Below are 1,086,833 nucleotides of genomic sequence, written 5' to 3'. Positions count from 1 at the left end.
TTCATTCCTGTCTTAACTGTTCCTGTATTGTTTAACGGGAGAAGTCGCAGAATATCGACCCAGTTGAATAGGGCCATGTCACACAACTTCATCTAATATGCTCAAGTCTCAGTACGAACCGCTGTCAAATGCTGACGTGAACACCTTGCTTTCACCGGATGTCAGCGGCCCGCTGTGCTGACTTGATCCGTCAAGACAGGGGATGCCGGTTGAGGCGATGTAGTGCATAAAGTCGCAGGGAATAGGCGGTATGATGTTTTGTCTTCTGGCGGTTGCCAAAGGCCTTCCGCCCATGCGGTCTAGCCGGCGGGATGAAGTCGACGCTGCCCCGGTCTCCTGTCCCGCAGCTGCCGGGGCTGCTGCCGTGTGGTTGGGCCAGAAGCCTGGGCCCCACTTGGCCACAAGACCCCACTGCCGTGATTTGAAAACGTGCCTGTACAGTATCCCAAGAGCCCTACGGTGGCCTTTGCGGAGAGTGAGCCAGCCTGAGTAGGGAGAGGAGGGACTTGGCTCTGACGATCAAGTGGAGAAGGGGGTTGATGCCGTGGTGGTCGGTGCTGGCGATTGCTGGTTGCGTGGTTCTGGGTGCCGTCGCATTCCAAACCGTTGGCGTTTTGGGTCCGTTGAAAGGGTCCCGTGGCATGGCTTGTGCTGGCTGGGGGCGGCTACACGATCTGCCGGTCGGAGTGGTTCGGTCAGTGCTGGCAAGCCATTCGGGGGGGGGGAGCCTCTCTGCTTGCTGGATGGCAACCGATGGATAAGAGGATTGAGGGATCAGCACATAGTTGAACGGTCACGGTTGGTTGATGGTATGATTGCGCCATGATGGGAGCCGACACGGAACGGCGGGGGGCGTTAGGGAAGACATCCCGGTGGGGGGCTACGAGCAAGCGCAGTACACGAAGTAAACAGGTGGAGAGGGTCTGGTTTGACGTGCCCAAGGCAGGCAAAAGAGCGGCGGTCCAGTGACGAATGAGGCGGTCTCGGGTCGGCTGCGCGGTGGAGGGCGACGAACATGACGTCTCTGTTTGCGGTTTCGCGTCCAAGTCGGCGCTTCGGATATCTCCCGAGGTTTGTTTATACTGGGTGAGTGCCTGGTGCCCTTGCGGACACGGACAATGCGTTGCTGAAGAACAAAACTCCCCGATTATCTTGCGTTCCCTCCCCGTTTCTGAGCAGAATTATTTTTTATTTTTCGAGGGGTGAGCAGATTGTTGGAAACTCGACGGGTTCGGGCCCATCGTCTGACGCGTCGCCTTGGGGGTGTCACTTTTTTTTCTTTCTTCGCCTTCCTGTCGTTCGTCTTCACCTTGGGACGGTCGAAAATAGGTGCATAGCTGCCCTGTGCGACGCTGAGCTATTTCTGTTGGCTGGAGAAAGTTTTAGAAAAAGTTCGTCCCAAAGCCCCAAAACGCTTTTAATCTTGTGTTGTATATTGGGTTTGAGGGTTGAGATGAGTTTCATCGCGGATTTTGAGATGGAGTATCTGATGCTAATTTGAAGTCGCACTTGGAAAAGGCGAGATGGCATTCTGATATGAACGTTTATCGATTGATCTTTCCAGAGATGAAGGCAGATGAAGTTGGAAAGTGTTCGGAAAGCGTTGATGATGGCAACTTCGCTAATACGACATATGGTGACCATCTTCATCAAGTACTCAGGCTCAACTTAGAGCTGCTGTGACACAGCCAACTTTACACGTCAGGTGTCATCCATTGAGAGAAGCCATGAGCTGCATGCACAAACGAGTCTTACTATTGTTGTATTAGCAACATGCGCTGAAGTGATGGCGGTCGGGGAAGCTGGCGCGGTTTGCAATGTAGTCTTTGGAGTTACCGACAAATATCTCTTTTCTCCAGATTAGGCGTCCTTTGAGTAATGGCGGGGTTGAAGACACTCAGTAAGGGAAGTAGTGGCTGCCTTTGTCAACCACATTTCACCGTTGTATTCTCGCAAATATTCTTGATACGAACAGGCGACAGGGAAAACAGAGAGGAGATATGGAGGCCATCGGGATGAATGTTTCTTCGATGTGTCTCTTCCAAATACCCCAGTCGCCCTGCTTTGAGGATTCAAGCTACAGTCCCGGCGATTAAGATGAGACATGAACGATGGTTTTAGTCAAAGTTTTGCATAGAGCCCAGATTGCTTGTGTTGCATATGCTACACCTAGAGATCTCGTTAAGACAGAGTACGTGTGCATCTTAACCTAATATGATAGACTCCCTGCTCAAACCTAATCCTTCTACTATCTCTACCCATTCAGTATCCTCAACTAAATTGATTATTCCGCTTCCTACCCTTTCAAATACGCTGAGGCCCTCTTCTGTTACATCCGTTTCTGTCTGTACAACTCCCATAATATGATCACACGTATTGGACACCCACGAGTCAGCTCCATTGATCCATAATAAAGGACAGAATACAGCCTTTACTTTCTCTTCCGACCTTAACATATCGTACATGGCATTAGCATCATCCACAACTATGATGATATCTTCAATCCAATCCAATATACTATTGGGCTTCGTAATATGGAAGGAAAATCGACAGTATGAGTCTTGTTCGTGATAAAAGTCTAGCTCTCCCTCAACGAGAAAGACACTGAGTTGGAGATAGACTGAGGGAATTTGCGTTGCTTCAGAAACGTAACTAATAGAGTTGTTGATGACTTTCTCAACAACTGCTAGAGACGCGTCACTGTTCTCTATATTAATACCCGGAAACGTTTCGTTGAAATGCACCGTCGCATCAACCGACGCCCAACTCCAGGTTGGGGTTCTGAGGGAGGTTTGGGTGCCTCCCTCGTTTCTCTCGAATGAAATTCTTGAGGTCGGGTTTGCAGAACTGACTCCATGCGAGCTGAAGCAGCTTGTGCTCCAAAACAGACTTCTTGTGAGTGTTTTCCGAAAGTGGCCCTTGACATATTCGTCCCCCATAAGGTCTGCCATGTGGTCAGCTATCGCTGAGACTGCAACCAGTTTGTCCCTTTCCGGAAATGATAGAATGCGGCCTGAGTATCTTTGAATCAGGCTATACCATGCAACCAAGAGTAGGTGGGGATCAAAGGTGGATGGCAGTGATTGTCCTCCCACGGAAAATATGGTGTCCTCGGGAAGGTGCGAGGTTCCATGTGGAAGTGACTCGGATGCGTCCGGTAATTGCTTGCACTTCCAAAAAACTTCCCCAATACCAAATCCAACGAAGCGCGAGGGAAGTAGCCTTTCCTGCAAGGCCCATGCACGCGATCCAAGAGGTAGATCGAAGAGTGCGTCTCCATAGTACGTTCTGGATACAACAAAGCCAGTGTGGTAGGGGAATAGATCCTTATCGAAGAAACCTTCTGTGTTGACCTCAAACGGGGCTGCAAACTTCGGACTCGGGCCACAGAAAACGCTCTCATTTGGATTTGTAGGTCGATAGAGAGCGAGGCAAATTGTGCAGTTGGAGTACACATCCTTCATCTTTTTGGACTCGCGTGACCAGTCTTCTAGCTTGTTTTTGCCTTCTTGGATAATGCAAAGGCAATCAATCCAAATATATCGAACTCCCAGGCCTTTTGTGAAATCAATAGCTTCACGAAAGGCAATGGGCAAATCGCTACCATGGATTCCCAATTGCAGACGCTCCATATTTGAATCTGAGAGACGCAGAAATTCATGAGGCTCCGGCCCCCAACAATAGCTTAACGCAGCGTACGAGCCTGTGATAGGTTCTTGATCTGTGATGACGAGTCGAATCTTTGATCCGTACAGGTCAAGGAGTCGCGTAGGATATGAGGTTGGTTCGTCGTGGGTTACGCATTCGTCATGTTCGTGTGAGCAAGTATCCATCCACTTCAGAACAGCTTGAGTACAGTCCAGTAGTGGGAGCTGCCCATTCCTGGCCCCGACATTGGGAAACGAATCGAGATTACGAACAGGATTCGGAATGATGTGATAATCTACTGTAGTCCATGCTTCAGGGTGCTGGACGCGGAATTCAAGATGAATATAGGGCTCTAGTCCCTCCTCTGAATAAACGCAGGTTGCATATGTCAAGTCTGTCGGCGCTCTATTTTCCCGAGTAAACGATAATAAATCATTACAAAAAGTACAGCCATCTGACGCAGACCTGGCGAGAGACGCTATATCGGGTTGATGACTTTGGTAGGTATTCCTCCCTGTCGGTCGTTGAAAAATAGGGATACATGCGTCGCAGAGCATCCTTGCTAACAGTGTGTTCACTTTTTGAGGAAGAGTCGTATTACGTAGATGGAGCCCGTAGCACAGAATTGAATAGGTTGAGGCAAATTAAGAGAGAAGAAGGTGATATGATGCAAAATGGCTAGTCTGAGGGGTAATGTCAGCTTAACAAAAGGCGCGGGGTGATATTGCCAAGGCTTCATCGCTGAAGCCGCTCATTTGTGGAAACTACCTCACCCTGGCTCTCGGTTAACCTCGGAGCTGGGCGGCTCTGTCGTCCGCCCTAGGCCTGCCGATTTACGAGAGGTTCTTCTCCCGAGTTGTGTGCTTCAGCCATACCTAAACGATGTAGTGGCACCAACGACTGTGCGAAAGCTCCTAATTTCCTCTCCCGATAATAAGCAGTGGCAAACAGAATAACTGTTCATAATGTGTGACTCCCATGGGCATAGCCCAATTAAGACCGTGAATAACAACAAACGGGTGCTACTCATTTAGCACCGATTGTACTGATGTGTTTGAGTGATATAATTATTCTTATCAGAGAAGCTGATAGGATTTGCAGTGACAGTCTCTAAAGTTACTGCCAAGTGTCTCTATCTCTTAGTTGGGCGTCCTTTGAAAGTGATAATAGGTTCATCGGTATTAGCGAGGTGAGCAGCGACAAATTCTATCAATATTAATCTCCCATTTATTTCTCGCAAGTGTTCTTGATAAATGTTGGAGATGACAAGACAAACAGAAGCGGAGATGAGGCTCTCGGGATGGGATTTTTTTCAATGTCTTTGTGAGTACGTCAGTCGCTATGCCTTAAGGGCCAAATGCTAATATTCCGGCAATTTCGGCCCTCAGGCATGTGTGAAGTTTCTAGCCAAGATTCTACATAGAGTCGCAGTTGCTCATGTTGCATTCGCCGCACCGATACCGTCTCCAATGGGCGTGAAGTACACTTGGACGAAAACATTACAGGGAGCAACTATGCCGTCAACCATTCAAGTGCCGGACTGTATCGATGATGATTCTGCCAATCAGTCTACCCACCCGTTCAATTTCAGGCATAAGTCAATGATGTCGTACTGCAATATGGGGACCGACCATCTTGTCATCCTGTACAATATAGCAATGTGAGAGTTCATGCGAATTCCTGCCGTTCTTCTCCGGCTTCGCTCATCCCGGATTTGTTGGTTCCAGCGGGTAGAAGCTAGTTCTTCCAAATCAAGACTAAATTTCGACAGTACGGAAGAGAAAGTGTGGAATGGATTCTCTCTTCCTGAGAGAACCCGTGTATACGATCGTATCCGGGTTAAAATTTAGGGTGAACCAAAGATTTATTTTCCGTAATTATCTTCCTAACTACAAGACTTGGCTTTCGTACGCGAGATATATGATCTCGTACGTCCCTGAGTCAGTTCGGCATGAATATACTTTGATCCCCTTAATGGATAACCGAGGGCCGAATATCCAGTTTGTGCCCTTTGCCATGATGTGTGTCCTTGAGTCGTGCATGTCGTACAACCAGCTGGTGCTGTTATTCCAACAGAAAGACTATATGGCAACTTCACACCTCTCTTCCGCGCACAGCTCCCGCAACTGTCCCTCGTGTTCTACCTGCAGTAATCACTCTTTCCACTACCGCCATCTTCACAGTTGCCGCAGTATACATTCCAGCGGATCCATCCGTCACTACCGCAATGGAAGAGAGAATGCCTCTCATACGGGTCTCGGGTAGGAAGCCCGACTCTCTTGAGCTCATTGTCTATCTCGCGCATGTAATTTCCTTTGTTCTGATAGTCAGCATAGCACACAAAGAGTGAGAGGAGAGGAACTTGCCTTTTTTCAGCAAGTTGTAGCCGCAGTACTCAAGACCCTCAGTACAAGCCTTGGCCTCGGCAATGGGTAACAGGACACCTGTCAATGCGAGAAGGATCGTGATGGGCTTCGTCATGATGGTTGTGCTGGCAGGAAGGCTATTGAGAACCGGAAAGTATGGTGGAAATGTTCAAGGGAAGGAGTGTGTTCTAATGAAGCTGCTCTGATGGTTCTGTCTTGCTTCCAACGACTTCTCAAACTTGGGAAGATGCTAAACTTATAGTTCTATGCTCCTTGAAATCGATTGTCTGATTATCTCCAAGTTCCCATGTCAGCGCTCCAAAGATGACAGCCATCAAATGTTGTCTACCCCGATGGCCCTAACTGAGTACCCAACAGAGTTGCCTCTTAGCATGCAGCTTGTGGACCTGTGCTTACTTACTGCGGAGTTCGAGGTCAATCCTGCGACTAATGGTGAGGAACGAAGACGTATGCATCGCCGACTATTGATAGTAGTTATCATCTGCATCCGCCACTTACTGCGGTGCGTTGTTGAGTGCTGATGCGATGTTATCCGCCTAAGTCACTGGTCTTACAGGACTAGGTAGCAACTTGTCGCACAGAGCTATTGAGCCTATACTCTTCCTTTATCTACTCGCAAAATAGATGTACAGAGACGCCTGATCTACATACGATACCTTGAAATGCGCTTCATCAACACTACCGAAAAGAGATCCAAGAGTCTCCATGTCCAATCAACCCTTTTCGGCAAGTGGATGCGGAGCTTGGCTTTGAAGGCTTTTGCAGCCCATTTCCCCCTCCTCGTAGGCGAAGGATACCATGGAACAATGTTTCACTAATCGTAAGAACATGAGCATTTTGTAATAAGCTGCATTCAGCTGGGAAAAAGCGGTCATGTTTACCTGCAGTAAGATGACAACTGGCTAGCATACTTTCGTTGCTAGTTGAACTACATGTCTTGGCATGTCTTGGCATACATATAGGGGAGCGGAGAAAATGTTGTAAACAAACTTAAGAACTGACTTGTGTATGAAGAGACAGAAAAGGTTCGGCAACAGGCGATTAGTCATGGGGATGGGCGCGGCTTGCTTCTTCTTGGACTTCACGATGAGAGCTCGTTGAGCTCATAGCATCGTAAAATGAGCAGACCGGAGCTGGGTTCTGGAACACTAACTTGTAGAGACGCTGTAAGCATAGCTATATCTTATTGGGGGGAAACGCCACGCATATTGCGTGGGGAAGTAAATGATATTTAGTCGTATCCGTTGCAAAAGGCAGCATCGCGGACAAATGCCTCGCATCGGGGAGTCCGGATTGACAGTTGATTGTAAATGTCTCGTTGGCTCCTCACTTATCCACTTAATGCACGGGGCTCACCAAGCACTTGCTGAGCTGGTTGTCTGCATGAGACCTTATTCAAGCCAGCTTTCAAGGCACTTTTTGCCATTAGTTCTATGCAAACCATTTCTTTCGGCTGGGGTGGGCAACGCTAACTTGCGATGGCTATATTGAGGCTCAGCGTTATCCTTCGCACCTATCCCTTGACCCCTCTGTAACAATTTACACACCCGAGCGCTATATGATAGTACGATGGGCCAAAAAAAGAATCAATGAGAATGTGAAAAGGCCTTCCAGCTTCAAAATTTATGTTTTGTAGATTTTGGTAAACGAACGTAATGTTTGAACGCTGCATGTGCAGAATGCAGATAGTAAGCTTATTGCACCTCAAACAGCCCACATTTGCAAATGAGCTGGCCTGGGCTTTTCTTTTGCATAAACTTGCCAAAATGACAGAATGTTGGCACACGTATCCACTTCAGCTGCGGCCACTAACCATGCAGTATAAGCCGGAGAACCCCGTCTGTGTCTTGCATCTCCGCTGGGCTGGCATCAAGCGGTACAGTCGCCAAGATAATTGGTACACGTAAAGAAAAGATGCTGGTAGCCCGTACGAGGGGTTGTTCCTTCACGCCACTAGATTTCAAGTCGCTCCAGCTTCATACTTTATGATGAACCTCTCCTAAAGCAATAGAATTACTAGCGACTATAAGTATATCGCCTTCGCAACCAAAGTTCTGTCACCACCAGGGCCAGTGTCTTAACATTTTCTCAAGTACAAACATCTCATCTACATTTTTCACAACTGTTTCTACACTACCCGCGAATCATATAATAAGATGCCTCCAACTCTAGCCCGGTTTTGCTCACTGCTAGCAACGCTGTTCATGGCGACTGCTGTTCTTGCTGAGACCGGTGTCACCACCCGATACTGGGACTGTTGCAAGCCGTCGTGTGCTTGGCCTGGCAAGGCACAGGTATCGGAAACCGTGCGAACTTGTAACAAGAATGACAACTGGCCAAACCCGCTCAACTCCAACGCGCAGTCGGCCTGCAATGGTGGTGACGCGTATACATGCAGCAACAATGGCCCATGGGCTGTCAACAGTAACCTGGCGTATGGCTTTGCAGCAGCCAAACTTGCTGGGAAATCCGAGCAGAATTGGTGCTGCGCCTGCTACAAGTAAGTTTAAATTGCTCCCAGCGAGCTCAAGCAGTGAAACATGAAAACCTGGAGGGTCGATGGCGATGACATTATCACTTTTTTCCAACTCAGCTAACAGTTTTACTTCCACTAGACTTACCTTCACGTCAACCTCCATTGCCGGGAAGCAGATGATTGTCCAGGTGACCAACACCGGCGGTGAATTGGGAAACAACCACTTCGATCTCGCTATCCCTGGAGGCGGTGTGGGTATGTTCCCACAGGGATGTCAATCGCAGTTCAATGGCGCCTGGATGGGTGACACATATGGCGGCTACCGGAGCAGGAACGATTGTTACAATCTTCCCGCGGGCCAATTCCGCGACGGCTGCTTCTTCCGCTTTGACTGGTTCCAGAACGCTCAGAACCCAACCATCGAGTTCCAAGAGGTGTCTTGCCCGCAAGCTATGATTGACAGGACACACTGCGGCCGCTGGAGTGCTAGGGGCTTAGTCGACCAGAGCCAAGACAGGCTCTCCGAACAGGTAGGAGAAGAGTTGTAGATTGGCCGAAGAACCATTCAGGTCATAGCACTCGGCTCAGTAAGGGACTGGAAACTCCGCCATTGCATTAGGAAAGAGAGTAACAAGAATGAAAAAAGCCATACTTGACAGTATTTGGGAGTTGCATCAGGATCACGGGAAGAAAAAAACCTACGGTAACCATGGCCATCAGGATGAAGCCAGAAGTTCACGACGATGAGCAAAATCTCATTAAGGGCAAGAAAAAGAGTGTGAAGCTGCTGCAAAGTTTGGGGGGATGAGATAAAGGGCGTTGGTTGCTGTCTGCAATTAACAACCTTGAGTTTGCAAAGGATTCCTCTAGTCATTATTGAGGACACTGGAGAGGAAGATACGGACTGATCGGAGAAATCGAAAATTAGTTCATTAGATTACACGCCCGCTGGTTTATGACGTTAGTTACTGCTAGTCGCTGGAAACTTAGAGCAAGACCACTGCCACATAGTTAGTTTTTAATAATATCTCCAAGATAGGCTTGGATGTTTGCTTCCATGCGGTGCCGGAGAGTTTAGAGACACAATGAGCATTGGCGAATGAAAAGCACGAGCTTCATTGTATGTTAACCTCTAAAGGTCTAGCCCACCAGCAGTTTCCGCAACCCCGTTCGGAGTCTCCGCCCCCACCTCGTCCGCCGATTATCAAAGGACAGAAAAATCAAATGACGACAACGACAGAGAGTCAGGCATGTTTAGCCGAGTTGTGCCGCGTTGATATACAGCTAGAGAAATTAGCAAAAGCAGGACCAATAATACGACAGAGACTTTGGGTCGGGTCGATTTGTTTGCCTCGCAAAAGCTCGACTTCTGAGACATGGCCCCCTTGGCTGGGGATACATCACTTCCAAAGGTTAGACTAGAAATTTAGAATGAATTTCTTGTTACGTTAAAACAACCCTGGATATTGCCTGCCTATCGGTCGCAGCAAATTCTGCATGTGTTCATGACAGACCGTTGAAACCCGCCAGAAACTCGCTGGGCAATGAATGGTCGATGCCAGGGAGCAGGGACTCACTCTACAGCCTGTAACTTCTCAACGAGCAGGTCACCGTATGAATATTGCTACTTTTGGCAAACGTCGAGTGGCGGTTTCAGATGGATTGACAGCCATGGAAGGCATGAGAAGTTGAGCTACCAGTGACTCTGAACAGCTTTGATTTGGTTCCAATGGCAGGAATGAATTATGTCCAGGTGCTCCCGAATCATACTGGCATATGGATCACAACACCTCTATGAGCCTCCGATACTCGTATAACACGACACCAAATCATTACGGATGTCACCAGAGTACTAAACATGTGAAGACAAGACCATGATTGCAGGAAGCCTGATTTCGGGCGTCACCCGTTGATCTTGAAGAACATCGGTTCGCTCAATCAACGACTGGATGTGCTACTGGTCTTGTTACTACCGCTACCCGGCAAAGATCACAATCTCGCTAGTGCTACCATCACTCCATTTGATGTAACTCTTGGCGGTCAGAAGTCTTTTACAGATCGCGACTCGAAATATCCCTCTGTTCTGTGCATTGCAGACTAAAAGCGGTTGATGCCCGTTAGAACAACATCTTCCGCCGAAGATATAAACTGCTGGCAATCCTCCTTCAGAATCTTTTCTCCGCTTCTATAATTGCTTCAGTTCGATCCGTCATCACCGTCATTAGTTAACGTTTCCTGGCTTTCCTGGTGTGCATCTCCCTCACAACTCGCCTCCCGCACGCCTACACCTACCTACACAGCTGAGGCCTGTGGTTAGTGACAGCCATGTCAGAAGTCCAGAACCCGCCGCTATGGTTCTACACTGACGAACCCTTGAGCTTCGACTCGGAGAAGCTCGGCCGGGTCAAGCCAACCCTAGCCCCCGCTGACGACACGGGCTACGGCCTGAGTGTAGCTGAGCTAAAGAAGTACTTTGGCATCGACGCCGTACGATTCGGCAAACTCCCCAAGCGCATGATCATACCCGTCCTTCATAGCTGGAACATTGAATACCAGTGGTACCGGACCGAGGGCTACCTCTACCTGGTCGAACCTGTGGAATGAGTGCCGACCGTGTCCCGCGAGAGATCGCACCCTCTTTCGTGGGTCAAGACAACCATCAAAGAGGAGACGGAGACCATAAGCGAGACAAAATTAATGGCCAACGCGTCGGCATCGCTGTTCATCTCGGCAGACGGCTCGTACGCGGGCATCACGGCCTCGGCCAAGGTGTCGAGCGACATCAGTTTCGGCTACAGCGTCGAGTCCTCGCACAGGGAGACGTCCGAGTCCAAGGTGGACGTGGGGAGCACGTTCGTGGCGCAGCTCTTCGTCTTCCCGAACCTCAAGTGCAAGGTCATCAAGCAGCAGCGGATCGTATACACCATTGACGAGCCGATCTGGAAGATGAAGATCCCCGGCGGGGATATGAACTGGGGGCCGCGGCAGATCGCTGTGGGCCGCCTCGACGGCAACTATCCCAGGATCAGTCCCGTCCCGACGAAGGGCAAGGGCCTGGGGGAGATCGCCCAGCTGTGTCCCATCTTCACCTTTGTCGACGGGAGTGAGGACGAGATGAACACACTCATCAGCCGCACGGACTGGGAAAAATGGAGTCTCTACGACTCGTACCCGTGGACGGAGCCAACGAACCAGGCCATCACGGTTGCCGTCCCGGACAATAAATGCACCTTCAGGCCAATGGTGAGGTGGGCCGCCCTGTTGAGACTCTTCCACAGCCCCGGGCATCTGCAACACTGGTTGATTGGCCACAAAGCTGACCAATATCACATTGACAGAACGACGGCTGATGCGAATCTGGGCCAGATTCGTACGCTCCTGAGACATGGCATTATTCTGGAGAGTTCATGCCATCTTACCCTCTTTACTATGAGTCTCTTCACGATGAGTCTCATTGTGTCGGGAAGAACCTCACAGGGCCAAAGACAGTTGTCAGCCAAGACAGTAGCAATTTGTTTCAACTGGAGTGCTGGGAGAGAGAGTCGACAGCTGCCTGACCAATCAGGTCCAATTTCGAGATCAGCTATTCATTCGTTTGCGCACATCTTTGTTACAAATAGAGGCCACTCGCTGCCTTGGCCAGTTAGTCCAATATATTTAGTTGATCCACAAACCCACACGATTGTGGCTGGAGCCGATCTTGAGACCCATACCTTGTGTAGGGACTTGTCAGAATAGACATCTGGGTTGGAAGGATCACTGGATTCTTAAGCCCGCATGTATGCCTTGTACGGACTTTCTCGGCTGACTGAACTCGGCCTCAAAACCAATACAAAACAAACTTTTACTGTTCAGGATCAACCATCATATAGTTCCGATCTGCTTCATGATATCACACGAATTGCTCCAAAGACTCGAACAGTATGCAACGGCCGCAGAAGATTGGCAAAGCCATTCACCGAGATACCACTGGTAGATAACCAACAACAGTCCTCATCATCGCAGTAAAGTCAACACTGCTCCATCTTATGCATCTCAGATCAAGTGGCAGAGATGTTGAGTTGCACTAGTGTGGGTTTGTCCGTGGAGTTTCGTAAGAGCAGGGGGTGTAAGCATTGCAAAGGACGAGGACAACAGCAATCCCCATTGCGCAGAAACGAAGGAGTAAATACTCTCTTTTTTCAAGCAAGCTGAGGACATTGTTCTCAGACACGCATGTGTGCGATAGTAACCGGCACGCACGATTCCGGTCCTCGATGCACTCGCCAAGCCGCCCCAGCCCCAGCCTTGATCAAGTTGGGTACTGGGTGGCTACATCGCCGCAACTTGGGCCTCGGACAAGGGAAGACCCATCGCTTCAAAACTCGAGGATGATTTGCAACGACGTGACGAGAGCAGCAAATGTCAGAATCCCTCAGAATGTGGTGTTGATGGCCTTCACCCTCAACCCGAAGGGCGCGTCAAAGCAAAGTGCCAACCAAGCTCATCTCAACAGGACGCTTACCAAGCGCAGATAATACTCTGCGCTTAACGTGCGATTTACGAAAAAAAAGACAACCAGAAAATGCAGCCAAACTTCAAGGCAATTCACTCGACGTTGCGGAGATGGGACACTCAAGCTGTCGGGTATCACAAGCAACCGAAAGCCTCACCCTTGTGATTGAATGTTGAGAGGGTGGCGTTTGCTCCATGGCAAGCCCAACACAGGTGAAGGAGGCACTACGCGTTGGGCTTGTGGGTAGCTCGGTCATGTGAGTTTGAGCCGCAGACCAACCTAGCAATAGAGTGATTGGCCTTCACCGACCCCGTCGGTACACAAACCCTGTGTGACACTACCACCTCCACATGTACCAAAGAAACGGCGAGCAGCTGTCGAAGAACCCTTCCATTTTACAGCGACTGCCGAGGCTTTGTCTCACGACTTTGAAGTAATGCCTCCGTGGGAAGTGTGTCGGGTGACTGAGGCTGAAAGTCTGGTCCATCGCGTCGTCTAGACGCCGGGCGCCGACCGACCCAGAGGCCGTTCGCGCCCGCGTTGCCGCCCATCGTCACACCTCGCTGAAGCGGCTTCGGTCGGCGGGAGGTTCGCGAACCAGTCCGAAAGCGGCAAAGTGCGATGTCGGAGCTGGCCAATCCAGTTGAACCTACTGCCGGTGGAACCATTGTCTTTCATCCCGCCGTTCCTCCACCGCGCGGGATTTGAGACCTTCCATCCTCTTTCAGGAACCCAAACCTTTAGAAATGGGCAGATGGATGAAGACCTAGCCAGTGAGGGTCTTCGCCCCGTCACCGGCCGCCTCGTCAGTGGCCGGAGGATGCAGACCGAGACGAGCGATGAGCCCGGAAGGGTGGGGTCACTTGGGCTCACCGGGTCCCGACAAGGAGAGATGTGGCATCTGCTGCCTGTACCCGCCACCCTCTTTTTTCTTCCTTCTGTCCCTTCCCGTGTTGTGCAAGGACGGCAGGCGCCACCGATAGACCTGGTTCGGCCAGATGTGAGTGGCATATGCCGCGTTTGTTGTGGTTGGTCGCTCGCCATTTGACGGGTTGGGATGGTGAAATCGAAAGCCTGGAGAGCAGAAGATGCGTATCAAGAGACGTTCAGTAGTCGACTATAATGTTGTTTTCCTGCACACGGCATGCAAGCCGATGGAAGCAGACGGCGCGACGGCTATCTGAAGCGCGAATCCCACCAGTGTGTGCGTGACGTGCATATGCCGCTAATCATAGACACACATTGATGGTGCCAGGTCGCCGACGCGGCAGGAGAGTGTGGAAGGATGAACACAGACGTTCCTTAGAAGTGGAGACGTGCATACTGAACGGTCTCGATGTCGGCCCTTTGTCGAGCGAGGAGTCGACTGGAGTTGCAACGTTGATGCACCCAATCAAGGAGGCATAGCCACGGTGTAACTTGAGAGGGTGGCTGGTCAGTCGGCACAAGATGGCGATACCGCTCGCCCTCGACAGCTAAGCGATGTCAAGAAGCAAGACAAGATGAGCAGGCCGTCTTCATCCGTGATCCTTGTCACGGGCAAGCCAGACATGGGGGCAGCATATTGGGTCTTGGGCAGTTGCATCGCGTATCCGTAAAAGGCGAAATCCATAGCGAGAATGCAGCGAAACGTTGCGAGCTTCATTTTGTTCGAGGGGAAGTGCAGATGCAGCGGGATTGGGAGGCGGATGATGATTCGTGAACCAGGCCAGAAGAAAGAAAGATTCAGTTGCTAGTGTGGGGGGATGAGCGGAGACCTATCGGAAGGAGAGTTGCGGTGAGGCTGGCGGTATATCCCGGTGAGGGCACGGCGCCATTGGCTGAAGGGTGGCCGAGAGGAGAGAGAGAATGAAAGGTTGCAGCACTCTGGTGATTGTATCGTGGGGCGGCAGGGGGACGGTGGTTGTGGCCGGTTCAAAGGCAGCCAGCCTACCACGGAAGCGGATACTGAAGGTGAACAGGTGAGGATTGTGACCGGAGATGGGGAAAGATGTGGGTGCTCCGTTCCAGGTAGAGGGTGACTTGAGGCGTGACTATGAAGAGACTCGGCCCAGGGAGTTGTTGCGCCATGAGGTTAAAAACTGAGCTGGTCCTTGGGTCTCATAGGTAGTCTTGGAGCGTGGAATCGGTCATGTTTGTCTTAGAGCGTTGGGCCGCTGATGTCTGACTTGAAGTGTGGTTGACTACAAGATGAATCACACGATTGGCTACGGCTTATGGGAGGATTGAGTGGTTCCAAACGTTTCCATTGGAAATCGAGAGTTGGCGGGTAGTTGTTGGAGTTGCAGCCCAAAGGTGACAGAGCGACGACTCAACTACCCGATCTCGTTACTCGGTGGGCGGAAGAGCAGGGAGCGGGCGGGCGGGACGAGACTACGAGATGAGGAGGTGCGGCGCAGTGCAGCGCAAAGCGAAGGGGACGGTGGCAGGGACCGGACAGGGTCCACGTGGTGCGCATGACATGTCTTTCTTTGCCAGAGCCATTGGCATTGCATCCGTCGCCGCAGGCGCTCCCATCATCTGTCTCGTCGCGACTTGCCCTGCGAGGACGGGCATGGTGAAGTCGCCCTTGGCTCCGGTCGGGTAGGCAAGAGGCAGATTGTGACGAGGTGCACTGGTTGACTGACTGTGACTGACTAACTGTCTCGGAAAAAGGCACGAACTGAGGTAATGCGGCGTGACGAGGTGAGGTGGTAGACGTGCCGGGCTCAAGAGGTTGAGTTCCCAGTTCACGTCAGTCGCCATCTGGTTCCCGCGCTTCCCCATGGTCAAGCCGCACACATGCCAAGCGTACGGGACATGGCTGAAGTGCCCCTCAGCCGAGACATCGAGATCAAACGTACACACCATCTCTGGTCGGTGAGCGTTGTGGGTTGTTAAAGATCATCGGCCGGGCCGTAGACTTCATCTGACGGGCTGGGCTTTACTGACCATGCCTTGGTGGTTGCTCAGGGAGAGGGAGAGAGGCTAGCGCACCCTGCGAGACTGCCTGCCGGTCCGTCGACATGACGCATTTCCTTTTCCTTTGGACGAAGCGGGCTTCATCGTCTGTCGCCGTGCTCTGCCCCTCTGGCGAAGATACCCGTGTGTGCGCGGGTGTCAGTGTGTGTCCCAGACGGGGACGACGTCGGGTACCCATTCATCCTGCTGGACGCTGTTCACTAGGGTTTGGGAGACGGCTTGTTTGGTTTTGGTTTTGTCGACGGCCGTTGCAGTGTTGGCCCGAACGAGGAGCACGCCCCCATAATTCGCCCTTATTCAAGCATCTCGTCTAGATCTTAAAGTGGATCGTGGGGGGGAAAACGCGCGCTTTGAGGCATAGGAACACACCAATGACAGTGAGGAGATGATGCGGGAGGAAACGAGGCTTCGAACAGAAGGCTCGGAGCAAGGAGCAGCAGCGGTTTGGCGGCAGCAAGAACCGTCGCATTTTCTCTCCTGCTGGTCTTGTCCCTTCTTCTTTTTATCTTTGGTACTTTTCCGCACCTGCCAACCTGAGAATGGAGGAAGTTGCATTGCTCACCGTCGCAGCAAGTCACTCCCCTGCCAAAAGACATGACGATGTACCTTGGATGTGGGCTTGTCATGGGAGAAAAGAGGTGCTCTTTGTCCCCGCCTGGTGCAGCAAACTGTCTATCCGTCTATGGTCATCCCGCACTCACTACCTACCCTCTATCTCTCTCTCACTCTCTCACTCACTCACTCGCCATGTCATGCACTCGCATTTCTACTTTGCTGTGTCCCACATCCCTTCCCCTTCCTTTCACACCTTTTGCAGAATCTGGCGCGTGCGTGCGTGCGCGTGTGGAGGAGAGGAAAGGTCAATCACCCCCTGGACCCCTTCCTAGGGAGCCTTGACATGACATGCCAATGGTGCCCCACGCCTATGCCCTCCCAGGCCAAGGAGCTCTTTTCCCCTCCTTCCCCTCCAAGGATTGGGAAAACTAGAATAAAACGGTGCCGGGCCAAGCGCTCCGCAACGCCTGAGAAGTGAGGTGTCCCATGTATACCTGCCCAGATGCATCGCATGTCATGGCCTGGGGGTATGAGAGCAGGAAGAAGAAAAAGCCGCGGTGCAATGGCAGATGCAGCAAGTGCAGAACAAGTGCAGAGCAGGTGTGGGTGCGGCTTCCTTTCCGAGATGCGGTGCAGCTACCTAGATAGAGTCTCAAGGCCGAGTCCGTGTTTTGGGCATGCGCACGTAACGTGTTCTATTGGCAGTTGACATGCTATTGAGACGAGGTCTCTCGTGGGTGTAAAACACACACACACACACACACACGAGTAGAGAGAACAGGTGAAGTCGGCTGGCCCGTGTCGCGCGACCTTCAACCTCTCACTGATTCGCTCACTCACTTCCTCCGCCCGACCGACTTCTCTCCTCGTCGTTCTGTCGTGTCCTGCCAGGCTTTGGTTTTTTTCTTTTTTTTCTTCCTCTCCAAGCATCATTCCACCTGCTTGCCTTCGAAAAAAAGGCTAGTTGAGATCCGCTCTCATCTTGCATTGAGTTTTTGCAGGGAAGTAAACGATCGCCATGTGTGGGAAAGAAACTCAAGGTGAGGAAAACCTTGTGTCAAGAAGAAAAGACGATTTCGTAAACTGACATGAAGTCATGGGAGGGAAGTGAACAACCACTTCGAAAACCCACGACGCCAAGTCCACTGCCGGCAAAACCGTCTAGAAATCCGGGAGGCCGTCCCGGGTACTGTACTTTGCGGTGGTTCAACTTAGCAGCACCTGGCCAGCATTGACAAGAAGCAACGAGCAGCTAGCTAGCTGCACCTTGGCCTAGATCGGACATCGGGATATCGAAAGAAACAAACGTCCCAACAGCGCCGAAAACATCGGACCAAAATCCCAGACCCAGATCCAGACCCAGACCCGCTCGACAAAAGTCACAACCCTCACTCAGATCCCTTACGTACCGTACTCATTACTCACTCACTCAGCAGCAAAAAGCCCAAGCACCCAACTCTCCAAACCCCAAAATCCACAACACCCACGATCCCTGCCACCGGGTCCTCACCTCTCTTTCACCACACAGAAGCGTCCTTTGACAAGTCGCTTGTACGAGGCCATTTTCGCCCGTTGCTCCAAGCCTCGTTCTATGACATGGGCGGAGATCTGAGAGTGAGAAACGGTAACTCGATCGTCTCGAACTAGCAGACACCATCAACCCAGCTTGGCACGATCTTCCCGTCTTGACTGTCTCGCTTTCCTCGGCCGAGACCACCACGCACACACACGCACACCCCAACCCTCGTCTTCCTCTCCGTCTTTTCCCCCCGTCCATCTCAGTGTGACATCCCGGGCCGGCCTGGACTGATCGGTACCTTGCCCAAAGGTACCCCCCTTCCTCACCTTTCAAGTCTCCTCTCTTTCACACGCACACGGGCACACACCCACCGACACCACACACGGCTTTGAGAGGTACCCGTCCCGCCAGAGTAAGCGACCACCACCACACCACCGCCCACCCGACCTTATTCACCACCACCACCACCACCGCTACCCATTTACCGTCCACGACAACCCAGTAAGGTACCTACAGTACTCAAGCAACCATACCGGGGGGCCTGGTCTGTGCTTTTTCTTCCCTCTTTCCCTCTCCGGTGCTCGGTGCACGTACCCTTAAATCTTGACCGACCTACCTTATTTTTTATTCGTGCACCTTCGGCCTCGGCCCTCATCCTCCCACCTTCACACACCTCGAATTGGGACGGTCCTCCACCGAAAACCAAATACCTCGTCACTTGTCCTTCTTTTTTATTCATCCTCGACCGTCTCTGCGGTGTTTCTACCCGGCCTCCGGGTCTCAATTGCTCTCCCTCGAACTCGGCGCATTCTGTGTTTGGCTGCTCCCCGCCGGAAGGGACCCGTTTCTTTTACCCCTCACTTTTCTCTGCTCGCACGCTCGCGTCGGTGAATCTCGGTGGGGCTCTTCTCACACAATCTGCTCCGACGTCAAAGAAAACGCGCGCAACAGCCACTCGGCGCAAAAGTGTCAAGACAGAGAGAGTTGGAGAGAAAGAGAGGGAGAAAGTCACAGGGTTCTTCCCTCGCCACACCTCCTCTTCTCGCCATCTTTTCTTTTTGCCACACACACACACACACACACACACACACACCGCTTTCACACCGAGGATGGGTCGAGGGTAGTTGCTGCTGTGACAAAGGGATTCAGACAACGCACTTGCAAGCATGCATCCGGCTCCGAGTCTGTTAGAGGCACCTCCGAAGAACGGCAGCGAGGAGTCTGGCAACAGACCCCAAACTGGCTCGCCTTCAATGTCGCAACATGAGCTGCCTCAGTCTCAGCACTCTCCAGTCCAGCAGCACGTGCAGCCACCATTGCAACAGCAGCAACAAGAGCAGCAGCAACAACAACAGCAGCAGCAGCAGCAGCAGCAGCAGATCACACCTCAGCAGCGCCAGTCCTCGCAGCAACCTCCTCCCACCCCCGGCCAGTCGGCTTCTCCTCCCCTGAGAAAGGACACCAATTCGTCCATCTCAACTCAGGCAACTGCGGCCTCCGCAGCCACCAATATGTCTGCGGACACAAGCAACACATCGTACAGTGCCGACACCTCTCCTAACTTAACATCCATATTCCATGTCAAGGATGGCTCCGACGTCTCTAACCGGGTCCGCGCGAGCAGGAGGCGAACCGGTCCTTTGTCCCAGCAACAGAGAGAGAAAGCCGCGCTCATCAGGAAGCTCGGCGCCTGCAACGACTGTCGTCGTAGGAGAGTTGCAGTATGTTTCCTCGAACCCCAGCTCAACCGTGTCTCCCAAAGTGCTCACCCCTGCTGACTGTTTTGCCTCCGTCAAGTGCCATCCCAGCCATCACAACATGACCTGGGAGGATGCCGTTAGGAAATATCATAGGTCTCATAGTCCAACGATCCAGGACATCGCCCCGTCCATGTCGGCGCAGCGCCCGCTCAGCCCTGCCCCTGTCATGAACAATGTGAAGCAAATGTACTCGCAGGACCCCCAGGAGATGGACATAGACTCTCCAACACCTCCGGGACAGCATCGACTGAGCGAATCCCGCATTCGCACGCCACTCCCGACCGGCCCCAGGCTCGACAAGCCGCCAATGTTGCCGGGCATCGAGAGCCTCAAGTCGGACCTGCAGACCAACGTCTCGAGGATCCTGTCCACGCCCAGCCGCAGCCGCTACTCCAGCGCACAGGTCCTGCTGTTGTACTGGCAAGATGACCCTGACTTTAGCGTCGGAAGTTCTGTCAAGGAGCTGGGAGAGGTCTTTGACCAGTATTACCGGTATACGTTTTCCATCACCACGATCCCGTCTGCCTCGGAGGCCTGCAAGAGCCCGTGGAGGTGGCTTTCGCGGAAAATCACCGACTTTGTGGAGGACCGCGACCAGCGGGACGTCTTGAAGATTGTCTACTACAATGGCCACTCGTATCTAGACGGCAACCGGGAAATGGTGCTTGCTAGGTGAGTTTTTTTGCTGCCGGGGTGGTTCGCGCCTGGACACTGACTGATCTTCCCCTAGCTCCAAGGACAAGGACAGGGCCGAGACGATCAGGTGGAGCGGTATCCAGCAGGTATTGGAGGAGGCGTGCTCGGATACGCTTATCATCATGGACGCCGCCTTCTTCCCGTCTTCGAAGATGCACCGCCAGCAGGGCGTCTTGGAACTGGTTGCCGCTGCCGTATCCGAGGAACACTTCGACGCCCTGGACCGCTGCACCTTTACAAAAGTGCTCACCGAACACCTCAAAACGCGCGCCTCACAACGCTTCACGAGCCCCTTCTCCGCTGCAGAGCTTCACTCGAAGCTGCTTTCCAACTACCCGTCCCTCGTACAGGACAGAAATCCTGAAAAGGAAACGATCACGAGCTTCCCCTCGCCGTTGCACATGCAAATGTCTGGAAACGCTCGACTGCCCTCGATCCTCCTCGCCCCGCTCAACATCGGCCCCTTGAGGACAAGCTTGCCATTCAGCACCGAGGGCCAGCAGCTCGTCCTGTCCTTCCGGATAGGCGATGAGCCCATCGATATCGACAACTGGACCGAGTGGCTGAGAATGATGCCTGAGGGGGTCAAGGATGTGAGGGTCGACGGGCCTTTCCGGCCGTCGAGATAGCCTGTGGCCGGCTTCGAACAGCCGCCATCTTATACGTTTTATCAGTTTTCGTGGGCTCTTTGGATATGGCAACATTCTCCGACAATGGGCACACCATCAGAGACAACGAGGCAACAGAACATGACGGGGCCATGAGTATCCCGCCATCGAGGTTGCAGTTGCTACACCCGCTCTCTCCTCTGATACTCTTGTCTTTCTCCCCTCAATCTCCTCGCTTCCTTACACAAATCACCCCTATTCTCTCGCCAGCCTTTGTCGGGCTGGCCTTATTCATGCGTTAATGACTTATTTTCACGACACAATTGCATCATTCATCCCTCTCGTCAGGCTTGGGGGAGGGCGAAAGGTCGGAGTTGGAGAGTCAAGCCACAAATCCATATACAGTCTACACTCAACAGACACAACCGGCATTCTTCCCCGTCTTTTGGTTGGCTTTGGGATGTTGACATACGTCTCGGCACTACTAGCGAGGGTGTGTTTTCAGCGCGGAAATCATGGAAAGGGAGGCAGGCAAATGGCCAATGGGACCTTTCCCCCATGGGGCAATGCATGCACCGCGGGCAGCAAAGCCAGTGCGGATGCCTTTTTTTGTCAATTTTTGAAAGAGTTCTTTGCATTAGTGGATATCCCAAACTCGCTTTTTTGCAAGACTACTCCCCGAGGAAGCTCTCTTCCTCTCTCTCTCTCTCTCTCTCCGTCATGAAATAATTCGTCATCCAAATGCTGACGACCCCTTTGCCATCCCAGTGTCCTGTTTTCCTACTCTTAAGGAGTGAAAGTGCAAGAAAAAAAAAGTCCCCTGGACCACATGTCCGTGATATGTACAAAAGGCCGTTACGAGTACGCACTTCATTCAAGGCTGCTGCTCACTGGGTTCAGAGGGCAAGTGCCATGGCCACAACCGCACTCGTGACACTTGCCACCACACTTACGGCCATCCTCGCCGCGGGGCTGTTGGTCTCGATGTTGCCAATGGCGAACGGGGGATTGTACTCGACGTCGCGCGTGTCGAGCGTACCGTTCCAGCAGTACCGCTGGAAGCAGCTGGTGCACGCCTCGGGCACGGTCTCGCGCGTGCGGTCCATGCTGCGCGAGAGGACGGCGCAGGCGACGCAGATGGGCCACTGCGCGTCGAGGGTGGCGTTGCCCTGGGTGGCCGAGTCGTAGCCGTTCTGGATGATTGCGTCGCGCTGGCTGAGCTCGTAGCTGGGCACAAAGGTGGACACGTTGGAGTGGGTGACGTAGGGCGCGTTGGGGAGGTAGACGACGAGGGGCGGCACGCGCTGGTTGCCCGAGAGGGTGAAGTTGGAGGCGTTGCAGCCGAAGAAGGCCGGGCGGCGGTTGAGGCCGAGGTTAATGAAGGTGTTGGCGTCGGGGACGGGCGGGAAGAGGGTGCCGTTGGCGATGGGCTCGGCGACGCGGTCGTAGGTGGCGCGGAGGGCGGTGCCGTTGGGCCAGTTGTAGTTGGTGTCGGCGGAGGAGTCGACGGCGAAGATGACGTCGACGGCGCGGCGCGGCTGGATCAGGGGGTGGAGGGGGATGTTCTGGAGGTCCTCGCCGCCGTCGACGAGGGAGAGCTCGGTCTGGTTGGCGTTGACGTTGGTGCTCGGGTTCCAGCCGAAGAAGGGGTTCGGCACGTACTGCGCGATGTCGTTGTTGTCCTGGTCGATGGCGTTGAGGATGCTCGTCAGGGCGCTCTGGATGAAGTCGGGGAGGCCGGCCGAGGAGATGTTTTGGAGCATGAACTGGTTGAAGAGGGAGGATGAGGTGCCCATGACGAAGCCGGCTTGGTCGAAGCCGCGGACGCAGGAGCCATTGTCGGGGACGCGGCCGGCGGTGAAGTTGGAGGCGAGATAGCGAAGGGGTGCGAAGCCAAAGGCCGTGTTGTCCCAGGTGCCGAGCTCGAAGGGGTTGAACTCGTAGACGGTGGCGTTGAGCGAGATGATGCGTTCGCCGGGGGCGCGGCCGTCGGCGACCAGAATGGGGAACGGCTGCGCGCCGGACTGGAAGTCGGACGACTCGGCGATGGAAGAGAAGGTGTAGGCCGGGCCGCCGTCGGTGGCGTTGACGAGCTGGTACGAGAGTGCGCGGCCCCAGTAGTCCGTGATGGACACCTCGAAGCCCTTGTCCTTGGCGTCCACCTGGTGGGCGACGTCCGTCCAGTACTCGGCCGTGTTGAGGATGGAGATGCCAGACTCCCGGGGGCCGGAGAAGATGGAGCGGTCAAACTTCCAGACGGCGGAGCCCTCGGAGCCGCGCTGCAGGTCGACCACGGAGGAGAAGTTGTTGGTGTAGATGGAGCCGACGAGCCAGCCGCCGCCGGAGAGGCCAGCGAGGTAGGTGGCTGACTGGAGTAGGCCGCCGATGCCGCCGGCGGACGTCGAGTTGGGCGTGCGGCTATCGGCGGCCGCCAGGAAGCCGGCGCCATTCATGAGGGCACGATAACCGCCTCCCGATACGGCGAGGGCGATATTGGGCAGCTGAGACGACGAGGCGCTGACGCGGTCAATGTAGGCGCCGGCGTCGAAGTTGGGGATGTTGACGCGGGTGAGGAACTCGCGCATAGGTTCGACCGTGGCGTTGCGCCGGCGGGGGAGCCATGCCGTCTCGTTTGGCGACAAGGCCGATGCGGAGCGGATTGTGGGACGGGCCGCCGGGCAGTCGACGATCGCCGGAGCGTAGCCTCCCGAGGGGAGTCGGGGAGGGCGCGGGGGTCCAGGGCCTCCATTACGAGACCAGCCGCCATTGGCTTCACGGGATCGACCGCCCACACCGGGGCGATCGCGGCAGCCACTGCCAGCAGGGATGGGGGTAACATTGTGCGTCAGGCTGCCTTTGTGGGCTTTGATCCGGGACGGTAAGAAAAGTCGTAGGGGTATCTTATGAGAATTGAGAGGCAGAAACAAAATTGGGGAGATATCAACAGGTGGGATTGGGTACGAAAGATATAAGGACAACCAAGGGCCCTCGACAGGATGAGAGGTTCGGAAAAGACGGCAGAGAGACAGCGACGGAGGATGTCACTAGTAATAATAGAATCGCGCGATTGTCGACCCTGTGGGCATTGTGCAGCGGCTGTGCGGCGACTCGACGGGGATTGAGAGGCTTCGGCTTTCTTACGGGCCCGTCGCGCTAAAGAAGGTTTACACACTGGCGTCGGCAGGGTATGACGTCGAATTGGGGGTTTGAAGTGCGTGTGCGAGCGCGGTCCCCTTCCTGTCAAGGACGTCGTTGTCTTTGCTTTTCCCGAGAGTCCCTTGCTGGCCGATGCTTGTCGGGTGCTGACTGGGGAACGATGCGATTCGATGGACGGGGCTCCTGTGCTGTGCTGTCGGGTGGGTGTGTGGTGTGCGGTGTGAGTTGTCAAATGAGCAGAAGCTGGGATGAGATGAGTTTGGGCTTAAGTGAGAGACGCCTCCCGCGTGGCGTGCTGTGCGAGGGAGGCAAGTTATAAAAGGCTTGGGAGGTTAGTAGATGCTTGAATTGACGAGAGGGCAGAGTGTAAGAATAGAAAGCCTTCTCGACGGCAGGGAATCAGCGAACAATTGAATGCGAACAATTGTATGTCGGTGTAGCCCGTCCAAAATCTCATGCAGAGGTGATCTCTGACCTCACCCTGTGGACGGTGAAGTTTCAAATGCGGGCTGGCGACTGAGAGGGAGATGAAAGGCTCGTATGACCTAAGCTCGGCGTTTCTGCGGTTCTGGGCAGCTGAACGCGGGACGAATGGGTACGCGGAAATTGTGGCTTTGGAACGAATAGGAGCGTCTGGATCGCCCGGCTTGGCTAGTGATGGTGGGAGGTTGGGATCCAAAGGGTCTTGGTAACACTCTTGTGCCCAAACGGGGAATACTGGAGGAACGGCGGCCTCTTTCTTCGGGGGGTGAGGGGTGGCTACGTGGAGTCCGTAAGGAGTACGCGGGTTCCGAAGACGAAAGAGGGCCGACGGGATGATTGTAAACCGATGCGCGGGTGATGATGCAAGGAGACAACAACAACACCAATGACAAGCCTGTAAGAAACCAGAACCAGAGGGGAAAGGGACGACCGCGGGGGGCTCGAGGGTGCGATGAGGCCAAGCGCCGCACTGCTGAGGCGACGGGTTGGGTTCTACTCCTTGCAGTCTCGGGTGCGGCGTTTTATGAGACGGGAACTCGATGTGGCCCTCTTCTGCGCCGCCTGTCGTGTGCCTGTGTCTGTGCATGTGCATGTGCCCGAGTCGTCACTCTCATCTTCGCAACGAAAGGGCTTTCAATGGTTTCCCCTGCCATTGCATGTCTCGCTGGAACCGGGGACAAGGTACGACACGTCGTCCACCGTGCTGAATGCGGTTCATGGCCTGCGACCGTATGCGATACGGCGTTTCCTGCCTTCTGGAGTCCTGATTCCACCCGTAGGTATCATTGTCGCTGAGCGAATGGTTTGCTCAACTCGACGTGACACGTCGAAAAGTGGCAGGCTACCCAGAGAATGGTGCCTGGGATCGATCGGCAGCAACGGAACTGGCGGAGGCTAGTGGCTGGTGCTGGTGTGGTGGGGGTGTTTTGGTGTGGCCTGCGCCATGCTTACACGCTCATTCGATTGCTGACTGCGCTGCTGCGGCGATTCCTGCTGCTCCTAGGACGTGGTTCACATTGGGCTGCTGACCCGCCACCAGCATACACGCCGCGTGCTCACGGGGAAAACGCTTCGGAAAGAATGGAACAGCATACGCGTGTCAGCTTTCTCCTCTAGGTAGCCTCTTCCAACTCGGGCGACTACCCACCATCCAGATGTGAATGGATGCATCTGTACTGGAGTGCTTATGCACTGGTGCTGGTTGAGCCCTCGACTTGCCCTACGGCCTGCATGAGCTTCCCGAGGATCCAATGGCGGGTCGATCCCGCGCGCCAGCCCTCATCGGAGCTTTACAGATTTAGAGCCCATGCCGTCAGACTGCCCGCAGCACAGCGACTGGCAAGTCAAGTGGTGGTGGCGGTGGTAGTGGTGTGTGGGAGAGCGTGCTTGTCTAGGGTATGCCTTGTCGGTAGGGACGTGCAGTCCTCAGCACAAAGTAGGTTACAGATTGAGTGCGGGGAGATGCCCTGTGTTGGTTGAGAGCTTTTGGAGGGCCGACGCAGCAGAAATGGCGGACATGTCAATGTCGATGACATATCGTCGGTCGGAGGTGCTGTTATAAAAGTTCAGTCGTTTCAGCTAGATCCAGAAGAGTCCAGAGGACTTCGCCGCACATTCTCCGCGACCTTCCTGTTGCTGCAGAACCGCAATGACGATGGCATTGTCGTCATGATGAACTGCAGTCCAGTCTTGAGCAATCTATAGCTTGTCTCGTCATGCGATTTCAGGGTTATGTCCTTCTCGTCTTCGGTCGTCAACATCCGTTGCTCATATCCATATTTGGCACAAGATCGAGGTTTACTGCCGCTAGGGACAAGAACAAACAATCGGGAGGCTAGGTTTCAGTGCGTGCTGCGTGTCTCAAAGTCTTGACTAGTCTGGTGCCTTTTGTCAAAGCCTACGAAGGGAGCGACGAGGGCGAACACGGAAGCCGTCCACGAACGGCTTTGATGATGTCGTGTCTGTGTGTTGTGAGACGACCACATTCGCTATCGTCGTGTGGCAGAGAACACTAGATCATAGATTGGGTTACTCGGGGACAATTCAGGGTCGGACAAATGCATCAATCGCAAACGATTCCGTTGTTTATCAACAAGGCTGGTGCTGGCGATCTGTTGTTGGCTAGAAGCAACACCGGCGTGGTGGCTGACCTATTGGACTAGGTACTGCGATGACGTGGTGTTTTGACTGCTTTACCCGAGTGGCTGCAACCTTCGAGAAGGGTTGACTGGCTTGAACTTGTTGTTGAGCGCTGTGAGCAGGGAGCACCCAACGGCTGGCAGATACACCACGCCAGGTGTCAAGGGCGCACCTAACACCACGACGCGGGCAAGGGTTGCAGCGTTCCGAGAGTGGGCCCGTCATGATGTTGACCTGGCAACGGTATTTACGCGAAGCTCCATATCAACAAAACCCTCTGCTCGCTCTTCCCTGGCTTTCGAGCTTCCAGTCCATCACACAGCATCATGTAAATAACCCACAACATACAATCGACAACCTCATTGTACTAACCACTAGCGAAAAAAATCACCACTTCTTCTGCACCATCTTTGTTTCCAACCCCCATTATCACACACAAGATGGAGCCCCAATCGCCCCCTAAGCGCATCACGCGCTCCAGAGCTGCAAAAACCGGCGACACCACGACAAGCACGAGAACAACAAAGATCGTGACTGCTGCTGCCAAGGCCAAGGCTAACCCCACTGCTCCGACGCGATCCACCTCAGCCAAAAGGAAGACCCGAGCCGACGACGTCGAAGATGAAGAACACGACGAACAATCACAACAGCCCGAGACAGCGGCTCGTACCACAAGAGCTACAAGGGGACGTCCGAGGAAGACAACAGAGGACACCGCAGAGCCAGTAGCCTCATCATCAAGCGGTGTGCCCGGCAGGGCCACGCGTGCACGAGCTGCTGCGCGCAAGGTTTCCACCACGGAGCCCGCCGCCCCCAAAGAAGAGCCTGTGAAGCCCACCCGCGGCCGACCCAGAAAGACGGCAACTGAGGACGTTCCCGCCAAGGAAGCGGAACCGGTGAAGAAGACGACGACGACGACGCGCACTCGCGCAGCAGCAGTCACAACAGCAAAGCCCGCCGTCAAGAAGACGGTAACATTCCAAGAACCCGAAAAGGAAAACATCGCTCCTGACGCAAGCAAGAAGACGACCGACAACTCCACAACTGCCACTGGTCTCCGAGCCAGACCGGTGCGAAAGCCCCCCGTTCCCAAGGCTCCTCGATCTACAAAGGCTGCCGCCACTACCACCTCCACTTCGAAGCCTGAGAAGACTCCTCTGAGCCCTAAGAAGGTCACACAGGTGCCCTTGCCTCGCGACTGTTCCGAGGACGAGTTGGCTGGCCCAGACACGCCTCCGAGACCCATGATGAAGAGTCCCACGAAGCCCCCCGCCAGTGCCCTCGGGTCCTCCAAGAAGCTTAACCTGTTGCCCTTCGACAAGGCGGCTGAGACTGAGCATGCCGAAGACGACGAAAACAGCGCCAAGTCGGAGGCACAAGAAGACGAGGTCACGAATTCTCTGGCCTCGCCTGCCAAGAGACTGCCTGCTTCGCCCCACAGAGATACGATGAAGTCTCCAGCTAAGCGCGCCGAGGGTGTCTCACTGTTGAAACCTACTTCTTCCATGAATCCTAGTGCTGAAGGTGGTTCCAACTCGCCCTCGAAGGCCTCTCTGCTTCAGTCTCCCGCCAAGCGCCCGCAGTCTCTCATGAAGCCCTTCACTTTGCCCTCGGCCCACGAGGGAGAGAAGATCTCCAACTTCAAGGCGTCTCTGCTTCAATCACCCGCCAAGCGGCCGCTATCTCCCATCAAGGGTATGAAGCCCTTGGAGGCATCGGGGCAATTGCAATCCCCCGCCACGAAGCCTCTGCTTCTGTCTACACCGACAGCTCTGCGTCCAGTGAAGCGATCGTCTGAGAAGCTCATGGCCGAGGAATTGAACGGCCATGACGAAGAGGGAGACGACGAGCTGGACGAGGTCGCAGAAGCCATGCTCAATGAGTCCATCCACCTAGAAGAGCCCATGCAATTCCCTGGCCGTCTTTCAGCCGTTCTTCCTAGACACGCGGACCCTGTTCTAAAGAAGGATATGCCGGTTTTTGAGGCTGCCAAGGAGCAGGCGAAGCAAGTCGAACAGGCCAACTACTCCCAGCAAACCGAGGCAACTTCAGAGTCTGATGTCTTTACGGACGCCGCCATTGTGGATGCTCCCGATTTCAACGGAGAGCCTATGATGGTTGACGAGGAGTCGTACTTCCAGTCTCAGCCCCAAGACACTACCCAGGCTGCCCCTCAGCTTACCCTCAATGCGCCCAGCGGGCTCTTTGGTCTACGCCAAAAGGATATGGACCCATTCAACAACGTGGACTCTGATTCGGATGACGAGCTTGCCAACAGTCCTCGCGTCTCTGCAGCTCACACCCTGGTTCCCGCGACGCCTACTCCCGCAAACTCCCGCCAAAGCCCTGCCAAGTCGAGAGTCTCCAGCATTGGCTTCACCCCTCTAGCACAGCAGCTCAACGCTTGGTCTGCTGCCAGCCCCGCCAAGACGCCCAGACGGCCTGTCACCCCGGGGCGTCCTGCCGCGACTCCTCGTGCCGAGGACTCTCCCCTTCGAAGCACTTACTTCGAGGATGAGATGACTGTCCGAGCGGACATGGATGCGCAGAATGAAATCGAGGATGCCATTGATGCCGAGATCTCTGCCGCCGCTGACGCAGAGGATCCCGAGTTCGACGACCTCATGGTCACCGACGAAGACATGGCTCTCGCCGCCGAGGCAAATGAGATGTCTCTGATGGAGCCTGGGCAGCTGGACGAGATCGTCAACACTTCCAACAGCTTTGACGACACTCTCTCGGAGGCCAGCCAGGAGTATGGTGATGAGAACGAGATGCCTGTTGATCCTGCCATGTTCAATGGTGATGTTTTTGTGCCGCCAACCACTCCTAACCGAGTTGTTGCGCGCGAGTTCCATACCGTATCCAAGGTCCCCCTCAAGCCCGCAGACGAGTCGACTCCGCGCCCCAAGAAGAAGCGTGCCGCCAGCATATCTCGACTCCCGGTCAGCCGCCCGAGTCTCAACAGAAGCGCGACTGTCATCTCCTACTCGCCTAGCAGGAAGCACAAGGCCGAGGCGGAGCAGGAGCAGGAGAATGAAGAGGAGAACGACGAGAACGAGTCTGAGTTTGCACCCGTCACACCGGCCAAGTCCGATGTCTGGTCGAGTCTCGGAACGCCAGCTCGCACTCCTCGCAGAGACCTCAACCCGGGTCTCCTCCGCGGTGCCGTCGTCTTTGTTGATGTGCACACCACCGAGGGCGCAGACGCCAGTGCATCTTTGTCGAACTCCTCACTCAGATGGGGGCACGATGCGTCAAGACCTGGGCGTGGAATCCCAGCGCTGCAGGTAACTCAGATGCCGCCAAGATCGGCATTACCCATGTTGTATACAAGGATGGCGGCAAGCGTACAATGGAGAAGGTCAGAGAGTCCAACGGTGTGGTGCAGTGCGTTGGTGTCAGCTGGGTCCTTGAGTAAGTGTTCCTCTGCCTCATAAAATGTCATACTAATCAGGCCAACAGCTGCGAACGCGAGAATGAGTGGCTTGACGAGGCACCATACTACATTGACACCTCATTGGTTCCCCGAGGAGGCGCCCGCCGTCGCAAGAGCATGGAGCCCAAGTCTCTGGCCAACCAGAACGGCATGCTCGTTCCGACGCCCGTCAAGGCTGGTCGTGATGCCAAAACGGCGCCGAACACGCCCATGAACCGACGTGACAGCACCGTCTGGATGCACACCCCTTCGGATGAGGCCGAGGATGACGACGATGACTGGCAGGGCCTGATCTCCCCCGTCCCCGCCACGCCCGCACCGGAGGCACTTGCCCGCTATGCTGCCGAGACGCCTTCCGCGTCGACCGAGTACGACTCGTCTCCGACTAAGGCACTGTTGATGCAGACTTGCCCGCCTAAGCCAAACAACTACGCCCAGATGGGCGACGGCATCCTCAACAGGGACAAGGACGAGAGCGTCATGCAGCGCTTGATGGCAGCTCGCAGAAAGAGCTTGCAGTTCGCTCCCAAGATTGGAAGCCCGTTGGCCAAGGCCTGGAAATAGAAACCTGCTTTTATCGTTATTGTACCCGACTGTTAGTTGAGCAGCGTGGACATTTGATTTTGACGGCGTTCACACGGATATGGATACGGATTCGGAAGCTGGATACGGCGTTTAGGTTATTAGATTGGTTGTACATTACACAGAATGCGATCGCAACGTCGCTTGTTGTGAGAAACTTGCATAGAATGGTCACTTGCAGAGCCGTTTTCAAGAGAAATCATGTCCGTTTCTACTGTTGAAGCCCTTCGGACCCTTGTCCATTTCTGGAAAAGGTGACGCATGTTGCCGCGCGTTCTTTTGATTGGACCAACCAACACCCGGGGCAGACTTGACTCAGGTCATTGATTGATAAGGGACTCTGTCGACGCACATGAGACCCAAGCTTTGATACCTCAAACGGCGTGGCGAATATGACTTTTCAGACTTGCCTTTCTTCAACTTTTTTCATGAATTTGCCGTCGCGATGCGTCCAAGCAGGCTGTTGCGGTCGTTGACGAGCTATGTGCTCGCGGCGCAAAGCGTCCTCGCCGATGCCGGTTCGCAGAAGCCCCTCGGGACTTTGCCGGATTCCGAAACGCTGCGATCGGCTAAGGCGGCGCCCGTGTTGAATGGCCTGGCGACTTCGTCGTGGCACGCAGCGAGGCTGAACTACTCGTCGCCGGCGCCGCACCTGTTCGCTTCGACGTACGGGCTACTGCAGCAGTGGAGCAACACTGTGTTCCCGAACGGGCATACGATGGCAGCGGTGGAAATTCCGGCATTCACGTTGCTATATCACGGGAGGATGGATGAGGAGGGGGCGCCGAGCCCCGAGTGGCTTGCTTTTGATATGTGAGTCCTTTGCCGCCTCGCAGTGTTGCAGTCGGGTTGTTTGCGTAGGAGACTATGGTCGTGCTACGCTGTGGACGATAAGAAAGAAGGGGCTATATTCATGCGAGTTGTGGACCGTTTGACGCCTGAGATGGACCCTGGAGTGAGAAAATCGAGCTGACGCGACGGACCAACACAGCGAGATGGCCTACGGCATCATGGGCAGCACGCGCCAGAGCTTCATGCTCACGTACCAGAGTACGCGGCCCGTCAAGGCGCTCTACTTCGACGGCGAGTCCGCCGCGCTCATGGGGCTGGGCCAGCTGGACACGCAGATGCTGCACCTCTACGGCAACGTCTCCGGGCCGAGCAGCAAAGACGGACGCTGGCGCGGCCTGGAGCCCGAGTATGACCGGGCTACGGGGCTCTGCGACTGGTTGCTGGAGAAGAGGTTGAGGGGCGAAGGGTGGGGGATCGAGGGGTAGTGAGGATGAACGCGGGGTTCGAAATGATCTGGTGCGACTTTGGAAGCGGGAGTCTGAGGCTTGTTTCCAGGGGGAACGTTACGGCGCCGCAGACGAGGGAGAAGAAGGAGAGGAGCGGAGGGCAGAGTGACGGCGTCAGGGAGGTTCAGCAAAGGGGTGTGCACGATGGAGAGGTCCCGACGTCGGTATATCCTCTCCCGCCGCAACCGACCCTAACGGACCGCCCTGTGAGCCCGTCCCGCCCGCCGGTGCCGCCCAACTGGCGCGGGATCATGGGTCCCGTTGATCGGGAGCCGTTCCTACAGAGCCAGGGGTGGGGATGGTTCTCGTCCGCGACGTGGCATTACGGATCGAACGGCGCCGGATTGGGGAGGGGGGAGACGAGGGCCCGGGTGCTGGGGTGCGGGGTCACGAGCTGGTACTCGAAGGGCGTCTGGGGTTCCCTCGTCGACGAAGAGAGGAAGAGGTTGAACCTCACCGCGGAAGGGTACTGGGCTGACGCTAAGGATATCGGCAACCGGAGCGTGGCGTTGAGCGAGCTGGGGAGGAGGAGGCGGCTGCATCATCTGGAGGGCGCGACGGCGTCGCAGGCGACCGACATGAGATGGGAGACGGAGCTGATGCTGAGGGATGCCGTTGTTGGCAGCGGCGGGTGTAGCGGGATGGAGTGGGTCGGGACGATGGGCGAGATCGTGCAGCGGACTGCGGGTCACCTGATGGCGCTGGAGCAGGGCGCGAGGTTCGGCGGTGATTGGGGCAACGAGACGGAAGTGAGGGAGTGGTTGTACAGGCTGCGCGGGCAGAGCCACATGTTCCTGGTCTCGTTCCTTGAGTATCCGGACGAAATCGACGCGGGGACGTGGGATTCGACGGGCGAGCTTTTCGGCGAGACGTACTCGCGGTGTCGGTACCGGTACACGAGGCTCCTGGTCGACATGCCGCTGAGTGCGAGAGAGCGGGGTCTGAAGGACGCGGTGGAGGAGGTCATGGGTGGCATCTGCGGGGTGTTGTTGGAGGTCGGTTTTGGCATCGAGGGGGCGTGGTATGATCTCGAGGAAGGGGAGAAGTCTCGACTGGAGGTCAATTGGAAGAGCTGGGCGGACGCGGTGAGGCGGCTGAGGGCCTGGGTGGGATGGGAGGGGGAGTTTATCCGATGTGACAAGGTTTGCGGATGGGATGAGCGATGCTACATTCCCATGTGGCCGATGTTGAGGTCCACGTGGGGCGGCAGAAGGCCGAGACCACCGCCGGAGGACGGTCCGGGGAACGGGACGGAACCCGGGGATGGACGACCGCCGCCGCCACCACCACCGTATAGGGGTCGGGGACCTGGTTATGGAGGAGGAAACCGCACGCGACCCGGACATGGCATGCCGGAGCGGGGCCCGGGTTGGATGGGGAATGAGGACGACCTGTGGGAGCCAAAGTGTGTTAAGTTAGAGGACATTATGCCGAAGCCCGATGGAGACTAACCGTGCGTGTCCGCGGTCACTGCGAAGAATGGAACAAAGTATTCAATTCCCACTTGGCGGGTGTCTAATCGGGAATAGGACCAATATGGACGGCTTGTTTGCAATCGGTTCACAAACGAGAATCCAGACACTATGATTATTATTCTCTAGAGCACCATACACCCAGCCTATGAAACAACAGGAGTTTAGACTCGCCAAATAGGAGAAATTGCGGTTCATGACCATCGAATTGGGTGGGCGAAATTAAGTCTCAATGTTCTGGCTGGCAGTTCCTGCCTTACTTGTCAGTCTTAGCTGGCGATGGGGATTTATAACGTCACACCGCTGGACAGAGAAGGAGCAACTGTGCAGCCATCTGGACACCGCTCTACGGGTTTAACTATGTCATCTAATCTGTGAATTCTTTTCTTAGACTCTCTTGGAGCTAAACTTTGGGGGCCACTTGCAACGTGACGATTATCATCTACACCATTCGGAAGAGTGATAATGGCATCATACTTTGGAAGGTCATGTAAGATTGTTGCATTGAGTTTAGCATTCGGTGCAGCTCAAGGGGGCGCTGGGCTCGGAAACAACTCCCAATCCATACGGTCCTTCAATCCGGTTTTACACCTGAAACTGACCGCAAAGGCAGTTCCGTCTCTGGGTCGACTAACACGCGCATCCATCCACTCGAGCCGCCACATTGTTACCGCAGACCCCAGATGTAGAGGCCATCATGCCCACGGGCGGCGTCCTACTTACAAGCAAAGGATGCAATTCCCCTATTGTCTCCTCATCACCCCTATGTTGCTACAGCCCAGAGCAATCTCCGTCTAGGTCCAGCCGCTTGTTTTGTGCTCGAAGTTTATTATCTCTGCTGAAATCGTCCTTCACGACCTCCATTACGCTTAACAGAACACGTAGACTCTTAGTGCCAACGTCTCATAAGCCTCAACTCGTCTGCCTCCCGAGGTTAAGCTATAAAGTTCGAGGTGTATTATGTCTCTTGATCGACGTTGGCCATTGTTGAGTTGTATGGATTTCTTACTATACTATACCTTACATGGCTTGTTGGATTCGCGAACAGCGTAGGTAGTGTAGCGGTCGTTGATCCTGTGGTCTTGTTTGTAGGTCGGGAATGCGAGTGAAAATGTTCAAACTATGCCACACCCTCTGTTCCTCCTGACACCACGCACCATGAGAAGGTCTGCTACAGCATCCTACTGCTCTTTCAGGCAGTATCGAGTGTGCTCGTCAAAAAGTGAAGAACACGCTTAGTGACATATTACATGCTTCTCTGGCGGTGTCACACGCCACGTCCTTCTGGATATGTCTGAATCGGGATGAAATGACCCACTTTTATCGCAGGCCAACTTGCTGCGCGTATGAGAACGGTCCCGTCATTTGTAGTTCCACAAACATGCCTGTTCACGCAGTCACATCGATTATTCCCGACAGGCTCGGAAGGGCCCGAGTCGGGTGTATTTAAAGTCGCAAAAAGAGGATCATGCAACAATAAGCAAGGTACACTGCAAAATCCAAAAGATATGGAATAAACGAGTCGAGCTCGTAAATTGCATATGTAATAACTCGTAGATAACAAAACAAGGATAGCAGAACACACATGGACTGATAGCAACTGTTGACTGTGTTCCGCTGATATACATTTGAACCTTCAAATTAAATAGTGGGAACTCAAACAGACATATTCGGCCATTTCGACAAATTGGAAACCATGTAGGCCCGAAGCTCCTCAGCCGGCTTGAACATCGTGACTGCACCCATCTATGTAAACGGAAATAGTCTACACGCGAAGGTTTTCAGATTGGCGCCTTTACCTATGTCTTTGTTCATCAATATACCTGAATCACACATACAAACCCAAAGCTCCCATTAGCGGCAGTTTCTGACTAGCCACAATGTTCTTTTTTTGAGCAAATTAATATCGCCCTGGTGGCTGCATCGACCGGCGTTCAGGCTGTTTGTATTACTAGACAACACACTTGTGATTCTAACTCGGCATTCCCTCTTAATTGCGGAGCCGATGAAGAAGTCGGTGGTCATTCCATCCTTTGCTGCGATAGTCCTTGCCTTCCCCGTTGTATACGACGCTACTAATCGCATTTTGAATCCGTATGTTACCGAGTTTCATTCTCGATACTGATAACATATATACTGATTTGTTTCAATTCCATACAGGCTATGTATTATAAATACAGAAGCACGCGGTAGGAACACGGAGGTTGAATTCGGTGGAATGTTGAGAATAATAACGGTAGGGGTACTCCTCTTATCATCACACGCAGTTAGCATACGAGCTATACCTGAAATTCTAGCTCTACGGGATGGAGGTGACACCCATGCGTAATGAACTAGAGAAGCTTCTCGATATTCTCCAATCCGATTGCCACGGGTGTGGGAGACAGTCTGCTTAATATACATACATCAAGGATCTGTATGCCTCAATAGAGCGCAACTAGTCCTCGACACAATCATAGAAACGGTCAATCTATGCAAATTCCCTCTTTAACACCCCTATCCTGCATCTAAGACACAATATTCACGATCAACCGCCCACCAGGAAAAGAGCACAGTATTTATCAATATATTGATTGTATCAATCAATGAAGGGTGGTTGCAGGGCGTGATCTTCCCTATCAACTACTTAGAAAGCTACAATATCAATGGGAATAAGTAAAGAGTATTATCCACGTACTGAGGTTGCTGGTGCTACAACAGTTTGAGCCATCCCAGTACCTAACCGAACAAAGTAAAGCGGTCTGCCGAATGGCCCACCGCCGACTCAAACGCCAAAGCGCTGTTTCCACTTTGAAGCAAATGAAGCCCCCCTGACGATCCTCCATCTCTGTTGCTCACTGTTCCACTGCTCTGGCCCCTAGCCCACCGTTTGCGCAGAACTCGAGTAGCGTGATGGAAATCTTTGCCAACTGATACATCACTCATTTATGTCTTTTGTAATCACAGACGTCATTCTAGCCATGTCTGCATGTGTTGAGATTGACGGAATGGGATGCTCTCGGTATCCCATCGCGTGCCAACTAAGGCCATTTTTGCCGAGACCTGTATTGTCCACTTTAATACCCGGTTCTACTCCGAAACCGTTATTTGGGAGCTATTGATTGGTTTGGGAATTGGGTCAATGAATCCAATTGGCCTATTGCGCCCTTGACAAATTGCATTAGCGAGCATCTAGTTTCGCAGTTTACCTTGGGGAAACAAGTGGATTGTTCCCTGGCATACCGAATCCAAGCCAATCATTCGGTGCAAATTTTTCCGAGCAGCTTTGTCGGCCAGAGCTGAAAGTGGAGACGTTAGAATTGTACAGCGATTAGTGGATGCAAACAGAAGAACTGAGAGAGGTGCCAGAAGACTCTCAACGGTGCCAGACACCGCTCATAGACGCAGCTTGAGATGCATTCGAAAACATAGCCCGGCCTGCTTCTGCACATGGACGGATGTAACGGACAGATCAGTATGACGGCAACAAACGAGACAAGGATGCAACGGATGCCGCCGAAGCCCATGGCTATGCTTAAAGGAACGGGCGGCATGCCCACATCATTTCGCTTCGCCGCCATCGACTGATGTCTATGGCTTTCGAGTTGTAATCAGAAATTTCACAAGTGTTCAGAGTTTTTCGGGTAATAGATGATCCTTGTCGATCGATTCATGGCGATGCACAGGTCGCACTTGTGTGTTTGTTGTCTTTCCGATCGGGCCCCGCGCACCGCAACTTCGTAAATGCGGCATAACACAAACCGCGTGACCGAGGGGTGTTGCCGGATCCCGCGCAACACGGGTATTTAAACGACCAGCAGCTCATCATAGGTGGGGTAATGCGTTCGTTCCCCGCAACTGATGGGTTGTCAATGGCCATCAATAGGAGAACCCCATGCCATGTCTTCGAAAACCTGACCAGCTGGTGGGACGAGATGGACCCCAGGGCAGAGAAGCTTGTTTCGGGTGGCTTCCCTAACAGGGAATGGGCTCATTGTAAATTGACTCACCCCAGGAACATTTCGCCAAAAAAAACCCATTCTCTGCGCTATTTAGTAAACCAGGAAGGTGATTGGCTTCCATCGCTCGGGGCTAGAGTTACGCTCGCTTCCTCGGATCGAGCTGCCCCTGAATTACATGGTGGAAGGAAGTCAGACGCCGAGGGCCCCGCTGTTAATGTAGGACGTTCGAATAAGGATGATCCTTGAGGCCTGGCAGCTTGGTCGTCTGCTCGTATTCCTAACCCGGGCATTCGAAAACGTTCTTGCTAAAGGACACCAAGCTGAGGCTAATTAATGCGGCAGGGGTCCCGACCAGGGTCATGACTGCAGCCTAGTAACAGCTGTATGGGGAACTTCTGACCTTTCATTGCCCACCTGCTACATAGAGTGAGGCAACTTTCCAGCTGTTATTAGTACACTTGCCGCAAAACCGGGCGATATTCAGCCGCTCGTGGCTCCGTCAGCAACACACCAAAACGTTGAAGCAGGCATGCGCCTAGGCGAGAGTGCGGCCTGGCACAGAAGGATGTCGCGACTGGGACCCTACACCTCCCTTTTTAGGTTTTGCAAATTTCCTGATTCCCTCTGCTGTTCTTGTTTTTTTTCTTGTCTTGTTTACCAGCTGGATTCGTCGTAAGAGTAGGCCATGCGAACCGTTCTTACGTCCACTATTTGACTCTTCGTTCTGTCACACCCGACACGCCTCTGCCAACCCCTTTCAGCATGCTCCTTGACTCTCGACGTAGCCACTCATCGCTAGGCCCCGAGAACGGCAATGTGGTTCAAACTACAGCTCCACCGCTACTGTGGACTCGACTGTTGGTGTTTGGCGTGGGCTCACGCTTTACCAACCCTCGATTTATCTTCAGCTTAGCTGCGCTCGCTGTCCTTGGTGCCAAAATTATCCATATCGGCACCCATCTCTCTGCTCTACCAACGGTCCATCTGGTACGATGGGGCTATTCCTTCTTCGCCCAAGACATAATCTTGCTGATTATTCTACGGCTACTTCTTGGAGGATGGCTCTCTTCTGCCCGTGGTGAAGGGTTGCTGCGGCGCATGACACTCTTTACGGGTTGGTCCTTTGTCATCTTCATCATTGGTTTGAACGTTATCAACATTTGCTTTTTTGCGGTGGCCGGCTCGGAGATTCATTGGCAAAACATAGGAGTTGCAGGTGATGCTGCAGGACGCGCTCTTTTGCTGTCGGGCTTGGTCTCCTCTGTACTGGTCACCAGCGCCCTGGTCCTCCTGGCCTGGCCCATGAAGGACATATGGTTCGTCTCCGTGGGTCTGCTAGCAGATATCGTATGCTGGCCTCTCGTGTTTGCAGCGCGTGGTCGCCTCGGCCAGTCCCAAGCTCAGTGGTCCTATACCACAACATACCTCAAGGTCCCGCAGGAAGATGTTGAACATGGCACCAAGGAAGAAGACGATCGAGAACAGCCAAGCTTCAATTTTACTGGAGGCTGGGTGGGTGTCAAGAATTGGCCGTGGATAAGGATGTTTTGGCTCGCAGCGTACGTCTTGGCTGGTGTTGCGCTGCTTGCCCAGATTACCCTATGCATCCTCCGCCCTCACGAGAGCTCTATAACCTACATGTCTTGGACCGCGGCGCTTCTTCCCTTTATTGACTTCAAAAACTCGTCTCCAAGTCTTGAGAAACTCCTCCCCCATTACAACTCTGGAATTAACCGCAATTGGGATAACCGGACTGCACTCAGCGAGCCGATCGCCCTCCCTTGGCTACCAAAGGATTATATTCCCCAAGGCTTCGAAGATTGGTACAACAATAGGACACACTACAATGCGGCGGCTGATCCGCTCAGAATTCCGAACCTGGGCGACGAATTGCTTCCCCAACTAAGGAAGCTCGAGGGGGTACCGATTCGGCATATCGTGACTATCGCGCTTGAAAGCACGAGGAAAGACGTCTTTCCCATCAAAGACGGTGGAATCAACGCAGCACGTCTCAAAGAATCGTGGGATGACGGCAAAATGCCTCAAGATGCACTTGAGCGCCTTAGAACCTTAACACCAGTTGCCAGTTTCTTGACTGGTGATCACGACGACGGATTCGACCACCCAGGCGAGGAAAAGAAGAGCAGAGGCGGCCTGAATTTTAACGATGCATACACCACTGCGACATATACGCTCAAAAGCCTTGTGGGATCCCTCTGTGGCATCACACCTCTAGTTGCCGACTTCAACCTCGAATATCAACACCATATCTACCAACCCTGTTTACCACAAATCTTCGAAGCTCTCAACACTCTCGACAAAAGCAATGCGCCTGGCTTTACCTCATACAAGTGGAAATCGTCATTTATGCAGTCCGTGACGGCAAACTTTGACAACACCGGTCCACTGATGGAGAAAATCGGATTTCCTGCGGACAGTATTATAGACAGCGAATACTTGAGAAGCAAGTCGGCCAAATTTGGCCCGGTTGACCTGAAAAATGTCAACTATTTTGGCATGGAAGAGACGCCTCTCGAAGACTACATCCGGGATCAGTTTAAATCGGCCCAGCAGTCAAACGAGCGAGTGTTTCTCACTCACATCACGAGTACGAGCCACCACCCATATGGACTGCCTGAAGGCGAGAAATACGTGCCCCTAGGGAGGGGTCTGGATGACCTCTCACATTACATCAATGCCATTGGGTATGACGATCGTTGGCTCGGCAAGATACTCAACATGCTAGACGACCTCGACGTGGCGAATGAGACGCTCGTGGTTTTGGTGGGAGACCACGGCCTGTCAATCCCAGAGAATGACATTCTCGCTTCGTATTACAACCCCAACGTAGGGAGTAACCACGTTCCATTGGTCTTCTCTCATCCCAAGCTTCCACCTATCACTATCGACGGTGCCGTCTCATCTCAGCAAATCTTACCCACGGTGCTGGATCTCCTCATCGAGACGGGATCGTTATCAAAGCCTGCTAAACGCGCTGCAAGCGATCTCCTTCACAACTACGAGGGGCAGTCGCTAATTCGGCCTGTGCACAAGGCGCGGCCAGCAACAGCCAACCGAGACACCGAACAGCCATCTTCATCCGCAGACTCGACACCTCTCGAAGTAGCAAATTGGCAATTCACAGTCATCAACCCCGGCCGCGCCATGCTTGGTGTTCGTGACGCGCGCCACAAGTCTTGGAGAATAGTTGTTCCTGTGCTGGACAACGTCGAGTGGCACTTTACAGATATCGCCATGGACCCGCGCGAGGCGGAACCTGTGCTCGGGTTCGAATTTGCCGAGTTCCTCGTGAAGATCGAACAGACCCATGGCAAAGACGCAGCAAGCTGGGCTGAGGAAGCGGCATTTATAGCAAGGTGGTGGGTAGAAGAAAACAACAAGCGATGGCGTTACGGGCCGTATGCATCTTATTAGAAACAAATTTTAAAGTTGATAGATTCAGACATTTCTAGCCACAGTGTTTTGTGTAACCGCCGCCTTCTCCGTTGACATGCGCTAAAAGGAACCTTTACAATATTTACAAATCACAGCCAATCCCGACTTGAAGTAAAATGCTCAGATTAATGGGGAAATAGCGGCTTCTGCATCTGCCTGCCTCAACTAGGGTTCCTGGGCGCGATGGCATTTTAAAAAAAGCTCCTGGATCGGACGCAACTCCAATAGCGACCCGTACCCTTTCATCTCCTGATGAATACTACGGACTTGTAGCTAAGTCGAGGATGACCAGCAATTTACCACCGAGTTTATCTCTCCATTGTCCTTCTCTGCTACAGATTCGGCAGTCGGAAACAGTTGGTAGCGAATGTACTACGCCTAAACATGGGACTCAGCTTGTTTCCGACACTACAATACCATGTTGCAATCAGATGCGTTTTCACAACATTATTTACGACTTTGCTCATCATTTCCGAGTAAGTTGTCTGCCTATGGTAGTGGCTTTCTCATCTTCCTATTATTTTTTTCGTGGAAACGTTGAAATTTTCCTTTGTTTCTGGGTTATTCGTCCTGATTGTAGTACTGGGAATGTAAACCATTAGGTCTTGGACTAGTCCATTTGCTTCGGGTTTCTCGTGACTAGATATTATGAGGTTAGGCTCGTCCTATCTTTGCCTAACCATCCTCCATCAACTCGAACAAAATTCTTAGACACAGAGCGAATTCCTTTGTTGGCCTAATTGTACTCTATTGAAGATTGCCTGTTTTGTTAAATGGGCAACCGAGGGTTAGGGGTGGTCGCTATACCCTTTCCGGTGTGTTTATTTGCACGAGAGCGGAATACGTTCGAGGGCGTGTGACTTACGGAACTCTTCCGGGATTCTTATGGGAGTTTTATCCTACAACCGGAACCCAATCGCCCATTTACACAATTTCGAAAGGCCGCATGTCCTTTCCTACAAAAGAGTCCAGTTCGTACCGGACAAATCCTTCGCCAGCCCATTTCATCACCGTACTCAAAAATAGAAACTCATCTCTGGACACGGGGCGGAGAAGGACAGGCGCACTGGCACCCTGTAGGGAACATACAACATCCCCAACGCGTGGGCCCACGCCTCGTCGCATCACCTTGTCCACTGCCCCTTTATCTGTTGCCAGCACACAACCCCCACGAGCCAGCACATCCCCCCCGATCGATAAGACCATTTGTCCGCTTGGACATACTCGCCAGTCAGCACCGAGAGCAACAAGGCATCTCTTAACGTGTTGTACCCTTCATCCATTCCCTGTATTTTGAAGCCCATGATTATCCACGAGCGGACAACTTCCTCGAGCTGCTGGTCATTGGTTGCAGAGACAGTTTTGAAGAAAGAGTGCAGAGATTTGAGCTGGGCTGTCAGCCATGCTTCGCTACCAGTCTTCTCAGCACACTCCAAAGGGCTCCAGACGTGGGTGCAGCTCTTCAATACTGTCCCATGTACCAGCAACTTGTCGCCGGGTAGGAAGGTAATCCCGGGCCATTGTTCGTGCGATAAGCCCCAAGGATGGTAACGGTAGTCTGGGACCCAAGATGGCACGCCCGTGACGGAGCCATCCAGCCGATCCCACAAGGACAGATCTCCCCACACTTCGAGACAGCACCTCGTGTAGTCCCTGTAAACCTCTTCATAAGGCCGTCCGTAGTCGGGTACAAGATAGTTCGGAAGGTCGTTGACGCCCGCGATTCCAAGTAGCCCGTAGAGCTGGTCGTGTCGCCTGCTGGACTGGAAAGCCCCTTGCGTAGCTCTGAGATACCGGTTCAGGCACCAGCCCACGGTTGCCCGTTCGTTAGAATCACCCAGGCCTTCAGGGGCGTTCTTATACACCTTTCTGAGTCTGAGAAACACATCAACATGATAATGATGCGAGGTGTAGTCGAAGTTGAAGTGAGCGGCCTGTCTCGATCGCTGAGCAAGCTGCCACACTCGGCTCAGAGCCGATAGCTCGAACCAATACGGACCAGCCAGTAATACTGGCTCGTTTTCCCCCAATGCCCTGGTTCATCAGCGTAGTACCGGGTAGGTTAGGCACAATAGCTTGACTTACATTTCCTGAATGATCCAGACGCGGCAGAAGAACGGCCGCACCAGCAGTGTGTACAATATGCCCAGAAAGTCCTTTATCCTTGTTGCGATGATGCCGTAGAGTTTGTTTTTGTACGTTCGATTTCTCTACGGTTCCTCCATAACCGGAGCCTCGATGCTGCAGAGCTTCATCAGGAGTTTTACACTCTCATCCTCGGTCTTCTCGTTTTCTCCGAGCCAGCCGAGGACGCGTTCTGCCCGCCCGTAAATTTCCCCCATTCTTGGGATCTCCCTCTCCTTCTTTTTTTCATTGAGTTGATCGAGACACAAATAGTCGGCCCAGATCCAGAAGCTCTCAAACGTCTTGTCTGCAAAGGATGGAGCCGAGATCGAGTCGGCATTGCTCAACATCTGCCGGAACTGTCGAAGAGCTTCGTAGAGGCCTTCACCCACACAGCTGTCTTGCCCATTGACCACAATCTTGGTATCCTCATACAGGTTGTCCCTGGCGTATGATAGCGCATAATATCGGGGTGATTCTCGCAACGGCCAATGTTGGATATCGCAAGTGATAACGTCATCCCACTGGCCAGAGAAAAGCCTCACCAAACGAATCTCACCCGCTTCCAATGGTTTATAGAAGTCAGTGGGTTTCATACTAGGCTCTGCCGCTGATATTCTCGTGTCGTCTGAAGAGGAAGACATGAAGGGTCTCAGAAGGTCGGCACTCCGAAAGAAACAATACCACTTGACAGTTATGGAGCACTCGGTGCAGCCTGAAAATAGACGAAAAGGTAAGATCAACTCACCTTCGCTAACCTCAAGCAGGCTCCCACGCAGGCCACAATCGCATGTTACAATTGGTTTAGGTACCGCGTGGGTTTATTCAATCATCACATAGGCATCCACGTGGCGAATAGAGAAGCATAGAATCACCCAGTAAGATCATGCAGGTAACCAAAAGAGAATAGAATTATGGAGATAACTATCTGAAATAAAGATGCAAAAATATAACAACACCAGGTATTCGCTGAGTGTCACCAACCCCACTGATGGGGCTGCCTGTGATTTTTGCAACACAGCGTCATCAGGATTATGGGTTACAAAAATGGTAATTGCGGATTACCAATCTCTCGCAGAGGTTTGAGCTGGTAAGATTAAACAAACACATGGGATTGTAACGTCAGTACGAGTACTACCCCTAGTTTATGCCATCTCTGCTTCTTAATCATTTTGGATATAAGCTGAAAGCAATGCAGTTTAAGAGGCAACTAGCCTTATATTTGCGACTTGAAGTACTATGGGATTGTAAAGCGGACAATGCGATACTTTCGCTGGTTCTGTCTCGTCTCAATGAAATTTGTCAGGCCTGACTCTGAATGCTATGTACCCTATCCTTAGCCGTAGAAAGTTCCCATCATGGAGAGAACCTTGACACCCAGTCTCAAGCTCTGAAGAATCGGTTGCGGTTGCGGCAGACCAGGTCATGCTGACCAGTGCAAATGCAGTACTGGTTTTCATTACAGACATTGCGGATTACCCATTTCCCGCCGTCGCATTGGAGCTGTTGCAAATTTCAAACATGGTTAGAGGGAAATCCCATGTGTTTAGATGACAGGACCAAGGTAGATCACTCACGACATCACGAACGCTGCCAGCGCTACAGCAATGCGGTCCGTTCGGACTGTATTCACAGCGGGCCCCGATTGTGCAGTAGGTGCCGGGGCAAACATCAGCGGCAGACACAAGGCTCAACGAAGCCGCGGCGAGGAGTAGGACATTGTTGAAGAAACGCATGGTAGCGCTACGATTTGGTTGTTGTTGAAGTGATACTTGACAAAGAGCTAGAGGAGGATGGTAAGGAGCAGAAAATTCACCACCAGCTGCAGCGATATTGAGCGAGTTTATATATTCAGACATTGAAAACCTCCCTTCTTTTTCTCTTTGCTCGTCTTACCACATACGCATATCGGCCGTATAGTATTGTTCTAGATGGAGGGTTGCACATTGCTTGGTCTCAACATACAATGGCATTTTGATTGGTAGATGTCAAACACATACACAGTCAGACGGTACTGTAAAGAGTGAATGACTTGGTGATCAATACGTACATCTAAGGGTGCAGTGGTGATCAGCATTCGAATCCATCACCACTGGATGCGGCTCCGCGCGCAAGGCTCTACCGCTTATGTGCGCGCCGTCTGACGATGATCCGTGCGATCACCAACACTTTCCCATTGTAGCCATGCAGCCCTTTGACGTTTAGGCCGAGGCAATGCACACCATCTTGAGTTCTTGTCTTAAATTCGCTGACGTGATAGTCAGTGTCCGTCTAGTCCGAGGGGGTTGCATGTGTAGATGTGGAGGCTAATATAGAAGAATCTTACACACTGACAGGGCTATGCTAATGAACATCCGGACATCAACTTTAGTTTTCCCCACTACGTCTACATTTGCATGCGAAGTCCTTTTGTTCTAAGCCAGTAAAATAACCATTCTAGTGGTAAGGATGGGATCCGGAACCCTCTCCGACGCCTCAGCCTGATGGGTATGCTGCGCTGAGGTGGAGACAGGCGAGCTCTGCCTGCCTATTTCCGCCTAACATTACATTGACATAAACACAGCCAACAGTCGCCATCTACTGGATTCATCGTTTGCAATATAGTGGAAGACATTTAGATACCGAAAATTGTAGGTCACTCTTTAGCAAGAGGCTCTTTTAATTGTTAGAAGCCTTTCGGATAGAGCTCTTACATTCACAGAGCTCCTCAAGACGATCATGGGTTAGTGGGGCTACTGGTGCTTTGCTTGAGCTAGTCTTTGTAGCGCTTTCCTAACACAACCTTCAAGGCTTAGTGATTTTGCAAGATATGCTCGGACGGTTATTCCACATCTTGAGTCTACATCAGACGCGCCTATTCAGACCTACAGGGCTCTACATTTATTAATCCGAGTGTCTAACGGTCCAAGGCAAGTGTGTTTGCAACAAGCTATGGCCACTACTGTCAAAGTACGTCAATTGATAGGATAGCCTTGGTGTGGCTATTGGTTCTGTGTGTCTCTCATATAGGAAAATCACCCCATCTGTCGCTCAAACTGCCCCACTTTCGTCTAGGTTAGGCTGCCGCATTGTCCACTTCGAATACAACTAGTATCCTCAGATGAGGATTAGAAGGGAAAGTTATGGATCTCCACCTTGCTGCTGGCCTGATCATGGCCATGCCGTACTGGCCATCGGATTGTCAACATCTTAAGTTCCGCGGTAGGCCTGACCAGGCTTCACCTGTAGGTAACGCGTCGTGTGACCCTGGCCGCGAAGTCCAGCAAGGCTTCATGATAAGTTACATTGCATCTATTAGATATGTGATACTTGGCTTTTTGGCAACTAAATACCTATCGACAGATGGGAAAGGATCAACGCATTCTCACCAGCACTGCGGGGAAGAAGGACTTTTTGAGACCGTAGAGCATGATGGGGACAAGGCTAGCGATGCGGTTGCAATCGTTTGGGTCATGAGAGTGGCCATCGGCAGTTCGGCGAGATGCGGGATAGCGAGCGGCAAACGGCTCCCCTTGATTTCCAGAGAGGGCGCCTCACGATGATGGTATCCACCACAATCAGCCCCAAAGAAGAGCAAAGCCCCTGTAACCACAAGACGAATGGGGTTGAACTAAGTGACCAGATGAAATAATGTTATGAACACGGCCGCCCAATTCGTCGAGGAGGCTTCCCCGCGAGAAAAACGCAAGGATGCCTGCAGTAGTGATGCTGCAGTAATGCTCGGGGTTTTTGTAGTGTGAGCGCGTGATGGTGGGCGTTAGTTGAGTTGGATCGGAGCTGGGGTGAGATTGCCAAGTAGGGGATGCTCGCTAGCAAGTGACACCTTCCGTTTAGGCAGATGACCTGCGAGCGCAAGGCTCATTGATAGCATCAGCGGTCTTGCTGGAGCATGCCATGCATGGTGTCTTGGGCAGTTGCTTACAAGTCGGTCTAGTGGAGTCGGTGCCTGCATGCGAGTCCATCCTCGCACGTCCTCGGGTTTCGGGCACAGCGGCTTTGTCTGTATGACTAGACTGAACTGAATGATCCAACTTGTATGTGATCTACGCTGATATTACTTGCCCAAGCTGGGTGGAGTCATATATACGAAGGCAGCACCAGATGTGAACCCCTCTATACAGCTCAGAGCGAAGAAAAGGAAGGCTTCGGTTGTATTCAGAGAGGGGAAAGGAGGAGATTTTTTCCTGCTGTGCCCTGTTTGTTCTGCTGCTCACTAATGAGTTACGGTAAACACAACCTAGATAGGCCGACACGGGAAGACTGTACGACGGCTTTTTTGCAAGACCTCCACAGTGTAAGAAAAAAAGGACCGTTTGATTCGTTTTGAAACTCGGCCAACTGATAAAACGTCACAATTAGTCTTACGGCATGAGACATGTGAACCATGGAGACCCGACACACTATTGAATACCATATAGAATCCTTGGGAATCTTTGACAAACACCATCTAAGCTTTTTTGTTCCGATGTCTATAAACCCCGCCAACCACCAAATGCCTAGCCTGTTCATGAGCGCAGGTACGCCTTCATCGCCTTGACCGCATCTCCGTCGTTGGCCTTGAGAAGTTCCGTGGCCTTGGGCTTGGTGAGCTCGAGCTCGTCGACCTGGCCGTCTGTCAGCATCACGTGCTCGCATTGATTCCCGTTTCCCTTGCGCGTCGACCGTGTTGTCGTGTATCATTCGGAACGGGCTGTCACTGACCAGCAGCGCAACGTCGGCAGCGTCGACCTTGACGTTCTTGACCTCCTTCTTTGCTGCGGTGGCGCCGCCCAGGCCCTGGATGGCCTTCTGCGCGGCCTCGGCGTCGACCTGTGTGTTGCCAGAGTCGTCACCGCCAGCGTCGAGGCTGGCGAGAGCGGACGCGGCCTTGCGGTCCTCGGCGGACTTGGCGGGCTGGACCTCCTCCTCGACGTCACCGGCAGTGGCGCCCTCGACGACGGCGGGGGGCTGCTTCTCGGACATGGTGTTATGTGTGTGTGTGTGTGTGTGTGATGATGATGATCGTGCTCGGCGGATCGGGTCGGTCGGGGAGTGCAGGGCGTTGCGGGTTTGGGGAGGTCGATCGGTGGTGTAGAGGGGAGCTGTGTTGGAGATGGTTGAGCTCGATGTCGCGCGGTCACAGCTGTGAGGAACAGTGATGGGAATTTGTGGTGGGGCAGGTTAAGGTGGGGGCGGGGAGGGGAGGGGAGGGGAGAGCTGCTCTCCCACCTTGGGAACACCGACACTGACCTGGGTGCATAGCTCTCTACACCGATGGTGAGCGTTCGAGGTAGGTCGGTACGCCTCGGCATAGCGTTGCCCTGGAGGATGACGGGGGTACAACTTTAATTGCCAAGTGCCCTGCTTCTACGGTAGGCAAAATGGCTCCAAGCGACCGACGGATGGTCTGGTTCCTGAATGCTTTTCATAGCGCCATTTCTTCAGTTGTCATTGGTCAATGTCAAGTGCGCGCCGTTGAACCCAGAGGCCCTACTTTTTTTCCCTTCGTCTTCCTCGCATCCGTCTCGTCCCATTCTTCGCATCGGAGTATCCCAATTCGACCACATTGTTTGTCCCTGCACAGACAATTGGATAACTTTGAAGTTGACTCACTGTTGTAGCTCCCACCTTCGCTCTGGTCTACAACTCAATTCAAAAAACTACTTTGACTTTGCTTCGGTTTGTCTCATTTTTAAGTCTTGACGAAGAAGGTCCACACCATCTTCTCATCACCTCTGTCTCCATTGACTCATCCTAGTGACGGTGAGCTAGCACACAACACCACATCATGTCTTCTCCCGCCTGGTCACCCGACTCCTGGCGATCAAAACCCATCAAGCAAGCGCCGGGCTACCCGGATGAAGCCGCGCTCAACAAGTCAGTCAAGGAACTTTCACGCCTTCCGCCCATTGTTCACCCCAAGGAGATTGTTGCATTGAAACAGCATCTCCGCGATGTGGCCCTCGGTGAGGCCTTCCTGCTGCAGGGCGGCGACTGCGCCGAGCTTTTTGACTACTGCGAGCCCAACGCCATCGAGTCGAAAATTAAGTTACTCCTACAGATGAGTCTGGTTCTTGTCTGGGGCGCCGACAAACGCGTTGTGCGCATTGGACGCATGGCCGGTCAGTATGCGAAGCCAAGGTCAAGCCCGACGGAGATTGTCGACGGAGTGGAGCTTCCGTCGTTCCGGGGAGACATCCTCAACGGCTTCCACGTCGACGAGCGCGACATTGACCCCCAGAGACTCGTCAAGTGAGTCGTCACGTCTGAAATGTGCAAAGGTCCGTGGGCTGACCGCTACAGGGCCTACCAATACTCGTCAGCAACTCTCAACTACGTCAGAGCATGCCTCTCGTCAGGCATCGCAGATCTCCACAGGCCGCTTGACTGGGGCCTGGGCCACGTTCGGGACCCCGAGCTGAAGAGAAAGTACTCCGAGGCCGTCCTCTCTCTCACTGACATGCTCCGCTTCCTCCACACGATTGGCGCCGACAGGAGCGACAAGATGGACACGGTCGACCTCTTCACGAGCCACGAGGGTCTGCTCCTCGAGTACGAGCAGCCGCTGACCCGCCTGCTGGAGACGCCGGCGCCGCGCCCCACAACCAATGGCGCCCGAGACGGCAACGGTAGCACCAAGGCCGCCGAGACGAAGAAGGAGTACTACGACACGTCGGCCCATTTCCTGTGGATTGGCGACCGTACGCGACAGATCGACGGCGCCCACGTCGAGTTCTTCCGCGGCATCGCCAACCCCATCGGCATCAAGGTCGGCCCCACCACGCCGACCGACGACCTGCTCGCCCTGCTGCGCACGCTCAACCCGGACTGCGAGCCCGGCAAGATCACGCTCATCACGCGCTACGGCGCCGCCAAGGTGCGCTCGCTGCTGCCGGCGCACATCCGCGCCGTCGAGGACAGCGAGTACAACCGCTGCGTCGTCTGGCAGTGCGACCCCATGCACGGCAACACGCTGTCGACGGGCAGCGGCATCAAGACGCGCCGGTTCCGCGACATCTTTGAGGAGCTGCAGGAGACGCTGCACATCCACAAGGAGCAGGGCAGCTACCTCGGCGGTGTGCACCTGGAGCTCACTGGCGATGCCGTCACGGAGTGTCTGGGCGGCAGCGAGGGTTTGGATGAGGACGACTTGTCGACGAACTACACGAGTTTCTGTGACCCGAGGCTGAACGAGAAGCAGGCGCTCGAATTGGCTTTCCTCATTGCGGACCACTACAGAAACGAGAGACGACCGGTTTTGTGAATAACGGGTTTTGGTAAGGGCATACACGAACGCATACGGGAACATTGGGCAATGATTTGGTTACTAAAAGTAGTCATTGGTAGATGAATTCATCTGACATATCACGTAAAACTCGTCGCTCACTAATGCCAGGCACGCGAGAGCTTCCATGACATAGTCATAGCGTGACCTAGAAGCCAGCCACAGACACCGAGCCTCTTGCATATTCTCATGGGGCACATATAGCAGTTCGGGTTGTCAGAGCAGACTAGGAGATCGTATTTGCTGATGAAACATGCAACCGAACCTGGCAGCCGCTCGATTGCATCTCGGCTCACTCCAATTCACACTGACCGTGGGAGAACGGGTGGGGCGCCTGGCGTGCGTCAACGGCACACCGACGCTCTTACAAGCCCAGCAGGGAAGTTTCAGGCGGATATCAGCGGGCCAGAGATAAGGTGCCAACGCGCCCTTACGCCCTTTGCCCCAGCGGCCGATAAGGTGAGAGCGGGGCTTCCCCGCGACTCCGGCAGCGTCCCCCGTGACCGTGTAAGTACCTACCTCCCTCTCTCCCTCTCATGATAAGTCCCAAGCTCTTGTCTTGCATCTTGCATCTTTCACACCTTCACACTTACAACTCATCTCAATTGACGCTTGTCCTGATGAGTTCGGAATAGCTTCAAGTCCAACATACCCCAACCCCTGTCACTTACACACTGCATGCCAAGATGGTCTACCCATTCGACTATCTCCAACACCGTCGTGACTGGTCTGATGTCCCATGCCCCTCTACCATTGCCCGGATGCATCAAAGTTCACTAACATGAGAACTCAGCCAATTCAAGCAGTCTGAACGTGCGGAGAGGATCCGTCGGCTCACAGCATACCATGGCCCCTTCTCGGCCCAGGATCGTCAGATCCTAGACCGGCCCATCGAGGAGCTCGTGCAGGATGTCCACAAGACGGTGCTGAAGCCAATTGACATTCTCAAGACGTACGGCAAGGTCGCCCTCAAGGCTCACGAGCGCACAAACTGCCTGACTGAGGTCATGATTGCCGACGCCGAGAAGTGGGTCGACGACGGCTCCATCGACATGAAGGGTCCACTGGCCGGTATCCCCGTGAGTCTCAAGGACACCATCGTCGTCGGCGGCTACGACACCACCGTCGGCTTCAGCAGCTTCGTGGGGAACAAGACGCCCGTCGATGGCCCCGTCGTGCGCCTCCTCAAGGACGCCGGCGCCGTGCCGTATGTCAAGACGAACCTGCCCATCACCCTCCTCAGCTTCGAGTCCACCAACGACGTCTGGGGCCGCTGCAAGAACCCGCACAACACGCGGTACTCCCCCGGTGGCTCCACGGGCGGCGAGAGCGCCCTGCTCGCCATGGGCGGCCGCATCGGCATCGGCAGCGACGTCGCCGGCAGCGTGAGGGCGCCGGCACACTTCTCCGGGTGCTACAGCCTGCGGTGCTCGACGGGGCGGTGGCCGAAGCTGGGCTTCTGCACGAGCATGCCGGGGCAGGAGGGCGTGCCGTCCGTCTACAGCCCCATGACGCGGACGCTCGACGACCTGCGGTACTTTACGCGCGCCGTCATTGGCATGCAGCCGTGGAAGTACGACTACAGCGTCCACCCGATGCCGTGGCAGGCCGACACGGAGAAGAGCTGGCTCGAGAAGCCGCGGTTCCGCGTGGGCGTGATGCGCACCGACGGCGTCGTCGACCCGAGCCCGGCGTGCCGGCGCGCGCTGGAGATGGTGGAGAACGCGCTCCGCAAGGAGGGCCACGAGATCGTCGAGGTCAGCCCGCCGTCGCCGTACGAGGGCTTGCAGATCGCGTCGTTGGCGCTCAACGCCGACGGGTGCCAGATGTTTAGCACCTTCTTCCGCACGGGCGAGCGCAACGACCCCGGCGCCGCGCAGATGAAGTTCCTCATGAACCTGGCGAGCCCGCTGCGGTACCTGTACTACCTGTGGGTCAAGTACGTGCGCGGCGACGAGATCTGGGCGGGGCTCGTGAAGGACTGGCGCCCGCAGAGCGCGTTTGAGAACTGGAAGCTGGTGGCGCGCAGGGAGGCCTACCGAGCGAGGTGGTTTAACTGGTGGGACTCGGCGGATGTGGACTTCCTCATCACGCCGCCGAATGCGACGCCTGCCGTGCCGCATGACGGCATGAAGGACGCCGTGAGCAGCTGCGGCTACACGTTCCTCTTCAACCTGGTAAGTTGGTACGTCTTGTTCTTGGAGGTCTTGGGCTAATTGTGTTGCCAGCTTGACTACACTGCTGGTGTCCTTCCGGTGACACACGTGGACAAGGATCTGGACCAGCTGCCCGGCAACTTCAACATCAACAAGCTCAACGGTGTCGCCCGGGGCGCGTATAAGCTGTACGACCCGGAGGACATGCACGGGCTGCCTGTCGGCGTCCAGGTCGTTGGCAGGAGGTTGGAGGAGGAGAAGGTGTTGTCTGTCATGAAGAGGGTCGAGGATGCTCTCGGCGATGACAAGTACAAGCTGTTGGAGATTGACTGAGGTTCGACCCTTGGGATATGAAAGCTGTGTATGGTTTGGGCGGTGTAGCAGCTTTGATAGGCTTGATCCAGACCTTTTGAATGGCAAAAGATTTCACGCCGATTTCTATCACTAATCCACAGCACCAAACGCGCCCTGGAAATGAAACTACCTAGTCTATGTCTTGTTTGCCGGATACAAATGCAATCAGGCCCATTGTAGGTTGGGTCCTCGGTGCCGTGGACCGGTTGGTCGGCAACAATGCGGGGACGACGGTGCGGCCGTTCGAGCAGGTCCGAGATCGGACAGCCGCTGCATCCTTCAACTGCACATCCCACTTAACCTTCAGGACTGCGTGTAAGTCGTTGGGGAATACTCGACAAGTACAAAAGAAGCGGATTTCCCTTTCGATTTGAACCAAATTCATCAAATCATCCTCACAAATATTACACTTGGCAATCTTGTAGCTCAAACAATGGCGGAACAGAAGCAGGATAAGTGGTCATCCGAGGTGCGTTTCCTTATCTGATTTGCCCGGCAGGCGTGTCTTCATCGAGACCAACACAACCCAGGCCTATCAGCACTCCGCCTCATTCGTGCCCAAACTGGCCACGAAGGTAGTGCAATGGCTCGACGTCCAAAAGGACGATGTCATCCTCGACGTTGGCTGCGGTGGTAAGTCGCAACCCGGATCCGCTTATCCGACTTCATCCTTGAGAGACCAGGTTCTTCAATATAGCGGGACGAATATTGACGTATGAGCAGATGGTGTCCTCGACGTTGAATTCGGCAAGGTCCTTGCCCAGGGCAAAGGCTCTCTTCACGGCATCGACGCCTCGCCCGCCATGATCTCTGCCGCAAAGAAGGCTGTCGAGGGCGCGGGACTATCAAACTGCGAGTTCGAGGGTAAGCCAACATCTGTTCGTTCATCTACCGTCACACCTGTTTCGGCTGACACATCCACACCCAGTCCTCGACGCAACCAAAATCAAAACGTCCCAGACCCACGCCCTCCAAACCCCAACCTTTACGAAAGCCTTCTCCAACGCAGCCCTGCACTGGATCCTCCGCCCGCCCGGCTCACACGTCCCCGTCTTCACGTCCATCCGCGACGCCCTCCTCCCGGGTGGCACTCTCGCCCTCGAAATGGGCGGCCTCGGGAACGTCGCCGAGATGCGGACGGCCATCATCATGGCCGTCGCCAGACGCGTGGGCATCCAGAAGGCCGTCGAGGTTGACCCCTGGTTTTTCCCGGACGAGGAGTGGTTGACCAGGGTCCTGGAGGAGGAGGTCGGCGGGTGGAAGGTCGAGAAGGTCGAGCGGGAGTGGAGGCCGACGACGGCGGACAAGGGCGGGGTCGAGGGGTGGGTGAGGTTGATGGGAAAGGAGCTGCTGGACGCGGTGCCGGAGGAAGACGGGCAGAGGGAGGAGACTGTCAGGGAGATTGTGGACGTTCTGAGGCATGTCTGTAAGATTCCCGGGGACGGGGAGATGATTAGCTATGTCAGGCTGAGGTGTTTGGCGAGGAAGCTCTGAAGGGTTTCACTGCGAGGAATGCAGGATGAAGGAGCAATGATTTCTCAATTGTCCTTCTTTGGTCTTGACTTGGGTTTTGTTGCCCCATTGCAGTGTTTTCGGCAAGTATGAGCGCCTTGACATCTTTCTGGTCAGCCGATCGAAGGCCAAGTCATTCAGGGAAGATGAATAGAGGCCGATGATACGCTGGGATACTGGTGCAAACTAGGGTCACCCTTCATGTAAATGTAGGCCAACCCGACTTCGCAGCTAAAACTTTTAAGCTACTTTACGGACGCGATTCTCCGCCTCAGTCACTTCTTGAGGTGCCTGGGTTGTCAAAATTCGGATGTACATGCTGGCCCTTGGTTATACATACGGCCGGACAGACAACCGGGATAGGGGCAGGGGCGGTCAAGTCCGCAAGCTACGTTGTCGACTGAAGTGGACTAATGTGACTGGCTATTCCTCGACCTTCGTCAAACTTGAGAAACTGGCTGCCATGCATAGCGAGATGCCGGGTAACGATACTTGTAGTTAAGTTGCAATGATTCTATTCAAGTTGAAAAGCAGAACCGGAAAGACATTACGGGCTATCTAGTTTGAGAATGAGGGCCTCAGGAACGTACGTTCCTGCGCTATCTACCATCAGGATTGACGACCGGCGTGTATTACAAAGGCTTCGTCGCGAAGCCCAACTGGTTGTTGCCGCCGTGGAAGACGACATACTGCGACTTGAGAAATACGTCGCCGTAAATCGCAAAAGGCAGCGCCGCGGAGCTCTGCAGCCCGCCAAAGCACGTCGTCGACGTCTCGACCGTATCCCCGTCCACGGGCGCAAATATCATAAAGTCGGGGGGGACGACGGCCTGGTATGTGCCGAGGTCGACCGTGAACGAGGGGATCTGGTCCTTGCAGTTGAACACGAAGCCGCCGTTGGTCGAGTCGAACTTGGCGCTGGCGATGCGCTGGTAGTACGCCGAGACGATGGCGTCGGGCAGGAGCATCAGCGTCGTGCCAGTGTCGGCAATAGCCTCGTGCGGCGCCGAGGTCGGCGCGCTGCCGTTGGAACCGATGGCGAAGCCCTGCGCGGTGAACTGCCAGAAGCCGTTGGTCGTGTTGGCGGGGACGAAGTGTATATCCCCGGTGAACTCCGTGGGGTCCAGGAAGCCGAAGTTGTAGTTGCCGGCTACAAGGAGTGTTAGATGAGTTGTTCTGAACGGCATGATACTGGGGTGATGGCTTACCTGCTCCCTTTTTGAGATTCGCCGTGAAAAGCGGCGTCGCGAGGTTGTTCATGGCGTTCTCGAAAAACGTCTTTTGCTTGGCCGGTTTCACGGTGTTGATGGTCCCAAAGGCGAGACCAACCAGTCCGGACTGGTTGGCGTTTCTGGAAAAGGATGCCGAGACCTGGGTTGCTGCTTCGACGGCCTGGTTCTCAACCGTCACGCCGCCAATGGTGACGGTGTCCATGTAGACGTTGCCTTGCGACGAGCTGCCGTCCCCGTAGGAAATGGACCACGAGGCACCCTGCAAGGCCTTGGCGCTGGAGCTGGCGTTGATGTTGTATATGGTCTGTCCTACCACCTCAGTTACTGGTGTCTCGCTGCTGAAAACCCAGAGATCCGACGATCCGGTGTCGAAGTTCAGGTTCAGCGTTTGAGGCGGCGTGCCAATCTGTACGGGACAGAGATACTGGCTGTCGAACTCGGCAGGGATCGCCGCGACCTCTCCTTGATGATTGTGAGCTTGACTGAGACGCAAGCGTATATGAACCCATGAACTACTTACCTTTGGGAGGGGTGTTCGTGCCGTTGCCCTTATTGCCTCCGCCCCCCCTGGCGTCATTGTGCTGTTTCCTTTGCCCTTGCCTCCATGCATCTTCCCCTTACCTCCATTGTGCTTACCACTACCCCTATCCAACAACCCAAGTTCCTCGAGAATCTGGTCGATAAGCGAGAGGAGATTATCTGGGATCTGTTGTCCGAACTTGGAATAGGCTCTGGCCAAAGCGATGGGCCCTCGTCGAGATCCGTAGTAGAAGTCCGGGTTGGGCATCTGTTCGATCCGAAAGGCCGCGCCGCCTAAGGTAGCAATCTCGACTTTCGAAGGCGCCGCATTCACTAGATGGGCCACGAAAGGAGGGAATGCTGCCACTGCAGCCGAGTTGGTGAACCGCATGATCCGTGAGAGAAGGCAATGAATGGCCTGGCGAAGGAATGAAGCCAGGAAGAAAGCTCACGGAGCTCTACGATAACAAGACTGAAGGAAATGTCAAACTTCCGACAGCAAACGGAGGAAACAGGAGGCTTGGAAAAGCGGATGGTCCTGGGGAAATAAGCACACCAAGCTTTCGCCAAGTTGGGTTTCCATTGTGGCTACGCATAGATCGACCCCGAGTGAACCGTTTCGAAATACTTGATTGCTCCGTCGCAAGTCGGATCACCAACCAGACAGCGACGAATCGCAGGAGGGAAAAGGAGATACCGCTTCCTGCAACACGGCAACAAGAACTTCAAATAAGCGCAAGGGGTAGCATCGTTTGACTTTTTTCAGTGGGCATTGGGCGAACCGCTTTCAAGAGAGCCACATCAACAGACGACCTGCGACAGTCGATCATTCATATCCACCTCAAAGGAGACATAACTCTGGACACTGTCCTGTACAGAGAGGCGACCAGCTGGGTTGGCCGTACGCCTGGCTTCCGAAACACTGTAAGTCAGGCATGCGACCCCTGTCCACTAAGGCAGCCACCTCGCGATGCCGAGGTTCCGGAGTCAGTTACGGCGTGTCGGTCCCCGTCCTGTTAGCGGCAGTCGGCAGTATTATAGAGTCAAATCGTAGGCATCGGTTGATGCCGAAGCAGAAATAGAGATTCCCATCATCTGAAGTCTAAGGAAGAGTTGCGATGAAATCGGTCGGGTCGAAGATTGCCCTGCTCTGCCATAAGATAGCGTGAAGTCTAACGGGAAACCCGATTGTGATTGTTCGATAAGGGAAGCTGGTCAGGGGTCGACGGTGTTTATGCGGAGGTGAAACCACCACCGATATTCGATGGTTCATGTGAATGAGCACACCTCTTGTCCCCCAGCCGACTTCCCAGAATAGCACGTGGGCTGTCCATGAATTTGTCACCAGAAAACCCGGCGACTTTGTGCATCCACGGGAAGCGATGGGCGAGCCACAGGACCACTCTCACTCAGCCTCAGGCCCAGAGCTCGCATTTGACGTTGCAACGTTAGTCAGTCTGCACCAGTCAATTTCGTAAACTTGAAATCAACTTTGCCTGATCGGCTCAATAGCCGGATATGTTGAAGAGACGTCGTCGGATTTGAGATCAGGAACAAGCGAGGGATAGTGCCGTCGCTTGGCGAAGTCGATCGCTGCAGGTTAATCTTTCCAACATGCCGCTGCCTTGATTTTTGGACCGAATCCTACTGCTAGGCCTGGCCCGTCTTGCCATGTATTGGCCTTTCCTCGTCAAGTTCTTGGTAGAACAACCAATACCGTGCCGTCGGAATTTTATTGATTCAGGGTTCGAAGAATGAAGGGTTGGTGTTCGTGGGTAAGGTGAGCTGGAATTGTCAGCGCAATGAATCAATTCCCGACAGTGCACTGAAGATGGAAAGTCAGAGACTAAGATGGGCTTCTGCTTCTAGAATGCCGTGAATTAGTCATCGCCTGCCCCGCCACCCCGCCAGCAACCGACACTGCCAGGTTTGCCAAGACCCTCCAGGTCAGTGACATTCCAAGCCTCACCGCCCGATTAAACGTCCTATTCCCGAAAGGCATCAGGCCCTCTTACGCGTCTTCGTGCGTGTCGTTCACTGCTTGCTTACGATGTGACTGTCTTTCTGTTCCTTTTTTTCTTTCGTTCATCTATTCTCTTGAACCTTACGTTTTCTCTTCGATACCCCGTCATTCGTAACTAAGTTCTGCATTCCCTTCTGCTCCTTTTTCCGGCGATATCGGGCCTTGCCCATCACATCTTTCGCTGACGACGACCTATCACGACGCCAAGATGCCGGAGCAAGACGCCCTCATTCTGACGTTCTCCCATTTGGCGGACTTTCCGCGCGCAAGCGATGCGCTTCATATGCTGAAGAAGGTGGCTTCTCTGGTCAAGCCCATCATGCGAGTGCGAGGCTGGAAGGTGCGAGAGCTTGCCGAGTTCTACCCGGATCAAGCAAATCTCCTTGGTTAGTTTAGCATTGTCGACTCTCGTGACTGAGCGCTAACCACCGTTCAGGTCTTAACATCAACAGGGGCCAAAGGATTCTGGTCCGGCTACGGTACCCCGGGGACCGATCGCTCTTCCTGCCTATAGAACAGGTAGTCGACACGATGCTTCACGAGCTTTCCCATATCGTTTTCGGACCGCATGATGGCAACTTCCATGCACTCTGGAACCAACTACGAGACGAACACGAGTCACTCATACGCAAGGGATACACAGGCGAAGGCTTCTTGTCAGAAGGTCACCGGCTGGGAGGTGGCCGGATACCCATGCACGAGGCTCGCCGCCTTGCTCGGACAGCCGCTGAAAAGCGCAAGTCGTTGACAGCTGGTTCAGGACAGAGGCTCGGCGGTTCTGGTCCCAGTATCGGCTCAGACATCCGGCGGACGATTGTTGGTGCCATCGAACGCAGGAACAACACACTGCAGGGATGCGGCAACACCAACCACAACGATCGGGAAATCCAGCAGATTTCCGAGACGGCCACTAGAAACGGCTTCCGCACCCAAGCTGAAGAAGATGCCGCCAACGAAGCTGCCATCGCGCAGGCGCTCTGGGAGCTCGTCCAAGAGGAGGAACGTCAGCGCTACGGTGGCTACTACATCCCGCCAAGCGCACAGAACCCTACCGGCAATGGTGGCGGTTCAGTCGTAGGAGATTTCGGATCCAGAAGTAGCAGTGTTCCTCCTCCGATCCCGGGACCGGCAACAAGGCCCCCACCGGTGCCCAGTCCCCGGACTCGACCGCCGGCTGTTTCTGCGCCGGCGTCCCAGTCGGCTCCGCAACGGGGTTGGACATGTAGGGTCTGCACTCTTCACAATCCCGCAACGTTCCTCTGCTGTGACGCGTGCGGCACAGAACGCGGCCAAGATCCTCAGCGTCAGGTGTGGACACCAAATGCAGAGAAGCGCGAACGTCAGCGGGCATCAGTAGCCCCAATGGCGAGAAGCTCAACGAGCCCAGAGACAATCGACCTGACGAGCAGTCCGCCAAGGTCGAACAGCACTGGCAGGGTAAATGGCAGTGTCCGTCATCTCCCAGCTCCAGGTGTACAAAAACCGGCAACTTGGCAATGCTCATATTGCGGAACGGTCATGGAACGACAATGGTGGACATGTTCGACATGTGGGGTGATGAAGGACAATTCACGCTGAAAGAGCGGGGATGCCGGAAGAAGCAAATGCTGGACGAACCCGGGAGAAAGGGGTCCCTTCTCTGGATCCTTCAGGGTCCAAATGACGACATGACCGACGATACCCTTGCAAATTCGAGGGGATACAGTCCACGCTGCATCACGTCGTCTGTTGGTACGTAGGGGCAAGAAACGTAGGGCTGTGCCGCGACTTCGAGACGAAAATGACATAAGGATCGGGCGGCTCGAGAGGAGACGCAGCTCGTTGTGACCTAGTGCAATGCTGACAAGACCAAACCATTGAAATAATACGAGTCATTGTGTGGATGACATGAGTGGCATGCACCAAGCACATGCATGTCAAACAAAGCGGCGCGCCATCGCACGGAAGTTTCGAGTGGTACAGGTTCTCTCCCTTAAGCCACTGTGCGTGTCCGAGAGGTTGGCGCCTGGCGGATTTTAGACGCTGTTCTGACAGATGGACGGCACACCGACACGCATCGGACCTTGCTTATGGCATCATGACGTAGCCGCTTGCCTGGCCGACACGCTTGGGCGGGCAGAGCCCGTACTGGACGGAGTGTTGGCCCAACCAAGGTGATTGGTCTCCAGTCAGTAGCCCAGGGTCAGATGATCTGCGTTACGCTATGGAGCTCTGGTGGCACTGAAGGCGCGCCGATATGGAGAGAACCACCAGGGCCCTGGTCAGGTCTGTGGCCATCCCGGTCTAGGCGTCTTGGAGTGCCTGCAGGCTAGACCGGTTGAGGTGGCAGATCTACGATCAATGGAGTGGCCGTGAGGTCTAGACGCAGGGTAAGTTTGTCACCAAACCACGCCAGTCGCGAAAGGTCAGAGCCATTCCTTGCGTTTATCTGAATCCAGCGTAGTAGCAAGACTTTCCAGGTGTTGAGAGCTTGTGAGTGGATAAGAAACGCTGCAAAAACTCACCGAAGGAAGATCTGTGTCGCAGTCATGCGCCCCGGAGGGGCCAAGCGAAGCGGTCACGGCCTCGGGTATGCAATTAAGCGAAAACCAGTGCGTCCAGGATGCCCGGCGTGTCCATACTACGTTGGGGAATCGACGAGGACAAGTAGAGGCAACACACGCCAAACTGACGGGATCACCCAGACACGCGACGTTTGTGAGGGGCGATTGAGGTTGCGTGTGACGGACACTGGTTCATCATTGTGTTCTCATGGACTCAAACTGTTGCGGCAGATACCTACGTAGAATGATGGGATCCCGCGGTGTAGGGCGGCTGAGGCCCGGTAATCGCCCGTCTCTGAATGGAGAGAGCAACTCGCGACAAGGGTGGCACGGCCAAGACAAAGCCTACATAGCACAGGCTCGCTACCAAGTTCTGCTGCCTCCCCCGGAGTTCGAGACACGGACGTCGTGGCCCCCAGGTCAGAGACGGTTTCCATCAGTGATCGACGCCTGTCAGTGTCGGGATCCGGTGAGAGATACCCACGGAGGGAGATTGCTCAAGCTTTATCAATTTTATTTCGTCGTTATCTCTCGCTGGGTTAGCGTCCGCTCAGAGGGGCCTCTCTCTCCAACCGCGCACTGCAGAGGCCAGAGCTCTTTGGCGCGGTTCTGTCACTTTCTCAGCCCCCGACAAAGAAAGGTACAGAATCATACTGGACAATGATAAGAGGCTGAGACCCCCCTCGAAGAACACAAACCAAACAACTGGCAGCCAAGGTTGAAATTTTTTTTTTGACGGTTGGGGATGCCGATTAGACAAAGCTGACGGTCCCAGCCAGGGCACGAGGATCTTAGCAGGACAAAGAAATGATCAGCAAGGTGTCGCTTAGGGAAAGGAAAATGTCCCGGGTGTTGACCGGGATGCAGGTAGCCGCCTGTTGGTGTACTTTATACGCTGTCAGGGTCGTCGGCCTGCAACTCTACAGCAGTTTGAGCGGTATGGCGCGCTCATCTTTGCTCGAGTTGGACAGGACGCCCGCTTTCTTCCCAACTGGTCCGAGTGGTTTCCCATCCGGAGAATCCCATTGCCCATTTCCTGAGGTTCGCCTCGCCGACTAGGATCCTCTTCTGCCGTCATCACCGTCGTCACGCAGCAGCAAGGCAAAGAGTTAGCCGACCCACAGAGGAGCCTGGTCGCATGGCCGAGTTTGGGCAGCACGGCAGCACAAAAAAAAACCAAAAAACCACGAGGGAGTCCAACGTCCATGGCCGTATACGTCGAGGCGAGGCCGGTAACGGAGCGCTGTAAACGAGGCGATGCTGAACATACGAGGAGGTACACGAGCCCCGCCGGATCTCCCATTCCAACTCCTGGGTTCGTTCGGGCTCGGGAACTGGCGGATTTCACTTGATTCTGCTCATTTTGCAGGTGTCTTGTGGGATGTTTTACGGGTGGGCCAACACCATGGGAGCGGCTTCTATGCACCCAGAAGGGATACGCCGTCGAGATTTACCATTGAGTTGCAGGGGAGGCGAGGCGGCTTAGTGCATGAGGTGAGTTGTACGTCCGTCACACAACAAGGGGCTGCGCTCAGGAGAGGGGCAGACTCCACTGCAGCAAACTGCAGCATCTCGGACACTTTGCAGGCGGAACGGCCGGCAGGAGGGGTCGTTCGCTGGCAGGATAGTGGTACAGCAGCACGACCAGGCACTCCCAAACGACCTAAGCCTCGATGGGGAAAAAACGAGAGAGAGAGAGGGAGGGAGAAGGTTGGGGACATGGGACCCGAGGAGCTTTGGGCTGTTTGCTTGCAAGGCGAAAAGGAGGGACCCCGATTTGGAGAGGGAGAAGTTGAAACCGGGAAGCAAGCCGGCGCGGGCGGCGTCTGGTGTCCTGAGCTCGCGTCGAGACCATGGAAGCCCCTCGCCGAGGAGGCGCTGAAAGTTGGCATGTCGGGGCAGTCGATGGAGGAGAGCGGGCACGGCATGACGAAGGCTGTGGGCAGAAAAACCACCAGTGTGCGTCGAGGAGCTTTTTGCGACGGGGACACTCCTTGACCGGACGTGATCCGGGCACTCGGCCGCCACGGCGTGCTGGGGCGCGGGCGCAGGCGCGGACACGAATTTCCAGCGGTCAGGGTCAGCTACGGCCCACCGAAGCACAGGTGGGTAGGGCGTCATGGGGTGGGCTACACAGGGCGCGACACTCCACTGGCAGACCGCTCAAGGCGGTCCACGGGAAGGGGGCAGAGGGGAGCGCATGGCAAGCATTCATTGCTGCGGTGTGCCAGGTGAGGGGAAGAGACCCTCGGTGACGAACGGGAGGGCACTGCACTGCAGAGGACAGTCCGTAGAGGCGAGGAGAGGAGAGGAGAGGGAAAAAGGAAGGCCTCAGAGGAGGAGAAGAGTGTGACTGACAGGACAGGACAGGGATGGCTGGGTAGGTATCCAGGTACGTACCTAATATAGGTAGGTAGGTACTGTGTAGGTTAGATAGCTAGAGTGGTGGGGTGGGGCACGGGGCGTGGGTACGTACCGTTTCGATCTGATCGACGTCTTTCACCAATTCGATGGTCTTCTGCACTCGACTTGTGCATCCCGTCACCCACTTTCCCATGGCGACAGCCCGGGAATGCGTCCTGGAGCCAATGCGGCCCTGCGCCCTCGGATACAAGGATACCCTACGACAGAAAGGTAGGTGTACTCCCGTACCTGACATGATATGCAGGAAAAGAAGACACACCACACACTATGGTGGGTGTACACTGTACAGCACTACCGTACATAGGTACGATGGGGAGGAGGGGGGCGTACGTTTCCCGCGACCGCATTGTTTGGCCACTGAAGATCCCCTCTGGAATGCCTGGAGTGGCATCGACGGAAGAGCTCTGAACGCCGCTCGTTGTCGCCTCGTTGTCGCCTCCCCCGCCCGTCGGTACCGTACTCTTTCGTCCACCGACAGCGAGGGAGGCGAGGGCCAAACGGCCACCAAGCAGCGAGCATTGTTTGGTTGATGCGCGGAAGTTGCAGAGGCGGGAGATGAAGAGCAGAAGAACAGTAGAACACAGATCGTGCCTACGTAGAGAGTACCTACGTAGAGGGCTCGACAGGGCCCGGCGTGTTTGCCTCCAGGTTCGGCCCTCCTTTCTCCTCTCTTCCCTTGTTCCTTGTCCTGCCATGAACCAGAGCCACGAGTCCAGTCCGGTTCTGGCCCATTGTTCCACCCTCTTCCACCGCCGCCAAATCCCACAGAAGTACACTACCTTGCTCACTCGTTCCCAGCTCCCCAAGCCGTGCGTGTCGTGCCGCCGTCCATCCTTCCATCCACCAGGGCAACCCCCCCCCCCCCCCCCCCCCCCCCCCCCCCCCCAGACTTTGCATGGGTTCGACCACTCTCTCCTGCATCCTGATGCTTGATCACCGTCGACAGGGGTGGCGGAGGGAAGGACCTTTACTTGAACAAAGTTTGGACTATGACGGACCCATCCCTCGCCTTGGAGAATCTGTCTCTCTGTCTGCCAGTGCTATCCCATAGGTAGTACCGGTAGGCAATTAACGGATACCGCTTTCTCTGTGCTTCGAATCCCGTTTTTCCCCATCTTCCCTCAACCTCGTCCCCACGGTCCGATCTCGAATCGCACAGCCTATCTTGGTCTTGAGTTTTTTCTTCTTTTTTCTGTCTTTCTTTCGCCCTTCTTCCTTTTGTCAATCGTGAGAGCCTGGTCCCCTCTTCTGTTTCTCCCCATCTCAAACCCGTCCTACCATCTAGCTAGCTTTGTTTCATTCACCACTGTGCTGCTCCCCCCTCCCCCCCCGAGAGAGAGAGAGAGAGAGAGAGCCAAGACCAAGGGTGCATACGACTGCTGCAGACTACTGCACACTGGCGTCTGAAGCTTGACGAGCGGCAGTCGTCTTTGTCGACCTCCTCCCGCTGCGCCATCGCATCTCACCTGCTTTTCTGCAGCTGCATCCCCTTCTGCTTCTGCCGCTTCCGCTTTTCATCGTTTCCTCCCCGTCTCCACCAGCGTTCTAGCCCCCCCTCCTCCTCTTCCTCCTCATCACCTTCTTCCCTGGTTGTCGCGCTATCATCTTAGACCTCCCACCACACCACTTCCGGACACCAACCCGCCATCCGACCACTTCAGTTTCTCAGTCTAGATACTCGCCCACCTGGACGAGACGACGAGACACCGACACGGACACGGACGCACACATCTCCTTAGTAAGCCGCTACTACCACTACTGACTCTTGTACCTTTACCTCCTCCTCCCTCGTCCCGTCGGCCGCCTTTTTCCCTCGACGCCGCCGTTTGCAGTTGCACCCAAAACTTGTTCGAGAACCCCCCCCCCCCTCCGCAGCGCCTCAGTCTCATCCTCCTTCGCCTTGTCCGCTGCTGGATGGGTTTCTTGCGGCTGCTTGCGCCTCCCCTTGCCAACCCTCGCCAGTTCCAGCCGCCGTTATCACTTCCGCCATTGCTAATTCCTTTATCCAAACCAAGTCGGGAGGCTTGTCAAGTAGCTGATCGGAAGAGGGCGCCTACGCAAACCTCGATCCCCAGTGCCAACCTGCGCCTAGGCCGCACACAATTAGAGCACATTCCCAGCGAGCATCCATCCGGAGACCGGCCTAGAATCCGGCAGTCCAGACCGCACCCCCAAGCCCACCCACACAAACACACGTACAGACACAAACAAGGCGCCGCGCCATGCTCTGTTCTGCCTTCTGCTCCCCCACGATCCTCTAGCAACCCGCTGTTGCCACCGCCGCCGCTGCTTCCTCCGCCTTCCAACCTTGCTCGCCTCGCCCACCCGCTCTGTCCAACTCGTCCGGCTCCTGGGGATCTGACCTGGTTGCAATACTCGCCTGCCGCGTCGAAACCTCCCCTACTCACATCTTTGACCAGCTCGCTTGTACACTGACGAGGTTCACTTGCGAGCCGCAGCTTCCCATGCGCGAGCGAATGCCGACATGCCACCCCCCGAACCTCTCATTACCAGCAGCCATGCCCACGGCAACAGTCCCCTAGCCGCCCCTCTCAAAACCGCCATTCTGGTAGAGGAACCTACCAAGCCGGCTTCGCGCCCTTCTACTGGAGACAGCGGTTTCAACTTCGACACAATATCGCAACCCGATGCCGGTTCGCTGCGCAGCGATGGCGCCCCGAGCACGACCAGCAGCGGTCGCTTCTTCCGCGACAACTTCAACCTGGCAGCCGGCGACGGCAAGCGCTCACAATCGGCAAGCCCGTTCCGTATATCGATGCCTTACATCACCCCGGGTCAGCTCGCATTCTCCGCCATGCAATATCTGCCCGTCCCGTTGTTGGTCCTGAACAACCTCAAAACCGTAGTGCTTGCGAACGAAGCGATGGGCAGGATGCTTGGCATGACCAACGACGCACTCGAAGACAACTCCTACGTGGCCGAGAGGTTGAGAGGGCAATCACTGTCCCAAGTGGGCATTGACATGATCCAGGAAGGACGCCCGGTATGGGTCGGATGGGAAGCGTTCTTGGACTCCCTCGTACTGGAAATGGGTGCGAGACAGGCATCGAAAGACGCCGGCGACATGTTCGCTCAAGGCCAAGGCGGAGAAGCGACACCAACACCCAATTCTCTGGCCCCACCGTTGCCGGACGCGCAGTCGAGCCCGTCGATGGTCAAGGACGCCGTGGTCGACGTGATTATTTCCCGGAAAGAGCTTGGCAAGCCCGGATACGATCCTCGGAGAAAGACTGGTGCATCGGAACACCAGGTTTACGCCAAGATGATTGTGACGATCTGGGAGATTGAGGATCACCAGGTCTACTTCACGTTGACATTCACGAGCTCCCAATCGCCGACGTCATCGCTCGTGTCAAACCGCAAGGCTGTGGCGAAATCCAACATTCTGGAGCAAGCGGACCGCAAAACGATTTCGAATTCGAACCCGCCCTCCGTCAGCTCCAGCCACGACTCGAGTTCGCCGTCTTTCCGTGTAAGCCCTAGTGCGGTTTCGCTGTCGTCGAGCCCATTCCCTCCCATGGGGCCGCCTTCAACGGCAGCACACGCGAGCACGCCTTCGATTTTGCAAAAAATGATTCTCATGAAGGACGCCTTACTCGACAACACGACAATGCCGATTCTTGCCATGTGGAAGGACGGCAGCGTGACGTTTCCCAACCGGGCCGCCCGCATCCTCCTGCGCCAAGAAAGCGACTTGGAAAAGTCTTCGGACGGCTTCGACTTACTGCCCGGCTGGACTATCTACGACGGGGACTTCACAAGGGAGCTGGACGTTGGCGAGTATCCCATTTCCATCCTGCTGCGAACGGAGACGCCCTTCAGCAACATGCGCGTGGGCATGATCGATCACAACGGCAAGAGGAGAGTTTACGATGCCCTAGGAGAAGCGATTCGTGATGATAGCACAGGCGAATTCCTGGCCGGAGTTGTCACCTTCCGAGATGTCACCAAGATGACGGAAGAGATCACCGAGATAAAGGAGCGCGACGAGGAGCGTTTCAAGCTGATTTGCGACACCATGCCGCAATTAGTATGGACCACGAGACCAGACGGCTACCACGACTTTTTCAATACCCGTTGGTACACGTATACGGGCCTAACGCCCGAAGAATCATTAGGCCTCGGATGGAAGCATCCATTTCACCCGGACGATATGCCCGAAACCACCAAGAGATGGTTCCATTCGCTGGCAACCGGCGACCCCTACGTGACCGAGTATCGGTGCCGCAGCAAGACTGGCGAATGGCGGTGGATGTTAGGAAGAGCTCTACCGCTAAGGAACAAGGAGACTGGCGAAATCGAGAAGTGGTTTGGAACCTGCACGGATGTAAACGAAGGCATTGAGGCCAAGCTCGCGGCCCGAAGCACCAGGCAACAGCTCCTGAGCGTTCTTGCGCACTCGCAAGTCACGATATTCACTGTCGACACCAAGCTCAAGCTCACAATGTTGGAGGGTGCTCTTATCTGGGACAGCAACGGAGAAGACAGTACGTCTTATCATTCGAGCTGGTTCATTGGGCAGGACATGTATGAAGTCTTCAACCGCCTCAATCCTCAGCTCAAGTCCGGAGAGCGGCCCAAGTTTCTGCGACCCGTCGAAGACATCTTGGCGGGTGGAAAGACGGAAGAAGTGGCAGAACACGGCATGGATGGCCGATGGTACCGCACGAGGTTTTTGCCGATCCTCGGCAAGAAGGCCAAAGAAGGCATCGTGACGAACGAGACTTGCATCGAAGGCGTAATCGGTGTCATTATGGACGTCAGTGAGCTCAAGGAGAAGGCTGAGGATCTTGAGGAAGAGTCCCGCGAGAAGAAGCAAGCAATGGCCAATGAGGCGGCTGCCAAGGAGGCCAACAGACTGAAGAGTCAATTCCTTGCCAACGTGAGTGATGGTCTTCAAGGTTCAAAGAAGGGTATACGCTGACAGTCCCATAGATGTCTCACGAGATTCGGACGCCCATTACTGGTGTGATCGGCATGGCCGAGTTGCTGCGGGACATGGAGCTTGACGACGAGCAAACCGAGTATGTGGAGAACATTCAGCGGTCGGCCAACGCCCTCTTAACCGTCATCAACGACATTCTCGACTTCTCAAAGGTTGAGTCGGGACGCCTTGACATCGAGGAAGTTCAATTTTCACTATCCGTCATCGTGACAGACGTGAAGAAGATGCTGAGTTTTGCTGCCGAGCGGAAGAATCTCGACTTCCGTTCCGATATATCTGGGGAGGTCGAGAACGATTTGGTCGTTATTGGAGACCCCGGTCGCGTACGCCAGATCATCACAAACCTCCTGACTAACAGCATCAAGTTCACAAACCAGGGCTATGTCAAATTCTCAGTCCAGAAGGAAAAGGAAACGTCAGACAGCATAGTGGTCAAGTTCATCGTTGAGGATAGCGGCATTGGCATTGAGGAAGAGGTCCGCAAGAAGCTTTTCCAGCCGTTCAGTCAAGGAGACGCATCCACAGCGAGAAAGTTTGGCGGCACTGGCTTGGGCTTGACGATATGCAAGAACCTTTTGGAGCTCATGCACGGTGACATGACGTTGGAATCGACACTGGGCAATGGAACCGTCGCAACGTTCTGGGTCCCGTTCAGCAAGCCTCAACAACAACGCGGCGGCCCCCTGGTGGAGATTGATTCCATCCCTGACAGGCTCCAGTCCGAAATGAGTGTGTCCTGCAACAGCTCAGAATTTGAGCAACTGCTAAGTACACCCCCAGCCTCCGGCGACTCGTCGCAATTCCTTTCGGACAAAAACAAATCGCCTGTTCGACGACTATCCGTACGAACCCCACCAGCTTCGGAAGAAGAGATGTTGCCACGTTCTGAACGCGCCAAGATCCGTGTCCTGGTTGTCGAGGATAAGTGAGTTCCTCTCAGTACGGCATTCGTGTCTCTTGTTGCTGACCCCCCTCCCAGTGCCATTAACCAGCAGATTGCCACCAAGACAATCATGAAACTGGGCTTTACTGTAACAGCAGCTTGGAACGGGAAAGATGCTCTCGAGTATATGGCGGCAGCCCAGCAAGGCAGGCACCCCAAGCCGGACATCATCCTCATGGATGTTCAGATGCCCGTTATCGATGGCTACAAGTGTACGCATCTACTGCGCCACCATGTGCCGTACAAGGCCTACGTACAAGACGTACCCATTGTGGCGATGACAGCCTCGGCGATCCAGGGCGACAAAGAGAAGTGCACCAGGGCGGGCATGGATGACTACCTTGCCAAGCCGGTCAAGAGCAAGACGTTGGAAAGGATGTTGGTTCGATGGAGCTTGGTCAAGAGGCCACAAACACCAGCACTGAAGGTCTCGGACGGCTCCATATCGGATTGCTCAGACACATCCGAGCATTGCAGCAACGCGGACATTCCTGGCATCGCGCACGACCAGCCGGATTCGCCATCGCCCCCAGATTCGACGCAAGCTGCCGCAGCTTCAAGCCGGCAACGAGGCGAGAGCCGGGAGCCAGACAGGGAGAGCCGGGGTGATCCGGTGACGCCTCGGCCTCTTACCAGGAACAACTCTTACGAGCCGTCACCATATGATCCTCCGACCGCAGGAGACCCCATCAAGCCGATTCGACGCTCCGAGACGGATGAGCTCGCTTTGCAGGTACAGCAAGGGAAGCTCATGGACGCGGCTGGGGACAAGAAGCTCCCGCGGCGAGGAGAGTCGTTCCAGACAGTAGTCGCGGGCGATTCCTTGACGGAAGAAAACGTTGAGAAACTGGAAAAGGAGGAACATAATCGAAGGTCATAGACGCGAGGAGATCGAACAGCATCCTACCTTTTGATGTCTATCAAGGACAGTCAGTATTACAGCGAGGCGCAAAGGTGAAGGGTCTCTTTTAATGTCTTTTATCAAAGCAACAAGACTGTACATACGCCCGGAGGAAATAAGGGAACTGGGACTGGAGCGCGGCAGGTCATGTTGCATTCTGGCACTTCGATCGGCGTTTCATCAGGCGGCGGGCTTGAAATTCCCGAAAAAAAAAACGGATCGAATCTGGAAGCAAAACGGAACGGCCCCATCACTTTCCATGGATTCGGGTTGCTTTTTTAAATTTTCCTTTCCTTTTTACCTTCGCAAAGGGGGAGATGATAACGATTTGGGGTTATACACATTTGGAACCGGCATAGAAAGGAAGGGTGGGGGTGGGTCTCATGGCACTGGGCGTTTTCAAACATACATCTTGGTAGTGCGTGCCAGGACAGGCTTGCTTTGCAGCGACGAGGTTCTGCTTCCTGTTGCTCACGAGCTCAGGCGTACTCAATTGATGATGGTAATTTTTTACACTCGCGCTTGTGTCATGGATGTGTTTGCAAGGTATTCCATAAAGTGCTGGATGACTCCGTTTTCGCCAAGGGTGGGGGTGAAGCCAGATAGATTCAATGCCTGAAAAAGCCTATGAATATTTGTCTAATACATGTCTACATATCGGCGTTTTGGAGTACAAACTGGTAATTCAGGTTGGCAAAAACATGGGCAACCGGTTTGCACAGGTAGCCCGCACAACTTATAAGGCTTTCACTTGCAGCGCAGCCACGTTACTACATGAGACTTGTGAAATTCAAGAAAAATAACATTAAAACAAATTGAGCTCTACACGGTACATTGTGTCATTTTTCAGAGTTTATGGTATTCATATGCTGTCCTGTTCCTGAACAGAGGTCTTCCCGATATTAGGATTTTCTTAGTGCCCAGTGCTAAAGTGTCCGGGGGGAGGGGGGGTTGCAAACCGGGTGATGGGATTTGAGAAGGCCAAACAGCTACGACATGAATTTGAGGGGTTAAATGCGGCTGAAAGATGCTGTCAAGGCGCCGATGTGTTGTGGTTAAATGACTGGATTACCCTTGTTGCATACTTGCTGGTGTCTTCTTGACTTGTGCTGTTATCCTGCCATGAAGAGCCATTTAAGTTGTCAGATCCGTCCCAACTATGCGTCCGGCATCCTAGGCGGCTGTACCCACTTTGGCTAGCAAACGGATGCACGTACGTACCCTTCGCCTAGATAAAACTTTCCCACCATACCATAAAGAGGAGAAATCAAGTATGGCGACTTTACGAGACTAGACTAACCTCATAGCCCACGGCGGTGTATCACCACTGAGTTCAGTATGCGACGCGGTATAACATCACACTCAACATGAACAGGGTTTCTGTAACCATAACCACCCTAGGCGTAAGCAGCCTCTAGTGCGAAAAAGCACGTGGTGTAAGCAATGGATTAGATCCGGGAATATGATTGGTTCCTTCACCAAGCTGACGGCGTTCATCCAAATCGCACTTTCGTGACTCGCTGGCCAAGAAAGAACGTCAACATTAGACTCGCAAGCAATATTCCAGTTCAAGATATACGCTAGCCAGGTTTGTCAATACAGCATGTTGTCAGCCTCGGCGGATAACGCCACTGCCAGCCGCTTGGCTCTGTATGCCGTTGGAGCGGCGGTCCTGGCTGCTCCGCTGGCATACCACGCGTTCCATTGCGACATTGATGGCTTATCGTCGCGTGTTCGGCGCCTCGTCCGACCTCCACCGCGTTATATCCATGAGCCGCTCGCCAAGGGGCAGTTCAGGCTACTTCATCTCCTTGCTGGGAAGGAGGAGGACGACGAGGTCCATGTAAGGCTTACTGCCGAGTCCATCGACACAGCCGTCCAGTACCACGCCATCTCTTACACCTGGGGCGTTGATGGGGAGACGGCGTCCATTTTCTGCGAGGGAAAGCACATACGGATCACCAAGAGCTTGTTCGATGCTCTCAAACGATGGCGCCGAGCCGACGAGGAAATTGTCCTGTGGGCAGACTCGATATGTATCGACCAGCAAAACACGTTGGAGAAGACGAACCAGATCATGCTCATGGCGGAAATCTACTCGAGGGCGGAATCCGTCTTTATCTGGCTCGGTAACGACGATGCGCACCTCGAGGGGATCGAGGATCTGATCAAGGCTGCGTTAGAGATCATCCCCGAGGTCGTGGACGACCCCAGGAAGAACAGGGAAAACGCAGCGTTGGCCGACATACGCATGGAAACAGACGAAGTACAGGATCTGAACTGGGGCGCGCTGAGGTCACTGCTGAGCCACACGTGGTTCGAGCGCAAGTGGGTATACCAAGAAGCGGTCCTCAACGACAAGACCTGGTTCTATTGCGGAAAGTTCGAGCTGCCCTTTGAACCCGTGGCGGAGCTCGCCTTACGAATGACAACGTATGGTGTCCAGCCTGTACCCCAGGATGGGTCGGTCAATGACACCCACTTGTCCTACTTGCTCGTACGCATATATAACCTCTCCATGATGCGCGCGAGCCAGTTTTTCCGCGGCAAGCGACCGTTCACGCTGCTAGATACCGTCAAGGGTTCGAGAGGGTTCCGGTGCACCGATCCGCGAGATCACATCATGGGGATCCTGGGGCACGCGACGGACGTCGAAAAAGACAGCATCATTTCCCAGGAGAACATGTACTCGCTGTCGGTCCAGGAGTGTTACCTGCGCTTCGCCAAAGCACAGCTTCTGGAAAAGCGTGATTTCGGCGTTTTGTCGCTGGCACCGCAAAAGTTCGTCAGCGACTCTGCGTATCCATGGTACTACCGCCCGTACGTCCAATGGCAGAACAGACGGCTGCCGAACCTCCCGTCCTGGGTGCCCGACCTACGGCACCAGGAGATTGACACTCTGCCAACCTACTCCGTCCGGTATGGGAACTTCTCGGCCGGCGGGACGCAAGCGGGGGAGGTGGAAATCATCGACGACAAGATCTTCAAGTGCAGAGGGTTGGTTGTCGACGCGGTCGAAGAAGAGGGCGTCTTCTGGTTCGACCTGCCGCTTCTGCGGGCGCCCAAACGCGTCCCGCCGCCGATGGACAAGAAGGGCCCCTCCTTCATCAGGCACAAACTGAGGCACCTCAGCTTCTACAGGGCGTGCGTGCGGTTGGCGTCCGGCTCGGAAAACGTCAAAGACATGTCCCCGGAGCGGCTCGTGGCGCTCTGGAAAACGCTGACGTGCGAGAGGGGCCAGCTGAGCGACCGGATCGAAATTGACCTCTCAGAAAGCTTCAAAGACTTGGTCTCTGGGCTGGAAACGTGGCTCCACTCGAAGGACCCCGAGGAGGCAAAGAGGGCGTGGGCGTCGTTTGTGGCTTCGGGACAGGTCCATATGAGCGTCATCGGTCACGCGATGCCACGAAGGATTTCCCGCACGAGGGGGGACAGGCTCTGCGCGATACCGAGGGATGCGAGGGTAGGCGATGTGGTCTGCGTTCTGCTCGGGTCCGAGGTGCCCTTTGTCATCCGGCCCACGAGGCAGGGCATGTACGAGCTGATAGGAGAGGCGTATGTCAGTGGCATAATGGATGGCGAGGCTCTCTCCGCTGGCATGTATGACGAAGTGTATGTACTTTTGGAATGATAGTGCTTCCGATCGAGGGACTCCTTCAGTTATAAACTATGCCACATTTTTGTAAAAGAATCAATGAATCTGGGGTTTGAGTTCAGCGCGCAGTTGCACCAGCGACAGCATTTTTGAAGAGATGCCATGTATAATGAGCTGCGGGTGACTTTTATAGATGAAGATTTGGAAAATTCAAAGATACAGCATAATACCATGAAGATGGTTGCCTTCAAGATAATTAAGCAACCCTCAAACCCCCTCTCGTGAGCAACCGCCGTTGACCATGTCTCTCATTTGGTAATTTATAGAAATGAAAGACTGAAAACGAGCCCACAAGACTTAACATCGACAGGAGAAACGCCAGCTCGTCGTGTCGTGGAGTTGACTCCGTGTGTGCTCAGCGTACCCCGATCGTTCTCTCAGTACTCGCCAGTCTTGTTCGCGTAGTCAACCTCAGCCGGACCCCACATAACTATCACACTCCGGGAACATCGACTCCAACCCGCGCGTGGGAACATTTGCGCGGATCGATCCAGATCATCACCTAAGGTTTAAAGGACCGGATGGGATGAGATTAGGCAATGCCGGAGTCGATCTCCTCCTCCGGAGTGTGGGGGTTCCCTGTCGACAACGGGGGGCGTCTAAGTGAGTTCGGCAGTGTGGGATTGATGGACCTGGGCTGGGGTATTTTGGGAGGGTCGCCCGGGCTGAGGTTGTCGGAAAGTTTGAGTTTCAGGGGACATGGGAGTCGCTGGTTAGTGGATGGGCCGCGTCAGATGGGACGGGCCGACATGGGGCTTGATACTTTCCGACATGTCCCAGAACGCAGATCGCATTGTGTAGTTAGGATTCCGTCTTCAGGGAGTTGAAGCGATGGAGTGAAAACTAAAGCAGAGGATTTGTGCGTTACCTAAAGAAGCATGGAAATTGTTGGACGAGAGGATTATTGAGTTTATCCACTGTCGCGGCTAGTAGACTTTGTTCCTTTGGTTGAACATTGAAGCTTGAAAGACCAGAAACCTGCAAGGGCAAGAAGATAAACAACACATGGTTTCACAAGTTAATGTATCCTAGATGTAATATCGACATTATGTGGACCCTCTTGCTTATGTAGTACGTTGCCGCTTTTGCTCAGGCCAGATCCAGGACTGTTCAGGCTCGGAGGAGGTTCAATTCACTTTGACTTGCCCTGCTTAGCCCAAGTTCGCCATGTGCTCACCGTTGCTCAAACCCGTTCTGGCTCAGTCACAAAATATTCAACCAAGCATCGAGAGGGCATCAGAGAGCCAAAGTCTCGGGAGATTCATAAATTTCTCATCTTTCAACTTCCTACCTCTTCCTAACCATCCACTCGAGCCCTCTACACCATGAACTACTAACACAAGAAAGGCGATTCCGAGAGTACTAATCCTATGGACCCGATTAAGGCGACGGTCCTTTACGGTCCTTACAGTCTATCCGAAGTCAATTTGCGACTGGTAACACTCCAGTATTCAGCAGTCTTTATACCAACTCCGAACTAAAGTATGAGATATTGATGGAGTATTTGGTGAGTAATTGTAATGACCGAAAGCTAAGTATGGATTTGCAGACCTAAACTACCTTGTGAATACGGAGGTTGGGTCCGTCGAAGATAAAGGCCGATGAATTGTTGTACAAGATCCGACAGACGCTTAACTGAGGCAACATTAGATAAAAATCTCAACAGGCTAGCTTTTAGGTCTGTGCAAGTGACGTGTTACAGAACAGGCGCGCCCAGCCCGTACATAAAATCTCAGCGTTCGGTGTCGGTCGATAAGAGACTAATCTCTGAACCAGCAATGAACCGAGAGACTGAAAAACAAAGAGACTTCATGGTGTAAGAGTGAACTGGTTTACGTACTGATCAGTGATCAAGTTCACTAGGCTGTCTCAGTTTCCCGGGTCTGACTTTTGGAGACCTCCGCTATACACTAAGACGTACTGAGAGCTCTTCGCTCTTGATTCTCGCACAAGGATCCGAATTCAGCATCTCCACCAACAATCGATTGCCCTTATCGCCAACAGTGCTTCTCAACTCCTCGATCTCGTTCAACCAAGCCACCATCTCCGACTTCACATCCTCATCTTCAAAAACGTGCGGTAGAATCCAATCTCCGGCAGGCAGTGGAACATGTCCGAAGCAAAACAACATCGTCACACCAAGACTCCAGATATCGCCTGCAAAGTCTTTGCACTTCTGGAAGAACTCTGGAGGTGCATATGGCGGTGTTCCAGAGGGCGTCCATCCATTCAGAGGTAATGTTGAGGGGTTGATGAGAGCGGCTCCAAAGTCGATGAGCACCGCTCGTGGTTGCGGAACAGGGGCAAAGATAATGTTATCAGGTTTAACGTCATCGTGGACAATGTACTTGGAGTGGATGAATGCTAGGGCTTCGGCCGTTTGCTTCCAGATGACATTGCTTTCTGACGAGGACAGGGTGGAGTTGTTGGCAGAGTTGATGTACATGTTTAGACTGCGACCGGGTTCATAGCGGAGAGTAATTGTGAGATTTTCGGGGTCTGATGTGAGGATGTGGGTGATATTTTCCTGAATATGTGTTGGATAAGCCTCGTATTTAGTACATGTAGCGTGGGAACTTTTTTACTGAGACTTACATGAGAGCCAGTCAAGTTCAGGGCATCGGTTTCATTGCGCCAACGTTGAAGGGTTCGGGGATTGTCGCGATGATTGAACCTCTTGATAACAGCGATCGAATTGTTCCAAATGCAAGTTACTACCACTGAGTGATATGTCTCTGCGATGAGCTCGGAGAAAGCTGACGTCGTTTCACTCGATTCAGAAACAATGGGACCTCTGTGTTGGTTCTCCATGGCTGGTTTGACGGCAGGTTCAAATGACCCCAGTGACTATTGGCTTTGTTCAGGTGAGGGGGGATGTCACGAAGCCACTCGGCTAAACAGAGCTGATTCTTCCAGGTCTCTGAACAACTTCCGAGAAGACGAGCTGTGGCAGATGAACAGGATTGTGCATTTGTATTTGATAAGAAGCGAACCCGGCTCCTTGTTTAAGCTGGCGTTCCAGCTTCGGTACCTAAGCGGCTCCAACGCGCCGGAAGGATCCAATTACTTTTGGGTGAGTCATGCCGGTAGGTAAGATCCTATCCTGCATAGTGTCCATAGGTACCCGGGCCGATGTGGGGCGTTAGCGTTCCAGGGAGACCAGTGCCTCTAGTTATCAAAGCCCACAACTTAGGTTCGCGATGATGCATCGAGTATAGACGACCCAGCGGACTTGTATATTGATCATGGAAATCATGGCGAGGTGTCTGGCCTCCCATGAATCTACCCCAGAATCATATGGATATCGTGACGATGTCTCATCAAGTTGTAAGCCTGGAACTAGGCGGTCTCAGAGCAAGCTGGCAAAGTAATATGGTGTGCTCCCTAACTATTTTGTTCCAGTATCCAATGGATCACAACTACTGTAGTCTTTTTCGATAGACTATTGGGCCCGCCCACCAGATTTATGAGAAGACTGACTTGAGTGGGATTGTTCACGAATTAATATCGAGGTAGAACTGCAGTATCAGCGAAATGTTGACGTGCGTGTGTGGACTACCATCCGTAGCTCTGAGAGCCATGAGGCGGATAGAGAGAACCTAAATAACAATCAAGCATGAGCCAAAGACCGAGCTGCTGTGATGGCACTTTCTTGTGGGTTTTTTTTTTTAAAGGTATGGATCGCCAATCTTTCTCAAGTTATCCGCTTAGCTGGCGCAGCAATAGGAAGGAGGTACAGTAAGCTGGAGGGAATGGAGGTTCTGGCAGGAGGCACACTGGCATGGGCAGAATCTCTGTATGTTTGCGCCCGAATGCGACGAAGAAATCGTTTCCTACAGCTCCTTACGGCTTAAACACCTGCGGAACACATCTTAATGGCGCTGCACGTCCAGCGACGGTCACAGAATAGCATGCGTATCTAGGTCGTCCAACTTGGCGGGCATGAGCTAAGCCGTGATGACTTCGTCGGTGCCTCCTCGACGCGAAATGAACAAAAGTCTGAGGGCCATCACGAGATCAGGTTTAGATTCCTCTACCCCAGACTGCGGACTTCGCGGGGATCTCGGGTAACAGCCGCCGAGTGGAACGCTGGAACATTGCCCCGAAAATTGCATTAGGCGCTGGCACGGAGTGCTATCTTTGGAAATACCGAACAGAGACAGGTCTTTGACGGTGTGTAACAAGACGAGATTCTCTTACCGAGAGCCCCTGATCCCCAGACCGATTGATGACACTGTTTCTCGTCCGTTAACCAAGACCATCCTGGACTTCTTGTCTTGACGTCGTTTGCATTGTTGTTTCTTTTTGCACAGCGGTCTGGGTTCCCATTTTTACTTGTGCCGCACCATCTCACCAGACCAGGTTGGGACTGTTTCGTCACGTGCAGCTTGCAGGCCTGACGATCGCCATCCACCTTCCTTGCTAGGGTACCTTACTCAGCTTCGAATCCGAGTCGCCTTCCGCCTCTCACATCTCCTCGCTCAACCAATTCACGTCGTCAATTCACTCGCTCGCGCTCCTTTTCTTGCTTCCTGATACCGGTTGACCTGTGCTGGATAATTGTCGTCGAATTCCTCTCATTTTCCTGCACACGGATTGAGATCTAAACCACCTCAGCTTCCCCCCTCTGACGACATACACAATGCTCGGCTGGTGAGCTTCATCTCGGCCCTAATGTCACCAAGGGTGCGTCCGCTAAAACATCAATTCCAGGTATCAGGCAAGACTCGCGGCTCGTCCGCTGCTCACTCAGAGCATCACCACCGCTGTCCTTTTCGCGACTGGCGACATCACCGCCCAGCAGCTCGTCGACAAGCGAGGCCTTGAGAAGCATGACCTTGGCCGCACCGCCCGCATGTTCCTCTACGGTGGCGGTATGTGCCACGAACCTCATTGCTGTCAATTACGACTCCCAATCGCCCTAGGTACTGACTTTCTATAGCCATTTTCGGCCCCATTGCCACCAATTGGTTCAAGTTCCTTCAGCACAATATCGTTCTCAAGAACAAGAACGCTGAGATCCTTGCTCGTGTTGCTGTCGACCAGGGCGTCTTCGCCCCCGTCATGATCGGCGTCTTTCTGTCCTCCATGGCCACACTTGAGGGCGGCTCGGTCCAGGAGAAGCTTGACAAGAACTACAAGACGGCACTCACCTCCAACTACATGCTTTGGCCCTTCGTGCAGATGGTCAACTTTAAGCTCATTCCTCTTCACCATCGTCTCCTCTTCGTCAACGTAATCAGCATCGGCTGGAACTCTTATCTTAGCTTCTTAAACAGTCAGTAACACCTTTGATTGGGCGTTCGCTTAGCTGCAGACGGGCAGACAAGGGGTGGGAATACCCATCTGAAGAGCAGGAAGAGAGATAGCGAGTTTATGTTTCGTTCAATATGGATCTTGTATTTTGAGGCTTCGGATTTGGGGGCATTAGAACCGGGATAGACTGGGTTTAGTGGACACAGATGGCTAGGGGCAGAGCCAGCGGGAATATACCGCACCTTTCTTTTCTGCATAAGCTGAACTGGCTGCGTCCTCGATATACATTTTGAGCAAATGCTTTCCGATGTCTTTTCATCGTCATTGACCGTTGGTGACAACGTTGCAATGGTCCAGACTGCCAGAAGAGTTTGGAATCCCCAATAGCAGCCAAACTCAACCTCGAACCGACGATATCCGTTGTTAATTTCGAGTATGCCCTAGCAATTACGACTTGAAGCGACGGCATCGAACAAGATGGTGCTGATAACACTGATCGTCCGGACCACGAGAGAAGACACGCAGCTGGGCCATGTTTGATCTTTTATAGGCATTATGCCATCTTTTAAGCGATGCTGTTGATTGATGGCCTTGGCGAGGGAATGCAGCGGTCCAGCGCCGGCCCAGCTCCATAAGGCCAATGTGCTCGGAGGCGGGGGAAGGTGAGGAGAAGCCCCGAGCAACCGGCGATGACAGCCCGCAACTTTCCTTCATCATCACCTAGGAACATCTCACAGCACAACAAGTCTGCCGAGGCACTGAAGCGAGACTCGATCTAGCTCTCCATCAAGACAATCAAGTGGGCACATCCGTTGTAGTGCCCCGCGTTCCTTATCTCAAGTCGGACTACTTACTTCAGCAGCACCGTTCGCACCCAACTATCCCCTCACAGACCCCACCTCAGGCCGGGATCCTTCCGTGACGGAGTCGGCCGCTGCAACGTTGCAAGCCAACTTGACGCGGACCTGAGAACTGGAGGATTCCTGCCACGAGAGCAGAGCGAGGAGCAACCTCTTGCAACACGCAAGTCTCAATTTCATCTCAACACAAGTCATCACAACGACTATATAATATGACGGCTTCCGATCTTCTCGACCGTCTCAACAGAGATGGCTTCGTGGTCATTCCTTCGATTCTCACGGAGGAACAACTCACGAAGCTCCGGGACGCCACTCAACAAGCCACAGCGCTGGCCCGAGCCGGCAAATGGCCAAATGTCCGGACCCTTCCGAAACAGTTTCCTCCGTGGCCGGTTGCCACTCCCGAAGCACCCCCTGAAGGTATCTGGGGAGTGCAGAGCATGATGCACCCAGATATGCCCAATAGCAACGTCTTCATCCAGACTTACTTCTCGGATGCCGTTATCGAGCCTACAAAGCAGCTGCTGCAATGCACCGACAATGATCTTGTTATGGAACTGTTCAACCTGCTTGTCCGGCCGGACCACGACTTCGAGCTCCGATGGCACAGAGACGACATTGCGGCGACAGCTGCTGCAGACGAGGAGCTGGATCGCCTGAACAAGCCGGCATACTCGGCGCAATGGAACTTGGCTCTTTACGATGACAATAGTCTCATTGTCGTTCCGGGTTCGCACACCAGAGCCAGAACAGACATCGAGCGCAACGCGGATCCATACGAGAAGGAGATCCCGAACCAACTATTCGTCGAGTTGAAGGCGGGCGACATAGTCTTCTATAACAACAATATCCTCCACCGTGGCGCCTACATAGCCAGCAAGGAGCGCATGACATTGCATGGAAGCGCCGGTCATGTCAAGGGCAGCACCCTCCGGGCACGCAACGTCCTTCAACACGGGCTCAAGGGCTGGGTGGACAAGGTCGATTTGAGTACACTAGGTGAGAAGGAGAGGGCGAGGGCAGAGAACATGCGGAGAATGCTTGTTAAGATGGGACAGGAAGCGGGGGAGGTGGGATACTCTCTGGAGGGGTAGATAAGATATGGATATTTTTACGAAGCCAACCTGGTCGTGCTGGCCAGGCTAATATGAGAAATGCGGGAGTTTCCAAGGACAAGAGGCTGGGAGTTGTTACCGATCGGCGGTGTGTCACAACCGAGCGGTGAATTGCGCGAGTCTTGGTCATGTGCTGCCGGCGCTTAGCTGGGTGCCCCGTGACAAAGCGACTTAAGACACTTTCGATTCCACGATGATAAAGAAGCGTTTTCGGCCTCCAGGGTTTCTGGAACGCCAAACAACGTCATTCTTCTGGAATTAATAGTTCGACTGACACTTCTGGACGTGAACGTTGTTTCATCTCAAGTCCCTCATCCATCTCAAAGCCTGGGGAAAGCGTGGAAGTGGCCTGTGCGCAGCGGATGCCTAAGTAACGAGGTGTCAGTTGACCCGTGAGCTTTTCCCGTTCGCGCGGCCAAATCCGGGTTTGCCAACCATCAACCGACTCTGTCGGCAACACCAGCGTCAACCTCAACCACCTCCAAACCCCTTCGAAACCGCCCCGACTCCTCGAACTCTGCACCTGGCGACAATGTTGCCCTCATCGGTGCGGCGCGTGGTCGCCTCGGCGCCACAGTCTCCTCTCGTCGCCTCCCTCAGCACCTCCGCTCCGAGAGCGGCTACGGCGACCATCACCCTTCAGCAGAGACCTGGCGGCCACCAGCGACGATGGTCCTCTTCAAGCCCGTCCAGTCCGAACAACAACGGCTCCAAGGACATGCCCGGTCAGGGCCAGTCCGTCCACGCCTCGACATCGTCCAACTCGAGCAACAGCAAGTCGAACGGCGAGAAGCGGAAACGGAAGAGCAAGGATAGCGCCGAGAGGGAGGCTGCGCAGAAGCTGCCCAGCGTGCCCAGCACACAACACCTGTCTCAAGAGGGTATGGTATCACCAAGGAGCTACTGCGCGAGGGAAACGCTAACAAGAGACGTGCAGCCCTGGGGTTGTCGACCTTTTTCTCGCTCCATCGACCGATATCCGTGACCCACAGCATGCCCAAGTCCGTGACCGAAGAAGCCTTTGCCGCAATCTTCAAGCCCCGAAACAAGGCGAACAAGGTCACCGACGTCATCTCAACACTATCGAGGACGACCGACGATCTCGAGGGCGCCATGGCCAAGATGACCATTGCCAGCCAGGAGGCGGATGCATCAGGCGAGCCGGTTCAGAAGATCGACCTCAAGCACCCCGACGGCAGCGAGTCGAGCGTCTACGTTCAGCTCAACGCCATGGCCGGGCAGTTCATCCCCTTCCGCCCCCCTCCCGCGCCGGAAGCCATGGGCGCCGCCGATGCCCATGCCGAGTCCGCCATCGAGGATGTCCTTGACGAGGCCCCCCAACACCGCGTCTACAAGGCCATGTTCACGATCGAGGAGACGACCGACGCCGACGGCCAGGTTCAGGTCCTCGCCCACAGCCCCAAGATTATGCAGGACGAGGTCCCCCGATCGTTCCTCGAGCGCATGGCCCTGCGCCAGATGAGGTTCGACGAGGCGCAAGGCCACGACACCATGCAGGCGATCAGCGTCAAGCGCCAACGCAAGCTGAAGATGAAGAAGAAGAAGTACAAGAAGCTGATGAAGCGCACGCGCAACCTGCGCCGCAAGCTGGATAGAATATAAGTTGGGTGTGGCTGTATATACAAGCCCGCGGTTTTTCTCACTTTCTTCTCGAGCATATTTGGGCAGTCGGGTTCTCTCATGATTGGTGTTGGGCCAGGCATTACTGATGGTTTCATATCTTTTTCTTTGGCCAGTTCTTGGGCTTCATAGAGAGAAGAGAGAGACAGCTTTGCATCAGATAGCAATCATCCAACTGTTTGCATCCGGAGCCATCACTCATGACTGTGCCGCAAACCCCAGAGAGAGACTTGAAACCCGGGCGGTGCGAAAGAGAAAGAGAGATCCTGTACAACACTAGAGTGTATTACTAGTTCCATGAGGAAGGACGGAAGGAATTATTCTAAGTCTTTTGAGATTGTCCTTGGAAGCCGCTTTTGTCTTGAGCGAATAGTCCCTGTGATTTTTTTGGTGATCGCCCAAGGGCGTGGCGACAAGTGAGCCGTGGGGTGGCCATAGCTGAAAAGTTCCTGCACCCCACCAAGGTTCAGCGGCCTTTGGGCTCACCGCTCGGCAGAAAATGTTCTCTCCGCCAAATTTTTGGATTTCCTCGAGTCTGCCTCGATTGTAAGTTTGCGCCGACCTCAGCAAGCCCGTACCCGCCAACTTCTGCTACCCCCCGCCACCTGCGAGCTCTTTCCAAGATGTCGCGCAAGGCAGTGTATGTCACATTTCCAAATATCACATGCGATTGAATTCAAAACCTGACATTCCGGTACAGAGACCAGCGGATCCCGAACCTCATTTACAACGGCTTGCAGGAGAAGAAGCGAAGCTTCTTCGTAGTCGTTGGAGACCATGCCAAGGATGTTATCGTCAACCTCCACTACTTGATGTCACAGCGAGACATCAAGCAGAACAAGTCTGTCTTGTGGGCATACAAGAACAAGCTCCTTGGCTTCACCAGGTACGAAACGCTCTCCAGATGCACTTACACAGGACCTCGAGCTGACAGCTATGCCCCGCCAGTCACCGCAAGAAGCGCGAGAACAAGATCAAGAAAGAGATCAAGCGCGGCACCCGCGAAGCCAACGAGTCCGACCCCTTCGAGCTCTTCGTGTCCCTCCACAACATCCGATATGTCTACTACAAGGAGACCGAGAAGGTGCTCGGAAACACCTTTGGCATGTGCATCCTGCAAGACTTCGAGGCCATGACGCCGAACATCCTCGCCAGAACGATCGAGACGGTCGAGGGTGGCGGTTTGGTTGTCCTTCTTCTCAAGGGTATGACCAGCTTGAAGCAGCTGTACACCATGTCCATGGACATCCACTCGAGATACCGGACGGAGGCGCACGACGATGTTGTCGCCCGTTTCAACGAGCGCTTCATTCTCTCCCTTGGAAGCTGCGAATCTTGTCTCGTCATTGACGATGAGATGAACGTCCTGCCCATTTCGGGTGGCAAGAACGTCAAGGGACTGCCGCCGGCCGACAAGGACATCGCCAAGACCGAGACCCAGCAGGAATTGGAGGACATGAAGGAGGCCCTACAAGATACCCAACCAGTCGGCTCCCTGGTTACCCTTGCGAAGACGGTCGACCAGGCCAAGGCGCTGCTGACCTTTGTGGACGCCATCGCCGAGAAGACTTTGAGGAGCACGGTGACCTTGACGGCCGCCAGAGGACGCGGAAAGTCCGCGGCCATGGGTGTGGCTGTTGCGGCTGCCGTGGCGCACGGTTACAGCAACATCTTCATCACCTCTCCCTCGCCCGAGAACTTGAAGACCCTCTTCGAGTTTGTCTTCAAGGGTTTCGATGCGCTCGGCTACGCGGATCACGCCGACTACTCGATCATCCAGTCCACGAACCCCGACTTCAACAAGGCTATCGTCAGAGTCAACATCCACCGGGCGCATCGCCAGACGATCCAGTACATTAGGCCTCAGGATGCCCACGTTCTCGGTCAGGCAGAGCTGGTCGTCATCGATGAGGCCGCTGCTATCCCCTTGCCCCTGGTTCGCAAGCTGATGGGCCCTTACCTGGTCTTCATGGCTTCCACGATCAACGGTTACGAGGGTACTGGACGTTCGCTGTCATTGAAGCTGATTAAGCAGCTGAGAGAGCAGTCAAGACCCGGAGCGAAGACGAACACCGACACAGAGGTTGCTGATCGCACCACGGGCAAGACTGCCAAGGACCAGGGCTCAAGCCACCAAGCCAGCCGCTCTCTTCGCGAGATCACTCTGTCCGAGCCCATCAGATACGCCCAGGGCGACGCCGTTGAAAAGTGGTTGAACAAGCTCTTGTGCCTGGATGCCACTCTCCCCAAGGCCAAGGCTAGCAGCCAGGGCTGCCCCGACCCATCCCAGTGTGAGTTGCTCAAGGTCAACCGCGATACTCTCTTCTCGTTCCACCCTATCCCCGAGAAGTTCCTGCAGCAGATGGTGGCCCTTTACGTCGCCAGTCACTACAAGAACTCTCCCGACGACCTCCAACTGATGAGTGACGCGCCCGCGCACGAGCTCTACGTGCTTATTGCGCCGACATCAGACGGAAAGCTTCCCGAGCCTCTATGTGTTATCCAGGTCGCCTTGGAAGGTAAGATCAGTAGACAGAGCGTCATCAACAGCTTGAGCAGAGGACAACGGCCCTCTGGTGACTTGATCCCGTGGCTCGTGAGCCAGCAGTACCAGGATGACGAGTTTGCCTCCCTGTCTGGTGCTCGCGTTGTGAGGATAGCCACGAACCCGGAGTACGTGTCCATGGGATACGGTACCAAGGCTCTGCAGCTGCTCACCGACTTCTACGAGCAAAAGTTCACCAACCTGTCCGAGGATGCCGACCTCACTATGGAGGAGACGCTACCGAGGGTGACGGATGCGGAGCTGGCCAACACTTCTCTGCTCGCAGACGACGTCCACATTAGAGATATCAAGAAGCTGCCGCCGCTGTTTGCCAGGTTCTCCGAGATCAGACCCGCTGCATTGGACTACGTCGGTGTCAGCTACGGTTTGACGCAGCAGCTCCACAAATTCTGGAAGCGGGCCTCGTTCGCTCCAGTCTACCTTAGGCAAACCGCCAACGACTTGACGGGCGAGCACACATGCGTTATGCTCCGGCCTCTGGAGAACACCGCAGACCAGTCGTGGCTCGGTGCGTTTTCCAGAGATTTCCAGCGTCGCTTCCAGTCGCTACTGTCCTACCAGTTTAGAGAGTTCCAGTCGGTTGTGGCGCTCAGCATCGACGAGTCCGCCAACGCGGGCGCTAAGCTCGATGGCACTGAGCCTACGGCTCTGACGAAGGCCGAGCTCGACAGACTCCTTACGCCTTTCGATCTGAAGCGTCTTGAGTCTTACGCCAACAACATGCTGGACTACCACGTCATCCTTGATCTCGTTCCCACCCTTGCTAGCCTGTACTTCACTGGCAAGCTCAAGTCCGACATCAAGTTGACGGGTGTGCAGCAGGCTATCCTGTTGGCCATTGGTCTGCAAAGAAAGGATATGGACGTCATCTCCCAAGAGCTGTCTCTCCCATCGTCGCAACTCTTGGCCATGTTCATCAAGATTCTGCGCAAGATCACTGCTCACTTCGGCAGCTTGGTCAACGCTGCCGTCGAAGCCGAGATGCCCAAGGCCGATGCCATTGGTGTTAGCCGGGAGAACGCGTCGGGTGCCCACGATGACGAGGTTGTGGACAAGAGGTTCGCTCCCCTTGAGACCTCTCTCGAGGACGAGCTTGAAGAGGGAGGTGATGAGGCTCTGGCCAAGCTGCGTAAGAAGCAGCGTGAGCTCATCGACTCCCTTCCTCTCGACCAGTAAGTTATTAAATCCCACAGCTTTTAGACGGTTCCAAGCTAACAGTTGCCAGATACGAGGTTGATGGTGATGCCCCGCGTGGGCAGAGGCTGAGCAGGCCGTCAAGGAGGGCAAGTCCGGCGTCGTTAGCATCAAGACAAGCAAGTCGAAGCGCAAGGCCGGACCGACGGCAGCGGAGATCTACGACGAGGCCCTTGGGGAGAAGAAGTCTCACAAGAAGGCCAAGAAGTCCAAGAAGGACAGGGACTGAAGAGTTACATGAGGCGGCGGTGTGGTATAAACAAAAGTGTAAAAGCGTTCCTACTGAGAGAAGGGTAAAACGGGTATTTCTCCCAACATTATTGGGGCGCCTCTGTACGGAGTTGGCTCGGCATTTTTTTATCAAATTCAAGAGGGTTATTGTTTCCAGTTGGCAGGAATGAATGCCGTTGCCGTCTGAAGAAGCGTCAGGATTCTCATGGATCTAGTGAATATGATGACTGGTGACTAGGCTGGGGAAGTAGTTTCCCAACGGGGGAGGGACGAAGGTGAGTTGGCAGACGCGTGCCTTCCCTTGCACCTTCCTTTCCAATTTCAACATGGCAACGATCTCTCTTTCCTTCGTCCGTCGAAACACTACGCCACTCGAGTTTCGTTGAAACGTACGTGATCGCCTCGGAGGTTTCTATCAAACATACCAGTGGAAAGCCTCCTTTATCTTGAATCCGACACCAAGCTCATGATTGTGTTCCTCTTCCCGCCACAACGAGGACGTTAAGATATTAACATTACAGCGTCCCTCGCGATTCGATACAACTGCCAAAATCTCGAGTTACCCACGAACTCTTGGTGCCGCTCGCGACACCACGAATGTGTACCGAAACCATCGCCCTCTGCGAAAGCTGCGGCTTCCACAGGCACATGCACTACCACCGCTGTATGGCCTGGCTATGGACCTACCGCCAGATCAAATGGGGATTCACCACCCCGCTCGACTCAATCCCAAAAGCCAAGAACTGCCCATTTCTTGACGGCGAGGTCAAACTAGAGATAGAGCCCGGCCGATGTCCCGATGCACTGTGCCCCGGCCACAAGCTCAAGGCAGAGATGGACGAGGTGTCGACTGACATAAGAACGGACGCCGATAAGATTGAGGAGCAGCGAATCAAGCTAGGCTTAAAGAAGAGGACGAGACCACAGGGGTTCCAGGATCCTTTGGAGGTCGGTCGGCCGCATCAGCGGAAGATTCCAGTTGTTATTTTGGATGGGCATCCCAACGATGTCTCTGGAAGGAGTCAAGGGAAGCAGAGAGTTTGGGAGGATCAGGCACAGTACGAAATGCTCACTCCGGAACAGGAACATGCTGGGGGAATTGCGATTCCATTACACTCACCCGCCGCTGAGGCACCAGTTTTCAGACAAAGGAAATTCAATGGGCCGATGATGCTGCCGCACTGAGACGAAGACTGCAAACCTACGAAAAGAATGCGCCGACTTCCGGGGCATGAGATTATGAATAAACGAGAGACGGCTCCAGGCATACCAGGAGTCCTACTATCGACGCCAAACAAATTGAGGGCGTTGATATCAAGCGCCAATCAAGTGTTCTACTGCTTAGTACAATGCTTACTGATTTACTGCATTGTGCTTCGGAGAGAGTGAGGCTCAGCTGGAGTTGTGAAGTTGCTTCTGATTGTTGTTCCTGTAAGACAGGTCCATCCTCCACCTTCCGTGCGATTGACCAATCAAAGCCGGTCCGTCGGAACCGTTCGATCGCCTTCATCGAAAATGTTTCTCCCTATAGCGCAGCCAACCGGCAGGGTCTAGTCAGCCAGCCCATGCTCCAGCGCCATTTAAGCCTGTTTTCGACGCCCGTCCCCATGAAGAGCCAATCTCGGCAGTGGGGAACATCCCCTGTAGACAGCCAATACCATATTCCCCACAGCGCTCAGGTCCTCCACTGAGAGCTGGAGGGATCATGCACGTCGCCTCCGCGACCTGGGGTGACATTTCTTAACTTTCCCCTTCGACCCGTTCGTCCCTTGTAAACATCGTCCCATCTCCTCTCCTCTCCTTACCCTCAATCGCGATACATTCATTTACTGCGGACGAAAGCCCGAGTCGTCAATCGACCTCTCCACGACGAGAGACGCTTCTGGTTCGAGAATCACCATACGCTAGTTTACTCTAGGCTATTTAACCTTAATCCCTTCGTTGCCAAGCCCCAACGCATCGCGAATTCGATTTCTCTCCGTCGTCACGATGCACACGCTCAACTTCGCCGCTTCGGCCGTCCTCCTCTTTCGGGGCGTCGCTGCCGTCCCCGCGCCGACGCTCGTTGCTCGTGCTGATGTCCTCGCTCCCACGGCGGCCTGGGTCAGCGTCAACGACAAGGGTGTCCCGACAACCATCACCCCCGTGCCGACCACCATCTCCGGCACCCCGACCTTCGCGTCGGCGGCGCCCAACGCATTGACGGGAAGCGTCTTCACCATGACCGATTTCCGCCTTGTTCAGGTCACCACGAGCACCGGCAGCCCGCCGTTGGCTACCGCCGACAACAAGAACGGTGCTGGAGCTTTCGCCCCCTGCAGAAACACAAAAGGAGACTTTTCACCCTTTTGTGACCCTGTCAAGGACAGTCAGCTCTACGTCGATGGGACCTACTACGGTATGCGACTCTCTTGGCCTTGTACATGAGGAAACGCAAATACTGACCTTCTCTAGTGACCTGGGACCCCACCGTGCTCATCCAGGGCAACAAGACCAACGTCCACGTCAAGATCCAGGGCAAGGATGTCAACGGCACCACGGTCGGCGACATTGTCCTCAACGCAGATACGGACAAGACCAACCCGGCCGCGTACGGCTACTACGCCTGGAATGTCAACGGCAACCTCATTCCCTCTGGTCAGGACAACGCCACTATTGAGCTTCTCATGTCGTACACCATCGACAACGTCGCGCAGAAGGATATCACCGGCCCCCGCGTCCTCGTTCTCAAGCGCCCGCAGTACCATCCCCAGCCCGCTAGGCTGCCCAAGGGCGCCGAGCTGTATATCGCCCTACCCACCGTCTTCGGCTTCATCATCATCGCCGTCATCGGCGGCTGTCTCTGGAACCGCCGCACTCGCCAGATTGGCATCGGAAACATAATGAGCCGCTCACGCCACGGGTACGGCGTCGGCAAGTCGCGCGCGCAGCGCCTGGGCGCCCGCGTGCGCCAGAGCGTTTTCCACGGTCGCAAGGACCGCGGCATCCAGCTCAAGGAGCACGAGTTGGGCCCCGGCGGCGGGTACGTGTACCGCGACGAGCCTCTCCCTAGCCAGCAGCCTGCTGGTCGTCCCAGGAGAGACAGCGATTCGCTTGGCAGCTTGGCAGGCAGCCCGACGTCCACTCACTTTCAGGACCACGATGTTCAGGGTGGTAACGCCTTCCGGGAGGAGCTGAGGAGACAGGAGAGGGAGAGGTATTAGACGGAGAGGCGTCGCGGCCCAACGCGCGATTGCAAGAAAGGAATCCATGATATTGCTCAGAAGAACACTATGGAGCATAAGGAGAAGGTGTGTCACGATATTCTGGACGACGCCAGCTCCAGAGACGACAATTGGAGCTCGTCTATACGTAATATGTAACAATAATGAACTCATGAAGAAGCCAGTTGCTAGCGCTGATGATGACTGACGATCTGGGCCAATCATCAAGGGCAGATTATCATGTGGAAACAAAGCTGCAACCCAGTGTCGGTAGCACAGATCAGCTTGCCTGTCGAGTACGTCTGTCACTTCTCGTCCGTGGCATGCGGATGTGTATTTGATGCTGAGCACTCAGGATCCGCTAAACAGCTCCAAGCACGATCACAGCAGAGCTATATGCATCTTGCCCATGGGGTAGATTAACCCTGCGGACTGCTTTGTTTCCATAGAGATTCCGCTGCCTTGGCGGTCTTTATACTGTTTCGAAAAGACTGGCGAGGGATGAGTCCTGTCGGGTATAGAAGTGTGTGTTCTATCGTGTCTAAGAGAAGATGGAAAAGGGCAGGACAGTATCAGACCTGGTGACATCACATTTTATATACAGCGATTGCTTAGTAACTGATCCACAGACGAAAATGACTTTCTGGGTCGTTTGACCGTCTTGTTGGACTCTTCTTGATGAAACTGATATATGCCACTGATAACATGCACCAGCCCCCACTTCCCGTCCTCAGTATTCTGCTACAATTACTCGTCTAGAGATCAGTTCAATTGCAACTGGGGATTCTTGTTTCAACTGTGTAAGTAAAGTGTTCCTCACCGTCCTGAAACAGGTGAAAGGGGGCTTTCCTGTGGCGCACCGTATCTTTTGTAGTATCATTGTTGGTGTATTGCTTGAGGATCTTCAGCTGAGGATTGCGTAACGCTGCGTTATCAGAAGACAGGGCATCTGCTCTTGTGATTGTCTCACATTCGTGTCCTTACAGAATATGTCTCATTCGGGGTCAGCCTGAAAGTTAAAAGTTGGACCGTCCTTAGTCTCAGGCAAACCGGTGAGCGGGTAATCTCTCTTTGATATATCACTTTGCCTTCATCAATGTCCAATACGCCTGGATGCAGCGACGAGGTCTTCACCAGCCTAAGCCTACCCTAGCAAAACTTCATTGACGTCAGTCCTGCGGTATTCCAAATACTGCGGACCCTTATGCGATTGATAAGATCCAGCGGCATGAGAACCCTTGTAGACTCGTGGCCGGTTCCCGACACCGGACTGTGTAGATGGGCTGTCGTTGCTCGGAGCACCGAGTTGCGTCACTCGGGCGAGCCTCGGCAAGTGGAGACCCATTCTTGGCCACCAACGGACCGGGACTCGGTGCTTAGATAAGCCAGCCAGTACGGCCAAACGGCTGTCCGATCACGCATGGGTAGGCGGGCTGCAAGCGTGGGCACCCTGAATCGCGCGGCTGCCCGAAAAATTTCAGGAATTCTGGAATCCACCACGGAAGCCCAGCAACAGCGTGTTAGCATCAGCAGATCCCGGCACCATTAGAAATCCAATCGCAGAGGCGTTGCTTGCCCACTTTCGAGTCAACCGCCGTCCACTGAGAAGCCGTCCCTGGCACGCCTGGCCCTTTGTAGCACATCATCCATCCCGTTCACGGTCCCCGGGTCTACCGTTGACGACAGCAGCTCCGCGAGCTCCTAGGCCTTGATTGGAAGCAGAACCCGCAAGCCCATCACCGTCGCCGCCCTCCTCCTGCGTTTCGCACTGCGTTGCCCCTCCACCCCTCACACGCCCCCCTAGGTGGCCGACCCCCCCTTCCGATACATATAATCTCTCTTTTTCTGATACCCCGCCATCATAGAGGATAGTGCGTGTTCCAAACGCGCATATCACCGCCAAACTGTTCTCCTCAACCTTTAGACGAACATTTCTTCGCTCCAGTGCGACAGGACTTTCTTTTGCCGCAGCCACCACCTCCCTCAAGAAGAACACCGCAAATCCTGCCGAATTAAAGACTAGTGCCCGCAACATGCATAGCAAGGTTGTCAGTATGTTATGCCACTTCCATGCCGTCTCCTGCTGCCGATCTCCGCTGCGGTCGAGCTATGATGGCCTCACCTTGCAATGCGCCCTTACTGACATGGTCACGCAGTCATTGGCTCTGGGCCTGCTGCCCACACCGCCGCCGTCTACCTGGCGCGTGCTGAGCTGAAGCGTAAGCCTCCCCTTATCCTTCGACCATCCTGATTCGAGATAGCCAACTGACCATCTCGGTTCCAGCCGTCCTCTACGAGGGTTTCATGGCCAACGGCATCGCCGCCGGCGGCCAGCTCACCACCACGACCGATGTCGAGAACTTCCCCGGTTTCCCCAAGGGTATCATGGGAGGCGAGCTCATGGAGAACATGAAGGCTCAGTCCGCTCGCTTCGGCACCGAGATCATCACCGACACCGTCTCCAAGCTCGACCTCTCCTCCCGCCCCTTCAAGTACTCGACCGAGTTCTCCCCCGACGAAACCCACACCGCCGATGCCATCATCCTGGCCACCGGTGCCTCTGCCAAGCGTCTCAACCTGCCTGGCGAAGAGAAGTACTGGCAGAACGGTGTCTCTGCCTGCGCCGTGTGCGATGGTGCCGTCCCTATCTTCCGCAACAAGCACCTCGTCGTCATTGGCGGTGGTGACTCCGCTGCCGAGGAGGCCTTGTACCTTACCAAGTATGGTAGCCACGTCACCGTCCTCGTCCGTCGCGATGTCCTTCGTGCGTCCCAGATCATGGCCAAGCGCCTGCTCGGCAACGAGAAGGTTACCGTGCGGTGGAACTCCGTTGGTAAGGAGATCAAGGGCGGTGACGATGGCCTCATGAGCCACCTCGTCGTCCAGGACACCGTCACCGGCAAGGAGGAGACGCTCGAGGCCAACGGTCTCTTCTACGCCATCGGCCACGAGCCCGCGACATCTCTTGTCAAGGGTCAGCTCGAGACCGACTCTGAGGGCTACGTCGTCACCCAGCCCGGTACCCCCCTGACCAACATTGAGGGTGTCTTCGCTGCCGGTGACGTCCAGGACAAGAGGTACAGACAGGCCATCACCAGCGCCGGCACCGGTTGCATGGCCGCCATGGACGCGGAGAAGTACATTGCCGAGCTCGAGGACGGCGACCCCAAGGACCCCAACAACAACCCCCAGTGACTAGATCATCACCTTTAAGCTGCGATGGATTTGGAGCTGCTTAATGATATAGAAGGCCCTCTAGACTAGACGTGTGGGAAGAAAAATAGACTTTTGAATTCAAGCGTAAAGACGGGGTATTTTCCCAATGCTCGGAATCAGGTCCGAGCTACACCGAGGCAGATCTCGGAGATATATCGTGATGGCCGCCCATACTACTTATGCCCGGGCTTTCCCGGATCTAGGGTTGCTTTCCCTTGGTTGATTGCTGTAAGCAAACCGTCAGTGTTGGGGGCGCAATTTATTATTTGAAGAGCCGCTGTTCCCTGGGCTTAAATCCCAATGCCATGCTGTCCCAACTTTTCCAGAAATGAGAGCTCTGATTTCCCAGGCTCCCCTTTGACATTGCAGCATCGCATTCCCCCCTCCCTCCACCTCTCAGGATCCTTCTAGTCCAAAACATCTGGTGTACTTCCAATCTTGACCCCCACATGAAGCTTGAAGCATCATACCGAATGGGTAAAAGCCAGGCACGCCAGGCCCGAAATGCATAGCCAGCTGCCAGCGCATGCTTTTTTTGCCTCGCTCGGCCCACGAGACGCTTTCCGTGGTCGTACCGTTGCGCTGCCCCGTCGTCTCCGTCCGATCTTTGAGTTCAATCAAGACTCTTCAACCGCCCAATGGCGGGGTAACGACGCGTTTCAAAAACAGACACATCGCAGTGATCAGCCCATGTGCGCTTGAAGGTTTCCCTTGTACTTAAGCTCCCCGTTTCCATCTCCACTTTGAGTCAAATGTGAAGCTCTCGTGCTCTCTCTCTCTCTCCTCATCCTTCAATGACTTGATCCAATCCGCGCTATTCCAAAAACCGGACAGTAGGGAATATCCACCCCAGACCGACGATATGCCAAGCACCAACACCTACACGTACAAGAGCTCTGGAACCAACAACCAGGTATGTAAACCCCCCCCCGACCTCCGCTAAAGCAAGCTTCGTCCCCTCGGAGAACTATCGTGGGACCGTAGAAACTTACTTACTGTGGGAAAAGGGTAACCACTACTGCGCCCGCGACTACGGCAGCAGCTCATCGAATTCCAACTCGTACCACTACTCCAATAGGTGAGTCTCATCCTCAACTCCCCTTGTTCATTGTCATCATTGAGCGAAATGAGGCTGATGGGCTTCACGGGCAGGAACGGGTCGTTTTATTACTCCAATCCGAACGGCAGCACGTACTCCAACAACGGCAACGGCGGATCGACCTATACCTCGGCCAGTGGGTACCGGACGTGCTCCGGGTACGGCAAAAAGTAAGTTGCCTGAAAGCTTCGCCGGCCGGATAGACCATCATGGAGGGCAACGCATATGATAGGCTTCGCAGTCGATTGATCGGGCTAACGTTGCATATCAAGTGTTGGCATGAAATAAACGCCCAAACCATGCGACGACGGCCGATCAGGCGAATGCGATTATGTGGGCGACATCGAGCGATGGCTTCAACTCGGCTGGCACCTTGTGATGCATTGAATGCAACTGGGATACGTGTAGCAAGTCGCAATCATGATACTTGATTTCTGTTCATGCTGTGTGCTGGAGATGAGGGCCAAGTGAGACAGATGCAGTCGGTATTTCCTGAAGTCCAACTGACTCGGTCCCTGATGCGTGGGACCCTGAGAATGAGGGGTCTCGGCAACTCTAGCACTTGCATGCACTGTTGCTCAACACTCAACCTTGCTATTGATTTTGGGTAAAAAGCCAAGAAACACACTCTGAGACTGAACGATACTGGTGGTCAGAGGATGTTATGGTTTACGTGTGCTTCTCCTCGAGCAATGAGTACATCTCAGCCAAAGCCAACACTGCGATCTTCCTCAGACCTACGAGGGTACCCCTTGTCCCGTTCACGAGAGTGTCGGTTTGCCGGACATGGGTGCATGCCAACGCTTTTAGCTTATCTCTCAAGACTACATGTCAAAGAAGCAACTTGCCTACATGCTTGCTTTCTCGCCTGCTTCTTCCCGCAGCAAACTTGCTTGTGATTGTCCACACTGACCAACAAGCTGCTTTTATTCTCACAACGCGCAGCTAGATATGCCTTGAGTTCAAACCTCGGCTGGCGCGGATGACGCGTAGCTTCCCGTCTGTCTCATGAGCCCCGCATGGGCAATCAATTGGTGATGCGGGGAATGGAAGGACGAGATACCTGGCGAGTGTTTCTATAATACCTATATAAGCTCTCACTTATCCTCCAAATACCTTCATCTTACTCCCGTCCTGTTTCCCTTATTGCCTCATCACCAAGACTCTTTTCCAGACAAAAAACCACCTCAAACCCCAAGACAGTCAGCAAACACTCACGATGCCCAGCGGTCAGGGATACGAGTACAAGAGCTCTGGCACCAACAGCCAGGTATGATCGCCTTGAGTCTTCAGAATCCTGCGCACGCGACGGAATGACTGACGGGACACAGGGCAACCACTACTGCGCCCGTGACTACGGCAGCAGCGCTTCCAACTCCAACTCGTACCACTATTCTAACACGTAAGTCTTTCTTGGCAAAAGAAAACCTCGCCATCTGACGTCTCCGCCTTACCTGCTGGTTGCTTCGGTTCATGCGCAAGTAACTGATACTTGGTATCGCAGCGATGGGTCCTACTACTACTCCAACCCCAACGGCAGTACCTACTACAACAATGGCTCCGGCAGCTCGACTTACACTTCCTCCGGCGGCGACAAGTCTTCTTCGGGCTACGGCTCCGGCAGCTCCGGCAAGAAGTGAGCCTTCCGCGTGGTGGTCATCCTGGTAACACACAGGACGGGTTCGGAGTTTGGGATGGGATTTTCGATGACATGGGATCGGGATGACTTTGAGTGAAAGACTGAGAAACAGTCGGGTCATAGAGAAACGACGATGACATGAACTGATTTGTCCTTGCTAAGCATACAATTTTGTGATGGGACTCGGACGCATCCATTTGATCTGTTGGCTATTCGCCCTGATCCCAATGCAGATCTCAACCTCGCTTCTTGTTCACCACGAAAAACGGGCAATGCTGGCCTCAAACCAAAGTTTGCAAGATGTGGCAAGCCTCGTGGGTATACAAAGGGCCAAATAAGGAGCTAGCTTCCATATTTTGTTTCCGACCTTGGTAAGGTGAATACAGGGAATTATCGAAGTGTAGTGAGACTTGACGGGGAGATGGCAACATTGTCTGATCACCGAAGGACAGCGTCAACTTGAAAAGCGACAATATCAACATAGCGGTCCTATCTCAGTACTAAAACGCCAAACCCGGCTACAACCAGTCTCAATTCCACTCAACAGCTATTCAAACAGAGCTTCGTCAGCTAGCGACCTAGCTTCGTCATAGGAGGGCCTTTCCTATAGCGCTTTGATTGTACTCGGAATCAACATACTAGTCACCTCGACAATAGCAACGCCCGTGGCCCCTTTGACACTTCCTTCGACATACAGTCTCTGCTCGCCATTGTGTTGACAGGCCTCCGCCAGACAGTACCAGTCTAATCATGGTCATGCAAGGCTCCCGGCACAGTTTTTGAACACTGACGAGAGGATAGGAGGGTGTTGACTATAGATCTAATGTCCATGTGGACAATTGAAATCTTTTGAAACAAGGGCCATTCTCTGACCGGTTTTTCGCTATCTACCCGCAACCCATTGGTATGCCGACGCTACAAATCAGGCAACCCAGAGATAACAACGGCGCTGATGAAATCCTTGGGATGCCCCTGCGTGTCCATCTTGCCGGTCCCGTTCTTCAGATAACAGTACTCCCCAGGGAGCTTGATCATGGCGACAGATCGGCAATACCCTCCACTTGCAACATTGCCTTGGGCAAGATTGTTGTTGTACTCTTGGTTATACGCCGCACACAAATCCATGCACTCTCTGAAAGTTGGGACGTATACCTTGAAGATGTCGTAGAGCTCTGGGTTTCCGTACGCGGCGCCTGAGGGGTAATTGACTTCGCAGAGTTGCTGGAAGGACTGGGCTGAGCCAGAGCCAACCTTCATTGAGTTTCCGTTGCCGTTAGTGGGCGTGTATGTGGTCTGGTTGATGTTGGGACAGCCGTCGTCGGTTGGGGCGGAGCGGACGCCGGTGGGTACCGAACGGGATGTGGATGATGTTGCGGTTGATTGGGAGGAACTGGAGCCGGAGCTTACCCCAGACGCTGTGGGTACTGGCTGGGATTCAGCTGTGACCGTGATTACCGATGGCGAAGCGCTGCAAATCCAAGTTAGTGAACACATTGGGATTTTCAATCATGAGACTTGGAAGGCTTGTTGCTTACGTCGATGAACTGTTGGCTTTCTGTGCTGCCAAACCCCCTGCAACACCTCCGGCGATTCCTCCAACTAGAATCACGACGAGTGCGATAACGAGGCACCAGAAAAAGGGTACGGTAAGGCCAAGAATTCGTCGTCTTTCCAATGGAGTAGAGGGGGAAACGGGGTATGCGTGGCTTGAGGTCCACACTGACTTCTCCCTGGGACTTTGCATCTCGCTGGGATCGTACGGGATCGGCGCGGTTGAGAATCGATCTGGAGCTGCCTCAAGGCCTGACTGGCCTGACTGTTCCCACTGACCCTCGCTCTGGGTATGTATGTGGTCGGCCATCCTGCTGTCTCGTGTAACTATAGGTGAGGAAATGGGTGCCGGTATGAATAGGGACCAACACTTAACCTAAGATGAAACAATGCGCTGGTGGTGATCATTTACAAACTTGCAGTGCGCCGAAATTACTTGATTGGAAAGAGGAAATGGAGGTTAAAAAAAGAAAAATAAAGCAGGATGCTATGAATATGCTCGAGAACGGTTGCCACACGCGTGTAATCAGTATCTTTCGCATGCGGAAGTATTAGGTCGGTGAAAAACAATTTGGGTAGGATATGCTATAAAACTTGTTTCGACCTTGATCCAACGGGTCAGATCGGGCAGGTTTTGTGACTTTTGCCTGATAAGGAACCGGGCGCGTAGTGGAAAGCAACGCTGGTTGCGATTTCAAGACACACCATCGAGCGACACATATTATTCAGGGGCCAAGGTTCAGCCAAAAAACCCGTGCTTAGGGTATTAGGGGTGCTCCTTCATTCCTCCCATACGTTGTTTCTTAGCACCAAGGCAAAGGCAAGGCTGGAAGGGGCTTTATGGAACAATGTCGAACACTCAAATCTAACCTGAGATGGCAAATATGCGCTAAGACTGCCCTCTTTGACATGATGATACACTTGGCTGACTAAAGTATAGTTGTGCAAGCTGGTTTCCTTAGTATAGTAAAAAAATCAACTTTTTAGGCTAGAGGACTTTTTGTTAGCTTTGCTAGCTTCTTCCTTCGGGCCACTGGCACAATTTCCTCATATTTGCAAGTTTAATCATATGTATAACAAACGAGTTTTGACCCATACTGAGGACGTTTACCAGAACGTGTCTTACTAACACAGTTTTCCCAACCCGGTATCAAAACCAGGTCTTCCTACTTGAAAAGCAATTTCATTCTTTAGGTCCTAGATGCTGTTTTCGAATTTCCAGTCATGGCTGAGTAGTCCAAATAAGTGATAGCGCCGAATCTGTCTTGTATTTGCCGTCCCTGTATTCACACAGGATATGGTAAGCCGTATGATCAATGACTTGTCAAGTAAGTATATGTGCTGCTGATCTGGCCTTGCGCGGCTTCGACATTTTATCTTTACTGACGTTCGAGAGACTATTAACAGGGTTTAAACCCCAGTGTGGCAAGTTGGGATGCTGTGTTGTTCACTTCGGTGAACCAAGAGTCAGTCCACTGCGGTCAGCGACGAGGAAGGGGACATGAACAACGGCGTCCGTTCAAGGACGTCGTTCGAGAGCTTTACCCAAAAAAGTCCATCTCCACTCTGTACACGGCCTTCTTCCTGTCAACCCCCTCCAACGGTACATCAATAGTCTTAGATCTACTATTCTTCTTCTCCTAGGTACCGCCGTTGTATGTTACCCTGATGATAGATTGCCCTCTTTATATCATGATAACACCCAAGTGATAGGTTCAAAAAACTGATGCAGTTTATCGACATCGGCGACGGTTAGACCATTGATTCTCCCATTCACAGTGTTTTCGCAGCCAGGGATGGTCTTGGCCGCTGCACTGAATACCCAAAACGAAGGCATGGGTTCGGTACTTACTGTATCTACTCTGTTTCAGCAGGCCAGCACTTGGCTTGTTGGACAAGGGGTGTGTAGCGGTATTGTAGCCGCGCTTACTCACAAGAAAAAAGTCTGGACGCGCATGTACTTTCGCTCACTAGTTTTGCGCCAGCCTGTTCCGTTTTGCATATACTACTCTTAGGCTTCAGGTACTTAACATAGCTGAAGGGAGCAACTTTACCTTGTCACATCTCGACTGACGGAAGCAAACTTCTGTCTCATACTTCCTTCTTCGTAAGCTGTTTCTGCACGTCGACTGTTTTGCGCAATCTGTGATTTGAAGAACAAACTCCAATCAAGAATTTGGACAAAGGTGAATAACATGTAAGTCGGCCCAAGCTGCTGGCGCTGTAAATGATCAAGTATACACAGTATATGTATTCTACTGTCGGTTTCCAGGCTTCTGAGCGGCGGACCTTCAACGTTGTCGGGTTCGATGCTGTTCTCGACATTTCGACGCCCTCTCGGAGATAGTCTCAGCCCTTTGCACGGTTATCTCCAAAGGGGAAGCAAGGATATTGGCATACTCGCATAGTTCGACATTCATGTGCTCCTTGATCAGCCACTCTTGGGGAATTCACAGACATCTCGTTGATTCCTATACGGGATTATATCTATATATATGCTTCCGCCTTTCCCGCCTACTTCATCCCTTCGTTGTTCGTTTTGCGCATTAGTGCGTCGCAGCGCTCTTCCCCAATCAAAACCAACATCTGGACTGCGTGCTGCAGCGTAGGGCGCCTTCAAGAAAGTTCGTGTCTGCCGTTGTGATTTTCGGGCAGCTCGGGCGGCACTGTGTGGCTTTGAATCTCAACGGGCGCGTATGCCGTTCGTTCGGACTTCGCCCACGGCGCTGCCGGGCTATTGCCATCATATACTTGCGCCGATAACGTCGCTCTTGTCTTCTTCTTCTCGCGCAGGAGCAAGACCGTGAGCAGCCCGACTGCAAGAGCCAGCGGAGCACCGACGCCCACGCCGATGCCAGCTGCCGCGCCCGTTGAGATACCGCTGCTGGCCGCCGCCGTTGATGAACATGTCGCAACGCTGCCTCCGCTGGTGATTCCTACAGTACTACCGCTCGTGGTCGCTGTTGTTGTTGCGGTTGCAGTCGCAACGTCACCGAGGTCCGATTGCAAGTACTTGTTTAGCAACATCACTCCTGCGGGCACTCCGAAGGTGTAGTTTGCGCAATTGCTCGAAGTTTGGCACGCATACTTGCTGTCACCACATAAAGCAATGCCGGCGTGGGCGCCGTAAACTGCGAAGCAAAATGTCAGCCATCATGCTCACCAGCCGCCAAGATCAAGACGCAAATTGATCGAAGGGAGGTTCCGTTACCTCCGCCCACAATATCATCTTTGTCACAATACTTTGGGCAACCACTTGTTGTCCAATTCTCATCTGTACAGGCGCCACGGTAGAAACTCAACTCGGTCTTCGAGAAGCAGAGACCGTTGCTCATGCAATAGTGGTTCGCAAAACAGCACGACGCGGCTGTAGTGCCGCCGGCGACAGGGCATGCCACTGTTGAAGTCGCTTTTACGCCGTTGGGCCAGTAGCATGTCTGGCCGGACGCTAACGCGGCCAGCGGGACGGTTGCGAGAAGCCAGCGCGGCGGGTGCATTATTGGTGTTGCGTCTTGTTGACGATGGTTCGGACGGCGAAGAATGGACGAGATTGCGCCGAGCCACACAAAAGAGGCGGTGATTATTAAATGCAGAGGAGCCGGTTCGCTTGCTAATAAGCCTGTTGCACTCATCTTGCTTACCCTGGCGGCCCCCAAGCTTCCAAGACCTCATTCTCACATTGCACCAAGCGATTTGCGGGGATATTGCATGTGAGGGATTCTCATCCCTGACCATTTGCTTAGCCCTTGGCGAATCATACCGCAAGACATTTGACTGGACAAGTTTCGAGCATTAGCTGCGCCTCCTGAAATAACCTTACAAGGCAAATCGAGGTCCAGCTGTTCTGCATGCTGTTCCTGCAAGTCTCCATTTTCAATAAGCACTGGGGCGCTAATTGAGTGGCCTGCTGGAAACGCCGGCTTGCTTCCTCCACCGCCCCAAACATACAATCGAAACAGGGGTGGTGGCTTCGCTGCCTTACCTGGAGTTGCGATCGTTATCGGATCTTTAATTTCGCCTTGGTTAAGCGAATCAGCCTGCATGTATGTTCAGGCTAGCGAATATGGCAAGCGGATGGGGAATGGCTCAGAAGCCTAACGGATAAGCCTCAAATCATGAATGGTCTTCTCCATCAACCGAAAAGGTCCGTCGGTCTTTGTTCAATTCATTGCTTTACTATTTACACAGCTTTCTTTCCCTTAACTGACTTCCATTCCATGAAGCAAGCCGCAATAGCCGATATGCCAGCCAGGGGAACCGCTGCCGTGAACGCTACCCGGAGAGCCTCGTCATACACGGTAAGCAGCGTTGGAAGCGCGCTGGCTGGGACCGTAGTACGGAAAGTTGTCGCTCCAACCTCGAGAACCGCACGAATGTCGACGCCCGGAACCATGTTTTGCGCCGAAGCCTGCAAGAGATGATTCTGGAACAGAGTGTTTCCGACGGAGATGAAGATGGCACCTCCCAAAGACTGCGATGCCACAACGGCCGCGGTTCCGATGGAGATCTCGTCAGGGGGGAGGATGGCTTGGACGGCAGTGAAGCCTTGCTGAATCGACATGCCAAAACCCGCCGATACGAGAATCTCGAATCCAATCCACTGCGCCGTCGAGGTATCCTGTGACAGTAGCCGGAAGACACCACACCCAGCTGTTGCAATCATGCCTCCAACCACAGCCGGCGGCACAAAGTAGCCGACAACGGAGACGAAGATGCCCGAGAGAAGGGAGAAGAACGCGTTCGTGGCAACGTACGGGATCATGTCTATACCCGACGAGATGGCGGTCTCACCTTTGATGGCCTGAAACCAAATTGGCAGGAAGTAGGAGTGTATCAGCAACGCCCCGTACGTGGTGAACGCGGCGACGCATGATGCGGCTACTGTTCTCTGCTTTATGATGGCCGGCGGTATCAAGGCACCATCCTGCTTCCACCACTGCCACGCTGCGAAAACCGCTGCCGTCGCGCCGGCACCGGAAAGGAGCCCGATGACCCTGGCGCTCGACCAAGCCTCGCCCTGCGTGGTGAACTCGAGCGCCAGGAATAGCATGACGCAGGCGCCTAGCAGAAATATATTGCCAACAAGGTCGAGATCTAGGAACCTGTCGAAGAAGCTCTGCTCGTGGCGCGATTGCCGCTTAGGGTGGAAGAACAACAGAAAAACTGCGATGGTGACAGCTCCAATTGGAAGATTCATGTAAAAACACCATCGCCATGTCTGATGAAGAGTCAGACCAGGAACCCATGACGATATTTTGGTTACTACTCACGACTAAATCTGTAAAGACACCTCCAAGTAGAGGACCGACCGTGGCTCCGAAGCCAAACCTGAAGAACATGTGTGTCAACAAGTGCTAAAATGACCTTTTTTTTTGTTTTTGTTTTGTTTTGCAAAACACTTACATTAGACCGACGATAGCGGTATAGATTGGACGCAGCCGCAAGGGTACCGCTGTCGCCACAACGACGAAGCTGCCAGTCAGAATGCCAGCGCTTCCAAATCCAGCTACGGCGCGGCCTACAATGAGTGTGACTGAATTTGGGGCAATGCCGCAGATGAGCGATCCAACGAGGAACATGAACATGGCCAACATGTACGACCACTTGACAGAGAAGAGCATAAAGACTCTGCCAAAGACGGGTTGGAAAGCGCAGGCTGTGAGCAGATAAGCTGAGCCATACCAGCCAATATCCGCCGTTGACTGGAATTCGGATGTGATATAGGGAATGGCCTGTACTCGTTAGTTTCCCGTCCTCTGCTTATATCAGAATTTGTGGACGCGCTTACAGTCGTAAGAATAGTCCGGTCAACTGATATCAAGAAGACCACAAGACAGATGCCTAGCAGGAGGAACGCGAGCGGCCAACCCTCTATCCATTCTACTTTCTCATCTGCCGTTTGAGCCAACTCGGAATCTCGTTTCTCTGTCCTTTGCTTCTCTAGGTGCAGTACCTGCCGCCGGTAATCCGAGCCGTCATCCTCCTCATCAATGTCTGGTTCAAACGGCCTCGTAAAGCGGCTGATTCGCACGCCGGCCTTCCCCGGGTGTCTCTGCTCCGTGACAGGAGTGATACGCTGTTCTGTGTTTGGCGGTGCTCCTGTGGACAAAGAGCCTTTGAGCGACGGGTTGCTCGCGAGATGCCGCAATGGCGTGGCGAAAATGGATGATATGATGGACGCGGTCTCGGAATGTGGCTCCGAGAATGCGCCTTTTTCCACTGCGCTGTGGAACGTTTGCACATCTGACACGGTTCGAGAGGGAACTTTTTTAACAGATAGGGGGAAGGCGCGCTGGGTGCCCGAAGGCGAGACTGGACTCGTGCGCGGGAACAGGGACAGAGAGGCTGGGCGTTGTTGATAGAAGTTGCGCTGAGATTCTGTAGGCGATTGTGGACCGTGGCCTGGTGTGACTGAGGACCTGATGGATCCGCGGCGGTGGTGGCCGCAGTGAGAGCAGCGGGAGGTTGCAGAAGAGGCCCTGCTCCTCTGCTGGGGGGTTCCATCTGTCACTAGCTCCTTACACTGTAATTCTTTGCACTCGGCAGCTGCATCTTCCGCGGCATACTGTCTTGAGAGTTGGGCCTTTTCTTCCCAGGCTTCGGTCAGCGATGCCGGGAGAATGCCGTCCCCATCATCGTCGTCTTCCTCAGAATAGGACGAGGAGTGGTTTTTGTCGTCAGGATCTGGCGAAGCGGCCGTCCTCTCGTCCGAGTCGGAGTTGAAAATTGAGATCCGAGATCTTTCTTCGCCGAGAAAGTCGGATGATGCCCTGTCTTCGAGGGACGGTCGTTGCGGAGTCTCTCCGATCCTGTGTGTGGTGGTCTCGCTGCCGCTTTCTGGCTTCTCGGACTTCTTATTGTCTGCCATGCCAGGCCAGAAGTCAAAGCATTTGACTTCTGTGGGTATATTTGGATCTCAAGAGGCTGAAAATGTCTGTGTGTCAATGGGGAAATGACAGGCCGGGCTAAAGGTGCGGTTCAACCTGGTAAATAAGTTCGGGATGCCTGGTGGCTTTCCCCTCTAGATTCAAGGAAACAATCCGAAACACCCAGATCACCTTTCACCCATTGCTATATCTAATGGTTTCAAGCAATTCACCGGCGTTAAGTCAACGTGGCGTCCGAAGTCGACTCCAGCCTAAAAAACGGTGTCATCATTCAAGCAGCGAAGCAGTCTTACTCCGTCCCACGCGATCGTCGTCCAAGGACTTCTTACGTCTTACAAGACTGAATGCCAGATCTAAAACCACCGGGGCCGACTAGGTGGAAGACGGCGTTGGTCTCTATCGCAAGGACTAAAAAGAGTAAGGGTCTGTTGATTGGCTGTAAATGAGAGACAGAGGGCGACATGGCCAGCCGGGCGTCATTGCGCCGACTAGAAGCATGCTTGCTAGTCCTAACAAGGAGTAAAGCCGCCGGTTCGGGCTTGGCCGAGCAGCTGTCAGCTGCGGGGATGTGGAGTTGATGTCATTGAGCTGAACCTGGTATCTGAGAACGGGACAAAGAGACAAAGGACGATAAAGGCATGCGCTAGGGAATGGTGAGGGGAGGTATGGCGGGAACGAGTGTCGCCCAGGACCGGCGCCAGGTCCGCGGAACGGGGGTTCGGTCTGTGGGAGAGTTGGGGTGAGACTCCAAGACCGATTGCTCGGTATCTTAGGTGGGGGGTTTAGAGACATTGCACCACGAAGGATATGAGACATGTATTGTTCACATTGGGGGTAACTGTCACTGGGGACATTAGGGATGTGAGACAAGTGAAAATTTACTAACTGCTTGGGTGTTCTTAATTAATCGATTTAGACTTGACCAAACTCTCGGCTAAAGATGTCCCGACCAGAACATTGCTGAGGACAAAATCTACTCTACAAATACCATTTCCTCTTTAGGCCAACCAGTTGTAGTAGTGTGAGAACCACGCCGGCGACTCCTGTCCCATCCGTGTGTCTGCCGAGCACCTCGCCCTCACCACCGTGGAACTCGGCTTCAAGCGCAAGCTGGTTCTCTTTGGTCAGCATCGACGCAAGCTTCATACCGCACTGGCGATGCTCCTCGAAGTCCCGTATCTCATTGTCGGTCTCTTCGTCCGATTCAACAGACGGAGCGTCGTCATTGGGCACAAGACAGGCCATGCGGAGCATGTCCGCCGGAGATGCGGTCTTGCGGCCCGACTTAAACACGCAACGGCTCAGGGCCGTCGCGTATAAATCTCTTTCCGCGTTGAACGACTTGGAGCCTCCTCGCAGCCCCTGGTCAGGATACAGGCTGCTCGTGCCCGGGTTGCCGGCGCCCTTGCGAACGAAGTGCGTGGCGATGTAAAACCACTTGTCGTCCCAGGACAGAATGCGGGTCCACATGTCGAAGGAGCTTCCTGGGTGGATCTCGCGACGGAAAGAACACGAAACCGCACCCAGTGCAAGGCCGAAGAGGGGAGCGCCGGCTCCGGTGTAGGCTCCTGAACCACCGCGCATGTGCTCTATGGCTGGGGCGAAGAGGGTTGACATGAGGTGGGCGCGGGCGATGTCTGCATCAGCGAAGTAGGATGAGTTTGTCTTGTGGAGGTTAAAATCCATTTCTGCAAGGTCGGCTGAGGAGGAAGTGATCATAGGTTGGAAAACCATTGAGGGACGAGGCCGTACTTGTGGCCGGAGGGTCCTGATTGTGAAGCGGAAGGCATTGAGGACGCGGAGGTGCCAGATGAAGGGGAAGGACTTGCGGTTGAGAGCGCTGAAGAAAATGAGAATAAGAATGAAGATTGGGTATGGCCTGAGCAGAGTAGCGAAGTTTGCAGGATCTAGATATGATGTGTGGGAGGCGAACGAGAGGCCATGGGTTGTTTCGTGGTTTGTCCCAAATTTGGGGGATCCAGTTGGGGTGACGGTCCCGTTCAAGCTGCTAAACCAGAGTACATCCGACATGGTCTTGGGAGGAGCTGAATAAGATAGGAGATTGCAGAGTGAGTGCTCAACGTGAGTTGCTCGCCTCGTTTGCCTCAAACCGTGAAGATATACGTCTGGGCACCGCGTCAACAGTGATGTCCTCTCGAAAAACACCAACCCCTGAGCTGCATAAAACCACTCACCATCGGCAACTACTGGGCGATCCTGTCTTAATTCAGGTAGTATCACGATGAAGATGAAGCATTTGTGACGACATTGACTATACGAAAAGGCCTTTGGCGTTCTTACCTGATGATATACTGCGAACGTAGATACCGGCTCGTTGACCTCCGTGCAGTAGCCCAACACCACAGACTCCAGAGGATGGGTGATCGACGCTGTGGTAATTTCGGATTATTGATTATTCTCCATCCACGATCCGATTCGAACCCCTTCAGCCTGAGGGCGTCTGAGCCTAAGCGTCGGTCAACTTGGCGTACGACATGGCTTATCTCTCACGCTACGTCATAAGCTTCAGTCTTGTATTCCAGCTGCAAACTAGAGCGTCTACTTCATGCCGTTCTTCTGGGAGTGTTCAGGAGCCAGCATCAGCTGGGACATATCCATTGGGGCTTCTAGAGCTATGTCTGGTCTCCGTTTGAAGGACTTGTTGCGTCGAAGAGTAATGACCTGTTCGGCTATTTTGGAGCCGATGAGGAACATGTCTCATGCCAAAGAGGCCCTAAAGAATCTCGCCTGCAAACTGCTGATGCCGCTAAACGGTGAATGTTAAAGTACCAGTCTAGAGGCGCAGATCTATTCGACAAAGCAGGATCGTGGTGATCTCGCAGGTCCATCCGGGCACTTGCAGTCAGGTCTCCGGAAGGAGGCAGCAGTTTACAGGGTATCTTATTGACTGCATCGGATGTACGTCTCCCAAGAAAGATAAGTGGTCTAGCTCCGCGGCGGAAAACGCACTTTCCGCCGATAAGAACAGGGCGGAGAGGGCTGATCCGAATGCCACTGGTGTCACGAAAACGTCGCCGTCGCCAACGTCTCGGAACTCGCGTCGCGCATTTGCAATAGAGTCTCGATCGACTCCTTTTAGTTTATGAAGTTCAAGGAATTTAGCTAGCGAATAAAGGAACAGGCTTGTCCTCGATCCGTTTCCTTAGGTGCTGTTGATCCTCGCGCGAACCACCCGTTGCCGGAGCATAGTCCGGCGCCTTATCGAGAAAAACTAGTTCCAGCGTGCCAAGTGTGGGCTTGTGTACACCGTCGAGGGGAAACATCGCCCATTTTGGCATGTGATCGCTTATGCTGTCTCGGATAATGCCCAGCAACAAGTGCTTGTAGACGATGGAGATTGGCAGCTGTTCTCGGTTCCAGGACCATGGATTTATTGCAAAGACATTTTGCAGCGCCAAAATAGAACGGTAACCCGATCGGCAACGTCTTTGGTTACCCGAGATAGAACCATTCACGCCATAGAAACTTGATGGAGCTTCGCAAGACATGAACATGGAGAAGCTGGGAAAGGCGCTGAGCGAGAAAAGGGAGGAAAGAGAAAATCCCCCAAAATACCCCAGTTAGCAAGGTCCGTCAACTATAGCACTAGTACCATCTGGGCTAGCGCGATCTTACTGCGATATCCCGTGCGTTTCCCGTCCCTCCTCCAATCGGGAATGCGGTGCTAGGATGCGGCTCCACTGAGACCCGTAACGCTAATTCTGTCGACCAGCCTCACTCTCTGTAAGACTTCGGATGACTTCCCCCTCACTTCCAGGCATGGCATTTCATTTTAGCATCAATATCTGAGTTTAACTTAATTGATTAGATGTCTCTTCTTCTACGCGTGTACTTGCTTTCTAATCTGAAAGTAACTGTGCCTCAGTTTCGGCCCAAAGTCGTCCGCATTAAACCCCATTGCTCCTTTGGCTCAATGCCGCTCGCCGAATGCCACCAACGTCACCAACCGCCTGTAAAGATCTCCAAAGCTAGGTTCACTAGACCATGATGGCCTGCATCGCTTTAATGGCTGGTTTGTGATTTCGTCCCTTCACAGAGTGTCCCTTCACGTCTCAAGCTCAGCCGTGACGCCATTAGCTGCCGCTGCCGCAAGAGAGCTCTTCTCGCTGGAGACAGCTAGCTTGGACTTCTGCGCAGCCCTACGGCCCGCCTTCTTGTAAGTGGAGATGTAGAACATGATGAAGAGGACCAGGTACGACGTCAGGATGGCGCCGCCAGTCACTGCGGCAAAAAACTCGCCGCCACATCGGCCAACGTGGGGTAGGATCTCCTTGAAGTAGGTGTCCGCGAAGACATCGTAAAAGCCAAAGTAGACGAAGCCTGGGCGCGAATGAAAGTTAGTCCCGGTATCCATTCCATACTTTGAAAGAAGTCCAACGTACCAAGATCAAGCACAAACTGAGCGATCTGCAAACGGGTAATCCACTGCTTCCACCACACCTTGATACCCCGCGCGGTCTGGAAGTAGTACCAGTACATCACAACATGGACGGTCAAGTTGAGCGTGATGGGTACCCAGGAGAGAGGAGTGCCTCCAATCAGCTGAGAGAAGCAGAGAAGCGCCGTCGCGGGATGGTGGTAGCAGTGCAAAAAGGTGAGAGGCTTCTTCTTGACCATCAGGAAGACGGTATCGATGAGCTCGTAATATTTGGTAAGATAGTTGATCTATTCATCGTTGTAAGCTCTTGTTTTCTTAAACCTCAACTTGTTTACTCACGTAGTACAGAAGAACGAGCGGCTGCGTCCAGCCGGAGGCCCCGCAGATGTTCTCGTAAAGGCCGCCGCGCCACAGGCTCGGGACAAGCTGCTCGATAAACAGCACCAGCAAGGCACCACTCAGCAAAGAAAGGAAGAGGTTGTGTATCTTGAAAAGCGTGTTCAGCTCCATTGGCTTCCGGTTGCGCATCACCTCACGGCCACCAAAGATGACCACCAGGTACAACACCACCATGGCCATGGCTCCGCTGAAAGTTGAGAACGGTGTGCGGCCTTGAACGAACTCGAAGTCCTTGGCTGGGTATCCCATGACTGAGGTGAATATTTTGTCGAAGGTCTTCCATGGTGACAACGCCGATGCGGGGGTTTCTCTCCCCACAGTCAAGGGGGAGTTGGTGTTGTTGGAAGTGAAGTTGTCGTAGAACATCTCTGAGGTGCGAAGTGTGTGCGGAGGAAAGACTTTGTCAGAAAGGGCAGATGATTGATGCAGATGCTGATGTGGATTGATGCAGATTAAAGGTACCAGGATTTTACGAAGGGTCAGGCTCATTATATGCTCCAAGCTGAAGCATCTCGATGCCTGTTTCAGAGCGCAACTCAATTGCTTACAGTATCGCCCGATGACGGCATCCTTTGCTGCCCAGCAGTTCCTTAGGGCGAACAAGTGAGAGCCGCAACTCTAGTTCAGGATCGTCGCAACAATCAGTCAGTTCTTGCGGCTTTCGAACGACTGTCGTTTCCATCGCTTCTTTTGGAAATTCCATATTCACGAACGTTACCGGTAAGGAGATGTGGGTCGAGCCGGACATCTCATACGATCATGCCTTAGCATACAGAGTACGTAGGTGGACCTCCAACGGCCCCCTCGGGGTTTTACTTACAGACTAACGTCCCACGGACATCTCTTTAAGCGAGCGACAATCCTTTCTCTTCCTTCCCGCAACGTTTGTTGTACGGCCCTCAGGGCTCAACAGCTGTCGATGGATCGGCGGCGCCGGTTCTTCCGATATCTGTGCGCCGGGAAAATAACGCCGTTTGCCAGGCGAGGCTGCGCTAGCAACAATCGGTACCGACAGCCGAATGCCATGCCTCATTGTGCAATCATCTATCTTATCCCTATCAGCTATACCAAAAAGTATCTTCGTTGAAAGCGAAAGCCGTTTCACCCACTAACCACCAAGTCAATCGTGATGTAAGTCATCAAAGCCGAGTCAAGACGTCACTCCAGAGCAAAGGCTGAGCATGGAGGTTTCCAGTGTCCGTATGTCTCCTTACGGAAGTGTTGTTTCCGAAATCGACCTCCGGACAGCACGCCCAGAGACGGTGTGCGACCTAGTATCTAGCTTACCGTTTTTGTGAGATTGGCTGCTTTCATTCCGAGTGGATCTCGATTATATTCATCTCGTCTCCTAAGACGTACCCTTGGAAACGCTTCCAGCGAAGACATGGCATCAACATTCCCGAGCGGGATATGTCACTTCCTGCTTGGCAGTCAGATCTAACGTAGAGATCTACACCACGGACTCATCTTCGTCGATCTCCTGAATCAGGCCGCCGAAATGGTTTTTGTCATCGAGTCTCGAGGGGCTCTTTAGGGTCATTGACTGACATCATCGTGTATGCTCCTTTCTCAAGCAGGGAGCTGCCAGTAATCAGCCGAATCTGAGGATTACGGAAATCTACACTCTTGGATGTATAAAGCTCAAGTCTATTACACCGTCGATCTGAGCCACTCCGAACACCATCGCTGAGCACTCTTCAGAAAGTAACGGCGATCTCCCAGCTTCCTTACAATCACAAGTCTCCTTTCCATATCACAATCTACACACTCTTCCGTCTCATATTCGCTTCTATTTCACGTCTTTTCCCTCATCTCGCTTCTCTCTCAACACCATTACACTTCAAACCTCGATTCGCTTTCACAATGCATAAAATCTCTTTCGGGCCAGTGATGGCTGTAACGACAATGGCATCTTTTTTAACTGCTCGTTTTCTGGACCGCAGCTTACTCCAAACAGTCGGCATCGCCTGGGCAATTGTCGTCCCCCTTTATGTTGTCGTCTGGCAATGCTACATTTTCCCCTTCTATGTCTCTGAGATGCGACATGTCCCTACAGTTGCGGGCTTCCCACTATGGGGCCAATTCTTCGACATTATTTCACACGAGGTCGGCGAACCTCAGCGCAAGTGGCACGAACAGTACGGTCCCATCATCCGCTACTTCTTTCCCTTTGGTGCTGAGCGCTTGTCCATCGCCGAAGACGAGGCCCTCAAGCAGATGACGGTCAAGAATCCGTACAACTACCCCAAGCCTGTTCGCGCAAAGCTTTGGATGGTCCGAATTCTTGGTGAAGGCGTCCTCCTTGCCGAGGGACACGAACATGTCCACCAACGCAAAGCCCTCGCCCCTGGCTTCTCTATTCAGTCCATCCGTGCGCTGACGCCCATCTTTTGGGAGAAGTCACTCCTCCTAGCGAACTGCTGGCGGAAAGAGATGCATGCTGATGGTGTGTCGACGAAATCTTTCGAGGCTCTTGACTGGCTCAATCGTACCACGCTTGACATTATCGGCAAGGCCGGCTTTGGCTACGACGTCAACTCCCTTGAGAATCCCGATGCACCCTTGCGCGAGGCTTACCGTCTCTGCTTCTCCTTCGACATCGTCTCCCGCATACTCATCGGGCTTCAAGCTTTCAGCCCCATCTTCAATCACCTGCCCTCCAAGGTCAACCGCGATCTCATGCAGTCACGCTCTATCATACTTAGTAAGGCGACCGAGATTATCAAAGAGAAGCAAGAAGAGGCGGCCAACAACACCGGCGGCAAAGACATCCTTGCCCTCATCGCACGTGACAACAAGAAACTTAAGGAGGCTGGCGAGGCGGGGCTGTCTTTCGAGACAATGCGCGACCAGGTCATGACTTTCCTCGGCGCGGGACACGATACCACCGCTACGGGGGTCGCCTGGACTCTGCATTTGCTCTCCAAGAATCCTGTCGTCCAGTCGCGCCTGCGCGAGGAGATCAAAGACCACATGCCCTTCCTCCTGGACAAGAACACGCGCTTCGACGCGAACCTCATCGCAGCCGCTGACGCTGACAAGCTCCCTTATCTTGACAATGTCTGCCGTGAGGCCCTGCGCTTCATCCCACCCATCCCCATGACGGTGCGGCAATCCGTCAACGATGACATCCTGGGGGGTACAAGGTCCCTGCAGGAACCGTGGTCTACGTCCTTGCCAACGCCATCAACCGACTGCCCATGTACTGGGGCGACAGTGCCGATGAGTTTGACCCGGACCGCTGGGATGATCTGCCGGCGACGGCAACGCCTAATGCGTTCATGACTTTCTTGCAGGGCCCGCGTGGGTGTATCGGACGCAAGTTTGCAGAGACGGAGATGAAGATTTTGTTGTGCTGTTTGTTGAGTATGTATGAGTTCCAGCGAGACTTTGAGACGCTTGATCCCGAAGATTGGAAGATGTGGAGGCTTGTGCTGAGACCTAGGGATGGCGTTACTTTGAGGGTGACCGCCATCTGATAGTCATCGAGAGTGAAAATTGGTTTTCTATCTTGATTTAGACAGAATTGCTACAAAATTAATTCTTACCCTCGAACTATCCCCAGCCAGCAATATTTTTTTGACTACTTTCTTAGCTGGCTATACTCTATGTATTGTAACGTTTTGTAATATGTTTTCTACATCCTTAAGTTCATGCATACAGGACTTTGAGTCTTGGTCGCCGCCGTGAAACCGGAGCAAGCTGGCGTGAACAAGCAGATGTTTCATGTTGAACTGGGTGTTCTCAGAGTGTATTAAGTCAGTTTGCGGACTATAAGTGTTCCTATGTATCTTCCGCTCTTATTCTTCTGTCCAGTGGCTTTTTGTCGGATTAGTAGCCAAAGCTAATACGATGAATGGCCCAAAGACGAGGATCAGGGACAGTAAGAACACGTCGGTGGGTTTCGACTATGAATGGTCCTCAATATGGCTTTCTGATCCTTAAGATTGAACCTTCAATTGTTACCCTATTGATAAACGGTTAGTGAGATCATCATTATTATAGAATGATGACATCTCTATTTTGAAGACTCTTTAAGAGCAACACCTTAGTTGTCAACGGTGTATGTTTTCATTGAGTGTTGTCTAATTACCTTCCGTGAACATTCTGTTTTGCTGTGAAATACGATGACTTGCGACGTAATGTTGACCCCAGATTCCTTTGGAGTATTGCTCTTGATTCCAAATATCCATCTGTCGACAGACGTGAGACATATCGGAGCCTGTGAGATAAGAACAACCACAATTTTAGTCTGTCGTTAAAGTCTCCGGCTACCCGTTTATCAGTCTTGGCTCTTGCTCTGACCAAAACTTAGACATGAAGATCTTAGACGGTTTGGATAAGACCAGCGACAGCACGGGATGCAAAGCAGAGTATTCATGCTTCTGATCTACGAAGGAAACTGCTACGATACGTCCCTGGTTGTCTCGGTGCTTCGGAAACATGATTACACGTGTCAGACTAAAAGTAAGTCAGTGCTGTTTTCGAAATGCATACGTACAGCAAATGCCGTTTTGGGGTGTTCACAAAGCAGACCTCATTGTTGACAAATACCTTACTCATACTAAAGTAATTTCAATGTTTACACCAACAATAAGTGCCTTACGAAAACGTCTAACTACTCTTGATAAGTGGTTGACAACAAGTCCCAAATGGCTCTCTTGGTTCTCAGTGTTACTATCGCTGCTGTTAAACATCGGCATCCGAAGCCCGCCAACTGGCAAACAGAACACCAGTGCCGCGAGCCTGGCCTTCTCTGGAAGCAGAACATCTCATTTTCTTGGTTGACTTGAATGAACAGGGCACTAACAGGATAGGAAGTCTCAGCTGCAGTTGGCCTGAGTCCAGTGTCTTGCCGTTTGCAGCTTGCGGCTCTTTTGACTTACTTCTATCGACACAATATGAGCGTACTCTAGCGATCGATGAGAAGATGTTTACTGATCGTTTCAGTCCTAGAAATCAGAACATTGAGAGTACCAGTAGATTGATTGTGGAAGGCTACTTTGGGTCTCTTGGCAACTCTCAACCGAATCATCAAAACACGACTAACGTCATGCGATTGTGTGATAATAGCAACAGAGTCCTGCTTCCACGCTCTGCATGTTCCATTATTCCAATTGAGGCAACTGCCGGCTCGTTGTTAATTACCGGGTCTGGCAGGCTCCCAACGACCCACTCAACGCCGGGATCCGCACCCAGGCGGAGATATGGTAAACATCCAGACCAGGGCACAACTGAGACTCCGCAGCTCACCCACAACTTTAGAAAATCAACAAAAAAGCTCCGAGCCATTGAATGGCTACTGTTAACTCCTCGACGGGGAATTGAACCCCGGTCCCCTGCGAATCGTGTTTAATGACAAGCAGATATCCTCACCACTAGACTATCGGGGAATTGGTGGATGTGTGCATCCAGTGATAGTTGGTTGTGAGACGTGACCGCAAATGCTACCATATACTAAACGTGCCTCTTTTCTTACCACCAATAGCTTGCCTATGAATTCGAAAATCTCAAGACGTGGTTCAAGAAACTTTCGATCTTCATTTATCAGAGTGAGTGCCTTGGGGGAAAGACATCAATACACAAGCGGCGATGTTAGAATCTGTCGATTAGCAACAACACAACAACTTTTGACACACAATAACATAATTCCGCTTCTTTATCTTTTTAGAAGTTGAAGTTTCCGCTTTTTAGCAAGAGTTTTGACTTTGAATTTCGTTTCCATCAACTGTTTTGGGATAAGCTTGCTCTGGAGCCAGACAAGTTGTGACTTTTGTGTTAAACACGGTGTGGTATTGCAGACTAGCAGAGAAATACCAACGCCCCGAAGCTCAGTCTCTCCTACACTGTACCAGCTCATGAGCTCCCCTCCCTCTTATTCACAGTAACCGGGTTACAATTCGCTATCCCAACACATTTCAACAATCCATCAAGGCTAACATCAGGGCTGACAATCGGCGCGACATTGATCAGTGAGCCGTCTCCGCTAGATCCCGTCTGCTGCGGCGGTGCCTGTTGTTGCTGGCCCGATGGGGTCGGGCTTTGATTACCATTGTTCACCGTGACTGGGTTGCAGGCGGCAACACCCACGCATTCAGCCAAAGGACTGAGCACGTCGATCTTGGGATTGACTTCAGGTAAAATATTGATGAGGCGTGGAGAGATTGGTAGGGCGGACGCCGGTGCCAAGAAGAGTGTTATGAATTCAAGACGCATCTTAAGATTGTATAAAAAACAAGACTTTGATGGGACAAAATACGAGACACCGGAAGACAGGAGAGACAGATGATGAGATTGAAAGGAAGCCTGCATGCGTGATTTACAATGCGCCTCGTAGGGATCATTTTTAGAATTGAGTATCCGACTTATAAGTGTCAACCCTAGCTTGTCGGCCTCCTATACCATAGTAGTCCCAGAATGGAGCGACATGACGCAACACGGTAAGAAGCGCCGTCTTGGAGCACAACAACAAAGCAGCCACATCTTTCGGATCTTCGTCATGTGTAATAACGGCCGTTCCAAGTAAATCCTTTGGCCCCCCGACTTGCTCCGAGACCCAGCTGCACATGAAAGCCGATGAAGCGGCTTTACGCCTCGCTGTCATCACGCCAAGCAACGAAGTAGCCGCAGAGCTAGCGGCTCTTGGAATCTAAGACAGACACCAATCCCAGGAAACCTTTGGCCGCCGAGGTAATGCGGCACCTAGCGTATCCGAGGTCCCAATAGTTGTTGGACGGCGTCGCGTTGTGGCAGATCGTGGCGCCGGTAATTATGCACTAGACTCCCTTCGCTAAAACAGCTCGATTGACCCCCAAACCTCTCGTGAGGAACTTAGCTTTGGAAAGACTTTCAGGTCGTTTTCTGACCCTTTTTGTTTTTCTCGGAGTCAACTCCGTCCCCTTAATAGTGTTGCCATAGTTGTGCGGAAAGGGAAGTCTTGCAAGGAACTTGGGAGAGATTAACTCTCCACCAAGTCCAACTGACTTAAATTGTTATGACCTGATGGCGACCTTGCAGTGGCTGCAGGTGATCATTCTTTCTGTAACTTGGTCCCCGGAGTGTTTTTGAGGCAAACCACGAATATAAGTGAGCTCCAGAAAGCCTAAACTCCACATACTTCGGAAGAGAAAACAAAGAAGTCGGACACACCGACGCACATTAGCGGGCATACAAGAACTTCGACTAAGTCGGGTACTTGGGTTATTCTGATATGAGGATGAGACAGCGAAAAGGAATGAATCTGTCGATATAGGAAAGAAATTAGATAAAGGTTCGCATAACTAAAAACAGAGGTTAAATCCTTAGACTATTGCGCGCGATGCCTCACTTCAACTTGAAGACATTGATAATGCCGTCTATGACGCATCAGACAAAGCATATGATCAATACCGCAACAATGCTATTCGTGCTAGAGATTTCACCATCTACAGACACAAGAAACGCCTCGGTAACCAGCGAGCTCTAGCCTACGTGTGTCTGCCTCCAAATGTTAGGAGCACATCTTAACCGCAGTTCTACATCGTCCACAATGCCCGGGCGCGAGCAAAGATACAAGAGATTCGCAGCCGGCGTCATGGAAAGTTTCTTACTCAACTGCGGCACTGTCTACCTGCCTGTTCTACCCTTGCTCGTCTACAACCATTCGTCATGTGCGGCCCAGAGAACACCATGGCGACCTATCGGAGCACCGAGTGTGACAAGCGTATTCATGCGTTAGTGCTCCTCCACTTGGCAAAAAATCTTGAAAATGACCTCACTTCTAGAGGAGATATGGTAGTAACATTGCGACAACATCTGGTTAGTGACCCCACAAATTGAACGAGCAAGGTGGACGTCTGGCTGGTATTGTTCAAAGTCACTCTCGACGACTCACGCAGTTTTCGTGCGCGCAGTCAATCAGCATTTCATCTGCGCCGGAGGTCGATGAAGCTGATGCATGTAGGTACCTCGAAGCGCGTACTCCAAAGCCGTCAAAGGCTTCACTGATGAGCGGGGCTCTATCGCCAGGTTCTGTTGGCTCCTCGGTCTACACTTCGAAGAGCAATGCAAGGCAGTTTTGTGCTTCGACAACGCGTTTGTGGACGTGAGTAGCTACTAAATCGAGAAGATGGAGCCTTGGGAGCCCGAAATTCCTGGCCGAAAGACACTGTGGCTTGCCCGATTGGCTGCTACCCATCTCGCAACCCAGTTCACGTGGTCTCAAAAGCTCATCGACAAGGCCAACCGTGATACCAATGAGCGAGCTCGTTACCTTGCACGATAGCAATCTGCAGCAGGGCGTAGGCATCAAAAAGCCAGCGGTAACGGTGCCTATGAGCAAGCAGGTGCCAATTTCCGTCCACGCCGTTCTGCAGCGCGAGGATCTTTGAGATACCGACGCCGACATATGGCGGTCTGCGAGGTAACAGTCGCCGAAGCCGGGGTCAGGGTTCAAACTCTTCAGTGCTAGTTGAAGGAGGTGTCCTGGGTGTGAGTATTTCCCTTCCCGAACATATTGAGTATCTCGAGGACTGTATGTAGAACCATAACGAGTGTCGAGGTGGCGTATGTGTTGTTTCGGTTCTACTACCAGTATGATGCCATCAAGAACGCCAAACAGGGGCAAAACAGGCTGAAGCTGCATACTGTCTTTGACGACCGGAACTGCAGCGACGTGTATTGGACGGACGGGAGGGGAGATCGCGAAGAGGGTGCCAGGAAGCAAGCCTTAGAAGACTAGAGACAGGCCGCGTGAAGTGTATTAGATGACAAGGCCAATGACCAAGCAACACGCGATGCATCAGACGCCTTGATTCCCTTGCACTGCCACAAGATTCCGTCCGTTATGCAGCAAGATCTCGGCTGGGAGCGAGCTTCTACCCAAACCCATGCCCCTGGAGTATCAAAAGCCAGCTCGCAGGTGACCTGTGGGCGATCTAGAAAGGTCTCGGCCAAACTCTCTCGCTCGGGCTAGAACATGTCGTCAGCACCGGAAGAACCCCCATTCTGAGACAGTACTCTGATGTCAAACCTGCCGAGGGAGAAGTGTAAGGTTGAGGCATTGATAGGTGCGATCAGCCACAGATGCGCTCCACCGACAGGGGTCCCCGAGCACCCTGCCCGCCCGCATAATCCAACTCTGACGTCACCCGCCGCGAGCTCACCTTTGAGTGTGCTCCCTCATCGTCCATAAGAAGGCACTAGCCACCATCGACTTACACGTCTCATCCACACATCGCATCCTCAAGATACCTCAGAAACCCAAAAGTTTTCTGAAAAAACAAATACTAAACAGTTGAAAAAACTTCTCTACCCAAGAACCAAACAACCTTCTACAAAGACCACCATCATGCCTATCGGAAACAACGACCAGAACAGCGGCGTCACTGGCGGAGCCAAGTTCGTCACCTCTGCCCTCGGAAACACCGTTGGAGGAATCACCAAGACCGTCGGTAACGTCACCAACGCCGCGACCACGGGTCTCGGCGACACCATCACGAGCGCCACCGGCTCGGCCGGTCGCCCCGTCGGCGACGGCATCACCAACCTGGGCCAGGGCCTCGGAGGCGCCCTTAACCAGGTCGGCAAGGGCGTCGAGGACGCTGGACAGTGGAAGCGATCCTAAATATGCGTTGGGGATAATGTACAATGAACAACCACGGGAAAGGGACGTGGTAACGAGGCACGACTGGGAATGCCGAGTTCGGAGGTTCTCTATTTGTGTTATTAGCAGCGTTATTGCCAACGGCTCAGAATGAAATGACAACTACAATGATTTGCTCTCATACTAGTTGCTTTAGTTGTGAAATCTGGATTTCCCTACAATGTTGTTGATCAACAGATTAGATTTGCACAGACACGAATTACACTGGTAAAGTTGCAGTTTCCTTGAGGGATGGTATAGGTATAACAAGTGTTTCCTTTTATGTATCATCTACTTTTCTATCCTTGTGCGCCGCCATGATGATGCATGTGTGTAGTGTACGTAAGATTACAGGTATGTGACAGTGTTGGTACATTTGATAATGGAGATGAGATGGACGTCTCGTTACATCAATCCTTCTTGCGGAACTGCAAGTTATACGTCTCGAGTTGTTCCTTCGTCATCTTCCCAGGGCCTCCGGCGAACTCATCCACGCCGTTGTTGTTCTTCGGGAATGCAATGACGTCCCGGACGGACGACGAGCCGCTCAAGACAGCAACGAAGCGGTCGAAACCGATGGCAAAGCCCGCGTGTGGCGGGCACCCGGCACGCAGCGCCTTGAGCAGGTGCGAAAACTCCTTGATCTTGTCCTGGCTCATCTTCAAGATGTCGCGGAAGATGAACTCCTGTATCTCGGCAATATGAATACGTCGGCTGCCGCCGCCGAGCTCGACGCCGTTGAGGACGAGGTCGTAGTGGTCGGCCTTCGCCCTCAGCGGGTCCTTGAAGAGGAGCTCAAAGTCCTCTTCGGAGTGCGGGGCCGTGAAGGGGTGGTGGGTGGCCGAGAAGCCTGATGCCCCGCCTTGCCCGACGTCGCCCTCCTCTTCCGGAGTGAACATGGGGAAGTCGGTGACCCAGAGGAACTTGAAGCTGTCGTCCCTGTCCAGTAGGCCGGCTTCCACAGCAGCGTGATACAGCGCAATTCTCGTGTCGCCGAGCTTGGTCGAGCCACCTTGCTGAGGCTGGTTCTTACGAGCCTGGAATAAGACGATGTCGCCGTTGTTCAGCGACGAGAAGCCAGAGTCCTCAGGGAGAGAACCGAGGATGCTGTCCAACCCCTCCGGTCCCAGAGCTGAGAAGCCGTTGAGCGGTTTGCTGCTGTCAAACACCAAAGCTGTGGGTGCGCCGTCAGGGTTCTGGGACAGCACCTTCGGGAGTTTTTCCATGAAGTCGATCACAAACTTCCACACGTCTCGTCTGTCAACGTCTTCATGTGGGCTGATCTTCCAGACCTCAACGATCGGTGCCTCAAGGTCAGTAATCATGCTGATAAAGTCCTTGTTAAGGTGCTCGTCAACCCGGCATATCTGGGTACTGTTAGCGGAGGATGGTACATTTGCGGGTGGATGGGACTGACTCTGTTGGGAATGCGCAGGTCCGGCTTGTCCGATCCGTAGAGGTCCATGCAGTCAGTATACTTCATCCTCAGGAAGGGCGTCGAGATCGTGGGGTATTCTTGGTAGATGGGTGCTTTGGCGTTGTCCTCGGCGCTTTCTTGGACGCTTTGCTTCCAGTCCTATCTGAATCAGACCCGGCATCACAAGCCCTATAAGTGTGGAAACCATACCTGCAATGATGCTTTCCTGACAGGCGCGAACGACTCTTCGCCGACCTCCATGACGTATTGTTCTCTCAAAGCATCCCATGCACGGCCAACGACGTACTCGACGTCCTCCATGATGGTTTTGCCCGTCGCAAAGGACTTTTCCATATCCAGCTGAACGATCGACGGTTAGCAATGAGACTTGAAAGGGAGTCCGAAGTGAATACCTGAGTGAACTCGGGCTGGCGGTCCGCGCGGTGGTCCTCATCGCGGAAGCATCGCGCAAACTGGTAGTAACCTCCCATGCCAGATGCCATCAGAACCTGCTTGTACTGCTGGGGACTCTGTGGCAGAGCATAGGCGTATCTTGGTCGTCTCGTGGGAACAATAAACTCTCTGGCGCCCTCCGAGGTGGACTTGAACAGGATCGGCGTCTCAACATCCATGAACTCTCGGTCCACCATCGCCTGTCCCATAGTGGACTTGAGCTGGGCGCGGAAGCGGAGTCTTTCTCTCAGTTTCTCGTGGAACCGCAGCTGCAAGTGGCGTTGTTCGGGAGGGAAGACCGTATCGGGACCAATAATGATGTCCTTGGGAAAAGGATTCAGATATTGTATCGACTCCATGTCCATCTCGAATCGTGTGGCACCCGATGCCTCCGTCACAACACCCTTGGCCAGAACCGCGCTGAAGGGGCGAATCTTGCCCAGAAGAGCCGCGTTCTCGCCTTTTGCGCAGACCTGTCCGATTCGTTCTCCGTTGCGCTCCAAATGGGCAAAGGCTAGGTTCTTGCCGACCTTTCTCGTTCGACCGATGTGTCCGCTGACAACAATTTGGCTACCGGGTTTGCTCCATGTTTCGGGAGAGGACATTTGAGGGAAGGCGACTGTTTGGAAATCGTCAGCAGGATGCTTCCAAGTCAACTTGCCATCCTTGAACTTGCTCACAGCACTCCTTGAATTCTCCCGACAGTTGTGTATGCCTTGTATCATCTTGGGCGTTCTTCGATTGTGTTGTTGACAAGCAACGAGCTTGGAAGCTCGACGACAGTGATTCGCTGCATTTTTGCTGTGGTAGTAGAACGCCGCCTCGACTGAGAGACTGCGACTGCAGCATCCGGGGGTGCAGGGCAGCCAAAGCTCTACTGCGACAACATTGGCGAAGCATTTGGAGCGTCAGACAGAGTCGAGTTTGGATCAGTTCGGTGCGCGGGAGCTCTGTTTCGAATATGTTGTATATAGCGCCGGGATGCGCAACTTCAAAGGGATCAATGGCGCGGATTGCAGTCGTTGTGGTCGACCTGGGATCGCGTGTGAATTTGTGACATTTGAAGCTATCGCAGCTCAGCCCACTGCAACGAAACCCTGCAATGATTTCGGAGTCAATGCGATAGAGGTGGATTGCTGCAGTGCGCCGCAGCTGGGCTGGCACCGCTGGTTGGCGCTTGCACCTGAGGCAGCAGGTAGGCCCCAGTCCCCACCAAAAAAAGTGATTAGCGCGGGGCAGATCTCCCGTATAAAAGTCTTGCAGCGAGCTACTAAAAATTTCTTTCTTTTCCTCTTTATGATTCTTCCATTTCAAAAAAGTGTATGTTTGGTCTCCCCCACGCCCCCGTGGCAATCTGCGCGAAAGCGAGAAGCTAACAAAACGATTTTCTAGGTGATGATAGCCACGTGGATAATATGATGCAGCCGCCTCCGTCTGAGGCATCCAAGCTCTCCCCTTCGGGCGGCTTCAGGGCGAAGGTGCCAAGGGCGGAGGAGGCCATGAAATAGGCGTTCGACACGACCTTGTTACAGCATCGGACGCGATGAAAGGCAACTCTGATTTTTCACGAAATGGAAGATTTCTGGGGTTCTGGGGGGCAGTCTGCAACACACAAACACTCGTCATCAAGTGAGTCGAGGGGTTCGTGTTCATAATACTATTACACAATGGTGCAGCTGTGGTCGGATACGTTGATACGTTTTTCCTGACACAGCACCGACCAGAGAGCGCGAAGGGCTGCAGTCAAATACTTCTGACGTTTGTCCGACGCGTCGACAGCCCAATTGCAACTATTGGAGGTGCGTGGTGGAATACGCAGGGTCTATTTAAGACCGAGGCCGTCCGTAACATGGATGGCACCGGTCTGGAATACATGTACAGTAAATTGTTTGATCATGTCGATGTATGCATATCGACGGGGATGGCGCCCTGAGCGGGCAGCTTGCCTATTTCTAGACTTCAAATAAGAATCAATCAGACACGATGATGGGATCAAACGCAGGGTCCGAGAACCGAAGGCAGTGCAGCTGCTACGCGCGACATGTGAATGGGGATGATTCAGCAAACCTCATGTTCCCCAAGTGTTTCAATCATCTTGGTGCTGTTTGGTGGGCTAAGTGTCTGTCATGTTGCTGAGCACAAGACAGACAAGGAACCAACAGCGTGCAACATGAGTCTCAATGTCGTCTGTTTGGCCAACGAATGCTGATTAGTGTGTGGCTCTCATCTTTTTCGGATGAGCGGCCGTGATGAATGGTCACCCATGAGGCAGCGACAGCAATGACAGCAGGGACAGGATAGGAAACTATGCATCTCCCGGCTCACCACCTGCTCCCCACACACACCTAGCGAGATCGTTGGAGGACCCTGGCTCGTTGGAGCTGCCAATGTTTGTCCGTGTCATGGAGTGTAGGATGGGCCATTGCAATGGAACATTCGTTGGAGACATGCACCTCGCGGCTGCACCTGTGCCAGTGCCTGTGCCCACCGCGCCAGCCCTGAGCCTCAAGCGTTCGGGGTCGCGTCCTGCGGCCCACCTCGTACACGGAAACAGGCGCTAGATTCGAATGAGCATCGCCTTCAGTGTGTGTTGGAGAATCTCTTCAGCGGCGGGCGGTTTGTTGTCGCAGACTCGCTGTCGCAATCGCATAACGCCGGGGCCACTTTTTGGTGGGAGGTGCTGCTGCTACCTTATAGTGATGGCGTGCCGGATTTCCAGCCCGCCGGCACCTTGAACCCGCAACGCAAGGTCCCCAATTGCTGTGGCCGGCCGGCCAAACCGTGAGCACGTACCGTTCACCTGCGCTTGGCACCTGCTGGACCAGGAACTGCGACGTGTGGATTGCGCGTTTGTGATTGCATAGCGCCTTGGGCTTGTCAACGATGCCTGCTGGAGCCAGGAAGGGGAGGAAGACAGAGACTGAGCGAGGAAGAGGTGGGACTGCGCGCGGGAAAGAAACACCTGGGCCACCCACACACCCACACCCACACCAGTAGCACCCTCGGTCGGCACCCATTACCACCACCACCAAGCCCACCACTCCCTCCCGCAGACAGCATAGCAACGGGGTCGCCTCACCTTACGTAGGCTCAGCCCAGCCCAAGCCCGACCAGCCGACCTCTCCAAATCAAGCCCGTGGCCCGTCCTCCTCCTCCACTCAATCCCACCACTCCCCAACCAGCGTGGCCAACGTCAACGCTGACGCCAGTCCGTCCTTCATTTCCCGCCTACCCAACGAAGCAAGTCAGGCCTACATCGCGATAACGATATCCCAATCCGTATCCTTAATCGAAATCAACATTGCATTGCGACCGATTCGACGCCCTGTCATGGCCCTAGCCCCCAACTCCGGATCCGAATCATCTCTCCTGCATTGAAGCTTGTCGGGGCCCAATTTCGCCGAGTTGAGGGTTTCCCTGGCCTGCAACCTGCCGTCGCACCCCGTCACCGATACATCTCCACCTCGCTGTCGCCCACGACCCGAATCGCGCACCTCGCGTAGGCTGTGACCTCGTTTTGCGTCAACTCTGTCGACGGAACCAGCTCGATCGCGATACTCCATCGAGGCCCGTGACGGCCAGTCTCTTCGACCGCTTTTGTGAGACTTTCGTCCGAACCGCCGACGCCAACTGGCTTTCCCTCTGTCGCCAGGCTCACCGACTGCCACGAGATCCTCACCTCCACAGACTGCTTCGTCGAACACCTGGCAACATGTCGAGCTCCTTTGAGAAATCGGTTAAGGGGGCCACCAAGATTAAGGTCTGTTGCAGGATGGCGCTGGTTTAGCCAGCGTATCGGTGTGTCTCTCCCGGCCGTGTTGCTGACTTGCATCTCCAAGGCCGCGCCGCCCAAGACGAAGTACATCGAACACATTCTCGTCGCGACACACGCCGGCGAAGCTGGCGTGGCCGAGGTCTTTCGCGCCCTGCAGTTCCGCCTCCGAGACTCGACATGGACCGTCGTCTTCAAGAGCTTGATTACCGTCCACCTTATGATCCGTGAAGGCTCCCCCGACGTCACACTCTCCTTTCTGTCGAGGCACCCAAACACGATTGCCATCAGCAGCTTCACGGATGGTTCGTTCTAGTTCCCCGCCCAAAGGCCAGTCTTCCCGCGCATACGCTGCGATGCTGACGCCGTGTTATAGCCCAGACCCAAGGTCGGAACATCCGGCATTACGCCAACTACCTCAGCTCAAGATCTAAGGCCTACCGCGAAACAAAGTGCGACTGGGTCCGAACCAAGGAATCGAGGTTGGAGAAGCTCTCAGTGGACAAGGGCCTCCTCAGAGAGACGGAAATCCTCCAGTCTCAGATTTCGGCTCTGTTGAAGTGCGATGTAAGTTTGGGTCTTTTGCAGCTGAGCGCGACTGCTGCTAACCCTAGCCAGGTGCTTGAAGGCGAAGTCGAGAACGAGATCACGGTTACTGTTTTCAGGCTGCTTGTGCTGGACCTCCTGGCTCTCTTCCAGGCTCTGAACCAGGGGATGATTAACATTCTTGGTAGGTCGACGACGCGGCTTTTCTCGCGACGATGGCTAACATCTACAGGCACCTTTTTCGAAATGTCCAAGGTCGACGCCGAGAGGGCCATGGCAATCTACCGCACCTTCACAAAGCAGACGGATTTCGTTGTACAGTACCTCAGCGTTGCGCGACAGTACGAGCACCAAACGAGGGTCGAGGTCCCCAAGCTGAAGCACGCACCGGTGAACTTGGGTCGACAGCTGGAGGAGTACTTACAGGACCCGGACTTCGAAGTCAACCGGAGACAGTATATCGCTGAACAACAAGCTAAGAAGAGTGGGAAAGGGGGTGTCTCTAAACCGTCCAGCAGCGCGTTCGACTCGAAGCCGGCGCCCGCAGCCAACAACCCTTTCCCGAGCACCAACGGCTTGTCGCAACCGAAAACCGAAACCGCCAAGGGTCCTGCGCCGGACTTGATTGACTTCTTCGAGTCCATTGAACAGAACCAGACGACGATGGCTCCAAACGCTCAGCAACATCAGGAGCAGCAGCAAATGCCAATGCAGACTGGGTTCGCGTCCAATAGTCCGTTCCAGCCGCAACCTACCGGTTTTCAGCAGAATGGCTTTGCACCACAGCAAACCGGCTTTGTGCCTCAACAGACCGGCTTTGGGACCAACCCATACCAGCCGCAGAGCACAAATCCATTCGGCCAGCCGCAACAGCAGCAGCCGCAGCAACAACAAGCGCCACAGCCGCTACAGCCCAGCTTTACCGGAGCTGGATTCGGCGGCTTTACGCCTCAGCCCAGCTTTCAGCCAGGCACGCTCGGCTCAATACCTCAAGACTCGGTGGCAAGCTTCCCAACGGGTAACACGGGCATGCTGAGCCCCCAGGCCGGACAACAAACCACCAATCCTTTCCGGGCATCCATGTTGATGGCCCAGCAGACTGGCATGTCTACTAATACCGCCTTTTCCAACCCGACCAGTCCCAACCTGCAGAGGCAGTCGACGAACCCCTTCGCCAGATCATCACCACAGGCGCAGCAGCCTTTCTCTCCCGCTTCTAGTAACTCGCCCTTCCAGTCACAGCCGCAGCAGCTTCCGACGATCGCTCCATTGCAACCCATGATGACGGGTACTAATCCCTTTGCGAAAAACTTCACCGGCATTCAGTCACAACAGCAACGGCCCGCTACTAGTTCTGGGGCTCTTGCCCCGCAGCCGACAGGGACCACAAACCCCTTTCGTCAGGGTGCATTTGTTAACCACCAAACCGGTATGGGTTGGCAACATAATCAGCAGCCCATTGGCGGCGGTCTGGACAATGTCGAAACGGTACCCGTCTTCCCACGGCCCATCCAGCAGAGTCCGTGGCAGACGTAATAGTATAGGCCCCCAACCACACGGGCTAACTGTTCCGAATACACCACACCTATCCATCAAGGCAACTTATCTCAATATTTTGAATCAAAGCGTGGCGTTCACCAGGGTTTTGCTTGTAAACTTGAACTATGCGGAGACGGCGAGGGGTTGTCACGAACACAAGAAAAAGGCTCCACGACTCGATGGTGGGACTGGTTTAGGCCGGCGATCGTCAAAGCAAGAGTTTTAAAAATGTATTATCTAGTGAGCATACTTAAAGATGTAATTCTTGCATGGTGGGATTCGGTTCCCGCACAACCATTCCTGGTGACTAGCTGAAGGGCGAAGGGCGATTTCGCCTTTCCTGTTGTCGTCTAGATGTTGATTTCCCATCGCAATCCCATTGCCCAAAGTAACTCCAAACGCCTTCGCTATGCAACCCGTTTTACTCAAAGTCAAAACAGTACGACGGCAGTCGGACACCTAGAAGACGTCGTCCACGTCCATCCTCTGCGTGGTTTGGCCCGTACTTGCCACCTGCGCGGCCTCGGTAGTGGCCACCCTCTCGGGGCCCTTCTCGTCCTCGATAAACACAGCCAATCCGGAAAAGGCCTCGAACATGGCCCGGTTGAGATACTCGTCGGCACTGTAGCCACCCACGACGATGTCGTCCTTCTTCCTCGCCTCGTCGACCCAGTGGTTGCGGTACTCCTCCGGCGGCCCCATCTTGTACCTCTCCATGTCGAGCTTGAGCCCGCCAAAGGGGTCGTACGGCTTGTTCTCCTCCACCACGCGCTTCTTCTGCTGCTTGAGGCCGCGGATAGACAGCCCTGGCGCCGTGGTGGCCTCTGACAGGGACCCGACGGCGGAGTTGAGGCGGTTCTGCCCGCGCTTCTTGAGCAGCACGCGGTTCAGCGTCTGCTTCGCCTCGCCGGCGTCGCTGCTCGCCAGGCCGTTGAGCATCTCCTCCCGCATCCGCTGTTCCTTTTGCTTCTCCGCCGCATCCTCCTGCATCGCTTCCATGCGCCGCAGCCTGGCCTCCTCCTTCTCCGCCTCGAAGCGCGCCACGCGCTCGGCCTCGGACTCCTTCGCCAGCCGCCGGTTGCGCTCGATCTCGGCCTTGTGCGCCTGCTCCCACTCGATGAGCTTCGCCTCGGCCGCCTTCTTCTCCGCGTCGGTGCCGGAGATGAGGTCAAAGGTGAGCGTCTCGACCCATTCGAGGTACTCGTTGTAGTCGTCCAGGGTCTCGAAGTCGTCCTCGACCTTGTTGAGCACGGCGGCGACGCGCCGGCGGATGTCGACCTCGCGCTCGACGGTGAGGTCGCCAAAGTAGGCCGACTTGAAGCCCTTTTTGCGCAGCGTCTTGTGGCATCCGGCGTAGGGGCACTGGTTGGGCCCGTCGGAGAAGATGCGGGCGACGCAGTTTGCGCACATGGGGTGGTAGCACTCTGGGTTGATGAGGAACTCGAGGTCCTTGTTAAGGTAGCGCATGGTCTTGCAGACGGGGCAGATGTCGTTTGTCGACGTGGGCGCCGCGGTGGCGGTGTTGGAGGCGCGGCGGGTTGCCATGGCGTGCGGTGGTTCGTGTTGTCGCGGTGGAAAGGCGGACGGGTTTCGGGGATGATTGGGGGCGATGTTGATCAGGGCGGCATTGGAGGAGGGGATAGTTTGGTGTAAGAGGCGTTTCTGCTTTCGACGGGGTCGAGAGACAGAGCTCTTGCTTCCTTGTATGAAGAGGGTTGATGATTCTGAGAATACTGCGTGAAGCTAAGGTTCTGGAGGTAGACGTGCAAGGCTGATGGGAGGTTTATTAAGCGAAGCTGATTGGCTGGAGCTCTCGAATCAAATGCAGGGGAGGGGCAGGGGTCTTTGCAGCTACCCCTCCAAGAATTCCGTCAGCCTTCTGTGCTTGCTGCTTCTGCTGCTTTCGACCACACCCAACGTCTTAGCAATCCAGAATCATGGCCGACAACGACAAGCCTGGTGCGTGTACTCCTGAAGTCTCCTGGAGACAGAGAGCGCGATCAGATGTGCTTCTGGATAAGCGCTAACCTTATGCTCATATAGAACTCACCCCCGCCGAGGAGGCCGCCGCCCGCGCCAAGGAGGCGGAGGAGCAGAATGCGCTCCCGTACAAGTGGCAGCAGACCATTTCCGACGTCGACATCACCTTTAGCGTCCCCGGAAACTATAAGAGCAGAGACCTTGTCATCGATCTGAAGAAGACCAAGATCTCGGCCGGCGTCAAGGGACAGGAGCCCATCATCACCGTCAGTTGCCCCCTTCCACTTCCAGCCCGACCGTCACTTGACGGGCAACGGTGCTCCTCATTTTCGCAGAGCAATCAGTATATAGGCACGCAAGGCTGACGCAAGACACAGGGCGACCTCTCCCACCCCATCATCGTCGACGACTCGACCTGGACCCTGACCTCGGCCTCGGACGGCACCAAGACGGTTGAGATCCACCTCGACAAGGTCAACAAGATGGAATGGTGGGCGCACGTCGTGACCACGGCGCCCAAGATCGACGTCTCCAAAATCACCCCGGACACGAGCAAGCTGTCGGACCTCGACGGAGAGACCCGCGGCATGGTTGAGAAGATGATGTGGGACCAGCGCCAGAAGGAGCAGGGGCTGCCCACCTCGGACGAGCAGAAGAAGTTTGACATCCTCAAGAAGTTCCAGGCCGAGCACCCCGAGATGGACTTTAGCAACGCCAAGATCAGCTAGATGGCTCGCCGTGCATGAAAATTGAAAGAGATACCAAGCGGAATCCGTTTTCCCCACTGATACGCATGCAAGATTCACAAAAAGGCGGGTATCCATTTTAACTTTGACGGTCATCTTGTATTGTGTTATATCATCTAATTACTCTGTAATGAGTGGAAATGTCAGGGGTGAAACGAATCGCCGAAACCACGGGACGAGCATAAGCTGAGGGTTATGGCGTCAGAGAGCCCATGTGAGAACCATTGCTCTTGGATCCGCTAGTAATGGTGAAGCAGATTGAAAGCTGCAGCCCATCAATTGTCAGATTAAGAAGCGGTCCGTATTGCCAACACGACCAGAGCCGAGCCTAGAGCCAAGCCGAGAGCACAGCGACAGCCCAAAGCCGTCTTCACCAGAGGAACGCTGTGTGATTAGCAAACAATAGCAAAGTTTGAGAAGCAAGGCACGCCAGGATCCATGGACTACAGAATCGCTGACCAAAAGACCCAACATGAGGTCTATCAATCCATTTTCTATCCGCTCTATCCACCCTTTCACGTCCAGATGGATGGCGTTGCAGGAACAGATCAGGACGGGCAGTAGGTTGCCACTCGGACTCAACTGATGCGAATCACTTCGCCAGAGAACTATGATGTTTTATTAGCCACAAAATCTCCTCGATAGATTGGAAACAAGAGAGTACAATGGGCAACGAGATCAGAAATTAGAACCATATCCACACAGAATGATTGAGATAGGGATAACTGTATAATAAAATTGTCTTGGTCATCACTTCGAAGGGGAGGGCATAGGAAAAAGAGCATCGTCTTACCTAGCATAGTACGTCAAGAGGGTTGCGGTTCAAAGAAGGCGCATTGTGTTTTTGATGCTAACGTATTTTATGAAAACTGAAACAGGAATTAGCCGGGCTTCTTGACACAAATGTCAAAAAAATTGAGCAGTGAGTCCAAAATCAGAAATTAGAACCATATCCACATAGTAGGATTGAGATAGGGATAACTGTATAATAAATTGTCTTGGTCATCAGGTTGGAAGGGGAGGGCGAAAGTGAAAGAATTAGGTCACATACCTGATGCTTTCGAGGTCCGGCCAGTTACTGCTTGGAAAGTCGAGCAGCCTTGAACTTGCTGATTCGCTGACCGCCATCAGCTTCGTCCAAGGGCCGGACCACCGACGTGTCTTCTTGCAGAAAGCCGCCTTGCTTCTGAATGAAGTTCCGTCGTTGACGGTGGTATTCGTCAGCAAGATCTTGGTCGATGAACTCGTCATCGTAGGCATCTTCGTCATGAGGCTTGGTCGCCTTCTCAACGACCGCATCCGCCAGCGTCTTTCCCTCAGGACCAGTCGGGGCTGTCGGCCTGTCCTGGTCAAGGAATCGCGAGGGGACGTCGCGCGGACCCATCGGGACGAACTCGTCATCGACGACAGTTGGTGCGGCCTTCTGCTTCTTGAAACGAGACGCCTTCCGGCTGGAATTGACTCCTGTCTGCTTCGCGGGACCAGTTCGCTCGACAATGTCGCTCAGAGGTTCCACGAAGGGCTCAGGTGCAGGCTGCGGCGCAACCGGTGCTGGAATCGTTGCTGGAACCTCTGTATCGGGGGCAATGTCCAGGCTCTGAGAAAAGCGAACGCTCTTCTTGCTGTCATCCGCCTCGGTTGGCGAAGATGTGCGTAGAATCGATGAAGTGGGAGCAGGCGATGGCTTGGCAGACTCCACCGCCTTGCCCTTGTCGCCGTGGCTCACAACAATGCGACCGATGCCTTGCTGGTCGTCGTCTGACTCATCCGCCTCTGCTTCGACCTTTTCAGTGAAGCGAGACTTGACTCCCAGCCGCTTCTCGAGCTCCAACATCCGCTGATGGTATCCCTCGTCGAGTACGCTGGTCTTGGACCGTCCATATTTGTCCTCTTCGTCGTCCTCGTCCAGGTCAGAGTACTCATACTCCCAGTCGTCATCATCATCGCCGGAACCTTCTTCAAGGTTGAGCTCAGCCACCACTGCTCCGACTTCTTCCATGCCGTACTTGAGCATCTCCCGACGGAGAAAAGCGTCTTCCTCGGACTCGCCCTCGGGTATGACAGGCGGTTGGCGGCTGAGCTCTTCCTGGCTCTTGGCGGTTTGCATGATCTCTTCGACGCGCTGGGCAGTCCTTGACACCTGCGGCTCCGTCGGTGGTTTGGTGTCCTCGGCGAAAGACACAGACTTCTTGACAGCAACGGTATTGTCCGCCTTGGCCTCGACCTCTGCCTCTTTTGTAGCCGTAGCCTGCTCGGCAGGCGCCACAGGCGCCTCAGCGGTGGGCGCATCTGTAACATCCTCGACAATAGCGTCGGTCTTTTCGGTTTCCCGAGACTTCCCGGCGGGGATGTCCTTGACGCCTGCTTTTTCCAAGATCTCTTTGAGCTGGGCGCTCGAGTCGCCAGGTCGCTGCAAACGACTGGAGACGACGTTGCCCTCCTCGTCAAGCTCCTCGATAATCTCCGTTATAGGCAGGCCATCCTCATCCCGGACGTCTGGGTTGCTGACAACGCTGGCAGCCGCGTGTTTCTGTTCGGCGGACTCAAGCTGCTTTTCTAGTGTCTCAATGTTCTTGGACACATAGTCGATACGACGCGACAGCAGGTTGACAATCTGCTCGGCTGGCTTGAGGTCGATGCGGCCGAATAGGTCGTTGATCTCCTTCTTGTCGACGACCTCGCCCTCAAAGTCTCTGCGAATGCGCGCAAGGTCCTCTCGACTGGCAGGCTGAGGGACAGACTCAATCTCCTCTTTCAAGGATTCATACTCTGCATCCCATTTTTGCCAGTGCTGCAAAGCCTTTTGCAGCTTGGCAATGCTGTCCTCTAATTGCAAACGATGCCTTTCGAGGTCAAGAAAGCTGTCTCTGACTGCTGCCATGGTGAAGAAAGGGAATGAAGTTGGGAAAAGGGGACGGGGGAGCAGAGAGGTAGTGAAGGAAAAAAATTCCTTGGGTGGAAGGTAGGGATTCGAAGCTCCAAGAAAAATTAGGTAATCTTTTTTCACGGCGGATCGACCGGTATTACGTAAGTGACGTCAAGCAGTCAACTCGGTTCACCGTTCTCACCGAGACACTTGCAACGACCTCTTCGTCTTTCGACACATTTCAAAGGGCAGACCTTGCTCAAAAGCCCTAACACAATACTAAATCGGACTTGATATAATGTAGAACACACTATCAGGGACTTCATTTCCATCCTTGTTCTAAGTCGTTGTAGCTTTGCAGAGAGGTGCGGCAGCTTACCTGCTAAAATGCAAATTTGTACCTCAATTAGAAGATGCCTCTTCTAAACCATTAGAAGAGCTCTTTGTATGCCTGGATTCTAGCGGTGAAAACTTTTTCGTTCTGTTCCATATCTGAGGTGTGTTTTGATTGCAAGAATTCGTGCCACCTTGAATAGAAATAATGCAACGCAAAGATTAAAGAGCAAGAAAAGTTGCTGTAAGAGATAAACGGAGTTTGACGGGCTCAGCTAGGTGTGGGATGAGCGGTGTTCGATCATCAGTGCCCACTCTCAGTGGCTGAATGGCGCCAGACGGTTGTCCTGGAAATTCAACCCCATTCTTCTGTCTGCATTACCTCGCCTGAACACTGCCAGTGAACTCTAAGGCTACTGCCTCCAATCATGAATCAAAATCCGAACATATACACTTCACTCATTTGTACAATCATTGAGCAGGCGGCGACAGTATGTTGACTTTGCTGAATTGGCACTGTTCGTTAATTGAGTGTCTATTGTTGGTCTATTCGTCTTGTAGAATTTATGCCCATCTGATTGGACTGATAACATGACGCATGACATGAGAAGCGATGCAGACTGGCAATCAAAGCCCAAAACTTTACCCCCGACCTTCGTTCTCTTTCATATCCACATTCTCTCCGAGGTTTTCTGCCGTAGGCATGCCTGTTTGTGGATTTATCATTCTGCTCGACTGGTTGGCTAGAAATCGGCTGTTAAGGAAGCTTGCGTTGCCTGTCTGTTAGAGAACCGGGGCCACATCTGGGGCCATAGATCCGAGGGTCGATAACAGGGCTGTACCTGATTCCAAGCCAGGAATGGAAAGACTCGTCAAAGGCATGCCTGGTTCCCACAACGCCTTCAATGGCCTTTGGAAGAATAGGCAAGTCGATCCGGTCCAGTGTACTCCAGCAACGAAAGGGAGCCCTAGAGCTGGCGGTGTCCACCAGTATAGCCCCAGCTGTGGATTGTGATTGATCTGACATATGCCGATATACATCGATTCCACGTCCCTAATAAGCCCATAGAACTCGGTGATGATCTTCGGTAGGTACAACGACAATTGTTCTGTTTGTGGGAAGGACCGCCGGCACCATTGATTGAGACGTGCGATCTCGCCATGGGTAAGAAGCATCACTACCTTCGGACAGTTTTGAAACAATGTTGTGAATGAGAATTTACTGGTCCCTTCGAGGGCTGATTGATTGATCCAGTGGCAGAGGAATGTCTCAGGGTTGTGTGGCTGTGTGATTGTTGCAAAGAGGGTTGCCGCAGAATTTCCACTCAGTGTTATACCCGGCGGGCAGGCCAGGAAGACGAAATGCTTTGGTACTTCGCTCATTGTGAATGGTTCTGGAGCTTTTCGTGACTGTCCGATATCTCTAGACGGTAGAATAGCTGTATTATTTGGGGCAATTATAATGCGGATGAGATTTTCAGCACCAAGGGCTTTATTTCTATGTGGTCATGGAGACTTCAACTCAGATCTGGTCCTTGATTTTTGCTCTACCTTTGCTGTCTTCGCAGCGTTACTTCTAGAGCGTACCTTGGGGTGCGAAAACCCAATCCAATCCAATCTTCGACGTATGATATCTCAAGGAGACGTTTATTTCAAAAGTTAATTATTTTGGAGTCCCAGCGCCTTGGGTTTGGCCTCCATGGTAGCGTCTGTGGTTCTGTTGAAGAAGCTACCAAGGAAACGAAGAACCATCATGAGTGTTTATAGCACCAGTTTTGTCTGGCTGCGTAGTGATCTTTGACAACGACCACAACACCATTAATCCAAAATGTAATACAAATACCATAAAACGGTCCTTTGAACTGCGATGGTAAGAAGGTTGTTGCGATGCACCGTTTATAACTAAGCTTGTAAGCAGGACTGAAGTTGCAAACCAATAATGTAGTGTAGGAATAATCCTCCCTGTGAACCCATGCAATCGGGATTTGTAGAAACACGGGTAATCAGCTCTTTCGGGAAGAAAGAAGCAAGCCGAGTTCACCAGCAGCTCTCACTTCACCTCCAGACTGTGCGTTAGTTAGTGTATCATGCTGCAAGTATATGGAGCTCCACGAGGGCAGTTCTAGCGACTATTTCCTGGAAAATAACCAACTACACATCCCCAATCCAAGTATGAGGTCTTGACAAACAATTGACTTACACGCGCTCGGGCCTTTCTTCGGGGGATCGACGACCCCATGGGACGACGTAGAGCCGCGCCGGCTGCGAAACTCCGCAAGACTCCGCATCGATTCCCCCAAACCTCTGTGCCATTTCGTCACCACCCTCCCTTGCGTTAGCACCTTGCTCTCATAGCTTGCATCAGTCACATTCGCCGTAAAGTTCGCAGAAATTCTTAGCCTTACCGCCTACAGTAATTTACCCCAGAGGAGAGGACGAATTCATCCCCAGAGGAGAGTTTAGCCATTCTCCGTCTTTGCCCTCAGGACTACTCTCCCTGTCTGCATTAGCCTGTGCGGGGAAGCGTAGCTACACCGCAGTCCGGCCGCCCGTCCTCACAATGATGATGAGCTTTTTCTTCCAGTAAGAGAAACGAAGCAGGTATTCGTTGGTAATTCGATTATTACAATCATACTACCTTACTCCGACGAAGATGACGCCAAACGATTGGGTCAATTGGGGAGGATGGAAGGGTATAAGAGGGGATGATGCGACGGCGTTCTGGACGACCTCGATCTGGTGGATTGCCGCACTCATCGCCCTCTCGCAGTGTATCTGGATGCTGTATTCTCGCCGAACGGCAAAGCAACCATTCGAGAAAGGACAGAAGCAGCAAAGCATGGTCACACGCGGACCCCTTCTCCTGTCGGCAGTCGCCATCATGGCGCTCTGCACGATGGCGAGAGTCGCGGATCTGGGACAACCGCTTGTACGCCAGTACCTGGCCTCAACCACAATCGACAGCAGCATCTCTCAGTTCACAGTTCCCGCATCGGCAGATGAGGGAGCTCCTCTCATCCCTAACGTCAAGGACCCCGAGGCAATTGACCCCCAAAGTGTCTGTCCGGGATACACTGCTTCAAACGTGCAGACGACTTCACATGGATTCACTGCCGAACTTGACCTTGCCGGTTCAGCTTGCAATCTGTATGGAAACGATGTCGAGGCTTTGTCACTCATTGTCGAGTACCTGGCAACGGACCGCCTCCATGTCCAGGTTCTGCCGCGATACATCGGCACCGATAATTCCACCTGGTTCATCCTCCCTGAAGAGCTCGTCCCGAAGCCCGCTGCAGACGGTGAGGGGTCAGATGGTGACTTGGAGTTCAAGTGGGCGAACGAGCCGACATTTGGATTCAATGTCTCGAGGAAGAGCACAGGTGACGTCTTGTTCACAACTGCTGGGACAAAGCTGGTGTTTGAAGATCAGTTTTTCGAGATTGCTTCTCCGCTTCCCGAGAACTACAACCTATACGGACTTGGCGAGGTTATCCATGGCTTTAAGCTCAACAACAACCTTACCCGTAAGTGCAAATATCTAGCTGATGGATTTCGTCTCGTCTCACTCTGCTAGGAACCATTTATGCCGCTGATGTAGGAGATCCGATTGATGGAAACATCTACGGTTCCCATCCTGTCTATCTCGACACGCGCTATTACCAAGTGGATGCCGATTCCAAGGAGACCGTCTACGTTGCAAATGCTACCGACAAGAACGCAGAGTACACATCGTACACCCATGGCGTCTTCATGCGCAACGCTCACGCACAGGAGATCTTGCTGCGGGAATCCAATATCACCTGGAGAGGCCTCGGCGGCACCATTGACTTGTACTTCTATGCCGGTCCGACCGCGGATGCCGTGATGAAGTCTTATCAGAAGACCACTGTTGGGCTGCCCGTGATGCAGCAGTATTGGACGTTCGGTTTCCATCAGTGCAGATGGGGCTACACGAGCTGGGACAACCTGCAAGAGATTGCGGACGAGTTTGCCAAGTTTAAGATTCCTCTAGAGACGCTTTGGGGTGAGTTGGGATTTTTCCAATCTGGAAGGACGAATGCTGAACCATGACTAGCGGACATCGACTACATGAACCAATATCGGGACTTCGAGGATGACCAAAACTCATGGGGTTACGAGGATGCCGCTCGCGTTCTTAGCAACCTACACAAGAACGGGCAGCATTTCGTACCCATCGTCGACTCCGCCATCTACGCCCCTAACCCAGAGAACGCCAGTGACGCCTACGCGACATATGACCGCGGAGTCGATGCGGACGCCTTTGTGCTAAATCCTGACGGATCCCTCTACATTGGCGCGGTCTGGCCCGGCTACACCGTGTTCCCTGACTGGGTTGGTGCTGTTTTCAACGGAAGCAAAACCTTTGAGTGGTGGACGACGGAACTAGTGACTTGGTTCCAAAAGGTTGCGTTCGACGGCATCTGGATCGACATGTCCGAGGTATCGTCCTTTTGCGTCGGCAGCTGTGGCAGCGGCAACCTCACTCTCAACCCCGCCCACCCCCCTTTCTCGCTGCCCGGCGAGCCCGGTAACGAAGTTCTCCAGTACCCGGAAGGCTTCAACAGGACGAACGGCACCGAAGCCGCCGCGGTATCATCTCTCTCCTCGTCCCTCGCTGCCGCGCAGTCCACCACCGCCGCGACCCCGTCATCCTCCACAACAACGTCATACCTGCGCACCACGCCAACCCCAGGCGTTCGCAACGTTAATCACCCACCCTACGTAATCGACCACATCCAAGGCGACCTCGCCGTGCACGCCGTGTCACCTAACGCAACCCACCACGGCGGCTCCCAGGAATACGACTTCCACAACCTATTTGGCCACCAGATCCTCAACGCAACCTACCAAGCCCTCCTTTTCGTCTTCCCTGGGAAGCGCCCCTTCATCATCGGCCGCTCGACCTTTGCCGGGTCCGGGAAATGGGCCGGCCACTGGGGCGGCGACAACGCCTCGCTCTGGGCGTACATGTTCTTCTCGATCCCGCAGGCGCTCAGCTTCAGCATCTTTGGCATCCCAATGTTCGGCGTCGACACGTGCGGGTTCAACGGCAACACCGACATGGAGCTCTGCTCCCGGTGGATGCAGCTCAGCGCCTTCTTCCCGTTCTACAGGAACCACAACGTGCTGGGGGCCATCCCGCAAGAGCCGTACCGGTGGAGCGCCGTGGCGGACGCGTCGCGGACGGCGATGGCGATCCGGTACGCGCTGCTGCCGTACATGTACACTGCGTTTTACAAGGCGCATACGCTGGGTGACACGGTCATGAAGGCGCTGGCGTGGGAGTTTGCGGACGAGCCGTGGCTTGCTGCCGCAGATAGGCAGTTTCTGCTCGGGCCGGCGGTCCTGGTTACGCCTTGCCTTGAGCAAGGGGCTAGCACCGTCGATGGCGTCTTCCCTGGTGTTGGCAAGGGCACGGTGTGGTATGACTGGTACAACCAGTCTGCGATCACGGGTGTATCATCAGGGCAGAACGTCACCATCAACGCTCCGCTCGGGCATATCCCGGTTTATATCCGTGGCGGTTACGTTATTCCAACGCAGGAGCCAGGTTCGACGACGTCGGAAAGCAGATCTAACCCCTGGGGCCTATTGGTCGCACTCGATGGTAAGGGCGCTGCCACGGGCAGTCTTTACGTGGACGATGGCGAGAGCTTGGAGCAGGAAGCGACGCTTACTGTAGAGGTACGTTGACATCGACTCTGACCATGGAACCTTGATTTTGACATCGTGATAGTTCTCCGCTTCTGCAAACGCGTTGAAGGCCACTCCGTCTGGCGATTTCAAAGACTCGAACCCTCTTGATACCCTTACGGTTATGGGAATCCAGAGTGGTGTCTCGGCGGTAGCTCTCAACGGACAGGATCTCGATGGCACAGACTGGTCCTTTGACTCGGCTACTCACGCCCTTCAAGTGACTGATCTGAAGTCTCTCACTTCCGAAGGCGCGTGGTCAAAGTCATGGGAACTCACCTGGTCTTGAGAGTAATATTTGAGCGTCGAAAGGTGTTACAGTCTCCTTTCTGTTGGGCGCCATGGGGGCATACGACTGTAGGGCGATGCGCAGACATAGATTGCCGGGTCACCTTGGCACGGCATGCTTTCGACATCGAGGGGAAGCTGGAACGCCGCCAGCTTCCTTCTCCACTTGGAAGTCACTTACAGCTCCTCATGATGGCATGCTGTCTTTGCGAATGGAAACGACTTCAGACATAATGCGAGCATTGCTCTCCAGCAATGTAGACTTTTGGTAATCTAAATTAAGAGAATATCACTTCTAGGCCTTTGAAATTACCTGGATGCTAGATGTAACACATTTTCTTTGCCAAAGACCTGATACCTTTGCCTTGAAAAGGTTCTGAGGCAACCCCAAGTAAGTTGTATAGCCCCCTTACGGAATGAACCTAGCCCTTCTCCAAGCTTTCCAAGCGTGCTGCTGCATAGTAAATCAAGCCATGAATTCTACGTCGCATAACACGGGACTGTGGATCCTAATGACTTTTATCTTTACGGAAACAAACTCCGTTTAAGTGCCCCTAGCCTAAATAGTCGGTTGGGATGCATTGATGTTTGGGGTTCTTGGCACACCATCTCTGCTCATGACAGACCGGCGTGACAACAGATTTGAGATGCAGATGAGCGAGGATGAGACGTTTCGAGACTGCTTTCGGCCCAGAAACCGGGTGAGTTGAAGTGGCCCTCGAGGGGACAAAGTATTTCTATCGTCACACGGCATCAATCCGTTTAGGGGTTGTGGTGATCATGAGATTCGTATCATTCAGCATGCAACGGCCCTGAGTCCGCCCATACGGCTGTACTTCACCAGCTCTTTTCCGGCCATCCTTGGCGCCGGGCGCGCTTCTCCCGGTCCAAGTGCCCAGCTGAACAGACATCTTTATAAAACCAAAGATGCTCCCATCGCCGCTTTCCAAACGCCCGCCTCAGTGACCGCGCCCGCGGAACCTTCTGTTACCCCGATCGCGCCACTTGCCTCCACGACCGCCGTGTCTCCGATCCCCGTGCCCGCGGTCATCATGCATATCCCCCCGCCGCTCGCGCTGCTGCTGGAACATCTCTCCCTCCTCCTTCTCGGCGTCCCTCTTGGCCTCGTCCTCGCCCTCGACCTTGGCGCTCGGCTTCTCCAGGTCCGTCCTCCACCGCGGGTGCGCGCCGTACTTGCAGCCCGGCCCCTCGGGGCAGAAACCGACCAGGTAGTACGGGCACAGCTTCCTCCTGACGTGCTTCTTGCTGCAGCGCGGGCCCAGCGGGCAGAAGCCCTTGTCGTAGTGCGGGCAGGGCGGCAGCTTGGACTGCGGGTCGATGTGCAGGTACAGGCACTCCTCGCCATTGGAGCAGTAGCCGTTGCGCATGAAGAAGTTGCACTCGGGCATCTTGCGCAGATTGTACTCGTGCAGGAACTCGCACGACTCGCCCTTTTTGCAGAGACCGCGGAGCCAGTGCTTACAGACGAGCGAGGGCCCGCCCGACGGGTTCGACGAGGTCGAGGAGGCGTGGCGATCCGGGCAGGAGGCGCCCAGGGGGCAGTGCCCTGCGAGGAAGGACTTGCATTGCGGGCGATCGGAGGAGAGCTCGTGGCGGTAGGTTTGGCGGAGGAATGGGGTGAAGGAGAAGGAGGTCGCCGTCGGGGCGTGATTGAGGATCTGGGCTGTTTCTGGCCGGGAAGCGACGGCTGTCATATTTTCGTTCGGTGCCCCCGGAGGAGCTTGCGGGTGAAGACGATCTTTCTGGCCTGGTGTTGTCGTCGCGACCAGTCGTGCTGGGGATTTGGTATCTCGGAGTCGCGTGGTCGTTGCGCTTGTTCGGTGGTCTGCGAGAAGTGTTGCGAATACAAAGTGAATTATCGGTTTTCGGTTTGGGTTTTCTTCTGTTATGTTTGTTTGATCATCAAAATGCTGCAAAGGTTCACGTGCAGATTGGAATTCTTTCCAAAAATGATTTGCGAGACTCAAGCTGAAGCATTGCAGCTTGGATCGGCTCGAAGCTTCAGCATTCGCCCCATAATAATTAGTCAGCACGTTAACTCAGGCAATCGGAGCTGTAGTGGTGTCCAGCTTGTTTACTATGTACCTAAGGTAAGGTACGTTCAGCTGTGAGGTCCAGGCCCGTCCACAGATGCAGGTCAGCGTTTTCCCCCTTCACTCAACCAGCATCCCTAGGGGGCATGTGAGCGTTGGCAAGGCTGACAATACTCGTCCTGCAGATTCAGGACCACGGATTTGGATTTTGCTATGCAGGCGATGGAAGATATCTGACGACCGAGAGCTGACTCCCAATTCGGTTATCTGGGTTGACAAACGATCCGCCGCGTTAGGTCAAACAGTCCTCTTGTCCAGCTTATTTACGCTATTACACCTCGCCAAATGAACGGGTCGACATGCTTCAAGCAGCGTGCACTTCTGCTTGCAGGAACTTCCCCAATACTATCGGTCCGAGTAACTCGCAGTGATTTATTCTACCAGTAATTCTCTACTCCACGATGTAGGTAATCAGCTGGTGTCCCCAGCAATCTCTTACTGCCAATTTCGGGCGAAAGCCTCAGGCTGCCTCCTCATCAGAAGAGCCTGCATCGGGACCGTCATTCTCGAGCGCGTCTTCCGGCTTCTGGGCGTACCAGAAGTACTGGTTGAAGTAGCGATGCTTGCTTCTGTCTTCTAGGGCTTTCTTGACAGTTGCCAGCCACACCTGCCTCTCCACCTCCAAAAGACCCAGTGCCTCAAACGGCTTACCAACGAACGCCGTAGCGATACCGGCAGCGGTCTCTTTCATGTAATTGCCAACGAGGCGCAAGGTGTTGTCCTTGGGCCAGGTTCCAATGGGAACCTTCTTAACCTCACACTGGATGTTCTTGAAGCCGGCCGCCTCAAGACGAGGCCCCAGATCCCGGGCGTTATGGAAATGCAGGCCGAAGCGACCAAAGGCCTCGTTGCCCAGCTCCCAGAAGCGTTTGACTGGGTCGTCTTCTGCTACAGTACCGTCGTCGCAGTTGACCTGGCCGTGGATTTCCTGGAACTCGATCCATCCGCCAGCCTTCAAGTGTCTGTCAAAGTCGCAAGATGTGAGATGGAGCAAAGTAGGGCGATTCCCGTTTTCTGCACGCACTTGTACGAGTTACCAATCACTTTGTCGAGCCTCTTGAGGGCCATGCCCATCATGCGGAAGTGGACAAAATCAAAGTTGTCTCCGTTCAGCCAGTCGTCTTCGGCATCGTCCACAAGGAACTTGACATTCGGCGGAACCCACCCCGGCTGAATTGGCGATAGGTCAATGCCTAGCACTGATGCGGCGGGGAGGAGGTCGGCGACTCCATTAAAAGTTAGCGCCCATCCTTCAGTGCATGTCGGTTAAGGAGGAGGAGAAGTGCAGCTCACCCACCTTCGATTGCCCATATGCCTAGTAAGTCCAGTCAGCTCCTGTGTTATAACCCGCATTCACATGTTGCTCACCAGTGCCAGTCCCAATATCGATGATTTTCTGGGGGTTATCCCCGATTGGCGCGTAGAACAGCTTTCCATCCTACATCATCGCAACGTTAATCCAGATCGTGTGGGTACGGCCACGCACGTAGCGCATTGAGGGACTGACGGTTAATTCGAGGTTCATGACGTGCTTCATGTTCTCTCTACCCTGCTCTTGGTCATCGTTTGGCAGAGGGTATCGGCCATGGCGGTAGCTGTGATAGCGACGTCCATTCTCGTACTCGTGAGAGTAAACGCTAGAGGACAGCGACGCCGAATCGACAGATGACACGTCCCAGTCTGCAGGGTCGAATTCGCCGTCGTCGATGGGCCCTGCGGCCGCCTCAATGGCTCCGGTAGGGTGTTGAGCAGCTAGAGTGCCGTTGCTAGACATAGCTCCAGATTACCGTCAAAGGTCCTAGGTCTTTTGTCGAATGCTGGTCAGCGAGGACGAGCCGGGGGAATCCCAGTCCCGAGTCAGACACCATGAAGGCTATTCTCACCACTAATGCACGCCGTGGAGCAGCTAGCGCTTGGCAAGCCCAATGCACCGATCAAAGGATAGTCTCTTGGGGGGGTGTTGCTGTCGTAAATTCACAGTGGCTGGAAAACAGCAGCTGATGATGGCATCAAAATTCACAACCACTGCAGAAAAGCAAACCCTCGGGGAGAATGGGAGAATGGGAGAGTTGGAGATGGCCTGAGGAACGATGTCCCTTCTGTCAGTTCTGTATCCCTCAGACGAACTCCATTTTCCTGCATTGAGGGGCCGCGATGCAGCAACGTCAGGCAATGCTCCAACGGGCACAAGCACTCGATTGGTAGCTGTCCGAAGCGAGCGCAGGAATTGGCAGGAGAGTGAATGAAAGCAGGGGGCAGGCTCCGCTTTTCGACGACCAACCTGCACCGGACGGGTGTCTGTCACAACGAGAAAGGCGGGTTGGTTGGGCTTGTTGGCTCAAATCTGTGATGCGACTGAGAGATGGGAGATCCAGACCTCCTTTGTTACGAAACAGAACATGGGGCGGATTGAGGAGGGGGTAGACTTGGCTACCATAGGTCCCTCTGGAAACCATTGGCCAGATTATATGTTTGGTTCCGGTTCAAAACACATGCGTTCTGGAGCGTTTAACCCAGAATGCTCTAATGATCGGTCTACCTATCTTGGTGAAATTCAAGTTGATGCCTGGAAGGCTTAGTGGTTCCGGAATGCCCAGGGAATGGAGTGAAGGGAATTTGGACGCAACGAGGCCTTGATGGCTATGGCTTTATGGAATGGTAGAGATGAGCATCGTCAGCTGTCTGGTTGCTGTAAAAACAAAGTCAGGATTTGAAGTAAATTAGACGGAAACAAGATGTCAGACCAACCGCGTCTTTCGGTTTAAGCCACTTGCCCATTGACTACGTTGATCAACAACTCCAGCACACCCGGCTTGCGCTCGGCTTGAACCTGTTGTGGAGCCAGGCCTGCCATGCGTGATCCATACCCCTTGACGCCTGCAGTCTCTCAACTTTCCACTTCTTTAACGACTCGTGGGTATGTGCGTTGGTAAATCAGTAACTCATGCTCTGCAGACTCGGCACCGCGGTCATGGATTTCTTTCCGCAAGGTGCAATAACTCATACATCATACGCAGGGTTAGCTCCCAACGCAAGCAGTGATGTGGATCTGTTATCAACCCCTCCACAATGCTCTGAAGACCTCGCCTTCAGACATCCGCATTCCTCGCCATGGTGATAAGATCGCACGTAACTGCTTCAATCTGCGAAGTGGCCGAGCGATACAGCCCTCATAGAAGATCTTTTGATAACAGATCTAGGGTAACTGTCATGGTATTGCGCGGATGGTGATGATGACGCACATTGTTGATTTCTGCCAGACCCCTTACGATTGTTGATCAACAGACGAGGCCAATCCCTGGGTTGCCTGGTCCTGTCCTCTCTTCCCGTTTCATTGCAATCGCCTGGCTCCAGCGGGTTCATGGTTTCTGTGCGTACCAAAAATAGAAATTGAAGTAGCGGTGCTTGCTGTTATCCGCAAGAGCCTGCATTGCCAATGTCTGCCAGGCCTTGCCGTCCTGTGCTGAGATGCCGTGTGCCTCGAATGGCTTTCCAACAAACGCAGGAATGGCGTCTGCGACAGCTGATGCCATGAACATGCCTACTGAGCGCATCTTGTCGTCATTGGGCCAATGGCCAATCGGGATTTTGAAGATTCTGCAGCGTACGTTTTTGAAACCGGCCACTCCAAGGTAATGGCCCAGGTCTCGTGCGTGATGGAAGTGCATACCGAGGCCCCCGAAAGCATCCACGGTGAGCTTGTAGAACTTCTCTAATCCTTCTTTCTCGGGCATTGTGCCATCGTCGCAGTGGACCTGACCGTGAAGCTCCTGAAACTCGATCCACACATCTGACTTCATGTGCCCGAAACCGCTGATAAGCCCGAGAATAGTGGGAGATCGAGGATGGAGCAGACCTACTCGTATGTCCTGTCGAGAACACGATCTAGCCTCCTAAGAACAGGAGCAACGGAGCGTAAATAAACAAAACCATAGCCGTCCCCAAGCAGCCAGTCGTCATCTTCAGCGTCATCAATATAGAACCTGAGGTTTGGAGGCACCGCGTTTGGTTGCATGGGAGAGAGGTCGGTGCCGACGACGGAGGCGCCGGGAAAAGGATCGGCCACTTCGTTGCTGAGTTAGCATGATTTCCTGGCAGTAACGGGCTGCTTGAGCTGAGCTGACCTCCGTATGCCCAAATCCCTAACCTCTGGTGTCAGCACGAGTAATAGAAACCTTGACTCCAAGGCTGCTCACCAGTCCCTGTTCCTATATCTAGTATCCTCTGGGGATTGTCACCAATGGGCGAATAGAAAAGTTCTCCATCCTGAAGTATTATCAGTATCGGTTACGTAGGCACGGCAGAAGCTGCACGATAGGGATAGACTGACCGTCAGGTCGACAAGCATGGCGTGCTTCATATCCTCTCGGTTTTGCTCCGTCTGGTCATTCGGCATCGGATACCGGCCATGGCGATATCGGTGGAAGCTGCAGCCATTACTGTTCTCGTGAGCGTAGAGGCTGGAGTTCAGTGAATATGACGAGATGGAGTTCGCATCCAATTCTTCGGGGTCGAACTCGCTGTCATCACTAGGATCATCGACGGCCTCAATGGCGGCAGCGGGTTGCTGGACGATTGGAGTGTTGATGTGGGATCCAGACATGGTTCGGGGTATCTCCGAGACCCACGTCCTTCTTCTCAGAGCTGGCCAGCGGGGAATGAGCATGGATATCCCAGTTTGGACCAAATATCGTTAGAGTGCTCACCAGCAATCAGTTGGTAAGCGCCAAGTATACTGAATCATTAACCTGCTTTGGTGGCTGTCTATGTTGTCGAGATGCATTCGGCATTGGGATCCGATTGATGGCCAAGAATGAGTCCAGAGTCGTCAAATTAGTAGGAAGCTGAGAGAGCAGAGTTGGCAGACTGGCCACAGTATCATGAGCGGGCTCACTTGAATCCTTCATGCTGCAGCGGCTATCTACAGGCAACTGGTGCTCCCACTTGACTGGCTGCTGGTCGGCGGTTGCAACGAGCGTGTGAAGGCTGGGGATGAGCCCCACAACATGCGGCCCAGCCGAGCAAAATGTAGTTCGGCCACAGTTGTAGCTCGGTCAAGTCTCTGTTGGTTCGCAAAGGTAGTCGGCTGTAAGGAAGTCAGCCGTGGACTCTGGAGGACTGTAATCTGCCATGGCCGTCTGACATGTGCGACTTTGAGGCATGGGCATGCCGTGTCCCTCCTCACTCGATCTGGAGAGAGCTCTTTGATGGGTGCCCCCCTGCTAGGTGTGTGAGGGAGACGGCGGAAGGTAACGCATATGGGTTGGTCGAGTAAGGAGCATTCTTGGGAACCGAGAAACACTCGTATGGTGGTATCTACCTGAGTAGGTTTCATTCAAGGTGCTGAGATTCCATTCTGGCGGACGTTGTGAACCATTGATGCAAGTAGTTGTGTTAAGGCAAGAGAGCACGGCAAGGGCACATCCGATCGATAATGGCTGGATCCAGATGCTCGTCAAGGGCAAAGCATTCGCCCGCATACCGGAGGCCAGAGGGGCTTGTTTGTGTCCCTGGAAAAAGACCCTTCCCGTACTCTAGGCTGGTCCATTGCCAGTGGGATGAATGCAGCCTAGAACATCTGGTCCTTTCCCAGGTTGGCTGGTCTCTGGCTTGCGGCTCTTCTGACAATCAACAGGTAAGGTGATTCGGCGTAAAAGAAGGAGAGGTCATCTGTGAGCTCTCTCGAGCATGGCAGAATCAGAGGTGAAGAATGTGGGGGTCGGGTCGACGTGGAGGGAGGGCGTGTCCGGAAAGAGGACGAGGAGGAGGAGAAGAAGAAGGAGGAGGAGCATTCGAGCGTGGCCAGGAAAGACCCACGTTCTTTTGCAGGTTCCTTCCCAGGGTTCAATGGACCCATCCTCACTTAGCTCGCCCGGACTGCAGAATGACTTGCGCTTTCCTGCTCAGTTTTCATTCCTTCCATTTTTTCTTCTCTTGCATTGGCATTGGCGTTAGGCGTGGACCCCGTCGTCGGCTTCTTCAACCCCTCCTTCGGTGGGGGGAACCAAAGCCAAGGAGGGGTCTTTTCTCCGTCCGTTTGCTCCTCTGTTCCACTCTCTAACTCTCTACACTCTACACAGTGTGTCTCTCTCTCTCTCTCTCTCTCTCTCTCTCTCTCTCTCTTTCTTTCTCGCGACGCACTGCCGTTCTCTCTTCGTCGCTTTCTTTTCCTCCGGGCAAAATCAATCATTGGCCGACGCAGCCATCACTGATCAACCAATTTCCTTCCCTCTCCCCCTTTGGAAAGATCGAGGTACACGACATGATGACAAGACATTCCGTAACACCTCTCCCGAATTACCTTCCCTCCAGAGCGAACGTCCAACCCGGCGCCCCTGCATCTGTCTGAGTCACGCCTCGTAAAGCTCCTGCCGCTGGAACGGGAGGAAATGACCCCGTACTTCTCGGCCGTCGACAACGCCGGTTGACGCTGGATTCTGTTGTTTACACCAGCGAGTCCCAAACTCAACGACAACCTTTCTTTTTGCCCGTCTCGGGCCTCTCATTAAACATGAATCACAACGGCTTTCCTGTCTATCACCAATTTCTCCGCAAATTTCTCCCCTCATCTCCCCCTCCAACGTTATGGCTGTTCTAGCGTGTTTCTCCCAAGCCCCTGCCTCCTCCTACTGCCTGAACGAGCAACGTAGGCCGCGGTCGGCGCAAGCCACGCCCGAACTCATGCCGTTGGATCCCTTGCGTTGACCTCATGGCATGCACCACTCAAACACGGACGAGCGAAGAGTCACCACGATGCATGGCGATGCTTGTTGACATTGACTGAAAGTGAGCTTGCCGGGGTGCCTACCGCTGGCCTAGCAGCCTTTCGCACCCAATGGATGGAACTCGACTACTGCGACTGACTTACATACGGAGCCTGCCCGCATGCCTTCGTATGCGTAGACCACAGGGAACGCCAGGGTGCCGCACGCGCATGCGGGATGCACACGGATGCATCACGGAGCCACATCACGGATTAACGATGCCTCAACATTCGACAAAGTTGATTGACCTCCCTTAGTGAGTGCGGCAATCCATGGATATATATCATGTATGTCTCGTCGACCGATGCGACCGAACCGGCCTCGGCGAGACCGGAGGCACAGCCAGTCTCCAAGGACATGCGCTCCTCGACGAGTCACGCTGCGCCGGTGATTGGCTTGCATCTGTGCCGTCAATGAGCAAACAAGACAACAATGTGCCCTCCAGAAGAGGCATCAAGTCCATCACACCATGCGGTTGCCTCCTCCCTGTCGATACCCAACTCGACCCCTCCTTGCTTAATGACCTCATGCTTCCAAATCGTCGGATTTCTCCCAGAACTAAGGGCCGCTTTCAATGTACGGTCATGTGCTGCCAGCGTGGCATGCAGTCGTCTGCACCTGTCCTCCACCTCAACCCATCGACTCTCTCGGCTGTTTCCATCGTTTGGCGGGGCCACTCACGCAGCCAAGCAGCTGCTTCGTGCCCCCCTCGACTCGCGCTCCCCTGTCATTGGGTCTCAAGCACACGGCACTGTCCAGATGGCCGACCAAGACGGCCCTCTCTCGTGGCCCTGTCGCTGGTGTATCGATTTTGCTCTAAAAGCGATGCTCTCTGCCCAGGCCGGCTTGCTTCGCGCTGAACTTCACCGCCTGGAGTCGATTCTCCATGCGTGTCCGTGTGTGATTCACTGGCTCACCCCGGTTTCCCGGCGCATGAGCTGGGATCTCCCCACCCCAGAGCACCAGACACCGCCGTACCGCCCAAGGGTTTCAGTGCATATCAATTCGCCAGTTGGTCCACTCTTTGCACGTCAGTGTGATGAACACTGTCCGTAACTGCGCAACTCAAAATTCCGGCCAACTCGGCGTCCAGTCCAGTTTGAACCGGCAAGTGACAGTGCAGCAGCTGAGACCAATCCCACGAGGTTAGGAATGGATGGGAGACACCAGCCAAGGCAAGGCGGGACAGCACACAGCTTCGCGCAGGGAGACGACATGTTGCTTTAAAGTTGGTGCACCAGGCCGGGTTCACCGTCTCGCAGCGCGTCGTCTCGTTTAACCTGGGAACGCCTCGTGGATTCTTCATACATGCTTGCTTTTCCCACGCCGGGTTGGTGCTAACCTGGGACGACCGGACCCGGAATGGCGACTTCTCCGCTGGTCTTGAAATTCTCCATGCACTTTAGCTCCCTGGTCCCGGCATGGACCCAGTTCGACCGGTCCCGAAGACCGCTTGTAGTATCCTGCTTGTCAACGGTTCTCAGGTTCGCCTTGTGGCTGAGACCAGCACGTGTCGAGGTAAAAACCGGATCTGCGAGGAAACATGTCTCGAGCCCGGCAAATTTCGTCTAGGAATTGGCCGTGAGTGCCTCGTGTCAACTTTTGAGACTTTGGTACTTACGGCAGACCGCCCCGACGTCAAGGATGAAATATCTCCAGCGCTGCCGTGTCCAAAATGGAAGAACCGCCTAGATGAAGGGTCGTCTGTCTGTCTAGATGGTCGCCGAGCAAACACGTCTATCTTGCGCTGGACAGTTTTGACCGGCAAATGATCGCTAGAAAACCGAGCACTGTATGTGCTGGACCTGCCTCTGCAAAACACCGTAGGGCCATGATAGCCGTCTCCGCTGCCGCGGGTCCAAAAGCCATGTTTGCATTGGCCGGACAAGAGCAGGCACGGAAGGAATGCGGCTATTTACCACCATGTCTAAGAACAGCAGCACAGGAGGTACAGAAACGGGCGGCGGCAGCCAGTACTTTTGGAGCGCCGCACAACTCCCTAGATGCCTCGTAGTTGAGACCTGCATGCACGGCCGGGCGAGCGTGGAGAAGGCAGCTGGGAGATGCAGAAGAAGTGGACAAACAAAAGAGGAGGGGGGGTGGAGGAGAGGAAGTAGCGGTGCGGTGCGCAGGGATGACTCCTGTTCCCTGCAACCCTGATCGTCGACTGCCGCCAAGCGGAGGTTCTTGTGGCCGTGGCCGACGGCCGGGTTCAAAGTGCGAGAACAGACTCGCGCCGGGCTAATAACTCACGGACAAGAGAGTCAAGACGAGCAGACTAGTCAAAGCAGCGGCGCCATAGTAACGCAGTAAGGTGACCGCGCCCAACCACGATACCTTGCAATTTTGCTCTGCAACCCTCATCGCCTCTCTTCCGGCATCCTTACCTCAGTCCCTCTCCTTGCCGGTACCTTGGGACTTGTCGCGCGTTCGGATCACTGATATACGATTTGACAAAAGTCTCACCACCATCCGTCACCCCCTGCAAGCGCAGACTGCATCAAAGTACCGTCCTCGCACCCCCATGATCCATCTTCCACCCCCAACCCAATTATGTCATGCATCATGGCTTCAGAGCATCCTGGGTCCTGTTGTAATTTTGATACCCGTTGTCCCCACCGCCTCGGACAAGGCCTTATACTACTTTACCCTCCCGCGTTCGCTCACCGTAGCATCTCCTTGTCAGTCCCGCGCTGCCGTGTCTAGCTAATTATATAGACCATCCTCCACGCTGCTGGAGCCACAGAGGTTCGCGCTTGCTGCCTGACCGAACGGCTCATTGCTCAAACATGCAGCCTTGGGTCCAAGTCCTTCCCTTCATATACTGACTGTCCTTACCACCTTTCCCTTCTCCACGCTGACGTTCCGGGTTGCTCCTCTTTTCTGCCGTTTTGCTTTGATATCTCTTCTCACGTCTACCCCATGGCAACCAGAGTCAGGATGAGCTCCTCGTCATCGTCGTCGTCGCGCAAGTCGCGCAGAACAACTAGCATCTCCAACGTCATGTACACCAACGCCGTCTACTTCCCCAACGAACGGATATACCAGGGCGACACGCCCGCCGCCATGAACTATGGGTGCATCAACCATGTATACTACGCCTTTGCAAACATTTCGCCCGACGGTGGTGTTTTTGTGAGTCTTTGAAACCGAAATATCAAGTTCCTTGGCTGATCCCGTGTTGGTTTAGCTGAGCGACGAGTGGGCCGATGCCCGCGCGCCAGTTGATGGTGTTCAAGGCGGCCTGGGATCCCTCATGCATTTGAAGCAGAAACACCCGCACTTGCAGGTCATCTTATCCATCGGCGGCGGCAATTCGAGCGCCGTCTTTCCCTCAGTGGCCGCGAACACGCTGTACAGAGACAACTTTGCCAGGTCCGCGAGGGGTCTCGTGGATGCGTCGGGCCTTGACGGCATCGACAGTAAGTTTGCCAGCTTGCAGTAGCGGACGAGTAGCTGACGTCTCCGAACCAGTCATGTGGGAGTATCCTTGCGACCCCGAACAGGGTCACCATTTCCTTGCCCTTCTTGCTGCGATTCGCCTCCATATGCCGGACAGCCACTACCTCCTCACCGCTGCGCTTCCCGCCGTGAGAGCAGTCTTGCAGTACATTGACCTTCGACGGACAGCCGACTATCTAGACTATCTTAACCTAATGGCCTACGATTTTGCCGGCACATGGACGCACAGGAGCGGCCACCACGCGCAACTGTACGCGATGAGCAAGGACGAGACTTCGGGTGCATCAGGGGTACAATATCTGGTTTCGCAAGGCTTTCCTTCGCAAAAGATCCTTCTCGGCATCCCCCTATACGGCCGCAGCTTCCTGCACGCCACTGGACCAGGTCAGAAGTTCAAGGGAGCGGGCGGGAGCAACGGCACTTTTGAGTACAACCAGCTCCCCCGTCGCGGGACGAAGGAAGCGGTGGACAAGAAATCCATCGCGGCTCAGTGCGTCGGGGCGGACGGCGGCTTCATCACCTACGACAACCCCGACACCGTGAAGATGAAGGCGGCATTCTGCAAACAAAAGAGCTTGGGGGTACGTGCTCGGTGATGTACATGGAGTGGTACCATTGCTGACATCTTCACCAGGGTTTGTTCTACTGGAGCGGGCCGGCGGACGCGAAGGACAGCTCTCGGAGTTTGATAGCAACCGGGTTCAGGGCACTGCATAGCTCCTGATCGGTATCTTATCGGGGCGATGCACCTTGGATGCGCCCAAGACATTCAGCACCAGCCCGCCGACCTTTGTCGGCAAACGTCGGCCTGCCGGGCCGACGCTCAGCTACAGAACGATAAGTGCATCTGCAAGGCGCAAGGAAGGATCGACAGCATCTGACGGGGTCACGACTCGGCGTTTGAATTCGGCGACTCGCATCACGGGCATTGGGCGTTTTTGCACGGCATTGTTTTTTCGGTTTTTATTTTTTTTTGAATTCTGCGGCTGGTTTACATTGATTTTGCATGGAAGTATCTCGCTCGGGTGGCATGTCTTTGGGTTTGTTGTTGTTGTTGTTGTTTTTACCCCCTTCCATGAGGGGCAAGGGACCGCTTACCATATTTTGGGGCAGCTGATGAGATATCCCGCATGGACACGAGGTAAACTAGGAGCGGTGTGGCTTGCCTTTCTGCATGGCATCATATGGCTTTGGTTGGTTTCTTTTGATGGTTCGCATCATGACTCACATTGTAGATGGAGGAAAGGCTCCAGGGAGTGAGAGAGTAGGATCGGGAAGGAGGAAAGACGGGAGGGAATGGGACGGAATTTCTGTGTAACTCTGTGAGAGCGTCTAGACGCCGGCAAACGTCGTCTGAATGAGAAGCCGCACGAGTCGCGCGGCTCTTTTTTTGAGGCCTGAGCAACCGTCTCCCCTGGTTCGGAATTTCTGCCCATCGACCCATCGTGAGATTTTGTGTGCGTGTGGTGGTGGAGGTGGGTGGTGGGCGGCGGGCGGGCTGGGCAGGCATTCTGGTGGGTGTGGATTATGGAATCCGCGCAGGTGCGTTTGAGAGAGTGCGAGTGCAGTGCAGCGCCAGGCGCAGAGACGAAAACCCACGCAGATCGTTGCGTGCGCGCGCGGGGCGAGTGAGTGCGCGCGTGTGTGGTTTTGCTCGAAGGGTGGAAAAGACCCGGGGTGGGGATCGGAGCCCACTCCGAGATACGGGATGCGGTACGGCGGTGGTGGGTGGGGGGGAGGGGAAGGAGAGAGAGAGAGAGAGAGCAAGGGGACGGGGACCAGGCCCAATCAAGAAGTCGGAGGTTCGGTCGATCGATTCGCAGGGGAGAGGAGGAGGGGGAGCTTTTGCAGCGTGTTGCTCGATTGTGTGGTTCCGTGTCTTATCCTCGCCTGGGGGGGAAGGATGGTGCTGTCTGGACAAGTAGCTGTCCAATGGGGTGCTGGGAAGAACCATGTAACGCGACCGATTTGGCATGCGATCCCATCATCGTTACCATTCCATTCCTTTTTCTGCCGTCTTCCCAATGCAGAAGAGGTGTGGTGTGTGTGTCGTCTGAAAGCGTGCTGGGCCGCGGGGGGGGGGGGGGGGGGGGGGGGGGCCAGACATGTGGTGCCCTCCGTATTCCCATCATTTGCCGTTCTTGCACCTCTTTCGCGCATCTCCCTCGGTAAGCGAGGGTGTCGGGATGGTGCGCCGGGTTTCCTTGATTTGACGACGTGTCGCTCTTTTTTTTTTCTTCTTCTTCTTGTCCTTTGGCGAATGCGGGATCTGGTTAGGCATGGGGGATTTCTAAGTGATTGATAAAAAGCCATGTCCCGATTTTGTTTACTCTTGTTGGTTGCTGGGCCGCGTTTTGGGCACGGAGAGAGTCATGACCCTGCATGCGAGGCGTGTGTTTCGATCCATCACGTCGTCGGGAGGGGAGTGGGCTGTGGGATTGGCACGTATGCGTACGTGATTTTGTCGACCTTTTTTTTGATCGGTGATGTTTCCTCGGATCAGTGGAATAGGTCGGGAAGGGGGGGCTGGAAAACGCCTCGAGTTGCTGGGTTGGGCTGGATCGCCCCAATGAAGACGGGCAGTGGATCTGTCGATCGGTACGGGTACAGGAGAGATTGATTAGATTGGTCGCATCGACGGTGCGTCGTTGGCGCTTTTTTCGGTTCCGGACTCTGTGGTTCCCTGGGTGAGGGTCCTGGACGGGCGGCGGCGAATGTACATCAGTAAGCCCGGGAGGATTTGGCTCGCTCGTAAGATTTCCCATTGTACAAAGCCCGGTACATGCGCATTCTCGGGCTTCCAAGTTTTGCTTCCAAGACGGACGAAGGATGGAGGGATGTGCTCTGCAGAAAACAGCTGCGGGAGGCTGGATTGGGGTGGTGGGTGGTAGCGAGACAGGGGTGCTCGTTCTGGAGGGCGGTGATTGATGACGGCAAGAGTGGGTGTGCTGCACACGTGGGTTGGTATCACGGGAACAGGTACGGCAGGATGGGATGCAACACATTGGTCGATGATGTTGGTGACGGAGCGGTGAGGTGTCGGTGAAGGGGGGAGAGATTAGGTGAGATGAGGTAAGATTCTACCGTGAGCGTTGCGGTGAGGTTTGTCTTGAGATGTGAGAACTGTCGGTCTGCTCCATTGTGTTCGTCCGCCCGGGCTCATAGAGGATCGAGGTGTGTGTACCGGTAGTATGTGTCGGGACGCTGGGACTTTGGGGTCGGTGTGCCTAGCGTCCCGTGGAAACTTGTTGGTGCTATTGTTAGTCGCTTGCCAGGCCTTGTCCAAACGTAATCTTGGTGATCCAAGGCGAACCATCTTAGGTACTGCGGCAATGGGCTAGAGGATCTTAGTCCCAGGAGATTCGGAAATAGTGACACGGACGGTGTGTTTGAAGCCCGATATAGAACGTCGGGCGTCGACGCCCCTACTCCCTACATCATAAAACGCCTCATTTTCCTTCTGCCTGGTCTTCGACATGTGTTCGAGGCTGCTTTAGCCTGCCGCTTGGGAGACTCAAGACGCGCCCTCTACTCATGGTAGCCTGATTACCACGAGAGCAGCAAGCCGGGGCGGGTGCACTGACTCGGTGAACGTGTTGAACGGCCTCGAATCTTCTCTCTCCACGTGGAGAAACGGGCCGTTTGGTTTGGCATCAATGCATATCTCCGTTGGCTCTATTTCCAACGCGACGTCGCCTTGGAGAATGGACGAGGCGCTCTGCCCGGGCGTGGCACGTAATCTACAGCGTAGGTACGGTGGGGTGGGCATACTTGGGAACATGACTATCCTGGCAGCTAAGCAAGGTGCGGTGTGTGAAGGGTAGGGCGAGAGCAAAACCAGGCGCGGCTGCCGGGGGGGGGGGGGGGGGGGGGGGGGGGGGGGGGGGGGGGGGGGGTGGAAAGCGGGATCTACGCTACTTCTCGGGCGAGAGGGGCGAAGAGGACCCAGATTGGGGAGGAGTTCCTAGATTCATGACTCGGTTATCGGGGAATGATGTACTTTGCTGAAGAATTTCTCGGGAACGGTTAATGCTTAAACCGACGTTTGTGCGACGAGGCCTTGGCGGGTGATATCATTGGAACAGTATAGAACATGGGCGAGAGGGTTGTCAGCTTTTGAGACGGCAAGGTTGGTCAGCACCAATTCGCTGTCAGAAATTGGATGGTCCAGTCTGTAGTTGGTCTGTAATGTGCTTACATGTTCGAGGAGAGATGCGGGCGAGGGCGGGAGAATGAGGAAGAGTGTGAGATCGAGAGCCGCGGTGCTTACTGCATTTGATTGCTGACCGTCCGCCTGGCCTCGAGCTGACGGCAGGGGCCTGGAATCCGGAAGATCGGACGTCACGCGTGGGACGGGGGTCGTGTTATTGCCGAAGCGAGCCGTGCAGGAAGGGCTTCTTTGAATACGAATTCGGGAGGCCGGGGTCTAAATTTGGGAGAGATATCTGTTGGTCGACCCAAAGTTGTGTCGGGATTGGATGGGAAACGACCCCGACAGAGTTCTGACAACTCAGTAAAGTCGTCACATATCGTTCTGGACTGGAGCCAATGGATCTCCAGACCCTACGGGCTGACGATTTGTGGAAGGCATCCTGGCCACAGCAATAACTTGGATTGTATGAGATAACGAGATCGGGTAAGGCTGGTGGTGTCTGGCCGTCGTCTGTTGTTTGTCGCCTGTCGCCTGTCGTCTGATGCCAACCATCATTGTTGGTCAATTGCCAGGTCACATCACCCTGGGCAGGTGGCCAGAAAAGGTTCAGCGATCAGAACATGAGTTGGTCTGGTGTCTTGAAGGTCTTTGGCTCAAGTCGGGATACCCAGGCGAGAGGGCAGGTGATGAGTCTGGTTATCTGACGAATATGACTCCTGACGTGGTCCTTTGGTGGCGAAAATGGTCTGCGATTCGTGTTCTCCTGCAAAATAACACATCTGATTCGTGCTTAAACCCAATTGCGTGCGTAAGCTAGGACGAAGGTTCAATGCATTGATGGTTGAGTGTCGATCTCACTGTTGGTTGTTGTCGGACGGGCTCCCAGAATGGTTGTGAGATCTGGGGCATGGCTGATCCACGCAGATGCCACGATATACACAGCAGTGCTTGACGAAGATAGGAATGGACCAGTAGGACAACCTGGCACCATCTTTAGCGTAGGCTCGTTCATTGGCCGACGGGGCCAGCCCCGACAGTGAGTTCATTGGTATGTGTTTCGAATAGAGTGGAAGAACATCGATTTCCACTCTGTGGTCACCAAGCTATTTCGCACCATGTACCGCATGATGTTTTCCCTCAGCGACCCGTTCATTTCCATTCGAATCGGCGCTTGGCTGTTCAAAGCCCATGTTGGTGAATCGATTTCTATCACGCTACTGAGCCAGAGACGCCTTACTAAGAGAATGTGTACCTCCAGTATTGCCAAAGAATGGGTAATTATGGTCTACAAAAATAGATTTAGATGAGAAATGCAACGCATTTGCTGTGAAAAGGCTCGTCTCCGTGAGTGATAAGGCGGATGAAATGCCAGTCAGTAATATAGTTGCCGGACTCTGGCATCGCGATGATACGATGGGGCGCACTCATATCTGTCAGCCGTTCCACAAAAGCGTGACCATGGCAAGTCCAGGATGGATGGGACATGTTACTCATCCGAAATCGCTTGCGTCGTTGGAAGAGTGACAGCTGCAAGCAGGGCCAATAGTTATTCCCTGGTGCGCTCAAAACCTGTTGTTGGCACTCGGCCGAAAGGCAGTGGAAGCCCGGCCGAGGCAGCAATCCTTGCCAAGTCTTGCCGCTGTGATGGATGGAGCTGGCAAAACATGTGGCGATAGCTTATCATTATATCATAAGACACGAGTTGCGCTTTTGGTCTATTAGAAATCAGTGCTGCCGGGGTTACATAGACAAGCAGGGGGCCAGGTTCAAGGGTTTCGAGGATCTTGACGATCTGCAAATCGTGCTTTCAAGACAAGACGGGCGATGCTGCTAGAGTGATCCGGTTTCCGGCCTCAAGTTACGCTTGGCTGTTTTCTGCCCTGCTGCACTTCAACGATGATGAATACTGGAACAACGGAGAGAGAGCGCCCATGCTCATCGGAACGTCGTCTTAAGGTTTAGTTGAAGCAGAGAAGAATACAAAATCCGACCTTCCCCAGACTATTCGAGGTGGGACGACCCAGTAAAAGATTGAATAGCGCCTACTTCCAGAAGCTGATAAGATGCGTCGGAGCGCAACCCGACTGGCCCGGTAGATCCCGTTGCAGCACCCCTGCATCCCGACCTGACACGTGACGACATCTCGACTCGGAGCTCTCAGACACGCAACCCAGTTCCGGGCATCTGACACATGCAGCAAACCGTCCGATCGACACCTGCCAGAACGCTGCAACACCTTACCGTCCCGGTTCGACACGATCGCCCGACATGAATGGGACTTCAATTGGCGGGAAAGCATCCCTCGATGCCGGTACTATTCCCTGTTCCGCCAGACACAGTTCGTATCTGACTTGAGGCAGCCAACTACGACCCCATCGACCACCTCAACCAACTCTTCCCGCACCCGTCGACCGTCACCTCGGTCAGCCGCGTTTCCGACACTCTGCAAACACACAAGAATGATCTCGCCGTCGAGATATCCGATCTCGAGGTCGCCCAGGCCTACGGGCCCGACTCGAGCCTCGAGCGCATGCAGTCCGCCCAGGCTGAATTAGCCCAGCTCTTCCGCAAGATCGAGACGGTACGATCTCGAGCAATTCAGACTGAGCAGAACATTACCTCGATGACGGCCGACATCAAGCGACTCGATGGCACGAAGCGGAATCTGACGCTGAGCATGACGGCGCTTAAACGACTGCAAATGTTGACGACGGCATACGAGCAGCTGAGAGGCCTGGCCAGGACGAGACAATACAGGGACTGTGCAAGTTTACTTCAAGCTGTGTTGCAGCTCATGAAGCACTTCAACAGCTACAGGAGCATCGAGCAGATCGCCACTTTGAGCAGAGGGGTTTCGGAACTGCAGCGCGAATTGTTGGAGCAGGTCTGCGAAGACTTTGAGATCGCTTTTGCCAAGGGAGAGGTGGCCCAGCGCAGAGGCACCCTGATCGAGGCATGTTTGGTCATGGATGCCCTCGGTGACATGGCGCGGACACGGTTGATGAACTGGTACGTGAATACGGAGCTCCGCGAGTACCGTTCGGTATTTAGAGGCAACGACGAGGCCGGGAACCTGGACAATATCGGTCGCAGATATGCGTGGTTCAAGCGCATGCTCAAAACCCATGAGGATGAACACGCCGCGATTTTCCCGCCCCACTGGCGCGCGAACGAGCTACTGGCGATGGCCTTCTGCGACGGCACAAGGGACGACTTCAAAGGCATCCTCGAGAGGAGCATGCGAAGGACAGATGGGCAGAAGATTGACGTCAACCTCTTGCTGAGCTGTCTGCAAGAAACCTTGGACTTTGAGCACGGCCTCGAGAAACGTTTCGCCAACGAGCCTCGAGCTAGTATCGACACTCTGAGCTCATCAGACGACAGAGCATCAAACTTCCACGGCTCCATATCCGCCGCCTTCGAGCCATATTTGAGCTTGTGGGTGGAGTCACAAGACAAGCAGCTCGCCTCCATGATACCAAAGTACCGCAACCAGCCCTTGCTTCCGGAAGACGAAGAGTTCTCGTCGCAGGCCGTCATTTCATCTGCCATTGAGCTTTTCCACTTTTACAAACTCACTCTATCACAATGCGCCAAGCTGTCCACCAGTGACCGATTACTGGATCTTTCCAGGACCTTGGCGAAGTACCTGGACGAATACGCACAGCAAGTTCTCTTGCACATTCTACAAAGAGCAGGACCTCAGGGACCACCGATTCAGGATGTCATTTTGGTTTTGAACACGGCCGACTTCTGGTCGACCAACACCACCCAACTGGAGGAAAACATCAAGAAGCGTATCGACAGCGAGTTAGTCGGCAAGGTCGACCTGTCATCACAAGCCGATGCGTTCCTTGGTGTGGCTAGCGCCGCTGTCCTGACGTTGGTGCGCAATGTCGAGATCGCATGCGAAGGTTCGTGGCGCGAGATGCGGAACACGGGCTGGAGCACAATGGAGAGTGTAGGTGACCAGAGTTCTTACGTCGGCGAGCTGCTGTCCTCTGTGAATAGCAAGGCCGAGGAAATCTTGGGGCTTGTGGTCAAGCAACAATATGCCAGGGCATTCTGCGACAACCTCGTGGACCATCTTGTCAACGCTTATATCAGCAACATCGTCCAGTGCCGTCCCGTGTCCGAGGTTGGCGCTGAACAGGTAGGCCTCCATTCCTCGAGTCGTCTTAGCAACCGCTGACCATTTCCAGATGCTTCTCGATAAGTATGTCTTGACAAAAGCGTTCGAGAACCTACTCTCGTACCACAACAAATCCTCCACAACAACACACACAGCACCGGCAGGGTACGTAAGGAGAGTAAATCAGACGATGAACCGCATAGATCCTCTCCTCAAGACGCTACAAGTCCGTCCGTCGCCACCAGAGGGTCTCGTGCAAGCCTACCTCATCCATATCGGCGACCGCTCCGACACCAACTTCAGAAAGATCCTCGACCTCAAGGGTGTCCGCAAGGGTGACCAAGGGCACTTGGTTGAGCTTTTTGGTATCCACCGCGAGGGTAACATGAGCGACAAACTCGTGCAGCAGTCCCCGCTGCTCACTCCGCTCATGGCAACGACGGGACTCGGCAGCTCTAGTCTGGGAGCCATCAACGCGAGCACCGCCCTCACGTCCGCCAGCAGTGCGATGCCTGGATTGCCGAGCAAGTTCGACGCGACGTCGCTGGGTGAGAAACTGCTCAGTGCGGCTAGGGACCTGGGACAAGGAACGGGCCCCGGTGGTATTGCGGGTACGGAGAAGGCGACCATGAACGAGAACCTCAAGAACTTTGGCAAGTTTTTTAGGAGAGACCTGGGAGGATTTGGCGCGAGGTTCGGGAAGAGGGATGAGAGTGCTGATGGGCACCGGTGATCTTGAAAAGTTTAGCGAGAACTCGCATCGAGTTGCTGAGAGGAATAGAAAGAATGGCTTGTTCCGCCTGCATCTGTCCTGAATGTCTTCACCGCATTCGTATAAAACTGTAGCAGTAAAGATGTCAGACCTAAACTGAGTCCGGTTCCAGGCCATGTTTGCTCAGGCTTGACTTGAAGGATCTCGTCGTCGATCCGGCATGGTGGCTTTGGGTCTATTGAAAGTTGGAAGCTTCTCACCCCTAGCTTCACATGGGTTCCATAGAGCTGGGCAGTTACCATGTATTGGCCTTTCGACTTGGTTCTCGCCGCCCCCGAGGGTCGGTTGTTGTCGTTTGGCAAGTATTCAAAGTAACTGTTCTACATGACGTGACATACGACAGACCTATGCTACACCCCGACTCAACACTCTGGTATCTTGCCTAGGCAACAAGAACGATGAACTCAACGGGCACGGCTCCAGTTACATAGATCAGATCAAGGTGCATCCCGAACTCATGGGTGAATGTGGCAAGTGATGCAAACATATTGACCCTACCTCTCTTTATATCTGTCTGCCCTCGAGTAGTACACAGGACCATGAACATTCCCTCCAAGTACTTGAGCTGCCAATCTCGAGACGTGTTGACGATTGTCTACCTGCCAAGTTGCAAAAGGTAGATGAAACACATGCACATAGCACACGTGCAAAAACTATTCAGTCGTCTTTGACATCCTTGACAAGTCGGACGAGACAGGACTCGAACCCGCAACCCTATCTATCGGGGACCCGCTCGGGCTTGGAGAAGTTCAAGGGCTTGACCGGAAAGATAAGCGCTGCCATTGCGCCACCCGTCCTTGTTGCATTGTTGCATGAAATTGTTAAAGGGAGAACGTTACCTATGTTGGTCGATTTCAAATGAGTGGGTTTGAGCGGGTATCGTGATGGTTTTTCGCTACGTGGGTTATGGTTTGGTGGGGTGTTTGGTTCAAAGGCCGAGGTGTCTCCGTTTTCTCGCTCGAGACTCCAGTCCTCTTGCGTATTGAAATTGGGTAGTTTCTCACGGTATCATGGAAAGCTTGAGCAGATACGCCTGTCACCTAATTCCCTGCGTGTGCCGTCTTCAGAAGAGGTTGAACGGGAATTGGAAATTTCATCCAGGTGATATAAGTGAGAGCCTTTTCGTGAAGAGAGATGGAGCTACAAGCTTGGGGCAAAGGATCGCGAGTACAGGCAGAAACTCCACGCTACGCAAGGTGTCAGTGCTGCCATTGTACTGCATCTCAAATTACTCCTGAGCGCGCCGTCATCACCATCACTGGGCTCCAAGGAATCCGGGCGGCATGTTCCAAGATGCGGTGCAATCTGCTTGACTCAACCACGACATGGCATTGCGTTATTATCATAACTATGCTATCTCAACGAGCCGTGGTCCACTTTCCTTCGAGCGGAGTCGTCAATCATGTGCTTATTTCTGGCAATACTCATGCAATGTTCAAAGGTGATTAGAGTGGCGTCTTCCCCTCCGAGGTACATCGTGCCTTCAGTGTCGTCGGTACGACTAGATGGCTCATCATCCTACATTTTGTTCGGAACCCGACTGCCTGCACTCCTACGGCCTATGGCAACCTGTTGCAGACATTCCCGCGTCGTAGTGTACGAGTCTTGCTGGCTTTTCGGTTGGATCATGCCGTTGTTGTCATCAGATGGCAAGGAAGATTGTCTCTGGATCTTCAACTCAGGGCGTCGTCCTCTAGGACGACTTCCAAACGTTGCTGTCCAACTTCTCGTCCGGAACCGCAACAAAGTCCTGACCTTCCTCGTTCTCACTTCCATCGAGCGAGCCGTCGTAGGAGCTAGTCTGCCACGCAGACAGCTCGTCAACGCGGCGGATGCCCATCATCCACGAGACCAGACCACGTGGTACCCATCGGCCGACAAAGCCGTAGACGCTGGCGCCAAGACCGACACGGACAGTGCCGCTGGTAATAGAGCCATCGATGACGTCAAAGACGGCGTTGTGCAGCTGACGGAGAGAGCTTCCCTTCAGACCACGGATGCGGCCGGCGGAGATGGCGGAGGTGCTCTGCATGACGAAGTTGCGTCCGTATGCGTGACGGGCGTTCTCGGGCCACATGAGAGTCTCGGTAGCATCGGCGTCGATGCCGGGTGCGCCCTCGAGGAGGCCTCTTTGGGAAGGGTGGGTGTGCTTCGCGGGCTGGAAGCCTGTGAAGTCGAAAGTACCCAGCTGCATGTGAGTTACTGGGATACCCAAGGGCCGCAGCTCCGCCGTCAAAACTTCGGTGAAGGCTGACAGGGCGGATGAGACGGTAGCCTCGGGGGCGTGGAAGGGGGGGTTGATGGAGGAGATGATGGACGGCGTGAAGACGAGCACCTTCGGCGGTGTCCACTTCTCTCCGGGCGGGCTCAGACGTGTCGTCAGGAGCGGCAGGAAGGCCTGAATAGTAAGGATGGGGTGGAGAAGGTGGGTGTTGAAGAGGTCTGCAAAGCTGGAAGCGGGATGGTGGCGATGGGTGACGTCTGATAGTTGAGCGAAGGGATGAGGATGACGGATTTCAGCTGCAGGTGGTTGGGTCTTGTCCGAGGTGCCGGGGCGTGGGGTGACTGGAGGTACTGCGCAAAGCTATCGATGGCTGCGCCGGCTCTGGGAGGCTGTGATGATACGTCAGTAACAAGTGATGCACCCGGTATCTCGAGTACTCACATCCGTAGTGTCGATGGTCAGAGGCAAGATATCCGGCCTCGCCAAGCTGTGCACCATGCTCTCGTCTTCCTCAGCGTTGCATACGACGTAGACGATGAACCCTCTTCTCTCAAAGTCCAGAGATAGCGACCTCGTCAAGGGCAGAGCTGGCGATCCAGCGATGACGACAACCTCAAGGCGTCCACCATTCCTAGCTCGTCTCGCCCGGCGCGTCTTCTTGCAGAACCTGCTACTCCTGTATGACCGGTAGGCGACGACTCCTACTACAGCGACGATGACGCCGGTCAGGAGCTTGTGCTCTTTCACCCAGCCGTGGATCCTCTCGTAGCGGCCCATGGCTATCACCTCGATGGGAACATGGCGGACGGGGGGCTTCGGCCGCACCGAGTCGGGCAGCCATTCTGTGGACGCAAGGGTCTCTCTAACGGCCTGCGCAGCCTTGTCTACATGCGGGTTGATGAGGTTCGCGAGGTCGTCGGAGTATCGGCGGATCTGGTTGGGCAGCGAGGACAGCTGTGGAAGATGGTAGCGTCAGTAGAGCTCTCGTGATCACAAGCTTGAAATGGATGGGAGGTGGTGACGCTTACGACGTCCAGGAACTGCTGGTCATCCGCTGACATGGTTGCGGTATTGACCAGGTATTATACAGATAGATGCTTGAATGAGGAGATGTTGAAGCTCCCGAATATGACGTTGGAACACCGAATCGACCTTGCAGAGGTAGCTCGAGGCGAGGTAGAGATAGCTGGGCAAGTGGACTCGCGTGTCGGCAGGAAAAAAAGGTCAGCGACAGACCGACCAGGTTCAGCGGCCAGTGCACCTTGTGCTCTCGCCCTTTTCCCGAGAGAGATGTGGGGAAATCCTCCGCCGTGCGGGTCGAGTTTCACTGGCTGCCGCTGCACCGAAGGGGCCGGCTCCCATCCGGCACTAAGCGGTGATTGGTCGACGTCATCGCCCCGCGCCCACCTGTTATCTCAACTTTGTTTTGTTTCTGCCGGCCTCAACGTCACTGCCGCTGCTCGGTGCATGAATCTCCATTTCAGTTGCTATGCTCGTTCACAAACGGCCCCTTTTGGGACCCCTTTTGGGACCCCTTTTATTCTCTCCTACACCTGAGATGTCAATGATTTTTTACTAGCATTTATCAGAACTATTGGTTGTGACGCTACAGCCCTGTCAGTTTTAGTCAAAAAGAAAGACAGCGAATAGAAATCGTTACATATGGCTTTGCTCCGTTTACGAGATGCCAGATTGTTTAAACACCCTCTTTTTTTTACTGCACAACATTCTTCGTTTTTATCGTCCTCATTCATTTGTTACCATACCACCAACGTCCCTAATCTGACCAAGTGTTCTGCATGTTACCGACAACCTTTTCTACGATGATAACAGTCATGACGGTTGGAACACGAGACCCTTAGTCCGATCCACATTCTTCAAGTTGAAGTTTTTATACCATAAACACAGCAGCAAAACCAACGACCATGTGTTCCTGCAGCAAGCATCCTTGTCTGCGCGTAACCGTATGCTTCCTGGATTGCAAATTACTCCTCACTGCCGACGGGGTAGCTCAACTGTATACTGAGGTCCGAGTATAGGTCCTCCAGACTCTCCGGTGCGGATTCTGGTAGGCTCCTCTCAAGAGCTTTGTCGAAGGTATTGGTTCGAATCGTCGCAGAGATGGTGTAATCCAGAGCATCGCCAATGTTGGCGCAGACGCTCAGAGGCGCAAGGGCCGCGGCGACGTGATGGTGGTCGACGGCCGTGAGGATGACGACCTCTATGCAGAGGATAAAGACGTTTCCGCCGATAAACATGAATATCTGGCACATGATGAGATAGCCAATATTTTCTGACCGAGTTGGCGGACGTAGAATATCAGGGCCTGGCCGAAGGTGTATAGCAGTACGTCGAGAACCGGCCCGTCTTGGAGATGATGAGAACCCCATATTTTCACATTTTCTCCAAATTCCCACCATTCCGAAATTCTTATTGGGTATGAGTCCGAGCTATAACTTGATCGGAAGCCTACCCCGAAGGGCATCTCGTGGCATCAACTTACCAGGTCACTCTTCATTGCACAATTTTAAGGTGGTAGATGATCTGGCCGCATCCATAATTTTATATTTGGAGATCTGGGTATCTGTTCCTTCAAGGTATTCAGCAACTTGGAATACTTAAGCCATGTGATTTCACTTACCTCACTCATCATGAATCATGTTCTTTGAAAGTGTACAAAGTACAACAAGTTCACTGATAAACATTGGGAAGTCTTGGTATTCTGCATGTGATAGGCTTCTTGATAGTTTGCAAGTCTGGGGCATCCTATTCAATCTTCAGACCAAGCGTCTGCCGCGGTGGCTAGATGGACTTTGTGTGCACGCGTTGCAAGAAGCGACAAACAGCTTGCCACCATCAAAACCCAGGCGTCATCATAAGTAAAATGTTTGCAGCAACCACCAGGTGGAGCATACGGGTATAGCAGTGGTCCGCAAAAGATCCTTTCAACCTGGGTAAGTTGAACTACGGCCGAGTGCTGGTTTATGGACTTCTTGACTCTAGTACACAAGTACGTGAGTAATCACAATAAAAGGGAGAGACATCTCATAGGCCTATTTCTGACCCGTCTAACTTACGCAAAAACACTTTACATAGGCGAACTGTGATCGATAAAGTGGAGAGCCGTCTTGATTATTCCAAGTAGCTCTGCATGCCCAATATGTCAACTAGACAGTCGAAGTGAAGCGAAAAGCCCTTCAGTAGCTTTGGGATTGAAATCATGACAGTTAAGTTTGGAAAAATGTGTCGCCCTAGCGCGAGCTACTTTGAAGAGGTGGGGTTGCAGGTCCCTCCTGTCTGAACGTATGATTCGCTGTGATGTTCCCGCCCTCCTGTTCGTCAATTACCAGAACAACGTTCTTTTCTAAATTCAAGTGAATGAAATCAATTTACCGCTCACTACTGATTTTCGGTACGCCAACAGATAATCGGTTGTGGATGAGGGAATGGCGTAGGCTACGCAACCATCGATAATGCCAGGCAGTGCTTTACAGAGGAAGAGGAGCAAGGGTGTTCTGAAGACAGGCGAGTTGCTTGTCTCCAATAACAGGGAACCTGCAGTGCTGCCAGCAAGTAAATGCCTCTACCAAGACGTTAGTCATTGTCGAATCATGCATCACGGCTAAGCTATTTGCAACCAGTGATGGACAAAGAACAGCGAGATGCTGCATGTACAGGCAATAGTGCATAATATGCCGGTGAGATTCCCAAACAGGATATGCCCCACACCCTGTCTCTTGAGTTGATAAGCAGACTCGCTCTTACCCATCCCACTCGACAAGGGTTTCTACGATGCGCCTCTAAAGAAAATCTGCCTGGTTGCCTGGTTGCCTCGGCGCCTCTGCGACCTGCAGATGTTAGAACGCGGCACCCTTTTCAGTCAATACCGTCGAGCGGCGTATATATGTTGGACGGGTTACCCGATCCGCGCAATTCTCATTATCTACAACACAGACCCTACGTAGTACGCTTTCCAAGCAACAAAGGCTACTACCACGAGCCCTCATTCGCTTCGCAAACATGTCCGATCCTCAGAACTACACCGTTGGCTGGATTTGTGCCATCCCTACCGAATTTGCTGCTGCCCGTGCTTTTTTAGATGAACAACATCCCGGCCCCGATGCAATCGCGCAACATGACAATAACACTTATGCTCTCGGTTCAATGGGAAAGCATAACGTTGTAATCGCTGTCATGCCCAAGAAGGAATATGGGATAGCAGCGGCCGCTACAGTGGCGAGAGATATGGTCCACAGCTTCCCAAACGTACGCATCGGATTGATGGTTGGTGTCGGCGGTGGCGCTCCCAGCCCACAATATGACTTCCGCCTAGGCGACGTTGTTGTCGGCAGTCGCGGAGCTGGAAACGGCGGTGTCATACAATATGACTACGGAAAGTCAATACAGAACCAATTATTCGTAGAAACCGGGAGCTTGAATCAGCCGCCACCAGCGTTGTTAAATGCAGTAGCCGGACTCGAAACCGATTACATGATGGAGGGCTCTGAACTCAATGTCAAGGTAGACAGTGCGCTGGGTCAATGGACGCGACTCCGAAGGACACACTCTCGCCCATCTGCAAGCACAGATCACCTATACAGATCAAACTTCATACATCCCATGGATTCATCTGCAGCTTGCTCCCAAGCGTGTGACGTCAATACCCTAACCAGGTGATGAAAGATGCCGAGATGCGGGACAAGCTTTCGAGAGAAAGAGGCGTCTTGTGTTTTGAGATGGAAGCCGCCGGCTTGATGAACCACTTTCCTTGCCTCGTCGTGCGAGGTATATGCGACTACTCCGACTCCCACAAGAACAAGCAGTGGCAGGGTTTTGCAGCCATGACGGCTGCAGCGTATGCGAAGGACCTGCTTCGCCAAATCCTGCCTGACCGGATCAATGCCGAAAAGAAGATCAAAGATGTCTTAGGGTCTAGTTAGTATTTTGCACCTTATTTCACATCTGTTTCTGCAGTTAAAACGTCTCTGACTGTAACAAGTGGAAAGATCGATTGCTCGCATTGGATCTGTGACAGACGAGGTTAAGACCAAAGTCGATACGATAAGTTCTGACAGCCACGTTCAGAAAATCAAAAACTGGCTTTCACCCCCTGATACGTCTACAAATTCCAACCATGCAAGAGAAAGCAGACACGAAGGGACCGGCGCATGGTTCCTCGAGAGTGCTGCCTTCCGAGAGTGGGAGAGTGGATCTCGCCAGCATTTGTGGCTCCATGGGACGCCTGGCAGTGGCAAAACCGTCCTCAGCACTACTGTCCTCGACCATTTAGCGAAAATGGATGACCGCCTTACGCTTGATTTCTTTTTCGACTTCAGCGACACAAATAAACAGAAGCCAGATGACATGTGCCGGTCACTCGCATTTCAGCTCTACACCAAGCGAATTAAATCAAGAAAGGAGCTTGACGGTCTCCTAGCGTCTCATGACGATGGACAGAAACAGCCGACGACACAGACACTTTCTCGGACCCTCTATACGATGATGCAAGTACAAGAGAGACTGTGTATTGTGCTTGATGCTCTGGACGAGTGTGTTAACAGAGCTGAATTACTGAAGTGGGTACAGAGCTTTGTTCCCAGCTCTAGCCTTCACCATGTTCAGCTTTTTGCTACTGGTCGGCCAGAGGAAGAACTCACACGCGACCTTCGCAACTGGATCGGCGAGAACAACTGCGTTCCGATTGAATTAAAATCCGTTAACGCAGATATTCAGTCCTACATCAGCAGTAGACTTACAACAAGCAAAGAGTTTAGCAAGTGGGCATCAACGCCGTCCATACTACAACAAATCCAAGAGGAAGTAGGAGGTAAAGCGGACGGAATGTAAGTTTGAGCCACACCTTTCCTAGGCATAAACCTTCTACAATAATAACATCCAGGTTAGGTTCAGATGGGCAGCATGCCAACTAGACAGTCTAGAAATATGTCTCGACCGCGAAGAACTCGAAGCTGCTCTAAAGACTTTACCGCAAGACCTAAATGCAACATACACTCGCATCCTTCAGAACATACCACAGAACCGCCAGAAGAAGGCAATCCGGTTGCTCCAGTTTCTTGTCTACTCAGAGCGACCTTTAACTCTAAAAGAGGCCGTAGATGCGATAGCTGTTCGCCTCGAAGAGGGCCGGTCCTTTGATCCAGGAGACAGACTGCCTGATTTAACAGATATTACAAGGTTTTGTCCAAGCTTGGCTATTCTTGTAGAAGCCCCGGGCTCTGCTAGGGCAAATGGCGTATTGCAATTAGCTCATTTCACAGTCAAAGAGTACCTGTTGCATCATAATGCTATAGGGTTTTGCGGAATTGAACCGAGAATCAGTATCACACGGACGTGTCTATTTTATCTGATGAGCATCGAGGAGGACGAAGTAGCCGAAATGAGAAATCGGTTTCCACTAGCAAGATATGCGGCAGAGATATGGATGGACCATGCAAAAGCGGCTGAAAGTTCAGTTGACATTGCAGCAGCGATTGTGGACTTCCTGCAAAACAAAAAAGTATTTCGGGTGTGGGCTAGGCTATTCAATCCTGAGAGGATATGGGACAATGATCCGGGATTACCTAAGGCCACGGGTTTCTACTACGCGTGCTTGAAGGGGCTCACAGCAACAGCAAAAAGGCTGTTATCGGGTCAGCCAGACGTCAATGCCCAGGGCGGCTTTTGCGGCAACGCTCTTCAGGCCGCTTCATTACAAGGCAACCAAGAGGTTATCCAGATACTTCTCAATGAGGGAGCAGACGTTAACGCCCAGGGCGGCCACTACGGCAATGCCCTCCAGGCCGCTTCATTACAAGGCAACCAAAAGGTTATCCAGATACTTCTCAATAAGGGAGCAGACGTTAACGCCCAGGGCGGCTTTTACGGCAACGCTCTCCAGGCCGCTTCATTACAAGGCAACCAAGAGGTTATCCAGATACTTCTCAATGAGGGAGCAGACGTTAACGCCCAGGGCGGCCACTACGGCAATGCCCTCCAGGCCGCTTCATTACAAGGCAACCAAGAGGTTATCCAGATACTTCTCAATGAGGGAGCAGACGTTAACGCCCAGGGCGGCTACTACGGCAACGCTCTCCAGGCCGCTTCATCACAAGGCAACCAAGAGGTTATCCAGATACTTCTCAATGAGGGAGCAGACGTTAACGCCCAGGGCGGCTACTACGGCAACGCTCTCCAGGCCGCTATATCACGAGGCCGCCAAGAAACTGTCCAGTTGCTTCTTAGCAAGCGAAGTCTTCATTTAGAATACAGAAACCCTCGGTCCGGCCAAACTGCCCTTTCGTGTGCAGCAGTCGGTGGCCATACATCTATTTTGAAGCTTCTGCTAGAAAATCACGTCGACCCTAATTCGAGAGACAACATAAACCGAACGCCACTGTTCCTTGCGTCAAACCAGGGGCATAGCGCAATAGTTACTACTCTTTTGGAATGGGACTCGGCAGCTGCTGACTGGGCAGACCACTACGAATCAACCCCTCTTTCTGTAGCGGCTAGAAAAGGCCATGACAAGGTTGTTAAGTCCCTACTAGCAACTGAAATTGTGGACATCAATTCCCAGGATTGGTTTGGCCGGACACCTATCTGGTGGGCCAAAAGTTGTGGACATCCTGAAACTTTACAGCTACTGCTTGGATCTGTAAAGCAGAGAGGGGTTTCACTAGATGATTTGCAAACTGGTTTAGAGGTGGAAACAAGACCTCATAATGCGATGGCCCGATTTTGCGACATCTGTACGCTCAGCATTGCAGATAATATAAACTATTATCACTGTTCAATCTGCAACTGTGGGGACTTTGATATTTGCCTGGATTGCTTCAACTGTGGCGGCCGTTGTTTAGATGGATCTCATAAAATAGTGACAAATAACGTGTAAGAGAGTAATTTCAAGTACTTAGTATGTATTCATTTATGTTATAAACATAAAAACGCAAAACTGTAGGAACCCTACATAGTAAAGCGATATTAGGTTAGTTTGACTATACGTCAACAAAGCTGTTTATATCTACTCACTCAATTGGATCCGGTCATGAGACACCCCAAAATAACGGTTTTCGAATAGTTCTCAGAAGGAGTCTTTTTACGTATCTATCCCGTAATAATAAAGATTTCACTTGGAGGGAGATGTGTAAACATTTACACAGATATGTATCCAATAACACCTAACTCTTGGATCAGCTTTGATGAAGTGGATCGATGACACGTCGATAAATCCATGAGCATCATATCCTCGGATCGTCAGGGGGACACCATTGAGAGATATTTTGGTAAAGTTCTCGACGTTTGGAAAGAAATCGGGACTCAAGCTAGCTCGTTACAGAGAGAAAAGAACAAGATTAAAAGTATCTAGGAGAAGAGTAGAGCCTCTAATGTAACCAAGTTAGAAAAGTACATTCAAATATACACTCATAAGACTGAGGACTTTTGATCGCCGACCTCTGCCTGTGGCGGCGAAGGGGGCCGTGTTTACTGATGCTGTTAAGACTTTTTTAGCGACTGACCTGTCGGCATTAACTCCTGGGATGGGTTTTCCCGGACATGTAAGTCAAAGCACCCACTTTTCGGCCACCCCTGCATTTCGGCCACCAGAAATCGAAGCTATTGCAACAACACCACCCTTTTCAATTAACTATCGCCGAGGCCCAGATGCAACTATGATACAGCTTTCTGCTTCACTAGGGCAATCAGATGCGCTGTATTCATCTGTGTCAATCTCAACTTCGCCAGCCTCGATCTGGGCTTGCCGTATATCGCTGATGTTGGCGAACTTAGTATTAGGGTTGATTTTGACAGTCTTCCTCTTCCTTGCTGTAGTGTTGCTGACTTGGGCCTGGAGAAGCTGTATCTGATGCTGGGCAGTAGCCAGCTGGAAGGACTGCTCTTGGAAGCCTTTTTTGACCTTTCTGAAGAGCTGGCGTTGTGTGGTGATGCTTTGATTTAGCTTGCTGAATAAGTCTAGTTGACTATTAAGGTCCCTTATTTTCCTAGGCGTAGACCATACAACAGCAGATAAAGCAGATACCTATCCCTCTATATCCTGAGTATCTTGGATACCTTGGATACCCTGGGCAGCCTTGTTAAGTGGCGTTAATGGTGTTGTTGCTGGTGTTATTGCCTTGGGCAGCAGTAAGGAGCTTATAAGAGGTTTATCCATAGTAACAGGCCATAGTCCAGTGTATTTCTAGCCACTTAGAATGTTCTTTTTTGTCAGCTTAGCTAGGCATGCCAGCTAGTAATAAGATAAGAAGTGTCTTTTGTTTACTATAGTTGAATCGTTCTATTGGCTGAGGTTAGGCTGGAGCCTTTTGCGATAGGCTGCCTTGACTAGGCTGAAGACTGACTGATCTAGTAGCTGAAGGACATGGGAGGTATGTGGCGGCAAGAATAACAGATAGACGTTATTAATATAGCATTGCCACATAAATTCTGTCGTTATATGGCTCCTATGCCCATCCAGGACCAGCAGTCTGGCCTGATTAGGCTAGGAGGGGGTAGTCTGCAGCAAGAAGACCTTTAGCAGCCACTTAACAGTAGTCTTATTAGTTATCTATCTATTCTCTGTTGCTATAAACTCCTATTTATCATAAGGGCTAAGATCTAGAGGAAACTACTGCTGCTAGATTATCTTACCCTTATATATCATAAGCAGATGTAGTGCCAGGCCATTAGCTGAGATACACTCGATAATAGATACCCAGGCTCGCAATCCAGGCTATTTTTTACGTATAGACTTCATCTCTGCCCTGCTTAGTACTAGCCTGTTTACTCCTTGACCCTCAAGGATACCAGTCTCATCCATGTTGTATCTATTGGCTGGCTAAATGGCTGATATTGCTGGGATTGTAAGATACCTAAACCAGTCCCTGATAATCTTAGTAGATGCCCTATTAACACGTCTAGAATTGATGGATTGACTTCTCTGGACCTTGATAGATGGGTTTCTTTGTATAAAGGCATCTAACTATCTCTTTCCTAGAGGCCGGGTATCTCCTATAGCATTTAGGATACGCTAGGCAAATTCCTTGACTTGTTGGTGCATTGGCGCAAGCCCAAGGTCAGCCTGGATTTGCACCTAGCTAGCTAGCTTAGCCTCTTGACTAATAGAGAGCCTCTGGAGGTCTTTAAATGCTGCTGCTCTAGGTTGGGTACCCTTTAATCGGCTCTGGAGTGTTGATTGTGGTACTCCCTATCGCTTAGAGGCATCGCGAGCAGATACCCTATCCGAGATGTCAGCAAGCGCTCGATGGACTTTAAATTCTGTGTACTGGGGCATTAGGCTATAAAGAATAGATGCTGAAGAAATGAGATTGTTTGGTGAAGAATGGAAAATGTTGTGATGGTTGGAAGTTAGAGGGCATCTAGAAAATGGGTGGCTGGGCGGCATTTTCTGGTGGCCGAAATGCAGGGGTGGCCGAAAAGTGGGTGCTTTGACTTATGTAGTGGGCCAAGAGTGGTGAACACCCTAAAATCATGCGGTTGTTGCCCGAAACCAGAAATAGATAAAAGATTACCAAATGATAGTTAGATGGGTCGAGAGCTAGATAACATACTTCAACCCCGATCTTGCGATATTCGTATTTAACGTACAGCTTGCTGCCCTCCATGCTAATCCGCCATCATCACAGGAATATGTGCAGCAATCACTAGGTGTGATTCACGGGGATGGCAGTAGTGCGTAAAAGAACCTCGTTGACCAAGGTAGATTAGAGTCGGTTGAGCACTAGTACCCAAGTGCTTCAGTAATATAATTAAGGCAAGTAGCGTCTCTAAGTTCTAACTCTTTAGTATTTTTCACCTATTGGTCGCTTAAATTGGCGAGCTATGCATGATGGAGTGCGAAGATGTCTTAGTTTTGTTTATTTGGGGAGGGTGAGTTCTCAACTAGCTTTATACAGTCACAACTCTCAGTCAGATAGTCAGAACAAAACAGACTGCCTACGTAGCACTAGTAAGTTATAACAGATGGAATAAAGCAATCTTTATGAGAGACGTTTGCGCTGTGAAAGTGAGGGACTGTATGTACTTGGAAAGAAGTGCATATTAATGGTACGATGAATCCATGTCAGAGGCTGGAGTCGTACAGAGTAACGAGGTCGACGATGGGCACAGGTAGGGAGGGGTGGGTGTTGACTGTTATTCCAACCTGCCTTTCTCCTAGGTCCGCCGCAGCTGCTCCTTATATGCCCCCCAGGTTCCTCTCCCTTGACCGAGCCCAGTTCCCCTGGCTATAGGCACTAATTCAGCGGCGTTGTGCCATCGCCTTTCTCTAACGTTGGTCTCAATGACTAGCCTTTGTCGTCGAAGTCTATCTCATTCTGTCCAACAGTGATAATTGCGACGCAGGTTTACGCCAAAGCTAAAATGAATGGTTGACTAAAAGAGGGCTTATCAAGTAAGTCTTGTACAGAAGATATATGAAATGGTGGTGGTTGTCTAGTGGATACTTGTTTGACCAGCTAGTAAGCCCTTTTAGGGGCTCTTTGCCTCTCCACTACTTCGAGTCCTCTCTGGTCTCTCTCGAGTAACCCGGCATGTAATGGCTTATGAGCTAGATGCATCCCTCTGGCTCTGAGAGCTAGCGCTCATGGCCGTCCGGGAAGTGGGGAGGACCTGCTTGGACTGCTCCCTCTGCTTCATCTTGCCATAACCGTAGACAAGCCCGCTAAAGAATCCCAAGAGGATAGCCGAGACACTACCAAACGTGACGGGAGCATCGAAAAAGACGATGCCGCTGATGGCGAGCGGGAGCTTGTTCAGATAACCGACGAAAGAATACGTAGTCGACGAAGTCTTGCGAATGCACCAGGCAGACGAGTACGAGATGAAGATGGCACCCAGGCCAGAATAGAGCATGCCAATGATGAGGCCGTTGCGTGACTCGGCAGGGAAGTTCTTAGCCAGATTGGCCGAAGACCAGTCCTCGGTCACTAGGGAACAAACACTGATGATGGGGAGCGAGAGAACGTTGTTATAGAACATAGCTGTTCGATTCCTGTCAGTTTGAGTTGCAATGCTTGATGGGTAATTTAAACTCACTGTCCCAGTCCTTGAAGTTCAGCGAGGTGATGAACCTGCGCGTGCCCAGGACGTACGAGGCAGTGCACAAGACGTTAAGCCCCATCCACGCGTACCCAGCGTTCAGGGTCGAGATAGCGGCGGCAGTCTCCGTCGAATGCCCAACGCCATTGAGGGCCGCCTGTATATCAGCCCACGCAGCAACGACGGAGCTGAGCACCATGAAGCCGAACGACAGCAGAAGCAGCGGGGTGACTTTACCGCCGAACCATAGGACCTCACCATAGGCGATGACAACGATGGTCAAGTTCTTGAAGATAGTGTATACCGGAACAGATAGAAACTTAAGAGACTTTATGCCGGTGTAGATCATGCCGACGAAGAATACAGACACGGGGAGGCCTGGTTCGGTGTTAGCATGGCCAGGAATTGCACGAGCGTCGGTTGGCTGTCACAGGCATACATTTCTTGGCCTTTCCGCTTTCCAAGGCGGCTATGTTAGGGATTAAACGCGTTTGCTTCAAGACCAAGATTGCAGCCGTGCAAATAGCAGACTATCGGACAGGTGTTAGCTGCAGTGTCTTGATGTGATGCCAGACTGTCGCGGCGCATACCTGGATGGCCAGATAAAGGAAGTTCAAGTTCCAAGATGAACCCGAAACGACAAACTTGTTCACAATCGTCATACTGATCGAGGAGAAGCAGTAGGCCAGAACAGCGGCACCAGGGCTGTTCTCGAGTTGACGGGGGATGCTACCCAGGCCTCTATCGACGCGAGCCCGGTAATGGGGCGCAGGCTTCGGCAGGAAGCTTACCCGCTCATCAAACTCCCTCTCGCCCATCTCTGTCATCTCGATATCCTCGTTCTTCTTGTTTGACATTGTGATTTTGTCGTGGGACCCAGAGGTCCGAAACAAAAAGGCTCGAGGTTAAGTACCCCTCAGCAAGACAGGGATAAGAGAAGCTCGTTCGCTTAGGGAGGCGACATTTGAGACGCCAGGTCTGTGACTTTGAGTGAAGGAAGACAGGAAGCGAGGCGTAAATGATAGACGATGGGACCTCGTCAGCAAACTTGATGTTTTATTCACTCGCTCTGATGCTGGGGATGGGCTGAGCGACGAGCGCGACGCGTTCAAATTCAGGAGTTGAATTGCAATTGGCACCAATCCTAGCGGCACGGGCTGTGCCAGGAGAGGCTTGGCGGATAGTGGCTTGGAGGGGGGAGTGGGGCTTGAGTATGGGCGTCCCGTCGAAACACGAATACTGGAGCACACAATCAAAGAATGCGGAAACACGGCCGTCTCAGCAGGTACAAACAATCGCGGAACTTGCAGCTCTCTCACATACCTTGCCATCCTTCGGCTTGACTAAGCGTGGCACACCCCCGAAAAGCCGAGAGCCAAAGGCTCCAGGTCCTGTGCCTCGCAAGCGATTGCGTAGCTTTGGCACACGGCCTAGTGTTGGTGGACAGGAACGGCCCCGCTCCGGCCCCCGCCCCCGCAAAGGGCAGGCCTCCGAGTCCGAGAACTACCGAAAACGTGTCTTCACAGCCACCCGAGTCGCCAGAGAACACCGGGCAAAAAGTCGAAAACGAAGACGACGACAGCAAAGACGATGACGCTCTCTTCCTGTCGATTGGGTAGGTTTTATTTGCCAATCCACAGCACGCTCAAGACGTCATCACCGCCATCCGTGAACTACCGGTCGGAACGCAACAGCTCTTAAGGCAAAGTTGCCATTGTGTGCGAAGCCGTTGCTTGTCAAATGATAGAATTCCCGTCGATGATACTGGCTATAGTGACGATGAGGATTCTGATAGCAATGAGCCCGGTGATGAAGGGGGCTCCTCATCGAAAGAAGCCGCCGAATCCAAGAAGGCGGAGGTCGCGGACTCCTCGACAACCCCTGCACAACCGTCCTCATCCAAGCCGGGCCGAAAACGCGTCAAGTCAGAGAATGAGGGAGATGGCGACGAAGGCCAAGGACGTCACCCAAGCAAGAGAGCCAGTAGTGAGGGGAAATGTACCGACAAAACTTGGCTGTGTGCATATTCAGTCATGTACCCGCACCTGTATCAGGCACTTGTCGTCCCCGAACCAGTTTCAGATCGCTTAGTGACCTAAGGTAAGCCGGCTTACAGCCCTCGAATTCTGTGGTACGAGGGTGTGGTCTAAGCCCCCTCTGATTAGACGTCATTTGGATGACAGACACCGCTTGCAGGGTCAGCCATTTTCACTGGAGCACCCCGAACTATTCATGTCCGAGGAACAGCGTTCAGCGGTTGCAAGAGTAGCCGAGCAGGCCAGAAAAAAGAGGCCGAACCAAAACCCCGAGGCTACCTTTAATGTCTTTCGAAAGATCTGGTGGATACTGTTCCCGGAAGCACGTTTTGAGCCTACGTGTCCCTGTGAGTCTCAAGGCCCCTTGACGTGTCGACATTAGAAACGAGTTGATGGTTGGTCCCGCAGGTCATTGGCTGACATGTTCGTAGTTTGCGAAGATATCTACTGCGCACACATCAGTGTTCTCTCGGATATCCTCTTCAATGTGAGAGCCAACAGTGCTCTTGGACGCGACCGCCCAACTGAGTTGGAATACCGAGCGACCGGCGCAGAGGTCCGTGAAATGATGCTTGAAGTCTTCGCAATAGTAGCCGGAGCCTCACCAAACTTTTCGGAAAGGATTGTGATGGCTGCTTTATCGGCGAGAACAGCTACGATTATGGTACAACTAAATCTACAACCTGAAGGTCTAACGATTAAGGGGCTAGTGTTACCTGCCGAGGGAGAACTGCAGAGGCGCCAACCGACACAGTTGTCCGAATCCGACGCCCGGCAAAAGACCACCTACAGAGCGGTACCACAAGGGCAAATTCCGCTGTCTTCAAGAACGAGTGAGACTTTGCTCAGAGGAGACCAGGCTGCAGTCAATGTCCCCGTTCCCGAAGTCACGGGGGTTTCTGTTCACAGGGCTTTTGAGTTCCCAACCGCGCAAGCTGGTGCGACCTATCCGTCAGCACCAGCACTGCCAGACACAGTCAACCTTCGGGAAGTTGAGGGAATACCAAGAGGGACACAGTACGTTGGCATCCGCGTCCCGTTCTTTGGCACTTCGCTGGAATTTACGCCGTCGATGCCCGCATGGGGACAACTGATAGGCAGTCCACCACGGCTTACCCCTGAGATGCATCCGGATGATGACACAACGCCAGATGCCGTGGGTATAGTTTGAGTGTTCCACTGGGATCTGGGCTTGATCCGTATATGGGAATGATGCCGGGCTGGAACGAAAATGAAGCTTTAGCACCGCCGTCCGTGTATGACAACCAGGGCTCTGTGCCGGGTGAAAAGGCTGAAGACGATGATCTATGGGAGGAGTGGATCAATCATCTTGATACCGAGGCGTAGGACACGCAGTAAAGAGACAGATGTATAGTGCCAGAGGTTTTGAGCCGACGACTCAGAATCGTTATGTCGAGAAGGAAACTTATCTCGAGGGCTGATGGGTTGGTGTTGGAAACATGGTCGTCAAATCCATATCAATAGAGTTAGAGTTAGCTTTGTCTGATACCGAGTAGATAGATCAATTAGGAATAACGGGAGTTGTCTGGAGATGGGAATTGAACAAACAGGTCACGTCGAAAACTGACTGTAGCGGTCGTCACTAAACTGTCACCGCATGGTCTGCGCTAGGATATGTGGTAGATGTTATTAGGAACGCTACCATGCTCGAGAAGCACGACGTTGAGCCTCACCGACCAGCTTTCATCAATTCGTGCAAGAACCTCCACTCGAGAGAATCCTGAGGCGCAAACCCTTTTATTTACAACACGTTTTGGGAATTCCATGTCGGAGAAGCATTAGACTTACTGACGTGGGATTTATCAGAACAACTTCTGCGCTGTCCATCGTGGACAACCACAACCCCCAAAGCCTGATAAGACACACAAAGCCTTGTTCCGTCCTGTCTATATCAGTCGTTCTTCGCTTCTTACCAGCATATGCACGGAAGACGGCGTAGTTAGAAGGGGATTAGATAGCCGGTATCAACTCCCAGTGGCTTCATGTAGACATCCCGTATAACCTTAAGCAAATAGGAAACCTAAAGCTAATATCTACCGTATGCAGGTGGTCTACAACCGGCGGCTCCGTTCTCTGCGGCGAGATCTGCCAAAATCCCCGCCCCAGCTCTATCATATGGTATGACCTTCACCGCCATCTCGAATCTCCATCCTCAAAACATGCTCTTCTTATCAGCAGCGGTACCGACCCGTATCCCGGACATCTCGACGCGTCAACCCACAACTCTTCACCTACCCAGCCATCCAACAACAACCATCAAGCAATTCCCCATCGCAAGACTCATCAATGCGCTCCCTAGTGCAAAGCCACAGACGGCCGAACCCGGGATGGCCCCCGTCGACACACAGCGCACACGGCTATAGCATGACTCCGGACCCTATAAGATCAGACGAACGATCAACCAAACCGCCCAACCACACATCCCCGTACGCGTCCATCATCCCATCCCATCCCCGTGCGTCCTGTCAACTACAACCGCAGCGTCCACCCCCGCACGTGGGAGCCAGGACACAGTCTGTCGTCCAAGGCTCGTCCTACCCACCCCAGCCTCCGAGCAAGGTGGTCCCCAGATCGCACATCTATGTGGTCCGCATTCTGGGAAATCTCAATCTGTGAGTCATCTCTTCATAAACAACCATCTACAACCACTAGGCCTTCACTTCTCAAAAATGACGAACATTTCCCGCAAGCACCGAGCGCTCCACGGCGCCACACGGCCAGCTCATCCAACGGGGCCCGTCCAGCCCGTCCATCCGCATAACGACCGTCAATGCACGACCCCTCCGCTTCCGCTCCGCGAGCAGAAAGGGTTCCCCTGAGACAGCGGCCTGAACCTCCCCCCCTCCCATGCCCGTCGTTATCAAGGGGCCACTAAACCGCAAGACCTCATCAAGCATAACTCGATATCGAACCACTCATCTTAAACCCTGCGTACGCACATGCTACGGTTCGCGATACCCTGCAACCGCTCCCGCCCTCCCCCAGCCAGCCATTTGCAGCCCCCTTTCATGCTTTCCTACGCCCCCTTTCAACCTCCAAGCCGCAGCACCACCTCCCGTTATCCTTCTTTCACTTGATCAAAGAACCCCTTGCTCACAAGCCCGCATTCCCATTCTCATCCACTCCAACGCCGTTACACACAAAGGCCGTTGCAGAAAGGGGGGGCGCTCCAACCTCCAACCTCCCTCCGACCCAAAAATAAAGCAAGCCCCCCGTCATCCCACCCCGGTCGTCCCAAAGTCTGCAAATCTCAACGTACCCCCGTACCTTACCCCACCCTCGTCCGAAAACAGCCTAGCCCCATCCCACCACGACATCATTCCCACCCCAACATCGTCCTGTCACTCCCAAAATCGTCCCCGCCGCTCAGCTCAGCTCAAGCGTCAAATGTACTCGCTCTCAGCTCGACGCAGTAATCCTCGCTGCCGAAATTCCCAAACTTCCCAAACCCTCACAATGAACGCTCCAGAACTTCACTTCTGAACGCTGTATCACAACCCGACCTTCCCGCACCGACGTGCCCCGAATCCATCACAGGATGCCATGCCCGACACATCACTCGCATCGCGGCCTTTGCCCCAGCCAGTCGTCGTGCCTTTCCCACAAGAACAATCTCGCAGTGACATGCAGAAGCAGAAGCAGTACCTGGCTCGTTGCGGGCTCCCAAAGTCAATGCATAATCGATGGAAATACCCAGCACCAGACAAGGCCCTTTCCACCCTTCCCTCCAATGGGTGTCCTCCCGCCCGCCGCCGCCGCTCCATCCCGCACGTGTACGTCGCTAATGCATCAGCTATGATTAGCAGCCACCTTCCCAGGGGCGCAAGGGGAAGGGGGGGAACGGCTCCCGTGTCCAGCCTTGTCATTTCCCATGTGGGTTTTCGCCCTGGGTGCGACCATTGCCAGGCCACAAAGGCTGTTCACAGTTTAGACATCACTATCACACAAGCACACGGGAACTTCACATGGAACAATGAATGGATGCAGACGGTTGTCTCGGAATTAAAGCAAAAAAAGTGCAAAGAATTTTTACTCTTTTTTTGTGCCTTTGTACAACTACCTTACACAGGGGGGAGTGCAAATGCGGGTATACGAAAAGTCTCGAGGGCTCTCTCACCCCGGCTGGGGGGTATCAGACGACCTGAACGGGTCGTCCCCTTTTACGCCTCTCCGTGCCCGTCCCAGGAGTTTCCTTCTGGCCAGTGGGCAGCAGAGAGCAAAAAAGGAAAATCCAGCCTTCTCTCCAAAAATAACGTTGTGAGCCAAACCGATTCCGTCCCATCAAATCTTCCCACTGTATCCATTGTTGGGCCCATTAGGGGATATCCGGCCTTCCAATGACAATACGAGGAAGAAGAGGGAAGAAACTGATCCGTCCACCGAATCCCGGAATGGGGTAAAATCTCAAGGTGCGAAAAAATAGGCAAAACCGGCCCGGGAAGTCTTCGTGTGCTCGGTGGCCGCAAGTATCCCTTCCTCGAACCGAGCAAGGACTCTTTCCATGTGGTCGGAAACCGTCCAAGCCTGATCCATTCCGTCGAAAAAATAAACCAATTCCACTTTTTTTTGGCTCCTCAAGATTTCCCATCCGGTTGGATCTCTTCTTGAGACCCTGCAATCTGACCTTCGCTGGTTGTCGAGCCCAGTGGCAATCGTACAGTCGGGGTCGAGGTGTCGATATCTCGTCTCCTGGATCCATCGTCCGATTCCGAAAAGGGTCGACCGCGATGCTTCCAATTCTCCACCCTTCCTGGGGCGACATCTCGCGAACGTAAAACTCTTTCGTTTGGGGGGTTGTTGTGTAATAAAAGCCGCTGAATGCTGTCGGGGGGAAATATAAATGACTTTGAGGGGTTTTGGGGGGTATGATCCGTATTCCTTTTTTTGGGACACTTCTGCTGAGTGAAAAATGGACTTTGTTGCATTAAAATTCAAATCGCTCGATGCCATGACGTGCTGATGAAAAAAACCATTCTGTATGCATGCGGCAAACAATCTTTTTTCCTCTTTTCTTCCGCTTCCTGGGAGGTCGCTCAATTGCCCTGCCACGGGTGTAATGAGTGGAAGGCTTCGATTGCCCGTATCGTAGCGTTGGTTCGCTGGTGGGACTCCGCGGGCGGGCCGACAGTCAAGTCAGCCCTGGTCTCGACTCGGGTGGTCGACATTAGGCCAGGTTGTGACCCGTCGCGTGTTGGTGTACAAACGGGGCGTATTGTTGCTGCACTTGTTGCTGCACGTACGCCGCCGCGGTGTTGGGTTGAGGTGTGGGGGTGACCGGACATCTTGGGGGCAGCGGGTAAGCGTCCTTGGAGACGGTGCCGTATGCCGCGCCGTCGGGGGTGATGGGAGGGGTCATGTAGCCTTCCACTATTCCTTGGACGGCGTGGCCTTTGTGGGGGTGCTGTAGATGTTGGCATGTTTTGAGGCGGACTCAGAAGGCGGACTCGGAGGCCCCCCCGACTGGGCGCGGGCGATGCTGGCCTGGTGGGCCATGAAGGACGCGAGCTTCTTGGCGACGCCCGAGAGGTGCTGCGAAGCGTACTTCCTTGCGAGCGCGACGGAAGGGCTGTGCAGGTGCTGGGACAGAGTCAGGAGGGTAACGTTCTCGACGTGGTCCCACTCTCCGTCGTTGATCTCGGGCTCGCCAAGAATGGCTCTCGCCAGAGCCAGCGAGGAACGGGCCATGATGGACGGCTTGGTGGAGACGAAGTCGCGGTGGTACAGGGCGATCTCGCAGATGTAGGCAGCCATGTGCTCGACCTCGACCTTGTCGTGCTCCTCGGCGACGATGAGCTGGGTGAAGAAGTCGACGGTGGGGTGGCCAATGGTCCACTCGAGGGTGTTGAGGACGTGCATCTCCATCTGGGTGAACATGCCGGCGTCGTACAGGCCGCAGCACATGTTGTTGAGCTCGTGGATCTGGGGCACGCGGTCCTTCTTGTCACCATACTTTGCAGCGATCAGCAGGGCAGCGCAACCGACGAGCTGGTAGTGTTGCTTGTAGACGACGCGCTTTGAGCAGTACCGGTCGAGGAGGTTGACGGTGAGGAAGAGAGTCTCGGGGAGGAGGGCGAAGGCGGCATGGGCTTCGATGAGAAAGTCGATGAGGTAGGGTCTCATGTACCATTGGATCTCTCGTTGCATGTCAATGAGATTGGCATCAGGCATCGTCTCATCCTGGTTTACGCAGTCAGTATCCGACCATTGAGACGGAGGCTCCTTCCGTCCTTGCTCACCTCCATGTGCCTCATGTGCTTCATGATGTCCTCCAAGTACTCATCGCCGGCTATCCGGGAAAGCTCGCTGGCGATAATCTCCTGCCGTTGCCTCGCAATCATCTTGGCGGCGTCCCGAGAGCCCATCCGTGGCCGTTGGGGTTCGTCGTGGCCCTCTGTGAAGTAGGCGGGATCGGAGTGCGACTGCTGTTGTTGGTAGTACGCCATTTTTGATGTGGTGAGTGAGTCGAGGGCGGGTGTTAAGGGGTGGTTGGATGACGGGTCGAAGTTCCGTAATGGGAAAGAGTGACGATTAAGTTCTCCAGGAAGCTTTTTTTGGTGGTCGGAGACGGAAAGACGGGTGGGAAAAAAAAGAAAAATTCAGGAATCGGCTACGCAGGGAAAGAGCGGAATTGGGCGCGACCGAAAGTGATTAGAATATTAGTATTAGAAAGAGCGTGATGTTGAGAAAAAGGCGAACAGGGTCCGGCAAAAGAGTGACTGTGGCTGGATGTGAAGCCGAAATGGTGCGAGACCGAGTTCCTCGTACAAGATGACGGGCGGAAAAGGGTGGCCGGGAAACTGGCCGTTTAACAGGTCGACTGGAGGGCTCTGTGCGACGAGAGATTCTTAGTTAGCCTCGAGGTTTCTCTCAGACGATTGCAGGCACTCGAAGGGGCCTAGAGCCGTGGACGGTGTGAGACACGCAGCTATTCGAGGCCGGCGACGGGGCTTGGGCCAGGAGCAACCGGCACTGTGAAATACCGCCGGTGCCGATCCAAAGGGGGCAGATCGTTAACTCAGATAGCGTCGCCCTGGTTTGGCCGCTGGGCGGTGGAGACGGGTTGGCACGGGGGGAGATGGAGGAATCAACCAGATTGGCGTGTGCTGGACGGGAGGGCTAGGCGGGAGGATCGTAGGGGAGAAAGGGGGCGAGGAGAGGGCAGAGCTTGAGGGGGACGGGGGGGGCCAAGCTGGACGGTGTGAAGTGAGTGATGGTGAGGCTTACCGCCACGGAGTGTGGGAGAGTCCCGCTGTCAAGACAGACGAAATTGAGACAATTCCTGAGGGTTGGACGGGGGAAGCAACGAATGAACGTGTCCCGCGAGCGATCCTCACCTCGAATGGGGTTTGGTGGTTGAGGGCGTGGTGAATGTGGGGGAGACTTGTGGTCGTGGATCGAAAAGAGATACCAACGGCACGCAAACCTGTGAGGGAGAGAACGGGGTAGAGTTTAGAAACCGATCATGGCCCAGACACGAACGGGGTGGGGGATGTATGCTCAAAAAGGAGAGTGATGGTGGTGGTGAACGGGAAAGGAGCTTGGGCAGGGTTTGGAAGATGGAGACGAAGGTTCATCCCGTCATTGAGGCCCGACGCCGGAGCTGCCGTGATCCCTCCAACCTCATACACACGGGCTCATGTCTTCATCCGAATCGCACTTCGCAGTCATCAAACGTACCTTCACAGACGATGCCCTACAGGGACAGGGTGATGAGCTATAATCCTGACGGGATCATGTATGGAGTCTTCTCAATGGCTGACAAGGCTCGAAACGGGCGATGAAGCCGGGCAGGTCTTTGCTCTTTTTCTTCTTGGTCTCTTTCCTCGTCGTGGGGGGACGAAATCCAAGATGGCCACAGGGGACTCTCGGATTGGAATGAGGGCGGGGCGAATGGCCGTCGGAACGAAAGGGAGCAGGGTCGTCGGAGGGCGGACGGGGTCGTGGGAGTTGCACGTCTGAGTCGACTTCCTCGTCGTCGAAGCGAGGAATTCTTCAGGGGGTTGATTGGGTGGGATTGGTCGTCGTCGCGGGGAAGGCGGACGGTCGCGAGGGAGATGCAAGGAACGGGAGGGACGTGGACTTGTTCTTGACGTTGGATAAAGAGTGAGGAAAATACCAATCAAGGTCTTCTTCAATGCGCTTTATCTTTTTTTGTTCAAATCCAGTCTCTTTCTCTTGTTTCCTCTTGTTGCTTCAATGCAAGCTCGGGGACTCGAGGATTGTTGGTGAACCTTTTTTTTTTTACCGATGGCGGGAGGTCGGAGCAGGAGGGGTGTGGGTGCAAAGGTCGAAGCTGATCGTCCTTTGGCTTGGGAGGTGATGGATGTGGTGGTGGGAGCTGGAGTCGAGGGAGAGCTTTGGAGGTTTAAGTCGTCTCGGTTGAGGGGGGACTGTCGCCAGATTAAGTCTCTCGTTCCTTCCTCTTTTTTCCTGGTTCTCCGGGGGGTTAGAGAATGGAAAGACCCTTTATTCGGTTTCGACGAGCAAAGGAGTCAGGAAGGACTGGCTTCGAGGGGGAGAGAGAGGAAGAGAGGGAATGAATGGATGGGGAGGGACGAGGAGGAGGAGAGGAAGGGAAGGGCTGAAGGGGGGAGGAGAGGGTAGGTAAAGGGTTGGAGGAGAGCGGAGGAGATGAAAAAGGATTGGAAGAGAGCAAAGGTGTTTTAACCAGGCCGACCGAGTAAGTCAAGGTTCCCCGTCAGGCCAGCCAAGGTCACTTTTGCAGTTGGCACACTGTCGGGTGGGTGGGAAGGGGGGGGAAAGGTACATGCGAGGGGGGGAGCAGAGAGAGTACCTTGGAGCGAGAGACAGCGTGGGGAGTGGGAGTGGGAGTGAGAGTGAGAGAGAGAGAGAGTGAGGGAGTGAGAGAGTGTGTCGGCGTGTGGGTGTGAGTGGTCCCAGTATGGGAGACCCAGCCGTACTCCTGCAGCGAAGAGGTACCTCTGGCAAGTACCCAAGGGAGGTACCCGCGGGAGGTACCTACGTAAAAGGTGCAGCTTTGGCCCTTTTTTTTTTTGGTGCTTCCTGGGTTGTAGCAGAGGAGCAGGCGGACAGGCAGGAGGACTGGCGGAGCAGCCAGGACCAGCAGCGAATGCGTGTGAGAGAGAGTGGGAATGCGTGTGTGAGAGGGGGGTGTGTGGATGCGGATGGGATGAGATGGGACGAGCAGGGGGGAGGGGGGGAGGGGGGGAGGGGGGGAGAGTGAGAGCGCGCGAGAGGGAGAGTGAGAGTGAGAGTGAGAGAGCTGGGAGATGGGCGACGGGGAGGGGTGCAGGTGCCAAATGCAAGCCCGCCCAGGGCAAGTGCAAAAGTAGTGCTGTGCTGGTGCTGGGCTGGTGCAAATGCTTTGGTGCTGGTGCCTGTGCAAGTGCTGGTGCAGGTGGATGGAGACGTGTGTAATGTGTAATTCCCGTGCTAAGGCAATGATAAGGACAAGGAACAAGCTCGAACCCGGTCAGGAGGGAAAGGGGATGTATCTGAGCCGCCGCCGTTGCGGGCGGGGATACATGGCATAAAACGGTACGTACCCCCTGGGCTGCCTGTCCTGGCAGCGTGGCCGGTGCTCTGGCGCGCTGAGGACGCGCTGGTGATGCGCTGATGCTGGCTGGCTGGCTGGCTGGCTGGCTGGCTGACGGGCACCCCCCGGGAACAGAGGGATAGGGAGGCTTTTCTTCCCCAGCTGTGGTCTATAGCGCGCCGCAGCGGGTGGTGCGTCGTCGCCCAGCATTGGTCGAATTGCACCCGGAGACGAGAGCGAGGTGGATGGGGCCAAGGCACACTTTTACTTTACTTGCCGACCTGCCCTGCAAGTGCAGCGCTCCGAAGCAGGCTGCGATACATACAGATGGCGATGCTTGGACTTGGACTGGGACTGGGACAGCTCTGGCTTGCCATGACTGATACTGCGGATAAACGATGAATGGATGGATGGATGCCCGCGTACACTACACGACAATCGATTGTCACCGAGACGGCCCACCGCTTGCCCGCTTCTCAGCACCCTCTTGGCTGGTCTGATTGTCTGATTGCCGGCCTCGATGTGATGTACGGCCTCGCCCTGCCGCAGCTCTGCGTCTGCGGCGTCGACCTGTCTCGTCTGGTCTTCCTGTCTTTGTGAAAAAGGAAGCTACTGTTTGTCGCTGATGCGCTCGGCAACCCGGATGCCTGTCGACGAGACGCGCCCCCGAATCGTATACTGCTGTAGTACATACACGACTATGTGCATGGTATTAGGTAGCTGGCAGCGGAAAGAAAAAGAGTGGACCGCCCGACGTGAGTCGACACGCGCGACCTGGCCGTCGATTGGATTCGTTCGAGAGCTACAGCAGGTAGCACACCGGGCAGTCAGACAGGCGCGGGTGCGGATTACGTCTGGCAGCCTGTGGGCTCTGACGAGGGGCCGGGGGACCGCACGGCGGTAGGCTGCTTGCTGCTGCTTGCTTGCTTGCTTGCTGCTGCTGCTGCTGCTGCTGCTGCCACTACTACTGCTGACTACGACACGATGTCCGGTTTTGTGCAGCTAGGTATGCCCGCGTTTTCCTTGTTCTGCAATGTGCTAGCTCCCCTCCCCCGACGCTGCTTCGCGATGCCGAGTCGTGTCGCCATCTCACGTCTTTCTCTCCCTTTGTGCGCCCAGAGGAGATGGCGCGTTTCCACGGCAGACCGTCATCAGCTACGGCCCGGGACAGTCCGGGGTTAGGCTCGGGACCAAAGGAGGCGTGCGAGACTCGACCCTAGCCCAACGTTCCGGTCTGCCCTTGGCAAAGAAAGAAACGAGCGAGCGAGCGACGAGAGACAAGGACGCGGATCTCCCAGACAAGACGGCGAGACCGGGTCCCCGTTCTCCCCCACGAAACCCAATCAAAAAGGTTTCACTTTCTTTGCGTAGGGGCGACGCCGTCGTGGCGGCGGGCGGGGGGGGGGGAGAACTGTCAGCCAGGAAAGCCCTGAAGCGTCGCTCAGGAGGTCGATCGAACGGTTTTTCTTCCCCTTTCCATCTTATGGCTGCTCGCTTTGTCGTCAGCCCGCAACCGTAGCCTAGGCGGGTTTGGGGCCGTTGCGTCCAAGGCGTCGTCTTCTCCAGGGCCCCCTTCGCCGTCTGGTTGGCTGGCTGTCAAACCACCCGGCCAAGGCGAGAGTAGTCGCGCCGGCGGGTCGTGATTGGTGCGTGACGACGTGTTGGGGGATGACCCGAGCATGCTGAACAAAGCCTCAGCCAGGTCGATGCAGTGCGTAGAGAGGGCGATTTGAGTTATGTCGTGCTACCTATGCTATGCTGAGCAACCGTGCCGATATGCGTCGAGTTGATTGTTCAACTGAGTGTGGAATCAAGGTGCGGTATGCGTGTGGGTATATGAGTGTGTGTGGACTTGGGGGGGGGGGGGGGGGGGGGGTATCCGCCCCTCCTAGTCTCGTTTCTGCGTCTCTGTCTCTCAGATTCTCGGGACCAAACCAATTCGGACGTCTTGGCCTGGTTGATGAGGTAAAGCAGAGCGTACGAGAGACACGCCAGGAGCACGAAAAAACCGGGGCCCATGTGGCTTCTCTCCTCAGGCCCTGCGTGGGATAGGCGTGTCGTGCAAGGTTCCTAGAAACCGGCAATAAGAAGCGTGCGCGCGCGTGGTGGTGGCCGTGGCCCGCGGTGTCGTGTGTGTGTGGTGTTTTTGGGCGGTGGTGGTGTTGGGAGCAGGGATTGACGGGAGGCACGACGGCGCCAGCTGCGATTGGCTCACGACGCGGTACGGCCTCGCAGGGGTGCGTGTGTGTGTGTATGTACATAGTATGTGTGTGTGTGTACAGAGGTACGTTATGTAGATGGTCCATGTACGTATGAATGGGTGCGTCCAGCTCAATCCAGGCATGTCCCATGAAAGGCATGAACAGGTGCAGATTATTCTCACGGCGTATCCCGTGGCTTGGGTAATGCCCCTTGGGCGGTGGATACGGCAGTAGCGCCTGTGTCGATGAATAACGGGTGCTCGTGGAGCAGCCGCCCTTTGGCGACATTAGCCGTTGGGGATGACGATGATGCCGTGCCTTGGCCCGGGAATTGGGATAGGCGTGGGTTTATTCGTGGAGCCCATGGGCAAGTCATGGGACTGCGCACGAGAAGCCTCCTGGGTAATGACATTGACATTGACATGGAAAGTGAAATGGAAATGGAAATGGAACTGGAACTGGAACTGGAACTGAACATGCAACCGACTGTGTGGCGTTTTCCGTACAGATACCGTGTCCATGTCCACGTCTGTGTATTCTATCTATGTACAGCACCCGCCCCGCCGCTCGTGCGCCCGGGTCGCAGGCGTGTCAGGCGTGTCGTGCGGGTTGCGAAGAATGACCTCTTGACTCCTGACATAAGCAGATCATGGGCGATCCTTAATGTCCGTTTTATCCATTTTCGACGCATGTCAAAACGTATACGATATCCCAGTTTACATAGCATGTCCTGGCAGCGCCGGCCGATATAGGCCCCCGTCATTCCACATGGCCGCCGCCGCCGCCGCCGCCCCTAAAGCGTGGCCTCGATTCTAACAAACCAGTTTGGGCCGTAGTCAAACCGGCCAAAATAGCACTGCGCGTTTGTTGTGTTGTGCTGTGCTGTGCTGTGTTGTTTGTTATCGTGAACCTCCTCCCACACAGCCCGCCCTCGGACCGGGGGGGGGGTAGGGGGACAAGGAGATTGGCGATGGCGCCTAGCGGGTGTTTGTTTGTTGACGATATTCCAGCGATCCGATCCAGTGCGTCTGCGCATAAGTCTCGCTCTCTCTTACTCTCTCTCACTTTCTGTGCCACTCTCTCTCTCTCTCTCTCTCTCGCTCAGCTGCCACTGCGCGCACACACAACGCAGACAAGTCCGGGCCTCGCCGGGACGGGCCTCCACCACAAACCCGGAACGCGCTGCCAAACGTAGCAAATCATCGCACACGCACACGGCCCCTGCATGCAAAAAAGCGCATGTCGTCAAGTGTCAACAGGGACCGCACCGGCCGGCCGCCAGCGCCCATCCATCCACTCAGAGGCCGAGCTTCTAGAAGGAAATGGGCCCTGCCACCCACTCATTCACACTCTTTTTTTTTCTTTCTTTCGAGCCTCTCCCCGGCCGTGACCCTGTCCTGGTTGGACAAAACGGCCGCGGGCGGGGACGGGGGGCCTCGACCAATGGCAATGGGCATCCGTCCCTCGAATCTTGGATAACTCGAACGGGTCGACACATCGTCGCCAACCAAACAAGCAATTGTGCACCTGGTTGATACTTGCGTACATACCAAGTAAGGCATAGTGGTGTGTACATGACGGGTTTCCACTGCAACATGCAAGCAAGCAAGATGCAGGTCTCCATCCAGGCCGCCCTGCCCACCAGGCAGAGTACGCCGTCAGAGTCTCGACTACGGCCGGCTGGCGTGTATCCCCCTTGCGGCTTCCGATCACTTGCCAGAAACGCAAAATGAAAGAGACGATCAATGGCACGCGGCCTGGCCTGCTTGGTATAGGGACCCCAAGCCTCGAGCTTTACTTTCATGGTTTCCCATCACGGTTCCTGGCCTGGCTTGGCCTGGCCCTTTGATGCCTGGAAAGGGGGGGCGGGCGGGCGGCGTGCATGTGCGTTTCTGCTGCCCCCGTCGAACCCACGGCTGCTGCTACCGGTACGGCTACTGGTACTGCTACGCCGCAAGTCATGACATGAGAGTGAGCGGTGACGGCACCGATCTGCCAGCAGCAGCGGGAAAAGGGACGGATCGAGAGACGCGAAAACCACACGTCCACGGCCCATCACGAACCCTCGGACGGTCCAACTCGATATCGGCGGCCATTGGAAATGGGGTAGGGGTTCGACATGCACGGGTTCTTGTCAGGTGTGTGTGGTCTCTGATGGTGCCTGATGTCTGATGTATGGTGTATGGTGTCTGGTGTCTGGTTTGGCCCCAACTGCGCCGTGGCGTTTTCTTAATTTTTCTTGCTTTCGACCGTACACTACACTACGTACGTGCACGCAAAACCCACTGCACGCGCGCGTTCAATACCACTCGCGGCGAAACTCGATACTCCTGGCTCGGCCTCGGATTCTATCAGGGACAGGCACCATAGAGACTACCCAGGCCAGAAGCCCGGGTCAGTTTGGCATCTCATCTGCAGACCGCCCTAGGACACACTCATCCGGGATCATCTAGATGGATCTACCTCATCATCTGTCTTGAATTCCCGTCCCCCAGCGAAACGCGTCCTTCTCCTCCAAGACCGTCCCGTCAACCGCGTCGAAACCAAGATCCGATCCAAAACCGAGACCGCGCCGCCCGTGGCAGCCGTGCCGTGTTCCCTTCTGATCCAACACCCAACCCCGCCAAGACGGAGTTGAACTGCGCGCGCAGCGTGTGTGGACCTTTTGGTTGCGAGAGCTCAGCCAGCCGGAGCACACGAGGCGCAACCACTTACGAGTTGCCATGCACAATGACGGGACTCTATCGAAACCATTATCCTCGTGGCGCAATACCTAGGCCACACCCGCTTTCTCTCTCTGCCACGCCCAGGGGGAGCTCTTCGATTGGCCCAGAGTTGTCAATGGGTTTTACCAATTGGTAGCCGACTGATGTCTCTGGCCCCCCCCGTCGACGACTCCATCTGGCTGAGATTTGCACTGCAGGGCCCCCGGATTTGATTCGCAGAGAGGGAAAAAAAATTCAAGAAAGCAGAGCTGGCCAAAGCAAGGCTTTGTTGGAAACTACCAGCTCGGAACCTGTCTGCCAATGCATAGAATATGCACGCCACAGCAAGGCATACGCAGATGCATCTTGCATACCGATCCATATTCATCTCCATCTCCATCTCCAGTCTTCTCCCTCTCTCTCTCTCTTTCTCTCGCGCCATCGTGTCCCTTTCTCAGTCTGTCCCAACGACATGGAGCTCCCAGCATCTGTCCGAATCCGTCAAAACCAGGAATCCCATCCATCCACCCATCCTCCCCCACCCCTGTCCATACATGATCCCAGGGCTGCCGGGGCCTGCTTACGTCGGAGTGGGTTGCAATTGGGGGAAGCTCGGCAAATGTACACAAAGTACCTCGCCGCGCTCGCATTGCCCAAGCACGGCGCAGCGGTGCCGCGTTCCACCGGCGCTAGGTACTTTCTGGTACCTTCTCCATTTGGATCCCATCTCGCCCTGTGCCACACGGGTCGACGCTTGAACGAAGTTGGGGGGGGGGGGGGGCACTGAATCTTTAAGCTGACTATTGACGAGTTGTCAACGCCGGTTTGTCAAAATGGCTATGCACCCAGAGGCTAGCGAGATGTGGCATATATCAAAATAGCATCGTCGCCAAATGGCCGGCTTTCAGAGCAGCTGCGTAGGGAGAGACAGAGACAAGTGGTCGAGGACGAGCGGACGAGAAACGCTTTTTTTGCCTTGCCTTGCATTGCTTTTTTCTTCTTCCCTGTCGTCCCCTTGGATTCCTCGGGCTCCTCTTGGTTCAGAGAGTCTCCACGACGAGGACCCCCAGCTAGCACTTTCACTTCGCCAGTGCGTCCACTCAGCATCAGGTCCGCAGGTTCCAGTCCCATTTCTCCGTATTCGAATATCCATACGCAAGGTCCTTTTTCTCTCTCTCGAAAACTCTCGTTGCTCACCTAATCACAAAAAGGGCCCTCCAGGACCCAGCAACTGACTACGATCACGGCCTCGACGCAACCAGGGGCCCGGACAAGAAGACGCTTCCTCTATACAAATTACAGACTACGTATACTATGTGCGTATAGTAGCACTCCCCTCTGTTCGGAACCTTACTGGGGAGCGAAATACCACGCCAAGCCGGCCAATCACGACCGCTCCGAGTCCCGTCACGGACCTGGGCCACCCCCCCCCCCCCCCCCTCCCCGGCTTCCCGAGCCCTCGGTGGCTGCGAGCGACCCAACCACGCCAAACCGTCCCAACCCCAATCTCCAAAAAAGCCCTCCCCACACCGCGACGGCCCAATCACGGCGTCTGAAAACGCGGGAGCACGCGAACGTCAGAGAGAATTCAAAAAAGAGACGATATCCCGGGTTCAATTTAAATTTCAGATGCGTGTCTCTTTCGTGTTTCCCTCCCCGTGCGTCCCTCCCTCCCTCACTCCGCCTGCGTGCTTGCTTTGGGCATTTCCACAGCATTGACGTTTTCGGATGATGCAAATCTCGCCTCAGAGGGGCGGGAGGAGGACGAGGAAGGCGGTTGGGGATTGGGAATAGGAGAGGCACAATCCTCATCGTTGACCTGTATCTGTACGGCGGTCAGACTCTCACTCAAACGACTCTGCAACCGAGATGGGCGGTCCAGCGGACAGCCATACACGGCAAGTGAAATAAAATAAAAACCAAATAGTGAAAAAAGGACGATACGGAAACGGTATCGCCCGTTGCAGCGGTGCCATCGGGGGGTGACCCCATTCGCCATGGTTGATTGCCCGCCGATGCTCTCTGGCCCGACAACAGCAGGGCATTTCCTTCATTCTGTGCCTTTCCATGACGAATGGGTTTCGACGCCAAGCGACCACCGCGGATGCCGAAGCAACGGGGCCAGAGAGGGTAACGCCAGACATGACTAGAAGGAAAAAGCATCGTGGCTCCTCCACCCCGCGAAAGGGCAAAAGCCCACCGCGCTGCGTCGTGTTCGTCTCCAAGTCTCCGCGTCGAGATCGTGTCTGTCTGTCTCTCTGCGGCGCCTGATGCCGTCGCCCTGTGTGATTCTGAGGCTCCATATGCCTGGCACCACGCCCCATCACGTCCCAACGTCACGTCGTCGAAGAGACATACGGAGTAGCTCGGTAGTATCAGCGAGGATCCTACTCAGTCGCCCGCATACGCACATACGCACGCACGCCCATACTATGGGACAACTCCAACGTCACCATCGTGTCTCGCTGACATTTCATTGCCCTTTCCCCTCTCCTGACGAGCTGCCCGTCCTTGCTTCATCTTCATAGCCGCATGGCTTGGCTTTCTCCCACCCCTTTGGGCCCCGCCCGGCCCAGCCGACAGGAAACGCCTGGCTTTTTGCTGCCACCCCGTTTGGGCGTTGGCAGATCATACTCTGACAGCCAAAGGGAGGAACAAGTCCTCTAGGCGAAAAAGAAGGGTTCCTGGTCAGCCCACTCACACTCACACACTCACGATGGAGAGTCGTCGCAAACCGGTGGCAGCCAAGCGGCGTCCAAGGCCCCCAGGGACGCAACCTCGCAGGACCAGGAACAGGCCGGACGGTGTGAGTTTGCGAAGCGCAGGCCGTTGACCAAAGTGTCGTCCCAGAGGAGCCAAAACGTCGATCCGTCCTCCGCCGCCGTCGCCGCACAAGCGCCAACTTGCCCGACGCCCAGAAAAACCACCACCAATACCTCCCCCAATCACGCCGTTCCTGCGCCATGAGCCAACGAAAGGGGGGAAGCCCCATAAGATCGCCATCGTTTGGGCGCGCCATCGTCCCCCTTTCACGCGTGCCATCGTGCATCTCTCTGTTTCGAACGCAATACCACGCAACGACGCCACGATCTCATTGTCCCTTTGCTAGTTTCTTTCCATCCCCTCCCCCCTCCCCTTGATGCCGGCGTCCACCCATGGAGATGGATAGCAAGCCGCGAGATCGTCATTCGAGGTGCATGTTCCACATCTCATCTAAACCGGGGGGAGAACGGGCCTTGAGTCGGCTTGAATCAATAATCACATCTGTCCTCCATATTGCACCCCGGGCACGAAGGAGGAAAAGCGTGGGATGCCACGCTACGTGTGCCGCTTAGGACGGAAACCCGAGATGAGATAGTACGCTGCAAGAACCACAGACTTGTCATCATCGAAGAACTAGGCCATAGCTTCCGGCCCCGTTTCCCGTCTCCTTCGTAAGAAAATTGGCCAGCCCGGTTTTAGCTGCGTTCCCCTTGCGTGGGGGAGGCCTGGCTGCGGTCTGGTTTTGTATCTCGTCGTCGCGAAATCACCACCACTTCCCGCCGCGGCCGGTAGACTTTTTATTTTTATTTTTCCAGCTTCCCAGGTTTGTCGCTGCAAGCAAATACCCATTGTATGCCGTCGCTTAGGCTACGATGCCACCCCGCGCGAGACATCCACGGCTCGATTGGTCTCAGTCATCCGTCTCACATGCCCAGCCCGCAGCAGAACAAACGATAGGCCCTTGAAGAAGAAAGTATATGGCAGACCAGCACGCACCGGGCAGGCCCTTCCGCCGGACCCCTAATGCCGGGCGCGCGGCGGTCTCATTGGACGTCGTAGATGGATGGATAGGCAACGCGGCAGCCCAGACTTTGCTTTTCCCGATACCGCTTTTCCCTGCTCTGCGATGCTACCGCACTCGCGGGATGGGGGGGCGCGCTCGTCACCGCTTCACGTCTCACGAAACTCTTGCGTCCGCACCGCGTTCCTTGGCGCCGCGGCCTAAAGTAGGGAGAGAAAAAGAAGAAAGAAGAAAACGGCACGCGAGGGAAACGAACCCTCAAAGTTTCCTCGAGTTCCTGCCGCCCACTGTCTCGTCCAGGCGGAATCCCACTCCAGAGACCCGCGGCCGGAGAGAATAGTCCTTTGGAGTGGGGTCTCCTACCGCAGATGGTCGATAGCGACAAAACATATCGACGCACGGAAAAGCCTTCAACCGCAAAACGATTACCTCCGTCGTCCATGATCTCACGTTCCCTCTGCCCGTTTCTTTTAGCCATCCCCGTACTGCACGCCTTACCCACTCAGCGAGACCTCGACGCCCAATCCGCACGCATGCACGCCGCATCTCATCATCTCATTTCGCTCGATCCCCCCCCTGGAGAGACCAGCCACAGACGCAACCTTCGTCTCATCCAGCGTCTGGCGTCTAATTAACCCGCGCGCTTTGCCGCCCCGGCGTCTCTGCACATCCCAATATGCCTCCTGATGACCTGCCATTCCAGCTGTGCGACGCCCCCTTGAAGCATTCCACGCATCTTCTTCTTCTTCCCCCCCCCCCCCCCCCCCCCCCCCCCCCCCCCCCCCCCCCCCCCCCCCCTTGCCCCTGCCCAGCAACCGCGCTTATCAAACTTCTGCGTCCCTCGACATCGTCAGGGAATCGAGCAGCCGGCTGGTGATCGAACTGTCCCGCGGGCCGGGCTATACTCCGCGCCTGTTAAAAGGGGGGCCGGGAGAGAGAGAGAGAGAGGAGCCCCCGTTTGCCAATATTGACGCACGTAGACGTGCCCCGTTGACGAACGTGCCCCCAATTTTCGATATCGAAACCCGCTTTTCCTCGCACCCGCCGATATCACTAATGTCCAAATGCTTAATCCGTATCTGTAGTGTAATGGAGCGTTCGAGTCCGAGACCCAGTCCATCTAATTTTCAATCTCCTCCGCAGCTTCTCGAAGCGTAGGAGTCGAAATGACGCCCCTCGCGTCCCCTGCGGTATCAATCTCTCTCCCCCCGTGACCTGCGCTCCAGCCTCGAATCTCTAATTTCATATTCCCGTCCAACGCCTGTAACGCCCCTGATCGAACCCCCCTTGGTCGCGGCTCCGTGCCACCGGCGCCGTCAGGAGTACCAAGAAGGGCCGCCAAGGACCTCCTCGCGACTCAGGAGCACGCTCCTTTGTCCGGTCATCCGTGTCACGTTATCTCTTGCTCCAGCGAACGACAACCTGCGATCCGGCGTCCTCCCACCGCCCACCTTCGTCATCTGACAGGACAAAAGAAGAACAAAATCTCCAAGCGCTGGCTTCAAACGTGCTTCTAGAGTAGTTCCCTCGCGCTCTTCCTCCCCCGCTTTGTCCCTCCCCCATCCTCTAAGAAGAATCCTCTAGGGAATATCCCTCCCATTGTCAGATAGAGCCCATTGCCCACCTGTAACATCAGACGGACAAAGGTCAGTGCAGGGCCATTGCTTTTTCCTCCGTGCCCCCTAAACCCCCCTCCCCCCTCCCCCCCTTCCGCCGGGCTAAACCTGAAGCACCTAAAACTAGCCTTTGAAGAAGAGTCTATGATGATTCTTATTCCTTCCCCCTAGGCCGGCCTAGTGAGACAGACGTATGACCACTTTACGCGGTCGTGGATGCCCCTCAACGCGACGCTTCCGGCTCGCGCTCGCGCTCCCGCCACCTCTGTAATTGTCACCGAATTCGAACAGTGCTATCCCATCCTCTCCCCCAGATTGCACTAAGGCTCCTTGGCCGTGCCGCGTGCAGTGGCCCGCCCCTTGGTCCGCCCTGGCCATCCAAGGCCTCGATGCTCCCAAAGCCTCCAATCTTTCTGGCAGCCTATTTCGGGGGCCTGCGAGAGTCATGTGTCCAATCCGTGCCCCTGAGCCTGAGCCTGCCAGTCGTTGCCCGTCCCCGCGCGACCGTATTCGAGGCCCCTTCCCCAGACCTGCTGTCTCCGTCCCCGTCCCGGTGTAGGTGCTGCAGTTTGACCGTTCCATGGCCGCCAACAACGGTGTGCGTCGCCTCCGGCTTCGTGCCTCAGCCGCCAATTGAGCAGCCACACACACCGCGCCATTGAAACCTGGGCGTCCCGTCGTCTCGGCCGCCCTGCCCTCTCTGCCAACTCTGCCAACGCAGCAGGCTGCTGCATCGGTAGCGAACTGCTCGGTTGCAGCATGTGTGTATGCTGTGGCGAGCATCAGCAGCAGCAGCTCGATTCGGCCGGCTCCCAGGCCCTGGCCCTGTCAGTTCGTGCAGGGAGGCTGGACGAGTAGAAGCACGCAGACGCCAAATCCCCAGAGGCGATGGGTGACAGGGACCCTTGTCCAGGGCAAGGAACATGTCCCCTCGCCATCCTCGTCTACCCCTCACCCGCCCAGCCAGCAGCCTTTCCCCCTTCTCCGAACCCCAGGAGAGGGAGGACTTCTTTTTCAGCTCAGGAACGTCGCGAACCAGCGTCAGCCTCCGTACACCATCTCCCAGGGAGACCGAGCCCGGCCGAACCCAAAAACTCGCACGCAAAAAAGAGATGGCAAAGGCAGAAACATGCACGCATTTCCCCGAACCAGCTTTTTCTCACGCACACCACCTTCTTTGGCGCGCCAGGGCATTGCTTCTGGTGCCACGCACGCACGCACGCACGCACGCACACCGAGGGGCCGCGCGACTGATAGCCGGATGCGACTCGATTGGCCCGAAGCTCTGATGAACCGGATTCTGCAAGAATCCCACCCGCTCGTCAATCGCGAACTCTGGCAAGTTGGGTGTCGTGTTGGCTTGACGAGTATGACACGCTTGCGCTCTGCCGTTCCCACTCCACCAACTTCAACCCCCCCCCCCCCAAACTCTCACGCCATCCGGCCCGCCTGGGGGAGGGTTAGGTGCCTTGCCCTGGGGCCGTCGATGATTCAAGTCGACTGGCCATGATGAGCATATTGGCTCACCACACGCGGCTAAAACCAAGGCAAGGAGGTGGTGGGTTGCGTGATGTCTGCTCCATTGGTGCATGGCAGCCTACCAAAGTACTCCTGATAAAACGCCTCCCCCTCCAGGCCCCCGGGGGTCGGCCGGCCCAGTCGAACGCGGAATGGAAAGTTTATCATGAGATGGGATCCTCCCCCGGACGCAGACGCGCCAGATACGCGACCCTCAAACCACCCCTACGCGACGGGCGACGGCGATCCTGGGAAGGCAGATGGCATCAGACTTTGCCGGAGTGCCGGGTCCGTGGAACCCCCCCGACCCCTCAAACCCAACGTGGTGACGCTGTCGTGCTGCTGCCGCTGCCGCTGCCGCTGTTAATTACAACCAAACCCTAGGAGGACCAGGAAGTCCAGCATATGTCTCCTGCACGTCTTCAGCCCGGTGGCTTCGGCCAGCTGGCAAGTCGGCCGTCAAGGCACGCCATCGCCCAGCGTATCATTGAATGATCAACGGCGACCATCCATGGATGCCGGGCGCGGTTGGTGGAATGGGCTCGTAAGCCTGATTTGCGGTTTTGGGCAAATACGTGTCCGCGTCCGTGTATGCGTCGCCGTGATTCCGCACCGACAAGCGTTTCGAACCGCCGGCATTGCTACTGCAGCAGTTGGACCGCGTTTCCAGCCTCCAGTTGGCTGGCGAGGGAGATTTCCATCGGGCCTTGCATAAACCTCGCAACTTGTGACTATTTCCCCTCATGCTTACATTTTTTTATTTTATTTTTCTTCACGTCACTGGGGCTGCTCCGTCCTGCATGCAAGCTGTGGATGCATGTGCGAGCCAAAGTGGTTGCATGCATTGTGCTCTTTGTCATCGTGTCCGTCCCTCAAGCTTCCGAGCTCCACGCCCACGGCCGTTCGTCTCGTGCCACTGTGGATCGCGTTCGAGATCTCGACGCGTCTGCTGGCGCCGCTTGTCCGGGAGCGAGGGTTTCTTGTACATAGTTTAGTAACGCCCCCCGCAGTGGATCACCGCCTGCCGGTACCCATCGCGAACTGCAAGTTTTTGAAGCCTCAAACCGGGGCCATGGACCCGTTGGAAAAGGCCTGGACCCTGGATTCCCTCTCTGTCTCCCTTCTCAGAAACTCAGAGTCTGTTCCAGTGTGTATCGTTGGTTTGGAGGCTCGGGCGACGGCCCCGTCTATGTGAAGCGTGTCTTGTCTTACCACGTCGCCGGCAGTCTGAGCAGAGGATGCCCAGCCAAAGTATCGCGAGTCGGGAGCGACGCGAAGGGCTATTGCTACTACGCCGCATATCACTCCGCCGGTACCACTCTCCGATCTGCAGGAATGTGATTGTTACGACATCGTTCGAACCTCGGGCAACAATGCATTCAGAACTTTGGCCGTGCGGATCGCCCCCAAGGCAGGCCACTTTGACATCGAAAATCCATCACCGCCGGTTGCTCTCGGCTGCACCTCGTCGGCGACCATGGAAAGAATCTGAACGAGACTCCGTTTTTTTCAGCCACCCCTCCAGCCCCTCATTGGGGACTGTTCGTGGTGCGTCGTGCTTCCGCAAGCTTCGGCGATGATCTAGACGCCAGCAGGCAGTCCCCGGCCTGTGCCTAGCAAAAGGTCGGCCGTTGCCCAGAGCCACCTGCGCCGAACGACGGCAAGATGACTCGTGGAATGACCTCACGCGAGCGGGCATCCGCATCGCGCGACCCGGAGGCTCGGAGGTGCCAGAAAGGAAACGAAGCCGCGCTGCTGCATCCCGCCTGGCGCTGCTGCACGACGCCAGAAATGAATGGAGACCCCAGCCCGCACCGCCGTCGCGACCCTTGTCCGCCCCGCGATCTTTGTACCGAGTCCCGCCATCGTGATGCTTTTTAGCTTCTCTGCTCGCCATCTGCTTCACTGTGATTTGCCAATGGGGCTGACGGCCCGCGGCAGCTGCGGCTCAAGTGCACCGCGATGCTCCGATATCACAAAAATTTTCTTCAGTCTCCTCTCCTCCTCATGGTCAAAACTCCATCAAACTTTACCGTCTCGACGGGCAACGACATGCGCACTCCCCCGCAGCGGTGTTTTTCTGAATGCCGAGATTTGAAAGGAAGAAAAATTTTGCCTCTTGCATGTGCGGCGTTTTGACCGCCGTTGTGACTCTTGAACTGTTTGGGAGGCCCGAGTCTCCTCAGCGATCCTCCCCCAACCTCCTGGACCCTGGTTTCGCCCAACAGCTGTCCACTTTTGGCGGTGGAAAAGTGCAGAGGCCTTTGCGGGCTGGCACGTAGCGGTCAGTCCGCGGGACCTGTCGAGGCCAATATTTGCTGCAGCGGTATGTGTTAAGGTTGCCTCGAACACTACTGGGTCTGGCGGACGAAAAGGCGGCGAGAATGATGGAGACGTCACTTTTTTTTTTTTTTTGGGGGGGGGGGGGGGGGGGGGGGGGGTGTCTGACTAAGATACTTTGAGGTCGCGCATATCAATGTACTCTGTACGTTAATGTGCAATGCCGACTGTTGGTTGGGTCACATTGCAACACTGTGACGTTTCGAGATATACATCGGGTCCTTGGTGGTTTGGAGGCTTGGCCAACCACCTCGGATGCATCGACGCACCAAAGTGTCGGCCTCGAATTCGTACGTGGCAGGCTTCATGGCGATAGGCTGCAATTGTCGTAGAGGAATTCACGCATAGATGATCAGAGACACGACAGGTCGGGTGCCTGGTCGATGATTGGGTGGCGTTCAGCTTCCATTGCCAGGAATTGCAGTTTTTCCCTTTTGGTTCAATGCTAACAGGGCGGCGTCGGGCGGTCAACCGTCAAGTCTCAGTCGGGCATGCAATGTCTGGCCCGGGGGAGCACGAGTGAACACCCGGCCGCCGTGCCTAAATGCTCATCCTCTCCAAGACCCTCAGTGACATTTCCACCCGAGAGGCAAGGGATCGTGAATGTCGACGCTTTTTCTCTCGGCGTCGGTGGAAGGTACATCAAAGTGATGCTGACACAACAGTTTACTCAGTCTGGATTCAGCCGTTGACTTGACAGGGTTGCTGCAGTCAATAGTGTCTTTTGTCGGTTGTCATCTTGCCCACAAACGAGGGCGGTGACGACGGGTCCTGGGGGTATGGTGAGGCGAGCGAGAAGCGAAGTCGACAGGTTTCGATGCAGGGGGGTTGCGATTGTCGTGGAGTCCGTCTAGTTCAGAAGGTCTCTTTTGGGAGGGGATAAAGATATGAAGGCATATGAGTGCCACATTGCTACATAGTACATACATACGAGAAACTGCTCCATGAGGCTGACAAGTGATCGCAGCTGCCAAACGGGACGGGCCCACTCATCGTTTCCCCGTCTTCCGGTTCCACCTCCATCAGCCACAGTTGCCCGGTGCAGATCCACCGCTGCACAAAAGACACGAGGCTTGGGGGCGCTAAGGAACGTCGAAAATTCCGATTCCCGTCCCCGGTTCCGCCCAATCGGCCGAGCCCCTTGTCCGTTCCGGGACTAGCGCCAGATCTTGTGCACGTTGTGTTCCTCGCCATGCTCGATCCCTGGATGCCGTGTCTTAGTAATGCAAACCTTATCCTTTGCATTGGGAACAGTGTCTTGTGTGAATAAGACAGCTCCGGCACGCAGTACGAGGTGCCAGTGTCTTTCTCTCTCTCTTTACTGGTTGGCCGTCCGTCGTCATCAGATCCAAGGCTTTTCAACTGCCTGGGAAACCATCGCGGACACAAGCAACTTCCTTGCACCCGATTGTCCCAAACCGGCTCTCTCTTCCGCTCAGACAATGTATCTCACGCAGACAAGTGGCTTCTTCGGCCTTCTGCTGCAGCTGCCATCGCAACTTATGGTTCGTCCCACGACATCCGACACGCCGACACCAAACGCCCGGCGTCTCCTTTGCCCCCTTTGGTCTGCTGCAGACCCTGTCCCGGTAGCGCCTCCTCCCGCTGGAGCTCTGACAATGATATTTGCGTCGTCGCCCGAAAAAAACAGTTTCCAATGTGTCAACCCTCGACCCTTTACGACTCCATTGGCATGTCAGAACAAATCGGGTTGCTCCGTTATGAAGAGATTTTCACGCCTCGAATGTTCCCCTTGCTGCTGCACTGTCTTTCACAATATCCCGCCCATTTCGTCTCTGCCGGGGTCTCGTTATCCGGCCAATGCCAGGCCCTGCAAAAAGCAAAGAGTACCAGCAAACGATACTTACAGAGATTCAGCTTGGGTCTCGAACCCTTAAGATGGACGTTATTGCTACCATTAATGCTCTCCTGACCTGGCCGCCTACATGAACACCACTCATTGACTGAGTCTGCCAGTATCCGCATTAGGGGTCGAAATCTCGTTTCCACAGATGGACGGGCAAACGACGCCAGACAGACATCACAGTTGCGTCTGGACCCCCCATCGCACTGGATGCCTCGCCCGCGTTCAGGCAATCAATAGATTATGTCACGGCCGCCGGACGGGGAAGGTCGTGTTCATCGCTCATTTCGTCGCCAGCATCTACCATGCCGCCGCCTGCAAGGCCCAAAGGTTCATCGTCTTGGAGCCCTGGCCCGACACCAAGAGACACTGAATCAGAGCTATTCCACCCCATCCATCGTTTCTGGGTCCTTGGGAATAGCTACACACTGATCGCCTGCCGTCCCATCCCTCTGCAACCATTGCTAACCAAAAACTTGAGTAGCGCCGGCTAGTGCGCCCTGCCAATACGGAGCACACAGTATGTGTGTGTGAATGTATTTCACCGCCGCCAGCAACAGAAATAGAAGCAGAAACTGGCCCAAACCGTTCCCCCGCGAGGCCGTTCAACACCGCCGCCATCGCCCACGCCTGCCCGTGCTATGAGCTGAGGCCGTGCAAACTCAATGTATATCAATGTATATGCCAAATTGCTCCAAATGCAACAGTCGCCCTGGCCGCTGCGACTCCTGTCAACCATGTCGACTCTGCCGATGTTTCAGGCCTGCTGCGCATTTCCAAGAAACATCGCCGCAAACTACACGAAGTTGCATCGCCTCTTTTGTCTTTTTTAGTGCCGCAACCTGCCCATCCACCAACCTGTTGAGTCGCCAACTGCACACGTGCTTGCTGCTGCAGCAATGGAGGATGAACAATTCGCTGCCCTTCGTCGATTCAATGCTACAATGAAAACTCCCCAACGTCGACCCGAACCACAAGACACTGATAGGCGTCAGTTTTTGCAAGCACGGCTCTAAAAAGCTGGGCCAAGCCGACCACAGTGCAATGTCTTCTTGCTACTCACAAGATGACCTACCGGCTCTGTGTCAACTACCGCTGGCTTCCGTCATCTCCTCGGTAACATGACAGATCCAGCAGCTGAGTCGCATGGCAGCGGCAATGATCGTCGTTTTGATTCAGGCACAAACTCGCCGGGCAATAACGCCAGAGGCCTAGATCGCAACCTAGATCGCAACCTAGGTACCGCCAACCCCCTGTTGGGGTTGTACAGAAAGTCCCGAATTCAGAGACATCGGAGCACGCTTAGACTTCCGCCTACAACCTTTTTGGTGGGTGGCTACGGCTAATCTTAACCTGTCACCGGGACATTCCACAAAGTGACATTCATCGCAACATCCCATCGGCATTGATTCAACGGTCGCTCCAGCACGTTACAATTCGTGATCGCTTACAAAGTAGACGGTGCTTTCTTGCCCATTTCCGAAACACTCAAACTGCGAATTTCTCCGGGTTCTGATATCCGAACAACACTGCATGTCGGGTGTCGAAGTCGGACTGGCCCGGTAGCCATTGCCTTTGGCGAGCTGCATCTGTTGGGGCTGGGAGTTCATATCATGACGCAGGACTGCATAGAAGTCTCCAGCCCGTTGCCTAGCTGCCGCAGCTCTGGAAAAGCTGCGCCAGGATATCAGGGCCGTCCACACGGCTCACTGCCGCATTATTGAAATCTGTTTCAAACATTTGATTTGCAGTGGAGGGCCAACCATCCGGGCTTAGGGAGAGACAGAGACACTTTGAGCCTGGGAGCGCCATGCAATTCGCACGCGTGGGATGGACGGTCAACCATGGGTTTTACTGGAGACAATGGCGAGGCTGCCTATAGCTAAGCTAAGCTGTTCTCCGGGACTAGGGTGTGTTGGAGAGTTTCCTCGGGGACGCCTGCACGCACGCAAAGTATCCGACTCTGGACCAAACGAACAATGTTTTCAACCTGTGTCGTCGCCTGTGCTAGCCAAGGCATCGATGGCTTGACGCTCCATGCAGCAAGCGCACAGGGTAACATTTGGAGGAGACGGCCCATAATCGTTCGCTTCTCACCACGGAAACGGTAGATGAGTCTTGCTCCGTGCTTCCACGTTGCTCCATGTAATTACGGGATACCCGGCGAACAAGCGGTCGGCGCCTGGTTTCAATTCCAACTTTGAGCGAGTCCCCAACCACCTCCCTTCTCGACGGACGGACATCCGCCTCTGAAGATGACTGCTGTCATCGACTTGTGACGCCTGGTCGGTTGCATTTGCTAGTGTTCCAGCTGCAGACACGCATGCGCCCATCGAAGAATCCCGAGGACACGTCCCCCATTACAGCCCGCGTAACAAACGAGCACGTATTGCCGTCTCGAAGAAGGCTAGTAGTGGGCTCTTGTGGAACAGTCCTGAGTCCTGAGCACACCCAATATGGCAGAAACACTCCGGCATGCCTTGATCTTGGGTGCATACAGATACAACGTCTCGGATTTCAAGGCAAGCTGTTGGTCGGCATCATACCATTCGCTACGGGCCCCGATATGCTTTCAAAAATTGTTCGCGAATCCCCGTCCCCCCGGTCCCTACGCTCCCCACAGAAGCCATCACGAACCGGTCTGAGCACTCAATCACTGCCCTCAGCAACAACCGGCTTTCCGGCTTTGCTCGGCGTGCAGAACATGAACCTTCGTCTGAGCTGCTAACCGTCCGTCCGGCAACGCACATCCCCGTCTCTCCCGCTCGTTTTTGGAGATATCTTACTCAACGGCGTCTTGCTCTTGCCCCCCCCCCCCCCCCCCCCCCCCCCCCCCCCCCCCCCCCCCCCCCGTCGCTTGCTGATGGTTTTCTTCAGGGCTCGAATCCTGCAAGCACAAGCTGCATCCCCGGCGCGTCCCCACAGATGGGACGCCGAATGCGCCGACCGGCCTGCCTATTTCGGGCCCATAAGGAGGGCGCCATCTAGGCCGGCTACACCATTGTGCAGCTTTGTGCCAGGGCCATTTGCCTCGGCGGCTGCAACGAAGCAATCAGCAGGGCCAGCATGCGTCTCTCGAAGCACACCGAGGATCGAGGGTGCTGGGGCAGCTGAATGTCTCGAAAGGGTACAAGATTCGCCCTCACGGCCTCACTCCGGCATCAGCCCCCAGGGGGCGAGCTACAATGCTAGCCAACGAACCACGTCCTCATCGCGTTATTACCGCCTGTTGTTGGGAAGCTGGGTGTTTCGAAACACAAACACGGCCTGGTCGTCCTCGGTCCGTGGTAGATCATTCATCGCTCGTAGATCGAACAAACGATGTTCCAGCAACCGAATCCAAGACATTGTACTGCCCCTCCCGCACAGACAGAGGTGATGGAACATGGCTCAGGTTTGGCTACTAAAGCAGGCTATTCAAAGGCTTCGCTTGAGGTTCCATGCAATAGGCTCATATCAGCGCTCGCCCTCGACCGAGAGGCACCGACATCAACATCAGTTGAGTTGGCAATGTTGCCGGGCATCTCTTTCATCGCGTTGCGGACGCGTGTCCTGGTTGAAGTCTACTGTAAACCTCGCAGCATCGCTATCAATAGCCGAGAGACATGCACACAAGCACATGCTTCTATTGCTGCAAAGCCGTCGGTTTGATTGCCATGTCTGCCAGTTGTACAAAATTCCCAGGGGTCTACCCTCGACATCTCGGATGGAAATTGGAACTAGCTCGAAAAGCCCATTCCCATTCCTCGACAGAGCTGCGCACCAACTGAACGCTAGGCTTGGCGACGAACACACCTCGCATCCCATAGGAAGAAAAGCACTGACAATAACAAAAACCACTTTACGCGTTTCTCCCTCTTCAATCCGCGTGACACGGCTCTCGCAAGCCGACTGGGCGGGCCAGGGCCGTACTGGCAGATTTGCACATCTCGCATCTGCAAGCCACACGCACGCCCGGCTTCCCCCACTGTAAGCCTGCAAGCAAAACAAGATTTCGCGCGAGCAGCATGCCTGTTGTTCAAAATAATGGCCAAATGGACGAGATGCGAGAGGTGTGTTTTCAAACCTGGCCCATTGGCTGGCGGAACCTCCCCCTCCCCCGGTCCGGCGCAATCGCGTCAACTCTCACGAATAACAAATCTCCTGCACCCTGGGGGAATACTCCGCCCTAATTCTCCGATTGCGCGATGTTTTTGATTGTCCGGGGGCGAGTGAGGTTCGAGGCCCTATCGTGCTCGGCGTTTGGTGTCTGAACCCCAGAACACACTTTGCTGGCCAGCGTTGGGGAGATTGAAGTGGATTGCGCGTTTAGGCTTATTAAGTCATTGATCGGCTGCCTTTGGAAGGTCAGACTGGGGAGCGACTCAGGAGCGCAACGAGCGATTCGTATTCCAAACAACAATATCCGGCGAATTTCTTGGTCGAGGCCGCTCTTTTCGACTCGGCCGTTGCTGGTCCCGGCAGATCATGATGGGCAGAGAGGGCATCGAAAACGCCCATGTCGCGAGGCCAGCTCTCGCCGGCGACCAACGGCGTCAAATCGGGTTCTCATCTCCGTTCCCCCTTCAGCGTCCGCCGCCTGAATCCAGGAAATGTCCCGAGGGAACCACTGCATGCGCGGGGATTGAGGCCTAAGGCAGATGGAATAAGCAAGCGCTTTATCTTTTGTACGATGAACCAACCAGGGTTGCTGCTTTCATTAATTTTTCTCGCCGTTTTTTAATCGTTGGATGATGATCGTATCCTGTATGCAGGTGCTCCTGCAGAGAGGTGCCGTGAGCAAATTCCCTTGCTGACAGGGCCTGGACATGGCCGTCGCACGACTTTGTCTTGGCTGGCAATTGGCTGCGTTTCCACCAACGTGAGACTCAAATTTCCAATCAAACCATGTCGCTGACTAGTAGGCGAGATGACGGAATGCCTATTCGGGGACCCTGGAGGCGGATGCTGCCGCGATTTAAACGTGTGATATCAGGGGTTGGCGATGGTTTGGGGCATGCTGTGCGGTCCCGTTCACCGCTGGTTGGGTCGGCCATGTGGATTGAGCGATATGTGATGTTGAAACATGAAACTGACAGCTTCACTCAATGTCAAGGCTAGTCAGTTGCGTGCGTCTTGTTAAGTTGCGTGGAAGACTAGGTTCATTGCATCCTGATGACCGGCTTACCATCAACCTATGGTAATCGACGAACCTGATGGACAAGAACAATCACATATTGCCGCTTGTGTATATGCGGAGGTTGTACGCTGTAAGCTGGTTGTATCTATCTGTATTCAGGACGGACCAGACTCAAGCTTTATCATCAACAGCTTCCAGAACTAAAAACACCAAGGTCGTAATGCAATAAGACTTCATGTAAGCCATCAGCAACAGTTGGGGGAATTATATATATATACATAAATGAGTTTGTGAAGCAGTGAACATACTGACTAGGTCTGGTGATACTAAAGATATATATAAACCATTTCACACATCCGTCTTCCGCTTCTTCACCTGCTGCATATTCCGTTGCTGTTGAGTCAACAACCTAGGCTCAATGACGTGCTTCTTCCTTATGCCGTTCTTGTCCACAACCAAGACTTCACTCCGCCCCTTCCAGTCCTTCTCTTCGACGTCCACCATGCGTGCCCCTTCCTCGCCGTCCATGAGCGCTGCCTTTTCGTGTGCCATCCGTAGCAGTGCAGGTTTGCCGTCATCATCACTGCAAAGAGTCTTCCATAAACCTCTGGGATGACCTGGATCGCAAATCCTCCCAGTTCCAGGCGCCCAGCGCATCTGCCCGGGCATCCGCTGCGCACCGAGGACATCGCGACGGTCCTCGCCCATCCACATGGTGCGCAGCCCAGGGGTTGCTTGCACGTAGCACACCTTGAACGGTAAAAGCCCAGACAGACGCCCGTAGTCGCGCCCCTCGGCCAGATCAACCAGACCCTTTGCCTTCTCGAGCATCATCGTCTTCCCCTCGACCGTCTTGGCAACGGCATCCATGCCCCCGCAAGGCGACGAGAAGCTGGCAATCCCGTTGAGCCTCGGCGACGGGCGGGTCATGACAAGCGTCACGCCGCCGAGGGCGTGCTCCTCGGCGGGCCAGACGGGCGACGTCGACGAGACGAGCGGCTCGCACGTCTGCGTGTCCACGACGGAGACCTGCATCTCGTACAGCCACGTCGCCATCCCGTCCGAGGCCGTCTCCACGTTGATGCGGGAGACGGCGGCGTAGGTCTTGCGGCAGATGCCGAGGGCGCGGGCGTCCCGGTCGTAAATCATCGGCAGGGTCGCGCCGCTGTCGAGGAGCAGGCGGTAGTGCAGCGTCGGCGCGGCGTGGTCGCGGGCCATGTGTGGGTGCCTCGAAGGGCGGTTGCTGCGAAGGCGGGTTGTTGATAGCATACCTGGGTCATGGTCGGAGGAAGAGGGGATCTTTGGCGACTTGAAGCAGAGTGCGCTATCTAATGCGTGCGAGTCTACATCGAGAAATTGAGCCGGCCATTGTTCTTCATCTCCTAGTATCCCTTCGTCGTCGTCGCTGCTATGAGCTAGATGGTCGTGCTTCCTCTTCCGTGATATGTCTGTCACGGCAGCGCCACGGTAGACTAGGCTCTTCATCCGCCGGAAGGACATGGTGACGCTGTAGTGGCCCATGTCATATGAGGTGTCGGTCTCCGGGACAAAGGTTCCCCTGCGTGCGGAGAAGAAGTTCGGCCCACCGGCTTCGCGGGCCAGGGGCGGCTCGATCCAGAGCCATCCTTCGCCGTAGAGGCGGGCGTAGCGGTCAAGGCGGGCCGGGCGATCGGCGGTGAAGGAGGCGTAGTTTGGGGCAAAGTCGACGAGGTGGCCGGCATAGAGAAGGGCCCAGTTGGCGGAGTAGGGGATGCGGCCGGTGTGGTAGAGAGATATGGCGGCGGTGATGTTTGCACGCTCGGGCGGGAAGTGGGAGTCCACGAGGGAGTCGGTAAGGAATTGGATCCGGGAGGCTACGGCGGCGGATTTGTAGGCGTTGAGGGAGTTTAGAGGCGTTGTGATGGGGTCCTGGGTCTCTTCTTTGAAAGACGAGAGAGAGGGTGGGTAGGCTTGTTGTTGCTCGGCTGTGAGGGCAGCAAGTACGTCGCGGGCTTCTGTTAGTTCTTCGAGGATGGGAGAGGCGGCCTCAGGAGATGATTGGAGGGTGGACTGGTAGATTGCCTCCCACTGAGAAACAAGACGACTTGTTGCTTCAAGTACTGTCAGGTTTCTCCCCAGCGGTGCACCGATGATCATAGGTGGTGTCTGCTGTTGTTGTGGGTTGGGAGATATGGGTTGAGGATGATGGCGCCAGGCAGCTTCACGTCCCTGGGCCTCCAGTTCTATGTGTGCTTGCTCTTCGAGATCTTCCTCTTGTCCCTCGATTGAGAGCTGACGAGCTATCAAACTGGAGCTGGTGTCACTTGTTGAGCCATCTTCTTCGGCTTGGGCCGGGGAGTCGAGTTGCGGTTGTAGAAGTCGTGGCGATGGTGATCTCTCTGACACAGGAGTCGGCACAGGCTCAACGGATGAGCTGTGTGCCTGCTCATAACCTGCAACGCTGGGATCAATTTCTTCGGGGTTCTGGTGATAAGACATTGCGACTATGGTTGGGAAGTTGTCTGACAAACACAAAAGCTTAGAGCGAGCTCTTCCTCGGATGGCTCTACCCACATGTCTTTGGAAGAAGTTCTCGCCTTTTGAGACCGACTCAGTTACCTGCTCATACCCTCAAGAGTCTCAGTGTACCCGATCTCTTAAGTCACTCTTCCAAAGGACATGTCATCATTCATCATTTGTGAATCGTCAGTTGGATCGTGGCTTCGTGACAGAATGCGACATAATAACCGCCATTGCAATGGATGATGAATGTAGATGGCTGACAACAAAGACGACCAACAGCATCTTGCCGAAAATAGGAGCATATTAGCGAAAGCACGACCGAAACTGTCAGTGCAGCTTGCTTTCCCAATTGCATTGTTCTTGTTGTCGGACAAGGATCGTTTAATCGATTTCCTCCCATTGTACCGTGCCATTCTTGCTGTCACCGTTGGCGGCCTTTGTGGTGGTCCCTGTCGCAATGCCCCTTCTGATGCTTCTTTTGGATCGAGGTAACGAGCTGCTTTGAATATTTGAGAATGGCGGAAGCGAGAGAAATGGTCTTTGAAAATCGTAAAATGGACGTGTTTCGCAGGTCGGAGTGGCAGATGCCTTTCCTTCAACTCTTGCTTGACTGACATACCATGTACACCCTGTTATTTTCGTCAAGCTTCAATGTCTCTTGCGGGAGATGAGCTTTTTATTCTATTGCTTGTTTCTCATTGCGCTAGAGCTTGGTCTTTCACCGTTTTGTGCTGGTTTCCTGTCGGTTGAAGTTCCTGTCCACCATCATCAGAATCGCAAACTGCTGCGAGAGTGCACTCAGCACAAGCACCAACAGCCGCCATGGCCCAAGCAAGGATACGTAAGCAACTTCGACATCCATGTCTCCTTGAGCCAGTCTGACAGCTTTTCCAGCCGAGCTGGCCAACATGGTCAGCAGGCAATACCACAGGTTCCCTTCCGAAACATGGGAACTCACACGGAAAGCCCTCGAGAACCCCGAGCCCTATCGCCTCTTTCAACACATAGAGACCCTTATATCCACGCGTAGAATTGATGCCATACTCAGTAAAAATGCAGAGTTCCGAGGCCTGCTGGCTGACATTTACGGTAACCGGCACGAATGGCTGCGAGACGCGGACCTTGGAAGGAGTCGTTGGGATGATTCCCGCGAGAATGCAACCGAGACTCTGGCTATGCGAGCCAAAGATTCCGAGAAAAACCATGAAGACGTGGAAAAAACCAAGAGAGACCTGATGATTGAAAAGATTGTCGAGGGAGGTGACGATGTTGGCAGGTGGGCCAAGGTTTTGGGCTTCGAAGGCGTTACATTCTCGCTAGCTGAGATCCAAGCGGCTGCGAAGAGAATGAAGGCCGAAAACGCCAACATGGGTGCCGAAGTTCGTGCTGGATATGGAGTTGGTGAGGCTAGAGAGGATATTGGCGGAGTAGATGCTACCGCCTGCCCCGACGGACCCGAAGGCACATACGGTCCGTCATCACACATGAGCAGGGCAAAACAGCTCGCGGCGATGTCAAGAGAACACAAACAGCCACCTGCTGTATCAAAAGCCCCTGCAGAGGGCGGAGAGGCACCACGAAACCCCTATACGACGGAGTGGCGGCCTCGTGATGCTCCCGACGGCTGGAAGTACCCAGCGACGTTCGACCCATATTACAGCAGCAATCAGTACATCCGTCGGTCTACGAGGTACAAGCTCCCAAGAATCGACCGAACCAATGATGAAGATCAGGATGGAGATCCAGGTGACAAACCTCCTGAGTCAGGGGACGATGAAGACGAGCATGTAGGCCCGTTGACGGCTCCCACTGCATTGGCAGGGATGGCCACTACGACTCAACTCAAGCCTGTTAGGTCAAAAACACGTCCCGGTGGAGTTTCTAGAATCCCAATTCCTAGAATTTCCAGAATACCAGTGAGTTGATCTCCTGTATGAACACAGATGAAGGCGTGTTAACACTGTGGCTTAGGTTCGAGTAGGAATAACTCCAATGCTTTCTGCCGGGACACTTGGGAACATTGAAGACACAGGGACTCCTGGTCAGGTTATAGATCTCAACGAGCCTTTGCGTACACAAACTCGACCTCGCCTGATCCCATCATTCAACATCAGCACTCGGACAGGACCTTTGCATGAGGGAACGACAGCTGTGTCAACTGGTCCTTCCATCACCATCACCTCACCCGCGGAGCACACAAAACCCGTCAGTCAATCCGCGCCAGAGATCGACACGCCTACGTCGGCCCTCAATCTTCCGCTTGAAGGCAGCCGAATCTACACGCCCCCTCGAGAAGAGATACCGCTCTCTCCACTGACCCTCGGTTCCCCTCGCGAAGCATCTGATGAGGAAGACGTTGATATGGTCGACATTGACTCCAAGGATGCGGAGGCTACAGTGGAAGACGAAGACAATATCATTGAGGAAACCTACGGCGATGACTGGCTCATGAACTGGCTGAAGCGCGACCGCTCCACCACCGAAGAGGACCTGCGCATGATGGACTACCAGGGCTGGCGCATCCACTCACCCAAGGTCCAGCTCATCCGCATCAAGAATTTCCTCGCGGACGAGGACATCGATCGCACCATCGACTGGGAGCGCAAGTTCGCCGAGATTGGCGAATTCCTCCTGCACTGCCTCCGCATGGAGGACGCCACCAATAAGGACTGGTACGTCGACCTGCGCGAGTGCATGAACATGCTGCATGCGCACTGGATCTTTGAGCAGCATCACTACGGTGAGAAGAAACTCGTCGTCGACTTCCCCATGTACTCGAGCGTCAGCACGCGTTTGCCGCCCCTTCTGGACGGGCGCGACCTCATTGTGGAAAAGAGGCCCAAGGACCCGGTGCGCCCTCGGTATCTTTTCCACAGGGTGCCCGAGTCCATCCAGGACATGGACTACCAGATCCCTGGGCCGCTGCTGCGGACAATGTTCATGACGTGGTTCCGTCAGGACGGCAACCTTGTCTGGGCCGCCAATCCGAGTGGCCCAATGCCGGGATCGGGCCAGCGTGGGAAGGTGTTCAAGTACCAGCCGGACTTCAACATGGCGCTCACGGAAGACAAGTGGTTCGCCAAGTGCATGAATGGCGGGCCGGAGACCACATCAAACGAGCTGCGAGGTGAGGCTAACTTTTACATATTGAGCAACGAGTATGTTGCTGGCGAGGTCAACGAGGTCGAGGTCCGCGGCAAGAAACACAAGACGCAAACCTATTACCCCGAGGGCGAGGCCCAGCAGCGCTTTGCCCGGTATCGGGGCGCGAAGCGCGCGGCGCTGCAGCAGTGCCTCTCGCACTTCAACAGCGTTGAGAACGTGGCCATCCAGAGCCCCTTTCGGAAACTCGTGCTGCCCCTGACGAGACGACAAAAGCAGCGCGCAAAGGTGGAAGCCGGCGTGAACATCGTCTACAAGCCGCACGCCATCAAGGCACCTCTCAAGAATGCCAAGCTCGACCCGTTGGGCTTGGTGTACTGGCACACGAAGATGCGCGAGAATCACCTGGAGCGTGCGAACGAAATGAGGGAAAAGACAGAGGAGTCGCACCGGAAGCTTCTAGAGATCCAGGACACGGTGCTCCTACCGCACAACTTCCTCGGCCCCGTCACGCCCTTCAACTTCCTCAAGGAGAGCGAAAGGAAGCTGGTGGCGCGGCACACGCTGCTGGTCAACCTTCGCGACAAGGTGAGGAGGGCGTGGAGTCGGAACCCGCGGCAGATGCTCGAAGGCGTCGTCAAGAACATCGACCTCGGGCTCCAGGGGCAGTCATCTTGGAATATGAAGGACGACTTGGTGGCGCACAGGGAAAAGCACGGGAGGTATCTCGAGATGAACGATATGGAGCTGTACTGGGTCCATTTTGTATGCGGGCCGTCGACGAACGTCAAGATGCAGCGCGAGACGCTCCCGAAGCTCGGGCAGGCTTTTGAGGTGTTCACGGCACGTATGCAGACTTTGTTGGACGAGCCGAGCCAGGAGTGTCTTTTCGCAGTCCAAAAGCGCAATGTTAGCCTGCAACAGGTCACCCTGGCTATCAACGCTAGTTTTCGACATGGCGACTATGTCTTCACCGAGGATATGGTAAATAAATATGCCCGGGTTCTCGCTGACTACGGAAGACTTGGGTAGGCTAGACCATGGTGACGATGTTCAAAGCAGCGCACTGACCCGTGACATTTTAGATATGAGCGTGCCGAGACCGGCGAAGTACATATCAGCCGCCCAGAATGCACATGGCACCCCGAAAACCGCATGAACTGGCCCCGAGACGACGACCATTGGGACCCGACGACCAATCCTTGGACTGAGGCTAATATGCCGTCCCCCGACCACACGTGGGACTGGGAGACGGCCTTTGCCAACGTCGACAAGGTCAACGCAACCCGCCGCGCGACGAAGCGTATGCTCTGGTCCGCCGCCTATCGCGTCGGCGTCGAGCTCAGCGTGCTAGTGCAGAAACTCGCCGACGTGGACCATACGCTGAGCAAACCGGCCGAGTGGGACTATCGCGCCGTGCAGCTGCAAGACCTCGCGGGAACCTGGCGGGACCGGTTCGAGCGTCCGGACGAGAAGGGCGTGCGACCCGTGTCGTATGTCAGCGTGGTCAAGGAAGGATACCCGGGGCGATGGAAGCAGGGGATGACGGAGGAGCAGGCGGTCGAGATCGTCAGAAGGGGCATGATTGACGAGCTCTCGGCGGGGGATAGTACGCTCTGGCCCAGTCGGCCGCGGTTCAGCCGGGTCGACGGGAAGGACGTCATGACGCTTCACAGGGAGCGCATCTGGGAGTGGGCGCGGCCCGAGGTCGTGGGCAAGAGGAAGCAGTTCTTCTCGATGAACCGGTGGCCGGTACATCTGCAGAGCGAGAAGACGCAGACGGAGATCCGTATGAGTATAATCAATGAGAAAGCAAAGAAGGACATGGAAAAAGAGAAGATCGCGGCCGAGATGGCGAAGGTCGAGGCGAGAGCCCGGCCTACGAAAGAGGAGATCCAGAAGGCGGAGCTGGCGAGAAGCCTCTCGGTGCCGTATCACGAGGTGAACGACCCGCAGACGCAGTTCTTCCCTGGGCATACGGAGTATTGGGAGGGCGATACACCGTTGCAGAAGAGGGTTATCGAGGCGCATGTACAGCGGGTTATCCAGGGTAAGTTGTGCAGCATTCCTCGACAAGATCAACATGATACTGACGTCTCATACAGAAGAACTGGGTCCCAACGATGGCAAAGCCCGGCGCGGGACTAGCTGGCGCGCCGAGGCTTCTAGTAGCAGCAAAGGCGGAGGCGACACCTTCACGTTTGCAGATATCGAGCCGGAGGTTGTGCCAAGGAGCGTGCCGGCACAGGTTACCCCATCCGCGACAGGGCAGATGGTGGCTGACGGGGCAGTGTTGGACAGGCTGCCCCAACGGATGCCGCCGCCAACAGTCATTGAGAGACGGCAGCCCTTGCTGTCGCCACGATATCCGCAGAGCCAGGAGCCTCGGAGAAGGGTACGGTTCAAGGAATGAGGAACAGGGGCAGAGCGATGATTCTGAGGAGTAGGCGGTTGGGGGTGTCTGGTGTACTTATTGCTACGTCCTGTTAGTCTTTTGAGGTGTTTGGATTCGAGAATTGCATTTTGAGGTACTGTTAGATTTGGATTCGGTCCTCTCAAGATGTGCGGTTCAACGACGTGCTGACTTCACACTGAGCTGTAAGAATGGCTCGAGGTCAATGACGCTCAACGTACACCTTGGACGCTTGTGTGTGTAGTCACCAAGCCATTGCATGGGACCAGCCTCCGGCCTACACATGAACATAATGAAGTATCCTGTGCCACTCTAGTCCGAGACAAGAATTGCTCTGAACCAAAGATATCCCTAGGTGAGAAGTTACGACGGGGGTCAATAAGGGACTGTTGATTTTTGCAGTTTCGACTCTAAGCATGGCAATGAGAGGGCGCTCAGCAACACAGCAAAGGGGTAGCCGATACTGGATTAGCACATTCGCGTAGAAACTGCTGGACCATCTGGAACATCCATATCTTTGCTTCGGCTGGGGGACGATTAGATTAGGTTAGAGGCATAGGCTCTGCTCGTCTTTGTACTGGCACTGCCCCTAGTCATCGTTGCCTCGTTTGGCGCTGAAAGGCTTGGGGACAAGTCAGTCCAAACATCAAGTGATGGGCCAAGTCTTTCAGCCAATGATCCAAGCCAGAACATGACCAGCAACCTTGCCTCTCCATGGGACTTCCATTCGATACACAAATCCCACTGATGGATCGAGGTCGGGCGTAACATTCGTATGGCATAGTGGTCGATGCGGTGATAAACGGTCGATGGGTTCGCTCTGAAGAATCAGTCAATCATCCAGCAGTCACCATGCCCATGCAAAAGTCCCTCGAGTATCGTAAAATTCATGCCCGTAATATTTTGAAAACCCGTCGGCTGCATTCAATGTTTGATCTTTATTTTCAGATCCGGAGCTAGTTTGCCCTTAGCCTTAATGTCATGCCCTGGCCAACCAACGATGCAGTGTAACACACGCAACTCCATGAAGAAATCCCGAAGCCGACACAAGTTCTTGTCATCTCCTCACAAACCCCATCATTCCTCGCTGCTCTAGTACTTCTTGCCCTCACGCAGGGTGTCCGCGTACTCCTCGAGCGGGGATCTAATGAGCTTGGTCTCCTTCCACAGGTTGGGGGTAAGGAAGCCGTAGGTGTTGGAGACGGCGACGAAGGTGGCCTTGAGGGTGTTCTCGAGGGTCTTGGTGGAGCCGGCGGAGGAGGTGTAGGCATCCTCGACACCAGCAAGCTGGAGGAGACGCTTGACGGCGGGGGAGGCGACAAGGCCGGTACCGCGGGGGGCGGGAATGAGCTGCAGAGCGACACGTCAGACAACCAATTCCAAACATGAACCAGACCACGGAGTATACGTACACGAACGGTGACGGAACCGCACTTGCCAGACTCCTTGGTGGGCAGGGAGTGGGGGAGACCGAGGTTGGTACCCCAGTATCCGCGACGGACGGGGATGACGCTGAGCTTGGCGATGATGATGGCAGCGCGGATGGCGGTAGCGACTTCCTTGGAGGTCTTGATACCGAGACCGACGTGGCCCTCGGAGTCACCGATGAGGACGATGGCCTTGAAGCGCGTGCGCTGACCGGCACGGGTCTGCTTCTGGACGGGCTTGATCTGCAATGGGGGGAAAACGACGAATTAGCATTCCCCTCTTCTCGAAACCAGCCGCGAAAGAAAATTCCCAAAAACCAAAGACCGAGAATCTCATCTGCATTGGCGATTGACTCTTCGTCGTCGTCGTCTGCGAAACTCGATCTCGGCCCCGGCGGTCGGGGGAAAATTGTGTGCGCGCACCTTCATGACCTCATCCTTGAGCTTGGGCAGGAAGAAGTCGACGATCTGGTACTCCTTGATGGGCAGGGAGTGCAGGTAGATCTCCTCCATGGACTGGATCTTGCCGGCCTTCACGAGACGGCCAAGCTTGGTGACGGGCTGCCACTCCTTCTCCTCGCTCTTGCCGCCGCGACGTCCGCGACCACGGCCGCGTCCACGACCACGGTCACCGCCACGGGATCCGAAACCACCGCCGCCACGGGGGGCGCTTGCACCACGGTCAGCCATATTGTGTCGTCGGGGGAGGTGGGTGTTGGAGGTTGGTGTTGCGCGCGAGTGAAAGACTGCTGCTCCGGTTAGTCGGGTGGTGGTGTTTCGAGGGGAGGAAGTTATTTCGAGATGCACTCACAACTTTTTTTGCGGGGGTCTGGTTGGTGGCCGGTCAGGGCCGGGCAATTTTGCGCTCTTGCCCAGTTGTGCCTTCCCGCGCCTGCCCAAACGGGTTTGGCGAGCCCTACTGGCCTGAGCTTCGAGGCAGAAACTGAAGGTGAAGGGTGGGGGATCCACCTTTGGGGGTGGGCTGCTTCACCGAGCCACACCGAGGGGCGGAGGGAGCACAGTGTGCCGTGCGACGCAGGATCACCGCGGCTGGGCGCTGATCCCATAATCCCAAACTGCGCGTGGTCTCCCGCCAGTTTAAGGTCTAACTTGGACCTACTCAATTCACTTCACGTACATATAAACAAAATGCATCAACTTTTGTTGCTGCGGTTTCATCTTGTACTCATTGTCCAGTGTCCATTATCGTGATTCCATTACCGTGGCCTATGTACACCAGCCACCTCCTTGCCCCCCTCCCCCAAACGACGAAACAGGCTGACGGACCTCCCCCGATGCGCAATGCAAACTCCAAAGCTGTAATGTGCCGGATATCGTACAATGAAAACCAGAGAAAACCAGAAGTGGGGTGGTGAGGGTATCGCAACTAGAAGCAACTCGACGCTGCGCTCTCTCGCTCAATCTCTTACTCGTCCTTTCTGATGAGCGAGTCGGAGGGCTTGACCCGCTGCGCCCATTCGCTGTGAAGAGAGTTAGCCCGTGAAACATTACGAATTTCGAAGACCGGGTTGCACTTACGTCCAGCTTCCATCGTAGACTCTGCGCTTCTCAGGAGAGCCCCATCCAGCCTCCTCGAGAGCGGTCTCGATGACACAGGCAGTCACGCCGGTTCCGCAGCTCGAGATGATGGGTTTCTCAGGGTCGACGCCCTTCTCCTGGAAGATCTGCCTCAGCTTCTCGGCGGGGTAGAAGGCCTTGGTCTCGGGGTCCAAGACGGCGTTGAAGGGGATGTTGATGGAGCCCGGCATGTGGCCCGAGGACAGACCGGGTCTGGGCTCCGGGTCCTTGCCGGTGAAGCGGCCGGGCGACCGCGCATCGATGATCTGCACGCCCTCGGCGCCCTCCTTGTTGTGGTCCAGCGCAATCTCGCGCACCTCCTCAAAGTCGACAACCTTGCTCTCGTCCATCTTGGGGATCGGGTAGGTATAGCACTCGACGTTGTAGAGCTCGCCAGACTCGGTGGGCAGGCCCTCCTCGACCCAGAGCTTGAAGTTGTTGAGGACGTGAACCTTGGGGTGACCAAAAATCTTGAGGGTCCAGCCGACGCGCGGTGCGCTGAAGATGCCCAGCTCCTTGGTGTCGTAGACGACGACAGTGTCCTCCTTGCGGATGCCCAGCTCGCTCATAGCCGCGGCGAAGTCCTTGGGCGAGGGCAGCATATGCGGGTACTCGCTGTGACGGTCGATGACCTTGTCAAGGTCGAAGAAACGGGCCTTGGGGATCCGCTGTTGGCGGAACACCTCGATGCCGGTGCGACCATCATTGGGGAGGAACCAGGAGGCGCACACGGGGACGGTGCGCGGCTCGGGGCTAATCTTGGAGGGAGGGTTCTTCTTGAGGGCCTCGTTGAGCTCCTTGGGGGTGACGAGGTAGGAGGAGAAGGAGCGGCGCGAAGCAAAGGCGGCGGCGGCCTTGAAGGAGGAGCGCGCATTCCACTGCGACGCAGTCGCAGCGCGTGCCGGTCGGAGAATGGCAATAGTAACCATGATGGCCGTCTGGATGTTGTCCTGTTTCTATTGCTGCACCGATAATGTCAGATCAATGAAGAGGAGCTCGCCGAGTCAGGAAGCGGTATTCGGTCGATATCGGTCGGTGATGTCAACGGCAGAGGGCGGAAGCCCGGAACGTTGGGGGGAGGAAGGCCCTCGAAAAGGGTAGAGGGAAAAGGAAAAATCACGACTAGAGCCAAGGCCGCAGAGGCATTGCATGTGGTGGTTTGTGTGCGGGGTTGGGAAGTGGAAAGAGGGGAAGCTCTTGAATGAGGCTTACCGTCACAACCGTTTTTTTCTTTCTTTGGCTCGTGGTTGTTGTTTGTCTCCGACACTCTTTCTCTTTCTTTGGCCGTGACCGCTGGTGGTGGCCAGGTTTTTGGAGAAGCGGCAGTATTATGACTATCAGGCCGGGCCAGAAAATGGGGGGCGCTCACTGGTTCCCAGTCAGTGATAAGCGGGAGGAGGTCGGGGTCCGGCCGGTCACTGTGACTCCGTTTACAGTGGAGCGGTATGCAGTGGGAACGGTTGGTTGGCGCAAATGCGGGGAGCTTGGGCCATTTCGCCATCTTTTTTCGACCTGATTGACTGGTTCGGGGGCCTTCTGTTGCCCCGCAGTTTTGCAGGTCCCGCGCTTCCCAACTTCAACAAACAAAAGCTCAAAGCACAACACCGAGATTACTTTCATGCAAAACGCCAGAGGGCATGATTCAGGCCGCCAGAAGGTGACTCCTCAACACCAGACCGCTTTGAGAACGCAAAACATACACGACGATAACAATAACAACGCGACAGAACCTCTCATAATGAAGGTCAAGATTACCCGGTGGAATACCGTTGCGACGTGGCGGTGGGATATCCCCGAGGACGACGTCTGTGGTATCTGCCAAGTCCACTTCGATGGAACATGTCCGACCTGCAAATACCCCGGCGATGACTGCAGTCTCTGTACGTTTCGTCGTTTCTTATCATGCCATTTATGCAACTGACCACAGCCAGTGTCTGGCAAGTGTGGACACAACTTCCATATGGTAAGCAGCCTCGTCCTTCGGTTGATCACAATGACTCTTCTGACTGAACTCAAAGCACTGCATCCTAGAGTGGATTAAGCAGGATTCAGCAAAGGGCCAGTGCCCCATGTGCCGTCAAAGTAAGTTTCGTCCCATGTCGTTGAAAAAGCCTCTTGTTGACAGGCTTCAGAATTCGAGTGGACGGACCAGGCGAATGAGACAGCCGAGACCTAGGGGCTGCCGCTATCTCCGTTCTGATATGTTGGCTTGAGTGGCGTTTGGCGCATTGTTTTACAAGATACCCAGGATTCATGGGCAATAGGGGTCTAGCACTGACACTGCGAGGCATTGGAATCAAGGGATGAGTCACCCCTGGTTGTCGGGGGTGGAGCACACTGAAGGAAAGGGTTAAAAAACCAATCAAGATAGTCAGGTCTTCTTGAAGAACAATCTTTGACTTTGGCAGGGTTCTAACAATGAAGTATCATGGTGAGAAGCGCAGCATTTAATAGGAGTCGGTTGATTTTTGGATCTTGGGCCCTAAACGGTGGGGGAAAAAAGCTGCGTTACTAACGTGTTTACAACCGAAATGAAACTATAGCTTCCTCAAGATATGCATCTTGCTTCTACCTATTTCCAAGCTTGAGGCTAGAAAGTCCCAACTAGGTATTCGGGGTCTCTTTCAATGTTACCCGAGATCCTCAAAATTGGAGGTTGGTCCAGACCACCAGAATCACATGCCAGGTCAGGCTTCTCCACAATCACGTGGCGATAACGATAAGCATATCCCCAGCGGCATGGAACCGGCGCCTCCACGATGACACCCAACAGCTTTAGCTTCCGTCCTTCCCTGCACCTCATCACCGAGTCCCCCAACTGCAGCTGCTGTCTTACTCCGGGAAAAGATGCCACTGAGCGCGACGCGAGGGATCCCGTCAACACCAACACCCCGTCTCGCTGCCCTCGCCCCAACCCTCCTCCCTCTCCGCCTTGGAGATATTACCCCCTCAAGAAGCACGCGACCTCTGCGGAACTCTACCGCCTGATGATGGCCGACGTCCCGACGTCCCCGCGCCCGGAGGCCGAGCAGCCCGCCCCGGCGGCTTTATCGTCGTCCTCGCAGAACCAGAAAGCTGCTCTCGGCGGCGGCTCTTCGGACACCAAGCTTAGTGCCGATGTTCCAGCAGCGACTTCGCCTGTCCCAGACACGGATGCCGCACCCGAAAACGAGCCTGACGTCGAACCCGTCGCGCCGAAGCTCGACCCCGCCGGCTTCTTCACCCTTGTCTCCAACTCGACGACCAACACCACGCACCATCCGACTGTGAAGTACATCTTCCTCGACGACGACCCGGATACCCTCACAACCGCCCTCGCCGCCCACCACTCCGCGAACCAGGCCTCGACCCCCTCCGCCTCGACATCCAAATCGGGCTCCGGCAAGAACCCGACGCCGAACCCCGCCAACCGAGCCGTCCTTCTCGACGTCGTCCCCGACGCGGACGGACAGTGGAAAGTGTCCTCCGCCGCGAGTCTGAGTGCCGACTTCGCAGTGACAGATGCCAGCATCGCCCGGCAGGAGGGCGAGAAAGAGGGCGGGCTGGTCCTCAAGATCGAGGGCGTCGAGAACGAGAGCGGCGCAAGTGCGGTCGGTGACAAGGACAAGGACCGCGCCGAGAGCCTGCCCAGCTCCAACAGCGCCGTCGCACGGTCTGGCGGCGAGGAATACGGACCTCTCCTTGAGGATTTCGAGCGGAAGATGAGTGTGCTTCGGCGGGTCGTCAAGGCTGGCGAGGGCCGGGCTGAGAAGGCTCGCGAAACGAAGCCTTCTTCTGATGAGGTTGAGCCCAAGAAGGAAAGCGAAGAATGAGACGACTCTGACCCACAACGCTTATTGGCACTCCGATGTGCTTATAGATATCGATTTGGATGGCTCCTTGTTTCACTACATGATGGAGATTCTAAAGCTCGCAACATTAAGGGAAGGGTAAGAGCCCTCATCGTTTGTGTCCCGAAGAGAGTTGCTGACGCCTGTGTAGCAAAGGGGAAAGAGTCGGCGTTCTCTGTCTCAGACTGCAAGAGTACTGCTGAGCATGTACGATTAACGATTAACGAATTTGGAATGGGACCTAGTACATAGAATATCCCTTTCTCTCAGTCGGGAAAACAGAACGACTTATTTCTATACGTAGAAGTACCTCACGGTTTGTTTTATATACAAGACTATCTGAATATAACATTGTCTCCCCGTGGCGTTACACGACAAGACCTGGGGTTGCAACTGATTAGCTGATGTGCCTCATCTCCCCTCCAACAGGCTTGCTTGAACATCCCAAGGCCCAAGGACCTCTTTCTCCTCGTCTCAACCACCACCCAGCAGATGGTGCACCCCCTGGGTGAGGGTATATGTTGTCGTGGCAGATCAGGAGTCTTCGTGAAAAGTCCCATCAACCTAACGTAAGAAATCTTACCAAGCGGGCCGGGAAGTAGGTGACAAACCTTACAAGTTGAGGCCGCAGCTGCTAAGAGCAATGTATTCTGTGCTAGATCACTAAGGGGGATATCAGCTACAGCGATTGCACTTGTATTAGAACCTATTTGTCGATCGTATGAATTTCTTTCTGCGCTGACACCTAGAAGTGGCTGGTGGTCTATTCGTTGCTAGGAAAACCGGAGGCCGCAGGTGACAGTTTACTTCTTCCTCTTTCTACCTTAATATTAATCCGAGCCCACTACAGATCGTCCAAGTCTATGTAGCATAACTTATTCCAAATGCACCATCGATATCCTGTCCGGATGGCTCTCCAAGCCCGGTAGGATCAAACCGCACCTCAGTCTACAAGTTGACAGGCTGACTATTAAGAGCCCGTCTGGAGTAGAGAATGAAGCCCCATCCCCAAACTCTTTACAGCTGCCAGCCGTCTAATGTCTCGGGATCGTTGAAGGCCAACAAATCCAAGTAGTGAATCTGTCTCTGGCCTCCTCTGCCGAAATTCTCGGCCGTGATGTTGAGGAGCTGGCTTGATGTGGTCGAAGAAGATAGGTTCAGGAGACCGGGAAACTGATTGTCAATCAGAGTCGAAATCTCGACGGGGCTGTAGAATTCAGCACCCTTAGCTTCAATGTTCTTCTGGAAGAAGGAAACGTAGTCTCTGGTGTGGATAACGTCCTTGGCCGCGTCGAAGGTGTCCGCAGACAATGCGTGGCCAGGAATGACTCGGCTAGGCTTGAGCTTGGTGATAAAGTCGAGGGACGTGAGCCAGGATTTTGTAAGAGCAGGGGTTAAGAGGTCGGCGAGCCACAAATGCATCTGGTGGCCGTAAACAACATCCCCTGCAATCAGGGTCTTGCTGCTTGGAATCCAGAACATAGCTTCGTCAATTGTGTCGCCGCCTATTGATTCGATAATCTCCACGGGACAGGCTTCGTCACCAGGAAGAACGAAGAAAGAGTAGTTGTAAGGGGTGGGAATGGCCGGAGTGGTTGCGATGACGCCCTCTCCAAAGACGGATGACCAGTATTCGGTCTACAGTACGCATATGTGAGCATCAAAGAAAACAAAAGAATGTGGAGGGGCATCAGAACCGACTTTGTTAACGGCCTCGTTCTTTATCCAAGCCGCAGCTTCCGCCGTTGCGTAGTGTTTGGCTCCAGGGAAGTGGTCCAGGAAGGCTTGACCACTAAGATAATGGTCCGGGTGATTATGCGTGGTAAAAGCTGCAACAAGTGGCTTGTCTGTCGTGTTCTTAACCCACGCTGCCAGCAGATTGGCCTGCGTCACTGCCAGCGGAAGGTCGACAACGACCGCAGCCTGAGATCCGATGATAAGTGACGACACCATGTCCAACGACAGACCTTGGTTGACAAAGTTGTCAACCTTCAGGCTACAGTTGTACGATACAACAGCCTGACACTGTGCCGAAAGAGCAGCTATTAGGGCGATGTTCCGCATTTTGGAGTTGATCGTTGTAATGTCCCGAGAAACAAGTAGACGAGATTACCGAGCTGGTTGCGCGTCTTGCCGAATCTCAAATAATTCAAGTCACTCATGATTGAGGATTTTTATATACATTCTTGAGCGGGAACGACTAATCATGCTTCTTCCTAGATTTATTGCTGACTGTCACGACAGGCTTTCCCACATTTTTCATCAGGTGTACGGGGCCATATTGAGGTATGGAACCACATTGAGACGGATGCAAAATGTGCCCAACGTCAGCCATTAATTGCGGCAAGAAAGGACGAATTCCACTTGTCCCCAGTCTTACTTACATGTATTTATAAAACTGTCAACAATCTATAACAATCCATGTTAGTATTTTTTTATTTGAGTTTACTTGACGCAAAAAGCAGATTTGCGATTCGGCTTAGCGTCGAGTTTGGGTGGGTCGTCTATCAGTCATCGGGGCATCTACACGTCCAGCTCACCACTAGGACTCGGAAGCATATTGACCCCGCCAACCTGTTTGGTTCCGAGATGATGCGAGCTGTGAGCAGATATAGGAGGAGTTGGGATCAGCTCCCTAAGAAATTCCGCAACAAGAAGCTGACTGATGGTAGGCAGTTGAGCAAACCGAAAGCGGGTGCTTCAGTGGGTATTGTGTGCTGCACACTAATCAAGTTAGATGTCTTGGAATTGCGCAACAGTGGCTGATAGGTGTGCATCAGAGGCAGGAAAAAGTTCAATGGTTGTACGCCTTCAGTGCGTAGTTATAAGCTGCCCGCCCCTCCTAGACGAAGTTAACATCGAAACTTTCAGCCTCAAACTTTCATTCAGTCGAGAATTGAAGTTTTCATCCTCTATAAATTCTCTCATCCAAGCTTACGTCCATCATGTCTCCCATTAAGAAGATCGCTGTTGTCGGTGTAAGCATAGTCATTGTTCGTGCACCTGTATTTTTACTGATTTATTAAGGGGTCTGGAAACCTTGGACCGAATATCCTCTCTGGTCTGTTGTTGAGCGGCTTTGAGGTCACCGTTATTTCGAGAAAAGAATCAAAGTCCACTTTCCCTCCCGAAATCACCGTCAAAAAGGTCGATCTCACTTCCGAGGAGTCCATTGCGGAGGCATTGAAGGGTCAAGAGGCTGTTGTCTCCGTTGTGGGAACAGATGGCTTTACTAGCCAGAAAATTCTCATCGACGCCGCTGTCGCCGCCCAAGTCAAGAGATTTATCCCCTCAGAGTTTGGCATCAATACCCGCAAGGCCCGCGGCTCAAAGATAGGCGGCGTTTTAGCAGCCAAGATCCAAACTGTCGACTACTTGATTGAAATCTCCGAAAAGAACAGGTCGTTCACCTGGACTGGGATTGCTGCCGGACCTTTCTTTGACTGGGTGAATTGAATACCTCACCCCTTAACCATTTTTGATAAGAATATTATTAACATTAAACAGAATTTCAGTGGCCACGTGCTGGGCTTCGACAAACACAGTAAGACTGCCGACATTTTTGACTCAGGCAATGAGCCCTTCTCTTTGTCCACCTTTGGCTTCATCGGCAATTCAGTCGCTGGAGTACTGAAGAACCTCGAGGCCACTGCCAACAAGTACATTGAGATTGCCTCCTTCACGACCACCCAGCGAGACCTACTCAAGATTATTGAAGAGGAGACTGGCTCCACATTCACGGTCAGGAACGTCAAGACCTCGGACCTGGAGAAGACAGCCGACGAAAAGCTAGCAAAGCACGACTATAGTGCTTTCATCGAGCTTCTCCAGCAGCACGTTTTTGGCGACGGAAATGACAACGCCGTAAAGGATAATGCTGCTATATCGCTTCTGGGCCTACAGAAGGAGGACCTGAGGTTAGAGACGAAGAAGGCCATCGCCGCATGGACCTAGTAGGGCGAGGACAAATGAGGGTAATAAAAGCAACAAACCCCTAAATTGATAGACCAAGGATCTGTTATTCTGTAATTGGTGTGATTACAATCCATACAGGGTCTGCAAGGTGGATAGGATCGCTTGCTGGGATGCTTGTCAAACGTTCAAAACGACCCTTAACACCGGCTACTATTCCTTAGGCATCGTCTGGAAAGACCGTGATATGGCCCCTTTTGTGTTTTCGACAACGACCACTTGTGTGGACTTCTCAACGTCAATACTAACATCTCCTTTCCTCTTATCTCCTCTCCTCCCCTCCCTAATCTATCGCCCTAAGCCAACTGCACCAGGGCGTGGGTAGGGAAGCCTACCCTCCTCATTTACTCACTCATGCAATGTCTGTGCTGCGGTAAGGGCCCGTTTCAATAATCCCAAAGACATTCGCTACTATCTCCGCCTCGAGCTCAGATGTAGGAGCATTCTATCGTCCTTCAAACCGACTTCACCAGTGACTTTACCAGTGTCCCTGGCATCTCGCCTCTGTGGTGCTTACCTCATTCCCCATTCCTCCATCTTCGTCCATGTTCGTCGTTCTCCTCCTCCATCCCCCGTTTCTATTCCTCTTCTTTAACCTCTTTCTTCGAACTCGATCTTCAACCTACTTCTTGAACCATGTCTGCTCCCTCTTGAATTACGCGCCCATGCAAGGCAATGTTCATCTATCATTTAATTCGTTGAGCGGACGGCTAACACGTAGATGAGAGTTTGGCAGCTTATTAACGAGCCCAAAAAGCCCGAGTTACTCCGTTGAAGCGCTCAAGACCACTCTTCTTACGACTCGGCTTACCAATGTTCCGCCAACCTCTTTACCCTACCAGGTTAACTCACATCGATCCGACCTTTTGCTCACTTAGAGCCGCCAAGACTTCCCACGGCTCTAAAATTCTATTCCATTCCGAAAAGTGTCCAGCCCTTCCCATTGCGTAATGTTGTCGGGTGTTCCTATTCAAAAACAGGTGAAGCTTCTTGCTTTGGTCACATTCAGAGGAAGTACTAACATTAGTAGTACTTCTATTTTCTTTCTCTCTCAGCCACTCAACCCTAGCTTCCACGAGCAAGTCCGTTTCGCTGTTTCGCCGCTTCGCCGTACCCTTTACGGACAGCCTACGTGGTGCCGTACCATTTCGACCATCTCCTCTAGTGCCCAATTCTTGGCAACTTCGACCTGGCATCCTTGGGACCCTCTCGTTTCGCTGTTGCGCCCTGGGTGCGGGCCAACCAGCGAAAAAGTGGCTGAGTACGAAAGGTTCGTCGGTAGCATTACTTGAAAGCTTAGGCCACTCGATAGGATGAAAATAAGAAGATTCAAAAATATTAATCAATACGTATTTGCAGAATTTTAGACCCAATTAAAGCTCTCATGATATGGAAGTTCCCATGGGAACTATCTAGTCTTCATACAGTCTTAGACCGTTCTCTTCCCGCGCCCGCCGCCTCATTTCCTCGCTCGAGCATATCAGTAACTCCCACTTAGCAGCATTAGCCTGACCTACCACGGAGTAGACGGAGCCATCGGGATAAGAGTTCAACAACGAGAACTCATGCGCAAAGATCCCCGTGGCGAGCCACGTTGTCGTGGGCTCCTTATCGCGGACCGCCGCATCCTCACGCGCGGAACTCGTTCGCACATCGGCAACGTCTCTCCCCAGCTCCTTGGCTCGTTGATCCAGATAGTCGACATAGTAATTTCTGTTCGGACTGTTCGGCCAGCGGTCAGTCTGTTTCTGCCGTGCCTGGTCCCAGAGCTCCGAGCACGGCTGTGGCTTGAGCTCGTCCCAGAGGTTTATATAGTCGGCCGCGATGCATGTCATGGTCACCTGTAAATGCATATCCGGGCAGCGGCGAACGAGCTCCCTCAACGTCTCTTCCGCTGGGAGCAAGGGCCACCAGATCATTGCAGGCATCTCCAATTTGCCAGGGTAGAGGGTGTGATATGCGACGGGTCGTTGACCATGATGAAACGCGCCAGGATAGTGGATTTGATGTCGTCGTTTCCTGAATCAGTATCCTGAAGCGACCACCACCTGGCAAAGGTGGTGTTGTGGTAGATACCGCGGATAACAGCCGCGTATTCATCGTGGAGCATCTTCGGCCGGCGGAGGCGTACAAAGCGTTCAACATTCCCCTCGTAAGCCGCCATCAGGATCAACGGGTCCTTGTTGGTGGTCGATAGATGCGAGAGAATGGGGGTATAGAAGAGCGCAATGTGCTCAGGGGCAAGCTCCTCAAAATTCTCCTTCTCTGATGAGGTTTCGTCGATGTTGAATCTTCTGCAATGTTAAAGTAGTGCTTGCCCCATTGTTGGTACTTGTCTAGCCCTAGAAGCACGTCCAGTGAGGACCGCACAGCCGTGTCGCCGTTTATGAATGCAGGCGACGTTGGACTATCGGGATGGGAAGATCGTGTGTAATCGTTGAGGATAGCGTAACACATAGGCTGGCGCATTATGGTGTCAAATATGGCTTTAGATCCTTCTGTTGAAGAATTATCCCTGGCCTCTTCTGCGATTGAGATTTCGGGTAGGAGACCAAGTTCGTTGTAGAGGGCAAAATAACCAGCGACGCCACAGGCTCTAACAACCAGATACCGCATGTCGGGGTAGCGCTTCGCCAGTTCACGGTAGGTTTCCTCACTAGCTACATCCGGATACCATATACAATACGGCTTTTCGTCGTCAGTTGTCATCTCCGGAATGGTGTTGCTTATAATAAGCCGGGCGTTGCGGGCGCGGGCAAAGGCTCTGTTGTTGGGTTCCAAGCAGAGCCTGCGAACGGGTTCCGACATTGCAAAAGCTTCATTATGTCGAATACCGTGTATCACGCACTCCCAGACCCGATAGCCAAGGTCGTTCGGCAGGCGGTGGCCACGAAGTTCGTCCCGGTGGTCGTCGCCCGGCGGCGGGCAAGTCATCCACATGGTTTTCGTCCTGTTTGAGGCCTTCATCTTGCCTTGAATGGAATTAACGTCTCTCAGTCGAAGGGACTCGTAGGATGAAGAGAAGCAAAACTAGGCCCCAGAACACAGCGCGGACGATCAAGTTCCTTTGAGTGGGTTTACTCTGCTCGCGGCGGCCTCACTTGGGGACCCCCTAGGCAATTCAAGATTGGAGCGGGTATCCTGTCGTTTCTAATAAACCCCTGCACAATTCCAATGGCCGTTTGGCTGTTTATCAAAATTGACTTGTCAAGTTCTCTATGACTCCAAGCTTCCACACCATTTCACCATGAGAACGTCCAACAGTGTTCAATTTCTTAACTTCTCGATTTCCACATTGTGGTCAACAGTCATGCTCACTTGGATTCTGCCTGGCTCAGATCGGTATAGTCTAGATCGGACTCGGAGCCTAAAAATGAATTGTTACTGGAGAATATTTGATGCCAACGTCTAATAACCACCACAATTAGTGTTCTTAGAAATAAAAATAGAAAAGTTGGCAATACTAACCCGCTCCAATCAAAGATGAGTGATACGTGGCCGTCTCAAGCTGGGTCGGGTAGGTGAGTATGTTAAGTACACGTGACAATGTGGGACGATGTAGACTATTGGTATGTCGCTGATGTAAGACTTAAGGCAGGCTGCTATCCATAACAGAAAGACACAGCCCAACGCATCATGTCTACCCCGCTTGCCCTTGACTGCCTAAAGATAATCATCCAAACCTCAATCAACAAAACTCCTCGTCAACGAGTATAAGACCGGGCCGAACCGAGCTGCACCGTGATGGAGCCCTCGTCTCAAGTCCCGTTTCCGCCACTAAGGATCTTATCATTGGGTTAGAGCCCCATCCCTCGTGACATTCTAGAACTAACGAATCCATCCAGATGGCGGCGGCATCCGAGGCATTTCCAGCCTCCTAATCCTCGAGCACCTAATGGAAGAGATTCGCAAGGCAAAGGGCCTCGCGCATGTCCCACTACCATGCGAATATTTCGACTTTATTGGTGGAACAAGCACCGGAGGGTATTGCGATTCACATTCAATTAGTCTGAGGAAGCCTACTTACGTGCTGTCTAGGATTATTGCCATTATGCTGGGAAGGCTACGAATGAGTGTCGACGACTGTATTAAGGAATACCGAGAAGTTGCGCAGAGGGCTTTTACTCCGAAACGTACAACATTCTTTCCCGCATCGCCAAAGGGTGCATTCTCCGCTACAGCTCTCGAAAATGCGGTGAAAAACACAAGCAGGAAGTTTTGTACAGCAGCAGAGTGCGCTGGCCGGCGGCAACGGGGGGGCAGTTCGATAGCCGGAACCTGCCCCCATAGCGATATGGAGTTCCGAGATGAGACATGCACCAAGACGTATGTACTTCCTATGCAAACGTCCGAACATGCGTCAAGGATAAGAGTTGACTGACGTGCGGTAGCGCTGTTCTCGCTATTACCAAAGACAATGTAGACGCTCCGCCGACGCTCTTCACCACATACGATACGTCGGCCGGTTTTCGCGGTTGCCCTATCTGGCAAGTGGCCCGTGCAACATCCGCCGCTACAACATTCTTTAAGCCCATCCGAGTCGGTCGAGATGAAGTGGAGTTCGTGGACGCCGGATTTGGGTACAACAACCCAAGCGAAGTTCTCGTTGACGAGGCTCGACGGCAGTTCCCGGCGCGGCCTCGCCTGCAGGTCCTCAGCATTGGTACTGGGCTCGGGGACGTTGTAGACATCGGTAACTCGCGAATGGACATCATTCGGGCGCTGAAAAAGATGGCCACCAGTTCGAAGAATGTGGCGGCAAGGATGGAAGACCAATACGGAGACAGTGACCAATACTTCAGGTTCAACGTTGATCGGGGGCTTGAGGATGTGACCTTGTCCGACTGGGAGAAAGCGAGCAAAATTTCTGCACATACAAAGAACTACATCCGAGAAAGCCGGAGAGGGATTGAGAGATTCGTTCGCCACTATACTGGTTCTGTAGAGGTGCACGACGCGCCAACAGTAGCCGAACTTATAGGAGAGAATAATAATGAGTCGAGAAGTTAGTTCTGCTACCCTCTCTCCAATGCTACATTATCTAACACCATCACAGATAGACAGTTTCACTTCATACCACTTCCGAAAAACCAGCGCTTTGTCGAGCGTCCAGAAGCAACCCATCTCAAACAAATGCTATTTACAGAAAAGCGCCAGCCAGCTGCTTTAGTGGGGCTGGGCGGAGTAGGGAAGACTCAGATATCTCTTCACATCGCCTATTGGGCTAAAGAGAATCTATCAGAATACTCGGTCTTTTGGGTACCCGCCTACAGCCATGCAAGCTTTGAGCAAGCGTACACGGACATCGCTAAGGAACTGGGTATCGGTCCGACAGCGGAAGATGAAGACATCAAGTCGTATGTCAAACAGCACCTGAGTTCCGGAAAGATAGGGCCTTGGCTCCTGATCGTGGACAACGCGGACGATATGGATGTTCTGTACGGCACTGCAGACGATGAAAAAAGTCTGATGAAGCATCTTCCACAGAACAGTCATGGCATAACGTTGTTTACGACGCGTTTCAGGGACGTGGCACTGTCAGTTGCGGACGATGCTTTGGTAGAAGTTAACGAGATGAACGAAAAAGAAGCTACAAGCCTTCTTGAAAAGTCGCTTCTACGGAAGGAACTTTTGCATAACCACGATCTATCGATAAAGCTACTAGGGATACTAACCTACCTTCCCTTAGCAATTACACAAGCCGCCGCATACCTCAATAGAAACAAGCATATATCTATTGAGAAGTACCTCCAACTACTTCAGGGCACTGAACAGACTCTGATCAATATGATGAGTCGAGAATTCCGCGACAGCACCCGCTACGTCGACTCGCAAAATGCTGTTGCAACCACGTGGCTAGTATCTTTTGACCAGATTCGACGAAACGACAGTTATGCCACCGACTTGCTGTGTTTCATATCCCGCATTGAGCCAAAGTTCATCCCACAATCAATCCTACCTATGCCAGGACCCGAAGTAGACATCGAAAATGCGCTCGGTACGCTGTGTTCCTACGCATTTCTGTCTCCCCGAGACGAGGCTGAGACATTCGACATGCATAGACTGGTACACTTGGCAACCAGAGTCTGGGTTAGACGGCAATCACTGGAGGATCAGACCATGAGGGATGCGATTCATCATTTAGACGAAGTGTTTCCAACTGACGACTATCATAATCGCGCCATTTGGAGGCAGTACATACCACATGCGCTCAAGACTCTGCGAGAAGCCATAGATGTCGAGAATTATGCAAGATCTAATTTGTATCTTCAAGTTGGGAGATGCTTGAAAATAGACGGACGATTAAAGGAAGCCGTTATTACTTTAGAACAATGCTTTAAGCTGAGGGAAACATGTCTGGTAGAGGATGAACGAAGGCTTAGCTCTCAATACGAACTTGCAGTGGCATATCAAGCAGGAGGACGGGTCAAAAAGGCGGTCAAGCTGCTTGAGCATGTAGTCGATATGCGGAAAACGACGCTTGACGAAGGGCATCCAGACAGACTTGCCTCACAACACGAACTTGCAGGGGCATATCAAGCAGACGGAAAGGTCAAAGAGGCAGTTAAGCTACTTGAGCATGTGGTTAATGTGCAGGAGACGACGCTTGACAAAGGGCATCCAGACAGACTTGCCTCACAACATGAACTTGCAAGGGCATATCAAGCAGATGGACAGGTGGAAGAGGCAATTAAGCTGCTTGAACATGTGGTTAATGTGGAGGCGACAACGCTTGACGAAGGGCATCCAGACAGACTTGCCTCACAACATGCACTTGCAAAGGCATATGAAGCAGACGGAAAGGTCAAAGAGGCAGTCAAGCTGCTTGAGCATGTGGTTAATGTGTGGAAGACGACGCTTGACGAAGGGCATCCAGACAGACTTGCCTCACAACATGAACTTGCAAGGGCATATCAAGCAGATGGACAGGTGGAAGAGGCAATTAAGCTGCTTGAACATGTGGTTAATGTACGGAAGACGACGCTTGACGAAGGGCATCCAGACAGACTTGCCTCACAACATGAACTTGCAAGGGCATATCAAGCAGATGGACAGGTGGAAGAGGCAATTGAGCTGCTTGAACATGTGGTTAATGTGGAGGCGACAACGCTTGACGAAGGGCATCCAGACAGACTTGCCTCACAACATGAACTTGCAAGGGCATATCAAGCAGATGGACAGGTGGAAGAGGCAATTAAGCTGCTTGAACATGTGGTTAATGTACGGAAGACGACGCTTGACGAAGGGCATCCAGACAGACTTGCCTCACAACATACACTTGCAATTGCGTACGAAGCAGATGGGCAGGTGAAAGAGGCGATTGAGCTGCTTGAACATGTGGTTAAGGTGGAGGCGACAACGCTAGACGAAGGGCATCCTTCCCGACTTGCTTCAGAACGCGCACTCGCACGGGCATACGAAGCAGACGGACAGGACAGCAATAATGTATAACTAGGTCGCTAATTGCACTGAAAACGGCGCAAGTACAATACTAGCAACCAAGTCAGGCAATATGTTTGTGTTTTGATTGATGCATCAATAAGAATGCCGATTCAAAATCAGGCAAATTTGTCGCGTTTCCTCTTGTATACCCTTTGACTTTAGACTCAGCTACCGAAAAAGAATCAGAGAAGAACACTACAAGGCCAATTGCCTGATAAAGATCCTTCGATTAGCGCAAGTCCAAATTTTGGATTGAAATAACCATAGCAACTTGATTCCAGAAGGCTAAAAGTAGGAAGAAAACCAGTCCCGAAAGCAGGGACCATAATTGATGATTTGGTAACAGCCGTTAGTGATTAAGAAGTCCGGAGCTACGTATGCCTGCGTTGATACCGTGATACCGTTATAGAGCAATACTTACAAATGAGGGAATGTGCTTGAATCCACAAATCTGTTTTGACGGATGACCTATCATACGCGGATGTGAAAGTTTGCCTGATTATTTCTGACTATAAGGATATTCAAGAAGGAAAGAAGCAAGTTACACTCTAATCAGGTATCCCTTGCTCACAACCAGCCCACTCCAAGGGCTGCACCAGAAATCTCAATCGCATATACTTACCATGCCCTTTCCGCTCAGACACGACAGGCACCACTCAGGAGTGTGTCATGACACCGCTCCTCTAAGGATTATATCGTGTGGAAGTGCTGTGCCAGACATGAAGAGGCCCGACGTCAATGAGTGCCAAGCGGCGCCAGATCCACTCCAAAACGCAGGACAACTCGAAGCCCCTTCTAGCAGACAGCAACGAACGAACGTCCCTCTACTTGCGGCCATCGACCACGACCGCGAGAGAGGCCGACGACGCTGAGCATCATCGATGGAACATTGAAGTTGTGTGGAGAGTCGAGATAATCACCCCCTCCGCAAACATCAGCGCTTACAGGCCATAGGTGCTCCGGTGGCGAGGGCCAGCTAGACCAAGTACCGTGGCGTACTGACACGGCTTGTCGCCCAAAGTCGTCAATGACTCTGGGCATGGTGGTCGCCTAGGCCAAGGCGCAACGTTGACGAGGTGCGGAACTCGCGGGTCTACTCAGAGTCCTTGGTTTTGCGACGAGCACACATAAAAATCGACAGCCGCAAAACATCATTCCAACGAGATTCATTACACTGCTGAGCTCATCGCAGTATAGTGCCGTACCTACCCTCTGGGTGTCGTCCGCCTCGTTGCGGTATTGAGGTGATTCACGCACTCAGACAATCATCACCGAGAGGGACCGGGACCGCCGTCAGGTATTAAAAAGCGTCGAGTTTAAAAAAGCTGACTATATTTACGAGCATTCATGCCAACGCCCCTGATGCAACAAAATAAAGAAAAGGAACAACAGACAGAGTCGCGCAACGCCCACCACAGCGGTGTTCAATAGTAATCCTCCTCGGAAGGTCTGAATCTCCAAGACACACGGAAAGGGAACACGGATCGGGGGGTGGTGTGTAACAGTAAAGAAAGTTTCTGGTTCCGGGTATGCAAAAAACAACACAAAACACCCTACAAAAGGAGTTTTTTGTTTTCTTCCTTTCCCCTGGGGCCTGGGTTCCCAGGAATTCGCCTCTTTTGCATTTTTTCGGTTTTTTCCATCCCTCTCCCCCATCCAGCAAAAGAGACGACGTGAAACCTTCCGTGATCCGTCCGTCTATAAAAAAGGGAGGGCGGGTAAGCTCTTAAGTGGTAACGGTAATGAGAAATCGATCCAGACGTCAAGTCGGAGGGACGGTGTTTTGGTGGTTACAGATACGCCCCCGGATGGGTTGAGGCGGATGCGGTTAAAGGTATGGTGGGTATTTTGTACAGAGTCAAACAAACAGCAAGCGAGGCCATTTTAGTTTCGAACGGCGGGCATATCGACCTTGCGGCCGAAGCGGGCGGCGACGGTGGCTTCTTGTGCGTTGGCGTTGGGCTCCCAGCCCACTCCCGGCTGGACGATGCGGCGCGCGATTCGGCTCGACGTCTTGAGGATCTGCGGGGATGCGGCGCCGGTGTCGATGGGCACGGTAAGGGAGATGTCGGGGAGCTCGAGGTTGCGCGCGGCGACGGCGCGCTTGGTGGCAGCAGGCGCGGCGGCCTGGCCGCCTGGCTTGATGACGGTGAAGTAAATGGCAACGACAGCGACGATGATGACGACGATGAGGACTGCGCAGCGTTAGCGGTTGAATGGCAAACTCCGCCTGACCGTGGACTTACCGCAGATTCCCAGGCACCACCACTTCTTCTTGCGGGTCTTGCGCGCCGTGTTGACGGCGACGCCAATCTCCTGGTTGCCCTTGTCGAGGTTCTCGACGACCTCCTCGCCCTTTTGCTCGATCTGGGTGACGGCGGCCTCCTGCTGGACGACGAGCACGTCCATGTCCTGGAACAGCTGGGCGAGCTCGACCATCTGCTGCTCAATCTTCTGCAGGGCGGCCTGGCGGTCCTGGACGGCGTTGAGGACGGCGTTGGCCTGGGCCTGGCGGCCGCTCTGCATGACGGCCTGCTGGAAGATCTGGGCGCCGGCGCCGGCGTCCTCGACGGCCTCGCGGACCTCGCGCTCGTCGGCGTCGGGGCGGACGATCCTGTACTGGCGGGCCATCTGGTCCTGGGTGCGCTTGCGGAAGGCGGACTCGACCTGCTGGTACTGCTGGATGGCGCCCTTGAGACGGCGATCGACGCGGCCGACCTGCGGCGAGTTCCTGGGCGATTGGCCGTCGGGGCTGGACTTGACTGTGCGGACGCGATCGGTGAGCGAGCGGTACATGGTCATGGTCTCGGAGGAGAGGGCGTCGAGCTGGCGGGCGGTCGACGAGCTCGCCGACGTGTCGGCGTCGGTGAGGGTGCGCTCCTGCAGCATGCGCAGCTGGTTCAGGTTGGCCTCGATCTGGTCGATGCCCTGGTCGATGGAGCGGCACTCGTTGAGGATGGCGTTGGGGTCCGACTGGCCGAAGCCGCTCGCGTTCTGGGCGAGGGATTCCATCTCGACGTTGGCTCCTGGAACGTGGGGGGCACGCACTGTCAGCACTCGAGCACATACGACCGTCGCGGCCAGGCCGTACCGTATTGGTCCCTACCCATAGTTGGTCCCTGATTGTTGTATCTGTTGCCGCCGTAGGGAGAAGGACCGGAGCCGAAGCTCTGCTGGGGAGGGCCTCCATAGCCTCCTCCTCCCGGGCCATCATCCCGCTGGTCAAAGGGGTTCTGGCGACCACCGTATCTACCCGGGTTTGTCAGTAATCCGCGTTCGGAGAGGTCGTACTCGTCGTCGTGTGTCCCGTCGGCTCCATGGGAGAGAGAAACATACCCGTACTGCGCCATGGTGTTAGTTTCAGCGGACAATGGTGGTTCGGTCGGTGTTCAATCAGGTAGGTAAGGGGAAGGATGTCGAGGGAAAAGGTGTAGAAAATGGCGAGGAAAGGGGGAATGAGGAAAAAAAAAAAGCACAATGTGAGATGCAACGCAACCAGGCTGAAGCAAATAGGGCGATGTGCAAAAAAAAAAAGGTTGGTGATCGCGGCAAGTCGACAAAGTTTGCGGCTTGATGACGGCGACGGGAAGGGGGTGGACTTTCTCTCGCTCGGCTTCGAGGCTTCGAGAAGGGGGGGAACAACAGCGGCAACGTGCGATTGACATGAAGACGGCAGGACGTAATGCAACAACGGTAGGGCAGGGCAGAGCGCGCAGCAGCAGCAGCGGCAGGGCGAGGGCGTGCGGGCGAAACACCGGAAGTGCGAGGGTTGGGGTGAAACACTGACACTCATGTTGCTTCTGCGAAGCGCGTAGGCTTCTTCCTTGCGCGAGGATGATGCGGGCTCGTTAGGCGCTCAAGGGCGAGATGGCTTTTGTAGCGGATTGAGTCGCCGGAGGGAGAGAGAGAGATAGAGAGCGTCGCGCAGTCGGTAGGAAGGGAAGGAAAATGAAGCCTTTGATGCCCAAGTTTTGTTTGGTTGTTTCGGCAGAAAAGAAGCAAGTTGAGTACGGGTAGGAGAAGAAAAAGGGCGAAGATGGGGAAGGGGGTTGTCGGATGAGACGAATCGGTGGTGTTGTAATGGCGAAAGTGACGGGTGGGCGATACGACCAAAAAAGGACGACGGTCGACCACACAAACGCACACGGCAGAGCTCTGCAGGCCAGGCCAGGCCAGGCTAGGACGACAAGAAGTCTCGGGCTCGTCTTTGGGTCGATGAGCAGGGGGGAAACAGTGGTCCTGCGAGGGATTGGGGGGAGGAGGAGGACCTGGACTGGGGGAACAGGAGAAGCGAGACGAAGGCGAATGGGCCACAGAAATCCACACGACGCAGGGTGTGTGTGGTGGATGTGGATGTGGGCTTGGGGCGTGTGTGGCTTGAAGCGCTTCTTTGTAGCAGAAGTTCGAAATGTCTGTCCGGGACGGGGGCGCGGTGCTCGGGGTGCCCCTGGCTCCGGAACGATCGCCGTTTAGGTAGCTTCCAAGGACCCAGTACGAGAGATGATTGGAGGGGGCCCTGGCTGATTGGGGATGGGGGGATGTAGCCAGCGCTGCACTGATGTTTTTTTCCCTCGCGCGTCCTTCTTATTTCTTTTTATTTAGAGTTGGCGCGTCTGTGAGCTCAATGGAAGAGAATAATGGTGTCGTAAGTGGTTGCGAGTGAGGTGGTAGGCGGATGAGTAAGACGATTGGGGGATGAGTGCGAAAGTGAAGGTGAGATTGAGATTGAGTGTGAGTGTAATTCAAGGTGGAGGCAGGCTTGCTTGGCGAGGTGAGGTACGGTACCTGCAGGCAGGCAAAGGAGACAAGCGACAGCAGTCGTCCTAGCGAGAGGCAGGCAGGGGCCGACGATGCAACGTACGGCAGTAGTCGAGGGAAAGGGGGGGCGCTCTGTCACTGTCTCACGCTCACTCTCACTGCTTTGGGGGGGGGGGTGCTTGGCTGTGCCTCTGGTGAGGATTCTCGACTCAGACGGGCGCGGTCTGCGGCAGCTGATTGGGCGAGGAGCGTCGAGGATTGGGACCCTGAAGCCTGGACGTGCCTGTTTGTTCTATGTAACAGGCGGTGGGCGACGGGGGTGCGGTGCGAATAAAGGTGAGGCGCTGGCGGGAGATGGCCCAATGCTGTGTCACTGAGATTAATGCGCCTGGATTGCTCCTTGGACGGCGGTGTGATGTCGACGTCGACGCTTTCTCTTCCTCGTGCCAGAGTGCGATCCAGTGATGTAATGTGGATGGATAGCCGTGGGATGCGGTGACGGTGATCGCGTGCCGGTCGGTGCTGTGACTGGACGATTCCTCCTTTTTTTTTTGGTTCGAGTCCTTTTTCTTCCCTTTTCGTCTCTTACTGTGATTTGTGTATAGCTCGATCTATTTTTGCCTTTGCACATGCGACTTGCACTCTTATGCGCGCTGTCGCTGACCGATGGAGCGTACGTGCCGATGCAATGCAAAGAAAAAGCTAAACCGTGGAATGCTGATTGATACACATGCAGCAGCAAAGCAGCACTCCGGGAAAAGACTAGGTAGAGCTGGTGTAGGCCTCTCGTTCGTCTAGGACTCTGGGTGGCTTGTGACGCCCAAGGACGACGATGGCGAACGGATGGGCGACGGTCGACAGGGATGTTGAAGGCGTGAGCCGTGGGCCAATCGAAGTCGGTCACCGTCCTGGATTCCGCACTCTGAGTTCTGGACTGTGGGTTCTGAACTCTAGATTCCTTGGGTGGCAGTTGTCTGCACCGAAAGCAGCACCGGAAGGGCTCTTCGTTGGCCGCTAAAAAAAGACGGGCAAAAGCTGCTGCTGCTGCTCCTTCGTAGCGTGTGAGTTGTGTGCCGTAAGGTTGCAAAGCAACTAGGTATGCTGCGAAAGAAAACCTCCAACAACGGCCAATCACACGTTGGGCGATCCAGATTCTCTACACCCTTTCGTTTGGGGACCGGGGGCGGCTTCGTGTTTCTCTGCTTGCTTTTGTACACTATGTATCGAAGGGCAGCTCGTCTTCGGTTGCCCACCTTGTTCGACACGAGCGTCTCCAATGTGTTTTTGTGGGTTGCACTCGACCACTCTGCTGGAGAAACGACGTCGATCAAATTCCACAGCGGCCGTCGTGAGCCTGTCGGATGGGTCGTCGTGTCACACAGCCCGGGCGGGAGGTGGGTGAATGCCTAATGCGTCTGAACTGATGACAAGTCGAGTCGAGCCGATTCGGTTCGAGCGAGCGGCTCCTCGAGGGAACGACGCTTGCGCTGATGGTTCGAGAGTCTGAGCGGTGGTGGGTTGGATTGGAGCAATGCCTACTCCGTGAATATCGAGGACCCCAAAAAACAAGCGACACCAAGCGACGACTTGAAGATTGCAGCGGAGGGGAGAAGATGCAGGTTCACGACGGCGGCCGGGAAACGGGAATCCAGCCTCTTAAACCTATCCCCTCCCTCCCCCAATCTCATCATCCCATGCTCATCACAATGAATTGGGAACCCTCAGTCAATCCCAATCCTTCCGGGCCACCTCACCCCGCTTCCTCGCTCTTCAGCTTACGGTCTCGGAAGCGCGAAAGCTAGCATGGCACATGCGACTGCTGCAAGCCTCCATCCTCCGTCTCCGTATCCGCTGCGCTGCTCCACGCCCTGAGCTTCTTAGCCTCCCACCTCGCAGCTCCCGCCCAGCTCTCCCTCCAAGCCCCCCATCCCCAGAATAAGGCCGGCGGGAACTCCAGCGCATCGGACCACCTCGGACTGCCTGCTTGGTTGCTTGCGGATGTGCCGTCTCAGGAACACACACTCTCTTGCTGTCTCTCACACCACCACCCCCCGGCGAACCTCATCTTCCTTCGCCCCAACTAGACTCGGTTCCATGCAGCCCGTAAGCCAGCATCAGCAGGCTGGCATTCCGTTTGCTTTCTCATAGGCAAGGGACCGCCAAGAACTCGTCCCAACTTCACCCCCACCAGTCCCGAAGATATTCTGGGCTTTCGGATTCCAAGGCAGCTGACTAGATATGGGAGAGTCAACCCAGAACTACTCCGTAGATGCTTAGCTGCCGCCTGCGAAAGAGGAGGGGTCAAACACCAAGCTCAGCTTGCCAAGGAACTCAGCTCCAAAGTCTTTCCTCACTCGGCCACCTCGCCCAGACACAGCCTTCGACCATCCATTGCCATCCGCCGCCATCCACCGCCCAGTTCCGTCCCTGAGCCAATCCCGCGCCTCACGAGCCCTCTGCTCCAGGATGGACGTCCTCCGCCCTCCCTTGGGGCCACCATTCTGCAGTTAAAAATGCCCAGCCGAGATCTGGTCCGCAAACTCTTTTGCCATCCTCGACGGGGGATATCCCTTCACTCCTTCGCAACACCACAAAAAAAAGTCCATGCTCTCTCTGCATTCCTCACTCACATGCTACCTATGCCGCCACGCTGCGGGTGCGCGGGGTACGACATCTGAAGAAGCCCCTCGCTCATGGCGGCGGCATGTCACCGCAACAAGAAGCTTTTCCCCCCCTTTACATTCCTGGCCTTCCGGCGGTGGAGAGATAGCTAAGCTGCGCTGGCGGGCCTGCTGCCCATTTAGCCCGCCCTCGCGCGCCGCTTTGGGCGAAGCTGACACGCACCGCCCACACCACCACCGCCGCCATCGCATCCTCCCTTGGCGCCCACGGCGCCGCACCGCCAGCCGGGCCAGGGAGACGGTTAGGGCTGTGCTGCCGAGCGCCAGGATCCTCCTTCTCTGGCATCCTAGCCCGCTTCTACACCCGTCCCCGAACGGCGACAGGCGACGGGCCCTCCCCTTCCGCCCTTTCTCGGTCCGTCCAGCGTCACCGTGTCATGCTCTCCCTCCCCTCCCCTCGAGACCAGCCTGTTGCCGAGCGGCCGGCAAGACGACGACGCCAGACCACAAGATTTATGCATGCCGCTGGGCGTTACTCATCCTGCCCTTTGCCCAAGGGTGCGCGGTGTCTTTGACCACCAGCACTTCAGACGGATGTCGTCAACAATTCTCAAATTTTCTAAAAAAGCGCCAGAAAGCCGGGGAAGCTTTTCTACACGCACCCATGCCTCCTCTATCCGTTGCGGGAGGCGGGTGAAACTTGCGGTCTAAGCCCTTCAAAAAAAACTCCTCCCCCTCGTCACGCCCAGAGCCCCTCCTCCTCCCCCGCCGCGCGGACGGGTCGCCGGCGTCCCATGCTATTTGATACAGAAACCGAACTCCCACCACCGCTCCCTCTTGTTACTAACGCCCACGCGAAAAACCCAAAAATGATTTCTCATACCACGGCGTACGCCGACACGTAGCTCACGCTCGAATCGCCCGGGCCCGTCACCAGGCTGCTGCGCTGGTACTGGATGAACTTGAAGCGGTGCTGGTCGCCCAGCTCCTCGAGCGCCGCCATCGTCACCCCGATCGGGTGCCGCCCGCACACCGTGTTCTTGGTCTGCTTGAGGTTGTCGTAGAAGTTGCTGTGCTTGCCCGTCTTGATGGCCTCGATCGCCAGGTCGTCCACCAGCTTGACCGTCTCGTGGATCGGCGGCCCTTGAGGCGCAGACCCGTACGGACGGAGCTTTTGCAAGCTGTTGAGCGTACCGTCTGGGCAATATACCATGTAATCAAAGTGACTGCCCCAGTGGCAGAAGTCGGAGCTCACGATGAAGGCGTTCTCCGGGTCTTTGAGGTACTCGGCCAACCATTTGCCTACCTCCTTCTCCTCTGCCTTGTTGTTATCGCCAATCAGGATGGGTATGACTGGCGGGAAGTTGTCGGGCGAGCCGAACGTCTGCTCGAGCCGGAGCCAGAGGTAGGGCAGGTGCATCTCCAGCGAGTGCTCCTTGTCGTCATTAATTACCGGGATCTCGGGGATGTCGAGCTCGTCGCGGAGGTGGGCCACGATCTGCTGGTCCACCTTGAGGCTCCCCCACGGCGTGCCGTAGTTCGGGTACCCGGTGACGGCGCAGCCGGCGAGGTAGAACGTGTGCGAGGGCCCGAGGAGGAAGACACGCTTCGCCTTGCTCAGGTCGAAGGCCTTGTATGCCCATGCCGCCGTGGCACCGGAGTATGTGTAGCCGGCGTGTCTGTTTGCGTCACTGCAGTCAGCATTGAGTTCTCGGAATGTCTCGGTTACACTATAGGGTAAGCTGTAGAGAGCAGATGGCAGACTGACGGGGCGATGATGACGCGAGCGCCGGGGATGGGGAGCCCGTCGCCGTCGACCTGGTCCGGGACGTCGGAGAGGAAGCTCTCGAGTTGGGAGCGAAGGAGCTTGGGGTCTCCTTCGTACCACGAGCCCGCCTTACCGGGGCGGCGTGTGTCTCTTGGCGGCATGGTATGGATGCTCTACTGGAACTCGTTTGCGGACGTATTGAAAAAGAGGTAAGTGCAGCGACAAGAGGTTGCGAAATGTCTACGGATTACAAGCGGTCCTTAAGAGGGAACAGGAAGAGAGGCTAGTTTGGAGTCTGCGCGATGGGGGCAGGGAGGTCAGGTAAGGCAAGGTGACGCTCTCCTGCCCCGCACCAAGGTGGTCAGGAAGCTTCGCGGGACCAGCTCCTGAGGGGCCGGAGGGGTAGGACTTCCCCACACTGACTGGCACATTATTTCGAGCTGAGGTCGTTAGCGCCCGTGGGCCGGGGCCGGACCAACTGGAAACTTCATCGGCATACAGATGCGAGTTGCGAGCAAGTTACAGTGCAAAGTCGCCGTGAAACCCATGAAAGGAACCAGTGCAATGCAACTTTGCATGTCGTGCAGAAGAGGGAGGAGTACCGGGTAGCTTCATGCTCCAGCAAGACGAGTTCGTTCTACCACTCGCCTTCGGGCGGCAAAGACGCGATGACAGCGCTTCGTTCATGTCCTTACTCGTCTGCCAAAAAAATCTTATCTTCCGTTGAGACTATGTACAGTCTGTTGTATTCGAGCCAAACACTGCATGATGAGACTAGATTCTAAGCCTGCTTCTTCAAGCTGTTGTCTCTCCTCCAAAAAATGAAGCGCTAACGTAAGCCGGAAAATAGCACTACCGTGGTTTAGTTGAACAAGCGCCCTCACGGGTCTATCCAAGACCCCGGCATGACCGGCCTCCGCTGATCAATACCCGCCCAGAACTCGGCGGCAAAGACCTCAAACTCAGGCGCCCACCATAGCCGCCAGTCCCTCAGCTGCGGCCCGTAATCCAGACCGATGATGCGGATGGACAGCCAGTAAAGATCGCTCCTTGGGTGCTCGTCGTCCACCATCTGCATCCACGACTCTCTCATCCGCAGTGAGGTGCGGACGTGTCTGCGCGAGGCGGCTACGGCATCAGCGTCGAACGCGCCCTTGACCTCCGGCGCCGTGGACTTGACCTTGAGCGCTTCGCCTCTGCCGTACTGTAGGAGGTCCACATCAGCATCTCTAAGGTCTCGTAGCCATTGTCTTAGCACGCCTCGGAAGATGGCGTCCCATTTCTGCCACGGGAGATCGGGCGAGATTCGGCAGAGGGCGCCGCCGAGCACCGAGATAAGCGGCGTGCCCGTCCACACCGGCACGCGATACCAGTCCCATGGGACGACGGTTTCCACTCCGTGCAGCTGGTTCCGCCCGGCAGCTCTGAGGGTCTCGGCAAAGGTGTAGCTCCAGCCCCCAGTCCATGCCTGAAGCCGCACCATCGACGTCCTCCATCCCTCTGACTCCTCGTCTTCTTGCACTGGCACGTCTTCATCGCGGCCAAGGCGCGGGTTGAACTGCATCTCATGCGCGAACCGCTTTCCCAGCGCGGCTGCGGCAGAGTGCACGAGCGAGAACCCGACCTCAGCGGACGCGCGCACGTCATCTGCCGTGATCACACCGTCTTCGTTAAGCAACCTCCGGTACACGTGGACGTCTTGTGTTGTGAACGCGCCGAGACGGACGGCTTCTGCTCTGTCTCGTAGCGGAAGGTCGTGGTACCCTGGGAGAAAGTTGCGCTGGAAGACCCGCAGCCAGTCGTCTGCGTAGGAGCACTCCGTCTCGAACTCAAACATGCGCTCGATGGTGAGGGTTGGGATGTTGGCGCTGCGGGACTGAAAGAGGGAAACAAGGGCGTAGTGGGTTGAGTCGGGTTTGGGTGCGAGGCTTTTTCTAGATTTTACCAGCTCGCCGAGCGGACTCCTTTTTGTGCCGTATGGTTAGCGATGGGATACGTGAGTAGAGGTGAAGGAGGGGGGGGGGGCGTACTCGGCTGATCCGCCATTGTCGTCAATGAGATCTTCTAGGCCGAGGTCAAGTAGCGTTCGGCATACTTCGACTTGCTCATAGTCTGTGGCATACTGAACTACTCTTAGCCTGGTAAGATTACTTGCCCAGCAAGTTTCGTGACTTACATATAACAGGGTAGAACCGTTCTCGTCCCTATCAAGTGGCGATGCCTCCCCTTTACTAAACATAGCCATCATTCCTTTCACATCGCCCTCCTTCACAACTGCAAAGATGGCGCTGTGTTTCGACCTGACACTAAAAGACCGCAGACTCTGCTGCCAGCCTCCCGTCATGCTCCAACAGACTTGTATCTCCCACACGGCCCCTGACATCCACGCCGGAAGCTGAAGGGACAGACCCCACTCGCTTCGGTCTTTGTAGGAGGCGGTTGCAAGCTGCCCCGTTGGGGTCGGTTTATACGAAGACAGTCTTGAGCCTCTCCATGTCCTTTTTGATCGGACGACGATATACTCCGTCTCCCTTTCATTATGTGTTTCATGGTGCTTCAAAGTCTGAAGCTGTCTCGTTATGTTTTCCAGCTTGCTCGATACGTCTTGTGAGACTTTTTCTGCTATTCTGTCTCCGTAGACTTGATGCAGTAGTTTCTGCTCGTTGACGACTTTTTCGGCCGTCTTATCGGCGATCCGATCATGAGAAGCCCGCATAATCGCCCTATCGTGTGTAAATAGAAGCAAAACCCCTTAGAACATGGAAGAAGAATTTGGTATCATCCATACGAACCTGTCATAAGCTCCAACACACATCAGCACCATCCCCACCGCCGTATCCAACCTCCTCTCCAACTTTTCCAGGTCATCCCTCCGCAACGCCGCCCACGCAAGCCTCATCTTCCGCCTCGTACGACTCTGTAAGCTCTGCTTCGGTGTCTTCTGTAAGCTGGATTGAAGCCTCGTAACCATCTCGTCCACAGCTTTGTATGCTTTGGTGGCGTAAGTCGCGCACGCCTTGGCATGCTGAGTCGGCAGTTGCAGATCCAACTCTCCATATTCTTCTTCGCAGCTTGAAAGTTTATCAATAATCCCTTGCAGAACCGGGCCAAGGGCTTCGAGTCGGTCGACGGCGTCTTGCAGATCTAATGGGAGGTCTTCGATCGAGTGCCATAAGCGGACGGCCTTGGCGATGCCGATGCAGAGTTGGCCGAGGGCTATGCCACTCGCGGCGGCACCAACGGCTTCCATGAGGGAAAGTGCCGAGATCTTAGAAAGCCTAGTGAATCGAAAAACGCGCAGAGAGTCATGAATTTAGTCTTATGACTTGTTTGCCGTTTTGCAGTGGCGTTTCAAGGTAGTTTTAGTAGCCAGCCAACGAAGGTGGAAGAAGCAAGTAAGAGAAAATTCGCATCTTCACAAAGTTTAGTAGGCAACCAGCGATCTCCAGCTGTTTAAGAGTAACTGAGAGTGCGTCAAGAAACGCTCCATCGGCCCCTACCACAGCCCCGTAGCACAGCGCTGCCGACAGAACGGGCCTGGTGCCTCGGCGGCAAACTGCATGTTTTTACATGGGTTGTGTGGCCTCTCGAGGCGGGGGTATGCGAGCCAACCAGACTTTTGACCCAACAAGCAGGCCTTCGGAACCAACGCTCTACTACTTCTGATACTCAGTTGGATGCCCATAGCATCAATCCCTGCATTCGGGCGTGCCAAGGACGGAGTCGTACAAGCGGCGATGTGCTGGCTTCCTCTGTGTCACTTACACCACTGCTGGCAACTGATAGGATAAGGCGGAAATTTCGAGACGGCTAAGAAGGTGTGAATACTTTCTGGTATCTTGGGCTTGCTGTGGCAAATCTGAGAGCTCGAGCTAGACGGGCGGCCGTATCTTTCGATACTCGGACCAAACCAACGGCGCGGTTTCTCCCTTCTCCCACTTCTCGAGCCTGTCCCATACTTCTGAGCCAAACTCGTGATAGTCCCAAGGCTCATCAACCCAGCTCCCCGGCATTTTGAAAGCCTGACTTTCCACCAGATTCCAAAAATCACCTGCATAATCCTCATACTCGAAAGTCCACCAGAGTTTCCACTGCTCCGGCCGAGAGCCATAGGTAAAGCCAATTAGAGAGAACCGAGCGGTCCCTTTAGTAGCAAACATCCACGGGGCCCATCGCCGCCCAAAGCACGTGGAGTCTTTTTCGTATAGTCGCCTCTCCTGTCGCCCGTAACTCAGAAGATCAACATCGCAAGAACACAGTATCGCGATCCATGCGGTAAACACAGATTCCAACGCAATCGTAAGCCGCGCCGCACTGCGTATGACGTCGTCCTCCCCGCCGATCAAAGACCACGTTATAGCAGAGAATGGTGTGACTTCGCCATATTTTTCTTTCCAGGACCAGACAGACTCGAGATGATGCAAGTCTGATCTGTTCTGGCGGATACAGACCTGAAGCAAGCTGCTCCAATGCTTCTGCTCCTCAACCTCTTGCTCAACACCATGGCAAGTCACCTTCGCTGTTAGTCTCCAAGCAAACAATAACACGAATGAATGAAGTATGGCGCAGTCTTCCTCCATAGAAAGCTCGACAATCTCCGTATCAAGATGATCAGCTTCTGGAAGGATTAGTAAGACTTCATCTAGACGCCAGCAACCACAACTCTCCGCCAACTGCCTCAGGTGCTGAAGTCTTGTCTCAATAGGCATTGACTCGTACTGAAATTTATAACGCTTAAGAAGAGCCTGAAAAGCACGGCAGCTAATGCCGTATGCGAGAAGATCCCCAATTGTTTCCGCACTGCTGAGAACGTCGTCTAGGCCGTGATCTGCGAAGAGCTCAAGAAACTGTAGATCTTGGGGTTTGGAGCCACGGTGATTCAGCGCACTGATCATACCGAAAATAAAAAATGTACTAATTGAAGTGTCGGTCAGATCAAACCCCATCTTTTCACTGATGGTGACTAACCTATTGCCGGTGCTCACTGGGTCGTATATGTAACTTCCAAGGCCACGTTCTAGAAGCGAGTTCGTTATCTTGTAGGCGCCAACGTACACAGCGAACTTGATGATTTGTAATAATTAGCCACTGTGATCAAGGACATACTCCCTTGGTTTGGCCTATTTACCCAAAGCAAACTTCTGTCATGCTGATCGCGCACAAAAGAAGTCATCTTATGCTTATCCAGGTAGTGAAAAAGGGCGGGAGCATTGTCCTTTTTGAGAAACCGATCCAGACCTAAGTCCAAATACCGAACCACTTCATACGCTCTCAAATTCAGTTGCCATCCTTGAAAGCTCCTCTGTGCCAGTACTGAATACACCGATCCGGTGAGCCAAGTCGGCGTGCGAATGGAAAATTGAAAACTGCCGTCAACACCAAAGCCGAAGCGGAAGGTGGGTAGAACGGAGTTTGAGTAGGGCACGTGGAAGACGTTTGATACCGTAGACGGAACTAGTTTGGGGGTTCTTCTTTTAATGCTGTTCTTTTCATCGGTCTCAAACGAATATTCGTTCCCAACCAATGTATTGTTTGTGATCTTGTTCGACACTGTCAGCCCTTCAAGCATGAAAGCAGTGCAAAAGGTTGAGGTTGCCCTAGGACTGAATGTTAAAAGTTGCATGCGTTGGACACCCTGATGTCAGCGATAAGGGTACTAACATCAGATACTGCGTTTGTGCTATCGAGAAAAGATACAGTGCCGAATCTAGCTTTGTGTCTAGATCCTTCCATTCGTCTTTCTTTAGTAATACTTTAGTCGATGCAAATCTCCGTTTAAGGCCTCGTTGGTCAGCATTGACCTTGGCTCGCAAGTGGTCGACCATCTCTTGGAGGTTAGTCAGCGCACCGCGGGCTTTGGCGATGTGCTTCTGCAAGCGAGCCATATTGCAAACTGCTTCAGGCAGCATGTTTTTGGCCATCTGATTTTCGATATCGTCGAGAAACTCTTCAAGGTCTCTAATGCGTTCGGCTTTTTCATAAAGCATGACTGGAACCTCTTTGACTTCATTCCAAAGCCTCATGAGTTTGAAAGAGGCGCTGCCGACCTTGCCGGCCATATCGACGACGGCGATAACGCTCGACACCAAGCCTAGTACTTCTGCCATTTCGGTGAGATACCCTGCGCTTCGGTAGCTGATTCTGTTTAAGGCCGGTAGCGTACGACAACGGTAAAGCTGAATGATGTAGGCTATAAAGAGGCTAGCGAAAGTGAGTATAAAGATATTTACCAGAGTTCCAAAATTTTCGGAGGAAGAGGCTAAGAAAGAGGGGATTGAAGGAGATTCTAGGGCGACGCATGGCGTTCCTGAGGCTGTGTCGAAATCATTGGCTAGCGTAACGCGCCATGCAAACACTTGCATTTGGAAGCCCAATTGCTGATTCGACTATTAGTCTGCATCGCCCCCATGTGATTGTGGCTGGAGCTGACTGGCGTCTGATCTTAGGTCAATACGAAAGCTGATGAGTTGGCAGTGAGCCTTATCAGGGTTGCGACCCGGATAGCGCACGCTGGGCGGACTGGTTCACTAGAGCAGCCTGGAATCAGCCATATGATGCGTGTGATCAGCTCAACCTAAAGTTCATGTTCTAGTGTGCAAAACTAGATACCACATTCTTTCCCCTTTTGCATTTTTGGAATTTAGGAAGAGGTGTTGAATAAACCACACTGATGAGATAAGACCAAGCCAAAATTGTGGCTTAGATGGTAAGGCGAGGCGCGCACTTGCTACAAAAATCAAAGAAGGGCACATTCACGATCTGCCAGGTATCTCAACATCTTCACTTTCTAATCCTGGTTACATGTTTCGTGTCGTACAGCTGTACGCAGGTAGAAAAACGAAGGGTGTTTCAAACTCAACATGGGAACAAGAGTCCGACTACGGAGACCATCGCGGCATCAGGACTCATTATTGGTGGCTGTTGTAACCTTATCGGACCAAAAATAAAACAAAAGAGACATGGAACCGGAATCAAATTGCATTTGCTTGTGCTTGAATAGCGATTGCTAAATTATACGAGATAGAGGGAAACAACTAGCATTGATAATTTAAAACCGCAGCTATCGGTTTATGTAAAGGCAGTGACGCAATGGGGTAATACAACCCTCACATTGAATAATAAACCAAGACTTTTATGTCACAAGTGACAAATCTATTGATTCAACTCTTTACTCTCCTCCTTTTCCATAAGAGGAATGATAAAATCCTTCGCGCTTGAATGCCGAACTAGATGGCGTGATATGTAATCGGTCTTCTTGATCATGTATTCCGGAATAACAACTGTTCCCTTCGTCCACTCATACATGGACGAGAGCTTACCGTCTTTTTGCTCCATCCTTTTTGATCTTGAAAAGCCTTCAAGAGACTTCGGACCGTATCCATAAATCTTGGTCTTGCGATAATGAACAGAAGGGTGTATTTGTTCGTTTGTCTTGCCGGTTCCTCCTTGGGCGGTGTCCTTGTTGTATTCGCCCGGCGTCCTGTAACTAGACATGAAGGGTATAACTTTCAAGAAGAACACAAAGAGGCGAGAAATGAGAAACATGTTGAGGATGTCGAAGATGTCGATTGTCAGTCCTGTAGCCCAGGAATCGTCTGCCTCGTCAAAGTCTACCGTGGCTGAAGCGATATAAATCTTCATGTAGTCTAATCCCCGCCAAAATAGCTGCAGGGGCCAGAACGAGCCGAAGTTTTTGTGCTTGGCGCTGTGAATCAGTCTCTTCCGTGATATAATCTCGCGATGGGCAAGACTTGAGGAAACAGTTGAAGGGTTTCCTTCGTCTGCCTCCTCTATATTGTCGAGTTGGACGTATGGCTTGATTTGGTCACACATCCATGTGAATGAGATAAGTGCAATTTCTGTCGCGATCAGCGGTCTCCTTATGGCTCATGCAGGGGCCAAGCTACTTACGTTCAAAATCAAATGGGAACCCCATAAGGATGGCCGGATTGCCACCTCCGACGTTAACGTGGCCGCCAGGAAACCAGACCTGTCGCAGGTCTGGTTCAGCGTCTTTCAGCTGGACAGCCATTTCGGCCTCGATCAAGTCGCTCCACGCCTCTGAAAGTTGCTCTTCTGTGGCTGAGCTTCCCTTTTTAATGAGTTTTATGAAATCTTCATGGATCTGCTTAATCGATCTTCGGTGACTTTTGGGGCATTGTTCGTCTCTTTGTGGCAGGTGCCAGAGTGTCGGGGTGAAAGGCTTTATATGCTCATCAAGGGCCAACGCATGAAAGGCATGCTTGATGTCTATATTTACAACATAAAACTCGATTAGAAGAGCCGAAAACAAAGCTGCAATGTAATTCGAATGTTGTAGACTTACATTTACTCATGGAAGTGTTGTGAAATCCTTGGTAATCAATGCCGGAAAATGGCAGGTACTGAGCGATGTAGTTGAGAATCATTTGAAATTGATAACGGCCTGGGATTCCCAGGGCGCCAACAGTGTCGAAGACACCGACAACTTCAACAACTCTGGATGATTCCGGGGGAAGCTTATGAGGCATCCGAAGCCATGGATCTTCCTCTTTGTCACAATGTGGCATGCTATCATTACGGATACCTGTGATCCATTGTCTGTACTCCTTGGACCGACGGAAGTTAAAGCTGTCGTCGTGGCGAAACTTTCGGTAGAGTTCGTAAAGATCCGGAAAATCGTTCATCTCTTGAGGCGTGATGATGCCGATATCCGTGATAAGACCTGCCACTGAACGTGCTGTGTATGCTCCTCGAGAAAAGCCAAAGCAAAAGATTTCGTCGCCCTCGGCATAGTTCATGACGACGAAGTTGTATGCTTTGATAACTTCGGCATTGAGACCGTCGCCGAAGATAGCTTGTCGTATATTCTCCACGATGTTTACACCACCGCCTGTGCCAATGCCTGAGCTGTAATACACTACTTGTCGACAAGTGGTGTCATTCCCGTCCTTTTCAATGGTTCCAGTGCGAGCAATGCAACGCGCGAGTCGTGTGACATTGGACGGGATGTTCTTCTGGCCAGTCACGGACGATTGCCAGGTGCCGTCACAACATATTATGATCCGTTTACGAGTGGCTTGAGGGACCTTTTCATCTTGGAAAGTCCGACTTTCGGACCGAGATACGTTTGTTGCTTGATAGTAATCCAAACTAGGGGAATTTTCGGAAGGAACGGAAAACTGGGCGTCGGCGGCTGGGGAGCTGAAGTCGAGGGCATCAGATTCTGGAGACCCTAGAACATAAGATCTCCAGAGGTTTGAGGAGTTGGGGCTTAGAGATTCCATCTTCCCAGAATAGCAAGTTCATCAATAGTAGTACGTGAGAATAAAAACTTTGACGAGGACTCGTCGAGACCGGCACATTGGCTGAGGTTTTATAGCCGACGAGGGTACATTCTAGCGCATCTGTTCAGAAAAGAGTTATTGACTTGTGCTGTCTTGGAAACTAAATTATTGTCTCATTACTTCCTTTTGGGCTGTTATTGATTCACTGACATTCAGCTGAGGCTGAGACTTTAGCGGAGTAGCGGAGATGTTTTCGGCCACCAAGACCGCATGCAATATGATGCCTGGAATGCAGTCATCGGACCAGATCCTGCTACTGGAGAAGAATACCATGCTGGAACTTCACAGTCACAGGTCAACTTATCGGCGTGCGGGTCGAGACAACTGACAGAAAATGGCACTCAGTCACCCTAATAAAACACTATGGACTATGTCAAGACTGGACTACGTCAAGACCAGAAAGACTTAGCGATCGTTTTATGAGACCAGAAACGAGGTTGACACGAGTATAGGTCACCCACTCACGCTAAAGAAACCATCGTGTGGGTTTCTGCCTTATCCGCCCAGGCATGTGATCACCCAGTGTTGATTTTTCTGGTTTCTGGTCAAGAGTTAGCAGCCCAAATAGTAAACAGGGCGTGCAGAAGTCATTCTTTGGGCTGATAGAAAAGGTTGTACAGATTCAACGGCTTCATTTCATGAAAAGTGTTTCTCATTGGTGGAGAAGTTCATCACGAGGCGCTTAATCTTAAAGCTTTGTCTGTTGGAAATGAATATAGCGCGCTCTAAAGACGTATGGTACACTCTATTCGACTATGCCTGAAGGAAGCTGTGTGTACCACTCATTGCCACATGGCCACACGATCGTGTTGAAATCTTGTAGGAGCTTGATAGAACGGCCGCGCTATATGAACGTGTCATTACTATGTACACGCAGTCTTATGAGAATGCTTCACGATGGCAGTCTTTGAGGATGATCCGGACGACACTGTCAGGGGGGTTGTCGAGCCCAACGTAATGGTGAACATAGAGTTGAATCTGATAGAGAAGATGCCTAATTTATGCTGTTTGCCAAGACTGGTTAACTTCGTGCTACTGATTTCGGACTCGAACCACGACGATACGTTCTGCAGGCGGGAATTGAGCTTGATGTGTGTCGCCTATACCGGTTTTTCTCATTCTCACTGGTATGAAAACGGCAAGGGTAACTATAAACCGGTAAGCTGATTCGGGCAACCTCCTGTTCATGATAGGCCGGTGCGTGACCGTCAAAAATGACAGTCTCGTCTCATTGGCCCAAACTAAGGTTAGATGGTAGATAGCTGCAGCTACCCCCTCCCCTCCCCCACCGAAAGTAGTTAAACTAAACTTTAAAGTCAACAACCTTGGATGATTTCACTGCACGGAAAAAACAAAGCCATGTGGATTATGGAGATTTTATAAGCATATCGTTCGTGTCTTGTTCCCAGCGGAATTCGCTATCAGATATTCCAGAGGGGTAATGGATCCATGGTTGTAAGCAGACATTGATCTGATCAGTCATATGGCACTGACTACAGCTCCTTCTTCACACCTCTTGCACGCACACTCGAAGCCCCAATTCCTTCTCAATGTCAGCATCCTCTCGTCTCTTGACATTTTCTTCTCCTCCCCGCCGAGGTAAGTGATGCACAGTTGCTCTCCCTTCCTGACATCCCTTGCTGCCCTAAATTCCCACGCCCTGCCCTCCCTCCTTTTCTCAACGTTCGGGCCACATGAATGGTTGAAGTAGCTCGCTGCGGGCCAGCAACCGTAACCAAAGAGCTCAGATCCCTCATCTTCCAAGGAGCGTATGCCGAACGCGTTGTGGCTATCACGCGAGGAGAGAAGTAAGAGCAACTCTGGCGTGGTGAAGGGAAGCAGAGGTAGGGGAAGGATTGCAAGGAGATGCAGATAGGTGCGAGTGAAGGCGTGTAAGTCGTCAGCGCTGGAGTATGGCGTTGAGTCCACTGCTAGCGAGAGCAGGTGCTTCCACTTCTGGGGATTCTCGTACTGGGCAATGATGCCACTGACGCAGAAGCCCATGACGTCTGCACGAACAGGCTGTTGAAGTGCTTTCTGGACGGCTTTCCGATGTCGTTTTGTGATCGACTCGCCGCCGTTGCCGTTCAGTGCTGAGGTCTGCAGCCCGCCTGTGTCCCTGGCATCGCCGACCACTTCCGCCATTCTGAACGTTAGTATCAGATCCGCCTGCGCCTTGGTATTCTCCCATGCTTGCGTAATCTCCTCTGGCGTCGGTCGTGGCAAATCAATGTCCACCATTTCGTTGTCTTCTCTATTCTTCTTCTTGACCAACTTCTTCACCTCGGCCCAGGCCTGGACACCTACCTCACCATTCTCTTTCTGCCAAGCTTTTTGACATTCACTTGAGCAAAATGCAAAACCAACGGTGTGGTCTTGTATACCCAAGTCTCTACCGTAGTTGTACCCAAAGCACTGTCCGCAGACTTCACGCCTGTACTCTTGTAGAAGAGACGAAACTGTGAGGTCGTCTGAGCGCCATAGCAGAGTATTTGCGACGATATCTTTGGTGGCGAAGACGGCACGTCCAGCGGTAGGAGTATCACAGATCTCAAAGTGCACAGAGGTAGCAGCGCCTGGAAGCAACGGCTTTGGTCGGCCGTCAAACGACAATGCCAAGGACGGAACGGACGAGGCTGATGATGGTCTGGAAGCACTCGATGCTGGGTAGTCCGTTAGTATCGTTGAAGCGTCGCTGTCGGTGGGATCCATTGTGAGTGATTTCAAGTTAGTCGTGGATTAAATTGTTTGTGTTGATGTTTAGTTTATGCTCTGCACCGAGACCAGCGATCGACTGTGGCTTCGAGTTAGAACATGGACTAACTATGGTCAATCTAAGCTTTCCTTGGAGCACTTACTGAGGATGCAAGTGTCAGAATGCAAAGTAGATGTCTGCGGTCAGCTTCGTATGTCACGAATAAGATTATTAGAAATCGAAATTCGAGTGAATGCCATGCTGTGGTTTTGGTCCCCTGAAGTATGGTGTGTAGTCAAATGGGTGAATAAAGGGAGCAAAGTGATGAGGTAGCGGGTAGAATGCCTTTAAATATTGTGTGTGGGTCGGACCCTGAAGTTGACGACTCCGGACTAGTGCGAGGCGACAATTTTACGATAAGAAAGCGGTAACAACATGAGCTAGCCAGAAAATTTTCTTTTGCATTGACATTGGTTATTTCAGTCCTCAAACTCCGAAATTTGCTTTCGCAACTAATATATGTCCAGGGTTATTTGTTGATTCATCAGACCCTTGAGTACCCGAGCGTTTCGGTGTTTAATTATGAGCAGATGAATTCTCAATCGGTAGTATACTTCCATGTAGTTGATCTACCGAACGCCCGGTCTGTGTGTCCGGTATTTCCTCATTCGGTATCTCTTGTCTTCCCCTTCCTTATCCTTGTGATGCAGCATAGCCGAGAGGCATCTAGTCGCCGAGTCCGCCTCGCATAGCTGTGGAGAAATGGGTTGATATGTTTCCAGCAACTAGCTGCTCACCGCCCTTCGCGTTGAGGGTACCTGGATAAGAGAATTGCATTCCGAGTGTTGAAACGTTGCGAAGAATTTTGACTGCGGTATTTGGCAACCCCTGAAGTGGACAGGGAACAGCGCATTCCTGGTTGAAACAGCTGCGATGGGATTTACGAGTCACGCGTTTACACAAAAGGGGCACAATATCAGCAGCATCCAGAACCATGCAACTCAGTGAGGCTTAGTATGAGACGGCCATTCTGATATGCCCTACTGCATATTCTAGCGTCACTCCTCCTCATGTCTAAAAAAAATTTGGTCAGCCTCTAATTGCCTTTCTTTATACTGTTCCACATTTGACGTCTCCAGAATCTCCAGAAAGTCTTTAGCTTTGCGGTATATAACAACAGACGAGAGCTCCCACCAATCGGAAGCTATACCCGCCAACGTGCTGTCAACTTGGCTTGTGCACCGTCAACCTGGCTGGCGTCAAATCGACTGTTATTTCCCAGCTCAACAACCTTGTCCTTTCGCTGTCTCCACTTGCTCAGCTTGGTCACGAAAGGTCGCCTCTGTCTGAAATAGTCGCTCCAGATGAGATGACTTTCCTGATCTTCTTCCACCCGGGCCCCAAAGTACAACACAGGGCTCTCATCTTTATCGACTGACTGATCCAACTCTTTTTTCCATTCTTCTAGCAATGTGTTCAGTATGTTCGCTGCTGAGAAGGCCGCTGGTTCCTTGAGCTTAACCAAGTGTCAAAAGTCGTCCATGTATCAATCGTCCTCTTCGACTCAGTTTTATAGCCAGTGCCTTTGAAGATGACTATACTAATGCCATAGAATCGGACAATGTACCACTGCTAACCGCGCCGTCGAATAAGCCTTCAACGAAGGAAGCCTTCCTTCTTCGCAGCCGTTCAAGCCTTTGGGCGAAAAAAGCCAACGTCGCTAGCGGCCAGTTTCTCTAGCCATATCTGCAATGAATTCGCTTAAAGCTTTTCCATATAACTCCCCAAGCATGCGTCGAAAGTTCTTTACAAGAACCTGATAGAGGAAAGGAAGTATGAAATATTTGCAGAAATCTAAAACACGCCATATATTCCGCATGGTGAAGGTTTGCTCTGTCCATAGTAATACAGTCCTGGAGCATATGGTACCAGATTTACTCAGATCGAGGTTTCTACTCACTCGAGGTTCAATATTCTGAGACTTTCCCAAGCCGAAGAGCAATACACAATACAGTGAGCCAATGAGATGCCCGACATCTCGGGACTCTTCCAGTATTTCAGGGCTATGGGCCTCAGCCGAAAGTTCGAGGATGAGAATTATCAAAAAAGGGTGTAAAAGTTGGAACTCGCAACCAAACGAGTGCACATGAGACCCACTGGCAGTGCAATATTCCAATATTCGGTAACGGACGCGTCGGAAGGGTTGAAACCGGTGGAGGCGGGTCGCATTGAACAGACGCCGCGGCTAGTACGAAATAAATTTTAATTGGTATTCTCGATATCCTATGGTATCCCGTGATATATATATTTCAACGCCCATGCAAAGAGTTATCGCCACCCAGAAACGCCCCCCCCTCATAAACCAAGCAAAGCTCAAAACCCAGACGCAATGCATCTAGAGATCCAAAAAGCTCTGCGATGACCAAAGCCGCTCCGGAAACAGACCTCCAATCATGATGCCTAGCAAATACGCATGGACGAGGTCGTCAAGCTGGAGCTGTTCCTCCCTCCCCAAGCCGTCCGTCCAGCACACCGCAAACACCTCCGCTGCTCGCCGAGGTTTGTGACAGAGCAGTGCGAGCAAACGTGCTTGCCGCACGCACCGCAGGAGTGATCCGCCTCAAAGCCGGCGCCGTAGTTGTAAGCATCGTCGACATCCATGCCATCCATCCCGCCGTCAGAGGATCCCAGCCCCGTACCGCAATCTTCGCAGCTTATCGGCGAGAGCACCGCCTGGGCCACAGACGGAGCCGAGGACGGGGAGAGGCTGGGCGCCGCGGACTTGATGTTCCAGAAGCTGTGGAGGGACTTTTGCGTGCTGCGTGAGGTGGGGGCGGGGGAGGGTTCGAGGTTCGCGTCGTGGGTTTGGTTGATGATGTACTGGCCCTGCTGCTGGGCGGAGTACAGCATGTTTAGAGTACGCTCTGTCACCAATGTAGTTCGTAAGCATTCAGTCTCGTGGAGGGGGTACAGAAGCAGTAGGCAGGACTCACGATGGATCTGGTTTTCGGATGGTCTATTGTCGCGGAAGCGCTTCATCGTCCGGCTGGGAAGATGCGAGGGCGTCACGTAGGCACGAGGATAAACGGGACTAGGGGAAATGGGGGATTCGAAGGACTCGATGCTCGACTCGGAGCGGGCGGGCGAGTTGAAAGAGGTGAAGAGCTCCGATTCAGAGCGCTTGCGCTTGAAGGCCATTTTGGTTTTGCGGACTCGGTGGCGTGAAATGCTGCGGAAGGATGTGGAAGGCTGAATGGACGCGGCGCAATGAGTCCCTGAAGATCAATTGACGATGTTGTGCTGGTGGATTATGTGCATGCTTTGGGTGAGAGGATGGTTGACGCTAGAATTTGTCAAGTGCTGGGGGGAGAGCTGGAATGCGTGTCACAGCTCCAAAGCACTTTAGCCTGGCGCGTCGCGTCTGTACCTATTTACGTAGAAGCGCGCTGTGTTCGCGACAGTGCCCGCGGGGTCTTAATGGGACCCACCAAATCTCGCCTGAGCGCACGACAACTCGGGTGACACAGATTCCACAAACCCACGTCTTAGGCCGGTCCTCCTTTCATACTAAATCGTGGGCCGCATGCGCAGAAGGTTGCATTGGTTAAACTGAAAGTTTCGGCCTCTTTGTCTAGTAAACGCGCACGGGCTATGGTCGGAGAGAAATACAGGCATACGGCCCCCGTCCCCCGCGCCCAGGCAAGCCGGGTGTCTCTCCACATCGCCGTTCGAAGTCTCCACCCATCGGGTCTCGCATCCGGCCTGTCTCGGTCACCTGCTGTGAGACTTTCTCTAGAAAAAAAAGGCTGACCCATGATCGAATGGCAGTGGCTAGACAGAAAATGACCCGGAGCATCAGTTCAACGCCTTCGGGCATATATTCGGGATTGACCCCCAACAGGTCCACCGGCCGTGATGCGCCTCTTCGTTGTGCTGAAATCTCGCTTTGTGTATTTTCTTGCAGAACCAACTGTCGAAATAGTTCTGCTGCCACTGCAGTCTGGGGAACGAAAACAATGTGGCCACCCGTGAAGTAGGGATACGTTGCAGTAGCTCAACAAGTATCTTGAAGGCATTGCCATTTGGACGAAAAACAGCTGTAACGATCGTAACTGCGGTATCAGTTCGACGGTTGTACGCCGTTGGCTGGTGAACGCAATCCGAGATATACAACACATGCCCTTGTATCAATAATATCGCGATATTGATCTAGCATAAACCTGAAGGAACGAAGCGATGGTAATGCCACATCCACCTCGCAAAGAAACATGATGGGTCGCAACGTCCTTTTGATCACCAAACGATGAATCAGCGATACTGCAGGTGCCAACGCGGTAAAAGCCAGTCATGCGGTTGGAACTTCGCTTCGTGTAACTATGTGTGCGGTGCTCTCAAACTTACACTATACATCTCTTGAACCCTTTAGAACCGCCCAGCGTAAGGCACAGGTGCCTCCTCTCCGCCTGTGGATTCACACCCTCCGAGAACTCCATATTACTTGACATAACTGCCTCCGCATAGCTTGATCGTGGCTGTTGCTGCTCCAATGTCCTCTGAACTGTACCGAGGCATCTGTATTCTCTATGCTGCTCTCCACGTATGAGCTCCTGTTCTTGCGTCAAGAACTTTCGCCCTTCACATGCACGTCGTTCTAGGCTCTGCAAGTACGCCCACTCATTGCCACTCCTCTGCACCCTCGACACCAGGAACCGGCGCCCGCCATGCTCGAACTCGTCCGCAAAGTTCGGGGAGCTACGTATGCGTCGCATGCGCCGCCGCCGCGCCTGGCGGAGGCCTTCCCGTTCTTGTGGCATCTCCGCAATGGGCGTGAAGGCCTGTGCCTCATAGTAGGTACCATGGACGTCGGCGACTATAAAGACGTCGAGAAAATCATCACTGACTTTGTGACTTTGTATTCGGTACTTTTCGCCAACAAGAATTATTTCAGCCTGGGACATGGCGGCGTGATGCTGTCGTGAGCACACGTTTCTATAAAAAATTGCCTGTAAACTGACGCACTAGACGCGAAATGCGTTGTGGGAAAGCAGCTCTCTCTTTCTGCAATTCGAATCGTTGGTTTTCGTGGGACTTCAATTATCTCGGTCTGGAGGAGACGAACCCGTAAATGGCATAGGATGCGGTCTATCATGAAGTTGTTTAATGTCAACATGAGCCAACTAAGCAGAATAATTGTGTTGAGCAATAATTCAAAAGTAGAAAGTTGCAACACGTTGAAAAAATATGGTAACAAGTGAAGAAGCGCCTGTTGAGTCAATGAAGTACAGCATTTTGTGAAGGGGCACATGAGTTGGGCTCTGTGATGAGAACAAGGCAATGGGGATTCGTCGTGAAAGTATACGAGTGAACCAACAGTGCTACCAGTGAGGTAAAGCGTCTCTAAACATCAGATTGCATGTTCGCGATTTTCACACTCGGAACCTATTTCGGTATCGGGTTTAGGCAGCAATCTCTCTTCAAAGTAATCTCCGAGTAAATTCTCTGGCAAGGCGGCCAGGCGTCCGGGCCTATGATGTTACAGGACCTCCGAATTGGGCGTCGACCGCTGGGCGGACCACAGGTACCTCTCGGACTGTTCCAAGTTGGAAATGCAGTATGAATAGAAGAAGCGAAGGCCGTCCTATCTCAGCTCAGGAAATGAACCTCAAACTGGGGGTGAGGGCCAATGGCTGGACCCTGTCTCACCGAGTTTAGGCTGAAATGTACCTCACACTTCTCGGGCTACTGCTTTTGAAGGGCAAAGGGAAGAAAATGTTGTCATGTCTGTGTTCGGTGACCATAATGCCTTTCCCAGCCTCCCTGGATCATTTTCGACAATCCTTCGTTAAACTGGGCAGATGAGAGAGGAATTGGAGAATCCTGATTGTAGCGCACCAACGATTACGATTGCTATCAAAGTCACGAGGCCATCCTCTTTTATCTAGGCAACAAAATAATGAAGTATAAGTATCATTTGCGAAGACCGCATTTTCCGCCGTCATCTTTCCTTCTTCTTCCTCACACTATCAAGCCATGAGGGTCGCTTCGTCTTATGGCTCGTTGTGTTATTGATACCACACCTCGACAGAATATGGCAGCAAAAGATCTCCACTACTTTTGCATGGCCCAAAAAACAGTAATCGTATGCACTGATTATACAGTATTAACTTCAGCATCACCCAGCCATAACATCGCAGACTTCATAACAAGAATATGAATAAGTGGATTGTTGAAAGCTAGCTACACCCTGCCCCGCTCGTAAAGTCCAACGAGACGTAAGTTTCGAGGACTATCTGCTATCAAGTCTTTACGCAGAACCTACTCAGGTGAGTGCACCGAGATGAAGTCGAAGCGCAAATGATCGTTATCGAGCATTGAGGACGCAGGAGAGAATGCATCCAACCCTGAAAACCGTGAGTGGTGCAGGCTGTGGGATGGCCCCCAAGGGGCGGAGTCGCCAATGCCTGGCTTAGCTGATAGTTCGAGCGCTGTTTGGGGGCCGTCCGACTCGCTTCTTCCCGCAGTCCTTAATGTGATCGAGATGAGGCTGCAAGTCGTTCGACGTCTTCTGGCAGATGCACGTGAAAGCCCGTTGGGAGTCATCCTTCACTTTGCACTTGTCGATGTGCCGGAGGTAGTTCCATTTGCGTGCAGGCGGGGCCTTGTACGTGCATTTGCATGTGTATTGCAGGTCGTCATCCTGCCGGTGACGGTCTTGACGGTGTCGCTGCATCAGCCTCGAGTTCACGAGCGCTCCACAGTCGCTGCATTTGGTGGAGCGGTTGGAGTTGTTCGTGTACTCGCTGATAATGCTCCTTTCATCCCCGGTGGATGGCGCGATACGGCGATGGCCTAGGTAGGACGTATCGGTTTGGCTGTATGTGGGATGACTGAGCGTGGCAGTGCTGCCATAGTTATCATGCTCGGGCTTGGGCGCGAGAAAATCTGCGTTGGGGGCAACGGGATCCCATGGGCTGCTGATTCGAACCGGCAAATTGGTGGATACCTGCTTCCACGCCTGCTCAGGATCCTGCTCTTGGATATTCGGGACCGGCTGTTGGTATTGGGGCGGCGAGTATGGTAGCAGATTGCCCCAGGGGCAGCATCAGCGTCAGAAATATCGAGCACCAGGTCATAGGCGTAAGGTCCCATAATGAAGTGCAGCTGGTCGCTGTACATGTCAAGCGGCGCATGGTAACTGTCGAACGCCGTTGAAGAATGGCGTGTGAAGCCGTTATCGACATGGACACAGCCAGCCGTCTCGCTAGAGAGCGAGCGCAACTGGTCGTGGTCCATGTCTAAGGTTGGCTCCCCAGACGAGGGAGGATCGGTTGGTGTTCCGTTCGGGGCGGAGCAGCTAAACGACTGTGGCGCGGGTCAGCAACTGGATTCCCGGGCATCAAGGGATAAGAGACTTACCAATACGACTGAAATCCGGGCCGGAAATAAGGCTTGCCGTAGGTCAAGAGTTTGCAGGTGAAGTCGTATCTGGGATGATAAGAAAAAGCCAGTGGCATGGTACTAACCCCCGACAGAATAGAATTAGAAAGAGAAAGTCGGAATGGCGAAGGAGCGGAGGAGGCTGTGGGATTATGTAGGGAGAACTGAATACCTGTGTTTTTGGCTAGTCTGGGGGGGAGACGTGTGAGGTGAAATTGAGGTTCATTATCTTCATCATAACGGGCGGACAGCCAAACCACCCTCGTCACAATCTGTCACGGATAGTTAAAGAATCAGCCCAGCCGACTGCCTGTCTCTGAGTTACCCATTGGTGTCATGGGGGATGCGAGACGAGCACCGTGTATGCGTGCATGTGTCGTTTGTGGCAGAGGCTCATCTTTAGATGAACCTCAATAACCCTCGAACCTCGTGGCCGCAGTAGAGGAGGCTGAACCAGGGCGATAACCTCGAATTCAGAACACGCTCGGTGCGCAAACGTCTTGTACCATCAATTCAGGAACACTGTGGCGTCTCAGAGGGGGGGCAGCATTCCCTGGTTACGTTACCGCTCGTACGCGGCACAGCGGTGGTGTTGCGCGTCATTGGGTATAGGTGGAGTGAGATGCTGGTAGGCCCTGAGCCCGCCGTCCTTTAGTGATGGGTCTGTGCGTGCGGTCCTCAGCAAGCCCCGGCCACCGCCGAGCCGGAAGCCTACAGTGACGGAACGGACCCGATACCGAGATTGACCTCCACCGCTCGAGCAAGATGGATATGCCATGGCCTGTGCTCACGCGGGAGGCTCGTCAACTAACTCCATGCACTGACCTGCCCTTGAAGGTTCGGCTTAGACGAAGAAGTTAGCATAATTCGACGGCGACGGCACGATTGCCGTATGGCTGACGCAAGACGCTCTCAAAATGATGGTGCGTTCTGAGCTAGGAGGTTCTTGAACTAACCATGGCTTTACTGATACACCCTATGGTCGAGTTGGTGTCCTTTCACTATCTACACTAGAATATTCTAGCCCGTTAAAGCCCGCCTCGCTAGGCGACTTCGCTCCCACACCATTAAAAACTAATAATGGCGCCTCCGACAAGGACAAGTTGAAAGATTTATAATTGGTTCGGTTCTTGTTGTTTTGATCGAGTTAAAACCAAGAGCTACGTCCTTTGAGAGCACATCTGGAACCAGAAACGCAGGTGTAGCCGCTGCGCTAGACTCTGACGTGAAATTAAACATAGATTGGTCACAACTATGACTGGACAAGAACTGGGATCCTGTAGATTAAGTGTCGTGTGGCTCCCCAGTGTCCCTGCGCCCATTTGGAGAGTGCACTGAAGAGAGTATGTCTCGAAGAGGTTCACCAGAGAACTACGGCTCCTCCTGAGCTTCGTGTTCTTGCGAAGCACGTAAATGCGCTGACTGGCCCCGGGGTGGGATATGGCAAATCGAGATATCAGGCCACGTTCTGGACCAGTGCGGAACCTCAGGCAGATCATACGATCGACGCTATAGTCAAGACACCTGAGGAGCTGCTAGTCAATACTCCGTGGAAATGTGCTGCTGGATGGGAGTCGGGTGATGGCGTTAACAGTGACTTTACATAGTCTTTTGCCAAAGAAACCGGCCCGATCAGGAAACTGAGCCGTATGCCTGGCGGTATACGGCTATGGGTCCGGACAATGCGATGTCTTTGACACAATCTCGGCGCTGCTCAAGTGGCATAGTCAATTTCTGGGGAGAAGTATACCTGACATTGAGGACTTGGACGAGCAAGAGGTGCTAGAAGGGCAGACGCACTAGCTGAAATACATACTCCATCATGTACACAGCAAGACACCTCGAATTGGACACGGCAGAGGACTGGTTTTTCATCCTAATAAACTGGCCATTTTTATTGAGAATTTGCCATTATCAACATCGATCGCTACACCTTCATGTATATTCCCCAGTCAGCTAAACGCTGCTGATATAGTGGTGTTCCAATTACGTTTACCACAGTGTCGTTCTACAATGACTATAAAGTAGTCAAGGCTGATGGACAGGCCGATGTAGCTTTTAGGTGACCTTTAGATAGAATACTGCAAGAATCGCGCCAGTTCAGGTGTCCAGCTGCGCTTAGGATCGTTGAGAGCCAAGCCCAGTCCATGGGATCCATCAGGAAGGATCAGCACCTGTGTCGGCCGCTTGTAGGCCGCCATCGCCTCAACGAAGAGGAGCGTGTTCTGCACAGGGACAGTGCCATCGTTGAACGTGTGAAACAAAAAGGTGGGCGGTGTTGTCGCGGAAACGAGGTTCTGTGCCGACAGCTTGTGCTGCATCTCGGCGGTTGCATTGGGACCAATAAGGTTGTTGCGCGAACCTATATGGGTGTAGTTCCCTTCAAGAGTGATGACAGGGTAGGCAAGGATGCCAAAGTCGAGGCGGGCCGCCGGGTTAGTGAGCGTCACTGCCGATAGGTGGCCGCCTGCCGAGAAGCCCCAGATGCCGAGCTTGGTGGTGCGGTTTTGTTTGCGAATATAATCCAGAGCGTTAAGCGCTTCGATCTGGGGTGCCGGGTAGATGGGCGCAGTTGCGTTTGAGACTGTGGTGTAGTCGAGAACCCATGCATCGATACCTAGGTTGTTTAGGAACGCCGCTGGGGTATACCCCTCCTTTACGAGAGCCACATTGGCGTAGCCGCCACCAGGACACACAAGAACTCCAGTGCCCGTTGGTTTCGCCGCTGGAAAATATGTGATTTGCGCCGTGTTGAGTCTATAGAAGGAGTCAGGTTTCAATAGCTGGATTATACGAAATCCCGCCTTCTAGACAGCACTAGAGCGCTTGAACAATCTCACCTCTTCACGATTCTGCGGGGAATATCAAGAGATCCTCTACTGTTGGCTTCAGATGAAACAGCAGTTACGCTGTAAAGGAAGAAGCCCACGGCCAGTGCTAAGAAGGACTTCATTGTTTCTCTGAATATGCAAATGCAGTCGTACTTGAGATAAGAAGTATTGTTGGTCTTTGCAAATTAATATTTCTGCATACAGATTTGTTGGTTGTGCTATTTGTCACGAACCAGAAACGGCAGAATCCGTTGCGATATACGTGCAGCCCGCTTAACGTTTTCCTCACACTGCGGTATAGATAGTAATGTATACCCGGTAATCCGTTACTACTCCATTGGTCCGGTATCCAATTAGCTTGGCTTATATCTCGCCATATGAAAAGACCGAGATGCCGTTACATCGACTCAGCTTCTAAAATCCACCAATAAGAGCTTAGTACCACCCATGTAGGGCACTTCGCCATCCACCGTATCTTTTACAGTGATGTCCAATTTTTGATCGAGTACCTGGACACTGCGACCTCGACACACATATTACAGAAAGCTCGTCTTCTCACTAGTTAAACTTCCTTTACTTACCCTTAACTTAGGCGGAGTCCCAAACTCTAGTTCTTTTCTTCCCCAAATGTCGACATTCATTCTTGAGAATAATAGTACTCAAATACGCCTACCCTTTAACTCCCTCCCTGGACCACAAAGTTTAGATGACAGTGGGTATTGGTTTTGACCTCTGTTAAACGTCCTTTTTCTCAATACTCCGCCGGTATAATCCTCTTGATTGATCATCGTCGGTTGTACATACACGTAAAGCGATGGTTGAGAAGTCACATAAGGCACAGCAGGCAGAAGGATAAGGAAGCATGAGGCTGACCCTTAGAGTTGACGGCGTGTGCGGCGATTTTGCCCTTGTCAGACTTTGAAATCTTAAATATCACGCGGTCTGATGGTTCTCCCCTACTTACCATTAACATTTCCCTGTGATCACAAGCTGATCATATGCGGTTGCGATCGATTAGCTGGCGTTTGGCAAGATGAGGACGCCATTAATGAGACAAGGTGAGAGCGATACAACATAAATTCCGAAGGGCCTTCATAATTTTGCTTCTGCTCTCTTACAAATCAAAGTTTACTTCAAAATAGAACCTTGGACGGGTCAGGCAATGGATTCAACGAATTTCAACTATTGTAGATGAGGTCATGGCCTACAAGCTGTGCTGATTGGGGATCATTTAAAGCCAGCAGAAATTGTTCGCGGCAGCATCATCTTTACTGTGTATCCGGCTTCAACAACTGCCTGTCGCTCGTGAATTCGCGTCCCTTAGTGCGCTCTTTGGCTCGTAGTACGGCTCGCACCACCGGAAAATATTAGGCAGTGAGTCTGACTTAAAGCTTGTACATAGATATGATAGATCAACCAAGTATGTAAGTTGCACCCAGTTCAAATTTACGGATCATCAGGTGACAAACACGTCAACAAGCTGTCTCTCAAGCATTGTCTTCTTTCTCTGATAGGGAATACAACGGAAGTGATATAGGCATTGACGGGCGATAGAGAAAGAAGGAGGGCTTTAAATGAAGAACATGTGACGAAAGACTTGGCTGATCAATCTCAGCAATAACGTCATTTCTGTAGCAAATGATATGATCAGAGACCTCATAAGTTCTGTCACTATGAGGTCTTTGGGGGCCCTTGGGGATTTCAGAGAACTAGTTTACTGGCGTCCCTCGTCCGACATTTGGGCCCGTGTTGACTGCCGAGGCTGCGAAAAAGTGCAGTGCAAGGTATGCCTTGAACAATCTATTGGTGGCAGATTGGTTTGTCTGGACATATCATCGTTACACGTTTCCGTTACTCAACACTGTTTGGGTGGAACTTTGCTAATCTTTGAGCGAGTCCCGAATTCTGCATCCAGCCTGATTTGACCACTCCCGTCATTGAGTATCATCGAAGCAGTTCTTATCGGCGGTACTTTGCAGCTTTTTGCATTGGTTCAGGATACGCAGCTGCACATCAATCAGCTATCTAATCACACGGAACAAAGTACCCACCAAATAGTGATTAGCAGTCTGACCGGCCTTAGCTTGCTGCGTTGCATGGCAGTGACGATAGCAGCCTGATCTGACAGCCGAGATATCATACATGCCTGGGGTAGGGGTGTGCGGCAAATATGTATGCAATGGACGTAGCACATTAAATTGTTTTGGAAACCACTGTAGTAATCTCTCAACCGATAATGTAAATACATACCTCTTTCATCATTTCTATTCTGAGTCTTTTATACTTAGGCACGTCTTCTTCAACTTGTCATCGAACAAGGAGTTCTTAGCTGGTTGGATGGGTAGGTGCATCCTAGGGGGAGTAAGCTTTTGATAACGACGTATACTGGGGTTCCATACAAAGTGGAGTTGTGCTATCCAAAAGACGGGTCAAATGCCGAAATCGTCAAGAACCAAGACTGGAAAAACATGGCTACTACAGCCTTGTCACTTACTGCTGACCCTCTTCTCGGGGAGTGTTTTCTCTCCGTCGTTGAAATAGCCGAGTGGAAACCCGAAAATGTCGAAGACGAGGATATTGGCGCATGTTCGACATCTCACCTTGTAGCATGACCATGGCCTCACGGGTCTCTGCGGAAGACTAGTACGTTGGTAATCTCCATGCAGGTGAAGTTGAACAAGACCGGCTAACAAGTAGTAGTAGCGGGTCCGCGGTTGAAATGCTGACAATCGAACCAAGCCAAACAAGAACAACACCACCCTCCCCCGCTGCCTCGGTCGAAGACAACACCCCTTTAGTAAACGACACATGTAACACAGAAAGTCGCTCGGACTTTAGAGCTGACCGGTTCGCCGACAGAACCCTTCTTTCAGGATGGTTCCCCCAGATCGAACGCGATGAGAACAGCAGTTGGAGCATTTGGTTGTCGAAGAGAAGCCGTGCGCTCATGATCCATATTGGCATCATCAGCAGCGTTTTGATCGCGAACCTTAGTGTGACTATTTTCGCCTACTCGAGGTACGGCAGCAAGAACGGGGTAGGCCTCATCTACCAGGGTGACTGCTCGACGGTACAGCAGCTGGACCGGTGGTTGCATCTACTCATCAACCTATTGGGCACGGGGATGCTTTCTGCTTCCAACTTCTGTATGCAGTTGCAAGCCGCCCCTACTCGCGAAAACATTGATGCCGCGCACGAAAAGGGCAAGTGGTTGGACATCGGTATACCCAGCCTCCGCAATCTGAAATATATCAGTGACTGGCAGCGAGTTTCTTGGGCATTACTAGCGCTCACTTCCATTCCGATACATCTAATGTAAGAGTTTGGTCGTCGTCTTCTGGCGAGAAAAGCTGTCCGGCTGACGAATCGTTGCTAGTTACAACTCTGCAGTGTTCCAGTCGCTATCATCTCACAACTACACAGTGGCAGTCGTCAAAAACTCTTTTTTGAACGGTAGCTCGTGGAGCCTCGAAACGGCTGAATTCAATCGTGCTGGAAACTGGGGGTGGAACGAATCTCGTGTCAACCCACCAAACTTGGACTACGCAAAGATCATCCACGGGATGCAGGAAGCTGCCTCGACATACGAAACAAAAGACGTCTCCTCTTGCTTTGACTTATATGATGATTATTGGAAACCTCAAGGAGATGTGATAATTCTGGTCAGGAACGAGTCAGTGCAGAGCACACCAGATGACAGCCTGTTGATGTACGTCTCCATTGTGCCCCGTCTGGACGACTGGGCAAAGAACATGTGGGCTCTGGGAAACGGCACCGACGGATTCTATGCTATGTCGCCGCCGAAGCCTGTAACAAAATGGTTACTTGGGCGCAAGCGATACGATGTTGCTGAATGCCGCGTCCAACCACCAGCAAGTCTCAGCGCAAAGTGCCGATTCGAGTATTCGCCACCAATCATGTTCACGATTATCCTTATGAATCTGATCAAGGTCCTTATCATGATATCAATCTGGATTATGAGAAAAAGGCAGAAACACGGGCAAGATAAGGCAAAGGAAGTGATATCCACCCTGGGTGATGCAATTTCTTCCTTCATGAGAGAACCCTGCAAGCAGACCGTCGGCATGGGCCTGATGACGAAGTACGACTTCTTGACTACAAGAAAGTTCAAGGACTGGTTCGTGAGGCGCCCACCTTCGACATTGAAGAAGGTTGCAGATGGTTCACACACTGTACTGCCCTCTCGTATCTTTCAGACTGAAGCTAAGCAATGGAGATCGGCTGCGAGTCTTCGTCGATGGGTAACACTCCTCTTGATGTAAGCCAACCGCGCCAGAAATCCAACCAGGCGTCCAGCTGACTCCGCCACAGGTGTCTTCTCCTGATCGGCGTTGCAGCCATCCTACTTATCCTGTCTTTCACCAGTCTACGGCACCGAAAGATCAAAGTCAGCATCCCAGAGCTCTGGAAGCTTGGCTTCGGAGCGTTGACGCCGTTCACCTATTTGTACATTAATATGCCGCGTACAGATCCTGCAGGTCTAATCGCCAACGTTATTCTAGCTAATATGCCTCAGCTGATTCTCTCAGTCCTATATGTTCTCTACAACACCATGCTCAGTACGTTCCTGGTGCAAAGAGAATTTAGCCGACTGTACAAAACCGAATACCGGAAGACTTTGAGGGTTTCTGAGCCCTTTGGTATTCAGCGATCGAGCTATTCCATCTCGCTTCCCCTGCGATACGGGATACCCTTGTCTGCAAGCTCAACCTTAATGCACTGGTTGGTCTCGCAAAGCCTCTTCTTGGCACGGATACGAGCGGTCTTCCCGGACGGGACTGATGATGAGACCCACTCGTTCTCAACTTGTGGCTATAGCCCAATCGCGGTATTCGTCAGTGAGTTTACGACTTGCCATCCTCGTAGCCGCTTGTACTTTCTGACTCTGGCGTAAAGCGTTGCTTTCCGGAATTGTCCTTGTGCTCGTCATAATAGGTATTGGATTCCGCCGTTACGATGGCACGATGAGAATGGTGTCGACGAACAGCTTGGCGATCAGCGCAGCTTGCCATGTGTTGGAAGAAGACCGAGAAAACGGATACTTGCTTCCTGTTCAGTGGGGGGTTGTAGAGATGAAAGGCGGGGAAGGGAAATGTACCATCACGACCGCTGCAGTAGATAATGTGAAGCTGCCCAAGGTCGGGGTGAAGTACAAGTAAATGAATTGGGAGAAATGAGCCAATTTGGCAGTATGACTGATGTTTGAAGAAGTAAGACACAGGAATCTGGTGGCAATGGCTTGCAAGAAGAACCCCCAATTCCTGTTTCCTTTTATGTCAAATCGGAATAACAGCCACTGAGGTAATCACACCGATGACATAAGTGTCATGTCTTTTACCATGTATGTTCAAAACCTGGGATTCAGGCAGCACGTGTACAGTTTACCAGAATGATTACTCCCAGTGAGTTGTTCAGAAGTTACTCAAGTGAAAAGTCAACGTATTAGGAGATTCCAGCGACCTCTCTGACTATTCAACATTTGTTGTTTGTACTAATTCAAATGTTCTTCTTGAGTGCCTCAAAATGCTTCGTACATCCATCAAGGTGTAAAATAACTAAAACATGATGATCTCAAAAAGTCTGTATCCTGGAATTCTCTACTATGTCATCGGATAAACCAGGAACACATTCATAGCAAATCATGATACAAGATGCAAAGCACGAACATAAGATTATCAGCTATATCTTTTTTATTCCATCTTTGGAAATGGGCCGATGCTGCTTCAGCCTGGACCAACTTGAACCACCCTGAGCTACAGTGCCTACATTCTGCGTCTCACATGCCCTGCACAACCCCATTATTTCTTCTTGGCTATTGCAAAAGTTGCCTGGAAAAAGGCATCAAATTATAATTTTGTAGTTCTCTAATATCAGGAAATTAAAACAGTGGCCTCAAATACGATCTTGTCAGTCAGTATTATTGCAAAATTTCTTGCTGTAGACTGAAGCTGTCAAGGTGAACGCAGTACACACCAGCCTGTTAGATTAAGCGGGCCTACTCGCCTACACTTATGTTGGAATTACCGGCACTGTAACAGATCGAAAAAAAAGTTACTAGCAGGGCATAAATTTCATGGCAAACTATGTTTCTCATAAGGGATCTCAAATCTGCACATGCAATGTACTGGTACTTCTTTAGCATAGTATACTGTATCCCAGCCTTGTTGAGAAGATAGTACATAGTGTGTCATTTTTTCACTCTGCCCGCACGTGATACGATGTCCCAGAGCGTACCAGTATCTGCTGTATTGTCCCAGATAATATAGTCATTTGGAGGGATTCTTAGCGCCAGGAAAGATTTTAAATATTAGACATTAATCAAGCTAGAACATCTAGGCCCTATTTCAGTGGCGGGTTATGAGCGAGGTCGCAGGTAGGTTTCAGGTCGAAAGCTCAGTGAATTAAAGCTCCCCTCTGATCTAAGGACCCGCAGAACCGCTATATACTGCCCCGGCCATCGAGCCTTTATGAATGTTTAAATGTCTGGCCACTGCTCCGGCCCGCTTGGATGGTAACCTCCATAGAACCCTGACACACTACTACCTAAGCCGCTTGCTCCACGGCAGAGTAGTAATGTAAAAGAATAAAGATGTTCCAGGGACCCATGAAGCAATTATCAATGGTGTAGCGATATAATCAACGCTACCTCGGAAGAACAAGTACATAAGGGCGAGGCCTAAGCATATCAATAGGGAGAGCCACGCTTCAAGAAGGAGGGCCTTGAAAGCCCGAGATTGATAAAGGTAATGGATCATCGGATCCGGGCGCGTCCCATCGGCCTTTTCGGTTACAGAAAGCAATGGTGCGCTAGGATTCTGTAATACCTCTGCTAGCCTGCGTGGTGCATCAACGGGCGGCTGTAAAGGACCTCTTGTCTGCACTGTCGTGTAAGAAGCCGTCGAGGTCTTGCTTTTGTCTATGGAATTGTTAGCAATTTTTGCACTCTATTCAATATGTCACAGTTGGTAAAGAAGTCATACTAAGCAGAATTTCTAATTTAGCTAGTGCAGGCTGAGTCAGTAATAGCAAAGGGAGTATCTGGCCGAATCCCATCTCTTGTTCTGCCTCTATAACTGACTGTTCCTGACTCTTAAGCAGAGATTTTTGACTGACTGTAAGCTGTATAGTACCCCACACTAAGGTATAGGTAAGCAATATTATGCTAGCCATGAACGATTCAAAAAGTTCCATAAATGGAACGTAGACCACGTAGATAATAACTATCATCTTGTAATGAGCAATTGACAGTAGGCTGCGTGGTTGTTTCTGGAGAATTCGCTTTGCTAATCTCTCGAAGTAGCACTCAAGCTGTAATCTTCCCCAGAGATAGATGCGTTTCCGAGTTGCATCAAAAAGCTGAGCCAATTTCCAGATGAAGGTGCTGATGAGAGTCAAGTACGCAACGATGGAGTTATAATCGCGTCCAAGGACTATGTCAGGAAGGTTTTGATTAGCATTCCAAAAACATCGAATCGGCATGGCCTCTGTCGTCCTGTAGTCTATCGTAGTTGTAGTTGTCGGTACTAACGCTGCAACGAGAAGCGCAAAGACGAGAGTGATAGCACTGACTCGGATACACCGTGACACCATATTTCGCTTAAGCCGACTTCGAAGTACAGAGAGAGACATCAGATGTACTGTAAAACTGACCCATGCCAGATAAATAACGCTGTTCCATGCCTTCGATTGACCACTTCCAGCAGTTACTATGCAAGTCAAGGTAATGCAAAGGTCAATCTATAACTTACTTGGCTTCCTCGAGCGGCGGCACCTCGGCAAGAGATATAACGTTATAATGTCTTGCGACTTCCTGTTTTAATTACCTTGCTAACTGCTCGAACTTGAGCCAATGACCTTGGCAGCAGCGTTGGTAACAGGTTTATGTAGAGAATAGTCCTCAATACAGAAGGCACAAAGTCCCACGATAGAATGAAGTAATATAACCTTCATTAAGTTGTCATTACTATAGGAGTTTAAGTAGGAGGAATAGCTGTACATACACGCTATCTTCTCAACATTCCCTTCAATACGGAGATTATTTCGTCTGTTTTGTTAGCCAACAGACTGATATGTGCCTCATTCTCATCAACCCTCAACTCTGCCCCTGGAATCAACTCCGCAGCATCTCTAGCCATCCTTAGGGGAACATTAACATCCTTGCCTCCATGCCACATCACCAACCCTCCCTTATCTACAAACAAGTTTCCCAACTCAAAACCCCACGAGCTCCCGAACAGTCCAGCCTCCCACACGAAGCCTCGAGAGCTCTCGCGCAGCGCTTCGCAGGTGCTTTGTACCAAGATGCTCAGGATCTTACCATCATTAGCAAAAATAGCTTGTTGATCCTCGATCGGTCGGCTTCTAAAGCTATCAACCACAGACTTCTCAAACCGTTCGGGATGGTTTGTGTCTCTGACGAGGCTTCCCACCTCCCAGTCAGTCACAATCTCAACAAGACGCGGCACCCAAGGAGCCAAGGTGAAGAGGATGCGGTTGATGAGCATCATGCCGCCGAGTCCGAGGTCTGATGGGTACATCCCAGAGACAACAGCGACACCAGCCAAGCGCGTCGGCGGAATCGAGTGAAGGCAGGCAAGAGCATATGGACAACCGCCTGAGATACCAAGCACTGCAAAACGGTCGATCTTCAGGTGGTCTGCGAGGTGGATGACATCCTGAGGAAATGAGAGGATGGTACGATTCGGCTGGAAGGTCGAGCCGCCATAGCCTGGGCGTGTTATGGCGATGACACAGACGTTCTGTTTGACGGCTGCTTCGTGGATGGATTGGCCTTCGCAATGAGAGCCGGGAAGGCCATGGAAGTGGAAGATAGCCGGCTGATCCGGTTGTGGCGTGATGCCAAATGCGCTGTAGCTGAGTGTGCGTCCGTCTGGGAGGACCAAAAAGTGGTCTAGCGACATTGATGCGATTGTCTTGGTCGTTGAGAAGTGCAACCAAGGTCCAGTATACAAGAGAGGTTGGTCATGCATAGTTTTAAGCAGCGATATGTGGCCGCCTAAAAGCCAGAGTTCGGTGGGTCTTACAGTAGACATAAGTCCTGACTTTGGAGCCAGTCACAATTTGGTTGCTCCCTAGGGATGCGCTGCGCCACAAGTGAGGCGCAATGGGACATTCAAGCCGTTGGCAACTGTAGACCAATCAACTTCTTCCTAGGGTTGTGTCTACACAATGAGGTTTCTCGGATATAATAGGAAATGCTCTACTATATCGAAGGGGAAACGGCTGATAGATTGCATCAATTGAAAGTGCAAAGAGACTGTACCATCAACAAGATGAAGAGTTTTGGTGAGAGATACGAAGCTCATGCCTTGATCCGCACAATGTATCTTCCGATTCCTCCTTTGCCAGTGGACACCTTTTGGCACTCTTGTCTCACCTTCTCGATGTCTGAAAGATCTGAAACTCTGAACACTCCCTTGACTTTTCCTGTCGCAATGAACTCTCCAATACTTTCCAAATCCTCTCGCTATTCTGGGTTTCCCGACACGAACTCGTGTTTGATATTTGTTCCGCGCAACTTCCATTTATACCATAGCTGAGCTAGTTCAAGCAACCAGCAGAGCCATGTCGGGGCTGCATCAGGTCATACGATACCCTTGAATACTGATGATGGAGGTGTGGATGCAATGGACTTAAGTATACCTGTCTCTGGGTTTAGCAGCGGGATGCCGGAACTCATGGCAGTCCATTGTGTGTTCACTATGAAGTCTACGAGACCAGGCAGGTACTGCTCTACAAGACTCATTTTCGGTGTTGAAACGGTTGAGATGATCTTTCCAGCCCCAAAGACAATTTTAGCACCCTGAATGGCAGTGAAACCACCTCCGCTCAAGGCTCCTGGGATAAAAATGGTCTTCCCCTCAAGGCTCTCATCACCAGCCAGTGCTAGACCGCACTTGATGGTCTGGTATGCAGTGACAGTGTATCCCGCAAGGGATGCGGCTTCTTCGAAACTCATGTGCGTTGGCTTAGGAAGCATCATCTTCTCCTGAGTGAGGACATATTCGGAGCAAAACCCCGGACCAGGTTCTCTGAAGACTGGGCGGGTGACAGCAGTCCCGTATACGGCGTCGCCAACTTTGAGATTCTTAACCTCGGAACCTATGGCCGTGACGACTCCGGCGTCCTCACAGCCAATCGTGGCCGGAAAACTACGTAGGAAGCGAGCATTGGTATCAGCCTTGGCCAGGCGCAAGAGTTCAGTGGGTACGTTTCATCACGCTTTGCAATGAGAGTGGAACCTCTGGCCTTCTGGCAGTCGCCTTTCATGATCGCTACGGCATGAACCTCTATAATGATATCCGTCGGTTTCGTGATTACTGGAAGTGGTAATTCGGCCACTTCCCACTCAGCCGGTGCGCAGTACCTCGGCGCTACGAGGCAGCTCATTGTCTCGGGAAGGACAGTCATGATGTTTGAATGGTTGAAAGAATGCTGTGAAAGTGCGAGGTGCTGAAACAAAGTTGGGTGGAGAGTAAGTGAGCTTTATAAACTTTCCAGCCTAAACAGGAGCGAGTGAACGCGCGGCCGGGCGGGCTAAAACATCGGTTGGCGTTTTGGCGGGGCTTTCGGCGGTTTCGGTGACCGGGACCCACCGAAACCGCCGAACGACACGGCCGTCCACTACGGCTCCTTCACCGTCTTGAAGCAGATGATGTAAGTCACGCCTTGTAAGTCTTTGTGATCGATTTCAATCCTGTATTAATCTTCATCGATGCATTCCCGACGCGTCGCGATGAAGAAACCCCAGCCTCTTTACGCGCTTTGCCCTTTATCGACTTCGGTGGCAGGCTGAGTCAAGGGGTATCGGCCGCCCTGCAGAAGTCGGGGAACGTAATTGAGATATTTGCATCGGCGGCGCCATTGGTATCGAGTACGGATTCTTCAACGGCAATAATGTTGATTCAAAAACCGACAACTATCTCTCCAGCATTTCTTTTCTTACACTTGCGCCGGTGGCAGGATCGTAAGAAGCGGGGCAGTCGCGATGGAGGGGTTGCGCCTGCTGTTAAGGGAGACGCGAGGGGACGGCATTTGAAGTAACTATTTAGAGAAGCAACGATCCAGAGGGTTTTGACGTCGATGAGAAGGAACCGCAGAATTGTTTCCTCTTCAATCGCCTCTGCTCCTTTTGCCTACGTCATTCTCACTGGACTGCTCGCACACAACTCCTCGAGGCTTTCACGGATCTGACGGTCCTCTGGACATCGCCACAATCGTTTTTGGTCCCTAACGATTGGTCTGTTTTAGCACGTATCGTTGTTGCAAGACCTCATTGTTGTTCAGTGTACCACAACCGTGCCAGAATCACCCTAAGGGTTCCTCATACCCCGATACCTAACGCCGCAATGAGACTTTTCCTCCCACTCGCCTTCCTAGGCGTAGCGGTCCCGGTTTGGGGAGCCTTCAACATGACGTCGAAAAATAACGTGGTCGTCTACTACGTATAGCCCCCTCTTCGACTCGGTGGCCTGAGCTCATGGTTGACTGTAACATAGGGACAAGGTCCGAATCAGGGCGACCTGATTCGCCAATGCCAGCAGCCTGAGATTGATGTAATTGTCCTCTCGTTTGTGCATCTGTTCCCAGCCCAAGCAAACGGCTACCCCGGAACGAACTTTGGAAACCGATGCGGGGGTCAGGTTTATCCGGGTCCTGGATTCAACGGTGTCAACGACCCATCGAGAAACCAGCTGCAATCGAATTGCCCAAGCCTGAATGCACAAATTCCTGTGTGTCAGCAGCAGTACGGCAAGAAGATATTGTTGTCTCTCGGAGGAGGTGTCACGGCCTACCAACTCACAGGAAAAAATGAAGGCGAACTGCTGGCGACATACCTGTGGAAGATGTTCGGCCCCAAAGACCTCAGCTGGACCGGCCCTCGCCCTTTCGACAACAACGGACAGGCTGTTGAGGTTGACGGATTTGATATGGACATTGAGCATCCATCGACAGGTATGTTGCGATGTTTCATTGCTTTTCCCCCTTTGACGAGCTCAAGCTGATGCCTGAGCCACCAGATAACTCCGTTGGTTACATTGCTCTCGTCACCCTTTTGCGAACCTTTTATGCTTCGGCCTCGAAGCAGTACTATCTGACCGGTGCTCCCCAATGCATTGTCCCTGACGCTAGCATGGCCGCCATGATCTCTGCCGCCAAGTTTGATATGCTATTTGTTCAGTTTTACAACACCCCAAGCTGTTCAGCCGCCACTTGGACTTCGAGCAACCCGTCCTACGTTCCTGGTCAGTCATTTCAAGGGGCTGGATTTACCTTTGATGCCTGGGTTCAGTGGCTATCCAATACGCCGAGCCGAGATGCGAAGGTGTTCATTGCCTTGCCTGGTTCCCCAGACGCCGCCAACCCAGGGAACTACATAACCCATGACCAGGCCAAAAACCTCATCAGCGCATACTATTGCCGGCCGTCATTTGGAGGTGTGGCCGTTTGGGAAGCGACCCGCGGAGATAGTAACCCATATAATGGCAAATCATTCCAAGCCACGATGAAGTTGTGGCTGCAAGGAGCTGCAGCAGATGTGCGGCTATCGAGCTGCCAAGTAAGTTCATGGAAGAAACTCAATAGTCGCGCAGCTAACGTTCAAGCAGGCCCCAACAACGCCAGTGCCATCATCCGTGCCGCCAACCCGGTCCACGAGTCCGCCACAGTCCACAACTTCGACCCAACCCAATCCTAATCCCAATCCCGGCCAGCCTGGCGCTTGCGGGGCCGGCGTGGGGTCTTGCGGCAGTGGGTTTTGCTGCAGCGCATACGGGTATTGCGGGACGACAAGTGCGTACTGCGGGACCGGGTGCCAACCAGGCTTCGGCACATGCGGCCTGGCGTTACCGGTCTCAACTGATGGATCGTGTGGCGCTGGAAAGGCAACTTGTCGGGGTAATGGCAGCTATCAATGTTGTAGCCAGTACGGGTTCTGTGGAAACTCCCCCCTGTACTGCGGTGCCGGTTGTCAGCCTGGATTTGGTATTTGTAACTAAGCAACAGGAAAGGAGGTCGATGCGGCAGAGTACATACGTTATGTCGGTGTTTTTGTACATGAATTCATAGGGAAGATCATAGTAGGTAATACGAGAAGGTAACAACTGTTAATGACGAGGAAAGAAACATGCCCTGCAAAGATGAAGTGCAAAAGTGGCTAGCAGGAGGCGCGACTAGGCTTGTTGTGGGTTTCTTGTAAGCGCCAGCGTCGTCACTCCTCCCTTCACGCGGTTTCGCCCCTCATTATCCCAATTTGTTACCAGTTGGTTTTATTTCAACATCATCAATCCATGTCCTCATAATTCCACACGCCTTCTTTCAAGAACCTATATCAACTTCCATGTAGAATACTACACTTTTCAATGGATACTAAATTAGTCTTTAATTTTCATGCTGTTGTTTATATTGATTACTTATTGTAACGGGTTAATGTATCCGGCTAACCCTTTTCGTTCAGACCGCTCTGAGCCTTGGCCTTTGAAACTGTCCGTAGGGCGCGCGGCTCATCAAGCTCGCCGTCATACATTTCCCAAACGGTGATGACTGAGCGTATTTCTCTGGGAAGCATACCAGTACCGAAGCCGGAGTCGATACCGGCACCTACGCAGCATTTGATTTGCTATTCGTAAAAGACCCGGGAGCGCCCAGTGACGGGAGTGCGGAGTCGCCTGAAACCTTCTTATACAATGTAAATTCGTCCATCTGATCTGAGCGCGCCGGCCAGGGGTTATTTAGGCGAGTCTGATCTAATGACTCGCCCAATGCCTCCTCTACATAACCTTCGATGAAGGTTATGCCACTAGCATGCCAAATAAAACTTTCTTTCCTTTCTGTAATTAATTTAATAATTCAATACCACCCGGTTTGCACAAAAACCCGCACACCTAAAAAGGCATGCACTTGATGTGCAGCTATGTTACTATGAGACTCTTAAAATTCAAATAACTATCAGTAAAGTACATTTAGTTCTAATCGTACATTATGTCTTTTTTTTAAAGAGCTCATGGCCTTCATATGCTGTTCTGTTCTTCAACAGAGGTCGCCCTAATATTGAGAGTGGTTAGTACGCAGTGTTAAAGTGTACGGGTTTCTTTTTGCAAACCGGGTGAATGCCTTGTAATCAGTCAGTGCTTCGGCTCCATCTATACTTTGAGAGGCAGCCGGTATTCGCGCCCGTCACCTTGGTACGAAAGTCCGATATCCGCCATCCCCACATCGAGCTGTGATCGAGCGAAACTTTGATGACCTTGTGACAGGCATTCAAGTAGTGGTTGTCTTCCAATCAAGTCCATAGTCTCTCAAAATCTTAGTCGCGGATTCCGTTAGTTAGGCGTAGTGACCGGAGGCTGTCACCTTCAGACGGTTGAGCCCTGAGCTAAGCGAACTGTGTACTATGTAGAGCCGAGATGGAAAAAACTTGCTGCGTCATGAAACCCAGACTTTGAAAGGAATCAATACCAGCTCGTGCCCTAAGGTTTTCTTACGGTCTGCTTTCCGTTAGTCTGCAGGGGATTTCGTATAGGATTTCACTCACAGGCTCGGTTCGGAGAGAAATCCCGGGGCCTGCCCCCTGAAAGCTTTGAGGCTGGATCAGGGCTCTGTGAGCAACCACTTCGAGTGTTCGGGCTTTGAAGACATTCGTCAGCTTGAAAGGATGACTCAGGATGCCGATGCCAGGAAAATTGGTACTTTATGCAAACATACAGTTTCAAAAGACACGGTCAATATTAAGGACGCGTTTCGTCAAGCGATATAATGCTGCACTGCATCCCTGCAGCATGCCAAACTCGACCGACGTCCTCTGGGTGGATATTGATTACAGGGGCGTTTCTATAGCTGCTGCATCGACGGATCGTGTAGTGAATAAGCCTTCAATTTATCATCCGACATAGTCTAGTCTGGTATCCAGTGAACCTTCGCGGCTTTTCAGGGTCCAAGATGTTGTGATAGGACGTTTTGGTGGCCGACGGGCAGGGCGAAGAACGGCTGAAATGCAGCCACTAGCTGGCCTCCACACAACTTCAATATACGGAAGAGAGGTTCCTCGCATGTTCAAGTTCAATGTGGACGGGTTGTTCCACAGGTTTCGACCCAGACCAGAGTCGAAACAAGCACGACATATCCCCACACGCACCTACCTACGCATGTCATTGCAACGGAACATACGACAAAATAACAACCTGTTAGCGTCGGATTAAGGAAACAAAGTGCCACATTTATATCTCTTGGGATTTCTAGTCTAACAGCATCTCGATGCCGTATATCAGCAATGTCCAATATGCTTTTTAAGTCCGAGGTAATAGTCCCGCTCAACAAGGGCTCAAGGTTTCAAGCGAAGCTTCAGGAAACTCAGCATTGTTTTCGAGATAAAAGTGGTTATCGGGTGGTTCTACTGGCCAGGAATGTCCAAAAGGTCTCGTCACCCTGGATGCACGTGCCACATGCTTACAGAACTCTGTTGGCTACAGACTGGAGTCCCAAGAGGAACCGGCATGGGCCATCCTGCGAGAGATAGTAACCTCTTGTTTTTCTATTCGACGACGTACGTTTCCGACTGGGCCAGAAAAAGTCCCCGAGCGCAAGATTTGCGTCGGGAATGGGATGCCAAGCCATGGACTTCTGCCCGCAAGCTTCACCTCGTATCTCTCTGTTCACGCCACGAAGTCTCTTAGGGGAAACTTGGTCAAACTAGTGCCGCCAGCCAAGTCATGGCTAATGGTACCTTGCTGGGATGGACGCCTTAGGCCCGATAGCTCATCTTCTCACCGCTCCCAGCCGACGATCCTCCCTCCTCCCCCTTCGCCATGTTGTTCAATGCTTTGTTCAATGGTAGGCTTTCGCAATTCATTAAAAGTATCAGCAGAAGTTCTCAAGTACTCGCGAGGAGTTCCGGTGCAACAGACCTTTACTGTTCATCAGTGTTACCCATTAGAAAATGGCGTATGGAAATGGCGTAGGGCTATGGCGTAAGGATAGGGCTTAAGGATATGGCGTGTCACTCACATGCTTCGCGTCCTAAAAGGGGCCGACAAGCCGCTAGCAGCCAATGTTTCTGAGCTTCATCTCCCACCGGAAGAGCCGGCGCTACTGGGTTTCCTTCTAACGTGTAACGCCTTACCCGACTGGGCAATTCTGCAGAACGGTAAAAGCGCCGTTTGGCTGCACAGTGGGTTTCCTGGGATAGAAGGCTGGGTTCTTCTTCCCAAATGTTCTAGATCGGTGTCCGATGAACTTGGGTGGGAGGCGAACGCCATTCGCGCCGTTCGACCTACATGCACCGTTCCATGACTCGCTCGTGAAACGCGACGTTTTGGGTCCAAACGCAGAGCTAATCTGTGTTGACTGCTAGCCCCCAAGCCTGCCTCAAAAGTCCCAGCGTTGCGCTTCGGAAAACTCCCAGCCCCTTCCGTGCTCGTCCGCTCTCAACCCTTTTCTGGATGCGAACACGACAGAGCCTATTATCTCCGAACGGCAGATCGAGACCTTAAACATCTCGACGATTTTCTCTCTCTCGAATGTGCATGACGTCGGGGGTTTACTCTCCGTCAACCATGCTTTTCGTAAGTGTTGCTTTTCGTTCCATTTTCTCCTCCCAACTCTGGTCCCCGAGATCATCTAAACATTGGCTAATTTCACAATCCTTTTTTTGGGCAATGAAGCATCAAGAGGAGTAAACTGTGGATGTTTCAGCCTTGCTGCTATCATGTCCTACCTGGTTCATCATGGTCAACCTCCTCTCCCCGCACTACAAGCTCGAAGAGGTCACCGAGGATGACATGATTATTGCATCGCTGGCCTGGGGCTTCACACTCGGGTTCAGCTGGCTTACAGTATGGACGGCGATCAAGCAGACGACTTCCATGTACAGGCGCCAGGGCGGTCGTATCTATCGAAATGCCTATATATGGATGATCTGGCTAGAGATTATCGTGTGTTCCATCTTTAGTGTCATATGTTGGTTGCATCTCAAAGGCATTATACCACCGAGGTAAGATGCACTGCGGCGCAGTCTAGACTAAAGATCACGAAGACACTTGATACTAATCAGTTACACCACAGCTTTGCGTTTTATTTTAGTATATGTATGTTCACCGTCAGGTCCCCATTCTCACTCTCACTGTTTGCTAACCTGAAAAGTGACGACATGGGCTCTCCAGGTTCGCAGTCTCAGCATCTTTTCACTAATGCCCGATTTCCTAACTAAAGCAGGTCCAATTCTTGCTTCAAATTATTATAAATCGTTGCGCCATTTTACTCACCAACCACAAACGCTCTTGGTGGCTCAAGGTTGGCGTGGCCGTGCTCATCACCGCCGTCAACATCTCTGTCTACACCATCTGGATCCCCGCTCGACTGCAAATATCAGAACGCTATATTGAGATCAACGAATGGTGGGACCGCTGCGAAAAGGTCATCTATCTCATTGTCGATGGGGCGCTCAACATCTACTTCGTCCGCATTGTCCAGAAGAATCTGGTTACTCATGGCCTCACCAAGTACAAACGGCTGACGCAGTTCAACATGTTCATCATTGGGTTCTCGTTAAGTATGGACGTACTTATCATTGCCATGATGAGCCTCAACAACACATTTGTGTAAGCAATATCCTATGGAAACGTCTTGGTTCTGCGACGTCTTTGCAGTGGAGTCAAGGCCCCTTCATCGGACTAGCTAATCCATCGAATGCAGATACATGCAGTTTCACCCTCTAGCTTACATGGTCAAACTGAAGATTGAGATGTCGATGGCCGAGCTCATCGGAAAAGTTGCACGGAAACGCGACCTTGGCATTTTATCCGTGCCAGACTTCAACAGCAACCGAGATTCTTACCAGCCTTCGGAATATAGCTTGCAATTACCTAGCTACGCGAGGGGGCGGCCAGTCGGAGGCATCGATATCACCCTCAACGGTACAAACACAAACTCGATCCAACACAACGTGACGAATACAAGAATCCCAGCCCTGAGAGGTGTCAACGTGGCGGCCGTCAGCTCGGGCCCCAGCAGTCGAAGGCCTTCGGTCACTGCGGCTACAACCACCGAGGACGGACAGCCCAAGATGGCGATATACAGGACAAGAGAAGTAGTCGTCGAAATAGAGACGGTCAACAATAAGGGTCACCAAGCGACGACGAGCCAGGTCAACCAGCCCGGCCAGATCAGCCAGATCACGTTGGACGACGTAGATGAGGGAAGGAACTACGACGACGAATCTTCCACAAAGGGCTTCAACAACGTCCAAAAGTCGTTGGCGCTACCAGAATATCAAGCTCCGTGGGCCGACCAGCAATTCAGCACAAAGATCTGGGACGGCACGAACTGCGACGAGGATCCCAAATTGCCGGCATCGGTAGCGAAGATCGGCGTGGACCGGCAAGGAGACACGTGAAAGTGCGCCTGCTCTGCTTGAAGAATTGGGCGACATCCGATGATATCCCGTCTCAGCATGGGTGCTCGAGCCGGGACCCTCGACATGGTTAGACTGGGACGAGCGGCGGATGCGGCTGGCGAAGTTCAGATGGGCGACTAACGCCAACGCCACACGTCAGCTCATCGCAGATTTTGTCGCTGAAAAAGAGCGGGTTAGGCTGCCCCATTGCGCTACGACATTTATCGGTGCCTCGGTTTGGTCTCAGCCCCCTTTGCTTATGGGCCCAATCCGTGTACATCAGCATCTAGGGGCTGATGGCTGGGCTGATATCGTGCTGTCCAGCACCACCATCGAGTCACCGACCTCTTTGTATTGTGGGGGCGCTTGAGAGACCTCTCTCCTGATTCTCTAAAACGATCAGACATTTGGTCTTCTCCGAGGAGCTCCACTGCATGGGCACAACTCATCACCAACATGGCGCTGTACCGACTTCCCATACCTTGATTCCGATCTAGCGACCGAACGGCCCGAATCGGGCTTGCATCGAGATAAAATTTTCTTTTTCGTTCCATTTCTAGATCGGGAGTTGTCATCTCTCATCCCTCAATAACGACACGGGTTACGGAGTTTTGGATACCCTATGACAGCAGGACGTTCATGGTCGGAGACACCCTCCCTAGGATTTCCACAAACCAGTTTGCTTCGTGTTTTGTAATAGTTAGTTGAGACGCACGAGCGGGCTGTCTTTGATCGTTTATGAATACCCCTGAGCTAGAAATTACGATTGTTATCGATGACAATAACCATGAAGCATACGGACATCCGTTGCTGCTGCTTATGTTCCCTGACATTGACTACCACCGATGATACCTTGCACCCAAACTGACACGGGAAGCCTAGGTTTGGGTGTTCAGGCAAGTTATACGCATTAAAATTTCGAGATTGAAGGCATAGGTTCGGGTTTTATCTGTAAGGTTCAACAAGCCTCCTTTTGACAACCAGATGTCCTGTACAATACCTCAACTCGGTTCAAGCATGCCGAACCTGTGAGTAAGCTTGATGCCCTACTATAAAGTCAATAGAGGACGAATTCTTGATGGCTAAAGCTGCACAAAATAATTTTGTACTTATAGTTACTAAACTTCCTGGCGTGTAATATATACAACAGGGCTATCGTGCTTTGTGTAGTTGCGGTGAGTCCTGAAGTCACTAGAAAGGCAGTATACTCCTCTCGGGAAGATTCAATGAACAAAATCTCACTCCTGCTGCTATTTTTTGCGCATTACGATGCAGCATGAACCCAGTTGAGGAAAACCACACTCCCACAAATCATGGAAAAGCTTGACCAAATGCTACCAAGCGCTTAATGCCAGTTGATCTTCACATCGAATTACCAGTTAAATCGTAAACTACCGCAACTTCTGAAAGATAACATGGTACTTAACCGTGAATGCATAAAGCAGTGAGTCAAAAAGGGCCGCTGGTTGCCGTTGAACCGTTTGCCTTTTCGATCAGCTTGCATATGGTGTTACATGTACTTACCTAATGAAGCCTAGGAGTCTTAATCTAGACCCAATATGCCGAGCTGCATGAACAGGTACCTCGGGTCCTGTCAACATGGCGGGATATCTTAACATTCAGAGGGCATTATAACCTGTCAAAAGCTAAGAGCCTGGGATATATTATCCACATGGCTTGTGGTACAAACGCCCAGCTACATAGCATGCTCGGCTTCATCTGGATCCTACGTCAGCAGCCAAGCCAGCCACAATATGTTTCCAAAAGCGAGGTTTTCATGACATTGTCCGGAAGGAGGTATACGCTCCGGACTATTAGCTATACGGCCATCACTGCCCCGACGCATGATCAATATTGTAAGCTGCATGGTGTTCAACGTATGCGCTGTTCAACAAGCCATCTTCACCTTTGATCATTCTACGGAGCTCACGTGGTCGGATGCGAGTGAACCATCAAGCTTAAAATTCCCATCAGTATTGACATATAAGAGTCATCTATGTGACACGGTCCTCGAAGATAGATGCACACAATCAATAAGCGCTGTAACTCATACTCGAAGCCACATACTGAATATCAAAGAAAATGCGCTGTCTACTCGTTCCAGGCTTACTTGCGCTTCTTGTCGAAGCGCAAAAGGCAGGCAACACAATACGACAAGTCCATCCAAACCTGTCCTGGAAGAAATGCAGCAATGGTACCACCGCAGCCGCCACCTGCGAGACAGTTAACAGCAAGGTTGTCATTGATGCCGATTGGCGTTGGACTCATCGTGCTGGCAGTTTCCTCAACTGCTATACCGGAAATAACTGGGATCATGACTACTGTAGCTCGAACGATGTTTGTACCGCAGGCTGCGAGATTGAGGGCACGGATCCCGGGAGCCTGAAAGAGACCTTTGGCATCACCATTGACGGGAGTAGGCTGTCTCAGCAGATGAATACACCCGGACCCTTCGGTACCGCCCGTAATTCACGTGTGTTTCTGCTGGAAGAGGGGTCGGAGAGGTACCAGACCTTTATACTTATGGGAAACGAATTCGCATTCGATGTCGAGCTCTCTTCGGTCGAGTGCTCGATCAACAGTGCGCTATACTTCGTTGCCATGGACCCTGATGGTGGGAAGGCGAAGTATCCTACAAATGAGGCTGGGGCAAAGTACGGGACTGGTTATTGCGACGCGAGCTGCCCTCAAAGCAACCACTTCGTGGGAGGCAAGGTGAGTAACCGGTGTACCCAGCCACAATGCGGCATTCTTCAGCTGACCCAGCTGTCTATCTGCAGGCCAACGCCGAGGGTTGGATACCTAGAGATGGAACACGCGGTGAGGGCAACTTTGGCGCGTGCTGCTCAGAGTTCGACGTCTGGTAAGAGGCCCGACTTTCATGTTACAGACGAATTGTACAAACGTGCTAGGCCCAGTCCAGGACTGCTAGGCTAACATCATGCAATTAAGGAATTCCAACGCTCATTCTTTCTCCATGATCTCGAAGCCCTGCATGAAGATCGACTACCACGTGTGTCGCGGCTCAGACTGCAACAACGTCAACGACGCGGGACCCATGCTGTGCGATAGAACTGGCTGCGACTACAACCCGTACAGACTCGGGAACAAATTCTTTTACGGCAAGGGGAAGACGGTGGATACGAACAAGAAGATTACGTTGGACAGACCCTACCCTCCTCTATTCTCTTACCATGATTTTGCATGACTTGTACTGACGGTTGAGGTCTGTAGCGTCGTCACGCGATTCGAAGAGGACCAAGTTACCCAGTTCTTCATCCAGGACGGGAAGAGGATCGATGCACCCAACCCGACTTATCCGAACTTTCCCAACAAGAGCGGAATAAACTCCGAGCACTGCGATATTCTGGCGTACACCTTTGGGGAACCGAACAACTTCTCACGGATGGGCGGCTACGGTCACCACAACGACGCGCTCCGGCGTCCAATGGTCCTCGCCATGTCCATCTCCGACGATGTAAGTGACGTCCCATTTATGGCTCCTGGGGGCCTATAACTGCAAGTGCAGACAAGCTGACGCACTCTGACATAGTATTGGGCCAAAAACCTTTGGCTCGATTCCGTATTTCCTGTGGATTCTTCGTTTCCAGGGGCGGAGCGAGGAGACTGTCCACGATATACCGGTGGTCCTACCTTGCCCATCGAACCGAATAACAACTCGTAAGTAGAACAACGCCAGTTCAGTGGGATATTCGGATGGCACACTGATGATGCTATAGTAAGGTCGCATGGTCCAACATTCGTTTCGGACCTATTGGGACCACAGTCTAGGCCGCGGAGAGTCTCGATGCACAAGGACGGATAAAAAGGTGAGAGAGACTGTTCGTCGTTTGGGAGTGCTGTTATGAGTCTTTCTCTCGCTGTATTCTCGCGAGCTCTTGGATGCCGGTATGAAAGAGGTCTGTGATACAGCCCCTCGCGTCTTGCCGGCTCCGCATAGCATAGCGATGTGACTTTAAATGCATATGAACTTATCCCTGTCGAACAATATGGACATCATGATCGAAGTTCCTTCCCGTCAACCCAGTTCCCATGCAGCCCAGCCCTCAACCTCACGGGGACCTTGATCACAGCCACCGCCTCCGTAAAATTCTTCGTGTCGATGACATGCAGCTCGCTAGACATGGTTGCATAGTTATTCGCCAGCACGACCAAATACCCATCACCCTCTTCGGCCTCCTCAGACCGCGGTACAAAGACTGGCTCCTGGACAAAGAACCTCGGGCCGGGGTAATACACCTCCAACTTGCCCTCCACATGGTCCAGGTGCCCCAGCGAATTATACAACGGATATCCGCCGCCGGCCACTGGCATGATGGCCGCGAAGTCGGTACCCAGTGACGGGTCCATCATGTCGAAGAAGCTGTGCCGGTGAGCCTTGGAGAGGATGCGCTCGTCGATGCGGGGAACTCCATATCGTGGTGGAGGATCGTCGTTGGCGTTGGAAGATCGAGCGAGTCGGTGGCGCGGGGGTCGAACTCGTAACGCACGTATTGCGCGTGGATATCTTGCGGGGCTGGTGCGTTGCCCTCAGCGTCGGGCCACCAGAAGAAGACGTTCTTGTCGGCCAGGGACAGGTCGTAGACAATGTTGCCCGAGGGGGTCTCATAGGCATTTGCGGTGTGACCAGGGAAGGCGTTTGGTGCGCGGAGCCACTAGGAAACGGGGTGTCAGTTGGTTTTTTGATGCGATCAGGAGAGGTTATAGACGTACTTTCACATCGCTACCTTTGGCTCCGTGTCTGGGCAAAACACCAAGATAAAAGGGCACATTTGAATCCCATTGCCAGTGTTCGCCGCCGGCTTTCATCCTTTCAAGGTCGCAAACCAGAGGGATCATTGGGAACAAGATCTGAGAGAGCGGTTAGCAAAGGCCAAGCGAGGTATCTCTAATACGATACACACCCAATTCTCGGTTATAGCAAAATCATGAATCATCCCAAGTACCGGCGCCACGAGCCACACCGTCTGAAGGAACTTGCCGTCGGGGGCAATGCTAAAGTAGCAGACATCTGGCGTCCCGTCACCTTTGGCCTCGTACCCGAAAGACACGAGCTCGCCCGTGAAGGGGTCCATTTTGGGGTGCGCGGTGAAGGTGCAGCTTGGCAGCTGGCCGTCAAAGTCGCAGAGGCCAATGGTCTCTAGGGTGTTGGGGTCCATGAGGTACGGCGGGGCGTCTTCCTTCATGGCGAGGAGGGACTTGTTGAAGTAGGTGATGTTCGTGTTGGCCGTGGTGCGGACCTTCAACTCAACCAAGTCGGTGTACTTGTTGCGGTACGCGCCTGGGTCACGTCAGAAGATGTCATGGTCGAAGGGGATGCGCGAGTGATTCGATGGGCACTGACCTCCGAGGGCGCGGTTTGCCTCTCTTTCTCTGACAAACTTTTCCGTGCGCACGAACTTCTGCTGGAAATCGACGTTCCCGTCGTGGAAGCGAAATGCCGACACATTTCCATCGCCGTTGAACCACTACGCGCCAGCGTCGGGTCAGCTACGTCGTCAAACAGCGCTTCAATCGATGGGGATTAGATGGGCTCGACGCGATCAAAGAATGCAAACGTACGGGGTCGTCTTTGATGAATGGCGGAAATTGGGGGTCCGGCATCACCCGGTAAAAAGTGCCGTCCAGCTCGGCGGGGACGGAGCCGACGATCTCCAGGTTCCGAACCTCACCTTCGAAGCGGCATGGCTTCATGAAGCCCGAGAACTGGGGCCGGTCCGGAAACGATTTCGCGGGCGGGTCTGCGAGCGAGCCGCGGAAATGGCCGGCCATTGTGCGATCTGAGATAGTGCGGCGGTGCGCGGACTTGGTATGCGGGCGCGGCGTGTCACGCTGGTTCCTGCAGGAAACAGCCTGCGCGACAAGTGATAAAGCGAGGAGGGGGAGTTAAGTTGACGGCGGCGCGCTTGGGCAGCTTTTGGCATCTGAGATAGGACAGGACAAACCCTTTTTTTTTTTTTTGCGATGATGTGGAGAGAAGGATATTTAAACTTGGCTCTCTTCCATTGTACCACGATGAGACGATGCAACGGAATGCCGTATACAACAAAGCAGACGCGGCTGACCCGCGCGGAGAGAGAGTTCTCCCCACCGGGTGTGCCGGAGCCCCACTACCCCATGCTTTACCCCGACTTCACGCACTTTCGTATCCGCCGCGACGAAGAAATTAGACTGGTTGACGATCATGCGAAGCGCGAAAACGGGTTTGGAGTGTGGACCAGAACCGCATTTTGGACTTGATCTCTGACAATTTTGGCATGTCTTTGGGATTGGGATAGCTCCAATTGGCTGTGCCTGCTTATCTACCCGAACCACAACCGTTAAGTCCCCGGGTTCGACATATTTGTCAGCGGACTCGGCGTTTTCGGAAGTGTTGAAGCCCGTAAGTGAAGAAATGTATATATATGTCTTTGATTGTACTTTCACAATCACCACGTCTTTGAATCATTGTGGTGTGTAGAAGGTTGTCAGCTGTCTGTGTAACATGAGCAGACCTGGACGTCTTGCTACCCTGTTTTTCGTCCGGTCACCTTCGGCGAAAAATAAATGTTGAGACCGATTGGTCCGGGCTCTTATAGGTTTACGGTTCTCAACGGGAGAGTCCCTTGTACTAGGCGGGTTTGACCATCTGTTCTGTCTTGAGGTAACATTCTGCCTTGTTGGATCATGTCAATCCAAAGATGGCTTTGCAAGGTCTATCGAACGTTAGCTGAAAAACCAACGAATCAAATTTGATGCAGCATAATTAGGTATCACCAACATGATTTGAACACGAAGCTACCTTTACAGAAAGTATGTCGTGATTCTTGGATACGTTTGATCACCTACATGCTACTTTGCCATCTGCTAGCAGCATGTTACCGGTCATATGTACAAGACATCCAACTATCTGTGACATGTCAAACTTGCTAGTTTTGCTGACTTTTATTCTGTTTTTTTTTGTTTTTTTCTGTAAAGATAGACAAGTAGTATTTTTGGTTAATGTCAACAAGGTGTGCTACGATTCTGAAAAATCTAAATCCAACATACTTTCCTTAGCATTTATCCTTTTATGTCCCCCGAGGTTAGAAATGGCCTGGAATATGTTGGTTATTGTAGCAGGCGGGCTTACAGTGACGGCGCCTGACAATATCCCGTTGAGCCACCAGCCCAAAGGGTCTGCCAGTGCTTGCACACTTGTAAGCGCTGCTGTTAATATTGCTTATCTAGGCAGGAGTTCTGAACTTGCCTAGGCGTATCTGGCCCAGTGGAATTATCCTGTGACTGTTATAATGATATCTTGAATATTTCTAACAAGATAACAATCACCGCGCTAGTTCTTCTCTTATATCTTTTATTTCTGTTTTAATTTGTTTTATACAAACAATGGCAACTGTTTTGGAAGCATGGAAACTCACGCATTGCAGAATCTTTGCCACTGGCAGTCTACACCTACCTTGATCTTCAAGCTAGAAGAAGAATAAAAATTCAAGAAAGAAGGCAAAGGGGGTTCACATATCGACTGTCCATTGTGTCTTCAACCAAGCGCTGTTAACTTATTGAAAACTACGAGGCAACTCCCAGGACGTTCTCCCTACGATCAGAGTAGTCCCAACCCTAACAACCACGTCGTCGTTTTCAGATCGAACTCTCCCCCGTCAACTTCATCAGCCCTGGATCTACAGGCATCATCTGAACAAGACTCAGAGAGCAGAGCGTAAACAGCGTCGTCGTCGACAATCCCTAACCCTGAGCCAACTCCGCCGGAAAAGCTTGTCCAGGCTCGCCTATCGACAAGAGCCTCAATATAATCCAATATACCTCAGAAGCGGCCACTCCGGCCTTGTCCACCCCGTAATCTGACTCCAGTCTCAGGACCAGCCGCGCAGCTTCACCCAACTGCACGATGCCGAATCCGCAGCCCTCGCACCGCGCCCTTCGCACTTCGTATTCACACACTACCAATCACCATCCACCCAACCAGCCCCCATCGATCCATCAGCTCCTATACGTCTGTGCTGTCGCAGCATCGCTCGTCTATACCACACAACGCCTGCCTGCGCTACCCTTACTGCATCTTTGCAAAGCCTTGCAAGGCCCGCGGCGCCCAACGCGCAACGGATCCACAACCCATTGGTGCGAGCCCCCCCTACCCTTCATCTTATTTTCGACGACTGGTCGGCCCGGTACTCCTCTACCGATCGAGAAAGAGGCATGGGCACTAGCATCGAGACGAGAACCGGCCGAACACACACGCAAGCCTTATTTCCAGCTTACCTAGCCGCCGCCCAGGATGGGAAGCTCCACTACCAAACCTGACGTATTCCCTCTCTCTTTCAACCCCCCACATCCCGATCCAGATCCTCGTCACCACCAAACACCGCCAGCATCAGCAATAAAGAGCTCGCTCGCTTTTCCTCTCTCACTATTCCGCGGAAGCAAATTGCATTCCCTCCCGTAGCGGGCATCTTGTCGTCTTCTTCCCCAGTGAGGACCATCCCATCGGCAATCGGCCAACCAAAACTCCTTGAACCTGACCCTTGGCGGCACATATTCCTCCCAGGATCACCACCTCGGTATAGTATGTAGTAGGCCCAGCCCACACACGGCCCACGCAGCGGTCCATGTTCACCCGGCCAATTGCTCTTTTTGCGTCCCTTGGTTTTCCCGTGACCGGACTGTCCAAAACTGCGCCGAACAACGCCGTGGAACAATTTCAACATCAAGCAAGGGCGTTTCTTTCTCGGCCCCCTTTCATCCTACACGTGCTACACGCGGTGAATGCCATCGCCTGCTGTAACGGTCCCCAATTTCAACATCAAACCTTCCCTCCAGCCCTTCGTGCATGTAACCTCGGGCGCCCACCCCCCACCCCATCGTCCCCTCCTTGAGGAAATCTGGCACGCCCAAAGGGCCAGCTTACGTACGTCCGGGGCCTGCAGGACATGGAAAAACCGCACCCAGAGTAATGTCAATCGACCGTCGCCTCACCACTCACGTCCCGGCCTCGTCCAAAGTCCCCACCTCCGTGCAGTTGCACTGCCGGAACGCCAAGGCGCCAACCCGGCGCCGAACATCCATCAGTCTTTGTCGACTTCACCTCTCTCTCTCACTCTTGCTTGCACTCCCACTTGCGCACCCGCCCACACGCAACAGTCCACCGCTGCCCGCGGCATCAGCCCCGAAGAGATGTCACAGCTCTCTCGTCCGATCGAACCCCCCCCCCTATTGAAATCCAATGGTGATCCACGTCCCGTTCTGTTCTCAGCCTTGCCAGCCCAGCCCGTAACGAACCCTTGGCCCTAATGTCAAGCAAAACCTTGGAAAACTTCCAAAATGTCGTTTTGGGCTGGAGACATTCCCAAATCCTTGGCGCCCCCAGTGTGTCGCTCCCCCCACCTCCTACGACATGTCCCGCCCGCCTGCCTGCGTACCTATCTACTTCACCTGTCCGCCCGCTCGCGCCGCACCCGTCGTCGTCGCCCTGCCAAGGCCCAATCCCTTGTTCTTCAGGCCTTGTCGTCAACGCAGCCAGGCCCCATTCACTCACATCAGCCAAGCCTCTGAAACAGGATGGTCAATGAGTACACCGATAGGACAAAGTGGCAAGGCATCTTGTTTTGGCACCACATGAATAGGTGAGGATCAAGAATAGAAAGCCATGAAAAAGCATGAAATCCCAGTTCAACCAGCAGCCAGCCATGCGGATCAACGACAGGCCACCTTCACGGAACAGGACACTAGGCGTAAAACCGGGGAGGGGGGAGGGGGCCGCGTTGAACCAAAAAGATGAGACGAAAAATGGAGAAACAAACCACCGTTTCGGTTCGTCTTGCCTGGCCAAGTCAACCCGGCGTCTCTGCCCGCGGGACCGCCGCTGACTACGCCGGGTTACCCACTTTGATGTGCCTTCATCGTCATCGTCGCTCACCGACATTGAGGCAAGTGCATACGTCCACAGTAAGTCATATCATCACGGTGCATGCGTAGAGTCAAGTGTAACAGTTCAAACGTGGGGATGGAATTGCTTCTAATCCGGCGCGGACGTGGCTTCTCAAGCTCGCAGTCCGAAGTACTCCTTCTCTGTCCTCCCCTCGGAGGCACACGAGGAATGAATTTTGTTCAAAATAAACACCTCTTAATCGTCAACTCCATTCAGCCAGATACAAAGCCCATCTGGTGCCTTTCGTCGCTCATGCAGAAATAAAAGTAAAAAAGACGAAGATGCAACACAATCCAGCATACATGTAAAGCTCCTGGAACGCCTCCCCTCCAAGAGGAGCTCGGCGCGTGGATGAGCCATGTCTGTCCTCGGCTTCAAACCCGATCGCCAGCTGCCCTCATCCTGTCCGCCCTCGTGTGATACACGGGGCGAGTTGTGTATAAAAGTGACCAGGCAAGCCCTGCCTTCCCCATGGTTGCGCCTTGTACCGCCGGCATTCAGCGAATATCCAACGCGAAATTTTGGAACAAAAGAAATGGAAGAGAAAAAAATGGAGGTGGTGGTAGATACAGTCCGTACATCGAACCTGAGTGACCCAAGGGGTATCAAGAGTGAAAGTAGCAGTGTGGGTTCGGCAGAAGGGTGGTTGGGTGGATATGTAGGGACGCAGCGCCGGTCTATGATGCCGATTTTGTTTTTTTTTCGATGTATCGAATTTAGGTAGATTAGACATAGAAAATATTATCATTGCCTTGGTTGGTACTGCACCAGTGTGCAAAAAAAAAAGCCGTTGCACCGTGGCAAGTGAACGGAGACGACCTCGAGGCCGGAGAGGTGAGGGTCCTGGCATCCACTGGGTATCTTGAAAAACGTAGCAGATATTGCCAAGCCGCGGAAGAAATGGCCTCAGGTCGGCGGGAGGATGGGGCGTATCGGCCGCCCGACTAGTTCAGAAAGTGATCGCGAGCACACCGCTCTCACTTCAAGGCAGGTCGCGGCGACGGCTCGGGTCGTGAGGGGGGAACTGATGATGCCTCGCGTTGGCTTGCGCGGCAAGGTACTCGGCAGAGCCCGTCTGGCGACCAGGTTGCTCAGCAGGCAACTTGGTATCATCACGTCTCCTGGGCGGAGCCTGAGCGATAGGCGCGCTGCTAGACGGGCTAGGCATGCCAGGGACGAGATCGGTGACGGCCTGGGCAATCGAGTTGATGACGTATCCACGGAGCTCGCGGTCCTCGCGGCTGTCCTCCTTCTCGAGCCTGAACTTTTCGTCCTTGTTCATGTTGCTGCGTCGGATACCCCTGATCTCGTTTAGGATATATAGCAGGACTTCCTCGGGACACCGATTGCGCTCCGCAGTGAACTCGCTCTTGCGTACGTAGCGTCGGGTAACATCGGTGGCGCCATCGATGGAGAAGGCGATGCAGTACGACATCTTCTTGCCCCAACCCTCAGTGTAGAGGCGAGGGTTGTCCCATGCCTCCTCGCAAGCGTCGACGTGAACCCAGCGCTTTTGATGTTCTGAGTAGACTTCGGTCCAGACGTGATCCTCGGCATTCCACACCCAGCGAACTCTGCCCCCGACAGCACGGCAAAGCATGCTGAAGCAATTCGCCCATTCGCCAACACGTCCTCGACGGGTGTGAAGGAGTCGCCACACGTCGCCGTATCGCGGAAATCGTTCGTAAGCGCCGCAGTCGCCGGCTGAGCAGCGGTAGAGCTCGACTCGAAGTGCGCCGCAAGCACTCTCGTCGGGTGTTGGAGGCGTCATGCCTTGAGCGATGGTGGGTGAAAGGCAGACGGGGCATGGAGGGTTGTTGACCCAGGTGAAGAAGGATCGCTTGAACCATCTGGGCATCGTCGTTAGGACTCGTTCCATCAAAGGCAAGGAACTCTAAACGGAAAAGCGAACTCACCTCAATAGTGCGCGGATAACACAGTCTTGGTAACCCCAAGTGGTCTTGCGTCCGTCTCCCATGCTCTCGGCCTCAGCCTGCATCACTTGACACTCCTCCTCGGCCTCGCCGTATATCCGGTCGAGCGGTATGCACTGCAGGGCCTCGTCCAGCAAACCGGGGTTCTCGTACTTGGTCGGGGTGAGAGAAAGGCTGATCATGAGGTTGCGAAACTTTTGTGAGTCGCGGTCGTTGGGCGCGGGAGGGGTGGGGATCTTGGGAAGGTGACGGGAGTAGGCGGGCGGTGTTGGCGGCATGGGTGTTGAGCTGTGTGACGTTGAAGGGCGACCGGGGCCGGGTGATGCGAGGCCACGGAGGTTGGTGCTGCTTGCACTTTCTCTGGGCTGGGGGCTGTTTTGGCGCGAGGATGCCCGCAGGTCGGTCATCCTCTTGTCACGGAGGAGAGACTCGAACTTTACCCTCAAGTCGCGAGCCCACTCTTCGCCGTACTCTCCGTCGCCGCTAGGCGGGCCTTGGCCCGGCGGGTAGCCGTGACCATCCATTTCGTCGTCGTTGTCGTCGGTGGTGAGGTGAATGCGGATGTCGAGGATGTCGAAGTGAGGGACAGGTGGAGAGTCTTCGACGGAACTCTCCCAGTGTTCGTCAAGTAGTTGAATCGTAGTGTGATCAGATCAAGGCGGCGAGGTCGGTCGGTTTTGTGGGTGAACGTGAGTAGTCGTCGTAACCGACGGTATTCGTCTTCGTCGTCGTCAGCGCGGTGGTCGTCAGAGAAGATTCGTAACGTCGTCGGGCAATGTCGATTGCCACTCAAGACGCAATCAATGCTGCTCTGGATTTTCTGTGTTTTCTTGTTGTTTCGTCCACCGAGTCCGGGTGCTGCTACACCTCCTCTTGCCAGATCGTGTGTTGATGGTGGTGGTGGTAGTGGCTCGGCGTTGCTGCTGTCGAGGTCCTAGCCCAGAGTTTCTTGACTTCCGATCGGCCGAGTCTTTCAGGCGTCGATCATGGGAGAGTCGTGTTCCTCAACGTGACTACGATCGAAACCGCTCACGGATAGTGATTCTTCGCGATATTCCGGTGGCTTGTCGGTCGGTAGAAATCAAGAGTCGAAATCGCAGGCAGGCGAACGAAGTGCGTTGTCAAGAAGGAAGGGATGGGATGGGGGGGATGGGGGTGTTGAAAGGGTTGGTAGCGGGCGGAGAGGAGGGTGCGATTTGGATTTGGGGAGTGGGCCGCCAGGGGGAATTGAATAAAGAGGAAAGGGAAGGCGGACGCAACGCAACGCAGCGTACGCCAGCAGTATCCGTCAGGTAGCGTAAGTGCGTGTACCTCTCTCGTGGGCGGAGGCGTAGGTAGAGGAGAGAGTGCGTAAGGGCAGCAGCAGCAATAAGGTGTAAGGTGGGAAAACCGTGACTGACTGGAACTGGAGACAAGGGAAGTGGAAGGGGTCAAGGTCGATGGCAAGGGGGGAGGGAGGGAAGGGGGGGCGTGGGTGTGGACGAGGAACGGCGGGAGGAGTGAGAGTGGAAGCGCAAGGTCGCATACGCACGCTGCTTCCTCTGGCTGGTCTCCTCATGGTCGGTTTACGCGTAAGCTGCGCAACTCGGGCCAATGGCAGGGGCCAGATCGCTCCAGGGTGGGTCCCGCTCAATCCGCCCCGGCACGTACCACCGCACCACGACTCCGACGCTCTTTCTCTGTTCTGCTTCTGCTGCTGCTGCTGCTGCTGCTCTTCCCCCCTCTCCTTCCAGCGGGCAAGAGTACGGGACAGGACAGGGAAGGGCAGGAAGGAAGGGCCCGGCCAATGTACAGTACCTCCGTCCTTGTACCCAAGTACCCTTACGACGTCTACTGGTACGTACCGCCCTTCAACCTCTTCTCGCCCAATTACTCATTCGCTCGCCCACTCCTCGTCGACTCGCTCGTTCAATCCTTCAGAGCAGTAGGTACGAATCCCCAGCAGAGGACGCACACAAGGTAGGCATAGCTCTAGTGACGACCGCCTCTCTCTGCTGCAGTGCATCGTACTCTGCGTGTGTGGCAGTTGAGCAGGTAGTAAGCCGGGCCTACGTACCCGTGATTACAGTACTGCTTGGGCTCCTCCCGGTCCCAGAGCTGGACAAGCTTATCGATAGCGCTCCCGTCCGTCTCCCACATACCAGACCGGCGCCTAGCCTTTCTTGGGCTGCTCCAGAGGGTCAGATCGTGAGCTTACGGTCCATCTCGATTTGCTCTGCCCACAGAGCAACGCAAGCCTTGGCAGAGACCGACCGGAGAATGCCAGGCAGCGGCGACGCAATCCTGCCGGTGACGACGGCCGACGGGCAATGAGGGCGGAGACTGTGTAGGCCAGCACGCATCATCCCCGACGGCACTCTGGAGACAAGGAAATTGCGTTGCTGTTTAGTGTTGGTCGTGATAGTTTGGGCTCGTAACTCAGTTGCGAATCCAGACGAGGCTGGCAGGCTGCGACGACGATGGCAATGTTTCCCTTTTCTTGGCACTGACGACACGTTCTGTCGGGTTGTGGGCGATTCCCACAGCAAACATTGCGAGAAGACCCATCCATCGAACAATGGACGTTTGGGTATGGGTAGTGGTATGGCCATTTGCGAATGCCATCACCTACATACAAACACAGCAACAGATGCACACGACAACGGACGACAATCGAGACAGGCAAGACGAGCCAACTACACGGCGCTGGTGGGAAGATCCAGTCAGGAGGACTACATAGGGTAGGTTGCGGTCTGGGAAGAAGGCAGGTACCGGTACTTTCCCCACGTACCTAATTAAAGCCGCTGTCACTGGCCAGAGCCAGATCCCCACCCCCCTTCCTCTAACCTTAGTCAAGTCACACTCCTTCCTTCCTCACACACACACACACACTTTTACACACTTTTGCGCAGTGTGACAGGCGTCCGAGTCTGGCAGCCCCGAAGCGTGATGACGAGGCGTGGCTGAGGTCTATTTGCAGCGCCTGCCCCAGGCCTATCTGGGCTGCGAGCCAAGACTTTTGCGCCTCCGTCGGCGGCTGCGCGCCCGCGGATTGGCTGTCCCCATCCCGCACCTGTGGCTCAGCTGCCTCACAAAGCCTCACCCTCAGCACCACACCGCAGCACGCACGGCGCCGCTCTGTTCCCCTTCGAGGCATCTTTCCCAGGCACTCTGAGACAAGACAGACTCGACCCTCTCCGCCGTCTGTAACTGGAGCCAGAACCTTGGGGAGGGAAGTGGCCCACGGAAGAGCGCTGCTCCGGCACCAGGCGGCTGCCGGCCGTGGACGCTTACGACGAGCGTCTCCAACGAGCCTCCCCCCAAACGCTGTGCACTGGGCAGTTGTCGGTTGTTTGCTCCGTCCGCTTCATCTCACCCTCCCAGTGTCCGAGGCATGGCGTCGTAAGGCTCCCGTCAGAAGCTGCATTCCCCAGCGACGAAGCAGAGGAAGCTCGCGGCCGAGCACCGAAGCTCCGGGAACAGGTGACAGTCAAACGGCACCGTCGCCGAGTGCCGAAAGTCGAGACGACCAACTTTTTGCGAAGGCGACACTGGACAGGCGACGTGCGATTTGCGATGCGATGCGCACCGCTAATGGGCCGCTGCCATTTTCCACTTTGCGCTGGCGGCCCCTCGGTCCTGCGTCCCAATCCAGCATCCTGCGTCTCCAATCTCTCCCATCCTTCAGCCCGTCGTCTTCGCCGCTGCACATCATTGCCCCTTCGTTGCCCGCTGCTCAAGTCTCCCACATGCATCTGCAAAGCCGAAAGGTTGAACGACTCGCGTCGGCTTTGGCCACAGCAAACGTACGTTGCGGACATTGCTTTGTCAATGGTTTGCCAAAGGGGCGCTGGCTAACAGCACCGCATCTCGTCCACCCCACGAGGCACTCGCCATGTGAGACCACTGCGAACATAAAACCAACGCGCCCCTTCAGATTCGCTGCATCAACGGTAACGGTTCCCATTACCCGTAGTAAGAGGAGTTTGCTCCAGTATCGCTCCGCGACGGTTGTCTTTTACTGGCTCATCGCTGGAGGCCAGCACACCACTTCGCCTCGCCTCGACTCGCCTCTTTCGCGTCTCTGTCGGCCTTCTGGACCCCTAAAACTTTGTCTCCAGTTCCTGGCGACCCGGGTTGTTCCTGCTGGGCCTTACCTGCCTGGTCCCGGCCTCCTGTCCTGGAGCGTGAATCTCGTGGGTGGCTAGTGTGCCGCTCGGGAAACAGCTGGCCCCTCCCAGACGACGACGACGACGACGAGGTGGACGACGACGAGGTGGACGACGACTCAATTCCAGTAAAACCAGGGGGGAAAAGGTTCGGCGTAGTGCGACAACCTCTATTTCACACTCTGTTTTCTCATGCCGTCTCTTATTGGCCTCCGCTCCCATCGGCGAAAGCGTCGCAGGGGCTTGAAGCCCATTCGCAATCTACTTCAGTCAGGCACACGCTCATCGTATTCAGGTACTCCTGGCCATCGAGGAAAACACCCCGGACTCAAGGTTCTGCCTCATTCGCCTTTCCACTCAGCCTCGTTTTCCCCTCCCGGCCCTGGTCCCCTAGCTATGAATATCCAATTTAGCTGGCCACGTTTCTCTTGATCCCCGCATCCTGCTGCTGTTCTCACAGACCCGACTCGTGCGACCGTTCCTCACCCAGCAGGACGATGCTCAATAGAAACCACTGAACGGCAATAGCCTCATTCGCGGGCCCCCGATGCTGCATAGCTGATGCCCATCTTCGGGACAACCCTCATTTAAACGCTCTCTTACCTGGAGCTTCCACGGCGGCCCAGGTCTTCCCGAAATCTTCTGGGGGCCGCCCTGAACTATCAATGATAAGTTCTCCCTTCCCAAGTGATGCTCGCCCGATCCAAGTCTGATCCCACGTCAATTCCTCGCCCTCTGTTACATGAGCTTGCGTCAACGAGTGGGCTCGTCAATCGTTCTCGCAAAGCCAATTTGCCCACTGACCTCGCCGAGTGCCAACGTCCTCGTTTTCTCGACTCGTACACGCTAGATGGCTTGAATGACTTTGATGAGACGAACCAAGTAGGCTCGTCTTTCCCAGACAACACTTTCGTGAGGAAAGTGATCCTCAGGCAGCTTGATGACGAGTCAGCGGGCGGTATGCGGGAGCTGAAGCCCAAAGGTCGTCCCTACGCTGTATCCGCTCTGCGTCGTCGTCGTTGTCGTCGTGGTCAATCGGCTCAACCAAACGCCAGCTCTTGGCGTTCAAGAGGGTACATGTTTAATACCATCACGAACGACAGCAAGGATATCTGTTGCGAACAGCGTGACGACGATTCCAAATCGCACATCGTCTTTTAGGGGACCCGTCGCCCAGATACGACTCCCCAGAGTCTGGAACAGGAGATTTGATCGACGACTACGATGGCTTTTGGCGGATAGCTCAGGGTGCGCGGTCGATGCGCCGACGCCCCGGGCGTGCGCCTTAGCGGCTCAGTGACGCGTCATCCACCATGTCTCACGTCGGCTCTCCAATGGTGGCTTGCGTGTTGTTTCCAAACCGGTCGCCACCCCACATCAGACTGGACTCCTTCTCGTCTCGAACTGCCACGGAATTGCAGACGACCGACTCTTCTATTTCCCCATTTTGCACTGTTCACAAATGAGAGAGCAGAAAGATACCATTGTACAGACCCTCGAGCAAGGGGCTCGCCGTACGGGTGCCCAAGCTTCCTGCGGCCCAGAAACCTCGCATTCCTCAATCCACGTCGGATTTCGGCATGGCTGCCAAGGGGGCCTGCATTGTCGCTGGCCAATTGCACGCATCCTACCCCCCGACTTCATAGTTTGGACATTGTTCACATTCTCCGTTGATTCGAATTGTGGTTTGCTCGAGGCACAAGTGCGTATGGAATGCCTCGGCTCAGAGGTGCATGGCTGGCATCATGGAAACAAAACGGCGAAGTGGTTCGGTTCGCCGGCCGGAAGGCTCTTGGTGTTGCTGGCCTGCTTGACCAAGACACCCCGTCGATGGGACGAACGGCATCCAGCGATGTCGACATCCTATTGTGGCCCCCCAAGGCCCGGAGGGCGTGCAAGCTTTGCAGTGTACCTGGCCCAAAGGCGGCATAGCCCGATTCATCCCGGAGCTGGTCGCATCTTAGCAGTTCGACTCAGCCGGATTCCGAACTACGCGAGTTGCTAGATCAGAGGGCGAGTCCCTCCCTGCTCACCCATCATGTCTCGTCGCAAGTGCCAAGACATCGACTCGTGTCCTAGAGAGATGTCTCGCCTATCCGGGACCTCAGAACGTCAATCATATCGGACTTCGCCCCGGGCTGCGTATTCCAACGTCCTCTTGGCCCCCATTTCGCCCCTTCCTTCATCTGTGAAACCGGGTGATCACGATTCCAATGTCAACTGACAAACACCTCGCGGCTTTTTCTTAATTTTAATGACTTTCTACTTTACTCCATTACTTGTTCAATATCCCTCTCACCGCCGCCCCGAATTTGCCCCGCCCCCAAGTTCCCGGCGGACCTATCCTCTTCGTCATTACACGGCTGCCGCGCTTCGTTGGTCCAACGCTGCCAACATCCCCAGCCAAGGCCAGTCATCCCAAGGCATCTTACCGATGTCTTCCCACGTACCTGGGAGGGACGGCAGAATTTTCCACCGTCGTCGATCTACTGCTCTGTTTCTCTCCCCCTCTAGTGTAGCTAGTGCTACACCGGTCGCCAGGGCTGCTTGCGTGGTCTGACCCGGTCCTTCGTCGTTTGTGTGGAGGGAGAGGGGCCCAGAGAAGCGTCGACCGGGACGCGCGTACCATGGACCCTTCCGGTCTCTCATCCTTGCAGATCACCGCTAGAGAGAAGAGAAACTGCCAAAGCAAGACAGCTTTGGGGTTAGCGGTGTTCAATTAACCTGCCCTTAAACTGCTCTCAGCCTTTTTTTTCTTTCTTTTCCTTCTCCCCTGGCTCGCTTACGCCTGTGGGCAAGATATTAAGGTAGGTACTGGTCACCTCTGGACAAAGGGACCCGCCTGGGTTGTGAACGACAACTAGCATATCTAGACCCTTCCATCCCGGCTACATTCTTCTTTCGTCTGGTCTTTCCCATCCTGCTCCTTGGCCAATATTGACTAAGCTTGTGGTTCTTTGGCTGCCTATCCCGGCTGTGGGCGTGTGGCGGTGCCGGTGGCTCGGACTGGCAGAAGCCCACCCTGGCCACGACGCCAAGCGGATATTGAACCTCGTGTCAGTCAGGAGCTAAGGGTCCTTGAGCTGCCTGCGGCTCTCACGCCCTGGCTCTCACACCTGGCTCGGCCCTCTGGGTGATCGCCGCTGCGTGATCGTCGTTGGACGGCTTTCGCGTGTAAGTCGTCTAGGCAGCGCGGCAAGGTTTGGCGTTGTGATGACGATGACGCACGCGGGACAACGGGTCGTGGGGGACAAGCTTCTTGGACAATGCCCGTCCGGTAGGTTTGATAGCGGCTCTTGACGGCAAACCTAGACGAGGACGAGAGAGCGAGGTGTCAGCATCGAGATCATGGGGATGTGGCCCAGCTGGACGGACATTGACAAGGTGACAAGGTACTTTCCACGGCGTGAGGTTGAAGCTTAAACTCGTAAGCTCGTCCGGTGTCGGTTGTACGCGTTATGTGGGCGGTGTATATAGACATACCTACATGTATGGTTGTCTACGTACTATAGTAGCCCGTACTCTGGCCTGGTCTCAAAGGGGCATGTTGCTATGGGATCCCAGCCTCATGGGCTCCGGATTGGGTTTATGGACGTGGACTGATAGAGGGAAGCGGGCGTTGGTGCCGGCTGTCTATTTCACGCGCTATACTCTACCGGAGACCATCCAGCTACATGCCTCGCCGGCCTAAACCTCCTCAAAAGGTCCCATACTCGATGCTGTAAGCTCGCCAATGACGCGCGGTGGGGGCGGGGGTGTCTACAAGTGTGTGCGTGCAACTCACCGAGAACAAGACGAACAATGTCGGGGTCCCATCTCTGTCGACGCGTTGCTACCCTCGATGTCATGGGACGGGGGGGGGGGGGGGCTCGTCCTTTGACGAGGCGGACGAATCTCTGCCGTCGCGTTCCGTGTACAGAGTAACGTTGGACAAGCTTTTCTCGCACTTGGGTCCCCCTATCGATGGACAGGAGGACCTGATTGGAGAGGTGCTACGCCAGCTGCTAGGCCTGGCCAGATTTTCGTCCTCACCCTGACAGGTCAAGGCGGCCCGGAGGCGGGCCTCGTCGTCTCTCAATGGTGTGCGCGATGTCTCACTGGCGGTGTCGTTGCCGATACAATCACTTCCTTTGTGCCCGTCCACTGCCTGCTACTCGGAACCGAGATGCCATTTTACTTGAATACCAAAACCAACTTTTTCTATTCCGGCCCTTTTTGTTCTAACAATGAGAGAAAATACCCGGCCGCAGGGTTCTAGACCTACATGCGAGCACGTCTGCTGACACGAGCTCGCAACAAAATTGATGGAGAAAAAGAAAAAGAGCTCATGCCACGTCCTCCACTGGGCCGCCAAAACGTGCGCGTGCGCGGCCTGCGGCGTCCTCTCTACCTAGAAGCCCTCTGGCCCTCTGCTCGCTCCCCCTCTCGCTTCCTCTCTCTCCATGGCGGCGTCTCCTACCCCAGCGGGACGACCAACAAGTGTTTGACGACGTGATATTTGTGCTGGCCCGTTCAGCTCTGTATTGCCCCCGCCGTGTAAGACGGGGCACGAGGCCGAGACCGTAGATGGTGTATGCAAAAGATGAAAATGTACATTTGATAATCCCCTCCTGTCGTATCCCACGTCCCACAACCTCCTCCTCCCTTGGTCGACCGCGAGTAAGACGGGACAATGAGAAGGAGCAGTAGCACCGAGAAGAGCCGAGATAGTTGGGTGGGCTAGCCGGGATCCCCGATGAGATTGGGGAGATGAGAGAAGGACTCGACCTGCCTGGGTCATATGACGATGAGCGGCTTTGGTTCCTCGCTCGCTGCGGTCCATCTTCGTCGCCTGACTCTCTCGCTCCTCCTCTTCGCCGTCTTCCGGTGGGGTGGGCACAAGGACCCCTCTCTACCTCTCCCATTCATTGGCGCCAAAGTACCGTTCGGGAAGGTCCACCTCCCAGATCGGTCGCTCGACGAGAACAGCCTCGAGCGAGGGGGTCTTGCTGCTGCTGCTGGTGTCGGCTTCCGCGCCGTCGGCGGCGGCGGCAGGGCCGGAGGAAAGGGGCGCTATGCCCAGGATGGGGCGGTACTTGTAGGTGTACCACCACCGCGTCTTGCCCTCGGCGCCCTCCTCAGTCTGGGTCTCCTGGTTCCGGTTGCGGAGCGCCGCGAGCTCGCCGCCCTCGCTCTCGCTGCCGTCGTCGTCGCCGTCCGAGTCGTCGCCGCCGCCGTCGACGTCCATGGCGTCCTCGTCCTGGGCGAGCTTCTTTTCAATGTCGTCCTGCCACTCCTTGGAGGCCTTGGAGCCGACGAAGCGGTCGACCTGGTGCGGAACGATGGCGCCGATGCCCATGCGGGCGCCGGCGCCGCTCTCGGGGCCCCTGCGCTTGCGCTTCGTGCCGGCCTGGTGCTGGACGAGGGCGGTTTCTGGGTCCGTCGCGCCCGTGGGGACGGCGAGGTCCTGGGAGAGGTCGAGCATGAAGAGGAACGAGACGCCGTAGATCCACACGCGCGGGCCCTGCCAGAGCAGGCCCTTGGCCAGGTCGCGGGTGTCGCGGATGGTCGCGGGCAGCCTCGAGACTGGGTTGCGGCGGGACCAGGAGGTGAGAGAGCCGGCGACGGGGTGGAAGGCGAGTATGTGCCATGACGTCGTGACGGCCACGAGGGTGTACTCTGTCGTCGCGGCGCCGTCGGTGGTAGTCGTCTCGTCCGAGAAGGAAAGCACGACGGGTGGCGCCGGGAGTTTGGGCAGGAGGGACGCGCGGGGGTTGCGAACCCAGCGCTCGTCTGCAGAGGCGGCGGCGTTGTCCTCCTCGCTTGACTCGTCGCTGTCAGAGTCTGACGCGGCGTCGGCGTTGTCCTCTGCGGCGCCGTCCTGCGCGGTTTGCAGGACCCACGTATCGATGTAGCCAGCCAGGTCCGTAGCCGCGAGCATGCGGCCATCGGGAGAGAAGGCCAGCTGGGTGATGCTCCTCTCGTAGTTGCCGAGGCCGCCCAGGGCCTGGTGCTTGGGGATGTTGCGGCGGAGGCGGTTGACGACGCGGGGCTTCTGGATGGTGACGGTGTTGTCGTCGTCGCGGGTGATCTTGGCGACGAGGACCTTGGAACCTTCCTGCACGGCGGCCATCCAGCTGCCGTCGGGGGACAGGATGATCTTGCTGGCGCCGTTGGAGGCGAGGGGCTTGGGGACGGAGACGGAGGCGAGCTTCACGTCCGAGGGCTTGGTGGGGTTCTGGTGCTGGAGGTGGAAGGCCTTGACGTCGGTGCCGGTGGCGGCGACGAGGAACGAGCCGTCCTGGGTGATGGCGGCCGACGTGATGTTGGACTCACCCTTGACGAGGATGGTCTTGAGCAGCTTGCGGTTCTTCTCGAGGTTGGCGTCCACGTCGACGCCGTTGCCGTTGTAGAGCCCGTCAAACGAGCTCTGCAGCTTCCAGATGTGGATCTCTCTGTCCCACCATCCTACGACCATTCTCGCTGACGGGGCGCTGGCCAGAGGCGGCGACTGGGGAAGGCTGGAGAGGGTTCTGTGGTTCTCGCGGCCAAGCTCCTTCAGGGGCAGGACGACGGGGGAGGCGTCGGGGCCTGGATGCTTGGTTAGCTGGTGAATCGCTTGCGTAAATAAACAGAATGCTTACCTCCTGAAACGACAACGCTCATCTTGCTGCTCTCGAAAGAGGCCATGGCCTTGACGTCGTGGTCGTGGTATTTCCTGCTCCAGACCTTGCCCCATCTGGCGCCGGAGCCAGAGGTCTTCTTGTAGAGAACCGTGCGACGGTCCATGCCGCCGCTTAGGATGGCCGATCCGTCAGCGCTCGTCGCGAGACTGAGAACGTCCTGCCTGTGGCTCTGGATGCGCTGCATCTGCGTGTACGTCTTGCCGTCCCAAATGCAGACCTGGCCGGTCGAGTCGGCCGAGACGATGTCGCCGGAAGGCAGGACCTTGACGCTCCACACAATGATATCCTTGGCGCCTCCGGCCAGGTCGGCACCGAGAGCCATCTTCCGCAGCATGGAGCCGTTGCGCATGTCGTAGGCGCGGAGGGTCGAGTCGGAGCAGCCCACAACGACGACGTGGCGGGACTGGAAGGCGATGCTGACCATCTGGGCCTTCTTGGTCGGGGACTTGACGAGCAGGCGCTGGAAGCGGAGGTCGTTGTCCTCGACGGAGTAGAGGGCGAGCATGCCGTCGATGGTGCCGGCGACGAGACGCGTGACGGGGTCGTTGGGCGAGGCGGGCGGCTGGGCGGCCAGGCACCAGATGTCGCCGTGCTGGCCGCTGGCGTGGCGCAGGGGGCGGCCGGTCGAGAGGTCCCATTCGGTGACGGCGGAGGTGTAGCCGATGCTGAAGAGGCGCGAGCGGCCGGGAATGGCGTCCTCGTCGGGCTCGTTCACCCAGACGAGTCCGTCGACGGAGCGGTCTGCGCCGGAGCGCAGGACGGTCTCCTGGTGCCAGGCGCCGGCGAGCGGGTTCCAGATCTCAATGTCGCCATTGGCGCGGCCGACGGCGAGGCGCGAGAGGGCGGCCTGGTTCTTGGAGCGGGCGGACGGGTGGGAGAAGGCGAGGGCGTTGATGGCGGAGGGCGGGTAGGGGACGAAGCGGCAGCGATGGAGATCCATGGCGAAGGGGGTTGTGTGTGGTGGCCTCGAGGCCGAACGGTCGCTACTTTGTGTGGTCAATTGGGTGCGGTGAGGGAATCGCTTCCAAGTCAATGCAAGCAGAGGCGCGGCGAGGACGAGGTCGTCGGCGTGGGAGGGTGGTGAGGCTGGCGAGGTTTGGCGGTTGCAGCTTGTTTCTCTTCTCTCGTCTCTCTCGCGCTCTGCCAAAAAATTCGCGGCTGCCAAAAAGTTTTGTCGGCGGTCGGGGGATGAAAAAAATTAAGGTGTGGTCTGTGCGCACAGATGCCCCTCCACCCCGCCAGCGGGAGGCATCTGAGAGGACGAGAGGACGAGAGAGAGAGAGTGCCAAGAGGATAATTCCTTAGTGACGATGAAGGAGTTTGCTGCTCTCTACCTTGGTTGGCCTCAGAGAGTTATGCTCTTTGTCTTTGTCTTGAGAGTTAGTTTCCATTTTTCAGAGATTTTCTTTTTTCTTGCTCTAACTACATAAAGTCGCCGTCAACTTGAGCTCGCTTTCCTCCCTGTCCTGCTTCACGCGTTTGCCTGTGTCATGTCTGCTTACATAAGTCCAACAAGATCATCAGCCACTGCGGTTCCGCAACGCCAGAGAGCTCCAAAAGTGTTACTAGAGCGTCATTGGCTGCCACAACGGATGGACCCCTTCTTGCCCTTCTGCAGCGGCTAACGTGCTGGTTGCAAGCCGCTGGAATGCTTGCTGACTTGGTGTTGTGGAAAGCGCCGAACCCGTCATCCTGATGCGGCCATCTCCGTGGATCGCCTTTTGGATCCAAAGAGTCGTCTCTTCTGCTTGGAAATTTTCCGGGCCAATTCTGGAGAACGGTTGCGAACCCTTTTGGCCTCTGCCAACTTTTTTAAGTTGACGATACACTCGCTCTGATGGTGTTCATGGGATCCATGGCCCACTCCGGCCCGCCCGATCCCACTTACTGTCGTGTTTGAATCTCAACTGCGACAACTAAAACAAAACCCATGGCGTTGAAACTCCCGCAACTGATCCCTGCCAACTATCTGCCAGTGTCTTATCAATCAGTTGTAACGTACGACAAAGGCAACCTACCTAGCAACCCGAGCTTGCAGGTTTTAAGAGTGTCGTAACGCTGCTGCAGAGTCCCGCCGATTCGTCATCCTCCCTCCTTCAACCCCTCCACTTCCCTTCGCTCCCGTCCCCCCTCCCCCGAGCTTTGTCACGATCGTGCCGCCGTGACACGCGCATTCCGACCTCGCCTGCAGAGTCTTTTCGCCGATCACTCTGCACCATACATATAATTCGCACCCGCGTCACATTGCACCGGCGACCGACATCGACTTTGTTGCGCAGCCAAGCCACTAAAAGAAAGGCAAAGAAAAAAAGGACAAACCAGCGACCATGGATTTCAACAGCTCGTCGCCGTTCCCCGAGGGCGTCATATCCTTCCTGGATACCGACCTCTACAAGCTGACGATGCAATGCGCCGTCCTCAAATATTTCAAGGACGTCCCCGTCACCTATGCCTTCACGAACCGTACGCCCGAGAAGAAGCTGTCGAGGGCCGGCTTCAACTGGCTGCAGGACCAGATCCAAAGTGAGAAAAAAACACTACCCCTCCAACCCCTCCAACCCCGCCATGGCAGGCCTCGCGAGAATCACCCTCACGACTGACTCACGCCGTGCAAAACAGAGCTCGGCAACATCTCCCTCTCGGACGAAGAGTACCGCTTCCTCAAGACGCACTGCGACTACCTGACCGACGAGTATGTCCGCTTCCTCAAGGACTTCCGCCTGCGCCCGCGCGAGCAGGCCGTCGCGACCTTCCACCCCGTCGGCGACGACACGGGCGCCGACTCGGACATTGGCGAGCTGCACGTCGAGATCAAGGGCGCCTGGCTCGACACCATCCTCTACGAGATCCCGCTGCTCGCCCTGACCTCCGAGGCCTACTTCCGCTTCATGGACACGGACTGGAGCTACGAGGGCCAGGAGGAGCAGGCCTTCGGCAAGGGCATGCGCCTCCTTGAGGCCGGCTGCACCTTTTCCGAGTTCGGCACCCGCCGCCGGCGCGACTACCACACACAAGCTCTCGTCTTCCGCGGGCTGGTCCAGGCCAGCAAGGAGGCGGAGAAGAAGGGCTTCAAGGGCAAGCTCACGGGGACGAGCAACGTGCACCTGGCCATGCGCTTCGGCATCCCGCCCGTGGGTACCGTCGCACACGAGTGGTTCATGGGCATCGCGGCGATCCACAACGACTACAAGGCCGCGACGGAGCTGGCGCTGCGCTACTGGGTCGGCTGCTTCGGCGGCAAGCTCGGCATCGCGCTGACGGACACGTTTGGCACGCAGGAGTTCCTCAGGGCGTTCAGCCAGCCGGTGCACCCCATCGACGGCGACGAGAGCAAGTTCAAGACGGCGGACGGCAGCAGGATGCTGACGTACGCCGAGCTCTTCCAGGGCGTGCGCCAGGACTCGGGCGACCCGGCCGACTACGTCAAGATGCTGCGCCAGTACTACGACAGCCAGGGGATCAAGGACAAGAAGACGCTGGTGTTTTCCGACTCGCTGAACATCGAAAAGTGTTTGGAGTACAAGGCCCTCTCGGAGGCGGCGGGCTTCACGCCGACGTTTGGCGTGGGCACGTTTTTGACAAACGACTTTGTGCATCTCAAGACGGGCACCAAGTCGGTACCGTTGAACATTGTCATCAAGCTGAGCTCCGCCGACGGCCGACCGGCGATCAAGATCAGGTGAGTTGCGATCCCCCCCACGGTGGTTGGAGGCCACGCTAATCAGACTTCAGCGACAACATTGGCAAGAACACGGGCGACAAGGAGACGGTGAACAAGGTCAAGAGCCAGCTCGGCTACGTCGAGAAGGAGTGGAAGGGCGGCGACGAGACGCAGCGCTGGGGCAAAGAGGAGGACAAGGCATAGACGCGCGATGCCATTTAGAGCTTGTCTGACGACAGACCGGGGATGCAAGGAGTTTACCATGATAGTTTAGCCCGGCATTACGACACGGCCAGCAGGAGGTAGGGCCTCGATTTTGACGACCCTCAGGTATAGACTTTTTCGAGATACCTATTGATATATGACTTAATTGGGCGAAGTGCCAACAAAGGACCCAGGACGATAGCTCTTGAGTATGTTTGCAGTACTCTTCGTCATCCGCCTGCTCGCACGGACGAGGAAGGACAGCTCGATGCCTCGCCCTAGCGATCCCTGGCTTTTCTGAGGAGGAATGAGTTGCTATTGTCGATAGAAAAGCGAGGAACGAATAGGCGGATTGGTGCAGCTGAACTGAATCTATTGGGGGCGTAATTGAGCTGCTCATTATGCCTCTGGCCACCAAGCACCCAAGATAAATGATGCCTGCATGCCTCCCTTCCTCATTAGTAGTCAGAAAGAGCCCTTGAGGCAATATTTCTCGTTTGACTCGAACAGGCGGGCAATGGTCACAAATGAAGTAAGGCCGAGAAGCAACACGCAGGGAAGCTCAAGGGACAATGGCTGGACCCCGGAAGATGGCAAGAGGACATCTGCTCCTGCGTCAAAAGGTGACGTCCTTTCCTGCCATGAATGACTTGGAAGGAGAACAACTTCATCCTGCCCTCCCAATCAACATTCGCGGAAACCTCAGTACAGCTGTATGCATCGCCTCCTTCCTTCTTATCGTGCCCCCTTCATGGAAGCAGCGTAACATGGCCATCATGTCGAGCCATATTTACCTCCGTCTCTCCCCTCCCAATCTCGACCTCGTCTTCTTTTCTACACGCATCTCAACCTCCTCACCAACATCCCACTTTCACTTCAGTTTTGGCTCGTTTTCTTGGACCTCAAGTTTTGGAACCTTCATTCCCTCTCTGGCAGTGCTCGACGAAACGCATCAAGTCATTCCACTCATTCTATTTTCGTGCTGTTGAAGCAGCAGTTCTCCATCATGCGGCTCGCCGGTCTTTCGAGACTCTCGCAATGGCAGAACCAGATGGTCTTCGGCAAAGGCCTCATCGTTCTGATCTTCTTCACGGCATTCGCTGTTTCCCAAGAGCCGCCCCAGATCCGCAGAAGTAACGGCGCGGACAACCTGGCCACGAGGGACGCCATCGTCGAAGTCAGACAGCTTCAAGGCGCCCCATGGGGTCTTCCTTGGGGTATCTTCGGTGGCGGTCAATCCGCCTCACCTACCAACCTTGCCCAACCCGCCATCACCACTCCTTTACCTGCAGCTGCTCCAGCTGCTCTCAATAATCGACCACAAGGTCCTCTCGGCGGTATTGTTCAGATCAGTCCCGGAGTCATCGCCCCTTTGACGGCAGCCGTTGGAGGCGTCGCTTCTTCAGTTGCATCTGCTGTCAACGCCGGTCAAGTATCAAGCACTCTCCTCAATGCTGTGCCCTCGCTGTTCGAGCCTAACGGTCCTCTTATCCTTCCGACTGCTCTCCCTAATGGTCAAGCGGGGCAGTCTACAGCCAACGGTGGACTGATGGTTCCGGTTCAAAGTCTCGCCAACACCATTGTTGGCGTTGGAGGCAACGTTGGTTCCCTTATTCCTCTCTCTGGCGTAACTGGCGTTCTCAATCCTCTCACACAAGCAGTTGGCGGAGGTGTTCCCGTCTCGCACGTTACTGCAGCTGTCGGCAACGGACTTCCTGCCATCAACAGTCTTCCTACAGCCAATGGTCTGTCAGCGGCCGCCGGCATCATCACCGCTGCTCCCGGGATTCCACCTTCTGTCTTGTCCGTCTCCAACGGCCTCCTCAGCTCGTTACTTCTGTCAAACTTGAACGGCGTCTTGGGTTCAGTCTCAGCTATCTTGCTCTCATCAACGCCTTCGGTCAACGTCGGTGGGCTCAATGCACCTCAACTACCTGCCGACTCAAGTGGCGCTGTGCCCAGCCTTATCAACTCGCTTTCCAATGCAGTCAGTGAAAATGCTGCTCCAACTTCTACCGGCGGAGACGCTCTTAGTCAGGCTTCGATGTCTTCGGCCTCGGCTATGAAATTTCCATGCACAATGGTTGAATTCGCCAACGGAACCCCTACATTCATTTATACAACTTGTTCAAACGCTGGTCCCGCTGGATCCTTCCAGACACTGGCATTGCCAGCCTCAAGCCCGGCAGCCGCTCCAGTTCAGTCCGCAACAGTCGGTTCAATCAGCTCCCGTGTGCTCCCCAGTGCAACCACATCTTCTCTCCCCTCCGCAGTTGGCGCCACAGCCAACGTTCTTGTGTCTTCTCAAGCTACCACATTCGTCGCCTCTGGAGATCCACTGGGAAATAATCCGAAGTCCTCATCGGCTGCTGCACCTCACACCAGTGGCATGAGCACCAGTCCTCCTGGCAACACACCTCCAACCCAACCCGGGTCTGGAAACCAGGGCAATAGTGTACAGTCCCAAACCCCCAACTCGGCAGGCCAGCCGCAACCACCTACCCAGGATTCGAACGCTGTATCGCGCTCGTCCACAGGTACGTCGGAGTCATCTGCCGGGTCTTCTCTTAACTAATGTTTCTTTCTAGTTGTTCGTCCGCCTGCCAGTGCTACTCAGCCAGCCAGCCAGCCAAACGGCGGACCACCAGCCTCGCAGCCTAACCCTGCGCCCTCGAACATTATAAGCAGCCCGAGCCCTTCTCTGACTCCGTCCGGTGGTTCAATCTCCGGCATCGATGACGGACAAGACTCTTCTCCTGGCGACAGTGTCCAACCAGGCACGCCGGTCATCCCCATCTCTGATTGTCCTCCTGTCGTTCAATGCCCAGCATGTCCGGGACCTCCTGCGAAACCTCCCTTAGGCTCTTGCCCGTGCCCAGGTCGAGGTTACTCATGCTCGGAGTGTCTGAATGGTTGGTTTTGCCCCCTCAGGAAACACCAATGCAACCGGCTCCTTGCGGCATGGGTTGGCCTTGCTACCACTGCAAAGGTGGATGGTACTGTGCTCCTGATGGCAATGCCATGGCACCTGCAGCCGCCAACAACCTGCCAGTCGTCATTATCACAACTGTCACAGCTTTTGTCGTCCCCCAACCTAGTGTGGCTAGTAATGGTGGTCTTGGTGGTAATGGCAGCGGAAATGATAACGGAGAACCCAGCAATAGCCCTTCTGGAAACGGTTCCAGCAGTGTTGTTGGCAACAACGGAGGCTCTAGCAATACCGCATCAACCCCTTGTACGACAGTAGGTGGTGGCCAGCCTACGGACAATGCTGGCTCTGGCTCCGGGAATGGTTTGGGCAACGGCTCGCCTACTGACTCCAACAATGGCGCAGGAGCAGGAAACGGTCCAGGTAACGGGCAGGGGAGCCCCGGTTCTGGCAAACCTTTATCTGGCTACGGAAACTCTCCAGCAGGCCCTGTTACCGGAAATCCCAGTAACGGCTCAGGTACAAGCCCCGGCACGGCCCCAGGAGCAACAAACGGCAATGGAGCACCCGGTAGCGCTAGCCCTAACCCCTCAACTCCCGCACCTGGAGACAACGGAGGCTCAGGCTCGGGAGACCCGAACGCCGGGTCCGGCAGCGGAGCACCCGGTAACGCCGGCCCCAAAGCTGCTCCCGAAGTATCTGGCTGGACGCATCTTGGTTGTTTCAAAGACTCTCCCATTCGGACCCTAGACTGCGACCCATCCAATTACTTCGCTGGAAGCATGTCCAATGAAAAGTGCATCACACATTGTGCTTCGAGAGGATTCAGACTTGCCGGCACGGAATACGGCAAAGAGTGCTGGTGTGGCAATGCATTCCAGCTTGCCGAACGAATCCCCGAGGAGCAGTGTAATGAGGTTTGCGATGGACGTTCCACCGATATTTGTGGAGGTGACTGGGCTGTCACCGTCTACAGTGCTAGTGGTCAAGCTCTAAACGTGCCGTCCGATGATGATTCTGGCAACGGCGCCGACAATAGTGCTGGCAATGGCTCTGGCGGCTCAGGTGGCTCTGGAAGCACAGCTGGCTCAGATTCACCACCACACCCTTCCCCAGCTGGGCCGCCTGCTCCCTCGGGGACGCCTCTTCAAACACCCCCCCAAAGTCAGCCATCCGCGCCCCCCGCGGGAAACCCACACACTACCCTTACGCCTCCACCATCGCCCAACCCACCGCCGCAGCAGCAAATCGACTTGGCATCCTTGATTGAGAGCATCATCAACGCTCTTCCCAAGGGAAGCCCTGATGGTGGATATGGCAGCAGTGTAGGAGTAAGGAACTCCGGGGCGTCTGGCAGCAATGGATCTGCTGCTCCAGGTGATTCCGGCGTTCCCGACGCCGGTAAGGAAGGTGCGCCGGTGATGGGACCAGGCCCTGTCATCCCGACAGATGGACTCAGCGGTTATGGTTCCCAGAAGCGGGATATGGCGGGTCGGAGCTTGAAGCGGAGTAGCATCATAGGTCGACGTGCGGTCGTAAAGTTCGATGGTGCCAAATGTGGCGACGAAGCAGGTTTGCATGATGACTATGTGGTCGGAAAGGCGTGATGATTAGAGGAGGGTGCTCATGTTATCACGACCTTTGCCATGATGTATGAGTTATGATGATTGATGCTGGGTGTTGTCAACACTGGCGTTGAAGGTTTTAAGGAGATAGGCCCACGCATGAATATCGCCCGAGTTTAGATAGTGTAATCAAACATGGCTTTGGCCGTTCATCTTTGTTGGTTTCTTCTCAATGAAACTCCGGTGCACTTGGCAGCAAACGTGGTTGGCCCCACTGCCAGTGACACCCGACTGGCAAGGCCCATGTTGCCTGATCTTCCGAGTAGGCCGCATTGTCGGCGTTGAACACAGTGATTAGCCATGGTGTCTAGATCAAGGGAAGTGATGGGTCAATTTGGTAGAAACAACCCATTCTCTTGCGCGCAAGCTGGAAGTTATACTGAGACTTGGACTGCTGTATCAGGTGCGTCAATCAGCTTATACACTCACGAGGGTTGGCTGTGTGGAACGTAGTAAGAGTTGCAGTACTGCCGATTGAGTCGACGTGATAATTAATATGTAGCTATCTCACTATGCCTTCATTGCCATATGCTTAAATACAGTTTCCGCTTTCAATACAGAATGGATATCTCTTGCTCCTTTTCTCGTCCTGCTACTGCTCCGCTTCACAAGCTACCTTTAGACCGTGTCATGAATACCGAGTGTTGTGTTGTTTTGGCGATTGATGTGGGTGGGAGGGGCGTTGCGAATTGAATTCGTTATGTCTATCGGCCGTTGCATCGTGTTTGGGCGCTGGTAGCCTGGACATGTCTGTTCCTTGCTTCCGTGCCTCGGAACCGCAGCGCATTAAATCTGGAGAGCACCAAATGTGGCGGCGGACAGGAGGAGCGCGCCGATGGTCAGGCCCAGGGTGCTCACGCCGGCGGGGGGGTGCAGACCGCCCGCGGCAGCATTGGGCGACGAGGTCGAGCTGGCGCTGCTCCCGCTGCCGCTGGCCGTGTTGCCGTTGTCGTCGTCACCGCTGCCGGCACCGCCGGAGGCGACGACACTCGCTTGCGCGGACGCGGGGGGCTGGGAGTTACCGGTGGCGGTGGCGCTGGCGTTGACGTTGCCGTTGTCGCGGCAGAAGACGTCGGTGTAGCCGGCGCCCTGCTCGAAGAGGCAGTCCTGGAGGTCCTTGATGGACTGGTCGAGGGCGAGGCAGTAGAGGCCGCAGTTGTCGTAGTAGGCGACGACGTCGGCGTCCTTGCAGCAGTTGGACATGATGTCGGTGTGGTTGCCGCCGTAGGGCATCGCGCACACGCGGTCCTGGTTGGGGGTGTCGTAGAGGCTGGAGGTGCAGACCGAGGTCGACGAGGGGATCGCCGAGGCGGCGGTGCCGGTCGTTGCTGAGAGGGCGGTGGAGGACATTGTTACGGGTCAGAGGGGGGTTTGGATTAGGATGTTAGGATTGGTATCGTGATTGTGTTGGCTAGGATATCTTGGTGTTGAGAACGGCAGTCACAGATGAGGCAGGAGACCAATCGTGGAGAGCAGACGGGGGGAACAGTGGGAATGGAAGCAGAGGGATCGATGGGGTTTTTGTTTACAATCCCAAGAGCTTCTTTTCTTTTCCTTGCTTCCCAGTTTCCACCGGGGGTGCCAGTCCCTTGGTTTTCGTTACTCCATTGTTTCCGTGTTCAACACGAGCGACGCCGTCTCTCTTTCTCTCTCTCCAAGGAACTCCTCCCAGATCCTGATGGCTCCAGTCTGACGTGTGACAACAAACGAAAATGCAAAAGGCTAAGCAAGCCACCCCCGGCAGTGCCCCAGCGGGAGCCCAGCACCCTAGCGAGCTGCAAGCCCAGCAATGCCTGAAAAAACCTGCAGCGACTCGCTCCCTCCCTCCCTCTCCCCCGCGGGCGGCGATCCTATTAATATCGGCGCCGTTGATTGGGAGACTGCCGGGGTCTAGCGTCGTACCCGATCCCCCGTAATGGCGTGGTCCAAGGCCGGAGGAGGATTTTGTGTGGAGACGGCGTGCCTTTCTCGTGGTTTCAGTGGAGAAGAGGAGAAAAAAAAGGAAGGGGGAAAGAAAGTCGCGTTTGGAGGCTCTGGCGGGCCAAGCCGACCGCGTCCAACGTAAGGGGGTCAGCTACGCTACCGGTACTAGGTAACTGAACTTAGCACAGCCACGGCTGCCCGGCAACCAGGTTTTGTTGGTTGGGTGGGAGGCGGGGGGGAGCTGGATGCTGTGCCACCACCGGATTCTCTTGGTGCGAACAGCCAGGCAGTCGGGTTTCCATCCCACCGGTCGAGTTCTATCGATGTGAGGGAGCCGGTTCCCTTGTGCACCGGGGACTGCGACAGAGTGTGTCGAGTTGAGGAGCTGTGATGGCTGTGGCCAATTGGAGAGTGGCTAAGCTGAGAGGGTGAGCGTCATCTGAGACTTTTGTCGAGCCTGCATGTCAGCTGCGTGGTTGGCCAGAGTGGCATCGCGATCTGCCGATGCGCCGAGGACTTTCGATACAAGGTTCTCGAAACCATGATGGCCGTGGTAACGGCGTTGGTAGAGCAACACACCGCTCTCCCGGTGTTGCGCGTGCATCCGGGCTACCCAACTCGACCTGTCGGAGCTGTGGCCGATATGAAAGAGCGGAACAGAGTCCAATCGGGCGGCCTTTGTGCTCTTCTAGACATTTGCCTCCGGGCGGTGATCATGTGCTGTTGAGCCCCGCAGGATGACCACCCGGTACCGGAATCGGGCCCAAGTGGGGCGATTTGACTCTCCGGTCCGGCCGTGGACTTCTGGCTCGGGAACGATTTTGCAACCTTACGTGGATATCCTCAAAACGGTACTTATGGGTATATAAGGGACGAACTGGCAACCAATCGGGCTCCACGACTTTGACAACCTTTCTCACCATCCGCGCGACCTTGGCATGAGTGCAGAAACTTTTACAAAATGTTTCGAGGCACACCCGCCTGATGGCTTATTCTAGAACAAAGTTCCGGGTTATCCTTTGACTAATCGGCATCTGTTATACCCAGCGCTTGGTACCCCTTTCTGACGGGCCAAGCATGATGGTTCTTCCAGTCTCCCAGAATTCCCATCAAGGCCGCAGCCTCCCAAGGATCGTTAAAGTAATCACCATACAACATGATCCCCATACCTGCAGTTGTTAGGTTTGGCGCAGCCCTTGGGTGATGCAGAGCTAGGCCACAGAGCTCCAATATCATGGCCCGGACTTGATGTTCGGCATCTCTTTGTGCTCGCCTGTTAGATCCCTGACGACTGCGCAAACGTGAGCACACTTTAGCTATACTAGTAACTCGTAGAGCTGAGGATGGGTTGTTGTGCAGGAAGAAACATCAGGAAAGGGAACGCTTACCACAAACTGGGATCTTCGGCGACGAGAATCATCTTGGCCAAGATGAAATGTTGCAGAGCAGTAACCTCGACGTCGGACGCGTACCAGATCAGAGGAAAGATCTCACCCTGCGACCGGTTCGCTGGTCGCTGCATTATGGGTATGAATTGGCGTGCGCACTCCAACGCCAGCCCTTCTTTTTGGCTTCTTAACCTCTCTATGCCCACGTTAGCTGGAAGCCTATCCAGTGCGTTGCCGGCCAGGGAAAGCTTACCCCACTCCGATTCCAGCCTTTCTCCCATCTTCCACTTGGCGACCTCCGACATGAACCAGATGAGCTGATTCGCAAAAGAAGCCTCGCGCCCCTGATCCGGCTGGGCGGTGATTTGCGGTGATCGTCCCAGCGTCAACGCGAAGTATATTTCCTGCCTCACGGCGACCCAGTACACGGCGCTCAGCAACCCGGACCATCGCGACGGCGCCGCCCGTAGTATTGCCTTTGTGATGTCGAGAAAGTTGACATTGTTATTGCCGTTCCCGTTTCCCGAGTCCGAACTGCCCGCGCTCTGGGCGTCTTCCGGGTCCATCTCCTCGAACTGGCGAAGGATGAGGGCCGCCGCCGCCAGGTTCTCGCGATATTCCTCGTCTTGGGTGCGAGAGACTTCATGCAAGGCGGGTATGCAGCGGAGCATATACTCAAATGCACTCTGCGGTGTCAAGTCGGGCAAAACCTGGTTCAGGTACACAACGACGCCTCCTGGTTCCGGCCGGAATTTTGGATGCCGGCAGAGATGCCGCGCCGCTACTGCGAAGACGGCGTGACGAAGGGGCTGGCATTGGCGGGCGCGCCTGGCTACAACCAGCTGGAAGTGTCTCTCATCATCGCAGAGATCGAACTACACATACGGTTAGCAATGTACTCCTTGTACCCATCTGTGGGGCACGTAACCCATGGAGAGAGTTCTTCTACGAAGTATCGCAGGAGACAGGCTTCTTGGATGCCATCGGTTGGCTGAGTGGTCTGGATACTTCCGAGAGGCTCGTGGTCTCGGGTTGTGGTGTGGTAACTATCCGCCGATGGAGAGAACTGTTCCCCTCCTTGGCGTATTGCTTGTGGACTGCGTATTGGGATCTCGTCGTCTCTTGACCGGACTCTACCAGTCGTTAATGTTGCGTTGGACCAAGGAGAGACACCAGATGCGCCCGAGCCTGCTGGTGAGACTGGGAAAAAATAGTCCCCGTCTTGAGGAGACGATATAGTTCTTCGTCGTTTAGACGGCGTTGGTAACGGACGAGCCTCATCAAGCCTCTTTTCGTGGTTTGTGACATGTGGGGCCTCGGGTATGTTACGTACCGTCTCGTGCAAGACACTGCTTGCAGAGATTTGGGTGTCGGGTAGTGATGAAGCGTTGCTAATAGGCGAGTCGTTGCTGACGTCTTTTCCTAGAGTTGCTGTCGCTGTGTCGTTGGACCCTCGATTATCAAAGCGGACTTTGGAAATGTGCATCAGCCCCAAGCAAGGTTGAAAGTTTATACAGAGAAGTGGACTTCTTGATAGAGAATACTCACAAGCACGTGGCCTGCTGTTCACCCAATGTTGCTCCCTAGAGAAAGCACCGTCGTAGTTTGCGGTTGAGCCCTGACGAAAAGATGACCTTCTCTCAGGACGATGGCATTCAACACCACGCTTCTCACATCGTCCACAACGCGGTTGCTGGTCGTCGCCTGCGGGTTTGAATGCTGATTAGAACACAACAGAACTCGGACGACTTGCCAAGGTCAAGGGCTGAAGGCATCCCAGACGACTCCAAAGCCGGGAATAGCCTCAACCCCAAAAGACAAACGCGAATATAGCAACTCAACTCACACTTCTCATGCCTCTCTGTTTGTCCCAGGATTAGTTGACGTCAGAGCAGTGGGCCTGTCAAAGGTCACGCGACCGAACAGAGGCGCGCTTGGGCACATACCTTTGCATCTTGCGCATGGCTTCGTAGCGCTTGGCATCTCCTGTGGGTTACGCGACGCTGCTGACGCAGAATGACCACGGGGTGCTTCTTGGTAGTCAAGGTTGAGCCTGACGCTCGTGCTGCCGTCGCCGGGGGTTGGGGTGTCGGCTTCTGCTTCGAACTCAGATGGGAAAGTCTCGCCTATGATGTGCTTCTCGCGCTGATGGTCCGTGGTTCGTGACTGTGATGGTGGATGCTGGTGGCGGGGGCTAGGATAGGCGGACGAAAGAAGAATAAGGAAAAAAGGAAGCGGAGCAGCCGCATCGGCGGCGCTTCCTCAAAGAAGTAATTTCGAGGCGACGAGGGGCTCTTGGCTGGTTGTGGGGAAGAGCTCTCTGTCTTCGCCGATGCATCCGTCCGGTTCAGTGAAACGTGACCGACGCGAGCAACACAATGTCCACAATGACGAACGTGCTTGAACCACTCCGGAGACAAAGTCAGAAGATTGCGGTGTAGTTCTTCATAACAACTAGGACCAACCGGCCTTATGTGTGCAGTTTACCCCGCACCCCAAGCCATCCTCCCCCGCAAAACGCCGCCGGCTCTGATGCTGATCTAAACCTGGGGATAAGAGTCACGGCTTACTCGTTATGGTAAGAAGCGCCGAAGGAGATCTCGAGTTTTGCATCGGGTAGGAGAATTTGCGAGACTCCAGACCGCCGAGAAGAAGATGGCGTTCGGAGTGATGGGTCGAGCAGTTCAGACCGTGTCTTTTTGCTACTGAGAGTTGCATCCGATAGCCAAGAATGGTAAGCACCGCCGATATTAAAAGGGACTGGATATCACCTTGTGCTCCTCAAAGCTGGCGCTCTGGCATTACTCTTGTCTCTATCCCTACCTTGACAGATTATTGAGACTCTGGAACTCAATCGATTCTCCCGTATACCGAATCTTTCTCCCACATCGTTTAAACCACCCCCAAAACAGATAATCTCACAAAATGTCCGGAGAAAAGCTCAACGTTGCTGTCGCTGGTCTCGGCCGCATGGGTATGTCTCGCCCTTCATTCTCCCAAGGGGTAGCTCCCGGGAGAGCTTCCCTAGATTCGAGCTCAAATCCGAGATCGAACTTTGTGAAAAGCGTTCTCTTTACTGACCTGATGGGTCCCAACAGGTCTCCGTCATGCCAGACACTTTGCGACCTTGACACCAAAGGCCAACCTCATCGCCGTTAGCTCGCCGGTCCAGGCCGAGCTTGATGCTGCGGTTGCCGAGTTCGGCCCATTGAGGACATACCTAGACTACGATGAGTTGCTGCGCAAGGAGTCGACGTTACAGGCAGTCATCGTCGCAAGCGCTACCACGGTACATGCGGAACAGGCCATCAAGGCCATCGAGAAGGGTCTCCATGTTCTCTGCGAGAAGCCCCTCAGCACAAACGTCGATATTGTATGTTTGGACCCTGTCATAGCCCGTTTGAGGTCCACTCGCGACATTAACTGACCCCAATGCACATAGTCGCAATCTGTCGTCACAGCATATGAGAAGTCTCTGATCAAGAACCCCAGCCAGAAGGTCATCTGCGGTTTCTCCCGCCGGTTCGATGCATCTTACCGAGATGCTTACCAAAGAGTCGCGCGCGGTGACATTGGGGCGCCATCCGTCTTCCGCTCTCAGACGTGCGATAAGCTTGACCCCTCAGGGTTCTTCGTTGACTACGCTGAGTTCAGCGGTGGCATCTTTGTTGACTGCTCCATTCACGACATTGACCTTGCGCTGTGGTTTTTCGGCGAGGACAGTGTTGTTAAGAGTGTCGCAGCGATTGGCATCACGGCCGTCCAGGAGGGGTTAAGAAAGCACAACGACAGAGACAACGCCGTTGCAGTCGTCGAGTTCTATGTAGGCGGATTCCCCGAGACCCGAGGCGAAACTCGAGCTAACCACCCGCAACCACAGGGCGGCAAGATCGCACAGCTCTTCTGCTCCCGGATGATGGCTGCCGGCCAGGAAGACACCACCGAGATCTTTGGCACCCAGGGCAAGGTCGCTGTCAACACGCAGCCGCAGCTGAACCTCGTCAACCTCTACGAGCCGACGGGTATCCGCCGTGAGATCCCGCCCGACTACTATGGCCGATTCCGCGAGGCTTTTATCACCGAGGCTAATGAGTTTACGGCATGCTGTCTGAACAACACGGAGCCGCCGATGAAGCTCGTCGGCGCCGTCAACGCTGTCAAGATCGGCTGCGCGCTTCAGGAGAGCTTGATCACGGGAAAGAAGATTGAATTTGACGAGACGGGCAAGCGTATTGAGAGCGCCCGGTTGTAAAGGGGGGGGGGGGTGGGTTATATATGGGTTCTTGGACCAGAGTAGATGCAGACGCGCGCATGTTTGTGACGTCACTGAGAAAGACTCACCTTGATGAATTGATGATGTTCTAGATCATTACATTTGAGCCGCATGGAGGTCATTTGAGCGGTGCAAATTGTTTGCTATAGAACACGACGTGTTTCTTTCGTTATTATGTTTTTTCTTGTCCTTTTTTCTATTTTTTGGGTCATATTGGATAGGTTTTGTCACAATACCCTCCGCGTATCGCGCAGCCTCGTGGGATTTGCGCTGGGGCTGGAATAGCCATTAGTCTAGCCCCTCCAAGCCAGTTCACTACGCAGAATACGCATTTACATGCTCTAGGCAGCGCAGTCCTACACATAGATATTTAAGCTGTTTTCTTCTGTTTTTTTTTTTTAAATCTCGTAGTAACTTCACAACAGTCATAAGACTAGCTTATACTATACCAGCCTTCATAATATATGATGCTTTTGTTTAGACTCTGTAGCCGCTGAATTGCAATTTAAGATAGGGGCCGCCTAGCTGTCTTACACTCCTTTAAGTATAGTATTTCGAATGTGCTATATTTACCTTGCCGCCCTGCTAAATACTTTACTGCGAATTGGAAGATGTAGACATGACCCTTACGTAAGTACCGCTTTTTCCTGTTACAATATCTGTAGCCAAGCCTATAACAGAGTACCGCTTGTATCTTTATCCTTTTAACGATTGCAGTAGCAGTCACATCCGCCAGTAGCACTGCTGTATTGCTCTTCAGATTAGCTTAAATCTTTATAGAAAACTTGGTTAAACTTGCTTATAATACGCTTGAGTGTGTGATGCTACGAATGGTGTGTTACTGCGACCAGTACCAGCGCCGCACTACAAGCAAATAGTTAGCCTAAGACGAGCGATAAGTATGTTATTACATGCTAGCATACCGGTTGTTGACCACATCTATTCTGGCATTCAGTAATGTCTTGAGACGCGCAGTTGTTTGGCTGCATGCAGTTAGCATCTGTGCGCAAGTATTTGAGTTTGTCGGTATACCTACTCCTTTATAGTCATCGTTTGGGTAGCAATATAGTACGACTGCAGTAGCCTGAGAAGCTATAGCTGCACTGATAAGAAGCTTAGTTAGCTGCATCTCTTAACAAACAACTCGTGCCCTAGAGATAACTTGAGGAATAATCTGATAAGTAACAGTTTAGAACATGTTGCAGTAAGGTGAGATGTCAATGGTACTTATACATTACGGCCCAACCAGTTGTGGTGCTGGCCGGCATAACTATATAGTGCAGAACAGGGGGTCATGATTCAGGTGCATCATTACCGAAGCCTTTGCTTTGTGATGCAGTTAGTTGTCCTGACTAGCTTGTAACGTTATGTTAGTTTAGTTGATCTTTATCCCGTGGGTTGATAGAAAAACTTTAAAAACTATATATCCACACTCATGCTCTGTTTTGCTACAAGAACACCGCTCACCGAATTATTCTGTCAGAGGACAATTCGGCTGGGCCAGACATGCCCAGGCAAGGTGGACCTCCTGCCTAGATAAGCAATGTTGGCAGCTGTCACCGATCATTGTGACCTCCATAGTCCGCAACTGCTGGCACGTGTAATTCCACATGTCCACAGAGTATTTAGTCAGTCTTCAGCTTGACCGTTAACTAGAGAAAGGCCAACCATGAGTACCTACTAGTAGCTTGACCTATCATTGCCTGTGTTACTTCGTGTTACTTGTCTTGTCTGCTTGCTTGCTTGCTCTTTTATTGCTTATTTCATTGTTACTCTGCGTCACTTTGCAATGCCGCCGTGCTATCCGCTCGGCACTCCAACGCAGCTTATCCTACCTGTCCGATCTAGAACGGCTGCCAGGAGGACTGTGTCAACAGCAGCCAAGCATGCAGCACTGGCAGACCTTTTGGGTTCGTGACTTAATTTGTTATTGTGTGGCGCGGTCACTGTCGGCCCGTCTGTTACATATTAATTAGTCCCTAAGGTCTAAATATACTAGCCTGCCTGTTGGAACAACACCATTGCATGACCGTACGACACGCATGATTGAAGGACACAAAAGGGAAGAGAGCACAGACTGGATACTCGGCCCTCGGTTAATTATCTCAATGGGGGAATCAAAGTAAGTTTGGACCGAACTGACTCGTGAAGGTACGAGATCATATATCTGCTCATACAAAAGCCAAGTCTTGTAGTTAGAAGAAAAAAATCACGGACAATACATCTCTGGCTCACACTACTATTTACCCCGCGTTCGATCATATATGCGCGTTCTCTTAAAAAGAGAATCTATTCAACACTACACCGTAATAAGAGTTTCTAAGTTTTCTAGTACCTTATAAGATATTTTAAATCATATCTTTGGCAGCTTCGGCATCTTATCGTGTGGTTTTAAGTTTTACTAATTATTTAAAGTTATCCCACCTAGAAGCCCACACCTGTATGATCAGGGTCAATACGAAACCCACTAGCCTGCTGGCTAAATTAGGTGGGTTTAGTCATTTACAAGCCCACGGGCTGGTGCAGTTGAACTCAGTCGTTTCTGGTCTGGTTGCTTCAGCAGGGTTTAGTGGTCTCGTTGCGTCTCTTCCATCGCCTTCAGCTGCTAGTAGTCCAGACTATCAAGCCAGCTAACCGATAGATTATGGACTAGACCGGTACCCTTGAGGGCAGAGGACGCAATGGGCTAGTACTCCGCTCCTCTAAGACCAAGCATATCCAGAAAAAACAGCCTGGATCGCAGGCATGGATATCTCAGATCAAGTATGTCTCTACTGATTGACGCGCACTTCCGTTTCTTGTAGTTGTATCTAGAATATCAGCCAGCCAGACAGTGAGGAAGCCAGCAGTGGAATGCGGCCGTATCTGAGGTCTCATGGTTAACCCCGCGTAAGTCTGCTGGCCTACAACGCCAGCTACACTAAACTATACAACCAGCTTACGCGGAAAACCCGAGAAATCTACACCCAACGCTACCTATCTAGAAAGGTCCAAAAGGACCAGGATCAACATCCGTAGCACAGCTGTCTCATACCGGATGATCTGCTAGGACATAGCAACTTTTGCCACAGCTAGCTCCCGGCCTCCAAAATGTGTGGCTGGAAGCACGCCTTGTAGACTTGAGAGTGGGACAATAATTACTGTATTAGAATGGTTGGCTCATTCTCTCACAACTACTCTTGACCGGAAATGCTTTCGCATTACTCACGCCTTCCCCGAACGATAAAAGGGTAGAGGATGTTTCTAGCACCTTCTTTTCTGTTCAAGTTATGAAGTTTAGGGGTGTATATTACGACCCAAATCCGGTTGGTGACTAGTGTAGCCTGAAGTGAACCCCGGAAGCGACCAACAGGGCAGTCAGACATTCAAGTACACAGGCTAGCGGCACAAGCCAGGTTCAGAACAGAGGAACTACGGATGGTTACGTGATGGATTAGTTAGATTATAAGTGATCTAATATAATCCCTTAGCTAAGATTACTAACTAGTAACATTAATTTAATACTAAGTAATAAAAATAATTTAAAGGAATAATCTAAGATATAAGAATATTTATTTAAAGTAAATGAAAACCTTTTATAGCTTTTTAGTAATTGACTTTATGATTTATTCTCTTATAAGTAGCTCTTAGATTATCTTCTTGTTATAGAGCCATAAGCTATTTACGCCTTAAAGTACCCAATTAATTACTAGACACTCACAAACTAGCAAGATTACCAACAAGACTTACTTTACTTTTATTAAGTATTGACCTCGGCTACCTGTTAGCAGAAAACACCACTGTCGGATATCTGACCGTAACAGTGTATAGGTGTCGACGTAGCTATAACATGTAAGCGATGCGCTCGGTAATGGCTGTTTCATCGAAATGCTTTTCGAGGTGCATGGTGATTACTGAACCCATCGATGCAGGGTGGTCAAGTTTGTTAATGACTAGACTCATTGTTTGCTGCTTAGACCCATGATTAGATACGTAGCTGGAAGCCTGCTGCTCTAGCCATCTTTTTGTTTTACCTTTGACCTTTGGCAATGAGGTGGTGACCATGTCTTTGTAACGGCTATTAGGCTGCGGTTTGATTACCTTTTCTGTCCCTAGTTATTGGATGGTCACAGTTTTAGTGCAGTTTATGCGGTTACATATAGGGCATGCACCATTTTCAGACCAGTGCTACTTGAGGCTTGGAGGATGGGATTGTCAGCAGTAGGGGTTACATTAGTCCTGGATGGTGCACCTGTCTAATTACAACGGTACTTGCACCTACTAAGACAGGGTTAAGCCGACGCGGCTGCAACGTATATGTTATCTGCGCTAACCATTTTACTGATGCGGTAGTCTTTGCTGACTTGGAGTACTGATTTTCTCCTGTAAGTCGCTAGGGAGCCTCAGATGTAGCTCTTAAACCGAAGAGCAGAGAAGAACCTTGTTCTTTTAGACCTAACCTCCCGTTGAATTGCTGGCCTTAGTACTGTGCGGCTTCTCTCTTCTCTGAGTTCAAAGTTTAGGTAATCAGTACCATTTTGGAGTGCGGCATACTTAGCTTACGTCGAGTGTCGACTCCATGCAACAGGATTGTAAAATAAGCAGGTGAGGCCTTTAAGGTTCTTCGGCTCCAATTACTGTAAGCTTGAAGAAGCGCATGCGTCAGGTGACTACATTAGCCAACAGAACTGAACTTTTCCCCCAGTTTTCGATTCTACCTGAACTGCTTGTAACGGAGCTGTACTTGCGAGCCAAGCATCATTACCAGCTCCTCCACGGTAAGAGATCCGGCCACTAATTACAGCACCATAGGGGTGCTCACCTACTTCTCTCTTATTGATTGTGTATGTTCCATATTGTACGTGTCGCAATACCCTTACGCGCATCGCACAGCCTTGCGAGATTTGCGCCGGGCCGGAAAAACCTTTAGTCTGGCCCCTCCAGGCCAATTCACTACGGAGGATATTATTAAAATGCTCTAGGCAAAGCAGACCTGCACGTAGAAATCTGAGCCGTTTCCCTATGTCTTTTCCTACCCCAGTGTTGACTCTGCAACAGGCTCTATGATCGTGGGACCGACCTCCGCGATTTGGATGCTGTTGGGTGCATTGGAGTTTGGGGGTGTTGTGTCTGCCTTGATACAGATTACAACCAGATGCGCAGTGGTCTAATGACGTAGTCAAGCAAATACCCTGTCAGTGAACAAACAATTGATGAGGTTTAGCAGATCGGTTCGTTAATACATTGCGGCCGTCCTTGTCGACATTACGGTCTCCACTGGAGCTGTAACTAATCAAGCAATCGTGGGCGTCTTGGTCAACAATCATGATGTCTTACAATTGTATTACCTAAGAATCAGAGGCTGAATCGGGTAATTACCTATTTGGGAGGGAGTGGGATCGGAGGAGGGATTGTCCTTGGCAATCCGCGTGCCTGAATTACCTTGTTTGGATGTGCATTCATTATTGGCTGCATAACAATAATGCAACCCGCGGGCTCTGAAAGGGCAACCTGTTCCTAGCAAAACTTGGGTTTGGCTGATCTCGTCAGAGGTTGACCAGATGACTGGTTGAGCTCTTTCCTCTCCGATGTTGGGGTGTTCCCCATTCTTTTCAATCCAGAGAATATGCTTGCTGCCTGTGTTTAAGCCCGCGGATTATGAGTTTGGTGATGGCTATTTGTTCTCTCGTACACTAAAAGAGGTGAGGAACGAATACCGGTGTTCGCAATGAGCCTCCACACCCATTAAGCCAGTGCGGGACTTCATCCCGAAACACTGGCAAACGCTCAGTAGTTGCAGACAATCGTCTCTACGGGTCATGGCGTCATAGGGTTGATGAAGAGCCAACTAACAATCATCCTGAATTGTTGCCAAGTTGACCGCGATACCCGTAGCCCAGAAAATCGCCAAACCTGGTTGGGCAGGGCGGGCTGTCATCCATCTCTCGTTGATCGTTCGTCAACGCAATGCGTGACTCCTGTGTCTGGCCAATCGGCTGCCCTTGTACAGAATTCCCTGGCGTCTCAGAAAGTGTGAAAGGCGCTATCCTAAAATGGCCGCTAGTGTCAGAAGGCGACTAGGGCCAAAGCCTCATCGCCGACGAGTTCCTTAAGAGGAAACCTCGGTCAAAGGACCACTGATGACGCCCAGCTGCAGGCCACCCAGGGGCCCAGTTGACCTGCCCCCCTGTCTTTTTCTCAGCTCTCCGTCCACTCTTTGTCCACTTTCCTCACCATGACCAGACCGAACTTGACTGCTACACAATGCGAGTTGTCCCCTCTTCCTGCTCTTCGCCGAAAGGCTCGAAGGTTTACTTGGGGCTCCACCGCAATGCTTCCCCGTGGGGGAGATGCAACTTGAAGTCCGTGTGTCCACTATTACTGAGGAGGTTAATGCTGCTATCGAATCGCCTGGAAATGACACCAGCCCTGCAATGAACCTCGACACCCTCTCGCGCTCACTCACTCATACGCCCCCCTAGTCTGAGAAAGGATGGGTCCCGACAGAAACCCGGTTCTTGTACTGTCCTGATCTTTACGACTCAAGCTGTTGTATACCTCACCCTCAACAGCAACCCCAGATTCGTATTAGTATATAAAGTCTCTTCACCTGGCTTGACAACCCCATCTTCGTCTGATTTCAAAACATCAGCTCCCCAGATACTACGCTCTGTAGTAGCGATCGCGGACCCGAATTGCTTCCTTACCTCTCAAGACGTGCCACGACGTCCAAACATGGCGCCCAGCCCGGACTCTCTGAAAAAAGTCTCGAGCACCGACAATGCTCATGGCGAGCACGTCGAGGACTCCATCGACAACGTCGAGATCAGCCTCAACCCCGCCGAAGATGTATCATACGGCCGGACCGGCTTCCGTGGTCTCGCCGACTCACCTTACGTCGGCGGCGCCGCCCTGTTGGCTTCCCTCGGCGGCTTCTCTTTCGGATACGACCAAGGAGTCATTTCCATCATCAACGTCATGGACCAGTTCCATACTGTCTTCCCTCAGGCTGCCACACCCTTTGGTAAAGGTTTCATGACGGGCATGCTCGAGTTCGGCGCCTTCCTCGGATGCTTGTTTATGCCCACGCTTGCGGACAAAATCTCCCGCAAGAGGGCGCTCGCGGTTGTCGTGGTTATCTTCAACGTCGGTGCCATTATGCAGACTGCGTCCCGCTCATATGGCGTCTTGGTCGCCGGCCGAACCATTGGAGGCATTGGAGTTGGAACCCTGGCTATGGTGAGTGAAAGTTTGCTTCTCAAATACCAACCAGACCACCGTGAGAATATGCGCGCTGACACTTGTGACTGTAGGGCTCACCAATTTACATCTCTGAAATTGCTCCGCCAAATCTGCGAGGCACTCTGCTCGTCCTCGAATCCATCTCTATCGTTCTTGGCGTGGTCATTTCATTCTTCATCACCTATGGAACCCGCCACATGGCCGGCGAGGCCTCTTTCCGTCTCCCATTGGGATTGCAGATGGTTTGCTCAACTCTACTCGGCATTGGCATCTTCTTCTATCCATACTCCCCGCGTTGGCTCGCACTCGTCAACAGGCCTCAGGATGCCCTACAGTCCCTCGTGCGCCTCCGCCGACTGCCTGCCGACGACCCTCGCGTTCAGGCTGAACACAGGGGCATCATCACCGAGGTCGAAGTGCAGAAGATCATGCAGGAGAAGCACCACCCTGGTAAGAAGGGCCTGATGCTCGAAGTTGCAGGCTGGTTGGACCTCTTTTCCCCAAAGCTTTGGCGCCGCACTGCTGTCGCCGTTGGCATTGCATTCTTCCAACAGGTAAATACAATCCTAACCACGCCATGAGTCCATAACGTTTACTGACAAAGAAATAGTTCAGCGGTATCAACGCCTTCATCTACTACGCCCCTACGCTGTTCCAGTCTCTTGGCCAAACTGCGGAGATGGCCCTTGTCATGTCGGGTATATTCAACGTTCTTCAGCTCGTTGCAGTATGCGCTTGCTTCCTCATTATCGACAAGGTCGGACGTCGCCCGCTCGCCATCCTTGGTGGCATTGGCGGCGGCACCGCCTGGGGCATCATGGCGATTCTTACTGGCATCTACTCCAAGGACTGGGCCGCTAACCCGTCTGCGGGCTGGGGTGCGGTGGCCATGGCCTTCATCTTTGTGATACTCTACGGAATTTCCTACTCACCTCTTGGCTGGGCTCTTCCTGCGGAAGTCTACCCCAACTCCCACCGATCCAAGGGTGTAGCTGCCGGTACGGCGACTGTATGGCTCTGCAATTTCATTGTCGGCGTCGCTACCCCGCCTATGCTTGACAAGCTCGGCTTTGGCACTTACATCTTCTTCGGCGCCTGGTGCTTCGTCGCTTCCGTATGGGCTTTCTTCTTAGTCCCAGAGACGAAGGGCAAGACCCTGGAACAGATGGACGAAGTCTTCAAAGATACCACTGCGCAAGAGGAGAAGGAGATCATCAAGCAGCAGATCCTTGCCCAGCGTGGGCAACAACCGCAGGGCGGTGCTGCTATGGAGAGCACCAAGTTCTCCGTCTGATAAAGGGGCGATATCGATTTTTGGTGGGCGTTTTCGAGTCATAGGAGGCATTTGTTCTGACGCTTTGTATTGGTAGAGGTATCATTGCTGGTTACCAGGCATCGGCATGAAGATACCACTTTGAAATCAACTGCTTCTCATCTTTAGATTAACATTCATGGCTCCTCCTCCTTCACTCTTGACTTCCCCACAACGACTCTAGATGTTGAAGACCAAATGCTTTAGTTTTGGCAGCGTTTTGACCCACACACCTACCGTATACACGTCTTACTCATACTGTAGGCAGCCTGTTGTACGACTAGCCAACAAAGGACTTGACAGAAGCTGGGTGCCAAGAACTAACCCCCCCCCTCCATGGTCTTCTCCGGAGCAAAAAGTCTGGAAGCGCCGCTTACATCGCGGCAACCGTCATTGGTGCCCCATGAAACGCTACAGCGTCCGGCACCCGATATCTTTGACAAATTACTTCTTTCGGTAGGCGTCGGCGATAGGGCACACGGATCGACGCTAGCCCTGTTCTCCAAGGCAAATAGCCCCCTCATCCCTTCATCGCTCCAATCTCCCCCACAGTCATCATGCAGCCCCAAACGCGGGGGAGCGGGTGCACTGAGAAATGACCGAACAACGACTTACACGCGGGGATAGAGATCCGCGGCGTTTAGAGATGTTTGTGTTCCCCGGTTTCCCCAGTTAACCCACACGTCCGTCACGTTTGTCTCTCTTTGGATGGCCTTGGGAAGTCTGATTTCATATCCTGGTGTTGGGCCCACATGGAATTCCCTCCCTCTTGTTTAAGATGGGAGATGGCCTTCCGCCGTACTCTGCGTCGTCAGGGGTCTTACACTATGAAGTTAAGCCCTACACATCTCTAGACAGATAGCTTGCGTGCAGACGGAATACATGTTCTCACGATGGCACTCAGATATTTGGCTAGTGACAGAGGATAAATATAATGACAGTGATCTGTGATCGAGGTGTTCGTATGGCTTGACTTACCACCAAGATATGAATTCACGAAATCATCAGCAAAGTGGCGTCAAAACGAACACATTGACCTTTCAGCCTTCCGACATCAGACATGGAACCTCTTAAAATTCGAACTAGCCGGTCTTGGATGACTAGCCAGAGTCCAAAAACAAGGAAATGGGACATTTAAGCAGCCATTGGCAATTTGCAAGAGGGCCGTCATGCTCATAACCTCATCTACTACGTCCCGTGAGCTTCTGTAGTAGCAATATAAAGCAGCGAACCACATGAGCTAAAATGGGCCGAGCCTTCGAAGAGTATAAGGAGTTCAAAGTCATGGCTCACAGCTCAAATGAGTTGATGGTTTCCCACCCAGGACTTCAGGCTGTATGGATCTCCAGATGTCCACCAGAACCGATGTACATGCGAGCCAGACTTTGGGTGCCATCGAGAAGTGTATCCACATGTTGTGCGAGAAGTCTTTAAGCACGAAGATGGATGAAGTAGTATGGCATGAGTTGTTTCTTCCAAAAATAAGTCCATGCATAGCCATTAAATTTGAGGTCAATCCAAATACTGATTATCAATTTTCAGATCGCACAAGTTGTCGAAGCTGCCAGAGCCCGTCCAGATCTCAAAGTGATAGCAGGCTTCTCTCGCGCTTCGATGCTTCTTGCCGCGATGCTGCCATCAAAAACCTTCGAAGGCAGCGCCATTAGGAACACGTTCATCGTCCGTGGCAACACGTGCGATATCATCGATCACACCAACGCTTTCGTACGTTATGCCTCGCGCAACGGTCGCATTGTCGTCGATCGCGCAATTACGACATTGACCTCTCTGTATGAAGCCTCTCCGACCCGATCCCCAAGGCCTGCTGGGCCACGGGGACGCTGCGGCACCAACCCGACCTAAAGGTGATGAACGACGGCGATAACGATGTGGGTGTAGTTGGGTTCTGGAGAGGCGAGGTTGCGTTTTTTTACTGCTCCCGCATGCAGGCTCATGGGCACGATGTCTGTACTGGAATCATGTGAATGGACGGAAAAGCCTTTGTCAATGTTGTACCCTATGCCAACAACCTTGTTCTGGTAGATAAGCTTGACATCAGAAACGAGGCGCAGCCCGAGTACTAGCAACGGTTCGAGGATGTGTTTGCGTTGGAGTTTAATAAGTTCACCGAGTCAGTCGCCAAGAACTGTTCTTCTGCCATTTAAAGAAGGGTCAAGGTCATGGAAATTGGCCGGGCTCTGCAGGATGCCCTTGTAACGGGAGAAGCTTAGAGGTTCAGTGAGAGAGGAGAGCCTGTCTAAATTGTTTAGGTCAGGAGCTTCAAAGACTCCAATATTATCGAATATCCTGCTTTGTAACTATCTGGTGTCAAAACAGGTGAATGAACAGCATTAAGGATCCCAAGCAACTTGCGAACTTGGCCGAATGAGCTTCTGTTTGCTCGACCCACACTAGGTTGTGTCCGGCGCTGGATCACAAGTGGACATGGATGTATCAAGATGTGATCCACTTAGTCCAACAGAAGGCATCCACGTAAGATGGTCACTAACTTGGCAGCAGCCCGGATAATTAAGATTTGAGCTGAGAATAAGACCTCGTCACTCATGGTGTCTGTGAGAGCGGCAAATACTCGATACATACATCGGTGCTGTTAGGCAAGCTGTGAGACGTTTACTATCGATTATTTCTTATCCGCGCCAAACATGTGGCTGACGTCAGTGCCCGCTGACTACGATCATCCAATCACTTGTCCTATCGAGAAAGCCGTGCCATGCCGTCCACAAGGGATGGACATGTCTTAAGGTTATTTGGATGATCATTCAGTCTAGCTCGTGTACCTGCAGATCAGCCTTGGGGATGAACCGAGTTAGACAGGGCTGGTTTGCCAGATAAATTTGACTGGGTATCGACACCTAAGAGCCGCCTTGAAGCGACGAAACTCGTCTGTTGTTGGAGGATAGACGTGCGCTCTAAGCGGTTGTGATTACTCTGATGGGGCTTGGCGACACAGATCAGCAGATACGATGCTACCAAAACGGTCTGAAGCATGTGTTATCGATTTTTGTCGTCGAGATCTGGTCATGTTCGGGCCGCAGTGGGTTTGTGAAGTTGGTCACGCAGGAAAATGAAAGCCTCGGCTTCCGAATGCAATGCCCCTGGCTCGAACCTACCCGTGCTGTCCTTGCATGTTTCCAAGTTGTTATTGAGCAAGACGCAGCACGATTACGCCATCGGCGGGTCCAAAGGGACATTTCCCCTATACTTTAGCCGAATCTTGCTCACCCTCCGGAGCTGTGAATACGAGAATGTTTACAGCACCTGCCACCTCGAGCTGTCACTAGCACGTGAATTCCAGACTTTGCTGATCCCCTGTCGCCATCCAAGCTCTGGGCTCAATGTCATTGGCGCGCGTCCTTAAGCTTTGGCAATCATCGACAAACTTGACTGGGATATCCCCACACAAACCCCAGATCTCAACGGGACTGAGCCAAACGCGGGGAATGTAACATTATCCTCGGCGGCCTTTCAACCGACATGACCAACCTTCTATGAGGTCACATCGCACGTTGCGCCGCCATGTCGTGAGGACAAAGTAGGTATTCGCGCCAATTGTCACAGCGTCGGACCTGCATACGCTGTCGGCTAACCCCAACACGGCCAATTCATCGTCTTGGGGGTGGGTTCCTATCGTCCGTTTACGAGTCACGAAGCCAAGCAAAGTTTGGTTCCGAACACGTCGAGCTTCAACGACGTCTTGACTGACGTTGCCATGGCGCGAACACCATAAACTACCACCTTCTCAAAGCTCAATAGCAACCTAGTTATATAACCTACCCTGCCGTCCGAACATTGCCAACTCTACTTTCCTCCCAAGGCACTAGACTTCTTTCACGTCGGTTCCCTCCTCTCTCAAGCTTCGCTCGGCCAAACGGTTCCGGCAAGGCCACAATGAAGTTCCTTGGCGCTGCTGTCGCTGGCTTTGCCAGCCTCCTGTCTCTCCAGGCCACCGCAAGCCCCGTGCCCACCCCGGTCGAGGCCCGCCAGGCCACCGGCACTATTTCGAACAACGTCATCTTCTCGCCGCCTTCCAACGCCGGCTGGGTTGACCCTCGTGTTCTGTACGCCCGCACAATCCAGCTGGAGTCTGGCGACCTGATCGCGACCTGGGAGAACTACTCCCCTGAGCCTCCCATCGTCTACTTCCCCATCTGGCGCTCTCAGGATGGCGGGGCCACCTGGTCTGAGATTGGCCGCGTCCAGGATACCGTCAATGGCTGGGGCCTCCGCTACCAGCCCATTCTCTACGAACTTCCCGAGGCTTTTGCCGGATACCCTGCCGGCACCATCCTGCTTGCTGGCAACAGCATTCCGACCGACTTGAGCTTGACCAAGATTGATGTTTACGCCAGCACCGATGGTGGCGTCAATTGGAACTTCCTTAGCAGCGTCGCCAGTGGAGGCGAGGCCCGTCCGAACAACGGCTTGACCCCCGTTTGGGAACCTCATTTCTTGTAGGTTCAAAAATGACACGTCCTGCTCGTCTCTCAAGCCTCAACTGACCAATGACCTCCCAGGCTCCACAACGAGAAGCTCATCATTTACTACGCCGACCAGCGCGATCCCAAGTACGGCCAGAAGCTCTCCCACGAGACCACCACCGACCTCAAGACCTGGAGCGGCGTCGTCAACGACGTCGCTGACGACAGCAGCTACGAGGCCCGCCCCGGCATGCCCGGCATCACCAAGCTTCCCAACAACGATTTTCTTTACGCCTACGAGGTCTGCGGCACTGATGGCTGCCGCGTGCACTACCGCCTCTCGGCTGACCCTGAGAACCTCATTGCCGCTACCGGCATCAGCCTGATCTCCGATAGGGGTACTCGCCCCGTCAGCTCTCCCTTTGTCGTCTGGTCCCCCATTGGCGGTGTCAACGGCACCATCGTCCTTAGTGGCGGCAGCCAGTCCAACATCTTCGTCAACAGGGCCCTTGGCGCCTCCAGTGCGTGGGTTGAGTACGCTGTTCCGCAGCCCAACGCCTACTCTCGCTCCCTTGCGGTGCTTGGTGATGGCAGCAAGTTGGCCATCATTGGCGGTGGCAGACTGCCGCCTAGCAGCACCAACCAAGTCAGCATTAGTGTTGTTGACCTGAATGCTCTGCTTGGGTTGTAAATAGTCGAACGAATGTCTGCCAATGATGTATTTAGAGTTCACGGCATATAATTAAACAGGTTCATGACTAATTCTTTCAACAGAAGTCGTAAACGACGTTACGCGGCTGTCAATATTGCTGGTCATGCATGTTAGCTAAACCCATTGTATGCTGGCGCAACCTGGTTCAACCAACACTTTAACACAAAATGGAGGCTCTCGAAGTGATACTACAACTAAGTCCCGAATTCAAAGGTCTCGCTTCTCTTAACCTTCTCGAGCACTCTGTTCAAAGTCAAGCGACGCTCGTCAAAAAGGGTGCCACTTACCTGAACATAATTACAAACGTTGTTTATGTATACAATTTTAACATTTCATGAACAGTGAAGACAAATCAGAGACACTAGCAGACGGTTTCTTACGGTAACAGTAGCAAGAAATAGCAGCAACTTAAAGAGAAGGACTTGATATATTACCAAGTATGACATAGCCAAGATTGGTAATGATATTCCACTCTCAGGACCGATTGCCGATATTTGAGAGAAAGCTTCATTGGAGCCGTAGAATCAATTGTCGAAGATGCGTCATAAGTGTCAGTTTACCTAGATGCTCACTACTCATTCGATGTTCTCATATCCATATCATATTGCTCTATGCTAATGCCGAAATATCAAGAACTCAGATAGTATCTAGAATATGCCCAACCATGGATATCACCTTCTCTTCTTCTAACCGGCGTGCAACAAGTTGAAGGCTGATAGGCATCCCGTGTACAGCAGATGGATCGTCTTCGCCGATTGTCAGTCAAATCCGTGTCATTAGAGGCGAAAAGGCTCTTACATTCAGATTGGATCGCCTCACAGTCTGGTCCTAGAGGCTTTGCAGTAGAGTCGAGAATGTCCAAGTTTTCGTCTGCTGATAATCCCGTGGGGAAGGACACGCAAGAGTAGTCTAGAACGTTGTAGACACCGGTGTATCCAACTATAAGACAACGGTTAGAACAGACATCCACAAGGCACATTCACAAGGACAATGAGACTTACCGTGCTTATAATCCCCATTCTTAACGCTGGTGAACGGCGTTGTGGGGCAGAGAATCGCGTCAATACCAGCAGCGTTCCAGCGGTCCAGGTACCGCTTCTGAAACGCCGTGCGCTCCATGTGCAACTGCCACATGTCGTAAGTTCCGAGTTCCGTAGCAATCTCGTACGCCTTCATTTCTGGCCTGAAAGGCTCTCCAGTCTTCTCCAACTCCTTCTTGATGGATATACCACCATCCGCAACAAACATGCGGGCCAACAGGCTCAGCCCTTGCGCCTGGTCCTTGGGGTCCCATTCGATAATTTCATGGCCAGCCGCTTTCAGCTTTTCGACGGTTTGCTTGAGTGCGCGGGCGACGGGCGGAGTCGGTCGGACCATGCCATCATGCCACATGACAGCAATCTTCAGCTTCTCGGGCAGCTGGACGTCCCGCCAGGGGATCGGTACGCAACGAGGGTCGTGAAGCCAAGTTTTGCGGTTGACAACGGTTTTACTGTACAGCTCCAAATCCGTAATCGCGCGCGTCATGGGACCGTTGACAGACTGTACTGCCTCCTGACCGGACATGCCAGAACGGCAGCCCAGAGTTGGGAAGCGACCAAAAGAGGGGCGAAGAGTAAAGATACCAGTGCAAGCAGCGGGAATGCGAAGAGAGCCACCTGCAAGTTGCTAGATGAGCCATACGTGCCACATAACAGGGGAATCAGAAGAAACTTACCGATATCAGTTCCAATGCCAAGAGGGCTTCCCTTCATTACAATAAGTGCCGACTCTCCCCCAGAGCTTCCACCACTGGTAAGGTTTCTGTTCCTCGGGTTCACCGTGCGACCGAAGACGTTGTTGACCGATTCTGCAATCATCATCGCTGTGGGCACGTTGGTCTTGACATAGAAGACGGCACCGGCGTCTTCCAGCAGACTGGCGAGCGCGGCGTCATATTCGGCAGGGTCGCCAATGTGCGATACGAAGCCTACTGTGGCATCGAGGCCCTTGAGGTTGAAGTTGTCCTTGAGAGAGATTGGCAATCCGTGGAAAGGTCCGATAGGCTTTCCAGTGCGTTCGAAATGCTCATCCCTGGCCTGGGCCGTTGCGAGCGCGCGATCGAAACATGTTTCAGACAGACAGTTTGTCTGGGACGTTGGTCAGAGAGTAAGCTCCGTGGCATGCGTGGGTTGAAGTTCTCAACTCACCAATTGATGAGCGGCAACCGCCCGTTTGCAGAAGGCTCTCGTCACTTCCAAAGACTTGAGTTCCCCCAAAGCGAGCTTCTGAATCAGGTCGGCGGCGGTGCTATCGGTGATGGCAAGTTCTTTCTCGGTGAACCAGCCAGATGTCTTTGGCCAAGTTGTGACATCTGCCTGAGACGCTGGGGGCAGCAAATACTTGGGAACACGCCATTCGGAGGGGATCGACGCATCGAGAGATTCGCGCTTCTTGGCAGCCGCCAGCTCCCAAGTCTCAGTCTTCAAACTTCCCATGATGAACGAATGTTGTCTGTGTATCTAGCAAGTTGGAGATAAGATAGGACAGGGGGAAGATAGACTCGAAGCGACTGAACCGGTTCCGGACCTGTTAAATACACGCTGCGACTAACGATAGTTGGGAATCATGGCGCAAACGTGCCGGACCGCGCCGGTCGTCGGTGGTATGGGTTTGGGCCATGCATGCATGGCACGTTGTTCGAGGTCTAGATGGTCAAGGCGTGACAGTGCTAACTGGCCCCGCGGGAACTGTAGACGGTGGGGTCGATGGCAGATGGTTCAGGAGATAAGATTGTCGGGAAATACCAAGCCTGTGCGACACTTGTGCGGAGAACCGCACCTATCCCTTTCGATAAGGGGTTCGTCTCCGAGTTGCACGAAGCTGGGCACCCTGATGGAAGCGGAGTCACGTCTGACTCTCTGGATAATGACATCCTTCAGCATACTAAATGCAGCTGCTAAGTCGAGGACGGGTCGGAAGCCCCCCCGTCTGGATCCCTCCGAAGGCGCTAATCCCGCCGCGCGAGCCAACAGACTCGAACCCGTTGAAGATACCGTTTGTAGGCTATCCTACCTAGGCGCGCCATAGGTGCAATCGCGCAATAGCAGTAGTACCGCGTGCTGTGAATCATGGCGGCAAGGAAGACAAGCCAACAAGGGTTAAGCTTCGCTGTTGCGCTGGAACCTAAAACAACACGTACCGCAACGTCAGGATCGTCGGGTCTCTTTTCCCGGCGCCAGGAGGCGATCAATGGTGGCATGGTTTTCAATGCTGCTCAACATAACGACGGGAATCCCCCCTTCTCTCATGCTCACAGCAAGCGCGCTTGCAAAGTGGGACGCGTCTAGCGACTTTCTTCCAGCTCGGCGCAAAATTTGTCATTCCATATCGCCGAGCTTCTGCCGCTTCCAAGCCACGAAAACGCATTGAAAGGCACTGTAATCCTTGCCACGTGTCTGCGCCAGTAAAGCGCGCTTGAACAACCAGCAAGATTCGTCCAGCATACCCACCTTCAAGGCGTATCCGGCGTGTTTGGAGGCTGAAGAGTGCGAGTTGCAGGTTGCGGTCTCCGAGAGAATCGGACGACGCCCCCGGAGAAGCTGTGAGCTTATCATCCCAGCCCAGTCCGTTGCGGGGACTGCGATCTTCGCCGGCAAAGACCAGATACGATAACGATCTTGGGAGCTCACAGTGCAACAGGGTCATCCAATCACGACGCATCGCGACGGAGCCGACGACGGTCGATATCAACCCTCAACAATCCGTGCACGAGATAAGCTACTCTGAATGCCGACGGGCCAAGAAGACTGACGGTTTGCTGTCTGCCTGGTACTCCTTTGGTCCCCAGGAACGACACACAAAACCAGACCGGTCTTATCGCAGGACCCCTGCTATTTATTCCTGTGACCATATTCCTTATCTCCTGCAGGATACTATCTACATTAAGTCGCGCGCCAGCGCTGGGAAGCCAGCTTGGAACTAAGGGGTGTGCTTGGGTGCTCTGCCCATAAGAAGTCGGTCAAGCTTCAGTATAACCTCCGAGGTGAACGGTGTGAACGAGCTTAGCAGTTACACTGCCAATTGGTTGGAGCAATAGTGCAATTTGGCTTTGTAAGAGTGTCTGCACCAACGAATCTTTCAATATGGCCCTCGACAAGATCCGCCAATATCTGAATGTCGAGTATGCGCCAGGAGAACGCAAGCTCCTTCAGAAGTGTGACTTCTTCATCCTGACTTTTTGCTGTGTTGGTACGTGTACCTTGATGTTGTGTCTTAAATAGAAAGCTAATCAGCTCTGAAGGCTACCTGGTGAACTATGTGAGTATTGGACACCGACCCAATTTTCATACCCGTTGTTGGGCCATGAGCGCGTTCTGACCTAACTGCAGCTTGACCGTACCAACCTGAACAATGCATACGTCTCCGGCATGAAGGAAGAGCTGGGCTTCGTAGGAAACCAGCTCAACCAGATCAACACGTGCTTCACTGTTGGGTAAGAAAAGCACACTTCCTTGTGTCTGGTCTCCATTCTTTTTTTGGGAACTGACCGTCTTTCCAGCTATGTTATCGGACAGATCCCGTCCAACTTGTCCCTTCACTATGTGAAGCCAAGAATCTGGTTCCCCCTCATGATGGTCATCTGGGGCGCCTTGACGATGTGCACCGCCAGCGTCCACAGCCCGCAATCGATCATGGCCATCAGGTTCTTCCAAGGTATTGCAGAGGCTTCGAGTTTCGTCGGCACGCACTACATCCTAGGCGCATGGTACACGGAGCGCGAACTCGGCAAGCGCAGCGGCCTTTTCACGGCATCAGGTCTCGCTGGCACCTTTTTCGGCGGTTTCATCCAGACGGGCATCCACAGCAGCATGGATGGTTTGCATGGTCTCAGCGGGTGGCGCTGGCTGTTCATCATCGACGGCCTGATGACCCTCCCCGTGGCTATCTACGGCTTCTTATGCTTTCCTGACACCCCACACACGACCACCGCCTTCTACTTCACCGAGGAAGAGAAAGCCCTAGCTCGATCCAGAGTTCCGGCGATCCAGGAGAAGTCACCCCTCACATTCAGATTCATGAAGAAGGTCCTTACCTCATGGTATTGGTGGGGTTTCGTCGTGCTCTGGATCATCGCCGGCGAGACCGAGTCCTTCAGCACCAATTCACTCCTGGGTCTTTACATGAAGAGTCACCCGGTCAACAAGTACACCGTTGCTCAGCTCAACAATTACCCCACGGGCGTTCCGGCGGTTGGCATCGTTTCCACCCTCTTCTGGGCAACGCTTACCGACTTCCTCGGCGGAAAGCGCTACCTCGTCGCTTACTTCATCGGCATCACGGGCGTAGTGACTTCCGCCATGATTCTTGTAGCATCCAAGGACCCGACGAGCGCGGCGTCTACCTCTGTCGTGTTTGGCGCCTACTATTGGGCTGGAGCCGTATATGCTTGCCAGGCAACCTTTTTTGCGTGGTGCAACGACGCGATGAGGTTTGAGGAGAGCGTCTTCCGTGGCGTCGTGCTGGCGGGCATGAATTTGGGCAGCAACGCCGTCAACGCTTGGTGGAGCATCATCTTCTATGGTGCATCTATGGCTCCATGGTTTACTGTAAGTCATACCCAATGGGTCGCTTGGCCGAACCGAACTAACCTTGGAGTACAGAGGGGTATGTGGGCCATGATCGCCTGCTCCATTGTCTTGATCATCTGGACCAGCGGTCTCACCTACCTTGCGAACCGAGAGGAACAGCGGAGAGTTCTGAACGCGGAGGCGGAGGAAACGGGGTCAATTACCAAGAAGCCCGATGCGAAGGACGACAAAGACGCCGTCTGAAGACTGTGCAGCTAGGATTCATCGAAGCCTACTTGGGTCAGTTGAGTTACTCAAGATTCATTGCATCCATAGAGCCAAGAATGAATAAACCGAATTCCAAAGAAACTGCACTGGTGTACTCTGGAGATCTGACCGAAAGATGGACGTAGAAAACGGTGTCCAATCAAACCTAATCGATGAAGCACGCCGAGAAGAGCGCATGAAATGACCGTCCGTAAGCTCAGTGCGTCTGCTTCGCTAAGTATTTGCCCTAATTGGAAGTCTAATTAATGTTGAGGAAGGGTACAGTGGGACCATCCCCAGCCGCGTATAAATGAGTAGTTCATGAGGTTGCGTACTTGTCCTGGAGTTTGATCGCGGGAGAGGAGGGTATTTCGAACCAAGATGGAGTTGCCAGCACGGAATGAGGTCCGCCATCAATCGGGGAGTTTTCATATCACCTTTCCGCATCCAACGGGCATTAAATTAGGGGCTCTCCATGTTTGGGCGAGACCGACACGGACCCTCATAGAAAAGCTCCAAGTGCCGAGGCCGGGGAGTTGTCGCCCCACTGTACAGCCTTGCGGATGCCGAGGCCGACACCAAAAGAACGGACCCGCCCCACCAAATGCCGAGGTGACGGATTTGGCTTGCATACGCCAGCCAAACCTTGCGAAAGGCCAAGCTGCGTTTTGCCAATTTGTTCGGGTTTCCATGATTGGGTCAAGAAATTGAGCGCTAAAACATCTATCTGTTCGGACGGTCGTCCACCTAGTCTCCAAGGGCGGTCTGCATACTACATAGCAGCTTTCTTCCAAGCTTGTGCGACTCAAGTTTGCAAATCCCAAGTGGGTCACTCACCGGTGACACCGACCGCCGTGATCGGCACCGAAACCCGATTCTTGGTCTAAGACGCATCGACCAAACTTGCGTCATACCCACCTCCGTCAATGCGTTTTTCTCCTTGTGTAATCTTGTGTAATTCTTCACGCCACCCAAACTTGAGCGGCCCTTACGCGTTGTCGGACCCACGGTAACAACCTGATGGAGTGCCGAGTGGCCCGGCAAGTTCGGAGGGCAATTAGGGGATGACGATGTGCTCCGCCGAAAAGTTCCAACTGAGGCTTCTAGCTCGTCTTGCATTGTATATTTAAATACTTCTCGTCTTGGCTTCCTATGAGCTTGTACTGCGCCGAAGATCTTATATCATTAGACAATATACCCGAACTGTTGCATCAATTCTAATACACAACGCGCACCGATGCCCTCACTACCATCAGACTACAATGACCGACCGGTCGCAATACTCGGAGGCGGCGTCCTAGGTCGCCGTATTGGTAAGAAAACCTCTCTTGAACTTTTAATGAATGCGACAGCAATTGACACACAACAGCCTGCACATGGGCTTCCGGCGGCTACAATGTCCAAGTCCGCGAACCCGACACCAAGCAGCATCAACCCTGCCTGGATTATGTCAAGGAGAACGTTGACAGCTACCCAGCATCCGGCAGAAAACGCCCCGGTACTGTTCAAGTTTTCGAAGACCTTGAGACAACCGTCAAGAATGCCTGGCTCGTGATCGAGGCCGTTCCCGAGAGGATCCAGATCAAAATCGACACGTTTGCCGAGCTGGAAGCCAAGGCACCGGCAGATGCCATTTTGGCTAGCAATTCTTCTTCTTATCGATCGTCGGAGATGCTCGGCAAGGTGAAGGATGAGACCAAGACCAGAATCATGAACACGCATTATTACATGCCGCCCAGCAACATGGTCGTCGAGCTCATGACCGATGGACACACGAACCCGGATTACTTCCCCTTTATGACGGAGAGACAGAATGAGGTTGGGACAAAGCCATTCACTGCGCGGAAAGAGTCGACTGGTTTTGTGTTCAACCGTCTCTGGGCTGCGATTAAGAGAGAGACGTTGTCGATCTTGGCCGAGGGTGTATCGAGTCCCGAGGAGATTGACAGCCTGTTCTACGAGCTGACCAAGCATGGCAAGGGACCTTGCAAGATGATGGATGGTAAGTTGTTCCACATTCAATTTTCCCGACGCCATGTGCTAATAACGCAAACAGAGGTTGGTCTTGACACGGTGGCTTTCATCGAAGATCATTACGTTAAGGAGCGAGGTCTGTCTCCAGAGAACACCGTCGACTTCTTGCAACGGGAGTATCTCTCCAAGGGCAAGCTCGGCCACAAGTCAGCCAAGGGCGGTCTGTACCCCCACCTTCCGAAGATCATCGCCCTTGACCTCGGACTCACGAACCCCAACGACTACTCTACTTCAGGACAGATCCTCCAGCTCTCGTCAGAGGGTAAGTTGGAGCGCGTTCTTGTCGAAAGGCAGCACGTTCCCGATGGTATCGACATCGACATGGAAACCCAGCGTATGTTCTGGACTTGTATGGGAACGCCTGGCGAGCAGGACGGCACGGTTCTCTCCGCGAACCTGGACGGCAGCGACGTGAAGTCCCTTTTTGCGACTACAGCCATTAACACCCCGAAGCAACTCGTCATCGAACCTACATCAAGAAAGATCTACTTCAGCGACCGCGAAGGCATGAGGGTCTACCGCTCCAACATCGACGGCAGTGATCTGGAGACTCTGGTCGTCGGTGGGAATGACGCCTCAGATCTTAAGTCGTGGTGTGTTGGTATCTCTGTGGCGCCGAAGCTGGGCAAGTTCTACTGGACACAAAAGGGGGCGCCCAAGTCCGGCCAAGGACGCATCTTCTGCGCCAACATTGATATGCCTGAGGGCAAGACCGCCGAGACGAGAGACGATATCACCTGCTTCCTGGGTAATCTTCCCGAGCCAATCGACCTAGAGGTCGACGAGGAGACCCACACTATCTTCTGGACGGATCGCGGCGAGATTCCCAAGGGCAATACCCTTAATAAAGCCAGCATCGACCCGAACACGGGACTACTGAGGACCGACGGATCAAAGAAGTATGAAATCTTGGTGAGACATCTCAACGAGGCAATCGGTGTCAAGCTGGACCAAGAAAATGGGCATGTTTACTTCAGCGATCTTGGAGGTAGCATCTATCGCTGCAATCTGGATGGATCGGAAAAGAAGAAGATTTTCTCTGACGACGACCGTACCATTTCTGGCATTTCTGTTCTGCGCATTTAGATATGGTCATGGAAGTAGGAAAACTAGGCCGGCGTTTGGGTTGAGTGAGGCGGCTTGACGTAGCATAGAAGTGGTTGGAGATATCCCTTATATATTAGATTCAATGATCCAAAATTTCGCGCAGATTCACGTTTAAGAATTAGTGTATGTCTTGTCTAATGTGTCTCTATGCCTTTTGTTATGGAAAGTCTTCCCACTTAATCCACTTCTCATCACCCCCCTCTTCCAAGCCCCTGCTTGACCCCTGCTCTAGACCCCTCCCCCTTCTGCTGACTTACTACAGTTTCCTTTACCCGCCATTCTGTCAGCCTGTTTGTCTGTTTGCCCCTCACCATCTACCTCTTGCGCCACAGTAAGCATAAGGACTACATTCTAGATAGAAACACACTGCTTAGTAGTTTTACGCCACGCAGTCTGCACCCAATCCTTGATCCCCCAACCAAGGCTGTGTGAAAACAACGCGCTAAATTCGGTTACATAAAGAAGAACGGTGGCCTAATTTCGTTACTTTTCACACCACTGACTTTTCCCACCTTCGGAAAGGAACATGGAGTACACCGCTCAAAATGACCTTCATTACCAGACTGCGCTTTCATCCGCAGGGTGGTTTCGATTGATTATCTTGGAACCGTCGATTGAACGTCAGGATCCTCTAGTCTGCCGCCTCGTAACCCACAAAATGGACCAATCTGTCGCATATGAAGCATTGTCGTACGTTTGGGGCGATACGAAGACCTACAACTCCATCATGATCAACGAAAAGCCGTTCCTGATTCGAGAAAGTCTGTATTATGCGCTTGTGGCACTGAGGAGCGTGTCCGAGCGTAAGGTCCTTTGGGTGGATGCGATTTGTATCAATCAGGGCAGCGTCGCCGAACGGAACCTTCAGGTCCGGCAAATGAACCGCATCTACGCCGATGCCAAAGTCGTGGCAGCTTGGCTTGGGGAGCCGACACTAGCTTCCGACCGCGGGATCAACTTTCTACGAGGATTCAAAAATATTTCCCCAGACGGGTGGGGACTCCGAGACACGGAACGCAAATCGATCGAAGGATACAGGCGCTTGTATAGCCCTATCATAGCTAGTCTTGGAGACGGTATATCGGAATCAGGTCTGCACGAGGCCCTGCAGCTCCTGCAAAGGCCGTGGTGGACCCGAATGTGGACTTTGCAGGAAAGCGTCCTGTGTCGCAACGTACTGTGCTGGTGTGGTCAAGATTCGTTGCCCGTCTCCTGTTTTTGGGAGTTTACATGGTTCATTTTTCTCTCAACCAACTACGGCGCCTGGACCGGACCGACCATCGATGCTTCTCTCCCCTTCCGAACGACAATGTGGATCGGGAGGCTCGGATGGATGATTGCCAGGGAAGGCAAAATAAGCTTACTCGTAGCAGTGAATGTCTCATGGAATAGGGCGGCGACGGACCCAAAAGACAAGATCATCGGACTTCTTGGTCTGATTGATCAGTCTTCGGGCCTGGTCGCAGAGTATGGTTGGCCGGTGGACAAGGTCTATCGAAAGGCCTTCGCCGCTGTTCTAAGGGAAGCGAAAGACATAAACCCCTTGGGCCTCATCAAAGAGCTGCCGGAAAATAGAAATCCCAGACTCCCGTCGTGGGTTCCTGATTTCGAGATACACTCCGGACATGGGGGCGATGACTTTGATTCGTTGTCGAAACCAATCTGGGCCAGAACAAGAAGGTGTTACAGCGCGTCTTTGGCGGCAGTGAAGAATCACCTGCAGTTCGAAACCAAGGCCGACGACTCAATTCTCGTTGTGGAAGGAATGGAGTTCGACAGAGTCAAAATCATTGGCGGCAAAGCTCCAGGATGGGATTTGGGTAACCCCACTCAAGCAGTAAATGGGCCATGGAGAGAGGCGATGCGGAAATGCCTGAGTCAGTGGCGCACAATGATCGCGTCAGAGGAAGGAGACTATCTAACCGGCGAGTCTCCAGTGAACGCGTTCTGGAGAACTGTCTTGGTTGACCTCAAGCAAGGAAGTGCTGTTGGATATGATCGCCTCGAACCTCACGATTTGAAGTCGTTGCTGGGACTAGAAACCGACCAAGGAATAGACGACTTGTTGTTAACCTGGGACGACCCGAGTAAGCCCGGTTTCCGACACTTGCGACTTATCGAACAGTTAAATCGAAGGTTTTTCATCACTAATAAGGGATACTTCGGACTGGGACACGCTTCTTTGAAGCCAGGTGACGCAGTATGCATCATCTATGGAGGAGATGTGGTTTATGGCCTTCGTTACATGTCCAATGGACGCTGGAGTTATGTGGGAGAATGGTGAGTCGAGAGAGGTTGGGATATCTCGGGAGTGAACAACATGGCACATGTGGCTCAATCATTTTCACTCCATTACCACGGCGATGCTAATAAGTTTTACAGTTATGTACATGGCGCGATGGACGGCGAGATCGCTAGAGCCGCTGCATTCGAGAACCTTCCTTGCCAGAAGTTCGAAATCGAGTAATGGAGAGTATTACATCATGTACTTAAAACTCAGCCGAATGATATGGATAGCATATCCGATGTTACAGAGTAGAAGCAAAGATTGTTCAGCGACTTTACCTAGGGATCAATCAACCGAGGAATTACTACGAGGCTTTACCCTCTCTTCGTTTGTAGGTACTGGTTTATATGTTTTGTGCCTGCTCCTTCATTACCTTGGGTTCGTGGCTTGCTTCTCGATTTATACGTCTCGGGATCCTGTCATCCCATTGTGCGCGAGCTTCGTTGTCCGTACATGAAAACAAATATCACAAATTAATATGTCCGAATGATTCCATCCGAGCCATCAACATCAACACTGTATTTTGTAGCTACTTAAAACCTGTCACTAGTTGGCACGCCTAAGTGCAGGAGCGAATCAAGTATTCTGTCGTCGTCCAGCAAGCCCGAAGGTCATGCGATTTTCACTGGCTTCCACATCCACCAATTGTAGTTCATCGGAAGCTCGAGGTATGGTGACCACGAATGTACGCTTTAGGCTGAATTATTCAAGTCCCGGATATAGTTGCCAAGATTTTTGATATTCCAAGATGACGTGAAGTCCAATGGATAAACCGATTACGAGCCTATCGCAAAAGGCCCGGAAACCCGACTACTGCACAGCGCAGTCTATATTCGATAGACTAGTACGCAGAAAACGGGAGAGAAGGAATTAAAAAAAGAAAAGAAAAGGGGCGGAAAGCATCGTCCGAGCAGGATGTTGACCTTTTGGGGTAGAATGCTGTATTCCGTTCACCAATGGTACCCATTGTAGTAAGATAAGCTGGCTACAAGTGGTAGTTCTCGTTCCGGTATATAATTTGGCAGTGCTCGTCTTTCTTGGTGTCCATGATGCGTTCTGCACTCTGACGGTACTCCTCGAGACAAACGATTCTTGAGATGTTTCACAATGTTTCCGCCTACTCTCTTGATTATTTTGAATCTGATTTTAATTGCACTTGCGTCCGGACTGAGCAAGAAAGCTGTTATAGATGACTGTCTTGCCGTGGCAAAGGTTCCATACAACACGCAGAATTCATCTCAGTGGATGGCCGATGCCACTCCATTCAACGTTCGAATACCCTACGTACCCGCTTCGATTGCCGTTCCTCTTACAACCAAACATATTCAAGCCGCGGTAAAATGTGGGAGGGACAACGGAGTGAAGGTCACTCCGAAATGTGGTGGCCATAGCTATGCCAACTTTGGCTTTGGTGGCGAAGACGGACATTTGATGCTTGAGCTTGATCACATGTACAATGTTACCGTAGATAACGCTACTGGTATCGCCACTGTACAAGCAGGCAGTCGGCTGGGACACATTGCAACTGAGTTGCAGAAGCAGGGTAATAAGGCCTTCAGTCATGGTACATGTCCTGGGTAAGCCAAACCATCCACCGTTCTTTTTCTATTGTTGACAATGTGGCAGTGTAGGGATAGCTGGCCATATTCTCCACGGAGGATACGGTATGAGCTCTTTCACCAAAGGACTTGCCCTGGACTGGCTTGTCGGAGCAAAGGTTGTCCTTGCCAATAGTACCGTTGTCACGGTTTCTGATAAGGAGAACTCGGATCTGTTTTGGGCGCTCAAAGGTGCCGGCAGTTCTCTGGGCGTCGTTTCAGAATTCTATATTCAGACCTACAATGCGCCCGAGCAGGTCACGAGCCTCACCGTATCCCTTCCATGGGATATTACACAGGCGATCGACGGCTTTAAAAAGCTACAGACTTGGGCAGATACCTCAATGCCTAGGGAACTCAACCTGCGGCTCTCCATCTCTTCGTTCGGCGCCAGCCTGGAAGGGAACTTCTATGGCGACAAAGAAAGCCTGAAGACAGTTATTGAGCCGCTGGTCCATTTGTTGGGAGGGCGGTACACATCGGAAACCACAGATTGGCTAGGAATTGGCTAGGAAATGTGATGCACTTCGCCAACAACATGGCTCTCGATCAGACCAATAACTACAAATATGTCAGTTGTGCCCCCCGTAAGCCTTTCCATTTTGATACTGATAAAATGATGCAGCAAGAGAACTTCTACTCAAATAGCTTATACTCCGACAAGCTATCGGACTCTCAGATTGACAGCTTTGTTCGCTACTGGTTTGGCATCGGCAGGTCTTTAGGGCGATATTGGTGGATTCAAGTCGACTTTCATGGTGCCAAAACCTCGGCAATCGTCGAGCGCAGCGCCAATTCATCATCATATGCCTACCGCCAAAAGTTCTTCCTCTATCAGTTCTACGACTTGGTGGGCTTGTCTGCGACATACCCCAAGAACGGCTTCTCCTTCCTTCAAGGATTCATCGCAACCATAACCAATGGAACCCAGCAGCCGAAGTACTTCAACTACCCGGATACGACTGTAGGGCAGAAAGAGGCGCAGGAGATGTATTGGGGGCAAAGTCTCGCGAGGCTACAGCAGATCAAGGCTGCCGTGGACGAGGACGAAGTCTTCTATTTCCCCCAAAGTGTTAGGCCGGTAGGTCTTGCTGGTGCTTGATACGGGAAAGTTGGGTAATTTTCGTTACGAGTCGAGTAAGGTTTCCTTGTATATAGTCTTCTATAGAGAGATGCCGTAGTAACATATCTATTGTACTTCTACAGGGGTCTAGGATTCACCAATACTCGTCCTGAAAATACCGCAAACGTAGTGGATCACAGATTTTTGAAATCCAAGACACACCGCTGATACTTACAGTCCAGTGTGGTTTTGTCGTGAACCTAGGTTCAGGACGAGATAGTGGCGCAGATGGTTAAGCCACTCACTTCTCACACGATCCGTTTCGCTCAGTAACCATATAAGGGACGGCTTCTCGACTTACAGATAGTTTCTAAGGTGTGCGTCTTGTCACAGCTGTCCGTGGTGCGCCGGCCTCTTGACACCCTGACAAATGGAAGCGCGATATTAATCATGGACAACGTCTCTGGGTTGCCGGACTTTTGGTCTATTGGGTTTATATCTATTGGTACGATTATGATTGTTTTACAGGAAGTTAACATGGCTGACTTGGACCGTCTCAGCTACGAACTGGATTCAGTTTGTCACTAATACCCATCAGCCGGTTCATTTCACGGCATAGCTGACCTTTGACTTTCCTTTACTCCTGGAAATCTTCTTAACAATAGTCTCCCCACATAAGTCTGTGGTATCAACGTGCGTCCCACCACAAGGATACACCTCGGCGCCCACAATCTCCACGACGCGGAACTTCTCCCCCGGCGGCGCCAAGCTGCGGTCAGGAATCAGCCTCTCGAGCCCACGCTTGCGAAAGTCTTCCTCGTCCCAGAAGTCGACCTTAACCGGCATCTTGGCGGCGAGATACTCGTTCACCCGGCCTTGGATTGGCTCTTTCCACTTTCCGTCAATCGACCCTTGGAATTCGCACGACGCGGAGTCGGGGAAATGCGACGCCTTGAGCTCGTCGAACCCCTCGACCTCCTTCTCCAGTAAATGCCTCACCGCGGCACCGAGGACGTGGCCAGCCGTGTGCAGGCGCGAGTACAGCAGCCGCTTCTCGACGTCGATGGCCTGCTCGACCTCGTCGCCCTCATTGAAATGCGCATCGGGTGCGTTAAACTGTCCAAAGTGCAGCACTTGCCCGTCGCGGACAGCATCCATGCGCACTGAGTTGACGGCGAAGGACGCGCCGGAGGGTGTTGTCATGGCGCCGACATCGGAAGGCTGGCCGCCGCCCTGGGGGTGGAAGATTGTCTGTTCCGTGACGACGACGTGGTCTTGTTCGTTGCCATCTTTGTAGAGTTGGCGGTTGGATTCCTCGAGATCGGCGAAGGGGCGGATCGCGGTGACGATAGTCTTGAGGGTGTGAAGCTTGGCATTGTGCTGAAAGGCCAGGTATGTCCGGGCTGCTGTGGACGCCATCTTTTCTGAGCACTATGCTACTCGGCTTTCTGGAACTCAAGTTTGGTTCTTTGCCTTCAATAAAGCCCCAGGACACGCAAGAGTCTATAAATGCCACGGGTTGATGCTTATGTTGCTATTCTTGCGAGTTCCAAGGGCTTCCGTTGAATAAATTGACATGAAGGGCGCGCGATAACTAGTGTAAACTAGTCATTATGAGATGTGGTCTGAAGCAGCTTTTGGCAGGGCCCTGAGTGGGTCTTCTCTTGGCTCGTGCACCCTTTCGTCAACACGCTCGTCATGGTATCCTAAAAATATGTTGAAGCACCGATTTTTAGATATGGTCAATTAATGGAGTTACTCTTGTTCTCGACTACTTCCTTGCATCTTACCTCTGGAATTACCCTGTTGTGAGGATTTGGAAGCATGTAGTAGTGAATATGGCCTATTTGGTCGCCCGATCCGTCCAAGCTGTACCGAGTTCGCCCAGCTTGCCAATGCACGCTGTAATTACCCATCGCCTCATCAGGCTTTGCTAATTCTTTCCTTACCGGATGTATGAACTCGATCACCGCCTTCGTGACCACAAATACCACCATCTGAAAGCCGCCGGCAGAAAGTTTACAAGACTCTTTAGGGATTCAGCTTACTCGGTAATCAGAGGATATATTAGGTGGTCGCAAACGGTTCTCGAAAGAAGTACGAGGTGATCCCGTTTCATCGTCCAGTTTTGACAAAAGGAGGTAAAACATCGAATCCTATCAGACGAGAAGCTGATTCTTGTCGATCTCTCATTCTAAGGATCTAGCTATCCGAACCTTCTATCCACCATACTGGGTCTTAATCTGAGCGTTTTTGTAGACGGCTTCTTGCTCAAGCAGAGCCTTCTTAAACGTTTCGGTGTTTTGTGCTACCCTGACCAAATGGGGTCTCTGAAGCTTCTTTCCTTCGGCATGAGCCATAGACATCGCTGTAGAGACTATGTTCCGGATTTGACGCCCGTTGAATGGTTTGTTGCGGCCTTCTTCATTCACCCACTCCATACACTTGCTGTAATCTTCTACAAGGGATGGCTTCTCATTGTTCAGCTGGCCAAGAAACTCCTCGAAAATCTTGCATCGTTGATCATTACTAAGATCAGTGTACTCGATGGCGATGTCTGCTCAAACTTGTTAGTCGGGACAACAACACGAGAACACTAGATACACATACGAATGCGGCTCTGAACCGCAATGTCAAATGTCTTTAGCCGATTAGTGGTCAGGATCAGTATACCCTCGTAATACTCCAAGACACGGAGTAGAACTAAAATGATGCAGATGGTCAGCCAAGCACAGCCATAGTCACGATACTGCAGTGATGTGAAAGGGATAACAACTTACCAGACACCATTGTGTTACGTTGCATGTCTGAGCCGCGTGCATCTCTGGCCTCCAAGAAGACATCCGCCTCGTCGCTAGTTTGAGGATGAGCAGTTGCCTCTTAGCTGTTATCTAGACAGGTCACTCACAATAACAGCACTGCTTCCCACAATCCTGCAAGATTGAATATCTTCTGCAAATTCGTTTCGACTTTTTTGCTGTCAATGCCGATGTCTGAGACACCTATGCTGAAGAGGGGCTTCCCAGCCAGAGAGGCAACGCTCTCTGCGGTGAGTGTCTTTCCCACGCCAGGTACACCTACCAAATCATGTTAGTTATTAAACGAATGGCACCAACCGGTTTTCTGCTTAGCTCACCCCAAAGGAGAATAACCAGGCCCTTTCCTTTGCCATGGATAAAGTCCTTTATGTTCTTCTTTCCGTGTGATTTCACTGCATTCTTGATGAGGAACTTGTTGTCGTCGCTCAGTATAAGCTTGTCATCGAAGTTGCGAGCGTTTGCGTCTCCGTGCGTCATCACTTGTTCCACCCGGAGCTGCACCCACCGCTTTTGAGTTAGCGCGTAACCAAGAACTCTTGGAGGAAGCAACAAGAGCTGCTCATCTGACAGCTTCGCATCCTTAGGCTTCTTGTCCCATGAGTATCTGTATAGTTCCTCGAATTTCTGACGGCAGTCGTTGCAAGTACACTCTCTCATGCCAGAAAAGCGCTGCATATCGCCCAAAAGCGGAGTACCTGCTGTTTGATACTGGAGGTAGGACTTGAAATCAATAACTACAACACTGTCTATCTGTGCATGTGTTAGCCTAAGAATACGGCAAGTCTCATACATATAGCTAAACCTTACATCAGACGCCGTATCTTTCCCAGCTCCGGAGTCATCCCCTCTGCGGTAGCTGCGCGAATAAAGAGATTCAGTGTCGTCATCATACAAACCAGTGCGGAATATACCACTGCCTTGCTGAGAGAATGCCATTCCTTTGTAGCGGAAAGTTTGCTTGCCTTTCTCAGCGATGCAGTATTCAAAGAACGCCCGGCCTCGCTTGATCAGGTCGGCTTTGAGCGTCTCAACATCTGTGGAGTTCGAGGCATCCACATTCGCAGTCTTGCTACGGTGCTCGCTGAGGGGATAGCATAGCAGCTGCAATATGCTTTTTTTGTCGGGGAAAGGAGGAATGACAAATAAGTAAGGAACCCTGTTGAATGTTGAACCGTTCCAGTCATAGCTGTACGCAATGAGCTCGAACTTGGTATCTGGGTCATCGTTTTCCGGGGGGTTGCATTCCTGAACAAGAAAGACTTGGGGCTCGTCGAGAAAGGGCCTTGCCAACATGAGACATCCCTTGGGGAAAAGGGTCCACAAAGACTCAAAAGTGATGTTTCGATTCTCTCGCATCGAATCCTTGGTCTTGAGGTACCGGTCGAGTGCTTCGTTGCCGGAAGATTTGGAGATTAGGTTCAGCAATGCTTTCAAATCCTTGCGCGCTTGCTTAGTCTCTTCGGTGTCATCTCCTTGATTCTCAGATATGTCGCTCTTGGCTTGGGCATCGTCCCAGGACCATATAAGTTCTGGAAAAGGAGACTCCAAAAGGGTAATCTTGGCCGTTTTATTGTACTTGTAGGTAACTTTGGCCAAGAGCTTTTGGAGTGGCTCAGATTCAATGTCTACCTCGGAGCCTTCGGACTTGAAGACTTCTTCCCCTCGATTGGTTGCCGTCCTCATAATTTTCCGAAAGGTAAATGCTCGATTAGACTTTCGAGTATCCATTGTTGACTTTGCCGTGGCTGGGGGTTTGTCGACATATTCACCCGTTTCGGGGTCGAGCGAGTTCAGCACAATCCTGTAACGCTCGTTGTCCGATGGTGCCTTGTCATCAGTATCATCTCCGTCCGATACTATCTTGGTGGAGTCCTCCTTTTTGGAGGGTTTTCCATTGGCCTCGTAGGAGTGTGAGTTTACTAGTTCGTGATATAGGGCCTTGCACTACGCCCAATACTTACGAGCACTGGTCCTACCGTCACCTCTACGGTAGGCGTCCCAAAGTTCATCACCTGCGATTGAAGAAGTTAGTAAATACATGGTATTCGAGAATCATCTCAACAAAGCGCTATTAGTGTGACACTGTTCTGTGGATTGAGTACTTTGGCGGTAAGACGTGGTTACTGACTTTATCATCCGTTACTCCTAACGTCAATTGTGCTTCTAGATCCGCCACCCTCCGCTCCAACAGCTGGATGTATTTCTGCTCAAGCATGGCCACAGATCTCTGGCCTTCAGTCAGCAGGTCTACAAAAGACAAAAAAACAATAGATCCCCTTACAGTTGTTGCCATAATGAGGTCCTCGAGTTTGCGCGAATAAGTTCTTCTGCTGACAATGTTCTCAATTCTGCGTTCAGGGAGCTCCGGCTGATGGGGTTAAGCCCATAAATGGATTCCACACAGAGTATGCAAGCATAGGCCAACTAACACCGATTTAGCAGGAAAGAAAGAGAACTAAGTGATGACATGGGGATTGACAACGCAGTCACATCCTTGCCGGAACCTCCGAGCATATGACCTTAGTGCACCAACTGGCAGTGTGGTTTGTAATCTTTTTTGAAAAGGTGAGCCAACAATCTTGGAGGCATTCGGGCCGATGCGGTATATCGGACAGGAGCCAGCAATAAAACTTATGAGGAACACAAGTTGAATCAATATTATGCGGCCAAGACCAGGCTGCGTCTGTTCCAAATATCATGGTCAGATTGGTGTGGCAATAGCAAGATCAAATGACGCCAAAAGCCTGCAGCCTTCATTGAATACGGAAAAAGGTCGGCCTGGCCAGGAAACTGGGAGAGGGTGGTGTGGACCAACAGAAGGGGTATTAGGTCCATATCCTACAGCCTGATATGCACTCGATGCTCTGGATACTCAATGAAAACATTGATAGATATATCACAAATTTTGCGACTGAGTACGAGAGCAAAGGGTCAAGATCATAATAGCAATATCTCGGTCGAGCCGTCATTGCTGTAAGATAATCTTTCGAAGTAAAATTCAAACCTTCTTTATTATGGAACTTGACAAAAGAGGAAGCGATTCTTGGGAAAAGTCATGGAAGGAATGGTTCACTAGTTCGGATAGCCACGGCGCTCGAAGTATTCTGGAGGATGGAAACCGGCTGAGCACTCCGAGCGTCCCAAGTTCCGTAAAGCCGGAATTGCTCCGCATTACAAAGTCCAGCTCCAGCATTCCTGAGGCTCAACTACGAAAGCAGCTGGAATTGGTGACCATTTCCCAACTGCGAGAATACATCCAAAGCCAGCGTTCCGAGCTACGCAGAGAGGCCGATTCCTGGGAGGAAAAAAGAAAGACGGGATGGAGAAAAGCAAGATCCGGGTTCCAGGAGTTTGTCGTAGCCTCAGACAACTTTTTGGCAGGATTTTCTGGCGTGGTGGAAGTTGTTAAAATGGCAGACAATCAATTCGGCGGCGCAGCCAGCGCCGTGCTAGCTGTCTTTTTTGCGGTAAGCAGCAAAACTAATCTTATTCTTTTATCGAGCAAAAACGTTCTAAATATTGGATTTTTTCAGACGATCAAATTGAAGGCTCTGAATGACAGCTCTATTCATTCTTCAATGGAAGTTATTGCAGACCGGCTTCCAAACCTGGACATTTACTACCAAATCTACGCAGACGACAAGTTAGCGACCTTAATTTGCAAAGCATACGTTGACATTATTGTATTTGCACAAAAAGCAACGGAATACTTTCAAGCACGCGGAAGTTGTGAGTTACTGATAGAGTCGCCTCGCCTTGTGGTGCATGGATCGTTTTTTTGACTTGAGCCCGTAATTGCCTAGCCAGACTCAAGAAAGTGTTTTCCCAGCCCTCCAAGTTCCAAGGTCTGGAGGAAAACATGAGACGAAATTTCCAGGAGATTCGTATACGGTGCGATGCTCTGATGGCCGAAAAGATATCCCATCTTTCAAAACAGAACATCGGTCAGTATGCGCACGGTTTGCCGGCTGTACAGCACGCTGAGACTCATACAGAACTCAAAAGCAAAGTGGACGAGCTCCAGAGCAAGATCGAAGGTGAGAAATATCATTACTCGCAGCTGGAGTCTCTTCTGATGCCCGAGAACTTTGACAGAGTTGCACAATCGGCATGACTCAGACGCAGCAAAAGCCGTTGGGGTACTGCTTGGTCCCGAAAACACGACTCCGAGGCACGCGCGAATGCAGGAACTGTTCAAATTTCGCAGCCTATTAGACGCCATCTTTCGAAAAAACTATTCAGATCTCGAGATGATGCAATTGGAGGATCTGAAGCAATTTCCCCTGTTCGAAGCCTGGCAGAAGGCTCCCTCGTCGATGCTTGTTCTTCATGGTAACAACCACTCGACCTGCGGTGTATCACAGTCGTGGTTATCATTAGCGGCCCTGCAGTTCGAGATAGCCACGCGTAACTCTAACTCTAATTCACTTGTTGCACTCTGCAATTGCGAGCCGGACTTGCCGCCAGAAACTGTTCTGAAAAGAATCATCCATCAACTTCTGGAAGAACAGCCTAGAGTGCTCAGAACGCCGAGCGTCAACGACGATATCATACACAAACTGAGAGAAGCGAACCGTAAACAGGGATCAGCCGGAACCAGCATCGATGAGCCTCACAAAAGGCCTTTCCACTACTACTGTGACGTTGTATCTCAAATCCTTAAGAGATGCTGCGAGATTTCCGGAAAGCAAGGCCCGGTACACATTGTTCTCAACCGCCCAGATTACTTGAGAAAAGAGCACACTTGGGACTTGGTGAAGGGATTTCTTAGTGTTATGCAAGAGACATCGTGCAGATTAAAGGTACTCATGGTTTTGAAAACAAGCCATTGGAACATTGAAGAGAGGCTCGACTCAATTGATAAAGATATCCGGTCGTCCAAGAAATTGCTAATCCTCCGAAAACACCAAGGGGAGAAAAACTAGATAAGTAGAACTCCTGACGCCTAGTGAGTATTTGGAGTTGGATAAATAGATTTAGTTTAGTTTTTCTAGTGGTGGGATTGTTTCCTGGCGGAGTTTAAGGTGAATTGAGAAGACTTCGTTATTGAGCTCCATATGTCGGCCGCTCTCAAGGGAGTTTGATAAGCGATAGCTAATGTCAGCGAGCGTCACGCAGCTCACCCCATTGGATACAATGATGAGTCGAGAAAGTTTCGAACGCAGATTTCATGGAATAGCGGGACCACCGTTTTGGCTAAATGATTGATTTGGTTACTTCTTCATCCTTTTCACACGAGCCAAACTCTTTGTCCATCCTCAATAGCAAGCTCGCCCTCCATCGTTTCTTCATCTTGATCACAAGCTCGTCGCAAATGTCCCCAGCTATCACCGGCTAGCTGACGAAACACCATAACGCCAATCCTTGTAAAGTGGTCATCTGCAACTCTCTCAACGAGGACCGCACTCCCCGAGTAGTGCGTCCCAACTATCTCGTCTTCTTCAAGGTATCCATCATCGGGGCCCCACTCGCCGAAATAGTCACATACCTCCTTCGAAACCGCCAGTAAGAGGAACTCGCATTGAGTTGTGCTCTCATGAGGTCGAGCGTCAGGAAAGGCTTCGATAAAGGCGTCGCTCTGGTTTAGGCCGTCAATTGCAACCGTCCATTCCTCTCCCGGGGAGGCCTGCTGAAGAGTGCCTTTGCCAATGTGTGTTTGGATGGCAATCTTGTTGGTTAGAAGCTCCGAGGGCATATCTGCAGCGTGTGCCTTGCTAGCGGCATCACCGTTGTCGGACACTGTTTTAGCAGACTCGGTCTTCCCAGGTTCATTCTTAGGCCCCGTGTCATACTCTGCAGGGCCTTCGACAGAGTCTTTCATACCAGGCCCTCTACTTGTAAGATCTCTCTTTCCGTCCAGAGCAAGCGGATTCTCGGTGTCCTTGCGGTCCTTGGTCTCCAAGGATTCCGATTTCTCCGGAATCGACGCAAATATGTTGACAACCTTCGCCGCGACCTTCCTAGACATTTTGGCTGACGTCTCTTCCAACTTCTTCGTCATATTAACAAGCTCCTCCCCCCATGAGGCATAATGTTCTCCTTCAAACCTTCCGAAGAGAGACTTCTTCAATAGGAATTTGAGGGGCTTCCCATCGTGGCCCAGCGCGGTATAGAACCGCGGCAAATCCGGAATCGGCGGCGCAACCTCAATGGCACCCTTCACCGACGCCCACGACCAGGACGGAAAACCACCTTCCTTTTCGGCATCCCTCTTTCCCGTCCTCCAATCCAGCACCCTCCACGCAAGCTGCTCGTGCAGACCATTTGTCCACAGCCCGGCACCATACTCTTCCCCCAACGCATCTCGGACGAGCTTCGCGATGCCCCACATGGCGGCCAGCTTGTCGTTGTGGAAAGTAAGGTTGCAGCTGGTGTACGCATGCACAGAGTCTTTCCAGAACCCCTGGAGCGAGTCTGCCGTCGAGCTGACCAGTGACCGCACAGAGAGGGCGGAGCCTTGGAGCTGGCGCCGCCAGCTGCGGTGAATGCTGGCGACATTGTCGAGGGCCGGCGGGAGGCCGTCAGGAAGGGCTTCGGACGCGCTTAGTGTCGCGCAGTCCCAAAACACTTGGCCTGCGCCGAAGTGTAGGAGACGGGGAGACAGGAGTCTCTCTGTTAGTTGTGAGTAATTTCCACAGCTGGCATTGGTTAGGGATGCCGAGTGACGCACCTTGAAAGACCCAGCCGCGAGTGTAGAGGTGTCGTTTCAACAAGTCTTTGTCCCAATGATCATGGTCCAACACTCTCCATTCCGTGTCTCCAAAGATCTTCGATGGCTTCCAACTAGTATAGTGGACCGGCAAGAAGTTCGGTTTCCTTGAACGGAACAAGCCCTCCGTATGATTCTTCGAATCCGCAGCGGTGATGTTGCAGAACGAGTTTCGGTAAACCTTGTGCATCAACGGCGCTTCCGCCTTCCAATCCTCAACGTGGAGCCCCTTGTCCCCCTTCCCTTGGATGATGCATAGAGAGTCTATCCAGACGTATCTCATACCCAACTGCCGGACGACCTGCAGGGCCTGCGCGAAGGTGGTATTGCTACATATCCCGTCCTTGCCTTCCCACGGGACGCCGTGGGTCGTAAAGTTGGCAATATTGTCCTTAGTGAGCTGCGCGAATGCTCCATCGCCCCAGCAGTGGCTTAGGGTAAGGTAAGGTGCGTGAATAGGGTTTTTGTCGGTGTTTATAACGCGGACGTATGCTGGTGGCCAGATGGTGTCCTCGGGGGGGCCCACGTCCAGAACGCGCGTGGGTACGAAGTCGCGGCTACTGTGGTGTCTGACGCAGTTGGGATGGCTGTCGACGCATTCATCCATCCACGTCCTCATTCGTACCTGCGACTGCCTAGAGTCTGTTCCGGGACCTAGGTTCTCTTGACCAGCGTTTAAACTAAAATCTGGATTGGTTTGTGATCAGCACTCTCGACGGCTCGAAGACAATTACTTGTGAATTAAGCCGCTACTCACCATCTTTCGGATACAGGTGGAATTGGGCATCTGGGAGATCCTCGCTTCTCTTGTCGCCGCCACACCTCCCGGGGATCGGCCTGAACCTGATTGAGATGTAACTCTGGGTCTCTCGGGTCTTGTACGCCTGGCGAATGTTCCAGCGGTACACCGACTTGATCTTGTGCTCGTTGTCAAACCAGGGGCTCAGGCTTCCGATGTTTTCGGCGAGCCGCATGCAGAAGACGCATCCCGACTGTACTGAGGCCTCGAAGGAGGCTGCGTGCCGGTGGTGATAGTCCCACTTCCGTTCGGACTCCAGGATAGTGGAGCGGCAGAATTCGCAAATCATCTTTGGCGGTTTAACGCGGCGGTGGCTCACAAGAAATGATGCTAACCGGATTGCGTCCAAGGTTGTGAACTGAGTGACGGCGACACTTGCGTAAGATTTCGAGCTGAGCTGATGAGTAGGCAGACACGATATTCGGGCAAGTAAGCAGCGCAGGGGTAGGGTTACATGGAAGACCTTCAACAGGGGTTTCAATTGGATCGAAGTGTCGGCTTGGGGCGGATACCAACTTCATTCTGGCGATGCGGCTTCTCAAAAGAACCGTTATCTGTACTGCGTGCTTTTACTAAGGCGAATGAAATGATTGCCGCTGTGAGACTGCTGTGATCTCAAGACCAGGCGAAAATGGATCTTGGAATTCTAACAACAAACTCCGGACATCAAGATTCATTTGCTATGTAGTAATTAAAGGTGGCAGGTGATAACATGCTGGCGTCTAAACTTAGATCCTTATCGTCCCACTGAATCTGTCGCCTTAGCCGAAGTCCACCTCTGAGTAAGGGTCGATCTAAATAGCCCAGCTGTTCAATGACCTTGGCGACAAACAAGAGAACTCTGAGGAGCGCCCGAATCGGTTCGGTGAAATGCCAGGCGTGCAATACAAGGGTCAGTACAGGTGGCTGTTTTCTTCCATCCTTCCGCATTCGTGTTTCCTGAATGGTGCTGCCCAATCGACATCAGCGGGGGGGGGTTGCTGTTGCTTATATCCACCGTCATCTCTTGGTTGGGGACCGTTCGTGAGGCTCGGTCCAAACACCGGCGGTAGATGGGCCGGTCCCAGCGACGTCCCGGCCAACATGTGCCATTTCTTTCTCTCAGCAACTGTTTGCAAGAATTTCACCATGCAGTGAGCGTCAGCAGAGACAGGATGCACACAGCAGCACCCAGCGATCCCGAGCCTACAAGAGTCGCCGCAGCCGAGGTGCCATTGGACCCCGATGACTTGGTCTGGTTGCAGGAGACGAAGCCGTTGCGTCCAGAGGCGCCGGTGTGTGTCATGGTGCCGACGTAAACACAGCTACCCCGGTAGTTCGGGTCCAGGACAACGCGGTCGGGCCCGGGAGACCCTGCGCATGCATGTCAGCAACCGTGCGACTGCATCGTGATGACCTGCCTAATTGTATGCAGATCTGGCATGGCAGAAGCCTGAAAAGGGTTAATGAGGATAGGGACTTACGACCGGTGTAGTTTCCAGAGGGGATGATGGGGAACTCCTGGAAGGGACCAGAGGTAGCGAAGCTGAGGTTCTCGCGGTTGTTGAAGCGGTGGGGGTACTCGCTGGCACCGACTTGCTGGTTGGCAGCATGGAGCCGGCAGCCCTCTGCAGCAGCCTCCTCGAGCTGTTGTCTGGAGTAACTGTTGTCGCCGCAGGTGACGCTGCCGACGTTGGCGGTGCCCTGTCGCTTCTCGAGGGCCTGATCGCGAGCGACGATGGGGCCCGCGGCGGTGAGACCGGCGCAGAGGGCCAGGACGACGGTGGACTTAAGGCAAACCATGGCGGTCGTCGGCGTTGCGTGCGATGAGTGAATTGATGAAGTGAGAGAGACTCGGATGGATGAGATTTGGGCGATGAAGGTGAGCCTCGGCGGGGCGTTGAAACGGGTCCGAGAGCCGCTGGGCGATGGGATGTTTCCGTAACGCCGTTTGAGCCGCGGTGAAAGGAGGCCGTAGAGGAACAAAGGGAGGGCCGGCCCGCGACTACAAGTGGTGATCAGGTCTGCTCTGGTTGATTACTGGAAGGGGCCGGATGCGAAGAGGTCGATCATTAAATGAAACAATAAAATAATGCCGAGTTTCTTGGCCCGGCGCGAGGATTCCGTCTGCCAAGTTCGGAGAGGCTCCGTCCAGCGTTCATCAGACGCTCAACGGCGCCAGGTGGTTCCCAAGACACCCCAAACACACGTCTGCCTCAGCTCTCAAATTCACTTTTCCAGGTGGCCCAGGTCTGCGAGCAAACCAATCTGAGCTGGGCAAGCCACGCAAGTGCCTGCCCGAGGCCAACAAATAGGACCGAGGACGACCAAGGGCGGCGGCGCGAACACCGCAGAGTCACGTGCATCAAAGTTTACGCCAATCAAAGCTTGACTAAGAACATAAGCTTAATATTCGCACTTGTGTTCCAGAGGCCGCCGTCCCCATTTTAGTTAGTTGTATCTGGCGCTCATTGGCCTTTGTCCACCATTTGCAGTATTGTAACATAGTACTCCTCCCCCTCGGACGCTCTGGGCCGGGAGTCGGCAAGAGCTGACCGACCGAAGACAAGCAAAGACGATGTCTAATGGGGCGAAGTGGAAGAAGTTTTACAACTCAGCTGCCAAGCTCCGTTAAGAGTCACGAACTTGGCCAAAAACAAAACAATCAAAAGACCCAGCCCCCAACCGGAGCCTGAGCCTGAGCATCAGCCACAACCGGTGATCTGTGACTGCAGGGGGCGTGCGTGCGTGCCTGCTCTTGCGATCTCGAGTCGCTCTTCCTTCCCCTCGATCGTCCCTGCCTTTGCTGCCCTGCCCTGCCCTGCACCTTCCCGCCGTTTCCTTGCGCGGTGCGACGTGGTCGCCGAATGTGGGGCCGACGCACACAGTGCACGCCTTCCCAACACCGTCTCCGCACGCTGACGACGTCAGTGAAGCAACGACGCCTCCACGTGGGTCGAGTTTGGCCTCTTCCAAGGTTCCCACCTTCCCTTTGTGACATCGCCATAAAACCGCTATTGACACTAGCACACCGGCCGACAAACTGCCATATCTGTCACCATCGCAGCAGCCCCTCCCCCGCATTCATCCGTGCATCCTCACAACTACACCAACTGGCCAAGATAGCCAGAATGAGTGTCAACAGCGCCATCGCGGGTTTGCCCGCCTACAAGACCCTCGACGCCTTCGTCAAGTCCGGCAGCACCGATGCAAAGGCTCTGGACGACACGGTCCAGGAGTTCAAGAAGCTCGCAAAGAAATCCGAGTCCGAAATCGAGGACTTTCTTTGGGACACGTACAACGCCATCTTCGCCGTTGCCAAGCAGACTTCGCCCGAAAGGCAAGGTCCCCTTGTCGAGTTTCTGCAGCGCCTGCGCGAGACCACCGTCACGGCCTCTGATGGTCAGCCTCTCAAGCTGAGCAACCAGGTTGTTTGGAAGGAGCTTCCTACCTTTGGATGGGTTGCCCGTGATCTATGGAACTTTGGTAAGTCATTCAACGCATCTCCCAAGTTAATCCAAACCACATAACAAAATTGCTTGGCACTCGTTTGGAACAAGTTTCGACACTAACTACCGCCAGATGCTCTAGACACATCCGCATCCAAGGAAGAAAAGGCCAGCTGGGACAACCTTTCCGCCTTCGTCGCCCAGTTGATCGCCCGAGCCGACCTCAACGACCCCCAGGACCCCTTTGACTTCTCCCTCTACGGTCTCTGGGCCCTGCGCACCGCCTTTGAAGAAGAGCACCCCGCCGACGCGGACGTCGCCGCCGCCGTGAAGCAGGCCTTCCTGTGGATCAACTACTCCGGCGACGCCCTGCAGAAGCTGAGCGCCGAAAACCGCACCTTCCAAGGCAATTCTGGCAATGCCGGTGGCAAGTTTGGCGATCGCGAGTGGAAAGGCTTGAACGAGGAGAGGTGGGGTGCCTGGAGGGAGGCGTTTGCGTCGGCGCAGGCTTCGCTGGGGGACGAGGAGGTGAAGGGTCTTGCCGCGAAGGCTGCGGAGAGCATGAAGGGCAAATGAGCGGGTGAGGTGGCTGAGACCGAAAAAAGTATATGATTGTAAGTACGATGAAAATGAAAAGAAAACAATGAGATTGATACCCCCGAAACAAGTCTTTTCTACTGTGCCCGTGCATGTCTGTGACATGGTTAGAACAAAAGACAAGGATCGCGTAAAGGCCCCTGCCGTCTGTCAGATGATGGGTATCAAATGAGCCTTGCTCATCCTTCTTGAAGTTTCCACATTGAGGCAAAAACACCACCCTTCTCTAACAGCGTCTTTGGGTGGTCAAACTCAGCAACCTGTCCGTCCTGAAGTGTGACAATTTTGTTAAAGTCAGCAACTGCCTTGAGGCGATGGGCGATGACCACGACGGTCCACTCTTGGAACTCGCTCCGGATAAGCTCTTGAACTATTTGCTCCGTCGCTTGGTCAAGACTGTTGACATGTTAACTAGGGCTCACAGGCCAGCCAAACTATATCACAGCAAACTTACCTGCTGGTCACTTCATCGAGCAAAAGGACGCGGCTATTCCTCAGAATGGCCCTCGCCATGCAAAACAGCTGCTTCTGTCCTGCGCTCAGCCAGTCCGTGTTCAGGTCCGGTTCCAAACCACCCTTGTCCTCAAACAGGGTCTTGAGGCCGGTCTTCTGCAAGGCGCCCCAGATGCCGGCATCGTCGCGGGCGCCGAACGGATCGAGGTTTCGGCGGACGGTTCCAGGCAAGAAGAGCGGGTCCTGAGGAAGCGCCACAAGGGACTTGCGGAGCTGGTTGATGGGCACGGTTGAGATGTCCACGCCGTCGATCTCAATTGCTCCGGAAGACGGGTCGTGGAGTCGGACGAGGAGCGCTAGTAGCGTGGACTTGCCGCTCCCCGTGCGCCCGCAGATGGCCACCTTCTCGCCAGGTTTGATTGAGAGATTGATGCCGCTGAGGACCTGGTGGTCGTCGTAGGCCGCCGAGACGTTGGTGATGTCAATCTGCCCCTTCGCAGGCCATTCTTCGACAGTGACCGGGGTGTCCCCGCCCTCCTCCGAGGGCGTCTCCGTCTCGAACTCCCTGATCCTCGCCACAGCCCCCAGGCTTGTCTCCAGCATCGCCCAGTTATTCAACAGTCCCGTCAGCAACTGCCCAAAGCCCATGACGCTGACGAGCGCCACGCCGAGCAACCCGGGGTCGATGGTGTCCTGCAACGCCACGGACAGACTGACGAGCAAGACAGCGAGCGCGGCGACGGTGAGGTTGAGCACGAGAAGCAGCCATCTCTGCAGACTGCCCATCATGTAAAACGCGCGCTGGGAGAGGTCGAGTTTCTCCAGGTTTTCGGCCTGAACTTTGTCGGTCCAGTTCAGCGCGCGGATTGTGACGAGTCCGGAAAAGGACGCGATGAAGTGCGAGAAGATGGGCGACTTGGTTTCGAGATCGAGCAGGCGCACCTGGCGGGAGGTCTGGAGGTAGACGTGCTGTATCATGAAGAGAACCGCGGCGAGGACAGGGATGGCGAAGGCGAGGTAGCCTGTTGCGGTGCAGGTAAGGATGATGTCTGCGATGGTTAGGGTGAAGCCTAGCGGGATTAGTATTTGCAGTCAGACGTCTTCATGGGCAAAGATGGTGGTAAGAGGATTCCTTACTGTCGCATGTTAGGAGGAAGGCAATTGGGAGTGGCAAGTCGACGAGGTTCATGTCCTGGCTAAATCTAGAGTGGAGGGTATCAGACGGGGGCTTAAGCGATGACTGGAGGTGAGGGTGGGATTACCGGTTGATGATTACGCCAGTATCTGTCTTTACAAAGAAGGACAACGGCGCGCTGAAAGCAAGTCAGCTGTCATGCGCACACAAGAGGCATCTGGCACACCGTTGTCAGGGGAGACTCACGCAAATGCCGCCTTGAGAACACTAAAGTGAAGCCCCTTGGCCGAGTGAGGAACGACGATGACGAGGAACCAACTAAATCACATTCATAAGCACATGTTCCTTGCAACGGGAAGAACGACTCACAAAGTTTCCATTGCGAGTGCAATTTCTGTCAAGACACCCCAGAGGATGTACAGTCCTGCCCACATTCCCAAGTTCTCCTGGCCGCCGCTCTCGTTGGCTGCGACCCAGAACTTGACCCAGAGACCTGTTACACAGTTAGTCTATCCTCTGCGGCAACCTGGGGGCTCCTGAGAGGGGGTCTCGTACGCTGCATGGTTCTACAAGATGTTTGGAAAAGAACCATTGCAAAGAACAAGGCGAATGACGAAGTTCCCATGGACCTGATGTAGTACCATAGGGAGCTTGTGTTGGCGGCGCCGCGAGTGTTGGGGGTCTTGGAGGCGTCTGGCGCGGCAGGGGAGGCGTGTTTATCTTTCTGCTTGCCGTTTTTTTTAAGAGGCTCCTTTGCGGGCTCTTCTTCCTCACGATTGCTCTGCTGCGAGACCCGGAGCGTGCTGACGTACCCCCCGCTCTTGCTTAGCTCTTCGTAAGACCCCATCTCGGAGATCCTGCCGTCGCTCCCAAGAGCGATGATGTTGTCGGCGAAGCGGAGCCATTGTGCTACGACGGATTGTCAGGGGCTGAAGCTTTGGGCCTGGGAAAGGCGATGTACGTACCATTGTGCGTCGCGAGCAAGACCGCTCGGTTGTGCCCGCGCAAGAGACCATCGGTGCCGAACAACGCTTCGAAGCACTTCGAAGCGGTATCCGAGTCGAGACCCTTCAGATTATCGTCCATGATGACGACCTGTTTTCCGCTGTAGACTGCTCTGGCAAGCGCCTCCACGTTCATGTCAGTGCGGCACCCGTTGTCAACAGGGGAGACTTCTTACAATGCGATGCTTCTGTCCACCACTGAGGGCGGCACCAGAGCTTCCGACCACAGTCTCATCGCGCTGAGGCAGGAGAATGAGATCCTGATCTAGCTGACAGGCCTGGATGACCTTGCTGTAAAGAACGGGGTCATAGCCGGCGCCGCCAAAGATGTTGTCTTTGATGCTCTGGTTGAGAATCCAGGGGTCTTGGTCGCAGTATGCCACGTCTGTGCTGGTAGTGTACTCTACAGTTCCGGATATGCGATAGGTCTCGCCTACAAGGGACTTGAGCAGGGTAGATTTGCCGGACCCGACGGGACCGACTAGCATCGTGAGAGTCCCACAAGGGACCCCGATGTCCAAGTCATGCAGGATTGGCTGAGTGCTATGCCAACCGAAAGATCCTTCCGATACCTTGATCAAAGGCCGCGACTCTGCTAGGGGCTCCGATATCCCGTTTTCATGCACGGGGTTTTGAGAAGTCACGAATTTGATCTGGCGGTAATCGTTCCGCTTCTCCTTCACCATAAACTCCTGGATTCTATCCAGACACCCAATTACAGATCCTAAGTTGTGCGGGATCATGACGAGCTCGGAGACGGGGTTGATCAAGATGCCGAGGAGGCTAAGGGAGGTAAAGGCCTGGACCACGTTCAGAGGCTCCCCATTAGACAGCTTCTGGACGATCGCGAAGGCTGTAAAGGTGATGGACGGCGTTATGATGGAAGGGAGTTGCCCTAAACAACGTCAACTAGGACCAAAAAGTGGTCGATGTTGAGGATCAGACGGAGGGAGAACATCGACTAGTGTGACTTACCAACGAGAACATTGATAATCTGCATCCTCCTAAACTTCTTGGACTCGTCGAGCTCAAAGTCCCGCAGGCCTTGAATCTGATCCTGGACCGCGGCAGACAGGCCGCTCATCTTGACGCCCTTCACCGAGCCGATGATTTCGGTGGTGATGCCGACTCGTTTCTGGATCGCCTCCATCCATCTGCGTTGGCGTGGAGGAACCAATTGGCCGACCCTCACCCCGACAGACACACAGACTGACATGTATTCATTAGCTTGTTGGTCCCAGCGAAGAAGGCTATGTTTCATTCCGGGCGGTGGCTTACGGATTGCGATAACTACAGGAGCGACGCTGACGCCGCCGAGCTGGCTGCTCAGAATCCACAGCGCGAAACCCAACTGGATCAGATTTGGGACGATGGAAAACGACCATTGAGCGGCTACGGTGATGCGCTCCACCTCCGTGCTCATCAACGAGACGGCAGCCTGGGAGTTGTCTGTCTCTGCTCGAAGAGATAGCATGTTCTGGTAGATGATTGCGATGAGAGCACCTCTGATGCGGGTGATGAGCCGGTTGTTGAGCTGGCCATACCATTGAGTAGATATCTGATCCATCGTAAGCGCTTTGAAACCGATTTCGATTTGTCGCACATACAGAGACTCCGAGATAGGTCATAGCAAAGGCGGCAATGAGCCATTGGCCACAGCTGACAGGTTTGTCTCCATGGTTCTGAATATACTTGATGGTGGTCTGCACAAGTAGTGGCTGCACGAGACCAAACCCGACCATGGCAAGGCGCGGAATGTGGATGACGAAGATGTCGGCCCAGAAAGCTCGCAGGACTGCTACCGCAAGAGCATGGCTTCGATTCTGATTTACTACTCATTTGCACTGGTCAGCGTTTCGCACACAAGATCGGGGTTAATGAGCCAACGAACCTTTTTGCCAGGCTGAGGATAGCCTACCAAGCACCTTCTCACCAGACAGAGGTTCGTCGACTGGCTCAAGATCATCGACCGTGAGGTCTTTCCTCCACCCCAGCGACAACAGTGGGTTTACCCACAACGCGAGACCCTTGCCGAAGATGCCCGCAATCTCCTCCCGAGAGACCTGCCGCGCTGGGATGGAGATGACTGCAGCCTTTGACCTTGACTCTGTGAACAACAGAAAGATCTTGATAAACAGCTGGATGAACACCAGCTGTGACTCGTGATAAAGACCTCCAGCAAACCAGACGCTTCTGATGCGAGTCGCGTCCAGCACGACTGTAAGAAGGAGGAATGTCTGCAGCAGGGCGGATGGGGCCAACGACCTGCTGTGCTCCAGCTTTGAAACCAAGAGGAGTAGAAGGCTGGAAATGACCGACACGGCCCATGATGCGATGCTGATACCCAAATCATGGTGTGGGACGCCGGCGACAGCAGTCCAGATCAAGGATTCCAAGCCGGCAACCTGGAACGCGGGGAGGGCATGCCAGAGAACCTGCAGACGCGAGTAAGCCAGCCGACCACAACTGTCAGACCGATGCAGCCTACTAATTTTCGGGTCAAAAGATGTGATCCTTGAGGTGATGCTGATTGTCTCCTGGGCTGGCAGCACCCGAAGAACCCGGAAATAAGGATGGCGGAAATCGGTGCGATGGCGAGTGAGGATGGCAGGGTGAGCAACAGAATGGCGCACAGAACGATACAGCCGACCAAGTAGCGAGTGAAGAGAATCGATCCCTGGGCCACCACTGGTCGTTTCCACAACTGTCTGCACCGGTGAAGGCCCCAGAGGATGGCTATCGAGCAGGGTATGATGGAGTAGACAATTTCTTCGAGGCCGAGATCGAAGTCGGCGTTCCGGACGCACGTCGTTGACTTGGAAGACGCGCCGCCCGAGCACCCTTGAACCCCAAGGACTGCCTGCCTGTCGGCCCAGCGACTCATTGTTCCGATGCGAAAAAACGAATTGTGGGACGTCTGCGGGCTCTGCATTCCCAGCGGAGGTCCAATTGCAGGCGTGAAGAATATCTGAGGCTCTGGGCTCACTGGATGTAGTCAATGAGTCTTCATATGACGGTGGATGCAATCCCAAAATACGGGAAGACAAACGTGACGACACCGGGCTGTTCCGGGAGGGATTGCTGACAGGGTTTCCGAAACCCAACGCCCCTGACAACTCGGAGATAAGCGACAATGCTTTTGCTGCTGTGCCACTCCATCTCTTGTGTTGCGACGGCAGGGTATGTACACCTGCCTGAAATAGGCTGGTTGCGGCTCAGATCAGATGCTCACCAAAGATTGCACTGGTCAGTTCGTATGAGCGATTCGGGACGAAGCGACCGTGAGAGTATTATGTAGATGGTTTAAATAGTGTCGCGCCTTGCAGCGGTCTATTCGGCCGAAATGCGAGACTGGAAAATAGTCAATCCGAGATGAGCAATCAAGGCGGCTACATTTCCAGTTGTACTGAGATAGTCAAAGGCTCTCATGACAAGAAGAATCCAAGAAACATGAGGCACTATATGTTTTATTTGTCGTGGCTGAATCAACAATCCACTTCAAGACGACTGTCTATGCTTCTGCGAGTCAATGACACATTTGCCTATGAACCATAAACGGGGCCTCTATCAATGAATACCGGAGATGTGGGGTGTGAGATAGTAACGGACGAAGTTCAAGGTGACGGCTGTGAGCATGGATAAGAGGGAGAGCACCGATCAGGAACTCCAAACGCATCTCCACACAGACTAGGTTCACAGAGCCACAGGCCGCTGGTAGACACAACCAGACTTGTGCCGTCAACTTACAAAACTTTAATCACGCTCCACGGACCTGGTCGTAACGGAGGGCAGAAGCCTTCTTTCGGTCAGTCCGACAAATGTCATGCCCTTGTGCCCCTGGACCGCAGCTGCGCGGACACTAGCTTGCTACAGCAGCAGTGAAAGCTGATTATACGACCCGGGGCGGAGACACGCGTACCAGTCCCAGTCTATTAATCATGTCTTTGAGAGCAACTAGCAGCAAACTCTGGTGTTTGTAGTTTAGAGTCTACGGTCCTGTTGGTTCTGCGGTGGAATGTCGGAGATTACGTAGAGAGTGGCCAACTGTGCTTTACATACAGGTCGATTGTCTATGCTCCACTGGTAGATCAGGTTTCAGGATAAGTCACAAAGCCTGCGAGCATAAGCGTGCAGATGTTCTAGAAGCTGGTTCTGTCATCAAGGTACTCAGCCTACAAGGATACATAGTTTGCTCAATCGAAGACCCCCTAAGTGGGCGGCCGTATCTCCTAATTGTTTGGCTGAGAATGATGTTTTTATGGAAGTTGTGTTTAAGTTTGTTGATCTTGAGCACTTAGACGACTGAAACACCCCTAGTTACGTACTAGAAGATTATTCTTCTGACAGTGCGATCGCAAGAACGAAGAGGATCTTGAAGTCAAATTAGGCAATATAGTAACGTGAGATCTAATAATAGTACGAACACGAACAGTAGTCTGATTCAAAACTGTGCTAACAGTCCAACAGAGCATTCAGGAGACGTTTACAGGATTAGTGTCTTTCTTAAGCAAAGATTTAATACAGTTTCAAGGAACCCGCATTGTAATCTTACTAATTCAATCAGTTCTGTAGGCAATTCATGACAGGAGTAAGTTAATGCACAATCATACGTAGTATTGTCTGTCTACCTTGTTTCAATAAGCAAGAACCAGATGATGTTGACCTCGTCCACTTAGTCGGGGTCAAATCGCCCTTCAAGAAGCAAGACTGCCGGCTGAATAGCTAAACCTTGAGACTGTAGTGGGAATGTGGCTGCAGAGGTCATATCAAATGAAGTAACAGGTTGCCCTCCTTGGCGCAATACACTGCATACTGTCTGGCTTTTGTTGTTGATCATATATGGTTAGATTTCTCATTACTCTAACCTAGGCTAAAGGACTGTTTCCTCATGTCAGCCATTATCATAGACATCCTACTATGATTTTACATTATTAAATTTATATCCCCAGTTCCAGCTACAAAGTGCCTGACTTTAATGGCATTTAGAACCTATGTCTCCACTGACATCCGCGCAAACACCAGAACTCTGAGCTTGTGAGCAAGCATCTTTGAATTCATTACCACCAAATCCAGAGACGTATTGCATCCGTCCGACATCGTCCGGGGCAATGCTTGCGCAAACCTAGATCTTGGGATGAGTATGGAATCCAAGTAAGGCAGTCGGGACGCTTTGGAGCTAAGAGCTACTCACATGCCATAACATTGTGGTGTTGACCTTCGACGGATCGTCCTCGAATATTTTCATCGACGACCGGTAAATTTCACAAGCCTTTTCCGTGAGGCACTTGTTTGATCCATCGGTGAAAGCACTAGTAGACAAAGTGCAGAAACACTTGGAGTGCTGATTTGCAAAAGCCCTATTTCTGTTAGACGCACCATCAACCTAATGGGTTGATGTTGAACTTACCCTGGAAGGACCAAAAATGACAAAGAAAAGCAGAGATGAAGAAATCTGAAATACATTTGATCGATATCAGGACTGGCCTGGTGTTGAAAGGAAAGAAGTGCAGACGAGGAGAAACCAGAATGTAGACGATAAGTGCTAGATTCCTGGGATCGCATATGCGTTTCAACTGCCCTCATGCTGGTTAGGATGGGCCATCGGCCATACTTATCTGTCTATTTTGGGTTCCTATTGTGCGCGTTCGGGCCAGGCACAGGCCGTGGCTGAGTTTAATTGCAATCTGATTAGCTCGAAGCGGACTCTTAAAATAGGATGCTCCCTGCTGTCCCACGGTTATCAAGATAATAAACCGAGGAAATGACGAGATACCGATTGCGCCTTAATTTCTCCCCCGGAAGTATCCCCGCTAGATAATAGATAGATTATGTTCCCGTGTGACCCGACGCGCCCAAGCAACTCCACTGTCCACTTTTGCCTTATGATACTACCTAGCTTGACAGACGCGGGGTAGAGCGGATCCCACCGGCCAACCTCGCCAGTTTGCCTACAAAACCAACTGATAAGAGAGCCAGGCGCGGCCGCCGACCGAGTTTTTGCACGAGTCAACGCGAGCGGCTGGACACATTCATTAGACCAAAACTGCCGATCATATACCGTATTATTGTATGACATAGAAGGAAGGATGAACATGCCTTCCAAATCCATACTTGCTGGAGCCAACCATGATCCACAGGTCACACGACCCAATATGGATATATTAAGTCTGATAGCCGGTCCGCAGATTGTATGTATGACAACATTTTGATCCATAGCAACTGCTTACGACGACGCCTGACGCACCGAGGAAGCAGCAATCTTGCCTATGGCAGTTGTAGCAATATCACGCTAAGATATGCTAATCGTACTGAGCTATGTCTCGATTTAAATAAAATTGACCAGAAAAATAGTACGTGGAATATGATGATATCGTAGCGTACCATTGCTTATGTTAGAATGCAAACGAGTCAAAGCCAGAGTTTCAGTTCTAAGAGCAACATGGAAATAGGTGCAGTGAGGCGACTTGGATTCGACCAAGCCGCTATGGTTATTCGTAAGCGTTTCCTCATCCTTCTTGCTTTTCTTCCTTCTTTACGTTTTTCTTGGCCACTTTGGAGAGAAAGGAAAGGTCAGGTGTCTGGTGAACGCCATGTGTTAGTTCAAATAAAGGCTTGGTTTCATTGCCGACTGGCGGCGAACACTGAGCATAACTCCGAAGACTTGGTAGCGATGAAATCACCTGCAATGAACCAACAACCACACTGATGACGGTCCCTCGGTCTGCTCCATTGCGCCTTAGATCTCAATTTTCTGACCTTTGCTGCTACCTTGATAGTACATACATCTTGATCAATACGCACTGTTTACTGTTAAAACTCCATCCTCAGTTATCGAAGAAACAACAAAAAGGAAAACACTCACTTTGGTACTATGCGGAATAAGCCTGAGTGCACACATCCAATCTCTGGGACGTGAGCTCGTGCCCGGTGAACATGAAGGCTCCCCAATCCTCCCACCCCGTGACCACTTTGTCGTTCGGCAATGGGTCGCAACTGTTGGGGTCGATGCCAATGCGGAATTTGAACGGTTGAGGACTACTACCGAACGTGACGTTCGTGAGGGCCTGGATGTTGCCATTCGAATCTTTCGAATTTGCGACGGTGCATTTTGTTCCAGCTGGAAGCGTGCCACCAAGACCGCACCTCACAACTTGTGCGGGCTCATCCCATTTGAGGAACAGCCAGTTTGTGTCTCCCCACTGATCGCCCCAACAACAGCTGTCTGCTGCAGCATATGCGATAAATGCTGAAGGTGCAAGAGCACGAATGAGAGAAGTGGATTTCATGGTGACAAGTCTGAATATGGCGACAAAAAGTGGTGGGCGGCCTGGTGGTGATGAGTGATATTTTGTATATGCTAGATCCTGTGACACACCAACTGGCTGGGTGTCGCCTGTTCATGAACACAAAGAACATCGGACGAACTACTCCGGATGAGAAGAAAGTTCGAAGAGAATTGATAGAGTGAGTTTTAGTACAAAGTGCCGCAGCCATTACTGAGCCTCAGGATAAAGGTGATGTGACAAGGGATTGGCCCTTTGCACCCCTTTCAAAGACTCACAAGGCCATGACCAAATAGACGTATATGCCATCCTATTATAGAACACTAAGTCGTATGCAATTTAGTTCAGATACACTGCCTTTTCCTAAATCTGAAAGTTGTTCGCCGATCTTATTGGGCAATGATTCATGCTTTTTGTCGAATTGATCGCCGAGTAAGGATTATACTTGGAGAACGGTCCTTGATCAAACCTTGTTCCTGAGTGGACCCACCCGAGGTCATGCGAGTACGCTCCAAAATAGGAATGCAGTGGGAGTCGTCAGCGATGGAACTGGATTTATGTCTGTTCCAACAACTATATCCTGAATTCTTGCTGTTCCCACAGCCACTACTTTCCAAGTCCGTCAACTGAATACCCTTTCGCTCATTCGTGTCGCAGCTCTCGTTGTGACAGTCCTCATTGTGTACCCATAATGATTCTCTTGAATCTCGTCTTTCTTTTCTTTCTGCCAATCAATGCATCACCGGTGGCCTCGCCTATCCGCCCTGAGATCCAGAAATTGAAAGCGCGGAACGTCACCGCCAGTCAATGCTCTCCTTCTTCTCAAGATGGGTACGACATCACCTTGGCTCTGTTTCTTTTAGATGAAGAGCTTGCTAACACAATGAATGATTGGGACAGCATCCAGCCACAATGCTGGGAAGCCTTAGACATGAACAACCATCTCAAGGTATGATCGAAAATTTATGGAAACTTTCCTCTCTAACAAGACTTACAGAACTGGTGGTCCAATAACTCCGCGAGGTGCAACTCGACAAACAGAGGCTTTTCTCAGTGCTACTTGGATACGGCGGTATGAAGGCATTTGTAAAACCACAGGCGTTTCCATCTAATCTGGTCATAGGGGATGATCACATGGAGTTGCGACTTTATCGCCCTCAACGGGTGTACTCCGCCACCTAGCGGGCGTGACAGTGATTACGGTTCATCTCAAGAATTTTACGTAAGCAGGACAACCCGACTGAAATCAAGTCAACAGTTACTGACAGCTTGTGAAGGTCATCTGGAACATTTACGGTTGGTTGATCCGGATGTTTCCCGAGTTTCGAGGACTGTATTAACTTTCAAGGCTTCGCAGCTATCAACCTCTTTTGGACCAACTATCACCAGGCTCTCTTGAATGGCCAAGCAACTGCCATGCAAGTGTCTCCTCACCAACACTCCGCATTGTCTAATGTTTCGAACAGTGGAGCGGTTGCCGAGATTGTCAAAGTTGTTGCACCACCCACAACAAAAAACCCGAATACCCCAAACTTTTCTCCGATCTGGGGTGCCTCGCTTGGCTTGTTCTCTGTGAGTACAATTCAGGACATTTCCAACACCAAGTGAGAGATTCTAACGTTTCTGGTCACGAAAGTCATTGTCTTCCCTCATTCCGGGTGGCAATGTCGGAGCAAGCCTGCTCTTCGGTTCAATTACAGGCGTTCTTGGTGGTGGAGCTGGTCTTTTTAGTAAGCTCTTTCCGACCACACAACAGTATCAGGTTTCCTGGGAGGAACTTTCAGCTTCCCTATCCGATAACGTTAATGAGTACCAAAAAAACGTTGGGGAAGCATTGACACAGATACAAACCGATTTTGACACTTTCTATGCTATTACTTCAAACGGCGGGTTCAGTCAGGTGAGTTGTTGATACTTCAAGGCCTGTGATGCAATGCAATCAGCCTGACGCCTTGTTGTCAGAAACTCAATACCAACCTTCCTGACAACACCGACTTCATGTACCACAATCTTCTCAAGTGGACCTTAAACCAGGCACTCCAATTGGACGATTATTTCGCAGTAAAGAAGTTTGTTTGAAGCACCTGCTAAGCCATTAACACCAGCTAATGAGACTGCAGCCCTGGCGTTGATCCGACAAAAATCCCAATCGACCCTTATGACTGTACCAAACTCGATAACTACAGTACTTGTGGCCCAATTTGGTATGATGGAAAGGACTCTTATGGACTCACTAGAGCTCATGGTATGTTCTGGAACTATACAGTCTGGGGGGTTTGATAGTTAGACTGACCCGATCATGAAGATATTGGTATGGACCGTATGAAAGAAATCCTGGACTCAGCCTTCTCGAAAAACTGGACCACACCACATGAACTCTACATCGACGCACAGTCATGTCAGGGAGTGAATGGTTCCGAGGCATTTAACGTCAAAGATCTGACTTTGAGCTGCGTGGTAAATGTTTTTCTACTCTATGCCCCTTTCTTAGCTTCGTTAGGACTGAGCGGCTGATCTTATTCTCGACTAGTCTAACTTGCCAGTTTGCGAATTCAATTTCGACTATAACCCATATCAGTCCATTGAGCTCCGAAACAGTGTATCAGAGTTCATCAATTGTCCCAGCCAATACGGATGGGGTACTCCCCCATTCTGGAGTGACGATGCGGGAGTCCCTCTCACGTATTTAGGCCCGTTTCTGGTATGTCCGATAGTCATATGTTTGCTGCTTCGCGAAGTTGCGGACTCATCGTGGAAAATACTGTACTAACATGGAAACAACTAGATGTCCGGCGTTATTTACAACGAGAAGCATGGTTAAGATAGATTGTCTCTGCGCACCAGGCAGGCTCTGGCCCAAGAAATCTGCACAATTTTCTAAGTGTTTCTAATGACTGATCCTCGCCAATGATATCGACACATTCGATGTAGATCAGAACTTCAGATACCAAGAAGCCTACTTCTTGTGAAAGGTGAAAAATATGCTAGAAAAATATGCTACGTAATGGGAGTTTGTTTGACCAACAGATTACATCGATAATAATAATTACCAGAAATGGTCTAGGGGGAAATAGCAAAATCAAAACAAAGCCCCTCCATCAGTTTTTGGTAGGTGGACTGTTCAGTATGTTTCCAAAAATGTCTGTCGGCAGCGCATTGCCATTCATCGGCCCGGCATTTATGATGCCGTTAGTCGTGCAACCAGGAAATTAAAGCGCAAACAGTTGCGCCCAAAACAAGACGGATGACGTCACCACCAACGAGCTCGAGGCCAGCTTCTCTGGAATAATCTTGCCGAACGACTGAGGCCCTCACCACAACCTCAAATAAGTTAAAGGCCAGAGGAATGTAGTCAGATGGCTGACGAATAGGGAAGCGACACATAACGGTATGGCCTAACAGAGAGTGGAGTCAGAGGCATAGAACGCACTTGTGTCTTTGGCGTCTGTGCCGCGATACAAGCTAGGTGCAGGTCATACACAACGTGATGTAGCAACTGTCGGAGAAGGGGTAATTCGGGATCTAGTGCTTCATGTTCAAGTTGAGTGTATGTATACTTTGTGTTCACCGGATGATGGCCTTGCTCGTAGTCGAAAGAAAAGACAGGGTCCCCAAGGTTTGTAGATCCGTAATTTAGCTAAGCCTTGGTTTAAGTGATTACCTATTATGAAATGTTGACTAATGAATACCAGAGAGCTCTCTATCCCGAGCAATAAGAAGCGGAATTTCAGACACCTACTAACAGACCAAAGACTAGGATAAGAAAGTTCGGGAGATTTGCGGTGACAGATCTTGATGACTGCTACCAACGTTTCCACTATGTCAGGCAAATGAAGAAAAATAAACGGTAAGCTCATCGGTCGTTCATCGGTCAGTAACAATAACTGGAGGAAAATTAGAACAAAGTTAAATCTAGTTCACCGTACTCACAGCCTATATGGCCACCTGATTAAGGCTAGTGGCTTGTTCTTGTGAACAACAAGTCCTGCCCAGCTGGAATGAAAACAGCAAGAATGGACCGGTAATTTGCCCAAATCTATTTTTTGGGAACAAATAGTTTCCTGTCTACACAGATGATAACACGATACTCGCACTCCAAAAGCGGGCCTCTACTCATTGGTGGGCAGCTTGCTGACTTGGAGAAAAAGGACATAGAACAGACAACAAGATTGTTTTTTTCGTTTTCCAGTATCCTCATCATATTTGGTGGTTATTTTTCTGAACCTGGTCGTGCGATGCTGAAGCTTGGAGGCAAGATCTGAAGCTTGCTGACTGGAAGGGACCCTGTCCTTTGTCACCCCTGTGCTAGTCTAGAGGTTGGAGAAGTTTGAGTCCTTCAGCATCACAATAAGCTTACTGCCAAGTGTTCTATCTCTGTAGTGGGTTTGAGTAGTTGTTTCTATATTCGGAGATACAACTCGGCCTTGGGGTTGACTATGAATCATTATCCCTCGGCCGGTTATTGACAGACTGGTTGATGCTGTTTGAGTTGGGTCTGCTCCGTATCCCGACTGGAGTTCGGCATCTTTTTTATTGGCAAAAGACGGCTGCTACAGAAACTGGCAGCTATGTCCCTGACCATGCCCAAGATCCGAGGTCAAACCAAGCCACTTACACACCATCTCAGGCATACTGGGCAATCTAATCGTCCCCCCGAAATCTTTAGCCGGTAAGTAAGGTTATTGTCAATCGACATCTCCAATATTCGGTAACTATGGACAAATCGGGTATTCTACCAACCCAACAGGCTGGGATTGTGCGGATAGTTACGAAGTCCAGTAACTGCCAAGTGGTGGAATTAGTTCTTCAACTGTCGCCATTGATTCGATTAACAAACGAAGGTTTTCAGCCACCGATCTAGCTTCAGGGAAATATCACTTTGTCTTCGCTCGGTAAAAGATGTTTACCGGCCCCCCCGATTAGCTTGTTGGCTGAAATTGCCGGGTTATCCTGTGGTGTGACTTGTTCTGTCGCCCTGAAAGCAACGTCCGAACTGTCAAATGGTACCCCTGAATCCGATTTGTTGGTACTGTCTGAGACGAGAAACGTGACAGGGGACTTCCGTGCACAGGGGTCACGGTTCTGAGCTAGGAGAGTTCGGCAAGGATCGTTATCGCGTTTTCGTATTTGGGCCAATTGTTTGATGCTGTAAGCGATTGTGACCTTACAAGCAGAATGAGTGGATCTTCGAGACCATCATAGCCTCCAGTTAATCTAGATCGCATGCATTGTGTTCGTCATCCATAAAATCTTTGGTGTAGACCGACGTGCATGCATTGAGAAATTAAGTATTGATGGTAGGTTTGAATAAATTAAAAATGGCGCTTGCTCTTTTCTGGCCATGGGCATATCGTCTGATCCTCTCCAACATTTCACAGTAGCGTCATCGGTTGGCAGGCGAGGTTACCGGCTGCTTTTGATGGCACTTAGAATGGAGCAAGTGCGATCAGAGACGTACGACCTATCAAAGGACATGCTTGGTCAAGCTCAAGTTGTTTTATATTAGAATTGAGGGGTGCATACTCTGTGTTGTGAAAATTTGGGTTTCGCGAAGCACTTACTATCCGGCAGGATCGTGCTTTCTTCTTCCTCTACGCGGAACAATATCTTCCTCGCGTTTTGCCTGGCGATAAGAAGGTCTACACGATGTTCACACCGAAATCCACGTTAAGAGAAATACGGAGACGGCTGCATGGAACGGGTAAGAATGGGAATAAAATATGATGGCTGAAAGCCACTATTAGTCTATGCTTGTAACACCAAAACGCCCTGTCTTGGGATATCTTCCAAATCTTCTACATGACGCCTGCCCACATACAACTGTACTACAGCTCTAAACCACTTCCACTTATTTGTTGACTTGGATCAAGCCAGGCCCTGCTAACGTCGCTTTCGCGATGTCATCAGGGTTGGTGAATTGGCTCTCATAAGTGAGAGCTGCAATCGACAGACCGTACATGCTATTCTTCTCAAAGGGAAACTCGGCATCGAATGTAATTTGAGCGCCCTCCCACTTTGGATTTGCGACAGGAACGCTGAGTGGTACATTTTGCCCGCTCAGGTATGTGACATAAAGCGGTGCTTTATCCTTCCCGAGAAACCTGCCGGCGGTGACAAGCTCTCTCAAATTGACTTCGAATGAAAGCATTTGATTCTTTGCCTCAACCTCTCCGGCCTGCATCTGCGCGACCCTTAAAGGGGCGAAGGTGGGGATGTCAATCTGAGACATCTTAAAGGAGCATGAGCCTGGGACAATGAAGGCTTGCAGCGCGGAGAAAGCGAATGGAGCTATCGAAGTTGTAAGGAACGGTTGCGATGATGGCGGGCGTGACAAGATGCTACGGTAATAACCGTTTTGCTCTCCTTCCTGGCCGATGACTGCGCTGACGGCACGGACTGGGCCAACATCACCATTTTTCGCCAATAGCTGATTCGCATCTTGGAGCGTGCCGAGGACGATAGAGGTGAAAGTCTCGGCAAGCGAAACGGCCTCCTTCAAGCTGTTTGTTGGAAATTGATATTTGCATGGCGGCGGTGAAAAAGCTTTGAAGTGATCAAGAACTCCCTTGGCGTCAAGCGCATGAAGTTTTTCTTGCTAGCGCAGTTGTTAACATTGATGTGGACATCGTAAAAAGTAAGGACCACCTACAGCAACCACAATCTTGAGAGTTTCCACCAGCTTATCCTTCTCTGTGACGTCCCAACCATCTCCTCCATTCGTGACGTTTTCAAGCATGGAAGAGAAGAAGGCAACCTCAAACTGCTCGTTAAATTGAATGAGTTGAAAAGTTGTCAGACTGCTTGGTTCCAACTTTGGTGGTGGTGCCGAGTTAGGGAGCGAGCCACGAGCGTCCTCCTCAACTATCTTGATCTCCTCCAGGGTGTGTGGGAGATCGGCGCTAAAGCTTCGGCGCTCGAGCGGGGCCGCTGCCGACAAGCTTGCAAATGTCGCCACGGCGGCCGCGAGAGTAGTCGTTAGCTGCATGTTTTCTCCTCACAGGTCTGGCGTCTTGGTAGGGAATGTGTTATCAAGTGATTTACACAGAAAGAAGAATACGAGATACAAAATTACCAAAAGTAGGGAGAAATGAAGCGGCTCAACCTGGCATATTATCCAGAGGGAAATGGACATAGCTGGGTGACCGAGACGAACTATTATACTCTTGAAGAGTCTGTTTCGATACATGATCTTGAAACCTGTTTCTCCCTTGGCGCACGTGGACCTGCGACTCTCTGGGGAGAGTACATGCGCTTAAACACACACACACACACACGATACACAAAGACATTACACTACCAGCACACAGGCACATCGGATTTTGTGCACCCAAGCGTTCCACGGAACGTTCTTGGGCCGACAGAACCGCCCACAGGTAGGGCTGGTTTCGGAAGGAAAAGGCACCGCTTGCTCAACCTGGAACGTTACAGGGGTTGAGCTAGATAACGTCTCTTGGGACGGGTAGATTGCCGCTTCGATTTCCATGGATCATCTACGCAGACGAGCAATGGCGGGGAGCTGGCAAGGCCAACACAAGCGCCGAACGCCTTGTCAGGTCAAATCCAAACAACACTTGTCTCCGTCTCCATCCAATTCGGACATTCAACCAATCTTGTTGACTCATTTGAATGAACCTGACACGTGCCTAACCTCACTTTCTGGCGCTGTCTTGAGGGCTGTGCCGAAGGCTACTCCATGCATCAAACGTCTTCCATTAGAGAATGTTTCTCTTTTCGGTCCCTAATTAGGAAACATTACAACATCGCGGCTACCGCTGCCGAACCCCGTACGAAGTCGCTCATTACTCGGAAGGGGTCTGCGCCAGACTCTAGGCCCAGCTTGTGCCTCTCCTTGCCAACCTGAAGCTTTGTTCACGTTCAAAGTCGGTGGCCTTGACAACTTCCCGCCTACCAGCAGCCATTGCCGCTGTAGGCGGCGTCGGAGTCCCCCCACGCGATGCCGGACCATCATTCATCAGAAGAGCAGAGCCAGAGCCACCAATAACCGAATCGGGAACGGCACCGCCTCTCGCGCCCGAATCAGTACCCTCCTCTCCAACTTTTCCATCAAAACGATTACTACTGCGCCCACCATCTTGCCGTTCCTGCAGTGAAGGCCTTTGCGCCGTCGCTTGGTCCCTCTTCTCCACAAAATGCGCGACGCCCGTTCGCGAGCGCCTCATCACTTTGTTGCCGAACTCCGCCAAGTCTTCTTCCCCTCCAAAGTCGAGCTGCGCGTGCGCCCACATGAGAGACTCGTTGTAATGTTCCCGCGCGTATGTGTGGAACGACAGGCAAAAAGCCTTGAGCGGCCGGTGACCCATTTTGTCAAAAACCAAGAACCCGCGCGCTGCATGCAGCATCTCTTCGAGACTACGATGAGGCACGTGTTGCATTTCTGGTGTCGGCATCGTCGACCTCCTCAATCTTGTTGATACCGTCGGAGTCGAGTTTGTTCTTTTGGTGTGAGCTCGAGCGGATGTCTTGGCAGACCGACGTATAAGCCTTTGAAGACTCTCGTACTCTATGCCTAAAGCGAAGTCATAATGCGCAACAGCAGCGATTACCTTTAAGCCGAGGTCTCGTCGGGATGGCGACTGTTCCTCGATGCGTCTAATCCCGACGTCGAACAAGCCCACAATATTGGCCGGCAACACATCAGACATGGCGGAAATGGCATCTACGGATTGAGTTTGGTGCGCGTTGTCCAGTCGGAGACGAGCTAGACTAACGTTGCCCCCCGCCCGCGCCTTAATTTGAGCCCGCAACTTGTTGAGAGCTTCATGGTTTCGGAGGTCGACAAGCCGTCTACCGAAAGCGGATTTTGGGGGTTTATCGGGGTTTTTGCTGCCCAATCCCAAGTCTCCGTGCTCAGTTTCCAAGTCCCAGTCAATGAATCGCGCAACCGGCTGCGTGGCTGAATCGATTTCGAGCTCGACATGGTCGAAAGGTTGGACGAAGTCTGCTTCAGTTTCGCTTCGCACTCGCCTCAGACATTAGTCTCATTCGACCCGAGTGTCCCAACTAACACTGGACAACAGGCGCACGATATTCCGTAAATTTTCATCCTATAAGCAAAAACAAAAAGAAAGGAGAGGAAAAGAAGGGAGAAAAAAAGGGGGGAGAAAAGAACAATCCAATGTCGAAGTATGCAGAGGATGTGCTTTGGCGCAGCCATTGTACTTACCAGTTGACGCAGGTTTTGCCTTTGTCTCTGCAGCCTTGGCAGAGGATATGAGCTGGTTTCCATTTCTTCCTCCTGCAACTATCACATCGCCAGTAGACGAAAAGAAACTTTGCCGCATCCTCCTCATCGTCACAAGAATCGCAGTACTGCGCAGTGGGCACATCCTTCAAGCACGATACGCGTGAGGTTATGAGCACCTTGAGTCGCGACTGGTTCGCTAAGATGGCCAACTCGTTCTCAAGAAACAGGTCAACGGCCGGACTGCATCTGTCAAAATCGTCTATGACAAGGAATGCGTGATCGAGCATGCCGAGACGCGATTCCAGCGCGTCTCGTATAAGCTTAATCCGGAATATGTCGCGATGGCCGTGCTTCCTAGCGTCGAGGTAAAGTCGATATTTTGCGACGTACGCTTCGTCCTCGTGCGCCTCGACGTGGCCGACGCACAGTTGGTGGAATATGCTCGTCAGAACGTCTTCCACGAAGGCGGTACCGGCCGTGACCGCATCCTCACGCACAAAAACTGAGGCTACAGCATCCTTCTTCCCAGTGTAGTGGTCTCTGAGCCATTGTGTCACAACTGCGGACAAGGTCGTCTGAATTAAGTAAATCAGTGCATGAATCCCACCAGCATGATGCATCGCCAACCAACGTCTTGGCATCCGAACACCCATGAGATGATCTGGAGGTCCATGACCATTATGCAAACTGCTGCAATAGAGTGAAATCTGGCACAGTTGCCTTAAGAAAAAATGGTGCATACCTTGCCTGATCCTGGTCCCCCGACACAGCGCAACGACCACGTATAGTCATCCCGCTGCCAGCTTCGAAAAATGTCGTTCGCGAACACCCAGTCCCACAATGGGTCCCAAACATCCGCGCCTGTTTCGTACCGTTCGCTCAATGCGGGGTGCATTTCAAACCGCTTCTCGAACAACTCTTTCAACGGCATGCGCTCTTTTTCTTTCTCGGATTCACTCATATTTGGGGTCCTGCAATAAAGGCCTGCTGAAATGGCGCAGTGTCTGTATCTTGGCCCCAAAGAGATGCAGAGTTTAAATCCTCACCTAGACGGCGCACTTCTGACCTTGGCAACGTTGGATAAGTTTGGTCACCGTGCGACCGGAATGTGCGGGTAGTTCTCTTAAGATCGGATTATCGAATTGGCATGAGCTGGAACTATACCATCCACCCTGAAGTCAATGAATGATAAGTGTCCTAAAAAAGCTGCGCTCGTCATCTTTCGCCGATACTACCTTGGCCCCACAAGCGCCAGAAGCACGAAAGAATGTGGCTAACAATGTATGGCTGCCTAGCCAGGCTACTGTGCAAAACCAAAGTGCCTCACCCTCTTTAGGAGAGTCGTAAAATTGGTAGCTGGTAATCTGCTCAATCTGCTGCGGTGAAATGGAGCTAAACATGCAGTGGCAGGGGCAATCAATATAATCGCTGACATGCAGTTCAGCCGCAAATTCTTCCTGCACTAGGCTCTCAATAGAATTGACATGCCTTAACCGCCCAACAAGCCACCCAGCCCTAGAAGCAGGTCCAAGGCGGCCCGAAGTCAGGGAATATGCTGTGTCGCGCAGAAACTCAAGAAGCATAATGATGTAAACAAGGACAAGTAAGGCGAACCTGTAGATGGGATTTGGAAATGCCAGTATCTGCAAGTAATGTGAAAGTTTAAAGGTGACAAATGGAGGAAATGATCCCGAAGAAACATGAATGAAGGATCTGCAGATTAGGTTACATTAGCAGCTATCATGTAGTCTGGAGATGGCCCGAAAGCCTGGTCATCAGGCTCGGTGAATGTACAGTTGCCTGGCGAGAAAACGGGGGCTGAATATCCAATTTTACAATGGAAGCAGTACCCGTCCCTGCAGGCCTTTGCTTACTTTCAGAGGGTTCAGGATATGTGATATTATGTATAAGTCTGGCCTTGCCACAACAGGGAGAGTTTAAACGGTCTCCTAGGTCCTTGTGCATTACTTCATTACTTGAATTATTTGAAATCTCCACGATGTTACCTGGGTTTTACGCCTTGTTGCTGTGCATGTGGCTCGGAGGGGCTGTTGCCAGACCGTCACAGGCGCCGAAGCCCATTTCACGCCGGCAGGACGGATCAGAAGAGTCTGTTCGTTCAGAGAACATATGCGGGGAGATCATCGAGGCTGTGAACGAAGGTGAGGAGAACAGTTCAAAGTCATTGTGGTTTTGATATTGATTGCAACGTGGTTAACAGGATTTCGAATTTTCTATGCATTGGACGCGTATGTTTGTTTAACCAGCGTGCCATTCAACGATGCCGTTGCCCTCCGATTCATTGAATACTACAATACCACAATGCAATTCCAAAGCACCTTAGCATACCTTAAGAACCCTCCCGAGGGATATCAGCAGCCGGCATTTGACCTTATGAAGGGGTTGGACGATCTCAAACTAAATGTCACTTCTAGGGTCTACAAAAATCAATACGATTTCGAGGCTGACCTTCAACACCTTGTCTATTCGATGCACGATGCCCATGTCGACCTATCTTCTGGTATCCTCTCAGCATTCTCCTTCTCGAGTCCCCTTTCTCTTGTCACAGCATCAATAGATGGCAAGGAAGTTCCCAAGGTTTACTTCGAGGGTAATAGATTCCATCGCTAGGGCGGACAGAACGAGACATTAACACAATCATAATAGCCGATGTCCTCGAATATCGAGGTAATGGTACCCAGATCTCGGCAATTTCTCATATCAACGGCGAGCCATCAGTCGAGTTCTTGATCCGTTTCGCAGCTCTTAACTCGGTCGGTATGCTAGAGCCCCATGCAGACTGGAATCAAATCATGGGTGGTCCTGTGCAAGATGTTCAGGGGGCATTCAACATCTTCGCCGGAAGTGCGACGTTTTACCCGGGAGACTCTCTGAATTTCACCTATGAAGACCCAAGCCTCGGTGCTGTGGAAACTTTTTGGCTCGCCATCTATAACAACCCCGAGTTCACTGGGCCCTTGGCGACGGGTGGCGACTTTTATAACTATTTTGTACTTGGCAACCTGCCTGCGTCTTATTATGAAGTGCCAGTGCCGCCGGCGTTTGCGGGTCATGCGATTGCAGACGATGAAGTCATCAACGGCACCACAGATGATGATGGAGAAAATCGCAGCTTTTACGAAGCAAGTCTGCATGCCTTCCCGAGTAATCCCGATGTAGCGCAAGCGGATTTGGACGCTGCCAGCGGGGGCGGCGTCGTGACGGGCTACTTTTACGACGACATCTCAACCGGCGTGCTTAGCATCCCACACTTCGACCAGTACGGATGGGACATTGGTTACTTCAGCGACGCCGTAAGCCAGTTCATCTCCGGTGCACAGAATAAAAGCCTCTCCCACATCGTTATCGACCTATCGCAGAACTATGGTGGCTCTAGCGGCATTGCATTTCTCCTTCTGCGGCAATTGTTCCCGGGTATCGAACCTTTCGCCGGAAGTCGACGGCGCAGCCATGAGCTGGGGAACGTTCTAGGCTCGGCGTCGACGAGAGCATGGCAGGATTTGCCGACAGATACCGATGAGGAGTACGCCGAGAAGTTGAGCCATGTGGCGGACGAATGGGTTATCACCACACGACTGAACGCCGAGACGGGTAGGAACTATAGTTCGTGGGAGGAGTACCAGGGGCCATTGACGTACAACAACGACAATTTCACTCGAGTGGTTCGCAAACCCTTTACCTGAGTTTGTATGGAGGACTATTGGGCTGACTTGATGTTGTAGGAACGCTACGACCTTGCGAACCCATCATTCCATGCGGCAGCTTTCGATGGTTGGCAGTTGAATCGGTATGTTGACAATACTGATGCGGGTAAAATTGCACCTTGGAGCCCCGAGAATGTGGTTATTGTGAGTTGACCTAAGTGCTCATAGTCGGATATTATTGAAGACTGATAAGTCTTTAGCTCACAGATGGTGCTTGTTCTTCGGCCTGCGCCCTCTTTGTCGAGCTGGCCACAACCGAAGCCAAAGCCCGCACCGTAGTTATGGGCGGTGAACCAAAGCCTGGCCCCATGCAAGCGGCAGGCGGAACCCGTGGTGCACTACTTTATTCAAGCGACCTGTTGGACGCGGACTTTGATGGAGCTCGTGAGAAAAACGAGACCGCTGCGACTCGTCTGCCCCTCTTCCACGATAGTGGCATCTTTGTCAACTATGCAGGGTTCAACCTGCGGGATCAAGTTCGCAAAGACGATGTCACAACACCACTACAGTTTCGCTACGCAGCTGCAGACTGCCGGCTCTACTACACCCTCGATAATGTCTACAATATGACGACTCTCTGGAGGGACGTTGCCCGTGCTGCCTTCGAAGACGAGAGTCTCTGCGTTGAGGGGTCGACAGGATACACGTCTCGCAACGGCACGACACCAAAACCACCACCCAAGCCTACTGCCATCCCAGCCCCAGCCCCAGAGCTAGCGACGACATATACTGTCGACACCGATCCGAACACTCAAAACGGACTGTCCGCGGCACAGACCCCGCTCGGCAGACAGTTTGTGCAGGCTCTGTGCAATCCCAAGGTTGAGAACCCTTGTCCAGGCGGTGGTGTGTGTCAGGAATTTCGACTCAGGTGCTCCAACGGCGAGCTTGGGAGCGCGGTGCATGCTTGCATGCCGCAGTGCCAGGTCGGAGAACTAAAATGTGTTAGCTCCAGCCAAGTGTGCAAGAAGAACAGAAATGCAGCAGAGACGAAAGCCAGCACGTTCGGTATCACGCAGAATGTTGCCGCTAATAATGCATTTAAAGGTGGGCAGGTGACTTCTGGGGTCTGCTTGCCAAAGGTCGGGACACCGCAACTGGGATGTGCATTGCCTGGCCAATCATAGTCCTGAAGACCTCAGAAGCCATGAGGAAGATGGGGGGTGCTTTAATCCAATGATCTAATGCTATCATGTTAATATTATCGCGATGTAACTTGGCACCGGCGTTTCTTGAATCTGCAGTCGCTATACTTTCGTCTTGTTACGGTTAACCTCCGGGATGCGATATTCACTCGCCCTCTCCCTCCTCACATTCTGCCAGAAGTCATATCCGCGATCCCTTCGCCTTGTCCTTCTCTCTTCCCTCTCCAACTTGTTGACGCGCCTTTTTTCCCGCTTCTTTCTTGGCACAACCTTCTTGACTCCGGACCCCAAGGCCTCTAAGACTTTTCTTCCACCCTTGTACCCGATCCTGACGAAGCCCTGCACGCGACTACTGAAAGCTGCAACAAGTGCTGTGGCGATGATGAACACGGACAAGGGCAGCGAGACCGCGCCGATGAAGCTGATGGTCGGGAGTTGGTGTTCCCACTCAACCGTGTTCATGCCGAAGAGGCTCGTAAAGAAGGACAGTGGGAGAAAGATGACAGTAAAAGTGGTGAAGATCATAACGGATAGATTTTGAGATGATGCTAGCTCGGTCTGGAGACGGGACCAGCGAACTTCGTCGACTTGAGCTTTGCGTTGAACCATCTCAAGGAGTTTTTCGTACTACCCAAGCGACTTTAGTTAGCATTTCCGGACACAAAATCGACTGGTGAGTTTGCAAGTTAGAAAGATGGCTCACATCAGCCCTAGTTGTATCAACCCGTTTCAGCATCTCCATCGTCTGGCTCTTGTACTCGTCCACCTTGCTTAGCGACTCTTCAAGATACATCTGGCCGTTTCGTGTCAAATGTTTCAGGTCCTCCCCTTCGAAAATGCTCTTCATGTTCCGGACGACAACCTCTTGCGCTTCGAAGAGTCTCTCCAAAGATTTGAGCTCATCCTCCAGATCGCGAAGCTCCATGAGAGCCGAGGTGTTTTCACGGTTCTCGCGTTCAGCTTCCTCTAGCTCTCGCTTGTGGCGCTTCTTGATGGATTCTGGCCGGTTACTGTCCGAGTCCGAATCGGAGCCACCCACGTCCTTGAATGTTTGCATGCGGAAATGCTTTAGCGAGGAAGTCATTCGTTCAGTCTGGTCAATGTCAGTCCGAGAGTATGCAAGAAATGGGACTTGAGAGTACCCACCAGCATGCTGATAGCCTCTTCGAAGATTCTGAAGACCTCCAAGTCTGGATGCGACGCCCGATCGAGTAGAACGGTTATTGCATGCAGTACAATGAACGCTGCAAGGTCTAACGAATTCTCACAGCGCCCTGTCAGGTCTCCGTTGAGCTCGTTGTATACACTGTTTCTGAGGTCCGCTTGCTGAAACAGAGGCCCTTCTTTTGGCTTGGACTCTCTGCGGTTGAAGAATGTTGATAGTGTCGCTGACAACATTAGCACGATCAATTTTGCTGTAATCACATCATACAGCATGGTATAAATGACTGACTCGTATCAATGGCCCATAACCATAGCTGGTCGACCATGAGAACTTTTCCATCCTTTATGACCTCTTCCAAGTCCTCGTCGTCGTCATCTGTATCCGGGGTATCCTCTTCCAGCAAACCCGTACTTGAAGGTGTCAGTTTCTCCGCAGGACTCCATGTCGATCCAACCGTCTGTCTCCTCTGGAGACTCATTTGTTCTCGATCCATCCCGTTTGAAGTGCGGTCCTTCGTCAGCTTGTACAGCATCTGATCATCGTCTCGGGCCCAGGTGTCTCTCAACGAAGGGTAGGCAAACTGGTCCAGAGTACGACGATAGTTGAGGGGCGGGTCGTATCCGATGTACTCCCAGATCATTCGGAGTTCCGCGGAGTCTAGCTCTGCGATTTCACGAGGGACGGGACGAGCGCGCCCATGCTGCATGCGATGCTTGATAAAATTGCGACGGCGAAGAATATCGATGTATGTATCGAAGTGGAGGAAAGGGAGGTACATGTACAGATAGGCCGATGAAGGGCCATTGCCAGGGCTAGTACGACCAGACAGGTTCGGAGATGGATGAGGTGAAGGAGCTGGCTGCGAAGTTAGTCTCTGATAGTCCTCCAGAGTATCTGTCCGAGTCTCACCTGATCCAGGGGGGATAAAATTGCAGGCTGGCTTCACGAAAGACGCTTGGGATTGAGAATGTCTTCCTATGACATGCTTTGAGGTCCAGTTGTCGTTGTTGGAAAGCTTCACGAAGCTTGGGTCATTAGGGTTCGCAAGTACTCCGAGAACATCCTAGACCCTGTTAGCATAGCTATATACAACGGAGCCATTCGAGGACATAACAAATCTGACCTTCACCCACGATGGATTTGTGAATGGCGTATGAATCCACATAAATTTTCTGCCGGTTGGATCAGGCCTCGAGAATCCAGCTGTCAAATCCTCAAGCGCCGATCCTCTTGACAGCCGGTCTTGGCGTCTGGAAAGAGGCTCCGAATGGCTTTTCTCCACACCCATTTTTTCTAACGGTTCCAGACTGACGGCTTTTGGTGATAGCTCCAAGTCGGTGGGGTCTGATCTTGTGCTTTCGGCATTGCTGCTACGACTCGATGGGCGGTTGAATCCAGGCGGAGAGAGGGCTGGCACCTTTAGACTTTGCATCCTTCGGATGGTATTAACGGGCATGGAGTTGGACCCATCGACCATGGAAGGACGGGTGACGAAAATTCCCGGTGAACCCTGACTTTCTGAATCCGAGGTCTTAGGGCGGCTTCCGGAGTCAGATCGACCCCTCCGTATCTTCTGTCCCAGCTCTTGGAAACCAGAGAGAATCCCAAGCCCGTTGCTGCTCTTCTGCGAATCTTCTTTACTTGGATGTGCTGGATCCGGCTCAGAGCGCGGCCGAAGTGCTGTCCTCCTAAGGCGTTCTTCGAGACATCGCTCAGGACCTTTCTCTAAAAACTCTTGGAGATGGAGTTTGGTGAAATAAAGCCGAATCGCAGACTCCATCTCAGCATCCGGGTCTTCGTAAAATCCGATAATTTCAACTTTCACATGCCTCTTCAGATTCAACGGAGTGTGGATGTACTCGGAACTCAGCTCTATCGCCTTCTGCACGGCCGCTGCAAGCTCTTGCAGATAAGTGTTCATAGTCTCCGTGTTTCCCATGCCAAACGAAGCGCAGTTGGCATGCTCGCTGTCCAAAGAGAAGACGCGTTCCTGTCTTACGCCAACCATTGACGACTTTATGGAGGCGATAGGGGCACCAAAGCGGACCTCCTTAGCGAGCCCACGACTGGTAGAACCGGAGCCTGACAGCTGGGAGTCGATGGTCTCGTAGAAGGTCCAAATTCTAAGCTCACTGGCGATAGTGGAGAATTCTTCGTGCATCTTTAGAAGAGGCTTATGGCCCAGTCTGAGATAGTTTGAGATGGAGCGTGGTAGTGGGCGTTGTAGTCTAAGCAGGCGACGGATGCTATCCTCCAAGTTCTTCATTGACAGGTAACTTGAACCCCGATGCGGAGTTGCTGTTTAAAGTTAAGACGACGTGCAAGTCAGGTTGCGCATCGCTCAGGAAGTTGAACTCACCAAAAAATGAAACGCCATGGCAATTGTACATAAAAGGCTTGTATCGCTCATTCCTAGAAGCATTCAAGAGCGCCATCTTGACGACGAGACCACCAACGCTATGAGCGATAAAAAACAAAGGCCGCGAACGTTGCTATAGTTTGGTCAGTATGGGTTTTCGATACGTTAGTTAGATGAGCGGCACTCACGTTGCCATATCGCATGTTCCAGACCTGCTCAATAAGGTCCTCCGCGAGGTCGTCCAAGGTGACTCCTTCAACCAACTCTCGGTGGCGATACAGCAGCACGCGAGCCTCACTGACTTCCTTTCGAATCCCTTGCCTTACCCAAAGATGAGTTGCCATCGGGAGGTGCCGGTTTATCGTTGGCGACAAGATGCTCGCGCCAGCAAGCTCCTTGACCGTAGATGTCGACACATCTCCGAGCCGTCCGAAGTAACCCTCCGGTAGCGGATCGCGGGCCCAAGTCTCGACGGGATCGGCGCCCGGACACGACACGCAAACAATGTCAACCAAGGTCTCGTTGTACCCGCGTCCGTTAACATCGCCGTCAATATGTGCAAAACCGGGAAGGGAATCCGGTTGCGATGAGGAGCTTGGTCGGGGAGGAGACTCAGGACTGTCCACCTGCGTCTCTTCTGAGGGCTGGCCAGGCAGTGACTGGTGCGGATCAACGCGTTCAGGGCTGTCGTTTTGAGCAGCGGCTACTTCATCGAGTACCGCGATCTGAGTCTCGCGCGTCCAGTCTTTGTATGCCGACATTATTCTTCACCATTCCCAAACTTCATATGCGACTGCGATTCCGCGACTGATAGTCACGAAGAGGACGTCCGTTTAAAAAGGCTAGGTTACTGAGAATCGCGCATCGTCTTGTGGTGTTGCCAACGCAGTCATCAATCGGCAGCCTATTTGCCTACGCAGCCACCACTTAGGCGAACCCATGTACGTTTACGTGACCTGCAGCCTGGCTGCAGGTTTATTGCTGACGGTGTGGCCTGTTCATCCCCAGCCCCAATCCTCCCTAGCTTCTGCAGAAAAGCTGCGGACCGAGCCTCCAGAGCCCTCAGCTTAGACTGGGCAGCCTGCAGGAGGATCAGCAACGCTACTTCCTGTTGGTCAGATTCAGCATCACCTGGACTTGCAAGGCCACGAGCACCCGCAGCTGTGAAGAGATGGGTGTGCGTGATTTCCATCCACCTGGGTCGCACTGGCTGGCGATTGCATGGCTTTCTACACGATCCACAAGAGGAAGTAGATGTTCATCAGAGTTGAGCCCATCCCACTTGAGCTTCATCAAAGTGATGTGGTGGTGACGAGTTATCGGGATTCTCTCTAGGAAATTGTTGTGAGGGCCGATGAATAGAACGCAACGACCAGGCATGTTGTCCGCTAAAATCGCGCTGAAGTCAGCTGTGCCGTTTTGCCGAGCTTCTGCAACCCCTGCCGGCTTATGTCAGTCGGGTCTTGCAATCGCTCCCTGGACTGGTGTTCCCTCAAACGAATGATGCAGTATGCTAAAGTTTACTTATTCGCTTGCTTGTGCTGCTGTGAATTTGCTGTTGCTGTATGAGTGTGCTTTCGGTTGTCGCGCGTCGGTGGTTTTGCGCTGGCACTGATCTTCCCAACGTCCAGGCTGTGGACAATTGCAGCCCAGGTCGAGTTGCCACTCTTGGTCACTCTCGGGACATCGCAGATCCGAAAAGCGAAGAACTGTAAGTAGTAGCCATGAGAGTAGAGGCAGAGTGGTTTTACCAGTGAACAACTGGGTAGGTGGAGGTCGTTGATGAAGGGAAGCAAACCGCAGCTGATGACTTCGTCTCGAGGGAGGAAACATGAACCTCGTCTCGAGGTATGTACGTACTCCCCATCTCCCCCACTCAGGTGGCACTGTCTTCGGACGCGGGGTTCTTAGCGATGAGTCGCGGGGCAGGTGGTGCAGCGACAGCTTCACGATGACAAAAGGCTACTGATAAAACGCCCTTGCCCATGCGCTTCGGGGCCCGACTCCTCGTAGTCCTCCTCTCTGTTATATAGTTAATTACTCGGTTCTTCCGTTAAGCTTCTGTGATGGCAACCTGGTCCGAGAAGAAGTTACAGAACCGCAGCTTGCAAATTCTCCAAGCTGCAACTGAGGGTAAATATGGAGTTCTTGCGGCTGTGGCGTAAGTGGTGAAAGAACTGGACGCTGCACACGGCTAACATTATGCCAGATATAACATTGAGCATCTCACCGCTCTCGTGAGAGCAGCAGAAGCAAAAAAGTCACCAATGCTCATTCTCTTGTTTCCCTCGACCGTCAAGCAGCTCCCAACTTTGCCATGGGCTGTCGCTGCAGCCATCAAGTCAGCCAAGGTGCCCCTTGCGCTGCATCTTGACCATGCTCAAGATGAGGAGCAAATTCGGGAAATTGCAGCGACTCTGCCTTTTGACTCCATCATGGTAGACATGAGCCACTATGACCACGAAGACAACCTTGCCAAGACCAAGGTGCTCACCAGGGTCTGCCACGATCATGGTATTGCCGTTGAGGCCGAGAGCGGTCGTATCAATGGTGGCGAGGACGGTATCGCAGATACTGGAGATTTGGAAGGTGAGACATGTGAACCTCGATAAAATGTTTCATGACCTAACACAACTCAGCCCTTTTCACAAGCCCGGAGGAGGTTGAGGACTTCATTGACGCTGAGATCGATCTCTTGGCACCTAGCATCGGCAACATCCATGGTGACTACGGTCCCAAGGGTCCTGAGCTCGACTTCGATCGGCTGGCAAACATCAATAAACAAATCAACAAACGCGTCCTGATGGCGCTGCACGGTACCAACGACTTCAGCGCTGACATTCTGAAACAATGCATCAACAATGGTGCAATCAAACTGAATGTGAACAAGCTCCTGCTCGAGGTCTGGAACATCCACCTAAAAGAGAATGCCAGCAAGCCGTTGTCACAGTTGATGGAGGACGGCATGAACATTCTTCAGCAGGAGGTTGAGCGATGGATCGACATCTGCGGTAGTGCTGGAAGAGCGTGAGGGCCGCTGGAAGAGCCTGCCGTCAGACAACCCAACGGAAAAGAAAAGAAATAGGACACTGAGGTGCATTATGTGTATGTATTGAAGTCGTTTAAGGAGGGAATTATATCAACTCCTGTAATGCTCACGAAAGTCGGCACCCGTTGCGACGTGGATGTAGCAATTTCTAGTGGGTGCATGCACGCCCAGCAAGTTCCATAGCGCGCCAAAGCCACTCTAAACTTGAATAACCCAAAAAGAAAATTCGCACAAAGATCAAAAGATATACCTTGCGGCCAGTGTGGATTGAACACACGACCTTCAGATTAAGTGGATGAAGTTAACTTCAGTCTGACGCTCTCCCAACTGAGCTATGTCCGCCGCTGGCAATGGAAATAAGATTCTCATTTCCAGTCTATGTTGCTATGGATAGGGCTACAAACCCTCTGGGCCGGAACGGGCCTCCGAGGCCCGCCTCCCCATGAATGATCCACCACTTCCTGGCATCGCAGCGAGAGCAGAGTGGACTGGACAAAATGATGATGAAACATATATTGACAAACCCAAATTGAACAGTCGCTGGCTTCGAGGGCCCCCGGTATCAGTCTGTCACCTACGTAGACCGAAAGCGGAACATATGAGAAATTTGGGAAATAGGACTTTCCAGGTTGATCATCCCACTTCTTTTGTCATAACAAAAGCCTGCAACTCAGATGTCTTTTGGCATATGCAACTCTCCTAATCTTTACGCGACAGGAATGGCTTTTTCGCGCTGCGCCAAAACGTAGCTAAAGGCTTCATCCAGTATTCTCAGTCCCACCTCGATCTCATCTGCGGTCACCGTAACCGGAGGCGCCAGCCGGAACACGCCACCCATGCCCGGCAAGTTGACCACGTTGCAGGACAGTCCCAAAGTCATCGCTCGGTCAGAAACAGCCTGACCAAGGTCTGGCCCAGGCGCCTTTGTCATGGCGTCAGAGATTATCTCGATGCCTTGCAAAAGACCACGTCCACGGACGTCACCAATGCACCAGTACTTCTCCTGGAGCTTTAGCAGACCAGCACGAAGCTGCTCGCCACGCTCAGTAGCCTTTCGACAGACATTGTCGCGCACGACGATTTCAAGCACTTTGTTGCCGACGGCTGCAGTGAGCGGGTCGTTGAGATGCGTCGTGAGCCAAAGGAATCCGGCATCTTTACATCCCTGTGCGACTTCGGCAGTGGTGCTAACAGAAGCCAGGGGCAAGCCGCAACCAAGAGTCTTTGACAAGGCGAGAATATCGGGGACGATGTCATCGTGCTCGAAGGCAAACATGTGACCAGTGCGTCCAACCCCCGTTTGCGCCTCATCGAGAATGAGAAGCATACCACGCTTCTTGCACTCCTCGCTGAGACGCTTGAGATAACCTTTGGGGAGATCGAGAATTCCGCCGGTAGAGAGAATAGGCTCCATAATGAAGGCGGCTAGAGATCCGACGCTCTGTCTGTCAATCATGGCCCAGCCGAAATCCATCTCTGTCTCCCAATCGTAGGAGCCATCAGGCTTCCGGAAGACTGAGCGATAGGCGTACGGCGCGGGGAAGGCAAGTTGGCCGGGCATTGCGGGGCCGCCATTCTTTCGGCCGGCGGAGTAGGTTGCGGACCCGGAACCCTGGGTGAGACCGTGGTAGCTTGCTGACATAGCCACGATTTCGAACTTGCCAGTATGGAGCTTGGCCATCTTTATTGCCGCTTCAGTTGTCTCAGAGCCAGTGTTCAAGAAGAATGACTACACGGACCAGGTTAGTGGCTATCCTATTCGACAGGGCGTGAGGTGATGACCTGCCTTTTCAAGAGGAGCAGGAAGAAGCTTGCCTAATCTCTCTGCGAGATCTGCAACTGGCTGGGTGATCATGTTGCTCAGCAGATGATCCAGCTCAGCAACATATTTCTGAACGACCTCAACGATTTCTGGATGCGAGTGGCCCAGAAGAGAGCTCATCTGTCCGGACGTAAAGTCCAAGATCTGGCGACCCTCTGCATCGTAGAGTTTCGTGCCTTTTGCCCTCGTGATAATGATCGGGGAGTAGGGGACACCCGTAGACATCAGGTACTTGTCGGTCTTCGCCCAGAATGCGACGTTGTTGTCAGAGGCCATGCTTATCAACAGTCAACACAAAGCTTGACAGTCTATATGTCGGATTTAGAACTCAAATGTGATTAGGTAAATATCTAGAAAGCTAGCTTTCCCAAAGAACTATTTATGTAGATGCGATAATGACCTCGATGCCTTTTCCGCGGATAGCGGGCCTGGGTGGGCTTTGTTCCCCGAGGCCAAGACGTTTCCCGCGGGCCAACACCAACCAAGTGGATACACGCTCCGCGGGGAGGAACATGGTTATTCATTGCTTAAAAAGGAATTTAATGCATAATCTTCGGTCTTTAATACGGCGCAATCTGTTCTAACCACTTGCGGTGAAATCACTACACCTTAGCTGGCTGCGGTCAATCGTAGCAGCTTCGATTTTCAATTTACAGAGTTCATCAACATTAGAAATGCTAAGCTGTTACTTTCAAAGAACCCAATAGAGACCAGACTTAATCGTACATGTATTTCCTAATATTTGATTTCGTTCATCTTCAGCCCAGTGTCCCCTAGAGATGGCATGGGCCCGAGAAGGGGCCCGAATTCTTGAAAGCGATCCTTATTCTTCACGGCGTTTTGAGCGTCAACGGCTTCTTAGTTGCCTTTGTAATACCGTGGTTAATCCTGACTCGTCAAATAATATCCATAGATAGTCCTTCTGGGTAGGGTTGCAGATAATTATCCCGACGATAGCTAATTAGTGACTAAGTGTAACCACTATTCCTGCAGGAAGCGGACGGCGAGTTTCCGTGTCGAGACAACAGAGCCACAATCATGTGACATATTCTGTCTGCGCCATCCCCTTCTGAAAGTTCAACCATTTTTGGTCCACTTGAACAACATACGAATCGAATACCAAGTTTAGCAATCGCTAAGTAAATAGAAAAATATGTCGAATCCAATGCCGGGTTACTAGTAATCTGTATTTCCTTTTTGGACCTCTTTTAACTACAAATTCCAAATCTTTTTGCCACTCCTCGCTTCAAGCACTAGGAACAACGAGCTGGTCAACATCTGGACCCCAGCCTTTCGATCTCGAGAAGGTAACGTTGTTCTCGCCCTGTTTCAGATCGACATGAACAGCACTGCTACCAGTGGTAGAGAGATGAGAGGTGGATAGAAAAGCCACAGACTGCTCCGCACCGTTGACTGAGACCGCAGCATGACGGGAGGCGGTGTCACCATTCTTATGGTTGACAATCAGCGTGAAACGATCAGCCTGAGCAACGCTAAAGATGAACGTGGCGCGACCATCAATATCACCGCCCAGATATCCTGCGGCGGAGGATCCGCTGCACTGAGAGCAGTCGACAATGCGAGCACCGTTGGATAGGTCAGCTGTTTCGCCTTCAATTTCGGTCGTGACCGTTGATTCAGACCAGCTACCAGCCTTGACATCCACGTTCCAGGAGTCATGCCAGTCAAGCGTCACGATGGTGCCCTCAATCTGTAGAGGAAGCCAGATGTAAGTACTTGCGGCAAGATTCGTCGAATGCCATCTGTCGCCCATGTAGACAGCCTTGTCGGTGCCCAATGGAAGAACGAAGCTGACTTGACTGCTGTAGGTCTTGGAACCGACGGGTGCAAATTCAGTCCAATTAGACCAGGGGCCCGAAAGAGATGTGGCGTAGCTGTAAACCTATAGATCAGTTGATTAATTGGGATTCTCGCGAACACAGACGCTGAGTCCTTACGTTATCATTAGGGTTCCAGCCTGTGAGGTGCGAGCCAAAGATGAAATATGTGCCATCGCGCTTGATAAGGGCGGGCGACTCGGCAAAGTACTCCCAGCCGAAAGTTACCACATCAACATCGAGATAATCATCCGTAAGTTTGATGATACGGGTTCCGTACTCGCGCTGGCGTGCTGTTAGTACCCAAAAACCACCGCCAGAATAGACCACTGCTTACATCCTCACTCAGTAGATAACCAGCACCATCATCGTCCTTGAAGATACCAATGTCCCGGCTTTGAAAATCAAAGGGGCGGAAGCTTCGGATGTACTCGTACTCTCCGCAGACAGTGTCGCCTGTTGCTACGCCGACACGTGCATCCTTATAGTCTTGAGAGTCGACGTGGAGATGGAGGACATATTTGCCGGTGGCATCATTCTTGGTGACCTTGGGCCGTTCGATGATACGATTGGGGCCAAGATCACCGGCTTCCTCGGTGCGGGTAAGAAGGCGTCCTTCAAAGCTCCATTCGACTAAGTTGGTCGACGAGTAGCAGTTGACTGCTTGGAACAATGCGCCGTCGGTTTTTTCCTCCCCGATCATGTAGTAGACACCATTCTCCTCACTGGTTGAAGTCAGTAGGTGTTCAAGTCTAAAGAACGCTTGCACTCCTGCGCTTTCTTCACCAATGCAATGAAGACGTTGAGATTGTTAGCTTACATGATGCCGGCTCCGTGCGCCTGGACATGTTCTCCAGTGTTTGTCTACAGATTATTTTGTCAGGGCAAAACTGTCTAGGCATCTGACGATCCATCACTAACAGCTGTCCAAGTTGCTCCAGGAACAACGCTCAGAGCAGCGTTGACGCTACCCAAGGAGAGAGAAGTGGCCAAAGCAAGAGATGAGGCACGCATGGCGACTGTGGATCTTGGCAAGTTGATCAAACCAGTGTTGTTGAGAGACTCGTCGATTGAGTCCCTAGGCTAAGTGTTGCTTTTAAGTCAGACGACTTGTAAAGCTCGTACATGTTCCCATTACTCAATAGCACCGTCTTGGCAACATGCTCCTCAGCACACATTACGTAGATGACCAGCATCTTCAAGTCCTCTGGTTGCTGCGCGTATAAGACTGTTGCCTCGGGTCAGTATCTAGCGAAACACATAGGGGTATTAAGTCAGGTAGCGTAGTATCCGCGTTGTGAGATTCGGCTACGTTTCCGGCCAAAAAAGATGAATGGGGATCTCGGAGCCGAGGATAGCGTTGTTCCCGAGGGTGCTGATGCCACCTTGGCGGTGACAACTTCCCCAAGAACCCCACCTTGAATGCAAGAAAACCTGCTGATCCTAGAGTTGAAGCGATCTTACAGGACAGTGATCGGCAGGCACATACCTACGCCCCGATTGAGGGGAAGAGCGACTGCCAGTCACGCGTAAATCTGCATCAGGCTTCAGAGGAAGTGGACAGATGGCTCTCAAAGTCACATGTTTGGGGCATGAAAAAGAGAGGGTCGGGTTGCAATTAGACCAGAGGCCCGCATTGGCCCAGAAGACATACTAGTCGTTTTTGTTGCTGTTCAAATCGGAGTTGTTGATGAAGTGAATGACTGTCGACTATACTGACATCGACAGATTGTATGTTCACTTCCAACAAAGTCAGTTCTTCTGACCTTTGGAGTGCTAGAACATCTCATTGATAATCACTATGTAAGGCGGAGCGCCAGTGCTGGTGGCTCAATGTAGTAGAAGTGTATTAGCTGCAAGGAGAGCACTTTGACATTTTAAGCTTACAATGGCTGACGATCAACTGGCGCATTAGTGCATAGACTTTAGCTAGATCATGTATTACGCTGATCCACCTCAATGTTTTAACCACATTTACTAGTCTATGCTTCAATGATCCGACCTGTAAGCCACGCAAAGTTTCCAGCGAGCCTACTTATCAATAGACATTGCTCTATCACAAATGTCCAAAAACTCCCCACTTTGCCGTGTTCAACAGCGCCCAGGTAGTTGGTTGATTAATAGGTTGATGGAATGTCAGTGTGCGAAATACACTGAGTGATGTTAATTATTCATCCTTCTTAGCCAATTTTGGTCGTCACCGGCGAGAGGCTTGCTGCAATGGTTAGCAAATCCTACATTATCAAGAGAGCTTTAGGATCAGAGAGAAAACCAATGACGACTTATTTTCTTAATAAGCAGATTTCCAAAACGTCTTGTGTCCTATACTGTAAGAGTCCTTCGTCACTTCTACGGGGCATGTCACCGATTTATGCATGTGATGTCATGTGACACTCCTTCGGGCGCAATGATAGAATATCTGTGACATTGGTTGGAACAATAACACATATTGTTGGAATAACAGCACCAGCTGGTTGTACGACACGCACGACTCAGGGACACACATCATGGCAGAGGGCACAGACTGGATATTCGGCCCTCGGTTATCCATTGAGGGGATCAAAAGTATATTCATGCCGAACTGACTCAGGGACGTACGAGATCATATATCTCGTGTACGAAAGCCAAGTCTTGTAGTTAGGAAGATAATCACGGAAAATATATCTTTGGTTCACCCTAACTTTAACCCGAGTACGATCGTACAAACGGGTTCTCTCAGGAAGAGAGAATCCATTCAACACTGATCAGTGGTTGCTTGGCAATCCGTGCGATTGCTTTGTGCAATCACAGATTAGCAAGAGTGAAGAGACAAGACTTAGGCTTTACGGCCGGGCTACCGGGTAGTCTTGCACTTCGTGCGAGGCGAGAAATCCTCAGGGATACCTAAGGGGTCACACTAGAAAGTCTCTTGTGCTAAGAAGCCTTAATCCTACCTATTGTCGCCTGCTAAGCTGAACCGGGTAGATAGGATAAAGACGACTTTTGCTTTACTATCGTACAAGACAGATTCCCGTTGTCGCCTGCTAAGCTAAACCAGACAAGAATCTTTATTATACCGTACATAGAGTACAAAGTGTGCGCCACGGCACCAAACAAACCAATTTTGACGTCGTACGATACGAAACGACTACCGAACACAACATGGCTTCCCAAGAGGATCCAGAAGACAATCGTCAAAGCCAATATGACAATATTGATGGATACCTGCCAACGTACAAAGAAATAAGTGCAAGGAGCGAAGTCCCACTGCACACGTAGAAGAAGACTGTGAATCCTAGACGCTGGGGAAATCCAGTCGATATTACACAGGCACCGTCCGAAGAAGAGATGACTACGTACATTGCGTACATCAACATGGAAATGCTTCATCTTAGGCAATCAAAGGAAAACCTGACAATATCACTGTACGAAGATTTTAACGAATAGTCTACCTTCCAATAGGAAAAGGTCTATCGTGCGTTCAGGGCAGAGTTCATACGACTTATTGAGCTAAAGGGATTCCGATTACCGCCAATAAGAAATGTGAATCAACAGCTAGTTGAATTCATCAAGGAGATTGGGAGGAAGTTTGATGAGCAAGAAGAACAGCTTTCTACTCGTACAGCACTTACACCAAGTCATACGATTACAACAACTCAAACACCTGTTCGAAACCCTGAATCAACTTTACCCCAAAACACAGCTGAACCGACAACAGAGCCAATCGAGCCCCCGTACGATACACAGACAACCCAAACATCAATTGTACGAGAGCAGTCACAATCAGCTTCAGGAAACATGCCTCCTGGAACAAGATTCACACAGGAGGTTGAGAGTTTTCCACAAATCCAGGGTCGTACAACACCTTTACATCAAGGAGACAGCATCTATGACCTACCACCAAGACGAATAATCCAGAATGGATTGTGCGAGCCAACTACAATTTCAATCTTCCAAAAGGGATGGAGAAAGGACAGGAATTATACGGGCAAGCCGTACGATATCCTGTACGACAAGGCAAAGGTCTTTATCAGTTTTTGTCAACGCCTCAGGATCACTGAAGACCAATACTATGCAGTGTTTCCTGATATCTTGGCTGATCGTGCGGAAGAGTTTTATCTCCATCACATTGGACCAACAAGGAGATGGGACGAGATGTACAACATGTTAGAAATGCACTTTAACACTAACATCAACCACACTCTCTATTGGACAGATTGGACAAGTCTATCCTTCGCACGAGTCAGACAAGACAATCCAGACAAGAATCTGATGGACGTATTAGAGATACTCTTAGACAAGATACCCCTCGTACAACGGGCACTTGGCCCAGGTTTTCAGGGGGAGATTATGCTTCGTACGCAAGTCACCCAAGCGTGCAGAGGTGTACCAGAGCTAGAAACTGCTCTAAGCAATCTTAAAGCACATCACACGTGCGAGCAATTCTTTTCTAGCCTAAGAGCATCACTACAAGTCGCTTTAGACAGGAAGTCTATGTCGCACGACATCAACTTTGTGGATAGAAGATACTCTAACAACAAGAGTTACCCACGACCATCGTACAATAGACCGTCAGACAACAGAGGATCTTCTCGACAACCTTGGAAAGGTCAACCTTCATCACGACCTAGGTTTAATCGTGCAATATCTAAGAAAAGATGTTTTGTGTGCAAAAAGGAGGGTTGTTGGTCTACGAATCATTCGGACGAAGAACGTAATCGTGCGAAAGACCAATACCTTCAGGCATGCGGTATACTTGAACAAGAACCACAGAGAGATTTTGCCTCGTACCTTCTTGACTTTGAAGGAGAAAACCCAGTGGACGAATCGTGCGATGAGGAGGGAGAATTTACAGGAGATGAAGAGACATCAGCTTTCCTAATGTCTTCTTCATTCTTCCATCGCACGACAGGGGAGGATATCTTTTCATTACCAAAGACGTCAGAGGCCTGTCAATTCTTGTTGCACGATCCTTATATCTCATCGTACCAAGGGGAACTATGGGATACAGGAGCAGCGAAGTTCTCTACTGTAGGGAAACCTCAAGTCCTTGCATACCTACGGGAGAACCCTCGTACGGCAATATCCTGGGGACCAGGATCAGCAAACGTACGATTCGGGGCAAGTGACTCAATCACATCGGTTGGCACTATGGAAATGGAGAATCAGCTTGGAAAGGTTACGTATCACATCCTTGATGCTCCTACTCCGTTCCTGTTTTCATTGTACGATGCAGACAGGTTAGGTGCATATTTCAACAACGTCGATAACGTGATTGTACGGCAGGATGGAAAACCTATCCCAGTCGTACGGAAATGGGGTCACCCATTCTTCAACCTTAGTCGCACAGAGGCCAGCATGTTCTTCACAGAAGGACAACTCCGAAGGCTTCACAGACGATTTGGACATCCTCGTACGGACCGTCTTTACCACCTCCTGAAGAAGGCTGGGCATCACAACATTGACATCAACATTCTAGAAAAGGTCCAGAAGTTTTGTCATCATTGTCAATCGCACGACTCAGCACCGAAGAGGTTTAAGTTCACACTTAAAGACGAAAGCTACTTCAACTATGAGATAGTTGTGGATGTCGTACGACTAAGAGACAAGAACGCCTTACACGTTATCGACACAGAGACAAGCTTCCAAGGAGCCACCTTCCTGAAGTCCTTATCTGCACGAGATACGTGGAATGCACTTTGCAAGTGCTGGATCAGCACGTACGTTGGTCCACCAGACCATATCGTACATGACCCAGGTACAAACTTCGCATCAGCAGAATTCAGGAACTATGCCGACATCATGGGCATATCGTGCGAAGAAATGCCAGTAGAAGCCCACTGGGCAGTAGGCAAGATAGAAAGAGCTCACGCTCCTCTGAGGCGTGCGTACGATATCTTGTATGCTGAGCTTGGGCACAACACGGACGAGGAAACCATCCTCCAGATGGCTGTGAAGGCATTGAACGACACAGCTGGTCCGCACGGCATCGTACCTACACTACTTGTCTTTGGTACATATCCAAGGATTAACAAGGACTCACCTCCATCGCCCGAAATCACCCAAAGGGCAGAAGCAATCCAGAAGGCAATGAAAATGCTTCAGAGCATTCGTGCAGAAGTAGAGATCAATCGTGCGATCAACACCAGAAATGGCCCTAACCTCCAGAGCATACTATCACTACCGATCCAGAGTGAGGTTCTAGTATGGAGAGAAAACAAGGGATGGACTGGACCGTACGAAGTCCAGGCTATAGAAGGCCATACGGTGACAGTCAAGATGGTCAATGGTCCTACACAGTTTCGTGCGACACATGTCAAACCATACCATCAAGACACAGCACAGTCAGATTCAGATATCGCACGACCTATTCCTCAGAAACAGCCAAACAAGAGAGGAAGACCAAAGAAAGGCCAGAGAAGGGCTGTACGACAATCACCACGTACCAATCAAGCATTTCTATCTCAGAAAGAAAAAGACCACAAGGAGTTAGCAGAAAAGTTACGGCTTGATAATGTGATTACAACACCAGGTGCTCCGTACAAAGAATCAGACCAAACAGAGATAAACAACCTTATTAACCAGGGAGTCTTCACCTTTGTACCGTACAATCCAAAAGAGCATGACCACCTCCGTATCTACAAGACACGGATGGTACGAGAGATCAAGAACTTGTCATCTAAGCCGTACGAGAAGTCAAGACTCGTCGTACAAGGGTATGGGGACTGGGAAAAAGAAGAACTCTTAACCCAGGCACCTACTATCCAACGGATGAGCCAAAGGCTCATACTTGCGATTGGACCTACCCTTGTGCGAGACTACAAATGCAAAGGGGAACTCAGAGACATAACTCAGGCATATACACAGTCGGACGATCGTCTAACCAGGACAATTATCGCACGACTACCCAAGGAGTTAGAAGACAAATACCCTAAGAACACACTTCTCCATATCTTGAAACCACTATACGGCCTAGCAGAGTCAGGCCTATACTGGTACAAAACCTATTCTGAGCATCACAAGAAAGATCTGAAGATGACAGAGTCAACGTACGATCCATGCTTGCTGTATACAACAGAAGGACCGGATACCTTCGGGATTACAGCTATGCAGACAGACGATACACTTAGCTTTGCTACACCTGCCTTCTCCCAGAGAGAAGAAGAAGAGCTGAGAAGGAAAGGACTTCGTGCGAAACCAAAGACCACCTTATCGCCCAACAGTGAAATTGACTTTAATGGGGGAAGGATTCAATCGCACGATGACCACATTACCTTTACTCAAAAAGGCCAGGCAAAGCACCTGAAACTCGTTGATCCTGATGCGCACGATGCACATCAGCAGTATGTTTCCCAAAGGGCAAGAGGAGCATACCTCGCATCTATCTGTCAACCAGAGGCATCGTACGACCTGTCAACTGCAGCCCAAACTAAGGAGCCTGATAAGAAGGATATTGAAACTTTGAATGTACGACTTCAGTGGCAAATCGATAACCCTACACGAGGTCTTACATATATCCCTCTTGATCTCCATCGTGCGAAGATGTACATCTTTACGGATGGATCATTTGCAAACAACTCAGATCTATCGTCACAACTTGGATTTGTTATCGTACTAGCTGAGGAAACAGCTCGCACGACAACAGACTTCCAGATCAAAGGAAACATTATACACTGGAGTTCAACAAAGTGCAAGAGAGTCACACGAAGCGTACTTGCAAGCGAGTTGTACGGGATGACCACAGGATTTGATAGTGGGATATCCCTTAGTACGACACTTACCAAGATCCTTCGTATATTACAACTCCCAAGGATTCCAGTTATCATCTGTTCAGACTCACGATCTCTATATGAGTGCCTCGTACGACTAGGCACAACAGATGAAAAGAGGCTTATAATTGATATTATGAGTCTACGTGAGTCGTACGAAAAGAAAAAGATCTCAGAAGTGAGATGGATTGATGGGAAAGATAACCCTGCCAACGCCTTCACCAAGAAATCACCAAACTCAGCACTTGGACAATTGATTACAACAAACACATTAAGGATTCGAATCGAGGCGTACATTGAAAGATTAGGAGAAAACACTTGACAATTAATTCGTACAACCTCACCGCCATACGTTACCAACTATCTGAAAACGAAGTGTAACCTCAAGAAGGTATCTGATATACCTGACCACTACCAATGCCGATCTCAATGTCGGATCGTACCTCCACCATATCCACAACCTTCCCAAATTACCATATCGTGCAATCCATCTGATTGTCGTACGAGATTTCAGGGAAGAGAAGTTGTGCGATTACTCCTTGTCGATAACCATGGGGCTAGCAGAAGTGCCAAGGAAGCGACCGCCCTTGCCGACGTTCTTGCCAAGCTTGCTGCCAGGCGTACGAGGCTCACGAGCATTAGTGACGTTGGGAGCCTTGTAGTTGCTGGGGCCGCCGTTATCATCATCATCATCATCGCCCGGGTTGTCGGACGAATCAACATCTCGACCGCGGTGGGTGCAGCGAGCGCCGTGCGACTGCTAGACGCACTCGGCGCAGGCGCCACCCTGAAAGGTGGGAATGCGGGTGCACTGGCGGAAGCGCGGGGAGTCAGTAGTCGCGCATTTATTGCCACAGGCAATGGCCGCACGACCACGAGACTGAACCAAGACCGCAAGGAAGTAGCCCTGGCGGCGGATGATGCTGGCAACAAACTGCTGGACAGAAGTGTTGCTAGTGACGCGGATCTCGATATCGCGCGACGGCATGTTGATGATGAGACGCTCCTCATCCTGCAGTCAAGGTTAACGTACGAAGACAAGGTAAGGACAAAAGTAACGTACATTGATGGCCAGAGCCAACAGAAGAGCGCGATTGTTGGCGTTGCCAGTCGGAAGACGAAGCCAACGACCACCGGACGCATCGGTATGCATACCGATGTTGCCGAAGATCGAACCACCGGGGGCAGCGAGAGACATGATGGATTGATCGTGCGAGGTGCTATTGATGAATCAGTAAGAGGAAACGTACGAGAGGAAATCCTACGTACAAGTAGTTGTTGTTGGAGTTGATTGAGGAAGAAGGGGAAGATCGTCGTTGATCGATTGTATGGGAAAGCGACGCGTGCGAAGGGTGAAGAAGAAAAGAAAAAGAGAAAAAGAAAAACAAGTGAGAAGGGTTTTAAATAGCTAAGGTTGCCGTACGAAGGAAGGAAGGTACGTCAACAGCAGGAGCAGAAGTGAAGTCAACGAGGAAGGAAGGAACTTCACCAACACGTGACTTGCCTGCTCAACCAGGCAAGAAGGGAATGGACAGTTGCCTGGAGTTTTGATATTGGTGATTTATCGTACAACGCAAGTGGCCTAACCCACAGGATTGTACGATGAGGTTATTGATGTCACAATCAGCGCAACCTGATTGGACACCGCAGGGAGTCGTGCAGTCACAAAAGAAAAAGTTGTGAGTGTTGGAATAACAGCACCAGCTGGTTGTACGACACGCACGACTCAGGGACACACATCATGGCAGAGGGCACAGACTGGATATTCGGCCCTCGGTTATCCATTGAGGGGATCAAAAGTATATTCATGCCGAACTGACTCAGGGACGTACGAGATCATATATCTCGTGTACGAAAGCCAAGTCTTGTAGTTAGGAAGATAATCACGGAAAATATATCTTTGGTTCACCCTAACTTTAACCCGAGTACGATCGTACAAACGGGTTCTCTCAGGAAGAGAGAATCCATTCAACACATATCAATTTCATAGAAAGACTTCAAGTCACCAAACAAAGTGTTATAACTCTTTCGCGATGATGTAGGAGTAGATCGCGGTGGTAGAGGCTAGTTCGTTTGTAGAAGCTTATAACGAAGGTTCGACGCGGCGATGAGATAGGAATGATCAAAATAAGCCCAAAGAAATTGCTAGTCTATTCTGTGGCATTGGTTGCAAGTCGAAGATATACTTTGTCAGTAACATCACGGAGCACATTATGCTACGTGCCTGATTCCGAAACGTTGACTAGAGCTAGGGTGCCGAAGACACGGTGTCTGGTGGGCCTCGTTGAGGACCGTCTCAATTTGAAAAGCCGAATACGGCTTCTACCCAGACTGCAAGGTGATGAGATCGGCCACTTTTGGTTGTTGGGCCCGATTGAGTATCGCCCGCGCACCGCCTCCTTCACGGTGCATGGCTGGGATCCCTAGTAGCTGAATCGCCGAGGTTGTAGGTCGTAATACTTTACAGCACGTCATAAATCCACCGACCTATCCGATTATCATCGACCACCCGCAGCTATGCAAACCTGTCTTTTTGTCATGACTTCTTGGCAGAATGTTATTTGAACCAACGTCAAGTTATCGGGGTGCCGGATGGACGGCGTGGGGCCTTTCCGCGGGGCCGGGAGAGCTTAGATTGATCCGAGTCAAAACCAAGAAGTGACGCAAGAAAGAGGGCCCCGGGATTCCGCCAGATAGACCCTATTCTTCCCTTGTGTTCCGTAGGAAGGCATATAATAGGCTGGTGATGTTGCTACTCGATTCGGCCATGCCTCGGCATGCCTCATCGTCCGAACCACTTATAACCGCATTGACTGGTTGGAAAGGTTTTCCCAACCGCTTGGGTTGTCCAGTGTGTCCATGGAGAGGGTAGCTTTGGAGCCTCATGAGTCTAGAAGAGACACTTATGATGTGTCTCAACGTAAGTTGCAAGGTGTATTGGGGCAAGCTGTCGTCCATGTGCCCAATCGTATCCCTCGAAGTGATCAAGGCTCTAATCTTCTACAAGGGTAAAGATCAAATGGCAGCCCGAATGATGCAGCCCATACTTCACGTCGCTTAACTTCACGTGTTGCACCCGAGGCTACCGCGGCCCTCCGAGGCTTCCAGTGGTGTGGCCCTCCTGACGTAAAAGCCATGATTATGGGGGAGGCATCCCGGGTTTCTATCAGTCATTTGACGTCTCGTCTGAAGTATGGCCAATGGACACGTCATTGGCCCTCAATAGATTGAGGCAACTACTAAGCAGTATTAACCTTTTCTGCCATTCACTCGCGCATTCGGTCAAGCATGTCGTCTCATCTTGTCAAGCTTGAAGGCCAGCAAGCGGCATCCATGCTCTACACATCAATATGCAACCGACAGCGGATATGAAGAGGGTTATCACCACATTCTCCACAACCTAAAACGGAAGCATATTGCGAGCGTTGACGGACGTCATCCACTGACTTTCCGGAAATTCACAAAATAGGGTTCCCCGTGGATCATTCAGACTCCATCGGGCGGCGAGATTATCTAGCCGGCAGTAGGCCAAGATCGTGTTCGTAGAACGAAATGGAAGCAGTTGGGGGGTTTTGGTGGAGACACAAAACATATATATACACCCGGCAAGAATCTCCCCTGTGGGATAGGAAGAAATCTATCATCACCATCATAAGCATTGAAGATAAAAAACCACGAGCTTCTACCATCACAAATCACTGCAAGACACACAGCTTGCGCGAATAAACTGGAAGACATTGAATAGCCGCGACATTCCACAAAAGCAATCAGAGTCCGCGCCAATTTACGTTACCATTATCAACTACTTTTCCATATCTTACCTGCGTACTCTCAACTCGTGTCCAGAATGCGCTTCTACACCGCACTCACCATCTTCGCCGCCACTCTTGTCGTCGCTGCTCCTACGCCAGTTGAACAAAACAATGAAAATCTCTGGGCTTGCGGAAAGGAGAAAGATGGAAAGAAGGAGGGCGGCTCTATCGCTGCTTGCGAGACAGCCACTGCTGCTGATCATGTCGCATGTATCAAGAGTTGTGCAAAAGATGCCGCGTGTATCACTGACTGGTACGCCACTTTCTTTGAACTCCCGTGTGTTGTTTATACTGACTTAATTGCAGTTCTGCGAAGGCTGTTGCCGGTTATACAGCCTGCGCTGGTGTCTAAAGACATAACATAGTTAACGACTAGACGATTTAACGCGACATGATTTTGCAATTCAAAACAATGGGTTAGCGACGATTAAAGCAAGGAGAATATAGATTCATGATAGGGGTTGTCTAGTTGATGGCCATCACTAGAAATCAGTGTATAAGCAACACAGGGTTTTTATTATCTTTTTATTTTTCCTTCTCGAAGCTTCAATGGCGAATTCCAAATATTGATTGGGTTTCTTACACCGGCATGCACTGTGACAAACCGTCAAATTTACGTACGTGAGATAAAGTAGTTCAACATGTCTGGCATATGCTAACCGACAGGGATGCACTCATAAGAGATAAATATCACTCGGTGTATCGCGTGCCTATCACTGGAGATCAGCCGCTCTTGATAATAAACCAGACAACTCAATGAAAGCGACCATATTCTTTGAATAAAGAGCCTCCTTTCCTCGCCAATCAGCCTGATTGAAAGTGCCAATATACTTTGAAGACTGCTGAGAATTGGCGCCGAAACGGCCATTCACACCGGAAATTGCTCCATGCTGGCAAAATACGCTGAAAATTTTCGTCAAAGTATCAATCAGATAACCGTGTCTAGACTTAAGCGCGGCTGATACCCATTTTGATATGTATGTTTCGTATGGATAACAGAACTCACAAATGGACGATCAGCTTTTAGCCTGGATTACAATCCTATTCTTTTTCTACTCGTTGTTCCAGAAGCCGTCCAAGTCTTGCAACTTCCAGGGCACCTGTATTCAAATTTGCTCAGCTCGTGGTCCGGATCAGGCCAAGTAGGCATGCAATCTTGAAAGTCAAAAGCTGTCGCATAAGAGCAAAGCGACTTTCTCGAGTTCTGGAACCCAGCATAATATCGTCGGGGAATAATTGTCTTTTTGAAACAAAGAAAAAGGCTTTTAAACTATCGTACAGGCATTACTCCACCCTCTGAGAGCCTGTGTGGGGGTATTAGATGCATATTGCTTGCGTAGAGGTGGCACTCTATTTGGCCTCCTTCTTGGCCTTGTCGGCAATCTCCTCAGCCTTCTTAGCCTTGTTCTCAAGGACCTTCTTGACCTCCTCAATCGTCTCCTTGAAAAGCTTCTCTCCCTCTTCCTTGTGCTTGTCGGCAACCTCGCGCAACTGCTTCAGCTTGGGGATGATCTGGTCTCCATCGGGAATCATCTTGAAGTACTGGTCCAGGCCGAAGCTCTGGCCGATCTGGGAGCCCTTGGACTTGGCCTTGTCGACGGCGTTGCCGACGTAACTTTCTAGGCCTCCGAGGTCGCCAGACTCGACGGCCGTCTTGGCCTTCTCAAACAGCTCCTTGGCGTTGCCCTGCTTGAGAGCGTCGGCGTTCTTCTCGACCAGCTCCTTGACCTTGGGGTTCTTGTCAAGGTAGGGCTTAGCCTCCTCTAGGGCCTTCTTCCAGGCCTCGTCGCCTAGCTTGCGGACCTGCTCAACCTTCTCCTCGACAAGCTTGCGAGCCTTCTCAAAGTTACTAGCGGTGAAGCCTCCGGCCAGGACATCCTTGACCTGCTTCCACGTCTCATCGACCTGCTTCTTGGCCTCAGGGCCGTACTTGTCGCCCATGTCCTTGAGCTGGTCAATGTTGCCTCCCAGCTTCTCCTTGAGCTGGGGGTGGTTGTCGATAACGTCGGAGATGGCGTCGCCGCCGAGGCTGGCGATCTTCTTTGAGATGTCGGTCAAAACATCGTAGGCCTTGTGGACGGCGTCGAGGCTCAGACCCGCCTTAGCGACCTCCTGGAACTGCTTGTAGGCATCGTTGACAATCTGATCAGCCTCCTCCTTGTGGTTCTTGCGGACCGTCTCAAAGTCGTTGAAGGCAGAGTCCACGTAGGCGCGGCCACCGGGGATCCAACCGACGTAGGAGTAGGCGAACTGCTTGATATAGTCGATGGCCTGATCAGCGGAGGGCGTGTTTTCTTGCAGCTTCTGGGCAGCGGCCGAGTATTTCTTCTCGGCCTCCTTCGCGGCCTTGTTGACCTTGGAGGCGGTGCGGCCCGCGGGGGTGAAGGAGTAGATGGCAAAGAACAGACCGGCACCGGCGAGACCACCAGCGACACCAGCTCCGAAGTGGGAGCTACCTGAGCCTGCGCTTCCTGTTGTTGAGGAGGCTGTCGTGGACTGGAAGCGGAGGGACTGCTGGCGGGGGACGCGAACGGCGCGTGACGCTCTAGGAAGCGTCGAGCGAACGAGGGGTCGTGCGGACATCATCTTGACGGATTGTGTGTAGGTATTCAGTGAACTGGATAAGGCGTGGAAGAGTTGAACAATGGGAAAGCGCTAGTCAAAACTGTTTTTGAGGTGTAGAAATGGGTGAAATGGGTATCAAAAGGTGTGGTAAGTCGATGGAAAAGATTGAGAAGAGAGACACGTGGGCAGCTGGTTATGAAGACGATTAGCAACGAGGCGCGAAGGGACCAGATTCCCTTCTCGGCTTTGGGAATTCCAGGCTAGCGTCGGGAACCATGGTGGCGGCATGAGCAAACAAGGAAAACATTCGTCACACATGCATTTTGACCGAACGCCAATTGAAGTCAAAATGACGAGCTGTTGGAGCTGAGCGCCAAGGCTCAATTGACTCCATCAAGGGGGAAAGGCTCAAAGCGCCCTCTTTCACCTACGCCTCAGCTTGTCTGATTCGATTGACCATTGCCACTACCAAAGCCCGGCCCCGTTGCTCTGCAGGCATTGGAAAACTGGGACTTGAACCTCAGAATACAGAAGGTGACGACAAGCTTGGGCCGGGACTGGAATGAAACCTCCGGTTGCAATGACCGGCTGATGACGTCGATAGCGCTCATCGGCAAGGGGTAGCTTATTTCCCCATCTGGATATCTGCCCCGCTTTATGTCTGAGTGACCAATGAGACTAAGGATGGGAGGAAAGGATGAACTGCCCCTGGGACATCCGTCCAGCCCCAAGAGCCCCAAAACTGTCAGCGGGAGATCGCCGATCATTTGGCTGTGGGGAAGCCTTTTCTCAACCAGGGACGCTCTCGTCATCGTGATGAACAGTGGCTCCATTGGCCCATTGGGGCTCTGCTGCTTGATGGGAGTTGAGCACAGTTGACGACAGCTGCATCTTGCAAAGGATGGCACACCAATTGACACATTTCATGTCCATATGCCAGAAGGCCATCAAGGGCAGAAAGCAGCGACACGACAAGGTCGAACCTCCAGTGACGAACATGATGCGGTGGCAGAATACTCCGTAGTTCAGGCGCAACCGCCTCACCCAGCAGCCATTATTCAAACCAGGATCAGTGAGCTAGCCCCTGTTAGCCCCTAATCCTAGGAATAGCGAACTACGCCTCCCTTAAGCCCTCGGATTGGTAACCAGTCCCCTGTAAACATCTCCCAATCCTGGGAACTGTGAGCCACCTCTACCCCCAATCCTTGGAACAGCGAACTGCTTCCTGCCCTCAATCCTGGGATCGGTCACTACTGATACCCCCAAAGAAACAGCGGCCTGCGTTCCGCACCGAGCACCCTTAACCCCTTTTTCGAATTTGCAAATAGATCCACAAACAAATCACTGGCTTCTGAATATGGATCAATTCCAGGCACGCATATCGAGTTTCTCGTATCCTGAATGACTGCGTGCGACGCAGTTGATCGTAATTGATTGACAATTGATTGACCTTGGGGAGGAAGAGAAATTACGTCTCCGGGACTCTTAAAAATGAGTGCATGGGGTCACACGAAATCTCCAAGTGGGCATTGGAACTTACCCAGATATTTGCAAGCCAGGGTTGGCATTCAAAGACTGAATAGAGGGAGCATTTTGTGACATTGTGACCATAGTGACTTCTCCTGATTTCTCTGGAGGCTTTTACTGGGCTCGTTCGATCTTGATTCGATGCAAATCTCAGGGGTAAGATGTGGCATAAAAAAGTCCTTTACTTTAGGCAATATAATTCCCAAGTTCTTATTAGCTAGTCTTACTTAGATTATTGTAGGTCTAAAGTACTTATCTTAATCTAAGCTTTTATAGTTAATTCCACTTCTGCACTTCTATCGTTGTCATAGCGGGAAGTAGTCTCCTGCAAAGAAGCCTGGCTCACCGCGCTCACCCCTGCTTAATTGGTCGCGCGATCTTAGGGCGGCGGGTGATCCGGCTGCACTTGAACGACAGAGTGGCATGAACAATGAGAAAGCCAGCAGAAGACTTCTGGGGTAGACTTATTAAGAGATCATTGGACAACAAAATGCCTAGACAACGTTTAGATCCGCATGTTTCGACCAGTAAACATCAGCACCCCTCCGCCATCGTCATCTTTATCCTGAGCAACCACACTCCAAGCGTCATCCCCGATGCCCATGTCGGGTCTGCCTTCAACATTCTGAACCCGTGCCGGACTGGCTATAGAAAGGCCTTCAACACGGGAAAGCAGGTCGTCAAAGCTGACTGAAACGTCCGTAAGGGACTGATCCGTCGGTTGCGAAGAGTACGTATTGGAGTCGAACCTTTTGCGCTCAGAAACTTTCTCTCTTAGCGCCACAAAAACATCATCACGGATCTTTGTCAAGACAGCATCGATCATTTTGACTTTGTACTGCGAAGTCTCGCCTTCCACCAGGACATCGGGAATTATCCAGTTGGCGTAAATGTTGCGGTGAGGAGGCCGAACCCTGACACCGCTGCTATGAGCTGCGAAATAATATTCGCAGAGACGGCACGTTGGTTTGCTGCAGCCGATGTATTTAACACTGTTATAGAAAGGGATCGAACATGTCTCCTCTGCAAACTCTTTCCGGAGCCATTCCAGGAGGTGAACTTCGCTGTGTACGATCGGTCGAAATGTGTTTTTACGACATTGATTAGCGATCAACTCGTCTAGGCCGCAACGCTGAAGTTCTGCTGCATACTGTTGATACGTCTTCTGCTTCTCCTTGTCGCTCGTCATTCGGGAAATTATGGCTTGTGCGGAACGCACGGTTTGCCGCTGGCTCGATGGTAGACCAGCCTGAAACGCATTCATGGGATTCGGAATTGGCTTCTTGGACGCAATAAATTGGATTTCTGTATCTTCCATGGAAAAGAGCTCCGGATGACGTTTCCGTGCTCCGAGGATGGCCTGGGTAGCTCTGAAATAAGACACAAGGCGGCCGATGAAGTGCTGGAGCTCACACCAATGCCATGACTCATCGATTTTGCCTGCTTTGCCCTTGTCGATTATGTCGTTGTACTTTTGCGACTGACGCAAGGCTGTGGCTGCTCGCACTAAGTTTTCATTGTTTGAAGATGTCCCTGGTACCGGGTGACTAGTCAGTAAAGCCCTACCTTAAAAAGTGTTGTATCAATTCTCTTACATGAAGCATCGTCAGCCCCATTAAGCTCCCTTTTCGAGACAAGAGCCGTTTCTCGTAGAGACACAAGAACTGCCTTGAGTAATACATCTGAAGGCATTAACACGACTGTATTTTAGGCCAAACGCCTAATAGAAGAATGAACTTACTTTGTTCCGATATACATCTTTCGCAGTCACCCAAACATTGTGCAAGACGCTCTAATAAGCCTTCTTTGTACCATTGAATACGTTCCTGGTTGAATTTGAGGATATCCTGAAGAACATTCCGAAAGACTGGCGAATTTTCGTCGTCTTTGCAACCAATTTCTGTACAGAACTGGTTCACATAACGTAGGAGGCTGAGGATAAACTCCCTAGGCTCTTTGATATCGTCGTCATACCTCTGGTTAGATGTGAACACATACAGAAGCTTGTCAGGTGTCTGTAATATGGCCAGAGACGTGACAGTAGAACCACCACGCTGGTTGTCACAGATCTGTGCTAGCTTATTGATGAAACATTCGAGTATCTTGCTGTGACCCTCTGCCAGCGTCGATGTGTCGCTTGGAGCTTTGATTTGACTATACCGTCCGCAGGCCTTGTTAAGACCAGATAGAAAGGACAAGGCCTCAAAGAACCGGTTAAGCCTCTTGCACAGAGTCATGCTGATGGGATGATCAAGACCATCAGCAATGACCGTTTCTTTGTTACAGCACCATCGTTAGCAATACGGTCAAAAGTCCATTTAAAACAACTCACCTTTCATTGACGCTTTGCCCGCATTGCCTCCTTTTGTTTTACTCCTTGCCATTGTGGCAGCTAGTGAGCAAGTTCTACACTAAGAGAGTATAGGATAAGTTAGAGATCCGAAACTTGGTGTCTTATGGAATGAAGTTTGGTTAAAACAATCCACAGCATTGAGTAAGATGATACGAGTATTTATGTGGAAAGAAGATCGGCTGATGCCACCTAGCTAGAAAGACTTGTGTAAAACTCAGACCAATGGTGTTGTCTTGGGAGTTCTCTCACTTCACCTTGATGGGTTTAAACGAGGAGCCCAAGGAACAAATATTGCCAATGTCGCGCATCTGCGCAAAACACATAATGGCGAGTGGAAGACTTGGCTTTGCAGACGTGGTCATGTTCGCCAACCAATCATCTCAAGTCCCGGTCACACTTTGCGCCGGTAGGTGTGGCTCCAGGATATGCAATGCTGGAGGCCGTTGGAGGGACATAACGACCCTTATTGGATATGATTCACACCCACTAAATGCCGGAGGCCGTGATATGTCTTTGAGGCGAAATCGATTAATTTCACCGCCAGTGTTGATACAAGGCTGTGAGGCGTATTCCAAGGCTTCCGTAAGTCATAGTAGTGATATCAAGGCTGTTGGTCACCTTTCGTAAGGCCTCAATGCTTTATTTGAAGCCCAGCATTATGTTTTTGGGTCAGGCAACGAGAGGAGTACCCCGCATATCCTTAATTGTGTGGACGTGGACGTCATCGGCCTCCAATGCCCTGGCCGAATGCAAAGGCAGTCATCCCCAACTTGGCACTTCAATTAGCCCCTTCATGTTCACCGAACATGATTTGAAGATTTACACGGTGGGCTGACTCGATGAACCGGCCTTCTGTTCGTACTGATAATCGCCTGCTCTGCAGGAAATGTGACATTGGCCATGGACTCTAACCAACAGATCCACAGCCAGTGTGTTGGGCCATAAACTTCTGCAAGGAATCCAAAAGAAACCCGAAGAAACAAGAGATTCTGGTCAAATTGGATGCTGGAATATATTAAAGCATATAAGAACACAATCATGTCCATGCCTTCCGCTTTCTTGTCGTTTGCCCCTCTTTCTCCAGTACTGGATGTCCCTTTTCTAATTACGCATGTACTCAACCGCGCCGTCATTCTGGAATTAGCTTTGAATTGTCTCTGCCCATAAAGTCTCATTTCATTTCTACTTATTTCTCCATCCGGAAAGGGAAGATCGATTGACCCAAGAGCGTGTTGAACCGACTTCAGTCAACCTAAGTGTGAATGGTGAGAATATGGATCCGTATGATCATTGCCGAAGGCCAGTACTAAGGAATACCATCACAGGATCTTCTTAGGTGAATGTGCGTGGAATTACACCCGATCCAGAACACTGCTCATCCTTTTTCATAAGGATTTAGGCAAGTAATATGTACTCAATCATCATGACATTGGCTTGTCGAGTACCTAACAACGGGGACAGAAAGCGATATCTGTTCGGTTTCCCTGGTGTAGCTAACGTCCAGGTAACACAAGCATTCCAATTCAATCTACACGATGAACCATGGGTTGAGACCTTACATGGCTACCCAAGTGAGCTGCGACCTCTCCGATCCAGATGGCAGCTCCAACAATCAGATTGGGTATATCATCGATAGCAACACCTATTCCAACGAAGTGATCGACCCGGATCTGCTAGATTCTTTCGAGCTATGCTATAGCTCATCATCCTACCAGTCGTATGGGACATCTTCGGGACTATAGGCTCCTGAGGGTGAACCGTCGCACTGGGGTAATCCCCATCTTGCCCAGCCACACTTATTCGGTTCGGCAACGTGGGACGACGATAACGCCATGATGTTTGCAGAAGAGGTCCTAGGCTGTTCTGACATTAACACAAATTCATCCGCCAATCACGCATTTGAGGTTGACTCTTCTATCGATCTCCAAGATGGCACGGGATTTTCTCAGTGCCCTGCGCAAGGTTTTTATGCCTGTGAGACATGCAAAAAAGTTTTCAACAAACAACACAAGCTCAAGTAAGCCGAAGTTCTCAAAAAGCCCTGTTTGAACTTGTGATCTGACTGTGTTGTGCAGCAGGCACCTGAAAAAGCATAACAAACCTTTTGAGTGCGCTGGTTGCACAAAACGATGCGCTGAAAAGCCGGACTTGGACCGACACAAGCGGGTTTGGCACTCGACCCGAAAAGTTAGCTTCGAGTGCGATGAGTGTGAGAAAGGCTTCACAAGAAAGGACAACCTAACGCGTCATAGGAGGGATCGTTGTAAAGCTGGATAAAAGTTTCGAATTTGGGTTTGGCATGGCAACGAAATCTCTTTGTTTTCGGCAAGTCGCTAGTGGGCTGCTCAATGCGTTTGGATACTTTGTTTTTCGAATTTCTTTATGTTTCCTGACGATGTTGGAGTTGCCTGCAATCAAACGTATGTTGTGCAACTGCTCGAATGATAAAGTGTCCGGCTTCCAATGCCTTTAACAATCATCTTACTGTACCAGCCCTCACAAGCCCCCCATCAATCAGCCATTCAGCCGTTCGCCGTTCTGATCCAGGGTTGGCTCAAAATCCACCCATTTCCCCCGGCTTTGTTACCAATAAATCTGAACCCTTTTCTAGCTCTACTATTGTTGTGTTTATGCCAAGACACAGTCAAAGATTCCTACTGCCGATCCAGAAGCTCGGAAGTCCTAGCAACGACGTCAACAAGAGCGCGATATGAGACGCGAGCAGACGAACATTTGGTATGATCTCGAAATTTCCCACTGGTGGGCCGGCGACGTCCTTAATGGTCATTGGACGCAGCCGTAGTCAGAAACGTGTTGTCTCAATGATTGGGGGTCCGATTGGCCATTGTGGAATGTGAAGTCGCATCGCCAGATAACTCCTAAGATTAGAGGTATGAGAAACAGGAAAGTTGGTAAACACGGACAACTCAAGAACACTGATATGCGGCAAAATTAAAAGTCCCCAACAAACTCGCCGATGTGAACTATTCCGGGGTTGCGGATCTTAAAAGGGGCAAATGGTCCTGGAGACATTTGGACCAACCACTTCTGCCCTGCTAGTTCCCTCCACCACATGCAACACCACGTGTAGACTATTCAAGATGAAGTGGGCCGCATCTCTTGCATTCACACTAGCCGCCCTGCGGCAGGCATCGGCTACGAACTCGACATCATGCACGACACGGCTCATGAGCTATTGGATCACCGCCAACGCCTCCATCTCGATTGTGGAGCCGGTCGATGCGGCTGGCAGCTTTGGAGAGGTGGGCAATATCGCCTTCCCGAATAACGTCACCAACCTCCCCAGTCTCTGCGCCGTGAGCTTTATCGCGAAGACTTCGGGAGGAACGCAATACAAGTTTGGCCTCTTCCTGCCAGATGAATGGAACAACAAGATGCTCACTGTGGGTAACGACGGCTTCTCAGGTGACCTCAACTGGCCGGCTATGGCCGCTGGAGTGAAGTACGGCTTCGCTACTGTGGCAACGGACGGAGGACACAACTCCACAGCGAACAACCTCACCTGGGCCCTTGGTAACGACGAGGCGAAGTTGCTCTTTGGACACAAGGCCCTGCACGGCACAGTCCAGCTGGCGCAGAAGGTTATTGAGAAGTACTACGGACTGCCTCCTGAGGCGTCGTACTTCTCAGGTACATCCGATGGTGGACGACAGGGCTTGAAGGCCGCTGAGCTCTACCCCAGGGACTTCTCAGCCTTGCTGATTGGTGCACCGGCTTGGTGGCAGAGCCATCTGCAGAGTTGGAGAATCGCCCGCGGAGTCTCTAACCTGCCAACAGATGATGCCAAGCACATCTCTGCAGGGAACTTCACCATCATTGGCGACAACATTAGGAAGCAGTGCGATGCCGCCGACGGAGTCGAAGACAGCATCGTCAGCGATCCGGCCAACTGCACCGTTAACTTTGCCCTTTTCACCTGCGGGCAAGACGGCGTCGATGCACAGGCATGCTTGACCGCTGAGCAGGTCACTGTTGCCCAGGGAATGTATGCCGATTACAACGTGAGCGACCAGATCGTTTTCCCAGGCGTCAGCCCTGGGTCCGAGTATGAGTGGGGCGCGCTTTTGGGCAACGAGCCTAATGAGGTGGCCGTCGGATACATGAAGAACTTCGTCTTCAATGACACAGAGTGGGCGTGGTCCAGCTACAACGAAACCGTTCCCGCGTATGCCAACGACACCAACCCTGGAGAGCTCGATGTCAACAGCTTCAACCTAACCCGGTTCTCAAGCTTGGGCGGCAAGATCATAATGTACCACGGCCTGACCGATGCCCACGTCCCTCCCACTGCCTCCCGGCACTACTATGATAAAGTCGTCGCGCAGTCTGGCGGTGACATTGAGGCTGTTCGTGGATGGTTCCGTCTCTTCTTTCTCCCTGGTGTCGGACACAAGAACACAACGGTCGATGCGCCATGGTACATTGGTGGTCCGGGCCAGGCGGAGCAGCTCGTGGGCGGTGGCAATTCCACAGTGCCGTCCAATGCGACAAACGATGCTTTGTATGCCCTCCAGCTGTGGGTCGAATCGGGGACCGCGCCGGAGTCAATTCTTGCTTCAACATGGACCAACTCGACTGACCCCTCTACTCCGTTGTTGAGGCAGCGTCCAATTTGCCCTTACCCGGCGACGCAAAAGTACATTGGCGAAGGCGAGCAATCGAAGCCTGAGAGTTTTGTTTGCTAAAGTTTGGGCCACAGACATGGATGATGAGTAGGCGAAAACGCTTAGATGATGAATTGATGAAAATGTCAGCAGAGGTTAAAGGACGGTAGCGGCGACGGGTCCGGAGTGGATATCACTGCTTTGTAGCAGTAATGTTTAATGCGACAATACTTTATGTACATTTTGGACGTATCTTGCCTTGCTTACTGAGGCAAAAGGTGAACAGTCACGTGCCTGGTCATGTGACTACGTGTGCCTTTGCTGTCTGACCGAGTGCGCGAACAACGCGTTGTCGCTTGAAAATGGGGGCAATCGTTTCCATCATCCGTGTTCCATCCGCACTACACTGACCTTGACACACCTGCACCCACGCACGCTTGACGTACTACAGCCATCGACGAAGAAGATATGCACCTCATCACTCGGCTTCTGGCCTTGGAACTTGCCCCTTGGACAAAACCTTTCCGTCTCCAACAGTCATGACGACACCACCGCCAGCGCCTCTCGACGACTTGTCGGAAGATGCCAAAGCCATGTCAGCGGACCGGACACTGAAATATTCTCTGCTGGGCCCTTCTTTGACGAAAGCCGGACAAGACTCGGTTGACCAGTCTAAGGTCGGCCACCCCTTGAGAGCCTCAATGGGCTACGGGCTCTGTAGCAACTTGCTGACGTATGGCCTCTCAGGTATCGGATATTATATACAATGCATCCAAAGGATCCAAGTTTTTCAACCGCGAAGAAGAGCGAGACAAGATATTGACGAAGAAAATCGAACAAATCCTTGATAAGAAACGACAACTCGAGAATCAAGACCTCAGCCGCGAGCTTCGCCTTGCCGACCAGCTCATTACCCAACTCGAACTTTCTCGAGATCTGACGCAATATATCGTCCACGTCGATTGCGATGCCTTTTACGCTGCAGTCGAGCTGCTTGATCGACCCGAGCTCAAGGACGTTCCCTTCGCTGTCGGAGGTGGCGTCCTCACAACGTGCAACTACGTCGCTCGGAAATATGGTTGTCGGAGCGGCATGGCTGGATTTGTAGCCAAAAAGCTGTGCCCCGAGTTGGTGATGCTTAAACTCAACTTTGAGAAATATACGGCCAAGGCCCACGAGGTACGGGAGGTGTTGGTGGAATACGACCCTCGGTTCGAAAGCGCAAGCATAGACGAGGCCTACCTCAACATCACGGAGTATTGCACAGATAAGGGTATCAGCCCGGCCGAAGCTGTCGAGCAGATGCGCCGGGAAATACACGAGAAAACCAACATCACTGTTTCAGCCGGGATCGCGGCCAATGCGAAACTCGCGAAGATTTGCTCGAACATGAACAAACCGAACGGCCAATTTGTCTTACCCAACGACAGGTCTGAGATATTGCGATTCATGGCTAGACTACCGCCTCGAAAGGTCAATGGTGTGGGCCGCGTGCTCGAACGGCAACTGGCAGAGATCGGGATCAAGACATGTGCGGATCTTTATCCTCAGCGGCAACTCCTCCGACCACTGTTCGGCGAAAAAGCGTACGAGTTTCTGATCAATGTTTACCTTGGCCTGGGACGTACCCGAATTCAGCCTGCAGATGAATACGAGAGAAAGAGTGTGGGCACCGAAAGCACGTTCCGAGATATGTCAGAGCCACAACAGTTCAGAGAAAAGCTTAGATGGACGGCAGAAGAACTGGAAAAGGACATGAGGAGGGCAGAGGTCAAAGGTCGGACGCTGGTACTCAAGGTGAAACTGCACACATATGAAGTTTTTACTCGCCAAGCCGTGCTGCCTCGGGCAATAGCTTTAGCCGACGACCTATACCAGTTTTCGCTTCCGATTCTGGCCAAGCTGGAAGAAGAGATGCCGGGCATGACACTGCGATTGATGGGACTCCGTTGTACCCATCTTGTCAGCACGAAGAAGCCAGATACAATGTCATTCTTTGGTTTTCGGTCTCGTAGGTCCGAGTCAGCTGCATCGGTTGACAGGCCTCACAAGACCATTATTCGCCCCAAGGCTGGCGATGGGCTGGATGAAGATGGGTGGGAACAGTGGCCCGAAAAGGAACTATTAGACCTGGACGATGATCAGCATTTACTGGTCGACGTCCACGAAGGATCTGCCAGCCCTGGCGACAACGAGCCGAGTCCCGTGAGGAGACATGGGAAAGAGATTCAACCGAACCCTGTGCGAGAGTATGCACCGATAAACGATGAAATGTGGGATTGCCCCATCTGCAACCGTCCGCAGATTCCAGACGAGAGACAGTTCAACGAACATATCGACCTGTGTTTATCGCGACAGACGATTCGCGAAGCTGTGTATGGGGACGCTCTTCCTGCCCCAGCTTCAAGATCGACAACGCCGGACATGAAGAAAGCCAAGGCTGGGGGAGAAAAGAAACGCGGTAGACCACCGGCACGACTGCCAAGTGACGACCCTCGGCAGAAGAAGCTTTGCTTTGGACCTTGAGCCTCAATGACCAACCAGAATTAATGATACCCGTAATGTTACATGATTCAATCGCTCGCTCAAGTGTGGAGAACGCCGCATCGTCATCATGCCAACATATCTAAGATTGATGCCGACTCGCTTTTCCCCTCAACGGCTCTCTCCAACTTCTGATCCCACGCGATGGACCGGCACTTGGATGATGGCCAGGGGACCTGCAGGCCTTTGCTCTGGTAAGCTAGCGCACCATGATAGCGCTGTGGCTTTTTCTTAGCTCACGGCGCTTAATCAGTCGACGGCTCAATGAGATGAGGAGCAATGAGACAAGCTCAAAGAAGTACTCAAGCCAGCGGAGTTGATCTGCTGCCGATCGACAAGGCTTTCACGGTTACCCCACCCTCGTTGCTGTAGTCCGGTAACTTCTGGAGAAAACAACCCAAGATCTCGGACATTAGTTTCTGTGCGTCACCAATGACTTCTGATTTTCTTGTCTTATGAGACCTACATTCATCCGAAGGCGCTCCGGTGCAATCTTCTCAAGTGAACCATAACTCACTCGAATCGAGTCGAAACGTTTGGGGAAAATTGTGACTATTTATTGCTCAACTAGGAGTTGTCTACCATTACGAGGGATCAATATGATAACCCAATGTTGCCAATTTTGAGGTAGACAACAGAAGGAAAGGAACAAAAAGCAATGTTTTTGTGAGACTCACGCTACCCCAACACAAAGGGAATTTTCCCTGCTGCCACGTGTAGAAGCGGTTCTCTGATCACGAACAGTGGGCAATATGGACAGCAGCCGACTGGTTAGATGAGATGCAGCGTCGACTGCTCGGTTGCATCTCGTTAGAACAAGAAAGAGAAAAAAAAACACCCCGTAAGTTTCTACGATTTCCTTAGTTTCATCCTCCTCCCTGTGGTCATTCCTTATGTATAGTAGGATAGGAATCATGATGCAGACCCATTGGACCCTGACAAGGCCGGAAAAACTGGCGTCCATTACCCTTCTTGCGAATTGAGCAGTCTTGCGAAAGAGTACACTCATGTCCTCCTAACCGTCCACGGAAGAATCAAATTTTGGTTATAGGTCATATCGCCCACCATCTACTGCGACCTATCAAATTAGCTTGGGATTTGCAATGATGGTTCAAGCTGCGGATCTTGCGTTGGTCAACCGTTTGGCTGAATCGCCAAGACCGAAGAGCTCATACCATTAGGGTCAGCTAACGCCCTTCAGCTGGGCAAGCGCCCAATTTCTGGTTAGCGTCTGAAGCACTGATGAACCTTCAATCTAGCGCCAGAGGCCTTCTTATGCAACAAAAGCTTACGAACCGACGATCCAGCAGGGGTACCGCCGTCTTGGTGTACATACCATCACCGTTTGCACCCTTTTCCAGAGGGCAACGTCCTTAATGTGATGGAGCCGTACTCTCTGCGCTCAAGTCCACTAGTGCAACTTCAACTTTGGGCGAGGAGGTCTACATTCTTCTTTTTGAACTAACAACTGCAGTCTCAATCTGTCACCAGTCTGTGTTCCTGCATCAACTTAGGCTTTCGAGATGTGATCGACGTGCTAGGAACAGCGCCATTGTGGATGTAAACAGTGATCTGCACGACGCCTCCACCTTTGATCTTACCACGCAAAAGCATGGTGAGATGGGCCGCCGACAGCTCCCAGTGCGATGCCGGCCCGTGAATCATTGTTGACTGGGGAGATTTCGCATTCTCCGGAATCCTGTCTTCCAGCCCCATTAACATTCCAGTATATAACCCACTACGCATTCCTCAAACGTTGCCTCGTTGACAGTCTGGCATTCATTCACGTTCCTTATTTATTGCCCGCCAGCAGCTTTGCAGCAGATTGTCCAAGGGCATCGATTGACGATCAACAATCAACAACCAACAACCAATAACCATGGATTCAGGAATTGAGCCCGCGCAGACTGCCACCCTTGCACCGGCGCCCGCCTTCAACACGGAGCCAGTTGCAATATTCTGGCTTGTGTGGGCGGGGGTTTGGACTGTCACAGTGCTCTGTGGTATGGCATTTCTCTTTTCCAACCGCAAAATGCCTTTTCTGAGAATCCGTGGGTTGGCTTTGTCGTTTGGCGCCGTCACCATGCTCCATCTGTACTGGGTATCGGTCCAGATCGGTCTGTCAATTGGTCAATTTGTTCCCGACGGCGCAGAGTTTTGGGTGATGGGACTTTACCTGCCCTTCGGCATTGCTCTCTTCCACGCCTCCAACAGCCGCTTCCTGCATGTCGCCAAGGCGCAGCGCAAATATGCGGAGAAGCCACTTTGCCCACGGTCCAAGTCACAGTCGCCTGCCTGCAACTGCAGAGATAAGACCCTGGCGGGAAGGCTCCGCAAGTTAGACTACACCACCAAAATGCTGGCTGTGGTTAGCACGGGCATGGTCGTACAGGTATGTGACGTTGACCAAAGCCATGGGCCGTGCTTGACAGCTTGACACATCGCTGACATGTACGACGATCAGCTTCTCCTAATGGTTGTCATGTATCTCGTCTCACGCAAGTATCACCCATGGTTTGGCGTCCCCGGCACGGAAGTCAGAGGCACTCCGATGCAACGGAAGGTCGAGATGGGTCGAGGTTGGGAATGGTGGCCTTCGGTCTTTTGGCAGTTTGTCTGGGCCTGGATGGTCGCGCCTGTCATTCTCTGGAAATCACGGGGGATCAGAGACACCCAAGGGTGGCGTCTTCAGACCATTGCATGCTGCACCGCAAGGTGAGTGGAATCAAGTCTAGCGTTCCGGCGCCGGCAACAAGCGAATTCCTGCAACCAGCACTAATGAACTCAGCCTGCACGCTACACCAATGTGGCTTGTTGCCTTATATGTACCAAACATGGCGCCCGTCAACAAATACTTTATCCCCCCTCAGTGGTCAGTTATATGAAGCATGCATCGGCACCCCGCTTGGTCATACTTACACCACCCAGGATTTGCCTCTCCATCACCTTTATCGAAGTCTTCGCCATCTTCGTTCCATGTTGGCAAGTGTTGAAACACAAGTCGCTCCAACAAGAGACACTTGAGTCTATCGCCCTTTGGGAAGCCAAGAACAAGTCCCGCAACGGCAGCGATTCTATCATCACCGACTCAACTAAAGTTGGGTCTGACGCCTCCATCACTTGGAAGTCACTGGTACAGCTCGAAAAAGACACCAGTCAGGCCGACAGTGTGTATACCATGGGCGCTCTAGAGTATGTTTTGGAAAAGAACCCCGAGCCCCTGCGCAAGTTCTCGGCTCTCAGAGACTTTTCTGGAGAAAACATTGCGTTCCTGTCAGCTGTTGGAGAGTGGAAAGCATCGATTCCGCGAGGTCCTGACGCGCAACAACGGTCATCAGAGCTCACCCGTGAGCGTTTCAACCGCGCCCTTCGAATCTACACCGAGTTCATCAGCCCCCACCACGCCGAGTTCCAGATCAACATCGCATCACAAGACCTCAAGCGGTTGGAGACAGTCTTCGAGAACGCTGCTAGGATTTTATATGGCTACAAGACTGAGCGGTTCTTCGATCCTGTGGTTCCATTTGAGGATGTAACTTGGGGCCCAGAATCTTCTTCCGGTAATTCAGACAAAGGGACCTGGTCGCGAGATGGCAGAGGAGACTGCATCACGGATCGTGTGCAATACTGGGGGGAGATCCCAGAGGCCTTCAACGCGGATGTGTTTGATAATGCGGAGACCAGTATTAAGTATCTTGTTCTGACAAACACTTGGCCGAAATTTGTCAAGGAGAGGAGGTACTCGCTAGGCTCCGAGGATTCTGGAGAAACCACAGACACGTACCACTCGAATTCCACTTTGTCGAGGGTTGCGAAGTATTTTAGGGCTATGAAAACTGTAGTGTAGGCTTCGGCGCTTTGGGCAAGGTTTTCCTTTTCTTTCTGCGATGATATCCCTAGTCTTCAATGACTCTATACCAATTTGTAATTTCTTTCCATAAGTTAGCAATTAAAACTCAGCAGCAGATGTGCTAAACTCTCACTGCTCTCAGATCCAGTTGGGTGACCACACGAGAGGCCAGTATCCCACGTTTAGTCGAGCTTCCAGGTTGCTGCAGTACCGACGTGTGGCGGCTATTTAGATCTTGATCGCAACGCCCAGCTGACGGGCCATCAAAGGAGCAGAAGGCCAGAGAAATACTTTAAATCAACGGAAACGGCTGTAAATGGCTTTCCCTATTTGAGAGCGGCTTGCGACATCCGAGTGTGGACCTGCAACAATGGCTTCCTGAAGGAACAGGTGCCATCTTTGGAGACATCGCAGTAAGTTTTGCACCTTACAGTTTTCATAATCAATGATTACGTGAGGCTTCGTTGGTTGGCTAGATGTCTAACCTGTTGCGAGACTCGGAAGAATCTTGGCTTCTGCCACCACAAAGGGGGCGTAACGCGATACCACCGGTATCGGCCAAATGTCACGATGAAAAACCTTTGTATCCCTGTTTTGAGTCGCAAAAGAAATTGTGATTTACGGGTTAGGAACACTGATAATGAGTTAAAAATGATACCTGCGAGTATCGTACTTTTGTGGCAGGCGAATATATGGCAAGTATACATTAGAGGAAGGAAGAGGGGAAGTCTACAGAGTCATTAGTGATCCACTCCCAGTTGGTACTTCATCACTGCATAGATCTCAAGCTGAGCGATGCTGTTGTGACTATCCCTCTGCCAGGAAAACCATATGTGCTTCGCCGAATTATGTCAGGGTATGGGCGAATCTGGTACGGCCATACCTTGGAACCAAAAAGCTTGAGTCTTGTTTTGATGTAGATCATACTTCTCAGACCAATCTTGTCTGATCATGTTGTCTTATTTTGAAGCGATAGACACTGGGGTTTCTCACTACCGAGCTCAACAACACTCGTTTCTCTACCTACGCACTTTTACTCTATTTCTCTGTCACTGAGGTGCAGCCATTCTATAATCTCTCTGCGACTAGTTACTTAAGTTAAATCCTTCTCAAAACGAAGCACATCATCACTCTTCCCATCGTCATGTGCATCATTGTGGCCTCTACCTATGTTGACATAGTCTCCTGAGAGGGACAACTCCCCTCCTATAGGGATTTGAGTATGACGTCAATCGTGGAATATCCACATAACGCAACCATCGACAGCGAAAAAAGCTAAGTTACATTACTACGAAACTGTGGCTAGGCTCAGTACCACAGGTTCTGCTCCTATTGTGAGACCAAGGTTTCTCGAACGTGCTTGGAAGCTCCAAGTATAGGTAACATAAGAGTAGGGCGCCTGCTGACAGATTCCTAAAGCGCGCCTTTGAATGATGGTTCATTTCAGCAATCATTGAAACTGCTGTCGATAAGCCCCATCCTTTATTGTCAGCCTGAAAACTCATTATAACTTGGTGGTTTTGCATTCGTCTGTGGGGTAGACCCAAGCCTTTCAATCGGAATCCGCGGCTACCGCTGTACCCCTTCCGTCCACGACAAATGCCCAACTTTCTCCGCACCCTGGCCACTTCGTCATAATCCTTCGTCCGAAGCTGCTCTGCTCAATTCCCGCGGAGCCGGCCATGCATTCTTCATATAAATACTTCAGGCTGACAGTACGACACTAAATCAAAGTCAGGCTATTTGAAAATTGGATCACACTTGTTCCGTTTCTAAATGTGAGTACCAAAGCCAACAGCAGCTTATTTTCCACCAAACTTGAAAATCATGACCTGGCTCAACTTGATTACTGCCATTTTTGTTGCGGTGGCTGTGGCCATGCGCCTTGTTTATCCTCGCCTTCTGCCCAAGCCCATTCCTGGCATCCCGTGCAACAAAGAGTCAACCACGCGGTTACTGGGAGATGCGCAGTATTTTATTGATCTTGACAGAAACGGGAAATTCTGGGCCAGCTTCTTCACCGATCTCCTCGCAAAGTACAAGACACCAATAGCCCAATACTTTCCAGGGCCGTTCGAAGGCACCCATGTCGTCATTGGAGATTATCGTGAGGCTCGTGACCTCATGACAAAGCGCGGCAAGGATCTTGGTAGGGGTTACAAGAACAACGTGACGTGGCAGGGGGTCCTCCCCGAGCATTTTATTGCCATGGATGATTTCCACCCGTCTTTTAAAGAGGCGAAGTTTCTAACTAAAGACTTGATGACACCAAGTTTTCTTCATGGAGTAAGCAGTTAGCTTCAATTTGCCTTTGCCGTTAGCCGAGTGCACCGCTCTAACGATACCCAGGTATCTGCACCTGCTTCGTACAAAATGGTGATGAACTTTATCAACCTGTGGAAGGTCAAGGCTGTCATGGCTAAAGGGTTACCTTTTGACGCAGCCGAGGACTTAGAGGGTTTCACCTACGATATTATGATGACTGCTGCTTTCGGAATCGCGGAGCAAAAAAGTCACACCCTGGACCGACTACGCACTATTCAGAAAGCCGAGACAGTAGAGGTTCAAGGCAATGCCTCTGTTCAAATTGCCAAATTCCCACATACAGACAAACCAGAGCTGCTCGCTGCCCTTAATACGTTAAATGCTAAAGTCAACGGTTCTCTTCGGTCAACAATACCAAGGACCTTTCACGCAGTAAACAACTTCCGACCCTCCGTTCGCCGTGCCTTCAAATCAAAGAGAACAATCATTCAATCTCATATTGACCGGTCGGTCAAGAAGTTATCTCGAAGTGGCTTGAAGGAAGAGTTCGCGTCGGCAGTGGATTACGTGGTATCACGTGAAAGGTTCGCCGCTGAGAGTGCTGGTAGGCCTCCTGCCTTTAACTCTCTGCGTATGAATGATATGCTGTGGGGCTATCTGGTCGGTGGGCAAGAATCCACGCACAGCACGCTATGCTTCACAGTGAAATATCTCGGGGCAAATCATGACGCCCAATCGAAGTTGCGCAGGGCCCTACATCTCGCTTATCCTAAGGCAAATGACCACAACTGTCAGCCGACCATCGAAGAGATTATCAAGACGCAAGTCCCCTTCTTAGATGCATTTATTGAAGAGACTCTGCGTATGTGCAGCCCTGCAGCGGCAGTGACAAAGGAGGCGCTCTGTGATATGATGGTCTTAGGATACGTCATCCCAAAGGGCACTCCGATTATGTTCTTGTTAGGCGGCCCTACAATCAAAGAACCAGGGGCAGAAGTCAAGGAGTCAAAGCGCAGTGAAACATCGCAGAAGCTCTGCGGTGAGGGTGTGGACGATTGGTCCCAGAGTCCATTCCCGCCTGGTGAGTTCCACGTCGAGCGTTGGTTACAGCCTGACGAGAATGGAGACATTACGTTCAACAATAAGGCTGGGCCGTTTATGAGTTTTAGTAGTGGACTAAGGGGATGCTGGGGTAAAAGATTGGCGTACCTAGAGCTCAAGTTGATCGTTACCTTACTGGTATGGAATTTGGAGTTCAACAGACTGCCTACTGAGATGGAAAACAATGGACTTGTTGAGGGGATATTTACGAAGCCTAAGTCATGCTTGGTCAAACTAGAGAGTAGTGACTGTAGAGCGTGAAGTGATGGGTCTTTGGAAGGAAATGCAGGTATCGTAAAATAGTTGCGCGACAGTAAAAACAGGCCGTTGTGATGAGTTATAGGACCCCATTTTATAACGTCTGAAAATTTGGAGAGATTATTTCATGTATGATCTTTTCAATCCATCTGAGCTTTTTATCATAACCCATGGCATCGGCTAACAACAGCCTTTGAATCAGAATTTATGATTTGCTACAAGAGAGCTAAGCACAAACTTGCAATAACATCTTGAAAACCTCGTGTTGCCACTGTCTGAACTCTCAGTTATTGAATCTCCCAATTCCAGAGCCTGAGCTTGATGTATCTAAGTGAAACTTGTTGAGTCCATGATGACCGATTTGCGCATCCTCTCGAATTCAGGTGGCGTGGTTGTAACCAGAGCGTCCATATTCGACCCTGTTGTATCCGGAACGTCCATCCTCTTCCTCACGACGATTGTATCCAGATCGACCGTCAGTTATGCTGTTGTATCCAGAGCGCCCGTCTTCTTCTTCACGGCGGTTATATCCAGAACGCCCATCCTCGACACTATTGTATCCAGAGCGCCCGTCCTCTTCCTCCCGACGGTTATTTCCTGAACGTCCATCGGTAGAGACATCTGTGTCTGCTTGAGCAGAGCCACCATTCCGGCGTCGAAGAAAAATAGAGTTCTGATTGTCAAGGCTTGCAGACACCTCAGGCTCAAAGGAAATATCTTCTATGAGCTCACTGGTTTCTTGAAGAATGGTTTCCGTCGATTTTGAAATCATCTGATTCTGAAGTTGGTTGCTGCAGACCCCCATACTCTTATTGATCTAGGTTATCGTTGATTAGAAAAGACATGCTCAACATCGAATGACCAACGTCTTCAGAACGTTTGGTGGACAACTGTACCGTTGAAAAGACGCTTTCATAGTTGAAGAGCGACAAAATCAAGACAAAACTGATTAGAGATATCAGGATGGTGCGTCCGGTCGAGCCACGAGGAGTAGGACCCCTAGGCACTGACCCATAGGTCGGCAAAGAAGCTTCTTTCGTCATGATGGGGGGAGAATACAAAAAACCGATAACACAAGTACTAAGAATGGGAACTGTGTGGCAGAACAGGGATCGCTTCAGTGTAATATGTGGTAACTCATACACGAGGAGCAAAGATTTCGACGAAGTGGTGTTTTCTCGGAGGTTGAAGATATATCGACTCACACAAGACTCGGATGATCAAGACACAAAAAAGAGAAAGACCTAGGGGAAGGGATGGCTATACAAATAGAAAACCATGACGCAACAACACGAGCTTCGAGGACCAAGAGGCGAGGGGCATGGGATTGGGCATAGCGGGGATGGCATCGGCGAATATGCCCGAATAGCCAATGACGCATCCTCATCGCCAGTACTCATGCTTTTCAGGTATTGGGGGAAACGACGACTTCGGTCTCGCCGCAAGAAAAAGCTATTTTTCTGGAAATAGTTGCAGATGTACACCCTCCACGAAGAGCTAGTTAGAAGCTGAAGAAATGGTGTTCGTCATTCGTCACATCTCTAGCTTCATTCACACGCCACGACCCACTCTCATAGGATACTTGCTCCAACGTGTTACCAACAGAGATTGGCCTTGATTTGATAGGCTGAACAGCCCTTTCTTGAAGATAGCGGACGTGTTTCCGGTTCCTGATTAGCGGAGTCCCTGGGCCAGGGCCTGGCCCAACCGTAAGGCATACCAACCGTTGCAAAGGTTCCAACAGTTCCAACGGCCCCCAACTCCGGATTTGTGGCAATGCTGCAGGGGAGCGATCGTGAGCATGGTAAAATTTGGCGTCATTTCGACCAATGCGAGGCCACGCACCTAGCTTCTGTGCCGCAGCGTAGCCTGCCCGCTTACACATGATGAAGAATACCTGTTGCAGGCATTCAACCAACGCACCTATCACGGCTCGGCGCCTAGCAGAAGTCTGGCTCGCCAGACGCAGCCCACTTACTCTGCCTCGGGCGACGGCAACTCGGTGGGTACGGCTGCCTATGCGAGACTGCCTTAAACCAGTGTTATGGTTCGGTCAGAACTGCATTACCCGAGAGTGCGCGAATGAAGTCAAGGAACTCAAATTCATTGGTTTAGTCTTGGAAAACTGACATGCATATGCTTAGCCTCGCAAAATCTCAGAAAAAGGATGGTATGAGCGATAAGATGAGATGTGGTTCGCCTCGGTGTGATGGCTCCCTCAAAATAACGGGCTACGCCCGAGCCTACCCACTACAAATTTCCGGACACTCACTCTGTCCGGATTCGGAGGCAAAGGGCAAGAGATAATTAAACCTGCATAAATTGAGCACCGGCATCCTCTCCCGCATGGAGAAACGAACCCCAAAGGAGCAAGGATCACTCATACCTCTTGTCAGCATGTGAGGACCGGTAAATACCGGCTGAGTAACCTGGCGGCGGCACAGTTCATTGTATTTACGGCAACTATCTATTACACGGTGAGTCCATTACGGTTCAATCGGCCGTACTGTAGGAGTTTAGGGCGTCGCCGATGGCTCCCACTGCAGCATGGAGCGCGTGTCGATATTTAGACCACGCCCTTCTTCCATCCTCAGCCCTATAGAAGTGGAATAGTGCCGCATTCCAGAGTCCTCTAACGCAATGATAATGTTATTTCGCGGGAGCGGGAGAGATCCTCTGTTTAGAGTGCAATGTGGCCATATGTAAAGGATGAAAGGCGGATAAAAGATTGGTTTAATGAATCTGACACATCTAGCACGGTACACATAAGGCTGGAAAGTTCCCGGTAAGGAGTGCAAGACAGCGTGAGCGTAGTTCAATGTCCGTGGGAGTAAGAAATTGGGAACTGCCTGGGACACAATTTTTGCGTATTGTGCGATCGCCTGGATACTTTGAACCCTTACCACTAGACAACGCTATGATGGCCCCTTTCGTGAGCAGGCAAACACCTTTTCTACACATTCATAAGGTGTTGGAAAGAACGGATAAATTTGGGTGAATATCTGGCTGTTTTTCCCAGAGATGCTCAATTCTCCATACAGTATCTAGCCTTCCCATACAAAGTCTTGGTCGATGCCAGGAATTAGTGGTCTGAGGGCCATTCCGTAGTCCCCAGCATTTGGTATTCGGAGAAGAGTGTGGATGTGGAACTTGGCCGGCTCACTGTTGGTTAAGAAGACGCCAGAGTGATGGTCAAACTCAATCAGGACCACCGGGCTTTGAATACGATAGTAGAAAGGGTCCTGATTGCTGAATCCTCCTATCCAGCTGAAATACGTCTCATGGAACCATGATTTGATGTGGTTCATTCTTATTTCCCTGGCCCTTTGAGGGAGATAGATAAGGTACTGGTTCAGGATACCGATTACGAGCTGTTGTTGCTCAGAATTCATATCCTTCACAAGAATTCCCTCGTACGGCACAGTGCGGTTGTCTCGATATGCGCCGCAGAGGTGTCTTTGATCATCGTGATTCCACCTTCCCTTCGGCATCGCAGGATCCTTAAGCAACTTATAAGTTTGTGCCTTATGCTGGAGGCTTGCAGGGAGTGATTGCATCAGCTGCAGACCAAGTCGTTCCTCTGTCTCCAAGATACGGGTTCCCTTATACGGACCTTCATCAATCAGGTTGGGCTCCGCCCCAGTGAACCATGGTGACGCCACGATCTGGCCCTTGCACAAAAAGATGTTTAGACATAGATGATGGCCATAGAATGAGAAGCCCCATGGCTGACTTATTGAGGGCTCTCCAAACAACACAAAATTGTAAGAGTACTCGTTACAAATGGTAGGCGCCTTAACGAGCTCGCCCAAGAACCCGTTGATCCGCATGGCGCCAAGCGCCTTGGCGTAACCCTCTGGCGAGAGTGTTGTCTCGAGAACTTTCAGAATACTTTCTCGTAGGTTTGAGTCAAGCTCGTCGAGGCGTATGCCCTTGTCGCTCAGAAGAAACTCCGGGTTCGACCACGAGCGCCACTCAGGCGAGTCGACGTGATATGAGAGTATTGACTTTCGATTGTCATCGAGCTGTGACAGGACGGTGTTGGTGGCGTTGACGATCTCCTGGATCGGCACGCCCTCATCTTCCAACTGGAACAAGTCACGCTTTACTGTACCTAAGTCCGTTAGTCGTCTTTCTCCTTAACGTTCAATGCCCGCGACCTACCATCCGTTGTGATGCCGGTGAATGGTTCTTTGAACATCTCCCGCCAGTGGAGATACAGGGCATGTAGCCACGGCGGGTTCCCACTGTCTTTAAAGGCTTTCACATACTCGTGTGCATCTTGGCTTCTCATCGTCGTGAAGCGCGGTGTGCTGATGTCCGGCAAATGTTGGCGGTATTCGCCGCCATGGGGTGGTTGCTCTTGCGCTCCGGACATCGTAATTACTGCGCTTGAGATCTGGAGAAGGAGATTTCTTGGAGTTTTCCTCTTCTGATTGTAAACTGGTGCGGTACTTGTGACGATGACTGGGAATCTTTTCGCAGTTGTGTTTTTTACCTGATAGCTGTCCTACTTGCAATGCCTCGGGCCAGGATATTAACTACGTTGCAAAAGGGAGCCTTTGAGGCGAGGTTTGGTTGAATTGAAGGAAACCAAAAACAATTTACACAATAGACAACTGCGTGAGTGATTACACCTCAATCAGACCATATCTAACGAAACCGTGATCAAGTACCGCAGTCACCAAGACAGAATCCTCGGCAGCAATCGGTCCATGCGTTGGCCGGCAGCAACCCCTCACTTTCCGGCCCCTCAATGTTTCGCCACCCCTCATCCTCGCATCTCCCCCATAATTCTCCAACGTGCGCCCTCAAGCGGACCGGCTTTTCCGCCGTCATTGATATGTTAGCCCCAGTTGACCAATGGCATAGCCCAGGCATACGATTAGCACGACGCGATGCAAGTCTGGGTGCGAACTCTCGATTTGCCGGACCTCCGAAGCGTCGGCACTTGCGCCGGGTGCCCCCAGCGTTGCCCCAGTCGGATTCCACGATGCGGGAACTTTTCCTCTCTCCAGTTTGTGGATGTCATCCGAATTTCTACTTCAAGGTTGATTTGAGTTAGAATCTTACGACCTCTGCACATTAGACCTTCGGCCCCAGTTTCGACAAGATGGCTTCGGAATCGCAATCACCCTTTGCCCGTAAGTCATCCCCTTCGTAATCTCTGGTTATCGTGACACTCGCCGCTGACCTGATAAAGGCCTCGTGCGATTCGTCCCACGATCTGACCCCACCAAGATCCTCATTGGAGAACCTGAATCAGACTCTGTCGACGTTGGTATCGCGGTGCGCAACGGTGAGGATGTCAAGGTTGTGGTGTGGTCGGGATCTAGCGTCCTCAAGCCGGGCTCGAAGACCGATCACCGGGCCATCATTGACCGCATCCTCTCACCCGTTTCTGCCGACGAGGTCGGTACTATCCGATGCATCGGTCTGAACGTAAGTAGCCAATGGTCAAGGAAGCCCGATATGCACGCAAAATCAAGCTAATGAAATGTAGTACATTCAGCACGCAAAGGAGGTTGGCGTCGCTTTGCCTGACGTACCCACTGTGTTCCTGTGAGTAGGCCTGCTCTTTTATGACTTAAACCACAAGATGTTAATTGCCAACTCACAGGAAGCCGAATACAGCGCTGGGAGACCCTTGGCCTGCACCAACTGTTCTTCCCCTACTTACTCAAGCAGATGACTGCGGCGATTACGAGTCTGAGCTTGCTGTCGTTCTGGGAAAGACCGCCAAGAATGTATCCGAGGCAAATGCTATGGATTACGTTTTGGGTTACACTGCCTGCAACGACGTGTCCAGCCGGACATACCAGCTGAACCAGTCTCAGTGGTGCTTTGCCAAGGGTTTCGACGGCTCATGTCCCTTAGGTGAGTCTCCCATAAAACGGTCTGGTAAAGACATTGGATATAAACCATCCACAATCTAACTGGCAACATACAGGCCCGACCCTGGTTTCTAAAGACCTCATCCCGGACCCAGCTAAACTGCAAATGCGGGGGCTCAAAAACGACGAAGTTCTCCAGCAAAGTGGCATCGAGTAGGTGTTTCCCACACATCAAGTTATCGACAAACACTGACGTTGTGGAACCAGTGATCTCATTTTCAGCGTCCCAAAGATCATTAGCTTCCTGTCCCAAAGCACAACTCTGCCAGCCGGTACCGTCATCATCACCGGCACCCCTGCTGGCGTAGGCTTAGGCCGCAAGCCCAAGGTAACATTGAAGGATGGAGACGAGTTCAAGGTTGAGATCTTGCCTCACATTGGAACACTTGTCAACGTTTTCCAGAACGAGGGTGTCACTGCTGTTGGGCAGTAGAAAGATATTAGGGTTATTTACTATTTAGTCGGAAAACATTATGTCTCACTAAGCATCCTAATAAAACATACAAATGCGGTAGTGTCCTGATGCTCCCATTCATGGTATAAACCCTGGCGTCCAGGTTACTAGTAATGCGTTCCTGAATGTGTGTGAGATAGTCCGGCTTAGAAATTCTAATGAACCGATATAGACATTACCATAGTCTTTGAGAGTGTAGAACTAACCATTACAGCAGCAACTGTTTGGCGGATTGGAATCCGGATCTCTCGATAATCTGATCAGCATATTGCCTTTGAGCCCATTGAGCATCGCTTAATTAAGAACTCAGGTCTCCTGTTGGTTAACGACTTCTCCAGGATCGGTTGTGTTTGTCATTGAATCCGAATATGGTATCCGTTGTCAAAGATTTTAATCACCTATCTGTTGTACCCCGAGTGTTTCTGATTTTGATGGGGTCTTGTGAAACCCCCTTATGGACACCTGTCTAGCTCTCAAGCAGTTGCGGGACCTTTTCAAGAAGATGCTCAACAACCGCGTCCGGTCCCCTCTCAACCTGCAGGCCATGGGGAATTGCATATGTTTTGATACCTGGCCTAAGTGATCTCGCCGTGGAAAGAATCTGGTCAGCCTCCTCGGCTGTCCACATTGATGCACAGAACTAAAAGAGTTTTATCAGCAAGATCTTTCATAACTAACAGTTTTGATCACATAGCTTACAAGAACGTCAGGCTGATGTTGTTTCACCTTGCCCTCCACTTCATCTATCTCTCGGGGGGTGTCAGTATCCTGGGTCACCTTTCCAAGCAAAGGAGGCTGTGGAGCTCACTCTCGCAGTTGGCAACATGCTCAATCGTGTAGCGATCTTTGAGCTCCTCAACAACACGCCCAACAAGACGCTTCGCCCGCTCCGGTGCAGTGTTGACCGTGACCAACTTGTACGGACCCTTGGGCGCCATGGTGCGGGGTTGGGTTTTGGGTGAGAGGGAATAATGCAACGGATATGAGAAAGGGTTTGTAGAAGGGTGTTCGAATGTTTAGATCTGCGTTGTGTGATAGCTTGCAGGATGAGAAATTGGTCAGCAAAGTTTGGATGATGAATTTTGTATCTACAAAGCTACAGTGATGTGCCGGTCATTGCTCCCGACCCCCGCTGACTATTGTCCACACTCGGCAGATCGTCCCACGCATCGCGCCGAGATCGCACCCGAAAGCATACCCACCGAAAGCTGACTAACTTGTTCCTACCCTCAGGGACTGGTCGAAACCCGATTCCATGCCGGCTTTGCCGGTTTCACCTTCAACTTCCACTAAATCACTTACAGCATCGATAATTCTTCCATAATTATTCTATCAATTACTGTTGTATTGCCGCTATCACGTGTCTAGACCCGCCTCGGAAAATCCGGGCGCTTTCGGATATTCCGATCCGTCCGTCCGCCAAGCTTGGCCAGTGGCGTCCGCCCAATTCGCAGTACCCCGTGGGATGCTCTCTCGCTTCTTCCGGCTTGATCTGGGGGATGTCCGGGGGTCACACCAGGGAGTTGCCGGCGTTTGTACGCATGTAACATCGGTCGAACTGCTGAACCCAGCTGCAGCCACCTCCAAAGATTCCATGGTAAAGGATTCTTGCCATCGCTATTTCCATCCGCTCCCAGTCCCTGATTCTGTCATCGCTTGTGTCGCATGCCCTCAACATACCCGTTCCGTAGACTGATATGCTTCGGTGGCTTAACTCTTGGTTTTCACCCGGGGCATCTTCGTCTTCGTTGAGTGAAAATATGGCATGTTCATTCAAAAAACCTCTCCTCTTTCAGAAAGTGCTGATGACATGAAACAGGCCACCGCGCACACCAAATCTACCGTTCAGCTGGATATCATTGTTGTAGGCGCTGGCTTGAGCGGCCTGGCGACTGCAGTGGCAGCTGCACTGTCAGGACATCGAGTAACGGTATTTGAATCGGCAAAGGAACTTCTTGAGGTAAGCCCCATCAAAGTCTGTAGTGGCAGAGAGGTATTGAGATCGTGTCACAGGTTGGAGCGGGACTACAAGTGACGCCGAACTCCACTCGTATTCTTCAGAAATGGGGTCTGTCCGACAGACTTTGGAATTCTGCATCTAGGCCAACAGACTTAATTGTTCATCGGTATTCGGGAGAAATCCTTGCCAAAGAAGAAAACTTCAATAGAAACATCCGCGCCAAGTACCAAGCGCCCTTCCTCGGCTTGCACCGTGTCGACCTTCAGCTTTCACTTTACGAACGCGCCAAGGAGCTCGGTATTAATTTTAAGCTCGGCGAAAAGGTCGATAGCATCGACTTCGACATCCCGGAGCTCACAACACAATCTGGAGTCAAGGCTAGAGCAGACCTCATCGTCGCCGCAGACGGGCTGTGGTCACGTTCTCGCGCATGCTTTCTGAAGAAGGACGATCCGCCACTGGCGACAGGCGACCTGGCGTACCGCGTAGTTCTCCATATTGATAAGATTACAGACCCCGAGTTGAGAGAATGGATCTTGAATCCACAAGTACATTTCTGGATTGGACCCGGCGCGCATTGTGTTGGGTATTCGATGAGAGCCGAGAAGATGTATAACCTCGTACTGTTAGCGCCTGACGATCTACCCAATGGCGTAAGCCGACAAGCAGGAACCGTCGAGGACTTGAAGGCCCGGTTCAAAGAATGGGACCCAATCTTGAGGAAACTCATCGACGCAGTCGACACTGTTGAAAAGTGGAAACTGATGCACAGTACTATTGTTGCCCTCGAGCCGTGGTCGACAAGCTAACATCCTATAGGAGAGGAGATGAGTTCTTGGGTGAACGAGAAGTCCAACTTCGTGTTTGTGTGAGTGTCCAGCAAAGACCCAGGATTTCAACAATTTACTTACAGAAACATAGTGGGGACGCATGCCACCCAATGCTACCATACCTCGCTCAAGGTGCCAACTCAGCCGTAGAAGATGGTGCTGTGCTGGGCTTACTTCTTGGCCACCTCACATCCAAGACACAGCTACCAGCAGCTTTAAGACTGTACGAGAGATTACGTAAAGCGAGAGGAGAATCCATTGTCAGAGAAACGTTCAAACAGGTATTTCTTCCCATTATAATCGAAGTTATTGGTTTCCCCTACGGCAAGTCACTGACCCAACTCCCTCGTCTCAGCGCCACGATTTCCATTTGGACGATGGCCCCGAACAGGAAGCCCGAGACCAGGTCTTTATATCTCAACTAGGAAAAAAGCTGAAGGGACCGTTTCCCAGTAGATGGACTTGCCCCGAGGTTCAGCCTTGGCTGTATGGCTATGACGTATACAAGGAGGTCGAAGAAGCCATGAAGAATGATCCGTTCAGCAGGCCAAACTTGTAGGGTAGCAGTGGTGGCAGCTTGGTGTATTGTTAGCATGGTCATTTTGGGAGAATGCTTTGATAAGCGACACGTTGTGCTATATCTTCCGTTCTCTTTGTAACTGGACTCGTTAAGTAAACAGATTCCCTAGTAATCAACAATAAAGTCGTGTCGACTTCGAGCGTATCATAGAGAGGTCACCAGTCGATTCTCTTGTCGTAAACCCTCACCTCTTAGTTCCATAGCTCATGTCGCAGATTACCTTCCTACTATACCATATTATGCTCATGGTCTAGTTTTGTTAGTAAGTGCTGCAAGCCGCTAAAGGACCAATACTATAAGCGAACGAAGCTATCTTTGTATTTCTTCTTCTTTTCTATTTCTTTTTCTTTATTTCTCTTAGAAATCCTTTTGGGGCTGATGAAGGGGCGGTTCTGAGATTACGCAATTTGTCTGGGGTGTGTTAGCGTAGTAGTCTCACAAATGTTTGTGTTTCCAAGTCACCAGCATGTTCGATATACTTCAACTTGAACTGGAATCCCTGGACTTGTTACTTTAGCGCAGCCCTCTCAAACGCCGGTTAAACTGCTGATTCCAGCATCAAAAAGCATCTTTACCGGAATCCACACATTACTTCCATTGGCACAGTTCAGGCATTCTGCGTATGTGGCTTTGCGAACACGCCAAGAGACTGGGCGGCAGTGTCAGCCGAATCAAGTGGAACATAAACAGCCACATGTTACGCCCGTCTATGCTATGTCAGCGCTAACCCAGAAAAAGGCCATGCATCATCGGCATTATTGGATGGCTCGGCTACATTGTGCTCCGAAACTAGACCGCTTTGGGCAATTACAAGTCAACATGAACTCGGCCTCGTACAGCAATGCTATCGCTCAAATCCGTTATAAGAGGACAAGTGCATCTATGAACCATCGTCGGTGGCCCCGAAACACACCCAATGGTAGAAAGTGGTGCTGAGTTGAATTGGTTCTGCCTTGTTGTGTCCCGGTTAGGTCTCGTCAGGCCCCCTGTCCATCACCATACCTCTGGGATTTCCTCTTCTGCCCACAGCATTGGGGAAACCGCACATCATTCGCTGTCAGCGCAGCATGTCCCAAAAGAGATAATGGCATACAGGCGGTGCAACTGAGGTCTGCAGCCGTTGGGAAGCCGCCATTATGTATCTCGCTTAGCCCCATATCTTCGCTGACATGTAGGCCGGTGCTCTTGGCGTCGATTTGCTCGACGCATTTGCTCCTGCCGTTCTCTCTTATATTATATCTGGCCTGGACAGCTGTAACGGCTTAATCTTCAGGAAAAAAACACCGGCATTCATCAGGGTCTTGGCCTATTTTTTGCTGCGATATCTAGCTCCATTCCTCCACTTTCTACCACTGATAACTCTCCTCGCACATTAAGTTGGTCGAAGCTTCCCGATATCGTTATTGACCGCTAATATCACATTCTTCGACGATCATCCATTGAAGAACCTGTGCAAGGTTGTCAACTTTGCCTGGGAAGCAAAGCCCTTCTCAATAACGCCATGGTGGCACCGAAGTCTGCAGTGTTGCGCCAGGTCGGCACGCTCACAACAAAGAACTTTATCATCCTGATTGCCCGCCATCCTGTCTCGACCATCTACACTGCTCTCCTCCTTCCGATCATCCTTACTGTCTATATTGGCATTGGGAAGAACCTCAACAGCCCTCAGAACGATTATGGCATTGCAGAGCCTCGACCGATTCGGTCGCTTCAAGATGGCCTTGGCGCCGCCAGTGGATTGCGCAACGAAGTTGTGTTCGTCAACAACGGACTCTCAGGGGGTGAAATCGATCGGGTCATAGATTTTCTCTCGGAAGAGGTAACTAGAGCGGGGAAGAATGTAAGGACGGTTGAGAGACCATCCGAGATAGGCCGTATCTGCCGCTCTTCCTTTCGGGCAACCACATCCTGCTATGGCGCCGTCATCTTCAACTCTTCTCCCAATGAGGGCGATGGCAGCATCTGGAACTACACTCTGCGTGGGGATGGCGCTTTCGGATCAACGTTCAAGGTGGACAACGACAACAATGATGTTCAGATTTACATGCTTCCCCTTCAACGAGCTGTTGACTCTGCCATAGCCAACGCAAATTCCACCATAGCCAACTTGGCAACTCTCAGTAACGTCCAAGAATGGGGGTTCACAGATGAGACAGAGGAGGAACGGCAAGCTAGCGCGAGGAGAAGATACCAACAGACCCTTATCGATTACCTTGGAGTCTCGTTTGTTCTCGCGCTCATCGGCGTCAGTTATCATTTACCCGGGCACGTTGCAACTGAGCGTGAGAAAGGCTTGTCCCAACTCATCGACGCCATGATGTTAACTCGTTACGAGTGGGAAGCGCAGGTTGTCCGTATGCTATCGACTTTCTACTCGTTCGCATCCATTTATCTCCCAGGCTGGATTGTTGCTTCCATTATTGCGAGGAGCATGATATGGAAGGAGTCAAACATTGGCATCGTGCTGGTGTTCTTCATCTTGGGCGGTCTGGCACTCACTTCTCAAGCTCTACTTGGGGCTTCTTTCTTTAAGAAGGCTCAGCTTTCCGGAGTTATCAACTCCTTGGTTTACGTCCTCCTAGGCGTCCTTGCACAAGCTCTTCCCAATGCCAGTACCGGTGTCGTTGCAGTTTCGAGCCTACTTTTCACACCTTGTGCTTTTGTCTTTTTCATCAAGTCTATTGCACGGTTTGAAGCCGAGGGTCAAGCAATGAATATGCTCAAGGTTCCGCCAAACAGCGCTTCTACTCTGCCCGGTATTGTCATCTGGATCTTTTTGATCGCCCAGCTCTTGGTATATCCGCTTCTTGCAGCCTTTTTTGAGCGCCAAATACACGGCGTCGGTTCTGAGAGTCGCAGAATTTACAAAGGCGAGGGCGTTCAACCACAAAATGCTGTTACCATTAGCGGGTTGTCCAAAATTTACTCGCCCAGTATATTCCGCCGGAGTTTCTCATTCATCTTTCGATCTCGACCTCCAACCGTTGCTGTCAACAACCTCGACCTGACAGCAAAACGGGGTGAGATTTTAGCCCTTCTTGGGGCAAATGGGAGCGGCAAGAGCACAACGCTTGATGCCATTGCTGGAATGAACCGTTTTAACCATGGTAGCGTTTCCATTGATGCATCTGGAGGCATTGGTATTGCACCTCAGAAGAATGTCCTCTGGGATGAGCTGACCGTGGCTGAACATATCACCATTTTCAACCAGCTCAAGTCTCCAGGGGGCACTGTTAATGAGGAAGACCCAACCCTTTTGATTACTTCCATTGGGCTTGCTGCAAAACGAAAAGCTCAATCCAAAACGCTTTCTGGAGGACAGAAGCGCAAATTGCAGCTCGGTATGATGTTGACTGGTGGTAGCGCCGTCTGCTGCGTTGATGAGGTGTCTTCTGGAATCGACGCCCTATCTAGGAGAAAGATCTGGGACATCCTTCTCTCCGAGAGGGGCAAAAGGACAATCATCATGACAACGCACTTTCTTGATGAGGCGGATTTTCTGGCCGATAACATTGCGATTCTATCCAGGGGCAGTTTAAGAGCCGAAGGATCTTCGGTGGCTCTCAAAAATGCTCTTGGTGCTGGCTACCGGATCCATGTTCTCAACGCGAAGGATGTCAGAGCGCCCCCAGAAGTGAGCGGCGTAACCATGGTGGTTTCCTCGAATACCACCGTTTACACTGCGCCTTCGTCCAGGTTAGCGGCTAATGTTATACGCACACTCGAAGCCCGTCAAATTCCCTACAGGATCTCAAGTCCCAACATAGAGGACGTTTTTCTAAACGTGGCTGAAGAGGTCAAAGGGGAGCAACTCCAGTCACTTCAACATGGAGAAGCTTGTGGATCAACCGAAACAGGGCAAGAGCTCGCAGAGAAGGTCACATCTGCCCATGGCGAAAGAGACTTAATGGGACTGCAGTCCGGCCGCCAGACAAGCTTCTTCGAACAGACTCCCGTCTTGGTACACAAGCGCTTCACATTGTTCAAGACGAACTGGATCCCACACGTCGTCGTATTTATCGCTCCGATCATCGCAGCTGCAATCATGCAGTTATTGATCGCCGACGAAGGTCCTACAAGCTGCGATCCTGCAGACTTCGCCGGATCAGGAGATTTGGCTCGCTACAGAGCAGCTTTCAAAGAAGCCTCGATAGCCGCTGGGCCGTCGTCAGCGTTATCGACTTCCGTCATTGGCAACTTCTTTGACTTTCTTACCCCTGTGTCGAACGGTTCCATTGGAACCAGCAACATCTCATTGACCAACAGCTACCAAGACATGGTACGGTTCATCGAGGAAAACAGAAGAAACGTCACTCCTGGGGGTATCTGGGCAGGCGACCAAGGAACTCCACCGACAGTTATCTACAGAGCGGATAACAACGCAATCTACACTGCCGTCATCGTTCAGAACTTTCTCAGTGTGATGACAAGCAACATCACCATCGCCACCGTCTATACACCATTCGACAGTGTCATTCCAAGTTCAACACTTACCACGGCTCAGCTGGCAATATACTTCAGCATCATCCTGTCTATTATCCCTGCCTTTTTCGGACTGTACCCGAACGTGGAGAGGCGAAATCATGTCCGCGGTTTGCAGTATTCCAGCGGTGTTCAGTCAATGCCTTTATGGGCATCTCATCTGATTTTCGATTTTGGAATCTTCTTCATTCCACTCCTAGCAGCAGCGATTATCTTCACTCTGTCTTCTGACATTTGGTACGCCCCGGGCTATCTCTTCCCAGTCTTCCTTCTATACGGCATTACCTCCATCCTTCTGTCCTACGTCTTTTCGCTGTTCACCAACAGCCAGGTTGCAACCTTCGCTGCAATCATGGCTTACAATAGTGTCGGTTTCGCCATTTATCTAATTGCCTTTCTCTATATTATTACTTTCTCACCTGCCATTGTGGCGGATCGCAACATACTCATCGGTCATTACACCATCTCTGCTTTCTTTCCTGTGGCCTCTGTTTGCAGAGCCATTCTTGTTGGTTTGAACACCTTCTCTCTAGCGTGCTCTGGAACAGGGTTTGGTTATTCTGGGGCTTTGAATGCCTATGGTGGCCCTATTCTCTATCTCGTCATACAGGCCATCATACTCTTCAGTATCCTGCTATATAATGACAGCGGGAACAAGATACCGGTTTTCCTCAGACGGAAAAGAAGCTCTATCGCTGGGTTAGTTCAAACGCAAGAGAACCCAGAGATTGCCAATGAGCTCTTGCGGGTCCAATCGACCGGAAACGATGACGGGCTTCAAGTCAAGCATCTAACGAAGAGTTTTGGCGACTTCACGGCCGTCGAAAATGTCTCATTCGGCGTCCGTCACGGAGAAGTGTTTGCTCTACTCGGCCCTAATGGTGCAGGCAAATCCACAACGATGTCGCTTATCCGTGGTGACATCCAACCTAGCAACAATGGAGGCGATGTTTTCGTCGAGAAAATCTCTGTTGCCGACCAACGAGCCCTCGTCCGGTCGAATCTTGGAGTCTGTCCCCAGTTCGATGCCGTCGATTCCATGACAGTCATTGAACATCTTCGTCACTATGCCAAACTGCGTGGTGTATCCAATGTCGAGCAGCAAGTTCGAGCAGTTATCCGTGCAGTTGGCCTCGACGCACATGTCAATATTATGGCTCATCATTTGTCAGGTGGTAACAAGCGTAAGCTGTCCCTCGGTATCGCACTCACGGGTAACCCGTCCGTTATCCTCCTCGACGAGCCATCATCCGGTCTTGATGCAGCAGCGAAGCGGATCATGTGGCGAACTCTCAGTACAATTGTCCCTGGCCGCTCGATTCTCCTCACCACTCATAGCATGGAAGAAGCTGACGCTCTAGCGAACCGGGCCGGGATCGTTGCCCAGCGCATGTTGGCTATCGGCGAGGTTGAACAGTTGCAAAGTCGGTTTGGTGATTCACTGTACGTGCATCTGGTCAGTCGCTCCGCTCCACACTCGACAACTGAAGAAATGGAGCATATACGTCAATGGGTCGTCAATGTGTTCCCATCCGCCAGCGTTGAGTCTGCAACATACCATGGTCAGATGCGTTTTTCGGTATCTGCGTCGGACGTCTTGCAAAAAGCCCAACCGAACTGTCATAACAAGAATATCTCTGATGATGAGAGGAGTCGCGAGCTCAGCGCTATTGGCCATCTGATAACAATGTTGGAAGACAACAAGAATGCCCTCGGCATCGAGCATCATAGTGTCAGTCCGACAACACTAAACGACGTCTTCCTCGCTATTGTTGGACAACACGATGTTCAGGAAGAGGGCTACGGAACTCAAACAGCTAGAAAGAAGACAATTTGGCGAAAGATTCTTCTCGGGTTCTGAGATGTTGCTATTTTCCTTCCTGGCTGTTATGGGTTTTCTATTATTGTATTAGGCAGCGTGTCTTAAGTGTTTAGCGAGCGACTGAAGAATTTCGAGGTAGAATTGTATCTAATGTTTAAATGGCACCCATTTCTCTTTGGACAATAGATAATGGAGCATTGGATAAACGATTAACTACGTGAGTGGACCTTACCAAACCAGATGTAACGTATGCCGGCAGTCGTAGACCTTTAATATCTCGATTGCTGCTCCCGCGATGCAAACAATGTCACAGCACGGGAGTGTGACGGGGTAGGTTTGTTTTCAGCACCCTTGCAAGCAAATTTGTCTACAAGGCGATGCTATTTCTGCTTGCCACGACACGATGGGGAGTTAAAGCTCCGAAAACTACCGTTCAAAGAGGGGCCGCATGTCTTCGCGTCTCATCGAGATCTTGATGCTGTGGAGGATTCAGCCCGGAGGAACAATAGCCTGTGATGACAACTCGTTCATTTTACTAATGACCTGGTTAACCAAAGATGCTTGCTAGTTTCTGGTCATGCATAAAGTTCATCCTGGCTGGTTTTGGAATATGACTGTTGATCCGTTGCCAAAACTGAATGCCAAGAAAAGGGTTCTCTGGGCTACGGAATGACTTCAACTACAGCCAGGCAGTACTCAATAGTAGACAGCTGAGCTAGAGAGCCACATCTCTTTCCCGGCTGATTGCCACAGTTGAGAACTGGAGCGAGTTCTGGGGGTTCTTGACCAATGCTGAGGAAACTTCAAGCTCCACCTTTCAAGTTGACATCGCCCTGACGTCAAATTCCCGCCAAAAAGATGCGTGTTGCTGATAACCAAGAAAAAGTCTTTCACACCGGTATGGAAAGAGGATAGAGAGCTCCACAAAATTTGTGAGGGCTTTGACTCTTGGGTAATCAACTCCATCTTTTCAGAAACACTGTCGCCAGCTCAAGGTGGCAGGCAAAATTGATGCCTAAGTTGACGAAGTCGGCCAACCTTGGCAGATTCAGCTGAAAAGTCGATCCGTCAATCGACCCGCCGTATAACCTCGCAACATACCGAGCGGAAACCCACCGCCAGCACACCGAACGGACGTTTGAGAGGGCCAGAATGACGGCCAGTTCTCCACCCGGAAGAAAACGTCCGTTGCGCGTCTCCACAGATCGCGGCTCTGAGGTCACAGTGTCGTGGATCTTTGTGTGGTCTTTATGTCAGTCGGTGTTTCCACATCATGGGCGGCATCCGGAGGTTTTGGAGCGAACAGTGACATAGATTTTGTAGCACTTGAGTACAAAACACCACTCCCCGCAACCAAGATGAGGGAGAAATGCATCAACTCCGAGCCAAATCAGCCAAGTGAGTTGTTTGCGTCCTACAGTTGCGACAATGCATACCACCTACGCCGAGAGCAATATCCCTGGCGACAAACTTATGGAGCGAGGGGCTGAGCGACGAACTTCCCAAGAACAACGAGAGAATCCACAAAATGAACGCCATGACAGTCGACGAATCAATGAGCGAGATGGACGTGAAGACAAGCAAGGGGTCAATGAGCCGAGAAGCGTGCTTGATAGCTTGGATACACAACGAGCAGATCTGGTTGGTGAATGGATGAAGTCCCGCGTGCCAGAGCACGAAAACCTCCCTTCTCAATCAGTCAGCTGGTGGGATCCGACTTTGGCAACGGTATGTTGATAAACAGCCACAGGCCTTACTCCTACAAAAACAAATTGACTGACGAGTGTACTCAATAGGTGCGAAAGCATATTTCCATGATGTGGTGCAGAAACAGTGAGTCAAATCCGAATCTCGGACGTCGATGAGCGTACAAGAGCTGACGGGCTGCCAGCCTTCATCATTTGCTTCTCGATGTTTCTCATCCTTTGTCTTTACTGGGGCATAGTTTTTCGCATCGAAGAGAACTTGCCATCGCTTGTATGCTTTGTCGTCGACTTTGATGGCCAGGTCGCGCCCTACGATACAGTTGCGCCGCTCGTCGGCCCTACGGTCACCAACTTGGCCAACGAGACGCTATGGAGTCCGATTCCATCCATTGGATATCAAATACGAACAGCGAGCGAGTTCAGATTCGATCCCCTTAAAGTCCGTGAAGCTGTGTATCACTTCAAGGCTTGGTCGGCAATCATCATCAACCCCAATGCGACCGCCCTCCTCCAAGAAGCAGTCGCAATTGGAAACTCCTCGTATGATCCAACCGGCGCTGTCCAAGTCATCACAATGTCTGGAAGAGACTCGTTCATGACATACAGCTACATTCTTCCCAGTCTCACCACTTTCACATCGGAACTGATGAACCAATTCGGAAAGACTTGGGGAGAGATGATCATGGCGAACGATACCATCACAAAGGAGACTCTGCGCCAGGCCGCGAGTGCTGTCAACCCCGGGGTGTCACCTCTCATGTTGGACCTTCGGCCGTTCGGACCTCCGGCGGCGATTCCGGCAGTAACCTTTGGACTAAGCTTTCTTATTGCACACCTTGGGTTCACTTACTACCTTGCGGATGACATGGTTAGTCCAAGCTTAACCCTCTTCGCGTCGTCTCAGATTCATGCTTACAACCCACTTCTCAGAAATGTATAGTGCCTGAGGGTCATCCACCCGTGCACTACTGGCACTACGTCATACGCCGTTGGCTGTCATTGATGGCGGCGTACTTCCTCCTATCATTGACTTATTGTCTGATATCACTGGTATTCCAAGTGCCCTTCTCTAATCCGCCAGCATCAGCTGTAGAAGTCGCCAAAAATCCCAATGCATACGGAAAGGCTTCATTCTTTGTCTTCTGGTTACTGAATTTCTTCGGTATGGCGGCCTTGGGAATGGCTTGCGAAAACATGGCCATGGTCATTGGCCCTCGCTGGGTCGGTCTATGGTTGACATTCTGGACTCTGACGAACACCTTGACTGGGTTTTGGCCTCCTGATATCGCCCCAGGCTTCTACAGGTGGGCGTACGCTTGGCCGTATCACCATGTGATCGAAGGTAGTCGTCAGATTTTATTTGATCTTCACTCACGCATCGGCTTGAACTTCGGGGTTCTCATCGCCTGGGTATGCGTCAACACTATCTTGTTTGTACCGGCATGTTACGTCTTGCGATGGAAGGACGAGAAAGAAATCCGCAAGAAGGAGACGAAGTTGCCACACTTCCACCTGCACAGATATGACGTTGAGAAACAAATACCCAAGCAGCCTGGTGTCGAGCCTCCCAGGAGAAAAAGAGGTTTCTTGCGGGCGTTGTAATCTCTCGACGCTTTCAGGCGTTCACTGGCGTTAGATGTGGCTGGGCAATTAGCAAATGATTTATCTGGCATGTCTCAACAGACTTTTATACCTTAATCATTTGGCATCGATGGAATGGATTGCAATTAGGGCAGTACTTGACGATTATAGCATGGGAAAAACATTGGACCCATAATTGCATGAACTCATTCGCCTACCCATGACTACATTCACTGCGTTCAAGTCAGCATCTTAAATGGAGGTTGAGATAAATGAATGCATACGACCTAGCTACGTCGACGAACAGTCTCATCCGACTGGAGTAAAAAAACGAAACAATGGACACTTTAGCACCTGTTTCAGTTCGAATGTCTTGGTGGGCAAGCGTTTGCCGTGCGCAAGACCGGACGACCACGTACCACCACACATAGGCGCTTTCGTTCTTGACATTCCCGAGCCCAAGAGATATCCCAGAAGCTGACCACACCGCTCTGAGATTCTTCCGCTTGGCTCGCTACGTAACTCCTTGGGAGCCAAGCCTTAAGGCAGACCATTTGAGCTACAAGAGTTGACTGTTAATATGCAGCTGGCACACAGCGACCGCGGTTTGTTTCGCAAACACCCGTGCTGGCCAACTAGCTTGAATATTGGGGATTTATTTTTGAGTGAATCATTCAGGGTATTGAGTTGCTCGCCCTACCAGCCATAAGGAAGAATCACTCATCCTCTCGAGCAGTTGACGTCAAATTAACCAACTGCCGTGTCGACCAGTGCTTCCAAGGTACCCGAACGAAAGGTCGCTGGACTGGGCAAACGTGCTAGCTAAGAGGGTGACAAGAGTTCACACAAAACGGCTGATTGTTCTCAGCCTGCGATATGAGGAAACTATGGCTTTGAAGATCAGATGCTTCGGCAATATTCAGGGTTGCGCAAGGACTGGCACGACTGGGTAGCAAGATACCGGTATGCCCCCCTAAATCATGTTTGACCCACCAACCCCTACCATTGTTACCCATGTCCCCTTGGCTGGACGGCCCCTCACACTCATCAATTATGAGTGCCTTGTAGGTGTAGGTAAGTCAAAAATCTTCTTCCTATACCCCGCATTCTCTCCCGAACGCGACATCCTGGCAAGCCGTTGATGGATTATTGGACGATGGACAGCATGAACTGGGTCTGGGGCTGGGCACAATGCTACAGACATTTGCCGAAGAAACTCTGATGGATTTCAGCGCTCGTGCCGACTTTTCAGACATACCTGGATACTAGTAAAGCCCAGCCACTAAACCCCTCACGTAGACAGGTTCCACCGCGCAGCATCGCATTGTCGCACCAAGTCGGCTTGGTCTATTATGATTGTTTGCTGCCCATTCATGATTCCATCATTCTCCCCACTCGATAACTCACCATTCAAGAGAGGTCCCAGGCATCGCCTCGACAGACTGTCAAGATGGTGCTCTCCACCATCGATGAGATTGCAATAGAAGTGGACGTGAAACGTGAGCAATCCCCTCAAACCGCTGTGGTTTTTCCTGCCATCGAAGACTAATTTGAGGGTTTGCAGCGCCTTATATGGAGTCTACCAGCGTTGACGTGAAATCCGAGTCTCTTGTCTGCCAACATACGCCAGCGCCGCTGGAATGGACAGAGGACGAGGAAAGGGCCATTAGGCACAAGCTTGACTGGCACACCGTTCCATTAGTAACACTTTTGTATCTTCTATGCGTACATTGGGCCCCAACTTCCCGTGTTCTGCGGCTTCCTGACTGCCTGTACAGTTTCTCGATCGAGCCAATATTGGAAATGCGAGAATTCAAGGCATGGCAAACGATATCAACATTCAAGGATATCGATTCAACTGGGCTCTATCAGTATTCTATATTGTCTACCTCTTGGTCGAGGTACCGAGTAATATAGTACTCAAACGGGTCGGGCCCCGGTTCTACCTACCATTCCTTGTTGTCGGCTTCGGTCTTGTTTCTCTTTGCACGGCTTTCGTCACTTCGTTCGAAGGTCTTGTCGTAGCGCGCGCCATCCTCGGTCTCTTTGAGGGCGGAGCAATGCCGGGATTTTCCTTTTTCTTGAGTAGTTTCTACAAGAGAGAAGAGCTGTTGTTTCGGCTGGGCATCTTTATATCAGCTGCTTCCATTGCTGGCGCCTTTGGCGGACTCCTCGCAGCTGGTCTCTCTCGGATTCCGCCTTGGGGTTTCGATAGCACGCCCATCCATACTTGGCGCAACATCTTCTTTTTCGAAGGATTCGTCACCGTCCTCGTTGGAGGTTTCGCCCCCCTTTGGATGCCTACGAACCCAGCCACTGCCTACTTTCTCGATGACCGGGAACGAAAGATTGCTGTGGAACGCCTACAGTGCCAACAAAAGGCCAGTGCCGAGGAAAAGGTGAAGTTGGGGGACGTCAAGAGGGCTGTCATGTGCATCCACAACTACACGTGTGCCTTTGGCTTCTTCTTGATCAATATCACCGTACAAGGGCTTTCCGTCTTCATGCCAACAATCCTTGCTGACTTGGGCTGGACGGCCACCCAAGCACAACTATATTCTGTGCCACCTTATGTCGTGGCTGCTCTTACCGCCATCACGATTGCGTGGTTCAGCGATAAGACACGTCAGCGCGGTATCTACCTGGCGGCGTTTTCCTTTATTGCTGTGATTGGATTCGCTATTCTGAGATTCGAAACACGAGCAAATATCAGATATATGGCGGTGTATTTTGTAACAGCAGGCGCTTTCCCTGGTGGTCCCGGATTTTTGAGTTGGGCAATCAATAGTAGGTTCAATCATTCATCTTCGCCTAGCGAAGATTTGATCGTTAACAGAATAACAGACTCGGCGGGGCCTTCTGTTCAGGCAGTTACGAGCGGGTACGTTGTATCGATCGGCACCATCGGCGGTATTGTCGCAACGTACGTTCAGCTCCAGTAGTCAAGTTTTCTCCCGCTCTAGTACCCCATTCTTACAATGGTAACAGATGGACATACACGTTCAAAGATGCTCCAAAGTATTTTGCCGGGCACACCATCAACCTTGTCGGGCAAAGCTTAACCGTTTTGCTAGCATTGATTGGAGTATTATATTGCCTGTTCGAAAACAGGGCTAGAGCGACTGGAAAGAGGGGCCACAGACTGGAAGGCCTGACGGAAGTGGAGCATGGTCAGCTGGGTTACAGACATCCTTCGTTCCGCTACATGCCGTGAGACCACTTTCAGTTTCAATCCAAGCAATACAACTTTGTCGATTTTGCCAGACGAGCTTGGGGCTCAGTTGTGTTGAGCGATCAGACAGCGTCAGACATTGCATCCTCTCCTAGGAACAATAGCAAATCACCAATTGTTGCCAATTGCTGCTGAAAAGCTGCACTCAATGCTTAATGGTGGATTCAGGTGACATCATCGCCAACCCATTTGGATGAGTGCTTTCGGTGCTAATTTTAGCCCCATATTCACCGTTCCTTACCCGACCAGTCGAGGGTGAGGTTCTGACGCCTTTTTTCGTATATGTCGTTTATGAGATTAAATAGGCAACACTGACACATTTGACATATTGCAACTGAGCGATATATGCAACATTAACCCACAATCATACAGCTCTCAAGGCAGCTTCAAGTCTTCATACACAATAGCTTCCATATGCCATGTTTTTCTGATGATAGAGTTCAGAAGTACCCATCTAGGATCTCGTCATCAAAAATGCCTCGTCTTTGAGGAGATCACACGCTTGAACGAGCCTAAGCCCAGGGTTTTATCAACTGTTTCGACTACACTGTAGCTAGAGCTGTTGAATTCGCAATACATTACTAATCCGGCCGCATACCTGTATTGACCTTCACCATGAATGATTTGATCTTGTTTGATTCAACTGAAACTATTGACCAAATAGTAGTAGGAGTCTCGTGCTCACTGCGCATATTTTAATTAGGAATCATAGCAATCTTTTCGCTAAAATGTCACCGGACACTCCGAAATATTGTTGTGATTTTCGGCCTCGAGTGCACATTCACTGATGTCGTGCTCAGAGCTTCACAGGTATACATCCGCTATCCAAGAGCCTTGTGAGCAGTTAGCTGTTTAGAATATATGCAAAATTCGAAAAGCATACTATGAGAATGGACTGCAAGATCATCGGCCGTGCTGTTCTCGGTCATTACAGCATCACAGAAAGAGTACCATGGGCCGCAAACAGAAAGGCGACAGACGTAGAATACCAGCAGACTTAATGTTTTCACGGGGGTTTTGGCGTAAACATGTTTCTCTTGTAAAGCGAGGAGAAACAGTTTACATTTGGTTTCATGACGAGATTATGTAAAGGACCATTCAATTGCTGATTCTCACTTGGATACGGATTAGACCGACCCCCAGCACCAGTTTCTTCATTTAGTCGCCATCGATTTCGACCACATGCAGTTTTAGTGGCAGCTTCAGTTTTGAAACCAATGGATGGGCAGCGCAACGATGACCTGCAAACCAAGACATCCGCGACCAGAGCCGAAGGTTACAGGGCTCAGCATTCCCCTGACTCAAATGATGGACTTTAATTCGCTTGGAGGGAGCCCATAGCCATACATTATATTGCTTTGACTTGCCATCACAGACGTATGATCTCGGAAGCGGCTGATATGCTTCCGCCCAAGGACAGATGAGCCCATAGTGGAGCTCGAAGTTGCTCCATTGTTTCCTCGTCCGACGCGGAAAATCATTTCCAGAACTGTGCACAATCATATATCCATGATGTAATCAAGCAATGTTGAGTATTCTTTACAATGGCTCATTGTGGTACACTTCAGACCAATTTTTAGAACAATTTCTGCCGAGGCTATAAGCCCAACTCGTGCAGCTGTCTCTTGTTCGATTACGGACAGACCGCAGTCAACAAAGACAAATTGGCTGTGACGTGGGTAGTCAAAAGGTAATTGTTCTGATGGTTTGTGTGAACTAACCATGAACTAAGAACCGTAGCTTAAGAAGCAACGTATCAAATTGAGATGGAACAGGGGCTAAAAGATCCGTGGTGACAAGTTCCGGTAGTTTTGTCCTTGACGAACAGGGGGTGGTCTGCCCTCAAGGGAATTCCATGGACCGTGATGTCATCTTCATGACGAGGCAGGCTACCCGTCGTACTCAGCCAAGCAAATGATGCTACGAGCCAATGAAATTTGATGATCGAGCGTCTTATCCATCGATATTGTTAGTGGCTACTTATGCACATCAATTAATTGGTCCACCACGCATCATTGATTTCGACATTGGCGCATTTGATGTCAAATAAGCACTTTTCATTGAATGTACATAAAGCCAAGCCGCTGGAAACGACAAAGACGTGCTCCAACAGCCCAAGGATTGCTGCTTCGGGTATGTATCTTGAGCTTGTTTCAAGCCACCGCAGCCACCCGAAAGTCAATCAGGGGATATTCTTTTCCACACAAAGTCAATACAAGTTTCTCAGCATGGCTATGTCTCAACAAGAAGAGTCCTCATTTTCGCAGGGTCAAACAGAAGGCGATCGCTCGAAAGCAAACGAACATTGCAATGAGGGAAACGGATTCAGTCGCCAATACCAACAACCCCATCATGCCGTAGGCTTTTGGCATCCTTCGATGAGAAAAGTCCGCGCTCATGTTATTCGATTATGGCTGCGCACGATCACCATTCTGTTCTTCTTCATCCTGGCCATCTTGTCACTATACTGGGCGGTCCTGTTCCGGACCGAGGCTAATATCAGTTCTCTTATTGTTCATGTTGTCGACTTTGATGGCCAAGTTGCTCCGTATGAATCGGTTCAACCAATCGTCGGTCCTACAGTGGTGCAAACCGTCCAGCAATCATTGGCTAAGCCGGGCCCATCGTTAGGATGGACAATTCTACCGCCTTCAGATTTCGACAACGACCCCACGGCCGTTAGAATGGCGGTATACAATTGGAAGAGCTGGGCAGCTGTGATCATTCATGCGAATGCGACCGCAGCCCTTCAAGAAGCTGTCGCAACTGGCAACGCCAACTACGACCCAGCAGGCTCGGTACAAATCATCTTGCAAACAGCGCGAGACCAGACAACCTACCAAAGTGATATCCAGCAGTATATCACACAGTTCACAGAACAATTCACTCAGCAATTTGGAAAGCAGTGGGGGCAGGCGGTGATGTCTAACTCGTCATTGAGTCGAGGAAACCTCGCTAGAGCTTCATCTGCCGTGAACCCTGGAATCGCGCCGTTGGTGATTGACTTGCGGCCCTTTCGTCCTGCCACTGCCACGCCCGCGGTCAGCATTGGACTCATCTATCTCATCATCATGGCTTTCTTTTCATTTTCGTTCTTTTTGCCTATCCATTCGGCAAGTGCTACTTTCAAAAGCATCTCAAAGTAAGACCTTTGCTAATCAATGTACAGAAATATATTCAACCCCAAGGACATCCACCTCTGCGCTTCTGGCAGCTTGTATTATGGCGATGGTTGGCAACTATGGTTGCCTACTTTCTCATTTCCCTCAGCTACAGCTTAATATCACTCGCCTTCCAAATTCCCTTCACCGCTCCGCCCGCCTCGCCAACCGAGCCGGCACCGCCTACAGGCGCTACAGCCTATGGCAGGGGCACTTTCCCGGTTTACTGGATGGTCAATTTTGTCGGCATGTCAGCGCTAGGTCTTGCTTGCGAGAACGTCGCCATGGTCGTCGGACAACCGTGGACTGCCCTCTGGCTGATCTTTTGGGTGATCACAAATGTTTCGACGGCATTCTATGCCATTGATCTGGCTCCAGGGTTTTACCACTGGGGATATGCTTGGCCGCTTCACCATGTGGTCGAGGCAAGTCGACAGTTATTGTTTGACTTGCGATCGAAGATTGGGCTCAACTTTGGCGTTCTGTTTGCGTGGGCAGCTGTTAACACTCTATTGTTTCCATTATGCTGTTACTTTATGCGATGGAAGATGGAACACGAGAAGAGGATGGCGGAAATGCAGAAGGATCGGTATGTGGTTGAAACAGAGGATGGCGAGAAAGAGTTGAAGAAACCGGAGGGCATAAAACCTCCTCTCAGAAGGCGTGGATTCATGCGAGGTCTTTGAGCTCGATGTGAGCGGGTTATTGCAAGCTAATCAGTAATGGTGTCCAAGCTAGTTATACGCTAAAGGCTGACCCAACTATCGTCCAGCTTTTAGGAGACGCAATGACTAGTACATCAGGTTAATGGCCTGTGTGTTTTCCGATCGACGGAGTGGGGCGCATCGAGACACCATCATTATGTTCAGCTCAGGCACATACTCAGCTTCAGGCACATACTTCAACTTTAGGCGCATTTCTCAAGTTCCCCAACCAAAAACGGGTATTTGGGGTCGGTTACTCCAACTGGAACTGCTCAAATCATGGAATGAATAATTGCAATGCGCGATTTTAAAACAGGCTTAACCCATGCTGGGTCATTACTGTAGTGGGCGAGTGAATCAAATCGGGACTCCAAAGATTGAAGGTTACTTGGTGTCTTTGGCGACTTGCCAGTGAACCAAGCACTTGCTGTGCGTCACGAGTACCCTTTCCCTCTTCTTAAGTTTATACCTGCGTCTTTATCAGTTTGCAGATGCAAATGCTATTCCAACACATACCCGTAGTGAGGGGAGGCTGATTACTTGAGGAAGTCTCCAAGTGTCTCATTGTAAACAAGAGTGAGTTGCTGTGGGTGGGGGGCACAGAGACTTATTAGTGCTGTGGCCCGAATTCCAATGTGACACGTCGCTAAGAAGCAGCATAGCTTCGCTAACCCGAACCCATGCGAAAGCACATGGTCAACCCGAGATAGTCTCGACAATGGTCCAAGTCTAATATCATTGAGAATATTTGATGCGTCTACAATGCATCGAAAACGGTGGGCACCAATGCAGTAAATTAGGGGTTTACTCTGTATGAAGTTGTACCAAGTCCGTAAAGGTATTTCACCACCTAGCAATTTACAAAATCTGCAATGCTTCACAAAATAAGAGCACTTGATCTTGCGAAGAAACAGCACCGTATTTGCAGTTTTCATGGCTCCTCACGTCATGATAACCTCTCAAAATCAAGGTCAAGCCAAGGTGCCGTTTAGCCATATGGCAGTTAGTCAAGAACATGGCTTTGCCGGACGCCGCGTTCTCAAAAGTCTTGACGTCATCACCCAGCTCTGGTCACAAAGCACATAGATACACCCTTCTGTCTCTTTTCCCCCAAAGAAGATCATCGTAATTACACAGCATGCATCTTGGCATCTCGGCCAAGACTTAATGGATTTTTTTAAACCGCCCATCGTGCTCATCCACGGTTTGTGGATGACCCCTCTGTCTTGGGAGTACTGGATCCTATTTCTCCAAAAAAGAGGATTCGAAGTGCACGCCCCCGGTTGGCCAGGGGTCGATGGCCGAACGCATGAAGAGATCCGTGCAGATCCGAAGCCTATCGCCCTCCATCGCATCGAAGACATTGTGGATCACTACGAGGCATACATCAAGAAACTGCCGGAGCCTCCCATCATTATAGGGCACTCTTTCGGCGGTCTTTTCGCTCAGATCCTTCTATCGCGCGGGATAGGAGCCCTGGGCATAGCCGTCTGTCCTGCGCAGCCGGCGGGCATTATTTACATCCCACCAACCACTATCAGAACCGCATTTCCCATCTTCACCCGCCCCCTACATTCAGATGCCACCATCCCGATTTCCGAAAGCCATTTTCACTACTGCTTCGGCAACCTACTGTCGGCCGAAGAGAGCAAGAAGCAATGGGATCGATACTGCATACCGGCGGACTCTCGAGTACTCTGGCAATTAGCGACCAACGTTACGGCCGGACAGGCGGCGCCGAACTATGTCCAATTCGACAAGCCTGACCGGGCTCCCCTGCTGCTCATCAGTGCCTCGAAAGACCATATTGTCACCGCGAGGACCGTCAGAAAGGAGTATAAAGCCTACAAGGGCCCTGCAATTGTGAAGTACAATGAATTCGAGGGTCGCAGCCACGGACTGCTTTTTCAAGATGGCTGGGAAGATGTCGCAAGCTATGTTCTCGAATTCATCGAAAGGCATATCTAATGGACATCTGAAGTTACGGTACGAGCATAAAAATGATGCAGCTCAGCGTGTGCGTAGGTTGTTTAGAGATGGCTTATCAAGGATCTTTCTGCACTTCTCTCATTCTCTCCATTGGCATTATCATTCCCTACTTAATATGTATAATCATCACTAGGCGACGGGCGGAATGTACGGAACATCGAACATTGGATATGTAGGCTCTTCCAGGGTAAATAAATAATAGATCATCTTCCCAGTTTGACTTAGCACACTCGGGGCCGCATATACTAAATTCAGTGGCTTAATGCTCTGACATTGAGATATCGAGCAACTTCAATATCGTCAAATTATCAACTTGGCATCACCAGACTAGTTATTTCGTCTCTATGGATGAGCCAGCAGATAACACAGCTCGGGTCACGAACAACTACTGAAGTCACTCTGAAGAGTCCAAATAATGACGACTGCCCCACTCAAATCTGTGAGATTTCGATGCTTAGCAATTGTATGTAGCATTTCTAAGCAATTCCTCGCACATAGTTTTTTCTTCACCTTTTCTCTTGGTCTCCATCTTTGACCCCAACGAGCCGTTGGAGTATTTTGGCCCGAAGAAGAGGTGTCATTGGCTGTGAGCCGTTTCACGACTCCAACGGCGTTAACGCAATTCGTCGAAGTGGCGGCAGATTCGTTCCCGACACCCTGGCCCCCAGCGCCCGACCGCACTCCGCCAAGGGTCTTGAGTATTGCGACCTTCCAAACACCTTCCGGTCTCCATACTGAAGAATCCACAATGGCAGGGTGGACAGAATCTCGGGGCTTATTTATCAGGGCCAGATCGCCCCAGCCAGTTCGGCTTGACGTTGCGATAAGACCGACCCGAGGACTAAGTACATCTCACGCATCTAATTCATCTCATCTTTCCCGTCTCAGAGCAAATAAATGACCTAGGTTACTTTCCAACAATGTCCTCCAAGCTTTTCCAGCCGCTGAAGGTCGGCCAGGCGCAGCTATCTCACCGCGTGGTGATGGCGCCCCTTACCCGCTTCCGCTTCGACGCCGATCACACCCCGCTTGATATTGCCCTCGAGTACTACACCCAGCGCGCTGCCGTTCCCGGAACCCTCATTATTGCTGAGGCCGTCCTCATCTCCCCTGCCCATGGCGGTTTCCCCAATGCGCCGGGAATCTGGAGTGAGAGTCAGATCGCCGGATGGAAGAAGATCACGGACGCCGTTCACGCTAAGGGCAGCAGCATGTACTGCCAGCTTATCGCGCCCGGTCGCGCGGCCGTTTTCCCTGTATTAGAGAAGGAGGGTGGCTACCCCCTGCTGAGCTCCAGCGCCGTACCCATTAGTTCCGAGTCGCCCGTTCCCCGGGAGATGACGGCCGAGGAGATCGCCGCGGCTGTCCAAGACTTTGCGCAGGCAGGCAAGAACGCGATTGCGGCTGGCTTTGACGGCATTGAGGTTCACGGTGCCAACGGATACTTGGTCGACCAGTTCCTTCAGGACACTTGCAACAAGCGCACGGATCAGTGGGGCGGAAGCGTCGAAAACCGAGCCAGATTTCCTGTCGACGTTGCCGCCGCGCTTGTTGATGCTATCGGCTCCGACAAGGTCGGCTTCCGCATCAGCCCCTACAGCAACTTCCAAGGCATGAGAATGCAGGACCCTGTGCCCCAGTTCTCGTTCCTGGCTCAGAAGTTGAAGGAGCTGAAGCTCGCTTACCTGCATGTTATTGAATCCCGCGTCAACAACTGGGAAGACATCGAGAAGGTAGAGGGAATCGAATTCATCCTGGAGATTTGGGATAACATCTCGCCCATCCTTGTTGCGGGTGGATTTACCCCCGAGTTAGCACAGCGAGCCGTGGATGAGGAGTACGCAAAGTGGGATGTCGCCGTTGTTTTTGGCCGCCACTTCTTGGCGAATCCGGACTTGCCGTTCCGTATCAAGCATGGCTTGCCATTGAACAAGTACGACAGGCAGACCTTCTACACTCCATCCATCCCTCAGGGATACATCGACTATCCTTTCCATCCCGATTTCAAGCCCGGCCAGTCCTTGGTCTAAACAAGACGAAGACACGAAGTTTTATGACATATATAAACTTGACTATAAACAAATAACTAGATAGATCATAAGATCACCGTTAAAGATTATCGTCGCCTATCAAACATGCATTTCTTGGTTAGATTGTCAGGCAAGCTCGTTGATGACGGCTCGAAATCAACTATGCCAGGGTATCGAAGGAGGTCAAACGAGCACTCATCCCCCCAAGTGTCATGCAGTATCCTGAAAATGCGCCCTATTGCCATAATTTCGGCCTCAGAAGGTAGCACCAATGGTAAACATCCGGGTCATTGGGCTTCAGCTTCGGCGTGGGGATCTTCTCGATAATTTCAACATCGAGCGGCAGGTTATCGACGTCGAAGCGGCAAAACGAATAACTCAGCGAAATCCAATAGCCGTCGTCGGTCAAGTGCCGCCTTACTCCTTCCGCCATCCTTAAAAACGCCTCCAAGCCACCGCAAGATACCGCATCGACTGTACTCTTGTCGATAATCAGATCAAACCTGTCAGGCAAGTGGAGCTGGGTCACGTCCGCCACGAGGTAGCGCATCTTCACATCACCGAATACTTGCTTTTCCAGTACCCGGCCGCGGTCGATCGCCAACGGCTCGAAGTCGACGTTGGTAATGTTCGTGAAGCCCCGTTGCCGAATATGGTTCTGCAGGTCGCTCGTTCCAAACCCTAGTTGCAGGATGCGAGCCGAATCGTTCAGATTGGCGAGATAAGGATCCACGACCGACATAAGGGTTGTAGAGGGTGTCAACCACTCGAAACTGGTCTCGGAGGCGAAACGCTCGCCCCAGTAGCTTTGTTTATCAAAATCGGCGGGCATTGTTCTTTGGTGCTGGTGGCGGCTTTCCCTCCCGGTGAGGTTTTGGGGTTTGTGGTATTGTCAGTGAGTATGAGGGTATTCTGGGGTTAAAGCTATGGGTTTGTCGTCTTATCAGACGATCCGCTCAAGAGTTTTCAAGAGCCCACATTTACGTAAACTTTAAAAATCCATATTACATCATAATTCTGAAAACAGAACGCAAAGTGGTTCTCAGGCTTGATCAATGCGTTCAGCGTCATGGAAACGAGTTTTGATGAGATTCGTTTCACGAGTCTACACTCAACGCAAATAAGATGCTTGTGAAGACAATTGCCAAACGAGCAAATGGATCGACAGCATTTCACGTAACTATTTATCGACCAGCCTGAGATCTTCCTTTTCTCACATTCCGTTATAAACCAGTTTCCGGAGACGAACCGGACTTCAGTCGCAAAAGCTGTTGCGAGGTCTTCGAAACCCCAGCTATAACTTGAAAAAGGCACAATGCCACAATTTAACCCCACAGCATCGACTAATATTTGAGACTAGCTTACTGTCGATTATAGTAGTTTTGGTAAATCTCTTTGTTTTATTGATAACGAACTTGAAAGGAGAACAATTGAAGCATCGTTTGCTGCTTCACAAAATTATGTAACAAAAGGTAAACAACCGCAAATCTTTCAACTTTCCCCTGAACAGTCTGGTGTCAGCCAACCCACCAAGCTGCAATGTGTATTTGTTTATGCAGTAAGTCGTTTGTTTAAATCCCTTACTGCTTTCTGAATATTCAACTCGATATCAAAATTCCACATCTTCTTAGAAGTCACCTGGATTTCTGCTTCTAACTTTTGAAAGTCTTTTCCGTGCTCAGATTGAAGCTGATACAGCTCGCCAGCTCGCCTGCTGCTCTTGATAAGCCACTCACCCCGTTCCCGACGATGTTCGTCGAATGTAGCAAACGCAGCTTCAAGATCAGCGCTGCATCGCACTCCATCTTCTGCCAGAAGCGATGCCATAACTGCGGCGTCTTCTATACAGATGCCTCCCCCAGCGCCTTGATGTGGTGTAGTGGCATGAGCTGCATCACCAAGGAGGCAGATGCGGCCTTTGGCATATGTTGGAGGAGGGTGGTCGCCAAGATCGAATTGTCCCCACTGCAAATGTTAGATAGGTATTCACGCTGGTTGATGTGTGGATACTCCTCTCGACTTACTCGGTCGAGGCCCTTGAGTGCCTGAATAACCTGCTGAAGACGAGGGCTAAGCCTTTTTACATCTTCAAGGCAGCTTTGCATATCTGCAGGAAGCGTCAGTTGTGTCTCGCTGGGCCAGTCCTCACTGTCGGTGCAATGTGCAACAACGTTCAACATGGTTCCGCGAGCGACTGGGTAGCTGACGAGATGCACATCGTGAGAAATCTGATTGGAAAGTCAGCTTTTCCCACATTTGTACTCTCGAACTTCAACGACGCTTCTGTTTGCGGATGATTTTCACTAGGTGCTCTGACTTACCCACTGGCCGGACGCCTTCGCTCTCTCCGGGCCTAGAATCTCTATAGCTTGTGACATAGGGATAAGTCCCCGATAGGCGTATTTTTGAGAGTAAGTACACTTCACAGACGGGTGGTCGTGTCCGACAACGATGCCACGGGTATGGGACTTGATCCCATCACAACCGATGACCGCATCCGTTTCGGCTGTGGTACCATCGCTAAAGACCAAAGTTAACTTTCCGGAGGCTCCCTGATGTTCTTCAACCCGTTCTAGCTGTTTCTTGAACCGTATCATGCTCTCAGGGACCAGCTCAACCAATCCCCTAAGAAACTGCCCGCGGTGACAGCCCCTCAGTCCTATGGTTGTATTACCGAGAGAAAATCGGGTGATACTGTCGTTCGTCTCATTTGTGCCGTCGAGAAAATCCCATTGAAATGGAGGCTCAGTCACCTTCTCGAAGGCTTCTCTAACCGCAGGATCGCAAAACTGCATGGCGCGCACTGCATTTGGAGTCATGCCCAAACCGACGCCTTGCTCAGTGAACGCATGTGCCTTCTCGTAGATGATACATGGCACATTTCGTTTGATAAGGGAGATCGCGAGAATCATTCCGGCTATGCCGCCGCCCACGATGGCAACTTCGAAGCTTTTTTTTGTGGACGACATGGTGATATGGTGCAACTAAAGGTGCTGGTGGACGAGACTCCAAGAAGAGACAGGTGTCCACCTAAAAGGAGAATGCTGATTGATGATTGAATACCTGTGCAGTATTAAGGTTCCACCGGCCCTCGGGCTTGGCTAGTAAATAAACCTTCCGCGCATCCTTAGTACATACACGGACCCAACCTCGTTGCCCAAATGGGCCTTCTAACCATTTGGGCTACTTTACTTTGTATGGTAGTCTTACTATGGTAGGAATCTCACATAGGATTTGACGAATCCGTTTCAATGGGGTTCGCGACTGCCTTGTACCACGTGAGCAAATATTACTAGGTGTGATGAGCGAGTGACACAACGACATATCCACAGCTCACATCAAAGGCATTTGATAAGGAACCATGATTCGTCCGAAATGCGAGGTAATTACGCAGAGAATTTGTTCCCAACATAGTAAGCTGACAGAAGACTAGTCATTTTCATCAACACCACCAGTCGCAATGGACTGTGTCAGAGACCAAGGTCACGAAGGTCCTAACTTTTCATCTCTCGTAGACTTTAGCCCCTGATCAATATTTATCTCTCGAGGTTGGAGAAGACCATCTGGTACGGCGTGTCTATCATGAATGATAGGACTGAATGTTAAAACTCCTGGTGGGTGTAATCCGCTTCTTAGAATCAGTCGATTATGTAAAAACAGTCTATGGTTAAGAGTGTAACCTGAAGGGCCTCAGTCACTTACATCGTCTGACGAAACGTCTATTAGCCAAACATGAAATCATTCTTTTTTGGCAGAGCATCTTCCATTTTGAAGGCGGGCCAATCGTCAAATTCAGACATTTGAAGATCAGCGAACGTCTTTAGTCATTTAGAATTTACAGAGTAAACAACGTGCCACTCATCCTACTAGTCTTCAACTTTTAGGTAGCTCCTGTGTGTATGGTCTTCTGGTCACACAAGTAGCAACATTTATTAAGTCAGAGAAAGCCATCATCGATAGATTCGCCATTACGTATCTTCGTCCAGCTTTCGGTTAGAGACGGTAAGGACTCCGAGCTTTTCTCAATTAATTGAGAAGATTGATGATGTACACCGCGTTGGCTCTCGTCTCTATCATATGGTCCAAGGTTGGGCTGGCCAAACTGAAAATATGGATATATGTGTCAGTTTTCTTCTCGCCGTTCTTGACTTTCGCGAAGATCGTTCACCATACCTTTTGAGCTAGCAATAACTATGGATGTACGAGATTGCTGCAGCACAACGTTCATCACTTCTGACTGAAGAAACAGATGAGGACGCCAACGCACGCCACAGCCTGCCACACTGAGATGTAAAAGCCACGATCGTTGCGTCGGTTCGAGAATCATGCAGTTAGAACGGTAATGTAGGTGGCAAGTAAGGCGGTGCGGTCAGAACAACACTCAGGTTGTTATTGCCAAGCTAGAAGCCTTTGACAACGGTAAGGAAGGAGTTGTTGAAACTGTAGGCGCTATACTTTCCGTGAGCAATGATTTGGTGATGTCTTACTTACGTGCAGGGAAGTCAGAAAGTAGTACGGAGCCCAAAGATTCTACAGCAAAGTTGCCAACTCCTTCGATGACGGATAGTTATTGCCAGCATGCATGTCCCTAGCACCCCCAAGACCCAAAAGAACACCAGCTTCAATAAGTCCAGAAAATGCTGTGGCGAGAAGAACAAGATGGAAGCAAGGTCCGAATGGAATTAAGGGCATTATAATTTAGCGATCCAACCGTTTACCGCTCGCCTCTAGTCTTCTCAGTTAGTCCACTGGATTTCCACTGGGTGCTCGTTCAATCGTTAGAAACCCTGAGGATTGGTCAGAAGAACATCGTGTCACTTTAGCTTTCGCAAAGAGCTGGTGCAAGTGTATAAATATCCGTTCTTCATACCAAAAATCACTTGTTATGCCATCTTGGAACTTTGAACGGAAATATTTTGGTTTCTGAATGAATAGTGATGGTATCACCGTGATATCCTTTATTACCGCAGGCGGTATTTCAATGAATTATGCTTTCTGACCAAGAACAACATGTTTGATGTAATTAAGCGCACTTCCGGCTCTAGGCCAGCTGACCTGGTTGAGTTCATAAGAGTGGTTCAACTTTGCCTTCCACCTGGAGCCCTCATGCGTTACAATCTCCATCGTAACTTGGTTCCCAGGCTGCAATTCTCCTTCCTCAACATCCAACAGGCTCAAGTGGTCGCCATCCTTGATCTTCGCATAGTCACCAGTGTTACTAAATGTAAGCGGCAGCATGCCCTGCTTTTTCAAAATCGTCTCGTGAATCCTCGCAAAGCTTTTGGCGATAATAGCAACACCTCCTAAGTACCGCGGCTCTAGAGCGACATGCTCTCGCGAGCTACCCTCTCCGTAGTTGTCGTTTGCGACGATGCACCATCTGATGCCAGCCTTCTTCACACTTCGCGTTACCTGCGGAACAGGCTTGATTAACTGATCGACAGGATCCGTAGCTTTACCGATATTTTCCCACGAGCTGTAGCCCGGAAGAAACGCGTTGGTGGCGCCGAGCAGCATGTTGTTGCTGATATTTTCCAGATGGCCACGATACTTGTACCATGGACCGGCAGGGGATATATGGTCTGTGGTGCATTTTCCGCGGACCTTGGTCAAGATATTCATGTCGCTTGCTTGTCCGCTCTGCCAGGGGCTAAAAGGTGTCAACAGTTGAAGGCTATCACTGCTTGGGTCGATGTTGACTATTAGATCCGAGGTATCGGACATGACAGGCGGTTGGAAGCGGTAAGTATTGGGTGAAAAGACGGATCGTAGTTCGTCGGCTTTTGGTGGGGAGAATCTGAAAACCTCAGATTTGCCAGACGTACGTGGTACAGATGCTATCGGTGATCGGGTTGAAGGTGAGGTCGCCAACGAACGCGAACGCTGTTGCTAGCTTGGACGATATCACGAAGGAGTGAGTTGCAGGATTGCCATCCTGGCGATCAGTAAAGTTTCTGTTGAAACTAGACACAAACAGAGTTCTCTTCGGCGCCCTTAATATCAACGTCTTTGCGGTCCCATTGACCAACACATGAACCACAGGAATTGCTCGACACCGTGGCGCCAGCTTGCCTCAAGGTCGTAAGAATCCCTTCTGCTTCAGCCGTTGCGCGAATCTGTTCACTGCCAGGGCTGACCAAGGAGGGTGTCTTGGTTCTCTCCAAGCCGGCCTCTCGCGCTTGGACGACAAGATCTCGGACCTTCTCGAGGTCCTCATGTGAGCTGTTGGTGCAGCTTCCCACCAAGCTACAGCTTAGCTCCGAGGGCCAAGAGTTCTCGCTAATGTGCTGCTTAAATCTCGAGAGCGGATGGGCCAGATCAGAGGTGAAGGGGCCATTGATGTGAGGCTCAAGGGTTGACAGGTCATCTTGATGACGTTGTCGTAATATCTGTCGCTGCCCGCATCTGCCACAAGCAGTTCCTTCTTGAAAGTGTAGGCGTATTTTGCTATTTCTTCCCGATTCGTCGCTAACAGATAACGCGACGTAGCTCCTGAATAGGGGAAAATACACGACGTAGATCCAACCTCAGCAGACATGTTGCATACCGTTGCCATTGCAGTCGCTCCTAATGTGTTGGTACCAGGGCCGAAAAATTCGATAATCTTGCCCTTGCCTCAAGATACTGTCAGTATACCAGCAACTTTGCAGATAATGTCCTTGGGTGAGCTCCATCCTTGGAACTTGCCAGTCAGGCGAACGCCAATGACCTTTGGGGATGCGAGCTCCCAAGGCATACCAGACATTGCGTCGACGGCGTCAACATCGCCAACGCCAATGCCTAGCCTACTCATTCCTCCAGCGTTGGGTGTGTGCGAGTAGGTACCGATCATGAGCCCGCCAGGAAATGCGTAGTTCTCGAAGATAGTCGTGTGAATAATTCCCGCTCCAGGCTTCCAGTAGCCAATCCCATATTTTCTCGACGCACTGCCAAGGAAGGCATATACCTCTTTGTGGTTGCTTGCGCCTCGCGCGAGATCCTGCTTGTCTCCCTTTTCGGCTACTATCAAGCGGTCACTGTGTACTGAAGTCGGTACTCTGACCCACGGGAGGCCGGCGCTAATGAATTACAAAAGCGCCATTGTCGCCGTGGCGTCATGGCAAGCAACTTGATCTGGCCGCAGGACCCGTATCGTCTTTCCACGCCATATGTTATCGAGTGACCAGTCATTCTCGCCTGTAATCAGTTGACTGTACAGCACTTTCTCGGAGAGAGTCAGGGGCGTTTCGTAGATCGTTGAACAGTGCGAAGAGCTTCCAGTCGCAGCCTGTAATCTAGTGTATTGCACTACATGGTCAGAACGACATCGAGATACCATCTGGACAACGGCTGAGACTCACAGACTCCAATGGACTCAGAGCGACATGTCCAGCTGGCGTTGCAGGATCTCGTGTCAACACTGCCCAGGAAATTTGCCTCGAAGAAGAGTAAGCGTTTGGCTGCACTCGTCTCAACAGAGACAACATGTTGATGACTTTTGCAATGACGCGCCAGCCCGAACGCCAAGCAGTAGTTCTTCCATTCTTTATCAGCTGGCCAGTCCGCCTTGTAAACGTTGGCATCAAATCGGTCGCGACTTGTCATCAGTGTCTTCGAGGTCAAGAATGACTGGACAGTACCCTGCCAAACTGCCGGGCTGTGTCAGCGACGGAGTAGTCCATATGACGTCCAGGTGAGATGGAGACGGAATGCTCCGTCCACCACCAAAATTGGGGCAAATGTGGGGAGCCATCCGCACAACCCCTTTTCAGTGCCGCTCCAATCGCGCGTGACAGTCAATACCCTGGATTTGTAAAGTTTCCTATCTCGTACGGGTCGCCAATGCCGGCCAAAGGAAAGCTCCAGCTGAACTCGGACTTGTCAAAGTCAGCTAGAAAACTCTCTATCTCCGGAACGTAGTCGTCGGCTCCTGGATGAAACGAGCCGCTAGGGTAAACTCCCTGCCAGTGTACGGAATCCTGAGGGTGTGCCATGTCCACAGAAGGCCCCGGTATATGTTGCCAAGATGTGTCAGTTCCATTGAGCGGGAGAGGCGGGATATTTTCTTGTTGGCTGGTTGTGTCATAGATTGCCGCCTCCTCTGGCTCCCCCATAGCATGTTGTCCGTCATCTGAAGAAAGAGGAGTAAAGAGTCGGGGGTTCTTGGACGGCATATTGCCAGTATACAGCTTGCGAATTGTCAAATCGACGATGGCGCCGAAGCTTTTCTGTCCTTTCTTGACAGAAGGCCACCACTCACCGCCGACAGTCAAAAGACCCGAGCAAGCACGCAGGCTTCTTGAGAGGTCTGCCGTCGACGCGCTTTGTCGAACGGCTGAGCATGTCCAAAATGAGTAGATCAACGTCGCCCCAGCGGCAAAGATGTTCTGAACTGTTCGCCATCCGTGGTGCAGACCTTGCATATCGTGCAACGCCTGATAGTCCTGGAGTATAGAGGCAGCGTTGTTGAAGCAAACTTGAAGCGATTCCGAAGGCGGGGTTCGTATCGCTTGTGACGGTTGGAAGAGCATAACCATTGTTGTATGGTATTTGATCTTTAGTTTCAGCTTCCACATGCGTCTTTGACGGTTATCAAGACCCGAAAAGTTGAATGGTTCTTTAGAAACTCTTTGCCACCAACTATTAAGCTCATCCTTGATTCTGGTCTGCTGGATTGTCGGGTTTGGTGGCAGCGCAAACCAGGTAGAGTCGCACGGAAGATGATACAGTTGTAATTTGACATCAGAAATAACGCGATCCAGTTCGAATTGAAGTCTCGCGAATGTCAGAACCGCTGCTGAAAAAGAAGACAACATTGGGCTGCTCGTTGCGTTTATATGTCGTGATGATTGTGGTTTGGGCATCTGGACATCGAATGTTTCGTCTCGGAAGCCGAGCGGTCGTCCCTGAATAGAGGATACAGACCTGTTTCTATTAACATTGAACGGAAACGAAAAAAACCAGTAATCTACCCCTACCTGTCTAAGGAATAAACAGTAAAGAATGCCAGACGTCTGATCTGCTGATTATTCATATCGTCTGGATCGGCAGCTGGTGGCGGCTCCCGGTGAATACCCAACTCAACGCAATGCGCGAGCCCAATGTGAACTAAAGTGAATAGATTGACTTCGGCGGGTGTCAGCATACTGTGAACTATCAGGGTGACCAAGGCTTGGATTGAAGACAGCGATATCTGCGAGAAGCAATCTTTGGAGAAGTGTAGCGCAGCTCGGTAGAACCTCTCTGGCGGGAATTCGTATACCCGTGACCTGACTTTGACGATAGCTGCGATGTTGAATACCATGAACAGAACAAACGCCACAACCGGCATGGATATCGAGTGGAATCCTGGGCTGCCGGGTATCCTTTGTCGTCCGTTCCAACGAAAAGCTTGGACTGAGCTGGGCCATCCATGAGGAAAAGGATCTTCGTCTATCGAGCATGGGTAGGTTGCGTAAAGGGCGTCCACAGCGCTGAGTAGAGAGCTTGGTTCGAGAACTGGGTAGTCGGGGTGTATCCATCGGATGTAGGTGTGTATCAAATTCACGGCGTCTTCCTTCTTGGGAAGCTCCTAAGGGAAAAGGTATGTCAGCGTCGTCCTTTCAAAGGGACACAGATAACAGAATAGAACGAACCTGTTGTAGGATGATATGTAGAGAACGGTTGTACTGTTGCGAGACGTTACCATGAACAGAAGACGACGTTTCATGCCATTCAGAAGAAGGGCCCTGGGCTTGGACATCGTCTAGCAGAGCCGCAGGTGTAGAACCAGCGCTCGAAGGGGATACCCCGATGAGATTCGTAAATAGAACACCGGAGCTTGACCCTAAATAGTGCTTTTGATTAGAGTCTGAGTTCAGGGACATCATCCCCAGATTCATCGCGACCGAGTGTGCACGGTCGGGGAACTGCTCGTCGTGGTCGTACGAACCCGCGGCCTCCGCGGGCCGCTTTAGTCCCATCCTCTGGGACCCAAGACTTAACGTCCGTCCTGCAGGTTGACTACTTCCGCGACCGGACCGGAACGAAGACGTTGAGACGGTGTCATCATCATGGTCCACACCTCCGGCGATGGCCGAGCCTTTTGGGTCTGGAAAGGCGTCGATCTGCGGACCTTGAGATATGTCGACATCAGGAAGTCGTTGTTTGATGATGTCTTCGAGCCATTGGATCCTAGCACGGGCGGCACTTGCGAAGCTGTACCCAGGGGCAATGCATCAGCGAGGGACTTTTGCATCAGTCCAACCATGCAGTGAGGATCACTCCGGTCGCTTGGGGAAGGCCCGCTTCGTGAACAGGACAGATGAGGAAATTATGTTATACTTACTTGCGAGGAACCAGTAAGCCTGAATTCTGACTGTCGACATCAAGGCAAGTCTCGCCAGCTTTTGCGCAATTCGTACAAGCAGGGACTTCTCCGTCACACTGAGAAGGATGAGCAACGTTAATAATTGGGCCGGAGTAACGCGGTGAGTTGGTCCCAGTCAACCTAGGCTAACAGCCAGCGCCAGGGGAAAAGGGAGCTCAGCGGATCCGTAGGGCAGGAAATGGAAGAAAGTCTTACCTTGATGCGTCTTGTGCGACAACGCCGACAGGCTAGTCGGACCTTCTTGGGCGGGTTCACCCGTGTGGCCATGACTGGCAAAAGAAAGGTGTGATGCAGACTACTTTTTTTTGATTATGCCTGGTGTGTCGAGGTTTGAGCTGCTGGAATGAACTCGATTGATGAGAGAATAAGTTGAGGACGCACGCCGCGCAGACCTATCGCATTTAGGTGAGCTACTCAAGGTACATGGTACATCTATTGGATCTTGGATGATGGGACTCTGGTAGGGGCTTGTTACACTAACAGTCCTCTCGCCATATCGATCAACGAGGGGGATGTGGCCTGAGTGGCTCTTTTGGGGTAAAGGCATATTTAATGACGCCGGGTGATACCCACCCGTAAGCTCACGAAAGAAAGGCCGGGATCATAGGGTTTCGGTAGAACTGTAGCGAAAGCCAGACTACAGTCTCTAGCGGTCAAGGCAGCTCACAACAGGACCTGGGACGAAAGGATTGGCCGGTACGCACAACTACAGTGGTGGCTTAGCACTGGGTTTGAGTGAACTGCCTAATCGCACGCTAGATTCGCGGTGTAGTCAACATCTAGTCCCCCTACCATCTCACAAAGACCTCGGTTCTGAGTTTGTTGATGGACGTCTAGTGTCCAACAACTATGTTTGTGTCAGTACCTTGCTGTGACTGTTGACTGTGCGTCGGATATTATGCTGGGTTTTTGATGTTGGGCGGTACGTTCCTGACTGTAGGTCTGCTACCGAAGGCATACGTTCACCAGTGATAAGCCTGCTTTGCTCGGAGTTGCGTTCTTGTTTTGTCGAACAGGGCATACAACCCCGCTGCCCACACCATCTATCCATCGTTATGCGGAGATTATTTCGCTGCCAAGACTTGCAGGATGATCATCCTTACTGTTGTTTTTGACTTGAGGGCTGTTTTGTGTCTATCTACAACTTAGCCTTCTGGCTACTCCCTTGCCCCTTTTTGCGGTCTGTTGCAAAACACTTAACGCATTATCGTAAATGGGGAAGCTTGAGGCGCCAGGATTCTAGGGTATGCGAACACGAACCTGATCACTTATTTGTCTTCCAAGTGGCATGTGCCAATGGAACTGACAATTTCGGGACTAGTGCTTCCTGTCTCAACTCACACTCAATCTGGCCAAGAGAGGGGTCGTGCCCTTTCTTAGACCAGCGACTCCCGAATCGCGTACATTGACCGTGGTACAATGCCACATTGCGCAGTTGATCATTTGATCGTAACCCCGTCTAAGGCTTTCCACCTTTGTATTAACGACATCGAATAGTATTGCGGCACAAACACACCCCCAGCAGCAGCTTTAACCAAGACAGTAGGATGGCACCCTCTGCCAAACGGCTTCATTGGCGGCTCAATAGCATCCACAGAGCACTGTAGGTGGTGAAACGCGCAAGCGCGCTGGAGCTCTGCTTGAGTGCCACTGGGAGTAACCCACGAAATAGACCAGCCACACCGTCCGTGCTGACGATGCTAATTACTGATCCCACAGCTTGTGGACTTGAGTCGCCGCGCCCCAGCTTTGTCTTCGACAATTATGGTTTTGGGTTTTCCGCCAGGGGTCACGATAATCACGTTCTCCGTGGCACCTGCTAGCATGTCGGCAGCCTTGGTTAAATTTCCCTGTTTGGTGACCTTTCGGCAGCTTCCTTCTGATGCCGTCAAAAGGTAAAGAATCGTCTGCCCAACTTTGACGCATTTGAGACACAGAACGCACTGGCCTCCGTGTAGAGCACTGTAGAACCAGACGTACGTATTCCTGAGACGAAGAATCTCAACGGCGATTTGGACGAACTCAAAATCTGTTTCCGCGATTTAATGTTTACCGCTAGATATTTGGCTTGTTTAGCCTCGCGCTTAGATACATAGGCAAAGGCTCAACAAGGGATCCCGCTCGAGTTCCGTTCTCGCATTCAGGTGGAGGAGCTCCACTGGTGCGAGTGAACGTGGACATACCGCACAAAAGTCTCGACGCCCACCGACGGCTGCGTCAGCCATCACACTTAAAAGTGGTGGGCAAAGTAGACAGTCTTCGGCTCCTCTTGAATCGAGGTTAGATGATCCTCATCAGAGTTGTATTCACTGCGTTTTGTAACTCTTGAAGCTGCGCTTTGTAGAGACTTGTTTTAAATAGTCCCCGGGGTGCCTTTTTGCAAGCTACAAAGAGTGGTTTTCTAGCGGCGTCTGGTTTAGAGCCATCCGATTGGCACGCCTTGGAAGCTGAGGATATCCGTTAGCGGAGCTCCGCAGCATCTTTTTCTGACGACAAAGAGTGGCTCTCCCTAACTTACTAGCAACATGTACGCTAGAGTGGCTAAATGACACGTGCATTGTTAAACAAAAGTTACCAATTCTCCATCAGGCGTGCTACGGCGGAAGACTCGGGGTGGAAAAATCCGTGTGAGGAGTGGATCCCACGCATTCCGTGGGCGTGGCTGGGTGCTCGTGGCGCAGCTGGAACTGTCCCGCAAAGGAGTCCTTCTCGCCGCGGAGCTGTCCGCTTCTTGGACGGTCCAGACACGGGTAGCTCCAGATTAGTCAACCCCATGGTCAACTGCCGAGCAAGCTGATGACAGGGTTGGATTTCGTGACTTGCCTTCATGCTGGCAACTTGCAAACGACCGGCATTACTATGTCCCCCTAGAAGTCCGCCTGACGCCTGAAACAGAACCGGGAGATAATGGGTATAGCAATCACATCAGCTTTTCCCTGGCAATTAGGGATGATGTCTGGAAACTAGCAGCCGAGAGAGCGCCGACAACTACGAACGACATTAACTATGGACCCCTCGGGGGGCCCGGCCAAAAGAAGGCATTTTTCCACTGCTTCCTTGGTTGTGTAAAAAACAAAACATAATGACGGTCAGCTCTTCAAAACGGAGTCGTACGCTTACAGTCCAGACATACACCTTACCCCGCCGCCGACGCCACGTTTGAAAAGTTAAAAAAAAACTATGGCATCACTAGGTCCGTCCTTACCCACGAAATGTCTTGTAGAGATGACTTTACCTTGTTGAAAACCTTTTTGTCTCAGCTTGACAATCAAAAGAATCGGGCTGTTGGCGCCATCAACCCTGCCAAGACAAGTGACGGAGAAATACTCTCTATGCACAAGGCTGGCGTTTGAGGCGTCCGGGTGAATTAGTATCAGTACAACGCCTTGGAAGATGTCGAACTGTAGAAGATTGCCTTGCTAGCTAGCTCATCTAAGGAGAGTCTCAAATTTGTCATTGCCTTGAAGTTTGACGATTACAACGATCCGAACCGATTTCTGGGGTGCGCTGGAGCAGTTTGTCCACGACGTCATCGTCAAGCAAAGCGTCGACCTGGTGACAGACCACTTTGCATTATTAAAGATACAAGCCTTCTCCCGGCGAAATACCACCATGATGTTAATTACACAACAGCCCGGCTTCGACGGGTTAACGAGATTGGCCAGGGATGGCAATTTATGGGTCAAGCTAAGCGCGCCGTACCGCAACAGTGAGGACAAACCAGGCTACTATGATGCCAAAAGTCTGGTCCGCGCATTCATGGATGCGAACAAGCATCAAGTAATATGGGACAGTGACTGGCCGCACATATCACGGATGAAGATGCGCTTTCAAGAGGAGGCAATGAAAGAGCCGTCATATCTCGAGGTGGATGATGCGGCCTGGCTTAAGAGCCTGAAGTCATGGCTCTCAGCCGAGGAATGGGGTCTCATGATGATTCGTAACTCGACCCGTCTGTTTAGACGATAAAAGACTGCAATATGGGTCGAACATAAAGCAGTACTATCACGGAATAGATTAACACTGCGACATACCATCGAGTCCTCATGAGGTCCTCCTGCCTTCCGATATGGAGCGATGGCGTGGTTCGGTGACCGTCCACAGATTAAGCACATAGATGAAACAAAGGGACTTGTGAGAACGATGCTAAACGTGCTGCGTAGAGGGTACTTCTATATCCCATTGATATCTACTTGTCTTTCCTGACATTCCTAATAAGATCGCCCATCGAGGCTCCCTTCCTCAGCTCAGCAAACATTCTCTCATCAACCTCTGCCCGCTCTTGACACAAAGCAACCACTTTCTCTACCAGTGATACGGGCGTGACCACAACACCGTCAGAGTCACCAATCAGAATATCACCGGGGTTGATCCAGAGATCGCTATTGAATTGGAGTGGCACGTTCACTCGGGATGCGCGAGTGAAGGTATTGGACCCGAGAATTGAGGTACCTTGTGCGAAGACCTATCGTAACGTTTAGGTACGCTAGTATCAATTTTGTCATGATGAGACATATGAGCTTACCGGGAAACCCATCTCGTTGTGCTCGCTAATTTCTCTTATCCGACCATCGATCACGACACCTTGAGCACCCAGGTACTTGGCTCTTGTAGACATCAGACCGCCCCAGCAAGCCGACGACAATCGCTTGGGCTGTTGAACGTACATAATGCCGCCTTCTTGGTTGTAGTCGACGAAGTTCTTGTCCAACTTCGGCGCTGAGATAGCACTCACTTCAACCATTTGCACCGTTATAGCAGGGCCAGAAACGCGTATCGATGCACCCGGTGAGAACATGCGAACGCCATCAAGAAAGCCGCCCTGTGGATACTTTAGCTTTACCAGAGCGTCTCCAATCCGATCGACCGTCAGCATTTGCAACAAGACTGGCGGTCTCCGCCGTGACATGGCGTGGCAATGGCTGGCTCTTACATCACAGGAGGTGAACTTTCGCAGAATCTCTAGGGCGCGAGAGAACATTGCGGTACCAGGCTTGAATCTCACTTTTCCTAAAGTTACACAAAAGTATCTTGGAAATCAAAACCGGCGTATTACTAAAAATTGACATTCGACTGATAACTTCAGAATTGTGAAGTCCGGTAACGATGCGACGTCGGAACCATTCACTGTAGCTCCGACCCCCGAGGCGTGGTGCATCGGGTCATTGCCGAAAGCTTGGACCAAGTGGATCAAGTCCCTTCGGGAACACTCCGCCTTGATCCCCTTCCTCTTTGTCGATGATGGAACACTCCGGTCACGACACCGGAATCAGTATGACGCAGATAGGTGAGCTGATACTACATTGCGAAACGTCCATCCGTATAAAGACTAAGTTCAGGCCGGAGCCCATGGACAGGGCCGGTGTCGGCTTTGGGTCGATTCGATACATGTTGATGAATATCTCTAAGCCCTGTATGATGGCTTTATCTAACACACAACACCGGACCGAGACGAGACTGTTTACGCATGACTTCGAACCAATGTTGGATACATACACGGCAGTCTCTGTTTACTTGCATATCTTATGCACTTGTATTTCCGCCCGGAGTCACATTTTCGCCACGGGTTGGCCGTGAGTAACAGCGTCACAGATAGCGCCAAAAGATAGGAAGGAACCAAAAGGAAGACGTTCACAACGTTTGAATAATGAACCCAACCTGATTCGAACAGATAACCTTTCGATAACAATCCAGAGCTGGAGTCGAACGCGCTACCGTTGCGCCATGGGTCCGAAGCGATGCCATCGTGGATCGCTGTGGATACTATAGTTGCGGCGCATGTAAGAAACGCTCGATGTGAGTAGACCTAGATCTATGCACAGAAAGCCATAACATAGATTCTGTATACAGTTCACATGCTTAAAATACTTGAGGTCTTTATACTTGGGTTGAGGTGGTTCTAGTCAATGTATCCACATCCCAAATACTCGCAACAACTCCTATAGACGAGAAAAGGCGTACTAATAACAGCCAGTACGCCGGGTGTATCTATCTGCTGACTTGTGCATCAAGGTTATGACCCTCCTCGAAGCTTATCTAGTCTTTGATATGCGGTTAACCTGTCGACAGATTTAGATATCTTGATATGGCTACTTGAGTTCTTCTTGAGCACTCCATCCAGCAGCAAAGTGACTGACTCCTGTCTATCTCTTGTCAAAGTTTCCGTGGTTCTTTAGTATGTTTGATCGTTGTCTTGACCTCGGAATCGTTGCTGTTTGATAGAAGTCGTCGTCCAAGTGCCCAGACAGTGACCCTGGTTGTACCACGATTACAGATATACCGATCATTTCCCAGGGGCCAAGCGGATGCATTGGGCCAAGAATCATGAATCATAAATCCCAGCGCCAAAAGCTTTACGTTATTCATCAAACAGATTCCAATAGTCCTGACATTGTAAACGTGATTACATCTATAATTGCCATTCAAAGCCAGGTTGATAATATATCATATTGTCACAGGTGCCCTTTCGCGTATGACTATGACCTTAGCATCTCTCTACCTCAAGTGAAGCCAAAATAAATGCGGACTCTCCTAGAAGACTATTCGGTAAAAGTGGCTGGTTGGTGTAATATTCGTATGACGCAGTAGAGTTGAGACTACAAACCGCTACCGTCTTGTTGTAGCCAATGGTCCCGTTACCAGTGTCAACAACGAAGTTGCGAACGGTGTAGTCGTATGCTTTCAGAGCCGCTTGTCTAAAATCTACTTTGGAGTCAGAGAGCATGCCAATTCTCTTGCCCTTCAACATGGAGAACATGAAGAGGGCCGTGCTAGAGCTTTCGAGGTAGTTGCCGCTGCGGCCTGGGAAAGTCGTGATTTGCCACCAGGCTCCGGTCTCCGGATCGGCGTATCTGACGAGTGACGTAGCAAGCTGAGTCGTCATCTGTCGGAGTTGCTTACAGACTGGTTCCGCCTCACGCTTGCCCGCGAGACAGTCCAGAGACTCCCATGTTTGCACCAGACCAGCGACAAACCAGCCCACAGAGCGACCCCAAACATACGGGCTCGCACCCGTCTTCGAGTCCGCCCAAACAGCCCTCTTCGAGTAGTCGTAACCATGAGCAACCAACGAAGTATTCTTCTGAAAGCAGTGTTCGTAAAGTAGCGTCATCTGCAGGCTAATGTCCGTGTAATTAGGCTGCGGCTGGGATGCCATGAAGGGCAGCACAGAGAACATGCCATCAAGGTAGCTCCATTGCGGGTAAACGTAATACCACAGTCCGCCTTCGGGGTTCCTGATCTGAAGCGACAAAGACTCATTGATGGTGTTCAATGCTGCTGAAACTGTAGGCGAGATTGAAACGACATCCGCTTGCAAAGCTTCTTGAACGGCATTGGCGACCGAAAAACGATCCAGAGGCCGTGTCGCCACATAGGTTGCGTTGGTCAGGCTTGGTATGCCGGCCTCAAGGACATCTCCCAGGTAGGGAGCGTACTGATCTTTCAGCTCTGGGTACTGCTTGATGACAGCCTCGAGGGCGATTGAAAGAATGCCTGTTTCCAAATAGCTGCTTGATGCGCCTGACGAAATAACGCCTTGCTTTCGTTCCTTGATGCTATCGAGCATCCATGTCGAGTATCGGCGGCTTTCGCAAGTCACGGGGGCACTGAAACCGACAACGGCCAAGAGCCAAGCCGTGAGGTGCGGCATGGCGACCACCGAAAAGTTAATAAAACGTTGGAGTTGTTGGAACCTGGTGTGGCTAGGCTGGAATTAGCGAGCCAACTGCGCTGGCTTTATACTTCTGCTGCATGACTCAGGCTGATCGCCCGTTGTTATGTAGCTAATTACCGAGGCCTCAAACCTACTGTGGGTGAGAGATTACTTGTTTTCTTCGAAGAAACCTAATACAAATTGTCCCCTTTTGCAAAATCATTTAGCGTGCCGATACTTCCGCATTTTTCATTTTTCACCACCCACCGGCCTAGAGCGTCGATGCATTTGGTAAGGATGATGTGTGCAGCAGCTCCTCAACCGTCAGCAGATCCCCATAAAGGCATATAGGTAGTTGCTTTGGTAACTGAGAACGGCGGGGTATCGACGAATTGGCGATGTAACAAAAGAAGGAAGAAGAAAAAAAGAGAGAAAAAAAACCCCAATGTTATCGGCCGTGCCAGGTTCAAATTTTTTTATGTGATAACCTGAGAGCGGATACAAATACCATGAGCGGAAGCGCGTGAACACTCAGTCAGACAGGCAAGAAAATTAGTGGCACACGCTAGAGGGGCTAAGATGTCTCTGAAGAGTTATTCAACGTGTAAGCATGAGCTACTGAAAGCACGGAACGACTTCAATGTCTTTCTACCAACTTCTCTAAGCAAGATACTTCAAGTTGAACTCGACAGTCTCGACGACGTCCCAGTCCTCCTCCTTCATTGCATCCCCGAAGATTCTGAGAGCACTCGCAATGAACTTGTAAGTACCCTCCGGCACAACAGTGCTGCCAGCCAAGTAGCCGCCAAAGTTCCACGTGTAGCCGAAGCGGTGGGCATACGGAACAGGCGACTGTGGCACAGGGCCAAGGGTCGGATAACCCAGGTGATCGGTTACCTTCAGTGTCGAGTTACCAACGCCGCCGACAGCCACAAGCTCGACATGCAGCTCAGTAGTACCGACGGTGGGAGTAACGACCATTTTGGGGTAGATTGCGCTACCAGTTGACCCAGGGCGAGGGACGGTGAAGGTACGGTTGGCGGCAACGGGAATCAGGAAGTGGTTGTCAGTAGAGGAAAGGTAGACGCCGGTGAGACCATTGCCGGGGGCCAGGACGGGGGTATCATGCATGCTGCCGGCGACGCCAAGGTAAGGGACCGAAAGTGTCTCGCCGTTGCTGCCGTCGAGCGTGATGTAGCCACTGTAAACGGGCAAGAGGGTGCTATTCAGGCCGCTGGGGGGCATGGCAGTGAACTTGACCTCGGCACTACCGCCGGCGGGAACGGTGAGAGTGTCGGCATCGAAGATGATCTCAGCCCAGGCCTCAGCAGTAGGCGGAGGGGAACGGGCAACAGTAAGTGGAGCCGTGTCCGGGATGAAGGTGTAGACAGTCACAGCCTTGGCGTGGCCGAGCTGGTAGGTGACTTCCTCTGAGGCCATGTTCTTGACGCTGAAGGTGTGCTCGGCGACGAAGTGATCGGTGTCGTTCAGGGAGATGCCAGAAGAGCCAAGAATAGTCGTGCCGTATGCTGCGTCCCAAGCCTGCACCAAGCCCGCACCCTGCTGAGGCACAGGAGCCAGGATGTCCTCATGAGCAGTAGTACCATCGTTCCAGGCCTTGGGCTGGGCGGTCGCAGCGATTACGGAACGAAGGATCTCTTGGTCAAGAGTACCACGAACCTGGCCGACAAGGGCGTAGACAGCGGCCACGAAGGGGGTGGCCATGGAGGTTCCTCCGTTGACCATGTACTGACCAGAGTCCCAGGTTCAGGTCGAGAGGATTGCACCACCGGGCGCAGTGATCTGAGGCTTGACTTCAAGCTCCCAAGTCGGGCCGTAGCTGCTAAAGGAGCTAGTGTAGCCGGCGGTTGGGCCGTTGCTGGTGGATTCGGCAAAGAGGCCAGAATTTTCGGGGGGTCCCAAAGTAATGGTAACGTTCTCAGCGTAGGCGATCCAGTCCTGTGCCTGACGGGGCATGACCATGCCAATACCCTCAATACCAGCGGTATAGACATACGGGAGGTATAACCTGCTGACCTCTTGTTAGAAATACAAGATCATTTTCAGGGTGGGGAGTGAACTGCACTCACGACTCGCTCGAGGGGTAGAAGAGAATGTACTTGGCACCTCGCGCAAGCAGGTTCTCGGCTTGGGTATCGGACGCGCATGCATCTATGGGAACAAGGGGAATGGCGTTGCTCAAGTCCACATCCTCGGCAATCGTCTCACAACCAGTGTTGTTTACCCCTCCAACCCACAATTGCAGAGTCACGTTTGCCTCCGGAATGGGACGGCTGTCTTGCCATCCGAAAGCAAACTTACCCGTCTCGTTGACAAAGGTGCCGCGGTTCATCACATTCGGCATAATAGTGTTGTCAACGGATCCGATGCCGGCAACGGCCTTTCCAGACGCTGGCGACGCAACAGCCCAGACGCCCAGGTTACCTGAGTTGCCGGCTGCAACGATGACGGGCACACCGGCCTCGGCAATGCGGGAGACGGCAACACCGGCGGCGTCGCTCGCCCAACCGGAGTCGTCACCGGCAGAGCACGAGATGACATCGCTACCATCCTCATAGGCACGGTAAAACGCCGACACCAAGATCTCACTCGTCGTGTAGCCCGCGCAGCCGCTGACCTTGTATACGCCGAGAGTAGCATCCGGCGCCACGCCAGTAAAGCCAAGCTCGTTCTTCTGCGCCATGATGATGCCCGCAACATGCGTGCCCTGACCCTGGCAGGTATCAAGCGGGTCGGCGTCGGGAATGGGCGCGGAAGAGCTCGAATAGTAGTCATCGCCGGTAAAGTCCCAGCCGTAAGCAACAATGCATCCCTCGCCGAAACAGCCGCCGAGGGCCGGGTGTCTATAATCAATGCCAGTGTCGACAATGGCGACTTTGACGCCCTTGCCCGTGAGTCCAGCCTCACGAAGCTTGTCCACCTGCGTCATGACGTGGGTGCTGTAGGTGTCCTTCTCGGCGACGTCGCGACGGTCCTTGATGGACCTCAAGAGCGTGTCGCTGTAAGTCGTCCCGTTGCGACCGATAGAGATAGCCTCGGGCTGGGGCATCTTGATCTTGCGGACGGGCCAGACGCCCTTGACGCTAAGCTTGCCAGCAATCTTGCTGGTAGTGACATCAGGCTCCCCGTCGTCGTCGTCAACGCTGAAGGAAGCGCCATTAAAAAGGCGGTACTTGAGGTCTAGGCGGGGCTTGACGGCGAGACCGTCGGAGCGGAGCTCGTCGTAAAGAGCGGTAGCATCCTGCTCGCCGTTGAGCTCGACGATGTATGCGCCGCGGACGAAGGAGTCTTCGTTCACTGCGGGCGCGGCATCGATGTCGGCAGCATCAGCGGCGGCAGACACGCCCGCCGTTGAGGCCAGAAGCCCCAGTATGAGGGAGGCGGCGTTGGAAGAGAACCTCATGATGGCGGTGATCGCAGGGTAGGAAACGAGTGGCCGGCGATAGCGAGCAAAAGCCCCCGAGAGAGACCGAGAGAATTCATCGCGCGGGGATATATACTTTCGGCGTTGCGGATGAAGATTCACGAACCTGCAAGTGACGAGTGATGCATCGTGAGTGAACACGAGAAATTGGGACCTTCCCAAATGGGCATCGAATTACCGGGCTGTTGGGGTTCGATGGGGATCTTCGTCTTGGCTCGCCGTCACGATGGATTTACTGTACACTCCCCAAGTCGGCTAACGCGCGCTACAGTATTGCACTGTCTGCTTCCACAACTGTCATTTTGACCGAAAGTGCCGCGCTTAGGATTTTTTCTGCTTCATGGGAACGATTTGGAAGCAAGAGCCAGTGGCTGAAGGGTTTTGAGGGCGGTTACGCGGTTGATAACGATATCACCCGACCGCTGAACTTAAGCTCGTGGGGCTATGGTCGTATTCGAAGATCATGGGGGGAGCCGAGAGCAGGCCGGTACGAGTTTTGGGCACTTCATATGTAAGATAAAAGACGGTTGTTAATCTAAATCTCGAAAGTGACGATGCCCTCGGGCCAGAAATAGCAATCGTTTCCGCGAAAGTCGATAAGCCAAAGATGCTGTTGTCGGGTTTTGTGAGCGACGATGTCAACTTGGCTTTAAGCATCAACATGCTTAATCTGGCCTGCTACTATGACCCATGTCGAGTATGATACAAGAGTCAGTCACCTGCAGCGCCAGGTCGCTTAAATCCGGCAAACGAGATGTCGAGGCAACAGCCATGCTTGGGAGGTTGATTCCAGAGAAGGTTAAGAAGACTGCCTTCCAAGTTTCTTCAACACATGAACACCAATGTATGTACTTTCCGCACCCACCTTGCTAGGGATTGTGCCGAATTCCTTTTTGAGCAGCGATGCGCTGTTCCCTGTATGCACTGGCTTCCTCGTTTCACCGCATGTTGGGTTTTATTGACATCCATGTTCGGCCATGACAAGTCTGTCCAGAACACAGCAAGATGATGAACTGGCAGAAATCAGCAAAAATATCCATTTCACTTTTGTGGAAATACGATCTTACAAAATAAATGTGATAGCACAACCTGGTTTCGATCCAGGGACCTCTGGGTTATGAGCCCAGCGCTCTACCCCTGAGCTATTGTGCTGATGCCGAATGTGGAGATAAATTGAATCCACATCAACCCCGGACGATTTGATGGTCAAGACTCTCTAACGACCAAGATTGAGCATCTTGATTTATCGTGTTGATTCCTGATCGTGCCGCCCACAAGACAGATCTGTCACTGGATACACAAAAGCTTGTCAGGAAGCTCTCATCCGGCACTCAATGAATTGGCAGTAACTTCTAGTGGGATAATGCCGGTCACTTTCTTACCATTGCGAAGAACATCTTGATACAGGCATGAAGCGTGGAAGTTTTGAGACAGTCGAACGACTCCGCGAGGGCTTTCGAAGTGTTGAAAGACTCTGGAGGTCTATATGGAAGGTCCAACTTGCTAAGGAAACCGACATGAAGTCAAGAATGACAAACTGTGCCCAGCAGCCAACGTGCAGCACTTATCTCGACTCTTTTCCCAACAACTCACATTTTGCCACTGCAACACATTCACCGCCCTCTTCCCATCCTTACTGCCTTCTTTCAGGTTGCGAAACGGCGCATGAATATAGCCACTGATAATATTCTCCTGCTCTCTCATCGTTCTCTCGGAAATTCCGTACGCAAACAAACTGCGAATGTATCCGTGATACTCCCGATCTGCGTTCATAATAGCCGGCCCACTGTTGAGTACGGCAAGTTACTTCTTGCCCTTGGAGGACTCGGGTTGACTAAGCGGCTTGTGGCCGTAGAACACCTGTCGTTGCGGCGCCACATGTACGACAACGCGCCAGGAGACGTCCGCACGACTGGCCGTAGCGGTTATGTAGCTGTAGGAGGTCATACAGAGTGCCGCCAAGGAAAGAGGAGAGCCTCCACCACGGCGAGCTGGCAGCGAGATGGGGACCGGGATAGTGGGAGAGCGGGTGAAGTAGATATTGTAGATAGCGAGGGAGACGTAGTATCCCAAGGTCTTTGCAAGAGGCCAGGAGTAGTATTTGAAGAGTATGCGTTAAGAACAACTTATAAACACAAGGGTCAAGGAGGCCAGTAACAAACTATTGTTGGGCGTCATGTGCAATAGACTAGAAGGGATGCTTCGGTCGAGCGCCATTACGCCGGCTTCAGTAGAAGAAGAAACAATATTGAAGAGGTGAACAACACCTTGTATCATGATAACAGTGCATACCACGATATATATGGCCATGGACCGACCTCATTTCAGAAGCATAATTGGTACAGTCATCGGCGACGATGAAGAAGCCGTCAACTGTTGCACGGTAGACGCAATATCTTAGTAAGGCGTCACTTATGCCCAGTTATGCAATTTTATGTTCTGCAGTGCATCTTCACAAAAGCTGATTGTCCAATCAAGGCGCCGGGCGGTGTCATTTCCGGAGCACGAGTTGCACAAGCTTCGTTTGCACTAACGAAACGTGGCATTATTTGACCCAAGTTAGTGGAGACAACTGCTGGGTAGACTCCAGAATGAGGCGGTCTGCCAGTCCAAGAGAAACTGATCCTTAGTATTATTGGGTGATGAAGCTTGTTGGTAACGTAGGCTTGAAGACATGAGCTCTTGTCAACTTCTATTGACGTTTTCTACTCGAACAAGGTGCGTGCTGAGACTGATTCTAGAGCTGATTGAGAGAGAAAAAAACCACCATGATTTTAGCTCGGCGTACAAAATACACGAAGCTCCAATGCCCGCGGCCTGCCACAGATGTGACCCGGCGTAGTGTTGATTGTCCGAACGGAACTTGCAAAGCAGGCAATGTTACTCTTTGAAGCATCATAAATGAGCTACCAAGCACCATAGCATTGTAATGCATCGGTGCATCGGGACGAGGGGGGTCATCCAACTCGCCTTGGGTGCTCACGAGCATGGCCAACGGCAATTATCTCTTCTTTCAACTCGCTGCGATACCAACACATCATTATATCCGTCTCGCAGCCACGATGTCGTCAACAAGAGGCAAACACCGACACCAAAGCTGCGCACCTCCGTAGTAATGTCATCAGCCCAGCCGCGGCGCCAACGCTTCAACCCTCTGATCTTCACCACACCACTTGTTCACTCTCCTCACTCTTTTCCACTTCTGGGCGACTCCAAAAGATTGGGGGGAAATGAGGTATGCCAAGCCCTCAAGCGCCGCCCCCAAATTTTCAATGCCCGCTTCCGCTTCCTACAGAGAGGCAGCACATCTCCCGTAATTGCGCGAGACCAACCATGCGACAACTGAGCCGCCCTACCAGGCAGAAAAAAGATTGAAATCAGAGTTCATTGCCAAGACGTCTTCTCCAAATCGCCGCATCAACCAGGGTTTTCGACGTCACTTCATCGGTCGCGCAAACTGGCACCTAGATGGACAACGTTTCGTAGTGATTGGCAAGTCTAGTCTCAACGCAATGCGAAACGATTGAATAAGATGGGGAAATTCGAACTGGGAAAATCATTCATTATGTTAAAAGCCCTTTGGGGAAAAGGGCATTGTCAAGTCCATATCTGTTCCGAAGCCACGTTTCCCCCCATTTTCGCAGATCCTCTGGAAGTATTAACAAGATAAACGAAGCCGTTGGGATTCTCATCCACATTTCGCTTCTTAGTAACGGGTCGTCGCTAGCATGACACCCTCGCAATTGGGTATCCTCTCAATGCATCGCGGTCGCACAAACCGCGTGCTCCATCGCGCTTTGGGCGCATCATCATAAGAAAAAACTCTTCCAAAAATCGCTTAAGCGACGGAGCGGTTGCTCTTGGCCTTGCGAAGCTCCTTGCCCTGGTCGGACCACGGAAGGTGGAAAACGGGGACCTGGAAGAAGGAATTGCTGCAAACACTCAACATTAGCAAACGGAATCCACATCGCGCGCGACGCATCGTCGGTAGCGCGTCGAGGAGGGGCGGTCATGATGAACTAGCCTGAGCATAGAACAACCGCCCCGTCCGGGAAGAAAAACCACTCACCTGTCATCTTGGAGACCCGCCAAAGCGCAGTACCATGCTAGGAATGCGGCGAGCATGCCAAACGTTCCGCCGCAGATCTGGAGGTTGCGCGAGGCCGTCAAGGCGCCGTTGTTGGCGGCATAGTTCTCGCAGGCGAGGAAGAGGAAGGCGAGGTCGAGGGTGAAGAAGAGGGAGAAGAAAACAACCGTCGAGCGGAGGGTGCAGAGGAGCAACAGCGACGTGAAGATGAACCAGCCAGTGAGGAAGAAGCCGACAGCCGAGTAGTGGTCCGAGTAGTTGGCCGCGTACGGGCCGTCCGTAGCGATGATGCCCCAGGCGGGAGTCAAGAGGATGCCGTAGGCGATCCAGAAACCGCCGTAGGACGACAGAGCAGTGGCACCAAAGGTGTTGCCAACAGCCATCTCCCTGTAATGGACATTGTCAGCATTGGCGCGTTTGAGAGTCTAAGTGACGGCTAAATGATGCTCGTATTGCCAGAGCTTCTCCACAGGAGTTCCCTGACGCAGGACGAGGAACCGCTCGCGTCTGACCAACCCCTCCCATCCATGCTTTTGTTTAGCTCAAGGTCCACTCCGGCGCAAAAGGAGCACGTCCATGCTCCACATAAGCAAACCGGAGCTTCCACTTGCGGGGGTATCGTGGAGACAGTCGAGATGAGATGTTGGGGAACTTCGGGGACCCTGGCACCAGGTAAAGAAGAAAGAGGAAAATTCAAATGTGGCAAAAACGTGGGACCTACCACATGCCCGCGAGGAGCTGAACGAGACCGCCGTAGCCAAAGGCGAGGGGAACGGCGATGTTGGGGGCCTTGACGCCGCGGGCCTGCAGGTTAACGCAGGAAAGGACGAAAGTCGTGAGGGCGAAGGCCGAGAGGCCGAGCGGCGCCGGGTTGGCGAACTTCCTGTGCTCGTATGGCTTCCACAGACCGGGCTGGAGGGAACCACCGAATGCCTGCGCTTGCCCTTCAGTCATGTTCCGGTAGTCGGCAACGCGGGTGAAAGGCCCGTTGTGTCGTGCGTGTGCGTCTTGGGGTACTTGAGCACCATTGGCGCCATTGTAGTGGTCGGCACCAGACGTGTGCACATCCTTCTCCAAGTCCGTTGGAGGGACGACGGCGTGGTTGTGAGTCCCGTGCGTGGCCATCGTGTGTGATCTTGTGGGTGTAAGAGACGAGGTGAGAATGGACAGAACCAAGTAATGGGCAAGCGAGGATGGGGTATCTTTGCGGGAAGAGTAGTCAGGCTTCACGGAAGAAAACACATAGGTTGGCGGAGGAAGGTTTTCTTAAGCTTTGGGGAAGAGGGTGGGGAGGAGTCTTTAAGTAATGGGGAGAGAGGAAAAGGTTGAGAGGACACTCGAAACAGGACAAATGGATGTCGGGGTCGAGGGTCAGCGCAAACCGGGGATGGTTGACGGGTAGTAGCTTCGCCAACGTGTGCGAGCGTCTGGGGTATGTACAGATACGTGGGCCGCCCGGCGCGGAGAACTGGAGATGGTGGAGGACGAGCAAGACCGAGAGGAGGAGAGAGCAAGGAGGAGGCGTCATCTGCAGGACGAAGAGGGAGTGAGTCAAGTAAGATCGCGTAGTCTAGGGGCTAAGGGTGTAAGGAAGGACTGGACGAGTCTGGTCCCAAGGGCCGATCCCCAAAGGCCCAGAGAAGACTGAGCCGGGGGTTCCAAAGGGGGGGATGGCTTGGACGGAAGCTCCATAATGGATTCATTATCTCGAATGCAATGTCGGATGGTGTTGGTGGAATGGATGGGTGGTGCATGGTGGAGTGACAGTGACCACCAACACTGCGTCTGAGCCCACTTTCGAGAGGGAGACCTGTTGGAAACAGTATGGTAAAATGCCTGTATTGGTGCGAACTTTTAATGCAGCAGCGGTTCCCCATCTGCCTTTTGGCCAGAAATGACGAGAAAATAGGACGAACATAGCTCAATAGGTTTGCTGGTCGAGTCACTTCTGTGATTTCGAGGTGACAGCACCAATAACCCAGAGATCCAGTCCCCCCTTCTTTTTCCAGACGAAACGGAGACCAAAACCCCTAGCAGGAAGTGATGTGCAGCCCATGTGAGGAGAAAAGAGGTGTCATCCCAATGAGCAATTCGGCAAGTGGTTGCTGGCAGGCATCCCGGCCATCCGGCCTCTGATGCATATCGCGAGGTTGTGAGGACATTACGATGCATTACACTAAAACTGTGCACCTTGAGTGTAGTCGACGGGGGGTCCGTCGAGCGCTATTGTCAACCCCCGAGACATCCAGCAACTCAATTGGGATCTGTCATCGTGGCCCGACATCGCCGTCGAATGCTAGCCGCCAGGGACGAAAGGCTGCCCCAGATCTGGAGCAGTGGAAGCAGGCAAAGCGAAAAAGGAATTGGGGCCAAGAAGAACACCGCCTCGGGCCACCGGGGATCAGTCCATGAGCTGATGTCATTCCCACCTTTTCCGTCACCGGCAGAGCTTCTCCAATTTTTTTTTAGGTGGCCGCGTTCTCTCGCCGTCCTTGACTAGGCAGATAACGGGGGGCTCTGGCCGCAAATTGTTATTGCATAAACGGCCTGGGCATGCGGCGGTTGGTCGACTGCGAAGGTTTGGCTCGTCAAATAGCCCCAATGCTTTTTATCAAGGCACCGCGGAATTGGGTTTTCATGGACAGTCAGCAGCTAGTCTGCTTGCAGCTCGTCGCTTTTTGGTTCCAAAACCAAACTTCCTCCTCTCCATGGGACCAGGATCCCTCAAAGCATGGGTAGGTAATGTGATGCGTGGGACTGTTGCACGGGTTGAAGGAACAGCTGCATGGAGGGGAGGGCGTGGTGATAGAAAGCGTCCCGATGCGACAGCACTTAGTACACTGTTGCCGCAGCGGAATTGGAATGCGTCTGCCGTCCGAACGTTTTCAGTTTGGCGGCGTCTTGTTCAGATTCGTCTGCCCTGGCGCCCGGCCTTCCATCCATTCCGCTCATATTTGTTCCCTGCGGGGTGTCAAGCTCTCATTGGGTGGCTCTTGATCACCAAAGTCGCGGTCGATGCTAGCTAGGGTCAAAATTGCCGTGTGTCATTGAAACGAGATTAGAGGAAAACCAAAAGGTCCCGCGGAGCGAGGGGGTGCTTTAGCGGCGTAGAGCAAAAAGGGCGGCCAGTGTCGAATATCGTAGGGTCACAGGGGACAGCCAAGACGCGGTGACGGGCTTTTCCCCGTCTTGGCTGCGGATCGTGGCCGGGCCTGCTGCTGCCGGCACTCGGCGTCATGGCATCTGGTTAGTATTTGGAGATGCGGCTGCTTTTTGGTCTTTCGAGGTCATCCAAGGGATGGATGTTGGCTATCAACTGCGAGTGTCCTCGGAAGGGACCGTGACGAACTGGTCGACAGCATGAGCCATCGGGTGGGATTGTAAATTTCCACTCCTCCAGTTCATAGTTTATACGGTGGGAACGCAGCACCACTGTTTCGGTCCTGCATTGTATCGCGTGTTCCGACGCACCCGGCTCCTCGGGCGAGATCTCGTCTGGCCTATTGCTGGCCTTTGTCATGATACATCTGTTGTCCTACCTAGGTATCCTGCCGGTGCCTGTCCCTTTCATCCGTGTGTCCGAACTGGGGTTGCGGGGAAGACGGGGTTCACAAGCAATATCCCAGGGTGTTCTAGACAAAGTGAATCCTGTCGTATCCGCTGGTCGACGATGGTTACTAAGGGGCCGCCCGTTCTCCTTCGCGCGCCCAAACTCCTCATCTACAAGCAGGCGCTTTGAAGGCTAGGTATTCGAGCTCTCGTTGGCGTCGCGTCGTCTACATTCCCTTTGCGAAAGCCTCCATCATGTGAGCCAAGTGCACACCAGGCGTCATGATGACCACGCCAATGAGGCTTAGTCGTGTTGATCAACCCCAATGTCGACTTCCGTCGAGACGTGCGAGGAAACGGCCACATGGCACTGGCTTGCGGGGAAAGCTTAGGGCGATTCCCGCACACCCTCCTCAGCCTCCGTCGCCCACTCAAGATGGAGAGATCCGATTTCATTGCTTCGACGTATGCATATACCGAGGTCCAATGCCCACCTTCAGGGCACAATGGTCCGATGATGGCACAAGGCCGGATGAACCTCGAGATGATGGGTTCGAAATTCGCTCCAGACCTAGGGGCATTTCATGCCACAGCTTCAGTTCGTTGTGGGCTGGCAATTGCCCTTTCCCCAGATCTCGTGGATACCGAGGCTATTTCCCCGGACCACCCTAGTGTGATGGTTCGTCCTGCGCTTGTCTCGGTCGGGTTTGGAAGCAGGCCACGATTTCTATAACTTCTTGTCTCCACGCACTCGGCGGCACTCCTTTGGTCCGGAGTGATATCCCTGCTGCTTTGGCCAGGACTGCTTTACAGCAATTCGAAAGCGATCCCTATCCTGCTGATGTGATGAAACGAAGCAGGGCGGCAGGCCACTACAAGGCGCTGTCCGCGGATATGTCTATGCCATTGCTTCGAATCCGCGCTGACCTTACAGTTGTCGAGAAACCTCCTGTTCTGACGAATGCCGCGCCCAGAGAAGCCTTGTCACGCAACCCCTGAGGGGGATGCTCCTCCACTTTGGGCGGCGTTGACATCACGCCAGTGCGCCCATCACTGCCCCTCTTTGTCGCCTTCGTGTATTGTCAGGCCACTAGCGAACAGTCACCTGGACAGAGGTCCATTGGCTCGCAGGTCCCGGCTACTGCCCGTACAGTCCCCAGTTGGCAAAGGCGAACCGATGGCCGGTTTAGCCTTTAGCGTCGCGATTCCGTTTGTCATGGAGCTTCAACGCAGGTGTCGCGGAAGCTATGCTAGCGAACGACGGACTAAGCAGTCGAGGAGATCCGAAGCCGTCGGCGGGAAGGAAGCTGACAGGGCAACCGGAGACGGGCGCCACAGTAATGACGGTCGAAAGCGCGAAATCGCGGGTGGCGCTCCGTGTATTCCAAATGACGAGTTGCGATGAACACGACAGCGCGGAATGGACGTAAATTAGCTTAGCAAGAAATGGCCACTGTAACATGCCCTTCTTTCATCTCTCACCATGTGTATGGCGAACCCGCAACTAGAGATGCTCAGACGACGCAGTCGCTCTAGGTGCAGTCCTATGCCTTTCACCCGTTAGGTCTCCCAGGCTGGACGGACGGCTCTTGGGATGCGCGACTGAGGGATACACCAAAGAGGCGATCGAAGTGCGGAATCCCACGCCTTCGTCCGGCCCTCACTCTCTGGCTACCTTAGCCACGGATGCCAAAGGGTTTCGCGTCATAGAACGGTCGCCGCGGATCGATCTGCGATGCCTAGCCCGTCGACCCGGAATGCCAATGATTGAGGCTCGAACAAAAGCCGAAGTCGTCAGAAGCAGCACGACAGACGCATCCAGCTCTCCGAGCCGCCAAGAAGCCAGCAATGGCCGTTAGGTCCGCGTTTCGCAACACCCTCTCCGTTTCGCATGGCCAAGGCCGCGCTCGCAGCGGAGCCGCCCATGTTTTGGCGCTCGAAATACCGCAAACCCCCCCCTCTCTCCCCCTCTCTCCCCCTCCCCCTGAGTAAGTGGGAGAAACATGCGTTGGGGATGCAATGCCAAGCACCACAGGGCTCTCTGGCAGCACGTTGCGTTGTGCAGCCAGCCTGCGGCGTGGCGTTTTAGGGCCGCACCCGTCGCGCTATAGGACCCTGCACCACGACGACCAACCACCACCACCAGAGGAGAGCTAAGCAACTTCCATTTCTCCGGACAGCCTCCTCCTCGGGGGTTAGAGTCGTCCCACTTCCAGGTTGGCCATGTTAGCTCGTTGAGGGGTGAATTCTCAACCTTTCGTTGCTGTTGAGGGCCGTGGCCGGCTCGTTTCTCTTGGGTGCGGTTCGCTTTGCTGACGCGACCTGCGGCAGCCTTGGACGAAGAGAGCCAAGCAAGACGGGATGACAGGTTAGTGTTCTGTCATCTACTATGTCGATTGCTGACTGACTAGGCGCTGCACGGATGAGCATGCTTCACTAACCGCCGTCTGCAAAGAGACTCATGGATGCATGTCCAGATGAGATGGCTATCTGTACACAGATTGTGGCACAGGCTCAGGGCCTCAAGCTGTTGTCGATGCCACCGTTTGTTACCGTGGGAGCGCCGTTTGGCAGAGCGCGACCTTCCAGCGCTCTGCTGCCTAGCCGCCTTCCAAAGACAGACAAGCTTTGGGGATCCTGGGATCTTCGAACAGTTGTATTTACCCGTTATTGCCTGCAGAACTAGGCGCAGATACCGATGCCAAGAAGGGAGGCGCAAACGATGCACTACCGGATAACTCGGCAGCATCCAGAGTTTGAGCTGCCCATGCAGAGATAAACACGGCATATCGACGGCCAGTGGTGGTTGTCTGGCAACTCGAATGAAGGGAATACCGCCTGGGGGGTGTCAGGACGATTGGTTCCGGATGAGACAGCACTCTCTCCCCCGGACATCCCTGGGTGAATCGTCTCTCACAGGAGCCATTCAAATGAGCTCTGGTCGATTAATCCTGGTTGGGTCCGGGTCACATTTGTGCGTGGGGAGTAATTACTCGATGGAAATGATGGTGACTCCCGCTGGCCCTGCATCGTTGGACGCTGGCGGATCATCGTCCCCCGTGGGTGCATGGCATGGTTCAGCTTCCTGTTTTCTTCTTCAGCCTACACACAACATATGCCTACTCCGCCGAACCGCTCCCCAGGCACAACCTGGCATAACAATTGATGTCTGTTGATGCGGAGCAGGCGGATGGGATCCGTTCGCGTTAAATTCGCCCGAGCTTGGCCCACCCGCGAGCACCCTTTCAACCAAGCATCCCTTGTTCCGACTGCGACGGGTTGAGTGAGGTCGCCCATTTCTCGTAAATGGGCTCGAGTTGGAACATCCGCATGCCGAAGAAAAACAAAAAAATCCAACAATCTCACGATAAATCATGCAAGGGTACGATGGCTCAAAGCAGCAAAACGAACGTCAAGGACAGGATTCGAACCTGCGCGACCGAAGCCACTGCCTAAACTGGTATCAGAAGATCCGATAGCAGGGCAGCCCATTAACCACTCTGGCACCTTGACTGGTTCTGCGATGATTAGCACAGCAAACTAACAGCTCTTGAATCTAGCCGCAAGGCCTGCAGCATATGGCACTGCACCTCCACTTGCTTCCTCTGGAACAGTCCTCAAAATCAAGTTGCTAATTATCACATCGTTTCTCACGACTGCGAGTTGAATTGCAGTATTCCTTGCTGCCAACGTCTAGTCGCACGCGATGAAGAACACGCAGCTTGCATCCCCTGGCCATCTACGGAAGAACGTTGAGGTGTACGTTGCTTGCCGTTAGAATTGCTCTATCGGACCTGTAGCCCATGGAATCCATCATCTTTTAAATCAAGATGATGTTGTGTTGCGTTGCCCGTTTCGCAGAGGGGAGGCTCTAGGGTGCCACGGAGGGTTCACACGGTATAAGTTCATGGCCGACTTGGGTGGTTGATAACGTACCGGCCTCAAACAATGAGTGAACGATTAGGTCCTATCCATGGTTACGGGAATGAAATGTGAAGGTATAGACGCTTGGTGGCGCACCGAGATAAAAGGCCTTGACGCAGGATGGCATGAGAAAGCTGAGGGTTGTACAGCTTGGCTGCTAGAAAGATGGCTAACTACTAGGGTGCCTTGGAGATTAGAGACGACAAACGCTGTGCATCAACCTTTGAGGATCATTGATCTCTTGGAAAATGATGATGGAAAGCATATTCAGTTGTGCTCCGGGTAGCATTTGTGTTGATGTCTGGCTGAAGGTCTGAAGCAAGTGGTGATAGGAAGTCGAAGGGGTAATGTTGAACAAGGTTATACATCACCTGGAGTTCGCTCTGTTGGGAGACGTTGGCCCAGTGGCTTAATGTCAGCTCAAAACGATACCACTCACATTATGGCTATGACCAAGTCTGTCCAGAAAGCCATCAACTAGGAAGCAGTATTGTGCATTCACGCTTCGCTTGTAGCTAAACTACTCTGTGCGGTCTGCCTCAAAAGCGGCACACGCGCTAACCCAATCCCACCCACAGAGTTATATGCTGATGGGACCACAGCCACTTCTATCTTCCGATTACATCGTACGACTCAGAATCGCCTGACGCGCCAACTACCCACAATCCCCGAGCATTGTGGCCGACTTACACAACTATATAGGCCTCACGCCACTTAGGAGGCGGCTTCAACCCGTCCTCCACTCGAAGCTGCAATGTTCATCCGCCCAATCCGCCGGTTCATCGTCACCCTCGTCTTCGGTATCATCGCGGCCATCTTGGGTATGCTCTACCGTCGTTCCATCGTCAACAAATTTGGTATCATTTCCCAAGCTGCTCGATCTTCCTCTGCATCCATGGCGCAGGCACCGCCCAGACCCGTCATTGTTGTCGGCTCCGGCCTGGCCGGCTTGTCTGCAGCACAAGAGGCCCTCAACGCAGGCGCTTCGGTCCACATGCTCGATCGTGCGCCGAAGCCCGGCGGAAACAGTATCAAGGCTTCATCCGGCATCAACGGTGCGGGTACACGATTTCAAAGGGCCGCCGGTGTGGATAGAGACGACTTGTTCTACAACGACACAGTACGCTCCGGCGGCAAGCGTTTCACTGATGTCCAGGCCGTGGTGAATCGCCCCAAGCTTGTCAAACTCCTAACACAAGGCTCTGCAGATGCTGTTACCTGGCTTGTGGATGAAATTGGCGTCGATTTGAGCGTCGTCGCCCCCTTGGGCGGGCACTCAATTGCTCGAACCCATCGAGGGGCTGGGAACACCCCGCCAGGGGCAGCGATCGTCACCGCCTTACTGAAGAAGCTTGGAGAGAACCCCGACTTCCGACTCAGTAATTCTGCCGAGGTGACCTCCCTAAATGTTGCTGACGGGGTTATTAAGGGTGTGCTCTACAACCAAGAGGGCCAACAGCACGAACTTGAGGGCGCTGTTGTCTTCGCTGTGGGTGGATTCGCTGGTGACGCGAATGGTCTTTTAGCCAAGTATCGCCCCGACCTAGCGGGTTTGCCTTCAACGAACGAGGCTCGACCTGCTTCTCATGGCATTCTAGAGGCCGTCGGAGCCGAGTTTGTCGACATGGACAGCGTACAGGTGCACCCCACCGGCTTCGTCGACCCCAAAGACCCTGAGGCGCGGTACAAGTTCCTTGCGGCAGAGGTCTTACGCGGAGAGGGTGGCATCCTGCTCTCAGATAACGGAGAGAGATTTGTTAATGAGATGGAAACAAGGGAGCATGTCAGCAGGGCCATCATGCAGTTGCCACCGAAGGAAGTCGGCGATGTTAGGCAGTGGGACGTCATCATGCTCCTGGATCCCGGTGCATGTGATGCCGCTGCAGGTCATCTAGGTTTCTACCTGTGGAAAGGGTTGATGGAGAAGAAGAAGGTGAAGGAACTGAACCCAGCCACCATCAAAATAGTGGATGAGTATGCTGCGGCAGTTGCCTCGGGTGCTGACCCGGAATTCGGAAGACGGACGTTTGGGCGCTGGAGACTGCCGCCCGGAGATGCAAACCGCGAGGAGGAAGTTTGCATCGGCCGCGTCACCCCCATTACTCACTTTACGATGGGCGGCGCAGCGTTCAATGAGAAGACACAGGTTCTCAGGAAAGACAAAACCGCCATCGATGGTCTGTGGGCAGCGGGGGAAATTACTGGCGGCATCCACGGAGACAACCGATTAGGAGGCTCATCGCTGTTGGAGTGCGTGGTCTATGGAAGGATAGCCGGGCAGCAAGCGGCAAAAGCGGTGGCAGCACCATGATTTATACCGCCATGTATTGTATACTCGCATGTTAGATAATACTTCTCTTGCAAAGGTAAAATTTCACAATCAAAAGATGGCCGACAGCACTAGATACCACCTAAGGGACTGAGATCGCCGAAAGAATCATCTGTACATATCCAAAATGAAGTCTAATATCTACACGATAGAAATTCATAGACTGGCCTCTTCCCGAGAAACCCAGTCGTGTCATCATTCCCGTCCAATTGTATTATTCAGTCTACCCAAGATCTGAAATGGGACCTTTTACGTCCTAACGCTGACCACCATTGTCGATTCAGGTACGAATGGAGAACTCCTTGTTCAGCTGCCTGCCGACAACAGAACCATCCGCGGCCTTGGCGGTGCCATTCCCAGCGAAGCCGTTGTTGGCGAGCTTGTTGACGGTGCTGCGGGGGACCTGGCCGACAACGCCATCAAGGGCCGTCTCAGCGATGTAGCTGCACAGCTCAACGGGGTCCGAGGGTGCGGAGCCAAGACCGAGAAGGTAGGCGGCAAGGCCGGCGATGTGGGGGCTGGCCATGGAAGTGCCAGAGATGGTGTTCTGAATTGCCTTCATGTCAGCGTTCTCCTTCATCACGATAGACAACCGCATCAGAGAGCCTTACAGTGCTGCCACCAGGCCAGGTGCTCTTGATCTGAGAACCCGGGGCAAGGATATCAACGGCGGCCCCAAAGTTGGAGTATTCCGCCAACGAGTCATCGCTCTCTGTCGCACCAACGGTACACACGCTCTTCTCGCTCGCGGGCGACGACGTCGATGCGTCGGCAGCCTCATTGCCCGCCGCGACGGCCAAGAAGTGACCTGCCTTGACAATGGCCGCGGCCGCCTGGTTCACAGCCGTCGAGGTCTGCCCGCCGAGTGACATGTTGACGACGACGCCCTTGGCGCACCCCTCCTGGCCCGCGGCGTCGGACGTAACAAAGTCCATGCCGGCGATGACAGCCGAGTTGGTGCCCTCGCCGTTGGAGTCGAGGACCTTGACGGCGAAGAGCTTGGTCTTCTTGGCTACGCCATAGGTCGCGGAGCCGATAGTGCCGGCGACGTGGGTGCCGTGGCCCTGACCGTCTGTGTCGGAGTTGTCGGCGTAGTTGGCGAGGAAGGTGGCACGGCCTTCAAAGTCCTGTTGGAGTCAGAGAAATGTTTATTGAACAGGGGGGCGCAGACTTACAGGGTGCTCGACATCGATGCCGGTGTCGATGATGTACGCACAAGTGCCCTCTCCCGCGCTCTCATCATAGCTGTACGTGGTAGACCCAGGCTTCGGGCTCGACAACCTTGCAAGGCCCCAAGGAGCATTTCTCTGCGTAGCCTTGATTGTGACGATGGCATCCTGCTCAATGAAGTCGACATCAGGATCATTCTGCAGCTTCTCGATCTCAGTGGCGTTGAGGGTCGATGAGAACCCGCGGAGGGCATTGCCAAAGTTGTAGACGTGGTCAGCATCGGCCGAGAAGGCGCTCATGACGCTCTGCAGAGCACCCGTCTTGGCCTCGTTCTTAAGCCGAACGATGTACTTGTCCGCGACGAGGGTCGCGCCGCGCGGCTTGATGAGGGGGGCGGGCTGGGCGCGTCTGGAGGGGGCGGCGACGGCCGCGAGGGGGAGGAGGGCGAGCAGTGTTGCGGCGTGCATTGTGCTTTCGGTTTCGATTAGGATCGTGTGTCTTGAACGAGTGAATGGGCTTTGTCAATAGCGAGCGGCTTGGTGTCTAAAAGAATGACTGAGGTTATTGCTGTTGAAAGACTGGTTGCGTGTCGACGGTTCTATGATGAACACGGCATCCAAGGTGCAGCAAGCCGGCTGGTCTTATACTCATAACCTCAAATCGCATGATCGAGCTGCAAGCGAAGTATGCCTATGAGTTTTGGAACCATTCTTTTTTCCCCTTTGATCGTATCGGTCACCACCATGGTTGCCGATTTCGGCAGGTGGGCAGATGGGTACGTTGACAGCACATCAACAAGAATCGCGTCTGACGCTCTCGTTGGAGCAACACATCGTGGGTCCCCTGGAGCGGTTTGAATTAAAGGGACCCAAGGCGAGAAGTGCCGGAGGCCAACCAGGAGTCCGGAGTGAGCCTCAAATCGAGACGCATCAGCCCCACCGCTAAGCCAGGGGACGGCAAGGGAAGCATCTCCAAGCCGAATTAAGGCCAATAAAGCAGCCTCGGGTGACGCACTGGTGCGTTGGTCCAGGCTGTGATGTGTTGGGGGGGAAATATTGCATGGGGTGAGCGCCGATCCCGTCCGGGAATATTATCTGCACCTCCCTCACACGGCAGTGGCTTCGCGGATCGGACTAGGAGCTAGGAACCTGGAAGCATCATGGAGAGCGAACCGAACGCAAAAACACCACTTTCGAGGGGCAGCAGACGAAAGGAGGTAATGCTGGCGAATGCGGTCTGCCCCTTGATCTCGCAGCTCAGGACCAATGACAACATCGTCTACGACTGGTGACTGGCATTGATTGGGTCAAGGTATATCTACTCAGAATTAAGCATGAGCTTGCGGGTCTGGGGCGTGGGCGACGAACCAATCCCTTATCAGGGATGGCTTCAAGAGGAGCGGCCATTTCAGGGGTCCTGGGCGAGCTGATTCGCCCCGCGCCAGGCGCCGCCAAGAAATGGCCCGATATGCGATCTTCGCGTCTCACTTCTTTGTGTAGCCAACCAACGTTGCTTTGTCGGCAAGTTGGTACAAGCTCAAACGGTCTGCGTTGGGAGAAAGAAGCATGAGGCTATCGGCCGGTGGGGTAACAACCCAGTTTAAGGACATATGCTTGACCGAGAGCTGGGGTTTGTTGAGACGTGATTGCACAGGTGTCCTCGACATGTTTATTGCGATTAACCATAGTTTAGGTGGAGATTAGGCCGCGTCCCGTATGGAGACTCAAGGAAATCTCCGTGAACCATGGTATTGATAACACGTGCGTTTTAGGTGTGGCCAATTGAGTTGCGATGCTTCCATTTGATTCTCGAAGGCATACTTGGAAGTGAACGGCCAAGAGCACCGATGTTGCAGTTCTCGACTACGTGATCCCAGTACGCGGTGCTTTTGTTAAGACGGGAGCCAAAAGACCAAGGCAGTGGCTGAGCTCGATAAGCGCTGAAAGGAATCATTGGACGTCAAGCAGATGCACACAAGACTATATTGCATCGGGCCTAGGTTTGCGGATCGCGACAATACGGAAAGGTGCTGAGTCGTACGCAAGATGCACTCACCCGCGAAGACTAGGATTGGAAATGCAAAGCATGTAACGTATATGCATAGCGAGTCGCCCATCATAGCGAGCCGCCCACTTTTCCTTAATTCTACACTCTTCACCTTCACAACAACCTTCCTCTACGTACGACCATGAGTTCCTCTTCAAATGAAAGTCGCATTATCCTTGCAATTGAAGCTATTAAAAAGGACCCAAAACTATCCGTTCGAAAAGCAGCTTCTATCTATAAGGTCCCGAGAACTACACTTCGCGACCGACGCGCTGGACTTCTACCACGACGCGAAACTCGTACGAATTCAATGAAGATGACTCAGGTGGAAGAAACTGTGATTCTTGAACGAGTTATTGACCTGATCGATCGAGGATTTCCACCGCGACTTGACGACGTACGAGATATGGCCGATTGTCTCCTTGACGAACGTGACGCGACGCGTGTCGGACCGCGATGGGCAGAGAACTTCGTACGACGCCAACCACAACTAAAGACGCGTTTTCGACGTAGAATCGACTATCAGAGGGCATTGGCTGAAGATCCTGCAATTGTGCAGGCCTGGTTTGCCCTCGTACGAAACACAATCGCGAAGTACGGAATACACGATGACGATGTCTACAATTTTGATGAGACGGGCTTCTTGATGGGAATGCTGTCGCACGCAAAGGTTATTACAACCTCTGACCGCCGTGGAAGGCCTCGTACGAAGCAGCCTGGCAATCGCGAATGGGTTTCTGTCATTCAGGGCGTATGTGCAGATGGCTGGGCGCTGCCTCCATACGTCATTGTTAAGGGCAAATATCACCTACTCTCATGGTATACCAATGGCCAATTCCCACCCGAATGGCGCGTCCACCCTAGCGAAAATGGATGGACTACAAATGAGATTGGCCTAGATTGGCTAAAACATTTTGAAAAGTGCACAAAGTCTCGCACGAAGGGTGTTAAACGGCTCCTAATCCTTGATGGCCACAACAGCCACAAATCCACCAAGTTTGACGATTACTGCAAGGAACACGGCATTATTGCTCTTTGCATGCCTCCGCATTCATCGCACGAGCTTCAGCCTCTTGATGTTGGCTGTTTTAGTCCGCTGAAGGCTTCATATGGCAAGGAAATCGAGAAGATGATGCGGATGCAGATTACGCACATTACTAAGGATGATTTCTTTCCTGCCTTCAAGGCAGCCTTTTTTACTTCAATAAGCAAAGAAAACGTACAAGCTGGTTTTAGACAGGCTGGCCTTGTACCATTCGACCCAGAAGCAGTTCTTTCCCGCCTGGATTTCAAGCCAAAGACGCCAACACCATCCAACTCATGCCCAAGCAGCCAGGGCTCCTGGGACCCAAAGACACCAACCACAGCACATGACGCCGTACGAAGCTCTGCTTCACTTAAGAAAAGAATCACTAGTCATCAAGATAGCTCACCAACTCATTTGTACGAGGTTGTTGATTTGCAAGCTAAAGGTATTAGCAAGTTAGCACACAAACTAGCTCTTGTTGAAGCCGAGTGCCGCGGGCTTCGTACGGCAAATGAGATACTAAGTAAGCGCCGGAGAGCTAAGAAAACCCAACTACGTCTTGGAGGGTCACTTAATACAGCTGAAGCTGAGGCAATACGGGTAGAAAAGGGGGTTGTTGATGCTGGAGGCGAAAACATGCGTCAAGAGGGTGCTCGTACGGAGGGGGGTGAATCGCGCGGGCGGCGATGTGGTAACTGCGGAAAGACTGGACATAATGTACGAACATGTCAGGTAGTTTGGGAGACCTCTGAAGAAGAGGCTGATGAGTAGTTTCAATTGATTTCGTACGATGTGGCTTAATTGACTTACACAAATGGCTGGAGGGTAGTGAAAGGTGGGCGGCTCGCTATGATGGGCGACTCGCTATGCATATACGTTATTAATAACTAAATATAATATTATATAATTATTTTTTTTATATTTATTACTTTAAGAGCAAGTATTTATATCTTTATTTATTTTTTTAAAGTAATTTTTTTATATATAGCTATTATTAAACGTATAATAGTTAAAATCTATTAATTTACTTAGGGAAGTATATTATAATGCCTTTACGCGTATTATATAGCCTTGTGAGATTTGTGCTAGGCTTGGATTAACTATTAGTCTGGTCCCTTTGTGCAGATCCACCACGCAGGATATATATTTATTTGTTTTAGACAAGGTAATCCTGCACATAGAAATCTAAGCCATTTTCCTTATGTCTTTTCCACCCTAAGTGGTGACTCTACGACACAAGGTGAATGCCAAAGCCTTTGCACCTGATTAAGACCCCCACGTATGCACACGGCAAATTCAATCTGCTCCCGCAATCTACCTCATAAGATTTAGGGTCGAGGTCAGAGGATCTGCTGTGGACGTTCAGGCGCAAGTTAAATCTAGTTTTATCACTATAAATATATTATGTCAGGGGTGAGTGTTATGGTCCCATTGTGAATTGTTCCAGTGCGAGAAGTGTATTTCATAACTGAATATTAGAGGTTTGTCTTTCAATTACTCACGGGTCGAGCTTTCGGCGGTGATACAAGTTCAAAAATTTGACTCAGGGTCTCTTTCTCCGGTTTGGGGTGCAACGAAGTACTTGTTTATCTTTCAACTTCCAATGTAGTCTAGTCTAGTCTAATTGAACACCAAAATGGTGGCTGTTGCAGAAGATGCGCTAGTCTAACCCACCTGTGTCGGTCGCGGTTGCGAGCATTGTGAACCCCCACGGCCGAACAGCGGCCAACGTCGGCCCAAGGCGGCTATGTTCGGGGAGGAACCGGAGGATTGTGACTACCTACTGCATTGGATTCCGATCCCGGAGTCCCCGGTCTGCACGGCACGGAGCAGGTCATACGGACTGGTCCAGAATATGAGATATTTTCACATCGCATTACGTCTACGAACTATATTCTGTGGATGCAAATCCTCGGTACGAGGTCTGCTACTCGACACGTCGACGAATGAAGACTCTAAATTGGACCAGTCACATCTTATCAGTTACGGCAGAAAATGGAACAGAGCCGACGTGCTCGATCTTTTTCTCGTCCGAAACAGGGGTCGTTGGGCATGTTTTCTGATCAGGCCACAACGTTTAACTCATGGTGCTTGCAAAGCGCCCGATTGTGTGGGATTTGCTCGATAGTTACTCATCGTGAATGAAAAATGACGAAGTTTGTCGGGTCGGGATACCGGAAGCCAGGCCGGATTGCATGATTAGCTTTGGCCAAGTGAGGGGATTATGCAAAGCTTTAAGCGATCAAGAAGTTACCCCTCACGACGAGGGATATTTGAACCATGTATCTCCCTATGAGTTAAAACAACCGTATGATGCCTGCTCCCCATCGTACTCTTGCAACATCGCTTTTGAGACTCAACAAACACCTACCATTCACAATTTAGACCTGGTACGACGCTCGCGTCAAAGAGCCATGGCATCTATCGCAATGGAAACATCTACAGATCGAGGTAAAGTAGTAGAAGAACGCATCCGGGTGTTTGACTCCTCTGCTGTGCCTGACATCCAATCAAGCCCTCTCGATATCTTGATCGATCGAGAGGGAGCACTGGTTCGGAGGGGTACAGCAGGGAGTCGATCTGAGATATACCGGCGAACTTGATCTGGATAATACCAGCGAAAGGACATGCTTCTTTGGCCCCCATCCCCGCTGTATGAGTGATATCAGGTCGGAGTGTACTAACCCGTGCAGCATCACGCTCGATCTGTCAACATGTCAACGGATAAGATCACCTTCCTCACCAACTGGTAGGATTGCTCGCTTGAATGCTGTTGCGAACGGAAGTTGATGACAAGTCAGGCACGCTACGCCGTACCACGCTCCGCTCTACCTGGCTCAGGCCAAGGGATACTTCAAGGAACAGGGCATCAAGGTCGCTCTGCTTGAGCCAAACGACCCTAGTGTACGGTTACTCCGACCGAGAGTCCTGGTCTTAGTCGTTAACTTTACAGTAGGATGTCACCGAGATTATTGGCACCGGCAAGGTCGATCTAGGCTTCAAAGCCATGATTCACACCCTCGCTGTGAGTATTCCGGTTTGTCCTCTTTTCTGACTCGGTACTGACACCTTCCAGGCCAAGGCTCGCAACTTCCCTGTACTCTCTATTGGCAGTCTTCTAGACGAGCCTTTCACTGGGGTTGTTTATCTCAAGGACTCGGGCATCACCACCGACTTTCGCTCTCTCAAGGGCAAGCGGATCGGATATGTTGGCGAGTTCGGCAAGATCCAAATCGATGAACTGACGTCGCACTACGGTATGACGCCTGATGAGTACACGGCCGTACGCTGCGGTATGAACGTCTCCAAGGCTATCATCGAGGGCACCATTGACGCCGGTATCGGTCTGGAGAACGTTCAGATGGTCGAGCTTGAGGAGTGGCTAGCCTCCCAGGGTCGTCCCAAGACCGACGTGCAGATGCTCCGCATCGATGAGCTCGCAGAGCTCGGGTGTTGCTGCTTTTGCACTATCCTGTACATTGGCAACGAGTCCTTCATCACCGAGAACCCGGACAAGGTCCGTAAGTTCATGAAGGCTGTTAAGAAGGCCACTGACTACGTCCTTGAGAAGCCCGAGGAAGCTTGGAAGGAGTATGTTGACTTCAAGCCTGTTATGGGTTCGGACCTCAACCGCAAGATCTTTGAGCGCAGCTTTGCGTACTTTTCGCACGACCTGAAGAACGTGCAGCGAGACTGGACCAAGGTCACCAAGTACGGCAAGAGGCTTGGGGTTTTGGACGAGAGCTTCCAGCCGAACTACACCAATGAGTTCCTTGAATGGACTCTAGACGAGGACTCTCGGGACCCTACTGGTGATCAGAAGAGGATGGTCGAGTTGCAGAACGAGGTTTCTTGCAAGGGTGGCTTCCGCCGCTTAAAGCTGCAGTCTGCTGTCAAGGCCTGATTTATCAAAGAGTGCCTACACAGAACCACGGATGAAATCGATGCAATAGGCCTCACTCATTTTGCCTCACATGATCTCTCTGTCCTAGGAATTGTCTGTCGTTTCTGGTGGAATTGGATCAATCTACCTCTTTGGGATAAATACAAACATTTCCTGTGCACTTCCAGCATCTCAAGTCGCGTTGAATTTGCAGTGAAATTGTTTGCGGATTTGTACGTTGGTCCGCAAGGCTCAGAGACCTGGGCTTATCGTGAGGGTAGAGAGAATTTGGAATTGGTGTATTCTTCAAAGTTCTAATAAGAAAGGATGACTGCAGCCAATGAAGTTGACTTCAAATAGGAAGCTCGGGCTTTCAGATTTGTCTCATACGAATTTATCTGAAGTGTGATAAGTCATCATAGTCGAAATAACGTATATGCATAGCGAGTCGCCCATCATAGCGAGCCGCCCACCTTTCACTACCCTCCAGCCATTTGTGTAAGTCAATTAAGCCACATCGTACGAAATCAATTGAAACTACTCATCAGCCTCTTCTTCAGAGGTCTCCCAAACTACCTGACATGTTCGTACATTATGTCCAGTCTTTCCGCAGTTACCACATCGCCGCCCGCGCGATTCACCCCCCTCCGTACGAGCACCCTCTTGACGCATGTTTTCGCCTCCAGCATCAACAACCCCCTTTTCTACCCGTATTGCCTCAGCTTCAGCTGTATTAAGTGACCCTCCAAGACGTAGTTGGGTTTTCTTAGCTCTCCGGCGCTTACTTAGTATCTCATTTGCCGTACGAAGCCCGCGGCACTCGGCTTCAACAAGAGCTAGTTTGTGTGCTAACTTGCTAATACCTTTAGCTTGCAAATCAACAACCTCGTACAAATGAGTTGGTGAGCTATCTTGATGACTAGTGATTCTTTTCTTAAGTGAAGCAGAGCTTCGTACGGCGTCATGTGCTGTGGTTGGTGTCTTTGGGTCCCAGGAGCCCTGGCTGCTTGGGCATGAGTTGGATGGTGTTGGCGTCTTTGGCTTGAAATCCAGGCGGGAAAGAACTGCTTCTGGGTCGAATGGTACAAGGCCAGCCTGTCTAAAACCAGCTTGTACGTTTTCTTTGCTTATTGAAGTAAAAAAGGCTGCCTTGAAGGCAGGAAAGAAATCATCCTTAGTAATGTGCGTAATCTGCATCCGCATCATCTTCTCGATTTCCTTGCCATATGAAGCCTTCAGCGGACTAAAACAGCCAACATCAAGAGGCTGAAGCTCGTGCGATGAATGCGGAGGCATGCAAAGAGCAATAATGCCGTGTTCCTTGCAGTAATCGTCAAACTTGGTGGATTTGTGGCTGTTGTGGCCATCAAGGATTAGGAGCCGTTTAACACCCTTCGTGCGAGACTTTGTGCACTTTTCAAAATGTTTTAGCCAATCTAGGCCAATCTCATTTGTAGTCCATCCATTTTCGCTAGGGTGGACGCGCCATTCGGGTGGGAATTGGCCATTGGTATACCATGAGAGTAGGTGATATTTGCCCTTAACAATGACGTATGGAGGCAGCGCCCAGCCATCTGCACATACGCCCTGAATGACAGAAACCCATTCGCGATTGCCAGGCTGCTTCGTACGAGGCCTTCCACGGCGGTCAGAGGTTGTAATAACCTTTGCGTGCGACAGCATTCCCATCAAGAAGCCCGTCTCATCAAAATTGTAGACATCGTCATCGTGTATTCCGTACTTCGCGATTGTGTTTCGTACGAGGGCAAACCAGGCCTGCACAATTGCAGGATCTTCAGCCAATGCCCTCTGATAGTCGATTCTACGTCGAAAACGCGTCTTTAGTTGTGGTTGGCGTCGTACGAAGTTCTCTGCCCATCGCGGTCCGACACGCGTCGCGTCACGTTCGTCAAGGAGACAATCGGCCATATCTCGTACGTCGTCAAGTCGCGGTGGAAATCCTCGATCGATCAGGTCAATAACTCGTTCAAGAATCACAGTTTCTTCCACCTGAGTCATCTTCATTGAATTCGTACGAGTTTCGCGTCGTGGTAGAAGTCCAGCGCGTCGGTCGCGAAGTGTAGTTCTCGGGACCTTATAGATAGAAGCTGCTTTTCGAACGGATAGTTTTGGGTCCTTTTTAATAGCTTCAATTGCAAGGATAATGCGACTTTCATTTGAAGAGGAACTCATGGTCGTACGTAGAGGAAGGTTGTTGTGAAGGTGAAGAGTGTAGAATTAAGGAAAAGTGGGCGGCTCGCTATGATGGGCGACTCGCTATGCATATACGTTAACTATAAATTATTTAGTATCTAGTAACCTTCTTATTTAGTACTTTTTATCTATTTAGTATAAAGGTATTAAAGAATATATCCTAGCTTTATCTTAAATATAGAAATATAAAAAGGTAGCTAGTGTTCTTTGTCTTATTAGATAAGCCTATTAGTACCAGTTCTAGCAGTAAGCCCTATTAGTATTAGCTTTACTAGGTTAAGGCATTATAGTTTAGGCTGTCCTAATTACTATTACCTAATCCTTACTCTTAGTTAATATAGCTCATAGATACTAATCTTAAACGTATTATTAGTTCTTTTTTTACTTTACTTTCCTCGTTTAAAAGCAAATTAGTACAAATAATAATCTTATCTTCAATCACCTTAGTTAAGTAATTAACTTCCTTGGATTCTAATATGTCTTTATTTACTATAGCTTAGTCCTTAATAATTATTATTGTTCTAATTTCTTAATCTAGGACATCTTTTAGTTTAAGTAAAAGATTAAAAGTTAATAGCTATTCTCTCTACTAAATATAGTTTATTTTATAGTTACTTTATTTCCTTTTATTTAGAAATACTATTCTTAATATAAAAGTAGGTAATAAAAGCTATTATAAAGGGTATTCTTCTTATAGAATTAAAGTAATATTAGCTTTTTTTGTAATACCTAGAACATAAAATTTAAGGTTATAAGTTATACTTAGGTATTATATATTATTTATAATTATTTATGTTTCTTTAGTTAAAATTATTACCTTTATATTATCTTTTTTATAGAATTAGCTTTTATTAAATATTATATTTTATATAATTATAATCTACTAAAATAAAAAGATCTATATTTAGTATAAGTTATAAGTATTCTAAATATAGCCTACTAAATATTTAATATAGCCTCTTAGTTTTACCTTAAAGCGTTATCTTTCTATGTTTCTCTCTTAGTTCTTTTAAACAAAGTACACTTAATAGCTATATATATAAAGTTATCTTTATTATAAACATAAGTCTTAGCTAAGGGTTACTTAATATTAAAGTTATTATTAATAAAAATATTATTTAAATTATCTCTCTTCTTTTTTAATTAAGTAAAGCTAAACGTTATACTAAAAAGAGCTAATATTATAAAAGTATATGTTAGCTATTACTGCTTTAACCTATAGTTTATATAAAAAGCTTACTCTAGAAAGCAGTTTAATACCTCTAGTTATTACTTCCTAGCTAGCCCTTTTAGCTTTACTATTTAGCTCCTTTATATATAAAGAAATAGTCTTAACCTTAATCTCCTTTTCTTCTACTTATTATTAGAACTCTATATTACTATTAATTACTATAACAAAGTAGTTTATATTTTATCTTATTTTATATAAAGTAAGGCTATATTATTTTATTACTTATTACTTAAAAATATATAGAACTCTAAATATACTCTTATAGGTTTTTAATACCTTTAGAAATCTAAAAAAATAACTAATATATTTATCTTTAATTACTATAAGCTATAAGTTCTTATTATACCCTTTAAGGTAATTAAAGAGATTCTAAGTAATTTTATAGTATAAGTAAAGTAACCTTTATTCTGATCTTTATTTTAAGACTATTTTCTTTATATAAGTTATTTAGTAGTAAAAGTATTCTAATCTCTTGTAGGCCTTGATCTTTACCCCTTAAGCATTTAAGACTAATTACTTAAACGCTTAGGGTTTTAAATAGCTGCTTTATAAATACTAGAGCTAAGTAAGGTCTAAGTAAGTATTTTTCTTATGGTATAAAGGTTATATAAGAGTATTATAGTAAGGTAATATTATTATATTAATATTAACTATAGCTGTATTACTTATAGGGATTTATATATAAATAAAATAATTAATAAGAGGCTTATATTTAAAGAAAGTAATATTTACTTTTTATATAAGTTACTTAACTATAAAGCTATTTAAATATTTTTTATATTAAAGGGTATAATTAAGTTCTAAGTACTAGATACCTGTTATACAAAGTAAAGCTTTTAATATAATATTTATATAAAAATTCTCTACATATACTATATTCTTAAGCATAAAGTCCTAGTTTACTTTATTTTAGCTTCTAAGAATCCCTTTAATTACATATCTACCTTTTACATAAATAAAGTATAAAGTAGTACTTAAATTAACTTATTAATCGCTTTTTTTAACTACTTAGACTATACTTAGCTTTAAGAAAAATACATTATTTACTAGGTAAGTAGCTCTATAGTTATCTAATATAATGCTATATAAAAGGATATATAGGTTAAAATATAGAGTAATAAAGATACTATAAACTTCCTTTTTCTAAGTAGCTTTATCTAAGTTTAGTTAAAGTAGGATAAAGTTAATAATATATATAATAACCTTTAATAGTAAGTTATTACTAAGTCTATTATTATTATCTTTATTATTATTAGCCTTATTATTATATCTTTTAAGATCTCTTCTTTAAGACAAAAAGATTACCTAAAGCTACCCTTTCTAAGTAAGTTTAACTTAGAGGTCTATATTCTAAGGGTTATTAATTTAATTACAGATTTATTATATATTATTATTAGTAATTAAAGCTAGTCTAAGTAAGTAGCTAGTAAAGGCTTTCTTTATATAAGTATATTTAAGTAAAAGCTAATAATATAAATAGCTATAAATATATACTTTATTTAAGTTTTTTAGTAAGAAATAGTATATATTATTCTTAGTTAATATAATAGGATAATTTATTAAAGTTATATAAATACTAAGCTTTCTCTTATAATATTTTATTACTAATAAGTCTTTCTATAAGATACTAGTTAAGATTATTATATAATTATCCAGGTTTTTAACTAAAAAACCTATTATCTTATTTTAAATAATTTTTATAAGTTTATAAGTTACTTAAGATAAAGTAATTCTATATAATACTACTTTTAAAAAGGTTCTTAAAGTAAAAGTACTTTAGACTTTTAGTAAATCTAGGATTTTTATATAAAAGTAAGAATTTTGTTATTTTATTAACTAGATAAATAGGTTAATACTTAAGGCTACTTAATCTAATAAAACTAGATATTCTTCTTAAATAATAGTTTAACTAAATAAGTTATTTAGTATATATTATTACTTAAAAATCTTAAGTATTAAGTAAAATATTATTTAGTTTTATACTAAAGCTTTTATTTAAGTTAACTTAAAAAGTGATTTAGTAATTAATATTTTTACTTATATATTAATTATATTAAATACCTTTTTTTATTATTTCTAAATAGCTTCTTTTATATTAATATTTAAGATATATATTTAATATATAACCTTAACGTTTAAATTAGTTATTATTAAAAGAGGTTTATTATTAGTTTATTTAAGATTTATATTAGTAATAAATTTATTAAAAGTAAAAATCCTTAAAGTATTTAGGATCTTATTAAAATATTTAGGTTTACTTTTATTTATTTATTTAGGTTTATTTAAGTTAATAAATTCCTAGATATACTTTAACTTTACTTTAAGCTAAAAAGTTATATACTATAAAAGCCAATTATTTTATGTTTTAAGCTTCTTTATAACTCTAATAAAAATAAATATATTAAAGATATTAGTTTAAAAAAATAAAAATAGTTTATTTAAAAAAGATTTTTTAGCCTATAATATGCTCTAAATATAATAGTTTAAAAGTATAATATAAGCTAAGCTTATAACTATTATAGAGTTACTACTTAAAGTAAAAAAGATATAAGGAAAACGGCTTAGATTTCTATATATAAAATTACTTTGTCTAAAATAAATAAATATATATCCTGCGTGGTGGATCTGCATAAAGGGACCGGACTAATAGTTAATCTGGGCCCGGCGCAAATCTCACAAGGCTGCGCGATGCGCGTGAGGGCATTGCGACACCTTGTGTATTACACCAAGTCCAATGCCTCTTTCCCGAGCTATTATCGATATAACATTCCGATTACCTTCAACGCTGTCCCCTTCACCGAGCTCTCCCTGCTGCAGAAGGTTATCATAGTCTTCCATTTCAGTCAGTGATGGCCCCTTTGACTGAACATCATGCCAGATAGAGCTTAATAACTCCAAAGTGTAACAGCTGCTGAAGGAAGATTTACCTGGCGTTAACATGCATATTGGAAATTTCTCACGTACGGGCTATATCACTGTTTGCATTACGCTGGCATCTATGCTTTTGTCGGTGTTGACGCACGACTGGTATGACTCGTGTTCGGCCGTTGATGGTTCATCTCGATCATCCCGTCCTCGTTCCTAGCGTGAAACCGTTGCTCCTCCATATGCAGATCGTACAGTCCGTCTTTCGAGACCAAGTGGTCCCTATATATCCATAACGAAGTGACTTTGGGTCCTCGAGTCGAACCTTTTTCGCCAGGGTCACTGTTCGCCGTCTGGCCTCGAATCGCCATTGTCCTCATCACCCGAGCCATCTCAACAGCGCCGCCATCAGGCACCACAACCCGGTTAGCAACCAGCGCAGCCGCAATACCGAGTGCCAGCTGAAGCGTTGCTGTGAGTACCAAAATCATATGTATGAAGTTCCAGTGCGAGACGTTGAGCTTGGTGCCTTTCAAGGGCATGGTTCCTTCCACAACGTAATGCGTATTACTCTCTGCTGCGACAGCTATAACTCCAATCGCAAATCTTGACAACATTGCTTCCAGCATATCTGTTGTGCCATTCATTGGCGTTCCGAAAACCGATTCGGCAGGATAGATCTGATACTGGAAACTGGTGCTGTTGGTCAAGGACGAGGCGGCGTATCCTTGAAGAGCAATGGCGGCAGCAGCCATAGCCGTCAGGTTCGAACCGACTTGGTGTTCCGGAATCGTGGCGTTCGCGACTTGCCCAACCGTTATGTTGCAAGCATAGTACCACGATGAGGTATCTGAGGCCTCGAAGGCAGCAACCGTGGCGCATCCTTCACCACACTCGTACTCGCTGTTGGTCATGAAAGTCGTCTGGTCGGTGCCACCTTGTACCGGGATATTGATGTTATACCGACCGTTGTTCTCGAGAGCGACAGTAATATTCGGACTCGTCCCGTTTCCACCACTCGTTACAGGCCACGCTGTGCATTTGGAGGTAGAGTTGATGCTGCGGTCTGTGGCGATGGTTACGGGGTTGCTATTTTCATTTGTAATGGACGCCTGCGATGTCTCGTAAAATACATATTTGCAAAGACTTTCCGAGCAAAACATCAAAGGATCACTCGGCACAATGATGGCTCGAGCCAACGGAGCCTCTTCCACTGTGGCTGTGTCATAAGCCAAGGAGATTGTGCCGTAACTGTGTCATTAGATCAATAGTCTGAGATTATTAAGGTGTCTTTTTCAACGGTACCGACCTATTTGCGGCATACTGCTGGGCGCCGAGGGCCTTGGAATTCGACTTCACAATTTTGGACGTTTCGATTGTGTCCATATTTGCGATTGACACATTTCCGTGGACCAGCAAAGCCCTTTTGTCGGCAGTATCGGTGGCGTAGCACAGACCAATAGCAGCGAGACCAACTTGGGAGCCCTGGATGGCTCAGTCAGTTGCTGTCTTCAAGAGTTGTGGAATATCTCACGATCGTCAATATGAGCCAACCCAACGCTGCGAGATGAATTGACCAACGCTTCGACCTGGCTGCCAGCATGATGGTATGCTTCAAGTTATCAGCCTGCAGAATCAGCTCGACTTTGCGCTTTGACCTGTATCGGCGACTCAAGATCCACCACCGTAGTTCAGCCACCATGTGGTTGAGACTGCTAGCCACTGCCAAACCCAGTGCGATGGAGAGACCAGTGATGAGGGCGTTGTATTGTCGTTTCGTAGTCTGGTTCATGACCATTTTGCTTGAGTAGACCCAGATGACGATGTAAACCGAGACAATTATGAACATCGTGATCGCCCATCTCGAAAATACCCTCATCAACACTTTTAAACGCGACTTTCGCTTGGCGGGCAGGCCTTGGAAGTGGCCGTTGTCGGCATCGTTGCGGAGAATCGAAGCGTTTTCTAGTTCGTCTTGAGGCGTCAACGTTGGCACTGCTGTGACACAAGTCAGTACATCGTGTCCGAAAAACGAGTTTACAGATGGAAGACTTGCTCTGTGCCCTCATGAACGGGTAGGGCATTGTACTGTGTGGGACGTTTGCCGAACGAGCCCTGTGTGTTAACGAGGCTCGCGTTGTGGTGTCGCCGCGTTGTATGGCGACCAGTTGGCAAGGCACTTAGGCCGAGAAAGCAGCGCTGCGAAAGACCTTCAAGGAACCAAGATCCCAATGTTGTTACTTTAAAGAACGGCGCAGGGAGGGTGATCATCTTTAATGCCCACGGCAGAAGGTGGATACAACCCCAAGATGGAGCCTATGTCTGGGCAACCGCAGTCCGAGTTATGAATTCCTGAAGGTAAAACAACAAGGCCTCCCGCTCACACCGACAGGACGACCCCAAGGAGCCGAGCCCCACTGCGCACGCCGAGATCCTCTCAAGAAGCTGAGGCATTCAAGGGCAAAGTTGGCCGCGCAAGCTGAGACACGTTCAACCTACCTGTGGCGGTACAAAACCTCTGGACTGGCCACTCTCTGCGTCCATTTCCACATCAAAACTGCGTAACACAAATTGAACTCCTTGAGTGGGCTGTATAATGACAGTGCTGTCAGCGGCCGCTGTGCTGTCCGTTTAAAACACCAAGCAATCGGGACGCTCCGTAATAATGCAGCAAGCCCCGGCATACGACTCATGCGCGTCAGGAGGGTTCCGGGCTGTATTTGAGGGTGACAAACTTGTAGCTCCAAAAGCGGCCATCCCGAAATTACACCTGGGCCCTTCTGGAGAGCAGACGATGGGTTTTCGTCTCAAACGAACTGCCACATCTACCACAAGTTCACTTTCATCGTGGTAAACTTAGGAATGAGTCCCAGCTATCCCAGGAAGTGGCCCACCCTCTTCGGCACCCAAACGACTTCTCTAGCACACTACAAATGTGTTGCTGGCCGCTGGAACCTGCGGAGTGGCGGGTCAATCTTAAATCTATTCTATGCATTCCTCTGCATGTCGGAAAGGGCTGGCCATTTGCGTTCCAGACACGAGGTGCTTGTTCCTGAATCCTTATCAATTGGTATCGACTGTAAGAAACACCTACTTCAGCCCCGAATCTGTCTTCAAAAATTACAAATAATGCTGGAAACCACCAAGGAACCATAAACAAGCTGGTTGAGGCCGCCAATTGCACCAGCGCCTAAAGTGCTGACTACATTGCCGCGATCCGTAGCTAAGACCTTGTCACGGCACATGTTGCCGTAACGCTAACGCCCAGTTCGGACGACAAAGCCAAGTGGGACTGTATTGCGCCAGGTGTCTCGCAGCCCGCGCGCCCCGCCAGCAGGGTTGGCCTGAGCGTTTTGAAGAGTAACATAAGTACTCGTAGTTAGCTCTATGGGGCTAACGTGCATCATGCCATGCAGGGAGCTAGTATCGCTGCATTTAATAGCATTTCGCAGCTATTGGAGGCGGCAAGAAGAATATTACTTGCCTCGGACCGGGCGTTGCTCGCTGCATTTAGCCCTTAGTCTGTTAAGAGGAGAAAAGAGGAAGTTGAGATAGGATTATGTCATGATAAGGATTTGATGGCTGCAGGTGCAATTAAGCACTTGGCTCATAAGGCTCCTTTAATTTTAGTAAAAAAATTCGAAATCAGTGGTGGACATTGGCCGAATTTCAGAACAACAGGTATCATAGTTGTGATCTCCAAGTCCGTGCCTTAAACCCCCTAACAAACAGTCGATGGGACAACATTTTTCATAGCAAATAGTGCGTACAACAAGGCTCGATCAGCGTGCTTCATGGTAAAGCTAATATTTTTGTTGAAAATGGGCATAGTTAGTTGAGCTTGTTCGGGCATTTTGAGCTTGCTCTACGTGTTCTCTGTATTGTCCCTTGGCTTCCAGCACGTCCTGGTACCGGTGATTACATGAGTCACGACTATCGGCATGGCTGTCACAGGACCATTAGCTATCTTTCCAACAGAGACTATGAGAAGATTCCAGAACACTTACAAAGCCACAATCGAGGATGCAGTGCCAGCTAAAGGTGCTAAGGTCTGGTGGCCTTCTCTAGTATACATGCCTCTCCCTCCCACAGGCCCCAAGGCTGGGTTGTTGAGGTCGTATGGCTTCTTCTGCTTGAGTACGTTGGCTGTTCTCTTGTATGTAGAGCTTGCGGCTGCCGCCGCCTTATCAGCAGCTTTGTACGCCGAGTACTTGTTATCGATGGTATGTCCGGCGACATATGCCAAGTTGTTATCGAGGCCAGAGTACTTCCTTTGCAGTTCGGCTACTTGAGCGGGATCTGGTCTGAACATGAAGGGCTTGAGTGGCACAGTTGTGACCTGCACACGGAAGGGAGAAATGACAGCAAGGTATTACTGAACCTGTGTTTGTCAACAAAAAAAGGATATATCGTTGAGTCTCACCGCACAGGTTTTAGTGATTTACATGAAAACGAAGGAAAAGGCAATTAGATTCAAAAGCCATATGTCCAATAATTGTTGAGTACATTGTCATTTATATCCAATAACCACAGGGGCGTTTATAGCCATAGACTGGCCTATTAAGCAACCTCACTAAGTAGACAGTAGCAACCGCCTTGTGGTAGTAAAATTAGTTCCTCTTGACGCTCAATTGTAACATGCAATCTCAGAATATCACAGTCCCAAGACCCGATTTGGTGCTTCACGCCCAATCCATTTCGTGGCCAAGACTGCAAGCGCTCCAAGTGGAAACAAAATGGTCGTCTTGTTCGAAATCTCGGGCGCCTCCTTTGGCTTCGTTCGCGCGAACCCGATCAAATCTATCATTAGTATCATTCTGGCAGTTCCGGTTTGATAATATACTATTTCTAGATAAAGGACATGGATTATTTGGGAAGATGGCCATGATTGTTAGAACTCGGGCGCTTACGTTGGATGCTTTATGTTGGAACTGACATTGAATTGACAACCTAATGTGATGGTAGGTGACCTGTAACAAATGTGGGGATGGACAATGCGGGGTTAGACCTCGTCCTCCCGCATACTTCTTCGTTAAGAAGGGTTCCTTCTCTACGTCATTGCGTTGCTAGACTGTTCAACGAGACTTGGTATCGCAAATTCTTGATATGACTCTCATTACGGATCTTCCTTGTGAGCTGGTGGCTTGCATCTTGAGGAGTTTCGACGACATTCAATCCCTCAAACCAGCTTTGCTCTCTTGCCACCATATCTTTTCGTCATTCAAACAGAGCCAGGTATCGAAGCAACCATCCTTCGTCGTAATGTGACACCTGCTCTGGTTCCTTATTCTATCGTCATAGTGGAAGCGTCACGCCTACCGCGTCCAAGTAAAAGCTTCTCCGTCTGCAAATTGCTCGACGTCCTCTACAACGAGCCAGCGCAGCTCCCAGCCCGACTCCCATCAATGCCAGTCGCCCTCTTACAGAAGATGGAACTCACCCACCACGCGGTTCAGAGCATGGCCTACGAATTTGCCACGGATGCCTGGCGTCGTCTCAACGGAGACAATAAGAAAAACACGTCTACCAGCGCAACTATGTCGCACGCCGAGTAATTTCGCTTTTGCCGTGCCTTCTACCGCGTTGAACTGTTCTATACTCTATTCAGTGGAAGCCCTCGCGGTGTTAGTGGCGTCTTGGAGGCGGGCATGAATCCTTGGTTCTTCTCGAGGCACGCGCCATGGGAAAACGAGCAGCTTGGCTGTGTTCATGATTTCCTCGAAGCAAAGCTTACTAAAGGTATGCCCTTAAGCCCGAAATACATGCACGATTCTTGATACATGGTCTGACGTCGCGTCTAGCATCTTCCGAACTTGTCGCACATGACTTCGAGTTTGGCGAAATGTCAGTCGACTATCTCACTGATGGGCTGGAAAACAGCCACAGGCAACTCTGGGTTGGTTATTATACCGCTAGATAACGTTTTAAATCATCCATCGTCTCTTTACTTATGATAATGATAGGTCTCAGAAGGAATAGTATTTTTATATCGACTGACTGACCAAATTTCCTACGATGCATTGAAGTAGTTACTACAGCTTTCCTTTGACAACGGCCAATCAAACTTTCCTTCAGCATTATCCCATGTGCTTGAGGCTTATATTGACAACGATACTCTCTTGGAAGCGCATACCGAAGACGAATTACTTCCCGTAATGACAAAGCGCAAGAATGACGAAGATACTGACAAGGGGTCCTATGAGGCCTGGTACGTTGCACACGCAGGTTTACCACTGATCGCATGGCTTATGCTTGAAGAAAACGCTTGGCTTCGAGACCGCGCTTACGTACTTTGGGACTGGGATCGCCTTGAAAGACATCAACTACTTGAGCTTTTTCGAGGCCCTTCACAGGATTCAAGACCTTTCCCAAGCGACTGGGAATTTGAAGAAATGCAAGACTCGTTTGATGAGAGATCAACGATTTGGCGCAAAGGAGGCTCGGGATACTGGAGCAAGGGTGATACTAGCCGTATAGTGTGGCCAGATGGCGACTAAGGGGTGCTGCTTCGAGGTGCCATGGAATGTCATTGGTCCTGTGGCTTCGATAGCGACAAACGGGCTACACATTTTCCTTACACAGAAATCGTTATGCATATTCCTGCTCACTAAGTATGTCATTTGCTAACCCATGTAACGGTCGTGGTCTACCAAAGTGCTGGGAGCATCGAGGTGGCAAACATCCTTGCAACACCTCCTCAAGAACGACAGAATTACAAGTCTGAAAACGCCAGAGTCAGGGCTTACTGGGGGAAACAGGTGATTTATGACTAGTGCTCGAGTCCAATAATGGGGAAGTCTTTGGCTCACTTCCAATTGATGACTCGGCAGCCACCATTAAAGCACCAGAGTATTTCGAGAATACGCAAAGATATTTTTTCCAGTACTTCATACATATGCTGCGGTAACCGTAGAGCCTTGAGTGAAGGTGTTCTTAGGTGATCAGGAACTTCAGAGACAGTGATAGGAAAGGCGATGAAGCTAAATATCTTGTCCAAAAATAGTTGAGACTGTCTGTTTCAGATTCATCGTTCATCACATTATTTGAACCACTGCGAGCACACGGTTACCCAATAGCTTATCAGGGCCAACCAGACCATGCCCTAATAAGTTCTATTGGCTATTCTCTGCAAGTTTTCGTCCTACAAAGTGATGAGATGAGCAACAGTTGGACAGCCCCTGACGCGGTTTTGCTCGACGCTGAGCGCCAACTTCCTTCTCATCAAAGTTTCTTAGACTTAGATGGACCCCCCAGTACCTGGGCCACAGTGACGTTCATAGTTGCTGGCTGTGAGCCGGTCTGCGGAGGAACCACTGGCGCAGGAGTCACCGGTGCGGGAATCGCCGGTGCAGGATCCATCGTTGGAGGAGCCGTTGGTGGAGGAGCCGTGGGTAGTGCACCCATGGCAGGCGGCATTGCCAAGGGGGGGTTACTGAGGGAAATGATTCCCATACCGACAGCGCCACCAGCCCCGCCGAACGCTGATGAAGCAGCGGAGATGCTCTCGGCTGGGATCTTGGCTAGGACAGCCTGGCCAAGAGCAGCCGCGAGCATATTTTGGTTCATGTATGACTTCAAGAGCATCGGCGTCATGTTGACTTGGTCCAAGGTTTGGCGCTGGAGCATTGAGGACATGACCATAATCTTAACGCTCTTAGCTAGTGTGTCGGCGGCATTTTGTAGGACGATACCATCAGTAATTGAGATTGGCTGAGTAGGCACGATGTCGGTACGGGCTTGAGTGAGAGCAAATTCAACGTCCATCATGGCCGGTACAAGCGTCTCGGCGCTTTTGGGATCGGGCGTCAGGGCCTGAGACAAGATGTTAAAAAGATCCCTTGGACTAAAGGAGAAGGGAGCGCATCACCCTGAGAGCGACATCTAGGTTGGATGCAGCCGTTGAAATAGAGATGAAGGCGTTCTGGATCGTCAAAAGATCCCTCTTTTCAATTTTACTCGACGGCGCCGCAAATACGAACTTGAGAATTAACGAGCTTAGGAGAATAGAGGCCCTCATCTTGACTACTTTCGCTAACCAGAGCGATCGGAAGTAAGATGGAAAATGAGGGAAAACGAGCAGAAACGACGTGAAGGCACAAAAGGTAATTACAACACTAAATTGATTAAGAGTTCGCAGCTTGTCTGAGAATACTAGGAATCAAAGGTAATTTATGACAGAACCACGAACCTTGGAGGGTTGGGACGACTTTCATGCCGGACGATCGCTCCAAGATCTGGGTCGTCCTGGGTCTTTCGGTCCCGGGTTGAAGTAACGTTTTGGGTAGAGCTTGCTCTAGGTTGATCGCTTCAGATCTTGCGACGCCGGAGCGAATCTCCTCGCCTGGTGAATAGTAACGAAGACCCACTCAGACTTTGAAGCCGTCCAAACTCACTAAGCTGGTACAGGCTCTCGGGTTATAATGAACTCCGGTTAAGGCAATCACGGAGCTCCGGTGAACGTTGGTAATGGGATGAAACGGCGTCTAGTCCCCGAACGCTTTGGCAGTTTGCCGGATTGGGAACCGGCAACCGGGCATGGGGGCAGGGCATGGAAAGCGGCTCGTAGACGGCAGTCTGTGCGATTTTCTCATAATCCTTGGGTCGGAAGCAGATAGGAAGACGAATGCGATTGTGGAGAAGTAGTTAATGTGTGAGACGTAGCTAAATCAACATTTGGTTGTGTGCATAGTGCCGAGGCTTGTCAAAACGTGCACGAACCCTCCAGTCTCGGAGGACTGGTCTGGGATTTATCTCCTGAGAGAGATCACTACCATTGTCTTGGACACACAATCATGAAGTGTAACACCGATCACAAAGGGTCAGAGCTGTCAAACCATACACACAGCAGTTTCCGGAACTAGGACCAAGCTGAAGTGGCTGTGACGTTTTGTCCTGTCCGGAAAATGAGTGACAACGAGTGTCCGTAAGTCGGACGAGCATCTATTACAAAATTAGCGGTGTAATGTTTTTTAATGGGTTTCTGCATTCTGTTGTAAAGAAAAATAGTCGTCTTGAGACTCAAGTCACATACGTGGAGATAGCACACTGTTATTTTGTGCTTAGACCTAGGACAGTGATAGGTGCCTTATTACGTAGTTAGCTCCTGTTTACCAAAGGCGTCAAACAAGTGTGACGGAGTAAACGTACTTTGGCTTGCACGTATACATGAGAAGATACTGGTTTAATCGCGTAAGTGCAGCGACTGAAATATTTCATTTCGGTTCTTGCTGGAAACCAGGCTTTGATGTCGAGATCACTCACGCTTAGCCATCAACGCACGCAGCCATGTCACGTTCTGGCGAATTTCAGAAAAGGAAGTCCGAAAACGATCCTATTCCAGCACTTTCAACTGTAGAAAGAATTTTTAAAGAAAGCAAGGCCTCATAGATTCCAACAATAGAAGGACTTTGATTTCAACAGATATTTACGATCGTAAAGTCTGTCTAGTTTAGCCACCATCCCCCATTGCGTTTAATCGCAGGTACCTCAGATAGGGAGCATCCTTAAGCTTTCCGTATATCAGCTACACGGTCTACATGTCAATCGTGCGGTGTATCCTACTATTATCATCTTGAACCAAATTCCTAATGATACCTGTTTTAGGTTAAACATATGTACCTCTAGCCTCTAAGTTAGTAGGCGATACTCAGCCGACATCCATTTTACCCCAGTGGGGAAGACCATAGGGCATACAATACTGGAAGGATCATCAGGAGGGCAAATCTCTGTAAGACCAACCGACATCATCCATATCGTTTCTTCTAGCACAAGCTTGCATTCATCCGCCCGTCAAATCGTTTCTATTCTGCTCTGTTTATATCACAACATATACTTTACTTTGTTCATCCCACAAGCACCAATCCACCTACCTACCTGATGGTTCAAACGCCTACCAGCTGCTGGTAACCATAGATGCTAAGTTCCCGTCATCTGGCGGGCCTTTCGGGCCAACGACACTACGAAACATGCTACGCTACTTCAAGTATGGGACTCTGGCTGAAGATTGTACCGATTGGATTCGCGCTGCATCGGATGACATGAATTCGGCCAAGACTCTCGTCGATGACGAGAAGACATGGGCCATGTAGTCCAGCTAGACAGAACGAACTCTTTGCCAGATAGTTGGACGTCACGGCATTGAACGACAATAATCCTGCTGTTCTATGTTAGAAAATCTATGCTAGCGGAAACCATACTGATAAAGGCTATGTCGAAGCTGAAGCATCTGGTTTTCCACCTTATGGAAAACTCGATTTACCGAAAAGGGAGTCCAAAGAGTTCATCATTGATCTGCTTGAGTCTCACAACCGTTGTAGTTGACATTCTTCGACAATGTTGTCATGGAGGCGTCTTTCTAATTCATCGAAGAGATTTTCAGTGAGTTTAAGCTGCCGATTATCCGAAAATGAGAAGTAGTCTGACAAGGCACGTTGTTACTCCCAGCGCCTCAACATGGAGATCTACGAGCGGAAGTAGTGTTGAGAGGCCGAAGTTGGTGATCAACATCAGCGTCTCTCTAGAACGGTCATTCTACCAGCGATGTGCTTTACTATGGGACCTGGCATAAAACGGTTGATAACCGTTACTCCTGATATATTCCATCGCAGGGTGTGCTGTGCAACAAGGGAAAAGTCGTCGTTCTTTGAACTCACAGGTTCATGCTATAGGTAAGTAAAACACTGAAGTCAGTGAACTGAAGTCTAAGAATGACTTGTCTCTTCTGGTTAGGTTTCGAGCAAGCCTGTCACTCACTAACAACTACAATCGTATTGAAAGCGAAGCCCTTCTGTAACTTCGAGATGGGCGAACAGGATTGACACGCCTGTACATGCAGCGTCGACTCTGCTCACACAGCTAGGCCATCAATGGCGAATGTGACCGGTGAATCAACGCCTTGAAACAGATAGCAGAAGCTTGCGAGCGGTTCCTTCACGTTTCCATTCCGAAGACAATATGGATGATACGTCGCGATTTAGCCAGCTCAGAAACGCTGGCAGCAACCGACTGTCAAGAGGCACCTCTATAATTAGAGCCTGCCACTTTAAGCTTCCTGATACAGAGCTCTTTTCGTTCTCTGAGGCCCAGACACCGAGGCTATAATGATGATGCGAGAATTGATTACCCAAGGTTGAGAGATCACCTGAGCGGTTTCCAACTGCAGTCAAATGTACGGTAATGTGACGTTGCTAGCCGATCGCCTCGTATGACCCTCTCAACAAACTCATGCATTGAGGGCGGGGTAAGAGCAACAGAGTTGCGTGTCTCCCCACAGCCCGCTTATGGCTGTGAAGTGGGCTGCCGCCGGCTTCATATCATTGGGCTGTTGTTGGAGGTTGCTTCGGAGAGAGTGGTTGCTCTGGCGGCCGGGGCACGCGGGGGTCGCCGGATCGGCGCGACCGGGAGCAGTCAACAGTGGTCCCCGCCCTATGAACACGCAGAGAGCGTTGAAGAGTGTTTGATTGCGACTCCAGCGATCGACATGCTGTGTTGATTTGCTGTCGGTGAGCTTTTGTTTCCTGAACAGTCCGATACAGATGCCACCTTGGATGAGATGAGCGGTCATAAAAGTAATTCCATAAACGAGGCTTGGTCGGGAGTTGGTGAGGAGTGGTGGAACATGTGATCGGCGACTGTTATCCTTACATCAATGTCGACTTGAAGAGCGTAATCGTGTGGCGCGACATAAGCTCCTAATGTGTTTACATGCGACTTCCGCCCTAAAAATAGACAACTCGACTTCCCCCATTTGACGAGCCACCCGCAGCCTATCACAATTCACCGAGACAGGAGGAAAGGTGCAGCAGCTTCTGTATGCACACACCATGGTAGGCAGTGTGCCTAGGCAATAAAGCTCAAGCCACAATGGCACAGTGTCAACTGCACGACTGACGATGAACAAGCTGCTAGCACGTAAAAAGCCTTCGTGACTCAGGGGTGGTTCGGGCGCACACCATGGCGCCATTGGCAGGCAAGTTTGTGAGCGACTCCTCAGTGCTAGCAGAAGTTAATCTCCTTGGCTGTGGTTCGTCTCGAGATACTTGGCACTCCACCTCGGCGGTCTACTGGCAGGCAACAGAGCCCGGATTTGGGGTCAAAGGCCGGTGGGATCCTTGGAAAGCTCGGACGGAGAAGGTGGAAAGGTCAAGTGTAGTGACGGGCACTTGACACGTTGACGCTCTTTTCTTGCGAACGGCTATCGGGGGGGGGCTTTTCAGTTAAATTGCACAGAGGACGGGAGGCGATGAGGCAGCACTCTCTGTTTTTGCTTTTCCTTCTGGGTAGGCGACCAATGTCCTTGTGTCTGCGGACGGAGCCGGGCACCGGGGGAGGGGGTTGCATTCATGGAAGAGAACTCCACCACCAGCCCACCGTGCGGCAAAGCCGAACGCAAGGGAATCAAGGAAGAGGAAGCGTGAAGAGGAGGAGGGTGACGCCTGAACCCAAAGTACCTTTCAGCGAAGAGAGCCGCGGCCGTCACAGTAAAGGGATACGGATACGGTGCAACCATTACACAGCATCAGCGCAACGCACATCTGCCAAGGCCCTCTTTTCTTATCAGACCGCAGCAACGCCGTATCAGCAAGCTGTAAATTGCAACATAGCCAACCGGCGATGGGAGGCTGCCGCGCGCGACAAGCTGCACAGAAGAAAAGTAAGAACAGTAGGGGCAAAGGAAGAGAAGGCTTGAGAGGGGATAATTGGACGTCTTACAGAGGTACTATCCTATCGAATTGCAGATTGGCGCAATGTCCGCGTTCCTTTAGAAACAGTCGACATTTTGAGGGTGCATTTTCCAGCGAGACACCTGCGAGGACGCGGACTTCTAGCACAACGACGAACTTGCGCCTATGACGAATGATGGACTCGGCTAGTGATACCGTGTCTTGGGCCCCAGCCTCCCGTAACGCCATGAATGGTCAAGCTTGGGCACACACGCTTGACGCGGTCAGACAAAGTCACTGACAACGGCGCTTGTTGGGAAAACTGGACACAAGGCAAGGGAGGGTTTTCTTGGCGGAAAAAGTACGCCCCTGAATCTGAAGGCTAGCTATGCCAAGACTTTTAGTGTCGGCGGAATTAAGCATCAAGTTTGGACAGTGTGTTTATGAATGTTTTTTTATGTATTCGATATAGAGAAAATATGCATGATGTTATGACCCTTTCCCTTCCAGCAGGGAGATGATGGTTTCTGCGCCCCCGTTGTGTGCGTAATTCTATACTGATCTATGTGCAGTAGCTTACAAGCATTACATTATCGTAACAGTCATCTTTGTTTGTACGTTTGAATGCGCGCGCATTGTTGTGTGCGTGTATGTCTCAAGCGCTTCCGTAGGCGCAGCCTGTCTGCGGCTAGTATGCAAGAAGAAGAGGATGTGCCATGGCTTGAGTAGGCAAGCAATCTAGTAGATGAAGGTGAGGACGAAGACGAGGATGGTGTAGCTCGTCGTAACAGTCAACTCGGTCTCGAACCACGCGGCCTGACCGCCGAAGGCGATCTTCTTGCTCTGCTTTGTTGGGTGCGCGACGAAAGTCTTGGGGTCACGGTCGAGGAGCTGCTCACGTTCCGGCATGTTGGGCGGGTCGATGGCGTAGGCGATGGGTGTCCACAGAGAGCTGCAGATGAAGATGAACGTCAGGGGCGGCCAGAAGGCGTGCGTGATGAGGCACATCAGGGTATCGCGAAGGTCATCGTTGACGTAGAAGCAGCGGTAAGAGGTGAGAACGACACCAACAAGGGTCAGGTAGACGAAAGCAAGGTGGAAGATGGCCATGTAGTTGATCAGTACACCCCAGAGGCGGCGGAACATGCCCTTGCGAGTCTTGGGGTCGCGCTCGTTGAGAGCGGAGCCGAGGGAGCCGGTGGGCTTGAAGGCCTGCGTTTGGCCGCCGAGCCATGTCGGAAGGATGAAAGACCGGATGATACAGAGCGCGATGTACGGGGACATCCACAACTGGTAGCGGGAGCCACGCTGACCGGTGTGGTAGCCCGCGGGAATGAACAGGGCAAACTCGCACAGTCGGTTGGTGATGGTGGCGGCGAAACAGGCGCGGATCAGCCAGCGGAGTTGCTCGTAGTTGGCGTACGCGACCAGGGGCTTGCCCATGACCAAAATGATCGGGATGGCGAACATGGACAGGGTCAGGAGGATGGTGTACAAACTCAGAGTAGCGTAGAGGAAACCAGAGAAGCGCTGGGCCGCAGTCATCTGCTTAACCTTCTCGCCATACAGACAAAAGTTAAGCTTGAACGAGGTGTCGACAGTTCCAATGGCCCAACGAGTACGCTGCTTCAGATGGCCGCCATAGTCCTCAGGAACGGTGCCGAACTGGAGGGGCTCGTGGATATAAGCCGTCTTCCAGCCTTTTCCAAGCATCAGTGTCGAAGTTGCGACATCCTCGGCCAAAGAACCCAGGGGGAAGTTGCCAATCTCGTCAAGAGCCTCGCGGCGGACGCAATAACCGGAACCAGTGCACCAGGCGACGCCAAGGGCATCCTTGATAGGCTCGATGACGTGAACGAAGAAATCGAGGGACTGGGCCAGGGGATCGGACGGAGGAGTGTTATAGAACAATTGCGGGGGGCAGGCAAGGGCCACCTTGGGGTCAATGAGCATGTGAGGCAGGATGGCACGGAGCCAGTCGCGCTCGGGAATCTGCAGGTTCGAGGTTAGTTAGATGAGCTGAAGGTAAACATTGGGCGAGAAAGTTCAAGAACGAATGCTCGCGAATTTGCAGGTGAGGGCAATGCCGAGAAAGAGTTTCAACGTACCATGTCAGCATCGAGAGCAGCCATGAATTGACCAGCACCGCCGGGCATCGTGTGGACGAAGTCGAGGGCGTGGTTGAGGTTACCGGCCTTGAAGTGGTGAGGAACACCGGGATACTTCGGGCGGGCGAGGTAGTGAACGTTGGGGTAGGTCATCGCCAAGGCCGCGATTCCAGCCTCGAGGCCGGCCGACTTGCCGTCGTCACAAATGATGACGCGGAACCGGTCGCGGGGGTAGTCGACATCGCAGGCAGCGCGGGCCGTGTCAAGAACGAGGTCGTCCTCTTCGCCGCAGCAGGTGAGCAGCACGTCGACGGTCGGGACCTCGTCGCCCATGAGCCTCAACTTGGGGCGCTGGCGCTTTTTCATGGACCACATGGTCCAGATGTTGTGCATGATGGAGGGAATAGCCACCGCGACCTCGACGGCGATAAAAACCCAGGCTTGAGCGTAGATCTCATTGGCGAGTTGCTGCGCAGAAATGACGCAGTAAATGCGCAGACCGAGGTAGACAAGGTACATCCCCGTGGCGAGGACGGTGAAGATGGGCACCATGCGGAAAACGTGGCGCTTCCAGCCCTTCCAGATGTCCGAATCATCGCGCTTGTGAAGCCTCGCGATCTGGTCGCTTCCCTCAACCCATTCCTTAGTGAGAACAGGCGAAGCCTGCCCCGGCAGCAAGTTTTGCAGGCTCTGGTGACTCTGGTTCTGCTCACAGTGTCAGTGGTCTGGAAAGGGAGACGGTGGTGTTCGTTTGGTATATTCTTACCATGGGACTGTTGGGCGTGGAATCACTCGACCACGGATGCCTCGGAGGAGGCAGGTGTTCGTTGTCGAACGGCGTCTGCATACCGCTCTTCAGCGTCGGCGTGGCCGCTCTCGAGTCGACAGGAGTGTCCATCCCTGAGATCGAGGGACCGATTGATGGCGCACCAGCAATGCCTATCGAGTGACGGTTCGCCCACCCAGGAGGGCCGTAATCGTCCCCGGAGACAGCGTGGGACTGCGGGTATTGTTGTTGCTGATACGGCTGTTGAAACTGGTCCTGCTGCTGGTAAGGCGAAGGAGCGTTGTTCGTGAGGGCACGTCCGTACGCTTCCTGGCCGGCCTGGTTAGGATCGTGCTCGTACGAGCCGCCGTATGGGTTTTGAGAGTACTCTTGGTATTGCTCCTGGTGCTGGTTCTGCTGCTGGCCGTTTTGGTAGGGTGGCTGATATTGATGTTGATGAGGATGATGATGGCCTTGAAGAACGTCGATTTCCACCATTTCGCCCTCAGGGTAATCCTGGCCCTGCTGTCCTCCGTGTCCCCTCATCATTGTTGCGGTGTTGCCCAACCGACGGTTGGAATGAACGAGTGAATAGCGTGTCTAGGGCGGAGCAGCTATGTGTGTGTGTGTGTGCGGACGCCGAGTGCGTGTAAGAGGTTCGCCGCACGTAAAACAGCAACGATAGGTGGTGACCGCGCGTCTCGGTCTCCCTTCTGTTCTCTCTCCCGCCAGGTTCAGTTCAAGACTGAAGGATTGTTGTAAAACGAATGTGGGTTGGTGTGGTGTAAAGGGGAGAAATAATTAAAAGCGAAGTGGAAAAAACAAGAAGTAGTCGACCCGCTTAGTACATGCAGCAGTTGCACAAGAGCATTGGCCCAGATGTCATTGAGCAGCAGAGAAGCTTGCACAAGTGCACCAACACAGACACTTTGCAGGAGGGCCTAGACTGACTTGACAGGCAGGAGGAGTATGATGCCAATCTGGTCTGGGGAGGAAGGGGAGTGTACAAGAAAAGGGACGAATCGACAACAGCCGAGCAGCTGCTTTTCTCTTGTGTTCTTAGGGGCGATTTGACGGGAAGGGGGCGGCAAGCAGGCAGTCTGGGGGATAGGGCCATTTGGCAAGCAAGACATTTGACTAGGACCTGGCTTGGGGACCCGCGAACGCACTTCAAGGACATGACTTAACGGGAACCCACTCGGACTCCGCTAAGCCTCACTGCCATGATTACGATCCGACGAGGGCCTGACGTGATTAAAATTGGTAGGTCCAGGTTGATGGAACCCACATCATCGCCCGACCCAGTCTGGGCGCGAGGATGTGTTGTATCTATCGATGGTTTCGCCCCAGTTCATACACATTTCGAGCCAGGCTGTGGTCTGTGCCCCCTTTTGGACGTGAGTGGCTTTTCCTGCCTGGAGCCTGTCCTAGCTGGTGTTGCCGTTCAATGCCTGCTCTTACGATTGCGAGTCGGCGTCAATCTTGATGTCTTCCCCGGCTGTCGGTTGAAGGGATACACGTCCTGTGATTGGGAGAAGGAAACTGATGAGAGGTTGACTGGCCAAGCTGGACTCGACGTCGACATGGAGGGAGAACGCCAAGCGCTTGCTCCAACAGACCACCACGACCGAAGGGAGGGGTGTGTGGTTAGTAACGGGGAGGGCGTGAGCTGCTCGCGGACACCGGGGAACAGTTAGCCTGTCTTGCCTAACAAGCCATCAAGCCCAGCCAAAGCCCCGACGTCTGGTTGGATCGCCCACCGCTGCGCCGTTGGTTTGTTGTTTTTTTCTCTGTCAGTCCACAGGCCAGGCATGTTTTATTTTGGATCTTCGGGGCACGTTCTCCCTCTTGCCTGCTGGGAAGTTCCCACTAAAAGGATTGGGTGTTTCGGCGAGAAAGGATGGACTCAACACCAGGGGCCAGGAGATTCTCCACACGGAAGACATTAAGGGGATAGTGTCGAAGCAGAAGGACGGAAAACAGAGGAAGAAAGAAAGAAGCTGTCATGAAGGGCGACTCAACCAAGTTCTTTGGCCTTCCACCACTTCTGTGCCGGTCTCTGACCCTCTGCAGCAGACACAAAGGGGCCAACGACGGGCACCTCAACGCTTGCTGCGGTGCCTCCCCCATTGACGCCTTCGCCCGCCTCTGCTGTGCTTTTGCTAGTTTCTTTTCCTGCTGAGGGGCCGAGCCCACTGTTCGGATGACAGTTCTCTCCAATGAGGCTCGCCCCAGTGCTCCCATGAATGCCCGGGGGCATCCCGGAAGCGTCGGCCAAGGCCGTGGAGGGCAGTTCAGGCCCTATCCGCTTCCAGGGCCGTTATCTTCAAAAATCCCTGCTTTTTTCTCGTGTTCTAGAAATGCGGGTACCATTGGATGCATGGGTGTGATCCAGTGACGCCGGCACATTGAGTGCGCTAAGCCAGGGGCCGGTCCGATTTAGAAGCAGGACCTGCAATTGTCGATTTTCTGATCTGAGATGTCCGACCTGGCTGTCCGGATGGCAGGCTTGAGCCTTGGGCTTTTCGGGGGGAAGATGGACGATGGATGGATGGATCAGCGCAAGTCTGAGTCGTAGGGTTCACTGGGGGGAGTTCCAAGAGGCAAAAGCCGACTCCCAACAGGTGCAGCGGCTAGACGCGAGCACAAGTGCCCCCAGACTCCGATCCTTTCGTTTCGTTTTTCCCATCGCGTTCCGCCCGGGTTGTTTGGGATCCAGTGTTGGAGAAATTGGACTGGAGGGGAATCAGTGCGAGGAGGAAAAAAAAGCACGAGCAAGGAGACTTGAGGTAATTACACTCGCTGCACAAGCGCACAGGGAAAAGTCAAGCCTCTTCCGGGGTGGCGCGCTGCGGCCGCCTGTTGGGAATAGGGGGTTCTTATTCTCTATCTGGACATTCGTTCAGTTGTGCCTCAGTTCTGCATTTGCCTCTTGCTGAATTCTCTCTGACGCCTCCCCCCATCGAAACACTGGCTCCTGCATACACACGTCTTTGGTATCGAACGGACGAACCCCCCTCTCTCGAGTGTCGCGGCGGCCTGACCTAACGGTGTCGGTTGTGAACTTGTTCGGATAGTCCACACACGCCCCCCCCTTTCTTCTCTCTACTCTCCCCTGAGTACCTGCACACAAGTTGGGGCCCGCGTCCGCGTTTCCCCTAACATACCATTTACCCTGCTTGACCTTGAACCTTTCCTTACCTGAGCCTCCCACCCACCTAACCGATACCATTACCTTACCCTCCCATACCTAAATCAGACTCCGACTGCCACCGACACACCACTCTCGCTTCTTTGCATGTGCTGCTACTGCTGCTGCTGCTGCTGTTGCGAATACAAGCCGGATTTCCGCCTGTAGCTTGTCCATCTCTATCGCCTCAACCTTCTTGGGTGAAACGACGACAGGCAGCGCAAAGCGCACCGCAAGGCTCAACTTCACACTCGTTTCTCTCATCCTTTTCACGATGCCTTTCCTCGGCTTCCGCTGGGTCGTCAACTTCGTGTTGCTAGCCGTCCCCATCGGAGTCACCCTCGGCATTCTTATGGGACTCGATGCCGGCCGAAGCGCAAACGGCGAAAAGCCATTGTTCACTGAGCCCGACAACCCTGGGACGATACCAAAGAACAATGGCATCACGGCCATGGTCTCCTGCGCCAAGGCATTTGGTCTTCACCCTCAATCCAAGGGCCAGGAGTACACACGTAAGTCTCGTCCCGCTTTCTCTTGCTCTCGCAATGTCTTTTTCTCTGCTCTTTCCGGTACCTGCCTCTCTCTGTCATGAGATGGCGGCACGGACCGGACACCACGATGCAGTCAAGCCTCTCCCGTCCGGTCCTCTTGCGCGCTGTCATCCGAACTTGTTGATGCGTTTTGCTTGGGAAACCACGGGCTCCCGTCTTTTTGTTTGTGTGTTGCTGGCTCGCGGACCGTGTTGAGCTTCCGACATGAGCCCAAAAAAACTGGGTTGACCTTTTGCTCCCTTGAATTGCGAAACCTGTCTGGGCGGCGCAATCTTTGGGCTGTTTTCGTTGGCTTGCCTATGCTGGGGAAACATAGAATCCAATGCACCACTTGCCCTTCATCATAACAAGACACTCGGCATGCTAACGATTTCTGATGTAGTGAACCCGAACCAGTGGGGTTGGAACGAAGGCGAAGATGGCTTGCTTTGCATGAACGTACGTCAACTCAACCCCTCTATCATCAGTTCCCGATCGCGGGGCTTCGTCTGTCGCCGAGTTCGAGTTCAAGCTCTGGACATAGCTACATGCACCCAGTTCAACTCGAAGCTGGCTTCGCCAGCGACCATACCCGATGCATGAGCAACATCGCAGCTAACCCGTGCCCCAGGTGACCACGTTCAACAACCAGACCTACGCAACCGACTTCAGCGCGCCCGAATTTTACGTCACATGGCGCTACCCCCGCGGTCCGGAGACGCAGCCCGTCCACGCTTTCCCTAACATCAAGGTCGACGGCAGCATCCTTCCGGTTTCCATCTCTACCCTGACGAACGTTAACGTCGATGTCGAATGGTCCTACTCGGTTGGCAACTACACTACTGACGGCGCGGCGGCCACCAATACGGACGAGGCCGAGCTCACTGAGAACGAAACCAACACTAACGTCGCGATCGATATGTTCTTGGATGACGACAAGGACTCTGCGAGTGACAGCACCAAGGCCAAGTACGAAGTGATGGTGTGGTTTGGCACATTTGGCTCAGCGACGCAGCCCATTGGATACCAGAACGGCGCGGGTGCCATTACGACGGAGACGATCAACGGAACGAGCTTGTAAGTGGTGCTACCTCAGTCTATGTCTAATGGGGAACCTGTCGTCGAGCTCTTAGCTGACATCCACCTCTTCAAAGTCAACTCTTCTTTGGCCAAAACAGCCTGGACCAATACGTCTTGACCTGGAAGGCAGTTGCGACGGTCGAGCACTTCGTCGGTGACCTGTCCCCTCTCATCACGAAGCTCCCATCCATGAACCATGCCAACTTCCCCACGACCGCGACCTACCTTGGGTACATGGGTCTTGGCTCCGAAGCGCTCTCGGCCACCAACGTCGTGACGTTCCGCGTGCCGACGCTGACCATGGAAATCAAGGCATCCACGTAACAAAGTGAGAAACAGACCAAGCAATGGTAATGTGTACATTGGATATTGGACTATTTTTCTATTAGCGAGCATTGATATCTATCTAAACCACTAGACTAATGATTTTGGGAGTGGGGAGGGGGAAATCGGGATAATGATGACACCACAACATCACGGTACTCTGTATATACGCATATATCCATTGAACGGGGGTCCTACGGAGTTTCGTTTAGCAACAACATACGGCTACAACAGGTGTCGAAAAATTAAAGCGAAAAACAAAGCAGTCGCTGGCTTTCTTAGATCATGTGAGGCCTGGATGCTTTCCTGTCAGCATTTCGCTTGGCTTCGTCTAGTGTAAAACCCCACCAAAGGCAAATGCGCACACACCGCCCATGCAACCATGGCAAAGGTCCGGAACTCGCGGTCATGAGCCCACTTTGCAGCAGAGCAAGCAATAACGGCCGAGGCTCCTAGTGTGGAGCCTAGTTCTGCCCTCGACAGGGAACCACATTCTCGGCGTGGGAATATGCTGCCTCGGGCTACTCCACTAACATTCCCAGAGTCCGTCAAGAGTTCGGGGCGCTTTGGGGTTTCTGGTGCGATCTCTGGGCGGGGGCACCGAAAATACCTGGCAAAATCCGGGCGGACGCAGGTACAGAAACGCGCAGCGACAGGGCCGCTCGCTAGCTTAGCGAACGTTATATTGACAGGCTTCACTTGCAGGCCTGGCCTTGGTCTGGCCAGGGCTTGGTCTTGGAGATGGTGTGGGAGGGGAACGGGAAGAGGGAGGCCTTTCAGAGGTACACAGGGACACGATGCCCCCACCAAACGACGTCAGAATGCCCAGCCCTCTCAGGGGTGTCGCGCGTAGCCAAGTTTGCCTCGCCCTTTCGGGGGGGGGGGGGGGGGGGGGGGGGGGGGGGGGGGGTGAGTTGCAAGGTTGTAGACAGCCTGTCGTCAGCTTAACAACCCGGGCTGTGCTTGGTTCAGCGCGGCAAGTCACGGCGCAGAAGTCCCAAACGTAACGCAGTCGCCGAAGCACTCGCTCGAAAACATCGAGAAGAGAAAAGTCGATGGTCGAGCATTGCATACTTTCCAAGGTTTCTCGTATTGCTGTGCTCAAGTGGAAAGACCCAGTGAATGCCCCAGAAGTTGAGAGCCCCTCTAAACCGAGGCCCTGTGCTCCAATCAAATATGCAACTTGAGTCAAGTTCGTCACTCGTGTTCAAGGTGCAACTAGACATTGTCTCGGCCAATCGGCTGCTCGAATTCCAGATACCCCGTCCCTTCAGCAGTGGTGTGCTCGCGGATCTGCGTGCTTCTGTAAAACGAGTGTGGCTGTTCAGTTGCCCTCCGACGAACAGTAATACGATCGAAACCGTCGCCTTCGAGTCATTCTACATTCCAGCTCGTTCCAATTCCCTTGTTCTTAGCTGCGCTACCTATCGGCCGTTGGAACCAATCAGGTGATGGTACCGCACAGTCCGCCGCGAACCTATTGCTCCACAAGCTCCACGTTCCCTAGTTGGTATGAAGCGAGCCGGCAAGGGCGGCGGCGACGGCGAGAAGAAAGACCGAGAGCACTTCATCGTGGTCTGGTGTTCTTGGTGTCGGCGACTCCCTGTGATCATCAGGCCACTCTTGGTCACGCGTAGCAATGCAATCGATGAAATGTTTGTCATGAGAAAGGAGGAGTGGGACTTTCTCATACTGTAGGTTGCAGGTAATTAGAGTTTGTTGAGTAGGTTCGCAACTGTAGCGTGAATACTGAAAGTTGTTGGCGTGAGAGTGAATGAAAGACAAAAACAGCGTCACGACGTCAATATTAAGTTGAGCCATAATCACAGCGTTTTACTTGGCGCAGTTGACTTGTTATTAATCTCAAGTTGACCACTGATTTGTGATTATCCATCCGGATAAATGGTTTATTGATAGAGTTGATGGTTCATGTGTTTCTAGAACACTGGTTACTTTTTATCATGTTATGGTTTAGTACCTCTACTTATGTCTTCGATAAGTATTGTTGGTCATTGTTTGTCTATTTGATCACGTATACGTATGCTAGATAATCTGGGAACTCTATGGAGGTTCTGGTCACGTTGTTAGACCTCCCTGGGCCTGAGCCGAGACGACATTACAACGGATTCAAGTAATCTTCCGCTATCCCTACTAGTATAGCCTACAAAGAAGCCCAGTCTGTTTATTTAGGCATCACTATAAGACATGGCTGATTTAATGGTCATCGAGAAGGTACAGGACGGCTACTATGGCCACTACTGTCTGAAGCACACGAACATGGATGATTGAGTTGGGGGTCCATCATCAACTTAGATCTGTGCCTTGTTTGACTCAAACTCCGTTGGAAATCTTGATGTCCAAATTTGTGGATTGCCCCCAGTGTTTCCGAGTCTTTTTGTTTCTTTTTTTGAACTTGACTAGTTAACACGACGCGGCAATATTACTGTCCTTTTCTCCAGAGAACAAACATGTAGACAAAACCTTGCGTCTCCTTGTTGTAAAAGACTTCAAGTTCTGCATGAACAACATGGTGAGAGAATAGGCACAAGGGATCAGGAACCCCCATGAGGAAAACTGATTACTTTCCTCAGTGACTTTGGTCCACGGACTTTGTGCTTTTAGAACATAGAGGGACCTGCATGAGCAATTATGGAGCAATCAAGAGATTGTCTTTGTTGAATTTACTCACACCATATCTTCTTTGTATTCTCTGCACGAACATAAAGCCCTTCAAAAAACTTTTCAGTATTGCGCGCCATTCCCAAGTTCCTGGGACAAAGGATTGTTGTTCGACGACAGAAATGTCCGTTTTGTCGACACCTCCTGTTTTCTACGCAAATGGCATAGAGCACCGTTGGCTCATAATTAGACAATCACACAGATTATATATAAGTAGGGTTGACGAGTTCTCATTATGATTTCTAGAACTACTGCCCTATCTCTGCCAGCTTTCAGCGAACTAATCTCAGCCTAGACATTGCAGATTTCGATCTGAAGACAGTCACACCATAAAACCATTGAGTGTATTTCCTTGAAATTGCATTAACCCTGTACTTCCTACTATACCAAAGACGACCTGCAGGCTAGGTGTAACGATCACTCGTTCAAGTATACCCTTGGTGAGATACGCGATCATAATGCCAGAGGCTAGGCATCCACGATACAAGGCACACTCTGCCCGAATCAATAATCTGCAGCAGCAAGTTGCTTTGGGGCCTAACGCGCAACCTGCACTTCCCAATCAGGGCCCCAACGCTCCAGCCCACCCAGGAGCAGCTGGGGGCGGATCGCAGGCTGTGGCTCCAATCATCCAAAATGTTTCGTTTCTACATGTACCGAGAGAAGTTCGACTGATGATCTACGAAAACTGTGATCCAGAGCTCATTCCTTGCCGCGAGTGGCTTCACGTCCGACTTGGCTCTCTTCAGAAACCAGGTGAAAGACACTGATGGATTTGCGACATGTGCGGTAAAAAAGTCAGGGATTGCTATTGTCTGCGTCCGGTTTTATACAAGATTCACCCCTCGTTACTAAACGAGGTACACGATTTTGTCCTTCGTGAAAATTGCTTCCACTTCGAGCCAGCTGCGTGGTTTGACCTGCAATGGCTCCATGACCCAGGCAGACGTCGTTCAATGCGAGCACCGGCTGAGCTGCAAGCGCTGTGGACTGACTTCATGGCAGGCCTACAGAGAGTCGGGGTCAGCATACAATGGAATCCTGCGTATTTTACTGCGGTCCTCAAAGCTTTGTACCAAAGCGCACCTATGCTGAAAGAATTGACCATTTTCTTGCCCAGAGGAGAGAGGACCAGGGCAAATTGGAATGCATGAATTGAATTCCGCAGAGGTATCTCCAGACTCCGTGGTAACGAGGTAATCATAATCGTGGGCAAATATAGAAGGGATCAGTACGGCATTACAACGACGGCTCGGCTGACCGGCTGCCGAGTTGAGCGGCTGTGCTATCGCTGTGGCGAGCCGATGCTGTTAGACGGAGGCCCCTGTAACACTCACTGGCAACAGAACATAAGCATCAATCCCTCGAGGAACATAAAAGACAGGGAGCTGAGTGATGGAAATATGGCTTGGGAGGGAGAACTTGCGATGTTGGGCTGCTATTTGAAAAATTACAAAGGATATAACCAAAGTAGGTATAGTTATAACTTGAGAAATGGCGACAAAACAGAGAAACCAGGTTCTTCACAAGGGTCAGACTCAGCACATCTTGTTGTCCAAGGAAACCGGAAATTCCCCAGTCCTGGGTAAGGTATGCATTTAGCGGAAAGAACAAGAGTGTATTGAATACAATTCGGTTCAATCAGCTTATCAATTTTCACAAACATTGTCGATACTAGACTGCCGCTTTTCTGTTGAGACAGGACCAGGTGTTATGCTCTAAGAGCATGCCAAGAATTAATTATTGTTGTATACTTGTCTGTATACAATGCTGTGATGAACAAACTTCTTCCAAGGTAAATCATAGGCTCGTTTAAGTAGATAATATAGAGCAGCTTCAGATATCAAAACAACCGAATGTTTTCACCGTTTCCCTTTGCATCCATATATCTTAAGATACAAATGAAGAATAACAAGGCTGGAAACACTCAATCCACCCCTATTGACTACTTTCTTGTCCCTCATCTGCTCGATTCTGATCTAAAGCATCTTGGCGCAAGAGAAAGAAGGCTTAAGACACTTGAACGTCGCATACCGGTCTGGCAGATGCACATCTTTCTCCTCCTGGTGAACCAGAACTTTTGTCTTGTCACGTCTCTCAATACGGCAAAATCTTCATCAACACTATTCGCTTCGCCTCACCTCAAGATATGTTGTTACCACGTGTCGCAACCTTGTCTCAACACCTTCCGAGGATATTCAATTAACCAACGAAAAAGTGATTACAGCTTCTATGTCCGTGAGCAAGGGAAAGCATAAAGTCTTACCCATACGATCGTCTTTGACCCTCTTCGTGAGACGCGAATCCATATCTGAATCCATATCTACCAATGCCCTGGAAACCTATACTCGGAACCTCATTTCGTAAAGCTCTCTGATGTCCACAAAATCCATCGGGTCTGTCGTCTGCAAGACTACGAGCGCCAGCTGTTACTGGAAAAGCCCATCGTAGCTCTTGGTTCAAAGCCACAACAAAAACCAACGAAGCGACTTTGTCCATTCCAAGATCATAGTTCTTCAGGGGAATTCTGCCTGGTTTGGTTTCGTCATGGTCAAGGTCGGAGGCAGTCGTAGGAACGTTCACGTAGAATCAAGCTTGCTTTGGATATGGTGGTAGTCCTTGTCTTGTGTCAGTCACATGAGTATTTGCCTCGGCGAATCTAACATGATACGAATCACTACCATCGTTTTTGTGTGCAAAACGCCATGTCTGAGCTGGGAGAGCTCATCCGTTAGCAGGCTGTCCGAGCAGATCTATCGGAGCTCTCCAGAGATTCACAACTTCATCAGCTCCTCAGCAAGAGCTGGACAAGTACACGAATTTGCAAGAAGCCAATGCCGAGGGTTGCTGTCCTCCCTGAATCAGGGGCGAGACGACTAAGGATATTAACGTTCGCTGTCAGACTAGTAATACGTTTGCGTGATGCCATTCGAAGAGGCGGAGAGTCATAGGCATTCAAAACATTGGACCAGATGCTTGTGACTTACCCACGATTGGTTACAACACACAGGGTCTTGCCTCCGGCGAGACGTGGCTCATGCACTGAGGACGAAAAATCCAGATCTGACGCCTCGATTTGCACAGCACAAGGTTGGTTGATGGACGAAGCGAGACAAGGATATAATTACCAGTGGGCGAACATAGTATATGATACCCAGTACTTGATGGGTAGGAGGCTGAGGGCCGTACGTCCAAGCGTGAACAACATAATCATACATGCGAAGAATTGACATGTTTTTTTAACGAGACTGCGAGTGACTATGTTGCATCAATGAGAATCAATGACGTGACCTCTGGGACAAAACATGGTATACTATGCGGTATCAGATGTCAGCAGAAACATCGGGAACCCTTACCGTCCGATGGTTAAAATCTCGAGAGTCCCACACAAGAGACATCAAAAACACTAGAGTAATATAGAGAAGAAAAGAGTCGTATGCAAGTGGCGGGCAGCTGGAAAACAACAGTAAATGGTTGCGCAAGTTACGTAACAACGCGCCGCTTTCTGGCGACCGGTTATGCCGTCATAATCAATACTGAATCGCTAGACTTGATAACTCATTTTCTCCTCTTGGCTTCTGGGATCCAGCACCGGCCGTATCGGTAGAAAACACTGTGGCACCAACCAGCAGCAGGTTGGTCTTTATATGACACTGGCGTGTGGTGCAATCGCTGTCGTCAGCTGCTGACTTGCAGATTGGTCATCTTGTCATTTCCCTCACGAATCGCTTAATGCGGTAGATGGGTCGTGACCGCCCAGCAAAGCAGAACCAGAATGACAGGGCCGGATTGGCGTGAGCGCTGCGCATGATGGTCCAGGTGGGCAGAGAACCCACCGTTTCTCCAGAGATCGGATGAAAACCAGACCGAAATGCAAGTGGACGGCAGCGTAATGCGCCGGCCACTGCTCGCCTTAGTAGCACGTAATACCCGTTGTGCGGGAGAATGGCTCAGCGGTCTTCGGACGGATGGGCCTACGGGCGGAGAGTGGCTGTGGTCTGTGCCGTGCCGGTAGGCCTGATCTACAGTACAGCAGAAGGGCAGGAAAGCTAGAGAGGCCTGCCATCCTGACTTCAGATGGAAAGTCACCGAGTCCAGTCGATGGCGGGAGTTAGGCGAGGCCTGCGCCGGGGAGGCTTGGGGAGATCATGTTATGCAAAGGAGATTGAGAACGAAGCGGAATGAAAGGCCTTGACTCGATGGAAGGTTGAGGCGAGCGATCCCCCTTATGAACCTCGTCCTCGTGTCCGCCGAGGTGCAACTCGCTTCCACGCTCAGGGGAGCCCCGAGTTCTGGCCCCTTTTCGGACCAAGAGGCAACGAGATCATTGCCTTTTCGGTGCTGCGTACCGCGAAGAAGCGTGCTGCAGTCGTCAAACCATCACAAAGCATCGCCATACAAGATTGACACGTAACATATGTCTTTTCGTCACAGGAATGAACTACTTTCCGACACGCGGCGTCGACACACAGCTTCAACACCGCGCCCCTGCCAAGGCGGCATGCCTCTATTCCAAGATGACATGAGTTGCACCAGCGCCTACTGAAGGGTCTCGAGAGAAGCATAAAGCAGACAAGATCGGTGAGAGGAAGCACAGATCAAACATGGGCTCTTGGCGGTGAAGCTGAAATGAGCCTTTCGCCTCGCCTCGCTTCGGACTGACGGGCCCAGACCCCGACGGACGGCAACTCAAGATGCTGGAGCTGAGCGAGGCCTGGACAACAGGGACGCAAGGGCAGAGAAGTCGACCAGCCGCTTGGCTCCTGTGTCTGAGAAGCGCGGCACGAATTGCTGGGGCCAATGGACTTGCAAGCCCGAAGAGGAATATTGCTGTGGTGTTTGGTTGCATCGAGACCCATTAAGTTTTGGACCTGTCTCAGGACCCCTGGTGAGGCTGTTTGATCGATGCGATCGGATCTGGGGGGTTGGCTGGACAGACGGCCAACGTTGGCACAGACCCCTGCGAGATCGCAACTCGTGGCTGGACGTAGCGGCTGTCTGTTGACCTGCTGTTCTTGGTAAACTACCCAAAGCAAGGCAATTTAGCCAGGACCCGGGTCGTCTTTTGCCGGAGTACAGTGTCACGGCGTGTGCCGCTGAGCCGCCTTTCGCAGCGAGCCGGTTCCGGACCATGGGGCCTCGGGTCAGCGTTGCCATCTACCATGTCACCCCCACCGGCTGATGATCCTTTGCCGCAACTGTCGCTAGGCGCTGGCTGAAAAGCAATGGGGGAGGGGGAGCGAAAACGGGCGAGAGCTGAGCAAGAAGGGCAACTGGTGACGATGCTGGAGCCGAGCGAGACTGACAGCTGCCAGTGAAGCACACAATCCAGTCCATCCGGATCAGCGACAGGGAGAGTCGCGTTATGGACAAGCAACCGTCTTAATGCTGAGCAGCAGCACAGTCGTTGGCGTCAGAGTTCGGCAACGCGCAGATCACGTCGACTTGTTTCTCGTTGCACTCAGCTTACCGCTGACATTCAATCATGCCGGCGACGGTTATCAACGAGCGGACATCCAAACAAGCTCTCTGTTAGGCTGCTGGGTCGCCTGGGGAAGTTGAATACCGGAGCCCCGGGCTCAGTTAATTTATCGGACCTGTCGACCGGGGGGGAAGCCAAACTGCCACCCACAATACAAGCACTGGCGATAAATTGCATTTTGATTAACCCTCCACCATCCAAGATGTGCCTGGCGCTAAGCTTGTCAGCCTCCCTACTCCTACCCATGGTTCTTCAAGAGCTTAATGCTACGACTCGTGCAGGACGCTGTGAGTACGGCTTCTCGCTCCGGCACTACGCATACTTTTGACAGGTTTGCTTGCGGATCGATTCTGACTACTTGTTCATCAGATGACACTGGGCCGTAGGCTCAGCCGTCTCGCCACCAGAAAGTTTAAAGCCTAAGCTCTCGTGAGCATAACGATGTCATCGCAACTCGTCTTGGGCGTCACAGAACCTTTGAAACCACCTCATCGTCGTCCTTTTCCCCTCCTACCAGACACAAGCTCCAAACCGTCCAGGCATCGCGTCGCAACCCCCTCGTCGCCCCCCTACTCCTCCCATCGGTCCAAGCTGGGGGGAGGTTTAGACTTAGAGTCAAGCCTGCCGCACATCCTCAAGCCATGTAACGGTAGAGGACACGAGAAAAAAATAGTGGATAAACTTGGTGATTCCGCGTTTTGGAGCATGCTAGGGCAGTTTTAGGGTGCTGGGAATGACCGCGTCTTCGGTCTCCCTCCCCGGCCACCAGCGCCGAGAGAGAGGGCGAGAGGGAAAAAAAACAGACTGCTGCAGGGATGTTGTTACGCTTGACCGGCGGGGCGCGGGAGGGGCGCGCTAATCCTCGAACAGGCGCCTGGCACGTTGCTGCCGCGCAGAGACCCCCTTCTTGTCTCCCCTTTCGCCTCCAGATGGCCATATCCGGCAAGTCGGGTTTCTCTCTTCTTCACTTCACCTCTACTGGTCTTCTCTCTTGGTCATTTGCGAAACTTCAAAAGACCCCCCCGACTGGGTCCCGACTGGGGGGCCGGCTGTGCTTAACCGATTTTGACTCGACTTAAGCGGTCCTACTCGGCTTACCAGTGGCAGCTGGCGCATCGTGAAGCAAAGCAGCGCAGCATAACCTAGGCTGTAAAGCGCCTCCTCCATGCCCCTTCGGCTGGACTCCCGAGCAAAAGAACCCTCGCCGTCCCTGACGCCAATCCTCAGCCCGGCGACATGAGACAAACTTTACGTGTGAGGCGAGTTGGGACGACAGGTTGGGGCACATGCGACGGCATGGGCCACCGTGCCGGCCGTGACGTCCTGGCTGCACCATGCGGTACTCCATCCTAACCATGCAGTATGATCGTCGTTAAGGGATGGTGGCCAGTGCCTCTTCATGGCCCCAGGGACTGACGGCTTTGGTTTCGTCCCATGACGGTGTTTGCTGGATCCGAGCAAGGAGCCAGAGGCCTTGAGCCTCGCTACCATCCGACGACCGACATGGCCAAGCTGTAGAGGGTCGTGAGAAGAGATGGGGGATGCCCGTCACGGAGTGTCATCGTCGCAGGCTGTCTCGGGCTGCCCCTTCTCGCCCATGCTCGAGAGTCTTGGCCTCATGGAAACAACTCGCCGTCGACTCTGTCTCTCGTGTATATAATGGAGTTGGCCCGGCTTGTCATCTCATCTGCTTCCCTCCCTTCCTCATCCAGCAACCAACAAACATCCTTCTCTCCTCTTCAATCTTTCAGTTCTGCGAACTTTTTTTAACGTTCTTGACACTCTTTCTTGTCTCGATCCAACTACCAACCGCTAGCCGGTCATTTACAATCTTTTACATTAACTTATACAACTTCGATTCTTTTCGACACTACTGTCTATTCCCAGAACACCCAGGCCAACCATCAACATGTCTTACACCAAGCTTATCCTCATCTCCGCCATCATGGCCTGTGTCGAAGCCCGCTTCGGCCAGGAGCAGGCTCCCGTGGCCGCCGTCCAGTCTCTCCAGGCTGGCTCCCCCGGTGAAGCCGCCACTCTGGCTGGAGGCGTCCCCGGCGTCCTTCTCGCTGCTGCCGACCCTTGCGCCAAGCTCCAGCTCGCTGACAAGATCGCCGCCCTCGGCACTGGCAACGACGTTCTCGAGGCCGCCAAGGGCGTCGTCGCCGCCGAGCAGAACTTCAACCCCTTCGCCGTTAGCACCCCCTCCATCTGCGGCGACGCCTCTCTCCCCGCCACCGAGGCCCTCCGCGGCATCGTGCCCAAGGTTGACCCGGCCGTCGTCGGCGCTGACACCGAGAACGCCAACTCGGCCACCTCGCTGACCACCCCCTTCGACGCCACCGGCCTCTCCGTCGCCGAGGTCATGCAGGCTCAGGGCTTCTCCAACTTCACCATCAAGGGCCAGGCTGCTGGCGGTGCCACTGGAGGCAATGCCAACACCGGCAGCAACAACAACAACGCCGGCAACAACAACGCCAACACCGGCAACAACAACAACAACAACAACAACAACAACAACGCCGCCGACAACGCCGCCGACAACGCTGCTGACGACTGTGGTGGCGCTGCTACTGGCGGAGCCGCCGACAACGCAAACGCCAACACCGGCAACCAGACCAGCAACGCCGGCAACCAGAACAACAACAACAACCAGAACAACAACCAGAACAACAACAACAACGCCGGGAACAACGCTGACGCCAACGCCGACACCGGCGCCGCTGACTTCGGTACCTGCACTCCCACCATGGACTTCCAGCTCGGCCGTCCAGGCCGCAAGGCGACCGAGGGTACCTTCCTTCCCACCGACCCCGTCGTCGCCAAGGGACAGCAGGACGCCCTGAACCCCAACATCATCACCAACCGCATCTGCGACCAGCTCACCAACGTCTGCAACGCTAACGCCGCTGCCAAGACGCTCTGCAAGGACGCCCAGGCCCAGGTTGCCGCCTCCGGCGACAAGAGCGCTGCTGTCGCCGACACCTTCAACAAGCTCCTCGGTTTCTAAGCCATGGGCGGTTGACAGATAGAGTCTTTAAGGGGGCTTATGAGGGGTTGTTTTTCTTTTGTCTATCTACATTCATACCGGTTTTACACACCGATGAGCATGGCATGTGTACGTTACGGAAAAGGTGACTTCAGGAGCTTTGGTTTCACTTGGCTGGGTTTGGTGTCACTGGACATGATAGCTAGGTGTTCTTGAGTAGGATGTTTGAATCAATTGGTTTGCCTGAACAAATGTTTTTTCTGCCGCTTCGTGATGTGATGTGATGTGACAATTCATCGTTTCTTGTCGAGGGAGAGCCTCTCTTACAAAACCTCCAGCCAAGTGGTCGTTGAGACAAAGAGGCCGACCTCAGGGGTTAACTAGTTTCATCTTAGCTTCAAAAATCGAGGGGTTTGGGCATAACAAGTGAGATGCCCCTATCGCGAGTCCCGCAATCCTAATCGGACGAACAGGCCAGCATTCACCCATGTTTGTGTCCAAAGACGAGATGCGGATCCAAGAAAACCCGAACAGAGTTGCATCGAGGTTGGGCGCCCAGTATAAGTCGTCGGTGAAGAGTCTCGGTGAGAACAGACCTCGGTGGGCCCACGTGCCAAGCGAGATGAAAGAGCCACGACTTAATGGCCGGCGGTCTGTTCTAGTGCGACGCTTGCCGCCCAAATGGACGAATGACTCGCCGGGGTCAAGTGGCTCGAATCCACCCCCTGGCGCCTCTTCACCGACAATCTGTGTGCTGGACAAAGGCTAAAAGAAAACAAAAAAGGTCGATGCGCCGAAAACTCAATCACTGACAGGTGCTTGGCGATCGACAGGCGTAGTGGTTTACACGTTGCTTGAGCAGGGAACGAGGACTTGAAGAGACTAGTTTCAACCCTTCAACTCGGTCTTGGCTTTCGTGCAGCGGGCGTGGCCTGTTCTGCTTGGCATCGCGGACTCGAGAGTCTAATTTCCTTCCCGGCTGGGCAAAGGTCTAGGCTTGCAGGGTCAGAAGCGCAGCTAAATACGATGTCATCTCATCTGCGGAGACCGGCGAGTCTTGATCAACGCGGCCAGAACCATGATGACAACCGTCGCACGGAAGCGGAGGGCTGCGACACTCTAAACTCTCGTCGTTCGATAAGCAGTGGCCTCCGCTCATTCCTCCCGCCCCTCAACTTCATAACCCTGCATTACGCCTACTTCATTGGCACGACCCTCCTTGCGTCGGTAATCTTCTACGCCTCGTCCAACCCGCACGGTAGCATCAGCTATGTCGACTCGCTCTTCCTCGTGGTCTCCGCCATGACGGAGGCCGGCCTCAACACCGTCAACCTCAGCGAGATGACCGTGTGGCAGCAGGTAATGCTCTGGCTGCTCATCATCGTCGGAAGCTCCGTCTGGGTCTCCATCTGGACGGTCGTGGCAAGGAAGCACGTCTTTGAGAAGAGTCTCCGGGAGACGGTCCAGGCCGAGAAAGAAAGAGATCAGCAGCATAATCGGTTACCCATGTTCAACCGCGGTGATGCTGCGCCTAGAGCCAAGGGCGAGGCAAGCGTGACCGGGGTAATGGATCTGGGGGGTTCGAGCCAGCATCGATCCACGGGCAACCACATCACGATTGATACGTCCGAAAACCTCACTCGCCGTTCAACGCAATCCGTGTCTTCGAGCATCAAGCCCACCCGCCCGTGGCTCTCGTTTCTCAGCTCTACCAAAGAAGGCCGCAACGCCCAGTTCCACTCTCTCACGGCCTCCGAACGGTCCCGGCTCGGTGGCCATGAATACCGCGCCCTTCGCCTGTTGTCCGTCGTTGTGCCGCTGTATTCCGTCCTCTGGCAAGTCCTCGGCAGCCTGGCCCTCGGAGCCTGGATAGCGAATAACATGCCGACAGTTGCCACATCCAACGGCGCGAATCCCTGGTGGGCCGGCATCTTCTTCGCGGTCTCGGCGTTCAACAACTCGGGAATGTCGCTCCTTGACGCCAACATGGTACCCTTCCAGCAGGCGTACTTCGTGCTCGTTACCATGGGCCTACTGATTCTTGCGGGCAACACGGCGTACCCGCTGTTTCTGAGACTTATCTTCTGGTCCGCGTTGAAGGGGCTACGGCTCACCACCGGGGAAGGAACGTATGTGGAGCTGAAGAGTACGTTGGAGTTCATCCTCAAGTACCCGCGACGGGTATACACAAACCTGTTCCCATCGAGACCAACATGGTGGCTGTTCTTCATGGTGGTCATGACGAATGGGATCGACTGGATGGCATTTGAGGTCCTCAACATCGGCAACCCGATCATTGAATCGATTCCTATCGGCGCCCGGGTTCTGGACGGTCTGTTCCAGGCCTTTGGTAAGAAACCACCTTGGCCCTTACGCCACCTGTCCATGGTTCTTGTTTGACTAACGCCCCTTTAGCTGTCCGGTCGGGTGGTTTCTACGTCATTCCCATCGCCTCCGCCTACCCCGGGCTACAGGTTCTGTATGTCATCATGATGTACATCTCCGTCTACCCCGTTGTCATCACGATGCGCCACTCCAACGTCTACGAAGAACGCTCTCTGGGTATCTACGCCGATGACGAGGCTCCTCTGAGTTCCTCCTCCGCCGGGGAGAGAAAGCACTCTGATGGAAACGGGTTCCTTACTCAACTAATCAAAGACAACCTCAGCTTTGCTGGTGTCGGTGCGGCCAAACCTAAGACGTCTGATGGCTTCGAGTCTCGGACGAGTTTTGTAAGCCAGCAGATTCGTGGACAGCTCGCCCACGACCTTTGGTTGCTTACACTTGCCGTGCTCATCATTGTCACCATCGAGACGTCGCATTTCTTGGAAGACCCGGTGCACTTTTCCGTCTTCAACGTCGTCTTCGAAGTGGTTTCTGGCTACGGATGCGTGGGCATCTCAGTGGGACTCCCCAAGGATGCCATGAGCTTCTCCGGCGGTTGGCATGCGGGAAGCAAGCTTGTGTTGTGCCTCGTTATGTTGAGAGGACGCCATCGAGGACTACCCGTCGCTCTAGACCGGGCTGTGAGATTGCCCGGTCAGAGGCTTTTGGAGGACGAAGAGGAGGATTGGAGATTGAGACGGGCTAGAAGTGGGCGAGGGTCAAGGGCAGGGTTATTCGATAATTAGACTTCCGGTTCAGATTGGACTCTTGTTCGTCAATGAACTGCTTCTGGTCTAGGAACTTAGGAAATTTTAATACCGGCAATAATGATTACAGTTAACTCATCAGTAGCACCATGACACAATTGGGGTTTGAATAGCAAACGGTGCTAAACAAGCGTAGTGTAAGAGGGCTGATGTACTGGCTGAGAAAAAGACATTAATAGTAAATCATTAGAAAATCTACGCAAAGCTTCACTATGGCTAGTAACAACTTCGAGCTAACGGTTATAGCCCTTACATTGATCAAGCTTTGGCACTACGGTTGGGGTTCTTTTTGAAGTCCCCTGTTTCTGGACCTGCACGTGTATAGTGTAAAGCAATCGGATGGAGAGGAAAATTGAAAGACTAGGAAAAGCTTGGTGGAATTACACTAACAAGCGGACATAATTTAGGTATCTTGTACATAATCTCATCGTTAACGAAGCCTCCCCCTACCCCAAATCGTCCATTTCTTCCTACAATAGCAACATTGAATCTTTCCCCCCTCAGGATTAACAACATCAAACGGCCGTCCGCATCCTGGACTGCTGAAGAACACCTTGGGATCATAGCAATCAAACGTCTTATACGGCTGTCCATTGTATTTCTCCCGCCTTCTCTTCGTTTCAGACGTAGTGGGTCCCGCCCAGCTGGTCAACGGTGCAGAATTCGGTCTCGCCTTGACGGTGTTCGGTCCATCACTGTGTCCTTCCGCTTCTTGTCGACGTGTATGTTCTTCGTGGCCACCTCTAACCCGAACAGGGGCGAAGCGCTGTATTTCCCTAGGTTGCTGTCTGAACTCCTCGAGTTCTCTTTCGGCAATGATGCGGAGCTCCCGATCTCTAGCAGCAGAAGCGCGAAGCTCTTGTTCGTGTGTTTCTCTACGTGCAAATGGTACGATAACGTGGGATGTCTGACGAGCTGGTAGGCATTAGACTTTGAGCTGTCAAATGGGTGCTTTACTAACAGTTCTCTGGTCCCCCTAGGTCTTCTGGCTGTTCTAGCCCCTCTGGCCTGTTCGGATTGTTCGATACTACTAATGGAATGGTATTTAGCAGCTCTTTTGCGTACGCCGCTGCCGTCGCTGCCGCGTACGGTTGCCACTGTTTGTTCTTGTGCGCGTCGGAATAGTCGCAGATGCCTCGGATCACAATGCAAGAGAAGTTGTTCATCAGGCCGGCTGCCTCCATCTCAAAACACAGGACACCTCCCAGCTCTTGACTGTATCTGTCGCGCGTCGGCCCATCCTTCATCACCTGATTCCCAGAAGCGATGTTGCCGAAGAAAAGAACCGGCTCTGTCGTCGGGCGTACGTCCCTGTCCACTATGTCTTGTGGACGGCATTTTGCGCATGTAGCTCCACCAATGTGTAGCGATGATGCAAGGTAGAGAGTGTCATTTTTAGAGCCTGGCGACGCAAACTTTGGCTGCTTGGAGAGCTGATCTAGGTACTTGGAGACTTTTGTCCTTTGGCGAAGGTCGTTTGCGCTGAGCTTGGATAAGGCGTTGAGAAGGATCGTTGGTGGCGCATTCAGGCTACCGGTGCGATCGATGCGACCGTCTGCCCCAGTCTTGCCGAAGTCATACTGGATCACTCCACCATACGGCCCCGTTGGCCGGCTGATAACGACGTCGCCAAGACGGATGTCAATACCGTTGCCGAGATCTGGGACGCCGCCGCCGATGCCAACTAGCACGCCGAACCGCAGCGAGGGGAAGCTGGTTTTCATCTGGCTGGCTACTGTAGCTGCTTGGTTTGTGCCCATCTGGCCGGCGGGTAGGCAGGCAGCCACGATATTGTGGACTCCGATGCGGCCAAAGGAGTAAACGTTGGAATCATTTGGCTGAGAAGGGAGCTCGGCGAACTCCTCGTCCATCATCTCGGTCGCGGCTGCCAGCTCGATGGGCAGAGCGCAGACCCAGCCGACAGTGAAGTCGCGGGCGGGGACAGACTTGTCCATGTCGCGTCAGTTCTGGTGCCGGATTTCAGCAAGGGAGCAGCAGTACAAAGAAGCCTCAGAAAGGGAGAGCGAGATGTAGCAGAGAAAACCGGCTTGAACAGCTTCTGTCCTCCGCTCACACCGTGTGCTGCGGGCAGCGTGATGTTCTCAGCCTTGTCACGAGGAGCCATCCGCAGCGTAGCATCGTTGGAGGACCAACCACCATCCAGAATAAGCACTAGGTAGCTGATGTTGCCCTGATTGGCTGCTGGTTGCACCAGATGTGGGCATCGGGGTATCGAGGTGTGTGGCAAGATAAGGCAACCCCCCGTTGCTACTGCAATGGCTGCCTAGGACGATAGCTGAGAACAGCTTCAACTATTGCAAGTTGCAGGACTCTCTGAGACCAGTTCTGTCGATGGAGTCGAAGCGTTCCGTGGCTGTGGGACATGCGAGGTCTTTCGGTTTGCAAATGCCCTCCGTCAAGTACCAGTAAACTACATGATTAAAGATGCCCCAGATGCCAGTGCCCATATAGATTCGTTAGCGACAAGGGTATTGCACAACGAACAGTACTACCCATAAGACCAAATTTCCAACGGCGGTAATGGGGCTTGAGACTATGACTCCATAACGCATAACGGGGTGCTTCGGTTTAGCCCGATTGACCTTTGTTGATGAGCCTTTCTTGGCTAAAGTTCACGAGATGATCTACAAACAGCCAGGCGCAAAATATAGGATGGGGTCGCGCCATGGTTCCGATTATCGATGGGTGACAAAACTTGTGAGAGCGACGCGACATCAGCAAAGCGGCCAGCCTTACTGAGATACAACAAGTCCGGGCAAACAGTTTGAAAGACACAATTGCGGGTTCCTCCTTGTTCATAATAGGTGCTTCATGCTGGTGCGGGTGTAAAGAAATGCATGTCTTGGGGTGTGCTGAGACTAGGTCATGTTCGAGGGGTAGAAGCGAAGCTCTAGGAGCCGGGAATCATGAACGCTCATGAGTGAGCACGTTTACTAGCATGCCCGGGCCGAGATCATGCTATAACATTACGTCTTGGGTTTGTGTACAAATCTTGTTTTCTCAGTCGTCAAGATGCCTATTCTGAGGCAAGCTTTTCTCAGAGTCCCAAACTGAAGACGCATAGACTCAAGCGAAATAAAGACTTGCAGAGTGCCAAGATGTGCTCGGCATCAAACATACCTCCATCGCCAAGGGTGTAGGGTAATCTTGGTATACCACTACGCCGCTCATCAATGAAGCTGACGTGTTAGAAGCCCGAAGACTGCGACATCTATTCATTTATCATCATGAACAGTTACTTTGTGGCCCCTCTAGTTATTGCGGAAAAACTCTATCACCAAGTTGTAGCAGGCAGCAAAAGTTTCAAGACCGACAAGAAAAAGAGCACTTGGAAATGCCTTGCCGAGTAGCTGATGACTTGGGACAAACTGGTATCACCTCAGGACTGAGTTGCGTAATGTCTTGCGAGAAGTAAGAGCTCTCGGTCCATGCGGACGTTAGAATAAAGCTCTGTACTATGTATACATTTCGAAATCAGAAGGTTGTAACGGGGAAGTCTTTCGCAAACTGAGCTTGAAGTGATCTGTTGATTTCGTTGGTAATCGACCTATATCCACGACAGAGGTGGGGAACGATGGTGGTGGTCAACACCGAAGTATCGTCAACCCAAGTTCGTTACTCTCTGATGCCGCTCTAGACAGGGATGCGAGGCTACCTTGACAGAAGCTGTTGAGGGATAAAGCGAAAAATTGGAGGTAGAGACGGGCTAGAAGTGGGCGAGGGTCGTGGACAGAGCACATCAAAATATGACGGTAAGACCGATGACTGATAAAGCAAGGAACTGAGATGTTATGGGCTGCTGGCATTAAACATAACGGTGATTAAGATTTTGTTCAACTGAAAAAGCGCCAAAGAAATGATCATTGAAGGCCAAGAGTTGCCCGGTCGACCACATTGTTTGAGAATTGCGATCTGGCTAGTGTTATTCACTTGACCGCTGTGGTGCTCGGCAGTCACCCATTGTATCTGACAAGGCCCTCATCAACCTGACTGCATGAGCCAACAAATCTGATCTAGAACTCTGCTTTTGCGATTTCTCAGCCTATACCAGCCTTCAATACACATAATTTGAAGACAGTGAAGTGATTGAAAAAAGAAGAGACCACTACGCCGGCTTCACTGTTCATGGATAGACAATCTTCAGTTTTGACGTTGACTACTCTGCCGCCGACGGGTTTTCTGACTGTGATTCGTTTATTGTAAAGCCTTGAGGGTAATCTGGCGCAGTCTCGGGCATCGTAAAATCAAAGCTGTTTAGGTCTATTGTCAGATCTTCATGAAAGCCAAGATATTGAACTGGGGGGGCTGAAGACATATGCATCGATGGAAGATATGCATAAGAAGTATCCGATCGTGGTGTGTCAGAGAAAGTAGACATTACTCCCATCGTGGTGTCTCCTGCAGTTCGCTGTTGGTGGTTATATGGTGGTTGTCGGACGTTTGCCTCTGACGCAACCATTGTTGGCGCGTCGGTATAAGTATCCGACCACCTGCGCAAACTCTGGGACCTTGAGAAAACCCCACTGTCGATGTTAGAATCAGCCGGTGTTTGAGACACCACAAGCGGATGATTGCTGCTTTGATTCCTCGGCGCCGTTTCTTGAGGTATTCTTGAGCCCAAAGGTCGATTCGAAAGCCATCTCTGCAAGAGTATGTCAAAGCCTTCACTCAAGACTCTTCTCATGAGCCTCTGTAGTTCTTCGTCAACTAATGAGATCATCCCTGTCATACCCGTAGCCTCAAATTCCTCTGCCAGAACAGCTTCTCCATGGATGCGACAATAGTCTCGAAATAAGTAAACGTCTTCGGCCACTCCGGCGTCCATGTAGGCGGAGGCTGGCCTTCCGTGACCCGGAAATACAATCCCCCAAATCACAAACCACTGTTCTGCAGGGGAGAGCTTTGGGTCCGATTTACGAGTAAGCTCTGCTTTTTGTCGACGCGATATACCTTCCAGAGTCGCGGAAGGGGCACAGAACAGCCCTGCGTCCTGAGAAACATGCTCGCGAAGTTCAGAATCAGATTTGAAGATTGACGAACACCGATCGCAGTAATAATTAGGTGTATGTTGTCTCCCAAGATGCTGCTTGACATCTCGTATTCGAACGAGTTTGAGGGGGAAACATTTGGGATACCTCGTGGCATTTAGTTTCCAAAAGGGACAGGCGAAGTGTTGAACGGGCCCAGGCTCAGCGTTCAGCTTTTTGGAGGGCCGTTTAGGAGAAAATTCTGAGTCTGAGTCTTCATTTTCTTGATCAGGGTGCTTTCTCTTTCGGCATTCCTGTGTCGACTTTGGCAAAGTCTCAACCACCTGAGGAATGGATGTTGTCTTCGACCGTGGGGTATTTGCGGTCGTTGGAGCCTCTCCTTTGCCAACGCTACGAGATTCCAATACCAGGCGAGAAGCTATAGCTTTAAGGACCACGACGCGTGGATCGGTATCTTCCAAAGGCTCAAACTCTTCTGAAGGATCCGACATAGAGAGCAGATAAGAATCCAGCGAAGATTCTGTGCTAGATTCGCCACATGACTCTCCAAAGCAGGTGCTGCTGCTCGGTGATGGTGCGTTTGGACGTAAGGTAGAATCAGCTCCGAAGGCTGATACGACCATTTCTTCAGCGAGACCCGATGATAGGATAGTGTTGGCTTGACTGGTCTGTTCTGCAAGTAGCGAATCAGGGTCTGGTGTCGGTGCCCTGCCGCGATCATGGCTGCTGCATGTGCTCTGGTAGTTCCCACAAGCAAATTCATCTCTTGAACTATTCGCTGGTTTCAGTAGCCATGTCAGCTGTGACGAGTATTTTTGCAGAATAGAAGACAACCTTACGCTGACGAATGACTATGCCGTCATCGCATTGACCGATTATGTGACGGGCCGTTTGTAATTCGCGAAGGTTGGTAGAGCAAACCCTTCCACCCGGATTCTGTGATGCAGCAGAGCCACATTGGCAGGCATATCTGCTGGGTTCTTGGAGCCAATGCCAGAGGAAGATACCATCTCCTTGCTTAGTGAGTACCAGAGCTCTTTCTGACCCACGAATGAAAGCTCGACCATCTTCAATGATTATAGCAGGTGTTTCGAGCATTCTGAAGATTACTTTCAGAGAGACCTCGAGGCCAGGATAACCGCCCGGTCGACTTAAAGTCGGATATCCCAAGACGACCGCAAACTTGCCCCCCAACAGAGTCTCCCAGCGCCCCACTGGCGAAAATCGTGTATCTGGTCTAAGAATCTCTGCATCTAATGCAAAGGTCCTTGATGTCGGCTGGCCCAAAGGTTGTGGGTTATTGTTCACTAAATAATCTGTGTGGACTGTTATATGAGGCATACAGTAAAAAATGTGATTCTCATGGGGATGAAGCATGGCAGCTGTAAGCCAAGCAAGTTGATCGCCATACTCAGCGGCAATATGGGCATGCCCTTGAACCGTGATAATCAGGTCGTTTCCATCACGACTGGCGTGCATTTTTCCATCTTCTGGAAGTGCTATCGCTTTGTTAGTACCTTGTTTTAGTTCACTTTCTGACCTTGGCCTAGGCGAAGGCTGGGACCTTACCAATTTGGACCTCTTCATAGGCTTTTTGAATGATGGCCTGGAACAGATGGAGAACGTCTTGCCAACTTGAAGGCCACATCTGTTTCATGTATTGCTTGATAGTCGAGGCTTGAGACCCGCCTGCCGGGGTAATGATGAGTGACTCAAAAAAGGCATGCGGCTCTGCAGCGTTTGATGTGAACCATCCAAGGTCGAACTTCTCAGACAAGTTCCATCCTACAATACGAAAATTTGCATTGAAGATGGGGAGTGTCTCGACACCGCCAGTTCCTAACGGAGGGAATGCGTCCCATATTGCTTGACGGATGGGCTGGGTAGATCCTGTAATGTCTGCAAGATCAAGTTCCCAATCGTATGACAACTCTCTGCGTAGATTTGATATCAGCCATTGATACGCATTGCTTTCGACGATTTCCTTCACATGAGGATGTAGCTCTAAATGTTCCATATCTTCGCCCTGAGTGCCTACTGAGACCTTCTGTATACAGCACTTCTCGATGGGCATTGAACCCCTCGCTGGTGAGGCTTTCCTTGTCCACATAGCTACTTTATCGGCAACTGACATGGCGTCTTTGACAGGTTTCTGGCTATCCCCAAGGTTCGCGCAGAATTGTAAAAGAAGATCCAGCACTTGTTGAGAAATTCTCCTGTTAGTGAGATGGCAATTAGCTTCTGAAAATTTGGAGACTGGCCCTCGCTCATGATTCTCAGAATTACTCACTGCTGGTGGGTGTTGGCGAAATATGTCTCACCTTTAGTCTCTTTGACCGGAGGATTATTACGCAACTTGACCGAGAAAGCCTCAGCCAGCCGAGGAAGCACAACGTGCAGAATCGTGTAGCTTCTCGAGTCAAAGTACGGTTTGAGTTCACGAAAAATCTGGTTCGAAATATCCAAGACACATTGCCGGCTGCAGACCGACTTGCAGGTAGCACAGTCCGACTCTTGACAATCTTCGAGGTGTTCTACTCCTTGAGCGACATCCATATCCAAGCGGGAATCCCATTGTTGAACAATTGAGTTGCCCGAGGGGCTTTGGATGGACTCGTAGCCAGAGTCTCTCGAGTATAACGTATTTGTTTGCTTGGATTCAAAGTCATCCATAGACAATGGTGTCTGACATCGCATAGGACTGTTGCTGTCATGACCACCTTGCTGTTCAGAACCAACTTTTGACTGCTCCATGAAAGGACCACACCATACATTCGCTTGGTCCAAGAGGTTAAGTCCAGGAATGTAGGAATCCACATGACTGTTCGAGGTGCCCAAAAGGAAAGATGGCAGTCGATAATCCTGAGTGCTTAGGCTGGAAGTGTCGACAGAACTGGACCGTGACGTGGCCGGGGTCCACTCTTCAGCGAAGCGTTGATACGCTTGGTTTTGCTTTCGAGTATCTCTTGGTCGTTCTCTGTGGGGCCATCTTTCAAAGCATCGAGATTTGTATGATCTTTGTCTGAAGATGATCAGTATCTAGTTCTCTTTTCTCGACAACCTTCTCGGCGGTAGTGGAAACTCACTTCCGGCCCATTCTCAACTGCAAACTCCTCGACACTAGTGCCCTAGTATCGGTTTCCCACTGGGTACCACTAACAACCGTTTGCGATGCTCCATCGTGAGTTATTCTTGGTAATTCGAATCGTGGGGAGTTGGAATTGTGTGACGAAGGAACTATCGTAGCTATTGTCGAAGTCTCCGTCAGAGATGGAGCTTGCATATTGGAATCCGAAGGCGAAACCCAAGAGGCGGATAGTATTCCCGGATGGAATTCGTCCCACGAAAGCCCCAAATCCCACGAATGTCCAACATCCCACTGTAGGAAATCGAACGAGCCATAGTAAGCGTCAGGCTGCGTTGGGTTGGCAGATCCCACGTTGGATTGAAGAATGGGATCGTTGATCTTTGAAGAGTTTTCTGTGATTTTGCACAAAGGTCAGCGACATTGCTTTACTTCGTCTTTCAATTAAACGTCTTTCTTACCTAGGTTGGGAAGAATGGTGTGAACACTTTGCAGATCGGAGTCGCCAGTTGAGCGGTTGTCGTTCTCATCGGCTGTATCCTTGAAAATTTGAAGAGCCGGTTCAGTTACTTCAGCCGTGGCTTGATGGTGCAATAGACGGGTCGCGTCTGTCGACCAGTCGGCTGGGTCTGAGTCCTTCAGTCTAGGAACAAGAATCTCGTTCTGGCCATCAAAGTCGGTTTCCCAATTGCCTCCGGTAGTGTTCAATATTCCTGCTTCATCCCTTATCCTAGCTCTCCTTCGTTGATTGTTAGGTTGATAGACTGATTCTTCGTTCAATACCCAGTGCTCTTCGTTTTCGGAGTTAGATATAGTTGTTTGGGTCCAGGCGGACGGCATCGTGAGCCTATGTAAGTGAGAAAGGCGGCGGAAGAAAAGATTCCTGAGAGCAGAGTCCAATCAGTTGAATGGATTTCTCACTGCATAAACTCTGACAAGTCTTTTGGCAAAAAAATCGATAATACTCTTACGAAGGGAACAGTCCGAAGGGAAGATCGAAAAAGGGTTGCGATCCGGAATAGAGGAGGAACATCCAAGTGCCAAGTCAGGCTGCGCTGATAAGCACAGGTGTGCTTTTACACCCTATTCGTCCGGGATACCTCCGAACGACGTTATGCCTGAAAAGGCTTGCCAATCACGATCGAAAGCACAGGTGTGGTATTTAGCTCTTCAAAGAGTACTGGTGCTTCTGCTGGTATGAGAGCGTGCTCATGATCCAAAGCTAGTCGGTTGCTGGTGTGATAGCGTTGTGCTTTGTGAGAGTATCATGGCCGCTCTTCATTTAGGATACGAAAGCACGCTTGCACCACCGTGAAAATTGTTTAAATTGTCAAGAAAGTCGGGTCTCGCAATTAAACTACGCAATGAGCCTTTTACACAACACCCATTCGTTATTGCTGCGGCTCAGTAATGATCTGACGAGGAAATTTGGTAACTTTTGCTCAGCGGAGCTAAAAAGAGACACTAATCTGCAATGTCTCCGAAGACCAGTGCCTCGGCAGCCGTCACAGAAGAAAATCTGTAAGGCTGAAATTGAGGCTGCATCATAAGAATAGCCAGCTGACAAGTGTAGTGATCTGAGGGTCAAGAGTCCTCCAATCATGCTCGAAAGATACCTCAGCAGTACTCCTACCATCACTGAGATACTTCATTGCGCTCCAAGGACGGCTCATTTGTATAATTCAGCCACCAAGACCAAGAAGGTCAAGAAGACGAAGAGATGCGGGAAGTAAAAGACGGTCACCCTTTCTAATCGAATTATCGGATCTAGCCTGGGGAGATGTTTCAGGCAAGTTGGCATCGGGAAAATGAAGGCTGGCATTCAAAATTACGTCTGTTGGCTTGGTGGTGTTATCCCGGGAATAAGGACATACAAATGACTCTGGGAGGAAGGATTGGCGACCACACACCAAGCTGGAGTATCGGAGTGCGACGTTCAGTGATACTACAGTCTAGGCAACTGTATGTTACCAAGCGTCTATTCAATGCCATTAGCTGGATGAGAGCCATATGGGCTGTACAAAAGGAAGAATACACCAAATTCCAGATGGTTCTTGACCAAGCAATACACCAGACTACAAAACAAGGGACTTAAGGTACGGTGCAACAGGAAGATACCTTAGGGACAAGCCAAAAAGTTGATTTATGAGCTTTAGTAGATTATATGAGTGAGCCACATTTGCTGGATTTCAAGAACATAAGAATTTCAATATCAGTATTGGTCAATCGCTCAGACTTGGGAGAAGCTAGAACAGAACTGAGGGAGCCCTAGATTTCAAGAGTCCAGTTCCGATACAAGATGACTTACTCCATTACACAGTACCCGTGCGTCCAAGTTGATAATAGGATCGATTGTCAGGAGGTGCTGTTTTAGTGATTCGCATACTGAGAGGGATGACCATACTGCCACCACGTTTCTCAGGTGCGTCCGGATCACCGACCGTCCGAAGGTTGCACGAGCTGGGTGAGCGGGGTGAGAGGGTAATCAGGTATTATTGCAGGTCGTAAGTTCGTAGTTTGCTACTTCTGCTGGAAAGGAATCTACAAGGGTTGTAGTTCACATTCGATACGTGAATCATGCCACCATTGCCTACAGCGATCAGAAATTCGCTGTTGATCCCGTTTCGATCAGTGAGTGGTTGATGCCCCACCATGGATCTGAGGTTAGATGAAAGGGCTTTTATCAACTGAGCCAGAAGTCAACGAATTATTTGGCAGATTTTCCTAAACGAATTTAAAACCCTTTCAGTTAAAAAATTCAACGGCGCAATGCCAAATTGATTTCTCCCCTCCTCATGGAACTATGTCCATGATCAAAAAGGAAGCTTGGAAACCCTGCACCTGTCGCCGGGGTCATGTCCAACGTGCCCGGAAACAAGCATTGTGGTCCACTCAATAATCTTGGCAAACCACCTAGCACTCCATCAGACGTAGGCAGTTGCGCTGTTGGTAACCAACGCCAGCTTCTTGAACATGTGGTTTGCGGCACAGCCATCATAGTATAACTGCCTCTGAAAATATTTCCAACCACTGGCGGTTAGTATCTTCAGTCCTTAGTCACTCGCGCTATTTCAGGAAGACGACCGCCCAACCGAACCAGCAGCTAGTACAGATGCTGTATCCTACAGCGTTACGCTCAAAGACATCAAAGTTTCCCCTGGGTTTGAAACTCCGCTTGCCTCGATAGCGTTTAGTATGAAGAGATCGGGCTTCCACCGCTGGGGGTTTGTTGTGTACCGCACAACATACGACGACGAGGCGGCGTGGGAACGCTATCTTAAGGCATTCCGGCTTGCTGCAAACGATTCCCTTGTGCACACAGGCGGTGACGTACTTCTTGAGTAGTATATGGACTGTAAGCCGGACCTTCCACCCGTCTGTGATGAAGTACTAAGACAGCAAGGGCCGGTGATTTCTGATCGGGCTGTACTCGACGGTGCATCCAAGGCCGACGTGCGACGGCACTCTAGTCTTTGGTGCACTAGCCGTAGCGAAGAGCGTGACGGCCATGGCGCTACCAATTCTGGGGTGAAATGGCTACCAAGGTTCAAGCATTGCCTTTACGTGGACCGCAAGTGCCTCGATACGTTGGCTAGCGTATCGGTAGATTACTTTGAGATGCAGGACCGACGTATGCGCTTGCTTTACAACGTCGTGGTTGTGGTAATCGACGGCGCTTTCGACAATGAATCGCCTGGCTCGGACGATGGTATGTATCCCGACGTCAAGGGATGTACGGATAGATACGTGGGATGGAAGTATGAGAAGATCAATATGTTGGTTGGTACGTATGAGGACTCCCACCAATACCCGTTGAGCTATATGGATTACAAGCGGCCACCACTTATTAGTCTTTTCGGGGACAACTCTATGCCAGCCTAGGTAACCATCTACTAGTCGTTGTTTCGACCAGTTTATGAGAAACACGCAAGTGATCTACTCATTGCCTCTTAATATTCCTACCATGATTACCATGATTATCATTGAGATTCCCAGATGCCATGTCATGGTTGAATGTAACGAATCTGATCTACAAGCCTGTCGGAGATATCTTGCACGTCTGCTGCATTTGGCGGGAAATATGCCAGAGTCATCATGTATGCCATGCCGCAAACAGCGATAGTGCAGAATGGCCGGTAACCTAATTGTCCTTGTCTCAACACAACTCCCCTACGTCTACATCAGTGAAAGCGTCCAGATTGCCCTTCAATGTCTCCTGGGAGAAAGTGTAGACGTTGCAGGTCCCCGATGGACTCAAATAAACAAAAACTGGCACGTGCTGCCTTACCCTAATTGACAGCTACACGTGCGTCCAAAGTCAAGAATGAAGTCGATCGTCAGGGGATCCTCTTTTTCCGATTCGCCTGGAGTCTGTGGGGTAAACCGATCCGATCGATGATGCCCCAATGACATCTCGACCAGCGCCAGTCCAAGCGCCCCCCGTTCATCCCTTCCCCGTCTCCCGCTCAGCTGCCCCTGGATAGGTGATGGGATCATTCAACATGCGGAAGCACTCGATCATGATGTCAAAAGAAGCATACACGAAGTCTAGTGTCATAGACTACGGTACTTAGCACAAACGGCTTAGATTTCGTGCGGGTAGATAGTTCCAGCTCGTCCCGCCCCCCCGACTAATACTCTTGACACCAGGAACAAAAATAATACCCGGACCGCTTGGCACGACCGTTACACATCAAATCCACGTTTCCCCCATCGATCGTCAGTCGCTTTTGTGGCTTTTCCACCCCTTTCCTCTTTGGCATTTTGTAAAAAACGCGACCGTGCGGGCTTTTCTTATTCCACCGCAATAAAGGCATCATCAATTACCCTCTCGTGATGTCATCACCAGCGCGTCATTGGGCCCTGCGGCTGCCCTCAGTCAGATCGTCTATACTACGACAGCAACAAAACCTCCGAGCCTCGCATCACGTTCCGCTGTCAATTGCATTCTCCAGGCAAAAGACCACATCCACATCACCTTCACCGTCGAGATACATCCCGGCCTCCAACTCTGCACACTCTCACTGCTCGACGTCTCCGTCTCCGTGCCAGCACTACCATCACCACCACATCCACTCCTCCGCCGCCAACATGACGAAGCAGGCGGAAACCAACTCGGTCCAGACGACGGCGAACAGCAAGGACGAGGACTGGAAGACCCAGGCCCCGTACGTGCCCCCCGGCAAAGCCCACCCCGACGGCGACAACTTTCAGAAGAAGATCCGCGGCGCGTGCCAGTGCGGTCAGGTGTCGTACTGGCTCCAGAAAGAGAAGCCGTTGGCGTCCAAGTACTGCCATTGCAAGGACTGCCAAAAGATGCATGGTTAGTCTCCTTTTCTCTTTTTGCCAATATCATGATATGGCCCTAATGCTGACAATACCAGGCGCACCATTCCAATGGGCCGCCATCTTCCACAAGGAAGATCTTGCCTTTGAGAAGGGTGTGGACGGTCTGGTCTTTTACTCCTCCGGCAAGAACCTCCAGGGCCACGATCTACCCTGCAAAGTCAGCTGCGGATTCTGCGGCAGCCGCATCATGGACGAGGGCCGGAACATGGTGTTGCTGTTCCCCGGGTTGTTGCACTTTGATGGCGAGCAGAAGCGCAAGAACTTTGAAGTCCAGTAAGTCTTACCCGTTGGTCGTCTCAAGCCCCGTGATAAGAGTTACGCGAGTGACGACGCTGACCAATTCTCAGGATGCACATCTTTTACGGCCAAAGAGTCGTCGACCTGCCTGATGGAAAGCCCAAATGGAGCGGCCTGGATGAGAAGAGTGAAAAGATGGAGGAGGAAGTGGTAGATGTTAAGCACAAGAAGCAAAAGACGGATCATGCCAACGGCGAATAGTCGAATCCATAATGTTCATGTAGTATATGGTGTAAAAAAAAACCCCCGATATATCCCAAACGCCCGGCGTCATCTCATGCATAGTCTATCGCTCTATATCTAAAGTGAATTCAAGTTTAGATCATTATCCAATATCGCTCACCAGTTGAAACTTTCTTGAAAATACTCAATCCTTGACCATCCGCGGTCAAGCATCTCGACAACGGATTTCCTCGCACTGTCGGCCATGACAGCCGGCCCACACGCGACGACGGCAAGACTAGCCTTGCCCGCTCCCGTTGCGGCGTCCTGCACCTCCTCACGTACATCCGGCCGGCCGTGGAGCAAGCGAACCTGCTCCGGCCAGTCGTTCGGTCGCACGGCGTTGGACGCGAGGCTGTGCTGCGTGACATAGATATCGACAGAAAGCTTCCCACTATCGAACGCGTCCTCAAAGTCTTGTCTCAGCACATCCACGGCAAAGCTTAGCTCGCGAACGGCCCAGATGATTTTGATCGACCTCGCTCTCGAACCGGCTTTTGTGAGCTCGGCGAGATGTGCCACTGGCACCACGACGCCACTGCCTCCAACTATGAAGAGCAGGTCATCGAATTGGTTGAAGGGTTGCGTGTGACCGTAAGGCCCTTCGACAAGGACACGGAGACGTGCAGGGCGGGGCCATGCGGCGGCGGCGTCCTCGCGGAGGCGAGCGGTGAAGCTGTCGTATGGGCGGATCAGGAAAGTCATTGAGGGTTCGCCTCTCTTCGGCTCAAGCGCGACTTCGGACATGGGTTCTTGGTCCTGTTCGCCCGCGACAAGCAGAGGTGTCTGCTCGCAGGATGACTTCCTTTGCACGTGCATGTTTGTTGTCGTGCAGGCCATGGTGAAAGGATGGCTTTCCCAAAAGCACTTGTCGCTAAGGACGTGGAGGTAGTAGTAGGTGCCCGGCTTCGGCTCGTAGAAGCTGGTGGAGTAGGGGATGCTCAGGCGGATGATGTTGGAGTTTGCATCGTAGCTCGCGAGAGCGAAGGTATTCCAGAACCTTAGGTTGAAGGAAAGCGTCCTCGCCATGCGCAGCACACGATCGCCTATCCAGCTGTAGAAAGGTACCCAGAATAGGATATCATACTCTCCCTTGAAAATGGAGACATGGCTGTGCATTGTCAGCATCAAGCGGGGCAACAGGTAATGATGTGAGCAACGTACCCAAGCATGGTGATGAGGGTAAGGATAGATAGAAGAATGTGAAGAATGAGGAACAGCTCGTACTGCTTCCGTCGCATCCAATACACCGACGCTACGAGAAGAGCGACCATGCCAAACGTTGCCTTTATTCTGTCAGCGAGCATCACGTGGAGTATGGTATCCCAGAACCTACAAACCAGCCCGCCCACCAGAACATAACCTTCCACCAGGACATGAAGTACGCCCAGTCGCCGTCTAGAGAGACCTGTCAGATATTTGTGGTGCCGCGGAAAGGGTACGCGGAGCTTACCATCGAAGACAAGGACGACGTAACCGACGGAATGGATCACGGCCTGGACCGTCGCTACACGGGCAACCCAGCGGTGGAAGTTGTTGTACGTTCCAAAGTCCCAGCCGGTCACCCACATGAGCAGGTTGTTTCGCATGCCGAACAGCCAGATGATGGGAAAGTTGGCAAAAGAGATGATGCCGGTTCTATCGGCGACATAACGCCACACTAGGTGGTAAACCTTGGGCCAGCTAGGGGGCGTAAGCTGGTATACACCATAATGCTACATGATCTCACTTACTACATGTGTCCGGGAAGATGATGTAGCCATGGACGCAAAAGAATATGTTTACGATGATGAAGGCCAAGATGGTGAGACTCTGGACACGAGGCGGTATCGTGCACCAGCCTAGATTCTGCGAACAACGGTATCCGAAGGTGGCAGGAACGGTGATGTACCGCTTGAGCCACAGGGCGGACGCGTGGTAGATGCTCGGTGTGTTGCGCGGATTGTATTCCCGCTTTTGGAGGTTTCCGATGGCAGAGATGAGACGAGACCCTAGCCCGACGGCGATCACAATGAACCAGAAGACAATCACGTAGAGGCTGGCACGATGGTTAGAGACGGCGGCCAAAACGAGTAGAAGCCAGTACGAACCCATATCTGTAATGATATCCGTAGGTGTACTCGACAGAGTCCTGGAGATGCGTCAGTCATGAGCGATGCAGATCGCAAGAGAGAGGGGTCGTACGAGCGTGTCGGCCCAAATCTGATAGAAAGAATCCGCAGGCAAGACGACTTCATTCAAGACAGTCGTCTCGACGCTCTCTTCCTGGGTGAGCCTTCTCAGGCCGGCAATCTCCTCGCTCGAATAGTTGGCGAGGATTTCAAACGGCGGTAGCGAAGAGTTCATGTACGTCTGGCAGGTGTGGTTGAGGTCGCTCAGCCCGGCGACACGGTGCGTCAGGTCGCAGTGCAGGTCGGCGCAGAGGTACAGCGACGTGATGTGCAGGCGGCTCTCGCATGAGGCGATGAGCTTTGACTTTGCCGGCATAGTCCCATTGTACGACTGGGTATCGTTGAAGCGCGGCGCGCGGAGAGTGTACGAACAGGAGTCGAAGCAGACGCCGCCGGATCCCACGAGCGCCAAGGCTGGGTTGACGAAGAGGCACAGTGCGGCGATGAGCATCGACAGCAGGGCCCGGTGCGCCGCGGGGCGCGGGGCCGACGATGACGACGACAAGGGAGCGCGCATTCTCACGGTCGAGATGGAGGGGTTCGCATCGATGGAGGGCGAAAGATGACCGACCGTGATGAAGGCGTAGGCTCCCGGTGTGGTGTCGCAGGGAGACGTGCAGAGATCGAAAGTTGCCGATCTCAAACACACGGGAGGCGAGGGGGGGGGGATTTTGGGCGAAAAAAGTATGGTGGGATTTCGGAAAGTCAAAGTAAATGAGTGAGCGGCTTGGACCAGGTGAGAGAATTTGATCTTATCAGATCATCTGATTAAGCACCCTGGATCCACTTTACTGGCTTAGGTACCTAGGTATCGCGATCATCCACCGGCATCGGCTCGCCGCGGATCCAGCGTTGCACTCGTGACCCTGCCCCGCCAACTGTGCAACTGTTCCCGTCATGCATCGCCAGGCGTTGATCGCTTGACTGGCGGGTGTGGTCCAAGACATGCAATCAATCAGAAGCGGGTGTTGCCTTGGGGTTGAAAGTGTGTTGAACTGTGCTTCAGCCCTTGGCATGCCCGACTGATGCTGCCCACGCTGCGCTATGTCTCACTTTTTTCCATATGAACTAGGCTCCATTATGAAATCCCACAATGTGACGAGACATAAATAACACCGGTACTAAGATAAAGTCTGGGCCTCTCTTTTAAACCACCAGCACCATTAAAAGAACGTCATGGCTTGGTATTCATCAGGTAAATACGGTAATAGAAGAAAGAGTTTGTATTACCACTAGCCAAACCTCAGCCCCGAAGTGCCCAACTGGGTTCCGTAGACCCTTACCCAGAACCTTCTCCGGGCTCTTCCGCACTCTGACTCGGAAGTATCAGTAACCCTCTAGATCGTCGGAGTGCTGTTTCTGTGTGTGTAGTGGATTGATTTGGTGGACTGTGGCGAAGTTTATGGAAATGGTTCCATTGCCTGGGGAAGGCATGGATCGCTCTGACACACAAACCCCGGCTCTACCCTAAGGTAGTCGGTCCCGACTTGCCAAATTCGGAACACGCAGACATTGTCTCAGCAGCATCGATAAAGAAATATAAGCCGTGTCTTTGCTCGTCCCGTGTAAGTGTCAAATGCTCGAAGCTATGTACTAGTCTCGAGCAACTCAATTCCTAGTCTCCTACATCTATTCCCTCACAATATCAGCACTTTAATCATGGAGAAGACTCTCTGGCGTCCACTGTTCGCCATATTCCTATCGGCCTTGACAATAGCCCTGGCCCAGAATGCCCAAGTTAAAGTAACACTTCAAGAAACCTTCCGCACCGTCGCTCCTCCAAACGATGCCTTCGCACACGATGCCAACCATGTAAACATCGTCTCGACAGTTCTCCTTGGCCTCTGCCTGACCTTCGTTCTGATCTCTCTCCGGGAAAGCAAACGCTGGTCCTCGGCAGTCCCGATAGCGCTGACCCTCGGCGCGGCGACCTGCGTCCTCCCTGAGGCAGTGGATAACTACCTCGCCAACTGCTACTGGGCCTAGTCCCACGACCCATCGCAGCTTATGTTCATCTTCCTGTGTCGCGAGTTCGACGTCTACGTCGGCATTATATGGTGGTCCTTTGGTGCGGTCTTGGGATGCACCATCTTCGGCGCCCTGATGCGCGGGGTGAGCACCAAGACCCTCTGGGCCCTTTTGGGTCTCGCATGTCTATTCGACCTCGTCCTAGAAGATTGCCTGCTCAATTACGGCGGGCTTTACCTCTACTACGGCCACCAGCCTCTGGTTCTGTTCGCCATGTTCCCGTGCTGGTGGGCCTTCTGCAATGTGTCGGCCGTCTTCCTGGGCATTGCCCTGACGTACCGGTATCGGGAGTGGTTCAACGGCTGGCGGAGCGTGTTCGTCCTGCCGATATTGCCGTTTTGCTACATCGCGGGATGGTCTCTGCCCGCGATGCCCACCGTTTATGCCGTCCACGCGGACTACTCTCCTTTTAACACGCAGCTATGTGGTCTTCTGACGTGCTGTTTGGCACTAGTTCAGACCGGGGTCATGATTGACATCCTTCTCGGGCGCGATCCGCTCAGTTTCGATCAAGCCGGCCAGTCGGTGAAGTTGGACAAGAGGTCACTGTGAACGGGTTCGCAAGTGAGACGATAGACTCGGGACAAATCTGGGACGCCTTTTGAACTAAAAGTCCGGCGGGGCGTTTACACACGCCGGATGTACATTTTAGCCAAAAAGAGTGGTCTGGTGAGATTGAACGCGATGAGTTAAGAGTATTTCATCATCATAATCTCATGAGCGAAACGAGCTCAGATTTCGTCTAGGCGAACATCCGAACCGTTTCTCTTGTTTGCTTTCTGGGCCCTTGTTATACGGAGGGTCTTTATCAGAAGAACTCCTAGAAGTAGTCATGAGACCCTCGAAAGCTACAAAGAGTGCATCTTCTTTGCAGCAAGCCAGCCGCCGCCGCCACGGACGACTGATCCACGCCTTAAAGTGCCGTCACGGACTTTTTCTGGACTCAAGGTCGCTTCTCCATCGTCTTCTTCTATCATAGCCGTTAAGCAGTCTCTTAACGTATTCCAATGCCAACAGTGCCGCCCTAGTGTCACGCATCCAGTTCCAGGTATGACACCACTTCCGATACAACCGTGTACATTTGAAATTTCAGTCCTAAGGCTATAACTTAGTCTATTCGTTTATTAAAGTCTTTCCATTGTTCTAATATACAAAAATAATGTCTTTAGGTTCAGTCTTGTCCTCATACACCTTCAGCTCTTGGAAATAGCCAGTGTCTTGGATGTTTCCGACATTTAGTCCGAACTCTATAATACAACCATACAACTACAAAACTTGGAGGTGTTATTCTAAACAGTTGCCAATCGTCTGGTATACCAGGAGCTATGGAATATACGCTATATGTAGCTATTGGAATATAGGCAATTTTGGTGTCGAACCTCACAGTCAGGATTCTATTGTAGGCACCGAGTATGGTTCCTTCACCCTCATGGGCTTGCTTGCACTCGGTGACATCGTCCGGTGCGAGCTCGAAGTCATATAACCGCCTCCAGTGATATCTGACAAAGTGAACCACCCGCAATCTTGAACTTACAACCAAGGGTCTGGTGAGTTAGCTTGACTGTGGAGCTGATCTATGCTGATCTATTGAACCAACACAATCGGAGGAGTTGGATACGATTGATAATGGAATGATAAAATCTAGCCTCTATCGTACCGCCTCCGCATTACTCACTCTGGGCGAGTGCCGCGGGCGTATGTCTGGTGTAAGCCCATTGCCGTCAGCCCCTAAATCCAGCCGCCCTTAGTCAGGTTTGCTTCCCTCTCTGGGCTTCTCGTAGGTCTCCGAGGAGGCATACTCCTAGCTACCGAGGCAATATCCTCCTTTTCTCTTGGTAATCGTACGTTGTGAGAAGATGGGGCGTGTGAGCTCGCAACCCAGCGATATGGAGCCACAACCATGCCATCCGGTCCAGTCAGTAGGCTGATAGCATCCGTCTGTAAGACTTCTCGTTTCCTTTTATTCCTGTACCGAACCCAGAGGTATACAGCGGCAGCTAGAAGTATGCCCACCAAAGCAAGTGCTCCGATGATACTCCCCACAACAGCACCAGTCGAGGCTTCCCTGCTACCTTCAGGTGCCTCTGAGGTAGGCCCCGGTACGATGAGATTGGTTTTGGTGATGATGGAGACGCCAGATGTGGTTGTATGAATCCCAGTCGTTTCAAGGATCCTAGTCGTTGTATGGATTCCAGTTAAGGAAGCAGTTGAGGTAGTGTCCGTGTTCGTTCTGAGCAGGGCCGTCGTGTTCGAAAAGGTTGCCCCAGACCTGGGTTTCCCCGCGGTTGAGTCCGCCATCAAATGGCAACCCCGGAAACTGTATTGAAATAGAAGAGAGTGAATGCGCTGGTATCTTCAGCCGACAACCATGTCCAGCATGCGTTACAAGGCCTTGGTCCACTGTTTACAGCCGTCAGATGCGAGAGTTGGAGAGGCCCGGAGTTACAAACTTACCAACAAAATTCAACGGGTCCGTATGCCCTTGCCAACGCGGATGTTTGGATGCATGTTGTGGGGATCGGGGAGTGACAACCTTTCTAGGATCTGGAAGAGTGGCATATTATAGCGGGGTCCATGCACCTCAATGAGAGAACCTCATCTACGGAAAACCTTGGAAATAGTTAGCTAGGGGCAGTTCTTTTTATTAGAAGAGGGGGGGATTTACTTTAGCGTTGTTACAGGAAGATAGCATGAAGCCACAGGTATCAGCCTCCTTAGGCGCCTGGGGAAAGGGGGATTGGATCTTTCGGGAAGAAAGGTCGTCATCATTGCGCAAATGTATTATAAAAAGAGGGCGACGAGCCAGAAGGTTCTGATAATGAAGGAGAATCATACGAGGCTGCTTCGGGAAAGATTCCATTCTTTTAGCCAGAAGTTAGTGCTGCTGGAGTTGACATTGTGAATCATTAACAAACCAAAGTGATCAACGAGAGATGCTCTCAGTCATGCTGTGAGAGACGAATACAGATTAGATGAGCAAGAAATAGATCAAGCCAAGTTGTTCAATTAATCCCGACGATTCGAGCAAGAAAACAAGAGTTAATTGCCTGTACGCGGCTTATGTCTGTCGGCCGCCTTCGCCTTGTCGGGTTGGCGGCCCCTGAGCCTCCATTCCCACGGGTATACCATATCCATTCCCATATTTGTAAATGCAAACGTAAGAAAAACCCAAACCACGATGGCCTCACTAGCCTTGACCATCACTTTTCCGTCTCCCGGGAACGCCTCTCGCGCAGCAAACCCGCCACGTTCAGTTGTGCTGCGGCATGGCCATGCCCTCCTTCTGCGGCTGGTAGCCCTGGACGATGGGCCCCGTCGACATGCGGGCCTGGACCTCCTTGTCCTGCTGGATGAGAGCGCAGCAGCCGCACCAGTAGCTGACGCAGCAGTCCGACAGGCCGGAGCCCTTGATGCCGAAGCGCTCGCGGATCTCGCCGCGCTTCATCATGGCGTAGACCCAGCCGCAGCCGGTGAAACAGTTGATGCCGAACATGAGCATGCAGTCGGTGTTGATGGCCTCGTAGGTCTGCATCGTGGGGTCGCGCAGGCGCTCAGAGGTCTTGCCGAGGACTGGAGGGGGTTGCGTGTTAGTGCTGCCGTGACCAAGGTCGATTGACTGGGATTCGGAAGGGGAAAGGCAAGGGTGGACGTACGCAAGCAGGGGAGACATGTTCCCAGCATGCAGGTATCGCAGGGCCCGCAGTTCATGAGGCCGGACTGCCATTCTTGGTTTTGGACATTGGCTCCTTGGTGGTATTCCTGCTGCTGCTGCTGCTGCTGCTGCTGCTGTTGCTGGTGCGGCTGCATGGGGGCTTGCTGTTGGTAGTCCATCGTGGTGGCTTGCGGGCGATGCGTCAACAGTGAGTCGTATGTACGGACAGTTGTTCGAGATGCAGATATTCCAGAGGCCCCAGAAGCAACAGCAGCAGGGTTTTTGATGGTCAACGTTGGGCAATGAAACTCAGAGGGATACGGTGTTCTGATATAGGAGCATGGGAATTATAAGACAACAAACGCACGTTTGGGACTCCGGGGGCGTGGACCAGCGGCTGAACCAGCTGGAGGCAGACGAATGCAGATGGGTTGATCGCACTCTAAAAGGGGTGCCGGATGAGGTATAATGCATGGGGGGAGTCGCACACAAGCGAGTTCATTTCGCATAGCTGAGGAACAAGCTTCAGTAGTAGAGCTGACCTTCACTCCAGTCCCCACGCTAGGCTGTTAGACGGCGCCAGTTGGCGTTTTCTCAGGGTCGCGACACGATGGAATGGGCTGTGTCGTATCGAAACCCTTCACTCTCTCTCTCTCTCTCTCTCCCGACGACGCCTGATTCCTTTTCATCCCACAGTGTGTAACTCGGACCGTCCAGCCAAAGCAGCCTCTTGATATGATAGGCATCAGCCCAGGAAGAAAGCTTGTCGGACCAGAAACGAAATCCATTCCGTGGCTTACTGCCAACAAGGTGATTGGGACCCCGGGTCCTACGCCCGTGAACGGGGATGCTAGACGTGACGATGGCGTCCTAGGGCTGAGCTTGGCGGGACTGGGGTGATTCACGAGGCCGATTGGCGGTCTCGTTTGGCGTCTGTACCTATGCAAGGGGTGCTGGTTTCTCCTGCGAATCGGTTACCCGGGCGGCGCTGTGGGTGAACCGCTGGCATGTGTTGGAGATGAGTGGGAAGTCGGAGCATCGCTGGCATCGGTGCCGGTGCAGTGGAACGGTTTTTCCATGGAAGCTCCAGAGACATTGTGTGTTGGAGACCAAGAAGCTGCCGAGTCTCTGCCCACTGCCGCTAGTCGCTGCTTTCGTAACCAGGCGGTTGCTCGACGATCAGACGCCCGGCTTATCCTGTGATCGTCGCGCCTGGGCAGACGCGCTGAAGCGACCTTTACACGGCACGGAATCGAGATGAGGCGTGGTGTTTGAGTAGGCAGTCTGGCACGGGGCTCCTTCAACACCACAATTGCTGTGGTGAAAGATGGAAGCGTCCCCCAAAACTAGGTTGAAGACCCTGCAGCATCCCTTTTAGTAGACCTGTGGTTTTCCTGTCAGGTCACTCACCACCCACATCCCCTGCCATCTCATCTCATCTCACAGCACCCTGCCCAAAGTCCCGTGTGGAGGGAGGGAAAACGCCGGACGAAAGCTGTCCCAGTGAGCCTAATTTAGTTCGGCATGCACTTCAGCCTCACCTTTAGGCGAGTCCTTCAGGCCATCTTTTTGGATGATCCTGGTTATTGGCGTTTCTGAGAAACTATCAGACTCGACTGCGGCTCCCTACCAACACGACCGCGTGCATGAGCCGCCGTGGTCGATTATCTCTTACTTACAATGATTAATTGAGCAACTCACGAGACTATTCATTCTACCATGTTCTTAATACTCGTCAATTACGTGGGTATCTCATAACTCATATCACGCTGCATCACCATTCTCATCCTCTGCGTTCTCACCGTCACCGGTCTGTGCCTTCAGTCTCTTACTCCCGCCGCGCACCCTCCTGCTCATGATGAGATAATCCGGCACAAACACCTTGCCGAACCGCAACTTCCTCTCCACCGGCGAGATCGCATCTCGTTCGAACCCCAGCTTCTCGTAGAACGCGCGCGCGTTGGCGTTGGCGAGGAAGCACGTCAGCATCACCTTTTCGATGATGGGGATGCTCTCCGCCACCTGGACGAGGTGGTCCATGAGTTTGCGGCCCATGCCGGTGCTGCGACGCCATCAGTGAGCCAGTGGCCAACCTTGGAAGCGGACATGTTAAGACTCACCCTCTCAACTCCTCCATGAGATGAATCTCATAGCAGTAAACCACGGGGTCGCCCTCCTCGAACGTCGGCATCAGGCTCGTGAAACCGCATATTTTCCCCTTGCCGCTCTCCTCGTCCGCCTTTTCGCCATCGTCACCGTCACCACCTGCCGCTGCCACTGCTTCTTTGACAAGGATGTACCTTAGTTCGGGACTTCTCATCTCCTTCAACTTACTCAATGGTTTCCACCCATCCTTAGAAGCACGGTAGTCTGCACCGCTGGTGTGCTCAATGAGGTCGAAGCAGGCCTGCAGCTCGGGCTGGGCGAGCGCCGACGAGGACTTGAGCGAGAGGGCATAGGGTTTGCTGCTTTTGGGGTGCGTCCACGATGTCCAGTCTGAACTAGCCATCAGTGATTACAAGGTGAGCATGCTGGGTCCGATGATGCCGCATCAATCGCGCGGCGCTGTGCCAGGTGAATAGGAGACGAACCTTGGTTGCAGGTAGTCTTTGATGAACTGGTCGTCGGTTTTGCGGTTCGCCGCCTCGATGGGGTTTGTAGGCGCTTTACGGCGTTTTCGAGGGGGCGGGGCCATTGCCGACTGAAACTATCAGAGAAACTAGAGTTCGAGGAACCGCAGTGATCTAATTAATGTTGTAGAGAAACATGGAGTTGCAGAGAAGCATGGCGGGACCTGTCAACACAATTGTGTCACACGGCGCACATCCCACCAACATCCTCCCACTAAACGCGCCGGGACGCGTCCACTAAACTCGCATCTCCAGCAGCTGAAGCACAGCGCCCCGGCTGAGGCGGGCCCGTTCCGCCCAGACCCAGGGGAGCTCCCCCTCGACCCGAAGTTTCCCCGTCCTGACCTCATCCACTCCAAAAAGTTTCCACATTTGAGAGGCTCCGGCGTGCGTTTGAAGCTCTCATCGAGTCCCGCCTGTTCAGCTTCACAACCGTCAGATGTAGTCGACTCCCCCAAGATTCCGGCCTGATGCCCCTCAAAACACTCCTGTGGTCCCTCGTCCGCAGCTACTCCAATGGCCCGGCCAAGTCGCGGCTCGGAAAGAAGACGCTGAGTCTGGACCATGTAAGAAGATCGCCTTCCCACCTGCATCTCACCCCTGGGATACTCGAGACGCAGACACCCGTGTCATTTTAAAATGGGAAAGAAAAAACGGTAGACTGACCGTCTATACAGTTCCTCCAGAGATCCCGCGCCATCTCGCTCTACCGCGAAATCATCCGCGGCACGCGGCGCATCGCGGACCCCAACACTCGCGCCGAATCGCGCCGGTTTGCGCGCGATGAGTTTGAGCGTCACCGAGACGTGACAGATCTCGTAAGCGTCCTGCTCATCCTCTCATCTTTGCGAAGCCAGACTGACAAAAGTATGAAAGGGACACATCCGCTACCTCATCTCCACAGGCAAGACGGAGTGGCAGGGCATGGAGCGCTACGTCGACGGAATGTAGTTGGCGGAATGTAGAGTTATTGTGTAGATATCTTTTGTATAATACAGAGGCCCAACCCTTTGCTGCCTGTTCCATGCTGCAAAAGTGCCCGATGGCCGGGGGATTCTTCTCTTCCTATGGGCTTCCTCGCTCGACGGCCCACGAGATCCGTCAACCCCCCTGGAGATGTGTCTAGCGCATGACGGAACGCTGTCTATGTTGCCAACCTCCTCGCACTCCCCGTATCCTCACTCGCGCATCTTCGTGCTAATTGTACAGAAATCTCTCATACACAGCCACGACGGTTCTGTCTCCTCATCTCTCAAGCTCTGGGCCAACCTTCTAAGACTGGCGCTGCTTGTGTCTGGGGTTTGCCTTGCAAATGACGTACAGGTATCCGTTGTGCCTCTTACCCGCCTTGCGACGGACGATCTGCCGATTTTCACGTTAGCAAAAGTTCAACCTTTCAATCGCAAATATCATCTCCCTCTGTTCCTGATTCTGTCCCCTTCTAGCATCGTATGCCCAACTCCTCTTCCGACCCTCATCATCCACCCCAAGCTTGCACATCTCCCACCAAACCACTAATTCGATATAGGGAAAGGCTCACCTTGCAGTGCTCACACCTCTTCTTGACGGAGCTGTGCACCTTCATCCCCCTCGTCTGCTGCACCACCGCGTTGCCGACGGCCGCGGTCTTCTGGCCGAACGCCACGAGCACCGACTCAGTCTTTTGCGCCGGCTTCTTGGTCAGGATCGCTGTCGACAGGGCGCGCGTGGCCGTAGCTGTCGTGCCGACGCGAGGGATCGTCGCGCGCGCGGTGGTGAGGGTCAAGGACCGGAGAGAGGCGGCGAGGGAGGCCATTTTTTCTTTCTGTCCTGCTCGTTTTCCGGGTCGAGATTGAGAATCGGCGGTCGGGTTTCGGGGGAAAATGGGACGCTCGGAAGCTCAATTCGTCGACGGATTCTTTGACTGTACGCTTATTTTTCGACGGGAGCTATCCGAGCTGGCGGGCTGGGAGATGTGTCGTAGGGCGTGCAGCTTCGCGATGCCGATGGCGCTGATGGTGAAGGGGCCTGGATGGCTTCGATGGGAGCATTTTCGACGTCTTGGCGCTGTCACGTGTGCCAACGTCCGTGCGCTTATCGGGACGATGCTGCTTATCGCGATGCTGCGGTATCGGCCAAAAGTCACTAGTAATTAGAACAACGGTTAGAGGGAAGGGCACTGTGAGATGCAATCACGCTTGCGTGTAAATCCTTTCTTGACATATGTCCAGTTGAATGCAGTAGTCTATGTATGAGAGAGATTTGTTGAAGCCCGAGAAACTCTCTTGTCCCTGTATCGTCATACCCGAATCCGGCGCAATGGTCCTGCGGACGCTTGTTCCTTCGTAAATCGCCCAAAATATTTACTTCGCAAAACTCCTGACGCCAAACTGCAATCACCCCGCGCGAATCCTTGAATGTCTCAATTAACTGCGAAGGAAAGTCTTGAAGACCACAGACTGGCTGCAGTCCTCCCAAGGGTAGCCAATCTCGGTAAGGAACTTCTCCAGCTCCTCGACCTCGTTGTCGGGGCACAAGATACCCGCCAGGATCTTACCCGTGTCACCGCCGTAGTTACGGTAGTTGAACAGGCTGATGTTGAACTTGGGGCGAAGGGTCATGAGGAACTTCTCCAGCGCACCGGGACGCTCGGGGAAATTGAACATGTACAAACGCTCATTGGACACGTTGGAGCGACCACCGACGAGGTATCGGATATGGCTCTTGGCGAGTTCGTCGCCAGACAGATCCGTCACCGACATGTCGTGTGACTGGATGCGCTCCAGCAGCATCTGCAACTCCTGCGTCCTCTGGGATGCCGGGGCTGTCAAGGAGATACCAATGAGGACGTTGGCGACCTCATCTGTAGCATAACGGTAGGAGAATTCGGTGACGGAGTGGGGCATGATGCTGGTGATTAGGTTGGCGAACGCGCCAGGCTTCTCGGGGATGCTGACTGACAGCAGGGCCTCCTTGCCTTCACCGAGGGTCGCGCGCTCGGCGACAAAACGCAGGCGGTCGAAGTTCATGTTGGCGCCAGAGGTGACGGCGACCATGGATCTCCGGCGGTCGCTCGGGTTCTGGGCGACGTACTTCTTGAGACCGGCAATGGACAGAGCACCGGCGGGCTCGAGACCGGCGCGGGTGTCGTCGTACATGTCTTTGATGGCTGCGCAGACCTCGTCCGTGGTGACCTGGATAACCTCGTCCACGACGTCCTTGCACAGGCGGAACGTCTCCTCGCCTACTGTCTTGACGGCGGCACCGTCAGCAAACAGGCCGACATTGTCCAAAACCACCCTCTCTCCCTTGGCCAAAGACTGCACCAGAGCATTGGCATCGTAGGTCTCGACACCAATGATCCTGACGTGAGGCGCCATGCGCTTGACGTAAACACCAATGCCGGAGATGAGACCACCACCACCGACGCAACAGAAGATGGCGTCCAGCTTGGACATATTGATCTGGCCGAACAACTCCATACCGATAGTTCCCTGGCCCGCAATGACGTACGGGTCGTCAAAGGGGGGGATATTGATCAGTCCATCCTGCAGCGCCCTCCGCCCACACTCCTCCTTGGCTGCATCGAAGTCAGCGCCGTGCAGGACGACGTGACCACCCAATCGCGCGACATTGAGATGCTTGATGCTAGGGGTCCCCTCGGGCATGATGATGGTCGCGGGGATCTTGAGCTTCCGGGCCGAATAGGCGACGCCCTGGGCGTGGTTGCCGGCAGAGCAGCAGACGACGCCCTTCCAGCTCTTGGCGGGGTCGAGGTGGGCCATCTTGTTGTAGGCACCGCGCAGCTTGAAGCTGAAAACGGGCTGCTGGTCCTCGCGCTTGAGAAGCACATTGCACTCGAGTCGGTTGCTGAGGTTCACGGCGGGCTGGAGTGGCGTGATCTTGCAGGCCTCGTATACGCGGGAGGTTGCGGCGGCGATGAGTCGGAGGTACTAGTCATATGCACTGTCAGCATTGCTTGTGTGTAACAGACAGCCATTGAATCGGAGCAAGGGCTTCTCACGTCGGGGTGGCCATCGGGCAGGAGAAAGTCGTCAGGCACAATGCCTTTGATGCGGTTCCGCCTCTCCTCCGGGGGCGTGGACGGGTTGGCGCTGTACTCCGTCAAAGACATGCCCTGCGGCTGCGGCGTCCTTGGGCGCGGCGGGTGGTCGCCATTGACGCCATTGAGGTTACCGTTGGTCATGACGGCGACGACGGGAGGTTCTGCGTTCTCCGACATGATTGTTGTGACTTTGAAGAAAAGAGTGAGTTGAGGAGTGGAAGAGTTCGAGTCACGGTCCGGGACAGAAGTAGCAAGTCCACATCGAAAGAGTCACGAACGGGACGGGGACGGGACCGGAGCCAACACCAGCCTGAAATAAACTGGAAATTTGTTCATAGTGGGGGCTGACATCGGAGCTCAAGTCGGCTCGCGGGGTAAAATCAGACGGTTTTTTTGCGGTGTGCTTTGCAGCAATGGCCTGTAAGCAGCGTCTTGGGCGCTGGGGATTGGTTCCAGCACCCATGTTTCCGCCTGGCGCGCGCCTTTCCCTGCCACCGTTCTGGGCGTTCAGGGCGACATCGCTACCTTACCTAGCACCCCGAGCCGGGGTCTGTAATCGAAAGGGTCTGGCCCGTGCATCGACAGTTCGATAGCAGATAAAGATAAGACATTGGCACGCTTGGGTGGGTGGTTACCTAAGGTAAGGTCTCAGCAGCCGGAAACAGTCGGGATTTGCCGCAAATCTGCTCAAGGGTCGAGCTCTGGGCGCATCCAGTCCCCGAAAGGCAAAGGGTCCAGAAAGTCCATTTCATCATCGAAGTCGCCGACCAGTGGAATCGCACGATTGCCTCCTTCACCACCGGCACGTTTCCCATCACCACCACAACGCCAATTGCAAATCGCCAAGATGCCCGGCCCCGACGGAAAGCCTTCGCTGCTCGACCAGCCCATGCCCTCGTCGTTCGACGAGAACAAGTAAGTTGATTCGAGATGTGCGGGAGCTGTATCGCTGGGGGGAAAAAGGTTGCTAATTACATCACGCGACCTGTAGCGAATTTTACGATGAGCGCATCCTGCACAAGGTCTTCCGCAAGCTCAGAGAGGAGCCCCTGATTCCTCTTGGTGCGTAAGCTCTACAACCTCGGATAGCCAACGCTCTAACCTTGCGCCAGGCTGCGGTCTTACGGTATTCGCCTTCGTCAGCGCCTGGCGCGCCATTCGCCGAGGCGACTCGGCTCAAGCCAACAAGATGTTCCGCGCGCGTGTCGCCGCCCAGGGTTTCACCGTCTTCGCCATGGTGGCCGGCAGCATGTACTACAACAAGGACCGCGAACGCACCGCCGAGCTGCGCAAGATCAAGGAGGCCAAGGACGCCGAGGAGAAGCGGCAGAGGTGGATCCGCGAGCTCGAGGCTCGCGACGATGAGGAGAAGGCTCTCAAGGCCATGTTGCAGGATCGGAGGGCCAAGTTCGAGGCCAAGAACTCCGGTGCTGCCGGAGGCGAGACGCCGGCCGAGGGCGAGAAGGTCAAGTCGGGGGGCGTGCTCGGTGCGTTGGGACTTTCGGCGTGGAGCAAGCCCGAGGAGGGGAACGCCGCGTCCGAGGCGCCGTCGGTTGAGAAGCCGCAAAAGAAGGAGAACCCCAAGAGCTCCCTTAGCACCATCGGGGAGATCTACGGCCGGAAGCCTTCGTCGGAAGAGCCTAAGAAATAGGGGCCCCGTGTGGACTGACTGCGGACTTGTACCGAGTTACGGCACGGCCGCATTGTATAGTATGGGCATTGGCATCGGCATCGAGGACGGGCACACTGTCTCATTGAAGACTCCGCTCCGTCGTATATAAAAACATGGGCAAAAGGTGGCGCATCTGGTTGAATTGAAGAATCATTTGATTTCTGGAAGGACAGGGCGAGGCCATTGACGAGCCTTGGGGGCCCAGTTGACAAGCTCTATTTGATCTCGAGTGAAACCTACTTTGTAGGGACATGCGTAGGAGCGACTGACAAGAACAGGGTTAACAGCCTTGTCGTGATCCTTGGTGCACTGAGACGCTCATTATTTCTCACCAAAAAGATCTTCCAGGGATCCTAGCAAGTACAGCGTACGCGGCCCATGTCTCCTGTCTGCATTGTCTGCTGTGAATCCTTAGAGGGGCATGCAGGGGAGCTCGGGCCAGTGAAAGTGACGTTGCGGGGCATGCTCCGTTCCCCAAGAACATGACGCGCCCAGCTTTGGCGGAGAAACAGCAAAGAGGACTGATCTGACACCTGCTGAGTCTGGGCGCTGGGCTTTGGGCGAACTCTGTGTCTCTGGGCTCTAATCATTATGCAATCGCTTCGTTCCGCCGGTGAATGCACCCCAGGGGCTTCCGTCATTAACCTCCCATTCCCTTTCCCCCCCTTCAAACATGGCCTTGCCAGGTGATAATCACCCTAAAGCCCATTGCACACCTTCAACACCATACACCGATGCCTCTTGACCTACTGCAGAAACCTTAACATGGGACAAGCACTGTCTGACGAAAGCTCGCGGCACATGTCGCACGAAGAGCTCACCCATGAACTCGTAAGCCGCCCATCGCAGAATGACCTTCCAGCCATCAAACATGGCTGCACAATCCATGTTCTACCCGTTTTGCTAACGAACACCACAATAGGCCAGCCGCTTCGCCGACAAGTGCTTCACTTCGCTCGAACTCTACTCCTTCAAAGATGTCTTCAAAAGCCTGGCAGACAAGCAGGGCGATATCCGCTACCTAAAGGAGGACACCCTCGCCCGCTTCCTCGAGATACCCGACATCCTCCATGTCTCTCCTGTCATATTCCAGATGGTGTCCTACATCGGCGCCTTCCCCTTTCTCCAAGACGCGCCCGCCGTCCTCGGCATCGACCAGATGGTTATGGTGGTCGTGATCATGACACAGAGACACAAGCGGGTTCTGGCCAAAGGAGCAACCGACCGCGCCAAGCTCATCTTCAAGAGTCTTGCAGTCTACGACCGTAGGGCTTCCGAAGCTGCCATCTCCGCCGAGGAATCTTCGAAGGAGGAAAAGACGACCGACTCACAGCCGAGGAGCCATGTCGCAGGCTTCGCAGTCGACGAGCCGGCCGAGGAACCAGAGGACGACGACGACGATCTCGAGATTGCCGCCTTTGAGCTACTCGATATCAACGACGCCGTCTGGCAAGGCGACGCACCGAAGATGCAGGGAGCCATGATTCCAGCCGACAACTTCCGCAAGTTGCTCATGTTGCTCATCTTGATAGCTCCCCTAAATGCCCAGGAGAGACTGTCCATGTATTCCACCCGCGTAACGGGTGACGAACTGGACAGCCTTCGCGCTACTGCTGAGCACATCCTGGCGGCTTTCTTGAACGTCGAAAAGGCCCCCGGCATCAAGTTCAGTCACTTCAACCGAGTGCTGCCCGTCTGCTTCCCTAATCTCTTCAATGGGTTCAGCCCCCTCTTCGAGCACTTCCTCTTCTCCAAGAACTTGGACTTTACAAAACACAGAGGCGAAGAGCCGGCAGCTGAAAAGCAACCTGAAGAAGTCGTGCAGCCGTTGCTGCCAGAACCGGGCGAAATTCTTAACTTGAACGTCCTTTCCCAGCTGTCCTTCTTCCTACCAGGATCAGACCTGTTCAGACGACTCAGACCCCTTTATTCCGGTAACAAAGACGGGTTCTCTACGGGAAGCTTCGAGAGCAAAGTGTTCAATTGGAGAGCGCCTACAATACTTCTGGTGCGTGGCACGCGGATCAACGGCGACCCCCACGGCAGCCAGGAAACAACTTTCGCCGCGTCGATTCCCCCGCGCCGATTCCCGAACGGCAGTAAGGGTGACCGTCTGACCTTTGGTGTGTACGTTAGCCACCCGTGGAAGCATACTACCAAGGAAACTTTCGGCGAGAGAGACACGGTTCTCTTCCAGCTGGAGCCGGTCCATGATGTGTTCCCTGCCTCTCGATACAACTCAGAATTCATCTCCTTTACTAAGGCGCCTACTAATCGGCCCATGCTCGGCGTTGGATGCCCACACCCTCGACAAAGCCAAGCTCACCGGCGGAATACGACGTTGTCCCTCGGCGCCGTTTCCTTGCTACTAGACGACTCATTCGAGTTTGGAGTTTTCAACCACGATTGGACCGCGGGCGGTGGAGCGTTCGCAACGAGCGTGTCACGAAAGTTTGACTTCCAGGATCGATTTGAGATTGAAAGTCTCGAGGTCTGGGGCTGTGGCGGTGATGAAGAGGCGAAATCCCAGGCCGAGCGTTGGGCCTGGGAGCATCGTGAAGCGGAAGCCCGGCGGAAGGTCAACCTGGGAACCGGTGATTTGGAGGCCGACCGCGCATTGTTGGAAATGGCTGGTCTCGTGGGCAACCACCGGAGCGGTGGATCAATGGCATGAGCCATTGATGAGGCCCTCGAACGTAGTAATTGCCCCTAGCAGGTGATGTTGTGTGAGTGTTTGATACCAAGATGTGACTCTGTCTTCGTGGCGTTTTGGGACTAGGCGTCAATCGGACTTGTACAGCATTATGATATGCAAATAGATCTTTATGGCTACTCTCTCTTCTCAAAAAGCAACTGATACAATCTCGATACATTCTGTTTGACCCAGTTTCCTCGACGTACAGTAGCCGAAGCCCATCAAAATCTCATCACTTGACCGGGTTTTCAATGCGTGTTCTATTACGATGCTAAGTCGTTCATAACTTTTGACAGACAAACCCAACCCCATTGGCAACTTCCACAAAACAGTTCGAGAGAAACATGAGAGACGATCTCTGTGAAACAGAAGCAAGTTCGAGCTCGTCCTATTACAAATTACTTTCACTCCATCACCTTTCTCCGCCATCAGCACCGGCTACCGCTATTAGCAATAGGGGTCTACGACTTGGAGAATACAAGTCGAAGCGGAGGCGTCTATTTGACCTCGTAGGCATTAATAGCCTCGCTGAGAGCCTTCTTGAGGCCCTGGCCCTCCTCGATATCGTAGACGAGGTAGTCCTTGGCAGCGGTGCTCTGGAACTTGTTGATCAAACCCTGGGCGGCGCCCTGACGAAACATGGTCAGTTCTCCCGAAATCACTCCGGCGGGCGATGTTTCTCGGGTGGAAGAGAACGGGGGATCGAGAGCAGGACTTACGATGGCGGAACGGTCCAGGTTTTGCAGGACGTTGTGGATGCGGTGGTTGGCGTACGACTGGTACTTGGACACGGGCGCTTTGGCGGTGATGAGGCGGAGGAGCTTCTTCAGCGAGGGGAAGGGGCGGGCCCAGCGGTCGGAGCCCGGGAGGGTCGTGACGGGGCTCTTGCCGGTGCCGGGACCCTTGCCCTTGCCGGGGGGCTTCATGGCCGCCTCGGCCAACTCGGCGTTGCCCGTGGAGGCCGGGATCGCAGCGGCGGTAGTGGGGCTGACTGGGGCCGGGGCGCCGGTAGGCAGGCGGGTCACCTGTCTCTCATAGCCAGAGTACTGTGTTGCGTTAGTGGAGGTTGAACTCTATGAGAGAGGTCCTAGAGGTACAAGGGGGAACAGAACGTACCTGGTAATAGCAGCGGATGATGGCGCGCTCCTCCTCGGGGGTGAAGTTGGTGGTGTACTGCAGGGAGCGCTCAATCTTCCACAGGATCCATTCGATGTGACGGAGGCCATCGAGCACGTACTGTATCACAGGGTTAGCTCCGTAGTAGGTGGCAGAAGGGAGTTTCTGGAGGAGAGGGTCGCCATGGGAGGCATACGATGTAAGGGCCCTTGTTTTGAATCAGCCAAGGCACATATTCGTACTGCCACTGGTACACTGGGCGCTGCAAGTCGCCCGTCTTCCACGCAATGCCGCGGAAGTATGTGCACAGCTGCTCTCTCGTCACGCCGCGGTGGAAGTCGGGCGGGGCTGGCTTGGAGGTGGTGTTGCCTTTCTTGCCGTCACCTTTTTTGCCGCTGCCTTTCTTGCCTTTCTTGCCGCCGGGCCCCTTGGCGACCTCGGAGAGGTCCCTGGCACGGGCCTCGACGAACCTCTCGGCGTCTTCTGGGGAGGATTCGAGGGCTGCGGTGGCTTCGAGCTCGATGGCTGCCCAGGCTTGGGCACCGGAGAGAGAGGTTTCCTCGGGGGAGGAAAGGGATTCGAATCCCTCGTTTAAGGATGGGAGGGGGAGGGAGGAAGGGTCTGTACCAGCTACGGGGCCCGGGACAAAGTTCTTGAGGGGCTCGTCGATGGTAGCGTCAAGGACCGAGTCTGGGACTATGATAATTTTAGGGTCATTGGGGATCAGTGCCGCCTGGACGATGGCCAGCAGGGCTGGCATGAGGGTTGCGGATTTCATGGTGGAAAGATGGGGTTTGAACGAATCGGAGTGGATGAGAGAGTGATGAGAATGAAGAGGAGATTTGAGGTTCGAGACGAGTTAGGTTGTAATTATATAGACTTACAGGGTTTTGGTATCTTAAACTCATCAACATGTGAGTTGTTAACTCAGTAGAATGGGTGTGTGGCTGAGAATCCGACACACACGATGTTCACCTGGAGGGAAGGTTCTGAAGAATATTACTCGCAATGATGGGTACCAGTGTAGATGATGTCGTTCCAGCCGACGGGCTGATATTCAACCTTGATGACATGCATTTTGTGGAACTCTGCTGCCCAAGTTCCCGTAACAGAAATGTTACGAGACATTGTCCTTGACTTCAGCACGCCTCTCCTAAGCCCCTGGAGGATGTAATCGTCGAAGATTCAATGTAATCTGCGAATGCCAACTCAACACTCCGCTCAACGGGATACGCCCCAGTGATGACTGTTTTGCATGTCATACGTTGATCCATCAAGGTATCGAGCAGAAGAGACTTTTAGGAATCTTTCACCAGTTGTGCCATGGTACAGTTAGCCATCTCTCCTACCCCCTCCAGAGCCTCCATCATCTGCGTCATCCCTATATGACACTGTCATTCTAGGCTTCGTGGTGAGATGCAAAAAGTCAAACTCCATGTGCCTAGGACTGTAAGCTGAACGTCAACAAGGCCATGTTGGTAAATACTGGTAACCAGACTCCTGGTGTCAGATATCAATCACATGACGGCAATTTGCCATAACACAAAAGCGTAGGGGAATTCGCCTGTCTTATTTCCTCACTATTTCAGAGTTCTCGGACATGTACCAAGGTATCCGTCCCCAAAAAGTAAATTCTTGATTACGGAGTGGGAAATGGAGTCGTCTAACATAACGTCGACTTCATTGGAGAGACATTCATCAACCGTTCAGTCTGCCTACACGCGTTTGTCTCCTCACATGCTTTCTTCCATGCTCCTTTTCAATCCAACTGTTTTTGTCTAGTTCTCGTATACCCCTGCACAGCATGTATCTATTGGCACGGAAACAATCCAAACACATGCTGTACGACCTTTTAGTAGAGAAGCCATTGTCAAGATGCTTGTGGAAATCGCCAGGATGGGTCTATGCTTGATGAATGACTCTGACTCGGGCAGAATTAGCAGCCTTGCTCCGGGTACTCGCTGACGATACAATGCCAGAGCTTCTATACAGCATACACATGGAGGACTGGAGGGTTGTACCCATTGGTTTCAGCCGCAGATGGGCTTCAGCAATGCTTGTAACTGTGCCACTGTACTGCCTAGATGTGATGCTTGTCTGGACGATTTCGGCGTCAGCTCACAAAGTGGTTGGCACCTATTCCTGGAACAGGCGTGGTTTTGTTCAGTAATAAACAAGCCAACCACCTCTGATCTTAAGGATAGTTGGTCCTTCAAGCCTGTCAACGGCCACCAGCAGCGTTTTGTTGCCGCTCTGAGGCCATGCCACATGTGTGCCTGTGTACTTGATTCTGCTGGGCGGGGAAATCGACCCAAGTCATGCGGGTTTCGAGACCAACCAGTTGCAGATCTTGAGCAGCTTTCCTTGGCAGAGCCTCTTTTCCAAGCTTGTGGGGCCATCTGCTCAGTTACTGATGACAAGTCACACAGCGTGTGGTCGACAACGTTGTCGTGGCCAGGAACTTGCGCAATGCTTGTTGGGGCAGTGCTTCGCTCTTGGGGTCCAGGACTTCAAGATGGCTTCATCAGGCCCAGGCTGCAGACATTGCATTCTACCTTAGTCTCGAGGTTAGTAAAGCAACGCTGCAATTCGATGACCCTGACATGGATTCCAAATTTCGCATCTGCACCCCCAAACCATATGCTGTTGGTTCGATGGATGACGAAGGGCATGCCATTGGGGGCCCTGCTTTGGGGGCGCCCAAGCTTGGAGACAATCGGTACCTAAACAGGATGTCAGGTGTGATTCAGGCAGAAGCGAAGCGTCGTTGGATGACTTCGTGCAGCATTGGCGACTATTGGTTCTTTCTCTTCGAACGTTGACCAACCAACCATAATGGCGTACTCATTCTCATTCTGCTGCGTCCTCTGCCTCCCATTCGTTCTTTTCATGTGGTCACACACAGCGACGACTTCTTCCAAAGGTGCCTAGTCGTTGGTCGTATCATCATTTTTACCGATGTCCTACCCTTGTATCGTCGCCGTACAGCTCAACCTACATCTGTCATCGCGGCCTCAATTCTCGACCTTGCCCCCAAAATGGACAGGCTTGTCCTTTCAATCTGAACCCCAACATGGGGCTCGGTTTATCATCTTGACTTCTTTTTGCAGAGAAAGTGGACCTCAATTGTAGTTCCTAGCGTGTTGTTGCACTTCCAACTTGGATTGACGCCGCTTCATCGCATTTGGGGTCCTTGATGTTGGGGGATTATTCCCGTCATCGCCACCTTCTCCATACCTGGATATCGAGTTGGGCACTGCTTGATCCCGATCCATTATGAAAAACAAATCAGTGTAAATACAAACTTGCATCGTGTGGTAGACTAGGTATATATGCCGTGTGCCCTCCCGTCAAAAAAGCTCTTGAAATCACAATTCAGCCATTCCATCTCGTGCCTTTTGTTAGCCCATTCAGTATTCGCCTTGATCAATCTCCTCATTATGCGTTCGCTATCCGTGGCCTTCTTTGCTCTTGCATTGACTCTGAATCCAGTCTTCGCCCTCTTACCATATAGCCTGCCGTATTTGAGTAAGTCGGTTCCAAGTCTCCCAGAAAACCTTTTCTAACCGAAGCAGCACCGGGAAAGGAAACCCGCAAACCTGAACCGCCTGCAAGGCCTACATCGATACCGACCCAGCCCACCAGTTATTTTTCAGGCACCATGGGTGCGACAGGGAGTTCAGCAATCGCTTCGACTACCTTGAGCGTTAGTCCCTCGGGAGACATTTCTTCTCGATTCCCATTAAACGAAACGTCTGCCACTTCCGAGGAATCCTCTTTGGTAGCCACTCCATCGTACACTGCATCAGCCGGCACTTCTCTTCCGTCCCATGGTAAAAAGCTCCCTCCGACCCCGTTATCTGGGCGACCCATACCTTGCCAACAGCTCCGCTTCCGGAAGTTATCCAACGGCTGGAGGTGCATCCAAAACGACAAGATAGATAATCACAACACCCACAGTTGCAAGTACGGTGACAGTGGTAGATGTTAACTGAGCTACTCTCATTGTCGATCAACCAGTCGTCAATTACGCGGTGGGAGGCTGTGTTTCGTTCCCAATCTTGTCTGGCTCCTTTGTTCTCGCGTTCACTTCCTTCGCCATCACATCGTAACCATAACAATCACTAGTGAAAGCGCCACAATCACGTTAAACCGAAAACACCGCCTAGCCAGATGCCGACAATATCTTCGTCCTCGCCGACTGAGGCCTCTTACATTGGCGAGAGAAATTCACCGTTCGACCACAACTGGCGTCCCTCGCCTGTGGTCATGACGACCGATAAGCTCGTCTTCCATTCCCCTTGCCGAGGCGATCGAAGACTCCAGTGGGGAAACCATGCGAGTCACTGCAGCGTTCCCTTGTCTGGGACTGAATTGGGCGAGGCAATCGAGTTAGTCTTCTAGCCCTACTCTTACTCCAGACCATTCATCAATCTCTTCAAGCCTGTCGCCCGAATGCTCCAGAATCTCCCGAACCTACTTATCGAACAATATGGCGTAGTGGCGAAGAGAGGCGATGGCAGACTTGAGCAGCGTACCGATTTGGCAATCTTCGTAGCCACGTCAAAGCCAGATAGGGATAATGGTGGCGTCGCGCATAACTATTAGAGGCAACAAAAAGCCAGACAAATACATCACAGGTTTCATGGGTCCTTGTTGGTCAAGCTCCTTCTGAGCTATGGCCACTCAGCAGCCACGAGGCATGCCCATGCACACATAAATATCTTGACTATCTTGCTTTCGAGGGGGTAATATAAATGAGTCGAGCCGCATCCACACCAAGGCCTCACGCCCGAGGTTCTCTGAACACCAAGGTTAAATGATGAGATAAAATAAAAAGTGGAAAAGGAGAATCAGTCTCCTTGATACACACACCACTCCGGTTCCCCTTTTCCCGAAATCCCCTAAGACCCGTGATGGCCTGAAAGTAGAATAAAAAAACACACAACACAACAACGTGTGGCCCCGAATGCAACGGCTCAGACTCAATGCTGACAACAGATACACACATACACGCCCGCTTTGATCATCCAACCCCTTCTCGGCGAATTTACGTCTAGGTAATACATGTGCGGCGCCAGATGAACAATGGTGTCCATCTAGCTATGGAGGGAAAATCCGTGCTAAGATGATGACTCGGCGTCTTTAGCTGCCAAAAGCTCAATCATCTTCTCGTATTCTATATCCTTGTCCATGGGGTCACGACCAACGGCCTCACAGGCCTCCCGGAAGATGTCATGGGCCCTCTTGTCGCTGGCTTTTTCGCTTTTCTTCCACTCTTCAAACCACTGCTTGTTGAATTTTTGGACAAACTTGGATGTCATCGGACCCCACAACACGGACTGCTGCTTGGGAGCAGGATGTTCAGGCACCGAGGGTTCGGGTTTACCGATTTGCGTGCCTGCGCCAGTGGCTTCTTTGCCATTTTGCTCGCCGTCGGGTTCTCGCTCGCCTCGGGGGAGACGCATGGCGAGGAGCACGTACTCAGCCCTAGTCATGTTGTCCATTACGTCGTCCATATACCTCCTGACCTCATCAGGGGGTGCCACAACCCTCTGGAGGTACTCGAGGTGGCGACCAGAATGGGCGTATATCCGGATGGTGACTGGCTGATAATAGTCGAGCTTCGCGTCACCGCCATATTCCAGCTGACTGCCCTTGCGAACAATGAGGAAGGACGCAATGACTTGCTGTCCGCCAGGAAGATACTCCAGGATGCTATACTTTGGGAACAGGTATCGATCGCCATTCCCGCCCGTAAAGTCGAGGCAGACGCCTGAAATGTCAGGTCTCGCAGGTGGCGGAGGACCCTTTGACCGTAAAGCCTGCTGAGGGGGGTGCTGAAGTTGCGGCGTGGTTGCCGGTGCAGTAGCTGGAGCTGGGGAAGCAGCAGGCGCTGGTGCCGGTGGTTTGGTGCCGTGGCCATTCGGAACGCCGTTTACAGGAGTTTGCGGCGTCGGAGTCTGAGGCTGAGGGGTGGTTTGCCCGCCCCTAAGGTCTTTGTGCAGCCTATCAAGGGCTGCCTTGAGGTCGGTCGCGTCTGTAAACCCCGGCTGGCCTTCGGCAATCCTTCGAATCATGGCCCGCACCTTGGCGTCATCAAGCGCCGTCCTCACCAGTGCAACAACCAGAGGGTCGCTCCCGCGAGGAGGAAGCAGCTCACTCGACTTTTGCCGTGGATTGGTGGCGAGCACAATGTCCAAAATAGTTCGCACCTCGTCAGCAAAATACTTGACTGTCCGCCCATCGACCAACAGCCTGTCCGCTGAAGGGCCTTGCTGTCCGCCTTTTCTCTTGTACTCTGCCGTGATCTGATCAATGATCTTCTGGAAATTGCTTAACTCATCAGGCTTCGCTTCACCAGCCGCCACACGTTTCATCAAGTCTCGCAAATGAGGGTCCTCGGACGCCTTCTCTGCCAAGGTCATGATAATTGGATCAGTGCCCTGCGGCTTTGCAGCTGGCGCAGGCTTCGCAGCTCCTGCCCCTGGCTGGGGTGTTGAGCTCGATGGCCGTGAGTTGGGGGCTGAAGGCGCCATGGCAGACGGGACTGCAGGATTCGAGGGCGTTCCCGGGGCAGTGACAGAAGCGGGCGCAGGTACACCTGTCGGCAGTGAAGGGGCGACTGTCCTCGGTGGGGGTGTTGCGCTGGCAGGCTGCACGGGATCCAGGCTCCGTGGAGAGGGTAGCACCTTTGGCGGCTCGTTCGCTGCCGCCGAGGGTGGCCTCGACAGCATCTGTTGAGGCGCAGGAGATGGCGGAGCAGAACTTGGTGCTGGCGGCGTCGGCTTTGACTCGTTCATGGCGAGAGAGGGGGCGTTGGTGGAGGAGGCATGGCTCCGTTGGGAGGGCCGTACTGCAGGATGGGCCGAAAGGTAGCCTGCGTGGTGGGAGCAGGAGGTTTGGGGTCCTTGATCGCCCACATGGTAGCCTCGAAAACATGCGGCTCAATCGTGATTGTGACCTGCCCAATCTTGCTCATGGTATCTTTGGCTGGGTTCTTGGGGTCCTCGGTTGCGTTCTTCTTCCGTGCAGGCTTCGTCCAGTACTTCTCGAAGAGACCCTCGGCCATCCATTTGTGTCGCGACCGACTCAGCGACTCGGCGAGAACACCGCTGTGGTACGAGTTAGTCATTGGGTAATGGCGAATATGACAGGGCATTCTCGGGCAGGGGCATTACCTCTCTTGGTACGACTGGTATTCCCTCGCAGGGAGGTCATCGGGCTGAGGCTCCTCGACGGTCGGCAGCGGTTTGCCAGCCTGGATCGACTTGGGCAGCGAAGGGGGCGGCGGGGGCTCCTCGACGGGAGCCGGAACTGGCGTAACGGATCGAGGCTCGGGAGGGGTGACGGTGCGCTTCTTTGCGACGTGTTCGACACGCGCCGAGGCCCTCGCGGGCAATTTCCTCTTTCTCTCCATGCCGGTATGCCGTCTCCCCGTCGCAAAGTTCACGGTATCACGAGTGCGTTTCCGAGCGTGTCGGTTTGGTCATCATAAGCGGAGGAAGCCACAGGCCTCGACTGCGCGCGGCGGCGGCGTCTCGTCGTGGGCGTGTGGTGAGCGGTACAAGTGCAGTGCGAGCCGGGGTCGTGGATGGCTGGGATCGTGCTGATCGGATTGGAGCTTTTCGGGAATCCCTCAGGGCGATGCCTTTATCGTCGTGTCGCGGGCAGGCTAGAGTGCGTGGGCGTACGTACGTAGGTGCGTTTTGGTACGCAGCAGTGGGCAGCAGACGAGTGTTGTCGGGGAGTGTGGAGGAAGTGATTTGGAGACTCGGGGACGGGTTCGTGTGAATTGAATTGGGGTGGACGGGATAACATGAGAGCTTTGTATGGGAGGTCCCGCGACTGCAAGGTATCCGACGGTCCTCTCTGTACGGCACAGAGTGAGGCAAGGCAAGTAAGGTACTTTGCGGGAAAAGGTACAAAGTGGGAGGTACCTGAGGCTCCCACCCGCGTCGTCTGGTGTGTAGCCGCCCTTCTGCTTGCTTCCCGTCCAGCTTGTGCTGTGCGTGCTGCTGCTGTTGGAGCGAAGCAAGTGCTTCCGGGCTCCTGCATTCCTCCCTTTCACCCACTTAACAGAGCCTCTTGGGGTGCAAGTCTCACTCGTCAACAGGTGCCGTGCCGCGCAGTCGCAGCTGGGCAAGAGGACAGGCGGGATGAAGGTTTAACAAGGGACCTGGGCATATGATTGGCTCGGAGCTGCATGAGGGCGGAAAAACTGGGAATTTACCGCGCCATGAGTGGACGATATGCATGACTGGGTCCCGCCGGCCACTTAAATCGCGCCGCGGTTGCTTTGTCACGCACTGCCGTACCGCGGTACATATGTACTTTGTTCGCCAGTCATCTAGCCAAGGTACATAGTACTTCTATCCGCGTCGTCGTCGTCTGCCCTCCCTCCTCTCGCTACTCCCCATTTCAGTCCCCTTTTTCCACCGTCCATCGTCCATCGTCCGTCGCCCCTCGCCCGTCGTTATTACGCCCGTCACCAGTCACGGAACTCCAGTGCAGTGTAGCCGGCCATTCATTGACATGGCCAGATGACGGGACAGAGAGAGGACAGTGCGGGTGGGTAAAGGTGGGTGGCTGTGAGCTTTGGGGGGGAGGGAATGACCAGATTTCTCTCGTAGCTTCGGCTTCCTCGCCGTCCTATCCCTCCGCCTCAGTAGATTAAACCCAATCACACGTGCGCTGCCAAATGAAGAGTCTTATCTTGTCTCGACTAGTGCCGACGAACACACATGAAAAAGCGAATACTGATTCGAGTATCGTATCCAGTTATAAAACCCATAGCTAGACATGTTCGTGGACGGAAAAAGCATATTTGATATCAATGGGATGATCCGTCGTCGGCTTGCGGCTGACACCAGAAATGTGGGAGGGTCGCCGCATTCTGGGGACCTGGGTCTGTTAGCGGGAGGTACTCTGTGATACGCCAAATATCGCTAGGACAGAAGGTACCCGGAGATATCTTCCTTGATAGCGCCATCCCTGCCAGCTCGCAGGCAATTCCGACCACAAGCCAGGAACCGGTTACAATCAGGCGTCATCAACGGTGGCTACGACACCGCCACCAGCCATGTGTAGATAACTCGGAAGCTTCGCAATTTGATCCGACGGTTTCTTTCATTCTGCTGGGCTCTTTCACGAACACACAAGCGCCCATCATGACAGTCCCACTGTCGCCGATGCTCCGGACGGCCGTCTGGGTCGTTGTGGCTCCTCTGGGCCTCTACTTTACCTTTCTCGCCCTTGGCGCAACACCTTTCTTCCAACGACAGTGAGACCCCGCCTGCTACATTATCGCCCTCATGGACCTCAAGACTGACCATCTCATCCAGCTTTCTGTACGCCCACAAGATCAACACCCTCTGGTGGCGCGACGTCAACGAGCCTGAGAGATGGGGCTTCGCAAGTAAGTCCGCGCGTACCCCGTGTAAGCCGCGCCATCACTAACCTGATTCGCTGCAGAGGGCCAGGTCACGCCTTTCTCCCTCGACACCCCTGACGGTGTCAACCTGTACGCATGGCATATCATGCCCTTGCCCGAGTACCTGAAGCAGGAAGAGAGGTTCTCGGTGCAGAAATCTGGCTTCTGCCATGACTTCACTCAGACCGAGTCCTTCAGGGCCTTGAAAGAGGACCCCGAGGCTCGGGTCGTGTTGTACTGTCAGTCATACCCCGAGGTCCGAGTTCTAACAATCACTAACCGTTGATAGTCCACGGAGTAAGACATGCTTGAGCTTAACGTAATGCTCACAAAAACTGACTGGTCCTAGAACGCAGGAGACGTCGCCCAGAACCACCGACCAGGCAGCTACCACGTTATCACTGACACTTCATCATATCACGTCCTGACTATCGACTACCGTGGCTTTGGTCACTCGACTGGTACCCCGTCCGAGGATGGCCTCATCCAAGATGCCGCCACCCTCATCGATTGGGTCATTAACACAGCCGGCGTGCCCTCCGACCGCATCGTTCTCCTAGGTCAGAGTCTTGGCACAGCCGTGGCAAGCGGTGTCGCCGAGCTGTACGCATCTCAGGGTATCGAGTTTGGCGGCATCATCCTCGTGGCTGGCTTTAGCAATCTGCCCAAGATGCTGAGCGGCTACCGCATCGGTGGCCTATTTCCCGTCCTGGGGCCTCTGAAGGTTTGGCCCGGCTTCCTGGAGTACATGGAGACCTTCATATACGACAAGTGGCCCTCGGCGGACCGCCTGGAGAGCTTGGTCAAGCTAACCAAGAGGCGGCTTCGCCTGACGTTGATCTCGGCCAAGGACGACGCCGACATCCCCTGCACTGAGAGCAGCAAGCTCTTTCGTTCCGCTGCCAACGCGACAGTTCCTGGCGGGCTCGACGACCACTCGTTCGAGGCGTGGAAGGAGGTACGGACGATACACAAGGGCAAGAATGCCTTTGTGACGACATGGAACGCGGAGCCCAATGTGATCATCCGCCAGGAGATGTTCCCTTACGGTGGTGAGTCCCCCGTATTGGCATTTAGCTCAGACTCACCTAACTGAGATAGGACACAACGATATCATGGGATATGCCCCTGTGATTCTAGCCGTCATGCGCTCTTTTGACCTTGGGGGAACTGCTTATGATACAGCTAGTTCTGACACCAGCAGAACGTTGTAGACGTTTTGTCTTGTCTTGGTCCCGGCGTTGGCATTCGTATAGAATCAAGAGCACTAGCATTAGAGCGGAGTCGGTGTAGAACCTCGGAGATGCCCAGTTTGGAGTGTGTAATGTGATGAATGCGGGATAAATGCTGGAACGACCTAGCGTGCTTATATAGAGTTATTATTCTCTTGTCACTGCTTACCTAGTATTGGCTATCAAAGTTGATTGGTTCTGAAGTTGGAGCGTCTCGTGGCGATTGTATTCTGGATTGGCTTTCACCAATGTTATCTTGTAATCAGTCTGCAGATGAAATCCGGATTGCTCTTCGAATTCGACCAATGGCGTCTTTATTCAGCTCATCGGGCTGTCGGCTCACCATCGAGGCCTTGGACGAGGTCGCTTTGTGCAGAAGTCATATGATGGTCCCGTTGATGTAAACATATGGGTATCACTTGCTCCGATTGAGAGTGTTTTACGATACAGAGATTCGTTCCCTTCAAATTGCTACACCGCCGAATTCACATCCGTATACGTTGGTCGTCAATTCTGCTATCTATGACATTCGGTCAGCGCTCATTTTCTCGGTTGCACAAAAGATGCTTCCCCCAGACGGCACAATTTGGGATGCGACAACTGACAACAAGCTTGGAAAAGCTCACAATTTCTCTTCATCGTTGGTTGGAGCAGTTTGTTTCTCGTGATCGACAGGTAAATTGCTGGCGGGCGCGCTCCTACGCGGGGCAGGGGTGCTTAAGGGAATGGAACGGCCACTAATTAGCATATAGTGCCCCGCAGACACCAAGGTCCCTAGCCAGCGACCCCGCCATGATGCAGTCACACAGCTGGAACCTGCCCGGGCACATGAAACTGTCCTCTCGTGCGCCAAAACTTCTTCCCCGCCATTCCCACCTCCAAGCTTGACCAGAGCTCCGAAAGCTCCCACCACAACAAAGAACCTGCTTCTCCAACACCGATTGCGGTAACGCACTCGTCGAATCTGCGAAAAGATGCCCGCCGAAGAGTCCAAACCCCTCGACCCGGCCGTCAAGGAGGCCAACGACGCCCTCGCCGAGGCGACCGACAAGGGCAAGGGCAAGGAACCCGAGGTCGAATCGGAAGACGAAGACGGAGAGGATGCGCCCGAGGAGACGGCGCCCGGCGCGTCTGCTGCCAGCGCAAAGAAGAAGAAGAAGAAGTCCAAGAGAAAGAAGATCAAGGAGGCCCTCACTGGCAAGCCGAGCGACCCCGAGCAAATCGTCAAGGACGCCATCGGTGGCCTGACGCCTCAGCAGCTCACCGAGCTCCTCGCCCTGAACCCGGCCCTCGCAAACGAGCTCGGCGTCGGCAGCTCCAGCAACAAGTCGGCCGAGGAGACCGCCGCAGCGATGCAGAAGCTGAACCTGCAGGACATCATGACCGGCCTCGCGTCGGCCGGCAAGAACGCCAAGGACATGGCGAGCTACAAGTTCTGGGCGACACAACCCGTGCCCAAGTTCGGCGAGTCAGAGCAGAAGATCGAGGACGGCCCGATCCGTATTCAAAAGGTGGAGGAGGTGCCTACTGAGCCATCACCCATGGTGACTGGCTTCGAGTGGGTTACCATGAACCTCGAGGACGACGGCGAGATGAAGGAGGTCTACGAGCTGCTGAACGGACACTACGTCGAGGACGACGAGGCCATGTTCCGCTTCAACTACTCTCCAGCCATGCTCCGATGGTGAGGAATTCACAACTATCAAGAGGTCCCGAACCCGAGCTAACCATTTACCAGGGCACTCATGGCTCCCGGCTGGCGCAAGGAGTGGCACGTCGGTGTGCGCGCATCGCAGTCTAGGAAGCTCGTTGCCTTCATCTCGGCCATCCCCGTCAACCTACGCGTGCGCAAGAACGTCGTCACCTGCTCCGAGGTCAACTTTATGGTCGTCCACAAGAAGTTGCGCGGCAAGCGCCTTGCGCCCGTTCTCATCAAGGAGATCACGCGCCGCAGCAACCTGCGCGAGATCTGGCAAGGTCTTTACACGGGCGGTGTCGTCTTGCCCAAGCCCGTCAGCACGTGCCGCTACTTTCACCGCGCCCTCAACTGGCAGAAGCTGTACGAGGTCGGCTTCAGCCCGCTGCCGCCCAACAGCAAGCCGCAGTACCAGATCCGCAAGTATCAGCTCCCGGACGCCACGTCGACCAAGGGCCTGCGCGAGCTCCAGGAGAAGGACATCGACGCCGCATGCGAGCTGCTGACAAAGTACCTGAAGCGCTTCGACATGGCGCCCGAGTTCTCCAAGGACGAATTCAGGCACTGGTTCCTCCATGACAAGAACGCACCTGGCGAGCAGGTCATCTGGACCTATGTCATCGAGGTTTGTTTTTTTATCCGCCTGCTTTTCGCGACAGTTACTGATAGATGACAGACCAACGGCAAGATCACCGACATGTTCTCCTTCTACTGCCTCGAGTCCACCGTCATCAACAGCTCAAAGCACCAGGTCGTCCGCGCCGCCTACCTCTGGTACTACGCCTCGGACGTCGCCTTCGCCACGCCTTTCAGCAAGGAGGCGCTCAAGACACGGTTGAACTCGTTGATCAACGACGCCCTCATCATGGGCAAGAAGTACAAGTTTGACGTCTTCAACGGCCTGTCCCTGCTTGACAACGGCCTGTTCCTGGAGCAGCAGAAGTTCGGCCCGGGCGACGGCCAGCTGCACTACTACCTGTTCAACTACCGCGCAGCCCCCATCGCGGGCGGCGTGGACAGGAGAAACAAGCTCGACGAGGAGAACCTGAGCGGTATCGGTTTGGTAATGTTGTAAGCCGGGCGAGGCGCATGAGGACACCAGCAAAAGCTCTGAGAGGGTACGCCCGAAATGGAGGGTACCATGACGCTGCATGCATACCGGCGTTGGGGGGGGATGAATGTGAGAGGTATCACTGTAAATGAATCAAACCATCACGACCTATAACTATCGGGTGTGTCCCAGTGCACGGTGCCTCCTTGCCTCTGGCTTCCTGCCCAGCAGACCCGATTCACTAATCTACTGATTCAACTTTTCCACCGTGGCGATGCGTTCCTCTAACCACTTGTTGAACCACGGAACCCTATCCATGACGGGTGCATGCCCCATCCCCTCCACGATCTCCACAACCCCAGGCTCCAGGTGCTTCGCCAGCAACCTCCCGTGGTGCACGTCAATCATGATGTCAGCCGTGCCGTGGATGACGGCGATGCGCTCTCTTCCCACCGCGTCCCCGAGCTGCCGCAGCTGCGCGGGCGACTTGTGGTGCCACCCTGCCGCAACGAGCTGCTGCAAGAAGCCGCGGATGGTGAACAGGCCCGGCGTGTGGCGCTTCACGAGCTCCTGCGCCTGGAACCTCTGGTAGTTACTGTCGAACCGGCCGTACCCCTGCCCGCCGTCGGCGGGACCGCACCGCGGCGTCGCGTCGTTGGGCAGCTCGGCCGCCTCGTCGGGCATAACGAGCCAGTCGGCGGGGAAGAGCTTCAGCGCCGTGTCGGCGATGCTGCGGTCGGCGCTCTTGGGGATCAGCATCGACGCCCTGTCCTTGAGGTTCTCGACAAAGGGCTTGGTGTTCTCGATCCAGGGCGCCGTGCAGAGGAAGCTGACGGACGCGAACAGGGACGGCGAGGCGAAGGCGAGCTCCTGGGAGATCATGCCGCCCATGGAGATGCCGACGAGGTGGACGCTGCGCGAGGCGGTCCAGCCGACGTGGGTGAGGACCTCGAGGGCGTCGTGGGCCATGGAGGACGTCGTGTACCGGCAGTAGGGCACGTCAGACTCGCCCATGCCGCGGTTGTCGAGGATGAGGACGGAGTAGCGGGAGGCGTTGTCGTGGCCAAAGTACTTTGTCTGGCGCTGCCACGAGGTCTTGAGGCCGGCGAGGCCCATGATGAACTTTTTCGGGTGTTAGTCATACAAATGCTCTCATGCTACAGGTGATATGAGGCGGAAGGTTACAATAATCTTTGAGGGGCCGTGCCCGTGGATTTCCCAGGCAATCTTGAAGGGCCCGCCGCGCCCTTCGGCGACGGTGTGTTTCCCCTTGCGGTCGGGTTCGAGGTTCCATATCGTCGAGGGATAGGAAGGGTGATTCATAGTCTCTTCCGCCGTCGGGAAGACTGGGGTTCTGAGCACGTTGTTAGTGGGGTCGGGCCAAGTAGCAATGAGCGGATGAGTGAGATTTACTTGGTGGCCATGACTGCGTGCGTCTATCACCACAAGCCGCCGGGGTTATTTGATAGGATAAGTTGGCAGATCTTGGGATGATGGCGGGTTGAGATAGTGTTACTGCCCAGCCGGTGACACGGTTCACATTGGAGATCTTGGGGTTGGCTTGGAAGAACTTGAGCCGTCGGTGGCGATGAAAGAGATGTTACAGATGGGTTTTGAGGCTACGAGTCTGGGGCAGAGAAAGGAAGCTGGGTCGCCCGGGCCCCAGGCGGGATGCGACACGGGGAAAAAGCAACAAGCGTTTTCGATAACGAGTGCAGGTCTAGCGTCTTCAGACCGTGCAATCGGATCAGTTTGTTCAATTGAAGAGACACGGTCCAAAAGGGACCCTAGGTGCGATCATGGGGATTGTGGGACGCAAGCTGAGGAAACATGACAGTGACGTCGACTGGCGACGACGTTGGTTATCGAGATACGGACACGAATGAGACGGGTCGGTGTCGATGGAAGTATACGCATAGCACTCTTGTGACCGTTTGGTCCCACCTCGACGTCTCGTGCCTCGGCATCAGGGGAGAGTTCTGAGTCGCCGTACGAGTCCGTGTCTACCTAGGAGAGCTTCTCGGGCCTGCGCAAGGAAGCTGCATGTCAACCTCTTTCGGGTGACGGCAGCCTACATGGGCGCGAGCACATCAGATGGTGCGGGACTGCATTGCTTTTTGATTTTTTCATGTAAAGTCGTTTGTGGCTCTCGGGTTTGTGTTGTTCTTTTTCAAAGCCTATCCAGTTGACTAGACCTCGGGTGGTTGCAACGTGAGCTCCTAATTTTCGACTTTGAGCGGAACGCCATGCACGCACGGTACGTACCTCCTCGGCCTCTAGGTATGCACATCATCGGGAGCTCGGACGCCTGCTGACTGATCGGGGCCCAATTCAACACACTAGACCGCCTTCTTCTCAAAGCTGTCAAGCTGGCAGAACCCGGAGCTGGCGCAACTGTTACGCTGTTCGTGGCTGTTCCGTTTGTTGGATAATCATCGCCAACTTCTCGACCCAGTCCTTGACACCCGCAATATCCAATCCTCCAAATACCTCAGTAGCTCCAAAACCGAGAAGCATCGAATCCGCGGATGCGAACCGGGCTATTACTCTCAACATGCTTCACGTATAGCTACATCTAGGCTCCATCATGTGGCTCCCGCTGCCATCAACCGACAGCCTGACACGGCCTCGCCTCGCTGTCGTCGTCTTCTCTGCTGTCGCAGCGGCATCCTTCGGCTACTACACCTATCAAACCAGTAGAGACCAACACGAAGATGTCCCCGGCCCCGGGCTGCACCGCAGCAACGCCGTCCGCCGCACCCACAGACGATCGCGCCGCAACTCGATCTCCTCCGAAGGCTCCCACGGAGACGAGAACCTCGACCTTGACGCCATGCGGCCGCTGAATGACGGCGACACTATAGTGGATGGCGGCACTGTTGACGAGTGGTGGAACGATCCCAACAGCATGCAGCCGCAGGCGCGAGCCGGACACAACATCGTCAGCCTTTTGTTTAGGGTCTCGGAGGACAACGCTCGTCGGAATGCGTGCGTACACAGAGGCTGCGCCTGTAATGCCTGTGGCATGGTCCCGATACGTGGTGTTCGATACCGCTGCGCCAACTGTGCCGACTTCGACCTCTGCGAGACGTGCGAATCTCAAGGCGTACACATCAAGACGCACATCTTTTACAAAATCAAAGTTCCCGCTCCGCCCTTCGGTCCCCGGCAGATGCAGCCCGTCTGGTACACTGGCGATCCGGATACTTGCTATAGAAACTTGAATCGTAGCTTGATGGCAAGGCTCAGCAAGGAGACCGGCTTCGAGAGACCTGAGATTGAGGCCTTCTGGGAGCAGTTCACCTTCATGGCCAACACGGAGTGGCGCGAGGACCCCGACGAGCTGCAGCTGGCCATGGACAAAAAGACATTTGAGCGGTGCCTGGTTCCCTCTGGCGGTTCGCGACACGCGACGCCGAACCTCATCCACGACCGCATGTTCTCCTTTTACGACACCAACAACGACGACCTGATCGGTTTCACCGAGTTCCTGCACGGGCTGGCGTACCGCAAGCGCAAGGACAAGCTGCGTAAGATCTTTGAAGGCTACGACATTGACGGGGACGGTTTCGTTAACCGCCGCGACTTCTTGCGCATGTTCCGTGCATACTACGTCCTCTATAAGCAAATGCACCGCGATATTCTCGACGGGCTCGACGACCAGCTGATGGGAAGCACGGAAGCGCAGCAGCTGGTAGCTAGTAGACAACCGCTGAGCAGCCTCTTTGGGCGAGAGGGTAGGGTGCCCCGCGCTCATGCTAATCACCGCAGCGAAGGCAAGATCTTCCACCCCAACGGCGACGTGGAACTCGAGCCGGGCAGCAACGGTGTCGTGAGTGAAGACAGGGGTGATACGTCAGGGAGGGAAGACGTGCTGACGAGGCTGTTTGCGCCCTACATCGGCAGCCCGTGGTCTGTTCAGATGCGGTCTCCGGACAGCGAGCCGGATACCCCGTACTGGGATGCTCTGCTTAACCCGCCCACGAGCATCGATGACCTGCCCGACTTGCTCACGGGACAACGTCGCGAGCGCAACGAGATCGACTTTGATTTTGATCTTGAGCTCGGCAGTTCCGATGGGGAAGAGGCAGCGAACAACAACTCGGACGCCGAAAACAGAAGCCAGACTGGCGGCGGTTCAGCACAGGCCAACGGGGCCGAAAGCCAGAACCAGAGAGTCGATTCCGATCATTTTACAACCACAATCCCCACCGAGAGCCAACTCAGGGCCCAAGTCATCAACCACAAGAGGCAAATGGCCCCCGATATCGAGCGGAGACGGCGGCAAGCTGCCAGAAAACAACTGCATGACAGATGGAAGAGGCGACAATTCTACCTCGACGAGGAGGAAGGTGGCCTTGCCCCTGATGGTTGGCACTCCGACGATGATGTCCTGCTCAACCTCAATGGCGTTGCAGAGAGTTCCAAAGCAGCACAGCAACAGGCCTTGTCCCCGCGGTCCAGATCATCGTCAAAGGTCCGCTTTGCAGAGGACATGGACGAATACGAAATCAGATCCAACCCCTCGACGTCCTCTAGAAGCGTGCCCGAGCGCTGGGGTGGCTTGGAGATCCCTGACGAGGAGCGTGACGCTGGCAAAGAGATTCTCTACCAGGTCACGCAGCAGGCCTTCAACGAACTTCTCGACGCCATCTTCAAAGATAAGGAGGATCTGGCCGTGAAGGCGGCTGCGACAAAGACCAAGCGGGACAAGCACCGGGCTCTGTTTGAGCACCTCACTGTTGATCAGCCTAAACCCAAGATTGTCGAGCCTCGGCAGCCTAGAAAGGCCATCGACGAGGATAAGCCAATTGCCGAACGATCTCTGGAAGAACTCTTGTTGACGAGTGGCTACCGAGTTGACGAGTCCGGACATAGGATTGATGAGTCTGGGCAGAGAATTGATGAGTCTGGGCAAAGAATCGATGAAACCAATGCTGGAAACAGACAGAGGATCGAAGAGGTCCTTGACGATGACGATGAGCAGGACAAGGCGGGTGATGACGAAAAGGAGGATGAGGCGAACGAGGAAGACACAGAAGACACGGAAGATACGGACGTGGTTGAGGTCGAATACCGTGACCCTACCATGCCTCAATTCCGCCCCAACAGCGAGGCCACGGCCCTGCCTATCTCGTCAGACAGCACGCCGCCCTCCTCTTATTCGTCTTCATCGAAGAATGGCCCCAGGTCGGCGACGAAGAAGAAGTCTGTTCAGTCTTCAAATGACTCGCCCAAGACCATCCCGCACTTTACACTCCTGGAATGGAAGCGGCTTGACCTGGCAGAGAAGGAGGCCGCCGACCGCGGCGGCTGGGGCAAGCTCAGCTTTGAAGAGTTTGAGGAAATTTACAAGAGCCAGGAGAGCGCCGGGAACCGCCTTGATTATCTGGGCAGCTGGGTCGACTTCTGCATCCCGTAGTTCGAGGCAAGCGACATGCGGTCAAAGCAAAGGCGGCGCCACGACGATCCTTTTTACGAGGAGCTTGGCTCGTGGGGGAGGGAGTCTCCGCTTTCCCTTGAGCTAGTTGGATACCGCCAACCGGGTTCTGACAGAGAACCATGGGGATTGGTCGAGGAACTCACACTAGCTAGTGAGGGAAGCCAGTTCGGTTCTTAACTGATATGCCATGGCTGTTTCACCTTGGCGGTTTCAACGAGACCGGTGATATCGATACTCTGAGCATTGTATCAGTTAGCCCGTTCTGCATAAGTGCAGAATGCATAAGTGCAGAAGTTGAGAGATGAAAAATGCGCGTGGACCGACATAGCATCGTGCTCAGTTATGAGCTTAGGCGGGCACTTACAGCTTGGAGTTTTGGGACGGCAAAAAATGTATATAACTAGGCATTCGTGAGCAGAGCATCAGAAACAAAGATTCATCAATGGCGTTTTTCCAGTTCGCACTGCCAAAGTGCCGATGATGTTTTGGTGCTTAACTAGTCCATTGCTACATACAACCTCATCCAGAAGACAGAATCTGTCCACACTCGATGAGTATGGTTAACCCAGTAATGAACCCATCCTTGAAGAGACACAAATACGCCTCCGCCACAACCTCGGGCCTGCCCAGCTCCTTAGTCACGGGACCCATGGAGACTAGGTTCACACGCAACGGCGCGAGGTCGCATGCTAGGCCCCTCACGAGGCCCTCCATTGCGCCCGCGGTGGGAGCTCGAGCCGATTGTGAATGTTATCGAAGAGTCTGGAGAGGAGGGGAGGTGCTTGTAGGAGGTGGATATTAGTAGGAATGCGAGAAAGAGGGGAGAATAGGCGCGGAGGGCGAGGGCGGAGGTGATGGGGGTGAGGGTGATGGGGGTGGGGGTGATTTGGGAGAGGGGTGGCATTGCGGAGGATGCGTCTGCTGTGTAGACTATGTGGTCTATCTCGGAAACACCGTTGTTGGTGGCTCTATCCAATAGAGTTTCCAAGCCCGTGGTGAGGGTCTCGAAACTTGAGAGGTCGATTACGAAGGTTGAGATGTCGGGACCCGAGGAAGCTGAGGAGGAGAGAAGGTGGTGGGGTGGCGGGTAGGGTTCGTGGAGACGGCGTGCGGCGACCACGAGTTTGACAACGGAGGAGCTGACGAGGATCACAGAAAAATCAAAGGTACTTGCGATGAATTGTATATAGTCTGAAGACTTCGGCCTTGGGCGGAAGGCGCTATGAGTTTTGTGGTTTTTCTTCTAATGAGCTGTCTGTCTGTCGCTACAAGTTGATGACCACATCTGAGCAGAACATCAGTTATGCATCGAGTGCTATAATCTTCGCCGCGCCGGAGCGCCAAAATTGTCATCTCGTTCTTTAGCACAAAGAGGTGGACATATGTGTTATTCTGCTTCGCCGACCTCAAAACTTGATGGTCTTCAGGTTGTATTGCCCACCAGATGTTTCTGTTTGCGAGACAAGTCTTGACTTCGGCTTCGGACGCCGAACGGATCAAAGGGGGATCCTAAGCGTAGCAGTGAAGAGTCTGCGACCGTTAGGTCAGTCCTCGTCTGATCAGACAACTGGATGTCCCGCGCATCGTGCAGAACGGAGTTCCGGGATGGCAATGCAGTGTCCATGTGAGCCCCGTCCGAATTTCTGGGAGAATGATTGCGTCGATCAAGAAAGGAGGCATAGCCTACTCTGCATCATTGGGTCTTCCTTTCACAACGTACCAGAAACTGAATCGCAACATTAAGGATCGTTTCTTTGCATAATAACTTTGGCCAGTATGTTTATCAAACACATCCTTCATCTAAGGATTACCGCACCTGGACAATAAAATGAATATGTGAACATGTTGTGAAAACAGCCACAACTATTCGCATAAGCTAGAGTCCGATGTGCACGCCTTCCATGAGCGAGAGATTTTGTCAACTCATCTAAAGTAGTTTTTGGGCAAATAATTATTACGACCACATGGATAATACAGATATAGCTAGAATATGCAGACATAGTTGGTACGAAGAAGAGAAAATACAACCACCCCTCCGATTTTCATGTCTGTCAGTGGGACGTAGAGTGATGAGTCTCGTTGGGGTTCGTGAAGTCACCCGGGAGGGCGGAAAAGAAGACATCGCTGGTCAAGTCAGGGATGCGGTTGAGAAGGCGCTCCAAGAGACGATAACCTCCTCCCTGAGCGTACCTGGGAAGTTCTATACCACCGCGGTCAGCTTGTTCCTGCAGCAAAGTATACTCCATGTAAACACAAATGACTTACCATGTCCGGCAAGGAAGACGCGAGCAAAAGTTAACCCTCTTTGTTCGACCCAGTCACCAATCTTTCCTGCAGCGCTCTGGGAAGACAAATCACTCCACGCCGTAGGAAGGAAGAACGTTTTGGAGGGGAACTCGTCGAAACCCTGGTGTCCGTTCCAGGTCATGTTCTGCAGCACAAGTAGAGTACCGTTCGTCGGGACGCGGTAGTCAAGGCTGCCGCTGCCAATGATGAAGTTGTTCGTGTGCTCAATCACGCGCGAAAGGGCGCCTGAGGCGAAAGGATCCGCGCTCTGGTCGCCGTTGGGCCCGAAAGGATTGTCGTTAGTGCACTCTTGCCAGTCTTTCTGATCCGTGGGGATGTGGAGGGCCTTGCGCATCTCGGGGAGGTTCAGATACCCGTGCCAGGTCTTCTTATCGAAACTGACGGGAACACTGGCGTTGTCGCCGTCCTGGGCCCATATGAGGGGGTCCGAAGGGTTGGGGCAGCCCTGAGAGATGTGGTAAACATTGGAGCAGGGGCTAACATATGAGAGACCCTCGTAGACAATGTCAGAGACAAAGCACGCATCGCTTTCGTTTCCGGCGGGGAAGGGGCCTGAAGGGGGGAACTTGAAGTGCTTCTCGCGCAGCTCAGCAAAGCCGCATTCCTCGTCGGCGGTTTTGATGCGGTCGTAGTAGTCTCCAACGCCGGGGTACAACCCCATGACGTTGTTGTATTCGTCCACGAACGGTAAGCTGACTGCGTTCTGCTGGAAGTTGTCTGGCGCAGTCCTGATGTAAGGGCTAAACATCAAAGCGCCAGAGAGGTTGTAGTCGGCGGACTGTGTGGACTTGATCATGGCGTCGCCAATGTAGGGGATATAGTGGCCGGCGTAACTCTCGCCGGTGAGAAATGTCTTGCGTCCCTTGGTCCCGAAAGTGTCCATCCAGTTGTCGTAAAAGCCTAGGAACTGCTGAGCAATCGCTTCTTCAGTGTCGGCGTTTGGGGAGCCGACGGAAAAGCCGGTGCCAGCAGGCTGATCAACCCAAAGAACGTTGGATAGCTGAGACCAACTGAAGATGTTGTAGACGGGGCGGTAGGCAGAAGGAAACCAAGTAAAGGGGCCATTCTCCTGAATAAGGCCAATGAAAGAACTGCATCCCGGGCCTCCGTTTAACCTGAGACATACTTAGCTATGGACTCGAATGGGAACGTCGCAATGAGGTCTGACCAGATAGCCACTTCGTCGGAGGCTTTCTCGTTAGTGGTAGGGAAGTACCAGAAGAACAACTTGCGTGTCTCGTTTGACTCTTTCGAGATGGGCATCAAACCAGCATAAGACTCTCCAAGGTCCCAGTCAACCAACGGAATCGATGTCCCGTTGACGAGGTACTCTGTAACATGGTAAGCGGTTGAAAAGCAAAAAACAAAGGTTAGTAGTACTTTCGGTCTTGTCGTTCAAGTGTTGATAGTTGCCGGTGCTCTGGCGGCGATAGACACTGCGCCGGGACTGGCTGTGTTTCTCCTCCAAAATCTTCTTGATTGAGTTATGGCCGTCAACTCGCCAACTGGCCAGGACGGTGCATGGCAGCAGAGCCAGCAGCAAATGACGGAACGACATATTGGGCCTCATTGTTCTCTATGTCTAGCGATTCGGGAAGAACAAAGTTGCTGCTGATAAATCCAACTGGCAAAGCTAAAGGAACATTGCTATTGATAAAATGCCTGGGCCGAATTTGAAGCAACACGGCCTGGTTCCTCCCATCGCTCATCGACTTGCTGCCGGATTACCCCAATGCAACGCTGATCAAAACAAAAGTTCCACAGTCATCTATTTCAGTTTCTCCTACTCAAAGCGAGAAGCTTAAGTAGTACGGAAAAGAAGGGGGAATCAGCTTGCTGAGTGCTGCATGGGGCATTCCTGTAACTTATTTATCGGTAGCACCGAAATGTCTAGACTGGTTATTGCTGAGAGGCAAATTGTTTAGAAAAAGTTTTTGGTACGCTACTCATCCTCACCGAAATTCAGGACGATTGATGTAGTGTCCCATTGATGCCAAACCTTCCTGACCGAAACAGCTTAGTAGGCCACATTCGCTGCGAGTTGTTGCGATTGGTTGACAGTCTAGGGAATTCAAGCGGATAGCAGACTACAATCCCAGTAGCTCTGTTAAACATCCGAGCCAACCGAAAGACGCGAAGTTCAGAGACATGCATGATTAATGAAACTTTAAATCCCATACGAAAGTTAATCAAACCTTGTGCCAAAGGACCTCATAGGGGCTCAACGTAATTGACCAAGCGGGATATGGCAATGGCTCTGTCTCCCATGCTTTCGATGAAACAGACCAACTGTAGACATAACAATAAGCCTTCGAGAACATGGGACGAACAGAGAAGCCGGCTTGCCAAGGCAGATCGGATGCAGCTTAATTATGTTGTCCGTTCCCGACGCAATGGATCGCAACGTCTTGGCTTCGATGGGCATTTTCTTGCCCTGCTCAGAGCAGAAAGTACTGTGGCCGCAATTCCGCGATTATCCGGGGAAGAGATCACAGGGACGGAACCTTGTCTTTGTTTTTTGGTGATGCGCAAGCTGAAAGAAAATTAGATTGTCTGAGTTGCCGTGGTTTCCGTGAGCATATTTCAACCATCTATGACTAGCCGTAAGTTTATTTCAAACTTTTCTCCAGGTGTTATAACAGCTTGATTACCATCAATCAAATCGACCGGCTATCACTAAGCTTCAGGCCTAATAGAACCTATTAAAGAATTGGATTCCAGTTCAAATTGACGCATACAAGCCATACTTCTCGACTTAGAACAGGCAGTAGAGCCGGCTTGACCGGAGTCCACTGCCAGCGAACCTCCCAGATCCTGCCGAGGCAGGCTTGTCTTCACCATCGACGGTTACGTCCCCCGGCGGCCCAGACTACCCACTGGTCACTTTGAGGCATGCAGTTCAATGTACGCCATGTAGATGTGTATCATAACCGTGAATTAACAGGATGAATATCATTCGTTGTCCCTCATCCAATCCATCAACTGTTGCCAGTTGATACACTGATGTTCTGTACCAAATCCTGTCACGCCGCCAAGCGCAGGATCTCCCACCTCGATCGTCAGATCAGGTTTGCATGTCATCGACTGACGAACGAGATCAAAGCAGTGGCCGATATGGTACATATCGTGAGAATGGTTGTGGTCATGCGTATTTCCATGATCCGGGTGAGGATTCGCTGGGCTAGAGCCGTTGTAAGCTTGCTCTATCATATCGGGCCGCGTCTCGTAAAGAGCCTGGCGGATCATGTTGAGGCAGTGAAGTTGGTGGAAGACGGCTAAACAGCTTTTCTGGGGCGCCAACTGAGGATGTTTGAAAAATCCACCCTCTTTGGGAATGAGAGATGTCCATGCTTCATTGACTTCCGGAGATGGAGGCATGGCATACTTCAAGTCCAATTCGAATGTTTTCCGTACGGTGGATACTTATGAGGCATTAGCGATGTCATTCAATTTCGCTTGGCAACAAGTCGAGTTGTTTTCGACTCACACCGAAGTTCCGTCTTCACCGGTTCGTCTCCATAGCATTCGCGTTGCACTTTGCTCGGGGAGGCATGTCTGCTGATGGTGGCTACCAAGATGAGGAGGATCGCATAGAACAGATGAATTCTTCCCCGCTGCCACCAATGCCGTAGCCACGTTTTTCTTGCCGGCGTCTCCTCGATGCCTTCAGCCTCGTTTTCTATTTGGGCATATTGGTGTATTTTATTACATGTCGACATTGTTGGGGTATGCAATGTTTGATGAAGAAGTCAAAATAATCGAAGTCTTAAGCGGCGGCGCAAATTGGGACTCGCAAGGTACAGCTGCGCAGTAAATGGAACTGACAGCAATCAATAGCATGTGTTGAAAAATAGGCTTTTGTGTTTATTGGAAAGTCTTTCGAGCTGAGGGCACGCGTAGAAGAAGCAAACAGTGATCATCCAATCTCTAACGGGGTCAGCCCTCATGAGTGTATCTTGCCAATATGACTCGCAACGGGTAGGGAGTCAGGATGTCAAATAGCACTTCTTTCAATTCGAGCATGGGTTTGCAGTCTGGGGATCCCGTGAACCCCACTGTTGAATTAACATTATACTATCCAAAAAGGCCAGCTGACTCGCATAAATGTTGATCTGAGTTGTCAGCTTTCACCTTATCGCTTTGAATCACGGACAATAATGTGAGCGAAGGCGATGGTGTCCATCGCATAGCCACCAAGTTGTGTCTCAAATGGAATACCTGCGTTTCCGGTTGTTGACTGTGCCTGTCGATCTTGCGCTTGGTCTGCAGGGTTGCACCGGACCTGCGTAAAGCCGCGCAGATGTGGCGGGATTGATCGGCGGCCACTGTTCTGTGCAAGCCAGGTCAAAACGTCAAGGTACCGGTAGTGTTTTGCAAAGCTTGAGGTGTCGAATTGACCGTCCCCAACGTACAAGACTGACGTTTCCCCAGGCTTCGGCAATGGTCACAAACATCGTGCGGAGTCCAGCTCCGTTGAACCAGCAGCATGATGACGCAAACAACTGGTGCTCAGACCAATGCTCGTTAGCTACTATCTCCTTCATATTGAGTCTTTGGCTGGCACCTGGAGGCCGAATTTATCCGACCACAGCTGAACCACTCGGCAAGCTCCCGACTCAAGTAGAGAGGCCACGGCTTTTCAGAGACGGACCCCTTGACAGATGGAAGCACCTGGTTATTCTATCTTCTGTGAGTCATCGTCAGCCCAAAAAATAGGATGATTGCTCGCGGGTGATGCCTGAGTCATCACCAGAACAGGAAGGTGATTAGGTTGATAGCGCATGGCCGCTCTAGAAATTCAGAACCAACATAGGTATGCATAAATGAATGCGGGGTTATGAGGCAGTAGCAACCATGCAAAAATTGCAATGAATCAGATTTTAAAGAAAGCCTTTGGAAGAGGGCGGTCTCGTGTTCATACCTTCTTGCAATAAGACTGTCTTCCCTAGCCCTATCCGCGTTACGACAGCTGAGGCTTGGTCAATCTCACCCCCAGCAGTCTGGCTACAATGGCATCGTCTCGGTTTGCCCGCTCCGCATACGAGATCAAATCACCAAGACTCATTGTGCGAACCGCAACGGATTCTGATGCAACGGATTTCTACGACCTTATGACGAACCCCAAAAACTTCCCTTTCGAAGAACCTGAAAAAGATCTTACAATCGAAAAACTTCGTACCCGCATCGGCAGGTTCGCCGAGTTTACAGCTAAAGGAAAGAATGCCTTCATGGTTGTCGTTCTCCGCGATACGAACCAGGTCATAGGACATGGAAGCTACAACACGTTCGAGTCCCAAGATCCCGCCGAATTTCTCACAGACACAACTTTGTCACCAGGCAAAAAGTATATGACGGACATTGGAGCCATCATTGATTACAGATACTGGCGAAAGGGCTACGGCATGGAGCTGGTTAGTGCGTTGGTGGAATATGCTTGGATTGAGTTCGGTTGTGAACTCTTTAGAACCGAGACGGGAAACGATAACGACCCGTGGCGAGCACTCATGCGAGCGATGGGACTGGCCGATTTTGAGGGGAGGCACAAGGCAAGCTATGATGCCAATCAAGATGTCTGGGTGTGGAAGTTTGATGCTGGTCATTGGAAGCAAGCCAAGGAAAAGATGAAAGCCGAGGGAAAATGGGCCCTTTAACGCCCATTGTCCGAAATAAGATGGTGGCACGGAGCTGGCAGAGCTGAAGGCTGATAACTGCATCCGCAATAGAAACATTGGGACATTCTTTTACATAGCAATGTCTTTACGATCTGTAATTCAGTCTACTCAGTTACCCAGGGGGGCTGCTGATCTTCGACTGTTGACTTTACTCTGCGGTCTGATTTTGTCATACGTGTGGTGCTTGGACACTTTCTACATTTAATAGAGTAACCTCAGCAAACCAGGTGTCTTTGAATCATTCATCAAATATTACGCAAACAACCTCGCCAGAGATTGAGATGCTGGCAGCGAAGTTCTTCAAGAGACCAGTACTCACGTCACGATCAATAATGACGGCACGGCCATCCTGCTGGAGACCAACAGCAAGCTGAGTGCCGGCCTTGTTGATGGAGAATTGGCGCGGAATCATCCCACCTGAGGGGAAGATCTGAGTGAAGTTGAGATGACCGGTCTGCTGGTCGATTTTGAAGGTGATGATGGCGTCAGACCGGATATCAGTGCTGTTGTTGGGATCAAAGTTGGGGATGTTGAAAAGGCTGACATTACGTGAAGAAACAATGAGATACTCAGAGTCAGGCTGTTCCAAGTCAGTAACCATTACAAGAGGAATCGAACTTGATCAGAGTCTGGTCTTGGCTTAGCCCGCTCGGAGTACTTACTGAAACGTGAACCTCAGCCGCAGCGGCGCCGACGGGAACAATGTTGTCCGGCCCATGGGTCCCAACAGAAAAGACTTCCTCAAAGCTCAAAGTCTTGTTGCAGTCGTACTTGACCTCATAAGTGGTAACGGTGTTACCGAGCTCAGCTAAAACAAAGAAGAAGGTTTTCTCTTTGGTGACAAGGAAACTGGCATGTCTGGGCCCACTGCCTACTGCCACGTTTAGAGGAGTGACGGGCTTCAGTTGGTAGGACTCCTGGTCAACGGCAAAGATCCGCACAAGATCGGCTCCCAAATCCGGCACTAGCACGTACTGCCCCGTGGGGTCAAGGATAGCTTCGTGGGGATGCGGGGCATCCTGCGCCGGCTTCGGCCCGGGCTGGCTCAGAGTGTACGTGAAAGATTGCAGCCTCTTGATTTCAGTGGGATCCTCGACAGAAAAAACCTCAAGTGAAGACGCCGGGCTGGAATCAATTAGTCAGTTGAACTGCTGACTTTTAATTGCCCCGACTGCTCTGGTGAACGCCATGAGAAATGTCCTAAGGGTCCAGGGTGGGACTCACTAAGAAGCCAGAGCAATACGTCCGCCATCTTTGCCATACACAACTGAGCTGACACCTCCTTTGATGGTCGACAGACTTCCTAGAGGCAGGAGGGTTCCATTCCCTGTTTTTTTAAAAGATACAAGAGTACCATTGGGGTTGGTGAGGCCTCTGTCTGCGCAGTATAGGAGGGACTTTGACTGGTCGAGAGTGAGCCATGAAGGATTTGCCGCGCACGCTGTGGTTGAGGCAATCGCTTTCAAAGTGGTTCCGGCTTCCGAGACTTGAAGATCGAGAGATGTGACAGTTCCAGCATAGGAGGCAGCGTAGAGGATTGTCGATGCCACCGGCTTGATGGACGTCACGGCCACAAGCCAGGCCGTAAAGAACTTATCGAAACTTAACATAGCGGGTAGCGATTTCTCAAAATAAATCCAGGGCACCCAGAAGGCGAGACCTGACATGATGGTACTTGCGCGTCTTTAATAACTGTGCCGAGGACATTATCGGAAATGCAACCCTAGTCACCCGCTAAGCTAGTCACCGAGTCGTTTTCCGTGTGGGGCTAGGATTATCCTGGATAGCACTTTGGAATTCCCGCCTATTAATCAAAAAGAGTGATGGCTAAATGCCTTACCATGGAAGTCGAAATTGCGCTAGTCCGCATGGAAATTCGAGAACCAATGTGCAGGTGTGTAAGCGTTACGGATAAAGTTTGGAAAGACTGGTCTTGGCACTTTCGGTCTGAAGGGGAACAAGAGACGAACTGGAACTTTGGACCGACGAGCCAATTATGTAAAAGCTGGGTAATAAAATAAAGCTTCATCCCATCGGCATCTTTTGGAACGCACACCACAATGCTTTCCTTAATGCAGCAGCAGACGTGCCAGTAGATGACCTGTATCTCCGCTTTTTAAAGCCGTCATCGGGTCCCGATAGATATTACTGTCCTACTCTATCTACGACGCTCAACACTGGTATTCCTTCTTTCCTATGAATCGGCATCCAGAACGCCTCTAACAGCATAGGCAATGTAGACTATGCTCCCATCAGTATTACCTTTATTTTCTATTTTCAAATTAAGTATGTTCTGGAAGACTGTATGGGACTTGAATCACCATCTCAAAGTACGGCAGGCCTCAGCCACTAAGCTGTGCACTTTGCCTAGACTACAGACCACTCAAACGATGTAGCGCTCATCCAATCTTTCCGGGGAGCGTAGATCAACGGCACCCGCAACGGGCAAAAGACTCACGGACTAATCGTTTGTTGATAATTTCTCAGATACATCTTGCTTTAGCTGCATAAAGCTCTCTCCTCCCCATCACATTTATTAATATTGAAAGATTATAGAGTGACCAGGACTTTGGCGGTGCGGTGCGGTGCGTACACATACACAACCTACAGAGCAACACAGGATCCCCCCCTCAGAGTCTGATCAGGCTTATCTGATTAGAGCCTTAGTAGGCTGCTAAGTGAGGTGACTGCTCCCTAAAACCCTGTGTTATCATTCAAGCTGTAAATCGTCACGAAAGGCACTGTGTAGTTTGGTGAACGATGCGTGGCTATTGATTGTTCAAGTCCGGCTCGCCCTCCCACGCTCTGTCTAGTCTATAGCCCAGGTCAGGGCGCTTATCTAAATGCAGAAACGGCAAAGGAAAATCAAAAGTCAGTCAACCCACTATGGCTCTGATCACGACACTCCATTCTAATATCTTTGCTGATGTTCTTTTCTAGTCTCTCTAGAAGACGTATCGGAGTTGATTTGGCACGCTTAGGTTATGCTTAGCGTCCTATCGAGTATTTTGTCTGGCTGTGTATCGTACTTATAAATCATAACGACATTGTTTCCCACTGAAATCATAGGCTCACCGTAATATCAGCCCAAAATCTGATATAATTTCACATCAACGATAGAAGTGTTGTCATATGTACCTTAAATCTCACTCAGTCATGTTGAAGGAAGCCTATACTTGTCGAAGAGGGGTAGGTTCTTTTGCATGCTTTGCAGTGAGACAGGTGTCAAATAGTACATGAGAGCTGGTCCACAGAGCCAAATATCTTTTGAGATCTCCCACATAAGGGTTGGAATCTTGGAGAGACCAAAATGTTGGGTAGAAAAGATGTGAAGCGCTGACAGCTGGAGAGTAGTTGAGCATAGATATCCATGGAAGCTTTCTGGGCTGCGTTCCACGGCGTTCCATGACGCGTTGGTTGAGAATCTACGGACGAGATTTATTGCTCATTTACCACGAATCTGTACCACGCTTAGGGGACAATTCATTAGGTTGAAAGTGGCTTGATTCTTCTATGTGGTAATCTGCCGCGAGGCGCTTCTAAATACTGCTTCGCTTGTGGATCCAGGAGCGACGTGCGGGCGCGCGTTCAGAAAAGCGGTGTCGCGTGGCAATATCCTTGCGCGCGGCTGACAACCTCAGGCTGTGTGACATCATTCTTTTTTTTAAGTGGGGGCGGGGTCTTCAACGTTCTTGATATGCTTGAGTAGTCATACTTTCGAAGGCTGTAGACTAGCGGGTCACAATCAGCGTGAGAACGGATCTTGCTGTCCAGGAGAATTTTGAAGCCAAACTTATTGTCCGGGTAGAGAGCATTCAGGGTTCCAGGCGGGAAAGCAGTCTAAGTATGTCGAACCATTAAGAGTCTTTGATAACTTTAAATGATCGAGTTCGTATCCTTGCAAAGAGCGTGTCAACCTCTGAGTGGTACGCTGTCTTCAGAAGGAAGGGACATGTTTTGAAACTGTAGATTAGCTTTATCATACAAGTACATGATTGAATCAACTGACCATTCGTCTGTGATGGCTTGGAAATGTTCGTGACCTCAGCTTCGGAGAGCATCAGGTGTTGATTTGCTCTCGTAACTTTAATATTATCGGTATTCAGAATAACTAGTGAATGAAGTAGAAATATGAAATATCTGAGAGACCTTACACCAATCATATTCCTTAAAAAGCACCATGTTATCATCTGGCCTCCAAAGCTTTATTTTGCCTCGGTACTTGTAGCCTTGGCGAACCGAATCTTGCTTCGTATCGCAGATTGCCTCTGTTGCCTCACCAGCATTCCTACTGTCAGGACGACATACTCATGGTTGATGTTGTTTGGTATACCTGAGCAATAATCCCATACTTATCTCGCATCCTAACCGCGTAGCTCTTCATTCTTGGATTGGAATGACGGGAGCTCATGTAGCAATAACAAATGACTACAGAATCATTCTGACTTACCATCGTGTTTGGGGCGTGTGCTTGGTTCCGGGTCCTCGCCTCCACATTAACCTGAAAAGTAGATTGTAGATTCGGGTTAAGCCTTCCGTAGAAATTTGACCCTAACAGGCACTGTATTTTATCAGGGTTAGACGAACCACGTTCACTCCTGCCCATTCCTTCCGAAGCTCATGGATTGTCACTTAACTAAATGCATTAGTATTCTATCGTTCTCAATGCTCATGAGTCATGTTTCCATGATCTCTATATGGATCACGCCATCCCTCAGATTCTCGTTCGCCTTCTGATATCCTAGGCCAGACGACACAATTCTAGCCTTTTCAGATTCGCCAATCCTTCATTCCAAGTCCTGCAGTTGAGAAGTCTGAAAATGAGCTACAGTCGCGTCTAAATATGTACACCACAAAAGACCAAGACTTACTTCGGTACCTCATCAGTACCACTAGACGCCTTTCTCCTTTTGTTCATTTCTGCGTGAATGCAAGATAACCCCATTTTCTTTGGGGCTGAGATATTCCGTGGATCAAAGATCCTTGGATCTTTCGTCAGAAAGACGAGAGAAATATTACAGCATTAACAATGAGCAGTCATGGTTGTTCCTCAACATTGAGGAGAGCCTAGGTAGCAGAGTATCTCCGACGGAACGCATGGCGCGCCGGACAATCAATTTACGATATGGTGATTCAACTACCTCCTGCTCACCAGGCCTCCGACCGGACATCCGAAACAGCTCAGTAAAGTTCTTCTGAATGTTTTCCCGTTGCAACGTGAGTCGTGACTCAACGTGAAGGTGGTGGGTTACCCCTCATTTCGATGGTGCTGGCGCAGTAGAAATGTAGTCCCATTGCAGATGATTGAAACACACTTGACGGGACGAACGAATCGGAAGGGCTGGAGATGAACTCTGTTTCCCCAGATTGTGTTGCTGCCATTCATTAGGATTGTGCCGCCGTTGCCTTCGAGCAACATAAAGGTCAAGCTACCCCTCTTTCTTCACTTTCGGAAAACTGTCTCTTCTCACCCAAATATCCACTTACCTACATCAGCTGCCAGCATCAGTTTACAGCAAGCGCTTTGAGAATCTTCCATTGAACCAAACACAAGACAATAATGGCACCGACAGCTAGTGAGAGGGCCCAGGCCAAGTTCTTTGCCGTACTCGAGGATCCTCGAAGATACGACTCGACAAGTTTGTTCATTCCTACAACATTCATTCGGCAGAGAAGCAAAGGCTGACAGTAGTGGTTCAGACTTCAAGAACAGAGTTATGATAACGCGAACGCCTTCCGGTGGCTCCGAGCTGACCAACATGGTTAGTCGCCCGCCTCCGCGCCGGGGAAGCTCGAGCAGTCAAGGCTCTGTTGATGAGCATCATCACCACATAAGGAACAGAATAAAGAATTGGATCTATCGTCCGGCGATCTAGTTTCAATAAGGGAACGAATCTTTTGGGAGATGAGCTGTTGTAAAATGCTAGTTTCATCTTGTTCAAAAATCAACGACTGAAAATTATGTGGCAATCAAAACCAGAAAGTGTTTGTTTCCAATGGCTGCTTCAAGACGGAAGGTGACGTGTGCTTCGGCCACGCGCAGCTCAATGTCCTTTCGGTAGTTACAGATTAGGCTCTGCCAGGCAAACCTCCCGCTACCATCTATGCGACGAGACGCGTAGGGCAGCCAGTTTCATACAATTCACCCTACGCATTAACTTAGAGAGTGGATAAAATAGCCACAGTGAGACGTCCTTGGTTAGAATCTAGTCAATTTTAACGTAACACTCGCCAAGATGTTTGCTTCAGCCTCAGCAGATGCTGAGTTTGTTAGAAGAAGAGGTTGTCAGGATGTGAAAATAGAAGCCAGAACAAAAGGGAAAGCCCAGATAATTGACATTCTAGCTATTGAGTGTATGTCTAGACAAGCTTGCGCTGTGGCCTGAAACTGCATACAGTGTGGCTCCGTTGAAGGAACCGGAGTCTAGTCTACATCTTTGTGGAGTAAATATAAATATTCACCATCTTTTGCTGTAGAGACGATTTACTGTACCACAACTTCCATATAAGCGGGAAGTGAGTTTGGGAGCTTTCTAGGTTGGCATGAACCTACCAACTCTAGTGCACCTGATCCGCTTCCTCTAGGTCTGACTATGAAAGGGTCTTCTAAGCCTTCTATCCCTACCACTTGGTCCCCAATTCTTGATGACTCGGGCGCAAGCCCAAGAAACCCTTGGTCTGTGATGAATAATCTTCGGCCATGACAGTTGTAGAATATGTCTTCGGACTGGGTCTCGTAACTTGGTGATAGCGAGTAAAATATGTGGCTCAGTCGCCTTTTACTGGCAGTGACACTTCCCTCGCCCTCACAGGTCAGAGGTTGCTGCAGGGGAAGCATTTCAGTCCTACCAGGGAGGTCTGAGTCCATATTGTTGAAATCCCGAATTGTTTCCACGGCATAGCGTGCAATGTCCAGATACACTACTCGTGATCCGAACAGAACTCTGTGGAACGGTGATAGGAAATCATGGCTGGTTCTTCCGAAGTTCGAATTGCCGTCTTCTCTGGGAAAGATATTTGCTTGAAGATGCATCGGATCGCAAAGCCCCTCCCACTGCTCCAGCGGAAACTTGTCGTCGTAGACGTTGCACGATTCTCCCAGTCTAACGATGGTCCCAGCCACTGCCGCCCGGAGGTGGAGCTGAATACTGTCTTTTCCATCTAGGTTAGTATAGTTCGAGAAACGCCACGTAAAGGGCATTTCATGGTCTTTTGTGTCCTTGAAGAGGAAACGTCTCTCGTTCTTATTCAAGTCATGGCGTCGACCGATGAAATTTCGCCCATCTTTGATACTCCAATCGGGGGTCCAAGACGGTAAATCCGGCACCTTGGTAGGATGAACGACGCTGTAGAGGATTTTCAGGCCCATGACTTCAATCAAGTCCTGGGCAAGCTTGGTAAATACTTGTGCAGCGGAGTAGTTGTAGTCGCCTCTTGGTGTTACAAACGCTGACGGTTCAGTTTGGTCTGCCTCTAATGACGGGTTGTTTTGGAGGTATTGCTGAGATTCCCAGTCTAACAACGGCAAGATAGCGTAAAGCTTATCCCTAGGGTCCGTAGCACCAAAGCTTCTCGTTTTACGCAACATTCGCCAAAGTCGGGCAGGATATGATGGTCGCCAAGAAAAGGAGTCAAAACCTCGAGACACCAAAGACTGTACCATGTAAGGCAGTGACGCTGCTCGTCTCCCTCTGTTGTTGAATATATTTCGCAGTTGCTTGAAGGCCTCCCAACTGACCTCCTTATCTCCGCACATAACGGTTACTTCTCTCGCCAAACGAATCTCCTGCATCACCCACACGCGTGTGAACCACCGCCGTTTCAGGAAACTCATGATCACATCCGAGTGTGGCATGGGCGATTGGTCGCGAGAATCAGATGGCGAATAGATGTCTTGTAGCCACTCCATAACGGCTTCGCTACAGTCGGACTCACTGCTCTCTCCCAAATATACAACCACGTGCCTAGCCTCGTTATAGATACGCGGCATAAGGGCCAGCTGCTGGTTTCGCTCGTGCACATCCGACTGGTTGATACAGATGGCATCGATCCACAACTTTCGAGGCGTTGTATGATGACGCAAGCGCTGAAGTGCTGCGGTACAGCTCTTCTTCACGACAACATATGTTCTCGCGACCCCCGAAACGGGAGCTAGAATGACTTGGACCTTCTCGGCTCCGGTACTGTCGCCCCAAGCATACGAGAGAGCTTCATATGGAAGAGAACCTTCGAGGCTGAAATTGAGAAGGCGGATTACGATCTCATCACCTCTCTGCCCAGGCTGCAGCTCCAAAAGTCGGAATGAGTCTTCGCCTTCTAGATGCTGACCTGGATAAGAAATTTCTGGCATATCGCTCATGGTGTGAGTTCGCACGTCTGCTGTGTATCGGTATTCGTCCTAGTGCCCAAGGGCTCAACATAGATAGAATCTGAGCGGCGAAAAGGTGTGCAAGGTTGTGGACTAGATAAAACTTTCATCCACCAATGACCCTTAACACGTTCTTATACTCGGTTTACGGAAAGTCAGGGCAGAATTTGGGCTTGAAAACTCCTCCAACGTTGCAGCTGACTGTCCAGCCACATTGAGTTTAGGCTTGTTGTATACTGGGCAGGGGTTATGGGCGCGTAAAGCAAGAAGGGCGGATATTACTGGTCTACGTACGCTTCGACGAATCACCAGCTCTCGTGCATATAGAGTGGACGCCGGCAATGCGTTAAGCTTCAAATATCTTTCAAGGGAGTTACTAACTTGATTGCCTAAGACTCAGATATCCGATTAGCTGCAGAATGACGCCATGCGAGATACGGCCAACAATAGGGTTGAGATCAATAGAAAAAAAAAACCAAAGATGAGAGAAATAACATAATTTAGAACGAAGATAGACAGCAAGAGGCTGGGAAAAGTCTTGGTCATGTGCTTTTGCTTTGCACTAACAAACAGATTCAATGCTTCAACCCCCGTCATTAGTACCCTTTTCCTGGCGCTAGACAGTTGCAGCTCAATTGCTGTATAGCATAGATATAATGCAAACGCCAGGCTGTTGTACGACCATTTTTTGGACTTGACCATCGGTATGAAGTACAGGACAGTGCATAGTCATCACGCACCCTCCATACTCATTTTGGCAAGCCGATTGAAGTGTTGCAGCAGCCCTCACCGGCTAAATGTTAGATGCTTTATGAGATGAAACGTCCTATCATGTTGGGATTTATCTTTGTTAAAAGAATTTCAATAAACACTAGAATTTTTTGTTTGTAGAAAACCCTGAGTGCCCATTTGCAATGGCTGCTGTTCCAGTCACAATGGCCTCCCACTAAATTTCGGCCTCGAGGCTCTTTCCATGTCTCAAAGACCACAATGTTTTCAGTTCGTGAATACTGCTTGGCATAACAATTTGTCGATTCTTAATTTTAATTCATTCGAAAGATGGGCGCGTGTGCCAATGTCAAGTCTACGAATTAGGCGACTTGACCTCCACCATACGCTTTGTCCCACCATGCATTTATCCATTGGCTATTAAAACCAAGGATGCCATCTATGGCCCATGTAGTTGCATCAACTTTGGTGATAGATGATTCTTGGAACACAACTGCTTAGATAGGAACCTCAACAGCAGCGTTGCAAACCTCACTTTTACAAACCCAACCCTTTGAAAACCCCTTCTCGCGCGCGCGCTTGTCCCTCCTTCATCGCCACACTAGCAGGTACATACGAATCGCGGTCACGGTCAGAAAGTCCTTCAGGGGCTTCGGCTGGGGTGCCGGGTACTTACGCCGCTGCACATCCTCTACAGTTGAGTATAGAGGTCCTGGCGGTAGCCCCTCCCTCACCTCGTCCGTCGCGCTGACGTAGGTGGCCCACGACGCCATCTGCTCCTGCGTTGCAGATGTTATCAACGTCAAAATCCTCCTCCCAGCTTTAAATATGGTTGCCTTTCGTCTCAGGCGCAGACTCAAGCCCCTCAAGCATACATTCAAGCCCCGACGATTCTTTTTCAGGCCGTAGAAAACTCTTGCTCCACATGACATCAATAGGGAGGCCGTCACGGAACGCTGTGAAGTCCAGACGAAGGTTAACGCGCGTGTCGGCCGCACGCAGCTCAATTTTCTTCCGGCAGTATGTGTTAGAGCTCTGTCAGGCGACCTCCGCCTGCCAATGAGAGTGCCAGACGCGTAGCTCATCAAACACATCTTGGTAGTTGGCAACGATACAAGCCAGAGCGACCTCGTGCTTAAGGTCGGGGAGGCGCCACGCCAGCTCTCTAAGGATGTCTCGATTCGGCCATTGCGGCCACCAAAATATCTCAGGTAGTGTGTCTCCGTTGGTATCAGCGGTGATGCGCGATAAGTCATTGTTCACGATGAAGCGGGCGTTGATAGCTTGTCGGATGAGATCGGCCTCTTCCTCAATGAGAACCTCTTCCACACATGTGACCAGCCATCTTGCAAAGGGCGTGTGGTGTTGAGCGCCACGCATGACAGCTGGGACCTCGTCAGGGATACATTTTGTGTGTCGCAACCGTAAATACTGGTCAATTTTACCGTCCCAGGCAGTAATTACGATTGACATATCCTTGTAAATAGCGGATAAGTCACTAGGGAGCGACTTGTACATCAATTCAGCAACATTGCTGGCCAAATTGCTAGAGCCAAGTCTTGGAAGCCATCCTGTACTAATGTGGCTATCTTCTTGGATATCGAAGTAGTGATCGTGGTTCCCGCCCGCCAGTTCGTAGTCAAGGTCCCTGCAAGCCTGCAGGGACGAACGTACGTAAGTATTCCAGTTGAGAAAGGCTCCAGCTCTTGGGTTATTGAGATGTACTGTTCGTGTATAGTCGTCCATAACAAACTATCTCACGTTATGGCTTGTAATTGATTCGAAGGCAGCAGTCTGGTTGTTGTCTCAAGCTCCCTCTGCGATAGAGACATCCGGCAGTAGGTTGAGCTTATTGTAGAGTTTATTGTAACCATCAACAGCACAAGTGCGACCAACCTGATGACACATATCAGGGTACTGTCGAACAAGCTCGCGATAGGTTTCCTCAGTTGCAACGTCCGGATATCATATACAATACGGTTTGACCTTATCAGAAGGCATATCCGGTATAATGTTGCTCATGATAAAGCAGGCGTTATGACCCTCAGCAAATACTTCGTTTCTCTTCTTAGAGCAAAGTTCTCTTACCTCAGAGGACCTATAAAAGTTCAGCTGCGCGTATGTTTTCTGTCCGGCTACGGCGTTTCAGTGCCTCGAATACTCAGGCATGCTAAAGACGGCACCCGAAACCACCGGCGACGACGACTGTGCGCTTGAGGGCGTAAAGGATAACGACTAGCAGCACCTTGCAGCTTTGCTTGTAGTCACGGAACTTGTCCTAAATCAGTTTGCACATAATGTTGGGCGAGTGAGGACAGACATTTTGGTAAACGTGCTTTAGGCTGTCCGGGTTTCATCGCAGTCTCTTCCATGTGGCTGGATGTCGTATCGAGAATCTATGTATAAAGTCGCGTAACCTTCCCTAGCTCTCCCGGCCCAAATCATACTTATTCCCCTCGTCGATTTCATATTTCTGGCCTCGTCATGCTTCTGTTTCGTACGGAGGCTCCTGCTGTGGTAGCTCCAAAGGGGCTGTACCACGAAGACTTGGCCATGTGGTTAGTTGTATCGAAAGGTGAGCAAATCCAAGCACCTGGTGAGCCAAGCTTGAACATCCCTGAGATTGTCCTTAGCAAAAGCGGCGTTTTGTTACATGAGCATAAAGACCGAACAACAACCGATGTCCATGACTTCTCTCTATTCCATCTTGGAAATAAGCAGTTGCTGCTGTAGCCTAAATTGAGAACGAGTCAGCTTGAGTCGCCTTGAGCAGGGCTGGCTAGGCTGACTTCATGCGGCTGACACTCTAGGCTTTGGTTTCACTTCGGCTAGTAGGCTGGTGTATATATACCCTTCACCTTGACAGCAGACATGAAGTAAGACAACTGATAGGCTGGAATAAACTAACCAATGATGAAATGGCTTTAACCGCTCAGATGGTGACTCAGCCACATCACACTGGCAATACATAAGCTGCTATCGACAATTAGGCCCAGCTATTTCTCAATTGCATTAACCCCAATACTCTTTCGTTAAACTCGTCTTCTGACGCTTTATATTGATCTCGATCACCCCAACCGAAACTGCTTTCTCACAGACCCGGGACCAACGGGCCCAATTGAAGCCTTTTTCGCTTTGGCAGTGCTTCCACAATTTCCCCTCGAGAACGATCCAATCATCTGCGACACAAGCCTCATAACGATCGAAACCGCACCGACTCTAGGTCAGCATCTTTCGAGGGTAGTCTCGAACAGCGAGCATGTTAGACACTGATAAATACACAATCGGCTGGATCTCTGATACTGGGTTGGAGTATGTGGCTGCCCAAGCCTTCCTAGATAAGGAGCACGACCGTGTAGGCAGCCTCGAGCTGGCAAGCAACCTGGAGTGTACTTGTGGCGAGTTGGGAGATAAGAACGTCGTCATCGCTTGTGTACCAAATGGAGGGCTTGGCATGTCTGGCTCGGCGATTCTCGCGACAAACCTAAAGAATATATTTCGCAACATCAAGTTTATACTGGTAGTCGGCATCGCTGGAGGAGCGCCAAGTCTTCTTCATGACATTCGTCTGGGTGACGTTGTTGTCGGCTCGAGGGCACACAGTGAAAAGCAGGGCGGTGTTTTTCAATACGACAGGGGCACGAGTGTACAAGACGAGCATTTCTTTTCAACCACACAGACAAAGGAGCCGCCAGAGATTCTGCAATTAGCCGTGGATAGACTCATGCACCGATACAACCGAAGTAGACATCGGCTACGAGAGTCCATCGAAGAGGTGTTGAACAGGTCCCCAAAGCTCAGAAACACATACGAGAAGCCATCGGAAGGTGACCTTCTTTTTATGCCACATTACACTCACAATTCCTCCTTGGAATATTCTAGATGCTCCCACGCATGCGACACCAGCGACTCCAATTTGGTCCTCAGGGGCAGCCGAGACGAGTTAAGGGACAGCCCTGTTATACATCACGGTGTAATAGCATCTGCAAACTGGAAGCTGAAGGATGCATCAACCAGAGACTTACTTGCGTCTGAAAGAGGCGTCTTGTGTTTTGACATTGGATCTGCAAGTGTCATGGGCTATTCATGCTTGGTCATCCGAGGTATATGCAACTACTCGGATTCGCATCCTAGACCGGAATGGGCAGGCTACGCAGCAATGACCGCAACAGCTTACGCAAAAGAACTTCTTGGTTGCGTGCCTCAGCAAAGAATCGAGCCCGATGGTAGTGATACAAGACTACCAGAGACTTCTGGGGTCGTCTCGGCCGATATCTCAAGGTGTGTTACAGCAAGGTCTATGCTAAATGAAGGCCTCAAATTTGTTTTATTGCATCCAAAAGAACGACTTTGCTAACATTCGCTACACAGAGACTCCACAAATGAGCTCCGACGGAGAAATCATCCAACAGAGGCATATGAGCTTCATTCCATATCGCTGCACCCTTCAGAGCTTCCTTCTCACGAGGATGTCTATCCTTACTCAGATGCCCATTCTGAGAACAGTTCTGTTCGCGAAGGCATCTTTAAAGTTCCCGATTTAGCCGAAGGTAATCAGTGGAATATGCCTTTAAATGGCGGACTGCCTAATGCAAATGTGAATCCAGTCTCAGTCGCAGTTGCTTTCGCGGAGCCCAAACGTCAAAGCGGTGTTCTCTTCCATCTACGATTCTGTGTCTTCCATCAGACTACACTAGTGACAATATTTGCGGTCTTCTTCATGCTCAGTGGGGCGATGATTTCGATGGCGTTATCCCAAGTTCGGGAGCCTGTGTGTAGCCCACAACCTCAAAAACTCCGTACAGATGATGGCTTCTGGGTTCTTTTGTGTCAGATCTTCTTACAGGCACTTTCCATTTACTGCACAGTATACCCTGTTGTCCAAAACCATGGGGTCAAAGCGTCCGTGGCTAACTTCTGGTTTTGGTCTTCACTGATCATTAGCTTTGCGACAACCATTGTGGCAGTTGTTGTCTATGGTTGGAGCTGGCAAGTCAGTACTGTTTTGAGTTTTATTTCAAGCTTTTTCCAGCTGATACCTGCTGGACAGTTGGCGGCAAGTCTGGGCTCAGATGATCTGAGAATGAACCTGAGGAAAAGGGACACATGTCAATTGGAGGAAGGCCGCACTGACTAGTTTTCCTCGCCCTAGATCACTGACAGAAACATAAGGTCAATGGAAGGGGACTCAGAGTGCACTCATGACTTACACCCTCAGACGGACGTACCTGGATCAATAGACATCGTCACAGCTACACCTTACATTTAAATCAGCGTACTATAATTCAATAACGTCTGTAGCGAAGAGGATGCAAATATCGACATTTTGTGTCGTAGGTGTCGGTATCTGACGTAGGTATTGCTTGATTGGGGACCTACTATGTCCCATCGCTGCAAAAATCCTTCTCAACTACTCTAAGCCATGTTCTCTCCACCACTTGAGCTTGTAGCATACCAGCCTTGCAGTTGTTTCCTTTTCAAATCTCTCCCTCCACCCCACTGGTAACTCTCCATGGAACCTAACTACTTCGAGATGGTGAAGCCCCGACAGAATGCCAAAAAACTCATCATACTTCTTCTCATTGAATTTCACCTCCCATCCTTTTAGATTGGGAACAGTCGGTCTCGGCTTCCAGTCGATTACGAGCTCATTCAAGTCCTTCGATCGCTGCGCTACCTCGCCAAAAATCCCCATCCACCGGTTCCAGTTCGGATACTCCGTGGTAATGAGAACGTAGAGCCTGCGCAGGCGCTCGAAGCGGAGAGGTCCATGGACGGCGAAGCCAATGCCCCGGTCGCCCAGGGCCTGCGAGTGTACGTGCATGACAGCATCAGCATGTACCTGCTGCTGCAGTTCTCGGTAGGCGCGTTTGCAGGTTAACATATACGGTGGCAGAGGTTTCGTGTAAACCCCTTGCTCGAAGTAGGTGAGCAGCGGACGCGAGGTGGAGCCGAAATCTTCACGGTTGAAGGCGAGATAGTACTCATAGATGCGCTCTTTGATTTCCCACGGAAGACCGAATAGACTCGAGCCATCTTGTTTGAGATGGGTATTGGATTCCACTGAGGTCCTGCATGATGTTAGATGGAGCACAAGCAGGAAAGGGGATGTGGTGGCTGAGCAAGACTCCACATTTTGCTTTCGCGTCGTAGACTTATCCAATTACTCGAGGTTTTGTAATTAGCTATCCCCAAATGAGTTGAAGAGCAAACCCAATCGAAACGGCGGGGGAAACGTTTTCTCAAAAGCAGATGACTGCCTGCAATTGTCGCTGCTGCCTGTTGAGTTTCTGTGGAAACGTCTCGGGTCGTCGGCCGTTCGGGTTTACCCCGCTTCCGATTGTAAACATTGGATGCCGCGAAACCCAGCCTGCCAGCCTGCTTACGAGAGGAACTTGTCCCACGTTCGGCGCCGCCTCTCGGTGCATGGCCGGAGGATAATACCGCATCGCGGACTCGGCTCCGGCAGCTGCGGGACGGCGAAGATCCGCACCCGCAATCGGAACCAGATCTGTGCACCAAAGCTTCGCGTCATGGATCGCGCATCTCGGCGACAAAATTCCAAGGTGCTTTCCCAGAGCTCGGCCACACGTCACTGTTGCAAATCCTGTTCCTGGACAGCAACCCGGATGCATTCACCGAGGCCAGCGCGGAGATGCTGAAAATCGCTCCGTCCCGGCGGATCCGGCCCCAATGACTAGCACAAGGGCCGCCGCTTGTTAGTAACAACACTTGGCCGATTGGGTTGGCTGCCAACTGTGTTTGTTGGAGGAAAAGCGACCATGACTAGTCTTTCCTTGCTTGACGTCAGTGTTGCATAACGAAACCCTCATCCGGATGTGAAGATCCCCAGCTACATGGTAACTGCGTTGCATTCTGGGCCTGACAGGTCCTGAGAAATGGAGCAATCCGCCAGTTTAGGTGTCCAACATGTGCTGCATGTTCATCCGTTACCCACCACCTCTTATCCTCCCCCACATTCTCGTTCCTGCTCGCAATTACGGAACGAACAGTCTTAGTATCTATTCTGGGATTATACGACGTTGAGAACCACACTTACTATCACACCACGAGACGAGTTAATCTACTTGTTGTTTATTTCCAAGGTCGATTCCTGGTCTTTCGCACAAGATTTCGAGTGTGCCATTGAAGACTCGATCAGGATAACAACATGGGATCAAACGCACCAACCCATCAGCATTCCCGCGACTCGATTGAGGATGTATGGGGCCCAAGAACCCCCTACAAACACGAATGGCCAACCCGGGTCGACATTGCATGTGAAGACGAGCCCGACAAATGGGTTCAGAGCGCATGCGTGCTGTGCAGGTAAGTACTCGTCATACTGCGAAGCCCCCTTTGGCTTTGGGCTGCGGTCAGTGGCATATGGGAGCTGACCTTAAATGCGCGAACCTGGAGCAATGGCTGCGGTCTAGACATCGGTGTTAAAGATGGCAAGGTGGTGGGAGTTCGTGGACGCGCAACAGATCGCGTAAACAAAGGGAGGCTCGGGCCCAAGGGTTTGCACGGGTAAGCCGTCTTGATGCAGCAACGGCAGCACTTATAGCTGTTCCTGGCTTGGTCACTGATCAAAGCTGATTCTCCATCTAGGTGGAAATCTATACACCATCCAGATCGCCTTACACACCCTCTCGTTCGTCGCAACGGGAAACTTGAGCGGGCTACCTGGGATGAAGCAATGGGATTGATCGTACAGCGTTCGAAAGATCTCATCGAACGTCTCACAAGCCATAGCATAGCCTTCTACACTTCAGGTCAGCTGTTCCTAGAGGAATACTATGCTCTGGCAGTCGTTGGTAAAGCTGGCCTTTCCACTTTGCACATGTAAGTCTAAAGCATCTTACCTGACTTAATAAGAATGTTCCTGACGAGTTTAGGGACGGAAACACTCGTTTATGTACCGCAACAGCAGCAGCGTCTATGAGAGAGTCCTTTGGCTCAGACGGCCAACCAGGATCATATACGGATATAGACTACACTGATTGCCTGTTTTTGGTCGGCCACAACGTCGCGGCCACACAGACGGTCCTGTGGTCAAGAATTCTTGACCGCCTCGACGGACCAAACCCGCCAAAGCTCGTCGTTGTTGATCCGCGCATGTCCGATACCGCAAGAAGAGCAACGGTTCATCTTGCCCCACGGATTGGTACCAATCTGGCGGTCTTGAACGGCATCCAGCATCTCTTGTTTAAGAATGGCTGGATCAACCAAGATTTTGTCTCGAAGCACGTCATCGGGCTCGAGCAGCTCGAGCAAACTGTCTTGGACTACACTCCTGAGAAGGTTGAAGAGATCTCTGGCATACCCGCAAAAGACCTTAAAGAAGCCGCCAAACTCATTGGTAACTCCAACAGTCTCCTGTCGACAGCATTACAGGGCGTCTACCAGTCGAACCAAGCCACCGCAAGTGCATGTCAGATCAACAACATCAATCTGCTCAGGGGTCTGATCGGCAGGCCAGGCAGCGGCGTCTTGCAGATGAACGGTCAGCCTACAGCGCAGAACAACCGCGAAGCAGGATGCGACGGCGAATTCCCTGGCTTCAGAAACCACATGAATCCGGTACACATGCAAGAGCTGGCGGACCTGTGGAACATCGACTCCATCAAGGTCCCGCACTGGAATGAGCCGACTCACGTTCAGAACCTACTCAGCTACATCGAGGACGGCTCCATCAGGATGATGTGGATCTCGGGAACGAATCCTCTTGTCAGCTTGCCGAACTTGCCGCGGATAAGGAAGCTCCTCACGGACCCAGGCTTATTCGTCGTCTGTCAGGATATCTTCATGACGGAGACCGCTGCCATCGCCGACGTGGTGCTTCCCGCGGCGCAGTGGGGTGAGAAGACGGGATGTTTCACCAACGTCGATCGTACCGTCCATCTTTCACACAAAGCCGTAGAGCCCCCCGGGGAAGCGAAGTCAGATCTCGACATCTTCCTCGACTACGGGCGTCGCATGAACTTCAAAGACAAGGACGGCAATCTCCTTCTTCCCTACAAAAGTTCTGAGGAAGTGTTCTGCGCGTGGAAGAAGCTTTCACATGGCCGGCCATGCGATTACACCGGCTTGTCGTACGAAAAGTTGACCGGAGGTTCTGGTATTCAATGGCCGTGCAACGAGGCGAATCCGCAAGGAGTAGAGCGTCTGTTCAGTGATGCCAAGTTCTTCACCGATATCGACGTTTGCGAGAGTTTCGGGCATGACCTCGAAACTGGAGCGCCATACTCCAAGGCCGAGTATGCGGCTTTAAACCCCGCGGGTCGCGCGATTCTCAAGGCGTGCCACTATAGTCCTTCCATGGAAGAGCCGAACGAGGAGTATCCGTTTCGTCTGTCGACGGGTCGGAATAAGTACCAATTCCACACAAGAACAAAGACTGGCAGATCCAAGAAGCTCCAGGATGCGTGTCCGGAGCCAGAAGTCCACATATCCAGGGAGGACGCCGCAAATATGGATCTCAAAACCGGAGATGATGTTATCGTCAGGTCAAGGCGTGGTGCAATCGAGCTGAAGGCAAAGGTGGGGGGCATTTCCGTTGGCCAGGTGTTTGTGCCCTTCCACTTTGGCTATTGGGATGCCAAGGGCGGAAAGTCTAGAGCGGCCAACGAGCTGACAGTTGGTAAGGCTGGAAATTCCTGCCCTTATCCAACATTTAGTAATACCAAGCTAACCTGTCGCCATAGAACGGTGGGATCCCATCTCCAAGCAACCCATGTTCAAGGCTGGCGCCGTCCGCATAGAGAAGATTGATGCATCCGAAAAGCCCCAAATCCCTGAGTTACAATCTGCCGCAGAAGAGTCATGTTCAAGTAAAGGAGTCGACGTGACGGCCGTGGATGATTCCCTAAAGCGCAAACGACACCTTGAGTCTTGGCTCGGCGAGACGTATGAAAGCGTCAAGCAACTCTCCGACATCTACACCAATCTGCTACCTGATCTCATTCACGATCTTGAAATCGAAGGTGGTGTCAGAGTTTTGCGGCGGATAACCGAAGATGTCAGAAAAAGGCTTAGCGAGCAAGTCGACAAGTTCGGGGAAGACGTCTGCGGGGGCAGCCGTAAAGCCACGACTCTGAGAGAAGCCATTTTCCCTCCTATTGACACGCAGCGAAGCCCATACGAGGTCATGGAGACGCTCCAAGGTCTTCACATCTATCTCTCGCACATCGAGGGTGGGCTGAACGCGTTGATTCCTGTCAGTCAGGCGTGCTGGGATCTTGATTTCTTCGAGGCAGTCCAGTTTGGACAGACCAGTATGCATCGTATGCAGGCTTGGGTTAATCAGCAGATCATGGTCAGGGCACCTCAATCTCTTCTGGTGCCGGCGTTAGTTAGGGACTGAATGGAAATTGCGCGCAATCCATAACATATTTGGTGGTCTTGAGCAAATGTCAGTAGACATGAGTCGAACGATTACATTCGCCCCTGAAAGTGGTCTTTATCAATACTGCAGAAACTTTAATCCAGTAGTTAGATACAATTACAGAACCGATTGACAAAAAAGAGAAGTCAAACATCATCAGATTGGATATAGTAAAACAAGAACGTGTTCCAGTCATACCTCAAGACGAGAAAGCAGCATTCCATCCCGCGGGGAAACAAAGAAACCCGTCAGGGAACTCAGAGATCCCAGACTTGAGCTCAAATCGACGCTTGACGTCACAATTACGAGAGAGTAATCGTAGTAACAAAAACACCAAAGTTCCTGGCGTTAAGCCTCGGTCTCGGCCCGCTGTTTAAACACTACACACATTTGGCAAGCCTCTAGCCCATGGAGGCTCTTATATGTGACTACTCTTTCTTCAATGCACAACAACTATACAAACCATTATTTCGACCCCTTTGTTCTATAGTTCTTGAGTCGTAACAAAAAACGACTGTCGGTAAACACTTGCTTGGCCGACACGGATCTCTTGCTTCATTACTATCACGATGACATCCTATGAAGCTGCTGTGGATATCTTGCAGAAGACGGCTACGGAGCTACAAGTGTTGAACGAACGGAATGGAAACAAGATATGGGAAGAGGTATATCTGGTGGATGCCGTAGGCCGCGTAGCTGCCGCCGAAGTCGTCAGCCCAACTGCGACGCCCACGTTCGACACATCAGCCATGGATGGGTACGCAGTCTGCTCTGAGGCCACCATGCTTGCATCCCCGGAGAAACCTGTGCTGCTGAAAGTATTCGGAACAATCGCCGCGGGTGACGAGCCTACGGAATTGGACGAGGGCATATTTCGAGGTTCGGCAGAGCCATGCCTGGAAATCATGACCGGCGGCATCTTCCCTAAAGTCACTGGCACGAAGAAACGGTTCGACGCATGCGTGCGCATCGAAGACACTGCCGTGGTGTCTGCCGCCAACAAAACAGAACGGGCGGTCATGATCACGAAGCCGGTGCCGACAAACGCAAATCGTAGGCCCGCCGGCTGCGATATCCAACTCGAGGAGCGCATCATCAAAAAGGGTGACACCATCAGCTCTTCGCACATCATGCCATTGGCATCAGTTGGGATATCCAAGGTCCAGGTCTTCAAGAAGCCGCGCGTCGCAGTATGGTCAACGGGAAAAGAATTGGTGGCGGGAAATGCCAGTAGCATTCCGGACGTCAACGGGCCATTCCTGATGGCTGCGCTCCGGGAAGCAAGCGCCGAGCCAGCGTTCCTCGGGACTCTGCACGACAGTGAAGATTCCGTCAGAGAAGCGCTGCAAGAAACCATCGATGGGGAACTATTCGACATGATTCTCACAACAGGCGGCGTTTCTGTTGGGAAGTTCGACTTCGTGGCTTCGTCTTTAAGCGATCTCGGTGCTACGACTCATTTCCACGGCGTGGCTATGAGACCGGGACATCCAGTCCTCTTCGCTCAGGTCCCGGGAAGGTCCCGCAATCTGCCAGTTTTTGGGCTCCCTGGGAATCCCGGTGCTACGGCAGCGTGTTTTCGGTTCCTCGTGGCTCCGTTCCTCAGGTCTTGGCAACATCAGACCCCCGAGATACCCATCATTGTAAAGAGCCTTACAGAGACATCAACAGCCGGCCTTGGACGGAAAGTGGCATCGCCGGGTATCCCCCCAACGACGTTTTTCCGACACGGAACCATTCGCCAAAGCCAAGACGGAAACATGGTAGTTGAACTCAGCAAGCAGCAGAGTCCCGCGAAACTGGGGCCGTTCATCGGTGCCAACTGTTGGGTTCAGCTAGGAGGTCACTCGCAAGGCCCGTGGCCCGAAGGCCACATCCGTTCTTATCCCATGACGGGTCACGCAGCATTCTGAGAAAGATGGTATGGTGACTTTGTTTCTATAACGCTGGAACGCTTCATAAGTGGCGATAGACACAATATCGTACATTACGCCGCTTCCTTCGGCGCCTCGACGGAGACCGGTTCCTGCGGCCCCAGCTTCATTTCCTCCACGGCCTTCACCCACTCCTCCATCGTGTTCACATTCGTCAGCCACCACTCGCAGCCCGGCGGCGTGTCCAACATCAACCCGTCCAGCTCCTTGGCCGCCGCCGCCGGACTCGCATGCCCACGTGCCACGCGCTCCGACAGCCGGGAGAGCGCAGCTGGCGCCCAGATGGCCAGTAACGGCTCGCAGAAGCCCTCGCTTGAGCGGTAGCACGTCACCGGCACTGCGTCGCGCTTCAGGAACAGGAGGTACAGCGCGTCCGGCGGCAACAGGGGGTAGTCGCATGCCACGACAACCCAGTTCGCCCAAGGGTCATACCGGTACGCCGCAAGAAGACCCGCAGATGGGCCGGCAGAGTATTTAGAGTTGTTGGGGTATTCGTCGCGAAGGATCTGCACCTTGGGTTCTCCCTTGAGATCCTCGTTCTCCGCGGAAGAAGAAGAAGGGTTGTCGGGTTGGGCGGCCAGCAACTCGTCGAGGTAGTCGTCCGTCTCGGATTCTTGGGCCAGAGATATGTAGATCGTCTGGGGCTCCGGGAATATGGTTCGCAGCAGTTGTAATTGCCGTTGGTACAATGGTGTTCCGTCGGGCATGCGAAGGAGATGCTTGGGCGTACCCATTCGAGTAGACTTCCCCCCTGCTAGGAGGAGTGGCCTCATGGCCGGTAGTCCCATAATTAAGAAAGCTTCTTCTTGCAAGCCCTACCTCCGCAAATGTAAATGCAGCTGACTATTCTTGTTCGAAAATGATTCGATGGTTGCCAGGACTGTGATGGAACGAAGGCACGGCAGATGATTAGAGTATGAACATGAACCCACGCTCTACTGGTACCCCATCTCATCATCACCCCACGTTCGCGTACGAGTCGGGCTTCCTAGACGTCATGATTACGCCATGACAGCAAAGACCTAGCGTGTAATTCCTCGCTGGACTGATCAACCGGAGATGCCATCTGAACAAGACGTTTCCTGTTTGAGCTTTGTGCAGAATTTCTTCTTAATCGCCCGGGCGTGCAGCGCGCTGGGTTCCTTGTCTCACCCACCACTTCGTGATAGCTGCCACCCAGTAACACACCAACCAACCATCAGGAAGCTAATCAATCGCTTGGCAAGACACCAATCATCAAGCAAACGCCTGCAGGACCCTATCAAAGTTATCTTAGTGGCCTTCGCTTCAGGATGCCCCCGGACAACAAACCTGGGGATCTGCCGTCGCCGACGACATCCGACCATGAGCGCTCCCCCATCCGGAACGCGATCCGTAACTTCTCAACGCAGTGGTTTCTGATACCACAAGGGACGGCAATCCTTGCGACTATCCTCCACCAATTAGACTACCGCTTCAATGGGTTGACTGTGATTTCATATCTCTTCTGGGTAGCCGCCATGGCTCTGCTACTGTCGATGGTCTGCATATACGCCGTCCGGCTAGTCCTCTACCCAAAGCATGTCCTCCATACACTCAAGCACGATAACACAACGCTAGTCTCGGGCTGGGGCGGCCCATGGAGCAAAATCCTCTTTGTCCTCTGGTGGGTGGCCACTGGGCTGGCTACTGTTGTTGTCATCATTCTCCCTTTCGTCTTCATCAAAGTGTACCCATCTGGTGTACCTCACATATCACCAGCTACACAACTAGCTCTTATCGCGGCGCTGACCGCAGCAGCAGGAGGGGGGACGATCTGCAACTCTGCTATGCTGAGCAGCGACCAGCAAATCCCTGTCATCATCGTTTCATACCTCCTCATCGGCATAGGCCTACCGCTGGCTTTCGCACTGGACGTGTTGTTCTGGGCGCGGTTGTTGGGCAACTACCAGCCCCCTAAGCAGAAGGCTTTCCAGGATATGATTCTCTGCGGGCCGTGGGGACAGTCTTCCTTCGCCCTACAGATGCTCGGCCAAGCGGTCGTCAAGGGCAGCTTTGCGCAGTATGCCAGTGGCGTGGTACTCACCGCGGACGCTTCCGGGCCTATTGGCTACACGAGCATCTTTGCGGGCCTCATGGCGTGGGGGCTCGGTACTTTTTGGTGGTTCTCTGCCATCATGGGTATACTTCACGCATTTTTTGGCGGGAGAGAGCCGAAGAAGGTCTCCTACACTTTGGGGGGTTGGGCTCTGGTGTTTCCCTGGGTAAGCGCTTCAGTTATGCAACCATTTCGTATGACTACTAACAAGACTCCTAGGGCGTGTATGCAAATGCTGCGGTTGAATTAGGGAAGCTCCTCGATTCTCAAGCTTTCAAAGTGTGGTCCACCTGTCTTGCCGCCATGCTCGTGGTGATATGGCTTGTGAACGTTGTGTTTACTCTCAAAATGCTGGCGACGAAGTTTTTGATACGGAACCAAAAGCATTGAATTTCATAGATATAGAGGTATTGAAGGACTCAGTACATTAATCCGTTGTCAATAATTAGAATGAAATAATCTGTGTTCCCTACCCAGAGCAAGAAACCATGTCAATTTGACTCTAAACAACACAGGTACTCCAAGCTACGGGACTGTTTTGTTCTGTGCAAGAGGGCCGTCATTTCATGTCACAACACATTACTAGTCCGTTTTACCATCGATGCAACCCGGTTAATCCAGTAAGCTCCGATGCTTATGGTGCAGCTTGTTGGCTTCAAACTCGCGGACGATGGCAGCCGCTGGGAGATACTGACAACAAATGACCTGGACTCAGGAGCTCGTCGACGACACAGCTAACCACCCGACCTTTGGGCCCGATCACGCCTAGCTTGAACGGTTTTGCCATTGTCAAGTCAAGAGAGCGCCTAAGAGCAGTGAGGGCGTATCGAAAAACAAACACGGAATAAGATGGACTTAGCATGGGAACAAGATAGACTTCTTACATGGGTATCAGTCTCCAATGCTTCTAAGGCCTAGAAACAACCAATCATAGACGGGCTGTATTTGAGCTATCAAAAATACGCCTGCCAGAAACAGCAAACCGTAGTCAGCAGCACTGATCACGGTTTGAGCTACACGCGTTACTGGGGTTTCTAGGCGAGTTAAGAACCGGGTCCGATCGAGGATTATAAGATCTGAACGTTCTCAGCCAAAGAAATTATTTGCATACCGTGGTACTGACGGGAGGTTCGTTTCAGTTGACATGTGTAGCACATGGGCGCCAAGAGAGGTCATATTGAGTAGTATTACGCGGATTCCATACGGCGGTTCATCTCTCATATTTACTCTCAATTCCCGAGCCCGAGATCGAGCACCAGGACGCATACTGAACTTGAGGTACTCCAATTCGTCAATAGAAAGGACAGTCCGAACAGCCTTCCAGTCAGACGTTAGAGGTATTGTCTTATGCCAAACAGATATTTCCTTTTTTCTTTGTAAATTTTGGACTTTGTTCGATCCTGAATACTGCGAAAGGAGAGTATGGAGGGGCCAGTGATAGTAAACTCCAATATCCAAAAACAAAATGAAGCTAGCGAAGGTCTTCGGTCTTTGAGATGGTTCAGGAGAGAAGGTAATTGTTGCGCGTCGGCGCCAAGTTACAGCCTGACTTGACCTTGTCTTGATTCTCATGATTGGTAATCATTGATACTTCTAAAGCCTCCTTCCACCTCCAACTATCTTACTTCATAACCCACCCACCTCGTTAAGTAAGTCGACTCTCCAAGAATCAGTACGGCACGCAGCTCCTCGAGTTCTCCGCCCGGTCCGAAACCCACACCAGCTCCGCGCTCGTGGCGTCCCCAATCGTCACGTTCCACCACCACGTCTCGAGCGCCGGCACAACCCCCGCGCCGTACCACCCCAGCATCGCGCCCTGGAGCGCATACTCGCCCGGTTCGGTGCCCTCGGGGACAACGAGGCCGGGGATGCTGTCGTAGTACCCTCCGCTGAGGACAGCTAGTGTGGACGGAATGTCAGTCATGGCGGCCACCCCGTATCCTCCCGAATATCGTGTAGATCACCAAAAAGGAGAACAGCCATAGAGAGAAAGAAGAGTGGAGGAGGAGTCAAGGAAAGAGGGTAGCAAGACAAAAAAAAAAAAAGAATAAAGGCCACGAGCACGTACCATTCAAATCCGTCTTCTGGAACTTGCCCCCCACGGTGCCCGGGCTCGGGAAGCTGTTCCACTCGTAGTCGAACTTCCGCACGCCCCAGTACATGTAGTCGTGCGACGGCTGCGCCGCCAGCACGCGGACCTGGGCGGTGAACGGCTCGCCCGGCTTGATGACCTTGGGCACGCCGATCTGCTCAAACTTGGCCTCGATCGCGTAAGGGGCCAGGGCGACGACGGCCGTCGTGGCGAGGGTTGAGAGACGCATCTTGTCCTACTGGACCGGCGGGGCGAGAGATGGGATGGGAGGAAGAAGGGAGAAGTGTTTGGACGGGTTGGGGGTGGGTGAGGCGACCTACCCAGCAAAACTGTAGGTGGCATCGAGGAGCCGAGCTGTTTTTATATTCGCAAGCCTCGTCAACTGGGTTGTCGTGGAAAGCGGTAAATACCTCAGTTCCATCCAAATTTCCGTCTGCTAGTCAGAACCACGAGAAATCTGCCTACATGCAAGCACGCAAGCATGCATGCAGTCGGATCCTTCACAATACCACCGACGCCGTTGATGAACGGTCTAGATCGCTTACGTTCCGCGGGATCGATGCGAGGCCCTAACTGGGACACGTCCTCCGTGAGGTCGTTGTAACGTTGACGGCTAAGCGCTGGCGGAAGGAACTGGTTCCTTGTAAGTGGGATCAATTAGAGAGTTCTCCATGCAGGGTAAGTTAAACACACAAAAGCTTAGACTCGAAGATGTGAAGCCATCACATTGTCTCATACCTAGACTGCCGCTATGCTATTTAGCTCACTGTTCTTTTCCTTTCCTTTCTTTTCCATTCCTTTTCCTTTTCTTCCCCGGTCGAACACCTTCAACGGTTCCCATCAGACCGTCGCTTGCGAACCCCAGGTTTTGCCTCGGCCCTGCGTCGCGCGGGCTGGCCCGCTGTGCCGCCCTCTCGCAGGCTTGGCACCGCAGCACTTTGGCTCCTACGCTTGCAGACGTACAGGAATCGCGGCACCCTCCAGATTGTTTCGACCCGCTCGCCTTCCGGCCTGGGGCTGCATCGAGCCTGCAAGCCAAGGCTGATGCCTGGGCAAGAGGGAACCTGAATACCCACGTTGGAAGCACTATCTATACCTGTACCTTTCTAACCCTTCCTTCGGCGCGAGGTATCCCACCAACCGAATGGCCGAGGAGACCGGCCGCTTCGTAGCAACTGCAGTTCCAAAAGGAGAAAAAGGGTCGACTTGGGCAACCGATGAAAGTTTACTGCTATGTGGAGCGGCCCAATCGGAGGCACCGCCGGGGACGGACACTGACTGGGATTCGACCGCAGGCGCCGTATCACATCATGCGCAAGAGGAAACCAGTGATTTGGGAAGAGATTTCGCATCCATTTCGAAATGCACAACTGCGCCTGGCCTGGCATTGACGTCACTCTAAGCTTTGGGACCCCATTCACATATGCACCAATCGACTGCAACCTGCATGGATATTCTTAGAGCAAACTTCTTTTGTTGACCATGTGTGTGACTAGAGCAAGATGAAAACTCGGCTCCTGAAATGCAAAGAGCCAAGGGACAAGATGCCTCAAAAAGTACCAAATCTTTCCTCCCTCCAGACTCCGAATTACCCATCGTACCAAGTGCCAAGCCCGAACTCCGTCGAGACAACAAGAGAATCGCAGACCCAGAACTCTCCCAAACGAAATTAGGGGTATGATGCTCTCCATCTATGGCGCAGAAACCTTGAATTAACGCCCCTCATGTGACCCCTTATTGCTGTGCTTGCATGTTCGTTGTAGCTGTCGTCAAACCAGAATGAAAAGAAAGAATAAGACAGAGAATAGCAAATGTAGCGGTGCTAAATGTACCAGCTTGGTTTGTGTGGCGAAGTCCCTACTGGGACTAAGGAAGAGCAGCAACGCTGCCCGCCAGAAGTGCGTAGTTGGCGAGCTTTAGAGACAGTACGCGGGAACGAGGATAATCAGGGCTAATGATCATGCGCCCGTCCTTGTTGAACCCGACTTCTCCAAATGACTCGCTCAGCTGCTCAAACTTTGCATTTGGCCGTACTCGATTCAGCTCTGCTAGGATGTTATCGCTCCAGACGCCAGAGCACCAGCCGTCTCTCAGGACAAAGTAGGGATTTAGGGGAGGGACGGGGGAGTCTGAAACCAATTAGCACAAGGTCAGATATAGAGGTTGGAAACACAACTCACCCAAGTCCACAAAGCGAATCCGCAGGTAGTCCAGAGCCTTGAGAGTCGACATGGAATGAATGCCCGCCAAAACGAGCATCTCGAACGAATGGATAAAGTTCATGTCCTGGATACCACTTCCCGAGTCGTGGAATTGTGGCACCGGACGGCAGCAGTTCTTGACCGTGAGGTCGATCGTCCTGAGACGGGTCGTTCTCGGATCCGATCTGATGGCGGCCATGTTGAAGAAGTTCTTGCATACGCGGCCAGTGTAGGCCAAGTGCTCCAGCGCCGGGGTCGCCTCGGCGAGCCTCGTGCAGAAGTGAACTTGATTGGATACCTTCATGTAAAACGGCGGACAGGTGAGTTCCCTACGGTAGTCGCTCTCGAGGCAGAGGTTGAGGTAGGTGAGGTTCGTGGGTAGTTTGGGGAGGATGCTAGCCATGCTCAGGTAGCTCTTAGACTTGGGCTTGCTGTAGGAACCATGCCACTCGTTCAGGTTTGGCAGGGCTCCCAGGACGGCTGCGAAATCCGAGTCGTCGCGCATCAGATTCCACTGTCCCTTGGTCACGAGGGTGCGCACCGACTCCAGAGTTGGCAGATGCCAGCCTGCCGGGCGCTTGTTCCAGCTATGCTGCACCTTGGGCGCCTTCTTTCTCTCGCCACCTTCAATGGTCAGTACGCAGACGTCGGGCAGAGCGAGAAAGACAAAGGTGAAGGCCTCCTCGAGGCTGCAGTTGTTGGCGGGCAGGGTGTACGTCGCATTCGTCAGGCCATCCATGGTGACGGTGGGAAGGGCGAGGGTAGTGCTCAGCGCCAAAGGTCCGTACTTGGGCTGGAAGACGGGGAACCATATCTCGATATGCTTGACGTAGCGGCGGAGGTGGTCGTGCTCGCTGAAGTATGCCATGGCCAACTCGAGCGATTCGATCGTCGCCTTGATCTTGATGTGACGATAGAGCCGCTCCTGGATCAGGATCCTCCACACGGGACTCACGAGCGCGAGCTCAGACAATTCCCTCCGGCGAGAATGCCGCAGCGCGGTTCCCCAGCTCTTGGTCACGCTCTGCATGCCGACAGAACTCTTGGAGGAGGTGGATACCCGGTATCCGAACAGATGGTCGAGAATGCATTCGTGGATCTCGGCGGGAAGGTCGTTCAGGTTTAGGGTGGGCGAGGCCTCGGGGATGTCGAGGGAGTAGGAAGGGGTGGTGATGCCCGGGCCTCCGTAGGCATCGGCGTCTTCGGCCATCGGAGTGCAGCAATCCGAGTTCCGTTGATCGGGATGTAAGAAGGGTGTGCTGCTCGGGCGAGTCGGGGGCACGAAATCATTGCTCTTGGCCTGGTCAAGAGGAGGACTGGAGGGGCCGGGGGATACTGGGTTGGAGGCGGTGTTGAGGATGGTTGTCAGGATAGAGGCGGAGGCGGTCATAATCGAGGTCAACTCTTCCGTGGCGTTGGCGTTGGCATTGTAGTCGTCTCGCGACTGTCTTCTATTGATAGCGGAGGGGTGATCTCGGTCTCGGGGGACGTTGTTCGTGACGTTGGCGTCGTCGTCGGCAGGAGGGAAGGACTGCTCGACGCAAACGGACATGGTCGTCGGAGATGTCAAGAGAGTCTGTGTTTCGAAAAACTAGGGTTTTCGGAGGGAATGAGGCGGCTCCTTGATCATGGCAATACGGTCGAAGAGGGGGGGCAGTACGGCGTCGGCGTCGGCGGCAGCGGAGAGCAGGCAAGGGCGGATTTGTTAATCAGGGCGGGAGAGAGAGAAGGGGAACAGGCGAAGGGAGATTGGTCCTGGCTGCTTTGACGATGGTGGGGGAAATGAAGTCCCAATAATTCAGAGACCCTTGATACCCAGACCGGGGGGGTCACAACAATGCTGACGAGGTGTTTGGGTTTGGGTGCTGGCCGTATTCGTCAGGTTGGTCCCAGTGGACAGTAGCGCTGCGCTGGGGTCGCTTCGCTCCGCCCAAGCCACTTTACGCGGTCGGTCGCGTGCGCAGGCGGGAGGCAATGGTCCAATAGGGGTGGTGGTTGATAAGATGCGGGAATGAGGGCGCAGAAGCGGAAGAGGAGAAATCGGGAGAGAAAGAGATAAAGAGAGATCTGCTTCGTAAGGAGGGAGGGGGAAAAGGATGAGAGAGACAGAGTGATTGGAAGAATGGAAGCGTCGACTGCGGAGTATGGGCGACCAGAAAGATGGGAAGAGGTGTCCCCAATAGATGGTCAATTCGTCGCAGGCCCCCCAGCCAAAACCAAACCAGACCAGACAAAAAGGTAAAAAGAGAAGGACGCGGAAAAAAAGAGAATGGCGCTTCAATGCTGTGTCTGGGAATGAAACGGGCACCGGACACCTGGAAAGTGGTCGAGCGGGAAGGGATTTGCAAGGAAAAAAGGCTGCGGTTAGCCCCCAGGTAGGCGAGGCAGGAAGGCAGCGCAGGGCGGTGCGTGCTGGTTGGTGTGTGGTGCGGTGTGGTGCGGTGTGGTGCGGTGTGGTGCGGTGCGGTACGGTCAGGTAATTATGAGCACCGCCTAGGAATGGGGGGGAAGCACGGCACGGCAATGCAATGCGCTGGTCACTGGTGAGGCAAATGCGGGCGTGCAGGTGCGTCCACTTCAACGGGGGTGGCGTGGTCTTGTTGTGGCCGACCTTCCGCTGCGGCGGTGCTACGAAATTGGGGGAGGAATTCCGGCCAAATGTCCGTAATGAGGGTTGAACAGAAGGGGAACTTGGCACGAGGGAAACCGAGATGATGTGGTCTGCTTCTGTCGTATTCCGTCATTTGTTGTCGACTGGTCTATTCATTCAGGAGAGAAACGGCAGAGTGCAAAGTGGGGGGGTGCAAGGGACGGGTCATAAAACCAAGAGATGGGAACAGTATGACCCGGATGCACCACACAAACTTGGACGATGACGGAACGGGGAGGACCCGCGGAACGGCAATCGGTAGCTTAAATCCAGAGTCCCCTATCCAGAGACACCACAGCGCTGTTCAATGGGCACAAGATGGGATGGGATGGGATGAGCTGGGCGTGGCTGAGAGGCAAAACATCAGATAACATCAGGAGAGGGAGTCGCCTCCGTTGTTGCCCATTTCTCAGAACCACACCTAGCACTCTAGACACTGGCAGCAGCCAAGAACGACCTTCGAGAAGAAGAATCAAAACAGTAGCCGAACAATAGGATCGATCCCAAAGGGTATCCGCAAGGCAGGGCGATAAACATGCAAATCCTCCGTACGGCTGGGGCTAGTACGTAGTAGTGCATTGCAGCGTAGGACGGCGCAGAGTCAAGTCTAGATTCCCCCCTTCGTGCATGAGACGTGCACAGCCGGCTTCCGTAACGACCTCCGAGAGTCAGACTCGGAGTGAGAGAGTCAGTCCCAGTCCTACCTTTCCAAAAGTCAACGTTAGCATTGGAACCCCACGTAGTCCTACCGCGCAACAGGGCAGAAAGATCTAGTCCTTCTTCGTGATGGACCGGCAGCAGCGCGAATCAATAATCCCATGCCGTCGTCGGTCGTTGCAGAGAGAAGAGCCTGGAACTTCCTGTCCAGTCCTTCCCGTCCACCACCAGCCACTGGTTGTGAGGCTTGAAATTAGTGTAGGTACTTTGTACACGGACCATGTTTGACCAGCGCCACACCCCACTTTCCCATTCCTCGCCATGCGCTGTTTTTCAAGGTGTCTTATCGGCTCGCCTTATCGAGAGCGTCTTTCAAGCGAGCCAAGCGCGTCATTCTCACCTTATCTGTGTCTTAGTCAGTCCCTCGGTCCCCGTTCTCTGGGTCTCCCCTGCCCAGAAGAAAAGTGCTTACCTCATCGGCGAAATTCGTACTTACACGACGGAAAGTCCGAGGAGGCAACAACCACACACTCGTAATGCACCACTTTCTCTGCACGAGAAGGAAGGCACAAGTCATCCCACCCTCGCCTGGTGCATGAACTCAATCAATCTCTGCTTCACCACGTCGCCCCCCTTCTCTTCCTCCCATTTTCCGCCATGCCCAAAAGCACCATGGCAATTCAGGGTCTCGCGAAGGCAGCAGCAGGAGGAGCACCTGGAATGCGGCTGGAAGCTCCACGGCGAAATCCATGTCGGATCCGTGTGCCATCGGAACGCACTCATATCCAGCCACGGCCATATTTGGCGGCTGGTCGACGACCACGTCTTCTGCCGCGGAGTATCTGATCAGAGTTCAGCGCGACGAAATGACCAAGACATGACAACTCAACCACACCAGACGTCCACGACGAAACAGGCGCAAATGAATTGCGCCGATAACCTTCGTCGGCCTTCCTTTCACCGTTTCAACTTGTTCTACGACAAGCATGCCGGCTGTTGCAGTCAATCTTCTCTCGCGGGAGGAAAGATCACGCGGGACATCTAGTCAGTTCGAAGGGCCGGCAGAGTTTAACCTTGATTCAATGTCATGACAACGCTGTCAGGTCGCCGCGAGGGAACATTCAAGTGAGCGGCCTGGCTGAGCAACCCGTTTCCCTGGCCAACACATTCCGTCGGCGCAGGATGGCATGCCTCTCAGTCTTGACCGTTCTCGTCAACCGAGGTCGGGACACGGCGGCATTCTCCAAGACTACCAACCCTAATGAAGTTGCTGTGGAATGTGTCAATGTCGCAGAAACCAGCCACCCGGGGATTCATGAGACAAAAGGGGATGCCCTCTTTATCATTGCTGCCGAGGCGCGGCTTGGCTATCTTTGGCTTGGCTGCAACGTCCATGTCGTTGGATTTGAAATCCTCTATGGGCGCTGCCAAGATCATGGATCAAGCACACACGATTTGTGGGCTGTCTGGTCGGGAACCTCTTGTTCCCTTTCTTCTGCATGATTGATCGCCATCTCGGTGTAAACGCCCGGCCAAGCCAAGTAGTGTGATTGAAACGACACGTGTTGAGGTGTTGCAAGATTTCAGGTCGCCATTGGATTCTTATGCCACTCGCCGCCTTCTCTCGGGTCATTCCGAGGCGGAGCATCGGACCCTATAAGCCGGGTTGTGGAGGGTCGCACATGTCTTTTTAAATAGAAAGACAGACAGGTGGACTTCCGACAGCGCACGGCGGATGAGCCGATGAGGCGAATGCTGAAGTACAGTGCCGGCGAGGACCGAGTCCAGCAGGAGAAGAACGCTCGCTGCAGCGCTACCGGGCAGAGGGCGACGGGTTGGTCTGTAACCTGACGGGAAGCCGATTTCTGCAACGACAAAGGTGTATTGACCGGCGAACTTGTCGACTGCTACCCCGGCTGGTCTCCGTGAACATCTACCGACATCAGGCCACAAACACGATCAGTAATGTCTGCAATCGCGGCCTGCATGGTTGCAATTGCGGCGAACCCACCGCGTCGAACGCACCATAGCTGCGGCATCAACTGTCGGACATGCAACGCGAGCTCCTGTGTCACTAGGGTCCAGGGACGCTTTGTGCACTCGACGCGTACGCAGTGGTGCAGTTTGCCGGGAAGCTGCCATCATGTGAGATGCAATAAGTGTTTGGTCAACCCCAAAGGCAACATGTCGAGCTCTTGGCATTGTTCGAGCAAGGAGGAGGAGCATGCTTTTCAAGACGAACGAGCGGAGAGGGACGCGCCAGCATCGGACAAAACAGTTCGCTGGCAAGGGAGGAGGATGACGACTGACACGGGTTTGAGTAGGGTCGTGTTGAAACCGTCCGACGTCTAGAATCCCACTCGTGGCTCCCATGCTGTCGGAAAATCCAGGCCCCGCGGGCTGGTCCCGAGACACAAACCTCGTGGAAGCGCTCTTCACCGTACCTGCGACGACGGAATCAGAATCGGATGAATTGTCAAGATTCGGGCCGACTTGAGTAGCGTCAACTTCTTGCAGAGTTTGTTGCAACTTGTTGGCGGCTCAAGTGCTTCCAAGTTTGAAGAAAGACGCAACCCCGAGAATGGCCAGAGCCGGCCAAAAAGCCGGATCCTTTCTGGAGACCATCGGACCGTTGGATCCTGGCACCGGAGCTGGCCAAGGAAGATGGAGAGGTCTCGGCAGAGACTGCAAGATCATCGGGGCGCCGATCAATGCAGATTCCCCAGCCGCTTGGCCGGGCGGCAAGGCAAGCAGAGTTGACTTTTTATCGGAAGGCCGCGGCTGTGTGGTCTAGCAATCACGAATCCCGGATTGTTAGATTTCCTTATTTCGGGTCCGAGATGTCATCGTGGGTATGGTGACCAACTGACGATGGACGACTGGAGTCTAAACACAAGCAAGAATCGTCGAAGCGAGAGATGTCTCTCTGCAGAGTCGCATCGTGACGGGGGTATGGGTCCCTCCTCAAATCTCCAACCCGGATGCAGTGGCGGATGGCCGAAGGGTTCATCAAATGTCGGTTACGCGATTGAAGCCCTGAGCCTTACCGGTTTGGCACTTGTGGTCTGTCCCACTTGTGTATCGGATCCAGCCCATCTTCAGCCCACCCCGTCAAGGCCCGGCTTGCGTAGACAACCACGGTTCTATAGGACAAACTGACCAACCGAACCGGACTGACCAGCAGATGCATGCCTGTCAACGCCTGTCGTCCAGTTCGATCTGGGGCAGAGTTGGATGTCAGCCGTACCATGGGATGGATGGCATGGCAAGAGCCCACGGGCGGTTGTTGGAGCATTCGTCACCTCGTCTGTCTTCTACTACCTGTTACATAGGCCCTGAGCGAATCCCAGGCAATGCGCCATCCCTGCTTGTCTCGAGACGCACGACTTGTCAAGGGCCGTCGATGTTTCATCCGTTGTCATGTCGAATCTCTGATCCAATAGCACACGGCCAGACCCGCCGCGCCACGCCGTTTCAAAGTTCCCGATTGGATATCGGACTTTTGCCGCCACCTTGTCTACTCAACTGCCCGCCCCCCTTGTCGCTTGCTTCCATTGCCCACGCAAACATGAACCACGCTCCTAGGTACTGTTCTTGGTGGAGAGAGACTGTCGCCCTGAGTCGAATCCCCCCTTTCAGCCGCGCAAACTCAGCCATTGGCCATTCGTCTCCATTGCCGCCCTGTCTCCTGCAATGGGCCATAGCATAACCCTTGGTCTGTATTAATCTATTTCAATCATAAGCGACTTTCACCGCCGGGTTCTTCGGTAGTCTTCCAGATCTCAGCCTCAGCATGGTATCGTCGCAGGCATGAGAGCCAAGGACCGGCTGGGAGAGATTCTAGGGCTGGTTATATACACTACTGATGAGCCGAAATGCCCTGCGGCTCGCGATATGACCTCGAGGCCGAGATACACTCATCTGGAGCTGGCAAGCTCAGCTTGTTTTTGGAGTGTGCATAGTTGCGAACTGCCGACGAAGCACCGCCCGGGACACCGGATCCGAGTTGAACAGCCGCTTCCTGCGCTTGCTGCTGCTGCTCTCCCCCACGCGCGCTGCTGGCGCTCATGCGCTGTTGTCTACGTCGCATGGCGTAGTAAAACCAAACATTGCACAATGATCCAGACAAACGGAAACCATGATGAAGCGCGCCGTCGTCAGCACAGGAGTAGTAACAATGGCAGTAGTATACCAAGTGCTAAGCCGGGCCTGCGTCCTCCCGCTTCCCGAAAACGCCTGCATTGCGGCTTCTTCAGCGCCTGGTCAGTGGACCGTACCGACTGCCTCCTCCAAGGGGGCTGACTGTTTTGAGACTGTGACTGGTTTCCAACCGACGCTGAAAAGTCTTGGCAGTTAGACAACCGTTGATGGGCGTCGCAGCTCGTGGCACATCGCCGTTGCGTGCGATGGCAACAGCCTACTACAGTTTCCTTAGGACACCTGCTATTACACAACCCTGGCCTTGCACAACGCAACGCTACACAACTGCGCACGCGCCCGCGTAACCGCACCCGCAAGCCACCCTGGGTCCCGGGGGGCCCAAGAGTCATGGGAGATCGCTCCATTCCGAGATGGGGGAGGATAACGAGATTGAACGAACGTGCGCCTCCTGCCCTTGTGCGACACAGTCCCATGATTGGCAGCGCACGCCAGATTACGAAGACGTACGGGACATACTCGAGGGGCTAGGCGTGCGTCTGCGCTAAGCTCCAAAGGGGAACGCCTCTCATCGTCGCCTGTCCCCGTATGAGGCATCGAGCTAGGCCACCTGAGCTACGAGTGCCACGATGGTGTCAGAGTTCGCGGCTGCCGAGCCTCCAGATTAAAACGTCGCGCAGAGACAGCTTGGTTAGAGCCGGAGCCGTCACGTGGATCGTGCTGCCAGCACGTTGTACTACATTTCGGGGGTTGACCTTAATCCGCATGTCTGGCCACAGCCAGCGGCTCTGCACCGGCCTACCTTCTCCTTGCGGCTCGAAATGAAGTCGACGTCGGAGGTTTACGCACGGCAAGGTCATTAATGCTGGGCCAGTCAGCACGGTACAGCATCGGGGACCTAGGGAACGATCAAGGAGCTGCCGTCTGGACTGACTTTTGGCTCGGCGCATTAACGTCGAAAATAGAGTAGAGGGCGGAGCAACCCATGCCGATCGCGTCTGGGCTGGGAGCCTTGCAACACTAGGGAGCTGGGAATTCTGCCAGCCGGCGTCCAATTGATGAAGGGCGTTGAATACGAGTGGGCAATCTTGCTCGCAGTTTGGGACCGGTTGCAAACCCATTTGCAAAGCAGAGTTGTCTCCTTGCAGCCGTCGCCTAGGCCTCGAAGCTTGGCCTGGGGAAAGACGGCGACGCTGCACGACGGGAGATGGGCTTGGCATGTTCCCTCTGGCTTCTTTTTTGGGCGTTTGCGACAAGAGATCACCAAGATTCCCACCCAGCGTTGCGCTGCACGTCCTAGGGTCTAGCGGTTTGAGGAGGGGGGAAAGGATATCTGACAGGAGGACGGGAGCAGGGGGGGGGGAGGAGGCGCCCTTTGATGGTGTTTGCGACCCTGCGGCGGTCTCTGGTTCTGGTCTGTTCTCCGCATCGCACTCGATCCCATCAAATCGTAAAGGGGCACGCGCACAACACACCAAACGAGATCACAGACGCCGGTCAATCTCCCGCGACAACCACAGCTCTTACCCCGGACTAGGAGGCAAAGGAGAGACGGTTTCAACGGTTTCGAGGCAAGCTCCTCGAATATCGTACTCTACCAAACCTCGTGAGCAAGCGGTGGTGATTGTGGTTGTCGTCGTCATGCTATTGTTTCGTTTCTGCATGATGCCAATCTTGGAAGCGGCATGGATCCTCGGTGGCCTGCTTTGCTTTTCGCATTGAACGGCAATGTCTACAGGTTAAAGTTGACGGTGGCTCAGCAAGCCAAGATATACGGGTCGTGTCACCCGAGATGTAGACAGCCAGCCAGTCGGGGCGCCGTTGCTAGCGGCTTGGGGGAAACCGTCGCTGCGCTTGGCCTACACCGCGCAGACCGAGCCAAAGAGGGAAACGGATGACCGCGCCGAGAGCGGTCTCGTGCCTCGGAGCTTGTGGACTCGATGTAGGTTTTCATGAAGGCTGGCGATTAAAGTTGACTTTCCAGCGAGTTGTGGTCTGAGTGACGTGCAAGCGTGCGTGCGTGCCAGGATGGGAACTGGTTAAAAGACACATGGAGGTCAGGGATACCGAGAAAGAGGGGACGGCGACCGGCAATCGATAATGGCAGCGGCGATATCCTTAAGATGTTGATGAGTTGAAAAGCTTCATCCTGGGGAGGGGGGGTGTGGGGTGGAAAGGCGAGTTGATGACGGGGATGAACGAGAGGAGAGTGATGGGCAGAGAAGGCTGCAGACACGAAGCCTATTTGTCTACCTGACGGCTGCATCTAGTCTCCAGGCATAGCCAGGGTTATCTCGAGGGTTGCACAAGCCTCTGCCGTGAAGGGGAGGCTCTCCACAGGCCCCCGGGAGAAGTTGGGTGTAGACGAATGCCCAGCGTACTGGCGCAGAGTCAAGACATTCGGAGACGCACAAGACCTCGCGGGTGTCCTGACGGGGACAGGGTCAGGAGGACAGGCTGTGTACCAGTATGCGACGCACAAAATAGAAGACAGCTACGAGCATGTTGCATCAGAGCAGACGCGTTATTGCGCGGCATTGAGAGAACGGGTCAGGGTTGGAGGGTGTAGAGACTATCTGCGCAAGACAAGGCGATACCGGCGTGGCGCCGGGATCCAGATGGTGATCGTTGACGGCATCAGGACCCAGCAAAGCAGACTTTTCCACGGGACTGGGGCCGAGACGCAACGTTCAGGTGTGATGAGTGCGTCCTATACAAGTTTTGATACTGATAAAAGCCCAGATAAAGTACACTACACGACGGCAACGGTCGCAGCACGGGAAAACTCCGAAGAGGGAGCCCGGAGCCGGCAGAAATACACTAGTGTAGGCGCAGACGCGGACGCGGATGTGGGCGTGGACGCGGTGGACCCGGACTGGCTGTCGAGGAGACTCGCAAGACTGTGTTGACTGAAAGGGCTTGATGGGGTCCATTTTGCCATGAGGCGCTGGACTTGGACGTTACAGATTTAGTCGAAATGACAGGGTCGAAACTGGCGCTAGTGAGCGGGGGGGGAGACGAAAGATGAAGGGAGGAAGGGGGAGGGGACAAGGAGGCACCGGGGGCAAGATCGACGACGTAGCGTCGCCAGACGTTAGGCTTGTTTGACTTGGCACGGCCATTCAGCGGCGCGCTTGGCTGCCGCAGCACCCAAAGAGGGAACCGCTACGGACTGACGCTTTCCCAGCATGGGACTAGCATCCGCTCGGCTGTCATCGACAGTGGGACAACGGACAGGTCGCGAGGGTACGTACCGCGCTACGTGCCCCGATCTTCGCGCCCACGCAGGGGATGCCTGCCAACAGCTCCAGGGGAAAGGTGGGAAAAGGAGAAGGAAGCTGCCCCACTACATTCCTGCTTCGACAAGTCCCGAAAAAAAAAAAAGACGATGAAGCAGAAGGACCTATGCTAGTGGAGGAGGACGGGGAGGAAGGAGGCGAGAAGAGAGGACCAAACTGGGAAAGAGAGACAAACCCCCCCCCCCCCCCCCCCAAAAAAAAAAAAACCAGCGCAACAAGAAGATCCAGAGGTGATGTGCATGGGCAACGTGGTCTGGAAAAGGCCCGGAAGGAAAGGAAGCAACGATGCGCACTGGCATCGAGCTTCAGGTTGTGTTTGTATCGGGTACGACTGAGACCTTTTTTTTTTTCCTGCTCTCCCAATCCGAGAGAGATGGGAAGCCAACCAGACCGGCCGCCTGTCTGATGTTTGTCTCTGTGTCTCGAACGGATATATTGCACATGCGCATCTGAGCTTGCTGGATCCGAGTCACAGAACGGGGGCAGGCATAGACATCTACCTACAGTCAACGCTGACAGCAGCTCAGGCCGCCTCATCGGTGTCCGCTGGGCGTATTCGCGTTGCTGCGAAGGTCATTTGCTGCGAAAGGAGAGGAAACTGCCAGCAAGCAAGCACTTGTTGATTACAACGACCACAGCACAGAGATGAGGGCAGCGGCGGCGGAGGAGGAGGAGGCGGCGGCGGCGGCGGCGGCGCCTCTGCCGCTCTTGGACATTCCACGAGCAGCCGAACGGGCTGGTCGGGTTGCTCGGGTTGCTAGGGTCGAGACATCAGGACGATCCAGAACCGCAGTGTTGCATATCTCGACCTGGTTGCACAAGCCGTTGGCAGAGTCCCGCCGAGGGCTGGGTTTGGTTGGTAACCAGCGGAGGATGGGCGACATGCGAAATGGCCTCGCGGAGATCCCTGGTCGAATCGATGGAGCGAAAGGGGAGCAAACGACATGCACCCATCTCGCGGACTGCCGCTCCTGCGGTTGAATCTGTCTGTACCTTGCCTTAGCTCATGCCCGTCGTCTCCCCCTCCCCCTCATCCCGAGGGCTGGACTACGGTACTGTCAACCATCCATCATCCATGCATCCCATTTGTATGCGCCGCACGTCACCTCTTACCTTCGGTGACGGAGAAGCAGTCATCTACTAAGCCGGGAGTGGGCAAAAACAGAGGGAAAAATCAACATGCCAGTTAGTCAGTCACCCTTCCCCACCCGTCACCCACCAGGCAGCTGGTCTGGGCCATCCCCGTCGCTCCCAAATTCCCATGCCGTCCAGGAAAAGGCGAAGCAAGCTTGATTTAGCCTAGTGCCAGCGGCCCAGGAGTCTTCTCCCGAGAGTAAAATGTGTGGGTAAGGAGACGAGCGTGTAGCTGCTGTCGTTTTTCTCTGACCCCCCTGGCCACCTCTACATTACCTAAGGACTGCTGCCCTTGCAGCGGTGATACGCGCAGGAGTCCCTCGACCAGAACCCTCCTCCTTCCCCAAGATGGAGGGATAAGACAACAAGACGGCAGAGCGCGCACAACGCCCAAGTGCTGCCATGGCTTGGCTCAAGCACACAAAGCATGCAGGTACTTGATGCGCAACCAACGAATCGCTCTAGCCGACGCAACAACCGAAAAGGGAGCTGTGCCAAGCCATGGGCACGGACACGGGGTACGTAGTCATTTCGAGGAAAGGACGTACCTTTCTGGGTATGGTTCCCCCATCTGTCTCTAGCTGCGGTTGTGGTGTCTCTCTCTCTCTCTCTCTCACACACACACACTCACTTTCTCCCTCTCTGCGGAATCTGTACGCCTCCTTGTTTCTCCTCTGCGCCTACGTGCGTCTGCGTTTGCGTCTGCGTCGTCTCTCGTCGCTGTCTCTCCGTTTTTCCTCGTGGGCATTTCCTACGCCATCTTCCCTCGTCCCCTTTTCGGCTTCCCACCTCCTGGCTCGAATGTACAGAGTATCCATGTGCTCCGTCGTGACCTGGGGCTTAACCAAATTGTGCCGAACAATAGTGTACGTGGTACCTATTGCGATAGACTCGACGGTATTGTGCTCGGCGCCCACTCGTCCCTTGTTTTCGTTCGTCTTGCACGACCTTGTTCCTGTTGGATCCAGCATATCCATCTGCTGCATCCACGGTGCCCACACCCACACACCCCCCATACACCTAGTTTACGTACCTTGCGTGCAAACGTAAACGACACCCCCCCCCCCCCCCCCCCCCCCTCCATGACCAGACCCAGGTAGAGACCCAAGACAACACGCCTCTGAGCCCCAGGTCATGGTCAAGGTCAAGGTCAAGCACGCACCAAAGCACCACCACCCACCAAGCACACAAACCAGGGCCCAGGTCAAGTCAACCGGTGCCAGATACAGAGTACAGGAGACTGGCCAGACGGACAGCCGCCTGCACACAGCAGGACCTGCCAGCAGACTGCAGAGATACATGATGTACCTCTGACCCCGGTCCACCCCCCTTGTCTCCTCCCCTTCCTGTCCCCTTCTTTTTTCTTCTCATCGTCCGTCGTTATACTTAAGCTACTGTCCACAACCTCCATTTAGCCCAGCTGTGCTTGGCCTTTCGTCTCTTACTTCTTCTTGCTACGTCCCTCTCTTCTTTTGATCTCTATATCCTCTGTATTCCTCCTCCTCCACTCTCCCACAGTTTCTCTTGGTTTACATCCTCCTCGCACATTCCACTGTGTGGTCGGTTAGCTAACAGAACAACCCAACCCTTTCCCGCCTCTCCGTTCCGCTTCATCAACTACTCATTTATTACATCTTGTTTCACCTGGTTCGGGCAGCTTTTTTTTGAACGGTTTGAGAGACGACGAATAAACAAAGGCTTTGTGTCGTGACTGGATCCGGATCCTTTTTTATTATTCGCTCTCTCGGCATTCTCATCGCACTCCTTGGCACCTTCCCAACCATCTCGAGTCACTCTCTCGCTCGTACACGCCACTTTTCGCCGTGTCGACCACTTCTCTACCCAACGACGACAGTTTTTTTAAAAGAAAGACCTGCGGTCTTCTCATTTTTCTCTTCGAATCATTATTTGACGACTTCGACAACGACGAGCTAGTTCTCTCCCGTGTCCTGTCCTTGCTTGATATCAACCACCACCGTATCTACATACACCAACACCACTCGAAAACAACTCGCCCAACATGGTTCGCGCCACCGCCCTTCTCGCAGCCATGCTGCCCGCTGCTCTCGCCGTCCCCTTCGGCCTGAAGAGCGCCGCCATCAACCAGACGGACTCCTTCATGGGCATCCCCATCTCCAACCTGAACGCCCTGGACCTGATCCCCAACAAGTACATCGTTGTTTACAACAGCTCCTTTGACGACGACGCCATCACCTCCAAGATGTCCTCCTTCGCCGCCGCCATCAAGAAGCGCAACATCGGCAAGCGCTCCCTCGACGGCCGCGCCCTGAGCACCTCGACCCGCAACTTCAAGATGAACAGCTGGCGCGCTACCGTCATGGAGGCCGACGACTCCATGATCATGAACGTTATGAGCGCCGAGGAGGTCGCCTACGTCGAGCAGGACGCCAAGGTCAAGATCTCAGCCACCGTCTCCCAGACCAACGCGCCCCCCGGCCTGGTCCGCATGTCTCACGCCGCTGCTGGCGAGACTGGCTACGTCTTTGATCAGACTGGCGGCGATGGCATCACCGCCTACATTGTCGACACCGGCATCCTCACTACCCACTCTGAGTTCCAGGGCCGCGCGACCTTTGGCGCCAACTTCATCAACACCGTGGTAAGTTTTTGGAAATTTCTTTCATACCGCTTCACTCTTCATGAGTCGACGATGAGTGCGAGATGAGAGGCTAACATGAGATTGTAGGACACTGACGAGAACGGTCACGGCTCTCACGTTGCCGGAACCATTGGTGGTCAGACTTTTGGTGTTGCCAAGAACGTTAACCTCGTTGCTGTCAAGGTCCTCGACGGCGACGGTGCCGGTTCCAACTCTGGTGTTCTCGATGGCATGCAGTTCGGTACGTTTTGAGAGGCCCCCACACAAGCCAACATTCCTGGGTGAACCCCGTCAACTAACCTCGCCTAGTCATTGACGACGTCAAGGCCAAGAACCTCACTGGCAAGGCAGTTATGAACATGTCACTCGGTGGCTCAGCCTCCGCCGCCGTCAACCGCGCCGTCCAGGCCCTGAACAACGCCGGCATCGTCCCCGTCGTCGCCGCCGGTAACGAGAACCAGGATGCCGCCAACACCTCGCCCGCGTCCGCCCCCAACGCCATCACTGTTGGAGCCATCGACGCCCGCAACGACCGCAAGGCCTCCTTCTCCAACTTCGGCGCCGCCGTTGACATCTTCGCCCCCGGTGTCAACATCCTGTCCGTCGGCATCACCAGCGACACCGCCACCAACACCCTCTCCGGCACCTCCATGGCCTCTCCCCACGTCGCCGGCCTCGCCGCCTACCTGATGAGCCTGGAGAACCTCAACACCGTCAAGTCCCTTACCGACCGCATGCTGGCCCTTGCCGAGGCCTCCGGCGCCTCAGTCCAGCGCAACACCGCCGGCACGACCAACCTGATCGCCAACAACGGCCAGCTCTAGAAGTTCTGCCATTCGCTGGCGGACTAGGATTTTTCCTCCGGATCGGGGAACGCACAAGCATGACAGCCCCGTCCTCTCGGCGTTTCCCCCCGTTTCCTTTGGTTTAATACACGTCGCTTTCATTGCGTTCCTTTTGGATACTCGAGGGGAGACGACAACAATTCACGGCATTTTAGAGGATACCCAATCAGTCGAATTCGGCACCACATCATCATCACATTCGCGATGCATCGGCGAGCGGGCTTTTCACACAATCAGCACAGCAAGCGAAGCAGAGCAAGTCCTGACCAGCAAGGGGAGGACATCGACACCCTTGGGGTCCATTGTATGTAAACCAGACAAAGAAGGGCAGGCGAGCCAACAATGCATTTCAAGAAGTATATCAAAGATGACAAGAAAAAACAAAAACCCTCGATGGGGCTGGTTCCCTCGTCCCACGACTCCAACTCCCCTATTCTGTCTTGGGTTTTATTTTCCTGCTTGCTTCCTTGGTCTCCTACTTCTTGAACCATTTTTTTTATTTCTCTATCTTCCAAAGCCAAAACCCAGATGTATTTAAGAAATTCTTCAGAGAGAATTTGGTAATGAGAGCAGACAGCTATGGAATATTCACTGTGCGTTCGCATTATGACCCGACTGCTGTGATGTCTGTTGTGATCACTGTAACCTTTTCTTGTGACGTTTCCCATCGTGCATTGGAATACCATCCTTGCACCCTGTCTGCCATGCCATCATCCCACAGCCGTTCGACCCGAATAACCCATCTGGGGGTGAGAGTCCTGGGGATATAGAGACGTCATGCAGCGGCATCACACTGCCATCGCAAACCCAATTTGCGCCGGCCGAGATCCGGTAAAGATAACCCCCCCCCCCCCCTGAAGAGCCTCCAAGTCCATATTTACAGCAGCCCTTCCCAATGCGGAAGGCAATGCTGGCTTTCTTTTTCTTTGGCGCGGTGGAGGAGAGACTGGGTTCCTGGGCAGAGCAGAGCCAGGAAGCATGGCAGCAAGCGAGCCGCTCGGGGGGACGGCACCATGACGCCATGACGCTTCTGCACCACCTCAGACACGAGGGAGAGGGCGTGGGATATGCGGCAACGACCATGCCGCGAGGGACGGACGGGGGTGGAGGGTCTGAGAATAGACAGAAAACAGTAAATGTCGACGGGGGACGAAAGAAAACAAAGTTATGGTTTCTGCGTCGAGTTACTTGAAGTGGGAAAGGGGAAAGGGCAAGGGCGGTCCGGATGGGATGAACTCGGCGATTCGCACGAGAGGAGCGCTGGGCGCGGAGGCCGGAAACCATTGGGGAAGAATACATGTATGCGAGGTGTCATGACTGGCGTTGGGTAGGGTGCAAGCGGCGTGCTCTCGAGTTGGCTTCTGGTTCAGTCCTCGACACCAACGCCAGCGCCAACATGCACGATATGACGGCGAGAGGTCGAGGGGAGGAGGAGAACGGCGAGGTGAAGAATCCGAGGTTCTGCTCTTACAAACACACAGACGGTTCGCGAAGCGCACTCGCACCCAGCAAACTGAGTCTGGCACCTGCGCGGGTGTCGAGTTTAGCTTTCCACGGCCATTTACCTTGGTTTTCCCATCGAACGGGACTCACAATCAAAAGACCAGACGGTCCGTTACAGACTCGGGCTCACATCATTCGCCCGCTAAGCAGCACGCGTAGAGAGAGAGAGAGCGAGAAGGCGGGAAGTGTAAATGGAGTGCTACAGACGCAGGTGCAGGCACACACGTGCAAGACAGCCGGAGTAGCAGGTGGTCAGCAGGACACTGAGTCAACGCCTCTCGTCCAATATCTTCACACGCACACTTTAAACAATGGGAATCTCTCTACTGCTTAGAGAATGTCGCCCCCCGTCCCGGTACCCAGAGGCTCGCTAAAGGGAGGGGAGGGAGGGAGCAGAAAGTCAGCCCATCTCCCTCCCGGCGGATGCGTTTCGGGAATGGGAACGGGTACTGCCCGGACCCGGGCATCGATACGCAGACAAAACCCGTCTTGCTCTTCCAGACCTGGTCTTCTCCCGCGTCATCATCCACGGGGTTCCATCGAACCTCGACGGCCGCGTCACACGGGAGTAGGCAGTCGTTGGGTGGCTTGTCGCACTCTAGATGCTATTCACGTCGACGTCGACGACGTCCGACGACGTGGACAGCGGGGAGGGGAGACCGAGCCACGCAGGCCGGGCGCGAGGAACGACTGTCCCAAAACGCCGCTGAAGCAGCCTCCCGAGGCCAGAGAAGCCCTCTCTCTCTCATCTCTTGTTCGTTGTAGGCCGCGCTGAGACGGAAACCCCTTGGACGGCTCCATAGGCCTCGCGTTGGAGATATGGAGATCGTATTCTTGGCGTCAAGGGGACCTTTTCTATTTCTCGTGCGCGGCGCAGAGGGGGGAGGGGTGAGACGTCGCCTTGAGCCGTGATCCTAGGCGCCGTCCTCGCGTGGCTCTGCCTGGCCATCCCAGGGGGATGCCGGCTCGCCAGAGAGGAACAAGGTGAAAGATGCTCTTCTTGTTTCTTGGGGGTTGGGGGGGGGCGTGCGTCCATCGACGTTTGGCCGTCTCGTTCGCCGAATGAGAGGACGAGGAAGCCGGGTGCACAAACATCACTCCTTTCCCCACGCTGCGACAGGACACACACTTGGGTCGCGGACGCTCGTCGCATGAACGCCGAGAACTTTTCCAAGAGCCGCATCTTTGCGAGACGGGGGGAGGTCGCCGCGCGCGCACGTACGCCTTCACACGCTCTTACACACTCACAATGCATTGCGACAACGCGGTACCGGGCGGGACTCGGTCGCCGGCGTCAGGGAAAGGACGAAAAAAACCTTGGCCAAAGGCCGGGCGGCCCCGAGACAATAAGACTCGCGCACATGCCGCCCGCACATGGAAACTCTTGGGCTCTTCGGCACCAAGGCATATGCGCGACGATATAAAGGCACATAACGCCCACCGGTCGTCTGAAATGCGCACTAGCCCGGCTGCTCGCTGCAGCGGCCAAGCCGGCCAAGGTCCTTGTTGATGCTACGAGCTGGACTGCTATGCCTTGGCTCGTCGATCCTCCTCAACGCCGTCGTCGTCTTCAACAAGCAGCGATTACCCAGCGTCGCCGTGATTTGAGGTTCCACTCGTTGCGAAACGCTTCAGGCTGCCCGATTCTGGGGAGGTGGAAACTGGCTGCCGACAGGTACGAAAAGCTTGTCCTTGGCCTTTGTGTCCGCGACACCCCGTGACAGGCTTGTCACCCGATGATGAACGCCGTGAATCAGACGAAGGAGGACATCTCCCCGACCAGCCAGAGAACCCGTCACAGCGCAAGGTCATCTATATAACAGACGTTCAGTCACGAGAGTATGTTTGCAAGCCGGAGCAGAAGAGCGCGCCCCTGGAGACAGTGGAAGACGCGCCCGCCCCGTACCCGCCGCTGATGGACGGGGTCGTTGCCGGTGGGGTTTGATATCAGCACTTCTTCGGCACAACCACAGTCATAACCACCTTGCGGCGGGACTGAATTGCAATTTGACATCCGTGCTTGGTTTGGGGGTGTAGGGACGATTGGTGTCACTTGGAATGCATCCCATAAAACGAGGTGGGCGGGAGACTGAATGCCAGCGCGAAAAACCCATCACGAGGATGGTGTGTATTAGCAAAATTAGTATGGGCTCCTCAATACGTCGTGGCCAGACCGGCGGCGGTCAACCGAAAAAAAAACTCCTCGTCAATTATGTACCGTCAACACGTCAGATGAAGCGTAGCCAGAGAACAGCATTTGTTCTCATCTTGTCTGGAGTTACAGCTCCTTGTGGTCGATGGGCCGCGCCGAGCCGGGCTCCGTGCCGGGCCAGTAGACGCTCTCCGTCTTCCAGAGCGAGTCAAAGCGCGCACCAAAGAACCAGGCCGTGCCAATCTGAGAGAGTATTGTCAGTCGACGAGTCTGGGCGGCAACCCTGAGTCGAGAGGGGGGAGGAGTTGGAGGGTTGTGAGGTTGGAGGTGAAGGAAGGGAAATGAGGAAAGAAAATTTCGGAGCTCACCATAAGAGCAGAGACGAAAAAGAGGGTCAGCAGGACCATGCCGCCCAATATGAAGGCTTCGCCTGGGTCCATGCCCGGCTGGCCCCGCTCTTTCTGTTTCGCCGTTTCTCCGAGCTTCTTGGGGTCCTGTCTCGGGAACAGAGAGTCGATGAACTGCTCAATCTGCGCATATGGGTTAGCAACTGGCTTGCGTACAGACAGACGCACATTCTCCAAACGTACCTTGCCACACTGCACGCTAATTTGCACAAAGTTGGGGTCACGCGGGTCGTTCTTCTTGTGAATCCGGCGGATATATCTCCTGAAAACCTCACACACAACAAAGAGGTTCTGTGTTGACTCGCTCATGAGCTGGCATGCATCGCCCTTTGTGATCTTGATGTGGCTGTTGAAGATGGCGGGGTTGCGGAAGACGAGCTCGAGCGTGGCAATGGCCATGCTCTGGGGGATGGCAACGAAGTTGAAGACGCTCTGGTCCTTGATGCCAGCCATGTAGAACAGGCACTCCTCGGCGTGCTTGAGGGCGTTGAGGACCATCTCGGAGCTGCACTCGAGGGCCTGGCGCTGGTGCTCGGGCTTGAAGAGGTCGTCCCAGGTGTCGACGTGCTTGCTCCAGATGTCCTTGGGCCAGAAGCGGCGCTTGTCGAGGTAGTCCTCGTGGACGTCGCGGATGATGTTGGTCTTTTGCAGGAACTGGCCCATGGACTCGGTGAGCTCGGGGCGCTCGAGGAGCTTGGGGTTGGCCATGTTGCCCTCGACAAAGAGACGCGTCAGGCCGTCACCGACGAGGCCGGCAACGTAGTGGCAGTACAGCTCGTATTCCTTGACGGTAGCGACGCCGTGTTCGTTGAAGGCGGCGTTGTTGGCGTAGTCGGCCATGCCGTTGCCCATCTTGATGGTGATGTCCTTGATGACGTCGTAGTAGGGCTTCTTGATCTTCTTCAGCTCGGTAACGACATCGTCAAAGTGCACCAACAGGTTGCGGTCCTTCTCGTTGGGGCCGTTCTTGGTGAACGTCCAGCCATCCGTCTCCATGTACTGGTCGAAGTGGCGCAGGAGCGGCTCTTTCTCCTTGATGTCGAGCGTCATGTCATCTTCGATGGTGTCGAGGCCACGCAGGACGAGGTAAAATAGGCAGACGGGGACCAGCAGCTCGGGGTTGAGCTCCTGGATGACGGCGGAGAAGCTACGGCTCGTCTTGTTGAGGTGTTCGAAGCATGCCGTCAGAGTAGGGTCCTCCTTGGAGGGGTCGCGACGGTGAACGGGGTCGTGCCAGACCTTCCTAAACATAAGGTTAGCAGGTGTGGTGGGAGAGGAAGGCGGCGGCGCATTGCGCGTGTGAGCGAGCGCGTGTGCGCCGAGCCATCAGAGTTCAAGAACCTACCATTGGATGATGGAGCGGAGCTGGTTCGGGTGCAGGAGGTAGAAGATGATACCCATGATGACAGTTGGTCCTCGCGACGGACGGTGGGCTGCGATACTGACGCGATATGACGGTGGAGTGGGTTGGCGGAGGAGGCGACTGGGTGAAAGTCGAGTCTCGTCGCAGGCGGTTAGGCTAGACTAGTTGTCGTCGTCTTCGTCGAGGTTGGCTGGCAGTAAAGTCGCGAGCCAATGAACCAGTACGGAGTCTTTGCGCACGAAGTCGTCAGCAAGGCGGTCGCAGCTTTTTTTCCCTTCCTTTTCTCGTTTCGACGTCCCAGAAGGTCTGGATCGTGCGTGCGCGTTTGTTGGGGGGAGGACACGGACTTCGGACCAGATGAAGAATTGAGTTGGTTGATCTGGGGAGAGTAACGGCTGAAGTAAACGTGGATCAACAACAACACGACGGAAAAAGAAGCAGCAGCAACGGCAGCTGTAAATAAGAGGAAGGAATAGGAGGGAAAGAATTCTCCGCTGTCTTCAAACCAATGGTCCAACGGTGCCAGAACCTGACCAATTCCAACCGGGCAGGAAGCAACCAAAACGGGGGAACAAACTCGGGCGCAGCCAACCCCAGCTCCTTTTTTTTTTCTCCAGCTCCAAATTGGCGAAATGCAACGGAGCCCGTCAGTCTCTGCCAAGACAACCTCTTGGGGTCGCTAGCATGGTGTCACCTCCCCCAGTCCAGTCACGCTCAGCGCTGATGTCTTGTTCGGACAGTGACAAGCGGGCGCCTGTGAGTGGTGGACGGGAGGCGGACGGACGGTGCTACAGAGGCACGCACGCCTGCGCAACTCCGCTGAACGCTGCCCGTCTATCCGCTAAACCGCAGCAGGAACTTGCCCGGCCGAAGCCCGGAGGCCCAGAATCCCATTGGGAACTCGAAGGCCCCGACCAACGGGCACCAGCTGAAGTGGTTCGGCTGTCGCTAAGCGAACCAATGAGACGAGAGCCTGGCGGTGATTGGCAGATGGCAGGTTGCGGCGGCGCAGGTCCCCTGGGGGCGATTTCCCCCTCTGCCTTTGCAGCTGCGGGGCACAGATGCTTCCCAGCTGGGTCAGATTGGATTATCATTTCAGGGTCTGCCTTCCTGCCCTTTTGGAAGCTCTGAACTCCCGTTCATTCCAGCCTGCCATGTCTCTCCTCTCGTCGTCTCACACTCGGTCGAGGGGGGACTCGCATGGTCTCTTTTGCTTTCGGTGCCCGCCCGCCATGGCGTTTCCAGAGCCCGCTGCACTCGACCGCAAGAGGCGACCGCTCTGATCTCGTACATGGTCTACCTACCATCCCATACTTGGTACTGCTGACGCCAAATGAGGTGTGTGTGGAGAGCGGCGGCAGCTATTCCACGCATGTCATCCCTCCCCTAATCGGAGGCCGACCAAATCTCTTCCAGCTCAGCATTCCCCCATTCAGAACCCGAGCATCCGAACCATGATATGAGGGGCATGCATGCGCAACCGCCCCGTCCTTGGGATGCTCGATGCTGCGTCGAACAGCATCTCCAAATCCCACGCACCATGGGCCAAGACCCTGCTAGCACTGGAGCTTCCGACCATAGTCGTCCATCTGCGGCTCCGTGTTTGTGTCTCCACCACGGCCGACACGGCGGCATTCGAGTCTCGACTCTTGAGTCCTGTCTCACCCGCACCGCCCCCGTTGCCACCGCCTTCCACCCCCAAGGGAGAGCATGTTGCGGTGAGCCCCCAGACGGCAATGTCTCACACTTGCATCCCCAAGGGAGCCTCTCAGCCCTTCTAGCCTGCTTTCAACTCGCGTAGCTGCATTTCGCGATACTTGTCTCGAGGCCCGCGGCGACACCACGTAGCAAGTAGCTACTTTTTCCTCTTGTCCCTTGCTAACATTTCTTTCTTCTCTCCATCGACTGCTGCCCTTCGGCCTCCGTGGCAGACCCAGCTTACAGAGCACACACACTTACCCACCGTAGCCATGACAATGGCTGGGGCGGGTCGCCTCGACGGAAAAAGGCTGGCTGCCCTCCGATAACAGCAGCTAGCGAATCAACATGGAACGTAGCTCCTGGCAAGCTTCGTACTCGAGGTACGTAAGTTGCGCTCCGGGGTCGCACGTTGACCGTGGTGGTACCTGAACGTCCCGAAGGTGGGGGTGGGAACGACGTGAACACCTGGTGTCCAATGTCAGTCGCTGCTATGGATAGCTGGGACCGCATTGCCGGCGGTGCTAGCTAGCAGTCCCAATATCGATGACCGGGAGGGGAGGTCGAGACCGCAGCTGCAACGCAGATAGTACGACTCGTGCCTGAACCCAAACGCAAAGTCTCCCTCCTCTCTGGAGTCTCCCTTTGGTTGCACCTGCCACGCAGACCCTAGATAAATAATCCGTCTCACACTTTTCCCTTGCCCTTTCCGGAGACCGGCCTGTCTTACAAATTACTCTATTTCTCCTTTCCTTCTTCCTGGTCTTCCCCCTCCTCCAGCTGCCCCTCCTCCCTTGCCAGCTCCCCGACGTATAAGACACCTCTCTCTCAGAACCGGACGACATCCCACCCGACGTACGACTCGAAACTTACACCACCCCAGCTCGGTCCAAACTCTACAAAGTCCCGCCCGACCCCATACTCGACGACCCTCCGATAACGAAACCCATCAACGGAAAAGGACAACAACGCAATCATCACAATGGCCACTAACGGACACTCTGCGAACCGCTTCCTGATCTGGGGTGGCAAGGGCTGGGTCGCGAACCACCTCAAGGATATCCTCGAGGGGCAGGGCAAGGAGGTCTACACCACCACCGTCCGCATGGAGGACCGCGAGGGCGTCATTGCCGAGCTCGACAAGGTTAAGCCCACCCACGTCCTCAACTGTGCCGGCTGCACTGGCCGCCCCAATGTCGACTGGTGCGAGGACAACAAGGAGGCCACGATGCGCTCCAACGTTATCGGCACCCTGAACCTCACCGACGCCTGCTTCCTCAAGGGCATCCACTGCACCGTCTTCGCCACTGGATGCATCTACCAGTATGACGATGCCCACCCCATTGGCGGGCCCGGCTACCTCGAGACCGACCCTGCCAACTTCAAGGGCAGCTTTTACTCCGAGACCAAGGGCCACGTTGAGGAGGTATGTTTCACAAACCCGTGCCTAGTCGGCGTAGAAGCCCGTTGCTAACTATCGCTGCTGTAGGTCATGAAGCACTACACCAACTGCCTCATCCTTCGCCTGCGCATGCCCGTCAGCGACGACTTGCACTCGCGCAACTTTGTCACCAAGATTGCCAAGTACGACCGGGTCGTCGACATCCCTAACAGTAACACGATCCTCCACGACCTCCTCCCTGCGTCGATCCTCATGGCCGAGCACAAGGACACGGGCATCTACAACTTCACCAACCCGGGCGCCATCTCGCACAACGAGGTGCTGTCTCTGTTCAAGGAGATTGTGCGCCCCGACTTCACGTGGAAGAACTTCTCGCTCGAGGAGCAGTCCAAGGTCATCAAGGCCGGCCGCAGCAACTGCAAGCTCGACACAACGAAGCTGGAGAAGAAGCTCAAGGAGTACAACTACACGGTGCCCGAGATCCATGAGGCCTACCGCGGCTGCTTCGAGCGCATGAAGGCCAACGGCGTTCAGTAGATAAAAAACAATGTCGGGTCCGGCGTAAATGGGTAATGGTTTCTGAAGCAGGAATTGGAGGGGTGGAAAAGCAGTTAAAGAATTGCTGCTCAAACTACAACAGAAAGTTCAAAGATCGTAGCATAGCATGAATCCAAATGCCATCGGGCTGATGTCAGGCGCCGAACGGTGTTGCATGCGTGAGTCGGTGCGGTCGGTGTGGAGCTCAGTCATCTCGGCGTTGTCCGGTCTATTGGGCTCGAAAGCTTGTGAGGCGGATCACATCACGGGCACTCGGCTGTAGGAGCGTCGTCGATCTTCTGGGTCGACATGCGATGAGTCTGAGTGGTTCACCACTCAGACCTGCCTGATGTGTTTTTTCCCCCAATTCATAGAGTATACAAACAATCTAGGGATGGCTGCCTGATCTCGGTTGCCAAACAGACATAACAGACACAATCACAAACACTATGCTAAGAAAGACAATTTAGGAAATAAATAATAAATAAAAACAACCCCCGGTGCAAGAGACACGCATTGCAAGCTGCACAGAGCAGTAGAAACCGGCACACCGGTAGATGGTTGAAGGGGAGCAACGTCATCCCTGCCAGCAAGTCCCTGTCCGCGTAATCTCCAAGGCCGCAGTGGAATCGCCGCCACGCTGGTGCATCTAGGTAAGCCAGCCGAGTGGCAGTGGCACCTTTCCATCCCGTCTACACTACCGCCCGTAAGGCTCGGCGACAGCTCACTGTGCTGCGCCTGTAGTGTAAGGTGCCTGCCTTGCTCACTGGAACCCACGGCCCACGGGTCTCGCCCAACGACGTAATTTGGCGGGGCACACCGCGAAAACGTAAATCCACCCAAAATTAATGCTGAGGTGGGCTGCCGCCGCTACCCAGCCAGCAGTCAACACCACCACCACGTCCCGGTCGATTCCTTGTGATTGTTGCTCTGAATCACTTTCCTACCTATCCCTACCCTCAGCACCCCGCGACTTTTCCGTAGAGGACTTTGACTTTCCTCCTTTGCACCTACAGCACCGACCTGTTTGCGCCTTCAACAAGATTTCATCCACCTGATACCCCCCACCATAACTTGCGACCATGGTTGTCGATACGGCATACTATGACACCCTCGGCGTCCAGCCCACCGCCACAGACATCGAAATCAAAAAGGCCTACCGCAAGTTGGCTATTGTCCACCACCCGGGTAAGCAAAGGTCCTCGCTTCCGCTGCCTGCGTGCAGACCTCTGACATCATGACCCAGACAAGAACCCCAACGACCCCTCGGCCCACGAAAAGTTTCAAGAGATTGGCGAAGCCTACCAGGTCCTGTCGGACAAGGACCTGCGCGCCGCCTACGACAAGTATGGAAAGGACAGCGCGAAGCCCTCCGAGGGCTTTGCCGACCCCGCCGAGTTCTTCACATCCATCTTTGGCGGCGACGCCTTTGTCGACTGGATCGGTGAGATCAGCTTGATGAAGGACCTGACGGCGACCATGGACATCACGATGCAGGAGGGCGAGGAGGGCGCCGAGGGTGAGGAAGCTGCCGACGGCGAGTTCCCGGGCACCGAGGAGGCCAAGAAGGAGAGCGCGAAAGCTGCCGCCGATGCGGGGAAGACCGACGCAACCGCTGCGACTGGTGCCGCCAGCGCTCCCCCGCCGACCGTTGTCGTCGAAGACGAGAAGGAAGCCCCCAAGGCACAGGATGGTGCCACCCCTGCCGCCTCCGCCGCGGCCAGCGCGCCCGCTGCCTCCGCGGCCGAAGCGAGGACGCCATCGCCGAGCCCGTCCGGCACCTCGAAGCGCCACCAGATCCCCCTTCGGCCTGCCCTCATGGACAGGCCCTCGGACGAAGTCGGAGCGAACGCCGAGTCGGAGGAGTCGCTCCGCAAGAAGGAGAAGAAGAAGGGCAACCTCACAAAGGAGCAGCGCGAACAGCTCGCCGCCTACGACAAGGAGCGTGCCCGCGTGCGACAGGAGCGCGTCGATACCCTTGCCCGCAAGCTCCTCGACAGAATAAGCGTGTGGACCGAGACCGACAAGGGCCCCGACGTCACCAAGTCCTTCCAGGAAAAGACCCGTCTCGAGGTGGAGAACATGAAGATGGAGTCCTTCGGCCTGGACATCCTGCACGCCATCGGCCAGACCTACCTCGCCAAGGCCACGGCCCTGCTGCGAAGCCAGAAGTTCCTGGGCATCGGCGGCTTCTTCAGCCGCGTCAAGGACAAGGGCACGATTGTGAAGGAGACGTGGAACACCATCAGCTCCGCCATTGACGCGCAGCAGACCATTGAGGAGATGGCGCGTATGGAGGAGAAGGGCGGCGAGGAGTGGTCCGAGGAGCGCAAGGCCGAGTACGAGCGCCGTGTCACGGGCAAGATCCTCACCGCCGCATGGCGCGGTTCCAAGTTTGAGATCCAGAGCGTGCTGCGCGAGGTGTGCGACTCGGTCCTGAACGACAAGAAGGTCCCCCTGGCCAAGAGACTCGAGCGCGCCGAGGCCCTGGTCATCATTGGTGACATCTTTTCCAAGGTACGTCCCCGCTGGATTCACGTTTGACCAACCAAAGACTAACTCGTCACCCCAGGCCCAACGGTCCCCCGAGGAGGAGGGAGACTACCTTGTCTTTGAGCAGCTCGTCGCCGAGGCGGCCATCAAGAAGGACAAGGAGTCCAAGAAGAAGGGCAAGAAGCACCCGTCGGCCGAGGTGGCCGAGGACGCGCCTAACGTCCCCAAGCCCGAGAAGTCGTAGAGCGGTGCACCCAAGACGGCGACGGACGGGGCATAAAAGGGCAAGGGGACTGTTGCGCACGAACGAGATACCACACTCCGTTTTGGACTTGAATTCTCCTCTGGGTTGGCGGGGGGGCAAATTTGGCCCGTTTACGAAATACTTTTTAGTCTAAACTTGAAGAGCGATAGACGGACTTTTTATTTTTTATTTTTATTTTGGTGAGGCTGGCTTGACGGTTGTTTGTTTGTTGGAGTTGGGCCCATCCACTCTCACCTCGGCATTTTTAGTGGCTGATTATCATCGGCGAATACAAGGTATTCCTTACGTTGAACCCTTGGGTCCATTGTGTCCGGAGGGGCCTGCCGCGCTCTTGCTGTCCGCTTTCAACGATATCACGTTTCTGGCTGGGCCTCTGAGGGGTCGAGGACTTGACGCGGAAGCTCAGTAGAGGACGCATTATTCGTGACTATTTCCGTGCCAGACCAAACTCCAGCTTCCATCTACTCGTCTCAAAGACAGTTTTGTTGTCACGAATCTCCCTTGACATAGGTTACAAAAGGATGTAGCTCAGGCCTATCCAGAATTCCGAGTCGGTAGCAAGCCGCGGTCCCTGAGACCAGCTTTGCCCCCTCGTAATCTAGGAAAGTAGATGCAGACGATGAAAATGTCGAAACCGTAGACTCCGATGCTCGGAGCGCATCGTGTTCTTTTACGGAAACTTTCAGGGCGGTAGAAACGATGTCCACGGAATATGATTCCGCGAGGACCCGAACGTCGTTCTCCCTCTAAGAGATCCGGGCCAAATAACCACCGCTGCACAAGCAAGACTGCAACAAGAAACCCAGAAAGACATTGTTGGAAGCAGCTTCAACGGCCACCGCTGGTCTACTGCGTCTACGGCTCCGGTGGGGACCGTCGTCCACGAGGCCCGCAAGACGGTGGTCCTTGAGTCCCGAGACGTGGTCCTGTACACAACGCCTTGTTGGCTAAGTGGTATAGCGTCTCACTAGTACCCTAGTGACATGAGAAGATCGGCGGTTCGATTCCGCCACGAGGCATATCAACGTCTGAAGCTATTATTTGTGGTTTCGTTTTTTGCAGTTTTGCGGTGATGCAGTTTTTTTCTTGGTTTTGCCATACAGTCTTTACCTTTTTCTCTCCCCTGACATGTGCTTGGCGGGGTGTCGGGCGCCGGTTTGGTCAAGCTGCTGACGGCCCCCCACCACCATTGGCGCCCACGTGTGGCACATTCCGCGTCTAGTTAGACGGCGCAGAAACGAACGACGTGCCTCGCGGCGTGAAGCCCTCCCCGTTTCCATGGAAGACGACCGAGTCGCCCGCGGGCTGGAGGCCTCACAAAGAGTTCCTACTACTTGGTCCGCTGCGTGCTGAACGTGGGGAGGCGAAGGATTCCCGGGCTTCCGTCGGCCGCCACCGATCGAGGCAGTTTGTTGATGTACGTCAGATTCGTGGAAACAGCCAGCTTCATACTTTGCAGCAACCGTGGCTTGCGGCATCGTTCAGCCGCGGACCTTGGCAGTTTCATGGCGTTCCTGCGCGAGCTGTTCTCACATCTGGTACGCGGTTATGAGACGTCAACCCGACGCCAGACAGACAGCGCCATGAGGGACGGCTGTCTTGGCCGTCCTCCATTCTTCGCGTCCACAACTCTGAGTACTCCCCAGAGCGCCAGGTAAAGAGACGGGGGCATTCAACTGAGAGAGGAAGTCGCAATTACGCATAGGCGTTCCGACCGGGGCTCGATGGACAGGCCCTGTGCAGATCTGCAACCGCGTTGCCCATCCTTGCGACAACCCTGCAGTACACGAGAAGATCGACACGACGAAGGGGCCTGGAGAGCCACTTGCGTCCTCAGCCTCGGCCATGCTTTTGAGCCGGTCACGAAGAAGGGCGCGAAGAAGGGCGCGAAGACGGCGCCGAGGCCCTGCAGAAGCCTCCCGTGACGGAAAGGAGGCGCTTGCCGTTCCGAGGAAACGTTGGATCTCAATGGGTAGATCATATTGTGGGAGTCGAATATAGGCGTCCGATGGTCGGTTTACCTGGTCACCATTCACCGCCGTGTTGAACCCGTCTCCGGCCTCAGGAGAGTCGCTTGTACAGCCGTGCCCTGAAGGGAGACGACCCCCTTTCAGCGTCGGCTGCGGCCACTGGAGAGAGGGTGGATAAGATCGCCACGTCATGCTAAGCAACGAAGGCCCCGGCCGGGTCCCAGAGACTTTCTCATCTTGCATACGCGCTTCATCTTGCCATCACCACGACAAACAGAGCCGGGGCAAAGAACGAAAGGCCCAGGGCAGTAAATGCCGGCAAAGCTGCGCCTCTCCGCTCGTTCTCGCCCAGGCGTTCCGGCGTCGTTGTATTCGCAATGGATTGATTGCATGGGCTCTTGGGAGGTGAAGGTCCTGCTCACAAGCCCGCATAGCATGACACCAGTTCAAGTGTGGCAAAGAACGGCCATCCATCTTTCGACCGCAAGCAAACAATCATACGCGCCGGGGGAGGTGCATGACCTCCAGTTCTCCCCTGGCCAACGGGACAATCATTGGAAAATGCCATCCAGGAGACGCAGACACAACCCAACCACATACCACCCCCCCACCACGTTTGACATGTCCGTTCGCCGCCACCCTCTGCCCTCGCCATCCTCGACGCCATGCGCGGTGCCTGCTACGCCATAGTGGCGGTCCCAAGTCTCACACAGGGGGGTTTCTCGGTTCGTCCCATGTCTAGAACGCGGTCAATGCCGGCAGGAATAGGGGTTCTCGCTTGGTGGGGGTGACTTTGCTCGCCTTACCCACTTTGCTGTAAGACCGTTGAGTGGTACCCTGGAGGCTGACATAGGGGGCGACAAAAAAAGATGTTCATCCCTTTGGCAGGTCTCGCGAAAGGCTGCACCTGTGGACAAAAACCTACAGCCTCCAAGTTGTAATCGGGTTGGATGACAAACGTCGACGTCCACGGCCGGCGCCAACCAGAGTAGTTGCGTAGTTGCGTAGTTGCGAGGGGTTGAGCGGCCCATCTAGTCACAAGTTGCAGAGATGCACAGAGTTTTAGATCATCGCCAGCTCTTCACTGGCCTTGTTGACTTGATTTGGTATAATACAAATCGGCTCGCCATCAACCACTGACCCCTCCCTCGCTCTTCCTCTGTCTGATTTTCGTGCTCTGCTCGTTGCAGAGTTCAACACATCCCGAACCAAGCCAAGCGCGACCGAGGCGCCATGGATCCCATTCGGCCGCCCAATATGTTCCGTTGTTTATATGTAAGTGCTTTGGGGTATCTGTTGGTACACAAAAATAGTGCAACAAAGGAGAATCGGAAAAGAATAAAGCAGTGTCGCAGGCCCCCCCTCCCTTTCCCTTTCTGAAAAGGGGGCGACGATGCCTCGCCGATGGTGGGTTTGCCTTCCCTTCTTCCTCAAAGGCCCGATTGTCACACAAAAGAGAAACGCCGTAGTTCCGACTCATCCTGATCCGAGTTTGTTCCCCGTGCCATGCAGAAAAGAAAAGAAAAAGAAGACTTGTTTTGTAATAAAAAAAAAAAAAATTGGGTGTGTTCCGTGAGTGGTGATGTTGTGCGATGCCGCCGCAACGTCCGGGCCGCGACGGGAGATCCGGTCTGCTGAAAGATTATGTCGTAATGGTGTATTTCTTCGGGTCATCATCTGCTGTCTGCAGGCAGCTCGATTCCGCTATCGCGGTCCTGCGGCTCCTTGCTCCAATGCGGCGAAAGACTCCTCGTGGATTCTACCGGGCTGCTTGGTAATGAGACCGAGAACTCGTTCCTCTGGCCCCGCCCCTCGTCCTCCTCCAGATACGCCGGGCGGAGGACCCGTGGAGGCAGCTCCACGTCGCTGGGGCGGACGTTGTACTCGAGAGCCTTCTTGCCCTCCTTGATGAGCTCCTCCGTCCAGTTCAAGCATCTCTTGATGCTCTGGTTGATCTTTTGGCTGTCGACAAGCAGCTCCCTGTGCTTGGAAAGATCCAGCCTCAGGCGCTTCTCGTCCCGAGTACGGCGGCGTACGTACCGATCCGTGTCCTGCCTGGGACTTGCGTGTGATGTCGAGTCCGTCTCGGACAGTTCAGACGACTCAAACATTGAATCGTCCATCTCTTCCAAGTCGTCCTCCGCCTCATCTTCACTGAGGTCCGACAAGTCCAGCCCATCGATGCCGAGACCCCCAGGCTGGGTTTCTGAAGATACGCGGCTGGATGCCGCAGAGGTAGGAGCTGACAGGCGCCCCGAGCGTGACAGCCTCTTGTATCTCCTCAATTCTGCCGTCTGTTTCCGTAGCTGTCTCTCCAAGGACCTGTTGATGGCTTCCAACGAAGCGTTGGTGATCTCCAAATCCTGCACCTTGCGCTCTCTTCTCGCGTTGAGGACCATGTCGTTCAAGGGGTCGCCGGGCGACGACTTGGTCGGGCTGTGGGGGTCGTCCAAGTCCTTGGACTCGTCAGCCGAGTCCTCGTCCTCGTCCTCGTCCTCCAGATCGTCCGCCGCCTGTATTATCGACGCAATAGTGATCGGCTGCTGGGGGAAGAAGCTCGGTGCTGTCGGGGAAGGCATCTCGGAGGGAGTCGACGTTTGTGAGGCCATGAATCTGGACATGATCATGGCGTCCGTTGCTGGGGCCTCTGCCCCAACGTAGCTAGCCACTTGCGAAACCGTATCGGTGCTCGTCCGACGCTTGTGTGATGCTACGAGTGGCGGCGGACTTGTCATCTGTGATCGGCCGACAGTATGGGGAGGCATACTGTTGCTCTTCAGTAACGGCGCAGACGTCGGAGCTTGGGCTGGCTTGTTCGGCGAAAGGGGCCGCTGTGCCATTTGGAAGCCACTCGCCGAGCCTGCTGATGTCCTGTGCAGCCTGCTGGACCCCGAGGCGACCGACCCGGTCCCTGAAGCTGCAGAGGCTGGACGGAACCCGGGCTGTAGATTAGGGGCTCCATTCGCATAGAAGAACTTGCTCGACGGCGGTTCCGCGGTCGGGGCAAGAGATGGGGAGAGGGATGGTGCGAGCGACGGTGCCAGCACTGGTGTAAACCCGACGCCGGGGGATGTTGGCCTGCTCGTCTCGACTGCGCTGCCATTGGCGTACATAAAGGTCGAGCCTCGCTGGGCAGGAGCCATAGGTTTTGGCTGGGCTTTCGGCTGGGGAGCCGGCTGGGAAGGCTTCGCCTCACTGGCATAGAAGAATTTGGATTCGGGTGCGTCGTTCCGACTGCCGACGCTGGAGGGCGGGCTGAAGGTGACGACCTGGCGCCTCGGGGGCTCGAGTGTCGGTTGGTGATCCCACTCATTTCTGTCCGGGTTCGGGGTGCCGTTCGGGGTCGTGTTTGCACTGTTGACACGGCTCTGGCGACTGCCCGACCGAGGGGTGACGTTGGTTGCGGCCAGGAAGGGAGCCGGGCTCGTCAGGTCGTCCCTGGCGCCTCCGCCGTTTGTGTGGGGGAGCGGGTGGTGGTTGTTATTATTGGGATTATCGTTGCGGCGACGACCCAAGGGGGTCACGGCGGGCGAGGGTTTTGCAGCGACTTTGGGGGTCAGGGGAGTTCGGCCCATTGCCTTTGCGCTGAGGGAAGGCATGGCGGGCTGGCGGGTAGTTGTGCTGCCCCTTTCTCGTAGGGGGGCATGGTGGGTGTAGAGGATGCGGAAGCGAACGCTGAGGATGTGGGTGACGGGGTGGGCGACGGCTTCGCTCGCGCGGCGTTGATAGGGCGAGAGGGGTTCAGGACATTTTGGTCTCGGTTGCGGAGGGGTGTGCGCAAGCTGGAGGACAGGGCGGGCTGCTGTCGTCTCGAGGCGGCGGATGAGGGTCGTGGTGCTGGCGGTGCCGGTGTCGGTGTTGATGTCGTGGGAGGTGAAGGTGACGATGTTGTTGTGTTTGGGTTGGAGTTGGAGGAGGAGGTGGTGGTGGTTGTTTTGGTGGTAGTGGATGCAGCTGTGATGCGTCTGGGCCCGGTTGTCGTTGGTGGGCCAGTGGCAGCGGCGGCGGTAGGTGGCAGATCGGCGGCAGGCTTGGTGCTATTAGTCGAGGTGGGATTATTTGTGGTTCGAGGCTGGGCCGCCACGGGTTTGCGACTGGCAGCGGCGGTGACGGCTGCGGCAGCCGGCGAAGACGAGGACGAAGTTGACGCAGAGTTGGATGTTGCTGCTGCAGTGGCCGATGTTGACTGCGTCTGATGAGCAGATGTGGCGGGGTTGCGGATGGCGGGTGAAATGGATGGCCTGATGTTCCGCCTTGGTCGGGACGAGTCGGGCGGCGGCTTCTGGAGGAGATGTTTTTGGGGATGCAGCTTGTTCTGCTGGGGGCGGGTGATGATGGTGGAGGTGGTGGGATGTGGCGGCGGCGGCGGTGACTTAGATGCCAGATCAGGTCTTGGTGAAGAAGTCGAGGCACCAGATACAGTCGACAGATTGTCGCATCTGGACGGCGTATTCCTGTTGCTGTTGTTGATGCCGGCGCCTCCAACACCACCGACGGAGGTGAGCGAGCGCATTTTGGGGGGCGTCTCAGTCCTGGGACCTGCGCCGACCGTCTGTGCTGCTGCTGCTGCTGCTGCTGCAACCGCCCACCTGCAGGTGCTAAAAAGGCTAAGTGGGAAAAAGGGAACGAGGAAAGTACCTTCCCTGGGAGTACCGCAATTCTGAGGTGGTGGCGCGAGGACCGGTACTTGTGGGTGCTGGAGCATGGCCGGGAAAACCCACATTGGATGAACCCGGGTATCCCTGGCTGTCCCTGAAGCGTCCCTGGCTGCTGCGGGCTGTCGTCCAACCCCCCTTTGAGCAGTGCTTGTGCGACGTCCCTTGGAACCTCTGGCAATAAACCTGCCCTGAAGAAGAAAAAGAGACAGCGTCTCCGCCCCTTGCGCAAGGCCAATTTCCAAGTGTGACCGGTTACAGTGGGGGTCGAGAGGGTCTTTCTGGGATTTCCGAGGGCTATTGGAGAGCCTGCAATTCCGGTTCGAGGGGTCGAATGTCGCTAGATCCTGCTGCTCCGTACGCAGCAGCGGTGAGAGTTGGCTCGGTGAGGGACGGACGAGGTGGTCGGCCACGAGCGTGTATCTACACTACACTACGGTACGAATCCCGCAGGCGGCGATGGTCTCGTCTCTGGCGGCGTCGTCGTTGCGTCTTGTCTCGTGCCGATGTCTCTCAAACGAGTTCGACCCTTCAACATAAAACATCGGCCCCCGATTGAAACATGCAAAAAGGCGATCAACAAGAGCGATGCTGGTTGGTGTGTGAGACACCTGCCTCCCAGGTGGTCTGCGTGAAACAAAAAAAAGAGGATAGGCGCGTCGAGAGCTGCGATCCAAAAGAGACGCGGTCTAGATGAAGGAGGGGAAAGTGCAAAAGAAGGCGCGGGAGTCGAGGAATGTCATTCAACCATCACAGAGAGATAGACGGGCGACGATGCCCGGGCGGACACGCGAAATGACATCGTTGGTCTTCATCAAGAGCCCCTCTCCCGTCTCCCCCCATCCGCTGCTGGACTTGGCCGCTGGCTGGCTCGTCGCCTGGACGGATAATACGGGGGCCAAGGAAAACACGGTTCACGGTTCTATTCTAAATTTTGTGCGCGCCCTCTCGTTCGTCGTTCTGTTTGGCCGTCGTGTCGTGTTGTCCGTTCCGCCGTCTTTTTTTCCCCATCCTTCATCTCGATTGGCATTGTTTATTCATGCGTCGAGTCTGCATCTGAACAAGAGCTGCACAAGAACCCACCCTGCCTCGGTACCCAATCCTGGCGCGCCTTACGGGAGTGCTAGGTGCGCGCAGTGGTGCATTGCATGGTTGGGTGTGAGTGGCTCACAAACCGTCCAGCGGGCCGGTGGTGACATTTCATCTTGCGATAATCTTAGGCCTTTTTTCCTTTTTTTTTCTTGCCTTATTTTTGTTTTGGTTACCGGGATCCATCTCGTTTACTATTTTTCCCCTTCCCGTGTCCCGGGGGTCTGGCTGGTTGCCCGGCTCAGGCGACTAGCGTGCATCGATACGTACCCCGTCCGTTCCCTCTTTCGCCATTTTCCCTCGCTGCCAGCAGCGACTGTCACCACGCTTTCTCAAACTCCTTCAAGGCTCTTAGCGCGTCATTCCGCCAGCCCTCGAACCCCGCCAGTGAACCCCGTGCACCCCTGTCGCTGAGCAGCCCGCCGCTGCTAAGGCCGAGCTTGAACCACTCAGCGGGTTCGGAATGTCGAGACGCCGTTGCACGCCCAAAGAAACGCTGACAAAGAATCCCATCTCTCCCAAAGGCATAACCTCGACATCGGCATCTTCCAGCTCCCAACTCCCAGCGTCCGCCTCAACACAACCTCCGCTCTTTGCACTCCACCCCGACAATTCCACGACCATAACGGCCATCACCCGGCTGCCATGGGCTACATCGGCGTCTCCATCATCCTCGCCTCCGTCGTCTGGGTCATCGTCGCGCCCCCACCATGGATACATCCCTTCATGCCGCCCTTCCTCTTGACGTGGCGGCACGCAAAGCCCCCGCCTGCCCTGCCGCCCTCGCAGAGGCCCAAGTCCCTCGCGCCCGGAGATGAAGCGACGGAGCAGAACGGGAAAGCACCCGAGCCCTCGACAGAGGAGCACCAACCCCGCGATGCGCCGCCACCGCCGCCGACGTTCAACTTCCCCGAAGGCCCCGTTGCGGCACCGGCGCCCGCCCCGCCAAAGCTCGTCCAAGACCGCGCTGCGATGCCTCCTCCTCCGCCGCCAATCATCCGCCGCTCCTCCCCGAATCCTACACCTACCCCGGTAATCACCGTGCCCGAGGCCGAGGAGCAAACAACGCCAAAGGCGAGGCCCTCCGCCCCCGCAGCGCCAGTCCCGTCCTTCAACCTCGAAGAACCCTCCCAAGGCCCTTCGACAGCCTTGTTCCCTTCCGCCACCGCAGCTGCCCCCGGAAGAGGAAGCATGCCCCTCCGCCGGCACCGTCATCAAACATCAACATGATGCCGCCGCCCTCGGCCCCCCGCGGCCCAGTCCCCCCGCGCCTTGCCGCGTTTCCGGCCGCCAACTCCCCGCAACGTGCCCGTGGCCCTGTGCCCAACCGCGGCCCCTCGGCAAATTCGAGCCTCGGCTCGTCCTTGGCGCCGCCGCCGACGCACTCCGCGAAAGCCCCCAAACCAAGCCGCAAAGTGATCCTGACGCCGGGCCACTCCCCGCTCGACTGGGCGCGCATCTCGGGCCCCAACGCCGACCTGCGGAACCTCCCCGCCGAGACGCCGTACCTTAAGGTCACGCCCTCGATGCTGAAGACGATGACGGGGCGCAAGGGCAAGGACGCGTGGATGGCGCTGGGCGGAAGGGTCTACAACATCACGCCGTACCTGCCGTACCACCCGGCCGGCGTGCCCGAGCTGTTGAGGGCGCTGGACGGGACGGGACCAAGTTGTTTGGAGAGATTCATCCGTGGGTCAACTACGAGACCATGCTTTCGGCGTGTCTTGTTGGACTTTTGGTCGAGGAGGACGAGGGTTCCAAGCCTAGTGCGATGGACGAGATGGACTGAGGATTTTTTTGCATGGGTTCGAGTCACATATTTCACAGGTTCTGAGAGGCACGTACATGTTGCGGGAGCAAAGGGTGTATTCAACGGGCTGAGCCGCCTGCATGCAAATCCGGATAGAGAGATACCCCCACAATAGAAGTAACGCTCATAGCGAATGCAGTCATACATCATAATCGTCATCGACACCAGCGTTCCCCGTCATCGTCTGCGGCCAAACTTGAACTTGAGCTCATCGTCGCTGTCGTCACTATCCGCAACTTCAATGGCCTTCCGGGATGGCCGAGACTTCTTTGCAGGAGGCTCCTTGGCCGGGGCGGGCGCCGCCCTCTTGCCCCGCGTCTGCCTCTGTGACTGGCTCTGGGTGGTGTTGGTCGATTGTGTCATCGCCGCGCGGTTACTCCTCGTCTGGGACGCCGGTGTTGGCTCTGGTTCTGATTCGGGTTCAGGCTCGGGTTCAGTGTCGGGCATTGCTTGATCATCCTCACTGTCGTCGCTGAGGACAATGCGCTGCTGCCGTGACGCGGGCCGAGAACCTGGTGGCGCAGCGGACTCGGTTTGGTTCGTCCCGCTCTTCTGACTCTCGTTGCCCTTCTTCCTGCTCTGGCTGTCTTCGAGCCAGTAATCGTCTCCAATGCCGAACTCCTTCGTCTTTACCTGCGTCAGGGGTACAATGACCTTCTGCGGAGGACGTCCCGTGAGTTCGCCGCGTGGTCTGAAGCGCTTGAAGTTCTTCCGTCCATTCCACCGCGGATCCCATCTACCGTTCTCGGCATCTTGATCGTGACTACTGTTTGCTGTTGGTTGACGGATAGGCATCTCTTCAACGATTTGCAGTCGGCGGATTTCACTTAGGTCGACGTCGTCGGGTAGATTGGCGAGGTCTTCCTTTTCTGCCTTGGCGCGAGCCTCCATCTCTTCACGCTGTTGGCGAGCGACGTCGAGGACGTCAATCTCTTTTTTGATCTTCTTAGCTTTGGGTACGGCCTTGGGCTCAGGGGCTTTCGGAGCTTCGGGTGATTTCTGACGGGGGACCGCTTCCTCGCCGGCAGCAATCCGTCGTCGTTTCACTGCTGCGGCAGTTGGAATGATATCCTCAATGTTGTCGTCTTGAGCCGCAGGACGCTTCCTCTGAGGTCTTCTATTGGTCGCCTCTTGCAACGATTCCGGATTTTCATCTAGCTGAGGCACTTCTTGGGATACAAACAAGCCTTCGTCAGGGTCGTCATTGACTGAGGCATTGACTGGGACGCTTTCGGTCACCGATGGGGTCATTGTCTCTTCGTCATCATCAGCATCAAAACCGGCAAACCGCCTTGTTGCTGCTCTCCGCACTCGGCTCCTTGCAGCAGCCGTTTTAGAAGCTAGGGATGACTCTTGGGCGCGTTGTGAAGTCGCCGGCTGATCAACCTCCATTGAGCCGGAATCGGTGTTCACCTGCTGTTGGTGTGTTGTACTCAAAGGTCCTTGAGTAGGGTCGACTTCCAAAGGCCGACGCAGGATGCTGGCATCATTGATAAGGATAGCCTCGAGGAACTCGTTCTGCTCAATGGGTCTGTGGTCCAAGCGGAGGGAGACCTGAGTAAAGAAATCGGCGTACCAGTCCACTGCATCACCTTTACTGGGGACGAATCGGACAACAACCACCCCGCGCCCTTCGCTGCCATCTTCGAAGGACCCAAGGCCCTTCTCACCTGCTTCAGTTTTGACGTAGAGAATAAAGTCATCGACTGTTGTTGAGTTCGGGTCCACATGAGTGTATAGTGCTTTGCCTTTGCCGTTCGTAATTGGCGCCAACAAAGTGTTGAACTGACCCTTGTCGTAGAAGATGAAGGTGTAACCCTCAAAGATATCCTGACGGCTTTCATTTGGTGCGTAGGCGGATGGTGGCCGCTCCACAGGTTCACCGCCACGAGGGGGCAGATGTTCCAACGGATCCGGCCAGCTCCCGTCAAAGTCATCTTCCAGTGCAGATGCCGCTGTACCATCACCACTTACAGGGTGCACTCCTGCTGTGATAATCTCATCGACGAACGAGTCGGCAACGATGTACCTTCCGTTGATTAGAGCCTGCAGGCCTTTCGAAGTATTGCGCTTTTTTGTGACCACGTGCGTAGTATGTTGGATGTTGTAGTCCGCTGCCAGCTTGACGTCAAGCTGTTCGAGTTCGGCACGCAATCGTGAGAAGGGGTCGGCTTGCAGTTCTCGGCTTGAGAAGCTAAAGGTTAGCACTACAGGGTGCCACGATAGACTAGCATGTAGTCAGTAGAGGCCCCATGGATTGAAACGGCATTCTTCGTACCGGAACATGTCAGGGCAGCCGCCCATTTTTATCTCGACCGCATGTTCGGTGACGACACGCTTTTCGCCCTTGTATTTGTGTCCGTCCACGGTCGTCCCGGTCTTGGTGCCCAAGTCCTCGATTGTGACTGCCGATCGGCTCGATAGGTCTTGCTGTGTAGCTGGTCAGCAACTAAGCGCCTATTAGTCGGGCGCAAGAGCATACGCTATTGCCATCGGGCACGGCGCCGACCTCAATCGTCAGGTGTTTGCGTGAGATGGTCTTGTGGGAGATCGCAAGCTGTCCAGCTGCGTCTGTCAGCGATGTGGTTCGGTTTTGGTCGTAGATAGGGCACGCATACGTTCCGACGCAGTCCGGCCGAAGAGATATCGTTTGCCAGGTCGGAGCCAGAGCCGTCGGCCTGTGGTCATCACGTTAGCTGTGTGTCGCATTCTGCAATGGGTGGGGTGATTTTGGATAATACCCTGTAGCACAATGCCGTCGGTCTCTAGGAGCCACATTACAAATCTGCGCTTCTGGCTGGCGATAAAGATTCGCGGAGCTCAGCGCAATGGATTTGCCGACTATGGCGCAGAAAGTCGTTGGTCGCGACCAGATCGAGGTTGCAAGGGAAAAGTTGGAAGGCGTCGTGCGCGCGTCCTAAGGATCGCGGGAAAGTGACGCCGGGTCACGTGCCCACTTCCAGGCAGCAGCTCCTTGTCCCCTTTCGACTTTCAGATTCTTGAAGATGTTTATGAGGTGAAGAAAGTGATCAGAAGCGGATTAAGGCAGATGAATTCTTTAAGTAGACATTAGTCTAAGATTATCTGAGCATGTCCTTTTTCATTTTGTAGGCCTTTACATCAACCGCAGCTAGAACGAGCTCATCTCTTCCATGTAAGGCTATACTACCTCTAATTTATTTACTACTTTGTCTTCCTAGTGGTAGGCGTTGCTGTGACCTCTCCGCCGTCGCTTACTATGACGCCCAGGATCCAGCAGTTGACGAGGAAAAATCCCACTGACGACACGAACAGGCCTGGGAAGAAAGTGCTGACACCCAGGAACTCAAGTTGAAACCCTTGCTGCAGCCAGGCTGCCTGAGATACAACCCACAAAACTAATGCGATAACTCCCGATTTTGGGTTGTTGAGAAACGACGAGTTGGGAAGATAGATGGGCAAGAATACCATGTACCAGAGGAAGTACTTCTTTGGCGTCAGCGATAGTTTGCAGGAAATACACGGGTAATACATGCTTACCTGGCTGGTGCAGACCTTGTTGAAGGTTACGAAAGCAAATGTCTGGGCCATCATGGAAGTTGCGAGATCCTTCTTGGCCAAAACAAGCGGAATCAAGATTGTCGACAGAAGGATCTGGGGTAGAAACGCGACGGATTCTATGCGGAGAGTTGACGTCGATGGTAAGGCAGAGGTCAGATACAATAGTATGTTGTACGGGCTGAAGTTGTGCCTGTGATCGATCCTCGTAACGTGATGGAAATATGTGTGCACAAGAAACGGCGTTCCATAGCTGTAAGCTGGTTAGCTCAGGTCAAGATGGCAGGTAATGTGCCACTCACATTGAGTACATGGCGACATTCAACCCCATGAAGGTCGCAAGACTGACAACGGCCAGCTTGATTCTTTCAGGATTCAAGAACTTGGCGATGGCCTCTCCCAATGTCTTGTCATCGGGATCGGCCCCCTTTCGCCCAAGGGCGTCATCGTCCATCCACCATACAATCGCGGGCGCGTAGATGAAGGGATAGATCTTGAAGTGAACTCCGAAGCCAAGGAGCAGTCCAGACAGCGTCGTCCGTCTCTGGAGCACAGACCAAAGAAGGGCCATGACCGTTACACCAAGTAGACCTTCCGAGCTTCCACGCGTGCTGATCGTCGCAACCATGGGGTTCAATAGCCATATGCTGGCAAACTTCAGAGCTTTTGCCTGGTCTACGCCTCGTCTCTCCAAGATGCGCACGATATAGTATCCGGCCAGCAAGTCGGCAGCAGCGAAGACAAACTTCCCAAATGCGAACCAAGCCTGCGAGGCCGTGGGGACGAGCATCCATGCTAGGAGAGGCGTGTATCGGTAGGTCTCGCGGTCATAGGGTGAGCGTCCCTGTGCGGTGAAGCGAGCCGCGTCGGTGAAAACCAGATAGTCGATATCTGTGTACTTGACTGCTGAGTAGGCATCCTGCCAGAGTCCGTAGTAGAGCATCACCACGCGGAGAACCGCGGCGGTCGTGAAGAGCGGCACGGGCCGGAAGAGGGCGTTGAGACCAACCATGTTGGAATGAAGAAATTATCAGATCTTGCTAGGGCTCAATTTGTCATTCAATCGTCATATCTGTGGTTGAATCAATTGATACAAAAGGCCATTGAATCCTCTGAAACCCCAGGATGCCTTTTCGCGATGAGAGTTGGAGGTTGAGGCCCTAAAATCCCCATGTTGCCATGATGGGAAATTTGAGTGACGTGGGCACAGCCGGCAAGCCCCTGGGCTCCTGGGGGGTTTGACTGTTCTGGACCCACACCCCTGGGTGCTCCATCCACAGTGCCGGCCCCCACTAAATTCAATTCTGACCCTGCACCGCATCTCACCTCACACCAACATCACTCACTGGCTTCACCAAGGGTCTCACTCAACCGACGACGCCCACCTCTAATCAAGCTCGGCCAGCTGCACCAAATTCGTGATGTCTAAGAGAGATCGTGACGGTAACACGCGGACTTATGAGCCCAAGCAGAAGCCGGTGGCGCCAGAGTCGCAGTTCACCCCCATGTTCATGAACTTCCGCAATGAGCTCGACCAGCACCACGATCGGAGAGAGCGCATCATCAAGGCGTCACGAGACGTCACTGCTTTGAGCAAGAAGATGTGAGGTTGCGCTTCCTGCACGTCAATTGAGCTTGGCTAACATGGAACCAGCATCTTCACTTGTCAAAGGTAAGCCTGACCTCTTCAGTGAACTTCGTGAGAAGTCTATGGTGTCATTTCCTGACGCCCTGGTAGAGTCAATAAGCTGGGAGACCTCCCCAGCTTCGCAAACAAGGAAATAGCCACACGCATGGAAGAGATCAAGAACCACCTCACCGCAATCGAGGGAGATATCCAGGGCATCAACCGATACCGCTACGCCCACTCCCTTCGCTGCCTGGAGGAGCTAGTCGAAGCCCTCTCATTCTCCCACTACCTCCGAACTCAGACCCTAATCAGCCTCGACGAGACTGCCGCCGCAGTACCGGCCAATGTCTCCATCACCGAGAACGACTACATGTACGGCCTCTTCGACCTCTTCGGTGAGATGATGCGTTTCGCCACCGTCACCACTGCTCAAACGGGCCAGCTGGCTGGCGTTGAGGGCCGCAATATTCTGATGGACATCCACGAACTGAGCAGCTGCTTCGAGATTCTCCCAGAGATTCCAACAAAGGACTTCAGGGGCAAGATGGAGGTTATGCGGCAGTCGGTGCGGAAGGTGGAGAAACTTGGCTATGGATTGGCGATTCGGGGTACGGAACGGCCTAAGGGGTGGGTGCCTGATATGAAGGAGGACTTTGACCCTTCTTCTTTGGACTAGCTGAGTCTTCCGTGCAAAGATTGGGGTGGACAAATCGTACGCAAGTAAGTGGGCGGCGTGAGAATGCAGATAACATGATGAACCCAATGAAGCTGTCGAGGCTGCGACTTTGCTTTTGATAGTAATCATGCTTATACTTGCTTAAGTAGTCTGGTATCTTGCCGCGGTGATTCTAGTTGACATGATTCAGCTCATCTAAATAGCACGCAACCTTATAATAACAATCAACCGCTGATGACAATGAAGGAGAGAACAAAGAGGAAAAGAAACTCCCACCCCTGAGACGTTTGCTAAAAATAAAATGAAACACAGCACCGCATGGTTGTTTTGGCAGCTACTACACTACTCACAGAGCCAACTCCTCCTTGGGCTTCAAGCGCTCCGGAAACCTCCAAGAGAACAACACAGTAACCACAAACATCAAAAGCGCGTCAAAGACGTAAAGCGTCCACTCATGGGAGAGAGAATAACCAGTATACCCTTGTGCGAACTCGACTACCCTGAAGATTGACCGGACCATGATGAGAACACTGACGGCATAAAGCATGTACAAGCTTTCTTCCCAGGGGATCAAGCCGTCCAGAGACTCCGCTGTCGGAGCGCGTCTCATCTTTCGATGGAAGATGACGGCGATGGCGCAAAACAGAGCGAACATGACGATCTGGATGACAAGACCGAGTATGATAATCCTCTCACCCCATGTTGCAAAACCGGGCTTCTGGACAACCATCAAGCCCGATGCGCCTCCCTGGACGACGAACGAGAGAACATCGCCAAGTACAAATGTGAGTGTAAGCTTTGAGGGCCGGATCATTGAATATTTGTCGGCGCGGATGCTGGTGATGATTCGGCCGAGAACCATGTAAATCGATGCGGCGAATAGGACAGGGGCAACGACTATATACATGTTCTGGATGGCATAGGGCATTATCTTGTCGGTTTTGTCGTGAGCTCCAGCACGGGCTCCAAAACCAATCACCTCGACTGATAATCACTATTAGCATTTGCAGACGCAATCAACGGTTTTCTTAGATAACTTACATAGACACCCGACAGCAAAAACTATACAAAAACGTGCGCTGGTCTTCCATATCTTCCAGCTAAGGTAGAGTAAAGATCCCAGGAACAGTATGAGAAAAAGGACAGCAGCTGCTTTGTTTGGGAGGTAGCGCCAGAGGTAGTAACCACCTTTGGTAGGTTTGACGCCAGGAACAGGCTCGAAGAGGCCCTCGGTAGACATGGTCGAAATGTTCTGGCAGAAGGACGTCTTGTTGCCGGTTTTTTGAGGGAAAAACTGGTTGTTCTTGGAAATATATAGCAAATTTGAAGAGAGTATCTGTAGAAGAAAGTGATATCTGACACCTCAATCAGTGGCAATCGAGGAGGCAGCCCAGAAGATACATTTATGGTAAGAGACGGATTCGCCCGCTGGGAAGACAAAGAATAAAACCCCAAAAAAACCACATTCCATGAGCCGAGATGCAATGGGCCCTATGCTACGAACGATCTCTAGTTGAACAATTAGAAGGACATGAACCCGAACCGTTATGGAACACGAGTGTTCGAGTCGGATGCGAGCTCGGATAGCTCAAGGTGGGGCGTTGCAATCCGAGTTGGGTTGTGAAATACGCGGAATAGGCTCTGAACCCGAACACTGAACCCGAGAATTGACTGATATGGTTAAGGCTGTTTTTTCTCTACACGTCGTAATTATTCAATGACTAATTAAACAAGAAGGTCAAACACTACTTGACAATACTTCATCTCAATATCTCACTGAAAAGGAGCAACGTGCAATGTCTTACGTGTCTCGGATCCTCGCACAAGCACTTTTCTTCTATGTCGTTAATGGAGTATTCCTTGTGAGCTAGGTGTGTGACTTCGCCATACACCTAAGTTCAGATGCTTCTGCGGATTGTAATGTGCCATCCCATCTCTCTTGACGTGACATCTCTTCTATTTTCTTCACGTGCCAGTTCGCTGTTAGCAGGGAAACGGAAGCATGACGGATATCTTCCAGGTCTTACGCTAGACCAGAGGTGATTCCAAGCAGGCAGACAAATTTTAACCATACAGAAAGAGTAGGAAGGGAAACTACTCGAACCATTCCAAAAGCTCCAAAACCAGAACTTTGAAATCTCTCACACGAACAATATCTCACCTCTGCTTGCTCACCACAGCGAAAAGGGGCAAGCAAAGATTTATTGCAAGGTCTTGTACAATTTCTAGAGCTTTGGCATTTGGTTACCCATCAGTAAGTCTCAACCTAAGAGTATCATCAAAGATCTGTGCCTACGTTCCACTATTGATGTCTTCAAACCATGTTTCTGCATGAAGTCGCACACCTTCACATGGAACATTCAGAGTTGAACTAAGTGAAATATACTAGCAGCAACACTCGACATAATACAATTCCGCCAATGAATAAAACTAGTCACACCATGAGGAAACAGAATCTGGGTCGGCGAAGCATGTTTGACTATTGTCAAACGCGCACGCGAAGCCAGTCTGCGCGACTGTTGGAAACGAGAGAAAGCCGTCAGTCTTTTGTATCATACGGTGGCACTTAGGTTTCAAATCCACTTACTTGCTTTACAAAGCCATTCGAAATCATCACCTGATATTAGGTCATGTACACCAGTCGATTGACACTAGATTTTGTTTGTCAGTGTACGAACACCAACACTTAAGCAGACGTAACCGCAGTAACACTAGCGAAGAGCAAAATCATACCCTTCCGCTGACCGAGTTGTATTCGACGGATCCCCAACTGTTCTGTTAACATTGCAGTTAGATTGATAGCCAAGAGAAACAAGTTCGTTCAGCAAGTGGCAATATACCTGTTGGGCCAGGAGAGACTTTTCTCCGTCACATGCTTTGGTGGTGATACGCCAGGAGTAGCTTCCTCCATTGTGGCAAGTACAAGAATCATGGTAACGAGCGTCACTTTGGATAGATTAGCGCCAGAAACAAAAGTTGCAGACCTCCAAATGAGCAAACAAGCCCAAACACAACTATGAAATGCTAAAGCTTACACCAAGAAAGATAAAAAGACGGCACTCGTCAGTGCAGATGTTAGGAATTGCATTATTGCTCTAGAGGATAGATGAGCTGGGACTGAAGCAAGTCGGATGGTTTTCTTAGGCAAATATTATGGATCAGGACCTATAATGACAAACTTCATCCGGGACGCTGTGCTTATATACAAGCATGTGATATATATGAGTCCACGACCCTGCTGACTTGATTCAAACATTCTTGCAATCTGCCATGAACTGTCAAGTGATGGTTGGAACATGGTTCAACAAGTGTTCATTTGACGAATTACATTTCATTTACCCTGCCAGCTGGGCATCGTTATCTCTACGTCACATTTACGAGCGGGGTATCGCTGTTGATTGTAGTACGTATTTCTAATAAACAAGCACCTCCGTGGGGTCCATTTGGCACAGGGAAAGGACATGGAAGACAAACATCCTAATTTGTGTGCTTACTGAAGCCGCCGGTCTACGGAGATCGGCACGCTAGGGTCAGCTGACGGTATGTTCATGACACAACAGAGAACCTAGAACCTGGTTACTCGCAATTAACGTACATTTTGATGAACATTCGGTAAGCTTTAACTCTTGTGCCGATATCCGACCAAGCTTCACGATTCATGAACATTCAGGTTGCTGATGATATGATTGGTTATTACGAAACCACTGGATGTCACCCGAGGCTGTTGACGCTGTCTGAAACGGGGTCTAAAATGCTTACAATATGAGCTTAAACAAAGCCACGCCTCACGTTTTTACCATACATCTACTCAAAGGACTAAGTGTTACTGGCCAAGACAAGATTCTGCTTATCCTGTTGTATGCCTAGCGGTTATTAATATGAGCACTAAGGCCAAGAAAGAAGCGCTTAGGCCATCTTTATGCTTCCCGAACGGCCTTTATATCCAGTATTCGTAAGTGTTTCAAAATGCAGACAGTAAAGACAGAACTTTCCATTAAATTCGTGTTGATCTCCTCTCCCGCCACAAGTCTTATCAAGTCTATCTCCCTATCGTTCAGGAGCTGATCCGAGTTCCGTCCTTATCTCGACGAAACACCATAGGGTCTACGGTGTACGAGTCAGATCCAAACTTTTGCAACTCGAGCGTGATCTGCTTTGGTACAGGAACTGGCTTGTTGTGAACCGCATGTTGTATCTGCGTAGCTTCTATTCGCTCACTCGAACCCACACCCAATATAGTACGGCAGAATTATTAATCTGGGATTAAGCCTAAGCCTTTGTTATCTTCCACTAATCAAACTCCTGTTTAGCTGAAGACCAAGAGGTTGACGTGATCAAACCGCCAGTTACTACAATCTACGTGCATTGAGTGATGGAAACGGCTGAATTATACAGTCTCATGACTTTTGGTAAACACAGATAACAGTATGCGTCTTAAACATAAAAGCTGCGAAGTGTCCCACAAAGTCGTTGTTGCATTGAAAACATTAGTTTTTGCCTTCAAACGCTACAATCTCCATTTGCGGTGTTTCATAGACACATTCACTTTTTCAGATCTTCACCATGAGATACGGACTCTCTCTTGCCCTGTTCGCCATTGCTGCGGTAGCAGCCCCAACTCCTCAAGCTACCGAGGGAGGCGCTGAGAGTCTCTTGGCTTCACTCTCATCACTCAACCTTAGCCATGACGACGTAATTCTCTTCGGTGTCAATGGCCAATACAAGATTGTCAAGGACGCTGAATTCCATAACCTTACTTCGACAGGTGCTCTGACATATGGCGGCAATGACAAGGTCGACGCCCGCGACATTTCTGAACCTCTGGCAGCACTCGAGACCCGGGACTGCCCCGGCCTGAACTCCGAATTCACTGTCACCAGCACGGCTAACTTCCTTGACTGGGACATTCAGATGTCTGCGGTTTGGGGAGCACAGCAAGCTCCCGTGACTATAGCAGTCGCGCACGGCCACTCAGTTGCCAACCAAGTTTCCTTCGGAGGAGATATTGGCTTTCCTATCAAGGCTATTAGTCTAGGACTCAACATAGACTACACAAAGACGTGGACTACAACCGACACCACTACAATCACCTACACTGTCCCGCAGGGTTACTATGGAACTGTAATTAGCCAGCCGTGGACTCACCGCGTGTACGGCAACGTCTACACTTCTTGCACTACGGACAACTGGCAGAAGACAACCTTTATGGCTAGTAGCCACACGAGCCAGAATTATGGCGGCATGGAATGGGTGACAGGGGTTTTGCGCCTGTGTGCAAGCAAAGATTACCCTGTTCCTTACTGTGAAGGTTCTGGCTATCACTACTAGAACTTCCTGTACACATTTGTTTTCTTGTCGTTGATGTATGAAGTCGGACTAAACTTGCAAGGCTGGAGCGATGTTTATGGCCGCGATGGAGGACCTACGGAGGATAAAGATGTTACTACTCACTAGCCAGAGATGTGATACGAACAGGTTTTCACCACAATCGACCTAAATTTCACAATTTTCAAAAAATCATATTGTGTTACGGTGATGTTTGATTTCGAGATGCAAACTTTAATTTTCTATTGAGGCTAGAAATGAAACGACTCAGAGAGGTCATAAATCCATAGAGGCCTCTCGCTCGACTCTTTGTCTTACTACATCAGCCAGTTCAGTCTTGGGCTGGACAAAAGGCTTGACTTTTATCCGTGCCTGAGTCTTTTGCTCAAAAGCATAAGCAATGCTGATTAAAGTCTCTTCACTGAACGGAGCTCCTGCAAAACCAATGCCAAAGGGCAGGTTGGGTGCCACTAGGTTAAGATTTCCGACATCATTTTTGACAATCGTCGTGTTATCAGGGTGCCGCCCAAACGGAACTGTCACAACCGGGGTTCCGAGTATAGCAGCAGTGACGAAAACAAACTGGGTTGGGAGAACAATGGCATCGAGAGAGTAGTTTTGAAGCGCGCCGGTTACTAGCCTCATCCACTCTGAACCCCCTTTCTTCAGCAGAAACATCATACTAGTTGAAGCGCCTACGCTTAGAAAAGACTGACTCTCATCCTCACGTGCTCTTTCCTGTCGCTCTCTCTTGCCTCTCTTGCTCCTCAGTTTCTCTCAAGCGCTCTTCTAGCTGCTGTATTATAATATCCCTGGCAGCACTTACGATAATTTCCTGTGTAAACGAAGTATGTTTTAGTAGCGAACTAAATCCGAAAGAGTTCAACCATTCCTGGTGCATGTGCCCTTGGAGGACTTGTCTCTCTTTCAGGATGCTTGTTACATAACGAAGAACGGTGCTCACCCGGGCTGGATCGTCCATAGTTCCATGTCTTTGGCGGTTCTCCTCCTCTCGTTTCTCCCTCTCCTCACGAAGCTTTTCGTCGCGTTTCTGGTCGAGTCTTTCAAGCATGGCGTCTGCTAGTAGAGGTCAGCCTGTCTCCTGAGTATTTTGTTTTTCTCTTGTGGTTGCGCGTAGACCATAAACTTTGGGGGCTGAGTTCACTAGTAGATTTTGTTGGAGGCTGCTTCAAAGCTGTGTGCGTTTGGTGCGGCCGCGGTTTTGCTTCGAGGCTATTGTGTTGTTGATGCTGACAGTCTAGTTGCTTATCTTCCAAAAAAAATGTACTCTCGCTTTCAGTGTTAAGGAATCTTATTTATAAGTTGTGTTTCTAAAACACAGTCACTATTTAATCAAGACAATAGCAGTGAGTAGCATACGGTTTGTTGCGGATTAAACTCTTCACTAGTAGAAATGCAAATCATTCACTGCAGTAAGTGCTTAGAAGGCAAGCAAAAAACTAACAGACCGAATAAACCTTACAGGTATGAAAATATGAGGGTGAGAGCCTAGAAGAAAATAACATCTATGTTACTGAATCATCTACACCAAGAGATCGTTAAACAAGATGGGGCATATCCAAACGTCGCCGGAAACCCTTCGCCTCCACTTGCTTTTAAAGTCTGACTACCAATTTAGACCCGGAGACCTTCCCTTGACGTAAAAGGTCTACTTTCTCCAGAAGGATGTCGATTCCACCATCAAATGCTTGAATCGGCGGTGGCTTGATGACGTCGGTGAGCTGCGGCAGACTGGCATAGAATCGCGCAAGGGCGGCTCGGTGTTCCAGATCGACCGGAAACTTGGGTCCCACTGGCGGCAGCCAGGCAAACTCCTTCCCAAACACGGTGTAGAGCATGATCATGTCGTACTTGACGCCAGGGACGTTTGACTCTCCTTGATCCAGCAAGGTCACGACCTTCCCACCCTTGGCCTTGAGCACTTGCGCAGTGGAGGGGCCCGAGCCCTTTTCGGAGATGCAGTCCAGAGCGAGGGTGATATCGGGGTAGGCCGAAGAGACCTCCTTCACCCAGGTGTCCGATCGGTAGTTAAAGACCTTGTCGGCGCCATACCGCTTGACGAGGTCGTACGAATGGGGCGATGCCGTGGTCACGACGGTGTACCCGGCCCGTTTGGCAAGCTGGATCGCAAAGAGCCCAGCGCTCGTAGAACCACCGTAGATGAGAATCGTCCGCTTCTGAGACGTCGAGGCCGATGCTTCTTGGCTCTGGTTCGCTTCGTCGGGCCAAGGGATATCGAGATGAACGTTGACTGCCAATACGGCCGTGACAGCCGAAACACCGTAGGTTGCCGCCTCCTCGTCCCTGAAACCCGAAGGGATCTTCCAAGCCAGATCAGCGTCCGTCTTGAGGTACTCGGCAAACGCGCCGCGGTCGTGGTGGAGTCCGCCGTGAACGACGCCGGCGATGCGGTCCCCGACCTTCCAGGACGTTTTCGCCGAGGGCCCGACCTCGACGACCTCACCGGCGTAGTCGCACCCGAGGATGCAACCCTTGGGGGAAATCACGTCGACGTGCTTGTAGTCGCTGGGGTTTAGGGCGACGGCCTTGACTTTGACGAGAATCTCCTGCTCTGCGATCTTGGGTTTGGGGACGTCGATGACGTGAGCGCCCTTGAAACCTGATCTTCCGGTGCTGTGGTTGAATAGCCGGGAAACGATGCTCCGATTTGAAATCAAAGCTTTCATGGTGTCTGTATTGGCCGCTGGGATGGATGACGAAGTGTCGATATGCTACGGTGCTTCTATTGTTGTCTGTGGGGTATCACTGGCAGTGTCGAAAGGCTGAGCTCAGAAGGGGAAAGGTGCTAAAGCGAGACTTATGTTCTTAGTGCAGCGGACGTCTCCCATGAACGGGGTCAACAGTCAGTACAATACTCTTGTCAAGGCGTCTGCAATGGCAAGCGCATGCCGTCATGGGGACCAGAGGGAGATTTGTAATGGAACGGTCGCATCTGTCACGTTCTTTGTGCTCCGGGGGAACGTTAGTGCCGCAATGTAGTGACATTGAATTTACGTTAATGATCAGATAATCAGGAGGGCTTGGACGTTACTGATCACAGCCGCAAACATGCGAAAATGAACGAGCCACAAGGCCGCTCAGAGTTGTGGGCTGGGCAATTTGAGACATCTGATGTTCACTAATCCACCCAGCCACGAAACCTATTCGGCCTAAATCTTGATTGAATGCCGACGGGATGGATATAATACCTATCGCCCGCTCAGGGTGAGGGGCGCCGTCAACATGTCTATCAGGAGTAGGCAGGACTCAATGAGAATCAGAGTTCCGACGGCCTTCATGCGTCTCAGTCATCCAAGGAGACCGACTCTTTGTAGGCCGCGGGAGTTAAGGATTGATCAGCAATTGGATTTGACGATGCAGTTACGAGTCTGTCGTTGATTTACTTAAATAGTGAAAGATGTCCTGGACTTGAGACAAACTCACTGATTCACCATCTCTCATCATCATCAAATCACTTCCAAACATGTCTTCAAAGTAACTCTCGTTGGTGTAAGTCTCGATCGAATAAATGTCTCTTTATTTGATCCCATTGAGCTTAACATAATTTCTGTAATAGGCCAGCGGCAACGTTGGTGTTGCTGTGCTGCCTGAGCTGCTCAAATCCGATCTCGATTTGACGATTCTCAGTCAAGGTTCGTAGGCAACTTTTCTCGACGGGGTCAAAGTGATCAGAAGCGACTACAGCGCAGAGTCGCTTGAGAAGGTGCTCAAGGGCCAAGATGCTGTCGTGAGCATGCTGCCCATCATGCCGCTTGAGGAACAAACCAAAATCGCGGAAGCAGCCATCAAGGCCGGCGTCAAGCGCTTCATCCCCAGCGAATACGGCTCAGACTCTTCGGTATGCCCCAGCTTCACTTGCAGCTGATGCTTTGGTTTCATCTAACACGGATTGGAAGTCCGACTACTCGCAGCTGTTCCATTCTTTCAGCCCAAGAAAGCCCACCTGGATTGGCTTGCGACGAAGGAAGACCAGATCAGCTGGACGGCCATTTGCACCGGTCCCTTCTTCGACTGGGTAAGAGTCCAACGGCTGAGTCGTCCTCTTCGAGGGTCGACATGAAAAATTTCACCAGGCTGAAAAGACCCGTGATATCCTATGGGCTCAAACTGGGGATGACCAGCTTCGACCTCGCGAACAAGACTGTCATGTCACTATGGTCGACGGCGGCAAAACACGGTTCACGACCAGCAACGTGGCACAGATTGGACGCGCCATCGTCTCGGTCCTGCAGCACCCAGTCGAAACCAAAAACCAGCTGGTCTTCGTCGAATCCTTTACCACGACCCAGGCGGAAGTCCTCGCTGTCTTGGAGAAACTGACTGGCCAGGCTTGGAAGGTGAAGGAAGTCGGCTCTTAGGCTATCAGAGAGAATGGCTTGGCCAAGTTCAGCCAAGGGGACTTGATGGGAGGCGGAGCTGCTGTAATCATGGCCCTGGTTCTGGGCGAGGGTGGGCTGGAGGATCACACCAACGTCGAGGGTGACCTTTGGAACCAGCGTTTGGGGTTGGAGAGTGAGAGCGTTGAAGAGACGGTCAGAGAGGTTCTCCAGCTGTAAATGATCACCCGTCGAGATTTTAGGCATCGTTGCAACAGGTCAATGGCTATTGGTTGTGTCGCTGTGTTAATCAATGACTGGCTAGCGTTCTGTTCCTCATCAGTTGAACGAAAAAACATTGTTTCTGGGAAACAAACTGAGCATTGCAGTGTTTAGTAACAGCCTTGACTCAATCAAGCCGCAACATTTATTCTCTCCGCGCCCTGAACTCAGAGCTACACAGAACATCTTGTCTGGTACAAGGGAGACAGGCAAAAAACTCGCGGGTATGCCATGCGCGCTTCCCACTTGTTGGCTCTATCGCCTTTCCGCACGAAGTAAACAGAATGAGGCTAGGACACATATAGGAGACTGCAATGGCACAGGCTCGGCAAGAGAAATGTGTGCGATGGACTCATGCATGCATCGAGGTACGCTGACGCCGAGCGTCTGTGATTAGTGAACATACCGTACATGCCCGGTTCTGGAACATGATCGACAATAGACGGTTTAGTTTGCGAGTTGGCGTGTTTGGTATTCATAACTCCATTGGTCTATCTCGCCATGAAAACCTCGCTTATCCACATTCTCTCTCCAAACATCCATCAACAATACTCGATCATGATAACGACAGTGCACCAAAGTTAGGTTGCTGTAACAGCCACACCTTTGCGTCCCTGAATTACGAATAATTCCCCCTCCCACATGCCACACTTCAATTTCCCCTGCTGCCGAAGACTGAGGTTTATCAAGTCCTGGCCAACAACTCGGACCAGTCCTCTCGCTTGATGTAGTCCTCGACGGAAGTAGTTTGACCCTTGAGTCCAAGCTAGGCACTGTAAGCATTCGCCACATACACCGCAATGCCATCTTCAAAACTCACGTCGGCTGGGAGGACGATGGACGGGTCTCCTCCCCAGTATCCAAACTCCATGTTGTAGGCGTGCATCTCTCCAATTTCGATGCCGAAGCCGCCCGGGGCGAGCTTGTCCATGTCGTCGAGAGTAAATCTTTCAAAGACGGCAGGAATCCCCTGGATCCTGCTCCACAGCTTGACATAGTCAGGCCAGGTCATGAGCTCCGAGCAGGCCAGCAAATGTGTGCCCGGGGGCGCTTGCACGAGAGCCTTGACGTAGAGCCCTGTCTCCTCGACCAGAACGTGCGGGATCGGCTGCGTACCACCACTACCGGGCATGCGGAGCACCATGGTGCCGTCTTCGCGCTGTTTAGTCGTTAGCTGGAAACGACCTAGACATCATCGAAACAAGATAGTTGCCTTTGTCCATGGAATATTGACCTCGCCCATCTTCCAGTTCGTCATGAAGAGTCCCAGTTCCAGAAAGGACGTCTTCTTGAAGAGGTCGGGGTGGGCGGATTCGATGTGCTCCACCACAGCCGCCTTGGAGTCGAAGTGGTAGATGTTCTTGTACTTCCCGGCCGACCATTTTTTGGCCGCCGAGAGCGTGGACCAGACGAAGATCTCAAGCGAGTCCACCTCGGCGGCGGCATCGACGAGATTCTTGCCTTGCTGGACCTCGAGCTCGTAACACCACTCCGGTAGGGATTGGTTGGGTCGGAGCTGTGGTGACGAGGCGCCCAGCGCGAAGGGGAATATCGTGTTGCCGAAGATGGCGTTGGCTCCTTGGAAGGCTGCTTTCAGAGTCTCGAAGTTGTCCAAGTTCCCCTCTACGATTTCCACGCCCTGCGATGCCAAGGCCACGCTGTCTGGCTTCGTCGCATCGCGGGTGATTCCTCGGACTTTCCAGCCAGCCTCTTTGAGAAACTCTTGTGCCACTGACCGACCCTATTCGATTGTGTGTTAGAGAGTGATCTCTTGGTCTAATTTCATTCGAGAACTTACCTGGTTGCCAGTCACACCACAGATTACAATGAGCTTCGACGACATGGTGAGATGGTTTACTCTGAGCATCTAGAATGAGAAGATGTTGCATTCATCAATAAGATATCCGAGATGGACATTGGAAACGACGTGAACTTATGCTTTTCGATGGATATGTGGTATTTGCTGTACTGAAGTGGCATCAGCAACGGAGGCTCCCCAATTCGACCGGAATTGAGTTGAGCCGGCCGTTGGAAACGGAGCGCCGTCTTGGATTTGTAAGGAACAGAAGACAAATCATGCCAAAGGGTGAATGCGGCCGTGGCCCAGATTGGTAATTGGCGCTTATCGGCGCCGGATATTGAGACATTGACCCCAAATGACCCAAAAGATCCGTCAGTGCTTGCACGCGTACGGTTAGACTGACAGCTGCTGGCCTAGGACTTGCGACGACGAGCTGGAATTGGTCACTGCAGCGGTCGTGGGTTCAAATCCTGTAGTTGGAACCTGGCTGACAAGGTGCTGGCGACGTGCGGGGTAGGACCTGCCTGTTGCTAACCTTAACCTTGGGGGTCTGCATTGCCTGTGTGTGCCTTGGGGACAAGGCAGTCTAGGAGAGGGTATAGTTGTAACAGCACAACTCCCATAGCCAGATGGTTGTACGTCACAAGGGAATATAAGCAGTGTTGACAGCAGGGCTTGCACGCGTGCAAGCACTGACGGGTCTTTTGGGTCATTTGGGTCAATTGGTCATGGTCGCAGAGTCTAAAGGTCCTTGTTGCAGAGCGTCACTGTCAGCGCTCCGTTACAGATAAACTTACAATATCCTTATAAAACCTTATAATAATATTAGTCAGTACTTTTATTTTTAATTTATGCTTTAAGATCTGTAGCTTTTACTTATATCTTTAGGTTTACCATCTACTTGATACAATTGCAAAGATAATATTTGTAGCGAGTTGCGGACCTCACATGATGTGTTGCCGAGCTTTTGTGTTGCGCTTCGGAAGTCACTCCATCAGCGCGCCGTCTTTTCGAACCCTTTGTTCACCGTAAGCCGTCCAAGCGCCCGGTACTACGAACGGCTGTCAATCGGCTGCCGCTGATTGCTAAAACCCTGAATCAGACGCATGTCATTTTTCTGAACCTTGAAGTTGGTCACCCAAATTGACGAGGTACCAATGCCGTTAGTCTTCGTCATGCATCCGTGAAGCCTCGATCACCAAACAAATTGACCACCAGCCAGATGAAGGCACGGTGCTGTTGATAGAGACGACATCAAGGACGACTCCCACCACAGGCATCGACAGCAATTCCCTCCATTGATATATGTTAGGGAAGATGCATTGGTATTGGTCCTTTTACCCTTGAACTAAGCTTTCGGGTAAGTTCTAGCGGAAAACAAAGGAACAGACCGAGCGTCATGTCCCTCACCCGTGGGGAAGTCCGACGACCGCTGCTAGCGCCCGCTGAAAGGGCCCGATCGAAACAGGCCGCCAAGCAGATTGAACTTCACATTTACCTACCACGAGCTCGAATCGTTCCAAACATCAAACGAACACTTGGTTCAACTGAAGATTGCTCCACTCATGGCGTCCGAACTTCAGCAGCCGTCCGCGGGCCCGCCTCGCAAGGGTATACTTGCCATCTCTGGTTCTGGTGAAGATATTGTGCTCAAGAGACTGACTTGATCGATGCATAGTTGATATCTTTACGGGGGACCTCATCCATCATGACACATACCCTGAGATCAATCCCGTCACCGTCTCGAACTGCACAGGCAAGGCTGTTCTCATCACAGGGGCTAGCAAAGGCCTAGGCAGGGCGGTTGCCATCGGATATGCAGAGGCTGGCGCGTCAATGATTGCTGTTGCCGCTCGATCAGACGTCTCGTCAACCGCAAGCGCTGTCCTGGAAGCTGCCAAGAATGCTGGACGAGCTGAACCCACCGTCTTGATACTCGAGATGGACGTTAGTGACACGCTTAGTGTGAAGGCGGCGGCAGAAAGATTGAAGGCCGAATGGGGACGTCTCGATATCCTCATCAACAACGCCGGTTACATGGCACCTTTCAAGCTGCTGCTGGAGGCCGATGATGATGAGTACATGAAGACGTGGGACGTCAACTACTGGGGTACTTACCGAGTCACCAAAGCGTTCTTGCCCCTGATGTTGAAGGGAGGAGACAAGACGATTGTCAACATGTCATCAGTTGCGGCACATTTCATGGGTGTTGGTGGGGGAGCCTACCACGTCTCCAAGTTCGCATTGACACGCTTCACTGAGTTCATCCAAGATGAGTACGCAGATCAGGTCGGTGTTCTCCACTTCAGACGGTCATTAAGAAGTCATTGTTCACTGTTCTCAGGGAGTCCTCGCATTCTCGATCCATCCCGGTGGGGTTCCCACCGAAATGTCCTCCAAACTCCCCGAAAGACTACAATGTAAGTTGTCGGAGATCTAGCCCCATTTTCAGTATGACTCTTTTGCTGAAGTATGGATAGTTCGAATGCGGGATACTCCAGAGCTTGCTGCGCATTCTGTTGCATATCTCACCAGCACGAAGAGGGACTGGCTCGGCGGGAGATGGATAAGCTGTATGTGGGATATGCCGAAATTATTGACAATGGAAAGGAAGATTGTTGACGGGAACCTTCTGAAATTCGAGTGCTCGGGGCTGTGAGATGCTGTTGCCAAAGGTCGACTCGTGTTTGGTGGTACTAGTCATCATCTCGAGGCTCTCTTGTCGTCATATTACATTTCCGTCTTAGAGTCACGGAGCATTATTCACGTCGTTATCATTAGGTTTTTGTGTGTGTTGCTTTCCACTGCAACTGAACCACTCTGAGGCTGACACCCCTGTCCTCAAAAATATTGATATCCTCTCGCAAGAGGTAAATCGGCGTCTTCCTTGGTCTATTCGCCTGATCATTGCCGCGTCTCTAACAGGCTGACCTTCCCTTCAAGCCAATCTCAGGTGCCTTGTCGATTTTCGAGAGCTATTTCCGATGGAAGAAGTCATACCAATATATTTCTCAGAACTCAGTCTCACGCATAGTTTTCAGAGTATCAGAGCAGTGATACGTAAGGGGGATAGTTTGGATCAAACCTACACAAGAGCCTTTGGAGTGAATCAACACTGACGTCCATTACCAGTTTTGATTTCCTCAACGGCGGTGTGTCTGGAAGACAATACTGATATTTATTCCCAACAACCAGGTCGACCTGCTTTGGCCGCAGCGGCAGCCATAGGGCATTATTGGGTATCCTAGAGACGCTCCAACATAGGCATCAAAGCCATATGCTGTTGGAATCAGGGGCATGGTAACAATGGAGGGAAGCCCCTTGTAGTGAAAGATACCAATACAGAAGCAACATCAGGAGCCTCTCCAATTCACCGAGGTAACTTCTACCTTACTAATTGTTGCAATCATGTACAAGTTAATCTTTTTATGGTCAAACTCGCGCAAGCTCACCGGTATTGCATGTTTTGGTGAGCTACTTGATACCATCTACTTGGTGCTGCAAAAGTAGGCATTTAATGTATCATGTTTTGGTGATGTTCTTAGAAGAGAGGAAGTCTTTTTGAAGGAAGGAGGTCCTTAGGTCAGCAACTCCCTTTTAACGAGTATGGTAAGTCTCTCACAACCTCGTTAAGCTTGCTTTACCAAAAAAAACACAACCGCTCCTGCCCAGTTTCATTTGCGTCACTCGCGACCACCACAATCAGCGCTGAATTTGACTGAACTGAGTGCCCCCTTAGCCGGCCCTTAACTTCACCATGAGTTGGCCTCTTCACCACTATATTTTCTCTTCCCTTTCCCCTCTTCACATTACTTTCAGCCACCCGTTTGAGTTGCTTCACCCCGAGTGTATTGATACGAGATATCTTAGGATTAGTGTCATCTTTGGCTTGAAAGTTGGGCGATTCGAGACCTTTCACTCCCACTTCAGCCGACCATTATCGACACGAGTCATCCTCGACCAAGTCGAAAGAAGTGAGTAGATGGCTTAGAACGATGCCATTAGGTTACTGAGCACCCGAATAGCAGACATCTTCCGGAATTACCGTTTCAGACTGCTCAGGAGCCTATCCAGCGCCTCCTATCCCCACTGACAGGATCCAGCCCTCTTCCAGCTTCCTCCAAGCCGAAGCTATGAAAGACGTCGCGGCGCATGATACTACGTCACAACGTGGCCGAGACCATGCTCGGAAGATAGCTAACCTTCCGCCGAACGCCGAGGAGGTTGCTGAAATCAACGCCCTAAGAAGACAGCCGATGCCCAGTACTCTGAACCCCCTCTCGCAACATTCCCTGGCCGTCATCGCCGTGTCTCCGAATCACAATGCCTCATATAGCAGCCACCCGCTTGTTCTGCATTCATGCTTCAACAAAGCCTTCAACTCAGGCAAGCTTCTTCCGTGCCCGACAGCAAAGGCGGCCCTGTCCTCCATCAATCTCGGCTCCAACAACGCAGGCCCCTGTCCCAGCTCCGTCACAGGCTCTCGGCCTTCTCTGATTCCCTCTACAACAAAGGCATCTGAACGGGCCTATCAGCCGGTAACCAGCATCCCCTGCCAGGATCCCGGATCCAGATACAGACCGGGCCGCACCATGCGCATCCGCGAGAAACCATTTCGCCCAGGTTCCCATGCAGAAGCGACAGGCGTGGGCTCTCAAGGCAGAGTAACTGCCAAGTCTATCAGCTCGTCGGGCGCTGAGAAGGAAACGGAGATGGATGTCCTAGCACACGAGGCTGCCTACATTAACATGCTCCGCCGAGACCAACAGCTGGAGACATCTTTGGGCCACAGAGGCAATCTTCAGCGAAACACGTCGAGCCGACAGCATGCTACTGGTCAAGGACACCAGAAGTGTTCCGCCAGCTCCAGTCCCAGCACGGTAAACCACCTTCCCAAAAGCTCGCTACCTCGGTGGATTTCATCTGACTTCTTGGAGAAGGAGGGCGTTTCCCCACACCCAAAGACAGTACAGACCCTGCACGAGAATGAGTCGCTTGAGGAGTTCAAATACCTAACGACTCAGATGGACTACTATCTTCACTTCAACACTCCCATGGTAAGCACACTCACCACTCGCACCTACTGTACCATGTAGGATTATCTAACAACCGTTCAGAAGTATCATGAATCGTTCATTTCAACCTCGTCGCCCCGTTCGCCTGAGCCCACGAACCAGGATGCCACGCCACACGGCCTTCGGACCGCCAGCGGTCGTCAGCTCTCTCTGGCCAGTCGGTCAGCCGTCACAGTCGCTCCAATCGACATCTTTGGCATTCACGATGCTTTCGGATCCCCCTCCCCTGCCAAAAGAACCGGCGATGGCCCAGCTACGGCTCGGTCCAGAAAGCGCGGCCGAGGAGAGGAGACAGAGAGTGGATACGTTCTAGGAGGCCCGGGAATCCAACCCCATGGCAGCATGCAGGGCTCGCCGTCTGCCAAGCGCCGTCGTTCTGTGGCTGTTGCCGTGGCGGCTAAGTGCGTTGGCGCAGACGTTGGTGATGCGCAGAACTCCGGGCCGAATAGAGTTTAGAAATAGGGGTCAAGGGGTGCGTGAATCAATACAGGGCAGCGGTGACGCAGGTTCTCTAGGACTACCAGACATGTTAAAATTCATGATACTGAACCACATTCTTTACGAAATTCTCCAAAATACGACCTTGAACACATCCTAGTACCTGGCTTGAGGAGCTACCGGTTCAATGCTCATGAGAGGGTTTGTCTAGACTCGAGCCGCATTCGTCGTGTTGGGTCATGCATCCCCCGCCATGGCTGGACCGAAAGCTGCAGCACTATGCTTTCCTTCGTCGGCTTCAGTTTCGCCAAAAGAACATGCTTTCTGCCAGGAAGGACCTCGGCGTATCGGTCGCTCCAGTCAGAATGCTGGGGCCACCCGAGTCGTGCTGTGCTGTATGTCTCCAAGGAAGGACTGCTCGTCAGTCCGTTTGGCAGCACGTCCTTGAGTGGCACCCAAGCACTTGCACAGCATTCTATTCCTTTGCCCACTTCACTCTTGCGAATCCCAACAACGGCGTCGTACTTTTGAGGGTTGGCTGTGAAGACAGGAGTGGTGGTGAGCTCAAGATGGATGAAGCCCTTTGCGCCCCTATCCATGGAACATTCGATTTGTTCCTTGTCATTGATCGACCCACATTTCTGAGATATTGAGTCTGAAGCTTTGCATAGCTTAAGGGTGAATGGACGCTCCCAATCCAGAAGTATTCTGAAATAAACCCTATTTCCGTGGTCGTGAGATGAGTGGTGGTATCTCCCAAATAAGTATGAATAGATGCTTGGCTGCTGGTCTGCGATAGACATGTATATAAGGAGAGGATCCCCAAGCATGGATTCAGTGGTGCGCGGCACATAGTATAGACGATGGCTCTGAGTCCTTGTTCGAGGAAGCATTGCTTTGGTACCAGACAATGATTTCTCCATTTGAAGCTGTATGCACAGATATCCGTCCAGGAGTCCGCTTTGCTGCTTTGGAAGGCAACCGGTTAAACGACCACATGCGTAGAAACCAGGATCGCTCAAGGTGGGCTCAGGATTGCATGGAAATCTTACCAAATGGGCACGGAGGCCACGGCTTGTGATGGCTAGTGGTTCAGTGCTTACATCTGGCAGTGGAATATACAACCCCGAGGTGTGAAAGGTCCTAGCAGGAAACCTGGATTGGTTCAGTGGCTCGACACTCTCCCAGTTACGATCCAGAGCTCCGATTTCCGTCCCCTTGGTATCCAATATTGTTATGTTGTGAAACGCAGCAGGGGCGGGCGCAAGCACACCTAATGCCAAGGAGGTTGGTTCGGATAATGCCCACAAAAGGATGCTCAAATCCTCCTTGGACCGAAGAATCTCTTGCTGCAGTCTGTTGAAAGCCCGCGTGCCTTCTCCGTATAAAAGGGGCATGTGGATATCGAAAAGGCCCAAAAGACAGTACGCAATGTCCTCCTGTCTCGAAGTGGTTCTTGTCGAGGCCCAAGACATGCGCTCAGCAACGCTGACGGAGTCCAACGGTAGATAGCCGGACAATATACCTCGCCTTATTCTGGTCGTACGATGGATCAAGTCGCACAAGGATCGCTTGGTTCCAATCTCATTCCAGGTTTTGTCGTAAAACTCCACTAGGTCAGGAGCGATGAGCTCTTGGAGAGTCCATCCTCGAGTGAACCACTTGGAGGACATGAATGCCTGTGTGTCAAGGTCACCCGGACATTGGGATGGCAAATCACCCAGATAGGTATAGCATACTGACGATTTCTGGTACCAGCGGAACATGGAGTTGATGGCCTCGGACAGTTCGGCGCTTGAAGTCTTGTCGATACAGCACGTGTCGACCCATACCCATCCGTACCCGTCTCTGATGGCCTGGTTACAGCATGCTCGAATTTTGGAGAAGCCTTTTTTGGTTGCACTGGCAGGGTTTGTCAAGTCTTGTAGGGAAATTTCTTCCTCCTCCCAAGTGTGAGACAGGATTGCATAGGCAGGGACGCTGAGGTCATAAAACTCTTGGAGTTGGAGAGTCTCAGTATTTAGGAGCCGCATGTTGACAACCAAGTGAAGTAGCAGCAGTCGCGGAAGGGGGAAGAGAGAAGAAGAGTGATCAGGCTGAGATCAGGCTGAAGAGATACAGAGAGGGGAACAGGCAGCTGCGTCTCCAACATGGGGTCGGTGCTCCGGTTCTCATTGGTTAGATGATTACTGCGACTATGAAACTAACCACACCACGACTGGAACGCAATGCAGCGCACGCATCAATGATGGCAGTTGGTCCCAGCCTTTCAGTGACAGCGAGCTACACAGGCATCAGCATCGTGGTGTTTCACTGCTGCGCAGAGAGGGATTAGTATTGGACGTCGGGACATCAACCACGAAGACCCAGCCGGTGCCGCCGCACGCTACCCCAGGTACGGAACCTGTCGATCGCACACGTTTTTTTGCGCTTGCTCACCAGAGCAGGTAAGGAGACAAGCTCGGCGTGCCTTGGCGAGGAGGCCTTGTCGGTCCTTAGGTGTGGTGGCCATCAAGAATACGCAGTGGCTGAGGTCTTCGGTGGGCATCCCGGACAGGGGCTAGAAGCAGGCTCGCTGACGTGACGACAGGCGGGCGTGTCAAAGCCGAGACGGTGGTTCGGCCTGCGCCGGTCACGAGGGACCGCCTGGAAGATACGCAGAGAAGAAAGTACACTAGAGAGGAGGCGATCACTTGGGCCTTGTGATCTCATCATCGCGGCTGTCCCCTTTCAGGGTCTCGACCAAAGCAAGCTCCAAGCTGTCGGATGACGGGCAGGGGATCGGGGCCCCGTGCGCTAGACGTCATCCGTCACTAAAGCCAGTAGGGGCATGCGGGCCGGGAGCTGTGGCGGCTGTGTCATTGTCGTCGTCCTCGAGCAATGAGACAGACGGAGGTGCAATCCGCGATGAATGCCATTGTTGGTTTGCAACACGAAACGAATCAACGAAGAGCTGTGCTGTTGTCTCCGAGGTGATGGAGCCTGAAAAGCTTAGGTCGGATGCGACATCAACATCAGATGCAGTGACAACAAAACAAGAGAAAGCAAATGGGATCGGTCGGGGAAAGCTCCAGGCATATCTGCATGGTTCCTTGTTGAGATCCTCAGGCACAAGAGGGAGTCAGTGGGGGCTGGCGGTACGTACCTGTCTTATATAAGGCACCGGTGATGCAATGGTGGATGGCTCTCCGTCAGAGGGAAAGCGCAGCGGTTCAGGACAAGGTACCTGCCTAGATGGGGATGCCAGGAGGGGGTCACGGGTAGACGAGGCCGCCGCCGCAGACACACAGCACAGCACAGGCAGGTTGCGGGGTAAAACCTGCGCTCAGCCAAACAGCTTCGACCCTGCAGCTCCCAAGCTCACCTCACCAGGCCACTTCTGCTCGACCTTGATCCCATCCCCATGTGCTCATTGTCATTGCCATACCAACCAGAGCTCATGCGGTACCTTTACCACCTTGCTCCAGAAACGTGAACGTGCCTTGCCTGCCATCCAGTCAGTCAGTCAGTGCTGTGCTGTGCTGTGCTGCAACCAACCCAGAGAGAGACGAACCTCAGAGTACATAACACCACCCATCGCCGCCCATCCACCACCCCGCCCTCCCTCCGTCCACTCATCCAACACGTCCCCATCGCCAAACTTACCATACGCATTTCCGATACCCAGAATCCAAGGCGATACTTGTGCAAATCTTGTCTGATCCTACAGGAAAACAAGGCGAGATCAATATCCAGACTCACCAAACCGCCCCGGTCAGCCACAGATACGAGCGATTCCACTCCAACCACGACGTCCACCCCCCGACATCAATTACCAGCTGCAGCAACCATGGCCGACGAGAACAACACCTCGCAGCCCCCCGTCGACGAGACGCCCATCTCCCACCCTCCCGGCGAGCGCAAGAACTCGCTCGAGAACCACCTCCAGCACCGTCCCAACCGCGCCGAGCTGATCGAGAGTATGTACCCCATCCAATCCCACCTGCCCACCATCCCCACGAATGCGTGCCATCACGGTCCAAATCATTGCCGCCTCCTATTCGAGTCCCCTCCCGCTTCCTTGTTTCGCCCCCTTCCAATGCTGCAACCCGGCCCATCCCCTCCACTTCTTTCTCCAACTTCGCACCTCACTCCCGTCGCCGCGTGCCCCCCACACATCGTCCGCCTCACCCGCCGATCACCACCCGGGCATAAGTGGCTCCACCCTCGAACCCGCTCGCATCGCGGCAATCGCCATATCCCGGTTTTTCATTGAATGAATCCGGAACAGGGCCGTGAGCTAACTCACACTCCTCGCCTCGCAGAGAACATCCTCCCCGCGTCCAACGCCGCGCCCAGCCTGATCGCCCAGCAGAAGGAGCTCGAGAAGCACATGCGCGCCGACTCGCTCAACGACAAGATCTCCCACCGCCCCGCGCCCGAGGAGCTCATCAAGGAGGGCGTGCTCAAGGAGGACCCGCGCAGCGCCGAGGACAAGTACGCCGAGGCCATCGAGGACGAGTACGCCAAGCGCGAGGGCGGCGCGTAGATCGTCCATGTCATGGGGTTTAGGGAATCATGTCCGTGTTTGCTTGCCATTTGAGGCTGTCGGCGGATGCGGGCGCAGCATTGGCAGACAGGTCATGCCCAAGAGTGTGGAAACCATGTAGGATGATTGCCCTTCAGTACCGTGTTTCAGCGTCCTGAACGATGGACTGTGGGCGGGGAGGGATTCTCTTGATGAATTACGAACGACACCAGAAAAACAAGAAACAAGATGGCCCGATGGCCGAGGGAGGGCTGGACACGCAGAGCTGCTTCCTTGTTTCCCTGCCATGTTAGCTGCTACCTACCTGCTTTCTGAAAATAGCCCCAAGAAAAAAAGAAAGAAACAAAAAAAACTTTCCATGACCTTGTCTCTCTCAGCCTTATCGCGATGGCCGGTCCATAAACACGAGATCGCATCTTGGAAAGCATCCCAAGTAAGAAGGGTCGCATTTTCTATTCTTGGAAACTGGGCCGGCCATTCCAGCACTCAAGCTGGCGGGCGGCGACAGACACGTGAATGCACCCCCGGGGCGACCAGGAGGACATGATCTCATCGCTGCAGCGCCTTGCGCAGTAGGCCTGCGAAAGTCTCCTATACCACTTTACAGGTAAGGCCTACACTACTGTAAGTAGTACACGAAGAGTCAGTCACAAGTCTCAGACGCGCTGCCTGTCTGCCTCGCCTAGTCTGGCCTGGACGGCGACGTCCGCCTCGTTGCTGGAAAACCCGCCCATCGCCAGCTTGGCACCCTTCGTCCGCCTGAGATCCCTCGGGGCGGGAATGGGTCGCCAACGATGGCAACACCACCGCCTCGCGGACGAGGACGAGGATGATTCTCTTTTTTTTCCCCAACTTTTTCCCTGGCCGCCGCGCAACACTGCCGTGCTCTGTCATGCACGCACTCTCTTCCCGCCCTTTGCATGCAGCCCAGGCCCTGGGAAAAACAGCCGTCCACGCACCGCCCTCGTCCGTCCCCCCCCCTTCTCACTACCACCACCATTCACCACCACCCTGGCGAAATGTCCAGTTCCTATGTAGTGTGCAGGGGAGGTGGTCGACACCCGACGGCGCCGCAGCGAATCACTGCGGCTGAATTGGTGTTCCCCTCCTCCCGTCGCGGAAACAAGGACGCTCTCTTCTGCAGTGAGACCTCTTCAAGGGTTCAGCGCGGGAAAATTCTCCATGCGTCCGGGCTGCTTTGGTACTCTTTTTTTTGTTTTTTTTGGACTCTGAGTCTCCCTAAGGGACAGGGACGCACACCCACTGCGGTTTCAGGTACATAAAGTCAAATGCGTGATGCTATCGGTATGTATGCCTCGCTGATGTTCATGGGAAACGGTTGGGGATTGAAAGAAGAAAACAAGACGATTCCATTTGTGATGACAACAGACGTCGGGTCTTTTCAAGAATTGCGGGACGCCGCCTAGCCCATCCATTGGGTCGTAGATACAGTGTCCCCCCGAAACAAACCCGCCCAATCTATGATAATCTATACATGGCATGACTGATACCCGTCGAGTACAATCTGCAGGTGTCTAAATCCGTACTCTCTCATCCTTGAGATGTGCCCATATTCCCAGCCGCGTAGTTCCTTGACCCATTATCGTCCCGAATTCCCGTCCAGCCCATGTCCAGTCATGGTGATACAGTATTCTGTACAGGTGTGCGCTTGTCCTAGTCCCCATGTCGAATTCCAAAAACGCCGAGTGATGCATTTACAAAGGAGATGAAAGGTGGTGTCGTGTCGTGAGAGAGAGAGGGGCCGCAACGCTTCATCGTCGCGAGTAGCTGCCGGTGTAGTCTGGTGTCGGCGCGTAGGCCTCGTAGCCGGACTGATGGCGGTTGATAACGGTGACGCCTGAGGAGGTGTGCCTCATCGAGGACTGGTGCCCGGAGGCGCCGTAGACACGAAGGTAGGCCTCGTCGCTCGGTGATACGGAGCGCGGTGTGGATGAGCTCCTGGAAGAGCTGTACGAGGCAGACGATGCCGAGTAGCCGCTGCTGATGGAAGCCGGGGCCTGGTGGACAACCGGCTTGGCGTTGCTATATCTGGAAGACATGTTGATTTGATGTGGGCGTTTGTGTGGGTTGGAGTTGGTGATGTTGGCTCAAGACGAGAGTTGAACTGATGAGAGGTGGTTTGTGTTTTGGGTTGATGCTTTGGAAGGCCGATGGCTTGATGAGAGGTGAGAGACGGGCTCGAGAACAGAAGAAAAGGCAGAGGGCATGGACTGGATATATAGTCGGGGGGACATGTATACAAACACGCTTGTTGATATGGGATGCCTCCTTCATGTACACTGGTACTCGAACGCGTGTGCCATGGGCACTCGCCATAGGCAGGGCATGCTAGTCCCAAGGTACGACAGAGAGAAGAGGGTCCGTATTGGGTTGATTGTCTAGGCATGTGAGGCACCCGGTCCTAGACCCGAGCCAGGAAAAGGAGAAGGCCTTGCGGAAAGTCTCGCCGGCACAGCCAGCAAGGCAACGAGTGACTCAACCAAAACCAGCCTTGGAGCTTGGTGCTGGGAAACGGGCTTGGGCAGGTGTGAGGCAGTGTGGGTATAGCCCTGGATACTTGGGGCTGACTGCCAGAAGGTTGAGAGGGTGGGCTTGTGCGTGTGTCGCAAGGCGACGGGGAGATCATTGGGCAGCTTTGTCATTTCAGGGTTTCCTGAAATGCAGGGACCGTCGTCGGGCACGGGAAACGCAAGAATGGTTAGTTCGAGTCGATAAGAATCCTAGGTTCTAAGGAAGCAGGGAAGACGGTTGTTGCAATGTTGCAAATGCTGTGGGAACCCGAATGGGTGTGGTTGGCGGGTCTTTCGGGCGTGCATGGCAGACGTGCGCGTGTGCGTCTAAAAAAGTCTTGCCAAACGTCCCTTGGGCGCAGGCCCTGGTGCGCAGAGCCAGGGGAAGCAGCGCATCCCACGCTCATCCCTTGGTGTCGCGGTGGCGACAGTCTCTGGTCGATTGGGCGAGACGGGGTCGGACGACGTAGGTAGGGCGGATTCGTCAGGGCGATGATTGACGGACTGCCGCTTTGTCTCGCCCTGTTTGTACACTTCGAGACTTTGCGTCCTCTTTTTCCTTTTGCACCTGCCTTAAGCGCCATCCCCGAGTTTGTCATCACGCTGCGAAAACGTAGGCAGGTCTAGAAAAACGTCAACTGACACTGCATTTCGTGCCAGCCTGCCGCAGATTACGAAGCAGGTACGCGTCCAGCCGTCTTTAAGCCTTGGTGTACGCTCAGCTTTGGGGGCGAAAAGTTCATGGGTTTGCTGTGTAAGAAGACAAACGCAACCTTGGGTGTGGTCGCAGGCCTCAGAAGGCTGCGTTGCGTGCCCATGGTTGGCCCCCATAAGCGCCGCGCAGCATCAGCAGCAGCAGCAGCATTTCAAAGGGCCCCCGCGTGTGTCCTACTCGAAACCTGCGGTCAATCTGGAACCATTGAGAGCACAGCAGAGATGAAAAGTTTTTCTCCTTTGCGGTCCCTCGAGAGACTGACACCAGCCCAGCCCCCGGCTCACCGAGACCATCGCTGCCCAACTTATGGCCTGATGGTCCTCAGGTAGTCACGGTAATCTTCCTTTCTTTTGGCCCTCATCTCGCTGTTTCCACAACGGGAGCGTCCGCGGACGTAAAAAACGTCTGTGTGATTCTGGAAGCCGGTCGAGTCGGCCCCAATGGGGGCCAGTGAGTTCGGATCGAGCCTGATGTTTGAGATGTTTACTGGGGGACACCCTACCCTGCGACCCAACTGCCCACTATCCTGTCCATTCGATCGGGTCTCCAGCAGGCCGATATGCATGTTGCGGCGATCTGGCTACGGTAGCCAAATTGCCTGCAGCGAAAATCCAAAACGAGATCGTGAACGTCTGCAGCAGCGCAGCATGATAGGTAGACCGTTGTCGGGTGGAGGGGTTCATGCCTCTTGCGTGCAGGAGACAGGGCGAGCTGCAGGATTAGATCGGCCACTGGAGGCCGGGCCACCGAGGAGCGACGTCCGTTGCTGTGTAAAACCGCTGCAAGGAGACGGAGCTGCCGCTAACAACACGCAGAGTCACTTGCCGACATGTGCAAAAACGCATCATGCGTAGTCACAGCTCGCGCAGCTTGTAGAGCATCATCAGTCGTCTGTCATATTGATGCAGAGGGCGGTTAGGCAAGGTACCCTTGCGTAAATGTCCGCCGCCCAACGTGTGCCTGTACGTTGCACTAGCGAACGGCCGAATGACAGGCAGACAAGCTGTTGACAGGCACGTTATGGGGTGAGTACGGTAGGTAGTAGGTGCCTCATCCAAGAGCCTGTAATGGTTGCGGACTGCTGTAGCGGATGGGGTCGGTGTGTCGCCGTGGCCACAATTCTGTCATCAGATCGTATTCGGTGAAGGCACTACCGTTCTGCCTGGGCCGCGATGTCGATTTCGACTTGCACTGCCACTGGGTACTGGCACGAAGTTGAGGCTTCCGGAATGGAAACAATCGCTACCGAAGTGGAGTGTGTGTTGAAATACCTGGCCCGAGGTAGATGAGGCGGTGCGTGAGCGAAGGATCCTGGCAGAGTCAAGTGACTCGGAATTCGTCGTGGACTTATGGTGTAGATCCAGCTGGGATAATGGAAATGGAAAATCCAAGGCTGTCAACGCCGTCTCACGTGCTGCTGAGACGTCTCCACCATCACCACCCTCACCGTTAGGAAAAGGAAGTGATGAGAGAGCATAGGAAAAAAGCGCCAGGGCTGTCTTGGTTTGACGTCACCACGCAGGAACCAGCTGGGAGCTCTTTGACGGGTCGAGGGTTGGTGGTGATAAGACTCAGCTCTGTTTATCGATAAGGAGTGGGATTTCCCCGGAATATCTGATAAGGAACCCCCTCACTGTCGGAGCACATTGACCAATCGGAGGATAGCCTCCTTGAGGCGGCGTGTCTTCAACCCACCTTTGGCTGGAGCGTGGGCAGGTTGGCGGTCCCTCTTTGCAGCTGTCTTCCTGGTCCCTGTTGCCCACCAGATGTTCGTCTCCAATTCGACCAATTGACCGCCCATCTTCTCTTCCTCACTCCATTATCCACGCCTTCAACCACCAATATCCCGCCTCGCCTTACGCCACAAAGACACAATGCAGGGCCTCCTCCTCTCCCTCGGCCTTCTGGCCTCCAGCGCCGTCAGCTTTGTTGCTGCTGCCGACCTCAAGATCGATGTCACTCAAGAGGTCGAGTGCGATCGCAAGTCTAAGAATGGCGACAAGCTCACCATGCACTACCGCGGCACCCTGCAGTCCAACGGACAGCAGTTTGATGCTAGTAAGCTTCTGTCCTGTTCGCATATCCGCCGCGAGATTGCTGACATCTCGTTTTCCTAGGCTATGACCGGGGAACCCCCTTCAGCTTCAAGATTGGCAGCGGCCAGGTCATCAAAGGGTTAGTTTAATCTACGAACGGGTCGACATACAACCACATATACGACGAGGTGGCTAACAACAATATAGATGGGAGCAGGGTCTGTTGGACATGTGCATTGGCGAGAAGAGGTAATCCAGGACACAGTCGACCATTCGACGCCAATCGTTGCTGACGCCTCGCAGAACTTTGACCATCCCCCTGAGCTCGGATACGGATCCCGCGGTATGGGACCTATTCCCGCCAGCTCAACCCTTGGTATGGCTCACATTGCCCCAATAGCTCGGACTACTACTAAAGATCGTCTGTGATAGTCTTTGAGACCGAACTCCTCGGCATTGACGGCGTCCCCAAGCCCGAGAAGATCGTTATCAAGGCCTCCAAGGCTGCCAGCGAGGCCGTCGAGTCCGCCACCGAGGGCGTCGCCGAGAAGGTCGCCAGCAAGGTCGCCGAGGCTGCCGAAGTCGTCAAGACCATTGTTGCCGACTCCGACTCTGACGCCCAGGAGCACAACGAGCTCTAAACAGCATTTCCGATACAGTAGTTAAGGGCGGGGTCTGCATTCGATAGAGGAAAACAATCGACGTCTGGCCCGATGCCAGCGCGCATATATGAGAGTTACAAAAGCATTCCTTGGCGAACATGGGTGTATTACGAGAAACAAACGATGTGCCAAGACGGTTAAATGATCTTGAGCGAACAATATACGCAGTAATGCTAACCGCCACGCTACCCATGGGCGGCGACGCAGCTGTCCGATCCAGACATCCATCTGCGCGAGCCCTGTAAAGCGATCACTTGGTTGTGTCACTCACCCTTGATAACACCACATCCACTATATGCCAGGTACGACAAAAGTCAATAGTCAAGAGTCATGTCATACCAGCGCTGTTGATTCAGCTATATCAAGCAAGTGACATGTGGCCCACCAAAGAGCAAAAAACATACAACACCAGGTATTCGCTGGTCGTCACCGACCCAACTACTAATCCGGCCCTCACTGGCTTATCTATGGGAGAGCGGACGGGATCCCGAGTTCTCCAGTGGGTATGGTCGTATGTGCCATGGAGCAGCTAGAGAATTGAATATATAGGTTTCGACAAGACATTTGTGATGACTTCGAAGTTAATTAAGGAGAATTGTCTATATTGATTATGACTCAGTTATAGCACTGTAAAGGCAAGTGGTGTAGAAATAAACCACACGCTTAATGACTTTTGTCCTTGACTAACTGAGCGCGTTTCCCAAGAGCGAGGGGAATGCTGAGAGGCGTAAGGTTTGGCGGGTTCGCTCGAGCAGAATACAATTCTATATTTATCGTACCAAAATGGACTTGCAAAACACCTCTTATCGTGCTCAGCACCTTTTTTGTCTCCCAGGGTTGTGCTTCTCGCGCTCCTTGAAGCCTTCCTCCGTCTGGAACCGGCCGGGGTTGAGGACACCCCAGGGGCAGAGGCCCATGCCTTCGTCGATGCACATGGGGACAATCTCTCGCTCAAAATCGCGCAACGAAGCGGACCACTTGCCTTGATACACGACAAATTGTCGGAGTCCTGACAGGCGAGCGTACTGGTTTGCTTTGGCTACAACCCAGGCCGGGATGTCCGAAATGCCCAAATAGTGAACCTAGCCAGAAACGACCAAATCATTGAGCGAGTGCATCACCTCCGGGATGGAAGTGGAATAGTCCCACCAGGAGAGGTACAGAGTGTCGAAGTAGGTCGTCTGGAGGACCTTCAAAGATCGTGCGACCGAGTGCTTTAATGACTCGGTGCTGTTGCCGCCGTAGTTTGATTGAAGTTTCGACTTATCGTGCAGCTGATAGGCACTGCTGTACTTGGTAGCAAGCACAATTTCATCGCGAACACCGCGCGAATAGAGCCATTCGCCAACCCATTCCTCAGACTGGCCGGCCTAGTAGTTGTTTGGGGTGTCGATAAAGTTGCCGCCTTGGGAGTAGTAGTGATCCATAATGGCAAAGGCGGTCTCCTTGGTACATTCGCTCATGGGAGCCTTTTACTTTTCGCCGAAGTTCATGACACCCAAGGCAAGGGGAGATACTTGGACGGCCGCCGTCGGCGAAAGCTGGCGATGCCGTGACAGGTTGGTGTTCAGGGGCTGTTGAAGTTGAGGAGCCATTTTGAATTGTCAAAGCGTTTGAGTTGAGAGCAGTGACTTTGTGGAAACTCTAGGAGAGGGTTGGCCTAGTGTCCAGCTCTTTGAGATGCGGCACGGGACTAAGAATGTTGGCTGCGGGAAAATATCAAACGTCACTCCTTGTCCATTACCGCTGCTGATCATAAATCAACTCGAAAATAGATTTTGGCGGAAGAACTTCTATGAGACGTTTCCGATGCTCTTACTGCAAAGACCCTGCGAAGAGAAGATGACTGCTACCAGCTGCAAGAGCATTACTGGGTGAAGGGATCTATCTGTTTTCTCCCGAAACTCGATTTAAATTGAACGATGAGCAAAAGCGAGGCAATAACTGATTAATACACAGACGTGGAATGATAGCATAGTTGAATGACTGAAGTTATGTACATTATGCTTTGTCTCGAGCCACTTTGCCATGCCGCAACCAGGTCATGTGCCGAAAGAAGAAGGCTACCCTCTATATCAGTAGGTGAAATGATGATCTATGATATAGACCTCTAATAGAGAGACGTGATGAACTTGTTGTAAATATGTATAGTATTTTCTAGCATAAGATATTATATAACTATGGAGAAATAAAAGACCTTCAAGTCCCTAGTTTTAGTCAACCCATCGCGATGTCATTAAGTCCAACTCATCTCATACAGAACTCTCTAAGAGTACGAAATGAACAGTCCATTCTCGGCATCGTCCTGCATGAACACTCGTCCGTCCTGTCCGTTGTTGAGGTTGACTGCCAGCTCCACGACGATCCTCTCCTCACACTTGACACTTGGGCCACCGTGCGTAGCGGGCGCAGAGAAGTCGGGCTGGTCCCAGAATGTGAAGTCCATGCCCGCAGAGAACTCGCTGCCCTGCTGGAACGGCGCAATGGTTGTGGGGTTGATCAGCACATCGCTATCTTCCGTCCACGTTGGGAAGCCCTCGGCCTTGAGCTGGCGCGAGGAGACGAGGCCGCTATCATCGACGCGGAAGACACGGGTTCCGATCGGACCCTGGCGCCAACCGAGCGAGCAAGTCTTGGCCGTCGCCGGAATGCCGGTGAAGACGACGACCTGGCGGGTGATGTTGGTGTGGAGGTCGAGATGCGGGACGTTGTCTGTGGGGTGGTTGGGTTGAGAGGCCGACTGGTAGATGTTGAAGTGCTGGGGATGGGCGATCACAGCCGGGATCATAGCTTGAGAGCATTCCCGAGGTGTGTGGGGTAGAGACGTAGCAAGAGAAATGATGCTGGCCAGGGCAAGGAAGAGCTTGGAAGACATTTCGTAGCGGTGGGGGTTAACCGAGAAAATGTACTAGGCAAATTAAAGGAAGATGAAATGCGATGGCACTCTGGAGTTGTAGGCGGTGGTCTGGATGTTGAACGATGAGATGGTGATAAGTACTGGTGTAGAATTGATCTGGGAATCTGTGGCTTTATATCATTTCCCCAGTAATGTGAGAATGTCAGAGTCGTTCACGATAGCCTCAAAATTGCAGCCCCTGGTGGGGCTGGAGCTAAGTTTGGCATCCTATCAAGTGTTATAATAGGCCTCAGCTCCGGCGCCAGGCCTAGCTCGAACGGCTTTTGGCAGCACAGGGCTTGAACAGCCTCAATCCTCACAAGTCCGCCAAAGTGTCAGCAGCAACGAACTCAAGACCGGGCTTTCACCCAAATAAGCATAAACATAGGCTTCCGTCAATGTTGTTTGACTCCGTCCCACAGAAGCTCCAAGTGAACCGAAGAAGGATCCGACGACCTTCAGCTGATCCTGGGCCTGCACGTGTTGGACATGAAGCCTGATGTGAGTGCGGGACCAAGTGCGAGACTGTGCACGGGTTGAGAGTGCGATGAGGATCAGGGTCTAAATTTAGTCGTCAGCATTAGCGGGGGAAGGATTTACAGGATGGCTTGGTGAGAGGCTGAGGCTTACACAATTCCGCTAGAATGGATGCGGGCTCGGCTCAAGTCCGATTGAATAGCATCAAGTCCGAGATCCGTAGGCAGAATAGTCCTTTATAATCTGTATGAATCTGGTGTTATTTTGATGACGGTATTTTCTCCAGTGTGACTATGTTCATTCATGTAGGCCATTGATCTGCCTATTGCCTAGGTATTAGTGGTATCTGCATGTTTAGATGGGCAAAATAAGTGGAAGCCGATGTAACTTCGACAACGCCCTTTGCCTTAGTCATCCGCTCGAAGCGTCTGGAGCAGTGCCTGTAAATCAACGAGGAATTCCTCGCCAATCAATTGGCACATCAATATTCCTTCTCTCCCATATTGTACTTGTATCACACTACTTAGTTTTCACCGTGACAAATTGCGAAGAAGCAATGCCGAACGTCTTTGCCTTTTGCACACTTTACTGGCCTTGACCTCTAGCCGAATGTTCCTTTTGGGAGCACAGGAAAACACAAAACTCCTGCTACGACTAACCCCGCTTCTAATGATGCCACAAACATCTCACCGTCATCTGCTCGTCCATTGCCTCTTTTGCCGCGGCCTTGGGTTGAACAGACAGGGTCAACACCAGGGCTCTAATCTCTCGAGTCTCGTCATAGTTGATTTGCGCCTGGTGCGCAGTCGATCGATAGACGGTTGTACTGGATGCTCGATCATTGAAAAGGCATTGACGCACTTATCGCCCGAATGGAGGAACTTCACAGACGGTCCCAAATGTGACGATTGCCAGCCAGAAAGTTTTAGACTTTGCAGGACAGGCGACTGCGCCAAGTCCGCATTTGCTGTACTTCCACTACGGGAAACGATAGAACTTTGTTACCCGTACCACATACTCGATGATCTCGCCGCCGGGCCCGAGAGGAATCTTGAGCTGTTCATTAAAGAAGGCAATGACTATTTGATGCCTCAAAGGGGTTCACTTGGCTAACAAAATTTCTCCAGGACGGCCACTCTTGGTTGAAGAAACAGACCTCTTGTCTCAAGAACGGAGTCTAGAGAAGAGTTGGCAGCAGAGGCTGCATCAAGCAAAACATTGGATTTATAATTGCCTCAGCAATCATGATTGCAACGGCGGATTAGCTGCGGAAGGTCTTCGAGCGGATTACGCAGATGAGATCGGCGGTGAAAATGATAATAACGCAGAAGAAGATACTATAGCCCTGTTGTCGGCTCATCGAAGTTCAGGTGCAATACTTGACGACCATCCGATCCATGAGGTTCACCATATTATTACACATCTGCCTCGAAGAGTACTTGATCTTCGAAGATTTTCTTCGGAGAAAAGGCTGCGTCTTGTTGAGTCTAGAGGAGACCACGGTGTTTATGCTTGTCTCAGCTATACTTGGGGTCGACGGAATGCTGGTGTGACGACCCCGGAAAACCTACAAGCGCGCCTACACGATCTAGCATTTGACACTCTTTCAAAGACCTACAAGGATGCTGTCACCGTTGCATCAGCTTTGGAAATACCTTTTTTGTGGATCGATGGGCTTTGTATTATTCAAGGCGATATCGACTCTAAAGATTGGACAGAACAGTCTTCCCAGATGGCAGAAACCTACGGCAACGCAGTTCTAGTAATCGCGGCTGCTGATTCCAATAGTGTCGAAGACGGTTTCCTCTCTGCACCACAGTTGCTAAGAGAAGTCATCAAATTCGGGCCCTTCAACTTGCAGGATTCAGGCAATGGGAGTGAAAAGACTATTTTGACAGTTTTTGCCAGACGAATGCTGGATCACAGTTGGCTTGGCTGGTCTACATTGGCGGAACCCAAGTCCCGCGGGACACTAAGCCGCAGCTGGTGTTTCCAGGAAGAGGTCCTTGCGTCTCGACTCCTCACTTTCTTTGGGGGCGAGATGAACTTCCAATGTCTCGAAGACGAGTACCGATGCGAGTGTACTTTTCTCGCTGTGCCCTTGGGGCTGGTTACCATCAAAGAGCTATACGAGCCTCGCTTGAAGCTAGACGATATGGAAACAACAAATTGGATGTGGCAGAGTACCGTTGAACACTACACACGACGGAAGCTGACGTTGGCTACCGACAGGCTTACTGCACTATCTGGAGTTGCCCGCATTGTGCAGTCAAGTCTTCGCACCAGATACGCTGCCGGCCACTGGTTGGATCGGGACTTTCTCTGCAGCTTATGCTGGGCGCCTGTGAGAAACAGAGAGACCGAACGTACTTTCTCACACGAGTACGTCGCTCCATCATGGTCTTGGGCAGCTCACAACGGGCCTATTACCATGTGGATCCCTTACGGGGGTTCTGAAGAGCCAGTCACCCCACGCTTCCTCGATAAGACTGTTGTCCGCGATGTCAATATCACTCCAGCAACGCAAGATGATACGGGCGCAGTAATTGAAGGTAATATAACAGTCAGTGGCGTCTTTCTTGATGTATCGGTGCTGATGACATCGAGAGAGAAATCTGCAGGAGTGATGATAAGAAACACGGAGAAGGTCCCATTTTATTTCGATCGACCGGCTGGAGCTGTGACTAGCACAAACCAATATTTCTGTTGGGTTGTTTGCATATTGCCGAATCCATCTTCGAACAAGAGACGGTCCGAAACCTATTGTTTAATGGTTCTTCGTAGCAAGCCTGGCGGGCCTGCTCATGTTTGCGAGCGCGTGGGTTTCACCGACTTTGACACAACAGCCTCCAATCCTTGTATGAAGTTCTTCAAGGGGTACAGAACTTCAATCAGGACTGCGATAATAACCTAAGCAAATCAAGTGTGAGAAGACCTACAGTCGTGAAAAATGAGACGTCACATTTAACGCCCTGAGAATGAATGTATGCCACATTATGTGATCTGCAAGTAGTAACCTAACGAGTGTTGTTTGATAGCCTCAAAAACCAATGACGCATCAATCTTTTAGGGAAAGACCTCGGTAGCTAGTTCACCCGTATATGTACTCAAGCTTATCTCTCCGGCTTCATTTCCTTGGCGAACCGAATTTTTTCGTTTGTGTAATATCAATAGCAGCTGGTGGTGTAGCAACTTCCAGAGGGCCACAGCATTGTTTTTTGCCACTGAAGCAGCTGTAGCAGGTCCACTGGCGCGCAACGAGTTCATCGTTCGCCTCTTCAGTTCGGGCCTGAAGATCCATATTGACAGGGCTGGAGGTCGGCGCTGCGACGACGACAACCACCGGAAGAGCGAAAATGGCGGAGACCTTCATTTTGAAGTTCGAAGTTTTACTAGCCAAGTTCATAGAGTCAGGAAGAGAGATGGGTTATGGGAAGAGTTTATAATCCACTTTTAGAGTCTTGAAGTCTAGATATACGATTGGATTTGTGGCGAAGAGATGTGCTGGTGTGACGGAAGGATGTTGAGTTACTTAGAAATGACCTGCCCTTATACTTTTCCCCCGACAACCCCAACTAATCAAAGCATATTGCACACTTATACCAGACAGTCAAGTTCATCGTGAGTGACAATTTAGATACAAAGGAAACCATCTAACGATATGAGACTGTACCATTACGGAGAGCATACTACTTTTCGGCGTGAAGCCATTGCTATTCGCAACAGGCTACAGAACGCTAGGCCCAGTCCATAGCCTTCAAAAGTGTGTCTGAAAAAGGTTAGACACCGAGTCAATTGATGTCTACTTCAACCACTTGGGATCTGGGCGTTCGGAGGCAACCAGAATGCGAGCGATCAACACATCACCTTCTGCTGGCGACAGTCTTGATGTGGCGAGAATTACATGACACTATCCTTATGGGACAATAATATCCGAAGGACCAAATCCTTTATAGTAAATGATAGGGGGTTAGGTAAAATTGGAGAAGTTGTGTTATAAATTGTGGTGCTGTGATTCGCTCGCTCGGTCTATGTCGGATCCTCAAAGATGCAACAAACCGATGGCGTTCAATACCGTTACCGAGCGCTGCAAGCAAATGTAGTGTATAGAAGTGCTACATAGCCTTCCTTTCTGAGATTAAGGTTCCATTCTGGTAATCTCAAAGTTGCATGTGGTTCTAACGGATGCTCGGTATGACAAGCACGTTCTCCAGTCGTACACAACATCTCCATAACCACCGGGATTTTTGCAGACATCCAATGGCATTGTCAGCTATGATGAAGCCCCTTGACCACTAAGCGGACATGGCTGATGACGTAGTAAACTATGCGAGTTCTTTACCGCAAGGTCGTCTGAATCAAGAGCGAATAAGATGTGATACCCATTGTCGATCGGAGGGGAAAGAAGCTTCAACGCTAGGTTCTCTTAGGTCATTCTATCTCGGCACAAGGAGCTCTATTATAATAAGGTGTTGCACTCATAGAGTATTCCAAGTATTGCACCTTTGGTAACATTTGTCTTTTGTGATAGACCTGGAACTGGCTTGATAGATCCCAATATCATTCTGATATCCACGTTGGAAGTGAAGCAAGAAGTGGCATCGTCAGACGGGACTAATCAAATTCGCTCCCCATCACCAGGCGTATTTTCTCCACTGACGTACAAACCACCAATTAAAGAACATGGACTTGTACTACAGTTTCAGATACTAGATTTCCCGGAATTCCCTGCAATCCCTCCCGCTTTCCCACATAACGCCGCTCTTAGGGGTCAGAGTAAAAAGCGGAAAAAATGGGGGACAACTACCAAAGTCGATGCACTCAACCAATAAGCTTGACGCAGAGGCCGATTACAGGACTGTTTGAAACTCTTAGCTAATGCTTAGGCTCTACTCCAGTTACAAGGATGAGATTACAGAAAATGCACAAATTTACTTCATTTGAATTATGCTGTGATCCAAAGATCGCATCTATTGCATCTGGACTTGGAAGCCTACCATAAACCGTGCCGACTTTCAGCCCGCTTTCATCTGATCACACTTAATGCCTTTTGTCATTGACTAAATGGGCGCTTTTCCCAAGAGGGAGGAGAATGCTGAGACGCGTAAGGTTTGGCGGATCCGCTCGAGCAGAACGCAGTCCTAGATTCATCGTACCAAAATAGAGTTGCAGGACACTCTTGGCTCATTCCTTTCTGTATTGTCGGATGTAGTTCCTCTCCCTGTCTTCGTACTTCCGCTTGACAGCTCCCCGCTCAATCCTTTCTCCCTCGAGAAGAATTATCATGCCGTTTTGTTCCTTTTCGTGGATATCCTCAAGCTTCCTCTGGAGGGATTCGTGGAAGAAGAACTCTACGATCCAGCAACACGCGCTCTTCTCGTATCTTTCTCTGAGCAGTATCCTTCTACTCTCGAAGTGTCGCCGGGCCTGGTCCCTTTTGTGGGCAAATTTACTCTGTATGATTTCGAATTCGCCTTCCCTCTCATGTCGCAGTCTGTCGAGGCTGCGGTGTTGCTGGTTGACGAGCCCTATTCGAGATTCATCTATGTCACTTCCATTAGATGCATCTAGGAGCGGGTCCAATGGGACTCTGAGTTCTCTAGGGCTGTCTTTGAAAGGCATATGCTTGTTGTCGTTTATTGTGTCTATAGGAGAAGTTGTCATCTGGGTCTGCGGCAGATACCCAGTTTCAATAACGATCCCTTGCTTTGGAACTGACATGCTCGAGATCTTACTGCGACGCTTCTACGTAAATGATAGCGGTAAATTGAATGATATCGCAGTTTGTTGCGGTAATTCCGATATGCCAGGGTTATTGACCGCGTTCTGTGAGCTTTCTCCGCAAAGTGGTGATCCATTCCAATGGAAAAGTTTATGGGAACGAGCGCCATGGTATGGCCAAAGGATTCTTTGAACTAAGTTTGTGAAGCCTGTGGAATATCATGATGGTTGAAAGATCTGGTTTGGCCAATGGCCATGCCACAATCAGAATATGATCAGGCTATAGGCGTAAATATACACTCTCTTTGTTCAAGACTTGCACCACACAAGCCTCTATGCGTTAACCATGTAGCCATGCCGTTAACTCTGTCAATGTACCCTCAATTTCACAACACAATGAAATTTGGTCTACTTGAGTATCGTCTATAGTCAACCCAACTACACAAAAGCGGGTTATTATAGGGGAGGTTTCTTATGGTTGTTCCACGGATGAATCAATCAACCAGTAGCACTGACAACTATCGAGTCCATGGATTTAGCGGCGTCTTGGTCCAATCCAAGCTGGACTAAGGGGCTGTCCAACCAACGCTCTGCCAGACTTTTGCCCGTCTCAGACCATCCACCGTTTGCCGCTGTAGAAAGAGCAAAGATGGACTCTACCAAGGTGATCTCGACTCCGGGATCCAATCCACCCATTAGGGCGTGAGAAGCAACAGGAATCAATGTCCTTGGGCACGCCAGATTTGTGTTGGAGTCTGGTTTCAGTGGAAAACACTCCGTCGTTGACTGACGGCTATCCAGCAACTTCGTGACCATGCCACTTGCACCTGGAGAGGACAAAACCAAGGCGAACCACTTTCCTTGGATAAAGCCCTCAGTCGAACCCAGTTTCGAGTCTAATGGAATGCTTTCGAGCATTGGCAGAGGCATTCCATCAGACTTCTTGCGACCGGAGATGGCAAAACCACCCTCAATGGTGTGCAACGTTCTGATTTTCTCGTGGACCTTGACACGATGGATCCGAACGTGCCAGTCAGGCCAACGATTCGTAGGCGGGACTAGAGTAGTGTTGACGCTCACGGCTCGATCGCCCCATGGATACCACTTGGCGCTCGTGGCTTGCACCTCTTCCGCCCCCGATGGTCCCTGAATATAGGCAGTCAAAAACTGCACTTGTTCCGACTTCCATTTGACAGCCCAGGTCTCTCCGCCATCGCGACTCAGAGCAAGCGCATTGTCAGGGGCGATTTGCTGAATCAATGGACCCGTAGGCACGGAGAATGTGAATGCAGACGAGTAGGCAAACTTGCAGTACTTGGCCTGGTTGGCTTTCATTGGCCACGCAACGAACTGCCCAGGAGACAGCAAGAAGTGATGATTGCCCTCCGAGTGGTTACAGACAACCTGCTGAGGTGCTGGCACAAGGGATACTGTATCAGTTACGGGAAGCTGAGGGTAGGCCGTCTCCTCTGCTGTCCAGAAGGTGTCGTCATCTGCGAGTCCGACCGCAACGAGAGTTTTTAGGCACCAGTATGGGGATTGCGGCGAGTTGTAGTCCTCGCTCAGATACATATTTCTGATCTGAAAGTCAGCTCGTTCACATGGGATCAGCAATGTAGAACTTCATCAAAACTCGAGAACAACTTACGGGTAAAACCATCCGATGTTCAGAGTCCCGTCTGGATAGAAGATGTCTTCAGAGTTCTTGGCCCACCATCTAAGGTGTCTCATCAAGAATCCTTTCACTGCTCCAGGAGAGTCAAGCGGACTCGGCATTCCAGGAATCTGTGCCAGGGCTAAAGCAGCAAAGTAACCGCCACAAGCAAATCGGTAGGTCAAGGACCTGCCAAAGGGGATAACAGCGCCTCCAGGAATTCAGTAATCTCAACCAAAGAAACCATGCATGGCAGCAAAAACGAACCTTCAGCATCAAAGTACCTCCAAAAACTGACACCGAAGTCCCTCGCCCGTTGGCGGTAAGTCTCGGCTCTCTCGGGGTCAACGTCAGCGGCGAATCGAGAGTAGAGTAGCTGACTGAACTGGATAGCAAAGCTTCCAGAATAGTAGTCTGCTTGTCGCCCAATGCCAATAGCATCACGTCTACCAGTATTCTCGTACTGGTCGACTTCAACTTGTGCCTCTTCAGGGGTTTGCCAGGGTCCATCTGCCGACCAACCATCGAAGCGGTAGAAGGTGTCCAAAAGCTCCAAGTCAGAGTTGATTTCATCACGAACGTTTTCAAAAGAGATGCCGCAAACTTTTGACAGAGCTAGGTTTCCAAAGACTCTGAACCAACGCCAGTTATTCTTTGGCATTCCCATTCCGTTCAATGTGCGCAGCCAGTCTGTAACATTCTGTTTGGACTTTTGATTTAAAGGCTTGTAGATCCGATCAGGAGCGGCAAGCAACGCAAATGCTACGATCTCGGCCTCTACCATGCGTTGGTCAGTGTCATTGATCTTCCCCAGTATTCCGGATGTTCGGGGTCGGTTCCTGAAACGAAGCCGTCTATCCATGGCTGAACTACTTCGTCGATGGATTTGCCCAACTCTGGGTCAGATGTCGAGTCGTACCCGAATAATAATGCACCAACGGCCCATAGAGGTCGGGCAAAGCCTTCGAGCTGAGCAGCGGTTTCGTCAAAGTGAGTAGCCGAAGATACAGGAACACGGATCCTGCCTTTGGCCGGCGAGAAGTGGGGTAGAAGGGGCCGAAGGAGTGCGAGCGTGGCCCGAATAAGATCCGATCGGGTTCGGAGCGGGTTATCGGAGAAGCCTGGCAGGGGTGGCATGATGGGTACGATCGATCTTGATTTGGAAAATGTCTTGGTTTGGGGGAAGAGCACGAAGCCGGGTTGCAACACCCCAGATTTTATTCATTCTTGATGAAAACTATTGTTTCCACCTTGACGGCATCCGCATCGGACGTCGGGAAAGGTGCCGGAGAGATCGCCGTGCTCAGCTTGAAGTGCCGAACTCCAATAGTAAGAGAATTCCATGTAACGAATAATTTCCGTCGAATTTGAGATCGTTTTACTTTAAACTAGATAGTCTCTAATCAAGATGCTGGATGTCACTACCCTTCAAGTCTTCCTCGTCGACCAGTGCTCTCTCCTTCTGGCGCTTTTCTTGCTTGCGAATCAAAAAGAAACCAAGGGAAAGAAAGAACCAGCAACCTAAGATGAAAAAGAAATTCACAATATAACCCTTCTTCCATCTTGGCGCTTCGACCACTGGAAATACGACTATGGGGTAAAATGACGAGACTGCGAAACCCAACGTCTGGTTTGCATTTAGCACGAATTCTTGGCGTCAAGTGATCGAGTGACCTTTAACTTACCAGCATGCTGCCAGTGCAGAAAGCACGCGCCTCAGCCGAGTCTTTCATCCAGTAGTTCACAGTTGGAACTAGAATCGGAGTCACCGCAGCGCTTACTCCGAAGAGATAATATGCGGTGAAGTGCAAGCCGTGTGGGATGAACCAAATCATCTGACAGATATTTGCAAACATGAAGATAGCCATAACCACCTGGAATATGATCCATGTAGGGTAGACCATGCAAAGAGACGTCGCCAAGACAGCTGCAATGACCGAAACGCCTTGCGCACCGGTAGGGATAGTGTTGACCTGCGGTACAGTGTAGGTGCCCCAGTTATCGGCTTGCCACTTGAGCCAGAGACTCATCTGGCCATGAGGGTACGCTCCGGAGAGAAACAGGACATAGGCGAGCACGCCGACGTACCAGTGCCAGTGGCAGAAGAGGCGCTTGAGCATTTGTACTGAAATCTTCTTCGGCTCTTCGACACCCTCGTCTCGCATTCTCCGCTGGCCAAGTTCATATTCGTCCTGAGAGAGCCACCACGGCTTCCCACTAGTTGGCATACCGGGGAAGATGAAGTAGCCCATGATGGAAAGGGGCAGACTGATGCAACCGTCGATGATGAAGAGCCAACGCCACCCCGCCATGCCATGCACACCATTTAGATTAGTGTAAGCGGCCGACTGTAGATATCCCCCAAGAATGACGCCAAAGTTATTGGATCTAGATGTTAGTGTTAGCCGAAGTGCTCAGATGGGCCATGTAGAGCTGGTGAGCTATGTCTGATACTTACACATACCACAAGCCCGCGCGCTTAAATAGTTCTTCAGGCTTGTACCACGACGAGAGAATGAACAAAGAACCGGAGGCCACCGGGGTTTCTAGAACTCCCAGAAGGAACCGGGTGCCGTAGATTTGGGGGCGGTTTGTAGCTTAGATTGCGCAAATGTCAAGACGCTCCAAAGTACCTCCATGGTAGGTAAAAAGTACCTTGAGTATTTTGGTCGTGAGAGGATAAGCATCGCTGGGACTTGGCAGATGATGTAGCCAACATTGTAGAATGTTTGGAACAATGAGTATCTGGATTGTGAAAACTGTTAGCTGTGACCTGATCGCACTGCAAGACTTGATGCTGAGTTGAAAGTGCAGTAGAACGTACTCGTTCCCATAGAGCTTGAGCTCCTCCTTCATTCCAGACACATATGCGCTGTTGATATTTGAAGAATCTAGCCATTTCAGGAAGAATGCCTGTTAGTTGGTTAGAAAGCCGACCTCATTAGGAGCAGTTGCATTGGATGAAGGATACTACTGACCACGCTGCAGAACGTCAGGAGGAATGCGTCCAATTTTCTCAGGAAGCGAGACTCTTCTTTAGACAAATGCGAAGGATACCAGTCGAACATGTACAGCCAGGCAATCCAGAGAGATCGCTTCCGCGGTTCGTTTTCAGTGTCGCCAGCTTCCTGCATAACTGTTGAAGCTGTGACTGCTGGCACGGCCACATCCTTGACGACGGGTTGTCCGGTGTTCGCATCCTCGGGTCGAGGATTTTCTTCCGTCACCGTCCCGAGTGCCGTTGTGGCCATTGTCGAATGTGCTGTACGTCCCTGTTGTTCTAAACACCGTCGACAACTTCACGAGGGTGGAATCGACTCGTAGTCGTGGTGCTAAGTTGACAACCAGAACCCACAAAATGTGATTCTCCCGACTTTTGTCATCTTTTTATCCCGCTTTGCCTTGGCTACGACGTTGCATCCTTCAAGCATCAACCCCGGAAAACGCCATTATTTCTCCCCGTTCAAATCCCCAGATGAGCGGCAGTAGCCCGTACTTTGCATGGCGCCGGGCGTCGGCCTAAAGGAGACCGGAGCGCGTACTTGCGTCAACCCCCCCTGTTCATCCTACCGTCTCTCCGCACCAACCTCGTTCCACTGAACTGACAGACAACACATCCACTCCCGGTTATCACCCCGGTTCCGACATCCCCATGGTGGGGAAAACTCCTGCCCCCCTTCCCTCTCTCTCTTTTGTCTCTTTTGGGGAAAGGAAGGTTCAGTAAGCCAAAAACAAGGTGAGAAGAATCCAGAGTTGCTGTTCTTCGAGTTCTCTCGGCCAATTTCAGCCGAGAGGAGAACCCCAGACTACGACCCTCCCCTCTTCTCCACAACCCGCCCCCAACTACGCACCTCATAAACACGGAAATCCTCTCTTGATCCCCCCCTCTTGCATCGTCGCGCCGCACGATTTCAAGGCCGACGATTCTCACGTAACCGACGGGCATGCGCTGCCGCTGCCGTTGCGCGCCCGTTTTGTTCGATCACTTCTCGTTTCCAACATATCAGGCCTCCTCCAGTCGTCCGCTTACCGGGCCCCCTACGGCCGTCGCCGCCGCCGCAGACCCGCTGCGCGCCGATCCTTCGAGGAGGTCACATGGATCTGGCCACTTCTTCTTCGGCCTCAGGGCCACAATCCCATGACGGGACGTCAGAAAATGACATTCCGTCATGCCAAGGTTGTCGTCGCCGCAAGCTACGGTGCTCGCGCGATCAACCGATATGTTCGCATTGCAAGCGATTAGGTATGTAGATTGAAAGAATTGCTTAATGTTCTCGACATCAACTCGATGATGCTGATTGGCTACTTGTAGATTCGCCATGTGTCTATGACTTGAAAAAGAACAAACCGGGCATCAAGCCCGGAGCGGTTGAGAGTCTTAATCGCAGAGTGGGTACGTTGCGTTAAGTAGACGTGTGTTGTCTCACTCAAACATTGATTGTTTTGCAGAGGTCCTGGAGAATGCTCTGTTGCAGAAGTCACACGGGAATAGTGGCTTCCCGAAACACAACAGCCACACCGAGTCCAACCACACACCAGCAGAGTCTCAGAACGTTATCGGAATCCTCTCCTTGTTGGCTCGAGAATTGCACAAACTCAATTCCAAAAACAGAGTGGGCTCACAAACTGGTACGCCTGAAGGAGTAGCTGACCACGCTGTACTCTCTCCGACAGCTTCTAGCTCGTCCAGGCGACCCACTGTTGATGGCATTGAAATTGTGTCACATCCTCACAACCAACCAAGAAAGCGTCGAAGGGTAGACAGCTGTGGAAATCCAAACATTGATCTCGCCTTTCCTTTGGAGGACTTGGAAAACATCACGACAAGTTTGCCACCGCCCGATCTCCTAGAGGACATTATCAATATCTACTTCAACATCATTCAGCCCTGGATCCCGATACTCCACGAAACACAGTTTCGGAGAAGAGTTCATGATCCAGAGCAACTTCCACGGCTCGTAGTGGTATTGCATGCCATGGTAGCTGCAGGCCTTCGATATGTCGATAATCCCGAGACTCGTCCTTCCATCCAGGAGGTAGAGCGGCGGGCCGTGCGGTCAAGGAACGTTGTCATTCTAAATGCAATGGATCAGCTTTCTGTCGAGAATCTACAAGCTCTGATCATATTGGCATTTAATGATGTGAGCCTTCCCTATAAAGTATTGAAAACGGCGTGTCGTTAACATGTTGAAGATTGGAAACGGTGATGCGTCGAAGGCTTGGTCAATTGTCGGGTCTCTAACAAGAACTGTTGAGTACCTTCAACTAAGCATCGAGTCTGATCATCAAGATAAGGAGCCGCTGTTGAAGCCTTTGCCATCAATTCATCCGCCGCAAAACTGGACCGAAGAAGAGGAGAGACGTCGTGTCTTTTGGAATATCTTCAATTTAGACAGGTAAGCTTCGCGACATTATTGCCTTGCCTGCACTGTAGGCTAATTTCGTCCATTTAGATTTTGTTCCGTCACTACAGGGTGAGATCCGAGTCACTTTCATCAGACCAGGGCACTGTAGCTGATCCTCACAGGTGGAATACTAGTTTGACATCCGATGACGTTCATCGTAGACTCCCAGCGGATGGTGGTCTGTGGCACAAGGAAGAGTCTGTCATCACCCCGTTTTTCGGAATATGGGATCGCTCAGCAGCCAAGATGGGAAAATCCATCGCCTTTTTGCCTGTACACTATCCGAGCCCAGAGCAAACAGCCGACGCACAACCACAGACACCAGTCACCGCTAATTCTCACAAAGGACCAAACATGGTTGATATGACCACTGTCGGAGCATTTGCATATTGCATAGAGGCGACAGAAAGCCTCAGTAGGGTCACTACTTACTTTCTCCAACAGAAAATCAATTTCCAAGATAGAGGGGAAGTCTCCAGTTGGCTCACTAGGTTCAAAGAGCTAGATCTTCGCCTAGTACAGTAAGTCGACCGTGGTTCAAGGCTAATTTGACCATGCTGACTCACCGCAAAAGCTGGAAAATGTTCTTGCCTCAAAAGTGGAAGGACTCTAATATCTCTCGCCAGCCAGCTCTTATCAACATGGACCCTAACCTGACGCTCGCGCATGTGACCCATAACACATCTATGATCCTTCTCCACCAACGTATAGCATACCCCGAGTCTCGTTGGTCGAACATAGTTAAGCTGCCCAGTTTCTGCAGTGCAGAAACTTGCCAGGAAGCTGCCATCGAAACAACGACAATCACGCAGAAGTATCTGAAATATACACCCCAAAATAGTCCTGCAACCAGTCAGTTTGCGTTCTGCGTCTTTATTAGTGCGAGGGTACTGTTGGGTAAGTCAACATAGAAACCCAACGTTTAAATTTACGCTGACAAGCCCCAGTCCATTGGCGATATTACGACGCCGAGCTCGCCTCCGAATTCTGGATCCTTGTGGAAAGCATGGAGGAAATGGCTAAGCGATGGGTCGGTCCCATTCTCAGGGAGAAGCAAGCCCAATGCCTTGCCGGGAAATACGCCGCCCAGCTTCGCGAGCTGCACCGTAGATGTGAAGCGGATCCCGAGTTTAAAGTTGACGTGCTGGGATACTCAAGCGGCATCAGCGGCCAAGGATGTAGTCCTGCTGCTCAGACGCCGGCTTTCAGCCATCAGCAGGGTAATGCTTTATTCGCCCAACATTCCAACAGAATGGCACTTCCTGCGTCAAGTCCAATGGCGCCCAACCAAACAACGATAGTATCGCAATCTAGGCCCCCACCTATCATTCTAAACCAACAATCGACAGGGCAGGTGCGTCAGGGCTCGATGATTGGACCTATCGGCTCGCCAATGCCTGTCACTGGTTTCACACCTCGGGACCCTGATGCACCTGATGAGCTCTCCGCCATCTCACATATGTTAATGGATCAACGCTTTATAGAGATGGACAGGATTATCAGCTTTGATGATATGATGTTCACAGCGCAGACAGCGAACAATGGCAATGCATCTATGCCAGTGAGTGGATGGGGTCAAGTTGATGATGCACGGTTGGAATGAGGGGCCGAAAAACCAGCAAAAAGAAAGAAAAGGTGGTTCGTAGTCTATTTATGATACCCTCTTTTACTTAGTATATACCAGTCATAGCAATGCCATCTTAAGCAGCCTGTTACCAAATTCAATCAAATAGTAATCACCATACACCAAGCCGTGGTCCCAGTATCGCTTGTGATCCCTGGTGTTATGGTTCGCTGTTGCATTCTTCAAGATGGCGTCAAATGTTTTGCCCTGATGAATGTCTTTAGTTGAGATGTCGCCGTTCTCGAAAACAAACTCTGTCTTCTCCGTAGCCAAAGAGAAGTCCAGTGTGTCTTTAATGATCGTAATAGCCATATTCCGGAACCTTGCGCTCTCCTCAGTGAGACCCTGTCCGGCCAAAGCCTGGGACAAAACTAGCATGCCGTTGGCGGCGATGACACCTGCGGACGAGTCTCGGAGAGGGAAATCTTCGTTCTCGATTGGCGCGTCGAAGTCCCAGAGCGGCACGTAGCGGCCCTTCGTCCTGCTCTCGCCCTCCACTGGGAACTCGACAGACTTTGGCGACGTCTCTAGTCTTAGGATGAAGTATTCTGCCAGTCCGCGAGCCACGTCCAGGAATTCATCATCGCCTGTCCACAAAAAGGTTTGCGAGTAGCCTAAGATAGCCCACGCCTGGCCTCTTGCCCACGTCGACTCGGCAGCGTATCCTTGGCCTGTACGGCGCTCTTTGATCTCGCCGTTCTTGGGGTCGAAATTGATGACGTGTATGGTGCTATATAGCTTTCCTAGCACAAGACCTCTAGGGTCCTTCTCTGAGCGCAGATTTGACTTGATCAGTGTCCTCGCGTGTTTCGTGGCTGCGTCCCAAAGATAAGTCTCTCCTGTATGCGATGCCGCATAGTAGAGTAAGTCAAGGTTGCACATCGAGTCAATGATTACGAGAAAGTCGTCCGTAAGGCTGGTAATAGTGACTCCATGTTGAGTAAGCGCATCCCATGATCGAATTGCGCCAACTGTAGAGTTGTAGCGCGTGTGCAGAGCTTTAGCTGCCGTAATGATGGATTCCAAAGCCTGCTTGTCTTGCGCAATTTCCCATCGGACTCTCATCGAAGGCTGGATCATGAAAGACATGTCGTGGGTATCTGTGCGTTTGGCTGTTGTATGGAGTGGTTCTGACCACGCAGCGCCCAGTGACCAGAGCTTCGATAGCAAGGCTGCCTTCTCTTTTCCTCCAGGCATAGTCTGAGGGAACTTGATGAGTCTCTCGATGAGAGAGTAGATGTTTCCTGGGAAGAACCCGCACGTCCAGAAAGACGCCTCTCGTAATATGTACTTGCCAGAATCTGGCCCCGTCTGCAGCACATATTCTGGGTATGCCGTTGGAGGGTCCTACATACGGTTAGGGAAGTATTTCTCTAACCGGTTCGTGCTTTAACTAACATTACCAACCAGACCATCTGTAGCGGTTCTGAAGATCTTAGCGGTGATGTTTTCTTCGTATAATCCTCCTACTAGCTCCTTGATGGGTTTCGATTGCCACATCTTGCGTTTGAACTCAGCAGCAGATATACCACCAGTTTCTGAGATGCTAGTGTCGCTATCAGCACCAAGCTCTGTTGTGCTGTCTGACTCTGCGTAGAGTGTGTTCTTGACGGTGGAAAGTCCGTCCTCAAGGGTTGAATGAGAATTGGTGAGATGCGCCATGCCGGTTTCTAGGTATAGTGTACCGATGCTCTCTAGAGAGTGCTTTGCAGAAATGACCACTCACGATAGTAGGTACGATCCAGGATCTCTAAATACTTGGGGCTAGCAGTTGGGGCTAGCTGTTATAAATCGTACTTCGTGTTGCAGCGGACAAAGATTGGGCGTACTGCTGTCACAAAGAGTGGATGAGACACGGATCACTCGGCCTGTTGTTCGGCATGAGCGGTTGTCCCTCCGCAGCGGGAATGCGGCGAAACCAGCTCGGTATTAGTGCACCGGTTGAAGCGTCGGGGCGAAATGCTTGATTACAGCGATAGTCGGGCTGTGCATTGGCGGTTCCGCGGGTGTATCTCGTCCGGACAATCACCCGACTCCCGATGTAGAAATTTGACAAAGTTCGTTCAGTCCCCACTTGCTTTTCTGAGCCGTATTCTTTTGGATGGCTTAACATACTTGATACCGACTAACTAAATAGTCAACTGGAGGATGCATTGTCACCATGTCTGTTGCTGTGGTCTGTTCGCTCATCTAAAAGAATGCATGTATCAATATATTCCCGCACACACTCCCACAGCATCCATCTACCATTGTGCACTTGGTATCTCATTGACACTGGATCATGCTCAACCTAATTAGCAGAGCTGGGCTTGATGACAAACGGCTACAAAGCAATTTGACTCTATGTTAAGCGCGTTTATTGAATGTATAGTAGTCGTTGCTAGAAAGTTACTCGTGAACTCTAGGACAGGGAATCCAATACAACACTAACAGGCTTGTTGCATACACCGGCGGTTTCTATACCTGAAGCGTCAAGAAAACGGCCGTGGATCGTGCCACGAACGGTTGCAAGGCTAGCTGATGTCTAAACGTGTCCACAGCGGTTAAACAGAAATAGGGGCAAAATTTTGAACTCTGAAGATGGGCGAGGGAAAAGCTTCGCGAGAAAATCGGATGCATCGGAGCCTCAAATAGACTTCTTTAAGCTCGTTAAGAGAAAACTGCTGACAGAGCCACCGATCACTCACAAAGAGCAAGTGAATCGATCTCGGCAAGGTTACCCGATGACGTTGGTCGATCATCTGGTACCAACTCGTTTCTTTGTCATGGCGGTAATTAGTTATGGTTCGTCTTGGCACTTCGTGGGAGACCCCCATGTATCGTGTAGGGCTGAGCAGCTGTTCGTTCAGTACAGGACCTTGCAATGGGTTTAAATTCGTGATGCTCTCGCACGCACCGTCATTGTCAGAGTTCTCAGGACATCCCTGAACGGTTTACGAAAGATTTGTTAATCCCTCTTTTCAATAATGCCGCTCATTGTTACGAATGTTACCCCGGCAAGCTGAAGAGATTGAGGACCCCACAAAGTGGATGTTGCACGACGTCGCGCAACCTCGACGAGAGCATCAACAATATTCGCGTAAACCTCTCTTATCTTGTTGACCCCAGTATTTACTAGACTCAAAGTCGTAAGCGGGAAGGAGGGATCCTGACTAGCTGAAATGAGTTATAAGCAAAAGTTTGCACGTGGGAGTGAGCGTGGGAGACCGAGACCTCCGAACCGCTGTCAATTTGTTTATAACGCGGCAACGGCCCGGCCGCCGTAGCGAGAAATTGAGGTTTCTACCCGTTCCCTCCTCGGCCCGTTCTTCATCACTCCCGGTCAATCACACTTCACTTTGGTCTTTTCTGGCTAGGCGCGGCTCCCACGACCTTTTAGCTTGACCACCAGCATTCTCAATATGAAGACCTCGATGAACCCCATCGTCGCTTCGCTCGGGCTAGCCATCGCCCGCAGCGTCGCGAACGCTGCCCCGTCCGCGTACGCCACCAACCACACCGCCGGTCCCGAGTTGAAGCACTGGCCAGCGGCGGCAGCGAAAGCGCTCAACACCATGATCGCGGCCAACGCCAACCAGAGCAACTACGCCGTTTTCGACATGGACAACACCAGCTACCGCTTCGATCTTGAAGAGTCACTGCTGCCGTACCTCGAGAGCAAGAACGTTCTCACACGTGACGCCATGGACCCGTCGTTGAAGCTCATTCCGTTCAAAGACACAGCAAACCACACTGAGTCACTGTACAGCTACTACCTGCGCCTGTGCGACATCGACGACATGCTTTGCTACCCGTGGGCTGCTCAGATCTTTAGCGGGATCCCCCTTAGCGAGCTCAAGGGCTACGTGGACGAGCTTATGGCACTCAACCACACCGTCAAGACTACCTACTATGAAGGCGATGTTGTGACTGCTTACGAGGTCAGCCCTCCCAAGGTGTTCACCGGCCAGGTTGAGCTTTACAACAAGCTGATGGCGAACGGCATCGAGGTGTACGTCATTACCGCCGCATCTGAGGAGCTGGTCCGTATGGTCGCCTCCGACCCCAAATACGGCTACAACGTTAAGCCCGAGAACGTTATCGGTGTTACTCTTGTCATGAAGAACCTGACCTCGGGCGAGCTCACCACCACGCGCAAACAGGTCAAGGAGGGTGATTACAATGAGGCGTCCAACCTCGGACTTGTCATGACGCCCTACCTGTGGACTCCCGCTACCTGGATGCAGGGCAAGTGGGCGGCCATCCTCACCTACATCGACGAGTGGAAGAAGCCTGTTCTTGCTGGTGGCGACACCCCCGACAGCGATGGTCCCATGATCTTCCACGGTGTTGATGTGTCCAAGGGCGGAATTCACCTCTGGGTCAACCGCAAGGACAGCTATATGAAGCAAATGAACGAGATGATTGAGGAGAATGCTGCTGCCCAGAAAAAGGAGGGCCTCCCTGTCACAGCGGATAAGAACTGGGTTATTGTCACCCCTCAGGACATCCAGTAGTCACATGATTACACATGGCCACTGCAATCCAAGATAATAGACATAGAGCCACAAGGGCAAAAAAAAACAATACGACTAATGCAATGCCATTGATTTTATAATTATAGACCCCTCATGTCTCTCGGCCTCATTCTTGAGAATTACAGTCCAGCTTACAACACTATCTTGCAAGTTAAAGTGCTGGTGAGATTGGACTTCGTAAACTTGCACACTAGGCCTCATATTATAGCGTATATTTGAACCTGATACTGAGAGACAGAGCACGAAACTGCACAAGACTGTCTTTGGACCGAAAAAGAAATCCATTAAGGGAAAGAAGGGGCGAAAAACATTGGAAGAATTCAGGAATCACTGCCTGCAGCCAATCCACCAGATTTTAATGGCCATCTAGAGACCATCGAAACAAAAACTTAACGCAGGAACACCTCGAAGCCAGGCACTAGATTGGACGATCTGGGAATCGAACGCAGGACCACATGGGCCATGCCTGTTGGCGGAGCCGCGGAGCCGGACGATCATGGATGCCCTCGGGCCGGCGACGATTAGTTCGAGGACGAGCTCGCCGAGCTCGTCTAGCTCGAAAATTTCGCTGCGGGATTCCGGCCGCACGTCAAAAAGACCTAGTGGGACCAGGACTGCGTTCTGAATCAGTACTAGACCTACAGCTAAACCAGGTACAAGTTGCCTGCTGACGCCAGTGGTGCCGTTATTGATATATATCGTTGCGTAGCTTCAAGTATAAGCACTTTGTATACTTAGTTTCTATTAATAAGACGAACAAGCTGGTGCTTTGGATAAAAGAGAAGCTTAGGTTCTATTAAGGCACGTCGGCTTGTCGTCTAAGTACTCAGAAAGTCTATCGCCTCACGTAGCAACATGCGGTTAAGTCCCTACCCGTGTTGTCTACGCCAGGCTTTGCGATATTGTCTAGTGTTTGGCTAAGAAGCTTGATATTCTGTCTGACCGCAAGCAGAAAAGGTTCATACTCTTCTACGACGAGGCCATCCAGCTGATCGACAATGACACGGCTTCCAGCACGTGTTACGAGAACGCCAAGCAGCATCACCTGGTGTGGCTTCTGTCGAGGTGTTGCGCCGAGTTTTTTTGTCATGCTAAGCGGTCATAATACCACTAAACCAATCGCCCATTATGTGGTCTAGCCAGGACTTGATCTAAGGACCTTGAGTCGAAGAGGTGAGTTACGCATGGCAGCTTGCTCGAGCGCTTAGACTCAAGTGATAACCAGCTAAACCATCAGTCCACCCTGTTTTTGCAGATTCTGTTGGCAGGTCAACTCAGGTTTCCAGAACAGATCGCTGAAGTCATGGGAACATTGGAAGCCTAGCTGGGTTGAACGTTTCTGAAGCTGACTTAGCTTTAGCCAGCTCACCTCTCTACAAGAAACACAAACGACGCAGAAGCAAAGCGTTCAATTCTGCAGTCATGTCCGTTTGTGAAAAATTCCGGTCCAAAGTAGATAGACACACTGAGGTAGGGCCGGTAGTCTTCTCTGGTTCTCTGCCTACGTTTTACAAATTTACTCAGAAGAAATAATCAGCCTAGCATCCGTTCAAAGACGACTCTCTTGTTTGCGCGCCTACATAAATGGAAATAGACACAAAGTGCCATCTCTAAATAAGTAGGCCAGGTTATAGTAAAACCTTACACACAGCCATGCCCTAATGTAGGCAGGTCGATAGTTGGGAAACTGTCTAAATAATTGTTACAGATTTGTGGAAGCTGATTTGCTTCAACCGAATACACTTGCTTGCTCTCTGACCCCACCCATATCCCTGTTAATGCAGAATCCTTGATAGAAATGTAACATAGTAGTTTGTTGAACAACCAACCAGCCGTTTATCCCCCCGATCCTATTGCTGATTGGCCTCTTCTATTTTCGCTCCGCCCTCGGCGGAAGATTTAGCGAGTTACCCGGCACTCGACAAGCAAGGGCACCATGGGAGTCTAAGGATCGGGTCTCGTTTGGAAATCAGTTGCATAATATTGTTTCTCCTAATGCAACCGGCTGGGTCTAACAGGGATTTGAACTTGATCGGGCGGGAATCCCCGTACATGTGCTCTTGGAGGAAAGACACCTTCTGTACAGGGCGCAAAATTCCGAGAGGGGATAAGGAAGGCTGTTTCCAATTGAACGAGAGACCCGTGTAATGATCAACTGGCGCCTAGCCTCTACAAACCCGATACAGAAATACCGTATCCACAAGGCACCTGCCATTGGCTTCGCTACAGATAACACCCTCCAACCCTACATGTGTCGAAGTGAGGGGCATTCGGCCAGCCCTCGTCTAGAAATATGCCGTGGTATCCTTTCAAAGTTGTTACCTCTCTAGAGCTTTGTCTTAGAATCCTCGCGTAGAAGGAACACCAAATCGAACTCGGCCGTGACATACCCAATCGTTGAGTGAACAAAGCAACTCGTTGCCCCCAACATGGCACAAGCTGTTCATAGCGACGTTAACCCCGACAGGGTTGACCGAGAAATTGAGATCATTGCGGAAGAGGTGAGCAGATAAACCCATGGCTGACTGTGTCATTTCGAAGTAACTGACTTCTTCATAAAGGATCACCGCGATGATATTTCAGACATAGGTAGTGTAAGAGAAATAAATATTCGCTCTGTCTCATTACCTGTGTTTGGATCCCATCTGACGCTCTTCTAGAGTATAGCATCGTCTACTACAAGTGTGTCAAGCTCCATTCTTGACCACAGGTTTGAGAATGGAAGAACCTACCACCGATATAAGGACGGGAGTATGTTCACTCTTTCGCTCTAGGTTACTGATTATTCATGCCAAACAAAAGACTGACCCAGAAACTTCCAAGAATACATGTTGCCGAACGATGCAGTAGAAATAGACCGACTAGGTGGGAATTCACCTCCTTTGCCGAGCTCTAATCGTTTGCTGAACTGATGAAAAGATAGATTTGCAACACCATCTCTTTAGACTTACATTTGAGGGCCGGCTGGGCAATGCGCCGCCCATTGAAGAGGATGCCAAAGTTAAACGCGTACTAGACCTAGGATGTGGTACGGGACTTTGGGCAATTGAATATGGCGATGAACATCCCGAAACTGAGGTACAGAGTCTCCTGGACCCAAATGCCCAACAGAATCCTGACACTTGCCAGGTCCTTGGTGTCGATCTTTCTCCTATTCAGCCCGAATTGTAGGATGCCACCCCGCAATGCGAAAAGCTAGTAACGACTTTGGAGAAGACAATCGCTAATCAAAGCAATAGTACGCCTTCCAACGTCATCTTTGAGATTGACGATATCGAAGAACCATGGACCTACGAGAAGCCTTTCGACTACATACATAGCCGAATGATGAACTCCAATATTGCCGACTGGGACGCTTATGTCAAGAAATGTTTCAAGTATGTCTCCATTTTTTCCCTCTAGAACTTCACTCTCTTCGCCACCTCTGCTTAACTTCATCACTTGCAACAGCAACTTGTCCCCAGGAGGATACCTAGAGCTCAATGAGTGCGATATCGCACCATGCTCAGATGATGGGACTTTGAGAGCTGATTCCGCAATCTCGAAGTCTGTTCAGTTACTTCAAGAGGCCTCCGAGATGTTTGGGCGTCCTTTTAAGCCAATGAAGGAACTCAAATCCGTATTAATCAAGGCAGGCTTTGTTGACGTTGTTATGCAACAATACAAGTGGCCGACAAACGACTGGCCATTAGACCCCAGGTTCAAAGAGATTGGAAGCTGGTCGAACGATAATATTTCGTCTGGATGGGATGCCGTGTGTATGGCAAATTTGACCAGAGCTCACGGATGGACCCGAGAAGAAGTCTTAGTCTTCATGGCCCAATGTCGCAAAGAGTTCTCGGACAGATACATACATGCTTATTTGTCCATGTAAGTTACCAATGTCACATCAAGCACTCACCTGATCTAATCCTCGCTAGTTGGTCGGTCTACGGCAGGAAGCCCCTATAGTCTGATGCATCGTAATTTACGTAGACTCATAGGGATATGGATTATTCTGTGGAATTGAATACTGAGCTAGAGCTGAAGGTGGTTTGTGTTTATGAAAGATTTGTTTATGTTGCAAATCTAAGGAGGGATGACAGCATTTTAGATTAGTGTAAGCGCTGAAAGCTAAAAGGTCTGGAGCAATGGAGTGGCTGCGAGGTCGTAAGCGGCTGCGTCTGATACGTCTACCATGGTTGACAATTGCCTGTTGATTGCTCCTCGCGACATTCCAACGTAATTATCAAATGTGTTTTCCAGTGAAACGGACCACTGAGTGGCCACTGAGTGGGCAATGTGTATGTGCAATTAACAACAAGCAGCTTGAAGTCTTTTCAGGAACAAGAAAAGTACATCAGAGTTGTAACATTATCCTGCGGTCGATAAAGTGGTGTTTCTAGAACGGGTAAGCTAAGTAGTTTATGGCACAACGTCGAGACCATCTTCAATGTGGCCTTGACATAATTAACTAGTCCACAATGACGTCGTCATAGTAAGACTTAGCGTCATCACTCCAAAAATTTGGAATTAGTGGATGACAGCAAATCGGCATCACCACCACCTGAGCGTGGAGTTTAGGACTCCACTGAGTGTGTGTAATCAATCCCCTTTGTGGTTCGCGGCTCCAAAGACCGGAAGCTTCAAGCATGTGAAGTCCTAGATCGGCTATATCGCATATAACCGACGACGACTTTTCTACTTTATCTTTTCCTAACGAAGACATCCCAAATTGCCTCCATAACCTTCAAGCAATAAGTTTACATAATAATCCAATCGTTACAAAAATGGCACCCTCTAGAGATAATTTGGGCTTTGAGTGCGCCGTCATCACCGGCGGCGCCGGAGGCATTGGCAAAGCGATGGCCCAACACTTCATCTCAAAGGGCAAGAAGGTTTTGATTGTTGGACGGACAGAGTCTAAGCTCCAAGAGACAACGAAGGAAATTGGAGCCGCCGGGTATTATGTCCTTGATACCGGCGAGGTCCATACAATCCCGGACTTCGTTAAGCGCATCACCGAAGACCATCCCGAACTGGACTGTCTGGTCAACAACGCCGGTGTCCAACGACCTCTCGAGATCTTGAAGGACGACGAGTTTCTCTCAAAGGCGGATCAAGAGATCAATATCAACATTCGTGGCCCGATGCACCTAGCCCTGGGCTTGCTACCTCACTTGCAGACCAAGAAGTCCGCTCTTATCATCAACGTTTCGAGTGTCCTCGGCTTTATCCCATTCTCCATCATCAATCCCGTTTACAACGGGACCAAAGCTTGGCTGCATTTCTGGAGTATGAATCTCCGCACGCAGCTGAAGAACGGTGGATCAAAAGTCAGAGTGGTAGAGATTGCGCCGCCGACGGTTGCCACAGACTTGCACCGCGAGAGATCAGACCCCAATGACAACAAAAAAGAGAACAACCCTAACGCTCTCAGCGTTAATGAGTTTATAGAGGAAGTCTCCAGCAAGTTGGAGAATGGAGATGAGACCATTGGGCCAGGCATGGCCGGGGAGGTCATTGACCGCTGGTACGGTGCTTTTGGAGAACAATATGCGAAGGCGGCTGAAAGCAAGTAAATGTGTATTCGTACAATCTTAGCGGGAGCTTTGAGGCCAATTTGTCCTGCCAGAGACATCGATATTTCGCAGAGAATTCATAATCCCTTAACTGAACAACTTGAGAAGTGCACACCTCTTTCACGAGTTATGTAAAATCTTTTAGCTTGAACAGCTAGCAAAATGCTGTGCGAATGTTTCTATATCCGTAAACACAATCCGCAATAACTCCATGAGAAGCATGGTAACTTAGGGGTAGAGCGCCTGGCTGATAACCCCAAGGTCCCTGGATCGAGAAAGGTCTTGCTATCATCATTTCTGAGCCTCAATAACGTGACTGTGACTTGAGCATAGTGGGAAATGACACCAGAACGAAACCCCAAAAGGAGGGGGGAGAAGAAAAAACTGACAAAAGCTGGCTAAACTGGAAAGGACTCGTTGTTGCGCTCCTTCTGGTAGGACATGGGGCCGTGTCTTAACATATAAACGCGGTCTCCACAATAATGTTGGATCACGCGCCATGGCATCTCCGCACTTCGCCAAGTAATAGCAATTAACCAGCCTCTCGTCATATTCTCAGGGTTGTCGAAGGGCAAAACGCTGCCAGAGGCTGAAAGATTGGCAACAACACCATCTCCAAGATGTCATCACGATGCATTCGCTGCATCGATCTCACAGTCGAAAAGTTGGTCGAGCTTGCCAAGAGGGAATTCCAGGCACAAGAGTTCCCCAAAGAGGCGTACTATGAACACCACGCATCGTTCGATTCACTGGAACAGGCCGCCCATGATGGATGCGATCTTTGCTGGCTCATTCTTGATTGCTTCAACCGTACGCCTGGATCCGGAGAACCTTTAGATTGGCCAAGCAAATGGGATGATGCCCCACATACCTCACAGAAAGGTGAAATGCAGACAATGTATTCCATTGCAAAACGCCTTGAGGTATCGGACATCAAACTTGCGATCAATGCCACGCATCTATATAGCTGGCAGCCTGTAAAAGATGTCCAGGTTTTCGACGAGATTATGGTCCAAGTTGGACACTCACATGCTGAAGACGAAGATGGGTTTGGAATATGGGGATGCCCTGTTCTGAAGCTCACCATGAGTGCCCCCAGAGGTGAGTAGCCAAACCACTCGATGACCCAATATCATGAAGTCGGTGCAAATTTAAACCTGACTGAATGTTCTTGACAGATGATGCAGTGCGCCTTGAAGGGTGCAGGATTGGTCGCTACGAGGTGGACCCAGACCTCGGGTCTCCCACAAACCATGACCTTACGAGACGATGGATGTCAGACTGCCGAAATTCGCATACCAGCTGTCTTTCCCACCAAGTCCATGAGCTTCCTACCAGAGTCATAGATGTTGGAGGCTGTTCTCATCCGAAAAGTGCTCGCTTGATCGCGACAAAGGGGAGGAAAGCCGATTATGTGGCTCTGAGTCACTGTTGGGGCGGTGCGATCTCTCCTCTTTTGACGACTGATACTCTGGTTGCGTTCCATGACCGCATCAGCATTCCCGAATTGCCTGCAAACTTCCGCGATGCAATCGCAATAACGCGCGAGCTTGGCCTTCGCTTCTTATGGATAGACTCTCTATGTATTCAACAGGATTCGCAGACCGATTGGGAGACAGAATCAAAGAAGATGGGCTCGGTCTACCGTAACTCTCTAGTCACGATTTCAGCTATGACGTCGGTAGGAAGTAGAGAAGGAATTCTCAAAACAGGCTCAACGCCCCCATCATCAAAGGAACTTGTCACTCTTAGGGTTTTCAAAGACGTTAAGAGAGAGCAACAGATTCGCGTTCGCCGTAAAGATCCCAACGAAGAAGACCTTCGGGGTCTGGACAGAAATAGTGCGTTGACAACGCGTGGCTGGACCCTCCAAGAGTACTTGTTATCACCAAGACATATTCTTTACGGAAAAGACATGGTCTACTGGAGGTGCCCTCAGGAATTTAAGTCGCCAGATGGCCTGCCGTCTGGCAACAAATCGCCGCAAACCTCTTACACCGAGCTGACGAAAGTCATTCATGCCGATGTTTTAAGCCGGCCAACAACACTCCCGGACATAACGGTTGTTCTCAGCGATTATTACGAGCTCTTAAATGCTTACAGTGCAAGAAGACTAACTTATGCGTCCGATAAACTCCCTGCTTTCTCGGGCCTTGCGCAACGTCTACACCAAGCCATTGGGGAGACTACGTAGCCGGTCTCTGGACTGCAGACTTCAGGAGGGGGCTACTTTGGCATGCTGAGATGAAGTCCTGCCAGCATCAGGTCCGGCCATATCGCGCGCCTTCATGGTCCTGGGCTGTCACTGACGACATGTTTGTTTTTGAAGAGTCGAGAGCTCTGGCATCAAGCTCATCGAGTGCACAGCTACTGGAACATAATGCCATTTTAAGAGCCCCTGATAATCCCTACGGCGAGATTCATTCCGCGAGGCTCATTCTCAAGGCTTTAACTAAGCCATTTGCTCGTAGTCGCCAAGTTGTAAACAGTTATGGAGACAGCAATCAAATTGGGATAGCATGGTTCGATGAGCCTGTGGGAGCCGAAGTCAGTACGTACATGGGCTCTCCTAGTCTGTTTCGAGTCACCACAGACGGAACCGACTTCATGGTTTCAATAATAACAGGTCCGGGTAACGAGACAAATTGGGAGGCAGACCTCAGCCTTGTTTACGAAGAAAAATACACCTTAATGCTGGTCCACACTGATGACGATATGGAGGAGGGCGCAGAATGGTCGAACTCTGCGGCACTTTGTTTAGTTCTTCAACAAACACAGGATGAGCCCGAGACCGCGTATGAGAGGGTAGGTTATGCTAGAATAGAAACGCCGAAGCTGTCATGGTTAAAAACTTGGGATTGGCGAGTCTTGGTATTGGTCTAAAATGGGTGTAGATCAACAACGAAGTTCCCAGTATACACAGTTGGGGAAGTGTAACTCGCGCATATCAAGTAACCTATATTGTACAAACTTCTGTCATAAATAGCATATCAAGGAAGTTAGATTGCATTCGGGTACGTCGTTCGTATCAACCTTGTAAATTTAGTCTATAGTGATTTCTATCAGATCCTATTGCTCATGTAAGTAATCCCTGTTATTATTCGAACAGGATTGCTACTGCGCTGCGGGAAAGCAAAGTCATAACCGGTCGATAAAACAAGTTTAGGTTCGTTACACTTTGCCTATAATTCGGTGCGGGGCCCAACGTACTGTTTGATCACTGACGTTGCATCGTATTCTATAAGCGCTCGCCTGCGAGTGGTTGCGAGGGTCTCGACGGGGCCCTTACCCCGACAAGATTAGTCGACCGACGGCTTCCCCGCGTTCTGACCCCTCAAGCCGCCCGCTTTCTCATGCGTTTCCCGTTGGGCGACAAGCGGGGAGCTTAGCAGTGCCGGAACATTATTTCAATGGTGCGCGTAGAGTCGTGATGACCTCACTTGAGCCTTAGTGAACAGCTCATCCCCGGGGAAGACGGGGCCGGGCGTATGGGGTTGTGGGGGCGAGGTAGTACTGCGTGACCTGGCATTTGGGCGGATGGAGCTATAAGATGAAGATGAAATAATTAGCCGAACAGTTATGAGCGATTGCCATTGAGAGGTGTGGTGATTGCGACACAAAACTTTTAAGCCCTCAGCACTCTAGCCATGGCTTCCACTGCGGTTACTCTATTGACGGTTCTCGCCGGCCGCGCCTTGGCCAAGACGTACAAGACGCCGACACCTCAAATGGGATGGAACAGTTACAACTATTACAACTGCTACCCAAATGAAACCATCATCAAAGAGAACGCGCATGCATTGGTCGACACAGGTCTTGCCGAGGCTGGATACACCACCGTCACAACGGACTGCGGGTGGCCGGCTACGGAACGGGCAGCCGATGGGCAGCTCGTGTGGAACCCGGAGCTGTTTCCATCCGGCGGCGGCAAGGGGCTTGGTGATTATATCCACAATCTCGGCCTGAAGTTTGGGGTCTACTCTGGCGGTGGCTACTTTCAGTGCGGCTCTACAGACCAGCCTGCCTCTCTGAGTGAGTGAGCAAAAGTCAGTGCTGTCTAGTCGGCTAACTATTATTGGACAGACCACGAGTTCACTGATGCCAAATCATTCGCCGAGTGGGGCGCAGACTCCCTCAAGTATGGTCAGAACCTTGTCTCGTTATCTACATGTGCTGATAGTTCGCCCAGATATGACAATTGTTATGCCGTGGAGCCCGATGTCATGGTAGACTATGTCCACCCAAAAGCCGTTTCTCCGGATCGTTTCGAGACAATGGCCGATGCGCTGAACACGACCGATCGCGACATCCTCTATCAGGTTTGCCAATGGGGTACCGGAACTGATCTGGGTATCTGGTATGTCATCCTTTACGCCCGCTGCTCCTTAATTACCACAAACGAAATACTGACCTTTATAACAGGGCACCGAAGATTGGGGGCAACAGCTGGAGAATCAGCAACGACATCTACAACGGTTGGCGCAGTATTTGGCGCATTACCAACCAAGTCGTTCCCTTTTACAAGCACACCGGCCCGGGTGCTTTCCCTGACATGGATATGTTGCTGTAGGTGGCGCCAAGCCCATTTAACGATTATCGAGAGAGTCTAATAGAGGTATAAATACCTTAGCATCGGCCTCAACGCTTTGTCAACCGTAGAGGAAAAGTTTCACATGGGCATGTGGGCCATCAACAAATCTCCCCTTACCCTGGGTTCTCCCGCAATCCCTGGACTTATCCCGGAGTCATCCCATGCTATACTTATCAACAAGGAAGTCATTGCCCTTAACCAAGACTCTCTTTCCAAACAGGCTGAACTCATCCGCCGCTATACGGAGGAGGAATGGGACGTCTGGGCCGGCGAACTCTCTGGCTCTCGTCTCGTGGTAGGCCTCGCGAACTGGAAGAATGACTCTCAGCCCGTCAGCGTCGATCTCGCCGCAGTTCTGGGCATTAACTCTGCAAAGGCCCGTGACGTTTGGGCAACAAGTGACATTGGTACCATCTCGGGCACCTACGAGACAACTCTTAGTGGTCACGAGCTCAAGTTGCTCGTGCTTTCAGACCTCTCAGAATCGGAGGCGGTCCAAACGTCGGCCGGGTATTACACGGCCACTGATGCCAAACTGACCGGCTCGGCTTCTAAGGTTACCTGCGCGGACGGACAGTGTCTCCCGAGTGTCACAAAGGTGGGGAACATTGGGTCAGGGGCCGCGGTCAAATTTGAGGGCATTTCGGCTAAGTCAGAGGGCAAAACGCTCCTGGGCGTTGACTTCATCAACTACGACGTGGCGCTCGACTCCGCCTGGGCGTTTGGGTCCAACACCCGCAATTTGACGATCTCTGTGAATGGAGGAAGTGCGAAGCGGTGGGCTTTCCCCATTTCTGGCGGCAACTGGTTTGAGACTGGACGCTTATTCGTCGAGGTCGATGGTTTCAAGGGCAACGCATCTAACACCGTCGAGTTTATGTCCTTTGGAAGTGCGTGGGCACCCGACCTGGTTGGCTTGGAAGTTTTTGAGGCCACGAGAATCTGAAGGTATCCGTCGCCATCATAGTTCACAGAGTAAGAAGGAAATGTAACTGGAATCTTAGATCTATTCTTGTCATATGTGAGAGGCCTAGTTTATTGACTTTCCCCTTTATCACGGAGGGTCATTATACATGAGAAGTAACAGGTGTTGTGAGTAAAGCACAGGGGTATTCATAACGAAAACAACCTTGATGAACGCATTTCAAATCCAAGCCCGCTGGTTTCCTTTGCAAACATTGGCATATCGACAGAATGTATTGCCAATTAATCCTTTTTTCCTGAAGGTTCAGGATGCCCAGCGTTGCTCGTCAACGAGTCTTCGTCGTCGACTCTATAAAACGAATTGCCGCTTGCGGCATGGTCTTCAAACGATGAGGTTTGGTTCGACTTGCGCGAATCGACCCGAACTTCATCGTTGATTTTTCGACTAACGTCGCTTCCTCCATCGTGCGTCGACTCCAAATCTCTTTCTGCGGGAACCGTGCCGATACTAGCTTGGTGGAAACTCTTGAGGCCTCCTGTTTCGTGGTGACCTTGCGCTCGGTCGTTGAGGTGGGCTTGGTGGGATTGTTGGCAACCAGAGTTGCCATGTGGGTAGGAGAGTGAGTTGAATCTCAAGCCACTGTCATGATCCTTGGCCAGACGAGTGATCAGGGAGGCCATGGACATTTCGATATTAAGCTTGACCATGTAGGCGACGGGGTGGAACTGGACGTAAACAACCTGGTTGGGCAGCGACATAAGACCGATGAGCATAGCCTTAGAGCTGTGTCAGCCTTCTGGGCATGTTCCATAAGAACACACGCTAAACAACTTACATCCATGGCGATTGAAAGAATCATGAGCTTGGCATTGAAGCCAACGAGAGGCTTGTACTTGACCAGGCCATGCTGATTCAGGAGGCGGGTCTTGACCACGCGCAAGAAGTACCAATTGAGACCAGCGTCGACAATCAAGATGAGGATTTTAGAAAGACGATCCCAGTAGTGGTTGATAATCACGTAACTTGGAAGACTATGTTAGCGACTAGGTGTAAAGTGACAGAGGGATGAGAATGATTACTCACGTCTGGCTGGCTGGCGGGTCGAGATGGGACGGAATCCAGATGCAAAATACGGCAATGTTAATCAAAGTGATGACCAAAGCTGTTCCCCATTTCATGTACTGGATGATCTCTTGACTCTCTGCAATAATAGCAATACGATTGATAATGATTTGCATCAACAGCTGAATCTCCCACACCCATAGGAAGAGAATGAAGAACAAGACCGGAACCCTGATGTCTCTGTTAGCGCGACCTTTATGGACATACTCTATGACTTGACTTACGTTGGTCCAAGGACGCCATCTAAGAAAAGCCATCCGATTATTGCAATGACGAAATTTACAACAATTTCACCCCATAACATGTAAATGTATATGCTTCGTAGAGGATTACGGTTCCTTCTCGTCTGCTTTATGGCCTCCCATACTGTCAAAAACCCAAAGCCAATGGTGAAGCCAGCGGCTAGCGACGCAATCTGGTAATCGGTTCTGGTCGCCATGGTGGAATATCGATGAAATCTGAACCAAGAAGAGTTCGTTCGTATTAGTACCGTACCCAAGGTCGTCGAGATGCAGTCCCGTCCGTCGCCCGGTTCCTGGAGACGCCGGGTAGGTACGCAGGGAGAAAGGAATGGAAGGAGAGCAAGAATAAGATGTCGTCTAGTCCAAACCAAAAAAAAAAAAAAAACGCTACAGGAATGTATTCGGGGGATGGACATACTTTAAAAAACAAACGAGCACCGGAAGCAGATCTGCTCCCTCGACACACTCCGCTGCCCACTCTTTCTGGCTCGGTCAGATAGACATTTACTTTTGTCCAGCGCCGTGGCAATAACAGCAGGCTTTGTTTGCAATCCCAAACGGTAAAGGCAGTCTAGGCCGCGACGGGAATCAAGCCCTTTAGCCGATGCGGCGACTAGACCAGACCAGGAACCCACAAAGTGGTGACAATTAATAGTGCCACTTCTCTAGCTTGACGCCACGCTCTTGACATTTGCCGGGCAGTGTCTGCGCCAAATAGTCGTCAAGGGAAGTGGCACTAAGGCACTAGGACTATACTAGGTGCTGAATTATGGACAGGGTGGTGGGGAAAGAAGGACATGAGACTACAGCCTTGCAATGGGGATCGGATCGGTACCTCCTCGTACCCCTTTCCATCGCCCTCTTTGCTGGTTGAGACACTGGATTAGACCATAAACGGTCCGGCCGCCAAGGGCCTAGGGCGTAGACGATGTTATGAAGCTTGACATTAGCACCGTCGTGTACAATGATTGTCCGATTGGCCCGAAAACCACAGGATCAGCAGGCACGATTGGTCCCCAAGACGCCATAGGTACCTTCTCATGTGCCTTTATCCTTCCATCGTTGATAGCCGGCCTGTAGGTTTGTTGAAGAGATCCAGACGTCGGTCTTGTGAGGGGTCAGTCATACAAGAGGGATCCTCTTCATCATCCGCGGGACCGGAAGACGCACCAGCAAGCATTCTCCTCTTCCGGCTCCCGTCCCTTTCCAATTGTCAAGCTCGCTCCGTGAGCAGAATTTCGCCCAAAAAGAGGAGAAGAGGATAGATGTGATGGAGACAGGACACCGATAGGTTCAGCGTCTGAAAGCGAGCCAGTGAATAATCGTCTGCGACAGCGATGCGTACTGGGGGGCTCGAGGAGGAAAATGTTCAGGGGATCAACAGATCGACATGCCTACCTGGCCATGACGGATGCATCTAGGAGACCGTGCGCGGCTCTCTTTTGATAGGTTAACCTAGAAGACGCATCCACCAAGAGATGATGGAATGGGGGATTGCAGCATCTTCCAGTGTCTCTCTGAGTCGCCCTGTCTCTATTCACCTTAAACTCAACTCTAAACTGGGCGAGAATGGGGGCTCGAATGGACATTAGTATGGCGCGTGAGTTTCCGGCGCGTTGCCCAACGAACCGAACTATTTCCATTGTGAACGAACTAGCATCTGCAACTGGATTGCTTGGACTCCGTGGTCACGTCCTCAAATGCCGACTCCCGAAGAAGACACAGCTGCCAAGCGATGTATGAACCATATCCAGAGTGTGCTCCGAACCATAACATCATGCATGGGACAATTGCAACCCCTCGAGCGCTCTGAAACATTTCTCACAGGTCCCCCAGCATCTGCAAAGATGGCGCATGGTCCGCTCCGGAGGTATTTTCCACGTGGAGGAAGGCTTCGTTCTAGCATCAAACAGGACACGAAGGCCGAGACGGTCCGGCGATGGCAGCGTCTCATTGGGGGCCAGTACCGTCATATGGGGAATTTTGACATTGCCGGAGCAGGCGGGCTTTAGGCCGCCAAGGATTCCAGGGGTCGCTCTGGCCGAAGATGCGAAGTACGGCGCGAAACCACTGACATCTTTTCCAAATGTCCCGCTTTCTGCACATGAAGTTAGCGTTACAGAAATGCGGGGAGATTGCACGCTAATGACACAGCAGCTTCGGCATCCCTTGCCCGTCATTGAAGATCACTGTGGTATGCCCATTCTTTCTACGGATACTATCCTCATGCTTACTCTTACAGGCACTTAGCCTCCAAGTCATACGATAAGGGGTTTACCTCGGCAACGAAGAGTTAGCGACGTAGTGTGGTTAGAGAAATGGAAAAGGCTGGCGTAATTCTGAAGTTCGAGGTCTTTAAGTCAATCTTTCGTTCTTCCGCATTAGAACCGGCTGTGGCGTCTGTCACGAGAAAATGGCAATGTCTCGTACTCGTTCTCTTCATAAACCGATCATCTCTGCATAACGATACGGCGCCCCACGTTCTGCAGCATCCTGCATCGAGAAGTACGGTCGGCATTCGTCAATGTTGCTGCCAGTCTGTGATAAGAGAAGAGGCGCTCTCCTTTGACGAACCATTGTCGGTCTCGTGAGTGCATTCCCTTCTTGCTGGGTAGGCCAAATCAGAGGCTCGAGCGTGCCTGGTTGGATTATCAACATCATGGAAGAAGCTAGGACCAGCCATCATCTCCCTCGTCGTGTTCGTGTGAGCGGCTGTGAGTTAGTGCATGCTGACATGCAGGGGATCCCGGGTTGTGAGCCCAATTCCCTCCCAGCTTGCTCGAGCCTAGTGGTACTGCTTTCTAGCGATGCTACTAGTTGCGTCAAGTCAGAGATCACCGAGGAATCAGATGAAGTGGTTGGTATACGATAAGCAGGATATTTCTCAGAAAATTGAAAAGAACATGCTGATCATTCGACTCAGAAGAAAGAAAGAAAAACGCTCAACCTCCGTGCGTGCATCCGGCCCAAAATCACCACCATAGAACGACTTGCCTAAACGCAAACAAAAGACTGACCGTTGATGGCACAAACGCCTTACTCGGCTAAAACCCGCTGAACCACATCATGCAACCCGGGCACGCACAGATGCTGCTATAATCCTCCAAACCCTTTGACAGGAAAATTAAAGTCAACGTGATGACTTTCGGTTTTCATACCGCCCGTGTACGCCGTCTTGTCCGCTCGTCGGCTGGCTTCAAGTCCCGTCCAGCCAATGGCCGCAACAAAGATCCTGCCGGCGGAGCTCGGCGCGGGATGCAGCGAGTACCCACTCGCCACGCCGTTGCAGCCCGGCATCCGCGTCGCCCTCTCGACGATTCCCCGCATAGTCTCCTCGGATTCGCGGCAGTCTTCGAAGCTTAGGGTCTCGACAATCGGAGAGTTGATGACGGCTTGCGGTGCGTAAGGCTTGAATTGCAGCAGGTAGCTCGAGGGTTCTCCGCCTAGCACAGGCGCCAATCTGCCCATGGCCTCGGCGTAGTCTTTTGACTTCTTCCACGTCTCGCAAGCTTCGGCATTGATCCAACCTGCCCCCCAGCGATCGAGTCAGTCTTTGTTTGACTTGAGAGCTCCATCATAGCTACGATTGTAGGTCACGGGCGTGTCGAACTCCACGTACCGGTGATGAGCTCCAACTTCTGTTGGTCTTCGCTCCAGGGACCCCATCGCGTTCGGAGACACCCGGGCTGCTTGTCTAGGGCCTGGAGCATGAACTTGAGCTGTTCCTTCCAGTTCTCGACGCCGCCAAGGACGGGTAGGGTCACCCGCTCGGTGACGGCGTTGGCGAGCTGAGTTGGATCCATTCGTGCTACGTGCGCTGTTTGGTTCCGGTCGACTTTGGCTCAGATCTTTACTGGAGTGCTCCCACAAAGCTAAAGTGAGGTGGTGGTGAGAAATTCGGGGTTGTTTTATGATGGCTTCTAAGCTGCCTCGGGGTCTGGATCTCTAGTTCATGTAATTCAACTGTTTCGCTCTTGTCCCCTCGGAATTATTGGGCAGACAACCCTAATCTTAAATAGTCGTTAGCCAATTTCATCCACGCTGAAGATAGATATGGTCGGCTGAAAGCCAGGAGTTGGAACAGGGGGATGTAAGAAGGCTGACGTTCTACCGATTTTACTGTTCGCCCGACATTCTGGCACCGCAATTCGGCGCTGGACGGCAACCTAAAGGCCGCCGGAGCATCTTTCCCCCTCATACCCTTGCAGCTGTCGCAGGAACCCTCGACCAAAACTTCATATCAGTTCACATCCATCACAACGTTACTCGCATCTATGCAGTAACTCGCAATCGCAAAGACACCTGTCAGCTGCGGCGTGTCATTGGCTGCTGCAAGCACACAAGTCAAACAAAAGCCCAAAGTGGGAAATCTTCCAGAAACGGCTGGTCCCTCGCTCCGTAACCTTCCGACCAACTACGGACTACCGATGCGAAACCTCCTCAGCTGCTTGTCCGGAAAACCACGTACCCCCCCTCCAAGTTGTCTAGGGCTGCAGACTGTATACGCGTTTGGCTGTGTGTCAAGCACGCCATTGGGCATTTGGCAGTTTAGGAACCAGAAGCTTCAAGTTGAGATGATGGATACGGAGAGGAAAAACTCTGGGAGTAAGCGAATGCCTCGGACATGACCGGTCGAGACAGCTGAAAATGTTGGTCGTCAAGACCCGTGGGGTAAGGATAAACAGCTACGTTTTGTTTCATGGGTAGCTTCCCGAAGCAGCGGTAAGACACTGTCAATCACTGCATCCGTCCCTGCATTCTAATGGCGGGAACGCCTGTCTGTGCCAAGATTATGGCTCTACTCCATCCACTTTGAATAACGTTTCAAGACATGACCTCCCACATTGCGTCCACAAGATTCCCTTCCCACACTCTTTGTTTCGTCCGAAAGACCGTCTTCTCTCGCCGAAACTCCTGCCTGCCTTTTCGCATCACGATGCCGCTTTAGTCCTTCACCCAACCCAAAGCGTATTTTACAACGTCCGCCACGTTAGGTGAAAGAACCTAGACAACACACGCTCCTCTTGGTCGTTGGTATGTCCAGCCGAGCCGGGCCCAGCCTCAACTATCCCCCTCCACGGCGGCGCCAACTAACACCACTGACGCGCTCATCCGCACCGCAGCTTTGCAAACCACATAGGGAACATCGTCTCTTCGCGAAGCCCCGTTGTATGTGCGTAGCTTGTTTCATTAGGCGATTGTCGACGGCGAACAGTTGGCCCCATGTCAAAATAGTCTCCCCTTCTCGCTGTCGCTCGCCAGACCCACGTGAGCCGCCTATCACGGACCTGTCTTGGGACGATTCGGAACCTGATTGGGGTTTTGAGCTCGCTGTTGCGCGGGATCCGGACTCCCAACCCGGAGGACGGACCCGAATAGGGCCCGACACGCGACGGCTGACTGTGAACAGAGCCACCTGAATACGAGACCAGCACGGAATGCCCGTAAGACAGACAAAAGGTGAGCTGCATGAGCTCTTCGGCATTTCAGAACCAGCTCTCCGACATGGCACCAAACACTCTGTCAGCACGGTTCATCGAGAGGGCACATTTATGACAGACAATATTAAAAAAAACATGTTTAAATAACCGCCAGCTCTCGGAGTCGATATTGGAATCTCACTCCTATATCAGAACATCTCTAGCATCATTACTCGCATCATTAAGCAGCAGCATTAGCGAAATATTGCATTGTTCAAACTTATACCGATTTTCCTCCTTACTATACATCAGGCATTCCCCAAAGACACACGATGGTCCAGATCCCGGAACCCGTAGCACTCCCGCCTAACTTCACATTGGAGCTATTCCAAAAGTTCATTGTCCGCGCTCAAGAGATCTGCGGCGTTGAAAATGTCCGCGTGGTCCCCAAGGACAAGCCGCTAGAAGGCGACTCGTACCTCAACCAGCCCAAATCGCACGATCACTTCCCCCTCTACGAGAAGTCAAAATTGGTCGCATCGGCCGTTGTCACCCCACGCCATGTCCCTGACGTTCAGGCCCTTGTGGGCCTGTGTAATGAGCTAGTCATGCCCGTGTGGCCCATCTCGCTCGGCCGGAACTTCGGCTACGGCGGTGCTTCCCCACGCGTTCCCGGCTCCGTGGTCATGGACCTGGGACATCACATGAACCGCATTCTCGAGGTCAACGTCGAGGGCGCATACGCGCTGCTTGAGCCGGGCGTAAGCTTCCGCGATCTGCACGAGTACCTTGAAAAGCACAACCTGCGCGAGCACCTTTGGCTCTCCGTGCCCGTCGGCCAGGGCTCTGTCCTCGGCAACGCCGTCGAGCGTGGCGTCGGTGCTACGCCTTATGGCGATCACTGGGGCATGCACTGCGGTATGGAGGTTGTGCTGCCAAACGGCAAGCTTGTCCGCACCGGCATGGGCGGCGTTCCCAACCCGAATGCGGACCTGAGCTTGCGCCCCGACGAGCAGCCGGCCAGCGAGACGTGGCAGCTCTTCAACACGGGCTACGGCCCTTACAATGACGGCCTCTTCTCACAGAGCAATCTCGGCATCGTGACCAAGATCGGCATGTGGTTGATGCCCAACCCCGGAGGCTACCAACCGTACGAGATTACTTTTGAGAACGACTCTGATCTGCCCAAGGTTGTCGATATCATCCGCCCCCTGCGTCTGCAGATGGTCCTGCAGAATGTTCCCTTCCTCCGCCATACGCTGCTGAACGCCGCGCACTGCGGGCCAAAGTCCAAGTACACCAACAAAGAGGGTCCAATGTCAGAGGAGGAAGTGGACGCAGTTGCGAAGCAGCTTGACATGGGACGGTGGCAGCTTATAGGTGCCGTCTACGGACCCAAGCCCGTCCGCGATGTCCTACTGAGTGTCATCAAGCACGAATTCCTCTCCATTCCCGGTTCACGCTTCTTCCTGCCGGAGGATCGCGCTCGCGAGAGCCCACTCCGTGCTCGTGAGCTGCTGATGCAGGGCATCCCTACAGTAGAGGAGCTGAGGTGTCTGAAGTAAGTCGTTCTCCCCAATCGCGCATGGGGCTTTCACTGACGGGATTCACAGCTGGCTCCCCAACGGCGGCCAACTCTTGTGGGCCCCCATCTCCAAGGTCTCGGGCGAGGATGCAAAGAAGCAGCACGACGTGGCCAAGAACCTCATCACCAGCTACGGCTTCGACTACCTCGGTGCATTCGCCGTCGGGATGCGAGAGCTCCGTAAGTATCTCCCGCCCATAATATACAAACTCGCCTCCCAGCTCGGTCAATGGCATTTGCTCCGAAACTCCGAACGGAAGATCAAAACTGACAAAGGCTTCTCAGACCACGTGATTGGCATCCCCTACCGCCTGGACGTCCCCGAGGATGTGACGAAGATCAGGCAGCTGGCGCACAAGCTGATCAAGGAGACGACGGCGCACGGCTGGGGCCAATTCCGCGCGCACACGGCGCTGATGGACCCTGTCGCTGACGCCTTCAACTGGAATGAAAACGCGCAGATGCAGCTGAACGAGACAATCAAGAACGCGCTGGACCCCAACGGGATCATGGCACCGGGAAAGAATGGCGTATGGCCCGCGAGCTACGACAAGAAGAAGTGGGTGCTGGACGGCAACTAATCGATGACCACACTACTGTGCAGCCGAGCGCCTCGAGAAATCCAGGCCCTCCACTTCCCACCGGAGATGTATCGGTGGTGTAACCTGAAAGTGTGGAGACGTGCTCGATGTGAGGTGACGTGTAGGTGATGCCTTTGAACTTGGGGCCTTTCGGAGCTACACGCTGGAGGAGGCGCTGTCCGAGAAAGGTCGAGAGTGCCTAAAAGTTGTACCGGTGCCGGAAAGGCGGCAGTTGAGCACATAGACTGCGACTGACTAGATCTTGCATGGAGGGTTAGAGCACGAAAATGGTGCCGGAGTTGGTTAGAACGAGTCTATTCGGATTTGAGATTGTTGCTAATGCATCTCGATCTTTGTGCGTCCCCGTTGCAGTAACTCCGTTGACCCAGATTGCTGTCTGGCCCTAGTGATAGGTATACAATCTGACCTGGTAGATTGTCTTAATCCAGAAGCAGTTGGGAGATTGTCTCTCGGATTCAGGAACCAGATGTGTGCAGCATTGGAAAACTTGGAATCGTTGGGTGCGACCGGGGTCCGGAGCGTAACATCCGGTGACGCACCCCCGGTCAGCGGCGCCAAGCAAACATTCCGCCGCCCATCACTTTGCACATCAAGCTGTGCGAGCCAACGTCCATCCAACAGCAGGATGGATTAGTTCACTTACCCCGTGGGCGGGTAGTTCATCCAGACTGATTGACTCCCGTTGATCCCACAACACGGACTAGGGTGGAATAACGCCTGGCTTCTGGGTGAAAAAGAGCCTCGGCCCTCATTCATCCAATGTAAGCGTCATCGGTGCCCCCGGCTGCACCCACTGACGGGCCCGAAATTGCTTCTCCGCCTGAACCGTTCGTCCCACTCCGTGCTCACCGGAGACAACTCCGTGAGGTATTCCTGACGTCTGATTGATGACAAGGCTGTTGTTTGGCACAATATCACCAAGGGCACAACCAAATTTTCCCTTTTGCGTCTAGCAAGCTGAGGAATCCCATGTCGCCTTTCCACAGCGTAGCGTAGCGTACCATGGGGCGCGGACTTGGTGTCGTTGCTCGGCACATCGGTCGCCCCCCAGCAAAACACAACGGCTGATGACGGCAACATTACACCCAACGACTCGGTAGTCCACGTGTAAACGCGTCGACCACTGCCGAAGCCGCATGCTTGCACCGCGATGACCGTGAAAAAATTTCCGAGTCTATGAACTCATCCATTGATGGCAAATCATGAGTCTGGTGTGGGGTTTGCGTAGTAGAATCGGGGATCATGGTGAGCTGTGGCGGCGTAATCATCGATCAAACCTGGACGGATATGCTGTAGTCATCACAGCATCCCGGTGAGCTTGTGTGAACCAGATCACCTATATAACCTGCTCGTCGTTCCTGCATCAAAGGGGAAAAAAAAAGCTTCCGCAGAGCATCTCAAACATCCCATTTCACCAGGGACCTGAAACAGAGTCTGTACAATGGCTCCCAGAAGCATACTCCATCACGCTGGGCTTCTCGCCTTGGCTTCCGGCGCGTTCGCCGTGCCGTTCGTCTCCCTGGCTCAGACCACTATCAGCTCGGAGCCGACTGTCACCGCTTCGCAGGTACCGCACACCGATGTGACCTCCCACGGTCCCTACGACGGCCCTCCGCCGTCCACCACTGGCGCCATCTCCACCAGCATCTTGGCGTCAGAGGTGCCTATTCTCCCTCCTCCGGCTGATGCCTACGACTACCCGGCGGACGGCAAGCTCCACGGTGACCAGCCCGCGCCTTACACGCCTTCCGGTGGTATCGGCACCAACGGCTCTGCCCCCGTTTACCGCGTCCAGAGCGACTTCGACTACCAATCTCTCGCCCTTGGATTGTACCAAGAGTACATCGAGCTTGACCTCTTCCACTGGGGTCTGGCTACCTACTCCGATGAGGACTTCGCAGAGCTCGGCCTGAACGCTGAGGACCGTTTCCTCTTGCAGCACATGGCTGACCAGGAAATTGGTCACGCCACCGTCATCACCAATCTGCTCGGCCCCCAGGCCCCTCAACAGTGCACCTACAACTACCCCGTTTCCAACCTCCGCGAGTACATCGACTTCAACCAGAAGCTTACCCGTTGGGGTGAGGCTGGTGTTTATGGCTTCCTCCCCCACCTCAACTCTGGCCCCGCCGCCCAGCTCCTGCTGCAGAGCATCACGGTCGAGGCCCGTCAGCAGATGATCTTCCGTCAGTTCGAGGGTCTCTTCCCCATGCCTGAGTGGCACACTGTCGGCATTCCTCAGTCTTGGGCCTGGACGCTCCTTGCGCCCTACATCTCCAGCTGCCCATGGAACCAGACCCGTCTCATCTGGCAGAACTTCCCTGCTCTGCATATCTTGAACCAGCCTAACCCGTACCGTATCAACGGTGCCGATGTTTGGAACGAGACAACCGGAGGCTGGGCCAACACTGCGGCGACGACTAACATCACCAAGGCCGAGTCTTGCATCAACGCCACCGACTCGTCTCAGGACTGTAACGCTGCCATCTCGCAGAACCGCACCATCCCTCTGTCCTACCCTGGCCGCCAGGTCTTTTTCCAGTGGGATGCCCCCGGCCAGCCGGTTGGTCCCAATAACAGCTACATCACTGCGACCAACGTCGTTGAACCCAAGTTCGCCGCCTGGGTCTCCCAGCTTAACGTTACCTACTCCCCGTTGATGAACGTCAGCCTGGAGTCTCGCACCGCCTACACTATCCAGCCCAACGTTTCGACCTGGGAGCATGACCCGGCCATCAACTCGACCATGTTCATTGCCCTCACGGACTCTGACCTTTATGTCACGCCTCACAACTTGACCATGATCAACCCGCACGTTGCCGCCCTGGCCGTGTACCAGGCTGGTTAAGCGTGTTTCTCGATACCCATTTACATTTTCTTATCAAGGCATCGAAAAGATGTTATTCTTGTTTGAATTTGCATATGTTCTTTAGGAAATTGTTTAACAACAGGAGGATATGGAACTTAATATCTGTACTATAATTCTTGGCGACGATTTTAATGAGAATAATTTGACGCTTTCAACTATAATGTGCTTGTTTGAATGATATGTAATAAAAAAAATCTGATTCTAATTATCATGCTAATGTCAAAATGTATATGATAAATGCATATGTCCTTTGAACAAGATCAAAGAAAAGTAAAGCAAAGATTTAGGCTAAGCTCCTATCTTGTTGATGTTCCCTCTTGGGCACGTGCTGCGCATATGTTGCTCCACTCACGCATTTTGTACGTTTGTACGAATTAACTCGAATGCGATTTTTGGCCTGTTGAGTTGAGATATGAGTCGAGCGTGTGTATGTGACATATGAAAAAGGGTGTTCAATTCAATTAAAATGCGATTTCCTCATCGAGACTACACACTCTGCTGGTCCCACTGTTGCGCTGATGGTGGCTCGGTGCTTCCCACATGAACTCCAGGGGAGCTATGAGGGTCATCTCCGTTGTTGAACATGCTTCCTAGTCCGTGAAATCCCTGTGCCATGGACATCTTCAAATCTTGCAGCCTCGCAGTCAACATATTGACCTGGCTCCGAACACCCCCCACGTCCTGCTGAATGGCCTTGTTGTTTGTGGCAAAAGCCTGACGAATGTTCTGGACATCCGCAACATTTTGACTGTTCCAGTCTGTGAGTGCCTTGATACACTTGGTGTGTTCCTCGTATGTCTTGCGCAATGTGTCGTTCTCCTTGCGGATTGCCTCGTTGGCCTGACCAAGTACCTCGTTCATCAGCCGAAGCTCGTTGTTGTTTTCGACGAGCGTCTTGTTGCGTTCGAGATATGCCGTGACATGCCCATGTAGTATCTTGACATCGTTGTCGCGCGAGGACGTGAGCTTGTTCACCTCCGTCTCTGTGAATGCATTCTTTTCGCGCAAGATGTCAATCTGACCATCCTTCTGTCTTGCCATCTCCTCAAATAAGGCAGTCGCTCGGCCATCAATCGTTCTCCCAACTTCTTTTCGCAAAGCACTCATCTGAGCACCCACTTCCCTTGTCATCTCCTCGCGTAAGGAAGCCATCTGACCATCTATCATTCTCGTCATTTCCTCGCGCATGTTTTCCAGCTGAGCGTGCGTCTTCCTCAGCATATTCCCTTGTAGATTGTCCATCTCAGACTGCATTTGTTTTGCCTTTTCCTCAGTTGCCTTCTTGGAATTGTTTGACTCGACTTGTAAGGACAGTATGCTCGTGGACAAGGTCCCCACACAAGTATGTGTCTCTTTCAAACCGGCGCTTAACGTGTCGTGCTTGGTATCTGTGAGTTTCCGGGTTGCCTCCATCGCATCTCGCACCTCATCGCGCAAGATCTTGTTTTGCTCCTGGACCTCATTCTTCAAATTGTTATGCTTCGAGCGTACGACACTTATTTCTTTGTTCAACAAGGCCTCTACCTTCGCAAAGGTTGGAAGGCTGTCAAACATTTCTTGTATCGACTCCGACATCTCAGCCAGCTCTTCCTTGGTCACAGTTTGAGTATTCTCGTTGTTCGAAACATACAATTTGTCGTGTGTATCAGAGATTTCAGGTGAGTCGTCCGCATCATCCTGCTGCTCTTCGACCGAGCCTTTGCAGAGGATGCTATCCGCATGCTGACCAGACTCCCCCATTGGCGTTGTTACGTGTTCAGGTTCGGGAGTGGTATTCTTGGCAGAGGTCGGTGAGGAGCATAGCCTAGACTCGCGAACGTTGTTGGCCTTACGTTTGTGATTCCCTCCCATTAGCCGGGATGTCGGCTTGCGCTTTTGCCGCACCGTCATGGGGCAAAGGCTTTGCCGTGAAAGATGGGGTCTTTTTTAGCACCGCGACGCGTTCTGGGGATGAAGCTCGAAGGTTGGCTCGATGGAGAAAGGTGGTAGAAAAACAAGACATAAGCTCCTGTTTTGTCCGAGGTGGCTTCTAAGGTGTTTCAATCCAGTGTTGTCGCGAATTTGTCAAATACCAGATTCATCGCAATAGGAAGACTTCAGAGAAAGAGGGGATAAATACAGAAGGTTATAAATCTTTGTTAAGTGACTGTTTTGGATGGACTGTATTGAATTGCTTCCAACAGTACCTACACGGCAAGGGGATAAGGATGCTTGCAGGGCAGCGGACTGGGGGAGAGGGGTGGGTCCATGAGAATTTGACTGATGGGTGACAAGTCAAAGCTCATAGATCCGCGGAAACAGCTCACATGCATCCGACAGTGCTTTGAGCCTATGAACCGAACCCAGCAGCATGATGTTGTTTCATCAGGGAGTGTACATAATAATCCATTCTATCAGCCACCTTTGTGACTTAGCGAGCCGATGGTGCCCAATAGCCTAACCTGTTCAGAGGCGGCCGCATATCTCAATGGTAAGTTCAGTATCCATGATACCCTGCACCAACAGGTTCATGTCACTTCCAACATGTAACCAGGTTGGTAAGCATTGGCATGCAGCTACTCTCACCACCCAACATAATCTTAGCCGCCTACACAGTCACATTTCTGGGGTATGGATTGATGAGTCGGACCGACTAGCAAGCAGTCGGTGTTGCTGGTGCGTATTACATGCACCAAGGACTGTAAAGAAGGGCGTCTGGCATTTTGCGGCTCGTTACAAGCAGCATCTAGCGAGAAGGCATCGCAAGCTAAGTGAAGCTCATAAAATTCGAGGGACTCACTTGGGCAGTAAGCGTGCTTCAGTCAGTTGATCTCTTATCGTATGCACGATCAACCAATGCATATCTTTTATCAACTCCTGCCGTTGACGACCAAAAGACTCAGGCACCAGGATGAATATTTGACGGGTCACAAACGGTCATCGAGCAAGATTCCTGATTACAGCAAAGGCTGATGTGACAAAATTGGGGTAGGCCTGAACGGTGCGCCAAGAATGCAAGAGTAGACATACATGTTGTGGAACAGTGTACGCAAGCGCAAGACCCTGGCAAGGTACACCGGTCCAGCAGGGCTTGCTGGGTTGGTGGCCGAATAACAGCAGCGTTGGTCCAACGCGTGTTTTCGCGATGCGACAGCCAGGGGTGCTCGATCAATCTTATTTCAGATACAGGGATAACAGCTCGTCTTTGAACCAAATTGAACCAAAGTCAATGCATGCAAAGACGTCTGTATGGTGGAGATGCCATATATGTGAGGACTTGTTGATCACTGTCAACCAACAGTCCACGGTCTGTTGAAGCCATGTTTGTCCTTCTACTGAGTTCAGTGGTGAACTGGCCACTAGGTCAACATGCCACAGCATATGAGGTGTGGAAACTGAGTGAACGGTGAAGTAAAGGGTGTGCCTCAATAGCACCAGACTGCTACATGTTTTCTATTTCCTCGCCCGACTGCTACTAACTAGAATGTGACACAGTAATCGAGGTGCATGCGATGGTTACTTCCGGGCTTCTCTATCTAGATTCGGCCACGTTCCTGCGGTGCTACGTAGAGATGGTAACGGGCAACATTATCATGTTGGGTTTGTCTTCTGATCCCGAGGCGATAAAAAGCAATGCGGATGTAGAGCAACTGTAAACTCCCAAATTCGTTGGTTCAAAGCGTAGTCAGTATGAAATATCGAAAAAAACATACTTGCCGATGGAGAAGTCTTAGTAGCAACTGGGCAGCAGTGTTCCAATTCCTTCACCCCATGTGGGAAAAGAGAGCCCAGGTTTGACGTGGTGATAGGGCAGCTGCAAAGATTTTGGAACATTTGTTGCTTCATGAAGGCACATGTCCTTCAATGGGCAAAGCGGCAAGTGGGCTTCAAGTTTGGGGTAGTGCACGGAAATGGAAATGCCAATAGGCTACTATTCTGGTGCGAAATTTAACACGACTGCGCTGTGAATGCCTAGTACGATGAAAAGAAAGTACCAACCAAATGATAACACTGAAGGCTTCAGCTCCCGTTTGCTTCTTCTTAGGCAGTGGCGCCAAAAGAGGCCCAGGATTAAAGACTGCCTTGCACCGTCCCCCGGCACCGGAAGGCTCTCCGTACCACATTTTTGATTAGCTTCCTGACGCCCCAGCAAGGCACCCAAGTATTTACAATCCTGGTAGTGCAGGTAACCCATGCTCCAACTAGCTCGGCTCTGAGTTCCGGGGACTACATCGCATGCCTGCGGAACCAGCCTCCCCCACTCTCGTCGCTGAGGGCTTGCAGCCAGATAACTAAGACGATACGGGAGGGCAGATGTGGTGAAAAGAACGATTTTTAGTTTCTTGATCCTATTGGTTTGCAACAACAAGGGAATGCAAATGCTTGATTCACCGGCGAAGTAAGAGAAATCAAACCAGCGGAGACTTTTGCGACAAATATGGTCCTACCACTGTCCCTAAATGTGATAGAAGCCGACTGGAGTATACAGAGGGGACATAAAATCCTGAGTTCTTTTTCTTTTTCGTTTTCCTTCTGGCAAAGCCTGTCTATACGTCTAAATTCAGCGGCACGCCTATCCAAAGGCTTACGATGGTGATGAGTATGATCACAGAAGACAAGTCACAAACTCCTTCAGCGGAGTCTAAGATAAGCTTGGGGGCTGGATCCATCTCCGGAGACTCGAGCCCTGTTTTCCGCACAACGTATGAAACAAACAATGATCAACGGAGTAAACCTAGTGAATGTGGTATGCGCATCGTAGTATGGAATCATAGTCGGCTAGGATACGCATGGTCACATCAAAGGGAAGGAAGTTAAGCAGCCTTTCGGCGTCCGTCTACTTGCGATGCTCAACACTACCGGCCATGGTGCCGCACTATTTAACTGCCCTTTCTTCTCTCTCTAGGGTGATCTGTAAGATCCAGTGCAACATTACCTCATCACAACATACCCCTTCACTCCCCTTGTAACCCTGTACGGATCTCTTTCCTGCTGACAGCAACGCACGGTCGGTTGACCTGCCGAGATCTGTTATCTAGTTTCACATAGTCCATCGTCTTGTCAAGGAATAGTCGAAGCGCTGAGTCATTAGGGCTGTTAAATTGCCTTGCATGGACACCCGAAATGGGCCCTGTAGTAGCGACACCCCTCGGCGAATGCTCCGCTATTCCGTTCCAAGTACCTAGCCGTACCAATCGCTTAAAGTTGACAGAGCCATTGCATGTACTTGAAGTTCGGATTCGTATGTGTCTTGTTAACTCACAGCCTATTTTGATTGTGCTTGTAAGATTCGTCCAAGTATTTGGAGACAGTATCGTCGGTGGCACGCTTATGGAGCCGACACCTGTTCTGGTAGTGGTCTCAGGACTCTAAGGTGAGAATTTGGTTTGTAGCGCTTGGCTGCTTGCGTTCGTAGTAGATTCACCAGTTGATATCGCAGACCTGATGATAATGTCATGACGGAACCCCTTTTGCTGGTACTCAACAAGTTCTCAGTGGTGGAAACTAAGACTTGGACTAGAGCACAGCACTATTACGTCTATCGCAAGTTATCGATTCAATACTAATTCTCTAACTGTGATTGGGCTCTTGGAAGAGCTAGGTGAAGACGAAATTCAGGTCACTTAAAAAACAGGCTGAATAGTCCTCGGAGCCTCAAATTTACTTCACGGTAGAAATTAAGCGATGTGTTCTCTCAAGTTCCATTGTAACTATGTAGGCAGAAGCTTTCAGGGAATGGCGGGAGGTATCACTGGATGGCCACCCTGTTGTAGACCAGCCTGGCCCATCCCTCTTCCCCCGTCCGCCTCTCTTCTACCATCTAGGCTTAGCCCCACTATTGAAAGACTTCATGCCCTTTAGTTTTCCTCATCATGGTTTCCTCCTCCTCTTTGTCCTCCCTCAATCTTTTATCACTGCAATAAGAAGAAGAAGAAGAAGAAGAAGAGATCAAAGAAATGCCTGAACTCGATGAGATAAACTATTTATGGGAGAAGTGTATCACGGCAATTCATGATTTTTACAGCTTCCTTACCAAGATGTATCTTCGAGAAGAGGATGCGAAACAACCACCAGAAGGTGGCTGGACTTATGTCATGGCAGATTCCCTGGAATGGCTCGGTAAAACGGACGAGGTTGTTGCCCTTCCCTGCCAACTGCCTTACTTGCGCAGACTAACTATATGATGGGAAGGACCCACACGGCGCTCCAGAATGCTACTTTGCGAACTGGCTTTCCAAAAGCCACCATATGAAGTGCGGAGAGGCGACGGGTGGTGAATTGAGAATCATAACAGAAGTTGCTGATATCTACGACAATGCTCCTCCTCACTTGATCAGCGTCACGTCGGGCAATCTCAACAATTCCGTTTTTCTGCTCGACACTGAACTAGGCATGGTGTATTAGCACGGATGCCCCGTCGGGATCCATTCCAATCCCTCGCGCGAGCCAATATACGATGACCCTCACGAGTGGGCACCAGAAAACGAGGCTGACTGGCGCGGTGTTGCTACTCGATGGGCCGTGAAGGACTTCTTTGAGAATCATTAAAGATCAGTTTATTACATTGAACTTTGTCCCGATTAGTTCACAAACTGATCTTAACAAATAAACTCCACTCGGCTCGCGATCGGAGAGCTTTATAGAAAAGGTACAGGCCATACATCGCGCTCACGGCTGGCCTGAGTTGAGGAATTTCCGTAAGCGTGACTGTTTGAAGGCGTTAAAGAGAAGAATTGAAGAAGATTTCCCGGACTTCGAGGGTAGCTACTCGATAGAGCCTAGAGGACGAATGGATGGAGGAAAGATGTAAAACAGAACGGTAGCTTTATTCAAGACTCGCTTATTTATCGAATGATAAAACTGATCGTCCACACAGTCAAGTGGGAAATATTTGATTTTGTTGGAATAACAGCACCAGCTGGTTGTACGACATGCACGACTCAAGGACACACATCATGGCAGAGGGCACAGACTGGATATTCGGCCCTCGGTTATCCATTGAGAGGATCAAAGTATATTCATGCCGAACTGACTCAGGGACGTACAATACCATATATCTCGTGTACGAAAGCCAAGTCTTGTAGTTAGGAAGATAATCACGGAAAATACATCTTTGGTTCACCCTAACTTTTAACCCGGGTACGATCGTACACACGGGTTCTCTCAGGAAGAGAGAATCCATTCAACAGATTTCTAGAATCTATCTGCGAGTGAACGTGACGGCTAAATAGCATCACAACTCGGCATAGATCGTACTAAAAGTAGTTTCCTGGGCCTAGTGCTGCGCCACTACTGACAGAAGCTGAGCACATCATCTACATACATTGCCGCCTATACGATATTGCAACAGGAAGCTGATTGGACAGAAAGGTTTATTGAGATCGGAACACAAGCAGCCGACTCAGTCTGTATCCATCATCCTAAGAACGTAGTTCATAGAGGCTTAAGCAGTCATAATACTCACTTGCCGTTTAGATTTCTTACATCGAGCCCAAAGTCATGTGGCATGTATTTTTTGGCGATTCTCGCCACTCTCAAGAGGCAATACAGTGTACTACAAAAGAATTAGGGTTGTCTGGTATGACCCATTGGCAACATGAATCATATTGCGAATTTTCATGTGGCGTTGGGAGTCTTTTAACAGGAAGGTGGTAGTTATCTGATCGATGTGTTGCGAACAATCTGGCCTAGCAACTTAACCAAATTCATACTTCCATTCAAACCCATGCTTAGAAAAACCTGACGAGCTGAAGGTCAGAAAAAGCTGGGATAGTGCAGCAAATGGGACAAATGCAAATGCTTCACAAAGCTCCAGCTGATCATGCATGTCAGCATGATGCGCATATGTGGGGATCCTCATCAGCTTAGCCTCAAATAAGTTCCCAAACTAGCGCAATGGTTCAATAATGCCAGGTGGTACTATAAAAGACGCGGCGTGCCATCGGTCTCAGACTTCCAAAAGTTTCTGCTATCATTCCCGCATCCCACTTTTTCAGATCTCTATACATTGGAACACAACAAACAATGGCAGTCAGCTCGGTCCAAAAGAAAGCGCCTCATACATGGGAGAACGATGGCCGAGATGTCGCCGATCTGTGGAAAGAGGCCCTCAAAGCCTACAAGGGCATTGTGGGGTTCGACCTCGAGCGCAAATTTGAAAACGTTGAAGTGATGATTGCCCAAGGCACCAAAGACATGGAAAACTTCCACAAGTTCCGTCACAATGACAAGAAGGTGGACAAGCTACGAAGCTTGTTTGCCGCGAACCTTGACCTCATTGAACAAGGTGCCCAACAACTGTTCTCGGCCGCTGCACCGGCTTTTCCTCCAGCCGCGGCCATTGGTACGGCTGTTACTTTCATGCTGGGCGTGAGTAATTTTTAATTCTGCTGATAAGCCAAGCTGATCTATTAGGCATGTCGGAAACTCTCAGCTGACTACGACGTGGTGGTGATCTTTTTCCAAGACATGAACAGTTTCCTACAACGAATCACCATTTTAGAGACGCGGCTTCCAAAGCATAAGAGCTATCAAAACTGTTTAATGGAGGTTTTTACATACATTCTTGTTATGTGTGGCTTCGCGCACAAATATATTGAATTGGGTCGTTTCAGTAAGTTGATTGTTTACCCATATTAACTAGTGCTGACCTCATTTACAGAGAAGTGGATCACGAATTTTCTTCAAGGCGAGGACAGCGACCTTGGGGGAGCTCGCAAGGACATGGACCTGAAGGTTCAGAATCTTCAAGAAGCAACCGAATTTGCCATCCTTGATAACACGGAAGAGCTAAGAGATATGGCCATAGAGCTGATGGAAAACCAAAAGTCGCATACTGCGATGCTCAGGGAACAGATGCAGGTCATGAGCTCCATTCGGGATACGACCGAAACTATCCGAAGTGACGTTACCAAGCTGCTCAGAGTCATCGAGGACCAACAGCGGGAACCTAAAAAGGACCGTAATAGTGACCAACGAGGCAAATCATCCGAGCAGAGCAAGCCACCGTCGGCCAGGAGAATTCGCAACCTCTTACTCGAGGTCGAGGGCGAAGATCACGAGTATCACGTCTTGAGGGAAACCATGGTTAAAGACACTTGCACTTGGGTTTTCCTGCAGCCTGAGTGGGAGGAATGGCTGCGAAGGAGCGACGACGATCACTCGGTCTTAGCCATCACCGGACCACCCGGCTCAGGAAAGAGTCACATTGGATTCACCGTATATGAAAGACTGATGCAAAAGGCTAAGAGCGATGCATCTAACCAGACATGTGCTGCTTATTTCTACTTCCGAGAGCAGTCCAAGAGTCTCTCTTCTTTTGTCAGTGCGATCACAACCATCATAAATCAAGTTGTGGAGCAGAGCGCACCTCTTTGCGAGTTGATCAACGCAGAAATCATCAAAGACGATTTCAGCTTCAACCGATGGATTGCTGACAGTCTCGTTCGGAATATACTGGCTCTGGCATTTGGAGAAACCTCTAGATACCGGCTCTTACTGATACTCGACGGCGTCGATGAGGTCGACGATCTCTCAGAATTTCTAAACTTTCTGGAAGTTTTACGGGAAAACGGGTTGAAAGTGAAAGTCGCTTTCACCTCCCGACCTGGAGTTTTGACCACTCTCCAGGAGCTTTCACAGCTGCAGTGTATTAATGTCACGAAAAAAAACCAAATAAAGGACATGAGGGCAATTTTTTGCAACAATCTCAACAATCTATCTACTCTTCAGAAGTTTGATCGCTACGTTCAGCAACGCATTGCCGACAAAGTCGAAGAGGCGTCTTCGAGTAAGTCACTTTACCCGCTTCGTTCCTGACTTGTTCGCACTGACGTGGAAAGCCATTTTATATGCAGAGCACATGCTAAAGCAATTCAATGCAATCGGTCGTGAGGGTGCTGTGCTTCGAAGCCTAGAAAAACCCTTCCCAGCAAATCTTTATGATCTATACGCGGCTCTCATGAGTGAATGTTTCCGTCGCATGGAATTATCCCATCGAGGGCTTGTTTCCAAACTGCTCCTTTGGACGGCTTTCTCATTTCGTCCCCTTACTCTCGACGAAGTAATCTCACTGTCGAGACTTTGGACCGCCGATGAAGAATTCGAAATTGAAAGGATACCTGAGCCTTTCGACAAGTTCCTCCAAGTTGGTGATCCAGGATCTGATGCTGAAAAGCGAATGAGAATCCAATCTCAAGGTGGTTGGGGCACTAACATCCATGAATTGGAGAAAAGTCAAACAACAGCTAACCACGAGGCAATCTACAATGATGGTGAGCTGCCTGTCAAGTTCCAAGAACGCTCAATGCGATCCTTTTTCAGCACAGAGCCTGTGAAAACTGGAACTCAGCTGTTCAAGCAGTCTGAGGTTCATCGACAAATGTTCCTTGATTGTGCTAGGCTTATCGCGTCCGCGAAGCTCGATCAACCATCAGGTGCTAGTTCAATCAGTCAATATGCAACTAGTTATCTGACTGCACATTGGCTAGGTATCGATCCAGAGGAACACACACTTCAAGAGCAAGTGGAGGTAATTAACACACTTGCTTCCACTCTGACCCACAAATCGTTGGCTCCGATGCTAGAACACAACGAATCGGGCTATTCCGTAATATTTGGAGATGATTTCTTTGCAAATATTGTGCCCTGGAGCCAATTGCTCGATAAGGCTGAGACAGAACTAAATGGGGATATCGCAAGGTGGTGGAAGTTGGCTTCTTACCGTCCTCGAGACTGTCTTCGTCATATCGCCGAAGCCCACATACGCAGGATTTACACCTCTATTGAACTTGAAGGAGCTTTGACGTCCTATCTTGCGGTAAGAGAAGCTCTGAAGGTGGTAAGCCTACCCTTTTTAAACGCAGAATTACAAGTTCTGAGCAGATTGATTGTTAGGGCGACATGGAGACCATCATTACACAACAAGCAAAGAGGAACTTCATGACTGAGGTTGAAGATGATACTACAACCCTTAGCGAGGAGCAAGGCGTTCTTGGCATCGAAGGAATATTTGAGGGTATTGATATCACAGCGACAGGCTATCGATCCTTGGCCTCACTTCTGCTTTACTTTGATTATGTGGAGCCCGCCAAGGAGACCTGCCAGAAAGCCATCGATTGCCAAGTAGCACTTGAGAAGGTCAGAGCTGCTGAGCTGATGGCTCAAATCTGCCTACAACATGATCCGCAAGTGGCTTACGCGGAGATTCTTATGTGCTACGAGGCTATGTACGACGAGACGATTCCCGAGTCGCTGCGTCGCTCGATTTGTACCACCAAAGCAAAGATCGAGGCCAAAATGAAAATGATCGAACTTTCAGCTGCTTCTTACGAGCTAGCAAGGTCGGTCGACCCAAATAGCTTGACAACTGGCGATATCCTCGACGAGGAAGTAGAGCTTTTCTCTAATGAGGTCGGCAAACAAAAACTCCTTGAAGTCTTGAAGAAATGGAACCCCCTCGAGCGTCTTACTTGGCTTTGCTGGCGGTACGATGACTTGGAAGATAAAAGATCGCGTCTACTCCGAGATGTCGCCGTTGAATCGGGAGAAGCTGCGTTCATTATTCAGATGTATTTGGAGTCCATCAAATACTTGGAGAATGTTAACGCCGCAGCACCCTTGAAAATCGATCTTGCTTTGGCCTATCAACACGTGAAGGGGGATCTAGAAGCCGCCCGGCAAGTGCTTGACGAAGTCCTCGACAGCGGGTCAACTGGCTGGCCGTACGCGGTTACAGAGCAGTCACCCAATGTCACGCTATCCCGCGCAATTGGTCACCAAAGTGACGTTCTCTACCAACTGTTTCGAAGCTCCAGCGACTTTGAGCACAAGTCCATGTTACTTGTCGCCGTAGAGAACCTCACTACGCGCCCTCTTGCTCTAGATATACCATTTCTTTCAAAAACCTTTCTCAATCAATGTCTGATCGTTCTAGCTCGGATGTATTTGAAATTGGGTCCAGCCATCAAATTATACGAAACACTTCAAACCGTTGTCATCAGTTCTATAGACGTACTCAATGATGCGGTCATCTGGAATGACATGAACAATCTCAGCTACTTATCATCAGCCCTCAGTATACTGGGTACAGCAATCCCGGACGGGTCGAAACTTTTAAGGGCAAGCCGAATAATCCAGTCGTCCGTTTTCTGTCATCTCGACCCGGAAATGGGGGCGGACAGCACAGAAGACAACGATGAAGGAGACATATCAAACAGCGGATTCTCAACCACAGGTAATAATCAAAGGCCTCCAACTGACGAGGGAGATCTCAAAAAGGGTTTCGAGTGGTTCTGTGATGGTGCTTGCCAACCGGTAGCGACATTCTCCTGGTGGGAAGGAAGAGTTGGATACCGTTGCTTGGTTTGTTATGACGTCTTTTTGTGTGAAGAGTGTTATGGAAAGAGGACAAATGATGCAGGTTCAAGGGGAAGAGTCAACGCTACGCCAATTTGTGATCGGAATCATGAGTATATCAAAGTTCCTATTGAAGGTTGGAGGGGAGTGACGGAAGGTAAAGTCAATGTGGACGGAAAAGAGCCCATAGGGTTTGATGAACTTTCGAGGAAAATCCGTGATGAGCTTTGCGAGAATGCTTGGGAAGCTTTTTGGACGAATTGACTTTTTTATGCAGATGTTTCAGGTTTATCTCGTAACGGACCATTGGTTAATGAACCATTTGCTTGTTTACCACATTTATGGCCATGAAGGTTGAATGAACTGAAGATGTTTTCTTCAGCAGACTGGGTGCCATGCCCCTACACCACTCTGACAGCTCTCAGCCCTGCAATTGTATTGTCATGCCGTAGCAGTAATTACCCCTGTCTTGCGCCCTTGAATCGCTGCACTCTAACACTTATAAGACTACTACGATAAGAGCCAACGCCACTAACTAGTTTTATTTCTTGTGAGACCTTCCTAGCAGCAGTGGGACCCTTTGTAGCACAAAGCTTTTCAGACAGTGGGGGAAGCAAAAACTCTGCTCAACGAGACAAGGATAGATCTTTTATTTTAGAACTGCTGGTTAGAAGCTTAGAGCATTGCATACCGATCCCTCACCCTACTTTAGACGTCATTGGTACACAAGCTTCCAAGGTAGCTCTCGGGTTTCGCCGCCCATAATCGATTATTATGCCACTTAATGGGAAAAGTCAGTATAACATCTACTTTTCAGGGATCATGTACGCACGAATAGGTTTTTATAATATATCGCAAGTCTTACTAAACAGTCCAGTACAAATCCTTTATGGTACTCGAAATAATTCCAGCAAGCTAGATTGATCTTTCTATATCACAATGAATTGCCTTTACGCGATAGTTTTGCTCCAGGTGGGAGCTGTGTTTGCCGAAATTGTGTCTGGCAACGGTCCTTACTGTAAATACATTGGGGAGCAGGGCACTGACCCATGGTATACGACGTATGTGTCTTATTTCGTATTAAGGAGCACTTTTTTCTACTAACCCATATCACGTTTAGCACCCGCATCTATGGTGGGTAGGTAGGTATCATGGCCATATGAGATGTAAATTATACTACGCATATGTACTGATATCTTGCAGTGTGACGCAAGCTACAATGACAATTTTCCTTTTTTTTTTTACCGAGCGGATGCGAGATCGTAGATGAAGCATGGATTCTTGGCCCTATTGAGTGGTGTGTAAGTATATTGTCGATACTGTGCTGTTGTTTCAGTCGACTAATTCGTATAACAATGCCCAACTAGACCGTACTTATGAAGCGGCTTCATTTTGGTAAGAGTTCTCTGTTGGAATCATTGCGTTCATTCAGTTGCTGAGCACATCATGGAAAACGATCGTCTGGAATCAGACGGCCCGCTCATCGCTCTAATTGTCCTTGAACTGGTAAAGAAAGTATACATGTCACTAATGCAGACAAAAAACAGTAGCTTAAAATATTTCCGGAACCCATGTTCTCTATCGTATGACTGCTACTAGGCTTAGAGTTTCTTTGAATTGGTTGAGACTAGTATGAGTGAGTTCGGTATTGAGGAACCTGATCGGAAGGCCTTCCTGATGGAGGGATGATGCTATGAAAAGCCTTCAACACATTTCTTCAATAATCAAATCAGAATTGAACGAACAAGAGCTAAATCAGGCAACGCTAATCCATGTTCTATACTCTCTGTTTGATAAACTCCTTACGGTCACTGTTTACAATGCTTCGAAAAACCAACAAAAGACGAATGCCGCCGAACGTTATTAGGAATGCAAACGGCGTACCAAAACTGGCCTCCTCATTCATAAAATATTGTCGCGGGGACATGTGACCATCAATAGGTGTAGCGGAAGTCGGATGCTTGGGTTTCCTATTTGAACAAGTATACGTTAGTCAACTGCACCATACTCAAATGCTTTTCTGTCAATCTCTCCTCAAAAGACGCAAACGATGATGTCTTGGGAGCCACTTACGTCCGATGCCTCAAGCTCGATCTCACCGTCATCAGCCTTTGTGTTCCAATAGTAAAAGTAGATGCTCAAACAAATAACCACAATGATGTTGAGAACTGCAGATCCCAAGCAAGTGCTGAGTCCAGGAAGGTAGCGAGGTTTATCTTGACTTCTACTCAAGTGGTTAGCAAGATCTACAGCACGTTTTATGGAATATCTGCAGTAACACTTGCCTGAATACAAGCGAGCCTGCTATTCCACCAATCCCACTGATTGCCACAACGAAGGCGCTGCAGAATGCGCGCTTCCACTGCCCACGGATGTTGTTCGCCTGGTATGCCATAGTCGCAGGCGTAGCACTGACCGCACCTGCAGTAACTAGAAAAACGCCAACGTAGCGCACAGCAACATCGTTGTGGAATCCCATCAAGCATATGCCAGTGATGGACAAAACCATATCGCCAATTATGATGGGTCCCCGTAACATGTAACGGTCTCCTAGCCAGCCTGTGATGTACATGATGATGGCAGCGAAGACGTAAGGAGGTGCCGTAAGAATTTGGGCTTGTCCTGTGGTGAAGCCCATGTTGTCTTTGAGGATTATGGGGAGAAAGAAAGATAAGGCTTTGTTACTTATGATTAGCTGAGACCTTGACCGAAACAAAGTGGCTAGCAACTCACAGAAGTTGACAAGAGCGTTGTTGAAATAAATGAGAGCCAGAGCCCATACTTTGACGTCTGCACCCCCTCTGAGGAACTTCTTGATGCTGAAAGCTGGCAACTCTGCGTCTCCTCGGTCGGCTTGGACTCTGGAAATGACCCAGGCAGTCTCTTTTTCAGAGAGGAACCTCCACGTTCGCTTTTGCGCGTCCGGAAATCCCACCAGGAGGAAGTATCCAACGATGCCAATGGTGCATGTGATAATGCCTTCCATAATGAAGATCCACGACCAACCCCGCAAGTTTGCTCTGCCCTCGAGCCTGGTGAGCTGTGGCCCGAGTTAGTTGCTGATGTCAACTTCCATTTCGAAAGTAAGGAACTCACACCGAACGCTAAGATCCCGGCAAATGCCGAAGCAAAGCACACAATCATATAGAATACAGAAAACCGTTTTCCAACCTCGTCTGTCTTTGGTCAGCCTTCAAGGCATTTCGTTACGGAAAAAGAGAGTAACTCACAACGGGTGTACCAAGTGCTCAAGAGGTAGACGCAGCTGGGGAAAAAGCCCGAATCAAGGGCGCCGAGAATGACTCTCAAAGCAACCATCTGACTCCAATGCGTCAAAAATCCCATCCCGAGAACAATGCCTCCGCAGAGCATGGTTATGCCGGTAAAATAGGCACGCGGTCCAAGAGTCCGAGAAAGAATGACCGAGATCGGCTGGAAAGTGATGTACGTTGTGAAGAACACCAAGCTGACAATTGACTTATTATTTTGGTTATTAGTAAATCAGTAATGACCAGTAATGGCCACGGAAAGTCCCGTTCAGAAACCAGAACTCACATATCGGTTTCCGGTCATATCTAAATCCCCAATCATGCCAGCAACTGCAGCCGAAGGGAGGTTTGAGCGATCAATGACAGAGAAGCAATACAGCAGTCCAACGGTGGACACTAGGCGTACGTCGACACGCCTCATGATCTTCTTTTGTTCCTCAGGCGAGAACTCAATGTCGTCAAAATTGGTGTTCGTCTCCATGTTGTCGCTCTCATTGTCTCCTGAAACGGAGCTGTTGTGGTTGTACGCAGCAGTCTGACTTTTAGTGGATGGGAGCATTTTGATCGGGTCGTTCCTGCGCAGTCTAAATTTTTAAAGTTATCTGAAAAATGAAAGTTGTTGATGACAAAAAGAAGCGCAGAATTGGGTCAGTTGAGGGGGTTTTATCATTGTCGGTACTCTGTTCCAGCGATCTGACGTTTAGTCTCACCAAGGCGTACGGTTATTCACTTATTACGCATCCCAGCTTATCAAAGTACAGCGGTGGTGCTTTGTTGTGGCGATGCTTTCCTGTGGTTTACTAAGATACATGAACGAGGGAGAAGAGACGAGACTCAGGCCTGGTGGGCGACGAATCACCACGGTGCATTTGCAGGCAACAAGTGGCAACAGCGCGTTCAGTTCGCTACTTAGGCTTAAGGCGGGACTTCGCACAGAAAAATTGGTTTGGACCTTCCCACTTTCCGAGGCTAGGCCACTGAGCTTCCCCGCCTCAGTGGTCTGGTTCGTTTCGAAACTGAGAATAGCGTAAGTCGAGGCGAGGGGTGATTACTATCGTGTGGAATTGGAAAACTCGGATGTCGGTTTCTTCCGATGGCTAAACAAGGGAAGTAAAGGCCACATGCTCCACTGACTAAGTCAAGCATCCAATGGCTTAGTTGCTGTATTGCCAGATTGGCTATAGTCCCCGTATCTCAAAATAACACAGCATGAAATGAACGCGGGCTGGGTCAGGCGCTGTGGCAGCCATTGTGATAGGGATTAAGATGATTCAGTAGCGAAGTTGAACGTTGAAGGATTCAGTTGTGGACAGAATCTCGTGAACACACCAAAAAGCACAGTAAGCAACGGTCGAGTGGGGGCCTCATGCCATTATCCGCTTATCTTTGATAAACTAATTTCGGGCAGCAAACAAACCCCGGGAAAACGGGATTCGGCTACCCAAATCGGCGATCAAGAGGGTAAGCCGCGGGGAACTGTGCCTGGACCGGAGCACGCACGAGGAGGAGTTTACCACAGACTAAACCATGGCATGTATGTATCGTTGTGTGTTACCCAGAGAACTTGTCATCAGATGTGCCATCGTATCCTGCGCGTCGGACTTCCACCGACCCGGTCATGGGCTACAGCCGCGTCTTGTACTGTTCCCTAAGTTGATCCACGTCCTGCGGTAACATGCAAGATGCATCGCTCATGAGAAATATATATGGTTGTTGCCTTGAACTAGCGCCAGCTAGGGCTGTTCAAGCACATGCATGCGGGCAGGGTTGCGCACTCGCGTTCCTTAGCTCCAAGGATGGAACACGGCCCCCAAATGACATTACGAGCCACTTCCTCATCGATTCTTTTCACCGATTCGTTAGTCTTATGGAAGGCATTGTAAGCAACGCAAAACACTCCAAATTTAGGACAGAGATGGTGTTACTCTCCTCGAGGATGTTTGCAAGGGTATTACGAGTACTAAACGAACCCTTCCTACAGCCGGGTATTTGGCTAGGTGCACCGACAAGGTCAAATACGTCATCTGCAGCCCTACGCTCGATGCAATTTTGGTCGGAAGTTCTGGTGTCTATGTTTTACTTCGGTTAACACTAGATAGTGATGTATCGTTGTAGCCGCCACTGATGCAATCGTGCTATGTCTCTGTTATCCTCATGGACATGAGACTTGTGTAGACCTTCTACGTCAGTGATAGCTAAAAAGCCACATAACTTCCACCAAAATCTCAATACGAGTGTTAGCATTTTGCTTGACGTTTCGAGGACTTGACGCCCAATGCAGAAAATGATCCTTCGTGTAGTACAAGCTCAAAAAGTCCCATCAAAGCATCAGCTACTGTTCTCATTCGATTCCGGCTTCGCAGGCTAGTGACAGCATTTTCCAGTGCTAATGATTTGGAAAAGACGCGTTTGTCGTGTTGAGTGGGCCTGCATTTTTCTTTCCTTTCTGAAGCACTCGGCAGCCCTCAGCTGGCAATTGACATATTGTGAATTAGTTTCAAAGTACACAATGTATAGTAACCAATCTTAGCCAGCGCGCCTCTATTGTGTTGTTCCCCTTCTATTGCCAGACTCAGACAAACCCTCATGAACGCATTCTGATTAGTAAGACCAACTGCCGGTCTAACATGTAGCACTCAACTGTGAACAACGGCCTATTTTGGACAAACTGATAGCCAGTTTATACCTCAAGTAGTTTGGAACAGAAACTAGAATTTATTAGGTCATGATACGCCACAAGCATCCATTGATAATTGGCCCTACCTGTTCTTTGCCCCGCGGCCCTGTCAGTTTTTCCCTCGAGACGAGGGTGCGGGGTAAGATCCGACTCGTAGTCAGGGAGCTCAAGTGACAACCCATATGGCCTTGGGGTCATAATTCTATGTAAGACTATGTCATAATGTTATACTTCACTATTTTGTAATCATACTGTCGCGTCTCTCAACTCCATCACCTTTCGCAGAATGGCTACAGCAAGTTGGCGACTGCTGAAGGGCAAGACCGCCTGCATCACGGGAGGCACAACCGGGATCGGTCGTGGTATCACACTCGAATACCTGAAACAGGGAGCCAATGTCGCGGTTAACCACTTGGGCCTCCGCAGCGACGAGAAGCACAGGCTCACCTTAATCGAAGAAGCTCAAAAGATTCGTGATACCGCCCCCAAGGATTCGCCCACGGGGGAGCTGATAGAACTTGCTGGAGATGTAACCGATCCCAGTACTGGTAAAGCTCTTGTCGGCGCAGCGGTGAAGAATTGGGGTGGACTTGACATTTTCATTGCCAATGCCGGTATATTCAAACCAGCTGAATTTCTGACGTACGTCCGAACTTGACATCGGCATTTAGTTCTCAGAGATTGGTTGACTGAAGTTTGAATAGGCTCGAAAAGGAGGTTTTTGACAAGACAATGCATGTCAACGTCAATGGTGCATTCTACTGCTGTCAAGCAGCAGCCAACCAAATGGTCAAGCAAGGCCGTGGGGGTTCAATCATTGGCATCTCTTCCATCAGCGCACTACAAGGGGGAGGACTGCAGACACACTATACACCAACAAAGGCTGCAGTTTTGTCAATGATTCAGTCAATGGCAGTTGCACTAGCTAAGCACCGTATCAGGTGCAATGCTCTGCTTCCGGGCACTATTCACACTCAGCTGGCTGAAGAGGACATGCAAAACGAGCAGAAGCGAAAGTATTTGGAGCAGCGTATTCCGATGGGTGTGGGAAAGCCACATGATCTGGCCGGGCCGGCCGTGTTCTTGGGTTGCGAGCATCTCAGCGGGTTTATGACGGGGTCCCAGATGCTGGTAGATGGCGGCATGTATGTCCATTTACAATAGCAGTGTAGAGAATATTATCTGTATGTTTGCGCCACAATCAGAAGCCTGTAAACTACATGCGCCCTCATGAATGTTGGTTCCGCCTTATCTTGGTTGGTGCTCCCGCCGGCCTGGTCAATTCCGATCACCGGCCTCCGGCCGGACATTGGGAACCCCATGCCGGTCTCGTTTCTGGGATGTGGAGTCTCCCCCCACAGTACCCCGCATGCACCATTCTCCAGTCCCAACACCCAACGCGTCAGTCTTGCAACTTCATCATGGGCTCCATCTGAACTTAACAAGCATGATCATATCCTGACAGAGGTCATCAATGTTCTCGGGTTCATGACGCTAATTACAGTCTCATCTTTACTCGTTAAATTTCAATGGAGGAAGGCAAGTCCATATGGATCTCGACGACGAGCAATCAGATCGCTACTTCACCCGAGGTCGACTCTCACGTGGTAGAGGACTTAGAAATACTACGGGCTGGTGAGACTCCTTCACGATTTCCACTGATTTTTGAAGCATCCATCTCCTGCTCACTATTCAATCCTATTGGGCAGTACAACATGTCGCCGCCGTCATGTGAAGTGTGATGAGAAGAAGCCCATATGTGGTGGCTGCCAAAGAACAAAACACACTTGCGTATATGCTCCAAGACGCCCACCCAACCGAAAGCGATCTGGTCCAATTTCAGTCAGCTCTCAAAACGAAGTTACTTCGAGACTGCCCACTCGAAAGGAGCCGGAACAGCCCCAATCTCCTCCGCTCGCATCAACGTCCCCTCAGTGTTCACCGGTTATCGACGATGCTGGGCAAGTATCTTTACCATCAATGGTAGTTGAGGAACCTGAACAGCATCTTGCAACCATAGCTGCTACTCCCAACGTGATTTTGCCAGGAAATGAGGGGATACAAGCCTCACACGAATTTTCCATCGATAATGGACCAAGCTTTCAACAACAAACTCCAGACCAAAGTGCAATAGATCCTTTACATAAGGATGTTACGCCCCATGAAACAGCACAAACATCCAGCTCCTTCGGGGCCAATCTAGAGAATGCCACAGCAATATGGGTCGATCTGCTCCTACAGGATGCTGCGATGCAACAGCTCGACTTTACAAGTCTCAACTTCGAAGCTGAAGGAGCTGGTCTGTTCGATAGCTCCGTGGTAAAATCACCCGCTGTAGGACGGTCTTCCCAACAGAATGCAGGAGACAGTCCATCACCAAAGCCGTGCACTTCGCACTCGTACTTGCATGAGAGAGTCCAGAACTTGGACGAGTACGGAATTTTGGAGAGGCAGACTTGGAAGTCTACAGCTTCACTATCTCTTTTGTCCAGTGAACATGTTCTCTTCAAGAACTTTGTGCAGCATGTTAGTCAGTGGGTAAGTGAACATGGAAGCAACCACCGCTCATTTGACTCAAGCTAGCACTGCTGACCGCACTTAGATGGACTTGTTCGAACCCAAATGCCCATTCGGCACGCTTGTCCCCCAACTTGCCGTGTGTGTTTTCGATCTGTTATCTTGCCTGAGTACTCTACTGACGAGTTTCTGGGGTTAGATGCGCAACGCCGGGCTTATGAATGCCATCCTTGCTCTTTCCGCGCGGCATCTTTCCCTCGGCACTACATCAGATGGAACGGATACTCGCGATCCAAACGACGCCTTGAGATATTATTACAAGACACTACACTACATCCAAGAGGCCATGCAATACGACACATATAAAACAAGCCTTGAATTACTAGCCACATGTTCCATTGTGTCAGCCTACGAGATGCTGGATGGCTCCAGACAGGATTGGGAAAGACATCTAAAAGGTGTTTTTTGCATACAGCGTTCTCAAGGAATACATGGCGACTCTTTGGGGTTGAAGCAGGCTGTCTGGTGGGCTTGGCTCTGTCAGGATGTCTGGGCTGCCTTCCGCGAGAAGCGGCGTCCGTTTACTTTTTGGCGACCACTGAGAACAATGGATGAACTCGACCCCTGCGAACTTGCCGCACGTTCAGTTTACCTTTTTGCTCAGGTTGTATCGTTCTGCTCCCATGAGGAGACTGAGGCAGGCAAAAGTGACCCCGTCGCACGGGTTGCAGCGGCAGAAAGGCTCAAGGATTTGTTGGAGAATTGGAGACGACACCTGACGGCAGAGTTTCAGCCACTGCCCTTTGCGAGCTCGTCAGAGAATGTATTTGATCCCATCTGGATCAACCCTCCCGCCTTTGGTACGACGAATTCTAAGAATGATCCTTTCGTATTGTAAAGCTAACGTGCGATCATATACAGCTGTGGCATTTCAAGTCTACTATTGCTCACAGATCCTGCTTCTTTTGCATGTTCCTGTTCTCGGGGGTCTGGAACAGTACACTCAACAACGAAAGCGGTTGATGGAATGCATCAAGAGAGTTTGCGGCATTGGCATGACATTAATTGATTACCCGTCCAGTATTATGTCTTCTCAATGTCTCTTTATTGGTAGGTCTTGCTGCTCGCTGGGACAAAGTCAACGGCTAACGTGTGAAGCTGGATTGCCCCTCGAAAACAGTAGAGAGCGCAACTCTATTCTCAAGCTCCTGGAAGCCTGTCGCGATCGCTCAGGGTGGCCGATTAAGCCGCTCGGTGAGGAGCTCAAAGCCCGATGGAAACTATTAGACGTCTAGGAGCGACTCTGTCAACGCTTTACCAGCCGATCCACAAATCTCCATCCACTCTTTAGTCTGTCGGATGACCTTACTTGTGCCCTCCTCAATCAGCGTGGTATGCGGGAGTTGCGTAACTTGAGACTTGAGATGCGTGTAGTAGTCATCCAGTACAAGCTTGTTAACGTTTATCTTCGTGGCGCCCGCAGAAATGCACTGCTTCATCAGGTCCGGCGGAAATCCGTTGGTACCATGCAAGGCCACGCTCACTCTGCCATCGATCTGGAGCCGGATTCTTTCGAATCTGCAAGCTTATCAGCATCCTTGCCGCTCCCCGCCAAAGAAATATCAAAGTACCGTTCAAAGTCTAGCTGTGGGCCTTGTTTGCCATACTCACCGTGTACGTTACCAAATGCAGGCGCGAGTGAGTCCACCCCGGTCGCGATAAACTCAGTTACCTCCTCAGGCATGGTTTTGCTGGCCTCCAACCCCGCTGTGTCCATGACGCCATCTTCCGCGCCCTCGATCCGGCCCGGCTCTGCTTCGGTCGCAATGCCGCGTTCGTGACAGTACCTCACCCACGTGGCCGTCTTCTCTAAGTTCTCCTTCTTTTCGTAATGGGACATGTCGACCATGATGCTGTCAAAGGGCAAGTTGTCGGCTGCATGCTTGATAACCTTTTCATCTTGGGCGTGATCAAGGTGAATTGATATTGGCACAGAGACCCGAGACACGGCGTCTTTAGCAGCTCGGATAAGCAGGCCATCGGCAAAGGTAACTGCCACGGGAAAAACTGAATAACAAGAGGCGAGCGAGCCTCAACTGCCGCGGTCACAAGGCCATGGATTTGTTCAAGGTTGTATGCAATGGCTGCGATTACGCCATATCTTTCTCTTTCGGCTTTCTTCAATATTTGAATCGTACGGTTGTTGTCTCTCCAATTCGGTGGGGCAGACATGGTGGCGACAAAGTGTAATTTCGATATCGTTTCGATTGTCAAGTGATCAGAATAACCAATGTCATCTTTTAATTCGAAGATAACTATCGGATACCAGAATTTAAATCGAGATCTTTGTCTACGATAGATGTCTTATAGAATTGCCGATGATACGTCTGCAGCCATAGTTGTGAGTGACCTAAACATAGTGGGTCAATTGTCGTCGTCTCGAGGGAAACATGAGCACATTTCGGTCAAGACCATACGATCCTGGTTGCCCAGTAATGACTTCTCTTAACGCTGAGCACTTTAAAAACGGTAGCTGATTTCCTCAGAGTAAGTTTTTCAACATCCGAGTCCCCTTATCATTTGACTTCATCCTGAACGAAGCAATCGACGCCAAGACACAGCTCTCTAACTACATGGCATTATGATGCTTACAAGGAAGCCTACATACTTGGTGGGGGTCCCTTTTATTTTGACGCCAAACACATGTGATGAAGTATCTAATACACGTTCCCGACCTTTTCATAGCAGAAAAAGACCTTGTATGCCGTAGTGACTTCATGTTTCATCTTGCCTAAGCTCAAATTCCACTCAAACAACGTGCGTCGCGGCATATGTCTCAGAGCCCGACAACATACTCTTGACTAAGCAGCAGAGCATTCATGGTTCGTTCGATTATATCGTGTAAATTTCTGATGAAAACACACCGCATCCGGTAACATGTGCCTTTCCAAGATCTCTACGCGCATCCGCATTCTGTTCCTTCGTATGCAAAGAATACAAGCAACTTTTGCAAGATCCGGAGGTGGCAGAGATTGAAAGTCTGAAACTCTGTCTTCCACGTTCATCTGTTCTATCCTAGCTAGCTCTCCTTATGTTCATTATCTGTTGTACTGCACGTAAAATAGACAACAAAAAGCAGAAGTGAAGAGCACAAGAGCAGGACAGTGACTCTGGCTCCGCTCATTTCGCTAGGTGCACTATGGTCATTGATGATGTGTTCTGGACTTGGTCTGCGTTTGTAAAAATTGGCAAGTCGCGCAACTCCAAACTCAAATCAATCACGTGCGCCGTTAACATATTAAAGTTTTATGGTTAAACAATCCAGCCACTTGAAGTTTGAATAATTTGAGGAAAGTCTTGACGGCGTGCACTATTAGACATGTGCTAGTGAGCGGAGTCACGTTGAAAAGACGCCCGTTTTCGGTATGAGCTAGCTAATCAAGGTGCGCAGAAAGAGATAGTTGCGAACTGGAACCAAGTTTAGAGCACATTGTCAAGCACAATTTCCGTACGCCAATGCCGTACGTGGTTGAATCGAGGTTGTAGGTGCATGATAGGCCGGAAAAGAGTGTCACTATGGAGGAAGTTGCAGCAAGGTTTCGTTCTTCAGGAGGGTTTGAGAACTGAGACGGAAAACTTGAAGATCAACTCTAGATAAATTCGGTTGGTTGGCAACACCTGGATACTTTGGACAGCAAGACTTAGCGCTTGTTGAACATTGTCAAATGGCGGACAAGAGCCATAACCTGTGTACCTTGGCCAAATAACCGGCAGATGTCCGTAGGCTGTCGAGCCAATCGCATTTACGCGACTATGTGATTGCTCAACCCCTCATCTCTGCTATCACTCAACGCTCTTTATCGGCTGCTAATGCACTCTACCGTGGCAAAAGGATCAACTACCGTTGGTTCAACACTGGTCGATAATGCAGTACAGGGGCGCAGATCCCCGCGACGCATGCACTCTGCTGGCCACGCTAGGCAAGTAGACCGACAGTCAGGTGCTGGAGGAAACTGAAAGAGTGTGAGGGGGTGATACGGATATGGGACCATTACACTGTTCCTGTTCAACAGCGTGACAACGCAACGTTGATCCTGAACAATGCAACGTTATCGAAAGAACGAGGGATAAAGAAATCCCGTGAGGAGACATGGAATCGGTTTTTGGAGATGCGTTCGCCCCCATGTCAAACATCCTGCTCGCCCCGATAGCTGGGCCGAGACCCGACTCCCCCGCCTTCTGCCCGCCACACAACTCTAAGTCAGATGGGACAGTGACATTATATAGCCTCGGTCTTTTTTTCTCTCCAGTCACTGAGTCGCTTTCTTTTCTTTCTTTCCTTGTGTCTCAAACAATATAACTTGCGCTCCGAATCAATCAAGATCTAAACCTGGACTCAGCTTTGAACGGCTTGGAGGCCTCTATCAACAATGTCCGGGAAAGTGGAGACTGTCGGAGAGGACCCGACTCCAGACCGGGCCGAGGACATTGAGAAGATCCCCGCACAAGTGAACCACAACCCAGAGCAAAAGATCTCAGACCAGATCTCACATGAGAGGCTTGAAGAGTTGGCTCCAAATGGCGAAGGAGAGTACATTCTGGAAAAGATCAATGGGATGAGCGAGGAGGAAGCTCTCGAAATCATTGAAGAGTCTGTGGAATTCTTCAAGGACGACTGGAACTTCCCCACCGATATGAGAGAGCGCATGAAAAAACTGCTCGAAGGCCCGAAAGCCTACGGAGTGGACTACGATCGCGATTTGAGGATCGATGCCGTAATGATTCGATATTCCTCGCCGTACCCTGGTGTTCGCGCGGTGGCCGAGATTTTGGATGACAAGAACGTGCCTATTGAGACATTCCGCGCGTACTTTTTGGGAATTGGCTGGGCAATAATTGGCACTTTTATCTCGACTTTCTTCAATTCTAGGTTCCCGTCCATCAGTAAGTTGAGATGCCTTGATTATTATCCCCGGTGCGTGGATCACGTTTGCCAGTTAACACTATGTTTGTGCAGCTTTAAGCGGTCAGGTCATTCAGATATTGTTATTCCCATGTGCCAAATTTCTAGAGTTTGTTCTTCCAGATTGGGGCATCACTGTCTTTGGAACACGCCATTCTCTCAACCCAGGCCCTTGGAACTTCAAGGAGCAGATGTTTGCAACCATCACGTACAACATTGCGATCTACACCACCAACAGCTACGGCATGATCCTTGTACAAAAGTCTCCGGTCTACTACGGTCTTGCTTTTGTAAACTTTGGCTATCAGCTTATGCTCACGTTCTTCGTCCAACTCATGGGCATGGGTTTTGCTGGGTACCTTCGGCGATTCAGTGTTTACCCAGTTAAGGCCCTTTGGCCAACGATTCTGCCGACAATCGCCATGAACCGAGCATTGACGCGTCCTGAGCCGAAGGAGAGTATCAACGGATGGACAATTTCGCGATACAAGTTTTTCTACGTCTGCACAATCTGTATGTTCTTCTACTACTGGTTCCCGGGCTACCTTTTCACGGCCTTAGCGACTTTCAACTGGATGACCTGGATCTCTCCAGAAAACGTTACTCTGGCCATCATCACGGGCTCCTCTCTGGGCCTTGGATTGTTCAACCCCATTACCACATTCGACTGGAACGTTGCCACATCTTCGTATGCCGCCTTAGCTCAGCCCTTCTTCGCGACGTGTACAATGTACTGCGGTTCTATTGTGGGCGGAGCCATCATCCTTGGAATTTATTACACCAATATGTATAACACGGCCTATCTTCCGATCAACTCCTCTTCTCCTTTTGCCAACGACGGCACGCCTTACGTGGTGCAAAAGGTGGTTGTCAATAACCACCTTAACGAAACACTTTACCAGCAGTATTCCCCACCATTCTACTCGGCTGGGTATCTCCTCACCGTCGGGGCCAATTACTGCTTCTATCCGGTTTATTTCTTGTACATCATGGGGTTGGTTTACTATGCACTGTTATCCCGCAAGCGCTAAAAGACATCGCAGAAACCAATGGAAGACGATATCAGCAGCATACGTCGACTTTTACAAGGGACTGCGCCACGGAAAGGGCAACTATGAAGGAGCCATGGACGTCCACAGCCGCCTCATGGCACACTACGGAGAGGTTCCCGATTGGTGGTTCTTGGTGATTCTAGTCGGCGCCATCGTCGTTTCCGTCATATTCCTGAATATTTACCCTCTCGATACTCCGGTATGGCTGGTGTTCTTAATGATTGGCATCAACCTGGTCTTCGCAGTGCCACTTTCCTTCCTTTCCGCGACAACAGGGACGAACCTTGGACTCGGCGCCTTGATACAGGTCATTACAGGCTATATGCTGCCGGGCAACACAAACGCCTTTCTGTTCTCCCAGACCTTGGGGTCTTGGGCTCTCGCTGGCTATGGGGACAACTACGTCCAAGATCAGAAAATGGCTCACTACACCAAAATAGCACCAAGGGCCGTTTTCCGGAGTCAGATTGGCACCATCATTATCACATGCTTCGTCGCGGTGGCTACGCAGAACTTCATACTGGAAAACGTCAAGGGACTATGCACCCCTACCCAGATGAGCCGTTTTACGTGCGCAAATGACGGGGCACCGTTGTATGCAAACTCACTGAGTATGCCATTATTGTCCGTTTTGCCATTGGTCACGTACTAACCGTCTATTCAGTGTGGGGGCTTCTCGGCTCGGAGCGCATGTTTGTGTCCTTCTATCCTATCTTGAAATGTAAGTCGCAATCTGGTTTACTTCAATAATACATACTGACACACATGGTTTATCAGGGTGCTTTCTCATGGGAACAGTCATCGCCATCGTCTTCTTGGTCGGCCAGGGATATGGGCCGAAGTACCTCCCCGGGGTGCGAGAGAACCTACGACAAAAGCTGAGCCCAAAGACCTTCGCCCTCCTGGACAAAACTCTTTTCCCCTTTGTCGCCTCTTTTCTATGGCTCAATCCGGTCCTCGTCATCCAGGGCATCCAGCACTGGGCTCCCTCTAACCTTTCATACAAGACTCCCGGGTTCATTCTTGGGTACATCTTCATGTACTGGCTTCCCCGGCATCGACTGGCCTGGTGGGAAAAGTACAACTACGTCTTGTCGGCGGCGTTGACTGCTGGAGTCGCCATCTCAGCTTTAGTCATGTTCTTCGCTGTAGGATATAACCCGATTGCTCTGAAGTGGTGGGGAAATACTGTCAGTGGCGCCGGAATTGATGGAAGTCAGATCGGGATCCTCCCGATTCCTGAAAGAGGTTACTTTGGCCCCGAGAGGGGAACCTACCCGACGTAGGCCACGTTGCAAGTTGTAGAAGCCTCTCTTGGGGGTTTCATGGGGGAATTTCCGCCGAGTGAAGGCGGGGCCGAGGCCGGATTCGCAGCACCCATGAGGTCTTGGCTCTATACGCGCATTTCCCACCGCTGTTTGAGATAGATGGGCTCCCTTAGCTCCAGAATCTTTCAATAGAGATTTCCGTGATTTTCAACACTAAAGTTTCGAGTTCAAGTACACTTCACGAAAGCAAACGTTGAATTCAGGCATGACCTTTTTGTGCTATGTACCTTTTTAGTCAAGTATGGACAAGAAGATGGCTCCCAGACATGAGTCCTAAATACTAATTCCAACCCAGACATAACGCCACTTTGTCGCGGCAATGCTTATACAATCAGACCTTTCTAATCGTGATCCATAAACCTCACAACGCCTACAAACGCGCTGGATTTACTGCTTGTCGAAAAGGTAGACGTTCTGCTCGAGCTGGCGGGTGTTGAGCTGTGACGGGTTAGCATTCATGTTTTTCAACGATCTATAGCAGCTACAAATAAACTTACGAAGCTCATGCTGATGTTGTGGACGTCAGTGACGCCCATCTGAGCACCATCGCGGACGATCTCAGTCTTGATAATGTTGATGGCCTTGGTGACACCCTCGAGACCGTAGCAGTTGGCGTACATGAAAGGACGGCCCATGCCGACGGCCTTGACGCCGAGGGCGAGCAGCTTGAGGACATCGTTACCGTAGCGGACACCGCTGTCGGCGAGGACGTCGACCTTCTGAAAGACCTCCGGGGCGTTGCGGTAGATCTCGTAGGCAATCTCGAGAGGGCCGGGGTGTGGTCGAGCTGGCGGCCGCCGTGGTTGGAGATGTAAATGGCCTTGGCACCCTTCTCGACGGCAAGGAGAGCCTCCTCGGCGGTGGTGATGCCCTTGAGGATGATGGGCAGGGTGGTGTGGTTCTTCATCTGGTCGTAGATGTCCCAGGTGAGGGCGGAAGAGACAGAGTTGGCATTGGTGGTGTCATAACGTGCAGCGCGGTGGCGGACGGAGTCACCGGGGGCATCGATCGTCCAGACAATGGCCTTGGCACCGGTGCGCTCGGCACGGCGGATGTTGTCCCAGGTGACAGAAAGGTTGGCGTTGGTGTAGATCTGCTGGAAGATGACCTGGGGGCCATTGAGGGTGCCGTTCACCTTGCCGGTGGCGATCTCCTCGATGGACTTGGAGGCGTACATGGATGGGATGTACAGGATGTTCTCGTTGCCAGCGGCGCGGACGAGATTCAGCTCCGCAGCCTCGTCTCCGTAGACGGCGCGGGCAGCCGGGGAGATGAAGACGGGGGCGCTGAAGTTGTAGCCCAGAATGGTGGTGCCCATGGTCTCGTTGAGCTTCGTGACGTCGCTGAGGTGCTTGGAGCGGAGCTGGACCTTTTGCCAGACATCGAGGTTGTGGCGGTAGCTGAACTCGCCGGCGGTGCCGGTGCGGTAGAAAGAGTACATCTGGTTGTCGAGCTTTTGGCGGGCGGCGAAGTCGAAATCGGGGATGGCGCGGATGTCCTTGAGAAGGGGCTGCGTGCCCTCGGTGAAGTTGGCGCTGGCGAGGTAGATCTCGAAGCCAGTGTCGACCTCGTTGTTCCAGGGCTCGGCCGCCATGGCGGCGGCGAGGAACTGTGTAGCAACAAGGAAAGAACGCATCGTGTACTGTGCTGTAGAGAACGTGGGGGGGAAGAATGAGTGAAAGAGTGAGTGACTATCCTTGCCAAGAGGAAAGGGGATTCCTACCAGGTGGAACGGCGAGGCCAACGCATTTATACGTATTCCTTTCGCTCAAGGTCATCTTGGACATCCCCCTTTTCACGACTTGGTCTCCGTCCACTTGAGCGACTGTCCATGTCGGGGCATTCCATCCCCGGCGGCCGCGGGGTTATGCCGCATGGGCTTCAGGAACAGCAGGTACTGGTTCATCTCAAGTCGTGGGGAAACAAAAAAACATCAAACCATTGGGGCCTTGTCGGCTCAACTTCCAACTTAGAGGCAAGGGCCTCCCTTGTCACCTGAGTCGAGGGACGATGGAGCGAGCCTGCAGATTGGTCAAGCACGATCTAATCTAATCAATTCGATGTCTTCCATCTGTCTGGATTCCTTGGCTGAGGTAACTCTCGCTGTGGGGGGCACCCTCAGTCATCCTGACTAATTCTTCGAGGTGCTAAGCCTGAAGATTCTAAGGAGAACGAGCCACATGCGAGGGTCCGACTTGCCTAAATGGGACATTTCTAGCCCTCACATGCCAAACGAGTCAAGGGTATCCCGCCATCAGGATCGGATCACCTGCCCATTGGTTCGTTGATATAGAGGAGCAGGCCCGCAAGTACGAAATACTGGCGTCGATACGGTAGTGACCATCCCGTCCGAGAAAAGTGCCCGAGCCGTCGGAGAGTCTTGGCCATGGTAAACGAGGAGTTCTCATAGATAACCAAAATTGCGATATGGCGAAACCTGTCAATACCTGCCAGACAGAGCAATTGGGATCGCATTCCTGCCCATGCTCCGAGAACTGGCTCGGCTCAAGACTCCGGGACAGGCGATTCACTTGATGCGGCCTGTCGGCAATGATTCTTCTTTAGCACTGGTTCGGTTTATGCGCTGAAAATGTCTAAATGTAACGGAAACTCCGCCACAGTGGATATTCTGCTAGGGAAATTGAATGAACAGGAAGCGCTGGCGCGTGCGACAAGACAAAATTGAATTTCTCGTTTGGTCGAGGGGTGGGCCGTCGCTGGAAGAGAGTGATGGATCTCTTGTCGACTGAAGGCTTGGCGCGGATGCAGAATCCTTCCCCGTTGCTATGCTGGTTTCTCATGAGATGAGCTGCACATGGTGGGTTTAACCGTTTGAGTTGTGATTTCCCCGAGGGGTTTGGCGGGTCTCTAGGGTGGTACTCAAATTCGTCTCTTCTTTGTACAGCTCCAGCTAGTCTCCAGCTCCCACTTCCCAGCAAGCTGTGGAGTCCTCTGATATCCGAGCCCGAGGGATGGAGTCTTGCGCGCGGTTGTTTTTTGAGGCCGCTGCCCCACTGATGGAGCTCGAAACCTTGATTTGCGGAGCAATCCGCCATGGCACCATTCCTCAGCATTGCCAGCGTGCCGACTGAGCTGCGAGTATTTTGAGTTAGGTTCTCCTGGTGAAGTCGAACGACATTTGGAAGCACATGTCGGTTTCCGAAAATGATAGAATCCCAACGGCCTGGTTACACGTAATTGATGAATACTTGAAGAGTCCTGCCACGCATTGGCTCTCCGGGAAAAGAGCGGGACGGTCATTTGGCCTAATTAGACAACCATCACTCTTTCGTGGCAGATATCTAAGTGTATAGTGCTGGACCAAACAAATGCTGTGACATTCAGTCTTCGGCCGACAATTGAGGCTCAGCGCAAAATGCAACGCAAGGTTGCACGTGTATATCCCCTGCACGTGATATGCTCGCAACCAGGACGGAACTGCCGAGTCAATCAAACCGAGGCTTCATAGACATGACTTGCATAGTGGTACTGAGACGAGTCTGGAAATACCAATGGAAATGCGAGCGACACAGACGTTGCATTTCGTTTATCATAATGAACCCCCACGCGCGAATCGACGAACTCGGGCTCATCCTCGCTAGTTCGACATCTTGTTTCTCGGTCAAGTTCCCATAGGGCTCAACGGTGCTTGCGGAAGGTCAAAACTTAGCTCAGTACCCCTGAGTCTCGGGGGCGCAGACTGATTCAGAGCAGCTTAAAAGCTCAGAAGGGCAGTTGTGTACAACCCCTGCACTTCGCAATCAAAGCTCGCCACATGCAAGCGAGCACTCGCTGCAGACATGACCAGAAAGGGTAACCCGAGACACGGCCGGCTCCGAAGGTCAGGGCTCAATATCGCTCGGCCGAAGCTCGTCATCCCAACGGCCACGCGAGCCTTACACTCATTGAGACTGATCAAGACGCTCCTGTGCTATTGTGATTCTAGTTTGTTTTGATGATTCGTATATACGTAAATATCAGTGATGGGGTTTCCCGTTGACACCCCCTTCTTCAATAAATTACCAACTCCCTCGCCTTTTTAGCAAACTAAAAGCAGTATTAGCGACAGTTCATCAAAGTCAGATCCGTACTCGACTTACTCCCAATGACACCATTGACAGGAATGTCGATCGAGGTAGTATAGCTCGCCGCATCACTTAGAAGATAGACGTAGGCGCCTCCAAGCTCCTGCACCTCGGCCAACCGGGGCATGCCTCCGTAGTATTTAAGCTGCTGCTCCCAGTCCGGCTGCTGCGGCACCCAGTATGTCATGGCGGTGCGCACGAGACCGGGAGACACGCTGTTGACGCGGATGCCGTACTTGGCCCATTCCATGGCGAGCGTGTGAGCCATGTTGCGGACGCCTGCCTTTGAAGCACCATATGGCGCTGATGGGACGCGCTTTCGACGTGTCAGCGTTGCACACACCCTCGGCCATCAAATGCGCTTCCCTTACCTTGTTTGGGCGGTATGATGCCATGGAGGCTGTGAAAACGACGGAACCCTTGATGTTCAACTTGATGAAAGCCCTCGCGGCAGCTCTGGCAGTGTAGAACGCGCCGAAAAGCTGCGGCGGTTAGTTTCAGCCTTTACTTCTCATGAGTCAGTTTCTGGGCGACTTACGTTGACACCAAACAGCGTCTCAATCTCTTCTTTTGAAAAGTCAAGAGCAGCCTTGTGGTTTGTCCGGCCCGCGTTGCAGACGACGCCGTGGATCGCGCCGGACTCCTCGACAATCTTGTCGATGGCGGCCGTTATGCTCCCCTCGTCGGTGACGTTTGCGGTGATTGCAAACAAACGGCCGGGGAACTGCTTCGACGCCGCCGCGAACTCTTCGCCCGGTTCCGCAAGGTCGATGGAGTAGACCTTGGCGGCGTTGTTAAGGAGGCAGCATTCTGCGACGCCGAGGCCGATGCCGCGGTTTGCGCCGGTGACTAACACTGTCAGCAAACGAAGCCGATCATGTATTGCCTAGTTGTTAGCGGCTGACTTACCTGCGATGATCTTTCCAGACAGTGTCAGAATAGGCTGGACGTTGACAGTACTTGAGTTTGCGCCGGCCGACCTCGCGTCAACTGTTGAAGAAGACATTTTCGCTACGTAGATGGTGGTAATCTTTTCAAAGAGTTCACGGATATCTGGCAATAAAATCTGTCGCAGAGGTCAATGGTGCAGCAAGGTTTCGGTTAGCTGTGCAGCTCTTAACGCAATTGGAGTTTAATGATGATCATCCGGCTTAGGGGCTTATCCATCTTTAAAGCTGTTTAATTCTCAACTTTAAGGCTCGATCGATCTACACGTCTTTCGAAGTTTCACAGGATCCGCGGAGTTGGTCGCGTGTTCCCTCGAGACGACCGCGTGCTGGCCAAGAACAGCCCCTCCCAGAGACCGGGACTCCGCAATCGCGGGGAACTTGGAGCTTCTTACCCTCGAGACGACAACGTGCGATGCGGGATGCGGGATGCGGGATGCGAGGGATCCCCACGACACCACAGCTGTAATGGAATCGCTTGGCTGTCCCAGTCTGCAACAGTTTCTTAGTGATTCACACACATACAGCGCATTAGGAATCAAACCCACTTGGGAGACTAGATGCAAACAACCCTCGAAGCGGCGGGATGAGAAGTCACCATGTATGACATAGCTTGCGTCCGGCTATGCAAAGCCAGTATAATTGCACCGTCCCGTGGCAAACACCAAGCTAGATGACATCCAATGTCCTTTGATAGTCTAGCAATCCGTAAACACACTTCTTCAAAAGCTGAGCCGTCACCGGACGACGAGACTGAACCTCCCACTTGCAAATTCAACCGACCAGACTTGTGACCCTATTTATTCAATTTGCAATCTGTGAACATTGTCTTCTCCAAGAACCATGAATGTCAACTTGATCCGAACTAGTCTCTTGTCCTTGTCCAGGCCGCAGCCCAGCTTGCTCAAGCGACAAGTCAGAGGTATCACAAGGCGTGCGTTACAATGGGAGCTCAACACAGGCGCCAAGATACCCGCCATCGGCTTCGGGACCTTTCAAGACCCAGATGCTCAGGAAGATGCCGTGAAGATGGCGCTGAATAGTGGATACCGACATATTGACACCGCGAGGGTGTAAGTCTCCTCTCCCAGCCCTATGAGAGCCAAAGCACTAATGAGGCGATCTCAGCTACGATACCGAGGCTCAAGTCGGCAAGGGCATCAAGGCAAGCAGCGTTCCCCGAAAGGATATCTTCCTCACGACTAAGCTGTGGTGCAACTCGCATCACCCCGAGGATGTCGAGACTGCTCTTGACGCCTCTCTCAAAGACCTTGACACCCCTTATGTGGACCTCTTTCTAATGCACTACCCTTGCACTTTTGCTAGGGGCGAAGACCGCTTCCCTAAAGACACGGCGGGAAACATGGTCATGGGCAAGACGACGTTTGTGGATACATATAAGGCGATGGAGGCACTTCTAAAGACAGGGAAGACGAGGGCGATTGGAGTGTCAAACTTCAGTCAGAACGAGGTACAGACCCTTCTCGACAAACTTTCGGTGGTAAGTTACCTCGGTCCATGTAACCAACCCAGGTTTGGGTAGTCGGAGATCCAACTGGATACTAACGAGACCACGGCAGGTCCCGGCGGTTCACCAGATGGAACTGCACCCGTACCTCCAACAACGCGCCTTCGCGGACTGGCAGCGCGCCCACGGCATCCACATGACGCACTTCTCTCCGTTGGGCAACCAGAACTCTTTTTATAGGGAAGTCTCGTGGAGCAAGCAGCAGTCGCACATGCGGCGGATTGTTGACCACCCGGTGCTCGCCGAGGTCGGTAAGAAACACGGCAAGACGCCCGTCCAGGTTGCGCTCGCGTGGGGCGTGAACAGCGGCAGGTCGGTGATTCCCAAGAGTGTCATTGAGTGGCAGATCAAGGAGAACTTGGAGTCTGATTTTGTGTTGGACGGGGAGGACATGGATAAGATCGCCACAATGGACTTGAAGGCCAGATTCAACGATCCAAGTGAAGAGTACCGCTGGCCGCTGTACAAGGGTCTTGACGGAGTTAGTGTGTGAAGGGGTGGCTTGAGGCTGAGGCTTCAATGTTGAAAACCGCGATACAAGCGTCCAGACTTCTGGGCTTGTTCTTCGAAACTCTTAACTATTTGAAGACCAAAGAAACGAAGAAGCCTGCAATGCGATATTTCAAGCCTAGGATTACGCTGAGAGTTTGATTTCTGCTCATACCGTTACGGCTGAACCATCACATTTCCCCCACAAGCTCCTAGTATCTGTTAATTCGTGAAAGCCTTGTCTAGTACTGTTGGAATGTGTATCGTACGAATCATATACAACTTAGACCTATTATTTGCTTTGTGCTTTAGGACCCGGCGTGACATCATTTCCTGAGGTGAGAACGAGGGTGGTGGTGCACAATGGTGAATAAAGTAGTCAAGAACAAAAATAAAAAACAACTTCGACAGGAGGCTGCACTGGCGATACTGCCTTTATAAGTCTCATTGAAACTTCCGAAACCATGCGAGATAAGACCGTTTCCGTCCTACCATCGCACGCTTCATAGGGCATGACTTTCTTAGATGCATAGTAAAATTGATCGTAGAGCAAAGCCGTCATGAGAAATATTCTCCATCCTTTTTCTAATGTACAAATACAACCTTGGTATCCAAATCATAAACACGCCCTCAAGCACGCTCCGTCGCCTGCAACAGAGTCCGCAAAAGCCCCTGGACAGCACCCACAACCGCCTGCGGCCGCTTCCACCACAAATACACGGCCCCGACCAGCAGCGGACTGCACACAAACGCCTCGAACGTCTTCATCAGCACCTGGCCCTGGTGGTCGCTCTTGGAGACGACCTCCGAGTACCGCTCGTTTCCGAAACTGACGCGCGAGTACTTGGTTTGCCAGCCCAGCCCGGGCAGGTACACAGACATGGTTTCCTCGAGCCACTTCCGCAGACGGTATCGAGGAGATAGCACCGAGGCGCGCATCTCGACGTAGTTCTGGAGCGCAAGGTCGTTGATGGAGTGCGCGTCGGGGACTCTGTTCGCCGTGTACTCGGCCAGCGCGACACCTCTTTGATGAGCTGCCGCAGCGGAGATGTCGGCTTCTCCTGTAGGGTCGTTGACCTCGCTCATGCGGCAGTGCTTGTCCAGGATGGAGAAGAGGATTCGGACATCTTCCAGGCCCGCGTTCATGCCTTGGCCGTAGAAGGGAACCATGGCATGGGCGGCGTCGCCAACGAGAACTGCGGAGGCGTTGTAGTGGTAGGGGCTGCACTTGATACTGATCAGGGGTAAGTGTGGGTTCTGCTTGAACGAGGCGATCAGCTCCTCTGCTGGAATGAGACCTGTGACGCCAGGGAAGTGCTTGTCGAAGAAGGCGGGTAGGCTGGAGGGATCATTTTCTAGCGCCACGGTTTGCCCGTTGGGCAGAAATAGCGTGCATGTGAAAGATCCGTCCTGTCCATTGTCAGCTGGCTATGCGACATGGCACAGAGTTGAGATACTCACGTCGCTGGGGATCGCAATAAACATGAATTCTTTGCCGGGCCAGATGTGGAGATGGTTTGGTGAGATCCTGAAATGGGGACCCTTGCTGTCCGCCAAAGGGGGCTTCGCGGGCTTGATCTGGAACTCACACCACAGAGTGTCGATATACTCCTGCTTGTAGTTCATTTGAGCATACTTCATCAAATGGTACCTGACGGCCGAATGGGCGCCATCAGCACCAATCATGAAGTCGAAGTCGATCTCAATCTCCCTGGCGCGGCCTGTTGCCGACTCGGAGGTCATGACCTCGAACCAGGCCTTGCATCTTCTGAAGTCGGCGCCAGTGAGCTTGTGGCTGAAGAAGAACTTGACGTTTGGCATCTCCTCAAGAATGTCGAGCATGCGCTTGTTCAGGCCGGCGCGGTCCACGGCGTAGATGGCCTGGGGTCATAGTCAGCATGTCGCGACCATGCTCTGAATTTGTGGATGAACTCACCCTGCCGTGGACGTCGTAGTCCTGGGCGGCTTCGTACAGATCACCTTTCGGGGTTCTGCCGTGGATCATGCGTCCCCGCATAGGGATAGTGGCGCCAAAGACATGTTCCAGTAACTTTGGCTGACCAGCGTTGCGCATGGCGTTGATGCCGCGCTCCGACAACGCCAAGTTGATGGACCGGGTGAAGTTTAAGAGGGTCGTTGAAGGATCTCGGAGGTCTGCATGGTGTCAGTCCTCGTCCAAGTGAGTCGTCAATGAACCACTGTTGGCGATTGCTCCAGGATGCTTCCGCCATCACCATGGTTGCTCAAGTCAAGTCAAGAACCCTTTAGGCGATTCACCTCAGTTGGTGGGGCACATTGGAGCGGGATCCACGAGCACCATGATTTTCCAACGGTCGCCCGGCCCAAAACGGGAATTTGAGACTTGGGAGAAGTGAAAAAAGCAACACGCGACTCACCGGCTCTCAACTCGTAAATCTCGACATCGTATCCGCGCTGCGCAGCGTATAACGCGGCCAACGAGCCGACGGGGCCGGCGCCGACCACGACGACTTTCTGGTTCTTGGCCATGTTTTTTTTGTTGCTGGGGGGCCGCCGGGTATCTCTCTTTTAGTCTCTCGTTCTCAACTCATTCATTTATGCAGCCGGAATGGACTCGAGGAAAGATTTGCACCGTGGCGTGAGAAGATCTCGTCTTGCATGACGATTCAACTTTTGGCGGGTCAATTCAGCCGGATGGGATGGCAACACAGGCGTCAACGACTTTTTTTGCGCATAGCCGCTCTGCGGTCCTGTCGGCGTTCGGTTCGCGGGAATACCCCGGAAGCTCCGACAAAGGAAGCTCCGATGCATAGCGAGACTCTCTTTGTTCAGGCTTGTTTCGTTGCCTCTCTTGTTTTCTGGACCCTGGCAACCTGGTTGCGCCTGCGCTCATGGCTTACAAAACACATTTTTGGTCTTATCGTTATCGGACGGCACCATCTTATCGATACATGTGCGACCTGCTTTCTTATCTTATCGGTGCATCGGCTTTTTGAGCCGCCCGCTTAAAAAGTCCACAGCCGGGTTTTGGTGCTGCAGCGGGGGAAACACTGCGCCAAAGCGCCTATCACAGCCTGCCACAGGAAATATTTGTTCCTCTCGGTCAGGTCACTTTGCCGCACCCGAACCGTCAATTTTAGGGCGTGTGATTGCAGCTCCCTACATCGTCGCCTCGTCTATCTGAACCCGGCCGATTTTCTTTGATTTTTCGGGGTCTTCTTCTTTTTCTCCTTGACTATACCGCGTCGATCAACCCGAGCTTTACAACCTCGGCCGCAATAGAAGAACGCCCCTCCCTCGCACTCACCTACCCCTCCATTACCAAACGACCGCCATTATGACCGAGCCTCCAGCAAAGAAGAAGTGTCTTGGTGTTGACTGCCCCAACGACGCTGGCACCCTGCAATGCCCAACATGCTTGAAGCTGGGTGTGAAAGACAGTTTCTTCTGTTCGCAGGATTGCTTCAAGAAGAACTGGGTAAGCAACGAAGACGCCCTCGTGCTGCTGCCATGGACGCGATTGCGACAGTTACTAACCCTCTCTCCGCAGGCCAACCACAAGTCCATGCACAAGACAGAAACGAGTATTTTGCACCATGTCCTCCCGCCAAAGGTTGTTTCTAAACCAGATCCAGAGACGGGTGTCTTCAACCCATTCCCGACGTACCCCTTCACCGGCCCTCTGCGCCCCGTCTACCCCCTCTCCGAGCGCCGAACCGTTCCTAAGCATATTCCGCACCCAGACTGGTGGAAAGACGGCATTCCCAAGTACCCCCGAAGCATCCTCAACCGGAACAAGGTGGACATTCTCGATGCCAAAGGTATCGCCGGCATGCGCAAGGTCTGCCGCTTGGCGCGTGAGGTCCTCGACATCGCCGCCGCCGCGATCAAGCCCGGCATTACGACCGACCACATCGACGAGATCGTGCATAACGCCTGCATAGAGCGCAATGTGAGTATGCCTTGCGCAGAGATCTGCGCCGGAGCGCACCCAGAGAGAAGCTGACGAGAACCCCGCAGGCCTACCCCTCTCCCCTGAACTACAACCACTTCCCGAAGTCCGTGTGCACATCGCTGAACGAAGTCATTTGCCATGGTATCCCCGATCAGCGTGTCCTCCTGGACGGTGATATTCTCAACATCGACGTCACTCTCTACTTCGAGGGCTACCACGGTGATTTGAACGAGACCTACTACGTTGGCGACCGCGCCAAGGCAGACCCCGACTCCGTCAGAGTGGTGGAGGCCGCACGCGACTGTCTCGACGCCGCCATCGCCGCTGTCAAGCCCGGAACGCTCATTCGCGAGTTCGGCAACATCATCGAGAAGATCGCCAAGGAGAGGAACTGCAGTGTCATCCGCACGTACTGCGGCCACGGCATCAACTCGCTGTTCCACTGCCCTCCCAACGTCCCTCACTACGCCAAGAACAAGACGGTCGGAGAGTGCAAGCCAGGCATGACCTTCACCATCGAGCCGATGATCGCCCTCGGCAAGTACCGCGACGTCACCTGGCCCGACAACTGGACCAGCACGACGATTGACGGCAAGAAGACCGCGCAGTTTGGTGAGTGGCCCCTGTCCGTTCGGAGCCTGCAAACGCGTTTGGGACGAATAGCTAACACAAATCGCAGAGCACACTCTTCTCGTAACGGAGGACGGAGTCGAGGTTCTTACGGCCCGAACTGCCAACTCGCCAGGTGGCAAGATTCCGATGCCCGGCACCAACGGCGAGACAAACGGCGCCGCCGCATAAACGGTCACATTAGCATCAAAAGGGGCATAAGCGAGCTGAAGAGGCGTTGAGTTTGTTGAAAACGGGCGGTTGTGGGTTCATGGGACGAGTGCACGGAGACATGAAGCCAACTGATGAGCTGGCATCGCTCGATTATATGGTACATGGAGGGAGAATATGTCCACGAATCCAGGGCTGCCATGGTTGGAGATGCGGCCGTCGAATATCATAAACATTGAAATCGTGACCAACGTAGTGTGTGCAGTTGTGATGGCCACGTGAGCCATGTTTGGTCAAGGAGGGCGTTTATGTTGGTCTGAGGGGTCCCTGTCCCTTGCAGATGGGTACGTACGACAGCTGTCATGGTCAAAAGTGAAAGCTAGGGGCATCCTGAGTCGCTGTCATGCTGACATGTGCGGTTGGGCTTCGTCATCCAGTCATCACTTCCCCCACGCATCCATTGAGTAATCAACACATCCAGTGTTCAATACTCGGTTGTCTTCGTGACCACCATTCCTAGAGGAACTTCGCATGTGATATACAAGCTCTGATTACTCGTACCCAATCGCCGGCGTTGCAGTTGGGGCTAGGAAGCAGTCGAGGTCGGAACCAAGCTCCCAGCCACCCGTTGGTCTGGATGGAACCCCTCCGCCGCCGCTTTCGCTCCAAAGCCGCCGGAGAAAGAGCTTCAATAGCGGCCTAATAGCTGGGTTCTGGCATCGAGGATCCCATGAACGAAAAGACCCACGGGCGGGTTCCGTTTGTTTTCCCCTCACGCATGCACCATTAACTGCGCAGTGTGGCTGAGATTGATGGGTCTGGATTTCAGTGAATGATGTGAACCTGTGGAAAAACCCACGCTGGGATTCGCCGGTCGGAGCGCGATGAAAATCTTGTCGAGCATGATGGAGCAGCTAGAGTTCGGCTGGGGGGTACGTACCTCACGCACCTGTGAGGTGCAGGCCGCTGACTTGGGGGGCAGTGGGAACATGGACTTGCACTAAGCCCTTCAGGGTCTTCCAGGGCCTCGGGGATAGCGCCTCACTGGCTGGAGAGCGCTGGGAGAGACGGGGGGGGGGAGTGGAGGGGGGTACTGACTGGGGGAGTCGGGGCAAGAGAAGAGTGCGACGTTGGCGTGGACTGGCGGGAGTAGGTAGGGTGAGAACCAGCCAGACCACCGATAGCAGAGCAAGGCATCGAGCCTCTTTCATCATCAGAGGTTTTGAAGCCCCGTAACCCACCCTCCCGATTTTCCACGACCCGGCTCGCTAGTGGCTACCCCAAGAACCAACGAGCCTCTCGCACCGGACTGGAACCACGACTCAACATCACCACACACCTCTTTCTCCCTCTTTCTCCCTCCTCCTAAGCTATCTCCGGCACCCCGTTGGACTTACTACACGTGTCGTCTTGCTCCGACTTTGCAACATCACCACAACACAACGCCGGCGCTGCCCAACTGGAAGCGAGCGACTCCCATCCATTTTACCATCCATCCCTCCTCCAACCTTACATCACCCTAGTGACGTCGAAGCATTCCACCCGCCCGCACCTCCCACGCAATCAAGCTCCAAGCAGCCTCGCGAGCTCAAGTTCCGTCAACCGACAACAGCAAACAGCAAACAGCCCTTTCATTGAGCCGCTGTCGCAACTCTTCTTCAACTCTCCACCACCTCACCACACCGAATTCGCGCAGCTCGCTGCCACTACCGTCAAAATGTCCGGCGAAGCGTGGTTATTCCTCTTCGCGGTGTTGGTCAACGCCGTCAACCTGTTCCTGCAGGTCTTCTTCACCATCATGTACAGCGATCTGGAATGGTGCGTATCTTCCTGCTCCTGTCCTTCACTGCCCAGAACGCGACTCGCCGGCCTGCAGCGAAACGCGCGCCGGCTTCCTCGTGCTCGGACGAGCTGTCCTCCTGGCCATGCCGCTGCTGCAGGCCGCTCGTCCCTGTCATCCCATGAGCTATTTTGTCTGCAATGGATGCTAACGAAGGATTCTGCAGCGACTACATCAACCCTATTGACCTCTGCAACCGTCTCAACACTTACATCATCCCCGAAGCCGCCGTCCATGGATTCCTGACCTTCATGTTCCTGATCAACGGGTACTGGGTGCCGTTGATCCTGAACCTGCCGCTCCTCGCCTACAACATCAAGAAGTATGTCTTAGCCTAGCCGACCTATTGACAGAGAAGAGGCGCTGACCATGATTCAGGATTGTCGACAACACCCACTTGTTAGACGCCACCGAAATCTTCCGCAAGCTGAACGTGCACAAGAAGGTAATGACTGCCTATCCCCGAGCTGCGCCCAACTGTATCTGACATGTGCGCAGGAATCCTTCGTGAAGCTTGGCTTCCATCTGATTATGTTCTTCTTCTACCTCTACAGCATGATTGTCGCCCTCATCCGCGACGAGTCGTCCTAAATGCTGGAGTCCTATCTCTGCGCACGAAAACGGGACGGAATTCTAGTATATACATCACCATGCCACGCGGACAAGAATGAACCAACTACGCGCCAACGCTTCCCTCCTCTGGATGATGCGCCTACCGGGGCTACCATCTGAGTGCACAGGCGAGCAACTACTAGACATGGGGCTGGGGGGGGCGAGAGTGTTGTCATGATACCAGAATGCGGGGTGGTTTTGGGGGGATCTGGCGCTGATTGCATTGGTCTGTAGGAGTTACGGGCAGAGGCTTCGGTGCCTCTGTTTGGATTCTGATGATGATGAACGGGAAAGGAAATAAACTATCACGGTGGGAGGCGGCACGAACGAACGGGCACGAACGAACAGGACGGGGGAGCGGGTTACGATGTGCAAGACCAATACCTAGCTGTTTACTTTGATGTTGCTGCCAGGCCGGCTGGTTCTGGGAGCGGCGGGTTGCGATAATTGAGTAATGACAGATCTCTGAATGTCACCAACATTATTTCCCCCCTCCTGCTTTTGGCCACAGTCAAACATTGCAAATTGGATGGCATGATTCCGTGGCGCAGTTGTCTGTGGTATTTGGTATGCTGTTAAAGCTGCGCAAGCTTTCCGTGTTGCGGCCTGTGCTCTGTCTGAGAGAGCTCCAAAGGTCGCAACTATTTTGCAGGTGCTACCATCCAAACAGGGTAGCTAGGTCGACCCTGACATCAGATCACGTGACTCCAACTTTTGTTGCTGCGACCTGGGATGAGCATCGTCGCGACCATCAGAATTTCCACGGCGACACAACCCCCCAACATTGCCAATCCTCCTGCGACAGACGACAGCATTTAGGATGTCGGGCTTCGGAGAGTACCCGCCGAATATGGCGCCGCAGGATGCCCTCATCGTGCGGCAAGAAGCAGAGCCCGACCACGCCGTCGTCCCCTACACCGGCGAGGATCTCTCCCGGCCCAAAGTCGGCCCCGCGAACCCCTTCAAGGATGAGTCGACGACGCTGAAGCGCAAAAATGTGCTCACCGGAATGGCCGAAGAGACGTACATCTCGGAACACACCTTCCGCAGCAAACACCGCGCCATCGAAAGGAAAGGCGGGCCGGAGCGCGAATACCAGACGGGCACCGCTGTCAAGGAGGAGAACGCTCGGATACGCTCAGCGCGCGAGAAGAAGGGCGACGCGACCATTGTTGAGGGGGATGGCGCTTACGTCGGTCCTTGGGCGCGGTACAAGCGCGACGAGTATGAGGTCGTGCGCGAGGGCGAGGAGCTGGCAAGCGACGAGGAGTACGAGGAGGTGACAGACGAGGACGACGTTGTCGAGAGCGGCACAGTGCTGCGCGCGCCCGAGGCGGCGCTGGCGAGGCGGAAGGAGGTTGAGGAGATGGGCGAGGAGACGACGACGTTCCACGGCGCAGAGGAGAGGGACTACCAGGGCCGGACATACATGCACGTCCCGCTGGACCTCGACGTCGACCTGCGCAAGGAGCCCGGCAGCGTCACGAATTTCATCCCCAAGAAGCAGATCCACACGTGGCGGAGCCACACAAAGGCCGTCACGGCGCTGCGCTTCTTCCCCGGGTCCGGACACCTGTTGCTATCTGCGTCGGCGGACTCGACGGTCAAGATCTGGGACGTCTATCACAACCGCGAGCTGCTGCGGACATACTCGGGCCACGCCAAGGCGGTATCGGACGCGACGTTCAACAACTCTGGCACGCAGTTCCTGTCGGCCAGCTTTGACCGGCAAATCAAGCTCTGGGACACCGAGACAGGCACGTGTCTGAGCCGCTTCTCGACGGGCAAGACGCCACATGTCGTGCGATTCAACCCGTCGGCGGAGCATGCGCACGAGTTTGTGGCCGGCATGTCGGACAAGAAGATTGTTCAGTGGGACACGCGCGCCGGCAACGAGATTGTGCAAGAATACGGTATGCCGCCCCTCTCTCTCGGCCCTCTTTACGAGATACTAACGTCCCCCAGACCACCATCTCGCAGCCATCAACACAATCACCTTTGTCGACGAGGGTCGCCGCTTCATGACGACCTCGGACGACAAGTCGCTCCGCGCATGGGACTACAACATCCCGGTCCCCATCAAGTACATCGCCGAGCCCTACATGTACCCGATGACGCGCGCGGCGCCACACCCGAGCGGGAAATACGTCGCGTTCCAGTCGTCGGACAACCAGATCGTCGTGTACGGGGCCAACGACAAGTTCCGGCAGAACCGCAAGAAGTCGTACCGCGGGCACAACAACGCCGGCACAGCCATCGACGTGAGCGTGAGCCCCGACGGGCAGTTCCTGGCCAGCGGCGACACGCAGGGGTTCGTGTGCTTCTGGGACTGGAAGACGTGCAAGATGTACCACAAGCTCAAGGCAGGCGACCAGGCCGTCACATGTGTTGCGTGGCATCCCCAGGAGACGAGCAAGTTCGTGTCGGCGGGCGCCGAGGGGGATATTCGTTACTGGGACTGATTTGTTGTCCCAAGGAATGTTGTGTCAGGGCGGCTTGTATTGTAGGGCATTGCTTGGCGTTGGAAAAGGGAATCAAAATGACATTGCCTGGGCTTGTTCCCATTGGCACCTATCTCGCAACATACCAAATCCTTCTTTTTTTCTTCTTGTTCCTCATGGTTTCCGTCTCCTTTGCCAGTCTCAACCGGCCTGAGTTACACAGCATTGAGGGGTAAAGACTGCCGTCACCTACCGACCATCAACCTCACCGCACACAAGAAAAAGCCACACGCGACACATCACTGGACGAACACATTCACGCTCCAGAGAGTCTAGACCTTTGAAGCCGCAGCAACCCTGTGGGATACCTTTTCAGGAAACAGCCACCGTGATGTACACATACAGACGCACCACCTTGATGCGCGCATCGGCGGCATCGCGCTCCAATCACATGCTACTTGGTATGGCCATTAGTGTGCGCCATTCCCATATGGCTCGGCCTCCGATCCCCCGCAAAATCAGGGGGTGGAGGGGGGATAATACTTACCAGAACCGGACTGCATTGTCAGACGGGTCGCGTTCCAATGCGGCCATTTACATTCCCTACCCCAACTGCCTACTCATGCATGCGTGTCTCACTTTTTCTCTTTTGCCATCCCATCGTACGTGACGGCGGGAAAAATTCCAGGACATCACATGGTTTTCGGTTTGTCCCGCCTCACTTTTGTCTGGTGTATATACTTGTCAACTGGCCCACCGCTTCGCTCCTTTTTGCTCGTCCATCGGGCTTTGAGGCTGCCGTGTGAAGGAGAGGCAATCCTGCTCGGTCTCTATAGAACATGGACTCTGCATACTGGGACATCTTCCCCGATGCCGAGGACGCGGACACGAGCGAGGAGGACGGGGCGGACGTCGAGAGCTCGTGCTCGCCGGACCTCGAGATCCCCTGCGCCAGGTGCAAACACAGCAGCCGGCTGTGCAAACGGTGCAGAGAACGACGACGCCAACACCGACTTGAGCAGGATTCCACGGCTCCGCGGCGCTTACTGAGGAAGTCGTCTCTTGAACTCGCCTGTTTTCCGGAACCTGCCACCGCCTCAGGGCCAGCAGACCACGGCCCTGCGGCCCCTGAAGTCGCCATCCCAGAAGTCGTGCTCCAACACCCGCCCTCGGACAATGAATCCCCTGATGCGGCGCAGAAGAACACTCTCTCCGTCCCTGGGCCCGTGTATGCGTCAATGTACACCAACTCGCCGTCGTGGATGTCAACGTACACGTCCTCCACCTGCGCCACGACGTATACCACGACCCACGAGCGCTCGCGGCGGGACGGGGAGGCGGATGTAGACCGCGACTGGCTGGACGTCAGGAGGCGCAGACCGCCGTACCCTCGACGGCCGCGGACTTCGAGACGGGACGGCGGGGGCAGGTCTGTCGGAGGCGGGCGGGAGCGGCGGTCGACGGGGTGGGGCTTCGGTACGGGGACGGGGTTCGGGTGGGGGATCGAGTTGAGGGGGTGGGACGCGGGGGAGGTGGAGAGCGGGAGTTATTGCGTCCTCGAGGGGGCGCGGTGGGCGGAGCAGAGGGTCGTTGCGGCGCCGAGGCAGCAGCAGTACCGGAACCAGAAGAACGTTGGAAGGGCGAGACGGAGGTGGCGCGGGGACTTTGGGCACTTCCCAGGTGTGTCGAGGGCGAGGCCGCTGCCGCTCGTGGAGCCGCCGACGCCGAGGTATATGTTCGATGTCTTTGCAATGTCTACCGCGGGGACTGGGGAGGGGGTTTTGAGAGTGCCGTATGTGTCGGAGATGGGACACGCGAGGGTTGTGTATACGATGGCGTATGGTAGGGGCACTGGGTCCGCAAGGGGCCTCTGGGGGTTGTTCGCCCCAAAGGACCAAGGCAAGGGTGATTTTTGGGGGGTTCTATGGCGTGAGGGGATTTGGAAGGGAATCTTGGGGTGTTTAAACGATGTACTTAGCCTTGGGAGGGGAGGTGCCGGGTTGGACGATGTAGATTAGACAGACACGCATGGGATAGGGCGTTGGCTCCGCATAAAACAGCATTCACAATACGTTGGTTTATCAATAAGTGATACATTTCTATCTGAAATAACCCAAGTCCATGCCACTAATCCCGCTCTTGTGCATCCAAACCGAGCCAGTCGCTTATCTAGCAGAAGCCCAGCCACGCCAGTTCCTAGATACAATACATGATGATATTGTCAGAGTCGGAATCATAGTCAATAGGGCCCCATCCATTATGGCCATTCGCCGGCTGGCCCAGGACCGAAACTGGCACAGCGGCTGGGGCTGGAGCTGGGGCTGAAGCTGGAAGTGGAAGTGGAACTGAAGCTGGAGCTGGATCCTGAGCTGGAGCTGGAGCCGGTGCCAGTGTTGGTGCTGGAATCGGGGCGGCGGGTGGAGGTGGAAGAGCCGGCGCCGGCGCACCTTGACTGCGCAGCCCTGTCCTCGAGCCCTTCGCGGCCGGCTTAGCAGTGGCCTTGGGCGCCGTCGTCTTGGGTGCCGTCTTGGGTGTCAGCTTTGTCTTCTTCGGCGCCACCTTGGTCCTCTTCTTCTCCGGCGCCTGATCGTCGTCGTCGTCGTTGTCATCGTCGGGATTCGAGTCGTTTCCTCTCCGTCTCTTAGGCGCTGTCTTGGGTGCCTTTTTTGAAGCTATCTCTAGGGCGTTCTCGGAGGCAATTTGGGAAGCAGCATTGGGCGCAGGTGCCATCTTACTGGCTGGTTTTGTTCTCGATTTCGACCTCTGTTTGGCCTCATCATCACTGTCCTCTGAGTCATCCTCTTTATCGCCTCCATCGCCCTTTGGCTTGCAGCTTTTTGGAGCAGTCTTCGGCTTTACTCTCGAGGCGGCCTTCTGAGCAGCTTTTGGGACCGTCTTAGAGGCAGTCTTAGGTCCAACCTTGGGAGCAATCCTCGACTTCTTGGTCGCAGGTTTCGTTGTACCGGCAGCCTTTGGTTGAGGCTTCGTTTTTCCTTGGTGAGGCTCGTCGCCGTCGTCATCACCATCATCCTCTCCATCATCATCCGGATCGTCCACCTTCCTCTTTTCGTGCAGGGTTATCTGTGTGGCCTTGGGTGCAGGCTTCAGTACTTTCGTAGGCTTCGGCTTTGGCTTCTCGTCGTCGTCGGTCTCCTCAGGGTCGTCATTCTCGTATCCTGTTTTTTGCTTATTGCATCGGAGGGCGACTTTAGGCTCTTTGGGTGCGAGCCTTGTGGTTTCAGCGGGCTTGTTCTTCATTTTTGGCGTTGGTTTTGGCTGATCCCCGTTGTCCCCTTTATCGTCTTCACCTTCGTCGTTCCTCTTCTTCTTCTTACCCTTGCCTTCATCCTTCCGCTCATCGTCGTCTTCGAGCTCTTCAGACTTTCTCTTTGTAGACACAGTTGACGTCGGAACAAGGGTCGCAGTTCGACCTGTAACTGGAGGCCCAAGTAAGCGTCTAGTCCCACCGCCCACTACGCCGCCGCCATCCTTGATGCTAGGCATCGCTCCAGATCCACGGCTGCTGCGGGAGCTCCTTGGACCCCATGCATCCGCAATTCTGCTGGGACTCTTGCTCCCACCCCAGTAACCCTCGCTCCACGGAGGAAACAGCCCAGCTGTGAGCGCTGTGGGCCTTGGGGGTGCCGACTCCGACCTGGTCGGCACGTTCAGGTGAAGGCAGTACTCAATGTCGGTGAGACGGCGGTCCAGCCGCTGCTGCTGTGAGGCCATCGTATCCAGCTGCTCACCCAGGCGGTCCTGTTCATTCTCGTAGTCTTTCTGTCGCTGCGTGAGGCTAGATCTTTTTTGGAGGTTGCTTTGCCCGTGGGCCTGCGAATCATTGTTGGGCTGGGATCCGCTCGGCTTTGCTTCATCACCATCGTTGCTGTCAATGCTGCCGACGTAGACCTCGAGATTGTTAACCCTCGCGTCGAGCTGATCGCGCGAGCGGAGGAGGTCGATGATTTTACGGTACGTAGTTTTCTTTGTGTTTTCGAAACCAATCTCGAGGCGCTTTAGCAGTTTTCCGTGCTTTATGGGGGGCTTGTCTCCGTCCTCTGTCTTCTCCTTGGCGAAATCCATTTCTTTTGCTTCGTGAGGGAAATTGCTGAGCAGCATCTTTTGGGCGTTGGATGAACATGGGATGTCATCCTCGTCAGCTAGGTTTGTAGCTACCTGTTTCCCATGTACCTTCTTAGACAGACTTTGCTCCAATAATGCTTCAGACTGAGAACTTGAGACTTTAGGTGAGCTTGGGGGATTTGCCTCAATGCTGAACAAGGATGAAGAGGCACCGTCGGAAGGAGATGGCATGTCGAAATGGTCCATTCTAGCCTCTGGCTTGGATGTATCTTGCAATACCGTCTTAATTAGAAGCTTTGTTTTCAGTATGGTGAATGTGTTTAGTTGGTGGTGTTCGTCTTAGACGTTGACTTGAATATGGTGGGCTAAAGTGAAATGAGTGGGTTCGTGCTGGAACTTTATGTCTCGAGAGTGGGATACGAAATTTTGATCCGGGACCAGACATGAGAATCTTTTGTGTACGGATTGCTTCATCTTGCCGTTTTTCTTGAAAACGCTGTGTTTCCACACTCCATTTGTTAAACCTTTGATCATTATTCACGTGAGCCTTTGTGTCTGCCTAAATCGAATAGAGCCCGAATCCTCCATCTTCCAAAGCCCCTGAGGTGGCAGAAACCTGATCAGCTTTTCGAGTAAACAACAATTACTGCCACTTTGTTGTCATCACTGATCTGTTGCGGCGGGAGGTTGTCGAAGCACAAAGAGATGGGGCCACCAACAACACGCTGCGGTCTTTGATCATCGAATTGAACATTGAAGGCTACCTGAAAGTTCCACCATTGTCTCAATATACACCGTATCACTGGTTCATCATGCAGTTGCCATCTTTGTGCAGCTTTGACCATTGTCATCCCGACTAGCTATTTTCCCCAATATCTGCCTTTGACTGAACAGGTGTCAGTACCATAAGGTCAATCAGAGAATAGGCAACCTCGGCTGCAGCAAGAATAGTGGTCTCGCCGTTGTTGTCATACGCGGGTGCAACCTCAACGACGTCTGCACCGACTACGGAGAGCCCTTCGAGGCCGTCGAGGATAGTGAGAAGCTCCCGCGTAGACCAGCCTCCCGGCTCGGCTGTCCCTGTAGCTACTCTTCATTAGTCATATTTCTGATCAGTCCTTTATGTGTTGATCATTAGTACCTGGAGCGTATGCCGGGTCAAGGACATCAATGTCCACGCTGATGTAAACCTTGGAGTCATCAACGCGCTTCTTGATCTTTGATATAATTCCTTCGGATCCCAGCTTGTCCAGGTCGCGAGCAGTGATGATTTCAAATCCGCAGCGGACATCGTTTCTTATATCACCTTTTCGTCGGATCAAGGGAGCTCGGATGCCGGCATGAATCGAGTTGTTCAAGATCAGATGCTAGAACCGTTAGCTTTTTTAGTGGTGCCTCGTACGACCGACGGTTTTGATACCTCTTCATGGGCAATATGGAGGAATGTCCCATGGTTCAGGCCTCTGCTATGGTCAGCTCCGACAACGATTTCGCAGCCAATTCCTTGGTTTTTACTTACGCATAGTCCGATATTCCACCTCCTGAACAGCGGCATAGTCAGTGCCTAGCTCCATCATCTCATAAGTGATATAGCTTACCGAGAACTGCGGGATCCCATGTATCTATGGAGGCGTCTTAGCATCTGAATTCAATTCTCTCACAAAGACCACGAACCGATGTGGCTGTCAAAATGAATCACCGAGACAGGTCCCCATCTCTGATACGTTGAGCGCAGCGCAGACAACGTCGTTGTATGATCTCCTCCAAGGGTCAAGATTCTTGGCGTGGAGGAGACGGACGAATTTGCTGCTGGTCGACCAGAAATTGCCTTTGATTTGTCAGTCATTTTTCATCGTAGGCTAGCGAGGGGGTTTCAACGGTATGGGCTCTGTCAAGTCTCTTCAAAGACACTGTATTGTCCAGCCACGTGAGTCTGGCATCCCCGCAATCTACCACAGTTGCCCAGCTTTGCAATGGGTCTCGACCTATTTTGATATGAGTTAGGAGGCAAAGACGCAACGTGCTCGTTCCCGAGGAGTGGCATGCCTGTGTAAACGCTCCATTGCCCGAGGCTTTTCCTTTGGCTGCCCGTACGAATAGCTGGTGGCCCAAAACGTGCCCCTGGGCGACCAGTGGTTGTCTTTCATCGTCATTCAAATGGGCTAAACACCCTGGGAGTAAGAACTACGGTACTAACAGTGTCATGAGGGGCCCCGAATACGGCAATGTCATACTTGTGATCCTTGGTGCTCTGGTCGGAAAAGCAGTCTATGAACGGGAGGTTCGCGAATGTTCTCAGTCCAGCAAACGAACTTGCGCCGAATGGATTGGTTTCATCGTCGTCTATAAGGCTGACCGGTATTTGATTGCCATGAGGAGCCTCAAAGTTGCCGAGTGCTGAGTGGGGAAGCTTCCAAGCGATGCCCCCTTGAACAAACAGTAAGATGGTTGCTAGTGAATGCATCATCTGACCAAGAATTAACCTTGAGAAGACTGTGATCTAGACAATGATCTGAGCAGAGAAAAGATCGGGGTTTCTTTTGGTCAAATGCTGGAACTCAAGATGCCGCACTGCAGAGGCCACAGGATGCAGGCAGGTAATCGACGTCATCGTCTCTATTGGGCCCCTTCCTCGTTCCTTATCACAACCCCTCAATGGAGTCGGGCACTAGCCACACAAGTGTGTAAGTGGAGGTGTGGCTTGACTCCGAAGGTCGTCCCTACCCTGAAGTTATCGAACATGAGAAACGGAAGGCGCATTGGAACTGCAGAGCATGCTGATTTCTTTTTCGGGGGAGGCACAGAGCTCTCTGGGTTCTAAGATGTCTCTTCCAAATCCATCAACTCCAGCCATCCGCCAACATCCACGCTTTAATAGCCTTCATTTCCTCTATTCCCTGTGATGGCGGCAGCAACTACCTGAAGGAGACGTTCCTCCCTATCGATTTCTGAATCCATCATCTTTGAAAAAAACTGCTCCTCAAAGCAAAATGATTAAACGCCTTTCTCGGTCCACAGCAATCAGCGGCCGCCCTCGACAGAACCTCCGAAAGCAACTGCGATTCCGCCAAGTCGCACACGACGGCGCTGTCGACGATGACGACGAGGAAGGCCCTCCGAGGCCTCTTCCCGAACATGACTATAAGGCCATCTATAAATGGTGGAACGACGAGTACAGACTGGTTGCAGTCTGCATTGTCGGCGCCATTACCCTAGGCATCATCTTCAAGAAGTTTGACAATAAAGTGGTGCCCCAGCTAAAGGGCGACATCGACTTCGACGTCATCATCGTCGCCATGTTCACTTGCGTTCGCGTGGCCATGAGCGGTATTGTTGAGTCGTCCATTAGCCAAGCTGCCTGGATTTGGGTATCCGAGGCACGTCAGCGTCGGACCAACGATATGCGAGCAAGGCTGGAGGACTTCAAGATCTACGACGAGGCATCGCGCGGGCTCTGGGGAAGTCTGTGTCTTCTGTGGCGGCTGAGGGGAAAGTGAGCAGTCGCAGCTTTGTGTTCGTTGAAGCTTGATGCTGACGTCTGAGCTGACAGACATCTCGCCTGCATCGGCGCTCTGATCGTGGTCCTCACTCATGGACTCGAAGCCTCTTCCCAGCAACTTTACCGGTACGAGGGCCGACCGATCGAGGACAAAAAGCCCGATGATCCCCCCATCCCGGCACCCCCGAGAAGCGATCTGTAGGACTACACGGTGTCCCGGGGTCTGGACCCTCGTAAGTGGTATCACGGTCTTCGATGCAATCAGTTTCTAACGTGCCCCAGTTCCTTCTCTCAACGTGTCAACCAAAGCAGCCGTTTATAGAGGCATCTTGTCTGCCGACATCATGGAGCTCGACGTTGAATGTTCCTCCACCAATTGCACGTGGCCCATCATACCAACACTCGCTGTCTGTGGAGAGTGCAACTCGTTGAGGGTAAGTACAATGTGCACCGACAAGTCACAGACGTGCCTGTACAGCCTGCCCTCCGGGACTTCAGTGGACATCAGCCACAATGCGCCGGCCACCGAGCGGTTCCGGACGGCCTCGTCGTCGGGAATCTACCACCACTTCAACTCCACGAGCCAAACCTACATCTCCGTATTCGACGTTCTCTGGGTCTTGAAAACAAGGAAAAGAACAGAGATGGTAGGCCAGGAATGCGCGCTATGGTTCTGCATGATAAGCTACGACATCACAGTAACCGAGAGCCGGTCCAATCAGACAATAACCAACATCTGGAACACGACACAGTTCGAGACCAGCAATAGCGCGCACGACGATGAGTACGTCTTCGTCGACATACCAGCAGACATGAACGTCCCGAAGACGTCCAGATACAGCATTTCCAGGAAGGCGCTGGCAGCGTTGCAGAGGTTTCTGGATCCGCTAGTTGAAGGGACGTACGAGCATCAGTACACCATCATCAACTTTTCATCGGACTGGATCGAAGGGATGTACAACGCGCGACACAATCTTCCATCGTGGATCTATCAATTTAGCCTCAGTCTAACGAACGAGGTGAGACTCCACGGGCAAGTTCGAAGCAACCAACCCCATGAATATGGCGGACGGGCGTACAAGGTGGCGCAGATGATCATTGTGGAGTGGAAATGGCTGCTGTTTCCTACAGCCCTGATCATCGTCAGCATCTACTACCTCTTCCACACCATCATCAGGGGCGCTCGCGACGGCATATCGGTGTGGAAGAGCGATTCGTTGCCGATGCTGTTCTGTCGGATTGATACGTCGATTCTCGTGAGAGTTGGCGATGGCATGGATGTCCCCAACGGACTGGACGATGCCGTCGGCAACGTGAAGGTGTGCTTGTTAAGGGAAGACGACGGCGATTGGGTCTTCAAGCCGATTGAGAGCGAAGACTCTTCCTCTGAATCCGATGCTGACTGAGCACCATCTCAATCCTACTCAATGGACGGCAACCAAATGCTCATCAATACATCATCTCGTCCTACTACCAGAGACCTTGAAAAGTTGGAGCAAATGAGTGTATGAGGAATGTGAGCCTCAATTCCGCGCCCTCATGTGTCACTGACGTTCCTGAGCGGAAAATCCTCCGGAAATTTGGGGTCACCGTTGCTGATGACGCTAATGACTCGACATGCAGCGTCAATTGGGGGGATATTCATCATGGCTGATTGGCCCAAGACGCCAACCTCTTGTGGAGCTTACTGGGGTGCAGTCGTAGAGACTCGGCAGAGTTCCTCGGCAGACAGATTGCTGAGTTGCTGACTCTGACTGGCTATGTCAACATCGACCATCCACTTGCAGTGTGCCTCGGCACTTTTCGCTGATTAGCCTACATGTGTACGGAATAGTACTACTACCAACAGGGTTGAGCGCTACCCGTACGTCAAAGCATTTCAATTGACTACATGTTGTTAGTGTTTTGCCATGAAGACAGTCCGGACGAGTAAGGGAATGGGAGAGGCAGACCCCGATTCCGACCATTCCGAGGCGGACGTACGATGCTCATGGATGACAAACAGCTTCCCCCTGGTTGAAGCTCTGGCGCCGCAAGACGCCAACCCCGTGTGGTGTCCACAGCACTGTCTCTTCTCAGACGCCTAGCGTCAATTGATCGTCAACGGCTCCAGAAAAGCTCCAGAATAGATGCAGTCTTTCCCCTCTTCCCCACACCCCGCAAAGCGTTCCCGTGTTCCCGCCTTCGGTCACTCCTGAATTTGGGGTTCTCAACTTTTTCAACTTCCTTCGCGTCATCTTGTCCCGTCCTCAGTCTCCGTCCACGAGCTTCACCTCGGTCCAATTTGCTATCCCTGCAGACCACAAGTGAACAGTGTCTTATCTCCGGCTTCGACCCCTCGATAATGGCATCCGCTGAGAGTGCAGCTCCAGAAGCACCCAAGACAAAACCCCAGAACAAGGTCCGCAAGCGCGCCCCCAAGGCCTGCTTGTCATGTCGCGCTCGCAAAGTGAGATGCGACGTATCTCAGCGCGGCCGCCCGTGCATGAATTGCTATCTAGACAGTGAGACGTGTGTCGTTACTGGACGCGCGTCTAGATTGTGAGTTCTCGCATTCCCTTTACAGTCATCATAGAGAAGCTAACTGTCTATAGTCGCAGAGCACAGCAGCGAGATGGCGTCGACAACGCGCCGACATCGTACCCTCCATGCAACGCCGACGACGGAGAGCAGCTCCATATTGTCAACCCCATTGCGCCATCAAGCGACGATCCCCGACCGATACTCTCCAACGAGTCTGACAGTCAACCCCAAGCTTGCGATCATTCACACGGCGACGCCATCCCAACACCCACAGCCACCGTGGGGACAAAAAGTCCAACCGTAAACAACACAAACAACCATCACCAAGGCCATGCCAAACCGACTCATTTTCAAAGGTCCTCGACAACGTCAACGGGGGCTCGCGAAGCAATTTCTTCCGCTCCTTTACTGTCGAACAACCCGACGTTTACGACGTCATGGGCCACTAGTCATCAAGACAGCTTAGGCATAGACGTCACATACTCGTTTTATCCGTTTCTCGCTCTAGGTAATCTGCACGGAATCCCGCCTCAAGACGTCAATTACTTGGAGCTCCAAGGGTGTTTGCGGGTACCCACGCGCACTATACTCGATGAGTTTGTACAGCAGTACTTCCTACACGTCCACCCGTTGCTTCCCATGCTTAATGAGGGCGACTTCTGGGATGTGTATTGCGTAAACCCCAACAGCTACGTACCTACCGACAAGTTGTCGCTGCTTGTCTTTCAAGCGATGCTGTTCTCTTCTTGTAATGTAAGTGCCCACCCACGAATGGCTGGTTTCATCTTATTGACGCGACCTATAGTTCGTTTCCCGACAGACCATCAAGACCTTGGGCTTTTCTAGCATCCGCGCTGCACGGGCAGCCTTCTACCGACGCGCGAAGCTCCTCTACGACCTCGAGTCCGAGTCTTCTCCTCTCGCCATCTCACAAGCGGCTCTCCTACTTTCTTTCTGGTCTTCTCCCACATCTCCAATCTTCCGCAAGTCAAATACTGCATGGCTTTCCATTGCGATCCAGAACGCCAAGATGGTCGAGGCGCACCACTACGCCACCCGTACAGCGCCCCCGAAGAAACGCAACCTCCTCAAGCGGCTCTGGTGGTGCTGCATTATACGTGACCGCATCATTGGTCTGGGCTTGCGTCGTAGTTTGCAGATTACCCGGAGTCACTTCAACTTTGACTCGAACGAGGCACTAGGGTTTTCAGACTTATCTGATGAGCTTGAGCGGAGTCGGGTGTACAACCCAGGTACGAAGCGGTGCTTGGCTGAGATCTTGGAGCAGTTGGTTGAGCTGTGTGTTGTACTCACCGATATACTAATTTTGGTATTTCCACTGGATGATCGACCAGGTTGGGGCCGGGAGATGCGCGCCGAGGAGCAGGATAAAGTCCGTGGTTGTAAGGCTGCGTTACAGAGGTGGCACAAGGGCGTGGCGCTGCGATTTCCTATGTTCGGAGGCGGCTCTGTTGCGAGGGTGAAGTCTCCCGGGAATGAGTTCCAGCATGACTCGGTGATCTTGTACACCAACTTGATGTACATGTATTATCAGTAAGTTACGCTTTGTTCAGGCTTGTAAATGGATACTAACATTTTCAGCTCGTCTCGAGTCGTCCTGAGCCACCACGAGGTTCTCCACCTCGCTATCACTGCCGCTGCACCGTCTTTCAACGCGATCCCTACATCGGACCTAGTTATCATTGGAGAGAATCGACACGAACTTCAAGACGCCGCATCAGGGGTTACCGAGTGTCTCAAGGAACTTATTCATCTCCGCCTCGCTCGCTGGTTGCCGATCAGTGCCGTCGCCTGTACTGCTTTGCCGTTAGTCTTGCATATCCTTGACGTCAAGCTGTCAGCATCATCGAGATCCTTCGACCCGAACACGCAGTCAGCACTCAAACAACACCGTCTCAATATTCTCATTGAGGCCATGAAGACCTATCAGCCACAGTACGATGGCGTTGATTGGGTCAGCGAAACGATCCGGCACATTGTCAACCTTGCACAAATTGATTCACCGCCGCCGGGAGAATCCAGGAACACCGACGGTAGCGCTGTTATCGCAGACTGGACCGACATTCTCGCCTCCCAGCCAAGCTCATACCTTCGCCTCGCACTCACCATGGACCTGTCTTTGAGCAAAGGACGTCTTCCCGAAGACGGAGACTTTCCCGTCAGTCTCCGGGGACTCTTCACGGAGGGCTTCAATCCACTCAAAGCCCTTCTCGAGCGAAAACGAGAGGATAGCAGAAACATGAGTGTGGCCTTGTCCGGAAACGCGGAGTCGCTGACAGACTTTGATGCCGCGGCGATGCGTGTCAACCTCTTCCGCATGCAGCCGGGGACGGTAAAGGTCCTTCAAACTGATGAGGACACCACCTCGCCATCCTCGGCGGGAGGGGCTAGCCAAGACAGCGTGACAGACGATACATCCCCCCGGACCGCCGAACCAGAGTACCAAGCCACCGTCGGAAGCAGTGCTGGCGGGGACGTGGACATGGCAGACCGTCCACCGTCAGAAGGTATCGACGGTCTGGCAGCCGAGGTCCTGGCGGCGTTTCCTCTGGATGAGCAGCCGGGTATCGTGGATGAAGACTTTGACGGAATGTATTTTGACGGGATGCCCGGGCATGATGGGCCTGCGGGATGGATCGAGTCGGCGTGGAACGAGCTAACGAATGGGCCGGGCGAGGAGCGTGCAGACCGGGATACGGCAAGGGTTTTGCTTGATGCACTAAGGGAAGGGGATTTGGCTGAGTGTGCGGCTTAATTTGCATGGTGCGTGTGAGTGGGCCATGATATGTGTATTAATGGTCACTCTCAGGCCCTTGGCTATCCTAGTTTGTAAAATAAGAATGACGTATACGAGACTTCCAGCTTGATGATCTTGAGGTTGAATGAAGGTCCATTCGTCCCTTTCCAGGTTATGTCAGTTTCATCCCCGACGAGTCGTGCGTGGAAAGTGCAGTCTACTTTTGCCGAGTTAGAGGTGAGTAGCGAGGGTAAACGAGACGCTCCAGGGCAGTTCGGGCGTGGCGCCGTGTGGATTTAGACTTCGGTATGGACCAATTCACTACGGATGTTTCTTGGCGTTTGACTTTCACCAAGACTGCGCCGATCATGACGCATTTTCAAATCCTCTCTACTTGCAACACAGCAAACAGCGGAGTAAAAGGTGCAATGGACAAACAAATTCTCTATGTTGTGTATGTAGAATACCGCTATGTGACAAGACGCAAGAGGCTGGGTGAGAGCTTTGGAATGTGGCATTCTCCCTTCTTTCCAAATATATCTTCGAAGAGGAAATACAAACAGCGATGACTGGGTATCTGAGTCTGCCGCCCATTTTGGTCCCATCTGACCTCGGCGGCGTTGCTTGATTAGTCGGCGAAGGAGCGAGACAAAGTTGAGAATTACAATACATGAGGCAATTCGGGTTCCCGCAACGCCATGATTCTACAAGTCTTTACGTGGCCCGACTAATACTAGCCATTCTGACGTTGACATTGCTGAACGTACCATGACTCTAGCATCGTCCTTGAGGTTAAGTTCATTGTCCCAGCCAGGGCTATCGCATTGGAACAGCGTCATAAGGTAGTATCGAAATAGATTTACTTGATTAACTACGATAACGACTAGATATTTTGCCCTTGTAGGTTGTAAGGCTCACGCTACGAGTGGCACAGTCTAGAGATTGCGTTCGGTGTGATGCCACATGCTCTATTGAGCATCATAATGCTTAGAGGGCAAATTCAATACCAGCTATCTCTTACTCGAACTTTTGCCTCCCTCATTAGCTCAGAGGCTGTGCACTTCCGTTGAGTTATCTTTAGTTCGGGATGAAGAGCGTCATGGCAGGGAGAAAATCTGCTCATAATCCGTCTCTACTCCCGACAAGAAGGCTCAGATTGTTAAACGTAAATGGTGCACTAGCGTATGTAGTATTATATTAATCTTCAAAATATTTTTTCTATGGATAAGAAAAGAACAGTATAGGTTGTTGACGTGCTAAGCAGAGCAGAAAGCCATGTCATGTTGCAGACGTTAGTAACAGAAGCTTTTCCACTTGCTGTTACAATGACAATGTTGAATTAGTGGCCAAAGGGAGTAGAAAAGCCGAAAAGGATTTGGAGCAACAGGCCAAGAACACCCCCGACAGCACCAAACACACCAGCGACAACGCCACCGACGATGGAGACAAGGCCAACGACTATACCACCGAGATCCTGAAGGAGTCCGTTAAGAGGACCAAAAACGTTGAGCAAAAGACCGTTGCCGTACGCTAAATTCCAAGTCAGTAAGTGGAACATGGTGTGCAACGTATCAGACGAGTCAGTACTTACAGTCACCAAACTGCTTGTTGATTCCGCCATAGGCACCTTGGAGCTCAAAGACGATCTGGCTCATGTCGTTGATGATCTGCTGCTGGTTGCCCGCAGACAGCTGAAGCCCCTGGCCGCCAGCGGCGCCCGACTTAGCGGCTTCAATGGCGGCGATGATGTTGTTGGTTTGGGTAGAGATGAGAGCCTTGGCGGTGGCTTTCTGAGAAGAAGTGGACTTGGAGTTGATCCCGGCGACAGTGCTGTTGATGACAGCAGTGTGCCCGCGAATCTGGTCGTAGAGGCCAGAGACGTTGTCGACCACATTTGCGGCGCGGACGTCGATGGGATTGGCGGCCACCATGCTGGCAGCAATGGCGAGAACGGCAGTGGTAGAGAGGTACATTTTGACTACTTGTAAGAAGGTAATGGAGTCTAACGAATGTGATTTTGATGGAAGTGAGAGAGTGTGAATGATGAGAATGAGAGAGCTGTTGATGAGTATTAGGAAGTTGCTTGACGACCCGGATCTATAGAACTCTTTATAGCAATTCGTTTTTCACATTTCCATGGCTACGTGGCTTGAGATATTACTGGATCGCGACCGAGACCAGTTCAACTATGGCTGCTGCTATGACACGTACTGAGCTGGCTTCTCACGACCTCGTATTCTTCGTCGCTCGTGTTTTTCGTCGCTTTGACGATGAAGGTTCAAAGTACTTGTTGACATACTAAAGAGACCGAAGACAAACAGAAGTGCATTTGGAGCATTCCGTGACCCTGATGATGGACAACAACATGGCCGGACACTGGCTGCATGGACACCACCGCCGAAGATCCCTACAGAACCGAACATCTGAGCAAATGGGTGCCGCCCGGACAAGATGGCTCTTCAACAGCGTGAACACAGAGATAGGGCCAATTTAGACTGTGTGTAGTACGAGTATCTAGAATACACAGTCCTATTAATCAGTGACTGACGGATATCTTCACAGGCTGTTGCTAGCTCAGATAGCTCAGGTTTGTCTAATACAGGCCGCGGTTTGGTGTCAACTCGTTCTGCCTCGGAAGGGCTGCCGTCAGAGTGTCACGATGCCATTGGTTAACGAACGGCTGTGTGGTGTTAGTTCCCGGACCAGCAAGCAGTCGAAAAGGGCCGAAAGTCTAAACCAGGCAAGTCGGGTCGGAAAACGTGGCCAAAAATGCGAAAGCTTGGTTAAGATCTACCTTACACTAGACTAGCGCTGCTTCTCCATATCAATGCGCATACACACAAGCCACCGATACAACTTGACACAACGCAGTCTGACTTTCCAGTAAGCCGATAAGGAAACAGGAGGTCTATCATTCTACCAGGAAGGAAGATCTAATTAATTCTGATGGCTTGTCGTCCAACATGTAACAAAAGGCGCATAATGAGTTGCCTCACAATTATGCCATCGCAGCACGATCTAAATAATGGAGAAACTCGCAGTTAATTGGATCAATTTCACTGTTGCTAGGCATGAATATGATTCAAACGTTGCGGGACCCCGGTGAGGTTGATCTCCTCTACTCGTGCAAGTACATGTGAATCCGTTCGACGAACTAGCGGGACGTAGGTTATCGCTCCGCCTCTCTTTCTGTTCCCCTGTCGTCGTTTATCCCCGATTTCATGGGTTCCGAGATGGCCGATGAAGAAGCTAAGGCGGCAAGAGTCCTACTCTAGGCTCATGCCGATGGACAGTCGTAAGCTCCCCCTAATGCATCCTAGCCTAAGGGTCATCGGTTTTGATTCTAATTCAAACCTCCCTCCCCATTGCGGAAAGGTGGCATGCTGGTGCCAGTGGGGTGTCTTCGCAGAAACTTCTCCAGGTTCATCCGTTTCTTGACCTAGCAACACGAACTTTTAGCTGGCATAAAAAATCAGGGCCAGGTCTCCCAGCGAGATCTAATAAAGGATTCTGTACAGTCTAGTGGCGTATTCTTTAGTTATCTTGCGGTTGCGGGCCGTCCATCAGTTCCGTGAGGGCAACCTAAACTCCGTATGACTACTGCAGTGTAACATTTCTTCGCTATTCTTAAACTTTTGGTTCAGCCTGCATGCTCTCCCTGTTCCGTAGTAGCGTGCAGATGCTGATCAGCGCTAGTCCGTTGTACGTCAAAGAGGTGACGGTGAGCGGTGGTGCACAGTCACTAGCTATTTTGGTGGCTTCGGCGCAACGGCCTGCTCGGGTGTCCAACGGAGCGCCGGAGACACTCCGCACCCGTCAGGCTGATCCACTCGCTAATAATCGATCCCGGCTTTCGCCATGTTGGACCGGGAAAAGACGCCGATTGTCTTACTTCAAGTGGTCATCCGAAACTCTGTCGGAGTCCATCTTTTAGTGCCCTTGCGCAGGCGGTAGTGTAAGTTGGCAATACCAAAGTCCGAGAAGTGAATTTATACGCCCTATTCAGTTTCTTGAGAGTGGCAGGCTATTTCACACCAAGAATTCAGTCAAGTTCCAGGCTGGCTCATAGAAGTGGAAGCGGTAGTCGGTACGGCAGCATTCAGGGGTCAAAGAGGCATTTGAAGACTGCGAAGCCTGATAACTATTTTTCTCTTATAGCAAGTTGAATAGATATTACTGTTTACCAAGAGGAGAGTATCGTTCCTACTTGTTGAAAATAATTGCGCCTGCATCCTCGTATAATCCACCATTTACCCCCTGAAAACCTTTCTATGCACCGAGTCCCATCGTAATATATGCAGATGCGCCCTCCGATTGTTCCTCGTTTGCTCTCTCAACCGCTCAGTCTCTCTCCCTAAACGATGTTCTAGTACCATTCAGATTTCATTGCATCAAAACCTCTGCAATGGCCACACTTGCAGCTGAAGCCGTACTTGTAGTACAGTACGGAAGGATCTTTGCCGTAGGAAATCGTCAGCTCGTCACCCGTCTCGATGATCCAGTCACGGACGGTGAAAATTAGCGCCTCGTGCTCGGGTCGAAACTGGAACTTGACTTTCGGGAAGCAGGAGTGGTTGAAGCGACCTGCAACTGGGAAGAGACCGGCTACGTCTTGAAGAGGGCCTGAACGAGCCTTGTTAACGCTGTGCACATCAGGCTTCATTGGAAGGCGGGAAACAAAGCTGTATGTTTTGTCAGCCAGCGAGCCCAAGGGACACATGGAACCTTACGAGTTGGTGCTCCAGATAGCTTCCTCGAGTGTCTCACCGTCGCGACTGCGGTAGGCAAACATGTCGTTCGCGATCGCGCGCTCTTTATCTGGGAGCTCTTGGACTGAGGATGTGACGTTCTCGTGGACGGCATGATACAGAGCCTTCTCGACAAGGATCCTGTCACCTTTGTAGAGCGTCTTGATGGCAAAGGCACCCCAGCCGGCAGTAGGCGATCGTCGGATCTCGAAAAAATCATTGGCAAAGATGACCAACCGCTCCTGGGTGCCGTGCGAATCCTCATAAGTGGTCAGTAAGGGCAAATTAGCGATGGAAAGAGCGACAGGATCATCGTTAGTTCTCAAGCTGTTTCTCGTTGACGTTAGGCAATTAATAAGAATCTTTTTGTTACAAGGAAGCTTACCTGTTGATAGTGGCTTCATTTGAGTCGTCCGAGTTAAAGCGCGAGTTGCTGGAGGTCGCGTCAGGCGACAAGAGCGCGTGGCAATCGTCGTCGTTGTCATCGATCTCATAAACCTCGAATTCGTCCGGCTCGCAGCCAACAGCAATGCCTTGAGCCACATAAATCGTCTTCCAGGTGATGTCTCGAATGGCAAGGGGCGGTAACTCCGTACCAATAAACGCTCCAAACTTGCGTAACTCGTCATTGAGTTGCTATTGGTGCTTTAGTTAGCTACAGGCCATTTGAGGTACAGTAGTCGGGTGATAATACGTACCTCGAGCGGCTCAGCCAGGTCGAGGATCAAGTTGACTGTCTTGGGCTCAACATCGAGCAAACTATCAAGGCCCATAGACTTAATCCGAGTATTTGAAGCCGGTACATCAACGCCGACGTGGAGATCGTCCTGGCTTCCAGGGTGGTTGCTAGTAACTTGAAGCTGCGTGGCCAGCAGTCCAGACAAAGTCAAGGTTGAAGTCACCTTAGCTTGGGGGAAGGAGCTTCCCTGAGCGGGGCTAGTGGTTAGGATCATAGAGCCAGACATTATCGCGATTTCCATGGAGTTTCCAGGGTGAACTTTCGGAAGGACGGACGGGACTTCAAGTGAGCAGCCTACCTGGCTGTTTCTCTTTGGCAAGAGCCCCCGAGCGTGTCTGCAATAACAGTATCCAAGGGCACTGGTAGCTATCTGTTTGTTTTCACACATTACTTGTCAGCATCCTTCTGGTTTTGCTTTGGCTGCTCCCTCCAAAAGACGAGGGCTGGTCCGGGCCTCAAACCCGTAAAGTAAGCCGTCAAATAGCCACTTACCTAGATGTACGGCACGAAGGTGATGAAGCTTTTGCAATGTCGTTAAGACAATAAGCGATAGGTCTGTCAAGTAAAAAGATGTCAAAAGGCTCGGACTTGGCTGGGAAGTGGGTTTTATGAGGTTTGAAGTTGGTAAATATACAGACATGGTTCGAGCTGACTTGGATTCAAATAGACTTGCTTCGTCGTGAATACACTATAGTATTCACTTAGTTATTTCAAGCTAGATCTTACACCTGATATTGAGCACTTCCCCGCTAGAGTCTAAAGCTGGACATCCCGGCTTTCAAATCAATTTTGGCCTAAAGATTGGCAAAGAGTTGTGTCTTTCTATCGCTCAAGTGGATGAAGATTTGCGAGAACTTGACGGTGAAGTGCAGGTAAGTCCAATATTGGATGCATCTATATATAAGCATGAACGTCAAGGCAGGCTTACTTCGTCTCCTTGTTCGGGTTTCGTGTTCAAGATACAACTCAATCGATAATGAAAACACGACAAGAAACAAAGGAAAGAATAAATCTCTCTTTCCTGAAGGAGGTACTTGCAAGAGATTTGCAACATTGGGAAGGCACAAAGCCATCGGCTGGGTGAGCCTTCTTCAAGTTTGTTGGGAAGTTTCACAGTGGCAAACAACTTGACATTGCTTCATTGAGTCAAGATATGAAACAAGTTTGAAGGAGTCTTAATAATGGTAGCTAAGATTGAACATTGAGAGAACAGTCGTCTTGTACGATGGAACGCAGGATCACAAATATATCAGTGACTAAATTAATGGTACAGGCAGAGGATCCTACGTTCAGGAACTCTTGCTTCTCTTTCTGAGACGCAAGACCATGCGTGCCAAAACAAACGGGTTGGGCCATCGATTTATAGAAAAGAATGCAATGGGCTTCATGAGCCGTAGAGAATAGACGCGGATTCATTGCTTTTGTCCCCTGAGCTTCTTGTCTCACTTGCCTTGTTTCTTTGAGGTTTGTGGGTTTCATGTTGTTATCATCGCTCTGCATCTTTTGCCTGCCTGCCTGATCAGCCTTCGTGTTCTGCCTAAAGTTCATATGATGCGAAAGAAAAAGAAAACAGAGGGGCCGGTAGAGATAATTTGTTCATCGCAAGATACAAGTCAGGATGTTGTAACGGAGGTGACAGCCAAACTAGCAGGCATTGGTCATGAGGGCCAGCAGTCCTACTACGATGATGTCTGCTTTTCTTGTTCGCTCGAATAGGTTCCAGTCAGTCTCTGCCCTGCCACTTTGGGAACCAATTTCAGACACGTCAAATCGGGCCTAGTCTCGATCCAGAAGCACATGCTATGTCCTTCTCCTGGATGAGCAATCGGTCCAAGCCGTGGATGGATCAACATTCAGGACATAATTGTCAAGCAAATTCCAACAGATGTGAAGCCCACATGGATTATGCACAGCACCGACTTTGTGTCTGGAAACCGGAAGATGGTTTGGCGCTACATAGCCGCAGAATGCAACTGTTCGTCCATCGTCAGTGGCCCGGGCGTTGTCGAGGCGTCGCGGGCTCCCAAGGCTTCCTCAACAAATCGGGCGCTGCAGCCGTTTCAAACAAAACCCAGCAGCGCTCGGTCCATGGCTCAACTTTGCCTGAGCAGAAAAGCCAAGCCTCGTGGCACTGAGAAACATTTTGACAGGTAATTACCGCTCATTTTACTGGCTTCAGAGGAAACATCAGCAAAGTATGGCCATTGCCTGATTTACGCCGTTACTAATCTTCGGCATATGGTACGGTCCTAGTGACTTACATCATGAACTGGTAGGATTTCGTCCTTGTTGCTGTGGCTCGTGGTACCGGAAGAGACATGAACGGAGCGAGCCGTAAACTGCCAAAAAGGCCGAGATCCGACGCAAGTTGTCACTCTCCTCCGAAATCCATCATGTCCGAATGCGTGTTCTTCGGGGAGTTAGTTAATCGGTGGTAGTAAGATGTGGATGCAGCCGAGTCTGCCACGAGTTGTTGAGACAACACTGTGTGCTTTGACTTCAAGGCCCCTGAGCTTAAGCAAGGCTTTCTGTCGAAAACAAGTCTTTCATTTCTGCAGGGACGCAGGAGACACTTGATGTCGCGCAGCTATGGAGCACTGGCTCATGCTGAGGCAATGTCGATGCAGTAATTACGGACTGGGTAAGCCATATTACAACGCCGTGCATGTCTTGTATCGAGCATAGTAGCTTACTGGATGACGCATCGTGTACGATGAAAATTTCTTCCACAGTTGAAGCATATCTGGACAATGGTAGATAAAGTGTGATGCCGACTGAGACTTCCAAATCGCCGAGATAAGCTTATCTTGCTAATGTCGTAAGGTTGATGTCAATCCAACAGGATCCTGCTCCGTCTAGGGTAGTCCATGATGCATGCAGGATGCAGCGTAAGGATCGGTCATGTTAGGGCAAGTAGGAAGAAAAGGGTAGAAACTTAAACAATGCGTCTCTGGAGGTACGTACTCCGTCGGTGAGACTAAACCTGTGGAGTGAGACTCGGTGCCGGTAGCCAGTGAAGCGACTCGGACCCTTGCGCCCACTTTTCTAACTCTCAGCTTCGGTAGCATCTTAATTCCCTTGCACTGCATATCCCAAACCTGATGAGACGCCTCTTCGGTCCATTCACCTAAGTTTCCTCTTCCGAACGTTGTTGACCCGGATACTCTGGACTTGCAAACAGGAAAACCCACCCGCACCGGCAGGCAAAATGCGCAGGTCTCCATCGACGGAAAACGATCCGAGCTTCAGAATAGGTTGCAGATCGGCAAAGGGCTTCCCGTCCCCCGGCCCCGCGTGCCGTGGGCCGCTATCATGGGTCGCCCTGCCCAAAGCCCGAGCTTCGTTCCTTAAGTAGCAAGCAATAGATCAGGCTTTGTGTTTCTTTCTTGCTGCCCTCTAGGGAAGATTTCCGAGTTCAAGGTTCAGCTTCCTGTTGGATACTTTTGGTTCATCAGCAGCTTGCTCATGATCCCATGTGCCATTCTCTCTTATGTGCACAGGGGATTATACTTCACCCGTCCTAAAGCCGGAAATGGATCGTCAGGCTCAAGCCTCCTTCTCATCCGTCATCGCCCTGCTCGGCTTCCATGCCCGATTTCTAAATGTAGTCGGCAAGTCTGATATTAGCTGGGAAGCAAGCGGTCGGCACCCTATTTCAGACGAAAGATGAGTCCTCGGCCGAGCCCTATAGAGAAGCATATCCACATGCGTGACACATGCCGAGTGGCTGTTCAATGCAGAAGTAAGCTTTCCTCTGTCTTCACTGAGTACGACCATCCTTCTTTCGGCACTTCTTTCGTCATAGGCCGCGATGGGATGGCAACTATGCCATCTACGCTCATGCTTCTGTGCCCCGAACTCTCTTCAGGGTGCAACCCCCCGGAGGAAACATGCCTGCTATGGGCGTCCCGGTTGCCTTTCCGCGGACGAGCCTCACTTTCTTTGGATGTTACATGCTCAGGAAAAGCTCACTGTCCTTGCGAAAATGACTCACTCCCCTCTTCGCAACTACACATAAGAATACCAGCTGCCGCCCTCTTGCTCATCTACACCTCATCAAGTTCTAACCATCTCCAACCATCAAACACCCTCATCAATAACCTCAGAAGCGATACTGCTTGCCCAGAAACGAACCCACATCAACAACACGACGTTTGTATTAGGTAGGCTCGGTTATCCTGCGATGCGAGACTATTCTAACTCTGAGAATAGAAAAAAGACACAATGGACTCCAGACGCTCAAATATACAGAGAAACACAAGCTCCGGCCAGTCGAGGCACAGAGATGCCACTGAGAGGCTCAACGAAGGCTCTCGCTACGTCAAGACATCAAGCAGTGAGAGGCAACGAGAGGTCCCCCTGGGCCGCAGCGGATACAACCGAACTCGCGACTATGACGTTGCGCCAAAGGGACGTTCCGGATACAACTAGACAGGTTGTACTCAAGCGACTACACCAAATGGCACGATCAGGGGCTGCCTCATTTTGCAGATTATTAGAGATGACATACAAGTTCGAAAGATCCGGATAGACAAAGACAAGGGGTACGATTGAGATGAAGAATGATTAGGGGCAGCTTTGTAAACAGAAATAAGACGCTGGATTCAATGAAAAAGAGCGACGAATGGTCGTCAATTCGATAGAAATACTACATCAGTTCAAATACAATTGCTCACGTTCGAAAGTGATACCTCCTAGCCCATAGTATTACATCCCTTATTCCCACCTCTCCGTTGCCCACTGCAGTGATATTTTCTCCCTTTGGTTCACCACCGAATCCTTCTGAGGCCGTCTGGTGTTGCATGTGAACACATGGATTGTTCTTCCCATGAAACCTCAGGACCACACGGCACACGAGCTTCTTCCGGAAACCTTAACGCCAAATGACCTGTGTTGCCAACAACGAAACCCTCCCATTAAGAATCCACCCCCAAGCGTTTATCAATCTCACCTCCTGACATTTCTTTCCACAACGAGCTCCCTTTAGCTCGAGTCACTATGGGGCCGCATGACACCACCCCTAGGGAGAACGGCCGCCTAAGGCAGAACCCACTCTCTCCGGGGCCAACGCCCTGAAGCCACTTTTCCCGAGGCAACGTTTGCACTCAATGTAAGGCTCATTGGGGGATACCCAATGTAAGTTCCGGCACTCGCACAACCACCACTTGTCACCAGACATCGAAGTGATCAGGGCCCTGTTCGGATACAAGCCATCCCTGATGCCGCACTCTATGCAGTATCGGCGGAGAAGACGTTCTCCCTGGCGGATCGCCGGCAGATCTCTGGCTCCGTCGTGCATGCTGAGACGCCCACAGGAGGATACGACAACATGGGATGGCTTGTCTTCGAAGGATGGTTCGGGTTGGAGGGTGTAGCAGCGGTAGCATGCATAATCTCGCGTCTCGGGCTCTTCGCCTCCGCTCTTGCTCTTTCCCTCTCCCTCCGCGTCCTGAGTCGTCTTCTCCTTGCACTTTTTTTCAGCTTGGATGAGAAAGGCAATTTTGCAGGATTCGGTGGCATATAGTGGATTGTAGTGCTGATGGCGCCACCTTTCCTCTCCATCCAGCCCAGTGTTCTTGATTTCCAGAAGGGCGCCTTCTCGTAAATCCCGATTCATGGTCCGAAGGAAGTGTGAGAAGTCACGGTACGTCCTGGTCAGAGTTGGAGCGTTGGTGTCTGGAAAACTAGGGATGCTGTGAACGAGAAGGGCCGTGATGGTTGGACTGTTGGAATTGCGACGCCTCAGAGAAGGGGTGGAAGTGCTGCGACTCTTGGGTGAGGAGTTGGAATTTTTGCGACGCTTTGCAGGCCCGGCGCTAGACGAAGCCGCACGACGCTTCGTAGTAGTTAGGGCGATAGAGGCGGACGAAAAGTTCGAGGCAGTAGCCGCGGTTGTAGCAGCCATGCGAGCCCCTTGCGTCCGGGCAAATCTCTCTTCGAATGTGATGGCCATTATGAAGAGTTTGAAGGGATTCCAAGACCTTCTAGACGGTAGCCGTGTGGTTGTATCGAGGCTTTGGGTACCCTGGTGTGTGTCAGACAACATCACTCAGCAGATGTTCGAGAACCTTACTCACGATTGGTGTGGGGTTTCTTTACGGAAGAAGGTAAGGCAAGGTGTCAGGCAAGAAAGTATGGAAGGATATCTTACATAGATGAGAGGACGGAGGAGACGGGCTGAGCTCCGATACACGAGCTCTTATACAGTGGCTAGCCCAGGTCCCTGGATTCTTGCATAAAGGATGAACGCTGGTATCGGGACAAGCGTCATCTAGAGGTGAGGAGAAAAGCAGATCGAGCAAGGGTCGGAATCATGCCCTGTACTCCACTCCAACAAGAGCGACAAGACGAGCACGCGCAGCAATGCCAGCAGATGTGACAAGGGGAGGGTTTTTACAACTTGCAGATGATGCATTTTGGGCACGATTCACCTACCTCTTTGAATCCTTTGGACTGGACAATGAACCCCGACAGGGTTTTGTTCATTGGCCTCGAACCCCTTTCCATAACTCTCTGCAGGCGAGCCCACCGGCCATTGTCATCGTCTTTTCGCCCCGGCATCATGTTGCGGTGCCATGTCGAGCAAAAGCGCAACGCAAACACCGCATACCAGGATCAGTGTTCTGTCTCCGCGTTGGTGTGCAGACGCGAATTCCTGTTGGTTCTGTAGACGAAAGATATTAGCTCAAGCGCCCTGCCGCAAGAACTTCTGGCTCACCGGCCATGCAGGACTGCCCTTGCAGTTGCAGATCGAAGGACCACAGCCCAGGCTAGATGTTGCTCTGGGCGGGGCATTGCAGCGAGGAAGCCTTGGCTAAATGGCGCCGTCCTGCACTGGTGTCATGCGAGAGAGGGAAGAAGTGGAGGAGGTCGTTCATGTCCAGTGGCATGAGGAAAAAGCAAGAATGGATGGATGCTAAGATCCTGGTTAAGAGGGTCACCGGCGTTACAAGGGGGTAGCGTCATTCTCAATCCTCTTGTGATCGGGAGCTTGGGTGCTCCTGGCTGCCCGGATCCTGGAACCAGATGACGCTTACGGTTTCCGACTTCCAGGGCCTGCGTGTGAGAGGATGTGCGCATGCAAGAGGGGCATACCCGGGTTTGTGCAAGAAGATAGAGCTGGTCTTGTGGTCCTCCCCATACCATCTGCTCATCGACGGCATGCTTGCTCCCAGGTTATACGCTATCAACCTAGATAGGCCTGGCCTTCATCGTCGGGCATGATCGGAACTCGTTCATGGTTCCTCGTCCCCTCTTTGTCGACTTGGGTTTGACTCCGCATATAGCACACGAGGTAACTCGAGAGGACGATCGTTACCTGAGACATCACGGCGGCGGCTATCCTGTTGGCCTTGCTCTCGTATAGCTGCCCATTCATGATGGTTTCGAGATGTGTTCAGAACACCTCCCATCACCAACGGCTTGCTTCTTCCGCGCCTGGTCTTCTGAAGAAATCAGCGACCGGGAAATTCCTAATGTCTCTCCAGTATTGGTCATACACCAACTTGACGGAACATAAGGAGGATGGTGGCATGCAACCTGCATAACTAATTGAAATCACGCACATCCTTCAATCTCTTCCCTTTCCGTCTTACAATCCAGCCAGATACCCTTCGCAAATTCAACGCAGTTTGATCCACTTCATTCACCCATTATCGGCAACTGCTTGAAACGTCAGGGTCGTGCCTAGAGCGACGTGCTTACGAGTGTATCGGTGAGCGGGAAAGGGAGATTACACCACCATGAGGGCATCGCGTAGGTGTGATAAGTGTGACGAACGTGATGAGCGAACCATTCTGCCGGAATTCTTGTCATATTTCCGATCATGTCCAAGACCTATGTCTAGGCGCTCGGCCGTGAGAGGCGGACGAGGCGATGTGAATTAGGCGCAGCCCCCCCTCCTTCGGTGCTGGCTAAGATGGACACGCATTGGCGCTCCGCGAACCCTGGTCTTTCTTGTTGGAGCAAGATCGCAAACAAACGTTGGCGATGCTGGTCCTCGCCAACACTGAGGGATATCAAGTCCACTCTTTTGGCGGACAGGTGTGGTTTACATTGCGACCAACATTAAAACAAGGGTTGGTCAGGGCGTCCTCCCAAGGCGAAACAAACAGCTCGGAGCAGGAGATATGCATCTGAGCAAGAGTTTTTCCTGGATCTCGGTCACGGCTCGCGAATGAGAGGCGCAGGACGGTCCAGGGATCGCCCGTCGATACCCATGGGACCCTTGGAGGCTCGTCCCCCTGGTGGGATGGATGGTTTGCGGTGCCTGGTCCGCAGCCCGCCCTCCCCCAGGCCCGCTCGTAGAGATCTTGTGATTCCGACCTTTTCTCCTCCCGAAGAGATTGATCCGCCTCGAGGCGGCTTTGAACCCCTCCCATCCGTCAGATATCCGGTCGATAACCCTGGATATCTACATGAAGCCTGCGTCAGGGGGAGGCGGGAGGAACAACGTTGATGGCCAGTGGCGCCGCGGTATCCTCGGGGCATCCCTCTTCCCAGGGCTACAAGATTCCATACTGCACAAAAATAGCGTCATGGCATGGCCTTTGGACAATGTTTGCCTTCTACTGCTCGCCGGCTCACCGGCTCGACGGGCGCAATTGGTCTTGGTTGTCTCAAGAACAGGACGAGTATGAGCTCGAAGCGAGGAAGAACACGGGCAGCGGACGTTACTTCGTTATCGACCTTTGCCGATGCGAAATTCGACGTGTGGCATATGCTGTGCCGCCAACGAAATCGCTCGTTTGTCACATTAGTTGTTGCGCGAGTTTGATCAGGCAGCCGCGCATCTCGGGTCATCTTGCTTATCGCTAATGAAGAGAACCAGAAGTTGGAAGAGTGGACTATTTCCAGAGAGGGCTTGCATTTGCGATGGGCATGGCTGCCGCCGCGTTCTCCTCTGCAGTTCTAAGCAAACGCACGTACAGTACTAGGTCATAAGTCTGCCAACGGCAATCAGGATAACCCAATCAATGGTAAATTGAATGGGCCGCCCCGTCAAGCGGGCCGACGGCGGGCGCCGGCGGGTTTCCCGTTTCTGGCACACCCTCCGATTCGCTCCCCTCCTTCGTCCGTGGCCCGGCCATGTCCACCTCCTCATCCGTGAACACATCCTTTAGGCTCACTTAGATATTGCCGTCAAACTGGATAGAGTCTGTTCAGGTCATGAGTGGAAAAGGGAGAGAGGAAGGGCCCGAGAGGGCGAAGAAGGAAGGGCGAGACGAAAGAGAGAAGAGAGGGAGAAGAGAGGGAGAAGAGTAGCATTGGGTTGCAATGAGAATGGCGAATGAGCCTTCCCCCCCGGTTGAAATTGCATGTTTGCTTGATTGCATGTTGCTTGCGCATCCACGCCGCAGACAAACATCGGGGGCGCATTTCACGCCAACTTGCGTCAAGGACGCAGCGCATCTCGGTCACAAGACACAATCTCGACGTAGTCGACGGAGGCCGGTCCGACTCGATGCTGGTAAAATAAAAAAAAGAGGAGTCGATCTACAATCTCCCATTCGAGTATGCGACCCTTTGGGTCTGGCCTGCGTTTGCAGCACATGCCTATGGGGAGAGACTCGCCGATCGTTTCTCATGATATTCGACCATAATTTCCAGTAACCGAGGGGCTCATTTCACCACGGCGCGTTCTGGAAAGGAAGCTAGAATACTCCGCTGTGGCCGGTAACTTTGGCTCGTTCTATTCTCATCTCCCATCAACCCCCCGCACATGAGTGAGGCGACTAAATGATTCCGAAATGCCGAACCCAAATCTTGGGAGCGAAGCCGAACCGAAATTATGGAATAGCTGACCCGTCAGGTGCTAAGATGATGCCACCAAGGGTGTCTGTACACACATCTCCGAAATCGACCCTGGACGCGTCTCCTTACCTTGGCTGCACGGCATGTTGGACACGATGCCTGGTTGGGCCACTTTGACACACTCGACATGCGGATACACGTCCAACGAAATGAGCATCGGCTGCGGCGCTCTCAACCTACAGCCGCTCGCTGCACCAACATGTCTACAGGTTCACTGAAACCTTGGCCCTCATGTCAGTCTCTTAACTTCATTGCGAATCAGTCCCAAGGGAAGCCTGCAGGTGGAAGCGATTCGCTCGGTCTTGGCATCGACGGGTGGCTGTCAATCAATACGCCACACACAGCATGTCGCGGTTCATGAAGCTGAAGTCGAGTCTGGGATAGACTTGACTCTTAGATTGTCCATGGAATCACATCAGCCGAAGTGATTAGCAGCCGATGGATATGCGAACCGTGTCAAGGGAGCCTTTTGTGCCCATGCTGCTGCTGCTGCTGCTGCCGCCGCCGCCGCAGCGGAAACGCCGTCAAAATGAGCCGCATTGCGCCGGGTACATCCGTGCATCTTTGATGTGAGGCCGTCTCGCCCAGGCCAGCGACTGGATCACCCGCCGGTGACTTTCGCGACCTGTCGACGGCAAGTCTTGGCTCGAGAGACATTGCAAGACTTCCACGCGAGGTTGATCGTTTGCATGTGCCGCCATCGAGTGATGACGGAGAGGTGGTGACTTGGACAGCTCGTGAGGCCAAAGGTGGTCTCGGTGATAGTGCCGTCATCGTCAGGGGAAAAGTATCCGTCCAAGGGAAGTCAACCACGCCTTCCTCATACCGCGGACAACACCGAGGAATGGCATTGGGCAGAGAAAGGTCCGGCGGGCTTGGATCGTCCGCCGGACCGAGCGTCGGTGAGTCTGAAGTCGTGGCTGTAGTTTGTGCGAGACACGTGCGGTGACAGGCCGCTGGAATCTCCGGATGGGCCGTGTCGCCCTTTGGATAGTTGGAAATGAGGAGGTGTCGCTGGATTTGCGTCGGCCAAACGCGCGTCCGTCGATCGTCTTCCTGCGCGACCATGCGGTACGTCAAGGTCGACTTCAAATTTAGGGTTACTGCTCCGAAAACTGTAGGTAATTGACCTCGCCCTAGTTTATGTGTTGTCAGAGTATCAGCAAAACTAACTCTGACGGTCGGCAGCACGGCTACTGGGACGGAGGTTACCTGTACGAATGGTCAATGAATTGCGACTGTTGCGTAGGCGTTCCCTGGCAAAAGTGCCAGCCCACGCTCGCCAGAGAGTCAAGACGCGACCACCGTTGCGCAAGCACTGAATCAGGACCACGTCAGTTTTGAGCAGAGGAGGAGGAGGATCAGAAGGAATGTCCAATAGGGAGGCATCCGGCCTCCGAAAGATGGCAACGGAGAGAGTTTCGCGTACGGTCCCCAACCTTCCCCCGTCGGCACCAAAGAGATATCGCGGCCCTTTGGCATCTCGGGTCAGCTTTGCAGCGTGATCTCCTATCCGCCCGACTTATCGCAGATATGGACAAAATTGAGCACGTCGACACGCACGCAACAGTGGTTGTGCCGGCTGGCGTTGATGCACCGGCGGCGTACCCGACGTCCTGTTCAGGAAAGCGGATCCGCCCCCAAACGCTTGGCGCCATGCCTGATGTAGAAGCTGACAACGGCCGGGGATGACGCCAAAGGGGTCTCGGCCGCTATGGGTTGGGGGTTGTGGTTCGTCAATTTGATGCAAGAGACGGTTCTATGCGTCGAAGGGACAAAAGGCCCTTTTGTACAACCGACGTGTTTTCATCACCAGCTCGTCACTCTGACCAGGCTGAAATCCGGTTTCTAGGAAGGGTCCGGGTTTGGGGATTGCGACAGTGAGACGCACTCGAGAGCATCTGTAACAACTCGCCCATACCGTTGGGAACCTTTTTTTTTTTTGGAGACCTCCGGATCACAATCCTGCAGCGCTACCTTGACCCAGGCCTATCCGGGCTATCCTGTGGTGTCGCGGGAGCCCGCAAGTAGCCCATCATACCGTGGCACTTTGCGACTTGCTGGCATTTTTCCTTCATTTCTCTTTTTCTCTTTCATGTCGGTTGATGACGACACGGTGCTGTCGTTGCGCGCGTATCTACTCTGTACCTTTTCCCTTCTTCACCGGAGTTCTACGTCCGCGCCATCCCATCGCAGGCCGAGGCACCACCGACAGTGCGGGTACGACGTCTTACTTGCTCGGGCCATCACCTCGCCTTGAAAGTTCATCCGTCTTACTTTTTGGTTTTCCTTTTTTATCCCCCCCACCCCTCAATTACAACATCCACGCATCGTCAGTCGTCAGCGCGCCTTATCGCCTCGACCCCCGTCAATTATACTACGGCAGGACAGCGTAAGCCTCCTTTAGAGCAGGACGAGCCGTTGTTTGGCCAGGGAGAGGCAGAGAGACAGAGGGAGAGAACACTAGCTGTCGTTTCAGACCGCGTGTCTGATCCCATCGGGCATCACGTCCTTCCAACCTAGGGATAAGATTGCGTGCTGCACAGCTCTGTCGCATTTGCCATCGTTTCCTTCGCCAAGATCCTTTCTTCTTTGCCAACATAAACCGGGCTTCAGCCACTCGGCATTTCCTTCATATGTGTTGAAATCACCCACCCGCCTTCCAAAGTCCGTCCGCCTTCACTCTTCGTTACCCACAGTTCAGACGGCGGTCAAAAGGTACATCGGCTCGTCCCGCCTTAGCTCGTCCACACCACCCGATCCCTTAGGGAACGTCACACCGCAGCCAAGATGCGTCCACACATTGACCCGGCTTCCGACGACGACACCATCGTCGGCCACGCCACGCCGTCTAGGGCTTCGACAGACGTGTACGATGCCACGGAATCGACCCCGCTCATTGCAGGAGGTTCATCCTCCGCACGCCAGTCCGAGCGGCCCGGCGCCGGCCGCAGCAGGACCGACTCCCTCCTCAACGCCGCCGCCGCTATGCACGTGCCCAAGGTCCACAACGCCGATGCCATCGCCGCCATCTTCTGCGCCATCATTGTTGTCGGCGCCGGCTCGGGCGGCCTCGGGACCATCCCCATTACCCGCCTGGTCGAGGACATTGTGTGCAGGGAGTACTACGGCGTGCTGCATTCCGGAAAGGGCGACGTGCCCATCGACGAGGGCCAGTGCAAGGAGGACGTGATCCAGAGCAAGGTCGCCATGATCTTCGCCGTCTACACCGCGCTGCAGGCCATCATTGGCACCGCGTCCGCTTTCCCCTGGGGTATCGTCGCCGACCGGCTGGGGAGGAAGAAGGTCTTCTCGTTGGCGGTGCTGGGATTGATGTTGGATCAGCTGTGGTTCCTCTTGGTGTGTGCGTTTCCCAAGACGATCCCCCTCGAGGCGCTGTGGTTCGGTCCGTTCTTGCAGATCATCGGCGGAGGCAACGCCGCGCTGTCTGCTGTCGTCTTTTCCATGCTCTCGGATGTGACGACCTCGGAAAACAGGTTCGTTCTTCTCCTCCAGCTGTAACCGCCTTCCGCCAAACTCTTACTGACGCCGCGAACAGAGCCAAAAAGTTCATGGCCGTTCATCTGTCGTCCATGATCGGGAACCTCTGCGCCCCCGCCATCGCCGGGTGGATGATGGAGAGGACCGGGCCGTGGCCGGTCATGTGGGTCGCCCTGTCCGGCTTCGCCACTCTGTTCTTCACCATCCACTTGATCCCCGAGACAAAGCCGGCCGCCCAGGTCTTGCCGGACCCCATCGCGGACGAGCGCGAGGCCAGCTCGTTCGTCGTCGGTAACATCCAGCACATGTTCCACCGCCTCAAAGAGTCGTTGAGTCTCCTCAAGTCGCCGTCCCTCATCCTCCTACTTGTGGCGACGCTCAGCTCGTACCCCGTCATACTGTCGACTTACCAGTTTATGACCATCTTCGCCTCGAAGCGCTACCACGTCTCGCTGTCGCAGACGGGATACCTCTCGTCGCTCTATGGCTTGGGCGTGTTCCTCGCCATCGTCGCCATCCTCCCGGGCATCTCCAAACTGCTCGCCTCGCGCAGGGCGCCGAAACCCCTCCAATTCATCGACGACAACGCGCGCGACCTCTTTCTCGCCCGGGCGTCGTCCGCCGCGCTCCTACTCGGCGCGGTCTGTATGGCCGCCTCGCCGAGCATCGGCGCCTTCATTGGCGGCCTCGCGATTCTGTCTCTCGGTTCGGGTTGGGGCAGCTACGTGCGTAGTCTTGCCGCGATATACGTCGACGCCGCGCATCGGACACGGCTGTACTCCATCATCTCGCTCGTCGAGACGGTGGGCATGACGTACGCGCAGCCCATGCTCGCCGGGCTCTTTACCCTGGGAATGAGGCTCGGGGGCTTCTGGATCGGCCTGCCGTACCTGGGTGTCGCTGGTTTCTGCCTCGCTGCTCTGGGTTTGCTTCTCTTAGTGAGACTGCCGCCGGCGGAAAAGGGCAAGCATGCGTCTGGGGATGAGGCTGGGACCCCCACCACCCAAGCTCAGTAATGGGCAATCAAATCGTTTTCTTTGTAGAATTAGTTTAGCGCCCTCGGTGATACCATCCATGCACGGAAGTTTAGAGTGAAATGTACCATCATATACATGACAGAATAGATTAGATCTCACCAGCCGTCACTAAGCTTTGCTAAACATGGTGAATTTCCAAATCGTCTGCGACGGCTCATGGAGCAATGGATCGGTTGTCCGCGCTACCCGTCGACGACACGGGACCTGCATAAGCCAGTGGTAGCGTCTTGATCGTCCAAGGCCAGCGGAGATGGTGAAGTGCACACCATACCAGGCCGGGGTGGCTTCCAGTGCGCTTTGGCCATTGCAAACATGGATCGACAACATTGGCTTGCCAGAGCGTGCCGGGCAAAAAGCCCGTCAATCAATCATTGCCATGTGGGTTCGTTGTGCTGTCAAGACAGTCCATCCAATCGACCACGGCAGCTCTTCTAACACCGCGCAGGAACCTCGCAAGAATCATCAGACGGGGATATTCTGGTCCAGTGCATTGTCGCCGCGGGCAAGGGAGCCCTGGTATCGCGGGGATGCCAAGGGTGCGGCAAATCCACGGCAGAAATTGTGGCGGGCGACCAAGGCAACAAGTGAAGGGATTCGCGGGGATCTGCAGCCGATGGCAATGGGGCGTTAGGGGACGGCGCCCTTCCCGCGGCGGCTCTTGGTGGGGTGCATTAGCACTGCACTGGTGGACGGTGGGAACACAGCCACAGCGCCTGGCAAATCAATGCCCATCTTGCCCAACGCCCCAGCCGACGCCAGGGCGCTCGCAAACGCCGAGAGCCACTCGTCCACGGCCCCCCAAGGATCTTCCCCAGCGGGAGGCCGTTTCAGACGACGCCCCAACCAGGGTGGAGGGAGGCGGCGCACCACAGCGCAGCGCTTACTCGGTACGTCACACCCTTTGGAACCAGATGCAATGCGAGGAGGGAAGGGATCGGTCCCAGAAATAAGGAGAAAGGGTTCCTCCACATGGGACCCGATGGTTGAGTAAAAGGAGATGGACCATGGACTGAACGGGAGAGATTTTCCCATCCTATCTCCGCTACAGTCTGCCATCTTTTCATAATCACGAGTAGCGTGCCAGTCGAGCCGGACCCGACTCGGTGGCGGCTTCACTTCAGCAAAGCAAAAGCCGCGACTAAGACGATCACGAGGAATCGTCTCGGACTGCGAGTACGCCCGCGGCAACAACATCGGTAAATACCTCGACAAACGTTGACAACGGCCATCGCCGGCCGATCATCAAAGATGGGGATATTCGAGACGGCGAATTGCACCGTCGGGCCCGACGTCCCAGTGGCCAGCGACGGCGGCGTCGCCGGCCGCGGCGTGATTCTCGCGGCCATCATCACCGCCGGCGTCTCCCTCATCCTCAGCATGTCCATCATCGTCCACGAGATGTACGACAACCCCTCCAAGATCCGCCGGAAGCTGCTCAACAGCTACTCGGACCAGCAGCTCCTCATCAGCATCGGCATCTCGTGCGTCGGCCTCGCCAAGGTGCACGAAATGGTCCCCTACCACTTCTTCATCATCTGGATGCTCACCAACATGTCCCTCGCCGTCCACAACGCCACCCTCCTGGCCCTCGCCCGCGACTTCCGCCGCGACTGGGTCCTCCGATGGCTGCGTCAGATCCTGATGCTGCTGAGTTTATCCCTCAACACGACCTATGGCGTCTTCATCCTGCAGGGCGTCTCGAGCAACATGCAGGAGTCCAAGCTGCCCGTCGCCTGCGTCTGGATCGTCGGCGACGCGGGCAAGGGGTCGCAGACGGGGCTGAGCTACTTCGGCACCATCATCGTCATCGCCGCCAACATCATCGTCTTCATCCTGGCGAGCTGGTACCTGCACCACAAGAGCTTCCGCTCGACCCGCCTGTCGCGCGCGTTCCAAGTCATCGGGACCTTGGTCATGATGGCGTCCGCCATCGGCGCCGCGACCCGTGTCATTATTGCCTCGGACGCCTGGGGCAACGGCCCGGGCTACGAGCTCCAGGACGACGGCGAGAGGCAATGGGGCTTCGGCCAGCTGTTGTCGATGCTCGTGCTCATCTTTCCCCTCGTGTCCATGACCGAAATCATCCGCGGCGAGATCGGCGTCAAGGAGTGCGACTTGTCGAACGATTCCGGCGGCGACACCGAGATGGGCAACTATCGCAGTTCGGCTAACTCATCGGCGCAGGGGCTCGTCTTCGTCGGGGTGCAGAACAACGGGCTCAAGTGAGGAGGGTGGCGATGAGTCTGCCGCGTCCGGATAAAACGGCGTCTGCTGCTGAATGATTGACGAAGAGTGCAGGGAATAGGAATGATACCCATTAGAGACGACCACGTCGGGAGACGATGTGGCTTCCACGATTTGGACATGGTGGCGTTGGCTTGCTTGGATATTTTGATGTCGAATGTCGATAGTGTTGGTTTTCCTGCAGAGAAGGTGTCTTTTATGCCTGGCACGGTTCATTCTTCGTGCAAAGACCCCAATATCAATGTTGGACAATATGTCCAAGCTGATAACAAATGTCCCGATACCTTCGGACAATGGCATTTACAAGCCAACCCCGCCTGGTCTCTATTAAGTGAGGTCATCAATTATAGTGTCCAGTGTCTTGGATTGAGATGGCACACCCGAGCTCGCGTCACCCTCCCGCTACATCGGGCTCCATCCCCGTCCCAAGGTTGAAACCCTGAGTCAAACTCAATGCGGCCATGCCATCTTTTCAAGACCCCTCATAGCGATCGACGGGAGCATCACGTGGTTTGGTCTGCGCACTCCCCATGCCTTGCCTCGATAAACCTCGTCGCCCATGCTTTCCGCTGACCAAGCTTAAAGACAGGCCTTCTCCTCGTCTCCCAGCCCATTTTGAGGCGAGCGGTGCAACTCGGCTTGCGCAGTCTCGTTTTATCTTGACTTTGTGTCCCCGCCGTCAGTTTCAAACACCCCTGGTTTCGGTACCAAATCTATACATATCTCGGGGACGAAAAGGCTGAGCCAAAGATCGACGGGAAGCTGCGAAGCAACACGACGCCCTTTGGCAGGCGCAACATGAAGGCTGTCTGGGAAGGTACTCTTTTAACATAGATGGCGTAAGGCGAGGAAGGCACTGCGCAGACTTGCAACCTGCTGCTCAAGCATGGGCGACCCATTGTGCCTGCCCCAAGTTTCCTTTGAACACACACAAGTGCAGCCAAGCCAACCACCCGTAGGTGCCTCGAATTCCCAAGAGCAAGCGGTTTTGCTTTCGAATCCGAACCTTAATTCTTTTCTTGGCAAGGACATGATTTTGAAGGGCGGCTCCTGTGCTTCGGCATTTCCGTTCTTTCCCATGACTTGTTGGGCTGGCAGCTGCCGTCCGCCTTTGACTTTCTTCTGTTTGTGTCCTCTCAATCTTGCTTCATTGCGTTTTATTTGATTCGTCTTTGTCTTTTGTCTTCCCAGCCTTTCCATCCATCCCGGCTTGATTCACTTTCTTCTGCCAACCTTTCCTTGCCCTCTTTCCCTTCCAGCCACTCTCTTGCGTTTGGGAACCCTTGATCGGTTCGCATCTGCGACTCGTTTACTTGGCCGGGAGCTGGTTCTTCTCATCGTAATCAGGACTTCTGACCATCCGAACTTGTTGATGGTTGCGATTGCAACTTGATTTTTCTCTCGCCGCGACTTTCCTGTAGACGTCATACAGACTCCAATCGTATCGTCAGTCTAGGACATACATACGAAGTTGAAGACGAAGCACCCGAGTCCTAGCTGTGGCCACAGAGACATCTCTCCCACTACAATCTGAACTATGGCTGCCAATTCGAGGCGCATATTCCAGATGCTCTTGCTGGCGGCCGGCCTGCTCTTGACCCTCGCCTTCTTGCGCTCCATCGGCACTTCCGACGAGGCCAAGGAGTGGGCATCCAGCAAGGTTAGCAGCCTCATGAGCAGCAATGGTGGCCGCGTCTCCATGCGCGAGTTCATGGCCACCGCCGAGTCCATTTGGGCCAAGACCGTCCGGCAGCGTCACGATATGATTGCTGCCGACTACGGCGATGCCTCCCTGATGCCTCTGTAAGCTGGCCCCTTCTACGCCTCCCCTTCGAGCCCTCCTACATCATCGGACGCCCTGAGATGGCGATTTGGACAAAGACCAGACGACTAACTGCCGTCTTCCTTCAGGTTCCCCGCCACAGACGCCCCAAAGTACAAGAAGCACCCCTACTCCATTTGGGACTTCACTCCGGCCTCTTTCAGCTGCCCCCACGAAATGGAGCGCGTCGGACGTATGGGTGACGGCGGCAAATGGGTTTGCGGCATGTCGCGCTACGTCCATTTCCCCAAGGACCGCGAGTGTGTCATCTATTCCTTTGGTGTCCGTGATGAGTCTAGTTTCGGTAAGGAGCCTAAGCCTGCACCTACATCCATACGACTCGGTTTCTGACTTGTAAATGCTGGAAGAAAACGAAATGCTGAGCCGAACCAAATGCCGTGTTTGGGCCTATGACTTTTCTGTTGTCGACTTTGGCGAACAGCTTGAACCCACGAACCGCGACAGAGCAGCCTTCCTCCAGGCCGGTATTGCAGGCAAGACAAACACGTCGATGTCGCCTCCATTCTACAGCATCAGCGACTTGATGGACATGAATGGCCACGAGTACATGTAAGCGACCTCTTTTTTCTCGAGACACGAGAATGACGTGCTGACGTTGAATCAGTGACATACTCAAGATGGATATTGAGTTTTCAGAGTTCGAAGCCATGGAAGGACTCCACGACGACTTCCCCTTTACGATGGGCGAGCTCCCGATCGGTCAATTGATGATTGAGATTCATTTCTTCAACGGCATGACCTCCTCTGGCTACCTCGATTGGTGGGAACGCCTCGAGTCCCGTGGTCTACGCCCGACCTGGACCGAGCCCAACCTTCTTGCTGTCACCCTGAATTTGGGCAACAAGGACCCGCTGCTCGCCGAGTACACCATGGTCAACGTTCACGATAGCAAGAATGTTGTGTTTGGTGGAAGACTGTTGTAAATAGCACGGCAGGTATACGGGTACCGCATCAAACTTGCTCTAAGCGGAAATCTGAGGTTGCGTGTTGTTGAAGACAAAGTTATGCATGGCTATCGGCGTTATTTGCGAGCAGAAGGGCATTTGTGGAAGGCGCGCGAAAGCACTCGTAGTTGCCTACGGTCAGGGAATTTGGCTGTTTGGGACTGTCTCCGAATGTAAAGAAGCGAGACTCTTAGCAGTCTCGATGTATGATCAGTGATAACATGGTTCATTAGTCGTAGACGTCACCGTCGGTGGGATGCAAAGCTTGATAAACTGCAGAACCACTTCCCCAGTAACTACGTGCTTGGCGGGTGACATTTCCACGTTGACTCTTGCAGGACGTTGCTTACAACTGGGCAAGGTTTTCGAGGCTTCGAGGAGTCTCCAAAGCATGGGGAAGCCAAGATGTTCTCAGTCCTCTCCCTCTACCAGTATCAACTGCGGTGTCCGCACTACCTTACCTACCTTGTCATGAACCAGCGTCAGTCCCATTGAAGGCTTCTGACGGGACGGAAGCCGAAAGTACATCTGGCCATGCCACACCGCTTCGGTACGTTCGAGCCCGTCCTTTCAAGCCCTGCTTCTGTCGACTGCACTACGTTGTGTCAATCCGGCGGGCACGCAAGCTGCTAAAGAGGTCTTGGGCCAAGTCCTCCACATCACCATGCTACATTACACTTCACCGTTTGCGATTGATAGGAGGACTAGTTGTTGGAAAGGGTATATGGTATCATTTTTTTGCTAGGTAACGGTATTAAATTTGGCATGTGTCTTATAGCACCACGCACTTGCTCGGCAGACCGCAGGGGCCCGCCTTGACGTCCTTTTCGTCCAGCTCCTGCGGGGCCTTGCGGATCTCCGCCGGCGAGTCGTCCTTCTTCGCCGGGGCAGGCTTGTGGGACCCGTTGGCCCCGTTGGTCTTCTCCTCCTTCTTGGCCTCGGCCTCACTGCCATGCAGTCAGCCGAAGTGCTTGGCGACGGTCTGGTAAAAGGCCTCGCCCTGGATGGTGGCGATCTCGAGCTCCTTGGCGGTGGGCTGGCGGGAGCCGTCGGCGCCGGCGAAGGTGCCGGCACCCCAGGGGCTACCGCCGTGGACCTCGGTCAGGTCGGCCATCAGGGGGAAGGCCTTGGCGAAGCCGAAGGGGACGTAGATGATGCCGTGGTGGGCAAAGGTGGACATGGCGGCGATGGCGGTGGACTCCTGGCCGCCGCCGAGGGAGGCGGTGGAAATGAAGAGGCCGGCCATCTTGCCCCAGAAGCCGCCGGTGCTCCACTGCTTGCCGGTCTTGTCCCAGAACGCCTTCCACTGGGTAGGGAAGTTGCCGTATCTGGTGGGGATACCGATGAGGAAGGCGTCGTAGGCCTCGAGAGTGCTGGGGTCCTCAAGGACGGGGACGTCGGTGGGCTTGGCGGGAGCGCCCATCTTGGCGAGGACTTCCTCGGGGAGGGTTTCGGCGACCCTGGTGGTTGGAGTGTTAGTCCGCACGGCTGGCTGGTCATCACGGCGCGGGAGGGACGTACTGGAAGAGGTCGGCAGTACCGCCGGCCTTCTCAATGCCCTTCTTCTCGGCCTCGGCCAACTGGCGGATGTGGCCGTACATGGAGTACTGTGAAGGACATGACGGTTAGCAGGGTGGTCTCATCGGTAGGGGCATCGTCTCCTCCCCCGTGTGGGCATCCGCATCGAACCCCTCCCACAGTCAATCGTGCCGAAGAGGAATGGGCCTTTGCAGGGACGGGTGGAATAGTGGGGTGAAGGGGTGAGGGACGAAAATTGCCCGATTGGGAAAGAAGTGCTGCAAACTTACGTAGACGATGGCGATCTTGGGAGCCATTGTGAATGAAGTATGTATGGTGCTGAGGGGGAAGAAGAGAAAACTGGTTATCGATTGGAAAGTAGATGGGATCAATGCTCAACAAGAGTGTGCTGGAGAAATCAAGCAACAACAGGAGGCAGAGTCGGGGAGGGCGGCATGATCTTATATCAACAGCAACGTGGGGTTATGGGCGCCCCGTCCGGCGTGACCAGGAGCGGAGAGACGAAGAAAGGGGACTGAGACGGGCGGCGTCTTGCATCATCAATGGCACGCTGCCTCGCTTGTCAGGCTGGGCGGTCCATGGCCGGGAAGACGTCGGATTGGCCAGTCAGGGACCCTCGGGGATTGGGATGTGGTCGGTTGGAAAGGGATGGAATGGCAATGGCTGGCCGACGCGATGCGGTTTCACCAGGCCCATCGGCCAAGTGGGATTAGAATCAAGATACCCGCACGAGGTCGAGGTAGCTCAGGTAAGGAGATGTCAGCAAGCAGTCGTGGGGGAAAAAGCTCTTGCAGGGGAGCTACCCGGGTTGCCAAGGTAAGGCCAGGGTACGTATCGGCACCTGCCCCTCCTTGCGGGTCCATGCTTCAATCAGGGCCTGGTCTCAGTCCAATTCTGGAAGGGGGACGTACCTACGCTCCCTCGATGTACATGGTATCTTTTGGTTGTTTTTCCAGTGCAGGCCGCCGCACTACCTAGAGTACATCGTGAACACTACTACTGTATGCAGTAAGCTGTGTAGGAACACCTGCACGATACGTAGATCCGGACGATACGGTGAGCATCTCTATGTAAACTCGGTAGTGCACAGCAACCCTGCAGATGCGACAGACACCTCAGATCATGGTTGTCCACTTTGGCATGGTGATGTGATGCAAGGCATCACCCGTCCTCCAAGCCGTCGCAGCAACGGGGGCAATGCAACAAGGTCCTGACAAGTCGAGTGGTGCTGATTAAGTGCTTAACAACGCATGCGGCCTTCATAAGCCTTACGAATACACAGGCGATCCCTTGCGTCGACGCCTTGTTGGCTCTTATCGTTGGATAGATAGTACAGCACTTAGCGAGTGCTAGTGCTAGTGCCAGTTCTGGACCTCCCTCCCGCAAGGTGCTTTAATGTGTACGAGAACTGAGAGTTTCGGATCGCGGATTAAACCACGGAATACAGATCGGACACAATCAGGGTCTGCCGCCTTCCGACCGCACTGCAAACTTACAACAGACAGGCGACCCATGCATATTCGTCTTGTCTGTTTGTCATCTACGGGCTGCAATCGCAGTCGGATAACGCAAGGCACGGACAGGTCGGCTGGGCTGCTGTGCGACGCATTTTCAACCGAGACGGTGAACGTGGAAAAAAAAAAAGAAGAAAAAAAATGCTGTCAAGAGATTAGTAGTGACTGACAAATGAGCTGCGCCTTCCCCCACGAAGCTGACAGGTACGGCCATAGTGCCGAGAAAAAGAGAGAGCAGGAAGGAACCTGTCATCCCAATCAGGACCAGCGTAGATCGGAGCTGCTGCAGAAACGCACGGACCGGTATGCGGCACCTTCTAGCCTCTTGGCTTACCATTGCCTCTGCTGGTGCAATACGTACAGAGAAATTGTTTACCGCCATGTGACGAGTGTTGGGTGTTCATGACTTCACTGGTGCTTTCTTCCAGCTTCTACCCTCAATCGCCCATCTGCTCCCCCGCCTGGACATGAATCGCACCAGACAGGCAGGCAGGCAGGCAGGCAGGCAGGCACGATCGGCCTGTGTCACGCCCAGATCAACAGATGGTGGTGGGGCTCGTCGAGCAAGGCAACCTAGCACTCGGGTGACAAAAATCAGCGCTGGGATTTGTATGGTAAAGGCATAGAAAGCGGCGCTGACTTTTGTCACCCGAGTGCCTAGGCAGGACGTCTGTCTCCACAATACCGGCTGCGACCTCGCGCGAGGGTCTGAGTTATCTGAGTTAAGCGTTTGCTAAGCTACACCCAAAACATGATCCAACGATGAATCAGCAACACACAGCAGCAGACGGGGCCAAAGGCGCCATCCCGCCGTCGTGATAGGGCCAGCCCCAGGCGTTCCGCTTTCACGGATCCGTGCCCCTCTTCCGCACTTAGCTCCTACGACCTGCAGAGCGACACCGGGCGCTACTTTTGCTTTCACGACTCGCTTCTTTTGTTGCGCGCCGCCGACTTCTCCTGCCCCCGAAGCGCCCTACCCGTTTGCGCCTTGGAATTACCCATCAAGAAGCTGGCCTCGTTCTCGGGTCGCCACCCTGATTCAGCAAGCTGGACTTGGAATATTGGCCGCTAACCATTGGTGTCCCGGAACTGAGCTGTGTGGCCCCCGATGCCGCTGCAATGTTCCTAGCAACAGTTCTTGTCCTTAGTCTCATTCGTTTTCTCGTCAGTTGGAGACGCGGAGAAGTATTGTCTTCGTCCGTCGTAGAACTCAAGATGCAAGCTGCGGCCGATCCGAAAACGAACCGAGCCCCGCAGAGACGTATAATAGCAGATGTACACAATGATTTGTCGACATGACTAACGCAGGAACTGTACACAATCAAACCCCCCCTTGGCCTGGTGGGTTGGTGGTATAAGTCAGAAAGCCCCTCTAAGTAATAACCTGGCGCAGGACTTTTTACTGCCGACTCTTTCTGGATTGCTCATAGATCACCAGCCTCTGGTTTGTATATCAATACATTGACCCAACAAATCAGAACGTCTTCCCCTGTTCAAGGACTGAACGAACGAGGTAGTGCCTATGCAGGTAAAGGCCATCAACAATCACCTATCCCAACCAACACTTTCGTTTCCTTGTCTTCCGCTGGTACAGATGGAGGCTCTGTCAGAGGCAGACCACTGACCAAGCTACCTGATGTCTCGATGAGAGTTTCTTTCCTTGACTGGGAACCCATCCTCCGGCTGGTCGTCGTAGACCAGCCTCTGCTGCTCGGGTCACTTTGGAGATACATGGCAGTGGACTGACGCAAATACGGTATTTGGCACTGACTCTGGAGAGTTCAGGGCTGACTATTCGGCGTCTTGGTGGCGGATGGCAAAAGTCAACAGGCATAGTCTATCATTTCTAAGGGGGTATATGATCTATAGACAGGAAAGCCGCTGCTTTCCATTTCCAGCTCCAATAACCTATCAACAGCACATGCTCATGCCTTCAAATTCCGAGCCGTCTTCAACTGGAAGATTTTGGCCAAAGTCAACAACATCGACCCGACCGTCAAAGCCGCCGCTCCGTACCCGATCATGGACTGCCACGCCACCTCGCTGTAGTCGCCTAGGATGGCACCGGCAATCGGCGTGCCGACGAGGATGGCGATACCAGCGATGAAGTTCATCATACCCATGCGTGTTCCCACGCGGCCCAGATCCGGCGACAGGCTGACGACAACGGTCGGCGAAATGCTCACCATGCCGCCGGAGAAGAGACCATACAGAAGAGAGAAGACGACCAGTCCGCCCATGTTGCGGATTCCCAACCACGCGAACATGAGCACCGCCGAGCCCGCCGCGACGGAAATATGCATGTACAGCGCGCCGACCTTGTCTGCCAGATAATTGGGTATCACACGGCCCGGGATGCTCCCGGCGCTAAGGAGCGTGACAAAGTATGCAGAAAAATCGGACGGGCCTATTTCATGATTGACGGCAAAGAGCTGGATGTAGAAGTACGGCACGTACATGGCCAGGAACCCGACGAAAGAACCCGCCACGACGAGCATAAAGGCCGGGTCCCGTAAAGCCTCCTTGTCGACAAGCGAGCGCTTGTGGCCCGAGGGCGGGAGGCGGGTGTGCATCGTGACGGCGGGAATGATGGACAGACCCAGCAGGATGAAGGCGAGGACGCGCGTGGCCCAGCCGAAGCCGATCTTGGGCTCAAGGTGGCCGAATAGAATGGGAAAGCACATGCCCACGATGGGCGACCCTGTTGCCGCGATGCCAATGACAAGGGCGCGACGCTTGTTGAAGTACTGGCTGAGGATCGCGGTGGAGGGGAGGAAGCATAAGCCGCAGCCGAGGCCGATGCATACACCCTGCGCGAGGAGGACCTGCCAGTAGGTGGTACAGAGGGAGGTCATGAACATGCCGACAAGAATGAGGAAGAGGCCGGCCCAGATGAGCTCGCGGAAGTAGCCGGCGTCGTAAAGGGGCCCGGCGATGGGTCCAACCATCATTAGGAGGGCGCCCTGGAGGGAGCCGATCCAGGAGATTGCGGAGGGGGTGGTGTCATGAAGGGTGCGTTCGTAGTAGGTCTGGTAGACGCCAAAGGTGTTGACGAGGCCCCAGGTGTGGGCGAGGATGACCCAAGAGCCGAGAACCTGGACCCAGGCTTCGAGACCACCGTCCGGAACGGGGCCCGGGGCGGCGGCGGTTGGCGGCGGTTGTGCGGTGCCGCCGGCAGCTTGAATTTCCGGGTCGGCGGCCGGGGCCAGGGTTATTTCGGAGGGCGTGTCTGAGCGGAACCCCGAGGCGGAATCGGGTTTCTCGTTCATGGCGGGGGCTGGGGCCGTCATGATGAAGGTTCGAGGGGGTGTGTGGCCTTCTTGGCTGAAAGGGATTCCCGTCGTCAGCGGGTGAGTCTCGTCGACTTGACAGATCGTCCTCGGCCTCGTTACGTCAAGTGACGAACCTGGACAGGCGCACTTTGGATCAAGGTTGTTTACGCGGTGAAGGAAGGAAGATAATTAGACATTAAATATTGTCCGTCGCGAAAAGACATCAAACGAGAATGGGTCTACTTCTCATCCAACGGACCTGATCAAAGAAGGGTTTTGAACAAGAAAGGACTGGAATGATTCGAGAAATCCATCGGGAACGACGACGGCACAGGACGCAGACGGCCTCCAGGTATAAGAACGGGCAAAAAGGCACCCCCATGACGGATGGTGGGCAAGAGGCTGAAAAAGGGGACCCAGATTACACCACCAGGGCCCACTGTTTCGCACTCGTGTATCCCAGCGCGAGCAAGGTCATTAGAGAAGGAGAAGAAAAAAAGTTGCGGTTGCATATCAGAGGGTCCGCCACCCAACTGGACCCGATAGGGCGGCACGTGGACGGGAGGTTGCGTAGGAGGGAGTCGGACAACGGTGCCGGCTAAGAAGGCCGGCCAACACTCGTGGTTTTCGCTGTTGCTTACTTGAAGAGATGGGGAGGCAAGACACAGCGAAATGGGATCTACAGCAGCAGCGCGCAAAAAGTTGACTGGCAGCCGGCGCCCCAACGACGTCAGCTGGTCTCTTGTTGGCGACGATCCTCGCGGCTGCGCTGCGTTTGGGCAGAACACACGACGCAAAAAGAGCCACCAAACCGTCCAAAGGCGCCTCGGCGGGAAAAACAACATCAGGATACGCGCGCTCGCAGCGCTCGCAGCAGAGTGAGATTGCCGATGCCAACTCCCGCTCTGGAGCCGACTCCGCTGTTTTTTTATTTTAATTCCCACCAGGTCTCCTGGGCCAGTAAACCTCGCTCCACCCGGGCGACGATTCAAGGGCAGAGTGGGATGATGTCTGTCCACGACGACGGCGGCCCGACTATGGGCTTTGGGAAGGTGTGTGTGTTACGGTATTCGCCGAGGCCGGGGTCCACTCCGAGACAAGACAGGCAAGGCAGGCTTGCTGGGTTCGATGGGAGATAAGGGCGGTCAGATGTTTTGCTGGCCGATCCAAGCAAACTCATGATAAGAGTTCTTTGTACTGAATCGGGAGTCGTTGGAAGAGAGCGGCGAGCAGGGTTGGCCATCTCGAGTAGACTGTTTTTGACGTGTCCGCCGAGGTGGCTGTTAGAAAAAGTCGAAATAATGGCAGGCAACGACAGGCGCCGATCCCGAAAGTCAAACCAGAGCTTATTGCCCTGTGGCATCGGGCCGGTGCATGGTCGGGGCGCTCTCGGCCAGACTTCCCACATTGTGGCGGACGCAATGTACGGGAGAGGATCTTAGTATGACTTTTGATCTCACCAATCATCAACCGGCAACTTGGCCGAGCGGTCTAAGGCGCCAGACTCAAGCGAACAGCTTCATCCGTTCCAGCGGATGAGTATTCTGGTCTCGAAAGAGGCGTGAGTTCGAATCTCACAGTTGTCATTTCGTTTTGCTTGCGATTGCGATTGCGATTGCAATTGTACATGCTGGTTTTTTTTATTATCGCTGTTGCATGCCTTTACCGATCGTTCTCTATTAGTATTCCTTCGCCTGCTCAAATACGGTCGGCCTTCTGTTCCGCCGAAACCTGTGGGCTCGTCCTGTGTGCTACTTACTGACTTTGACCGTAGATGAGGCACTCAACACTAGACGATATGACGTTGATCGCGCTCTTTGGGCTTGAATTTGGCGGTTGCGCAGAAAAGAGCTCGCTATACATAGTAAACAATCCGCTGAAGGTTTCGCAATTCGTCACCGTCTGAATCTTGACGGCCGATGTAGGTAATCAACCAGGCCTGCACGGTCCACTGTCCCAAACACGCACCCGCACTCCGCCAACCTCAGACACGAAGCGTCGGATCTCTCCAGATCACCACCACTGCCCAGTGCCAACCACGCGGGCGGCAGTGCCCCGGGATCCGCCTTTGCTGTTTCACGTGGAGGGTTCTAGGCCGGTGATGTCGCCTCTTCCCTTGTCGCGGGCCTAGCTGTATACGCAATCTGGGGTTTCTGCTTGCCCGTCGTCCCTACATACTATAGTACTCTCATCTAATCGTTACATCAATCTGAAAGCTGGCTGGTTCGAACTTCATCTCTCGTTTTTTTCGTTTGATAAATATCCCTCGAGTGGGAAGCCAAGCGAACGACTCGTCGGATTCGATATCCAACCCCGTCTTGAAAGGCACAGAGACGAGACCATGAAACCTGAGGACACACCGTACTCTGACGCCCGCCGGGAGGCCGAGATTCACGATGATTCCATGACTGACGTCAGCGTGTCGCTTCTTAGCGACGACGGCAAGCAGTGGAAGCGGGCAGACGTCGAGGACGGGAGGCGGACGACACAGCTGAGCCGATGCGCGAGGACCTGTAGCTTCTTTCGGCGCTGGCGCTGGCTCGTCGATACATTTATGCTGCTCGCCATCGTTGGTCTGCTCTTGGAGCGAAGGGGCCTACAGTCAACCCCCCGCGACAAGCGTCTCGAGCCCGTGGGCGACCTCACAGGGTTCGCACCAGAGTGTGAGTGCCTCTCTTTGCAGCCGATCGGGTGAGTGACAAGCTAACACGGCGCAGTCGCCCAGCAAATCACGACGTTCCACCCAACAACAGACTTCGTCCCCGACGACCCGAAGGAACTCTTCACCAACACCTCGCTCCAGGAGAACTGGCTCTCAATCGTGCCCAAGGGCCTGGGCTACCTCGAGATGAAGGACCCGGCGGCCCACGACAACCTCCCCGTGCCGCTGCCCGAGTTCGCGCCGCGCACCGTCTTCACGACGTCCATGACGCACCAGCTGCACTGCCTGTACGCGATCCTCGAGGGCTACGCAGGGCTGTACGCCAACGGCAGCGCCGCCGTCAACAAGCACTCGCATATCCCCGAGGGGGCGTGGCATCTGCAGCACTGCTTCGAGTACCTCCGACAGGTGAGTTGGTGTCGGTGGGTTTCCATCGATTTGTTCCTGTGAAGCTGACCCTTTTGAACAGGCCATCATGTGCGCAGGTGATGTCGCGCTGGAGGGCACGCAGACGACGTTCCCCGTGGGCTTCACGGGCAGTGACGGGTGGGATGCGAAGCACGTTTGCAAGGACTACAAGCAGGTCTACGATTACCTCGACAAGAACCGGGCTCTGGATGACCACTGGATCTGAACAATAATGGAGGGTTTGCTTTGGTTGGTGCGATTTTGTGTATGGCGTTTTAGAGAGGGTATATCCATCACGTAGCAGGGGACTGCGATTCTTCTATACCACGCGACCAATAATGAATGGTGTCGCTCGAGGCCGTAATCTTTGAGCTTGCTCGAGTATGGTACTGCCTTCCGGGCTGACGCGAAGGGGGTTTTCTTTGCTTAACTACGAATGCGACTCACCAACTTCAATAAGAATCCAAGTCGCCTGTGAAGGCTTTAATGACATATAGACTTGCAAATGGACCGCCACTCGGTTGACTCTGGAGATTCTCCCCGTCCGCTCCCGGACAAGTGCCCGCCGTTGAACCGGCCGGCGTAATCCTGCTCCCGCGATTCGTCCACGGCCGAGATGGCCCCACCCCTCCACGAAAACACGTGCCTTCGCGGCGGCGCGAAGCCGGACCCCTGCCCAAAAAAAGTTTCGCTTGGGCGATTGACAGAGGCCAGGCGAAAAAAAAAAAAGACCCGTATCAGACCATTCTGTCCCCAATGGATCCCGGCTCCCTTTTCTTGTAATCCCACCCATTCTTTCATTTCCCTTTTCTTCGTTTCCGGTTCGCGAAACATTGGTCACGATGAGGGCTCCCAGGGCCGTCAGAGTGCCGAATGGCGGGCTTTTCACGGGCGCAAAGCCTCAAAGCAGGGATGTGCGACACTTCAGCTTCGCCGCCAGCGTGAAGCCTTCGACAACCCCTTCGATGACGACTCCCGCGACATGGAAGATTGGCCAGACAGCTAGACGCGCCTTCACGACGACCACCGTGGTCAGGTCCGCCGATGCCGCCGCCGAGGCCCTGAAACTGGCCCAGGACAACGCTTCTGCCCTCACCCCCGAGCTCGTCGCCGCCAAGATGAGCCCCGAGGAGGCGAACCGCCTGTCGCGCGTGCGCAATATTGGCATCGCGGCCCACATCGACAGTGGAAAGACGACGGCCACCGAGCGAGTGCTGTTCTACTCGGGCCGCATCAAGGCGATCCACGAGGTCCGCGGCAAGGACTCGGTCGGCGCCAAGATGGACTCGATGGATCTCGAGAGAGAAAAGGGCATCACCATCCAGTCGGCGGCCACGTTCGCCGACTGGAAGAAGATGGAAAACGGAAAAGAGGAAACATACCACGTCAACATCATCGACACTCCCGGCCATATCGACTTCACCATCGAGGTCGAGCGCGCTCTGCGCGTCCTCGATGGCGCCGTCATGATCCTGTGCGCCGTCTCCGGCGTCCAGAGTCAGACCATCACCGTCGACCGTCAGATGAAGCGCTACAACGTCCCCCGCATCAGCTTTGTGAACAAGATGGACCGCATGGGTGCCAACCCCTGGAAGGCCGTCGAGCAGATTAACAAGAAGCTCAAGATCCCCGCCGCCGCCATCCAGGTCCCCATCGGAGCCGAGAACGAGTTCGAGGGTGTCATTGACCTGATTGAGAAGAAGGCCTACTACTTTGAGGGTCCCCGTGGTACCGTCGTCAAGACGACTGACGTCCTCCCCGGCGGCTACAAGGACCTCGTCGAGGAGAAGCGTCAGGAACTCATTGAGAAGCTTGCCGACGTCGACGACGAGATGGCCGAGCTGTTCCTCGACGAGCAAGTCCCGACCAACGCCCAGATCAAGGCCGCCATCCGCCGTTCCACTATCGCCCTCAAGTTCTCCCCCGTCATGATGGGCTCCGCCCTCGCCGATAAGGGCATCCAGCCCGTGCTCGACGCCGTCTGCGACTACCTCCCGAACCCGTCCGAGGTCGAGAACAAGGCCCTCGACAAGAAGCGTGACGAGGCCACCGTCAAGCTGGTGCCCTACAACTCGCTCCCCTTTGTCGGCCTCGCCTTCAAGCTCGAGGAGAACAACTACGGCCAGCTCACCTACATCCGCGTCTACCAGGGCAAGCTCCGCAAGGGCACCTACCTGTTCAACTCCCGCACCGACAAGAAGGTCCGCATCCCCCGCATCGTGCGCATGCACTCCAACGAGATGGAGGACGTCAACGAGGTCGGCGCCGGCGAGATCTGCGCAGTCTTCGGCGTTGACTGCGCCTCCGGAGACACCTTCACCGACGGAAACCTGCCCTACACAATGTCCTCCATGTTCGTCCCCGACGCCGTCATGTCGCTGTCCATCAAGCCCAAGCGCACTAGCGACGCCGACAACTTCTCCAAGGCCATGAACCGCTTCCAGCGCGAGGACCCGACCTTCCGCCTGCACGTCGACGAGGAGTCTGAGGAGACCATCATCTCGGGCATGGGCGAGCTCCACCTCGAAATTTACGTCGAGCGCCTGCGCCGCGAGTACAAGGTCGACTGCGAGACCGGCAAGCCCCGCGTCGCCTACCGCGAGACCATCTCCCGCAAGACCGACTACGACTTCCTCCTCCGTCGCCAGAGCGGTGGTCCCGGTGACTATGCCCGCGTCGCCGGCTGGATCGAGCCTTTTGAGGACCCGGAGAAGAACCTCTTCGAGACTCAGGTCGTCGGCGGCACCATCCCCGACAAGTACATCACCGCCTGCGCCAAGGGCTTCGAGGAGGCCACCAACAAGGGCCCGCTCCTGGGCCACAAGGTCATTGGCGCCAAGATGATCATCAACGACGGTTCCACCCACGTCACGGACTCGTCCGATTTCGCCTTCAACCTCGCAACCCAGATGGCCTTCCGCAAGGCCTTCAACGAGGCCGGCGGCCAGGTCCTCGAGCCCCTGATGAAGACCACCATCACCGCGCCCAACGAGTTCCAGGGCAACATCATCATGCTCATGAACAAGCGCAACGCCACCATCCACGACACCGAGGTCGGCACCGAGGACTTCACCCTCGTCTGCGACTGCAGTCTCAACTCCATGTTCGGCTTCAGCTCTCAGCTCCGCGCCGCCACCCAGGGCAAGGGCGAGTTCAGCATGGAGTTCAGCCACTACGCCCCCGCTCCCCCTCACCTCCAGTACGTCTTCCCCTTGCTCCGTGATATGTGATTTTCCCCCTTGCTGACGACCCCTACAGGAAGGAGCTCTGCGCCGCCTACGAGAAGGAGTTGGATGCCAAGCGCACCAAATAAGCCACCAAGGCCGATCCCCCTTTGTAAGGGGAAAGTCTCTTCTTCGCGCCAAACCGTGGCACAAACTATGGCACCGAGTGTCGTGTATTAACACTGAGCCACCCCCCGCCCGCAGCGAGACGGGCCGTGGCCGTACGCCACCTGCTTGGGCCGGCGTACTATGTACATGTATATATAATGTCATGTCTGGATTTACTGTAAGAGCCTGGACGTAAAAAGAAAAATCACCTTCCGGCAACCTTGTACCAAAAGGGCAGGGTTCATAGGGAGCATGTGATTCATGATAGAAACTAGACTTTTGAGCAAAAAATACAAACCTCGTCTTCTCTCCCCATTCTGTTTCCCGGTGGTCAAGGGGTGTATGCCTACTGGCTCCACATGCTTGGGGTGACATACGAGAGCTTGCCGGAGCTTTCCTCATGCTTTTCCTTTTATGCTTCCCTTCACACAACCCGATGGACCGACCTCCTGGGCGGCTGTCTAGAACGCCTCCTCGGGCCCTTGCCCATAATCGAGCTGGATCTCTCGGCGGTATGCCAGTAATACGGCGGTGTCGGATGCGCAGGAGCAGTTAAAAGCGCATCTGTCCCCCCGTCAGCGCCCGTCATCTTCTCGTCCCTTAAAGTCTTCATCTCCGTCCGCACTTACAGACCACGCCAGGAATCCAACCCCCCAGCGTCAGCGCCACCGTCAACCATACTCTGGCATTCAGGTTGTTTTCCATGTGGTAGACTGCCATGGGCGGACACACGACCGCGAGGAGGATTTCCTTGTGGCGGCGCCGCGGGGCTCGACGCTCGGGTCCCCGGGGCAGGCTGATCTCGAAGCGGATCGCGCTGTTCGACCCGGACGCGGTGAACTTCCCCGACGACGGCGGGCTGCGGCGAAGGTTGACGCGGAGGAGGCGAGTCAGGTTGGATTGGGTATCGGACCAGAGGCTGCGGAAGCTGATGCTCTTGCTTGTGTTGCTCGGTGGTGAGGGGGTTCTGGTGGACGGCGCCATTTGCTCTTTGGATTAGAGGACATTTGCGAGGGGTGGTTCTAGGATATTGTAGGCTAGATGATATGTCTGGTTGAAGAAAGTGGTCTGCCGACGAACTAAAACTAATGGCACGCCTTTATACAAGAGGCCATGTGACTTCGTCCATGCACCGGTTAGCAATAGGTTTCACCCATGTACGGGAAGGCGCCGGTTTTCACTGTTGAGCACGCGGAAGGCAAGAACAAGTAGATCCGAAAAACAAGTACTTTTGATGATATGGTAGGTATCAAGGGCGCGGCTGCTGCCGCGTCGACTGCCATATCCAGTCCTCATACAAGCCCACCTCCCCACATCTCTCCCTTCCTCTCACTCACACACAAACTTCCTTACAGTCTGCGGAGAATGTCCTCGACAACCTCGTCGGTCTTGGCGGTACCGCCCAGGTCAGGGCTGAGGAGCTTGCCTTCCTCGAGGTTGGCGTCAACGGCGGCGTAGATCTTGGCGGCGGCGGTCTCCTCGTTGAGGAACTCAAGCATGAGGGCGGCGCTGCGGAGGGTGGCGATGGGGTTGGCAATGTTCTTGCCCTGGATGTCCGGGGCGCTGCCGTGGCAGGGCTCGCCAATGGCGAAGCCCTCGCCGACGTTGGCGCTGGGAACGAGGCCAAGGGAGCCGACGAGGGCGGCGGCGCCGTCGGAGAGGATGTCGCCGTACAGGTTGGGGGCGACAATGACGTCGTAGTCCTCGGGCTGGCGGAAGAGCTTGTAGACCATGGAGTCGACAATCTGCTCCTCGACGGCGACGGAGGCGAAGCGGGGGTCGGAGAGGGCGAGCTTGGAGGTGGCGCGGAAGAGGCCGTCGGTCTGGGAGAGGACGTTGGACTTGTGGGTGATTGTGACGAGGGGCGACTTGTGGATGCTGGCGGCGCCGGCGTCGCGGATCTTTTGGCGGCGGAGGGCGATGTCGCCGGCCATGGCGGCGATGCGGTGGGAGGCGCGCTCGCTGATGCGCTTGATGGCCTCGGCGACCTTGCCGTTAGGGCCCTCGTAGGTCTTCTCCTCCTTGACGTACAGGTCCTCAGTGTTCTCGCGGACGATGACCATGTCGATGGGCTTGGCAGCGGTCAGGACGGTCTTGACGGGGCGGACGTTGGCGTAGAGGTCGAGCTTCTTGCGGAGGGCAACGATGGGGGAGGAGTAGCCCTTGACGGCGTTGGTCGGGGAGGAGACTGCGCCGAAGAGGGCGCCATCGCACTCCTTCTTGAGGACCTCGACGGTCTTGTCGGGGAGGGCGGCACCGGTCTGCTCGAACGTCTCGAAGCCGGCCTTGAGGTCGGTGAACTCGAACTTGAGGCCGAGGTAGGCGGGGAGAGCCTCGAGGACACGGCGGCCGGCGGGGATGACCTCCTTGCCGATGCCGTCACCGGGGATGAGGCCTGGGCGGTGGTGTTAGACGAGGCATTGGACGACGAAAGCGTCAATTGGAGTTTCTGGGGGTGGTCTCACCGATTCGCAGGGTTCTGACAGACATGGTGGGCGTCAATTGGCGTCCGGGCTTGAAGTTGAGGGCTGTTTGGAGTGGGCGGATGGAAAGTTCAAACAGGTACCCGAGGAAGTGAGTCGCAGCAAAAAATCCCCACGGTCGATATCGGAGGTCGGGCCAGCCACACCGAGGGCCGTTCGGCGAGCGACCAACGGGCGGTCGACATTGACGGGGCTCCCAGGGTCACCTTCTTGCATGCAGCCGTAATACGGAGTCATGAGGTACCGTTTTTATGCAACCAGGTACAAAGTGTACATTAGATCTTTTTTTTCAGACGCGGCTAACTATACTGCTTCGCGCTATTGCATCAGCCCACGGTAGCACTGGGATGCACAGCTCAGTCAGAGACGCGATCAGGGCACTTGGTGAACACCATTCGCTCACGCATCGCAAATCCGCGAGTCTTGGGTCTGGGGCGCGCGGGAGCTTCACTCTTTGAGCGTTGTCAGCCTTGAGATCACTTGGAGCCACATCGTCATTCTCACTGAGTCACGGACGGCATTGGCCGGGTACTCGGGATATGGTTCTTCGTACCAGTGGGCGACCGGGGAAACACAAAATCGAAGAAATTGCCCCCGGGGCGGAAATTATCGACAAGCCTCGAGGTATTGGCTGTCGCCGTTTCGCGGCCGAGGGCAACGCGAAGTGGCCCCTGACGATATGAGCAGCCCAAGAAGAGCCCGACGAGGGGGACTGTCCTCCCCACATTCTACAGTTCCTAGCGTGTTGGAGAGGGGAGTCGGCAGCAGGGAAGAACCGGGTTTGGGGGCCCTTTCTCTGCCAGTCAGTCCTTGGGGGATGAGCTTCCAGAAAGACGGGAGCTTCCTCTCCCCCCTTTCGCGCCGCGCGGTAGGGTCCCCGAGAAGCTGTTGTTCTCCCGAGATGAGAGACGATGTACCCATTTGTGTCATTGGCTGCCGGCTGGTGGGATGGAGGGAAAAAGGGGAACACGTTCCAGATACACGACCTTTTCCCCTCCTCTAGTTGAGTCTCGCCATGACGGTTGTCATGAAGCTTGGGAGGTTTCTGAGGTGGAGAGCCTTCAGTTGCTGGAGCAGCACAAATTTTATTGGCGCTAATAACAAGACAGGCACTTTAAGTCAACAGTGCTAGGTTTTTTACTCCCCTCTGTTTCCACAGGCTTTGGTTTCTTTGAACCGAATAATGCATTATGTTTCTGTGTAAAGGCTAAAGGCCAAAGGCTACTTTAGCCCAGGGGGGCACTGTAAGCGGCAAAAGGCGGTAAGCCAGGCCACATGCAGTTACCGCCAATGCACAACGCGGATAGGGACTTGGAGAGGTGCTCTGAAACATGAGACCGTGCATAAGGTAGCTTCCACTAATTTTCATCTACTTTTTTTTCTTTCCCTTTCCACTTGCTGAGACTGAGAAAAATCACTCCGAGGTGGATTCATGTTGCGAAGAACAAAGAAAAGCGACGGGAGCGGAGCCTTAGATGCCGCCACAACACGACACGACACCGCATCAACCACAGCGCAACGGTGAAGACCCGGACCATCCGTTCTTGCGCCTCGGCTAGCATGTTCCGACGTCTTGTCAGACTGGCAATGTCGCCCGGCTCTCTGTCCCATCCTCAACTCGACCGTGCCCCGAGCACTAGCAAAGCTGCTAAACTGATGCAAAGATGAGAGGCACAGCCTTTTGCTGACACCATCTCGCGACCATTGCATGCGGGAGGGGTGTTATCAGCTTTCCCGACTTTTGGGGGCTTGGCGGCCAGTCATTAGCCTCGACCCGCCTCTGGAGGACTGACGAGAGGGGAGTCAGAGAGAGTGGGCGGGCGAGAGAGGGAGGTCAGGAAAAGGGGGTCATCGAGGGCCGTTGCTCGGTACTCTCTGTAATGAGACCCCGGGGCCTATCACCACCCACCCAAATTGACGAGATCAAAGAGTCACTCGTCCAGACTGCACGAGTTCGGGCCCAAGACTGCATGCAGAGCAAGTCAGGGCAGCAGAGGCGAACAGTGGCCCGTTAATGAGCTTCTTCCAGAACCATGCCAGAAAATCAAATGACACCCTTGGCCAATGGATCTCCCACCTCAAGGCCCCTGCAGGCGATTTCGACAAGCGAGACGAAGGGACGGGGCGGGAATGTCCAGTGGTATCTGTGGGTGCTGCTGCCGCTTGCCCGTCCTGCACCTAGGTACAGGTAGGCAGGCAGGAGGCGCATTTCTATTAGTGCCACTTACACAAGCTCTCTCTCCAAGAATGTCTAGATGCATATCTCTCTCTCTCCACATCGGTCGGTACCCAACGTAGCGGATTACGCGGAGAGGTACATCGAGACGCGACGTAGGAAAGCCGCAACATCTCCGTGCACCTGATGAGCTGGCGTCGGGACGGTTTGGTAGCGTAGTAGCATGTGCATCCATGGGAACCCCTGAATTGCTCGCACACACCCCTCATCGACGGCCCCTAGATGCACATCATCACTCCAGCAAAGACTGGCTGGCCTCTTCGGCGGCGTGACAGAGGACAGTACGCAGTATGGAAAGTAAGGGAAAAGGATGGGATCGAGACGCCCGACTGGCAAACAGTGGCCTCGCGCGTGTGGTGGGCTTTTCCACATCCTGATCGATCCAGTCCCCTTGCCTTTCGGATTATGAATATGAATATGATTATGGGGGTGCCCGTAATTTAAATGCCAGCCCTGAAGGACAGCAACCTCACTTCCCCTTCTCGAACCACCTGCCACCCTGTGCCCTGACGGCCTTTTGACCCTCCTCTTCCGAAGTCTGAGTCTCTGACCGATCTGTCTCGACTGTTACTTTGCAACCTCTCCCACTTCCTCCCACCTGAGCCTCTGCAACTGCTGCTGTCCAAACGATAATCACGGACAATCACGCCCACCGAGCGAGCCCTGGAGACGGACGAGACTCTGGCTGAGACACCCAAACAACACGCACCCAACACCTTTTGCCCATCTTACACAAAGCTGTACTGCAGCCTCATCCTCTTCTACTCTCCTCTACTCTGCTCTGCCTGAATCTTGCTGTCATCGATCATGCATCTCCAGCTGTCATAGCAACTCGCTATTGCTCCATCAAACCTCAGTCCACAGCTCCAACCCACCATCAACCCGTCAACCTTGTCTGCCTCGCTGCAGTGGCACCGCCGACGACATCCCTGGCCGTTTGCCTCGAAACCCTCCCTCCCAACCAAGCTTGTATTCGCGACTTCGCGCTCGCCCTCAGGCTCCTACACCCCAAAAAGACACAGCGGTGGCCTCGGCATGCGCTTTCCCTCTGGAAACACGCCAACTCTGAGTCCACTATCGTAACCAACCCATCGCACCTTTGGCGCGCCCGCGTTTCACCGTCTCTTTCCTCAACATCGGTCCCGTCCCAACTCGATCCGCCCCGTCGCAACTCCCACACTTCCTGCATCCCTTGCAGCCCTTCCTCCCACCGCTTGCCCCCGAACCCAGTTGATCGGTAGCGACCCAATACCGCAACCATGTCGGCCGTCAAGAACCTCCGGGCCATGTTCGAGCAAAAGGCCGACACGAGTCCCCCTGATCGCGGAAGGTCTCCCGGTCTCTCCTCCAGTGAGTTTACCCGTCATATTCAACCCGATCCACGGGTGCAGCTACACTTCAAGAGGTCTGCCGGAGACACGTTCCTGGGACAGAGTGGGCTACCTTGTCCAACCGTCCTACAAACACCACTTGTCCGCTGTTTCGAGCTCTGCTAACTCCAAATCTCCCTGTAGACGGCACCGAGACCCCTCCTCCTCCCGCCCGTCCCCTCTCCAAAATCCGAACCAGCTTCGTTGCCATTGAAAAGGACGGAAGAATAGGTCTTCGCCGCGATCCCAGCAACGAGTCGAGCCGCAGCTTGACCCGGCGGCTAAGCGGCCATACCGAGGGCGAGGCATCCGTGTCTGGCCTCTCGGATAAGACCGTGGCCACCGAGGACACCTCTGGTGGCTACAAGACCAACATTGTTGGCAGTCCCATCCCAGAATCCCCTCGCCGTTCGGACACGGACAAGCTCCCAAATGGTTTTACACCTCGAGACTTGGGGGCCTTGACCGACCACCCAAGCCACAACCCCGATAAGCATGTCGATGTAGAGACACCTACGCCAGAGCTTCTGCCCGGCGACCCGACACAGAAGTCTCCCGAAACCACCGCTACCAACGGCACTGCCCCGGCAAAGGCCCCAAAGACCGGAGCCACCAAAGACTCTACAAAGACTGCCAAGAAGGTCCCCGCCAAGTTGGCACCTCCCGCTACTATCACGAGAGCAAAGACGCCCACGAGGTCTCCGATTACTGCAAAGACGCCCACAACGGGAACTGCGGGCTCCAAGCTAAGTGCTCCCAAGCCCCAGCACGACACTTCCAAGAAGACGCCCGAGAAGACGGCGACAGCCACACCAAAGTCTGGTGCAAAGCCCGCTGGATCCAACAAGAAGCCTACCCCGATTCAGACTTCTCCCGGCGGCACGGGCTTTGTTAAGCCCAAGGTCAAGTCGCCCACAAAGCCCGTGAAGCTGCCTGCTTCCCTCATGGCCCCGACTGCTGCGTCTGTCTCCAAGGTCAGGGAGACTCCCCGTGAGACCCTTTCACGCGCCTCTGGCAACCAGGGCCGCCCCGCTAGCAGAGCCAGCGCGACTGGTGCTGCAGGCCCCCACAAGACCCTGAGGCGTCAGAACTCGGTCATCAACCGCGCCAGGCCCAGCATCGGCCCGCCCCCGAAGAAGCCTCTTCAGGATCACCCCATCACCAAGAAGGACAAGGAGATTGATGAGAGCTTCTTGGCACGCATGATGCGCCCCACGGCGAGCTCCAGCTCCAAGCTGACGGAGAAGGCCCCCGTCACTCCTCCGAGAAGCCGGAGCGCGAGACCCAGCAGTGGCAAGAAGGCTTCTGCTTCAAGAAGCCCCAAGAGAGCCCTCTCTAGACCCGCAGCGTCTCGGACTGGAAGCCCCTTCACAACGAAGGAGGCTCCGATCAAGCGGGCCGCGCCCGAGACCCCCAAGGCCGAGACGGCTGAGGCCCCTAGGACCCCTGAGGCCAAGGTTCCTGTCACGCCGGAGCCCATCATTGAGGAGGCCGTTGCCGAAACTAGCCCCGCAAAGGAGGCTGAGGTCGAGGCCCCCGTCGAGGAGCTTGTAGTCGTCGCCGAAGAGCGCGCCGAGGACCCCGAGCTGGACACCCTTGCTCAGCAGACTGTCGAGCTCTCGCTCAAGGAGGAAGAGGCTGAGGATCAAGAGCTTAAGAGCCCTGATGAATTCGAAGAGCTCCTGGCGGACGAGAAGGACACCGCAGAGGAGAAGCCGGAGGCAGTCCCCGCTTCCAGCGATGCGACCACAGAAGTCAAGACTGAAACCGCATGAGGAAGTCAAAGAGTGGCGGAAGTGACTGTGTAGTTTTAGAACCAATTGGGATGTACCATGATACCTGTCCGACAAAAAGGCGTAAATTACTTCGTTCAAGAGAGTTTTTAGGGTTCCGGAATAAGAGGAGCTGGTGTACAGGGCCCAAGATTAGTTATAGAGACTGAATACCACTCGCAACAGATTTTTTCAAGTGGTTCGTTGGTACCTGTGATTCTGTCCCGTCTCGGTAGTGTTTCTGACCACTCCACTGTCTACTCTGTCGTGACTTACCAAACAAGGTATGATGGAACAGCACCATAACGCATCGAACACAAGGCGATGAAGAAGCGCAAAATGGTGTGTGTTCATGTCTTCTCTAGAATACAGATTTTTGTACATTATATGGAGGACAATACTCCTACAGGGCTCCCGCCGGATGGCTTCGAGGCACTGCCCTCTGGCGCCTTTTGAATTCCCAAGACTCCTTTTTTCCCAAGGCCTATACACCCCCCTGTGTGGTGGCCATGGTGATCTTTTTCTACTCAACCGCTTCCACTCCCCTGGATTTCGGCTTCAATTTATCTCGCACGGCACAAGACCATGCCGCCGACTTTCCTTGCCAGCGCCTCCCTGGCCTCCAAGACGCCCCTGTCGGTGGAAATGAAGAGACACTCGCCGAGGCCGAGGCCCTTGACGAGACCGTTCTTGCTGTTGAACCCGCGGACGACGAGCTCCAGGTCCTCGATGTGGACGCGGATGGGCCGCGTGGGCTTGGTGACCATGCTGAGGCCCTTGAGGACGGGCTCGTTGTTCCAGTACTTGAGGCCGAGCCAGAGGCGGCGCGTGGCGACGTTGGCGGAGGTGACGGGTTCCGGGTTCGTGCCCATGTCTTCCGGGGCAGGGGGCGTGGGGCCGCCGCGGTGCAGCGAGGAGATGAAGCCGGAGCGGTGGAGGGCGAGGGCGAGGTTGAGGTTCTGCTTTGTGTTTGTGACGGAGGTCATGCCGAGGCGTGCGCGGGAGGCGTTTTGGAGGTGGGAGCACATGTTGATTACGTTGGTGAGGCCGCCCATTTTGATTGTTGGTGAGCCGCTGGCTCGATGCTCGGGGAAAGAGGGTGTCGTGGAGGAGGAGTGAGGTTCGTGAGGTTTCGCAGCGGGAATCGAGGTCGGTCGCGGGTCTCTGAGGACAGTTAGCGGTTGGGTTTTTCTGGACAATTGATGGGCTGGACATACCGAGCAAACGTCAATCAAGCACTTAAATGATGGATTCAACTTCAGGTCTTGGAAAGGAGTGTACTGAGTGTCGACTGGGCTCCGGAGGGTTACACGCGAGGAATGATCCGTCGCCTGACAATCGCGATAGGGAAGCTATCGCCAAAATTTTGGACACCAGGCGCGGACCGACGTCCAGTGATGACTAAGGACACTTTTTGAATAGGTACCACGGCCGGATCCGTGCTCCGCGGCCTTGGGTGGCCCCACCCTCCGGTCAAGGGGGTCCAACTGGAGAACCGACTCCCAGTGTCTTGTCACTTGCACCGCTTCACCCCGGCCGGGACTCGTGATTGGCTCGCACCGACGCCCTGTAAGCGCCGAGTCGACCACTCGATGCGACCAGAACCTGCAGCTTACCACCCATGCATCTCACAGCACGCATGCGCGCCGGTACACATGCTGGAGCTTGGGGGATGGCGGGATGGGATTGGGTTGGGTTTGGAGGGGTCGCGGCGGGCGGCGCAAGGCCGCAAGACCTAGTGGTCTTTTCGGTTTCCTCCTTCTCGGGGTTTGCGGTCTGGACTACCAAGTGGTACAAAAGATAAAGGGCAAGGAGAGAGAGGGCCAGGGTGAGCGTAAGAAAGACGTCGGAAGACCTTTGAGATCCTGTTTCTCTGGAGAGGCCTGATATCCAACCTACTTGGAAACCATCAACACACACCGTCCTGAGACCTCTCGTTCGAAACTCGTGTCCTTCCTCGTCTCTACAGGTGCCACACACTCTTGACACTCATCGTGCGCGACCGCTGCTGTTGGCCTGCGCGATTGCTGCTGCCGCCCTTGGCTACTCACCGAGGCGGGGTAATCCCACAGCTTGCGCCTCTTCCCTACCTCCTTGATCTGATCATTGCTGCTCTTTGATTGCGGTCGCCGGGGGTGGTCTGCTACCCTTGAGAGAAGTCTATTCTTGGAGCTGCTTGCTCGGAAAGTCGGGACCAAGAAAGATGGCGACCCGGCCGGGCGAGGAGAACGTCGCTACTCTGTGAGTTTTCTTCCGTCGAGCCTCGCCAAGCAGCCGTCCTTGTCCTCTTATCAACGGCAACTACTGTCTGCTCTCGAGTCAATTGCTTCGGCCCCCAAAGAAATAAGTGCAATATGGCTGACTGGCCCGTCACGCTCAACAGCTTTGGAGACGTCCATTATTTCTACGGCCCGCCGACCAACAACCCGCCGCACCACCGCTTCGACAAGGGCTCCTACGTCTACCTGTTCGAGAACGCAAACGATCGCCGCGCGCGGATTGAGATTGCCAATCAGCCCGGCACCGAAGACCAAGATGCCTTTGACGGATGTGGGTGACCTGCCGCCTCTCAACTTCTCTACGAAGCCTCCTCTTCTCCAAGAAGTTCTGGTTTGAAGACGATGTGGGACAACAGCTGACGACGAGCTCATAGTCCTGGATAAGACGCACGTCCGATACTCGTACAACCACCAATGCATGGTGACGCTGATTGTCGGCGAGACGACGGACCAGATGGAATGGCACCTTCCGACCTACGACCCCCAGAACCAGAACAAGTACCATTACAAGCTCCACTCGCTCGACATCTACTTCTGGAAGGCCGAGGACGCGCTGCAGTTCGTCAACGGGATCCGCTTCGTCCTCCCGCCGTCGCAGGTCGAGATCCTCGATGAGCCCCAGCAGCAGCAGCAGCAGCATCTCCAGGTCCATCAACCTGCCCCCGTGAGCTCCGTCGTGCAGCAGCTCGAGCACGTCGCGATATCAGACCCCAACTACGGCACGCCCAATGCCACCTCCCACACCGCGCCGCCGAGCTTGCCCGGACCTCCTCCAATGTCGGCTGTTCACTCCCCCGAGCAGCAACAGCCGCCCGCCAGCTTCGTGCCAATGGCATACAATCCCGCGGCCCCGGCAGCCCCAGAGACCATCCGCCACAGGGAAAAGACGCCTCCCCCGAGGACGGCATCATTGACCCCCTGGCCGCGGCCGTCGCATACGACGCGCAGGCCCCGTTCTCGCCGGGCTTCGTCCCGCCACCCGGATTCCAGAGCGCACAGGGCGCCGGCATCAGCGGTGCGGGTCTGCCTCCCCCGCCTCCGCCGCCGCAGCAGCAGTTCGGTGCGCCACCCACCCACCCGGGGCTCCAGCGCGCGGTGACGATGCCCGTGCAGGCCGTTCACAACGGCCTCGCTTCTCCCGGGCTGACGAATCCGTACGGAAGTCCGTTCCCCGCGTCGCCAGGCTTTCAACAACCGCCGCCGCCCCCGTCTCAACAGCAGCAGACTACCCCGCCAGCTCAGCAAGCATCCCAGCCCGCCCCTCCGCCATCCGCGGCACCGCAAGCCACGCCCCCTATCACTAGCCCTGGTCCAACAGCAACACCTGCGGCGGTGGCGACGTCCGTTTCCCCGCCCGGCGGCTTCTCGCAGTACTCGTACGCTAGTAGCAACGGCACAGCCACGCCGCAGCAGCAGCCGGGCGCGTTCGACTACTCGATCCACGCACAGGCGTACCGGCCGACGGAGATGGAGGCGAGCAAGTACAAGGGCTACACGGGCAAGCAAGACCCGTCGGGGAAGCTGGAGCAGAACTTTGGTCGGCTGGAGAAAGGGGTCACGGGGATGCTGAGGAAGTTTGAAAAGAAGTTTGGGTGAGGTACAGGTTCTTGTTAATAGTGGAGAGGTGGATGAAAAGGAGGGTTTGGTTGTCCATGGGGTGGTAATGAATAACGTGTCGTGGACTGCTTAATGTGTATGGGAGGAGATGTATACCTTGCTAGGCAGAACCTGAATGGAAATTTTTGCTTGAATCTAGCCTGTCGACGCCTCTGAAGCTGTACCACAGGTTACAGGTACCAAGGTATAATCTTCCAAGGTCGAGTAGAAGCCATATCAAGTCTAGTATCAGTAGCAAGTTGCTTGTCTTTATCAAAGCCTAATGGCCTTACGGACTGGCCTTTGGGAAGTGCCGTTCTCATAGAAGGCTATCTTGGGATTGAAACGTTTGTCTCTATTCGCCGCTTCTATGTGATGCCACAATGCTTTCGTGGACTCACGCGTCTACTTTAATATCAGCTCGGCAAAGCGGGCCGTGTTAGAGCACACAAATCTCATGGCACCATGCATAAGACAGCTCACTGGACAGCTCACTGGACAGCTGGAATGAGTATGCAGCAGAGTGTCATTGCTGTATTATCTGTGCTGTGTTAAGTGTTATGCTGTACAGTGTTGCACAAGTTCAACCGCTGGATCCTTGCCTATCTTTTAGGTTGTCTGCTAGTGGTATAAGCTTATATTAAGTACGGATAGATAAAATCCAATAGGGAGCTGCAAAAGGCACACGGTCTTATCTGATGATGGATTAGCTGCCCAGATTGCATCCGGCTTCACTCATGGAAGCCTAGGTCCTCCTGCTTACGTCTCTTCCACGACCAAATTCTTGAAAGCAAGTGTATTCATCGCCATCGACATGCCCAAGACACGTCAATGTCAACCTTCGATGCGACACTTCCAGTTCAAGTATGGTGGGTTTGTTTTGGTGATAAAGCGGGAACCATTGTTACAAGGTATCAAACTGGCGGTGGAAGGTGGGGGTGTGCTCGCTAAAGGACGACAAAGGGGTGAGACAGATCGAACTCTCCCCGACTACAGCAACGTATCGCATAGCTCTCATGGGTCGCAACATTTGACGGCGCATCGACTGATAGGCTTCTAGCGAGTCGAGTTACAGTAGCAATACTATGCAATGGCCGATCAACAGAAAACACAGCCAGCATCGCAACCATTGTCCACAGCAGACCGAACGGCGACCCAGCCGGCCGTACAACCCGAGTCTGATGCGCCTACTGCGGACAAGGATGCCATGGCTGCCAACCACATCGACGCAGCCTCGCTGGGCGGGCTTTCGGCGGATAAGTCGCAGGCAGTTCTTCTCTCTAGCATCCTCGATTACCGCCGCGAAAATGGCCGCACATATCACCGTCTCAGCGACGGCAAATACGTCATTCCCAACGATGAGCTCGAGCAAGAACGTCTCGATATCGCAAACCATCTCTGGATGCTGACCTGGGACGGCAAGTTCTGCTTGTGCCCGAAGAACGAAGGTGCTAAGCGAGTACTCGACGTCGGCACAGGTACCGGTATCTGGGCCTTGGACTACGCCGACGAGCACCCGGAGGCCACAGTCATTGGCGTAGACCTGAGTCCCATCCAGCCCGGCTTCGTCCCGCCCAACTGTTTTTTCGAGGTCGACGACGTGGAGCAGGAGTGGACTTGGCCGGAGCCCTTTGACTTGATTTTCTCGCGCAACATGGCCGGCAGTCTCCAGGACTGGCGTGGGTTTGTCGCGCAGGCCTTCGGGCACCTTGAGCCGGGCGGGTATCTCGAAGTCCACGACAACCTGTACCCGCTCGAGTGCGACGACGGTACCTTGAAGGAAGACTCGGCGCTGTTCCAGTGGTCCAAGTACATAGTCGAGGCCACGGACAAGATCGGCCGTCCTATTACTATTGCCCCCCAAATCCCCAAGATCCTCGAGGACGTTGGCTTCGAGGATGTGGTGGTCACGAGACAGAAGATGCCGGCGTCGCCGTGGGCCAAGGACCCGAAGCTCCGTGAGCTGGGCAGTTGGACGCAGGCGTCGCTTCTTCCCGGCATCGAGGGCCTCTGCCTCGCTCTCTTTACTCGCGTCCTGGGTTGGAAGCCGGCGGAAATCTTGGTTTTCTGCGCGAACGTGAGGAAGGATGCCAGAAATTTGGGCATCCACGCGTACTGGTACGGCTACTCCATCTATGGACGAAAGCCGTTTCCCAAAGGAGAGAAGCCGGCCCATGCCTCATGATCGGCGTAAATGAAGGCAATCACGCAGTTTTTTACTTGGCTTATGTTCGCTTTGGCTGGTGGCTATCTCGTATCTATGAAGCGTGTGTATTTGGCTTAAAACGATGAACATGAACCATGCTGAGAGAAATGGCAGGTGTAGACTGAAAAGTGAGTAGGGGACGTTTCTTCTCGGAGTCGTCTTGTTCCCGTTTGCGAGGCCGAAACTAGAGTCTGGCCAGACGAGAACGGCGATTATGGTTAAGAGTTACCTTGACGTTGCCATCTCCGGGAGTTGTTCGTAAGTTCTGCCTGCAAGGACTTGTATCAAGTTGAGGGCACTCGGAACTAGGCAATCGTCGTTTGCCCGTGGCCTGTAAGTCAATATGTCCTAGACTTCAGCAGAACCCTTATGTTATAGAAGGAACCATATTAGGCCTCGAAAACCAAAACAGATTCAAACAAGTACCATTGCTTATATTCACATGTATGTATACTCCTCTTCTTCTTTAGCGATTCTATTGAGTTTCTACTTAAACGGGCGAGTTTTTCATTCGGTCCTCGTATGTAGCGGTCCACTCTGCTTTCCCACCGCCCTTACACAATGTATGTATATTTGGCTATGCTTCCACGTCTTCAACGCTTAGACTCAGCTTGACGGCTCATCGCCATCCCTCACGAAGCGCGGCCCTTTCTCATCCACCTGGAGTCGTAGCCGTAGTTCCTGCGCCATAGTCCGCAGCTCCGCATCTCCCATGTGCTGCCAGTCCTTCAGGTGCTCGCGGCTATCCGGGTCAAGCCTCAGAAGCAGCGTGGCCAGCGGACTGGTACGCCACGCCTTGATGTTCGCCCGACGCGTCTTGATCACGACGCCGATGAAGAGCGCCAGCCCGAGGATCCAGACGGCCACGGGCGCCGAGACGTACTGCCATTGCGCTGTGCAGATTTGCTTTGGTCCGTTTGTCGTGCCGTTGAAGACCGGGCGGGAATCGTCGTCGGAAATCTGCCACGACGAGAGCCTGAAGGCGTTGGTGAGCCCTGCGGCGACCTTGTTAATGCCACATGGAACCCCATCTTGACTTGTCGCTGTTTTGTCGCCGTCACAGTATAATGGCGACCAATTCTTGTTGAATGTGTGTAATTGGATATTCCGAAATCCAGGCTCGGAAGAGTGGTAATTGAATCCCGTATCAGTAGGCGTGCTCCAAACGTATCCAGTGAGAAGACCGCCGAGATAGTTTCTCAAGCCCGTGTACGTGGTTCCCGTTATTAAGGGTGAGGTGTACTTGTCCGCTTGTTGCTTGCTTATGTTCTTGTTACGACCGGGGTCGTCAAAAGTAATGGAAACATGGCCGTCGGACAACGTAAAGTTGTCCCATTGCTCGACGATGTCAATCAACGGTACGGTGTCGTCGGTGGTGGGCAGCGCTGCGTTGTTGTTGCTGTTGTCGACCGGGCGGGTAATGATGAGACTCTGCCTCTGCATGCAAGGAACAATGACGCATTCATGAGCGGAAAGGGGTGAATCCTCTGTGATGATGAAGGGTTTCGAAGTGTTCGAAGCGGAACTCCCATAAGGCAATCCCACGATGGATTGAACCAAGGCCAATGGTGCCGTGTAGTTGTAAACAAGAGGGTGCATCGTAGTGTTCATCACCATGACGATTCTGTTAGGGTTGTAGCTCTGCTCGGTCATGTCGGTGCTGTTGAAGGAAAAGCCGTTCGGCAGAGCCACATTGCATCCTCCCGCATCAGTGAAACCGTCTTCACTGGTGATCACTGGGGTGCAAGTGCGTGTGAGTAGGTGACTGATATCGGTGCAGCGACTACAAGCCGCGATGGTGTAGTATTCGTTCCAAGCGCATTCGCCTGTCTTGCACTTGCTCGCAGGAATAGCCCATTCTGCAGACGAGTCTTTCAATGCCTCATCAACCGCATGTCTGAGTGAGTTGTCGACTCCTTTGACTCGCTAATTAGCACCGTACACAAAGATCAAGCCAAGCGGGTCTCACGTACCTGTGCCGTTTAGAGGCTCGAACTCGTAGCTGAATGCATAGGAGAGGAGGGCGTTGTGGTCTGCCTCACGATACTCGATGTTGACAGTAAGCAAGTTCTGCACGAAAGGGCCATAGGCTAGAGCCAGCAGTGACGCCAGACCTCCTAGAACTGCCAAATGCCTGTGACGATGATTATTATGTATGCTTGGACAAGTAACAGCCTTGTGTGGTAACTAGACCTACTTGAATCTGAGTTTCCAAATAAGCTGAGCACTGCCGAACTTGCCGCGCGAAGCAGAATCGAAAACCTCCAGGTCGGCGAGTTTACGATCCTGCTCCATGAACCATAGATATTTTAGCTGACCCAGGCTCTTGGTGACGGGGATCATGGCACATGTTGAGCCCAGAACAGAGAGCATGGAAAGCAGCGAGTTGATTGTCAGCCGGAAGGGCTCTTTCTTTCCCGGGACCTTTGCTGTCCAGTTGGGGACCTCATTGTTGTCGAAGTGTTTGACCACCATGCAGATGGCGACAATTGCAAGGCCCGAAATCAGGATGCCGAAGACCTCCCAGATGTAATACCAGTCACCGAAGAAATCGGTGACTCGCTCAAAAAAGGTCTTGTTCTGGGGTGGCTCTTGATCCTGTGTAGACGATGCCAGAGATGGCTCATCAACAGGCCTTTCGGTCACAGGAATCTCCGTCTTTTCGGAAGCCATTGTGAACGACTCTGGTAAGAATCATACAGAATAGGAGAAATCAAGAGATGAAAAAAGCTGCGGATCAAGGCTGAGCGAGATACACCCAACACCATCGTATTGTGGACAGCTTGTTCATGGTCCATGAGTACTTATGATTGTCCAGCAAGGTGCGATATCAATCTCAGTAGAGGGACTAAGCGGTGGCAAGCTATTGTCGAAGCCTTTGTGCTCGGACGTTGTAGATCAGCGTAGGCGAATTCTGCCCTTAGACCACACGGAGTCTGGACCTAGGATCCACGTTTAGACCATGCGAAAGACCAGTTTAGCCGCGTCCTAGTCTGATTAGAACCCGCCATCTTGGGTCGATCTGGCTTCTGTCGCATACTGGCTCGAGCCATGACCGAGTTTAGCAATTTTTAGCTTGACTAAAACAATGATAGCTTGGCGTAGAGTTTGGGGTTCGAAGGAATATCTGAGACGACGGACGATAAGCTTTAAGTAGCGAGGACTAGTGTCGAGCTCGCTGGCCTGAGAAAATCACGGCCTTGAGGGCATCGACTTCTTGGTCTTTGACACTCGGCGACACCGGTCGATGTCTACCTGTAACATGAAAGCAACGTGGACCTCGGCCAGCCCAGACCTTGTTGCCTCTTTGAATAGCCCCGACTTGGTCCTTCGCCACGAGAGTTGGACCTCTTGTGGTGAAGCCGCCGTTGCGGCCTTCGAGTCTAGACCGTTATGTGAATGGGCGGGATGTCCGTGTCTGACTGTTATATCTTCGTGTCCAAGTTGTCTTCTCGGCGGCAGGGTAAACCTAGCATCTTCAATCTTATCCTTTATCCATTATGGCACGCAACAGCTTGGTCATCGACATCGAGAAGGTCGCGGCACCTCACCCGGCTGACCCCTTGGTGAAGGTGACGTCCATCTCTGCTCCTTCAGTCAGGTCCTCCATTGACAGCCTTCGACCGGGTCTCAAACAGACCAGCAAGTTCACCTTTGACGAAAGCGAGATGATGGCCCTTGATAGTAATGCAGGCACCCGCGAGAGCCTGGGTTGTATGTACGGCCGTATCTGGAGCTTCAAGGCCCTTCTCCGTTGGGCACGACACTTCATTCCGGTGGCCGCTCTGTTGGGCATCCCAGTTGCGCTGCTCGCGACCGTCTATTCAGACCGGCGTGCCGACGGCGTTCGGCTGCTCGGCCTCTTCGTTTGGCTGGAGGTTGTTTGGGGAAGCCTCTGGCTTTCGAAGCTGATCGCAATGCTCATGCCGACGGCATACGTCTTCGTCTGTGGTATCGTCAACTCCGGTACTCGAAAGTATCACCCCGTTGTCCGGAAGATTGAGACCTCCATCTCCCTCGTCTTCTGGACCATCATCGCCTACGCAACCGTTGTGCCCGTCTGTATGGCGTTCGACTCGGCCATGAAACCCCCAAATTGGGTGCTGATATTGCAAAAGGTCGCGCTGGCTTCCATCGCTGTGGCTGCCATGGTCCTCGTCCAGCGGTTCATCATCCAGCTCATCAATATCACCTACTCGGCAACGCAGTTCACAACCCGTATTGCCGAGTCGAAGCGCCGAGTCGCCATGCTAGACACGCTTTACGCATCGTCAACACGCGCCTACCCTCCTTTCTGCGACCGGTTCGCGCAGGAGGACTACACAATCATCACCGGCGAGGTTGAGAATAGAGATAGCTCGCCAAGCAAGCTTCTGGCCAACGTACGCATGGCTGGTCGCGAGGTGGCGCAGGCTTTTGGCCAGATGACGGCCGACATCTCGGGAAACAACTCGCTCTTCAATACGCAGGCTGCCCATACCATCGTCACCGAGGCACTGGAAGCCAGCACCTCATCCGAAGCTTTGGGGCGACGCATTTGGAAGTCGTTTGCCCCCGAACATGGAGATGCTCTTACGCAGCAAGACCTTGAGAAGGCGTTTCCCACTGATCAGCTTCGTGATGTCGAGGAGCTCTTCGCTCTGCTTGACGTCGACCAAAACGGAGATGTCAGCCTGGACGAGATGATCTCAACTGTCGTCCGTATCGGCCAAGAGCGCATCGCCATCTGGAAGAGCACCCACGACATCAAGTCGGCTGTGCGAATCCTCGACGGTTTCCTCCAGGTGTGCATCCTCGTCGGCACCGGCTTGATCTATGCCGCCTTCTTCAGTACCTCCTTCTCAACATACCTCGCCACAATCGGCACACAGCTCGCGGCCATCTCCTTCGCCATTTCCGGTACCGTTCAGGAGTTCTTGGGCTCGTGCATCTTCATCTTCGTGAAGCACCCCTTTGATGTTGGCGACCGCGTCAAGATTGACAGTCACGAGATGACCGTGGAGAAGATCTCGCTCCTGTACTCCGTCTTCCGCAAGGTTGACTCCAACAAGACAACCCAAGTGCCCAATATCAACTTGAACAGCATGTGGGTAGAGAACGTCTCGCGAAGCGGGCCCATGCGCGAACGCATCAACGTGCAAATTGCGGCCGACACGAGCTTTGATGACATTGAACGGCTGAGGAAGAAGATCCGCGACGAGGTCAGGGCACCCGAGAACCGTCGCGACTTCCGAGAGGATGTCGACGTTGAGCTCATATCTATCGGCGACATGAGCAAGCTCGAGGTCTACGTCGAGGCCGAGCACAAGGTACGTTCGAGTCCAGACGGTGCTGTTCACTGCACTCTCGCTAACCGCAGAACTAGTCCAACTGGAACAACGAGCACGTCCGTCGCCTGCGACGTAACAAGCTGATGACCGCCGTCGTTTCCTCTCTGCGCGCCGTTGCCATCAACGGACCGGGTGGAGGTAGTGCGACCCTAGGGGATGAGGCGAGGCCGACGTACCAGGTTGTGGTGAGCGAGGAGACGGCTGCGGCGGCGAGACAGAAGCACCAAGACGACAAGAGCGCGTCAAAATCCTCATCGGCGGTCTCATCTGCCCTGGATGATGGCCCGGGTTCTTTCTTGGGGGTGATACGGCGGGGATGATGTCAACTGAATATTGATGTAGTAGATTGAAGCAAATGGTATCGAAGACAGTTCCTGTATGATGAAGACTCTTCTTGTTATGTGTATAATTGCAAGGAAAGGGTTCCCCGTGTTGAGTGATACTGACTGATGTCTGTTTGTCAAACCAGGCCTTACACAAGCTGAGTTTGTCGATGGTAACGTCCCGTTGTCTTCAGAAGGGTCGATGTCTCCTTAGGATCAGCTAAAGTTTTAAGCTGTCTTCGTTTCCCTTTCAAAGTCTCGAGAGGATTCTTCGATGATCTAATCCCCATCGCATTTTTGGATCTCGGTTTCCATGACGATATGCTATGAACACAGTTTGGCGGAGAAGACACTACATAGATGAAAACCTTTTTGCAGACATGTTTTTGGCAAACCGGAAGACTTTTACGTGGTGCAGAAATGCAGAGCACCCTCCGGCACTCGATAATTGGCCGACCCCCCTTTTGTCCTCCCCGTCAGACAAGAGGCTTTCCACCTGTAGGAGCTCGAGTGAGGGCACATCAAATGGCATTACCATTAGGCTTCAGGTCATTGAATTGAAAGACCGACCTCATGAAATGATAGTAATTGTTTCGTGCCATGCAATAGGCGCGATGTCCTGGTGGACAGAAGGAGGCTGGAGCCCCTTTGGCATGCTCCACGTCAGATTCATAAAGTCCCCTCGTTCCGTTATCCTGGATCCAGAAAGGGATGCAGTAGAACTAAAGCAACTGTTCCTACCGAATGAATAGAACTCGTACATACTGTTGAGCAGTGCGTGTGGTTAGCGGCGCCGTTCAACATGTCCAGGTCAAAATGCCCTGAGAAGAATACACCTCGAAACTACGAATCTGGCCATTCTTCCCAGCCTCGAAGAGTGGGCCTGCGAGTGTAAAAAGTCAATATCTCCATGTTCCCCCACGCTGCTCGATCGACGCCTAGCTCGCCAACCTCGTCGGATGAGAGGAAGTATGCCCTCCAGGGGCTGGACATATTTGGACTTTTGCCTAGTTATCAATGCACTCCATTACCTTATGTCGTGAGGAGCGGACGGATTCCCGAGTGGTTTAATGGGTATGGTTGGATATATGGGTATTGAGATGTAAAAATGCCTTTTTTCAATTGGACGGACATTTGTTCATAGGACGGATCGTCCTTGCGGTCACAAAGGCCGTCAGAGATGGGCGCCGACTGTTCTATGGTCAGGCCAGGCCAAATAAGATAAGGTAACGCTTCAAAAGAAGAACGCACTCATGAGGTTGAGGCGACATATCTACGTCATGCACGAATGCAATGAACAACGTAGTGGATGGCTTGGAAGGATTCACGACCATTTGGGGGCCGCAATACTAGGTCAATTGGTTAGGCGGTGAGGTACTCAGGGCTCAGCATGCCGAGGTGGATTGGTAGGATGCGAGATACAAAATGCAGGTAAATCCTATCCCGCCAGTAGGGGAATAAGCCTCCGTGAGACAGCGGTACCAAGGACTGTTGGTTTGAGGATCCTTGCGACGAAGACAGAGAATAATCATGTTACAAGTGATCTCTCTCAGCTAACAGATGGGCGCGGGGCGTCATTCTTCGCTCTGCCACTATTTCTGCGTTCACACGAGGAGTTGAAGTTTAGCTTTCACCACTCACTGCTGAGCCTGTCTTGAATCAAGCCACAGCTCGTATAGGGTATAGAGGTTGTGGCATGCTGAGAAGGCAGATTCAACGTTGCGTTGCGTTTGAGTACGGAATGATTCAGATTCCGTGCCAGCGGATTGGACGGCGCGTTGAAGTTGCCGGAGTAGCCGACTTCAACCTTCGGCTGGTCGACCCAAGGCACGGCCGGCCGGCCGGCCAGCCTATGAAAAATGGTGGAAGGATTGCAGCTTGACTGCTTGGTGTCAGCGCTACCGGCGACGGGCGACGAATAGAAGAAGAGCGCTAGGCGATTGGATAGTTTGAGACAGCATGCAGGTATGTCTTGGATGAGGATCCGCAATGTCTAAGACCTGCATCGGCCGGCCTTTCGTTCCTGAGTAACTCTGTAGGTAGAGTCGTGCCCCGAAGAAGTCTCAAAACTGAGAGTGGACCGGGTGGTGCCAGGCTGTAGGTTTCGCAATTATGCAGAGCAAAATCAGAACATGCGCATGAGAGACCAACCATGGCAGGATTCGAAGGTTGGGAACGCATGCGAATCGAAGTGGATGGCAGTGTAGTAGAGCAGCGCCTAGGTAGTCCGCGCAGCTCCAAGCCACATGGTCATGACGGTGCGGGATGAGGCGGTGCTAGAGATGGCGGGGCACGCTGGACGTTCCCGAGGTGGCTGCGGGCTGTCAAGCTCCTGAATCGTTGGCGATTACTAGTTGGAATCGCTACCCCGGGAACCCTGCAACGCCTTGCTGACAATGGCAGAGTACATGGATGGCAAATGGTCTTCAAGATTCATACTACGTAGTTTATGTAGCAACAGCACCAACGGTGGCTGGTGAAGCGGTTTCCTGGCTCCAAGTTACTTGGCCGTTGTGGTGTTGCTGGGCCACAATGCTTGTTACTGGAAATAGCACCTCGGGCAAAATTGGAGACGATGCTGGGAGCCGTATTCTTCTTGGTCTAGTGGAGACGTGGATCGGAGCGATCGGGGTAGAATGGAAAGCACAAGCCGGATGGCGGCATGGTACGGCGAACTTGCTCTTGAGCATACCCTTGCTGGTTCTCTCTCCGTGTGTCACAACGTGGGAAGGGAAGCGAATGAAATGCCCTAGGGCAAGGAAATGTCAGCAGTAGAAGTAAGGCCGCAGCCTTTGGGACGTGTGTGCGCTAGAGTCTCGTCGTCAGGGTGGAAGATGATGTTTCGTCTGATGTCATGCGTGGAACCCGAGTCAAGAAAGAGATGGAGATGGCGATGGGGAATGCCTACATACCGGTACACTAGGTGATGGGTTTGGGGGTCCAGAAGTTTGAGGGTCTGAATGACAGGCAGCGTTGCAACGAGACCATGGACAGGCTGCCGTTTGAAACGCCTCGCGCCAAAGACGATGGCGGCAGCACCGCCTAGACACCGCCTCACGCCCCGATAGTCTGGCACCTACCCGTACCGAGGTGGATTGGAGGCTTGGGGGTTGGGCCGACTGACGTTTGGATGCCAATGAGGCGCTGAGGGGAAGTCGGGGGGTGAGAGGGAGGCCTTCGGTCTGGTGTGACGCAGCGGCCATCGCTCAACGCTCTGGAATTTGTCTTCAGACGTATCATCCCGCTGAGGCATTCTCGGGCGGCGGCGGAGCGTCGCATGACGGACAGAGATCGGTGAAGCCGGGGGCCGCATTCCAGGGAGATTTGATGGGAACAAGGTTCGCTCTGTTTGCGGAAGTCAACTTTTGACAGGCGGGAAAACGGACAGGGCCCCCTCTCCCTCAACGTGGTGCGTCCAGTTCGGCTCTACGGAGTACTATTCAATTTTGCAGTCGTCTTCCCGGTCGGGTTGCACGGCGTTGAGATTGGCGCCGAGGTTTGTTTCTCATGCGATGAACATTGTTCGTGGATATGCGCAAACTCAAAGTCTGTCGTTCTGCCAGCCCGCCGTCCTAAGTATCTTGATTGGCACTGAACCAAGTCGGATCCGTGTGCAGCCATGTGGTCTGGTAGGGATTGGATTTGTATTGTCTGATATCATATCATACAAAAGACCTTGGAAGAGGATCGGGTTCGCGGGGTCCTTTGCAGAGAGACAGGTTGACAAAGGCGACTCGAGGAGGGAAGGGAGGATGGGGGCGCGACGACTCGCGGTGCTCCAGCACAGCACCACAGCGAAAGGGAAGAAGAAAAAAAAAAGGTCTACGGAAAGTTTGGGTTAGCACAGATATTTTTCCCGCCGCCGGCACACCCACTAAGGAACATACACGAGCGACGCTAAAACGAGGGCCCCACTCGGCGAGGTTAAGGTATCTCTCGTGCAATCGTATGGGAACGAGGTACTTTGGTTTGGGGATGGAGAGACGGAAGGAGGCATCGGGGGTCCAGAAACTGCAACCGCAAACCCGTGCTGTGCAATTGCAACAGCTATGCTGCAGGCAGAGGCAGGTGCAGGTGCAGGTGCGAGGCGCGCGGGTGCCCAATCTCTTCTGCCTCACGCTCCTCCTGCCTCTTGTTGCTGCTGCAGCGCGCTGAGGCATTCTCTTTCGACTCCGTTTCTATCCCTCGTCCCCGTCCCTCCCCATCCCCGTCCCCGTCTCATCTCGTCTCGTCTCGGCTTGTCCTTCATCCTCGCCCTCATCCTCGACTAGCTTTTTTTTCTCTTTTCCTCTCTGTACTCCTACATCTTTCACTCCGTATCATCCACCACTACTACTACCGCCACCACCGCCGGCGACCGTCAGTTATACCCAGCGCCAACGAGCACCGAGCTGCGCGTGTCGTCGATCTCTCTGCTACCTACCTACGCAGTATAGTACATGGTCATAGTAACCCTTACTAAGACCCGGGGCTCGAAATCGAGCTGATCCCGATCCAACGCTGCTGCCTCTTTATTACACACTACCTGCCTACCCAGCTCTCCTCCGCCTTCTCCCAAGCAACTCGAGGAAGGCACCGACCGCCTTGCTTGCTCCGTGCCTCCCAGCCTCACACACGCTCATCCATCGAATCCACCCACCCCCAAAAAAGACCCTTCCATCTTGCACACGACCGAGTGCCACTGAGCGGTGGAGACCAAGTACCCAAGTACCTCAGCACCGTCTGGACCCGGACCTGGACTTGAACCACCATCAGCACCAGCACCTGCACCTCACTCACCTGGACCTTGTCCCGTCATCCTTCTCACCTCACCTCATCTCACCTTTGGCCGGCTTTCGACCAACTCGATCTCTGCCCTCCTCCTCGTTCTCCCTCTTGCTTTCTTTCTCTACACATTAACCCTTCTTTGTTGTTCTCACGACGAACCGCCCGCCTTTCCGCTTCCCCTACAGTCACCTCACGCTATCCTAGAATCGCTGCCGTCGCCAAGCATCCATGTCCCAGTCCTGACGCTTGTTTTCGCCCTGCGCAGCTGGGACGCCCCGCCTTAATTCGCACTACGATTCCCTGGTGTCTCTTACTCTATTCGCCGACCCTTCCGTGCCGGCCTCAATCATAATCCAGTCACTCGTTATACACAATGTACCTCAAGATGCGAATACCGTTCGACCTCTCGCCTGGTGTTCAAGCCCGCTCACCCACGGGCCTGCAACGTCGAGAAGAAATCGACGGCAGGAAAATTACCACAATCGTACGTGCCAGAGCTTTTGGCGGGCTCCTCGCTGCTCCTCCGTCATCTTTGAACAAGCCGCTGACGCCAACCGCTACTACAGGTCATTCTCGCCGTACTAGTCCTCCTCATCTTCGCCGCCTTCGTCACATTTTCGTTCCGCGCATCTCGTCGTTCTACCCGCAACAGTGCAAAAGCCTCCCGCGGCGGCTTCCTGAAATCAATATGGAGCACCGGTGCTGGACGGAACCGATACCGCCAGGCCCAAGACGAAACCTCCACTTCGACCGAGCAGCTGACGACACGCCGCTCGCGCCCGACTTCCGTCGCCTTCGACGCCTCGGCCGACCAGGCGCAAACTGACGCCCGCTCTCCCAGCAGTGCCGTGAACCGCAATACCTCGATCCGTTCCATTATGACGCTGCCTGCTTACAGGCCCGATCCCAACGACAATGAGCAGGTCCTGGGTCGCGAGGGCGAACGCGGAGGTGTGGATGTTGTCATTGAGTACCCCACCGAGGAGAACGAGGAGGATCTGCGCGACCAAGAGATGGAGGCCCTTTACCAGATTCGCCTAGCCCGCCGCCAAGAGCTTGCCGAGCGGGAGGAGCGGAGGAGAGAGCGCCGTGAAGCACGGGAACGTGGCGATTTCGTGGCCCTCGACAACATTCGGGCGAGGGCGAGAAACGCCAGCAACAACAGTGTCCTCACCGTCCTTCGCGAGGAGCACGAACGCCTCAAGAACGAACGCCAGAGAGCCGTCTCCAGCGTGTCGTATGCCGACCTCGGTGTTGCACGTCACGATGGAACCCGCCTCCGAGCCAACAGCACTGAGAGCGAGAGGATGGGCTTGCTGTCTGATTCCGCCAGTATCGCTGCCACATCAATCCGATCCGGCGCCGACTCCGCCGCGAATCACAGGAGAGGTCGCAGTGCTAGCTCCGTGATGAGCATCGAAAGTGACCTTCCCTCGCCAGGTTTCGCATCGAGGTCCCGGGCCAACTCCCGCCCGGATACTCCGCGCTTGGACACCCAGGCGGGCTCCAGTCCGGAAATCATCGAGGCCGATGTGGGTGAATCCGGCATGCCCATTTACTCCCCACCCGGATACGATGAAGTCTCGCTTGATGACGAGCGCTCTCGGAGCAACACCCCACAGCCAGGCACCGAGCCTCCGCCGAACTACCCTGGTCCTGCCCAGCAGCGTGCGGACAGCATTGCCTCGAGTATGGCCGGCTTGGCTGCCGACGAGCAAACAACAAATGGTCCGACAGACCAACAACAGCGACAAGCAAGGATACCACAACTACCTAGCCTGCGTCTGCAGCAGGTGCCTCAGATTGTAATCGAGCCCTCTAGCGCCAGACCACACGACGACAGGTGAAGGGAGAATGGGGCCAAAAGCGCGACAACACACAACTCATGAATACGGCTGAAATCAATGAGCCTGTTGTATATGAATGAATGTCCGGTGCAATCTGTTGGATGTACACGAAGCGAAGCCTAATTTGGCAAAACCACATACATGTAGGGCAGGGTGATTGCTGCTATGACAACACCCGAGATCTCATTTGTATAATATCTAAGCAGCAACTGGATATCGGCGTTGGGCAAATATCGTTCCGGATAGAACGGGTTGCAAAGGATACCAAAGCGTTGTTTTATAAAGGAAGTTGCTGCGCCCATACGCAGGTCAGGCTCTACGCCCTCGACCTGGTGATGGTTTAAATTCACTATATCGAACATGCAAAATGACCTGCCTCAGTGAAGCATACATTGGCCAATGATTCGCAGCTCGGTAGAAGTGAGCAACGCCAGGTGTAGGGCTGTTCGAAAGGATATCCCACATTTCTGACATTGACAGGGGCAATTCCGGCCATCGTTCTCAAATATATCGCCAAGTGCACTCAGCGTGATCAATACAGATGCCGAGCTGGTTTCCTGGTAGCAGCGTGCTCGTGTGCGACCCAGTTCATGGCTTGGTGACGAGTACTGAGTCCCTTCTCGATGTCCCATGTCGTTTGATATACCACTGAAAACCCAGTCGAGCATACGCTGCGGTTTCCTTGAACTCTATGTAGACTAAGCCTTGCACGCAAACTCTCCTGTACTTATGGAAGAGACAGGCCGCAACCATACTGAAGGTTGCAGTCATCCTCTAACAATCCGCCACTTTCCCGCTGTTGGACTGGCTTATGTCTGAGGAGAATGGAAACACCCACTACATGGTATCATATAAAAAGTGCCGCCGCTTTTCGGACTATGCAGATGATTGCCCTATGCATAATGTTATCCGAACGAATTGGTCGTTGAGCAGAGAGCAGGCATCAGCAAGTGAAACTACCACCGCGGACTTCTGGGCTTCTTCATCTACAGCCGCCAGCCTTGTAAACGTTTGCAGTCTATATACTTGTGTGTTTCTTGGGCTCTCTGGAGGGCCAAATCTGGAAGCTTACACGATAACCGGTTCTGTCTGGACGAGCTCTCAGGCGCAGCCTGCGAAGCCGGCAGTGTATACTTCGCTATATATGTAAACACATCATTTCCATTCTTGCTTTTGATGCATGGGACCGGCCTCGGGTTGAAAAGCTTCGAAATTCTCCGGCAGCCCAGCCATAGAAAACCCAATTCCATGTGATGGTGGCTCGACGTCTGAAGGTTCAATCACAGAGACTGGCGGCGACTGGCGACTTACTGAGACACCTCACTTCGGTTCATTTACCGAGAGGAAGATTGACCAAGAGGACGGAAGTTTTTCTCTCTCTAAATACAAGTCATGTTGCACTCAGCCATCGGGGCTCAAGCTGGCCTAACCGAATTTTGAGAGTCAACAAAGACTGAGTTCGGCCAACACATACTGGCGAGCCTCCTTCCGCACACGTTTCTAAACGTACTAGATATCTTCCTTACCCTAGAAGACTCGTCCATTCATGTCAACTTGAATTGCGTGGTCCACGACGACGAGTCCAATTACACTGCCGAGGTAGCTAGAATGAGACCTGTTCGCGGAGGAAATGTCTCCAGGACTTCTCCGTCAAACGCAGCGTCAAGGATGGGTGTACAGCCCGGGGAACAACAGCATGTATCTTTTGGGAGCAAGTCCTTTCGCATTGTGTACCTCGTTCCTTGCGTTAGGAACTTCACTTGCAATGTTTCTCGTGTTGCAGGACCGAGGCGCGTGCTAAGTCTGCCGGACTTCTTAGAATGAGAATGCCTTGAGAGACTTCCGCCGGCTGGCTAAGAAAGACAAGGCTCTGCAATGCAAGACTGCGATCTGACTGTATGATGTAGTCTAAGAATGGATGTTTACTTTGGAAAGAAGGGTTGTTATGACTTGTTCGTATTGTGAACTTCCATCAGGAGTTGACTGGGGACGAGTCCATTTTGGGAACGCGGAAGGTACTTTTCTATAGGATATGCTCTAGGTGAAGTTCGACAGCAATCCCGATGGACGCACGATTGTTGAGACATTAAGCAGACCCTCATGTTTTTGCTTATCATGTCCTTGAAAGATTGAGGCTTGATGTTTGGCAGCTGGCCATCAGATTGAGCACGGTAAGAAAGAGACCAAAGACCTTGCTAGTGGGATTTTGGTGTTATAGTCTCGGCTACAAACATAGATTTGGGCTTTCCATATGTATTGCAATGTTGTGCTTGCTGAACCTACTATCTTTTCATCCGCCTCCTTCCAATGATGGCTAGTGTCACAAATCCTGATGTAGGTCCCGGTCGTGGGGTTACCTCTGCCGAAATCATGCTCGATGTCTATAGTCGACCCTCCGTCTCACTCCTCTCTCCATGGTACGACATCAGAGGTGGCCTGAGAGGACTTGGCAAAGTTTCCCGATGCCTCGCTAGCTGAAGTTTGTACTATTGCACGCACTTCATTGCTATGAAAAGTTGCTGTCCATGTACGCCCCTAGCTTCTCCAAAGCTTCCCTGAGTACCTCGGTATGACAGACATAGCCAATCCTCACATAGCCCGCAAAGTCCTTCTCATGGCCAAAACACTTTGACCCCGGGACGAAGAAGACTTTCGTCTTGTCGAGCACGTCCAGGCAGAAGCGCACGTCATCGACCGGCTTGCCTTTGCGAGTGAACTGAACAAAGGCCGTCGTCCCGGCCTTGGGCTTCACCCACGAACAGACGCCCTTGTACTTGTCGATGAAAGCCTCGAGCAGAGCCTTGTTCGTGTTCGCCAGCGCGATATTCCGCTTCAGCAACGGCCCCCAGACGGGTTTCGACAGCGCGTACGACGCGATCTGGTCGTCGATCTGCGAGACGCTGATGGTGGTGTAGTCCCTCGCCGAGGCGATGGCCTGGATGATGGCCTTGTCCCGCGAGGCGATCCAGCCGATGCGGATGCCGGCGAGGGCGTACGACTTGGACATGGAGCCCGTGACGACGACCTTGTCATAGCCAAAGGTCGTGATGGGGGGTGGAACACTGGAGGCGGCATCGTCGTCAAAGAAGTCATGGAACAGGGGCCTGTAGACTTCGTCTGAGAAGACTATAATGTCCCGGGCTTTGGCGAAAGTAATGATGGAGGTGAGGACAGGTTTGGGGATCGGTGCGCCGGTGGGGTTGTTTGGGTTGTTGATGATGATCATCTGTTGGATGGCTTAATTTACTAATGTTGAATGAGGGTACGTGTAACGTCAACAAACCTTTGTGTTGGGTTTGACGAGGCCGTCGAGTTCACCAACGTCCGGCACGAAACCGTTGTCCTTCTTCAGCCTCCACAGCGATACGTTCGCGCCGAGACTCTCGGGAACGCCGTAGAGCTGCTGATACGTGGGATACACGCAAATCACATGGTCACCCGGGTTGACGAGAGTATACAGGAGCAAGAAATTGGCACTGATGGCGCCCTGCGTGATGAGCACATCATCCTCACCGAGCACGCTGGGGGACGACGCGGAACCGCTCGAGCCGTCGCCGCCACAAAGCGCGGCGACCCTCCGGCGGAGCGGGACGGAGCCGCGGATGGGGCCGTAGACGAGCTTGGTGGAAAAGTCGACGGGGCCGGGCGCGCCCTTATCCTCCGAGAGCCCGACGAGCTCGTCGACGGAGACGGAAGCGGCGCAGGTCTCGGCGATGTTGAGGCACCCCGGGGTGGTCTCGTACTCGTCCATCCATTGCTCCACCTCGAAAGCTGCTATCCGGACCATTGTGGCGGGGGCGTTGTTTTGGAGTATGCGAGATGGGGGCCAGTTGAGTTTGGTCGATGTCGGCGAAAGGGAAATGAGGGGGTTGGCGGAAGAGACTTGAACGGACTGCGCTGTGTTGAATTGATACAATGCCAAGGCCAGATGGACTACGGGGATTGAGATCTCAAACAAGACGACTTTCTCATACACACACAGTTGCTTCGACCGCTTATGTAGGATTGGGTACGTACCGCACAGCCGCATGAGAGAAGACGAAGAGCACGGGCAACATGCATCTCAGAAACATTGGACTCAACACCCGTCCGGCGGCTTCCCGAGTCTAACGCATGTCAAAGACCCGTCAACAGGGGCGCGCGGAGGGCCGGACTGCCACTAGGAAGACCTTCCGGAGGAGGTTCCGAGGAGGGGGTGCAGATGCACGGGATCGTTGGGGAAAGGCTAAAGCAGTCTATTTGGGAATCTGAAGTGCGGCAGCACTGATGCAGGAGCTTTGGCAGAGCAAGATCAGACTCGCATTGTGCTGCAACCGCAGCTTGCAGGCACGTGCGTGTACGCCGGGCGAAGGTGCGTTGGAGAAAGTTTACAATGGATGTTGAGGAAACATATATCTAAGAGCCTTGTTGGAAGTCCATGAAAGTTGGCATCGCTGAGTATGGGGGACTGGACATCAATACTTCTTATCGCATGTAGGTTGCGACTTGTTGCGCTACCTGGCGACTTAAAGCCGGTTGGGACTGTCCGGCATGGCGGGCCTAGGTAACTGCGGGGTTTATGGCTGGCCGAAAGAAGAGGTGCAGTGTTGGTCTTTGAGCTTCCGTATTCGTGAGGGATTTAGCCGCCAACACGCTAGGGTCGAGCATCGTGCTTTATCAGACCAGACTGGAAAGCAACCAAGCCAGCCATACTGGCCTCCTCGGCTGGGCTCCAGCTTTCAAAACGTTGAATCCAAATGAGGCAGCTGATCACGGGACCAACGTACCGAGCACAATGCGTGAAGTGAATAGGCGGTGACGGCACAAGAACCAACATCAAAACCGTCATTGATCCGACGTTGAGTGAGGTGTGTCGCTGGAGCGGCGGCGCTGCGCTGCTTCTCCACACTTCCCCAGCTCATGGTCTCGCCCCAGCATCTGAGGTTAATGTCGGTGTCAGTTGTTACAGGTTAGTCGCGACACCTATCCTCGCAAGCTGTCTTCTTAACGTCCAAGGCCAGGGGACCGAACGATGCTGCCGCCGAGACATAGACTCCGTTTACATCGTACATAGTACAACCGTTCCGTTTGATTATCCTAACCTTCCCTCAAGGTGCTGTTTGCCGTCATCGGTACCAAGTATCGTGAGTGATTGCTCCGTGTCCGGCACTACAGACAGCAGGGGCCAGAGGATGAATCGAGTTCGTCAGTCGGATGGAGTGCGTAATCCCAGATGCCTCACAGTCGTTGTGGTGTCGACTAGACTTGTGCTTGACTTTGCGCTTAGATCTGCGAAATGCGTTGCACCATGTCGTTTCAATGTCGACACCGCTGCCAGCAGGAGCTGCTGAGCAAAGTGTAACGCTCATGGATCTCGAAGCTGCACTACCTACAAGCGTCCTCCCTGCACCGAGGGACGACGTGAGGTTATGTATGGCCGACGGACTATTCTTAGCGGCTCTCCCGTCCCGTCCCACCCAGCTGGTTGCTTGAACAAGAGGAGAAAAGAAAAGGCACCAAGGAATCAGGCACCCGAAATCTGAGGCGTCAGCTCCGTCTGTCCACTGTGCCACTTGCGCTTCTGGCTTCTGTAGCAAAGGTACTAGCAGTGGTGGGAGGATCGAGAGGGTTGGGAGTGCGAAGCAAGGAAGTTCAGCCACCCCACGGGACGCTGGTGCGCGTTTCCGACTGGCGCAGTGGGGCCCCAGCCAGGTACGTATCCACTGTGACGCCACCGCACCTTCCCCAGCACACGTTGGAGAGTAGGTACGTATCTCTGTTCGACGCGTTGCTGGGCGGGCGGGTTATTATCGGCCGGCTCCAGCGCAATCGGGGGCGGGTTTGGTAGTCACGCAGCGGTACCTCGGTGGCACCTCCATCGATTCAGTCGGTACCTTGCCTACCTTGGTCCAGTCCAGTCCACCTCCGTTGTCTGGGTCGACCGTCTGCTTTCTCCCGCAGGCCAAGAGCTTCTCCTCCATCCCGCCTACCTACCACCTATCTATCTGACCTCCCTCCTCGCCTCGCCTCGCCTCGCCTCGCCGCGCCTTGCCTTGCCGTCGGACACTTTGCGCCGCTCTGTTGCTGCTGCTGCTGCTCCTCCGTTTGGCCACCCGTTGTCCATGTTCTCCCCTCTCTGATCTCTATCCCCCATTTCCCTCTCTTCAGCATCGGCAACCTCATACCGTGGTGTCTCGAATCTCTTCGCATCGAATCGGTGTCTGCCTCACCCACCCAAACCGCCCATCATGGCTCCTCCCGCCTTGAGGAGCCTCCTCATCGGGGCTCTGGCATGTCTTCCTGCCCTAGCTTCAGCACAGCGCAACTACTCCACGGCCGATATGCTGCGTGCACAGCTGACGCTTCTCGACGACCGGCCCTCTGATTGCCCGCCTTGGTGAGTGCTCGCTTATCGTCTCCGTATCGCAGCTCTCTGCTTCGTTGCGAAGCTGTTGCTGTTTGCGCCATCAAGGTCCAAAGCTGATAGGTGTCCTTGCGCAGCTTCAACTGTCTCCTCCCTGCCCACAAGTGCACCCAGTTCGCGGGTTGCAACGACTTTACCGGCAAATGCAACTGTCCCGAGGGCTTCGGCGGCGATGACTGCCTCGATCCACGTGCGCATAACCTCATCCCCACCACTTTGTCGCACAACCTCGGCGCATCACTGACACAAGCAATGTAGTATGCGGATCTCTGTCCCGTGGCGGTAACACCGATAGACCTCGGCGGACTGGCGACTTTTGCGACTGCGACGACGGCTGGACCGGAATCAACTGCAATGTCTGCACGAGTAACCAGGCCTGCGACGCCCTCATGGAGACCAAGGAGGGTGGTGTTTGCTACCAGAACGGCGAGGTTATCAACCACAACTACCAGATCTGCGACGTAACCAACAAGAAGATTACCGATCTTCTTGGTGAGAAGCGCCCTCAGGTTACCTTCACCTGCAAGAAGGAGGAGGGCAACTGTGATTTCCAATGTAAGTTTGTCTCGACACCGCCTAGCGACAACTAAGCTAACCCCAGGTTAGTCTGGGTTGACGAACGCGAGTCCTTCTACTGCCACTTGAACGACTGCTCGTCCACTGCCGATATCAACGACAGCCAGAACAGCACTGACTACAAGTGCAACAAGATCGAGTGCAACTGCATCCCTGATCGCATGCTCTGCGGCGAGAACGGATCCGTCGACATTAGCGATTTCTTGGTCGAAGAAATCAAGGGCCCCGCCGAGTTCCAGTGCTTACAGAAGAATGGAGGCATCAACAACTGTGCTTTCAGGGAACCTGCCATGGACGACCTGATCCTTTCCTTGATCGGCGACAGCAGCATTCAGCTGAACTGTCGCTCTGGAGAGTGTCTCTACCACACTGAAGTCCCCGGTTACGAACGGCCCGTCAAGAAGATCAACACCCCGCTGATCGCCAGTGTCATTGCCGCATGTTCCTTGTTCGTTGTCGCCATCATCTTGCTTACTTGGTACCTTTCTCGCCGGCAGTTCAAGTACGGCGCCATTGTGCTGGACGACTCTGATGACGAGAGCTTGAAGCTCATGGCTGATCACAAGCCCGCCTCTCTCTACTTCGAGAATGTTGCTTACGATCTCAATGGAAAGCGTATCCTGAACAACATCCAGGGCATGGCCCACCCTGGGGAGGTCACTGCCATCATGGGCGCCTCTGGAGCTGGCAAGACCACGTTCCTCGATATCTTGGCCAGGAAGAACAAGCGTGGACAGGTCTCTGGCGACTTCTACGTCAATGGCGAAAAGGTTACCGACACGGACTACAAGAACGTTATTGGTTTTGTCGATCAGGAAGACACTATGCTGCCTACTCTGACGGTTCACGAGACAATTCTAACTAGCGCCCTCCTCCGCCTGCCTCGTAACATGGGCCGCGCCGCCAAGGAACAACGGGTGTTCGAAGTCGAGAAGCAGCTTGGTATCTACCACATTCGCGATTCGCTTATTGGTTCCGAGGAAGGCAAGGGCCGTGGCATTTCTGGCGGAGAGAAGCGCCGCGTTGGCATCGCCTGTGAACTTGTCACGAGCCCCTCTATTCTGTTCTTGGACGAGCCCACCAGTGGTCTGGACGCCTACAATGCCTTCAACGTTATCGAGTGTCTGGTTACCTTGGCCAAGAACTACAAGCGTACCGTAGTCTTCACGATTCACCAGCCTCGGTCCAACATCGTTGCCCTCTTCGACAGGCTGATCTTGCTGGCCCGAGGTGGCGCGGTCTACTCGGGTCCCTTCTCTCAGTGTCAGGGGTACTTTGACCACATCGGCTACTCGTGCCCCCCGGGCTTCAACATTGCCGACTACCTCGTGGACCTCACCATGCACGCAGGTTCTACCACTTCTGAAGATGACGGTGCTCTGAACGCCGATGTTGCTAGTCTGGGCCCGAGCAGCACCACCGCCGTCAAGTCCATCGCCAGCATCTCTGGCGGGTCCATTAACGAGGATAGCGGCGTAGAATCCTCATCTTCGCGTCCCAAGAACAAGCGCCGGGATTCAGTCAAGCTCCGCCAAGAGCGGGAGCTCTTTACCCGTCGCAAGAACAACGTTGATACCGCTGCTTCCTCGGATGCTGGCGGAGAGGACGTTGGATCCTATAAGCTGCAGAACCAGCCTGGCTTTGTGCCGTCTATCAACGCCGAGGATCCTCATGACCTTCCCCCTTCGGCGTATGTCGGAAATGAGTTGGATGTCCTAATCCGCTCCTTTGCCGAGTCCGACATTGCAGGCTCCACGCACGACGAAATCCAGCAATCCATCACCGCTGCTCAGGGTGCCAATGGACAGAACACTACCAACGGATACAACCCAGAGGGACCGAACATCCACATTAGCGCCATCGGCAAGGGTTACGCTCGCGTGGGCTACACCCGCCAATTCGTCATTCTGTCTCAGCGAACCTGGAAGAACCTGTACAGGAACCCTATTCTTATGTTGACTCACTACGCCATCGCGATCCTCCTCGCAGTTCTCTCAGGCTATCTGTTTTACGGGTTGACTGACGACATTCCGGGATTCCAAAACCGTCTGGGCCTGTTCTTCTTCCTGTTAGCCTTGTTCGGTTTTAGCACCCTGACCAGCTTGAATGTCTTCGCTACTGAGAGGCTCTTGTTTGTTAGAGAGCGTGCAAACGGCTACTACTCGCCCATCACCTACTTTGCGGCCAAGATCTTGTTCGACATCATCCCGCTACGAATCATCCCGCCCCTTCTCATGGGCGCCATCATCTACCCCATGACGGGCTTGGTTCCCGATGCCAGCCACTTTTTCAAATTCATCCTCGTTCTGGTCCTGTTCAACTTCGCCGCCGCCGCGATCTGCTTGTTCATTGGCATCGTCTGCAAGGACGGCGGAGTGGCCAACCTGATTGGCAGCTTGGTTATGTTATTCAGCTTGCTCTTCGCTGGACTACTGCTCAACCACAACGCGATCCCAAAGGCTGCTCTCTGGCTACAGACGCTTTCTATTTTCCATTACGGGTTTGAGTCGCTCATCGTCAACGAGGTGCTGCAACTCACCCTTGTGGACAAGAAGTACGGTCTGGACATTACTGTCCCAGGAGCCGCAATCTTGAGCTCTTTTGGTTTCAACAACGACGCCCTTTGGACCGACGTTGTCTGTCTCGGCACCTTTGGTGTTGTCTTCCTTTTCCTAGCTTACGCCGCTATGCACTTCCTCCTCGTCGAGAAGAGGTGATCACACATCCATCCGACGAAGCCAGCATTTAGGCGCTCTTGGTATACAAGTGTACGAGTACGGAAGCCTCATGACCACCCGTTCGAGGGCTATGGCAGCTTCTGTCGTTTTCATATAGATCCCACACAGAAACACATACAACCATTTCCTTTCCAATGGCAGTAATTTGCCAATGTGCATATGGGACTGCTTCACGGCGTTGGGGGACGTCATGTCATGATAGTTTGACATTGGTGGCTTTATAATGCTACAAAGAATTGATAGTAGTACAAGTTGACTTGCGAGCTCCAGGTGACTAAAGCACCCAGACTTTTGGTATGATGGTACGCAAAGACGTGACGATATTGTCTGATCCAAGCCACCACAGCTTCCCGATGTGAGATTTTACAGGGCCAATACACTTTTTGGTTTTGATACAATACGCCGGATGAGCCGAATCCAAGCTGGCCGGCAGGCCATTTTGTGACAAAGCACCCATTTACTCCATCTTGCCGCCCGTCAACTCCTCGGCAATGGTCTTCTGCCTCTTGACAGTCCTGTCCTGCTCGCTCTGCTGGAAGTCGATGGCGCGCTGCTGTTTCCTCATCATCTCGTCCAGCATGGTCTGCACCGTCGGCGGCTGTCCCCAGACATCCCAGGCGTTGTCGGCGTCGTGGGCCATGGACTTGCCCTGGCGCTTCCAGAAGTCCTCGGAGAAGAGCTTGTCGAGCTCCTTGCCCAGCTCCTCCTCGGTGACGATGAACTTGGAGGCGTTGATGTACAGCTCCATTAGCGCATCCTGTTTCGCCTCACTCTTTTGCTGGGCCAGCTGGGCCGTCCGGGCCTTGCTCTGCTCCGCGCGGGCGTAGCGTTCGGGGTCGGGCTGCACAGCGGTTGTCTTGGCCAGGGACGAGAGCACGGAGCTGCGGGTGAGGCGGTCGTCCCAGCGCTCAGGGGCAACGGCGGCGCGCTGGTGGTCGCGGAGACGGCGCTCCCTGACAGTGGTCTCAGCTTCGACACGCTCCTGCTTGCGCTTGTAGAGGCCCTGTAGGGCCACGCCGAGATTCTCGCGGCGGGCGTCGGCCATGCGGCGGCGGTGCTCGAGGCGCGAGCCGGGAGGGGCGGGCTTCTTGGAGGCTTTGTTCGTGGGAAGGCGCGCCGTCTCCTTGAGGTATTCGGGCTGGGCCTTGCGGTCAGCCTCCTTACGCGGGAAGACGTCGCGAGGCGTGGGGAGGGTGCCCTTGACGACGGGGGGCTTCTCTTCGGAGGACTGGGACTGAGGCGGCGTCGGGACCTGGATCCAGCGGGGGGATTCGGGGGGCACATTGAGTTTCGCCGTCGTGGTAGAGAAGGGTCGTGTGAGGTTGATGTTGGTTGGTCTAGCGGCGATGACCGTCGGGAGCCGCGTCAGTCGCGCGCAGGAGCATCTTGATGACATGGTGTCGGCAAGATGGCGTTTGCCAGGGCAATGGCGGCACCGGGAGTGAGAGGAGAGACGACGACGACGACGGCGACGCTGTGGATAGAGTTGATTCGTGGCTCGAGATGCAAGCTGCGTGGTGTTGGGATCATGGACCTGAGAAATTCTCGAGAGTGTCCAGGGCTGGATAGGCACACGCTTCGGGGTGGGTGCGAGGGGAAGCAAGACAGCTGGGAGCTTGAATCGGCTCTCCGCCTTTTGCTGGTCTTTTAGTTTCCCAGCCGCAGGGAGAATGCGAAAAATGGCAGACACTAGGGGTGAATCTTGAACTGCAGATGTGGAGGCGGCTTTCGCGCCTCTAATTGGCCTCTCGGCGCAGCGGCGTGTGCTCGCGCCGAAGTGCCCAAAAAATTTCAACTACTCCACTAAAAAATTCCCAAGCGGACCCCACCATCGTAGAGAAAGATCTTCTTTACTGCGCGCGCCGAAGCTCCAACCTCCCTCTCTCAATCCTTTCTTACAACCTCACCGACTCCAGCTTCTGCCCAGTCTCTTCCCCTCCTCTTCTCCCCTCTTGTCAAGTTTTTAATACGACTGGGCGAGTTCGCGGTCAGAAAGATGGGAACCGGAAAGAAAGAGGCGAGCCGAAAGGTTCGCCAGGGCAAGACCGGCGATGGCATGGGCAATGTCAAGGTCAAGGGCGAGAACTTCTACCGGTATGCTCCTCCCTTTCTCTCCAGCATGGGAAGGCTTGATCTGCAGGAAACATGGCTAACAAGTCGATCACAGCTCTGCCAAGCGGGTTAGGCAACTCAACATGTACAAGGATGGCAAGCCCCAGCGCAACGCCGATGGCGAAATCACAAAGGCCGCCTCGTACCAGAGTCGAGATATCCCTACCGCCCGGATCGAGCCCAACCGCAAGTGGTTCGGCAACACTCGCGTCATCTCTCAGGAGAGCTTGACGGCGTTCCGCAGCGCCATGGCGGAGAAGGCCGCGGACCCTTACTCGGTCCTGCTCAAGAGCAACAAGTTGCCCATGTCCCTGATCAAGGACGGTTCCGACACCAACGGCCTCAAGAAGCACCAGGCCAAGATGACGATTGAGACCTCTTCTTTCGGAGACACCTTCGGCCCCAAGTCGCAGAGAAAGCGCGTCAAGATTGGTGCGGGCTCCATTGCCGACTTGGCCGGTGACGTCGACAAGGACCTGGACAGCTACAACGAGCGCCTCGAGCAAGCCAAGCTGCTCAGCGGGAACTCTGGAGCGGACCAGGATGGCGAGGACGAGAGCCATGTCACCATGTCGATCGAGCCCATCTTCAACAAGGGTCAGAGCAAACGTATTTGGAACGAGCTGTACCGTGTGCTGGACTCTTCCGACGTTGTCATTCATGTCCTGGACGCCCGCGACCCTCTGGGAACGAGGTGTCGCAGTGTCGAGAAGTACCTCCGCGAGGAGGCCCCTCACAAGCATCTCATCTTCGTCTTGAACAAGACGGACCTGGTGCCCACCAGCGTTGCTGTAAGTGTATCTTCGTCTTCCTCCCTGCCCTTCTCTCCCCGAACAAAACCCCAGTGTCTTTGTCAGGAATCCTTTCGCACATTCGTTGCTCCCAATGAAAGGGTCTCCGTTAAACACTGGGAAAATCGAGGGCCGTCTCGCTGTCCTGGTTCTCGGACCAGGGCTGATGGGGTCCGTTTTGGATTTCCCATCATGAGATGGAATTGCATCACTTTGAGTTGAAGTCTGCCAGCGCTCATCCGAGCCTCTCCATGGCGGTATTTCTTAGTAGCGAGGCATACATGCTTTCAGCATCATCTTGTTTTTCATGTTGGCATTCTGCTGCAGAAGCTAACCTGACCCAGGCCCGTTGGGTAAAATACTTCTCCAAGGATAAGCCTACTTTGGCCATGCATTCGAGTTTGACAAACCCCTTCGGCAAGGGTAGTTTGATTGAGCTTCTGAGACAATATGCCAAGCTTCACAGCGACCGCAAGCAGATCTCAGTTGGTCTCATTGGCTACCCCAATGTCGGCAAGAGCAGTATCGTCAATACTCTGAGGAAGAAGAAGGTTGCCACCGTCGCGCCCATTCCTGGCGAGACCAAGGTCTGGCAGTACATCACACTCACCCGCAAGATCTGTATGTCCCCCTTACCACGTTGCCGCCTCCTACGCATACGCTAACTTGGCTAGACATGATTGACTGCCCTGGTATCGTACCACCTTCGCAGACCGATACCCCTCAGGACTTGCTCCTCAGAGGTGTTGTTCGTGTCGAGAACGTCGAAAACCCAGAGCAGTACATCCCAGCTGTCCTCGCCAAGGTCAAGACGCACCACATGGAGAGAACATACGAGCTCAAGGGATGGAACAACCACATGGAGTTCCTCGAGATGATCGCCCGAAAGAGCGGCCGTCTGCTGAGGAAAGGAGAGCCCGACTTGGACGGAGTCGCCAAGATGGTTCTCAACGACTTCATGCGTGGAAAGATCCCTTGGTTCACTCCTGCCCCCGTCGAAGAAGAGGGTGAGGAAACAAGTGAGGGCATCGAGGGACGTAGCGGCAGACTGGGTGAGATGCCTCAGAAGCGGAAGCGTGCGGCGGCCGAAATGGCCGAGAGTGTGGCCGATACGTCAATGGGCCCCTCCTCCGTTGGTAGCGACAGCGATGAGGAAGAGGATGATGAGTTCGAAGGTTTTGACTCTGACGACAAGGCCAAGGGCGACAAGTCCTTGGCCAAGGCATCTGAAGGCATTGACGACGACTCGGACGACATGATACCGCTTGATGAAATATCAGACGATGACTCTGAGAGCGAAGATGGTGGTGACGGCGCGGCATCAGAGACGAGCTACAACACGTCGGTTAAGGCCATCTCTGACCGGAGTGCCAGCAACGCCTCGAAGAAGAGGAGAAAGACATGAGAGCCTCAGGCCAGAGTCTGCTAAATGAATCTCTTCCGCTGCAACGCCGAAGTTTCGGCAGCCTCACCTGCATAGGTGGGGAAACGGCGAGGCCAAAAGGGCTACTGACTCTGAAGAAGAAGAAAACGGCAATTCGCTTTCGGGCTCCCTAGAAAGTGGAACGTCCGTTCTTTGGCCGTGAGATCACGGGCCAGTGAGGGGTCCAGTCAGGGCAAACCCGTTACAAACCTGACGTTTCCAGATGTTGAGGCTGTTGCCATCCGGTACCCGAATGGGGCTCTTCCGGATTTGCGTACTCGGGAATCCCTGTGTTTGCCTGTTTGTTTCTTGCCCAGCTGAGCACAGACTTTCAGCCGCGAGATGTTTCCCAACATCTTATTTACACTCTCCTCGGGGAACTGAGCATGGCGTTATTACCGTATGATACCCCGTTATGTTGTCTTAAATGGCAAGTTGCTATCCGTGGAGAACTGTCCCACCCTTTCATGTCCTCTTCTAGAGGCTTAGCTACTTCTTTTTCCTTGAACTCAGAAAGAACACAAAACATAGAAAACGCAGAATGCCAAATGATGACCTGATGATCATTCATCAGCCACTTACAATGCCTACCTGATTCGATCGTTGAAACTTTGTTTCCTTTCACTCCTTGAGTTCCTCCGGCTATTGTTGCAGCCTGCCAACCCGCGATCGTTCGCTTCACCGCTCCCCTGCCGTACGTCGTTGACCCTTGACAGAATCAAAACATCAGGCGAAGCCGAGTTCGGTAGGCACTCGAAGGTGATGCTGTTTAAACTTCCGCAGCGCTAAGGTTCGTCGTTACGACTAAGCGGAGAGTTTGTTTGTGCCTTTCCCCCTCGAACTCCCGTCTCAACCACTGACCTGAATGACGCCCCAGCTTCTCTTGTTCGAAAGTTTGTTTCTGTGTGAATAATTGCTTCTTTCTTGCTAGCGTGGTGACGTTTCGTCTCCTTTGCCTGCCCTATCCAAATATCCCACACACCGATCGGAGGGCATCCATCGTCTGAAATGAGTCGCGTTCATAACCTTTTTCGACGACACACCACCTTACCCCTCTGCTTTCCTCCTCCAACCACAACAACTCCGAAGATACACCAGCCATACAGCTTCGACTTCACACCTTCAGCTACTCCCTCCAAAAAGATGCTGATGAAGCGGCGTCGACTCCACGTGGTTTCGGTATCCGAAGTTTCGACTGACCGTTTCTGCCTTGGTTCTCCGCGTCGGCACCCTTGTCCCCCGCACCCGTTTTCCCTTCTTTCGAGAATGCTTCGAACATCATGGAAACATCCCTCGTTCTTTGTTTCCTCCTCCTCCATTATCCTCGGATGTTCTTCTCCATCCCCGGATGTTCCACTCCCATATTTGTATTACCGACGTTTCTTCTCCATTACTCGAGTTTCTGCTCACGGGTGACTAGTCATTCGATTCGAGGAGACTTTTTTCATCTGTGCATGTTCGCCGTATGGGTGTGTGTGATTGTTTGAATCCCCTCCTCCCCCTTCTCCTTCTCCGCCCACCGGACCCTTTTCCTTGAAAAGGGGGGAATAAAATATCGGCAAACGTTCTAGCTTTGAGGGGCCTCGGAAGCATAAAAGGCTGGAGTTTCCCTTCTAATCAGTGCTGACGATGCTTTCCTTCATCCTGCTCTCCACGTCTCTAGTCCGAACGTTGTTCGAAATTCTCTTTCTCTGCATTTGAGCTAAAGGATCAATAAAGGTCTCCTTTGTGGTCTCCCCTTACCCAGACATCTTCCCTTCTTGAACACGGGCCATCCATTACAGAGCCTCTGTTCCTACATCCTGTTCTTGGCGGGTGGTGTTTACTGTCATCACTCAATCATCTCATCCAATCCTCTACCGTTCAAAAGAATTCGCCACTAGACACCACTCATAGACAAAATGCGTCTCTCTGTAATCACCATTTTGTCCCTGGCCACGAGCTCGCTCGCTGTAGCCCTCGTGCCCAAGGATACTGTCACCACTTTGAACCTTGCCGATAGCCCCGGAGGCGGAGGTGACAATGGTGAAAGCGCCGACGGCGGCGACAAGGACAAGGGAGGCGATGAATGCAAGGGCCACGGAGGTGACAAGCCCGGTGGTGACAAGCCCGGAGGTGACAAGCCCGGAGGTGACAAGCCCGGAGGTGACAAGCCCGGCGGTGACAAGCCCGGTGGTGGAAAGGGTGGTGGCGGTATGAAGAACTGCAAAAAGTTCAAAATGAAGGCCAAGGGCACCGCCTCTGGGTGGGTTGGTCAACTTGACAGCGGACAGCTGAGAATCGGTCTCAAGCCCGTGGAGCTCACCATGGAGAAGGGCGAGATTGTCGACAAGGAGAAACGCGGCATGTGGTGGACGCGTAAGTTTACTCCTTCATCACCTCCCCGGGGGGTTTTTTTTTTTCGCAGCAAGCTAACACTGCTTCTCTTAGCCCCTACCGAGACACTTCAGTGTGATCCGGGCCAAAAGCCTGACAAGGGCTGGTCAGTCGATTGCGACGGCCGGATGCGGTTCCAGGACATGTCGCGCTACTTCCAGTGCGAGGCTGATAATAAGACGTATAACCTCTACAAGAAGAACGACCAGGGCGTTAACTGCGGCGAGATCACGCTGTACGCTACCGGATGTGGTGGCCGCGATGAGGGTGAGATGCCGGGAGGCGGCAAAGGAGGCATGCCTTCTGCTCCTGCGAATGAGACCCAGACTCCTCAGAACATGACCGGCTCGAAGCCGCCTATGAAGAGGAGCATGAGTTCTTGAAACTGCCAAATTAAAAGCCTGAGACGTGTATTGAGCACACGTGTATAGATTGGCTACGGACTGATGGACGACTCTTCAGTCTTGAGACGTCGTTCTGTGTCTCGGGCTTAACGGTTCAGACCGAAGTCTAAGCTGGCGGTCCAATAAAAAAAAAGCACTTAGCAAATAGTAATGACGGAAAATAGTTCAATTCCTGTACTCAAGTTGGAATAGACATACGGTACTTTAACATAACCGAAAAATGGGCGTCATGGATGCCTTGCCCAAGTCTTCTGGTCCATTGCCAACAAGCCCACAATCCTAAATAGCCCGGCTTTATACTAGGCCGCAGACCAAGAGCTTTGATCTCAATACCATGTCCGCTTGTCCAAAGGCCACATCAGGTGAAATGCTCAATGTCATAGTACCCAAACAAACCCTCCTGTTCATCGTCATCCTCGTTTGGGATGCCCAAGGTCTCGTTCGCCTCCTTGATCCAGTACGGCGTCGGGCCCAACTGCATCATAGCTTTCGGGGCCTCCTCCTCCAACAACACATCATCGTTGCCCTCAAACAGCCTGACCCCCATGAACGCGTCCCTTCCGCCGGGTTTGAGAAACTTGTTCGGGGTCTCCTCTAACTTGTTGGGCATACCCGGGTTCTAACCAGGGCCGTAAACCCAAGCAGCAGCGATGGAATCCTCGAAGCCCTTGAACTCGCCGTTCCTGCCCCACACGGCATTGCCATTATCAGAAGGCATGATTTCCCTGAGGTCCTTCCCAGAACGAATGTCACGAGTGATCGTGCCGCCCTTGCCGTCGGTCTGGCTCACTGCGATTGGGCTGGGCTGGCCGGTGTGAAGGTTGATCAGACAGACGAAATTGCCTACTTCAACTGGGCCGCGGTAGCCATGGCGGGTGACGGAGCGCGCGTTAGCGACCTGGTGGGCGACTTTTTCGGCCCCTGATGCAGAACATTGCTTGCTAGAGGCACCCTTTTGCGATGTCTGACGGTCGGGCCAGGATGTGGTAAATGGATCGTCGTCGTCGTCAAACACCGAGCCAAACTGGCCACCGGGCACAGAGAGGCTGGATTTGGGACGAGAAGGGGTCTCATTGACGCTGATGGTCGACTGTGAGCTGGGCGGTTTTGCCAAAGGTCCCAGAGGCGGGAGCTGGACGCTTTGAAGAACAGAACGCACGGCGGGGGGGCTGCTCGATGTGGCTTGCTTCAGCGGGCTCGGGACCTTGACCACGCTGGCTCGTCGGTACTTGTCAGTATCTGATGAAATGGGAGTCAGTGAGGTGAAACGAATAATTTCGGATGGAATAATATTCAGTGGGGGAGAGAAAAGGAAAATGAAACCGAGCTGATGATATGAGGTAAAAGGGTATTTCTCACGAAGTCGCGCCCGAATAGGACGGCTCTGTCCGGATGAGAGCGTTGCCATCATCGGATTTTCCATCGGACGACCGCTGGGACTAAATCTAGTGATGTTGGCTTTGTAGTTTCAGTGAATGAATTGAATCTAACAAGTTGGAAAGATTCCACAGGTGAGACTTACGTGACGAGACCTGTGGAGGTGAAGAACCCAAGCCTGGACGAAGAGAAGTCGTAGACGAGCTGAGTTGCTGGCTTCCTACCGCTGTGGCACCGGCCATTGTGACGTTTGCTGTAGGCTTTCGGGCAATGGACGGGTTTTGGTTGTTTTGATTTTTGCACAGAGGAGACTCACGCGTTTGGTGCTGTGGAGATGAACAGCCCAAGACCGGTAGTGTAGAGATGGCAGGCTGGTTATGCGGCGCGGGCATCTCGAACCGACCATTATGTGGATTTGCTGCCATCGCGAGACCGAGTGGTATGAGTTCTCCAGAAGCTAGAAGACGTCAGTAAATACTGAATATTCTCCTAGCTAACGTTTTCATGTATGAAGCACACGCCTCACGTGTTGTCTAGGCCATGATTTCATGCTCAAGCTAAGATGCGAAGGTGTCACAGACTGGCTGTGTTTTTTAATACCCACAACCGCGGGGTTAGACATAGAGTCATCAGTAGTCCGACAATTTCCTGGTTCAAATTACTTACGCAAAGCCTTCTGTGTATACAAAGAAGCAATATCTAACTTCGAGTGCAGTGGTGTTGTTGATGGGATTTGCTGATCTCCCACGGTTATGGGACCGAACTCGAAGCTCGCAGGAGCTGGGAAGATTACAAGTAAGGATGTCGTTTGTTGGCTGATCTGTCTGAATAAACTTACGTGGCGAGGGTTTCTGAGAGGGAAGTCCTGAACTCGGGCATGCGGGTATCGTGAACTGGCCGTACTGTTGGTGGTGGTCAACCACCACTGCGGGGTTGAACATGAAGTTGGCAGCAGCTAAGCAAGATTAGTCCGTATCCCAAATGCACGACTTTACATATCGTCGTAGGAACTTACGCAAAGAGTGCTGTACGGGCGTACTCATGTTCGAGCATAGAGACGTCGTAAACTGGCCATGTTGCTGAACTCCCATCGACAGCGGGCCGCTAGGAAAGTCCACTCCAGGTTGGGTTGTGTGTGTTGACGGAACCATGTGTGCTGTTGGAGCAACCATCCAAGACTGGGGGTAGCTTCTCACATCGTGATAGTGATTCCAGATGCCGGTAAACTTTTGCCTGTCGATGGGGATCTCCAACCTGTTACGGATATATTCCGCACGCTGCTGAATCAGAGTCTCGGCACCCTGGCTGGGCATGTAGAGGCCATGACGACCTTGGTCTTCTTGGTGCTGGATATGCGCTTCGGCTCTCTTATCTGCCATCTCATACTGAGTACTGAAGTCGCCCATTGGCGCCTGAAGGTCCGTGGTATTCTTTTGCGATTGCTGTGGCCAACTCATGATGAGATGGGATGCTATAGCTTAGATATCGTAGGGCCCAGCGAGCCCAGCACCGGGTCGAGTCCGGCGTGGTTGGGGGGTCTTGAAGTAGGGTGTTTTGTTCTCAAAGCTTTCTGTGCGTTGAACAAGGCCTTTTTGGTGGCCTTTTATACTCGAGTGAAGAACAAGATGAAGGGTTTGGGAAGGGTGGCAGGTAGTGTGCAAGGCAAGATGAGGCGGGTAAAGACGTATAGCAGTGGAAGAAATGGATAGAGGTCGAACCAAGAAGGAAGATACGGGTACAGAGGTGCGGAGTAACTCAAAGGAAACCTGGGAAACGAGAGGATGAAGACGTGGAAAGGTTTTGTTTGTGACCGAACCTCAAGGTGAAAAGGGGCTTGCCGGCGTTGAAAATTGAGCAAGCTGGCGCATAAACCGGGCACAGGTTTGGGCTGTGCTTTCTCAATCCCCTTTAGGTTACTATTAACACTCCATGTAGAGCAGCAGAACAGCGAGAAGGGGGGGAGGTGATTTGAAAGAAGTGCCGAATGATAACTCATCATACCATCTTTACCATGATCCAGGTACGGACCAATGAAAAATCCTAAGTCAGTGTAAGTAAGTTATCTCATTAAGTAGCACAAAAGACTCAACATAGCAGCTGACTACGCACACTGATAAATTTGGTTGACTTGAATGCTATCATTCGTGGTTGAGAACTAATAATAACACCTTTGTCCCAGCAAGTTTTTGGACAAGAGGTTACAGTCGGCTTTGTGAGGTATTGTCAGCGCTCATGAAAGACGCAATCGGGTCAATCATGATAAGACCTAATATAACAGACGGACGTTGCTGATCAAAGTCAAGTGATCGACTGAAACAAAACTCACATTAGTATCTAAATCAAGAATGCCGCCGGGTCTGGTAAGAAAATGTGAATTTGATTCGTCATAGACCATGAACTGTTTCTGAGGGTTCGGGCAACGTATCGGGTAGCCAAGGTAGTCGAAGTCAGAACAAACATAGCATTCAATCAGAGAGGATTTGATGGGTCAGCGCTTCAATGAAAGCCATACACATCCATCCATCATATAAAGTCTGTCCCATGGGGCGATGTAGTCAGATACGCAGATCTTATACTCGATATTTTTGTCCCCATCCAAGGGGTTAGATCCAATACGCTATTTCTTCAGAAGCTGTTCAACTTGTAAAGTGATGTCGACCATGGGGAAATGTTTCCTATTCCCAGCAGTTGAGCCGGAGACAGGAGGATCCGCAAAGAACTCTTCAACCATGTAGAGTTTTTTGCCGATTTGTACTGCAGCAGTAACGGTGCCTCCTTGCGCCGCCGAGGAATTGTTTGGCACAGTACCCAGATACTCTGCTGACTGCCACGACCCGTCACTGGAGCGCAGAACAGTGATCCCCTTTGTGTTTTCGGCAACGAGTAGGACCCTGCCGTCGTATCTTGGTGGCAGATATATAGCATCGGTCCTGGCCAACGTCGTGTTTGGAGATCTGGCAACAAGCAGAGGGTTGCCCTTTTCGGCCTTCATATCGAAACGATAGATCTGGGAATCCTCGTTGTTGTTGGATAACAGGACATCCCCAGCTGCCGCAAGCCCAGAAAAGCCGAACTTGGTGTGGTCGATCTTCGCAGGTAGGTACCAGGGAACGACGGCGGAGCCTTCCCGGTCTACTTTTAATATGGTTCCCGGGAACGACCCGACGATGTAGGTGTTTCCCCGGGCATCGTGCTCAACATCTTGGAAACCAGCGTACTCGCCCTTGGACACAGTAGTAATGTTCTTGTTCCATAGAGCCCGCTTTTGGGCGGCATCGTACTTGATGATGAAGTTGTCACCTGATACGACTTGCCCGCCGGTGTTGAACGGGGCAGCGGCATCGACGACGATGGATACCAGCTTTGTATGCGGATCAACTTGCACACCGCCAATGTGAAGGCTCGGGTTATGTGTGATGCCGCTGAACATGAGGATATCGACTATCGTGTCCCTGTAGGGGTCGTAGACAGCGACACTGGCATTGAACAGAGACCTAACACTAACACTAGCAATAGCACGCATGCACATGCCAATGAGACGCACCCAAAGTACACAATACAATTTTCGACATCCCAGTCTGCGTTCTCGGGGTAAAGCTGGTATTGCTCAATCGCGAAACTACCTTTTTTGAAGGGCGGGCATTGCCTCGCTGATTGAGGTGTGCCTTCGACAGGCGACAGCATGACCAGAATCGTGGCCTGGACGCTAAACAAAAGCATCGATAGATCCATCAAGACACACAAAAGACAACGCCTTAAGCGTTGCGGACAGCTTGATTCTCAAAGGCTTGGGGAAGGAGTGTGAACAAAGGCGGTGGGCAGTGTCTCGTTATAGGTCGGCACGAGCCACTGCCCTCGAAGACTTTCTCGTGGTCGTTGTAAATGACCTGTAAGTTCGGTAATATATGTTTAGTTCGACGCAATTGGATACCTGCGTAGAAGAGACGCGATTGCTACTCTTTTGCTTCCTGTGCCTGCATAGACCATTGCGGGGCGAGGGCGCTGAATGGCAGTAAACTAGGTAGTGCGCATGATGGTTTTCCAAATCGGAGGGGCAGCCCTGGATAGCGTTGATACTTCAGACAAGGTCCCTAGACAACAGGACTGGTATGAAAAAACCTTGTCTGAGTGTTTAGAATGACACCAATTGTAGGTTTGACACCGGCAGTAGAGGACGATCAAAGATCGAGACTGGATAAGATGGTGCCGATCTGGGTGAGATCTGATGAGACTTACTTGTTCGGCATCTATAACCGGTAGATCTCAGGTTGAACCACCGATCACATCAGAGGCTCTAGCTGACAACTTTCAGAGGCATTCTATTCTGTCAAGATAAGGGAAATGCCAATATATGTGGGCTGGAGCCAGAAGCATCACTGGTTCGTGGTGCAGGTCCAAGACCCAGCGTGAAGTGCCAAGAGAACTTGCTCCATGTGAGTAGGCCGCGCCTCAGCTTCAAGGCTCTGTGAGTTCGGTAGCAGCCATCGAAAGAGCTTACGGCAAGGTATAACAGTCGTTAGTAGGAAAGCTTGATAATGGCTTGAGCGAATGGCAGCACTGCTGGCGCAGCACCGCAACGTGGAACCAGGGATGTGGTCGAATCGGCTGGACATTAAGTTATGAAGCTGGGCGGGGAGCAGTTTTTCTGTGGTCGGTTCGCGCGGTCTGCCGCACAATGACCTGCATGATGCTCGGAGTTTAACAGGAAGATGTCGTGTTGACATTGAATTGCAGAAGTGCGGGACATCGGTGTTCCATGATGTTTCTTTTACTAGGCGTTCGTTGCTCTTCTTCGTATCTTTTCCTCCATAGTTTCAATACAACTTCCAAGGATCACCCGGTGCGCTGCTTAAGCTCAGGCTAGATCTCGCTAATTCAGCTGCATCAGGATGAGGCTAGGCGCGAAAGACCAAGATAGTGGGAATGGAGATAGAACATTTCGAGCGATGCTTCACCTTCATCGTTCTCGGTTCTAATTTTTTGTTCTTCACTCATCTAGTCTTTTAGATGGGACGGACATTCACTGATTCGAATTATCCTGTTATCTCCAAGTGTTGACATGATCGCTGTCTCCCTAGCACTACTCATCCGCCGTTCGCCTAGTTACTGGCAGCGTTGTTCCAAATTAACCCATCAACGCTGTCAAAACCATTGCGATTCTTCAACAAATGGTCAGCATGTAACCTATAGGTATGCTGTTTTGACCCCATGAGGTGTTTCCATTCTTCACATCCGCGTTGTATATGCGGAGGCCTCGAACCACCCCTCAGAACGTATCTATAGGCAGCAGTGAGACACTCCTCTCGGTGTCCCTCAGCCCTTGCTTCGATGAAGACACAAAGACAATTGAGGAATGAATTGTCTATCCTACATTGGGCCAACTATCGTGGTCGGCCAAGTCTTCTCGTCGCAGTGAATTACTGCTGTAGAAAATAAAAAGTCCAAGGTTCAGCGCGAACCTTACGATAGCTTCTGCTCATGCTAGGTCTTCCGCGTTCTTTCGTTAGTCTGGAAGGCGGGCGGACATACCTCAACACATCACCATCACTTCTATCATCAAACTTCGCGTCGATTTGACCTCGCAGCCAAACGTCCGTAGATTCACACACCAACGAGTTCCGAGCCTTTCCCTGCGTGATCATCGGCACTTGAGGGAGGTCAGACCTGCTTTGGCGGCACAAGGATGAGCCACTTGGGAATTCTCTCCAGAAAAGCTTACTTTCACGGCTCGAGCACTTCCGCACCCCCGTTTCTGGGCATTGGGCCCTGCGATATGTCACCAGGCTTCCTGAATGCCATGCTACTGCGTACGCTGCTCATAAATTTGCTCCTTTGAGTGGTCGATCAAGAGCAAACAAATATCGGACGGCCCGTTCCATGCACCTTGGCGTTACCACTAGTAATACTTTGTGAATCCCGACTCCTTCGCCAAGGCTTTTGTATGCGGTTTTGCAGCTTTTGCCAGCTTGACGAGCATCCTTTTTCAATGCACGGCAGCAATCGTGTCTGCAGGCTGATGGGTCCAACACAGCATGTCTAAGACAATGCAACGTCAGTTTTGGTCTGGCGCCATCGCACAATCCTGATCGTCCCAGCCACCGAACCAGTTTAGTCCAATATCTCATCCCAAGACATGGCGGAAAAGCTCGATAGTATCTTACCGGGGTGTCTGGTCGTCAGCCTGCTAGGACCGTACATAATTCGTTCGTCCTGTTTTGGTTTCACGTCTCGGGGGAGGCTACTACCCTCAGGCTTCCCCGCCCGTCCATTTGCATGTTCTTTCGTCCTTGAATAGCGTGTCTATTTCGTAACATTGACAGTCTTCGTGACTCGCGAGCTTGCAAACGCAGTCTGTTGCGCCTCATTCGGCATTGAACAGACATTTTCCTAGAATCGAGGACCCAGAATGAGAGGAACGATACCGTGGAGCAGAGTTGCCGAGTCGGCCTTCACCTCCGACGACGAAACAGTTGTCGCGGTTCAAGATGGCGTAGCGTTGAACGCTGCCGGCCACAAGGATCAGCTCAAACGTCAATATGGGTTTCTTGGGCTCGCCAGTATGGCCCTTACGGTAGACAATGCCTGGGTAGCCCTGGGTTCTTCCATCTCCGTGTCCATTCGTAAGTTCAGACTGGGTCTTGTAAGATGAGCCTTGTAACGAGCCGGAACTGTTCTAGTCAATGGTGGCCCCCCCGGCATCATTTACGGCCTCCTTGTCGCCGTCTTCTACTACACTCTCATCGGTCTGAGTCTATCAGAGGTACGTCTACTACTATTCTTCCCCTCGTTGTACGGAAGAGGCGAGCGCGCGTTTCTAATGCGTCTTTAAGCTTGCCTCGTCAGTGCCCACAGCCGGGGGTGTCTATCACTGGGCGACCATCGCCGGAGGTCCTCGGTGGGGCCGAGCGCTCGGCTTCTTCACCGGCTGGATCAATTTCTACGGCTGGCTGTTCTCTTTGGCATCTCTACTTCAGATCTCAAGCAACGTCGCTGTGAGTATGTACGCCGTCTGGAATTGGGATCGCTATGTCAGCCAGCCATTCCATGTTTACATCGGGTATCTCATTATTCTATGGGGATCGGCGGGCTTCGTCGTCTTTGCCAACAAGTACGCCCCTTACACTCAACATGCGGGGACCTTTTTTGTCTTGATTGGCGGCGTCATCGTTATCATTGTACTGGCCACTATGCCCAAGCAACATGCGAGCAACCACTTTGTATGGGCGTCCTTCGACGAGAACAACGCTACAGGATGGTCTGGTGGCGTCGCTTTCCTCCTGGGTGTTCTCAACGGTGCCTTCACGATTGGCACCCCCGACTCTGTCACTCACATGGCTGAGGAGATGCCCCATCCTAAGAAGGACCTTCCCAAAGCCATACTTCTCCAGATCTTTCTAGGCTTTGCCTGTGAGTGAAACAACGTCGATATGTTGACCCAAACTGATTTGCGGCAGACGCTTTTTGTTTCGCAATCGCGCTCTCATATGCCATCACTGACATTACGGCTCTCCAAGGCGGATTCAACTCTTTTCCGCTGACCAATATCTATGTACAGGCCACTACAAATTCGGCTGGCGCTCGAAACCCTGGTGCAGCCTTTGGGCTTCTGTTCATCATGCTCGGTTGCACTCTGACATGTTGTGTAGGCCTCACGTTGACGGTGAGCAAGCCCTTTCAAAGCTGACTACACTGTCTTGATTGCATCAAGTCCTAAACGCTTTTCAGGTCTCGAGGACATATTGGGCTCTTGCTAGAGACAACGCAGTTCCCTTATCAAAAGTATTCGGGCAAGTCAATGAAAGTCTGAGCTGCCCCGTCTGGGCTACCTTGTTCGTTTGTAAGTCACTCTCACATCTCCCGCGAATCTTGTTTCTAACTACCTACCACCAAGGTATCATTGCGACTGGCCTGGGTGCCATACCACTCGGAAGCTCAGCCGCTTTCCTGGCACTGGCAGGCTCGTTCATCATCCTGACATCGGTATCCTACGCAATCCCATTTGCCGCCAATATGCTTTCAGGTCGACGATATTTCCCACCAGGTCCTTTTCACTTGGGAAAGGCCGGGAACATCATCAACGGACTCGCCGTGCTCTTCATCATACTATTTGACATCCTTTTCTGCTTCCGTGGGTCTTCTCTCATCACAAGCTATCGTTAGGCTCAAGTACTAACGAAACAATCAGCTTTTGTGTTGCCAACGACAGAAGCGACTATGAACTGGAGCAGTGTCATTTTGGTAGGAACGGTGGCTATCACCGCCCTTTGGTGGGTGGTGCATGCGGTTAAGCACTACCCCGGTCCGAAGGTGATGGGCCTGTACATTGAAACGGACTGCATGGCACCAGTGACTACAGAGAAAGACAAGACGGGGCATGCTGCAACGGAAGTAAAGGCCTCAGAAGTTATCTAGTATGGCAATCAGTTTTCCATGGATAAGAATGCCATGGATTGAATTGATGATGCCATCTGGCTGGCTATGCCATGAGAAGCTACGCCGAGTGCTCAAAACGATAGATCCCTTATGACACAACATGATGATGTTGTCCAGGTAAAAGGGCTGACGAACAGGTGAGCTGTTGATTTAATCCAAATTATATGCGACCCTCTGGAGAAACACATAGCAAAGTAGATTGATTTAACTCGTCTACTTATAGGCCACGACTTTTATTGCTCCACCCGTCTCAGAACTAATTCCCACCATGGAAGCTTGCTGCAACCATCATGTGACCATAGCTGATTCATCTTGTATTCCATCGAACAAGCTCTATCCTTAGGTTTGCTTCTCACCGGAACCTCCAGACACAAGTCCGGTCTCGTTATGATGTACACTGGTCTTGTGAGTTCCATCATGGTGGGGGTCGTCTTCGGCCAGTTCATATAGAGCGGGGAAAGGCTGCACGTCGCGGCGCAGCAAGTATTTGTTGGCGTACCATGGGATCTTTGATGAGTAGTACTCGGCGTGGTCGCGGCTACGGACGGAGAAGACACTGTCCAGCTCCTCCAGCGTTAGGTTCTTGGTCTCCGGCAGCCAGAAGTAGGCGACGATGAAGCCGACGATGTTCCAGCAGGCGTACCACACGAAGGCACCCGTTGGGCCAAAGCTGTTTATCATCGACGGCCACGTAAAGCTGATGATGAAGTTGAATCCCCAGGTAACGGCTGTGGCGCTGCTCATTCCGATGTCACGGATGTGCAGCGGGAACGCCTCGGCACTATAGGTGAACGGAACAGGGCCAGCACCCGGAGAGTACACCGCTGCAAAGAGGTAGATGCCGGTTGCAATACAAGCAAGTCTTGCGGTACCATCAGGCATGTAGAAACTGAACCCAGTAAAAAACAGGCAGAGTGACATCAGAGGAAACGTGACCAAAAGGAGGTTCCTCCGGCCGAACGTATCGATGGTATAAAAGGCTGGGAGAGCGAAAATCCAGTTGATCAGTCCCATTCCCATTGAAGTGAGAAGAGCTGTACTGCGATCAAAATTGGCCATCTCGAAAATATTTGTCGAGTAGTACATCCTGCGTCAGTAGTTAGCACCAACACATATAATCTCAAGTCGAATAGTCGGTCACTTGCATAGCATTGATACCTGGATAATTATCACAAGTCAGCAATCTTGGTTAGATTTGGTATCTGCGAAGCAGTATTGAGAAGCACGAACCGCAAAACTGCTGCATGAACATGACGAAGTAGGAAGCCATCGCCGCACGTCTGTTTCTTCGGACGGTGAAGAAGTCCTTCCAGTTGCGACCACTCCGGGCCTGGGTCTCGATCTCGAGGAGCTTGTATGCGTAATACATATCCCTTGCCGCCTGGATAGGATGATGTCGAAGTCGCAAGGTTGACTGGAAGGCCTTTTGATACTTGCCCTTTTCCATGTACCATCGGGGGCTCTCGGGACAAAAGTAGACCTGCTCAGAGGTTAGGGTGTTATTTTACAGCGACATGAGGAGCAAAGAGCAACGAAAGCGTGGAAAAATGAAAGCAAACAGTGAAGGACACAACCAAGTCTTACTTGTAGCATAACAACCAAGGGTGGTATGGATGTACTAGCAAGCATCCATCGCCACTGAGTGTCTTCTCCTAGGAAATCGGTATTTCTAAAGGCAACAGAGACGATGAAGCCCAGGGCTATTCCGAAGGCAGTCCACATCTAGGCGCATGTTAGTTGGAAGGTTTTTGGTTGCTCTGTCAGTGCCCTCTTACCTGCCACATCATCGTCAAAGCACCACGAATAGTCTTGGGTGTACTCTCTGCCGAATAGACAGGCGTAGTGCTGCTCTTTGCGCCAACGGCAAACCCGAGGAAAAAGCGAGCGATTAGTAGGTTGTACCAGCTATCAACGGATCAGGTCTGCTCGGTTCGGGAAACTGGCATCGTATCTTACCTGTCGGCTGCAGCCATCCAAAAGCCAGTTACGACGGAGAAGAAGCATGAGATGAAGATGGTTCCTCGTCGGCCAGTATACTTGTTCAGTAGAGGAGAACTCCAACATCCGACAAGCGCAGAGCAGAGATATGGGGCTCCATTGACCAAGCCCTGCATTCTCGGGTCCCATAGATCAAATGTTGCGTAGTAGTACTCCTGTATCGCCGTTAGCACCACTCATCGACCATTTCGGCGGAAACAAGTGTACCTGAGCCCCATTAACGGCTGTTTGATCCATACCCTGCACTGTAAGAAAGTGGCATTAGCTTCTTCACTGGACTCAACGTGGTCTTGATGGGCCGAAAGACTACCTACCGATAGCACTGCCTGCACAAAGCGCGCAGAGAAAGTAAAGAGACTTCGGTTGACTCCAACGATGGGTCACTTCTTTTCTAAGTACTGCCTTCTCCTCCTCGTTGAGTGCGGCGATGGCTTCGAACCCGTCGGGCCTGTTGATGACCTGGGCAACCATTGCACCCTTGCGGAAGATGTCTCGGTGCTCCTGTAATCCTTTCGACTCGGTGAAGCTGTCAGCACCCGCAATAAGCTCATCGGGAGTGAGTCCGACGAGCGGGTTGCGGAGTAAGGCGGCGGTGGATGCGCGTGCCGCCTTGTCCGCGGTCCCAATACTGCCAGAGCTGCGAGAGCCAGCATGGGTCTCCGCGACAGGAGGGGATTCTGCGTCCGCCTTAGGCAGAGGCATGATTGATGACAATGGTTGTATCAGGCTCGAGCTTTCTGGTTTGAAACCGTACACCACTTTGCCTGAACAGCGAAGTATCAGTTGCAGATATTCCGGACTGTTGGGAAAACGTGGAGAGAAAGATGGATCCGGGGGTCAGGAGCAGATTGCTTGTGTCGGTGGACCTTAAATAGTCTGCGGGCATCAACGTTTCCCCAGAGTCTGGTACAGGACATTCAGCAGACCCTGATAACCCCCAGAAAGAGGGGGGTTTGCTCAACCTGGGATGGCACATTGCTTCGGGCCAATGTGCGCACAAGGTGAACATGGAGGAGTGGAACGACCAAGGAAAAAAAAAGTATGGAGAGAAAGGCTCGGCCACAGCCTGGCAGCGCCGTCTGGCCACCGCGACCACCTGTCCCAGCTTTTGCGAACCTCTGTCCAAGCCGAATAGTCTTCGGTGGAGAAAAACTCGCCAGTACCAAAGTCCCCAGGCCGTGTAATAGACCCAACCGACCAAAGAGGTCGCGGAGGACCATGGGGGTGGGCCGGTGGTGAACGCGGAGGGTGGATACAAGATCGCCTCAAATCCGGAGAACCGCAGCGGTTGCTTGCGATTTCACGTTCCACTTGGATGCATGCTGCACTTGCAGAGACGCCACAAAGTGCAGTGTCTATGAAACTGCCTTCGGTGCGACCATGCCTCAGTGTTGTCATCGTCGTCCTTCACCTCCTTCTTCTCCCCCCTCCTTGCCTGGCCTCGTAAAAGTTGTAGCCTCATGAATAGCGATTTCCGAATGAGAACTGTTATCGAGCATAGACCACTAGAATCACTCGGCGAGGCGTTCAGGAGCGCACTGTGCCTCTAGAAGCAATAGGAAGGTGATGCTTCGGAGGTGTAAGATGGGATAGGCGGAATGTCAGCCGTGTCACAGGCAGCACGTCGGCGACCGGTCGTGGCCGGTCAGCCGCCAGGATTGCGGCCAAGTAGCCGAAGGTGGTAGTCGGATTATGATCGGCAAGGCAGCCAAGCGATTCTCGTGCTCGGCGGTGGGGGGCTCTGGCCGTGGCCCGCAGCAGCGCGGACCCATGAGAGGCAGGCAACGTTGGACTCTTTCGGCACCAGTCTCAACGGGCGGCGCGGCATTCGTCATCTCCACCGAGTGAACCTAGTGAGCCTCGGAGAGTCTTCGGCTGGAAGATATTTGTGAGGGAAAAAGCCGTTCTCTTGGCGCTGTATGACTTCATACCAAGCCTTGGTCAGGGTCTGGGCCATTTTGCCGGCTTTCGAGCACTCGAACATGTGCCTGTTTGGTTGCCATTTCAGAAACCGCCTGCACGAATACACGGCAATATACGGTAGCCTGACCGCCGTCTCGGCCGGCATGTGGAGCTAGCTTCGTTCGCGTCTGCAATCTTGACCAACGTGCATCTACGACGGTCTCGAGAAGCGGCTGCCATCGCGATCCTTCTGTCGTCATCGCTTGGGCAATAAGACGGTAATTAGAATGTAATGATGCACATCTTCCGCGGTGGTAATTTTCGCTTCAATCTCAATGTTGCCGTTGGATTCACTTGCTGGGACTGCGCGATTCTGTGCCGGAGATGCCAAAAGGTTAGCGAAAGTGAGCAGCCATGGCAGACTGGAGGACAAGACGCGACCCCCACGCGTTCTGTTTGGCATTCTCCTCACAATTTCTGTTATCTATCGCCACCAAGCAGGATCAGTGAAAGAAAGCTCGGGAGAGATGCATGCCTTGATCTGTGGTTCACACCCAAGGCAACATCACTGGGTTGGACGAGAATAACCATGATGCGGTATGCGTGTTGCAGAAATACCAGGGAACCCGGAGGACCACATTTTCAAGTACCTATGCCTCCTTATATCTTTCCCTGACACACTTGACGGTTCTGTCGATTCCTTCATTGTCCCTCTTAGTCCCTCTGAATGCTAGGGAGGCATACGTCAGGTACGATACTGGGATAGTAGCAATACTTACTCCAAAGAAACCAAGACGAACAACAGTCTGTCGTGTTTCAGTCAACCAAAATTCGCGAATAAATACTAGATGGTACCTATCTATCGAGATGGTCGAGTTGTTTCCTGTAGTCAGGACCCACTAGACTGACTCCCTTTCGTCGACTGACACATGCCTAGCAACCTAGTTGAGCCAGGGGAACCATGTTTCCATCCTGTCAGTGGATAGCGAGCAGAGAGCGAATGTCGAGAAACAGAGTCGACCACTTGTCTTCTTGATGATTCCAACAAGCAGGATCTCAAGAGTATGGCTTGGTTTCCTCACAGGATCCCCGCCGGAGTACGAAGATTCCACGAATATGTCTTTGCTCCACGCCATTGAAGCCACTTCGTAAGTTTTTGTAACATCAAGTTGTGGTGGATTACCAGTCTGCTAGCGTTTCGATGCTTATTATAGTTGTTCAGATGTAATCAGGAAGGAAGTACGAGGAGCTTCTGCCTTTAAGAATACCCAAAATAAGACTGAGCTTCTTTAGCTATAGACTTGATGTTTCGAGCTGATCGATTTCTTATACACTTGAAGTACTTTTTTTTTGGGAACCGTTGGCCTGTTTTCTAATGCGTGTTTTCCGAAAGAACGCTGTATGAGTGTATCTGAAACTATTTCCTTGCTTTATACGAAGCGGCAACCGAGCTCTGCGGCAGCGGTCCTCAGCTTGCGTTCTTCACTGGTTTCTCAAATGACATCACGGCATACCGGAATGTCCCGTTTGCGTATCCCCGCCTCATCGCACGGAAAGATTGCAAAAAGGCGATGCCGTCCCGTCCCTGGCTGAAGGCGAAGGCCCAGAGAGATGGGTTCTGGATGAGAGACCAGGTGATATCCCTAGAAGGAGGGTTAGTCTAGGCGTGGAACTTGATTCTGTACGGCAACTTACCATGTCCTGCTCACATCCTTGCTGATATCCTTTGGCCCCGCAAGAGAGGAAAGGCCGGCGCCTTTGGCTAGGTTGACATATCCTTGTTGAGTGCACATCGGCGGTAGGAGCATGCCATCTAGTATTAGGAAATGTCAGCAGCAATTCATGCGACGGAATATGAGTAGAGAATCGCCCACCTTCAATAGGCTTGATATCGTTTGCAAATTCCGTTTCGCTGATGCCCTCAGCCTTGAACCAGTCCGCCAGCGCCAACTTCCCACCCGTCTTGAGCACCTTGAACGAGTTCTCAAAGAACAGAGCCTTGTTGGGGAAGTGGCTCAGGGCCTCGCTGATCCAAACCGCGTCAAAGGAACCCCCCTCGGCGGCGAAAAACTCGCCCATCTTCTCCGCGTCGAGCTCGATGAAGCGGACCTTGCCCCGGCCGAGACGGAAGAAGCCATCGCTGTCCGCTTCAACCTCGGGCTTCTCCGACTCCTTCGATGCCTCAGCCTTGGTCAGTCGTTTGGCGATCTCAACCTGTTTGGTCGAGATGGTGATACCGGTGACCGAGCAGCCCAGGGTCGAGGCGAGGTAGCGGGAGGTACCGCCGATACCGCAGCCGACGTCGAGGACTTTGCTGTTCTCCCCCACGTTGGAGAGCTTCAGCAGCAGCTGAATGAGATTGACTTGGGCTTGTTCCTTGGTCTCGGAGCCCTCTTCCCAGTAGCCGTGGTGTATATGTTCACCCCTAGAATAGTCAAGTCAGCCACGCACTTGTTTGGACGCATAAGAGCCGACAGATGACTGTGCACAGTTTTAATACTGTGCACAACGTAGAACCTCCAGAAGCTGGCACAAGGGGAAGGGGGTGAACTCCAAGCTGAGACTAAAAAAGGGTGTCACAACGGGCGGAGGGAGAGAAAGACGCGGAACAGCCTACCAGAGGCTCAGGTAATAGTCACTGGCGAGATCGTAATGGAGCTTGATCCTATCCTTCAGGGCCTGCATGGTTGAGTGAGCCAGGCCGAGAGGAGTGTCATATTGTTGGCTGAGCTCCGTATTGGAGCTGTCTACGGCAGCAGTCATCGTGAGAAGCGGAAAGGGGTTGATTTGATGGAGGCGATGTGAGGAGAGGTCGTTTCTGAGGGAGAAAGGCGTTTTTGTTCTTCAATTGGCTACTGTTGTGCATTCAGGACTGGTTGTCGAATGGGACGAAAGTGCACATGAGATCAATAGAGATGGGCAAGAGATAGCTTTGAGCTTGCTTTGAGCTTTCGGATACCGGATGAGCGTTCTACAAGCCAATAGGAGCACTAGGCACAGGCCACCTTCCAGCTAACTCATCCGGTTGGGAACCCCGCGGCAAATTCAGGACGTAAGGGCATAGGCAGTCGGCCCAAGGTAGGTACAGGTACCAGTAAGCAACGAGTTGGAGAACACGTTGAGTGGTGGTGAGGGAACATGGACGTCATGTTTCCGTTGGGTGAAACGGGAAAGCTAAAACGCCCACCTGCATGAGAATCCACCAGGTTGAGCGAGGCACGTCGAGTTCTTATGTAATATGGAGCAAGCCACACGCACCAGCCACTCACAGATAAGCTGATGTAATCAAAAAGCCACATCTACCAAAAATAGCCCGGGCGATAGCAAGACCGGTCCCCCAGCCACCACCACCACCTCAAACTAACCAGCGGCACATGCTGCAGTGTGGCAGTGCTAGTGCCCAGTGCCGGCTGCCGTGTGGGGCCGTGTGGGACCCCTTTCATCTGCCTGACCCTTTCAGAGTTCCAGATCAGTGGGTGTTGGTTGACTTGTGAGCAACCGTCTGTGCTGTCTGTGGTTGTCAGTTCAGATCAAGGAAGGAAAAAAAAAAAGGGGAGAAACAGGGGGAATGCAGCCCAGCCTCAGCCCAGCCCACGTCCGCGTAAGCCCTTCACCTTGCTTGTTGACGTGGATGCCGTGCTACCATACGTACGCAAGAAAATAAGGATTGGCTGCCAATGTGCACGTACGGTAGGATCTGCTTTCTGCAACAAAGATACTGCAGCCATTCATAAGATCCCCTGGTCCTCCCCGAAAAGTCGTCAATAGGACTGCCTTTTCTCGTGTGTTTACCCACTCACCCACGCCCCCCGTCTGTCGCTATCGATTTTTATCACCAACTATACAAACACTGCCATGGCTCCCGTCCCCCCAACGACGGCCAGACAGAGCCTTGCCCGAGCCGGCGCCGTCGCGTCCCACCTCTGGAAGCGCGCCGCCGTCGTCGTCCTCCCCGAAGTGGCCCGCGCAACTACCTCTCACGCTCTCGCGCGCCGCAGCCTCACCGTCAACCATACCCAGGGTGTCACCCTGGGTATCATCGGCGCATATGCAGTCATCATCGCCATCCTGTGGAACGTCCCTTTCCTCCGCCAGGTCCTCTGGCCCTTCAAGATGCTCGTCATCGCTTTCCACGAGTTCGGCCATGCCATCACCGCCTGCTGCACCGGAGGCAAAGTGCTGTCCATTACCCTCGATCCCAACGAGGGCGGCGCCACGCTCATGAAGGGCGGCAAGCAGGCCATCACCCTCCCGGCTGGGTACTTGGGCTCCTCGCTTATTGGCGGTCTCCTCATCTTTTGCGGCTTCAACATCAACGCTTCCAAGGTCGCCTCCATGGTCCTGGGCGTCTGCTTTCTGTTGACTCTTTGGTGGGGTAAGAAGGACTGGCTTACAATTCTCACCGTGCTCCTCGCTGTCGGCCTGCTGATTGCCGCCTGGTTCATCTCACACGCTCAAGCATTGAGATTTGTCGTTGTAAGTTATATCCCACTCCGGCTGTCATTTTTTTCTCTCGCGCTAACGCCATCGCCAGCTCTTCATCGGTGTCATGAGCTCCCTCTACTCGGTGTGGGATATCTGCGACGACCTTATCATGCGCAAGGTCAACAGCTCCGACGCCAGCGTCTTCGCTCAACGCTACGGCGGCTCCTCCCGCTGCTGGGGTCTTATCTGGTCCATCATCAGCATCTGCCTCATGGCTGTCGCCATTGTCGCGGGTCTCGCCGCCTTCCCGCAGTCCTTCACCGAGCAGGAAAACGACTCCAAAAACTTTCTGCCCACCAGATGATTCTACTTGGTGCGGGGAGGGGACCTTCTGTCCACCAACGCACGATTTATGTTGCCGCACATTCATCGCGGTCACTCATCTTGATTCAATTCTGAACGGACGATGTGAAAACATCTATCCTCTATTACGAAAAACGATGGCGAACGATTCTCACGGCCTGCGCAACGCCGGGATCTCATGACGACGGGTTCATTCCGTTTTTTTTAAACGATCTGTCGGCGATTTCGAATCGGTTACGAGCGAGGCCTAGCTGTGGAAAACGCAGTGCCACTCCCCCACATCCCGATACACGGGGCGCGGGGTCGTGGGTGGAGACGCGACAGCGATGCCGCGCAACACTGAAGGTCGCCCAGGCAGTTCATGGCAACGATTGCTCTTGGAAACAGAGCTGTTTGCTGTTTGATGGATTCTGTGGCTGAATAACAGTACAATGTCGTCTATGCATTGCATATCGCGAACAAGGAAGCGGCATAATGGAGGTTGTCTGCATCCTACGGCCCTCCATTTTCACGGCCATGCCAGTGATGGAAGCGGATCAAAAGCCACCCTCGTGTTGGTGGCTTTCGGGGAGTCTGTGTACAGACTACGATGGTTGAATCTGCCGAGATGGTTTCGTACATAGGAGTTCTTCCTTTCTCATCATCAAGAGTAGGTGCGGTGCCTCTGCGGTTCAGTCCCACAAGTCAGATACAAGCATGAAAGCTAGGTCTTTAGTCATAAAATAATCAAACAAAAGTGAATAACATGGGCGTACAGCCAGCTTGGTTTCAAACCTCGCACTACCGGCATTTTGATAAGTCTCTCGTGACCCTTGCCTATAGAAGCTCATCTGGGATGGCGTCTGACTTGATCACACAGGACAAGCAAACAACAAGACGTAAGGATGTGATGAGAGACGGGGGGAGGGATGGGAGGACACCGGGCGGGTTACATCAGAGTACGACGAGAACTTATACTTGATACCAGACGAACCGGTGATCTACTGGTACCTCACTGCAAGGTTTCGGGCTGGCACTCCATACAATGATGTTGACGTTGCCCCCCTGCAATAGAAGGGAGCTTACAGAGCCTAGCACGCCGCCACCTCCCTGATCAGGCCGTCGATTGGATGACGCAAACCCTTATGATTCGGTCGCAGGAAAACACCCATCATGTTTGGTAAAATAAGCTTGTTTATTTATGCCAGTGGTAGCCATGCCCTCTAAAATATGTGGAGTAAGTAAGAATGGTATCTCGCTCGCGTGAATCAATCCCAAACTGTCATCTACAGTCTCACCCGCCCACCGTTGAGCTCATCCCAGTCCCGGTTCGAGAAAGGCACATATGTGTCGTCCTTCAGCCAGTACACAGTCCCAGCACCACTGCTGCCTGGCTTGACACCTTGTGCCCGTAACCCGTGCTTTTGCTGCTTGTTGGTACCGGTCGTCTGCATAGCATTGGGAGGCATGATGCGCAGGAAGATCGGCAGAGCGTACTTGGGTAGTGACTTCTTCACATGTTGAGCGATGCTCTTCATCAAATCTTCCGATGGCTGGTCGTGGAGGACGACCGCGGCACATCCAGCACGACCGTCGTGATTCGGCAACTCCACGCCGTATACGTTGGCTTCTTGAACTGACGGATGCGAACCCACCGCTTCACCGACCTCTTGTGTCGACACGTTCTCGCTCTTCCAACGGAACGTGTCGCCTATACGATCGGAGAAATAGAGTCGTCCTTCGCAATCCCACCGTACCACGTCGCCTGTCCTAAACCATACATCTCCTTTCGAAAAGACGTCGCGCATAATCTTGGCCTGTGTAGCATCGGGGTTGCCGTAATAGCCCTGGAAGCGGCGCTCTAGGTCGTTCGGAGAGAGCCTGAACATGAGTTCTCCTGGCTCCCCAGATTTGGCGGGCTTACACAAGCCAGTCTTCTTGTCTCTCAGTGGTGCTTCGTTATTCTCGTCCATTTGGGCAAGCGCGACGTCAAGACCCAGCACGAGACTGTAGAGCATGCCGTTTCTCCCAACAGCGCCCTTGGCGAAGTCGTTCCGGCTCAGGTTCCAGGTTCCAAAGGAGCCCTCAGTCGCGGCATAGAACTCGGCAATGGTGTCGATCCCGAATCTGTCTTTGAACCTGTTCCACACGTCTGGTCTAAGCCCATTGCCGAAGGCCACGCGCACGTTGTGCTTTTGGTCGAGGTTTTCGCCCGTGACAGGATCGAGCTGAGGCGGCGCAGCCAGAAGATATCGACACGTCTCGCCGACATACTGGATAATGGTGGCCTTAGAGGAGCGAACCTCTTCCCAGAACAGTTTTGTCGAGAACTTTCGCCCAATACAGATAGTTCCGTTTGCCTCAAGGGAGTTGAGGAACCCCAGAAGGGCGGCAGAGCTGTGATACAGTGGCATAGACTATTGATGATTAGAAAAGCAGAGCGCAGACGCTGGGGAGCAACATACGGTGTAGAAAACCTCGCTTGAAGAGTTGCCAGTAAACCTTGATGTGAAAACACCTCCGACAACGCACTTTGCCCAGGATACAATGGCCGGCTTGGGCATGCCAGTCGTCCCGGATGTGTAGATGAGGACGGCCAAGTTCTGGTACTGGCTTTCGGATCGGTCAGAATCGGGCGCACGCCTGGGCTTAATAGCGTCGATTTCTCGATGCAAAGCATCATCGAGCACGACAAACTGCACGGTATCCAACTCGCTCCTCACGTCGTCACCGACATTGGCGACGACGTTGGGGTCAATGAGCATTAGTTTTGTCTTCGCAGCCTTGGCGCAGTGTGCCAACGGCTTGCCCGTCAAGTTGTAGTTGATGAACGCCGGCTTAGCTCCAATGGACCAGAGGCCGAGCCACAAGAAAATGAAGACGTCGGAGTTTTGGAAGTTTATGGCGACAATGTCTTTGGGCTTGACGCCGAAGCGTTCCCGTAGCCAGGTACCATATTTCAGGACCTGGTCATACGTCTCCCGGTAGGTGTATGTCTTGCCCTCGAAAATAATCAATGTGCGATTGGCCGAGGATTTGTTTAGTGCAGCGCGTTCGAGGACGTAGAACCCGTTCAATCGATCGGTTCGTTCGCGCCAGAGAGCGGAAAGAGTCGCGGGTAGTGCGCAGGTTAGTAATTGTCTGTCGTACCACAAGGAGGTTCGAGCATTGACGTAGGAATAAGCTGCGACCGCAGCCGGGACTGCAAGGGCGAGCGGAACTAAACGGTTGGAAGACGCTTCGGGTCAGCATGATCCGATCAAGAATGTGACAGGTCCCAAGCCCAGCTGCAGCTAGGCTGAGGTAATGAATGCGTGATTGTGGTGTAGGAGACGAGCGACAGGGATTTTTTTTTCTTATCGAACAAAACTTTGGGGGGCGGAGTGGCAGGAACGAGCAATATGACGACACGAGCAAACACCCTCCAGAAAACCAATTTGATATCACCTACCAGGCATTGCTTGTGTCTTGTTGAGTAAAGCCCGCGGGATCTTGGCGTAGGAAGACGAAAGACGATTGTTTGTTCTGCACCACCACTACTGTGCAGACGCCGCGGGAGAGCAAACAAAGGGATTGTCAGGCTACTGGGAGACAAAACGGCGTGGCAGTGCGAGGCGAGAAGTGGCCAGGCGTCTTGGTGAGTGGCTGGTGGTCCGGTAAAGGCGGCGCTGGTGTTGGTGCCTCTCAGGTGAGCTTGCTGGCCGTCCCGGTTGTGAGAGAAGGAAAAGCAGTGGAAGCTTCGGTGTCGACGGCGGACCAATTGCGCGAGGGTGAGGACGAGGGCAGGTATTTGTAACGGCTCGTCGAGGCTGTCACAAGATGGGAAAGGAACTCAAACTCTCAAAGCCTGTGTTGCAGTCGGCATTGGTATGTGTCGTCCCTGGTTTGAGGGACCCATACGGGGGGGGGGGGGGGGGGCAAAGATGGGACAAAACCAGTCGTCGGTCCTATCATGCACTGCACGACACGACACGACACGATGCGAGGCCGCACGACGCAACACTTGTTCTTGAGCCCCCCAAGTCTCGCCAAATGGGATCCGTTCTCGATCCTGGTCAACCCGAAGGAGCCGTGACCTTGGCATCCGGCTGATGGTACGTGGGAGCTCAAGTACCCGGTCAACTAGTTTACTTAGGTAGACGCAACTTGGCAACCAGAAGGGCGGGACGATGGGGAACCTCTCGCTTGATACATACATATGGGGCCCTGGACCTAGGTCAGGGTGGCGGAGAAGCTCCACGTTGACGATGGTTGACAGAGCCGTGGACACATGGGGCATGCCATCGCCGCCGATTGCCTGCTAACAGCCGAGGAACATGACTTGCCGTTGCCGCTGGTGTTGGTGTTGGCGCGTGGAGCTTGTCCGCGGTGCTGCAGCTGCACACGCTTGTGTACTGCGTGCGAGGTCGACTTTGGCCTCGGTGTCAGTGAGATGGCGGGAGAGGAGAGGAGATCTAGGCGCAGATGACATGCTATGCCATGCCATGCCATGCCACGCCATGCGTGGCCGTATCAGGCAACGGGCAGGGATGTAGGGATAGATGGGGTGTTGGCATTGCCGGCCTCTGTCGGGTTGCGGCGCCGTGCTGTGCGAGTGCGGTATCACGTCCTTCCTAGGCCTGCATATAGGTACAGGATGCTTGCTGCAGGAAATCATCCGTCGCCGCCGCCGCCGATCGAAGACGGATGTTCGTTGTGCGTTGCGTTTGTGTTGCGTCGCTAAGCTTGGCCTACCTGCCACTATGGACTAGCTCAAAGCGACGGGAAGCAGGAGCCTCGGCATCTGGCAAAGCTCGTGCGCTTCGCGTCTACGTCTAGCACTCGTTTGAGTATTCGGTTCGGGGTGGATGGGTGGGAATCGCAGGCGACGTGCATAGCGGACCAATGCTTTTGATGGATGCTTCAGCAACGGCGAGTTGCGATTTGCTGGTTCCTGCGGGGCTGGTCCTTGCTCTGCGTTCCTGCTTCTCTGTCGTCTTCAATGCCTGTCCTTGTCCCTACCTAGGTAATCCCACCGCCGCCGTTCACGTCCATCCCATACATCTAGACGGCCCAGTTTTGATGGCGACGAACCTACCGCTCGCTTTCTCTCCATCTCACTTCTCTGCATCCTGCCCCTTCGCAACTACGGACCGTATCGCATCGCGTCCCCTCAGATGAAAATAAACCATGTGTTTCCGATAGACTCCATGGCCACAACAGATTGCCGAGGTGCTGAAGGCGGGCCTGTGTAAGTTGCCCCAATATAAACTCGTATGATGTCGCAACTCATGTTGGGTACGACAAGTGCAACTCTTGGCGGGCGGACTTTTGCTTGAATAATCCAGCAACCTTGATAAGCGACCTGGCACATCAGGGTCCATCGTTTCTCGTGAGCCGTTCCAAAGTCGAAAAGAAAAGAAACGACAACCTCAAAACTTCAGGCCAGCCGTCTTTGGGCCCGTGTTGTGTCGAGGACTTGACTCGGACGATCGAACTGGAGATCGGGAACGAGTGCCGAATTGCCAAACTGCATATGTACGTACGCACTGTCGCAGCACTACAGCTGCATCGATAGATGTAATCAAATCGATGACCCGCATCAAACTCTTCTGTATTCCCTTGATGATGAACCCTTCACGTGTTCGCTTGCATACAGTCACAAAGGGTCCCGAGACAGATGGTCTCGGGCTCGGCGAATTTGGGGACTATCGGAGGCAGCTCATGCGGCTGATAGGAAGCCAACTCCTTACTCCCTGGATCGTGGGAGGTCCAGGAATGAATGGCGAAGCCTATTGCGTTCCTGTACGGCAGTAGAGAGGTGGATGGGAAAAGGGACTCGGACTTCATCTGCTGATGGTTTGCTGGCAGACCCTGCGACGCCTGCCACTCGTTGCGCGTCAGTCTTGTTCCGGCGGCATGTAGCGCCGTCTCTTGGCCTGTGAGGTGCAGGTAGAAAGCTTGCAAGCTGCATCGCACTCGCATAGGTCGGTTTGTAACATGTTACTGCGAAGTGTAGAAACCAGGTTGCGAGCGGTAATACAGACAATTGCGAGATGCTTTCAGAGGTCACAATGATTGGTAGAGAGGCATCCCCAGTAGACACTCGGATGTGTGCACTAATTGATCTTTGCTAGATTTTTGGAGATGAAGAAAGGGTCGAAGCCGACGGCGACGTGGACAATAGAGTTGTGGCTGAGCGATGCGGCACCGATTGAAGCTCAATTCGATCAAGCTGCTTAACCCCAGGTCCTCATTGGGTGTGCTCTAAAGTGCACAGCTTACACGTGACCGCGCGCAAGCAATTAAGGTTTGTTGCTATCTTATCTCAGAGCTCTCAGCGCGATTGCGATTATGTCAGCACACTGTGTGCTGGACATGTGGGTTCCGTACCGAACACGACGTTCCAACACGCATAGCTTCCCCGTTGCGCCTCTCGTCCTCACGATCGCTGCGCAGCCCGAATTAAATGTCGTCGCACATGGCGATGGCTGCCTCAATGCCCGGTACCGACGACCCAAGCAGCGCGGCAGCAGGTCTTGACCTCGCCTCTGACCAGACAAAGACCACGATCGTCACGCCGCCGCAGCCCGAGTCCCGCAAGGCTCCTCCCCCTGAGAAGCCATCCGACGTGCGCCGCCGTTCCTTCGTCATCCTTGCCTTCTGGGCCGTTGTGCTTTTTCTGGGCTTGCCAATATGGTGGATGACCACGAGCATTTATCGTGCTAACCTGCCATTGAGTGGTATGGAACAGTGGGCAGATGGAAAGGTATAAGAAGGGCCTCCGACTTCCCCGCCAGCAACACATTCAAAGCCGAGAGAGTCCGCTGACCACTATACTCTCCTTCAGGCCTGTCGTCCTGTCTTCCCTCTCCGCATCTCAGTGCAGGCCAACAAGCTTCAGGAGCAAGAGGCGCAGAACCTTCTACGTCTCACCCAGCACGCACTCGACGACCTCAACGACTTCTCAGGACACCACTTGCGTCTCCAGCTTGCGCCCCAAGATGATCCTATCCCCGTTACGGAAGATGATTCGCAGGTCGCCCTGACAATTCGGCTCAGTCCCGGAGAGTCTACGACAGCGTCTCTGAACCCGCATTCCCCGGTCCTTGACATCACCTACCCGCCGAACTCGATTCCCTCGCCAACGTCGTCGTCATCCGCGCTGGCTTCGTACATTGCCAACGAGTTGCGTTCCACCTACGCTGAGGAGCAAGCCATCATATCATACCTTCTGTCAGCTGCATCAGGGGCTACCGATGCGAGACCTCAAGGCATGTCGCCCGAGGCCGCCGAGACCTTGGCCAAGCGGACCACTCGCTCTTTGCGGTACTCGCCGACGTACCACTTGAGCTTCTCGCTCTTCACCAGTGGCTCTGCGCCCAACACTTGGGACGTCGACGCAGCCATCCAGGCGTACATGAAGCCCATGCTTGACGTACTGAGCCCCATCCACAACTTCACGATTGACACTCAGGTGCAGTTATACGCTACACCCGGTGCGCAGGCTCAAGTCCTGAGCAAGGACGACCTTGCGTCATTCATCAACGCGGCTGAATGGCCTCTCTCTCCGTCTATTGGCGGCGCCCCGACGGTGAACTTTCTTCTCTTTGTCGGAAACCAAACGATTGGATTAGATTCGGGATCAGAGACATCCCAGTCTTGGCTGATCCCGCAGTGGGGAACGGTGTATCTTCTCTCGCTGCCGCCGACGACATCGCACGTACCGTCTGCTACGCTCAAGCAGCCGATGCTTACTTTTGCTGGCCATCTGTTGTCCCTTCTCGGAACTCCCCAGTCTGGATCTCTTCCCTTGCGACTGTCGACTCTTACCCGAATTCGCTCAGCAGACCTCTTGCTACGGGCATCGTCTACTCTGGGCTCTCTGGCGAGACTATCACTGGCGTTGCCATCCATCTCCATCCCCCGCAACGTTGCGGATGGTGTTGCTAAAACTATGCATCACCTGGAGCTTGCATGTGCAAGCTTGGGCGGACCGGAGGGGCTGGAACATGCTAGGATTGCCGAGGCGGAGGCGGAGCGAGCTTTCTTCGAGAAGAGCATGGTTGGTCAGCTATACTTCCCTGATGAGCACAAGATCGCAGTGTATCTACCGCTTCTTGGGCCGGTGGGTGTGCCGCTGGTCATGGGCCTCTTGAACGAGATCAAGGCCTGGAGGAAACGAAGACGTGAAAGAGCCGAGGCCGAGGCGAAGAAAAAGCTTTAGGATGTGACGGGTTGGTATCAAGTCACACTATAGGAATTCTAATGAAATTGAAGTTTCTAGCACCTTGTGTTCTAGACTAACCTGCGAGGCTAGCAATGGCGTTGGATGTATTGTCTGAAGCTTTGGATAGACATCTGATCCCCTTTCCAGCTCAAAGAGAAGCAGAGGGGATATACCACGATACGCAGTTGGAGTATCGTTACTAGACCCTGATTGGTGACGATGTAAGGCGCGCGTTGTCAGGAAATCTCCATGGTGGCCCTTGTCCCCTGTCATTGTTGAAGCAACGGCTCCACGCTCAGAATGGATCGGGACGTCGGTGAGGCTAAGTCTTCGGTGAGAGAAGGCGCTGTCATGGTCCGCCAACCCAAGGTGAGTCCAGGTGAAAGCGTACGTAAGCTGTGGGGCACGTCCCGCACGTCGGTGGGCAACCGTCCACCCGTCACATCCGTATCTTAGCGCGTTACAATCCCTGCACTGTTACGCCACCACGAAGCTTGCTTGCTTGCTTGCGCCTGCTTGCTTTGCATGCGAAGGGGGTCTTGCAGCCTGAGAACCTGACGTCTTCCGCAACCGCCGACCTTCCACACATTCCGCGCATCCCTCACTTCTCCTCTTCGGCGGTTATCTCTCTGATACAAAGCTTGGAGACTTAGCTGTCGTCGCGGACCAACAGGCGCAGGGCTACAATTGGAAGTTTTGGCTTGTCCTTTGTAAAACTGCCCCTCTTTACCTCATCGACGCTATCCCGCCCATTCTCGCAGACTTTCTACTTCCGTTCAAAACGTCCAACCCCCAAGCCTACCATAGTCGTCTTGCGTTTCCCAACACCCTCGACGGTCCGAGCAATGGCTCCACTATGAAGAGCAGAAAATGCTTCCTGAACCGACGTTGAGCTTCACGCTCCCCAGCCTCCACGATGACACCGTTCTGGACTGTCGTGTGTATCACTGCCACGCATTGAGCCCTACTGCCTCAAACCCTTCACCATGGAAGCGACACGCCGCTGTCATCGCCCACCCATATGCGCCCTTGGGCGGATCTTATGATGATCCCATTGTTGACATCGTTGCCGCCACCCTGTTACGACAAGGCTTTCTTGTAGGCACCTTCAATTTCAGGTAAGGAAGAAACACGCCCCGGGTGGTCGCCAGTGTAGCATGTTGGGGTTAGCGGTTTGATTCCGTCACTAACACGATTACTCGCGACAGAGGCGCCTCCGGCTCGGCTGGCCGGACCTCCTGGACAGCAAAGCCAGAACGCAGCGACTACATGTCGTTTGTCGGCTTCATGGTATACTATATGCACTTCCTCGATCCATTCGGCCCCTCTGCCGCACGGTCTCCAACAACAACCCGCACACCTTCACCTCCCGATGCACAACCCAAACCCTCTTCATCGGAGCATCCACTGCTCCTTCTCGGCGGCTATTCGTACGGTGCCATGATAACGACGCAGATCCCACCGTTGGCACAAATCCTCGCGCAGTTCAAATTGCCTTCTGCTGGTTCCGCAGCCGCCGATATTCGCCTACGTGCACAGCATCTGGCCGAACAACAGAACTTGATTTTGGCGAGCGCCCGCGCGGCGAGCTCAATGTCGCCCCGGAAGAAGTACTTTGGCATGCGGGTAGGAGGCGACGAGGATACACAACGCAAGAGCTACGAGGCGCGGCGGTCAGTCTCGGAAACACGAAGGTCGTTCTCCTTGGATGCCGAGGACAAGATCCGGCGGGGCGTCAACGAGTTGCTTGCAAAAACAAAGCGGCATCACCACAGAGGCGTAGCTGTGACTCAGGAAAAGTTGGAGACCATACCGTCGAACCAGGAGATTTCGGTCGTGGTGGAAGAAGTGGCCAATTTGACGCAAGTACGGCCGGCATATCTCCTTATATCTCCATTGCAAGGGGTAATCACGCATTTGGCGACAATGTCGTTCCTCCCAGCTGCGCCTGGGCGAGGACTGTTCTCGCGACCGAGTAAGCCTCGAGATCAAGGAGCGCCAGCCTTTACAACTGATCACAGACAAGTGAGCGAGAGCAAACTAGTCGAGAACGAGAGTCTGGCAATATTCGGTGACCGAGATGTTTTCGTTCCTGTTGCCAAACTGCGGACGTGGGTGGGACGGCTCGAGAGCATTGAGGGATCGCACTTTCACAGCGAGGAGGTCTCCTCTGCAGGACACTTTTGGACAGAAGGCAAAGTAGCTCAAATTCTTCGGGACAAAGTTTGTGACTTTGCGGCGAGGCTGTTGCAAGAGGACGGCGAAGATGTGGTCAACGGCGAACCATGATAGAACCGCGACGAAACTCTGTGTGCGTTGCGTTGGCACGCGTACGTAGACCACCATCTGTAGTGCCCCTGTGGCCAGGGAAAACACGGCACCAAGACCAAGAGCAAGGCCCCTAAGCCCAGCGGAACGACACATACGACTGAAGTCGTTGATGAAGACCCCGTCGTCGATTCAACTTGATAGAGTGGGCCACTGACGATGTATGACGTTGGATCAAAACTCGCTGAAGGTTATGGTGGTAGCGAAAATGAAAGCAGCACATGAAGCTGAACGAACGAGTCAGGATCTTAGCAGGTATGGTTAAGCGTGGTCGCAGGCTTTCGGGTTTAGGTCCCAGCACGACGGGGAATGCTTGGCTAGGTTCGGGATCTGACTGTTGTAGGGAATCGACCGACTGATGAGTAATGGGCACGGCGGGCAAACACCAATTCCCACAAGTACGTAAAGGAGTGAGATGGAAGCGTCCGGTGTGAGACACGGCGGTGGAGACGAAATAGAGTCTGAATCATGAGAAGAGTGAAGAGAAGGGTTCTTGCCCGAGTACGGCCAGAGTCAGATGAAAATTAAATGGGGCAGATTATACCACTTTGGGCATGACAAGTTTCCTCCCGCGCATCTCAAAGGTGGCCAAATTCTCTGTTGCTGTAGGTCAAACGGTGACGGGTAACGGTTGAAGAGTGAGGGGCGGCAGGTTGGCCGTTGGAGCGGCGTTTCGTGCGCCTTTCCCGTCATTGACAGGTTTCTTATCCGCCTTGTTGGTATACACTGTAGAACAGACACGTCCCGGCGGGCTCAATTCTTGGTATTTGAGCACCCCAACAACGAGAATAAGCCTTTGCAGGTCGATGCGGTGTGCACGGTAATGGTACGGAGGGGCAGAGGGGGTTAAGTTGGCGGGGTACTCTCTCGAGGTCCGACTTCTTTAGCAGGGCATCGTTCGCTTGCTTTTCTCCGAGGACACTATGCACACCCACTCCAAAGTTGGAGCTCACCTCAGCCTGGAGTCCTTCGACCTGTCTGCTTGATGCTGACAGGTAGGGCAAGGGCGGGTGATGACCGGGAGTGGGAGGATGTGGGCGAGAGATATGAGATGGACGGACAGTTCACCGAGCGGCCTGTCCCGGGTCTTGTCTTGGTCCTGGTCTTGATCTTGTGGCTTGTTGCCCTCGGGCTTGAGCTAGGTGGTTAGGGTTGTGTGTGGGTGAGTGTGTGTGTGTGTGCGAGAGGGAAGTACATGACCGGTACACACAAGTGTCCGTTACAAAAACAATGTGAGACAACGTGTAAACGTTGACGACAGCATAACACGGAGGTGTTTCCCGAGCCGGTAGGATGGGTTCGTATTAGGGCATGAAGAAGTAGAGTCAGGTGAGACTCTCGGCGGGAAGCAGCGGATGACACTTGACTTTCAGATGCTTGGGAGCAACAGCAGAAAGGGGAGTGAACGGGTGAGCGGGAGGAAGAGAGAGCGAAGAGCGTGTGGAGAGGAGTTTGGGCGAGAGGGTGTGTTGCGGCAGGGCTTGATTGGCTGGGAAGTTGACGATGCAGTGCTTGGTGTTCCCCCCAGGATCCCCAAATCTGGGGTGGGCCACTCAGAGTCTGAAGGAGGATGGATCAACGGAGGGAGCAAGGGGCCACGCAGGGGCCCTAGGGAAGGTCATCTGGCCAAAATGAGCCCAGAGTCCCAGCCCGGCTGTGTCGTTTTGTGACGTTCCCACGGTGCGTGTGCTGCTTGTGCTGCTTGTGCTCCCTCACGGCGCGCAGTCCCGTCTATCCCACAATACGGCCAGTATCCATCCGCATGTGCGTTTACAAGTAGGGAGGTAGGCTGGGAAAAGATGTCACAAACGCTCCAGTGTGCGGGGAGATAGGGATGGGTAGAAGCAGGCCAGTCGGTTGGCGCTAAATCGAATCGCCCATTACGTCTGCTGTGACACGGTGACACTGGCACGTGGTCCCAAGGAGGCAGTACGTACCGTTTTCTCACGATTTCTTCTCCTTCTTTGTTTTCCGTCTCGTCCGTTTTGAACTAAGTGAAGTGCAGCGTGCCTCAGATAGCCTCAGCGAGCTCGGGTCTCGACTCTCGAGGGTTCTGGCGTCCACGTCCCGTGTCTGGAGGGGCATCTGGCCCCCCGCCTCCACCCCGCCCCTATGTGGAGGCAATCTGTGGGGGAGGCCTGCACTGAAGTCAGCTGGTGGGGTTGTGCATTTGCTTCCCTGCCCGGGGGCCCTGGGGTGCCTGCGATTGTCATCACTGTCCACTTTTTTTCTTCCACTGTCCATGTTCCATCAAGGCCGGGTCGTTGACGAGCGTGTGTGTCGTGTGCAATGTCACCGCCAGTATCCATCTTTCTCGCATCTCCAGCTGCCATCTCTACCCAGTACTGTATAGACCCAGGGCACGCATCCTGCCAAACTCCAACCAATTCCTTCGCGACATTCCTCCTTGCTCTTCATCTATTTTACCCGTCTACTCCTCTACCTGCTCCTGGATTCCCTAGGTAACCAGCCGTTCCTCGACCTCCCAGCACCCTACGACTCGAGTCCTCCGATCCGTCGCTTCACCTTCCAACCACCACCCGCCGTCTAGCCAACCATCTCGTCCCGCTTGCGCCCGCCTGTTCCTCTTTACCTTTCTCGTCATCGCTCGTTGCCAACCACCACGGGGGGGGTACTTTGCTCCCTTGTTTTTCCAACGCCTCTTTCGCTCTGTACAACGTCTCTTGCGACAAGTCACCCTCTCTCTCTCTTTGTGGCGCCGGCTTGTGCGGTCATCTGCGCCCAACGTCGGCAGATCTGCATCACTTCCCTGTCTGCCTCGACTCCGTGTCACCCAAACCACGACTCTCACAACACTGCTCCAGCTACAATCATCTGACGCCCGCGAATCTTTCTCGCCTGCCACGACACGCTTCTTCCACGCACGATTCCTCTGATCAACGCTCGTCTCTCTCTTTTCCTCATAGACTAGACCCGCCGCCCTCCCGCCCTCACTCGCCTTTCTCCGCATCGCCCGACGCTACTCTGCCCTTAATCGCCGTCGTCGCGACGATACACGGACGCGCGCATGCTTTGACTGCCCTCAATCCTCCACTCCCGCAGAGGCACATGTCAGGAATCTGTTGCTGCACCACCACAATTTCAGGCTGTGATGCGAAACGCACGGCACTGCAGCAGCCTCTTGTTCACCAGCTCCTCCTCTCCTCGACTTTCCATCTAGCCCCGACCACGACGATCCTTACTCTCGACTCGAACTCCTCTCCGCCATCATGAACGACGTCCTCCTCAACTCCGTCCACCCTCTCCCCTCCATTCGGGTCAAGCCCTCCAACGTCCCCTCGGCGTCACTCAAGCCCGGCCGCTCCTCGTCCATTAAGAAGCAACAACAGCAACAGCCACAACCACCTCTTAATGCCGCTTTCGACTCCGTATCCCGTGCAATCAAAGGCGCCAACAACCTCGTCCTGTCGTTGCGCGATGGATTGTCCGAGCTGGAACGGGAGAATAGGAGGAAAAAGGAAGAACGGAGGCTAGTCCTCTCTGTTCACATGAAGAATGTATGTCGACCTTGAGTTTTGGCTCTGGAGAACATGTCGTGTTTGTCCTTGCGCCGTCGCAACACTGCTGACAGACCATCTTTACACAGGCCCAGACCAGGAAACAGTGGCAGGACGCCGCTGAAGAACTCGACACCCTCGAGGAGAACGACTTGTGGAAACTGGATCCATACAGCGGGGACTATAACTATGCGCTGATCGAGGCGCGGCTGAAAGAATTAGACGATGCGCGCATAAACTGCGACACTCGTGCCATGATGCACCTTGTACGGACCGCCCTCTGTCGCGATCTCGGGGGCATGGGAAACGTCGACTTGTACAGGCACTCCTACGTGGGCACCAAGAGCCTCATCGAGAGGTACGTCGACTCGGCCATGCAGACCATCGACGCCCTCGTGGAAAAGAGCCAATTCGCGTTGCCCGAGGGCATGGGACAGAGGGACATACTCGAGAGCGTCTTGTACGCTCGTCAGAGCTTCGGCCGGAGCGCGCTGTTGCTCAGCGGCGGCGGGACATTGGGTATGTCCCATATTGGAGTCCTCAAGGCTCTCTTCGAGGTCAAGCTGCTGCCGCGCATCATATCGGGTGCCTCAGCAGGCTCCATCGTCTCGGCCGTTATTTGCACAAGAACAGACGAGGAAATCCCCCGTCTTGTAAAGGAGTTTCCCTACGGTGACCTGGCCGTCTTCGATGCCGAGGAGAACCCGGACGGTGTGTTTGACCACATGCGGAGGCTGCTCACCGAGGGAAGCTGGTCCGATATAAAGCATCTGACCCGCGTAATGCGAGGTTTGGTAGGAGACCTCACTTTCCAGGAGGCGTACAACCGAACGCGACGGGTACTCAACATCTGCGTTTCGACCGAGTCCATGTACGAGCTCCCGCGTCTCCTAAACTACATCACGGCGCCCAACGTCATGATTTGGTCTGCTGTGGCTGCTTCATGCTCCGTCCCGCTGGTCTTTAGTGCCGCCCCCTTATTAGTAAAGAACCCAGATACCGGCGAGCACATGCCTTGGAACCCGACACCGCAGCGATGGATCGACGGCTCCGTCGACAACGACCTGCCCATGACGAGGCTCGCCGAGATGTTCAACGTGAACCATTTCATCGTCTCCCAGGTGAATCCTCACGTTGTCCCGTTCCTGGCGCGTGATGATCAGCTTGATCCCGACGACACTGCGGCGCGCCGGTCGAGTCTGTCGCCCAGCAAGCAGGAGCTTGATTGGGTTTATACCCTGACAGCTCTCGCCAAAGAGGAGGCCTTGCACCGGTTGCACTTCCTGGCTGAGATTGGGGTTTTTCCGAACCTCGTCACCAAGATTAGGAGCATTCTCAGCCAGAAGTATTCCGGCGACATCAATATCCTCCCCGAGGTCAACGTGCACGATATCCCAAAGATCTTGAGCAACCCCAGTCCCGACTTCATGCTGCGGGCCTGTCTGATGGGCGAGCGCGCAACATGGCCGAAGCTCAGCCGAATCCGCGACCGTTGTGCCATCGAGCTCGCACTGGATCGTGCCGTCCATCGCCTGCGTGCTCGTGTCGTCTTCTCCGATAGCCAGGTGGACTTACGGAGGCTTACTACGGGTATCGTCCTGCCGCCGCCCTGGCCCAAGTCCTCCGCAGCTGCGAAGCAGACGTCTAACGGTGCTCCGGCTCTTACTCTGGACACTGAAGTCGTCAGGAACCGACAGCGCAGGTGTTCCGGCAGCAGCGTGCAGCTCATGGCGCACCACCGACGTCTGATGGAAAATGTCCTCACGGATGAAGAAACGGAAGAGGAAGAGCGGTTGGAGATGCGTGCGAGACATGGTCACGGAAGTGCCTCGCCGGTCATCGTCCGCAAGCCCCGTCTCAAGAGAGCGGCAAAGAGCCACTACAACGTTTCACTGGTGAGAGGCCCGATGACTAGCCCGATAAACCCGGCGCAGCTCGAGGCCGTCGAGTTCGACTTTGGGAAGCCTGTGACACCCCCGTTGCCGCGATCACGTCACTCGGAAGGCTCACTGTCTCAGAACAGAAGACCGAGTTACCTTGACATGACACCGGCCAAGGATGTCGCGGCGCCTGGATCGAGAGGAGAGGCGACTTCGCACACGGACGAGATGGAGACCTCGGACCTGCATTCTTCTGACGGGGACGTGGAGTCGCACACCGAGGACACAATGTCCGACCCTGACCCGTACGAGCGGAACTGGATGCACGATGGAACGGGCGAGCTGGAGACGACTCCCAAAAGCGGTAAGGACTTGCTCGAGATCAGCAGCCGCGAGCTCGTGCCTGTAGGTGAATCGTTGGGTGGACTTTGGGATTGACTCGTAGACGGGAGGGTGAGCTCCTCAGACGAGGAAAAGAAGACAGAGAAGGGCAAAGAACTGGCCGAAGATACGCCTGGGGAGGAAGATGATGTCCTCAGGTCCAACTGGATGAGCTGGGACTAGAACTGCAAAGATTACTAAAGGGCTTGCGGACAATGGCTGCATGGATCGATTGCATGGACCGAGAATGGTTTGGGAAATACATGAGCATTACACGGAGTTTGGCTCAGCATTACAACAGCGCATAGGGGCATAGTAGAAGTGTGGAGGGGGATTGGAAGAGTTAGGGTAGCATCGTACAAGAAAATGCAACAGTCATACTTTACGGTTTCGAGAGCAGATTCCGCGCTCTTGCTTTGCACCTCATTGCCGTCCTCGTCCACCGCGTCTTTGGCAAGCTCGAATTCGTCCTCCATCTTCTCACCTAGGAGCATTGAGTATGCAGAGTTCGGTGTTTCGTCAACAGCAGTGTTCCAGGAATATGCATTCATTACTCGCCGGTGTGTCTCCAAGGCTGGACAGTGGCCCCTGGGTGTAGATACGCAATATGTCTGCATTGTGACCATGGCCGACGAGCCTCCGAAGAACCTCAATCGAGATGTTCTTTTAGCGGAAGCGAATCCGGCATGGACAGACAGCAGGACGCTAGGGACCATACTGATCCACGGTTCTAGCTTATCGACGTTACATGGGTTGATTAACAGCTGAAAACTTCAAAGTGTGGCGAGAGCCTCGCCGTGGAAACGTCCCGGAAGATACAAGGTGCTATTCGACCATTGATGATACCACGCGTCCAATTGGCTCCTGAGGTCTACATTGACCAGTACCAAGACATCCGAGGGGACCTGTATTGCGCCTTTCGGCAGGGTTCCAGACCCTGTGTATTTTCCCCAGAGTTTGGGACGTCGCATCAGGGACGCGGGTATTCATTTGCTGGGTATATCGCTAATTACCCGATGCCTCTCGGGCGCGTCGCCACGATATTAAGCGGTCTCGACCTCTCCAGGCGTGCGTTGTGTTCCAAGAATTGGAAACATGGCTAGCTACATGAGATTGGAAACACTTTTTGTGGACGTTCAGCGACCGACATGGTGCGAGTTCTGAAGTGGTCTATAAAAAGGGGGACTGTGATCCGACATGCCATCGACGAAGTCGCTTCCCCTTATAATGGCCGATGACAAGCTCCAGACAACAGTATCAACGATTGCAATCTCCAGTTACACATCCCGAACAAAATGGTCCGCTTCGCCCCCGTCCTCCTTTCCCTAGCCACCGCCGCCTCCGCCCTCCGCATCAACTCCGTCTCCCACAGCGGTCCGGCTTGCCCTCAGGACGCCAGAGTGACCTGGTCCGGCGGCCTCGACGACCTCACCATCACGCTGTCCGACTTCAGCGAGACTCTGGCGGCGGGCCAGATGACGAGCTGCCAGGTCCACCTGCTGGTCGACGGCGGCGAGGCCGGGCGAGCGCTGGTCCTGCAGGACGTCGTCGTCCGCGGCGGGCTGTACCTCAGCTCTAACGCCAAGGTGGACTTTTACACGACGGCATATTGGTCCGAGGCGGCTTCTGACACGGTGCGCCTTCCCGCCTCCTCTCTGACCCCTTTTCTTTTCTTTCCCTTCTTCGGGAACGAAAGCTGACTGGCTTTGAGCGGCAGGTTACCAAGTCCACGAGCACCTCGTCGGGCGCCGGCGCCGTTGCGCGGAACGTGGCTGTGGCCCAACGCGTGGATACGGCGTCGACTTGCGTTGGCGGTGACGGGTACGTGGGGATCCTCAACGTCACGTTCCGCATCATCTCGCAGGCTGGCAGCCGGGTTGTCTTTGGTAGGGAGCGCAAGGACGGCGGGACGTCTCCTGTCACGGAGGCGCTCACGTTCAAGTGGCAGGGCTGTTGAGTTGGACTCAGGGGAGGGTCACGGGGTGTGCAGCAGGCGTTGTGGTATAGGATATCAGGTTGAAGTAGTGTTGTCATCAAAAGTGTTTTCTCCCCCCTTCTCCTGCTCTCAATCATGCGTGGTGATTATGCGATTCATCGTAAACAACCTTGGCTTCAACCACTTCACTGCCTCCAATGATGATTCACTGGCATGATACCGGACAGTACATAAGCTTAACAGACCTCGGCCGTTGAATCCATTTCCGAGCCATACTAATACAGACAACATAGTAGAAGAAACAAAGCCCACCTGCCCCCCGTTCAAGAATCACTCAACTCTCTTACCAAACCAAACATGCCCGACAACAACCCCCCTTCCCCCAGCACCGACCCTCCTACTCCCCCCGCGTCTCCCCCTGCATCTCCTTAAGCCAGAAGGACTCGATGATGGCGGCGTCGACAGAGATGGCGGCGCCCGAACCCCTGATGCCCGCACACGATACAGAGCCAATGGCCTAAGTTAGCCTGCGCACGTCAAACAGACACGTACTCTTAGCACGGATAATAAAATAGTAACCAGATACTTTGCATGCCTCACAGTTCCCGCCGTGTGAAACCTGGTAACTTCCTGTGTTCGGCTGGGTCTCCGCAGTCAACCCGGCAATGTAGATATGATCACATCCACCTTGTCGACCACAAGACCGACATGACCGTTACCCTCCGACACCATGAGCTCAGAACCAGGGATCTCTACCATGGTCGTGAGCACTATGATAGTCTCACTTCCATGCCACTGTGTTTTTTCCCCTTTCTCTACTCCAAGCCCTCGACCTTGAACCCTCAATGGCTGCCCGCAAGCTTAGCATCGTGAACCAGTCCAAGGCTCTAGGCTTCATAGCCTCTCGTACGCTATCCAGCATGGAAGATATGACCCTACCCACATCGACATTCAAGGCCCCCTTATCGACTGTACGGTTCTGGTTGGTGGACGAAGAGGCAGAGAATCCCTGGGCTGCGATTCCGAAGACCCCGAAGCCTACGATGCGACCGTCTGGTAGAGGGGGAAGTTCTTTTTGTCTGCCCTTGCGTAGTTTGGGACTATCTTTCATGATCAGCCGGCGGGCATGCTGAGACTGCCCAACAGAGAGCGCACGACATTTGGTGGCTTTCATGGATGAGTAAACCGCACAAATAAGGATGAAGTCACCAACAGACAAAGGGTTGCCTGGTAGACGAGCCGTGAAGTCAAATGAGAGGGAAACACCTGGCTTGATGGGTCTGAGGATATATCTGCAGTAGCGCTGTGATGGAGACAATCGTTCCCATGTTTCTCGAGCAATCTTAATACCCATCAAGGCAGAATGTCTCCTTATTAACGCGGGCTTCAATCCATAGGCTCCGCTTCGCTTCCCCTGGAAAGTACTGGGCAAGACGCACAGAACCAAAAGAATTGTCGGGATAATGACCCTATTGAAGAAGGACGTTCACTCGAAAGCAGGCAACACGCAGCCTGTCATGCTATGAATCAAAAAGGCTGGACAGGTGTAGCACACTCTTCTGCCTTTTCTCCGTTCTTCCCCCAAACGCCCATAGCTTTCCATGATATCCGGGGAGACCAAGGAAAACAACAAAAGGGCTAGGAACGAAAGGGAAATGATTGACAAATGAGATTAGAGAAATGGATGCATAAACAAAACGAGTATGGGAAAGGAAGGAAAGAGTAAAGATCTGCGATCCCGTCGCTTTCTTTCAACTCTCTGCCACCTGTATACGCTTGTCAATGGCCGAAAGAGCAGTTCCTTAGCCATAATGACAAGTAATGACTTGGTTGGCATTCTAGGACGTGTATTGATATATCCAAGGTGGTTCTAGTGCACACCTTATGCCAACGTTGGAAAATGGACCGGCGTCTGTCGCTCGCACCAACTTGTTGAGGACAGGGTGGTTGACTCGGCGCTTGTAGTCAATTGGCTATAATATTGGAAAGTGGCCGGCCCCGGTTTGAGGGCATGACACGAGGACAAAGACTCGGCCGGATACTAACGCCTAAGCCGGACAGCTTCGTAGTTTTCAAGAGCGGTAGTTCATGCTGCGGGAGGACCTTGATGAACCGGTCACGGCATCACAGTAAAAAGCGATTGTCAAAACTGAGCGGAGCGAGCCTGCGCTCCATTGTATTTGTAAGTCATTTCAAGTGCCCGGGCACCCTTCTTCCCAATCCCCGGGGATCGGCGGCCGGCAGTCGGCGTGGGACGGAGGGGGTCGGTGACTAGATGGGGCGGGAAGACGGTTATCGGCGATGGCGTGCGAGGAGCTACCGGGGGCTAGATGGGGAAGCATCACGCTTCATGGCGTGGCAGCGTGGGTTGATTTGAAGCCTCGAGGACAAATGGCGCCCCCCGGGAGCACGATGACATGGATTTTGTGGGCGAGGAAGTAGTGGGGGTCATGGAGGATATTGGAAGCCGCATTGGGTAACTCTTGTTCGAATTGCCTCAAATGATCGTCAGTGACATGTCCTTATGATCACGAAGCGTGTCTGACTGATTAAGAGCGTCGGTCTTGGAGATATTCTCGGGGTTGCTGTGCTGCCTGCATGTGCTGAAGAAGCACCAAGACGGCGGGATGTGATGTGACGGATGGAGTGGATCCTGGAGCTCCCCGAAAGAACGAAGGCAGATAAGGGCCAATTCTAGCACGTTAGGCGGATAGCTTGGGCGAATAGTGCTTTCAAGGTGCCCTTCAGGCGTCTTCTGTAGGCGGTTTCCCTCCATGATGTGCCCTGGGCCAAGGATGATGTAATCGAGCACGCCATCGGGCCTTAACCCGAACGGGACTTGGAGGGGTAGTGGCACCTGCGAAAAAAAGCCCCTCCAACGCGGGGCAGTTGGAGAGAGCTCCCTCCCGCTCGTCTCGTCGGGGGAACGACGTGCCAGTCTGGAGAGACACCATTTTCGTTGCCGAGGAGATTCCACCACTTTCGATGGGATACCAGCGCCAATCTTTGTCGACGGGGCTATTGTTGGGCAGGCTTGATTATTCAATACGCTATGCGGTAATTGGCAATGCGATCGTCGTCGGTCATCATGGGTATTAGTGGGAGGGGTAAAGGTCGGCGACCGTCTCATATCAAGCAACAATAAAGCAGTATGCCAGAGCAAACAAGCACCGAACGATTTCAATCCTGCGTCCGGCTTCACGTTGCTCCCCATCAGACAAGTTCAGGGGGGGTTGGCATGCTACACAGTCAAATGGAAGAAGGCTGGCACGCGCCGGGATTTGCCTCTGAGCTCTGCCGGGGGATGGATCGTGGAACTCAGATGGAGCTGTTGTGGGAAAAGACGGGCGAATAGACAAGGCTAGACGACATCGTCTCCAGGACCCCTACCGCACCAAGACCCAAAGGATAAGACAAGTGTGCCACACGAAGGTGAGATGGGCTGTTGACGGGACAAAACAAAGGAGGGGGGAGAAGGAGGAGGAGTAGGTACGAAGGTACGGCCGGGCTTTGTCTTCCACTTTGCGGTAGCCAGTGCCTGAGGCGTGGCTTCGAGCTATTTATTACACGTCGAGTCCCGCGCCTTCGTTGGGCCTTTCCACCTGCTCTCTCTTCCTCTCTCCATTGTTGTTTCCATCTCACATACCATCGGATCTTTGCCATATATACCCAATCTCTCCCGCACCTCTTCGCATCACAGACACAATGGCTGACCAGCGCCCTGCACCGTAAGTTACAAACCCCGTGCCGTGTTACCCCGCCGTCGCTGTCGACATCGCCAAATCCGCCGATGCCTGCAGCTTCGCCGCGCTCGTCTTGTCTCTGCGCGTCCAAAGCAATGCTGACTCGCCCTCCCACAGCCTCCGCCTCGGCACCGTTGCCCCCAACTTCAAGGCCGAGACCACCAACGGCCCCATCGACTTCCACGAGTTCATCGGCGACAGCTGGGTCGTCCTCTTCTCCCACCCCGAGGACTACACCCCCGTCTGCACCACCGAGCTCGGCGCCTTCGCCAAGCTCGAGCCCGAGTTCTCCAAGCGCGGCGTCAAGCTCATCGGCCTGTCCGCCAACACCCTCGGCAGCCACGAGGGCTGGATCAAGGACATTGACGAGGTCACCGGCTCCAAGGTCTCCTTCCCCATCATCGCCGACAAGGAGCGCAAGGTCGCCTACGCCTACGACATGCTCGACTACCAGGACACCACCAACGTCGACGAGAAGGGCATCGCCTTCACCATCCGCTCCGTCTTCATCATTGACCCCAAGAAGACCATCCGCACCATCCTCTCCTACCCGGCCTCCACCGGCCGCAACTCTGCCGAGGTTCTCCGCATCGTCGACTCCCTTCAGACTGGCGACAAGCACAAGATCACAACCCCCATCAACTGGGTTCCCGGTGACGACGTCATCGTCCACCCCTCCATCAAGACCGAGCAGGCCAAGGAGATCTTCCCCGAGGTCCGCATCGTCAAGCCCTACCTGCGCTTCACCCCTTTGCCCAAGGACAAGGCCACCGTCGCGTAAGTGGCCGCGCTTGGAACGAGGTGTGGGGGCGTTTTGTTGCATGAGAGATTCTCCAGGTAGTTGCTTGGAGGAGCCTGGCCTGCATGAACTGCAGGTCATGGTGAGTGGATGAGCCCAAAGAAGAAAAAAAGTTGAAAATGCCGATGCTCTCCAAGCGTAGGAGACTACGTACGGAGGTCAAACTCTTCCTCTGAATACCCCGCGTAGCGTTGGCAATGGTAGCATGGCCCAAGGTAAAGTCCTCACTGGAACGTCTGCACCTGGGCAGCAGCGCCTTAGCCTTTACCATAGAAAGTACGAAATAATGAGAAACGTCCCAATATCACAGGCTGCCCTTTGGCGTGCGCTTCGTGACACTAAGCGTGACTTTTTCTGGCACCTTTCGAGTCTATCCGCATCGCGAACGAGATCTCCGGTCCGCTGTCTCGTCCTTTGCATGGGCTCCGCCAAACGAGTGCTGAGGATGGGAGAGCGTCACCAGGGTGGTCGCGATTCGGAAGCTGGTTTCCGACAACTGCACCAGTTGACTGGCGGGGCAAGTAGTATCGGACATGTCTGGTCATGACTTATTGACTTTATGGCAGCATCATCGATGGGCCGTTCCACCGCAGGTCCTGGCTGAGGCGTGACTGTGTAAGAGGAATAAATAGGAACATATATAGCCCCGGCGAGGCGTTTGGCCGAAACGCGACGGGGAGACGTGGTTCAAGCCAGACGTCTTTTTTTCCTCCCCTCGCTTCTTGTAGTCGTATCAAGCGTGCCCGGCGGCACAAAGGCATGATAAGCAAATGGAAGCTTCGTCAAGCACACAGCGCCTGAAGCGTTTCTCCCAGGCGTCTGGAGATGGGTCACCGTACAGCCCATATCGTGGGCCGTGGGATATGGGCCGCGGATAAGTTGGTCGGCCGCCCGACGTGGAGGCACGCACACCGTGGGACACTCCCGCACTCCCCGGGGGCTTGTTGCGCCCGGGCTACCTACCTCGTGCTCTTTAGCTCTTTGACCTTTCTCAACCAGACCGATGGTGATCCATCACATTATCACTCTCCAGTACATGACTCGGCCGAACAGGCACGGACCAGTCGGGAGGAGAAGGCCGTCATGTCGTTCTTTATCTTATTTTAATCTGGTTGGACAGCTAGACTGCGCTTGCTAGCTGATTCATCCACAAAAGCATCCTAGGTTGTCCTTATTGCCCAAGCGTCGTAGCGTTCCTCAGCTAGAGTGAACCGGCCGGTTGGCTAGGTGGCTTTCGGGCGTGATCGAGCGGAAGCCTTTCGTCCAAGACAGGCACGATCCCGGCCGGATACGAGGCAGAGTCCCCAATCGCTGGTGCGAGTGAGGAAAAAGTGAGGCTGGAACAATTCCAGAACCAGGGGACAGCCGGGGAAAGTTGAAACATCCGCATCCACCAAAAGTGACAAGTGGCCGGGTTCCCACGTTTTCCCACGTCTCTTGCACGGGATGGGCAGAAGGGCCAGCGTCCGCAACCTGCGGTGTTCCAGAGCCCCAAAAGTCGTCCGTCGGGTCGGCAGGATGCCTGTCCCGGGATTGCTCGCCTGAGACACGACAGGGCATGCCGAATTTGTTTCCCACAACGACGGGCGGTGTATCCGTACCGCGCCCTGAGTAACGTGTAAAGTCTTTTTTCTGGGGAAGATGGGAATACGGCTTGTCAGTAATGCCGCTCCTTTGTCATGGCACCCTGTATCCTCCGTGCTCGTCTTTGGCAGCGTCAGCTGCGCCGGGCGAGGTCGACAGAGCATCCGCTGCGGTGGGGAAAGCTTCCCAAACGACAGGCAGCAAAAGACGGCAGGACGTGGTACCTATGTACAACACATGTAGAAAAACCGAGAGCGGCACAGCGGGCAGGGAGGCGTGGATGAAAGGCCCAGAGGAGCGGTGTCGACAAGGGGGCCAGGACAGGGACCAGCGTCCCCCAACATGATTGTTGCTTCGCCTGGTACCCGTATCCCGCTCCCCTGAAAGAGAAAGAGAGAGACCCCAACTAGCCCTCCAATGGTTAAGATCCCAGTCCGGATTGATTTGCCACCAGATTCACTCGACCGTGTCTGCAAGCAACTGCCCAATCCTCTCGGCGTCGCTCTCCCCTCTGTTTTTTGCATGGGTGGGAGACAGGGGATATCATGAGTGTGTGGCATGTTGGATGTTGGCACGCACACACCCACCTGCACATACTCGCTGCCACCGGTGACCTACTTACTGCGTGTGCCGCGTGTTCTGCAAGTGCACTATGTAGAGGGCCAAGGGGAAAAAAGACAGGGTCCTCTTGCAGCGCGATCGTCTGATGTTTCCCCCCCTTCTCCTGCCCTTGCCGCAGGATTCCGATTGATGGTGCATGGTCCGGCCAGCGGGAAAGAGGAACCGGCGCGTAGGTGAGGCGGGGGGGCTGTCTGCGGGTTCGTGGTATTGGCCAAAGTCAATAATAATAATAATGAAAATGATTTTTGAACATGATGAAAAGGGCTCTTCAGAGGCGAGTAGGTTTCTTGGTTCCTCGTGCTCTGGTGCTCTGGTGCGACAGGTAAGGGCCGGTCGTGGGGAGTTGGTATCCGTAATTGCCGTTGCTTCTTTTCTTCTTTGGATATTCCCTCGTTTGCTCCCGCGGGTGGAGGGGCCGAATGGTAAGTGTGCTAAGGGGGCTGGTAGGCTAGGGGTCGACATGCCTGGGCGAGAGAAGAGTAAAAAGACACATGTCGAGAGAAAAAAAGTCATCTAAGGGGGGGGGACCGAGGTCAATGCGCGCACGCGTAATCCAATAGCACATGTACCTTCCACAACTTTATGCGGCATTCTCCGCTGAGGTACCTCGACGGGCCGCTTACATAAGTATAAGTATCACCACCCACCCAGCTCGCTAGTTCGTGGACACTCGCTCGAGGGAGTATTTCTGGCTATGTCTTCTTGTTTAGTACCCTCTCGTCTGGCTCGAGTTACATGGGTTCGACGTGAAATTCGTTCGGCATTGCTCTGCTTGTACCTTGGAGAAGCTGCCTGGTATCGACATGCGAGATATACGGAGGTTGGGTTTGCACAAGGCACGGGGAGGTGAGACGGCGCAAAGCTCACCTAGGCCGACCGGAGACGCGGAATTCGACAGGGAAGACAAGGCACCAGGTGCCTGCCTGCCTACCTTGCCTGTCTACATACATACGGTACCTGCTTACCTACCCGGTTTGGCACAAGACAGCAAGGCGGGACGGGAGGAGGCTGGGCAGGGAAGGAAGTTGGGATGCTGGGATGAAGCACCTTGCCTTCTGCTTCTGGGCCTTCCTTCCCCTGGGCTCTGCATCGCACCTGCATCGACTTGAACTTCGTCCTCGTCATCGTCCTCGTCCTCGTGCTCCCCCTTTCTAGGTTCTCCCGAGTTCCCCTATTCAATGGATACCGCAGCATGTACTGTAATTGAACAATTTGACACCAGCCAACCCTTCTCCCCCTTTCGGGCTCCCGGGTCAGTGACCAAAAACACCTCTTCCAAGGCACGCAGTACATACGGGGGCTCCTCTGTCACCGTGCCTGTCAGAGGTACCGGGACTCCCTCACTCACGCGACGTCGAATGGCCACACCTGGTCCGGGTTGGTGGTGCCGTCGAACAAACGAAACGCTGCGACATGTAAAAAAAATACTCATGGGAAAAGCGGACGGTTTAAGGTACGTTGGCGTACGGGCCTTCACAGATGGGTCTATGCCCAACGCGGCAATAATCGCCCATCCCTCTTCACCTTCTCCCCCCTTCCCCTTTCACAAAGTTCGCGCACTCCACTCTCATCCTCATCCTCCCGTCACTCTCACTCGCATTCGCAGTCTTTCCACCCACCCCTGGCCCCCTCTCGTCCTAATCGCTCCAAATCCCCATCACCACCACCGGCGGCAGCCCCGTTATCCCATGCTCAATCAGTTGTGCCATTTGACGGACCTTCTCCCTATACCGCCCGTTCTCTACTGTGTCCAGTCCATACGGTACCCAGCCTTACTTGGCTACCTAACACTGCAGGCTGCAGACACATATTGAAACATCACCGTCCAGTAGCTGTATGGATACGGATACTGCAGTTACAACCACGAATACCTGCTCATCCTGCTCATCCTGCTCATCCTGCTCATCCAGCTGGTCGCTTGTCTCTGCTTCGGTTTGGTTTCGTAACATATCGCATCGCATCACATCGCATTGCCTGGCGCGCGCTTTCCTCTGCAACTCACGCTGTGGGGGAACGCCCATCTTATCCTCGCCCTCGCCCTCGCCCACAAGTTCTGTTCTCCCATCTTCATCCGCCTCAACTTGCATATCCCACCACCACCACCACCATCAACCCACACACCCTTCGTCAGTCACATTTGTCGCATCCAGTCATTCGCATTCCCCTGCCGCCATCTACACCGTCCACTTTCGTTTCCTGGAACGTCGGATACCAAAAGCCTTTCGAATGCGGGGCTTCCAGTCCAGTACCTTACAGACCGTATCTGGCTCTCCCCCCTCAACCTAACCCACTTCTTCCCTCGCGTCCGCCTCGGAGCTCAAGCTGCTTTTCAACACCTTGTCCGACTGGTCGGCCCAACCACGAGGCAAGTCTGTGCGCCTAAACCAAACGAACGCCCCTCCAGTGCAGAGAGGAAAATCCAAGACGCCTACGCTTTCTCAGCCTCGACAGTTTCCATCTGCCAAAGGAGCAGGCATTTGGAAATTAACGACTGCAACCTTGCTGGTGGTTTCCGGCCGCTGCCGCCGCCGCTGGACAAGCCTCAAGCGCACTCGGAGTCCCAGGTCCCCCCATTGTCGCCAGACTTCGACTCCATTCTTGCGCGGATCCCTCTTCGAACTTTGCCTTGCCTGGTCCCCGCCCGCAACCACGACTTGCTGGGTACCTACATACACACGTCCCTTTTCTGCAATTACCCTACCCGTACCCTACCGACCCGACCCCCAATTACTGGACGCCGCACCTGAATCGTCTTCGAGACCGCTGTCGCCGTCGCCGTCGCTGCCTCCGTCGCCGTCGTCTTCGTCCTCGACATCCTCTTCGCCGTCGATCTCTTTTCTACCCGCCGTGGCCCGCGGATACCTTGGGTAGGATAAGTCTCGCCTCGCTTCGCCTCTATTCGACTCAACTCTACTCGGCCTCGACCCATTTGATTCCCTGCGCCATCCCTGGTCCTAGGTGCGTAATGTTCATAGCTTTCAAGTCGTTGCTGTTCTGTTCGCTTGCCCCGTCTCCTCCCATCCCCATTCACGTCCTGTGCCAATTTGTCCTCCACACCCCAGCCCACATCCCACTCTATCTCTTGTGCGCCGCTTCCTGTCACCTGTGGGGAGAAACGCACAGAGAGAAACGCGCACAAAGTAAGGCGGGATAGCAAGGCCTGCCTCTCTCCGCCCCAGCCCAGTTCCCAGTTCCAGCCGTGCCTGGTCTAGCCCAAGAACCCACCCCGGAGACAGATGCACACACGCACAGAGAAGTAAGAGCGAGAGAGCCGCCAGAGACACCTCAGCCAGACCCGTCACAAGGTACTGGGGGCCTGGTAGAATCAGATGAACGAACGAACCCGGGTTTAAGTTGCCTTGAGCCGGGGTTTTCTTTCCCATTCATCATATCTTGTCTTTTCCACCTCCTCTTACCTCTGGCGGATGCCTATTGTGGCCTCAGCGTTGCCGTTGTCTTGCTTCCTACCTGGCCGCAACGACGTCGCGACATCCACTCTGTTCATATTTTATACTTCGTACCCTTCCCCCCCCCCTCTCCTTCTCTCCCGGGTTCCTTTTTTCCTTCTTCTTTTCTTTTCACTTCCTCTCCTCTTCTTCTCCTTGGAAGCTTCTCTAAGTTTGCCTGCTCTTGGTACCGTCGCCGACGAACCTTGGACGACCTGGTCCCGGAGTGAGCTCTACAGAAATCCTCCTTCTCCGAGCCCACCTTGCTTTATCGGCAGTTCTTCTTAAATCCCGCCCTGCATGAAAAACCACGCAGCCCTCATTTCGAGCCTTTGAGCAACTTTCTTTTTGCGTTATCGTCGAGACTGTTTTGCAACACAACGCTCCCCAGACTGTTGTGGACACAGCCTGGGGGCTGATTGTGTCGCAATGTCTGGCCCGGGACTAACCTCGAATCAGTCTTCTGTACAGGGCGATCTCTCGCGCTTTTCCGATTCGGAGCCCGAGCAAGATAGATCCCCCCCCGCAAAGTCTACCGCAGACATCCTTTCCGGCGTCTATCGTGGCTTCAAAAAGTTTGCTCCGAGCAGAGACGGCGAATCGAGGCTGACGAGACAGCCGTCTCTTTCTCGACTGGGTCTGCACAGCGTTTCCCCTAGCTTGACCTCAACTCCATCTCCGCCTCCTTCTTCGACGCCCACTCCCGTTCCGAATTCGTCCAAGAACCGGCCGCTTCAGCATGGGAGGAGTTTGAGTCTACAGAGTAGTCTTGCCAAGCCCCTACCCGAACCACCACCATCGATCCCCTCGCCCACAGGGCCTGACGCCCCTCCTACCACACACTACAATATCGGAAGCCTTGGTGCTATAGAGGAGGGACCGGCCGATGATATAGACAGTCGTACCAGCACGATGGATTCAAGCGTATCAGCGGACCGAGCTCAGATGTACGGCGGTGGCTCAGGATACAACGCCGATATGGCAAGCAGTCAGAGCAGCTTGGGAAGCTCTTCGAGACAAGATGGGAGTGAAGATATGAGGGAGAACCCGAGTTTGACGCCGCGGAGTAACGGGCCCTTATCGGCGGGTCCGTCTCCCTCTTCCAACCAAAACAGGAACCCTGCCTCGGCGGTCGGTACGCCGACCGCGTCCTCGTCCTCGGCTCATCTTTCCGGCCTCATGTGCAATGTCCATCGGACAACCGGTAGAGAGCCTCACCCGCTGGTTGGCGCCACGACCACCATACTAGGGGACAAGCTCTATGTCTTTGGTGGGAGAATACTGTCACGGAGTCGTCCGGCTCCGCTGACGTCCGATCTCTACGAGCTAGATCTTATTCGCAGACATTGGTCGAAGCTGGAAACCACAGGCGACATTCCACCCCCTCGATACTTCCACTCCATGTGCGCGCTAGGAGACACCAAGATGGTATGCTACGGAGGCATGTCCCCAACGCCGAACCAGTCCGCCGCCGGCCCGGATCAACAGCCCGAAGTTACGGTCATGTCGGACATTTACGTATACGACGTTCCATCCCGCAAATGGACCTATATCTCAACGCAGGATCCGCCCCAAGGCCGCTACGCGCATTGCGCCTGTATCCTGCCTTCCTCGGCCGCCTTTACATCACACAAGGCACCGTTGTCGGCTCTACAGCACAACCCATCATCCGGAAACCCGAACGAAGGAAGGATAGGAATCAATATTGACGGTACGGGTGGTGCTGAAATGGTCGTCGTCGGCGGCCAAGACGGCGCCAACCACTACATCGAGCAAATCAGCGTCTTCAATCTCCGCAGCCTCAAATGGACGGCGATCGAACCTCTCGATAAAAGTTGCGGCGCATACAGAAGCGTGGTGGCGCCTTTACCTCCCTCCGTATCAGCGCGGATTGGCAAGTCTAGTGTCAACGGCTTCCAGAGAGAGGGTGGGATCAGTCAGGAAGCCCGGGAACCCGGGTCCTCTATGCTCATTTACTCCAACTACAATTTCCTGGATGTCAAGCTCGAGTTACAAGTCAGATCATCGGACGGCACCCTTACGGAGAAACCCATGTCGGGGTCTTACTCGCCCCCAGGTTTGCGATTCCCTAACGGCGGCGTCATCGACACGTATTTTGTGGTGAGCGGCACGTATCTCACTTCTTCGAAGCAAGAGTATGCGCTATGGGCTTTGGATCTGAAGACCTTGACTTGGTCGCGAATCGACGCTGGAGGCGCTGTTTTCAGTCAGGGCAGTTGGAACCGCGGTGTACTTTGGAACCGCAGGAACACGTTTGTTATTCTCGGCAACAGAAAACGCAGTCTCGTCGATGACTATAATCATCGACGTATCAACTTTTCCAATGTTTGCATGGTTGAGTTGGAAGCATTTGGATTCTACGACAACCCGAGAAAGACGACCCCAATGTCTGGGTTCGTATCGGCCAGTAGCCCGTATACTGGACCTGGCCTGAGCCTGGCTAGAAAGGCCGGAACCACGGCAGGAGGACGTTCTCACTCGAGGGCCGCCGAGGAGTTGGGGGAGAAGGCGCTGGCCATGCGGGAGTTATCCGACATGGATATTCTTTGCTTACACGGAGAGAGGATTCCCATCAACTCGAGGATGGTGGCACGCCGATGGGGACCTTATTTTGTGCAGTTGCTGCGCGAGGGAACAGCGACTCAGGACGGCAGCGATGCTATGACGTTGCGTTCCAGTTCTGGGGTCAACAATCCCATAAGAAATTCCGCTTTAACCATCACGCCAGCCCGTAATACGGTCGAGAGCTCGGGGTCCATGACAAGCACCGTCTTGTCGTCGGGATCGTCTTCCAAAACCCCGAGTACGGCTCCAAGCAGCGCTTCAGCGGCCTCCTTCTCTCTCCCGGGCTCCAGTAGCACCGTTGACGCAAGCACCGTCAACTCGGCTCCGACGCCAAGGTCTCTGCCTCCCAACTCGCGGCCTCGTTGCCTGTACCTCCCGCACACCTATCTCACTGTACAGGCCCTCCTTCACTTTCTCTACACGTCCTCACTGCCGCCCCCGTCTTCGCCTCTATGCACACCCCCTATTTTGTGCTCGCTTCTTCAAATTGCTCGGCCATACCGGATCGATGGTCTTCTCGAGGCGGTAGTGGAGCGCCTGCACGCCCTGTTGGACTCGAGAAACGCAGCTGCCGTATTCAATGCAACCGCAATGGCTGCCGGCGGCGGCCGTGGTATAGACGGTTCCCTGAACCCCAACTTTTTCGTGCCCCTGGATGCCATGGGCTCGCCCATGTTTCCCCCCGAAGGGTCTCAGAATGGCGGCAGCAGTACAGACCTGCAGGGTCTCTCATCTCGCAAAGCTGCGTTGCGCATCAATACCGCCATGTCTTCGGGCCGGCCTTCCAGCGATGAGTTAAGCGCTACAACGAGCGTCAGCGGATCCGAATGGAGTTCAGAAATCGGCGACTCGGAGCGGGGGGGTATGCGCGAAGTCTGGGGCGGCGAGCTTAGCTCCGTCATTGGCCTGCAGAAGAGAGGCTTGCGGGGTCTTATGGAGGGCAGAAGAATGCGTGAGCGCACCGGGACGAACTCCGGCGCCAGCATGAGCGGAGGAGGTGTGGGGACCTACGGTGGTGGACAGGGCCGAGTAGGACTAGGCATCGCCGGCTCATGATCAAGTTGCAGGAGACTTTGGGAGAGGGGAAAGATGGAGCACGGGGCGCGGAGGTAATGAATTATGATAGCACGGCCGAGTGCAATTGATTCTCTCGGGCGAACGCAAGCTTAGATGAGCATTGGTGGTGTGTAGAGGTGTGAAAGAAGCCGGGCGTTTGACGCACGAGGAGACATGCCTTGGTCTACAAGCTTGTGTGTGCGAAGCTATATCCGCCTGACGTTGTGGCCTGAAATAAGTCTAAATAACACTTCTAAGCGTGCTTCTGCAGCATCCCTTCCTCGCCTCCATTTGTGCAACCAATCGCATTTTCCCGATATCGCTCGTCTCATGCGTGTCTATAACGAAAGCTGTTGCCATTCTTTCCGCAATACGTAAAGCCTTTCTTACTCGAATGAGGGTGTGAAAACAAACCCGATCCCGTTTAGTACACCGTTGTCAACAAATCAAGACGAACCACCAGTAAAGGGGCAGGCATCGCGGCGACGGCTCTTCAGTGCCTCAACACACTGTGTCATCTCAGCGGAGCCCTTGCCCATCTTCTCCCGGGGACCAATGTCTTCGAACAGGAAGCCTTGCGGCATCATCTTCTCCGGGCCAGGAACAGTACCCCCAAGGAGCCGGGTCGCCAGGCCGATGGGACCCCAGCGGTTCCAGACAGTGGCGGGGTTGTAGTACGGGTGGACAAGGTAGTCGTGGTGCAGGATGCGGCCTGTGTCGGGATCCGGGCCCGAGAAGTAGACGACGGGGGTGAAGCGTGGGAGCATGAGGTGGCGGACGACGAAGCGACGGGTGACGAGGGCTGCATAGGCGGCAAGAGATGCGACGATGCCGGGTTCGGGGAAGCTGTAGTTTGCTGTCAGATCAGCTTCTTCGACGGTACGGGCCCAGGGTCGGATTCTTCGTAAACATACCAGAAAGCAGCACGGACGCGGTCTCCCATAAGAACATACAGCACCTCCCGGGCGAACGACTTGGCAAAGCTCGGGACGTGAAAGAGCATCATTTCAGTCAGCTGGGAACTCGCCTGGAGGTTGACCTTGGCGGGCTTCATCTCATCAACCTCGTACTGGGCGGCCCAGGCGGTGATATCCTCGACGAACTCAATACCGTTGGCCCACGACTCCTGGCGGAGGAAGCCTTTGTATTGGATGTCCATAGCATCGCCAATGGCCTTCCAGTGGGTACCGATGGCGCAGACCTCCATGTCGGTAAGGGGCCTCCACTCGTATAGACGCATGAAGCGGATGGGCTCGGTGATGCAGACGGCCAGGGTGTAAAGGAAGTCAGCGTTAGAGATCTGTCCAGCGGCTACGTAGCGGCTGTGGAGGTAGTTCATGCGGGAGATGGCCTTGAGGGCGCGCTCTGAGGTGGGAGGATTGAGGGAGAATCTGGGATACGGGTTAAACTGAGTTGAAGGCAATGTAGAGGGGGTATGCCTTACTCGCCAAACAGAATAGTCGTATCTTCGTATCTGAAAAAGAACATGAGCCTCTTAGCCAATGCCTGCAACTATAGTGTGAAGATGGAGGAGGGCTTCACACAATGTGCCAGCATTGAGGAAACTTACCGCTTCTGTGCGTTGGCGGCATCAGCCAGGTTCTTGGTGGCGACGATGAGCTTGGACATAGTCTCAATGCCATATGTCTGGGTATCGAAGTTAGTGGATAGGCGTCTCACCTGGGAGTCCGAGGCAAATGGGCATACCTTGAAGATGGCGAACTGGAGAGAAAGAATGTACATCTTGGGGAACTCAAATTCGATAATGTTCTTGAGGATGAGCTGGGCCTGGTTGTTCGTCATGAGTGCCAAAGAATCACGATCGCTGAAGCCCATCTGCTTCTGGAAGTTGGTGATGCGTTTGAAGCGGAGTGAGGCGCACAAGGTAACCCAGGCTGCGATGAGAGCCATGGCCACTGTGGTGCTTCCCAGCGACTTGGGCACATGAATAACGTAGCTGAGGAAGCTTGAGGCTCCTGGGCGTTGGGTGAACCCCAGTGAGTGGTATTGGTCATCCCAGTGTCCATAGTCGACATAATTAGCGTTGCTTCTGTGTTGTCGTAAGCTAGCGATCGTATAACCCAGCGATCTTGTGATCATGCGATCCCAACGTGAGATTGATTGGATGGCCACAGAGTCACTGGTGATGGTACTATATGTTTTATTGCATGGACGACGTGTGAAGAGGGAAGAGGGCAAGGAGGTAGTCACTTGATGACACAGGCGATAATTGCCTGTGAGATATGAGGCAAGTCTTGCTTACTTTGTCTCAGCTACAATCTCCTCTGGCGGCTTATTGTTGCAGATGCGAAGGGAGAAAGATTGCCGGCTCTGTCAAGCTGGCGACGGACGAATGGAGCACACAACGGCAGCCACGTTAGGAATGGGTCCGGAAGATGAAGGGTGCAAAAAAGAAAGAGTAAGAAGAGAAAAGTGACCGCAGGTGCAAGTGAGGAGAGGTTAAAGTTTGCTGTGATAGACTAGACCCTGGGATGCCAAATTTCCTTTCTGCATTTGGCATGGTTGGGAGGTCATCTGCACAGGCGTGGAAGGACAGGCAAGGGCACTGGCCAACTATGTGGTATGGAAGGCTCGGCGGGCGCAGGGGTGATTTCCTTTATCGGGGTTTATCTGCCCAGGTGGCTCTGTGGATGACATCGGTCTATGTTCTTTGTTGTATTCAAGAATCGAAGCATTCTTGGAAGTAGGTTAATGTCTTGGTTACCCTTTCTACCACCTACTCAGATTGCATGAAGATGACTACCTAAACTCCATGCACTGGTCGCCAGTTCTCATGTTCACCCTTCGCCAGTGATGAAAATACACTGTTCATCTGATTTCGAAACTAGCGTTCTAGTGGAGAAGAGAAATGTGAGGGGAACAGGACCCTGAGCTGCCTATTTATGTGCCCGCCATCTTCGGCATTTGGCATTTGGAGACGCATCCCCCACCTCATCATTGGCCGACTCGCTAATCCTGATCAGAGCAGCCACGAAAGCTTACTGATTAGTACTTGCTCCATCTGATTCGCTCATCTGCATTTGATTGTACAGGCAACTCATTGCTTAGAGCAGGAAAGACGGTCGACCACAATGGCCATTAGCAATAGCCGGAGCATCTCTCCATGTTGGCTGGCAACCGGCAATCAGACGTCCAAACGCACTGGCCCGAAGCTGCGGCACGCAGATCTTTGTGGTGGTAGTCATGAAATGGTTTACACAGCCGGCATCCCGTCTTTCAGAGCTGATATGTCTGCATTTCCATGGGCAAACACCTCGTAGGGAGAATGCGAGCTGGCATGAAATCCACAATTCTAAGTAGGAACTCAATTGCACACGGAGCGGCCTATGCCAAGGACAACAACCACCTACTAAGTCTTGTTGTTTCTTGCTGCTTGGGCGCGTTCCAGCACTCGTGCTTCTGTTCAAATCAATCCCGTTTTTGCTTTGCCAGGGACAGTAGCTTCATCGCTCTTCGCAAGCCGCGTGCAACCAGTGGATATTGTTCTCGGGTATTCCGCCAAGGGCTCGTGTGCGGTGTTCGCTTCTGCTGCCATCCATCTTCCATAGCCGAGCGCTTGTTTCTAAGACGGTCGCCTCGGTGTTGCTTTGCAGCTGCTTCGCCTTCGGGAGGCCGTTTGGGATTGATGGAACGCATTGCTTCGATCCCTGCTATGCGTTGGTTCCGGGGACGACAGAAGCACGTAAAAATGGAGACCTGCGGATGAGGAGCAAGGGAGGCGGTGTACCCATTGGCAAGTTGTAGTTCAAGACATGTAGACACTTTAAGTTAAGGCATTGCTTGGGAAAAGCACTACGTAAGAAGGTGAAGTCAGGTCCATCGCCAGGACTTCTTGTGGAGAAAGACCGGCCCGCTGCGGGCCTTGACGACCTTCAAAGGGGCCTAGTGCTGGTCTATTTTCAGCCCTGGCCACTCAGAGATCCGGCCATCGCCCCCGATATCCACTGGTCATGAACGGCCCCACTCGCCTTCCAGGCGCGCGTCTAAATCAACCTTCAATTTCCAGCTTGTCGTTGTCCATGTCCACCTTCCCTCCATTCTACTAACATGGACACTCGCTACTGACAAACTCGTCCCTCGTCCTTCAGCCCCATGGGTTGCTCTGCTTTCCTCGATGCCAACTGGCTCATACCGACGCTGTTGTTATCCGCCTACCTTTACACGCGCCGTGCGAGGGAGTCTATGCAATTTCCCGCTGCTCGTGTTAGGTACCGGGACGCAATGAGTTCCCTCTACGATTTCGTTGCGCGTCTCCCGCTGCCCTCTTGGTCGATCAGAATGCAGATCGTCCCCCAGACAAAGCTGTCAACTGCTACGCAGCATCCACAACCGTACCGCACGGCAGGCCAGGTAAGGGTTCTTGACCCTCTGCACTTGGTTTAGCTAGCCTCTCTACCGCGCGCTCGTAGTCGTTGCTTGCCTCTAATGCGATGCGACTATCCTTCCTCATTTCCATCTGTCGGCCTCATTGGCTCATCCGCCGCGATCGTGGGGGCTCAGGTCCGCTCCAACAGGCTGGCGGTTCAACACTGGCGCCATCTGCTTGCTACCACTGCCCAGGGACTCGCTCGTCCGACTCCAGGGATGTCGTGGCATGATCCAGCCCTAATACTGCCGTTGAAGCTCTTCAGACGGGACACCGCAAGCGCGGCAAGGCTGGCGCCAACTCATACCCATCGTCTATGCCAGCTTAGACCCTCTTCTTGGCCCCATCCTCTTCCCGTTTAAGCTCTTGAGTCTCCTCTTCGGGACCCCGGCGACCCGTCCGATCATGCCAAGGGCATCGTAGCCGCCCTCCAGACCCGGCCAGTTCTACGCGCCCGACTTCAGACAGACGCCCATCCCGATGAGACGTCTAGCCAATGTCTGTAGCTCTAGGACTCGCTTCCTGTTCTTTTGGACACACGAGACGGGTTTCATGGCAGCTCTAGCAAGTCTGTTGGTCTTATTCAGTCAAGCTGCCTTGTTTCAGATTCCCATGACCCTAGTCTCATCGCAATCGCGCTTCTGCGCCTCTTTGTCTCCCTAACCGGCGGCGATATTGCTTAAAGTCAGGCCCCCATCTCAGGCTCCTCGACCTTCTCTCGATCTTGTATTCGCTCATCAACACTATTCTCTCCATCCCACAACGGTTTCTTTTTTTCCTCTTTCCGTCTCTTTTCCTTGTTTCCTTTTCCAGTCATAGTGGTCGCATTTCCTAAACCGGATTTCCATAGATTCCTTCGCACTATCTCATCTTCTTTCGTTCCATCTACTTGATCGTCCTATCACCAACGTCCACCTTTTCCTGAAAACCCTCCAGGCGAGGCACAGACACCAACAACATCGACACGAGACACTCGCTACAGATCCGTTTCCAGCAGTTTAACCAGTAATCTGCGCTCGTTTTACCCGTTAGGCAAGCTCTTCTAGTCGCCTTCTTTCCCGATATACACTCTCCAGAGTTATCATGCCCAAACATACACGGGCATCCAGTTCAGGCCACAACCACTACGGCAACCCGATGCCAGTTTCTCTTGCCCCTGCTGCAAACCCTATCGCCATGTACAACCAACGCATGACCATGCCGCAGTCGGCCTATTATACCATGCCTTCTTCTTCTGCCCCGATGCAGCAGCAGCCGCAGCCAACATACGAGAGCTACGCTCCGGTGTCTGCACCCCCCGTTGCTGTACCCCCTATGCAACACCGAGCCTCCTCCGGGGCCTGGACTCCCCAAGATGATCAACAGCTTCTTGCGGCTCGCGCCCAGGGCCTCAACTGGGGCCAAATCCAGATGTCCTACTTCCCTAGCAAGACCCCTAACGCCTGCAGAAAGCGCCATGAGCGTCTGATGGAACGCAAAGGGGCCGACGACTGGGACAACCGCAAGCTTGAACGCCTGGCCAAGGAGTACATGAGCATGAGAAAAGAGATATGGTCGGGCCTTGCGGCCCGCACCGGCGAGAAGTGGAATGTCGTCGAGGCCAAGGTAAGATGGACCTCTCAACGCACAATCTTACAAGACGGGTGCTAACTTTTTCTCCCATAAGTGCATGTCGAACGGTCTCAAGAATCTGCAAAGCGCGTCTCGCGCCGGAGCTAGACGGGAGCGCCTCGAATCGGGGCAGCCACTACCACCAGGGTATGACGATGACAGCGGCATCAGCGGCCTCGGGCTTACCCCAGTTGACGAGCTAGACGCGTCCTACAGTAGTCCAGAGACAGTGTCCTCCGGGCATTCTGCCAGCGGTAGCAGCACCTCGGCAGCGGGCTACGTCGCCTCCCTCCATCACCTACAACCCCTTCACGCCGGCCAGTACGGTTACGGTCATACCGGCGCCCATCATGGATATACTAGCTCGGTCTCCTCGAACGGCTCGGTCAACGGCGGATACGGCCACGGCCAGTCACAATCTCCCAGCCCCTACCTCCACCCCCACGGCCAGAGACTGCCCAGCGTGGATATGGGTATAGATGCCATTATCAACCGACCGGGTGGTGGTGGTGGTCAGCAGCAGATGTAACTGCATGACATGAGTAATGAGCCCTTTCAATGGCGTTAACTTGGAGTTTCGGGGGGCTTCTCTTTCTGTCCCTTTTCTTCCCTTTCTCTTTTCCACCTACTTCGTCATTTGGCAATGGGGTATGACACCGCCCTTGGGCAGCTCGAGGCGGTGTCTTAGGCGTTGCGGGGGTCGTTTCGAACATAGCCAGAAAACGGGCATGATAAGTGCCGACTTTTTGGCAGGCAAACCGGACACACTCTTTCAACAGTTTGGCTTTTTCTTTATTCCACTTTTTCTTACTTCTTCTTGCGAGACAGAACAGCACATGGATACCAGGCTTTTCCATCTAATGACGAATGGTCAGAATAGCAACTGGAGAGGTGGGGCATGATACTTGTGTATATTAGCATTTATAGATACCAGAGGACGCAGACCAGGTTGACAAAATGGGGCTTGGAGAATGCAAACGTATCGCTTTTTATCTTGTTCAAAGGAAGACAATGCGCAATCTCTATTCGAATACCCTGCCGTCTCCTGGCGGATAACATTGGAATATGTTACAGAGCAAGGTCGGTATCTTGAACCCGAAAATCTAGGCCAAGGCCATAATGGGACCGATCATTTTTTCCATGAGACAAAGGAGCACACTATCATACATTCAAATCCTACACCTTGTCAGGGCCGGCCGGCTTTAGCTGCCCCGTGGCGTCGGCATAGCGACAGGCATCTCATCTAGCTCATCTTCCCACTCATCCTCATCTTCGCCGAAGATGCTGTTCCACACACGGCTCCACATGCCCTTCTTCTGAAGCAGCGCCAACACCATAACGACAGGCAGATGCCAGACGCTGGCCCAAAACAGGCCCCTCGCCGAGCCCTTGTGGCCCTCGTACTTCCAGAACCGCACGGCTTCCCGCGTCAACCAGACGTTGACGGGCAAACTCGTCACGGCGAAGCTCCACTCCGTAACGCCCGCAGCGCAGAGCGCCACGCACAGAGGGATGAAGGCAATGCTGTAACGGAGAGCCACGCGCGCGTTGCGGGCCGGATTGGTCCAGGCAAGCATCCGGAGTCCCGCCGCCTTGTACTCTTCCCTAATGGGCCACGAAAGCGCCATGAAGTGGGGGAACTGCCAGGCGAAGAGAAGCCCGGCCATGAGCCAGCCGCCGATGGAGCTGCCGTCGCTGGCGAGGAGCAGCTCGCGCCAAGACCCATCTCCTGAAGCGGTCTCGCCTGCCGCGGCGGCCCAGCCCATGAGAGGGGGGATGCCGCCGATTACAGCGCCGATCCACGTGTTGGCGGCGCTGAAGGCCTTCATCGGAGTGTACATGCCGGCGTATAGGACAATGTTGGCACCTCCGAGGAAGGCGACAGTCGGGTTGACGCCGAAGTACAGCGCGCCCACGCCCGTCAGAGCCGTCGTGACGGCGAAGAGCACGGCTGCCCGCTTCGTGAGCAGTCCCCTGACCAAGGGGCGGTTTCGTGTGCGAGACATCTTGGCGTCGGTCGCGGGCTCGTAGAGCATGTTGAGGGAGTTGGCCGAGGCGGAGCACAGGGCGGTGCCGGTGGTCAGGAAGAGCAGCGTCAACGGGCTGAGCGAGGGTGACTCGGTGATAGCGGGCGTGAGGAAGCTAGGGACGGGATATAGGGCGTAGGATGCCATGGCCGTCAGGACCACGAGCGCCGAGAGTCGGGGCTTGGAGAGGGAGAGGAGGGTTGAGAAGATGCGGCGAGCGGAATGAGCGGGCTGCTGAGCGGCGACGGTCGTCAGGGCGGAGGATGCATCTTGAGGAAGAGGCACTTCGGAGGATGTGGCGGCGGCGGCGGCGGCGGCTTCGGCGGCTTTGCGCTTCGCGGCCTGTCGGCGACGGTGTGGGAGTTCGTGGTTCACGTCGAGGGGCGTCGTCGGCTCGGAACGCACGTTGGAGGAAGAGGAGGACGGCGCAACGGAAGCCGAGGAGCTCCGGCTGCCCAATGGTCGGGGTCGGACATTGGCGCGGTCGAGGACGCTGTTGGGGAGGAAGTAGCTGGCACTAAGACGGACGGCGGGCGCGGCCTTGGGTGCCGTCGTCGAGGCGGCGCGCCGCGGGATCAGAGGCAACGGGATGATGCCGCCTCGCGGGGCACTTGAGGCTTGACGGATGCATTGGCGACAGACGTTATCGAGTCGGGTGGGGCGCATGAGTGTATTGGGAGCTGGCCGCATTGTAATTGCTCTGCTCTGCGCTCATGTCGGCCTGGCTGGGGGAAATTGCTCAAGGTCGGCGGCGGCGGTGGCGGCAGATATTCGCTGGTAAACCTTCTCTTACTGTGCCATGCGGGTGGCGCGTTCGGGGGTTTGAGGCTGGAATATGGAGACGACAAACTGGGATGGCCGAGATAGGTCGCACCTAAAGAGAGGCCTGGGGTGTTCCTCCGAAGAATTGGCTTGTGGACCAAGACTGGATGTCGGCTCGAGCGTGAGGATAGGGGAGCCGCAAAGTGAAGGACGTAAGAGAAGAGAATCAGCCGGGTGACGGCCAGTGTCTTACGAATGGGCTCAGAAAATATTTGGCCAATCAGAGCAGGGCTGTTGGAGGAAGAAAGTGGCTCCACCGGGGAGCACGCCGGCCGTTGGTGATCTCGGCGACCGTCAACTTCCCGTTGACAGCTGTCCACCGAGCCCGGTGTATCTCGGTGGCTGATCCGTGAAGTTCCTCCATCCGGACATAGCAATCCCAGATTCCCCCATTGCTAAATGCTCCATGAGCTCCGAGCCTCGAAGACACATTACGAGGATCCCATGACCCCGCCCATGCACTCTAATCTCGTCACTAATCCCGTTACACAGCTGGCACTCCCTTAATTCAGCCGACCCAGACCTTTGCTTGACCGGCCACTTGCTAACCATTTCGGGTCGCATTAAATAAGCAGCAGCTACGAGCTTGGCCCATCCGTCCAGTCTGGGCCATATAGTCGGCTGTCTGGAAGCAATGATATGTGTCGATCTGTGGAAGCCGGCGGGGCAAGATGACGGCAGTTGACTTTGATGCAACGTCAAAGCCCTCGCGCCTTGATTGTATTTGTTCAATCTCGTCCGTTGGCATTACCGGCTAATTCGAGATTATGTCGAAGTTGTTCACGATTATCCAAATAACGTGATTCTGCCGGTTTGCAGTCGTCCAGATGCCTACTCACGCAAAGACATCCGTTTCTCCGACGAGTTGTGAGTATAAAGACGCGAAGTATTCAATAGACAGCCACTTTAAGTCAAGCTCGTCACCATCACCTCCTCACAAAGTAGCGTCATCTCTCAAACATTAAGCAACTCTTCGGAGCTCACGGCAAAACGATGAATATTCGCACGGCTGTTCTTCTTCTCGCAGGTACGGCTCTGGCTCTTCCCGCCGAGACCATCTTTGCGCGGCAGGTCACCGACTGCAGCAAGGCCAAGACCACTGCCCCAGCCATCAACGACGCCAAGCTGCCCGACCCCTTTACCTTCGTCGACGGTTCAAAAGTTACCACCAAGGACGACTGGGTATGCCGCGCAACCGAGATACAGAACGTTATGGAACAGTATGAGCTCGGAGACTTCCCTCCGCCTCCGGACAAAGTCGAGGCCACTCTGTCTGGCGGCAACCTGAACGTGAAGGTCACCGTTGGTAGTGCGAGCATCAGCATGAGTGCTGCCATCAAGAAGCCCTCCAGCAGCGGTCCGTTCCCCGCCATCATCGGCATCGGTGGCGCCAGTATACCCATCCCCGGTACCGTCGCGCAAATCACCTTTGGCAACGACGCGTTCGCCGCGCAGAACGGCCAGGGCAGCAGAGGCCAGGGCCTCTTCTACAATCTCTTTGGCCGGCAGCACAGCGCTGGCGCGCTGACGGCGTGGGCCTGGGGCGTGGGCAGGATCATCGACGGCCTTGAGCAGCTCGGCGCCGCGCAGACAGGCATCGACACCAAGAGGCTCGGCGTAACGGGGTGCTCGAGAAACGGAAAGGGCGCATTCGTTGTCGGTGCCCTGGAGAAGAGGATTGCTCTGACGATCCCGCAAGAGTCGGGCTCGGGCGGAGCCGCGTGCTGGCGCATTTCGGACAGCGAGAAGAACAAGGGCAAGAACATCCAGACGTCAGGGCAGATTGTCGGGGAGAACGTCTGGTTCTCGCCCAACTTCAACACGTGGGCCACCAAGTCTTCCCAGGTACCCGAGGACCACCATCTGTTGGCCGGGCTCGTGGCGCCGCGAGGCCTCTACGTGGCCGAGAACGACATTGACTGGCTGGGCCCCGTGTCGACGACGGGGTGTATGAAGGCCGGACGGCTCATCTACCAGGCTCTGGGAGTGCCGGAGAACATGGGATTTTCCTTGGTCGGCGGGCATAACCATTGCCAATTCCCGAGCGGGCAAAACGCCGAGTTGACGCAGTACATCAACTATTTCCTGCTCAACTCCGCAACGAAGCCGTCGCTTCTTGAGCGCAGCACTGTCAATGTCAACGTGCGGGACTATGCGTCCTGGACGGCGCCTACGCTTTCTTGATGAACGGGTCGATCGGTGATACGATGGGACGCTCGGCATAAGATCATAAGATGGTCAAGGGAGATGGGCAACTCGAATGTTGGGAACGGAGCGTCGGGGGGATTATGCTCGAACTAAGTCAGAATTACTCGATAACAGACAGACATATCCTTGTTCACTGCATGTGGTCTTGAAGTACTTGAAAATGAGAACCTACCAGCAGTCGCCACAACGAGCCGTCGAGTGGCCAGGAAATGCACCATTCGGATCCTAAGTCCGCGACAATATCATTGGGGTTTGCACGTTCGGACGGCAACACACGGAGAAGACACGGGGTGTATCGCAAGCATGTGAAAATGAGGCTCACCATGCCATGACATCAATTGCTCCTGCTCTCCAAGTGCCGAGGCACGGCAAGTTAATGTGCGTTTATTACACATTGGACCACGCAAGTCTGCATCGGGGTCAGATGCTTCAAGCGTTGGGAAGACATGGGTCGATTCAACGTCGAGGACGAATCCATACGCACTGGATAGAGCCTTAGACCAACCAATCAACAACGCCGTGGCGCCTGGGTTAGCTCAGGTACGTCCAATTACGCTCTAATGATGTGTCCAATGGACTGGGACCGGAACTGGCCCCGAGCCGTAGGCTGCGCCAGGGAGCAATCCACATGCTTGAGCGCTGCCTTTTCCCACCAAAACTTTTCGAGACATCTTCAAGATACCTGCAGTGACTTTTATCCCAATCACAAGCCTGCCATGATCCATCTCCGAACGTGTCAAAAAGACAGAGACGACGTCGGTACAATAAAAAAAAAGGAAAAAAGACAGGGGCCGTGGCAAGGGCCGATCCAGTGTTTGCAGTCAATATCGTCATCCAATCCATGTAGTTCCCTCCCTGCTTAGCCCTGCTTAAGTACCTTTGCTGTACCCCGTGCCGGACGATCTCAACAAAACACATCACATGAAGTCCGCCAACATCCGCTACGAACAATCATTCACGTACCCTCTGCACCGATAAGAATCGTCGGAAAAGGGTCCAAATCCTCTGTTCTCGTCATTCTCACGCCATGGGATTTAGAAACCCCCTACTTGTCTAAATAGTCACTCAGCACTCACTAAAGCTCTCGGCCGGGCTTATTGCTTCCTCTCACACAGACATACACAGACACATACACACCCACTTTCTTTTATACCGTCTCGTGGCTTCGTCAACTTACAACAACGCACGCGTCACCTAGCATCGCCTCAAAATGCTGAACCGCACTTTCCATGAGTGGGTGTTTATTCGTACCTGGATAATACTTATGCGCTACCCAATTGTCCCCTACACATCAATTCTCACAGCTTGTTACCTTGGCGCCAACTACAGCCAGTCACCGGCGCGATGGATAACAACCGCTCAAGTTATTGTCGGCATGATGCTGATTGAGGTGCTATACATCTTTTTCATCTGGATGCCATACACGCGGCGTCTTAAAGAGCCTGCCAAACACCCGCCGCCGTCGTCGCCGACAGAGCGCCGAGCTCTGTTTGAACGATGTATGGGCACAGTCCCAGATTACGAATACTATCTTCGCATGTGGTTTTTAGGCGCTGAGCCATCTGAAATACGCCACGACAATATGCGCGAATTCCTGCTTTGGGCCTTTTTTGACGTTGAAGAGGGAAGCGACAATAAGCTGAGCCCCGTGGAGAACTACGACGTCGAGGTGGACGAATACATTGCCTATATCGAAAAAGGCTTGGGCAGGGCGATCGAGCCGGGGCGGGGCCGTGCCAAGTGCTTGCGGCTCACCATCGACTCCATCGAGCCGGCATTCCGCACCGTCTGGTGGTACGCGACTATGGCCCTCCTAGACCACGCCACTCACGTCCTTCTCCTTCTCAACGGTTTTGAGTACTACGCGCAGCCACGAGAGAAGGCCATATTCCCGCCACGGCTACAACAGATGTTTGCCAGTCGCCGTACCTCGGCCGGGAACTTAAGTTACTGGCACCGTCCTCATCGTTCAGAGGGGCTACCTGTCGTCTTCCTCCACGGTATCGGCATTGGCTTGTGGCCGTATATCGATTTCCTCGCCGGGATCAGTGGTGCAAAGGGCAAGGGTCAGACTGGCGTCATTGCTCTCGAGATTCTGCCCGTTTGCTTCCGGCTGACAGAACCGCCGCTTGGGAAGGAGGTGTTCCTGGAACAGTTCAAGAAGATACTGGACCGTCACATGTGGGACAAGTTTGCCCTTGTGTCTCACTCGTACGGTTCCATCTTGTCGACCCACGCCATGCGATGCCCAGAATTACAAGCGAGGATGTCACGGGCGGTGCTCATTGACCCCGTCAGCATACTGCTCCATCTGCCTGACGTCGCTTACAACTTCACGCGTCGACAACCAACAACTGCCAACGAATGGCAACTGTGGTATTTCGCTAGCACGGATCCCGGAGTTGCGCATTGCCTTGGCAGATACTTCTTTTGGAGGGAGAATGCCATCTGGGCAGACGAACTGGTCGGTCGCACTGCAGAATCGGGGCGTGCGTGCGATGACCGGAAGGAAGCGAGGCAGGTTACTGTATGTTTATCAGGGCTGGACCTGATAGTCGATAGCCATGCTGTAGCCAAGTATTTGGCCGGGGAAGACCGGGCGCATCACCCCGCATGGTTGCAGGGCGAACATGGCCAGAGTAACGTTGCCGACCCAAAGACAGGACCCATGCCAGACGGGGATTTCGAGCATCACCGCTCCGCCGGGTTAGGCATCAACATCCTCTGGTTTCCGAACAAGGACCATGCGCAGGTGTTCGATTCCCCGCGGGGTAAAGCGCGGATCACGGCCGCTATAAGAGGCGAATCTTAAGTAAGGTAGACATTGGACGGATATCATAGCATCGGCATAGTCATCCATCGCAAGAGCCGAAAATACCACGACAAGGTGACATTTCAGTCTTGCATTTAGTTCGTTCGCCAGAGCTTTGCGCTTCCGCAGGTCGATCGGCCAGTCACCACCGGTTGTCGGCCATCCCCATGAAGGAGCGATGGCGTTATGGTTACTTCGCTTCATCACCTCCCCAATCCGTCAAGCCCACCTTGACCGGTTGAGAACCGCTGCGAGTAATGACCCACACGGTATCTTGGTCCGACTCGTTGAGCATCTGGTGCTCTGTCCAAGACGGGATGAAGGCAAAATCGCCCGTGGACATCTCATGCCGCTTGACGTCTTGTCCCGCACCGGGGCTGACAAGCAAAACACCGGTTCCGGAAGCCATATAAACGATGGTATCTTGGCACACATTAGAAACGCATCGCTGCTGCGGCGCGGTGAGAGGCTTCCAGCGTTGGAGATGGGGTAGATGGGAGGGGGTTTGGTTCTGACCTTGCTCGCCATGGTGGCGGATAGCCGATGTCGCGTGTGCGTTGAGAGTAAGGACTGCTTCCATTAGCCACAAAGAGCTTGTCGAACAGTGGGTAAGGGGCAATAGAAGTCAGTAGCAGCGTGAACGCCACCCTCAAATAGAGACGCTCTGGAAGCGCTTTGCGGCTATAACACTGCAGTTGGCAGACTAGCGACTCGGCTGGAACATGCCGGCTGATGTTGCACAGAGAGTGGTGCGTAATTCGAGGAGCAAGTCACGCAGAGGCCGAGGGGACAGTATCATGGGAGCAACGTTCACTTACCCGATGCGCAGAGCTTATCGCTTTTGCTGACAACGGCATCGGCTTCGTTGGCAGAACCGGGTTGCAGAGTTGCATCGGAAGCGCGGAGGGTGCTCGCTTTGGTGATGGATGCCGAGGAGGGAATAATCATGGGTAGCAAGTCGTTGATGAGAGGGATGAGAGAAGCCATGGTGTCCTGCAGGGCCCAGCCAGGGATCCAATAACCCACCGGTGGACTGGTTGGGGACGCTCTGTTCTGGTTTGGCCGGTCTCGGCTGAGTCGCCAACAGGGACCGAGGCTTGGAGCGAGTTCTTGTGTGCTCTGGAGTGACGAGTACGAACTGGGCTGTGTTGTTTTGCGTTGCGTTGTGTTTGTGGTGAAGACAACCTTCCACTGGCGGCCGGACGCTATGGCCCAAGTAGGAAGGAGACGTCGGGCGGACTGAGAGTCAAGTGGGAACTGAAGTGAGCTCCGGCAGTGGTTCGGGCGAATGACCCCGGGGTGATGGAGTATATGTGTTTGGGCGGTGTCGGTGTGGGCGTCTCTGGCTAATCCGAAGCTGTCGTTTCAAGACAAAGTTGATGAATGTCGTGTATCGAAGCCAGGGCGGCGCCTTTGTAGCGATGCAGATATCCGTCTGTGGGTGCGTTTGGTGTAGACGAGCAGCGGGACCCTCCAAGATGGTGAAGACGGATGATCTTGTACCCTGGGTGTTATTTTCTCAGGGTGTGACAAGCCAAGATGCGTCAGATGAAGAGGCTCGTTGTTGCATTGAGAGAGAGAAAGCAGAGGAAGAGGAAGGAGGAGAGAGACTAAAGCAACTGAGTGCCTACCTAATCGGGTAGGCGGGCTCGCTAAGCTGTATTGCGGGATATAATGCTTAGATCAGTATCACTGTCCCTGTTAACGAGGCCATCGACATTTGGATATATCCATACCTGTATACCTACCCAGCACCCATTGGAGAATGTCACATCCAACATGGGTTGACTTAACAGTGTACACCGACCCAGAACCAACGAGAACCAACGAGCACACCTTGCAAGCACCCCGTAGCAGTTCTCTTCCAACAAGTCTTGGCTGGTACTTTTTGAAGCTGTATGGATTCTAATGAGGCTAGGCTAGGGCCTTTTGAACTGTGGTGCGATGTAAAGGAGCAGGCACGGGTTTCTTGGCCAATGCAATGTATTGGCTGTCAGCGTTTTGAGTGAGAGGTGCGCCCAAGAGCTGAGGGTCCGGGCCCGGGGTATGCTTTGGTGTTTATTGATCTTCTCTGAAGCGAGGTGAGCTTGCCTCCTGCAAGTGGATGAAGGCTACTCCCTAATGCGAGGCGATGCTCGGTCAGCTGGCGCTCCGACTCATGGACCCCTTCAACCTCCGTTATCTCGCATCTTGCCTAGAGCACACCACAAGTAAGCGATGGTGTTATTGTGTTGGAGTCTGGCCGGCTACAACCCGGCGGAAGCGTGTCAATATCTATCGCAAGCCACCCGATAAGCGACCCCAAAGTTACTGACCTCATTGCTTTCTCAAACTTTTTAGTCAGCCGACTCCCCGCAGTCTGCTCCCGGCTCCGGTTCTCGGTACCTGACCCCTGGTTCGCGAAGTCGTCCCATCTGCGCAAGGATTAAGATGCGACGTGATGCCCAGCTCAGGGTAGCGGCATAGGTGTAACTTGCATGGCCTCCGTCGACCTGCACGACACCCTCTCTCTCTCTCTCTCTCTCTCTCTCTCTCTCTCTCTCTGCGTTGGATGAAATACTGCTGCATACCTTGCTGTGAACCTGCACCGTCGGCATGGCAGGCACACTAGCCCAACATCTACATCTATTCTTGGACACCCACCTTATAGTCAAGCAGCATCACATCACGTTCATCCCCATTGACCTTGACCTTGTCCTCGGAGTATACCGCATACTTTAGAAGACGAACAGCCTTCCTATTCCGAAGTCCAGGTCCCGTTCATCCTATCCCTCGTCCACTTGCCCAGCCACTGATTGGCATCTACATTAGTCGTGGCCCGACCGACAACGGCATATTGCCTTGCTTAAGTCAAGGCAGGCGTCCTCTGTCCGTTTCGGTCCTACTTCCGCCGGCTTCCCTGGGTCCCTAACCAACCTTACCGTAACGTCCTCTTTGCCGACACCACCACCATCCGCACGTTGCCCAGGACCAGAATCTAGATCCGTCGTCTGGCACGAGACTGTCTCTGGTTGGTGGTTCTCTATCTGATCCGCAAACCATTGCCGTCACCAACATTGCCAGACGCACCCCGGCCGCCTCGGCTCCCGCTGCCGCTGTTGCCGTTGCCCCCTGCCGCCAGTGTCATCGCTGCTTTCTCTCATTCTGGCCTAGCTCTGCGCCGTAACCGGGGTTTTGCAGGGACGAGCTTCTGGCCCGTCCGCGACCGCAACCAAAAGGCCTGACTGTCACTGTCACTGCGTACAGAACCCAGCTCATCCGACACACCCTCGCGCCGGCTGGTCGGAGACGTGGAGACTGGGACCTGGAGTCATGACCCCAACATCGCTCCCACTGACGACTCCCCCGTGCATCACCCTTGGCCGACTTCAACCTTCGTGGCATGCCACTTCTCGACTTAAGAAGACAGCAATTCCAGTCACGCTACGACCATCCCACAAACGACTGTCGCGGTCACTTCGCACTCAACCCAGATCGACGTCATTGATCACGAATCATCCCCCTACACCTCGACCAGCTACGATTACTGGTTGGCACCGCTCTCTGTATCACACTGGCATTTCAATCGAGCTACAACGACTCATCTCCCCTCACCTTCAGATCTTGGCAACATCCTACGCGGTCTGGTCTCTCATAAGGCATGGGCACGCCCAGCAGGATGGATACAACCCCCCCATCACCCGCCTCCTCTGTCGCCGGGTCGAATGAGCCAACCCACGATACTGCATCCACAGCGAGCAGCAATTACGGCGGCATCGACCCCGAGGTCGAGGAAAACCTTTACATACTACCATACGTCTCCGATGAGGGCCTGCGCAGCGACGCCAGAGATCGCCGCAAGATCATCGGATCCTCCCAGGACGACTATTATCCTCTTCCTGCCGATTTTAGTGCCGCTGCATCAGCTGGTATGTCACCCATCAACTCCTGGCCTCATCACTTGGGATCCCTCTGACCGCCTTGGACGCGCTAGAAGCGAATTCCCTGCCTCCGGACACCAGTTGTCGCCTCCTCTCGCTACCCTCCGAGCTAATCGATGCGATCCTTGCTTACCTGCCTCCTTGCGACCTGGCCATTGTCTCCGAGACGTGTCGAAGCCTTCACGCACATGCCACGTCTGACGTCCACTGGTATCAGAGGGTGCAGGCAAATGTCCCTGGCACAAAACTCGAAACTCCGTACCCGTGCCGTACGTACCGCGAACTATACGCAGCACACGATCCGAGATGGTTCCTACCAAAGTACAAGATCTGGTTTTGCGATCGCGACCTCATGGGGAAAATGATTGTCGTACGGTATGACCAGCGAAGGGGTTGCATCGAAGGGTACCAGTTGTTGGCCGTCAGCAACCGCACCACGTACCAACACTGGCCTGCCGACAACAGCGTGGTAATCCATGCTTTCGAGCCTCGTGTTAAGTTGCATTTGGACAAGCCGGTGCTTCAGTTCCATGCACGTAGCCTAGAAGATAACGAAGACTCAACTGGCATACTGGGAAATCGGTTCCTCCCAGAGATACCCATGGTGATTGACGACCGCTCCGACGCCATGTTCAGCAATTTCCTGATGGCCCGTCCCCTGGACACTGCAACTGCCACTTCTAGAATGGAGGCGCCGTTCCCCTACGGCAATGTTTGGCCTCCACCCGCCATACCTGCCCGCCACCGTGTGGCTGGCGTCGCTTCCGGCTTGGACGGCGATGATCTTGCCCCTGGCGATCTGCCTACTCGGCGAGCCGAGGCCTCAGATCAAGCCTTTCGCATTCGTCAGTGGATGGAGATGGCCGGGGGCCCAACGCCGGGGCTGTTTCTTGGGGCAGGGCCCGTTGGTTTGATCCAGGCGATTCAAGCTAACATGGGTATGGTAGGAGGAGGACGAGGTGTTCCTGGTGTGCACATTGGCGAAGAAGTGGTCACCTATTCGACCCTCGATCCTGTCGTATACACACCGACCCCGCTCAAACCATGGCGTGGCATCTGGGTTGGCGACTACAGCGGACACGGTTGCGAGTTCTTGCTGATCAATCAGCCCGACGAAGAAGAGGTTTCTGACGAGGAACTTGGCCTGGTCCGTGGCGTCGACGAGTGCGAGAAGGAATGGGCAAAGCGACGTACCGATGCGCGTGTGCACCGAGGTCGCTTAGAAGCAATCAAGCTCACTGGCGACCCAAACGTTCCCAGAGGAGAGTACACGTTTGTGGCAGACGACTTGGGCGAGGCCGGGTTTGTTGGACATGCTCAGGAACCGCCGTTCCAGGGCACGCGCGTGGTCAAGAGCAAAGGGCATGTCGCCGGAACGGGTTTCCTTGATGGTTTGTCATACCTGTCATACAACGCTTGTTTCAATCGTACTGACCAGTGATGTTCAGATAAGTACATCGAGTCACAGCTTATGCTGATTTCTCACGATCGGCTCGCCCAGTACTGGGTCGGTTTCGGGCATATCAGTTTCTTCGAGCGAGTGAACATTGAAGAGTTCATGTCGCCCTGAGTTCAATATGTTCAACCGCATTAAGAAGTGTGGAGACCACGTAGTTTTCAGGACAGCCACCTAGTTGAATGTTGAACCAAACGACGGGATGAAGATTCCCATCGCTTAGCGCCTGAACTCTGTTTGACAGGACATGAACTAGAGCTTTTCTTTCAAGTGCACGCCACTCCTCTCCTTCTATCATGACCATCCACCTCTGGGCATAATCCAATTTCTTCAGTCTACATCATCAGCGCTCGTCTCGGTCTCGTGGGAGGCTGGTCCCATCTTCTTCCTAGCCTCCTCGAGTGCTTTGGCTTCGTCGTGGCTCTCATGGTCGTCGTTGCTAGGCAGGGGCTGGCCACCCGATTTGGAGCTGTCCGCGCCGGCCTTGAGGGTGCCGTCCTCGTTGACATCGTCCTTGAGATAGAGGGTGAAGAGAACGACGAGGTAGACGTCGCCGGTGGCCTTGTTCCGGAGAACATATCTAAGCTGGTGTGAGCGCTTAGGCCCCTCTTCCCTGCTACGAGTAAGAATGACGCAAGGAAAATGGTTGAATGGAAGGAACTCTCTCTTGAGGTAGCTGTGTTGCTGCACATTTGGTCTCACGGTAAATAGCATACGCCTCGGACGTTGACCAGAAAGCGTTTGCGGACGATGAAGACAAACGACTCGCAGCAAAGCCAAACAGACTACAGACTCAATGGGAAGGAGGGCTACTTACCGCAGACCTTGTCCGTCCCAGTACTTCATGATGGCCAACTGGAATCCAGGCAGACGGAGCGCCAGGTTGGCGAAATCGAGATATGGGTTGAAAAAGTCCATGCCGTACGTCTTGCCGTACTCGAATATCCAGTTCTCCTTGCTCTCTTTGCGCAGGGCCCACTTCATGCGCTCCTTAGCCGTGGCCGGCGCGCCAATCTTCTTCCGCGCCTCTAAGCCGGCCTCATCGCCTCCCTCCTCGAACCACAGGCCGCCCTTCTCCTTGTCGTGGACACCGGCCCCTACATGAATGGTGTTGAAGGAGCTCAGTGCAGGGCCGTAGAGGTGCGGGACGTCGGCGTACGCGTCGCCGTCCAGGCCCGGGTCGATCCACCATTTGACGATGTTGAGTGCTGTGTTGAAGCCCGGGGGGAGACGGTCACGGATGGGATGGTCAAAGTCATTGCCAAACTGCAGGTCCTCGGCCGAGATGCCCTGCTCAGCCGAGGAAGACGATGCGTCCGCGGGCTTCTTAGGGTTGAAGCGGAAGGAGATGCTGTACTGGTCATTATTGGTGGAGTGGGGTTCCGTGGAGAAGTAGGGGGAGGTGGACGGCGAGTTGCGCGGCAAGCCGGCGTAGTTTTGTATACGAACGTTCAGCTCGATGTCGGCCAAGTCGCTGGTGATCTTTGTGGGCTGCGCCTGGTTGACGGGGACCTCGACTTGAGAATCGAGGTCGTAGCTAGGGCCGGCGGTCACCCGGAGGATGTACTTCTCCGCCATTGCACTCTGAACTTGCCTTGTGCCGTTTGCTGAATTGTGGTCTGGGAAGTTTCGGCTCCTGATGTTGGGAAAGTCTCGGCTGTCTGAGTGAGACTCGCTGCAGACTTTGGGTGATGTAAGTGAGTGGCTTTGTGAGCGCGAACTGTGCCAAAGTATGCTTCGTCGATAAAGAACGAGAAAACTTTGAATCCAGACGTTGACGAGGAATGAGTCAAGAATTGAGAGTGATGCCCTGATGAGTACGAGGTAAGTGAGTTACAGACCGACTGAGAGAACGGAACAGGAAGAGGTCATCTTGGAGTAGGAGTGAGGTTGAAGGAGTGCCTAACAGATATGCGTGAGAAGTGACACCAAGCGTTGCCAAAAAACGGGCTGAGATTGAGTCGAGAGATGTATCTTCGTTAAGGCCGCAAAAAAATTGGAGAGGGCACAGGGAGCAATGACGTTGACATGAGAGACTAGACACACGCACCTTGCCTTAGTGTCCTCTTTGACCTCAGCTAGCCGCTTTGAATCGGGCAAGCATGTGTGGGATGCTTTCAGATGCTGTTTTAATTCCCATTCGGTGTCGTACCGAGGGTCTAGAACAAGAGGCGGCCGGACAAGGAAAAAGTCTGTAAACAGGAATATGCACACGTGAGAAACTCCTCACAAAGTTATTCAACTATCGGGGTGTACAATCGGGGATCTTTGAGTGATCCGATTCTTAATTCTAGCAGTCTCCCGTTTACAAAGACATGCACAATGTCATTCTTCCGTAAACAATTCGATTGGCTTCTGATATGACTCCTATCCGGCAACCACAGTTGACGATAGATAAAGTTATCGATGGCTGCTAGCCGCCATCAAATACACCCCCTGCAAGTTGTCTACTTTACTGAAGGTAAACCAAGAGAGCTTCGCTGGCAGCAATGTTGAACGCCGCCTCACCTCCTGATACCGTCACCGTCTCAAAGGTCTCCGTCCCGCCAATGGTACACGTTCCATTGTTGAAGTACTGCTGGCCGAAAGAAGCATTGCCTCCACGGTCCTGCCTCGCCTCTGCGCTCGCAGCCGTTACGCGCTTGGATCGGACGCGCGCTGCAGTTAGCCCGCTAAGCACGAAGGTCTCGGAACCTCGGGTTCCAGATCCACTGTAGTAGTTGGAGTTGTACAGTAAAGCTCTCAGAGGTGCGCCAGCAGTGTCGAATGTGACGTACGCAGCAAATGCGGATTTGCCGTCATCGAGAGCGGCCACGTGCTTAGCGCTGGCCATGAAGGCCGTTGCCGCGTAGGCTCCGACATACGGATTTCCCATCGAGTAGCGCCCGAAGAAGCTGTAGGGGTTGTTGCCAATGGTACCGTGATGAAAGTAGATCCTACTGACGTTGGAGACTGCAAGACGCACAGAGTAGTCCATGACCCAAAGGGCCGCTCCAAAGGACGGGGACACATTGGCTGCACCGCCTCCCGAAACTATCATGATTCGTTAGCTATGTTCGTCCGGTGCTGGTATCGGGATTACCTGAGTTAGTCTCCCCGAAGACGTAAGGCTTCTTGACCGCGAGTGCACTGGCGATATCGGTATCAAATCTGGTCGTGTCAGCCAGCAGCCGGTTCGAGAGGAAGAACCTACTTACAGGTGGACATTGCTTGCAATGTTCGCGTGAGACATTAGATTTGTCACCGTGCCTCCGGGATAGTTGTGGTGCGAGTAAGTCCTGACATAGTCCCTGACTGTGGCATTGCCGCTCGCAATCAGCTCTTCGGCCCCCCATTGCGGCGGTAGGGAGTTGGAGTTCCCGGCCTGAATGATGTTCTTCCTGCCGATGGCGCTCCCAACGGTGATTGCCCAATTGTTTTGAGACGCGGCGTCCACGGCGGGGTTCCATGTTCCCGAAGCGATGGGCTGCACTCCGGACCAGTCTGGGCACCACTTGTCAGCTCGTTCGGAACGAGAGCCACTACGACGCTTCCCTCTTACATTCGGGCTCATTCCCAAGCTCAATGGCGTAAAGGTTGGCCATCTCCTGCACAGCGATCTTGGCAGCGACGATGGTGTTGTCGACGTTGTTCTTCCCTCTGTTGAGGCCGAGGGTGACGTCGCCGCCGTATGTTGCGGCCAGCTTCATGAAGTTGGGTCCAAACGTCAGCGTCGAGGGAGCATCCGCCGCGTTCGCAACCGAGTAGACGACATACGCCGACGTTGATGCATCATACGACGCTCTGTCTTGCGTCGTACCGCCGATCCGGATGGGAGGCCAAGTGCCAGTCAGCGTCCTCAAGTTGGACAGACACTGGTTTGTCGCCGTGACGTTTTGGAAGTACGATGGAAATGCAAAGAATTCGAACCTCGAATATCTCAGCACCAGGATGGATGTTCAGAACGGTGGAGAAACTCACGACAAGCCGACAGGGGCTGGCTCAAGAGGAGCATACGAGAGACCGCCTGTATTGACCTTGCTTGGTACGGTGAACGTAGCGGCGGCCGCAAGGTGAGGAGCTGCCACAAGACAAGCTAGTGGAGAGCTAGACAACATTTTTGTGACGCTATTTCTCGGATACTAGTGGAACGGTACATCTCATCAAGAAGCGTGTGGTGTCATGCGACTATTTATCAGGCTGAGGCTTCATCTTACTGACTCGGCACTGAGGAGACCGAAGGCTACGATCCTCGACCTGGAGAGTAGTAATTTATCCGTCGTTCATAGAGGTGGTCGTCAGACTAGCAAGGGACATTGCAACGAGTGTCAGTCACTGCCGGCGCCAGGCCCTAGCCGCTGCATAAGCTTTTGCGTCTCTCTGTTTTCGCCAGGGCTTCCTTGCGAACATTGGATGCTTTTATGCCCCTCAAACGTGATGACAGTGCTTTTGACCAATCCAATGTGTTCTCGTTCTCCAGTCCCCAGTCGTGGAAGCACAGCCGCCTAGGTAATCTTGGAAAGTCTACTTCTCAAGATCACCGGTAAAGACGAAGCCAATTTCCCTCCCGCCTTAACCGATGGCGTTTGTACTTCCCCGCATCTGCCCCGTCGATATAAGCAACGACATGCTTGAAGTGTGCGGCGTGTGATCCTTTGTGAGGTTACATCGTGGTTATGGTGACGGGGATCAGCCGAAAGAGGAAGGCTAGAGCCTGCGGCTGTCCCTACTTGGCTGGAAGGATGTTGAAGGTCTCTATTTCTTCCCTTGGACAGGGACGATCGAGTCACGCCGATATGCAAGCTGGTTTGTATGAAAAGATGGCGGTGTTTGCGGCATTTTCTTTTTGCCACTGGGCCACTGCAGACTTGCTATAAACTTAGAACTGAGAAGTATCCACGTACATTTCACCTGCCTTGTGCAACAGGTGATCATCTGGTCACTTCCACAAAGAGAACAATGAGCTTCTTCTCAAGTATTTTAATTGCAAAGCCTAGGACCGAGGTAGTTGTTTTCGACATGTATTATCGCCTAGTCCAGGGAAAAGAGTCGGGATTCGAGGATGCACTTAGAGTTGATCGAGTCTCAACAAGCAAGTAAAGAAGCGGAAGTTGAAGAGGTTGAACACTTGGCAACATCCACACGGCTGAAGGTCTAAAGGACACAAAGTCGAATGATTGCTACGAACATAATTACATTGTGAACGACAAGCTAAGCTTATTACTGGTCTTCTGCTTAACCTCAAACACACATGAGGAATAAAACAACAAATAAGCCCCCAAATACTGCCTAGCAAACCAGAGGCGCACCACCAGGCGCCTTGTAATTGGTAGGCACTGGGTAGTAAATGTTGACCAATAAACCGGGATCGTTTGGGCTGTATGCCCCGGGAAATGACATAAGGTTGGGCTTATATGTACCCGTGCCACCGCTGACACGAAGTTGCGCGCAGGAGATGTACAACTGCGCACCGCCGGGGCTGCTGGCGCTGTGCAGAGCGACGTGCTCAATGCGAAGGAAGTACTCGCCATCTGCGAGGCATCCTGGGATCTGGACGTTGAGAGTTGTCTTACCTGTAGAGGTGGACAGTTAGTCCGAGTCTCGCAATAGTTTATAGGACAGAGGGGACGAACCATTAGTCGGCCAAGTCAAACCCCCGGAGGCAACCGCCGGACCGTCATTGAATATCTTGAACCAATTCTTGCCCGAGCCGTCCCAGTTAGTAATGCTGGTACCGGCTGGCGCCTTGGCCATGTAGAAGTTGACCGGCCCAGGATGAGAGACAGAAGCTTTGGCATTGTAGCCTGGGAGTTTTGTTAAAGTGAGCAAGACTAGCGTATACTTAGCCAAAACGAACCGATAGTAGACCCGGCAGTAACATCTAGAACCTTGGCTCCTTGGCTACCAGGGGCTAGTTGGTAGCATGTCATCTGTGAACTGGTAACATCGGTGACAGGTCCGTTTGACTGGAAGTTTGCTGTCTTTCGGACAACTTCCCAATCTTGTGTGGTCTTGCCATTATAAGTGACAGACGGGAATACGTCTAGGCACAAGTCAGCTCCGCCCAAATTCTCGGATTAGTCGGGAAGGGCATTGTCATACAATGGGCTGAGGTGTAAGACACCATAGCAATCGCCGACATGAACTTCATCTTTGATATGCAACGTTTTCTTTCGAAACGTAGAGAGCTGTCGGGGTCTCTTGGTCAATTAGGTGAGAACGCGTGATTAAAATGTATTGTCACTTGAGGTAACAGCCTTCAAGCAGGCAAATAGGGGCAATTCACTGGGATCTTATACAGCCTTATCGTGAGCCTGGCTGCCATACATGGCAAAGGAAAATAATCGATTTTCTCGTGCCGTGTGTACCCATGCAATTTGGTGCGGATAAAGAGGGGGAGGGGGCTGTCCTGCTGACGTCTGAACAACCGACGGGTAAAAGTTGTACAGCCATTGAACAGCGACCTCTATATCACCCCAATATCTTGGTTCATATAGGAAAGAGACCCATTTTGCATCTGAACTGTAGTCCAATGTCACGCGTCCACTACGTTTAACACATGTGAACGAACCAAGCTCGAAATATTTGGACAAGGCAACGCCGATAGCCATCCGTGCCACAATCATGTCCACGCAAAGACCTACCGACAGAGAATGGAAGACCGCCAGGCGAACGCCAATTTCTTATTTTTCCATTTAAGCGGTGATTAAATTATATGACTGTTTAAACGACGATCAACGCCATCCTTCTGGCCCATGTTGGTAGCTAGGCTCACGCCAATACTGAATCATTGAATTCAACGCGCCAATTTTCAACTCCACCTTGGCTCAAAGAGCAGGCAGCTTCGACATCACATCATCTTCATGCAACGTATATTTATTGACTATGGAAGCAAGGAGTTTCCAAGTCGTGGTGTGTTGCAGACCATAAGACTGGAAACAATACATAGCTGTGCCTTCCCCGGAATCTAACCCCACGACTTCACTTGTAAGCTTTGCCGCCTCAGCCATGGCGAGTTCAAGACCTTGATGGTTACACATTCTGCTGGAATATTGTAATTCATACGTTGAGGACGATCAAAGAAGCAGATTGGCGGTGGAATGATATGATGGAGCCGCCCGAGCAAGTCCTTAGGGCATCTCCAGTTATATGCCTGGCTTTCGAGGGCTTTTCCACCCTCTGGTATGCTTCGCTTCCTTTTATCCAACGCCGTTAGTTCCGAACACCTTTTGGGCGTCCTTAGAAGTTGTGTCCTTAATTACTGGGAAGCAGACCAGGCTCTGGCGGATTCCTTTTGCAGCCCCTCAGCCCCTGCCTCCCGATTGCGAGCGAATTCGGTGGTCTCCAAGTGACATGGAACGATGTCGCAACGTTAATCTCAGTCTTTAACCGAGGAGTCCAGCTGTAAGGAGAGCTCCCCGCAGCTTCTTCAGACGTCCCACGATCGAATCCATTCTCTCCGAAACCAGGTCGCATTCCAGCAAAATCAAGCGGTCCTCCTTTCTGAGGTTTTGGTCGAGTTCCTTCAGCGCATAACTAAGCTTGGGAACGCAGCTGGCCAAAGACGACTAAAGATCTACCAAGACAAGCGTGACGGTGGACGGCGAAAAACGGGGCGAGGGGGTGAAAGAAATGATTTTGAGCTCAGGGATCTCGAACTGATGGAGCTGGTCGCCCTGCGGGTTCGCAGCGGCGACAAATTTGAAACGGACATGGCTAGGGCAGAGCAAAAGTTCCATCATGTCTGCGCATTTATAGTGGCAGGAAAGACCAGAATTCGGCATAGTGACAGGGCAGTGAGGGCACGCTCGAATCCCGCGCTCATTCAACAGTCCGCGCGGGAGACGCCGTGGGAAGGATGCAAAGCGGAGATGGACGATTCCCTCACAAAGCAAAGGTACCTACCCACCCTACTTACCTGTACCTGTTTGCCTGTCCAAAGCGAGGTACATGTGAGAAAACAGCCAATCAAACCGCTTCCAAGTGCCCCACACCTCGGGGCCGGGTCGCCGTGGGCGCCGATGGGGCGACCCCACTTTCAGTGCGCGCATCCGTACCTAGCGCCCGCAAGCTCGTAAGCACGCTAAATTTCATTTCAGCCTTTTTTCGATGGACACACTCTCATCTCCTTCCGACACGTACGTACCAGACTGGCCAGGCCAAACCAGTCAAGCTTACACCTAGGTACCTGCCTGCCCCGGATTGGCCATCAATGAGGGGAATTCCTGCAAAGATTTCGACCCAGCCTTGAGCACAGACGGTTCAGTCGCATTTGGTGTCGTCAAGGTGTCTTCAAGGCACCGTCCGAACCCATCAACCTAGCCTGCTTTTGACACAAATGACACGTCTGAACTATTCGAACTCCCTGTTGGTCGTTCTCGTCATTCAGATGAAACTTCAAAGATAATGTGGTCCAATAGAGGACCAGAAACTCTGAGTCTCTCCCTTTCTATTCTAGTCTTCTTACTTTATCTTCTTCGGGCCCGGGTGATCATTTGGGCAATTCGATAGGCACAGCACCTAGAACCACGAGTGGAGGATCCTTCGACTCGCCTCGATCTCGTTGGCCTTGCCCTGCAGCCTAGCCATCTGGATGGCACAGCGATGCCAAGAAAAACACTGTTGTGTTTGTTTATCCTGGCCATCGGTCTCCATGGATGATTTCGGCCTCTTCCGAAGACGTGCCAACATCTCATCATCTCATTCAATCCCGCTCTCTCCAGCATCATGCATTGATTCGCGATACTAGAACTCAGCATCATCGACGTGAGAGTTGATGGCTGAATGACGAGAAGACAATTCGATGACCGTCACACATGACTCTACCAACGGGGCTGACAGGCCTACATACACTTGTCCAGGTTGCCCATGCCAATCCCATGCCTCATGTCATGTCGGCTACCTGCCCCTCGAGTTCCCGTGCGCCCGTTCGGACGGGTTGCACGTCGAGTCGTGAGATTGGCGTCCACCAACCGACGCCACATTTCGCTCAAAACCTTGCCAACTCATCCCTCCGGCCTAGCCTACTAGTGTAGGTGCTCGCCGATGCCCCCCTCAACCCAACTCCCTCTCCCTGGGCTTCTCGTCGATCCAAGCCCAAGGTTGCACCAAACATCAAAGAAAGCAGAGAGACACGCACGCACGCACGTTTGTCTCCCCCCAAACAACTGGACATCTGGAACCCGCTCCCCATTTCTCCATCTCATCCAAAGCTTGTCCTGAGTCGTGTTTGGCAAGTACCGATAAGCACTTTGCTTGCTTTCGTGAAACACTCCCTCAGCTCGCCCCGATCTTTCAGCTCATGCCTGTCAGCCCACATTGCTTCCCCATCCCACCCTTCATTGGTTCGCATTCTTGACCCTCTCCCTCTAATAACCTTGCCTGCTTCTTGATTTCCATTACTTCCAATACGGCTGCTGTTACCTGCAATCACTCGACACCTCTTAACCATGTTGTTGAGTTGACAGACATGGACCCAACAACGGTTGTTGGAGCAGTGTCGGCTCTCGTCGACCTCTTCGCTGACGGAGCTGAGCATTACTCACACTGGAAGAGAAGGCGTGCCCTCGAGAACCACTATTGCCGGACAACGGATTCTGGTGTTCAGAGGGATGTTATCACTTGTGCTTTGAGTACATCTTTGACTGTCTCTGGCAACCAAATCAAGGAGACGTATGACATTGGATTTACTATACTCGGAGCCGAATTCTCCATGGGCGATGGTGAGTCCCTTCTCGATACCCTCTCCTCGTGTGGTGTGCTCCTCAGCTAGTGATCGTGTTGTCATCTCAGTTGTTGAGTTTTGCGCTGATGAAGACAACTTGTAGCAACATGTCGGGATACGCTCTGCAACCAGTTGTTCAATCTCAGTAGCCGGATGTCACACTTGCGCCGGGTTGCCGCCGACTCGAATTCAACCGGTCTTCTAAATCTCTCAGACATTATACAGACATCCGAGTCAGCGAGGATCGCTTCCGTTCGAGCCCTAGCAGAATTGTACCCTCGCGTCGCAGGCGGCCGGCCTGACATCCCAAAACATCTCCCCATCCCTAAACCTCGATCACGCCAAGATTGGTCGGCATCGCGATATCCGGCCAGCCTAGCAGAAGACGACAATGAAGACGACGACAAGATGACAACAGCCATGACTATGACCACAGACCAAACGGCATTCCAATCAGAACCTCCCTCGCCTCCTCCGACTCCGCCAGTACCAAAACTCACCGGCAGCGACGATGCGTCCCTATACGCGCCCTCCGAGGCAGGCGCCAGCAGCACCGGCACTGTTCTCCGTCCAAAAGTCAGCGTCTTCAGCATGTTCTGCCCCGAGGCCATGACCTTCCAGGTTGATCTCTCCAAGAAAATCCCAGAGATGCCCAAGAGGTGCAAGTGTGGCTACCGGTGGATGCCGCTGCTACCCGACAATAAGGATTACGTTGTCCTCAAAGAAGGATTCAGAATGTCCAGCCGCTTCTTGGCCAAGTCGCATTCCGACAGGAATGAGTTTGCCTGCTGTCTCTGCGTACCGGCAGGGAAGACGAATAAGTACGAATCGGCCGATGCATTGCGAGTACACATCAACGTCTCCCACACCAAATGGCAGATTCTCCACGACCGAGACATTTCCTAGTGTTCCCTCGCAATGACGGTCTGGCTGGAGCTGGATCATGGGTGCTATCTTGGGCCGGACACGCTGGGCGCCTTCTTATCGATTGGTGGCGTTTTTTTCTTTTTTCCATCGCGACAGTTTGTTCATCACACTATCTGTCGGACGGGCGCAAAAGGGGTTTCAGGAGCCACACACACAAACTTTTGTCGTTGTTTTTGGAAGGTATACTATGGGGTTCGCTGTCTGTAAATACAAGATACCCAGCGGGAGAGAATGTGCTCTTATTAAAAAACGTAATTGGCTAGGTATGCCAGTCCATATCATCTTAACAATACCTATCATCGGCCCGTCGATGTCGGCTTTTTCTGGTTGGACAACTCGTAACCGATGTCGAGCTTCCTCATCGGAGTTAGACCCTTGTGCACCTGAGCGTGATGAATCGCACTAACGCCCCAGAACGCCGCCAGACGTACAGGTCACTAATGCAAGGCACAGGCGGGCCTTGGAATCACTTTGCAAGCGCGATAGAGCTGTTCAGGGTTTCTACGCTCTCCAGAGTTGTTCCTGGAACCCAATCGGGGAACCAGAATTGTGTCTATAATTACGCATTCGGTACCGGAGGTTGGCATGAATTGGGTTTGCTGGACAGTTAGAAAATATGGAGTATGCCACCTATGATTCAGTGTAACAAGCAGTACAATACTTGCGAATCGCATGGGCAACCTTAGTAGTATCTTCATGTTACTGCCGCAATTCTACGAAATCATCTGAAGTATGTTTATATCGCCTCATAGGATTTGACGCCCCTGAACAGAAGAAGGCCAAAAGCCACTTAAGTTGAAGGCATGTAACCCTTGCTTGCGGAATGGGATGCACGAGCCTCCAACCCCCGCCTAATTGCAAACCGGATGCTATCACCAAGTTCATCTGCAGAAGAGACAAGCAGTGCCCCCTCTTTATAGATTCTCGGTGAGTGCGGTCTGAGATCTCAGGCCTCCAGGAGGTCAGCTCAGTCAATACTGTTTGGATTCAGCCTCACTTACACAGGTAGCCCGGCTCAGTAAACCAGCTCTCCGTACTCACAACTGCCCGTACCACATACAGCTGCGCACGATGCAGGTGTATCGATTGCTGATGACGGGGTTCTGAGTGATACCAGAGCATTCGAAATTGTCGCACTGCTCGACAAGCTCGGTGATCTTGTGACCACAGCGGTGGTGGATGAAGACCTTGCGTTGACACATCAACGCTTCTAGACGGGCGGGAAATAGGGAGTGATCCTGCGAGGCGGTTGATGAAATGGAGGCGGTGTGCGCTTGTTTCTGTATTTGTATGGATTCTGGCGGTTCGTTCGTTTGTTTCGAACCCCTGGGCCGGCCCGAGCAATGCGAATGTGACGGACAACTGCCCTGGTCAACATTTCTGCTGGGGTCATATGTCATGAGCGTAGGCTTATCTGAGATACGTAGAGGCGCGACTTTCAAAGGCCGTCTAGTCCTTCATGTTCGCCAGAATATCAATCTTAGTGACCGACAGGATTATAGAAGTAGAGATTGCGTTGGTGGTTTTCTCTGTCAACCTTGTGTAACGTTGTCGATATTCCAGGGTTGAGGCATGTAGCAACGGAGGCGGCGTACTCCTAAATTCTTAACGTTCACGAGCGATCGATCGCTAGAGCTCGATGAGTCTGGGGTACAAAATGCGTACACACTGTCGAATTGTTCTCGCATAGCAGATCCGGCGCACCTTTTCCTCCGGATCTCAATTAACCCGCCGTTACGACCATCATCGGTTTGGTCATGAAGACACTTGATCCCACAGCCGCCAAGCCTATTTGGACAAAGCCAGCGGACAAATGCCTTAGGTAGCCCTGTGCAACAACGGTTCAATTAAATAACTCAAACGATTTATAATAATAAAAAAGAGTTGGCGGTAGTCTCCAAAGATGGGCAAAGGTAGGCAGGCAGGAGTTAATAGTGTAAAGAGGGAGCTTACATTGTGAGAGCACAGTGTGGATTGATCGAGTTCACCGGCGACACACCGATTCATCGGCGCCCCACCGGACGGTTCAAACGCTCCGGGTGCGGGGCTACGTGGGGTACTTGGGAGCTTCATGGACAGTGTGAGGTCATAACAATCAACAAACACCCTCTCTTTTCCACTGGAAAGAGACACTCCCTGCCTTGCTCACCTGGCTCACCACCTTGCACTGAACTGGACCTCAGGCATTGCAGCTTGCTTACCTTGACCTTGCTCGCCCCAAGTACTATGTAAACACAGCACCAGCATCGGCGCGCCCAAAGCTTCAACAAGTCATCGCATCCCTCCACCACCGACGGACACCCCGCAACCATCGCCATCCGTGCTCTGTTGCTGCCCCAGACAGCAAAGAACGCACCGATCATCTGACCCGCGACAGCTCCGACCTCTGGCCAAACACACAAAACACACAAACGCCGCCGCCTCTCTTGCTGCCCTTGGCCATGACCCAAGATTCTCTGCTGGTCTGACGACCCCAGATCAACCAACCTACCCTGAGGCGTCATGTCGTTGATTCCATACCATCCGCGAGAAGGTCGCGAGATAGTCCTGTTTGTCGCCTTGATCCCCGTACTTTGCTACTTCTTTTCTAATGCTCTTCTTCCAGTCGGCACCGCAATGCAATTGTCGTCCGCGACCCCTCTTCCCAGCGCCTCGAGATTCGGGGCCTATCCGAGTGCCCGACTTGCCGTCAACCCTTGCGGTCGTCTTCCCCAGAGCGCCAATTCGACAGTGCTCGCCATCATGAGTCCTTCGTCGACCCCAACTACTTCCGCATGCTGCGAGCCAGCGGCCACGACGTTCGAGCCGATCATCCTCCGTCCAGTCCTATCCGCCGATTTGTACAACCAAGCTTACCCCACCCGCAAGCCGCCGTTATTGAGGATGCCGAGGATGCCGAGTTCGTTTCGAGTTCACCAGCTGTCCAGGAGGGCAGCCGCATTCGCCGCGACGCCTTCAGTCCCAACTACTTCAAGACATTCTTTGTCGAGGAAAAGGAGCTTGGTCGCGGGGGGAAAGGTGTCGTGCTACTCGTCCGTCATGAAATTGACGGCTGCCATCTCGGTATGTGCCCTCCGAAACAGATGTACCTGCAGGTTACTGACAGTTGTAAGGTCACTTTGCATGTAAGCGAGTGCCCGTAGGCAACGACCATGCATGGCTCGAGAAAGGTATGATAGAACAAGCCACACCGCGTTCCTTTAACGAACCTTTGCTGAAACCAAATCCTCTTAGTACTCGTCGAAGTCGAGTTGCTCGCCAAACTGTCGCACCCGAATCTGGTCTCCTACCGCCACGTCTGGCTTGAGGACGTCTCGTTGACTCGGTTCGGCCCGAGTGTGGCATGTGCCTTTATTCTACAACAATACTGCAATGGCGGCGACTTGCTTCAATACATTATTGGTGACCAACCCAAGGAATCCACGAAGGAGCAGCTCAAGGCGCAGATGCGACGCAAGTCCAAAGGCCAACTCGAACTGCCTCGCGACCATTTCGCTTCACAGAGATTGTTGTCTTTTGAGGAAATATTCTCTCTCTTCAAAGACATCACCTCTGGACTCGCATACCTCCACGCTGCCAGTTACATCCACCGTGACCTCAAACCGAGTAACTGTCTTTTACATCGCGAAGGCAGTGGGCTGCTCTGTCTAATCAGTGATTTCGGCGAGGTCCAGTCTGAAAACATGGTCCGCAAGTCAACCGGATCGACCGGAACTATTTCCTATTGTGCCCCAGAAGTTTTGAAGAAAGACTTGACGGGTCGCTACGGCAACTTCACCGTCAAGTCTGATATCTTCTCTCTTGGAATGATTCTTTACTTCATGTGCTTCGGCCGTTTGCCTTACCGCAGTGCAAACACGATCAACGAAGAACTGGAAGACATCGATGAACTGCGCGCGGAAATTACCGACTGGCAGGGCTTCCAAGACGAACGCAGAGAGCGCCCAGATCTTCCATCAAAGCTTTACCAGCTTCTTAAGAAGTTGCTCGCCCTCGACCCCTCGCAACGCCCAAGCGCAAGCGAGGTACTGGCCGCTATGAAGACAGAATCGAGCCTTGATGGTGTCCCTCGTGGTAGAAGCTCCAGCCCGCCAATGGGTCTTAATGGACGCCGCATCCAGAGTCTGGACTCTCCGATGCCCCGAGTACCCCTATTTCAGGTATGTGACCTATCAACTTTTAGGGGTTGCGCTATCTATCAAACTGACTTTGTCGCAGATCCCCATAAGCAAGCGAGGTACCCATTGTCCCAAGAAGGATACAACATTCCTAGCAGGGCAGCCGATGACGATTCACCGCGGGCCAGTTCGCGGGGACAGTCGAGCTCTAGCTCACCACGGCTTCGGCCCCAGGCTCACGCGATGGTTTCGTCACGCAGTCAAGATAGCTTCCTCCGCTTGTCTCCCGAACGGGAAGAGAGTGTGGATTCCAGCAAAGACGAGCCGCCTCTGAACTCCCCGCCGCTGTTGATGCCGCCTACTGCGACACCTTTCGAAGCCTTGCAGCACAAACTTATGATAGGAAGCATGCGAGCTAACCAGCTTATACGCTACAACGCCGGTCCTCTGCTGGCGGTCCTCCGGCTCGGCTTCTTCCTGAGCAAGATGCTTAGTTTGACGCGCCCATGTTGGCCATTCATGGTCAGTCCAAACATCGCAGCACCCCTGGTGATACTGGCTGCGCTCGATCTTGGTCTCGCCAATGCCGGTACAAGACCGCTCACCCGATATGGGCAAGAGACCAGTAGACGCATATCCAATGGTCTACCATGGGCATGGGGCTTGCGAGGGAGCATCGTTCTTGTCGTTCTGCATGCGGTTGTTCTTTGGGTCGGCGGCCGCTGGAACACTCTGTGCACAACAGGGCCCAATACGTGGCATTTGTGATGATCTAAGTATTCAGCAACCAAAGCGGATGCATTGGTATCTTCGGGAATTAAGTATAAAGGAAAAGCCGAACTGTGCACTGGCTGAACATGCTAGCCATTGAAATTATCTGGTCAGGTTTGATTTGTGTTGAGGAGCAGCCGATGAGTGTCGGCAATGAAACTCGATGGGAGGTATGATCAACATCGCTCTCTTTCGGGCGATTCTATGTCCTGTTTTTATTATTAGTCACATGGGTGGGCTTCTTTTGGAACACGTACTCTATCACACAACAGCGGCCGCCTCTGCAAAGACGCATGCGGTCTGGTACCAATAAGTAGGTAGTGTCTGGTAGGTCGCTGCGTTCTCAGACTTCAACATTCCAGTTTTGGAGTGATATTTGTGCTGTCCAGTAGCTTCAAGATGATTTTCACATGCAAACTTCTTATATCAGATCGATCGTCTACAACTTGAAACGGAGAGCGATGGGTTTCGCCGTTTGTCCCGTTCTTATCCCATACAAATCTCATCTCATTCCACCCCCTCATGTGGTCGTGGGGCAGAACTCATAAGTGATCCAGACCTGCTTCCAAACATGGCGTCACTGCTTCGAGGCACTGCGTTCATCACTGGCGCTGCTTCAGGTCAATCTCCCATGCAAACCACCATACGTCCTACAAAGCTGACGAAAAGGTAACGCCAAGGCATCGGCAAGCAAACAGCCCTAGCCTTCGCAAAGAACGGCATCACGCGCCTCGCCCTCGCCGACGTTAACCGCGAGGCTCTCCAGGCAACGTCAAACCTCCTACGGCGTCAGTACCGTGCTGTCGAAGTCCTTGACCTCCCGATCGACGTCCGCAACGCCTCGGAAGTGACAATCGGCATTGCCGAGGCCGTGTCGTGCTTCGGGCGCCTCGACGTGGCCGTGAACAATGCCGGAATTGGAGGCAGCGGCCGGTCTACGCATGAGACTGATGAAGATGAATTTGTCAGAGTGGTCGATATCGACCTATACGGTGTGCTAAGGTGCCAGCGTGAGGAGATCAAGGTCATGCTGCGTCAAGAGTACGCACAACGGGTCCCAAAAGTCTCGGTCAAAGTCGCAGCGTTGATGTGAGTGTCCAGAGATCTAGGATTCCGGCGGGGCCGCGGGGCCATCATCAACGTCGCGTCCGTTCTCGGCGTCGTGTCGCCGGCGCCGTTCATGTTCCAAACGGCGTACTCAACCGCGAAGCACGGTGAGTCAAAGACATGACCAACTGTTGGGGGGGCGATCTTCATTAAAGGTTTGTGCTAGGAGTGATGGGTCTGACAAAGAGCGACGCCAACACATACGGCCCTCGCGGCATTCGAATCAACGCCGTCTGTCCGGGGTTCATTTCGACACCAATTAACCTTGCTCAAGCACAAGAGTCCGGGGGTGCGCTGGATCGTTATATCGAAAATACGCCGCTCAAACGTCTGGGCACGGTCGAAGAGGTTGCTGATTGTGAGGCTTCATATTCCTTCCATCATGTGTTTCTTCTCGGCAGGTTAACTGAGCTGACCCGGACTACAGGCATCGTTTTTCTTGCATCTGACATGAGTAGTTTTATGCAAGGGACCGGTCTTGTTGCTGATGGTGGGCTCACGGCGCATTAACACCAGGGTTAGGTGCGTTGTGTCATGTAGCTCGAAGCGACGAGTTGAAGAGCTTGTTTCCCCAGCATGTCTGAGAAGTTGAGTACTGATATTAGACCAGTTGCACCTGGTAGATGTTGCCTCGATTGGGCGAGTACGAGCTTGTGTCGAGTCCAACGCAAGACCACGATGAATGATAATGATCCGACCATGGCGGGGCATCATCTTAGTCCTCATCCGCCCTCTCTTTTGAAATTCTACAGGTTCTACTAGGTTGGTGCAGTCTCAAAAACTCAGAAAGTCCAGCTCATGGTTTCTTGGGGCTTCGTGCCTCCTATCCCTGACCACCGTATCCGCGATTGAATTTTGCACCAGCTCGCCAAGACTCACAGAGCCCATTGTGTGAAGAGAATCCTTGTTACCTATCCATTCCATATCTTCCTGGCAGGAAACCTTGACGACTGGTGATGCGCTCAAGTTGTTTATCTCGTTCTTGGTATGGCCTATCTGATCATCTATGATCTTTCGCGATGTAGTCTGAGTCTCCATAACAGTACCTTCAACTGCCTGCGTGGTGTCATGAGAGATCAATGGCGAGTTAAATCTAACACTTGACATTCTTGAGCCGTACTCACTCATTAGCTCATCGTACCCGAAGTCCCCCTTCTGTGACGTAGACATGGCATTCCCATCATGTGTGCTGATTGGCCAACTGTCAGATGGCGGTGTGACGAAGATAGAATCTTCAGGAGGCTTGATCTTGGTTTCTGAGGGCTCTTCTAATTCGCGGTCTGGTTCATTGATAAAGTTCAAGTTGAAGTTCTGACGATCGCTGCTACTTGTGATGAATTCAATCGCGTCGAATGAAGGGCGATTGCCCACATAAAATTGGCTTGGTGAGGACTTGCGAGGTGGCTCTCGTGACTGATCAGTGGAGAATGACAAAAGCGGGCGACCGAGCTCCAATGCCATTTGACCCGTAGCAGATGAACGCCGTTTCTTGCACGGTTGGTCGTTGCCAGGATCTGCTTCGCGCCTTGCTGGGAGAACCGGGTTCCCATTGTCCATGCTACGTCTCGAGCCCGAGATCGAAAGCGGAACTTTTCCACTGCCGGTCAATGGGACTGGTGGCTGACAAAAACCACTAGGATTGCTGATGTCGGTTCGGAGCTGCACAAGAACCGTCTGCAGAAGATTCTTCATGCGTGCCGCTGGTTCGTATGCTTGCCTCATGTCGCCAATGACGGTGGCCAATATCTCGAGGTATCCGAGGTATGTTCGTCTGTCAGATTCGCTGCGGTGATATGCCGTTGCCGCGATCAAGGCAATAGCCGCTGTTCCGGCGTGTTGGACGGCTGTGATGAAGGTTTTGGTACCGTCAAATCGCTGACGATGGTGCCAGAATATCTTTGCTACGCGTATTGCGTGAAAGCTGCAGATTTTACGAGACGCCGCCGTTTTACTAGGCTCCAGTTTCATGTGCGGCGTTCTAGTTTCTGGAGACTGTTTGCAATTCTGATTTGATGGCTCTCTTGAGTCCGAACTTGAGTTTGGAGTACAATACGAACCGTCATTTTTGTCGTCGCGCTCGATCTCCTCGTACTTCGCCCATGGACGATGAAGCAATATCATAGAAACATGGTACTGTTGGTGTAGAAGGAAGTAGCTGGAAGGAGCATGCTTGATGTTGGCAGGTTTCCATTGCAGACGTTCCGGTAATCGCTTGTACCAGTTTTGGAGCTGACGATCAAGGGCGATGGCGTGGAGGTACGCGGTGTCTTCTCTCTCTTCATTTCCATCGTGCTTGTCTCCACCTCTTACATTGTGTGTATCCCGGTTCTGAACTTTGTCTCCCCTTTCAACGATGCGACCGCCGAGCACCATCAACTCGACGAGATGGTCGTATATCTCTGCAGTAGTGTTCGCTTGATCAGCATGTCCGGGTCGTCCCATAAGTGATGTCAGCTGCGAGCACCCTCTAGAGAGCAGGTCCATGCTGATGTCCTGATTCTTGATACTAGGTGGCCGACCAAAAAATAGTACCCAGTACTTGTCGTATATTCCGCAAGCCCTCATCACCATGTGGCGGATCTGGGCCTCATGTTCGCTAATTCCGCTAATACGAACGTCAATGTGAAGTCCAATATCGAAAGCCAGTCTGTTGGCCATTCCTTTGACATTTGTTAGGAGGTACTTGAAAATAGGCAGCCTGCTTTGAACTCACCAGCATACATCCATCCAGTGTTACCTCTGCCAACACCGCATTCCAGGTCGCCAAGAATTAGCAGAGCCTGTACGCTAGGAATACTGCCAGGGCTCTCAATCACGGCGCTGAGCATGTGCTTGGCCTCTCTATGTAGGCTGCTCTCCCAATTTCCCAGTGCAATTCGCTTGGCATCTTCCCGACCAGAGTCGGCGAAGCGGAAACCCATGGCTAACATCGAAATGTGCAAGAATGACGAGTAGCAACTTGGGTCTTTCGATTCGCGGTTAGACTCAAACGTCTCTCTGTGAACGATTTGGATCACACTGTTGTAATGCATCCAAAAGTTGCTCATGAGATAGTCGTGAGTCGCGCTTGATAGAGACCGGATAACGCGCTCGGCTCGACGATCCTGTTCCGGAGGCTCACGACATGTGGGAATGTCCGTGGGCTCGGTGTGGCACACGTGAGAGTCGGTTCTAGGCCAGAGAAACCGTAGCCGTTCAGATAGTTGATCAAGTGAAAGGTTTCCCCTGATTGATAGAAGACAGTGGACAACATCCTCCACGCCCAGTTCGAGCAGGTGAGAAAGAGAATGGTCTTTCGACAAAGGCTCAAATCTCGGGTACGTAACCGACGCCGTGTCGGCGCAGTCCCCTCCTTGCGCCATGCAGTATTCGTTGCCAGAGTCAGGTGGAGAGGGGACTCCTCGAGCGAGCGATCGCTTAGACTGTGTCTCTTGCTGTTCAAGTGGCATTTCTGACTGCTTTGGGGCTTCATGTCTCGATTTCGGAGGATGTACTGCCGGAGGAGGTTGAACGCCTTTCTCCAGCAGCATGCCCTCGAGCATGGCGATGCGATTCGACAAAGAGGACATGTATGCCTTGGAGATTGGCCTTTCCTCGGAGCGTCAGTGTTACCGAATCCATGGTAGATTTGAGTTCACCGTCGTGTTTACATACCGTCTCCGCTCGTCGTCATTCTTAATAACACACTCACTGCCGGCTTTCTTGCACTGAACGCACTCGGACTCGCCCTTTGGAACCACGCACCTAATCCTCCTGTCCCGGCACGAAGCACATGCAACAGAGGCTCTATGTCTGACTTGCTGCTTGCCTTGGTGGGTTGTTTGCGTGCCAAAAGTAATGTTTGCCTGAGTGGAAGTTCCGGCAACCTCCTCCGAGGCTGACCTATCCTCTCCCTTTATGGCAATCATGTTCATACACTTTACTTGCGGAACCAAGTGTGTTCGGACATCGACAGGAATTGAATGCAGATATGTGTGACGAGTGATGGCGACACGACGACAGGGATTATGTATATTTCAGAAGGAAGGGGGTGTACAGAAACATGATAAGCCTTGGAAGAAGGCAGGTCAACTTCAAAGGCATGGACGCCGAAGAAGTAGAAGCTTAAGAAGATCAAGATGAGAAGGTTAGGAACCCACTGTGACGACAAACCAACGGGGCCGTGGAAGTACTACGCAGGCCACCCCTCTTCCACCTCTCGCTGCAAGTTTTTGGCTAGAACAAGACTCCCGGCTTGGTAGGGACCGCCGGAAAGACTGTGGATCCTAACAAGCTAAAGATGTGGTGGGATGCGGCGGTGCGGGTGGAGGCATAGGCGCGTAGATAGGAAACATACGAGACAGCTCGCTTCCCCAAAACAGGACTTGCAGCAAGCTCTCTGGATTCTAATTCGAGGCTTGTCTGTGTGGGGGATTGTCAGTGCCCTGACCTTTGGGGCAATACTGTAGCCCTGCCAAGAGACACATTGATGGTGCAGCACTTGTCGGCCTGTAGCTTTTTTGTTCGACAAATCCTCATACTACCTCGAGTAGAGTGATGGAACTGGTGACCAACTATCTTTAGGCTATCTTTAGGCTACCCACTACCCCAGACAAGACCCAGTTGCGGGATCATTTGCGACGAACCCCACAGTCAATGGTCTGGGGATAGTGGATCAAGAAGTGAGGGCTTGCAGCTTGGGCACTGGCAGGACAATCATCGGTATGAGGAGATGAAGAGCGGGGAAACATGGGAAGATGACAAGGTCCAAGTCGGCAATGGATTGTCCGACGTGAGAACGGGTGAGCTTCTGTTGCCTCAACACCGCGTGTATGCATATTGGATGCGGGGAGTTTGCGAGGCCCGCCGATTACCGCAGATGGATGGCGTAGCTGACCTTCAGTGTTGGCACCCAAGGTCGAATGAGAAGAGGCTGGCTAATTGCCGATGGGTATTCCGCGCGGAAAGTAAGGCCCTGACCTGGCCGGCTCCTTTCTCCTTTCCTTTTCCCCTCGGCTTACGGCCTATACGCGTCCAAGAGGGAGCTGAGAACCGCAGGTCTATCGTTTCGTGGGGTAAGAGCGGCGGAGTTTGGAGATTCGTGAATTGTGGAAATATGAACGTAGGGTGGTCTGTGAAGACGGGTTCGACAGACACTTTTTGACGTCGAATCGACTGCTGAGCGAGGTTGGAAGTCGGAACATGAACGTGAAAAGTGTATGAATCGGGCGAGATGCAAGCCAACCAAAAGGCAGTGACGCAACCCCGCGTTATCTCCGCTCCCGCAAACCTAGTCGGTTAGCGCAGTCTAATGTACTTCCGCTGGCTCGCCGGGATGATGCGCTCAGATGGTGTGATGTCGTGAGCCAATGAGACCGCGCCAAGCACGACTATGACTGCTTCACGTCTGTCTTCATACTCCATCTCACCCGCACCACATCCCAAAGAGATCCAGATACGAACACCGACATCGAGGAGACAGCCGGCCGCTTGTTCCATGCACCCACCTATCAGCTTGTATGTCCATGCGTTGATACTGCGACTTACCTCCGCTCCCAAGTCTGCATTACTCCTTTCGGTAGTCGGTATACCTGCGTTTTACGTGACTTTTGATCGGACATGGAAAAGAGTACATGCTCGGCTCAGCCCATCCTCATGACAGCCATTTCCTTTCCTGTCCGGAAGCACAAACATCATCTAAGCGTATTGGACAAGCACCTGGCTCTCCCACGCAGCTACGCCAGCTACCTCTACGGCCGTGCCACATGCTTTGTATGGTACATTCATCTGGCCTCTGACTGGCTTGCTTCCTCCCAATCATCACTTGGCCGACCTACAGGTTTAGTCCTCGGTCACCGCAACCTGCAGCTCGGATGACGTTTCGCCCCTGCCCATCTAACTCCATGACTACACTGTCTTTGGATGTCCTTGCTGTGCGGAAGGATTGGTGAGCAGGCAGAACATCAACATCAAGCTAAGTAAGGTAAAGAGAGTGACAGTCTTTACCCGCTGCTCCTCAATTTCTCGGCCACTCAGAAGGGTTGATCGTAGACAATCCTGAATCACGACAATCGACTGAAGAATGGTTCATCTCGCCCCGCCATATTTCATGACGCTAGCTGATCGTGAAAACTTATAATGGAAGTTGCTCTATGGTTTCGCATGGATCATTGGACTGGTTCCTCAATACCGCAAGCGCGGAGACGGTAGAGTGGAGATCACCGGGTCCCGCTCGGGATAGGTGGACCTAACATCCTGGGATCCTTCCAGCAACATCTCTCGCTATAACTTACTAAGTAGGAGACAAGGCACAGTGAAAAGGGAACGGACGGCCTATCATGGGAATTACGAGTTCAACCGTTTCTAGTCTGTAGTCTTCATCTACTGTCATCTAGGTTTCGTCTACTCTTGCCCACTTCTTCTTGCTTTTTCTTAGTCTATCCTTTTTCTACTTCCGTATCTTGTTTGGTATACTCTTCGCCGTCCACTATTCGTCTATGCTCTTAGGCAATACCAACTTCGTCAAGTACTTGTTCTAGTCAAGTTCGGCGTCCGTGTCAAATGCACCGATGATATCCAGTTGCAGGCCTTGATCTCTGCATGCTTCCTTAATCTCTGGAGAAACTCCGTTGTCGCCCTCGACCACCACGAATGTTTTCCAGGTCTTGGCGACAATGTCCTTGGTCTGAACCGTGTATAGCAGGAGGTCCGCCACCTCTGCATCCGTGCCCATTTCGTTGAAGAACTCCAAGGTTTCCATCTCGGGTGGGAGGCCCACCGAGTGCATGCGTGGCTTCTTGGACGTTTTCCCGAAAAGCTGGTAGTCCCAGTTCATCCGTATCGTCTTGAGAGCCTCAAACTCTCTCATTCTCAACGGTTTTCGGCAACTGAGCGTCGGTGAGTCGACAATCAACGTCTTGAGAGAGTGTGCTTGCGATGTGAGCGCGAGGACGTAATCGGCGAAGTTGTCAGAACTCTCCTGCAGCTCTGGCCTCGGTTCCAGTGTTTGCGTCATGACAAATTCCTCTAGCCCCTCGGGAAATTCGAGAAGATCCGACAACCCATCGTCATTGATATCGCATTCAATGAAATGTAGCTTTTTCAACGCTGTCTCATGTGGGCGCTCCATGAAGTCGAATCCTTTCTCGTCAAGCTTTGCCCTTTTGATAGTGAGAGTTTCCAATGTCGGATGGGCAAAAATGTGGATGTTCTCCCGCAGGTCCCAATATGCATCATCGGGGCATTGGTAGAAGAGGGTACACTCCTTGAGGTAGGCCAAGTCGAAGGGCCCGTTGAACAACGTGCCTATACCGTGCAACAGGACGTTCGGCACAGCAATGTCAAGTTTCTCCAAATTGGACATGACAGAGAGTGTGCGCGAAAGCGTGTCGGAGCGCGAGGGGTCGTAATGAGAGTTGTGAACAGGGCCATCCAAAGCCAGGCGCGACAGCTCCTCATTAGGGTAAACAAGTTTCACCTCGTTAATGGCCGAGCCGCGGCGTGGCCGACGGCCTAGTGACTCGCTGAATGTGAGATGAAGCTCCGGGCTCTGGAAGTGAACGCTTTTATACAGAACAGCATCGGCCAGTCTGTGGTACCGTTTGTTCAACCGCGACACATTGCAGAGGTCTTTTTGAGATAGCTGGCTGAGCGTTTCAAAGAGAAGCTCCTCCGGCAGGGCGGCAAGGCGGTCTCGTTTGGCGTCGTCGCCGTTAGTGTCGCCATCAGGAAAGAGTAGCATACTCGTCGCCGAATATGAACCCAGGGGCCTGGTCCCGGTGGAGTGGTCTTATCTTCGTATCGTGGAGATCCTCACCTGACGGGGCCTTGCGGGAACAGCGGGGCAATTTGCCGTAGTGTTGACCAGAGAATATAAAAAGAGGGGCAAACAAGTGATTAAGCTCAAAAAAAGACTGCCAAAAAGACAAGAAGAAGGTTTCTATAAGCAACCAATGGTCCAAGTGTTTGCCTTGTGCGGCGGATTGGTGATGAGGGTGCGTGGAATGTTGGAACTTTGGAAGTTGAATTCCAGCTGCAACCATCGTAAGGTGGCCACTGTGACGCACGGCCACTGTGGCTGGTGTGTATGTGTCATCCTCCCTGTTTCCAGGGGAGGAACGTATTCTTGCGGAAGGTGGGACCACATCGCCGGGGACGGCCCCGGCGTGGTCTCCCCATCGACCCGGATCTGACCTGTGCTCGAAATGACATCGACACTACACCATTTGAATAGCCAATAAGACAAGTGGAGAATTTCAGGAGAAGTTCCAACTCAATGCTGAAAGACAAGTCCATATTGCTTCTATGCTCTGGCACCCGTTTTAAAACTGCTCGAGAATTAAAGCAATGACAAGAACTTTAAGGTTGTTCTAGAAGGACCTGGCGCGAACACACGAGCCCATACTAAGTAACAGTTATTCCTTGGGAAAATCCTCTGTATCTGAGGGACGCATTGCGAATGCTCAATCAAACAGGTAAGTTCTCTGAGCAGCCACGCGGCATTTAAAATGTCCGACTGATTGATGCACCACGGTACAAGTTCAGACTGCCTGCTCCAATGTCAACCGACATATTGGAGTCGATACCCCGCGTGAACCCCGCACCGGTTCCGCATGAGGCCGAGGTCAAACAGCTTCCCGGTCATCAAGGATCCGGAGCTCCTACTAACATTACCGCACTGAATCATTAGTGTCTAGGCTTGGACAGGGATTGTTTCTCATGCGGATCTTACATCTGAAATGGTTATGATACGCAGCTGGAAAAAACTGGCAGCCTGCATTATCTTATGTGATCTTGTTGTACTTGTTGTGCAAATGCCCATATGAATTGCTGAGTGCCGGAGCAGCGGAACAAGACGGCATTACGCACTATCAAGACAACTCATCTAGCAACTCGCGATATCATGAGCAATCCAGCCCTGCATAGCCCTGCCTTTGTTCACCTTCCACCGTGGGTGAAGGCAAAATTTTCACCTCTGGCCATCGGTAAAATAAAATCTGTGTATGACTGGGTCGAGAATGAGTGTATTCCAAGAGAGCAAGTTTACAAGGCCCAGGTAGACTTCTGCCGTTGGACAACACCGCCGCTAGTGCACGAGCTCCGTAAGCAAGCTAAGGAGATGGGACTCTTCAATTTATTTCTGCCAGGTCACTTTAAAGAAAGCCCTGGCCACACGAATCTAGAGTATTCGTGTTGCGCTGAAATTATGGGCCGGTGTTACTGGGCAGCCCAGGCACGTCCGACCTCTTCGTCGCATAAAGCGTGTGGTTAGCATGCTGACTGCTACTAGACCATGAACTGCCACGCCCCCGAGACCGGAAACATTGAGCTCTTGGCTAAATACTGCAACGAAGAGCAGAAGAAAAAATGGCTCCAGCCTCTTCTCGACGGGACTGCCTCCTCTGCCTATTCCATGACCGAGCCAGACGTGGCAAGTTCAGATGCTACACAAACTAGCATCAGCATCAAGCGTGATGGAGATTCATATGTCATCAATCGTAGGAAACTGTACGGAAATTGCCTATGGAACAACGACCTCTCGTTCTACATATTCATGTGCTGCACCAATCCAAACAACCCCAAGTGGTCGCGTCACTCCATGACCATAGTGCCTTGCAATACCCACGGAATCAGCCAAGCACGCAACCTAACCATCATGGGCTATGATCACGCACCGGAGGGTCACGGAGAGTACCGGTATGAGGATGTCCGTGTACCGACAGAGAACATCATTCTCGGAGAAGGCCGAGCATTTGAGATTGCCCAGGGACGACTAGGCCCTGAACGGATTCATCACTGCATGCGCTTGATTTGACAGTGTGAGAGGGCATATGAGCTGGCTCTGATTCGATGTAATGGCGCTTGAAAGAAGCCGCGCGGAAAACTCATTGGCGAATTCGACTCCAACATCGAGCGCATCGCCCAGATGCGTCTCGAGTTAGACACTGCACGACAGGTCGTGCTGAATGCTGCGGATACCACGGACCTCCTGGGAAACAGGGCCGGAAAGAGGGCCATTGCGCAGTGTAAGATCTTGGTTCCCATGGTGGCCACTAAGATCATCGATGAATGCATGCAAATGTATGGGGGCCAGGGCTTGACGCAACATACGCCATTCCCCGAGATGTGGACGTACGCGAGATTTGTAAGGATTGCCGACGGTCCCGATGCGTCTCATCGACATCAGTAGGAAGGGAAGAAATGAAGAAGGCAGATGAGGTCATAAGAAGGCATCAAGCATACCAGGAACGATGTAAGAAGTTTGCATAGCAGTACGGCGAAAAATATGTATCGCTCGAGTGAGATGATGGAACCGCACTTTCCGCCAATGGCTTCACACAATAAGTCTTTGTATTCGTCCTTGTGGCAGACATACAGAATATACCAAGGCTTGGATTTGGAGGAACTCGTAACATGATTAGGAAGACACATTTGACGAAGCATTGGTGTACATCGCGACAGTCTTGACACTCCATCTATCAGTTTCTTGACATGCCTCTGACTTAGAGCTGTATTGCTGTCAGGCCGTTGATACAGAAGCAGAAGTGGTCTCAAGTCATCGTATTGAAGCGCATATAACACGAATTCAACACTGAGATCTTTGGTGGGTTTTCTCTCCAAATCCATCTCTTTCTCTCTCTGGAAGCGCCAGGCTAAATTCTCTATAGGAATCCCCACTGCGATTGAGATTGTTGAGGGGGTTATTACATGAGAACAACCCGTATGATGCCAGACCCGAAAGTTGCACTCAATACTAACTCGAAATAATGCCAACCGTTATGGAACGAAGTCACCCCGCAGTATGCGGGAGCTAATGCGCGGAGCAGAGCTGATCGTCTCGGGAAGTTAATCGGCATTCCTCACGAGTCAGAAAGACTTCGTCGCCATTAGCTCCTTGACTCGGCATGCAGACACCTGGCGGGGTTCGTATTGGAATAGCTGTTTGTCTCCACCCGTGGCCAACCAACGACACCCCGCAGGTAAGTGACGTTTTCTGTGGACTGTCACGAAACCCTCAACAACATTCTGTTGGTGGTAAGTGCTGCGCCAAGTTTGGCTTGCATGAATATCATGCCAAAAGAGAAAAGAACCCCTCTCCAAGGGTGCAACCCGAGTGTCCGAGGCTTTATGCCTGTAGACAATGCAAACCCAAACTCAGGTGCCTCACAGCCCTCTCGTATGATATATGACAAGAATGGTCGACTATCACCGTGTAGTAAAAGGGCCTATAGAGCTTGACGGTTAGGCCACCTTGTTTGACTTCTGCTCTTAAAACCAGGTTTTGGACGGTTAACTAATTCATTGATCCCGCCAAACCGATAACTGATCAAGTGCGTCGGTCCCAGTTCATCATGGCCTTTCCCATCCCGTCCCCGAAGATCACCAATGGCGGAAGCGGAAATTTTCCCTGGCACAGGGACAACCTTCCCAAGCAACTGTTCATCAAAAACGAGGTAAGTGGCCAAATAAGTTGGGAAAAGGAGTGTGATATGTATTAAGAGATAAACGCAGTATGTCGCCTCGAAAAACAGCAAGAAGCTGGAGGTTTTCAACCCAAAGGACGAATCCGCTGTTGCCAACGACGTCGCGTTGGGCGGACAAGAGGACGTTGATGCCGCAGTGGCTGCAGCAGAAGATGCCTTCCCCAAGTGGAAGAAGACGCCCCCAAACGTGAGGCGAGATATCATGCTGAAATTTGCCAACTTACTCGAGCAGAACAGCAAGGCCCTGGCAGACCTGACACGGGTCACACTTGGAGCTCCCTGGGGCTCGATGGGCTCGATGGAGATGAACCTTGCCTGCGAGAGCTTCAAGTACTTTGCGGGCTGGACCGATAAATTCCCCGGCGAGACTTATCCTCAAGAAGATGGTGAGACCACATCTGCCAATTTATATTTCCCCCGAAGCACATAAAAGAAGGCTGCCTGTGAGGGGGGGGGACGCGAGGCTGTTCAGCTCACTGATCGCAACATCAAGGCTTCTTGAAGATCGTCCGTAATGAGCCACTGGGCGTCTGTTGCGGGATCGTCCCCTGGAACGGCCCTGTCGCCAATATTGGCATGAAGGTACTGTGTCAGGCCGTGTAGCTACGCGAACCCCGACTGACGTCGAATACAGGCAGGTCCTGCACTTGCGACTGGTAACTGCTTCATCCTAAAGCCGTCAGAGAAGACGCCCTTCGCTGCGCTGGCTTTAGGTACGCTTATCAAGGAGGCTGGGTTCCCTCCTGGTGTGTTCCAAATCGTGTCGGGCGACGGAAGCACAGGAGCCATTTTTGCCGGTCACATGAAGGTCCGCAAGGTTAGCTTCACAGGATCCACAGCCACTGGGCGCAAGATCCAAGAGATGGCCGCAAAGAGCAACCTCAAGCGGGTGACGCTCGAACTTGGCGGGAAATCCCCTGCGGTAGTGTTCAAGGATTGCAATCTCGAAAATGCCATCACTTGGTGCGCCAACGCAATTACGGCGAACACGGGCCAGATCTGCTTTGCTGCCAGTCGAGTCTATGTTGAGGCTCCCATCTACGACGAGTTCATTGCCGGGTACAAGAAGGCGATCGAAGAGAAGATCAAGGGCGTCGGCGACCCGGATGCTGAAGAGACCTCCATCGGCCCGTTGGTTGACAAGACCCAGTTCGAGAGAGTCCGAGGCTTCATTGAGCGTGGTCAGCAAGGACAGGGAACTTTGCTGGTTGGCGGAGGCCGTGTCGGCGACAAGGTGAGAGCGGCCTGGCGTGATCTTACAGGGATAGGATTCGCATGACGGGATCGGCCCGCTGACAGCCTCCTTCCAGGGATACTACGTCCAGCCAACCGTGTTCGAGGGCGTGTCGCAAGACGCCGAGATCTGTAGACAAGAGATTTTTGGGCCCGTGTCGGTGGTCAACAAGTTCGAGACCGAGGAGGAGATCATCGACAAGGCCAATGACACCAACTTCGGGCTGATGGCTGGTATTTTCAGCCAGGACATCAACCGATGTTTGAGGGTTGCGGCCGAGATCGACAGCGGCATGGTGGGCATCAACTGCATCAGCCTCTGTTTCCTGACGGCGCCTTTCGGCGGCAGCAAGGAGAGCGGCCAGGGTCGGGAGAATGCCATCAACGCGCTGAGAATGTTCACGGAACCGAAGACTGTCATGGTTAACTTGACGTATTGAGATGTGAATCAACGGGTAGAAGAATAGTGATCAGACATGATGGATCGATGATGGTGTTGCCTCCCCCCTGGTGGCGATATAATGCACACCTGTTGAGGATTTGATGTTGTACGTGGATGCAGAAGGATGGTGACCATCACCCCTGGATGCGCTAAAAGAATATTACCCAAGTACGCTGGGGCTGGCGAGTTGGTGCACACGCTCCACCCCCACCATACCATGAGTGACCAGGTATTGTATTCTCTCGCCTGTCACCTCAGTTTGTCGCCCCCATCAATTACAGAGAGAGAGAGAGAGAGAGACCCCTTGGCTCCAGACCTGGAACAAAACGACACCTTCGGCCTCGATTTATACTCACTTCTTATAACTTTGTCATTCTTCCCGGTGTCGAACGCGCCCCTCCGTCAACTTCGATGACAACGCCGTTTCTGCCAATGAATGTCAGCGTCAATTTCTCACGTCAGCCGTCGTTCAAGACAGCCACTCACAAGTATTTCGCCGCTGGGGAACAGAGGAACACTGCTACACCAGCGATATCTTCAGGCTCACCAAGTCGACCCAATGGATTGCCTCTACTTAGCTCCTTGACACCACCCAGGTTGCCGATCAACCCCTGCGCCAACTTGGATGGGAAGAAGCCCGGAGCGATAATGTTGGATGTGATGTTTTTCGGACCGAGCTCGACTGCAAGGTTGCGCTCCAAGTGCTGATAAGAAAACAATATGAGCTCTCAGTCATGATGTCGGCGTCAAATCACCGGGGGAAAGAACAACTTACGTTAGCAGCCGCCTTGGATGCCGAGTACATTATTGTCTCATGTTCGCCTACGTGCGGCACGTTCTCTCCTGCAGTTGAACTGACAATAAGCACCCGAGATGGGTCTTTCCTTGAGGCTGCCGACTCCAGCAAGGGCAGGAAGCTGCGTCCATGTTGGCGCAAATCTCATTTCCTCATCACACATTCCTTACTTTTGCGCCAGCTCAAACACGCCTCTCACATTCAAGTCCAGAATCTTAATTGAGCCGCTTGGCGGAGCTTCTTCGAATCTCGAACCCCAAGCTGCACCAGCATTGCACAGCAGGATATCGAGGCCTTTCTCTCCGACGATTGCCTTGACATCCTCAACCAATCGCACAATGTCTCTGGACTCGGCGACATTTGCAGCAATCCCGATAGCTCTTCCTCGTATGCCGGAGAGACAATTGAGCTTGGCGACAGCCTGATCGATGCCATGCTCGCCGTCCAACCTCCTGGCCGTGATGACTACGTGAGAGCATCCCGAGAGAAGGAAGCCAGTGGCCACATGTAAGCCCAACCCGCGAGAGCCTCCAGTTACGAGTGCACTCTTCCCTTCGAGGGAGAAAGCGGATCTGAAATCTTGGAGTTCTGACATGGTTACAGTCGGGTGTTTCGACTTAGTCCACGGCGTTCGGTTAACAACCCGATAAAAACCTTCGGCCTTCAAATGAAAATAGAGAGTCCCGGCTGCCAGAAGCTTTCCGGGGGTGTTCTCGGCCCCTTCGGCCTAGTTTCAACCTAGGGAGGTCTGGTTAGTAGCTACATAACTTACGGCTCGAACTCTGCTCCGCTACCCCGCATAATGCCCGCTACCGAGACGATCCCGAGGGAAAACACGGTCAACCTGGCGAATCTAACTTATCTGAAGGATCCGAGTAAGCTGACGGATCCAACCAAACCGACAAGATAGTCTGTTGTACCTTTGTTGATTGATACGACGATGATTATCATCTAGTCTAAGACCGCAATTCTTCTGACTCTTAACTTGCACACCCTCATATACGTCAACCAGCTTCCCACGCCGGATCCTCTCTTCTTCGAGCCACAGCTTCAAATATACACTATCTTCATCTCATTACAACGGACGAGATCTCCGAAAGTTATTGTCAAAATGATCTTCACATCACCTTACCCATCCGTGGAAATACCAAAGACGAATCTCCTTTCTTACATGTTCCCTGAGAACTCAGTACCATCTGACGATCCTATTTGGATCGACTGTAGAGATGACCGCATCAACCTTTCCCCACGACAAATGTTGCAGTGGGTGAAGAGAGTTGGCTTGGGCCTCCAGAACTTAGGTCTTCAAAGGGGGGATGTTGTTATGATATGCACACCGAACCAGATCTTTGTGCCGGTGGCCTATCTTGGCATTGTGTCTGTTGGATGCATATTCAGTGGCGTCAACCCGGCTTACACCGTTCCTGGTTGGTCATCTCCACTCAATGATTGATGCTGTTCAAACGTGTGAGCTGACCGTCCGTAGAGCTCGTCCACCAAATGACCAATACCGCAGCCAAAGTAGTACTTACTCACCCGAATCACCTCGAACAGGTTTTGGAGGCGGTCGATAAATCCAACATCTCCAGAAGCCGGGTATTCCAGTTCTCGGAAGAGGAAAATGAAACAAAGCACGGAGTCCCGGACTGGAGAAATATGATTGCCACTCCAACACAAGTGGATTCGTATCGATGGCCAGAACTCAGCGCGGAAGAGTCAATAAGAACGGTTGCGACAATCAACTATTCCTCGGGCACAACCGGTCTTCCAAAAGGGGTGTGCGTCTCTCATCATAACCTCATCGCCAACGTCCAGCAAACGATCCTTATGCGCTACGCAGGCAAGCCTTACAGTTTTGAAAGTCGGCCGCAGGAGAGGTGGATTGGTTTCTTACCCCTTTATCACGCATACGGTCAGCTTTACGCCGTGCTCATGACTGTGAAGCTGAATATCCCCATATACATTATGAAAGAGTTCCGATACGAGGACTTCCTCTTCGCCATTGGCAAGTACCAAATCACTACCTTGCAGGTGGCGCCGCCAATATTGGTCATGCTCTCGAAGCGCCCAGAGACTGCCCGCTACGACTTGTCAAGCGTAAAAGAAATGCTCTGTGGGGCTGCTCCCTTGTCGCGCAAACTACAGAACGAGTGCCAGAGGAAGTTTTCGGTGCAGATTGGCCAGGGCTGGGGGATGACAGAAGTGACTTGCGGAGGTTTCCTGGTCCCCGGCGGCACCAAGGATGACAAGGGAAGTATCGGCAGATTGTTTCCGAACTGCGACTGTAAGCTGCTCAATGATGAGGGCAACGAGGTCGGCTTTGGTCAACCTGGTGAGTTGTGCATACGAGGGCCCAACATCTGCCTCGGGTACTGGCGCAATGAAGCTGCTACTCGAGATGCGCTGGACAAAGATGGGTGGCTAAAGACAGGGGATATCGCCATCTGTAATGAGGATAGCTATTTCTGGATTGTGGATCGGAAGAAGGTAAGCATCGTGACTCAACAGGTGATCTCGGATCTCCGACTGACAGCATCAAGGAGCTCATCAAAGTCAACGCTCTGCAAGTCGCACCCGCCGAGCTGGAGGCTGTGTTACTGGAGAATGAGCACATTGCAGACGCCGCCGTGGTTGGAATTACCATGTAAGTCCCAGAAAGGTTTCAGAAAAGCGACACCTGCAGAAACTAACACACGCGTTCGTCAGTGATGGGAATGAGTGGCCCAGAGCTTACGTCGCCATTCAAGACGTCTCCAAAGGGAAAGTTACGCCCGAAGACATTCAGAAATGGGTTAAGCCGCGAGTCGCTAAACACAAGGCGCTTGTTGGTGGGGTTGTGTTTGTTGACGTGGTGCCAAAGCTGGCCAGTGGCAAGATTCAGAGGAAAGTGATGCGGGAGTGGTCCAAGAGGGATGCTGCGGCGTTGGCCAAGGGCGAAAGCGTAAAACCGCGTTTATGAAGTACGGTCCGCAATTACATACACGACTAGGCCAGGAGCCCATACTATGTATAGTGTTTAGCAGAGCCTTCGAGATCTCGGTTGGGGCATTGATGCGTCACCTCCAGAAAGTTTTCGCAGCCGTTTCTATCAGCCGAACAATGAGATGTGAGAGATGTTTGTATGTAGAGACTCGTCACACAATAGTGCAAATTCTAGACAGAGTTATCCACCGTCTCGATGGCGATCTTGACGAAATGCTGACTTCATCAAGGCAAGCCTTCTCGCCCTCCCTCCCGAGTGACACTTGGCCCGATACTATATCCACGCACAAAGCCAAAGAGGACCAAGAAGCCTATATGAACCAATTCGGAAAAGCTGACGATGCTCAAGGCTGCACTGTGTATTCTGCATCGTCCCGCACCCTGGTCCATGCTCTATCGAGCGGGCGCCCAACTGCCCGCATCTTCCTTGTGATGGCAATATCCCGGAGTATTTCCCCGCATAGCCACATCTGCCTCACTAATTCAACTCCGTCACTGAACCTCGTCAGATGAAACCTCACCATGCAACCATATGAGCCACATCCGCCGTATCCTACCTTGGTTTCCCCAAGCTTACTACGTCACTGACCACGGAAGAATCAATCTATTCGCGTCGCCGTTGTGTTCATACTCTATAGTCAACTGCCGAGTATTGTCTGCTTCTTGGTATATGTGGCATTGTCTTAGCCTTACTGTGCGGTATCAGACCGGCGGCGTTTGAACAGAGGCTACATGCATGCCCTCCAACAGAGAGAAGTCTAGAAACGGCCAAACGATCAGTTTGAAGTTTGGGTGAATAGGCCCGAAGTTGTCCGTCCGATCTTCTGGAACCCTGGTCCAAGCGGGTGCTGCCTCACGAACATGATTTGGTTTCGTTCCAATTGCCGTCCCTCGTTGAGTCAGTCGAGTATACAACCTGACAAAGGGCTTTCCCTCTCTTCTCAGAACCCTGACTCAAGACCTGCAAACGCCAATGGGAACTGCCCCTAGGCGGCAAAAACGTTGATGCCGCCCGCATATCTGCGGCAAAGAATGACATTTATGTGGCCGCCATCTGTGCCAGCCTGGTTCAACCCCTGACGAGGTTGTCCACATCACTCGTGTCGGGAAGCGTTTGTAAGTTTCATTCTAATGTGATCTCCGGTCATCCCTACCATCCTGGCTGGTTAAAATAGGACCTGGCCGAGCAGTGTCCGTGGTTGCTACAAGTCTAGGAACCTCCTGTTGTACCAATCGAGACGTGGGAGCGTACGATGCCCAGTAACGCATCGTTCTGTTCAGCTGGAAATATTCAGTTTCCCATTGGTCTGTGTTTTACTTTATACTCCATACTCTTTTCCCTCACCTCTTAGCTCTGAATTGAGCATGGTCATCCGCGTTGGGTATTCCTTGTCGTCTATTTAAGGCTCCGCTGAGCCATCTATGTCGGCTACAACTGGACCATGGGTAAAGTTTTGCTGTCAGAGACGACACGACCTGGCGACCGAGATGCTGCAACAAGATTTTCGGCCCCGATCCATAGCGAAAGACATGTCCGGATCATATGTATAGGTGCCGGTGCCTCGGGGTTGTTGATGGCATACAAGTTCCAGAAACATTTCCGGAGATACTCACTTCAGTGCTACGAGAAGAACCCCTCAGTCGCCGGAACTTGGTTCGAAAACAGATACCCTGGGTACGTAACCTCCTTGCGGAAGCCTTCTAACGTTGATCATTGATCCCCTATGCGCTGACATGTGCCACTTTCATCAGCTGTGCTTGCGATGTTCCGTCACACAACTACACGTGGAGCTTTGAGCCAAAGATGGACTGGTCTGCAGTATACCCTCCAGCTTCGGAAATCCTCGACTACTTCGAAAACTTTGCGAGGAAATATTCATTGTACCAATACATCAAGCTTCAGCACCAGGTCACAGGAGCGTACTGGAACTCTCAGAGCGACGGCTACGATGTCCACGTCAAGGATACAACAACCGGAGAGACAATTGTTGACCACTGCGATATCCTTATTAACGCCGGCGGCATCCTCAACAATTGGAAGTGGCCCACAATTCCCGGTCTTTCAAAGTACAAGGGTACCCTCCTCCATACAGCGAACTGGGACGACTCTATCTCTCTCGAGGGCAAAAACGTCGGTCTCATAGGCAACGGCAGCTCAGGCATCCAGGTTCTGCCTGCAATCCGCAGTAAGTGTAAGAAAATTACAACCTTTATCCGCGAGCCGACGTGGGTATCTCCTGTCCAGGGCCTAGAACAACACAAGTTCAGCAGCGAGGAGAGGAGGGAGTTCGCCGACAAGCCAGGCGCGTTGCTCGAGTACCGCAAAAGCATCGAGTCTGGTCTCAACGGTCAGTTCGGCATTTTCCTCAAAGACAGCAAGATCAACGAGGAAACCCATGCCTACTTTACCGAGCAGATGAGGGAGAAGCTTAAAAACCCCTACCTCGAGTCGAAGCTCATCCCCGAATGGAGGGTAGGTTGTCGCCGCCTGACACCTGGAGTCGATTACCTCGAGTCGCTCACCAAACCCAACGTCGAGGCTGTCTTTGGCGAGATCAACGAGGTTACGGAGCGGGGGTGCTTATGCGACAACGGCAAAGAATATCCTGTCGACGTCCTTATCTGCGCAACCGGCTTCGACACATCCTTCAAACCTCGCTTCCCCGTCGTCGCGCCCTCGGGCGAAAACCTCCAAGACAAATGGGCCGTCAACCCCGAGTCTTACTTCGGCGTTGCGGCGGCTGGTTTCCCCAACTACTTCTTTATGCTCGGCCCCAATTGCCCCATTGGTAACGGGCCAGTCTTGTCTGCCATAGAGGCACAGGCCGATTGGATGCTCAAGGTCATCGACCGATATCAAACCACCAATATTGCCGAGTTCGCTCCCAAAGAGGATGCCGTCCGCGACTTTGTTAGTTACAAGGAATGGTTCATGAAAAAGACCGTCTGGTCGGATCCTTGCCGGTCGTGGTACAAGTCCCGTGTCGATGGGCCTGTCATAGCCTTGTGGCCAGGTTCGACATTACACTATATCGAGGCCATCAAGGAGGTCAGGTGGGACGATCTGGAAGTCAAGTATGCCGGCAACCGGTTCGCGTGGTTGGGCAACGGGTATTCACAGACGGAGCTTGATGACACCGCCGACTGGGCGTACTACATCCGGGATGAGGATGACGATCCGCCCCTGACGACAGCCGGGAAGCGAATGTTGCGCACCAAGAGTGGCACTGTCAAAGGTAGGAATGTTGTAGCTTACAGTGGCAAACCTAGTGAGATCAAAAAGCATGAACAGTGCAAGGATATAGCTAGGCTATAATGGATTGTTTAGCCACTTCATCTTCTTTTGCCATGCGCATAGTCGCTGCATAGATTTCAATGCGTAGGAACCAGTATGATAATTTGTCTGGCTTAAACATTCAAGCAGAGCTTTCGCCGTGTTGATGCTAGCTAATTCGGTGAGAATAATGCCCAACATCTCGGTGTATTTATGCTTGTCCCTAACGCTCATGGCATGGGATTAGACAAGGTGATTCAAACTGCGGCTTGTGCATTTAGTGGTTTGGGTGACATGGAATGCGATTTGAAGGACCACCCGTGGCCCCATTAAGGATTGGTCCTAGGATTTCCTGAAGGTCTTGACGATATGCGGATGTCGTAATACGCGATTTACTGAGTGACACGGACGGGGATTGGCCTTACGTGCTCAGCCGCCATCCTCTCCTCAACTAGAACGATGACAGTTCCAGTTTGGCAGACACTGATTGTAAGGCTCAATACATGGGCTTTGCAGCGAGGCCAAGGAATGGACACAGTAGCAGTATTGAGTTGAGGAGTAAACAATCAATCAGAGCGTTTACACGTTGAGTTGCATATCAATCGTGCTTAGCTGAGTAGATTGAATGTTCTATATCGGCGAGAAGAGTTTATGAGCAGGCTGAACCAGAAATGACGAGCTCAATGATTGGCAACCAGCAATCGATTGGTCCTAGAACGCCGTAGACAGGGCGGCTTCTTGAGCCATGACTTTTCTTTATTCGAGACGACTCAACGTGCAGGACACATGGAACCTGGAAAATGTCGGCAGAGAAAGACAAAAACCAGCAACGGCCCTGCAACTTTCAATTCGTGGGAATGGGAGTGGGTATTTCATCAAGATCATTACAATGTTATTAGGCATTAGGCCACTTTGGCTTGTGTCGCTGCTTCGGCTTCTACTTCGGCATGTTTTCTGGTTCCTTCGAGATCCGGCATTACTTTTGGCTTATTCCCCAGGGCCACTATGAGTTTATTAGTGACAGTTTCCAGAAGACAGGTCGGGGTAGTACTCACATCTGTCAAAGAGATAGTAGGAGGTGACGAGCAAGATGGGCATGGCGACCATGGCTGAGGTCCACTTCCTTGCCGCTGTGCCATAGGCCTTACGGTACTCCTTGCTATTCGGGTTCAGCTTTGGACGGTCCTCCGGCTCCGGCGCACGGGGCGGGGGAGGGGATGAAGGAACGGCAGGTCGAGTGGGGGCAGGTGTCGGGATTGGCGTCGAAGTGGGTTTCGGTGCGCTCGCTGTGATCGCTGTCGCTGTCGCAGGGCTTGTGGTGGGCGCGGCAGGCCTTGGAACGGGGGCGGGTGTCTTCGAAGCAGCGGAAGAGGGAGCGGGAGCGGCGGCGGCCTTGTTCGTAGCCGCCTGTTTGGCCGCAGCCGCGGTGGTAGTCTTCGCGGCGGTTGCAGAAGTAGTTGTCTTCTTGACAGTCTTTGTGGCTTTGGGGATTGTATTCGAAGCGGCAGCGGCGGTCGTCTTCGCAGTTGCGGAGGTGGCCTTGGTCGAGCTCGTCTTGGGAGCTGCAGCCGCGGTCGTAGTCTTCTTCTTGCTTGCAGCGGTAGCTGTGCTTACGTTCTTCTTCGTGGTGGTGGTGGTTGTCTTCTTCGCGGCCGCGGTGGCTTTCGGGGTGGTGGCAGTCGCAGTAGTAGTCGTCTTTGCAGTGCGAGTCGCATAGCATCGCAAGGCGAGGAAGCCCGCGCGACTGGGCGCCGCCGTCGAAGTGGCTGACACAACTCGCCAGCTAGTGCTCGCGAGAGCTCGAGGAAGAGCCATTGAGTTCATGGCTGGTCGTGGAGATCTGTAGGTAAAGATACCGAGATTGAGAGATGGTTTGATGCAACAACGACCGTCGGAATCGTGGGCGAAGCTCGTGAAAGTATGGGTTTTTTCGCCTCAACAAACATAGAGTCATATCGCCTTTTGCGGAAAGCGGCGACAGGGATGTCTGTCGATGTGCGCCGTCAACAGATGCGCATTCAGCGGCAGAATGCGACTTGTCCCAGCCAACAACAGCGCGTTCGCGTCGTGATGGTTCATGCACTGGAAATTGCCATGTGGGTTCTGACGATCCGTTGGTCGAACACAGCTGTCGGCTTCTTCTCTCATCTGGTGCCAGGTGGTCTAGCAATTTTGACAATTCAGTCACCCGCTTTTTCTCATGTTCGTTAAGCTCCAGGCTTATGAGCTCAACTGAAACTGTCGTCATCCTCTGCCATTGTCATCCGAAAGTTCTATCTCGAGAGAGAATCCCGGCCACAAGCTGGCTAGAGCATTGTCGCGACAGCCCGAATGCTATAACAAGCGAATCAACTCCAATGTCTTTTCGAGACAGAGCAACAAGACGGCTGGTTTACAAGATTGAGAGCATGCCAATGAACACTGGATAGTTCGTATCACTACTTGGGCGATTCGTTCGAACACCCGTTTACTCTGTTCAAGGGGTTCGGCGAGCTGCCTTGAGGTGTGTACGCATTGTCCCAGAAGAAATCCCACGTTCGACGCGGAACAAAACGCGGAACCAGGATCACTGCATATGCCTGGCCTGGCCCAGGGCACTTGCGACATCCGAAGCGTGTGAGCTGGCAGCGACGGCCAGTACAGCAGCCGTGGCAATGCCCGAATCGTCGTCGGTCAATCTGGGCCAATGCGAGCTGCGAGAATGCCTGTCTGACCAGGAACTAAGTGGCTCTCCATGGGTGTTTCTGTTCGGGCCCACCAAGTCGAATACGCGTCCACCGTCCAGTCTTCAATTGCCATCATCGATCAGGGCACCGGGCACGGGTAGGAAATCTTAGGTGCGTGGGGAACCCATGATCATCTTAAACGAGTGTGGTCTGATGTCGTCCCCTCGAATTCGAACGCATTCAAAAACGACAGTTGCAACAATCAAGTTTGACTTAGGATGCCAGAGTTGGCTGTGCTGCCAAGTATATGGTCGGCTTTGCCATTGGGTGTCATTACAGCTCCCTGGAGTTGACCTTCAAGAGGAGATGCACGCTGGGATGCAGCAAAGTCGAGTGCATTGCAGGAATCCCGAGAGGAAGCGACAGAGGAAGAAATCGAACAGGGTCGTTCCCGCTCGGCTGAGCTTCTCAGGGCCATTCCAAGTGGAAGTTGTATGGGTTGGTTGCTGCAGAATCGAAATGTCTCTTTACAATTGTGCAGGTGTGGTTGCTCGTTGGACGAGGTGAGGATGAGGCCACAAACGGGACGATGGCATTTCGCGTCAGCGGCTAAATCGTGTTCACCAACGCCATTGGTGGTGCTTTGGACGCTGCAGGGCCTCACCCTCTCTGTTCTGCACGACTGGACGTTGTATCGGCTACTAAGCAGTAACGAAAAGAATTGGAGAACACAAAGCGGGAAGTGGCTTGGGTTATTGCTTTGGACAACCCCGCTCGCTCAAGTGAGACATTACGTCGTCAGGGTCGTTCATAATGGCCTGACTATCTGCAGATTGAGGTAGCAGCGAGATGCAAGCATCCATGCCAGCAAGCAATCGCTGAAACCGCCCTATTCGCACGACGGCATATGGTGCTGAACTCGCAGCGAGTATTGTGAGTTGATCGGAATACACGGCACAAGAGCGGGGAAATTGAAGAGATGATGGAAGTTTAACTGCTTTGTTGGTTTGGTTGCTGTGTCTTCTAAGAGATATCTGATACATCTTCTACTGTATCTCTAGAGCCAGATGTGGTATCATCCCTCCGTCATCTCCCTCTCATGTATACAAGGCCAACACTCCCCTTTCAAGCGTTGATCAAAGATTTACTTGGGGACGTTGAAGCGGTCGATGCCGTTCTTGATACGCTTGTCGAGACCCTTGGCCATGCGTTCGAGAGGTAGCCGGTTGTCGATACGGCGAACCATGTTAGAGACAGGGGGCTCGACGCGCTTGATGCCCCTCTCGGCGGCCGGAGTGAAGTAAGAGAGGTTCCTCTCCCAGCGAGGCGCCCACTTTGTTGTCTGAGAGGCGAGGCGCTGCTCGGCACCAGGAAGCATAAGGTAGATGGGAAGGAAGGCGCCGACGGTGGCGACGCCGTAGCAGAGGGTCTCTGTGGACCGGGCGGCGGGAATACGGGGGGCCATTTTGGAAGTTCTGAAGGGGCCACAGGATGTTAGTATCATAAAGAGATATGAGCGGTGCTGCTGTACAAGTGCTTTGATGGAGGATGGCTGTGAGTTGATGGCTGGGCGATGGTGGAGAGTAGACTAAGTCGTACCTTTTGTTACGAGATGTTTGACGGTAGAAGTAAGAAGGACGCCGACGTGGTTTATCGACGTATGAGAGTTGGTGTTGTTGGATTTGAGTGTCTGACCTTTCTATATAGATGCGCGGTTCGACCTGATGAAGCAGGCGGCTGAAAGGGCTTGATGAGAGATGAGATGATTCGATGAAGAAAGAGAAGACAAGTCACTCAACTCCAAAAGCCACGGAAGAGTAGGCAGACGGCCTCTTCTTAAAGGGGTCTCTGGTTCAGGGGCAGTGCCTCGACATTGTTGCTGTCTTGAGCGTGCGGGGTAAGACAGATCATCACGCGGAAGGGCATCCAATACGTCGCAGCCCAGAGCCAGGAGGGCGACTTGACTGGAAAGGGACAGGAGAGGAGAGGCGGGAAGAGTGGGGAGGGGGTTATGTACAGCACGGGAGGCGAGGGAGACCAGACCAAGGGAAGGCGCACGAACACGCACGACTTGCACGCAAAAGCAATAGCAACATTGAAGGAAGCGGGAGGCGCGAGAGACGGGGGGTTTGATGGGAGGCCAGCCGCCTGGTGCAACGCTACAACATGAAGGGTGGGCAGATACGTGACGCAAGCATGGGCAGATATGCTATCGATCGGGGACTGTGAAGACGTTAGAGCAATAGTGTTTCTCAGGACAACATGCCACATCTGAAGCCAATGAAGCCAGTTGTATCTGGTTGTCTACAGAGACTTCGCGGCGGAGCGAGTCAATCCAGATTCGACAGGTAAAGAGAAGAGGAGCAAACACACGCAAAAGGGACGAGTGGAGACCCTGACCGACTGTGCCGCGTTTCCCTAGGTCAACGTACAACAAACCTCGAACTTGCTGAGGGTGAAGAGGGCATGAGGCCACCCCACACGAACCATCAGGGTCATGCCATGTATTATCCTTCTTGCTCACATTCGGCACTGTTTTTGCATGAACTGCAGACAAGCAGACTGGCAGGCAGTGGGTGGTCTCTCCGTTGTGAAGTGAGTCGACGTGTCGGTGTGTCGAGGTGAGCAGGGACAATGCTCGCCGAGAGAGAGAGAGAGAGAGAGAGGGACTGAGCTTGCAGCAGAGTGTGGGGCGATTCGCGGGGGCCCGCCATGAAACCCACTTCCCCAGACGCTGTAATTCTGGGGAAACCCAACGCTAGACCTTGCCCGCCTGCACAGGACCTGGAAACCCCCAGCGCAGGGCCCCTCAGTGGGCACGATACCCGCGCCCGACACCAGCACATCGCCAAGGGCAGTCAGGTCGACCACCACCGCCCCTGACGACTAGTCGTCTTCAAAGCTGGATTGTTGGCTTCCTTAGAATTGCGGTAATGAGATGCAAAAGTTGCAGTGCATTTTATAGCATTAGTGATTGTAGTATTTGCAATGACTTTGGCCAGGATTTTGCCCGTCAACGAGGACTAAAGAGCTGACACGACGAGGCACACGACCAACGCATTTCTCCCACCGCCCGCCCAGTACCTGATCAAGGGACGCGACGGGAATGTCTTGTCTAGGCGGGGGGAGGGGGAAGGGGGGGATGATACCTGGCGCAAGGTACCCGCTGGTGGGCCCGGGTGCACGCCGGTACTTCCGACCATGTACATAGCTCGCTTGTCGCCGTCTTAGGATCAGCCCGCGCTCAGCACTCGTCGCCGAATGGGGTCAAGCGGCACCGTGGCCCCTCCTCTTCAGCCTGGAGAAAAGCTCCGCTCACGATGTCCAAAAGAGGCTTGGGGCCATCTGTCAATGTACGTTGTTCTCTGAATCCCTGGCATGTGATTGATGGCTTATCAAGTCCTACAATCAGACGACATGCCACTCTGTAAGTCAGTCTCGATTAAAGACCTGACAACGACGACCGGACCTCTTGAACTCACCATTACTAACTGACAATGTACCTCTGTAACCAAACGACTTGCAGATACTCTATGGCTCTTCAGTCGCCATCTGTCCAATCGTTTGATAACCTTCGACTCCCAGATACCAGCAGCGGGGCCGCGTCGTGCCTGTCCGTTCCAAAATCTGCTAACAAACACACACAAGGCAACGTACAGTAGAAAATGAACCCGCAAAAATCCCTCCAGGGTATCCAGCAACAGCAGCACTCGGTATTGCGCCATGCAGACGCACCTTCACCGTATCCTCATGCCGCCTCCCGGACAGTAGGCACGCAGATGAAGCTCCCGACCTGCAATTTATCACAGTCCAGCCCCTCGTTCGCCTTGATCAACTCCTCGGTGCTAATCTTCTGCCCCGTCGCGATGGCCCAGCACGTGTTGCCCTGCTCAATCTTATACGGCACAGCCTGCTGACCGCACTCCGGCGCAACTTCGGTTTCGCTGGGCGTTCGGTACAGCCACCAAGTCAGCACGAGCAGGAACAGTCCGATGATGACGAAGAAGTTGAGAAGCGGCCTCATCTCCTGCCTCCACGACCTCTTCTCCGTCCAAAGTTGTTGCTGTCGACTGCCGCCGCCCGGGCCGGAGCCCGGGATGAAGGGGTCGTGTTCGGCTTCCTCGGCCAGCCCGGACGATGCTCCGGACACCTGCGTCAGCTGCCCGTACTGCTGGCCCGGTGCGCCCTCCCAGTAGCTGCCGTCGATGTCCTGGTACGTATAGACCTGTGTGTCGGCGTCGTATCCCACGCGCTGCATGCCGTGCGGGAGGCGTTCCTCGTCCGTGTCGAGGTGGGAGAAGCGAGACATATTGGTGGTTGGAGTGCCTGGTCGGGACAATGCTTTGGTCAAGGAACAAATACGGAATGCAAATTGATATCGGGAGAAGGTCAGATGCGTTTCCGCGTTGGAAAAATAAATCAGAGTTGAACAAACACGGCAGCAAGCACCGGATGGATGGCAAACGCAGACCACAGCCCCTGAGGCTGTGCATTGCACACCACGTCATCTCCCACCAGCTTATGTCATCACGGTCCACCTGTAATGAGTACCTAACGCCCAAAGCTGTCACGCATCCTGGATTGTGTCTTTCCCTCCCCCAATGGTCTTACTTACGTCGAGGTTTACCGAGTGTGCCAATAAGAAACTAATGGAGAATAGCATCGCGTCTTCCCAAGTCGAAGAAGCAAATGAGCCCCAAGGGTATGTTGCAGATCGCATCCGTCGGCACAAAAGCAGAATCTGCTGAATATTCTGTGAAGGCGGCGCACCCGACGGATTCAATCCAAGGATCTTTGGGAATCTGTGACAGCTTCGGGTCTTGCTTTTACTTCGTTTTCGGCAGTATGGGTCCCCTGTCCGCGGAGGCGCCGCTTGACTGGATCGACGCCGGAGAGGACGGCCAGACGAATGGCGGGCGGATCATCTGAGCCGCCTTACCGAAGCTCGGGACGACCTCGCTGTCAGCTCAACCCAACCGTGTTGGTGGGACGCAATCTTCGCCGAGTACAGTCTCAACTGCCTCAAGGCGCGAACCAAAGGAATAAGTTTTTACTTTTGGACGAAGCACGTAATGGTCCTATAAACTCGCCGTCATAGGGAAAGGGAACCACTACGAGCAAGATGAAGCGTACATGTTTTCATACCCGGTGTTCGCCTTATTCGCCTTTCAGGTTCCTGTCAAATCCTGGTTCAGCCTCCTCCCACCGCGGCGTGCTCATATGCTAGTGTATTCATTTCGATCACCTTACATCTCAACTGGTATCCAACTTGGGTGGTATATCATGGTCCATCTGAGTTCATGAAAGCAGCAGAGAACAGCCTAGTGCGGTTGTTGGCCGTTGGCGGGGTTGGCGGCGACCGTGTTCGAATGCGGGAAGCGGCGGACCATGCTCCGTCGTTACAGCCCCATACGTCGAGGCGGAACTTACACCAAGTAAGGCAACCGGTTTTGAACACCATTCGCGCTGGAAACGTTTCGCCACTGACCTCGTTCTCGCTGTACACATCTTGGCATGTTGTCAAAAATTGATGTGGTGGCTGCTAAAGGGGGCTTCGTTCGGTCAACGGCTTACACGGTACAACGAGACAAGCGAGAAATGGTGGGCCAACGGGATGCGCAACCGTAGATCATGATTGCTTGTAGTCCGGAAAAGCCATCAAAACAGACAAGATCCCATCCAAAACATGCAATACGACACAGAAAGCAGGTCGCGCCGGACTGCCGGCCCACCAATCGCCAGAGCTCAACGTCTTACCAATGCATGCTCATGAGCCTGCAGCCTCTACACGTACCTTCTCGGATATCTCCTGTTCGCGATCCTAAAGCAACCCTAGTCAGTCGATCCAAGGGTCCAGCCCGTTGGCCCTGGCGTGGGGAAACACGACTCCGTAGGACGCCATTGATGGAATTTCGGAGTTGGAAGGAAGGAGGCTTTCGAGGGGTAAGGAAGACGACGATCCGGCGTGGCTGTTCAGGTCAAGGCGGCTTTGAGAAGCGGAGTCTGGGTTGGAATACAAAATAGCTACCGTCCCACCGGTATTGTGACATTGGGACTCATCCTGACAAGACAAAATCGCAAAACTCAATATGAAGTCTATGATTGCTGGTGCGCTCGCCTTTGCGGCCGCTGCCTCTGCGCAGGCGCCGTTGTATGGACAATGTGGTGGTCAAGGATGGACTGGGCCTACGACCTGCGTGGCTGGTTCGGTTTGCACGTTCAGCAACACCTGGTATTCACAGTGTCTCCCTGGTATGTCCACCACTAGCACGCTGCAATATTCCTCGACTCATCGATTCCAGGTAATGCCGTCACAACTGTCCGGTCAAGCACCCTCACAACCTCTACCCGCCCCGCGACGGTCTCATCCGTCCAAACCACGTCATCCCGGACCTCGTCGGCTGCACCTCCCCCTAGTACCGGCTTCCCCTCGGTCAGCGGTACCAAGTTTACCATCGACGGCGTAACGAAGTACTACCCCGGCACCAACTGCTACTGGTGCAGCTTCCTGACCAACGCCGCCGACGTCGAACTTGTTCTTGGTCACCTCAAAACATCAGGTTTGAAGATCCTCCGCATCTGGGGGTTTAGCGATGTCAACACTGTCCCGCAATATGATAACTGTAAGTCTGTAAATTCCCGCCTTGGTCTCATCGATTTGACATTTCTAGGGTTTCAACACCTAACGGCCTCTGGCTCTACCATCAACACTGGTGCCAATGGTCTCGGGCGCCTGGACACCGTCGTCGCATCGGCCGAGAAGAACGGCATCAAGCTCATCATCAACTTCGTCAACAACTGGTAAGTACAATCGAGCCCTTGCCGGCGAACTACGTCTAACGACTTTCAGGGACGATTACGGCGGAATCAAGGCGTACACCAACGCTTTTGGCGGTGACCACAACGGATGGTACACCAACACGGCGGCCCAGGCGCAGTACCGCAAGTACATCGACGCTGTTGTCAGTCGGTACAAGAATTCCAACGCCATTTTCGCCTGGGAGCTGGCCAATGAGCCCCGCTGTCAAGGGTGTGCCACCTCTGTTATCTATAACTGGGCCAAGTCTACCTCGGAATATGTCAAGTCTCTGGACCCCAACCACCTGGTGACTCTCGGGGACGAGGGTATGGGACTTCCAGGCGACACGACGTATCCCTACCAATACGGGGAAGGCACGGATTGGCCGGCGCTGCTTAACATTTCGACCTTGTGAGACGCTGTTCTTTATCCCGCGAACGAGTATGTGGTATTAACGTGCGTCGCACCTTCAGGGACTTTGGAACCTTCCACTTCTACCCCAACTCTTGTAAGGCTTCCCACTACACGCAAAGGGAGCAGCTGCTAAAGCAATAGATAGGGGGAGTTGGCTATACTGCCGGCGATAAGTGGGTGACTGACCATGCCAAGGCATGCGTTGCGGCGAACAAGCCTTGCTTCTTTGAAGAATGTAAGCTGTTACACCACAGGTCTAAACGCAACAAAAGGAAGAACAGTGCTGATCAGAATCGAAACCTAGACGGCACGCCCACAAACCACTGCGAGCTGGAGAGACCCTGGCAGCTTACCTCGGTGGCCACTCCCGGCATGGCCGGCGATGCCTTCTGGCAACTGGGCGACACCATCAGCACCGGGCAGACGCATAACGACGGCAACACAATCTACTACGGTACTGATGAGTGGACGTGCTTGGTAACCAATCACGTCAGAGCTATCGGCTAGACAACATTATCCAACTCACATCACGTTGGAGGGCTGAGCAAGGGTTGCCAGGACGTGGCAGGAGTGTTGCCAGAATATGAAAGCCGTGAATAGTCTTCTCTTCGCTGTACATATTTAATCAAGTAGTCCAAGAGATTGTGTCTCTGCGTGGACAAATAATGGGCCACTCCGTATCCTGACTCCTGCTTTTGGAGGATTCTCGTGTTAGCATATAGCGAGAGGCCAATAAAAGACTAGTAGATGGGTAATCAGTAGGATCATGGCAACTCGACCCCAATTGGCATCCCTGCTCATTACACAGAACTCACTTGCGATCTCTGGGATTATGCTACCAATATGGTTCCGCTTGAAGCATTCTCACCCAAGTGCAAGGAAACATAACCCAGAGGAGAAGCCCGGGTCTAATCAATACTGTATACTTCCTAGCCGCGAAATATGTTTAGTTATGAAGATGAAGATCAAAGGTTGTAACTTATGGCGGAAACACAATTGAGCGTCGACACTTGACTGGCCAATCAAGGGCCTGGTGGATCCGTCTGACATTGGAGATGGTACGTACATAGTAATTACAGCGCTCCTGCTGAGGGAGCAGGAATCATGGATGCGTCATGCCCGCGATGTGGCCCTGTGGAAAGCATCTTATCGATAAGACGTTGCCCGCTGCAAAGAATCTCGGAGCTCCCCTGGTTGCGTTCCCTCTTCCTCGTCAAAGCTCAATCCCTTCGTTTGGCCAACACCACAACGCGATTAATCACTACTCATATCATGGGTTCCGCGTCATCAAAGGCCGCACAAGGCACAGCGCGCAAGTTCCCAACCCGTGCGCCCGGCGCGGTGCCGCCCACCTCCGCCGCCGGGAGAGCAGCTCCAGCTCCTCCTCTGTCACAGCCCGCGCAAGGCCGGCCGCAGGCAAAAGCCGCAACGTCCAAGACGGATGGTTAGTCAATGCCAGGTCTTCTTCCTCTCCATCACATTCTCTAACTGCCACCCATGACTCAGACATCTCTGCCGATTCTGTCAACCCTGACAACGTCACAGCCGAATTCTCCTCTCGACTTCGGCAGATGGGAGTTGTCCAACCAAACCCGACTTTCTCCCCTACTTCTACAGCTGGCCCAAGCCCTCACGCCGACTTGATCCAGAATCCCGGCCCTTTGTTCCCCTCGACGTCACGGAATGCGACGTTAGGCACGCTTGAAGCGAGGAGTCGGTTCCAGAAGCAGGCCGACGACGAGTTTGACGGCTTAGGCCGGAGTACCAGCGAGGGAAGAGAGTTCCTGGACCTCAAGACTATTGTGCAGATGCACCTGATGCGGGACAAGGGATATTCTCCAGCGGAGATTGAGCAAAGGCTGAACTTGAAGAAGGGTGTTGTAGCCAGGCTAGGACGGCCAGGCATCACATCCCCGGCCTGAGCTTTCCACATCGGGAATGAAATTTTGAGAAGAAAATGTAAGAATGTATTATAGGTATATTGCTCTACAAAAGCGAAACCGCCAGACGCCCGAAGTCTGGATGTATCATGACTAATCACATAACGCCGACGCTCCCTTTCCCAGCACTCACCACGCGCAGTGTCCGCCGTCGATGCGCAAGTCGCTACCTGTCATGAAGCTGCTGGCATCACTCAGCAGGAACACGGCGGCCCCACGGTACTCGTTGGGCTGGCTTAGTCTTCCGAGCATGTTGTGCTTCGGCCACTCGACCTTGCGCTCAGGGTATGTCTCAAAGAGCGCCTCGACCATGGCAGTGACGATGTAACCGGGCGAGATGGTGTTGACGCGGATGCCGTGCGCGCCCCATTCAGCTGCCAGGTTGCGGGCGAGTTGCAGAACTGCCGCCTTGGAGGCGTTGTATGCACTGCGCAAGCATGTAATTAGCCTTCTTTGCTCTACCCAAACAATAATCATGCACTCACGGGCAAATCAACCCCCTGTTGGCAACTGTGCCACTCATGCTGGCAATCAAGACGATGCTACCGCTCGTGTTGAGCCTCACCATCTGCCGTGCGACCGCCTGCGCCGTCATGAAAGCGCCGGTGACGTTGACGCCCATCATCTTATCGACATCCTCGGCCTTGTACTCGAGTGCGGGCGTCTCCTGCTGAATGCCAGCGGCGGCAATGAGGCCGTCCAGACGGCCATGCTTGTTGGCGATGCCTTCGACAATCTCGTTGAGGGACGGGACGTCACGCACGTCGACTTGGTGGTATGTCAACGAGGTTGCAAGCTCGGTGTTGGCGCGGAGGGCAACCTTCTCAAAGTCCGGGTCTGGCTTAGGGAGGCGGTCGATTGCGTGGACTGGTGTATGATTGTTAGCTTCATTCTTGGGCGACTTGACATGAGACAGCTTCAAAAGCCCGTGCGGGGAGACAGAGATATTGGTTAGTACCTATCGCGCCGGCTTCGAGGAGAGCTTCGGCTTGTGTGAGACCCAATCCACGCGCACCGCCGGAGACGACAATGACCTTGCCCTGGAGGCTGAACTCGGGAAGGACGCGAGTGAGGGTTGGCGATGTGAGGTGAGGTCCGAGAGGCTTGGGGCTTGCGTGGAAGGATTTGGGTTGGTGTGCGACGATGGGAGCCACGGGGGCGGCGATGGGCTGCACTGCGAGTCTGAATGGTTTCCCTGGGGTCAATTGAGGTCCTAGATGGAGTGGCCGGAGGCGGGTAAGGTACCGTGACATCCTTGCGGCTTCAAAGAGATATGGATGCGAGAGAAGAAGACTTTTGGTCGTACAGTTGTGTGTACGACGAAGGGAGGCTGGGCGGAAGAGATATTCTCCAAGTCCAGGATATGTGGTTTCGATCGTAAAGGTCGATGACGGAGGTGGTTGATCCTAAGTGGCCAAGGCACAGAGACTGTAAGGGAGGAGGGATACGGGTCCAGAGGCGTGTAGCTAAGAGTCAATCGGAAACTGGTAAAGAGCTAGTTGTATATGAGCTGAGTGAGGAAGAGTGTGGAATGATGAGAAGAGTTTCTCAGAGGCAGAGGGCATCGTCAACTGCTTCTTATATCTCATCGACTCGAGCTTTTTCGGACTGAGGTTCCCCGCACCCGCCTCCCACCTCCTTGCTCCCTTCCTCTTCCCCTTCCTGCTCTCATGCGATATCCCAATTGCAAGACCAGCATCCCGAGCTCAATGGCAGTGCCAGTCACACATCGGCTGCACCAGCTACTAGCGCCGGTGCGGCAAGGGGTGATTGGATTGATCACCTGGTATGGTGTGGTGTCAAGGGCTTGGTTCGGTTTGGTTCGATTTGGTTGTTGGGCGCCGATGTATCACTGCTGGTCCCGGAAGTGGACTGGTGACAAGATGCTGGGCTCGTGTCTGTCTGGCTAACGGCAAAGCTTCTCCAACCCTCGCCTCGTCTTTTCTTAGAAACCATTGGTATCCTGGGAGCTTTTTCCGATGCAACATGCAACATGCAACCTGCGCCCGCGTCGGTGTCTGGGTTTTGCGTATGGTTCTACACCAAACGGAGAGGCTAGAACATTCAAGAATATGGGTCGAGGACTGTCCGAGACAGGTCATGCGGGTTGTCAGATTTCGGATGAGAGATTGGAGCCCCGCATGGCCCCCGTGTTCCAGTGTCTCCCAAACCGCGTCCAAAGGCTCCGGGAGAGCAGTTAGAGGCGTCTGATGGGGGTTTGGAGGTTGTGGGGGAGCGGACGTTAACCTCCTTGTTGGACCCCTCGCGGCGGAAACTTGACCGGTGCCGCGGTGCGGAAAATCGGTTGGTTTACCGAAGGCTATGGAGTCTTTGAAACGGAAACGTGATTCGTTGGGCAACATGTCTGAAAGAGGTAGCTCATGGGGTAGCTCGCGAGAGAGGCAAGGGTCATGCAACTTTCTCTACACCGATTCAGATTAATCTCACCGTTGGGTCGGACGCATTATTGGAACAAGCTGCGGGTTCGCTCCAAGAGCTGCAAGGTTAACTATTGCGAATAGAAAGAGACCCTGCTGTGTCTCTGCGTCCGAGGGTCCAGAACTAACTTCCACCCCATTATCATCCTTGTCCCAGAGTCCAGACCAACAGAGCCAACAGGGGGCGGAGAAAGGCTACGTCCGGGGCAGTGGCAGAGAGAATGCGGAGTGCAGAATTGTTTTGCGCATGCGCACACGGTCCACCGGCATCCCCTTTTGGGCAATCCGAGATGCTCATCCCTTCTCCACGCCGATGAAGCTCCAGCCAACAACTCAGCGGAAAAGAAAGGTGAAGAAAAAGGTCGGTACAGTCCGGTCGTGAAGTGATGCAGTTGTGACGCCGCAAAATCTTCTCCTGACCTTCCCGTGGCCCCCCGGAGCACGCAACGCGCAAGCCTACGAGGGTCTGATGTTCTCGTGATTCTTATGATTCGACCGAGCCTCCCGGCCAAGACCCGAAGACCACTTGTCCTCCAGCCTCTGTACCCCCGCGTCGCCTTCCTTGGCGATCCACTGTTGGACGCTCCAGAAGGCCTTGAGATACGATATCCCGAGCGCGAAGTCCTCGAACCCGATCGACAGCCCCGTGACGGCCATTTTCCTCCTAATGAACCTCCCCTTGGCGTCCGGTGCCGCGTTCGGGGCCGCCACCAACATGATCCAGAGAAAAACCCCCGGGATCCGCTTCCATGTTGTCATGCTTACGCTCGTCAGCGCCAGGTACGCAGCCTCGAGCGTCTCGTTGTCGTAGAATCGAGATATCTGGCGCATCGACTTGATGGACCAGCTGTAGATCAGAGCAGCAATCCGGACGGTCTCGAGAATCCATTCCTCTTCCGATTTGATGATGGTGGGGCCGACTGCGCCTCTATCTCGCAGTTTGTCATACAGCCACGATGCGGTGGTGCGAATCTTCGATTTGCCGCTCGCCGAGGCCGATGCCGACGTGACGGAAACCGTGAGAAACCGTACGTCGTCCAGAATCTTGGCCGTTGATGCACATAGCCCAAGCTTCCCTGCGATGCTCTCGAATCGAGATGAGGACGCCAGCAATGGGCTGTCGTAGCAGTTGGGCCATGTCATTGGGACTGGGATTTCCTCATTCCGAGCCGGATCATTCTCCAGCCAGTAGAGGTCCGTCTCGAAGGCGCACGCAATCTCGTAGTCTGTACTGGTAATTTCACGATGAGTTCACTGTCATTTCTGGGTGTCGATCCGTACTTACAGAATTATGATAGACTCGCCCACAATATCCCCTAGTCCTCGCATGCCTTTACGAAGCTTAATCATGCGTTTGATGCCTCTCATATGAGCAAACATGCTTTCATCAGCGCCCCAGAACCACTTGAGAAGGATGTCAGTGTGACGAAAACAGCCCACGTAAGCTGGTAGCTTACCTCCATAACAACGAGATTTATGATGGAGCGGACCATCTCAACTGCGATGGCGTCAAAGGGTCGCTGCATGTAGTCTGCTACAATGGATAGCACCCGAGCCTTGAGAGCGAGAGACTCTGGGTTCTTTGAGATTTCGACACCTTGCTCAAGCGATTGAGTCGTCGACGACATAAGAATGCCGATGTTAGGAAACAGAGGGGATTGAAGCATCCACGGTAAAACCTCTGTGAGAAAGACAGGCGGTTGGCTCTGGCCATCGATCGACACCATATTAGGTGCGACAACCTCGATATCTGCGTTGGACAGTCAGACTTGACTGCCGAACATAGCGCTCAATACCTCACTTACAAAAGTGCAGAAGCTCTGCTGTTCTAGGGCCTTCAGGAAGCGGCATTCCATGGAGAGTCGTCACCTCTGTGAGTATCCCACCAATGGTAGCGGGACTGTTGTGGTAGAATGCCATCGGGTCGCCGTTTCCATCGAGGAAGAGGCTGGCACGGGCTTTCCCGTGCGCCAGGGCCTTGTCTTGATCTTTGAGGTCGGTGAAACAGTGCGATTCTGATTCTTCAAGGCTATAATCAGCGATATGTTTTGATCTGGTCTCTGCTCTGCGGCGACTCCGTACGACCAGAGTCTCCGGTAGGTTCAGGGACGTGGTTTCTGGTAAGGCTGTTGAATGACGGCCATGTAACGAAACCTCTAGTTGCTTCCCCGACCCCCTGCAAAGCGAGGACAAGTCAAAGGTTAGAACCTGGTCCTCGTACGCCGGCTTAGGGTTACACGAGCCGACCTGGATGATAGCACACTCCACGGGTGGGAAGCGCCTCGAGCAGTTCACGCATGGCGCGTCCGACTGCCGGATTATGCACTGCGGCCCCCTTAGTTTGCATCCGCCAGTGACGGGAAGACCTGAACAGGTCTAATCCGGGGATGTGGAACAGGTGTTCTCGTTGCTCACCTTCTGCTTCCGTCTCTGGCACTCGGTGCACGACTTCTGCACTCTCATCCGCCGCTTCGACGGGGGCTTCGACGACTCAGCGGCCATGGTGTTTGAAGATGCTCATTGGCATTATGAGGGAAACAAAACGTTCTCATGTTGGCGGTGTCTTTGGTGACGAGAGCTGAAAGAGAGTGTCTAGGCCGGTCCTTCAACCACTGATATGCCAGTGATTCAGCCACGGCTGGGCCATGGTGAGATAGCATCAACTCGGTTGGGGGATAGTACGGTGTAGCTGAGGTTATGATTGTGATATTCTAGTAAGCGTGCGCAATCGAGTAGGTACTTTAAACTTGGTGTTTCCCGCTTCGGATTGACGCATTCATCCTATTTGCCCCCCACCCTCGCTCACGGCTGCTCCAATCCCGCAGGGATTGATAGGCCGGTCATGCTGCCGGTGCCTGCCTGCTCGAGAAGGATTGGCTGCCTGCTCAGGTCGGCAGAGACGTAGCGCAAATCTTTCGGCGTAACTTCGAGAATCTACTAGACGACATTCAGATTCCGCCAAATCCTTCATCGCTTCGTTCGCCCTGTCCACTCGCTTATTTGTCTCAAAAAGTTTTGTCACTTATAAGGTCGAAATCCACACCGTGTCAACCAACACTCCTTTCTCCATCGTGTGATGCTTTAGACAACGTCGCCATGGCTGACGCCGTACCTCCTCCTCTCATCAATGGAAGCTGCCTCTGCGGTGCAGTCAAGTACACCGTCGCAGGAGGGCATCCTCTCACGGTACTCTGTCACTGCAACAGCTGCCGAAAATTCACTGGCTCATCATTTGGGGCCAACAGCCTGGTCGATAGAAAGGTACGTTCATTTGATGCCTTCAGCCGCAACTTGCCGACCGTTACTCATGCTGACGTCTTCGTTAAACAGAACCTCATCGTGCAAGACCCCGAGTCCAAGATCTCGGTGTACAGGGCCCAGACTGCCGACTCTGGTACTTCGCTGGCCCGCTCCTTCTGCAGCGCCTGCGGCTCTTCACTCTTCGTTGCCCATGAGAAGGATTTTCCAAACCAAGTCGCCGTTACTTCGGGGACCATGGATGGCGTGCAGGGTATCGAGGGCGCCAGCAGCGAGAGACTGTGGATGCCCAAGCTGGAATTCTTCTGTAAAAGGAAAGCAACGTGGTTATCAACCAAAGGTACGACGCAGAGAGAGACCATGTAACTATATGACGATGTCACCAATGGTCTTGAGATTACAGCGGTCTGTGTAGGAGCAATGTGGCTGACAAGGAAACCATTTTTTTTTGGCTATACCAACCGCTCTTCACTGGTAATGCGACAGCCGAGTTCTGTGAGCTTTGAACGAGTGTTTCCGCATCAAACGTACCTCTCGTGTGTGTCAATAAACACACGGCTAAGATCCCGACCAAGATCACCGGCAGGTCCCAACTCTCGGCATCATCCGTCTTCTGGGGCGGCGGCCCCATCTTTCACCAAGTGGGGAACGCATCTTCCGGTCGGAGACGGGCTCTGATTGCTGGAGAAACTTGTGCCGAAGTCAAACGCTGACTTACATCAAGCTAGCAGCCGACTGAGAGCCTACATTATCAACGATCTTCTAGAATAACATCCTTCACGAGTTCAACCTGCCCATTTGAGAAAAACAGCAGCGTAAAGTAATCATTTGGTGCCGTTACAATGACGACCCAGGAGGACGAAGCAGTTTTCCTCAATCCCGTCATTCCAGGCTTCAACCCGGACCCAACCGTCTGTATCGTTCCTGCAACCGAGTCAAGCCCTGCGACGTACTTCCTATCGACTTCGACATTTGAATATTTCCCAGGATGCGCCATTTACACCTCGACGGACCTCATCAACTGGAAACTCATCGGTCATGCACTTACACGCAAGAGCCAGATTGAGCTGAGAACTGTTGAGCCGGGAGCCGGAAGCTGGGCAAGCACGCTTCGATACCGGCCACGAGAAAAACGTTGGTATCTCGCAAACGGGCTTTTCCAAAGGTATCGGCCGACAAACGATGTAGGATTTCCTCCATGTTCCAGGAATGGCACAAGAGAGCAGCGCTCATGATGCGACCTAGGAACGCATCTTTCCGCGAGGGTTCTACGTATGGACTGACAACATCTGGGATGAAAACGCCTGGTCAGACCCTGTTTACTTTGATAACCCTGGATTTGATCAAGATGTACGTGTACATCTCTGACCAATCGTTTGGGTAGCTAACGCGTCATCCATCTCTTCTGGGACGACGATGGAAAAGTCTACCTGTCCACAACAATGCGGATGGGAACGCGTACCCCGGGGATGAAGTTGAAGGACTTCGCTATTCACATTTCAGAGATTGACATCGCTACAGGGAGAACCATCACCCCGCCTCAAGTGATCCGCGAATCCCCCTTCGGCATCGCCGAAGGCTCACACATCATTCGCAAAGGGAAGTATTATTATCTTTTCACTGCCGAAGGCGGTACGGAGGCTGGCCATCAGGAATGGGTTCTTAGAAGCGAAACGGGACCATACGGTCCGTGGGAGGGGCAAGGTAGGGCATTGTGGTACAACCGACCCGATGAGGAGGTCCAGAGGACTGGCCACTGCGACGTTTTTGAGGACTATCAAGGACGGTGGTGGTCTGTAATGCTTGGTGTTCGTCCTGTCAAGTTTGGGGACAAGTACATCGAGCCTCAAATGGGTCGAGAGACCTTCTTGGTTCGAGTCGACTGGCAGGACGACTGGCCCGTCTTTAACCAAGGCCGCAACATTACGCTTCAAACCGTTGGTAGGGAGCCAATCCAGAAGGTCGCTGTGGCAGACGAGAACAGAGTCAAGTGGAAGGCAGATCTGGCCAAGCCCTCTCTTGATATTGGATGGTACCACAAAAGTCAGTCTCCTTCCAGGTTTACCCTCGAAAAATTGCATTTAACTCTTTCAAGACACTCCAATCAAGACCTGTTACAGTCTTACAGAGCGTCCGGGCCACCTTAGACTTTACGGCAACTGCTTCGATCTCGACAGTCCTGAGTCACCAGCGATGCTGTTGAGGAAGCAGTCATCCTACAATGAGACACTAAGGGCGAAGATGCTGTTCAAACCCAGCAGAGCAGGATACGAGTCCGGTGTCACCGTTTGGTGGAGCCAGTATTCTTACGCTACCATTGGCATTGGTGCAGTTCAACCAGGAGGCGGAAGACCGGCTGTCCCAACCATCGTTAGGAGAGAGCCAACAGGCAAGATTAACGAACTCAGGGTAACAAATCTTCCAATCGGGGCTGGATACTTTACTGACTATGACAGCTCACGTACCCACTACTGGTGTCTGGCGATTCTTCGGGATCCTCTCTGGATCTGAACAAGCCCGTTCAACTTACGATCACAGCCAAGCCCACCGAGTACGAGATGAGCCTCTCTGTTGGTGAGGTAGAGACGAGACTTTCTTTCCCATCAGAGGCTTTGACCGTATTCCCTCCCGTCGGCGGGGCCTTTTGTGGCGTCATGTATGGCGTGTATTCAATCGGCCGAAGCGAACCAGTACTAGATCCCTCGGACTTCACCGATATTGAAATCTTGGAGACGTAGACTTAGACTATGTAGAATAAATACGTAGGTACAAAAAATCTTTGCATGCAAGCTAGATAATTTAGCTCCTAGACGAAGCAACGCCAAGGTCTAAAAGCAGATATTATCTTCAATCCTGGCCACAGAGCATTAGGAGAGTTGACCTCAATACGAGCTTTTATGTTTCCTGACGATCTGTACGCCTTCAATTTGATGAGGTGACTATCCTCGGTCCCCTCTAACCCAGTGTTGACTTCCAATTCTCTCCCTGGGTTACGAATGCTACGTTGGTTGTTAAATCTTGGCCTTGTCAAGTCCGATGGTGGCTTCGAGCTCTGATCAATAAATTCCAACCCAATTGCGATATCATGTTATTGTACAGACTCAAAGTAATTTCGTGTTCAGTTTAGAATGTCGGATACATCTTTCATAGGTATTCTGCCCCGGTGCGTGGGGAATACAAGATCTGCCTTGTCGACGACGGCTTGAACTTGGGAGCCCGCAAACATATCTCTTATTTTGAACCCAGTCGAAACATCTTGAGACCCCCCTAAGCTTTCTTCAACATTACTCTGCAAATATTTCTCCTGCTCGTCCTTCTCACAGTTAAATGCCCAGGAATAAGTACTGCTATTTCCCGTTCATTTGCTGAAGCCGATGTCTTCAAGCTCATCTCACAGACCGCACCGAATCTGCTGCTAGACACCTCAGCGGCCCTATTCTCTGGACTTTCCCAGCTAGATATGTGTTACCACTTCGTTAGCGTATCATCCCCAGAACAGCCTGTTATCGCCTTTGCTGCCGTAGGCCACTCCCCAGGTGTCATCGTCAACAGTTCCGGCTATTGCCCTAAGTCGGTAGGCTTCGTTGATGCAGACTTTAGGAACCGGTGTCACGGCTTTAGGTAAAACGGCTTCGAAACGGCTACAATGACATGGGGCTGCCTCCGCCGTCGTCGCTGCTGCGGCACTGACAACCCAGCGGTTATCGTTAACATCAACAGGAATGCCGTCTACAACATGCATGTACCTGGCCTGAGCGGCTACGGTGTGAACAAGGCGGCGATACTGGGTTTTTATTGTGTGTGTATGTGTGTGTGTGTGTGTATGTGTGTGTGTGTGTTGAACGACGACGTATTTATATCGGAGACGCGATGCAGTCAGCCATTGTTGGGGAAGTTGAGACCCAGGCCACAACCGACGATTTTGCCGCCTGAAGCGCCTCCGAGGAGGGTTGTTTCTCTGAGATGCCGGTCTTCTTGGGTCAATTGGAACGTGGAGAGGTTGTGTTTTTAGTAAGGTGTGATATTTGACGAGGATCTCTAGGGAAGCAGTAACAAAGGGGCCTGAAACTAGAGAAGTGTCATGAAGAACGTAGCTCGACGTTGATGGGTGTTGCTTTGAACCTCACGGAATTTTCTTCCGAGTTAAGAACAATTGGTGGAAGAAGATAAGGCCGCAATGTCCAAGGTGCAAGATCAAATTCATTGCTTAGTCTAGCATCGTGGGAAATACGAAAGCTTTACACGTGCACAGAAGGAGAATTCAGTGGTGGATCTTCCCGAGTCCCTGGAATTGGCACCATCCGCGTGACCAAGTGGCAGCAATCTCTTTGAGTCGTGTTTGAACATATGAAGTAGCGGCGTGCCGCGTCTCTGGGTCCTCTCGCCTAGGCCGGAGATAAGAAAAGGACTTGTCCAACCCACCTATGGGGGTCTATCAAGGCAACATCTGCACAATGCACTGCCCTCGGAAAGTCCCAGCGGTGGCCGGGCATCTAACTGGGCCAGCCCCAAACCCGACGAGCCCTAGACCCTGGAACTGGACTAGAGTAGGTGTTCCACCCCTTTCTTTACGCCGTCCCCCTACCCCTGTTGAACTTGTTCACCACCTCGTCGGTTTACCCCACGTTTCTCCACGTTTGTCGGGGGAAGGGATGTTGAAGCCAAGACACAGGCGAGGGGCCGTCTCTCAGATGTCCCAAAATGGTGACGATGCTAACGGCCGAGGAGCCCCCACTCATCGGGCACCGCCAATATTGGAGGCGGACGTCTATTGGTCTGGTTCTCGACACAGGTGTTAGATGATTGGCTTTTACATGGATATGGATGGAAACACCTAGCTTCATGGTTTGGGTCTTGAAATCTGGTCCGCTATGCATATGGCCCATAGATTTTCGAGTGAGTGACGATGAAACTTAGCCTAGCTTGCAGTATTTCGTATTTTCAGACTAGACCAGTATCACGTACTCACGTAAATATGATTATCTTACGTTCACGTAATTTATTACAAACTGCAAATAACTATAATTGGGTGTCTTTGATATGAGATAAGTTCAACAGGTGTGATCAAGAATAATCGGGGTTATCCCCTTCCTGCTCTGTTCCCTTCTCTATGGCAGTTGCCCCTGACGCAGCTGTGCTCCTTCACGTATGAGACCCCAATCAAATCAAGAACTGAAAATGCTCCAAATTTCATAAGTCCATTAGACGGTGTATCGGAAAAAGGTAGCATTGTCACCCTTGTGGCGTTCAGCGGCTCTCTCCTCGGCAGTGTACTGAGCAGGGTCCTTGTACTCGCGGTCTCGGCGGGCGTTCTCGCGACGCAAGTAAAGGGTCATAAAGATAGAGAGGCACATGGACATGGTCAATGTCGATAATAGCGTGCCATGGCCGGGGTAGTAGTGGGGTTTGTCCTTGGCCTGGTAGAGGAAACCAGCGATGGCACCACCAAGGTTACCGAAACCTGCACCATGTTAGTGGTCGACCTCCGCAAAAGAAGAGGTTGGTGCTGAATTTTACATACCGACATGCATAGCAATACCAACGCCCCGCTTGACTGAACCCCCAATGTTGTTGCCGTTCCAGGCGACTCCTTGAGGGACGTTGGGGTAGATGCCGGAGGCAGCAAAGAAACAACCAGCATATTTGACACCATTGCTCTGGGAAGATAGAAGCATGATGAAGCCAGCCATACTGAAGAGACGGATTAGTCGCTGATTTCTCATCACGTAGGGGCGGAACAAAGGACGTACCCAACAAGACAGAAGAAGATCATGTAGATACCGCGTTGGCGGTGACGATCAGCCAACCACCCGCCGCCGATACAGCAGGCGCAGGCCACGATATAAGGGGGTACAGTCATCAACTGGGCCGTCTCATTGGTGTAACCCAATCCGCTGACGATCGTGGGGAGGAAGAGGGAGTAGGAGTACAGAGGAGTATAGACTCCGATGGTGATGAACTAAAAGATTGTTAGTACAACACCCTGGTACAGCAAGTTCTGGCACGTTCTACACTGACCATATGTACCCAAATCTTCCAGTCTTTCAGAGCGTCCTTGAAGTAAACCATGCTAAACTCGTCGGCAAGCGCAGAACGGTCCTGCTCAAGGCGACGAGTGACTTCCTCCTTCTCGGCAACAGTGAGGAACTTAGCAGTAGCAGGGTAGTCATTCATGATGAAGAAGGCGGCGATAGCTTTGAGAAAAGGAACGCTTATAGTTAGTGTTCAGTTGTTAAGCGGATTATCTGCCCTCCAGTCCCAACTTACCAACGGCGAGAGTGAGGATACCCTCAAGGATGAAAATCCAAGCCCAACCGGGCCTGCCTCCAACTCCATCCATCTCAACAATACCCCGAGCAAGAAGACCTCCGAAAGCACCGGCAGCGGTGGCAGCAGAGAAGAAGATGGCCATGCGGAGACCACACTCATGGCGTCGGTACCACATAGTAATGCTGTGGACAAGAGAGTCAGATGGTGAGGGATAATGAGATAGTCCAGGATGAGGAATACTTACTAGTAGGTGATACCGGGGAACAAACCACCCTCGGCGAGACCGAGAGCCATGCGAGAGGCCAATAGTCCCGGGTAGTTGTGGACAAGACCCATAAGGGTGCAGCAGACACCCCAAGCGACCATAATGGAGGGTATCCAGATGGAAGGGCGGAAGCGCTTCATGGCCAAGTTGGAGGGAATTTCGGCAGCGACATACCAGGGGAAAAAGACGGACAGAGCCACGTTGTAATCAAGACCCTTCATGCCGAGGTCCGCTTCCAGACCAGCGAGACGAGCATTGCCAATGTTGGTGCGGTCCAAGAAGGACAGCAGATACAAGAGGGCAAGGAAAGGAATCAGGGTCCAGTCGATTTTGCGGATGAGTCTCTTAGTGGCGGCTTGGTCAAATCCGCCTCTATCAGGGTCGCTCGCATACTCGACCTCGATGGATGGGTTGGCAGTAACGTCCGCCTTGACGTCTTTCTCAGAGGTGGACATCTTGGGTCTATAGTGACTTGCGGGTCGGCTTCAGGACGTAGTTGTTATGAATATCAAGTCCGGCAAGAGAGACGGCGGAGAGAAAAGCTGAGGCGAGGTGGAAAATAAATAACACTCCCAAACACCGGCGCTTTTGTTTTGGAGAGAGATGGTTAACTGGCGGGTGAATGAGGCTTTTAAGACAGCCGGCGCCAAAGAAACCAAACGTCGATGATTGTCTCGGAAGACAGTTAATTGAGTGAGACTCTGAAGCCGATAGAGGCGACACAAGGTGAAATTGGCGAAGACGAAGCTAATCAGTATTACGGCAAGTAACCGGTGTCGATGCCGGAAGAAAAGCGTCGCACGTGGGGTTGGAGTATTGTCGTGGTTGGCCAAAGACTGAGGCCCAAGGCGTGTGTTGTTAGTCTATCACACAGAGCCAGATGAGTCCGGGTGGGTGAAATATGGCAAGAGTAACCAGTCGCAAATGCAGGTGCGAGAGCAAGTGCAAGAGCAAGTGAGGCAGGAGCCGAGTATGGCAAGAGAAAAGAACGAAGGGGGAGAGGAAGGAGGTGAGACCGGCGACGTGAAGAACCCCGGGGAAGAAGCTGTCCTCTTTAAATGACTACAAGTAATGGGCGAAGGAACCCGGCCACCTCGAGCGGGTATATTAGCACCCTGTCTGGTGTACCCAGCCAGGTGGGCAAGGCAGTTAGTTGGAAGACACATAAGACTCAACCCCGGAGACTTAGTCTCTTGGCAATCTGTGTAATATCCATGGGGTTTCGAGAAAGGATTGAAAAAAATGAAAACCCCCTGTCCAAAGTCCGGATGTCTCGCTGGTGCTATTTTGGCTGGGGTTGCGATATGAGGAGTACGTACCCCCCTACGTTGCCTTACATTACACTACTTTGATTTGCACCGCGTCAATGGTCAAAAGCTACCTTAACTACTTGGTAGCAAGAGATACATGCTGGCTGCAGAGGCAGGCCATTGGTACCGCTGCAAACCACACATCTAAAGCAGCTACATTCTCACTGTATGGCGGCATTGGTGTCGTCGTGTCGCAGATGCAACTCTACCGCTTCTCAGGATCCAGATCCTGTCAGCTTATACCGTTCTTGATCAATACCTGCTGCCTCCGGTCCAGCCATAGGCTGCTCGCTATCGCATATCACCCGTCCTTCTATGCACATCTTGCTTTAGCGCAGCTGAGGGACAGATGATCCGTTGGGGCCAGATGTTCCTGTCCTCCTCTTCTCTTGCCGCAATATACTTAGAATAAGCCAAGGTAGCAACGAAGGAATATTCCATCGACAAACATAGAGTGGCCGTGTGCGGGTGAGCCAGACCTGAGAAATCATCGCAGGACACGACAACCATACTCCAACTCCTCATGCCAAAAAAGAAAAGAAAATCACGTCTACATTGCATTTTTCCTTCATAATAGAGAGACAGAGTGCTTACCGAAACACACACACACACACACACACACACACAAAAGCCCAAGAAAGGCATGGAAAAATCAAGCTACACCAAGCCAACGGCTGCATCATCATCACCACCCCATCTCAGGACGCTCCGTCCTTATCCCCCCGGGAAACCAACTCTAGGTGCTTGCTTCCTCAGCGATCAATCTTTCCCCCGCACGCCAATGTCACAGTCATCTCAGTTACTCCGTCTGGCCTCAAGTACCCTCCCCTCCCCCCTGTGCTTGGTGATATTGCCAAGAAGCGCCAAGCTGGGGGCCCCCAACCTCAACCATGTCAGCCAGTCCCCCAGTGAGTGGAAATCGGGCTTTTCTGTGGCTTTGTATCTCCAATTAACCGTCTAAACAACATCAAAGGTCCCAACGTGCCAGCGTTGGCGCCACCTCTACGGATAATCAGTAACTGTGGTGTGCATACCTCAGGCACTATCGCAACCAGAGGATTTGCGCACACAAACCATCCGTATCCATAGTACACTCATTGACAAATTCAGAGCAGATCATCCTCGCCAACTGTAGGTACGTGTGTCAAACGCCGTGAGTGTGTACTTGTGCATGCAAGTCAGAGCCCTAGGCCGCCGGTTTGCGACTCAGGTTGCCCTAGCTAACAAGGAATGTAGCAGTCCAACTATGCAATTCTATGAATGCGTCCACTGCATTGGGTTGCTATATTGGACGAACCTGGCATTTCATCTACGAACCTGATGACCAGGGGCTCTCTGTCTCAAACCACACCAGCCTAAATGGGCTGGGTGGAATGGCGGCTAGCCAGGCCGTCGCCCCGCGCATAATCCGTGAATTGCGTCGCACCGGACCGAAGCCATGGTTGAGACACTGAAAGAGGTTTCCGAATCTTGAGGACGAGATACGAGGAACTTCTGGGTCCCTGCCACAGTCGCACTGGGTGTGCAAGCATCCAAACTCTGTTCTGCCGACCAACGTCGCTCTTGAAAAGCTTCCTAGAGGCTATATCTTCGGGCCCTGTCGTGGTTCCGGATATACAAGCAACGCAATGCCAACCCGGCCAGGTTTTCGGAACACGGTGCACAAAAAGGAAGTCAATCTTCGTGTTGAAGAAGGCGGCTCTTTCTCTGCTTCCTATGACTCTGCCGTGCCATGGCGTGGCATACGGCAGCCAAGAAAACGAGTGCCCTGCTGCCATGTGCCTTTACACCGAGACGAGAGATGTTCCCTCCCATCCTTGAAGCCACAAAGACAATACACAAGTAACATGGACAGTCGAGCGTCTGGCGATCCTCGATGCTCAATTGAGGGCGACATGACGAGAGTTCTTGGCTTACTTGGCGGCCACGTGTAGGGAAGGGTTAAATCATGATTAGCGCCGGTCGAACGGAATATCTTTCTCGATGGGCTACTGCTCGAGCGGGCGAGGAAGTGGCGACAAGTCTGGAGGCGCAGTATGGTAGGGAGGTTAACGGGAGTTAGGGCGAGTCTTGTGGTGAGAGGGGAGAGAGGGCGCCGCGATAGGAGACCATGCGGTTGCGGTCAAGACGGGATGGGATGCGGACGGGGGGAGGAAGGAAGGGAGGGAGTGAAGAGATCGGCCAGGAGGGGGTGCAGTACTGAATAAACAGTCGCGGGACGCTTCAGAAGGTTGAAGAGAGACTAGGAAGGCTTGTGAAGGGGCGTCTAAAGAGAATCAACTGTTGGTCCGGTACGCAAGGAGGATGGCGACGGATAGTCTCTGAGACACTCATTCTCACTTTTCACTCACTCACGACAGGGGACCTTGAGGCGAGTGGTGGCCAAGTAAGGCTAGTGAGTAGTGTAAGAGAGGGAGGGACGTACTCCTTACCCGCAACCTTGACATTGGCCTCAGTTTTCGCGTCTTTTTGACTCTTGAAAGCTGAGAGAATGATGTGGGGGAGATGGGAAAGATGGGAAAAGTGCGGGAGGTCCAGAACAGGACTAACAGGGGTTCCCGGGCACCCGAACCGAATAAGGCAAGAGAGCCGAACGTCGATTGAGTATCCGACAGCTTGGCACGCGCTAGCAGCTCCGCCACTCATCTGAGTGCAGCCCGAATGGCCAATCAACTGACACGCGTATCTTCCCCGCTGATTCCGACTACCTATGTGAAAGAGACAGGGTGATTGACCAAGGGCTAAGACGAGGGACGCCCTGGCTTTTCCAGGACTGCGTCCGAAGGTCGCTGGTCGGGCGTTTGTGTGTACACGTACGGGACTGCGGACTGGAGACTGGGGAAGAATGGAGAAGGACGGGGACGGGTAACGGTACTGGAAAAGATGGGGGAGGGGCCGCCAAACATCCACCCTCGCTGTCCTCTCTGTTAGTCTCCCTGGCCATCGGGTGACCAAAAAACGGGCCGCTTCACTAGTTAGGTACTACTCGCTATCTATCCTATCCTAGATACCCCTCGTGCCCTCCTTGTTTGCTTTTCACCGACGAATTAAAAAACGAGGAAGATGAGAAATACAAAGAAAACATTCTACAGTGTTGAATTGCGTTTGTTTCACCCTTTCGGAGGGTGTCTTGCGGTGGCTTTGGTGCCAGCGTCTGGAGAGTAATGAGTTTGAGGATGGCATATTATCTTGCACCCCCTTACCTAAGGTAGGTAGGTATCTTTGGCGTACCCTGGCCCTCTGGGCGCTGGACGTTGGGAACGGGGACGGGGATCATGCCGAGACCATCAGGCGGACGAAACAAGACGAGATGGGAGGTGATCGGCACACGCTGGATAACAGTCAAAAGATGGATGGAGGTTGGGTTCTTGCCAGTGTAATAATGACACGGCGCCCGTAAACGGTGCATCTCAATGTCAAAATTCGTATCAAGAGTCTGGTAAGTACCGAGGCAGGTTGCCGCGCGAATAGGTACGCCTACTGGTACGAACCCATTGGGCAAAGTTAAAGAGGCTAAAGTGAGGAGAGAGAAGTTCCCTCGGCCCTAGTGGCCACCGGTCTAGGCTGTGTACTTGGGGGCATCTTGGCAATCGGGGAAAGCAGTGAAAGCTGGCAGTTGTACAAGATCGTCCGAATGATGGAGCGTTCAAGCCGTACCAAGCAATACCGACAAAGGCAATCATGTTCACATGACTCACCCACCTCTCTCAGCGCAGGGGTAATGTGGGCTTGCAAGTCAAAGGAATTGGTATAGGTAGGCACAAGGCGATAAATGCATGAGAGAGAGAGGGGGGGGAAGGCGCTCTCCAACCGTTGCTTACCCCATGATTTCGATTTTAACAGCGCGTCGCGACGACCCCGCCAGATTAGGTTTAAGTTTAGGCACGTTGGGTGAGAAAATGGCAATGGTCTCCCCACTTTATGCGTCCAGGCCTCGATTGGATCAGGTTGCCTGGCCGCTGGAACGGCCTGGTCTGGGCTGGGGACAGTAACCCCACTTGGTGCATCGCTAGGTACCTTCCCCAACGTCCCACACCCGAGTCTGGTTCAGTGCAAGCTGTCGTCGCAATTGGCAGGGGTGGGGTCATGTTCATCCAGTGATATGACCCTGAGGGGAACCTGCCTTCCCTTTCTTCCTGTGAAGTGCAGTCGGACTAGAGTTCGGACCACTTGCTCACTCACCAGCTACTGACTAGGTATGCTTTCCCTCGGTTCTCTCTCTCTCTCTCTCTCCCTCCCCCAACGACGTGACAAAGGATGGAGACGAACCTTGTCATGGAACGCAGCAGACACTAATTACACCTCACCACTGGCCCAAGTACCCTCCTGGTTCTTAGCCAGGACGAAGGAACTGAATCGAGCCAGGATGAAGCTTATGCTTAGAAGCAAACCACCACAGCCCGCCAATTTCAAGCCTCTCCTGTGTTTGGCTCCCAGCACAGCAATGTTGACAAATTCCATCTCGCTCCGCTTCTGACTGAAATCGCCGACGACCAACTCCCTTCTTCTCTAGCCCCCCAACCCCGTTCGCTTCCACATCCGCAGCCGCAGCCGCAGCCGCAGCCGCATCCTTCTTCTTTCCCATTCTAGATATGCCACATCTCTCTCATCTCGCCTGCAGCCTGCGGTACCCAACTTGCAGAATACCACCCTGGTTCTCGCCGCCTCGCCTTACCATCCACCCTTGATACGCACTATCCCAACTCCCATGGTCCTGCGCCAGCCCTAGCAAAGGTCCCTTGCCTCGGTCTACAGAGAACCGGTTGGCATTGGTGGACGACGCCGCCGCATCATGCCCGTTGTTGCAGCGCGCTGCCATTAACTTCTATGCCATCATACTGACAGTCTCTGTCTGCATCTTTGTCGGTCGCCTGCGGAGCGCTATCCGTGGGTGCTGACTAGGCTTGCACACATGATGAATACATCGCCGAGTGATGAATACGACGCTGACGGACGACAGGGACTCTTCCGTCTGCTCCTGCATGCGAACCAGCCAAGCAAAGTCAACAACCACCATTTGCATATCAGCCCCCCGGTTTGTTCCATGTCACAGCTGCGCGTCGTCCAATGACCAGGATTACGAGGAAGGGGAAAGTGAGAAGGGGGGGGAGGGTTTTGGTCAAGGGCTTCCTCGGATCCTCCCTACTCAATCTTCTGCATTGGCCGAGACCTGTGCCGCATCTACAACAGCCCAGGCTCAACAACATGAAAAAGTTCTCGGCAACCCTTGGCAGCAGGATATGCTTTTGCTTTTGCTTTCTCTGCTTCCCCGGACTCCGATACCGTCCCCGTTGTCCCGGATTTCCAGTCTCAGAGCCGGAGGCCAATCACCGCCGCCTTCGTGATGTTCTTCACCTTACTGCAAAACATGTTTCCTCGTGGTGTCTTCTCGCTGTATGCTGAGTCTATTTCAACGGCGTCTTGAATGAACCGAAATGTCTTGCGTGCGTTCCGGTTGCACGGGGCTGACCCGAGCTCAAAGAGAGAAGCGAACCCTTTGGAAACACAATCTACCAAGACAACCTTGCTCTCTACACCTGTCACAAATGTCGTGGGCATGGAAAAAGTGCTTCGTCTGCGACCAAAGGTGTGCCGTTGGTGATTAATCTCAGTTACTGGCTCGATAGCTTGCGGCAGCTTAACATTGTCTTCAGGTAGACTGGGGTAGGCAACCCCAATGTGCGCCACTGGTGCACGAATGGACGGAACCACGCGTCCTTGGCATTTCATCAAGTTTTTCCGGTGACGTCCACGCCATTTGGTTTCTCAATCACATTCGTAACGTCTCATTGGATCATGACCCAGTCCATGGGTCGGACGAAAGTCTGTCTGGGAGCCGAGCTTCCTTCAGAATCACATGGTAGTCTTGACAGAGATCCAAAGTCTATCAAGGATACCATGGTTTCCCATAACTTGATGTCCTTCGATTCCAATACCGCGTGTCAGCCCACTTGGACCCAACCTTAGAGCATTCCGCAACCCCCTTGCCCCCCCGATGCCTCGCCAACTGGCTGAGATATGGTGCGATACTGTATGTAGTGGTTGTCTGCTTATCGAAAATACCGATCTCCCTCACTTGTGATTGTTAGCAGAACTACCCACGCGCTTTTAATAAAAGAAGCACCAATCAAGTAGGGCATAGACAGGAAGCGCATCTCAACACTTGCTTCTCGGGGTTCGATGTGAACAGTAACTGGTGTCAGCAGAAAACCCACTTTATGGAAATTTATAAGATATGAAGCACGACAACGCCTAATGCTGCCTTGGGCCTCGTGCCCTTCGCAGTCTGGAAGGCTGCTTCCCGAGTGCATATCGATGGTAGTTAGCCTCAAGGTCCCTCCAGATGTCACCTATAGGTGTCGATACTGTTCATTGACACAAAAACAGCGTCCTAAATAGCAGCGGAGTCCCAATGTCAAGATATACAACCCTAACTCGGGACAGGCTCAGAACAAGTGCAAGATCCCCGCCACAAGCTGTGAGACCCTCGTACGCTTCGTCCGTAATCCAACGTAACTTGCCCATTGACTTTCCTGCACGAGGTGCTTCTGTCAGGAGTGAATCGATAGTGTGGTGTTTCACGTAAGCTGTCTATATGATATCAACTGGTCATCTCCATGATCGCTTACTCCTTCTGCACAGCATTCATACCTCAACAAAGGCTTCCTTGACATGCCATCTCGAGACCAAGGGGCATCAGGGAGCAACATCAATGAGATAGAGTAGCGAGCAGACATTTCGGGACTTCAGCCACTATTGTTTAAGGAGATACCGAAGCAGCTATGGCGATCTAGACCCGAGTCCGTGGGTGATAAATAAAAACCAACTGCTCAGTCCAGACCAGCCCCAAGAGCCAATCTCCTGCCTCACCGAACTCACGGACGAGCCCATATCAAAGTTCACGCCTTGAAGGGACAATGAGCATCAGTCATTCTCGTCTCTATTATAAATATTCTCGTTATCTGGAGCCATGCCCAAGACATGGAGTCTCTCGTGTTTTCGTGCCTTCTCAGTCTGGCTGACTCCACGGGGAGCTGCACAAGCTGGCAGGGTCCCATATTAGGGTTGAATTGAAGACTCATGCATGCTTTGAAAGCCGCCACGTTCGTTCCCGGATCTATCTCCGTCCTCGCTGCCGGCCAATGTTTTTCTCTCGGAATATGCTAACCGGCTGCTCCAAGAAAGCCTTCACCTACAGGTCAATCATTATTTTTCGAAGCAATATACTCTATCTGCCTTGACGACTGTTCCACAAGGAGCTGAGCTACGGAACTACTCTATGTATGTGGTTCTGAGCAAGCGAGCTGGTTGAGGAAGATTGGACTCAAATCGGATGAGTGCCGACATGACCTGGTTGGAGATGGGCACGAGATGACACACGCACAGCTGATCAATCCCAGAATAAATGTTGTCGGGCCCAAAGAGTCTTTCTTCCTTTTCCATTGGACGAACCCATTCGTCTAGAGGGCACTGATGGTATACCAGTGCCACACAAGGGCTCCCCTCGGCCAGGTGCGTGTGCGATGCCGCATCAACCCATCGTTATCCGGGAGAGGGTCCGCATCGATGATTGTAACCTTACTGGCACCTCGATGGAAGAGTCCAAGAAGTACAGGATACAGTGTATATCAATTACTGGCCAGTGGGGGAACCAGCAGCATGCGATAATGCGCGCATCACTTGTTGGGTAATCTAAATTCATCGCGGCCTTACGATCGCATCATTCGACAACGGTCCAGTGGTATCAGCAGCTAACACGATGGAGCCCCCGTGGATGAACGGAGAACGATCCATAATTCCCGAAGACTGGCATCGGAGGTATAGGGTTCACCGAAGTGGGAGCGCGACTACGTACCTGTACAGTGCTGGCGAAAGGCACAGTGTGGCTGGTAACCGAGGAAAGGTTAGCGACGACTTACTCCCGTGGCCCCTGCGTCATCACCACCACCGGCAGATACCTACTGGGTCTCCAACCCCAGTCGTTCAATTAAAGGCAGAACGCGGCCCCGCCACTCCAGACGCGCTCCTGACGCGACTTTTCACGAGTCTCTTTACTCCTGGCGCGTCACCCTGGCACCAGCTCTTCTACCTCAAGGCAAAGCAAAGCAGGGCCCTCCGACTCTAGCTTCAACAAACCCAATTAATTCCTACACCACTAGACAACCGTGGGATTTATTTCGCACTGGGCCATACATGCCGAATTCATTTCATTGAGCACGCCGACTTTCCTCCTTCTGCCCGTCAACCAACTGCAACCTGTCAAGCTGTTTCTGAAAAGCCCACCAGCTTCACCACCGTTATTTCCTTCGCCTTCTCTTCTGTTGTCTTTTCAGTCAATTCCCCCTCTAGCCAGTAACAAGAGATTCCCTCCATTGAACGCCATCATGGGAGAGAGATCCTCCTCGGTGGCCCGCACACCAGCCAAAACCCCCTCGACACTCAAGCGCCAACCATCGTCATCGGCCGGAACCCAAAAGACTATTGTCCAGTTCTTCTCCAAGTCTGCCAATGCCTCCTCTCGCTCTACCCCTAAGCCCACGGCTTCGGCCCCCGATTCGTCTCCATGCTTGAGAGAGTCGACCCGAACGAATACTCTTTCTAGAGCTCCGCAACCTTCGAGCATGACCCCCGTGCCGAGCAGTGATGCATTTGAACCCGCGAGCTCTCAGGAGAACATGGTCACTTCCGCTGTCAAGGTAGCTGCTGATGACGCCCTACCATCTCCATCTACCCCGGCTGAGACTGTCGATCTGCAGGTTGACACTTTCCGGCCACCTCTGCCCTCTTCGAGCCCGACTCGAAAGGTACGGTTCCAATGCTCTCTTGCACGGCTTATTCGTACTAACCCATCAATCATTTAGTCCAGGAAGCCGATCAACTACGCCGAGCCTTCCGACGAAGAGGATGATGATCCTTTTGTTCGTATCCGAGCATCAGGCACCCGCCGCCGTACCAAGACACCGGCTGCCATTGCTGACGACGGTGACGACTATGAGGACGCTGGGAGCAATGGCGCAGCCGATGAGGACGATGGTTAGTCCTCGATAAGCTTTTTGAAACTCAATCTAATGTTCCATCCAGACCTGCTTGATTTCGTCGTTAGCGACGAGTCAGATGCACCTTCGCAGTCGAAAAAGCGCAAGCGCCGCGAATCGACAAAGGCAACGCAGTCCCGAAAGAAATCGAATGTCTCGTCCCCGATCAACGAAGATCAATATGACGACGACGACATTGATGAGGCTATGCTAGATATCCCCACTACCTCAACCGCTCAGCAGTGGCGTTACGACCCGAACAGCGTTGTTGCTGCCAAAAGCCGGACAGCTATTGCATCAACAGCCCGCCGTGCTACGGTGCCCAAGGGCAAAGAGAAAGCACACACTAGGGAGCCAGAGGACCGTTATCCTTGGCTCGCCAACATCGTTGACATGAACAAGAAAGCTCCAGGCGACCCAGACCATGATCCGTCCACTGTCTATATCCCGCCCATGGCATGGAACAAGTTTTCCCCTTTCGAGAAGCAGTATTGGGAGATTAAGCAAAAGCTGTGGGACACTGTCGTCTTCTTCAAGAAGGGCAAGTTCTATGAGCTTTACGAGAATGACGCCACCATTGGTCATCAGCTTTTCGATTTGAAGCTTACGGATCGCGTCAATATGCGCATGGTTGGCGTTCCAGAGAGCTCTCTTGATATGTGGGTCAATCAGTTCGTCGCCAAAGGGTACAAAGTTGCCCGGGTTGACCAGATGGAGTCCGCCCTTGGTAAAGAAATGAGAGAGAGGGACGACACTTTGGCAAAGAGCAAGAAAACCGACAAAATCATCCGCCGGGAGCTGGCATGTATTTTGACCGGCGGTACCCTCGTCGACGGAAGCATGTTGCAGGACGACCTCGCCACATACTGTGCCTCCATCAAGGAGTCGACCATTGACGACAAGCCTGCATTTGGCATCACGTTTGTGGATTGCGCAACTGGTCAATTCTTCATCTCGGAATTTGAGGACGATGCTGATCTGACAAAATTCGAGACATTTGTCGCCCAGACCAGCCCGAGAGAGCTGATATTGGAGAAGTCCCGGATTTCGACAAAGGCTCTTCGGATTCTGAAGAACAACACGTCGCCTATGACCATTTGGAATTACCTCAAACCAAGCAGCGAGTTCTGGGACGCCGATGTCAGTCGCCGGGAGCTGGACAATAGCGGCTACTTCGCCAAAGAGGATGGCGGCGAAGAAGCCTGGCCCGAGACATTGGCTCAAGCTAGAAACAAGGATTTGCTCATGTCTGCTTTTGGCGCCTTGGTCCAATACCTCAGAGTATTGAAACTGGAGGGCGATCTACTGTCTCAGGGTAACTTTGAGTGGTACACACCCATTCGGCGCAATGGTACACTCATCCTGGACGGCCAGACTCTTATTAACTTGGAGGTCTTCTCCAACACCGTGAATGGCGGACCTGAAGGCTCACTGTTCACTCTTCTCAACCGATGCGTTACCCCGTTTGGCAAACGGCTGTTCCGCCAGTGGGTGTGCCATCCTCTTTGCGACATCAAGAAGATCAACGAGCGGCTCGATGCCGTCGACATGCTTAACTCTGACAGAGGCGTGCGAGAGCAGTTTACATCTCAAATGACAAAGATGCCAGACCTGGAGCGCCTCATCTCTAGGATACACGCTGCGTCGTGCAAGCCGGAAGACTTTGTGCGTGTTCTGGAAGGTTTCGAACAGATTGAGTACACCATGAGTCTTCTGAGTGCATTTGGTGGCGGCAACGGTCTCGTTGACCGGCTTCTGGCTTCCATGCCCAATCTTAGCGAACCTCTTTCCTACTGGAAGACCGCTTTTGATCGGAAGAAGGCTAAGGATGAGAGAATTTTCATCCCAGAACGGAGCATCGAGCAAGATTTCGACAACAGCCAAGATCGCATCGAGGAAATCAAACAGGAGCTCCAGACGCTACTCGGAAAGAAGAAGTCAGAGTTGAAGTGCAAGACACTAAAGTTCACCGACGTGGGCAAGGAGATTTACCAGATTGAGGCCCCCAAGGCTGTGAAGGTGCCGAGCAACTGGCGCCAAATGTCAGCAACTTCAAGTGTCAAGCGGTATTACTTCGAAGAACTTACAGAACTGGTGCGCGAACTGCAGGAAGCGGAGGAAACGCATTCACAGATCGTCAAAGAGGTTGCCCAGCGGTTCTTCCGGCGTTTCGATGCAGACTACGAGACGTGGTCACAGTCAATCAGAATCATATCGCAGCTCGACTGTCTCATTAGTCTTGCCAAGGCGTCGTCCTCGCTGGGCGAACCAAGCTGCCGCCCACAGTTTGTCGACCAGGAACGCAGCGTTGTCGAGTTCGAAGAGCTGCGCCATCCCTGTATGCTGAACGCCGTCGCCGATTTCATCCCCAACGATGTACAGCTCGGTGGCGACTCTGCAAAGATAAACCTTTTGACAGGTGCGAACGCCGCGGGCAAATCCACCGTATTGCGAATGGTTGGTAGAATCATGACATCCCCCTAAAATCACTGCTAACCGGAACAGTCTTGCATCGCCGTCATCATGGCACAAATTGGGTGCTATGTACCAGCTAAATTCGCTCGACTGACACCTGTCGACCGAATCATGTCACGATTGGGAGCTAACGACAATATTTTTGCTTCTCAGTCGACTTTCTTTGTGGAGTTGTCGGAAACCAAAAAGATCCTGTCAGAGGCCACACCTCGGTCGTTGGTCATCCTGGACGAACTGGGACGTGGAACCAGTTCCTACGACGGTGTAGCAGTTGCACAGGCTGTCTTGCATCATGTGGCGACACATGTGGGCTGCGTGGGCTTCTTCGCGACTCACTACCATTCTCTCGCCACGGAGTTTGAGAATCACCCCGAGATCCGGCCTCGCCGCATGCAAATCCACGTCGACGAGGAGCAGCGGCGTGTGACGTTCCTCTACAAGCTGGAGGATGGTGTCGCTGAGGGCAGTTTTGGAATGCACTGCGCAGCCATGTGCGGCATCTCCAATCGTGTCATTGAGCGTGCCGAGGTAGCAGCCAGGGAATGGGAACACACCAGCAGGCTCAAGGAGAGCTTGGAGAAGGCCAAATCAGGCTGCTATATCCCCCTCGGCATTTTAAGCGACGTATCGTCTCTGCTCAATGGTGGCGATGAGATCGAAAAAAGTGGTATCGAAGTATTGCTTAGGGCTGTCGAGGCACTTTAGAGTGTGTTGAACTGCTTGTACAGGCGTAATTGCTGGGTTAAATTGTGCTCGTAATGGCTGCTTTTCTTTGTAGCAGGATAAGGTCGTTAAGTGTATTAGGAGTTTTAGTAGAACCAATGTGAAGTAAACTAAGTTTAACGTAGTCTATAAGTAAGTAAGCTACTTTTCTGAACTTTTGTATAACGTACATGCATAGCAAGTGGCCCATCACAGCAAGTGGCCCACCTTCTCCTTATTTCCAGACTCTTTACCTTTACATCTACTTTGCTCTACGTACAATAATGCATTCTTTTAAAATAAAAGCTATATTTTCCTTACACTTAAAGGTATTAAAAATAACCTAAAACTAACGTACATGCATATTGAGCGGCCTATTATAACAAGCAGCCTATTCCTTTTTCCTTCTACACTCTCTCTTTTTATATCTACTTTCTTTTACGTATAACTATAAGTTCTTTTTTAAATAAAAGTTATATCCTCTTTATACTTAAGCTATTTAAAAAGACCTGAAATTATCTATATAAAAAGCTACTTTTATCTATAACATCCTAAAAATAATATTTTAGTTTTATTTCTAAACAACTATTATAATAAGATATAGTTATATACTAATTATATAAAAATAACTTTAATAAAAAAAACTATAATTCTTAAATACGTTATTAACTTAGTTAATTAAGGATTTTTGTTATAACTTAACGATATATAAGATAATATAGTCTATAAGTAAGTAAGCTACTTTTCTAGACTTTTATATATACTACCGTTCTTTTTCTTTTTTTCTACTTATAACTATAATAAACATTTAATTAAAAGCAATTTAATTCTAGCGCTTAATACGCTTTATTTAAACCTAAAATTAAGCGTATAAAAGGCTATATTAATCTATAGTATATCCTATATAACTTTTTAACAATAATATAATAGCTAACTTGTAAAACAAAATATATAACTACTTTACTAGAATTTAACCTTATATAAGAAGAATAATATTATATAATATATATAAAGTAATAATATTTTATTTTTTATAGTATTTATTAAAGTTAATTAATTTATAGCTATTATAGCTAGTAAAGATTAAAAGGAAATAAGAACCTTTTTATAAGACTTTATATACTAATTAAAGTAATTTTATTAATTTAGGCTAATATTAACTATTTATTATTTATCTATTTTTGCTTAAATAGATATATTATAGAGTTAAAAGTTAGCTATTAATATATTAAAAGAAAAGGTAATATTTGTTTTTTATAATAAAATATAAAGGTATTACTTAGTTATTTATATATATACCTTATATAATAAAAACTTATTTATAATTACTAAGCTATTTTATATAATATACATGTATAGTGAGTTGCCTATTATAGTAAGTTACCTACTTCTACTTACCTTCTAGCTATTTATATAAGTTAATTAAGTAGTATTATATGAAATCAATTAAAACTACTTATTATCCTCTTCTTTAGAGGTCTTTTATATTACTTAATATATTTATATATACTAAGAATTAAGAAGTAAAATTCTTATAATTCTTATATATAAATCTCTTTATAACTCTATAACTAAAAGTCCTATAAATATATAGTTATTTTTTCTAAATTCTTCTTGAAAAATAACCTATAAAAGTATATATTACTATATATAACTATACTAATGCAAACTACTGGAAACTAATGCAGTCTACTGCATATAAACGCATATACTTCTAAGCATTACATATGCCGGCGCTTATGCCTATCTACGGGCATATACAGGCATATATATACATATACGAGAAACATATAAGTACCTCTCGGCGCTTAGATATACGCTTAGATATACGCTTAGATACTATACGTATCTAAGGGACTTTCTATATAACTAAGAGATATTCCTTTTACTTAGACAGTTTTTAATAATAATGAAGTATAACGAAACCTTAACGGTTAATATATATATACCTTTTCTGTTTACCTTTATTCTTCTCTACTTTTCCTTGTGACTATTATGAATAACCCCTGTTATTCTTACTTATATTATATCTAGTCTTTCTATAATTACTATATTACTAACTATATAATTCACTTTTCTCTATACAAGCCTCCTCTTAATATATATTTTTACTTTTAGTATTAATAATCTTTTTTTTTACTTGAATTACTTTAGCTTTAGTTATATTAAGTAACCCTTTAAAACGTAATTAGGTTTTTTTAGCTCTTTAGCGTTTACTTAATACCTTATTTATTATATAAAGCCTATAGTTTTTAGCTTTAAGAAAAACTAATTAATATATTAATTTAGTAATACTTTTAGTTTATAAGTTAATTATTTTATATAAGTATATTAATAAATTATATTAATAACTATAAATCTTTTTTTTTAAGTAATATAAAGCTTTATATAATATTATATACTATAGTTAATATCTTTAGGTCCTAAGAGCTTTAGTTATTTAAATATAAATTAAATAATATTAATATTTTTAGCTTAAAATCTAAACAAAAAATAACTACTTTTAGGTTAAAAGGTATAAAGTTAGCTTATTTAAAATTAGCTTATATATTTTTTTTATTTATTAAAGTAAAAAGAATTACTTTAAAAATAAAAAAAAAAGTTATTTTTAGTAATATATATAATTTATATTTATATTATTTTTTTAATTTTTTTATTATATAATACTTTTAATAAATTAAAATAACTAATATTAAAAGGCTAAAGCTTATATAATAAATAAAAAGGTATATAAAAAGTAATAATAGTATATTTTTTATAATAATTATTAAACTTAATAAACTTATAGCTATTATAGCTATTAAAAATTAAAAGTTACTTAATATCTTTTATATAAGATTTTATATACTTTTTAAAATACTATAACTAATTTAAGCTAATTTTATTTATAGTTTATTTATTTTTATTAAAATAAATATATTATTAAAATAAAAATTAGTTATTAATATATTTAAAAAAAAAGTAATATTTATTTTTAATAATAATATATAAAAATAATACTTAGTTATTTATATATATACTTTAAATAATAAAAACTTATTTATAATTATTAAGCTACTTTATATAAGGCTTTTTTTATAGTTAAAAGTTATAATAACCTTTATATATAATAATATTTCTATTAAAAAGCTTATTTTATTAAAATTATAAATATTATTATTATAAATTTTATATTTTATAATTATATTTTATATAAAAGTAAACTAAGTTTATATAATTATAAGATTTTTAGTTAATATTTTTTAATAATTAATTTTATATTAAAAATATATTTTTAGTTATAATTAGCGTTATATAAAGTTCTTTACTTATTAAAGTTTAATATATATTATATTATATTTATTAAAGAAATAATTAGTTATATTTTATATATTATTAAGTTATAATAAAATTTTTTAATTAATTAAGTTAATAACTTATTTAAGAATTACTATTTTTTTTAGTTTAGTTATCTTTATGAATTTTAATTATATTTTTTGTTATAATAGTTATTTAATACATTAGTTATAAAGTATTATTTTTAGGACGTTATAGATAAAAGTAGCCTTTTATATAGATAATTTTAGGTCTTTTTTAATAGCTTAGAGTATAAAGAAAATATAGCTTTTATTTAAAGTAAAACTTATTATTATATATAAAGTAAAGCTAAGAGGAAAAGAGAAGGTATAGAAGGAAGGGGAAGTGGGTAACTTACTATGATGGGTGACTTACTATACATGTACATTAAGGCCTTTTTTATAGTTAAATATTATAATAACTTTTATATATAATAACATTCTTATTAAAACCTTAGTTTTATTAAAATTATAAATATTATTATTTTATACTTTATATTTTATAATTATATTTTATATAAGTATAAACTAGCCTTATATAATTATAGGATCCTTAGATAACGTCTTTTAATAGTTAATTTAATATTAAAATCGTATTTTTAATTAAAGAATATATTTTATAAAGTTCTTAGTTTGTTAAGGTCTTATATATATCCTGTCATATACGTTTAAGAGTTAGTTAGCTATTTCTTATATATCTTTTTATTGTAGAGAGAACTTTTGATTAATTAGGTTAATAATTTATTTAAGAATATTTTTTTAGTTATAGTTATTTCTTTTAAATTTAGTTATATTTTGCTTTATATAATATGTCTTATGTTTTATATATAAAGGGTTAATTTAATGACCTTAAAGGTAAAAGTAGCTCTTTATATAGGTATTCTTAAGTGTTTTTTAAGAGCTTGAATAGTAAGAATAATATGACTTTTAATTAAGGTAAAATATATATTTATACATAGAGAAAACTAAGTGTAAAGGTTAAAGAGGTAGAAAGGAAGTAGACATGTGCGACTCGCTATAATCTGCGACTCGCTATATAAGTACGTTAACCTTTATATAAGTTCTTTTTAAGATACCTATTAAGCGTTTTATTTTTTATTTTTATAAGATATAAAAGCAAATGAATACTTATTGTTATAATATAATTAACTTAAATAGATAATATCACCTTAATAGGTAGTATTACTATAATAAGTAGTACCTAAAAAGTTTAAAAAAGAGACTAAAACCCTTTAAAATACCTAAAAGAAGGTATTTATTAATAAGGTTAAAAGATAAAACCGGATAATAAGTATCCGTATAATAAGGTTAAAATAAAACCGGACTACCTAAATACCGGTTTTAGGGTAGTTTCTAGTTAAACTAAAGGAAAATTCCCTATTAGAGTATTTCTTACGTCTAAAGGAATATAGTTATATAAGAAAGCCTTTTTTCCTACCTAAGGGCAAGATTTTAAAATATTATTAATTATAGCAATAAAAATAACTATTAATAAAACCACCTTTTAACCTACTATCTACCTCTTTATTACCCTATTTCTACTAATCTTACAATATATAGTAAGTAACGTATATATACTTACTCTTTTACTAATTAAATAATTTAAATAAGCTATAACATATAAAATTAATTAAATCTACTTTCTTTTAGTATTATTTTAAACTACTTAATAAATTTATATATTATATCTAGTCCTTTTATATTTACTATATTATTATTTATATAATTTATTACTGTTTATATAAGTATTCTCTTTACCTATATTCTTACTTTTAGTGATAATAATCCCTTTTTAACCTATAATACTTTTAATTTTATAGTATTAAATAACCTTCTAAGAAATAGTTATCTTATTTTTAGCCTTTTAGTATTTATTTAATACCTTATTTACTAAATAAAGCTTATAGTTCTTAGCTTTAATAAGAGCTAGTTTATAAGTTAACTTACTAATACTTTTTACTTATAGGTTAATTACCTTATATAAAGGTATTAGTAAGTTACTTTAATAGTCTTTAATCCTTTTTTTAATAAAATAGAGTTTTATATACCTTTTATTATTATATTTAATGTCTTTAGGTCTTAAAGACCTTAGCTACTTAGTTAAAAGTTAATTAATATAAGCCTTTTTAGCTTAAAATCTAAGTAATAAATACTAAATTTTAGATTAAAAGGTATAAGGCTAGTTTATTAAAATCCTACTTCTACATTTATTTTATTTACTAAAATAAGAAATATTACTTTAAAAATAAAGAAAGCTATTTTTGAAGATATATAATAAAGGAATTAAAAAAATAAATTATATAAGTATTTTAAAGGATTAAAATAACTCATATTAAGAGGCTAAAGCTTATATAATAAATAAAAAGTTATAAATAAAGTAATAATAATTTATTCTTTATAGTAATTATTAAAAGTAATTAATTTATAGCTATTATAGCTATTCAGGATTAAAAGGTAATAAAAAGCCTTTGTATAAGACTTTATATAGTAGTTAAAATGATTTAGCTGATTTAAGCTAATCTTATTTATAGTTTATTTGTTTTTACTTAAGTAAATATATTATTTAGCTAAATATTAGCTATTAATATACTAAAAAAAAGTTTTAATTTTTATAATGATATATAAAAGTATTACTTAGCTATTTATATAAATACCTTAAGTAATAGAAACTTATTTAAAATTACTAAGTTACTTTATATAAGGCTTTTTATATTAATTAAAAGTTATAATAACCTTTATATATAGTAATTCTTTTATTAAAAAGCTAAGCTTATTAAAATTATAAATATTATTATTTTAGATTTTAGATTCTATAATTATTTTTTATATAAGTATAAATTAGCTATAAGTAAATATAAATCTTTAGGTAATACTTTTTAGTAATTAATCTAATACTAAAACTATCTATTATTATCTAGTTAATATTATATAAAGTTTCTTACTTATTATAGTTTAATATATATTATATTATGTATATTAAAGAAGTTATTATTTATATCTTATATACTTATAGGTTACTATAAAAACCTTTAATAAATTAAGTTAATAGTTTACTTATAAATTCTTTTTTTTTAGATAATTATTCTTATTAATTATAAGTATATCTTATTTTATATAACGCGTTTAATACGTTAAAAGTAAAAGGTAACTTTAAAGACTAAGTAAATAAAGTATATCTTTTATATAGATTATTTTAGGTCTTTTTAGATAATTATAATTATAAGGATTATATAGCTTTTATTTAAAATAAAACTTATTATTATATATAAAGTAAAGCTAAAAGGAAAAGGAAAAGTATAGAAGGAAAGGGAAGTAGGCGACTTACTATAATAAGCGACTTACTATACATATACGTTAACTAAAAACATATTTTTAATATAAATTATTTATTAAAAGGTATTAGTTAAAGATCTTATAATTATATAAGCTTAGTTTACTTTTATATAAAATATAGTTATAAAATATAAAATCTATAATAATAGTATTTATAATTTTAATAAAATAAGCTTTTTAATAAAAATACTATTATATATAAAAGTTATTATAACTTCTAATTATAAAAAAGAGCCTTATATAAAATAGCTTAATAATTATAAATAAGTTTTTATTATTTAAGGTATATATATAAATAACTAAATATTACTTTTATATATTATTATTAAAAGCAATTTTCTTTTTTTAATATACTAATAACTAATTTTTACTTTAATAATATATTTATTTTAATAAAAATAAATAAACTATAAATAAAATTAACTTAAATTAATTATAGTATTTTAAAAAATATATAAAGTCTTATATACAAAGTATTAAATAACTTTTAATTCTTAATAGCTATAATAGCTATAAGTCTATTAAGTTTAATAATTATTAAAAAGAATATAATATTATTACTTTTTATATATTTTTTTATTTATTATATAAGCTTTAGCTTTTTAATATTAGTTATTTTAATTTACTAAAAATATTATATAATAAAAAAATTAAAAAAATAATATAAATATAAATTATATATATTACTAAAAATACTTTTTTTTTTTACTTTTAAAATAACTTTTTTTATTTTAATAAATAAAAAAAATATATAAATTAATTTTAAATAAGTTAACTTTATACTTTTTAACCTAAAAGTAATTATTTTTTATTTAAATTTTAAACTAAAAATACTAATATTATTTAACTTATATTTAAATAACTAAGGCTTTTAGGACCTAAAAATATTAATTATAATATATAATATTATATAAAGCTTTATATTACTTAAAAAAAAGATTTATAGTTATTAATATAATTTATTAATATACTTATATAAAGTAATTAACTTATAAGCTAAAAGTATTACTAAATTAATATATTAATTAACTTTTCTTAAAGCTAAGAACTATAGGCTTTATATAATAAATAAAGTATTAAGTAAACGCTAAAGGGCTAAAAAAACCTAACTATATCTTAAAAAGTTACTTAATATAGCTAAAGCTAAAGTAATTTAAAAAAAAAAAGGTTATTAATACTAAAAGCAAAAATATATATTAAAAGAGGGCTTATATAAAGAAAAGTGAATTATGTAGTTAGTAATATAGTAATTATAGAAAGACTAGATATAATATATAAATATATTAAGTAGTATAAGAGACCTCTAAAGAAGAGGATAATAAGTAGTTTTAATTAATTTTATATAATACTACTTAATTAACTTATATAAATAGCTAGAGGGTAAGTGAAAGTAGGCAACTCACTATGATAGGCGACTCACTATGTATATACGTTAATTACCTTTTTAATAAATATGATATAATATATATTAGACCCTAATAGTTAGAGAACTTTATATAATGCTAATTACAGCTAAAGATACGATTTTAATAACAAATTAATTATTAAAAGGTATTAGCTAAGGATCCTATAATTATATAGGCCTAGTTTACTTTTATATAAAATATAATTATAAAATATAAAATTTATAATAATAATATCTATAATTTTAATAAAATAAGCTTTTTAATAAAAATACTATTATATATAAAGGTTATTATAACCTCTAATTACTATAGAAGGCCTTATATAAAGTAGCTTAGTAATTATAGATAGGTTTTTATTATTTAAGTCGTATATATAAGTAGCTAGGCGTTACCTTTATATGTTACTATTAGAAGTAAAGATTACCTTTTTTTTATAATATACTAACAACTAATTTTTATATTAATAATATATTTACTTTATTAAAAATAAATAAACTATAAATAAGATTAGCTTAAATTAGCTTTAGTATTTTAGAAATAAGCAAAAAGTGTTATATAAAAAGTATTAAGTAGCTCTTAATCCTTAATAACATACATATATAGTAAGCAACACATTATAGTAAGTAGCGTGTATATATTTACCCTCTCACTATTTAAATAAATCAACAAGCTATAACACACAAAATTAATTAATACTACTTATTATCCTTTTCCTAAGTATTATTTTAAACTAGTTAAAATATTTTTATATTATATCTAGTCTTTTTATAACTACTATATTATTACTTATATAATTTATTACACTCTATATAAGTACCCTCTTAACCTATATTCTTACTTTTAGTATTAATAATCCTCTTTTTAACCTATAAAGCTTTTACTTTTATAGCATTAAGTAACCCTTTAAGATATAATTAACTTTTTTTTAGCCCTTTAGCGTTTACTTAATACCTTATTTACTATATAAAGCTTATAGCTCTTAGCTTTAATAAATACTAATTAATAAGTTAATTTACTAATACCTTTTACTTATAAATTACCCGGGGGTGTTAGTTAGCGCCGCGCAGAGCTAAACACCCCTCCTCACAGAGGGGGCGAAAAAAGGGGGGTTGCAGCAGGAAAAGGGGGGTTACAGCCTGTCCCCACTTTGTCCTGACTTTTGTTATATTCTCACCAAAACAATCAATTATTCAGACATTTCATCAACAAATATCAACACTATTTAAACCAACTATCCTTATCTAACACAATCAATATGCCCCACCAATATAACAAGAATATAACTACTGCCAAAAAGGCCACCAAAGTAGTATTTGCCACCCAGCAACAGGCTAGCCACTTTGATCAGGCTGGCAAGCAGATATCTGCTATATCTATCCACAAGGTTGCCCAGCAGTATAGCATATCTGATACATCTATTCACCGGCATCTCCAGGCCCTTCAGGCTAGCCATAACCTCCAGGCAAGCCCACCAGCTACCCTTAGCCAGCCCCAGGCGTTAACAGACACCAAAGACACAGCTCTTGCAGCCTTCGTCATATAACTTGCCAAAGCTGGCTTCCTAGCCTTACCAATACAGGTCAAAGAAACAGCCAACTACCTCCATAACCTCCAAGGTATCCGCCCCATCTCAGAGCACTTTATCCACACCTAGCTCACCAACCACCCAGAACTTCAAAAGAAGTCCACTATTAAGCCGGTTAAGCTATACCAGAAAGGAGCAGAGCTAGATCCAGCCCCAATAAAGGACTTCTTTACCTAGTACTAAGCAATCATACAAGAGTATAACCTTAGCCCTTCTAATATCTAAAACACTAATAAGTCCAGGTACTAAATCAGCTACCTTAGTAGCCAGATATACGTAATACTGCTTCAGCAACCACCAAAATATAACCACCTACTAGAAGTTATTAATCCTACAAATCAAGAATTATGTACGCTTATTAAATATAATAATACTACTAGTAACAATATACTAGGATATTTGATTTTTAAAACGTAGCTAGTCACTACTTAAATAGATTATTAGGTCTAAAAAAGTATCTACTTTATATATTTGTTAACTAACTTTTTAAACTAAGAGGTTATAATAAACTATATATAATACTTTAATATTAAGTTATATATAAAGTTAATAAAATATTACTATATAGGCTATTTACTTAGAGACTATTTTAGTGTTAACATATACAGCTATTATAACTATAACTTATATCTACTTAATAAAAAGCTAAACAAAATACACTAATAATACTATAACTATTAAAATACTATTAAAAAGTTAAAGTAATTATATTATTTGCTTTTATTAAATAAGTTTATTAACTATATTAGTATAAAGCTTATAAAATATTATATTAACTTTAACATTATCCTAGGTTTTTTTTTTACCTTATATAACGTATTTTCTTTAACTAATAGATATTAAAGTCTTCTAGCTATTTAAGAATACTTAGCAAAAAGTACTTTATAACCATATATAAAATAATAACTTTATATTTATAAAAAGTAACTTTATTACTACTTTTACTAATATAACTAATATTACCTTTATAGCTATAAATATTATAAAAAGGTTTAAAAAATCAGGTATTTAGCTTATTAGAGATAATATTATATTAGCCTAATTAATAAAAAAAATATAATAAAATAAAACTAATATATTATCTTACTTTATATATATTTTATTATATAATAATTGCTTTAATAAGGCTATACTTACTATTAACTATATAAAGAAGAAATATAGTAGCTTATAGAATACTCCTTTAAAAAAGAGATTTAAAGTAATTAAGAAAATAATTAATAAGAGAGCTCTTAGCTATAAGTACTAATAAGGTTATATTAAAGACTATAATAAGAAGCTAGTAATATAATAACAAAAAAGCTAGGCCTAGCAAGCCATCAAGCTAAGCTACTTATTTATATTAAGTATTACTTTTAATAATATAAAAGAAATATATAAGAAATAAATAACTAAAACTATATAAATAAAATAATAACAACAATAAATAATAATTAAAAAGATAGCTTATAGCTAAAAAAAAGAGGTCTATTAATAATATAATACTTTAAAGTATTAGATAATAAATAGGTAGATAAGGTAATTAACCTTTAAATAGTAGCTATATTATACTAAAGAAATTAATACTTATATTTTGTTTAATACTTTAGATTTTTGTTAATATAATAAGCTAAAAGAAAAATTTACTATTAATATTAACTTTACTTTTTTATTATAGCATATACTTGATTAATTTAAGTATATAGTAAGGCCTCTTAGTTAAGACAATATTAACTAAGTATTAGCTAATACTATTATAGAGGTAGCTAGGCTAGACTTTAATCCTAAGATATTTGTAGACATAGATGATTCTATTAATAAAGACGTTAATAAGGCTATATCTAGCAAAGAATTAGTTGGTATAGCTAGGGATAAAAATAATGACCTTAAAATAGCATTAGTATTATTACTACTAGTAACATTAATACTAATAATAATATTATAAGCATTATTATAATATAAGTTATAATACTATATAATTAAAAATAGTATAGATACTTAATAAAGTAGAAGCATAATAGAAAATAACTTACTTATTTTTTTATTAATGTAGGTTAAAAAGAAATAGTAATATATAATTAATAATAATACTAGTAATAGTATTATTATAGTAGTAGTTTGAATTTTTAATTATTATATAAAAAGGAAAGAAAAAGTATCTTCTTAAAGCCTTAGATTAAAGCTATTAATTAATACTACTCTTATTATTATAAAACATTGTAGTTATTGTGACCTTTTAAATTAAAAAGTAGAGGTTTTTGTGTATAATAGGCAAAAGTAATGCTATTTGTGATACAAGGTGCAACCCCCCTTTTGCTGCTACAACCCCCCTTTTTTCGCCCCTTACGTGAGTAAGGGGTTTTTAGCGCAGCAGCCTGATAACTAAAACCCCTGGGTAATTACTTTAGATAAAAGTATTAATAAGTTACTTTAATAGTCTTTAATTTCTTTCTAATAAAATAGAGCTATATATACCTCTAATTACTATAGTTAATATCCTGAGGTCTTAAAAGCCTTAGTTATTTAGTTATCAGCTAAATAATATAAATGTCTTTAGCTTAAATCTAAATGAAAAGCAATAACTTTTAGATTAAAAGGTATAGAGCTAGGCTATTGAAAATTTACTTATACGTTTATTCTATTTATTAAAATAAAAAAAACTACTTTAAAAGTAGAAAAAGAGGTATCCTTTATAATGTATATAACTTATATTTTTAGTAAAGTTTCTTTTTTATTGTATAAATATTTTGAAGAACTTAAATAACTAACATTAAGATAATAAAACTTATTTAGTAAATAAAGAAATATATATAAAGCAAAAAGAATTGAATCTTAATGGTATTTATTTAAAACCAGTTAATTTATAGCTATTTTAACTGTTAAAGATTAAAAAGTAATAAAAAGCCTTTATATAAGACTTTATATATTTATAAGATATAAAATAAAATAAATACTTATTATTATAATATAATTGACTTAAATAGGTAATATTACCTTAATAGGTAGTATTACTATAATAAGTAACACCTAAAAAGTTAAAAGGACTAAACCCTTAAAAATACCGAAAAGAAGGTATTTATTAATAAGGTTAAAAGATAAAACCGGGTCTAAAAATAAGGTTAAAATAAAACCGGACTACCTAAATACCGATTTTAGGATAGTTTCTAGTTAAACTAAAGGAAAATTCCCTATTAGAGTATTTCTTACGTCTAAGGGAATATAGTTATATAAGGGAGCCCTTTTTCCTACCTAAGGGTAAGATTTTTATATTATTAATCACATAAAAACAGCAATCTAAGCAACTATTAATAAAGCCACCTTTTAACCTACTATCTACCTCTTTATTACCCTATTTTTATTAGTCTTATAATATTAGTTAAAATGATTTAGCTAATTTAAACTAATCTTATTTATAGTTTATCTATTTTTATTTAAGTAAATATACTATTAAGTTAAGAATTAGCTATTAATATACTAAAAGTAAAAGTAATATTTATTTTTTATAATAACGTATAAAGGTATTACTTAGTTATTTATATAAATACCTTAAATAATAAAAACCTATTTATAATTACTAGGCTATTTTATATAAAACTTCTTATACTAATTAAAAGTTATTATAACTTTTATATTTGGTATTATTTCTATTAAAAAGCTAATCCTATTAAAATTATAAATTTTATTATCTTATATTTTATATTTTATAACTATATTGTATATAAATATAAACTAGCTAAAAATAATAATAAGATCTCTACTTAATTACTTTAATAATTAATTTAATAATAAAATTATACATTAGGTTTAGTTAGTATTATATAAAGTCTTTTATATATTATAGTCTATTATATATTACGTTATATATATTAAAGAGGTTATTAGTTATATTATATATATCTTTAGGTTATAGTAAAAGCCTTTAATTAACTAAGTTAATAACTTACTTATAAATCACTTCTTCTTTTAAAATAGTTATTTTTACTAATTAATAATATATTTAGCATATTAATAGTCAAATATCGCTTTAGGGACTAAGTAGATTAAGGATACTTTTTATATAAATAGTTTTAAGTGTTTTTAGATAGCTATAATTATAAAGATTATATAGTTATCTTCTAAAGAAAAATCTATTATTATATATAGAAAAAAGATATTTAAAAGAAAACTAGTATAAAGTTAAGTATATATATATACTATATACTATAATACGTTGCTTACTATATATATACTTTAGCTATAATAGCTATAAGTTTATTAAGTTTAATAATTATTATAAAAAAATAGTAATATATCTATATAGTAAGTTAGCTATTATAGTAAGTCAGTCACCTTCTCTTACCCTCTAGCTGTTTATATAAGTTAATTCAGTAGTATTATATAAAATTAATTAAAACTACTTATTATCCTTTTCTTTAGAGGTCTCTTAAAATACTTAATATATTTATGCGTTATATCTAGTCTTTCTATAATTATTATATTATTACTTATATATTTTACTCCCCTTTATATAAGCCTTTTCTTAATATATATTTTTGCCTTTAGTATTAATAACCTTTTTTTTTACTTAGATTACCTTTACTTTAGCTATATTAAAAGACCCTTTAAGACATAGTTAGGTTTTTTTAGCCCTTTAACGTTTACTTAGTATCTTATTTATTATATAAGGCTTATAGTACTTAGCTTTAATAAAAGCTAATTTATATATTAATTTTCTAATACTTTTAGCTTATAAGTTAATTACTTTATATAAATAAGTTAATAAGCTATATTAATAACTAATAATCTTTTTTTAAAATAATATAAAGCTTTATATAGCGTTATATACTATAGTTAATATTTTAAGGTCTTGAGAGCTTTAGCTATTTAAATATAAATTAAATAGTATTAGTATTTTTAGCTTAAAATTTAAATAAAAAATAATTACTTTTAAATTAAAAGGGATAATATTAGCTTATTTAAAACAAACTTATATAGTTTTTTTACTTATTAAAGTAAAAAAAGCTATTTTAAAAATAAAATAAAAATTATTTTTAGTAATATATATAATTTATATTTATGTTTTTTTTTTAATTTTTTTATTATATAACACTTTTAATAAACTAAAATAGTTAATATTAAAAAGCTAAAGCTTATATAATAAATAAAGAGGTATATAAAAAATAATAATTATATTTTTTATAATAATTATTAAACTTAGTAGACTTATAGCTATTATAGTTATTAAGGATTAAAAGCTACTTAATATCTTTTATATAAGACTTTATATACTTTTTAAAATACTATAGCTAATTTAAGCTAATTTTATTTATAGTTTATTTATTTTTATTAAAGTAAATATATTATTAAAATAAAAATTAGTTATTAGTATACTATAAGAAAAAGTAATATTTATTTTTAATAATAATATATAAAGGTAACACTTAGTTATTTATATATATACCTTAAATAATAAAAATTTATTTATAATTACTAAGCTACTTTATATAAGGCTTTTTATAACAATTAAAGGTTATAATAACCTTTATATATAATAATATTTTTATTAAAAAGCCTATTTTATTAAAATTATAAATATTATTATTATAGATTTTATACTTTATAATTATATTTTATATAAAAATAAATTAAGCTTATAAAACTATAGGATTTTTAGCTAATATCTTTTAATAGTTAATTTTATATTAAAATATATCTTTAGTTATAGTTAATATTATATAAAGTTCTTTGCTTATTAAGGTCTAATATATATTATATTACATTTATTAAAAAGACAATTAGCTATATCTTATATATTATTAAGTTATAAAAAGAATCTTTAATTAATAAGATTAATAACTTATTTAAGAATCACTATTTCTTTTAGCTTAGTTATCTTTATTAATTTTAATTATATTTCTTGTTATAGTAGTTATATAATATATTAATCCTAAAGTATTATTCTTAAGATATTATAAATAATAGCTACTTTTTATATAGAAAGATTTAAGTCTTTATTAATAGCTTAAAGTATAAGTATAATATAGCTTTCTTTTAAAAAGTATTCTATAATTATATATACCCGGGGGTGTTAGTTAGCGCCGCGCAGAGCTAAACACCCTCTCCTCACGGAGAGGGCAAAAAAGAGGGGTTATAGTAGGAAAAAGGGGGTTATAGTTTATCCCTACTTTATTTTAACTTTTATTATATTCTTACTAAAATAATTAATTATTTAGATATTTTATTAATAGATATTAATACTATTTAAACTAATTATTCTTATTTAATATAGTTAATATATTTTACTAATATAATAAGAATATAACTATTACTAAAAAGGCTATTAAAGTAATATTTATTACTTAGTAATAGGCTAGTTACTTTAATTAGGCTAATAAGTAGATATCTGTTATATCTATTTATAAGGTTACTTAGTAGTATAGTGTATCTAATATGTCTATTTATTAGTATCTCTAGGCCTTTTAGGCTAGCTGTAACCTCTAGGTAAGCCTACTAGTTGCTTTTGGTTAGCCCTAGGCGTTAATGGACGCTAAAGACGTAGCTCTTATGGCCTTTGTTATATAGCTTACTAAAGCTAGCTTCTTGGCTTTACTGATATAGGTCAAAGAAACGGCTAATTACCTCTATGACCTCTAAGGTATTTGCCTTATCTTAGAGTATTTTGTTTATACTTAGCTTATTAACTACTTAGAGCTTCAAAAGAAGTTTATTATTAAGCTGGTTAAGTTATACTAGAAAGGATTAGAGCTAGATTTAGCTTTAATAGAGGACTTTTTTGTTTAGTACTAGGTAATTATATAGGAGTATAACCTTAGCTTTTCTAATATCTAGAACGTTAATGAGTCTAGGTGTTAGATTAGTTGTCTTAGTAGCTAGATATATATAATATTACTTTAGTAGTTATTAAAATATAACTATTTATTAGAGTTTATTAATCTTATAAATTAAGAGTTATATATACTTATTAAATATAGTAATATTATTAGTAATAATATATTAAGATATCTAATCTTTAAAATATAGCTAGTTATTACTTAAATAGATTATTAGGTTAAAAAAAGTATTTATTTTATATATTTATTAATTAGCTTTTTAAACTAAAAAGTTATAATAGACTATATATAGTATTTTAATACTAAGTTATATATAAGGTTAGTAAAGTATTATTATATAAGTTATTTACTTAAAGATTATTTTAGTGTTAATATATATAGCTATTATAACTATAACTTATATTTACTTGATAAGAAGCTAAGTAGAATATACTAAAAATACTATAACTATTAAAATACTATTAAGAAATTAAGGTAGTTATATTATTTTTTTCTATTAAATAAGTTTATTAGCTATATAAATATAAAGCTTATAAAGTATTATATTAACTTTAATATTATTTTAGGTTTTTTTTTTACTTTATATAATATATTTTTTTAGCTAATAAATATTAGAGTCTTTTAGTTATTTAAGAGTACTTAGTAAAAGGTACTTTATAACTATATATAAGATAGTAACCTTATATTTATAAAAAGTAACTTTATTAACATACATGCATAGCAAGTGGCCCATCATAGCAAGTGGCCCACTTCCTCCTTCCTCCTCAAACTTTAACTTTACATCAATATTCCTCTATATACAATAATAAGTTCTTTTTTAAACAAAAGTCATATTATCCTTGTAATTAAAGCTATCAAAAAAGACCTAAAACTATCTATACAAAAAGCAGCCTCTATCTATAACGTCCTAAGAATAATACTTTAACATTAATATACTAGATAATTATTATACTATAAGACTTATATAAAATCAATAAAGATAACTAAGCTAAAAGAAATAGTAATTCTTAAATGAGTTATTAACTTAATTAATTAAGGATTTCTATTATAATTTAATAATATATAAGATATAGCTAATTACCTTTTTAATAAATATAATATAATATATGTTAAACTTTAACAGGTAAAGAACTTTATATAACGCTAACTATAATTAAAGATGTATTTTTAATATAAAATTAATTATTAAAGGGTATTAACTAAGAATCTTATAATTATATAAGCTTAGTTTACTTTTATATAAAATATAATTATAAAATATAAAATCTATAATAATAATATCTATAATTTTAATAAAATAAGCTTTTTAATAGAAATACTATTATATATAAAAGTTATTATAACTTCTAACTATAAAAAAAAGCCTTATATAAAATAGCCTAATAATTATAAATAGGTTTCTATTATTTAAGGTATATATATAAATAGTTAAATATTACTTCTATATATTATTATTAAAAGTAAATATTACTTTTTTTTTTAGTATACTAATAGCTAATTTTTACTTTAATAATATATTTACTTTAATAAAAATAAATAAACTATAAATAAAATTAGCCTAAATTAATTATAATATTTTAAAAAATATATAAAGTCTTATATAAAAGGTATTAAATAGCTTTTAATCTTTAATAGCTATAATAGCTATAAGTTTACTAAGTTTAATAATTACTATAAAGAATATAGTATTATTACTTTTTATATACCTCCTTATTTATTATATAAGCTTTAGCTTTTTAATATTAGCTATTTTAGTTTATTAAAAGTATTATATAACAAGAAAATTAAAAAAATAATATAAATATAAATTATATATATTACTAAAAATAACTTTTTTTTTATTTTTAAAGTAATTCTTTTTACTTTAATAAATAAATAAAATATATAAGCTAATTTTAAATAAGCTAACTTTATACCTTTTAACCTAAAAGTAGTTATTTTTTATTTAGATTTTAAGCTAAAAATATTAATATTATTTAATTTATATTTAAATAACTAAAGCTCTTAGGACCTAAAGATATTAACTATAGTATATAATATTATATAAAGCTTTATATTACTTGAAAAAAAAGATTTATAGTTATTAATATAATTTATTAATATACTTATATAAAATAATTAACTTATAAACTAAAAGTATTACTAAATTAATATATTAATTAGTTTTTCTTAAAGCTAAAAACTATAGGCTTTATATAATAAATAAGGTATTAAGTAAACGCTAAAGAGCTAAAAAAACCTAACTATATCTTAAAAGGTCCCTTAATATAACTAAAGCAGAAGCAATCTAGGTAAAAAAAGGGGTTATTAATACTAGAGGCAAAAATACACGTTAAAAAGGGGCTTATACAAAAAGAAGTGAATTGCGCAGTTAGCAATATAGCAATTACAGAAAGACTAGATATAACATACAAATATATCAAGTAGTATAAAAGACCTCTAAAAAAGAGGATAATAAGTAGTTTTAATTAATTTTGTATAATACTACTTAATTAACTTATATAAATAGCTAGAGGGTAGGTAGAGGTAGGCCACTTACTATGATAGGCCACTTGCTATGCATGTACGTTACTGCTTTTAGTAATATAACTAGTATTACTTTTATAGCTTTAAATATTATAAGAGAGTTTAAAAAGTTAAGTATTTAGCCTATTAGAGATAACGTTATATTAGTTTAGCTAATAAAAAGGATAACATATATACATAGTAAGTTACCTATTATAGTAAGTCGCCTACTTCCCTTTCCTTTTACACCTTTCTTTTTCCTTTTAGCTTTATTTTATATATAATAATAAGTTTTACTTTAAATAAAAGCTATATTCTCTTTACACTCTAAGCTATTAAAAAAGACCTAAAATTATCTATATAGAAGGCTATTTTTATTTATAACGTCCTAAGAATAACATTTTATAATTAATATATTAAATAACTACTATAATAAGAAACGTAATTAAAATTAATAAAAATAACTAAGCTAAAAGAAATAGTAATTCTTAAATAAGTTATTAACTTAATTAATTAAAGATTTTTATTATAACTTAATAATATATAAGATATAGCTAATTACTTCTTTAATAAATATAATATAATATATATTAAACTTTAATAAGTAGAGAACTTTATATAATATTAATTATAACTAAAGATATATTTTTAATATAGAATTAATTATTAGAGGGTATTAAGTAAAGATCTTATAATTATATAGGCCTAGTTTATTTTTATATAAAATATAATTATAAAGTATAAAATTTATAATAATAATATTTATAATTTTAATAAAATAAGCTTTTTAATAAAAATATTATTATATATAAAAGTTATTATAACTTTTAATTATAAAAAAAAAGGCCTTATATAAAGTAGCTTAATAATTATAAATAAGTTTCTATTATTTAAAGTATATATATAAATAACTAAGTATTACTTTTATATATTATTATTAAAAGTAAATATTATTATTTTTTTTAGTATACTAATAGCTAATTCTTATTTTAATAATATATTTATTTTAATAAAAATAAATAAACTATAAATAAGATTAGTTTAAATTAGTTATAATATTTTAAAAAATATATAAAGTCTTATATAAAAGGTATTAAGTAGCTTTTAATCCTTAATAGTTATAATAGCTATAAGTTTATTAAATTTAATAATTATTATAAAAAACATAATATTATTACTTTTTATATACTTTTTTATTTATTATATAAGCTTTAGCCTTTTAATATTAGTTATTTTAGTTTATTAAAAGCATTATATAATAAAATAATTAAAAAAAAAAATATAAATATAAATTATATGTATTACTAAAAATACTTTTTTTTTTACTTTTAAAATAACTTTTTTTATTTTAATAAATAAAAAAAATATATAAGTTAATTTTAAATAAGTTAACTTTATACTTTTTAATTTAAAAGTAATTATTTTTTATTTAAATTTTAAGCTAAAAATACTAATACTATTTAACTTATATTTAAATAACTAAAGTTTTTAAGACCTAAAAATATTAATTATAATATATAATATTATATAAAGCTTTATATTACTTAAAAAAAGGATTTATAGTTATTAATATAATTTATTAATATACTTATATAAAGTAATTAATTTATAAGTTAAAGGTATTACTAAGTTAATATATTAATTAGCTTTTTTTAAGGCTAAGAACTATAGGCTTTATATAATAAATAAGGTATTAAGTAAATACTAAAAAGCTAAAAAAAACTTAATTACGTTTTAAAGGGTTACTTAATATAGCTAAAGCTAAAGTAATTTAAATAAAAAAAGGGGTTATTAATACTAAAAGCAAAAATATGTATTAAGAGGAGGCTTATATAGAGGGGAATAAATTATATAATTAGTAATATAGTAATTATAAAAAGACTAGATATAATATATAAATATATTAAGTAGTATAAGAGACCTCTAAAGAAGAGGATAATAAGTAGTTTTAATTGATTTTATATAATACTACTTAATTAACTTATATAAATAGCTAGAGGGTAGGTAGAAGTAGGTAACTTACTATGATAAGCGACTTACTATGTATGTATGTTATAGTAAAGTAATACTAATATATTATTTTACTTTATATATTTTTTACTATATAATAATTACTTTAATAAGATTATACTTACTATTAACTATATAAAAGAAAAATATAATAGTTTATAAAGTACTTCTTTAAAGAGAGGATTTAAGGTAATTAAGGAAATAATTAGTAAAAGAGCTCTTAGCTATAAGTACTAATAAGGTTATATTAAAGACTATAATAAGAGGCTAGTAACATAATAATAAAAAAGCTAGGCCTAGTAAGCTATTAAGCTAAGCTACTTATTTATATTAAGTATTACTTTTAATAATATAAAAGAGGTATATGAAAAGTAAGTGATTAAGGCTATATAAGCGGAGTAATAGTAGTAGTGAGTAGTAGTTAAGAGGATAGCTTATAGCTAAAAAAAAAGAGGTCTATTAATAATATAGTGCTTTAAAGTATTAGATAGTAGATAGGTAAATAAGGTAACTAACCTTTAAATAATAGCTGTATTATACTAGAGAAGTTAATGCTTATATTCTATTTAATACCTTAGATCTTTATTAGTATAATAAGCTAAGAGAAAAATTTACTATTAATATTAATTTTACTTTTTTATTATACTATATACTTAATTAATTTAAGTATATAGTAAGGCCTTTTAGTTAAGGTAATATTAACTAAGTATTAGCTAATACTGTTATAGAGGTAACTAGGCTAGACTTTAATCTTAAGATATTTATAGACATAGATGATCCTATTGATAAAGACGTTAATAAGGCTATATCTAGTAAAAAATCAGTTAGTATAGCTAAGGATAAAGATAATAACCTTAAAATAGTATTAGTACTATTACTATTAGTAATATTAATGTTAATAATAATATTATAAGTACTATTATTATATAAGTTATAATACTATATAATTAAAGATAATATAAATACCTAGTAAAGTAAAGGTATAATAGAAAATAACTTATTTATTTCTTTATTAATATAAATTAAAAAAAGTAGTAATATATAATAAATAATAATACTAGTAATAGTATTATTATAGTAATAGTTTAAATTTTCAATTATTATATAAAAAGAGAAGAAAAGGTATCTTCTTAAAGCCTTAGATTAAGGCTATTAATTAATACTACTCTTATTATTGTATAACGTTGTGGTTACTATGACCTTTTGAATTAAAAAGTAGAGGTTTCTATGTATAATAAGTAAAAGTAATACTATTTGTGATGCGAGGTGTAACTCCCCTTTTGCTGCTGGAACCCCCTTTTTTTTGCCCTTTACGTGAGTAAGGGGTTTTTAGCGTAGTAGCCTAATGACTAAAACCCCTGGGTAGAGGAAACTTAGTATAAAAAGGAAAGGTGTAGAAGTAGAAAGGAGTAGCTAACTTACTATGATAGCTAACTCACTATATATGTACATTATTATTACTTTTTATATACCTTTTTATTTATTATATAAGCTTAGCCTCTTAATACTAGTTATTTTAGTCTATTAAAAGCATTATATTACAAAAATTAAAAAAATAATATAAATATAGATTATATATAGTAGTAAAAATAACTTTTTTTTGCTTTTAAGGTAACTTTTTTATTTTAATAAATAAAGAAAGTATATAAGTTAGCTTTAAATAAGCTAACCTTATCCCTTTTAACCTAAAAGTAGTTATTTCTTATTTAGATTTTAAGCTAAAGACATTAACACTATTTAACTTATACCTAAGTAGCTAAGGCTCTTAGTACCTAAAGACATTAACTATAATATATAACGCTATATAAAGCTTTATATTACTTAAAAAAGAACTACTAGTTATTAATTTAGTTTACTAACCTATTTATATAAAGTAATTAAGTTATAAGCTAAAAGTATTTGTAAATTAATATATAAACTAGCTCTTATTAAAGCTAAATATTATAAGCTTTATATAATAACTAAGATACTAAGTAAACGTTAAAAGGCTAAAAAAACATAATTATAACTTAAAGGGTCCTTTAATATAACTAAAATCAAAGTAATTTAGGTAAAAAAGAAGGTTATTAATACTAAGAATAAAAATATATATTAAAAAAGGGCTTATATAAAAGGAATTAAAATATATAAGTAATAGTATAATAAGTATAAAAAGACTTAATATATTATATAAATATATTAAGTAGTAAATTAAAAGATCTTTAAAAAAAGATAATAAGTAGTTTTATTTAATTTTATATAATACAGCTTAGTTAACTTATATAAATAGTAGAAAGGTAAAAGAAAGTATTCTACTTACTATATTAATCCGCTTACTATATATATATGTCACCTTTAGCCTAGAAGTTAATTATTTTATATGTTAGTATTAATAAACTACTTTAATATACTTAGATCCTTTTTTAAGGGAAAAAATACTTAATATACCTTTTATTATTATAGTTAGTATCTTTAGGTCTTAAGAGCCTTAGCTATTTAGCTATAAGGTTAAAGGTATTAGTGTTTTTAGCTTAAAATCTAACTAAACAAATACTACTTTAAAGGTTTAAAAAAGCTGTTTTTAATAATATATAAAATCTATATTTATATTATTTTTTAGTTTCTTTATTATATAAATACTTTAATAAGCTAAAATACTTTATATTAAAAGACTAACGTATATACATAGTGAGCTGCGCATCATAGTGAGCTGCGCATAGGCTTATCGTACCTTAAAGGGCACTTTTTCAACTATTTTTTCAAAATCTAATTCTTATCTAAAATAGATATAGCTTTGTAGAGAGATTTTGATAAGGGTTAAAACTTAATTAAAAATCTACTAGAAATTATTGTTATACTATAACCCTTAGAAACCTTATCGTTTACTCTAATAAGGAAGGTTAAGTAGATCTAAGGGTTATAGTATAATAATAATTTCTAATAGATTTTTAACTAACTTTTAACCCTTATCAAAATCTCTCTACAAAGCTATCTATATCTATTTTAGATAAGAATTAGATTTTTAAAAAATAGTTGAAAAAGTGCCCTTTAAGGTACGATAAGCCTATACGCAGCTCACTATGATGCGCAGCTCACTATGCATATACGTTAAAGCTTATGTAATAAATAAATAAGTATATATAAAGTCACAATTTTTACTTTTATAGTATTAATAAAAGTTAATTAATTTATAGCTATTATAACTATTAAGGATTAAGAGGGAATAAGAACCTTTTATATAAGACTTTATAGATTAATTAAAGTAATTTAATTAATTTAAGCTAATTTTACTTATTACTTACTTATTCTTATTTAAATAGATATATTATATAGCTAAGAATTGGCTATTAATATATATATATACATATAAAGATAATATTTACTTTTTATAATAATATATAAATATATTACTTAGCTATTTATATATAACGTAGTACATAAATAAACGGTCTATTTTCTTATTACACCTTAAAGACTAATGTTTTTAACGTTTTATATGTTTATAAAAATAAAGCTATTATAAGTAAGATCTTATATAATATATTCGATAAGATATTTAAAAACTAAATAAAATCTTTAAAATTCTAGGAAATTTCTAATAGAGGTAGATTAGAAATATAGCTTATTAAAAGACCTACTTTTCCTAAATCCTTAGGCATAGCTTACTATTAATCTTAGTAGATTTAATTTATAGTTTATAATTTACTTTTATATAATACTATAGAGTTTTATCTTTTTATATTTACTATTTATAAAGATAAAAATAACTAAAATATTAGTCTTTAAGGTACAATAAGGAAATAGACCGTTCACTTATATAGACCGTTCACTTATATACTACGTTATACCTTAAGTAATAAAAACTTATTTTTAATTATTAAGCTATTTTATAAAAGGCTTTTTTTATAGTTAAACGTTATAATAACCTTTATCTATAATAGCATTTTTATTAAGACCTTAGTTCTATTAAAATTATAAATATTATTATTAAGCATTTTATACTTTATAGTTATATTTTATATAAGTATAAACTAGCTTTATATAATTATAAGATCCTTAGCTAAGGCCTTTTAATAGTTAATTTAATATTAAAATCACATTTTTAATTAAGAGATATATTATAAAAAGTTCTTTACTTATTAAGGTCTAATATATATTATATTACATTTAAAAAAAGTTAGTTAGCTATATCTTATATGTCTTCTTATTATAAAAGAAAACTTTAATTAATTATGTTAATAACTTATTTAAGAATTAACGTAGTTTATAAGTAAGTGAGCCACTTTCCAGTACCTATATAACAAAGTGTAAGAGAAATCAACCACAACACCTTAAATCAATTCAAACTATTCAGAATCCTCTTCTTCAGAAGTAAATTCAACTTTTTAACATATACAAGCATTATATCCAGTCTCTCCACAAATACCACATCATTACACACATATTTCTATTCTCCTCACATAACTACTACTCTAACCTATTTTTACCTATAGCTACTCTATTATATTAATTTAAGACTTTATATTCTTTACCTAATCAATTATAAATATTCTATTTTTCTAAAACTAATTTTTTATATACTAATAGTAGCTTATACACTTATTTACCTTTTAATACTTAGTTATTTATATATATATTAAAACCTAGTTATAAGCTATTACTATAATTCTTTTTTTAATTATTATATATACCTAATAATTAACGTTAAAAACTTATTTTAATATTACATAATATAATTTATAATAAAATTAAAATATAAATTAAATTAAATTAAGTTATTTAGCGTCTTTAGGACCTAAACTACTAGTAAACTAGTAAAAGAACCTAAAAGTAATAATATATAAAGCTTTGTATTTAGCTATAAAATTATATATTCTGGATTATATAAGACAAAGCTAGTTACTCTAAGGCCTACTTAAATATTTAATATTATTATTACTTTATTATATACCTTATAAAAGGCTAAAAGGAAGTCTTTTTTTATAATATATATAATATATACTTATATAAGGGCTTTAATATTTTAGCTATACACTTATTTTAAAAGACTAAAGTACTTAATATTAAGAAGCTAAAGCTTATATAATAAATAAAAAAGTATATAAAGTACAATAATATTCTACTTTTTATAATATAGCTTAAAATTAATAAAATAATAGCTTTTATAGCTATTAAGAATAAAAAGAATTACTTTTTATATAACTCCTTATATAGAAATTAAAGTATTATATTTATTTTAAGCCTTTTTTATTTCTTATTTAACTATTTTTTATAAATATAATTACCTAGTTAAATAAAAAAAAGCTATTATATGTCTAAGAGTTAAAATAAACTTTATTTATAAAAATAATATATAGCAAAATAAAATAACTATATAACTTAATACTTTAAATTACTATAACTTATTCTTAATTCCTATATTATACTCCTTTTAACTTATTATATTATTTAAAAACTATAATAACTATTTTGAAATATATTTTACTTATTATAAACCTAATCTTATTAAAGTTATAAGTATTAGTATTATATATCTTATACTTTATAATTATATTTTATATAAGAAAAACTATATATAATATATATTTAAATCTTTATAAAGGACTCTCTAATAGTTAATTCTTTAATTAAAACGTATTTAAAGCTTAAGTTCTTATTATATAAAGTTTAAAGCCTAATTTATTTTAATATGTTATATACTATAATTATAAAATAATTAATTAACTATTTCTTAAATAATACTAAGATATAATAAGAATACTTATAAATCTAAGTTAATAATATATTAACGAACATACATAGTGAGTTGCTTATCATAGTGAATTACCTACTTCCACCTACCCTCTAGCTATTTATATAAGTTAATCAAGTAGCATTATACAAAATCAATTAAAACTACTTATTATCCTCTTCTTTAGAGGTCTCTTATACTACCTAACATATTTATACGTTATATCTAGTCTTTCTATAATTACTATATCACTAACTATACAATTTGCCCCCTTCTATATAAGCCTTTTCTTAACGCATATTTTTGCCTCTAGTATTAATAACCCCTTTTTTTACTTAAATTACTTTAGCTTTAGTTATATTAAGTAATTTTTTAAAATATAGTTAAGTTTTTTTAGCCTTTTAGCGTTTACTTAATACTTTATTTATTATATAAAGCTTATAGTTCTTAGCCTTAAAAAGAACTAGTTAATATATTAATTTAGTAATACTTTTAGCTTATAAGTTAATTATTTTATATAAGTATATTAATAAACTATATTAATAACTATAAATATTTTTTTTAAGTAATATAAAGCTTTATATAATATTATATACTATAGTTAATATCTTTAGGTCTTAAGAGCTTTAGTTATTTAAGTATAAGTTAAATAGTATTAGCGTTTTTAGCTTAAAATCTAAATAAAAAATAATTACTTTTAGGTTAAAAAGTATAAAGATAGCTTATTTAAAACTAGCTTATATATTTTTTTTATTTATTAAAATAAAAAAAGTTACCTTAAAAGTAAAAAAGAAGTTATTTTTAGTAATATATATAATTTATATTTATATTTTTTTTTTAATTATTTTATTATATAACGCTTTTAATAAACTAAAATAACTAATATTAAGAGGCTAAAGCTTATATAATAAATAAAAAGATATATAAAAAGTAATAATATTATATTCTTTATAATAATTATTAAACTTAATAAACTTATAGCTATTATAACTATTAAGGATTAAAAGCTACTTAATACTTTTTATATAAGACTTTATATATTTTTTAAAATATTATAACTAATTTAAACTAATCTTATTTATAGTTTATTTATTTTTATTAAAATAAATATACTATTAAAATAAGAATTAGCTATTAGTATACTAAAAAAAATAATAATATTTACTTTTAATAATAATATATAAAAGTAATACTTAGCTATTTATATATATACCTTAAATAATAAAAACTTATTTATAATTACTAAGCTATTTTATATAAAGCTTTTTTTTATAATTAGAAGTTATAATAACCTTTATATATAATAGTATTTTTATTAAAAAACCTATTTTATTAAAATTATAGATATTATTATTATAAATTCTATATTTTATAATTATATTTTATATAAAAGTAAACTAAACCTATATAATTATAAGATCCTTAGCTAATACCCTCTAATAATTAATTCTATATTAAAAATATATCTTTAGTTATAGTTAATGTTATATAAAGTTCTCTACTTATTAAAATCTAATATATATTATATTATATTTATTAAAAAAGTAATTAGCTATATTTTATATATTATTAAATTATAATAGAAATCCTTAATTAATTAAGTTAATAACTTATTTAAGAATTACTATTTCTTTTAGCTTAGTTATCTTTATTAATTTTAAGTATATTTCTTATTATAGTAATTATCTAATATATTAATTATAAAGTATTATTCTTAAGACGTTATAAATAAAAATAGCCTTCTATATAGATAATTTTAGGTCTTTTTTAATAGCTTAAAGTATAAAAAGAATATAGCTTTTATTTAAAATAAAACTTATTATTATACATAAAGTAAAGCTAAGAGGAAAAGGGAAGGTGTAGAAGGAAGGGGAAATAGACGACTTACTATGATAGGCAACTTACTATACATATACGTTATATAATAGTCTCTTTTTTATATAAAGTTAAATTCTAGTTATATAATTATATATTATATTTAGTAGGTTAATTAGCTTATTATTATTAATAAATAATATAAAATATATTATACTATAATATAGCCTTTTATATACTTAGTTTTAGATTTAATTTAAGCGTATTAAGTACTAAAACTAAATTACTTTTACTTAATTATTATACTATAGTTTTAAGTAAAGAAAACTAAAGAGAAAAGTAAGTCCTATAAAATTCTAGAAAAGTAGCTTACTTACTTATAAACTACGTTACTTTTTCTTTAACGTACATGCATAGCAAGTGGCCCATTATAGCAAGTAGCCTACTTCCTCCTTCCTCCTCAAACTTCAACTTTACATTAATATTCCTCTACATATAATAATAAGTTCTTTTTTAAACAAAAATCATATTATCTTTATAATTAAAGCTATCAAAAAAGACCTAAAACTATCTATATAAAAAACAACCTTTATCTATAATATCTTAAGAATAACACTTTAACATTAACGCACTAGATAATTACTATACTATAAGACTTATATAAAATCAATAAAAATAACTAAACTAATAAAAATAATAATTCTTAAATAAGTTATTAACTTAATTAATTAAAGATTTTTATTATAACTTAATAATATATAAAATATAGCTAATTACCTTTTTAATAAATATAACGTAATATGTATTAGACCTTAATAAGTAGAGAACTTTATATAACGTTAACTATAACTAAAGATATGTTTTTAATATAAAATTAACTATTAAAAAGTATTAGCTAAGGATCCTATAATTATATAAGCTTAATTTACTTTTATATAAAATATAATTATAAAATATAAAATCTATAATAATAATATTTATAATTTTAATAAAATAAGCTTTTTAATAAAAATACTATTATATGTAAAAGTTATTATAACTTTTAACTATAAAAAAAAGCCTTATTTAAAGTAACTAAAAATTATAAATAAGTTTCTATTATTTAGAGTATATATATATATAACTAAATATTACTTTTATATATTATTATTAAAAGTAAATATTACTTTTTTTTTAGTATACTAATAGCTAATTTTTATTTTAATAATATATTTATTTTAATAAAAATAAATAAACTATAAATAAAATTAGTTTAAATTAATTATAGTATTTTAAAAAGTATATAAAGTTTTATATAAAAAATATTAAATAGCTTTTAATCTTTAATAGCTATAATAACTATAAGTCTACTAAGTTTAATAATTACTATAAAAAATATAGTATTATTACTCTTTATATACTTTTTTATTTATTATATAAGCTTTAGCCTTTTAATATTAATTATTTTAGTCTACTAAAAGCGTTATATAATAAAAAAATTAAAAAAATAATATAAATATAAATTATATATATTACTAAAAATAACTTTTTTTTTACTTTTAAAATAGTCTTTTTTACTTTAATAAATAAAAAAAATATATAAGTTAGCTTTAAATAAGCTAACTTTATTTCTTTTAATTTAAAAGTAGTTATTTTTTACTTAGATTTTAAGCTAAAAATATTAATACTATTTAACTTATACTTAAATAGCTAAGGCTCTTAAGACCTAAAAATATTAACTATAGTATATAACGTTATATAAAGCTTTATATTACTTAAAAAAAAAATTATTAGTTATTAATATAACTTATTAACTTATTTATATAAAATAATTAATTTATAAGCTAAAAGTATTAGTAAGTTAATATATAAATTAGCTTTTATTAAAGCTAAATACTATAAGCTTTATATAGTAAATAAGATACTAAATAAATATTAAAGGGCTAAAAAAACCTAATTATGTCTTAGAGGGTCTTTTAATATAGCTAAAGTAGAGGTAATTTAGGTAAAAAAAGGGGTTATTAATACTAAAGGTAAAAATATATGTTAAGAAGAGGCTTATATAAAGGGGAATGAATTGTGTAGTTAGCGATATAGTAATTATAGAAAGACTAGATATAATATATAAATATGTTAGGTAATATAAGAGACCTTTGAAGAAGAGGATAATAAGTAGTTTTAATTAATTTTATATAATGCTGCTTGATTAACTTATATAAATAGCTAGAGGGTAGGTAGAGGTAGGCTACTTGCTATGATAGGCTACTTGCTATGTATGTACGTTAAATATAGTTAACTTTATTAATTTTAATTATATTTTAGCTTATAAGAGTATACTAGTATATTACGTATAAAGAGTTAATTTAAGAACCTTAAAGGTGAAAATAACTCTTTATATAGATATTTTTAGGTCTTTTTAGATAGCTTAGAGGGTAAAGATAATATAGCTTTTTTAGAAAAAGAATTTATGTTTATATATAACTAAAGAAAAGTAGATATAAAGGTTAAAGAGGTAAAAAGGTAGTAGATATGCGTAGCTTACTATGATACGTAGCTTACTATATATATACGTTAATTATATTTTTAATATAATAAAGTTATAATAAAAATCTTTAATTAATTAACTAAGTTAATAAAATCTTTAAGAATTATAGTTGTATTTATTAAAGTTATTTTTATATAATTAGTATATATATCTTATTATAGTAGTTGTTTAGTATGTTAATACTAAACTATTATTTTTAAGATATTATAGATAAAAGTAACCTTTTATATAAATAGTTTTAGGTCTTTTTAGATAACTTTAAGTATAAAAAGGATATAACTTTTATTTAAAAAAGAACTTATAGTTATATATATAAGAAAGTAGATATAAAGAGAAAAAGTATAAGAGGAGAAAGAAATAGGCCGCTTATTACAATAGGCCACTTGATATAAGTATACGTTAAGGATATTTATTTTATACTAAATAAAAACCTTTTATAGCTCTTTAGTAATTAACTTTATAATTTACTTTATTATAAGTATTTCTTAGATGATTCTTCTATTATAAAGCTATATAAGCTACCTATGCCCTAAACGGATCACTAGACGCCTATGAACTAGCAAGATTACTAATAAACTTAACTTACTGTTATTAAGTATTGGCTTTAGTTATTTATTAGTAGAAAATACTATTGTCAGATATTTGACTATAATACTGTGGGAGTAAGGGGCTTTGGATTATCTTTAGGAGAAAAGAACAGGATTATTATCGATTATGTTGATTGGTACGCTAGGTCTAAGATGTGTTAATATAGGAATTAAAGCAAAAGAAGCTGATAATAGAAGCTATACTAAGAATAACCATCTTCTGCCTAGAAGAAGATTCTCTTAGATTTATGATTACTACTAACACGCTCCTTATATAGACTTTATACTCTACTAAGTAATCCAACAAATATTATTGAATTTAAAATTATAACATATATAGCTAAGCCTATAGTTTCAGATCCTGTGATTGAAACTTGTTAGATTGCGTGTCCAGATTACGGGCGGGCAGTAAGTAGCAGAACCTAGAGATTCCACCTCTGGACTAGTAGCAGCTATATCTACGCTTCTGTTACTGCTACTACTAACCCCCTAGTTTCTCTTCTACATACCGATTTTATAGCTTTTAAGTATACTATATTGATATTTGGCGAGCTTAAGCCTATATAGGTAGTCCTGTTGTATACAACGTATACCTTATAAATCTAAAAAAACTCTTAAAAGAATATAGCTAGCTATTTACGTATTTAACTACAACTTAGCTATTCTCTATGCTTTGTCTACATTGACGTTATAATATTCTCTCTAGGGGCTTATATCAACATGAATTATCCTATAAGCGTAATTAACAGATATATGTGCTTTGCGGTTCCTATACCATATTTTTCTAGTTAATTCCAAAATTCCTATAACTATAATAACAATACCATAAATCACCAAAGGAAGGTTTATTACGTATGCTAGTAAAATTAGCCACAGACCTAAGCAACTCGTCTCCCTTGTCCAGCCTTTATAGAATAAAACCTTGTTCTATATCATTATAATAGTATCTAAACCTATTACAAAAGACAGAGCTATAAAGAACATTAACAAAAGTAAACCTTAGTTTAGGTCTGTCTGGTTGTAATTATAGTCTTGAGCGCTAAATATCCTTGTGGTGTTACAAATCTCTATAGGAGAGTAATGAGAAATGCTGGGAGCTGCAGGGATCATTTCTGCTAAACATTCGTAACCTCCTAAAGTGCTTCTGTTGCCAAGAAGAGGTTTTTTAGGGAGGAGAATAAGGGCACTAGCAAACCATTGAGCTATACCTAGTATACATAGAAAAAACAAAAGGCCTCTCCTTAATTTAGGCTAATTACTAAATACGCATTTAACTAGGTGATAGTGGAGAGTCTTTATAATTCCCTATATTACTAGCTACACAAATACGTTACTAGGTTTAGTGTCCTTATAAGAAGTTGTGATTATATGAAAGTTTCTTTACTATGAAATGCAAGAGACTAGACCCTAGACACATAAATGCGTGTTTAAATTTAAAATGGACCTGCTTTGACATTGTTTGGGGTAATGTGGCTCAAAAAAAAGTTCTGTATTCAAGAATAAAAAAGTAGTAACAGCGCCCTCGTTAATGGCTGCCCAGGTGTCAAAGCTTTTTTGCCTGAAGGCCAAGCCTTGCAGTAAGGAGGGAACAACTTTAAAGTCCCAAAGGCAGTAGACGGCTTTGCACCAACCTTCAAGGTTTAGTGAGTGACAAGGCATGAAGGTTCTAACGGGATCAAATTCGATAAGGGTATTATTATACCACTTGTTACAGTTGACTCCTTTTATTCCCTCAGTAGCGCTGGCGTATAACTAGAAACATGTATTTTTATATAGTAGGAAGCTCATATTATTAATCTCGTAACCTTTATCGTTGGTGAGTGCGAATTTGGCTTGGAACCTAGTAACCACTACCAGGCCAGTCCAAAAAATGCCCTGAAAGAACCAGATTAACATTTTAAGGTTCTTGGTTGCTTGTAAGGAATTTGTAAACCTTTCCGGACGTATTAGTCGGTTAGTTTCGTTCTACTCTGTCTCTCAGACCCTTATAAGCAAAATCGTCTTTTAGGTTTTAACCCGGGGTTTTTTTCACCTTTGTTATTACCTGTAGACCAATCCTGTCTATCTTCACAGTCTCGAGTAATATTGGTTAAACGGACTTGTTCATAGTCTACACCACTCGCGTAGTGACCTAACGCAGCGAGACCAGGATTCATTGTGTAGGTCTGGAAATATGTAGTAGAATCGTTCTTGATAAAAACGAAGTTATTATTACCTATACGGAGATCTAATTAGAAATAACAATATGGAGAGAAGAAGAAGAGAAAAATCTAGGACATTATAAGGGTCTTATATCTAGTATGGCCAGCCTGATCCTGCACTTTTACCAGAGCCTGATCCTGCACTTTTATCATAGCCTGATCCTGCACTTTTACTAGAGCCTGATCCTGCACTTTTACCAGAGCCTGATCTTGTACTTTTACTAGAGCCTAATCCTGCACTTTTATTAGAGCCTGATCTTATACTTTTATTAGAGCTTGATTTTATAACTGCTTAGCTATACTTGAACTAATTGTTTTATATTAGTTAAAGTAATACTATAAAGCTATAGCTCTTAGCTAAAAGCGAAACTATTACTTTTTATTTATAGTAATTAATAAGACTAATAAAAAGAAATAAGTTATAGGGAAAGATTTTATAGCTAATACTGTTGCTGCTTAACTAAAAGGGTAAGTAGATAGGTGGATATGGAGGTTTGATGGTGTTTTGTTAGCTTTTACTAAACTGCTAGATTAAAGAATTTGTTTAAAACCTCCTTATATAGTAATAATTAGCAATAAGGCTATGCGCTCCTAGGCCTCTAGATCTCGCAAAGGTTTACTGCTGTGACCATTGCCCCTGTTCTTGTGTAGCAATCTTGCCTATAAGAACGATTAAAAAAATCAAAAAAGGAACATGCTAGGATAACGTTAGCATCTAATATGTCTTTACTATACTAATAACTTGGTTAATAGTTGCAAAGAGTTGTACCAAGGAAAGTACCATGGCTCTTAGCGTTACTGCTTGTTTCTTTGAGGGTTCGGTATACAACAATTTGGCTCCAAGTTATCCTCCTACTTAGTATTACTTAACAATAGCTTATTACAGCCTAACCAGTTAGGGTACTGGCTAGTGTAACTATATAGTGTAGAACAGGGGATAATGATGCAGGCGTATCATTACTGAAGCTTTTTGCTTTGTGGTGTAGTTAGTTGCCTTGACCTGCTTATAATATAGCTGTTTAGTTTAACAATCAAGAGCTTGCCGCTAATAAGTAGCTTCTTAGATTTCTTTGATTTCTTTGTTCTAGTAAAGCCCTTAAATAGCCTTAACCCCATTGGGTTAAAGCCAGGTTAAGGCCTAGCTAGGAAAAAGAAAAAGAAAGGAAAAGAGAAAAGAAAAGAGGCTAGTTAGACGGTAAGTAGTTAGTTATATAAGATATAAGGTTCTAAAGGTTTAAGGAAAAAAAAACTAGGTAGTATATAGTATAAAAAAGTAAAATATAACTATAAGGTAAGTAGGTATAAATAAAAAGGTAAAAGATAAGTAAATAAGTTAGGTTAAGTATTATAGTTAAAGTAATGTTAAATAGGGTAATAGTAGTAGTAGTAGTAGTAGTAGTAGTAGTAGTATATTATAACTTAGAAAGCGTTAGTTAATATAACTACCTAGATGTTACGACCTAAATCCGGTTGGTGACTAGTGTAGCCTGAAGCGAACCCCTGAGCGGCCAACAGGGCAGCTAGACATTCAAGTATACAGGCCAACGGCACGAACTAGGCTTAGAATAGAAGAACTAGGGAAGGTCACGTAACGGATCAGTTAAATCACTAGTAATCTAGTATAATCCTCCAGCAAAAATCACTAACTAGCAAGACTAATCCCTCACCTAGGATCATAAGTAACAAAAATAATTTAAAAAAGAAAACTTAAAATATAAAGATATTTATTTTAAAAAAAATAGAAACCTTTTATAGCTTTTTAATAATTAACTTTATAATTTATTTTTTTATAAGTAACTTAAAATTTTTTTTTATAAAGCTATAAGCTATTTATACCTAGAAATACTTAACTAATTACTAAACACTAATAGACTATTAAGATTACTAATAAGACTTACTTTACTATTACTAAGTATTAACTTTAGTTACCTATTAGTAAAAAATACTACTATTAGATATTTAACTATAATACTTTAATTACTCCTATTTAATAAATTAACCTTAATACTTACTAAACAGTAAATATATCTACTAAAGGTACCTTAGCTTTATCTTTAGCTAGTTCTAAAAGAAAAACACCTATGCCTTTTACCTCTAAGAACCTAGACAATAAAATAAAAAATATTAAAGGATTAAATAATAAAATCAAATTTACTAGAAAGATATATAAAGACTAGTAAAAGCGTATAAAGTAGAACAATAATAATATTATATAACTATAAGTAATAGTAAATAAAACTACTAATGCTCTTTAAGCAAAGACTCTAAAGACTAATAAACTTAAATAATAAGTCTAAACTTTATAAAAACCTACTAATATTATCTTAACTTTACTAGAAGAACAAAAGAAACTTAAGCTTAACTCTTTTACTACTTATAATAAGACTTCTAGAATATTAAAAGGATTCTTAATTTAAATTAAAACCTATTAAATATTTTATATAAATAACTTCTATATAAAAACAAAAAAAAATTTATATAAATACTTTCTTTAAAAAATAAGTCCTTTTTTAGTTTAAACTTTACTTAAAGGACTATTTAGATAATAAAACACTAAAATACTATAACCTAGAGACCTAGTAAATCTTTAAAAGATTTATAAGATTTAAGTATACCTTAAAATCTTTATTCTAGGACCTAAATAAGAAATAATAAGCTAAATAAGACTTAATAAATCTTAAATAAACTAAGTTAATTACTAACTATACTATAAAGTTCTAAAGAATCTATGTATAACTTAATTATATTAATAACACTAAGATCTTTATGTTCTACTAAGGACTTAAAAGAAATTTAAAAAACAAGCTATTTAAGCTAATTAACTAAATTACTTCTTATAATATATAGAAATTATAATTAAAATTAATACTAAGCTATATAAATAGTAAACGAAAATAAAAAATATATTATTTTTAGCTAAATACTAATAAAAAGTATATACTATAAGGACCTAAGAACTTATAGCTTAGTTTATCCTAGTAAAACAGTAAGAATAACAGGGGGTTATTCATAAATAGTCATAAGGAAAAGTAGAGAAGAATAAAGGTAGACAGAAAAGGTATATATATATTAACCGTTAAGGTTTCGTTATATCTTCCGTTGTTCATATATAACTGTCTAAGTAGAGGGGATATCTCTTAGTTATATAGAAAGTCCCTTAGATACGTATAGTATCTAAGCGTATATCTAAGCGTATATCTAAGCGCCGAGAGGTACTTATAGTTTCTCGTATATGTATATATATGCCCGTATATGCCTGTAGATAAGCATAAGCGCCGGCATATGTAATGCTTAGAAGTATATGCGTTTATATGCAGTAGACTGCATTAGTTTGCAGTAGTTTGCATTAGTATAGTTATATATAGTAATATATACTTTTATAGGTTATTTTTCAAGAAGAATTTAGAAAAAATAACTATATATTTATAGGACTTTTAGTTATAGAGTTATAAAGAGATTTATATATAAGAATTATAAGAATTTTACTTCTTAATTCTTAGTTTTCTTTTTAAGTTATATCTAAGTTATAGATATAACTTACTTATATAAAAACTTATAAAACCTTATATAAGGAAAATTATAAGAAAAATAGTTATAGTTATAGTTATAGTTAAAAACCTTTAAAGGAAAAAAAAAATTTTATAAAGGGGAAACCTTAGTATTTAAGCTGTATTACTTTCTTTTTAGAAAGTATTTCTTTATTATCTATAGTTTCTTTAGGTAAAAACCCCTTTTTATTAAGATTTATAGTCTCTATAAAGTATTTAAATACTTCTTTATTAACAGATTTAGTAAATATATCTGCTATATTATTCTTTGTATGGATATGGTATAAAGAGACTTGATTATTATAAACAGCTTGTTTAGAAAAGTGATATTTTATATTTATATGTTTAGATTTCTTATGAAGCTCTGGGTTTTCTGTTATACGTTATACTGCCTCGTTATCTATTAAAATAATAGGCTTATTTAACGTTATATTTAACCCTAAGTTATTATATATATAGGAAAAAGAGTTATATAGGTATATAGATTCCTTTATAGCTTCACATAAAGCCATATATTTAGCTTCACAAGTAGATAAAGTAATAGTCTTCTGTTTTATACTATTCCAGCTTATTATATTATAGTACCCTAGGGTACTTATATATCCAGTAGTAGACATTCTATTATCTAAGTCTTTAGCCTAGTTAGAGTCTGAAAATATAACTAACTGTAAATTAATATTGTAGTTATATATTAATCCTAGATTAGGATATTTATTTATATATCCCTATATCCTATTAAGTGTAATAAAATGCTCTTTAGATAGGTTACTTATATAACGAGTATATATATTTACTGGATATATTATATCTAGCCTAGTCTTAAGACTTAAGAAGAGTAGAGATCCTATTTCTTGTTAATATTAAGTTATTTCTTCTTTTATTATTTACTTTGTATTTTTCTTAAGCTTAATAGCAGGATTTATAGGCGTATTATAAGGATAAGTATCCTTTTTATTATACTTTTCTAGTATTTTATTTATATATTTAGTTTAATGAATATATAAGATCTTATTTATTTTATCTATACATATTTTGTTCTCTAAAAACGTATATAGAATTCCTAAGTCTTATATCTATAAATCTTTATTTACATTATTATAGAAATATTCTATATTTTTATTTATAAAAGCTACTATTATTATATCGTTTATATAATAAGCTATTATAGCTCTTATATTATTATTATTAGCTATAAAGATACCTTCATTATAAGAGGATTCTTTAAAGCCTAGTTTTATAATTATAGATCTTAACTACTTATACTAGAGTCTAGGGCTCTATTTTAGACTATATAAAGCCTTTTTAAGCTTATAATATAAAGCTTTTTTTGTTATATTATTTATATATTTTAGGGTATTTATTTTATAGTTATAAGAGAAACTTATAAGTAATTTTACCTATATTTCTTTATCTATATCAGTATAGCAGAAGGCATTAGAGATATTAAATTGCCTAAAAAACTAGCCTAGCTTTATTCTTATTATAAATATAGCTTTATAATTCTTAAGTTTATAGGTAATACTAAAGGTTTCTAGATAATTAATACCTATATATTAATTAAAACCTTGTACTACTTACCTAGCTTTATATTTTAACGGGTTATTATTTATATCCGTTTTTAATTTATATACCTATCTTTCTCCTAAGGGCTTAATTCCTTTAAGTAAAGGAAGTATTATCTAAGTATATATATTATGTAAGTTATTAACCTCTAAAACTATTGCTTAAATCCATTTATCTCTAAAAGTAGAGATTATAGCCTTTTTATAGGTAATAAAATCTTTATCTATTATTATAATAAGAATATATATAGCTTTATTAAACCTATTTATTTTATTATTTTGATTATTTATAATAAAAAGTATTGGTTTAATTATAGAGCAGTCTTTTATAGTATATAAAGCGCTTTCTTAGTCTACTACCCATTTATAGTTTTTAAGCTTATTATTATCCTACTTAGGAATTTCTACTATTATCTTAGATTTATTATTATTATTATAATTATTACAATTATAATTATTACAATTATTATTATTTATTATATTATTATTATTTATCGGCTTTATATTTATACCTCTAAGATTCAAGTCTTCCCTTCCACTTTTATAATCACATAAAAATATCTTATTATTACTACTATTTTCTTTATTATTTATATTTATATTATTATTTATATTTATATTATTATTATTAATAGTAAAAGGTATAAACTAATTTTCTAGAATAACTATATCTCTAGTCCAAAAGGAAGTTTTCTTTTAAAAATCATATACTTTATATATATTATTTCTATAGTTAAGTACTATAGCTTTTATAGCTTTATTATCTAGCTTTTTTATCTTAAGATCTTTATTCTTATAATAATATATAAATCCAAAAGTTACTATATTATTAATATTAAGTTTTATATTATTACCTATTTCATAAGAGGTCTTATAGTTAAGAGCTTTATAAGGAGTTATATTATATAAATCTACTACTATTAACGCAGCTTCTCCTTATAAATATAAAGGCAAATTTGCCTATAAAAGCATAGCTCTTATTTTATTAGTTATAGTCCTTATTACTCTTTCTATTATACCGTTAGGCTTATAAATATAAGGTACTTTTATATTATAATTTATCCCTTTAATTATATAGGTATAATTTATAGTATTATTATTAAATTCTAGACTACTATCTATATTAAAGTCTTTTATTTTATTCTTATTTATATTATTTTTATTTATATATTCTAGAACAACAGTATTAACTTCTTCTACTTCTTTAGTTCTAAGTAGTTTTATAGATATAAGTCTAGATTTTCTTTCTAAGAAAATAATAAACCATTAATATTTATTATAAGTAAAAGGTATTATAGGTCCACAGAAATCAAAAGAAACTTTTTCTATATATTTATAATCCTTATTATAGTTATTAAAATACTTATTAACTTTAATAGTAAAGTTTACTTTTATATAGGTATTATAAATATAATCTTCTTTTATTATATTATTAGTTATATTTATATTATCTTTAAGTTACATTAAGACTTTTTTATTTATATATCCTAGTCTATTATACCACTTTTTATAGTTATTAATCTCTTTATTATATATAACCTTTTTATATTTATAAGGTTTTCTTCTTATATTTATAGTATTTATATATTCTTTATAGTTATTAAAATCCTTTTTATTTAAAACCTTTATATTTAAGTAATATAAATTGTCTTTTATATCCCCTTTACAAAAGGTTCTTTTATTATTTATATTTATTAAAGATACCTTTATATCCTAGAAAAAAGAGGCTATCTTAAGTCTTTTTAGTTAATTTTAACTTAGAAGATTAATACCTATTTCAGGCATATAATAACAGTCTTTAAGGATATATATATTATTATTATTAAAAAAAAAATTACTATATCTTCTTATAGAGAAATTTTCTTTCTTTTTATATCTCCTTAGTTAATATACCTATTTATATAAGTAGTCTTTATAAATAAGGATTTATTACTTATAATATTAATAGTAGCAGTAATATCTAGGTAAAATATAATATATTTATTATTTTTAGTTATATATATAGGTTTATTTATATTACTTATTTTATTATTAATTATAGTTATTATAAAGGAGATTATATAACTTATATCTTTAAAATCTAAGTCTATTTTACTCTTTTCCTTTTGTTAAGGGTTATCTATAACCATATTATCTATAACTATAATATACGTATTTTCTGCGTCTGATTTATCTAATTCTTTAGAATCTTTTTCCTTTATTATAACTTTTTTAGCTATTAAAGCCTTTTAGGCCTTATAAAGCTTATTTCTCTTTATATTAGTCTTTTGTTACTTTAGGACTTTTTTTTTAGTATTATCCTTATTTTTCTAGCCTTTAGGGGCCTTAATAGGATATAAAAAGTTACAGTCTTTAACTATATGGTTTTTTAACTTATAGTATATATAGTAAACACCCTTTGTCTTTTTCTAAGGCTTTTTAATTCCTTTTTTAAAAGTAAAAGTAGTATATAATATTATAAAAGAACCTTTTCTTTTTACTTTATCTATAAGATTTATAAAAAAAAATTCTATAATATAGGAATTTATATCCTTTCTAAGGGCTTAAGTTATGTTAGTTATAAAACCTTTATAACTATTATCTAGACTATTTAATACCTAAGCTATAATAACTTGTTTTAGTAAAGTTATATCTTTAGAAGATAAGTTGTCTATAAGCTCTTTTACCTTATTAAGGTATTCTTTTATAGATCTAAAGGATTCTAAGGAGATATTAAAGAACTCTTTATAAGTAAGATATTCGTTAATAAAACCAGTAGGTTTATATAGATCTTTTAGTTTCTTTTAGGCCTTATATCTTGTTATAGAGTCTTTTATAACCCTTAAAAAAGAATTTTTATAAAATAGCTTTATAAAAGCTAATACTTTTATATTACTTTTTTGTTAAAAAGGTATAGTTAAAGGAGTTATAAGACTAAAGTTAATATCTTTATTAATAAGTAAAGCCTCAAATCTAGTTACTTAAATATTATAGTTAAGGCTACTAAAAAGGCATAATATATAGATTTTTTTTATAGTATTGATTTGGTTTGAATTTAATTAGAATATAAGGATTTTAGTTGATTTTGGTTGATTAGAGAGAGATATTGGTATTCTGATAGTATTGTTGAATTTGTCTTGAAAAATAGGCCTTAAAAGTGGTTAGGTTGTTATTAATAGTATGGTGTTATGTGGTTGCTATGGGTTAAAGATATATATGGGCCTTTAATTAAAGAAGCTTTCACTAGACGGCAAAGCAGTTAGTCTAGTGGTTTAGCTATCCTTTAGATTAACTAATTAAATTAGTAACTTAATTAGAGCTTTTGGGTTTAATTTTAGCTTAAGGTATATAGTCTTTATTAAATATAGACTAGAAATAACCTTTAACTAGTAAGGTAGGATTATGATTTGCCTGGAGCTATAGTAGCGTAAAATATAGCGATAGGTGTAGTGCTTGCCTGGTAAGCTGGTCCTTCTATTCTGCTGAATATAGACTGCTAAGTGTAAGGTGTAGCTGCCTTAGAGCTATATTCCTTAAAATTCTCTTAGCTAATGTAGTATGTCCCTTAGCAAAGTTGAATTTTTATTGTATAGAATAAGGGTATAAGTATAAAAAAAGGTAATAGTATAAAGGTTACTTTTTTTACTAAGCTGGGCTTATAACTAGTAAGAATAATAAAAGGTTATTCATAAATAGTTATAAGGAAAAATAGAGAAGAATAAAAGTAAATAAAAAAGGTATATATATATTAATTGTTAAGGTTTTATTATATCTTTTATTGTTTATATATAACTATCTAAGTAGAAAAAATATCTCTTAGTTATATAGAAAGTCCCTTAGATATGTATAGTATCTAAGCGTATATCTAAGCGTATATCTAAGCGCTAAGAGGTACTTATAGTTTCTTGTATATATATATATATACCTATATATGCCTATAAATAAGCATAAGCGCTAATATATATAATGCTTAGAAGTATATGCATTTATATATAGTAGACTGTATTAGTTTACAGTAGTTTATATTAGTATAGTTATATATAGTAATATATACTTTTATAGGTTATTTTTTAAAAAGAATCTAAAAAAAATAACTATATATTTATAGGACTTTTAGTTATAGAGTTATAAAGAGATTTATATATAAGAATTATAAGAATTTTACTTCTTAATTCTTAGTAAAACAACTAATAGCATAATAAGCTAAGTACCTCTTATAAGTAACATAATAGACTTATAGATATTAGTATTATAACTAAAAAGCCTTATTAGAACTACTAAGATCTAAAAGACTTTAAATACTATAATTATAAGAAGCTTAGCTATATAACTAAAAATTATAAATAGCCTAAGTAACTTTAGAATTAACTTATACTTAAAAGCACTAGGAAAGCTAATATAATAAAAAAAGAAGTTCTTTATAAATAAAAAAACTAAACTATTTATTTTAATAATAACTATTTAGTTTATTAAAAATAGAAGAAATAAGCTACATAATACCTATAATAGCTTAAACTTAGAACTATAGTAATCTCTTAATAAACCTAGAAAAAAAGCTACTTAAACTAAACTATAGTTCAATAACTAAAGTAATAAAATTAATAGCTAATTACTAAGCTTATTTAAGCTAAAAAACTAAATAAAGTAAAAAAAATAACTTTTATATACTTAATACCTTAAAAGTTATTAAAAAATAACTTTAACTATATATCTAAGCCTGAAAGAACTTCTAGAAATAATAAGCACTTAAAAAAGACTTTAAGAATACTTTTAAAGAAAAAAAAAGCATTAAACCTAAAAAGCTTACTAAGATAATAGCTATAAGACAAAAGCAACTACAATAACCTAGATTTTTTTTTCTAAGACTTAGGTTCAAAGAACCTATACCTTAAGAATTAATTAAAGTACTTAATAAAAAAAAAGCTTTAAAAAAGAATATAAAGAATTACTTAATAAATTTAAACTTTTAAGTAAGCTTAAGAAAAAAGCTACTAAGTAACTTATAAATCTTAGAAGATTAAACTAAACTTCTATATAATTAATATTTTATAAAAATATTGAAAAAAAAACTAAAATAATTATATTTATATTATTTTTAAAAAAAGAAATTCTTTTAATAAAATTAGACCTTAAATAAAAAGTCTTTTATAAAAAAAATTTATAGCTTTATAAGGCTAACTAAAGCTTAACTTATTATAACCTAAATAAACTAATAGCTATATAAATATATATTAACTTTAGTAATAACTAAATAGTTAAAAGGGCTTAGCTTAGTAAAAAGAACTACTTTAAGTACTAACTATAATATAAAAAAAATAAGAATAATTAAAAAGTCTAGTTTTATAAAATAAATAATACTAGAATTAATAAGAAACTAGTAGTATTTATCCTAAAAGAACTTATATTTAGAGACTATAAGTACCTTAGCTAAAAACATATATACTACACTAAAGTATTCTAAGCTAATTATATCTATAATAAATACTAGTTTTACCTCTAAAATAGAAAACTTAATAACTTCTTTCTTTAATAAAAGAAGTAGTAGCTAATCCTTATAATCTACCTCTACTATTAACTTAGCACATAAATAATCAAAGAATTCAAAATAAACTAATTACACATATAACCTAGTCTAGAACACCTAGTTCTATACTATAATAAACTAATTAAACATTAGTCTAAATATATATAACATACATGCATAGTAAGTCGCCTATCATAGTAAGTCGCCCACTTCCACCTACCCTCCAGCCATTTATATAAGTTAATTAAGCAGCATTATATAAAATCAATTAAAACTACTTATTATCCTCTTCTTCAGAGGTCTCCCATACTACTTGACATGTTTATACGTTATGTCCAGTTTTTCCGCAATTGCCATATCGCTGACCGCGCAATTCACCCCCCTCTATACAAGCCCCCTCTTAACACATATTTTTGCCTCTAGTATTAATAACCCTTTTTTTTACTTAAATAACCTTAGCTTTAGCTATATTAAGTAACCTTTTAAAATATAATTAGGTTTTTTTAGCCTTTTAGCGTTTACTTAATACTTTATTTACTATATAAAGCTTATAGTTTTTAGCTTTAAAAAAAACTAATTAATATATTAACTTAGTAATACTTTTAGCTTATAAGTTAACTACTTTATATAAGTATATTAGTAAACTATATTAATAACTATAAATCTTTTTTTTAAGTAATATAAAGCTTTATATAACGTTATATATTATAGTTAATATCTTTAAGTCTTAAGAGTTTTAGCTATTTAAGTATAAGTTAAATAGTGTTAATGTTTTTAGCTTAAAATCTAAATAAAAAATAACTACTTTTAGGTTAAAAAGTATAAAGCTAGTTTATTTAAAATTAGCTTATATATTTTTTTTTTATTAAAATAAAAAAAGTTACTTTAAAGGTAAAAAAAAAGTTATTTTTAGTAATATATATAATTTATATTTATATTATTTTTTTAATTTTTTTATTATATAATACTTTTAATAAACTAAAATAACTAATATTAAAAAGTTAAAGCTTATATAATAAATAAAAAAATATATAAAAAGTAATAATACTATATTCTTTATAATAATTATTAAATTTAATAAACTTATAGCTATTATAACTATTAAAGATTAAGAGCTACTTAATACTTTTTATATAAGACTTTATATATTTTTTAAAATACTATAACTAATCTAAACTAATTTTATTTATAGTTTATTTATTTTAATTAAAGTAAATATATTATTAAAGTAAAAATTAGCTATTAATATATTAAAAAAAAATTATTTACTTTTAATAATAATATATAAAAGTAATACTTAACTATTTATATATATACTTTAAATAATAAAAACTTATTTATAATTACTAGGCTACTTTATATAAAGCTTTTTTTTATAGTTAAAAGTTATAATAACCTTTATATATAATAATATTTTTATTAAAAAGCTTATTTTATTAAAATTATAGATATTATTATTATAAATTTTATACTTTATAATTATATTTTATATAAAAGTAAACTAAACTTATATAATTATAAGATCCTTAGCTAATACCCTCTAATAATTAATTTTATATTAAAAACGTGTCTTTAGTTATAGTTAGCGTTATATAAAGTTCTTTACCTATTAAGGTCTAATACGTATTATATTATATTTATTAAAGAGGTAATTAGCTATATCTTATATATTATTAAGTTATAATAGAAATCCTTAATTAATTAAGTTAATAACTTATTTAAGAATTACTTTTTCTTTTAGCTTAATTATCTTTATTAATTTTAATTATATTTCTTGTTATAGTAGTCGTCTAATATGTTAATCACAAAATATTATTCTTAGGACGTTATAGATAAAAGTAGCTTTCTATATAGATAATTTTAGGTCTTTTTTAATAGCTTAAAGTATAAAAAGAATACAGCTTTTATTTAAAGTAAAACTTATTATTGTATATAAAGTAAAGCTAAGAGGAAGAGGGAAGGTGTAGAAGGAAGGGGAAATAGGCGACTCACTATGATAAGCGACTCACTATGTATGTACGTTATAACAAATATATAATATATTATATAAATAAAATAAAAACCTAAAGAACCTAAATCAAAGGACAAACACCTCTTAAAATAAAACTAATAAACATAAAAGAAAAACAAGCCTATTAATACTACTTAAAAAACTAAGAACACTAACTATATAAGAATAACAAAAAGCAACACTAAGAAAATCCCTATACTTTACTATAATAATAAACACCTTATACCTTGTTCTAAGCGTCTATATTAAAAGACAACTTACTTAGGTTATAATTAATAATAGAGTATAAGTAAACTTAATATTACTTTAACTAATAAATTAACAAAGAATTACATAGAGATTTAAAAAGGATCCTTATACCCTATAAAATATAAAAACAAAAACAATTAAGTATAATAGAAGTATTATTAACAAAAAAACTATATAACTCTCTATAGTTACCTATAACTATTAAGAATATCTAATCTTTAACATAGTATAAATTAAAGATATAAATATTATCCTTAAAATCCTATAGTTATAATAATATAACCTAAGCATAGATTAAAGAATAAGCTAACTTTAATAAAGAAATTTAACTATAAGATAATATTATAAGCTATAACCTCTAAGTAAATTAAAATAATATAAATATATTATATATATTAAAAAAATTAAGCCTATAAAAAATAAATAATTTAAATAATTTATTAATAATTAATAAAAAAAAGGAATACCTTTTTTTAATCCTAGAATAATACTATAAGTATACTAAACTCTTTACTAAAGAATTAGAAACTAGCTTACCTAAACATAACTTATATAATTATAAGATCTTACTTAAAGAAGAAGTATACCTAAAGTTTCATAAAATCTATAGACTTAATAAAATAAAACATAAGATACTTAATAAATACTTTAAAAAAAACTTATATAAAGATTATATTTAACTATTAATATCCTTTATAAAATACCTAATATTATTTATATTAAAAATAATAATAAACTATAACTTTATATAGATTATTAATAACTTAATAATATTATAATTAAGAACTACTATCTATTACCTCTTATCTTAGAATTACAAGACTAGCTATACTACACTAAATAGTTTATAGCTATTAACCTTAAAGGAGCCTATAACCTAATTAAAATAAAAAAAAGTAAAGAATAAAAGACATATTTTTACACTAAGAAAAACAACTTTAAGTATCTAGTTATACCTTTTAGACTTACTAATATACCTATTACTTTCTAAACAATAATTAACTATATCCTAAAAGAATTTCTAGATATATTTATTATTATTTACCTAAATAATATACTTATCTACTTGTATACCCTTAAAGAACATAAAAAGTATATTTATACTATACTTTAATAACTATAAAAAGCTAAACTACTAATTAAACCTAAGAAAAGCATATTTTATAGCTAATAAATTAACTTTTTAAGATTTACTATTATACTAAAAAAATCTAAATAAAAAATAAAAAAATCATAACTATTAAAAACTAACCTTAACCTCAAAATATCAAAAATATCTAATCTTTTTTAAGATTTATTAACTTTTATTAATAATTCCTTAAAAAATATTTTAGTAAAATTAACTCTCTTTTTAAGCTTACTAAAAAAGATATATCCTTTAAATAAACTAAAGAATAAAAAAAAGCCTTTAAAAAAGTCAAATAATGAGTTTATTCTAAACCAGTTTTAACTATCTTAGACCTAAAAAAACCTTTAAAATTAGAAATTAATACCTTAAATTATACTATTAGTAAATAACTTAGTTAACATAATAATAATAAAAAACTACTGTTTTACGCTTTTTTTTCTTGAAAGCTTAATAAAACTAAGCTTAACTACTAAATCTATAACAAAGAACTTATAGTAATTATTAAAGCTTTCTAAAAATAAAAACCTTAGTTATCTAGAACTAAACATAAAGTTAAGGTTTATACTAACTATAAGAACTTTATTTACTTTACTACTTCTAAGGTCCTTAACAAATAATAAATTAAATAATCTAAATTCCTATTAAAATTTAACTTTAGAATCATTTACGTTAAAGGATCTAAGAACAAGAAAGCTAATACCCTAAACTAAAGACTAGACTATAAAACCCTAGTACTAAAAGAAACTTAAGTTATCCTTAAAAAGAATAAGAACAATAACTTTATCCTAGAACAAAAACTTATTATAATTAATACTTATATTAATACTAATATAACTAGTAGAATAACACTTAAATAAATCATAAAGATTTATAATACTAAGGTTTATAAACACTAAAGAGTTACTAAGACATTTAAACAAATTTAATAATATTATAATATATAAGTCACTTAAATAGAAATAGCTTTAATAATTAAAAATTATAATATATATAAAAAGAGTAAAAATAGCCTATATAAACCATATAAATAATTATAACCCTTACTAATACTACTTAAGGCATAGTACTTAATTTCTCTAGACTTTATAGTTAAACTACCTAAGTTAAAAGAGCCTCTTAATAAAATCTATTATAATAATATACTTATTATTATAAATTAACTAATAAAATATACTTACTTTATTTCTTACCTAGAAGCAAATACAGTAAAAGAATTAGTATATACATTTCTTAAGTACATTATTAGTAACTATAAGCTACTAAAAGAAATTATTTTAAATAAAAATAAACTATTTACTTCTAAATTTTAAAAATCTCTAGTTTTATCATTAAAAACTAACTATAAGCTATTAATTACCTTTTACCCTTAAACTAATAAACAAATAGAATAAGTTAATTAAATACTAAAAAATATCTATAATATTATATTAATTATAATTAAGATAATTAGGTATTACTATTACTAATAGCCTAATTTATATATAACAGTACTATCAAAAAAAAACACTATAAACTCCTTATTTTATTTTAATTATAGATTTTAATTAACTACTTATAAAGAACTATAATAAGGCCTATAAGCAAATAAAGCTATAACTAATTATAATAAATTATAAAAAATCTAAGAGAATACTATAAAAGATTTAGAATTTATTAAGATATAAATAGCTAAGTACACTAATACTTTAAGGATAATAAGACTATTCTTTAAAGAGGGAAATAATATATACTTATTATACTAAAACATTAAGACAAAACAACCAAGCAACAAACTTAACTACAAAAAACTTAAACCCTTTAAAATTACTTTAAAAAAATCTTAAACATTAACTATAAACTTGATTTACTAGAAATAATAAAAATCTACCTAGTCTTTTATATTATACTACTATAACTAATACTATAAAAATTAAATACTAATAACTATATTATTATAAAATCAAACAAGCTAAAATATAAAGTTAAAAAAATTATAAGTAAATAACATAAGAACAAAAAAAGATAATACTTTATAAAATAAAAGAACTATAGAAATAAAAATAATATATAAAAACTAGTTAAGAACCTCTAATATTACTAAGAAATAATCTAATAATATTACAAGAAGAACTTAGAAGCCTTAGATCAGTAAACTCTAAACTAACCCCTAGTAAGCTCTAGTCTAAGACATTACCTACACCCTAAGAAACAAAGTTATATTTAACCTTAGCCTTTATCTTAGCTACCTCCTAATTCTTTGCCTTTAACTTATTTAAAGACTATATACTCTATTAAATTAATTCAGAACTATAATCTTTTAAGAAATATTTTTATTTTTATAAGTAAAAAAATAACTTAAAGTAATAGCTCATTAAGTCTAAAAAATCTTTATATCTTCTTTAGCCTTTTACTTATTTTCTTTAATTTTTTACTATTTTATTAAATAATAATTTAATATAAAATTAATATTAACTTTATATATAATAACTAAAAAACTTACAAGTATTTATAATATTATTTTTATTATACTAAGTATAATTAATATAAATATATTTACTATAACGTAATAACTTTTTAGCTATTTTATAGACCTTATTAGACTTAAAACAATAAGTATAAAGTATTATATTAACTCTATAATACTTAACTATTTTAGTAAAAGAACAATATTTACAGGTTTTCTAAGAAATTTCAGAATCTACTTTTTATTTATTTATATAACTAAATATAATATTAATATTATTAAAAGAAATATAATTAATATTCCTTAACCTAAGAAAAATAATATACTTATAATAGTCTTAAGGGTAAGACCTTTAAAGAGGAGACTTAATGTTATAACCTAAATCCAGTTAGTAACTAGTATAGCTTAAAGTAAACCCCTAAGCAGCTAACAAGACAGCTAGACATTTAAGTATACAGGCTAACGGCATAAACTAGGCTTAGAACAAAAGAACTAAAGAAGGTTATATAATAGATTAGTTAGATTACTAATAATCTAGTATAATCTTTTAATAAAGATCACTAACTAGTAAAACTAATTCCTTACCTAGGATTATAAATAATAAAAATAATCTAAAAAAAAAAGAATTAAGATATAAAGATATTTATTTTAAAAAAAATAAAAACCTTTTATAGCTCTTTAATAATTAACTTTATAATTTATTTTTTTACAAATAACTTTTAGATTATTTTTTTATTATAAAGCTATAAGCTATTTATACCTAGATATACCTAACTAATCACTAGACACTAATAGACCATTAAAATTACTATCAAGACTCACTTTACTGTTACTGAGTATCGACCTTAGCTGCCTATTAGCAGAAAACACCACTGTCGGATATCTGACCGTAACACTAGAACGAACCCACAAGAGGACCAAAGGGACAATTAGGCTTATGTATATATAACCACGGCGCTTACAGAAAAAGGTAAGAGTAAAAGAACTATAAACAGGTTATATAATAATAAGAAAAGTGATTAAAAAACAAGGTAATTACTTTAAGTAATTACTAAGTAAGTAGCTTATTTTAGGCCTACTTTAGTTAATTACTTTTCTTAGTATTATAATAAACAAAAATAATATATAAATAAGACTTAAGCCTAGGGCTTAAAGACTTTTTATCGCTTTTTAGTAATTAACTTTATAATTTACTTTATTATAAGTAACTTTTTTATTTTTTTTATTATAAAGCTATATAAGCTATTTATACTTTAAATAACTAACTAATTACTGGATATTTATAATTTAGCTAGATTACTTATAAGACCTAAGTTATTATTACTAAGTATTAACTTTAGTTATTTATTAACAAATAATACTATTATAAATATTTAATTTTAATACTTTACTTATATTTATTTACTAAATTAACTTTGATATTTAATAAATAATAAAAATATATTTATAGTTAAGACATTTTTTATTATATTTACTAACAGCTTTGATAAAAATATAAATACCTTTATATCTTTTAGCACTAAAAAGAAAACCTAGTAAAGCCTAGCTTAAGAATTAGCTAAAGCTAAAAACAAAAAGATATTACATATTTATTATAACTTTAATAAAGTTCTTATTATTACTAAATAATTTTATAATAAGCTTTAAGATCAAGTCTAAAAAAAAAAGTATAATTAAAAACTTATAGAACTTTTTAACTAAAATACTATAAAACCATAATAACTAAAAAATAGTATTATAAAAGACTTTAAGCTTATTAAGCTATAATAACTTTAAAAAAGATTAACATACTTAAAGCTATTATAAATATTATTAATACCTTATTAAAAATACATAATAAACTTAAGCTTAATAACTCTTAAAGCTTTAATAAAACTCCAAGTTAACTTAAGGATTCTTTACTTAAGTCTAAGCTTACTATTACTTTTAAAATATAAGCTTTAAGGATAAACTAAAGAAAATTATTATATTATTTTGCTTTTTAAAAGTAACGTATCAACTTAGTTTAAATTTACCTAACTGGCTATATAACTAATAATTAATGAAACTTAAAAAGAAAACTTAAAAAATATTTTATAGCTATATAAGATTTAAAAAAGCATTTTTATCATTATTCTAGGATATAGATAAAAAGCAATAAGCTAAAAAGAAGATTACTAGCCTTATATAGATTTAAGTAGTTTTGCTTTATATAGCTAAATTCTAATAGCTAGCTATAAGACTTAATATTACTAATAAATCCTTAAGTTTTATATTTTACTAAGGACTTAAAAAAGAAGTTAAAGATAAGATAATAAAAATTATATAACCCTTTAAAGAATTCTTTTAGTATATTAAACTTATTATAAGAATTAATATATACTTATATAAAAGATATAAAGAAAAAAGTAGTAATTAAGAGCTATAAGCTAATATAGTAAGAAAGTATATTCCTTAAGGATTATAGTTATAAACCTTTAATAATTAAAAAAAAAATAACTAGTAAAGTATTTCTTATAAATATTATTATAGACTTATAAACTTAAGTATAACTAATAAAGATTAACTTAAGTAAAACAATACGACTATTAAACATTATAACTATAATAAAATAAGATATTGTACTAATAAGTACTAAAACCTAAAGAAAAAAAGGTTTTAACAAGTTCTTAAAAAACTAAAAACCTAAATATAGCTTATAAAATATTTTATAAGTAACTTATATAAACTAATTAGTATAAGAATAAGTATACTACTTACTAAGAATATAAAAATAAATAAGATAATACCTTAAGAAATATAAGTATAAGATGTAGAAGAAAATAAGATAAATACTTACTATTAGTATATAATTAACTTACTTAAGTAATATTAGTATAATAAGTAATATATAAAAGATCTAAGAAGACTAAGAACCCTTTTAAATACTTAAAAGAAAGTATTTATTATATTTTAGTATAAGTAAGATAAGTATAAAGATTAGTAATTCTTATTTTACTTAGTTAGCTAGGAATTAGTTATAAAATACTAAGGGGTTCTTATCTAGAGCTATTTAAAGTATAAAGAAATTACTAGGAATCTATTAAGGATTTCTTAGTAGATTCCTAGTAGTTATAAAAGTAGGTCTTACTAGGAATTTATAGTAAATTCTTAGCGAATATACAGTTACTATATAGGTAGATCTGTTACTATAGTATAGTAGATCTACTATGATTTCTTAGTGATTTTCTAAGGCTATTTTTACTTATGTAAAGAAACTTTTATTTATAGATTTATTATTTTTATTTATAACTATTATATAATAGTTACTTATATAAAAGATATTTTTATTGTAAGGACTTTTTTATTAATTAATAATAATATATATAATATAAATAACTATAAAGACCTAAAATAACTATAAAGTAATAACAAATAAAATCTAATTAATTAAACTAAATATAATTATAATTTTTAGTATAAGACTATTTATTATATAATATAACTAAAAGTGCTTATATTATTATTTATATATTTATATAAATATATTAGTTAATTAAAAAGTATTATAAAACTATTAGTTATTTTAAGTATATATAATCCTTTATAAACTATTTAATTAGTTTATTTAGTATCTAGACTTTTTTTATAGTTATTTAATTATTTCTTTAAGTTATTAGTAGCCTTATTATAGTTACTAAGCTTATTTATAAGGCCTATATTAATATCCTTTAATTACTTAAATTAATCCTTAGTTATTCTTAGTTCTTTAAGCTACTCCTTTAATACTTTAATATATTCTTTTTGCTATAATTTATTTATTTACTATATTATAATAATTTTTTATTATAAATATAAAAAGTATATATACTACTATATAATATAACTTTAATAAAAGTTATTTTTTAGTATTACTTAATAAGCTTTACTTATTAATTATTATTTATTATAAAGGCTATATAATTATTAGTAACTATTATAGTTATAATAAAAATAAAAAACTAAAGCTAAATTATTTAGAATAAATTATAAAAAAATAATTAACTATACTTAATATATTTTATAAAATATTTATTAATAAAGTTTCTTATTATTAATATAAGGTATAAGTAAAAAATAATAAAAAAATTATTTTAATATAAGTTAATATATAAATTAACTTTTTTTTAAGTAATAATATATAAAAGACTTATTATAAGTTAATTAATAAAGTCTTTAATAATAATACTATTAAATACTATTTTAGTATTTAAAGTAAACTTATTTTTAGTAATAGCTAGTTATTTAAAGGTTGGTTATATAATTAATAAAAGGTTTATTTTGAAGTTTATTTTTTTATAATATAAAATATTAGTATAAATTAATAAAAAAACTTTACTTTATTTTTTACTTTAATTATTACTTAAGTCTAAACTTAAAAGTTATTTTTTATAGTTAAGCTTTTATTAATTATTTTAGTAGCTAAAGACTTAGACATAATTAATACTTATAGTATTAATACTTAGAGAGCTTATATAAAAGTAATAGTTTATTAATTATTAGTTTTATTATTTTTTTATTTAATTAAAACTAAATAAAAATTTTTAATAATATTAATTATATTATTTGTTTACTTTTTAATAAAATTATTATTAAGAATAATTAAGGTC

The 1,086,833-nt window shown here is 51.1% G+C and overlaps 315 protein-coding genes and 9 non-coding genes across 324 annotated transcripts; 162 read left to right on the top strand and 162 right to left on the bottom strand.

Annotated features, from left to right (window-relative positions):
- Positions 1-5,940: 5,940 nt before the first annotated feature.
- On the bottom strand, positions 5,941-6,129 carry ColSpa_01874 (uncharacterized protein; the record flags this gene model as incomplete). The annotated part of the gene is made up of 1 exon (XM_049268086.1): positions 5,941-6,129. The coding sequence occupies one exon, from the start codon at positions 6,127-6,129 to the stop codon at positions 5,941-5,943; it is 189 nt and encodes a 62-aa protein (XP_049124043.1).
- A 2,062-nt stretch (positions 6,130-8,191) lies between these two features.
- On the top strand, positions 8,192-9,059 carry ColSpa_01873 (putative endoglucanase type K; the record flags this gene model as incomplete). The annotated part of the gene is made up of 2 exons (XM_049268085.1): positions 8,192-8,535; positions 8,651-9,059. The coding sequence occupies 2 exons, from the start codon at positions 8,192-8,194 to the stop codon at positions 9,057-9,059; spliced, it is 753 nt and encodes a 250-aa protein (XP_049124042.1).
- A 1,777-nt stretch (positions 9,060-10,836) lies between these two features.
- ColSpa_01872 (uncharacterized protein) lies at positions 10,837-11,115 on the top strand (the record flags this gene model as incomplete). Its single annotated transcript, XM_049268084.1, has 1 exon — positions 10,837-11,115. The coding sequence occupies one exon, from the start codon at positions 10,837-10,839 to the stop codon at positions 11,113-11,115; it is 279 nt and encodes a 92-aa protein (XP_049124041.1).
- Positions 11,116-11,208: 93 nt separating this feature from the next.
- ColSpa_01871 (uncharacterized protein) lies at positions 11,209-11,861 on the top strand (the record flags this gene model as incomplete). Its single annotated transcript, XM_049268083.1, has 2 exons — positions 11,209-11,754; positions 11,850-11,861. The coding sequence occupies 2 exons, from the start codon at positions 11,209-11,211 to the stop codon at positions 11,859-11,861; spliced, it is 558 nt and encodes a 185-aa protein (XP_049124040.1).
- Positions 11,862-19,207: 7,346 nt separating this feature from the next.
- Positions 19,208-21,126, top strand: ColSpa_01870 (uncharacterized protein; the record flags this gene model as incomplete). Its single annotated transcript, XM_049268082.1, has 3 exons — positions 19,208-19,762; positions 19,917-20,473; positions 20,532-21,126. 3 exons carry the CDS (start codon positions 19,208-19,210, stop codon positions 21,124-21,126), a joined length of 1,707 nt encoding a protein of 568 aa, XP_049124039.1.
- Positions 21,127-22,001: 875 nt separating this feature from the next.
- ColSpa_01869 (lysophospholipase) lies at positions 22,002-23,690 on the bottom strand (the record flags this gene model as incomplete). Its single annotated transcript, XM_049268081.1, has 1 exon — positions 22,002-23,690. One exon carries the CDS (start codon positions 23,688-23,690, stop codon positions 22,002-22,004), a length of 1,689 nt encoding a protein of 562 aa, XP_049124038.1.
- Positions 23,691-27,323: 3,633 nt separating this feature from the next.
- ColSpa_01868 (uncharacterized protein) lies at positions 27,324-30,886 on the top strand (the record flags this gene model as incomplete). The annotated part of the gene is made up of 3 exons (XM_049268080.1): positions 27,324-30,096; positions 30,174-30,300; positions 30,349-30,886. The coding sequence occupies 3 exons, from the start codon at positions 27,324-27,326 to the stop codon at positions 30,884-30,886; spliced, it is 3,438 nt and encodes a 1,145-aa protein (XP_049124037.1).
- A 463-nt stretch (positions 30,887-31,349) lies between these two features.
- ColSpa_01867 (uncharacterized protein) lies at positions 31,350-31,721 on the top strand (the record flags this gene model as incomplete). Its single annotated transcript, XM_049268079.1, has 1 exon — positions 31,350-31,721. One exon carries the CDS (start codon positions 31,350-31,352, stop codon positions 31,719-31,721), a length of 372 nt encoding a protein of 123 aa, XP_049124036.1.
- A 178-nt stretch (positions 31,722-31,899) lies between these two features.
- On the top strand, positions 31,900-32,181 carry ColSpa_01866 (uncharacterized protein; the record flags this gene model as incomplete). Its single annotated transcript, XM_049268078.1, has 1 exon — positions 31,900-32,181. The coding sequence occupies one exon, from the start codon at positions 31,900-31,902 to the stop codon at positions 32,179-32,181; it is 282 nt and encodes a 93-aa protein (XP_049124035.1).
- A 5-nt stretch (positions 32,182-32,186) lies between these two features.
- Positions 32,187-33,653, top strand: ColSpa_01865 (uncharacterized protein; the record flags this gene model as incomplete). Its single annotated transcript, XM_049268077.1, has 1 exon — positions 32,187-33,653. The coding sequence occupies one exon, from the start codon at positions 32,187-32,189 to the stop codon at positions 33,651-33,653; it is 1,467 nt and encodes a 488-aa protein (XP_049124034.1).
- A 5,060-nt stretch (positions 33,654-38,713) lies between these two features.
- On the top strand, positions 38,714-41,050 carry ColSpa_01864 (phosphoglycerol transferase I; the record flags this gene model as incomplete). Its single annotated transcript, XM_049268076.1, has 1 exon — positions 38,714-41,050. One exon carries the CDS (start codon positions 38,714-38,716, stop codon positions 41,048-41,050), a length of 2,337 nt encoding a protein of 778 aa, XP_049124033.1.
- A 2,231-nt stretch (positions 41,051-43,281) lies between these two features.
- ColSpa_01863 (uncharacterized protein) lies at positions 43,282-43,839 on the bottom strand (the record flags this gene model as incomplete). The annotated part of the gene is made up of 1 exon (XM_049268075.1): positions 43,282-43,839. The coding sequence occupies one exon, from the start codon at positions 43,837-43,839 to the stop codon at positions 43,282-43,284; it is 558 nt and encodes a 185-aa protein (XP_049124032.1).
- A 3,861-nt stretch (positions 43,840-47,700) lies between these two features.
- ColSpa_01862 (uncharacterized protein) lies at positions 47,701-48,157 on the bottom strand (the record flags this gene model as incomplete). The annotated part of the gene is made up of 2 exons (XM_049268074.1): positions 47,701-47,799; positions 47,897-48,157. The coding sequence occupies 2 exons, from the start codon at positions 48,155-48,157 to the stop codon at positions 47,701-47,703; spliced, it is 360 nt and encodes a 119-aa protein (XP_049124031.1).
- An 805-nt stretch (positions 48,158-48,962) lies between these two features.
- ColSpa_01861 (phospho-2-dehydro-3-deoxyheptonate aldolase) lies at positions 48,963-50,438 on the top strand (the record flags this gene model as incomplete). Its single annotated transcript, XM_049268073.1, has 2 exons — positions 48,963-49,426; positions 49,478-50,438. 2 exons carry the CDS (start codon positions 48,963-48,965, stop codon positions 50,436-50,438), a joined length of 1,425 nt encoding a protein of 474 aa, XP_049124030.1.
- Positions 50,439-51,145: 707 nt separating this feature from the next.
- Positions 51,146-52,948, top strand: ColSpa_01860 (acetamidase; the record flags this gene model as incomplete). The annotated part of the gene is made up of 3 exons (XM_049268072.1): positions 51,146-51,186; positions 51,253-52,636; positions 52,688-52,948. 3 exons carry the CDS (start codon positions 51,146-51,148, stop codon positions 52,946-52,948), a joined length of 1,686 nt encoding a protein of 561 aa, XP_049124029.1.
- Positions 52,949-53,402: 454 nt separating this feature from the next.
- On the top strand, positions 53,403-54,463 carry ColSpa_01859 (putative methyltransferase; the record flags this gene model as incomplete). The annotated part of the gene is made up of 4 exons (XM_049268071.1): positions 53,403-53,438; positions 53,500-53,602; positions 53,693-53,833; positions 53,898-54,463. 4 exons carry the CDS (start codon positions 53,403-53,405, stop codon positions 54,461-54,463), a joined length of 846 nt encoding a protein of 281 aa, XP_049124028.1.
- Positions 54,464-55,113: 650 nt separating this feature from the next.
- ColSpa_01858 (aspergillopepsin-1) lies at positions 55,114-56,623 on the bottom strand (the record flags this gene model as incomplete). Its single annotated transcript, XM_049268070.1, has 2 exons — positions 55,114-55,631; positions 55,690-56,623. The coding sequence occupies 2 exons, from the start codon at positions 56,621-56,623 to the stop codon at positions 55,114-55,116; spliced, it is 1,452 nt and encodes a 483-aa protein (XP_049124027.1).
- A 1,840-nt stretch (positions 56,624-58,463) lies between these two features.
- ColSpa_01857 (DNA-dependent metalloprotease WSS1) lies at positions 58,464-59,481 on the top strand (the record flags this gene model as incomplete). Its single annotated transcript, XM_049268069.1, has 3 exons — positions 58,464-58,641; positions 58,692-59,329; positions 59,359-59,481. The coding sequence occupies 3 exons, from the start codon at positions 58,464-58,466 to the stop codon at positions 59,479-59,481; spliced, it is 939 nt and encodes a 312-aa protein (XP_049124026.1).
- Positions 59,482-63,009: 3,528 nt separating this feature from the next.
- ColSpa_01856 (uncharacterized protein) lies at positions 63,010-63,954 on the bottom strand (the record flags this gene model as incomplete). The annotated part of the gene is given in 4 exon segments (XM_049268068.1): positions 63,010-63,072; positions 63,275-63,419; positions 63,553-63,813; positions 63,833-63,954. 4 exon segments carry the CDS (start codon positions 63,952-63,954, stop codon positions 63,010-63,012), a joined length of 591 nt encoding a protein of 196 aa, XP_049124025.1.
- Positions 63,955-65,707: 1,753 nt separating this feature from the next.
- On the top strand, positions 65,708-70,011 carry ColSpa_01855 (two-component system protein B; the record flags this gene model as incomplete). Its single annotated transcript, XM_049268067.1, has 3 exons — positions 65,708-68,125; positions 68,179-69,113; positions 69,168-70,011. The coding sequence occupies 3 exons, from the start codon at positions 65,708-65,710 to the stop codon at positions 70,009-70,011; spliced, it is 4,197 nt and encodes a 1,398-aa protein (XP_049124024.1).
- A 1,624-nt stretch (positions 70,012-71,635) lies between these two features.
- ColSpa_01854 (heterokaryon incompatibility protein 6, OR allele) lies at positions 71,636-73,663 on the top strand (the record flags this gene model as incomplete). Its single annotated transcript, XM_049268066.1, has 1 exon — positions 71,636-73,663. The coding sequence occupies one exon, from the start codon at positions 71,636-71,638 to the stop codon at positions 73,661-73,663; it is 2,028 nt and encodes a 675-aa protein (XP_049124023.1).
- Positions 73,664-75,590: 1,927 nt separating this feature from the next.
- Positions 75,591-76,133, bottom strand: ColSpa_01853 (maternal embryonic leucine zipper kinase; the record flags this gene model as incomplete). Its single annotated transcript, XM_049268065.1, has 1 exon — positions 75,591-76,133. One exon carries the CDS (start codon positions 76,131-76,133, stop codon positions 75,591-75,593), a length of 543 nt encoding a protein of 180 aa, XP_049124022.1.
- A 2,196-nt stretch (positions 76,134-78,329) lies between these two features.
- On the top strand, positions 78,330-78,973 carry ColSpa_01852 (protein sym-1; the record flags this gene model as incomplete). The annotated part of the gene is made up of 3 exons (XM_049268064.1): positions 78,330-78,340; positions 78,401-78,561; positions 78,630-78,973. 3 exons carry the CDS (start codon positions 78,330-78,332, stop codon positions 78,971-78,973), a joined length of 516 nt encoding a protein of 171 aa, XP_049124021.1.
- A 1,042-nt stretch (positions 78,974-80,015) lies between these two features.
- Positions 80,016-80,897, top strand: ColSpa_01851 (uncharacterized protein; the record flags this gene model as incomplete). Its single annotated transcript, XM_049268063.1, has 1 exon — positions 80,016-80,897. The coding sequence occupies one exon, from the start codon at positions 80,016-80,018 to the stop codon at positions 80,895-80,897; it is 882 nt and encodes a 293-aa protein (XP_049124020.1).
- A 553-nt stretch (positions 80,898-81,450) lies between these two features.
- ColSpa_01850 (uncharacterized protein) lies at positions 81,451-82,541 on the top strand (the record flags this gene model as incomplete). Its single annotated transcript, XM_049268062.1, has 2 exons — positions 81,451-81,799; positions 81,856-82,541. 2 exons carry the CDS (start codon positions 81,451-81,453, stop codon positions 82,539-82,541), a joined length of 1,035 nt encoding a protein of 344 aa, XP_049124019.1.
- Positions 82,542-87,147: 4,606 nt separating this feature from the next.
- On the top strand, positions 87,148-87,735 carry ColSpa_01849 (uncharacterized protein; the record flags this gene model as incomplete). Its single annotated transcript, XM_049268061.1, has 1 exon — positions 87,148-87,735. The coding sequence occupies one exon, from the start codon at positions 87,148-87,150 to the stop codon at positions 87,733-87,735; it is 588 nt and encodes a 195-aa protein (XP_049124018.1).
- Positions 87,736-88,539: 804 nt separating this feature from the next.
- On the top strand, positions 88,540-89,753 carry ColSpa_01848 (uncharacterized protein; the record flags this gene model as incomplete). Its single annotated transcript, XM_049268060.1, has 2 exons — positions 88,540-88,948; positions 89,005-89,753. 2 exons carry the CDS (start codon positions 88,540-88,542, stop codon positions 89,751-89,753), a joined length of 1,158 nt encoding a protein of 385 aa, XP_049124017.1.
- Positions 89,754-91,786: 2,033 nt separating this feature from the next.
- On the top strand, positions 91,787-92,948 carry ColSpa_01847 (thioredoxin reductase gliT; the record flags this gene model as incomplete). Its single annotated transcript, XM_049268059.1, has 3 exons — positions 91,787-91,805; positions 91,910-91,972; positions 92,038-92,948. The coding sequence occupies 3 exons, from the start codon at positions 91,787-91,789 to the stop codon at positions 92,946-92,948; spliced, it is 993 nt and encodes a 330-aa protein (XP_049124016.1).
- An 883-nt stretch (positions 92,949-93,831) lies between these two features.
- On the top strand, positions 93,832-94,242 carry ColSpa_01846 (uncharacterized protein; the record flags this gene model as incomplete). The annotated part of the gene is made up of 3 exons (XM_049268058.1): positions 93,832-93,882; positions 93,977-94,047; positions 94,092-94,242. The coding sequence occupies 3 exons, from the start codon at positions 93,832-93,834 to the stop codon at positions 94,240-94,242; spliced, it is 273 nt and encodes a 90-aa protein (XP_049124015.1).
- A 1,045-nt stretch (positions 94,243-95,287) lies between these two features.
- Positions 95,288-95,708, top strand: ColSpa_01845 (uncharacterized protein; the record flags this gene model as incomplete). Its single annotated transcript, XM_049268057.1, has 3 exons — positions 95,288-95,338; positions 95,400-95,470; positions 95,573-95,708. 3 exons carry the CDS (start codon positions 95,288-95,290, stop codon positions 95,706-95,708), a joined length of 258 nt encoding a protein of 85 aa, XP_049124014.1.
- Positions 95,709-96,622: 914 nt separating this feature from the next.
- On the bottom strand, positions 96,623-97,568 carry ColSpa_01844 (uncharacterized protein; the record flags this gene model as incomplete). Its single annotated transcript, XM_049268056.1, has 2 exons — positions 96,623-97,097; positions 97,243-97,568. The coding sequence occupies 2 exons, from the start codon at positions 97,566-97,568 to the stop codon at positions 96,623-96,625; spliced, it is 801 nt and encodes a 266-aa protein (XP_049124013.1).
- A 2,306-nt stretch (positions 97,569-99,874) lies between these two features.
- On the bottom strand, positions 99,875-100,755 carry ColSpa_01843 (uncharacterized protein; the record flags this gene model as incomplete). Its single annotated transcript, XM_049268055.1, has 2 exons — positions 99,875-100,389; positions 100,422-100,755. 2 exons carry the CDS (start codon positions 100,753-100,755, stop codon positions 99,875-99,877), a joined length of 849 nt encoding a protein of 282 aa, XP_049124012.1.
- A 683-nt stretch (positions 100,756-101,438) lies between these two features.
- On the bottom strand, positions 101,439-104,126 carry ColSpa_01842 (efflux pump roqT; the record flags this gene model as incomplete). Its single annotated transcript, XM_049268054.1, has 4 exons — positions 101,439-102,476; positions 102,529-102,586; positions 102,662-102,990; positions 103,047-104,126. The coding sequence occupies 4 exons, from the start codon at positions 104,124-104,126 to the stop codon at positions 101,439-101,441; spliced, it is 2,505 nt and encodes an 834-aa protein (XP_049124011.1).
- A 997-nt stretch (positions 104,127-105,123) lies between these two features.
- On the bottom strand, positions 105,124-106,176 carry ColSpa_01841 (putative thioesterase atnL; the record flags this gene model as incomplete). The annotated part of the gene is made up of 1 exon (XM_049268053.1): positions 105,124-106,176. One exon carries the CDS (start codon positions 106,174-106,176, stop codon positions 105,124-105,126), a length of 1,053 nt encoding a protein of 350 aa, XP_049124010.1.
- Positions 106,177-108,211: 2,035 nt separating this feature from the next.
- Positions 108,212-109,309, bottom strand: ColSpa_01840 (elongation of fatty acids protein 2; the record flags this gene model as incomplete). The annotated part of the gene is made up of 3 exons (XM_049268052.1): positions 108,212-108,486; positions 108,549-108,831; positions 108,884-109,309. 3 exons carry the CDS (start codon positions 109,307-109,309, stop codon positions 108,212-108,214), a joined length of 984 nt encoding a protein of 327 aa, XP_049124009.1.
- Positions 109,310-110,848: 1,539 nt separating this feature from the next.
- Positions 110,849-112,422, top strand: ColSpa_01839 (cytochrome P450 monooxygenase fum15; the record flags this gene model as incomplete). The annotated part of the gene is given in 2 exon segments (XM_049268051.1): positions 110,849-112,082; positions 112,100-112,422. The coding sequence occupies 2 exon segments, from the start codon at positions 110,849-110,851 to the stop codon at positions 112,420-112,422; spliced, it is 1,557 nt and encodes a 518-aa protein (XP_049124008.1).
- A 1,830-nt stretch (positions 112,423-114,252) lies between these two features.
- Positions 114,253-114,336, bottom strand: ColSpa_tRNA_053. The gene is given in 2 exon segments: positions 114,253-114,287; positions 114,300-114,336. It is a non-coding gene; the product is annotated as a tRNA-Asp (tRNA).
- A 3,935-nt stretch (positions 114,337-118,271) lies between these two features.
- ColSpa_01838 (uncharacterized protein) lies at positions 118,272-118,547 on the top strand (the record flags this gene model as incomplete). The annotated part of the gene is made up of 1 exon (XM_049268050.1): positions 118,272-118,547. One exon carries the CDS (start codon positions 118,272-118,274, stop codon positions 118,545-118,547), a length of 276 nt encoding a protein of 91 aa, XP_049124007.1.
- Positions 118,548-118,975: 428 nt separating this feature from the next.
- ColSpa_01837 (aspartate--tRNA ligase, mitochondrial) lies at positions 118,976-121,160 on the bottom strand (the record flags this gene model as incomplete). The annotated part of the gene is made up of 4 exons (XM_049268049.1): positions 118,976-119,932; positions 119,983-120,141; positions 120,193-120,342; positions 120,396-121,160. 4 exons carry the CDS (start codon positions 121,158-121,160, stop codon positions 118,976-118,978), a joined length of 2,031 nt encoding a protein of 676 aa, XP_049124006.1.
- Positions 121,161-124,147: 2,987 nt separating this feature from the next.
- ColSpa_01836 (ENTH domain-containing protein C19F8.03c) lies at positions 124,148-126,289 on the top strand (the record flags this gene model as incomplete). Its single annotated transcript, XM_049268048.1, has 6 exons — positions 124,148-124,195; positions 124,227-124,512; positions 124,584-124,774; positions 124,826-124,937; positions 124,986-125,486; positions 125,748-126,289. 6 exons carry the CDS (start codon positions 124,148-124,150, stop codon positions 126,287-126,289), a joined length of 1,680 nt encoding a protein of 559 aa, XP_049124005.1.
- A 462-nt stretch (positions 126,290-126,751) lies between these two features.
- On the bottom strand, positions 126,752-127,837 carry ColSpa_01835 (RNA polymerase II-associated protein 1; the record flags this gene model as incomplete). Its single annotated transcript, XM_049268047.1, has 1 exon — positions 126,752-127,837. One exon carries the CDS (start codon positions 127,835-127,837, stop codon positions 126,752-126,754), a length of 1,086 nt encoding a protein of 361 aa, XP_049124004.1.
- A 392-nt stretch (positions 127,838-128,229) lies between these two features.
- ColSpa_01834 (nuclear movement protein nudC) lies at positions 128,230-129,000 on the top strand (the record flags this gene model as incomplete). The annotated part of the gene is made up of 3 exons (XM_049268046.1): positions 128,230-128,251; positions 128,336-128,538; positions 128,650-129,000. 3 exons carry the CDS (start codon positions 128,230-128,232, stop codon positions 128,998-129,000), a joined length of 576 nt encoding a protein of 191 aa, XP_049124003.1.
- Positions 129,001-130,093: 1,093 nt separating this feature from the next.
- On the bottom strand, positions 130,094-131,899 carry ColSpa_01833 (uncharacterized protein; the record flags this gene model as incomplete). The annotated part of the gene is made up of 1 exon (XM_049268045.1): positions 130,094-131,899. The coding sequence occupies one exon, from the start codon at positions 131,897-131,899 to the stop codon at positions 130,094-130,096; it is 1,806 nt and encodes a 601-aa protein (XP_049124002.1).
- A 2,971-nt stretch (positions 131,900-134,870) lies between these two features.
- On the top strand, positions 134,871-138,221 carry ColSpa_01832 (alpha-glucosidase; the record flags this gene model as incomplete). Its single annotated transcript, XM_049268044.1, has 4 exons — positions 134,871-135,741; positions 135,792-136,241; positions 136,293-137,923; positions 137,976-138,221. 4 exons carry the CDS (start codon positions 134,871-134,873, stop codon positions 138,219-138,221), a joined length of 3,198 nt encoding a protein of 1,065 aa, XP_049124001.1.
- A 958-nt stretch (positions 138,222-139,179) lies between these two features.
- ColSpa_01831 (mRNA 3'-end-processing protein YTH1) lies at positions 139,180-139,935 on the bottom strand (the record flags this gene model as incomplete). Its single annotated transcript, XM_049268043.1, has 1 exon — positions 139,180-139,935. The coding sequence occupies one exon, from the start codon at positions 139,933-139,935 to the stop codon at positions 139,180-139,182; it is 756 nt and encodes a 251-aa protein (XP_049124000.1).
- An 859-nt stretch (positions 139,936-140,794) lies between these two features.
- Positions 140,795-142,108, bottom strand: ColSpa_01830 (secondary metabolism regulator LAE1; the record flags this gene model as incomplete). Its single annotated transcript, XM_049268042.1, has 4 exons — positions 140,795-141,178; positions 141,379-141,584; positions 141,703-141,772; positions 141,821-142,108. 4 exons carry the CDS (start codon positions 142,106-142,108, stop codon positions 140,795-140,797), a joined length of 948 nt encoding a protein of 315 aa, XP_049123999.1.
- A 1,585-nt stretch (positions 142,109-143,693) lies between these two features.
- Positions 143,694-144,134, bottom strand: ColSpa_01829 (putative methyltransferase tdiE; the record flags this gene model as incomplete). Its single annotated transcript, XM_049268041.1, has 1 exon — positions 143,694-144,134. The coding sequence occupies one exon, from the start codon at positions 144,132-144,134 to the stop codon at positions 143,694-143,696; it is 441 nt and encodes a 146-aa protein (XP_049123998.1).
- A 56-nt stretch (positions 144,135-144,190) lies between these two features.
- Positions 144,191-144,937, bottom strand: ColSpa_01828 (secondary metabolism regulator laeA; the record flags this gene model as incomplete). Its single annotated transcript, XM_049268040.1, has 2 exons — positions 144,191-144,407; positions 144,648-144,937. The coding sequence occupies 2 exons, from the start codon at positions 144,935-144,937 to the stop codon at positions 144,191-144,193; spliced, it is 507 nt and encodes a 168-aa protein (XP_049123997.1).
- Positions 144,938-150,020: 5,083 nt separating this feature from the next.
- On the top strand, positions 150,021-151,284 carry ColSpa_01827 (endochitinase B1; the record flags this gene model as incomplete). Its single annotated transcript, XM_049268039.1, has 4 exons — positions 150,021-150,233; positions 150,289-150,520; positions 150,573-151,141; positions 151,195-151,284. The coding sequence occupies 4 exons, from the start codon at positions 150,021-150,023 to the stop codon at positions 151,282-151,284; spliced, it is 1,104 nt and encodes a 367-aa protein (XP_049123996.1).
- Positions 151,285-156,981: 5,697 nt separating this feature from the next.
- On the top strand, positions 156,982-159,578 carry ColSpa_01826 (vacuolar protein sorting-associated protein 54; the record flags this gene model as incomplete). Its single annotated transcript, XM_049268038.1, has 4 exons — positions 156,982-157,024; positions 157,074-158,866; positions 159,001-159,010; positions 159,049-159,578. The coding sequence occupies 4 exons, from the start codon at positions 156,982-156,984 to the stop codon at positions 159,576-159,578; spliced, it is 2,376 nt and encodes a 791-aa protein (XP_049123995.1).
- Positions 159,579-160,302: 724 nt separating this feature from the next.
- ColSpa_tRNA_052 lies at positions 160,303-160,414 on the bottom strand. The gene is made up of 2 exons: positions 160,379-160,414; positions 160,303-160,338 (listed from the first exon to the last, which is right to left on the bottom strand). It is a non-coding gene; the product is annotated as a tRNA-Arg (tRNA).
- Positions 160,415-161,310: 896 nt separating this feature from the next.
- ColSpa_01825 (uncharacterized protein) lies at positions 161,311-162,902 on the bottom strand (the record flags this gene model as incomplete). Its single annotated transcript, XM_049268037.1, has 3 exons — positions 161,311-162,201; positions 162,283-162,795; positions 162,870-162,902. 3 exons carry the CDS (start codon positions 162,900-162,902, stop codon positions 161,311-161,313), a joined length of 1,437 nt encoding a protein of 478 aa, XP_049123994.1.
- Positions 162,903-163,826: 924 nt separating this feature from the next.
- ColSpa_01824 (signal peptidase complex catalytic subunit SEC11) lies at positions 163,827-164,114 on the bottom strand (the record flags this gene model as incomplete). The annotated part of the gene is made up of 1 exon (XM_049268036.1): positions 163,827-164,114. One exon carries the CDS (start codon positions 164,112-164,114, stop codon positions 163,827-163,829), a length of 288 nt encoding a protein of 95 aa, XP_049123993.1.
- A 1,747-nt stretch (positions 164,115-165,861) lies between these two features.
- ColSpa_01823 (uncharacterized protein) lies at positions 165,862-166,781 on the top strand (the record flags this gene model as incomplete). The annotated part of the gene is made up of 2 exons (XM_049268035.1): positions 165,862-166,362; positions 166,515-166,781. The coding sequence occupies 2 exons, from the start codon at positions 165,862-165,864 to the stop codon at positions 166,779-166,781; spliced, it is 768 nt and encodes a 255-aa protein (XP_049123992.1).
- Positions 166,782-173,397: 6,616 nt separating this feature from the next.
- On the bottom strand, positions 173,398-174,752 carry ColSpa_01822 (GDP-mannose transporter; the record flags this gene model as incomplete). The annotated part of the gene is made up of 4 exons (XM_049268034.1): positions 173,398-173,837; positions 173,893-174,273; positions 174,335-174,425; positions 174,486-174,752. 4 exons carry the CDS (start codon positions 174,750-174,752, stop codon positions 173,398-173,400), a joined length of 1,179 nt encoding a protein of 392 aa, XP_049123991.1.
- A 6,364-nt stretch (positions 174,753-181,116) lies between these two features.
- Positions 181,117-181,308, bottom strand: ColSpa_01821 (uncharacterized protein; the record flags this gene model as incomplete). Its single annotated transcript, XM_049268033.1, has 1 exon — positions 181,117-181,308. One exon carries the CDS (start codon positions 181,306-181,308, stop codon positions 181,117-181,119), a length of 192 nt encoding a protein of 63 aa, XP_049123990.1.
- An 11-nt stretch (positions 181,309-181,319) lies between these two features.
- Positions 181,320-182,395, bottom strand: ColSpa_01820 (G1/S-specific cyclin CLN1; the record flags this gene model as incomplete). Its single annotated transcript, XM_049268032.1, has 2 exons — positions 181,320-182,129; positions 182,189-182,395. The coding sequence occupies 2 exons, from the start codon at positions 182,393-182,395 to the stop codon at positions 181,320-181,322; spliced, it is 1,017 nt and encodes a 338-aa protein (XP_049123989.1).
- A 24,569-nt stretch (positions 182,396-206,964) lies between these two features.
- Positions 206,965-209,094, bottom strand: ColSpa_01819 (uncharacterized protein; the record flags this gene model as incomplete). The annotated part of the gene is made up of 1 exon (XM_049268031.1): positions 206,965-209,094. The coding sequence occupies one exon, from the start codon at positions 209,092-209,094 to the stop codon at positions 206,965-206,967; it is 2,130 nt and encodes a 709-aa protein (XP_049123988.1).
- Positions 209,095-211,479: 2,385 nt separating this feature from the next.
- Positions 211,480-214,633, top strand: ColSpa_01818 (uncharacterized protein; the record flags this gene model as incomplete). The annotated part of the gene is given in 3 exon segments (XM_049268030.1): positions 211,480-213,248; positions 213,306-214,270; positions 214,284-214,633. 3 exon segments carry the CDS (start codon positions 211,480-211,482, stop codon positions 214,631-214,633), a joined length of 3,084 nt encoding a protein of 1,027 aa, XP_049123987.1.
- Positions 214,634-215,725: 1,092 nt separating this feature from the next.
- Positions 215,726-216,750, bottom strand: ColSpa_01817 (40S ribosomal protein S2; the record flags this gene model as incomplete). The annotated part of the gene is made up of 3 exons (XM_049268029.1): positions 215,726-215,983; positions 216,046-216,303; positions 216,484-216,750. The coding sequence occupies 3 exons, from the start codon at positions 216,748-216,750 to the stop codon at positions 215,726-215,728; spliced, it is 783 nt and encodes a 260-aa protein (XP_049123986.1).
- Positions 216,751-217,486: 736 nt separating this feature from the next.
- Positions 217,487-218,567, bottom strand: ColSpa_01816 (THO complex subunit 2; the record flags this gene model as incomplete). Its single annotated transcript, XM_049268028.1, has 2 exons — positions 217,487-217,541; positions 217,600-218,567. The coding sequence occupies 2 exons, from the start codon at positions 218,565-218,567 to the stop codon at positions 217,487-217,489; spliced, it is 1,023 nt and encodes a 340-aa protein (XP_049123985.1).
- Positions 218,568-219,376: 809 nt separating this feature from the next.
- Positions 219,377-219,814, top strand: ColSpa_01815 (anaphase-promoting complex subunit 11; the record flags this gene model as incomplete). The annotated part of the gene is made up of 4 exons (XM_049268027.1): positions 219,377-219,518; positions 219,566-219,601; positions 219,670-219,720; positions 219,771-219,814. The coding sequence occupies 4 exons, from the start codon at positions 219,377-219,379 to the stop codon at positions 219,812-219,814; spliced, it is 273 nt and encodes a 90-aa protein (XP_049123984.1).
- Positions 219,815-220,397: 583 nt separating this feature from the next.
- Positions 220,398-221,450, top strand: ColSpa_01814 (uncharacterized protein; the record flags this gene model as incomplete). The annotated part of the gene is made up of 1 exon (XM_049268026.1): positions 220,398-221,450. The coding sequence occupies one exon, from the start codon at positions 220,398-220,400 to the stop codon at positions 221,448-221,450; it is 1,053 nt and encodes a 350-aa protein (XP_049123983.1).
- Positions 221,451-222,485: 1,035 nt separating this feature from the next.
- ColSpa_01813 (uncharacterized protein) lies at positions 222,486-223,532 on the bottom strand (the record flags this gene model as incomplete). The annotated part of the gene is made up of 2 exons (XM_049268025.1): positions 222,486-223,106; positions 223,170-223,532. 2 exons carry the CDS (start codon positions 223,530-223,532, stop codon positions 222,486-222,488), a joined length of 984 nt encoding a protein of 327 aa, XP_049123982.1.
- An 881-nt stretch (positions 223,533-224,413) lies between these two features.
- ColSpa_01812 (isoflavone reductase IRL) lies at positions 224,414-225,422 on the top strand (the record flags this gene model as incomplete). The annotated part of the gene is made up of 3 exons (XM_049268024.1): positions 224,414-224,446; positions 224,496-224,915; positions 224,976-225,422. 3 exons carry the CDS (start codon positions 224,414-224,416, stop codon positions 225,420-225,422), a joined length of 900 nt encoding a protein of 299 aa, XP_049123981.1.
- Positions 225,423-226,852: 1,430 nt separating this feature from the next.
- Positions 226,853-227,275, bottom strand: ColSpa_01811 (uncharacterized protein; the record flags this gene model as incomplete). The annotated part of the gene is made up of 1 exon (XM_049268023.1): positions 226,853-227,275. One exon carries the CDS (start codon positions 227,273-227,275, stop codon positions 226,853-226,855), a length of 423 nt encoding a protein of 140 aa, XP_049123980.1.
- Positions 227,276-227,355: 80 nt separating this feature from the next.
- On the bottom strand, positions 227,356-228,380 carry ColSpa_01810 (uncharacterized protein; the record flags this gene model as incomplete). The annotated part of the gene is made up of 2 exons (XM_049268022.1): positions 227,356-227,734; positions 227,773-228,380. 2 exons carry the CDS (start codon positions 228,378-228,380, stop codon positions 227,356-227,358), a joined length of 987 nt encoding a protein of 328 aa, XP_049123979.1.
- Positions 228,381-229,734: 1,354 nt separating this feature from the next.
- Positions 229,735-230,450, top strand: ColSpa_01809 (calcium-independent phospholipase A2-gamma; the record flags this gene model as incomplete). Its single annotated transcript, XM_049268021.1, has 2 exons — positions 229,735-229,766; positions 229,832-230,450. 2 exons carry the CDS (start codon positions 229,735-229,737, stop codon positions 230,448-230,450), a joined length of 651 nt encoding a protein of 216 aa, XP_049123978.1.
- A 4,317-nt stretch (positions 230,451-234,767) lies between these two features.
- ColSpa_01807 (syntaxin-like protein psy1) lies at positions 234,768-236,233 on the bottom strand (the record flags this gene model as incomplete). The annotated part of the gene is made up of 3 exons (XM_049268019.1): positions 234,768-234,905; positions 235,185-235,909; positions 235,975-236,233. 3 exons carry the CDS (start codon positions 236,231-236,233, stop codon positions 234,768-234,770), a joined length of 1,122 nt encoding a protein of 373 aa, XP_049123976.1.
- ColSpa_01808 (uncharacterized protein) lies at positions 234,871-236,006 on the top strand (the record flags this gene model as incomplete). Its single annotated transcript, XM_049268020.1, has 2 exons — positions 234,871-234,939; positions 235,218-236,006. The coding sequence occupies 2 exons, from the start codon at positions 234,871-234,873 to the stop codon at positions 236,004-236,006; spliced, it is 858 nt and encodes a 285-aa protein (XP_049123977.1).
- Positions 236,234-241,139: 4,906 nt separating the features above from the next.
- On the bottom strand, positions 241,140-242,191 carry ColSpa_01806 (protein MEMO1; the record flags this gene model as incomplete). Its single annotated transcript, XM_049268018.1, has 3 exons — positions 241,140-241,235; positions 241,473-241,941; positions 242,031-242,191. 3 exons carry the CDS (start codon positions 242,189-242,191, stop codon positions 241,140-241,142), a joined length of 726 nt encoding a protein of 241 aa, XP_049123975.1.
- Positions 242,192-242,910: 719 nt separating this feature from the next.
- On the bottom strand, positions 242,911-244,275 carry ColSpa_01805 (uncharacterized protein; the record flags this gene model as incomplete). The annotated part of the gene is made up of 2 exons (XM_049268017.1): positions 242,911-243,906; positions 244,207-244,275. 2 exons carry the CDS (start codon positions 244,273-244,275, stop codon positions 242,911-242,913), a joined length of 1,065 nt encoding a protein of 354 aa, XP_049123974.1.
- Positions 244,276-244,894: 619 nt separating this feature from the next.
- ColSpa_01804 (uncharacterized protein) lies at positions 244,895-245,280 on the bottom strand (the record flags this gene model as incomplete). The annotated part of the gene is made up of 2 exons (XM_049268016.1): positions 244,895-245,012; positions 245,045-245,280. 2 exons carry the CDS (start codon positions 245,278-245,280, stop codon positions 244,895-244,897), a joined length of 354 nt encoding a protein of 117 aa, XP_049123973.1.
- Positions 245,281-247,640: 2,360 nt separating this feature from the next.
- Positions 247,641-248,137, bottom strand: ColSpa_01803 (uncharacterized protein; the record flags this gene model as incomplete). Its single annotated transcript, XM_049268015.1, has 2 exons — positions 247,641-247,665; positions 247,692-248,137. 2 exons carry the CDS (start codon positions 248,135-248,137, stop codon positions 247,641-247,643), a joined length of 471 nt encoding a protein of 156 aa, XP_049123972.1.
- Positions 248,138-249,182: 1,045 nt separating this feature from the next.
- On the bottom strand, positions 249,183-250,810 carry ColSpa_01802 (uncharacterized protein; the record flags this gene model as incomplete). Its single annotated transcript, XM_049268014.1, has 3 exons — positions 249,183-249,820; positions 249,942-250,325; positions 250,357-250,810. 3 exons carry the CDS (start codon positions 250,808-250,810, stop codon positions 249,183-249,185), a joined length of 1,476 nt encoding a protein of 491 aa, XP_049123971.1.
- Positions 250,811-252,835: 2,025 nt separating this feature from the next.
- On the bottom strand, positions 252,836-254,068 carry ColSpa_01801 (putative protein phosphatase; the record flags this gene model as incomplete). The annotated part of the gene is made up of 1 exon (XM_049268013.1): positions 252,836-254,068. One exon carries the CDS (start codon positions 254,066-254,068, stop codon positions 252,836-252,838), a length of 1,233 nt encoding a protein of 410 aa, XP_049123970.1.
- Positions 254,069-256,511: 2,443 nt separating this feature from the next.
- ColSpa_01800 (uncharacterized protein) lies at positions 256,512-257,249 on the bottom strand (the record flags this gene model as incomplete). The annotated part of the gene is made up of 2 exons (XM_049268012.1): positions 256,512-256,975; positions 257,045-257,249. The coding sequence occupies 2 exons, from the start codon at positions 257,247-257,249 to the stop codon at positions 256,512-256,514; spliced, it is 669 nt and encodes a 222-aa protein (XP_049123969.1).
- Positions 257,250-258,772: 1,523 nt separating this feature from the next.
- Positions 258,773-259,030, top strand: ColSpa_01799 (uncharacterized protein; the record flags this gene model as incomplete). The annotated part of the gene is made up of 1 exon (XM_049268011.1): positions 258,773-259,030. One exon carries the CDS (start codon positions 258,773-258,775, stop codon positions 259,028-259,030), a length of 258 nt encoding a protein of 85 aa, XP_049123968.1.
- A 1,487-nt stretch (positions 259,031-260,517) lies between these two features.
- ColSpa_01798 (uncharacterized protein) lies at positions 260,518-261,344 on the bottom strand (the record flags this gene model as incomplete). The annotated part of the gene is made up of 2 exons (XM_049268010.1): positions 260,518-261,102; positions 261,177-261,344. The coding sequence occupies 2 exons, from the start codon at positions 261,342-261,344 to the stop codon at positions 260,518-260,520; spliced, it is 753 nt and encodes a 250-aa protein (XP_049123967.1).
- A 2,213-nt stretch (positions 261,345-263,557) lies between these two features.
- Positions 263,558-264,441, bottom strand: ColSpa_01797 (endo-1,4-beta-xylanase B; the record flags this gene model as incomplete). Its single annotated transcript, XM_049268009.1, has 2 exons — positions 263,558-264,245; positions 264,329-264,441. The coding sequence occupies 2 exons, from the start codon at positions 264,439-264,441 to the stop codon at positions 263,558-263,560; spliced, it is 801 nt and encodes a 266-aa protein (XP_049123966.1).
- A 2,492-nt stretch (positions 264,442-266,933) lies between these two features.
- On the top strand, positions 266,934-268,602 carry ColSpa_01796 (uncharacterized protein; the record flags this gene model as incomplete). The annotated part of the gene is made up of 3 exons (XM_049268008.1): positions 266,934-266,962; positions 267,143-267,634; positions 267,696-268,602. 3 exons carry the CDS (start codon positions 266,934-266,936, stop codon positions 268,600-268,602), a joined length of 1,428 nt encoding a protein of 475 aa, XP_049123965.1.
- A 7,605-nt stretch (positions 268,603-276,207) lies between these two features.
- ColSpa_01795 (putative endoglucanase type K) lies at positions 276,208-277,058 on the top strand (the record flags this gene model as incomplete). Its single annotated transcript, XM_049268007.1, has 2 exons — positions 276,208-276,316; positions 276,382-277,058. The coding sequence occupies 2 exons, from the start codon at positions 276,208-276,210 to the stop codon at positions 277,056-277,058; spliced, it is 786 nt and encodes a 261-aa protein (XP_049123964.1).
- A 4,024-nt stretch (positions 277,059-281,082) lies between these two features.
- On the top strand, positions 281,083-282,749 carry ColSpa_01794 (uncharacterized protein; the record flags this gene model as incomplete). The annotated part of the gene is made up of 3 exons (XM_049268006.1): positions 281,083-281,289; positions 281,570-281,955; positions 282,050-282,749. The coding sequence occupies 3 exons, from the start codon at positions 281,083-281,085 to the stop codon at positions 282,747-282,749; spliced, it is 1,293 nt and encodes a 430-aa protein (XP_049123963.1).
- A 2,082-nt stretch (positions 282,750-284,831) lies between these two features.
- ColSpa_01793 (exoglucanase 1) lies at positions 284,832-286,541 on the top strand (the record flags this gene model as incomplete). Its single annotated transcript, XM_049268005.1, has 6 exons — positions 284,832-285,464; positions 285,530-285,612; positions 285,702-285,908; positions 285,984-286,227; positions 286,303-286,430; positions 286,490-286,541. The coding sequence occupies 6 exons, from the start codon at positions 284,832-284,834 to the stop codon at positions 286,539-286,541; spliced, it is 1,347 nt and encodes a 448-aa protein (XP_049123962.1).
- A 578-nt stretch (positions 286,542-287,119) lies between these two features.
- On the bottom strand, positions 287,120-288,542 carry ColSpa_01792 (lignostilbene-alpha,beta-dioxygenase isozyme III; the record flags this gene model as incomplete). The annotated part of the gene is made up of 5 exons (XM_049268004.1): positions 287,120-287,425; positions 287,484-287,621; positions 287,675-288,051; positions 288,115-288,238; positions 288,333-288,542. The coding sequence occupies 5 exons, from the start codon at positions 288,540-288,542 to the stop codon at positions 287,120-287,122; spliced, it is 1,155 nt and encodes a 384-aa protein (XP_049123961.1).
- Positions 288,543-288,803: 261 nt separating this feature from the next.
- ColSpa_01791 (uncharacterized protein) lies at positions 288,804-289,010 on the top strand (the record flags this gene model as incomplete). Its single annotated transcript, XM_049268003.1, has 1 exon — positions 288,804-289,010. One exon carries the CDS (start codon positions 288,804-288,806, stop codon positions 289,008-289,010), a length of 207 nt encoding a protein of 68 aa, XP_049123960.1.
- A 4,664-nt stretch (positions 289,011-293,674) lies between these two features.
- Positions 293,675-295,150, bottom strand: ColSpa_01790 (protein PNG1; the record flags this gene model as incomplete). Its single annotated transcript, XM_049268002.1, has 2 exons — positions 293,675-294,542; positions 294,609-295,150. The coding sequence occupies 2 exons, from the start codon at positions 295,148-295,150 to the stop codon at positions 293,675-293,677; spliced, it is 1,410 nt and encodes a 469-aa protein (XP_049123959.1).
- An 8,515-nt stretch (positions 295,151-303,665) lies between these two features.
- On the bottom strand, positions 303,666-306,379 carry ColSpa_01789 (U3 small nucleolar RNA-associated protein 5; the record flags this gene model as incomplete). The annotated part of the gene is made up of 2 exons (XM_049268001.1): positions 303,666-305,344; positions 305,398-306,379. The coding sequence occupies 2 exons, from the start codon at positions 306,377-306,379 to the stop codon at positions 303,666-303,668; spliced, it is 2,661 nt and encodes an 886-aa protein (XP_049123958.1).
- Positions 306,380-307,766: 1,387 nt separating this feature from the next.
- Positions 307,767-309,304, top strand: ColSpa_01788 (nicotinate phosphoribosyltransferase; the record flags this gene model as incomplete). The annotated part of the gene is made up of 3 exons (XM_049268000.1): positions 307,767-307,962; positions 308,059-309,118; positions 309,172-309,304. The coding sequence occupies 3 exons, from the start codon at positions 307,767-307,769 to the stop codon at positions 309,302-309,304; spliced, it is 1,389 nt and encodes a 462-aa protein (XP_049123957.1).
- A 3,021-nt stretch (positions 309,305-312,325) lies between these two features.
- On the top strand, positions 312,326-313,840 carry ColSpa_01787 (uncharacterized protein; the record flags this gene model as incomplete). The annotated part of the gene is made up of 1 exon (XM_049267999.1): positions 312,326-313,840. The coding sequence occupies one exon, from the start codon at positions 312,326-312,328 to the stop codon at positions 313,838-313,840; it is 1,515 nt and encodes a 504-aa protein (XP_049123956.1).
- Positions 313,841-314,644: 804 nt separating this feature from the next.
- On the bottom strand, positions 314,645-315,208 carry ColSpa_01786 (uncharacterized protein; the record flags this gene model as incomplete). The annotated part of the gene is made up of 1 exon (XM_049267998.1): positions 314,645-315,208. The coding sequence occupies one exon, from the start codon at positions 315,206-315,208 to the stop codon at positions 314,645-314,647; it is 564 nt and encodes a 187-aa protein (XP_049123955.1).
- Positions 315,209-317,165: 1,957 nt separating this feature from the next.
- ColSpa_01785 (uncharacterized protein) lies at positions 317,166-318,101 on the bottom strand (the record flags this gene model as incomplete). Its single annotated transcript, XM_049267997.1, has 2 exons — positions 317,166-318,044; positions 318,069-318,101. The coding sequence occupies 2 exons, from the start codon at positions 318,099-318,101 to the stop codon at positions 317,166-317,168; spliced, it is 912 nt and encodes a 303-aa protein (XP_049123954.1).
- A 1,993-nt stretch (positions 318,102-320,094) lies between these two features.
- ColSpa_01784 (scyllo-inositol 2-dehydrogenase (NAD(+))) lies at positions 320,095-321,421 on the top strand (the record flags this gene model as incomplete). Its single annotated transcript, XM_049267996.1, has 3 exons — positions 320,095-320,143; positions 320,268-320,542; positions 320,612-321,421. The coding sequence occupies 3 exons, from the start codon at positions 320,095-320,097 to the stop codon at positions 321,419-321,421; spliced, it is 1,134 nt and encodes a 377-aa protein (XP_049123953.1).
- Positions 321,422-328,156: 6,735 nt separating this feature from the next.
- On the top strand, positions 328,157-329,957 carry ColSpa_01783 (high-affinity glucose transporter; the record flags this gene model as incomplete). The annotated part of the gene is made up of 3 exons (XM_049267995.1): positions 328,157-328,660; positions 328,735-329,217; positions 329,274-329,957. The coding sequence occupies 3 exons, from the start codon at positions 328,157-328,159 to the stop codon at positions 329,955-329,957; spliced, it is 1,671 nt and encodes a 556-aa protein (XP_049123952.1).
- Positions 329,958-333,884: 3,927 nt separating this feature from the next.
- Positions 333,885-335,105, top strand: ColSpa_01782 (uncharacterized protein; the record flags this gene model as incomplete). The annotated part of the gene is made up of 2 exons (XM_049267994.1): positions 333,885-334,447; positions 334,511-335,105. The coding sequence occupies 2 exons, from the start codon at positions 333,885-333,887 to the stop codon at positions 335,103-335,105; spliced, it is 1,158 nt and encodes a 385-aa protein (XP_049123951.1).
- A 707-nt stretch (positions 335,106-335,812) lies between these two features.
- ColSpa_01781 (putative amidase) lies at positions 335,813-337,603 on the bottom strand (the record flags this gene model as incomplete). The annotated part of the gene is made up of 5 exons (XM_049267993.1): positions 335,813-335,838; positions 335,925-336,065; positions 336,128-336,784; positions 336,844-337,199; positions 337,509-337,603. The coding sequence occupies 5 exons, from the start codon at positions 337,601-337,603 to the stop codon at positions 335,813-335,815; spliced, it is 1,275 nt and encodes a 424-aa protein (XP_049123950.1).
- A 1,647-nt stretch (positions 337,604-339,250) lies between these two features.
- Positions 339,251-340,939, top strand: ColSpa_01780 (pantothenate transporter liz1; the record flags this gene model as incomplete). Its single annotated transcript, XM_049267992.1, has 5 exons — positions 339,251-339,356; positions 339,409-339,425; positions 339,497-339,600; positions 339,667-340,714; positions 340,769-340,939. 5 exons carry the CDS (start codon positions 339,251-339,253, stop codon positions 340,937-340,939), a joined length of 1,446 nt encoding a protein of 481 aa, XP_049123949.1.
- A 1,240-nt stretch (positions 340,940-342,179) lies between these two features.
- Positions 342,180-344,062, top strand: ColSpa_01779 (3-hydroxyacyl-CoA dehydrogenase-like protein LAM1; the record flags this gene model as incomplete). Its single annotated transcript, XM_049267991.1, has 3 exons — positions 342,180-342,255; positions 342,312-342,944; positions 342,999-344,062. 3 exons carry the CDS (start codon positions 342,180-342,182, stop codon positions 344,060-344,062), a joined length of 1,773 nt encoding a protein of 590 aa, XP_049123948.1.
- Positions 344,063-344,741: 679 nt separating this feature from the next.
- Positions 344,742-346,550, top strand: ColSpa_01778 (heterokaryon incompatibility protein 6, OR allele; the record flags this gene model as incomplete). Its single annotated transcript, XM_049267990.1, has 2 exons — positions 344,742-346,150; positions 346,466-346,550. 2 exons carry the CDS (start codon positions 344,742-344,744, stop codon positions 346,548-346,550), a joined length of 1,494 nt encoding a protein of 497 aa, XP_049123947.1.
- Positions 346,551-347,477: 927 nt separating this feature from the next.
- Positions 347,478-348,480, top strand: ColSpa_01777 (FAD-linked oxidoreductase sorD; the record flags this gene model as incomplete). The annotated part of the gene is made up of 2 exons (XM_049267989.1): positions 347,478-347,947; positions 347,997-348,480. The coding sequence occupies 2 exons, from the start codon at positions 347,478-347,480 to the stop codon at positions 348,478-348,480; spliced, it is 954 nt and encodes a 317-aa protein (XP_049123946.1).
- Positions 348,481-348,506: 26 nt separating this feature from the next.
- On the top strand, positions 348,507-349,070 carry ColSpa_01776 (uncharacterized protein; the record flags this gene model as incomplete). Its single annotated transcript, XM_049267988.1, has 2 exons — positions 348,507-348,539; positions 348,594-349,070. 2 exons carry the CDS (start codon positions 348,507-348,509, stop codon positions 349,068-349,070), a joined length of 510 nt encoding a protein of 169 aa, XP_049123945.1.
- A 564-nt stretch (positions 349,071-349,634) lies between these two features.
- ColSpa_01775 (alanyl-tRNA editing protein AlaX-L) lies at positions 349,635-350,450 on the bottom strand (the record flags this gene model as incomplete). The annotated part of the gene is made up of 1 exon (XM_049267987.1): positions 349,635-350,450. One exon carries the CDS (start codon positions 350,448-350,450, stop codon positions 349,635-349,637), a length of 816 nt encoding a protein of 271 aa, XP_049123944.1.
- An 800-nt stretch (positions 350,451-351,250) lies between these two features.
- ColSpa_01774 (uncharacterized protein) lies at positions 351,251-354,065 on the bottom strand (the record flags this gene model as incomplete). Its single annotated transcript, XM_049267986.1, is given in 7 exon segments — positions 351,251-351,588; positions 351,812-351,885; positions 351,940-352,108; positions 352,168-352,600; positions 352,658-353,794; positions 353,812-353,862; positions 353,979-354,065. The coding sequence occupies 7 exon segments, from the start codon at positions 354,063-354,065 to the stop codon at positions 351,251-351,253; spliced, it is 2,289 nt and encodes a 762-aa protein (XP_049123943.1).
- Positions 354,066-357,080: 3,015 nt separating this feature from the next.
- ColSpa_01773 (uncharacterized protein) lies at positions 357,081-359,647 on the bottom strand (the record flags this gene model as incomplete). The annotated part of the gene is made up of 3 exons (XM_049267985.1): positions 357,081-358,423; positions 358,521-359,246; positions 359,317-359,647. The coding sequence occupies 3 exons, from the start codon at positions 359,645-359,647 to the stop codon at positions 357,081-357,083; spliced, it is 2,400 nt and encodes a 799-aa protein (XP_049123942.1).
- An 834-nt stretch (positions 359,648-360,481) lies between these two features.
- On the bottom strand, positions 360,482-361,140 carry ColSpa_01772 (guanyl-specific ribonuclease F1; the record flags this gene model as incomplete). The annotated part of the gene is made up of 2 exons (XM_049267984.1): positions 360,482-360,711; positions 360,822-361,140. 2 exons carry the CDS (start codon positions 361,138-361,140, stop codon positions 360,482-360,484), a joined length of 549 nt encoding a protein of 182 aa, XP_049123941.1.
- A 1,328-nt stretch (positions 361,141-362,468) lies between these two features.
- On the top strand, positions 362,469-363,362 carry ColSpa_01771 (uncharacterized protein; the record flags this gene model as incomplete). Its single annotated transcript, XM_049267983.1, has 2 exons — positions 362,469-362,823; positions 362,920-363,362. The coding sequence occupies 2 exons, from the start codon at positions 362,469-362,471 to the stop codon at positions 363,360-363,362; spliced, it is 798 nt and encodes a 265-aa protein (XP_049123940.1).
- A 200-nt stretch (positions 363,363-363,562) lies between these two features.
- Positions 363,563-366,111, bottom strand: ColSpa_01770 (ABC transporter gloK; the record flags this gene model as incomplete). The annotated part of the gene is made up of 7 exons (XM_049267982.1): positions 363,563-363,779; positions 363,838-364,885; positions 364,974-365,038; positions 365,218-365,289; positions 365,341-365,464; positions 365,527-365,880; positions 365,937-366,111. The coding sequence occupies 7 exons, from the start codon at positions 366,109-366,111 to the stop codon at positions 363,563-363,565; spliced, it is 2,055 nt and encodes a 684-aa protein (XP_049123939.1).
- A 19-nt stretch (positions 366,112-366,130) lies between these two features.
- ColSpa_01769 (ABC transporter atnG) lies at positions 366,131-368,859 on the bottom strand (the record flags this gene model as incomplete). Its single annotated transcript, XM_049267981.1, has 5 exons — positions 366,131-366,828; positions 366,951-367,533; positions 367,583-367,770; positions 367,909-368,410; positions 368,464-368,859. 5 exons carry the CDS (start codon positions 368,857-368,859, stop codon positions 366,131-366,133), a joined length of 2,367 nt encoding a protein of 788 aa, XP_049123938.1.
- Positions 368,860-372,844: 3,985 nt separating this feature from the next.
- Positions 372,845-373,261, bottom strand: ColSpa_01768 (uncharacterized protein; the record flags this gene model as incomplete). Its single annotated transcript, XM_049267980.1, has 1 exon — positions 372,845-373,261. One exon carries the CDS (start codon positions 373,259-373,261, stop codon positions 372,845-372,847), a length of 417 nt encoding a protein of 138 aa, XP_049123937.1.
- A 5,845-nt stretch (positions 373,262-379,106) lies between these two features.
- On the bottom strand, positions 379,107-380,243 carry ColSpa_01767 (uncharacterized protein; the record flags this gene model as incomplete). The annotated part of the gene is made up of 2 exons (XM_049267979.1): positions 379,107-379,853; positions 379,908-380,243. The coding sequence occupies 2 exons, from the start codon at positions 380,241-380,243 to the stop codon at positions 379,107-379,109; spliced, it is 1,083 nt and encodes a 360-aa protein (XP_049123936.1).
- Positions 380,244-381,084: 841 nt separating this feature from the next.
- ColSpa_01766 (uncharacterized protein) lies at positions 381,085-381,579 on the bottom strand (the record flags this gene model as incomplete). The annotated part of the gene is made up of 1 exon (XM_049267978.1): positions 381,085-381,579. One exon carries the CDS (start codon positions 381,577-381,579, stop codon positions 381,085-381,087), a length of 495 nt encoding a protein of 164 aa, XP_049123935.1.
- Positions 381,580-382,438: 859 nt separating this feature from the next.
- On the bottom strand, positions 382,439-383,142 carry ColSpa_01765 (uncharacterized protein; the record flags this gene model as incomplete). The annotated part of the gene is made up of 2 exons (XM_049267977.1): positions 382,439-383,038; positions 383,071-383,142. 2 exons carry the CDS (start codon positions 383,140-383,142, stop codon positions 382,439-382,441), a joined length of 672 nt encoding a protein of 223 aa, XP_049123934.1.
- Positions 383,143-384,785: 1,643 nt separating this feature from the next.
- Positions 384,786-387,315, top strand: ColSpa_01764 (peptidase S41 family protein ustP; the record flags this gene model as incomplete). Its single annotated transcript, XM_049267976.1, has 3 exons — positions 384,786-385,074; positions 385,131-386,146; positions 386,389-387,315. 3 exons carry the CDS (start codon positions 384,786-384,788, stop codon positions 387,313-387,315), a joined length of 2,232 nt encoding a protein of 743 aa, XP_049123933.1.
- A 120-nt stretch (positions 387,316-387,435) lies between these two features.
- ColSpa_01763 (uncharacterized protein) lies at positions 387,436-389,276 on the bottom strand (the record flags this gene model as incomplete). The annotated part of the gene is made up of 4 exons (XM_049267975.1): positions 387,436-387,960; positions 388,037-388,399; positions 388,480-388,721; positions 388,787-389,276. 4 exons carry the CDS (start codon positions 389,274-389,276, stop codon positions 387,436-387,438), a joined length of 1,620 nt encoding a protein of 539 aa, XP_049123932.1.
- A 592-nt stretch (positions 389,277-389,868) lies between these two features.
- Positions 389,869-390,659, bottom strand: ColSpa_01762 (uncharacterized protein; the record flags this gene model as incomplete). Its single annotated transcript, XM_049267974.1, is given in 2 exon segments — positions 389,869-389,931; positions 389,949-390,659. The coding sequence occupies 2 exon segments, from the start codon at positions 390,657-390,659 to the stop codon at positions 389,869-389,871; spliced, it is 774 nt and encodes a 257-aa protein (XP_049123931.1).
- A 251-nt stretch (positions 390,660-390,910) lies between these two features.
- Positions 390,911-391,618, bottom strand: ColSpa_01761 (uncharacterized protein; the record flags this gene model as incomplete). Its single annotated transcript, XM_049267973.1, has 2 exons — positions 390,911-390,955; positions 391,046-391,618. 2 exons carry the CDS (start codon positions 391,616-391,618, stop codon positions 390,911-390,913), a joined length of 618 nt encoding a protein of 205 aa, XP_049123930.1.
- A 1,305-nt stretch (positions 391,619-392,923) lies between these two features.
- On the top strand, positions 392,924-393,888 carry ColSpa_01760 (putative fructose-bisphosphate aldolase; the record flags this gene model as incomplete). Its single annotated transcript, XM_049267972.1, has 3 exons — positions 392,924-393,018; positions 393,067-393,446; positions 393,497-393,888. 3 exons carry the CDS (start codon positions 392,924-392,926, stop codon positions 393,886-393,888), a joined length of 867 nt encoding a protein of 288 aa, XP_049123929.1.
- A 270-nt stretch (positions 393,889-394,158) lies between these two features.
- Positions 394,159-394,248, bottom strand: ColSpa_tRNA_051. The gene is given in 2 exon segments: positions 394,159-394,194; positions 394,212-394,248. It is a non-coding gene; the product is annotated as a tRNA-Phe (tRNA).
- Positions 394,249-394,612: 364 nt separating this feature from the next.
- Positions 394,613-395,587, bottom strand: ColSpa_01759 (2,2-dialkylglycine decarboxylase; the record flags this gene model as incomplete). The annotated part of the gene is made up of 1 exon (XM_049267971.1): positions 394,613-395,587. One exon carries the CDS (start codon positions 395,585-395,587, stop codon positions 394,613-394,615), a length of 975 nt encoding a protein of 324 aa, XP_049123928.1.
- Positions 395,588-395,656: 69 nt separating this feature from the next.
- ColSpa_01758 (2,2-dialkylglycine decarboxylase) lies at positions 395,657-396,004 on the bottom strand (the record flags this gene model as incomplete). Its single annotated transcript, XM_049267970.1, has 1 exon — positions 395,657-396,004. The coding sequence occupies one exon, from the start codon at positions 396,002-396,004 to the stop codon at positions 395,657-395,659; it is 348 nt and encodes a 115-aa protein (XP_049123927.1).
- Positions 396,005-396,974: 970 nt separating this feature from the next.
- On the bottom strand, positions 396,975-398,580 carry ColSpa_01757 (uncharacterized protein; the record flags this gene model as incomplete). Its single annotated transcript, XM_049267969.1, has 5 exons — positions 396,975-397,631; positions 397,687-397,851; positions 397,904-398,291; positions 398,387-398,430; positions 398,488-398,580. The coding sequence occupies 5 exons, from the start codon at positions 398,578-398,580 to the stop codon at positions 396,975-396,977; spliced, it is 1,347 nt and encodes a 448-aa protein (XP_049123926.1).
- A 10,581-nt stretch (positions 398,581-409,161) lies between these two features.
- Positions 409,162-409,478, top strand: ColSpa_01756 (uncharacterized protein; the record flags this gene model as incomplete). The annotated part of the gene is made up of 2 exons (XM_049267968.1): positions 409,162-409,379; positions 409,433-409,478. The coding sequence occupies 2 exons, from the start codon at positions 409,162-409,164 to the stop codon at positions 409,476-409,478; spliced, it is 264 nt and encodes an 87-aa protein (XP_049123925.1).
- Positions 409,479-410,476: 998 nt separating this feature from the next.
- Positions 410,477-411,712, bottom strand: ColSpa_01755 (uncharacterized protein; the record flags this gene model as incomplete). The annotated part of the gene is made up of 1 exon (XM_049267967.1): positions 410,477-411,712. The coding sequence occupies one exon, from the start codon at positions 411,710-411,712 to the stop codon at positions 410,477-410,479; it is 1,236 nt and encodes a 411-aa protein (XP_049123924.1).
- Positions 411,713-413,708: 1,996 nt separating this feature from the next.
- Positions 413,709-413,912, top strand: ColSpa_01754 (uncharacterized protein; the record flags this gene model as incomplete). The annotated part of the gene is made up of 1 exon (XM_049267966.1): positions 413,709-413,912. One exon carries the CDS (start codon positions 413,709-413,711, stop codon positions 413,910-413,912), a length of 204 nt encoding a protein of 67 aa, XP_049123923.1.
- A 4,760-nt stretch (positions 413,913-418,672) lies between these two features.
- ColSpa_01753 (putative feruloyl esterase B-1) lies at positions 418,673-420,277 on the top strand (the record flags this gene model as incomplete). Its single annotated transcript, XM_049267965.1, has 1 exon — positions 418,673-420,277. The coding sequence occupies one exon, from the start codon at positions 418,673-418,675 to the stop codon at positions 420,275-420,277; it is 1,605 nt and encodes a 534-aa protein (XP_049123922.1).
- A 1,053-nt stretch (positions 420,278-421,330) lies between these two features.
- Positions 421,331-422,722, top strand: ColSpa_01752 (DNA polymerase kappa; the record flags this gene model as incomplete). Its single annotated transcript, XM_049267964.1, has 1 exon — positions 421,331-422,722. One exon carries the CDS (start codon positions 421,331-421,333, stop codon positions 422,720-422,722), a length of 1,392 nt encoding a protein of 463 aa, XP_049123921.1.
- A 1,897-nt stretch (positions 422,723-424,619) lies between these two features.
- Positions 424,620-426,587, top strand: ColSpa_01751 (uncharacterized protein; the record flags this gene model as incomplete). The annotated part of the gene is made up of 3 exons (XM_049267963.1): positions 424,620-425,132; positions 425,205-425,455; positions 425,669-426,587. 3 exons carry the CDS (start codon positions 424,620-424,622, stop codon positions 426,585-426,587), a joined length of 1,683 nt encoding a protein of 560 aa, XP_049123920.1.
- A 1,830-nt stretch (positions 426,588-428,417) lies between these two features.
- Positions 428,418-430,217, top strand: ColSpa_01750 (cytochrome P450 monooxygenase TRI13; the record flags this gene model as incomplete). The annotated part of the gene is made up of 2 exons (XM_049267962.1): positions 428,418-428,876; positions 428,940-430,217. 2 exons carry the CDS (start codon positions 428,418-428,420, stop codon positions 430,215-430,217), a joined length of 1,737 nt encoding a protein of 578 aa, XP_049123919.1.
- A 3,041-nt stretch (positions 430,218-433,258) lies between these two features.
- ColSpa_01749 (uncharacterized protein) lies at positions 433,259-434,592 on the bottom strand (the record flags this gene model as incomplete). The annotated part of the gene is made up of 2 exons (XM_049267961.1): positions 433,259-434,322; positions 434,379-434,592. The coding sequence occupies 2 exons, from the start codon at positions 434,590-434,592 to the stop codon at positions 433,259-433,261; spliced, it is 1,278 nt and encodes a 425-aa protein (XP_049123918.1).
- A 735-nt stretch (positions 434,593-435,327) lies between these two features.
- ColSpa_01748 (fumarylacetoacetate hydrolase domain-containing protein 2) lies at positions 435,328-436,541 on the top strand (the record flags this gene model as incomplete). Its single annotated transcript, XM_049267960.1, has 6 exons — positions 435,328-435,358; positions 435,418-435,656; positions 435,718-435,776; positions 435,835-436,091; positions 436,165-436,261; positions 436,316-436,541. 6 exons carry the CDS (start codon positions 435,328-435,330, stop codon positions 436,539-436,541), a joined length of 909 nt encoding a protein of 302 aa, XP_049123917.1.
- Positions 436,542-437,028: 487 nt separating this feature from the next.
- ColSpa_01747 (uncharacterized protein) lies at positions 437,029-437,500 on the bottom strand (the record flags this gene model as incomplete). The annotated part of the gene is made up of 2 exons (XM_049267959.1): positions 437,029-437,180; positions 437,371-437,500. 2 exons carry the CDS (start codon positions 437,498-437,500, stop codon positions 437,029-437,031), a joined length of 282 nt encoding a protein of 93 aa, XP_049123916.1.
- An 872-nt stretch (positions 437,501-438,372) lies between these two features.
- Positions 438,373-439,911, top strand: ColSpa_01746 (FAD-dependent monooxygenase OpS4; the record flags this gene model as incomplete). The annotated part of the gene is made up of 5 exons (XM_049267958.1): positions 438,373-438,522; positions 438,546-439,293; positions 439,342-439,390; positions 439,444-439,633; positions 439,708-439,911. 5 exons carry the CDS (start codon positions 438,373-438,375, stop codon positions 439,909-439,911), a joined length of 1,341 nt encoding a protein of 446 aa, XP_049123915.1.
- Positions 439,912-441,433: 1,522 nt separating this feature from the next.
- Positions 441,434-446,275, top strand: ColSpa_01745 (ATP-binding cassette sub-family A member 3; the record flags this gene model as incomplete). Its single annotated transcript, XM_049267957.1, has 1 exon — positions 441,434-446,275. The coding sequence occupies one exon, from the start codon at positions 441,434-441,436 to the stop codon at positions 446,273-446,275; it is 4,842 nt and encodes a 1,613-aa protein (XP_049123914.1).
- A 1,872-nt stretch (positions 446,276-448,147) lies between these two features.
- ColSpa_01744 (uncharacterized protein) lies at positions 448,148-448,882 on the top strand (the record flags this gene model as incomplete). The annotated part of the gene is made up of 1 exon (XM_049267956.1): positions 448,148-448,882. One exon carries the CDS (start codon positions 448,148-448,150, stop codon positions 448,880-448,882), a length of 735 nt encoding a protein of 244 aa, XP_049123913.1.
- A 254-nt stretch (positions 448,883-449,136) lies between these two features.
- ColSpa_01743 (nitrosoguanidine resistance protein SNG1) lies at positions 449,137-449,544 on the top strand (the record flags this gene model as incomplete). Its single annotated transcript, XM_049267955.1, has 1 exon — positions 449,137-449,544. One exon carries the CDS (start codon positions 449,137-449,139, stop codon positions 449,542-449,544), a length of 408 nt encoding a protein of 135 aa, XP_049123912.1.
- A 1,799-nt stretch (positions 449,545-451,343) lies between these two features.
- Positions 451,344-452,465, top strand: ColSpa_01742 (putative transporter; the record flags this gene model as incomplete). Its single annotated transcript, XM_049267954.1, has 2 exons — positions 451,344-452,310; positions 452,368-452,465. 2 exons carry the CDS (start codon positions 451,344-451,346, stop codon positions 452,463-452,465), a joined length of 1,065 nt encoding a protein of 354 aa, XP_049123911.1.
- A 3,531-nt stretch (positions 452,466-455,996) lies between these two features.
- ColSpa_01741 (nitrosoguanidine resistance protein SNG1) lies at positions 455,997-456,602 on the top strand (the record flags this gene model as incomplete). Its single annotated transcript, XM_049267953.1, has 1 exon — positions 455,997-456,602. The coding sequence occupies one exon, from the start codon at positions 455,997-455,999 to the stop codon at positions 456,600-456,602; it is 606 nt and encodes a 201-aa protein (XP_049123910.1).
- A 2,927-nt stretch (positions 456,603-459,529) lies between these two features.
- Positions 459,530-460,639, top strand: ColSpa_01740 (chanoclavine-I aldehyde reductase fgaOx3; the record flags this gene model as incomplete). Its single annotated transcript, XM_049267952.1, has 1 exon — positions 459,530-460,639. The coding sequence occupies one exon, from the start codon at positions 459,530-459,532 to the stop codon at positions 460,637-460,639; it is 1,110 nt and encodes a 369-aa protein (XP_049123909.1).
- A 235-nt stretch (positions 460,640-460,874) lies between these two features.
- On the bottom strand, positions 460,875-461,471 carry ColSpa_01739 (methyltransferase-like protein 13; the record flags this gene model as incomplete). The annotated part of the gene is made up of 1 exon (XM_049267951.1): positions 460,875-461,471. The coding sequence occupies one exon, from the start codon at positions 461,469-461,471 to the stop codon at positions 460,875-460,877; it is 597 nt and encodes a 198-aa protein (XP_049123908.1).
- A 719-nt stretch (positions 461,472-462,190) lies between these two features.
- On the bottom strand, positions 462,191-463,608 carry ColSpa_01738 (FAD-dependent monooxygenase sorC; the record flags this gene model as incomplete). Its single annotated transcript, XM_049267950.1, has 3 exons — positions 462,191-462,604; positions 462,664-462,693; positions 462,961-463,608. The coding sequence occupies 3 exons, from the start codon at positions 463,606-463,608 to the stop codon at positions 462,191-462,193; spliced, it is 1,092 nt and encodes a 363-aa protein (XP_049123907.1).
- Positions 463,609-465,625: 2,017 nt separating this feature from the next.
- On the bottom strand, positions 465,626-467,957 carry ColSpa_01737 (aconitate hydratase, mitochondrial; the record flags this gene model as incomplete). Its single annotated transcript, XM_049267949.1, is given in 6 exon segments — positions 465,626-466,436; positions 466,465-466,574; positions 466,615-466,986; positions 467,016-467,254; positions 467,276-467,697; positions 467,710-467,957. 6 exon segments carry the CDS (start codon positions 467,955-467,957, stop codon positions 465,626-465,628), a joined length of 2,202 nt encoding a protein of 733 aa, XP_049123906.1.
- Positions 467,958-470,670: 2,713 nt separating this feature from the next.
- Positions 470,671-470,874, top strand: ColSpa_01736 (uncharacterized protein; the record flags this gene model as incomplete). The annotated part of the gene is made up of 1 exon (XM_049267948.1): positions 470,671-470,874. The coding sequence occupies one exon, from the start codon at positions 470,671-470,673 to the stop codon at positions 470,872-470,874; it is 204 nt and encodes a 67-aa protein (XP_049123905.1).
- Positions 470,875-474,599: 3,725 nt separating this feature from the next.
- ColSpa_01735 (4-sulfomuconolactone hydrolase) lies at positions 474,600-474,956 on the top strand (the record flags this gene model as incomplete). The annotated part of the gene is made up of 1 exon (XM_049267947.1): positions 474,600-474,956. The coding sequence occupies one exon, from the start codon at positions 474,600-474,602 to the stop codon at positions 474,954-474,956; it is 357 nt and encodes a 118-aa protein (XP_049123904.1).
- A 220-nt stretch (positions 474,957-475,176) lies between these two features.
- ColSpa_01734 (4-hydroxy-4-methyl-2-oxoglutarate aldolase) lies at positions 475,177-475,731 on the bottom strand (the record flags this gene model as incomplete). Its single annotated transcript, XM_049267946.1, has 2 exons — positions 475,177-475,452; positions 475,513-475,731. The coding sequence occupies 2 exons, from the start codon at positions 475,729-475,731 to the stop codon at positions 475,177-475,179; spliced, it is 495 nt and encodes a 164-aa protein (XP_049123903.1).
- A 904-nt stretch (positions 475,732-476,635) lies between these two features.
- Positions 476,636-476,719, bottom strand: ColSpa_tRNA_050. Its single transcript is given in 2 exon segments — positions 476,636-476,671; positions 476,684-476,719. It is a non-coding gene; the product is annotated as a tRNA-Trp (tRNA).
- Positions 476,720-477,471: 752 nt separating this feature from the next.
- ColSpa_01733 (unsaturated rhamnogalacturonyl hydrolase YteR) lies at positions 477,472-478,638 on the bottom strand (the record flags this gene model as incomplete). Its single annotated transcript, XM_049267945.1, has 1 exon — positions 477,472-478,638. The coding sequence occupies one exon, from the start codon at positions 478,636-478,638 to the stop codon at positions 477,472-477,474; it is 1,167 nt and encodes a 388-aa protein (XP_049123902.1).
- Positions 478,639-479,301: 663 nt separating this feature from the next.
- Positions 479,302-480,366, bottom strand: ColSpa_01732 (PII-type proteinase; the record flags this gene model as incomplete). Its single annotated transcript, XM_049267944.1, has 1 exon — positions 479,302-480,366. The coding sequence occupies one exon, from the start codon at positions 480,364-480,366 to the stop codon at positions 479,302-479,304; it is 1,065 nt and encodes a 354-aa protein (XP_049123901.1).
- A 42-nt stretch (positions 480,367-480,408) lies between these two features.
- On the bottom strand, positions 480,409-482,065 carry ColSpa_01731 (minor extracellular protease vpr; the record flags this gene model as incomplete). Its single annotated transcript, XM_049267943.1, has 2 exons — positions 480,409-480,670; positions 480,732-482,065. The coding sequence occupies 2 exons, from the start codon at positions 482,063-482,065 to the stop codon at positions 480,409-480,411; spliced, it is 1,596 nt and encodes a 531-aa protein (XP_049123900.1).
- Positions 482,066-483,166: 1,101 nt separating this feature from the next.
- Positions 483,167-483,238, bottom strand: ColSpa_tRNA_049. Its single transcript has one exon. It is a non-coding gene; the product is annotated as a tRNA-Met (tRNA).
- A 2,686-nt stretch (positions 483,239-485,924) lies between these two features.
- On the bottom strand, positions 485,925-487,298 carry ColSpa_01730 (acetate permease A; the record flags this gene model as incomplete). Its single annotated transcript, XM_049267942.1, has 3 exons — positions 485,925-486,018; positions 486,156-486,560; positions 486,895-487,298. The coding sequence occupies 3 exons, from the start codon at positions 487,296-487,298 to the stop codon at positions 485,925-485,927; spliced, it is 903 nt and encodes a 300-aa protein (XP_049123899.1).
- A 5,834-nt stretch (positions 487,299-493,132) lies between these two features.
- On the bottom strand, positions 493,133-493,235 carry ColSpa_tRNA_048. Its single transcript has 2 exons — positions 493,199-493,235; positions 493,133-493,176 (listed from the first exon to the last, which is right to left on the bottom strand). It is a non-coding gene; the product is annotated as a tRNA-Ser (tRNA).
- Positions 493,236-494,400: 1,165 nt separating this feature from the next.
- ColSpa_01729 (fumarate reductase 1) lies at positions 494,401-495,957 on the top strand (the record flags this gene model as incomplete). The annotated part of the gene is made up of 1 exon (XM_049267941.1): positions 494,401-495,957. The coding sequence occupies one exon, from the start codon at positions 494,401-494,403 to the stop codon at positions 495,955-495,957; it is 1,557 nt and encodes a 518-aa protein (XP_049123898.1).
- Positions 495,958-496,255: 298 nt separating this feature from the next.
- ColSpa_01728 (cuticle-degrading protease) lies at positions 496,256-497,612 on the bottom strand (the record flags this gene model as incomplete). The annotated part of the gene is made up of 3 exons (XM_049267940.1): positions 496,256-496,522; positions 496,587-497,102; positions 497,151-497,612. The coding sequence occupies 3 exons, from the start codon at positions 497,610-497,612 to the stop codon at positions 496,256-496,258; spliced, it is 1,245 nt and encodes a 414-aa protein (XP_049123897.1).
- Positions 497,613-502,932: 5,320 nt separating this feature from the next.
- Positions 502,933-504,122, top strand: ColSpa_01727 (4-amino-5-hydroxymethyl-2-methylpyrimidine phosphate synthase; the record flags this gene model as incomplete). The annotated part of the gene is made up of 4 exons (XM_049267939.1): positions 502,933-502,967; positions 503,020-503,122; positions 503,175-503,243; positions 503,295-504,122. The coding sequence occupies 4 exons, from the start codon at positions 502,933-502,935 to the stop codon at positions 504,120-504,122; spliced, it is 1,035 nt and encodes a 344-aa protein (XP_049123896.1).
- Positions 504,123-510,542: 6,420 nt separating this feature from the next.
- On the bottom strand, positions 510,543-512,260 carry ColSpa_01726 (uncharacterized protein; the record flags this gene model as incomplete). The annotated part of the gene is made up of 3 exons (XM_049267938.1): positions 510,543-511,662; positions 511,721-511,896; positions 511,946-512,260. The coding sequence occupies 3 exons, from the start codon at positions 512,258-512,260 to the stop codon at positions 510,543-510,545; spliced, it is 1,611 nt and encodes a 536-aa protein (XP_049123895.1).
- A 2,016-nt stretch (positions 512,261-514,276) lies between these two features.
- On the bottom strand, positions 514,277-514,723 carry ColSpa_01725 (uncharacterized protein; the record flags this gene model as incomplete). Its single annotated transcript, XM_049267937.1, has 2 exons — positions 514,277-514,316; positions 514,419-514,723. The coding sequence occupies 2 exons, from the start codon at positions 514,721-514,723 to the stop codon at positions 514,277-514,279; spliced, it is 345 nt and encodes a 114-aa protein (XP_049123894.1).
- Positions 514,724-517,632: 2,909 nt separating this feature from the next.
- Positions 517,633-518,428, bottom strand: ColSpa_01724 (uncharacterized protein; the record flags this gene model as incomplete). Its single annotated transcript, XM_049267936.1, has 2 exons — positions 517,633-518,223; positions 518,279-518,428. The coding sequence occupies 2 exons, from the start codon at positions 518,426-518,428 to the stop codon at positions 517,633-517,635; spliced, it is 741 nt and encodes a 246-aa protein (XP_049123893.1).
- Positions 518,429-523,811: 5,383 nt separating this feature from the next.
- ColSpa_01723 (cellulose synthase 1) lies at positions 523,812-526,496 on the bottom strand (the record flags this gene model as incomplete). Its single annotated transcript, XM_049267935.1, has 3 exons — positions 523,812-525,065; positions 525,182-525,886; positions 525,948-526,496. 3 exons carry the CDS (start codon positions 526,494-526,496, stop codon positions 523,812-523,814), a joined length of 2,508 nt encoding a protein of 835 aa, XP_049123892.1.
- A 2,915-nt stretch (positions 526,497-529,411) lies between these two features.
- ColSpa_01722 (endoglucanase A) lies at positions 529,412-531,071 on the top strand (the record flags this gene model as incomplete). Its single annotated transcript, XM_049267934.1, has 4 exons — positions 529,412-529,649; positions 530,071-530,126; positions 530,299-530,744; positions 530,822-531,071. The coding sequence occupies 4 exons, from the start codon at positions 529,412-529,414 to the stop codon at positions 531,069-531,071; spliced, it is 990 nt and encodes a 329-aa protein (XP_049123891.1).
- Positions 531,072-541,141: 10,070 nt separating this feature from the next.
- On the top strand, positions 541,142-542,242 carry ColSpa_01721 (uncharacterized protein; the record flags this gene model as incomplete). The annotated part of the gene is made up of 1 exon (XM_049267933.1): positions 541,142-542,242. The coding sequence occupies one exon, from the start codon at positions 541,142-541,144 to the stop codon at positions 542,240-542,242; it is 1,101 nt and encodes a 366-aa protein (XP_049123890.1).
- Positions 542,243-543,247: 1,005 nt separating this feature from the next.
- ColSpa_01720 (low-affinity potassium transport protein) lies at positions 543,248-545,352 on the top strand (the record flags this gene model as incomplete). Its single annotated transcript, XM_049267932.1, has 2 exons — positions 543,248-544,571; positions 544,637-545,352. 2 exons carry the CDS (start codon positions 543,248-543,250, stop codon positions 545,350-545,352), a joined length of 2,040 nt encoding a protein of 679 aa, XP_049123889.1.
- Positions 545,353-546,329: 977 nt separating this feature from the next.
- On the bottom strand, positions 546,330-547,328 carry ColSpa_01719 (uncharacterized protein; the record flags this gene model as incomplete). The annotated part of the gene is made up of 1 exon (XM_049267931.1): positions 546,330-547,328. The coding sequence occupies one exon, from the start codon at positions 547,326-547,328 to the stop codon at positions 546,330-546,332; it is 999 nt and encodes a 332-aa protein (XP_049123888.1).
- An 11,230-nt stretch (positions 547,329-558,558) lies between these two features.
- On the top strand, positions 558,559-559,314 carry ColSpa_01718 (uncharacterized protein; the record flags this gene model as incomplete). The annotated part of the gene is made up of 3 exons (XM_049267930.1): positions 558,559-558,790; positions 558,852-559,089; positions 559,164-559,314. 3 exons carry the CDS (start codon positions 558,559-558,561, stop codon positions 559,312-559,314), a joined length of 621 nt encoding a protein of 206 aa, XP_049123887.1.
- Positions 559,315-559,452: 138 nt separating this feature from the next.
- Positions 559,453-562,023, bottom strand: ColSpa_01717 (ferric/cupric reductase transmembrane component B; the record flags this gene model as incomplete). The annotated part of the gene is made up of 7 exons (XM_049267929.1): positions 559,453-560,446; positions 560,500-560,621; positions 560,672-560,733; positions 560,789-560,995; positions 561,069-561,373; positions 561,426-561,466; positions 561,520-562,023. 7 exons carry the CDS (start codon positions 562,021-562,023, stop codon positions 559,453-559,455), a joined length of 2,235 nt encoding a protein of 744 aa, XP_049123886.1.
- A 1,142-nt stretch (positions 562,024-563,165) lies between these two features.
- Positions 563,166-563,492, top strand: ColSpa_01716 (uncharacterized protein; the record flags this gene model as incomplete). Its single annotated transcript, XM_049267928.1, has 1 exon — positions 563,166-563,492. One exon carries the CDS (start codon positions 563,166-563,168, stop codon positions 563,490-563,492), a length of 327 nt encoding a protein of 108 aa, XP_049123885.1.
- A 21-nt stretch (positions 563,493-563,513) lies between these two features.
- On the top strand, positions 563,514-564,086 carry ColSpa_01715 (uncharacterized protein; the record flags this gene model as incomplete). The annotated part of the gene is made up of 1 exon (XM_049267927.1): positions 563,514-564,086. One exon carries the CDS (start codon positions 563,514-563,516, stop codon positions 564,084-564,086), a length of 573 nt encoding a protein of 190 aa, XP_049123884.1.
- A 2,698-nt stretch (positions 564,087-566,784) lies between these two features.
- ColSpa_01714 (protein PLANT CADMIUM RESISTANCE 1) lies at positions 566,785-567,365 on the bottom strand (the record flags this gene model as incomplete). Its single annotated transcript, XM_049267926.1, has 2 exons — positions 566,785-567,104; positions 567,188-567,365. The coding sequence occupies 2 exons, from the start codon at positions 567,363-567,365 to the stop codon at positions 566,785-566,787; spliced, it is 498 nt and encodes a 165-aa protein (XP_049123883.1).
- Positions 567,366-568,950: 1,585 nt separating this feature from the next.
- Positions 568,951-569,881, bottom strand: ColSpa_01713 (N-alpha-acetyltransferase 40; the record flags this gene model as incomplete). Its single annotated transcript, XM_049267925.1, has 3 exons — positions 568,951-569,248; positions 569,307-569,687; positions 569,778-569,881. 3 exons carry the CDS (start codon positions 569,879-569,881, stop codon positions 568,951-568,953), a joined length of 783 nt encoding a protein of 260 aa, XP_049123882.1.
- A 405-nt stretch (positions 569,882-570,286) lies between these two features.
- On the top strand, positions 570,287-570,767 carry ColSpa_01712 (LYR motif-containing protein 2; the record flags this gene model as incomplete). Its single annotated transcript, XM_049267924.1, has 3 exons — positions 570,287-570,382; positions 570,503-570,634; positions 570,693-570,767. The coding sequence occupies 3 exons, from the start codon at positions 570,287-570,289 to the stop codon at positions 570,765-570,767; spliced, it is 303 nt and encodes a 100-aa protein (XP_049123881.1).
- A 321-nt stretch (positions 570,768-571,088) lies between these two features.
- On the bottom strand, positions 571,089-571,611 carry ColSpa_01711 (50S ribosomal protein L36; the record flags this gene model as incomplete). The annotated part of the gene is made up of 2 exons (XM_049267923.1): positions 571,089-571,178; positions 571,357-571,611. The coding sequence occupies 2 exons, from the start codon at positions 571,609-571,611 to the stop codon at positions 571,089-571,091; spliced, it is 345 nt and encodes a 114-aa protein (XP_049123880.1).
- A 610-nt stretch (positions 571,612-572,221) lies between these two features.
- Positions 572,222-574,038, bottom strand: ColSpa_01710 (threonine synthase; the record flags this gene model as incomplete). The annotated part of the gene is made up of 3 exons (XM_049267922.1): positions 572,222-572,855; positions 573,270-573,748; positions 573,820-574,038. The coding sequence occupies 3 exons, from the start codon at positions 574,036-574,038 to the stop codon at positions 572,222-572,224; spliced, it is 1,332 nt and encodes a 443-aa protein (XP_049123879.1).
- Positions 574,039-574,708: 670 nt separating this feature from the next.
- On the top strand, positions 574,709-575,512 carry ColSpa_01709 (respiratory supercomplex factor 2 C1565.01; the record flags this gene model as incomplete). Its single annotated transcript, XM_049267921.1, has 3 exons — positions 574,709-574,776; positions 574,853-574,923; positions 574,974-575,512. 3 exons carry the CDS (start codon positions 574,709-574,711, stop codon positions 575,510-575,512), a joined length of 678 nt encoding a protein of 225 aa, XP_049123878.1.
- Positions 575,513-576,298: 786 nt separating this feature from the next.
- Positions 576,299-578,207, top strand: ColSpa_01708 (reticulocyte-binding protein 2 a; the record flags this gene model as incomplete). The annotated part of the gene is made up of 2 exons (XM_049267920.1): positions 576,299-576,364; positions 576,456-578,207. The coding sequence occupies 2 exons, from the start codon at positions 576,299-576,301 to the stop codon at positions 578,205-578,207; spliced, it is 1,818 nt and encodes a 605-aa protein (XP_049123877.1).
- Positions 578,208-578,725: 518 nt separating this feature from the next.
- Positions 578,726-580,122, bottom strand: ColSpa_01707 (uncharacterized protein; the record flags this gene model as incomplete). Its single annotated transcript, XM_049267919.1, has 4 exons — positions 578,726-578,857; positions 578,948-579,274; positions 579,345-579,509; positions 579,541-580,122. 4 exons carry the CDS (start codon positions 580,120-580,122, stop codon positions 578,726-578,728), a joined length of 1,206 nt encoding a protein of 401 aa, XP_049123876.1.
- A 1,001-nt stretch (positions 580,123-581,123) lies between these two features.
- Positions 581,124-581,239, top strand: ColSpa_rRNA_004. The gene has a single exon (XR_007414235.1). It is a non-coding gene; the product is annotated as a 5S ribosomal RNA (ribosomal RNA).
- Positions 581,240-584,467: 3,228 nt separating this feature from the next.
- On the bottom strand, positions 584,468-585,772 carry ColSpa_01706 (uncharacterized protein; the record flags this gene model as incomplete). The annotated part of the gene is made up of 1 exon (XM_049267918.1): positions 584,468-585,772. The coding sequence occupies one exon, from the start codon at positions 585,770-585,772 to the stop codon at positions 584,468-584,470; it is 1,305 nt and encodes a 434-aa protein (XP_049123875.1).
- Positions 585,773-585,782: 10 nt separating this feature from the next.
- ColSpa_01705 (uncharacterized protein) lies at positions 585,783-586,479 on the bottom strand (the record flags this gene model as incomplete). The annotated part of the gene is made up of 2 exons (XM_049267917.1): positions 585,783-586,200; positions 586,268-586,479. The coding sequence occupies 2 exons, from the start codon at positions 586,477-586,479 to the stop codon at positions 585,783-585,785; spliced, it is 630 nt and encodes a 209-aa protein (XP_049123874.1).
- Positions 586,480-586,521: 42 nt separating this feature from the next.
- Positions 586,522-586,764, bottom strand: ColSpa_01704 (uncharacterized protein; the record flags this gene model as incomplete). The annotated part of the gene is made up of 1 exon (XM_049267916.1): positions 586,522-586,764. The coding sequence occupies one exon, from the start codon at positions 586,762-586,764 to the stop codon at positions 586,522-586,524; it is 243 nt and encodes an 80-aa protein (XP_049123873.1).
- A 1,750-nt stretch (positions 586,765-588,514) lies between these two features.
- Positions 588,515-589,873, top strand: ColSpa_01703 (protein ABHD12B; the record flags this gene model as incomplete). Its single annotated transcript, XM_049267915.1, has 4 exons — positions 588,515-588,627; positions 588,689-588,762; positions 588,819-589,033; positions 589,127-589,873. The coding sequence occupies 4 exons, from the start codon at positions 588,515-588,517 to the stop codon at positions 589,871-589,873; spliced, it is 1,149 nt and encodes a 382-aa protein (XP_049123872.1).
- Positions 589,874-590,983: 1,110 nt separating this feature from the next.
- Positions 590,984-592,780, top strand: ColSpa_01702 (glycylpeptide N-tetradecanoyltransferase; the record flags this gene model as incomplete). Its single annotated transcript, XM_049267914.1, has 4 exons — positions 590,984-591,477; positions 591,748-591,883; positions 592,136-592,330; positions 592,382-592,780. 4 exons carry the CDS (start codon positions 590,984-590,986, stop codon positions 592,778-592,780), a joined length of 1,224 nt encoding a protein of 407 aa, XP_049123871.1.
- Positions 592,781-593,002: 222 nt separating this feature from the next.
- ColSpa_01701 (monoacylglycerol lipase ABHD6) lies at positions 593,003-593,872 on the bottom strand (the record flags this gene model as incomplete). The annotated part of the gene is made up of 1 exon (XM_049267913.1): positions 593,003-593,872. The coding sequence occupies one exon, from the start codon at positions 593,870-593,872 to the stop codon at positions 593,003-593,005; it is 870 nt and encodes a 289-aa protein (XP_049123870.1).
- Positions 593,873-595,343: 1,471 nt separating this feature from the next.
- On the top strand, positions 595,344-598,178 carry ColSpa_01700 (E3 ubiquitin-protein ligase HERC2; the record flags this gene model as incomplete). The annotated part of the gene is made up of 1 exon (XM_049267912.1): positions 595,344-598,178. One exon carries the CDS (start codon positions 595,344-595,346, stop codon positions 598,176-598,178), a length of 2,835 nt encoding a protein of 944 aa, XP_049123869.1.
- A 2,072-nt stretch (positions 598,179-600,250) lies between these two features.
- ColSpa_01699 (putative serine carboxypeptidase) lies at positions 600,251-602,064 on the bottom strand (the record flags this gene model as incomplete). Its single annotated transcript, XM_049267911.1, has 4 exons — positions 600,251-600,399; positions 600,465-601,621; positions 601,675-601,837; positions 601,887-602,064. 4 exons carry the CDS (start codon positions 602,062-602,064, stop codon positions 600,251-600,253), a joined length of 1,647 nt encoding a protein of 548 aa, XP_049123868.1.
- A 1,394-nt stretch (positions 602,065-603,458) lies between these two features.
- ColSpa_01698 (oxidase ustYa) lies at positions 603,459-603,752 on the bottom strand (the record flags this gene model as incomplete). Its single annotated transcript, XM_049267910.1, has 1 exon — positions 603,459-603,752. One exon carries the CDS (start codon positions 603,750-603,752, stop codon positions 603,459-603,461), a length of 294 nt encoding a protein of 97 aa, XP_049123867.1.
- Positions 603,753-605,515: 1,763 nt separating this feature from the next.
- Positions 605,516-606,157, top strand: ColSpa_01697 (uncharacterized protein; the record flags this gene model as incomplete). Its single annotated transcript, XM_049267909.1, has 1 exon — positions 605,516-606,157. One exon carries the CDS (start codon positions 605,516-605,518, stop codon positions 606,155-606,157), a length of 642 nt encoding a protein of 213 aa, XP_049123866.1.
- A 259-nt stretch (positions 606,158-606,416) lies between these two features.
- ColSpa_01696 (putative 6-phosphogluconolactonase) lies at positions 606,417-607,845 on the bottom strand (the record flags this gene model as incomplete). The annotated part of the gene is made up of 3 exons (XM_049267908.1): positions 606,417-606,758; positions 606,841-607,303; positions 607,403-607,845. 3 exons carry the CDS (start codon positions 607,843-607,845, stop codon positions 606,417-606,419), a joined length of 1,248 nt encoding a protein of 415 aa, XP_049123865.1.
- An 8,020-nt stretch (positions 607,846-615,865) lies between these two features.
- Positions 615,866-616,048, bottom strand: ColSpa_01695 (uncharacterized protein; the record flags this gene model as incomplete). Its single annotated transcript, XM_049267907.1, has 1 exon — positions 615,866-616,048. One exon carries the CDS (start codon positions 616,046-616,048, stop codon positions 615,866-615,868), a length of 183 nt encoding a protein of 60 aa, XP_049123864.1.
- A 265-nt stretch (positions 616,049-616,313) lies between these two features.
- Positions 616,314-616,655, bottom strand: ColSpa_01694 (uncharacterized protein; the record flags this gene model as incomplete). The annotated part of the gene is made up of 1 exon (XM_049267906.1): positions 616,314-616,655. One exon carries the CDS (start codon positions 616,653-616,655, stop codon positions 616,314-616,316), a length of 342 nt encoding a protein of 113 aa, XP_049123863.1.
- Positions 616,656-623,216: 6,561 nt separating this feature from the next.
- Positions 623,217-625,641, top strand: ColSpa_01693 (nitrate reductase; the record flags this gene model as incomplete). The annotated part of the gene is made up of 2 exons (XM_049267905.1): positions 623,217-624,627; positions 624,983-625,641. 2 exons carry the CDS (start codon positions 623,217-623,219, stop codon positions 625,639-625,641), a joined length of 2,070 nt encoding a protein of 689 aa, XP_049123862.1.
- A 590-nt stretch (positions 625,642-626,231) lies between these two features.
- ColSpa_01692 (molybdopterin molybdenumtransferase) lies at positions 626,232-627,920 on the top strand (the record flags this gene model as incomplete). Its single annotated transcript, XM_049267904.1, has 2 exons — positions 626,232-627,520; positions 627,635-627,920. 2 exons carry the CDS (start codon positions 626,232-626,234, stop codon positions 627,918-627,920), a joined length of 1,575 nt encoding a protein of 524 aa, XP_049123861.1.
- A 968-nt stretch (positions 627,921-628,888) lies between these two features.
- ColSpa_01691 (sulfite efflux pump SSU1) lies at positions 628,889-630,063 on the top strand (the record flags this gene model as incomplete). The annotated part of the gene is made up of 2 exons (XM_049267903.1): positions 628,889-629,839; positions 629,893-630,063. The coding sequence occupies 2 exons, from the start codon at positions 628,889-628,891 to the stop codon at positions 630,061-630,063; spliced, it is 1,122 nt and encodes a 373-aa protein (XP_049123860.1).
- A 1,279-nt stretch (positions 630,064-631,342) lies between these two features.
- Positions 631,343-631,994, bottom strand: ColSpa_01690 (uncharacterized protein; the record flags this gene model as incomplete). Its single annotated transcript, XM_049267902.1, has 2 exons — positions 631,343-631,572; positions 631,742-631,994. 2 exons carry the CDS (start codon positions 631,992-631,994, stop codon positions 631,343-631,345), a joined length of 483 nt encoding a protein of 160 aa, XP_049123859.1.
- A 1,637-nt stretch (positions 631,995-633,631) lies between these two features.
- On the bottom strand, positions 633,632-635,518 carry ColSpa_01689 (uncharacterized protein; the record flags this gene model as incomplete). Its single annotated transcript, XM_049267901.1, has 2 exons — positions 633,632-633,894; positions 633,946-635,518. 2 exons carry the CDS (start codon positions 635,516-635,518, stop codon positions 633,632-633,634), a joined length of 1,836 nt encoding a protein of 611 aa, XP_049123858.1.
- Positions 635,519-638,467: 2,949 nt separating this feature from the next.
- ColSpa_01688 (uncharacterized protein) lies at positions 638,468-638,668 on the bottom strand (the record flags this gene model as incomplete). Its single annotated transcript, XM_049267900.1, has 1 exon — positions 638,468-638,668. The coding sequence occupies one exon, from the start codon at positions 638,666-638,668 to the stop codon at positions 638,468-638,470; it is 201 nt and encodes a 66-aa protein (XP_049123857.1).
- An 8,330-nt stretch (positions 638,669-646,998) lies between these two features.
- Positions 646,999-647,178, top strand: ColSpa_01687 (uncharacterized protein; the record flags this gene model as incomplete). The annotated part of the gene is made up of 1 exon (XM_049267899.1): positions 646,999-647,178. The coding sequence occupies one exon, from the start codon at positions 646,999-647,001 to the stop codon at positions 647,176-647,178; it is 180 nt and encodes a 59-aa protein (XP_049123856.1).
- Positions 647,179-647,884: 706 nt separating this feature from the next.
- Positions 647,885-649,308, top strand: ColSpa_01686 (alkaline protease 1; the record flags this gene model as incomplete). The annotated part of the gene is made up of 3 exons (XM_049267898.1): positions 647,885-648,484; positions 648,572-648,725; positions 648,794-649,308. The coding sequence occupies 3 exons, from the start codon at positions 647,885-647,887 to the stop codon at positions 649,306-649,308; spliced, it is 1,269 nt and encodes a 422-aa protein (XP_049123855.1).
- A 3,802-nt stretch (positions 649,309-653,110) lies between these two features.
- On the bottom strand, positions 653,111-654,792 carry ColSpa_01685 (putative sterigmatocystin biosynthesis monooxygenase stcW; the record flags this gene model as incomplete). The annotated part of the gene is made up of 4 exons (XM_049267897.1): positions 653,111-653,227; positions 653,353-653,514; positions 653,575-654,634; positions 654,737-654,792. The coding sequence occupies 4 exons, from the start codon at positions 654,790-654,792 to the stop codon at positions 653,111-653,113; spliced, it is 1,395 nt and encodes a 464-aa protein (XP_049123854.1).
- A 2,642-nt stretch (positions 654,793-657,434) lies between these two features.
- Positions 657,435-658,391, top strand: ColSpa_01684 (bifunctional dTDP-4-dehydrorhamnose 3,5-epimerase/dTDP-4-dehydrorhamnose reductase; the record flags this gene model as incomplete). The annotated part of the gene is made up of 2 exons (XM_049267896.1): positions 657,435-657,878; positions 657,942-658,391. The coding sequence occupies 2 exons, from the start codon at positions 657,435-657,437 to the stop codon at positions 658,389-658,391; spliced, it is 894 nt and encodes a 297-aa protein (XP_049123853.1).
- A 1,082-nt stretch (positions 658,392-659,473) lies between these two features.
- Positions 659,474-661,128, top strand: ColSpa_01683 (putative J domain-containing protein; the record flags this gene model as incomplete). The annotated part of the gene is made up of 3 exons (XM_049267895.1): positions 659,474-659,579; positions 659,638-660,908; positions 660,964-661,128. The coding sequence occupies 3 exons, from the start codon at positions 659,474-659,476 to the stop codon at positions 661,126-661,128; spliced, it is 1,542 nt and encodes a 513-aa protein (XP_049123852.1).
- Positions 661,129-662,086: 958 nt separating this feature from the next.
- Positions 662,087-662,168, top strand: ColSpa_tRNA_055. The gene is given in 2 exon segments: positions 662,087-662,122; positions 662,133-662,168. It is a non-coding gene; the product is annotated as a tRNA-Thr (tRNA).
- Positions 662,169-664,792: 2,624 nt separating this feature from the next.
- Positions 664,793-667,632, bottom strand: ColSpa_01682 (uncharacterized protein; the record flags this gene model as incomplete). Its single annotated transcript, XM_049267894.1, has 2 exons — positions 664,793-667,156; positions 667,204-667,632. 2 exons carry the CDS (start codon positions 667,630-667,632, stop codon positions 664,793-664,795), a joined length of 2,793 nt encoding a protein of 930 aa, XP_049123851.1.
- Positions 667,633-670,089: 2,457 nt separating this feature from the next.
- Positions 670,090-670,652, top strand: ColSpa_01681 (cytochrome b5 reductase 4; the record flags this gene model as incomplete). The annotated part of the gene is given in 2 exon segments (XM_049267893.1): positions 670,090-670,531; positions 670,543-670,652. The coding sequence occupies 2 exon segments, from the start codon at positions 670,090-670,092 to the stop codon at positions 670,650-670,652; spliced, it is 552 nt and encodes a 183-aa protein (XP_049123850.1).
- A 198-nt stretch (positions 670,653-670,850) lies between these two features.
- ColSpa_01680 (uncharacterized protein) lies at positions 670,851-673,361 on the bottom strand (the record flags this gene model as incomplete). Its single annotated transcript, XM_049267892.1, has 4 exons — positions 670,851-672,858; positions 672,952-673,103; positions 673,156-673,244; positions 673,292-673,361. 4 exons carry the CDS (start codon positions 673,359-673,361, stop codon positions 670,851-670,853), a joined length of 2,319 nt encoding a protein of 772 aa, XP_049123849.1.
- Positions 673,362-673,856: 495 nt separating this feature from the next.
- ColSpa_01679 (GPI mannosyltransferase 1) lies at positions 673,857-675,222 on the bottom strand (the record flags this gene model as incomplete). Its single annotated transcript, XM_049267891.1, has 3 exons — positions 673,857-674,141; positions 674,193-674,463; positions 674,513-675,222. The coding sequence occupies 3 exons, from the start codon at positions 675,220-675,222 to the stop codon at positions 673,857-673,859; spliced, it is 1,266 nt and encodes a 421-aa protein (XP_049123848.1).
- Positions 675,223-675,631: 409 nt separating this feature from the next.
- On the top strand, positions 675,632-676,516 carry ColSpa_01678 (translocation protein SEC62; the record flags this gene model as incomplete). Its single annotated transcript, XM_049267890.1, has 2 exons — positions 675,632-675,813; positions 675,949-676,516. 2 exons carry the CDS (start codon positions 675,632-675,634, stop codon positions 676,514-676,516), a joined length of 750 nt encoding a protein of 249 aa, XP_049123847.1.
- Positions 676,517-676,862: 346 nt separating this feature from the next.
- On the bottom strand, positions 676,863-677,444 carry ColSpa_01677 (protein RTA1; the record flags this gene model as incomplete). The annotated part of the gene is made up of 1 exon (XM_049267889.1): positions 676,863-677,444. One exon carries the CDS (start codon positions 677,442-677,444, stop codon positions 676,863-676,865), a length of 582 nt encoding a protein of 193 aa, XP_049123846.1.
- A 3,635-nt stretch (positions 677,445-681,079) lies between these two features.
- Positions 681,080-681,844, top strand: ColSpa_01676 (uncharacterized protein; the record flags this gene model as incomplete). Its single annotated transcript, XM_049267888.1, has 1 exon — positions 681,080-681,844. The coding sequence occupies one exon, from the start codon at positions 681,080-681,082 to the stop codon at positions 681,842-681,844; it is 765 nt and encodes a 254-aa protein (XP_049123845.1).
- Positions 681,845-683,457: 1,613 nt separating this feature from the next.
- Positions 683,458-684,549, bottom strand: ColSpa_01675 (protein TOXD; the record flags this gene model as incomplete). Its single annotated transcript, XM_049267887.1, has 1 exon — positions 683,458-684,549. One exon carries the CDS (start codon positions 684,547-684,549, stop codon positions 683,458-683,460), a length of 1,092 nt encoding a protein of 363 aa, XP_049123844.1.
- Positions 684,550-685,628: 1,079 nt separating this feature from the next.
- On the top strand, positions 685,629-686,439 carry ColSpa_01674 (uncharacterized protein; the record flags this gene model as incomplete). Its single annotated transcript, XM_049267886.1, is given in 4 exon segments — positions 685,629-685,721; positions 685,812-685,898; positions 685,957-686,229; positions 686,242-686,439. The coding sequence occupies 4 exon segments, from the start codon at positions 685,629-685,631 to the stop codon at positions 686,437-686,439; spliced, it is 651 nt and encodes a 216-aa protein (XP_049123843.1).
- A 727-nt stretch (positions 686,440-687,166) lies between these two features.
- Positions 687,167-688,324, bottom strand: ColSpa_01673 (NmrA-like family domain-containing protein 1; the record flags this gene model as incomplete). The annotated part of the gene is made up of 4 exons (XM_049267885.1): positions 687,167-687,247; positions 687,302-687,640; positions 687,716-688,222; positions 688,280-688,324. 4 exons carry the CDS (start codon positions 688,322-688,324, stop codon positions 687,167-687,169), a joined length of 972 nt encoding a protein of 323 aa, XP_049123842.1.
- A 1,523-nt stretch (positions 688,325-689,847) lies between these two features.
- On the top strand, positions 689,848-690,941 carry ColSpa_01672 (short chain dehydrogenase citE; the record flags this gene model as incomplete). Its single annotated transcript, XM_049267884.1, has 4 exons — positions 689,848-689,893; positions 689,961-690,571; positions 690,592-690,702; positions 690,735-690,941. The coding sequence occupies 4 exons, from the start codon at positions 689,848-689,850 to the stop codon at positions 690,939-690,941; spliced, it is 975 nt and encodes a 324-aa protein (XP_049123841.1).
- A 1,474-nt stretch (positions 690,942-692,415) lies between these two features.
- ColSpa_01671 (uncharacterized protein) lies at positions 692,416-693,813 on the top strand (the record flags this gene model as incomplete). Its single annotated transcript, XM_049267883.1, has 2 exons — positions 692,416-693,339; positions 693,400-693,813. 2 exons carry the CDS (start codon positions 692,416-692,418, stop codon positions 693,811-693,813), a joined length of 1,338 nt encoding a protein of 445 aa, XP_049123840.1.
- Positions 693,814-697,624: 3,811 nt separating this feature from the next.
- ColSpa_01670 (MKL/myocardin-like protein 2) lies at positions 697,625-698,323 on the top strand (the record flags this gene model as incomplete). Its single annotated transcript, XM_049267882.1, has 2 exons — positions 697,625-697,754; positions 698,100-698,323. 2 exons carry the CDS (start codon positions 697,625-697,627, stop codon positions 698,321-698,323), a joined length of 354 nt encoding a protein of 117 aa, XP_049123839.1.
- A 1,772-nt stretch (positions 698,324-700,095) lies between these two features.
- ColSpa_01669 (uncharacterized protein) lies at positions 700,096-700,383 on the bottom strand (the record flags this gene model as incomplete). Its single annotated transcript, XM_049267881.1, has 1 exon — positions 700,096-700,383. The coding sequence occupies one exon, from the start codon at positions 700,381-700,383 to the stop codon at positions 700,096-700,098; it is 288 nt and encodes a 95-aa protein (XP_049123838.1).
- A 3,060-nt stretch (positions 700,384-703,443) lies between these two features.
- On the top strand, positions 703,444-704,246 carry ColSpa_01668 (FK506-binding protein 2; the record flags this gene model as incomplete). The annotated part of the gene is made up of 4 exons (XM_049267880.1): positions 703,444-703,627; positions 703,687-703,744; positions 703,813-703,854; positions 704,024-704,246. The coding sequence occupies 4 exons, from the start codon at positions 703,444-703,446 to the stop codon at positions 704,244-704,246; spliced, it is 507 nt and encodes a 168-aa protein (XP_049123837.1).
- An 833-nt stretch (positions 704,247-705,079) lies between these two features.
- On the bottom strand, positions 705,080-705,862 carry ColSpa_01667 (norsolorinic acid reductase B; the record flags this gene model as incomplete). The annotated part of the gene is made up of 3 exons (XM_049267879.1): positions 705,080-705,349; positions 705,389-705,637; positions 705,785-705,862. 3 exons carry the CDS (start codon positions 705,860-705,862, stop codon positions 705,080-705,082), a joined length of 597 nt encoding a protein of 198 aa, XP_049123836.1.
- A 671-nt stretch (positions 705,863-706,533) lies between these two features.
- ColSpa_01666 (uncharacterized protein) lies at positions 706,534-707,142 on the bottom strand (the record flags this gene model as incomplete). Its single annotated transcript, XM_049267878.1, has 1 exon — positions 706,534-707,142. One exon carries the CDS (start codon positions 707,140-707,142, stop codon positions 706,534-706,536), a length of 609 nt encoding a protein of 202 aa, XP_049123835.1.
- Positions 707,143-713,859: 6,717 nt separating this feature from the next.
- Positions 713,860-715,877, bottom strand: ColSpa_01665 (uncharacterized protein; the record flags this gene model as incomplete). Its single annotated transcript, XM_049267877.1, has 3 exons — positions 713,860-714,937; positions 715,010-715,204; positions 715,300-715,877. The coding sequence occupies 3 exons, from the start codon at positions 715,875-715,877 to the stop codon at positions 713,860-713,862; spliced, it is 1,851 nt and encodes a 616-aa protein (XP_049123834.1).
- Positions 715,878-716,414: 537 nt separating this feature from the next.
- Positions 716,415-718,266, bottom strand: ColSpa_01664 (vitamin H transporter; the record flags this gene model as incomplete). Its single annotated transcript, XM_049267876.1, has 4 exons — positions 716,415-716,642; positions 716,701-717,403; positions 717,840-717,928; positions 717,994-718,266. 4 exons carry the CDS (start codon positions 718,264-718,266, stop codon positions 716,415-716,417), a joined length of 1,293 nt encoding a protein of 430 aa, XP_049123833.1.
- A 3,838-nt stretch (positions 718,267-722,104) lies between these two features.
- Positions 722,105-723,706, bottom strand: ColSpa_01663 (unsaturated rhamnogalacturonyl hydrolase YesR; the record flags this gene model as incomplete). Its single annotated transcript, XM_049267875.1, has 2 exons — positions 722,105-723,391; positions 723,443-723,706. 2 exons carry the CDS (start codon positions 723,704-723,706, stop codon positions 722,105-722,107), a joined length of 1,551 nt encoding a protein of 516 aa, XP_049123832.1.
- A 1,739-nt stretch (positions 723,707-725,445) lies between these two features.
- Positions 725,446-726,540, top strand: ColSpa_01662 (uncharacterized protein; the record flags this gene model as incomplete). The annotated part of the gene is made up of 1 exon (XM_049267874.1): positions 725,446-726,540. The coding sequence occupies one exon, from the start codon at positions 725,446-725,448 to the stop codon at positions 726,538-726,540; it is 1,095 nt and encodes a 364-aa protein (XP_049123831.1).
- A 4,790-nt stretch (positions 726,541-731,330) lies between these two features.
- Positions 731,331-732,122, top strand: ColSpa_01661 (putative oxidoreductase DltE; the record flags this gene model as incomplete). Its single annotated transcript, XM_049267873.1, has 1 exon — positions 731,331-732,122. The coding sequence occupies one exon, from the start codon at positions 731,331-731,333 to the stop codon at positions 732,120-732,122; it is 792 nt and encodes a 263-aa protein (XP_049123830.1).
- A 3,647-nt stretch (positions 732,123-735,769) lies between these two features.
- ColSpa_01660 (alpha-galactosidase D) lies at positions 735,770-737,659 on the top strand (the record flags this gene model as incomplete). The annotated part of the gene is made up of 4 exons (XM_049267872.1): positions 735,770-736,154; positions 736,206-736,479; positions 736,545-736,688; positions 736,753-737,659. 4 exons carry the CDS (start codon positions 735,770-735,772, stop codon positions 737,657-737,659), a joined length of 1,710 nt encoding a protein of 569 aa, XP_049123829.1.
- A 260-nt stretch (positions 737,660-737,919) lies between these two features.
- Positions 737,920-739,199, bottom strand: ColSpa_01659 (uncharacterized protein; the record flags this gene model as incomplete). Its single annotated transcript, XM_049267871.1, has 4 exons — positions 737,920-738,414; positions 738,474-738,660; positions 738,722-738,931; positions 738,985-739,199. 4 exons carry the CDS (start codon positions 739,197-739,199, stop codon positions 737,920-737,922), a joined length of 1,107 nt encoding a protein of 368 aa, XP_049123828.1.
- A 2,896-nt stretch (positions 739,200-742,095) lies between these two features.
- ColSpa_01658 (uncharacterized protein) lies at positions 742,096-742,805 on the bottom strand (the record flags this gene model as incomplete). The annotated part of the gene is made up of 2 exons (XM_049267870.1): positions 742,096-742,529; positions 742,622-742,805. The coding sequence occupies 2 exons, from the start codon at positions 742,803-742,805 to the stop codon at positions 742,096-742,098; spliced, it is 618 nt and encodes a 205-aa protein (XP_049123827.1).
- Positions 742,806-744,754: 1,949 nt separating this feature from the next.
- Positions 744,755-746,588, top strand: ColSpa_01657 (vanillyl-alcohol oxidase; the record flags this gene model as incomplete). Its single annotated transcript, XM_049267869.1, has 2 exons — positions 744,755-745,983; positions 746,036-746,588. The coding sequence occupies 2 exons, from the start codon at positions 744,755-744,757 to the stop codon at positions 746,586-746,588; spliced, it is 1,782 nt and encodes a 593-aa protein (XP_049123826.1).
- A 1,462-nt stretch (positions 746,589-748,050) lies between these two features.
- ColSpa_01656 (protein rds1) lies at positions 748,051-749,457 on the top strand (the record flags this gene model as incomplete). Its single annotated transcript, XM_049267868.1, has 1 exon — positions 748,051-749,457. The coding sequence occupies one exon, from the start codon at positions 748,051-748,053 to the stop codon at positions 749,455-749,457; it is 1,407 nt and encodes a 468-aa protein (XP_049123825.1).
- A 507-nt stretch (positions 749,458-749,964) lies between these two features.
- On the bottom strand, positions 749,965-751,368 carry ColSpa_01655 (uncharacterized protein; the record flags this gene model as incomplete). The annotated part of the gene is made up of 1 exon (XM_049267867.1): positions 749,965-751,368. One exon carries the CDS (start codon positions 751,366-751,368, stop codon positions 749,965-749,967), a length of 1,404 nt encoding a protein of 467 aa, XP_049123824.1.
- A 6,114-nt stretch (positions 751,369-757,482) lies between these two features.
- ColSpa_01654 (uncharacterized protein) lies at positions 757,483-759,276 on the top strand (the record flags this gene model as incomplete). The annotated part of the gene is made up of 2 exons (XM_049267866.1): positions 757,483-757,801; positions 758,120-759,276. 2 exons carry the CDS (start codon positions 757,483-757,485, stop codon positions 759,274-759,276), a joined length of 1,476 nt encoding a protein of 491 aa, XP_049123823.1.
- Positions 759,277-760,359: 1,083 nt separating this feature from the next.
- On the top strand, positions 760,360-761,243 carry ColSpa_01653 (uncharacterized protein; the record flags this gene model as incomplete). Its single annotated transcript, XM_049267865.1, is given in 2 exon segments — positions 760,360-761,180; positions 761,195-761,243. The coding sequence occupies 2 exon segments, from the start codon at positions 760,360-760,362 to the stop codon at positions 761,241-761,243; spliced, it is 870 nt and encodes a 289-aa protein (XP_049123822.1).
- Positions 761,244-763,748: 2,505 nt separating this feature from the next.
- ColSpa_01652 (putative transporter) lies at positions 763,749-764,800 on the bottom strand (the record flags this gene model as incomplete). Its single annotated transcript, XM_049267864.1, has 4 exons — positions 763,749-763,784; positions 763,888-763,982; positions 764,137-764,457; positions 764,548-764,800. 4 exons carry the CDS (start codon positions 764,798-764,800, stop codon positions 763,749-763,751), a joined length of 705 nt encoding a protein of 234 aa, XP_049123821.1.
- A 551-nt stretch (positions 764,801-765,351) lies between these two features.
- On the bottom strand, positions 765,352-765,642 carry ColSpa_01651 (high-affinity nicotinic acid transporter; the record flags this gene model as incomplete). The annotated part of the gene is made up of 1 exon (XM_049267863.1): positions 765,352-765,642. The coding sequence occupies one exon, from the start codon at positions 765,640-765,642 to the stop codon at positions 765,352-765,354; it is 291 nt and encodes a 96-aa protein (XP_049123820.1).
- Positions 765,643-768,046: 2,404 nt separating this feature from the next.
- ColSpa_01650 (L-rhamnose-1-dehydrogenase) lies at positions 768,047-768,924 on the top strand (the record flags this gene model as incomplete). Its single annotated transcript, XM_049267862.1, has 2 exons — positions 768,047-768,402; positions 768,465-768,924. The coding sequence occupies 2 exons, from the start codon at positions 768,047-768,049 to the stop codon at positions 768,922-768,924; spliced, it is 816 nt and encodes a 271-aa protein (XP_049123819.1).
- Positions 768,925-771,560: 2,636 nt separating this feature from the next.
- ColSpa_01649 (putative fructose-bisphosphate aldolase) lies at positions 771,561-772,509 on the bottom strand (the record flags this gene model as incomplete). The annotated part of the gene is made up of 3 exons (XM_049267861.1): positions 771,561-771,855; positions 771,909-772,190; positions 772,229-772,509. 3 exons carry the CDS (start codon positions 772,507-772,509, stop codon positions 771,561-771,563), a joined length of 858 nt encoding a protein of 285 aa, XP_049123818.1.
- Positions 772,510-774,707: 2,198 nt separating this feature from the next.
- Positions 774,708-777,578, top strand: ColSpa_01648 (oligopeptide transporter 2; the record flags this gene model as incomplete). Its single annotated transcript, XM_049267860.1, has 5 exons — positions 774,708-775,221; positions 775,295-776,234; positions 776,284-776,903; positions 776,957-777,013; positions 777,070-777,578. 5 exons carry the CDS (start codon positions 774,708-774,710, stop codon positions 777,576-777,578), a joined length of 2,640 nt encoding a protein of 879 aa, XP_049123817.1.
- Positions 777,579-778,007: 429 nt separating this feature from the next.
- On the bottom strand, positions 778,008-779,214 carry ColSpa_01647 (cytochrome b2, mitochondrial; the record flags this gene model as incomplete). Its single annotated transcript, XM_049267859.1, has 3 exons — positions 778,008-778,058; positions 778,118-778,407; positions 778,449-779,214. 3 exons carry the CDS (start codon positions 779,212-779,214, stop codon positions 778,008-778,010), a joined length of 1,107 nt encoding a protein of 368 aa, XP_049123816.1.
- A 2,445-nt stretch (positions 779,215-781,659) lies between these two features.
- ColSpa_01646 (D-arabinitol 2-dehydrogenase [ribulose-forming]) lies at positions 781,660-782,711 on the bottom strand (the record flags this gene model as incomplete). The annotated part of the gene is made up of 5 exons (XM_049267858.1): positions 781,660-781,667; positions 781,721-782,021; positions 782,077-782,187; positions 782,244-782,560; positions 782,615-782,711. 5 exons carry the CDS (start codon positions 782,709-782,711, stop codon positions 781,660-781,662), a joined length of 834 nt encoding a protein of 277 aa, XP_049123815.1.
- Positions 782,712-783,495: 784 nt separating this feature from the next.
- On the top strand, positions 783,496-784,673 carry ColSpa_01645 (putative oxidoreductase; the record flags this gene model as incomplete). The annotated part of the gene is made up of 3 exons (XM_049267857.1): positions 783,496-783,725; positions 783,781-784,153; positions 784,233-784,673. The coding sequence occupies 3 exons, from the start codon at positions 783,496-783,498 to the stop codon at positions 784,671-784,673; spliced, it is 1,044 nt and encodes a 347-aa protein (XP_049123814.1).
- Positions 784,674-785,299: 626 nt separating this feature from the next.
- Positions 785,300-787,177, bottom strand: ColSpa_01644 (kynurenine 3-monooxygenase; the record flags this gene model as incomplete). Its single annotated transcript, XM_049267856.1, has 4 exons — positions 785,300-786,079; positions 786,131-786,550; positions 786,606-786,823; positions 787,066-787,177. The coding sequence occupies 4 exons, from the start codon at positions 787,175-787,177 to the stop codon at positions 785,300-785,302; spliced, it is 1,530 nt and encodes a 509-aa protein (XP_049123813.1).
- An 808-nt stretch (positions 787,178-787,985) lies between these two features.
- ColSpa_01643 (methionine aminopeptidase 1) lies at positions 787,986-789,404 on the top strand (the record flags this gene model as incomplete). Its single annotated transcript, XM_049267855.1, has 4 exons — positions 787,986-788,126; positions 788,199-788,600; positions 788,669-789,215; positions 789,283-789,404. 4 exons carry the CDS (start codon positions 787,986-787,988, stop codon positions 789,402-789,404), a joined length of 1,212 nt encoding a protein of 403 aa, XP_049123812.1.
- A 1,696-nt stretch (positions 789,405-791,100) lies between these two features.
- ColSpa_01642 (ER-derived vesicles protein ERV14) lies at positions 791,101-791,814 on the top strand (the record flags this gene model as incomplete). Its single annotated transcript, XM_049267854.1, has 4 exons — positions 791,101-791,201; positions 791,390-791,545; positions 791,602-791,668; positions 791,722-791,814. The coding sequence occupies 4 exons, from the start codon at positions 791,101-791,103 to the stop codon at positions 791,812-791,814; spliced, it is 417 nt and encodes a 138-aa protein (XP_049123811.1).
- An 841-nt stretch (positions 791,815-792,655) lies between these two features.
- On the top strand, positions 792,656-794,297 carry ColSpa_01641 (pre-mRNA-processing factor 17; the record flags this gene model as incomplete). Its single annotated transcript, XM_049267853.1, has 2 exons — positions 792,656-793,748; positions 793,801-794,297. 2 exons carry the CDS (start codon positions 792,656-792,658, stop codon positions 794,295-794,297), a joined length of 1,590 nt encoding a protein of 529 aa, XP_049123810.1.
- Positions 794,298-795,115: 818 nt separating this feature from the next.
- On the top strand, positions 795,116-796,294 carry ColSpa_01640 (uncharacterized protein; the record flags this gene model as incomplete). The annotated part of the gene is made up of 1 exon (XM_049267852.1): positions 795,116-796,294. One exon carries the CDS (start codon positions 795,116-795,118, stop codon positions 796,292-796,294), a length of 1,179 nt encoding a protein of 392 aa, XP_049123809.1.
- A 178-nt stretch (positions 796,295-796,472) lies between these two features.
- ColSpa_01639 (uncharacterized protein) lies at positions 796,473-798,359 on the bottom strand (the record flags this gene model as incomplete). Its single annotated transcript, XM_049267851.1, has 1 exon — positions 796,473-798,359. One exon carries the CDS (start codon positions 798,357-798,359, stop codon positions 796,473-796,475), a length of 1,887 nt encoding a protein of 628 aa, XP_049123808.1.
- An 856-nt stretch (positions 798,360-799,215) lies between these two features.
- ColSpa_01638 (putative agmatinase 1) lies at positions 799,216-800,205 on the bottom strand (the record flags this gene model as incomplete). Its single annotated transcript, XM_049267850.1, has 2 exons — positions 799,216-799,439; positions 800,034-800,205. The coding sequence occupies 2 exons, from the start codon at positions 800,203-800,205 to the stop codon at positions 799,216-799,218; spliced, it is 396 nt and encodes a 131-aa protein (XP_049123807.1).
- A 45-nt stretch (positions 800,206-800,250) lies between these two features.
- On the bottom strand, positions 800,251-800,823 carry ColSpa_01637 (putative agmatinase 1; the record flags this gene model as incomplete). Its single annotated transcript, XM_049267849.1, has 2 exons — positions 800,251-800,499; positions 800,530-800,823. 2 exons carry the CDS (start codon positions 800,821-800,823, stop codon positions 800,251-800,253), a joined length of 543 nt encoding a protein of 180 aa, XP_049123806.1.
- A 526-nt stretch (positions 800,824-801,349) lies between these two features.
- On the top strand, positions 801,350-802,060 carry ColSpa_01636 (uncharacterized protein; the record flags this gene model as incomplete). The annotated part of the gene is made up of 2 exons (XM_049267848.1): positions 801,350-801,852; positions 801,910-802,060. The coding sequence occupies 2 exons, from the start codon at positions 801,350-801,352 to the stop codon at positions 802,058-802,060; spliced, it is 654 nt and encodes a 217-aa protein (XP_049123805.1).
- A 142-nt stretch (positions 802,061-802,202) lies between these two features.
- ColSpa_01635 (uncharacterized protein) lies at positions 802,203-803,264 on the top strand (the record flags this gene model as incomplete). The annotated part of the gene is made up of 2 exons (XM_049267847.1): positions 802,203-802,292; positions 802,323-803,264. 2 exons carry the CDS (start codon positions 802,203-802,205, stop codon positions 803,262-803,264), a joined length of 1,032 nt encoding a protein of 343 aa, XP_049123804.1.
- Positions 803,265-804,202: 938 nt separating this feature from the next.
- Positions 804,203-804,830, top strand: ColSpa_01634 (uncharacterized protein; the record flags this gene model as incomplete). The annotated part of the gene is made up of 3 exons (XM_049267846.1): positions 804,203-804,307; positions 804,469-804,660; positions 804,738-804,830. The coding sequence occupies 3 exons, from the start codon at positions 804,203-804,205 to the stop codon at positions 804,828-804,830; spliced, it is 390 nt and encodes a 129-aa protein (XP_049123803.1).
- Positions 804,831-805,020: 190 nt separating this feature from the next.
- ColSpa_01633 (cutinase transcription factor 1 beta) lies at positions 805,021-807,157 on the top strand (the record flags this gene model as incomplete). Its single annotated transcript, XM_049267845.1, has 3 exons — positions 805,021-805,134; positions 805,202-805,935; positions 805,984-807,157. 3 exons carry the CDS (start codon positions 805,021-805,023, stop codon positions 807,155-807,157), a joined length of 2,022 nt encoding a protein of 673 aa, XP_049123802.1.
- Positions 807,158-808,478: 1,321 nt separating this feature from the next.
- ColSpa_01632 (uncharacterized protein) lies at positions 808,479-809,112 on the bottom strand (the record flags this gene model as incomplete). Its single annotated transcript, XM_049267844.1, has 2 exons — positions 808,479-808,669; positions 808,731-809,112. The coding sequence occupies 2 exons, from the start codon at positions 809,110-809,112 to the stop codon at positions 808,479-808,481; spliced, it is 573 nt and encodes a 190-aa protein (XP_049123801.1).
- A 2,393-nt stretch (positions 809,113-811,505) lies between these two features.
- On the bottom strand, positions 811,506-812,852 carry ColSpa_01631 (uncharacterized protein; the record flags this gene model as incomplete). The annotated part of the gene is made up of 4 exons (XM_049267843.1): positions 811,506-811,821; positions 811,870-812,214; positions 812,273-812,523; positions 812,586-812,852. The coding sequence occupies 4 exons, from the start codon at positions 812,850-812,852 to the stop codon at positions 811,506-811,508; spliced, it is 1,179 nt and encodes a 392-aa protein (XP_049123800.1).
- A 3,998-nt stretch (positions 812,853-816,850) lies between these two features.
- ColSpa_01630 (uncharacterized protein) lies at positions 816,851-817,057 on the top strand (the record flags this gene model as incomplete). Its single annotated transcript, XM_049267842.1, has 1 exon — positions 816,851-817,057. The coding sequence occupies one exon, from the start codon at positions 816,851-816,853 to the stop codon at positions 817,055-817,057; it is 207 nt and encodes a 68-aa protein (XP_049123799.1).
- Positions 817,058-825,229: 8,172 nt separating this feature from the next.
- On the top strand, positions 825,230-826,956 carry ColSpa_01629 (efflux pump ustT; the record flags this gene model as incomplete). The annotated part of the gene is made up of 2 exons (XM_049267841.1): positions 825,230-825,936; positions 825,999-826,956. 2 exons carry the CDS (start codon positions 825,230-825,232, stop codon positions 826,954-826,956), a joined length of 1,665 nt encoding a protein of 554 aa, XP_049123798.1.
- A 1,269-nt stretch (positions 826,957-828,225) lies between these two features.
- On the top strand, positions 828,226-829,203 carry ColSpa_01628 (uncharacterized protein; the record flags this gene model as incomplete). The annotated part of the gene is made up of 1 exon (XM_049267840.1): positions 828,226-829,203. The coding sequence occupies one exon, from the start codon at positions 828,226-828,228 to the stop codon at positions 829,201-829,203; it is 978 nt and encodes a 325-aa protein (XP_049123797.1).
- A 1,555-nt stretch (positions 829,204-830,758) lies between these two features.
- ColSpa_01627 (uncharacterized protein) lies at positions 830,759-831,394 on the top strand (the record flags this gene model as incomplete). Its single annotated transcript, XM_049267839.1, has 2 exons — positions 830,759-831,024; positions 831,133-831,394. 2 exons carry the CDS (start codon positions 830,759-830,761, stop codon positions 831,392-831,394), a joined length of 528 nt encoding a protein of 175 aa, XP_049123796.1.
- A 25-nt stretch (positions 831,395-831,419) lies between these two features.
- Positions 831,420-831,987, top strand: ColSpa_01626 (uncharacterized protein; the record flags this gene model as incomplete). The annotated part of the gene is made up of 2 exons (XM_049267838.1): positions 831,420-831,613; positions 831,669-831,987. 2 exons carry the CDS (start codon positions 831,420-831,422, stop codon positions 831,985-831,987), a joined length of 513 nt encoding a protein of 170 aa, XP_049123795.1.
- Positions 831,988-832,966: 979 nt separating this feature from the next.
- On the bottom strand, positions 832,967-833,843 carry ColSpa_01625 (minor allergen Alt a 7; the record flags this gene model as incomplete). The annotated part of the gene is made up of 3 exons (XM_049267837.1): positions 832,967-833,468; positions 833,530-833,615; positions 833,817-833,843. The coding sequence occupies 3 exons, from the start codon at positions 833,841-833,843 to the stop codon at positions 832,967-832,969; spliced, it is 615 nt and encodes a 204-aa protein (XP_049123794.1).
- A 3,143-nt stretch (positions 833,844-836,986) lies between these two features.
- On the bottom strand, positions 836,987-838,351 carry ColSpa_01624 (aspyridones efflux protein apdF; the record flags this gene model as incomplete). Its single annotated transcript, XM_049267836.1, has 1 exon — positions 836,987-838,351. One exon carries the CDS (start codon positions 838,349-838,351, stop codon positions 836,987-836,989), a length of 1,365 nt encoding a protein of 454 aa, XP_049123793.1.
- A 1,454-nt stretch (positions 838,352-839,805) lies between these two features.
- ColSpa_tRNA_056 lies at positions 839,806-839,919 on the top strand. The gene is made up of 2 exons: positions 839,806-839,843; positions 839,876-839,919. It is a non-coding gene; the product is annotated as a tRNA-Leu (tRNA).
- A 755-nt stretch (positions 839,920-840,674) lies between these two features.
- On the top strand, positions 840,675-841,629 carry ColSpa_01623 (oxidase ustYa; the record flags this gene model as incomplete). Its single annotated transcript, XM_049267835.1, has 3 exons — positions 840,675-840,996; positions 841,051-841,403; positions 841,465-841,629. 3 exons carry the CDS (start codon positions 840,675-840,677, stop codon positions 841,627-841,629), a joined length of 840 nt encoding a protein of 279 aa, XP_049123792.1.
- Positions 841,630-842,245: 616 nt separating this feature from the next.
- Positions 842,246-844,716, top strand: ColSpa_01622 (elongation factor G, mitochondrial; the record flags this gene model as incomplete). Its single annotated transcript, XM_049267834.1, has 2 exons — positions 842,246-844,602; positions 844,662-844,716. 2 exons carry the CDS (start codon positions 842,246-842,248, stop codon positions 844,714-844,716), a joined length of 2,412 nt encoding a protein of 803 aa, XP_049123791.1.
- A 628-nt stretch (positions 844,717-845,344) lies between these two features.
- On the bottom strand, positions 845,345-845,719 carry ColSpa_01621 (uncharacterized protein; the record flags this gene model as incomplete). Its single annotated transcript, XM_049267833.1, has 1 exon — positions 845,345-845,719. One exon carries the CDS (start codon positions 845,717-845,719, stop codon positions 845,345-845,347), a length of 375 nt encoding a protein of 124 aa, XP_049123790.1.
- Positions 845,720-846,084: 365 nt separating this feature from the next.
- ColSpa_01620 (homoisocitrate dehydrogenase) lies at positions 846,085-847,225 on the bottom strand (the record flags this gene model as incomplete). The annotated part of the gene is made up of 2 exons (XM_049267832.1): positions 846,085-847,130; positions 847,201-847,225. The coding sequence occupies 2 exons, from the start codon at positions 847,223-847,225 to the stop codon at positions 846,085-846,087; spliced, it is 1,071 nt and encodes a 356-aa protein (XP_049123789.1).
- Positions 847,226-850,713: 3,488 nt separating this feature from the next.
- Positions 850,714-852,599, top strand: ColSpa_01619 (uncharacterized protein; the record flags this gene model as incomplete). The annotated part of the gene is made up of 2 exons (XM_049267831.1): positions 850,714-850,804; positions 850,969-852,599. The coding sequence occupies 2 exons, from the start codon at positions 850,714-850,716 to the stop codon at positions 852,597-852,599; spliced, it is 1,722 nt and encodes a 573-aa protein (XP_049123788.1).
- Positions 852,600-853,159: 560 nt separating this feature from the next.
- ColSpa_01618 (37S ribosomal protein S8, mitochondrial) lies at positions 853,160-853,651 on the bottom strand (the record flags this gene model as incomplete). The annotated part of the gene is made up of 1 exon (XM_049267830.1): positions 853,160-853,651. One exon carries the CDS (start codon positions 853,649-853,651, stop codon positions 853,160-853,162), a length of 492 nt encoding a protein of 163 aa, XP_049123787.1.
- Positions 853,652-854,950: 1,299 nt separating this feature from the next.
- Positions 854,951-856,471, top strand: ColSpa_01617 (uncharacterized protein; the record flags this gene model as incomplete). The annotated part of the gene is made up of 3 exons (XM_049267829.1): positions 854,951-855,146; positions 855,250-855,698; positions 855,755-856,471. 3 exons carry the CDS (start codon positions 854,951-854,953, stop codon positions 856,469-856,471), a joined length of 1,362 nt encoding a protein of 453 aa, XP_049123786.1.
- A 1,090-nt stretch (positions 856,472-857,561) lies between these two features.
- Positions 857,562-858,656, top strand: ColSpa_01616 (secondary metabolism regulator laeA; the record flags this gene model as incomplete). The annotated part of the gene is made up of 1 exon (XM_049267828.1): positions 857,562-858,656. The coding sequence occupies one exon, from the start codon at positions 857,562-857,564 to the stop codon at positions 858,654-858,656; it is 1,095 nt and encodes a 364-aa protein (XP_049123785.1).
- A 627-nt stretch (positions 858,657-859,283) lies between these two features.
- Positions 859,284-861,350, bottom strand: ColSpa_01615 (uncharacterized protein; the record flags this gene model as incomplete). The annotated part of the gene is made up of 3 exons (XM_049267827.1): positions 859,284-860,536; positions 860,651-860,811; positions 860,875-861,350. 3 exons carry the CDS (start codon positions 861,348-861,350, stop codon positions 859,284-859,286), a joined length of 1,890 nt encoding a protein of 629 aa, XP_049123784.1.
- An 827-nt stretch (positions 861,351-862,177) lies between these two features.
- Positions 862,178-864,327, top strand: ColSpa_01614 (mechanosensitive ion channel protein Msy2; the record flags this gene model as incomplete). The annotated part of the gene is made up of 2 exons (XM_049267826.1): positions 862,178-863,986; positions 864,043-864,327. 2 exons carry the CDS (start codon positions 862,178-862,180, stop codon positions 864,325-864,327), a joined length of 2,094 nt encoding a protein of 697 aa, XP_049123783.1.
- A 5,143-nt stretch (positions 864,328-869,470) lies between these two features.
- ColSpa_01613 (uncharacterized protein) lies at positions 869,471-870,944 on the top strand (the record flags this gene model as incomplete). The annotated part of the gene is made up of 2 exons (XM_049267825.1): positions 869,471-869,581; positions 869,664-870,944. The coding sequence occupies 2 exons, from the start codon at positions 869,471-869,473 to the stop codon at positions 870,942-870,944; spliced, it is 1,392 nt and encodes a 463-aa protein (XP_049123782.1).
- A 2,506-nt stretch (positions 870,945-873,450) lies between these two features.
- Positions 873,451-874,731, bottom strand: ColSpa_01612 (capreomycidine synthase; the record flags this gene model as incomplete). The annotated part of the gene is made up of 2 exons (XM_049267824.1): positions 873,451-874,170; positions 874,228-874,731. 2 exons carry the CDS (start codon positions 874,729-874,731, stop codon positions 873,451-873,453), a joined length of 1,224 nt encoding a protein of 407 aa, XP_049123781.1.
- A 2,440-nt stretch (positions 874,732-877,171) lies between these two features.
- On the top strand, positions 877,172-880,640 carry ColSpa_01611 (ABC transporter G family member; the record flags this gene model as incomplete). The annotated part of the gene is made up of 4 exons (XM_049267823.1): positions 877,172-877,320; positions 877,425-877,537; positions 877,606-877,902; positions 877,954-880,640. 4 exons carry the CDS (start codon positions 877,172-877,174, stop codon positions 880,638-880,640), a joined length of 3,246 nt encoding a protein of 1,081 aa, XP_049123780.1.
- Positions 880,641-881,118: 478 nt separating this feature from the next.
- ColSpa_01610 (uncharacterized protein) lies at positions 881,119-882,057 on the bottom strand (the record flags this gene model as incomplete). Its single annotated transcript, XM_049267822.1, has 1 exon — positions 881,119-882,057. The coding sequence occupies one exon, from the start codon at positions 882,055-882,057 to the stop codon at positions 881,119-881,121; it is 939 nt and encodes a 312-aa protein (XP_049123779.1).
- A 600-nt stretch (positions 882,058-882,657) lies between these two features.
- ColSpa_01609 (nucleolar GTP-binding protein 2) lies at positions 882,658-884,969 on the top strand (the record flags this gene model as incomplete). Its single annotated transcript, XM_049267821.1, has 4 exons — positions 882,658-882,755; positions 882,829-883,564; positions 883,909-884,185; positions 884,239-884,969. The coding sequence occupies 4 exons, from the start codon at positions 882,658-882,660 to the stop codon at positions 884,967-884,969; spliced, it is 1,842 nt and encodes a 613-aa protein (XP_049123778.1).
- A 1,919-nt stretch (positions 884,970-886,888) lies between these two features.
- On the top strand, positions 886,889-887,746 carry ColSpa_01608 (uncharacterized protein; the record flags this gene model as incomplete). The annotated part of the gene is made up of 2 exons (XM_049267820.1): positions 886,889-887,345; positions 887,418-887,746. The coding sequence occupies 2 exons, from the start codon at positions 886,889-886,891 to the stop codon at positions 887,744-887,746; spliced, it is 786 nt and encodes a 261-aa protein (XP_049123777.1).
- A 379-nt stretch (positions 887,747-888,125) lies between these two features.
- On the bottom strand, positions 888,126-888,377 carry ColSpa_01607 (uncharacterized protein; the record flags this gene model as incomplete). Its single annotated transcript, XM_049267819.1, has 1 exon — positions 888,126-888,377. The coding sequence occupies one exon, from the start codon at positions 888,375-888,377 to the stop codon at positions 888,126-888,128; it is 252 nt and encodes an 83-aa protein (XP_049123776.1).
- A 9-nt stretch (positions 888,378-888,386) lies between these two features.
- Positions 888,387-889,386, bottom strand: ColSpa_01606 (uncharacterized protein; the record flags this gene model as incomplete). The annotated part of the gene is made up of 2 exons (XM_049267818.1): positions 888,387-889,006; positions 889,290-889,386. 2 exons carry the CDS (start codon positions 889,384-889,386, stop codon positions 888,387-888,389), a joined length of 717 nt encoding a protein of 238 aa, XP_049123775.1.
- Positions 889,387-889,978: 592 nt separating this feature from the next.
- ColSpa_01605 (uncharacterized protein) lies at positions 889,979-890,601 on the bottom strand (the record flags this gene model as incomplete). Its single annotated transcript, XM_049267817.1, has 2 exons — positions 889,979-890,037; positions 890,184-890,601. 2 exons carry the CDS (start codon positions 890,599-890,601, stop codon positions 889,979-889,981), a joined length of 477 nt encoding a protein of 158 aa, XP_049123774.1.
- Positions 890,602-891,761: 1,160 nt separating this feature from the next.
- On the bottom strand, positions 891,762-892,673 carry ColSpa_01604 (core trichothecene cluster (CTC) protein 14; the record flags this gene model as incomplete). Its single annotated transcript, XM_049267816.1, has 1 exon — positions 891,762-892,673. The coding sequence occupies one exon, from the start codon at positions 892,671-892,673 to the stop codon at positions 891,762-891,764; it is 912 nt and encodes a 303-aa protein (XP_049123773.1).
- A 2,877-nt stretch (positions 892,674-895,550) lies between these two features.
- Positions 895,551-896,898, top strand: ColSpa_01603 (choline transport protein; the record flags this gene model as incomplete). Its single annotated transcript, XM_049267815.1, has 4 exons — positions 895,551-895,764; positions 895,822-895,904; positions 895,975-896,551; positions 896,870-896,898. The coding sequence occupies 4 exons, from the start codon at positions 895,551-895,553 to the stop codon at positions 896,896-896,898; spliced, it is 903 nt and encodes a 300-aa protein (XP_049123772.1).
- Positions 896,899-897,916: 1,018 nt separating this feature from the next.
- On the bottom strand, positions 897,917-900,277 carry ColSpa_01602 (arabinose-proton symporter; the record flags this gene model as incomplete). Its single annotated transcript, XM_049267814.1, has 6 exons — positions 897,917-898,664; positions 898,804-899,057; positions 899,162-899,299; positions 899,353-899,482; positions 899,534-899,730; positions 899,975-900,277. 6 exons carry the CDS (start codon positions 900,275-900,277, stop codon positions 897,917-897,919), a joined length of 1,770 nt encoding a protein of 589 aa, XP_049123771.1.
- A 2,668-nt stretch (positions 900,278-902,945) lies between these two features.
- On the bottom strand, positions 902,946-904,240 carry ColSpa_01601 (Tol-Pal system protein TolB; the record flags this gene model as incomplete). Its single annotated transcript, XM_049267813.1, has 4 exons — positions 902,946-903,120; positions 903,173-903,290; positions 903,352-903,902; positions 904,095-904,240. 4 exons carry the CDS (start codon positions 904,238-904,240, stop codon positions 902,946-902,948), a joined length of 990 nt encoding a protein of 329 aa, XP_049123770.1.
- Positions 904,241-905,332: 1,092 nt separating this feature from the next.
- ColSpa_01600 (uncharacterized protein) lies at positions 905,333-906,266 on the top strand (the record flags this gene model as incomplete). The annotated part of the gene is made up of 2 exons (XM_049267812.1): positions 905,333-905,953; positions 906,012-906,266. 2 exons carry the CDS (start codon positions 905,333-905,335, stop codon positions 906,264-906,266), a joined length of 876 nt encoding a protein of 291 aa, XP_049123769.1.
- A 1,264-nt stretch (positions 906,267-907,530) lies between these two features.
- ColSpa_01599 (very-long-chain 3-oxoacyl-CoA reductase) lies at positions 907,531-909,702 on the bottom strand (the record flags this gene model as incomplete). The annotated part of the gene is made up of 3 exons (XM_049267811.1): positions 907,531-908,661; positions 908,710-909,446; positions 909,696-909,702. 3 exons carry the CDS (start codon positions 909,700-909,702, stop codon positions 907,531-907,533), a joined length of 1,875 nt encoding a protein of 624 aa, XP_049123768.1.
- Positions 909,703-912,722: 3,020 nt separating this feature from the next.
- ColSpa_01598 (GPI transamidase component PIG-S) lies at positions 912,723-914,450 on the top strand (the record flags this gene model as incomplete). The annotated part of the gene is made up of 2 exons (XM_049267810.1): positions 912,723-912,896; positions 913,074-914,450. 2 exons carry the CDS (start codon positions 912,723-912,725, stop codon positions 914,448-914,450), a joined length of 1,551 nt encoding a protein of 516 aa, XP_049123767.1.
- Positions 914,451-915,323: 873 nt separating this feature from the next.
- On the top strand, positions 915,324-916,742 carry ColSpa_01597 (uncharacterized protein; the record flags this gene model as incomplete). Its single annotated transcript, XM_049267809.1, has 2 exons — positions 915,324-915,571; positions 915,662-916,742. 2 exons carry the CDS (start codon positions 915,324-915,326, stop codon positions 916,740-916,742), a joined length of 1,329 nt encoding a protein of 442 aa, XP_049123766.1.
- Positions 916,743-920,011: 3,269 nt separating this feature from the next.
- ColSpa_01596 (lipase 4) lies at positions 920,012-922,743 on the top strand (the record flags this gene model as incomplete). The annotated part of the gene is made up of 3 exons (XM_049267808.1): positions 920,012-920,299; positions 920,389-922,588; positions 922,625-922,743. 3 exons carry the CDS (start codon positions 920,012-920,014, stop codon positions 922,741-922,743), a joined length of 2,607 nt encoding a protein of 868 aa, XP_049123765.1.
- Positions 922,744-923,855: 1,112 nt separating this feature from the next.
- On the top strand, positions 923,856-924,517 carry ColSpa_01595 (uncharacterized protein; the record flags this gene model as incomplete). Its single annotated transcript, XM_049267807.1, has 2 exons — positions 923,856-924,194; positions 924,278-924,517. The coding sequence occupies 2 exons, from the start codon at positions 923,856-923,858 to the stop codon at positions 924,515-924,517; spliced, it is 579 nt and encodes a 192-aa protein (XP_049123764.1).
- A 376-nt stretch (positions 924,518-924,893) lies between these two features.
- Positions 924,894-925,255, bottom strand: ColSpa_01594 (uncharacterized protein; the record flags this gene model as incomplete). Its single annotated transcript, XM_049267806.1, has 2 exons — positions 924,894-925,013; positions 925,184-925,255. 2 exons carry the CDS (start codon positions 925,253-925,255, stop codon positions 924,894-924,896), a joined length of 192 nt encoding a protein of 63 aa, XP_049123763.1.
- Positions 925,256-928,201: 2,946 nt separating this feature from the next.
- ColSpa_01593 (peroxiredoxin PRX1, mitochondrial) lies at positions 928,202-929,020 on the top strand (the record flags this gene model as incomplete). Its single annotated transcript, XM_049267805.1, has 2 exons — positions 928,202-928,224; positions 928,357-929,020. 2 exons carry the CDS (start codon positions 928,202-928,204, stop codon positions 929,018-929,020), a joined length of 687 nt encoding a protein of 228 aa, XP_049123762.1.
- Positions 929,021-935,601: 6,581 nt separating this feature from the next.
- ColSpa_01592 (protein ral2) lies at positions 935,602-938,331 on the top strand (the record flags this gene model as incomplete). Its single annotated transcript, XM_049267804.1, has 1 exon — positions 935,602-938,331. One exon carries the CDS (start codon positions 935,602-935,604, stop codon positions 938,329-938,331), a length of 2,730 nt encoding a protein of 909 aa, XP_049123761.1.
- A 446-nt stretch (positions 938,332-938,777) lies between these two features.
- ColSpa_01591 (mycophenolic acid synthesis protein B) lies at positions 938,778-940,242 on the bottom strand (the record flags this gene model as incomplete). Its single annotated transcript, XM_049267803.1, has 4 exons — positions 938,778-939,177; positions 939,246-939,722; positions 939,902-939,978; positions 940,039-940,242. The coding sequence occupies 4 exons, from the start codon at positions 940,240-940,242 to the stop codon at positions 938,778-938,780; spliced, it is 1,158 nt and encodes a 385-aa protein (XP_049123760.1).
- Positions 940,243-943,894: 3,652 nt separating this feature from the next.
- Positions 943,895-944,858, top strand: ColSpa_01590 (uncharacterized protein; the record flags this gene model as incomplete). The annotated part of the gene is made up of 2 exons (XM_049267802.1): positions 943,895-944,323; positions 944,385-944,858. 2 exons carry the CDS (start codon positions 943,895-943,897, stop codon positions 944,856-944,858), a joined length of 903 nt encoding a protein of 300 aa, XP_049123759.1.
- A 673-nt stretch (positions 944,859-945,531) lies between these two features.
- On the bottom strand, positions 945,532-947,046 carry ColSpa_01589 (protoheme IX farnesyltransferase, mitochondrial; the record flags this gene model as incomplete). Its single annotated transcript, XM_049267801.1, has 1 exon — positions 945,532-947,046. One exon carries the CDS (start codon positions 947,044-947,046, stop codon positions 945,532-945,534), a length of 1,515 nt encoding a protein of 504 aa, XP_049123758.1.
- A 1,125-nt stretch (positions 947,047-948,171) lies between these two features.
- ColSpa_01588 (4-O-methyl-glucuronoyl methylesterase) lies at positions 948,172-949,362 on the top strand (the record flags this gene model as incomplete). The annotated part of the gene is made up of 1 exon (XM_049267800.1): positions 948,172-949,362. The coding sequence occupies one exon, from the start codon at positions 948,172-948,174 to the stop codon at positions 949,360-949,362; it is 1,191 nt and encodes a 396-aa protein (XP_049123757.1).
- Positions 949,363-950,596: 1,234 nt separating this feature from the next.
- On the top strand, positions 950,597-952,198 carry ColSpa_01587 (uncharacterized protein; the record flags this gene model as incomplete). The annotated part of the gene is made up of 1 exon (XM_049267799.1): positions 950,597-952,198. One exon carries the CDS (start codon positions 950,597-950,599, stop codon positions 952,196-952,198), a length of 1,602 nt encoding a protein of 533 aa, XP_049123756.1.
- Positions 952,199-952,388: 190 nt separating this feature from the next.
- Positions 952,389-953,185, bottom strand: ColSpa_01586 (uncharacterized protein; the record flags this gene model as incomplete). The annotated part of the gene is made up of 2 exons (XM_049267798.1): positions 952,389-952,768; positions 953,017-953,185. The coding sequence occupies 2 exons, from the start codon at positions 953,183-953,185 to the stop codon at positions 952,389-952,391; spliced, it is 549 nt and encodes a 182-aa protein (XP_049123755.1).
- Positions 953,186-955,856: 2,671 nt separating this feature from the next.
- ColSpa_01585 (uncharacterized protein) lies at positions 955,857-957,688 on the top strand (the record flags this gene model as incomplete). The annotated part of the gene is made up of 3 exons (XM_049267797.1): positions 955,857-956,106; positions 956,412-957,509; positions 957,567-957,688. The coding sequence occupies 3 exons, from the start codon at positions 955,857-955,859 to the stop codon at positions 957,686-957,688; spliced, it is 1,470 nt and encodes a 489-aa protein (XP_049123754.1).
- Positions 957,689-957,904: 216 nt separating this feature from the next.
- ColSpa_01584 (UPF0591 membrane protein) lies at positions 957,905-959,152 on the bottom strand (the record flags this gene model as incomplete). The annotated part of the gene is made up of 2 exons (XM_049267796.1): positions 957,905-958,187; positions 958,392-959,152. The coding sequence occupies 2 exons, from the start codon at positions 959,150-959,152 to the stop codon at positions 957,905-957,907; spliced, it is 1,044 nt and encodes a 347-aa protein (XP_049123753.1).
- A 3,690-nt stretch (positions 959,153-962,842) lies between these two features.
- On the bottom strand, positions 962,843-963,307 carry ColSpa_01583 (endo-beta-1,4-glucanase D; the record flags this gene model as incomplete). Its single annotated transcript, XM_049267795.1, has 2 exons — positions 962,843-963,126; positions 963,208-963,307. The coding sequence occupies 2 exons, from the start codon at positions 963,305-963,307 to the stop codon at positions 962,843-962,845; spliced, it is 384 nt and encodes a 127-aa protein (XP_049123752.1).
- Positions 963,308-967,697: 4,390 nt separating this feature from the next.
- Positions 967,698-968,183, top strand: ColSpa_01582 (uncharacterized protein; the record flags this gene model as incomplete). The annotated part of the gene is made up of 1 exon (XM_049267794.1): positions 967,698-968,183. One exon carries the CDS (start codon positions 967,698-967,700, stop codon positions 968,181-968,183), a length of 486 nt encoding a protein of 161 aa, XP_049123751.1.
- Positions 968,184-969,118: 935 nt separating this feature from the next.
- On the bottom strand, positions 969,119-969,406 carry ColSpa_01581 (uncharacterized protein; the record flags this gene model as incomplete). The annotated part of the gene is made up of 2 exons (XM_049267793.1): positions 969,119-969,156; positions 969,265-969,406. The coding sequence occupies 2 exons, from the start codon at positions 969,404-969,406 to the stop codon at positions 969,119-969,121; spliced, it is 180 nt and encodes a 59-aa protein (XP_049123750.1).
- A 1,572-nt stretch (positions 969,407-970,978) lies between these two features.
- ColSpa_01580 (putative serine/threonine-protein kinase mkcF) lies at positions 970,979-972,492 on the top strand (the record flags this gene model as incomplete). Its single annotated transcript, XM_049267792.1, has 3 exons — positions 970,979-971,267; positions 971,439-972,364; positions 972,481-972,492. The coding sequence occupies 3 exons, from the start codon at positions 970,979-970,981 to the stop codon at positions 972,490-972,492; spliced, it is 1,227 nt and encodes a 408-aa protein (XP_049123749.1).
- A 1,172-nt stretch (positions 972,493-973,664) lies between these two features.
- Positions 973,665-974,710, top strand: ColSpa_01579 (putative oxidoreductase YxbG; the record flags this gene model as incomplete). The annotated part of the gene is given in 4 exon segments (XM_049267791.1): positions 973,665-973,713; positions 973,774-974,182; positions 974,195-974,307; positions 974,367-974,710. 4 exon segments carry the CDS (start codon positions 973,665-973,667, stop codon positions 974,708-974,710), a joined length of 915 nt encoding a protein of 304 aa, XP_049123748.1.
- A 1,468-nt stretch (positions 974,711-976,178) lies between these two features.
- Positions 976,179-977,121, bottom strand: ColSpa_01578 (nitrogen assimilation transcription factor nirA; the record flags this gene model as incomplete). The annotated part of the gene is made up of 3 exons (XM_049267790.1): positions 976,179-976,192; positions 976,258-976,860; positions 976,914-977,121. The coding sequence occupies 3 exons, from the start codon at positions 977,119-977,121 to the stop codon at positions 976,179-976,181; spliced, it is 825 nt and encodes a 274-aa protein (XP_049123747.1).
- Positions 977,122-980,714: 3,593 nt separating this feature from the next.
- Positions 980,715-981,920, bottom strand: ColSpa_01577 (uncharacterized protein; the record flags this gene model as incomplete). Its single annotated transcript, XM_049267789.1, has 1 exon — positions 980,715-981,920. One exon carries the CDS (start codon positions 981,918-981,920, stop codon positions 980,715-980,717), a length of 1,206 nt encoding a protein of 401 aa, XP_049123746.1.
- Positions 981,921-983,471: 1,551 nt separating this feature from the next.
- ColSpa_01576 (acyl-CoA dehydrogenase family member 10) lies at positions 983,472-983,993 on the top strand (the record flags this gene model as incomplete). The annotated part of the gene is made up of 1 exon (XM_049267788.1): positions 983,472-983,993. The coding sequence occupies one exon, from the start codon at positions 983,472-983,474 to the stop codon at positions 983,991-983,993; it is 522 nt and encodes a 173-aa protein (XP_049123745.1).
- Positions 983,994-984,104: 111 nt separating this feature from the next.
- On the top strand, positions 984,105-984,368 carry ColSpa_01575 (acyl-CoA dehydrogenase family member 10; the record flags this gene model as incomplete). The annotated part of the gene is made up of 1 exon (XM_049267787.1): positions 984,105-984,368. One exon carries the CDS (start codon positions 984,105-984,107, stop codon positions 984,366-984,368), a length of 264 nt encoding a protein of 87 aa, XP_049123744.1.
- Positions 984,369-985,530: 1,162 nt separating this feature from the next.
- Positions 985,531-987,335, top strand: ColSpa_01574 (aldehyde dehydrogenase, mitochondrial; the record flags this gene model as incomplete). The annotated part of the gene is made up of 5 exons (XM_049267786.1): positions 985,531-985,632; positions 985,691-986,048; positions 986,156-986,244; positions 986,297-986,896; positions 986,973-987,335. 5 exons carry the CDS (start codon positions 985,531-985,533, stop codon positions 987,333-987,335), a joined length of 1,512 nt encoding a protein of 503 aa, XP_049123743.1.
- A 361-nt stretch (positions 987,336-987,696) lies between these two features.
- On the bottom strand, positions 987,697-988,142 carry ColSpa_01573 (tropomyosin-2; the record flags this gene model as incomplete). Its single annotated transcript, XM_049267785.1, has 3 exons — positions 987,697-987,763; positions 987,824-988,041; positions 988,113-988,142. The coding sequence occupies 3 exons, from the start codon at positions 988,140-988,142 to the stop codon at positions 987,697-987,699; spliced, it is 315 nt and encodes a 104-aa protein (XP_049123742.1).
- A 157-nt stretch (positions 988,143-988,299) lies between these two features.
- On the bottom strand, positions 988,300-988,728 carry ColSpa_01572 (rhamnolipids biosynthesis 3-oxoacyl-[acyl-carrier-protein] reductase; the record flags this gene model as incomplete). Its single annotated transcript, XM_049267784.1, has 1 exon — positions 988,300-988,728. The coding sequence occupies one exon, from the start codon at positions 988,726-988,728 to the stop codon at positions 988,300-988,302; it is 429 nt and encodes a 142-aa protein (XP_049123741.1).
- A 3,961-nt stretch (positions 988,729-992,689) lies between these two features.
- On the top strand, positions 992,690-994,431 carry ColSpa_01571 (putative sterigmatocystin biosynthesis monooxygenase stcW; the record flags this gene model as incomplete). The annotated part of the gene is made up of 2 exons (XM_049267783.1): positions 992,690-992,790; positions 992,868-994,431. The coding sequence occupies 2 exons, from the start codon at positions 992,690-992,692 to the stop codon at positions 994,429-994,431; spliced, it is 1,665 nt and encodes a 554-aa protein (XP_049123740.1).
- Positions 994,432-995,403: 972 nt separating this feature from the next.
- On the bottom strand, positions 995,404-996,204 carry ColSpa_01570 (uncharacterized protein; the record flags this gene model as incomplete). The annotated part of the gene is made up of 1 exon (XM_049267782.1): positions 995,404-996,204. The coding sequence occupies one exon, from the start codon at positions 996,202-996,204 to the stop codon at positions 995,404-995,406; it is 801 nt and encodes a 266-aa protein (XP_049123739.1).
- Positions 996,205-998,199: 1,995 nt separating this feature from the next.
- ColSpa_01569 (uncharacterized protein) lies at positions 998,200-998,520 on the bottom strand (the record flags this gene model as incomplete). The annotated part of the gene is made up of 1 exon (XM_049267781.1): positions 998,200-998,520. One exon carries the CDS (start codon positions 998,518-998,520, stop codon positions 998,200-998,202), a length of 321 nt encoding a protein of 106 aa, XP_049123738.1.
- A 2,283-nt stretch (positions 998,521-1,000,803) lies between these two features.
- Positions 1,000,804-1,001,364, bottom strand: ColSpa_01568 (uncharacterized protein; the record flags this gene model as incomplete). The annotated part of the gene is made up of 1 exon (XM_049267780.1): positions 1,000,804-1,001,364. One exon carries the CDS (start codon positions 1,001,362-1,001,364, stop codon positions 1,000,804-1,000,806), a length of 561 nt encoding a protein of 186 aa, XP_049123737.1.
- A 1,780-nt stretch (positions 1,001,365-1,003,144) lies between these two features.
- ColSpa_01567 (putative mannan endo-1,6-alpha-mannosidase) lies at positions 1,003,145-1,004,775 on the top strand (the record flags this gene model as incomplete). Its single annotated transcript, XM_049267779.1, has 6 exons — positions 1,003,145-1,003,307; positions 1,003,358-1,003,678; positions 1,003,727-1,003,856; positions 1,003,906-1,004,265; positions 1,004,328-1,004,362; positions 1,004,414-1,004,775. The coding sequence occupies 6 exons, from the start codon at positions 1,003,145-1,003,147 to the stop codon at positions 1,004,773-1,004,775; spliced, it is 1,371 nt and encodes a 456-aa protein (XP_049123736.1).
- A 1,562-nt stretch (positions 1,004,776-1,006,337) lies between these two features.
- ColSpa_01566 (D-arabinitol 2-dehydrogenase [ribulose-forming]) lies at positions 1,006,338-1,007,461 on the bottom strand (the record flags this gene model as incomplete). The annotated part of the gene is made up of 3 exons (XM_049267778.1): positions 1,006,338-1,006,635; positions 1,006,694-1,007,075; positions 1,007,167-1,007,461. The coding sequence occupies 3 exons, from the start codon at positions 1,007,459-1,007,461 to the stop codon at positions 1,006,338-1,006,340; spliced, it is 975 nt and encodes a 324-aa protein (XP_049123735.1).
- A 1,641-nt stretch (positions 1,007,462-1,009,102) lies between these two features.
- ColSpa_01565 (uncharacterized protein) lies at positions 1,009,103-1,011,148 on the bottom strand (the record flags this gene model as incomplete). The annotated part of the gene is made up of 5 exons (XM_049267777.1): positions 1,009,103-1,009,877; positions 1,009,932-1,010,050; positions 1,010,104-1,010,396; positions 1,010,452-1,010,971; positions 1,011,062-1,011,148. 5 exons carry the CDS (start codon positions 1,011,146-1,011,148, stop codon positions 1,009,103-1,009,105), a joined length of 1,794 nt encoding a protein of 597 aa, XP_049123734.1.
- Positions 1,011,149-1,011,742: 594 nt separating this feature from the next.
- On the top strand, positions 1,011,743-1,012,270 carry ColSpa_01564 (putative glutathione-dependent formaldehyde-activating enzyme; the record flags this gene model as incomplete). Its single annotated transcript, XM_049267776.1, has 2 exons — positions 1,011,743-1,011,907; positions 1,011,977-1,012,270. The coding sequence occupies 2 exons, from the start codon at positions 1,011,743-1,011,745 to the stop codon at positions 1,012,268-1,012,270; spliced, it is 459 nt and encodes a 152-aa protein (XP_049123733.1).
- Positions 1,012,271-1,012,746: 476 nt separating this feature from the next.
- ColSpa_01563 (non-reducing end alpha-L-arabinofuranosidase) lies at positions 1,012,747-1,013,149 on the top strand (the record flags this gene model as incomplete). Its single annotated transcript, XM_049267775.1, has 2 exons — positions 1,012,747-1,013,038; positions 1,013,112-1,013,149. 2 exons carry the CDS (start codon positions 1,012,747-1,012,749, stop codon positions 1,013,147-1,013,149), a joined length of 330 nt encoding a protein of 109 aa, XP_049123732.1.
- Positions 1,013,150-1,013,346: 197 nt separating this feature from the next.
- On the top strand, positions 1,013,347-1,014,642 carry ColSpa_01562 (non-reducing end alpha-L-arabinofuranosidase; the record flags this gene model as incomplete). The annotated part of the gene is made up of 3 exons (XM_049267774.1): positions 1,013,347-1,013,947; positions 1,014,033-1,014,313; positions 1,014,361-1,014,642. The coding sequence occupies 3 exons, from the start codon at positions 1,013,347-1,013,349 to the stop codon at positions 1,014,640-1,014,642; spliced, it is 1,164 nt and encodes a 387-aa protein (XP_049123731.1).
- A 2,463-nt stretch (positions 1,014,643-1,017,105) lies between these two features.
- On the bottom strand, positions 1,017,106-1,018,894 carry ColSpa_01561 (putative transporter; the record flags this gene model as incomplete). The annotated part of the gene is made up of 6 exons (XM_049267773.1): positions 1,017,106-1,017,365; positions 1,017,426-1,017,595; positions 1,017,655-1,017,863; positions 1,017,923-1,018,098; positions 1,018,172-1,018,356; positions 1,018,419-1,018,894. The coding sequence occupies 6 exons, from the start codon at positions 1,018,892-1,018,894 to the stop codon at positions 1,017,106-1,017,108; spliced, it is 1,476 nt and encodes a 491-aa protein (XP_049123730.1).
- Positions 1,018,895-1,028,133: 9,239 nt separating this feature from the next.
- Positions 1,028,134-1,031,964, top strand: ColSpa_01560 (DNA mismatch repair protein msh6; the record flags this gene model as incomplete). The annotated part of the gene is made up of 4 exons (XM_049267772.1): positions 1,028,134-1,028,553; positions 1,028,611-1,028,782; positions 1,028,831-1,031,241; positions 1,031,413-1,031,964. 4 exons carry the CDS (start codon positions 1,028,134-1,028,136, stop codon positions 1,031,962-1,031,964), a joined length of 3,555 nt encoding a protein of 1,184 aa, XP_049123729.1.
- Between the last annotated feature and the right edge of the window lie 54,869 nt (positions 1,031,965-1,086,833).

This window comes from Colletotrichum spaethianum, assembly GCF_022836535.1.
Source record: "Colletotrichum spaethianum MAFF 239500 DNA, contig03, whole genome shotgun sequence".
NCBI classification, from domain to species: domain Eukaryota; kingdom Fungi; phylum Ascomycota; class Sordariomycetes; order Glomerellales; family Glomerellaceae; genus Colletotrichum; species Colletotrichum spaethianum.
This window is presented reverse-complemented; position numbering and strand designations above follow the sequence as displayed.